Here is a 1,150,927-nt window from a genome sequence, read left to right as displayed (position 1 = left end):
AGACCTTTACCCTTTTCTTCCCCTTCTGGGACACCAATGAGTCTTATATTCGGACGCTTCATATTATCTATCATATCCCTGAGGTCCATTTCGAGTTTTTCAATTTTTTTCCCCATTCTTTCTTTTATGCTTTCATTTTCCATTCTGTCATCTTCCAGGTCACTGATTCGTTGTTCAACTTCCTCTAGTCTTGTACTATGAGTGTCCAGAATCTTTTTAATTTGGTCAACAGTTTCTTTAATTTCCATAAGATCATCCATTTTTTTATTTAGTCTTGCAATGTCTTCTTTATGCTCTTCTAGGGTCTTCTTGATTTCCTTCATATCCCGTACTAGGGTCTCATTGTTCATCTTTAGTTCTTTGAGTAGCTGCTCTAGGTGTGTCTCTTCTGGTCTTTTGATTTGGGTGCTTGGGCTTGGGTTATCCATATCGTCTGGTTTTTTCATATGCTTTATAATTTTCTGTTGTTTTTGGCCTCGTGGCATTTGCTGTCCTTGATAGGGTTCTTTTAGGGTTTGTAGACCAGTTGAAGTCCTTATCTCTAATTTATCAGATCTACAGCTTCGTGGAGTACACTTTCTCTAACTAACCAGCAGGTGGCGTCCACGAGCCACCTGTTCTCCACAAGCCAGATCTCCCCTGCTTAGCCTTTTTGGTGAGTGGGGGAGTGAGTCTTGTGGGGCCCAATTGGTGTCCCAAGCTTGCGTGTGTAGTTGGTGTTGCCTGCCCTGTATGTGGGGCGTGTTTCTGGGCAGTCGGGGAGGGGGGGTGGCCCTAACAATCAAATCTCCCTGATGATCCTAGAGTTTTAAAGCTACTGCAATAGTCTAATCCTTCAGTTCAGTCCTGCCACAGTTTGTCTCTGCCACTGACCCACAAGTCTTTGGTATTGGCGTATGGCTCCTGAGACTTGCAAGTGGGCCCCTCTTCCAGGCTGTGCACCCCGGGTCCTCTGTTGAGGGATGACTGTGCTATGTCACAGGTGAGTGCCGTCCCCCCAGGGCAGTTCTGGGCTGCTGGGCTGTGTTGGGAGGCTCCCAGTCTGCTCAAATGATGGCTGAATGGGGCTCTGTTAATTCACACTGCTCCCCCTTCCCAGCTCTGGGACATTCAGCTGAGGTTGCAGGGAAGGCTAATGTCCACGCCCAGTTTTGTGGTGTGTGCCTGTTATTTGAAGCACTTCCGTCACACTGGGTTGTCTGGGGCAGCTCTGGGCTATGGGGCTGGCGATGGGCAGGAGTGTTTCCTGTCCACCAGGATGGTGGCTGTGAGCGGACACCCCCCTTTTCTTGGGAAGTTGTGTTGTTTAGTGAATTTTCTCAGCCACTGGATTATTGCCTTTTGTCTCAGAGCTCTCTTATTTCTGCTCTTGACTTGACGTGCCCAAATTTCAATTCTTTGAAGCTTTCTGTATTGAGCTTCTTAGAGTAATTGTTTTAGAAAAAGCAAAAAGGATTTAAAAAAAAAAAAAAAAAAAAAAAAAAAACGGCCCTCCTCAGAGATGTAATGGGTTATTGAAATGCTAATAGACAAAGCAACCAGGGCCATTAAGGAAAGGTGCCCTGGGCAGAGAGATCAGCCTTGCTTCGGGATTTGCATATGCGCCTCAAGGCCTGATCTCCGCCCTTCCCCTTTCTGTGTTCACCAGAACTCCAAAAATCCTCTGCTTTTACTTTGGAGCTTCTCGTGTTGTTTTCCTTCTATGCCCGTCTCCTCTCTTCTGGGCTGGCTGCTCTCAGAGTCTCTGGTGTCTGGCCTCAGTCTATCTATGGTTGGAGTTTGAATCAGTAGAATGAGTTTCCGATGAGAGCAGCCACTGCAATTCTCCCTTCTCCTTCCTGGAGCTGACAGCCCCTCCTCCCCCGGGACTGAGCCTGGCAGGGAGGGGCGGGGGTCCCCTGGCCGCAAAAACTTACAGATTTCGCTGATCTCAGCAGTTCCACGTTTTCATGAGTGTTGTATGAAGTATGCCCAAAGACAGATTGCTCTGTGGTGTCCAGTCCACGCAGTTCCTGGCTTTTTACCTACTTTCCTGGAGGAGTAACTAAAACATACAGCTCACCAGTCTGCCATCTTGCCCCGCCTCCTCAGTTTTCCTTTTTTGTAGCATCTTTGCCTGGTTTTGGTATTAGATTGATGTTAGCTTCATAAAATGAGTTAGGTAGTGTTCCATTTTTTTCAATGTTTTGAAAGAGTTTGAGTAAGATTGGTGTCAGTTCTTTCTGGAAAGTTTGGTAGAATTCCCCTGTGAAGCCATCTGGCCCTGGGCATTTATTTGTGGGAAGATTTTTGATGACTGATTGGATCTCTTTGCTTGTGATGGGTTGGTTGAGGTCTTCTATTTCTTCTCTGGTCAGTCTAGGTTGTTCATATGTCTCCAGGAAATTGTCCATTTCTTCTACATTATCCAGTTTGTTGCCATACAGTTGTTCATAATATCCTCTTATAATTTTTTTAATTTCTTCAGGATCTGCAGTTATGTCACCTTTTTCATTCATTATTTTGTTTATATGTGTCTTCTCTCTTTTTGATTTTGTCAGTCTAGCTAGGGGCTTGTCAATCTTGTTGATCTTCTCAAAGAACCAACTTTTGGTGATATTTATCCTTTCTATTGTTTTTTTGTTCTCTATGTCATTTATTTCTGCTTTAATCCTTGTTATTTCTTTTCTTGTACTTGGTTTAGGATTGGTTTGCTGTTCATTTTCTAGCTTCTTCAGTTGATCCATTAGTTCTTTGATTTTGGCTCTTTCTTCCTTTTTAATATATGCGTTTAGTGCTATAAATTTCCCCCTTAGCACTGCTTTTGCTGCATCCCATAGGTTTTGGTATGTTGTGTTCTCATTTTCATTCGTCTCTATATATTTAGCAATTTCTCTTGCTATTTCTTCTTTAACCCACTGATTGTTTAGGAGTGTGTTGTTTAACCTCCAGGTATTTGTGAATTTTCTAAGTCTCTGATGGTTATTGACTTCTAATTGTATTCCATTGTGGTCAGAGAATGTGCTTTGAATAATTTCAATCTTTTTAAATTTATTGAGGCTTGTTTTATGTCCCAGCATATGATCTATTCTGGAGAAAGTTCTGTGAGCACTAGAAAAGTATGTGTATCCTGGTGATTTGGGATGTAATGTCCTGTAGATGTCTGTTAAATATAATTCATTTATCAGATTGTTTAGGTTTTCAATTTCCTTATTGGTCTTCTGTCTGGTTGATCTATCTATAGGAGAGAGTGATGTGTTGAAGTCTCCCACAATTATTGTGGAAACATCAATTGCTTCCTTTAGTTTTGCCAGTGTTTCTCTCATGTATTTTGTGGCACCTTGATTGGGTGCATAGACATTTACGATTGTTATTTCTTCTTGCTGAATTGCCCCTTTTATTAGTATGTAGTGGCCTTCTTTGTCTCTCAAAACATCCCTGCATTTGAAGTCTATTTTATCTGAGATTAATATTGCTACACCTGCTTTCTTTTGGCTGTAGCTTGCATGAAATATTTTTTTCCATCCTTTCACTTTCAGTTTCTTTGTGTCCCTGTGTCTAAGATGAGTCTCTTGTATGCAACATATTGATGGTTCATTTTTTTTGATCCATTCTGCGAATCTATATCTTTTAATTGGGGAGTTTAATCCATTTACATTCAACGTTAAAACCGTGAAGGCATTTCTTGAATCGGCCATCTTATCCTTTGGATTATGTTTGCCATATTTTTCCCTCTCTCTATTAGTATCCTTTATTGTACCCATACCGAATCTCTTTAGTACTGAACCTTTCTCCAAGTCTCTCTGTCCTGGCTTTGTTTCTCTGTCTGTAGGGCTCCCTTTAGTATCTCCAGTAGGGCAGGTCTCTTGTTAGCAAATTCTCTCAGCATTTCTTTGTCTGTGAAAAATGTAAGCTCTCCCTCAAATTTGAAGGAGAGCTTTGCTGGATAAAGTATTCTTGGCTGGAAATTCCTCTCACTCAGAATTTTAAATATATCGTGCCACTGCCTTCTTGCCTCCATGGTGGCTGCTGAGTAGTCACTACTTAGTCTTATGCTGTTTCCTTTGTATGTGGTGAATTGGTTTTCTCTTGCTGCTTTCAGAACTTGCTCCTTCTCTTCTATGTTTGACAGTGTGATCAGTATATGTCTCGGAGTGGGTTTTTTTGGATTTATTCTATTTGGAGTTCGCTGAGCATTTATGATTTGTGTATTTATGTTGTTTAGAAGATTTGGGAAGTTTTCCCCAACAATTTCTTTGAATACTCTTCCTAGACCTTTACCCTTTTCTTCCCCTTCTGGGACACCAATGAGTCTTATATTCGGACGTTTCATATTATCTATCATATCCCTGAGGTCCATTTCGAGTTTTTCAATTTTTTTCCCCATTCTTTCTTTTATGCTTTCATTTTCCATTCTGTCATCTTCCAGGTCACTGATTCATTGTTCAACTTCCTCAGTCTTGTACTATGAGTGTCCAGAATCTTTTTAATTTGGTCAACAGTTTCTTTAATTTCCATAAGATCATCCATTTTTTTATTTAGTCTTGCAATGTCTTCTTTATGCTCTTCTAGGGTCTTCTTGATTTCCTTCATATCCCGTACTATGGTCTCATTGTTCATCTTTAGTTCTTTGAGTAGCTGCTCTAGGTGCTGTGTCTCTTCTGGTCTTTTGATTTGGGTGCTTGGGCTTGGGTTATCCATATCGTCTGGTTTTTTCATATGCTTTATAATTTTCTGTTGTTTTTGGCCTCGTGGCATTTGCTGAACTTGATAGGGTTCTTTTAGGGTTTGTAGACCAGTTGAAGTCCTTATCTCTAATTTATCAGATCTACAGCTTCGTGGAGTACACTTTCTCTAACTAACCAGCAGGTGGCGTCCACGAGCCACCTGTTCTCCACAAGCCAGATCTCCCCTGCTTAGCCTTTTTGGTGAGTGGGGGAGTGAGTCTTGTGGGGCCCAATTGGTGTACCAAGCTTGCGTGTGTAGTTGGTGTTGCCTGCCCTGTATGTGGGGCGTGTTTCTGGGCAGTCGGGGAGGGGGGGTGGCCCTAACAATCAAATCTCCCTGATGATCCTAGAGTTTTAAAGCTGCTGCAATAGTCTAATCCTTCAGTTCAGTCCTGCCACAGTTTGTCTCTGCCACTGACCCACAAGTCTTTGGTATTGGCGTATGGCTCCTGAGACTTGCAAGTGGGCCCCTCTTCCAGGCCGTGCACCCCGGGTCCTCTGTTGAGGGATGACTGTGCTATGTCACAGGTGAGTGCCGTCCCCCCAGGGCAGTTCTGGGCTGCTGGGCTGTGTAGGGAGGCTCCCAGTCTGCTCAAATGATGGCTGAATGGGGCTTTGTTAATTCACACTGCTCCACCTTCCCAGCTCTGGGACATTCAGCTGAGGTTGCAGGGAAGGCTAATGTCCACGCCCAGTTTTGTGGTGTGTGCCTGTTATTTGAAGCACTTCCGTCACACTGGGTTGTCTGGGGCAGCTCTGGGCTATGGGGCTGGTGATGGGCAGGAGTGTTTCCTATCCACCAGGATGGTGGCTGTGAGCGGACACCCCCCTTTTCTTGGGAAGTTGTGTTGTTTAGTGAATTTTCTCAGCCACTGGATTATTGCCTTTTGTCTCAGAGCTCTCTTAGTTCTGCTCTTGACTTGACGTGCCCAAATTGCAATTCTTTGAAGCTTCTGTATTGAGCTTCTTAGAGTAATTGTTTTAGAAAAAGCAAAAAGGATTTAAAAAAAAAAAAAAAAAAAAAAGGCCCTCCTCAGAGATCTAATGGGTTATTGAAATGCTAATAGACAAAGCAACCAGGGCCATTAAGGAAAGGTGCACAGGGCAGAGAGATCAGCTTTGCTTCGGGATTTGCATATGCGCCTCAAGGCCTGAGCTCTGCCCTTCCCCTTTCTGTGTTCACCAGAACTCCAAAAATCCTCTGCTTTTATTTTGGAGTTTTTCGTGTTGTTTTTTTTCTATGCCTGTCTCCTCTCTGCTGGGCTGGCTGCTCTCAGAGTCTCTGGTGTCTGGTCTCAGTCTATCTATGGTTGGAGTTTGAATCAGTAGAATGAGTTTCCGATAAGAGCTGCCATTGCAGTTCTCCCTTCTCCTTCCCGGAGCTGACAGCCCCTCCTCCCCCGGGACTGAGCCTGGCAGGGAGGAGCGCGGGTCCCCTGGCCGCAAAAACTTACAGATTTCGCTGATCTCAGCAGTTCCACGTTTTCATGAGTGTTGTATGAAGTATGCCCAAAGACAGATTGCTCTGTGGTGTCCAGTGCACGCAGTTCCTGGCTTTTTACCTACTTTCCTGGAGGAGTAACTAAAACTTACAGCTCACCAGTCTGCCATCTTGCCCCGCCTCTCCCCTGTTGTTTTGATAAAGATCAATTAGGTCAAAATGGTTTGCAGTGTTGGGGAGCTCTTCTACGTCCTGAGACTTTTGCTCAGTTGTTCTATCCATTGCTGAGAGATGGGTGTTTAAAGCTCCAACAGTGAGTATGCAATCATCGATGTCTTTGTTCGATTCTGCCAATTTTTGCCTCCTGTATTTTAAAGCTCTGTTATGAGGCATATCCCAATCATGATTTGTGTCTTTTTGATGAGGTGACTGTTTTATCATTAGGCAGTGTGTCTTTCTACCTCTGGTAACAGTCCTGTGTTGAAGTTTATTTTATTGGATGTTAGTATAGCCACTCCAACCTTCTTATGAGTCCTGTTTGCAGAGTATATTTCTAAAGCACCTGTCCTGACAACAGTGCATGGCAGGGTCTCACTTTTCTATCCCTTTAATTGAATTGCTTAATGCATTAACATTTACTGTGATTATTTATTTGGTGGAAGTAAAGTCTATCATTTTAGTACTTGTTTTTTATGTTTTGTTCCCACTAAAATTTCTTTCTTTCCTGGCTTCCTTTGGATTATTTGACTATTTACATTTCATTTCAATTTATCTGTTGGATTTTTAGCTATATCTGTTTGCTTTTTTTCTTTCTTTCTTTTAGCAGTTGCTTTAGGGATTACAAGACACATCCTTAACTTTCAGGCTTCTAAGAGTTAATATTGTACCACTTCACTTAAAATTTAGAAATCTGGCAATCTCATAGGTCCACTTACTCCCCTCCCCCATTTAGGATATAATTGTCTTTATTATATCTGTTGCATTAAAACTCCAGGATAAGAGGTTATAATTTTTGCTTTAAACAGGCCTACATATTTTTAAGAAATTAAGAGGAAAATGGTCTTTATATTATCCAGGTATTTACCATTTCTGATCTTCTTCTTTCCTGATGATGGAGATTCTGCTGGTCTCATCTTCCTTTACTCTGAAGAGCTTCCTTAGCACTCCTTGTAATTCAGGTCTGCTGGGGATGAACTCTATTTTCTTTTATCAGAAAATATCTTCATCTGATCTTCATTCTTGAAAGATATTTTTATATGCTACTAACAGGTTGACAGACTTTTCTTTCAACACTTCAAAGATGCTGTTCCACTCTATTATTGCCTCCATAGTCTCAGATGAGAGGTCTGCAGTATTTCAACCCTTTGTTCTGTGTGCTGGTTTTTTCTGGGTACTTTTTTTTTAAGCTTTCTTTCATTCTTTTTTTTTTTTTTTAATTCAGTTTTATTGAGATATATTCACATACCATACAATCATCCATGGTGTACAATCAACTGTTGACAGCACCATCATACAGCTGCGCAGTCATCATCTGGGTACTTTTAAGAGTTTTATCGTTATACTTGTTTTTCAGCAATTGGACTATAATGTGCTAATAGTTGGTTTTCCTTGAGTTTATCCTGGTTGAGAATCATGGAATTTCTTATATATTCATGTCTTAGCAAATATTGATTATTCTAGTCATTATTTCTTCAAATGCTTTTTCCCCTCCATTGTCTCTCTCCTCTCCTTTTGTGATTTCAATGGCACACATGTAGATTTTTTGGTATTTGTCCCACAATTTCCTGAGGCTCTATTTAGTTTCTTCTATCCCCCCACCCACCCCAATGCTTTTCTTCTTTGGATGACATCAGTTATCTGGCGGTGGCTTCACAGTCAGACTTTTTCTAACTGCAGTTAGGCTAACTCAGGGAATTTTGTATTTAAGAGATTTTATTTTTCATTTCTAGAGTTTCCGTTTTTTTTTTTTTAATTTTTGTTCTCTGTTGAGATTTCCTATCTTTTCACTCATGAAAAACATATTTTTCTTTAAATACTGAGTATAGTTATAATAGCTACTTTAAAATTCTTGTTTGCTAATTCTATCATCTGGGTCACATAAAGGTCAATTGCCATTGCTTATTTTATTTTTTTTGAGATGAATAACATTTCCCTGCTTCCTTGTCTACTGAGTAACTTTGAATTGTATCCTGAACATTGTGACTATTATTTTGTGGAGATTTTGGATTTTCTTATATTCCCTCAGAGTCTTGATTTTATTTTTTCGTTTTAGCATGAAATTGATTTGGTTGGATTTGAACTGCAAATTCTCTCCCTAGGCTGGCAGCTCAAGTATCATTTCAACCCTCTTATTCTTAGCCAGGCTGCCTGGAGTCTGTCCCGTGCCGATCAAAAATTTAGGCAAAGTTTATACACAGAATTTGGGACTGTCTATCTGTGCTAGTTTGAAGCTGTCTATTAATCAATTCCTGTGGGTGTAGACCTATTGTGGGTGGGACCTTTTGATTAGGTTATTTCAGTTGAGCTGTGACCCACCTCATTCAAGGTGGGTCTTAATCTTCTTACTGGAGTCCTTTACGAGAGGATAAAAGACAGAAAAAAGCCCCAGAGAAATTTAGAGAAAATTCCCCACAAAAGTTAAGAGAAACAAAAGCTAAGAAAGAGAAATTCGCAGAAGCTGAGAGGAAGTCACTGAAGCCAGAAGCTGGAAGCAACAAAACCTGGGAGAGAAGGACCAGGAGACGTAATTTGGACATTTTCACGGCCTTAGCAGTGTAACCTTTTAAGTTAATAAATTCCCATTGCAAAATCCAACACTTTTCTGGTATATTGCATTTTGTCAGCTTTAGCAAACTGAAACACCATCTCTACTCTCTCTTTTCTGGGATGTCCCCTCATTTTCCAGTGTTTGTCATTACCCCAACTCTACCCCCTACTTCTTCAGGCCAGAAGGACTGCTGGTTTTTGTTGTGGTTGTTTTTTTTTAAATGGGATTTTATTGAGATATAGTCACATATCATCCAAGGTGTACAATCAGTTGATCACAGTATCATCATATAGTTGTGCATTCATCTCCACAATCAATTTTTGAACATTTTCATTACTTCAAAAAATAAAAATAAGAATAAAAATAAAGTAAAAAAGAACACTGCAAACATCTCATACCCCTCCAATTATTCAGTTACTTTTTGTCCCCATTCTTCTACTCATCTGTCCACAAAGGGAGTGTGAGCCACAAGGTTTTCACAACCACACAGTCACACCGTATAGGCTATACAGTTACACGCTTGCCTTCAAGAATCAAGGCCACTGGGTTGCAGTTCAACAGTTTCAGGACTTCCCTTCTAGCTATTCCAATCCACTAAACCTAAAAAGGGATATCTACGTAACACATGAGAACGCCCTCCAGAATGACCTCTCGACTCCCTTTGAAATGTCTCAGCCACTGAGACTGTTTTGTTTCATTCCTCTTCCTACTTTTGGTCCAGCAGGCTTTCTCAATCCCACGATGCCAGGTTGCTTAGCCCTGGGGTACTGCTGGTTTTTACTGGAGTTTCATCTGCCTTGCATGGTAGGGGTTGTGGCCAGCCCTCAGGTGAGAAACTAGAAATAGGCAGCTCAGCCAGTTTCTCCAAATACCGACTTCTCTCCAGAATCTGCCTGCTTGTGCTTACTCTGTGGCAGCTTCAGGTGGCTGCAGTTTTGTCTTCTGTGCAGAATTTATGTTGCTGTCTCTGGGAGGGTAAATGCAATAGGGGTTTCCCACACTGGAAATGGAAGCCCAGCTTGTTAATTTCTGTGAGAAAAACCAGCCAAGCAACCAACCCTGCTGGGATTTTAATACTCAATTTTGCATTAGATCTATGGATCAATTTAGGGAGAATAGATAATATAGAGTTTTCTGATTCATGAACTTGGTAGAGCCCTCCATGTATTTATGTTTGCTTTAATTTCTCTCCAAATTGTTTTATGGTTTTCAGTCTTGTATTTCTTTTTGCTAGTTTTATATCAAGAAATTTGATTTTTTGGCACCTTGTAAATGGACTCATTTTAAAAGTTTTATTTTTTGCTTTTTAATGGACATTTAACATTTAAACATCTTTGCTTTATATATCCTGTCCAAGAAATTAATACTAACTAAACAAGTGTCACTAATGACAGAACCTCTGCTTTGGTGCATCTTCCAAACTACCTGCAAGGAAGCCACAGATTTGCAGGGAGGTGGATTTTCTCAGACTGGTGCTTGGGCTTTATGAATTGAATGTGTGAGCAGAAGGAGGGCCTAGATATTTAGGAGTTAAGCACAGCAACCAGCAATTCTACGAAACCACCCAAAGGACACTGTGCTTAGAAATCCGAGCGTGGCATTCACCTTTCCAGGTAAGGGAGGGTCAGGATGGCATCAGGCTCCTCTCCAGGAGCGTCAGGCCATTCCTTGCTTGCCTTTGGGTTGGCGGAGACACCATGTGAGGGGCTCGTCGGAGCGCTGTCCAGGCAGGGCGGTTCCTCCCCAGAACCTCGAAACAAGGTCTTCTCCACGTCAAGCTGGTCAAGTCCTTCACGCTGGCTGCGGTGAGTGGGAGCCAAGAGAGGGCTGGGAATGAGTCACTGGTGAGTTCACAAACACCTCCAACCCCACCCCACCCTCTGCCCCAAAGCGACCTGAGAGAGGAAGCGAGCCTGACTCACGTTATGATACAGCGAGTGGATGAGTGGACAGCCAACCCGCAGCGTCCTACTGTCCTCCCGTGCTTGGAGCCAGGCTGTGTGGACAGAGGTGGCTGGTCAGCCCCAGCAGCCTGGAGAGAGCTTGAGAGTCTGAGTCCTGGGTTTCTTCAGTGCCAGCTGTGCCCACACCAGGAACCAGACTATGGGCCATTTACTGAACCTTTCCAAGGGCCACTGTCCTCGTCTGTGGGACACGCTGAGCCTGGCACACGGTGAGCAGCTAGTGCATTAGTTTTATTTTTGGGGGCCGCCCAAGCAGTGCCCCTGGGTGAGGGGGTCTTGGCCAAGCATATCTGAGCATCATCACTTTCTTGGCAAGGCAGAACCAGGGGAGAGGACTTATCCAGTGCGTGGGATCTACTCCAGACCCGTGAAGTCACAGGCTTCCCCAGCCTGTGTTCTGGGGTGAAGGGGGTGGTCAGGCTGATGGGTGCCTTCTGATTTCGTTGAAAGGTCTTCTCTCTGCTGGCCTTGAGATTGCTGCAAGGAACTCTGCGAGTGATGTCAGCCAAACCGTCTATGCTGGGAGGAGGTTGTGTCCAGGAGATGTTAGGAAGCCTGGTGGCAGAGGGGAGACAGAAAGCGGAGCTGGAGGTGAGCTTTCTGCAGCGCACCTGAGGATGAGCCCAGCCTGCTCAGGGCCCAGGGACGAACCTGGGCTGCAGGGCTCCAAGGGGACCTTTGGAAAACGCAAGAAGCCATGTGCGGCGGGGGACGGCTGACTTCTCTACTGAAGCTCTTGCTGATGTAAGTGTGGGAGCAAAAATGGGACCACCTGGTTACACCTGCTTTGGCCTGGGGGCCTCAGAATCCTGGTCGCACTGTCACGTGGCATGAGTGGTATGCCTTGTAGCCCAGCCGCTTGCACTCCTCTACCTGATGACAACCTGAGTGTTTTGCAGGTATAAACTACCTTATCCACGTTTATATTTTTTACAACAGATGCTGTTGATGGTTTTGCTTGCTATACTTTGAAATTTTCTAATTAGTTCTTAACGCACAAAAGATTTCACATAAAACTTCTAATTTCTTCTATCCTTTGAAAATTCAGACCATCCTTGCACACTGAGCTCCTCTGCTCAAGGCTGCCCCTTGGAGATGGCACAGGCTTCTTAGCACTGTCCTCTCAGCCACCTGCTTTGTTTACTTTCCTGCCTGGGCTTTCTAAGTTGGAGCTTAAGAATATTTAATGACTGAATCACTGGAGGGAAGCTTAAGATTCCAATTCTTTTTTTTTTTTTTTTTTTTTTTAAAGTTATGGGATACTTTCTCCTATAGCTTCACTTTCTGGAGGCCAAAATTCAAGTATAAAATTCAGGTTATAGATTTATAGAATCTCCCCAAAACACTTTTTCCCCCTAGGGGAGACACCTTCCTTGGTTCCACTCGCCACTGCTGATAATCCGCTATTTCAAGAGAAACACCTGGGGGGGGGGCCCTCATATTCCAGTTATGAATAAAGCAAGGCTGCAATGGGATAACACACACACAAACACACACAGGCACAGGCACAAAAGGCTGAGTGAGACTGTTTTTGAGAGCTGAGCAGTTTCTTTTGTTAAGGCAGTTTAAAAAATAATTTACTACATCAACAACTTCATTCACTGTGCTTATTGCGGTGCTTGTCTCTTCAGCAATAAAGCTGACCCCGTGATGATCTCAGGTTGTGAGGTCTGGGGGGGGGGGCATGGAGCCACTTCTCTGTGGAAACTGTTTCTGGGTTTCCCCCCATGAAGAAAAAAAAAAGAAGAAAAGAAAACTATTAGTAATGTCCAATTACTCTGTCTTTTCAGTTAAAACAAAATCAGAAAACATCCAGAAAGAGGAAACTTTAGGTGATATACTTTTATAAAGCAGGTGCTTGTCAACATCATTTTGGATAACAGGAAACTACTTCTGGATGTGACTGCTTCCTATTTGAATTATTTTATTTTGTCCTCATGGGCACTGTCCACTCAACTAATAATTTATAAGACGTTCCTGTCCAGGAGGGTTGTCTTGAGTCAGATTACATGACAAGCACCTTCGAGCCTCAGAGCTTTTTTGTGGGCCTGGAAAAACTTTTATTGACTTAAAAGTTGAGGAAAAGGCCCAATGCTAGCCGGTCGTAACTCGGGGGTAAATACGGGTGATTCATTCCGCGCACAGGCCTCCCCCGCCTCACGCCCACCCGCACCCGCAGCCACCTGCTGACCAAGGCGCCGGCTCCCCGCTCCCACCCACACCGCGGGGCGCGGGAGTCCTGGGGGAAGCCGCGCACCGGCCGCCTCGCTCTCCCGTTTATCGTGAGGAAAACACACGCGGGGATGCGCGATACGTCCCTCCGCAAGGGCAGCCCCGGCAGAGCGCGCGGACCGCGGCGGGGGGCCCGGGGACAACGGCCTCGTGGGGAGGCGACGGCCCCGCGCCCGCTCCCGGCTCCTCCTAGCCCGCAGCTTCCGGGCCGCTTTCGCCGCCGCCTCCCGCGCCCAGCGGCCCGGGTAGCCATGGCGGCCGGCGCCGGGGCTGCCGCTCCCCCGCCGCCCCCGGGCCTCGGCTCCCGCCCTTCTCGAGGGTGCAGGCGCCCCAGGGAGGACGGCGGCCTCCGCGCCCTGCGCTGCCTCTCCCGCCCCAGGCGGCCCGGCCGCAGCCATTTTGGAGCGCGCCGAGACAAAGAGCGAGCCGCCGCCGCCGCCCCCCGCTCGCCCTCGCCCCCAGCTGGCCGCCGGCCGCCTGGCCCGGGCCCCGCTCCGCCGCGGGACGCCCGCCTGTCCACCGCCGCCGCGGGGCCGCGCCGCCGCGTCCCCCGGCCACTCGCTCTCCCCCAGCCTCTCCCGCTCGCAGCCATTTGCGGCGCCTCTTAAGCGCGCGCGGCGGCCAATCGCGAGGCGCCGGGCGCCTCGACGCGCCTGCGCACTGGCGCGGGCCGCCTCCCCCCGCGCGCCGCCGCCCGCCCGCCCGCCGCGCCCCGCCCCCGCCGCGCGCCGCCCCGCCCCGCCCGCCGCCCGCCCCGCGCAGAACCTCCTCCTCGCCCAGCGCCCTCGGCCCGAGCGGCGGCGGCGGCGGCGGCGGCCGAGGAGAAAAGATGGCGGCGGGCTCGGATCTGCTGGACGAGGTCTTCTTCAACAGCGAGGTGGACGAGAAAGTGGTGAGCGACCTGGTGGGCTCGCTCGAGTCGCAGCTGGCGGCCAGCGCGGCCCACCACCACCACCTCCCGGCGCGGCCGCCCGAGGCCCGGGCCGCGGCCGCCGCCGGCGCGCTCGGGAACCATGTTGTGAGCGGCAGCCCCGCGGCCGCCGCCGCCGCCCCGCCCGAGGGCGCCCCGCCGGGACCGGGACCGGCGCCGGAGCGGCCCCCCGCAGGTAGAGCGGCGCGCGGGCCGGGCCCGCGGGCGGGCGCTGTCAGCGGCGGGCGGGCGGCGGGCGGGCGGGCGCCGGGCGCGTCCTCACCGCTGCGCTCTCGTTGTTCTTGCAGGGGCCGGAGCGGCGCCGGGGGCCGTGACGAACCACAGCGCGGCGCGGACGCCGCCCGAGGCCGCCGCCGCCGCCGCCAGCCGCGCCGCGTCCCCGGGCTGCGCGCCCGCCGCCGCCTGCACCCCCTCCCCGGGCGGCCCGGGCGCGGGGCCCGAGCCCGCCCGCCGCCGCGCCGGGCAAGTCCGTGGTCCTCAGCACCTCCATGGCAACGGCGCTGGCCGCCCGCAACGGCAAGCTGGGGCCCCCCGGCGCCGTGCAAACTTTGAACGGGAGCAGCGTGGTGGTGAACTCGCACCTGGCCGGGGGCGCCTTCGCCGGCGCGACCCCCGCCGCCGCACCTGCCGTCGCCCTGGTCAACAACGGGCCCGCGTCCGTGCTGCTGCCGCTGGCCAAGGCGGGCGCCGGCCCCGCGCCCCCGGCCGCCGCCCCCGGCACTGTCATCCAGACCGCCTCGTTCCTGGGCGCCGCGGCCGCCCCCTCCGCCGCCACCGCCTCCGCCGCTTCGTCCTCGTCCTCGGCGCCCACCGTCATCGCCGCCGCCCCCGCCGCCCCGCAGCCGCCCCCGCCCGCCCCCGCCGCCGCGGCCCTGGCCCGGCCGCCCGGGCCCCCGGCCGCAGCCTCGGCGCCCGCCCCGGGGCCCCCCGCCGCCGCCCAGAACGGGAGCAGTACTGTCATCAACTCGGCGCTCGGCGCGGGGGGCCTGCCCGCCGCCGCCGCCGCCGCGCCCGCCGCGGGCCCCGGGGCGCCGCTCGCGGCCTCCACGCCCCTGGTGAACAGTCAGCCGGGGCCCGGCGCGGCCCCCGCGGCCCCCGCGCCCTCCGCGGCCCCCGCCGGCAAGGCCGAGTCCCGAAGACCGTGGTGCAGCCGCTGCCCCCGCCGCCGAGCCTGGCGGCCGGCTGCCCGGGGGGCGCGGGGCCCAGCATGGCCCTGGGGCCGCCTGCGCCCGGCCTCCCGCCGCCGCCCCCCGGGACCCCCACGGGGCTGCCCAAGGGCCCTGCCGCCGCCGCCGCCGGCTCCCAGAGCCTGCCCAGGACGCCCGCGGCCACCCCCGGCGGGATCCGGGCCACCCTGACGCCCACCGTTTTAGCCCCGCGCCTGCCGCAGCCACCTCAGAACCCCACCAACATTCAGAACTTTCAGCTGCCCCCAGGTAAGCAGGGCGCGCTCGGCGGGAGGGCGGGCCGGCCTGGCTTCCTCCGGGGCCACTTCCAGGAAGCTGTCCCCGCCCGCGAGCCGGCGGGGCGGTGCTGCGACGCGGGCCGGGGGCTCGCTGAGGCGCCACCTGGCCCAGGTGTGGTGGCCCGAAGCCGCCGGGGTGTGTGTGCGCGCGTGCCTGCGTGTGTACGCGGTGTACGCCCACTGAAGCGGCGTGGGTCTTCCGCGTGTGACATCACGGCGTGTAGCCCGTGCGACAGCATTGCTTCACCTTCCCCTTGCTGGGGCCTGCGGGGTTCCTCCTTAGGGGCCCCCTCCTTCCTCTCCTGGGTGCCCAGAGCGTGGCCCTGCCCTGGGAGTCTCCGGAGCCATGGGCTTTTCCTTTCCTGGTTCCTGGACTTAGGTGTGTGGCCTGTGTCCTCACTGTCCCCGGCTGTGGTGGCTGCCTCCCCCACTCCACTGGGGGCTGGAGAGGCCACCCTTCTAAAGGTGAACTCAAGGCCCAGCAGCACTCTGTCTTTGAGAGGGGAGGGGGCATTCCCTCCTAATACCTGGCTGGTAGAGATCTGACAATCCCAGGGCTTTGAGGGGTAGAGAGAGCTCGGGCAGTGACCCCGTGGTCATCGTCCTTGCCTTAAATCTACGCTCAGGGTGTTACCATGGCATTGTCCAGCTCGCGAGGTGTGGCTTTCAGCACAGCACTATTACTCTCAAAGGACACGTGGGTGGTTTTGCCGTGACCCCCTGAAGAGCAGTGGCGGGTCCTCCCGTGGGGGAGACTGCGTGCGGTGAGACCAGACCTGAGCCTGTGTTGGTATCGGGGAGGCTCCCCCTTTGGATTTTCCCGCTGGCCTCTGTCTGTCACCTCTGCAAGGACTCACAGGGCAGCGCAGGCTGCTCTGGCTTAGGAGTTCTGGGCAGGGGAAAACTTTCCCTCGGGCTCTGTCCTCTTCGCACGTCCCCTCCACCTCGTCTCTCTAGGCCGCAAATGCCGGCTCCTGGCTGGGGTCACACGTGCGGTGCAGCTGCAGCAGCAGGAACCACCACCTCCCGCATCCCTTCAGGCTCTCAGAAACAGTGGTCACTTTGAAGGTGTTTCAGGAGTGTAAGAAGAGAAAGGTTCAGGAGTGGGGGGCACGCTCCCGACAGGCCTCTGCTTTCACGTGGCCAGGCAGGGGAAGGACATTTTGCAGCCAAAACAGCTGTTTGGGTGGTGCAGGGGCTACCGTGCTCTAAGGAGAAAAAGATAATGTTAAAAAAACAACCTGAGAGGTGCCGAGCTCCCCTGGAGGTCCTGCGGAGGTGTAGGGTGCTCTTTCTGAGCTCTGATCTGCTGCTCGGGTGTATTCCGACCTTCTAGTGGAAACTGTTCTGAGTCCGACCGTTAGTAATATTTGAAAGGTAATCTGAGGGCGCTGTGTGTTGTGCAAAATGCCAAGACACGTTTTCTGCATGTGCCTTTTTATCCTTTTACGAGAAGCCTTTTCAGTGGTCCTGCTTGTGCCAGGCCCTTTTTTACACCCCATCAGGGCATCTCCCCACGCCGTGTTTTCACTACTTAAATCTTGCTGCGTCCGATGACGTGAAGTTCATGAGGTTGGTGAGGCCAGTGCTGCGCTGGCTTCCCGGAGCTGTGGCCCTGTGCCGTCTCCACCCTGGTGGCTGTCTCCCCACCGGTGGCCATCATCAGCTGTCTGTAGCTGTTGTGGTGGGCAGGTCACCTGCATCTGCGCCTTCACCTGGGTGGTGCCCCATTGCTTCTGTGGGGGAGGGGAGCAAAGGGTGTCGTCATTGTTTTCACCTTCCATTTTAACGTCCGTTTTAGGGGTGTCTGTACTTGACAAGTAGGCAAATCCTTGAAAAAGTTCTGTGGAGATGTTGCTCCTCTGCGTGAGTTGTCCTGAGTCTTTTTGTGAGTTCCCAGCTGTGTGAGGGCAGAGGGCAGTTCGTGTTCACGTTTGGGTGACAGATGTTGAGGTCTGTGCTCTAAAGGGGCCAGATGCTTTTTAGGAAACAGCAACTTTCCATTCCTCTCTTTGTGTCTCCCTTCACTTGAGCCCCTGTCAGTGCCCCAGCCAAGGTGTACCTTGCTTTAAACAGAGTACAGTTTAATTTTGTAAGCCAAAGTGACAAATTATAAGTTCCCTGGCTTTATATCATACAGTTGGACGAGCAGGAAATATTAAATCCTCTTCCTGATGTTTCCCCTCTCTTGAAATCTTGCATGATAAAAATGCATAAACCTGAGGTGGAAGTAACTTGGAATAACTCTTGGTGGCTGAGAACTCATTCTTGTTTCAGCTCAGTGCAGTGGGCACTTCTGAGGGTACTGGGGGAGGGCAAGGTCTTCGGAGCTCCCAGAGGGGTCCCAGCCCGCTCACGCCGCCCCTGTAGCTTGTAGGTCCCAGGGTGGGGACGGGAGGGACGTTGGTTTTCCCATGGTGGTGCACTCGAGGTCCTGCCTGTGTTTCCTCCGCGTAGTTCACGGTGAGCTCTTAGTAAATGCACGTCCCATTCGGTTTTAGGGAACTTGGCCGCGGTACTCTGTGGGATGGTTCTGTAAAGCGATGTTCCCGTTGTCATACTTGCCTGTGCGTGTTGGAGGTGGCAGAGTCTGAGTTTTACCCACTGTGGGAATAAGTGGAGCCCACCGGGAGCCTCTGGAGGCGTTGCAGCGGATGCAGTTGTCCCAGGGACTCGGAAAAGCGCCTGTTAGCCACGTGCACTTCCGAGCAGTCCCAGCGCCAAGGTGACGTTCCGATTATGGTTGAAAGGAGGAAAAAGGGATTTGACACCTAAGTTAGCACACATGTAAATGACCTAAACAGATTTTTTCGTCTAGACAGTTGCATGACAGGTGCTTGTTGCTAGAGGTCACCTCTAGGTTTGGCAGTTGGCGTTTTCTTTAGCGGACCTCTGTTCTGCTTTCTTGTGGAATTTGCTCTGGGGTTGCTCTGTGAGGTTTGGCCAGGGTGGAGGTGCTTGCTCCAAGAGAGAAGACTGTGTCCCCCCACTGGCCTGGACGCCTCGGCCTGACACCTGTTGCTTCTTCTGAAATCACTGTGCCCCGTGAGCACACGTGTCTGGGGCATTGGTCCCCGCCTGCAGTGTATTGGTGGGGAAAGGAAGGCCTCAGCCCCCTGGTAGCTGACCACACTGGGGTGGGGGCTGATTCTGCAAGGCCGAGAGAGGGACAGCTGAGCGGTGAGGGCTTGTCGCTGACCAGCAAGTGGCAAGGGCCGGGGACTCTGGTGGCCAGCTTGGGTGGCAAGTCCTCTGGCACCAGGCACGGTCTTAGAAGTTCAGGTTCTGTTACCTGAAGGCCTCTTGCTGTTGGATCTGGGACAGTTCAGTTTCCCCAGCTGTAAAGAGGGGTTCGTCGCTGCGGGCACTGTGAAGCCCCATGTGATCCCCCGGGCCCACAGCGTTTCCCCTTCCCAGACGTCCTGCTGCTGTGGGAGAAGCCACCTCTCTTCAAGGCTTCTCTGCCCAAGTCAACCCACTTCCAGGCCAGTGCCTTCTCCTTGATCAGGGCTCTGGCGAGGGTGCTCAGAGGCTGGCTGGGGAGGGTTGCAGCCACTTGGTTGTGGACCTGTGGGAGAGGGGGTGCTGGAGGTTGGGGAGGGGGTCTTGTTAGGCTGGAGGCCTTAAAAGAGAAAAATAACTTTTTGGGAACCGAGACAAGGACAGCACTAGACAGCTCTACTTAGTGTAGGTCAAAGGTAGCTCCTCCCAGCATCTTCCTTCTACTCTGCCGGGGTCTGGGGAAGTCTGTGCAGGTGAGCAGGAAGCTCCTCCCCCGTCCCTTGTGCCGGGGTGTGTTAGCACCTTGATGATTGGAGGTGGGCTGGGAGCTCTGAGCACTGTGACCAGATGTCTTTTGGAGCTGAGGATGGTCACGTTTCAGCAAGTCAGGAAAGGGGACCCTTTCCACACCCCAGGAGTTCTGACCTGGCTGTCCACCAGGCCCGAGGTGGCCCTGTGAGGTGTGGGGCCATCTTTGTTAGGGAAGCAGTTTGGGGTCCCCAGGCTGTAGCCGGGCAGGCGCCGTCCCTGCTTCATAGCTGAACTGGGCAGGGCCACCGAGCAGGCAGGGCCTTGGGTGGGGGCCTCTGGGCTCCTGCGTGTGCCGAGTTTTCCGCTGAAATCCTGCCCTGGTGTCCAGAGGTGGGCAGCTGAGTTTGAGAGCAGCCCTGACCCAGTTCAGACCCTGCCCTAGACATGAAGCTGCTCAGTGAGACGGTGTGTGTGCATGTGTGTAAGCGCGTGTGCACGTGTGTTTGTTTCCTTGGTATCAAAATGAAGTAAAGGTGGTTTCTGCTGTGCTTTCCAAGCTATTTCAGTATATAAATTTAAGCTTTTCTTCATGTAAATGGTATACTTGAGGAAAGCTTTTATAAATAGCTAGTTACATGAGAGTTGATCAAAACATAATTAACAACTGTTTTTGCAAATCTTGAAGCATAGATTTAAAAGGACTCTGGAGGAACTTGCCTGAGATTTGGGGTAATTTGCGTAGCTCTGAGAAGCAGTTTTACTTTTCTTCATGTTAATGATAAGCAGAGCCGCCGATTTTCTCGATCTTCCTGGGAAACAGTTACTGTTCAGAGCTCTCACCTTTGGAACTTGTCTCCAGCTGGAGGTTGGTGGCCTTTTGTTTAATCAGGCCTCTGATAGTAATAAAACACTTATATTAAGTTAAAGAAGTGCAGAGCATTTTGTGGGAGGACCCTGTGTTCTGGGCGCTGTGCACCTGTGGCTTTTCTTTGCTGCTATGGCTTTGTGGCGCTGTAAGTTAGAAACCCGGACGCAGTCACTGTTTCAGAGTTTCTTACTGGGAAGAATTCCTCTATCATCCCCATGAAGCAGATCTGGATCCAAGTTAGGCTTGGAAACTGTGAGCTCTACATTTATACGGTAGGGCCATGTGAAGTGAGTTAATAAGTTTGATTTTTATGTGTCTTTAAATATCAGCACCAAGGAATTAAAACTTTCAAAAAACAGAGATATAGATATTGTCCACAATCTAGACAATCCCCACGGATATGAAACATGCCTTCTGTCCCCATTTTCTCTGTCTGTCCTGGCTGGTCTCTGGCCCTGGCCAACCCCGGGCCCTGGCATCAGCCAGCCACGGTGCCCGCAGTCGCCATGGTTCCGGGCGTGAATGAGTGGCCTTGGTGAGAGCCTTTCCCAGCCGCTCTGGGAGTGGGTGTCCCCTAGTCAAGGTGTCATTGGGGACAGCATTTGAGGAGGGGAGGTGGGCCCGAGGAGCTCCGGGCCCCTCTCGTTGCTCTTCACGTCTGTGGCCATTGGTCTGACTTAGGGTCTCCTGTCCCGAAGCTGGGTTTCCATTGGGACCCTCCTGTCCTGTCCCCTTGCACTACAGGGCTGCCCTGGCTGAAGGGTGTGTGTCGGGGAGGGGCTGTCAGGCGCTGCATGGCCGTCGTGGGCCCTCCCAGTGGCCACCTGCAGTGGTCTCCACCCCAGGTGAGGAAATGCCACCAGCAGTCCTCGATAGCTGTGGCACATGGGGGTCGGATCTTGGAGCCTGAGGGTGAGCAGTCAGACGTGCTGTGGCTCTGAGGGCACTTGTCTGGGGTTCCCTGGCCTGGCAGGCAGAGCAGGGGTCTGAGCACTGGGGGTCCCAGAATGCCTGAGTGTGGGTACACCCTCGCTGGGATGCACGCATCAAGGCGCTGGGGGTCCATGGCCTGCCCGGAGCCCGGGGAGGGAGGTGCTGCCGCCCAGGGCCAGCGGCCGGGAGGAGATGCCGCTTCTTCAGTTTTAGACTTGGTGCTGAAGTGTGTGGGGCAGTGACTATTGAAAAGTTTCTAAAGGAGGATTTTAATGAAATTCACAGAGCGGCGTTTTAGCATTATCTACATACAAACTCATTGTAGATAGAGCACGGGGTGTTAGTCAGCATAACAGATAATGAGCACAGGCCTTCCTGGAGTCGCACTTGCTCTGTAGACGTGCTACAGAACGTTGGTGTCTTAAGTATTACAGCAGCTGTTCGAAGAGTGGGAGGGAAAGCAGTTGACTTGGTTTTTAATGTAACTATAGGCATTATAAAAGTTAGTACTTGGAAGTGACTTATTTTCTACATGACTTTTCTGCTTGTAAAATTAATCAGCATTTGTGGTGGGAAGTTTGGAAAGTGAGCTCTGACAGAGGACATGCGGTCACCGGGTGCCCTGGAGTGTGGGGTCCGCGCTGCCTGCCTTGGTCCCTCACTCTCCCAGGGTCGAGCTGCTGCCTGGGTGCAGGGCCTGGGTCTCCCCATTTGCCGGCTCTGCGTTCCCCGGCCACCTGCAGTCCCCAATGCGAACACCTGTCTTTGCACGGGACCCCTCGGTGCCTTCGAGTTGGGCGGGGGTGCCCTCAGGGCTGTGAAACAAACCACCCTCAGGAGGGTTGGGCCATTTTACACTCCCAGAACCGTCAGAACCATCACAGAACACCACTTGTGTGGAAGTTGATGCCATTGGAGCAGAAGGACATTGACCCCCGTTTGCAGCCTCTCCTGGGGGGTGCAGGCCAGGTTGTGTCGGCCGGCAGATAGTGCCCAAACCGGTCATCAGTGCGTCTCCGTTCCATAAGTGTGGGGAAGTGGCAGACAGTTGCTGTGACCGGGGGGCCAAGAGCAGCTCCTCTGGATGCGATGGTGGGGAGCCTCCTGAGCAGGTGCTGGGTGGGGCCCCAAGGGAGAAGGGGGTCAGCTACAGGAGGGTGGAGGGAACGTGTTCCAGGTGGGGGACAGTGGAGAGGCCCTGAGGGTGGGAGAGTTTGGCAGTTGAGGCACAGAGAGAAGGCCCCCGCGGCCAGGGTGATGGGGTCCAGGTGGGTCCCAGGGTGCCACGTGTCATTTGTGGTGTTGGCTGTGCGCAGGTACTGGAATTTATTCAGGTGAACTGGGAAGCCGTTGGAGGGCTGTGAGCAGGGCAGGGACAGAATCAGAGCTGTGCTTTGAGGAACCTTTGTGCTGTGAGCCCTGGAACGTCGGGGTGGCAGTGGCAAGGGCAAGACAGGTGGCAGGGAGGTTGGTAGATGACGGGCTGGCTTCCAGGTGGGAGGTGGAGGTGGCCGGGCCTGGAAGGGTTGTGGTGGTAGGGAGGCACGGACGTCCTCCCAGGACTTGCCGGGAGATTGGAGGTCATCAAGGATGACTCCGGATCGGGGCTGGGGTGCCGTTCCCTGTGCACGGGGCGTGGGGGCAGCTGTGAGTGGACACGCCACGTTTGAGATGCCGTTTCTGAGAGGACTTGATCATATGGCAGGAGCTCCCAGGAGAGGTCATTTGTGATCATTCGATGAAATTTACAGTCGTGCAACCGGGTGAGACCCCCATGGGAGTGACGGGGGTAGAGGAGAAGTGGGGTGGGAAGGCTAGCCCCTCCCTGGCTGCTTGGCAGAGCACAGAGATCCAGGGGGAAGGGGCCTCAGGAGAGCATGGAAGAGCTTCCAGAAGTGGGGTCCTGCCTGCTGGGAGAAGGAGAGGAAAGGCGGAGAGGCCTCTCGGGCACAGGGGCCGGGCTGGAGGAGCCAGAGGGAGGGTGGCCTCGGGTGCTGCCCACTCTTGGGGAAGAGGGGGATGAAGGATAAAGGAAGGAAGGGGACCATTACTTTCCCCAGAGCTTTTTATGATGGGGTAGTTTGTCCTTTATGTGGCAAGTATCTCTTGGCTTCTTTGCCTTTATACTTTATGAAAATGGTTCAGAATGAACATTATTACTTGCTTACTTGTTTTTAATTATGGTAAAATAGATATAACATAAAAATTGTTTTAACTGGACAGTTATTTAACCTTAAGTACATTGACAGGCCTGTGTAACCTGCACCACTATTTCCAGACTGTCTTCGTTATCCAGACCAAAATTCATATTCATGTAACAGTAATTGCCCAGTCCCCCTCCCCACCGCCAGAAACCACTATTCTGCTTTCTATGAAATTCGCTTATTCTAAGTATTTGATATAAGAGAAATCATAAAGTGTATTTGTCCTTTTGTGTCTAGCTTATTTCATTCAACATGATGTCTTCAGGGTTCATCCACGTTGTAGCATGTACAGTGCTTCACTTCCTTCTTTTTTTAATCATATTTTTTTATTGTTGAATATAACATATACATATAGAAGTGATAACTTTCCAAGTGCAATTTAACAAGTAGTTAGAGAGCAAATTTAAAAAATCTATAGGTTGCAGTTCACAGTTTCAGTTATTATTATAAAATATAATATATGCAGAAAGGCAGTATCTTTCAAAGTATGATTTAACAAGTAGATATATAGGAAACTTCAAAAGTTATTATGAGTTATAGCACCATAGTTTCAGTTATTTCCATACTGTGAAATCTAACATATATAGAAAAAGACACAGCTTCTGAATTACAATTCAACAAGTAGCTATAGAACAAATTTCAAAGGATTCAATGGGTTACAGTTCCACCATTTTAATTCTTTCTTTCTAGCTATTCTAGTACCCTAGCAGCTAAGAATGAGAAAATTATGTAAAGATTCAGTGTTCGTGATCCTTTGTTAAATTCCATCTTGTCTGTTGCTACCCCTTCCTCTAGTTTAATCACTTTCCCGATCTTCAGGGATGTCTAGGCTGTGACCACTCTAACCTGTTCATGTTGGAAAAGGGGTGTCTACTTTATGAGCAAAGGGGACACTTCTGGTTAATGTTCTTGAAGAGGCTGTTACCTCTGGGTTTTGGGACTTAGTTGTCATAGAAGTACTCTAAAGGATTTAAATCTCTGAAGAATAAACTTAGTGAGTGAAACTTTTGTAGAGTTCCAGATAGGGATCCGGGTATTCTTTAAGGTTTTGGGGACTACTGTTGACTTGGGCCTATCATATTGTGGTCATCTGGCATATTTAGCTGAAGCTTGCATAGGGGAAACCTCCAGGACAGCCTCTTGACTCTATTTGAATTCTCTTAGCCACTGAAACCTTATTTTGTTGCCTTTCTTTTCCCCTTTTTGGTCAAAAAGGCATTCTCAATCCCCCGAAGCCAGGGTCAGGCTCATTCCTGGAATCCGTGTCCCACGGCACCAGGAAGGCTCATTCATCTTGGAGGTCTTGTCCCACATTGTGGAGAGGGTGATGGATTTATTTTCAGAGTTAGGCTTAGAGAGAGAACGTCCACATTTGAGCAGCAAAAGAGGTTCTCTGGAGGTGACTTCTAGGCATAATTATAGGTGGGCTTAGCCTCCCCTTTACAACCATAAGCTTCATCAGAGCAAGCCTCAAGATCGAGGGCTTGACTTACAAAGTAGGGGGTTTCTAAGTTCATATAGCATGTGTCATGTTCATGATAATCTATCCATATCTCACATTATTGTTACTTAGTTGTATAATCCTCATCATTCTCCAATTTAAAAAATTCTCATGACCCAAAACATCTCGTATCTCCTGTCAGCCCTCAATTATTTGTCCCTAGTATTTGTGCAATACCAGTATGGTATTCCTATTAATTATAGTTCCTAGTATGCAATATGTAGATTTTTCCCATATACCCTTCTGTTGTCACTCTCTGTGCTAGTGTCATACCTTAGAAGTATATCGTCCAAAGTGGTGCTTATCTGTGGGAAACATGCCTTTAAACAACCCCTTTCAATCCTATTCATCTTCAATACAGCTCTGATATTACTTCACTTCTTTTTATGCCTGAATAATATTTAAATGTCTGGATGGACCACATTTTGTCTATCTCTTTGTCTGTTGAATGACCCTTGGGATGCTTCCACCTTTTGGCTATTGCCAAAATAATGCTGCAGTAAACACTGGTGTACAACTATCTGTCCAAGTCCCAGCTTTCAGTTACTTTGAGTATGCATACCTAGGAGTGGAATTGAGGGGTCATTTGGTAATTCTGTGTTTAATTTTCTGAGGAACCACCAAACGGTTTTCCACTGTGACTGCACCATTTTAAATGGCCACCGACAATGTTTGACAGTTCCTGTTTTCTCTGCATCCTTGTCAGTGCTTGTTATTTCAGTTTTTCCTTAATAGTCATCTTAGTGGGGGTGAAGTGGTAGCTTGAATTTTTAATTTGTATTTCCCTATTGGCTAATGATGTTGAGCATCTTTTCATGTGCTTATTGGCCATTTGAATATCTTCTTTGGAGAAATGTCTTTTCAAATCCTTGGCATATTTTTTTAAATTGGGTTGTTTTTGTTTAGTTGCAGTTCTTTATATATTTTGGATTTTAAACCCTTAACAGATATGTGGTTTCCAAATATTTTCTCCCATTCTGTAGGTGGTCTTTTCACTTTCTTGATAGTATCCTTTGGTCTACAAAAGTTTTCTATTTTAATGAAGTCCATTTCATCTATTTTTTCTTTTGTTTCTCCTGCTTTTGGTTTAAAATCTAAAAATCGTTGCTGACTACAAGGTCCTGAAGCTATTTCCCTTTGTTTTCTTGTAAGTGTTTTATAGTATCAGCTCTCTTTTTTTAATCTTTACTTTTTTTTTTAAACAGTTTTGTTTACACATCATACAGTCCATCCAAAGTGTACAGTCAGTGGCTCTAAGTGTAATCACAGTTGGCCTCACCTTGCCGCAGTTGACTGAGAATATTCTCCTTGCCCCAAAAGGAAAAACCCCGTGGCCCTTATACCCCCTATTACTGACCCTTAGCCTTGGTCTGGTACCTTTGTTACAGCTGATGGAAGAATATTATATCACTGTTAACTATAGTCCGTAGTTTGCATTAGGTGCATTCCCCCCATGTACCACTCTGTTATTAATACCTTGTAATGATGTACATTTGTTCTGGTTCATGGAAGAACAATCTTGTATTTATACTGTTAACTGCCTTCATCATCCGCAACAGGGTTCATGATGTTACACAGCTTTCCTTCTAGTGACATACATGACCCCAAACTTCCCCTTTTAACCACAGTCACACACACCATTCAGCTGCCCCCATTACCTCTATCCAGTTCCAGACATTCCAATCAGCCTTATTAAAAATTTCTGCACAACTTAAGCATCAGTTCCCCATTCTCTGCCCTCATTCTGTCTTCTGGTAACATATTCTAGTTATTGACTTCATGAGTTTGCTTATTTTTTTTAGTTCATATTAGTGAGATCTACCATACTTACCCTTTTTTTGTCCGGTTTATTTCATCAACATAATGTCCTCAGGGTTCATCCATGTTTTTGCATGTATCAGGACTTTATTCCTTCTTACAGCTGAATAATATTCCATCGTATGCATATGCCACATTTGATTTATCCATGCATTGGTTGATGGACACTAGAGTTGCTTCCATCTTTCAGCAGTTATGAATGATGCCGCTATGAACATTGCTGTTACAGATGTCTGTTCGCATCCCTGCTTTCAGTTCTTCTGAGTATATACCTAGAAGTGGGATTGCCGGCTCAGATGGTAGTTCTATACATAGCTGCCTGAGGAACCACCCGACTGTCTTCCTCAGTGGCTGCACCATTCTACATTCCCACCAGCAATGAATGAGTGTTCCTATTTCTCCACGTCTTCTCCAACACTTGCAGCTTTCTGTTTGTTTAGTAGTGGCCATTCTAGTAAGGATTAGCTCTTATTTAGGTTGTTAATTTAGGTTGTTAATCCAGTTTGAATTAATCTTTATATATGGTGAAGAGGTAAGGGTGCACGTTCATTCTTTGCACTTGGATTTCCAGTTGTCCCAGCACCATTTATTGGCCCTTATGTAAAATCAAATGGCCATGGATGTGTGGATTTAACTTTGGATTCTCAGTACTTTTCCATTGGTCTATATGTTTTTCCTTGCCAGGACCACATGTTTTAATTACTGTAGCTTTGTAGTAAGTTTTGAAATCAGGAAGTGTGAGTCCTCCAAATCTGTTTTTCTTTTTCAAGATTGTTTTGTCGACTTAGGGCCACTTGTGATTCCATATTAATTTGAGGATTGGCTTTTCCATTTCTGCAAAAAGGCTGCTAGAATTTTGATAGGGATTGCATTGCATTTACAGATTGCTTTGGGTAGTTAACAATATTAAGTTCTTCAATCCTTGACACGGGATGTCTTGCCATTTATTTAGGTCTTCTCTAATTTCTTTCAGCAGTGTTTTGTAGTTTTTGGTGTACAAGTCTTTTCTTGATGAAATTTATTCCTAGATATTTTATTTTTTAGATGCTAGTTTAAATGGAATTTTCTTGATTTCCTTTTCAGATTGTTCATTATTGGTATATAGGAACCCAAGGGACTTGTACCTCTCTTGTGTCCTGCAGCTTTACTGAATTCATTTATTAATTCTAGTAGGTTTCTTGTGGATTCTGTGGGGGGTCATGTCAGCTGTGAACAGAGATGCTTTGACTTCTTCCTTTCCCATTTGAATGCCTTATATTTCTTTCTCTGGCCTGATTGCTCTGGCTGGCACTTTCCCTGCTAGGTTGACCAGCAGTGGTGATGGGGGGCCTCCTTGTCTTGTTCCTGGTCTTTGGGAGGAAGCTTTCAGTCTTTCACCATGGAGTATGATGTTTGTGTGGGTTTTTCACAAATGACCTCTGTCTGTTGAGAAAGTTCCCTTCTATCCCTAGTATTCCAGCTGTTTTTGTCATGAAAGGATGTTGGATTTTGTCAGATGCTTTTTCTGCATCAATTGAGATGATCATGTGTTTTTTTTTTCCTTCATTCTGTTAGTGTGGCGTATTAACGTTGATTGATTTTCTTATGTTGAACTGTTTGTGCATTCCTGGAATAAATCCCACTAGGTCATGGTGTATAGTCCTTTTAATATACTGTTGGATTTGCTTTGACGGTATTTTGTTGAGGATTTTTGCATCTACACTTACAGGGGAAATTGGCCCATAATTTTCTTTTCTTGTGCTGTCTTTATCTGGTTTTGTTATCAGGGTAATTCTGGCCTTGTAGAATGGGTTTGGAAGTGTTCTCTCCTCTTCTATTTTTTGGAAGTTTGAGAAGGATCAGTGTTAAATCTTCTTTAAATGTTTGGTAGTATTGAGCAGCGAAACTATCTGGTTCTGGACTTTCTTTGTTGGGAGGTTTTTGATTATTGACGCAATCTTTTTACTTGTTATAGGTCTGTTGATATTTTCTATTTCTTCTTGCATCAGAATAGGTAATTTGTATATTCCAAGGAATTTGTCAATTTCATCCAAAAGTTGGCATATAATTGTTCATCATACCCTCCTATAATCCTTTTTATTTTTATAAGGTCTGTAGTAGTATCCCCATTTCATTCCTGATTTTAGTTACACGTGTACTCTCCCTCATACTCTTTGCCAGTCTGGCTAAAAGTTTGTTGATTTTGTTACTCTTTTTGGAGAAACTGCTTTTGTTTATGTTGATTCTCTCTATTTTTTTAATGCAATTTTATTGAGATATATTCACACACCATACAAAGCATCCGAAGTATACAATCACTGGCTCATAGTATCGTCACATAGTTGTGCATTTATCCTCATGATCAATTTTAGAGCATTTTCATTACTCCAGAAAAGAAATAAAAAAAAAAAAAACAAACCCAAATTCCCCCATCCTCTTTTCTCCCCCTATTATTGACCCATGGTATTGGTGTGGTATTGATGAAAGAGTATTAAAATATTACTGATAACTATAGTCCATAGTTTGCAATTGGTACATTTTTTTCGCATATACCCCTCTATTAACTTCTTGTAATAGTGTACATTTGCTCTAGTTTATGAAATAACTTTTTTATATTTGTACAATTAATCATGGACATTGTCCACCACAAGATTCACTGTATTATACATTCCCCCATTTAGCCTCCAGCTTTCCTTTTGGTGACATACGTTTTTCTAAATTTCCCCCTTCCACCACATTTACACACCATTCAGCACTGTTCATTATCTCACAGTAACTTGCTACCGTCATCTCTGTGCATTTCCAAACATTTAAGTTTACCATAGTTAAACATTCTGCACATATTAAGCAACTGCTCTCCATTCTTTAGCCTGATTCTATATCCTGGTAAACTATATTCTATATTTTATGTCTGTGAGTTTACATATTATAATTAATTCATATCAGTGAGATCATATAATATTTGTCCTTTTGTGTCTGACTTACTTCACTTAACACAGTGTCTTCAAGGTCCATCCATGTTGTCTCATGCTTCAGGGCTTTATTCCTTCTTACTGAATAATATTTCATTGTCCGTGTATACCACATTTTGTTTATCCATGTATCTGTTGATGGACACTTAGGTTGTTTCCAATTTTTGGCAATTGTGAATAATGCTGCTGTGAACATTGGTGTGCAAATGTCTGTCTGTGTCCCTGCTTTCCATTCTTCTGATTGTATACCTAGAAGTGGGATTGCTGGGTCATATGGTAGTTCTTTACTTAGCTTCCTGAGGAACTGCCAGAGTGTCCTCTACAGTGGCTGTACCATTTTACATTCCCACCAGCAGTGAATAAGAGTTCCAGTTTCTCCACATCCTCTCCAACACTTGTAGTTTCCTGTTTGTTTAATAGTGGCCATTCTAATAGGTGTCAGATGATATCTCGTGTTTTTGATTTGCGTTTCCCTAATAGCTGGTGAAGCTGAGCATCTTTTCATGTGCTTTTTATTTTTTATCTTTGTTTCCTCTTTGGAAAAATGTCTGTCCATGTCTTTTGCCCATTTTTAAATTTTAAATTTTAAAATGGGTTGTTTGTCTTTTTATTGTTGAGTTGTAGGATTTCTTTATATAGTCTGGATATCAAACCCTTATCAGATACGTTGTTTCCAGTGAAAGGAACAGATCAAAAAGTCAGAGGAGACACAGAATCTGTAAGAACTATCAAAGCTGTGCAAACACATCTCCTGAATCAATTCAAAGAAATGAAGAAAAATGTGTTAAAGAGATTAAGAAGACACTAGATGAACAAAAAGAAGAATTTGAAAAAAAACATAGAAAAATAGCAGGCATTATGGAAATAAAAGACCCTGTAGATGAAATTCAAAATATACTGGCGACACACAACAGCAGATTTGAAGGGGCAGAAGAAAGAATCAGTGAGCTAGAAGTCAGATCAACTGAATTTGAACAGACAAAAGAGCAAATGGAGAAAAAAATGGAAAAATTTGAGCAAGGTCTCAGGGAAATGATTGACAAGACAAAGTACACCAACATATGCATCATTGGTGGCCCAGAAGGAGAAGAAAAAGGAAAAGGTCCAGGAAGAATATCTGAAGAAATAATGGCTGAAAATTTCCCAATCCTTATAAAAAGGCAGAAATATGCAAATCCAAGAAGCCCAGCATACCCCAAACAGAATAATTTTGAATAGACCTACTCCCAGACACATAGTGATCAGACTCAAATGCAGAAGAAAAGGAGAAAATTCTGAAAAGCAGCAAGAGAAAAGTGGTTCACCACATAGAAGGGAAGCCAAATAAGACTAAGTGCTGATTTCTCGTCAGATACCATGGGGGCAAGAAGGCAGGGGTACAGTATATTGAAGATACTGAAAGAGAAAAATTGCCAGCCAAGCATTCTCTCTATCCAGCAAAGCTTGTCTTCAAAAATGAGGGAAATTTTAGAATATTCTCTATTTTTGAAATTCTCTTTCATTTCTCTCTGATCTTTACTATTTCCTGCCTTCTACTAACTTTGAGTTTAGTTTGTTCTTGTCTAGTTTCTGTAGGTGTGCAGTTAGGTTATTTATTTATGATCTTTCTTCTTTTTTAATGTAGGCGTGTAGGGCTATAAATTTCCCTCTGAGCCCTTCTTTTGCTGCACTGCATTAGTTTTGATATTTTGGGTTTTCATTTTTGTTCATCAAGATATTTCCTAATTTCCGTTGTGGTTTCTCGTGACTCAGTAGTTGGTTAGTAGTGCATTCTTTGATTTCCACATATTTTTAAATTTTCCAGTTTTCCCTCTGTTATTGATTTCCATTGCTGAGAATATACTTGGTGCATTGCAATATTTTTAAATTTATTAAGGTTTGATTTGTGGCCTAACGTGGTCTATCCTGGAAAATGTTCCATTACACTTGAAGAATGTGTTTTATGCTGTTGGGTGGCGTGTTCTGTGTGTGTCCATTGGATCTAATTGGTTACTAGTGTTATTCAGGTCCTCTGTTTCCTTATTGGCCTTCTGCTGAGATGTTTCATCAGTTATTAAAAGTGGTGCATGTAACTCTCCATCTGTTATTGTAGAACTATCTCTTTTTCCCTTTAATTCTGTCAGTTTTTGCTTCATATGTTTTGGGGCTGTGTTGTGAGGTGCATGTAGGTTTATAATCACTCTGTTTTCTTGGTGGATTGAACCGTTTATAAATACATAGTATCCTTCTCTGTGTCTTGTGCTCTTTTTTAACTAAAGTCTGTTTTGTCTGACAGTAATACAGCTTTTGCTTACTGCTTGCGTGGACTATATTTTCCACTGTTTCACTTTCGACCTCTTTGTGTCTGTGTACCTGGAGTCTCTTGCAGCCAGCATGGAGACTGATCGTGCTTTTTTGTCCGTTCTGCCACTCTCTGCCTCTCCATAGGGGAGACTAATCCACTGACATTTAGGGTGCTATCTGGGAAGGAAAGATTGACTTCTGCCATTCAGCTCTTTGTTTTCTGTATGGCTTGTGTCAGGTACTCTATTACTGACTTTTTTGATGTCTAGTTGCTTTTTTATAGTGCACCATTTGCTTCCCTTTACTTTTCTCTAAATTTTTAGTTATTTTCTTCGTAATTACCATGAACACTGTAACCTGGTAACAGCCTAGTTTGAGCATATGCCAGCCCTCCACGCCTGCTTCTCTCCGCCCCAACCCGGGATGCTGCTGTTGTCTCAGTTGTATCGTCACACATTGGCTGCCTGTTCACGTAGATTCATAAGGGGACTTCACACATCTGCCTGTTGCTTTGTTTGGGGAAAGCCGTGACAACCTGATAGGAAGCCAGTAGAGGATTCTACATTTACGTGTGTAGTTTCCTCGACCCATGTTCTTTATTGCTTTTTACAGCTTCAGGGTGCTGTCCAGTGTCCTTTTGTTTCAGCGTGATGATAACCAGGCTGAATAAACCACATTCAGTCCTCTGCTTCCCCTGCCCGTGCTGGCCTGGACTCACGAGGTGGTGGGTTTCTGGCATTAGGGAGCCCCTGAAGACCACCCCCCGTGGCGAAGGCTCCTCTGACCCCTGGGATGTGCCACTGCTCCCAGCTGGTCTCCCGCGGGGACGTTTCTTCCCTGGTCGTGCCTTGGGAGAAAGGCATCCTCCGCGTCCCACACGCGGTGCATGGTGAGCAAACCAACAGGAGGCAGCCTGCCGAGTGTCGGCCCCGGGAGAAGGGGGGCGTTTCCAGGCTGCTCTGGCCAGACCTGGAGCAGCGTGGCCTGTGCGCATGGCCTGAGGTTTACAGTCACTTCCGGTTTAAGTGATCATAGTTGAAAATTAGGCAAATTGCTTATCAAATCCAAATATGAATAATCTTTGAAAATGTAAACGAGGCACATCGACTTGGAAGTGTGACAGTGTTTATCGAGTTTTGGGGGGACTGAGCTATCAGACATGCCCAAAGACAAGGTAGAAACCACAGACCTGTTCGGTTTTTTTTAATCAGTAGGACTTCTTTAAAAATAGCATTTTTGCTTTCTTGAAACAACAGGATACTGATATCACTCATGGTCCCATTTCCACCTTGTCAATCAAAAGGAGTCAAAGAGAGAAATGAGTGTTAATAAGTCATTGTAAAACAGAGGTACACAGCACTGAGCGGGTGCCCAGCTGTGGGGGGGTGGGGTGCATGCACGGCTGAGTGCCATGATGAACGTGTGAGACTGTGCTCAGCGCAGCTAGGGCAGGTGTGGGTGACGCGGCGGTGGCAGCTGTCCGAGGTTCTGGGGAAGAACATTTCAGATGAGGGGACAGCCAGGCTGGCCGAGGGATGTACGTCTGCTCATGGGACAGGGCAAGGCTGGGGAGCTGGGGGAGAGTGGCCAGAGGTGGGATCTGAGGTTGCGGGTGGCTCGGGTGTACTGCCTCAGAGCTGGGTGGGGAGCCTGGGCTTGATGCCGTCATGCTGGGTGCTGAGATGGGCAGGGGGTGGGCCCGAGTTAGGGCTAGAAGGTCACCCATGCTTTGCATGGTGGCTTGGGTCGCCCGGGCCAGAAAGCAGGCACGTGTGAGTTTGTGGGAAGAGGCCGGCGAGGGCAGCACGGGCAGATCCTGCCCGAGGTTGGAGGAGGGGTGGGAGGGGCGTGCCGAAGGGACCGTGCTCTGGCCGTGGGTCCTTTCTGAGTGCTCCTGTGCGAGTGCGTTGGGCCCCGACTGCCCGGCCCGAGGCTGTGTAGGCCGTGTGGCATGGGGAGTGCAGAGGGGTACGGCTGGGGGAGCGCTCAGTGCTGCTGGGTGCGGGGCCTTGGACTCTTAGAAAAAGTTCATGTAACTAACTGTGTCAAAATGAATGCATGGCATTTAGTGCATTCACAGTGCTGTGCTGCCACCACCCCCCTGTAGTTCCAGAGTATTCCGTCACCCTGAAAGGAGACCCAGCCCTGTTGAGTGATTGCTCCCCACTCTTCTTCCTGCACCTCAGGCGACTGCGGATCTTGTCTCTGAGCATTTCCTGGAAAAGGTGTCACACAGCATGTGATGTCTGGCGTCTGGCTGAGCAGGATGCTTTTGAGGCTCTTGCCTGCCGGGTCTGTGGAGCCCCCCACTCCTGCTGCTGGCCGGTGGCGTCTGCTGTGTGGCCGTGCTACTACTGGTGGCATTGGGCTGTTTCCATGGAGAGTGCAGCTGTGGGCCTCTGGGTAGTGTCGTCCTCCAAGTCCCTGTCTTCTGTACTCCTGGGTGGGGTCCTGGGGAGGGATGGCCACGGGGTGACTCAGCCTTCAGAGGAGCCGATGTGTCGTGCAGAATTTAAAACTGCTCTGTGGTGTCTCTGAGGGGGCTGTGGTCACAGACCCAGCAGGGCCCAACCATGGTCCACGGCGGTGGGGAGGAGGAAGGGAGCACCATGTACGCCATTCATCTTGCGGCCCTTGTCTGCCTGCTCCGTGTCCTGCATCCCACAGGGCCCACTCCATCCCCTGTTCCACTGGTGAGAACGTGGGCCTCTGGTTACACCCAGCCGCAGGGGCCAGCGTGTGGTTGAGCCTGGGCCAGGGGAGCAGGCATGACAGTCAGTCAACAAACATGGAGTGCCAGCTTCAGCTCAGCCTGTGCAGTGCATCTGTGCAGTGCATCTGTGCTGGGCACCTGTGCTGGGCACCTGTGCTGGGGCTCATGCCAGAACAAGGGACAGGGCAGCTCCTATCCTCAGGGAAGCACTTTCTGGTGGAGTTGTGTCTGGGAACAAAGAAGCGTCAGTTTGTCTGGGGTGTGGGTTAGGGCTGTTGCCCTGTAACTCCTTAACATGGAACATCAGTGGCTACTGCCTTCCCTAGTGTGATTTTTCAAACACACAGCGTCTGTTATATTCAGTTTTCCCTGTTGGTTTTGGCTGATCAGATAAAAAGTCATCTTGGTGCCATTCAGTTTGTCCCGAGCAGTTGGCGACAGCCTCCCAGGGAGGAGGTGGGGTGGGTAGAGCCAGGGCGGGGGGCTCATCAGGGGTCGCACCCTCTCTGGGGCATTGGGCAGCGCTGTTGGAACTGGCGTTGACCCTTGCTGGTGTCCTGCTGTCTGTCTTCACTCCAGCAAAGGGCTCTGTGGCCAGAAGCTGCGAACACCACTGGCCCGGGCTGCCTCGTCCCCTGAGAGCCCTGGAGGCTGCTTTCCTCCTCTGTCTTTGGGTGTTGCAGTCCAGACATGCACCTCCCTTGGGGCTGGGCTTGGGGATGGTGTGGCTCATCGCCCTGTGGGGTGCCCTTGGAGCCCCTGGGACGGGGACCCCCAGCCCTAAAGAAAACTCATGAGTGGCACAGCCGTAGGCTCAGTGAGGCAGGCAGAGGTTTCAGCGTGCAGGGCATGCGGTGGCAGGGGAGCGTGCCTTAGCGAGGCTGGGTTGCGGGAGTGCGGGGGGAGGCAGGCGGCCCCCGTGACCCTGTGCCATCACCTCTGGTGGCTGCGCTCGGAGCTGACAGCCCCACGCTGGCGAAGTGCAGAGCGGGCAGTCCTCAGAGGCCGGGGTGGGAGTGCACCTCGGGGTGGGACGGCCCTGCTGCCGGGCTGAAGTTTTATTTTCTTAAAGAACTGAAGCTGTTGTGACAGTTTCTGACTGTACTCATGCTGATGGGTGGGCACCTCGGGCGTTTGTCGTACTCTTGTCATTGCCTGTGTCTCTAAACTTTTTTTTTTTCTCCTTTTTTAAGGAAGCCTCGCAGTTGTGAGGGTCAGCGTGCACGGTAGTGTCTTGGTCATGTGTTGGGGGCCATGGCCCAGGGTGTGGTCTTGGTTGCTTAGGTCCCCTGGGCCCCAGCAGTGTGGCACCAACTCTTAGCAGGTCGTCTGCTCTGTGGCTGCCCCGGTCAAGGCCTCCGGGCCGCCTTGCTGCTGACTCGGTGGCCTGTGTGGAAGGGTTCGCTCAGTCGCACCTGCCCCAGCCCACAGGCGTGTCCTGTGTCCACGCTTTGAGGACCACACTTGAAAATGGCCCTTTGCTTTGCCGAGACCTTCTCCTTGTCTCCTGGGTGCTGGTTCTCCTCCCTCAGGACCCTGCTTCGAGATGCTTCTGGGAAGCCTTTCTGGCTGCGCCAGCTGCCCCCAGCCTCTTCGGGACTCCAGGATGGACTGAGCCTGAGGCCCACCTCTGCAGGGTGCTGAGGGGCAGGTGTCGAGGCAGCTCCTCCAGAGCCCCCTGAGTGACCCCAGGGACGGCCCCCCCACCCTCAGCCCCTGGGGGGTGGCATGGCTGGCCTGCTGGTCCCCACTGCGGTGCTGCCGACCCCATGGGAGCGGGCTGAGGGCGGAGATCGGGGCGCGTGCGGATGCGTCTGTGTCCTCAGTGCCAGGCCTGGCACTCGGCGTGTAGGAGGTGCCCGTGGCGGCACCTGGTGGGTCTCCTGGGGGCTTTCAGTGTCCTTCCGCTGGGAGGCCCCCTGGGATTTCGGAGGGCCATTAATTACGTGGGAAGACGGCGGAGGAGGACAGGTTGTGGATGCGTACCATTGAGGGGGTCACAGTCCTTGGTCCCTGCATGGCCTGCTTTTGTTTTTCACCCATTTTTAACAGTTTAATAAGCAGCTGCACAGCACGGCCCGTCCTGGAGCTGGGACCCTGCTGAAGCCCGCCTGGACTACCCACCCTGGCCCACCTCCTCAGCTGTGTCTGTCACTCCTTTCTGGCGTGCCACGTGTCTCTTTCTACGTATTCCTAAGAAGCATATATCTTTTGTTTTAGTCTTAACTTTATAAACAGAGCATCATGCTATGGATACTTTTTTGGGACGTTTCCCACTTAAATATTATATTATACTGCCAAGGTTCTGCCACAGTGTCTCAGGCTCCTGGAGTACGTTTTATGGCTGTGTGATATTTTGTTGTATGAAGACAAGTGTCTGTCCTGCTGGGTGTTGAGGTTGTCTGTGGCTTTGCTATCGAGAAAGGCGCCTGGAACCCTCTCCGGCTGCTCCCCTGCCATGTCCGGGGCTGCGTGGGAGGCACTGCTAGCCTCTTCCCCTGGGCACACAGATTCCATCCTCCCCAGCAACCGTAGGAGGCCCCTGGGCCATGTATTTATGTATTTAGATGTGAAGTTTTAGATGTGAGGTGCGAGCTCTCTGCCACGATCAGGGGGAGCACTGGAGACGTGAGTCTGAAATTCAGAGGGGAGACCTGGTTGGGGATCCCAAAAGGTAGGTGATATTTTAAACCATGGGCCCTGGTGCTTGCCTGGTTTGGGAGGATGGAGAGTGCAGCGAGGAGGTGAAGACAGCCCTGAGACCTGGAGGTGGAACAGAGGAGGAGAAGGCAGGGGAGGCAGGTGACAACAGGTAAGCGTTTGAGATGTGCAGGTGAGTGCTCAGGTGGGTGTGCAGGGGAGTGTGCAGGGAAGTGCACAGGTGAGCACTTAGAGGGGTGTGCAGGGGAGTACGCAGGTGAGCATGCAGGGGAGAGTGTGCAAGTGAGCATGCAGGTCATCGCACAGGTGAGCACTCGGGAGTGTGCAGGTGAGCATGTAGGCCATGACACAGGTGAGCGCACCAGTGAGTGCACAGGCGAGCCCACAGGGGAGTGTGCAGGGCATGCCACGCCTGGGAGGAGGGTGTTTCTGGGAGGAGGGTGGCTACAGCCGGATGGGTGGCGTTGAAGCAGGTGCCTGGCTGAGAGCTGCCCGTGTGCTGGGGCGTCCTGTTGTGAGTGGAAGACAAGGAGCCACCGAGGGTGCCTAGACAGCTTTTGGGGAATAGGAAAACGGGATTGTCCTCTAGGGTAAGTGGAGTCTAGGACAGTTTCCTTGTGGATGTTGGAGCAGTGCTCTGCTGCACAGATGCCCATGTGCAGGGCAAGACTGCCGTGGCCCCGCCAGCAAGTAAAAGGGAACAGGCTAATTGGAGTAATGTGTTTTGTTTCCCCCAGTCCACCCCAGAGGAGCTCAACACGTATTAATATGAAAATGAAGGGATGCCGTGCCAGTCAGCCAGCTCCCCAGGGGCTGCTTCTTTAGAGGTTTAGGGGTTTAGGGGTTTAGGAGTCCCCGAGTCCTAGCAAGAGCAGGTGTGCACTTGCAGGTGGGGGAGGGGAGAGCTGGGGAAGCCCTGCTGGGGGCACTGTGAATGGGGGGCTGCTGACGGCTGGGGGGTGTGCGCTGACTGGCATGGGGGTGCCTCTGGGGAGCGTGTTTGTGGGCCCCTTCCTGGGTTCTTACGTGTCTAGTGTAATCCTTATATAAGATTGTCAGAAAATACTTGGTTTCTAAGATATTGTCAGTAAATACTGGTTGCTTAAGTGAATGGAGGGTCGAGATTTACTCCCTGTCCTTCAGGAGCGTGTGGTTTAGCTGGGGCCGGCCGCGGCTCAGCTCAGCGCGTCACCACGTGGCCCTTCACCCTGGGCCTGTTGGGATTTGCGTGTTGCTTCTCGGTCCCTGTGGTGACGGTGGCCTTCTGCCTGGTCCACGGGTGAGGAAGTGGACTCGCCCGAGGGCACCCAGGACTGGAGGCCGGGCACAGGCTCCCCGCCCCGCCTGCCACCTCCCACGCCGCGGGAAGGGTGTGAGCTGCTGGCGGAGGACACTCGGAAGGCCGAGGCCCCTGGCCAAGAGCCGAAGTGCAGGGCGTGGGCAGGCCCGGAAGGGAAGGGGGCCGAGGCAGGCCTGGGGGTGGTGGTGGTGAGGGGGTGCAGGGAGGGGGTGTCCAGAGGCAGTAGCCGCCTAGTATGCGAGGGAGAGAGGGGCGGCCCCGAAAGCCCCGAAAGCTCTCTGCCCCAGGCTCACGGAGAGTGGCGTGGTCCGGCCCTGGGGAGGGGATGGAAGGGGACTAGGGCCCGTGGGCATCAGAACGACAGTGGTGCAGGAAGGGTGTCGGGCAGAGTGGGGGCTCTCCTGCACTCACCACACCCCTCGGGGTGGTTTTCTAATTTGATTTCAACATGATGTAATATATAACTTAAAAGCCCCCGTTTTAACCGTTTTTTAAGTGTATAATTCAGTGGCTGTTAATCATCCGCCGCACCACCGTCACCCGAACCCCTCAGTCACCCAGGTTAGTCCTTGACTGCCCGTCTCCCTGCCCCCAGCCCCAGTAACCTCTGACCTCCTTTCTGTCTCCGTGAATTTGCCTCTTCTGGGGATTTTCTGTAGGTGAGATCATGCAGTATCTGTCCTGTCGTGTCTGCTTATTCCACCCAATGTCATGTCCTCAAGGTGCACGTAGCAGGTGTCACAGCCTCAGTCCTTGAGGCTGAGTAATAGTCCATGGTACAGATGTGCCATGTTGTGTCTGTCCGTCTGTCTGTGGAGGGACACTGGGGTTGTGGATGATGCCACGATGGACACGGGGCTTAGTGTATCCCCCAAGGACCTGGGTGTGGCTCTTTGGACGGACTCTGGAGTGGGAGCCTGGGCTGGGTAGTCCTCTGACTTCCCGAGGAGCTGGCAGAGTGTCCCTCAAGGCTTAACCCCGGTCTGTTCACAGGTGACCGGGATTTGGGCAGGCTGGGGGCTTTTCCTCACAGCTGGAAGGAGGGGAGCTGGGTGGGGGAGCCAGGCAGGCCTGGCCCCGGGTTCCCTCCACAGCCTCCCTGGTGTCTGTACAGGTTGTGACGATGAGCAATGAGGGGTGCTGTGGGGGACGGTCACCCTGTAACAGGCACAGCTGGGAGCCGGTGGGAGGGGAGGGAGTTTTGCTCTGTTAAAATGTGACTGCAGAATGTTGAGCCCTGGAGCTGGGGCGACAAGGCCCCTGCCCCAGAGAAGGAGGGCAGGGGAAAAGGACTTCAGCCGCTCACGTACCAGGACCCCCCAGCCAACCAAACGGAACCCTGCTCAGAGACGGCCAGCCATTCTGCCTGCCCTGCCCGCCCTGCCCAGCCCCGGATGGCTCCCAGGAAGGTCTCCCTGGGCCTCCCATGAGATCTGGCAGCCTGGGCTCTGGACTGGGAGAGCTGGGCTCAGGCGAGGTCCCTGCTGCTGTGAGCTGGGCGGCTCTCACCAGCCGGGGAGCTACTGGCCACTCCCAGGGCACAGGGAGGGCTGAGCAGCCATGCACAAGGCGAGGTCCGCAGAACGCCGTGCGGCTCCCAGCCTGGCTCTAGTGCTTTTAGGAAAACTGTTTTGTTTGTACCATTTTGGTTCAACAGAATCCCAAAGGCAAGACAGCTCCTTCGTCTGGGGTTCAGCCAGACAAGCACCAGTTTGTCCCATTGTGGAGATGCTGGTTATGTCCCCGCTAAAGGGAGCTGGTTCAGTGCCAAACCGTCTAGGGCTTTGGGGGTTTTCAGGGATGGGTTGTGCTGGCGCTTGATTTCTATATGTGACTCGCATTGGAAAGCAGCCCCCCAGAGAGGGGCCCCCATGGGGGTGGGGCGGGGTGGTGTCAGGGTGATGGGGAGCCCAGAGAGGGGCCTTGGAAGAAAAGGGGGAGGAGGAAGGGGTCTGGGGCAGCCGTGGACCTGGGGCTCTGAGGGAGCAAGAGGCAGCAGCCATCTGCGAGTCCAGGGTGGTCGGTAAGTCCCATGCGCATTTGCTGGTCAGTCCCCGTCCTGGGGACAGACCCAGGAACCAGAGTTTATGGAAAGAAGTCTGCCTGCCTTGAGGGTGTGGCGTTTGGTAGGATTAAAACTTGATAGCATACATTTGTACTCTATAATGTTCTTCCCGTGGAAACCAGTGGTAGCTGTCCTCACGGCCAGGCCAGACATGTCCCAGAGCGTTGACCCGCCTTGGCATCGGCCTCCCCGACGGCTGGGTGCTGCCGCTGTGCTGATGGCAGAGGGCAGGGCTCGCTAGCTCAGCCTCCAGGTTGGTGACCCCCTAAAGGGTCTTTCACCCCCACTCTAAGATCAACTTTTTTAAAACGAGCCTGTGCCTCTAAAGCTCTTGCTGAGTATAGTTTTCAGACTAAGAATCCACCAAAGACATTGCCCCGCCGGCCTGCATGGTCTTACTTCACTGTCAGTGAACTGATGCCTTAGAGTTCCCGGCTGGTGCTGGGGGTTCCTGTCGGAGAAGGAGAAAGTAGAACGGACACAGTGGTCTTCCCCGTGTCCCGTGGAAAGTCTGGGTGGACTATGCTCTGGTGAGATATTGTACTCACAGCTTTAAAGGAGCCCATGTCTGGCCTGGCGTGACTCTAGTCAGCCTCTCTTGAAAGCCCAGAGAAAGGAAAATAAGAAAGAAGGAGCTTTTCCGGGACTGGAGGAGAGGCTGAGAGGTGGGCTCCTGGAGTGACCCGGGCACTTGGCTGTGGGATTGCAGCCGCTGGCCCCCGGCATCCCCATTAGGACAAGTGTGCCCCACCCATCGTGACGCTTAAGTCCCATCCTCAAAAGGAGTAATTGTGGGAAAATAAATGACTAAAAATAGCATGGACCGCAGAGGAAAAGATAAAGTGGACTTCATCGAAACTGAAATAAAATTGGTGCTACTTGAGAGAGATTGTTAGGAAACTGAAAAGACAAGACACACACTGGGAGAAAATACATCTGACAAAGAACTCGTACCCAGACACAGTAAGACAGACAGCCCGATTAGGAAACAGGCAGAAGGTGTGGTGCGGCGCAAAGCAGCTCAGTGCCGTGCAGCCAGCCCACCCGAGGTGTGCGGCCGCACCGGGCCTCAGGGTGGGGCTGACCTCCCACGAGCCGGCTGGGGGCCATGCTGGCTGGGGGAGGGGGATCTGGAACACGGGATAGCCACTCAGGAAGGCAGTGGATTTTAAAAAGTTGGACATGTACTTGCCTTATCTCACAGTCCCACTCCAAGAGATGGGATCGTATGTCTCCGTGAGGCTTCTGTGGTAATGCTCGTGGCAGCTGCACTTCTGACGGCCCAGCCAGCCCACCCATGGGGAGGGGTCCAACGGGGTGCCTGTCCACGTAGCGGGAGACTTCTCAGCTGTCAAAGGAGCACACGGTTCTATTTATATGCAATCCTAGAAAAGGCTAAACTGTAGTAACACTGGTGGCCTGGCCTGGGCGTGACTGCAGGGTAGCATCAGGACTTTCCGGGTTGATGGGGGTGTTCTCCATCTCAGCTGTGCATACACATCTGTGTGCATGCGCCAAAACTCATCAGATTGGACACATACAGTGGGTGAAACCATGTTTCAGTACAGTTGTACAAAATCAGAGCGCCTGCTTTTCTTCTTGCCTCAGTGTTGCCTAATATTTCAGGAGAAAGACAGCTTGATGTAGTTAGAGTAATGATTTGTGTTCTCATTTGTTGTGTAAAATGCCAGTGGTCCGCCCTTGCCTAAAGCCAGGATGCCGTGGAGAAGTCGGGCTGGCCTTTCGTGGGGCGTGTCGGAAGCAGCCCCTTTAGTTGTGCTCCTTCTCTCCTTACTTGTTTTAAAGACAGAGAGTCAGGGCGTTTGGAAGCCTTTGCATGAGGAGAAGTTGACTGTTTATGCTTGTGAGGAGTGGGTCACTGGCTGCCACGGGGTGTCCTCGTGAGCAGCGCCTTCTCAGGAGCCTGCGGGTGCCGCTTCGGTCAGGGGATGTGAGCAAGGGCCGGCCCGGCTCTCGGACGCAGTGGGTCTTCCAGGCTTAGTCACTTCACTAGTGACAGTTACGCAGGCATAGCTTATGTGGCCTTGAACTTGCAAATAATTAAAATAATACCTGGGTTTTTGGTAATTATTTTCTTTCTGAGTGTGCCAGTTTGAATGTATTATGTCCCCCCAAATGCTGTTATCTTTGATGTCATCTTGTGTGGGCAGATGTTATCAGTGTTGATTAGATTGTAATTCTTTTGAGTATTTCTCTGGAATGTGCCCCACCCAGCTGTGGGTGATGACTCTGATTGGATAATTTCCATGGAGGTGTTGCTCTACCCATTCAGGGTGGGTCTAGGTTGAGTCACTGGAGCCATATAAATGAGCTGACGGACAGAGGGAACTCAGTGCCGCTGTGAGTGATGTTTTGAAGAGGAGCTACAGCCAAGAGGGACACTTTGAAGAAAGCACAGGAGCTATAGATGAGAGACAGTTTGAAGACGGCCGTTGAAAGCAGACTCTTGCTCCAGAGAAGCTAAGAGTGGACAAATACCTCAAGTGCAACTAAAAGTGACATTTGTGAGGAACTGCAGCCTGGAGAGGAATGTCCTGGGAGAAAGCCATTTTGAAACCAGAACTTTGGAGCAGACGCCAGCCACGTGCCTTCCCAGCTAACAGAGGATTTCCAGACACCATTGGCCATCCTCCAGTGAAGGTACCCGATTGCTGATGTGTTACCTTGGACACTTTATGGCCTTAAGACTGTAACTGTGTAACCAAATAAACCCCCTTTTATAAAAAGCCCATCCATCTCTGGTGTTTTGCATTCTGGCAGCATTAGCAAACTAGAACACTGAGTAAATAATACATGCTCACTGTAGGAAATTTGTAAAGACGAAATGTCTAGAACAGAAAGTGAAAAATATTCTCATGTGTTATCCAGAGATGATTATAAAGCTGGGATTGTCTGGTAGACTGTTTTCTGATTTCTGAGTTTTCTCAGGCCCTTAACCATTCTTTGGTGCACATGATTGTAATGGACGTGTGGCCAAGTTCACATGCACTCATTAGTTCTAAAGTCTTTGCCAAGTGCCGGCTGTGTTCCAGGCTGAGGTCTGTGGTGAGGGGAAAAGTGCCGGTGTGTGTCACACACGATAAGCCCCCACAGAGAAGTGCAGCGGGTGTGGGGTGGAGGGGGGCTGGGGGCTGTGGGGGGTCAGGGTCTCCGAGGAGGGGGTGGGGCAGCGAGCCCGTGAGCATCTGGGGGAGCACCCAGAAAGCGGGCGTCACTGTGGGTGTTGGGGCGGCCCGGGGCCGGGCTGTGATGGGGCCCTGGGAGGTTGAGCCCCTGTGACCGAGATGGCCTCCGCCTGGCTCTGGGCCCTTCCTAGCTCTGGCCCAGACGCCTCAGCTCACCTATATTTCCCTGTCCAGGGAGCCTTGGCTCCTTTTAGGGGAGAGTGGTATTTAGAAACCCAGGACTGGGTGTTTCAGAGCTGCTCCTTGCTCCAAGAAGTCACTGTTGCTGAGCTCTGTTAGTATGAGGATGGTCTCATACTGATAATTTCCAATTTAAATTTTCAACAAAGCAGGTTTTTCCTATAAGTTTGTTGAAATTATATTGGTGTCTGATACTTTTCTCTTGCACAGAACATCTTTGATCCTGATAATATGAACATAGTTACTTAGTTTATCCTACCATATACTTAAGAATAGTTTCAAAAATATAGCATGGAGCCTGCCCTGATGGAGATGGTGGAGTGAGAGGCTCCCAGCTCTGTCCCCCACAGAAACCTTGAGTAACCAGCAAGAACTGGCAGAGACATCTTCTCAAAGCTTCAGAAGACAGTTAAAGGACTTCAGCGGCAGGGTGAAAGCTGTAGGGTCTCGGGTGCATGGGCTGGTCCACCCGATTCCTCACCCCTCAGTACGGACCAGGTGGAACCCTGTCCTGGTTCTGGAGGGGGCAGGGTGGCCGCCGAGCACGTCCTGGAACACGTACCTGTCAGGCGGTGCTGAGGACTTGCTGTCCCAGGGCCTGCCCTGCATGTGGAGGTGGCTCTCCGCGCTCCCCCAAGGACGCTGTGGGGGCGGTCAGGCTGTGCTACCTGGGACCAGGACAGTGCCCAGGACCTCAGGAAGCTGTTTCCTAGGGAGGAGAGGACTTCATAACCGTGTAAATGGGGCACTGCAGAAAGGATTTGGGGGGCCTCTGTGCTGTGGCCTCGAGCTGTTCTGTAAACCCACGGTACGGAGAAGCCCTGGGGGAGAGCACTGGCACTGGACGCCCCCCCCCCCCCACTTTTTGTTGCTGTTTTTGTTGTTGTTGTTGTCGGCTCCTGGCATGCAAGGAAAGCTGTCACAGTTCTAGCTGGATACGAGCTTAAGGAACCGATGCCTCAGAGTCTGAATTCCAGCAATAACACACTAGAGCATCAAAAGGTCCAGGTTTCATCAGGAGATTACAAAACATACCAAGACTCAGGAAGTGATGGCCCAGGCAGGGGAGAAGGTTAAAGCATCCCAGACCATCAAAGAGGGGAACCAGGCCTAGGACAAAGACTTTAAAAAAAATGGTCCTAAATATGCTCAAAGGACTAAAGGAAACCAGGAAAATGATAGATGGACACAAAGAGAGTATAGATAGAGAGGTGGAAACTATGAAAAGGGACCACAGTGACAGCAATTAAAAATTCCCCAGAGGGCTCCAACAGCAGGTGGGAGCTGGTGAAAGAAAGAATCCGTGAACCGGAGAGCAAGACGTCTGAGATGACCCATTCCGAGGAGCAGAGAAAAGAAAGAATGAAAAAAAGTGAACAGAAATATAGATCTGTGGTAAAGATAACGACATGGGTAAATATAAATACCAGTACTATTGTATTTTTGGTTTATAACTACAGTTTACTTCCTACAGAATGTAAAAGGCAAATGCATGAAATGTAATGATAAATCAGTGGCTTTGGACACATGATGTGTAAACATGTAATTTGTGACAAGATCTATGTAAAGGTGAGGGGACGGTAGGAAATAGGGACATAGTTTGTGTATACTGTTGAAGTTAAGTTGTTATCAAAGCAAATGAGATTGTTACAGATTTGGGATGTTAAGTTTAAGTCCATGGTAGCTACAAAGGAAATATTGTAGAATACGCAAGCTCCTAGAGACAGAAAGTAGAGCACAGGTTGGCGGGGGTGGGGAGTTAAAGCACGATGGGTGCAGGTTTCTGCCTGGGAGGTGGGGAAGTTGTAGTAATGGAAGGTGGTGAGGGCACCGCAACACTGGGTGTGGTTAATCCCACTGAATGCGAGGCTTGGGTGGGGTGGGGTGGGAAGACGGATGTTATATATGTGTTCCTACAATATATATTTTAAAATACAGAGCACCTAAAGTGGCAGCAGTGACGATTAAAGGCAATATGTGATCCTCAGCAGGATCTAACAAGGGAGGAGAAGAAGCTGAAAAGGACGTTATTGGGACATAGGAAAGAAAGCCCTTTACTATAGACTGTCAGCTTTCTATCAGTGTTCAACTTCCCGAACTGAAGAACTGCGCTTAAGGTGGTTACAGAAGCAAATGTGCTTGCTTGTAGGAAATGTACGTGGCAGTGTTAAGTGTTCAAGGAACGTGATGTATACCACCTTCACTCAAGTGTTCAGAAAATGGATTGATAGGTTACATAGATTGACAGACAAAGATGGGTGGGGGGAGGGAGGGGAAGGAAGGAAGGAGGGAAGGGAGGGGGGGGAGGAAGGAAGGGCTCATGTAGCAAAAGGTTAAAATTGGTAGATCTCAGTATGGGGGTGGGGGTATGTTGGAGTGCTCTGTATGGGGTTTCTGTTGTTTTTGTGACTGTTTTGTTAGTTTGAAAGTATTTCAAATTGAAAAGTCAAAAAAAAAACAAAAAACAAAAAACAAAAAACAAAAAACAAACCAAAACAGACTGGTGGAAGAAACAACTAAAATTTTAGAAGAAAATATAGTAAACTATGTTTATGACCTTGGGTTAAAAAGAACTTAACTGTGACTCAAAAAGGTATTTACTATAAAGGAAAAGACAGATAAATTCAACTACATAAGAATCAAGAACTTCTGTTCATCAGAAAATACCATAAAGAAAGTGAAAGATGAAGGACTCCTAACCAGAATACATATAGAATTCCTACAAATTGATAAGAAAAAGGCAACCCCCCAAAAAAACTGGACAAAAAGACAAAAACAGACATGTCACAGAATACCCACAAAAAGCAAAAAACCTATGAAATTATGTCTCCTTCCTCAATATTAAAGGAAATGAAAATTAAAACAACACTGTGGTAGCATTTTACACCCACTAGTTTAAAAGACTGAAAATTGGAAAGTCTGACAATACCAAGTTTTGTCAAGGATGTAATTAGGCATGTCAGCTGCTGCAGTCAGCATTATTCTGACAGCAAAGCCAGGCAGAGACACTGCAAGAAAAGAAAACAAACAGCTAATATCCCACACAAAGAATTAGCAAACTAAACGCAAGAACATATAGAAGGATACTACGTCATGAACAAGTGAGGTTTATCCCAGAAATGCAAGGTTGGCTTAACATTCAAAAATCAGTCAGCGCAATCCATCATAGTAACAAACTAAAAAAGAAAAACCAGGATCATCTCAGTGCACATGAAGAAAGGCATAGATAAAATGCGGCATCCATTCATGATAAAAATTCTCAACACCCTAGGGATAGAGGGAATTTTGCCTCCTAATAAAGGGTATCTATGAAAAACCTACAGCTAGTATCATACTGAATGGGAAAAAACCCTGAATGCATGCATCCTCCCGGGATCAGGAACAGGGCAACAAATGTACCTTCTCAGCACTTTTATTCAACATTGTACTGGAGAAGTTTTAGCCACAGCAATATGGCTAGAACAAGAAATAAAAGGTATCTGTATTGGAAAAGAAGTATAACTTTTTTAATGATGACAATGATTGTCTTCATAGAAATCCTAAGAAATCTACAAAAGAGCTATGAAAACTATTAAGTCAGGTCATAAGATACAAGATCAATGTTTAAAAAGCAGTTTTATTTCGAAACACTAGCAACAAATAATTGGATAATTGAAATTTTTAAGAGTAATGTTTACATAGCCTAACAAAATGTAAATACTGAAGAATAAATTTCACAAAATACATTAAAGACATATACACTGAAAACTAGAAAACATGCTGAGATTATTTTAAAAGACCTAATAAACGGACAGGTCATGGATCAGGAAACTCAGGACGAAGATGTCAGTTATCTGCAAATGGGTCTATGGAATCAATACAATACCAAGCAAAATACCAGAACTCTTTTTTTGTAGCAATTCACAAGCGGATTCTAACGGTTATATGGAAATACAAAGGACTAGAGTAGTCCCAAAATATTTTGAAAAAGAAGAGCAAAGTTAGAAAATTCACACAGGATTTCAGCACTTACCATATAGGAGTTTATAATAACAAGACAGTGTTTTATTGGCATAAGGATGGACATAAAAAAAATCAGTGGAACAGAAGGGAGTCCAGAAATAAAGTCCATACATACACGGTCAACTGATTGCCGGTCAAGGTAGCAGAATGATCAACAGAAAAAGGAAGTTTTTTGCAATAAATGAAGCTCTAATAAATGAATATTCTATGAAAAAAAAATTATTCTCAACCTCCTACATTATAATTATCTCCACATTAACTCAAATTGTTTCAAGAGTAGAAACCGTAAAACATCTAGAAGAAAACACAGGAGATAATCCTTGTGACCTTGGTTAGGCAAAGATTTCTTTGCTGAAACACAAATAACGTTAACCATGAGAGAAAGAAATTGGTAAACTTGACTTCATTGGAATTGAAAATTTTGCTCTTTGGAATATGCGTTTTTTGTTTGTTTTGTTTTTTTGTTTTTAAATTGTTCTATTGTGGTATATTCACATACCATACAGTCATCCATGGTGTACAATCAACTGTTCACGGTACCATCATATAGTTGTGCATTCATCACCCCAATAAATTTTTGAACATATTCCTTACACCAGAAAGAATAAAACTAAGAATAAAAAATAAAAGTAAAAACACCCAAATCACCCCCCCCCCCCCAACCCACACTATGTTTCATTTAGTTTTTGTCCCCATTTTTCTACTCATCCATCCATACTCTGGATAGAGGGAGTGTGATCCACAAGGTTTTCACGATCACACCTCACACCGTCACCCCATGTAAGCTGCATAGTTATTCAGTCGTCTTCTAGAATCAAGGCTACTGGGTTGCAGTTCGACAGTTTCAAGTATTTCCTTCTAGCTATTCCAGTACACTAAAAAGTGTTACCTGTACAGTGCATAAGAATGTCCACCAGAGCTACCTCTCAACTCTATTTGGACTCTCTCAGCCACTGAACTTTATTTTGTTTCATTTCGCATTCCCCTTTTGGCGAAGAAGGTGTTCTCCATTCCACGGTGCTGGGTCCAGATTTATCCACGGGAGTCGTATCCTGCGTTGCCAGGGAGATTGACCCCCCTGGGAGTCAGGTCCCATGTAGGGGGGAGGGCAGTGAGTTCACCTGCTGTAGAGGGAGGGGCCACATCTGAGCAACAAGGAGGCCCTCAGGGAGACTCTTAGGCACAATTATAAGCAGGTTTAGCCTCTCCTTTGCAGTAACGAGCTTCAAGATAGAGGGCTCAGCACATCAAACCGTCAGTCCTCAGTGTTTGTGAGAATGTCAGTAATAACTCAGCTGGGGATGTCCGGCACTTCCTCATGTTCCCCTGGCTCCTCAGGGGGGCTCTGCATATATATTTTAATTCTCTGCCCAAATTTCTTTGGGATGTATTGCTGTTTCACACTAACCTGTACAAACCTACTGGATCTCACTTCCTATTCAAAGTTCCATGTAGTTATGGTGTTTGAATAAACTGACTGTACAAGTTAAATTATTCAGTGTGCTGTAGAAGGTATATATCCTGCACCAAATAAACATCTCTTCCCTTGGTCTCACATGGAATTTGAAGTTTTAAAACATGGTCAATATTGTCCTTTACTCTTTGGCCTGATTTGCCTTAGTCCTAACCAGATCTGCTTCATTCATATCTCTAATTGAAGTCTGGACTCTTTTTTCAACTTTTTTAACAGCTGCTGTGTGCGCTAATAGTGACATTCATAGCTGCTGAGCTCTAGCTCTGAGTTTTAGGTGTCACACAGATACCCAAAGAGACGGACAAGGTTATACACAAAGGGATTGGCGTTTTGGAATATGAAGATAGCCATTACAATTCAGGAACAGATGTGACTGCTGTAAGAGCTTACAGTCTAGGGACGATTACAATAAGCGTTCCCTTGATAAGCTGTGCTCTAAGATTCAGTTCTCAGAGTTTACACATTGTACTTAGCCCACATTGGTGAGGCATTATAATGTTTGTTCATTTCTGGTGTACTTCACTCAAAATGCTATCTACAGGATCCATTCACCTCGCTGCGTGTCTCACAGCTTCACTCCTTCTGGTAGTTGCTCAGTTTTTCATTGTGGGCACACACCATAGTTCACCATTCTGTTCCTCAGTTGATGTACCCTTAGGCCACCTCCACTGATTGCAAATCATGAACACTGCCTCCATAAACACCAGTGTGCAAATGTCCATTCATGTCCCTGCTCTCAGATCCTCCAAGTATATACCCCATAATGAGGTCGCAGGACCTTATGGCCCCCACAGATTTAGCTTCTTGTGGAACCACCACGCTGTCCTCCAGATAGGCTGCACCATTCTACCTCCCCACCAACAGTGAAATACACTTAAGTAAATGAAAAGGCAAATGCAGACTAAGAAAAAATGTTTACAGAATAATTGTATCTGATAAAGGACTTGTGTCTGTTTTCCTAAGCTACCGTTATGCAAAGTACCAGAAATGGATTGACTTTTATAAAGGGGGTTCATTAGGTTGCAAATTTACAGTTCTAAGGCCATAAAAAATGTCCAAATTAAGCCATCAATGAGAGGACACCTTGAAGAAAGGCTGCAGGCACCCAGGGCTTCTCTGTCCCCTGGGAAGGCACGTGGTGATGTCTGCTGGTCCTTCCTTCTGGTTCTTGGTTTCAGTGGCTCTCTTGGTTCCTGTGGGTCCTTGCTTCTCTGGGTATTTCTCTCTCTGCTGCGTTTCTGCCTTTTATCCTCTCATAGAGGGCTCCAGAGAAAGCATTACAACTTTCCTTAAATTGAGTGGATCACATTACAAACTTCCTTGAATTGAGTGGGTCACGTCCCAGTTGAAACAACCTAACCAGAAGGTCCCACTCACAGTGGGTGTGCGCCCACAGAATGGATTAAAAGAACCTGGCCTTTTCTGGGGTACATGACAGCTCCAAACTACCACAATTTGAATCAAGGATATATTTTTAAAACTCTTGCCAAACCAATAACAAAACAAACAACCCAATTAAAGAAACATAGGCCGAAGATTTCAGTATACACATCACAGAAGAAGATATACAAATGACAGGTTTGTGGAGAGATCCTCAGCATCAGTAGTCATTAGGGACATGCCACATTGTGGCACCATTTCACACGCACTGAAAGGGCTGTACCAACTCTTGGCAAGGCTGTGGGACAAGCATTTTACGTTGCTGCTGGGAATGCAGTCACTTTGGACAAGAGCCCGGTGGTTTCTTAAAAAGTTAAATATTCACGTAGCATATAAAGCAATCCCAATCCTGTGGGATTTCTACCAGAGAGAAATGAAAAATCATGTCCATACAGAGACTTACAGGGAATCTTCATAGCAACATTATTCGTAACAGCCAAAAGCTGGAAACAACCCAAATTGTCCAGACAAAATGTGGCATATCCACTCAATGGAATGCTACACTCAGAATAAAAAGGAATGAACTGTTGACACTTGTAGCAACTTGGAGAAATCTCAGAAGTGTTCTGCTAAGTGAAAGAAGCCAAATGCAAAAAACTACTTATGGCATAATTTCATCTGCATACAATTTTAGAAAAGGCAAAGTTACGGCAATGGAAAGCAGGTCAGTGGTTGCCAGGGGCTGTGGGGAGGAGGGGCCCTGCCGAGGCGCATGGGGAGTTGTCGAGGCCATGGACCGCTCGGGAATGGTTCTGTGTCTTGATGGTGGCAGCAGCTACGAGACGGTGTGAGTTTATGAAAATTCAAGAGACTGCACGTTAGAAAGGGTAAGCTGTCCCGTATGTAAATTACACCTCAGTAAACAGTCGGGTGGCGCTGCACACCCTTCGGAATGCGTGGAGCTCAGAAGCCTGAGCTGCCCGGGCGTCGCTGGGGACTTGGAGCACTGGAGGGCGCGCGCTGCTGCCGGGAGGGTGAGTCGGCACAGCCGCTCGGAGAAGCAGCGTGGCCCTTGCCTTCCCCTGACTCGACAGTTCTCCTCCTGGGCATTCACCAAGATAAAGTAAAATACATCCACACAAAGACTGGTCTGTTAACATAAAAGCTTTTATTCCTGATGGCTGAAAGTTGGAAACCAAAATGTCCAGGTAAATGGAAAAGTTGTGTATGTCCATACTTGAATGTTAGCCGAAAAATGGGAGCAAGCTACTGATGTATGCCACAACAGAGGAATCCAAAACTACATAGCAAGCAAAGAAAGCCGACAGAGAGGGATAAAGAATGATTCCATTTATATGAGATTTTAGAAAGGCCAAGATAGTGGTCGAAAGCAGAAGGAACCATTTCTCTGGGTCCTGGGCTTGTGGACTCAGTGCCCCGGGGGCAGGTGGATCTTGGGGGTGGACGAAGTGTTCTGTATCTTGATCGTGATGATTACCCCGAAGCGTACATCTGTGAAATCTCAATCCGTAAGTTTAAAATGGATGCATTTTTTTATATATGAATGGTGCCCCCCCAAAGAGCATTTAGGAAAAGCGCTAACCTGCACCCCCAGCAGAGCCCCTTGAACTGGCAGCACCCTGCCTGGCGTGTCAGTTCCCGAGAGGCTGCGCATTCCCAAGCCCACCAGATTGTTCCTACGTCCCAGTAATGCCCCTTTGAGCATTTTCTCCTTCATTCTTGGATCTTATCCAGTATCATTTATTACATTTAATTGTCATTGTCTCTTTAGTTTTTTTTTTTTATTTTTTAAATGGTGGGTTGGAAGCGTTCCACTAGAAGGCGGGAAGGAGCGGGCCAGCCGCTCACCCGGCCTTCCTGGGGCTCGGCCCTCCCGCCGGCTTCAGACCAGTGTGCCAGGAATAAGCAAAATTATGCATATTCGTGCTTTTCATGATGGCAGAGGGAATTGTAGGGTGTTTTGAGCCATTTTCTTCCCAAATTATTTTTTAAATTTTGATTCTTAATTATGCAGAAAGCTGTCACTCTCAAAGTAATTTCTTCTCTGAGGGTACAAGATACCAAATTTGAATTTCAGTTAAGAAATAGTTCCATCAGAAGATGATCTCCAGGTGATACTGTGAAGAAAAAAAATCTCTGTACAAATCAGTGTATCTAATCCTGCCTTTGAGTGAGAAAACAGAGGTAGGGGGTAGATGTGTCTGTGTGTGCTTATTTTTACAAAATGAAACACTGAAAGGATGAACCAGAAACTAATAAAAAGGGGAAGGTAAGGAGATAGAGGGAATAGAGATGAAGTGCTTTTGAGAGTAACCTTTTATTAAAAAACTTTAACTTTTGAACCATGTAAATGTTTTACATATTCAAATTAAGAAATTAAACAAATAAAACTGAAAACAAACCAAAGCAAATTAAGCTAAACTCTGTATCTAGTTGGTAACATAGGCTCAGAGAAAAAAATGACTTCAGTGGAGTTTTAAAAACAATACTTTGATTTTATATCCTTATTGGATATATTCTAAAGACAAAGAACTGCAGGTAACCTAAAACATTATGCTATACTTTTTTAACTTTTTATTTTGAAATAATTTCAAATATACGGAACAGTTGCAAAAATAATACAAACCCCATAGAGAAATCCAATACCCACCACCCCAGATACCCAGATCCATGAATTTTAACATTTTGTTACATTTGCCATAATATTCCATCCACCCATCCACCCATCCATCCATCTGTCTTTCTATCTTCTGACTATCTGAGGGTAGGTTACATGTATCATAATCCTTGAAAACATAATGCTTCCAGGTACATTTCCTATGACCAAGTATATTGACTTATGTAATCACCTGATAGAAATTTAGCACTGATAAAAAGCTCACATTCTGTATTCCAATTTTTTCTTCTGTCCCAATAATGCCCTTTTGAGCATTTTGTCCTTCATTCTTGGGTCTTATCCAATACTATTTATTATGTTTAATTGTTGTTGCCTCTTTAGTTTCTTTTTTATTTTTTAAATTGTAGAAACATATATACAACATAAATATTCCCATTCCAGCTTCTCCAAGCATGCCATTCGGTGAGTACACTCACCGCCTCCCATTAGTAGAACTTATCCTAAACCCCAGACAGGAATTCTGTGCTCATTTTGCATTAATTCCCCTTTTTCTCTGACCCCACCCCTGGTAACATGTACCCTACTTTCTGTCTGCATGAGTTTGGGTACTCTCTGATATTTGTGGTTACAGTAGGGCTCAATTTTAACATCCTAAATCTGTAACAGTCTTGTTTTCTTTAATACCAACTTAATAACGTCAATAGCAAACATAAATTATGTTCCTGTACCCCTCACTTTTATGTGGTTCTTGTCACAAATTACATATTTAGATTATGAGTTCAAAACCACTGATTCATCATTTTATTTTATACAATTGCCTTTTAGATCCTGTAGGAAGTAAAGCTGGATTTACAAACCAAAAATACAATAGTGTTGGTGTTTGTATTTACCCATGTCGTTATCTTTATCGGAGATCCTTATTTCTTCATGCGACTTCTATCTGTTGTCTGTTGTCCTTTCAACCTGCAGAACTTTCCTTAGCACCTCTTGTGGGGCTGGGCTAGTGGTGACAAAGTCCCTCAGCTTTTGTTTATATGGGAATGTCTTATTCTCTCATTTTTGAAAAACCGTTTTGCCAAATACAGAATTCTTGGTTGGCAGTTTTTTGCTTTCATTGGTTGAAATATATCATCCCACTGGCCTCTTGCTTTCATGGTATCTGATGGGAAATTGGCACAGATTTATTTGAGGCTCCCTGTACGTGACACGTTGTTTCTCTCTTGTGGCCTTAAGAATTCTATCTTTGACATTTGACCATTTGATTATAATATGACATGGCGTGGATCTCTTTGGGTTTATCCTGTTTGGAGTTTGTTGAGCATCTTGGATGTGTATGTTCATGACTTTCATTAGATTTAGGAAGTTTTCAGCCATTATTTCTCTGAGTGTTTTCTCTGCCCCTTTCTCTTTCTTCTCCTTTGGGCCCCCCACGACGTGTTATGGGGACATTTGGTGGTGGCCCACAGGTCCCATAGGGTCTGTCCACTTTTCTGTGCACTACTGAAACCAGGGGCAGGCCAAAACTGGTTTGCTGTGACTTCCTCTTTTTGTAACCCTTTCTTCAGAGCTTGTTTTGCAGGCAGCCAAGCTTGGCTGCAGGCTGTGTAATGTGGTGTGCGTGAAATACAGACTCTTGTCCTTTAGACGACTTAGACTCCAGGAACAGAAATTAGCTCCCTCGGAACCAGGATGACAGGCACAAGGAGATGTTGGAAGCAGGTCACTGTGAAAGGCCCTTCAGTGAAGACGATCTGGCCTGAAGTCCACTCCACCACCTGGGGACAGCGCCATAACTGACCAGTTGGAGTGGGCCAAGTCACACCTCCCCGCTGCTGTCCCTACCCCGTTCCCGTAGAACTTCCCTCAGTCCTCAGAGTGGGGAGACGGATTTGAGCCTGGCGTCCCGTCTCCTTGCCGGTTGACCTCACAATAAAACTGTCTCTTTTCTCCAAACCCCGAAGTCGTGCTGGCCTTGGTGCCCCGAGCAGTGCACCCTCACGTGGGTCTTCCCTCCTCGTCCCCTCGGAATGGGTCATCTCAGACGTCTTGCTCTCCGGTTCACGGGTTCTTTCTTCCTCCAGCTCCCACCTGCTGTTGGAGCCCTCTGGGGAATTTTTAATTGCTGTCACTGTGGTCCCTTTTCATAGTTTCCACCTCTCTATCTATACTCTCTTTGTGTCCATCTATCATTTTCCTGGTTTCCTTTAGTCCTTTGAGCATATTTAGGACCATTTTTTTTAAAGTCTTTGTCCTAAGCCTGGTTCCCCTCTTTGATGGTCTGGGATGCTTTAACCTTCTCCCCTGCCTGGGCCATCACTTCCTGAGTCTTGGTATGTTTTGTAATCTCCTGATGAAACCTGGACCTTTTGATGCTCTAGTGTGTTATTGCTGGAATTCAGACTCTGAGGCATCGGTTCCTTAAGCTCGTATCCAGCTAGAACTGTGACAGCTTTCCTTGCATGCCAGGAGCTGACAACAACAACAACAAAAACAGCAACAAAAAGGAGGAGGGGGATGGGTACGGGGAGAAAACTTTCCTAGGACTTAAAACTGTCCAGTGCCAGTGCTCTCCCCCAGGGCTTCTCCGTACCGTGGGTTTATAGAACAGCTCGAGGCCACGGCGCAGGGGCCCCCAGATCCTTTCTGCAGTGCCCCATTTACACGGTTATGAAGTCCTCTCCTCCCTAGGAAACAGCTTCCTGAGGTCCCGCGCACTGTGCTGTGCGTCCTACAGCCAGCAGTCCCTTGCCCCAGGCAGCGCGGTGTGGTTGCTCTCCCACAGTGTCCCGTAGGAGAGCGTGGTGAGCTGCCTCCACACGTAGGGCAGGTCCCGGAATGGCGAGTCCCTCAGGTCACTGCCAGACAGGTTGGACTGAATGTGCACGAGGGCCACTCGGCTTCCTCCAGAGTCGGGCCCTCAGGCCAGCTCCGTGCAGAGCCAGTGAGGGAGTGGGAGAGAGGACAAGCCAGGGCGTCACGAGATCCGACGGCTACTGAGTGGCCTTTTCCTTGGCCTGGTGCGCGCCTGGTTTCTGCAAGCCTTCAACGCTTTTCTGGAGCTTTGGGAAAGATGTCTCTGCCAGTTGTTGCTGGCTGTTCAAGGCTTCTGTGGGGGTGGAGCCTGGAGCCTTTTGCTCCGCCATCTTGACCCATTTCTTCCACTTCTAGACCTTTAATCCTACTGGAATTGGACTTGTGTATGGTGTGAGTTAGCGTTCCGCTTTTGTTTTTTTCCTGTTAGAATAAACTGTTTTCCTTGCTTGTCTTTATTTGAATGGCCTTCCTGTCCTGCCATATCTGCATGTCTTCTCTATAGTATTTCAATTTTTATTTTATGTGCAAGTCTGATTTTGGGCTCTCGTTTTTCCTTCTTGGTTTGTTTGTCCTTTCATCAGTACCATCTTGTCCTTAAATAATAAGCCTTTGTAGTAACCCTTGATATCTACCAGGGCTAGCACCCTGTTTTGTTCTTGAGGATTTTATCTGCTGTTTTCTGGCATTTTGTTCTGGCTTATAGATTTTGGTGTCAACTGTTTGAGGCCCATGAAAGTCACCTTTAGGTGTCTTGACTGGAATTATATTGAATCTGTGGATTAATTTGGGGGAGAATTGATAGTTATAGTGGTTCTCTATCTATGAATATGGTATATCAATCTCTTTATTTAGATCTTCTTTAGAATCTTTCAGTAAACTTTATATGTTTTTTCTCCCCATGGGATTTGATCACATTTTGTTAGATTCATCCTGGAACGTTTGTTAAATTCATTTTGGGGTAGTATTGCTGCTTCCATAAACAGTGTGTTTTTAAAATTGCATTTTCTAAATATTTTTTGGTGATGTGTTGATTGCAGTTGAATTTTGGATGTTGATCTTAGAGCTAGCAAACTCAGCATACTCTTTAATTGTAAGAATGTATATGTGAATTTGGGGGGTTGTTATTTGTAGAGGATCCTATTATATGCAGTTAACGGCAGTTTTGTTTCCTCCAAATCCTCACGCTTCCACTCCCCCATCTGTCCTGGGGTCTAGTGGGCTTGTCAGGATTTGGGTGCAGGGCTGCGTGGAAGTGCTGATGGTCGGCGTCCTTGAATTGTTGCTGATTTTAAAGGAAACACGTCTGATGGTTTGTGTAGAGGGTTTAGGTTGCTGTCGGTGTTTACGGAGATCCCTTTCGCTGGGTATGGGACTGCTTCCTTCCCGTCTCATTGCTGACTTTCCGAGTTGTTTGTCTTTGGCCAGTGGTGTCTGTTTATGTGTCCTGAATGGAAGTTGGACTTTATCAGTGTCTTTGGCAGCTGTGGGGTTTGCGTTTGTGTTCGTTTACCCCCGACTGTGCCCCTGGCTTGCTCCTTTGTCCTGGTCACTGGCTCCTCCTGCCGTCACCTTGTTCTGGTCCTAAGGCTCTCTGTTTGCTCCATGGAGAACAGTGACAGCCCAGCTTCCCCGCACTCAGTGCTTGGGGGGTGCTCGGCTGCCTCCGGGCCTTGCCCTTCTCCCCGTGCCAGGTCTCCCCCAGCATGTCCTTCTATGGTGCTGCCGACTGCAGGTGTTGCTTCGTGCAGGCACTCCTCTGTGTGGGGCCATTTCAGGCTGATTCCATCCGGAAACCAGTGTGGACTCGGGGACGAGGGCGGGGAGGCCCCTGGCTGCACATTTTCCTGGCGCTGAGCGCTGGCCGCGGCTGGGAGTGGACACGGCGGGTTTGGGCCAGGCTCTGCCTTCCTCACTGTGTCGGGAGCCCCAGGAGGGCAGGCAGGCTGGGTTGGCTCTTCGTTGGGGACCCCAGTGCCTAAGCACATGGGAGGCTTGCAGAGAGGGTGTGTTGCCTCCGTGCGTGAATGAATGAACCTGCTTTGCCTGCTCGGAATCCTTTGTCCTGCCTTCTTCCACTCAGTCATGTTCTGCTAAGTGAGGCTGTCAGCAGAATTCTGGATTGCTGGAGGTTTGCTGAAAGTCATTTAAGATGCTTGTCATCTGCTACCTGACCTAAATTGCCTTGGAATTGTGTTTGGGGTGTTAGCCTTGTGGATACATTTTCAAAAGAAGCAGAAGACTTTGGGTTTGGTGCTAGAAAGGTCGATTCAGATGTCGCAAACCCAGACGGCAGGTGGAACTCCAGGCCAGCTCCTGGGGAGCCCTGCCCTTGATGCCGTGGGCAGGACCTGTGGCCGCGCATCTCCCTGCAGCCCCTCCTCTCGCCCGTGAGGCTCGCAGACTAGGCCTCTTCTGTCGCTGGTGAGCACTTTCCCTCCTGGGATAGACACCAGCTTGATAGTTCAGGGTGTGGATTTTAGGAGATTGGGGAAGACGGGATGGACCCAGCAGCAGGAGCGGAATTGCTGAGTAGGAAGAGGCCAGGAGCTCAAGGCCACGGGAGGCGCAGGGAACAGCAAATCCTGATTGCTTGCTGACCCTCTTGGAGGAGGCTCCACAGACTGAGAAAAGACAATTAGCTTTTTTTTTTTTTAACTTCATCAAAAAATTAAAAAGAACATTTCAAACAAAAAAAGGAATAAGAAAAACAAATGCCCTAAAATAACTACATTGCTTCCAGTTTGCTTCTGCCTTACCCCAAGAAAATTAACGAATCATTGAGCATTCCCATATAATTAAGATACCTTCAGTATCTTATCTGTTCTTATTAGATTATCGTTCCCCCTTCACTAGTTGCTGTCTATCTCTAGGTTCCCTATATTCTACAATATAAGACACTTGGTTTATGTTTTTTACCGATTTCACGTTAGTGGTGTCATAAAATATCTCTCCTTTTGTATCTGACTTATTTCACTCAATATTACGTCCTCAGGGTTCATCCATGTTGTCATATGCTTCACAACCTTGTTCTTTCTCTCTGCTGCTTAGTATTCCATTGTCTGTGTGTACCACAGCTTATTTATCCACTCATCTGATGTAGGACATTTAGGTTGCTTCCATCTCTTGGCAGTTGTGAACAATGCTGCTATGAACATCAGTTTGCAAATGTCTGTTCGTGTTACTGCTTTCAGGTCCTCTGGGTAAATATTGACAAGTGACATTGCTGGATCATAGGGTAACTCAATACCTAGTTTTCTGATAAACCACCAAACTGGCTTCCAGAGTGGCTGAACCATTATACAGTCCCACCAGCAATGAGTGAGTTCCAATTTCTCCACATCCCCTCCAGTATTTGTAGTTTCCTGTTTGATTAATGGCAGCCATTTCTATTGGTGTGAGGTGATACCTCATTGTGGTCTTGATTTGCATTTCCATAATAGTTAGTGAAGATGAACATTTTTTCATGTGTGTTTTAGCCATTTGTATTTTCCTCTTTGGAGAAATGTCTTTTCATATCTTTTGCCCATTTTATAATTTGTCTATTTGTACTAATGTTGAGTTGTAAGATTTCTTTATCTATCATCTATCTCTCTCTCTCTCTCTCTCTCTCTCTCTCTCTCTATATATATATATATATATATATATATCAGTCTCTTATCAGATACATGGTTTCCAACTATTTTCTCCCACTGAGTTGGCTGTCTCTTTACCTTTTTGACAACTTCTTTTGAGGTACAGAAGTTTTTAATTTTGAGGAATTCCTATTTATCTATTTTTTCATTCATTGGTTATGCTTTAGGTATAAGGTCTAAGAAGTGATCTCCTACTACTAGGTCTTGAAGATATTTCCCTACATTATCTTCTAGGAGTCTTATGGTAGAGCCTCTTATATTGAGATCTTTGATCCATGCTGAATTAATTTTTGTATAGAGTGTGAAGTAGGAGTCCTCTTTCATTCTTTTAGATGTAAGTAGCCAATTCTCCCAGCCCCATTTATTGAAGAGGCTGTTATGTCCCAATTCAGTGGATTTGGGAGCCTTCTAAAAAATCGGTCAACTGTAGATCTGGGGGTCTATTTCCAAGTTTGATTCCGTTGATCAATATATCTATCTTTGTGCCAATCCCATGCTGTTTTGACTACTATGGCTTCAAAGTCAGGCAGTGTAAGTCCTCCCACTTTGTTTTTCTTTTTTTAGAATATTTTTAGCAGTTAGAGGCATCTTTCCCTTCCAAGTAAATTTGATGACCAGCTTTTCCAGGTCTGCAAAGTAGATTGTTGGAATTCTGATGGGAATTGCATTAAATCTGTAGATCAGTTTGGGTAGAATTGACATCTTAACTACATTTAGCCTTCTTTTCCAGTTTGCTAATACTGCCATTTCACAAAACACCAGAAATGGATTGGCTTTTATAAAGGGGGTTTATTTGGTTACGGAGTTACAGTCTTAAGCCCATGAAGTGTCCAAGGTAACACATCGACAACAGGTACCCTCACTGAAGGATGGCCGATGGCTTCTGGAAAACCTCTGTTAGCTGGGAAGGCACATGGCTGGTGTCTGCTTGCTCCCAGGTCACATTTCAAAATGGTGTTTTCCAGAATGTCTGTCTCAGCTGCAGCAGCAAGTTCCTTCTGTCTGAGCTGTTATATAGGGCTCTAGTAAACTAATCAAGGCCCACGCTGAATGGGTGGGGCCACACCTCCATGGAAATTATCTAATCAGGTATCACTTACAGTTGGGTGGGTCATATATCCATGGAAACAACCTAATCCAAAGGTGTTTTGGGGGACAATACATCCAAACCAGCACACCTTCCTATTCACGAACACAGAATGTCTCTCCATCTCTTTAGGTTGCCTTCTATTTCTTTTAGTAGAGTTATGTAGTTTTCTGCATAGAGGTCTTTTACATCCTTGGCTAACTTTATTCCTAGATACTTAATTTTTTTGTTGTTGTTGGGAATGGAATCTTTTTCTTGAGTGTTTCTTCAGTTGTGTCATTCCTACTGTACAGAAATGTTACTGACTTATGTGTATTTATCTTATATCCTGCCACTTTGCTGAATTTGTTTATTAGCTCACATAGGTGTGTCATCGATTTCTCAGGGTTTTCCAAGTATGAAATCATATCATCTGTAAATGAAGACAGTTTTGCTTCTTCCTTTCCAATTTGGATGGCATTTATTTCTTTTCCTTGCCAAATTGCTCTGGCTAGAGCTTTTAGCACAGTGTTGAAGAGTAATGTTACAATGGGCATTGTTGTCTCATTCCTGATCTTAGAGGGAAAGCTTTCAGTCTCTCGCCATTAAGAATTATACTGGCTGTGGGTTTTTTCATAAATGTCCTTTATCATATTGAGGAAGTTTCTTTCAATTCCTAATTTTTGAAGTGTTCTTATCATAAAAGGATGCTAGATTTTGTCAAATGCTTTTTCAGCATCTATTGAGATATTTGATTTTTCCCTTCTGATTTGTTAATGTGTTTTATTACATTAATTGATTTTCTTATGTTGAACCACCCTTGCATGCTTGGGATGAACCTCAGTTTGTCAGGGTGTATATAATTTTTTTAATATGTCTTTGAATTTGATTTGCAGGTATTTTGTTTAAAGTTTTTGCACCTATATTCATTAGGGAAGTTGGCCTGTAGTTTTCCTTTCTTATAGCATCTTTATCTGGTTTTGCTATTAGTGCGATCTTAGCTTCATAAAATGAGTTAGGTAATGTTCCGTTTTCTTCAATTTCTGGAAAGAGTTTAAGTAGGAATGGTGTCAGTTGTTTTTGAAAAGTTTGGTAGAATTCCTCTGTGAAGCCATCTGGGCCTGGGGTTTTATTTGTGGGTAGATTTTTGATAACTCTTTGTATCTCTTTACTTGTAATTGGTTTGTTGAGTTCTTCTATTTCATCTTTATTTAATCTAGGTTGTTCTTATGTTTCCAGGAAATTATCCATTTCCTTTAAATTCTCTAGTTTATTGGCGTAGAGATGTTCATAGTATCCTCTTACAGTGTTTTTTTATTTCTTCACTGATCTGTAAAAATTTCCCCCCTCTTGTTTATTATTTTGTTTATTTGGGTCTTCTCTTTTTGACATCATGTAAGTCCTAGCTAAAGGTTTGTCAGTCTTGTTGATCTTCTCAAAGAACCAGACTTTTGGTTTTATTTATTCTCGCTATTGTTTTTTGTTTTCTGTATCATTTATTTCTGCCTTAATCCTTGTTATTTCTTTTCTTTTACTTGCTTTAGGATTAGTTTGCTGATCATTGTCTTGCTTCTTCAGTTGCATTAGCTCTTTGATTTTAGCTCTTTCTTCCTTTTTAACGTATGCATTTAGAGCTATAAATTTCCCCCTCAATACTGCCTTTGCTGTATCCCATAAACTGATATGTTTTGTTCTCATCTTCATTCATCTCTAGATATTTACCAATTTCTCTTGCAATCTCTTCTTTGACCCACTGATTGTTTAGGAGTGTGTTGTTTAACCTCCAGATAGTTGTGAGTGTTGTGGTTCCTGGATAGTTAATAACTTCTAGTTGTATTCCATTATGGCCAAATAATGTTTTTTGAATAGTTTTAATCTTTTTAAATTTATTGAGACTTGTTTTATGGCCCAGCATATAATCTATCCTGGAGAAATTTCCGTGAGCACTAGAGAAGAATGCATATCCTGGTAATTTGGGATGTAATGTTCTATATATATCTGTTAATTCTAATTCATTTATCACATTTTTAAAATTCTCAATTTCCATATTGTTCTTCTGTCTAGATGATTTATCTATAGGAGGGAGTGATGTATTGAAGTTTCCCACAATTATTGTGGAAACATCTATTGCTTCCTTCAGTTTTGCCAATATTTGTCTCATATACTTTGGAGTGCCTTGATGGGTGCATAAACATTTATAATTATTATTCCTTCTTGATGAATTGTTCCTTTTATTAGTATATAGTGTCCTTCTTTGTCCCTTTTAACATCCTTGTATTTAAAGTCAATATTATATGAAATTGGTATTGCTACCCCTGCTTTCTTTTGGCTGTAGCTTGCATAGAATATTGTTTTCTATCCTTTAACTTTCAGTTTCTTTGTGTCAGTAGGTCTAAGATGAGTCTTGTAAACAACAAATTAATGGTTTATATTTTTTAATCCATTCTGCCAATCTATATCTTTTAATTGGGGGGTTTAATCCATTCACATTCAGTGTTATTACTGTGAAGGCTGTTTTTGAATTAGCCATCTCATCCTTTGATTTTTGTTTGTCAGATCTATTTTTTCTCTCTCTTTATTTCCTTTAAGGTACCCTTATTTAGACTCTTCATTTCTGTGCCCTTCTCCAGACCTCTCTCTCCTTCCTTTTATTCTCAGCTGGTAGAGCTCCCCTTAATTGTTCTTGTAGGGCATGTCTTTTTGTTAACAGATTCTCTCAGCGTTTGTTTGTCTGTGAAAATTTTAAGCTCTCCTTCTATTTTGAAGGAGAGCTTCAGTGGGTAGAGAATTCTTGGTTGGCAATTTTTCTCTTTCAGAATTTTGAATATGTCATACCACTGTCTTCTCACCTTCATGGTGCCCGCTGAGTAATCAGTACTTAGTCTTATGTTGTTTCCCCTGTGTGTGTTCATCACTTCTCTCTTGCTGCTTTCAGAACTTTCTCCTCTTCAGCATTTGACAGACTGATCAGAATATGTCTTCAAGTGGGTTTATTTGGATTTAGTCTATTTGGAGTTCGTTGGGCATCTTTGATCTGCCATATTTGTGTCATTTAGAAGGGTTGGGAAATTTTCCCCAATAACATCTTTGAATACTCTTCCTAGCCCTTTACTCTTCCCTTCTGGGACACTGATAATTCTTATATTTGTGCGTTTCATATTGTCCATCATTTCCTTGCGATCCATTTGAAATGTTTCATATTTTTTTTTACCATTCGCTCTTTTGTGCTTTTGCTTTCTATCATCCTACCTTCAAGTTTGCTAATTTGGTCCTCTACCTCTTCAAATCTAGTGCTTTGTGTCTCAAGAATATTTTTAATTTGATCAACTGTCTTTTTTTCCATAAGATCTGATATTTTTTAATTTACTCTTGGAAATTCTTCCTTATGCTCTTCTAGGGTCTTCATTCCTTTATATCCTGAGCCATAACATTAATGCTTGTGAGTATTTCTTTGATGAATTGCTCCAGGTTTTGTGTCTCTTCTGGGTTTTTCATGTGGATGTTTAGATTATCTGTATCTTCTAGTTTTTTCATATGTTTTGTAATTTTCTGTTGTTTTTGGCCCCTTGGCATTTGCTTATTGTGATAGGGTTGTTTTAGGATATGCAGGATTATGTGAACATTTATCTATGATTTAACAGAGCTGCTGCTTGGTGGAGCGCACTTTCCTGACCTACCATCAGATGGCGCCCCTAAGCCACTTTTTACCCTTAAGTCAGTTCTCCTCAACTTCGTCTGTGCACTGAGTGGGGGTCCAAATCATATGGGGGTACAATCAGTGCACCAGTTTTCCATGTGCACTAGGGATTGTCAGTCCTTTGGGTGAGGGTGTGCCCTGTGCAGTTTGGCAGGGAGTCCGCTCCAGGACCCAGAGGTCCTGGCCTTTCCCGGGGCTGCGGGTGGTGTACTCTGGGGCTGCAGAAGTCATGTCTCACCGTCCAGCTCAAGTGGTGCACTGTCCCTGGGATTGGGGCAGAGCTCCTGGCACTTCTGTGCGGTACCCCTGCCTCTAGGCTGTGTGCATTGTGGGTCTCTTTGGGGGAAGAGTGGATGCCGACAGAAGCCCGCCGAATCCCGAATTCCCTCAAGGAAACTCCCAGCTGCTGGGCTATAAAAAGTTTGTCTTCCAGCCCTGGGCCCATGCAAGGCCGTCTCCCAAGCAACTGCGAGGACGGCTGCACCGGGTGTGGAAGTCCACCCCTTCCGTGGTCGTCTGCCCACTGGAACCACCAGTCCCTGGCCCAGGCTCTTTCAGTCGCGAGTGTGTGAAGGGCTGTCCCCTGAGCCTAGCACTCTGGAGGGTGTCCGGGACGTGGAAGGCCACTTTCCCCGCACCGTCAGCTGGTTCCGTGGTGTTCCAGGCCTGACGCTAACCCCGCTGAACGCAGCTTCTCGGTTTCTCCAAGGAGGCATTCGCTGTGGGTGTGGAAGTTCTTGGCTCAGGCGGTGGGACCCTGGAGCTGCTGTTCTGGAGCACGTTCCATCCTTCATTTAATGTTTTTAATGGAGGAGAGTCCTGCTCAGTCTCTCTTAATCCGTGTCTTGGAAGCTGTTTTTTTAATTTTTTTATTTTTTTTACCATTAGCTTTTACAGCAGATGTATAAGCACTTGTTCAAATAGTAACTTTACAAATGGTTTTCTGTTGTTTAAGTTGGCAAATAAAAATAATGAAATAAGTTGAGCTTTAAATAAAATGAAAACAAACCCTCACATATGCCCAAACTCTTAATAGCTTCAGGAAGAACTGTGAAACTTGTGGGAAAAGAATGCGGTTGTGGGTATCTGTGATACAGGAGAGTTCAGTCCTGGTTGTTTATTGATCTTGAAAAACATCTAGAACTTTTGTCCAGAATTTTCTTCTGTGTATTGTGTACCTCGGCTCTCAGGCCGAGCTGCGTTTCTGCTTCCCGGGGGCTTGGCTGGGCCTGGGCCAGGAGCTCAGCTCTGCCGATCGAGATGGGTTCTGCGGGTGCCCCCGCACCGGGCACTTCCCTGTGGTTCACACGGCGGCATTTGCTTGTCGGCAGCATCGTCATCATCGTCGTTTTCTTCTTCTTCTTCTTGTTCTTTTTTGTTAAGCTTTTTATTTTGAAATTATTTCTAACTTACAGGAGAGTTGCAAAAATAATACAAAACTCATACAGAGAACTCCAGTGTACCCAGATCCACCAGCCTTTAGCATTCTGCCACATTTGCTGTTTCCTTCTGTCCTTCTGTCCATCCAGCCATTTTCTGAACCCGAGTGAAGGTTGTATATACCTCAGGCCCCTTGAACACTCGGTACTTCCATGTACCTTTCCTGAGAAGGAGGCTGTTCGCTGTGTAACACCCTCCGGAGGTTATCCGGACCAGGAGCCCTAACCCTGGTCACCCAGCTCGCTGTCTCTGCCGGACGTTTTCAGAAGTTTCAGTGTAATGTCCTTATGGGTCTTTTCTTCTCTCTTTTTAGATCTTGTCCGTGATCACTTACTGCATTTAATTGTCACTCTCTCTTTAGTATCTCTCCTTTTCTTAAATTCGGGAAACATACATATAGCATGAACCTTCCATCGGAACCACTCCCAAGTGCATTCTTAGTTTATTTATGCACTCCTTTATTCTAGAAAACACAGGGTGAATGACTAAAGTACTCATAATACGAAAGGAGAAAACTAAAGAGAAAGGGGAAAGGGCAAATAAAAGGAAGATGAGCAGAAACGAGGGCAGGGTAGGCACACCCTCCTCCACTGGTGTGAACCCTAACCTCACCCTAACCACGCCCTCCGTCACAGGCATGACCTTTAACCCTCACCCTAACCACGCCCTCCTTCGCAGGCATGACCTTTAACCCTCACCCTAACCACGCCCTCCTTCGCAGGCATGACCTTTAACCCTCACCCTAACCACGCCCTCCTTCGCAGGCATGACCTTTAACCCTCACCCTAACCACGCCCTCCGTCACAGGCATGACCTTTAACCCTCACCCTAACCACGCCCTCCTTCACAGGCATGACCTTTAACCCTCACCCTAACCACGCCCTCCTTCGCAGGCATGACCTTTAACCCTCACCCTAACCACGCCCTCCTTCGCAGGCATGACCTTTAACCCTCACCCTAACCACGCCCTCCTTCTCAGGCATGACCTTTAACCCTCACCCTAACCACGCCCTCCTTCACAGGCATGACCTTTAACCCTCACCCTAACCACGCCCTCCTTCACAGGCATGACCTTTAACCCTCACCCTAACCACGCCCTCCCCTGGCGGGCAGGGTCTTCTGTCAGGCAAGGCAAAGGGAACACTCACGTATCATTTGCAGGAAAGCAAACTCCACAAAGTGAAGAGAGCGTATTAAAATGGTGCATAATTAAAGGTTCTCTGTCAGTGTGGAATGTTTAGAATATGGAACATGAGAGTGCACGTTACTATACTCAGGATGTATCTTCAGAGACTGGGAGTTTGTGGGAGATTTCATTAGGGCGAGCTGCTGCGTTCACTGCCCAGCAGGGCCTGAGCCTGTGGACTTCGGGCGGCCCCCCGACCCCAGTCCTAGTGCTGTGGGCCATGCCTGCTGGGGGGGATGGGGCTGTGATGGCCAGCCTGGGTGGTCTCGCCTTGGTGACCGTCTTCCACAGCTCCTGGAGGGAGGAATGGAGAGAGGCCATGGAGGCCTGTGGGTTTCCGAGACTTTGAAGATGTGAGGAAATTAGAAATTAGCATTGGCTGATGAAAGCTCAGGACAGGAGAGAGAGGCAGAAGTGAGATCAGGTGCCTGAGATGTTTTCAGCTGAAGTATTCCACCAGAAATGCGAAGATGACCTCCCGGGCAGCAAGAGAAAGCTGCTTCTGGTTTGCTGTGCTTTTGCTCACCTTCCGTGTAGAACCGAGTGGTGATGAGGAGGTCTGGGTGGGTGGAGTTGGGCGAGCAAATTGTGGAGGAAGGAATGGGGAAGACGGGCACCGGCACGCGACTGTGAGGAGTAGGTGCCCAGGGAGGCCTACTTCCGCAGCCACCTCTGGCACGGGTGCCCGGCATGGCCTCTGGGTGCTTCTGCTCTGCGGCTGCCTGGGGATGTGCTGTACAGTCAGCTTGGCAGAGGAGCACGGCGCAACGCAACGGCCGGGGCGGGCAGCCTGGAGGAGGCGTGGGGCGCCGAGGCCCGCCTGCCGGCCACCACCCCAGCTCCCACGCCCATGTTCCTTTCTGTCATTCTGTGTAATTTGCAAGGTGATTTTAATGCCAGTTTTAAGAGCTGTTGATAGTTTCCTTGAATGCCCCAACAGCTCCGTCCTCCTCAGTGTCCACTGCTGGGCTTCCAGGGGCCTGGCTTGGTTCAGCTCTGCAGGGCGGTGGCCAAGTCGTCCCGTGGCCGCGTCTCACCTACCCAGGTGGGTGGGGGCTGAGAACCAGCTGCCGCTGCCAGGCCAGGCCTGTTCTCCCTCAGAAAGGTCTCCCAGCACCCTCCTCCCGGAAACCTGCCTGGGCTCGGCACCACCCCCTCGTCAGTCCTGGTAATGTACCCTGAATTAAATTAAAGTGGATCCTGCTAGTCTTGTAGGTAAAAAAATATGTTGTTTTAATATGCTTTCCTTTGCTGATTGGTGGGGTTGGATGTCTGCTGTTTGGCCCCTTGTGCTCCTCTCATGGGTTGCCTGATACATATTTTTGGGCCAACTTTTAAAGTAGATAAGACAAGGATGGTTACTGGCTACTTAGTGACGTTTTTGAGTAGCAGTTTGCTTTCAAAAATTATTCTAAACTTGCTCATTGCAAAATTGCAACCTGTATGGAAGTGTGTAATGCAGCCGCTGTTCCCATTGTCATACCCACCCACCTGGGGGCCGTGCAAACGTGTGTGTGTGTGAGCCTCTTAGACACAGCTTCTAAAGAGTAGTAGGGGACAGACTGCTGAAAACCCTCACGTTTCCTCAAAAGTTTGGACCTTGCTATGTAAAATGAGGAGATTTAAAAATGCATGTTGGGTCCTCGTGGAACCTCAGGCCATTCTCCGCTGTGGATTCTTAGAACGGTGTTTGCTTTTCGTGGCCGTTGACCAGGTGTGGGGTGGAAAGCCCGACATACAGGCTCCCCGAAGACTGGGAGGGATCCGCCTGGCCCAGGATTGGCTTTTGGAATGCACTTCTGATATCTTTTCTCATTTTCAGCATTTTGAAGACTTGACAGCACAGGAAAATAATTGTTTATATTCATATCAGCTAGGTATAACATTAAGCATTTCTTTTCTTTTTCTTGGCTTCTTGCCGGCATCTAGTTGATCTTGTTTGCAGGCTGGCCTAAGGGATGTGGTTTGAAATTAATGTTTTCTTCTTTGAATAGCAGATAAAAAGACAGGTCATTCATTAGTATGTTTGTATGCCACTTAATAGGGTACTTTTCCATTGAGAGCGTGTTACAGAGTATTAGGGGTGGCCTCTGGTGCTTTCCCCCAGATGTTGGGCCACTCCAGATCCCCTTTCCCAGCGAGCCTTGGCCGCAGAGCTGGGCTTCAGGGCTGATTTGAAGTATGAGCAAGGGTTTAAACTGGCCTCAGCGATGGCGATTTTGAGAAAAAGCGGCAATATTTATTACCCTGTATTATTAAATGACTTGAAAATCATTTTAACATGTGAATGATTGCTAAATTTTGTGTCTGTTGAAGCAACTCTAAATTACTGTTAGATTTTTGTTATGTTTTTGAAGGGGTGCTTGGTAGGTTCCTCAGAAGCAGCTTTAGGTTACAGTTGGCAACAGGGCTCTGCCTCCTGACAGGCTGGCTTGGTGAGGACTCGTGTCCATACACACTCACACGCACACTCACGAGGTGTGTACACAGGAGAGGCCACTCAGCATGGGTCCTTCTTACCAAAGGATGTTAGTCGTTGAGGTTAACCTGTGCTGCAGAGGACCGGGGGCGGTAGCCTCTGGGGGACTGTGTTTGGGATCACAGGAGCCCTGGCGGGAAAGAAGGCTCCAGCCGGCCCAGCAAGTGGGGGCCCCTGCGGGCCTGTACATCAGCCCTTGAGCACCATCGGCACCGCGCCTGCAGGCAAGGGCAAAGCACCCCGTTTGCCCGGGCGAGTCCTCCTGCAGGGGCTCAGCGGACACCCCAGCGCTGGCCTCACAGGGGGGAGCCGGCCGAAGCGTGGCCTGGAGGGTGTGCGCGTCTCGGGAGGAGCTCAGCAGCCTGCTGTGCGGCGGGAACTGCTGTTTGGGCTGGCATGTGCCGTCTTGAGTAGGCTGGTCTGGACCGGGGAGGGGCTCAGGGAAGGAACCCGTGAACACAAAGAATGAGAAACGCGCCGGCCCAGGCCTCCTGGGCAGATGGACCCGGCGAGGAATGGGGGCTGCTCTGTCAGCAGAGGGGCTGGCGTGCCCGGCTTCTTTCTTCTGCTCACCCTTGATGCCCAGCGCCTGGCAGTCGGCGAATGTCTGCTGAGGACTTGAGTGAGGAAACGGTTTAGCCATTTGTAGAGATGAAGAAATGATTTGTTCTTACTCATTGGCCAGAGCTTTTCGTTCTCCTCGAGTGTCGAAGGCTGAGGCGGCCCAGCCCCAGCGAGGCGTGCTGGTCTGGAGGAGGTGCGGGCCAGCGAGTCGACACCGCACTGAGGGGGGATCCGCCCCAGGCACGTTCCGGCCCCTGCACCTTTCTCGAGTTTGCTCGTTTTTTCTGCTATTTCTGGGCCCTCTCTAGACAGTGGGTCCCTGCTCCAGGAGCCTGTGGCGGGGAAGGGAGACTGCACAGCGAGGACACCGTGGCTGTGACCCCTGCCTGGGGGCAGGTGTAAGGGGGTCCCAGGAGGCTTTCCTGAGCTTGTCCCGGAACTGGCAGCCACAGCAGGGGCCTCCCTTGGTCCCACCAAAGGCTTGCAGGTGGGGCGGAGGGTTTCAGAAGACCGCCTCAGTGTTAGGAAGGACTGGGGACGGTCGCCTCAGCTCAGGCGGGAGCTGGGAATGGCTCGGGCAGTGGCATAGCGTGGGGGCAGCAGGGGAGTTACGGGGTGTTCGGGTCTGAGATTGGAAGGTCTTGGTGATAGGGAAGGTGGTGGATGTGGATGAGGAAGATTCTCGAGGTTTTGACACCAGCTCAAAGGAGGGGGATCTCTGAGCCACCCAAGAGGGATAAGGATAAGGGATGGGTGGCTGGAGACAGACTCCCCAGGAGGGAGCAAGGAGGGAGCAGAGCCCAGGGCTGGCCCCGGGTCTGGGATGGACAGTTCACGGGAGACGGCCTGGTGGGGGACAGGATGCGCGTTTCCTTGGGTGCAGCAGGGGCGCGTCAGCAGGGCGGGCGAGTGAGCGTTTGCATCCAGCCCTGGCTGCACGTTGCTGGTGAGGGTCACGGTGGCCTCTGGGGACCAGGAAAGGGGAGCTTGTGGGTCTCCAGCCTGGGCTCCGGTGCTGCCGTTAGTCCTGAGTGAGGGAGGGGCTGGGTTGTCCTCAGACTCCACTTTATGCCACTTTTGTGTTTGGGTCACTGAAATCCATCTATTTGACCATCACTTGCTCCAAATTTAGAGAGGAAGGAGGGCCTTTGAAATTTACGATGACTTTTTTTTTTTTATCTTCATTTTATTGAGATATATTCACATACCACGCAGTCATACAAAACAAATCGTACTTTCGATTGTTTACAGTACCATTACGTAGTTGTACATTCATCACCTAAATCAATCCCTGACACCTTCATTAGCACACACACAAAAATAACAAGAATAATAATTAGAGTGGAAAAGAGCAATTGAAGTAAAAAAGAACACTGGGTACCTTTGTCTGTTTGTTTCCTTCCCCTATTTTTCTACTCATCCATCCATAACCTAGACAAAGTGGAGTGTGGTCCTTATGGCTTTCCCAATCCCATTGTCACCCCTCATAAGCTACATTTTTATACAACTGTCTTCGAGATTCATGGGTTCTGGGTTGTAGTTTGATAGTTTCAGGTATCCACCACCAGCTACCCCAATTCTTTGGAACCTAAAAAGGGTTGTCTAAATTGTGCGTAAGAGTGCCCACCAGAGTGACCTCTCGGCTCCTTTTGGAATCTCTCTGCCACTGAAGCTTATTTCATTTCCTTTCACATCCCCCTTTTGGTCAAGAAGATGTTCTCTGTCCCATGATGCCGGGTCTACATTCCTCCCCGGGAGTCATATTCCACATTGCCAGGGAGATTCACTCCCCTGGGTGTCTGATCGCCCGTAGTGGGGAGGGCAGTGATTTCACCATTCAAGTTGCCTTAGCCAGAGAGAGAGGGCCACATCCGAGCAACAAAGAGGCATTCGGGAGGAGGCTCTTAGGCACAACCATAGGGAGGCCTAGCCTCTCCTTTGCAGCAACCGTCTTCCCAAGGGTAAAACCTATGGTACAGGGCTCAACCCATCAAACCACCAGTCCCTTATGTCTGTGGTCCTGTTAGCAACCATCGAGGTGGGGTAGCCCAATACCCCTGCATTCTCCACAGGCTCCTCAAGGGGGCACTACATCTTTTTTTCCTTGTTTTTCTTTTTTTTTTTTTTTAACTTTCCCTTCTTTTTTAAATCAACTGTATGAAAAAAAAAAGTTAAAAAGAAAACAAACATACAATAAAAGAACATTTCAAAGAGACCATAACAAGGGAGTAAGAAAAAGACAACTAACCTAAGATAACTGCTTAACTTCCAACATGTTCCTACTTTACCCCAAGAAAGTTACATAATATAGCAACATTTCTGTGAACTTGTTCCTACTATATCCATCAGAAATTAACAGACCATAGTCATTCCTGGGCATCCCCAGAACGTTAAATAGCTTATCTGTTCTTCTTGGATTATTGTTCCCCCTTCCTTAATTGCTCTCTATTGCTATTTCCCCTACATTCTACATTATAAACCATTTGTTTTACATTTTTCAAAGTTCACATTAGTGGTAGCATATAATATTTCTCTTTTTGTGCCTGGCTTATTTCGCTCAGCATTATGTCTTCAAGGTTCATCCATGTTGTCATATGTTTCACGAGATCGTTCCTTCTTACTGCCGCGTAGTATTCCATCGTGTGTATATGCCACATTTTATTTATCCACTCATCTGTTGAAGGACATTTGGGTTGTTTCCATCTCTTGGCAATTGTGAATAATGCTGCTATGAACATTGGCGTGCAGATATCTGTTCGTGTCACTGCTTTCCGACCTTCTGGGTATATACCGAGAAGTGCAATCGCTGGATCGAATGGTAACTCTATATCTAGTTTTCTAAGGAACTGCCAGACTGACTTCCAGAGTGGCTGAACCATTATACAGTCCCACCAACAATGGATAAGAGTTCCAATTTCTCCACATCCCCTCCAGCATTTGTAGTTTTCCTGTTTGTTTAATGGCAGCCATTCTAACCGGTGTTAGATGGTATCTCATTGTGGTCTTAATTTGCATCTCTCTAATAGCTAGTGAAGCTGAACATTTTTTCATGTGTTTCTTGGCCATTTGTATTTCCTCTTCAGAGAACTGTCTTTTCATATCTTTTGCCCATTTTATAATTGGGCTGTCTGTACTATTGTCATTGAGTTGTAGGATTTCTTTATATATGCAAGATATCAGTCTTTTGTCAGATACATGGTTTCCAAAAATTTTTTTCCCATTGAGTTGGCTGCCTCTTTACCTTTTTGAGAAATTCCTTTGAGGTGCAGAAACTTCTAAGCTTGAGGAGTTCCCATTTATCTATTTTCTCTTTTGTTGCTTGTGCTTTGGGTGTAAAGTCTAGGAAGTGGCCGCCTAATACAAGGTCTTGAAGATGTTTTCCTACATTATCTTCTAGGAGTTTTATGGTACTTTCTTTTATATTGAGATCTTTGGTCCATTTTGAGTTAATTTTTGTGTAGGGGGTGAGGTAGGGGTCCTCTTTCATTCTTTTGGATATGAATATCCAACTCTCCCAGCCCCATTTGTTGAAAAGACCATTATGGCTCAGTTCGGTGACTTTGGGGGCCTTATCAAAGATCAGTCGGCCATAGATCTGGGGGTCTATCTCTGAATTCTCAATTCAATTCCATTGATCTCTATGTCTATCTTTGTGCCAGTACCATGCTGTTTTGGCAACTGTGGCTTTATAATAAGCTTCAAAGTCAGGGAGTGTAAGTCCTCCCACTTCGTTTTTCTTTTTTAGAGTGTCTTTAGCAATTCGAGGCATCTTCCCTTTCCAAATAAATTTGATAACTAGCTTTTCCAAGTCTGCAAAGTAGGTTGTTGGAATTTTGATTGGGATTGCATTGAATCTGTAGATGAGTTTGGGTAGAATTGACATCTTAATGACATTTAGCCTTCCTATCCATGAACATGGAATATTTTTCCGTCTTTTAAGGTCCCCTTCTATTTCTTTTAGTAGAGTTATGTAGTTTTCTTTGTATAGGTCTTTTACATCTTTGGTTAAGTTTATTCCTAGGTACTTGATTTTTTTAGTTGCTATTGAAAATGCTATCCTTTTCTTGAGTGTCTCTTCAGTTTGTTCATTTCTAGCATATAGAAACATTACTGACTTACGTGCATTAATCTTGTATCCCGCTACTTTGCTAAATTTGTTTATTAGCTCTAGTAGCTGTATCGTCGATTTCTCAGGGTTTTCTAGATATAAGATCATATCATCTGCAAACAATGACAGTTTTACCTCTTCTTTTCCAATTTGGATGCCTTTTATTTCTTTGTCTTGCCGGATTGCCCTGGCTAGCACTTCCAGCACAATGTTGAATAACAGTGGTGACAGCGGGCATCCTTGTCTTGTTCCTGATCTTAGAGGGAAGGCTTTCAGTCTCTCACCATTGAGTACTATGCTGGCTGTGGGTTTTTCATATATGCTCTTTATCATGTCGAGGAAGTTTCCTTCAATTCCTACCTTTTGAAGTGTTTTTATCAAAAAGGGATGTTGAATTTTGTCAAATGGTGTTTCAGCATCTATTGAGATGATCAATTGATGTTTCCCTTTTGACTTGTTAATGTGTTGTAATACATTGATTGATTTTCTTATGTGGAACCATCCTTGCATGCCTGGAATAAACCCCACTTGGTCATGGTGTATGATTTTTTTAATGTGTCTTTGGATTTGATTTGCAAGTATTTTGTTGAGGATTTTTGCATCTATATTCATTAGGGAGATTGGCCAGTAGTTTTCCTTTTTTGTAGCATCTTTGCCTGGTTTTGGTATTAGATTGATGTTAGCTTCATAAAATGAGTTAGGTAGTGTTCCATTTTCTTCAATGTTTTGAAAGAGTTTGAGTAAGATTGGTGTCAGTTCTTTCTGGAAAGTTTGGTAGAATTCCCCTGTGAAGCCATCTGGCCCTGGGCATTTATTTGTGGGAAGATTTTTGATGACTGATTGTATCTCTTTGCTTGTGATGGGTTGGTTGAGGTCTTCTATTTCTTCTCTGGTCAGTCTAGGTTGTTCATATGTTTCCAGGAAATTGTCCATTTCTTCTACATTATCCAGTTTGTTGCCATACAGTTGTTCATAATATCCTCTTATAATTTTTTTAATTTCTTCAGGATCTGCAGTTATGTCACCTTTTTCATTCATTATTTTGTTTATGTGGGTCTTCTCTCTTTTTGATTTTGTCAGTCTAGCTAGGGGCTTGTCAATCTTGTTGATCTTCTCAAAGAACCAACTTTTGGTGATATTTATCCTCTCTATTGTTTTTTTGTTCTCTATGTCATTTATTTCTGCTTTAATCCTTGTTATTTATTTTCTTCTACTTGGTTTAGAATTGGTTTGCTGTTCATTTTCTAGCTTCTTCAGTTGATCCATTAGTTCTTTGATTTTGGCTCTTTCTTCCTTTTTAATATATGCGTTTAGTGCTATAAATTTCCCCCTCAGCACTGCTTTTGCTGCATCCCATAGGTTTTGGTATGTTGTGTTCTCATTTTCATTCGTCTCTATATATTTAGCAATTTCTCTTGCTATTTCTTCTTTAACCCACTGATTGTTTAGGAGTGTGTTGTTTAACCTCCAGGTATTTGTGAATTTTCTAAGTCTCTGATGGTTATTGACTTCTAATTGTATTCCATTGTGGTCAGAGAATGTGCTTTGAATAATTTCAATCTTTTTAAATTTATTGAGGCTTGTTTTATGTCCCAGCATATGATCTATTCTGGAGAAAGTTCCGTGAGCACTAGAAAAGTATGTGTATCCTGGTGATTTAGGATGTAATGTCCTGTATATGTCTGTTAAATCTAATTCATTTATCAGATTGTCTAGGTTTTCAATTTCCTTATTGGTCTTCTGTCTGGTTGATCTATCTATAGGAGAGAGTGATGTGTTGAAGTCTCCCACAATTATTGTGGAAACATCAATTGCTTCCTTTAGTTTTGCCAGTGTTTCTCTCATGTATTTTGTGGCACCTTGATTGGGTGCATAGACATTTACGATTGTTATTTCTTCTTGTTGAATTGCCCCTTTTATTAGTATGTAGTGGCCTTCTTTGTCTCTCAAAACATCCCTGCATTTGAAGTCTATTTTATCTGAGATTAATATTGCTACACCTGCTTTCTTTTGGCTGTAGCGTGCATGAAATATTTTTTTCCATCCTTTCACTTTCAGTTTCTTTGTGACCCTGTGTCTAAGATGAGTCTCTTGTATGCAACATATTGATGGTTCATTGTTTTTGATCCATTCTGCGAATCTATATCTTTTAATTGGGGAGTTTAATCCATTTACATTCAACGTTATAACCGTGAAGGCATTTCTTGAATCAGCCATCTTATCCTTTGGTTTATGTTTGTCATATTTTTCCCCTCTGTCTATTAATATCCTTTATTGTTCCGATACCGAATCTCTTTAGTACTGAACCTTTCTCCAAGTCTCTCTGTCCTTTCTTTGTTTCTCTGTCTGTAGGGCTCTCTTTAGTATCTCCAATAGGGCAGGTCTCTTGTTAGCAAATTCTCTCAGCATTTGTTTGTCTGTGAAAAATTTAAGCTCTCCCTCAAATTTGAAGGAGAGCTTTGCTGGATAAAGTATTCTTGGCTGGAAATTTTTCTCACTCAGAATTTTAAATATATCATGCCACTGCCTTCTCGCCTCCATGGTGGCTACTGAGTAGTCACTACTTAGTCTTAGCTGTTTCCTTTGTATGTGGTGAATTGCTTTTCTCTTGCTGCTTTCAGAACTTGCTCCTTCTCTTCTATGTTTGACAGTGTGATCAGTATATGTCTCGGAGTGGGTTTATTTGGATTTATTCTATTTGGAGTTCGCTGAGCATTTATGATTTGTGTATTTATGTTGTTTAGAAGATTTGGGAAGTTTTCCGCAACAATTTCTTTGAATACTCTTCCTAGACCTTTACCCTTTTCTTCCCCTTCTGGGACACCAATGAGTCTTATATTCAGACGTTTCATATTATCTATCATATCCCTGAGGTCCATTTCGATTTTTTCAATTTTTTTCCCCATTCTTTCTTTTATGCTTTCATTTTCCATTCTGTCATCTTCCAGGTCACTGATCCGTTGTTCAACTTCCTCTAGTCTTGTACTATGAGTGTCCAGAATCTTTTTAATTTGGTCAACAGTTTCTTTAATTTCCATAAGATCATCCATTTTTTTATTTAGTCTTGCAATGTCTTCTTTATGCTCTTCTAGGGTCTTCTTGATTTCCTTCATATCCCGTACTATGGTCTCATTGTTCATCTTTAGTTCTTTGAGTAGCTGCTCTAGGTGCTGTGTCTCTTCTGGTCTTTTGATTTGGGTGCTTGGGCTTGGGTTATCCATATTGTCTGGTTTTTTCATATGCTTTATAATTTTCTGTTGTTTTTGGCCTCGTGGCATTTGCTGAACTTGATAGGGTTCTTTTAGGATTTGTAGACCAATTGAAGTCCTTATCTCTAATTTATCAGATCTACAGCTTCGTGGAGTACACTTTCTCTAACTAACCAGCAGGTGGTGTCCACGAGCCACCTGTTCTCTACAAGCCATTTCTCCCCTGCTTAGCCTTTGTGGTGAGTTGGGGAGTGAGTCTTGTGGGGTCCAATTGGTGTACCAAGCTTGCGTGTGTAGTTGGTGTTGCCTGCCCTGTGTATGGGGCGTGTTTCTGGGCAGTCGGGGAGGGGGGGTGGCCCTAACAATCAAATCTCCCTGGTGATCCTAGAGTTTTAAAGCTGCTGCAATAGTCTAATCCTTCAGTTCAGTCCTGCCACAGTTTGTCTCTGCCACTGACCCACAAGTCCTTGGTATTGGCGTATGGCTCCCGAGACTTGCAAGTGGGCCCCTCTTCCAGGCCGTGCACCCCGGGTCCTCTGTTGAGGGATGACTGTGGTATGTCACAGGTGAGTGCCATCCCCCCAGGGCAGTTCTGGGCTGCTGGGCTGTGTAGGGAGGCTCCCAGTCTGCTGAAATGATGGCTGAATGGGGCTTTGTTAATTCACACTGCTCTACCTTCCCAACTCTGGGACAATCAGCTGAGGTTGCAGGGAAGGCTAATGTCCACGCCCAGTTTTGTGGTGTGTGCCTGTTATTTGAAGCACTTCCGTCACACTGGGTTGTCTGGGGCAGCTCTGGGCTATGGGGCTGGCGATGGGCAGGAGTGTTTCCTGTCCACCAGGATGATGGCTGTGAGCGGACATCCCCCCTTTTTTGGGAAGTTGTGGTGTTTAGTGAATTTTCTCAGCCACTGGATTATTGCCTTTTGTGTCAGAGCTCTCTTAGTTCTGCTCTTGACTTGACCTGCCCAAATTGCAAGTCTTTGAAGCTTTCTGTATTGGGCTACTTACAGTAATTGTTTTAGAAAAAGAAAAAAGGATTAAAAAAAAAAAAGGGCCCTCCTCAGAGATCTAATGGGTTATTGAAATGTTAAGAGACAAAGCAACCAGGGCCATTAAGGAAAGGTCCACAGGACAGAGAGATCAGCTTTTCTTCGGGATTTGCATATGTGCCTCAGGGCCTGAGCTCTGCCCTTCCCCTTTCTATGTTCACCAGAACTCCAAAAATTCTCCCTTTTATTTTGGAGTTTTTCGTGTTGTTGTTTTTTCTATGTCTGTCTCCTGTCTGCTGGGCTGGCTGCTCTCAGATTCTCTGGTGTCTGGTCTCAGTCTATCTGTGGTTGGAGTTTGGATGAGTAGAATGAGTTTCCGATAAGGGCTGCCAGTGCAGTTCTCCCTTCTCCTTCCCGGAGCTGACAGCCCCTCCTCCCACGGGACTGAGCCTGGCAGGGAGGGGCGCGGGTCCCCTGGCCGCAAAAACTTACAGATTTCGCTGATCTCAGCAGTTCCACGTTTTCATGAGTGTTGTATGAAGTATGCCCAAAGTCAGATTGCTCTGTGGTGTCCAGTCCACGCAGTTCCTGGCTTTCTACCTACTTTCCTGGAGGAGTAACTAAAACATACAGCTCACCAGTCCGCCATCTTGCCCCGCCTCTACGATGATTTTTTAGACTCAGATTTTTAGGTTTTGTTTTGTTGATGTGTGCACTGTTCCTTTTGTACACCAGCTTCAGGATAACTGTTCCTGTTGAGGCTAAGATAAACTTCCCGTGGGTTGGTGTTTAGTGCGCTAGGAGGTGGGCTGTGGGGCCAGGTGGCAGGGCCCTTGAGGGCAGATCTCGCCACAGACCACCGAGTAGCATGAGTTGAGCGGGGTTCCGGGTGTAGGGCTGTGGCGATGTGGGGAGCATGTGGCCCAGGGAGAGGTGGCGTGGCCCGAAACGCAGCCCTGGGCCCCGGCCAGTGCAGCCGTCCTTGCAACGTTGGGGAGGTGAGCCCAGCCTGTTGGAGTAGCTTTTCTGATGAGGCCGGGAGGGAGAGTGACAGTGTGCTGAGGACACGGCCTCTTCACCTGCGGCCTCCGTCTCGTGCGCTGGGCCTGTGAGGTCTCCAGGGGGTCTTTTTCCATGAAAGGAGCTAGTTTAGCTTTATGTTTGGGAGTCTTCAACTTGAAGTTTTATTATGAGATCCTGGTGCTCATGGGGCTACCCCAGCTCTATACTTAAAAGAATTGTTTTATTTTCTGCTGCGTTATTTAATAAAACATGTTGTCAGAAAGGGAGCATGCAGCGAGAATCCCTTGGTCTTGCCGTCTGCAGCACACTTCCATCCATGCATCGTGCAGGAAGTCAATGGGGAGTACGGTGAGGTAGATGAGGACCGTCTCCACGTGTGATGGCCAGTGGAGCTTTTAGCACGACACCAGGTGGCCAGGAGAAGACCAGGGCTGCCCACAGAAGGGCACCCAGGATGGTGGAGGGAAGAGGATATGTTAAATATGCTGTGCTTCCCTTTGGTGTTGGAGTGGCTCTCTGTCGTGCTCTCTAAGGACTGGGGATGTGTTCACAGCTTTCTTGAGACATGGCTGACCTGCAGTGAACTCACATGCTCAGGGTGGGCACTTGGTAAGTGTGGCACGTCGTCTCCGTGGGACCCTCCCCACAGCCAGAGGAGTGGACTTCCCCATCACCCAGGGTCTCCTTGGACCTCTTCCTGATCCCTCCTTCCCGTCCTTCCCTGCCACCACCGATCTGCATCTGTCCCTGCAGACTAGCTGGTGTTTTCTAGAATTGGTGTCCGTGGAGGCATCGGTTTGCACTTGACTTTCCTTGGCTTCTTTCACCTGCATAATTATTTGAGATATGTCCGCATTGACGTGGGCTCAGCAGTTCATCCCTTTTTATTTCTGAGTTCCTTTCCACTCTGTGGTTCCACCACAATTTGTTTATTCTTTTACCTGTTGATGGGTTTTGGGGTTGTTGCCAATTTTTTGCTGTTACAAATAAAGTTGCTGTGAATAATTTGCGTGCATGTCTTGGTAGGGACATACCTCACAGTGGAATGGCGGGATTATATGGTAGGTGTATGTATAACTTTTTAAAAAGCTGCGGGACCATTTTCCAAAGAATTTGTACTGGTTTAACTTCCCACACACAGCACTTGAGATCCAGTTCCTCCACGTACTTGCCAACACCTGGTGTGGTCAGTCGCGTTAGTTCTAGCCATTTTTATAAGGGTATGTGGCATCTCATCCTGGGTTTAATTTCCATTTCCCTAATAACCAAGGAGGTTGAGCATCTTTCTGTGTGCCTGTTTGCCATCCATGTATCTTTCTTGGTGCAGTGTCTGTTCAAATCTTTTACCCATTTTTGGGTAAGAGTTTATTTTCTTGCTATTGAATTTTGAGAATTCTAATATGTTCTGGATACAAATCCTTTATTACAGTATATGCTTTTCAAAGGTTCTTTCCTGCTCTGAGGTTGGTCTTTTCCTTCTCTTAATAGTGTGTGTCTTTTGAAGAACAGAGTTTTTAATTTTGATGAAGTCCAATTTATCAATTTGTTCTTCTATGCATTGTACTTCTGGTTTTATATTTACAGTATCTTTGTCTAACCCAAGATCACAAAGATTTTCTTGTATGTTTTCTTTTAGAAGTTTCGGAATTTTGGGTTTTACATTTAGGTCTTGGGACCCATTTTGAGTTGATTTTGGTATGTGGTACAGGGTGTTGATTCAAGTTCTTTTTTTTTTTTTTTTGCATATGGATATCTCATTGTTCCCCAGTTGTTAAAAGACTATCTTTTCTCTACTGAATGCCGTTTGTGTCTTTACCAAAAATCCGTATATATATATGTATGTATATGTATGTGTATATATATGTGGGTGTATTTCTTGACTGTATTCTGTTTAACTGATCTCTTTGTTTAACTTTATGCCAACACTACACAGTCTTGATTCCTGATGCTTTGTAAGAAGTTTTGAAGTCAGGTAATGTTAACCCTCCAACCCTGTTTTTCCTTTCAAAGTTGTTTTGGTTGATCTGAGACCTCTGCATTTCTGTCTGAATTTCAGAATCAGTCTGTCAGTTTCTATGCGTTGCATAGACTTGGGACCGCTTTGCATGCATGGTTTACTTTGGGGAGCACTGACATCTTAACAATAATGAGTTTTCAGCCCAGGAACACAAGGTGTTTCTTCATTGTTTGGGTCTTTGGCTTTGCTCAGTGGCGTGTTGCTGTCTCCAGCATGTGCTGGGTGAGCAGTCATGACCTCGTAGCAGCACTGGGGTGGGCCGGCGCTGGCCGAGCCAGGCCGAGCTCCCTCTTCAGCTGCATGCTCTCAGGAGCCTCCCCTTTGGTGATCCCAGCCCTGCGGCTCCAGCATTTTCTCCTGGTCCTGCTGGTTTGAGTTCTCAGTTGCCCCCTGTGATGAAGGAAGAGAAATTACTTGGCTTTTACAGGTTTGTGAAAGAGACATGCTGTGTGCCTCCTGCTCAGACATGGTGTTTTGGTTTGCTAAAGCTGCCGGAAGGCAGTAAACCAGAAATGGTTGGCTTTTACAATGGGGATTCATTAACTTACAATTTACAGTTCTCAGGCCATGAAAATTTCCCAGTTAAGGCACCAACAGTATGAAACATGGACTCTGAAGACAGGCTGCTGGCGTCGGGGGCCCCTCTGTCACGTGGGCAGGTGCATGGCTAGCGCCTGCTGGTCCTTCGCTCCCAGGTTCCGTTGCTTTCAGCTTCTGATTCCAGTGCCCTCCTCTCTGAGCTTCTGTGCATCCTCTCTTAGCTTCTCCAGGACTTTTTCCCTCTCTGGGTTCTTTCTCTGGGTGTTCCTCTCTCTCTCAACTCTCTCGGCGTTTTCTGCCTTTTATCCTCTCATAAAGGACTCCAGTAGAAGAATAAAAACCCACCTTGAATTGGGTGGGTCACATCTCAGCTGAAACAACCTAATTAAAAAGTCCTACCCACAGTAGGTCTGCACCCACAGGAATGGACTAAAAGAACATGGCCTTTCCTGGGGTCCATGACAGCTTCAAACCAGCACATATGGCTTCCTCCTAAAGAAAGGCTCTGGAGCACACTTTCCCACACCCCAGGCTGCCCCCATGTGCCCCCTGCCTGCTGGGCGGTCCTCGTTCACGCACAGGGACGGGACTCGGATACTGGTGCACATGGGGAAACGAGGCACGTCGCACCAGGCTGCGGTCGCCCGTTTCTCACCTCAGGGAAGATCTTTGTTCCTCTCTGACCTTTCTTGTGGCTATCCACTGGGCACCGCACTCCCGGCTGCCATGGTGGCTGTGCAGGTGTTTCTGGACAGCCGGGTGTCTGAGGAGCCCCGAGGTGAGGCCACTGCAGGGCCGTCCGTGGTGCCACTGGGCAGAGCCTCCACCCAGCATCCCTTCTGGCAAGTGTGTAGTTTACACCGGGAAGGGAGAGGCTCTTCCACCTGTTCCCTCAGGAGCTGGGCGTCCTTGAAGAATCCCCAGCTCCGCGTCATTTCTGACTGGAAGTTGTGAGGTGACCGCAGTGCAAACCCCCGGAACCTGCCAGCAACACCTGGGAGGCGAGGGGTGGGGTTCAGGATGCAGGCAGGGGCTCCGGGTGCCTGCCTGGAGGCTCGGGACTCTGGAAGGCAGGGGTGGGTTCCTCAAGAGCCCAGAGCAGGCACGGCCAGGCCAGGGGACCTCATGCCCCTTTGTAGCTCCATGGAGGTGGGCAGTGGGATGGGGGCAGAGGGTGGAGAGGACCCTACAGCAGCTCTCGAACTCACTAGAAGACAGTGTTCCCCGTCAGCCCTGTCCTTGTCCTGTGGCTTCTGTGCCTTTCTGCCAGGGTCTCCCATCATGTGAGGCCGTCTCTCAACATGACCCCTCTTTTCCTTGGTCCTTCAGCTGAACACGCTTTCCCCTCCTTGGGTTTCTAGAGGCCCCTGAGAGCTTTAGCACCTTGTCCCTCGCAGTAGGCCTCCCTTGGTTCCAGGTGTGGGTCCCCCCCACCCCCCGGCTCCAGGTACTGAGCCCTCCCCTGGCTCCAGGTGTGGGACCCCATGGCTCCATGTGCAGGCCTTGCACACAGGTGCCAGGTGATCACAGCCACTTAGTAAGCGGAAGGTGCCCCCAGGCAGGCCCTTCGCCTGTGGGTGTGACTTACAGGTGGGTCAGTCCCAAGATGCTAGGGGCATGTGGCCTGTTCAGGAATGGGGGGGGCCCGGCCCCCCCCTTTGCTGCCCTCAGCCCTGGCCCAGGGTCAGAGGGTGGCTGTGCTCCTCCAGGCCCTGTGTTAACTGAGGACGTGGGCACCAGAGGGCCTCTCGGTCACGTTCTGGGGGCACCAGTTTCTCTGTTTTTGACATTTATAAGTTTTAAAATTTGATTTTAACTTTAATCATGAAGTTAAAAATGTAAGCTGAACCACGTTCTGTGCTGTAGTCACACCACGTTGTGGTAAAGGAAACTTGTCCGCAGTTAGAAGTTATTCCTGTTCTCACACGCTGGGTTTCCATCCCCTGTGCTTAGGCTGCCCGGGTTCTCCAGCGGACACCAGCGCCGTGCGGGAGCTCCCAGGGCCGGCCGTGCTCTCTCCAGCCTCCCCGTGACGCCTGGAGCCCGTCGTTCGCTTCCTCAACTTGTTCCTTTGCTGTAGAGGATTCTCTCTTCTCTTTTGAGGCGTCTCATGTCTGAAAACGCCTTTTTAAGCTCTGGCCCTGCGTTGATAGTTGGGCTTGGTGTTGAGTTCTGGGTGAGGGGTATTTTCCCACAGCATTTGGGGGCGATGCCGCGGCTCCGTGGGGTCGGTTCCTCGCTCCCGATGGCACCTGGGGTGACCCTTCCTTCCTTGGCAGTGTTGGACACTGGGCTGCGTCCCGAGAGGCCACCTCGTTTGCTCCTCCTTCTAGAACCATCCACGTTCCCTTACCTCCTCTCTCCCACTTCCCTTCTCGTTTCTCCTTCCCTCACGTTTCCTGGGAGAGTCTGCAGCTCTGTCCTCTAGCCAGGCCAACGAGTTTTGTTTTAGCTGTCATGTCGGCTATTCTTTATAATTTGAAGAGGGTTTCTTATTTATTTTGTTTACTTCAAAATAATTTATTGCTTCATTGTTTTGGTTTAAGCCTTTATTTGGAAGCTTTTTCCCGATGTTTGGTGAGCCTTAGATGTTTGCTCATGTTTGAGAGGAACTGTTACTTGAATTGTGGTTCTGGCAGTAGGTAGAACGAGACAGCCTGAAAACCTTCCCATTAAAACCACTAGAAGGTTGGATAAATGTGATAAACAGCCTTTTAAATGAAAAATTTAGCTGTTTAGAAAATAAAGAAAGCCTCCAGGGGCCAGTAATGAAGAGGGGACGATAGCTGAGGCCGTGAACTGAGCTGACCAGGGTAGTTCCCACCCCACTGGACTTTACACCCTCGGGAGGAGAGCCGGAGCCTAGAAAACCCTGACGGCCAGCCGCAAGCAGAAAAAGTCCCCTCTGGCATGGGGAGGGCACCTCGCACCTGTCCTGTAGGGGGAAAGCGCCCCCGGCCCCTGAGGATTCACAGGGGTCCTCCGTGGGCTGGGGCTGGATGACAGGAATACCCACCAGTCCTGGGTGGGCAGGAGCGAGTGGACACTGTCCGGGGCTCCTTTACCCCAGGCCACACAGGAAAGCCCAGCAAGAGCCCTGGATGGTAACCCCAGCCAGAGTTAGGGGGCACATGCAGGAAAAGCGACGAGAAGCATCAAGAGGGAATTCTGAAACCTGAGAGTAGATTATGATGAAACATGATTCTAAAGAACAGGCAGAGCTCAGTAAGAATCCAGTAAGACTTCCGGACGTGAAAGATGTGGTGGCTCAGGGAAGAGCAGGGAGCTGTGGAGCCGGGTCAGCTCCCACTGAAGAGAGAGCGTGTGTCCTCACGGAGGCGTGGGGCTGGAGTGGGCTTGTCCACCACTGTCCAGGGCTTGCAGTGCAGCGGGTGGACAGGCAGCCTCAGAAGAAAGGACGCTGAGAATTTTCCAGAAGTCATGAAAGAAATGAGACTGAGGAGTCACAGTGATTCCCAAGTAGGCTCAAAATAAATGGACCCGTGGATACTTCCTTGCAAAACTGCAAGACAGGGAGGCCCAGGCGGCCGTCTTGAAGGCAGCGCAGTGGGAGGCAGGCTCTGAAGTCAGGTGTGCGGCCGGCAGACGGGAGTGTGGCCGTTTAGTGGTGTAGGCAGACTGGAAGCTGTCAGAGGACAGTGCCAGAGAAGCTCGTTTCAGCAGTCGCACCTGCTCGTGGTGGGCATCCCGGCGTGAGTCCCGGCTTGCCGTGCAAAGGGTTAGGAAGGCCCTGGGGCCGGTAGACACGGACAGAACCCGAGTCCAGTAATGAGAAACGCTGACAAAAGCTACTGCCTGTGGGTGAAGGGATGGGGCTAGCATCCCTCAAGGGCGATTGAGCCTGAACTCACAGTTCTGTTGACCCCCAAGGATGAGCATGTCCTAGGCATGTTATGCAGACCCTGGTGGTTTCTCCTGTGAAGGGTCCTGACCTTGCCCGTGGGGCCGGGGTTGCGGCACCTGGAGCCTGGGGGCGTCCCGTCCAGCGCCCCTGTGGTCCCTTCCAGCCTCAGCGCCGTGAGGCGGGGACCTTGTGGGTTCTGCTGCATGCACTCACACTCACTTGACACAGGGGCCTGCACAAGCCCTTCCCTGTGTCGGGTGCAGCTGTGACCCGGAGCAAGCCCCTGCCTCGAGGACACCTGGATTGTCATTGGCGGGAAAGGCCTTTCAGGGCAGGTTTGCACAGGGCCTTGACCTTGGGCCAAAGCCATGCGGAGTTGTGGGGCAAGGGGGCGGCAGGCACGAGGGCTCCGGGCAGCTCCGTGCCAGGGCTCTGGGCCCGGCCTGCTGGGGGACACCTGGTGGCTCGCCTCTCATGGGCCCCCCTGGGTGCTGGCTTGCCTGTTCGTGGGTTGTTTCTGATTCTTCCTTCTCCCTGTCACCTCTTCTTTGTAATGTCCAGAGCGAGAGGAAAGGGAAACACAAAACGACCCTGTTGTTCCTTCAGTCTCATAGGGTCAGTTTGGTCAGAATTGTCCAGAGCAAGATCCCCAGTGTTGGTGGAGTGTCACGACCTGTCCTGGAGGGTCAGAGGGTGTCAGGTGTCACTGTATTTGGCTCCTCTTCCGAGTCGGCAGCGCGGCGGCGAGCTGATGTGGTGCCGCCCACACGTCGCCTCCTGCGTGTAGGTTTCACGAGGTGGCGTGTGGCAGCCAGCAGGACGGGCGAGTCCCTTTCCCCCAGTGCAGCCCTCCTCAGGCTTGTTCATGTTCACAGGTCTGCAGATTTTAAAAGCAGCCCCCTTTCCTCCCATAATTTAAAAGACAAAGTGATAGTTCACAAAGAGCCACAAGAGGTGGGAGCACTCGGGCCACGTTTAAACCAGTCGGAGCAGGGCCCAGTGATGGTGTGGCCAGAGCCTGTGGCATCATGTTGCTGTTGGAGTCTTTGGGGGGCCCTTCCCATGGGGGACCCCTCTCAGTCGACCCACCTGGCCGGGGATGTTCCCTCGGGCACTCTTTCCACCTGGCCACAGCTTCTGCCAGGCCGCATAGTGCCACGGTGGCCCTGGTGCCATGGGGGACAGCTGTCCAAGGAGCCCCCCCGTCACTGCCTGCTCTCAGGCGCAGCTCGGAGACACGGCCACGCAGTGAGCGGCTTTCGGAAGGGTCTCTCTACTTGCATCCACCTTCGGGCTGTCTCCGGCGCCCAGCCTGGGGGACTGGGTGGACACGGTTCATTTTCATATATTTAATCGTCAAGAGCTTTGCCTCTTGTACTGTAGTCTTGGTAGACTACGACCTGGTCTGGGTGGGGGCAGTCATGGTGCTGGGTGGTCTCCCCGGGAGAGGGCCCAGGCTTTGCGAAGATGGCCTGTCCTGCCCGCGGCTCCGCCTGCCACTCTTGCCCTCTGCAGCCCCCGCAGCCCCTATGCAGGGAGGTGTTGGAGGTCCTATCTTCCTTACTGGCTGGGGGGACATCAGGGTCTTGTCTCCCCTATGGGCAGGGAGTGCTGGGCACTGCCTCCAGTGGTGGGGTTTTTTTTTTTAGCTTTTCATTTTGGAATAACTCCAAACTTACAGGAAAGTTGCAAAATAATTCAAACACAATACATAGAACTCAATATATACCCTTTACCCAGATACTCAGATTTGCCAACTTTTTAACATTTTATGACATTATCATATCTATCCTGGTCTGTCTGTTTTTCTTTCTATCTATCCATCTATTCATCCATCTATTCTATCTAATCTATGATCTGTTATCCAAATCTTTGAGAGCAGGTTGCAAACATCATGTTTCTCTAACACTTAACACTTCCACATATATATATATAAGTGGTGTTAATTACATTAGCAGTGTTGTGCTACCATATTACAGAAACTTGTCTGTCATCCCAAACAGAAATTCTGTTCTGATTAACCTTTTTTAAAAGATAGGATATGTTTAAATGTTACAATGCTATACATGTGGTCTTTTGAACATTTTTTTAACGCTTTGTACTAGAGTCATACATCTGTAGTAGTTCATGCAAGAACTTACGTATATTTGTAGTGTTAATTGGTGACATATGTGACTTTAAACACGCTTTTTCAGTCAAATTCACCTACAGTACTTGTTTACATATTACTTATAATCCCAGTAACGAACTACTATTACCTCTATCCCCAAACATTTAAATTCAACCTCATTAACAAACCTGTACATATTAATAACTGCTCCTCCTTCTGTAGCTTCTGTCTACCTTTTGGTCCCCTATAGTCTACATTTAAGACATTTTAAGAATTTACATTTTCTATATAGTTCATATTAGTGAAAATCATACAAAATCTGTCCTTTTGTGTCTGGCTTATTTCACTCACATTATGTCCTCAAGGTTCATCCATGTTGTCATGTTTCAGGACCTTGTTCCTTCTTTACTGCTGTGTCGTATTCCACCGTATGCATATACCACATTTTGTTTATCCGCTTCTCTGTTGATGGACACTTGGATTTCCCTTTCCATCTTCTGGCAATTGTGAATAATGCTGCTGTGAACATCAGTGTACAAATGTCTGTTTGTGTCCTGCGTTTGGATCTTCTGGGTATATGCCGAGTATTGCAATTGCTGGGTCATGGGACAACTTACTGTGTAGTTTTCTGAGGAAGAGCCAGACTGTCTTCCACAGTGGCTGCACCATTTTATAATCCTACCAGCAATGAATAAGAGTTCCTAATTCTCCACATCCTCTCCAGCATTTGTAGCTTTCTGTTTGTTTATTAGCAGCCGTTCTTATTGGTGTGAGATGGTATCTCACTGTGGTATTGATTTGCATTTCCCTAATAGCTAATGAAGATGAACATGTGCTTTTTAGCTATTTGTATTTCCTCTTTGGAAAAATGTCTATTCATATTTGTTTTGGTTTGCCACAGCTGCCTGAATGCAATATACCAGAAATGGGTTAGCTTTCTCAATGGGGTTTTATTAGGTTACAGATTTATAGTTCTAAGGCCATGAAAATGTCCAAATTAAGGCATCAAGAGGAAGATACCTTCTCTGAGGAAAGGCTGCTGGCATCTGGGGCTCCTCTGTCACATGGGAAGGCACATTGGCCGCGTCTGCTGGTCCTTCTCTCCTGGCTCTGGTTTCAGTGGCTGTCTCCAAATGTCTCTGGGCATTTCTCTCTGCTCTCTCCCCAAATGTTTCTGCCGTTTATCCTTTCATAAAGGACTCTGATAAAGGGTTAAGACACACCTGGAATGGGCTGGGTCACATCTCACTTGAAATAGCCTAACCCAAAGGTCTCACCCACAAAAGGTCTGCCCCCATAAGAATGGATTAAAAGAACATAGTCCTTTCTGGGGTACAGAGCAGATTCAACCCAGCACAGTATCTTTTGTCCATTTTATAATTGTGTTGTTTGTCATTTTGTTGTTGAGTTTTAGGATTTCTTTATATATACCAGATATCAAACCATTATCAGATATATGGTTTCCAAATATTGTCTCCCCTTGAGCTGGCTGCCCATTCACCTTTTTGACAAAGTCCTTTGAAGCGCAGAAGTGTTCAGTCTTGAGGAGTTCCCATTTATCTTTTTCTTTGATTGCTTGTACTTTGGGTATAAGGTCTAAGAAGCCACCTTTTACCACGAGGTCTTGAAGATGTTTCTCTATGTTTTCTTCTAGGAGTTTTATGGTACTGGCTCTTACATTTAGGGATTTTGATCCACTTAATTTTTGTACAGGGTGTGAGGTAGGAGTCCCCTTTCATTCCTTTGGATATGGATATCCAGTTCTCCCAGCCTCATTTATTGAAGAGGCTATTCTGTCCCAGATCAGTGGATTTGGGGGCCTTGTCAAAAATCAATTGATGGAAGATTTGAGGGTCAGTTTCTGAACTCTTAATTTGATTCCATTGATCAATATGTCTATCTTTCTGCCAATATCATGCTGTTTTGACCACTGGCTTTATGATAAGTTTTAAAGTGAGAAAGTGTAAGTCCTTCCACTTGTTTTTCTTTTTTTAGGATGTTTTTGGCTATTCGAGGCCTCTTTCCCTTCCAAATAAATTTGATACCTAGTATTTCCATTTCTGCAAAGTAGTTTGTTGGAGTTTTATTTGGTATTGGGTTGAATCTGTAGATCAATTTGGGTAGAATTGACATCTTAGCAATATTTAGCCTTCCTATCCATGAACACAGAAAGTCTTTCCACCTATTTAGATCTTTGATTTCTTTCAGCAATGTTTCTGTGTATAGTTCCTTTACATGCTTGTTTAAGTTTATTCCTAGATACTTGATTCTTTTAGTTGTTATTGTGAATGGATTTTTTTTTTAATTGCCTCCTCAGTTAGCTCATTACTAGCGTATAGAAACAATACTGATTTTTGAACCTTAATCTTGTATCCTGCCACATTGCTGAATATGTTTATTAGCTCAAGTAGCACTGTGGTAGATTTCTCAGGATTTTCAAAATATAGGATCATGTCATCTGCAAATAAAAAGAGTTTTACTTCTTCCTTTCCAATTTGGATGCCTTTTATTTCTTTGTTTTGCCTAATTGCTCTGGCTAGAACTTCTAGCACAATGTTGAATGACAGTGGTGACAGCGGGCACTCTTATCTCGTTCCTGATCTCAGAGGGAAGGCTCTCAGTCTCTCACCCTTGAGTACTATGCTGGCTGTGGGTTTTTCATATATGCCCTTTATCATACTGAGGAAGTTTCCTTCAATTCCTACCTTTTGAAACTTTTTTATCAGGACAGGATACTGAATTTTGTCAAATGCCTTTTCAGTATCAATTGAGATATCGTGTAATTTTTCCATTTTGATTTGTTAATGTGTTGTATTACACTGATTGCTTTTCTTGTGTTGAACCATCTTTGCATGCATGAAATAAACCCCACTTTTGGTCATGGTGTATAATTCTTCTAACATGCTGTTAGATTCGATTTGTAAGTATTTTGTTGAAAATTCTTTGCGTCTGTATTCATTAGAGAGATTGGTCTGTAGTTTTCTTGTAGTATCTTTATCAGGTTTCGGTATTAGAGTGATGTTAGCTTCATAGAATGAGTTAGATAGTGATCCATTTTCTTCAATTTTTTGGAAGAGTTTGAGCAGGAATGGTGTTAATTCTTCTTGGAGTGTTTGGTAAAATTGCCCTCTGAAGCCATCTGGTCCTGGGCTTTTCTTTGTAGGAAGGTTTTTGAAGACTGATTGGCTCTCTTTATTTGTGATTGGTTTGTTGAGGTCTTCTGTTTTTTTCGAGTCAGTGTATGTTGTTCGTGTGTTTCCTGGAAAATGTCTGTTTCATCTAAGTTGTCTAGTTTGTATGTACAGTTGTTCATAGTATCCTCTTCTGATTTTTTATTTCATCAGGATCCATGGTAATGACCCCCTCTTGTTTCTGATTTTACTTATTTGCACCTTCTTTCTTTTTGACTTCGTCAGTCTAGCTAAGAGTTTGTCAAATCTTGTTGGTCTTCTTAAGAAAACCAACTTTTGGTTTTATTTATTCTGTTTTTTGATCTCCATATCATTTATTTCTGCTTTAATCCTTGTTATTTCTTTTCTAATACTTGCTTTAGGATTAGTTTGCTGATCATTTTCTAGCTTCTTCAGTTGTTTCATTAGTTCTTTGAGTTTAGCTCTTTCTTCCTTTTAAATGTATGCATTTAGAGTTTTAAATGTCTCCCTCAGCACTGCCTTTCCTGCATCCCGTTAAGTTTTGATATGTTGTGTTCTCGTTTTCATTCGTCTCTAGATATTTAGCAAGTTCTCTGGCAATTTCTTCTTTGACCCACTGATTTTTTAGGAGTGTGTTGTTTAACCTCCAGTTATTTGTGAATGTTCTAGATATTTGATGGTTATTGACTTCTGGTTGCATTCCATTGTGGTCAGAGAATGTGCTTTGAATAATTTGAATCTTTTTAAATTTATTGAGGCTTGTTTTATGCCCCAACTTATGATCTATCCTGGAGAAAGTTCCATGAGCACTAGAGAAGAAGGTATATTCTGGCAATTTGGGATGTAATGTTCTATATATGTGTGGTAAGTCTAATTCATTTATCCCATTGTTTAGGTTCTCAGTTTCCTTATTGGTCCTCTGTCTGCTTGTTCTGTCTATAGGAGAGAGTGATGTATTAATGTCTTCTACAATTATTGCGGAAACATCTGTTGCTTCCTTCAGTTTTGCCAATGGCCCAATTCTTTACCAGCAAGGAGATTATAAATGTATTTTAGATAGGATATGCATTTGCTTGAAATTGTGTTTGAACAGTGTTTTGGTGGCATGAAAATGCTTGTGATGTACAAAGTGTGAAGAAAGGAATACAGACCTGAAGATCACCTCAATACCCGCGCTTTTCCTTGAGGTTGAGCACCTGTTTGCCTGTTTCTGCTCCCGGGTCTGAGGCTGGGAAGATCGCTGTGGACACAGTGGCCAGGCAGGGGGTTTCAGAGGGCACGGCTTCCTCTGTGCATCTCCACGGCTCTCGGGTTTTCTACAGTGAACGCTCAATCACTTCTATCCCAGGATATTGAAATTATTTTAAAAGGAGACTTAGCTGTCTCTGCCTGCTTGGACCAGGTGCGTCATGGTGGTGGCCCACGCAGACAGGCTGGTTTGGGGTTCGTGGGGTCCGAGCTCCCACCGGGGCTGCCCCTTGTGACAGGGGTCTGCCGGGCGCTGCAGTTCCCGCCCAAGGAGGGGGATGGCATGAGGGGGCAGGGTGGGGCCCCGTTCCTGAGTGACCTGTTCCCGCAGTCCACCCCCACGTCGTCCCCGCTTGCCCTGGGCCTGACCGCACCGGCCAAAGGGCTTGGAAATGGCAGAGGGCTTGCCTGTCGCCTGAGCCTGCTCTCTGCCCACCTTTGGAGATCCCTCTTGGGGTTCACATTGTGGCCTCGGCCTCGTTAGGGGCGCCTGTGACAGGCCTCCCGCGAGCTCCTGCTTGAGCCCCCTCCCCTCGCCTGCGTCCCTGGAGAGCACCACGAGTGGGAGGTGACTTCACAGAGGCCGTGGAGCCACTTTCTCATGGCTTTTTACCTTAAATAAGTCGCAGCTCCATCTTGAGAGAACATTGCGTTCCTTTGCCTTTGTGCGCATGGTTAACCACACCGTGACTGACGTGTGAGCTCGTCGCTGCGACAGTGTCATGAAAGTGCACCGTTCGGGTGTCCTCTGCTCCTGCAGGTGCAGAGCAAGAGTGCAGTGCCTGTCCCACCCGCCTGTCACAGGGCGCAACGTCAGCGGCCTGTGCCACCTGTCTGTCCCGTCACATCTGTCTGTCTGAACACTGGGTCAGAGACACCTCCCGCCTGCGAGAGGCTGAGGTCCCCTCTTAGAGTGGCGTGGTGGCTCCCGGGCTGGACCTCTGCTCTGGCCTGGAGGCCCGTCTCCCACTGGAGCCGTTTCACCACAAGCGGGGTCTGCCTCCTCACCTGTGCTCTCCACTTACCACTTTTTACTTCATCCGATTTTAACCACGTGGCTCCTTTGTTACTGTTTGTTATTTAAGTATTCTGTTAAATTTCTATAGAGATAATTTTTTAAGCAAAAAAGCTGCTGATAAAGTGTACCCATTAACAGTGTCAGCCCAGCACGCTGCCACCAGGGGCTGGGGCTGCCTTGTCCATCTGCCTGGCCATTAAGGGCTGCTTGTTCTCACACTTGGGTGGTTTTGGCATCTTAGGGTTCCTCGGAGGAAGAAGGGGTCTCTGAATGAATGAAGGAGTGAATGTATGGATGTGGTGAATGAACAGGGGCGTTGAGACAGTGGTACCAAGCGGTACGACACGCCCTCTTTGGGCCCCCGCCCAGGTGTCCCCTTGGTTGGGTCCCTGTGCCCTGCTTTGATGGCCGACGCCTGGCCCTGAGGGCCGCACTGCCGGCTGAGCGTCCACCTGCCGGAAGCCTTTCTTGAGCACTGATGAGACGTGGCACCGGGGTCGGGGGAAGGGGAGGGGGTGGACTTCGGTGAGTGAGCCTCCTGGGTCTCTCGGCCCCTAACCAAGGCAGTGTCCGTGATGGTTTATTTCAGCGTGTTTGTCCTGAGAGGGGTGTTTTGGGGGGACGCTCTCTTCATGGGCATAAATGGTTCTCGTGGATCGGGAGCCTTAGCTGGAACCTGGAGAGGGGATATGTTATTTTTTGATATCTTGACGGGTTTTGAAAGAAGCTGGAACCCAAGGCTTCAGAGATCCTCCCAGAGCTCCTGGGGTTGCTCCGAGGAAGGGGAGCCTGATGCTCACTTGGACGACCTGGAGAGTTCGTCTCGCGTTCCCTGCCACGCCGCGGCTGCTCCCCTCTTTCTCGGCTGCGGCCTCACCCAAGACAGTCCTCTGCTTGCAGCTCCCTTAACCTCTGTCGCAGGAAATTGAAAGTTCAAGCAAGGCCCGTGTCCCTCTTTCTAATGGAACTTAGGATATAAATGGTTGTGTTTTTTGAAGCTAACGTTAATGCCAAACCTGACAGTAGAATTTGTTTTCTGATCATTTGGCTCAAGAAGCATGGAGGTGAGTGTCCCTGTTCCAATGTTTGTTTGCTTCCATCCTTGGCCCCCGTCCGTGGGTGCCCCGGTCCTGCCCAGCGGCCGCCTCCCTGGAGCTGTGGGGTGACGAGGGTGCAGCAGATGTGGTTGTCTTGGGGTGTGTGTGTTCGCGCGTTCCCCGTGGGTTTCACGGGTGCCACTTCTGGGAAGCGGGGGCTGTAGGGACCACTGGGGGGTGCGGGGTGGCCAGGTGACCTCCCGGTGTCCCCGGTGGCTGGGAGAGGCAGCCCGCAAGGCGGGTCAGCACCCAGGCCCTCCTCTGCCCCTCGGACGAGCCGTCGGCATAGTGGCCTCCTCCTCTGCCGGGTGAGGCGGTGGCCTGTGGCCTGAAGAGGGAGAGCCATGTCCGCTCTGCTGCCCACCTTATCTGTAAAAGAAAGGCTTACGTTCTGGCTGAAGTCTGTGCCCCTCCAAGCCACTTTCACCTGCTTTCCCAGCAGGTGTGTCTCGTGGGTAGCGGTCCCATTCTGTTTCACAGCGGGTCCTACCCCCTGACCAGCCCCTGTCCCTGCAGGTATGGTCCTCGTGCGCAGCGAGAATGGGCAGCTGCTGATGATCCCGCAGCAGGCCCTGGCGCAGATGCAGGCCCAGGCCCACGCCCAGGCCCCACCCCAGACCACCATGGCCCCCCGCCCTGCGACCCCCACCAGCGCCCCACCTGTGCAGATCTCCACCGTGCAGGTGAGTGCCGTGCCGGCCCCGGGGGTGTGCAGGGTGAGTGTGGGCTTCATGGTGGGCACGGGAGGGTGGCTGGGGCCCCGCTGCCAGGGGCCAGGAGGACCACAGAGCAGGACAGAGCCACACGCGGGTCGTGGGCTGCCGGGTACAGTCCAGTCACCCTGTGACCACCGGCCACTCATGTCTCCTCTGTGCTCACCTGCCAGCTGGAGGTGAGAGTGCCGTCGCCGGGAGTGAGTTAAGGCATTCCCAGTGCTAAGAACCGGGGGGCAGAGGAGCGCCACGGGGCCAGGGTAAACAGTCCCCGCCGGTCACCTTCCAGCCTTAGGGGTTCTGGGGTCGGCCCACTCAGGTGTGTGGAGGGAAGTTTGCAGTGTGCCTCGTCTCCGGGTGTTTCTTGTTTCCTGTCCGGCGTTGTGACTAATTGGGTGTGCACCAGTGTGTGTGCCGCCCCTCCGTCTCCTACGCTGCGCCCAGCTGCAGCCGGGGCTCCTGGTCTGAGCTTGGTGGCTTGTTAGTGCCAAAGAGGGGACAGCCAAGATCTCAAAAATGCTCGTCTCCTGTGATGCTGGCCACGTGGCTCCTGTGTACTCTGGGAGCTGGTGTATCCCCAGCCTCACGCCCCAGCCCCCAAGATCCTAAACGCTCAGCCTGGCCCCCCCAGGGTCTGTCAGTAGAAGCAAGTTCAGGGGTCCCTCGCCAGCCTCACTGCCATCCCTGCAGCGTGACCTTGCTTGGGGCTTGGGGCGCCTTCCCATCAGGGTGCAGGCGTCGCTCAGCCACCCGGGCAGCCCCGGTAACACATGCTCACGATCGCCTTTGTCACTCGTCTTTGTTTTTGTTTTTGTGCAAGAGCACAAGGGTTTCACACGAGGACTGGTATCCCAGATGCAGGCGTTCTTTGAGATGTGTGTGGCTTTAGACCTCCTTAAGAACGTGATGGTCTTTTTATCGCAGTGTGTGGGAAGATGTTGATCTTAACCTGTGTCCTGGGGGCTTCACCAAAGATGGCGCGTAAACTTGTGGACACCCCTGGCTGTGGTGTCCGGCGCCTCAGGGTCGGGCCTTGTGTTCAGTGGGTGGGTGGGGAACTACCTTCCTTAGAGTTCATGTTAGGTGATGCCTCCTTGTTTTTCAGGCCCCCGGCACACCCATTATTGCACGGCAGGTGACCCCAACCACCATCATCAAGCAGGTGTCCCAGGCACAGACAGCTGTGCAGCCCAGCGCGGCCCTGCAGCGTGCATCTGGAGTGCAGGTGAGGTGGTGCCTAGGCTGGCGGGGTTGGGGAGGGCTTTCTCTGCCTCCAGCCTTAGGCCTTGGGAGTTTCTGTGTTGGACTTTAGGTTGCATTTTGGGAGGAAAGTGCTTTTTCTCTGGCAGGCAACGCAGGATGAATCAGGTTCCTTTTTCCTTAAAACAGCCCACAATTCAGCTTCAGCAGATCCATGCTGAGGTGCAGCCCAGTGCTCCTGTCCCACTGCTGGCATCCGAGGCAGGATGCACATCTGGCCTGCGGGTGCACGTGGGGGCGGGAGCTTCCCAGGCTCCGTCCTCAGGGGCTCCGCGTGTTCCTTAGATCCCACAACTCTCCTTGTCGAGCCGATGGGGTGCTGGCAGGTCCCAACACCTCTGTCCCGACTCAGCCCCGGGGCCTTGTAGGGCCTGGGCCCTGACCACCAGCCCCCGCCCCTGTGGCGTGTCCTCAGGCCCTGCTGAAAGCGCCCTTCTAGAAGCCTCCTGCACCCACCCGTGTGCTTGTTTGGAGGGAGGGGCGTGTGCTGGACCACAGGCCGTCTCCTTTCGGAGCCTGCGGGGGGCGGGGCTGTCCCTGCGAGCAGGTGGAGGAGCACTGCAGCCCCACGCCAGCAGGAGCTGGGTGCTTGTCACGCGTGAGCACGGCAGGCGGGCAGTTCCCTGGAACTGTTTTTGAGCCCTCTTCCACCTTTCGGGTGCCTCTTAATTTTCTGTTACGGTGAAAGGTGATTTTTCAGAAGCCCTGAGAAGGCAGTGAAGTGTGTCACCGAGTTTTTGCATCAAGCTTCGTGGAAGATAAATTTCTCAAAACAGGCAGAGGGGCCTCACTGTCATTGCGGTGCAGTGTGTGTGGGGCCGGCAGGGTCCCCCGAAGTGCCCACAGGGCCTTCTCGTACTTTGGGAGTGTGGGCTTTTACATTTTCTGCAAAAAGTAACTTTTGGTTTGATGTTTTCTAATGATAGTACTATTACATGCTTGTGGTTATGCACAAAAGAATACAAAGGTCTACAAAGGAAAGGCCTCCCCTCCCTTGGCGCCCACCCCTTGCCCGGCCTCCCTGGGAGGACCTGCGTGCGGCCTGGGACGTCTCTGGAACCCAGTGGCGGCGTGGCCGCGCCTCCCAGGCTCACCCCCCGGGCAGCAGGCAGACTGGCCGCCGGGACCGCCCAGCTCTCTTCTCAGAAGCCCTGGAAGAAGTCATCAAAGACTAGGAGAGAGAAAGTGTTGAAGGCTAGATTTGAAATTGGAAAAGTACTGATTTAGGAAGCTAGTAAATATTTACGTCACAATCATTCATGAGGAGTTTGACTAAGGGCCCGTGGTTTGAATTGCCAGAGTGGTGGGCTCTCTTGGTCACTCACTTCGCGGCCTTTGTTTAGCAGAGCTCTGCCTTCCCCCATGGTTTTTCGCCTCCCGACTGCCCATCTGTTTCCCAGTCGGCTCCGAAAGGACTGCCCTGCCGGGATGCTTCCTGATGAGATTTTCTTTTGAAGAACGAGGGAAAGTTGGCTCACGTGGCTGGAGGGGAGGCTGGGGAGCTGGGCTCTGGCCGTTGGGGTGACCTGGGGGGGGGGGCTTAATCCCTGGCAGTGGACACCATCTCAGCCTCTCAAGGAAGGGACCGCGTCACTGTGAAGTTATTTGCCATTCTTGTAGCCAGCCTCTCTCTGTGTCAGATAAGAAGATGGAAGGAATTTTCAAGAGGAGGTGACAGTAGCCTTTTTTTTTTTTTAATTTCTGGAAAATAGAGATCTGATTTGGTTGTCACCATGTGAATTTTACTGTTGATCTCTGAAAATCAGATTCTTTCCAACAGTTAGCTTTGTTTCTGTCAGTTTTTGATGCAGGTGTAAGATACTCCTTCTACGGGAACACAGCCCAATCAGAGGCTAAGCTGTCTGTGTATAGCGTTAGTGAGCACCACTGAATGTGCCCCCAGGGCTGCGTGTGTGTGCAGGGGCCGTGTGTGCCCCCAGGGATGCATGTGTCTGCAGGGGCCGTGTTGTGCCCACAGGGATGCGTATATGTAGGAGCCGCGTGTGCCCCCAGGGATGTGTGTGTGCAGGGGCTACATGTGTCCCCAGGGATGTGTGTGTGCAGGGGCCGTGTGCGCCCCCAGGGACTGTGTGTGCAGGGGCTGCATGTGTCCCCAGGGATGCGTGTGTGTGCAGGGGCCGTGTTGTGCCCCCAGGGATGCATATATGCAGGAGCCGGGTGTGCCCCCAGGGATGTGTGTGCAGGGGCTGCATGTATCCCCAGGGATGCGTGTGTGTGCAGGGGCTGTGTTGTGCCCCCAGGGATGCGTTTATGCAGGAGCCGCGTGTGCCCCCAGGGATGCATGTGTGCAGGGGCTGCATGTGTCCCCAGGGATGCGTATGTGTGCAGGGGCTGTGTGTGCCCCCAGGGATGCGTGTGTGTGCAGGGTCTGTGTTGTGCCCCCAGGGATGCGTTTATGCAGGAGCCACGTGTGCCCCCAGGGATGCGTGTGTGCTGGGGCTGCATGTGTCCCCAGGGATGCGTGTGTGTGCAGGGGCTGTGTGTGCCCCCAGGGATGCGTGTGTGTGCAGGGTCTGTGTTGTGCCCCCAGGGATGCGTTTATGCAGGAGCCGCGTGTGCCCCCAGGGATGCGTGTGTGCAGGGGCAGAGGGTCCCAGTCCCAGCGCCTTCTGGTCGGCTGGAACGTGGGGGTGCTGCTGCCACCCAGCGGCAGCCTCGGGCACTGCAGCAGCCCCGGCATTCTGCTTGCGTTGCAGCCGCGGGGTCTCCGTTTGGCAGGTGGAGAAGGCCGGTCTGCACTTAGCTCATCAACAGCACAGGATGCATTTACCTTGTGTTTGGATTCTTCGTAGCCTCAGCTTGTTCTTGGTGGCACAGCACAGACGGCCTCACTGGGGACGGCAACGGCTGTGCAGACGGGCACCCCTCAGCGAACGGTCCCTGGAGCCACCACCACCTCCACAGCTGCCACGGTAAGGGCCACCTCCCACCGGTACCTCCAGGGGAGACGGGAGTTGGGTAGAAATCAGCCTCGGGATGGCTTGCGTTAGCTCCTGCACATACCTCTTGCGCCTCCTTTCCCCAAACCATTGCCTGGTGAGGGGTCCATGAGCTATGGGTCCTGGTGTCTTGGAGCTGCTGCCGGGCCAGAAGGAAACTTTGCAGCCCCAGAAATGTGAATACATTGGCGCCTCCCGTTCCCTGTGCCAGTGGGCTCCGGGTGCCTGGCCTCCGCGGCCACCAGGAGGCTCGAGGCTCACGGCTCTCGGACGGCTGACGTGGGGAGAGCCCAGAGCACTGCATTTTTGTAAAGGGACCATACATGGGATAAAATGTTCAGTATATAAAACTGCAGCCTCATTAATTTATATTTCCAGTAGTTTTTATACATCTGTAAACTTTTAAGCAAAGCGGTATCATGCTTTTATAACTTGCTTTTTCATGTTTCTTTGCCAGGTGTTTTTCATCATTTTTAATAGCTTTATTGTCGTTTAATTATTTTATTGTTCATTTATAGGCACTAGTTTTTTTTTTATGCCAGGCAGCATCTTATGAGGAACATCTTTGTAGGTCAACTTTGCCACATTTGTGGTTATTTCCTCAGTCTGCTCTTTTGACGCTGGGGCTGCGGCTGCCGCGTGTCTGCTGCCTTGCCCTCTCGGACTGTGTGGCCGAGTTGCCCGTCAGTCTCAGGCCCAGGCTGTACCCCCATCTGCTGGCCGTGAGAGGAATCGCAGCCTCTGGGAAGGAGTTTTGAGATCTGTACACGTCTTAGGTGAACCAAAACTGTAATGGAAATCTTCCTTGTAAGACTCCTTCACACGTGTGTTTTCACTTCAACCCAGGAAACCATGGAAAACGTGAAGAAATGTAAAAATTTTCTATCAACGTTAATAAAACTGGCTTCATCGGGTAAACAGTCTACGGAGACAGCAGCTAACGTGAAAGAACTAGTACAGAACTTACTGGTAAGAAGACGTTTTCACTGTGCACGCTCCGCCTTAGAGTGCTGTGCGTGTGGCTGCGCAGGGGCTGCTGTCCCCGGGGCCGAGCTCCCTTGGAGCTCCGGGTGGGGGGTCCCGCTGGAGGTTCACGTGGCCTTGCACCCCACCTGTAGCTCCTGGGTTAGGGTGTCCGGGACTTTGCCCGTTGTCTGCCACCAGTGCTGCGGGCAGCGCGGGCTCAGGCAGCCTCCCCCGCCTGCCGCGGTAGTGCGTGGACGCGTTCCTGTGTGTTTCTGCAGGGGCGTTTGCCCAGCATCTGAAGGCGTCTTATGGAATGTGCTTTTTACTGCCAGTTGGTTGCCACTTGAAATTTCCTGTTTGCATCCTGGGGGCAACAAATGCAGCTGCTGGGTTTTTTTTGTTTTTGTTTGTAACTTTTTAACTTTGGCTCTCTTCCTCTCCCTCATTCATTTTACCTCTTATTTGAAACACACATGAGAGTGGAAAGCACATCTGATGGCTCCTGTGTGCCCATCTCCAGGTCCCCACAACAACCAGTTCAACAGCAGTTTGGGACAGGTCTCTAAAGGTGAGGGTGCCGTGGCCAAACGCCCGGCCAGCAGGAGGAGGAGTCCCCTCAGCCAGCGCCCACATCCCTGGCTGTTCCGAGCAGGACCCGAGAGCCACACACTGCCACTGACTCACTTGTCTCTTTCAATCTAAAGTCCTCTCTTGCCCCCACTCCACCATCCCTTGCACTCTTTTTTTCTTTCCATTCACTTTTTTTGTTGAGGAAATCTGGGCACTTAACATCCTATGGGCTTCAGGAGCTGTATGCTTTCTGACTTGCTGCTGGTGGAGTGTGCTGGGCCCTGCCTGCCCAGCCCGGGAGACTCCAGCCCTTCTTGAGCCTCTGGCAGCCCCGGGGTGTGCCCTGTGGGTGTGCACGGTGGGAGGGCAGCGGGCGGACGTGCCCCCAGACCCCAGCACCACAGTGGCCAGCAGCTTCTTTGGCCTCTTTCCTCCTTGACCTCTTTGCCGCATTCGACGACACTGGCCGCTCCGTCTTTGAATGCCGCGTTGGTTAGGATTGGGTTCGGCTGCCGGTAACAGAGGACCCCAGGGGAACGGGCTTGAGGAGGACTGTCTGGGCAGAGGCACCCTGAGGCCCTCCCCACCCTGGCCTCAGGTGCTCACTGTCTGCTGCCCCATCCACGCCGGCCTTCTCTGCACATCCCTCCCCACAGCTGTGCCTGGGGCCCCAGGCTACACCCCAACACGGCCCCGCGTTCCTGCAGCCCTGCTGCCATCTTGCCATTCAGGCGCAGAAGCTCCGTGTGGTCTTAGACATGGATGCGCCGCCTCGCTGCCGTACTCAGCAGAGCCTCGAGAACATGGGCGCGGTCACCACCAGCCCAGACGCGCGGCAGGGCGGCCCACGCGCTCTTCTTCTGCTTCTCGTCTTCCCCAGCCGTGTTGTGCTGCACACAGATGACCCCCACCCCACTCCGGCCTGACATCCGGCTCAGACGTCACCCCCTCCTCCCCCGGGGCCAGGCGCGGCTTCACGTCACTCTGTGGTGCTTTGTGGGCTTGGCCCTGGCCGTGGTGGCGAGCTTCCGTTTCAGCTGGTCTGTCCCTGGCAGAGTGCTGACTCGTGGTGGGCTTTGGGGAGTGTGGAATCCATGACCTTTTCTGAACACTGGAGTTGAGTGAGAAACGCGTGACAAGCTGAGAAGTAGACGGATAAATGACCCTATGGAGATGTAGCCCCGGCTGACTCCGCAGGGCCGTCCCCACGGGCACCAGGGCCGAGGGGACCTTTGTCTGTTGAAATGCGTCTTTTGCCGACTGGCAGGAACACGAGACCAGAGCGATGCTGAATGGAGAGGTGCAAGTATTCAACTTCATTTCAGAATTTCACTGTGAATTTTATTTTTCAGGATGGAAAAATTGAAGCAGAAGATTTTACCAGTAGGTTATACCGAGAACTTAATTCTTCACCTCAACCTTACCTTGTGCCTTTCCTGAAGGTAATTTTAAAGGTTCTTGAGCTTTGGTCCTTGTTCCATGCCCTGGCCTCCAGGCAGCAGTAGCTGGGCTCGGGGGCAGGGCGGGGGAGGGCGGGGGTCTTCAGTTGTTGCTGATGTTTGCTTAAATAGTGGTATCTTCTCAATTTTTTTAAGCTTAAAGCTGCCCGTGACAAAATTTTAAGTCATCTCTTAAGAAAAGGCTTTCTGTACATTTTTAGATTGTCCCAAACTGGCTGTTCGGTTTTGCCTTCCCAGAGGGAAGGAGAGGAGCCCGTGTTCGCTCAACAAGGGGTCAAAGCTGTGACACTGCCTGGCAAGGGGCTTCTGGGTGTGAGGGTGGAGGGGGCCAGGCTTACCAGAATTGGGACCGAGGATTTAAACAGCATCAGATTGTCTCTCCGGGACCGGCCTCTGTTCTCCTGTAGGATATTTAAAGTCCTGGCTTGTGTGTGGCTTGTTTTTAACACCATTGACGCACTTACCCAGAACCACCCCTTCCTGCCTGGTGTGGCAGGAGGGAGGTGGTGACGGTTGACGCTGACATCCAGAGGTGCTGCCATGGTGTCTAAAATCTTTGTTTAGTTTGAGAATTCTTTTTCTGAGGGTTTGACATCTCTGGATGTTTGAGAAAGGAAGCGGAAGCTGGGCACCCCTGAGCCCTGTGTCTGTCTCTCCGCCCAGAGGAGCTTACCTGCCTTGAGACAGCTGACCCCGGACTCGGCCGCCTTCATCCAGCAGAGCCAGCAGCAGCCCCCGGCCGCCTCGCAGAGCACCACGGCCCTCACGGCGGTGGTGCTGGGTGGCTCCGTGCAGCGCACGGCTGGGAAGACGGCGGCGACCGTGACCAGCGCGCTCCAGCCACCCGTCATCAGCCTCACGCAGCCCGCGCCGGTCGGCGTCGGCAAGCAGGGGCAGCCCACACCGCTGGTACGGGAGCCGAGAGCCCCCTTTCGCCCGGCCCCGCAGAGACCCTTCTGTACACATGCAGGGATGGCACCTCTAGGAAGAAGTGGCGTGCTGTTCGAAGTAGCTGGAATGTACACTAGAGGTGGAAGCCCTGTGATGTATTTTATTTCTCAGTGAAATGAAACGTCTCTTTGCTTTCATCCACCGCTATATCTGTTACCTGGGCCATTTGGGGTATTGCAGTTGAAGTGAAGAGTAGTTTTTAGGATCTGTTGGTTGGTGAGGAGCGGAGGCTCAGGTGTCAAACCAGAAAGTGGCCACTTGGCTTGTGGCATTAGGGCAGGAGTGGACAGTCCTGAGGTGGTTCTCAGAAGTAAAGGCTGGCAGGGGCTTGTTGGTCTAAGGGGTGGACTGGTTTTCTGAGTTTGATTCTTGATGTTGCATTCCACAGCTGGAGAAAGGGTATGTATCTGCTGGGTTGAGCCGTGGTTCCCTCACATTTCTGTGGGCAGAGGGGGTCTACTGTGAGAGGGCAGTTCACTCTGTGTGTGTGTGTGTGTGTGTGTGTGTGTGTGTGTGTGTGTGTGTGTGTGTGTTTAATTTCAAAGAGGGTTCATTTGTCTACAGACAGCTTAAAAAAATAAAGCAATGCAGGCGCCCCAGTCAGTTAATCGTAAGTTGTGCAGTATATTTTATAAAAGTGCTCAAGTAATAACAGTGGGTGATTGGAACCCATTATGATCTCTCATCTGCTCAGTTTAAAATTTGGATTTGTTCTTCTTCACCTGGTGGTGTGAAAACCCAGGGGACCTGTGCACCATGGTCAGGCTCCACAGATGCCTAAGACTCCTGAGACTTGCAGATGAGACACCTTGGGGTTCTGGTGTGCTAAAGCTGCCAGAATGCAGTATACCAGAAATGGGTTGGCTTTTGCAGTAGGGATTTATTAACGTGCAAAATTATAGTCCTAAGGCCATGAAAACATCCCAGTTAAGGCATCCAGTGGATGATAGCTTCTCTGAAGAAAGGCTGCTGGTGCCCGGGGTTCCTCTGTCATGTGGCGAGGCATGTGGCGGCGTCTGTGGTGCTCTTCCGGGTTTCATTGCTGCCAGCTCCATGTGTCCTTGCTTGTTTCTCCGGGCTTTCCTCTCTCTGGGAGCTCTCGCGAAGGCCTCCCATAAAGGGTTAAGGCCACCTTGACTCGGGGGGTGGACTGAACCCAAAGGTCCCACCCACAGGAGGTCCACATCCACAATGGATTAAAAAAACAGGCTTTTCTGGGGTACAGAACAGCTCCAAACCAGCTCACTTGGCTTCTGTTCAGCCTGAGTACAGAGCAGTCCTATTAGTGATTTGGGATCTTACTTGTGCCAAAGGTGATTTTTATTGAAGGAGAGCATGGATGGGTAGCCATTTTTTTTAAAAAGAGATTTTAGCTTTTGGTGCTTACTTATAAAAGTGATTGCTGCATTGTTTGGTTTGTAAACAAGTGCAGCATGTTAACCAGCAGGCTCACTTTTGCACTCTGCTTTCCAGGAGTCTGTTTCACTTGGTGTGTGTTTATGTAACGCAGCAGCCAGACCTGAACCTGAATCTGTTACGTGCATTCTTGAAAACTTTATATAAAGATGTGAAAACTGGGGGTCTTTTCCCCTCTGTTTTTGACAGGGTCCCTAAGTGGCAGGGCCTGGCCTGTCTCAGGTGCTGTTTGATTGGAGGCTGAGTCATCCTCCCCTGCTGGGAGTGTGGCATGATGAATAGCATTCTCACTAGACTGCGCTGGTGAAATGCAAAAACCAAGTTTTGAAACACGTGGTGCCAAGATATTTGGGTAGGGCGTGTACTTCAGCTGTGTGGCTTCTGGTGGGGAGCTCAGTCTCCCTGGGCCTAGGAAGCTTTCCATGCTGCCCGGTTCCCAGGGGGCAGGAGAGCCGGGTCAGACGCAGCTGTTCTCCCCTGTAGACAGGTGGCCCCATGGGCAGAAAGGCTCGGCTCCAGGGCTCTCAGCCACCCTGGGTTCCTGGGGAGGGCTGGCAGGCTGCATTTGGGGGGGCATAGGTAAGACTGTTGTGTGCCAGGTTCAGGGCAGGACTTGGGAAATCTGCCCTCCCCTTCAGTGAAAGTCATGTAGCCTTTTGATAGAAAATTTGGAAGAAAAGAAAACTGCCCTGTAGCCAGCAGGCCCCAATACCCCTGTGGCTTTTTGGGGAGAAGCTGCCTCTCTGGGTCTGGCTTACGGCACCCAGCAGACACTCCAGCTCACCAGCACGTGTCCAGGCAGCTGACACCAGGCCTGGGGTGGACTTCCTAGTAGCAAGTCGACCCCAGGCACGTGCTTACTTAGGGCGTTGTCGACCCCAGGCATGCGTTCACTTAAGGCGTCCCCTGCAGAGTGCGCTTGCCCCCTTGCCCTGTGAGAAGGCCAGCTGGGGCACTCGCAGGGGCGGCCTCCCACTTGCACCGGACACGTGCAGCCCTTCAGGGTTCCCGGTCGGCAGGAGGGGTCCACAAGCTGGGGGAGCCTCCCTGGGCAGTGGGATGGCCTTACGCGGTTGCTAGGGACGCACGTTTACGGCGCCGGCTGGCTTCTCGCCTCAGGTCATCCAGCAGCCCCAGAAGCCAGGCACCCTCATCCGCCCTCCGCAGGTCACGCTCACGCAGACGCCCATGGTGGCGCTGCGGCAGCCGCACAGCCGCATCATGCTCACCGCGCCTCAGCCAATCCAGCTGAACCAGCTGCAGCCAGGTGAGTGCAGCCGGGGGAGGGCAGCCGGGGGAGAGGCCTCGGCCCACTGTCCAGCGGCACCTCACAGAGCATCATGAAATTGGGGAAGATCCACGTCCGAGAGATGCAAATTAACCTTGTAACTGTAGCTTAGAGTTACTCTTCCAAAGTTTTTAAAAACTTCCCCGTAGCTCGTGAGGAGGGTGATGGTTTTCCCTCAGGCTCGTGAAGTACCAGAGCAAACGGTTCATCTCACCAAAGCCTGAGTGTGTGTGTCTGTTTTCGCAGTCCCTGTGGTGAAACCTGCTGTCTTGCCCGGAACCAAAGCTCTTTCCACTGTCTCAGCACAAGCAGCTGCTGCACAGAAGAATAAACTGAAGGAGCCTGGGGGAGGTTCGTTTCGGTAAGGAAGGAACGTGTGAGCCTTGGGGAGAGGCCGGCATGGCAGAGGCCGGTGGACACGTGCTCTGGCCCAAGAGCCGGTTCCTCCCATACTTCGTTTGACCTCTGCATCTGTACGAGCGGGTGACTTTCCACGGTCAGAAGTTAGCCCAGGTCAAGAGTGTGTACACATAGCCGTGTCAGAAAAGTAAAGCAGCTGATGTTATATATGTACAGATACAAATTCATTTTTACAGTATTATATTGCAGCCTCCCTTCATGACGCAGAGGGGTCTGTCCGCTTGCCATTCTTTAGCTTCAGCACCTTGAAAATGCCACCGTTTGTTCTGGTCTGCTGACCAGCAGCCAGCACGAGTGTCGTTGCAAAGCAGGGTCTGCTTTATGGGGATGTACGCAGTAGGAAGTGCTGTTGGCAGTGACTTGGGTTAGAGTTGAGTGAGCGGGAAGTGTGCTCATTCAGAAGGTTTTCACGTGGCCTTCCTGTTCCCGGCGATTCACTCCCAAAGCCCTTTGGTGGGCAGGGCAAGGCTGGTATTGGCAGCAGTGGTACTGGGGGCCACGGTGGCCCCGAGTGGGGGTCAGAGCCCAAACAGGGTGAGAAGTGGGCACTCCTGGGGTGGCTGGCAGCTGTCCACATGGACAGATCACAAGGGAAGTCAAGGCAGGCTGTTGGAACAGACACGTCAGGCCCGCAGATGGACATGGAGGTGAGTGCATGGGGACCCCAGGCTCTGCCCTTGGGCAAGTGTGGGAGCAGGGGCACCCCAGCAGGATACCCCATAGACATGCAGAACCAGTGCTCGGATCTCAGATGTTTTTTGCGGAAATAACACGGGCTCCTAGAGAGAGGGCCGATTGCAGCACTGGAATTAAGAAAACACTTCTTTTTATGCTGAAAGCAGGGAAGTGCTGAGAGATTGTGGGGCATCTGTCAAAAGTTCATGAAAGCCAGCTTGGATGGACCCCTCTCGCTGGCCAAATCTTTGATGGTTTGAGTAGGAGACAACACAACAACTGTAACGGATTCTGAGTAAGATAGGGAGCCATGAATCCATGCAGATAGACGAATAAATGGAAAGTTTATGAGGAGTGGGATGTGCATGCAGTGTCGAAGCACCTCCGCCCAAAGCACCTGCCAACTACAGAGGACAAGAGGGTGACCTTCCGGGTGCCCCCAGTCCAGTCCCAGCACACACGCTGGTGCAGGACGAAGTGGAAACGTGCTCCCCTGCCGGGACACAGTTGACGTGGGAGACGCCTGCCTGCTACGCGCGGCCTGCAAAGCCAGGCCAGGCCTGGGAGCCAAGGACAGAGGGGACCCTGGAGCCACGATGGGCAGTGTGGCTGGGATTCTGAGCCAGGCGGACTCGAGGGGGTTCTGCGGGCTGGGGGGCAGCGGGGGCCGCCCACCCCCCCTGCTGTTGGGGTCGCCTCAGGGCAGGAGGCGCTCAGGAGGCGCCGGGAGCTCGGGCAGCGTGGCGACAGCTCGCTCGCAGGGGGCTCAGGAAGGAGAAGAGTCCTCCTGCTTCCACCTCTTCCATGACTTGTGATTGTTTTAAAAAGAAATTAATGCCGGCTGTGATTTTTTGTTAAGTTGTCACTTGGAACAAACTCCATGAAGCAGCAAATGAAGCTTTCCCCTTCTCTGAGCTCAGTGTCGCCTGTGATTGGGGTCCCCGCACACTCGTCCCTTCAGCGCCCCCAGTTCTCCCTCCGAACAGTTGGATTCGTCTTTAAGTAGATAGCCGGGCCTGTCTTCCACGTTCAGAGCCTGGAGTGGACGTCAGCTGGGCTTCCTACGGAGGGTTCCGCTGTCCTTGCCGCGTTCCTTGTCCGGTTGTGGTGATTGTCTCTTCTCTTCTCTTCTCTCAAGGGACGATGATGACATTAACGACGTTGCCTCGATGGCCGGGGTGAACCTGTCAGAAGAAAGTGCAAGAATACTGGCCACAAATTCCGAGCTGGTGGGCACGCTAACGAGGTCTTGTAAGGACGAGACCTTCCTCCTCCCGGCTCCTTTGCAGAGAAGGATATTAGAAATAGGTGAGTGGACATAGAGCCCTCTCTGGAGGTTTGTGTGGCCGTGTCATGGACTTGGGGTGCACTGTGACCCCAGTGAAGACTCGGTATAAAGTTGCCCTTCTCCCAACTCTGCCACTGTCCGCATGGCTGACCCTGATGGCTCTTCGGCAGTTGAAGTGTGTGTAGACCTCCCCACTTTCTGCCCTCCCCGGGGGCCTGCCTTGGCTGCCAGGAGGGTAGGTAAAGCAATGACTGCTGGGGAGAGAAAATCCAGTGAATTGGGGAGGAAAGAAGAGTGCTTTTTTTGATTGTAAACACTTGTTTTCATCACCTGACCTTTAACCCCAGGTAAAAAACACGGCATAACGGAATTACATCCAGATGTAGTAAGTTATGTATCACACGCCACGCAACAAAGGCTACAGAATCTCGTAGAGAAAATATCAGAGACGGCTCAGCAAAAGAACTTCTCTTACAAGGTAATGTTGCTGTTTTCCCAGCGGGGAGCCCTGTGTTGTTGCTTCTCTGCCTGGTATCGTCTGGGTCCCTTCTTCCCATGTCGGCTGAGGTGACCACCGTGCCCCTGGGGCCTTTTTGAATTTGTTTTGAATTTGTTTTCAGTTTTTCATAAAAATAGATGTCAGGAAGCTTTCATTTCTTTTATCCACGTGGTTTTCTCTGCTGCCCTGTAAGTGGGCTCGGGAAGGTGGAGTGGAGAGGGACGTGTGGGGATGCTCTGTGGGGATATTTCCTGGGTTGGGATGAGGCAGGAGGTGAGCCCGTGCAGCTCTGAAAGTGGAGTCTTCCTCCCTCTTTCAACCCTGGAGAAGAAGAGCTCCCTGGAGCGGGGCCGCCATCGAGCCTGCAGAGCCCGGGTGGCAGCGTCCTCTGTCGCGACTCTGGGACGCTGCCCTGCTCCGTGGAGCGTCCCCTCGAACCAGAGCCGGCAAGAGGCAGGTTTTCATGCAGAAAACACCTTCGTCTTCCAGTGATTGCACCTTCAAAGTAAAAACATTCAGGCCACTTGTTTTCAAATTACCTTATGGCATTGCAAAAATACTGAAAGTAATCAAACACCAATGTGCCTAAAATGGAAAATTCCCTGTGAGCTCCCCAAAATCACCCACATCAGACTCTTCTGTGCGTTTACTCCTGCAGTAGCCCTTGGGGTGTAGGGTCGGTCTGGTGAATGCCGTGTGGTTGGGGTGCACCAGCAGCCACTAAAATAAACCTGAGCAGAGGGGTCGTACGCAGACTGGTCGTCTGTGCCGCACATGTTTACTTGCTCACTTCCTGAGTTTATGGTGAAGTGCACCTTTACCTGTCCTGCAGGATGATGACAGGTACGAGCAGGCCAGCGACGTCCGGGCTCAGCTTAAGTTCTTCGAGCAGCTCGATCAGATTGAGAAGCAGAGGAAGGACGAACAGGAGCGAGAGATCCTAATGCGCGCAGCGAAGGCAAGTGCTCAGGTGTGGTGAGGGCCAGTGGCCCCCACCGAGAACCCACATGGGCTGTGGGTCTCAAGGGGGCCACCCGGGGTTTGCCGTCTGTCAGAGGGGAGCTGTGAAGGGGCCTCAGTCACGTGGCTTCAGCACACTCCCACGCCAACTCCTGGCGGTTCCTGACCTCCCATGTTCTCCAGGCATCGCTGCTGTTTATACACAGAGATTTACGCAGTGTGCTCCCTTCGTGACACCTCATCTGGGCTGTCGCGAGCTTTAGGCACTGCGTGACTCTTGTGTGCACTTTACTGCAACATTCAGAGCCAGGTGTGCACACCTTGTCACACTGCAGCTCCAGGGCGGAGGGAGGAGGGCGCGGGCCAGTGTGCGCGTCTCCTCCCTGGTTTGTGGGACCAGCGGCTGAGCCCAGCCTGTCTTCTTGACGTGGACAGGCTGCTGCCAAGGCCAGCTGATTTCCCATCATATCCCAGTGGTACTAATTTTCTTAAGAATGAGGCTTTTTTCGTGATTTGCAACCTGAAGTTTCATCTTTTGGCTGTAAGAATTTAAGAAATTGAATATACATTTTGTCTTCTGACCTAGATGTTAGTATATAATTTGCAAGCTGATGATTTGTTAGATGATAAAGATTTTGGTGATAACTTACTTTTTTTCTCTCCTTTTTTCAAAAATAGTCTCGGTCCAGACAAGAAGATCCAGAACAGTTAAGGTTGAAACAGAAGGCAAAAGAAGTAAGCTTTTTCAGTCATAGAGTCTTGAAAATAGCACATACTTGCAAATATGGTCCTTTCATTGGAAACACCCAAAAAAAAGAGAGAAAGTGGAAAGAAACTATGGTATTTCTGTACAATGGGCATTTATATAGCTATTTAAAATGTTTACAGAGTTTAAAGGGTATTGTATCAGTGATATTTTCATGTGCAAAGAGCTTGTGTCCTTTTAAATTTCACAGCAGTTTCTCTTTGGGTGACTTTTAACTTCTCCCTGTTTTCTGGGGCATTTATTGCTTTTAAAAAAATTTTTGATTTTTTCTGATCATTAATTTGATTACTGTTTAAAAAGTCAAAATCTTTAATTATAATTTAGAAAATTTCTTGGCGTGTATGTATTACTCATAGTAAACAAACGTGTGTGAAACATGTCACTTGCTTCCTTTTCAAAACCAAGATGCAGCAGCAGGAGCTGGCTCAGATGAGGCAGCGGGACGCCAACCTCACGGCGCTGGCAGCGATCGGGCCTCGGAAAAAGAGGAGAGTGGATTCTCCGGGGCCGGGATCAGGGACAGAGGTACAGCGGTGCCGTGGGGCCTGGGAGAGAGCTTGGGGAGCACCCAACAGCTAAATTCTTGGTGGAGACAAACCCATAACATTTGCTTTCTTAACGTTTACATATTGTCTCACTTCCCTTTAAATGTTGTTTTACATTTGATACTTTAAATCCAAAGCAGCTTATTTATGGATCTCAAGTGTGCTGAAAGTTCAATGTGATGGGGTTTAACCCTGACTGTGAAAGGAAATTGGGAAAATTACAACTATCAGAAGAAATACTTTAATGGCATTAGTAGTTCTTGTGGAGAAGTATACACGAGATAAGCTCTTGTAGAAGAATGGATAATAATAAGTAGTACAAAGAAGAGGAGTTTGTACCTGTACAGATTTTAGTTTTCTGTTCTGTTTTCCTGTCTTTTACTTCTGTAATGGCTTGAAAACCCAGTCTTAAAGTGCTGTCAGTTGCCTTTTAAGTAAAATTCCAGGAGGAAAGAAAGCAGTCTGTTAGATCTGCCCACTTATTTTACCCTTCCTGGTGCTCTCGGAACGTTCCTAGATCTGAGCCTCCATCTGGCCTCAAGGATGGCCGCTGGCGTCTGGAGCTGCTTCCTGGCGGTGGTCTCCCAGTTCTGCGTCTTTTATAGAGTCGGGTTTGCCAGCTCGCTCTTTTCCATCAGCCCTCTGCGGATGTGCTCCCTCGTCTTTTGGGGCCGGCCATCATTCTGTCCTCGTTGGCTGCACGTGATGTCTCCCTCTTCTTTGATTGTTGGTGCTCCTCGAATTTTATCCTACTAGGAGCTTGCAGAGCCCCTGGGATCCATGAGTCGGGGTGTTCATCATACTTGGGATATTTCTCACCGTTATTTCTTCAGATGTTTGTTTCTGTTCTGATCTCTCTCTCTTCTCCTGGGATCCCAATTGCATGTGCATTTGACCTTCTGATATTGCCGTGTAGGTCTCCAACACTGCTTTTCTTCAGTCTTTTTCTTCTCTGCTCTTTGGACTGGGTGCGTTCTCCTGTTCTCTCTTAAGGCCCCCCGGCCGCCTGCCGTCTCCAGTCCGTGGCTGAGCCCATCCGGCGCAGTTTCCATTTGTTAATAAACTTTGCAGTTCTAGGATTTTCATTTGGTTCTTTTCTGTGGTTTCTAATTCTTTGCTTAGATTCTCTGTCCACACATTCATTGAAATCATATTTTCCTTAATTATTTAAATGTATTTAGGAAACCTGCTTTGAAGTCTTCGTCAAGTCCAACATCTCAGCCACCTCCGGGTCAGTTTCTTTTGGCTGCTTCTTCCCTCGACTGTGGTCGCATTTTGGTTTTTCTTTGCTTGTAGTGATTGCCGGTTGAATGACAGACTGTGTGGACATTTGAGAGGCTCTGGGTTCTGCCATCTTCCTTTGAAAGTGTTGATTTTTGTTTTAGCAGCGAGACCCTTGTGCAGACTGGTTGTTAGGAAGGATCTGGGCAAAGCCCCTCTCACGTGGTGGGACCACCTCCAGCTCTGCTTTCCCTGTCATGTCTGGGCCTGGTCAGGGCGGGTCTTCGAAGGCAAGGCTGCTGCTCCTGGGAGATGCTGTCCTCACATCTCAGCTGGCTGCCAGGGAGGTCCCGAGGTCTTCCCCCTCCACGGGGCTGGCACGGCTCCCCCAGCAGCTGCTGTCTGCCTGCTTCTGGGGTCTTGCCCTGCATGAGGCCCGAGGACCCCTCTGCCTGCACAGCTCCCTCTTTTCTGATGCTCTGCCTCACAGATCCCAACCGTCCCGAGTCTCGTCTCTGCTGCTGAGCTCCGTGGAGCTTCCGCACTCTGCTCTGCTCTGCTCTGCCTCCAGCTCCTGGAGCCAGGCGATTGCGGGGCCCGAGAGCTTCCCTTCTTTCGGGGATCACAGTCTCCTGCTGCCTGTTCCCCTCTTGAGAACAGGCACCTCATATGCTTTGTCCAGTTTCACTGTTGTTCATGGCAGGGCTAAAAACACCCATGATTTGTGCCTAAAATGACCAGCATGTCATGTGGAACTCCGACAGTCTGGGATAAAACCCTGGTTCTGCCACATACTCACTGTCTGACCTTGAACAAGGTGCTTGACCTGTTGGAGCCCTAGTTTTCTTGTAAAATGAGGCTCCCAGCACCTTTCTGAAGGTCTTCTGTGAGGCCTGCAGATAACGGTTGGTTCACAGGGTGTTTGTTGGATGCCCTGACAGGAGGATGGAGGATGGAGGATGGAGTCGTGGGCAGGTGGCTGCAGCCCGGCTTCCAGGACCTACTGCTTGTGGAGGCCCAGCCGGAGTTCCAGGAAACAGCCAGGTGCTGAGGCTGATGTGAGGTGACAAACGTCCAGAAACCTGTTTCAAGTAGATAGAGAGGCCTTTTCTAGAAAGGTGATGTGTAAGCCGAGACCTGCAGGGTGAGCTGAGGCCCAGCCGTGTGGGAGCGGAACTCCCAGGGGCTGCTGGGGAGGAGCAGGGAGCCGCCAGCAAGGGGTGCTCGGGCCGAGAGCCCCAGCAGGGGCCTGTCCCAAGGCCCGAGGCTGGCGGCAGGTACGGAAAGTTCCTGAGGAAGGACTGAGAGTCGGCAGGTCGGGTGGAGAGAAGGAAGAATGGCTCCTGGAGAGTTCACGGGATAGGAAGGGCCCCAGGTAGAATTAGAACTCAGTGTCTAGCAGGCCCCCCGGCCAGTGTGGGAACCTCTGTGCCCACAGGTCAGCCAGGGGTGGGAAGGGGTTGGGGGGGATGGGGATAGGGCACTCCTGCGAGCCACTGGGGGTAGAGCATCTCAGCTTGGGTTTGCCTGTCGTTTCCTGATGAGAGTCAGGCTGTTGCCCTGGATAAGGTGCCCTCTCGGGGCAGTGTGTGGGAGCCGATGAACTACTGCCCCTTGTTGGTGGCGATGCTGCCCACCAGGTTCCTGCCCCACAGCGCTCCCATTTCCCCTTGGTAATCGTGTGCATCTTGTGGGGAGAGCTGAGCCTGGCTGACATCCTGCTTCTCACGCTCTCACCCACTGATCTGAGCCCACCGCCAAGGCCCCTGCCTGCACCCGGAGCTACTGTGGCATTTGCGCGAGGATTTTGTTTCCATCTTGTCACTTACTAATTGGAATTCTACTGTAAAGATAGCTCTTCCTTCTCCTTACTTCTATCAGTGTGGACGCATGCATATTTTATTCTATAGGGTACAGTCAAATACTACCATTTTTTATTTTGTTGCTTAAATGGCCCCAGTTTTGGTCACAGTGAGCTCGATCTGGTTGGCTGCGGCCCCTTTTGTATGCCCCCGTGGTTGACTTTCTCCCACAAAGTGCCGCGGTCCCCTTATACTTTCCCTGCCGAGCTGTGGCGTCAGCTGTCGCTCCAGCATGCCTTCTGTTGGAGAACGGTCTTTAGAAATCGAAGTCTGAGCACATGGGGTATCCTTGCCTTGGGACCCCTCCGAGGATGGAGTGAGGGAGTCCACACACTGCCATGCAGTGACACGCGGCTCTGTGTTAAAACTGATACTGTGGACCTTTCGCTCTGACCCCCGTACCACCAGGCTCATTCTGGCTTCCCCTGTTCTCATCATCCACAATGTATTTACTCATTTATTCACCGTCAGTGAAACAAAGGCGCTAATAGAATGCAACCTTACATACGGTTTGGTTGTCACTTTCAAGTCAAAATGCTGCGTTCCAGAGTTCCTTAGCAGAGTTCTCTTCTTGTCAGTGCCCGTTGGGGTGGCAAGGCGACTTCTGGGGTTGTCGGCTCCGGCTTATATCCCATTAAGGGTTCCCCAGCCTCTTGGGTTTTTTAACTGTTGATTTTTGGGGATGAAAGATGCCGCGGTTCCACGTGAGAGCTGCACAAGACGTGGGCGTGGAAGGGTCACTCGCCCTTCGCCCTCACGTGTATGTTTCCTCACCTCCCAGTGTGGACGCCTGTCTGCAGTTCATGCTTCTCACTCCTTGGTGGTCCTGGAACTTGCTCCAGGCTGGCTCACAGAGACTTCCCCACTCCTTTCTAGGTGGGGCCACAGCTCACCCGCCTGCCCTGTACTGTGGCCTTCAGGATAATCTGGGCATACGTGTCCAGGTGCGGCTGGAGGCAGCCTCCCAGGTAAGGATGTCGCCAGATATGACCAGTTTCCCCTCAGGAAGATCGCACCAGGTTGCCTTCCTGCCAGCACCGTGGGCGATCACATTTCCTCATAGCCGGCAGCAGTGGTGTCCTGCCACTCCGGTGAACATGCCGTGGTGGCGTGGCAGGCAGCCGCAGCTTGCCCCCACCAATCTCGAGCTTGGGGCTCCTACCTCCTTTCTCTGCTTCTGGCCACTTGACTTGTTTTGTCTTGGACTTGGTGTGTTCGTTGTTTCTGTCTTTATTTCCTTGTAGCTGCTGCAAGCTTTGTTTGTAAAGGTGGTCGCTGTGTTACTTGGTGTGTAAATATTCGCACGTGTTTCATCTTCCCCATGGCTTGTAGCCTTGAAAGGTGACCATCAGATGTCCTGTTCTGGCTTGAATTCTACTTTTCCAGTATCAAGATTGTTGCCCTTTCTCTCTGTTTCCATCAGCCTGGAATACCTTTGTCCGTCCCTTTATTTGAGGCCTTTCTCAATCACGTTGTTTTAGGTGTGTCTTACGTACAGCATATACCTTGGTCTTGTTTTGTGAACCAAATTGAAAATCCTTTTCTTTTAGTAAGTGAGTTATTCCGTTCACCATTATTGACATGTTTGGTCTTGACCCTATTAGAATGCTTTATAATTATGTCTAATCTGTTACATTTGTTTTGTTTCTATGAGATGTGTATTTTTTTAAATCCCTTTTTATTGCAGTGGTTTTATATCTGGTATATATTTTACATATATATGTTACACATATATTTAACAAAATTTGCCATTTTAACTATTAAAAACTCTTTTCTTGCAATGGATGAAACATTACTATTATTTTGTTATTAGTGATACTCCAGAGCTTACATGGAGTTCACTCTTTGTGTTGTACAATTCTATGGGAGTTTTTTTAATTTTGGTAACACAGATGCAAACTAAAATGAATCACCCTAACCACTGGGCACACACAGTTCAGTGCTGTTAGGTACATTCGCCTGCACACACCCTGCAGCCACCAGCAGCCCCTGTCCCCTTCGCCCAGCCCCTGGTGAGCGCTCCTCTACTTTGTGGCCCTAGGAATTTGCTTACGCTAGATATTTCATGTAAGTGGAATTCTGCGAGGTTTGTCATGTAGTGTCCAGCTTATTTCATTCAACATAATGTTTTCGAGGTTTATCCATGTTGCGCCCCGTCTCTGAGCCTCGTTCCTTCTTAAGTCTGAAAAACGGTTGTCCGGATGAACCTCCTCTTGGCTGCTGTGAACAGTGATGTGACAGATACTGTTTGGTGTGCAAGGGGCAGTTTGCGTCTCTGCTTTCCAGTCATTGGAGTGTATCCCTAGACGTGGACTCGCCAGGTCATATGGTTATTCTGTATTTAACTTCTGAGAACAGCCAGTTTTCCACTCCACTTTACGCACGCATCAGCAGTGCACAAGAGTTTGAATTTCTCCACATCTTCTCCAATACCTGATACTTGCTTTTCTTTTCTTTTTTTTTATTTTGAAATAAATTCAAAGTTATAGGAACAGTTGCAAAAACAGTACTAACCCCATACACAGAATTCCATCGTACCCTGACCCCCCTCCCCTGATATCTCAATCCACCAACTTTAACATGCTGTCACATCACTGTTTCTTTCCCTCCCTCCCTCCCTACCATCCATCATCTGTTGCTCTGTCTTCTGAACATATGAGAGCTAGCTGCACACATCCTTGAACATACACTGTAATTCATGTATACACTTCCCAAGAACAAGAACATTCTTTTATGCAATCCCATTAAGCGCAGCTAAGAAGTACAAGAGATTCAACAATGATACGAAGCTTGCATTCTATATTTCCTTTTCCTTATGTCTCAACTGTGTCCCTTTGAGCCCCCTGTCCTCTATCCTCCAATCCCATCCAAGTTCATCCTTGGCATTCGGTTGTCATCTATTTAGACTGTCTTTTTTTTTTCAATTGTGGAAACATATATACAGCCTTAATCTTCCCATTCCACCCCCTTCCTAGCCTTCCATTAGTGGGATTAATCACATTTAGAATGTTGTAATGCTCTTTCCCACCATCCATTACTAGAAATTTCCCTTCACCTCAAACAGCAACCCTACACTCATTTCTTAACTTCCCATTGCCCCTTCCCCCATTTCTCTTAACCCAAACTCTACTTTTCATCTCTATGGTTATATTCTCTGATATTTTCTTTGTGTTTACTGTGGGGCTTAAAATTAACCTCTTAAATCCATATCAATCTTGTTTTTCTTTGATACCACCTTCACTTCAATAGGACACATAAACTATGTTCCTATACTCCTCCATTCCCCCACCTTTATATAGTTGTCTAAAATTACATATTTTACCTTGAGTTCAAAACCACTGATTTGTCATTAGAGTTTGTGTATTTTTTATCATGTAGGAAGTAATTAGTGGAGTTACAGTTCAAAAATTATTGACTTCTATTTGTATTCCATTGTGGTTGGAGAATGTGCTTTGAGTATATTCAATTTTTTTTTTTTTTTTTTTTTTTTTTTTTTTTTTTTTTTTAATTTTTTGAGGCTTGTTTTATGTCCCAGCTTATGGTCCCTTCTGGAGAAAGATCTGTGATCACTGGAGAAAAATGAGTGTCCTGGTGATTTGGGATGTAAGGTATTATATATGTCACTTAAAATTCTCTTTATCTCTTTCTCCTTTCTTTGTTTCTCCCTTTAGTGTCTGAAGTAGGGCAGGTCTTTTATTGGCAAAGACTCTCAGCATTTGTTTGTGAAAAATTTATGCTCTTCCTCAGATTTGAAGGAGAGTTTTGCTGGATAAAGTATTCTTGGTTGGAAATTTTTCTCTCTCAGAATTTTAAATATATCGTGCCACTGCCTTCTCGCCTCCATGGTGGCCTCTGAGTGGTCACAACTTAGTCTTATGTTGTTTCCTTTGTATGTGGTGAATTGCTTTTCTCTTGCTGCTTTCAGAACTTGCTTCTTTTTTTCAGTATTTGAGAGTCTGATCAGAATATGTCTTCGAGTGGGTTTATTTGGATTTATTCTATTTGGAGTTCACTGGGCATTTATGCTTTGTGTATTTATATTGTGTAGAAGGTTGGGGAACTTTTCCCCAACAATTTCTTTGAATACTCTTTCTAGACCTTTACCCTTCTCTTCCCCTTCTGGGACACCAATGAGTCTTAAGTTTGGACGTTTTATCTGTCATATCCCTGAGATCCATTTCGATTTTTTCGATTTTTTTCTCCATTCTTTCTTTTGTTCTTTCACTTTCTGTTCTGTGGACTTCTAGGACACTGAGACGTTGTTCAGCTTCCTCTAGTCTTGTATTGTGAATATCCAGAGTCTTTGTAATTTGGCCAACAGTTTCTTTTATTTCCATAAGATCTTCTGTTTTTTTGTTTACTTCTGCAATGTCTTGTTTATGCTCTTCTAGGGTCTTCTTTATGTCGCTTATATCCTGGGCCATGGTCTTCTTGATGTCCTTTAAATCCTTTGCCATGTTTTCATTCCTCGATTGTAGTTCTTTGATTAATTCTGCCAAGTACTGAGTCTCTTCCAATATCTTGATTTGTGTGTTTGGAGTTGGATTCTCCGTATAGCCTGGTTTTATCATATGCATTAAGATTTTCTGTTGTTTTTGGCCTCTTGGCATTTGCTTTGCTTGATAGGGTTCTTTCAAGTTGTAAAAAAAAAAAAAAACCATCTAATTTTTCAGAAACACAGTTTGGTGGCGTACACTTTTTCTAACTAACCAGCAGATGGCGTCTGAGTCACCTGTACCCCTCAAGTCAGTTGTCCACCTTGTCCCCGCAGTGTGTGGGGAAATGATTCTTGTGGGGTTCAGTTGGAGAACTCAGTTTGGGTGTGTTGCTGGAGCCATCTGCCCTGAATGTGGGGTGTGTATACGGGTGGCCAGGGAGGAAGGACAGCTTTAATATTCAAATTCCCCAGGTTCCCGGAGATTAAAGGCCGCTGCTAGAGTCTAAGCCTTCATTTCAGTTCAGCCCCAGACCCTCTCTCTCGCTGTCCCACAAACCACTGGACTTGGCTTAGTGTCCCTGGGTTCTCTGAGCGTGTCCCCCCGCCCAGCCGCGATCCTCTAGGACCTCTGCCAAGGGAATGCCATGCTACGTCATCAGTGCGCGCCGTCCCTCAAGGGAAGCCCTGGGCTGCCGGGCTGTGCTAGGGCGCTTTCAGCCTGATGCAAAGATGGCCGAACGGGGCGTCTCCACACCCCCCTCCTCGCACAGTTCCTCCTTCCCAGCTCCGGGACAACTGGCGGGGCTCTGGGCTGTGGGCACGGCCCCGGGCAGGAGTTTATCCAGCCCTCCGGGGAGCCAGTTGCTAGCCGCGGGGTTTCTTTCTGCTTCTGGCTCTCCCCTCCGTTCCCCCGGCCCCGAGGGTATCTGCAGCGGGCTGTCTTCCAGGCCAGACACCGAGAGGCCGGCCCAGCCCCCTCTTGCTGTGTTTTACTGCGTGGTTCCCACGGTCACAGCTGCAGCCGCTCCTGGGTTTTTCCCTTTTTTTTTTTTTTTTAAAAGAGCCCGTCGGTCGCCAAACGCCAAACCCTGGCTCCCCCAGACCACCGCGTGGCTGCGGGTCTTCCAGCCAGCTTACTCACTCGTTTCAGAATGCAGGCTCCCAGTTTCACCAAGTATACGGCCCCTGTGGAACCAGGAGACCTCGTCCAGCTGGCGCATCACTGTAACCGGTATTCTGGGTCACTTTCTGGTTTTTATCTAGTGTTTTTCACGGAGGTGTTTTTTTGCCCTGTCTCACCTAGCTACCATCTTAGTTTCTCCCTCACTTGCTTTTCTTTAAAAATTTTTTTTTTTATTAATAGCCATCTTGCCTTGGAGGTACAGCATAGTAGATAAGGGTGTGAGCTCTGGAGTCAGAAAAATAATAGCTCTTCTTGTGGGTGTGAAGTGGCATCTTGTTTTGGTTTTGATTTGTGATGACCAGTGATGTTAAGCATGTTTTTGTGTGTTTATTGGCCATTTGTCTGTCTTCTTTGGAAAATGTCTATTCAGGTCCTTTGCCCAATTTTTAATTGGGTGGTTTGTCTTTTTGGTTGTTGAGTTGTAGGTGTTCTTCATAAAGTCTGCATATTAAACCCTTATTAGATAAATGACTTCCAAATATTTTTCCCATTCTATAAGTTGTCTTTTCATCTTCTTGATAAAGTCCTTTGATGCACAAAAGTTTTAAAGTTCTACGAAGTCCAGTTTATCTAAATTTTTCTTGCTTGTGCTTTTGGTGTCACATCTAAGGATTCATTGCCAAAAATAAGTCCTGAAGATTTTCACCTGTGTTTTCTTCTAAGTGTTTATGGTTTTTGTTCCTACTTAGGGTGTCACTTTGGGTGAATTTTCGTGAATGGTGTGAGGTAGGGGTCACCCTCGTCTGTCACATGTGGAGATCCAGTTTTCCCAGGACCCTGTGCTGAAGAGGTTTTCTCCTCAGTGCGTGCGCTCGGTGCCTTTGTCGGCCACAGAGGTGGGGGCTTTTTCTGGACTCTCAGTTCTGTTCCCTTGATCCATAAGTTTGTCTTGATGCCAGGGCGCCACGATTTTGATTACTGTGCCTTTGTAATAGTTTTTAAAATTGGGAAGTGTATGTGAGTCCTCCCAACTTTCTTTTTCGTTTTCAAGTTTGCTTTGGCCACTAGGGCCCCTTGAGAATCCTTATGAATTTCCATTTCTGCAAAAAAGGCTGCTGGAGTTTTGATAGGTATTGCATTGTATCTATCGATCGTTTTGGGTAGCATCAACAGCCAACAATGTTAAGGCTTCCAATCCATGAATACAGGATGTCTTGCCATTAATTTAGGTCTCCTTTGATTTCTCACGGGCGGCGTTAGTTTTCAGTGTACAGGTCTTTCATATCCTTAGTTCATTTTTTTCTAGATATTTTGTTCTTTTAGATGCTGTTGTAAATTGTCTTGTTTTTTTTTTTTTTTTTAAATTTCCTTTTTGGTTTGTTCATTGTTGGTATATAGAGACATCTGATTTTTATATATTGATCTTGTACCCTGTAATTGCCTAAATTCTTTTTGATTCTTTGGAATTTTCCTGTTGATTCTTTGGAATTTTCTCTATATAGGATTATGCAATTTGCAGCTAGACATAGTTTTACTTTTTCCTTTCCAAACTAGATACTTTTTATTTATTTTTCATGCCTGATTAGTCTGGCTAGAACTTCCAGTACAGTGGTGAGTAGAAGTGGTGAAAGTGGGCATCCTTGTCTTGTTCCTGAACTTGAGGAAGAGCTTTCAGTCCCTCATGGTTGAGTATGATGTTAGCTAAAGGTCTTTCATCTGTGCCTCTTGCCATGTTGAGGAAATTCCCATCTATTCCTAGTTTTCTGAGTGCTTTTTTCAAGAAAGGGTAAAGAAATGCTGCATCATTGATAATGATAATCATGTGTTGTTTTTTTTTTTTTTCCCATTCCTCCTATTAATGTGGTATATTACATTGATTTTCTTCTTTTGAAGCATAGCTTTTTTTTGCTTTGGTACATCACATGACATCTGGTTTATTAAAGACTCAATTCTTGGGCCCATTTGATATCCATGGTCAGGCATTTAGTTTCTTTCAGGGTCCAGTAGCAACTGGGCACACCACGTAATTGGGTGTATGGTCCTATTCTAATACCTCTGCGTCTCCCACACACGGGGCTGCGTACATGGCCTCAGTATCTTGCACCTTCCAGGTCTCCCATGGGGACTTAATCTCTGCAGTTCACCGAGTGTCACAGGATGGTTTTGATTTGCGTTTTTGGTAGGGAAGGGTGGTTCCAAGGGCTGCACTCAGTAGGGATCCCCCATTGGCTACCTGCCAATATGGGGGACCTCCCCCCTTTTGGACAAGTATTTGTTTATTCTTCTTATTTTTTTAGTTAGAGAAGTTATAGGTTTACAGAAAAATCATGTAAAAATATGAATATGCATATGAAAATTCATTTCTGGGATAAATCCCATTTGGTCTTGTATATAATCCTTTTAATGTGCTGTTGGATTCAGTTTGCTATTTTGTTAGGATTTTTGCATCTATATTCATAAGGGATATTGGTCTGTAATTTTCTTTTCTTGTGATTTTTTTTCTGACTCATCGGTGTAATGCTGGCTTTGTAGAGTGAGGTAGGAAGTGGTCCTTCCTCTTGCATGTTTTGGAAGAGTTTGAGAAGTATTGGTGTTCATTCTTCTTTCAGTTGGTAGAATTTACTGGGAAATCCACCTGGTCCTGGACTTGTCTTTGGGAGGTTTTTGGTGATTGATTCAAAACACCTTCCCTTCCCCCACCTTTTTTTCCGTTTTTAATTTAGCCTTTTTATTTCTTTAAATACATTTTTATTATGAAATTTAACATATATACTTAATAGTGATAATTTTCAAAGTACATTTTAACAGGTAGTTAGCAAATTTCAAAGAATGTTATGGGTTACAGTTCCATAGTTTCAGTTCTTTTCCTTATTGTGAAATACAAGATATATACAGAAAGGTGATAACTTTCAAAATACAATTTAACAAGTAGCTGTAGAGCAAATTTCAAAGAATGTTACTGGTTACAGCTCCACCATTTCCATTATTTCCTTCTAGCTATTCTAATATCCTAGCATCTAAAAAAATTATATAAAGATTCAGTATTCGTAATCCTTTGTTAAATCCCTTTCTCTCATTTAATCACTTTCTTGATCTTCAGGGGTGTCTGGGCACTGCCCACTAACTTGTTCATGTTGAAAAGGGGGGGTCGGCATTATGGGGAAGGGGCTGCATCTGATTGTTATTCTTAGAGTTGTGCGTTATTGGTCTATTATTGGTCAGAGTCACTTATTTGTTTCTAGGAATTTGCCCATTTTCTCTATTTTATGTAAGTTGTGTATTCTCATTATAATCCTTGTTATTTTCAGAAGTATAAAATGTCATCACTTTCATTCTTATTGTTGTCTTCTTTTTTTCCTGGTTGTCTAGCTAAGGATTTGTAAACTTTGTTGATCTTTTCAAAGAACCAACTGTGGTTTCCTTGATTTTCTCTATTTTTCTATTCTCTCTTACATTTAGCTCTGCTCTGATGTTTGTTATATCCTTCTTTCTGCCCCTTTTGGGTTCAGTTTGCTCTTTTTCTAGTTCCTCAAGGTGGGAAGTCAGGTTATTTACTTGAGATCCTTCTTTTTTAATGAGAATTTACAGCTATAAATTTCCCTCTGAGCACTGCCTTTGCTGCCTCCCATAAGTTTTGGTATATTGTGTTTTCGTTTTCATTCATTTCAGGGTATTTCCTAATTTCCCTTGTGATTTCTCCTTTGAGTTACTGGTTGTTTGCATGTGTTGTTTAATTTTCACGTATCTGTGAATTTTCCAGATTTCCTTATGCTACTGAGTTTTGGCTTCATTCCATTGGGGCTGGAGAAGGTACTTTGTATGATTTCAGTCTTGTTTTGTGACCTAATGTACGGCCTATCCTGGAGAATGATCCATGTGCCTAGAGAAGGGGGCTCTGCTGCTGGGTGGGGTGTTGTGTACGTGTCTGCAGGAAGTCCTCTTTCCTTCTTGATCTTCAAGTTAGATCTTCTGCCAGTGTTGAAAGTAGCTGTAGAACTGTCTCTCACCCTTCCAGGCTATGTTTGCTTCCTGTGTTTTCAGGTACACGTGTTTATAATCGTTATGTCTTCTTGACGTGTTGACCCTTTGGTCAGTACATAATGCCCTTCTTTGTCTCTTGTAACAGTTTTTGACTTTAAGTCTGGTATTTGTACAGCTACCCCAGCTCTCATTTGGAGGCTATTTCTGTGGAATACTTTTTTCCATCCTTTCACTTTCGACCTACTTTTGTCTTTCAATTTAAGGTGAGTCCCTTGTAAACAGCATATAGTTGGGCCATGCCTTTTTATCCATTTGTCACTCTCTACTTCTGTTTGCATTTAAAGTAACTATTGATAATGCAGGACTTCTGCTGTTTTGCTCTTTGTTTTTTGTGTGCCCTACTTTTTCCCCCTATTTCCTCCGTTACTTCCTACTTTTGTATTCAATTGATCTCGGTAGTGAATCCTTTTGAATTCCTTCTTCTTTCCTTTGGTGTGTATTTTTTAGATATTTTCTTTGTGTTTACCATAGAGCTTAAATTTAGTCTGTAACTTCAATAGACTACACAGCTATTGTCTCATACTTCTCTGTCCCCCTTATGTTCTTATCACACATTACATCTTTATGTAAGTTATGTGCTCCTAGATATAGATTTGTAATTACTTAATGCATTCATGTATTAAATCATGTCAAATAAAGAGTGCAGTTTCAAACCAAAAATTCAATGATACTCTTCATTTGTCTTTTCCAGTGGTAGCTACCTTTGCCCGACATCTTTTATCTCTTCACAGAGTTTCGAGCTACTGTCTGGTGTCCTTTCCTGTGGATTGGAAGGGCTCCCTGTAGCATTTCATGCAGGGCAAGTCGAGTGGTGAGAACTTCTTCATCTTTTCTTTTTCTTGGAGTGTCTTACCCCTCGTTTTTGAAGGACAGTTTTGTTTGGATATGGAACTGTTGTTTTGTTTTCTTTCGGCTATTCGGTCACCCACTGCCTTCTCACCTCCGTGGTTTCTGATGAGAAATTGGCACTTGGTCTCCTTGATGGTCTCTCATAAGTGACAAGTTGCTCCTTCCTGCTCTGGCTGCTTTCTTTGGCTCTCGGCAGTTCTGTTATGATGTGTCTCGGTGGGTTTCTGCCTGGAGTTGTTGAGATTCTCAGATGTGCATATTCGTGTTTTTGTCGGTTTGGGAAGTTTTCGGCCATTTCTTCAGCTGTTCTTTCTGCTCTGCTGTCTTTTCCTGTGTGACTCCCCTCGGTGGTGCCTCAGGCTCTGTTCATGTCTCTTCATTCTTTTCTTCAGTTGTCCTCTCTTCACATCAGCTGATTCTTTCCTCTCCCAGCTCAAATCTGCTGTTGAGCAAGTCTGTGGAATTTTAGATTTCAGTTGTTTTACTTTTCAGCCCCAGAATATATCTGTTTGGTTTCTTGTTATAATTCCTGTCTCTTTATTGAAATTCCCATTTTGGGCATATATTATGCTCCTCTTTCCCTTAGTTCTTTGTCCATGTTTTCCTTTAGCTCTTGGGGTATATTTAAATTGTTTCAAAGTTTGTCTCTTGTGTCTGCTGTCTGGGCTTCCTCATAGATGATTTCTTTTGCTTGATTTTATTCCTGCATATCGACTGTCTTGTCCTGTTTATTTGAATGCCTTGTAATTTTTGTTGTTGTTGTTGTAGCAATCAGGACATTTCAGTGTTTTAATGTTTTAACCCTGGAAATAAAATTCTTCCCCTGCCACAGGGTTTGCTGTTCTCCCCGCCTTGTTGAAGGCTGTGGGAGGGTATTGTGTAGTCTTTACGGAAAGACTGTATTCCTTCCCGTGTGTCGTCACTGAAGTCTCTCTCTGTGGCTTGTGTTTGGCTGGAATCAGGACAGAGTTTTCCCTGAAAGCCAAGACCCAAGAGCAGCAGCGACATCCACAAACCACCTCCCCTCCCAGTCCTTACAGGTTGGCTCAGTGCTGGGGTCCTACTTCCAGATGCCGCTAGCCTCGCACGGACCCTCGGGACAGTCCAGGGCGACGACCCAAGTCTCCTCGGCTCCTTTGGAACATGCATCTTGCCCTGGGTGTGCATGTGGCCTTCTAAATTTCCCTGTATACGAAGACATTCCGAGCCCCACTTCCGAGGATCCCCAGAAAGTTCCCCACGGCTTCTGCTCCAGGCTCCAGGAGCTCTATTGTGTGTCTTGACAGAAACCTTTTGGCCCAGGTGGCTGCAGCTTGATGGTCCCCTTGGGGTGTTCATGGCTGTCCCTGCCCCTTTCCTGCCCAGAGCGAGCTTGGGACAGGACAGGCAGAGAATACAGGGTGCAGTGCTCCCCCAGGACGTGGGGGCCGGGGCCTGCCCTGAGTGCGCGTGGGGCTCGGGCCCGTGGGTGCACCATGAGGCTCTCCTGCTGCTCATAAGCGGCCTTTTCCTCGACCAGTACTTTCACTTGGTTGCTGTCACATTTGACTCTTCTCCCGTGTTCTGAGAAAGTTGCCTCTGCCGGTTTCTGCTTGTATTTTTCAGCGTTTCTGATTTTGGATTTTCTTTCTCTGCCATCTTGCTGATGTTACTTGAGATGTATATTTTTACTCTTTACTTTAAAAAATAATTTAGAATGTAGGAAGGTTTGCATTTTTGTTGTAGGTATTACTTTTGTATGCACATCTTTCTAAATGCTCGCATCCCCTGCTTTAACTTTGCCTTTTTTTGTTGGTGTGTCCCTGTCTCTCCCCTGCTGGCCACACAACAGTCGCTGAGCTTGTTGTGCCTTCCTCCTCGCGCCCCTTCTCCCTTGTCACGCACCTGTCGTTCGTGTCCCCCCTTGCCCTCACGTGTTCCTGTGTGGGATGTCCACATACCTGTGTTTTAAGTGCTTGCCATCAGCCTGTTTGCTGGTTTCCGTCCTCTAGTAAATTCCTCGGAAGGGCCCATGGGTGCTGATGTCCCTGGAGCTTTGGGTGGTGAGAACTGGTTTTCTGTAGCCTTGATAATACTTGAAGAAGGACAGTTTGGACACAGAATCTTTGCTTCACACCTTCTTTTGTGGTGCTGTCCCCTTGTTGCCTTGGAAAGCCCAGTGCCTTATCTTTATCTTTGAAAACCAATCACTTGTCAAGGCTATGCCTGAGTTGGTTTTTCTGGATTAATTTTTCAGGGACCCATCAGCCATTTTAATGTGTGGATTTTCTCTTTTTATATTGCTGCAAAGTGTTCTGGATTATAATCTAAATATTCGTTCTGTTCCACTGTTTTTTCTTTAGAGACTCTGATAATATGTTTTCCTCCTTTGCTTGTCTTCCACTCCCACTGCCTTTTCTCTGACCCCTTTTTCCTTCTTTCTTACCTCATTTTCATTGTCTCAGCTGCTTTCCTTCACTCAGTGCCCATTTAAACATTTTCGTTTGATTCTGTTCTCCCTTGGACCTTGGACTTGAGTCTTGGGGTTCCTGTAAAAAAAGTCATCCCAGACTTGGAGCAAAACAGCAGAGATGTGTCCTGTCTCTCTGCCTGGGAGCTCTGGGTGGGCCATGGACGTCTGTGGGGCTTTAGCCCCACCTAGGTGCCTATGATTTCTTCAGCTCTGAGATGGTTTGTCTCCTTCCACCGTTTCTTTCATTTCTTTATCTTTTTTGTCTGTTTCTTCCTTAATTTTTGGGTTTTTTGATTGAAGGGGATTTTTCATATCCTGAATGTTTGCTTAAGTAGTTTTTATTTTCTCTGGAGTGTTGTCTTACAGTTTTCTTCTGTCTTTCCCAGGTGAGTTTATCTCGGCTGACGTGTGTGGAATTCCGTTTTCTGTTTTTTTCCTGGCTCTTTCTGGATTTGCTCACCTGCCTCTTGCTTATGTTGGGGTGTTACAAGAGTGTAGCTTAGTGGCGCTCTCTTCTGACAGTATGGCAAAGCCCAGGTAGCTTATCAGATTGATTTTGATTTTGGTGGTTTGGGGAGGGACTAGAGTCCAACTCTGAGCTGCTCCTTTGTCTTCAGGGCCCCAGAGTCCCCCATTTGCTTCTCGCCCTTCATCACCCATGCCCCCAGCTGGTTTCGGAAACTGCTTTGCTGCTTCTGTGCGCCAAACACCGCCCTGTCCCAGACCTGGGGTGCTGAGCCTTCTGCCGCTGCTGCTGCCTGGCTGTGGCCTCCCCTCGAGGCCTTCTCCGTGCACCTGTGCCCAGACCCTCTTGGGGAGCCTGGGTCAGTGGGCCTGGGGTCTGCTCTTCCTGGCCGTCATCTTGACGCTTGGGTGTATTCTGTCTCCAGGTCAGGCTGACAGTGTGATTCCCCTTCAACCACAGGCAAGCGATGCTCATTTTCTTAAGCTGAGTGCCAGCGCGTTCTGATTACTGTTACTCTCTACAGCATATCATGTGTCATCTGCATTGTGTGTGTGTTACACGTGAGGTAGGAGATGGACTCGCGGCCCCAAGCCCTGCCCTGCAGGTGTGGACGCATTTGCAAATGGAGCCTTCGAAGACATTTTTGGTCTAGGTGCTCAGCACGACTGAAGTCCTTATGAGCAGGGGAAAGTGGACACGGATGAGAGCCACAGTGAGGGCCCAGACACCAGAAGTCAGCAGAACCCAGAGGAGAAGAGGCCACCCCGTGCCTCGCCACGTGATGGAAAAGCCACTGGCCCAGGAGTGTGGCAGGCGGCCCCGGAGCGCTGTGGTTTTAGGCGAGAAAGCATCACCTCAATGATGAACTGCGAGCCAGTCAGTTCCCACTGTTGAAGCCAGCCCGGTGCAGGGTGTTCGTTCCAGCAGCTGGGACACTACGCAATTGGGTACACGCAAGTTTCAAGACTGGCGCTGTTGTGAAGGCAAGCAGAGCTGCCACGTTGGAACTTTTGCCATTGTAAGCAGCCCTGGCACCGTTGGTACCGAGCTGGCACTTTGACCCGACTGCTTGTCACTTGGCTGCACTGTGGGAAGAGGTGGAGTACATTAGGAATGCCTTCCCACTCACCTGAAAACCACTTTCCGGATACTCTGGGCTGCTCGAGTGGGGGCTTATCGCTGAAGGACAGACCTGGGGCCCACCGTCCCCACAAGTGGGAGCATTCCTCCGAAAGCTGGTCCGGCATCACCCCGAGGGAGGGTTGTGCCACCAGAGACCCAGGTGCAGTTGGCGGTGGCATCTTTTAAACCCCTTGTCCACAGTGGTCATTCCAGCGCCCCTCTACTTGGCACCTTCCCACGTCCAGCCTTCTCTCCAGCAGCCTGGCTTTGCTGGGTGCCTCCGAGCCTCCCCAAGTAGGGCTCCAGGTCCAAACCTGTACATGTCCCCTGAGAAAAGCAGCAGGTTTTGCTGCTCGGGGTGGCTGCTGCCAGAAGCTCTTTATGGAGAGCTGCCTTCCAGCCCCCTGCCCTGGAGAGCGACCCGCGGTGCTCTCTTCGAATCCTGCACTAATAAAGAAAATGCAACCGTGGGGTGGAGACACATGTCTGCCTTAATATGCACGAAGGAGTAAGGAGTCCGTGGCCCCAGAGCTTGAGCAGGAGGGCGCTGAGGCTGACCGCAGCCACGCCTCACTGGCCGTGAGTGGCGTGGCTGCCTCTCCCAGCCCTGCACCGCGCAGCCCCCTTGCAGCATTCACAGGGAGGATCATTCCCAACCTTTGAAGCTGCTGCGGAGGGTACACTGAAGACACCATTGCAGTTTTCACACTCGAACCATCAGGAGACAGAAACTGAGTTTCCGGTGTCAGGGATGCAGACACCACATTCCAAATGGGGAAGCAGAAGCCTTCCGGTTGGGACTTCTGTAGTTTGTGTCCTGCAGAGCATTGGGTGCTTGCTGCTGCTCAGTGTGATGTACCTTCCAGAGAAACCACCCCCAGCAGCTGCCCTTTCTCTCAGAGAATAGCTGGGCACTCTGGCGGGGTCCACAGAGGGGCCTCTTCTTGGCCACGGGGTAACTGTCGTAACCACGGGCAGCCTGGCCTTCCTAAGGTGCTGCCAGCTTGCCCCGTCTCATGCCGGAAGTTCCTGGGGCCGGGACGTGAGGCTGTGCCTCCGTCTGCAGAGGCGGCGGGACAAAGCAGGCCGCCAGGCCCCAGGTGTTGCGCTGTCACATGGGTCCGCTGCTGGAGACCCTGGGATTGGTGATGCTGGGCTCCCAGCCCTGGAGCTGTTCAGCCTTTCCCCTTGGGGCGGGAACTGGCCAGTTTCTTTCCTCGAGCCCTGCAGGCCAGAGCGTGACCTCTGGAGAATTGTGGAATTGCACTGGGGCCAGCGCGAGCCTAGGGCCTGGCGGTGGGGGTGGGAGGCTCTGGGCCCCGTCCCCGGGTTCCTGGGGCACCCCTAGGGCTGCCCAGGGCCCCCACCGGGCCCTTGCCCCTCCGCGCACACCACTCACCTGACTCTCTCCTCCTTCCTCCCTAGGGATCGGGCCCGGGTGCGGTGGTCCCCGGCAGCTCTGGCATTGGAGCCCCCAGACAGTTCACGCGACAAAGGATCACACGGGTCAACCTCAGGGACCTCATATTTTGTTTAGAAAACGAGCGCGAGACAAGCCATTCACTACTGCTCTACAAAGCATTCCTTAAGTAACATGGGAGAGAGCACGGTATTTTTGATGGTGACGCCTGGGGACGTTTTTATATATTTGCAGATTACGCCTTTTTGTAACAAGCAAATGGGATATTGTTTAAAAAACAGCCACCTCTTTACAATGGAACAGTTTTATATTCCTGTTTATAGATCAGCCCTTCAGTATGAAAGAAAACACATTTCTGTAACAGAGAACAGAGGCCTGTGGATACTCCTAGGGGACAGTGAAATCCTAACTCATCTTTGATTGAGTGGCCTTCTTGCCAAACAAGCCATATATAAAGACTGATGGAATCGTTTAGCAAATAATTCGCTGCCCTCTGTCAGCTCGTAGCAGTTTTTACATTATTTGTGCATTTTGGTTTCGTTCACCCTAACTTACTACATAGGTGTATGTCTACAGCAGATGACCTCATTTCGTTTATTTTATTTTTATACTAGCCAGTTGGCAAAGCAAACTGATGTTTTTAGACTATTTATCGCCCCCTTCCGCCCTCCCCTCCGTGCGGAATTCCTGAGGAACTCTCAGTTCCTTGCAGAACCACCGCCTCGATCCCAGCGTGCTTCACGGAGGCCGAGGCCCGGGGCTGGCGGGCTCCTTCTGAATGTGTTCTCAGCATCTGTACAAATGCATTTTATTTGCTCTAGTTTGTAAAGCTGTAAAGTTAAAAGAAATGAAAACCTTTTCAGCATAAATATATTTTACTTGCACTGTGTTTTTTAGCTAAAAGTGAAAGCTTAGATTAAATAAAATCAAAGTTGAGAAGAATCATCAAGAGACTGTTTCTCAGTGTGAATCAAGTGTTGAAAAATGGGTGGTGTATTTTGTCAGTGATTGTACATAGTTTTGGGCACGCACGAGAGACTGGCTGTGGACAGGACCTTATTTTGCTAAGAGACGTGTGCAGGCCGTGGCCGCCCTCCCAGATGCCCGAGCAGAGCCCTGCTTTGTACCTATTTTTTTATTACAAATATACTAATTGGTTCTTTATATTTTCAGAGGTTATTGTATTAAATTGTCTATGGATAGTACTTTTATGACTGTAAATACATTGGCTTTCTCCGTGTGAATTCTCACATTAGACTTTAATTCGCGCGTGTGAACTGAATGCTGATCAGTATTTTTTACCCACCTGAGAACTGTTACGCCTTTTATTTTGTCTTTTAGGAAATACCCGTCTTTCCATTTTTTCATGTAAATTTTGCACAGTTATTTGTTCATATGTAAATATTTTACTTTCAAAAATGAAGTTTTTAATTGCTATTGTTTTATATAGGATTGAAAGAAAATTAACTCCTTTATTAAAAACAAATTTATCTGTATTTGTTTGCCTATTTTTCCCAGCTCTCCAGTTTTAGATTCTGCTGCCAGAGACTCAGCCTGTGCTCCTGCTGAGGGGTTTGTTTACGAGCTGCTCGTTAGGGTCAGGAGCTAAAACCCCATGACTCTAGCAGGACTAGTTTTACCTCCGAGGACAGGACGTCCCAGGGCACGGAGCATGTGTCGTCTGTCAGGGCACCACTGTGGAGAGGCAGGGGGCCTGGGGCAGGCCCGTGGGGTAAGCCTGGCTTAGGCAGCCGGATGGCCTGCCCTGCCTCCCCGGGGGCACATGTGGGGGGCCCAGACACCGACCCTTACACCCCCCTCACGGCCTTCCGCGTGCCAGAGGCAGCTCGTGACAAAATTTAAGTTGGACTCCAGCTCTTTCCCATTTGCTTTAACTACTTAAACAGAGCTACAGAAAGAGGTGGGTTTATTTATGAGTTACGGTGGGAAGCAGCTTTCATCTGGATCCTGGGGTCTCGGATCGTGTTGGGGCATTGCCGGGAGGTGCGGCAGGGCTGGTTTCCAGTTTCTCTGCCTGAACACGCCCAAGGGACCCTACTAATTAGGTCATGCTGGGGCTTCCTTGCCAGCACTGATAGTTATTTTCACTACATTTTTGACCTGAAATAAGCTAGTGCTCAACTAACACAGTTGTACTTGACTTCTGAAAATGTGATGGAGTTTCAGCATTTCCTGCTCGGTTCGTCCCCTCTGTCCTCGGGCCAGGCATGGTCAAGGCATCTTGGGCTGATGTGAGGGTCCCCCCCGCCCCAGCAGAAGGAGGACCACAGGCTGGTTTGCTGGGGGGGCGGGCAGTGCGATATTATTTCTCTAGGTGGGGATAGGTCAGAAACTGGTCAACGACATCTGATCTCGCTACTTCCTTTCAGCAGTGCACCAGGTGTTTCAGTTGGGGAAGAAAAGCTGGAAGAAACAAGGCATAAAGTTTGGAAAGGAAGAAGGTAAAAAAATAAAATTTACAGGTGACACAATTGTGTACACAGAAAATGCAAAAGAATCTACAAATGTGTAACTGAAACTGATGTGTGAATTCAGCAAGGTCACGATGCAAAGTCAATTCAGCAAGGTCACGATGCAAAGTCAACTGTGATTCATATACTTTGCAACAAACAACTAGAAAATCAAAGAAAAAAGATGCCATTAACAGCAGCACCAAAACTATTGAATACCTAGGAATTAATTTAATGAGAGACGGATAAGGCCTCCACACTGAAATTAGAGAGAGAAATGAGAGAAGACTAAAAATGGAGATGCACACCTGTTATTCTGTCCAAATTGATACATGGACTCAGTGCTGTCCTGACTAAAATCCTAGCAGGGTTTTCATAGAAATTGACAATCAGATTCCAAAAATTTATATGGAAATGCAGAGGACTTGAAATGGTCAATCGAGAACAAAATGGGAGCACGTTTCACTCCCAGATTTCAAGACTTTCTGTAAAGCTACAGTGATGGAGACAGCATGGGGTTGGCTTAAGGACAGACACGTGAGCAACGGAGCAGAGAGAGGCTAGTAAAAGACCCAGGCCTCACAGTCCAGGTTTGAACGGAGGCCCCAGTGCAGTCCTGTGGGGGAGGCAGGTCTCTTCAGCAGAGGTTCCTAGCGCAACCAGACACCCTGTGGGGCAGGCGGAGGGGAATGAACCTCGGCTCACCATATGCAAAAACTAATCTGAGATGGATCCTATACCTAAAACTGGGAGCTGAAACTTGATATAGAGTTTCTAGAAGGAAATAGCAGAACATCCTCATGAGCTCTGGGCAAGGATTTCTAAGGATGCCAAAGGCACAATCCATCATGAAAAAATTGCTAAATTGGCTTCAAACTTAGAAACATCTGCTCATTAAAAGACATCCTTATTAAATAAAGTGAAGAGGCACACCGGAGACCGGGAGAAAATATTCGCCATGCAAGTACCTAACACAGGATTTGTGTCTGGAATATGAAGAATTTCATAACTCAAGAAGACAGCTTAATAAAAAATGTGTGAAAAGCCTGGACAGTTACTTTATAAGACATACACAAATGGCCAATAAGCAAATGAAAAGGTACTCATTACTAGTCAGAGAAATCCAAATTAAAGCCACAGTTAGATTCTAGTACGTTAAAGGAGTGACGACCAAATGTTGGCGGCGACAGGGCAGCGGGGACCCCACGCATTGCTGGTCCACGTGTAATGTAGAAAATCCTCTCACACTTCCTAATAAACGTGTGTCCACCCCGTGACCCAGCCCCTCCACTCCTGAGGATGCTCAAGAGCCAAAAGACCAGTACAAGAATGTTCATGATGGCTTTATTTACTGGTGGACTCAGATGGACATGACCCAAACGTCCACCAATGGCCTTGTTGTATATTCATTCGATGGAATATTTCTGAGGAGTAAAAAGGAACGAACTACTGAGAGGCTCAACATAGTAGATGACTCTCAGAAGATGCTGAGTCCGGGGAGCTAGATGTCAAGTCCACACATTCATGTTTCCGTTTGTGTGGAGGTTGAGGCCAGGTGAGGCTGCATATGGTGATGGGAGTGAGAATCCTGGTGGCCTCTGGTGTAGAGGAGTGAGGGATCCTTCTGGGGCAACAGAAATGTTCTTTCTTGACCGGGGGGGGGGGTGGTGGTCACACGGGTACATACAAATGTAAAAACTCAAGCTGACAGTCAAGATCTGTGCATTTTACCGTATGTACATTGTACCTCCATAACTGAGGAGACTAGCATAGGGCCATCCTGGGTGCAGCAGAGTCCCACCTGGGCAGGTGACATAGCCCCTGCACCTTGGAGATCTGGCATCAAGTGGATAAGGCAGGTAAATGGCCCAGGACAAGTTCTGGCACATGTGATAACTTGTGATTGCCACCATTGCTCTTTTGTCATCACTACCACAAATCTTGTGACTATCCACAGTCACCCGAATTATTGCTTAGTTTGCACTTCTCTCAGGCTGTGTCTTCAAAAGTAAATTTTATCTAAAAAGAAAGGTTTCTTTCAGCCTTCCCACAGGGCCCTGAGGTTCACCAAGCCCAGAGCCTGCCCACATTGGGCAACTCAGACTGCCAAATGTCTTTTCTTCCTTGTATCTGTTTAAGGCCTCCCCTATCCTCAGTGCATTGCGTACAGCAGGTGGTCAACCAGTGCATGCTCTGGGTGTTCATGATAGCAGCTATGCAATTACAAAGACCCTGTACCATATTCAGCCTTTCCAAACCTTCCCACCCCAGTGACAGGCTGCCCCTGCACTGCAGGGTGGGGACATCCACATCCCTGGCAGCCTCTCCTTTCCCTGAGCTGTGATTGGGCCGGATGTGGCCTCAGAGACAGAGCTTAGCAGCAGAACTCGGAAGGTTCCACAAGAGAACTGCATGGAAGATGAGGCACACTGCCACATGCACATGAACCTGGTTGATATTCAGGCTGCTTCATCAGACTGTGAGTCCTAACCACAAGAATTTCTATATTTTTGAGAAGAATGGGCATGCACCTACTATTTTTTTCCTAAAATGTATTTATTCAGCAAGTGCTATCTAGCATCTCTCATGTGCAGAGTGCCTTTCCAGGGGCTGGAGGGCATGAGCAAGCCTCATTCACAGACCTAGTCCTCAGGGAGCTTCTGGAGGAGGTGGAACTTGAGCTGGAAAAGGCCACTGAGAGGGTCCTGGGAGGCCTCTGGGTAAAGGTGGGCAGGATAGCCTGCCTATGGGAGCAGACTGGCGAGCTGAGGCAGTGGGGCAGTCGTAGGGCACAGCTAAAGAGGAACCTGTTGGGGGCAGTGGGGCTACCCAGGGGCTACTAATTCAGACCTGCACCCCTGCCCTGGCCAGCCCAGCCTAAGGTCTGCAGTTGGGCCAGCTGGTTCCTAGCCAGGTGCCCAAGTTTCTGAGTAAGCTCCTGAACTCACCATGCCTCGGCTTACTCCCCATTAATTGGGGACCATCAAGGGGGTAAACAGATAGCGTCTATGCAACAGCTGCCCCTGGGCCTGAGAGCTGGCTCCTGTTCATGGGGTCTTCTGTCCACTGCCCAGGGATGTGTCCCAGCTCACTCACCCATCGGTACGAGCAGCCTGAAGATGGTAATTTTGAAAGCCCACACTGGCCTGGTCTGGTGGCAGGTGCTCAAGCCAGACCAGCAGACATCACAAGGCCCAGCTGTCATGGAGAAAAAACACATTATCAATAGGGAAGCCTTCCCAGGGAGGTGGTGTATGAGCTGAGTCTGAGGGAGGGGAGGCAGCAGGAAGCTCCTAACATGGCTGGTGGGGGGAAGGGGAAGGAGGCCCCTTTGGAGAGCCATGTAGAGCCAAAGCCAAGGGTCCCAGAATGCAGCCCCTGTGGGGCAGGGGAAAGCTTTAAAGGGTTAAACAGGGAAGTGAAGAGATTTTTTTTGCTTTAGAGGTTCGTTCCAGCTTCCTACTTCTGGCCAGGTTGGAGAAATAGGGACCAGATTTACTGTCCATCCTCAAACAGCTGAAAGAAACCAGACAAAACATAGGGGACAACAGTTTTGAGAACTGAACACCAGGCAGCAGGACAGTGTCGCTGACCGAAGGGAAACATCTGACGTGAGCCCTCCAGATGCTGGGCTTACCACCCAGAGAGGGTTTCCAGAGCAGGGAGAGGGAACCCAAACAGGCTGATGGTGTCCATGAGCTGAGGAAACAGCCGAGAGTTCAAGAGCAGATTATCAGGGAGGAGAGAGCAGCACAGAGAGGTCCACAGATCTACGGAGGGGTCCCTTCAAGTTTTCAGCCAAGTACTGATCAGCACATGTGTGAAGAAACTGGGGCAAGGGAAAGACCACAAGAAAGGATCAGACAGAACAATTCCCAGAGCCTGGAATAGATTGTGTTCCCACTATCCAGAGTGGAAAGTCCTCCTCTCCATGGCACATCATGGAGCATCTCAAAAGTGGTGCCAAATTGGCTCTAGATGAAAGGAGATTCTTGATTCACCTATCCAAGCTTAAAAGCAAGCCTTGGAAGATCAGATTATCTCGAAGTAGCCCAACAGCCTCCCAGAACAAAACTCCTAAATATTTAAAGGAATATAGAAAAACTCCAGCATTCAACAGCATAAAATTCATGATGTCTGACATCTAATAAAAAGTTAACAGGCATGCAAAGGTGCAGGAAAATATGATCCACAATGAGGGAAAAACAATCAGTAGAAACAAATCAAGAAATGACACAAGTTATGTGTGTTCCAGTTTGCTAATGCTGCCTTTTTGCAAAATACCAGAAATGGATTGGTTTTTATAAAGGGGGGTTATTTGGTTACAAAGTTATAGTCTCAAGGCCATACAGGAAAGAGAAGCCACAGGGAGAAGTCAGATAGATATTGGAAGTCAATGGAACCTGGAGGAGAAAGAAGATGCCATCATGTGAGTTGCCGTGTAACAGGAAAGTCAAGGAATCCAAATATTGCCGGCCAGCCAGAAGATACCAATCCTGGGAGGAGGAGAGCCTTCCAACCTCTGAAACCATGAGCCAGTAAGTTTCCGTTGTTAAGTCCATTGTGTGACATTTCTTTTAGCAGCTGGGAAACTAAAACCGATGGGATTAACAGCAGACTAGACAGAAGAAAAGACCGGTAAACTTGAAGATCTTGAAGATAAATAGAAATGATCCATAATGAAAAATAAAAAACTGAAAAAAAAATTAAGATTATCAGTGAGCTGTGGGACCACATCAAACTGCTTAATAAACCTGTAACTGTAATCCTAAAGTGAGGGTGGGAGTGGGGGTACAGAAAAATATTTGAAGAAATAATGGCCAAAAAATTTCAAAATTTGTTGAAAACTATAAACCCACAAGTCCAAGAAGCTCAACAAACCCAAAGCAGTATTAAATGAAGAAAACTGTATCAAAATGATATATATTATGACTACATCATAATCAACATGCTTAAAATCAATGACCAATAAAATAATACTAAAAGGAGCTAGAGAGAAATGACACATTACATAAGACAAAAGATAAGAATTACAGCAGACTTCTCATTTGGAACAATATAAGCCAGTAGACGGTGGGGCATTGAAAGAAAAAAAAATTGTCAATCTAGATTTCTATACCCAGTGAAAATATTTTTTTTCAAAAATAAAGACAAAACTTTTCCAGGCATACGAAAGCTAAAGTAATCCATCACCAGCAGACCAGCATTACAAGTTTCATCAGGCAGAGGGAAAAATGATACCAAATGAAAATCTGGATTTACACAAAGAAATAGAAAATTGAAAATAGTATATATGTGGGTAAAATGAGATTTTACCCCATTATTTTTGAAATCTCTTTACAGGATAATTGACTATTTAAAAAAAAAGTAATCACAATGTATAGTGGGTTTTGTAATGTGTGGAAGTAAAATGTATGACAATGATAGTGCAATGGCCAGGAGGGGAAAAATGGGAGGATGTTGTTATAAAGGTCTTATACTACTCTTAAAGTGGTGTAATATTACTTGAAGATAGTGTAATAAGTGAAAGATGTATACTATAAATCTTAAAAGAGCCACTAGAACAAAACAAAAGAATTATGGCCAGTAAGCCAGCAAAGGAAAGAGGATGGAATTGTGAAAAACAGTTAAACCAAAAGAAGACAGAAAAAGTAAACAAAGGGCAAAGAACAGGTAGAACAGATAGAAAACAAATAGCAAGATGATAGACTTAAATTCAGCCATATCGATAATCACATTCAGTGTAAGTGGTCTAAAAACTCAAACCAAAGGCAAAGACTGTAAGTTCAGAAATAAAAGGCACCCAACTCTATACAACTTGCCTATGAAACACCCACTTTAAATATAAAGAAACAAATTATTTAAAAAAAGAAAAAAATAAATCAGTAACCTCATCATAGACATTAAAGAACTAGAAAATTAAGAGCGAACTAAACCTAAAAGTAGTAGAAGAAAGGAAATAATGAAAGCAAAAGATGGTTCTTTGAAAAGATCAACAAAATTGACAAACCCTTGGCTATTTTGGCTAAGGAAAAGAGAGAAGACTCAAATTACTAAAATCAGAAATGAAAGGGGACATAACTACCAAATTAGAAAGGTTTTTATGAGAAAGCTATGAATAATTGTACACCAACACTTTGAGTAACCTAGAAATTCCTAGAACATATAAACTATCAAAATGATTCAAGAAGAAATAGAAAATCTGAATAGACCTATAACAAGTAGACGGAATCTGTAACCACAAACCTCCCAAGAAAGAAAAGTCCAAAACTAGATGGCTTTTCTTGTAAAAAAATTTCATCAAATATTAAAAAAGGATTAACACCAAATCCATCTTAAAATCTCTCCCCAAAAAACACTGAGGAAGAGGGAATCCTTCCTAATTTATTCTGTGAAGCCAGTATTATCCTGATATCATAGCCAAAGACACCAAGAAAACTGCAGGTCCATATGATTTGTAAACACAGATGCAAAAATCTTCTACAAACACTAGTACACCAAATTCACAGCATGTTAAAAAGATTAGACACCATGACCAAGTGGGATTTTTCTAAAAAATGCAAGTGTGGTCCAACAAACAAAAATAAATGTACCACATTAATAGAATGAAGGAAAAAAACAACCACATGTTCATCTCAATTGATGCAAAAAAATTTTTTTTGACACAATCTAACACCCTTTCATGGTAAAAACAACTAGCAATAGAAAGAAACATCCTCATCATGATAAAGGGCATTCATGAAAAAACAACCTAATTCGGTGGTGAAAGACTGAAAGCTTTTCCCTTAAGATCAGTAACAAGACAAACATATCTACTTTCACCACTTTTATTCAGCATAGTACTGGAAGTTCTAGTCAGAGCAATTAGGCAAGAAAAAGAAATAAAATTATCTTTATTTGCAGACAACATGATCTTATATGCAGAAAATGCTAAAGAATCAATGTAGTAACTGTCAGAGCTAATAAAGATTCAACAAAATTGCAGGATAGAAAATCAACACACAAAAACCAGTTGTACTTCTAAACCCCTAAAATGAATAATCCAAAGAAAAAATTAAAACAATTCCATTTGCAATAGCATCTAAAAGAAAACAATACTTAAGAATAAATTTAACTAAGGAGGTGCAAGATGTGTATTACATATCACTGAAAGAAATTAAAAATGTAAATAAATGGAAAGTCATCTTGTGTTCAAGGATTAGAAGACTTAATATTGTTAAGATGACAATACTACCAAAAGTGATCCATGGATTAAATGCAGTTCCTTTCAAAATCCCAATACCATCTTTTTGTAGAAATAGATAAACCCATGCTAAAGTTCGTATGGAGAGGTGGGGCAAGATGGTGGAGTGGTGAAGTGTAGGTTTTAGTTACTCCTCCAGGGCAGTAGGTAGAAAGCCAGGAACTGTGTGAACTGGACACTGCAGAGCAATTTGACTTTGGGCATACTTTATACAACACTCACGAATGCATGGAACAGCTGAGATCAGCGAAATCTGTAAGTTCCTATGGCCAGGGGTACTGTGCCCCTCCCTGACAGGCTCAGTCCCATGGGAGGAGGGGCTGTCAGTGCTGGGAACAAGGAGGGAGAACTGCAGTTGCAGCTCTGATCGAAAACTCGGACTGCGGATTTAAAGTCCAAACAGATAGACTGAGACCAGACACTGGAAAATCTGGGGGCAGTCAGCCCGGTGGAGAGGAGATAAGACTAGCAAAAATAGCAAAAAAAAAAAAAAAAAGAAAGAAAGAAAGAAAGAAAAAAAACCAAAATAAAAAAAGAGACTTTTTGGAGATCTGGTGAACATAAAACAGAGAAGGGCAGAGCTCAAACAGGATCAGGCTCATGTGCAAATCCAGGTCAGGTCCTTTATCTGAAGAGCCATTTCTCTGCTTTCTTGATTGTTCCTTAATGGCCCTAATCTCCTTGTCTCTTAGCATTTCAATAGCCCATTAGATCTGCAAGGAGGGCCCTTCTTTTCCTTTTTTTTTCTTTTTTTTCTTTTTTATCTTTTTCTCTTTTTCTAAAACAATTACTCTGAGAAGCCCACTACAGAAAGCCTCAAAGACTTGCAATTTGGGCCCAGGCAAGAGCAGAGCTAAGATAACTCTGAGAGACAAAGCTGTAAGTCCAGAGCTGAGAAAATTCACTAAACACCACAACTTCCCAAGAAAAGGGGGGCGTCCCCTTACAACCGTCTTCCCAAAGGGCTGGGAACGCTCCTGCCCAGTGCCAGCACCACAGCCCAGAGATCCCCAAACAACCCAGTGTGATGGGAAGTGTTTCCAGCAACACGCACACACGCCACAATGTCAGGCATGGACAATAGCCCTTCACCCACCCGCAGCTAATTGTCCCAGAGCTGGGAAGGTGGAGCTGTGTGAAAAGGGGAAAATTAACACACCCCATTCAGCCATTCTTTCAGCAGACTGGAAATGCCCCTACACAGCCCTGTGGCCCAGAACATCCCTTGGGGGATGGCAGCATCTGTGACATAGCACAGTCTTGCACGGCTTGGAAGAGGGAACCACTCACAAGTCCCAGGGACCATATGCCAATACCAAGGACTTGTGGGTTAGTGGCAGAGACAAACTGTGGCGAGACTGAACTGAAGGATTAGACTATTGCAACAGCTTTAAATCTCCAGGAGATTTGATTATTAAAGCTGCCCACCCTCTCTAATTGCTCAGACACATGCCCTACATTCAGGGTGGACAGCACCAACTACGCACGCAAACTTGGTGCACCAGTTGTACCCCCACAAGAATCTGACCCCACACACCATAAAGACAAAGTTGGGGAGAACTGGCTTGAGGGGGAATAGGTTGTATGCAGATGTCACCTGCTGATTAGTTAGAGAAAGTGTACTACAAGAAGCTGTAGATCTGACAAATTAGAGATAAATGTTTGAATCAGCAAACATATCCTAAAAGAACCCTATCAAGTTAAGCAAATGCCAAGAGGCCAAAAACAACAGAAAAATTTAAGGCATATGAAAAAACAGACAATATGGATAACCCAAACCCAAACGCCCAAATCAGAAGATCAGAGGAGACGCAGTGCTTGGAGCAATTAATCAAAGAACTAAAGACAATGAGAGCATGACACAAGATATAAAGGACATGAAGAAGACCCTAGAAGAGCATAAAGAAGAAATTGCAAGAGTAAATAAAAAAATAGATGATCTTATGGAAATAAAAGAAACTGCCAACCAAATTAGAAAGATTCTGGATACTCATAGTACAAGAGTAGAGGAAGCTGAACAGCGAATCAGTGACCTCAAGGACGACAGAACAGAAAATGAAAGAACAAATGAAAGAATGGGGAAAAAATCGAAAAAATTGAAATGGACCTCAGGGATATGACAGATAATATAAAATGTCCAAATATAAGACTCATTGGTGTTCCAGAACGGGAAAAGAAGGGTAAAGGCCTAGGAAGAGTAGTCAAAGAAATTGTTGGGGAAAGTTTCCCAAATCTTCTAAACACCGTAAATACACAAATCATAAACACCCAGCAAACTCCAAATCGAATAAATCCAAATAAACCCACTCCCAGACATATTCTGGTCAGATTATCAAATACTGAAGAGAAAGAGCAAGTTCTGAAAGCAGCAAGAGAAAAGCAATTCACCACTTACCAAGGAAACAGCATAAGACTAAATAGTGACTACTCAGCAGCCACCATGGAGGCAAGAAGGCAGTGGCATGACATATTTAAAATTCTGAGAGAGAAAAATTTCCAACCAAGAATTCTTTATCCAGCAAAGCTTTCCTTCAAATTTGAGGGAGAGCTTAAATTTTTCACAAACAAATGCTGAGAGAATTTGCTAACAAGAGACCTGCCCTACTTGAGATACTAAAGGGAGCCCTACCGACAGAGAAACAAAACAAGGAGAGAGATATATAGAGAAAGGTTCAGTACTAAAGAGATTCAGTATGGGTACATTAAAGGACATTAAGAGAGAGAGGGAAAAAAATATATATCTGACAAACATAAACCAAAGGATAGGATGGCTGATTCAAGAAATGCCTTCACAATAATATTGAATGTAAATGGATTAAACTCCCCAGTTAAAAGACAAAGATTGGCAGAATGGATAAAAAAAAAAATGAACCATCAGTATGTTGCATACGAGAGACTCATCGTAGACACAAGGACACAAAGAAATTGAAAGTGAAAGGATGGAAAAAATATTTCATGCAAGCTACAGCCAAAAGAAAGCAGGAATAGCAATATTAATCTCAGATAAAAGACTTTAAATGCAAGGATGTTATGAGACACAAAGAAGGCCACTACATACTAATAAAAGGGAAATTCAACAAGAAGAAACAGCAATCATAAATGTTTATACACCCAATCAAGGTGCCACAAAACACATGAGACAAACACTGGCAAAACTAAAGGAAGCAATTGATGTTTCCACAATAACTGTGGGAGACTTCAACATATCACTGTCTCCTATAGATAGATCAAGCAGACAGAAGACTGATAAGGAAATTGAAAATCTAAACATTCTGATAAATGAATTGGATTTAACAGACATATATAGAACATTACATCCCAAATCACAGGATACACATTCTTCTCTAGTGCTCATGGAACTTTCTCCAGAATAGATCATATGCTGAGACATAAAACAAGCCTCAATAAATTTAAAAAAAATTGAAATTATTCAAAGCACATTGTCTGACCACAATGAAATACTATTAGAAGTCAATAACCATCAGAGACTTAGAAAATTCACAAATACCTGGAGGTTAAACAACACGCTCCTGAACAATCAGTGGGTTAAAGAAGAAATAGCAAGAGAAATTGCTTAATATATAGAGACGAGTGAAAATGAGGACACAACATATCAAAACCTATAGGATGCAGCAAAAGCAGTACTGAGGGGGAAATTTATAGCACTAAATGCATACACTAAAAAGAAGAAAGAGCTAAAATCAAAGAACTAATGGAGCAAGTGAAGAAGCTAGAAAATGAACAGAAAACCAATCCTAAACCAAGTAGAAGAAAGAAATAACAAGGATTAAAGCAGAAATAAATGACATAGTGAACAAAAAAAAACAATAGCGAGAATAACACCAAAAGTTGGTTCTTTGAGAAGATCAGCAAGATTGACAAACCCCTAGCTAGACTGATGTCCTAGTTTGCTAATGCTGTGGAATGCAAAACACCAGAGAAGGATTGGCTTTTATAAAAAGGGGGTTTATTTGGCTACACAGTTACAGTCTTAAGGCCATAAAGTGTCCAAGATAACACATCAGTAATCGGGTACCTTCACTGGAGGATGGCCGATGGCATCCGGAAAACCTCTGTTAGCTGGGAAGGCACGTGGCTGGCGTCCGCTCCAAAGTTCTGGTTTCAAAACGGCTTTCTCCTAGGACGTTCCTCTCTAGCAAGCTTGCTCCTTTTCAAAACATCACTCACAGCTGCACTCTGTTCAGTCTCTTTGAGTCAGCACGTTTATATGGCTCCCCTTATCAAGGCCCACCCTGAATGGGCAGGGCCACGCCTCCATGGGAGTATCCCACCAGAGTCACCACCCACAGCTGGGTGGGGCACATTCCAAGCAAATCTAATCAGCACCAAAAGTCTGTCCCACAAGACTACATCAAAGATAATGGCATTTTGGGGGACAAAATGCATTCAAACTGGCACAACTGACAAAATAAAAAAGAGAGTAGACCCATACAAACAAAATAATGAATGAGAAAGGTGACATTACTGCAGACCCCGAAGAAATTTAAAAAATTATAAGAGGATACTATGAACAATTGTATGCCAACAAACTGATAACATAGAGGAAATGGACAATTTCCTGGAAACATATGAACAACCTAGACTGACTAGAGACGAAATAGAAGACCTCAATCAACCATTCACAGCAAAGAGATCCAATCAGTCATCAAAAAGCTTCCCACAAGTAAATGCCAGGGCCGGATGGCTTCACAGGGGAATTCTACCAAACTTTCCAAAAAGTACTGACACCAAATTTACTTAAACTCTTTCAAAACATTGAAGAAAATGGAACACTACCTAACACATTTTATGAAGCTAACATCAATCTAATACCAAAACCAAGCAAAGATGCTACAAAAAAGGAAAACTACAGGCCAATCTCCCCAATGAATATAGATACAAAAATTCTCAACAAAATACTTGCAAATCGAATCCAAAGACACATTAAAAAAGTCATACACCATGACCAAGTGGGGTTCATTCCAGGCATGCAAGGATGGTTCAACATAGGAAAATCAATGTATTACAGCACATTAGCAAATCAAAAGAGAAAAATCAAATGATCATCTCAGTAGATGCTGAAAAAGCATTCAACAAAATCCAACATCTGTTTTTGATAAAAACACTTCAAAAGGTAGGAATTGAAGGAAACTTCCTCAATATGATAAAGAGCATATATGAAAAACCCACAGCCAGCATAGTACTCAATGGTGAGAGACTGAAAGCCTTCCCTCTAAGATCAGGAACGAGACAAGGATGCCCGCTGTCACCACTGTCATTCAACACTGTGCTGCAAGTGCTAGCCAGGGCAATCCAGCATGACAAAGAAATAAAAGTCATCCAAATTGGAAAGGAAGAAGTAAAACTGTCATTATTTGCAGATGATATTATCTTATATCTGGAAAACCCCAAGAAATTGAGGATACAGCTACTGGAATAAACAAATTTAGCAAAGTAGCAGGATACAAGATTAATGCACATCAGTCAGTAATGTTTCTATATGCTAGAAATGAACAAAGTGAAGAGACACTCAAGAAAAAGATACCATTTTCGATAGCAACTAAAAAAGTCAAGTATCCAGGAATAAACTTAACCAAAGATGTAAAAGACCTATACAAAGAAAACTACATAACTCTATTAAAAGAAATAGAAGGGGACCTTAAAAGATGGAAAAATATTCCATGTTCATGGATAGGAAGGCTGAATGTCATTAAGATGTCAATTCTACCCAAACTCATCTACAGATTCAATGCAATCCCAATCAAAATTCCAACAATCTACTTTGCAGACTTGGAAAAGCTAGTTATCAAATTTATTGGGAAAGGGAAGATGCCTCGAATTGCTAAAAACACTCTAAAAAAGAAAAACAAAGTGGGAGGACTTACACTCCCTGACTTTGAAGCTTATTATAAAGTTTATATGGAATTTTAAGGTGACCCAAATAGCAAAAAAAAAAAAAAAAGAAAAAGAAAAAGGAAAAAGAACGTAGTTGGAAATCTTACAGCTCCTCATTTCAAAATTTACTACTAAGCTACAGTAATCACAGTGCAGTACTGACATAAGGATAGATATATAGACTAATGGAATAGAATGGAGAACTTAGAAATAAACCCTCATATCTATGGTTAACTGATTTTCAACACAAGTGCCCAGCACATGCTGTGGGAAAGAACAGTCTATTCAAAAGCAGTGCTGGGAAAACTGCATATCTCCAGGCAAAAGAATGAAGGTGGATCCTTATTTTATACCATATTTTAACAAGTAACCCAAAATGGATTAAATACCTGAACTTTAGAGCTAAAACTTTAAAACTTTTACAAAAAAACCACATGAGTAAATCTATGTAATCTTGGATTTGGCAATGACTTCTTAAATAAGACACCAAAAGCAGAAACAACCAAAGAGTAAAAATAAACTGAACTCTATCAAAATTAGAAACTTATGTGATAGTACCAAAAAAGTGAAAAGACAACCCAGTGGGAGAAAATATTTGGAAATCATATATCTGATAAAGGTTTAATATCCAGAATTTTTAAAGACTCCTACAACTCATCAACCAAAACATACAACCCATTTAAAAATTGGCCAGAGACTTGAATAGACATTTTTCCAAAGAGGATACACAAATGGCCAACAAACATGTGAAAAGATGCACAACATCATTGGTCATTAGGGAAATGCAAATCAAAACCACAATGAGATACCACTTCACGTGTACTTTGATAGCTCTAAAAACAGACACACGCAAAAATAATGGAAAATATCAAGTGTTGCTGTTGAAGGATATGGAGAAATTGGAATGCTTGTACATTGTTGGTGGGATTGCAAAATGGCACAGCCACTGTGGGAAACACAGATTACTTTGGGACCCAGCAATTTCATTCCTAATCATATACCCATAGGAGTAAAAAACAGAGACTGAAACAGATACTTGTACAGCAGTGTTCATAGCAGCATTATCTTCAATAACAAAAAGGTGGAAAACCCCAAGTATCAGATGAATGGATAGACAAAATGTTGCATATCTATAAAATGGAATATTATTCAGCCATAAAAAGTAATGAAGTACTGATATATGGTACAACATGGATGACCCTTGAAAACATGCTAAGTGAAATAAGCCAGACACAAAAAGACAAATTTGTATGATTCCACTTATTTAAAATATCTAGAATAAGCAAATTCATAAAAATAGAAAGTAGATTAGAAGTTACCAGGGACTGAGGGAGAGGAATTAGAAAATTAGTGCTTAATCATTACAGAGTTTCTGTTTGGGATGATGAAAATGTTCTGTAAGTAGACAGTGGTGATGATTGTACAATATTGTGAATGTTCTTAATGCCACTGAGTTGTACACATAAATGGTTAAAAAGATAAGAATTTTTGTTATGTATATTTTACCATAATAAAAAAATTTATAAAATGAAGTAGATTGCTTGAGCCATCATGAGGAGGCATGAGCAGGTGCAGGGTTCAGCTCTGGTCTCCACATCAGGCTTCTGCTGGATCAGCACCAGAGGTGGGAGACTGGTGTTCTTTATATTATTTTTAACAAGTCTGCTGAAGATACTAAAGAAGGGGCACATCTTCTACCGACAGACATATGAGGAAATAACTTTCACCTATGTAGAATTAGAGGACCAGCTGATTTTTAGAGCCTTTGAAGCAAAAGTAGATGAGACAGAGGTACACAAGAAGGTCACACAATGAGCAGTCACGAGCTGGGGGTCAGAAATAAGCAGTGTGACTCCCAGCTCTACTCTAGACCCTTGCTTCTCAAAATGTCCCTGGAGGGGACGGAAGATGGTGGGATAGGGGAGGCAGAGCAAAATTCTCTTCCATGGTAAAACTAGAGAAAAGGCAGAAAATGCCTGAGACAGTGGTTCCAGGGTACAAGCAGCCAGAGAAGAACCTCTACAATACATAGGGGGGACATGAACAAAAAAGGGGAGAAATTACATCTAAAAGGATGGGGTGAGTTGATTCAACTGGGACTGCTGAGGGCTGACAGCTGCAAGCTGGCCGCCAAGCAGGGGAGGCAGCAGCTCTCCACTCGCATCCATGCATCACTGCAATTAGCTGGGGAGAGAACCCTTCTCAGTCCTGTGGCCGGGAGCTGCCATGAGGGAACTCAGGAACCAGTGGACCTGTGCTAACTACTCACAGAAAACTTGCTGCATTCCCTCTTCCTACACAGAAGCCCACAGAGTGCATGGTGAGAGGTAGGGATATGTGAGGGTGCCACACGGAAGCACCTGGAGCCCCACCCCCACTCCAGAGGCTCTGGATGAATGGCAGGCAAGGAGCGGGGCACATTTGAGATGGAGGGTGAGATGCATGGTCCCACAGCCCAAGAATGACCACTAGGATGCCCAGGAATCACCAGACTCACAGTGCCCTTAAGCGGACTCCCTGCTGAACTGCACAGGGCCCAACACCCACTCCCAGGGCTGGCAGTCCCCATTGCACACCGATAACAGGTGCACTGATTGGATCTCCACCCAGTTTGGACCCTGCCCAGAGTGCAGCTACAGTTAGTGAAAAGTGGATTTGAGGGGAAGAGGTGGTTCAGGAGCACCATCTGCTGGGAAGACAAGGAAAGTGCACTCCAGCAAGGTGTGGTTCTGCCAAATTCTATATAAATGTTCAAATAATCCTCCATCCCCAAATAACCTTATCAAGATAAGCAAATGCCCCAAAGTCAACAAAATCACAAAGCACATGACAAAGATCCAAGAAGATATGAATAAGCCAAATGACCAAATTAAAAAGCCAGAGGAGACACAAAACTTGGAGCAATTAATCAAAGAAGTACACACAAATCTCCAAAACAAATTCAATGACTTGGTGAAAGACGCAAAGAACATCAGGAAGACTCTAGAAGAGCATAAAGAAGACTTTGAATGAGTAAATAAAACAATAACAGGTCTTATGGAAATAAAAGATACTGTGCATCAAATTAAAAATACACTAGAGACACACAAAAGCATGTTTGAAGAGGCAGAAGAAAGAGTAAATGAACTAGAGGACAGAACAATTGAATGCAAACACACAAAAGAACAAATGGTAAAAAAATAAAGTTTGAAATGGATCTCAGGGAAGTGATGGACAAGATGCAGTGCACAAATAGGGTAATCATTGGTGTCCCAGAAGAAGAGTATAGGATTAGTAAGAGTTTTGAAACATTCCAACCCTTCTAAAAGACATAAATATGCAAATCAAAGAAGTCCAACAGACTCCAAATAGAATAAATCCAATAGATGTACTTCATCACAGATTGTCAAATGCAGCATCAGATTGTCAAATGCTGAAGAGAAGGAAAACTCCTGAAAGCAGCAAGAAAGAAGTGATTCACCACACACAAGGGAAACCACATAAGACTAAGTACTGACTATTCAGCGGGCACCATGGAGGCAAGAAGACAGTAGTGATATGGCATTTAACATTCTGAAAAAAAAACTTGCCAGTCCAGAATTCTTTTTCCAGCAAAGCTCCCCGTCAAAAGTGAGGGAGAGTTTAAAATTTTCATAGGCAAACAAATGCTGAATTTTTTCACAAGAGACCTGCACTGCAAGAAATACTAAACTGAGTTCTACTAGTTGAGAAAAAAAGAAAGGAGAGAGAGGTGTGGAGAAGAGCACAGAACTGAAGACTATTAGTAAAGGTAACTTAAAGGTGGGAAAAAGAGAGGGGAAAATATAAAGCTACCAACTAAAAACCAAGGAATAAGATGGGTGATTCAAGAACTGCCTACACAGTAATAACTTTGAATGTGAATGGATTAAACTCTCCAATTAAAAAATACAGACTGACAGAATGGATTAAAAAGTATGACCCACCAATATGCTGATTATCAGAGACTCATCTTAGACCCAGCAACCAAAGTGATTGAAGTTGAAAGAATGGAAAAAAAATATTCCATGCACACTGCAGCCAAAAGAAAGCAGCTGTAGCTATACTAATATCAGACAAATTTGATTTTAAATGCAAAGATTTCATAAGAGACAAAGAAGGACACTATATATTAATAAAGGGGCAATTCACCAAAAAGAAATAACAGTCATAAATGTTTATGCACTCAATGAAGTAGCTCCAAGTACCTGAAGGTAGCAATAGACATTTCTACAATAATAGTGGGAGACTAAAATTCACCACTCTCTTCTATTGATAGAACAATTAGACAGAGGATCATGAAGAAACTAGAGAACCTAAACAATATGATAAATGGATTAGACCTCACAAACATATATAGATTATTACATCCCAGATTACCAGAATAAACATTCTTCTCTAGTGCTCATGGAACGTTCTCCAAGATAGATCATCTTCTGGGACACAAAACAAGTCTCAAGAAATTTAAAATGATTGAAATTATTCAAAGCACATTCTCTGACCACACTGGAATGCAATCAGAAATCAATAACCACCAAATATTTAACCACCACATATTTGTGAAACAACACACTCCTAAACAATCAGTGGGTCAAAGAAGAAATTGCAAGAGGAATTGGCAAATATCTAGAGATGAATGAAAATGAGAACAGAACATATAAAAAGTCTATGGGATGCAGTGAAGGTGGTGCTGAGGGGGAAATTTATAGCTCTAAATGAATATATTAAAAAGGAAGAAAGAGCCAAAACCACGGACCTAACTGAACAACTGAAGGAGCTAGAAAGTAATCAGTAAACTAACCCCAAAGCAAGTAGAAGAAAAGAAATAACAAAGATTAAAGCATAAATAAATGATCTGAGAGCAAATAAACAATAGAGAGAATAAATAAAACCAAAAGTTGGTTCTTTGAGAAGCTCAACCAGATTGACAAACCCTTTGCTAGACTGATAATGTCAAAAAAAGAGAAGACCCAAATAAACAGAATCAGAAACAAGGGAGTCATTACTATGGATCCTGAAGAAATTTTAAAAATCATAAGAGGATACTAAGAGCAGCTGTATGCCAACATATTAGGCAACTTAGAGGAAATGGACAATTTTCTGGAAACACATGAACATCCTAGACTGACCCAAGAAGAAATAGAAGACCTCAACAAACCAATCACAAGTAAGGAAATCCAATAAGTCATCAAAAATATTCCTACAAATAAAAGTCCAGGGTTAGATGGCTTCGTAGGTGAATTTTTTTTGGGGGGGGAGAGGGGGGGGTCTCCATTTTTTTTGTTGTTTTTTGTTTTGTTTTGTTTTTAAATTCATTTTATTGAAATATATTCACATACCATGCAGTCATATAAAACAAATCATACATTCGATTGTTCACAGTATGATTGCATAGTTGTACAATCATCACCAAAATCAATCCCTGACAGCTTCATTACCACACACACAAAATAACAAGAATAATAATTAAAGTGAAAAAGAGCAATTAAAGTAAAAAAGAACCCTGGGTGCCTTTGTTTGTTTTTTTCCTTCCCCCATTTTTCTACTCATCCATCCATAAAGTAGACAAAGGGGAGTGTGGTCCTTATGGATTTCCCAATCATTGTCACCCCTCATAAGCTACATTTTTATACAATCATCAAGATTCATGGGTTCTGGGTTGTAGTTTGATAGTTTAATGTGTCTACCACCAGCTACCCCAATTCTTTAGAACCTAAAAATGGTTGTCTATATTGTGCATAAGAGTGCCCACCGGAGTGACCTCTCGGCTCCTTTTGGAATCTCTCTGCCACAGAAGCTTATTTCATTTCCTTTCATTTCCCCCTTTTGGTCAAGAAGATGTTCTCGATCCCACGATGCCGGGTCTACATTCCTCCCTGGGAGTCATATTCCACGTTGCCAGGGAGATTCACTCCCCTGGGTGTCTGATCCCACGTAGGGGGGAGGGCAGTGATTTCACCTTTCAGGTTGGGTTAGCTAGAGAGAGAGGCCACATCCGAGCAACAAAGAGGCATTCGGGAGGAGGCTCTTAGGCACAATTATAGGGAGGCCTAGCCTCTCCTTTGCAGCAACCGTCTTCCCAAGGGTAAAACTTATGGTAGAGGGCTCAACCCATCAAACCACCAGTCCCTATGTGTGTGAGCACATTAGCAAGCATTGAGGTGGGGAAGCCCAATACCCCTGCATTCTCCACCAGCTTCTCAAGGGGGCTCTGCATATTTTTTTCCTTTTTTTTTTTCCTGTTAATTAACTTTTTTTTAAAAATCAATTGTATAAAAAATAAATAAATAAAAAACAAAAAATAAAAAATAAATAAAAAAATCATACAATAAAAGAACATCTCAAACAGACTTAAATTACTTAAAAAAGTAATTTCGGTCCCTTACAATGTGTTGTCATACAAGTGTGTGCACTCTTTATGCATAACACAAACGACTTGAGATGGCAGAGAAACAAGGATAACCTACGGTTTTTGCCTTTTTTTTTTTTTCACAAAAGTCAAAGTAGATTACATCTATGGACTTTTCAGTCATTACACAATGTACAGACATGATCCGTTTAATGATTTATGCTTCCTAAATGGTTAAACAAGAATTTTCTATGGAAGAGTACACACACAAGCTTCTTAGAAGCGAGTTGTGTTTCCTGCAAATACCGGACTCAGGCATACATTTTGTGTTTACATATAGTCCTTGAGAATACTACAGTAGCAGCGCATAAGTTCATTCTGTAAAAAGACATGAACGACAGTTTTCAAGAGACTTCATAGTGCATTGTGGTCTCATAAAAACCCTAAGTCAATGAGTAGAAAAATGGGGATCAAAACTAAAGGACAAATGGCGTGGGATGAGGGGATGACTTGGGTGTTCTTTTTTCACTTTTATTTTTTATTCTTGTTCTGGTTCTTTCTGATGTAAGGAAAATGTTCAGAGATAGATTGTGGTGATGAATGCATAACTATGTTATCATACTGTGGACAGTGGATTGTATACCATGGATGATTGTATGGTGTGTGAGTGTGTTTCAATAAAACTGAATTTAATTAAAAAAAATCCTAAGTCAAAAGATAACCACAATTAAAACTGCATACTTGTATCAGAGATCAGAAGAGGCTATAAAGAAATGTAAATAGTTGCGCTTATGGGACACTTTGGTAAAATTGTGCCAATAAAAGCTTAAAAAGTCTCAGACTGACACAACATTGACACAGATATCAAGGATTTTCTAGACTTGGCTTAGAGTTTAAAGGAGAAAATAATCTCCATGTGAACAACATAGCATCTAATAATCTCAATTTTGGCAAGTCTTTACAGTCAGTCAGCCAAAGGGGCTGGGCAGAAAAGATAAAAATTTTCCCCTCTGTTAACAGAAAACCAGGGTGAACCTACTAGCTAAACAAATGCCTTCCTTCCTTTAGAACTCTTAGACCAAGTAGAGAGGTAGCCCTGCTTCTAGTGGGCGTTAATTATATATATATATATATCCCACATGCTTGGCATAAACATAATTTTTATTTTTAAGCTGGTCAGTTTGCTTTTTTAGGCCTTTCACTTTGAAGGACACATGACCTTAACAATCAAAGTGAACTGGAAAAAGATGACAAAATAGCAACGTTTTAATTAAAGTCTTTCATGCAATATGGGGATGCACGTGTCCAAATTCCGCAGAGCAGGCAGCAAACTGGCAACTCTGATGAAAGTGTTCACTGAACTCAGGAGACACTGAGCAGTGACGGTCCGCCCTCTTTCTCTTTTAAAAGTCTTCAACTGATTGGATTAAATCCAGCCATTTGAAATCTCTCATTGCTGAAGACATGCCCGTCATGGATGTAATCAGTCACAGCTGCAGCCAGTTGACTGATTTAATAAACCAGCCTTCTGGTGTATTAACCAGCCACAAATGTCCTTGCAGTAAAGGCTAGGCCAGTGCTTACTTGACCAGACTGCGGGACACCATCACCTGGCCAAGTTGACACATGAACCTAACTATCACAGTACCCTATTGTTGATGCCTTTGGACACTTTCATGGCCTTAGGACTGTAACTTTTTAACCACATAACCTCCCTTTATAAAAGCCAATCCATTTCTGTTATTTTGCATAAGGCAGCATTAGCAAACTGTAACAACATACAATGTACTATGTAGCAGTAAGAAGGAATGAGGTGTGAAGCATATGGCAACATGGATGAACTTTTAACATATATTGCTGAGTGAAGTAAGTCATACACAAAAGAGATATTGTATGTTATCACTAATATGAACTCCTTGTTGAATGTAAAACCAGTCTGTTATAATGTAGAATATAGGGGAACTAGAGGTAGTCAGAAGCTAGTGAAGGGGAAATGATTACCTAATATGTATAGACATGTTAATGAAGGTGAACTTAAAGGTATGGGTAAGGAAAGGGGTGATGATTGTTCACTAATTGGATTATAAGTAACTGTGCTGCACTGAAGGCAAACATGATCAAAAGTTGTTTTTAAGGCATGTATTTCACAGATTACCACTGGAGATATAAGTAAGTGCTTGCATGATCTACTTCTAAGGTATGACACTGGTACAAAGCATTAACAACTGAGTGGATATGGGAAATCTATCTGTCACACTATGGACTATATTTAATTGGAATAACTTACTAGTACCACACTAATAGTATGGATAAAAATTAGGTGCTGATAAGAGCTTTAGAGTGTGTGAGGTTATGATTAATTGTTTTAAATTGAGAGTGATGATGATTCTGCAACTAAGTGAAGATAATGTGAGACATTGACTGTTTATCTTGGTCAGAATATATGCTATTGAAATTAGGAACCTTGTACTTAATAAATCAAGTCCTCGATCTTGAGGCTTGCTCTTCTGAAGCTTATGGCTATAAAGGGGAGGCTCAGCCTTCCTATAATTTTGCCTAAGAGTCACCTCCAGAGAACCTCTTTTGTTGCTCAGATGTGGTCTTTAACGCTCTAATCCCAACTTGGCAAATTGATTATCCACCCCCCACCTGATGTGGGACCTGACTCCCAGGGGAATGAGTCTCTCTGGTGTTATGGGACCTGACTTCCAGGATTGAGCCTGGTCCTGGCATCACAGGATTGAGAGTGTCCTCTTGGCCAAAAGGGGTAAAGGAAGGTAACAAAATAAGGTTTGTGGCTAAGAGATTTCAAATAGAGTTGAGGTCACTCTTATGCAAACCACAGCTAGACAGTCCAAATGGTCCCAGTATGCCAATCCCAAATCAACAGTAGTCCAGAAAATAGTAAAGAATACCTAGGTCCCTATCTAAGACTCATAGAGTTACACTAAGTTTATTTTTCAGAAACTTAAAATCTCCTGAGTGTTCCTATGCCAGATAATTCCCTAAAACCAGAGGCAACAGCTTCTTCAAGAACATCGACAAGATGCACCCTCCTTCCCCATAACTTTGACACCTCTTTTCAATATGAACAAGTTAGGATGGTCACTGCCCAGATATCCCTGAAGATTGAGACAGTGATCAATCGAGGAGAGACAGCAACAGACAAGAGAGGATTTATCAAAGGAGTATGAATACTGAATCTTTATATAAATATATATATTTTTAGTTTCCAGGGTACTAGATTAGCTAGAAGGAAATAACTAAAATGGTGGAACTCTAACCCAAAACATTCTTTGAAATTTGCTCTCGAAGTTGTTGTTAAATTGTACTCTGAAAGTTACCGCTTTTCTGTATATGTGTTATATTTCACAATAAAAAAATATAAAGAACAAAAAATTGCCCAGGGCCAAATGGCCTCTCCAAGAAATTCTGCCATTTTTTTACAGAAGAATTAATATGAATTCCTCACATGAAAAAGAAGTAAATTATATGGTACATATACCACACACACACGTGCGCACACACAGACACGGTAAAAGGATGGAAAATGGTATACCATGCTTATACTAATCAAAACAATGCTTGAATGGCTATATTAATAACATACAAAATAGGTATTATAACATAGAGTATTACCAGGATAAAGAGGGTCATATCATAGTAATAAAGGGGTCTATTCATCAAGAGGATGCAACACTCTTGAATATTTATGCTGCTTGTAATGGATGTTACACATTCATGAAGCAAAATCTAATAGAACTAAAAGGAGAAATAGAAAAATTCACAATAATATTTAGATATTTCAATACTCTCTCTCAATAACTGATAGGAAAATGAAACAAAAATCAGGAAGGATATAGAAGACCTGAAAATACTCTCAGCCAATTTGATGTAACTGATATGTATAAAATACTTTGCCTAACCACAACAGAATGCTCCTTCTTTTACAAGTGCATGTGAAGTATTTACCAAGATATATGGTATATTATGGGCTGTAAATTCTGAATACATTTAAAAGGTTTTAAATCATAGGAATGTATATTTTCTGCCCTCAGTGAAATTGGATTGGAAATCAATAACAGAGCTATCTTGAGCATTCCCACTTATCAACACTTATGGGATACACATAAAACAGTGCTTAGAGGGAAATTAATATAATTAATTTTGTTACAAAAGAAGAAAGATCTTAAATCAATGGCCAAACCTTCATCTTACAAATTTAGGGGAGAACAGTGGAACTTAAATACAAAAATAGAACTAAGGAAATAAAGATTATGGCAGATGTCAGTGAAATAGGAAACAGAAAAATAGACAAAAAAAAAAAAAGCTAATGGCTTTTTTTCTGAGAAGATCAAGATAACTGATAAATTCCTAGCCAGACCAAAGAAAAAAAAAGGTAGTATACAAATTACCAATATCAGGCATGAGAGAGGGGACATCACTACAGATCTGACAGCCATTAAACAGCCAATAAGAGAATACTTTGTACAGTTTTATGCCAAAAAATTAACAACTTAGATGAAACAGACAACTTGAAAGACAAACTACCAGAATTCATGCAAGAAGAAATAGATAACCTGAAAAACCCTGTATCTTTTAAAGAAATTAAATTAGAGGTTAATAAGTTCTCCACAAAGAAAACTCCAGGACCTGATGCATTCACTGGGAACTCTACCAAACATTTAGGGAAGAAATAACAAGTGTACATATATTCTTCCAGGAAACTGAAAAGGAGGAAACACTTCCCAGTGCAATCTATGAGGTGAACATTACCCTGATAGCAAAACCAAAGACACTGCAAGAAAAGTATAGACCAATATTCCTCATGTACATATACATAGAAATTCTTAATAAAGTAACAGTAAATGAAAATCATAATATATGAAAAGGAAAGTATGTCACGACCAAGTGGGATTTATCCTAGAAATGTAGTATTGGTTTAACATTCCAAAGCCAATATAATCCACCATATTAATAGACTAAAAAAGAAAAACCACAAATCATCTAATACATTGGCTATCAAATGCCAAAACTGGCCTGTGATCTGTTTTTATACAGTCCCTGAGCTAAGAATGACTTTTATACTTTTAAAGGAAATAAGGAAGGGAGAGGAGGAAGAGGAGAAGAGGGGAAGAAGGTGGAAGGGGGATGGGAAGATATGGGGGAGGGGAGCATGAGGGGAGGGGAGCAAAGCAGGAGCAGAGAACATATATGGCCCACGAAGCTTAAAGTGTTCTCAATCCGGCCCTTTACAGGAAAGATTTGCTGACCTCTGAGCAAAGAGAACCAGAAAAGTGACAAAATCAAACATCTGTTCCTGATAAAATCTTTCAGGAAGTTAAGAATAGAATGGACTTCCTCAACCTCATAAAGTTCATCTGTGGAAAATCAACAGCTCTCACCATTCTTAAGGTCTCAGTGTTAGCTCTCTACAACTGGGCTTAAGACAGGACATCTGCTCTTACCACTGAGCCAACATTTCACTGATGGTCCTTGCTAGTGCAATAGGGCAAGAAACAGAAACAAGCAGTACACAGGTAGGAGAGGAACAAATCAAAACTGTCTTTATTCTCAGACAACATAATTGTCTATGTAGAAAACCATAAGGCACCTACAAAATAGCTATCAGAATAAGGGAGTTTAGCTAGGTTTCAGGATACAAAGTTAATTCACAAAAATCCATTGTATTCCTATATACTAACAATGAACATTAGAAACAGAAATTTGAAACCAGTACTATTTGTAATAATCAAATAATACGAATAATACGTATTATTTGAAATAATATGAAATGCCTCGTGTAAGTTTACAAAGATGTACCAGACCCAGACACTGACAATTATAACACATGGCTGGGAGAAGTTAACGAAGACCAAATACATGGGAGCTAGCCTGCCCTCGTGCCCGGAAACTCTACTGCTAGGAGTCATTCTTCCCACTTGATGTTTGTTTCTGGTAGCAGTTGCCAAGCCAATTGTAAAATTCATATGGAAAATTAAATGACTTAGAATTGCCAAAACAATTTTGTAAGACAAGAACAAAGTTGAAACACTTTTCATCATCTGATTTCAAGACATTGTAAAGTGACTGCAATCAAGGACATCTGGTATTGGCCTAAAGATAGGCAAATAGATCAGTGGAAGAGAATAGAAACCCCACAGATAGATGCACACATCTATGACCAAGGGATTTACACAAAGGTTACAAGCAATTCAGTAGGGAAAGGTGCAAGAATTAGGTACTTACACTACCAAAAAAAAAAAAAAAATTCACCCATTTCTTGCACAAAAAAGGAGCCTGTCTTTAGGGAAGATGGTATAATAAGAGAGGTAAAACAAATTTATCCATGAAAAAAAAACTAGAGACAGGGCAGCGGGCACCCAGGACAGGTTCCAGGGTGCAGTTTGGAGAAGGACCACTACAATACATAGTGGAGACTTGACTGAAAGACAAATTACATGTGACAGGATGTGGTGTGTTTATTCACCCGGTGTGCCGGTTTGAATGTATTGTGTCCCCCAAATGCCATTATCTTTGTGGTCTTGTGGGGCAGAGATTTGCTTGGAATGTGCCCCACCCAGCTGTGGGTAATGATAATTTTGATGAGATGTTCCCATGGAGGTGTGGCCCCGCCCATTCAGGGTGGGCCTTGATCAGTGGAGCTATATAAATGAGCTGACTCAAAGAGACTGAACGGAGTGCAGCTGTGAGTGACGTTTTGAAGAGGAGCAAGCTTGCTAGAGAAGAACGTCCTGGGAGAAAGCCGTTTTGAAACTAGAGCTTTGGAGCAGACACCAGCCACGTGCCTTCCCAGCTAACAGAGGTTTTCTGGACACCATTGGCCATCCTCCAGTGAAGGTACCCGATTGCTGATGTGTTACCTTGGACACTTTATGGCCTTAAGAATGTAACTGTGTAGCCAAATAAACCCCCTTTTTATAAAAGCCAATCCATCTCTGGTGTTTTGCATTCCGCAGCATTAGCAAACTAGAACACCCAGGACCACCACTGGAGGCTGGTGGCTGCAGTCTAGCCACCTCCTGGGTGAGGGAGCAGCTCTCCACTCCTGCACACTCATCTCAGCAATCAGCTGGGGAGATAACCCTTCTCAGCCCTGAGGCCGGGAGCTCCCATGAGGGAGCTCAGGAAACAGTGGGCCTGTGTTGGCTGCGCATAGAAAACTTGGTGCATTTACTCTTCCACCACGGAAGCCTGCAGTGTGCATGGGCAGGCGGCGGGGATCAGCAAGGATGCTGCATGGAAGCACCAGGAGCCATTCTCCCACCCCAGAGGCTCGAGGGTGCACGGCAGGAAGGAACCTTGAGGGCTGACTAAAAGTGGGGCACTTTTGAGCTGGCCGAGGACCAGGAGGGGTGAGACTCACAGACCCACAGCCTGAGGGTGCTCCATGCGGAGGCCTGGGTATCACCAGACCCACTGTGCCCTTAAGCGGACTCTGCTGAGCTGCACAGGGCCACCCCCCATCCCCAGTACTAGCACGCCCCACTGTGCATGGAGAATTGCTGTTCTGACTGGATTTCCACCTGGTTTGGACTCCACACAGTATGTAGGTGAAGTTGGGGAAAAGCTTGAGGGGAAGAGGTGGCTCAAGCACTCCATCTGCTGGGAAGAGAGGGAAAGTACACTCCAGCATGCTGTGGTTCTGCTAAATTTTATATAAATGCTTAAATAATCCTGCATTTCCAAAATAAACTTATTGAGATAAGCAAAAGCCCCGTAGACATCAGAAAATCACAAAGCATGTGAAGGTCCAGGAAGGTATGGACAAGCCAAACAACCAAACTGAAAAGCTGGAAGAGATGCAGAACTTGGAGCAATTAATCCAAGAAGTACATACAAATCTCAAAAACAACATCAAGGGGTTGGCTAAAGACAAAAACACAAGGAGACTCTAGAAGAGCATAAAGAAGAATTTGTAAGAGTAAATAGAAAAATAGCAGATCTTATGGAAACAAAAATACAGTAGATAAAATTTAAAATATTCTAGAGACAAACAACAGCAGGTTTGAAGAGGCAGAAGAAAGAATAAGTGAACTAGAGGACAGGGCAATTAAATGCAAATGCACAAAAGAACATTTGGAGAAAAAAGAGAAAAATTTGAAATTGATCTCAAGGAAATGATGGATAACATGAAGTGCACAAATATAAGAATCATAGTCTCAGAAGGAGAAGAGAAGAATAAGGGGCTAGGAAGACTATTCAAGGAAATACTTGGGAAAAACTTCCCAACCCTTATAAAAGACAAAAATATGCAAATCAGCAAAGCCCAACAAACTCTAAATAGAATAAATCCATATAGACCCACACTGAGACATATGCTAACCAGATTTTCAAATGCTGAAGTGAAGGAGAAAGTTCTGAAAGCAGCAAGAGAGAAGGTATTCACCACATACAAGGGAAACCACATAAGAATATGTGGTTAACAGGCACCATGGAGGAGAGAAGGCAGTGGTATGACATATTTAAGATTTTGAGAGAGAAGAATTGCCAGCCAAGAATTCTTTAACCAGCAAAGCTTTCCTTCAAAAGTGAGGGAGAGCCTATATGCAATGGGTTCAAACCCATAGGAACAGGATTAAGATTAAGAACATGATTTTTTTTCCTTTTTCTTTTTTTTCCTTTCAGAGGTACAAACTCAAACCACCACATCATTAAAAGACTTTTAGAGAACCAAGATGGTGGCTAGGTGAGACAGGGCAAAAAAACACCTCTGTGAAAAATACTAGATAAAAACCAGAAAGTGACCCAGAACACCACTTCCAGCATAGCACAAGCCAGACAAGGTCTGCTAAATCCACAGGAAATGTGCATTTGGTGAAACCAGGAGTCTGCATTCTGAAACAAGTGAGTAAGCTGGCTGAAAGGCCAGCGGCCACGCTGTGGTGTGGGGAAACAGTGGACTGGCGTTTTGAGATGGACTAGTTCTTTAAAAAAAAAAAAAAAAGCCTGGGAGTGGCTGCAGATACAATGGGGAGAGCTGTGCGTTGAAGCACGGTGGGAGCAGGCTGGGCTAATGCCTCGGTGTCTGGTATGGAGGATACCCCTTCCCACACCCGCTGCTGATTGTCCCGAGACCAGGGGAGCAGAGGGAGCCAAAAGGATTAAAAAACCACATTCCTTGCAGCCATCCCCCCAGTGGGCAAGGGACGCTTCTGCACGGGCCAGACCCACAGCCCAGAGCTGCGCCAAGAAACCCAGTGCAATGGGGAGTCTTTCCCGCAGCAGTGCACACACGCCACAATATCAGCCGTGTTCAGTGGCTTTTAGTGCACCCACAGCTGATTGTCCCGGAGCTGGGAGAGCAGAGCTGTGTGAAAAGGGGAAGTTAACTCATCCCATTCAACCATCTTTGAAGTGGGCTGGGAACGACCCTGCACGGCCTGGTGACCCAGGGTTTCCCTGGAGGCTGGTGCGCACTTGTGACGTGGCACAGCCCTCCCTCAGCAGAGGTCCTGGAAGAGCACAGCTGGGAAGAGGGACCCGCTCGGAAACCCCAGGGACCCTACGTGAATACCAAGGACTTGTGGGTCAGCAGCAGAGACAAACGGTGGAAAGACTGAAATGAAGGCTTAGGCTCCTGCAACAGCCTTAAATCTCTGGGGACACCTTGGAGGTTTGATTATTAAAGCTGCTCTGTCTCCCTAACCACCCAGCCACACGCCCCACATTCAGGGTGGACAGCACCAACTACACACCCAAACTTGGTGCACCAATTGGACCCCACAAGAATCAGACCCCCACACACCACAAAGACAAAGTTGGGGAGAACTGACTTGAGGGGAATAGGTGACTCATAGACTCCATCTGCTGGTTAGTTAGAGAAAGTGTACACCACCAAGCTGCAGTTCTGTCACATTAGGGATCAAGTAAAGCAAATGCCAAGAGGCCAAAAACAACAGAAAATCTTAAAGTGTATGATAAAACCAGATGACATGGAGAACCCAAACTGAAACACCTAAATCAAAAGAACAGAAGACACACAGTACTTGGCACAATTAAACAAAGAATTACAGACAGGGAACAAGAGCACGGCTCAGGATATAAAGGACATACATAAGAGCATGGCACAGGATATAAAGGACATAAAGAAGACCCTAGAAGAGCACAAAGAAGAAACTGCAAGAGTAAATAAAAAAATAGAAGATCTTATGGGAATAAAAGAAACTGTAGACCAACTTGAAAAGACTCTGGATACTCAGAATACCAGATTAGAGGAACTTGAACAACAACTCAGCCTCCTCGAGGACCACAGAACAGAAAATGAAAGAACAAAAGAAAGAATGGGGAAAAAACTTGAAAAAATCAAAACGGATCTCAGGGATATGATAGGTAAAATAAAATGTCCAAATTTAAGACTCATTGGTGTCCTAGAAGGGAAAGAGAAGGGTAAAGGTCTAGAAAGAGTATTCAAAGAAATTGTTGGGGAAAACTTCCCAAACCTTCTACACAATATAAATACACAAAGCATAAATGTGCGGTGTGCCAGTTTGAATATATTGTGCCCCTCAAATGCCATTATCTTTGATGTAATCTTGTGTGGGCAGATGTTATCAGTGTTGATTAGATTTCTTTGAGTGTTTCTTTGGAGATGCTCCCCACCCAACTGTAGGTGATAACTCTGATGGGATATTTCCATGGAGGCATGGCCTCACCCATTCAGGGTGGGCCTTGATCAGTGGGGCCATATAAATGAGCTGACAGGTGGAGGGAACTCAGTGCAGCTGTGAGTGACATTTTGAAGAGGAGCTATAGCCAAGAGGGACACTTTGAAGAATGCACAGGAACTGAGAGTGGAGCTGCAGATGATGGGACAGTTTGAAGACAGCCATCAAAAGCAGACTTTTGCTCCGGAGAAGCTGAGAGAGGAAAAACGCCCCAAGAGCAAATAAGAGTGACATTTTTGAGGAAATGCAGCCTAGAGAGGAACATCCTGGGAGAAGCCATTTTGAAACCAGAACTTTGGAGCAGATGCCAGCCACATGCCTTCCCAGTTAACAGGTTTTCCGGACATCATTGGCCATCCTCCAGTGAAGGTACCTGATTGCTGATGTGTTACCTTGGACACTTTATGGTCTTAAGACTGTAACTGTGGAACCAAATAAACCCCCTTTATAAAAGCCAGTCCATTTCTGGTGTTTTGCATTCCAGCAGCATTAGCAAACTAGAACACCCAGTGAACTCCAAATAGAATAAATCCAAATAAACCCACTCCAAGACATATTCTGATCAGACTGTCAAATACTGAAGAAAAGGAGCAAGTTCTGAAAGCAGCAAGAGAAAAGCAATGCACCACATACAAAGGAAACAACATAAGACTAGGTAGTGACTACTCAGTGGCCACCATGGAGGCAAGAAGGCAGTGGCATGACATATTTAAAATTCTGAGAGAGAAAAATTTCCAACCAAGAATACTTTGTCCAGCAAAACTCTCCTTCAAATTTGAGGGAGAGCTTAAATTTTTCACAGACAAACAAATGCTGAGAGATTTTGCCAATAAAAGACCTGCCCTACTTCAGATACTAAAGAGAGCCCTACTGACAGAGAAACAAAGAAAGGATAGAGAGATATAGAGAATTTTAACAGACATATATAGAACATTACATCCCAGGTCACTGGGACACACATTCTTCTCTAGTGATCACGGATCTTTCTCCAAAATGGACCATACGCTGGGACATAACAACAAGCCTCAATAAATTAAAAAAGAAAAAACGAATTTGTTCAAAGCACATTCTCCGACCACAATGGACTACAAATAGAAGTCAATAACCATCAGAGACTTGGAGAAATCACAAACACCTGGAGGGTAAAAATGGGGGTGGTGGTGAAAACATTCCTGGATAATCAAAAGCTGAGAGACTTCACCACCAGATCAGTCTTATAAGAAAAGCTAAAGGGAGTCGAGCAGGCTTAAAGGAAGGGACACTAAATAATTGACTGAAACTACATGAAGAAATAAAGATTACCAGTAAAGATCACATGGTAAATATAAATACCAATACTACTGTATTTTTGATTTGTAACTCCACTATTTACTTCCTACAGTATCTAAAATACATAAACTGTAATGATTAATCAGTGGTTTTGGACTCAATATAAAATATGTAATTTTTGACAAGAACTACATAAAGATGGGGGAATGAGGGAGTAAAGGAACATAGTTTATGTGTCATATTGAAGTTAAGTTGGCATCAAAGAAAAACAAGATTGTTATAGATTTAAGATGTTAAATTTAAGCCCCATGGTAAACACAAAGAAAGTATCAGAGAATATGATCATAGAGATGAAAAGTAGAGTAGGGATTCCGAGAAGTGGGGGAAGGGGCAATGGGGAGTTAAGAAATGAGTGTAGGGTTTCTGTTTGGGGTGAAGGGAAACTTCTAGAAATGGATGGTGGGAACGTGATAGCACCGCAACATTCTAAATGTGATTAATCTCACTAATGGAATGCTAGGGAGGGGGTGGAATGGGAAGATTTAGGCTGTTGTATAGTTTCCACAATTGAAAAAAAAAAAAAAGACTGTAAATAGATGACAATTAAATGCCAAGGATGATCCTGGATGGGATCTGAGGATGAGGAGAGGAGGCTGAAAGGGACACAGATGGAGCATAAGAGAAAAAAAAAAGGAAATACAGAATGTAACCTTAGTATCAATGTTGAATTTCTTGAACTTCTTAGCTGTGCTTAATGAGATTGCATAAAAGAATGTTCTTGTCCATGGGAAAGGTATATGTGAATTACATTGTTTGTACAAAGATGTGTGCAGCTTGCTCTCATATTTTCAGAGGACAGAGCAATAGATGGTGGATGACAGATAGGAAGGGAGGGAGGGAGGGAAAGAAAGAAACGGTGGTGTGACAGGATGTTAAAGGTGGTGGATCGGGGCATCGGGGTGGGGGTCGGGGTATGCTGGAGTTCTATGTATGGGGTTTGAACTGTTCCTGTAAGTTTGAATTTATTTCAAAATTACATTTCTTAAAAAACATAGTGAGGGAGAGTTTAAAATTTTTGCAGACAAACAAATGCTGAGAGAATTTGTTAACGAGAACTGCCCTACAAGAAATATTAAAGAGAGTTCTACTGGCTGGGAAAAAAAAGGAGAGAGGTCTGGAGAAGGGCACAGAACTTAAGAGAATCAGTAAGGGTAACTTAACGAAAAAGAGAGAGGGGGGAAGACAGATTTGACAAATTAAAAGCAAAGGATATGATAGCTGGTTCAAGAATTGTCTTTATAGTAATAACTTTGAATGTGAATGGATTAAACTTCGCAATTAAAAGATACATACAGACAGACTGGATTAGGAAGTATGACCCATGATATGCTGTTTATAAGGGACTCATCTTAGACTCAGTGACACAAAGAGACTGAAAGTGAAAGGATGGAAAAAATTCCACTCACGCTGCTGCCAGAAGAAAGCAGGGGTAGCTATACTGATATCATCATAAGAGACAAAGTAGGACATTATATATTACTAAGAGGGATAATCCATGAGGAGAAATAACACTCATAAATGTGCAGCCAATCAAAGAACTCCAAAGTACACGAGACAAGTATTGACAAAACTGAAAGGAGCAATAGACGTTTCTACAATAATAGAGACTTCAATACATCACTCTCTTCTATAGATGGAACAACCAGATAGAGGACGAATAAGGAAACTAAAACTGAACCATGATTAATGAATTAGATTTAGAAGACATATATAGATTATTGCAGTCCAAATTACCAGGATATATGTTCTTTTCTAGCGCCCATGAAACATTCTCCAGGATAGATCATACACTGGGGCACAAAACAAGTCTCAACAGATTTAAGAAGATTGAAATTATTCAAAGCATATTCTCTAATCACAATGGAATGCAACTAGAAATCAATAACCACCAAAGAACTAGAATTTTCACAAATATGTGGTGATTAAACATCACACTCCTAAATAATCAGTGGGTGAAAGAAGAAACTGCAGTAAAAATCAGTAACTATCTAGAGATGAATGAAAACAAGAACACACATACCCAAACCTATGGATGCAGTGGAGGCAGTGCTATGAAATGTATAGCTCTCAATACATACATTAAAAAGAAAGAAAGAGCTAAACCCAAAGATCTAACTGAGCAACTGAACAAACTGGAGAATGAACAGCAAACTAACTCTAAAGCAAGTAGAAAAAAGAAATAACAATGATTAAATCAGAAATTAATGATCTGAGAACAACAAAAATAAAAGAATAAATAAAACCAAAAGTTGGTTCTCTGAGAAGCTCAACCAGATTGACAAACCCTGGTTTGCAAGAAAGACAAAGTAAAAAAGAGAGAAGATCTAAATAAAAAAAAGCAGAAATGAGAGGGGTGTCATAACTATGGATCCTAAAGAAATTTTAAAAATCATAAGAGGATACTATGAGCAACTGTACACCAACAAACTAGACAAGTCAGAGGAAATGGACAATTACTGGAAACACATGAACAACCTAGAGTAACTCAAGAAGAAATAGTAGACCTCAACAAACCAATCACAAGTAAAGAAAGCCAATCAGTCATCAAAAATCTTCCTACAAATAAAAAGCCCAGGTCCAGATGGCTTCAAAGTGGAATTTTACCAAACAAAAGAACTGACATCATTCCTGCTCAGACTCTTTCAAAAAATTGAAGAAAAAGTAACACAATTCATTTTATGAAGCTAACATCACTCTAAGACCAAAAGCAGATAAAGATACTATGAGAAATGAAAACTATAGGCCAATCTCCCTAATGAATATAGATGCAAAAATTCTCAACAAAGTACATGAAAATAGAATCCAAAGGCACATTAAAAGAATTATACACCATGACCAAGTGGGGTTCATTCCAGGTATACAAGAGTGATTCAACATAAGAAAATCAATCAATGTATTACAACACATTAACAAATTGAAAGGGAAAAATCAAATTATTTTCTCAATAGATGCTGAAATAGTGTTGGACAAAATTCTGCATCCTTTTTGAAAAAACACTTCAAAAGGTAGGAATTGATTGAAAGTTCCTCAATATGATAAAGAGTATATATGGAAAACCCACAGCCAGCATAGTGCTCTATGGTGAGTGATGAAAGCCTTCTCACTAAGGTTGGGAACAAGACAAGGATGCCCACTGTCACCACTATTATTCAACATTGTGCTAGAAGTTCTAACCAGAGCAATTAGGCAAGAAAAAGAAATAAAAGGCATCCAAATTGGAAAGGAAGAAGTAAAGCTGTCAGTATTGCTGATGACATGATCCTATATTTGGAAAATCCTGAGAAATCGATGACACAGCTACTTAAGGTAAAAAACCAATTCAGCAAACTGGTGGGTACAAGATTAATGCACAAAAGTCAGTAATGTTCCTATACACTAGTAATGACCTAACTGAAGAGGCAATTAAGAAAGAAAATCAAATTCACAATAGCACCTAAATGGAACAAGTATCTAAGAATGAGCTTAACCAAGGATATAAAAGACCTCTACACAGAAAATTACAAAACTTTACTAAAATAAATCACAAAGGTGGAAAAATATTTTGTGTTCATGGATAGGAAGGCTAAGCATTGTTAATCTGTTAATTCTACCCAAATTGATCTACAGATTCAATGCAATTCCAGTCAAAATTCCAACAACCTACTTTGCAGACTTCGAAAAGCTAGTATCAAATTTATTTGGAAGGTAAAGGAGCCTCAAATTGCCAAAAACATTCTAAAAAAACATGAAGAGAACTTATAGTCCCTGACTTTAAACTACTATCAAGTTACAGTGGTCAGAAAAGCATGTTACTGGCACAAAGATAGACATATTCATCAATGGAATCTAATCGAGAGTTCAGAAATAGACCCCAGATCTATAGTTGACTGATTTTTGGCAAGGTCCTGAAATCAAAGGAACTGGGACAAAATAATCTCTTCTACAGATGGGGCTGGGGAACTGGATATCTATATCTAAAAGAATGAAAGAGGAACCCTACCTCACACCCTGCTAAAAAATTGACACAAAGTGGATCAACGATCTCAATATAAGAGACAGCACCATAAAACTCCTAGAAGATAATATAGGGACACGTCTTCAAGACCTAGTATAGGAGGTAGCTTCTTAGACCTCACACCCAAAACAAAAGCACCAGAAGAAAAAATAGATAAATAGGAACTCCTCAAAATCAAAAGCTTCTGTACCTCAAAGGAATTTGTCAAAAAGGTTAAGAGGCAGTCAGTGCAATGGGAGAAAGTATTTGGAAAACATATATCTGAGAAGAGACTGATATCCTGCATAGATGAAGAAATCCTGTAAGTCAACAACAATAATATAAACAGCCAAATTCTAAAATGGGCAAAAGATATGAAAAGACATTTTTCTGAAAAGGAAATACAAATGGCTACAAAACACTTGAAAAACCGTTAATCTTCACTAGCTATTTAAGAAATGCAAATTCAAGAGCACGATGAGATATCATCTCACACCAATAAGAGTGGCTGCCATTAAACAAACAGGAAACTACGAATGCTGAAAAGGATGTGGAGAAATCTGAGCTCATTCATTGCTGGTGGGACTGTATAATGGTTCAGCTGTTATTGAAGACAGTTGGCGTTTCCTCAGAAAACTAGACGTTGAGTTACCCTATAATCGGGCAATTCCACTACTTGGCATATACCCAGAAAATCTGAAAGTAGTGACTCCTATAGACCTTGCACACTGATTTCCATAGTGGCATTGCTCACAACTGCCAAAAGAGGGAATCAGTCTAAGTGTCCTTCAGCAGACGAGTGGATAAGCAAAATATGGTGTAATACACACGATGGAATACTACACAGCAGTGAGAAGGAATGAGGTCCTGAAACATATGACAACGTGGATGAACCTTGAAGACATAATGCTGAGTGAAATGAGCCAGACACAAAAGGAGAGATACTGCGTGTCATCACTAGTATGAACTCCCTGAACAATGTAAAATCAGTCTTAAAATGTAGAATGTGGGAGACTGAGAGACAGACAGAAGCTAGAGAAGGGGGAGTGATGACCTCATATGTACAGACGTGTTAATGAGGATGAACTTAAGGCCATGGCAGTGGACGGGGTTGATGAAAGGTTTGTTAATGGGATTATAAGTGTCAGTGCTGTATTTAAGGTGAACGTGATTGAAAGGGGTTGTTTAAAGGCATTTGCACTGCAAATATACACAAGTATTTGCATGATCAACTTCTAACATAAGACATTGGAACAAAGAGTTAACAACATAGTGGTACATGGGAAAAACTACCTATTGCATACTATGGACTATGTTTAGTAGGAATACCTAACCAGTACCACATTAATACCAGGGATAAATAATTAGGGTGTGATAGAAGCTTTGGTGTATTTGGGTTTATGATAATTTTTTAAAATTGAGAGTGATGATGATAGTACTACTAAGTGAAGATGAAGTGAGGCATTCATTATCTTGGGCAGAATGCATGCTGTGTGAAATTAGCAATCCACTGTTTAATAAGTCAGGCCCTCGGTCTTGAGGCTTGCTGTAGTAAAACTTACGGCTGTAAAGGGGAGGCTAAGCCCACCTATAATTATGCCTAAGAAGCACCACCAGAGAATCTCTTGTTGCTCAGATGTGGCCTTTCTGTCTCTAAACCCAACTCTGCAGATAAATTCATCACCCTTCCCAGACATGGGGCTCTCAGGAATGAGCCTGGCTGTGACAGCAAGGGACTGAGGATGCCTTCTTGACCAAAAGAGGGGAAAGAAAGGTAACAGAATAAGGTTTCGGCGGCAGAGAGATTTCAGATAGGGTTGAGAGGCTGTCCTGGAGGTTACTCTTATGCAAGCCCCAGCTAGATATGCCAGATGGCCACAGTGTGCCAAGCCTGAATCGAAAGTATTCCCGAGAACCCTAAAGAATATCGAGATCCCTGTCAGAGACTCTGTAAAAGTTTCAGTCACTAAGTTTATTTCTCAGAAACTTAAATCCTCCAGAGTGCTCCTGTGCCAGCTAAGTCCCCAAACCCAGAGGCAACAGCCTCTCCAAGAACATCAACCAGATGCGTCCCCCTTCCCCATAATGTCGACGCCCCTTTTCAACATGAACAAGTTAGTGTGGTCACTGCCTGGACATCCCCGAAGACTGAGAAAGTGATCAAATGAGAGAGAGGGGTAGCAACTTACAAGAGAGGATTTAACAAAGGATTATGACTGCTGAATCATATATATGTCTTTATACATATGTCTTTACATATATATATCTTTATATCTGTATCTATATCTATATCTAGTCTCTAGGGTATTAGAACAGCCAGAAGGAAATAACAGTAGTGGTAGAACTGGAACCCATAAATTTTTTGAAATTTGCTCTGTAAGTACTTGTTAAATTTATTTTTAAAGTTATCACTTTTTTGTATATATGTTATATTTCACAATAAAAAATGTTAAAAAAGGAATCTGAAATGAACTATAGATCTCAATGTGAGAGTGGAAACTATGTAAGTTATAGAAGCAAACTTAGGGAAAATTGTTAGCAACCTTGAGTTTGGCCAGTTTCTTAAATAGAGCCTTAAAAGCACCAAGTATTAAAGAAAAAAAAATGGATATATTTGACTTCATCAAAATAAACTTTTGCTCTTCAAAGACTCTGCTAATAAAATGAAAAGGTAAGCCACAGGCCAGGGAGAAAATGTTTGCAAAACATTTGCAAAGGAATTTGTATCTCCAGTGTTTAAAGAACTCTTACAGCTCAATAAAAAGACCAACAGCCCAATTTTTTACAAAGTGCAAAAGATGTGAAAGACACTTTAGCAAAGGAGATACATAGACGGCAAATAAGCACCACAAAGTTGCTCAATACTATTAGTCAACAGAAAAATGGAAATTAAATCCACAAGATAAGCTAACACGCTGGCTAGAAAGCTGGCATGTCCCGTAGGACAGCTGGGGCAGTACTGGCGGGAAGTGGCCTGAGACGGCCCCTTTTGAAATCAGCAAACAGGCACCTGTCCTGTCCACTCCTGGCCCAGCAGCCACGCCCAGGGATTCACCCGAGAGGTGACTGCTCTGCTCACACAAAGCCTTGTACGCGTGTGTTCTGAACGGCTCTGTTTGTAAAACCCACATGTCCCTCAACAGATGAATAGACGGTTGGATTGTGGTATTTTCATGCAGTGAAATATTACCCAGTAATAAAAAATGGGCTCCTGGCTCACGTGAAGAAATCTCAAAACTACCGTGAGGAGTGAAAGAAGCCTGAGCAGAGTGACGACAAAAGAGGAGCACACGGGGTGACCCCACAGCAGAAACTGAGGCAAGCACGGCCGGTACCACGTGGACGGCAGGAGGTTCTGGTGCTGGTGTCACAAGTGGGTCCAGAAGTCAAGCCCTTTCCAGCTGTGCGCTGTGAAAATGTTGGTGGGCTGGCGTCAGCCATTCCTGACACAACTGCAAACACAACTGACATGAAAAACAAAGCCACGTCCGTGGGCCAAGGCGGGCCTGTGTGGATGTGGGTGCCCACGGGCAGGTGGGGCAGTGCCAGCCCAGGTGAGGGGTCAGGGTCCCGGCTTGAGCTGCTGGGTGGGTGACAGGGGTCCCACTGGCCGCTGCTGTGGCCCCAGGCTGGGGGTCTGGGAGCCAGTTGCCGAGCGTGATGCCCACCCCACGCGGTGCACCAAGTCCCTGGGGAGTTACCCAAGAGCCGGTCGGACCCTGAGGATGGGCACAGGGTGGGGGGTGGGGGGCCAGGGCCAGGGGGCGCCCAGGGAGGTTCAGGGAGAGGCCCGAGGACGGGGAGCAGGTGCAGCCGGGGTGGCTTCCCGGCTTTGGTGGGATCCTGGCTGGGGCAGTGGGGTGTGAGGAGGGGATGCAGAGGAGCCAGGTGGGAGATGCTGCTGCACATTTATGTGCCCAGGGGTGGGTCCGGTGGCAGCAGCAGGGTGGGACAGGCCAGTGAGAGGGGGCTGGGGGCAAGGGCTCTCCCCGGAGGAGGGCAGCACGGGCCTGGGGGCACTGGGCGGAGGGACTTGGGGGTGCCCCTGCTTCCTGTGCTGCCCTGGGTGGGGAGGGGTCCGAGGGGAGGGGAGAAGGCTGGGGGAGGGGTGCGGCCAGGTCCATTTCCATCACAGGCTGGGTGATGGTGACGGGGGGTTTGGAGAGAGGTGCTCCGGCTTCCCCGGCAGCGGTGCCCCAGGTACCAGGCCTTGGCTGCACCTGGAGGGGCAGGGGTACCCCGCCTTCTGCAAAGACCACCCTACCCCCTACCGCCCTCTTGGACCCACCTCTGACTACGGGGCTGTCTATCCCGGGAGGTACCCAAATGCCCCCACCCCCAGGAAGCCCTCCGCCTCCCTCCCGGCCACCCAGCCCAGCCCCAGCGGCTCCTGGGCCTCCCTGGTTTCACTCCTGCCCCAGACCGGAGCTCTGGGCTGGGGCTGCCAGCCCCAGGGCCATCTCAGAAGCACAGTGGCAGCAAGAGAGCGTAAAGGAAAATCCAGGTGGCAGTTGTGGACATACCGGGCCTGCCCCAGCACCGCCTGCCCCAGCACCTGTGTGTAGGGGGGTCTGACTGACTCCTGGGAAGGGCGCAGCCTCCTGGAGGGTCCTGTGGCCAGACTGTCAGGGTCACAGTGGCAGGTGGAGGGACCCCAGCCAGGCCACTATCATCTGACCTGGACATCCTGCAGGGATTCCGTGGGAAGGGCTTTACATGTTTGGGGGCTGCTGGGCTGGCTGGACATCAGCTCAGCCACCTACGGCCACCTTGGCCACTTCCTGGGAAGCCTGGCTGAGACCGCTGCCCCACAGAGGCCCAAAGTGACAAGAAAGCGTCTTGGTGACGTTAGTGCACTTGGATCCAGCTATGCCTGAAGACCCAGCGCAGGACTGTTGGTTGCTGGAGCTAACGCACGCTGCTTTCTCAACCACCAGCTCAGTGAAGAGGAAGGGGCAGGGGGATAAGCCAAGTAGGGGACCCCGGAGTACCTGGGCAGGGGGCGGGGGGTGGGGAGGCTGCCCATGCCAGGGTGATGCAAGATGCTTTTGTCCTGTGACCTGCTGTGGGAAAGGTGAGGTCAAAACCAAGACTTCAGACGAGGCCCTGAAAGAGACCCCTCCTCTCCTCCCGTAGCAGCTGCGAGGACCCTCCAGACAGCCAGGAGACTGCGGCAGGGGCTGCCCGCAAACTGGGGTACCTGAAAGCAGGGACCAGGTCTCTGCTGCTCTCTTGGGGAGCTCCCCCCTCTCTCCCTGCAGCTTGGGAGGCATCTGCAGGTTCTGGTCTGGGTCAGGGTGAGTTGGAAACTGAGGCAGAGGGGGTGGGCTCGCCCAAGGCCCATGCCCCGAGAGGCGGCAGCACGGGAGGAGGGGCAGGAGGGGATGCCGGGCCCCTCTGCGTGCGCCTCGGGCCGTGGCCGCCAGGTGGCAGTGCGAGAGCGTGGAGGGGAGGCCAGAGGCTCGGGAAGCCGAGGGCACCCCCCCCCCGCATGCGGGAGGCTGGCGGGAGCATGGGGTTGGGGGCACAGGCACAGGAAGAGGGGCCCAGGGCGAACAGGGGAGGGAGGGAGGCAGGGTGGGGCAGACAGGCTGGCGGGAATTGGGGTAAATGGCTGAGGGCACTGAGCTTGGAGGGGCCGGGGTGCACGGCCCAGGGAAGGAGGGGTGGGGAAAGAGGGGACCCACAGGTGGCCCCTGCAGGCCAATCTGTCCTTTAGGACGGGACACCCACTGCCTCTCACCCGCTGACCCTCATCTGCTGACCGGTGCCTCCGCAGCTCTCAGGCCCGGCCTGAGCCAGTGGACCCGCTCACAGCCGCCTGGGACCTGGGCCCAGAGCAGTGGCAGGTGGCAGTGCCCGTGAGCAGAGGGCCGGGCCAGGGCGGGAGTGGGGGGCACCTGGGACACGCGAGAGTCACCACCAAAAATGCTTAGAACCTGCGAGCCGTCGGCGACGCTGGCTGATTCCTAAAGAGCATCAGCTGCCCTGACCCCATGATCGCCGGGCAGGGGGTGTAACGGGAAGGGTGCCCAGGAAAGGAGCAGAGTGGGCTGGAGAGCCAGGAATGTTCCTGAGCACTGATGAATGAGACTGGCAGGCTCCCAGCGTGGCGGTGGGCACTGCCTCCCTGCTGTCGACACTACCTGGACGGCGAGCAGAGAGGTGGGGGGCAGACGCTGGCAGAGCCCGGAGCAGCCCGGGAGCTTTACTCTCTGTCTGGCGTGGGACAAACAGGAGACCCCGAAGCAGCCCGGAGTCAAGTGGGTGGAGAGCAGAGGACCGGGGCACGGGACCCCCGCCGTGTCTGCCCCTCACCCCTGCAGGAAATCCGGCTGCCCGCGCACCCTCGATGGCCAGAGGCTTGGCTGGGATAGTCTCCGCTCCCTGGAAATGCCACAATCAGTTTGTCAATTAAAAAAAAAAAAAAACTGGCAACTTGACTGTGATTTGCATCGAGTCTACAGGTCAACTGGGGGAGATCTGACATTTTGACAGCCCGGGTCTTCCAATCCCAGAACACGGAATGGCCCTTTACTTGGGTGTTTAATTTAGCTCGTAGTGCTCTGTGGTTTGTTGTGGGGGTCTCTCCCATCTTTGACTAGATTTGTTTCTAAATATTTGGATGCTGTTGTAAGTGGTGTTACTTTAAATTTTATTCTCTGTTTGTTTGTGTCTGGTCTATAGAATCTGGTGGATTTTCTTGGCCTGTTGACCTTACTGGTGCCCAGTGACCTTGTTAATTCCTGGCCAAAACTACGATGTCTGCAGATTTGTCAGGATTTCCTCCACACACGATCGTGTCCTCTGGGAATAGTGACAGTTTTATTTACTTCCTTTGAATCCTTACATCTTTCACGCCTTCCCTTGTGTCCCTGTGTCAGCTGGGGTGAGGAACGGGTGCGAGCAGGTGCGCCAACTTCCTTCCTGCCTCCAGGTTTCACCGTTCAGGTGTGTCCTGGTTTGCTAAGGCTGCCGTTATGCAAGATACCAGAAATGTATTGGCTTTTATAAAGGGGGTTTATTAGATTATAAATTTATAGTTCTACAGCCATAAAAGTGTCCAAACTGAGGCATAAAATGAGCATCCCTTCACTAGAGAAAGGCCCGGGAAGGCACATGGCTGGTGTCTGCTGATCCTGGGTTGGATTCTGGCTCCTCCCTCAGCCCCTGTGCGTTCTTGGTTCTTTCTCCCAGGACGTTTCTCTCTAAGCACCTGGGGGTCCTGTCCTAGCACATCCCGGAGCAACCTCCGGGCTTCGTCTCTTAGCTTAGCGTCTCCAAATGTCTCCACGCATCAGCACTGGGCCTGGGCCAGCATTTAAAAGGGCTCCAGTGAACTAATCAAGCCCCACGCTGAAGGGGCAGGGCCAAGCGTCCATGGAAATAATCTAATCCGTGTTGGATGAGTCACATCTCCATGGAAACAAACTAATCCTAATATCCCACAAGATTGGATTAAAAGACCATGGCTTTTTCTTGTGCAACATAATATATCCAAACAGCACGGATGATGCTCGCTTCCTCTAGGTTCTCGAGTTTTCTTCCCACAGGTCCTGGGCCTTGTGCTGCCCCTTCCTGTGCAGGTTCCCGTGTCCTTTGTGGGCTCGGACTATATTCCGGGTGGAGACAGGACAGCAGAGCCCACCTCCAGCCCATGCCCCTCTCCCATTCAGAACAGGCGGTCAGCAGGCTCCGGCGGGGGCTGGGGTTTAGCCTGCAGGTGCCAGCCCCCTGGAGCGCGGAGGAGAGCCGTTCCGAGACCCCGCAGAGAGAACTGCTGAGCCACTTCCCAGAGTCCTCTCCCACGTGCTCACGTCGCCAAAGGGGGCTCTGCTCTCTGCCCACCGTGCTGGAGACACCTTCCTGCGTGTCCGGAAAACTGCTGTGGCACCAGGACCCTGCCGGTGGCTGCCTGTGCCCACGTGAAGGATCGAGCCGGACGCAGCCGTGTGGCCAGCTCCAGCTAAGGGGCGGCGTGGGGCTGCCACACACAGCGGACCCCCGAGTCAGAGCCGCGCCTCAGGCCGCACGACCCGCCCAGCCCCTCCCCTTTCCCAGTGCCCACTCATCCTTGGTTGTACCCCCTTTCCCGGTACCCCCACACTGGGCCGGGTGCCCCTCCCGGCCTTCCTCAGCCCTGGGGAAGAGTTGGCAGGAGGGGACGAGGGTCAGCCCAGGTCCAGAAGCCACGACATCAAGCCACGTGGCGCTGGCCCAGACATCGGGCAGCGGGACGGGCAGTGGCCCTGGGAGCTCCCTGCGCGCCCGAGAATTCAGCACACGCCCAAGGTGGTGTCGGCCCCGTGAGGAAGGGTGATGGATTTAGAAAGGTGCCTTCGGAAAGCCAGCAATCCCGGACTTCTCACCTCATGTGCAGGAACAGATCCCCAGCGAATCTACAGGGAAAACACCACCTGATGTCCTGGGAGAAAATCAAGGTGCCACAGGGCATCTGAAGAAACTCCTTAGCTGGACAGAGGCCCCAAGTCAGCAGCAGACGGAAGTCCGGGATTTTAGCTCGTTAGCAGGTCTACGGAGGGGAATGAGCAGACGCTGCTCCGACGCCGAGGGCCTCACGGGGATGGCCCGGCCCCCTGCTGAGAGGCGTGGAGGGCCGGGGGGAGCCCCCGAGGGGCCGGCCTGAGACCGTGGAGCCCCCGCTGGCCTCGCTTCCCCCTGGAGGGAGTTTCAGGGCGAGGCTCAGGTCCAGACCCAGGCGAAGCTGGGGGCCCGGAGTCGGGAGGCAGACCTGGGAGTCCCAGGGCGGTGGGGGGCCGGACACATGGGACGGAGCCCCGGAGAGCTCAGGTCTGCACAGAACAAGAGCCCCAGTGATCTGCGGGCCCCGACTCCCCCGCGGGGAGCCCCCATCACCTGCCACCTCCCCCCCTCGGGGAGCCCCCGTCACGTGCATGGGGGAGCACCGGGGTCTGGAAGGAGCCCCCCGGGGGGCTGGAAGGGCCGGGGTGTCGCGGGCCACAGGCCCGGGGAGAGGCCCCTGCGCGAGGAGAACGAACCCGACGAAACGCCGCCCTGTTCCCGCCTCCGGTGCCTTAACGCCAGATCCAGAGGGTGAAACCGTTTCAGGACAAAACTCAAGGACGGTTACAGGCGCGTGGAGCACCCGCCACCCAGCAGTGTGGGCGTCACAGTGCCGCGACGGCGCCCCCGGGCCAGGCCTGCGGGCAGCGGAGGACACGCCGCAGCGAGTGACCCCCGGAGGGCTCAGGATCGCGGGCGGGTCACAGCCACAGTCTCGGCGCAGGAGGCCGGGGGACGTTTAAACGCGACGAGCGGAGGCCGGCATTAGATTCGCGTCGGCGGCTAGAGATGACACCACTGTGGCAGTCACACGGGCTGGGTGGAAGGCAGGCGGGACCTCGCAGGAGAGGAGAGAACTCGAGGACACGGCCGGAAACCGTCCACAGGGAAACTCAGAGCAGAGAGCCAGAGACAAGAGCAGAGCGACTCCACATGGCCTCAGACCCATTCAACAGAAGTTCCTGAACGCGGCGGAGCAGGAAAAATAGTGGCAGAAATAATGGCTGAAGTTTTTCCAAATTTGCAAAGTCTAAGATGCTCCACAAATGCCAAGCATGAGAAAGAAAACCACACGGAGGCACGGAGGGAGCTAACAGCTTAACACTGGCAGCGAGGGGCGGTCGAGGCCACTTACCACCCGATTGGTGGGCTCCTCACCAAGGCGACCCCGATGAGGGCCCAGCCCTGAGGTGGGGCAGGGTGGGGGTCCCCCTGGTACCCGTCCACTGGGCTTCTCCTCTCCTCTCCCTGCCCCAAGTCTGGGGGTGAAGCTCAGACTTCAGGCTGGAGTGGGGGGGTCTCACCAGGAGGGGCACACACCAGCCTCCTATCTCTGCCACCCAAGCCAGACACTGCAGCTTCCCGGCCCTGGCTGGGTTGTGGCCCCCAGTGCCCCCAGTTGGGCAGGGTCCTTTTCCAGAGCCAGCTCCAGCCTGACATGGAGTGCATCCCAATGGCTCTCCACACCGGCTGCCAGGCGAGCGGCTCACGTGCGGAAAGTGGGCTGGCCGAGAGGGAGCCCCTCACCCTGTGCAGTGTAGCCCACCCGCCTCCCCCCACGGGGGCCAAGAGAAGCCCCATGAGGGTCCCCCTGTGATGGTGGAGAGATGGGGGGGGTGTTAAAATCTCAGTTTTTTCAGTGTTGACAGTCGTGGTGGGCTGAGTACGGCCCCAAAACACAGCGTGTCCTGATCCCTGGACCCTGTAAACGCGACCGCAGTAGGCAGAAGGGGCGCTGCAGACTCAGGGAAGGTTCGGGGCAGGGTCCCCGGGCGGTGCATCACCCGGGCTGCCCAGGGCCCCACATGCCACCCATGTGGGGGCTCGACAAGGGGGAGGACGTGGCCATGCAAGGATGGGGCGGAGGTGGTGACGTGGCCACGGACTGAGGGCTCCCGGGCCCCCAGGAGGACCCCCCGAGCCCCAAGAGGGTGCAGCCCTGCCCACACCTGGACCCCAGGCTCCAGCTTCCAGAACAGTGAGGGGATAAATGTCCTGCTCTGAGCTGCCTGTTTGTGGCCGTTTGTGACCGTTTGTGACAGTGGTCCCAAGAAACTCGGACGGCAATGAGCTCCGCATCTGAAGGGGAACCACAGGGGCCACGGCCGACGGCTCGGCTCCCCACGGGCACCCCGGGACCCCCTCCTGCCCGGCAGCTTCTTGGTGCACTGGCTGCGTCCTGCCCCACCCTCTTGGCAAACCTCGGCCGCACTGGGAAGCCAGGGGCTGGTCAGTCGCAGGGGCCGGGACAGTCGGGGGGTGTCCATCGGCCGTGCCTCCTCCCTGCCTCACCCTGGGCCTCTCCACACACCCCCCTCTCTCCCCTCCACTGCGTCTCTTAGTTTCCATGGCAACCATTCCAGAAACTCGGGCTCCACGCACAATAAATACACACTCATTTGTGACATTTTAAAAGCAGGAACAGGTAAGGTGGTTGACGCCAGGTCACTTCCCGGTGTACACGCCCCTGCCGGCTGGTCTCCAGGTGCAGAAACTCACCTGCTACCTGGCTGGTCACATCCTGGAAGGTTGCCCACTCAGGTAGGAGGGAGCTGCTTGCAGCAGAGGGTGAGCTTCTGGAAGTTTCTCTGCCCCTCCCCCATCGCCCGAGACTTCTTCCTCAGGGTTGGCATGGCCCCTCCACGGGGACTTAGGCGGCCGGCCATGTCCACCCCACGTGTCCCCCATTCCTCCCCTCCCAGGTGGGCACACCACCCTGGGGCCCCACGTGGTCTTGGGGATGGCTCAGGAGTGGGCGTGTGGCCAGCTGGGACCAGGCAGAGTCTGGTGGCCGCTGGGGGAGCCAGGGGATGTGCCACTGTGGGGACGGGGCTCGGGGTCCCGGGGGCCTGCTGGTGGTCGTGGGCAGAGCGAGTGGCAGCCTGGGCAGGAGTGGAGAGAGAGAGCCGGCGGCCTCGGCACTGAGCCTGGGGGTCTGACCCGGCTGCCTGGCTGCTCGCTGGGACCCCCGAGGTGAGGAATGCCTTCCGGTTCAAGCAGGATGACACTGTCCGCTGACACTGACCCCTCCTCCCCCATCCAAACTGCCGTCTCTGCCTCTGGAAGTGGGGGTGCCACTGCCTCCCAGGGAGGTGGCTGGAGGGTCTGCCCCAGAGAAGGGCCTCGGCAAGTGTGGACGACCCCTTGCAGGTGATCCCACCCTCCCCAGGAGCGACGGGGGGCACCGGCCTCCTGGGGTAAGGCATGGAGGGAGACACCACACTTGGGGAGCTGGCACGGCACTGGCCACCCTGCCCTGCTCGCGGGAACTTGGCCCTCGTTTCACCTCAGTCTGTCCTCCCAGCTGCCCGCGGGGACTGGCCCAAGGCCACGAGGCTCAGGGTGGGCCGAGGAGGACCCTCGCCAGCCTCCGGCCACGTGCTCACTGCTGCCGTGGCTCCATGCTGTCCCAAGGGGCCCGGGGGCTTGGTGCCCACCCCTGCCACAAAGACCAGAAAGGAAAGTTCACGTTAAAATTAAAGGAATCACATGAAGAAAACAAGGAGAGGCTGGGAGGACCCAGGAGGGGCGTGCTGAAGGGTCCGGGAGACCCCTCCGGGGCAGGGTCCTTGAAGCCGAGTCTCAGTGAGCCAGGGTTGGGGGCATCCAGTCAGGAGCCACAGCCCCGGGGGCCTGAGCTGGAGCCAGCTTGGCACCTGGACACGCGGTGCAGACAGGTGGTCCACGTGGCTGTGGGGCCCCAGAGGCACTGCAGGCCAGTGGCCCCTCCCTCCCTGGCCACCCGTGTCACCCCAGGTCTGTCTGCTTGGCCCCATCATGCAGGTAGGACGCCATGGCTCACACCTTCCAGACGGCTGCCCCTTGTCGGGGGGACAGCCCCAGCCCTGCCCGCCCACAGAGGATGGCACTGGTGCTCGTGGTTTTTCTCCTGAACCGCGAAGGTGAGGCTGACCCCTGTGATCTCTGGGCATCGGCCAGTCCCATGGCCACTTCTTGCCCCTCCAAGCCAAGGCCAGGCGCTCCCACGGTGGGGAAGACAATAAGCCAGGCCAGGGGGCATCACAGGGTGCAGCCCCCAGGCTGGCGTCCCGACCTTGGGCCCCGGCTGCTGTCCACCAGCCTCCAACCACAGCCCCTCCCCCGGCTGGCCCTCATTGCCTCCACTCGCCCTTCACCTAAAACGGGGGCTTTTCTCGAGTGGCCTCCTCTCTCGGGACCCCCCATGAGCCCCGTGCTCTGCCCTTTGGTGCCACAGGCCCATTGCATGAGCCCCGGCTTCAGGGTCCTGTCGTAGCTTGTGAGCAAGAGAGCTGCCGAACCCCTGCGGTTTATTTCCTCCTCCGTGATCCAGGACAACAGTGGGGGCTGCTCCTGGGCTCGGGGAGGCCGAGGTGCTGCTCCCTCGGGCCGCTGGCCTCCGGGCTCCACACCTGCTGCCCCGGAACTGGGACGCACTCTCCCATACTTGCCACATGCCCGAGGGCTGCTAGTTATTCAGCATTCGGCTCACAGGCCGCTTCCTCCAGGAAGCCTTCCCACATCCCTGCCCAGCCAGGCGCCCCTGCCCCGCCTCGTCCCGTCTCAGCTGGGTGAGCTCAGCTCTTCCGTCGCGAGTCCTCATGTCACGCATGGTCAGTCCTCACTGAACACTCGCTGACTTGCAGATGACCTCCCAGCTCCCGAACAAGACACACACACGGACAGGTAAGTAGCCTGGGCAGGGTGTGGTCAGCCGCAGGGGCCCCCAAAGATGGCGCTTCCTCAGGTCTTGGCAGATGTGAGTAAGTGGAGGGTCTTGATGTGGGAAGGTCATTGCAGATTAGCTGCTGGGCCCTAAATGCAACCCCGAGGTCCTAATGAGAGAAGCTGTGGGGGTCGGACACAGAGGAGAGAAAGTGTGTGAGGTCCAAGGCAGATGGAGCTGCAGCCAGAGGCCGAGCGCCCGGGCCCCAGGAGCTACGAGAGGCCAGAGGCTGAGTATGTCTATTCCAGTTATGCATTCCGGAATTGGGGAAATAACCCAGAATGGGTCCGGGGGCCCACTGGACCCACTGTGTGACAGACCTGAGCTAAAACACCATCAATCACCTGACTTCCATAAGCCCCAACTCTGGTGGACCAGAATGACATTTTGGGTCTCCTGAAATTAATGTCACTTCTGAGCCAGTGTCTAATAATTCCCAAAATACCTGATCATTTCCTTTTCCCCAATGCACAGTTACCCTGGTAAAAGACCGTAGGTCCCCCTGGGTAAGGCTGGGAGGAAGATTAACAGTATAAATTTTTGGCAGCGAAACAGTGTCCTTCTCCAAGGGTACCCGGCCTTCCCCTCATTCAAGGGGCTCTGGATCTGTAAACTGTATCAAGTCTGGGAATTGATTAAGGGGCCGTGACTCTCGGTTTTTGTAATTCAGGTTAGACTTTTGTTCAGTTGACCTAGAATTCTTCTATGGATACAGATCAAACAAGAGTTTAGTAGACTGTCCATCTAGTTTACTACTAGGTACTCCATGATCCACTAGCCAATGCCATAAGTCTCCGTGAGTCAGATTATTTTGACTGCTGCCTTGAGCCTGTTTTCCATTATGGTAGCCACGCACACCTTGTCTATGGCGATTAACTGCAGCCACTTGGCTTCTGCTGACTCGGGACCCGATTATCCCCACTGTGTTTAAGGATTCCAGCTCAGTGACAGCAGTTCCTACAGTACTATCTGCCCTACAGAGAAGGGCGACTACAGAGCTCTTCAGGGATGATGGAGCTAGTCTCACAAATTTATTCCTCACAGTCCTGGTAAAAGGTGTGTCCTCTGGACATTCCAGGGCTGTGTGAGCAGGTCTTCCATGATGAATCTCTCCAACATTCCAATCTCTCTAAGCCTTTGGATCCCCTCCTCCACATTGTACCAGGGCAGTTCTGGCACTTCAATCTCAGGTAATGCCGGCCACCTTTTGATCCATGTTTCAGCCGACCACCCAGACAAACTGTTAATGCCCTTTCTAACCCCTTGAGCTACAACACTGAATGCAGAATCTCTGCTTAGTGGGCCCATATCAGTAAACTCAGCCTGATAGAACTTTATATTCCTTCCACCATTATCCCACACTCTTAATATCCATTCCCACACATATTCCCCTGGTTTCTGTCTGTATAAGTTGGAAAACTCATACAGTTCCTTTGGAGTATAGCGTACTTCCTCATGGGTCACACTTTGTACCTCATCCTTTGGGGCCTGTTGGAGCTTAGTCTAGTTATAGGTCTTGAAGCAAAGACTGGTGGTGGGGGTGGGTCATGAAAAGAATTAGAATTATCCCTCAAGCCATTCACCTCAGGACAGTCTGTTGCAGTTTCATCACAGTGAAACGGGAGTAATCTTTCCAGACAGAGGAGTGAGGGCTGCTTCCTCAGGGGAGGTGATTACAAGTTTAGCAGGCACTGAAGGGTTAATCTCTTAAGGCAGAGGTTGGATGGCAGGCTCCTCAGGGCAGACTGGAGGTGGGGGACTGTTTTCTCAGGTCAGACCACTGCAGGTACATATAACAAAGACTCAGCAGAATCCAGGGTTCCAATGTCCTCACTGCCATTATATTATTATCAATCCATATGTCCCCATCCCAAGTTTCAGGACCCCATTCTTTTCTAATCAATGCCTTTACTTTAACAGTACACACCCTGCGAGGTTAAATCTGCTACATGCACAATGAGACTCTGGGTCTGCTTTTCAGAGAACTCAAGTCTGTGGCCACAGGAAATAAGATTTTCTTTCAGGGCACACATAGAAACCATTACATCTGTCATATGGTGCCTAAGTTTCAAATTTGAAGCCTTCAGATTGTCCCTTTCTCTTGTAACTTTATCCAGAGTATCTAAGAGCAACCAGCCAACATCATTATACCTCGTAACTCCACAAAACTCTGTTAAGGTGTCACAAACAGTGTCACCCAGAGCCTTACTTCATACAAGAGTATGATTAGGAGAATCAAATGGTGATATTTTGTGTATCTCCATTGCCAACTTATGCCATGGACTGTCAGTGCCACCTTGATTATTGGAAATGGAGTCATTAGTGCCTTTGAATCTAATCAGAGTAGAAAACCAATTGGAAAAGCCCATTTTAAGATTCTGTTTCTCAAGAACCTCTCCTGGTACCAAGTTGTATTAGGGTTCTCTAGGGAACAGAACCAACAAGGGGATATCTGTAAATATGAAATTTTATAAAAGTGTCTCATGTAACTGTGGGGATGCATGAGTCTAAATTCCACAGGGCAGGATGCACAAGTCCAAATTCTGTAAGGCAGGATGCATGACCAAATGCTGTGGGGCAGGCAGCTAGCTGGCAACTCCGATGAAGATGTTTGATGAACTCCCCAGGAGAGGCTGGCTGGCTGAAGAAGAAATGAAAGTTCTCTCGTCTCCCTTCAAAGTCTTCAAGTGATTGGATTAAATCCAGCTGACAGCATTCTCTCATTGTAGAAGACATGCCCTTTACTGCTGTAATCAGCCACAGATGCAATAAAGCGACTGAAGATTTAATAAACCAGCCTTCCGGTTTATTAACCAGCCACAAATGTCCTTGCAGTAACAGGCCAGTGCTTTCTTGACCAGACACCTGAGTACCATCACCTGGTCAAGTTGACACATGAACCTAACCATCACAATACCAGAATAAAAAAATAAAAAAAAAAAACCCCATAGGACAGTACTACACAAAGAGGGAATCCTAATGTGAACTATGGACTCTAGGTAATAGTGTAGTTTTAATAATATTTTTTCATCAATTGTAACAAAGATACCACACTAATGCAAAATGTTAGTAATAGGGAAAACTGCGTGTGTAGGGGAGCGTGGGCATTCTGCTTCCTCAGGAGTTTTCTGTAAACCTACAACTTCTCCAGTTTAATAAAAAAGTAAAGTAAAAGAAAAGAATACTATGTACGTCAACAAATTCAAGAATCTGGATGAACAGAAAATTCCCAGAGACGCAAAAATTAACACTGGACTGGAAGTTCTAGCCAGAGAAATGAGCACGAAAAACAAAGAAAAGGCACTGAGTTTGGAAAGGAAGAAATAAAGTTACCTCTGTTTGCAGGTGACATGACCTGTAAGTAGAAAATCCCAAGGAGCCAACAAGAAAGCTGTCAGAGCTAATAAACTAATTCAGCCAAGTTGCCGGATACAAGATTAACATGCAAAATCAACTGTGTTTCTGTACATTCACACCGAACAACCCAAAGGGGAAATTAAGGAAACAATTCCATTTACAATAGATCTAAAAGAACAAAATATCTAGAGCCAAGGAGGTGAAAGACGTGCACTGAAAACTCCAAAACAGTGACCAAAAGAAATTCAAGAAGACTTATGTAAATGGCAGGACAACCTGTATTCATGGATGGGAAGCCTTAATTTTACTAGATGTCAATACAACCCCAAACTATCCACACATGATTCAGCACATTCCAGTCAAAATTCCAATAGCCTTTTTTTTTTTTTTTTTTTGCAGAAGTGGAAAAGTCAACCCTCAATTTCATATGGAATTAAAGAAGGAACCCCAATAGATGAAATAATTTTGAAAAAGAACAAAGGGGGAGACTCACACTTCCCGATTTCAAAATTTACTGCAAAATTCAGTAACGAAAACAGCGTGGTTTACTGACATAAGAACAGACATACGGACAAAGGGAAGAGAACTGAGAGTGCAGAGAAAACCCACACATCTATGGCCAGTGGATTTTCGACAAGGGTACCCAGTACATGCCTTGGGGAAAGAACAGTCTCTTCAACTAAGGGTGCAGGAAAAAGCACATGCAAAAGAGGGGGGTGGACCCTTACTTTCCACCATATAAAAAAAGTAACTCAGAATGGATCAAGGACTTAAATATAAGAGCAAAGACCACAAAGTACTTAGAAGATAGCAGAGGGGCACATCTTCATGACCTTGGGTTTGGCAATAGAGTCTTAGTTACGACACCAAAAGCACAAGCAACAAAAGAAACAATAGGCAAATTTACTTCATCAAAATTAAAACTTTTGTGCATTATCAAGAAAGTAAAAAGGCAGTCTACAGAATAGGCGAAAATAGTTGCAAATCATTTACCTGGTAATGGCTTAATATTCAGAATATGTAAAGAACTCTTACAGCACAACAATTAAAATAACTCAGTTAAAAAAATGGATAAAGGGCTTGAACAGACATATTTCCAAAGAAGATACACAAATGGCCAATAAGCACATGAAAAGATCCTCAACTTCATTAAAGAAATGCAAATCAAAACCACAATGAGATGCCACCTCCCACCGGCAAGGAAGGCTCTTATGAAAAATTGGAAAACAACTAGTGTTGGAGAGGATGCGAAGAAATTGGAACCCAGCAGATCGTTGGTGGGAATGTGAAGTGGTGTAGCCACGGTGGAAAGCAATATGGCAGCTCCTCAAAAAGTCCAACATAGAATTACCATATCCCCCGCAATTCCACTCCTGGATCTACACCCAAAGAGAGTAAAGAAAATGCTCATGGAAGCATTATTCACGGTAGCCGAAAGGTAGAAACAACCCCAGTGTCCATCTACAAATGAACAGATAAACAAAATGTGGTCTATACACATGATAGAGTACCATTCAGTCTTAAAAAGAATGAAGCCCTGATCATGCCACAACCTTGATGAGCTTGGAAAACATCAGCCTGAATGAGAATAAGGACAATTACCGCATGCATCTACTTATAGGGACTAACTGAAGCAGCAAATTCAGAGACGGAAAATAGGTTAGAGGTTACAGAAGGATGCGGGGAGAGGGAGTTGTTGCTTGGTGGGTAGAGTGGTTGTAAATTTTAGAAATTTAAAAAAGTTTAAAATTTTAAAAAAGTAAAACACCTATAATTAGATCTCATCAAAATAAAATATTTCTGCTCAGCAAGAGACACCATTAAGAAAACAAAAAGGCAAAAGAGAAAACCAAGACACAGAGACGCGGTCTCATCGGCTGCCCGAGCGTGACGCGAGCTTATCTACAGGACTGCGCTGCCCGACAGAAACAGACATGAGCCACACGTGCAAACTGCAGGTGCAGTTAAAATCCAGAGCCACACAGAAAGGAAAAATAAACAAACCAAATTAATTTTACTTTTTAAATTCAATTTTATTGAGACATATTCACAAACCATACAGTCATCCACGGTGTACAGTTGTTCACAGTACAATTATATGGTTGTGCATTCATCACCACAATCAATTTTTGAACATTTTCTTACCATGAAAAAAAATAAGAACAAAAATTAAAGTGAAAAAGAACACCCAAACCTATAGACAGACAGCAACTAGCGAAGGAGGAACAATGATCTAATAAGAATAGATGAGCCGTTGAGGTAATCTTAAAGTTATGGGAATGCTCAGGAATGATTTTGGTTTGTAAATTTTTTGGGTATGGTAGGAACATGTTGGAAGCAATGTAGTTATTTTAGGTTGTTTTTCTTATTCCCTTGTTTTGTTAGGGTTTGTTAATTTTCTTGGGGTATGATAGGGACACGTTAGAAGCAATGCAGTTATTTTAGGTTATTTGTTTTTCTTATTCCTTTGTTTTGTTTTGTTTGAATTGTTTTCATTTTTTGATAAGGTAAAAAAAAAAAAAAAAAAAGAAAAAGAAAAGAACACCCAAAACATCCCATACCCCCCATCCCTCCCTATTATTCATTAACTTTTTGTTCTCATCTTTCTGCTCATCTGTCCATACACTGTATAAGGGGAGTGGGAGCCACAAGGTTTTCACAATCACGTGGTCACACTGTGTAAGCTACATAGTTATATGATCCTTTTCAAGAATCAAGGCTATTGGGTTGCAGTTCAATAGTTTATGGTATTTCCTTCTAGCTATTCCAGTACACTAAAAACTAAAAAGGAATATCTATACAATGCATAAGAATAACCTCCAGATTTATCTTGATTGTATTTGAAATCTCTCAGCCACTTAAACTTTATTTATTTTTTTTTTCAGATTGGATTTTTTTTCTTCATTTTATTGAGATATATTCACATACCACACAGTCACACAAAACAAATCATACATTCGATTGTTCACAGCACCATTACATAGTTGTACATTCATCACTTAAACGAATCCCTGACACCTTCATTAGCACACACACAAAAATAACAAGAATAATAATTAAAGTGAAAAAGAGCAATTAAAGTAAAAAAGAACACTGGGTGCCTTTGTCTGTCTGTTTGTTTGTTTGTTTCCTTCCCCTATTTTTCTACTCATCCATCCATAAACTAGACAAAGGGGAGTGTGCTCCTTACGGCTTTCCCAATCCCATTGTCACCCCTCATAAGCTACATTTTTATACAACTGTCTTCGAGATTCATGGGTTCTGGGTTGTAGTTTGATAGTTTCAGGTATCTGCCACCAGCTACCCCAATTCATTAGAACCTAAAAAGGGTTGTCTATATTGTGCGTAAGAGTGCCCACCAGAGTGACCTCTCGGCTCCTTTTGGATTCTCTCTGCCACTGAAGCTTATTTCATTTCCTTTCACATCCCCCTTTTGGTCAAGAAGATGTTCTCCATCCCACGATGCCGGGTCTACATTCCTCCCCGGGAGTCATATTCCACGTTGCCAGGGAGATTCACTCCCCTGGGTGTCTGATCCCACGTAGGGGGGAGGGCAGTGATTTCACCTGCCAAGTTGGCTTAGCCAGAGAGAGAGGGCCACATCTGAGCAACAAAGAGGCATTCGGGAAGAGGCTCTTAGGCACAACCATAGGGAGGCCTAGCCTCTCCTTTGCAGCAACCGTCTTCCCAAGGGCAAGACCCGTGATTGAGGGCACAGCCCATCAAACCACCAGTCCCCCATGTCTGTGGTCATGTTAGCAACCATGGAGGTGGGGTAGGCCAATACCCCTGCATTCTCCACAGGCTCCTCAAGGGGGCACTACATCTTTTTTTTTTTCCTTTTTTTTTTTTTTTTAACTTTCCCTTCTTTTTTAAATCAACTGTATGAAAAAAAAAGTTAAAAAGAAAACAAACATACAATAAAAGAACATTTCAAAGAGACCATAACAAGGGAGTAAGAAAAAGACAACTAACCTAAGATAACTGCTTAACTTCCAACATGTTCCTACTTTACCCCAAGAAAGTTACATAATATAGCAACATTTCTGTGAACTTGTTCCTACTATACCCATCAGAAATTAACAGACCATAGTCATTCCTGGGCATTCCCGGAACGTTAAATTTATCCACGATAGCTTATCTGTTCTCCTTGGATTATTGTTCCCCCTTCCTTAATTGCTCTCTATTGATAGTTCCCCTACATTCTACATTATAAACCATTTGTTTTACATTTTTCGAAGTTTACATTAGTGGTAGCAAATAATATTTCTCTTTTTGTGCCTGGCTTATTTCGCTCAGCATTATGTCTTCAGGGTTCATCCATGTTGTCATATGTTTCATGAGACCGTTCCTTCTTACTGCCGCGTAGTATTCCATCGTGTGTATATACCACATTTTATTTATCCACTCATCTGTTGAAGGACATTTGGGTTGTTTCCATCTGTTTTAGTTTGCTAATGCTGCGGAATGCAAAACACCAGAGATGGATTGGCTTTTATAAAAGGGGTTTATTTGGCTACACAGTTACAGTCTTAAGGCCATAAAGTGTCCAAGGTAACACATCAGCAATCAGGTACCTTCACTGGAGGATGGCAAATGGCGTCCAGAAAATCTCTGTTAACTGGGAAGGCACGTAGTTGGCGTCTGCTCCAAAGTTCTGGTTTCAAAATGGCTTTCTCCCAGGACGTTCCTCTCTAGCAAGCTTGCTCCTCTTCAAAACGTCACTCACAGCTGCACTCCGTTCAGTCTCTTTGAGTCAGCACGTTTATATGGCTCCACTGCAAGGCCCACCCTAAATGGGTGGGGCCATGACTCCATGGAAACATCCCATCAGTTATCATCCACAGTTGGGTGGGGCGCATCTCCATGCAAACAACCTAATCCAAATGTTCCAACTTAATACCCACTGTTATGTCTGCCTCACAGGATTGCATCAAATAATATGGCTTTTTCTGCGGGACATAATACATTCAAACTGGCACACCATCTCTTGGCAATTGTGAATAATGCTGCTATGAACATTCGCGTGTAGGTATCTGTTCATGTCACTGCTTTCCAATCTTCCGGGTATATACTGAGAAGTGCAATCACTGGGTTGAATGGTAACTCTACATCTAGTTTTCTAAGGAACTGCCAGACTGACTTCCAGAGTGGCTGAACCATTATACAGTCCCACAAACAATGAATAAGAGTTCCAATTCCTCCACATCCCCTCCAGCATTTGTAGTTTCCTGTTTGTTTGATGGCAGCCATTCTAATCAGTGTGAGATGGTATCTCATTGTATTCTTAGTTTGCATCTCTCTAACAGCTAGTGAAGCTGAACATTTTTTCATGTGTTTCTTGGCCATTTGTATTTCCTCTTCAGAGAACTGTCTTTTCATATCTTTTGCCCATTTTATAATTGGGCTGTCTGTACTATTGTCATTGAGTTGTAGGATTTCTTTATATATGCAAGATATCAGTCTTTTGTCAGATACATGGTGTCCAAAAATTTTTTCCCATTGAGTTGGCTTCCTCTTTACCTTTTTGACAAATTCCTTTGAGGTACAGAAACTTCCAGGCTTGAAGAGTTCCCATTGATCTATGTTTTCTTTTGTTGCTTGTGCTTTGTGTGTAAAGTCTAGGAAGTGGCCGCCTAATACAAGGTCTTGAAGATGTTTTCCTACATTATCTTCTAGGAGTTTTATGGTACTTTCTTTTATATTGAGATCTTTGGTCCATTTTGAGTTAATTTTTGTGTAGGGGGTGAGGTAGGGGTCCTCTTTCATTCTTTTGGATATGGATATCCAACTCTCCCAGCTCCATTTGTTGAAAAGACCATTATGACTCAGTTCAGTGACTTTGGGGGCCTTATCAAAGATCAGTCGGCCATAGATCTGGGGGTCTATCTCTGAATTCTCAATTCAATTCCATTGATCTATATGTCTATCTTTGTGCCAGTACCATGCTGTTTTGACAACTGTGGCTTTATAATAAGCTTCAAAGTCGGGGAGTGTAAGTCCTCCCACTTCGTTTTTCTTTTTTAGAGTGTCTTTAGCAATTCGAGGCATCTTCCCTTTCCAAATAAATTTGATAACTAGCTTTTCCAAGTCTGCAAAGTAGGTTGTTGGAGTTTTGATTGGGATTGCATTGAATCTGTAGATGAGTTTGGGTAGAATTGACATCTTAATGACATTTAGCCTTCCTATCCATGAACATGGAATATTTTTCCATCTTTTAAGGTCCCCTTCTATTTCTTTTAGTAGAGTTATGTAGTTTTCTTTGTATAGGTCTTTTACATCTTTGGTTAAGTTTATTCCTAGGTACTTGGTTTTTTTAGTTGCTATTGAAAATGGTATCTTTTTCTTGAGTGTCTCTTCAGTTTGTTCATTTCTAGCATATAGAAACATTACTGATTTATGTGCATTAATCTTGTATCCCGCTACTTTGCTAAATTTGTTTATTAGCTCTAGTAGCTGTATCGTCGATTTCTCAGGGTTTTCCAGATATAAGATCATATCATCTGCAAACAATGACAGTTTTACTTCTTCTTTTCCAATTTGGATGCCTTTTATTTCTTTGTCTTGCCGGATTGCCCTGGCTAGCACTTCCAGCACAATGTTGAATAACAGTGGTGACAGTGGGCATCCTTGTCTTGTTCCTGATCTTAGAGGGAAGGCTTTCAGTCTCTCACCATTGAGTACTATGCTGGCTGTGGGTTTTTCATATATGCTCTTTATCATGTTGAGGAAGTTTCCTTCAATTCCTACCTTTTGAAGTGTTTTTATCAAAAAGGGATGTTGGATTTTGTCAAATGCTTTTTCAGCATCTATTGAGATGATCATTTGATTTTTCCCTTTCAAATTGTTAATGTGTTGTAATACATTGATTGATTTTCTTATGTTGAATCATCCTTGCATGTCTGGAATGAACCCCACTTGGTCATGGTGTATGATTTTTTTAATGTGTCTTTGGATTCGATTTGCAAGTATTTTGTTGAGGATTTTTGCATCTATATTCATTAGGGAGATTGGCCGGTAGTTTTCCTTTCTTGTAGCATCTTTGCCTGGTTTTGGTATTAGAGTAATGTTAGCTTCATAAAATGAGTTAGGTAGTGTTCCATTTTCTTCAATGTTTTGAAAGAGTTTAAGTAAGATTGGTATCAGTTCTTTTTGGAAAGTTTGGTAGAATTCCCCTGTGAAGCCATCTGGCCCTGGGCATTTATTTGTGGGAAGATTTTTGATGACTGATTGGATCTCTTTGCTTGGGATTGGTTGATTGAGGTCTTCTATTTCTTCTCTGGTCAGTCTAGGTTGTTCATATGTTTCCAGGAAATTGTCCATTTACTCTACATTATCCAGACTGTTGCCATACAGTTGTTCATAGTATCCTCTTATAATTTTTTTAATTTCTTCGGGATCTGCAGTTATGTCACCTTCTTCATTCATTATTTTGTTTATATGGGTCTTCTCTCTTTTTGATTTTGTCAGTCTAGCTAGGGGCTTGTCAATCTTGTTGATCTTCTCAAAGAACCAACTTTTGGTGATATTTAGCCTCTCTATTGTTTTTTTGTTCTCTATGTCATTTATTTCTGCTTTAATCCTTGTTATTTCTTTCCTTCTACTTGGTTTAGGATTGGTTTGCTGTTCATTTTCTTGCTTCTTTACTTGCTCCATTAGGTCTTTGATTTTAGCTCTTTCTTCTTTTTAGTGTATGCATTTAGTGCTATAAATTTCCCCTCCAGTACTGCTCTTGCTGCATCCCATAGGTTTTGGTATGTTGTGTTCTCATTTTCATTTGTCTCTCTATATTTAGCAATTTCTCTTGCTATGTCTTCTTTAACCCACTGATTGTTTAGGAGTGTGTTGTTTAACCTCCAGGTATTTGTGAATTTTCTAAGTCTCTGAAGGTTATTGACTTCTAATTGCATTCCATTGTGGTCAGAGAATGTGCTTTGAATAATTTCAATCTTTTTAAATTTATTGAGCCTTGTTTTATGTCCCAGCATATGATCTATTCTGGAGAAAGTTCCGTGAGCACTAGAGAAGTATGCGTATCCTGGTGATTTGGGATGTAATGTTCTATATATGTCTGTTAAATCTAATTCATTTATCAGATTGTTTAGGTTTTCAATTTCCTTATTGGTATTCCGTCTGGTTGATCTATCTGTAGGAGAGAGTGATGTATTGAAGTCTCCCACAATTATTGTGGAAACATCAATTGCTTCCCTAGTTTTGCCAGAGTTTCTCTCATGTATTTTTTGGCACCTTGATTGGGTGCATAAACATTTATGATTGTTATTTCTTCTTGTTGAATTGCCTCTTTTATTAGTATGTAGTGGCTTTCTTTGTCTCTCAAAACATCCCTGCATTTAAAGTCTATTTTATCTGAGATTAATATTGCTACACCTGCTTTCTTTGGACTGTAGCTTGCATGAAATATTTTTTTCCATCCTTTCACTTTCAATTTCTTTGTGTCCCTGTGTCTAAGATGAGTCTCTTGTATGCAACATATTGATGGTTCATTTTTTTTAATCCATTCTGTGAATCTATATCTTTTGATTGGGGAGTTTAATTCATTTACATTCAACGTTATAACTGTGAAGGCATTTCTTGAATCAGCCATCTTATCCTTTGGTTTATGTTTGTCACATATATTTTTCCCCTGTCTCTATTAATATCCTTTAGTGTACCCATACCGAATCTCTTTGGTATTGAACCTTTCTCCAAGTCTCTCTGTCCTTTCTTTGTTTCTCTGTCTGTAGGGCTCCCTTTAGTATCTCCAGTAGGGCAGGTCTCTTGTTAGCAAATTCTCTCAGCATTTGTTTGTCTGTGAAAAATTTAAGCTCTCCCTCAAATTTGAAGGAGAGCTTTGCTGGATAAAGAATTCTTGGTTGGAAATTTTTCTCACTCAGAATTTTAAATATATTGTGCCACTGCCTTCTCGCCTCCATGATGGCTGCTAAGTAGTCACTACTTAGTCTTATGCTGTTTCCTTTGTATGTGGTGAATTGCTTTTCTCTTGCTGCTTTCAGAACTTGCTCCTTCTCTTCCATGTTTGACAGTGTGATCAGAATATGCCTTGGAGTGGGTTTATTTGGATTTTTTCTATTTGGAGTTCGCTGGGCATTTATGATTTGTGTATTTATGGTGTTTAGAAGATTTAGGAAGTTTTCCCCAACAATTTCTTTGAATACTTTTCCTAGACCTTTACCCTTTTCTTCCCCTTCTGGAACACCAATGAGTCTTATATTTGGACGTTTTATATTATTTATCATATCCCTGAGGTCCGTTTCGATTTTTTCGATTTTTCCCCCATTCTTTCTTTCGTGCTTTCATTTTCCATTCTGTCATCTTCCAGGTCACTGATTTGTTGTTCAACTAACTCTAGTCTTGTACTATGAGTATCCAGAATCTTTTTAATTTGGTCCACAGTTTCTTTAATTTCCATAAGATTATCTATTTTTTTATTTAGTCTTGCAATGTTTTCTTTCTGCTCTTCTAGGGTCTTCTTTTTTTTTTTTTTTTTTTTTATCATCATTTTATTGAGATATATTCATATACCACGCAGTCATACAAAACAAATTGTACTTTCGATTGTTTACAGTACCATTACATAGTTGTACATTCATCACCTAAATCAATCCCTGACACCTTCATTAGCACACACACAAAAATAACAAGAATAATAATTAGAGTGAAAAAGAGCAATTGAAGTAAAAAAGAACACTAGGTACCTTTGTCTGTTTGTTTGCTTCCCCTACTTTTCTACACATCCATCCATAAACTAGACAAAGTGGAGTATGGTCCTTATGGCATTCCCAATCCCACTGTCACCCCTCATAAGCTACATTTTTATACAACTGTCTTCGAGATTCATGGGTTCTGGGTTGTAGTTTAATAGTTTCAGGTATCCACCACCAGCTACCCCAATTCTTTAGAACCTAAAAAAGGTTGTCTAAAGTGTGCGTAAGAGTGCCCACCAGAGTGATCTCTCGGCTCGTTTTGGAATCTCTCTGCCACTGAAGCTTATTTCATTTCCTTTCACATCCCCCTTTTGGTCAAGAAGATGTTCTCCATCCCACGATGCCGGGTCTACATTCCTCCCCGGGAGTCATATTCCACGTTGCCAGGGAGATTCACTTCCCTGGGTGTCTGATCCCACGTAGGGGAGAGGGCAGTGATTTCACCTTTCAAGTTGGCTTAGCCAGAGAGAGAGGGCCACATCTGAGCAACAAAGAGGCATTCAGGAGGAGACTCTTAGGCACAAATACAGGGAGGCCTAGCCTCTCCTTTGCAGCAACCGTCTTCCCAAGGGTAAAACTTATGGTAGAGGGCTCAACCCATCAAACCACCAGTCCCCTATGTCTGTGGTCATGTTAGCAACCATGGAGGTGGGGTAGGCGAATACCCCTGCATTCTCCACAGGCTCCTCAAGGGGGCACTACATCTTTTTTTTTTTTTTTCCCTTGTTTGTCTTTTTTCTTTTTTTTTTTTTTTTTTTTTAACTTTCCCTTCTTTTTTCAAATCAACTGTATGAAAAAAAAAGTTAAAAAGAAAACAAACATACAATAAAAAAACATTTCAAAGAGACCATAGCAAGGGAGTAAGAAAAAGACAACTAACCTAAGATAACTGCTTAACTTCCAACATGTTCCTACTTTACCCCAAGAAAGTTACATAATATAGCAACATTTCAGTGAACTTGTTCCTACTACATCCATCAGAAATTAACAGACCATAGTCATTTCTGGGCATCCCCAGAACGTTAAATAGCTTATCTGTTCTTCTTGGATTATTGTTCCCCCTTCCTTAATTGCTCTCTACTGCTAGTTCCCCTACATTCTACATTATAAACCATTTGTTTTACATTTTTCAAAGTTCACATTAGTGGTAGCATATAATATTTCTCTTTTTGTGCCTGGCTTATTTCGCTCAGCATTATGTCTTCAAGGTTCATCCATGTTGTCATATGTTTCACCAGATCGTTCCTTCTTACTGCCGCGTAGTATTCCATCGTGTGTATATACCACATTTTATTTATCCACTCATCTGTTGAAGGACATTTGGGTTGTTTCCATCTCTTGGCAATTGTGAATAATGCTGCTATGAACATTGGCGTGCAGATATCTGTTCGTGTCACTGCTTTCCGATCTTCCGGGTATATACCGAGAAGTGCAATCGCTGGATCGAATGGTAGCTCTATATCTAGTTTTCTAAGGAACTGCCAGACTGACTTCCAGAGTGGCTGAACCATTATACAGTCCCACCAACAATGAATAAGAGTTCCAATTTCTCCACATCCCCTCCAGCATTTGTAGTTTCCTGTTTGTTTAATGGCAGCCATTCTAACCGGTGTTAGATGGTATCTCATTGTGGTCTTAATTTGCATCTCTCTAATAGCTAGTGAAGCTGAACATTTTTTCATGTGTTTCTTGGCCATTTGTATTTCCTCTTCAGAGAACTGTCTTTTCATATCTTTTGCCCATTTTATAATTGGGCTGTCTGTACTATTGTCATTGAGTTGTAGGATTTCTTTGTATATGCAAGATATCAGTCTTTTGTCAGATACATGGTTTCCAAAAATTTTTTCCCATTGAGTTGGCTGCCTCTTTACCTTTTTGAGAAATTCCTTTGAGGTGCAGAAACTTCTAAGCTTGAGGAGTTCCCATTTATCTATTTTCTCTTTTGTTGCTTGTGCTTTGGGTGTAAAGTCTAGGAAGTGGCCTCCTAATACAAGGTCTTGAAGATGTTTTCCTACATTATCTTCTAGGAGTTTTATGGTACTTTCTTTTATATTGAGATCTTTGGTCCATTTTGAGTTAATTTTTGTGTAGGGGGTGAGGTAGGGGTCCTCTTTCATTCTTTTGGATATGGATATCCAACTCTCCCAGCTCCATTTGTTGAAAAGACCATTATGGCTCAGTTCGGTGACTTTAGGGGCCTTATCAAAGATCAGTCGGCCATAGATCTGAGGGTCTATCTCTGAATTCTCAATTCGATTCCATTGATCTATATGTCTATCTTTGTGCCAGTACCATGCTGTTTTGGCAACTGTGGCTTTATAATAAGCTTCAAAGTCAGGGAGTGTAAGTCCTCCCACTTCGTTTTTCTTTTTTAGAGTGTCTTTAGCAATTCGAGGCATCTTCCCTTTCCAAATAAATTTGATAACTAGCTTTTCCAAGTCTGCAAAGTAGGTTGTTGGAATTTTGATTGGGATTGCATTGAATCTGTAGATGAGTTTGGGTAGAATTGACATCTTAATGACATTTAGCCTTCCTATCCATGAACATGGAATATTTTTCCATCTTTTAAGGTCCCCTTCTATTTCTTTTAGTAGAGTTATGTAGTTTTCTTTGTATAGGTCTTTTACATCTTTGGTTAAGTTGATTCCTAGGTACTTGATTTTTTTAGTTGCTATTGAAAATGGTATCTTTTTCTTGAGTGTCTCTTCAGTTTGTTCATTTCTAGCATATAGAAACATTACTGACTTATGTGCATTAATCTTGTATCCCGCTACTTTGCTAAATTTGTTTATTAGCTCTAGTAGGTGTATCGTTGATTTCTCAGGGTTTTCTAGATATAAGATCATATCATCTGCAAACAATGACAGTTTTACTTCTTCTTTTCCAATTTGGATGCCTTTTATTTCTTTGTCTTGCCGGATTGCCCTGGCTAGCACTTCCAGCACAATGTTGAATAACAGTGGTGACAGCGGGCATCCTTGTCTTGTTCCTGATCTTAGAGGGAAGGCTTTCAGTCCTCTCACCATTGAGTACTATGCTGGCTGTGGGTTTTTCATATATGCTCTTTATCATGTTGAGGAAGTTTCCTTCAATTCCTACCTTTTGAAGTGTTTTTATCAAAAAGGGATGTTGGATTTTGTCAAATGCTTTTTCAGCATCTATTGAGATGATCAATTGATTTTTCCCTTTTGACTTGTTAATGTGTTGTAATACATTGATTGATTTTCTTATGTTGAACCATCCTTGCATGCCTGGAATGAACCCCACTTGGTCATGGTGTATGATTTTTTTAATGTGTCTTTGGATTCGATTTGCAAGTATTTTGTTGAGGATTTTTGCATCTATATTCATTAGGGAGATTGGCCGGTAGTTTTCCTTTTTGTAGCATCTTTGCCTGGTTTTGGTATTAGATTGATGTTAGCTTCATAAAATGAGTTAGGTAATGTTCCATTTTCTTCAATGTTTTGAAAGAGTTTGAGTAAGATTGGTGTCAGTTCTTTCTGGAAAGTTTGGTAGAATTCCCCTGTGAAGCCATCTGGCCCTGGGCATTTATTTGTGGGAAGATTTTTGATGACTGATTGGATCTCTTTGCTTGTGATGGGTTGGTTGAGGTCTTCTATTTCTTCTCTGGTCAGTCTAGGTTGTTCATATGTTTCCAGGAAATTGTCCATTTCTTCTACATTATCCAGTTTGTTGCCATACAGTTGTTCATAATATCCTCTTATAATTTTTTTAATTTCTTCAGGATCTGCAGTTATGTCACCTTTTTCATTCATTATTTTGTTTATATGGGTCTTCTCTCTTTTTGATTTTGTCAGTCTAGCTAGGGGCTTGTCAATCTTGTTGATCTTCTCAAAGAACCAACTTTTGGTGATATTTATCCTTTCTATTGTTTTTTTGTTCTCTATGTCATTTATTTCTGCTTTAATCCTTGTTATTTCTTTTCTTGTACTTGGTTTAGGATTGGTTTGCTGTTCATTTTCTAGCTTCTTCAGTTGATCTATTAGTTCTTTGATTTTGGCTCTTTCTTCCTTTTTAATATATGCGTTTAGTGCTATAAATTTCCCCCTTAGCACTGCTTTGCTGCATCCCATAGGTTTTGGTATGTTGTGTTCTCATTTTCATTCGTCTCTATATATTTAGCAATTTCTCTTGCTATTTCTTCTTTAACCCACTGATTGTTTAGGAGTGTGTTGTTTAACCTCCAGGTATTGTGAATTTTCTAAGTCTCTGATGGTTATTGACTTCTAATTGTATTCCATTGTGGTCAGAGAATGTGCTTTGAATAATTTCAATCTTTTTAAATTTATTGAGGCTTGTTTTATGTCCCAGCATATGATCTATTCTGGAGAAAGTTCCGTGAGCACTAGAAAAGTATGTGTATCCTGGTGATTTGGGATGTAATGTCCTGTAGATGTCTGTTAAATCTAATTCATTTATCAGATTGTTTAGGTTTTCAATTTCCTTATTGGTCTTCTGTCTGGTTGATCTATCTATAGGAGAGAGTGATGTGTTGAAGTCTCCCACAATTATTGTGGAAACATCAATTGCTTCCTTTAGTTTTGCCAATGTTTCTCTCATGTATTTTGTGGCACCTTGATTGGGTGCATAGACATTTACGATTGTTATTTCTTCTTGCTGAATTGCCCCTTTTATTAGTATGTAGTGGCCTTCTTTGTCTCTCAAAACATCCCTGCATTTGAAGTCTATTTTATCTGAGATTAATATTGCTACACCTGCTTTCTTTTGGCTGTAGCTTGCATGAAATATTTTTTTCCATCCTTTCACTTTCAGTTTCTTTGTGTCCCTGTGTCTAAGATGAGTCTCTTGTATGCAACATATTGATGGTTCATTTTTTTTGATCCATTCTGCGAATCTATATCTTTTAATTGGGGAGTTTAATCCATTTACATTCAACGTTAAAACCGTGAAGGCATTTCTTGAATCGGCCATCTTATCCTTTGGATTATGTTTGCCATATTTTTCCCTCTCTCTATTAATATCCTTTATTGTACCCATACCGAATCTCTTTAGTACTGAACCTTTCTCCAAGTCTCTCTGTCCTGTCTTTGTTTCTCTGTCTGTAGGGCTCCCTTTAGTATCTCCAGTAGGGCAGGTCTCTTGTTAGGAAATTCTCTCAGCATTTCTTTGTCTGTGAAAAATTTAAGCTCTCCCTCAAATTTGAAGGAGAGCTTTGCTGGATAAAGTATTCTTGGCTGGAAATTCCTCTCACTCAGAATTTTAAATATATCGTGCCACTGCCTTCTTGCCTCCATGGTGGCTGCTGAGTAGTCACTACTTAGTCTTATGCTGTTTCCTTTGTATGTGGTGAATTGCTTTTCTCTTGCTGCTTTCAGAACTTGCTCCTTCTCTTCTATGTTTGACAGTGTGATCAGTATATGTCTCGGAGTGGGTTTTTTTGGATTTATTCTATTTGGAGTTCGCTGAGCATTTATGATTTGTGTATTTATGTTGTTTAGAAGATTTGGGAAGTTTTCCCCAACAATTTCTTTGAATACTCTTCCTAGACCTTTACCCTTTTCTTCCCCTTCTGGGACACCAATGAGTCTTATATTCGGACGTTTCATATTATCTATCATATCCCTGAGGTCCATTTCGAGTTTTTCAATTTTTTTCCCCATTCTTTCTTTTATGCTTTCATTTTCCATTCTGTCATCTTCCAGGTCACTGATTCGTTGTTCAACTTCCTCTAGTCTTGTACTATGAGTGTCCAGAATCTTTTTAATTTGGTCAACAGTTTCTTTAATTTCCATAAGATCATCCATTTTTTTATTTAGTCTTGCAATGTCTTCTTTATGCTCTTCTAGGGTCTTCTTGATTTCCTTCATATCCCGTACTATGGTCTCATTGTTCATCTTTAGTTCTTTGAGTAGCTGCTCTAGGTGTGTCTCTTCTGGTCTTTTGATTTGGGTGCTTGGGCTTGGGTTATCCATATCGTCTGGTTTTTTCATATGCTTTATAATTTTCTGTTGTTTTTGGCCTCGTGGCATTTGCTGAACTTGATAGGGTTCTTTTAGGGTTTGTAGACCAGTTGAAGTCCTTATCTCTAATTTATCAGATCTACAGCTTTGTGGAGTACACTTTCTCTAACTAACCAGCAGGTGGCGTCCACGAGCCACCTGTTCTCCACAAGCCAGATCTCCCCTGCTTAGCCTTTTTGGTGAGTGGGGGAGTGAGTCTTGTGGGGCCCAATTGGTGTACCAAGCTTGCGTGTGTAGTTGGTGTTGCCTGCCCTGTATGTGGGGCGTGTTTCTGGGCAGTCGGGGAGGGGGGGTGGCCCTAACAGTCAAATCTCCCTGATGATCCTAGAGTTTTAAAGCTACTGCAATAGTCTAATCCTTCAGTTCAGTCCTGCCACAGTTTGTCTCTGCCACTGACCCACAAGTCTTTGGTATTGGCGTATGGCTCCTGAGACTTGCAAGTGGGCCCCTCTTCCAGGCTGTGCACCCCGGGTCCTCTGTTGAGGGATGACTGTGCTATGTCACAGGTGAGTGCCGTCCCCCCAGGGCAGTTCTGGGCTGCTGGGCTGTGTTGGGAGGCTCCCAGTCTGCTCAAATGATGGCTGAATGGGGCTCTGTTAATTCACACTGCTCCCCCTTCACAGCTCTGGGACATTCAGCTGAGGTTGCAGGGAAGGCTAATGTCCACGCCCAGTTTTGCGGTGTGTCCCTGTTATTTGAAGCACTTCCGTCACACTGGGTTGTCTGGGGCAGCTCTGGGCTATGGGGCTGGCGATGGGCAGGAGTGTTTCCTGTCCACCAGGATGGTGGCTGTGAGCGGACACCCCCCTTTTCTTGGGAAGTTGTGTTGTTTAGTGAATTTTCTCAGCCACTGGATTATTGCCTTTTGTCTCAGAGCTCTCTTAGTTCTGCTCTTGACTTGACGTGCCCAAATTTCAATTCTTTGAAGCTTTCTGTATTGAGCTTCTTAGAGTAATTGTTTTAGAAAAAGCAAAAAGGATTTAAAAAAAAAAAAAAAAAAAAAAAAAAAAAAAAAAAAAAAAAAAACCCGGCCCTCCTCAGAGATCTAATGGGTTATTGAAATGCTAATAGACAAAGCAACCAGGGCCATTAAGGAAAGGTGGACAGGGCAGAGAGATCAGCCTTGCTTCGGGATTTGCATATGCGCCTCAAGGCCTGATCTCCGCCCTTCCCCTTTCTGTGTTCACCAGAACTCCAAAAATCCTCTGCTTTTATTTTGGAGTTTTTCGTGTTGTTTTTTTTCTATGCCTGTCTCCTCTCTGCTGGGCTGGCTGCTCTCAGAGTCTCTGGTGTCTGGTCTCAGTCTATCTATGGTTGGAGTTTGAATCAGTAGAATGAGTTTCCCATAAGAGCAGCCACTGCAATTCTCCCTTCTCCTTCCTGGAGCTGACAGCCCCTCCTCCCCCGGGACTGAGCCTGGCAGGGAGGGGCGCGGGTCCCCTGGCCGCAAAAACTTACAGATTTCGCTGATCTCAGCAGTTCCACATTTTCATGAGTGTTGTATGAAGTATGCCCAAAGACAGATTGCTCTGTGGTGTCCAGTCCACGCAGTTCCTGGCTTTTTACCTACTTTCCTGGAGGAGTAACTAAAACATACAGCTCACCAGTCTGCCATCTTGCCCCGCCTCCTCCTAGGGTCTTCTTAATATCCTTTGTATCCCATACTATGGTCTCATTGTTCATCTTTAGTTCTTTGATTAGTTGCTCTAGAGACTGTGTCTCTTCTGATCTTTTGATTTGGGTGTTTGGGCTTGGGTTATCCATATCGTCTGTTTTTTTTCATATGCTTTAGAATTTTCTGTTGTTTTTGGCCTCTTGGCATTTGCTTAACTTGTTAGGGTTCTTTTAGGATTTGTAGACCAATTGAAGTCCTTATCTCTTATTTATCAGATCTACAGCTTCGTGGCGTACACTTTCTCTAACTAACCAGCAGGTGGCGTCCACGAGCCACCTGCTCTCCACAAGCCAGTTCTCCCCTGCTTTGCCTTTGTGGTGAGTGGGGGAGTGAGTCTTGTGGGGTCGAATTGGTGTACCAAGTTTGTGTGTGTAGTTGGTGTTGCCCACTCTGTATATGGGGTGTGTGTCTGGGCAGTCAGGGAGGGGGGGTGGGTCTAACAATCAAATCTCCCTGGTGATCCTGGAGTTTTAAAACTGCTGCAATAGTCTAATCCTTCAGTTCAGTCCTGCCACAGTTTGTCTCTGCCGCTGACCCACAAGTCCTTGGTATTGGCGTGTGGCCCCGGAGACTTGCGAGTGGGTCCCTCTTCCATGCTGTGCACCCCCTGGTCCTCTGTTGAGGGATGACTGTGCTATGTCACAGGTGAGTGCCATCCCCCCAGGGTGGTTCTGAGCTGCTGGTCTCTGTAGGGAGGCTCCCAGTCTGCTGAAATGATGGCTGAATGGGGCTTTGTTAATTCACACTGCTCCACCTTCCCAACTCTGGGGCAACCAGCTGAGGGTGCAGGGAAGGCTAATGTCCATGCCCAGTTTTGTGGTGTGTGCGTGTTATTTGAAGCACTTCTGTCACACTGGATTGTCTGGGGCAGCTCTGGGCTATGGGGCTGGCGATGGGCAGGAGTGTTTCCTGTCCACCAGGATGATGGCTGTGAGCAGACACCCCCCTTTTCTTGGGAAGTTCTGGTGTTTAATTAATTTTCTCAGCCACTGGATTATTGCCTTTTGTCTCAGAGCTCTCTTAGTTCTGCTCTTGTCTTGACCTGCCCAAATTGCAAGTCTTTGAGGCTTTCTGTTTTGGGCTTCTTAGAGTAATTGTTTTAGAAACAGGAAAAAAAAAGATTAAAAAAAAAAGCCCTCCTTGCAGATCTAATGGGTTATTGAAATGCTAAGAGACAAAGCAACCAGGGCCATTAAGGAAAGGTCCACAGGGCAGAGAGATCAGCTTTTCTTCGGGATTTGCATATGCGCCTCAGGGCCTGAGCTCGGGCCTGAGCTCTGCCCTTCCCCCTTCTATGTTCACCAGAACTCCAAAAATCCTCCGCTTTTATTTTGGAGTTTTTCGTGTTGTTTTTTTTTCTATGTCTGTCTCCTCTCTGCTGGGCTGGCTGCTCTCAGATTCTCTGGTGTCTGGTCTCCGTCTATCTATGGTTGGAGTTTGGATCAGCAGAATGAGTTTCCGATAAGGGCTGCCACTGCAGTTCTCCCTTCTCCTTCCGGGAGCTGACAGCCCCTCCTCCCACGGGACTGAGCCTGGCAGGGAGGGGCGCGGGTCCCCTGCCCGCAAAAACTTACAGATTTCACTGATCTCAGCAGTTCTACGTTTCCATGAGTGTTGTATGAAGTATGCCCAAAGTCAGATTGCTCTGTGGTGTCCAGTCCACGCAGTTCCTGGCTTTCTACCTACTTTCCTGGAGGAGTAACTAAAACATACAGCTCACCAATCTGCCATCTTGCCCCGCCTCTAAACTTTATTTTGTTTGTTTGCTTCCCCCTTTTGGTCCAAGAAGGCTTTCTCAATCCCACAATATCAGGGCCAAGCTCATCCCCGGGAGTCATATCCGGTGTTACCAGGAAGATCTACACCCCTGGGAGTCATGTCCCATGTAGGGTGGAGGGCAGTGAGTTCACCTGCAGAGTCGGCTTAGAGAGAGAGAGAGAGAGGGCCACATCTGAGCAACAAAGAAACACTCAGCGGGAGACTCATAGGTGCAATTATATGCAAATTTAGCTTCTCCTTTGCAGTATCAAGCTTCATAAGGGCAAGCCCCAAAATCGAGGGCTTGGCCTTCTAAACTGGTAGCCCCCAATGCTTGTGAGAATATCGGTAATTCCCCAGGTGGAGAAGCTCAGTATTTCCACATTTCCCCCCAGTCTCTCAAGGGTGCCTCGCAAATCTTTATTCCCTGCCCAGATGACACTGGGATGTGTTGGGGCTCCACACTAACCTGTAGAAACCAACCAGATTTCACTTCCTATTCAACATTCCATGTAATTATGGTTTTTAAATAAATTGACCATACAAGTTAAATTATATAGTGTGATACACAAAAATATAGATTTTGAGCCTAATAAACATCTCTTCCTTTGGTCTCACACAGAAGTTGAAGTTTTAAAAACACCGTCAATATCCTCCGTTACCCTTTAGTCTGATTTACCTTAGTCCTAACCAAGTCTGTTTCGTCCATATCTCTAATTGAAGTCTGTGCTCTTTTTTCGGACCCTAACATTTGCTGTGTGGGGTGAAGCTAACATTCATTGCTGCCAGGTTCTGGCTCTGAGTCTCAGGTGTCACACAGGGTACCCGAAGTTCCGGGGACCAACCAGGTTATACACAAACAGCTCAGCATCTCAGAGTTTAGGAATAACCATTACAGCTCAGGAACAGATGTGACTGTTTTAAGAGCTTGCAGTCTAGGAACCTTTACAATAAGCCTTCCCCTGATAACCTGTGCTCTCAGATTCAATTCTCAGAGTTTGCACACTATAGTTAGTCCACATTAATGAGGCTTTATAATGTTTTTCTTTTCATTCCTGGTTTATTTCACTCAACATACTGTCCTCAATGTCTTTTCACCTAGTTGCATCCCTCACGACTACATTCGTCATGTAGCAGCTCAGTATTCCATTGTATGTAGACATCACAGTCGGCCATTCTGTTCATCAATTGATGTACCCTTAGGCCACCTCCATCCACTGTGAATTGTGAATACTGCCACTGTAAAGATCCCTTTTTTCAGTTCTTCCAAGTATCTACCCAATAACCAAATTGCAGGACCACGTGGCAACCCCATACTTAGCTTCCTGTGGAACCACCATGCTGCCCTCCAGATGGGCTGCACCATTCTACCTCCCCACCAACAGCAATGAGGTACATCCCTCTCTCCACATTTTCTCCAGCACTTGTATCCCTCTGTTTACTTTTTAGACAGCTTTATTCACACACCATACATTCCCTCCCAAGTAAAGAATCAATGATTTCCTGTATAATCACACAGTTATACATTTACCACCAGTATCTATATGAGAAAATTTCCATTTCTTCCACAAAGAAAGAGTAAGAGGCAAAAAAAGAAAAAAAAAGAAAAAGGAAAAAAATGACGACTAAAAAGGACAAAATTATTAAAATACAATAAAAAGTTCAGACAATGACACCAATGTCAAGAATCCCTTATATCCCTCTCTTTGTATATTGCCTTTGTTACAACTAACGGAAGCACATTACATGTTACTGTTAACTATAGACTCTAATTTGCATTGATTGTATTTTTCCCCATGTGCCGGTTTGAATGTGTTATGTCCCCCAGAAAAAGCCATATTCTTTGATGCAATCTTGTGGGGCAGACATAATAGTGGGGATTAAGTTGGAACGTTTGGATTAGGTTGTCTGCATGGAGATGCGCCCCACCCAACTGTAGATGATAACTGATGGGATATTCCCATGGAGTCATGGCCCCACCCATTCAGGGTAGGCCTTGATCAGTGGAGCCATATAAATGAGCTGACTCAAAGAGAAGGAACTCAGTGCAGCTGTGAGTGACATTTTGAAGAGGAGCAAGCTTGCTAGAGAGGAACGTCCTGGGAGAAAGCCATTTTGAAACCAGAACTTTGGGGCAGATGCCAGCCACATGCCTTCCCAGCTAACAGAGGTTTTCCGGATGCCATTGGCCATCCTCCAGTCAAGGTACCCGATTGCTGATGTGTTACCTTGGACACTTTATGGCCTTAAGACTGTAACTGTGTAGCCAAATAAACCCCCTTTTTATAAAAGCCAGTCAGTCTCTGGTGTTTTGCATTCCACAGCATTAGCAAACTAGAACACCCCATAATATCCATTTTCAACACCTTGCAAAGTAGGCATTCATTTGTTCTCCCTCATGTAAAGACATTCTTACATTTGTACATTTAATCAGAATCATTGACCACTCTAGGTGTCACTGAGTTATACAGCTCCAGTCTCTATCTTTCCTTCTGGTGTCCTCCATGCTCCCAACCTTCCTCTTTCATCAAATTAATTTTAATGATACTTCCAAAATAATATCATTTCAACATGTAGTCAACATAAATTTATCAGAGGTATTTCACATTCCTTTCTCATACAACACATTTGAAAATGCTGTGTTTTTACCCTGACAGCCCGCCCCTCGGGCTCACTGTTTCCCAAGTTTGCTGGTTGGTGGCTGCCGTATCGGACAATGCAGTGATTGAATGCAAACAACTCCGACAACTCAGTAATAAAAACATAAATCAAATTTAAAAACAGCCGAAAGACCAGCAGGTGTTTCACAAAAGGTCAAGGAATGGCCAATGAACACAGGAGAAAGGGCTCATCAGCCATTGGGGAACGCCACCACGGCCCCCAGGTCAGGCAACCTTAGGGTCTGCAGGGGCCATGTTTCGGGGAGACTGTGGAGCCAGGAATACCCACCCGCTGCTGTGGGGTGCAGCCACCTGGGGAAAGCGCCCGGGGTCTTAGGGAGCTAAGCTCGCCCTTGGCAGGTGACCCCGTCATCCTGGCCTTGACATCCACCAAGACCCGGAGGGAGGGCACGCGACCCATGCCAGCAGCTGGGGTGCCAGGGGGCAGAGGGAAGGAGGGAACCCGGGAACCCACGTTAGGCCACTCTCAGGTCGGAGTCGTTCAACAAGCCACACAACGCAGCGAGTCAAAGTTTTAAGTAAAAGTTTAAGATTTATTAGAGGAAGAAAGCAGGTGGGAGCCAGCGAAAAGAAAGAGAATGGCTCCGGCTCGCTTTCTGAGAGCTGCATTTTTAAGAAAAAACTGTGTTGGGAGGGAAGGGTGTCCGCTGAGTGGTGTCCCGTGAGGGCTCATCACCTTCTGAGCTGACGGTCGCGAGGGTTCTGACGCACTACTCTTCCTTGAGGCGCAGCTGCATTATCTGTTTGGAGGGAGAGGCCTTTACCGCATGCTTATGGTCGTTCGTCTTACAGACATACCTGATCTGGCTTCACCTGCCTTTTGGGGATTGAGGAGCCACCCTGACTGGAGTTTCTAAACGGCCTTCAACCCGTACTTTATGGCACATCTGGTTTCTGTGAGATAAGCTGCGGGGCCCCTGGGTCAGGAATTCCTCTTACATGTTAGACTCTTTTTCTGGGATCTGACAGTCACGGGTCACACAACCAAAAGCCTGAAGAGGGGGTCACAGCAGGGCCGGCTCGGGGTGGGCGGGGGCCTTCCTGACGGTGGACCCTCTGATTGTGTTGGGCTGGGATGGCACCGCTGTACCCGATTGTCAAATCCACTGCACAGAGAGGCCCGTGTATTTTATTTAATGTAAATTAGACCTTCCTAAAAACGAAATTACAATTACACAAGTTGTACATGAAGCCACTCTCCTGATATGAAGTGAAACATCACAGATAGCCCCAAAGCCCCTTCCAGCAGCCCCTTGTCCCGCACACCAGCCCCGGAGCTCCCGCCGATGGTGTCTCTCCTGCCCTGCCGGTGAGGTCCCCACCCCCCCACCCGTGGAGTCCTTCAGCAGCCGCCCCACACCCCAGACAGAAAGCAAAACCAACCCCAAATGGAAAGGCGACCCTATGCTTCCTTTGGGGTGACCCATTTGAGATCTTTTTGGAAAAGCAAATGTTGGGCTATTTTACAAAATCACTTTGGGGTCCTAAGACCACACTGGCCTGCCTGCTGGACTTGAAGCAGCTTCAGCAAAAGGAAACCAGCTCAGAGAGGGTGAGCAACCTGGCCAGGGTCATACAGCAAGGATTGTCAGAGCTGGACCCTGGCTCGACCCCCAGACCCAGACTTCCCTCCCCTCTGCTGACCCCACCCCAGCCCCACCTCACCAGGTAACACCCCGTACTTGTCAACCACAGGGATCAGGTGAGCAGTGCTTACCTGAAGATGAGTCCTCCCACCACAGGGCAGCTTCCCCAAGTGACAGTGGACACAGCCTCCAAGTTCCTCACCTGCCCACCCTCCAGCCACCTGACCTTGGTTACGGGGCCTCTCGGGCTGGCCCTGCAGGCGGGCAGAGGCAGTGCTGGGATTCGGATCACCTTGGGGTCAGATCAGTGACTACACATGGGGTGGGAGGCGGCCTTCCGCCTGCAGGTGGGGGGTGTCGTCCACGGACGCCCCAGGGCTCCGCCCGCAATCGGGTCAGACCTTCCCTCCCTCCCCCACCTCCTTCCTTCCCACAGCCCCTGCCCCTCCCTCCCTCCCTCCCTCCACCCAACAAAGCTGTCCTGACACTGGGCACATGCCAGGCTCTGTGCTGGGTCTGGCAGGTGGGGAGTGAATGACAGCTGCTGGCCCCTGACCCCCCAGGGTTTACTGCCGTGTGTGTGTGTGTGTGTGTGTGTGTGTGTGTGTGTGTGTGTGTCTGTGGGGGGGGTGCAAACGAGGAGGTAAACTCTCACTCCCCCCCCATCAAATTCCACTGAGGAAACTGCAGGAAGGAGGCCAGGGCTCAGGGGCTGGTGTGTATGCTGGGGAAGGGGTCTCCCAGCTGCACTGCCTGACCCCCACCCCCCAGGGGAAGCGAGTGCCCCCGAGGACAGGGCTCACCCACACCCGGCCTCTCGGGTGCCCGTTTTGGGGGAGGGAGCGAAGGTCAGGGCCTAGGGGTGACGGCCAGGAGCTCCGCGCAGCCGCTCCCCGCTGGGGTCTGGACTGCGCCCCGAGGCGGTGTGGCCGGGCGCCAGCCCCCAGGCGGCCATGAATCCCGGCTGTGGGGTCACCTCCGAGCCTGCTTCTCACCGTGACGCGGGGTGTCCCTTGACGCCCCTCCACGGCGGGCTCAGCGGGCTGGGGTGGGCTTGCTTCCCTTCTCGGGCACCCCCCATGGAAGGACCTGCCTTCTGGGGCATCAGGAGAGAGTCCGTGTACCCTTCTGCTTGGTTGCCAACTTCTAAAACTACATACTTAGACGTGACACGTGGGCCCTGGGGCCCCGGGTGTGGGGGGCGCCTGCTTGGGGCCATGTCTCTTACCCTGAGCCTCGGGCAGGGGCCGGGAGGGGCGGGGGTCCAGGTGAGGCGTGTCGAGTGAGTGAACCCCCCTGCGTCCGTCCGTGCACAGGAGAAAAACCAGGCGGCGGCGGCGACTCTGCAAGGGGACTTTATTGGCTGCTCTGGAGCTGCGCGCCCGCAGCCGACGCCCGGGACATGACGACTCCGTGAGCGCTAAGAACACATCGAAAACATCCACTCGGCCCTTTTTTTTCCCTTTTTTTTTTTTTTTGGTACAAAATGATACAAACGACAATACAAAATAGTTGTGCTGTTGACGATTACAAAAGAAGTTGGAACGTTGCTCTAACCGCGCAACGCTCGGGTCGCAGCGTGAACACGTCATACTCCAGTGTCTTTCCCCAAAACAACCACGGGCATGCGGGCTGCTGCACATTTTGTCCATTTTTGAAAACAAACATGCAAAAAAAAAAAAAAAAAAAGATCTGAATGAAAAAAGAAGAGAAAGGAAAAGCAAAATGTGCTCCAGTTATACACAGAGGTGGCTCCGCAGCGGGTTGGCGGCCGAGCAGAACCTGATCTATGTGCACCACGGTGCCGGGAGCCGTGTCACGCAGTGCCACCGTGCGCCAGCCTCAGTGTTTGTCTTTTTGGTGTTATTCCTTTTAACTGTGCCCCCCCACCCGCCCCCGCCTGGCTTTTTACCTTGGAGAAAACAGAGTTGTCTGCATGGGCTGTGTCAGGCTGGTGCTCACCTTAGGGAAACCGAGGCAGCACTGAGGGCCTGGCTGCCAGCCGTCACCCTGCCCTTGGGTGGCGGGAGGCCCAGCACTTTAGATGTGCCAGAGACACGAGAGAGCAGACCCACCAGGCCAGGGACTGTGGGTGGCCGGGGTCCAGCAGGCATGGTGGCTGTGGGCTGGGGGTCTGCCCGCCAGCAAGCCCTGGACACTCGTGCTGCTCCACCCTGCAGCACCGGCTCCTCCTGCAGGAGAAACTTCCCTAAAGATCACTGGGCAGGGCCCACGGGTCACGGAGCCGTTGCATCTACAAGCTACAACAGAAAGATGTCAGACGACAATTGCACGGTTGGCGGATGCTGAGTCACTGGCTGGGGTGCAGGTCCGGGATGGACGGGTGGGGGTGGGAGCCCCAGCTTCCTCTGGCCCCAGGTGGGGAGTGGAAGGGGGAACCAGTCGGCCTCCTTGACATCGGTGTCCCTCCGTACCGGCCGCTGCAGCTTCGGGGGTGAGGTGGGGGGGAGGGGCAGCGCAGGTGGACACGACCGCCCGGCCCCCATCTCCCACTCACCCTCCACCCAGAACGGTCCCGAGCAGAACCCAGGAAGGCCTTGGGATTTCGAGGCATGAGCCCATAACTTCTGGGGTGCCTGGGCCCTTAACACCTAGACAAGTCCACCCACCGCCCTTGGCTTCAGGACCTCCGTGGAAGGACAAACATTTCAAAAACAAACAAAAACAGAAAATTCCAGTTCACATCCCTCCGGCCCTCCTCCCCCCTCCCCAGCCCACAAAGACGTGCATCGAAGCTCAAATGGCCACAGCCCCAAGCATTCAGGGGGGTCCTCACGGGCCAGGCCCCCCCCCTCGGCAATTTGCATAGCGGGCTGAGGCCTCAGGGACCCTCTGGGGCGGAGCCACAGTGTGCGGGTGGGACCCGGCTGTCTGCACAGAGGGGGGCAAAGGCCCCGGAGGCCCGGCACTGACCACCCCTCCGCCTGCCTCCCTCACGGCCAAGTGCAGCTCTGGGGAGAAGGGCGACGCGTTTGGTTTGGGGTAGGACCCTGACGTCCAGTGGGACACACCCACGTGTCTCGCACACGCGCGTGCATCTTCCAGGCCAAAGCTTTTTGGAGAAATGGATGAAGATGCGGGGGAAAAGCCATGATCACAGGCCCTGCCCCCCACAGGAGAACATCCAGCCAACCCCCCCCACCCCCGGTTCCCCAGGTGGGAGCAAGGGCCTCCTGACCCCTAGGAGCCCTGACCCCTGACCTGCCTGGTTACCAGCAGGCAGGGGTCCTCATGCACGTGCCTGCCTCACTCCCCTCCCCTACAAGAGATGCCCCCGGAGAGCAGGAGCACGTGCAAGAGGCAGAGAGAGGGAGAGAGCGAGCGAGCGAGAGAGGGCCAGCAAGCAAACGCAGCCGTGGGCTGTCCCCAGCGGGTCCTCGAGGACACATCTCAGTTGCAATCCTGGGCACTGATGCCCGGGTCTGACTCGAGTCAAACAGCCTGTCAGGAGAGCAAGGATGGCTCCGAGAGTGACAACAGCAAAGCTGTCCCCAGGCAGCTGCTCCAGCTGGAAAAGATTTAGGTCCAAAGGAAAGGAGATGCACAGTGTCTACAGTGTGCCACCCAGACACACCTGGGGCAGCACCGGCCCAGCACTGACCGGGAGCCCGCTGTCCGTCAAAGGCAGTTCACAGGCATCGGACGGAATCGGGCGCAGAGGGGTCAGCAGAGGGGACAGTGGCAGTCGGAGTCTCCCGTGTCCGCTGTGGTCACTGAGGCCGCCCCGTGCAGGAGCCGCCACGTCCCGCCGTGCCTGCGCGTCAGCTCTCCCCCAGCCCTTAGGGCCTGGAGGGGTCTGGGCACCATCAGGGGTCCACGCTGTTGCGGGGTCACTGGACCTTTGGTGGGGTCCCCTGGGGGCCAAATCCGGGAGGGCAGAGGGCTCCGGCCAGGGGGTGGCAGGATGCTGGCTGGTTTGGGCCGGAAGGTGGGTGCGTCCGGGTGGCGTGTGGGGTGGCAGTCAGCTCTGAGGGAGGACTTCTGGTTGGCTGGGGGGACCCTGGGGACAGCAAGGGCAGACCAGCGGCTCCCCGGGGATGGGCCCTGAGCCCCCGCCTGCCCTGCCCCAGCTATTTACAGCACCCAGGAATCGGGGGGCTGCCGGAATCCTGGTGAAAGCCAGCTCAGCACAGTGGCTCCTGGGTTGCCAGGGCCCGGCGCACCCAGGGGAGCTTTCGGCTGTGGGAGTTTCCCCTCCTGCGGCCTCGGGACTCCCGGGGGGCCCGGGAGGGAGGACAGGTCTCGGGGTGCAGTGGGGGCTGAGGGGCACCCACACGACTCGAGAAGGGATCCCTCAAACTATCGCTTCTTCGTAAATTTTGGCCAAGGAGCCACCAGCTTTTTTGTAAGACAAAAACAAAAAGACAAAAAGAAAGAGAAACATTCTCCCCGTTCCTTAATTTATGCCTTCTGAGGTGGGACTGGCAGGGCCGGGGGCCGCTCAGGACTGGGGGTCTGGGGGGACTTTGCCTGTTTTTAGTCACTCCTGAGTTTGAGGGGATCTGATACATGTACCAAAAGGCACTTTTCATTTTTTTTTTATAAACAGTGCTTCTGCTCTAAGAAATTCAAGTTAAGACGGAGCCTCTCGCTCTCCCTTAGTGACAGGTCGGCGGTGGGGTGGGCGCGGCTGTGTGTTTTGGGGCTGGGGCGGGGGGGCCTCCTGACACCACGACAGCGCACGGTCGGTGGGGGTGGGCGGCCGCAGTCCTGCTCGGGGTCCCAGAGCGGCTCCTACTCGTCCTCGCCGCCTCCGTACATGTCCGCCAGCTTCTTGAACCTGGGCCCCCAGTCGTTGAGGAAATCGTAGTCTTGGTCCCCGGAGCTGGACGAGCTCAGGGAGCTGACGGAGCCCGCGGTGGAGCCACTGCCCTCGTAGTCGAAGACCAGCAGCGAGTCGTAGGGGGGCGCTGTGGGGTCATTGTCGGCCGCTCGCAGCCCCTGGGGGCAGAGACATGGGGGTTAGGGCCGAGGGCGAGCCACCCCCCCAGGCCCTGGGGCGCTGACCGAACGGAGAGGGAGAGCCCAGAGAGGAACTGTTACGGCAGGGGATGAAGGTATAGCACTTGCATACAGTAGGGGCTCAGTAAGAGCTCCCTGTGTTTAACTGAAGGGCATTTCAGAGAAGTGAGAAGGGAAGGGCGTTTGAGAGGACGGAATGGCAGATCAGTGTCCGAGGCCTGCAAGTAACACCGTGAGGCGAGTGGGCTGGGTGGGGCCTGCGGCTCGCAGTCAAGTCCCTTCAGGCCCCCTCAGGGGCAAGGGGCTCCGCACTGAGCCTCTTTCTCTCTCTCTGCCCCTCTGTCTCCCTCTCTGTATTCCTCTCTCTTTCTGGCTCTGTTTCCTTCTGTCTGTCTGTCTGTCTCTGTCTCCCTCTGTCTGTCCCTCTGTCCGCCCATCTCTCTGCCTCAGCGAGCTCCATGTTGGTCCTCTGAGGTCTGCGCAGGATTGAGCTGCAGGAGCTCGCGGTGGTCGTGGATGATGCCCCGCTTGTTGCCCACCTGCCCTTCCCGGTTCACTTCCCCACCCCAACATGGCTTCCTGGGGTGACCTTTCAAAGAAACGACCCACCCCTAATCCTCGCCTCTGGGCCTACCTTTGGGGGAGCCGAGACCAAGATCGAAAACCAGTTCAATAAAGCCAACCCCACAGGGTGGGAAAGGCGTCCGTGGCTCCCCTGGGCCGTCCTGTCTTTTGGGTTCTGGGAATCGAACTGTGCTTTGTAAACGACGGCAGCACAGCAGAGCACCCACAGGCCGACCCGGCTCTGCCTGCCCAGGGGACCCCCCGTCGAGGATGCTCCTGATGGTGGGACTCGGGCTGCGCGGGGAGCCGCCCGCTGGAACCAACCGCCAAGGACGGGTTCCCCCAAACAGGCCCCCGGACACAAGAAGCTCCCCCCACCCCGGCGTCTCCCAGCGGCCGCCCCGGAGGCGAAGGGCTTAGCTAACACCAGGCGCAGTGAAACAGAAACCCCTCTCCCTAAAAACGGCTTCTCACGGCCTTGGGGCTAAAGAGCGAGAGGACAGGATGGGGTCACGTCACGGTGCGCGGCCCGCGTCTTTTCAGAGGGCGAAGGGGGCGCGAGGCGGCGTGTCAGAGGACCTGTGCTGGGCCGGGGTCTCGGGCTGGAGGGCCCAGACCCAGGCCCGGGAGGCGCCTCAGAGCCTGCTTTGGCATCAGTTCCTTCTTTCCTGGGGACGCTTTGCTGGCTTTCCCTAGCTTCCTGAGTAGAAAGTTCGGTTCTTTCATGTTCACTCTTTCCGGTTCTCTGTCGACGGGTCCACTTGGGCCCAGCCGCCCCCGGGAGGGGAGGGCTAATCACCACCCGCTGCCTGCCACCCCCTGAGCTGCTTCGAAGTGGCTGCCACACACGGAGCCGGGCGGGCCTCCCCTCGGGGTCTGAACGGGGCTACCGCGCCGCAGGGAGCAGCGCCGTCTAAGCCGCTCCGCTCGGGCGCAGCTCTGGAGACGTCACCCGCGGCCCGGGCCGTGGTGTTTTGGGGCACGTTCTCCCTCCTTGTATCTCTGCCGAGTCACTCCCTGCGTTCGTTCCGTTGAAATGAATTCTTTTGAAGTTAGATTCCGACACAGGCTGAAATGCGGGTGTGGCCGACCCCGTTTAAAAATACCATCGGCACCGGGGACCGCGTGGAAAACCAGAGGGGGCCCTTTCCGTTAAAGGGCACCAAGAACGACCTCGTCCCGGGAGCCGACGGGCCACGCCCGCGGGGCCAGAGCTACCCCAGGAGGGCCGAGGGCAACGGGCTCCTTGAAGCAGCAAAGGAAGGTGGGAGCGCGGACGGGAGGGGCCCGGAGGTGAACGCGGCGTTTCCTGGCTACGTCGCGAGTGGGGCTTTCAAACTCGTCTGGAGGACGGTTGTTGGTTGGGACTCTGATGCTAAGTCACCCCAAAACCCCGATCGTCGGGGTCGGCACTAGGGGGCATGGCCTGGCTCCCACTCCCGAGGACGCCGCTTCTCTCGGGGCAGCGGGCCAGGGTCAGCTGCAGGGGCCTCTGGGGCTCAGGCTCTCGCTGGGCCTCGGGGTCGGAGGAGACAGCGGGGAAGGGCCTTCCCAACGGCAGTCACGAAAGCCCCAGATCAGCGCGGGAGGTCGCACGCTAGCTGCACGCTGCGGTGCTGTGTGACCACTGCCAGATCCGGTCCGAAAAGCCCCCCACGCCCCATCCCTCTCCCTCCCGCGGCCTCGGGCTGCTGGACTCTTGCCTGGGGCTGGGTCATCGTCCGGGAGAGGGCACCAGCCGGCCCAGCAGGTGGACACGGCTTGTGTGTTGCATGGTAATAGGATTTTATTTCAATAGGGGGCAAGTTCTGTTCTCCCCGACACCCCACGGGGCACCTGCCAGCTGCAGGGTCTCCAAGAGCCACGCACCCCTGTAGGCCAGGGGAGGAGGAGGAAGGAAAGCGCTGTGGACTGTGGGACGCACTGGACTTCATTCTTCCCACACCCCTCACTCACACCAGAGGGGCCCTCACGACCCCACCATGTCCGAGAGAGAACCTGGCCCCCCAGGCCGACACCCCACCTGGGACACAGCCGCCCAGCCCTGGGACTCGCCCCCTCTGGGCTCCGGAGTGGATATGTGTGGTCCGAGCTCAGGGCTGGGGGTCCCCGAGTGCTGGCCGTGGCCTGGCGTGGACCCCGGTTCTGCGGGATACACGTCCCCTGCTTGCCTGGCACCTGCCCCATGGGGGAGCCGCCTCAGGAGCACCCACCTCGTTGATGAAGTCGCCGATGTCCCCTGGGTGGGGCACCACAGGCCTGACCGGGTACTGGGGCTCAGCGCCCACCGGCCTCTCGTCCACCCGCCGCACACCTGGGCCTTTGCTGAGCACGTGGTCCATGGTTTCCGGCTGCTGCAGCTGGCTGAGGTCGTAGTCCTGGGGGGCAGGGACAGCGGGGGCAGGGGGACACCCAAGGAAACCCACTGAGCAGAGTCCCATTGTCGTGTCACTCACCTGGACCCTGAGTGCCCTGGGCTGTGTGCCCTCGCCTGGCCCCGGCACCCGCTGTCTAATTCTGTAGGCCCTGTATTCTCTGCCTGTGTCACCAGGACCCCTCTGTGGTCAGCCTCTTCCCCCGGGCAGCCCTCCTTGACGGGGACATCTGCAGAAGCACCTCCACCGACAGAGGAGCCCGCTGGTAAACCGAGTCAGGTGGGGTTTGCTGGGGAAGTCCGGGTCTGGGATCCCGACACGTGTGAGGGGTGAGAGCCCCCACGTCCCTCTGGCATGATGCTGACATCCCAGGGACCCCCTTGGCTGAGCTCCCAGGCCAGGGCGCGGTCAGCACCTCATACAGGGAAGCCCCCGTCCACCCTGGGCCTCTCTGTCCCCCCGGAGTGTGCACCCCGGAGGCCCGGGGCCTCTGAGCCCTCCATGAGGGAGCATCTGGCTGTCCAACAGCGCCCAAGGCCCGCGCCCCTCTGCACCCCACGCCAGCAGCCCGAGGAGAGGCCTGTGGGGCTCTGCAAACTCTGGTGCCCGCACCCCCGGCTGGCCCCCGGGCCACCCGCAATGCTAGCCCCACACCCGCCGCCTCTGCACCCTCCACCCCTCCACCAAGGCCTTGTCTGGCCGCACCTCCCGCCTCCCGTGCTGCCTCACCCGGCTCTGGGCTCCCCGACATGTGCTCTGCCCGCATGGCTCACACTCACGTGCCCCCCAAGACCGGGACCCCCAATTTCCAACGGCAGAGCCCTGCCCCCACCGCCGGGGCCCTCCTTCTCCCCGCTGCGGGCACTGCGTCCTGGGCACCATGGGCACGGCCGTGCGGGCAGCAGGAGGGGCTGCCTCGTGCTCCCCAGGGGCGGGCGCGGAGCTGGGGCTGCGGGGATGGGGAGGGGTGAGGGGAGGAGCGGGGCGAGCCCGCCTGCAGCCTGCATGCCCGACCTCACCTGGTCCTCCTCGCCGCCACCCTCCTCGTCGTACTTGAGGATGTTGTCGCGCACGTCATCCTCGGGGTCGATGAGCAGCTGCTTCGTGTGGCGCTCTTTCTCCCGCCGCTTCATCCACACGACGAAGAGCAGGACCATGGCTGCGGGCGGGGCGGGCGGGTGTGCGTGAGCATGTGTGCGTGTCTGTGCATGAGGGCGTACATTTGTGCACGCACGTGGTTTGTGAGCTCCCACGTATGCATAAGGTGCACATGCACGTCTGTGTGCTTGAGGGTGTGTGCTCATGCAGAGGGCCCAACACGGGGGCACATGCACACACACGCATGCACAGATCTGGGTGTGCACACGGGTACACCTGTCTGTGCATGTGCGCAGGTTCCAGGCCCCCTGCCTCCCACTCGCCACCTGGGTCTGGGTCACTGTTGGGAGCTATTTTCTAAGTGTTACCCCCCAAGACCCCCTGGAGCGGGGCCACGCAGCGCTCAGCCCCTTGGGGACAGGCCGGCAGCCCACGCGATGTCTGGCCATCGCCTTCCAGGGAGCAGGAGTGGGGGGTGGGTTCAGGCGCCCCTGAGGGAGGGAGGGGTCCTCCCATGCTGGAAAGAGGCTCTGCCTCGGGGAGAGCGGGAACCCACCGGAAATGGCAGGTGGGGACGGCAGGCAGCCTCGGGACAGGCCAGGGAGGAGGGGGAGTGAGCCAGCCCCCACCCCACCCAAGGAGCGCCCAGGACCCTCCGTGCGGCCATCCGGGTGGGGCCCGGCAGAGCGGGCTGCAGGGGCTAAGAAGGCCCCTCCCTGTGCCCTTTGCCCTCTGTGCCCAGGCCCTGCCCCCCCAGCCGCTCTGTTCGTCCCAGCCCCCTGAATGCTCCAGCCCCTGGGGGGGCCCAGGTCCTGTCGGCACATCCCCTCCCTGGCCACTTCTTGAGGGTGTCTGGCTCTCTGGGGACTTCACCCTCACCCATCAGCACCCATTTCACAGATGTGGGGACTGAGGCCAGACAGGACGGGTCACTACTTAGCACAACAGAGAGGATGAGCCGGAGGTGCCCGCCTGAGCGGGGTTCTGGGGCTACGAGGAGGTGGCCGCTGCAGCGCTGTGCTAAGAAGGATTCTGAAGTACAGGCTCGGAGGGAAGAGTCCTGCAGGTGCCGACATCTGCTGTGGGGGTGGACGGGCTGGGGGTGTGGCGAGGGGGTGCCTCCCTGTGAGGGAGCCTGAGGTCCAGGAGAAGGGGGGCCTGCCAACCGTGCAAGCAAGACCTCGAACTCTGGTCTCAGCGGGATGGACCCTCCACAAGAATGGCTGGACTGGCACTCGGGCACATTTGCCAAACAAAAGATGAACGGTGGCTGGAGGAGGGGCGTGTGGTCGGCAGGGCCCCCGCTCCTCCCCGGACGCACCGACCAGGGCAGCCATGCTCAGAATGGTGGGCAGTGCCGGCCCTGCGGGCACCTCCAGCGCTGACCCCTGGCCCCAGCCGGCATTGCTCGGGCCAGGCTGCTGCCTCGGGGAGCCGGGTCCCTGCCCGTGAGCCCAGGCGCCTCTTCCAAGGAGGGGGCACGCGAAGAGGTGGAGCCCCCCGCACGGAGCCGTTTCCCGTAAATGGCTGCCTCAGCTCCGGCCCGGAAAACGCCCGTCAGGCTGACAGTGCCTGGCAGAGCTTCTTAGAAGACGACACTTCAAGGGGGCCTCGGAGCTCGTAAAAAGAAACAAGGCAACGTAGCGTCGCTATAGCCAAGAGATTCCAGCGGGGTTGGAGGGTCACTCGGGAGGTTTCTCCCAGGCCAATCTCGGCCAGAGAGCACAGGCCCCGACGCGCCTCCAAACCCAAGGACATGGGGTGCCAGAAGCGAACCACGAGATAAAGGACTCAGCGGGGTACAACCCGAAGGACAGTGGAGACCCAAAGTACCCGCCAACCGGAAACACCTCATCAAATCTTCTCTTCCTTTAAAACCCCTCACCTGGGGACGCCAAGACGGGGCACGATTTGGGTTGCCACCTGACTGTGCTCCCCAAATTACAGTTCTAAGACCCCCCATAAATGCCATCGCTGCCTTCAGCTGTTATTTCTGAAAATGGGAAAAGCCTCACAAATCCAACGGCCTGTGGACGGGGCCGACTTAGCCTGGTGCGTGGAGCAGACCACGGCCTGGAGCGGCTGCTCGGCTCCTGGGGGAGGGGGCGCTCTCGGACCTGGTCTGAGATGGAGAGGCCCAGCCTCGGCCTGTCTCTGCCTGTCCCGCCGCCCACCTGTGGCCTTGGTTATCATCGGGCCGGGCGCCGCTGTCCAGGCGGGAGGATGGGGCTCGGGGACATCTGGGGTTGCTTCTCCTGTGTCCCTCCTCCCTCCCCAGGCCCCACTCCTGTTGGGGACCTGCGTGGTCTGGGAAAGGCAAGGAACTGGTGGAGCACGTGACCGGGGCTGAGCTGAAGAGCGCTGGCCACTCCCTGCGCAGTGACCAGTCCCAAGGGGTGCAGGTGACCTCAGCCAGTCCAGTCCGAGGGAGCCTCGCGTTTGGTCCCCAGCATCTGACCCCCAATGTCCGTCCCCCAGTGTGTGTCCATTGACCAGTATCCGTCCTCCAGTGCCCGTCCCCAGTGTCTGTCCCCCTACGTCTGTCCCCCACACCCGTCCCCCAGCGTCTACCCCCCCAGTGTCCATCTCCTAGTGCCTGTCCCCCAGTGTCTGTCCCCCTGCGTCCATTCCCCTATATCCATCCACCCCGTGGGCTGCCTGTAGGCTGTTAGGGCCCCACAGAGCCAGCCTCAGGGTACGGGGGAGCCTGGAAGCAGGGTGGGGTGCTGGTGGGGCCCTGGAGACATGCTGAGCTGCCAGATCGGGAGATCCCACTTCTCCACGACCCTATCGGTGGGTTCCTAAAAGACGCAGCTGAGGGGTTGAGCCCGGGCTCTGCCTCTTCCTGGCAGCCCTGGGACAGAGTCACTGTGCCCCTGCAGCCCGTGCCTGCCCGCACCCCCAACACCCCCTCCCCTGCACCCCCAACACCTCCACATTCTGTGCCTGCCTGCACCCTGGGCACGCCCCCCCACCCTGAGGGCCCCTGCACCTCGTCCACACCCCAACAGTCCCCACGCCCCACCCCAAACCCCCAAAGTCCTGCACCCTGAGGCCCCCACCGCACACTCACTCAGCAGGATGACGATGCACAGGAGGATGGCCACAATGGCGCCCGTGCCCAGGCCGGCCGCCGCCACGGCACCGATGGTGGTGCAGTCCCCATTCTCGTCGCACGGGCACACCTTGACCTTGATGATTGACATGTTGGACAGGGGAGGGTTCCCCGAGTCGGTGACGATGATGGGGACGTCGTACACCCCAGCCTCCAGGTACAGGATGCGCAAGCTGAGCTGGGCGTAGTCACCTGGTGCAGAGCAGGGGAGGCCCCTTCAGTGCGGGCCAGCCCCTCCCGGGTTCCAGAGGACCCACACGGCATGGAGCACTAACAGACGGGGGCGGACACACGGACACGCCCCACATAGCACAGAGTGCTAACAGACAGAGGGTGGACACACAACATGCCCTGCGCTGGAAATGGAGTTAAAAGGCAGGAGAACCGTGGTGCCGATGAAGGATGAAGAGTTAACTTCGTTAATATATAAAGAGTTTTAGCAAATCAATTAGAAAAAAAAAAACCAAAGAGAAACAGGCAAAGGTCTTGAACAATTTGCATATGAAATAAATAGACAGACAGTAAATACACGAAAAAATGTCCACCGGTAGTCAGGACATGCAAATGGAAACAAAGATTTGTGCCCATAAAATTGGTAAAATCTTTCTTAAGATGATAAAAATCAGGGTTGGTGAGTGTTTGGGGAAACAGGCCCCCCTCTCACCACACTCTTAGAGGAACTAGAAACGGGTATAACCTTTCCAGAGGGCATTTTCACAGTGCTCTTGCAATTCCAACATTTCGATAGGCTTTTATTCACCAGCCCCCATCTGGGAAGCACCCTAAGGGCGCGGTCGGGGACGCGGCGCAGGAAGTGGTGACGGACGTGAGCGGAGCTCCGGCACGGGGGCGCGAGGCTGTGCTGTGTAACAGGGAGCTGGGAAGAGCTTCCTGGCCTCCTCGGGGTGGGCTGTCGGCTTGGCCACGGTCCCGTCCTCAGGGGCGAGGCTCTCGAGGGGCAAGGGGGCCCCCTGGGCCGCCCCAACGTGGCGGCGTCCTCCCCCAGGGCCCCAACGCTCCCGGTCGCTGGCGGGCGCGCGCCGAGGGGCTCACCGTTGAGGCGGGCGACGGTCCAGTTCTTCCGCGCAGTGGACGGCACGAAGGGCAGCTCGAAGACGTAGGGGCCGACGTTGGGGTCGACGTCCGCGTCGGCCGCCGTGATGTTGATGGCGTTGGAGCTGGGCTTCTCGCACACCTGCGCCTCCTTGGGCAGCAGCTCGGGGGCGTTGTCGTTGATGTCGATGAGATAGATCTGCAGGGTACCGGTGCCGCTGGCCGGGGGGATCCCTGCGGGACAGGCATGCACCACATGGGGTCACTCATGGGCCCCCCAGGCACACAGCCATGGACGCGCCTCGGGCCAACCACACCCTGCACCATAGACACAGGGCCACAGCCATGGAGTCCCACCTGCCCGGACCCTCAGGGCCATGCCCAGCCCCTCAGTGAGCAACCCATATATACAGAAACCAGAGCCCCCCAGCACAGGCAGCGATGTCGCCACGCCACGCCCCCCGCACAAACAGCTGCAAACAGCTGCAAACAGCATCCAGGCAGAGCCACGGAGGACAGGCACACTCTCTGCTGATGCAGAGTGGAACAACATGGCATTCGCCAAGCTTCCCCCTGCCCCGGGGGCCCTCGCTATCCGCTGGGAGCCCAAGGTGGGCTCCCGGGGTGCTGAGCAGATGGGGCTCTGCACAGCTGGAGCCGGCCTGCCTTCCATCCTCCCTTAGCCTGGGGCTTCTCTGGGCAAAGCCTTCCCTTCCCTCCTGCGTTTGCCTGGCTCCTCCTCTCTGCACCACCCCCAAGCCCCTCAGGGATCCACCGGATCCCGCTGTGCCCCGAGCCCCCCATATGCCAGCCCCTCCTCAGCCTGGGCCAGCGGTGCTGGTGGGCGCGTGCCGGGCAGCCCGAGAGAACAGACGGGGAGGCCCCACCCCACGGCTCCGTAGTAGCACGTTCTGCCCGGGCTCTGCCTTCCGACGGCAACTCCCGACCCCACGCAAATAACCACACCCCTTGGTGGAGGCAGGCAGAGGGTGTGAGAAAAGATATCCTGCAGGACATCTCTTTAATCTTCCAGAAAAAGCATCAAGACACTTTTAAGGCAACACCCGCCTTTGAAAACTGCTTTGGTAAGGCAATGGCGACACGGCCTGTAACCAGGAGAGGTGCCCGGAGGCCATGATTCGGGGGCTCGCCTGCTTGTCCCGCACGCCAGGCTCCGTGTCTTCCTGGGTGTCCCACCGCTCCACTGAACAGCAAGCTTTCGTTTAAAATTGCTTTCTAATCCCATCCCAGGGCTCGGGCTGCTGGAGGGGTGTGTCCCCTGTCGGGGCTTGGCGGCCAGGGTGCTCGGGCGGAGGCCGGCAGGGTGAGCGACGGCCAGGGCCTGTGCACGCGCTGCTGCCTGGCCCCGGAACCTCCCCCTCCTGCCCATCTTCCTTCTCCGCTCTTCCCTCGGGTCAGCTCCTCCTGCCCCGAGAACAGCTCTCTTTCCCCAGCTGAGACGCCCCATGTCTCTCGCCCACAGCCCTGTTTTCTTTCCTTTCCCACCATTCTCGCTACCCGAAGTTATCACATTGGCTTCTTTCCCACCTGTCTCCCTGGGGCAGAGACTGCTGAGTGTCCCCCAATATGGGCTCTTCCTTGTCTTCCTGAGTATTAGAACTGGAGCCCCAATTTTAACTGGGATCACTGCCCAGCCAGACTACATTTCCCAGACTCCCCTGCAGCCCAGCTGGACTATATTCCCCAGACTCCCTTGCAGCGAGATGTGGCCACATGACTAAGTTCTGGTAATGGGAGCTTGAGTGGAACCCTCGTGTAAAGCTTCTTGGAAGTCCTTAGAAGGGCTTCCTGAGTGTGGCCGTGATGGCTGGAACACCGGCAGTCATTCTGGGCCATGTTGTGGCACACTAGGGAGGGTAGAGTGGCACCGAGGGAGCCTGGGTTCTTGTACCACCCCCAGGCTGCCTGTCTCTAGCCTTTTTTTATATGAGAGACAATAAACCTCAATTTTGTTGAAATTACTATTATTTTTCAACATGTGGCTGAACCTGGTTCTAGCTGAGGCACTCAGCCTTTGGAAGTCAGCCACTCAGGGGCAGGGAGATTTATCTGCTTTGCTCACTGATGTCAAGAGCCTGGCACATAGCGGGTGCTCAGTGGATAATGAGAACAGTGAGAGCGGTCAGGGCAGGAGTTGGTCGAGTGCTTCTGCCTTGCCAGGCCCTGTGCAGTGAGCCCTGGGAGATGCTGATGCATTCTGTGCTCACAGCCCCATGTGCCTGCGCTGGGGTAAGGAGAGGCAAAGTCCCCCAGTAAGTGGTGGGCAGGGACAAACTCTGGTTCTAGAATCCTCCCTCCCACCCACTCCTGCTCTGTGAGCGGGAAGGGCCAGGGGTCTCCCAGCGTCCAGATGCCTGGGTCCAGGGAAGGGCAGCCTCTGAGAGCCACGACTCCCAGCACCCTACTCCCCCAGAAAATCCCAAGTGCTCTGGAACCTTCTTTTGCCTGTAGCCACCCCTGCTGGCTGCCTCTGACTGGTCCATCCTCGCCCCTTCCAACCCTGGGGGGGTGGGGCGGGCTCCACCTGTGCCCAGGAGCCTCGCCCCTGCCCCCTTGTGCTTCCAGGGCGCCCCAGCCTTTGGGGCCCCATCACCAGCTCCCCCCCACGGCCCCCTGCTCTGACGGCTGTGAGGGTGTGTACCACGTGTGGTCAGAGCCCCGAGAGGTGGCACCCAGGGGACGCAGCTGTTCAGAGCCGGGGTGGGCCTGGACCTGCCTGCTGCCCTGACACCCCCGTGCCCGCTGGGTGGTGATGGAGGGTCATCGGACGGAGTGACTGGTGTTGGAAGGGGGAGGGAGGGTGGCTGCCTGGGCAACAGAGCCCCCACTTGGCAGCACCACGGACCATCCTGCACCCCCAGCCCCCCAGCTGGGGCGCACCATTGTCAGCAGCCAGGAAGGTGGCCTCATAGACGTTGTTCTTGGTGTAGACGGACTCGCGGTCAAGGACGGCTGCCGTGGTGACCTGCCCATTGGTGGTGTTGATGCGCAGCCAGTTCGCCGGGTCCGACAGCTTTGAGTACCTGCGGGAGAGGGGGCGAGGGCATGAGGCCCTGCCGGCCTGGGGGGCCTTGCCCTGGAGCCCCCCCCCTCCTTGCCACCTGGGGGTGGGCAGCTTTGCCAGCCTGCTGCCCAGCACCTAAGGGGTCACCAGCCAGCCCTGTCCCCACCCCCAGGCTCCTGCTCCCCGTCCCCAGGGAAGCCCATGCACCTGGCCGGGAGGACAGGCTCCCCTGCATTGGTGCCATCGCCCATCTTTGGGGGGGCTGTGCCTGGGGACGCCATCCCTCCACCTCCCCTTTGGGTTCATCTGTCGCAGGGGGCGTGACCTCAGGCCGCCAGCAGGAGGCAGGAGGCAGCTCGGGCCTCGGGGGTTCGGCGCTGGCTGTGTGAGGGGCCTGAAGTGGCACAGACCATCTGAATTCCGCAGAGCTGAATGGCCGTGGCCTCCATCGGCTCAGGGTCACCTTGGGGAAGGGCTGGGCCGGCTCCTGGAGGGGGGCCCCTGGCTGACAATAGTGGGGCGTGCGGTGGGCTTTATTGTCTGCAGACGCCAGCAGGGTCTGGGCCACCTGGGAAGGCGGCGTTTCGTCCCCCACACCCCAAGTGCTAAAGAGGAGGAAGGGGCTCCGGGGCCAGCCCAGGTCACCCTGCTGGTGAGTCGGGCGCCAGGTAAGCAGGCCGAGCCCACTGCCCTCCCCAGCCCTCCCTCCCAGGTGGGCGGTGGGGCAGGGTGGCCGAGAATCAGGGTGGGGGCCGCCCTGGGTTCCTTTGCCCCGGAAGGGCCTAGGGAGTGGGAGCCTGAGCTCCTGGGCGGGGTCAGTGGCAGGTCACGTCTGACCCGGCCCCGGGCCTCGATCCCGCACACCCGTGTGGCTCCAGACAGGCCTGGGCAGGGGTCCCGGTTGGCAGATGCACTTCGTGGGGAGTTAACCCAGCAGGAAGGGGTCTGAGGCTAGAAGCCAACATGGGGATGGACAGGCGCTCCCTGCTCACAGGAGCCGGGCACCGTCTCGACCTGGGGATGTGTGATGCTGTGGGTGACAGGCCGGCAGCTCAGCAACCAGCACGGGGACGCGGGTTTGAGTCCCCGCTCCTCCACGGAGCTGGGTGGCCTTGGTCCTGACCTCTCTGTGCATCAGTCCCCTCATCTACAGAACGGGGTGACGACGGCCCTCTTGGGCAGGGCAGCTACAAGGCAGTGAGATTAGGGGCGGAGGAAATAGGGTGAGGCCCCGGCCTCTGCATGTACACGAGTTATTATCGAACGGGTTCCCCGCTGCTTCTTTGGGCCCATGTCTCGAGCTGAGTTTGTAAGGACCCCGGGACTGGGGGATCGCACACCAGACAGCCTGTGTGAGAAACTCAGACCCGCCTGCCCGACATGTGGGAGGCCCTATTTGTTCTACAGGGCTGGGATCCCGGAAATGGGACTCAAGCCTGACAGGTGCACTTCACCCTGAATACTGCACCTGCCTCAGCCTCTCTGGCTCTGCCCAGGCTCTGTCCTGCTGCATGACGGGAGGTGGGGGCTGCAGGGTGGGTGGTGGGGAGCTACAGGGTGAGAGGTGGGGGCAGAGGGGTGGGAGTTGGGGTCTGCAGGGTGGGTGCTGGGGCTGTAGGGGTCTGGAGGAGCCGTGGGCGGGGGTGGCTGGCCTGAGCTCCCAGGGCACACGGAGCCCCCTGGGCAGTTTTCCCCAGCTCGGCCCCTGGCGCCGGCCTGGACAGATCTGCCTTGCCACATTCTGCCATCACAGTGGGTTCCGGGGAATTTGGTTGTGCCCTCAAATCCCAGGAGGGGTCTGTTCTGGAAAGAGCCCTTGGCCCTGGGAAACGGGAGGTTGGGGCTCCCCTGCGGGAATTTGTCTGTTATTTATTTTATCCAAAAGCCATTGTCTCTAATATTAGCTGTGCTGTCGCTGAGGCCACGTGGCCGGAAGGGTCCATGGGTCCCCGGGCTGCGCGAGGGGCTCCCTGTGATCAGGCTGCCTGGACGCTGGGGCCCGAGACCCTGGACGTCTGTCCCTGAGTGGTGACGTGGACGCTGCGCTCATGTCTGGGGTCCCTCCCACGGCGGTCACCGGCCCGCTCGCCCCTACGAGGGCCTCTGGGGCCCATGCATTTACAGACGGGGCAACAGCCGTGCTGCTGGTGAGGGTGGAGGTGGGAGCACAGCCGGCCTGACCCCGACACTGCCGAGCGTCTTCTGGTTTCCACCCCCTTGTTCCGGAAACAACAGTGACGGTCGTATGGTGTGCTCGCTGCCCTGCACCGACCCCCGTGTCGGCTGGGCCGGGGAGACCCTGCTGTGCCCAGGACTTGGGTGTCTGCTGCTCCCGGCCCCCAACCACCCGCCCGGAGAAGCTCCAGGTGGTGGGTTTCACTGGGCTTTTGGGGACTCTTCTATCAGGAAACCGGGGTGTGCAAGAGGTTCGAGGGCACTTTCCAGGGCCCCGGGCCTGGCCGGGGGAGCTGTGCTTGGCGCACCCACCTCACGGCCTGCTGCATGAAGCGGTCGGGGTCCACTGCCGAGAAGGTGGTCAGCACGGTGCCCGCGGGCACGCCCTCCTCCAGGCGGATCAGCTTGTGGTCCGAGGGGAAGTAGGGGGCCTCGTTCACGTCCATGACGGAGATGGTCACGCCTGCCGTGGACTGGAAGGACATCTGGGTGCCACTGGCCAGGGGCGCCTGGTTGGACACCAGCACGGTCAGCATGAAGGCTCGGTTCAGCTCGTAGTCCACCGCCTGCAATGGAGGGCCGAGCGATGAGCCGGGCAGCACGGGCACACAGCGGCTGCTTCCGGGCACCCCCTTCCCACTACTCCCCGCTGGGCACCCCAGGAGGCTGGTCTCTGGGGATCATCGCCTGGCTTCCTGCTGGGCTGGCCAGTGGGAGGAGAAAGAGATTGGGGTGAGTGACCCTCACCCGCCCCCTGCCATGGCATGGGGGGCTGTGTTCTTGGGGACCCCAGCTCCGGCTCTCACCAGGCTGTGGTGATGCTGTGCCCCCTACCCTGCTCTCTGGTGGGGGGGGGGGTGCCTCGCCAGCTGCAGTGGGTCAATGGAGGCCCCCAAAAGATACGCCCACCTGGGACCTGGGAAGGTGTCCTGGCTTGGAAACAGGGTCTTGCAACGGTCCTGAGCTGAGGTCATCCCGGATCAGGGCTGACCCCACCCCCAGTGGCAGGTGTCTCTATAATAGACAGGGAGAGAGGACCCCAGACCTGGGGGCAAGGCCACGCCGAGGCAGGGATTGGGGTGACGTGTCTGAGAGCCTAGGGGCCCCAAGGACGGCCAGCAAACCCCAGCAGCCTGGAGAGAGGCGAGGAGCAGAGCCTCCCTCAGCTCCGGAAGGAGGCAACCCTGTTGACACACAGAACTGGGCGTTGACGGTGACTTACAGCCAGCACCCCAGGGCTGTGTGTCCCCTTCCCCTGTGTGCTCGTCTGGGCTACATGGACCCCAGGAAAGCCGTGTTCTTTTAATCCATTCTTGGGGGGGGCAGACCTGTTGTTGGGTGGGACCTTGTGATTAGATTGTTTCCATGGAGATGTGACCCTGCCCATTCAGGGTGGGTCTTAATCGTCTTTACTGGTGTCCTCTACAAGAGGATAAAAGAGATGAAACTCAGAGACACAGGGAGACATTTTGGGGACAGCCACATCAGAGCCAGGAGAGAAGCTAAGAAATGAAATCCAGAGTTTGCCCGGGAGAAGCTGAGAGAGGACCCCCAGATGCTTAGAGAGAAACACCCGGGAGAAGCAAGAAGGACTCACGGGAGCTGAGAGTGAGAGCCACTGAAACCAGAGCCAGGAGAGAAGGACCAGCAGACGCGGCCAATGTGCCTTCCCATGTGACAGAGGAGCCCCAGATGCCAGCAGCCTTTCCCCAGAGAAGGTATCTTCCTCTTAATGCCTTTATTTGGACATTTTCATGGCCTTAGAACTGTAACTTGTAATCTAATAAATCCCCATTGAAAAGGCCAACCCATCTCTGGTTGTTGCATTCCGGCAGCTTTGGCAAACGGAACACCTGCCACCCCCTTCCAGGGAAACCCTCGGTGGGCAGGACCCGGCTGACAGATACCAGGATGTCCTCTGTCCTCTGTAATCATCTGGTTACTGTGGTGAGGCTCAGGAGAGCTCTTCGCAGGCTTTCCTCACGCATTCTGAGGAGGAAGGGAAGTTGCACAGGAGCAGCTTGGTGCCCAAGACAGGTAACTGTTCAATTGCAAAGCTTGCAACTCTCCCACCAAAAAGCACCAAACCAAACCATAAAAACCCACACGGCAACTGAACTTTTAATCACATGCAATGTAACCTAGGCACAAGGGTGTTCATTGCAGCATTACTTGTAGAGGCAAAAATACTGGGAACACCCCAATGTCCATCGGCAGCGGCTGGTTGGATGGACGCCGCCCACCAGGCAGTGGAGGACCTGGCAGCCGTGAGGAACGAGGAAGGTCTCAGGGACTGCAGTGGACGGATCGCCAGGCCCTAATGGCGAGTGGGAAAGGAAACATGCCTGGGAAAAGAGGAATCTGTATTTATATATATATTATATATTTGCTCACATCTGCACAAAGAAACACTGCAAGGATACACCAGAGACTCAAAAATGGCCACCGTCGGCAGAGGGAAGGACCGGCGGGGAGAAGAGCTTTGCTACATGTATCGCCACATATCTCTGACTCGGAGTCCTTCAACACCCAACATCCTCACGTTTTGGGTGTTACAAATAAAATTATGTATATAAAGGCAGCCCCATAAAAATTGCAAACAAATGAATTAAATGAACCTAAGTGCATACAAACTGACAACATAACTCTCAAAGAAAATCACTCTTTCCGGTGACTTGAGAACTCAGCGTTCAGGTGGCGAGTCCTTGAAAGGCCTCCTCAGGGCAACAGTATTTGCCAAGAAATCTTAAACTCACTGGGTCTCCGTGCTGTTGGTAGTGATTTTGGTTTTGTTCTTGTAAAACTTTATATATATATTGTAGGATAAAGTAAATAGAAAATCATGTCACTATTGTTAGGAGCCAGGATTTTCAGTGTAATGAGAAATGAGAAACAAGTCTAAGATCGATGACGTTACATAAAGACCCTCCAATGCTAGATCTGAAGTCATTTGAACCAACAAAGCAAATTTGAAATGATGAGTCCGAGCACGTGCTTTGAGACGTCCTTCCTTGCTCTGCGCCTGGAACTGCCCGCAAGTGAGGACGGTGCAGTGGCCGCAGCCCGTCGGCCCCAGACTCCGGTCTCTGAACAGCCTCTTCCCTAACGGAACGGCGGACGTGGCGGTGAGGCAAGAAATGAACAACGTGAACCTGGGGCGTCCTGTTGGACCAGAAAGCAAAGACGCCCTCGAAAGCGGTGGGCTCACGGCAGGACACAGGGACAGCCCGAGGGACAATTCGAGCACCAAAAACAATGACTGCAATGGCGAGTGCATGAAGATACGAATCCATGCATTCTTGACGACAATGAGAAAATGAAAAAGCCAAAAAGAAAAAAATTCCTTTGTCGCCGTGGTTGGCTGAATAATGGCCTCAGAGACACTGAGGTCCCTGTCCTGGAGCCTGTGAGTGTCCCCTCTCACGGCCAAAGGCACCTGGCAGCTGTGGGCACGTGGAGGAGCTGCGCCGGGGCTTGTCCCGGACGGCCCCGCTGCCATCACAAGGGTCCTTCCCCAGGGAGGCAGGGGGGACTCGACGCCGAGGGAGGTACCGTGGCGGCTGCAGCACTCCGGGAGGATATCATCAGCGGAGGGAAGTAGCACTTCCAGTAATCAAGCAGGCCTTGGGGACGAGGGAAAGCAAGCTCCTCTGTGCAGAGGAATTCCAACAAAGGGACTTACAAGGGACAAGAGGACTTTAAAAGCACCGTTGTGTACCCTTGTAAAGAAATTAATTTAGACCATGGTTATCAGTGGACGGTGAAACCAACAGAAGCAAGTGATGGAGAAGGACGTATCCAGAGTGCACGATGTGCCACCCACCCGTCACCGGGGAAGTCAGCCCTACGATGAAGGGCACAGGCTGTCACCTCTGACCTGGGGTCAGGCTTGGGTGACCATAAGTGGACAAGCAGACACGGGCCTCCCCAAGGCCCCCCAGCTCCTTCCACGAGGCTCGTCGCCAGAGGGAGACCTTCGGGGGTAAATCCCAGAAATGAGGCAGGAGGGTAAGACAGTGAGGAAGCCAGCAACAGATCCAGATCTCATGGAATGTTCTAGACCATGAGAGACTTAAGAGGTGCTACAGCCTCATGCGATGTGTGGGCCCCGCTTGGATTTGGATTTGAGCGATGTGATGGCCAAGAGATTTTTTTTGGAAAAATGAAAGGAAATTGAACATGCACTCATATTGGACGATCTTCAGGAACTAGGGTTGATGTTGTTGGGTGTGTATTGTGGTTAAGTAAGAAAATGTATTGACTGGAGACGGGAGATCACGAGGACTGGGAATTTTAAGAAAATACTTCAGCAAAGGTCTAGAGGAAGCAAACAAGGCAGCATGTCAACAACTGTGAGGTTTTCACGACCCAGCTATGGGGCCGCTCGGGTCTGCCTCACTTCTACGGGTGCGTGGAAGTGCTCACGATGAAAGGATAACACTCTTCTGCCGAGAGAGGACTTACCTGCTGTGGATGCAGGCTTCCCGGGTGCCCGTGGGTACCAGGGTGAGGGTCTGACCCGCGGGCTCCACCGAGGCTCTGAAGGCCACTGCCCCCTCTCTGGGCCGGCGTGAAGTGCCTCTGCCTGAGCCGATTCAGACCCATCATGAGCTTTTGTGGTTTCCATGTAGCTCAGCATTTATTTTTGTGAACATGGAAAAGTGTAGGCGTGGGGCAGCAAACCCACACGGCTCCAAGCCCCGAGGACCGAGCAGTGACACCGCCTCCAGCCCCTCCCAGGGTCCTCCGGATCTGGTGGGGGGTGGGGGGCGCCCCGAATGGCTACGTTGTTAGTAAAATCAGGGCGGGGCCGTCTATGGACAGCTGCCGGGGCAAGCATCTTTCTCTCATATTTATTGGCCCACGGCCCTGGGGGACATGGGATAATGCCGCATGTCATCCTTTAAAATTGTGGCACCGCTCTGAGCGAGGAGGCCTTCCAGAAAAACTATTATGGCCGATAAAAGTCCGTGGGGGGGAACGATAAAACATAGCTGTAATGGAGAAATCAATAGATAATTTGCTACAGCAGTTTCAATTAGGGTGGCTGGATATACCAGGCTTGGCTGCCTCCCTCCGTGGTGGCAATGGCCCCGTTCAAAGGCGAGGGGCAGGGTCCGCGCTCCAGGAGCTGCAGCCTCGGCTCAGGCCCGGGGGGTGTGGGGAGAGCTGGGCAGGACCCGAGGGCCGTGGTGCACCGGGGCGCGTTGCTGGGGCCCATGGGGCGGAGGCCTGGGGCAAGGACACAGTCCAGGGAGCCTCACTGGAAGCCCCCGGAGAGCAGGAGGCAGGCCCGAGGGTCCCGGGACCCCGTAACCGGCCCACTCTTGCCTGGCTTGTCCACCGCCCGTGGCCATCCTCAGGCATTGGTCACAGCCCCCGCGGGCCCCGCAAGCCTTGTTGCCGCTCAGCCCTTGGCTGCTGAGTTTCGGAAGCAGAGGCCCAGGTGTGACGCAGGATGACCCCGACAGGTGCGGCGAAGAGGGGTCGGGGCAATGGAGGGCCTGGGGTCTTGGCCCCCTGCCCATGCCACCATGTTCCCTGCTTACGGCACCCGGAAGGTTCCCTGCTGGTCAGATGGTGGTGGCCAGCAGTGTGGCGGATGCCGTGCCCCGGGGCAGGCTAACCCACCAGCGCATGGCCTCTGGCTTCGAACCTGGGCACACCGGTGGCTTTGGCACAGGCAGGCCGAGCAAGGAAGCCACGGCTTACTGGACAGCTTGGGTGGCAGCTTGCACACTTACTGGACATGTGGTCTCGTGCACGGGCCCTCAGTTCTGGTGCCTGTAAAAAGCCTGCAGAGGCACACCCTGGACGCCTGGCGCTGGCTGCGATGACTGTTAGGGGTGGTCGACCACGGGCCCAGCCTGGGCCCCCCCCTGGCAGTTGTGGGCCATGCAGGGGTCTCACGGAGCCTGGACACCCTTCTGGGCCTGATGCCCAGAAGGTGGAAGGTGGGAAAGAAAAGACCACGTGCCCCCCGATGCCCCTGAATGCCTGCAGATTTTCAGATCCGGCGCTCGGGCCTCCTGAGGGTGAGAGCTGTCCCGAGTATCAGGGGACGTGGAGTGCCTCTGATGAGGGACAGGAGCCCAAGGCTAGTGATTTAAGGGTTTGCCCCGGAGCCTCTTGGGTGCACTTGTCAACACCCCAGAATGCTTCAGGAAATTTACAGGGGGGCAGGGGACGGGGCGCCGACCGGCTGGGCGTGACCTGCCCCGACAAGCTGCAGGGTGGTGCGCGGCAACTGCCCGGCCCCTCTCAGGCCCCCTCCCCTGGTCACCAAGGCAAGAGCTTCTCATGGAAGGAAACCTCTGCCTCTGAGCCATGAGTTCCCGCTCTGCCTTCCCAGGGGCCTTCTGGGCTGGGAGGAGCATGAAGAGGGTGAGGCCCCGGGGGGACTGCCGGGACCCCCAGCGTGCTCCTCGGACTGCTTCTGCCCTCTGGCATGTGGGGTCCTCCCTGAAGGAACAGAGAGGCGGCTTCTCCCCAGGCTCCATGGCCTGCAGGGGGGTTGATCCAGCGACCAGCCTGACGCCCCAGCAGGAAGCGGCCTTTCCCCGAGCCCCTCGGAGCCCGTGTCTCCCCCACGCACTGGGTCAGAGCTGTTTCCTTCCATGGGCCTGAGGTCACCCCGTGCAGCGGGCAGGACTGCCACGGCCCCAGCCCCCCTCTTCTAGGCTGCGCCGCCCCCAAGGCCCCAGGTCTACCCTGGGGGTGGGCGCAGGGTACCCGGGAGGGGGACGCCTGGTGAACCCAACCTGCGGGGGTTGCAGAGGGGGTGACGCCCGCACGCTGCTGAGGCCGGTGCTCAGGGAGGGCCACCGCTTGGCCATCGGTCAGCACCACCCCTGCTCTGACCTCCGGCTCAGAGGGAGCTTCCAGTCAGGGTCGCTGGCCGTAAGTGGCGTTTTCTGGCAACACAGCTGACCTTCCACCTGGGGGGATTCTGGGGGACCGGGGTGGCCTGGTGGGATTCTGGGGGACTGGGGCTGGAAGGTTAAGCCAAGGCCAGCGGCCACCCAGAAGGAGCTTGTCTGCACCGAGGGGAGCCGGCCCGGGCAGGTGCAGCAGATCCCGGGTCACCACTGCGGGAGCCATCGGGCAGCGCCTGGCTGGAAGTTCACTCTGCGAGCTCAGCCGGTCACCTTGTCGTACCTGCGAGAGCTAGACTTCACGGTGAGCAAGCAGCCTTACTTAGAACGTGCTGGTTTACAGAAAAGCCCCAGCTTGCAAATGAAGAAAGAGGGGCAGAATTAGGAAATCACCATCTTGCAACCCCCAGCGAAAGGGCGGGTTCAGGGCACAGCCACCACTGGACGGGAGGCTGCAGGGGAAGTGGACATTTGTAGGGTGCAAAATACCACCGACTGCTCACGGGCAGGAAGGAACCCAGAGCCTGCCATGGAGGTTGTCGCCGTCCGGCCCCACTGCTCAGTGCTCGCCACCGCAGCCGTGGGACCTTCCGATATCCGCATGGAATCTTAGCATCAGCTAAGAAGTATCAAATTTTACATCCCTCCTTTCACTTACAGAAAATATAGGAGATGGGAGAGCAAATAGATGCATGAAAAGTAAGCAGATGACACTGTGTGGAACGTCCTCCAGGACGGCTGGCCCAGGTTGTGCATCAAGTGAGTGGCCAAAAAAAAAAAAAAAAAAAAGGCATGTGCATGTGTGGGCTGAAGTCCTGGATTAAAGGGACCCAAGAAACCTATCAACTAAAAGCAGAACTGGTCCTCAGGAACTTGTCTGGAGTATTAGAATATTGAGAAATGGAAAAAGATTTTCTTGGGGGGTTGGGAAAAGAAAGAAAAAGTTCTGGGGGGAAAAACCACTTTCATCCCATATGGCATCATGGTGACCCCCAGCCCCACCTCCCTTTTCCTTAGTAACACAAATTGGAAAAATGGGCCCAGCGGACAAACTACGTTATCTAGTCTCCCTTCCAACTAAAACGGGCCAATGAGAAGGGTACAGATGTATTACTTGGGACCCCTGGGAAGGTCCCTTAATAAAGAAATAGTTAACTATTCTTCCCTTTCCTTCTTTTCCTGCTGCCTGGAAAATTCTTGCGATGGCTGGAGCTATGGCAGCCATTGGGGACCAAGAGGTGAAAGCCTTGCACAGAAGAGCTGAAAGACAGAAGGAGCAGAGGTCTCTGTCGATTGTGGGGCTGCCATAATTGCCCTAAACTGCCCACCTTGGGACTGCTCTCACTTGAGAGAATAAAGCCCTCATGTATTTCGACTTCCCTGGTTAGGTGTCTAATACTAGGAGCTGAATGCCATTTTTAAATGATACAACCCAAAATTAAACTTGTTTTTCCTTACATCTTGTGTGGTAGTTTGGAGGCTGTATGCACCCCACCAAACATCCTGTTCTTTTAACCCATGTCTGTGGGTGAAGACCTATCGTGGGTGGGACTTTTTTGATTAGGTTATTTAAATTGAGATGTGACCCACCTTGTTCAGGATGGGTCTTCATCCTTTTCCTGGAGTCCTTTATGAGAGGACGAAACACATAGAGAAGTTTACAGAAAAAAAACCCAGAGAAGCGAAGAGACTCAGAGAGACGCTCACGGGAAAAGGCCCCAGGGAAGCTGAGAGGCTCAGTCAGAGAGGAGGGCACTGGAGCCGGAGGCCGGAGGCAACGACACCGGGGAGGGGAGGGGAGACCAGCTTACACCACCACGTGCCGCCACACGCCTGCCCACGCCTGCCCACGCCACGTGACAGAGGAGCCCCGGACACCAGCAGTCTTTCTTCAGAGAAGGTATCATCCTGCGGATGCCCTCATTTGGACATTTTCACGGCCTTAGAGCTGTAGACTTGTACGCTAATAAATCCCCTTTATTAAAAGCTGCTTCATTTCTGGTATATTGCAAACCAAACACCTTGACATGGTCTGTCTAGCTTTAAGCTCACCTGCCTGTTACTTTTCCTTTCCCTACAAACACCAAATGCTCTCTTGTTCTTTTCTTCTTACTTCTATTAAGCATGGCTTTGGGACAATAGCAACTGTTTCATACCAAGGTGTAAATGACTGATAAGTTTTACTATATCACTCCCAACACCCCCTTCAGGGTAATATGAATTGTTAGCATAGAAGAAGGGCTAGGTTAGAGGACAATCACTACCAATGTAATTATCTGCTTATATAAATAAATTTGGAAACTTAGATGAAGTGGACAATTTTCTAGAAAAACACTGACCAAAACTGTAAAAGAAATTGAGCCAATGATGGCTAATCTCTCCCACCTCAATATAAAAACAAAAGCAAAGCAAAACAAAGAACCTCCAAGCCTACAGCCCCAGGCCCAGAGGGTTTAAGAGCCCTAAGTTCCACAAGACATTACAGGACAGAAAATGACAACCTCACACAACCTGTCCCAGGGAGGGGAAGAAGGAAAGCTCCGTAGCCCACATCTAGAGATTAGTCTGTAACCCTGATAACCAAACCCAGACAAGGACAGAATGAGGAAGAAAAACATAGGCCCAAATTGCTCAGAAAAGTACATGGAAAATCTTCAGACAGTAGTGAAACAAATCCTACAATGTATTTTAAAAATGCTACTTCACAACGAGGCTGGGTTTGTCCCAGGAACGCACGGAGGTTTTAGCACTAGGAAGTCCGCGGTGGGATTCACGCTACTGGCAGATTCAGGAGGAAATCGAGACCCCGAGAGCGGCTGGGGGAGAACCTCCTGGGGCCGGGATCCCATCACAGGGTCCTTGTGGGGTGTTCCTGCCGCCGCCGGGCGTGGGTGGGCCTTTGCCCTTGGATGTTGGGGTGCACGCGTCTGCTGATCTCGTCCCAGGTGCGTGTGGGTGGTGGGAGGGAGGTGCACCTACCTTCACCACGGTCACCAGGCCCTCGTTGGTGACGGGGTCCGTGCGGATGCTGAAGTGCCTGGAGGGGTCCCCGCTGATGATGTGGTAGACGGCCTTCCAGTTGGGCGAGTGGGGCTGGTCCCTGTCTGTCACGGTCAGGTTCGCCACCACCGTCTCCACCCGGTTCTCAGGGACTTCCCCGGCAAACTGCAAAGCACAAGGAAGGCAGCGTGAGGGACCCTCCAGGACACCTGGGGAGGCGCCCCCTGACCCAGCTGCTTCTGGACCACGGTGTTCGGGGTTCAGGCCTTTCCCTGGCATTGAGGGGGGCTGGGCTTCCTCCAGCAGAGACCCCGCAAGACTGGAGCTTCCATCTTTAAGTCAAGCCCCCTCCCCTGCATAGCAGGCCTCCCTCCTAAATCCCCTTCAAGTCACAGAGCCGTGGGCTTGGGGTCAGCTGCAGTGGATGTACAGATGGCCAGACACGGACCCTCAACCCTTCCCTGCTTCCGGAACACAAGGAGAGCTTCAGCCCACTTCCCAGTAACCAGGGTTCGCCGTGGCAGCGATGGCGAGGAAGCAGGAGCCGACAGAGCACACGCGCGTGTGCGTTGGTGGTGGGTGGGTGGTGGGTGGGTGGTGGGAGGCTGAGTGATTCCAACAGGTTGGTGAACACTGTGCGTTCGTCCGGGGTCCGCGCACTTGGTTTATGCTGTGTTTGCACCATCTTGACATTCTTAATACTTTTGAGCAAGGGGCCCCACAGTGTGATTTCGGCTCTGCAAATTATGATCCGGACCACTCCCTGTGGGGTATGCTTTTGAGCCAAAAACCTTGGAAGCAAAGGTTGGACAACTCTCTCGGGATTTCTGTTCATGTTCACGGCAGCAGCGGCAGCCCTGGCCACGATCGCCGGCTGCCCTCCCTGTGCCAGCTGCTGTGCTGGGCACTCCCGTGCATTTCTCACCTGTTCCCGGAACAGTCCTCTTCCGCCCCCTCCCCCCATTTCACAGAGGAAGGAGCTGAAGCGGGTGAGGCCGAGAGACCTGAGGCACCACGAAGGCCCCCGGCTCCATCCCAGGGTCGAACCCCAGAGCTCGGCCGGGCCGGGCCAGGAGGGAGCTGGCTGGAGGCTGCCGGCTCCTTCCAGAAGGATGAGCCCCAGGCAAGATCACTGAGGGGGCGTGAGGCATCGCAGGGCGGGGGCTGGGTCACCATGGTGTCCTGCACCTGCCTGGCCGCAGCCAGTGGCACCAAGCCTCCTGCAGCTCAGCCCCAGGCCCTGCCTTGCGGTGCTCGCCTTTCACTGTCTCTCTCAGAGCGCCCAGGGTGCCCTTTCTCCTTGGGGTCTTTCCAAGGAGGTTTCTGTGCCCACCTGGGGCTGCAGCACAAATGTACCTCTTTACACCCCAGAACAAGCCTCCCCTCGCTCCAGCGGAGCCCCAGCCTCCGTCTGCCCCAGGCCGACCTGGCGCACCTGAGCGGCTTCAGAGGCCGGGCATCTGGTGGGCGTGGCTGGCAGCCAGCCCCTTGCCCCCATGGCTGCTGTGCTTCTGTGGCTCTGGGTTTGCTGCAGCCATCAGGAGCCTCTCCCACCTGCTTCAGAGCAACCCTCAGCTCAGGGTGAGGCCCCTCCGGCGGTGGTCAGCACCTCTGCATCGGCCGCGGGCCCCATGTGGGGGCGGCTGGGCCAGCCTGCTGCCCGTTCCAAGCCCCGGGGCCTCTCATCCTTGGTGAGGTGTTGGCTGTAGGTCCTGCCTGGGTGCCGGCTGATGACGCTCCATCCCTGCGGGGAGCCCGGTCCTCACTCGCCATCATGACCGAGGTGGCGGCTTGGAGGGCCTCGGAGAACCGAGCAGCCGATTCTGGCTCTGGGTCCCGGTCGTCAGGCTGACCTCTGATTTCCGCCCTGAGCACTTCGAAGTTTAAACTGATTTCCACGTGGCCCTGAGCGTGGCCATCAGAGGTTGTCCAGGCCTGTGTGACGGCGCTGCGTGTGCGGTCCTGCCATGAGGCCAGGGTGTGTGCCCTGTGGTGGCCGTGACAGAGGACCACAAAGGGGGAAGCTTCAAACAACAGACACTTCCTCCCTCACAGTTCTGGGGGCCAGACGTCCAAAATCGAGGCGTCGGCTGGAGCACGCTCCCTGCCAGGGCTCCGGGAAGGGTCCTTCCCGCCTCTCCCAGCTTCCAGAGGCTCTGGCAGCTTCTGCTGTTCCTTGTCTCGTTGCTGCCAAGAGGAAAAGAAGGAGGAGGAGGAGGAGGTGCAGGAGGGAGAGGAGGAGGAGGTGCAGGAGGGAGGGGAGGAGGAGGGAGGGGAGGAGGAGGAGGACGTGGAAGTGGAAGGGCTGGAGGGGGAGGAGGGAGAGGGGCTGTGCCAGTCACGCCTGTTGTTTCATCATGAGAACAGAACTTTCCCGAAGTGCACACTCATGTGCCGTTGCCTGGGATGGGGTCCCCCGGCCGCCCAGCTGTAAGAAGGGAGCACCGTGGAGGTGTGAAGGGAAGAGGGGGCTGGGAAAACGTGCGTCGGGCCGGCCGATGGACAGTGTCCGCCGTAGGCACAGAAAGTGCGGGTGCCGAGTCGGAGCGGGTGTGAGCAGGAGGCAGTGACGGTGCAGATCCACCCAACCAGTAAGCACCACGTTTGGTGAGCGTCTGCTCTCTGCGAGGCGTGGGGGGCGGTGGGGAGCCCCCAGGGCTGAGGGGCCTCAAGGCTGGCGACGTGGCGAGCTGGCAGACACCTGTGAGATGGGGCAGACTTGCGCCGACTGTGGAGGAGCGAGCATGCATGTGAGTGGTGGTCAAGGCCTTCGTACAAACGCACAGAAATAAAATGATGAAAAATAAATAAAATAAAGTGACGGGAAAAAATGACAGCCCCTCCCCCGCAGGAGCCCCCTCTGTGGTCCTAAAACAGACGGCAAAGGAGACGGAAAATTTGGAGCCCAAAGCAAGGTAGATGTGTGGTCAAGGGTAGAAAAGATTCCAATTTAATCCCCGAGGAAAGCGCAGCCTTTATCTGAATTTCAAAGGCTGGAAAGTTTTCATTAGCCTCCTTGATTTGGGACAGCAACGCTGAAAATCCTGTGGCCTGACCCAGCTCAGCGCCGGGTGCACAGGGCCGTCTGTCAGCTGGTGCCCGCAAGCATCCAAACCCCGATGGCATCACCTTGAGAGGCAGAAAAATTGTGAGTTTATCCCAAGCAGGATCTCGCCTGTGACGAAGCTGGCTGTGCGCAGGGGCCTTCCGACCATGGCTGCACCAGCAACGAGAGGTCCCGGCACAGGGTTTGGGCGCAGGGGTGCTCCTTGACCCCGAGAGCCGATGGCAGCTGCTGCCGCCGCTCCTCCTTTCCCACCGCGGGCCGGATCTCCTCAGGTGGCCGGAGTTGGGAACGAGCAGCCGGGCATGGGGTGCCTGAGGACGCCGGCCTGGGCCTGGGGAGGGGTTGCCCTCAGCACGCCGGGAGAGGCTTCGTGCCCAGCTCCTCTGCCCTCCACACGCGTCTGTCGAGCTGCTGGGGACCAGGCGCTGGACATGGCACTGGCAGCCTCCTGCCCTCGGCCAGCTGGGTTTCTCGTGAGACAGACTGGGGCCACCCCCTTACACAAAATCGTGGCTTGGGGAATGGCACCCCCTGGAGGTGTGCAGTGCCCGTGTGGCTCTGTGGGGCCCCCTCCTGCTGGACACACACAAGGAACTGTCCCTCTCCACCCATGTGGACTCGGGCATGGCCATGTGCCTTGCTTAGGCCAATGAGACGTGAGCAAAAGTGACATGGGTCACTTCCGGGCCAAAGCTCCAAGGGCCTGAGCATGGTCCACTGCACTTTGTCCCCTCCCTCAGTGACCACAGTGAAAGAGAGGGACCCCATCTCCCACGGTCCCCACAGGACCCTGTGGATGAGCTCGGCTGCCAGCGGATCTGCCCCGGAAGTGCCCCGAGAGCCCCTGCTAGCACCAGCCGCCCTGTGGGTAGGAGCAACGTACAGGCATGGCTCCAGCATGATGCATGTGGAGAGAGAGCACCACAGGGCTGGGGAGGGGTCAACGAGGAGGGGGCTTCAGAGAGAGGCCTCGGGGACACGAGGCCAGGAGGCCGGTGTGAGGAGCAGAGTGGGGGACACAGTCAGAGAGGCCTGCGGGCCCAGGGGAGCAGACGCCTCTGCAGAGTTTAAGGCAGATGGTTGAAAAGCTCGGCTGTGCTGCTGAGTGGAAGCTGACCGTAGGGTTGGGAGAAAGCAGGGACGGGGCGGCCGTGGGAAGAGGCTGCGTGGGGCTGGGTTAAGCAAGAGTGGAGGGTTTGCTGACGGGCAGAGGGCAGGGGCTCGTAGCTGAGCCCCAGATGGGCGTGCAAACTTTGGCTTCTTGTTTGTGCAGGCGGCAGACCCCGTCCACACAGGCATGAGGTCAGGCACGACCCTGCAGGAAGGCCCAGTCTGCAGAGATAGATCAGGACGTTTTTAGTGTCCTGATGGGATTGGAAACCAAGATTTTGGTGACATTGTCAAGAAGAGAACGGCAATGGACAGACAAGGTGCCAGGCTGGGTCCCGGACTTTCAAGGGCAAGGCGAGAAGGGGCAGCAGTGGCGGTGGTGGAGGGAGGCAGGGTGTCAGGGAGGGTGTTTCACAGACGGGCAGAGGGTCTGCTGCTCGGAGGGACCAGAAGAGATGGGGACGCTGAGGCTGCAGGGAGAGGGCAGGAGGCGGGAGCACCTCCGTGGGTGGGTCAGAGGCGGGGCCGGAGCCCAGGGCCCAGCTCACCCTTTGCACGGGGGAAGGGGAGGGGTGGGGGCAGGACATGCGCTTCCAATGGTCCTGATTTCACAGTGGATCGAGGGCTGAGGCCATCGGTGCAACGTGGCTGGGGGAGGAGGGATGGAAGAGAGGGTGAAGCTTTCCAGGGAAGCGGGAGGAGTGGGGTGGAAGGTGCCGGGCTGCCGGGCAGTGCTGGGTGCACACTTGGGACCCGTGTTCCTGAACCTGGAGTGAGACCCGTCGACTTGGTGGAGGCTCCGGTTGGCTCCAGGACACAGGGTGGCAAACAAAGCCCATGGGCCACATCTGGCTCACAGCCCATTGTTGTAAATTAAGTTTTACCGGAATGCAGCCATACCCATTAGCTTCCGTTTGCCATAGCAGCAGAGTTGAACAGTTGCAACAGGAAACTTATGCCCCCCCCAAATCAAAAATATTTACAAGAAAAGGCTGCTGGCCCCTGTTCTAGATGCTCATGTCCCCTCCCCAATAATTGGTTCAGGAATGGGCCCAGGATTTACATCAACCAATCAGGGCTCAGTTCAGGTACCCCACTCCCTGGCCTGGGGACTGTGAGGACATGAGCCTGAGGTGTTGGGGTGGGGTTGGGGCTGCCATACAGAGCCTGGGAATAAAGCGAGCCCCAAGGAAGCAGGGCTGAGGGGAGGGTTCTTACTGGCACAGTTGGAGTCTGGATCTAGCCATGCCTGAATATGACTCTTAGACTTTACAGCCTCTGGGAGATGGATGAGGAGCTCCCTTTTGGTTTAAGTTGCCTGGGTCAGTGGAGTGGACACTGGTTTGGCTTCCTGGGTCTCTGGCACCTTCTGAATTCCATTCCTTTTTCCCCCTTCCAAGGCAGAAGCCAGAAACGTGCTTTTCCAGTCTCCTTGCAGCTACAACCCAGCACCTGCCATCAGAGCCTGTGTGACCTGGATTCAGAAGCCAGTAACCTGGGAAAGGAGGCCCCAAGGAGCCTGATCCCGGCGAGCAGCGGAGAGGCCTTGAGCTCCAGTGGCCACCGGGGCAGAAGGAGGTGGCGCCCCGTGTCCAGTGGTGGTGAGGGCATGGTTCCAGGGGTGGGGACGGGAGGCGCACCCCCGATGGGGCAGCTCCAGGCCTGACTCACCTGCCCAGACTCCGTGGGCCACTCAGACCCTTTAGGAGCCCCCCTTCCTGCCGCCAGGACGGGAGCAGGTGCCGTTGGTATTGGAGCGGGTTCCCGGTGCACCGTCCTGGGGGGGCCCACGTGCCTGCACCCTGTGCTCCCATCCCCGGGGCAGGTTTCCGCCGGGCGCAGCTGGCCTGTAAGCGCGGGGTGCAGGGAGGCTGCCGTCCCTGCGCGGTTTCTTTCCAGGCTCCTGGGTGAGGCTCCTTCGGAAGGGCCTATTTCAACGCCCACAAGTTTAATAAAGATTCACAAAGAAGGGCCTTAAGTGGGTAAACCTGGCCTAGGATTTCTTATTAACCTTCCCCTAGCTGTAATGAGTTTTTAATTTAATTTCTTCAGATTTTCTGGTGTAGGGAAAGCTTCTCTTACACCCCATGGGATGCAAAGGAAGGTATTCGGGAAAGGGAAATTTTAAGAGCACTGGAGTGGGATTTCTTGCCTAGACCATAAGCCAGACTTCACCCCTCTCTCATCCCCGTGGGGTGATGTGGATCACACCTGTGACTGAGTCCTTCTAGCATATTCCCAGCTCCACCACAGAAATCTGCCCAGTGCCCAGGGGGCCGCCATGTGTGCAGGGGAGGATTCAGGTGGGTCGCGGCCTGGCTAGGCCTGCTTGGCGGCAGCTGGGGGCACGAGTGTGGATTGTACGGGGCCTGTCCACACGGCGGCTGGCAAGGACTTGGACCTGTCAGGCCCTGACCCCATGTGAGACCCTGTGGCCAGGGCTGTGGGGCACAAAGAAACGGATAAGAAGGCCAGTGTTCAGCCACATGTTGTCCCACCGTCTCCACTGCTGTCCTATTTCTCTAGTTTTGTTGACTGACAGGTAGTCACCAGTCCACACACACCCGTCAGGTGGGGGCTCATGTCTTCCCGTGTTACAGAAAAGGAAACTGAGGCACAGGGGGCTCTGGCATGTGTCTGATGCCAGCAACTAGCAAGTGGGTGGTGGAGCCAGGCTAGAAGCCGAGGGCTGGCTCTGGGCCCTGGAGCCCCAGGGCACAGTTGGTGCAGGGAGCCGGTGGCCGGGGTGTGGTGCTGAGGGCAGGAGTGTCCTCTGAGGGACTGGGCATTTCTGTGTAGCCACAGTGACCTGGGCCTGAGCCTGGGGGCAGAGCAGGGGCGCCGGGTATGGAGCCCACGGCTCTCGGAAAAGCTAGCTCGTCAATTATTTATGGCAGAGGTTTGCACTGAGTGTCTGGGCCTGGTTAAGGGCACCAAGCCCATTCCAATTTCAAGATGCCAACTTCTCAGGCCCTCAAGCTGAATTGCAACCTCCCCCCTCCGCTGGGCTTGTGGCTGTGATTGAAAAGCCGAGACAATCAGGGGTGGTCAGGGCTGGGTCAGCCACTGTTGGGGGCCACGAGACGGGGCCGCCTCAGGCCAGCCCAGCCCGCTCCAGGAAGGTGCCCAGGCTAGCCCATCCTCTGTCTAACCCGCAGAGCCAAGGCTGCCTCTTCTCGGGGTCAGGCAAGCCATTCGGGAATGGCACTGAAATGGCATCGTCCCCGGGCTTCCTGAGACAGAAGCTTCCAAAAAGGACCTCAAAAATGTGGGGACCACAGACCCTGAGCTGCCCCACGGCTCCTAAATTCAGCTGACCCCTGCCCCAGGCAAACCATTTTAACCCTGTTAAAGCAATGAGCTGTTTGCAAATGTTAAGAAGATAATGGCCAAGAGTGAGTTGAATGCTCACAGCCATCCTCCGTCAAAGACCCTGGGAAGAGGGACCACTGCCAGCACCCCCACTTTAGAGGAGAGGAGGCTTTGGGGACGAGGGCGACCCCGCTGCAGGCCCTCACTGACGCAGGCGGAGCTGGGACGGACTCGGACCGGAGCTGATCCGCTTGGCAGGCCACCCTGGCCCTGGGCTGTGGTTCAAGGCGCCTTGAGAAGTGTTAGATGGAGACAAACCCACCTGAACTCAGGGAGGCCCGGCTGCCAGCCCCGGTCACACAGCCGGGAGGCCCCCAGGGGCGGCTCCTCGCAGGCAGGTGCTGGGTGGGGAGGGTGCGGGGCTGGGGGAAGGCCGAAGCCGGGCCAGGTGGGCCACCTCGGGGCAGGGTCTGAAGGCTGGTCCTGGGGGGCCAGCAGAACCCCAGCTCACCCCTCATCCCCGCAGGGATGAGCCACAGCGGGACCCCCAGGACTCAGCCCTGTGGTGGGCAGCAGAGCCGCACGTGCAGAGCAGGCCAAGGGAAAAGAACTTTTAATTAACATTTAAGAAAAGGAATTGGATCATGTTAATCCCCCTGCATCTCTTCAGCTTCTGCTGATTGTTCTTGATTAAAAACTATAAAAATAGCCTCACTGTGCACCCAGTGGCCTGGCCAGTGGGGACCGTCCCCAGGATCCTTGCCCGTCCCGGCCCTGCCCGCTCCCACTGGGCTGATTTGATGCTGCCCGGAGCTTGTCACCCAGCTCAAGGGCCCCCCATATTGACGGCTGCCCCCACAGTGACCCTGTGATCCGGCCACGGAGACCGTCAACGCTCGAGCTGGAGCTGTGGCTCCCCACCCGGGATGCCAGGCACGTCCATGCCCTGCAGGCCTGGTGGTGGGAGGTGGCCTTCCAAGCCCCTCGTGTCCTGCATGGGATACCCAGGCCCCCTTCCTCGGCCGTGCTCCAGGGCTCGGCACCTCGGCTGGAGGAGAGCCAGCATGGCATGAGGCTGCTCGCCCCCAGCCCAGGCCTGGGGATGCAAAGGAAGGGGTGGTGCTGAGGGGTGTCTCTGCCCGTCCCCATCATTTGGGGGTGGGTGGGAAAGTTGGAAGGGGATGCCTGCTCCCGGCGGGGGTCTCTGCCTCGGGGCTGACTCTTGGTTTATTGGGACGTAGGACCACAGGCCCCATCTTAGGAAGTACACGGAGGAGTCAGTGTGAAGGGCCATGAGGTATTCAGTTATCCTCAAATGGTTCAGAAACAATTACGTGAGCTCTAGAAGAGCTCACAGCAGGATGAGGCCAGCGGGCAAACTGCACGGCTGTTCTCTACTAGTTACTACTTTCACCGTTCCCGTCCTTGCAACTTTTCTGTAGGTTTCAAGTCACTTCTAAATAAAAATTTTTAAAATCCTGAGGCTGTTGGGAATCTACGGACATGGAAAGATCTCCAAGACATATTAAGAGCGAAAAACAAAATTAGGTGTAGCAAGGTGTAGATGAGCATTTCAGCCACGAGTCTTTGGGAAAATCCACATGAAGTGTTCCCAGTGGCCTCTGCCTCCGAGGAGAGGACAGGAGCAGATTCAGGGGTGAAAGGGAAGGTCCTTTCTCAAGGTCCTTTTCTACCTTTCGAATGGGTGCACCACGTGCACGACTCACATATGTGAAAACTCAGATTACTTTTTACAGAGAGAAAATTATTAAATGAAGTTGGGGTGATGCAATGAAACAACATTCATGGAAGTTACCGACCCAGCTGACAACAGAAAAGCACACGTGTGCGTGGGGGAGCAGCTCATCTGACTGTGTCAACACACGAAGCACCCGGACGAATCTCAGAGACATCCGTGGAGGGAAAGAAGCCAGACACCAAGGAGTCACGTGTTGCGGGTGACTCCACTTAGGTGAGGTTCCCGGGGGGATGCACGCCAGGGTGCTGACGTCCTGGGGGCCGCGGGAGGCTGCTGGCTGACGGGAATGTTCTGTGTCTCCAGGTGGGGGATGGTTAGCGTGTGTAGACACTGGTAAAAACCCACTGGGCACTTTGCTTAGGATTTGTGCATTATGCTGTATGCAGTTCAAATTTTAAACAAAGTTTACCTTAAAGCCAGAGACCAACAGGAGACGCCTGGGAGCTGGCCCCTTGGAGTCGGGTCAGTAAATTGGACGCAGCCGACCCTCGGGACTTGAGAGACAGAATCAGCCCGTTTCAGGGTGTAGCAAGGTGCTGACCTGCCTTGGGCCCTCCAGGAGCCCCCGGCTCCTGTGGAATCACCTGCCCTCGGTCAGCCAAGCCTTCTCCCAGCACCTTGGTGCAAGCAGATGGCGCCCACTCCACTTAAAGATGGAGAAACTGGGAGGAGTTGGGGCTCTGGGCACCCCATCCCAGTCCTGAGGATGCCTGCACAGCCCAGTCCCCCTGCAACGCCCCTTTCCGCATCTTGCTTGCCTGCGTTTCACCAAACCTGATGACTTAACTGGAGGGCTGGGCTGAGATCTGTGGCCTCCCTGGTTGCCTCGGAGCCTCCCGCTGGGCAAACCCACCGCTGGACTTGGCCGGGCTGCCATTGGCCCTGGGTTGCCATGGTGACCATGGTGGTGGTGAGGCCTGTGGTCAGGGGGCTGACACTGCTGCCACAGCTCGCCCCGTCCTCAGGTGTTCCTGGGAAGCACGTCCCGGCATCGCGGGCACCTCCCTTTATGCCTGAGCCCCTGGCCCAGCAGCACAAGGGCGGCCGACCCGTGGCCCCAGGACCACTGGTGTGTGTGGCATTAGTGGGAGCCTGGATTTGGTACCTGCTCTGCTCCTCACAAGAGGTCACCTCAGGCAAGTTTCCTTCCTGGCAAAAGGGGGAATAAATCATGTCCATCTAAGAGCATGGTGAGGGGTGAGCTTGCACAGGTGAGGTACCTGAACAGGTGACACATCTGCATAGGTAAAGCACCTGCACAGGTGACGCAACTCACAGGTGACAGTTGATCACACAGATGACATGTCTGCACAGGAAACACCCAGCACAGGTGGTGCGCTGGCACAGGTGACACGCCAGCACAGATGACAGGTGACACGTCAGCACAGGTGGTGCACCTGCACAGAGCCTGGCACGTAAACAGTGACAGCTGTGGTGTGTGTTACCCTCCATCACAGAAGGTGGGGATGGGCTGGGCAAGTCCTCCAGGAGCCTCTCTTTATCAGAGTGCAGGAGGAAGGGTGCCCCATCTGCCACCCACTAAGGTCTGATCTCTCCCAGGCCCCAGGGAGGTCCAAACACCCCCCGACCCCATCCCTGAGCCTTCCTGACCATTGCCCACCAGCCACAGAACAAGAAGCTGCTGCCCAAGAGAGGGAAGGGGACGTGTGCCAAACCAATTAGACCAGAGCTTTCCCAGGCCAGCTCCCCACAGCCCCTGGCAGCTCATGGCCAGGAGCCCAGGGGGAGCACCCAGAGCCCCCTAACCCCAGCCTGGTCTCGGGGACCGGAGCCGGCTCCCCCTGCGCGATCTGCCGGCCCCCACTAGATGGCGCTGTCCCCATGCCGAGGCGGGGGAAGGGGCTCGTCCCAGCGGGGGGTCTCTGGCCTGCTTTGTGGGGAGGCGCCAGCTCCTCCCTGCCCCCTCCCTCATCACCCCTCGCTGCACAGTGAGACCCAGCTGCTCCCCTACTGGCGGGCTGGGGTGCCTCAGTGGACCCCTCGCAGGGGTGGTGTGGGATTAAAGAAGACGATGACCCTTGGCCCCAGCCGGAGCCTGATGGGGTGGGGGTCCACTATGGGGCAACGCCGGCTGCCCCTGCCCCTGACACCAGGTCCCTTCCACTTGGCCTCGGACTGGGCCTGGTCCCCGGGAGGGGGGAGCTCAGAGCAGAATGGCAGTGCGTAGGGTTGTGGGGCAGGACGCTCTGAGGCCCCCGGGGCAGGCTGAGCCCCTCAGCCCCTGGCACTGGGCATGCTGGGGGCCTCCCTGACCGCCGGCCAAGCACCCCCCTCCCGGATGTCCTGCCTGGCACCTGTGGCTGCCTCTCTGGACGTGGTGGGCCCTGGTGGACCTGGGGCCATGGCACTGGTGCCCCCCACATGGGGCTGAGGACCCTGGGGAGTCACTGCAGAGGGTGAGGCGCAGGGAGAGAGCCAAGGGGACCCCCGAGGACCATCTGTGGCCTGCAAATGGGGTCACCTGTGGTCTGTGGACCTGAAGGCGCCTCTGAAGCCAGAGGGGATGGAACCGCGTGACTCATGGGTCCTCGGCCCCAGGCCCTATCTCTCTGAGGGTGGGGGGGTCCGGGCCTCGGCCAGCCACACCTGTGGGGGACACACACGGGGTGTCCTCTCCACACACGCAGCTCCCCGTCCTGAGACAGTTAAGAGGACCTGTCGAGTTCCTCGCGCCTCACATCTGCACCTGCAGCCACCCGCACGGCTCCAGGGTGCTGGGACAGCAGCCTCTCGCCAGCGCCCAAAGCCCGCCACCAGCGCGTCCGAGCTCCCGAGAGTGTGCAGCACGCCCTGTCCTGGGCCCCCCGGGCACCAATGCTGGGTGGTGATCTCTGAGTCGCAGCTCTGGGCTCCCCCCGGCCCGGCAGGGCACCCCCACAGCCGAGCCTCCTGCCTCGCTCCTCCCGCGGGGACGGCCGGGCAGTGCCAGGCACTCACCGTGCTCGTGGTGAATTCCGGCGGGTTGTCATTCACATCTGTCACCGTGATGATGGCTGTGGCCGTGTTGGAGAGGCCGTAGTTCAGATTTCCTTCCATGTCTGTGGCCTGCACAATGACTGTGTACTGCTGAACCTTCTGGAAGGGAGAGATGGGTTGGGAGAGAACGGCAAGTCAGTTTGGGATCTAGTTTACAGCTTTCATCCACTTAGAATGGAGTTAGTCAAGGCTGGTTCCCCGCAAGCCTCCCGGGCAGACGTCACCTGTCTGAAGAACTTTCTCTCTCACTTGTTTTTGGAAATAGTGTGGCGTGAAGAGGGTGACTGCATTTTTTTTTCTTTTTTTTTCATCTCAGTGGCACTGGCTTTGTACTGGATGCATCATATTTGGTGCCAAGACAAGCCTGGAGGAGGACAGGGGACCTGAGAGCTCAGACGCTGCATTTGGTTTGGAAAACTGGGCAGGGAGAGTCTGCCAAGCAAGGGGCTGAGCCCCCAGGCCCGCATCTCAAGGGCCTGTGTTCCTCAGCATTTACAGCATCTAGCTTCCCGGCAGGTCGGAAATTCAAACAGGGAAAGGAACACAAACCCTGTCCCCTCTCTTGGCAGGTGCAGAGATACATGAGTGCATTCTGGTTGGAAACTGGGTCCTGAAGGAGCACTAGCGCTCAGGTGCAGGGTGAGCCCTACAAGGCAGGTAAAGCTGGATGCAGCGAGGGCTTTATCAGGCACCGAGGGAACCCCAGCCCTCCTCCCGCTAGCTGGGAGCAAGTCGGCACTGCAATCCCAGCAGGAGCCCGGGGGCCTCTTCTACACCCCTCATCTGACCCCTGGTCACAGGTGCTCTGATGCACCCAACGGTACAGGCCAGGTGGGCAGCTGTCTGCTGCGACCGCAGCCCCCTCTCGCCTGACTGTTAGGGGAGGCTGGATCCCGGGCACCATGGCACAAGGGGCCTCCCAGATGCCTTCCCGGTGACTGACAATCCCAGGTCTGAGTTCTGCTCCTCTAGAGGCTACGGCAAAGATCAGTTCCCAGCCGCTGGGACTCAGTGCAATGTGTCCAGGTGGCAAAACCTGGCCCCACAAGGAATTATAAACTGCAGATGGGTCACCAAACTCCTGTCTACCCATCCCTCCACTAACCCCAGCCCTCCCTCCATCCAAACGTCCCTCCTTCCATCATTCTCCGTCTGTCTTTCTCTCCCTTTCTCTTCCCCTCCTAGACCAGCAGCTCCCAGCCAACTGATGACAGACACGGGGGGAGCCCGGGGGAGCCCAGACTGCCAATCTGCAGCACAGTGAGCTAAATAAGTGACTATTGTTTTAATTCGCTAAGTTTGGGGATGTTTTGTTGTGCTGCAGAAGCTAACTGATACACACCCAAATCCTTAACACGGTCTGGTCCGTGAGGCTCTGCATGACCTCGGCTGCCCGCCTCTCCCGGCTCCATCTTGAATCAGCTCCTCCCTCCAGTTCCTGGGATATGCCCACTCCCTCCAAGCTTGGGGCCCTGCACACGCTGTCCCTGCTGTGGGGGGCTTTCCTGCCCTCCCGAGAATGCCCATTTTCCTCTTGGGTCTTCCCTCACATGCCCCTTTCTGACAGAGGTCTCCCCGGCCCCCAGACCAGCCGTGCTCTGACAACATGCTCTCAGCCGTGGCTCGTGTCAGGCTCTGACTCTACGTTTACCTGGGTCATCATGTGGTGATGCCTGGGCCCCTCACTACACGGTGAGCTCCGGGCAGCCATGGCTGTCTTACCGACCACGGCGTGCCCAGCTCTAACGCAGCCCCCGCCACCTAGAAGATGCCCAGTGGGTGTGAGTCGGACGTTGCCAATGGAGAGATTCTCAGGGATGGCAGGCTGGTCTGGAGATGGCCCTGGTTCCCGTAAGGCACTGGAGGTGACCTTGCGGGCGGGGAGTCATGGGATCCAAGGTGGGCAAACTACAGCCTGCAGGCCAGTTCCGCCTGTTTGTCAATAAAGTTTTATTGACACACAGCCACACACATTCAAGTACACATTGCCTGCGGTGCGTTTGCATTATAATGGCAGAGCTGGGTGATTGACTCCCTGTCAGCAGACAGGAGAGGTCTGCTGGTCTTAGGCAGCATAAGCCAAGCGCCCCCTGAAGAGGCCAAAGAGTAATGCCACAAATCGCATAACGAATGGCTAGGGAACCAAGGAAGGCTGCCTGGAGGCGATGTGGTAACCCAAGAGCAGAGGGGAAGGTGTGGCTGAAGGCCTGGAGGTAGGAACGTCCCAGGGGCTTGGCTGCTGGCCCGGGAAGGGGTGGGGGCTTTGGGGGCTCAGGTCTCACTCCCACCCAGATTTGCACCCCTGGGGCCCCATGGAGCACCTGGATCCAGCTGGGCCTGAAGCCACACTTTCTGCTTTCATTGCATGAGCCAATAAGTTTGCCCTTTTTACTTAAACCCTGTGGAGCTGGTTTCTGTCCTTTGCCACAGACCTCCCTGTTATGGCCATTGCTTTGGGTAAGTCGTGGTCTTAGCTCCCCCACCCCAAACACCCCCTCACAGGCCATCTTGGGAAAGTGACAGGATGACCAGGTGCTGAGGCAGGAGAAGGAAACACCATGCGCGTGTTCTCCCCACATCCCCGCAAGCATTGCTGGCACCCCTCCATTCTCTGATGGGGCCCTGAGGTCAGACTCAAGGCCCAGACTCTTGTGGCCACAGTCAGGGGGTCACAGTGGAGGACCCCCTCCCCATGGGGGTCACCCTCACGCTGCGGCCAGGCGCCCCATCTGCCATTACATCCAGGTTCATACATTACTCCTTCCACCGATGATATCTGCACTTCAGCAAATAAATAAAAAAGCAAGCTTCATGTCACCATGGTAGATGGAAAACCAGCATCACCTCTGAAAATAGAAATTAGTCCTAAGTGTAAATCTACATTTTTAAGGTCCATCTGGGAACATCCACACCCAGCCTACAAAGCACACTGGGAAAGGCCAGGCGACAGCTGAGAGGGTCCCACCGAGTTGCCTGTCACCTCTCACGGTACAGATAGAAACCGGGGCCCCTGGGGTGGGGGGACCTGCCCTGGTCCCTGCCCGTGGGTGCCAGGCCTGGACGCCCCCATCCAGGGCCAGGCCACGCCCACCCGCTGTCCTTGCGACATCAGCTGCTCATGCGGCCACACGGCTGGGTCCTGCCCGGGCTCCGGCTCCCCAGGAGCCCCTCGGCCCCTTCTCTGTCCCACGCCCCTTGCCCGCTCCCAGCCTGGCCCGAGCAGGGCCGCCCTTCCACCTGCCCCACACTGCGCTGCCCCAGGGGCCCTCACGCCGCCTGTCCTCTGCCTGCTGCTGTCCCGGGGGAGTTTGCTGCCCTGTGCTGTGCTCAGGCCTGGACGGAGCCTGCCTGGGTCCAATGGCCACAGCCCGATGCTGCCCCCAACCCGGCCAGTTCCTGGGCAACAGCTGTGGGCTGCAGACACGGTGTCCGTCCGTCCTGGCTACACCCAAGTTGCCCGGGCTGAGGACACGGCAGGGCCAGGGGTGTGGCTTGGACGTGCCTGTCCTGGAGGTGCCAGGCCACCAGGAGGAGGACATGGTGGGTGTCGCAGGGTGGCTGCAGAGGTGGGGAGTGGGCTGCTGGGGTGTCAGCGTTGCATCCCTTGTGGGGGTCAGTACACGGCCCCCGACCACATGGCTGTCGGCCCCGCAGGGGAAGGCCCCGGCCGAGGGAGGGGTTTGTTTCTGGAGGGAGGCCTGGGGCTCCCCTGATTTGGGCCGAGAGCTGAGCTGGGCACGGGGTGTCCATGGGGATAGCAGATGGCACGCTCGCTGCCCCGTGAGGCAGGTCCCCATGAAGGAGGCCACGCACGGAGGTGAAATCCCACAGCGTGGACAGGGGTCAGTCTGGGCGAGCCGGAGACTGCGCCGGGGCCTGAACCGGGGCAGAGGGGGCGGCTCCCAGAGGGGTCTCGCCTCCACCATCCTCGGATCAGATCGCTGCCCCCAGGGACCCCCGGGCCGTGGGGCACTCTTTCCCCGCGTAGAGAAACTGGCTCGTGGTGCGCGGACGGGCAGCGGTCGTCGCTAGAGGGCACGGCCGCCTCACCGTGGGCTGCAGGGCGGGTCGAGGCTGCAGCGGGGAGGTGGCCGGGCTCCCACGGCCCTCCGCTGCCCCAGGGCGAGGACGGGGAGGTGGCCGGGCTCCTGCACCCTCCGCTGCCCCAGGGCGAGGACGGGGAGGTGGCCGGGGGCGCGAGAGGAAGCGCCCCTCCCCAGAGCCGCCCTGCTGGATGTGGGCCGGGCAGAGGCTCCCGGAGCGGTTGCACCCCAGCTGTGGGTGGCGGTGAATTCATTAAGACGTGATTCTGCAATTTTCAAGTTCAGAGGAGGAAGGAAACCCAAGCTGGCCGTGCCTGGGGTTTCACTCACCTTCCCGGAGCTCGGCATTTACATTTTGTAGAACATCCATCAGTAATGCCGGCCCGCCCTAGACAAGCTTCCAAGTGCCCCAAGCTGCACCGTTTCTGCCCTCTGCCTGCCCAGCCCAGCAGCCTGGCCCTGAGGTCACAGAGCCCCAGCTGCACACGGTGACTCAGGCAGGGCCCTCACTCGGGGCTTTCCCCCAGCCATGCTCTGGGGCCTGTGTCACCCACCAGGCTGCACCCACCCTGCTCCAGGCTGTCCGCATTGAGCTGGCCTTTGACACCCAGCTGTGGGTTCTTTCATTTCTCCGTCAGCCAGCCTCGCCCGGGGAGCGCATCGAACACCATCGGAGTTGCCAGCTCGCTGCCTGCCCTACGGAACTTGGACTCGCGCATCCCCAGTTATGTGAGACACTTTTATAAGGCCTCATATTTACAGATGTCTTCTGTTGGTTCTGTTTCCCTAGAGAACCCTAATACACCGTGGGGGCCTTGCCTCTCAGCTGCAGTCTAGGGGCGTCGCTCCCCAGGCTCGTGCTGTCTCCGCCTGGGGAGGCTCATTCTCCGCGGGGCCGCCCCGGGCAGTGCCGGGTGTTTAGCAGCCTTTCTGGGCTCTATCTCTACTCGCTGGCAGCACCCCACACCCCAGTTCTGACAACCAAGACTGTCTCCAGGCACTGCCGAAGGTCCCCTGGGGGGCAGAACTGACCGTCCCTGAGAACTCTGGCTCCACTGGAGGAGACCGCCAATAAAGAGACAAAAAGTGTCACACCAGGTGGTGACAGAGGCTGGCAGGGGAATAAAGCAGGAGGAAGGGGCAGAGGACAACAGGGGGTGCTGGTTCAGGGGGATGGTTGGGCCCCCACCATGTCTGGGGCACAGGCGGTAGGCAGGGGGTAGCTGGCACAGGGGCCCCGGGCGGCGGCTTCTTCTCTGCCCTGGGAAGGGGGTGGTGAGGGGAGGCGCGGGCTCACGGGCAGTAGGGCCGGGGATGGGAGAGCAGCTGAGCAGGGCCATCACGGCCGAGCGGAACATGGCGTGCCTGGGTTTGAGGGGTGGCGAGGTGTAACCAGGATGGACACACCGGAAGGGCACGATGCAGGCCAGGTGTGAGACACCCACGCACCCGTCTGCACACCACACTCCTGGAGCATCTGCTCGTTCTGCAAAGAAAGACGCTGCCCCATCTCCTTCAAACCCAGCCGTCTGTCTTCCATTTCCCACTTTGACAGCATTTGTGCTGCAGAAACAGTGCTCAGACACAAGTACAGGGTCCTGGGTCTGGAGGCACTGGGGAGGGACAGTGCTGCGGGCACCGTGCGCTCAGGCCCAGCTCTTGCCGCGGTGGCTCAGCCCAGGCTCCCAGGCCTCCGAACTTGAAGAGAATCCAGCAATTGGGATTTGCAGATGAAGATCTCCTGCTTAAATGTGGACAGAGTTAAAAAAAAGTACTATTTGCAGGCTGCTTCCCTCTCAGGGCTGCCGGGTGGGGACCCTGATCTGCCCCTGAGATGTCCCCTAGCAGCCGGCGCAGGAAACCCACCCTGAGGAGCACGCCCTCGCCCCAGGCAGGCTCAGCTCAGCTTTCCAGAGGTCAGATGGGCAGTGTGGTGGGCTGTGCAGCGGGGAGCTCTCCGTCACCATCGCTGGGCTCTGCCCTGGCAGCCAGGAGGCAGCCAGAGGTAACATGAAGCAAATGGGGGCAGCCATGGGCCAGGAAAAATATTTACACAATGAGGGGTGGGGGCAGTTGGAGTCCCTGGCCCTGGCCTGAACACTGCTTTTGTCCTGTGCCCCCTCCTCAGGAGCCCTCCATGGCTCCCCTCAGCCCAGGAGAGGTGGGAGGCCTTGGCCAGGGCAGCCCCTCTGCCAGCCCTCGGCTCCCACCTGTCACCGGTGTCCACGGTGCCCCCACACCAGAGACCTCCTTTGCCTGCATGTTGGCCCCCAGCACGGCCCTCTCCTTCCTCCACACTGACCCTAGGATCCCGCTCTGCCCGCCCCAGGGCTCGCTCTGACCCGACCCCGAGGGCAGACCGCCCGGCAGTGACAGCTGGATCCCAGCTCTGCCTGGCCTTGGGCATCTCCCGTGACCTCTGCGGGCCCTGGTTTCCCACTGAGGACAAGCAGGCAGAGACGCGGGCTCGGGGGCCTGTGGGACCCCCGGTGCACCAGTTCCCGAGAGCAGGGGACCCAGCCTGGCAGGGGCACAGCCTCGATGCATGTGCTGGGGATGGTGGTGGCGGCTGCTGGTGCTGGGTCCCCAGAAGGCGCCCGGCCACTGCCCTGTCCTGCCCACTGACCCGGCTCCTGCCCGTGCGCCATGCTTGTTTCCCCAGGGCAGGGCCTGGCTCACGATTTGGGGTGCACCGTATCGTGAACCCCTTCTCTTACTGCCAGTCGGAGGAAACACCTTTCCCCAATCCCACCCCACCACGGCAGATGTCGTCTTAGCCCACGGGGGTCAGCACAACTGGAAACATCCAAATTCTGAGGTGGAGGGAGCACCTGGGGCTTCGGGCTGGCCCAGCAAGGGGTGTCACTGCCTGCAGTGTGGCCATGTCACGCCCAGAGGGTGACAGCTTTGGTGAGTCTCCCCACGACCCTGACGTCCAGTGCTCCTGCCCTCCACTGTGGGTGATGAAGCCCCTCTGAGCCTCGAGGGTCAAATCCTGAAGAAGCTGGACTTGAATTCAGGCCCTCTCGGCCTCAGAGGCCGATCTGCCCCCCAGGCAGGAAGGGGACCACAGGATGGGGTCCTGCTCAAGGAGCCATTTCTGTCTCTGGGAGCGGAGGAGGAAGGAGCCCTAGCAGGAGCCATGTCAACAGCTCACAGAGGCAGTGGCTTTTCTCGCGTCCAACCCTTGGCCAGCAGTGTTAACCGCTGGAAGAAGGTGCAGGTTTGACGCGGGGAGCAGGACGCTTTGGGGAGCTTGGGGGGACTGGTGGTCGGAGTCACGCAGCTCGCCTGGTGGGGGAGTGGGTGGCCGCCTGGCTGCCTTTGGGGCTCTGGCTTCATCTCACCCCCAAAGTTGGCTGCAGAGTCTGGAATTTTGCTCCAAGGCCCCATGTGCCATCTCCTGAGAGGCTGGACACCACAGCACCCCTCTTTCTGGCGGGCTCAGGGTGCGCTGGTCCAGACGCTCCCAGCCTTCCAGTGCCGCCTCCAGCGCACGTCTGCCCACCACTCGGTTCACCACCCAGCGGGGTCCGGCCTGGCCCCACCCGCCCCGCGGCTCCGCCAACCTGACCCAGCGGCCGCGCCTCCCTCCTCCTCCTCTCCTTCGGAAACAGCTGACCCCGGTCTTCTCTGGGGGGCTGTGGGGCGGGTGGGTCTCCGAGCAAGGGGGGAGTCTGCCCCTTTCACACAGCTCCTTTCCTTCTGAAGGCGGGAGGAGGCTGCCAGCCCCCACGCATGGCCATTCACCCCATTTCAGACCTTCGCTGGGCGCCCATGACGTGGGGACACAGCAGTGACCAATCCGGCCTGGGCCCTCCCCCTGGAGCTTCACCCCGAGCCCCCGACTCCCCCGAGCCCTCGAGGGCGACAGCCCTGTCTGCTCAGACCGCTGTGCTCGGGCACCCGCCTGCGTGGCTCAGGAAATGCCGCCAGTGCACACACACTCGTGTGCACACACACGCAAACACATACGAATGTGAGCGTGCACGCTGCAAATGCACGCCAACCAGCAGCATACTGTGCACACACACCATTAGCCTGTGACTCGGGGAGGGGAGCAGTTTGCAGATTCCTTTCAGAGGCTGAGGTGAGGTGGCAACTGGGGGAGGAGGGGGCGGCGGGAGAGGGGAGGGGTCAGCTCCCTGAGGGCCAGTGACAGCAGCGGCCGCCAGAGCCCTCCATGGGGACTGAGGCTCCGTGCGCGGCTTCCCCGGTGCTGACGCAGGGGGCATCTTGTGTCCTGCTGGCTGGTGACCCCCTGACGCCCCCTCCTGCTCCCCTCAGGGGGAAGGAGTCCCTGTCCTCCCGATCCTCCGGTTGGAGGTGGCAGGATGTCTCCGTAAGGAGCGTGTGATGCGGCACAGGACGGCGCTTTTAGGAAGGGCAGCAGCTGAGGGTAACATGGACACGGTGGCTGGAGTGGGGAGGGTCGGGCGCGGCGTCGGGGGGCATAGGGACATCTTCAGCCGTCCACTTCCATCTTCCTTGTGTGTCGCTGCGGAGTGTACATCTGACTAAGCCTAAAGGGCTCTCTCGTTAGGAACAAAATCAGATCCGAAGCCAGCAGTGAGCTGCGGTTTGACTGGCAGCTTCTAGAACAACGTTCCTTAGCAGAGTATAAAATAATGGCGTTCTTGCAGAACACGGTGCCCGAGCTGCGTGAGTGTGGCAATCGTACAGGACCAGCCTCATGCCTCTGTGTGTCCCGAATCCCCCCTCCCCCTCTAAGGACACCTGTCCCTGGATTAGGGGGACCCCTGTATCCTCGTTGTGGGGGCCTTTGCCTAATTCCATCTGCAGACCCTATCTCCACCCAGGGCTCTGTCCCAGGTTCTGGGGAGGGGCATGGTGTAGGCTTATGGGGGCACCACTCAGCTCCCTCTGGTGCTCAGATGACAGGGTGGGCACTGACCCTGTGCGCCCCAGGCCTGGCCCTGCCCCGCGTCCGGCCCTGGCCTCTGCAGACCAGCAAGTGGGCACAGCAGTCGCCCCAGCCCCCCGGGGCAGTGCAGAGGCCCAGGTCTGAGGGCAGGTGGTGAGCAGTCAGCTGATCAGCCCCTTGGGGCTTGGAGGGACGAACTAGCACTGCTGCTGGATGCTGGAACCTTCCGCCTCATCTCGCCACGGCAGGCCAGGGGAGGTCCAGGATGCAGCTTTCTTTCTTCCCAGCGACCACCCCATACTGACCCCCTCAATGCCACCCTGGACGTGCCACCCTGGGTGCACGGTCATTAGATGCTGAGAGTCGTCTGAAGCTTCCCTCTCAGGTGCCACTTCTCTCGTGTCCCCGCTCAGCCTGGTGGCCGGGGCCCTGTGACCTGCAGTGAGGATGTGCCCGGGGGTCCGAGGCTCCCCCCGCTGCCCTGTGCTCATTGACATGAGAGCAGGGCAGGGGCTGCAGGTCGCCATCCACACCTGGACGCCTGGGGTGGGGTGGGGTGGGATGGGGGGCGCTCCGGCGGGCCCTGCTTGGACTCGGCTCCCACTGACCTCCAGCCCTGGCGTGTGGTGGAAGCACCTCGCTGAGTAGGTCTGCGCCCCAGAACCCTCCTGTCGGGGTGCGGCCCGAGTCGGCTGGCCCACCTGGGCTCCGGCCTCCTCCCCCACCACCCGTGCTTCTCCCCACGAAACTGTGGCAACCGCACGGGGCCCTCGCACACCCCCTCCCGGGCCGTGGGGCCCCCACTCTCTGGTCCCGGCTTCCTCCTCTCGCCTTGCTGGCGGCTGGGCTACTCGTGCCAGCTTCCGGCCTTCAGAAATCTCTAGACGTCAGCAGGAAGCGGCTCCCGTGTGCCCTCACGCTTCAGAGCACGTCTCGTCCAGCGCGTTTGAGAACCTCAGCTGCGTCCTCCCCTCAGATGTGGCGCCAGTGGGTCTGGGGTCTAGAGCTTAGCGTGCCCCAGGTGGGGAGTGGGCTGCCAGGAGCCCCACACTCGCAACTTTCCCTTCGCACTGTAACCTCTCCCCTGAGGTCAGGGCTTCCCGGGAAGGGCCCCGGGCAGGAGCCGCCCACTGGGTCTAAGCCAGCCATGGCGGCCATTTCCCTGGCCAGTGACGGCCCGGCATTGCTGGTCACACGCCTCCGGCCAGGAAGATGCGAGAGAAAGTCTCCGGGGCACGGCTGCGAGAGCCTCCCTCCAGGCTCGACTGGAGCCCCCCTGGAGGGCCGGCCCTCCTCCACAGCTGCCATCGTGAGCCCGCGGGCAGGTCCACGCTGGGGAGGGGGCGTGGAGGCAAGGACCTGGGAACAGGGGTTCCAGGTGGATGGTGGGGGTCACCTCAGGGCAGGGTTGCCAGATGGAGCAAACAACCACACAGGCGCCCAGTTCAATGTGAATTTCAGGCACATAGCGAATGAAGTTTCAGCAGAAGTATGTCCCACACAACATTTAGGATATACTTATGCTAATGACTACTTGTCTATCCGAAGCTCACATTTAACGGGGTGCCCTGGATCTTACTTGCAGGGTGGGGTGCAGTTGCTCGCCCTGTGCTGGGTGCCTGTCCCGGAGCTGCCTCCCAGGCAGCCGCCGCGCTGCACGGGGCCCCCGGATGCTCTCCTTTCGGCGCACAGGAGCTCAGCCCGTAGTGACCCTGCAGCCCCCCAGGCTCTCTGCCCCGCTGAGGCCCGGCTGGGCAGCGCCCACTCCCCAGGCCCCCCTGCACCCCCGGGAAGGCTGTGCCCTCTGGCCTGCTGGCAGGGAAGCCGGCCCTGCACGCCCCAGGCTCTACCCTTCTAACCTGAAGTCCAGTCCCATCAAACACTGAACAGAAGCTCAGAAGCTCTCCCGAGAGGCGGCTCTGCTGGGGCCGGGTGGGAACCCACCCACGGGAAAGCAATGTACCCCCCGAGTGGGACCCCCGCTTCTCTACCCCACTGGGCTGGGGGGCAGTAGTTGCTGTGGTGAGCAGAGTGGACTTGGCAGACACTGGGGCGAGACCCAGCTTGTGGCAGCCTGGGCAGCCCCTCCTGTGGCCCATCTCCGTCCCGCCCGCCCCCTGCTGCCCACTGCGGGCTGAGGACAGGGGTGCAGGCCGGGGACACACCAGGTGAGGAGGGCCCTCCTGGCCTCGGGGGCTGCGACTGGGGATGGTCAGGGGCACGCCTCGGGCTTTGCCCTGGCCATTGGGAAACCTCTGGCAGGGCTGGGGCTGGGGTTCATGCCTGATGCTCTCCCGCCTCCACTCTGCTCTCCCGTGTGCACCCCGAGAGCCCGGCCGCCTCGCCCACCTATGGTGACCGTCCCCCACGCACCCTCTCTCGCCTGCCCTGGGTCTGAGTTGGCTCGGGAGCCCCTTGGTCCGACCGCTTGGTTGGTTTTGAATTTGGGGTCTGGGACCTCTAAAGCCCGGCCCCCTGGTCTCCCCCTCACCCCGGGAACGCGGGAGGCTTTGTCCCAGTGCACGGCCCCTCCTTGACTGCGGGAGCTCGGAATCAAATGAGGCTAAATCGTCCTTTTAAAGAGGCTTTTTTGAAGAGCAGAACAATTATCTTTATCTTTCAGAGGATCCATCCAATTAGTGGAGGGCAGGAGCTCACGGGCGGATTTACATTCCCATTGACGGGCACGGAGGGCCCCTCAGAGCCTCTGACGGTCGTGATCCGGTGTCACCGGGAGCCCGAGTTTGTCCTCGGATCTGTGGGACCCGGAGCTCACCGCTGCCTCGTTCACGTCCTCCCGGAATCCCGTCCTGCCGCCGGCCAGGGAGAGGCAGGCTGACGTCTGTTCGCCGCCCCGCTGTGGCCCTGCGGGTTGACCTGCCCGGGGGCGCTGGTATCTACCACTCAGGTTGTGAGGGTCCCGGGACGGCGATGATGAGCCACCCCGCAATCCCGGAACCACACTGCAGCCAGGCCACCTGCAGAGGACGCACCCCCTTCCCACTCAGAGACCCGGACTCCTCGCCACGGCGCCGACGCCACGCAGGACCGGCCCACCACCCTCCCGGGCCCACGTCCGACCACTGCCCCCCACGCCCTCTGCTCAGCCCCCTGCTGTTCCCTGCAGTCCCCGTAGGGCGGAGCCGTGCAGTCAGACTCCGCCTGGGCTGGACGGGCTCCGACCTGCACCGTCCAGTGCGGGAGCGTCAGCCACACGGGGCCAGCGAGTGCGTGGCGGGGGAGAGAGGAGCGGAGCGCGTCACTCTATTTAACGCTCGTTAATTTAGATCTAAATGACCACACTGGGGGTGGCTGCGCCTTGGACAGCTCGGCGCCAGCTCCCAGGTGGCCGCCTCCTCCTCGTCGTCGAGTTTCGACGGACACCCCTTGCTATTTGGGAACCCCAAGCAGGGCACTGCATGCCCGTGATGGGCCGACGGCACTGCCCCGAGCCACGTCCAGCCGGAAGCTCGGAATGTGACCTTATGCGGGACCAGGCCTTGCAGGGGGAATTAGTTAAGGATCGGGATTAGGGAGGGTCCAGATCAACGAGGAGCGTCCTCATAAGGAGAGGGGAGACACGGACTCCCAGGAGAGAAGATGCCATGAGCAGGCGAGGCAGGGATGGGAGGGCTGTGGCCTCGCGCCCAGGAACACCTGAGCCACGAGAGGCGGGAAGAGGCCGGGAAGGAGCCTGTGGGGGTCTCGGGAACCACGAGGGAGTAAACGTCGTTGCTTAAGCCGCGCAGTTTGCCGCGATTTGTTAGGCCGCCCCCGGAAGCTAATTCCACGCTCTTCCCAGGGATGGGGACAGGGAGGGGCAGGCCTCGGGGGCTTCCCAGACCTCCAGGCCTGGGCTTCCACGGCCCGTGGTCCCGTCTTACTTTCTTGGCAGCACAGGCCACTGGCTGAATTTATTTCCTCGCCAAGTTTCTCCTCGCCCCACGGTGTGGCCGGCCCTGTCCACTCCTGCCTCTGAGCACCTGCGGCAGCCTCTGGCACACAGAAGGTGGTCAATTAAAGTTTCTGGTCTCACGAAGGAACAAATGAGCTGGCTGAGCACTATCGGTGATTCCCAAGACAATTTAGGAGTGTGAGGTGCAGCTTTCAGGAAAAGTGGGAGCTGGTTGTTAATCCCAAAGCATAGAAAAATCGGATCGGCCCCTGAGGCGCAGATCAAGGACCACCTCCTCCAAGAAGCCTGCCCTGATTTCTCCACAGTTAGAGCACATTCCCATGATGACACCCTGGGCCTGTCTATAACCCACTGCAAAACGTCCGTTTCAGTGTGTGACCCCTGCCTTGACGGGTCAGCTGAAGGGCGGGAGACCATCTAACCCAGCTTCACGTCCCCAAGCCTTGCACCTCTGTCTGCGCCCATTCAAGGCAATGCTCCCGGGGTTCAGCCTCAGCTCTGGATGTCAGGCAGGAGTTCCTCAGGAGCAGCAGCCCCTGCGCTCTCCACGGTGAGAACCAGGAGCTCAGCTTTCCAGCCCAGGCTGCACATGTCCTTCTGCTCTGGCCATCGCGGCTCACTCTGCATTCTACATGCCCCACGAGCTCACCAGTGGCCTGAGAGCCAGGCATTTCACTGATGTGCCCCCCATTCCCTGTCACATCGCTGGAGAAGTTTCCACAGATCATATAGTCTGTGGCCTTCTCGCGTGTGCACCGGGAATAAGCAGCCGTGGGCAGGTACGGGCCGTGCTCTGTGGCCCCCAGGAGCCCCGGCCCCTGAAGGGAACCTTCCCGCAGCCTGACACGCTCAGCTCCATCCCCTTCTGCTCGGACATGGCCGGGAGGTGCCAGTGGCCAATGCCCAGCCTCTGGGGGCTATGCGTGTGCACACGTGTCCTTGCTATGGCTCCATGCTCTCCACACTCTCCGTGAGGCACAAGACCTCAGTGTGGTCGGGGAGAAATGCGTGTGGCTCGTGGTGCTCTGGGGAGCAGCATGGGAGATGGGGGTGGTGTCCGGTTTGCCTCTCCATGTCCCTCTGCGTGGGCCTCACTGGCAGCCTCCCCACCCAGCATCCATGGACCCTCCTGGAGCCAGAGCCAGGCCACCTCCTCGTCCCAGCCCTGACCGCACAGGCCACTGGAGACGTTTCCACAGATCACGCCGAGCGGGGACTCACGATGGCCCCGGAGTGAGTGCTGGGCCTCAGGGGAGGCTTTGTGCCGGGGCATGGCCGTGGCCCCTTCATCGTGGAGCTCCACCCTGCCTGCCCCGGGAACCCGCCCCCCCATCTCCCACCGGGGCCGCAGAGGCCCGCATTGCCGTCCCCACTTCCCAGGGAAAAGGCCTGGGGCTGGGGTCCAGGACTGTTCTGGAATGTGCCCCTGTCCCGTAGCTGCCCTGAGCCTTGGGCCGTGCTGGCCGCGGGGCCCTCGCCTGTCTGTCCAGCACCCATAGTGGTGCCTCCCTGCCCCCTCCTGGCACTCTCCAATTTAGGGATTGCACGAGGAGCACTTGGTACCCTCCCCAGGGACAGGGATGGGTGGAGTTTTCCACGCTCCCACATGGCGTTTACTGACTTGAAGGTGGAGGTGGTGACTCCCTGCCAAGGTGGCTCTGGGCAGAGGCTTTAGAGTCTGAGGTTCACCCTTGAGGCACCTGGGTCCCCTCGGCTCTCCACACTGCCAGGGTCGCTGGAGGAGGGGACGGGGACTGGAGAACCCACCCCTTAGTTACCAGCGTTGACCTCGCAGTGCGACCCTCGGCCCACCTGAGGCTACGACCTGGCTCAGCAGCCCCAGCTCACCACGGGCCCCACAGACCCGGAGGACGAGGTCCGAGGTGCTTTCAGGAGAGGAAACTCGGGGCCACCAAGATGGAACAAGCTGTCAGGACACAGCCGCTGTGGCTCTGCAAACCAGCCCCCGCGAGCAGTGGCCGCTGCTAGCTCTCAGCACTGCGGGGGGCTCTCTGCCTTCGGGGAATCAGGCCTGGAGGCTGCTGTCCCCTGCGGTGGCCGAGCAAAGAGGGACGGAGAAGCCAGGGTACCCTCCGCCTGGGGCCTTGGGGGTCAGAGACGCCGTCGGCTGGGGCTTCCGCCAGGAACTGGGGTAGAATCCTCTGGACCCCCAGGCAATGTCGGGGATCTGCCCTCCGTCCAAACGTGGGGCCTCCTCTGTCTTCCCGGAGGCGGCAGCAGAGAAGCCCACCCTACCCACCACCAAGGCGCCTCCCACTGGCCCTGGCTCAGTGAGGACGGGGTTCACGGCCACGCGCAGGGGTGGACAACGTGCAGATATCACAGGGGCCGGCCTCATGAGGCCACGGCGGGGTCCTCTCTACCTCCTCACAGAGGGCCACGGACAAGGCCTGTGAGCTCAAGCTCCCAGACGTACAATCCCAGGCTCGGAGCTCTGCAGGGCCACTCTCGGAGACGCCTGAGGCCTGTCCCTGCTTTCCAGAGCCCCTGCCCCTTGCCACCCACCCACACCAGCAGGGGCCTGTTCTGGAAGCTTCCCACGGACACCAGCTCAGTGATTCAGCCAGAGCAGCTGGTGGGGAATGCTCGCAGGCATTCCTTCCAGCCCATGGCAGCAGGCAGATGCCTCCAGGCCGGCTCGCCGGTGACCCCGTCACACTGAGCCTCTGCGAGGCCCTCCCCGGGGCCGGGGGCTCAGGGGAAACATGCTCAGGGGCTGGTGTGAGCTCTCCCTCATGCCACGTGGGGCCCAGCATGGGCAGCCCTGCCCCAGGTTGCCTGCCCGTCGTGGGGACCCCTCCCTCCCGCCTCACCTCTCGGTCCAGGCCGGCTGCCACGGTCACGATGTCCCCAGTCTCGCTGTTGATGGTGAACATGTTCTGGGAGGGGCTCTGCGGGGTCTGGGTCACGATGCGGTACCGCACCATCCCATTGGCCGTGGTGCTGTCGTCAGCGTCGTTGGCCGTGACCGTCATCACGTAGGTGCCTGGAACGCAGAAGGCCGGGGTGGAACTCTCTGCACCCGTGCCGCTGCCCCCACCCCCGTGCCCAGGGCAGACTTCACCAGTCGATTATGGATCTCAGTCAGGGAGCCAGGGGTCGCAGCAGCCTTCTGCCCCCGCTGCGCTCTGGCACACCCCACCGAGGGTGAGAGGTGGTGTTAGAAAGTAAACCTGCTGGCTACCGAAGGGTTTGTTCTAGACTCAAGGTGGCTCTGAGATCATCTGCTCTGACTTCTTCCTCTTGCACTGTGTGTGTGTGGGGGGGGTTGAGGGAGGTGAGGGTGGGTGGGGGAGACCGAGGCATGGAGAGGAGGAGGAAATTTCCCCAGGTGCACAGCATGAGGCAGCAGGTGTTCCAAACCAAACCTGCGCCCACTCCTCCGCCCAAGCTGTAGCGCTAAGCACTGTGGGCAGCCGGTGGCTAAGGTGCTGCTGATCCCACCAGGCCTGGCCCAGTGCGGGTTCTGGGGAGCTCAAAGGCACCCCGCCACAGGGTAGGCACGAGACCCGATAGCGAGGGCTCAGCAAAGGGATGGGTATTCAGAAAGTGTCTAAAAAATACTCAAGGAAACCTACTGGAAGACGCACCTTGGAAAGACCCCCAAAGGACAGGCTGGAGTGGGTGCTAGAGCCAGATGGGGCAGAGTGGGGTGCTCGTGGGATGCAGGGCTCAAGACCCATCTCTATTTCACAGCGAGGGAGGACCGTGGGTGGAGGGGCTGCCCAAGCTCTCCTCAGCTCAGTGCCTTGGTCTCCCCATTTGTGTGTTAGGGTAAGGTCTCTGAGTTCCCTTTCGGAGTCCACTCCTTCCCAGCCTCAGCACATCTTGCCCCTGTTCTGGTGATCAGTTCAGGGATGGACCTTATGCAGTCAGAGCCAGCAATAAAAGAGGAGGTGCTTGCTGCAGTTTCTGGGAAACCAACATGCTGTCCCTTCTACTGGGTTTGGCTGGGTGAGTATGTGAGGTGGGGGCTGTGGTAGCTTTGTGGCCATGAGGAGGGAGACAAGAGGACAGACTCATCTCAGAGGAAGTAAGGACTAGAGGAGCTCGGGTGACAACTTCTGAGCTCCTGGATCAAGCCACACCTGAAGCTGGTAATCTGCAAACTTTTTGTACACTTAGGCCAGTACATTCCCCTTCTTGGCTTCTGCCATTTAAAATTGGATTTTGTACCTGCCACCCAGAATTCTTACTCAGAAAATTTCCAAGTTTGCTTAGTACTGTGCCTGTTACTGTAGTCTTGGGCATGCTGGCTTTGTTCTGACCTGAACATTGTTAGCTCAGTTCCTTGTTCCCAGGTATGGCTGCAACCCTGACCTCTATCCTTTCCTGGGGCTGAAAATCATACACGCTGAGGCTGATGTGGGTTTGGGGTTCAGCGCTTTCCAGCTGGGCCTCCAGGACCAAATATTGCAAAAGCAATATTTGAAGAAATAATGGCTGAAGATTTTCTAGAACAAATGAAATATATCAAGCCACAGATTCAAAAGCACTGTAGACCCTAACAAAATCACAGCTGCTCACACCAGAGTAAAACTGCTAAAAGCCAATGCCAAAGATAAAATCTTATGAGCAAATAGATTTGTAAAAAGTCTTAAAAACTTTAATGGAGGCTTAAGACCGAACACTGACTTCTCAAAAGAAACAATGGAAGCTGGAAGACAATTGGATGATATTGTTCTAGAGCTGGAAGAAAATAATGAACAGTCTGAATGCATTATTCAGTGAAAACAAACAGAGAATTCATCACCAGGAGAGCAGGCTTCAAACAGAAGGAAAGTGACTCCAGTGGACAGCTCAGAAATGCAGAAAGGAACAAGGAGCAATGGGGAAATACAGATAAATATCTATCATTTACTTATTTATACATAACATATATAAAGAGATGATCATAAAAAGGATAAGTATATGGATACATCTCAAGAATACAAATTGAGTAAAATAAAATTCATTATTCCTTGTGGAGTTTTTCAGCTGCTTCTAAAAAAACAAAACAAAACCCTGCAGTCGCTCTCTTGGCGGGTGGCCGTGTGCCTGGCTGGGGCTTCGTGGCCGTCGCTGAGCCTTCGTAAAGGCAGGCAGAGCCGAGGAGGAAAACCAGTGCTTGATCTGATCCTACAAAGAGCAGAGCTAGGAAAGTCCCTGGAGAAGCCGCCCCAGCTTTCCAGAGCACACCCTGCTCGCTCGGCCCACACCCCCAGGCACCCATGGTGTTGCACAGGTGAGTGTCTCACCTGAAATAAGGGTGGATCGGGTGAGAAGACCCTATACCCGGCCTGCCCAAGCTGTTGCTTTGTGTGTGTGTTGGGGAGACGGTGGGGGGGGGTGATGGAGGGAGCATGGAGAAAGTGGGCGGAAAAGAAAACAAAACACCTTTAATGGAGGAAGGAAGTGCCGAGCACAGGCCTGTTGCCCTCACTCAGAAGCGTGTGGCTGTGGCCGGGTTTTACAAGGACCATCAGCCATGTGGGCAGGCAGGGGACTGTGTGCTCCTATAAATGCTTGACTTGCCCACTCGCCCTACTGAGTCTCTCCCATGCACCCACCCTGTGCTAAGTGCTCCTCACAGATTGACTCATCACATCGTGGAACTATCCCATGGCCCCCATTTTACACGAGAGGGACTTGGGCAGACACCACACCTACAGGTGGGAGAGTGAGGTCAGGTTCAGGGCTTGGAGCTCAGTGCTCCTCTCCGCGCCGCTCCACCAGCTGGAGGAGGTGGAGGGTAGGCCCCAACTGTGCCTTGCGTGAACCCTGGACTCCCACCACCCCATGCAATGCCCACACAACTACGAGGATGCTCAACCCACTCAGAACGAGATTCACGTGGTCAAGTCCAACACCCACCCTGGTCCATCACCTCAATGACAAATCTAATCAGCCAAATGGCAAGGACACCCCCATCTCAGCACAGAGTCTCCACATGTGGAGCTTAGATACCCCCCATCACATGTGCCCTTTACCCACCCACAGTCAGCACCACCTGTCACTGAAGACGGAATGGATGGCACTAAAACTGGTCATGTGTGGAGAGGAGAAGGAGGAGGAGGAAGAGGAGGAGGGGGAGGAGGAAGAGGGGGAGGAGGAGAAGGAGAAAGAGGAAGAGGAAGAGGAAGAGGAAGAGGAGGAGTAGAAGGAGGAGGAGAAAGAGGAGGAGGAGGAGGAGAAGGAGGATGGGAGGAGGGGGGAGGAGAGGGAGGAGGAGGAGGAAGAGGGAGAGAAAGAGGAGGAAGAGGAGAAAGAGGAGAAGAAGGAAGAGGAGAGGGAGAAAGAGGAGGAGGAAGAGGAGGAGGGAAAGGAGAAGGAGGAGGAGGAGAAGATCAATAAGGAATAGAAGACTTGAAAGATACTATAAACCAACTTGACCTAATATCTAGATGGAGCACTCCACCCAATGGCAGCAGAGTACACATTCTGCTCGCGTGCACATGGATCACTGTCTAGGATAGACCATACGTTAGGTCACAATACAAGTCTCAACAAATTAAAAAAAATATTGAAGTCATACAATGTATCTTCTCCAACCATGATGGAATGAAGCTGGAAATCAATAACAGAGGGAGAAATGGAAAAGTCACAAATACGTGGAAATTAAACAATGTACTCTTTTTTTTAATATTCATTTTATTGAGATATATTCACATACGACACAGTCATACAAAACAAATCGTAGATTCGATTGTTCACAGTACCATTACATAGTTGTACATTCATCACCAAAATCAATCCCTGACACCTTCATTACCACACACACAAAAATAACAAGAATAATAATTAAAGTGAAAAAGAGCAATTAAAGTAAAAAAGAACACTGGGTGCCTTTATCTGTTTGTTTGTTTGTTTCCTTCCCTTATTTTTCTACTCATCCATCCATAAACTAGACAAAGGGGAGTGTGCTCCTTATGGCTTTCCCAATCCCATTGTCACCCCTCATAAGCTACATTTTTATACAATTGTCTTCAAGATTCATGGGTTCTGGGTTGTAGTTTGATAGTTTCAGGTATCCACCACCAGCTACCCCAATTCATTAGAACCTAAAAAGGGTTGTCTATATTGTGTGTAACAGTGCCCACCAGAGTGACCTCTCGGCTCCTTTTGGAATCTCTCTGCCACTGAAGCTTATTTCATTTCCTTTCACATCCCCCTTTTGGTCAAGAAGATGTTCTCCATCCCATGATGCCGGGTCTACATTCCTCCCCGGGAGTCATATTCCACGTTGCCAGGGAGATTCACTCCCCTGGGTGTCTAATCCCACGTAGGGGGGAGGGCAGTGATTTCACCTTTCAAGTTGGCTTAGCTAGAGAGAGAGGGCCACATCTGAGCAACAAAGAGGCATTCGGGAGGAGGCTCTTAGGCACACAACAATGTACTCTTAAACAATCAATGTGTCAAAGAAAAAAAATCACAAGGGAAGTTAGGAAATATTATGAGGTGAATGAAAAAAACACAACATACCAAAACTTACAGGATGCAGCAAAGGGAGTGCAGAGAGGCAATTTATAGCTCTAAATGCCTACATTAAAAAATAAGAAAGAAATCAAATCAGAGACCTAACCTCAAAACTGGAGGATCTAGAAAAAGAAGAGCAACTAATCTCAAAGTGAACAAAAGGAAGGAAATAGAAAGATAAGAGCAGAGAGAAATGAAACAGAGAATTAAAAAACACAGAATCAACAAAACCAAAAGTTGGTTCTTTGAAAAGATCAATAAAATTGACACACCTTTAGTTAGACGGACAACGTAAAAAGGAGATAGGTCTCATATAACTAAAATCAGAAATGAAAAGGGGGACATTACTACCAACCCCACAGAAATAAAGACTATAAGAGGATACTATGAACAACTGTACACCAACAGATTAGGTAACCTGGATGAAATAGGCAAATTACTAGAAACAAACAAACTTCCTACACTGACTAAAGAAGAAACAGAAGATCTCAAGACAGTAATAGCTAGTAAAGCGAATGAATCAAAACCCTCTTAACAAAGACAAGCCCAGACCAGATGGCATCAGAGCGGAATTCTACCTAACTTTCCAAGGAGAATTAACACCAATCCTTCTCAAACTCTTCCAAAAAATTGAAGATGAGAGAACACTTCCTGATTCATTCTAGGAGTCAACATCGCCCTCATACAAAAGCCAGATAAAGATACCACAAGAAACATCTCTTATGAATTTAGATGCAAAAATCCTCAACAAAAAACTAGCAAACTGAATCCAACTGCACATTAAAATAATTATACACCGTGATCAAGTGGGATTTATTCCAGGTATGCAAGGCGGGTTCAACATAAGAAAATCAATAAATTTAATACACCACATCAACAGAAAGAAGGAAAGAAATCACATGACCATCTCAACTGATGCAGAAAAGACATTTGACAAAATCGAGCACCCCTTCTTTGTAAAAACACTCAGAAAACTAGGAATGGAAGGAAGCTTCCTCAGTGTGAAAAAGGGCATATATGAAAAAACCCACAGCTAACAATACACTTGGTGAAAGACTGAAAGCTTTCCTTCTAAGATGGGGAACAAGACAAGGGTGCCCACTGTCACTGCTGCTATTCAACATTGTACTGGAAGATCAATTATACAAGAAAAAGAAATGAATGAATGGCATCCAAATTGGAAAGAAGTAAAACTTTCCCAATTTGCAGATGGCATGATCCTATATCAGAAAATCTGGAAATACCCAGAACAAAACTACTAGAACTAATAAATGAATTCAGCAAAGTGGCAGAATACAAGAGCAACACCCCCAAATCAGTGTGTTTCTAACAAAATAGTGATGAACAATCAGAAGAAGAAATCAAGAAAAAATTCAATTTACAACAGCAACTAGAAGAATCAAATATCTAGGAGTAAATCTAACCAAGGAAGTAAAGGATGTGTACACAGAAAACTACAAAACATTGCTGAAAGAAACCAAAGAAGACTTAAAAAAATGGAAGGACATTCAGTGTTCATGGACTGGAAAACTAAATATTGTTAAGATGTCAATTCTACCCCATGCAATTTACAGATTCAATGTAATCCCAATCAAAATTCCAACAACCTTCTTTGCAGAAATGGGAAAGCCAATCATCATTATATGGCAGGGTAAGGGGCTCCAAATACCCAAAGATGTCTTGAAAAAGAAGAATAAAGTTGGAGAGCTCACACTTCCTGATCTTGAAACAAAGACACAGAAATCAAAGCAGCATGGTCCTGGCAAACGGACAGACGTATAGACTAATGGAATCAAACCTAGAACCTAGAAATCAATTCTCACATTTATGACCAGCTAATTTTGGACAAGGTGCCAAGTCCACTCAATTGGGAAAGAAGAGTCTCTTCAACACATGGTGCTGGGACAACTGGATCCCTATATGCAGAAGCATGTAGATGGACCCCTACCTCATACCACATACAAAAATCAACTCAAAATGGAACAAAGACCTAAAATTTAAGAACTAAACTATAAAAATCCTTGAAGAAAACATAGGGAAGCATCCTCAGGGTCTTGTGCTATGCAACGGTTTCTTAGATTTTACACCTCAAGCACAAGCAACAAAAGAAAAAAATAAGTAAATGGGATTCATCAAAATTATAAACTTTTGTGTGTCAAAGGGTTTTATCATGAAAGTAAAATGACAACATACCCCAAAGAAGAAAATACTTAGCAACCACATATCCGAGAAAGGTTTAATATCTAGATGACATAAAGAAACCCTACAGCTAGCTCAACAACCAAAGGACAACAAACCCAGTTGAAAAATGGAAAGACGACTTGAATAGGCATTTCTCCAAAGAATATATACAAATGGTGTGGTGGTTTGAAGCTGTGTGCACCCCAGAAAAACATGTTCTTAAGTCTAATCCATTCCTATGGGTGTGACCCCATTGTAAGCAGGACTTTTCAACGGAGATACTTCAGTTAGGATGTGGCCCACCTCAGTCAGGACGGGTCTTAATCCTATTACTGGAGTTCTTTAAAAGAGAATGAAATTCAGACAAAGAGGGAGAAGAGCTGCAGAAGCAAGAAGCTGAAAGCAACGAACGTGGAAGAGAAGGGGGTGGTCAGAAGACGCCGCCACGTGGCAGAGGAGCCGAGGGTCGCCGGCAGCTGGTCCTGGGGAAGCAAGCATCGCCTCTATGAGGAGCTGATGTGGACTATTTTCCTGGCCTCAGAACTACAAATGAATAAATTCTCATTGTTTAAGCCAAACTATTATGTGTTATTTGCCTAAACAGCCTAGGAAACTAAAACAAATGGCCAAAAAAGCACATGAAAAGATGCTCACCATCATTAGCTATTAGGTAAATGCAAATCAAAACCACAATGAGATACTTTTTTACACCCACTAGAATGGCCACTATTAAAAAAGCAGAGAGCTACTACTGTTGGAGAGGATGTGGAGAAGCAGGAACACTCATGCATTGCTGGTGAGAATGTAGAATGGTGCAGTCGCCGTGGAAGACGGTTTGGCAGTTTCCCAGGAACTAAGTATAGAGCTACCATGTGACCCAGTAATCCGACTTCTAGGTATATACCCCAAAGAACTGAAAGCAGGGATGCAAACAGATATTTGCATACAGATGTTGACAGCAGCATTATTCACAGTTGCCAAAAGATGGAAGCAACCCAAGTGTCCATCAACTGATGAATGGATAAACAAAATGTGTTACAATCACACCAGGGAATATTATTCAGCCATAAAGAGGAATACGACAACATGGATGAACCTTGAATACATCATGTTGAGTGAAATAAGCCAGAGGCAAAAGGACAAATATTTAGAATAAGCAAAATAATTAGAATAAGCAAATTATTGGGGTGATGGATAAGTTTTGGTAATGGATGTTAGTGATGATGGTAGCACAACATTGTGAATATAATTAACACTGAGTTAAAAATTTGAATATGGTTAATAGGAGAGATTTTAGATTGTACATGTAACTAGAAAAAAAATCCATAGGGTTGTACAACACAACATAAATAGTGAACCCTACTGTAAACTCATGGGCTATAGTTCATAGTACAATTACAAAATGAATTGTAACAAATGTACCACGCTAATGCAAGGGGCTAATAATAGAGTAGTATATAGAAACTATTTTATGATTTTTCTGTAAACTTATAACTCCTCTAATAAAAAGAGAGAAAGAGAGAAAAGAACCCACCACTGATCTGCGCCTTCCCCTCCCCCCCTTCCCCGAAGAGTCCCTGTCCAGAAAAGGGAGGGCGGGTTGGGGCACCCTCCTTGGCCTTAGGGTAGCTCTAGTCCAACCCACTGGCAATAACAGCTGCTCTTGGGGCTCCAGCTAATTACAAAAACACGATACATCTAAGCAGACACCTCTTTTTTTTGCTAACCTCAGGAGTCTGCTTTTTTAAAACCTGTGGTGTTTGGAAGCTGCATGTACCCCAGAAAAGCATGTTCTTAAATTTACTCTATTCCTGTGGGTGTGGACCCATTGTAGATAGGACTTTCTGATGATGCTACTTTATCAAAGGTGTGGGCCCACCCCAGTCAGGATGGGTCTGAATCTTCTTACTGGAGTCCTTTTTAATTGGAGTGAAATTCAGAGAGAGGGAGAGAGAGAGAGAGAGAACACCACAGGAAGAAAGAAGCTAAACATCGACGGAACCCAGAAGAGACGGGAGAGCCCCGGAGACGCCGCCATGTGCCTGGCGTGTGACGAGCTAAGGACGGAGGATGGCCGGCAGCCAGCCCCAGAACGCCACAGCCTTTGGGAAGAAAGCGTCACCTTGAGGACGCCTTGGTTTAGACTTTCTTTTAGCCTCAAAACTGTAAGCAAATAAATTCTCACTGTTTAAGCCAAACCAATGCACTGGTGGCCTGAGCAGCCAAGGAAAGGAAAACAAAACCAACTGAGACCCACTGTAAAAATAAAACACATTCACAGTAACTAACGCGTTTGTTCCAAGAGTACAAAGCAGAGAAAGCTCTGGAATCCCACAGCCTGACGTGGCTGCCAGCACAGACTTTGAGTCAAGGACCCTGGATTTTAAATCTTGATCAAAGAAGCCCTTTTCCCTCCTCCTCCCCCCTTTTAAGATGAACTTTATTATTGATCAAAGGACTGAAAAGAAGACGTTTTCCTCATGCCAAATGAGCAACAACTATTTTAAAATGCTGACGGCATGTAATGGTGGCAACAGTTTGGGGGCCGGGACCCCAGCCACACGGCCCCCAGCGGGGAGTGGGCTGCAAGGCTCTGGGGAAGCCTTAGGAACGTGCCCGCTCAGCATGTGCGCATCTAAGAGTGAGTCCCAAGGAAATACTGACAGACGGCCACAGAAAAGGGTCTTCGCAGGAGCAATTAAGGGAAGGATCTGGGGATCATCCTGGGATCCCCAGTGGGTCCCAAATCCAGTGACTCATGTCACAGAGAAGAGAAGACACAGGGGACTGGCCGTGCAGGGACAGGCAGGGATGGGCGAGGCGGCCACGAGCCCCCCGGAGCTGGAAGAGGCAGGACGCGGAGGCCCTGGCTTTGGCTGCCGGGAAGGCTGGAACGAGGGTTCCAGTTGTGTGACACTGCCAAGGCAGCGGCCACTTGGTTACGGCTGCCCCAGAAAGCCGAAGAACAGCGTGGTTCCCGCGGGCAGACACGGGGCCTTCCAGGAGTATTTACTGAACACCCAGTGGGCGCCAAGCAGGGGTCCCTGGAGAGACTGGCCACTGGGCAACCACTGCACCGACAGCCAGGAATGGAGCCCGCTGGACCTGGGCCCACGCCACGCTGGGGCACCCCAGCGCTGTTCCCCATGTCAGGGACTTCCCTCAGAGAAGGGATCATGCTTTGCTCATTTTAGTTCTACCCTCCCCCACCCACCCCAGCCCCAGGCCCAGCCAGACCTGCTCACTGGCACCACGGGGCACTCAGGGCAGGGCCTCCATTTCTCCATCTGCAGACGGATTGGTGACTCACAGCTGGGGGGTGAGACCTCCACCACTGCGGCCCCCTCCCGCCAGGGACCCGGGGAAGAGGTGGGACCCGGGGTGGGGGAAGGGGGTGCTCTGGGTGGTGGCGGGCCCCAGGACAGTGGAGGACTGAGGTGGGGGTGGCACTGCTACGGCTGTCCAGGGGCCCCCAGTGGGCAGCTCGGCCACAGGAGTCTGAGCCCCAGCGGAAGACCCGGATTCACAGTTGGTGAGGCAGGGGGGAGAGGGAGACCAGGAAGGGCCACACAGCCAGCTGCGCTCAGGACACTGAAGGCTGGAAAATCTCCATTTCAGGGGTCCCTGGGGCTCGGGCAGACGAGGTCCAAGCAGGTGGCCTTCCAGGTGGTGGAAGCCGATGGCGGGAGGTGGGACTGCATAGGCGTGGGCGCAGGCCAGACGGGGGCCCAAGGGGCACTGGACAAAGGAGAGCTCTTCATCCAGGAGGCTCTAGGGGTGCACCAATAGGAGTGCTGGGGCAACAGCTTTCAGCTCACATTGAGAAATCCCCATCTGTCCCCAAATTAGGGGCTGAGCCTCATTTTACAAATTGAGAAACGTGCCTAAACAAGGCTCCCGAGAGCTTTGAAAACAGAGTCTGACGTGTAAAAATACCGCCTTAGGAGCTCCAGAAGCAACGGCCCCAGCCTCATGGGTGCTTTCCAGTACGCCTCTCCCACGGGGCACCACGGGGTGCTTGTTCACCGGAGAAGGCCGGGCTTCGGGGAGTCGGGTAAAGGCAGGTAGAGAGAGAATCACTGCCCCTGTGAGCCCCAGGAAGCGGACGCATTGCTGTCGAGGGACTCCCCCCCCCCCCCCCGCCACACTGTGTGTCTTTACTAATAAGGCCACAGCGACAGGCTCTGGGATTTGGGCCTTAGAGCCACGCTCGGCTCTGCCCGTTGGTACCCCACGACCACCCAGCATCGCATTCTCGTGTCCTTCCCAGGCAACATGTCAAGCTCTGCACAACATCGTGGCTGCAGACGGTCCAACTTGCCAGCTTTCTTGCTCCCCAGGCAGAGAAGTGAATTTACAGCTCCCCGTGGACCCACGGGTCCTGACAGGGCCCCATCCCACCTCAGCACTCACCTGGGGAGCTGCCCCCCGACCCTCACTGCTGCTGGCAGCCCAGGGAGGCCACGGATGCGACGCCTCGTCCCTGACACCTGCTTCTTCTCTGCAGACCCACGATGCGCTTGACATTTTTTTGCATTTATCTGCCGAGACCAGGTGCTGAGTCAGATGCTCGGATCCTGCGTGGGCCGAGTGGGCTGGGGTGTCGAAGACACAGCCTGTGGCTGCAGCGGCGGGGAAGGAGCCTCCACGCCTGCCCACGGGCCTCAGGGATCCTCATGGTGCTCCAGATCCTGCCCCTTGGCCCATGGCTACGCTGGCACATGGTGCAGTTGCAGTTCTTCTCCCAGGGAAACCCTGAGTGAGCTGGGGCCGGCTGCCAGCGACGGCCTCGCCAGGAGGCTCTGAAGACCCAGAGTGGAGACGTGAGCCCCTGAGCTTTGCCTTATGAGGAGGTTTCCAATTCAGATGGGGCGGATGCGGTGGTGGAATGGGGTCCTCCCTTCAGCAGCTGCCAGATGTGAGGCCCAGGGATCTGAGGTCTGGGGGATCCCCGGGCTCCTGATTGGCAACATCGCCGCAGCTCGTCGGACAGGCCTGCCCCCGGCTGGGTTCTCAGGTGCGTGCGTGTCTCAGGTGCCGCCATGAATGCCGATTGCCGTGCCCTGTTCGAGGCCCCTCCCTGGGCCTTTGGATTCGTTGGGGCTGGGCAGACCTGGGGACAAGCATCCCAGTAACTGAGCCGTGGTCTCCGGACACACCTAGAGGAATGCTAAAAGGCACATGGAAATGGTGGGCAAGTGCCCAACAGGCTTGACCTTGGGGTGCTATAAGGACCGTTCCAGAGGATGGGAAACCCCTGGGAGCCCTGGAGCTTTTCCCCAAAGGGGATTAAGCTGAGGCTGAGGAGGGAGGTTAGAACAGGCATTGGCCGGCTACCTGCAAAGCACGAGGTGCAGATGGAACCTTCTTTCTAGCCAAACGGTTCCACCGGCCTTGGGATGAGCTGGGAGGTCAAGTTCCCTGTGTGGACCAGGAGTGCTCGTCCTGGATCCGAGTCTGTGCCCGCACTCAGGCTTTCAGAACTCGGGCTCCTCTTTTGGAAATGGGGCTTGAAGGGTCCCCGGGGGGAGTGGCAAGGTGCTGCCCACGGGCTGGTGCCCAGCAAGTGCTTGGCAGCCCGAGCGTCCGCTGTAGGGAGTGCCGCAGCCCACCATGTCACGGCACTGTGGACATGGGAGCACCAAGGTCTGCACCCCGTGTTTGGGGGACCCCATGTCTGCCCCCACTCTTGCCCTCCCTGGTTCTCTGGCTGGGTGTAATCTGAGTCCAGACACCCATGAGCTCCCTGATTACTCCAACTCTGCCCTGCTTTGTAAATTGGCAGACACGACCAGATTAGCGACTGGCAGCTCTTGTGTGCCCCCCACCCCACAGAGGAGACACTCGCCCCGACCCGTCTGCACTGAAGTGGAGATGAAGGGCACCTCCCGCCTCACGGGCTGATAGAACAGAAGGAAACCATCTTTCAGGGGCTTTCTCTGGGGGCCTCCTCAGGCCTCTCTCCTTCGGTACAAAGACTTGAAGTGTTTCTAGACAAACAAAGCAGAAAGTTGGGATTTGATTTTCTCTGACTCTGCTGCCAGAGATGCTGGGCGTCTCTTTACTGGTTGTGTCAACAGGTAAGGGGGAGAGCGCGCAGCGCTGCGGGGCCGGTTCTTTGCAGAGATTCATGTACAAAGGCTGCCCTGCGCCTTAAAGGATTAATTTCACAAGCCTTAAATTGCAGTTTAATTTGAAAACTAATTCAGCCCAATAATTGGCTTTCTGCTCAAATCACCAAGGCTAAAGATTTAAATTCTTAATATTCCGATGACTTTCAAGTATCCGGTACCATCTGTGCGTTCGTCCACGGCGACGGCCTCGGGGGGCTCCACTGGCGTAGAAATAAAATAAATAAATAAGTGGGCCCACTAACAGAATCATCTATTTAAGCAAAGACTGCGTTGCATAGATGAAGGTTTCTTTGACTTCATTTGCAGCATGTAGATTTCTCAGCTATTTAATATTTTAAAATGACATTAATTTCAAAAATTTTAATATAGGCCCTCACACACCTACAAGAGGCCAGGGAAAGCAGCAGATTCCAATTATGGCCTTTTTCACTTAAAAACTAATCAACACGGAGATGTCTTTTCTGGGGCGTTCTGTCCCAAATGCTGAGCCTGGCCTGGGCTGTCTCCGGCCAGGGGGCCATGGGGGCCGTTCTGATTTCCAGCCGGAACGTGCTCTCAGAAGGACACAAACTGCGGGGCTGGTTTTGAGGGGCAGCCGGGTATCAGAAAGCCGCCCTGGGGGGTGTTCCGAGCACCCAAGGACAAGGCTGAGGAGCAGATGCCGGGCACTGATGGAGGGGCTGGTGGGTCGTGTGCCCGGCCGGCTGTTGGCTGCCTGCAGAACCCTGCGGGAGGCTCGCACCCTCTTCAAACCAGGCGTGGCCGCTCCCCGTCCTTGTGTGCCCGTCCTGAGGATGTCCTCCCAGTCCTGCCTGCCTCTCAGAACTGACTGCTGAGCTCCCGGGCTCTGGGTACCAGGCTGGGCACATTTGAGGTGTTGTTCATGCCTCAGAGCCCCCTGAGCCTCTCCTTGCCTTGCTTAGATCCCCAGCAGTGAGTGAGACAGAGGGCCTATGCCCCACAGGGGCAGCCATCTCAGGTGGAGACGGATGACAGAGCAGCTGATTGGGTACTGAGGAGGGTAACTGTAAGTGGGACACATGATGTGGGTGAAAACAGACCCCAAAGAACCACTAATGGAGAAGTCAGGGTGCAGAGGGGCCTGCCCAGCCCCAGAAGGAGCAGGGGGACCTGCTGGGCGAGGAAACAGCACATGCAAAGGGCCTGAGGCAGGACAGACTTCCATTCCCTGTGGCCTGGGACACTGGCTTCCCTGCCTTTCCTGGCTGTGCACCACGTCGTGTTTGCTAGCATGAAGCACACCTACTTCCCGGCTCCTCAGTTGGACGGCGGGCTCCCTGAGGGTGGGGTTTGTGTTCCCCCACCCTGGTGCCCTGCACACACCTGGCACAGACGCCCACCTCATATACAGAGAGGCACACTCACACACATGTGGTTTTTCTGCGGAAATTATGCTGAACCTCTACTTCTCCCTTCTTCCTCCTTTCTGCCCAACAGTGGGTGTGATGCTTGGAGGTGCAGCAGCTGTTTTGTGACCAAGAGGGGAAAGCAAAAACTGCATAGATGGTGGCCCTGATGCCTTTGAGTTCTCACCCAAATCCCAATTTGTTCAAGCTGCTGTGGGGGGTTTTCTGTGATTGCAGCCAAGCGCACTCAGCCTTGTGGCCAGCAGTGTGGCTGAAGTGCCAGACCACCAAGGTCTACATCTCGCCTCCACTGGCCACGAGCTGTGTGCCCCGACTTAGCTGCCTCCTCGTCTCCAAAGCGGGACGGCGACAGTCCCTGCCTCCTGGGCTGTCGTAGGACGTGGTTTGTTGCTGTGTTCAGTGCTGAGAGCCACGCCCCGCACAGAGGGAGCCCCGTTAGTGTGGCCTTTCCTTGGTGGACAGACGAGCTGTGCCCGCGGGGCCTGCTGCAGCTCTTCACCAGACCCAGCCATCACGGGCAGGGGCAGGGGCAGGAGCACGGTCAGGGTCAGGGCTTTGCTCTTGTTGCTGAGTGGAGCCGCAGGCCTGCAAGGTCCACAGGCTTGGAAAGAAGGAAGCTGAGACTGCTGCCGGCCCGGGGGGCTTGAGGGAGCAGCAGCGGCTGTGGCCAGTCTATCGCTGTTCTCTGCACAGAGGCTGAGTTCAAAGGCACAGAGGGTGGCCTTTTTAAGACAGCCTTGCCCCCAGCGCGGCTGCTGGCCGAAGAGCCCAGGGGGCAGGCGGGCATTCGCTTCAGGTGAAAACAAGTCGCCCCGAAGCGGGGCACCCCTGTTTCTTCAGGCAGGGCCCCCCATGTCAGGAGAGGCCTGCCCAGGAAAGAGGCAGCTTGGGGATTACCCCTGAGGGGGCAGGGGGGCCCCACCATGTTGGGCCTGCCCAGGGGAGAGGCCAGTTCTGCTTTGAGGTGGTCAGGCTGAGGCTTGGATCCCCGTCACTGTTTCTGGGCATCTGTCCAGCTTTGGCTGCTGCAGCTGCCAAGGGCCAGCACCTCCTCCTCTGCAGAGCTGCCCTCGGGCTACAGAGCTGTGAGCAGGAGTTTACACGCCCTGGGGTGCCCATCGCCAGTGACCTGCTGGGGGGACACAGGTGCCATTCCCGCTGCAGCCTGCCCGCAGCTCGGGTGGTGGCTGGGCCCTCACCCACTGCCACCTGGCCAGCGCCTCCTCCCTGATGAAAATTAACTCAGTGGAATCAGGGAAGTCGACTAATATTTTGAGTTAAAATTTATAATAATATTAATAAGTTAATATCTATTAGTAATCGTAAAGCCACTAGTAGTAGGACTACCTGCAGGAGCCCATCTGGATGTCCTCACTAACGGTCACCTGCAGGAGCCCACCTGGATGTCCTCACTAATAGTCACACCTGCAGGAGCTCACCTGGATGCCCTCACTAATGGTCACACCTGCAGGAGCCCACCTGGACATGCTCACTAACGGTCACACCTGCAGGAGCTCACCTGGACATGCTTACTAATGGTCACACCTGCAGGAGCTCACCTGGATGTCCTCACTAATGGTGACACCTGCAGGAGCTCACCTGGACATGCTCACTAATGGTCACACCTGCAGGAGCTCACCTGGACATGCTCACTAATGGTCACACCTGCAGGACCCCACCTGGATGCCCTCACCAACGGTCATTTTTTTGCTCTGGCACCATTTATTGGAAACGCTCGCCTTCCCCCATTTAATTTCTTTTGCACCTTTGTCAAAATCTACTTGGGCAAATCTGCAGGTCTGTCTTTGGGTTCTCCATTCTGTCCCACGGATCTCCGAGTCCCCTAGCCAACATCTCGCTCTCGATTACCAGAGTTGCATTGTGGGCCTGGGCATCGCACAGACAATTTTTAAGCTTCCAAACCACGACTGCCGCCCGTGTGTGCCCCAGGTGCTGCCCTGCACATAGCAGTGGTGCATCACATCAGGTTCCCCACATGGGGCCGGGAGGCTGGCCTCGTCCCCAGCTCCCCACCGTGTGCGCAGCCTATGGCCTCGGGCAAGTTTCATAACTGTCTCTGACATCATCAGAATAATGAGGTGTGAACAGAGGACATCCAGGTGGGCTCCTGCAGGTGCGACCATTAGTGAGGGCATCCAGGTGGGCTCCTGTAGGTGCGACCATTAGGCGAGGGCATCCAGGTGGGCTCCCGCAGGTGTGATCATTAGGTGAGGGCATCCAGGTGGGCTCCCGCAGGTGTGACCATTAGGTGAGGGCATCCAGGTGGGCTCCCGCAGGTGTGACCATTAGGTGAGGGCATCCAGGTGGGCTCCTGCAGGTGCGACCATTAGGCGAGGGCATCCAGGTGGGCTCCCGCAGGTGTGACCATTAGGTGAGGGCATCCAGGTGGGCTCCTGCAGGTGTGACCATTAGGTGAGGGCATCCAGGTGGGCTCCCGCAGGTGTGACCATTAGGTGAGGGCATCCAGGTGAGCTCCTGCAGGTGTGACCATTAGTGGGGACATCCAGGTGGGCTCCTGCAGGTGTGACCATTAGTGAGGGCATCCAGGTGGGCTCCCGCATGTGTGATGCCAGTGACAACTTGGAAGGATCGCCAGGGAATTATACTGAGGGGAAAAGCCAATCCCAAAAGATCACATACTGTTTGGTTCCATTGCTAAAGCGTTCTTGAAATGGCACAGTGATTGCGATGGAGATGGTAAGTGGGTGCTGGGGATAGGGGAGGTGGAGGGTGGCGAGTGGTTGTGTCTAAGAAAGTGTAGTGCGGGGGGCTCCTTCTCATGGGATGAATCTGCATGTCCGATAAAACTGCCTGGACCCACATGTAAGCGCACACACACACACACACACACACACACACACACACACACACACACACACACACACACATGCAGAGAAGGCTCCTGGGCTCTGAATAAGGTCGGCGGGCTGTGTTAATGGCAACTTCCCGGTGGTGGCACCCACCACATATGGTTTTGTGCGATGTTGGCCACTGGGGAGAACTAGGAGAGGGTCTATGGGCTCTCAACATTATTTACTATGGAATCCACCCGTGAAATTACAGTATCTCAAAATAATAGTTTGTTTTTTAAAAGCCATGTGTTCCAATGAAACCCTCCCGGAAGCCTGATATATGAACCAGACAAAGGTGCTGGAGCCTGGGCAGCTGGGCCGGGGCCCACAGAGCCCGGCCCTTCCATTCCCCTGACCCAGGGGCCCTGAGACCCTGTCCGGAACCCAGGGCGCCACTGACCACTGGGCGAAGACCTCTTGGGCCTCACCTCATTTCATCTGTTTTCCCTGAATCTTGGTTCCACATTCTGGTGAGCTTGAAACCAAAGAAACTTCATTTTTAAGGAAGCCATCTGTCTTTGAGAGGTGTCAGTAATCCAGCGGCCTTTTCCCATTCACGAACTCGTGAGGCTTAGGGTCCATTTCCAAGCCAAGAAAGAAGACCTCAATGGGAACGGGCACTTATTTGAGACCCCTTCTGACAGGCAGTGATGTGCGCTGGGTCAGGCCCTGTCACGGATGGCGGGCACTCACCAAGGCAGAGAACAACATGGGCTTCCTGTGTGCAAAGCGCCGCTTCCCCGCCGGGGGGACGAGACTGAGGGGGGGTAATCGCTGGAGGAGGGTGGGCCCTGGGAGGGCAGGGGCAGGGCTGGGGGTCAAGGTTGGCCCTACAGAGAGGGTGGGGCGTGTGTGGTTAGCATAGGGGGTGGTGGGCACTGGAGTGAGCAGGATCCCCAAGGTGGGACCGGGCCGGCCACACCCACAGGGTGCGAGAGGACGTGTTTGCAATCCAGAACACTGGCGGAGTCTCCACCGGGTTCTGATGGTCCCTGGATCACCAGTCCCCATCCAGGATTTGGGACAATCACCCGGAGGGGACAGCTTGCCAGGGCCAGGAGTGACCTCTGCCGTGACCGTCGGCCTGGGGCTGGCCCCATCCACAAGGACGTCACATCATCCTCCAGAGCTGCGCTGTCCAACGCGGTCACTACCAGCCACCCTGGGGCATTTAAATTTTAAATTTAAATGAATTAAAATGAAATAAAATTAGAAATTCAGTTCCTCGGCCACACTAGGTGCATTTCAACTGCTCAGTGGCCACCAATGGTGGGGCCTGTCACTGGACAGCACAGCCCGGAGAGTTCTATTGGACCAAGCTGGCCTGGTGCCACAGACTCCCCAAGTGGCCCTGTCCGGCCCTCGTGTGCTGCACATCTGCTCCTTGGGTCCCCCTGGGACGGCAGTGGGGTCCTTCTTCGACTCCGCCCCTGCCCCACTCTCCGGCCACAAGACGTGGGGTGGGGTCTAGGGCTGGACTGTGCTGGAAAGTGCTCACTGCCCATGCACCGGCTGTGGGGATGGTGCAGGGTGGGCACGTGACCTGAGCCAGACTGGCAGGAAACTGCTCTGGGACTTTCACTGAAACTCGCGGGAAAGAGGGGCTCCCCTTCCCTGGGGCTGCTTAGCTCCCAGGGAGAAGCCTGCATCCACTGGAGCCATCGTGGCCCTGGAGGGGAGACCCTCCCTGAGGAGGGACCAATGTGGGGGAGAGCAGAGCTGAGCAACAGAGACATTTTGGAACATTCCATTTCAGCCCCATCTACCCCTGGACTGTCCAGTCCGTGAGCAACCTACCCCCTTCCTCGTGGGAGCACTCGAGGCGGGTTCTGTCACTGGCTTATGGAGGAAATCTATCAGTTGTGACCAGAGTGTGCGACACTGTTGACCCTGAGCTGCCATGAGAGCTGCTCTGCCCCTGGGGATGGGCTGCCCCGAGCCACGCATGCCTTCCAGGCCCCTCGGCCCCACCATGAACGACAGCAGACAGAACAGGTGAGCTGCACCAAAGGGGGTTTCGTGACACTGAGGGGAGACTGGAGAGGGAAAGGCAGGTGGGCAAACACGGGGTCTGCTGGAGATCCCGATCGCGCCTGCTGCCGACGTCACTAGACGAGCTGCCCAAACCTTGGAAGGTTCTGATCCAGCTGAGTCAATATTTAATACAGCTTTCCGCACGTTTTCTATTAGAACCTACATCTGAAACCCTTCATTAGCCCATCATTCTGGGGAGTAATGACTAATTTCGGGCGGTAGTTTTCCCTTATCCCACAAAGGCTCTGTGCAACACCCTTCTATGATTGTGATTCAGCGTTGTAAGGGAAGAAATTGTGGAAACCATTTCCAAGGCTTGGGGAGCCCCCGCCTCAGGAAAGGCATGCCGTCCGCTCTCTGGATGCTACGCCGCGTCCGTGATGGGGTGAGTGAAGGACGGCCCAGCTGGTTCAGTGGCGGCACTGGACGGCTCCATCACGGCTTGTGTACAAGGACGCCGCGTCCCTACCACCCTCGGAGGGCCAATTCCAGCGCCGCAAACGCCAGCCCTTGAGGGGCTCTGAAAGCCGGTCAGCATTTAGTGCAAAAGTAGCCCTTGAAAAGCGGCGGGGGTGAGTGGGAAGGGGGGGCCTGGGGAGCCGACACCTGCCTTCCGGCCCCTCCCAGGCCTGGGCCAGCTTTCCAGGCGCTCAGGGCTCCGTGGCTTAAAGGCTTACAGGATTTCAGAGGAGGACATGCAGCAATTCATGGCTTTTGTTATCCTAATGATTAAAGCCGGTTGCACATTTGGGAAGACTTTCTCTGTATCGATTTGTTAAAAATTAAGACATGGGAGTTTTGACTTGGGAGGGAAAGGCCAGGAAAGCCCAGGCGCCTTGAAATGGCATCCTAGGTCTTGGGGAGGGAGGCCCCAACTTCTCTGCTAACAGGAAAGCACCCCCCACACCCCCCAAGGCCGCTCCGTGCCCCTCCCAGAGGAGGTCCCTGGCCTCATCGGTTTCCCTGGCTGCTGGGAGCTAATGTGCCCGGTGCCACCCGCCCCTGCCTCTGCGGGGACTGCCAGGACAAGCAGCCCATGGTGCGGCAGAAATAATGTCACATTCTGTTCCCTCCTGCAACACTGGGCTTGCCCAGGTCTCACAATTCTGAAAAACAATCAATCGAAAATGCAAGACACCTTGTTGAGAGCAGCCCCTGGACAGGAGCCGTGACAACCACCAACGGTGGCAGCTGAGTGATGATAAGTGTTTGCCTTTGCTGACCAGAGCTCAGACGCCGGGCGGCCCCTCCGTGGGCACTGCTGGAGCTTGTGGCTTCTGTTTCTGTGCCCTGGTTTTTAGAGCAGAAACAGCCTCCAGGCGGAACAATTTTTTTAGTATAAGTCTATTCCAAAGGTCACTTGGAACATAGTTATGCTTAGAAGCATTTGCTGTTTATCTGAACCTCAAATGTAAATAGGCATCCTGTGTTTTAGTGGCTGCACATGGCAGCCCCAGCAGGGCCCTCCTCAGTGACTGCTTGGCTGAGCATCCCGGGCTGGGCAGAAGCCTGTCCCCTTCTCTGTCCCCAGCTGGGAGGCTTGTTAAAACCTGTTCCTGCAGGGTGTGACTCGGCTGCTGCAGACGAGCCGCGATGTGCACAGCTGACATGCTCCCCGGCAGTGTCTCAGCTGCTGGTCCTGGGGCCACCCTGGACTGGGGTGCCCCCGGCTGGGCTTCAGCTGACATCCGCACAGAGCGGCCTGGGCAGCTTGCCAACACCCTGGGCCTGAGCCTTCTCCTCACCAATGGGGAGAAGCAGAGCACCTACTTCTTGGTACTTGTGGGGAACCAGAGAGACGAGCCATGCCAGGAGCTTAGGGAGCTCCTGCACACACTATGGTGGTCGTCATCATCTGTCTTGGGCTGGACGCTTCAGGAGGCCAGGCCCTTGGGGCAGCTGTGCGGGGGAACTGAGGCCACAGCTGCCGGACTCGCCTCTTCGGCCTAAGGAGCCTGGCCCCTCTCTGGCTCCCACTGCTCTGGGAATGAAATCTGAAGTCTCACGACCTTGAATGACAGGCCTCTCGCCAATGCTGGCGCCCGCCCCAGGACCTTGGCACGTGCTTTTGTCTTCCAGGGTCCCTCCCAGAACCTGCACTGGCCCCAGCTCCTCAGCTGTTCCTCCTCAAGTCTCTTAATGTCACCTCCACAGAAGGGGTTTCCCTGATCTACAGCCACCCCCCCAGCTTCCCCCGAGTGCCCCATGGGTTCCCTAAAGGAAACCTCACTATCGTCAGTGCTTCCTCCACTGCTCTGACCCTGCCTTTTGTCCCCTTAGACCATGAGGTCTGCGGGAGCACGGGCCCAGTCTCCCCGGCAGAGGCCCTGGTGTGGGGAATGTGCCTGGTCACGGGAGGGGGTGCTGGGCAGCCGTCCCCAGCAGCTGGGGCTCCCGCTCACGAGCCCCCTGCCCCCCCACCACAGGGCTGTTTCCCGCCAGAGCTCGTGGTGGTCAGGAGGCCACTGTCCACCGCCCCTGGCACGCCCTGGGCTCACCTGGCTTGGAGCCCTCGTCCACAGAGCCGTTGTACACCTGGTTGAGGAACTCGGGGCGGTTGTCGTTCATGTCGATGACGTAGATGTAGAGGTCGATGGGGTTCTCTACCTTGTTTCCGTTCATGTCCACGGCGTGGGCTCTGAGCTGCAAAGCAATGGACGCCATCAGAGCCAGGCGGCCACCCCTTGCTGGGGACACAGCTCGGTGGGGGGTGTGACACGGCAGCCCCAGATCCCCAGGCCCAGGGCAGGCAGCCCGGGGCAGGGTCACTGGGCCTTGACGCCACGTGACTTCCCCGAGGGTCAGTTCTGTGCTCTGCAGAAACGGAGGAGGACCCAGAGAGGACAAAGTGGCTGCCTGCGAGGCCCCCCCGGACGCCCTGCTCCTGCACACCCACGCACCTCTGGCCGCACTTATCAAATGCGAGGGGAGGAGCTGCACCCCATTTCCCAGCCTCTGGCCTCAAATGAGGCCCATCTACAGTGGGTGCCGAATGCCTTCTGCTCCCCGTGGGGAGGGTCTCTAAACCCCTGCTCCTGAGGGGTCAGGAACACCTGGCTCCTAGGCGCCCCTCAGGTGGAGGCCTGGGGAGGGTCCTGGGGTCACAGGTCAGTTTGGGTGCCTGACGTATCCCAGGCACAGGGAGGGACCCCAATTAGTCTTCACCAGACGTGAGCTGCTGCCTGCAGCTCCTGATCAGGGAGGGCACCAAGAAAGTGGAGACTGAAGGTACAATTTGGTGATGGGGCCCCTGTGAGGGGTGACATTTCAGCTTGGACCTGGAGAAGGGGACAGGGAAGACCGTCCCGGTCAGCAGGCAGCGGAGTCTGCGGGGGGACCCCGGGGGGCTGGATAGGGGCAGGGCAGGGTAAGTTTGTACATTTGCCAGAAAGCAGCTGCCTGGGGCAGCTGGGATTTCAGGGGGAAGATCGGGACTTGGGAGCAAAACGGACTAGCCCAAGGTTCCCCCAAGAGTTACAAGTTGAATCTTGTCCCCCCAAAACGCACGCTGCCGGCCTAACCCTCATGACCTTATTTGGACATGGGGGTCACTGCAGGTGTGATTAAGACGATGTGACTCTGGAGAAAGGTGCACCCCAAGTCCAATGTGGGCAGGGTCCTGACAGGAAGGGAAGGGGCCCCAGAGACACCAGGAGAGGCTGCGTGAAGATGAGGCAGAGACGGGGGCCCGGGAGGGCCTGGGGCTGCCGAGTTGGAAGCTGCTGGAAGGAGCCTCCCTGGGCCTCGGGAGGGAGGGGCCCTGACGGCACCCCGACTGCGATTCTGGCATTTCCATGGTCTGAGCTGCCCACTCTGCAGCTGCAGGACGGGGCTGTGACTGTCGCCCGCCACGTCCCCAGCCCACACCCCTCTGCTGAGATCACACCTGGAAACTGAACACACCACAACCCAAGGTCGTTACAGCCAGGCAGCCCCGCGGCCAAGGGCGCCGAGGACTGGGGCGCTGTGCTGGAGGCCTGCGGGCGGGGAGGGGGCTCCACACACATCACCAGGCCCCCCACGAGCCCCCAGGGAGCCGGAGACGGAGGCGCCGCACCCCACGGTTGCCAGAGCAGGGCACCGGTGCTGCACCGCGGTCTGGGCTCTGACAGCCCCGCCCAGAACTTCAGCCTCAAATTTGAGTGTTTAAGGAAAATCTCAAGATGCGCTTTGCCTGAGGAAGGCTGCCTGGGCTGTTGATGACAGGAATTAGGGCCGATTCCTTGGGAATCTGCAAATGACAACGGAAGATGGGATTGTACATTTGCCAGACATCAGTGTTGAGTATCATGTTGAAAAATCTCGAAATGCTGCATTATTGCTTCAACCAGCTGCCCATCGCCATCCCTTTGAGCCCTCCACTCCCGGGACGTGCCCTGACCCCCATCCTGCCCCGGCTGTCCCTCTCCCAGACAGCGGCAGGGTGGCCAGGCTCTTCATCTCGCCTGCAACAGTCACAGCCAAAGGTCACTCATGGAGCCGCATCCTTCTCCACATTTCGATTGTGGGTGCTCCTAGGGGCACGCGGCTGGGAGCAGCCCTGTGGGCCTGGGAGGTTACCACGTGGGCTCTGAGGACTCCCTCCGTTAATGAAGCGGGCAGCCGATGCAGCCTGGCACCGGCCCCGCTGCCCGCTGGACACTCTCTGATGTTCCCAGTGGCCCCGGGAGGCCGGCGGTGCCTGCTCCACACCTTACGGACGAGGAAGACGGGTCACTTTCAAGCTGACGATATGCGGGAGTGTTCAGGAGCTTGTCCTACCTACGCGGTCCTTAAAAGAATCTTCCAGGGAGTCAGTTTGCAGAGCCAATGATGATGCTCGTTTATCTATTTTATACGTTTGAATGTGTCCATGTTGGTTTTCTGAAAGCAACCCGTGCCCGAAATCATTGGGAGGCTTGTAAGACGATGATGCTGTCTCCCCGCTCTCTTTGGCCACGGAGCTGGTGGACACTGGGCAGGACAGAAGGCCGCCTGCGGCAGGCAGACTCTAACACAGGTCCCCCCGGTGTCCTGCTCATCCCTGGACTGCGAATGGGATGCACTCACTGCTGGGACCTCCTCCCTGGGGTGTGGGCCCCGTCAGCAGGACTGTCCAAGCAGGTGCCTTTGGTTGCAGTGTGGCCCCTCCACCAGCACAGGTCTTACCCCCAGGCCGACACAGCCACAGTGGGAGAGGCGGGAGGCAGCAGGGCCCCCCCAGTCCCCTGCTGCCTGCGGCAGGTGCAGGGACACTGGGGAAAACGGGCCCGCGGCCTCCACCTTGATGTGCTCAGATGGCACAAGCCTCGTCCCACTTCTCACCAGGTGGGCGTGAGCCAGGGGCCCGGAGACCCAGGCCCAGGTGCTTTCACACTCACCAGCCTCGCCAAGGGCTGCCCAGGGGCCCGGGGCCCTGCTCTGATCGTTGTCCAGGAAGGGAAACCATGTACACGTGACCACAAGGCAGGGTGGCCAATGGCCTGGGCCATGCGCTCCAAGAGCACGTGCTCAACTTTGGCTTCTGTGACCGTGGTGTGACTGTGACAGCTCAAAAGAGGGTGTGACGATTGGAGGACGCACACGCAGGCTGGCATCATGGTGTGTGACCTGGGCACAACCCCAGGCCCACTCAGGACGGCCCACTCAGAGGGGCCCCGTGCTGGGGAGGCCCCATGCTCAGGAGGAGCCACTCAGGGTCACCTTCTCAGGGGACCCGCCCGGGGGAGCCCGCACTCTGTTTGATGCTCTGCTGAACTATCCTGAGATTCCTAACACACGTAGGATGAGGGGCCCCATATTTTCATTTTGCTCTGGGCCCCTGAGTTCTGTGGCCATCCCGGGCAGGTCATAGCTGGCTAATGCCCAGCTGGCAGCTGTGGGGGTCAGAGCAGCAGGCACAGCCGCAGGCTGGCGGCCCCGGGCAATAATGAGCCTGGGCCCGTGTTCAGCAGAAAGTCTAGAGATCCAGAGGAAACGGGGGGAGAAGGCCCCAGGCTGCAGCCTGAGATAAGGGGGTGTCGGCACCTGCCAGGCGGCAGAGAGGGGCCTTGCTAAAGGCGGCTGCTGCCTGGAAGTGTGCAAAGCCATTTTTCACCTGCGACGCCCAGAGACACACATCTGCAGGGGCAGCGTTTCGGTGGGAAAGCGGGACCGGGGCTCCTGGCCCGGAGTTGAGGTCCCCGGGAGGAGGAGGAGGGAAGGGGCCTGGCAGGGGGAGGGGCCTGTTTTCTTTTTAACAACCACAGTGATTGGAGTCATTCCACCCAATCTGGGAAAAGGTGAATGTAATCAGGCGAATGGCCTCCTTGTGTGGCCAGTTCCGAGGCAAAATGCTCTGATGACAAGGTCCTGCGGTGCTGGGCCATCGGGCAGCAGGATGTCCTGCAGGGGGAGGGAGCAGGCGGTTCCGGGCCCCTGGCAGGGGGGCCCTGGGGGGCTGCGGGGCGGGGGCTGCGCGGGGACCCAGAGTCGCGGTTGGTGAGGCGAGCAGCCTGCACCTACTTTTTCTCTCCCTCCTCCCTTCTCTGACTCACTGGTTCATAAATGTTCACGAGCCCTGATTATCTGCTTGGCCACAGACCCGGGGCCACCCAAGCCCAGGAAGTCTGTGAGGGGTGCAGGACACCGACGAAATACAGAAACCAACAGACAAGGCCAACTCAGCCAGTGACGAGAGGAACACACCAAGATCCCAAAGAACTACTCTCTGGGGCAGGGCCAGCCACCGGAGACAGATGCCAGCCACACCTGGGAGCCATGCTACTTTCTAGAACCTTCAAGAGCTGCCATATGTAAGTGGAGAGAAACAGGTGGGCGTGATCTTAGTTATGCATTTTGTTTCACCCAAAGAGTCAGAATGTTATCATTTTCACATCTAATACTTATGGAAAACCCATAACGAGGTTGCTTGCTTTCTTTATCTGCACGCTGAGTCTCGGAATCACATGGGACCTGCCCGTGCGCTGGGCTCGACACCGCATGGGCCTGGAGACGCAGGTCAGGCCAGGAGCTCAGCTCAGGGAGAGGCAGGGGGCGACAGGGGCTGCTTCGTGGGGCGTCGGGGGCCTGCCAGGGAGGTGGCATTTGAGCTGATGCTGACTCCAAGAGCTCCGAAGTGGCCGGAATTAAACCCAGCACCTGTCATGGAGAGGGAGGGGCTCCCCGAGCAGGGCCCTCGTTTCCACTCTTCTCCCTCTTCCTGGGGTCACACACGAATCACCACCCACTGCGTGGCTTAACTAAAACAACAGCAAGGTCTCCCTCTCCAGCTCTGGCGGCCAGGTTGGTCCCTTCTGGGGCTCTGGGAGGATTCCTCCTTGCCCCTCTTGGGCTTCTGGTGGTTTCCGGGGTCCCTGGCCCTCTTGGACCCCCGTCTCGGCCTCTGTCTTCACACGGCCTCCTCATGCCCTCTTCTTATAAACTCTCAGGGGATGTAGGGCCACCCTCAGCCAGTAGGAACCCGTCATGATCCTTAATTCCATCTGCAACGGCCTATTTCCAAGTCAGATTGGATTCTGACACTCCAGGTGGTCGGGAGTTTTGGGGGATGCATTTAACCCGTTACGCAGCCTAAGCGGGGGTTTGGAAATCTGGGATCTGGAGCCACATGCCCAAGTCCATGGGGAGTTGGGGAGAGCATCTCTCAAACTAGGCAGGAATTTGGGTGCAGGATGAGGGGTCCAAAGTCTGGCCCATGCTCACCCCCTCCCCTGTGGGCAAAGGCTCCTCCTACAGCCTGGCACTGGCCCTGGCAGGCTGGCAAGGAGAGGCTCGGCCCGCCCGGAGCCCATCAGGGGTATGAGTGTCTGAGGGCTGGACAGGGCTGACGGGCTGCGCAGACACAGCCTGGTGGGGACGCCATGCAGGCTCCTTCCCGTGGTGTCACTTTCTGAGCCTGGAGTTCCAGGACAGGGATTTAAAATGGGGCTGGGCTGCTGGGGGCCACAGGTCTGCGGCCCCCGCAAGATGTGAGCCCCCCCCACCCTCGTCCAGCCCATGCAAGATGTGAGACCCCCCAACCCCGTCCAGCCCCTGCAAGATGTGAGACCCTGCCCCCGTCCAGCCCCTGCAAGATGTGAGCCCCCCCGCCCCATATTCCTGGCGCATTTGGAAGCTTCCAGGGAATCAAGGGCTGGGAAAGGCAGCAGGGCAGTTGCAAAGCCCCTGGACAGCTCCAGCAGCTCCCTGACGAGCGCTGTCAAAGGGGCAGCTTCACGCCTCGCCCCAGCGAGGGGGTCAGAGGGACAAAGAAAGGCGGGGGTCACAAAGGCCCCTGGGAGGTGGGGACAGAAGAGCAGGGGTGGTGTGAGAAAACACTGATGAGTCACAACGATGAGGGGGGTATAATCTGCAAAGACACCCCCCCCAAATCATTACCCCAGACCTCCCCCTCATGCTTCAGGAGGACGTAACCCCGATTCTCCACAAGCCCTGAGGACGGAGACCTTGCTGTTTAACCCCAAACCCCATCTCCTCTCTGCTCCGGGCCTGTCCCTCCCCTCCCTGCTCTTCTCCGGGGGGCACTGCACCCCTCCCAGGGACCCAGCAGGCCCTCGGCCCATGGCCCGGCCCAGGCCTGCGAGGCTCCCAGGCCCTTTCCCAGGGGCTCCCCAGGCTTGGGGCAGTCACAGCACCACCGTCCCCGGGCCTCGGGGGCTCGGCCCCTGCCCCCGGCTGTGGGGCCTGGCTCAGGCTGCCCCTTCCTCCTGGGTCCTCTGCTTCTGCTCCGCCCTCGCCCTGGTCGCCTCCTCTCCAAGCCAGCCCTGCCACCCCACCCCTTGCCAGGCTCCGCTCCGATGGGAGCCAGCTGAGGGGGGCCCATCCGGGTCCCTGGGAACCAGCATCTGCAGCTGGAGCACTGCACCCCAGAGCCCTCCCGGCTCCCCTCACCTCCTTCAGCCCTAGCTCAGATGTCCCTTTCTCGATGAGGCCCACCCCAAGGCCCCGCTCTGTTTAAAATCATAACCCCTCTCGCCCACCCCCAGGTGCATTCACCTACTGTTCTCCCACTGCACTTATCTTTGAATGTGCTTGTAATTTACTTAAAATGCTTATCGTTTGTATCCCCACCACAGACTAGGAGCTCCACAAAGGCAGGGCTCCCCGTTTCATGTACCGATGCATCCCCAACACCTAGAAGAGTGTCTGGTCCTCGATCACTGTTTGCTGAAGGAGGGAGAGAGGAAAGCAGGAAGGAAAGAGGGAGGGAGGGGAGGAGAGAAGGAAGTGGGAGGGGGAAGGCGGGAAACAGAGCCTGAAGGAGGGAGGGGGAGAGAAAGGGGAGGGGAGAGGGGCAGGGGATGGAAGAGGGGGGGAGGGGGGAGGGGGGAGGGCGGCCGAGCCTCCCCGGAGGCAGACCAGCGCAGGCTGCCCGCAAACGTTTGGATGAGGACGGCCGAGCAGAGAGCCCACCCCTCATTTCACGGGCACCCCCCATCTGGACTTGGCTGAGTGGAGAGGGGCCCTGAGAGCCCTCCCAGGGAGGGGCGCCCCTGCAACTGCCTGTCTGGGAGCCAACAGCAAAGTCTGCCTGCACGTCAGCCGCCGCCTTTCCTGTGGACAGCCCCCCCCCCCCCCAGCTCTCAGAGGGTTTCCCCATCTGGTTCTGGTTCTGGTTCCGGTTCTGGAGACTTGGCCTAAAACAGTCTCGACAGCCCTGACTCCAGTGCACCTCAAACACCTCACTCCTGAATCATTTTCCTCCACATTCCTCAGCTCTGCGAACAAAATCATCTTTCCTGCTCAGAAAGGATATGATTTCCTTCAGATGCCCAGGCACTCAGGTGGGACAGCCTCTCCCATCCAGCTGACAAGATACTCTTTCCTTTCAACCTCCCTCTTCTCCCTTTCCCGGACCCCCCCAACCGGGGGGGCAGAGTCAGCAGGCACTCGGATGCCTGTCTCCGATGGTGACACCCGGGCGGGGGGCTGGGGCAGAGGCGTCACATCGGTGCCTGCGTCAACTCTTAAGGCAACAGAGCAGCTACCAGAAGGTAGCAGAAGGTCTGACTGCAGAAGAATTTGGGGTCACATCCTCTCTTAGGGGCTTCAGGCCAAGAACCATTAGAGGCCTCATTCTCCCACTGGAGGGTAAGCTCCCCAAGAGTGGGGTGCATCTACTCTATCCAGAGCCGTGTCCCCAGGGCCTCACACAGGGCCAGGTGCATAGCTGATGCTCAAGAAGTGCTATGTGGATGGGTGGATGGACGGATAATGGATGGAAGGATGGTAGGATGGGTGAATGGATGGAATGACAGGCGGGTGGATGGATGGTTGGATGGATGGATAAAATGAAGGATGAATGGTCTGATGGATAGAGAGAGGGATGGATGGTAAATGGATGGATGGATGGATAAATTGAAGGCTGGCTGGCTGGCTGGCTGGTTGGTTGGATGGCTGGTTGGAAGGATGGATGGATGGATGAGTCGGATGGATGGATGGATGGATGGATGGATGGGAGATGAGACAGGGTAGACAAGGAGGAAGACTCTGGAAGTACGAGCCAAGGCTTCTTTTGGAAGCTGTTTTGAGAAGGGAGGTCTAAGGCCCGCAAGCTGGGGAGCTGATTTCAGGTACTGTGAGCCCAACTTTGATTCCGCCCCTGTCTCTGCTCTGTTCTTGGACTGGGGGAGATGGAGGTAGACAAGCCAGAGGACCCCCTGCCCACATGCGGCCGTCCTTCTAATGGGAAGGACATAACTCATCAGTGAGCAACAGCAAATGTGGGAAGCAGCGGGCAGGCTACATCCGGTGCCGTGGGCTGAAGCCAAGTGAAATTCAAGATGATTAGCATGACCACATCGGGCAGAAGCTGGGGGTTCAACCCGCTCTAAACGAAGGCTTGCATTTCCAAACCACAGCCCAGGAGCTGGAAGTGCAGACACCCCCAAAACAGCACACATACACCCCCCTTACTGGGCACTGGCCTCTGCTGCACATTCTCTCGCCGGGTTCTCGGAACGCCCACTGCACAGGTGGGAGAGCTGAGCCGGGGGGGCTGCCGCTTCCCAAGGGCTCACACCCGGCGAGGGGCCAGTGGGGCCGGGGCTGGGGTTTGGGGCCCGGGTGGCCTGCGGGCCGTGCTGCTCCCCCAGGGGCAAACCTGGCTGCAGAGGAGGCTGAGCCCCAGGGAGGGGCTGACCGGCTCGGTGACTCCCTCCCCTTGAGCCACGGTCCCTGAGGCGAGGGCAGAGAGAAATCAACACGGGCCCTCTAAGTGGGGGTCCTGCAGCTTCATTTTCTCGTGTGATTTTCCCTTCTCCGTGCCCAGCCTGGGAGCTGGAGCGTAGAGCTGCTCTCATCGCAGAGCTGGTTTCCTGTGGCCAGAGACACAGCCAGGAGGAGACGAAAGGCTGTGGGTGCTACGCGGGAGCTGAGAGGGGGCTTCGAGGAAGGGGGTGAGCACAGGTGTGCGGGCCCAGGGTGCAGGCAGGTACACGGCCTTCGAAGGAGATTGTGAAGCACGTGGACCACCGGGTCCTCGGGGCGTATGGATGGAGACACACCCCCGATGACCCCTGGAGCGCAGACATGCGCATGCTCAGGCCCTGCCCTGGACAACTGAGTTAGAAGTCCCCCCAGGCACCTGGCCTTCCAGATGATTCTGACATGGGCCAACGCGTGGGGACCGCCCCTCTAGACCAAGACCCCTGTCCAGCGGGACCCCGTGGCTGTCCCCTGGACGGCAGCCGGGGCGTCGGCCCCCACCCGGCGGGCTGCAGGCACTCACGTGGTAGGACGCCCGCTGTTCCCGGTCCATGGGCCGAGTGACGTACATGCGGCCGGACATGGAGTCGATGCTGAAGACCTCCATGGGGGGCTGGTCGGCGCCCACGCCCGTGATGCTGTACCGGATGGGGATGTCGTTGTCCTTGTCCGAGCGGATCTGAGCGGAGGGACAGAGGGAGAGGAGCCGTCAGCAGGGCCACGTGTCCGCACACCTCCCAGCCCGTTTCCTGGCACCTGACCCTCGCTGAGCACACCTGAGACCACCTGGGGAACCTGGGGGGGGGCAGCCAGGTGGAGGGATTCGCTGAGCGCCACCAACTGCAAGGCCAGAGCCCCTAGAGGGCAGGACAGTATGAAAGGCCCTCCAGGGAGCTTGATAAAACCATGTAGATTAATCCATTTGGTTTCCCAGTGATGGCTAAGAGGGCACAAGGCCGCGAGGCAAACTCTCCTGACCGCTGTGTGAGACCTACAAAGACACCTACGCAGGAAGACAGGAGAGCGACAGCGCGGGGGGCCAAGGGAGAGAAGACGGGGCCACCCCGATACCTTCACACTCGATCGGGTTCTCCTCCGTGTGGGAAGGCAACATGGTTTTGGATGTGCAAAGACCAAGAAAACGTTCCATTTTCTTGCTCTTCTTGACAGAGGCAACTGAGATGATCCAGTGCCCCGAGAGGGGACTCGCAGGGGAGACCTCGAACGGGGGTGGGACATCAAAGGACTGGAGAGCAGGATTCAGAAATAGAAATTCAAGGGTTCAACTAGGAGTGGCTGGCAATATGATCCCAGAGCCAGATACGCATATAGGATCCTCTTACAGAGAGGCCATGTGATGTAGAAGTACCAGTTTATTAAAGGTTATCTGGGGGCTAAATCCAAAGCACATGAGCCAAGTCTGAGAATTGGGGAAGCAATGGAAAGGTGCAAATTCCCAAGTGACATGGGGTGTGGGAGGGTGATTCAGGATGCCATTTTATTTTTGCCCAGATGAGGAGATAAATATTGTGTCAGGGTCAAGTAAAGAATACTAGTGTAATTAAACCACGATCTAAGCCTTTCAATTCTCTTGTAACGATAAGGAGCTGGAAACTCCTGGAAACACAGTCTTTGGAAGCCTACACACTTCTCTTGGCTGTAAGGGATTCACTAGAGGAAATGTGAATTAGCCATTGAGTTTTGAAAGGTATAATTGATAAGGTAGAATTAATAGATTTATGTTCAACTTTGAGTTCACCTTTTGAATAGACAACTTTAAAAAAAAAATCAAAGTCCATGGAACCATTACAACATTTAAAAATAAAATAGAACACAGTGCAGACCTCAAAAAAAAATTACCCAGGACCTTTTATTGGAACAATGCTATTAAACTGTAATGATAAAACTTCAAAAGAGAGAGATATTTTAGAAATCAAAAAGTGTCCTTAAATATAATTATTTGTTCAAACAGGAACCAAAATTACATTTAGAGACTATTTAAAATAATAATGACAATGAGCCTATTTCATAGCAAACCCAGGGAATGTGATCAAACAGAATCTTATGTTTCATCATTGAAACATAATTACAGTAAATGAACTACGATTCAGCGCAAGAAACAAAGTAATGATAAAGCTGGACACTGTAACACCAAAATAATCAATAAGGATGAAAGTAGAAATTTCTGAATCTGAAAATGGAAAAAGATAAATAATTCAGGAACTGCACAGAAACACAAACCCTCAATAAAATAAATGCACCGTTGGCAAATTTAATTAAGAGAGAACATGAGACTTTTTTACATTTTACTCTTCATATTTTATGCTGTCCCATTTGAAAATCTTGATGAAATTGATTTTTTTTTTGAGAAAAGATACATTCCCGAACTTGAGTAGAAGGACCAAACCTGAGAGGACCACTCGTTCTCCAGAAAGTGCCCCCATAGAGCTCCAGCAACAGAGATGCTCACCCAGATGGGAAACTGGGAGAGGCAGTGGCCACCCTGTTTCACAGGGCTCGCGGTCGTGGGCACAGAGTAAGGTAGGAGCAGACCCCGGGGAAGGCGTGACAACACAAACCAAACAGCAGACGGAGCGGGCTGTGAACTGAGGGACCCTCACCACACGCCAGAGACTCACGCCAGGAACGGAAGACGGTTGTTTCCGTAACACGGCAACAATCACACCATCGTCTCAGTGGCGTCTCAAAAGGCATTTGATAACAAAAGTCCTTACTGGTTTAGTTTGTACCACAAAAGCAAGTCATCCTCGAGAGGAACACCAAAATTCTTAGAAAATTACGCTTGATAAGGAACGTATTTCCTAAACCGGTGTTTACCAGCAAATCGCTATCCTTCTTTGCACTCGGTGCACGCGTGGGGCTGGGATGCCAGCCAGCCGTGGCTGCTCGGCGCTGTCCCCGCAATGCAATAGGACACGAAGCAGAATTAAGTCATTGTCACAGCAAGAACGAGAGAGCGTTTTCATCTCTGCGGGCATCACAGGTCAGTAGGAACGCTGGGGCCGGGTGTGCGTGGGGCCCAAGGCAGTGGGAGGGAAAGCACGCCTGGCTGAGGTGCACGCACACACACTTGTGAGCAGGCCCAGCTCTGACTTGCCCTCCATAAGTCACAGGCATGGACTCCCCCAGTTGTGCACACACAGGTGCGCACACACACACAGTCCGTGAGGAGCATCTATGGGAGAAGGGAAGGGCCCTTGCCTTCCATGGTCAGGGAGGCCTCCTCCGGGCCCTGCCCTGGGCAGCCCACAGCAAACCAAGCTTCCAGAAAAACCACCAAGAGTGACCAGTGCCTGGGCATGGGGGCGGACACCTGTGTCCCCCAGGTACCCCCAGCGGTCCCATCGGGTCCCAGCAGAGTTCTGGCTTGCGTGTCCATCGCAGTCAGTGCCGCCCTACTGCTTCCTCAAGTTGATGATGACATTCCAGGTTCTCAGACTGTCCACCTTCCCGCCCAGTTACCATCCAACAGTGCCCACATCCCAGGAGAAGCTCAGATGGAGACTCAGTCCCCTCCCTGGGCTGCGTGGGGCCACGAGGAATGTCCAGCAGGAAAGAGCCGCCCTGACCAGCCACGTTCTGGCCAGCTGAGGCAGGATGGACCACAGGAGGTTTGGAGCAAACGCCTGAGGGACGCAGTTTCCTTCCTGGGGCCCGAGCTCCCTACATGGGCGGGTGGTCCACAGTGAGGTGGCCCTCGTGGGCAAGGCCCGTCTCCTCTCCACCCACGGAGGGTTTTCACCAAAGTTTAGTCACCAGGGCGTATGGGGCAGAGTCCCGCAAACCTGCAGGACGGAGCAAAGCCCTCCTCCCTGCCACCCGGCTGGAATTGCACCACCGAGCCAGGAGAGTGGGTTGAGATCCAACTTCCACTGAGGAGAGAAGAGAATTGAGTGAGTGACGTGAAAAAGCCAAGGCTGGATGCTGAGGAGGTAGCATGTCCGCCTTCTGGGAGTGCAGAAGGTTCTAGAAGGGCTGGAAGGTTTGGAAGCTCTAAGTACGCAGAAGGGCCTCTGACAGTGTTTGCCGAGTTGAACTGGTCTGAGGAGAATGTACCGAGCCAGGGAGGCTCTGGAGGCAGGAGTCAGGGCTGAGTGGCTCGAGTCTCCCACAGCTAGAATGACGGACATAGCAGACTTACTGCGTGTGTTACGGTTACGTTCTCTGGGCCAAAGGACCCGTCTTGTCTAAGGAAATTTAATTATAAAACTGAAGAAAAGAAAGCCCACTTCATATTTAAAGAGGTTTTGTGTTTTGTTTTCGTTCTTTGTTTTTGGCAAAGCGCTCTCACTACCTTTTGGCCACTTTTGCCTAAATCCCCAGCTGCCGTCCAGCAGGGCCTGTGACATACGGTGGGCGGCGGGTGGCAGTGCATGGGGGTGTCCTGGGGCTCTCTGCATCAGCACTCAGAACATTCCGGATTCTTCCCCAGTTTATGATGTTAAGAAGAAATACTGCACGGATGAGTTAGGCAGATCAGGGGAGAGCAGTTTCCCCTTGATTTGTGTCTGGAAAATGAGAACAACATCCAGAAGCGTTCACGAGGGCCATGAGGAAAGAATACAGACAGGCATTTCCATCATGCATTGCAGGCCCAGGATGCCACGGAGAACTGCGCTCTCTTACATTTGTTATTAAAGGACAGAACAGATGGAGAAAGGTCGATTTAAAGTGAGGTCTCATTAAAATACCGTATGGTGTCCGGCGACTGTGCCGTCTGGGGACTTCTGGAAGCATGGATGGCTGGTGCTTGCCCACCGGAGGGGCAGGAGGAGACGAGGCTGCTGGTGGAGTCTCCCCCAAGGAGAGGCACCTGAGACTCCAGAACAGTCACCAGGTGTGGATTTGAAAGGCAAACACCTTGGAGAGTGATCCCAAAACATTCAGAGGGAGGACACACGCCATGGGGAAAAGGGCGCTCCCAGATTCCAGAGGAGACCCTGCCCCATCAGGAGGAACCCTCTGCTTCCAGCTGTCCTCCCCTCCCAAGCCGAGCTCTCCATCAGTTCCTGCCCCACATCAATGCACCTGGAACCTGTGCCCTGGCTGGGAGAGACGGTCACCAGGGCAGCACGGCCCGGCGGTTACACGGCTCCCTGCGGTGGGAGAAACGTTCAAACACGTGGCTCGCCCTGACCCCACAAGCCTAGGTTGTGGTGCTCAGTGCCCGGGAGAGAGCAGGGTGGTGACAGTCCTTGGGAGGGACTCGGGGACAGCAAGGGGGGCCTGTAAAAAGCGGGGTTCAATTGGGCCTCCCCAGTGTTGCCCACCAGCTGGTGTGGCCCCAGGCATACGCTCACAGACGCACGGCTGTACCACCTTCCTTTGCAGCATGCCTCTTAAAGGGTTAAGGTGGTTCTGCATTTTCACAGGCTCTGCCAACCACCTACAAAGCCCCCTGCATTCCCACCCCAGCATTCTAGAATAATCTGTTAAAAATCCGCAGGCTCGAGATCTTCCGCTCAGATGTAATTCTTGAGAAAAGTGTTTCAGCTCTTTCTCCGTGTATGATATTAAACCGAGGGGTTTTCCCAAGAAAAAGGATAGCAAAACCTTGTTTTCCTATCTGCTGGGAGCTTTGAGTTGCCCATAGGAGCTCCCATCTCCCCACCGAGGCAAACACTCCGACTCTGCCAGAGGCCCCCTCGCCCCACCCCACTCACCCCCGACCCGCCCGCCGGCTGCCCTTGGCCTTGACGTTCTGGTGAGGAGAGGCAATTTTCTTCTAAAATCCATCTCTTCCTGCTCCTCCTTGCGTTGGCCTTGGGCCCCTCTGTGCAAATTAGGGCCTCCCTCCTCTGGTATCCTTCTCATGGCCTAAAATGGCTCTGCCAGTCCCTGTCACGCGGGCACAGAGCTGCTCTGAAGAGGAGAGATCCAGGAATCTCGACTCTCCAGTCCCCACCCCTAGAATTCCCGAAGCATCCATTAAAGACAGTCCCCAAACGTCAGCCCCCCCGACCATCACGTCCAGCCCATTCTGCCGACAGGGAGACTGAGGACCACGATGGGAATAACAAGGACTTGAGGATCGAGGCGGAGCTCCCGACTCCCACGGCGCATCCTGCCACCCGCCCAAGGCACCTGCTAAAGCACGTGGAGGCAGGTGCAGCCCGTGCCCACCAGGCAAACGCGCCAAGTTCGCGGGGGCTTAAAGCTTCTCCATGGCCCCTCGGCTCCCAGGCATAGACTCTCACCCTGCCGTGTCCCCCTCTCCAGCCAGCTCTGCAAATCTGGCTCTGGGGTGCGCGGGGAGCGGCTGGCGCTACGTGCTTTTAAAAGTCACCGTGTAACTAGAGGTACTGAGTAAGTGACATCTCGAGGCCTTTAAAAGACACATTTGTATTATTTCAGAGTTCTATCCAAATAAGAATTCACAAATAAACAGATCTTTAATTGATTGAGTGTAACTAAAAACCAGGCATTTGACAAAGAATGCCTAAAAAAACCAGTCGACAGCTTTGCAAGTAGATATTATATCACTACCCAGAGAAAGGTAAACTGAAGATTAATGAGGTTAAGCAATTTTTCCAAGATTACACAACTTGGAATTTGAATCTAAGATGCCCCTGACTACAAAGTCCACATGTTTTCTATTACACCAGGCTGCTTCATGAAATTGTACTGAGCTGTAAAACTCATATAATATATATAAATATATATATTTTACATTGTGGAATGGGCATTTAAATACTTTCCAAGACAGCTCTTCAGTAAAAGTTATAAAATTCGGTGTATTAAAGGATGTGGGTCCAAACACATATAATATTTATATAACAGACTCTGTCAGAAACTTGCAAAGCTGATGTCCACTTTAAATATAAAATAAAAATTTGTAAACTTTGGCCTCTTAAAAAAAAAAAAAAAAAAAAGTCACCGTGGCTCTGTGTAAGCTCCTGGACCAGCACTTCATGCCAATTACTTCAGAAAGAGATTATGAAACTGTAACCTAGTCCCACCGAATCGCTTTCAGCTTGCTGTAGAATTTAATTTAAAGCCCTTTGCCACAGCAGCGGATAAGCAGCAAGACTGAGTGCTGTTAAAATTCTCATAAAATTAATCACACAAACTTGGGATCCAGGGTGGCAAGTATTCTTACTTATTTCTAACTTTTCCTTGACTCTTGAACATTTCTTTAAGAGGCTTGAAGATGTTTGTATTTCTTGCATTTTATGAAATACTTTCCAAGCATGAGGAAATTCAGCTTTCGATTATTTTCAGTTAGGTTCTTGTAATGAGCAGAAAAACCCCAATGTGATATGGAAAGGCACTTGTTGTGTAGCACTGACACTATTGTACATCACGGTTCACAGTTACTTTGAGTTTTATAAGTCAGGAATAAACCCTTAAAGCCATATGCATTCTAATGAAAGCCATGAATATGCTCTTACAAAATTCGCCTGGTGGGAAACAGTGACTTCCACGCTTCTCACAAACGCCCTGTGGGTTGTACTAAATTAACAGAGAGCGGGGCCGGGCAACTTCTGTTCTGGGATTAGACTTGACTGCTGCCGACACCGACGGCCACGCGGCACCCGTCCCTGCTGTTCTGGCAAGAGAGGCCTGGTGTTTTGGGGGAATCTCCATTACCCCATGGTGGGTGGTCTTGGGAAGACCCTCGTCACGATGCCGCCCTCCCCCAGCCACGGGGTAGCCTGTGACCCCCGCAGGCATTGCCCTGTCTCCAACTCGGATCCGGAGGGAGGACGACCAGGGGCAGAAAGCCCGGCCGCGGCCCCTCGCCTCAGTGGCACTGCCCCGTGCAGCCCCGCAGCCCCAGGCCCCCTGGTTTCCAGCCTGTGAGCGCCCCGGGTCCTTCTGGCACCTTCCTTTCTGCTTGGGATAGCAGATGTTTTCCATTGCCATCAGCCGAAGACCCGAAGGGGCCCAGTGATAGTCTGAGGAGCCCACCCCGTGGCGGGGGGTGCCGGCCTGGGGTTCAGGTGCCTGGAGGCTCCGGACCCGGCTTACCCCACTCCCCATGGGGGCTGCCCTGACCATGACACCCCTTTTTGGGTTGGGGTCCCCTGAGCAGAGCCTGAGATGGGGATTCCTGTGCGGGGGATTGACTGGGGCAGAGGGAAGGAGGGGTGTGGCCCTGCCAGCGTCCGCTGCGGCCTCGTCCCCCAAGGAGCCCTGGAGCGGGAACCGCAGAGGGTGGCCAGCCAGGGTGGGCCAGCCCAGGGCCGTGCGAGGGCACTACTCACCAGCACCCGCCTTGCTCCTCAGCAGCCGCCCGACGGCCTCAGGAGGGGAAGGCAGAGGGACGGAGTGTCCTGGAAGAGCAAGGGACCCTCCACGACCAGCGGGGAAGCCCGTGGCTTCCAGGGACCAAGAGGCCTGCACTGGGCTGCGGCGGCTGCGGCTCAGCTGCGGTGGAGGCGGCGCCCCTCGCAGGGATGAGAGCGTGGAACCCGCTGTTCAGAGCCCAGAAGGATGAAGCCAAGGCCAGGGGCGAGGCTGACACCCTTGGGGCCGACTGCCCGGACCTGTCAGGGGTGGGATCCGGGGTCCTGACCTCTGCAGCGGTCACTGCGTGCGCACCCTCGTTGCTGCTGCTGGCGCCTTCCGTCCTGAGGGAGAGTTGAGAGTCTGGGGGGAGCCTGCCCCGTCGCCGTGGATGTGCGGGTGCCCACGTCTCTGGCCAGCCGTCCCAGCTGGCCTTTACTCCAGCGTAGAGCGCGCCTGCCGGGGTCCAGCGGGGTCCAGCGGGGTCCCAGCCGGGGCGAGCGGTCTTTACTCCAGTGTGGAGTGCACCTGCTGGGGTCCACCGGGGTCCTCCCAGGGTCCCAGCCGTCCCAGCTGGCCTTTACTCCAGCGTAGAGCGCGCCTGCCGGGGTCCAGCGGGGTCCAGCGGGGTCCCAGCCGGGGCGAGCGGTCTTTACTCCAGTGTGGAGTGCACCTGCTGGGGTCCACCGGGGTCCTCCCAGGGTCCCAGCCGTCCCAGCTGGCCTTTACTCCAGCGTAGAGCGCGCCTGCCGGGGTCCAGCGGAGTCCAGCAGGGTCCTGGCCAGGGCGAGCGGCGACTTCTGACGCCACCCAGCCTTGGGGGCCGCCAGGGTGGGGCAGGAGCCCCGGGCCGGAGGGGGCACAGTAGGACAGGTCCCTACAGGGAGGGAGGCAGCGGCCACGCTGGACCAGTCACCCTCTGCTTCCCTTGGACACCACCTCAGCTCTGCACCTCTGGGTGCTGCCTAGGGACGGCCCCATGTGACCAAGCTGGGCCAATGAGGGGACCCAAAGTTACCTGGCACTGTGATTGGCTCAGGCATGAACATGTGACCCAAGCTCGGCCAGTGAGAGCATGCTTGGGTCAGGCATGGTCATGTGACCCACGACGGGCCGGTGAGCGTGGGATTGGCTGAGGCATGGTCACGTGGCCCCGGTGGTGCGCTGGGACCGGTGCCTTTCAGGGTGACGGTCCTCCTCACTGGCCGGCGGCCGCCTCCCGAGAGGGTTCCGGAGTGACGCTCGCTCTTCACTTTGGGTCATTCTCCTCGGCTGTAAATGGGATTGTTCCAGCCACCGAGCAGGGGTGTTGTCAGGGTTAAATGAGAGACGGCACTGGAAGACCTGCAGCTTCAGACTGGGATTCAGTGCCGGGGCGGGGGGCTGATCTGGGGCGGGGGGCTGAGCCGGGGTGGGGGGCTGAGCCGGGATAGGGGGCTGAGCCGAGCCGGGGGGCTGATCTGGGGCGGGGGGCTGAGCCGGGCCGGGGGGCTGAGCTGGGACAAGGGGCTGAGCTGGGACAAGGGGCTGATCTGGGGCTGGGGGCTGAGCTGGGGTGGGGGGCTGAGCCAGGATAGGGGGCTGAGCCGAGCTGGAGGGCTGAGCTGGGACAAGGGGCTGAGCTGGGACAAGGGGCTGAGTCAGGGCGGGGGGCTGAGCCAGGATAGGGGGCTGAGCTGAGCCGGGGGGCTGAGCTGGGACACGGGGCTGAGCTGGGACAAGGGGCTGAGTCAGGGCAGGGGGCTGAGCCAGGATAGGGGGCTGAGCCGAGCCGGGGGGCTGATCTGGGGCGGGGGGCTGAACCGGGCTGGGGGGCTGAGCCGGGCTGGGGGGCTGAGCTGGGACAAGGGGCTGAGCCGGGGCAGGGGCTGAGTCAGGGCGGGGGCTGAGCTCCGCAGCCTGAGTGCTGTGCCCCAGTGTCTCCCCCGCAAAGCCGGGCACAGTGGCAGACACACAGAAGACGCTCTGCACATCATAGGTGCATGGCTGAACAAACCATGCAAGAGGACAGGGACACCGGGGAGAGGCTGGAGATTCCAGGCCACAGCAGAAAGGCAGGCAGTCGCTCGCTCACTGCACAAGGGCTCAAGCAGGAAGGCAAGGTACTGGCCATCTGCAGGCCCTGGCACGTCCAGGGTCTCGTCTTGCCAGCTCAGCATCCCAGGGGTAGCAGCAACGGACGGGCAACAGCAGAGGTAGTGCAGAGGGGGAGGCAGGAGGACTGTTGTAATGGCAGTGGCAGTTGGCGCTTCTGTAACTAGTACACGGGGCCAGTTGTGACCCTAAGCCTGTGAGCTCATCCCCACAGTACTGCAATTCATGCCTGTCCTCCCCGGTTACGGACGAGGAAACCGAGGCACAGGGAGGTTAAGTCCCTTGCCCAAGACCACGCGGCTCGTAAGCAGCTGCCTGGGATCCCCAGGGGGCCTGGCTCTGCTGCTGCCTCAGCAGGGAAGGCGCCTTGTTCTCAACAGCAAAATGGAACACCTTACAGCTGATGCTCGTTGCATCCCATCCCATCCTGAACCACAGCTGGGGGCTGCAGGAGGCAGACTCGCCAGGCCCTTGTCATGCTCACCCTTAGGGCTGGCAGCAGAGACCACCCCACTCAACCTGCAAGACCAAAAGTGGTGACAGGGTCCCCCCAATGAGAATTGAGGTGGAAAAGGGGAAAGGGGAGCCAGGCAGCTCCAGCAACATCTGCCCAGGCCAGCAAGCCACCTGTCCATCCGTGGGGAGCGTGCAGCACTGTCTCCATGGCCATCTGGAAGCTATCAGCCCACATTCCCTGTGGAGGTGACGACAAATGCTGGGGGACCTCGAGGGCGGGAATGGGTGCTATGGGTGCTAGCAGCACCTCTACCTCATCACCAGCAGGACTCCAGCTGCCTCTGAGGCACATGGATGGGCTCAGCATCCACAGGAACCTGCCAAGTGGTCACAGGGTGGGCCTGGGGTCCTGAGGAGGGTGGAGGAGGGGCTGCCACCAGGAGCCCTGCTGGACAGCCTGCTTTGTTAGTGCACCGAAGTTTCGTGAGAGCAGGTTCATGCTGTGCTATTCAAGTGATGGATGGCAAGAAAGAGGGAAACAGATGAAAAGCTGATCTGAATAAAAGGTCTGGGAGTGGAGTCGCTGCCCATCGTGCTGGCAGCTGGCGTGGAGGCCCCGCTGCTTCGGAACGCTCCAGAACCGTTAGGCCTGGTGGCTGGCGGAACGCTGGAAGGAGTCTGTCCTGGGAGGGGGATGCAAGTGCATCCAGGAAGGATGTGCAGCCTCTGGAAATCCAGGTATCTGAGCAGCTGCGTGGGAAACAGACTCCGGGGTCCTCACTGGAGTTGGTGACACCTGCTAAAACCGTCAGCTTTTTAAAAGAAGTGGCTGCTACTCGATTGGATTCAGCCCGAAGTCGAGGCCAGGTTCCCATCGGTCACCATGAGGAAGTCCGTCACCGTGATTTATCCTTTTAATTGAAATTTCATTTACTATTTATTCTCACTTGCAGGAGGGTTTCCAAATTCCCCAGTGCCTGGGGCTCCAGGACAATTTGATTAGAACACAAGAAATCAAACAGACGTGTGTATCCAGTGACGCTGTGGGGACAATGCTGTGGGAGGCCCTGGTGGGGTCTTATTTTAAGCAATCGCCATCCACAATGGGCTCCAGTAGGAGCTGAGAGCAGCCAGTCTTTCTAGAAAGTACAAGACCCTGGCCCTCCACCCTGCGTCTCTCCCCTCTCCCTGGTGCTGTGCGCTGCAGGCTCCTCAGAGCGCAGCTTAAATGACGCCTCCTCCTGGAGGCCTCCCTGACTGCCTCATCTCAGAGTTACCCTCTATTTTAGTCATCTTTAGGCACTTGTCAGAATCTTGAGGGTGCCTGTGTTTGCTTGTTATCATGGCCCCTTGACTCTTTCCTGCCTTCCTCTGGTGGCCCCCAGTGCCTCGCAGTCTCCCGGCCCACAGCATGAGCTCCAGGACCTCCCATGGAGTGCTCTACGAGGAGTGCTCCCAGGGGACCCCCTCAGCTACCTCCGTGACACAAACAGGTACTCCTCATTCAAAACGAGGGGCCGGAGCTCCTTGGAACACGCTGAGCCCTGCACTGGATACCAGGCACACCAGGCTGTCCCTGGATCCCCAAATTCCTGCCCCTCCTTTGAGCTGCTCTGAGGGGGAGGCAGCTCAGCCTCCTCAGTCCCCGCATCTGCTCTCATCTTTCCTTTTTCCAGAGACCGCCCCGGGTGACGGCTCTGCATTGAGCACAGCGCTGAGCACTGGGAGGGCATCATCTCACCCCATGGCCCAGCAGCCCCCAGAGGCAGACATCACTAATCCCCCCCTTAGATGAAGACACTGGGGTTGAGGGAGGGCTCCTAGGTGGTGGAGCCAGGATTTGAGGGGAGAACCAAAGCCCTCCCGCCGGCACGGCCGCCACCATCACGATGACCCCCATTACCTGGGGAGAGACGGCCTCAAGGGCTCTTGCAGAAACGGGGAGTACAGAAGAGGCTTCAGGATGAGGCCGAGCGGGGCACGGGCAGGAGTCGGGGTGGGGCCGGCTTTTCCTTGGCACCACACTGGGGTGGCTTGGAGCTCTGCACCCCGTAAAAGGTGTTCTTATGCTTAATCCATCTCTGGGGGTGACGTCTGGTAAATAGGACTGTGATGAGGTTTCCTCAGCTAAGGGGCGGCCCAGTGAGTCAGGCTGGTCTCGATCCCACGCCTGGAGGTCTCACAGGGACGGACACAGAGAGACAAGCCACGGAGCAGCCAGAGGCTGGAAGGCAACGGAACCGGAAAGGAAAGGAGAAGATGCCGCCATGGGCATCACCAGGTGACGGAAAAGCCAAGGACCCAGGTTCGCCGGCAGCCGGCCCCAGAGCGCCACGGTCTTCTGGGAGAAAGCATCACCTTGGTGACCCCTTGATTTGTGTCCTGGCCTCAAAACCCACTGTGAGCCTCAGATTCTCACTGCTTAAGCCAACTCATGGCCTGCTGTTTGCTTTCACAGCTGGGAAATGGGAGCAGCGGCCTCCGAGCAGGCGTCTGGCCCTCACTGAGGCTGCAGCATCAGAGCAGCAGCGAGGGGGACAGAGGCCCTTCCCTGGCCAGGCTGGTGGCCACAGTGAATGGCCAGGTCTCCCCGCAGCCTCTCCCTGGTACGCTGGTGGGAGGCCCCAGAGCGCTGGAGCCCTTGTCTGAGAGCAAAGCCCTGACTCCAGGAAGAGGGTCTCCTCCCCCAAGCCTCAGGGACGTCATCTGGTTCCCTGTGAGCTTTCTGTAACGAGCTGTGCTCCCTGTGGCCTCTGGCCCAGGCCGAGTCGGCACAGAGCCTACGTCTGTATTCCAAGCCAGGATCCCAATGCCATCGCCAGATCCAAGTGGGAAGCCTGGCACACCCTGTGACATGGCACCTGCAGCCCAGAGAGGAACCCTGGGCCCCCACCATCCAGTCACCTGCTCTTCTGCCAGGCTGCCGAAGTCTGCACAAGTCTGTCTGTCCACCTGCTGCTGCCCGTGCCTCACCACTGCCAAGCCACCTTGGCCAGGCTCTGGTTTCTGAGGGGATCCCTCTGCTGTCAGGGCTGGGCCTGCTTTGGCCAGAGGTGTGACTCACGCTCAGCCAGAATCCGAGGGCTGTGCACTTGGGCATGGGCGTGTGTGTGTGTGCACGTGTGTGAGAGGGTGGCAGGGAGGGACCACTGTGAGCAGGTAATCAAACACCGTGTGTCATCCAGCTGACGCACGGCAGAAAGGGGGCCCTTCTCTCTTCCTCCTGGCGAGCAGGGACCCCCCCCTCATTTCGGGGGGCTTGTCAGCTGCAAGTGCTCCGCCCACCAGCTTCTGAGCTGGGCTCCAGTGTCCTCACCTCTCCTGCACCTTTGCCAAGCCTCGGAGGACCCCTGGCCCCTCACCAGCCTTGCCGGAGACCTTATCGTCCTCACCTCCCCCTGCCCAGCTCAGCCTCCCCCACCTCCCTCCTGCTCTGTCTGAGACACGCTGTGATCTCGCTGTGATTCATTAAAGACGCATCCGGCCTTTGAGCACCGTTCAAAGCTAGCTGAACTCGACCGACTCGAAATTTATTCATAGAACGGACTCTTCTGAAATCTACCCACCCCCCAGTCACCGCAAATCTTTATTTTTAAAGTTCTGTCTGAACCACCAGTCCTCTGGCTGTCAGCTCTCCCCTGTTCCTCTGGCCAGAGGGCTTGGAGTAGCGAGGGTGTGGGGGCCCGGCCAGGCTCCCCGAGCCCAGGTGAGAGCTGCTCCCGGGAGCCAGGTGAGAATCAGGAGAGAACACAGAGGTCCGAGCGGCTGGGAGGAACCCTGGCTCTGGCCCTGCCTGGTCCACGGTCGGTGGGGTGGGGTGGCCTTCCCCTCGGCGACCCCAGCCCGGCCCCTCCAAGGCCATGGCGTGGGGGCTGATGCACCTGTGAGGCTGCCTGGGGCCGGGGGGGCTTCCTGGGTGACGAGGCCCCTCTGCAGGGGTAAAAGGTGCTCTTTGCACCCCAACATCCTTCTCTTTAAGCCTCGAGAGCCCCTGACCCTTGGTTGTGTCCAAGAGGCAGGGAGGATGGGAGGAGGACAAGACTGCACGGGTGGTCCCGAGGCCGGGACCCTGGGGATGGCACCAGCCGCGCCTGGAAGCCAGACCCTTCTTGGTCCTGCCTCCCCCAAGCCTCAGCTTTCTAATTTGGAAAATGGGGTTGGGACGTGCTGGGGCCCCAGAGTGCTGAGGAGCCGTGTCATGGCAGGAGCGTTCGCAGCCTTGAGCGCGTGGAGGCTCCGGTGGGGGACTTCCTGCTCTCCAGGGCTCGCCCGGGTTCCCGGGTGACCGTCACCGGGTCCCATCAGATTGCTCCTGCGTGGAGCGTGGGGGCCCTGGCCGAGGCCCGGGGAGGCCGGCTCTCTAAAACACTGTCCGAAGTAGGAGCGGTTTGGGCACCGACTACGGAAGACCTCCGCTTCCAGACGGACGTCAGAAGGAGGCGCCTCTGACAGCCCCAGGCTCTCGCTCCTTCTTGCAGAATGACCCGATATATTCACTGAGATTTTGGTTTCTAATAGTGGCAGGTTCTGCCACCGTTACCAAAATGAGACGTTCAGAACAGAACAGTTTAGGTAAGCAGATCGCAGGTGCTTAAAACGGTGAGACGTAATGAGGTGCAGCCAAGCGCAAAACTCGCCGGGGAAAGGGAAGGCTACGGAGAAACGGAAACGAAGACGATCTCAAAATGAAACCGACGCCCGGCGACTCCGCAAGTGCCACTGACCGACCGTCCCAGGTGTGATTCGGGCCTGGAGGGAAGAGCTCAGCCGGGAGGGGCCGTCTCCACCCCAAGACGGCCCCCAGCAGGTGTGCTGCCTGCACCGGCTGGAAACGGAGCCTGGGAGCAGCGGAGGGTGGGCGGCTCTGTGGGGGTCTGCTGTGGTCCTGCCAGCCCTGTGCAGCCCCTCCTGGCACCTGCGGTGGTGAGCGGCCAACGGGGACGGCCAGGCCCCCTGAGCAGCGGCCGAGGGTCCCCAGCATCACAGCAATGGCCGACAGCTGTGCCCTTCCTGACTGGCCGGGCAGCCCCTGCCCTCCGGACCTCACACTGCTCTCCCCTTTCCCTGCAGCCACCGTGGTGGGCACCGAGACCCCGAGGCCAGGTGGGAATGGACTACCTGTCCCACAGGCCGCAGAGGTGCCGGTGCCAGGCCACTATGACACTGTGGGGTGGGATGGGGCACACATAGGGCATGTGTTGGGCCCAGGGGCGGTTTCAGGAGGTGCTGGCATCTGAGTGGTCGCTGTGGGGCAGGTGGGGTGCTCGGGAGGTGAGAGTAGGGGCACCTGCTGTGCCGAGGGGTGGGCAGGGTGCGTGGCCGGCCTCTCAAGAGTGTCAGTGAACGCCGACACAGGGCACAGAGCCACTGCCATCACCAGGCCCGCAGAGCAGGACACGCCATGCACGAGATGCCACCTGCCCACAGGGGCTACCTGTCCAGGAAAGGGCAGGCGAGGACAGGAAACAGAGCCCCAACCTCCTGCCGTGAGGCTCAGAGGGAAGGAAAATGGGTCACGTGACGGAGCAGGCCGGGGGGCTGGGGACTTGAGCTGGGAGGCCAGGGGGCATCCGAGGGGGTGACCCACAGGCCAAGACCTGCTTGGGAAGAGCTGGCAGGAGAAAGTTCCAGGCAGAGGTTAAACAGCCTGGAGGAGCAGACCGCAGGGCTGCCGGGCAGGAGGTGACGAGGAGGGGTGGGTGGCAGGGAGAGCAGCAGGCGGGGAGAGCAGGGCCAGGCAGGGAGAGCAGGGGGCTCCTGGGGTGGAGGAGAAGGGGGGAGAGAGAGGTCGAGGCCAGAGCAAGGGGTCGGGGGGAGCCTTGGAGTGACCGAGTGGAGGTGTGTCCATCCGGCACGGCAGGCAGACCTGGGCGGCAGGGTCCGCGGGGTCTCGCCCGTCTCCTTGGAGGGTCCTCAATGTCTGGGAGGGAGGCAGTGGGCGCAAGAACTGGGGTGCCCACTGTACGAGCCTCAGCCTCCACCGAGGCTCCCGGGGTGGGGGTGGGTGGGAGGGGCAGAGGCTCCAGCCCTTCTCCGTGTCCTTGGGCCTTCTCGGCCCCCGTTGCCGTCTGCCATCAGTGTTGAGTTTCTAGAAGGTGGGCTCTCCCGAGCAGGGGCCATGTTTCCATGTGCGCTGCTGTGCCCGGCGCCCAGGACCTGGGATGTCCTACTGGATGCCATACATGGATCTGCTCAATCGACAAATGTCTGAATAAGGAGCAGGTGAGCGCGGCTGAGTGTCTGCCAGCAGGTTGCAGTTTGCAGCGCAGTGTGTAGATCAGTCTCTCAGGCGTCCTGCAATGGTCTGGTAAGGAAGTCAGGAACAGAGCGATCAGGCTGCTCTTAGGACTGTGCAGACAGAGCCGCAGGGAGCTCAGCGCCTTGCCAGGTCTCAGCCCACATGTGGCAGAGCTGCGAGCCGGAGTTAGGCTCTGCCAGGCGCCCCTCCGAGCATGGACCCTTCAGCGGTTGGGAGAACCTCCACCCTCTGCCCTCGTTCTCTGCTCTAAAATGAGGGCCCAGGTGGGGTGAAGCCCGTGGGACTGTGCCAATGGGAAGACCATCCTGTTACCCCCAGAACCGTTTTGCTGCCAGAGAAACTGCGGCTCAGTGGGGTCAGAGTTGAGGCATGACCTGAGCATGCCACGGACATGGGCAGTGCCTGGCGTGCGAACCGCTGCTGCCTTCCTGGGTGTGGGTCGGGCACTGCTAGTCGACCCCACTCCTGTCGCGCTGGGCCCGGCCTCCACACCCCACGGGCCCCGGGGCAGCAGGTGATCCGAGCAAGGAACCCGAAGCAAGGAACCGCTGCTGCCTGCCGGGCCCCTGCTAATGGTGGCTTCGTCCCTTTCCCAGCACCGTGTGCTCCTCCCCCCTGCAAGTGACGTGTCACTGGGACAGCTTCACCCCACCGTGCTGGGTGGGGGCGGCACCAAGGGCAGGATCCTGAGCCGTCCCCTGAAGTGCTTGGTGGCACAGGTGCCCCATGCCCAGCTCCACACCCACAACACAGCCGGGTGCTGAGAGATGGGCTTTGTCTGTCCCCTCGCCTAGCAGTGCTGGGGGTGGAGGGGCAGGGCCTTTGTCCCCAGTCCCCGGGGCAACAGGAGTGGGCAACCCTGAGCCACAGAGGGCAGACTCCATGGAGGGCCCAGGACCACCTGGCCAGCATCTTCCGGCTGATGAGGCCGTTGGCACAAGGGCTCCTGCGGGAAGGGGGGGAGCACCCACAGCCAGGCGTCACCGTGTGCCCCAGCCGTTCCTCTCTGACATATTGGCCAAAGAATCAAAAACAGAACTAAACAAAGAGGGGTACACAGATTATTCAGTCACCCAAAGGAGGGAACAACCCAGATGTCCATCCAGCCTGTCCGTACAGGGGACCATCACTCAGCCACAGAAAGGAAAAAGGAACGAGATTCTGGGGCATGCTGCAGGGGATGAAGCCCAGAGGCCAGACTCAAAAGGCCCGTCCATGAGACATCCAGGACAGCAAGTGCCCAGGTGACCGCAGGGGAGCGGCTGCCAGGGGCTGCGGCGGGCGGCTTTGGGGTGGCCGCTAGTGGGGGTGGGTTTCTCTGTGGGATGATGAAGATGTTCCGGAACTGAAGAGCGGTCAGTGACGCCGAACAACACCGAGAGGACTAAGTGCCACTGATGGTGAGTTGATACGTGTATTTTACCACAATTAAAGAAACACATGGAGACCCTCAGGGGCCACTGCTCAGGAGCACAGCCCCTGTGTCCCCCTCCAGTTGGTCCTATCCACCCCTCCCCGCCCCAGGGTGGCCCATGGCGCCCCACACTGGGCTGTGGCCCTTGCGGATGAGGCGGTGCGACCAGAAGAGAACCCGTCACCCCATCCCAGGCAAGTCAGTGTGGGCGTGGAGATGCGCAGGCTCCCATGAGGCCACGGTGGGCACTGGATGAGCCGCCCTTGGGGATGGGCATCACCCTCACCAATCGGAAGCCAGCAGGGCTCCTGTTGGTCTCTAGCACAATGCCTCAAATCGGGGTGCTCTGCCCCCAAAGGGGACTTGCACCTCCATGCTGAGGCCTGAGAAGCGCTGGAGGCACTGGCCACTCTGTCCCTGGGGTTGGGGACATTCTGATGTGACGGGGGCCCCTTTGTTCCCCCAGCTGCCTGCGCCCCTGCTGCCGCCAGAAGCCAGCGCCCCACAGCTCCCCTTCTTGGCCCAAGGTGACACTGCCCAGAGTCTCCTGCCCACGGCTCCAGGGCCCATCCTGCCATCCCCAGTGCCCATGCAGGCCTGGACCAGCCACTGCCCTCTGGCTCTCAGCAGCCGGCCCGTGGAGGGCTGTGCCTCAGGTAAACACATAGTGACGCGCTGTGAGTGAGGGCATGGGGTGGCAGGGCAACGGGCCAGTGACCAGGAGGGCCAGGGGAGGACGCGACAGGTCATCTGCCCAGGCTGCAGGGGAGGGGCGTGCGGCGGCTGGAGTGAGGGCCGTTTGGGGTCTGGCCCGGGGCCCTGCCTGTCGCTTTCTAAGGGGAGCATGCTTGAGCTCCCTACAAGCCTCGGAGGCCCAAGCACTCCGGATTAAAGACTTTCCCACCCGTCTACGTGCACGCTGATGCTCCAAGTCCCCGGGCCACAGCCGGAGACCCCCGTACCAGCCAGGCCCAGGGAGGGTGTGTGATTCTCTCCAGGAGCACAGCAGTGAGTGCGGCAGAAAGGCCCAGGCCTGTCTCCTCCCTGAACCCAGCACGGGCCCTCCTGCCTTGGACTCTCGCTGGGTCAGGCAGGGTCTGCCTGGGAAACCCCCGTCCCCACGATGCCTCTCCTGCACCTCCAGGGCCCCGCCGGGTGGTGGCCTCCGCCCCCTTTGGGGTCCAATGGCTTGTGGCCACACATCTGCCCCAGCCCACCTTGAGCCTGTGGAGGGCAGTGCTGAGGTGCAGGCCGGCCTGCCCAGCTGTGTCCTGGCCCTGCCACTTGCAGCTGCACAGAACCGGGGCAACTTCCCGGCCTTGGTTTCCTTGTCTGTAAAGTGGGATCAGCGACGGTCCTGAGGTCACCAGGACCAGCCCGTGAAGTGCTTTGTGTGGGGTCTGGCACCCAGCAGCCACAGTGCAGCTGGACCCTAGCTCGCCCCAGCTGGGGCTTTCAGCGGGACTGCGTGCTGCCCACCGAGGCACACAGTAGGCGCTTCCTGAGCATCTGCAGGACAGGCGGGGAGCCTGGGCTCCTCACCAGCTTCTCGGTCTAGTCCTGCCATCGCTGCCACCACCTGCTCTTACTCCCCAGGTCTTCAAATGTCAGACGCAAATGCTGGCACAAAGTCTCCTGATTTAATGCAAAAAGCAACAGCTGTATCTTCACCCTTCCAGGGGCTGCTTGATAAAACCACAGACGTTCCCGAGGAGCTTGCAAAATGCCCTGTTTCTCGGCACATCGGCAGTTTGAAGCGGATCATCCTCTGGAGGGGGGTGGGGTGGGGACCGGGGGGGGTCCCAGGCACTGTAGGATGTTGTGTAGCATCTCTGGCTTCCACCCCCAGCTGCCAGGAGCACCTTCCCAGTCATGACAACTTAAATGTGACAACCCAAAGTGTCTGCAGACACTGCCAACGTCCCTGGGGGGCAGAAGCACCCCGTTTCACTCAGTGTCATGAACGAGCAGGACGGCTTGATGCCTGAGAGAAGGGGCCCCGGCCGCGTAGACGCTGCAGAGGGGGACGGACAGGGCCCGGAACTCCCCTCCAGGAGCCGGGAGATGCTGCAGTGTCTTGTTTCCACCACGGATGAAGGAATGAAACAGAGCTCATCCACGGGTGGCCCACCCACCACCCCTTAGGATAAAGGGCCGAGCGGGTCCCCTCCCCATCAGCCGGTGAAGGGGGACCCGCACCCCCCACCCTGCTCCCCCATTTCAATGGTTGTCACTTCCCTTTGTGTCCGTGCTTTGATCAGCAGCACGTCCTCCTAGAAACACCCCATTCAGAACTAAGCTCTTCCTCTTACACTTCTTTATTTCAGGGGAGGTAATTTTGTGGTTCAGGGAGGATTTAATTTGCTCACATCAGGATGATGCCAACGGCAGCTGCTGCCGGGCTCTGGGCCTCCTGCGGGGCGATGGGGGGGCGGCCTGGCTCTCCATTTCAGCTCTTGGGGTGGGGGCTGCAGGGCTTGCTGTTCAGTGCTCCCTCACCCCCCAGCCACCTCTGCATGGAGCTTTCTGGGGGGTCCTTCCCGGGGGGCACTACTGCTGGACCTCCCCCGGGACCAAGCCCCAACTCCATCAGGGGGACTGAGAACAGCGGCCCATTACCCGTGGGTCTCGGGGAAGCCCTGGTAACGGCTCAGAATGACTCCAGGGAGCCGCCGTGGCCGCTGTGTCACCAGCCGCTTGGGGAGCTGGACATCTACCGAGGGGCCTGGAAACACTCCATGTGCCAAAACTGTGTGGATCGCGCAATGAGGCGCAGACTGCCCGGGCTGTCCACGCGTCCTTCCTGAGTTCCGAGAGCACGGTGGAGGGGCCTCTCCGGTCAGGCGGCCCTGTGGCCACGCGAGCGCCGTGCGTCCCCTCGGAGCCCGCGGACCTCACCTCCATGCGGAAGACAGTGGGGCCAGCCTCGAGGGGGCCTCATCCCCGTCACCAGTCGCCTCTCCAAGAAGTTTGGAGGAAATCCGACTTCCGTGAGCAGCCACCTCTCCCCTGTGCCCGGAGTCGCTCAGGCCCCTCCACTCAGTGGGTGTGAGGACATCGAGCTCCTTGCGGGTGGAGCAGGGCCGCCCACTGGACGCGTTTCCTTCACGGCACAACATAACCACGGCCTCAGCAGTGTACAAAATCACCCTCCGACTCGGTCAGAAGTCTGGCTCGGGGGCCTGGCTTCTCTGCTCAGATATTACAGAGTGACGTCAAGGCCTTGGCTGGACGGCTTCTTGTCCAGAGGCTCTGGGGGGACAGCACATCCGAGCTTGCCCTTGTCGTTGGCAGACTTCAGTTCCTCGTGGCTGCGGGGCTGGGGGCCACTGCCTGGCTGGTGCCGGGGCCCCTCCTGGACCCCAGGGGCTGCCTGTGTCCCTTGGCTCACGCCCACCTCCCTCGTGCTTCAAGGAACTCACTCGCTCCTCTGCTGTAGCCGGAGGATGCTGCTTTTAGGGCCCATCTGGTTGTGTCAGCCCCCAACAATCACCTCATCTTCACGTCCACTGTGCCACTCAGCACGACTCAGTCACACGCGGGAAAGCTGCTGCCGTCTTTGTCCTGGATTATGCAGGACGTGTGTGTCAGCGGCAGGAATCTTGGGGGCCCCCATTTGGGGGACCACACACAGGTCATGGCGTGAGGCATGTGCCGTGGGAAAGAGGGTCTGCTCCAGAGTAGACGCGGGGGTCTCATTGCTGTGGGGCCACAGGCTCGTGCGCAGGACAAACCGCTGCGGCGTGGCCCTCCTCCGGCTTCGCACTGAGGACGCGTGTGGGAGGACTTCCGAGCCCGTATCCCAGCTTGGAGTGCTCGGCCCCAGATGCCAGCCCCCGGGCTTCTGTTTGGGGGTGCAGTCCCTGCCCCGGGACAAAGCTGGGTCCACTGTGAGGGTGGGGGACGGAGCCTGTGGCTTTGAGTCTGAAGAGGATGGCCCAGGCCAGGGGTGGAGGGGCGTCACCCCGGGGAAGGACGGTGCCCCGCGCTGGGCCTGCTGGGAATGAGCCTGAGGAGGAGCCGCAAGTGAAGGTGGAAACTTCCCGGGGTCTGGGGTGGGGCGGGGGTCTCCCCCAGTGAAGGGGGTCCCTGGGGCAGCGTGATTCAGGGCCGAGACACGGGGCCTTCCGGGTGCCCCTGCTTCTATGGGGGGTGATGCGGCGAGAGCGGCCACGCCCTCAGCAGGGGTCTCTATTTTTTGTTGCTGTTTGGTTTTTTTAAACTGATTTCTTTCCTTTTTTATTGTAGTAAAATGTACATAATTGAAAACGCCCATTTAAGCTATTTTAAGTGTACAGTTTGGTGGCACTGATGCATTCACTATGTTGTGTGACCTGTGCCACTATCTCCAGAACTTCTTTGTCATCCAGACCCTAGTTTGTTTTTAATTTGAAGAATAGTAAAAAACACAAAAAGATGAAAACAAGCCATGATCCCACCATTTACAGACAAGAAGTAAAAGTTTCCCTTTTGTAATAAAAAATATGTCTCCCTTAAGGGGCAAAAATCTTCACTGGCGATTATTACCTCTCCTATTCATTTCAAACGTAAATGTCAAATGACCCATATTCCCGGGCAGCGTTTCAGCTGGACAGACGGATGGACGAAGGCGCGGGCTGCCCTGTCGGTCCCTCCTTGGCCCTCCCCCGGCGAGAACCACGCTGAGGGCTCCTCGGAGGCGGTTTTCTGAGCAGGTTGAAGCGAAGGGGAAGGGAGAGGTGGGGGTGGGGGGTTAGGGTGGAGGAGAGAACAGGACGGGTCTCGTTTGTACAGGCGTGAAGCCCTCATAACCGTTTTACGTAACTGAGATCATCACGTACGTGCTATTCTATAACTTTCTTTTCCACTGATTGAGGATCCTTCTGTGTAAATCCTTAGGTGTAGACCTTTTTCTTTTAAGAGGGACCCAGCATTTCCAGGCAGGATATATATTGTAATTTACACAGCCAGTCGCAGGGAACTTCTAAATACGTTCTCCTCTTTCCCGGCTTTTTGATTTTATCAGGTGCCGAGGAGTTCAGTGGGTAATTAACGGGCTGCTTCCTACAAGCCAAGGCTTGACGGTGACGAGACTGCAGCCACTCAGGGGTCGGGGTCAGAGCTGACACCAGAACCACCCAAGAGGAAGGGCACCCCGGCTGCCTTGGCGGGAACCTCTTGGGCGTTTACTCTGCCTAATGCTCAGGAAATATATATAGCAGGTGATTAAAGAGAGTTATTCTCACTAGCAGTAGTGACCTTGATCAGATTTGGGAGAAGGAAACTACATTCTAGAAAGTCACCACCGTTTCTGGATGGCCCCTTGGGTTGTGATGATGTGAACACGAGAGACGGACGCCTGCCCCACGACGAGGTGCTGGGCCATGTGATGGGTCACACGGAGAGAGGGACATGCGGCCACCTCCCGCCCCCGGGCTGGTTGCTGGCCGTGGCCTCTGCACCTGGTCCTCAGCCCCTGGGTCGTGGGGTCCTGGGCCCTGCATCTCATTCACCGTGAGAGTCTAGTGTTGGCCGGATGAAGTGAGAAGACCCAAGGTCACCCGCAAACGTTGTCTTACCCCGGCCGGACCCCAACCCGGGCCTCCCCTGGACTTGCTGGCCAGTCTGCACCCCTCAGCCCTGTTCCTGCCCTCCCCCGTGCCCCGCCAGGCCCTCCGGCCCCAGCCTTCGCGGTGCTCGCCCTCCCGGAGCCTCCCCGGCCACGCGGGCCTGCTCTTGGCTCCTCTGACTCTGCTTCCTCCTGCCCCAGGGCCTTGGCACAGGTGCCTCTTCCGCCCGACGTGCTCTAGCCTGCCTTGCTTTGCAGGGTAACTCCTGTCCCTCCTCTAGGTCTCCCCTTAGGTGCCGCCTCCACTCATCCTGCCATCCTGGGTTACAACACAGCTCCCTCTCGCTTCTTGGTAGCATTTGTCATCATTTCACTGTTATCTTTACTTATTTGAATAACACTGTGTTCCCCGACGATTGAGATTTCTGTGAGGGCAATCTGTGCCTGGCACAGGGCAAAGGCCAAAGGGCCATGAAGTTTGCAGGTGCCGTGTGAAGCCCAAACAACTTAAATGTCGTCTAGGGCAGTATTTCCCAAACTGGGTTCCACGAGTTCCGTGGTTGGGGAAGGGTCCCACGGTCAAATATGTTTGGCAAATGTTGCGCACCACATCCCACTCTTGGAGAACCACACTGGCTGGGAATAATGTTGAACGCCGTGAGAATTCCCGCAGAAAGGAGGCCTGCTTCACTTTGGTCAACTTGGCATTTGCCAATTTGGCCGGTGAACAAAACCCTGACTCGCTCCCCAAGCGCCGCTATCAGGCAGCGGGGGCTCCAGCGGGCATCCCCCAGGGAAGGCAGCCTCAGGCAATCAGCTTTCGTAAAGGAAGGCCTATTTAAAAAGCAACACAGTACGTCCTAAATGAAATGTAAATGTGTTTCTGCCTATTCACTTGTAATCCAGTTCCCTCAAATGACTGAGAACTGTTTGTACCGTTGTGTTGCATTAACTCCACAGTCTTTTTAAGTTGAGTTTTTGTGTTGGTAACTGGGCATAAAAAGGGGAGGTGGGCCAATTTCTTTTCTCCAAATGGTGAGGAGAAAAGCCGTAGAAGTGGTCCAAGTTCTGTAACAGTGTCACCCTCCTGTTCATTGATGATGGTCATGGCGGTGGTAGTGGCGGTGGTGACAATGGCAGTGATGGTGGTGGTGGTGACAATGGCGGCGGTGGTGATGGTGGTGGTGGGGATGGTGATGGTGGTGATGGTGGGGTGGGTGATAGCGGCGGTGGTGATGGTGGTGGTGGGGATGGTGATGGTGGTGATGGTGGGGTGGGTGATAGCGGTGGTGGTGATGGTGGTGGCAGCAGCTCACATTTAGCTGACATTTGAGCCCTCACTCCAGGCCCGGCCCACAGTAAGCACGTTCTTCCCATGATAGCCTTCTCATAACCACAGTTGTTGCAGGTAAAATAATTATCTCCGCTTATGGATGGGGAAGCAGAGGATCACAGAGGCCGAGTACCCAGGTGAAGTTCACGCAGCTGTTACCTGCAGGGGCTGGACTCGAACTCAGACCAGCAGAACTCCCAGGTGGGCCACCAGCCAAGGAAAAGAGGGCACCGCGAGGAGCAGTCTGTCTCCCCTGCCCATGTCCAGGAGCCCTGAGCAGGGAGGGATTTGCACAGTTCTGAGCTGAGAGGAGTCTGGAGGCCCCAGAGGCCCAGTCCTGTCTTTCCTTCTCGAGGCCTGGGAGGGAAGCCCCGAGTGGCAGTGCCCCAGGGAAACTTCATCAGGTGCTCACTCCCAGCCTAGGTGGCTGCTCTGATCCCCTTGGGACGGGGGCCCAGGGTGGAGTTGGGCAAGGGGCAGACTCCCGGCAGCCTGATGTGAGGAGAACCCTCACCTCGGGGTTTCCACGCCCACCCCGTTCGCCCCCCGGCAGTGGCTGGCGGCTGGGGAGCAACACCCGTTTCCTAGGCTCCCCCTGCTTCCCTGCATGTGCTCCTTCCTAGTTTGCCTCCAGATCTTTCTGTACACGTGGAGTCCGGTTGTGCAAGGCCTTCCATGTGCCCTCGAGCTGGATGATGATGTTCAATGCACCATGGAACCACCTCCTGGGGAGAGACTCTGAGTCCCGCGTCCCACCAAGTCCCCCCGACGGTGGAGGAGCCCTGGAAACCGGCGTCCTGTTTTATCACAAATCCACATGCTTTCTGCACTCAGCCTCACAGTTTAACGTGTTTGTGCCATGATGCTGTTCAAAGTCCAGTTCCCGGTTGCCCCCACTGCCAGCATCCCTGATCGTGAAGGAAAATGGACAATCCGCGATGGTGAATCCCACAGTGTGCCCCTTGGTGCCCTGCCCCGAGCTGGGGGGTGTGGCCCACCGGCCTGAGAAGGCTGGCTCCAAACCACCAGGGCACTGGAACTGCGACCCAGTTCCTTCCTCACACCTTTCAACCCCTCAAAAGCTCTCCCAGGCTCGGGGGTGCTCAGTTCATTGATGACGGCCTGTTCCCGGATGCGCGGCACACTCTGTGACATCCCTCGAATGAAAGCTGCAAACCGTGTCCCTGGGAAGCCATCCCCTCCAGCCCGGTCCCCAGGGGTCACCCCTCCTTCCCCGAGACCCCTGGCATCTGCTCGGCTGCCCCTCTCTGTGCAGTCTGGGAGCCCCGAGTCACGTGGGAGGGAAAAGCAGCCATCATGGAATCATGCCGTGGTGCAGATGTGACTGAGGGATGTGCAAGGAGTCCTGAGCCCGGACACAGGGCGTGTGCCCGCCCCGGGGGTCCGGGAAGAGCTGCTGAGGAAGGGACGGCGTCTGCGCTGAGGGCTGAGGCCTGAGAGCCGGAAGGAGTGGACCAGGGGCAGGGAGTGGCCTGAGCCAGAGAGGCCCACGGGCGGCAAGGGCAGCACGTGTGAAAGTCCTGAGGCGGACGCCGCGGAGGGCGCTGGGGGCGTGTGCAGAGGGAGGGGTCCGCCTGGCAGGACCCCAGACCAGGGTGGAGATACTGATGTTTTAAGAAATCATCTTATGGACAATTTCAAACACATGAAGGTGGAGAAAGAGGGTAAGGACACCCCCTGTCCCACCCCAGCTTCAACAACTGCCAACCTGTGGCCACCTTGCTCCATCTCTACCCTGCCCTGTGGACGGCCCCTGCCCGCCAGCCCCGTTGGATTTGAAGCCGATCCCAAAGATTGTATCATTTCGTCTTCCAGTATTTCAGCCTCTATCTCTAAAAGATGAGGAAAGAAATAAACCATAATTTTAAGGCCATTGTCATGTCCCAAAAAATCAACAGCCCCTTGGTGTGGTTGGCTTCCCCACCAGCCCGGCCTTTCCTGATCGCCGGAGTTTGTGCAGATCTGGCTGCACGGAAGGTCCGTTTGTCATGGCTGCCGCTCCCTTAGGTCTCTGTGAATCTAGGCCTGACCCCTCTCAGTTTTTATTGCAATGCACCGCGGTTCTCACGGAGTCTCTGAAGGGCTGAGCCCTGCTGGCTGCCTTGCTGGGCACTGCTAATGGGGCCCCTCCTCTGCGTCCCCGCGAAGGGGCACTTGGATGGAGGCGTCATCACACTCAGGCGCTCACACTTCACACTCACAGGCGGGGAAGGTGCCTCCTTGGGGAGCAGGTAAGTTTGGTTCTCCTGCTTCCTCTTATTTTTTATTAATTTTTTGTGATGTTTGTAGCCACTGGTGGTCACTGCCCAGACCCCTTATTCCACCAGGGAGTGGTGTTTCTCAGTCACTCCTGCTTCATTCACTGTTGGAAAAACTCGTGGGGAGAGGAGGGTCCCCTCCGGCCCCGAGGTGCCGCCTGCATGGGACATCAGGGGGGACGCTTCTTCTCCCCCTCCTCGTCCAGTTTCCGAGACAAGGAGCTGGACACCAGCTGCCTCAAAAGGGGCTGGGACGGGGCGGGTGTCTCATTACGGGTGAACAGCGTTAACCCCCCGGCTGCCTTTCCGTGTGGCCTCCGGGACGCAGAACTGGCTCCATTCTGACCAGTGGGGCCTGCGGGGGGACTCCGGGTCCTTCCGTGCCGACCCCCGAGTCCCTGAGACCTTGCCCGTCTTTTGGGCTCATCCCCTCACCTCCCACCCCACCCTGGTGCGACTCGTGTCTCTAGGGAGCCTGGTTCCCTTCGTGGGAAAGGCCTGGGGGGCCCACAGCTGGGCCCAGCGGCTCCAGCCAGGAGATGATCTTAAAAGGCGTTGTGTGGCCTGAGCTCGTCCCAAGGCCCCAGGTCAGTCCGAGACTGCGAAGTGTCCACTTGGCCTCCTGCTCCCGCACTGGCGTCTCCTTCCGCCCACGCCCACGCCCTTGTGACCTTGGGCAAGTGACTGAAACTTCCTCTTTGCCTCAGTGTCCCCACTGTAAAATGGGGATAAACGTAGCACCTCCAAAGTTCTGGTGCGTTTTAGATGAGATCTTGCATGCAAAGCACTTAAAACCATGCCTCACCTGTAGTGAGCGCTCATGGGCCTGGAGCTGAGGGGAGAGCTGGAGACCGGATCCGTAACGGTGTCACCACGTAGGTGGTGTTTAAAGCCATGGGGCAAAGGAAGAATTAAGGAAGGAAGGAAGGAATTCCACCCGCTCTAGGATCTGCAGATCAAGTGGGAAAGATCGACTCTTACGACAGAAACTCCGACATCGTAACTGTGGTTGCAGCACAAAGGAGATGGCCGTGGGGGCCCAGGAGAGGGGTGAGGTTTGGAGAGACGCAACGTTTAAGTGTCTTCCTTGAACACACCTTGTGGTTAAGTCTCCAACACTCAGAAAACTTAATCCCTTCTCATAATCTTAGGGGGGCTAAGCCTACCCGTACTGCATTGGCTCTAGCATATTATACACTTTAATGGTTTCTTTATAGAATAAGTGGAGAAGACTATGGATTTAAAAGAACTTCCAATTAAAGGATTCTCTTTTCCCCCCTTCTAAATATCCTCACAACTGGATTAAATTTGACCCGGATCTCTTGTTTGGCATTGACTTACTATTTCTTATCGAGACCTCTTTTCTCCTACGTTTTCATGCTGGTTAATTCCAAATAAATTGATGAGGTCAGCATCAGAAGCACGCAGACTCACACGGAGAAGCAGACAGCTTAGATCAGGGGAGAAAATGACGGGGACTTTGCCTCCTCGGGGAAGACTCGGGACCCTGTGATGACACTGCCCATGGCCCCTTCTGCTTTAATTCCTACCTGCATCTCCACCACCATCAATCCACTGGATTCACTCCTGGGGCGGAGGAAGGGGCCATCCTTTCTGTGCTCTTATCCGCCCTTATGAGACTCAGACTGTGACGCGTCTCACACCACACTGGTTGTCCGTGAGACCAACTACCCCCGGCAACCCTCGTGTGACAAGGCGGTGGCGATGTCACTGGAGAACAATCTAAAATGGGACAACTGGAGGTCAGAAGGAAAGCTGGCATGAAACAGAGGCACAGTCCTAAAGCTGTGAAGGACGATGGGGCCTTTTCCCAGAACCTGTTGCCTTCAAACATCTGGTGGAAAATCATAATGATAAAAGAAAACAACCTGACATTTTAACTATGGTAAACCAAGAAAACGAATTGTCCTCAGTGACTCTGCTTCCTCTAGCTATTCCTTACCTATCTCAAAGACATCGTCTCTTCAGATCTTCTCTATCAAACATCGCTTACATGCAAAGCAAGCTGCCCCACCAAATGGTTTTACCGAATAGTATTTATTGATCGAGCTGTTCTTTGGCATAAAATTTACTTAGCAGAAAGGAGTGTGTTTTATTGTTTAAAGAATTTATATGAACTGGCAATGTAAACATGCTGCACACATTCATTCTTACGCTGTCAAATGTGTAACTAGACATCAAGGGGTTTAGCAGTTTGATTGGGTACACAATACACACGTTCACGATGAAGATGCCATATCCACAATGATAAGCAAGGGTTCCAACCCCATGCTGCCACTCTGACCCGCCTCACTCTTTGTCTTCTTGTCTATAAAGTGGGGATAATGCTTCTTGCTGCATGAAGTTGCCAAGAGGATTGCTAGAGAAAGCAACGCTGTCTGTACTTCAGAAGACTCATTGGAAGAGCTCAAGATCTAGTGGTTGCAACTTCCTCCTCCTCTACCACCACCATCCCCATCACCTTCATCATTGCCACTGCCGTCATCACCACCACCAAGTTCCTCCTCCTCATCACCTTCATGCCCACCGTCATCACCATTAAGTTCATCACCAGTACCCCCACTGCTGCCATCATCATCACCATCATCACCATCATCATCACCTTGACCACCACCCCCAGCACATCTCCACCATCATCACCTTCATCAGCACCACCATCGTCACCATCATCAGTACCCCTACCACTCCTGTAGTCACAATTTTTGTCACCATCCTTATCACCTTCATCATCATCATCATCATCATCATCATCACTGATGGTTGGGTTCATGTGTCAACTTGGCTAGGTGACCCAGCTGTCTGGTCAAGCGGGCACTGGCCTGACGATTGCTGTGAGGATATTTGAGGCTGGTTAATAAACCAACGGGCTGGTTTGTCGGATCATCAGTCAATTGACTGCAGCTGACTGATGACTCATCAAGGGGCGTGCCTTCCACAGTGAGAGAATGCAATTGGCTGGATTTGGTCCGGGTGATCAGTTGGAGGCTTATAAGCCGGACGGTTAGAGAGCCTTCACGTCTTCGGCTGCTCAGTGAAGCATTTCCTGAGGAGCTCGTTGAAGTTGCCGGTTCGTTTCCTGAGGAGTTCGTCAAAGTTGTCCGTTCGTTTCCCGAGGAGTTCGTCGGACGTCTTCCTTGGAGTTGACAGCTTGTTGACAGCTCTGCAGAATTTGGACTCGTGCGCTCCCGCAGTTGCGTGAGTCACTTTTACAATTTGATAAATCAGAGACATCTCTCATTGATTCTGTTTCCAAGGAGAACCCTAACTAATACACCGTGGTATGAGGTTTCATCTTCCCAGAAGGAGGGAGACAAGAGTTTGCAGTTGGGGAGGACGAGGTGGGGCCCAGGCCGTTTTGACAAAACCAGTGGCCTTTGGTCGGCTAGGCTTGGTGGAGATTGACTCTTTCCCACCACAAACTGCAGGAACCTCCTGGGGAGCGGGCCTCTGGGGACACGTGCTCTGATTGCTCCCGAGATCCACTGACCCCGACAGCTCGGCTCTCAGGCGTCCACCCCGGGACACCTGCTGTGGCCTCCCCGAGACCCTGGGGGTGCCAGGTGGGCCAGGCTACTTTTCCGCATATCAGTTTTCATTTCAGCAACCGAATAAAAGTTTCTGACCACCTAAACATGGCAATAACTCTGCCCCATAAAAATGGCTGTCTCCTCACGTTACTGCCACCATCAGAGATTCTATAATAACACTCACTACACGATACAAGATGGTTATTGTATTAAAATGAATAAATGACAAAGGTTTTTATTACAAGAGTGATTTTTCTAGACATCAAGATGCTTTTTATGCTGTACTTGAGTAATGAACACATAACTCACAAGCACATTAGGGCACAGACCTTGGGCTCTGAAGGCACAGCGACTGCAAATGAGTAAATTATTAATGAGTTGAGGCCTAAAAATAAAATCTCAAAGCCCCACCTTCCTCCCTAAAGAAAGGGAAAAAAACCTAGTGACTATCAAAGCCAAAAATAATTTTCAAATCCGTCACTTGCTGGATGGAACTTTCTCTCGCCTTCTCGTGAAGGGCCCAGGGAAACCTGTCTGTGGTCCTCGACTCAGTGGGGGCACAGGAGGCACCTGCTCGAGGAGCTCGCCTGGTTTGCAGCTCGCCAGTCCGAGCCCCTCCTGCTGCCCTGCGTCTCACGTGGAGGCGGGAATAACACCAACCATTTGATGTCCCAGCCTCCCTCACAGCCCGGGGTGGTGACTGAGCAACTTATGAACCCTGAGGCTTGAGGGAACGTCTCAGGGGTGGGAGGGGTGTTCTGAGGACACTTGTGCTTTCCTGACAACAAGCATAAAAAGATAGTTATTATTGTTGCTCCTTTGAAGTGGACAAGAAGGTGGGTGCCCCAGCAGCCCTCTTGCAACCATGAAGACAAAAAAAGCCAACAGCCAAGGGTAGTGGAGTCAGGAGATAAAGGGTTTGAGTCCTTGAGAGCAATGCTGAGAAAATGAGCCAAGTATCAGCCATGTTTTTACGTCTTGTAACACCAAATAAATCCAGGTGTGTAGCACTGAAGGCGGATTTGCAGGGTCAGAGAGGGACAGAGTGTTCCCGCCACGGATGTCAGGGGAAGGCAGGGGTTTGGGGGCCACGCCCAGGGGTGCTCCAAGATGAGCCTGGAGGTCGCATGGGTCTCCTCCAGGTGAAGCAGAGGAAAGCAAGGGCAGGGGACAGTGACAGGCCTGTTCTTGCTGTGTGCAGGACACGAGGCCGATGCAGGGGAGTCCTCCAGCACCCAAAGGGTCCTGCACCCACACTTGGCCCACACCTGCGGCCTGCGGGCCAACCCCACGGGCGGGCAAAGGCCACTCTGCCCGGACACCCTCCGGCCATTCTCGTGGGGATGCGGGATGAGGGCTCCCAGCCTCCCTCCCACCTCCTGTGCTCCAGCTGCAGGGTCCCACCTGGCCCTGGGGTGGGGGGCACTCACTTTACATTTTGTCACTTTAGGGACCTTTTGAATTTTCTAAGGCTATTCACATGTTACTTCTATTTAAAATAAAAAGATCAATAACAGTGATCTAAGTGGGGGCAGAAACCATTTTCGTTTTCTAATTTTATTTCTCTGTATTAAAACCAAGACATGGAATACATATATTTAAACTCCTTTCCGATAACCTTGGGGGGACCCCAGTCCCATCCAGAGGGGCGTCCCCCAAGGCCTCGGGGAGACCCCCCCCCCCTCCAGGCAGGGCTCTGAGCCTCCAGCTCAGCTCTGACGTAAGCAGGGCTCAAAAAGGCTGGGAGTCGGGATGCCTGGATTCTGTTTCCAGGCCACCTACTGAGCCAGGCTCAGGTCCTGCCTGACGGGGCCATGGAAGCCACCCCCGTCCCTCACGGAGGGTGAAGGGTGTGCAGAGCGGGGATCGCAGCAACGCCCGGGCCCAGAATCCCCCCATGCAGGACTGCTGGAGCGCATGCGTGACGGGGGGGGGGGGGGGGGGGAGGGAGAGGGAGGAGGAAGGGATGAAGAGAAGGGGGAGGGGCGGGAGGGATGGGGAGAGGGACGATGGCTTTGATGTGGTTAACAGGGAAAAGTGGGGAAGAGCAAGCCACAGTGTCCTGGGAATGACGATTTCCCAAGGAGCTGTACGGAGCTGCCCGGGACAGGCTGTGCGCCCTGGCGGATGTCAGAGGAGCTACTTGGTAACGTCAAGGGCTTCTTGGAGGAGAAGCTGGGAGGGCAGCTGTGTCCTCTTATGTCTGGATGTCTGAGGAGCCCAGCGGGGCCGTGGACTCGTGGCCTGTGGTCGGGAGCTGCCTGTCACCGGCCTAGACAAGGTACCCACCTTGGACGTCCTCCATACAGGTGGACGCCTCCGGCCAGCTTCTGGGAAGAGGGGTGTTCCCACCAAGCCCTGGAGAGCAGCCGGTAGGGTCCTGGTTAGGACGGATTCCTATTGTGCCTTGATGTCCCCTGAGCTGGAAGGAGGATGCCCCAACCTAGAATCAAATTTACACCCAGGCCAGTGGGAGTCTCAGCCCCCAGACCCCAGCCCCAGCCCAGGCCCCGGCCCCAGCACCCAGCACCCACTCTAGCCCCAGCCCCAGCCCGGGCCCCAGCCCCAGCACCCAGCACCCACTCTAGCCCTGGCCCCAGCCCGGGCCCCAGCCCCAGCACCCAGCACCCACTCTAGCCCCAGCCCCAGCCCGAGCCCCAGCCCCAGCCCGGGCCCCAGCCCCAGCACCCAGCACCCACTCTAGCCCCGGCCCCAGCCCAGGCCCCAGCCCCAGCACCCAGCACCCACTCTAGCCCCGGCCCCAGCCCGGGCCCCAGCCCCAGCACCCAGCACCCACTCTAGCCCCGGCCCCAGCCCGGGCCCCAGCCCCAGCACCCACTCTAGCCCTGGCCCCAGCCCGGGCCCCAGCCCCAGCAAGCACTCACTGCCTCAGGCATCTTTCCATCGTGATCTCACATCACTCCCCTTGGCCCACTTCGAGCAAGGCAAGGAGGTGGATGGATTCCAGATTCAGAGGGTCTCCGCGGGTGGGGGTGTGGTTAACCCCAGGCCTAAAGCTCATGGTCTGTCACACGAGCAACACCCTGTCACCTCCGGGCGGGGGGGGGGGGGTGCCCCAATTCCCACGATCTCCTTCCGCCCAGTCCCCAAGAACTAGACGCCCGTCCAATAATAGCTGAATAACCGCCCCACCCCCACTAATGAATATGCATTTCATCAGTACAACTAAAATAGCTCCTTTAGAGACGCCTTTCCTCCCCATCGCAGGGGCTGGGAAGAAGGTTTGTAATTATGTGCAGATCACAAGTAGGCCCAGCCCTGCGGGGGGCTTGGCGCCTTCACAGAAATTACCCCGATCAGCACAGAGGGAAGAACCGCACAAGGACACACAAGTGATGCCTCCCACAGCGGACGCGCTCACGCACTAAATCCCGGCAAAACAGAGCCGGGCGGGAGGGGGCTGGAATGTCACAAAACACGTCCCGGCTCTAGCTCTGCTGCTTCCATAAACACGTATGATCATCTCGATGATGCATTTTGAGAAGACGTGATAAATCGGAGAGCTAGGGGGTCTGCAGAATACAAATACGTTGGCAATTTTCCCTGGAGACATGAATGACGCATTGCAAATGCTTCTGAAAAATGAAAAGCAGCTGCGGACAGCAACAAGCTCCTGTCCACTGTGTCTTGGCCTCTGTCTTTCCCGAAGGGACAGTTTTAAGGCCAAGGCCACTCCTGCCGCCAAGTGGCCGCCTCTGCCTTCCCCTGGGCCCTCAGGACCTGGCCCTGCGCTCCCCAAGGTGCTGGGGAGCCCCGAAGACCCCGACCCCAGGGCAGGGGCTGCCCACGGGCCAGCTCCTCTGTCTGGTGACGGCCCCTGGGGACATTTGGGAGCAGCAGTCCCTGCTGTGATGCCAACCTCAGAAAGTTCCAGAAGGCCCCCCAGAAGCTCTGACTTGCTCTTCTCAAGCAGCCCCGGCAGGCGGAGGGGCAGGGAAATTCAGGAGAGCCCCTGCCAGCTTATCAACTCGGGGGGTGGAGATGTCTGGGGCAGCTGCCCAGAGAGCCAACCCGCACCTCCGTTACGTGCACCCCAGAAGAACCTGGAGACACAGTAGGGCCTTGGACAGACCCAGGCCCCAGCAGGACCTGGAAAACGACTTCCCACTTCTTGGAATTCTGGCCTGGAGACCTGGAGGACGGTCCTTCCGAGACTGAAGCCTGAAGGGGACCTGGGGTGGTGGGGAAGGGCAGGTGATCTCACAGGAGGCCGCCCCTGGGAGAGCCACACGACCAGGAGGCGGGTGAGGGCAAGGCAAGTGCCGCAGGCTCGGAGCTTGAGCTACAGCCTGTAAGAAGCAAACCCCTGGGTTAGCGAAGATCACCAGGTCCCAGCTGAGAGCTCAGCCGTGCGTCCTGCTGCTGCTCAAGGAGCTTCCCTGGCTCCCTGTGGCCCAGCAGGAAACTGTCCTGCATCATCTGCCCCCAGCCACTTCCCAATCCCAGCCCTCGCTGGAGGCAGCCTGGCCCCCTCACTGCGGCTGTGAGGTGCCCGCCAGGCCACCAGCTCCCAGCACTTGCCGATGCCCCCACCCCCCGTGCCGGGGAGCCCACCCCTCCCTGAGGCTCCAGGGGGCTCCCCGTCCAGTGAGGGAGAAAGTAAAAGTGAGAGCGCAGCAACCCGGGCTCCCCTGAGAGCCGCTCCTCAGCCTGGAGGGGTCAGGGGTTCCGGCGGGGTCAGGGGTGGCTGCTTGGACCCTGGAGCATGAGCAGGGCCAATCTGGGTAGACAGAGCTGAGGGGGCACCCGGGGCAGAGGGGCCGGCCCGTGAGAAGGCGGGGGGCAGAGAAAGAGGGGCTGCAGGGGCTGCAGGGCCAGTGTGAGAGCGAGCACGGAGAGCCGAGGGCATGTCTCAGAGTTGGGGCGTCTGCCCCCCTCTCTGCTCTGAGCAGCTCCCCTGGAGATACAAAGGGCTCATCCTACCCTCCTCAGACTGCTCCCCCCATGTTTGCTTAAAAGCTTCGGACCATGGTGTCTTGGAAAACCCTGGGTGGCAGGGGTGGGATACACGCTTGGGGCCGCCTGCTTTGGGGTCTGATGGCGTTCCCTCAAGCATCACATTATGGAGGGGCTTGGGGTTCGTGCTCAGGCCGCCCTGTGGCCCAGGCCCGAGGCTCGGCTGGCCAGGGCAGCTGCGGGGACACAGGACAGCATAGACGGGAGGGGCCTCGGCTCGCCGCTCCTTCTGGGGCTGTCCTCACGTTTGTGTCTGCAGCTCCGCAGCCTCCTCCAGACCTCGCTCCGAGCCCCACTCCTCCAGGAAGCCCGCCTGCTTGACTGGCCCACACCCGCCCCTCTCTAACCACGCCGGCTCCTGCCCGCTTCTCTGTCCCAAACCTGCGGCGTCGTCCATCTGCCACGGAACCAGCAGTGCCCAGGGTGCAGGGAGGGCCCCTGATTCCAACGGCCTGACACAGGGAGGAGGACACGGCGGGAGCAGAAGCCCAGAGGCCGGCTGGCGAGACCAAAAGTCGGAAAAGTGGGGAATTGGCATGTGACCCCCAGCCTGGATGTTCCACTTTAGCCTGCACAGCTGGCTGCTGACGGGGGGAATTGGCATGTGACCCCCAGCCTGGACGTTTCACTTTAGTCCGCACAGCTGGCTGCTGACGGGGGGAATTGGCATGTGACCCCCAGCCTGGACGTTTCACTTTAGCCTGCACAGCTGGCTGCTGACGGGGCCAAGGCCCTTCCTTTGCACGCAGGGCGGTTGCTCGGTGTCCCCGGTGTCCCCGGAGCCGGCTCCTCTCCTGCCTGAGCTGCCGCGACCATCCTGAATTCATCGACGGAAACAACTGCAGGCGTCAGAGGCGGGTTTGGCACAACCAGGAGTGCCCTCTGCTAGGAAGCCCCGACTTGGCGAGGGGATGACTCAGGGGGGCTGTCGGCGGGCCAGGGGCCTCCGGGAGGGCAGGGGGCCCGGGGTCTGCAGGGAGAACCTCTGCCCGTGGGCAGACCGAGACGACTCGATTATCTCCTCACGAGTGTCCCCGCAGCTCTTCCCATCCGAATTCCCACCCACTTTGGGATGGCTTTCCGGGCTTTCACCAATGGCTTGCCCACCGCGAGGACCCCATTCTGTTCCAAGCAGTCCTTGGGTAAGTCGTGGCAAGCTGACAGCCCCGTTTTCATCCACGACACGTGGCTTCTTTCCTGACCCTCTTGTGCCTTTGATTGGCCAAAACAAGTCTTGGTTATGACAAGAATTAACATCTCATAGATGAAAGGAAATAAGCCTGGGTTTAAAGAAGTGAAAAATACTTTTCCATCCCTTTTCCACAAGAATCTCAGTTGAACTAGGCCGTCAGGATCACTACTTTTGTATTCAGAAATTCAACCGAGAGCTCTGTTCAGTCTGGCTGCTATATTTTATTCCCCGTGAACATTATGGAAAATATTATTACTAGCGAATCCCGATGGAAAGCAAGCAGAAACGTGAAGTGGATTTTTAGGGTGGGAAACGCAGACCCTCCCCCACTGCCCTGTGTGGGACGCTCGCTCCAGAGTAAAACCAGCCTCGGCTCTGGGACTCGCAGCGTCAAAGATTTCAAATCAGAAGCCACCGTTCCTCCGTTCGGCTCCACTCTGGCCTGGAACCCCCACAGGCGCCTCTGGGCCCCGAGGACCCCCCAGGCTGGAGGGTGGATCCAAAGGAAGTAGGTCCTCCCCCTGGGGGATCTGCAGGGCTCTGAGGACCTGGGAATTCAACTGCACCTGTTCATCCTCCCCAGACCCAACAGTGAGAGGGGGTTTTCCCGTTGTGCCCATTTGCCTTCCTGGGACAGATGTGGCCATGGGTTGAGCCTGGGCTGGGAGCTGCACTGTTGTGGGAAACAGCGACGGGCTGCCCTCCCACACGGGGCTGGCTGCAGCCATCACAGGGCCATCACCGAGCCTGACAAATATCTCCTGGCCACAAAACAATGTGTGCACACCTTAAAACGGGCAGCCCAGCAGCTCCGGGCAGGATGCAGGGGGCTGGCCGCGATGAGCCCGCCACCAGGGCCTCTTTCCCGCTGGATTTGTCAGACTCAGCATCATGGCCTGAGGCTGACGAGGGTCCTCAAGGGTCACCCATGCCAGCCCTCTCTCCCTGGAGCACCCCAGTGCGTTTAAGACATCAAAGGGCACCCAAGTGCACTCTGGGTGCAGAACGTTCCAGCATCTCGCTCAGAATCACAGATGCTCTGGGCAAAGCCAGGCAGGGGGGCCTCGATTTGAGGGCTGGGGGACAGTCATGCCAAGTAGCTGCCTTCCACCGTCTGCACCTGTGTGCACAAGGGGCCTGGCTGGCCTGGGCATCCCAGAGCAGAGGACTCCCGGGTTGTCAGGTGGAGTCAGTAGAAACCTTCCCATGGGGACCCAGCCCTGCAGGACAAAGGGGGCGCAGAGGACCAGCCTTCACCGGGGGCTTTGTGCAACCAACTAGAGAAGGCCGGTCTGGGGGTGAGCAGTGCCTCCTTTTCAAACGTGTGCCCAACAGCAGGCACCTAGCCATGAGAAAGCTCAGACGCCACCTTATTAAATGCGTGATCACCCCAAAGTAGCAGCCGTCCGCGTGCTGGGACGGGCGGGATATAGGATTTGTGAAAGCAGCAGTTACAAACACCCCAGCCCTCCCAGTGTGCATTGAGTGCCTGTGTTCCTTTACCTGGGCTCCGTTTCATACCACCGCAGAGCAGGGGTTAACTGCACATTGCAGATGTTCTCTCAGGTGTGTGTGCAGCCTTTTGTCTCTTGCACAAGTGAAGGCAGTTTCCTGCAGGCATGAGCAGGTGAGTGCCCACGAGCTCACCAGCCAGTGGAAGCAGAAACAACCCCGAACGGCCGGGGAGGACAACAAAAAGGGGCCTTTGGGATCGGCCAACTGCCTGCCTGGTTCAACTCCCACACCTGTGTCCTGGCTGCGTGATTCTGGGCGAGGGGCTGGTATTCTCTGAGCCTCGGTTTCCCCGGCCACACAGTGTGGGCACCAGAGGAGGGCTGCAAGGGTTAGAGGGGAGAATTCCTGGGCCTCCTCGGTGCCTCAGCCCTCCCACCGTCTGTGGGTGGTGCTTTCCTGTGGCTGTTCTGCAGACAAGCAGAGTGGACTCAGACGGGGAGTGCAGCCTGCCTGTGGTCACACAGCCGGGAGGCGGTGGGGCCTGGATTCGAACCCAGAGCTCAGGCTGCTGATGCTGAGCCCCTCCCCACTCCGCACCATGAGCCCCAGACCCAGGGTGGGCTCTTTCGGGCTGTGCAGCTGGGTGCTGGGGACGGGAGCCCCATTCACACAGGAGCTTTGGAGCCAGGCAGGCCTCCCATGAGGGCACATGACTCAGCCTGTGTGACCTCCATTTCCCCATCTGTGAAATGGGAATGATGACAGGGTCGTCCTCATGGAAATGCTCACTCCATCCGACATGGATGCCACCGGCAGAGCTGGGCACTGGGACACGGGGCCGGGAGAGAGGGTCTGCGTGGGCAGTTTCTGGAACCTAAGGCCCACAAAAGGGCACTGACTGACTAAAGAAACTCTGCCACTGCAGGAGGAACCACGTGGCTCTCAAGGTGCCTGCTCGGATGAAGGGATGGAAATTCCCGCTTACTAGTGGAGCAATTGGAGCGGAGCTGGGGGTCTCTGCAGAGCTGGAGGGGGCTCGCAAAACATTCTAAACCTTCTCCTGCAATCTCGTTTGCACTGCTAATTCTCTAAACTAAAGGGGTTTGCTAAGGACGTTAGAAATTCTGTTTGAAATCTGCAGTGACAATAATTTAAGGCATCACTCTCTGGGAGAGGCAGACAGCTTGGTGGGCTCGGGGCCGCCTTCCTGGCTAATAGGGTGGCGTCCAGCCCTTGGAGTCTGCTGGGCACAGGGGCTTGAGGTTTGGTCCTTTGGAGCTTTCCTGCTGGGCTGTAATCTGTTAGGTCCTGTTTGTTACCAGGTGGCTGTCATTTTTCCTGACCTGTTTCTGGGAGTGCAAGCTGACCTGCTAGAAGAGGCCTCTCTTTCTCTTGTCTCCCTCTGCCTCTTGTCTCTCTTGTTTCGTTTCAGGAGCGAAGCATCTTTTGGGGTATGGGAGCTGTGGAACGGGTGAGGTGGGCAAGGGGGGCTGCTGGAGTTCTGCCCAAATGCAAACCCTGAAAAGTGCGTGTCCACGTTCTAGATGCCACTCACTCTGCAAAGGGCCCTGGTCCGTGACAAGCCGCCTTCTACACAAGTGCAGTCGGTATCTGTCGGGTGGTGACTGAACTATACACTGATGCCTGGGGATAGTGTCACCAAATGTCAAGGCTGTTTGGGAGGGTCTCACTTAAAATATAGTCCACACAAAGGAGGAGAAATGGTCTTGGGGGAGAGGTGCGTTGGTGTCCTGCCCGGGCCCATGTCTCTGGGTGGTGGACCCTCCCCCAGCTGCTGGGGCTCCCCTCTATGGAGAACCACCCTCGGCCAGCGGGAGCCACCTTACCCAGGAAGCTCTGCCTGCCCACCCAGGCTGCCCCCAGCCGATGCCTGATGTGGGGGCACGGAGGGGAACCACTGGCTCCGGGTGGGAGCTGGTCTCCGCCAGGATGGCCTCCATGCTCAGCTTCTTCCCCACCCCTCCCTCCTCTTCTCCAGAACACATCTCCCCCCTCCCCAAATAACACGCACCGGGTCCCAGTCTCGGGCTCTGTCCTGGGAGAACCCACCGGAGCTCAGGCGGTCATGCCCGAGAGCAGACGAACCAAGTCACCGTGAGACGGTGTGTAACTCCCAGCGGGGGACAGCGCTGGAAACCCCAGGAGCAGATGCAGGGACCACTGGGGGCTTCAGACACAGGCCCCGGGCGGAGCGTCTTAAGGCCAGTCGGGCTGGGGCAGGCGGCCCAGGGGGTTTCACCAGCCAAGGTGCTTAGTCACGCTTACGACGGCGCTAGCCGCGTCCAGCCAGCAAGCCCGGAAACTTCTGGACTGTGTAAGTTATTTTTCAATTTGCTTTTCCATTTTCGACTAGTTGATTTCATTTGCTTTGCTCCTTGCTCTGTGGCGAGCTTCCTTCTCCCCGACGCAAAGGCACGAATGCTAAATATTTATTGGTTTTTCCTTGCTTCACATCTTCAAAAGTTTGACCTTCATGACGGGCGGATAATTACCCCTGCTCTCCCTTCTGGGCCGTGTCCGTGTGACCCAAGAACCGGCATTTAATTTACAACCCCAAGGAAGGCCCTGGAGTGGCGTCCAGCCCGTGTCCTGGCAGAGTTGGTGTCTTCCCCTGCGTCACCTGACGCTTCTCTCCAGCGAGTTTTCACCCCCTGACCACACCTGCAGCAGAGGTGGAGACTCTTTCCTCCCTGAGAGTTCAGGGTTGTTTGTGTTTGTAATAAGCGTGATTTCTGGCGCGTCCTTCCCAAGCAGGCAGCCAGGGAGGCTGCTGATTAACCAGGCGCCAGCACGGGGCTGTGAGTTCTGCAGGGACGAGGAGCTGTGAGCCCACGTGACCGACTGCAGTCCAGCTCCCGCTACCAATGCGCACGGTACAATGCACACGGTACAATGCCGAGTGGTCAGAGGCAGGTGTCCAGGCGCCGTGCAACCCCAGCCTCGAAACTGCCTGTAACTCTCTGTGGAGACACAGAAGTTTCCCTGGCTTGACAGGTTATACGGGGGGCTACTTCCTAAGCTTTGGGAGCCTGAAGGCGGGCACCAGGCTGGGAGAGGGCCAAAGCTTTGCATGCCTGAAGGTAGGCAGCAATTTCAATAAGGGTCAAGTCCCCGGGCTCCTTCCCTGCTCCTATCCTCCTGCTCCTGCTGTCTCCCGTCTAGCCCCAAAGACACTGTCCCTTGAGATCAAAGACATGCGATCACACCTTATGGCTTCAGAAAAAATGTACCCTCCCTGAAATACCTGAAAACAGTCACATAGGAGACTACTTTGTATGCTATAAAAACCTGTAGGAATGAGTAGAATAAAAGTTCCTTTTGCATGAACACAGAGAAGGGGTCGGCTCCTTTCTTTCACAACTCTCGTGGCTGTGGACTGAGAGGTCCATCCAGCAGAAGCTGGGGGGCTCCATGGGATCAAAGGCAACCACCGAGGCAGCGGGGGGCTCCAGGAAGCTGTTGGGGTCCCCACTCACTCTGCACTGGCAGCTAGGCCCTGAAGCCAGCTGGACTCCCTTCCTGGACAGTTGATAGCCTCTGGGAGCCCCATCCTCCCTGCCGCCCGGTAATGCACATGGCGGGCTCCCAGAGCACCCAGGGCCTCCCCAGGCCCCATGCCCACGCAGGCCCCTCTGCAGCGGCCCCTGCTTCCTGGGTTGGGTGTTCCCCGATGACCGGCCTTGCCTCCCTCATGCTCCTCTGCCACTGCGTGAGGACATCCGGGCAGGAGCTGGGCAGGAGCTGTGAGACTCGGGCGGTGGAGCCAGGCCCTCCTGCCAGGCCCATCTGGGTCGGCGAACCCCAAACCGCCAGCCTGGCCAATAACCCTGGACGCGGAGCAGTAACCACCCGTATGCTGCTGAGGACTGTGGGTGACTGTCAGCGTGAGGGCTGTGGCGACAGAGAACGCATAGAGCCATCTCTTAAAATAAAACTCAGATCAGGTCCCTCTCCTGGGGGAAACCCTCCACCGGCCTCCCGTCCCACTTAGATGGAAGTCCCACCCCCGAGCCCGGCCTGGAGTTCCAACGGCACCAGTCGTCTCCCACCGCCCTGCCCCAGCCTCGCTCTCAGGGTCCCGCCTGCTCCCTGTCCCCCGGGACGCCGGCCCCGCGGTGGGTATTCTTGGTGTAACATTTGCAAGCGTCGAGGGTGCTGCCTTTGTCTAAGCAACACCCAGCAACCAGAGCCCTTGCGGTTTGCAAATACCGGCCTTACCGGAAACTACCCCAGCCTTACACATCCATCCCGGGCCTCGGGGCCTCACCCCTCGTTTCCCACCCTCCCAGGAAAGGGGGTCAACGGCCAGATGCCGGGTGTACCTCTGCCCGCACTGGTGCTGCTTTCCCTCCTCCGGGCACACACGCTAACTGCCCGGTGTCACCACACGCGGCTGGAATCCCAGTTCCTCGCCCAGCACACTGGACTTCGCTCTTCAATGAGGTGTTGCTTGTTTTCAGGGTCCCCCCAGCTGGGGACTGGTTAACTGGTCAGTCTGCCGTCCCGGACGTCGTTCCCAATTTGCCACAACCCTTAAGAATTCCCCAAGAGCACCCACTGCCGCCGTGCCCCTCCCCCGACCTTCCAGCACGGCTGAGGCTGGCAGTTCCCCCTTCCTGGAAACGCTTCTTGGGGGGCACAGGAGAGGGAAAGCCCCTGGGCTGGCAGCCCCCACGCAGGCCCAGATGCCCGGAGAGGGTCTCCCCTCCACGCATGATGGCTGACGTGGGGCTCCCGAGGCGTGACAGGGGTCTCCCCGCCAGGACCCGGGATGAACTTTAGTGATTGCTGGACCTGCTCTTATTTCAAACAATATCATTATTTTTCTGCCCTTGAATTTATTTTGGGGGCTATATTGTGTTTATGGCTAGCGATGGGGCTTTCCCGTTAAACAGCGGTTATATCAAATGTGCTTTAAAAATGAATTGGTTTTGTTTAAAAAGTGAGCGGATTTAACTAACAGCATCAGTGAAACAAGTGGTGTGGTGGCCGAGCAAGGGCAGACGGGGGCAGGGGGGCTTGCGAAGGGCTCACCCTGAGCCAGTGGATGGGCGCCAGGCTGCAAACCGGGGGTGGCGTGGGCAGTGAGGCCGGCTTCCCTCTCAGTCCCAGATCACATTAAGAATGAATTTTGCAGATACTCCCTTAATGTTCCGAAACGTGGCATGATGGAGGACTGGAGCAAAACCTGACATCATTAAGATCTACTGTTTGTCCTTAATGTGCTCACAGAGCCTAATGGAGGCTTTTTCCTTCCCTGACTACAGGGTGCAGTGATTACAAATGTGTCTTTCCACGGAGGCTCAGCTCTGTGTTCTGCAGCTGGCACTGCTAAGTTGGAAACAAGGCCAAGAAAACAGATGGTATCTGTTAGGCTGGAAATCTGAGCCGGGATTCTGGAAGTGCTGATTGCAAGGTGACCGCCGGGCAGTGCCCTGGATCTTGACCGGGCCCCAGCCCAGCATCCCGGGGCTGCCACACGCCCGGTCGAACCCAGCCCCTGCCTGGAGACAGCGTGCCCGGGGTCCTCGGGGCAAAGCGCTCCAGAGAGCTCTGGGTGAGTGGTGAGGTCCCGGGAGCGCACACGGACCGTAGCGCCTCTGACGCTCCCCTCCCCTCCCCGCCTCCTCGCCCTGGGAGAGGGTCCTCCCTCACCGGTCCCCTCCGGTGGGGGCCTGGCGCCCTGCAGGGAGGGGAGGGGGCTGCACATTCCTCACCCCCCACCTCAGGGGCGGGAGACGGGGGCTGTGGAGCTCCTGGCCCCAGAGCAGGAGCGTGGGGGGCGGCAGGGACGTCGGGGTCTGACTTCAACCATCTGGAGCGTAACCATCCCGCGGGGCAACGGCCCCCCCAAGCTTGTGCGGCAACTGCCCACGGAAACTATCAGAATCAGAACCTTCTGGTCAAATGGGTCTGTGCTTTCCAGAAAATGTTGAGGACACAGAAATTCACAAGAAAAGTTTGAAAAACCCCACCCCTCGGAGACATCGCTATTGATGTTGTGTCATATATGCTTCTAGTCTTGTTTCTGTGCATACATTAGCTGCTTTTTAAAAATGGGATGGTATCATAAATACTATTTTATAATCTGGCTTTTTTTTTCATTTATCACTATGTTGTGAGTTTGCTTCTATTTGTTTTCCTTTGGGGGTTCTCTATGTGGGGGAGACACCCGTGGAGCTGCACGCATGGTTGTGTGTGCCCGCTGCTCTGCAGGGGGCCTCGGCTGGGTATGGGGTCACCTCCTGCCAGCACCACCCCCATGCCATTTTTAATGGCCTCGGAGCCCCTCCCAGGCCCTCCTGCATCCGCCTGGAAGCCCACCCTCCCCTGCCTTCCGGAACCCGTCGGGTGGAAGCTTGTCTCTCTGCACAGGGGCAAGACTCGGCCCCTCTTCTCCTCTCTCAGGCGGAATAAGGCTCTGCCCCACGGAGTTTTTGAGGGAACCCCGAGAGTGTCCATTACCAGGACCCAGTGTGCCACTGGCCACGAGTCCTCCCATCCCATCAACGTAAAGGCAATGCAGGCCTAGAGTGGGGTCCGACGGGGGCCCATGTGCACGGAGCTTCAGCCCCCGGGAAAGCTTCCCCTTCATTTATTGAATCGGGATGGAAAGCAGCAGCCCACTTGGCTGCTTCCTAAAGAAAATATCATGCAAGGTTTTCAGACTCTGTTTCCAGGACGATTAGCAAAATAAGGCAGCGCTTGGAGGGTCCAGGAGGCGTCGGCTGGGTTTCCTGTGGGTATGTCCTCTCGCCCCACATGGGGAGGGTCCCACACAGCTCAGGTGGGCCCAGCCCTTGGCTCATTGAAATCCCACCCCCCTGACCTTATACCACAGCCATGGGGGGCGGGGTCTTGCCCAGGCCTGTCCGTCATATAATGAGGATTACAAGGTAAGTGGCGGGGGTCTGGGACCACCTTTTCCCGCTCCCTGGGTCAGAGGCTCAGCAGCTGAGGCTGCACGTTAGCATCACCTGTGGCTTCCTAAACCCCAGCGCCCAGGCATCCCCAGGCCACTGAGACTGAGTCTCTGGGTGGGGCTCGGGCATCGAGGCCTGTCCCTGGGGGTCCCTCAGAAGAGTTAAATGGAGGGAAGCTAAGGCCCCACCTGCGGGGACCCCCGCCAGCCCCCGCTGCTTCCAGGATGAAGTCTGGGGTCCTCAGGCCAGCACTGGAGGGTCCCTCGCCATCTATTTCCCACCCACCAGCAGCCTCATCTCTTGTCCCCTGCCCCATCCCGCGACCACGCCCTGAGTGCCATCCATCCCCCAGCACCGTGTGCCCGGGGGCCCTCGCCCTGGCCTGGGGGACTTCCTTGAGACCCCTGGCCTCATCCATGTGGCCCTCATGGCTCAAAGGGGCTGTGCGTCCTCCCAGAGCTCACACCCCCCCCCACACACTCTCCGTTCTCTCCTTTTCTTGCTTCAAAACGGTTGCTTTTGTGTTGGGGTCAGAGAGTGGATTTTAAAACACAAGCAAACACCAAGGAGCATGCAGCGAACAAATTCCCATCACCCAGAAGCATCTCTGTTACCCTGGGCCACCCCCACCCCCCATCTCTCCCTATTTTAAGAAATGGAGCCGCCAGGTAAAGCTGTTGCTGCCCGGACACTGCCTCTGAGCACACCTGGCCCACGTGAACCGTTCGCCCCAGACTCCGGGTGACCTGGGCTGACCCTCGGCCAGGCGGGGCGCAGGCCCAAGGCCCCCTCTCGCTTCTAGCTCCTCTGTCCTACATGACAGCTTGTCACACAGACCCAGACGCACGTGTGCACTCCTCTCGCAGAACTCTGCCGTCCCCAGCCGTTCTCGGCGTGCCCCAACGTCACTGTCCTCCGGCAGAGGGGAGGGCGAGACCCGCCTGGGCCCCCCCCCACCCGCTCTCCTGAGGGGCCTGCTCCCGGCCCGTTTCCTCGCGGCTCTCTGCACCACCGGCACACGGCGCCGGAGAGCCCGCTGCAGGTGCTCAGGTGCCTCTGCTATCAGCAATCGCTGGGCAGTGAGGAGTGCACATTTCAGCTTTTCCCAAATGCCACCAAATCGCTGTCCACAGGGCTGGGCCGGTTCACCTGCCCTTGGGAGGGTTTACATTTCCATCTTGCCCTTGCCAGCGCGGGATGAAGGCAGGTGTGAGACGCCTCCTCCTGCAAGTTTGGTTCTCACAGATGACCAGCGAGCTGGAGCGTCCTTCCGTCCCTCGGCACATCCCTGGGATCCGACTCCCTCCTTCTCCGGTGACGTGTTCTTCCTGCGGAACCACTGGAAATGGACTTTTTTCTTTTCATGGATTTCCATTTGGACAGTTTACTCACCCAGCAATCTGCCAGGAGTGTGGGGAGCTCAGAACTGAAGGTTCATTCCAGATGGATCTTCCCATGTGGCAAAGCAGAGCTCCGAGCAGCTCCCTGTCGTGGCCACAGCTGGCGTAACTGAAATCCCGGGGCCTCTGGCCGCCCCTCCTGGATCTGTGGGCGCTCAGGGCAGCCCATGGAGAGCTGGGTTCCACCTGGGACACCCCGCACACGGCAGCAGAACCGGTTCCTGATGTGGGTGGATTCCATCAGCAGGATGCGCTCGGAGGGACTGGACTGGAGCTGTAATCCCCAAAGCCGCCCTAATGTGTAATCACGTCACTGTTCCACACTCCAAATAATGCTCAACAGTTGAACTAGAAAGATCTCATTTGGGAACTGAACTTAAATCTAAATCCCGCCTGCCTCAAGGAATTAGGGTTTTAGACTTTCAAATAGCCAGGCCCTGGGAAATTGGTTTGGACAGACTCGTTGGCCGTGTCCCTCTTGGTGGCACTGTTAACCGCAGGCTTGAACGGATCGCCCCGCGCACACCAAGCAGCCGGCAAGCTCCTTGTCGATCCCAGAGCATCAGAACCCGGTGGAAGTCTGTCTGGACCCCGCAGCAACTGACAGACACGCGGGTGACAGCAGACGCCATCAAATGCTCCACCAAGCCCCAGGGACAGCTAATTAACGACCCCTTATTGACGGATGGCTATGTGGGGTGGGCCAAGGGGGGTGGGATGATGGAAACCACAGAAGGGTCCCAGGCTGGCTGGAATCGGGGGGAAACCTTGACTCCAGCAGCAGCAGCACCAATGGCCTCCCCTGCCAACCCAGCTGCCGCTGCACGAGAAGCCAGACCCACCGGCAAACAAAGGGTTACAAGGGTGCCCTAGACGAGCGTGTGAGTATCACACAAAGTGGATATTGCAGGAGATGAGCGTGTGAATATTACACGAAGGACAGACGACGAGGGGAAGGGGGACAGGGAGGCACCCGGCAGGCTGCGGATCTCCAGGTCCTCCCCGACCCCCGCCCCAGCCCCGGCCCGAGGCAGCCCCCCTGCACAGCCCCTGGAGTGTGAGGCCTCTCCAGGGACCCGCTTTGCTTCTTCTTAGCCACTGCCTCGTTTGCAGCCATCCTGGAGCTGATGGCTGATCAACCTGAAGCAGCAAGTGAAACACAGATGCACAGAGCCCTGTTTTTTTATTCCCTTCCAATGGAGAAGTCGTCCCCCATCCCCAACCTCGAGTGAGTTGTCTTTCAAAGTGATATCCTGCAGAGGAAATTCTTTACTTTATAACCAACTCAGAGATTGGAAACAGGGCAATAGTGCTACCACCACGGGCAATAGTGCTACCACCACGAATTTGGGGGGCCTCTCTGTGTCCTCCATGTGCTTTCTGTGGCCTGGGCCGCTGGCGGTTCCTAAAGCTCAGAGGTTCTCGGGTCACCAGCCCGTGGCTGCAGTGTGGGCCCTCTGGCTGACTGAGCTGTGTGACCTTGGGCGAGAGCCTTGACCTCTCTGAGCTGCTGTCGGCAGGGCTGCCAGGGGAGGTGGCGGGAGGGCAGCTCCATCCAAGTGAGCTGTCAGTGTCCTCCTCTGTACATGGGGTCAGGAGCACCAGCGGGAAAAGGGGCAGGACCAGGAGTCACGTCCCCACTGGTCGCTACAGAGCTCCAAGCTGCGGCAAGGGGAGCAAGAACCACAAACCACGGGTCAAACGGCTCTGGGCTGGCAGGGAGGGGACATCAAAGGCTGTGGGAGGTGGGGACGCCGCAGCTGGCCGAGCTTCCCCAGCCACAGGCCCATCAGCGATGGCCAGCAAGGGGTGGCCATGGCCATGCACTGGGCCTCTGGAGCCCAGCTCAGTGCAAAGCAGCATGGGAGAATCCTTCCCAGCGGCGGGGACCACTTCCCTGAGCAGAGTGGGGTGTCCTTGGACTGGGCGAGTAGGTGGAGGCAGGGATGCTTGAGGGACCCAGGAGAGTGGAGTCCACTACGCTGAGCCCAGCACAGGATTTACAGACCCCAGGGAGGCCCAGGCTGAGGGTGGCACGCCCGGTGGGAAGGAGCAGCTCCGGATGCTTCCAGGGCAACATGCTGGCCCCTTTCCCCATCCCCCAACTGCAAACACTAACTAGAGGGTTGGGCGGGCACAGAGTAGCGGTTAACGCTCAGCACACAGCATGCACCCCAAAGAGAAAGACTCCTACGGGCCTTCAGAGAACTTCGACTTAGGAACATTTATAGCTTGCATGCATTCTCTAGATAACTTGTGGGGATATTTAAAATAATTCTCTTACATTATGAAACGTATTTAAACTCCCCCCACCCTGCGGAGTGTAGCAGCTGGGTGCAGCCACCTCAGCATGTACACGGTCAGCCCGATGGACCTACTCCTGGAAAATCCCTAATTCGTTGCTATTTAAACGTAATTTTCTGTAAAAGGCATAAGACTGTTATTTAGTTTATTTAAGTCATTCGAATATTATCTGATTATTTAGAAGCATTTATAGGGGCTAATCGTAAGTAATAGCTGATCAGAAATGTAACCGCTATGAAATTAATCCTCAATAACCACTGCTCTGACAAGTACCTGGTATTTATTTAACATACAGTAAGAGCTTCTCAGATTTGCATTAAGGGCCCAGAGCTTAGTGCCATCTCAGGGGACTGTCAGCTGCAAGACTGCACTGTCACCCCTTGGCTTCTGCTCCGGAGCGAGCTGGGGTCAGCAGGGGCTAATTTTAATTGGCTGTGGCATAGCCAGGAAGGCTCAACCCAGCCTTTGACCAAACCGAGTGCCTCGTGGGTCCCGAGACTCAGGCCTGAGCCCCCGTGCCCACCGCCCCATAGACCCCTGGCATCTCTGAGCTTTGAATGCCGGCGACAGCCCCTCGGAGGGCACAGCAGAGAACCATCGGCGGCTGGATTTCCTCCGAGAGGGTCCGGGGCCAGGCCTGGGGCTTCCGCGTGGGGGGCCGAGGACTTAGCCCCTTCCGGCTGCCAGGGACACTGCGGCCGAGGGTCCGTTCTGTGCGGTGGCGGCCTGTGGCATCGGCGCCCTCTGCACCTCTCTGCCGGGCCCCCTGCTCCCGGTTAGCAGCTGGCGATGAGTGAGCCACCCCGGTGCCACGTGTCCCTGCTGTCTGCGGCGTAAGTTTTAACTCCCTGATGAGAGCATCGGTTTCGGGGAGACAGAGGGGTGTGCTGGACTCGGCCAACTGGACTTGCTCCCAAAGGGGCGGGTGCCGCTGGGGCTCGCGGACGTCTGGGGGTCTGTGAAAGCCCCTAAAAGCGTGAAGGTATCTGAAGATGGCACTCTTCTCGGTCGAGCCCTCCTCACCACCGTGTCCCCCACTCTGGCCGGAGTGTCGCCCGTGGGTGCAAAGCCGGAGAGGGAGGGGCAGGGAGGTGGGTGACCTGGGGGTCAGGGGGTGCGGTGGCCCAGGCCTTCCCGTGCTCAGAGGGTTGCGCCCGAGGCTCCTGTGGAAGGTCCTGCTGCCCGGGAAGGAGGTGGGGGGCGGCCAGGAAGCTTCTCCAAGCCTCAGAGAGCTGGAGAGCGCAAAGCCGGCCCTGTCCCAGGATTGCTGGGCCCCCTCGGGAGCTCCCCATCAGCCCCAGGATAAAGCCCAAACTCCTTAACCCAGCTCCGGGGCCCTCCGTCATTCATTCACTCGTTCCTTCATTATTGCTTCTGCACTAACTAGGCAGTGTTCTCGGGCCAGGAGGACGGTGACAACAAAGCTCCGGCCTCCGTCTGCTCAGACCCACCGCGATGCCCCTGGCTCTGTAGCTTCTGGGCAAACAGAATAAGCGGCTCGTCCTCCTGAGCCTTGGACCTCGGCAGCGCTCGGGGCCCTGAACCCTCCCCTTATGGGGTAGACAGGGGCTCCTGCTCGCCACTGGCTGCTCAGAACTCCCCACCTCTGAGAAGCCTGCCTCAGTCTCCCCAAACCCACGGCAGAGTCCTCCCCTCGCATCGGTCCAGCTGGGAGGCAACTGCCTGTTCCTCAGCAAGGCGGCGACTGCATCTCAGGCAGGACTCAGTCCCCGATGCCAGCACGTGACGGAGAGACGGGGAAGGGCAGGAACCACGGAGCGAAGTCAGCGCGGGGCAAGAGCTGAAGGGAGGCGCACGTGGCGCCGGGTACTGACGATAAACGCTAGTTGTCGTCACTGTCATCATCATCGTCATCCCTCCCATCACCACCACCTCCACCTCCGCCTCCACTGTCACCACCACCATCCCAACGGGGGAACACCCTGTCCTGATATTTAAGAAACCCGTAAAAATCTGACAAACTCGGGGACGGAGGAAACACTTCAAGAGTGACCCAGGAACGCAGCCGGTTTGACATTCTTTCTCCGAGGCAGGAGGGGAAGGGCGGGCTCACAGAAGCGTTTAAGAACACGCTAAAGTCCCCTCAGTCCCCGGCAGCAGGAAGCCCTCGGCGAGGTCTGAAGGCCGGGCTGGCAGGGCCCACTCATGGGTCTGCTTTCGCGTCCTTCGCCGTCCTGCCTGCCCGGAGCGGAGCGCGCCTCTGGTGCTGGTTCTGGGGACTCTGCTCAGAAATGGCTTGGGGCAGAGCCATGGAGCTTGGGTTCAGTTCTGGAACCTTCTTTGCAGCAGAAGCTTTATCTCACCACTTGTGTGCGCCTTGCCCAGCTTCCAGCCAGCATCTGATGTCACTGCGGGGGCTTTCCCGTGCAGGTGGGGCCCCCTTTGCTGCCCACCGGGTAGGGTGGAAATGATGGGGAATTACTGTCCCCCAGAGCAGCCGACAGGGCCTGCTGGGAGCTGGCGTGTGAACAGCCAGCCCCTCGCCCCAGGAGGGCAGCTGCCCCGAGGGACCCGGCTCCTGCTTCACTTTCATAAACCACATTTTTGTTGTGGTTGTTGATTTACGAAATAATCCAGAAGTCCTAAAATTGCCCCTAGGGACAGGCTGCCCCACTGTATCAAATGTTTTTGGAGTGTTCACAGGTAAAGTGAAGGGGATGGCTTTTCCCCAAGCCCCTTAAGGGTTCAGTCAAAACTTATCACCTTTATCCTCAATTAGGAGTTTTCAAATTGAAGTGATCTTTAGGACTGCAACTAATGAAGCTGTGTTTTGGCTGTTCCATTTGTCCTTTACTTAAAAACCTTACACACTTTGAAAAAGGTGGAGCTAAGTCACCTGTGATTATGCCCAAGTTCCGATTTAGGGTCTGCCCACTGCCAAGAGCAGGGAGGGTCTGAGGGTGAGAGGATTAGAGTGGCCAAATGGAGAGACAGACAGACAGATGGGTGGATGGATGACGGGTGGATGAATAGACAGATAGACGGTGGACAGATAGACAGATGGATGGATGATGGATGGGTGCACAGATAGAAGGATGGATGGATGGTGTTTTGGTTAGCTAATGCTGCAGTTACACAAAATACCAGAAACGGATTGGCTTTTATAAAGAGGATTATTTAAGTTACAACTTTACAGTTCTGAGGTCATAAAAGTGTCCAAACTAAGGCATCAACAAGATGATACCTTCACTGAAGAAAGGCCGATGGCGTCCGGAAAACCTCTGTCGGCTGGGAAGGCACGTGGCTGGCATCTGCTGGTCCTTTGCTCCCAGATTGTGTTTCAAAATGTCTTTCTCCAAAATGTCTCTGAGTCTCTCTTAGCTTCTTTAGCTCCTGTGCATCTAAGTGTTAGGGTCCTCTCTTAGCTTCTCTGGAGCAGACTCTGTGTTAGCATCTCCAAATGTCTCTGAGCATCTCCAAGTGTCAGCATCGGTGTCAGCTCTTAGCTTCTCTCCAAAATGTCCCTCTCAGCTGCTCTGAGGTCCTTCTGTTTGTGAGCTCTTTAATAGGACTCCAGTGATTAAATCAAGACCCACTCTGAATGGGCAGAGTCCATATCTCCATGGAAATAATTTAATCAAACATTTTGCTCACCATTGATTGAGTCATATCTCCATGGAAACACTCAATCAAAAGATTCCAACCTAATCAACACTAATACGTCTGCCCCCACAAGATTGCATTAAAGAATATGGCTTTGGGGGGACATAATATAACCAAACCAGCAGAGACGGATAGATGGCTGGATGAGGGTGGATGGTGGATATACAAATAGTGGCCCTAATACATTACGGAGGTAATAGTCACCCCCTCCCATCCTCTAAAACCAGTTTCAGATGAGTGCTTATTAAGTTGTGTCAACCTTGCCTGAATCTACATGTTAAATCTGCAACCAAGATTACATTTTCTATTATTTTTAATAGCAAGGCTCAATCATGACCTGGTTCCTTCTTTCCAGAGACAAAGCGCCCGTAGCTGGGCTGTCCGGCCACACTTCTTCTCCCTGCTCTGTGGGTTCTGCCTCCCAATCTCATCCTCGTCAGCCATCAAGGGCGGTGAGCTGCATCCAGACGGGATGTGCAGCCGCGACCCCTCCCACCCCAGGAGAAGGGCCCCTCCCTGGCCCTGGGGGCCCCCAGACTCTTCTGAGGTTCTGCTTCTTTGTCTGCTTTGTTTTGTTTTTAGCTTTTAACAACCCAGTGCTCAGGCTCCGTTGGTTTTCTTGTTTTTAGTGCCCCACGTTTTGGGAAAATGAAACCGGTGTCTCAACTTAAATAAGTGTTCCAGCTCATGAAGCCCCAAAGCCCAAATCAAACACATAACTCAATCGCAAAGCAGCCTGACAGGGCCATAAAACTAAGTGCAGAATGCAAATGCGTCTTTGGGCCATTTCAGGATTTGATTAAAATGAGAGCGATTAGGAGAACTTCGAGGCCTTTCCCGACAATTGATGGTAGAGAGTCTCCAGAGCTTTGGCGCCAGCGAGGCCTGGGGGACCCACAGCCATATTAGACGGCGCTTTCAGCCAGGAGCGAAACGCGGCTGCAGGCCTGGGCTCATCGAGTGGAGTCTCTTTCCGGGGCATCGTTTTAAAACGTAACTTGGAAGACATAAGTCTGAGTGTTTCAGCATCACTGGGGATGTTCTAGCATCTTCTGTAGCTTGGAAGTAGTCTGGTTTCCAAAACATGATGCCCTCCTCCCCGGTCACTCTTCTGTTTTGCTCGGCTTTGCTTTGAGGCTTGCCCACCTCGGCTCTCTGTGCCCTCGTGTCCACATGTGGACACTGGGTCTTTAAGATGAGAGCTCTGTGGGGGGGCTGCTCCCCTGGTTCTCTGTAATCCTGGGAGAGGGTCTTTAACACGGGGGGGGGAGGGGCTGCTGTTTGGGGGGAATGGACAGGATCCACCAAACAGCAGAAGCACGACGGGCTCTCCTGCAGGAGTGCTGTTGGCGGCAGTGAACTGGCCGGCGGGATTTCCCAAAGCCGCTGGAGGGGTGGGCGCCATCTCCACCACCGGCCCCAGCCCCTCCTGAGCCCTGCCCGGACCCCGGTGGGGACTGTCCCTTGCTCTGGGAGGGGGAGTCCTGTCCGTGGCACTGCCCCTGCGCTGCCAGTTTCCTCCAGTATCAGGAAGGCTTTTGAAAGGAAACCTGGGCTGTGCGTTCCTCCCCTCAGACCCCAGAGGACCCCCATTAGGGGCTGAATCGGGTTCCCCCAGAACTCATGTCCAAGTCCTACCCCGGCCCGTGGATGGGCCCTGTTTGTAATCGGGTCACTGCAGAGGGAATTAGTTTCACTGAAATAAGGTTGCGGTGGAGCAGGGGGGTCCTGGCAGGGCTGGTGGCCCTGGCAGGAGGGGAGGGGCAGTGACGACGGAGGCAGGTGCGTCTGCAGGGACCACCCAGGACAGCCGGCAGAACGCCAGAAGCCAGAGGAGCAGGGAAGGGCTGCCTGCCGGTGTCGCAGGCGCACGGCCCCAGGACCGGAGAGAGCCGATCCCTGCTGTTTCGGGCCATCCGGCTGGCGGCCATTCCCACACAGCCTCAGGAGACCAAGACGGGCCCTGGCCCCGCCGCCCACCGCCCCGGAGCTGTGTGCCCTTCTGGCAGATGCTTCCAGCTGCTTTTCATGTCACCACGTTCTTACAAACCCAAAAGGAAGTCCCACAACGCTGCGGCATGGGGCGGACTCAGAGCAAGGAAAGAAGTGTGCGAAGCCGGTGTGCATCACCCTCTCCCTGGCGGCCGTTCCCTGTCCTGCCACCTTCCGGGGACTCCGAGCAGAGGCCCCCACCACCAGCCTCGGTCTGAACCCTGCAGGCCCTTCCCCACCCCAGGTCTGGCTGCCGCTTCTTTTAGGGGGCTCACGCAGGCTCAGGCCTGAGTTCCCATGCAGATGCTGCATGGAGCAGACCCCAAGGATTTATGCGGGGACCTTAAAACAACACCCCTTGAAGGTCATCGTTTCTTGCCCGCAGTCTGGGGCAGCCTCCTCGCCGCCCTCCTGCCACCCGTGCCCGCAGCAGGGGAGAGCCGGTGAATCCGAGCCAGGTCACCGCCCTCCTCTGCCCCAGCCCCCGAGGCCTTGGCCACCCTCTCACAGTGGACTGCTGCATCCTCACCGCGAGCCCCCGGAGGAGAGGCCGACCCTGCCCGAGCTTATGGCGCTGCCATTCCCTGGCCGTTCCCGTTCAGCCACTCTGACCTCCTGACTCTTCCTCCAATGCTCTGAGCCTTTGCACATGCTGTTCCTCCTGCCGGCCACTGTGCCCCAATATGGCTTCCTCTGCACTGCATTCAGGTCTCCTGTCGGGGATGACTTTTGGGAACAACCCCCACACCCCATACTCTTGCCCCCTAATGTGTAATTATTGGGTCATTTGCCTCCACCTCCAAATATAAACTCCACGAGGGCTGGGGCGACACTCTGCTCCCTGCTGTGTCCTGGGTGCCTGGATCAGCAATGGCCCCAGAGGAGCCATTGCTTTCCGGGAAAGGGCTGGTGGCTGCCTTGGCCCGACTCCTGGAAGCGTCCACACCACCCTCGGCCTAGTCCTCGGACAGCCCTACCCGCTAGAGCTGCCCCAGCTCCCCGCTCACAGCATGGGAATGGGGGAGATGCAGGTAACTTAGTTCCCCCGTAACGTCTAGGGCCTTTTGGGGGTGCCCTGGGAGAAATAAGAGCCGTGAGCCGGATCCACTGGCCAGGCAGCGAGGCCTCCCGCCCTCACGCCATCCCCTCCGCGATCGCCGGGCACGCGCCCCAGGCCAGCCCACTTGCCCGCCCCAGGCTGCTGGGGTCTGGGCGGACGCACAGCCTGGGCCCACCCTGGTGGGCAGTGCCCTTGGGGCCTGCAGGGACAGAGCCCACGTGGGTGGCACTCGCCTCGGCCCTGGTGCCCGGGTGAGACGTCCGCGCGTGCAGGTGCTCCCAGCTTCATCCTAACACCCACCCACGCAGGGCGCCACACAATTCCGTGACTACATTAAATCTCTGAATATTAAATTAATGATGGAAATCTAAAACATTAATGTATTCTAATTGAATATTCTCCGATAAATTATCTGAGCATTTGCAGCAATTTGATTTTACTTTCATTTCTTAAGGAACTTTCAGTGGCATAAATGTAGCCATTAAAGCAATTCAAGAAAGGGGACATTTTCTGCTCAGATGAGAAAACAGTGAACAGAAAGGGTCGGCACATTTCCCTCACGTGATTGATTAAAGTGTGGAACCCAAGGCAGCTGAATTGTTATGCTGCTTTCTTCTCGTCCCTCTGGCTTTAGCAAGGACAGTGTAAACTCCCCGTGGACCCCAATGCGGGGAAACGCACCACGTGTAATTACAGGACGCCTGGGGGGCTGCTGTAGGGGGGGGGTCCAACGGTGTGTTTGTGCTGGGGCTGCACTCCCAGAACCCACACTCAGGGCAGGCAGGAGGTTGTGGGCTGCATGTGCCTGTGTGTGTGTACCTGCCCATGCACGTGTGGGCCTGCCTGTGTGCGTACCTGTACGTGTGTGTGTACCTGTCCATGCACACGTGGGCCTGCCTGTGTGTGTACCTGCACGTGTGTACCTGCCCATGCACGCGTGGGCCTGCCTGTGTGTGTACCTGCACGTGTGTACCTGCCCATGCACACGTGGGCCTGCATGTGTGTGTACCTGCACATGCGTGTCTGTACCTGCCCATGAATACATGTGCCTGCCCATGTGTGTACCTGCCCATGAATGTGTGAACCTGTCTGTGTGTGTACCTGCCTGTGTGTGTACCTGCCCATGTGTATCTGCCCATGTGTGTGTACTTGCCCGTGTATGTACCTGCTCATGTGTGTACATGCCCGTGTGTGTACCTGCCCATGTGTGTACCCGCCTGTGTGCATGTACTTGGCCACCATGGTGTCTGGAAAGAGGCAGGTCCCCGGCCTGCAGGGTTAGGGGCAAACAGAAGTGATACCTCGTCTTACTGTGGGGGGAAATATGTTATTCCGTGACTGTTACCCCAGGTTAGTAGGAGCTGCCCCCAGGAGTGACGCTTCCTTCTGGGGATGAGCAGACGAGTTCTGGAAGCTCTCCGTCCGTCGTGCTCAGAGTGCTCCTTCCGCCCTGGTTGCTGTACAGGAACCCTGCCTGTAGGGTGATGGTGACGTCCCCACGAGCCACTTTATGCGGAGAAAAGCAAACAGAAGCAAACTCCCGAAGCACTTCCCGCTATTAATTTCTTCCCACAGGCTTTACATCTGAAGGAAACCCACTTCATTTTTCACTCACCCACCATCGTCTCTGGGTTTGAAGAAACAGAGCTTAAGGATTCACGAGAGAAGTAAGAAATGGAACATCGGTCACCACTGCTTCCCTAGAAAGTTGTCAAACCTGCCTGAAACCTGTTCCGAGGTGACTCCGTGAGCGGCCGTGCCCTGGGAGGGGAGCTGAGGCTCAGGGGCACCAGCACCTGGCGAGGGGTGTGGCCGGAGGAGCGGGCGCCTGGCACGCCGTGTGGTGTCCCTCAGGCGTTCAGCCCAGGGCCGGAGAACCACGGCCCCCAGGCCGAACGCGGCCCGTCACCACCCGTATCTGTGAAGGAGGCCGCAGCGGGACACGGCCACGGCCACACCGTCACGTGCTGTCCACACTCCAACAGCAGAGCTGTGAAGCTGCAGTAGAGCCGTGTGGCCGGCAAAGCTGAAAAAATCCACTCTCTGGCCCTCTACAGAAAGTGTGCAGACCCCTGCCTCTGCACACGTGCCACCTGCACACACGTGACAACGACAACCAGACTAAAACAGCCCTGCTCAAAACAGCACTTGAAATAGCTGATTCTCTAACGGCGGCCCCGTCCACACGCCCCCTCCCTGCGGCAGCGCCCAGCAGCCGGTCACTCGGCTCTTCGTGGAGGGCTGTGGTGCCCGGGGCACGGCTGGGGACGAAATCAGACGTGGTCCTGCCCTCGTGGAGCCTACGTGCAGTGGGAGGAATTGGTAACAAAGAAAACATAATACGCCAGGAGCGACACGTGCCGTGAGGAAATGCACTGCGGCACGAGAAGGTGGCAGGAGGCCAGCCGGGGGCAGGTAAGATGCTGCTGAGCGGGGCAGCAAGCGACGCCATTTGAGCAGAGAGGGGAGGGTGTGAAGCAGCAAACCACGGGGCCATGTGCTGGGCAGAGAGGACCAGGGTGACAGCCAGGGGACAAGACGTCGGGAAGGGAGCCGGGCCTGATGGCAACATGGCACTGAGCGAGCTTGGAGGGCTCCGGAAGGCCCTGAGCTGGGCAGCATTGTGGCACAGCTCAGGTAGAAAAGGCTCCTCTGGCCGTGTGAGAACTGACCACAGGAGAAAGAGTGGAGCAGAGGGGCCGGGGAGATCTCCAGGCTCAGGGCAGGCGGCTGACGGCCTCGCAGGTGATGAAAGCAGGACGTCCACACCACCCGTGGAGCCCGCAGGGTAGCCTCATGCTACCGCCTAACGCGGCCGATGGCTTGCAGATGGCAGAGGGTCTAGAAAAGTGCTCTACGGAGCTGTGCCTGCACTTCTCTCAGATACTAGATGGAAGGAGCAAATGCTTCTAATGCTGGAAGAAAGTGAGATCCTGATGACATTTTAGCCATATTTTAATGTTTTTACCTAGAAAATACAGACATATTAAGGAAAGGTTTTAGGCAAATTCATATCAACTATACCTTTGGAGAATTTAGAGTTTATTTTGTGAATAATAGAAATATGTATCAGTATGATCTGGTACAATGTTGGGTAATAAATTAAGATGGGGCCTTCAGAATCATTTACGTGTCTCATTTGTCTTCTTAGACAGGTACAATCAAAACTCATTTATTTGTGCTAATAAACTGAAAAGTCTGATGACTTAGCTAACTGTTCCAATTTATGCATTTATAAAGAAATTCATTTTTATTAGTTGCCGGGATGACAGTAGGCCTCTAACCACGTGTATCAAAGCTTGTCTAGAGTTAATCTTGAGTTACTTCACCTGGCATAACATACAAACCTTGAGAGGGCACTTCCACTTACCCTCTCCTATTCGTTGTCTCATTGTCATATTCACTTTTGTATTATTGTTGTCTTCTTTATTATATCTATGTAAATTATAAACCCCACACTACAGTGTTATACATTTGCTTTAGAAAGTCAGTTGTCTTATATAACCCACAGGTTTAACTTTTCCGGTACTTTCTATATGTTCCTGTAGATCAGAATCGCTACCTGGTATCTTTTCTCTGCAGCCCGAAGAATATCCTATATCATTTCTTGTAGCTCTTCTGGCAGTGAATTCCCTCTGTTTTGTTTACCACATATGTCTTTATTTCATCTTCATTTTTGAAGGGTATTTTTGATAGAATTCTCGGTTGATAGTTTCTTTGCAGCACTTTAAAAATGTCATTCCATTGCCCTGTGACCTCCATTAGTCCTCAGAGGAGCCAGCCCTCGTTCACACTGTCGTCCCCGTATGTACTGCATCTTTTTCTCTGCTTTGGAGATTTTCTCTCTGTTTTTGAACTTTAGTAGTTTCACTAAGACTGAGGTATGGCTTTCTTTGAATTTATCCTACCTGGGTGTTCTAGTTTGCTAATGCTGCTGGAATGCAAAACACCAGAGATGGATTGGCTTTTATAAAAGGGGGTTTATTTGGTTACACAGTTACAGTCTTAAGGCCATAAAGCGTCCAAGGTAAGTCATCAACAATCAGGTACCTTCGCTGGAAGATGGCCAATGGTGTCCGGAAATCCTCTGTTAGCTGGGAAGGCATGTGGCTGGTGTCTGCTCCAAAGTTCTGGTTTCAAAATGGCTTTCTCCCAGGACATTCCTCTCTAGGCTGCAGTTCCTCAAAAATGTCACTCTTAGTTGCACTTGAGGTATTTGTCCTCTCTTAGCTTCTCTGGAGCAAGAGTCTGCTTTCAACAGCCGTCTTTCAACTGTCTCTCATCTGCAGCTCCTGTGCTTTCTTCAAAGTGTCCCTCTTGGCTGTAGCTCCTCTTCAAATCATCAGTCACAGTGCACTGAGTTCCTTCTGCTTGTCAGCTCATTTATTTGGCTCCACTGATCAAGGCCCACCCCGAATGGAAACAGCCAATCAGAGTCATCACCCACAGATGGGTGGGGCGCATCTCCAAAGAAACATTCAAAGAAATCTAATCAAAACTGATAACGTCTGCCCACACAAGATTACATCAAAGATAATGGCATTTGGGGGACATAATACATTCAAACTGGCACACTGGGGTTCATTGGACTCCCTAGATGTGAAAGTTTATGTTTCTCCATCAAATTTGGGAAAATTTCAACCATTATTTCTTCAAGCATTTTTTTGTACCTTATTACGTCTCCTCTCCTTCTGGGACTCCCATTCCATCTATATTAGGCCACCTGTCACTGTCCTACTGAAACTCTGGGTTTCCTTCTCCCACCCCTCCTCTCTGTTCTTTAGATGGGACAAGTTTTGTTGATCTATCTTCGAATGTGCTGACCCTTTCTTCTGCCTTCTCAAATCTACTGTTAAGCCTATCCAGTGAATTTTTATTAGAGATATTTTACTTTTCAGTTTTACCATTTCCATTTGGTTATTTGTTTAGAGTTTCTATTTTTTTTTCTGCAGAGATTTTGCATCTATTCACTAATTATGAACATATTTGCTTTTAAGTCCTTGAACATATTTGTAAGAGCTGTCTTAGAGCCCTTGCTGCTAATTCCAATATCTGCATAACCAGAGGGTGAGGGTCTATGGACAATTTTTCCTTTTGATCATGGCTCATATTTCCTCTTTTGTTCTTTTGTGTTTTCTTAACACATATAGTAATTTTTGTTTGTATACTGGACACTGTAGATGATACATTATAGACACTCTGACTCTATCTTTCTCAGAAAGGTGTTCATTTTTTGTTCTAGTAGGGCATTAATTGGCTGGACCTCAAATCAAAATCTCTTTCCCCGTAGCAGGCAGCAGCTGAAAATGCCTGCTCAGTTCCTTCACCTTCCAGCTGCTGCTCTCACCGCCTCCTTGGAATCTCCCGTGTGTAGGCACAGTTCAAGGGACATCCCGAGATCTCAGCAGAGTTGATAAGCAGATTTGGGAATTCCCCATCTGTGGCTACATATTTTCTAGGATTTACCCCCTACTTTCCAGCTGCTTTATCAGTTTTACACTCCATTTTACCACATCTTTGACCAGCAAGACTATGGCTTCATGCCTGAGCTCCAGCCACCTTAGACGCAAAGACGGGAGATTCCTCTGGGGGAAAGCTAGATAACCACAGATTTTACCCGCCACCATCTCCCTCTTTTAAGGGTTAAATCCCCAATTTAGGCCCACTATTGATCACTCTCAAGTAACTTCAAATAATTGTTTTTAATATTTTGTCCAGAGTTTATAATTATTATTTATAGGACTGTTAGTCTCCACGGTTGCCAGAAGCAGGATTTCCAATTTAATTATTTTCAACATTGCATCCATTTTATAAACATCTTCACAATAATCATGAAGAGATGACTAGTAGAGATGAACAAGAGGGTTACATATTCATCATTCCTTCATTCATTCAAACGACATCTGCTCTGTCCCTGATATTGTGCTTGTCAGATGGCCGAGGGAACTTTAGGCTTAGTGGTGAGACAGACCAAGAATCACTGACAAAGCAGCGTCAAAGGCTTTGCCAGAGCTGCAAGGAACGGGGGTGCGATGGCACGCCACAGGGGGCCTCCTACGGGCTCTGGGAGGTGGGGACTCACGGGAGAGGCATTTCCAGAGAGGCAGGAAGGAGCCGGGTTGAGGAAGGTGTCAGATGCAGTGGAACAGCTTGCACACAGGGCTGCAGGCAACTGCCCTATAGAAGGTTCTAGTCAAGTCTGGAAGCCGCAGGCAGCCCAGCATGGCTAAGTTTGCTGTGCCAAGCGGCAGAGTCACGGGTGTCCATGTGACGCGCTAAGCAGTTAGAACCTCTCCTGAGGACAGTGGGGGAGCCACGGAAGGGACACACGGCAGTCCATGCATGGGGAAGGTCACCTTGCTTCTACGGGACCCTGAGTAATGACCACGGCAGCCATGTGGACATAACTGGATACCCTGAGAGGGCTAGAAAATAAGTATCTAGGTGAACGCAATGATAAACTGCTGATCAGCTAGCCCAGCAAACATTCTGTAGGGATAACACTGAATTAGAATTGAGCTGCCTCCACTGCATGTATTCACATATTCAATGAACATTTATGGGGTGTCTACCCTGGGCTTGGCCTGGGAACAATCACTGTGCCCGCTGCAAACATCTCGTAAGGTAGACCTCAGTTCAGGGCATGTCTCATTTGTTCAACGAGCTAATGAGGCCGCAGAAGGCAGGATGTACCTTTTACCTCCACGCTCCCCAAAGACCTAACACATCTCCCTCCTCAAAGAAGGCCAATAGATATTTGGTGATCGGCTATGAATCGATGTGCACAAAATGGGAACCAGATTTATTGAGGGAGTGAAGAAACCGTTCTGCTTCAATCAGCATAAAATCACTTGAGTTGCGGGTGTGAGTAGCTGAATCTAACAATCCTTTCCAAGCCACCTGGAACTGGATTTTTGTGACTGCCCTGCTTTAGAAAAGGCCACCTGCCTGTTTTCTCCATAGAGTCAACTTTGTACTCAGCAATTATGTCGCTACTGCCTTTCCAGAGTCTTCTATTGAGAGCTGAGCTATTTGTCCAGGGCTCTCTGGCAGGGCCTACAAGGACCAGTTTACGCTTCTTGTCTTCTAAAATATCATCATTTCCTGCTCCTTGTCTTGAGCCATTTCTAATAGTTCCTCTGCACAACTCTCAGTTAAGAAATTCTGAATTTTTATTACTCAGCCAAGAAGTGCATCCTCTTTTTAGAAGTTTGATTTTATCCTCACTCTATCAACCTGCCACAAGTCCAGCTTAATGCACATACTAGACATGGCTTCTCCAAACCCTCCCCCAGTCTGTGAGTGCAGAGCTCACAACCGTCTCAGCAGTCACAGGGACCAAATGTGGACTCCCCAACGGCAAGCCCAGCCTGGGGGTTCTTCAAGGCCGCACAGGAGAGCGCCCAACCTCGCTCTCTGAACCCCCACACCCAGCACGGGGCTTCGAACCCCACAAATGGCCACAACGGAAAATGACGTGGCACTCTGGACCAGAATGCAGGCCTGGTCGGCTCCTGCTAACCTTTTACAGGTGCCCCTTCTGCCGTTCCCACAGTTGCCTGTGGGGAATAATAAGGACCCCCACCCCACTTCCTGCGGGGTTCATGACGCTGCACTGTCCCTCGTCTTCCATGAGAAGCTCGGGCAGCCTGAGGCTTCTCGGTGGCATTTCCACGCCGCCATCGTGTTGCCTCGCTTGCCACTACGTTTAGACCGTGGTCCAGCCCAGGGCACACCACACGCTCGGCCCTGGGTCCCCCTGGCTCTGGCAGCTCAGCGAGCGCGTTGGCCCGGTTCCCCCACAGGCCTCCCCCCTGCACGGTGGAGCTGGAGCCTGTGGAGAGCCACGCTGCTGCTCCCCATGAAAAAGCCCGTAATCAGCATCAGTTTTTTGCCTCTCCCTCCCATTTTTTTCATTTAATACGTTTTATCAGAATGAAATGCCTTAATGAGTTCAGATCACAGATGATTCCAGCTGCACCCCAGAGTGCTGGCACGCGGCCTCCTGCACCCCATCAAGCTGCATTCATGCTCGCTGGGACTTGGGCTCCTTTCTGGAGCAACCTCCCCCGAAACTCTGGCAGGAAACTCATCAACTTCCTGTAGCTAGAAACAGGGGTAGGACGGCACCCCCAAAACCACTGTCTCTGCCAGAGAAGGCTTTAATTGGTGGTGGTGGTGGTGGGGGAAACGGGAGGGTGAAGATGCGGGTGTGCACTGTGCACGTGAAGTGGGGTGTGTGTGCTGAGCTCGCACATGACGACTGGGGGCTCACCTGTAAAAGACACCTTTACAGGAGCCACACTGGAGGGTCCACTTCCCCTTTGCTAAGGATACCCCTTCCCCTGGGCTCAGCCTGGGGCCCGTCCCGGGGCGGGAGCCGTGGAGGAAAGCCAGCAGGACGCCCCATTAGCCTGAGAAACTGAGAGCCAGGACGAGTGGCTCGGAGCCCTCTTGGTGAGTGAGCCGGTGGGCGCCCAGCACAGACTGTGCCCACTGCTCATTCGTTCATTCACTCATTCATTCATTCATTCAATAAGCAGAGTGCCTGCAGGGCTGTTTAGAACACTGGGGCCCCAGTGAGGTCTCTGCCTTTGGGAAGCCTGTTCTTGGATAGCCAAAAGGCAGACGAATAGCTACTAACACAAATCCAGGCGGCAACGTGCTGAGTCCGTCAGGCAGGGGGACGGGGTGCGGAGAGCCCAGGTGTGGGAAGGCCTGAGACGCTGGATCTGCCGGTGGCCACAGGCCATCAGGGAGGAAGGACACAGGCCGTTCTCCTCTCTAGAAACCAGCCGTTCACCAACGAGCTCCCCGTTCCGCCTGGGCACAGAGCTGGACTACATCTCCCAGTGGTCCCTGCAATCAGATATGGCCACATGACAGGATCGGCCAATGGGGTGTAGGCCAGGTAGGTGCCCGCCTCCTCCACGCCTGGCCAATCCTCACTCTCTCATCCCCCGTCAGCCAGAGGCAGAGGACCCGGGAGAGGACTCCTGGAGTCCACGATGTAGAAGGCTGGGTCCCTGAGTGACCGTGGAGCAAAGCTCCCCCCACCCCCTTCCAAATGGCCTTTTACATGATTGAGAACTAAACCTCTATCATGTTCAGCCTCAGCAAATGCGGGGTGCTCCTTACAGCAGCTTGCCAACCCTAACCCTCATCTGCTCGCAGCCTGTTATGGAGGAGACGCCCCCCTGGCCTGGAGAGAGCCCTCCCTGCAGGGGCTGCCGGACAAGTCACGATGTGTGACGAGCAGGTGACACGCTATCTTCAGACTGCAGCGGTGCAGCGGACTATGAAACAGAAGACGCGGCCTCCCAACATGGGAAAGTTGCCGGAGATGGTTTCCCGGCGCCGTGGTTTTGCGGCTTTTCTCATTCTGATACCTAAAGCCAAATTCACACACCTTCCCCCATTTCTAGTTTGGAAATGTCAATGGCAGAGAGTCTTCGGGAGCCTGGGCCTCCAGGAGCTCCCGGCTCCTGCTGCCTGCTGCTCTCCCAAGCCAGGTTTTCCAAAGTTTAACTGGGGAGCAGGTGGAATCCCCCGGGGGACACTGTCCACACTCCCCAGTCAGAGGCCTCAGACGCACAGAAAGGCCACTGTGTGCGGTGACGTCTCGAGAAGTGTGCCACATCCACATGGCGACCCGCCCGTCAGGAGGCCCGAGCCCCTGCTGCCCTGGGCCAAGCTGGCTTTTTGGACAGACACTTCCCCAGCCCCGAGGTTCTCAGCCCCTGACATTGCTGGAAGGCTGTCAGACAAATCCACAAAAGCAGCTTTTCCTCCACTGTGCAGCAAAAGACAGACATGGCAGGGCCACGAAACCCAAACAATCATACCAGCAAGGGGTCTCGCAGGGCCAGGCCCTACCTGCCCTTCTTCCTTCCCTGTGGGGACCCTCTGCGAGCCTGTCTGCAGATGGGAGGGGAGGGTAAGTTCCACGTGACCGAACTAGACCACTAACGCCAGGACACAGACCACCCCAGCAGTGCTGACACACTTGCCTAACGTCACACACATCCCGGGTGTGAACGGATGGCAGCCCCGAAATTCATTGCTCTCCTACTCACCAAATGATGTGCCTGTGAGGATGGTGTGGGGCAAACTTCCCGGAATCTAGGAAATGAGCTGGATCAGGAATTGGCAAACTGGCGCAGGGGCCAAGTCCGGCCCTCTGCCTGCTTTAGTAAAAATAGTTTTATTGGAACACACCCATTAGCTTTTATTTGGCCGCGACTGGCCTTCACACAACATCTGTGGAGGTGAGTAGTGGCGCTAGAGGCCCAAACTATTTACTATCAGGCTTTTTACAGAAAACATTTGCCAACCCCTGAGTTAGATGACAATTTTCTACAAGAGGTGATATTGGGGTATAAGGCGTTAAATAGAACTGAAATCACCCAATTGAAAACTCACACCCTCTCCAATTTGCTTTCAGTGCTGGTGAGATTCAAAGAGAGTCTCTGTTTGGTCACAGGGCATCTGTAAAGGGCTCTGATGCTTGTGTGTGGCCCCTGGGTATAGACAGATGACAGTTATCCGGGAGGAGCTTACTAGCACTGTTGTCTTTGCCTTCTGCTTGTTTTTACAGTGAACTTCCATTGTAACAAACAATCCCAGTTTTCTAATCGTGGTCTATTATAAAGTCTCCTATTGCAACAAACATTTATATTAAAAAAGAAATCAGAGAGAAATTTGAAGTCAACCACCACACAAACGATAGGTGGATACAGCAATCACCTGGAAGTTAGTGAGAGTGAGCACAGTTTGGGGACCCCGGAGCTGAGTCTTCCCCACTGTGGGTCCCGGCTCATGTGCCCACAGGGGCTGAGCCCCCTGCAAACCACACGCGGGTCGGTTTGCCATTCTTGTGCTTCACTCAAATCCTTGATACCGTCTGACAGTGAAAATTTCAAACCCAGCCAGCAACTCAAGGGGATGGGGGTGCTCAGAAAAGCCAAACCCTGTACCAGGTGACCCCAACAGAGGGCTCTGGAAGGAGCCAGTCGTGAGAGCTTCATGTTCGCCTCGGGGAAGCCAGGGTGCCAGGCAGCCTGCTGTCCCGTCAGAGCACCAAATCCCCTGTCATCCTCCCACCCTCCTGGCTGGTCAGCAGCCCCGTGTACCATGTTAGAGACGCAGAGAATTAGGAGGAGCCTCTGCAGGCTCGCTGCTTTCCTCGGTTCCCCCTCTGCATTTTAAACACACAATTCCATCTTTCCAAGTCCAAAGGCACGGGAAACAAAACAGGGGCTAATTGGCACAAAGAATGAACATGCCCCGTAACAGCACTCCGGGGACCCTCGATTCCAGACGAGTGGGGTGCGGCTTTCTCACAACGGATGGGAATCATTTAATGGGATTCTCACCATCATTCTATCAAATTATTGCTCAGATTGGGTTGCAATTTTCTTCAAAGGGAAGAAGAAAATGCTAGTTGATGGCCTTGGTTATTGAAATTCAAATTTGTGGAAAGAATCCCTCCTTCAGGAAAAGTAACCTTGGGGTCCCCGAGGGGCACCCAACAACTCCAGACGTGTTTCCCACACTAGTCCTGCGCGGTCGGCCACGTCACTGCTCACTTTTGCCTCCCCAGCCCCAGCCTCGAGGCTCCTGATTTCCCACCCTCATTGCGACACGCGGTCATTACACCGTCCGATATCTTAGCCATAAATGGAAAGGGATGAGAACGATCAGACCAGAGAGAGAACACCTAGAGGTCAGAGGCCACCAGCCAAGTTCCTGCCCCGACTCCTTCCACACCCAAGGGCACCTATTGCAAACAACCTCGAGGAGGCCCCTCTGCCCTGGGCACAGGCCCCGCTTCTGACTTTTTCTCTGCTCGGTGTCTTACTTATCCAATGGCTAAAGAGGTGAAACCTTGACTTCCTTAGACACCGAGGGGTGCCCTGTCCCGTGCTCCGGAACCATCCATTGGACCTGATTTGCAATATCCAAAGAGGAGAGGCCCAGGGCTGGGCTGCCTCCGTCGGGTTTTTCTCCCGTCCAGGGGCTGCGGTTACTCACCCGCACCAGCTGCTGCGGGAAGGGCCCGCGGGAGTTCTCCGGCACGTTGATCGGGGGGATGACCCAGTCCCGCTTCTGCCGCCGCAGCCCTCGGGCGCTCGGGTGCTGGGGCCACGGCATCGGCGCGTCGCTCGGCGGCTGCGAGGGGCCCAGGGCCGCGCTTTTCCCTCCTCTCTGCAGCACGATTGGGGAGGGGGCGGGGAGAGAAGTCAAAGAAGCCGGTTAAGTTTTGCACCAAGGAACAGGCGAGCGTTGGGAGCACCTGTGACACCCCGGAGGAGGCAGGGCGGTGGAATCACGCCGGGGAAGTGGCTACACGAGGGGGGAAAGAGCAGGACCCTCATTTCCACGCACAGGCGGACGACAGAGCTCAAGGGGGAAAGGATCCATGAAGGGGGATCAAGAAAACACAGGGGGGCGTTCAGCCCAGAGGGTGGACCAGGGCTTTTAAGGCCGAGAACACTGGAAGAGATCACAGAGGAAAGGACTGACATATTTTAGTTTAAAACTCCCATTTATGAAAACAGGCCCAAAAAGCAATCAACACATTTGGAGAACATGACTTGCAACAAATCTGACAAAGGGTTAATAGTCTCACTGTGTAAAAGGCTCTTACAAAGCAAGAAGGAAAAAAAAAAATGAAAGATTTTTTTAAATAGGAAAAGAACATGCATAGACAGTTCATAGCAAAATAAACATAAATGATCAATAAGCTTATGAAATATGTCCACCTCTCCCAGTAATCAAATAGTGCAGATTCAAGCTGTGATGTTATGGGGTCGCACGGGGGGTCGTTTTTGAGGCTCTCAGTATCCACCGGGGAAATGCTGGGAGAAGGGCTGTGCAAGCTCAAACCCCCCACAGACACGGCAGCGTCCAGCTCATTCCAGCCAAGGGCCATTGCGGCCGGCTCCAGGTGTCCACTCAGGGTCTCCCCTACTGAAGTGACAAAACTAAAAACACGAGTGCTCCCCTTGGGTTATCAGAGCAGCGCAGCGGCTGCAGGTGTGGACATCGGTGTCAAGCAGAGTGGGGGCCTGGCTGTGCACCCGATGTTCATGTGATGTGACACATAGCAAGTTGCTTAATTTCTCTAGGTCTCAATGTCTTCCTTTATCAAATAGGGACGATGATGATTGCACCAAATTCCAGGGGCTGCTCTGGGCTTTTGATGGGATGACCCTGAGTGGATGCTTGGAGCCGGCAGCAGGGGCCCTTGGCTGGGATGAACTGGACGCTGTCGTGTCTGTGGGGGGTTTGAGCTTGCACAGCCCTTCTCCCAGTATTTCCCCAGTGGATACTGAGAGCCTCAAAAATGAGCCTCCGTGTAACCCCATAACATCACAGCTAGAAATCTGTCCCAATGAAACCATGAGATATGTGGGCAAAAATCATCATATACAGGTGTTCCCTGCAGATGTTTCGATAATAGCAGAAATACCAGAAAAATATGGATGCCTGAGAGCAAATAATATTTAAATACAATATGCCATTTTCATACCTTTGTATAGTGCAGTCATTAAAAGTTTTGCTTTCAAGACTGTGATATGAGGAAAGGACCCTAAAATAATGGTGAGTGGAGAAATGGAACCAAAGTATATACAAGTCATGATCCCCAATTTTTTTTTAAGGATAAAGAAAGAATTGGGAAACACTGCATTAAAATGTGAACACTGGTTTTCTCTGGGTCACCAGTGAGTTTTATGTTATGTCATTTTATTCTCTTCACTTTGACATGTTTTCTAAATGTTATAATGTGCATGAATTTTCATAATGAAAAAGCCGGCAGTGCTGCACATACACACGTGGCGCACGCGTGTAGTTTGCATCCGTGTCTATTTTTTGGTGTCCCATATGGTGTGTCTTTGCACTGCTCCCTGCTGTTCACTTTACCCCGAGTCTCGGAGCTGGTGGAACCCCAAAGTTCACGCGGCAAAGACAGACCCAGGAGCTGGGCAGTCGCATGGCAGGGCCACGGCTGCTGGGAGGCGGCTGGCCCAGGGCCCGTGCTCCTGTCCCTTCTCTGGTCACAGCCGCCCCACAAGCTGGGCGGGGACACCCTCCATGGATGGAGCCCCCTCTCCGCTCCCTTTTGCAGAGGGCTGCAGAGTAATAAGTCAAATGTATGTCGACACATCCACCTCCTTGGGGCACAATAAAAAAAATCCTGTATCCACCTCCAAATGCTCAGACTTAAGATGCTATTAATGGAAAATGCCGCCTGGATGAGCTCCCGTGAGAGGCCAGCTCCAGGTCGCGCCCAGCAGGCTCCCAGGTGTCTCGTCATGTTGAGCTTGTGAGGGTTTCAGGCTTTTGCGAGTTTGCAGCTGTTTAAACCCAAAAGTTTCCCACAGGTCACTCCCCACCCTCTGTTTACAACGGAGCAACGTGAGGTGATCTTAACCTCTGGAAACACGACCTTCCCGTGGTCGTGCTGAGCGTCCCGCCAGGAGCTCGCCACCTTGGGACAAGCGAGGGGGGTTCTTCTCTAGACCCCGCTGACCGTCCTTGTCCCACGTCCTCTCCCGGCCGCCGAGGACTCGGCTGCTTCCCACAGCCTTGCACGTGTTTATCCTCGGACGAGCAAGGCGTGAGCCACCCCTGCTAGAAGAAATCCTACATGTCCTCCAAGACCCGGTCCCAGGTCAAACGGCGCCTCGGTGGGGAGCCTGGCTGGACTTTCGCCCCCGTCCACCTCCGACACTGGCAGGTGTGGGCCACTTCAGCAAAGCTTTGATGACAAAGGTCAGATTAATTTAATGCTAGAGGTACCTTGAAATGGCACCAAAATAGTAAAAAAAACAAAAAAACAAAAAACACCCAAAACTAATTAGCCCCCAAACAACAAAAACACAAGGTAGTAAGTGTGACCGCGCGCTGCACTCTCAGGTTCCAGGGCGGCTGACTGCTGTTCCCCGCGGCTCCCCTAGTCCCCCTGAGCCATCTCGGTAGAAAGCATCGTCGTGCCCATGTACCAGGGAGGAAAGGGGGGCAGAGAGGCCAGTGGCTCCCTGCGGCCCGGGGCGCGGCAGGTGGGGCAGGCTTTGGCCCCCAGGCGAGCGCTTGGCCGGGTGCCCCCACCCCCCGCCATGAGGTGACCGCCACCCTCCCAGTCCCCACAGGGGTCGGGAGTCAGGGTCCAAGTCAAGGTTGCCACCTAAAGGCGGGGCGCCAACAGCAAAGAGGGTCTGTGTGATGACTCCGTGCGCCCAGGAAATGCGCCACAAACCCTAGACTGGGGGTCAGTGGGAACCCCCCGCCGGGGAAGCCTCCAGTCTCCGCTGGGCCAGGCAGCTGGGGAAGCAGGAGGGGTGCGGCGGTCCGTGCGCTTGGTGAGCAGGCGGGGGTCGGGGGGGAAGGGCCCTGGGACCTCCAAGGCGGCACAGCAGGGGTCCTCCGGGTCGGGAGTGTCTGCACCCCCACCACTGGTTGGAAATACAACTTCTGGAGCCCCACCCCGGACCTACTGGCTCAGAGTCCCTGGGCGGGGGTCCCGCACACAGCACCCAGGTGAGGGGCTCTCCCCGTGATTCAGACGCACAGCCAGGGGCCCCCTCAACCCACAGGAGGGAATCAGGGTCTCCTGCCGTGCAGGCGGTTGCCTCCGGAGGTGTGGACGAAGGCAGCAAGCCAGGCTGGGGGCGAGGAAAGCTCTGGCCAAGGTGACGGGGTAGGGGGCTCGGCCAGGCCAAGGGTGGTCCAGGCCCTCCCTGGCTTGGCACCCGTCTCACAGACGTGCGGGCGCAGGGACGGCGGGTCAGTGTCACCTGGTGGTGTTCTGGTACCAGCACAAGCTCACCTGAAGCCTCTGAATTTCAGACTCAGAATTTTAAGGGCCCGCAGCAGCCATTGGGAAAAAAAACCCAACCTGCTTTATCTTCATTTGGTTAGGATGAGCTTGCATGGCATTAATTTCCCTAGTGTTGTTTAAATAAATTGCACATATTTGCTACTATTTTAAAGCTGTGAGACAAATGTAATAACAAAATCTGGTGAAAATCAATGCCAGACCTGCTCAGGCTTCCGCCTGGAACGTGCCCCCACTTCTCCGCCGGAGCAGGGGAAACGTCAGCAGCCGTCAGCAGCCGCCCCGCAGAACCAGCTCTTTTGAGCACCCAATCATCTCGGGCCCAGTCAGAGGACGGCCCGTAAACAGGGGGGCACGTTTATACTGATTAGAAATAATGTCTCGGTCACTCTTAAAAATATTTTCTAACAGATGACGCCTGCTGATTTTCCCCTGCATTCCTGTACTCGGTGTTTTTGAGCAAATGACGACTGAGTTTTTGTTAATGATTTGAGTGAGACCTTCATGCCACCCTTACTAAAAATTATACATGTATGGACACGTGCACACGGACACAGCCCTGTACACGTGTAAATGCTCATGCACACTTATGCATTCCCTGTGCCTATATGCAGGTGTGTATGTGATGTACGCGTGCACATTTGTGTATATCTGTGCATACATGTGTTTATGCGTGCATGGTTTGTATGTCTGTGGGTGTAAAACACATCAGGGGTTTCTCAAAACCACCAGCCAGGAGCAGGACAAAGGTTTGTGGTACTGGGTTGAAGAGCAGCTCTACCCCCCTTACCCCCCTTACATCCACCCAGAACCCATGAATATGACTTGTTTGGAGACAGGGACTCTGCAGATGTGATCGGCTAAGACAGGGTCGCACCGGAGCAGGGTGGCCTAAATCCAACAGGACTGAGGCTCTTATGAGAAGAGGGACGTTGGGACACAGATGCGGACGCACAGGGAGGAGGCCGTGTGGGGGCAGAGACAAGCCGGGAAGAGGCAGCCACGGGCCTGGGGAGCCCAGGATGGCCAGCCACTGTCAGAAGTTAGCGGAGAGGCCTGGAAGCTCCCCACTACGTCGGCACCAGGCCGTGGGCTGTGCTCAGAGCCCCTTGCCCAGCTGCTCCCTCTCACCCCAGACTCTGCTCCCATCCCCTCCTCCGGGGGCCTCCGGGGACCCAGGCCTGGTGCCTGTGCCCGGCCCCAATGAAGGCCCTATGGCAGCGAAGGGAATGCCGACCTGTGGGCGCCGGGGCTTGGGGATGGGGGTCCTGTGACTTCCCATCTCCTGTCACATTTGCAGCAAACTCAGCGAACAGACTAGAAACAACTCACCCCAGCTGCGAGTCAGGCTCTTGGGCAGCTCTGAAGGTGTGAACCAAAGCCCCCCAGGTTGCACCCTCGAGTGCTCATGTCGGGGGGGCAGGGGAGCCAGGCCAGGAGCCCCAGGCAGGGGGAGGTCACGGTGGGGGCCGCCACAGACCAGCCGTGGGCCAGCACCAGTAACTTCCTGGGTGTGCCCTCACTGATCCTCGGGACAGCCTGTGGAGGACACCGAGGTGCAGGGGGATGTCCGGCCAGCCCACAACCTGGACCACGCAGCCTGGCACTGGAGCACACCCTCCCATCCCGTCCCTTCCACGGCGATGGTGAGGACAGAGCCAGAAACTGATGCAGGGCTTGCCTGGGTGCTGGGCTGCAGGCTGGTCAGTCCACCGAGGAGAGGAGCCGGAGATGCTTCCAGAGATCATTGCAGCCGGCAGGGCACGTGCGGGTGAATAGGAGTGTGCCAGGGGGAACGAGGCGGGAAGGACAGGCTGGGAAGGGGCAGGGTGTGGGCATGGACGTGGGGGTGCCCCAACAGAGGCCGACGCCATGGCTGAAGGAGAGGGGTGGTGGCAGAATGAGGGCAATGCCTCCTCCCGGGGGTGGGCACATGGGGGAGACCCTCCAGGAAGCATGTGGTGATGGTGGGGGCTGCAGCCCTGTGGTCAGGAGAGGAAACTAGAGAAGTGACAGAGCTGGGGCCGGGGAGGGACAGAGGTGGGGGTGAGAGCCACAGAGCTGCAGAGAGGAGGAGGGAGGGGAGACCCCGCCTCGGCAGGAGCCCACCTGTTGGGAAGGGGGAGGGGCAGGCAGGTGTAGAGTTGTGGATCTTCCCCATGGTTCAGGTACGGAAACGGAGGCAGAGAGGAGAAAGGCTCTGTCTCGCCCGTGGGAGCAGGGGAGGGTGGGGAAGGGGTGGGACCGTCCTTGGGCTCCCCAAGGGGATGGCAGATTCCATGACCCGCCCGGGGGCTCCAGGGCTAAGTCCCCCGAGGCTGCACAAGGCGCCGCTGCCTTCCTGAGCAGGGAGATGGGGTGGGGGGGCAGCCGGCTTTCCAAAACCGGGAGGGCGTCCCGAGACAGGGTGGGTGGGCCCAGCACCCACATCCTTCCCCTCGGTTCCCTCCGGGCTGCGGCGCTGCTGTTGCCTGCTGGGCCCCGGAGCCTGTGCTCCACCGAGGCAGGAATTCCAGGCATAAGCCCCCCCCCAGAGCAGGGTCCAGCCGGCCCTCCTGCCACCACGTGTGCCTGGGGCGGGGAAGCCAGTGGTGGGTGAGTGTGTAAGCATGGGTGAATACAGCAGGGATGAGTGTGTCAATGTGTGTGAATGTGTGTAAGCACAGGTGAATGGAACTGGGAGTGAGTGTGTAAGTGTGGGTGAAGAGAACTGGAGTGTGTAAATGTGGGTGAAAGGAGTGGAAGATAAATAAGTGTGGGCAAAGGGAGCTGGGATGAGTGTGTGTGTGTGTGTGTGTGTGAAGAGAACTGGGAGTGTGTAAGTTTAGGTGAAGGGAACCAGAGCGAGTGTGTAAGTGTGGGTGAAGGGAGCTGGGGGTGAGTGATAAGTATGTAAGTGTGGGTGAAGGGGGCAGAGGATGAGTGTGTGTGTGAGGAGAGTCAGGGTGATAGTGTAAATGTGTGAAGAGAACTGGGATGAGTGTGTGTGTGTATGAAGAGAACCGGGGAGTGTGTAAGTGTAAGTGAAGGGAACCAGGGTGAGTGTATAGTGTGTGTGATGAGAGCTGGGGCAAGTGTGTAAGTGTGGGTGAAGGGAGCTGTGTGTAAATGTGGGTGAAGGGAGCCGGGGTGAGTGTGTAAGTGTGTGTGAAGAGAGGTGAGGTGAGTGTGTAAGTGCGGGTGGACAGAGCCAGGGTGAGTGTGTAAGTGTGGGTGAAGGGAGCTGGGGCAAGTATGCAATTATGGGTGAAGGGAGCCGGGGTGAGTGTGTAAGTGTGTGAAGAGAACTGGGATGACTGTGCACATGTGTTTGAAGAGAACTGGGATAAGTATGTAAGTGTGTGTGGAGAACAGGGGTGAGTGTATAAGTGTGTGTGAAGAGAGGTGGGGTGAGTGTGTAAGTGTCTGTGAAGAGAACTGGGGTGAGTGTGTAAGTGCGGGTGGAGGGAGCCGGGACGCGGGTGGAGGGAGCCGGAACGCGTGTGTACGTGCGGGTGGAGGGAGCCGGGGTGCGTGTGGAGGTGCGGGTGGAGGGAGCCGGGACGCGTGTGTAAGTGCGGGTGGAGGGAGCCGGGACGCGTGTGGAGGCGCGGGTGGAGGGAGCCGGGACGCGTGTGTAAGTGCGGGTGGAGGGAGCCGGGACGCGGGTGGAGGCGCGGGTGGAGGGAGCCGGGGCGCGGGTGGAGGGAGCCGGGACGCGGGTGGAGGGAGCCGGGGCGCGTGTGGAGGTGCGGGTGGAGGGAGCCGGGGTGCGTGTGGAGGTGCGGGTGGAGGGAGCCGGGGTGCGTGTGGAGGTGCGGGTGGAGGGAGCCGGGGTGCGTGTGGAGGCGCGGGTGGAGGGAGCCGGGACGCATGTGGAGGTGCGGGTGGAGGGAGCCGGGGCGCGGGTGGAGGAGCGGGTGGAGGGAGCCGGGACGCGGGTGGAAGTGTGACTGAACAGCTCTGAGAAGAGGAGACAGACTCTGGCTGAGGACAGCCCTGAGCCCGAGGGGGTGGTCCTTGACTCTCCGTGGGAGCCCCCCACCGAGCTTACTTTGCTCCGGCGACTCTGGGGTCTGCCTGCCCGGCAGCCCTTCGTGTCCTGACCGCACAGGAGGGTGGGAGGTGGGCTCCTGCGGGGCGCCTGGGGGTCCCAAGGACACGAGGCCCACCCCGGGGCAGCCCGCTGGCCTCCCGAGGCCTCGACTTGGGGTGCGATTCCCCACAGGAGGCAGGTGAAGGCGGTGGCAGCTGTGGTGGCGGCAGCCGTGGCCGCTGTGCCTGAGGAGGCCCCGCAGGGCTCTCAGCCCAGACCCCCTTTCCGAGGCTCTAAATCCGTCTGCTTCTCAGTCAGCCGTCCTCACGGAGCGTCTCACTTGGGATCACCTCTGCCCACACTTCCTAACCAGCTGTGCTTGGGATCGGACACGTTCCGCTGAGCTGGTCTAAGCGGGTGACTGAGGGGGGCTAGGGGCTGTGACGGCTAGTCACGGTGAGGGCCCAGCTGACCGAGGTGGCCAGTCCACATTAGAGACGGCCCCACAAAGAGAACCAGGAAGTCACGGACGCCAGACAGCGGAGGGCTGCACGCCTGACAGGAGCAGAGATACAAACAAGGACCCCCGAGGCCGGCCGGCCGCCGGCAGCGGAACAAACAGACCCCAGGAGAAAGCCAGCCTCGCTGAAATCTCGGTTTGGGACTTCTGCTGGCCTCACCTGCGGCATTTGCCACCTAAGGACACGTAAATCGTTTAAGTTATTTTGGGGGGATAGGTGGTGACAGGTAAATGAATTCAAGAGAACATGGAAGAAAGACACCAAAGTAATGTCAGCCTTCTGTTTTCATGGGATGCCGAGGCCCCAAATTTAAGGACTCAGATTCATGGCCGAGCTGCACGCTGCAGAGAGAACCTACCTCCTCCGCCTCCGAGCCCCGTCCTGACAATGACCTCCCCGCTTCCCGAGGTCAGTGCCAGCCTACTGGCCCCTAACCTGCACATGATTTTATTTCTGTAACACAAGTGCCAGGCAGCCCTGATCCCACCGAGCTCGGGGTCTCCTCGTGGCGGAGAATTGTTGTGTGTGTGGTGGTTTTGCATGTGCCCGAGTATGCCCAAGGGTGCCCTCTGGGCAAGGTCCCAGGGACCACCCAGTGTCAGGGAGAGGCTGGTCCCGTCCCCTCCATCACCCTCAGAAGCGAAAGACGAAAAATGCAAAGCTGACCTGCGACATCTCTTAAATTATGGCCTTCATTTTTTTAAAAAAGAAGAGGAAAAAGAAGAGGAAAGAAGAGTCAGGGGAAGAATGTAATCATATGCACCCTCTGCTCCTGTGATCCAGAAGGAAAGCATCGTGATTCTCTGCTGTCCAGTCCATTCGCCTGTTGGGAGCACGGAACCACGACGAGCCGGGCCGGGGTGTTTTCCTTCCGTGGACGGACGGACTAGGAGGCCCTCAGAGGTGAGGCCATGTGGGAAGTGAAGTCACATGAGCTGGCCTCGGTGCAGGGACCCCCCGCACCTTCTGCTGGTGCGTCTGCCCTGCCATCCTGGGCGTGAGTGGTGAGCAGGTGAACATTTGAAAAGTGGTTTTCAACCTCTGTGATTAGGAATCAACCGGGTGGTTGGTAAAAATGCAGATGAAGATGTGGCCAATTTCTCTCGGCAGACGGGTCCGGGGATCCACCTGGGGACCTGTCCCCTGGGAACTCAGAAGCAAGGGTGAGCTCCAAGGCACCCCACGGTGGCAATGCCTCCCAGAAGCACAGAGCGGCCGGAGAGGGCAGTCCAGGGCCATGAGCGGGGAGTCTGTGCACAAGGCCAACCCAAAGGGCCTTTTGGATGGGGAAGGGGGCCGCGGACTGGGTACCCTCGCACAGGGGATTAGACGCAAAGAGACGTCTCGGTGCTCCCACAAAGTGCAGCAGAAGGAGCACCCACCGTTCACCCAGGAGCAGGGAGCGGCAGAACCCATTTCCCTCGAGAGGCGGCAGGCACAGGACGTGGAAACTGCTTCTAAAAGCTGTAGACACACTCCAGATGCCCGGCCCCAGAGCCCAGAGCCCAGAGCCCCAGTGAGTCCTAAGGAAAGCGGGACAGCCCCGTCCTTGCAGATGCGGTTAAGGTGACAACGTTGACTTCCCGCAACATGTCTGTCCCATCCTGACGTCACCTTCGCACCTTAACTTCACTGCATTCTGAGAAACCAGCGGGACACACCTCCACCTGATTCAATGAAAGTAACTTGTGGAAACGTCTTCAAGGGCACCCTGTGGGACCGGCAAGTGGGCGCTGCACGGCTGCAGAGGGGAGGCTCTCAACGGCGGTGACCCGTGTCAGCAGTGCAGAGCCCCCCGCCCACGCCAAGACGGAACTGTCAGCTCCCATTACCCGAGGCAGCAGCTCTTCGGAAGGTGCCCTGTGCCATCTGTAATTTCTCTGATTGGCAGCGTAGCCCGTGAGCCCTAGATGTGAGAGCCAGTCCTCAGGCTCCCATTTGCATAAGGAGATAATTAGAGCCACTTGCTGAAGCTACTTGGACAAGAATGCAGGGCAGGGATATGATGATGATGTGTTGTTGTCAACCTCCCCGATTTCACCTGCTCCCCTGATCTTCCAGACTGGGCAGTTTGAATGGGGAGCAATTCCACCAGGGAAGAGAAGAAAAAAAATAATGTGGCACAGCTCCAAACCGGGGGTCCTGGCTTCTGTCTTTTCCTCCACTCACCCTTGAATGCTGTGCAGTGGAAAGCAGGGCTCTTCTTTTCAGTGAAGATAAAAACAGACGCAGCGAACACCTCCCCACAAGTAGCAATCTGGGTGAGCAGTGGGTACTCGAGATGGTCTGGTTGTGACAGAAAAGTCGATCAGGAGAGCCGATCAGAGCAGAACTTTCTTTATGTGCTCGGGTACTGCGCATTCTTGCTGTGTGCTCTCTGCAAGGGTAAGGTGCATCTAACCTGGAGATTTCGTTTTACTTCGAATACCCCTAATGATTAGCAGGATGGCATCAGATACAAAGCAAACCTGGAGACGCCATGGAGGGTGCTCATCAAACTTGCTGACTTAGAGGGTGAAGTGTGTCATCTAAGGGATGGTTGACCGGAGAGCAGTGCAGGGAAGATGGGGCCCCACTCTGGCCCATCTCTTTCTGAGCGGCTGGCCCGACTGGCCGGGCCACAGAGGCCCCGTGCCATGGCTTCCCTACGCTTGCGCCCCACGGTCTGCTGGGGATGTGCATCACCGATGTTCAATTGCACCCGTGCTTTGTGACGGAGGGAAACACGGGGAAGAAGCTGCGAGCTCTGAAGCCTGGTGTGTGTCCAGGAGCCCCCACAGGGCCTCGTGCCGTCTCATCACCACCCACAGATAAAACCGGCCCTCGCCTCCCCTTCACCTGGTGCTGCCCGGTGCACCCAGCGGCAGCCTTCACCATCTCTCCGGCTCCGGCCCCAGCACCTGCCCTTACCCCCAGCAGTGGGCACCACCAGCCCGTTGACACCATCTCCTCCCACACTTCCAGGTCCTGCTCTGCCACACATTTTGGTCTGACATTTGGGCAAATATTTGGCCAGTCCCTGCGAAGCACATGGTACCCTGTCTTAGGGGCCGGTCGTCCAAGATTATTGATTTTGGAGAGACCTGTTGTCAAAATGAAACACTTTCCACTTGGGGACGTGGTACACCATTTCCAGATTCTGAGCTAACACTACTTATGTCGGAACAAGAGCACACAAGATTTATTTCCCAAATATCAATGCTATTTATGACTCTCTTTTAGTTCTCGGATTCACTAGTCCTGCTCTTTCCATCGCTTCCTTATAGCTTTGGGTTAAACATGCTTCAGTAAGGAAATAACGTGTTTTCCTCTCCTCCCCAAATGTCACGCCTGGTACTCATTTTTACTGAGAATAATTAGATTTCTTAAAAAAACAAAAAGAGGCACTGAAATCTATACAGATAGTTCTTTCCCTCACCTCCTACTTCCCTTTCAATATACATTTGAAAAATGGTACATTTTGCGTGCCTGCCAGCATGAACATTTAACATATTGAACGAGGGGCAGGTTTGCAGCCTTCCAGCCCGTTTCCACGGTAGCTAAGGAAGGACGAAGTAAAATGGTATTTAACAAACACAAAATAAAACAACAGAAAGATACCTATGTTCTTTAACAAACAACATATGAGCCACTCTGAACAAACATTTGCATGAATCTAGTTCTGAAAATGCACTTCCTGGACCTTTTCTTACATCCGTGACACTCTGAGGAGACGAACGTACGTCTTCACCCCAAGGCACGGGGTTTTCCTTGCTTTCCCCTCACCCATGGCAGGAAGTCATTCTGAAAATTCCTACGGAAATAACTGGAAGATTTCCTGCGCGTCTTCATTCATCTGTTTGGGAGGAAAGTCTCGGGCCGAGACCCCCCTACATGCTGCCTTGGGGGTGCCAGGGAGGGACGCGCACCCCACAGCGCACTGAGCCCATGGCCGCTCGGAAAGGCCGGAGCTGCACGCCTTGTTCCTCGGGGGCCAGGTTGGGGTGCGGAGACACAGGGCCCTCGACTGGCCGTGGCCCTGGGGCCAGCAGTGGGGGTGCTGGGGTCTGAGCGCAGCCCGTCACCCTGCCTGCCCCCCTTGGAAGACACCGCAGGCCGGCCGAGGAGGACGGACACTCGCCATGCTGCGGAGGCTGGGGGCTTGGAATCGGCAGGTGGGAGCAGTGTGGGAGAGTGTAGAAGGGGAGCTTCTGGAAGCTGCCTTCCGCATGTACACAGGTTTCCAATTGCTCTAGTCAGCATAAAAATAACCAGGCATCCCTTAACAAATAGCTTGGCCTCCCCACAGCCCTTTAACCTCATCTCCTGCCAAAGCCAAGACCCAAAAGACACTGCTGCCCCCTGCACAGAACCGGGTGGAGACTGGGGGGCGGTGCTGGGACTGAGGGGTGGCTTGGCTCTGCAGACCCCTCCACACCCCAGGATGTAAATTCATCTGAGCACCCACAAGCAGGGAAAGGGGACGTCTGAACCTTCCCTCCAAGGCACTCTGGGCAAGCCTGTGTGTGGTGACCACCAGGTCAGAGCCCCCTGGCCTGGGGACAGCCTCACGTGCCTCTAGACACCTGCCCTGGTTGAGGATGACGGGCTCGGAAAATCAGGACAATTGTTTTTAGTTGGAAACATCTTAAACAGAATTATGTCCAGCTACAGAAATAACTCGATCGCAGCCTAGCTTGTTCTCTGGGGCGGCTGTGACAGTACCACGTGGTGAGCTACCCCACGCAGCAGGGATTTACTGACCCACAGCTCCGGAGGCCGGAAGTGCAGCCCCGAGGTGTCGGCAGGGGCTCCGTCCAGAGTCTGCCCCCCAGCAGCCCCCGTTGCGTGGCCTTCTCTCTCTCTCTCTCTCTCTCTTTCTCTCGCTCGCTCTCTCTGTGGGGCTGCTCTGGCTCCCGCTGGCTTCTGGCCTCTATTTTCATTTGACTCCAAGGGCTTCAGCCACACTGAATTAAGGCTGCCTCCTCTGGTTTGGGCACACGGTAATTAATAATGGCCTCTTCAAGGTCCTGGTTACACAAGGGCTCACGCTACAGAATGAGCATTGGGCTTAAACACATCTTTTTGGGGCACATAATTCAACCTTCAACACAGTAACAAAATTAAACTAGTTAGGTAAGCCAGAATGTATTACTTCTTTTCAGGTTTGTTAGCAACAGAATTGAATGGAATTGTTCACGTTGGTGTCCATTAGTAAGAAAAATGGTCAGCTTCATTCAGTGTTCATGATTCTAGAAGGCTTAGGACAGGATATGGGTAAAGGTTTGACAAAGACCTTAACTCAATTGGACTTTGAGTTAAATTCCTTTCTGGAGAGGTGGTGGGAGCTGTGGCTGCGTAAATCTGGGCTGTCGCTGTGTGCCATCGGAAGGCTTCTGCGGCATGGGTTGCAGAAACATGCCTTGCACCACGGCCCGTGGGTGCCTGGCTCACAGCCTCGCCTGTCCTCGGTGGGAATTCCTCTTGTCAGCTTTTGAGGAAGGAGCCCGTGACCACTTCCCCGTTTCACAAAACCTCTTTTCCAGAAACATGACGGATTTTACTTTTAATCAAGTGTCAAATGAGAGTTGACCTTGGATAGAAACACGAACTTGTGTTGACCAGTGACATTTGGTTTTGCTTTCTGCTTTGAACACCTGTAAGGCAGCTTGGAACTCCTCACACCTGTTCCCACAGGGGCTCACTGCACCCCTAATGCACACACACATGCCAACCCCAATCAGGAGCTAAAGGGATTAATGATTAGATATGATATTTAATTGCATTTAGTATAAGATGCTGGAGGGTGTGTAAGCAATGGTATCTGCTAACACATGTCTGCAGCCTGCATAGCTCCCAAGTGCATTCCCACCTGGCTCTCAAGGGGAAGAGGGCAGGACATCTCAGCTCACTTTGCCAATCAGGAAGCCAAGGCTCAGGGTGACTCACCCAGATGGTCACAGAGCTGGGAGAAACGTGGGGAGGCTCAGGGAGGACACTGTGCCATTATCCTCCTGTGCTGCAGTGCTTCATGTCCTCGTGATGAGCGCATGTCAGCCTCATTGCCCTGAGGGTGACCTCCTGGGCACACATCAGCATCAATATCCTCAGGACAATTTCATGGACACGCATCAGCTTCATCGTCCGGGTGATGACCTCATGGGCAAGCATGAATGTCCTCAGGATGACCTCATGGGCACACGTGAATGCCCTCGGGATGACCTCATGGGTCCTCGGGATGACCTCATGGGCACGCATCAATGTCCTCATGATGACCTCATGGGCATGCATGAACGCCATCAGGATGACCTCATGGGCATGCATGAATGCCCTCGGGATGACCTCATGGGCACCCATCAATGTCCTTGGGATGACCTCATGGGCATGCAGCAACATCTTCAATATGACCTCATGGGCATGCATCAATGTCTTCAGGACGACCTCATGGGCATCAGTGTCCTTGGGATGACCTCATGGGCATGCATCAATGTCCTCAGGATGACCTTATGAGCACACATCAATGTTCTCAGGATGATCTCATGGGCACATATCAACGTCCTCAAGATGACCTCATAGACACCATCAATGTCCTCAGGATGACCTCATGGGACTGCATCAATGTCCTCGGGATGATCTCATGGGCACATATCAACATCCTTAGGATGACCTCATGGGCACACATCAACGTCCTTGTGATGACCTCATGGGCAAGCATGCATCAATGTCCTTGGGATGATCTCATGGGCACGCATCAATGTCCTCGTGATGACCTCATGGGCACACAACAACATCCTCGTGATGACTTCATGGGCACATATCAACGTCCTTGGGATGACTTCATGGGCACATATCAACATCCTCAATACGACCTCATGGGCACCATCAACGTCCTCAGGATGACCTCATGGCACACACCAGCACCATCATCCTCACCACAACCTCATCCAATGGGCAAGAGAAGAGCATCTGATTCAAATCCAAGACCAACTCTCCCTTGGTGAAAGGCTGCTCCTCCGACCCTAAGTCATCCTGGCAATTTTGGGGAGCACCTTCAACCCTGCTTTTATCAGGACAGCAAGCAACTCAACCACACATAAACCCTACATCTGTCCCTGCATTACTTGCACTTGCAGGGGGGCCCAGGGACTAACCATTCATTACACCGATGGCATATGAAATACGACAGTAGTATTATTAAAGATGTAACTATATTATATAATTATTTATAATATAGTAAACATATTAAATGAAAATATAAAGGGATGCCTCTTCAATCATCAATTACTATAAACACAAAGCCAACCATAAATACCAACTGTGAATGTATGACGCCTTCTATTCGTGCGTTCATCAACTGTGTGCTGAGGGCCTACTGCATGCCAGGCCTCTCCCGGTCTGGGATCTGTTGGGCTTGTCCCTCCCACCAGGGTGCACATTCCCGGGGTCACTGCCTTCTGCAGGTCCCCTTTTCTCACCACCCCACTGTGGGTCCCCGACCGCTTCTCCACCCCACCATGGGCCCCCTACCTCCTCACCTCCTCCGTGTGTCCCCCACCCCTTCTCCATCCCCCTGTGGGCCCCCCACCTCCCCACCACCCCTCTGCCCTCCACACTGCCGGGAGAGCCCTGGCTGCACGCACGTTCTCTCTGCTCGTCCCCTTCAAGTCTCACTAGGTCGCTGCCCCCAGGTGCCTCTGTTCCAAGCCCCCTCCCCCCTGGGGAAATGACCAAGGGCATAGGGTACTCAGCTCCATGGGCAGCTGTCACCCCTGTAGCCCAAGGCAGGACCCTGGGCAAGCCACAGGGACCCCCGGGTGCTACCCCAGTCGCCCTTGCACCCACCAAATGAAAGGCTTGACCCAGACACAGTCCAAGGCCCTCTGCAGCCTGTAAAGGTCACCTCAGTTACTCTGCACTCCAGCCCTGTCCTGTGCAGCAGGTGCCCCAGCAGGGAAGGAGAGGGGAAGCGAGGGAGGAAGGAGGCAGTCTTTGGGGTTTGGGGGTTGTCAGCTGCAGAAACATGGAAGGAAGCAAAGTCGGACTTTCCAACCCAAACCCAAGGCCAATGAGAATAACCACGTGTGCCCGCCAACCCACGAGCAGTTAACGGCTGCAGTTAGTTTCTGGCGCTCCGGCCATCCGGGAGCGCTCCTAGGGCCGCCCGGCACCCCTGCACCTGGGGGCAGCCCCAGCCAGGGAGGGGGCCGTGTGCTTACAGCGACGTCCGGCTTTGACGGAGGAGAACCTTTTTCCCCGCGAGGCTGCCTGGCGATTTGTGCGGGTCTGTGAAGTGGGGAAATACACACAGCCGTGGGTAGACACGCGTCTCCCCTGGGCCCCAAGGTCCTCTCGCGTGTGCCTGGAGCGGATGCTGTCTGCACTCGCAGCGAGGGGAGATGATTCACACTCCTTGCAAAGCCGACGGTCTTCAAGGAGACAGTGCACCGCACACAGGTTGTCTGCCCGCTTGCCACGTCGCGGCTGCTACTTATTTTTGCCAGTTTTCAGTCGCACTGAGAGCTGATAAGGACACGTCGGCTGTTTTCTGCAGTTGCCCCCATGACCTCTCAGCTGCTTTTCCAATAAAGCGCATCTTGCAGGAATATCCCCTGGAGAGGCAGCCAGGCCCCTCCCTGACCACTGCGCTGGCACTCGTGCCCCGGGCTAGAACTTGGAGTACTTGGGTGTCGAGTTCAGGCTCCGGGGCGGAGGCCATTCTGGGTGTTTCTGTGCACACAGCCAACCTTCCTTGACCAGGCCTTGGCTCTAAGGTGAACGGCAGCAACTGGTTTTTACTAGCCCTCCTCTCACCATTCTCCTAACCAACCTGGGGTCCCAGTGATGGCGCCTCTGATGGGCTCCCACCTGCCCGCTTGGGCAGAGGGGCAGGCGACGGGCCAGGGCGTGTCACAGCGAGACCACAAAGACGGAACAGATGGCACATGGGATGCCAACAGAGGGCAGTGGCACCCCAGAAACCCAGCGGGACCTGGCCTTCTGCACCGGGCAGGCCCCTGGGGAGAGGCGGGCGAGCAGACGCCCGGCCCTGCCCCACGAGCACCCACACGGGAGCCCAGCTCTCTGGGCATGCCTCTCACCTGGGCCGCGTGGATAACGAGGTGGCCCTGATTCCCGTTGCTGGTGGACTCCCCTTCCGATACAGCAGCACCGGAGGGCACGCCCAGCCCCTCTCCTCGAGGAGCAGGGGGTCCATCTAACTGCTGCCTCACTGGGCTCCTGGGAGGCACCCCTCTCTCTGTTGCGCTCTGTCTGCCTAGGAACTGGGCCTCCAATGGTCCCTGCTTCTGCCTCTGAAAGCCCAGCAGTGAAAACAGCTGATTCTTACTCAGCTGTCCGTGCACCCGCTGCCTCCAAGGGCACCCATCCACCAGCACCCCTTCCCTTCTGAGGCCTGCCCCATGGGCTAGAAGTGCCCATGAGCCCATCACACAGGTGCAGAGGCTGCAGATGGAGCATCCTCCCGGGGGCACAGCCCCACCCTTCAGAGGTACTAGCTGGTCTGTGTGCACCCAAGGCTGGGTCCCACCTGGCTGGAAGGCACCCAAAGCAGCCCAAAGCTGGATCCCACCTGGCTCAAGGCACCTGGTGCAGCCCAAGGTTTGTTCTGTACCTGGCTGGAGGGCACCTGCCGCAGCCCAAGGCCGGGTCCTGCCTGGCTGGGAGCCCTGACACGAGCCGGCCAGGAGGCCGCGACACCGAGGAGACAACACAGGTCTCCTGGCCCCTCGGACCGCAGGATGTTGTGGGGCTGAGTTTACCTTTCATAAACGCTGGCGCACGCTGTAAGACCCAGTGTTAGATTCCTAAACAACAGTTCCTTTTTGGCCAACTAGACCCACAGGTCCCACTGCTACTTGCAAGTGCTGCACCGGCCTGTCAGATGAAGGGGGACCTGTGAGAGGCTGTATCTTGAGTATTTTCCGAGGCAGGAGCGAGCTGCGGCCCCAGGGAGATGCGGGGCTCACAGGGGATTATGTGACCTCATTTGCATTTTCTAATTGAATTGCTATCAGCTTTCCTGCAAGACTGCACGCAAAAAAAGTTCTTCCAGATCCCACACTGCTCCTATTACCCACAGAAAGACTGTCTTCAAACAGTTGCTGAGAGAGGGAAGGAAAAGGAGAGAAAGTTGCCAGTTTTTTATGGTTCATCTAACCGTGAAGCTGTCAGTGTTGCCCAACTCCTCAGAGAGTCACTACAATAATGGCCAGGGGAGGCTGCACTTTAGGAAACCTCAACGGAAGAGAAATGAAATTCACAGAACCAAGAAATTAGGGAGAGTCAGGGGGGCTGTCTCTGAGGGATTTGCTCCAAGGTTCCTTGTGATAAGCCCGTCCCTGGAGGCGTCTAACGTCCTGAAACCGGCTCCCCGGAGGCCTCTCCGGAAGGGTGGCCAGTGGAAGTCCCCACCTCAGCTCCTCGCCGGCTCCCAACCCAGCAATGCAATACAAAAAAAAAAAAACAAATACAATTGTCAACAATAACTTACAGGTAGAAACGTGCTCGGAACGCAGGGGAGCACCAGCCCCGCCCCAAGCCCCCTGGGCCCCCACCGCACAGGGCCTCATCCCACCTTCCAAAAAAGATCACTTCTTGTCCCGACTGTCGTGGCCCTTATTTGGGTTTAAATGAAGGAATCTCGCAGGATGTAGGTTTTCTCCCAATGAGAATGGCTTCTTTCCCTCAGTTATGTTTTTGTGGGATCCACCTGATTCGTCACTTCTCTCTGGAGGTGATTTTCACCGCTGTATACTATTCCACTGCACAAATCCAGCACCACGTATTTGTCCACTGTAATGGTGATGGGCATTCGGGTTTTTCCCAATTTAGGCTCATATGAGTGAGGCTGGGACAGGTCGCTTGGTATTTACACACCACATTTCTATCAGGAATACGCCTCAGCCCAGGTACATGTATTTAAATAAATACGCCAAATGGTCATCTCAGGTGTCGCACCACCGCACGCTCCCAGGAGCCAGGGATGAAAATTCCACCTGCCGCACTCTCCCCGATTCTCAGACAGCCGGGCTCGCCAGGGGCGGCCAGGCTGCAGCTGCGGGCTCTGCCAGGTGCCCTGGGGAAGCCGCGCGCCCCGGCCCCTGCTGTCTGTCTGTCTGTCTGTCTGCACCTGGTGATTCAAGATTCCTCACAGACTCCGATGTGAGTCCTCTGTCGGTCGTCAAGCACTGCAAATACTGTCCCCCCTCCCCGGCTTATCTTTTCACTCTTTAAACCGTATTTTGCTGAGCGCATGTTTTTATTTTTAACGACGCTCAGTGCAGCGATCTTTCCGCGTGCCCATGGTGCTTTGGGGGTCACGGATGAGAAAGCTTTCCCACCCCCAGGCTGTGAAGCCGCGCCCGTTTCCTTCCAGGAGACGGATGGTGTGTTCTCTCACATTTCCATTTACAGTCCACCTGGAATGGAGTTGGGGTGTGGTGTGGGGTGGGGGCACTTCCCTTTTTCCTCTTAAGGACATGCCACTGGCTCAGTGTCATTTATTGAGAAAACAGCCCTGCCTCCGCCATGCCACAGGGCCCCCTGACTTCTCCCTCGAGGGCCGGGTCCTAAGTGTTTCAGGTTTGTGAGCAAAGGGGCAAAACCCAGGACATCAGGTAGGCACTTACACAGCCTTTTCAAATGGAACCGTTTGGAGGGGAAAGCCCTTCTTAGCTGGCTGGGCATAAAGAAAAACAGGCGACAGGCTGGATTTGCCTGTAGGCTCTAGAGGGGACCCCTGCTCTATGGTGTCGCTCATAAAAAAAGCCCTGAGTCTGCACTGTGCAGAGCTGACAGGGCTCACATCATGTGGTGTACGTGAAGTGGGTGAGTTTCGTTTGTGAAAGGTATACCTCAATGACGCTGATTTTTAAAAAATTAAGTATTTTCTCTGGGTTCCCTGTTCTATTCCATCTGCTTGTCTGTCCATCTTGGCACCCAAACTACCCCGTTTTAATTACTGTTCACTTCAGTGGTTCTCAACCTGAGGTGATTCTGTCCCCCAGGGGATGTGGGACAATGAGTCTGGAGACATCTGTGGTTGCAGCAACTGGGAGGGGTGACCCTGCTCTCTAGTGGGTGGACGTCAGGGGTGCCCAGGACACCCCAACCCCGAAAGTCCAGAGGTGGAAGTCGGGGGTGCCCAGGACTCCCCAACCCAGAGCATCCTCTGGCTCAACAGGTCAGATGTCTTTGTCTCCTGAGAGCAGCCCCCCCATCTTCTTGTCATTTTAGGCCATTCTTGCCCTTTGTATCAACATGTGAAAATTTTAAATGAGCTCTTTATCTATTTAAAAACAAGCAACCAAAAATATGTTGGGATTTTATGGGCATTCTATTGAGTCTGTAGAAAAATTTGGATAGAATTGATGTCATTCCAACATTAAGCCCTCCAAGCTATGCACATGGCATATCCCTCCATGTTTATGGGTTTTCTTTCATTTTCCTCAGCAATATGTAATTATCGTCTACATTTTTGTTAGATTGCTATCTTGCTTAAATTGCATTTTCTAACTCTTTATTATTGGTCGATAACAATATAATTGCTTTCATATCCAGCAACCTTGCCAAACTCACTTATTAATTCTAATAACTTATGTACAAATTCTTTTAGATTTTCTATGTTGATAATCATTTGTTAGTTTTATTTATTCTGCTTTCTTTTTCTTGCCCTCTTGCATGGGCTGGGACCTCCAATGTGTGATGGGAAAGCATCCTTACCTCATTTCTGAGCTCAAGGGAAGGTTTTCAGTATTTCCACGGTGAACAGGACTTGCTGTTGGATTTTGTAGATACCTGTGCTGGTTTGAATCTTTTATATACCCCATAAAGGACTATGTTCTTTTAATCCAATTTTGTGGGGGCAAACCTATTGACGGTGGAACCTTTTGATTAGGTTGTTTCCATGGAGACGTGACCCACCCAAGTTTTGTGGGTGGGACCTTTTGATTAGATTATTTCCATGGAGATGTGACCCTGCCCATTCAAGGTAGGTCTTGATTAGTTTACTGGAGTCCTTAAGAGAGAGAGACGAGAGCCAACACGGACCCAGATGCTTGGAGATGCAGACAGAAGGATGTTTGGAGATGCTAAGCTAAGAGATAAAGCCTGGAGTTTGCCCCAGAGAAGCTAGGAGAGGACCCCCAGATGCTTAGAGAGAAACACCCTGGGAGAACAAGCAAGGATACACAGGAGCTGAAAGAGAGAGAAGCCCAGAAACATTTTGGAGAAAGCCATTTTGAAACATAATCCAGGAGCAAAGGACCAGCAGACGCCAGCCATGTGCCTTCCCAGCTGACAGAGGAGTTCCGGATGCCATCGGCCTTGCTTCAGTGAAGGTGTCCTCTTGTTGTTGCCTTAGTCTGGACACTTTTATGGTCTTAGAACTGTAAATTTGTAATCTAATAAATCCCCTTTATAAAAGCCAATCCATTTCTGGTATGTTGCATTTTAGCAGCTTTAGCAAACTGCAACAATACCTTTCCGTAGATTAAGTTCCTTTCTTTTCCTAGCTTGCTGAGTATTTCTATCTTGAATGGAGGTCACATTTCCACAAATCCTCTTCAGGTGGTCGTATGATCGTTTCCTTTTACTCTGTGTTGAACTGCATTGATTGATTTTCAAGTGTTAAACCAATCCTGCAATCTTGGAACAAATCCATTTTGGCCATGATGTACTACCTTCTGTAAACATGACAGGACTCAGGTTTGCTAATGTTTTGCTTAGGGTTTTTGCATCTATTTATGAATGAGATTGGCCCATACTTATCTGCTTTTTTGATATTTTTGGACACAATTCTTGCCTGTTTTGGACAAAGTTCTTTCCGGTTTTGGACAAGGTTCTTAGTTTCAGACACGGTTCATGTCAGCTTTGGGCCAAAGATAATCTGGGGGAGTGATTCCTCTTGTTTTATTTTCTGGGCAAGTTTGTGTAAGATTGATTTTAATTCCTTCTTACAGACTGGGTGGAATTTACCAGTCTAATCATCAAGGTGTGGATATTGCTTTGTGGTAAGGATTTTAATTTTGTCTGTAATAACAAAAGAGTTTTTCTCTTTCTCCTTGTGTTAGGTTTGGTAAGTTGTGTTTTTCTAGAAAACTATCCATTGAATGTCTATTTTCAATGGTATAAATTGTACATAATAGCCTCAAATGATCTGTCTAATGTCTGCAAGATGGTCATGATATCCTCTTTTCATCCCTAATATGGATTATTTGCAGCTTTTAGCTTTCCTTCCTTACTCAGTCTAACCAGTTTAATAGTGTATTTAAAGAACCAACTCTTGCCTTCTTGAATCTGTTATTTCCTATTCCATTATTTTCTCCTCTTGTTTGCACTGTTTCCTTCTTTGACTTTGTTTGGGCTTCATTTCCTGTTCATTTTATAATTTTTTGAGATGAATTCTTAGATCGTTGATTTTCTGCTTTCCTTATATTTTAGCATATGCATTCAAGGCTAAACATTTCCATTTGGACATGACTTTAGCTACATCTCACTAGTTTTATTATTCAGTTCAAAACATTCTCTCATTTCCATGTGATTTCTTTTCTACCCATGGGTTATTAAAAAGGCTTTTACTTAACTTCCAAATATATGGGGATTTTTCAGTTGTGTTTTTTTGTTATTGCTTTCTAGCTTAATTGCTCTGTGGTCAGAAAACAAACTAGGTTTTGATTTTAAATATTTGAAATACGCTGAGACTTTAAAATACACTTACAATTGTTGTGTGTGTACCAGGAAATAATGTGTGTTTGGCTGTGGTTGGGTTCTGTGCTTTACGTCTGTAAAGTAAATTTCAGTAACCTTATTGTTCTAATCTTCTATCTCTTTACTGATCTTTTATCTGCTTGTTCTATTATTTACTGAGATGTTTGTTAAAATTTACCATCGGTTGCATATTTATCCATTTCTTCTTTTAGTTCTATCAATTTTTGCTTAACTATTCTGAAGCCATATTATTAAGTGCATATAAATTTAGGATTCTGATGTATGTTGGTGAATTGAACTGTTTATCACTGTGCTTATTATGTTTATGCTTTTTGCTTTAGAATCTATTTCATCTGATATTAATAGAGCCACTATAGGCTTTCTTTTGATTATTATTCATTTCCACGGTATTTTTTCTTATCCTTTTACTTGCAACCTTTCTCTTTCCTTACACTTTTAGATGTATTTCCTGCAAACTGCATATAGCTGTCTTTTTGCATTATCCAGTTTGTCAATCTTTTCCCTTTAAGGGAACATTTAATCTCTTTCCACTTAATATAATTATTTATATATTTGTCAACTTACAACTTCCCAAAGAGAAATATATATCCCATATATTCTATGTTCCCTTCCTCTTCTCTTGCGTTTTTTGGATTGACAATTTTTATTATTCCATTTCTTCTATCTAGTACCTTAGAACTTATATAACAGTGTAAATTATATACGTGATTCTCTTGTTTTTTTTTCCCAGACATTATAACAAACAACTTTGTCTCATCAAATTATAATATTGATTTGGTATTTCCATCATCTTCCAGGACAATGTACGCATCTCAGATCCCCGTACCCACTCGTAACGCTGGCGACATTCTGGCGAGTTTGAATGATCCCTTTTAAATCCCACAAGACATTAGGCAGCTATGATTTATGTCCACTTTCCCATTTACTAAATCTTTCCATGGCTCTTCATCGTTTCCTGCATTTTGGAGCTTTCATTTCAAATTATTTTATTTTGCCTGAAAAACACAACTTGTGACAGAGCTTTTCAGTTTTTTGGTTGTTTGAAAATGTCTCTATTCAATGTTAATTTTGGAGGATATTTTTTCCTGGATAATAGAATTCTAGTGTGATAGCTATTTTCTCTTTGCACTTAAAAATAACATTAAATGTTCCTGTGTGCCAGGCTGTAACAACAGCTACCACACAATGGGTTGGCTTAAAAAAATGGGGATTTACCGACTCACAGTTTTGAGGATGAAAGAAGTCCAAAATCACAATATTGGCAAGGCCTGCTTCCTCGCCGGTCTGTGGTGTTCTGGGGCTGGCTGCCGGCAAACGGTCCTCAGGGCTCCTCGGCTTGTCTCTGCCCGTCGCAGGGGTGGTGCTCTCCCTTGGTCAGCTCTTCCGGTCTTCCTGACTCCCACTTCCTCCTGAGTGGCCTTCCCCAGCTTCTGGCTCCTGGTTTCTTCTCTGTACGAGGCTGTCTCTGATATGGGTTAAGACCACCCTCGTCCAGTTGGGCCCACACCTCACCTTAACTTCCCAGGAGGTCCTGCGGACAATTGCCAAGGCCCCAGGAACGCAGAGGCAAGGAGCGCGGCTAGGCTGGGCACAGATTCGACCCGCCACATCCCGTGACACCACTCCCTCGGCTTCCAGCCTCCACGTTTCCTGCTGAAACGTCACGGAGTCAAACTTCAACACCTTTGAAGGAAGTCTGTCTGTTCTCTCTGTTTGCTTTGAAGAGTTTCTCTTCGACCCTGGTTTTCTGTTATTTGACCAGGAAGTGCCTACCCACGCCCCCTTGGACTCACCCTTCTCGACTCTGCCTTCACCTCGGCTGAGCGTTCGGAATATTATCTGCTGTTATCTTCTGCTCCATTTAATCTCTCCTCTTCAGAAGGCAAACACATGATTGTTAGGTTGCCTTCCTGTGTCTCCAAAGCTCTTCTGTATTTCCCTCTTCATGCTGTCATCTGAGAACTTCTTCTGATATCCTTTTGCTTCCCTAATTCTCTTCATTTAGGTCTAATCTGCGGATCTCTGTCCAACAAGTTCTTGATTTTATTCATTACATTTTTCAGTTCTTGACTGTCCAATAGTTATTTTTTATATCTCCCAATTATGTGTCAAGAATTATATTTAATTTGCTTAAACATAGTAAGCATATTTAGTGTCATAAAATGTGCTTAACTCCATCTTCTGTTTCTCTTGATTTTCACTTAAATCCTCTTGTCTCCTTCTCACATGCCCAGTTTTTAGCAGAATGCTAGACATTGTATATAAAAGAATATTGAAATAACTTGAGGCCTGGGATGTTATCTTCCACCAGAGAAGCTTCACACTTGCTTCTGGCAGTTGGGGCCAGCAGGACCCTGTCATCACCTTAATCCATTTTTAGAGCTGATGCATCTGTCTCTGTTTCACTCTGATTTCTAGCAATTGCCCAGGCCGGGGCCGTGCAGCGGTTGGAGTGTGGGCTCCACTCCATCCTCGCTGAACGACCGTGGCTAAGGACCTTAGCATCCCTGAGCCTCAGTCCCTGCATCTGAAAAACAAGGACGGCCACAGTGCCCCCTTCTCAGGTCCAGCACAGGGTCCCCGGCCTGAGCAGCCAGTCTGTGCCTCCAGGAAGTGGAGGTGATGCACCCTAACCACGGATCCTCCGTGATGCTGGCAGACGGCGGCCGGGGGTGCTCTGGGGGCCTGCAATCAGGTTCGGAGGGCTGCAGCCACCTGTGTTTATCTGGGGGTCAGCTCGCCTTTAAACCAACCACCCCTGTCCCCTTCCAATGAGCAGAAGGTGTGGGAAATCAGTTATCAAGTGATATTAATGATGCATTCAGCTGCGACAGTAACATACATTAACACATTGATGTATGCATTAAAATTATATATTTTATTTTCTAACTAAGCTACTACATCACCTAATCTATAGGTCTATCCATACAATAACACTGCTTACATAACATGCTATAAATTGTGCGAATTGTTCAGCACATCACTGTAATAGATTCTAGACCTTCCATTGATCTTGGAAATTGGTGGAAGTATCTGTGGTCAGGTGTGGCTCCCCCTCGGGATGTGAATTGACCTAAGGGACCGGTCAGCTCTTTAGAGCCCCGTTACCTAGGCGGTGGACGGCCCTGGCCCTCTGGGGCACTGGGAGGGCAGCTGGGGGCCGACATGTGCCCTGGCCGGAGTGACTCAATGCCAGCACCCCCACTCGGTCTGGCCTGGTAGAGCCTTGACTGCTGCCAAGGACACCCCACCAGTGCCCCCCACCACCTGCTCTCCCAGCCTCGATGCTGGGCCATTCCTGAGCTGCTGGAGAGCCCACAGGCAGCCCTGACTTCCTGCACCACCCCATCACTCGGCGGTGCAGGGGCTCACCCACTCCAAGCCCATTGCCCCTGGGGTCCCACCGGGCCATGGCAGCAGGTTTGCATCCTCCCAATAAGGAGGGGCTTTTTCTTCCCCACCTGTTAGGGAAGCAGCCCTGCATTCTATATCTGGCACTGCCGTACTGGTGCATATTACCTGGATACCCCCCACCCCGCACTGTCCCTGAAGCTGGGCGGGCAGGCTGGGAGTAATGGGGCCTGTGCATTCAGATGCCCCTTTGGAAATTGGGCTCTGGCAAACAGAGGGGAAGGCCTTTCTCCAGGAGGTCCCGCTAAGCCTGTCCCTGGAAATGGAGATCCACAAGCAGGAAGCACACGAGCCTTTGGTGAGTGTGGGTGGGCCCAGGCCCTGCCTGGCACTGGGGAGCCTTCCTGGAACCTCCCAGGACCTGAGGGGAGGTGCTGTGGTGACCCCCACTTTATAGATGGGACGATGCTCTGGAAGGTCGGGGAACTGCCAGCTCGTCCCCCGGGAGAACCGAGGCGGCTCCTTCCTCACCCCTGCAGAAGGCACGCCCCAGGGTCCATGGGACCCCAGCCAGGAGCGCCACCCCCCTCGCTCGCCCCCCAGCCCACGGTGCGCTCCTTGGCAGTCGGCTGAAGGAGCAGGGCGGGGGCCTTGGGAAGTCAGGGGAAGAAGCTTTGGCTTTGACCAGAGGCAGCCACGTCACGCAGGCCCGGGGGCGCCCATGCTGCCCCACGCCCGGCCTCGCCAGGACCCTCGGAGGCCTGGATATGGGTTTGGTGCCTGCCCCACCCCAGCCAGCACGGACGAGAACTGCCTAATTGCAATCACCGCCAGCACCGCACCTTCCCCGAGGACCCGTGATTAATTGCATCAGAGATCGCTTCATTAGCACGCCTAATAAAAGGTGTCACTGGATTTTCAATTAATGTCTTTATCCAAGCCTTCCGGAGTTTCACTCTGCTCCCAGGCGCCAGGCGGCGCATCCCAAGCAGGGTGGGTGGGGGTCCGGGTTCTCCTGGGTACAGGTGTGAACCGCTCTGCAGTCTGAGAGCTGCTGCCCCCACCCAGGGGCCTGGACACAGGGGACCCACTCCCCATAGACAGTCCACGGCTGCTCGCTGAGTCCTGGGCTGCCCCCGGGACGCTGCCTTGCTCTTGGTCGCCTCTCCAGGGCTGGGCCACTCGTCTCTTTCATGTTTTTCGGCACCCAGTGGCGAAGCTCACAACTCAGGAGGCAACACGTTTCCTTGGAGGAGCCCCTGCTGTCGGAGATGTGCCTCGAGCTTGTCTCAGCCTACCCTGCACCTCAAGCAAGACTGACACGCGTAGGACAGCTTATCACAGGTGGTGAGAACTGTCCTCTGGAGCCACTGCTCCCTGTTGGTGCAGCCAAACCACCTACACTTTGATTTCTTTGATTTAAAAAAATCATAAACAAAAACATGGAATGGGGCCCTGGGTTCCCAAAGTGGGTTCCTTGGAGCACTTGTCTCATGAGATGCTCCCTGGAGAGGGGTTCTGTGGTCAAACAGGTTTGGGGAACTGTGCAAGCCATCTCTCACTCAGATTCACAGAGCACGTTGAACCCATAAAGGCATCTCTACATAAAAGAATCTGTTCAACTTTGTTTAAACCCTGATTCCCCATGGGCTCTTTTGTGCCAAAATACCCACAGGAGCTGCCAAACACTGCCTCACGCTGCTTTAATCGATGATCCCCCCCACAGTGCACCGTAAAAACGTAACTAGTCCCATGAAGGCCTTGTATTCATGCTAAGGAGCTTGGAGAATTTGGCAAACGTTCTCCCTCTCTGCTGGGTTGACCCTTTAGGGTGGTTTTGGGCAGCCGGGGACCCCCATGCTGGGTTTCCGTGATGTTCTCCCTCCTAGCCAGCTGCTGAGAACTTCTCAGCTGGGCAGCAGCCTCCAGGCCCCGGGGCCAAGGCAGCGGCCAGAACACGGGGCCTGGCGCCCATCGGACCCACGGAACCCGCTATGGGAACCCTGGGCCGGGCGGGGGTTGCCGAGGGGCTGGAATATGCAGGGGTGAACGAGCCCTTCCAGGCACCAGAGGGAGGTAGGAGCCATCCCCTCCCCACCCTCGTCACACAGCCGGGTCAGAGCTACAGGAAACCCGAGGGGGGCCGGGGAGGTATGTCGCTGGCAGAGGTCTCGCCCCGCAGTTAGACCCTCGCTGGCCACTCTGGGTGACCCACTCTGCCAGCGCCTGGTCTCCGTCCCACTTGCACCCCCCCAGGACTCGACAGCCATGTGGGCTGGTGGGTGCAGCCCCCGGCAGGGACAGACGACAGGACGTGTGGAGCCCGGTGTAAAATGAAAATGCCCGTCGTTCGAAATCGTGAGGAATTTCAGGGTGGTGACAAGGGCAGCTAACGGATCGGGGGCCCCGCTCTTCTGCACAGGAGGAAGGGCAGGTAGCAGGTGCTTCCATGGCTTCTCAGAGAGCACAGCCCCCTCCCCACATGCCCGTCCCCGGTCCCTTCGGGAACATCTGCTGCGGTTTCCGGGGCAGCAAACAGGACATTGAACCCTGGCGCCTACGCCACCCCCCTGTGCAGTGACGCCTTTACCTCATGTCCGGAGTGGGGGGGCATGGTCTGTGCCACCAGCAGCCGCACCACGGCGTCCCAGCGCTCGGCCGTCTGCCGGTCCCACGCGGTCACCGTGAAGGCCACCTGCTCGGAGGGGATCTGTAGCTCCCGGGCAGCGAAGACCGTCCCGTCCGCTCCCACTTTGAAGTCTGCACTGTTGGTCTCATACTGCGTCCCCCTGGTCCCCAAGCAGCTGCTGAACGTCACTGCAAGAGCAGAGGGGAAGGGTCAGTGCCGCCCGGCGGGCTAGAGGGCGGGGAGCAGGGACGCGTCAGGTGTCTATTTTCAGCAGCGGGTTCTCGGGCTCCAGCGAGCAGCCAGAAAATGGTGATTTCACCAGTTCCTCGACCTTCCGAGAAGGTGTTGTGTTTTATCTCTAACCCCTACAGAATCAGCTAGAAGCCTTAAAAAAGGGAAATTAAGAAAAAAAAAAGCCACCAATGCACTTCCATTCTACTAAAACACAGCTGTTCTCCATTTCTGCAAATGGTTCTCTCTCTTGTCACCATTATTTTGAATTCTACTGGAGTCTGTTAATGGCATGGTGGGAATTCTCTACCTAAGAAATTTCCCATTTCCCCTGCCACATGCCAACCTTCTGTCTGCCAGCACAGACTCCAGGGCACGTAGTGGCTCCATGTTTTTTCCCCCACGGAGGCCACGTGCGCGGAACTGACACCTGCCAGCTTGGCCTTTGTGGCAGCCAGGTCAGAAGCAACTGGGGCCGTCACCTTGGCATGGCAAAGGGCTTTCTTGGTTAACTGGAAACAGTGCGGCTAAGGCAACTGGGCTACTGAGGCTGCCGGGTAGTGCGTATCGCTTTGCTTACAAAACATTAATCAGGCAACAGATTTGCTCGCCCCCACCTCGCCTCCATGACACCAGCATCGCGGCTGCTTTTAACTCCGGTGCAGAAAAACGACCCTCCCAGGATGCATACTCATTTGGATGACGTTAGTGTGTGTTTCCTACATGTGCTTCTGCAACTGTCACCTAATGCTGTGGTAAATTATGAGGCTCCAAAAGCAAGTGTCACATTCAGCTGATGAAAACGATGGATAAAGTTCCCTAGTATTTATAAAAATGTGGGTATCTAGGCAATTATGGTGGGAGGATTGGTTTTTAAAGCAATTTCACTGTCACAGCTTACATGATTTAATTACTATTTATTCTAAAAACTAAAAAAAAGCCACTTGCTGTTATGTTTGATAAAGTGTTTTTCCTGTGAGTTCACCTTTTATTGTTGTTTGCCTTGAAATAATAAATAACGTCTGTGCCCTCACCTCAGACACTTCACTTTGGGCGTGCTCCCCAGTTACAGGGACCCTCCCACTTCTGGGTTTAATATAAAAATGTTTTCAAATAGGATGAAACCGTCTCTGGTCCGAGAGAGGTGAGTGTGCCTGCAGTTTCCAGATCTGCACGGACAGTGTCTCCGTGACAGATCGGGGCAAGCAGACAGCTGCCCTCCGATGCGGGATAACTATGCTTTTTCAAGCAACAGGAAAATTCCAAACAGCTTTGATAAGACTCTTTGCCCCAACAGTAAACAAATTAAAATCAGCAACAAACTCAGGGGATCAGTCATTTCTGACACCCACCTATCACCGACAGATGAAAACGACAGCTCGGTGATCGCCGGAGGTTAGCACGAAATACATAAATAAGCCCCTTTTTTCCATGAAAGCAAATTTCCAATAAGGCCAATGGAATTGACGGCAGTGGGAGGCTTTGCGCTTCCTCAGGATTAAACGAGGCTGTTATCATATTCTAAAAACGCTGCCACACAGCTTGGGCGACGGCACCGGTGAGGGTCGAGGCTGCTTTATGAGAAGACGCCCCGTCCGAGCTGCCCCGACAGGAGGCTTGGGGTCACCGTGCGCAGCGGCCACCATCCTGAGATGACGCGGGCCTCCGAGTCCCGGTGAAATCAGAGAGGGCGCCTCGGGAGGCCACGCTGCCCAGCAGCCTGCAGGGATTCTACCAGGGGCCGAAACGCGGGCCCTCTCCGCAGGCGACCACGAGAGCTTCCCGGAGATTTAGAAGTTAACGTCACTCCGGGTTACGCTTAATGCAGGCCCCTGCGACGATGAGAACCACGGGGGCTCCGTGACGTGATGACATCCCAGCATCCACGGGAAGGTGTCAGAGACGTGCAGGAATGTCCTGCTGCGTTCCCGACTGGCCCCGAAGGGGGATTCCAGGAACAAAGGTCAGGAGAGGGTCTCGTCATGTCCCCCAACCCCCTTGCTGGAGAGAGGCTAGGAGGATGGGGGTGTTCAGAGGGCCGTGGGGGCCGGGGGACCCGCTTCCCAGAAGGACGGAAATTCCTAACAGTGCACACTCGTGTTCAATGCTGGGCTGTGGCCTCCTTTCCAAAGGAAGAGATCAGTAAGGTATGTTTTTCTGAGACATCGGGGGGCATTAGTAAAACATTAGCACTGAATAAATGAACGCTCACTTTTGAAGCCCTGTGAAATGTGGGTTTAAATGGATCAAAACACAAACACTGCTCAGAATGTTATCAACACTTTGCCTTGCTATAAAAATGGCACAAGCGTGTGGAGGCAAAGGGAGAGACTTCTATGGTTTTGGTACAGGAACAACTTCTATCCCTGAGAAGCCAGTTTGTCTTTCCCTCTTCACTTTGGCTACTGGGAAGCTCCAGACAATGCTGTGGCTGCTTCTAACAATAGCAAGCCTTTTCCCAACCTCAGTACCAGTTGTTTCCATCCTGTTTGTCAACTTTATTCCTCTTCAACCTGATTCCTTTTGTATTTTTGTGGTCTGCTTGTAGCTCTGAGAGTTTAAGTGCTTTCCCGAAGAAGAGGAAGAGGTGCCCATGTATGCGCAGATGTCAGTCCAGGTGTGTGCAGGTGTCAGCACACACCATGTGTGCGTGTGCGTGTGCGTGGGGGAGATGCTCCTGACGGCGGTGCCCGGCACGGCCTCTGGCTGCACTGTGCCCTTCTCCGTTTTGCTGCTGCCTGAGTGTGGCCTGAAGTCTGAGCCAGAGACTCGGCTGGAGAGCCGTAAAGCTGATTATGGAATTTTCTTTAGCCCTTCTCAGCTTTGTGCTGCCACTCACCTCTGTTGCTGCCAGGAGCAGCCTGCCCCTCCTGCATCTCGGCCTCCACCAAGCAGAGTGTCCACCGCTCCAAGCCTGCTGCCCTCAGTCTCCTCCTGGGGGGCGCCCCGCCTGGCCCAGCCTGCCCTGAGCCTCGGGGTTCTGGCCTCTCCAGACTGGCCACAGAGACATTCATCTTCTCAGTGCTGGGCACCTCCCTTTGGCTTTGGAAGTGGGCTCAGCTCTGCCCGCCGCCCCCGTGGCCTGGGGAAGGGGCCAGGTGGACGATGAGCAGGAGGGACCGCACATGCCTGGAAGCTTCTAGGGAGGGAGGCAGCAATGCCAGTGAGCAGGGCAGAGCAGTTGCAGCAGGACTTGAGATCGCCCTCGTGTTCTCTGATTCTCTGCCAGGGCAGCAGGGTTGGCAGGGGCCACGACGCCCATCTCACAAGTGAGGAAACTGAGGCTCAAGGACGTTTCCTAACTTCCTGAAGCCAGACAGAGGCGGCCTCCAGCCCTGCGAGTGCCACCCTGAGCTGGCGTCTCCGGGTGAGGCTGGTAGCAGGAGGCGATCCTCGGGCGTCTCGCCCGTTGCATGTTTCAGCCCTCAGTGGGTGGACTTCTGTCACTATTTAGAGAGACCCCACAGGGCTGCTCCAGCTGCGCTCCAAGGCTCCAGCTGCCCACGGGCCTCTATGTAGCTCGTCTGGATCCTCGCCTTGCTCTCCCACGCTGGACCCTGCCATGCTCCTGTGGACTGGGACCCCGCTGTGAGAGAAGGTGCCTCGTGGGGAGAAACACTTGGGTGGAAATGCAATCCACGAAGATCAGCCTGACTTTTAAAACCAGGCAGGGCTCTCTCTCGAAGCCAAATGTGCAGGTGAACTCACTGCCCTCCCCATTACGTGGGACCTGACACCCAGGGGTGTAAATCTCCCTGGCAATGTGGGACATGACTCACAGGGATGAGCTCGGCCCTGGCATTGTGGGATTGAGAAAGCCTTCTTGGACCAAAAAAGGGGGAAGGGAAATGAAATAAAATAAAGTTTCAGTGGCTGAGAGATTTCAAATGGAGTCAAGAGGTCACTCTGGAGGTTGTTCTTATGCATCATATAGATATCCCTTTTTAGTTTTTAGTGTACTGGAATAGCCAGAAGGAAGTGCCTGGAACTTTTGCACGGCAACCCAGTAGCCTTGATTCTTGAAGATGATTGTATAACTATGCAGCTTACACTGTGTGACCGTGATTGTGGAAACTTTGTGGCTCCCACTCCCCTTATACAGTGTATGGACAGATGAATAGAAAAATGAGGACAAAAAAGTAAATGGATAATAGGGAGGGATGGGGGTATGGGATGTTTTGGGTGTTCTTTTTTACTTTTAACTTCTATTCTTACTCTTTTTTGTGGGTGGTAATGAAAATGATCAAAAATTGATTGGGGTGATGAATGCCCAAGTGTATAATGGCACTGAACAATTGATTGTACACCGTGGATGACTGCATGGTATGTGAATATATCTCAATAAAATTGAATTTAAAAAAACCCGGCAGGAATCTGCTCAGAGAGCCGGGGTGCCCTGTGTGTTCCCCCGCAGCGGTCCCCCCTCACCGTGGCTACCTGTGGCAGCGTCTCTCTGCGGTTTGCTAATCACTTCCATTAGTTTTAAACAACCTTGATAAGAGACAGGAGTCCTGAGAGAAATTAAGTCTAATTGTTTGAACACGCTCAGTCAAAGCCCCGGCCCCTCGGTGGCCAGGAGGCGGGGCCCGGGAGGGGGGCCCCGGGAGGGGGGCCTGGGAGGGCGGGGTCGCCCGGCTGTCCTCACCCCGCCGGACCAGCCAATCGGCGATGTGCTGGCCTCACGTGTGCGCTCCGAGGGGCGGGTGTGCACGCAGAAGGGACGGTGTGCAGGCCTCGGAGATGGGTGTGCATGCCTCGGAGATGGGTGCGCGTGCCTCGGAGATGGGTGTGCATGCCTTGGAGATGGGTGCGCGCGCCTCGGGGAGGGTTGCACGCCCTGTTTGTGAGGGGGTGTGCACGCTGAGGGGAGGGTGTGCCTGGTAGCGATGCCCACATAGGGCTTGGGGCTGGTGGGACCAGGGCTCCAGCGCTGGGTCCTTGACCTCCAGACGTGTGACCTTGGACAAGCAGCAGCTTCTCCGAGTGCCAGAGGGGTGTGGCCAGGAAGGTCAAGGATGCACCGGGCCCGTCCTTCCTGCAGTGCCTGGCAGGGAGCAGGTGGGCGAAATGCCAGCTCGTGCCAGGGTCTTCCCTGCACCTTGGCCAGAGCACACCGTTACCCGTTTGACTGAGGAAGAGGGTGACTTGCATGCAGAGGCCCCTGGCGAAGCCCATGCAGTGTCCTCCTGGTGCCAGGCACTGGGGATCTCCTCGGGAATGGCACAGGGACGCCACTGCACCCTGAGGGGACCCCAGGCTCGTGGAGGGATGGGGAGCAGGCAGGGACAGCATGGAGGGTTGGACCATCCAGGCCACCATGGGGTCACAAACAGGGGTCCCTACCCAGGCTGGGGGTCCCCTGAGGGCAGGAGCTGCAGAGCCCCGCAGGACAGGTGGGGTCAGCCAGCACTTCGGATTCTGACCGTGCTTGGATTCTGTCTTGTGCCCCTCTGCATCCCGGGGTGTTGGAATCCATAGCTTCTGGGGTCCTGCTGAGGCTGACCCCAGCCCACATACCATCAGCCCCCCACCTTGGCCAGGACGGGTTTCATTTGAAAGCCCCAGTTCTGTTCTGAGGCGTGGAATCCACTCCATTCATTCGTTTGCCAGTGGCTATGTCTGCCGCCTGTTACCAAACGGTGACTGACTGCTGGGCCCGGCTCAGTATTCGGAGCCAGAACTCAGCACGGCCTGAAGGGCTGAGCACGTGTGAGAAATAAACGCCAAGGAAAACTCTGTGACTGGACGGCGCAGAGCAGGGCCCAGCAGCAGAAAATTCAACACGATTGGCGACTGCATTTCAGCAGCAAACCCCCACCCCTGTCCACACCCCTTTTGCAGGGAAGTTGGTAAAAGCAATGAGGCTGATCAGACATTCCGGGCTTGTCCTCCTCAAGCTGGGATGCCCATGCCCAGATAAGGGGCAGCGGTACACGGGGCAGCCATCTGTCAGCGACACGCGTTTCCCCTCCCGCTGCATAAATGTCGGTCTCGATGTATCCCGGCGGCCGCGCCGAAGCCCGCTCCAAGCGCCGTGTGTGTTAGCCACGGAGATCTGCGGCCTCTGCCCCGGCCTGACCTCGTGCAGCTCCGTCTCTGGGTGTGACACCGATTCTGCTCCCCAAGAGAGGATGCGCTCACTGACCTTCGTCGAATGTGATCGGAAACTGGACACGCAGAGCGAGCGTGGGCATCCTTCATTCATTCACTCAGTGTGGTTTTATGGATACAATAGTCAAAAAAATCATGGGCAGCCACTGCTCCGGGGAGCTTTGTGGGTAGGGGGAGCTGAAACTGACAAGGTACTGACATCAGAAGGTGTGACACCAGACGGCAAGGACCGCATCTGGGAAGGAGCATGGTTCTGGGAGAGCGGCACCCAGGCACGCAGGGCAGGGCGGCTTCTCAGAGGATGGGCGGCTCCCGCCAGGCCTGAGGGACAAGAGCATCCCTGAGGGCAGGGGCACCCTGTGACAGAATGTGCAGAGCTTCTGGGGCAGAGGAAGTGCAGAGAGTTCCGGGCCTGAGAGCCAGTGCGGCTGGAGCAGAGGCTGCCGGGGAGGGACAGCACAGAGGAGCAGGCCAGCAGCCAGCTCCTCCGCCACGAGGCACTACAGATTCCGAGGTTGGCTAAGGGAGACGCGCCACGAGGATTTCCGGGGCTCCTGGGGCCTCTGGGCAATGGCACGGCCCCAGCCGTCCAGGCCGGGAAGGGGCACCCCAGAGTGGCTTATACACGCCCTTTGGAGCCGATGTTGAGGGGATCAGAGGCTTTTCTGTCCAGAAATCAACCCAGGGGGCGGGTTAGGAGTCCCCCCTGTGGCTTCAGAAGCACATTCCCCAAATTTAGCTACAACACTGATCCTGTTGATCGGAGCAGAGATTCCAGCACTCACTTCACGGGCTCTCGGAGCCATCTGCTGAGATGGAAAAATTCAAGAGACCGGAACTAACATGCAGTTATAGCAAGGCTCTTTAGGATACGAGGTTAATGCATAAAAGCCAACTGCTTTCCTCTATGCCAGCAGCAAACAATTGGGATTTAAAATAAAAACTACACCACCATTTACGTCAGCATCAAAAAAACCCCAAGATACTCGTGTATGAGTCCAACAAAACATATAAACTGTAGGATCTATATGTGGAAACTACAAAGCTCTGATGGAAGAGATCAGAGGAGAGCTAAATAAATGGAGAGAGATCCCACGTTCACAGACAGGGAGCCTCAGTATTGTTCAGATGTGAGTTCTTCCATTTTGATCAGCACAGTCCCAGCAAGAAATTTTGTGGATTTTGGCAAACCGATTCCAAAGTTTCTGTGGCAAAAGCCCAGAAGAGCCAGGCCAGTACCGAGGAGCAGTGCAGAGGCCCCACACACCCAGCTCCAGACACCAAGCCACGAGCACACGAGTGTTATCGGCGAAACAATAGACACGTACATCAGTGGAAAGGAATACAGAGCCCAGAGTTAGACCCACAAAAATGCAGTAACTGCTCTTTGACAAAGGAGCAAAGACAATCCAAGGGAGAAAAATTGAAGAAGTGGGAAAAGAAGGAGAGCAGGAGGAGAGAGCAAGAGTGAGGACGTTGGAGAGGGTTCGTCTGTACACGAATCACCCCTTCATTCAGCAGAGGCTTGTAAGGACTGGGCTGTGCAGGAGGCGCCCAGCCCGGCCGAGGAGCACACGGGGCAGCAGGTGCGGGGTCCGGGGGCAGTGGCCGTCGTTCCCACCAGCGGTCCCCACAGCCTCGGCCTGGAGGCAGAACCCCCATCGCGGTCCCTGCAGGCAGCCCCCTTCCCCTGCCCGCATGCCCTGTGGACCTGCCTCCTGACCCTGAGGGCACTTGGCGACCAGCACCACTGCCCACGCTCGTAGGGGACGCTAGCACTGCTGCCCAAAGCAGCTCCCACGGGCTCCCTGGGCCCCCAGTTCCGGGGTGCTGGGATGGCCGTGGCTTCTGAGCAGAGGCCGGGAGAAGGGCCTCCTCGGCTACAGCTGCACGCCGGCCCGGGCCGAGGCCCAAGGCCTGTGCCCAGAATCTCATGGTCTCCCGGATGCCCACAAGCAACTGCCCCCACTTCCTCTCCCACAGACCGCAGCCCCGCCCCCACCCCGGGACCCACGTCTTGCCTCGCCTGTCCCAGGCGCAAGCCCAAGTGCACATGGGTGTGAATGAGCCCGAGAGAGCCGGTCTCCAGGGCGAGGGTCTCCCCCACAACAGCCGGCTCCAGTGACACAGGATACAAAATGCAAAGTCCACGCCCTGGGTGAGGGGCAGAGAAAGTTCTACGGAGCTCAAGGGAGGGTGAGATGTGCCTCAGAAGGCTGCACGAGCTGGACCAAGGCACTGGGGTATTGGGAGGGAATTCATGTCTGCCTAAAAAGATACCTCCGTGTGTGTGTGTGTGTGTGTGTGTGTGTGTGTGTGTGTGTGTGTGTGTGTGCGCGTATGTGTGTGTGTGTGTGCGCGCGCACTGGATGGGCAGAGAAAGTGTATGTACAACCACAGAGAGGGTGCAATGGCTCAACTACATTTCTAGAATTTTCTAGGAATGTTGCAAACTTACAGAATGTCAGGACAGGAAGATGCTACAGAAATTATCTACTCCAGCCCCTCCTGACCTTGCAGAAATGACATGCCGTTTTAGAATGCATTCATTCACTCAAGGAATTCCACCATCCGAACTGATTGCCTGCGGTGTGCAGGGCTCAGGGGCCCCGAGTTGTTCCAAATGCCTTCACCCTCTGTCCGGAGCCCTGAGCCCTTTTAATAGCAGTTTAATTGATGCCAAAAATGCAAAGCATGCAGCAAGCCCGATGCCATTATGTTTCTCTCAGAATTTTGAGCATGCATACAATTTACAGCTGATGCAAATGCCCCACATGAAAACTCTGCCTCCCCAGCCCTCGGGCCTTGCTTGGATTTGGCCAGTTCTTAGATCTAAAGATTCCCTGGATTTGATATTCACCGTGGGCAGCAAACAGAATCAGGCCTTCAGCTAAACAGCAGAGACCTACTTCTTTCATTCTTCTAGGATGGTGCAAATAACTTTCTTAAAAAATTATTTTATCTCTATCCCCACACACAGATGCGTGCAGCGAGGCTGATCCGAAGCTTATGCCGAAACGGCATCAGACGCTCAACGAGAGGAACTGAGGCAGCTCCCCCTCATTAGGCGGCTTTTAAGTTTAACCCTTTACCCTCATCATTTTTAATTGCTTCTTCCATGAAAGGAGTAGGGACGCAGCATGCGTGGAGAAAGGGAGTGAGTGACAGGCGGATCTGCTGCTCCTCTTTAACAGCCTGCCTGACATTTACACAAGCATTAAGTTGCGTCTTCCCCAAGACTGGCATGCTGGAAAATTGCACTGTGGTTATGAAACATCCCTTTTTATTATTTTTCTTGTAGAGTAAGTTGAGAAAGATCAAATGAGCCAGAGGTGAGATGAGAGCTGGGACGGTGCCAGGGATGCTGTGCAAAGCAACAGATGAGCTTGAAACTCACTGGTTTGACCAACAGAGTGTGCATCCATCCATGCACCTTCCATCCATCTGTCCAACATCCATCCCAATCCATCTATCCATTATCCATCCACCCATCCATCTATCCATCCATCCATCCATTCACCCACCCCATCCAACACATACTCATGTGCTCTAGGAGCTGGGAGTCAGTGGAGGTCCATGGGTGGTGGGGAGATGGAACGTGCAAGCAAGCACACTCATGAGCAAAAATCATCACGACAAGGCCAGGGAGGGTGACAGGAGAGAAGGTCAGTGGGGTGAGAGGCAAGGCGTTTGTGCTGAGGCCTCATGACAAGGGGAGCTGGCCACAAGAGATCAGAAGGAAGAATGTTCTGGAAGTGGGAACAGCACATGCAAAGGCTCCGAGACACGGAGGAGCCCACGGCCCTGTGTGTGAGCTTCCTGTGATACTGTGATGATGCACCATGAGCCATAAAAACCACGGGAATTTACTCTCTCCGTTCTGGGGGCCAGACATCTGAAACGAAGGTGTGGGGGGGCCGCGCTCCCTCTGGGGGCTGTGGGGGGCTCTCTCCTGGCCTGTCCTAGTTTTCCGTGTTTGCCACCACCCTTGCCACGCCTCGGCTGGGTGCTGCTCTGCTCGTCTCTGCCTCCGTCTCCCCCGGGTCTGTCTCTGGGCCCCTGCTCCTCTCCTTCTGAGGACACCAGTCCTCCCAGGCAGGACCCCCGTCAGCTGACCTCACCCCCCCAGCCTGACTCCTACCAGCTGTAGAGGCCGTCCTTCCAGATCCGCTCACACCTCACAATGCACCTTCTGTGGGGGGCACGAGAGCGCGTGGAGCTTGGTGGGAGAGGCGGGGATTAGGCCCGGAGGGTGGCAGTGTTTGGGAGCACCCCGACAGGTCAGCGGGAATCTGGGGCTCAGGACCTTCTCTGCTTAGGAACAGAGAGAACCCAGTTGAAGCTGAGAGGCTTCTCGACGCTGGAGGCTCAGTGGCATCCAAGCAACGCCAGCCGGTCCTGCTCCCCCGCGCCTTCTGCTGCTCTCCCACTTACCCTGTGATTCTCACACACGGAACCGAGCCCTCTGTTGTCAGGTGTGGAAGGAACCTGGGCACTGGAAGGGGAGGTTGAGGATGTGTTGGCACTGGGGCCTGAACCAGCTCTAACTCCAAGGTCTCTCTAGATGGTTTTCTCCCACTGCAGACTGCTCCTGCCCAAGCAGAAATGCCATCAGGGAGAGGAGGGCTTCCTGTAGGAGGAGGCATTTAGCTTCCTTGGTGGGACTCGGTCAGAGCTGGGCTGGGCAGGAAGCCCACGGCTGGGAAGCCCCTTGAGTTGTCTGCCCCAGCGGTGATTCTGGCGTGTGAGACAGAAGCCTCCGGAGCCTCATGGGCCAGGCAGGGTTCAGGGGCAGGGGGAGAGGCTGGTGTGGGAGAGTCTGTCCGTCTGTCTGCCCTGGAGGGTTAGGGTAGGCACACCTGGGCAGGGACTGTGCCTTTCCCTTCTGCCACTGAGCCCTCGTTGCCCAGCACAGAGCCTGACTCAGAATAAAGGGTTGTGGGAGGAACCAGTGACCCCACGGGTGACCTGGGGCTCGGCAGCCTGGGTTCTGGGGTCCCCTGAGACAAACCCCAGCCGTCCTTTCCCGGTGTCCACTCTGCTATGCTTATCGGGATGTGATGCCAGCACAGAGCTGGGCTCGGGATCCGCAGGGGCTGGGGCTGTAGGGGGACGGGGCCGGAAGACCGTGGGGGGCCGGGCTGGCCGCTGGGGCCCGGCCGTGGGGAGGCCCCTGCAGAGGGTGGATGCAGCTCAGGCCAGGGAGCGCCCCCAGCCCTGCGAGGGCAGCACAGAGCTTGGCAGAAAGATGCAGGTGGCAGGGGAGGCCGTGCGCAGAGGGCCCCAAGTGGGCGTCTCTGCACCCAGCACACCCAGGGGTGTTCCTTTTGCTCCCACGGAGTCTCCAGGTGAGGTCTGGCCCCCGAGGAGGGCATGTGCTCCAGCCCAGGAGCGAGGAGGCCCAGCAAGGCAAGCCTGAGCACGCTCTGCTCCCGCCCGGTGCCACCAGAGGCTGCAGTGTTCCGGGGCACCATCTCTGTTCACTGCCCACACCCCGAGGCGGGCTGCTAGGACCATCCCCGCTCCCAGTGAGGGCAGGCGTCAGAAATGTTAAGAAAAGAAGGCTATGTTTTTACTGAGTATCTGAAACTAACCTTCCATGAACTAATTAACATGCACTAATGTGAACTACTGTTCATTCATTTGTTCATTCATTCAGTCCATCAGCACTGATTGGTGCCGCTCGGGTGTGCAGGCTGGCACACTGAGCACAGTGCTTCATGGAGCCCTCCAAACCCACTTCGTTGTTTCCACTTTCTAGAAGGGGGAAGTGACACTCAGAGAGGTTGATGGACCCTGCAGAGGTCCCACAGCCAGGATCGGGGCATCCGGCTCACCCCAGCTGTGCCTCGTGCCACCAGGAGCCCCCGTCCTTTCCTTCCAAACCCGACCCCAACCCTCGGCCCGTGAGCCCCTGCCCACACTGCAGAGAATGGTGCTAGGAGCACGGTGCGGCCTCTCTCGACGATTACAGCCTCTCCCAGGCCCCCCGATTCTTTTCAACAGCTCTTGCCATGAGGAGATATGTTCAAAAACAGATGGTCACGCTACATTCAAAGCCCTGCCTGGGAAACACGTCAGCATCCTTGCCAACGGTCTCAAAAAGTCACGTGGCTGGAGTTTCACTCAATCTGGGGAGGTTGGGGGGTGCCCGGTGCAGACCTCCCGGCCCCCCAAGGCTGACACTGAGGGAAAGGCCCAGGACAGTGCTCCCCTGATTTCCTGGAAGCTTCTGGAGACAATGGCAGGCTCCTGCTCTCCGTAAAGTTCCATCCCACGGAAAGCAGCGTCAAGGGATGCTGAACTGCTCACAGCCTGCAGTGGAGGGCCGCCGTGCTGCGGGGCGAGCGCTGTTTCTGAGCCAGCAGCTCGGTCAGGGCTGTCTCGATGGCCCTTGGGACCCGCGACACCAAGAAGACGGAGGACGGCAGCCCCTGTGCCCTGTGCTCTTACCAAGTGCAGGAGCCACGCCAAACTCAACGTGCAGATCATCTCCTTCAGCCCCCAGGGACACCCCGCTTTACAGGGCAGCAGGCGGAGACGTGAGCCCCAGGCACACCCCAACTCGCCAAGGGTGCCTCCGTCGAGTGGGGGGGAGAGACGGGGTGGATCCTGAGCAGAAACCAACATGACCCAACTCTCCAAGGAAACAGCCCCGGGGCGACTATTGGGTAGTGCACCCCAACAGTGTGAGCCCGAGCTCCCGGCCGCGCTGCCACCTTCTCTGCCTTCAGCCCCTGTGCCCAGGGACCCCGGGAAGGCCTGCTGGCTGTGAGGATAGGGTGGGCTCGCCAGGACCGAGTCCAAGTGAGGCCCCTCCCCTTCTGCTGGTCCCCAATTCCGGCCTCCTGTGCGTCTCTCATCACGCAGCTGGAACGCGTGACCGGGAGGCGACACAGAGGAAGATGGAGCTGCCGGCCGGCCCGGGGGAGCCGGGTGGGGTGCAGCCTTGAAAGCACAGAAGCAGGACAGGCTATTTCCAGACTCGCCAGCCTCTCTCTCGCTAGCGTCCCACCTGCCACCCGCGCGAATGAAATCCCCAGCAGTGGAGGCCCAGGAGGAGCGAAGTGTCTTAGTTTCTAAGACAAATGTGCTGCTAAAACACCACCCCCCCGGGGTCCGCCTAACCCCTGGCATTTACCGGCTCCCGATTTCGGAGGCGAGAAGGCCTGCTCCTCCTGGGGTGGGGTCTGTATCTTCCGGCCGGCCAGGAATTCTTGGGGTTCCTTGGCTCCTTCACATGGCGGTGTCTCCCCCTTTCTCTTCCGGGTCCACTGACTTCCGGTTTCCGGCGGCTCCTGGGGCTGCTCTGTCCACCCTCTAAAGGCCTCCAGTGGCCTCTAGTGCCCCGGCCCAAAGCCCGTCCTGACCTGGGGCCGCTCTCTAGCTGAGCTGCGCCTTGGAGACATCCCGTTCACGGCGGGTCCAAATGCAGAGCAAGACCGAGCACACGGCTGAGGGGGCGCACGGCTCCAGGCCCCACCGACGGCTCTCCTCCTCCTCTCCCTCCCCCTTCCCCTCCCCTTTTCCTCCCCTCTGCCGATGGGGAGCCCGTGTGAGGATGGGGTCACCCAGGGAAGGCGTCTACACCTGGTCTGCGATTTTACCCCGTTTTACCAAAGGTGCAGCTCAGGGCTGCTGGGCAGCGGGGCGCTCTCTGCTCTGCGTCCGCTCATGGCCCTCAAGGCCCGTCCCAGCATCCGCAAGGAAATGGGGCCGTGAGAGGGTTCCAGAGGGCAGGTCGGTGGACAGCAGGAGCCCAGCAAGGGCACTTCCGGAGGGCGCTGGAACCTGGAGTGAAGAGCCAGAGGGACCCGAGAAGCCGGAGCTGTGTTTCTCAGCCTCTCCATGAAGGGGCGCCCAGCTGTACCCCCAGGGGATGGGCTGAGACAGGAACAGGAGGGGCCTCACGGGGGCTTCGCCGGCACCCAGCAAACGGCTGATCCCTGAGGCCACGAGATGCACCCATGCACCCAGCCCAGCCCGGCGCATCGTCCACGCCCCTCCTCATTCCTCTACCCTCTCCACACCCTCCACGTCCCCCACCACATCCCCCATCTCCTCCACGTCCCTCCTTGTCACTCCATGTCCCTCCTTGGCCTCCACGTTCCCCCACATCTCTCCTCGCCACTGCCCATACCACGGACACGCACACCCATGGGAATGCCACAGGCTGTTACAAAGCTGGTCAGGCGCAGGGAGGGACAAGGCGCTGCTCAGGGGGCCTCCTGGGTGGTTTGACGCCGGGACCCCCTCCTGGCCATGTGTGAAGGAAGGAAGGAGCGATGCTCATGTACACACACACTCACACACTTGCTCAGGGAGCACGGCTGTGTTCCTGCGCACGCGGCGATTTCCCCCCGGCCCCGAGGCCTATGGGCCTGCGATGGGGTCTGCAGATGACGGCCACCCTGAGCGCCGTGGGAAGGGAAGGGTCCCGAAGAGCCGGGACGGATCACCATCAACCCACGGATGTGCCAAGGAAAGGTTTTCTTTTGTGCCTCAAAAATACTGGAACTGGCAACCTTTGTTCTCCTCTGCTCTGTTATTAAAAACAAACAGCAAAACTTTTCCCTTTGCCCTCGACCACAAACGGGCAGGTGGGAAGGAAAGGTGAGAGGCCGTGCCAGGGGTGGCTGCCTTCAGCCAAGTGGGCGGCACCGCTGACCTGGGCGGGAGCATGTCGGGGTTCGTACACAGCCATGCGGGTGCCCACGGTCTGGTTCTCTCTGCCATGTCTCAGGGCCGGCCGTGTCTCAGGGCCGGCCCTGCTGCGTTTTATGCCAGGAAGGGCCTGGGCTTTGGTGGAAAGCACCAGCGCAGGTGGTGACCCAGCCCGAGGCTGCGGTGCACAGTGGCCTCTGGATGTCGCGGAGCTGGGACACCTGAGGCTGCAAGGCCAAGGCTGCTGCCCTGGTCCCTGAGCCGTGGGGGATGGAGAGGCGCGGCCCGAGCCCAGCATCACCGGGAGGTGGCACACGCATGCCTCTGGGGTGGGGGCGCTTTGAACACGGTGGCACACTGGGCACGGGGCAAGGACAGGCAGCCTGAGGACAGGTGGAAGGGGGGGTCTCTGGACCCCAGCCCCGAAAGCATCCAGTGACCTGCCCCTGGCCCATGTGGGAGCTCCTGCAGCCCCAGCCCGCCTCCCGTTTGCTTTGGGGACCCACTGGCAGCAGGCACCCCACTTTCCTGGCACATCGTCAGCTTCAGTTTGCTGAGGCAGAAGCCAAACACAAACCTGAACTTTACTGCCCAGCTCCCTCTGTAAACACACTTGGGTTGGCTGCCAGCCATTTTTCTACAGTAAATAAAAAGCAACTCAGACAGTGCAAATATAGTTTTTCCCCTCCCTAAATCCCACAAACCTACCCGGGCAACCTCTCCCTGGGTCCTCCGCAGCCAGAGCCAGAGGCCCAGGGATGGGCAAGCCCCTTCTGTCTCCAGGTGCATCCAAGTTGCGTTTGGCTTAGAGGTGCTTGGGGATCAGCTTCTGATCCACAGACCCTCGGGGTGTCCAGGATTTGGGGATGAGACCTCTGCTCTGTCGGCTCTGCCTCACGTGCCCATTCATCGGACAGGGCGCCAGGCAGATCCACCGCTGCAGACCTGGCCTCTTCCAGCCTCGGAGGCTTGCCAGCCCACGGGGGAAACAGATGCGGGAAACTTCAAAATGCAGCGCACTTTGGGCCTCCCGGAACCAGGTGCTGGGAAGGGGTCAGACTGGTCTCGGAAGGCTTCCTGGTGGAAGAGGCGGCTGTCCAGGGAAGAGGAGGAGGGAATCTGACCACACCAAGAGGGCCTAGGGTGGGACGGCCCCCACAGAGAAGGAGGGCCCCCCCCTTAGCCGGGGTCTGACCTGGGCCTCCACAGCCGGCAGGGACCTCACAGAGGAAAGGGGCCACACCCCGGGTGATCTGCTCCCTACCAGGCTGGAACTCCAGCGTGTACCTTCAGGGGATTCGGGGACACAGTTACCAGACCCACGACCAGAAGAGCTCGACGATGAAGAACGGATCCACCCCAACACGGAGAGAAACATCATCGTTCCTTTTTTTTTTTTTTTTTTTTTTATGCTTCTAAAACATCATTCCTTTTTAACGGCCTTTAATAGGCTACCCAAAGGAATAGGCTGACCCAAAGGAAGCAAAACCCAAGATGTCCGTTTGGTCACTCCTAATCCACATCCGGTTTCCAAAGAGCATGAAGTAAGAAGGAGCAGAATATTTGTGGGTGAAAACCACGGTACAAAGAATGTTCCAGGATTGGTGTTCAGGGTGCAAAATCGTGGTTTCATGTTTGTGATGACCGTGCATTTTATCTCTTTCTCGGAAACTGTCAGTGCACATTACAGCATGAAAGGGTCCGAGAAGTCCTTCAATCGGGGGGACCTGCAGAACTTTAGTCACTGTTTCTCAACATTGTTGAACTCCTGTGTCATTTCTGGCCTCATAGGAAGAAATGCATATTGGGGTTCAGGGTGTATCAGTCAGCCTAAGGCTGCATTAAGCTGATGTAACAAGCAGCTCCCAATTCTCACGTTGGAGCAGGAGAGCTCATGCTACGTGGCCGTCAGGGTCAGCTGGGAGGCTCTGCTCTCTGGAACCTTCAGGGACAGAGGTCGAGAGAGGTTTCATCTGCTTCCCTGAAGCCAAGGCAAGGACAAGCAATACTTGTTCTTAAGGCCTCCCCCTAAGAGGGGTGCACCAGTCACATCCCCAGTTAGGCCCCCCAGTTGGGCCCCCCCAGCTGCAAAGGGAGTGAAGGACCACCCACCGTGTGCCTGGAAGGGGCTGGGGAGGGCTCTCAGTTGGTCATCCTCAGGCCACCACCTGCATCAGTGCCCATCAGTGTTTGCTGTTTATTCATAGACCCTACAGGAAACTCAGGGGCAAAACTATGCTTTCCTTCCCATGACAAACACAATGGAAAATAAAAAGATAACCTCACAGGCAAGTCCTGCCTCTGAAGAAACCATTGCACGAGCTCCCTCCAAAGTCATCTCGTTCTGCCCGAGCCCGAGTGCTCCTGCCCTGTGTTTCTCTGCAAACTTTCCCACATCCTTTTGCAATCCCAGTTGTTCTTTCTCCCCCGTGAGACAGATTCCTGGACGTGGAGGTTCTGCCATTTTGCTGTTTCTATCCGTGAGTGGAAAAGAAAATGACCAGGGGTTGAGCCCTCCTCCCATTATCTCTGACACACCATGTTCCACCGGGGGGACCGGTCGTTTCTGCTGACCCCTCCCCTGGCTTGCCTGGGCTGCCATCACAAATCCCACACGCTGGGGACTGGGAACACCAGAGATCTCCCGGCTTCTGGTCCTGGAGGCCACGAGTCCGGATCACGGGGTTGGCAGGCTGGGCCCCTGAGGCTGGCAAGGGTGGCCTGGCCTGTGGCTTCACTCAGTCTCCTCCTCAAGCACTCGGCCGTCTCGCCCTGGCTCTGTCTCTCACCCTCTCTCGGTGTCTCTGTCTGTCTCTTCCTCGCTCTCCCCAGGCACATGGCTCAGGACTCCCCCGAGGCAGCTTGGCTCCGTCTCAACTAACAGCGTCTCCGAAGACCCTACTTGCAGATGGGCTCCCGTTCACATGGCGGAGGGCTAGGATGGGGAAATGCCTTCTGGGGCCCACTTCAGTCTCTGACAACCGCCCAGGCTCCTGCCCCCTGTGGAAGCTCGCACTGGCCGAGCCTGGCAAGAATTTTTCTCCAGAGACCCCTACCCGTTTAGTCCACGTCTTGGTGACTTCATCCCTGGCAGAGGAAGGCCCACTAACGAGGTCCGTCTCGGGGTCATCGGTGCCGGCCCCGCACAGTCCGTGACCAGATCCCCAGAGCTCGCCAGCACTGGCCTTGAACCCCACACCACCGTCAAAGGCACTCCTGCACCTGCGCTGTCCGTCCGTCTAAATGGAGATGCTGTTGTGCGGCATTATGCAAATGAGATGTTTATCCCGAGGTAATTATCCCTGGCACAATTTTAACATGAAATCTCGATAAAGAATTTTTTTTTAAAAAGAGACCAGGGAAGAAGCTTAGCCAAACACATAAAAATTATATGACATTTTACTCCTGGGTGTAAATTAAAATTTACAGAAAGGTCAATGAACCAGGAATGCATTTTTTTCAGATGATTTAGACAAATGAGGACCAGGGAAAGCTGCAGGCAGAAGGAGCCTCTGGCATCTTCCGTGCCTTCCGCCTCCTCTGTCCAGGGAGACCAGCCTGGCCAGGTCCCCCCAGCCCACCTTCATTAGCAGACAGGAGCCTCGGAGCCTCCCTCAGCAAGCAAAGGCCCCTCTCAGGGAAGGGCAGTCTTTGGGCTACAAACTCCTGGGTGCAGAAAGGAGAAAGCCCAGTGGAGCTGCACTCGATTCAGCTCAGTTCCCCTCACCACTCATCTAAGGGGCCCTACTACGTGACTAGCACCTACTGTGTGCAGAAACGACATGAGGGATGCAGAGGAGGTCAGCAAGCTGTCTCGGGAGGAGCTGGGGCTGGGCGCCGGCCGGGCGCGCTGTGTGGTCTCGGGCTGTCAGATCTGACCTGGCCCGAGTGACACAGACCCGCGGACTGACAGTGTCCTGGTCACTGACCCGCGTAACCAGGGAGACCAGCGAGCTAAGTTTTACTCTCTCGTGTCGGAGGGAAATGCACAGGTCTCCTGCACCGTTGTGTGGTGCCCACTGAATGAGATGACGCATGAGTGCGATGCCTGGCACTCAGAGGCTCCTTGGGAGACACTCCCACGGACCCTAAAATCCCGCCGGAGAGGGAAAGAGATGATAACCAACACGCAGGGAGCAGAAGACCCAAGAAGACGGCGCTGTGAGGGTGGGCTCCCCGCGGCCATCTCTATCGGCTGCCCCCTGCTCGCGCCAAGCCGGGCCACCCCTTGGACCCCTCTCAGAGGAGAGCCCCAGCAACACCGGACAGCGGGGCTGGCCCTGGACAGGGTCTCTCCTTGCAGCAGCCGCCTCATGCTTACAAGACTGGGAGGAGAACTCGGCTCCTCAACACCAAACATGCACCCCAAACGCGAGTTGGCGTCTGGAAGACCATGGCCCGTACCCTGGAGGCTGAGGCCGCTGCGACCCGCTAGGGAGCCAGGGAAAGGCACCCTGCTCCCCATCCCTGCTCCCCATCCCTGCTCCCCATCCCTGCTGACTGCCCCTGATCCCCGTCCCTGCTCCCCGTCCCTGCTCCCCCTGCTCCCCGTCCCTGCTCCCCATCCCTGCTGACTTTCCCTGCTTCCCATCCCTGCTCCCCATCCCTGACTGTCCCTGCTCCCCGTCCCTGCTCCCGGGGCGGCCCCTCCAGCCCTCCCCTCCTGCTACAGACGAATGCAGAGAACTTCAGAGAATGAAGCTCCGAGTCTGACAAAAACAAGATGCAAAGTGGTAATTGCGATTTTTAAACCCCGCAAATAACTACAACACATTGCACTCTTCCCTTTTTTACTCCTCACAAAAGCCAGGTGCTTCCCCACCTCTATCTCAGCTTTATCCGACCCTCAGGGCTGCGGAGCGCATCTTGATTTAAAGAAACACTCACAGAGTGAAAGAAACTCCGAGGGATTATCCATTCTTCAGAAGGAAAGACCAAAAGGAGCCAACAGAAAGACACGGCCCCGCCTGTCATCCAGTATTAACACGATGTCCACAGACACTTTGGGGAGGAAAGTTCCTACCGCCCTATAATTTCCCACTGTTCTCCCTTCTGAGGGAAAATGGGAATGTCTGGTTTTTCAGGTGAGCAGCGTCTAAATACAGCTCGGTGCATTCTGCGTTCATGACTCTAAAATAGCAGTTATATAGAGGAACAAGACAAAGACGCAGGGAAATTCTCTCTCTTTGGGTTGGAAGGGGAAGAGAAGCAAACGAAGGTTAATGCTTTAGTGAAATATTTCCACAGTTATTTCACGCAAGCATTTTGCAATATCCCTAATGTTTTCGCACATTACCCACTCTTCCGGGGAGAAACAGCTTGTGTTTTTGAAAGCAAGGAATAAAAATCTAACAAGCCTCCATGGCTGACTTGTACCTTGGAAGGCTTCACGAAGAGGCTGCGTGGCAGGAGATGTTCTTTGACGTTCGCACCAAACAGTGGGTTGCATCTCTCTGTATTAGTGATGAACAGAAACTGCCAAGACTTTAAAAAAATATATCTCTGACTAGAATCCGTTGAAGCTCACAATTATATGCTGCTTTCAAATGCAAAGCCATTTGGCTGCAGAGAACATCAAGAAGCTCAGATACAGTTTTGAGGGGGGCCTTTGCCAGCCCTTCCCACTAGCATGGGGGTGGCCACTGGGGGGTTTCCTCCCTGTTGGGGTTCATCACACTTTAAACGGGGGGTCTTGGGCAGGGCATGGAGCTGGGGAAGCTCCACCTTCCTTAACTCACCACCAACACAAGCTCAAACCAAGCTCTGCCTGCAGCCAAAGCTGGCAAACGAAACCTGGTGTGCGTGAGCTGCCGCTAAAGCCTGGACGTGTGTGGGTGCACCCGCGTGTGCATGTCCAGAGGGGTTTGGGGGTTCATGGGCCTAAAGCCTACGGCACTGGGTGAGCGTCTCTTTTAACGTTTGCACAGTGCTGGGTCCCGCTGATCCTATTTTGATTAATGCCAGCCATCTGTTAATAGGCTATTTCTCATCTCGTGATGCCCGGCACAAGCAATCACAGCAGCCTTGCCTCCGTGAGGGTGGGCAGAGGCCACCAAGCCCCGGCAGCCGGCTCTTCCAGGAGGGATCAGGGGTGCAGCTGCCCAGGCACCAACCCAGCAGAGTGTGCAGTGAGCAGCCGGAGCGGCTCCTCGTTCTGGGTTTGGGTGGAGACACCCAGAGTAGCGCTCCGCTTGTGTCGCTGAGTTAGCTCCTGGGACACCTGGGCCCATGTTTTGGGGGGCCTGGGGTCTGGGAGCAGGCCACAGCAGGCTTGTGCTCCCCGAGGAGGAGGAGGCAGTGCAGAGCTGGCTGCACGGGCTCCTCCCTTAACCCTCCTCGCTGATATGGAGGGGACAGCGGGACCAGGACTTGGTCTTCTGGGTGCTTCCAGATGGTTCTTCACTGACCCTCTCCTCAGTTCAGGATGTGGTCTTGCTTTTTGGGGACCAGCCAGCCTCCCCCAGCAGAGCCTACTAGTGAGAGCCAGCATTTATGGAGCGCTCAGGCCATGCCAAGCTCTGCTCAAAGGCACGTGCCCGTGTTGAGCCCTGGAAGTCGGCCAGGGTGGCTCCGTCCATCAGCAGCCAAGCACAGAATCCGTGGGTGCAGCCTTGGTGAAGTTGCTGAGGGTTCTGACGGGCAGCTGGTGCCAAGAATCTCTAATCTCGACAGTGCACAGTGATGGGGGCAGAGACCCTGAGTGCCTGCCTGCTGGCCGTGGGCTCCACGGCAGCCATGTTGGCATCAGCCAGAGGCCGGGGGTCGGCAGACCCTCAGCTCTGGGCCTGCTGCCGGGACCCTGGGGACTCGTGTGCACGTGCATATGGTTCTTAGCTACGTCAGGTTGCAGCGCCCACAACGCGGTGACAGCAGCTGCAGTGGGGAGCTACACGGAAAGGTGCTTTACTTGCACCCCATTTAGCCTTCCCTGCTTACGGGGGTGTAGGCTCTGATTCTGCCCCCAGCGAATGTCACCCACAGACCTGCACGCCAGCTGCCGGAGGGAAGCTACAATGCGGAACTCCAGCCCCGGAGAAGCCAAGGGCCTTCTCAGTCCTTCTGCAGAGGAGACATGCCTAGACCTTCCTTTCTGAAACAAAGCATGTCAAATTCAGGCCCTTGGGGACTCCCTTTTGGATGCACATGGACGGGGAAACCGTCGGTGGGGTTTCTAGTTAGGACCAATGCTTCCTTCCGCGGGTCCTGCCCCTACCCCAGCTCAGGGCGGGAGGCGGCCAGCGGGTGAGGCCTGGCCACCCCTCTACAGCTCAGGCCCAACAAGAGAGGAGCAAGGAGGGCGATCCCCAGACAAGGGCCTTCTGCACAGGCTCTCTGGGCCCACACAGGGGCCCCCCCAAGACTGGGGATTTGGGCGAGCACCGAGTAATGGTGGGGATACCAGGTGGGGTCCCAGTGAGGTCCCCCAGCCACAGGGGCTCCTGGTGCCACTGCGGGGCCTGACACAGCCCGTGAGACGAGCTCTGGGAATATGGGTCCTGCTCCCCAGCCTCCGGTCTCGGGGCCTCCGCATCCAGGGGGGCAGAGCATGGCCACCCGCAGAGGCTCAGGCGGAGGCAATTGACAAACGCCCACCGGCGGCTCCCTTCTTCAGGGTGGACCTCGCTCTCCTCAGTCCTCTGGGTGAGCTCAGGCTCGACCCGCCTGGGGGCCCCGGACCCTCCCAGCAGCGGGGACCCGGGCGCTGTCACTCGCCAGCAGGTGAGACGCACACCCGGCTGTGGGCTCAAAGTTTAAATCTCGCGTTGGGGAGAACGTCCTGCCCGATCCGGTTAATGAAAAAATGTTCACATGGCTACAAAACAGGCGGCACCACCTGTTTTCCAGCATTTTGAACAAAGCCTTCGGAGGTGGAAGGTGCTCCGCAAATGAGGATAACTGGCTCATGCCATTTGTGAGAAAAAAAGGGAAAAACCCACCTCCCCGGCTTGGCTTCGTGGAGAGGGCGACTCTTGGAGGGCGTCCGCGAGGGGCCTTGCCAAAACCATCCCAATTTCCTGGTGCCCTCTGGCTCGGACTTACTCAGGAAACTGTGCGATGAGCTCTGCCTTGCTCCTTTATTTTCACCTCCTGATTAGCCAGCAATAAAAATGTCATTAAAAAGTAGTAAGCCTGACATTCCCTGACAACCTTCTTGATTAAATCTGCAGACTGTGGAACCCTCTGAAAGTGGCCTGGCCAGTTCCCGGTTTCGTGCGCTTGCTCACACCTGCCTGGTGAGAGCTGTAGGTGTGTTCTGGGGTCAGAATTTGGGAGGTGGGCTATGTCACCCAGGGGCAGGGGGACAGAGGCTCAGTGGCTCCCTGACAGTTCCCTCTCCTCTTCCCCAAGTGTTGGCCGAGCACTGGCCACATGCCCAGCCCAGGGCCAGGAGCCAAGGCCATGGGGTGAGGCAGGTGCCGTCCCTGCCTGGCCCTGAGCCACCGCCCCACTCCGGGCACCTCGGACCCCCCACGGTGTTTTTAATTCCCAGTCTCCGTCTTATTCTGAGGCTTTTGTAAAATACAGTAAGAAAGGGTGAGCAGGAAAGGCTCACGGCATGGATGTCGCCGCGGTGGCACAATCCTACAGAAGCTCGGAAGGCTCACTCTGCACTCCTGTCCTTGTCTCGTCCTGATGCAGGACGGTCCATGCACCCTTCCACCCGCTGCCTCGCAAGCAGCCGTGAGCGCCCGTGCAGCACTGCAGCGTGACAGTGCACGAGGTGGAGAGCCCTGTGAGGCGAGAGGGAGGGGCTCCAGCTGGGGGTCCAGGGGGGCTTCTTGGAGGAGGATGGGAAGGGGCGGCCATGCAAACACCAGAGGAGTTCCTGGGCAAGGCCCGAGGAGGCCGGGGGGCAGGGGCTGGCGAGACTAGGGTGGGAGCTGGGAGGGTGCAGCTGCTAAGGGGGGGCTGTGAGGAGAGTGGTGGGTGTCCGACAGGGAGCACGGGGACTGATTTGGGCTTGCCAGAGTCCCCGTCTTGGGGAGGAGGAGGGAGGCTGTGGTGGGCCAGGTGGGGGCTGGGGGTGTTGGCGGCACCTGCTCAGGTGGTGAGGACAGAGCCTGCTGGTGGAGGGGCGCTGGGTGCTGTAGATCTGGTTTGGGGTAAATGTCCGCCCTCCCTCCAGCCACGCCAAGCTCCGTCGGTGTGCCCAGGCGTGTGTCAATGGCGACGCATGTGGGTTGCAGCAGCACTGGCTAACTGGGCTCTTCCTGGATTTTACCCGGAAGACACACAGCCGTGGGCAGGCGAGTGAGGGGTGCAGTTGCGGGGCCAGAACCCCCAGAGTGCGCTGGATCGGAGAAAGCCAGTCCCACGGCCGGTGTCCGGAGTGCCCCTGGCAGGCTGCCCACTGCCCACTCCCCACGGCAGTGCCCTCCTCACGGCGAGAACGCAGGCTCCAGGCCTGTCCCTGAGCTGAGACCAGGATGTGGGAAGGGTCCCTGCTGCTGGGGCAGTGGGCCGGAGGGGCGCAGGGAGCCCTAGGAGGAGGAGACCCCGAGCCTGTGCCCAGGGCCTTGCTGGCAGACGCAATGGCAGTTCTCCCCTCTCAGGTTCTACCCATCCCCGTGGCACCCGGCCTCCAAAACGGGGCCCATGGTCCCCACCCACCCTCGGGGCTCTCGCTGCGACCTGAGGACGCTCTAGCAGCCCCACGGCCAGGCCCACACCAAACCCCTCCCTAATTCCTGAGCCATGGAGACTGTGAGATCATAAACCTTATCTGTTGCCTGAGGCCACTAAATCCGGGGTTGTTTGCTACTCGAGATCCGAGAACCAGCCTACGGTCACGTCCCACGGAGGGAAGTGTGCCGGGTGGGCATGCAGAGCCCGGCTCTGAGTGGGGGACGTGCCAGGGCAGCCCACTCCGCCCGCCCCTCCTCTGGGGAGCGTCTCTGTCCTCCCTGCGCCCGGGCAGCAGCCCCCCGGCCGCCCCCTCCACGATGGGCAGCTGGGCAGGCAGGGAGCAAGTCTCGCCGCCCCGGAGCTGTGCTGGGGCATTCGGGGAGCAGAGCCCCGAGGAGGCAGTAGGCCGAGCCCCTCGGGGGGGCTTGACGGACCGGGGCTCCTGTCCTAGGAAGGCAGCTGGCAGGGACACCCCTCCCGGGTGCTCATCGGTGGGGTCTGGGGGACCAGGAGTCCCCCAGGTCGTTCCCGACAGTCACGGAGCCTGCAGCAGCTCCTGCTTTCTGAGGACAAGTCTCGGCCGCCCGGAAGTGTAGCATTCTCTCAGCTTCTCTCTCCACAGTGCTTTTGTTTAAATAGTTTTCCATGCGGGTTTCGGGGAAAACAAACAAACAGTGGAAGTTTGCCAGAGCCGGGTGGGTTTGGGAGAGCAGCGTGCAGCTGCTGTGGGGACCCCTGTGAGGAGGCTGCAGTGGGGGGGCCCTGGGGGGATGGAGCCCCAGGGACACGTCCTCCACCCCTGACCATGGATGGGCAGGGAGCAGCCAGGGCAGAAGAGGCTCCCGAGGAGCACCCAGCCCCAGCACAGGCCTCCTGCCTTGCAAGGCTCCTCCCGGAGCCAGTCCTCTCCTGGGATCTCCCCAGCTGGCCCTTTCCAACTCTGACTGCTCTCCCTCTTCTGAGCGGAGAGGATCCCACTCACCCCAGCCCCTGCCAAAGCGAACTGTCTGCAATCCTGATACTGCGAGCAGATCTCATGACATAAGATGATGCCATTTCAGATGTTATTCCTTAAAAAAAAATCCGCTCCTGGGGAAATAACACATCCGAACCCATCAACCACTAACATTTTAGTGAGAATTAGTCTCACTGATCCATTGCAGAACAGGGTGGGACTTCCCATTACACACTTTTCACTTACCCTGCATTTGCCTTTCTCCAGTCTTTGGTGTTCTTAGAATCACGTTTGACTCCTGACCCTGCCAAAAAAGAACAGTCTCCCAAGGGAGAGGCTGTGTCTGCTCATTGTCCCTGCACACAGGGCCCGGCCCGAGGAACTCGGGGGATGTGGGCTGACAGGCACCCCGATGAAGGAAGGCGCTGGGTTCTGCTAAGTTACCATGCCTGTTTCCTCGGGGTCTGCTGGCTGACGTGTCGGCGAGGAGGCTGTTTTGGAGAAGAGCTGAGACGCTGGGGCAGAGGACGCTTGCAGGTGGGGAGCACGGGCGGGGTGGGGGCTGCCGGTGGGAGGTGGGAGCAGGGGGCAGGGGTGCTGCTGGACCCACGCCAGGGGCCTGGCCTTGCCTGACCGACACTAGCTGCAAACACTTCCCCACCTTTCCCCAAGGGGAAAGCCCACCGCTGCCCCCCAGCCCCATGCCTGTGACTCCTCAGACTCCACAGGGACGAGGGAGCCCAGAGGCAGGGCCCGAGCCCCCCGCTCCCCAAAGCCTGCAGCCAACCCGAGCTTTTGGTGCCATCGTCCCCATTAAGGCCCACCTGCTCAGCTCCCTGCAGCGTCCCGGGTGACGGGGCACCAGGCAGGGAAAGAGGCTGTGCCCGTCCACAGGGAGGGCAGGCCTGGTCTCGGCCACACGGGGCTGCGGGGAGGGAGCAGCGTGGCGGAGGTCGGAGGAGGCCGGCACAGGCGCCAGGGCGGCCTAGGACTGGAGGCCATGAGGGCCCCAAGACCAGTCTGGGATCCCTGGGGTCTGCATCCTGGCCCCCTGGAGCCGCCATCTCCCCAGGCCCATCTGCAAATGGAGGTCACTGTCCTCGAAAGCAGGGCTGGGCAATCTCTGGGCACCTCCCCCTGCACCCCACTATGCGCCCACCAGGAGCGTTCTTGGGGAAGGGAGAAGTCGCACAGAGAGCTCAGCAGAACGTGCTGGTGGGTGCCCATGTGCCCCCTGCACAGCTGCACGGAGGACCCAGGCTCGAGCCTCAGCTCTGCCACCGGCTCCTGCCCCGTCTTGGGCAGACGGTGGGTGTGCTGAGTGGGTCACGGTCTCCACCCACAGGAGGACAGCAGGGGCAGGGGCGTGAAGAGCGCCGGGGCCACAGCGAAGCATGGAGGCACACGGGTCACTGTTTCCGGAGTTTTCATCAGGGGACGGGTTCCCTGACAGCCTCCTCGGGGAGGGATGCACAAGGCTGTGGCTTTGACCCACTTCAGCAGGACGAGCCCTGATGCCCTGACCCATTCCAGGGACCGACAGAGACTAGCTCCAGAGCCTTCCAGAACAGCGCCAACGCTGAGGCCCTGCACAGCACCTCCTCGCCCACACAGCCGAGCCCGGGGCTCAGCCGCAGGCACGTGGCCTCCAGCAGCTCCCGGAGCCGCAGGGCACGGTGATGCGCTCGCCGGCCCCTGCTGCGACAGCATTTGTGCCTGGCCTGGAAATCAAGGGAGAGTTGTGTAGATAAAGCACAAATGCGACGTGACAGGCCATTGGAGCCCTCTCAGGCCTGACGCTCACCTCAGCCTCCCGCAGGGGAAATCCTGAATCGTCGTTCAAACCAAACCACAGGCCCGGAGCGTTGTGCAGGACTTAGCCGAGGTGCTTTCTAAGCGTCACGGGGTCGGTGCAAGTTATGTGGGGTTGGGGTTAAAGCGCGATTGGCAAGGCTTTGTTTACCTCTGCTCCCGCAGATCCACCTTCTCTGCTTTAGAAACCCAAACGTCTGTTTTGGCCAGTCATTTCTGTGTGTCCCTTGTCCCTGGAGTTCTCATTGTAGTTAAACTCTCTCTGCTCCTGAAAAGACTCTCCTTCACCTCCTGCCTCTTTGTTCCCGCCCTAGGATTTATAAGAACTGTTTTCCGTGGGCTGAGGTTGAGAGGCCTGGCTCTCCCACAAACGAGGCCAACTGTGGGTTTTGTGCCAATGGTCCGAGCTTCAGGGACGGTGCCCGGGGTTGACGGATGGGCCCCCTCCTGAGCCCACGTCAGTGAACGTGCAGTCTCCAGGCAGCGCACCAGCCACGCACACGTCACTGAAGACAAATGCTACTGACTCTGCGATGCCCCTGGAAGAGCCGGAGAAGCAGCTGACGGAGGCGGCTTTACAGAGCCCGGGCGTGGGGCGCACACCCAAGGGGCTGCGTCCCTCCGTCGTCAGCCAGCCGCAGGCTTGCTGTGTTTGGGGCAATGAAGGCAGTGGGATGGGACAGACGGACACACGGCTGCCCCTGAGGAGAAAGTGGGGCTTTCCAGGCTCAGAATTCCAACCTCCGTGGCCAACCCTGTCCAGCTCTGGGTGGAAATTTGCCAGTGCCTTCCAGGAAGGGAAGTAACTTGGAAGTTACAAGGGCCTCTGGGCTCTGCACATCACATCTGCTTCTGGGGAAACCTGACACAACTGGGGCATGCGATTCGGCTGCTAGTGATGTAATTTTTCATCGCTGACACAAATGTGTGTGGAAGAGCCCAGCAAACCCCTTGCAAATGGAGCCTCTCGGCCACTCTGCAGGCTCTGACCCAATTTAAAACTTGAGTGGGTTCAGACTCGAAGCGTCTGCCGTCAGGAGAGACCAGCTGCTGACTTCCGAGGATTTGTCGGTGCCGGGAAGGAAGGGCCAGCAAGGCTGTGATGAATCCACGTTTAATCCACGGTCCTCCGTCGGGTCCCGAGGGGCACAGCAAGGGTGGCCTCCTGGTGGGCGTCGGGGGTCCCTTGGGAGTGCTGGGAGGGTCACCGCAGCGGCTCCCGTGGGCAGCTGTCTGCCCCAAGTGCCCACCTCCTTCTGCCTGGCCACAGGGTCAGCCCGGAAGGAGGCAGCGGCTCTGCTCCATGCAAAATCCAAAGGGCGAGAACCTGAGCTTCAGGGTGAACGTCGTCACCGCAGGGTGGGTGAGGACGGGTCCCGGGGTGGCTGTGACACTCCGGCTCTGCTGCTGGCTGGGGCGCGTCCTCACCAGGCGGCAGGACCGATATCCGGTTCACTTCCCGGCACTCAGGCGGGTCGCAGGGGCCTCCTCGGAGACGTGAACAATCGCACATGAAGCAGTTTCCTAAAGTCCATCAGCGAGTGGGGGGAGTGAGGAGGGCGGGGGCCTCGGGGGGCCCCAGGGTAGAGCTGCAGAGGCAGCAATGGCTGCGTGGGGACGCCGCCGGGGTTAGGGACGGCCGAGGCCCACGGGCAGTTCTGGGCTCTGCGGATGCCTCGTGAGCCTCACACCTGGTCTGTGGGGTTGGTCTGTTTCAGAATTCATGGGAGGTGGGCCAGGGCCTCCTCCAGGGCTCCCCACCGGGGACGCGTCTGTCCCCAGAGGACACCTGGCAATCTCCGGAGACATGTTTCGTGTCACAGCTGGGGATGCCTCGGCCATTCTTGTACAGCATAGAGAGGATGGACATTTACGGGGGACGCAGCTGTCAGAGGCCCCGAAATCCTCTAACCCCCAGAGGGGCTGTGACCGGGGTGGTTTCCCAGTTGGTCTTGTCCCCTCATGGATTTAATGACTCTTTATAAGAACGGGGCCCCCACATCCAACACAAGCCACAGCACGCAGGACACAGATGTCGATGCGTCTAAGATACGGGTCCTTTCTCCCAAGATCACACTAGAGCAGTTCTCAGGTTGCCATCGGGGACACTTTTGGTCATCACCCCTGGGGGGTGGGCACTACAGTCACTGAGGGACGGAGGCCAGCGATGCAGCTCGGCAGTGCACGGGACGGCCCCCAAACAAAGGATTGTCCAATCCAGAGGTCACAGGTGCTGAGGCTGACGAAGCCAGGCTTAGCCTCTGGAGATGGACATCCAGAAATCTCACATTTACAAAGCAGCCAGACCTTCAGCTGGTCTGGAAAATGCAAATGGCTCAGTGACAGCTGGTGCCTTCGTGATGGCCATCAGCTGGGGGTGGGGGGGTGGGGGGCTGTGACCGCCCCTGTCCCCGGCCTGGACCCCGAGGGCGCCTGCACTGGCTGCACCAGGACTTCCGGGAGGCAGAGTGGACAGACCTTGAGGCTACCCGGGCTCTCAAAGGCCCCGTCTCTGTGCTGACCTTTGGCCTCTGCACCCCAAAGGACCCGAATCAGCTGCAGTGTTCTCCACCCACCCCGAAGCCCATCCCGGAGACCGCAGATGAGGGAGCCCACCCTGCTGACCTCCCTGCTTGGGAAGGAGTGGACGCTCCCTCTTTGCAAGCCTGGGTTCCTTGGCACCGAGCTGGCCGCCAGCAGGGAGAGGCCGAGGCCGCACTCCACCATCCTCTCCACTTGCAAATGCTGCAGCTACAAGTGGATGCCCGCGGCGGTTCTGACCCTGTGGAAACTCATGTGGGTGCTGACCGCTCACCCGACCCCAGGCTGGGTAGTTCCACAGCCTCTGGCAGGTGGAGCGAAGAGCTCACAGCCTGGCTGGGGAAAGGCGGGGAGAAGTGTCCCTGGACTGGAGCCTTCCCTTCCGAGGGGCTTCTCCCTGCTTTGGGCCCGGGTCCAGGGACCAGGCCTCCCGCACCCTGGGCCTGGCGCCCGCCTGAGCCTCACCGCGGGCAGGGGCCGCCTCGCCCGCAGTCCCACCGTGTTAGCACACCTGCCCACACTCGCTCAACCTTTCCTTTTTATTGGAAAAGTTTAATTGGGAGTTCTGAAAGGTCACAATTAATATTTCCAAATGAAAAACAAGGTGTAGCAGCTCTGGGTAAATACTGTTTAATTCCAAAGCCAATCCGATGTGCTTAAAATTAAAATGAAGAGGCTGAGGCTGTGGGGCGGCTCAGGGCACGGGCTCCGGGCAGAGCCCAGGGCCCCCCACACCCAGGGCCCACAGGCGTCGCTCGCGGCCAGATGGAACCCACCCTTCACCGCGGGGCACACGCGAGGGGCCTTCTCCCGGCAGACTTGTCCGAGCGCAGGCGGCGGGTCAAGGAAGGGACGCAAGTGGGAGCTCAGAGGCTTTGGCTCCACCAGTTCTTTGATTACGGACAAATGAAGTCCTCCTAACATTAGGCTGTAATCTCAGCAAATGCCCAGCACACCCCACTGCCCTTCCCAGCCACGCTGCCCTGCGGCCCTCCTTTAGCAGGGCCAGTGCTGCCGGCACCTCCCGTTATGGCAGAGCCATCGCCAGCCACGCACACCCAGGCCAGGCCCCACCCGTGGCATGAGCTCCACACACCAAAGGCTCGGGGTCCTGGAGTGGCCTCGCTGCCACCCCTACATGACGGAGCTCCACCCCACCTCTCGTCTGCTAATCAGTGCTCCCCCTCACATCACACTTGCCACCGCCTCCCATCTGGCCTGGGCTTGTGTGTTTGCTGCCCGCCTCTTTGCCTTCGGACAGAGGCCCCCAAGGTCAGGCCCCAGCACCCAGGGCGGCCCCTGTGTGGGGCAGGAACTCGGATGTTGAAGGAAGGAGCGGTGAGCACCGGTGGCTGGGGGGCAGAACTGGCCTGGGGGGACCCGTGTCTACCTCCTGCTCTCCGAGGCATCTGTAGCACCCCCAGCCCCTGGCAGTCCTGAGAGACCCCTGGTCCCCACCGGATTGGAAATTCAGCCCGGGTTGGCGATGGGATCGATTTTGTTTTCTGTTTTCCCCCAAGGGTTGCAGCGACCGTGGCCCAGAACGGTGAGAGGGATGGCTCATGACGGGGTCAGTGGACAGTGGACAGCCTCCCGCGCACATGCAGCCATGGGCCCCGGATCGCAGCAGCGCGTCCTCCGCCGTCCTGGAGGCCAGGGGCTGACACCAAGGCGTCGTGGGGCCTCACTCCCTCCAAACCTGCAGGGGGGACACCTGCCTGGCCTCTCCCGGCGCCCGGGGCTTCCGGCCATCCTGGGCGTCCCTCGGCTGGTGGCTGCAGTGCTCCCAGCCCTGCCTCCGTCATCATAAGCTGTCTTCTCTGCACGTCCGTCTGTAAACCCACATTTCCCCTTACACGGACACCAGTCTTGTGGGCGTCAGGCCCCCCACCTAGTTTGGCTTCCTTTTAACTAATCACCTCTTCAGAGACCTTATTTCCAAATAAAGTCATGTTCCCAGGACTGGGGGTGAGGGCTTGAGCTGATCTTTTTTGGGGACCCTGCTCCACCCCTAGCCTGGTGGCAGCACTGGCCCTGTGGGGCCCCCTCTGTAATAAGCTGCTGTTCGGCACAGCGGGCCTCATTTGCTTCACAGGCAGTGGCAGATGTAGATCAGGAACGCTGCATTTCAGTCAGAAGGAACTGCCGATTAATTGCCAAATCCTTCGAAGCACTTTGGAGAAAATAACGTGATAAACTAGACACAGCGGCCCCTGTGACTCTCCCCTGCGCGCCATCACCCATGCCCGGGTTTACAGAGCTCTCTGACTCTGATGCTCAGGGACAAAGTTCTTGTGATTTTAAGATGTGATGTGTGTACGGCTAAATAAAAAAGCACACGATTACAAGCAGCCGCTTTGCCTCCTTCAGTTTTGACGGCTCTGAGTCAAGGCCGTGCTCCCCTCTCCTGTTCTGTGGAATAATAAGAATCACTGAAACACCCGCAAGGACTCACAGCAGCACAAGATGCCAAAAGACTACCACCGGACGCGGCAACTCAGCTGCCGCAGGGAGGTGCCCCCCGCTTTCCTTTCCCAGAGCAAGGCTCCGAGAGGTTTTGTTTGGAACTTTCTGGAGGACAAAGGACCCTCTTGCTGTGCTCCAGCTCACACTGTTACGCTGTCCCCATCCTGGGCCGCCCTGTTCTACGGGAACCACAAGATGGGCGATCACAGCCATGCCTACCATCCCGGCCTCGCGCTGTTCCCGATAACCCGCTCGGCCAGTGATGGTCCCACAAGAGGCCGACGGGGCCTTGGGAGAGAGCGGCAAGTGCCACTGTATGTTTTACTGCTCCTTGGCATGGCTCAGCCTACAGGACTCTCGGGCAAAGCTGAAGGGACAGTGGAAGTTACAAGAAAGAAGGTGCTTTCCAATTCTGTCCAATTTCCGGCCAGGAGAGCTTGCCTTGCTCCAGTGAAGAGGGGGTGTATGTGGACCTCCTCCCCCAGCTGGGGTGGCCGCTCAGCTGCCCGCTCGAACGAGGACACGGCTCAACCGGGCTGGAACTTCTGGGCTGCTTGGCCAACACTCGGTGCTTTGTGATGAAATCAAACTTAGAGCACAGAAAGCAGGCTCCTCAGGTTGCAGCCAGCCCTGTGTCCGGCTCATCTGGATCTTCCAAGTCAGAGAAATGTCTCGCCACATCGTTGTCTGAATTGTCCGAATCGCGGCCAGCCTGAGAACGGGATTCTTGCCACCTGCCTGGCCCGCTCCACATGCTGGCGCTCTGCAGACCACCTGTGCCAGAGGGCAGGTCTGGGAGGTTTGCTTTGCTTCCATTTGGCTTTGCCGCCCATCCCCGACTGATGAGCTGTCTGCTCTGTGTGAGTGAAACGCAGCCCTTGGCTAACGTGACCCCTGGAGATCCACCAACCTGGGAACTGTCAACACCCAAGCTGACAGCAGCAGTGCTCAGATCATGCACTGGATGCCACGGCAAAGCCAAACTGCTCTCCAGCTTCCGCACCTGCGCTGGGGTGACTGGCACCTTCCGATGCCAAGTGGGGGAGAACTCAAGTAACGTCCCAGCCCCTTGGAAGGTATTCTGCCCAAAAGGGGGCTTCAAGATGGAGAACTGCAGCTTCAGAGAAAAAGACCTGGGCACCGCTTGTCTGTGAAGGCTGCACTGCTGCCTGATGCTGGGCAAGGCCTGGGTGATCCGTCCATGAGGTGGACGCTCATCAACAACCGCACACGCAGGCCAACGATGCGCCACAGTCTGTGACCCTTGAGATGCCCCTGACCCACCCATGTGTCCCGGCCCTCGGGGCTTAAAGTTTAGAGTAAAGGGATTTCAGGGAGAAGAGGTGGAATTAAAGAGCCAAGCCTGAGCTGCACTGCCACTGCTTCAAGGCAGGCCCGACCCAGAGTCTCTGATGGGCAGGGGAGGGCACAGCCGCCAGGGAAGGCTCCTGGGCACGTTTCCCACCCGGGCGGCTGGAATTCCTGCCAGCAAAGATGGCTGCCCTGGGGGTGCTGAACGCCCTCTTGATGCTCAGAGCTGGGCCACGTCCTGCCTGTCAGCAGAAACAGTGACAGTTATTGCTCTGAACCAGCACCGCGGCCGGAGGGGCTGAGCGTGCGGAGGCGGGGCTGGGCGCCCGTGGCTGGGCATTCATGGCTGGGCACCTGTGGCTGAGTGTCCATACCTGGGCATCCATGGTTGGGCGTCTGTGGCTGGACGTCCATGGCTAAGTAACTGTGGCTGGGCGCCCGTGGCTGGGCATCTATGGCTGGGCACCTGTGGCTGGGCATCCATGGCTAAGTATCTGTGGCTGGGCACCCATGGCTGAGTGTCATGGTAGGTGGGGCTGGGCACCTGTGGCTGGGTGCCTGTGGCTGGGCATCCATGGCGGGGTGTCTGTGGCTGGGCACCTGTGGCTGGGCGCCCATATGGCAGACGGGCTGAGCGTCCATGCTGTGAGTGCCACAGCAGTGACAGGTGGCCTCTGTCCTCCCCGAGAGCTCAGATTAGCTCAGCCCTTTGAAGAGCTGTGAGAAGAGCTCCCTTGTCCTTTTGCCAAGAGGACCCCCTCCTTGCCCCAGGGGTGACCTGTGTGGGAACTGGGGTCCACCCCTGTGCATTTCAGCCAAAAGCTGTGGTGATTCCAGAGTGAACGGCTCTTCCCTGAGGAAGGTAATCTTGCTCACCCCCAGAGATGCTTGTTTTCCCATGTGCGGAGGTTGTGGCCTCGTGAGAGAACCAGCTGAGGAACCTGTTTCCACCTGGAGAGAGGGAGCAGCCAGGACTAATCCCTGGGGAGAGCCCAGCAGGGCCACGGGATGGGGCGCAGACTCCCCGTGGGCTCCAGAGCAAGACACGCTGCTGGGGTTGCTCAGCAGAGTCCTTGTCCTCTCCGTGGCCTGGCTGCCACGGGAGTGAGCCTCTGACGCCGCAAAACGGGGGCTTCTTTCTCTTCCACAAGAGGTGTTCGGTACTGGCACCCGGCAAATGGGCCTCTGGCCTCCGGGGTGCTCCGTGGCCTGGTGGCCAAGAGGCTGTGCCCCTCCCGCTCCCACCTGCCTCACGTGGACTGGTGGCCGCAGCCAAGGTGGCCTCTGGACCGTCAAGCCTTGATCCCTTGGGCTTGTGGACGTGCAGGCCCCACCCCAAGAGCCGACGGGTAGCACTGCCAGGTGGCCTCCAGCCCTCCCCACTGGAGAGGATCAGGCCGGGGTCCCGCCGGCTTCGTCTGAGACGCTTTCCTCCAGTGGACGCGTGGCCGGCCCTCCTCGCTCATCGGGCTTGCAGAGAGGCCCCGACCCCTCCAGCCCGTGCGCCCCCAGCCCCCATTGCGTCTCTGCCATTTCCTGTGTGGCACTGACCGCTGCGGGGAGTCTCCCTTTGTCTGTCGGCTCACCGCCTCTGCCCACCTGCCCGTGGACGCCTTACTGCCTTGCTCAGTGCCACGGCCCAGTGTCCAGCCCAGCGCCCCCAAACTGGGGAGGTCTTGATAGTCGGATGAACAAGTGAATAAACAAACGAACCAATGGACGGCCAGCGGCCAGCACAAGGGAAGCGAGGGGAGATTCCACCCCTGAGAGCAAGGGCCTCGCCTCCTCGTGCCTCCCCTCAGGAGGGACTGAGGGACAGCGCCACGGACGCGACTTGTATCGGTTTCCCCCTGGGCGACACGCGGCCGCTCCCCGTCCCGCTGCCCGAGCTCAGCTCTCAGCCGCCCAATGCCCCTCGCTTCTAGAACTCTGGGGGCTTTGTTCAGAGACCACCATGGCAGGTGCCAGCCCCGTTCTCTCTCTCCTGAGGCTCCTGCCGTGCTCCCTCAGCACCCGCGGACCAGCCCCCTCGGTTTCTTGGGGACGGTGTGTGCTCCCGGCCAGGCTGACCCCAGAGGCCCCTACCCGGCTTTCCACCCCCTTCCCCCTCGGCCCACTTTCCCAAGGCCTCTTTCTCTCTAATTTATCGTCAGCTTCATCGTCTCGGTTAATCTCTCAGGACAGGGTGACTCCACAAAGCAGCTGCCCACGCCACATGGAGTGAAGGAGCCGGGGAGGTTACTCTGGGCCATGTTTCATGGGGTCTGGGAAAATAACTTGGAAAACAAGGCCGGCGGCATCTACAGCCCATTGGAAACAGTAATTTCTTGAACTGACAGTGAGTCTGAGCCCATGGACAGCTGCCGTTTTGTCCTAATTAGCCGCCCAGGGCTCTGATGGGCTGTCCCGGGCTGGCTCCCTTGTTGCCGCTGCCTCCTCCTCAAGCCCCCTGGGCGGGGGCCGCGCTGGGCCGGGCAGTGCGTCGGGGGCCCTGGCGGGACACTTCCCTCTCGCCTGGGCCTCGCCTCTCGCTGCAGCCTCGGAGGCGCTGGCCGTGCACTGGCAGCCCCTGTCCCCCCACCGCAGCACGTTCAAGCCCCGAGACTTCTGCAGGATGGGGGGCTGGCCAGTTAAAGGTGGGAGCGTGGGGAAGGTCAGGGTGCCCCGTGCCTCCACACGCTTCCTACTCGGGTGCTAATAAATCACGCTGGCGGCCGAGGCCGTGGCGCGAACGGAAAGGCCATTTTCCCCAGCCTCGGACCGTGGACACGCGAGCCCCACAGGACTGAGTCCCAAGTGGGGGAGCAATGTTCCTTCCTGTACTATATAGAGCGGGGGGATACTCAAGGGGTACATGCCTATAAAAGGCCCCCAAAATCCCCGAACCCCCAGAGCTGCTCTGATGATGTGGTTTACTGGTCAGTCTTCAGCCCGACACTGATTTACCAACTATTTGTGAACCCTCAGCACCGACACGCAACACGAACAATGTCGCGGAGGACACAGGGACCGACACATCTAGGATACGGGTCCATCCTCCCAAGAGCTGCCCCTGGGGCGGGAGTTCTCAACTCAGCATCGTCACCCCTGGGGTCGGGGGGAGCCCCTGGCCTTGAGGCAGTGGCGGTCAGGGACGCCGCTAACGCCCACAGGGCAGGGGCAGCCGCCACCACAGAGAATCATCCGTGCCGTATGCCACGGCGCCACGGCCAGACACGCAGGTGGAGAGGCCACGCCAGCCCTCCTTGGAGGGGCCTCCCTGGACCCTTTCTCCCCCGGGCTCTGCCGCCACGTCACACACGACCAGCTCCTCTCCTGGGTCGCTGACTGGCTACCTCTCCACCTGCTCCTACGGGATGTGAGTGCCGTGAGGCCCGGGGCCCTGTGTGTCTTATCTAAAGGCTGCCACTTTCAAAGGGCCAAAGTGCTCCAGCAGAAAGGGGAGTGGGTTTTGAAAGAATGCAACAAGAATAGATAATTGAGCTCCCAACTCTGCCCTCAGCAGCACCGGCAGCAGGGACATGGGGCAGGGGCAGAGGGGATGCCACCCGGCCTGGCGCTGGGCCTGGAGAGGAGAAGAGCAGCAGGGACAGTCCCGGGGATTGCTGCCACCCGACATGGTGGCCGCAACTCCACGTGGCCCTGAGCACTTGCCGTGCAGCTCCCGAGGAACTGAGGGCCTCGCTGCCTCTGGTTTGAGCCCGGGTGTGTTTCAATAGCCCCACGGGGCTCCTGGCTGCTGGACTGGGCAGTGTGGCTCCAGCCAACCCTGACCATCTGGCACAAGGAAAAGCCAAGACTCTGGCAGCTGAATGACGTGCCCAGGTAGTTCAGCTGATGCGTGGTGGGCTGTGGCGAGAACCCATGCGGTTTGGCCTGGCCCGGTGGCTTCCACTTATGACAGGGGTGCCCCTGGGGTAAGGAGCTTGTTCAGTGAAAATAAAAGGACGGGAGAGGCGGGTCCTGGGCACGTGCCGGGTGAGGGCCACCCAGGGGAAATAACACAGAGACCATCCAGCGATGGGCACCCTTCCAGAGCTGGCCTGAGTTTAGGTTTGAAATGGCGGTAATAGGGAGCCATGGTGTGTTCTGGAACGGAGAAAAGCTGTGACAAAAGCAGTGCTTCAGGAATAGTCCTGTTTACCTTGGTGCCTCCTGATGCTCCTTGTCTAGGGACCCAGCCACGGGAATCAGCATCCTGTCACTGTCATCTGCTCTTTCTCTCCGTCTAACACTCGCACTTCAGACTCCAAGAACCACCTGGAATCCGTTGCCTGCCCACCTTCCGTGCTTGGAACTGGACACCCACTGTGTCAGTCTCCTGGGTGGCCATGAGAGCACCACAGAGGCAGTGGACTCGTGCTCTCCTGGTCCTGGGGGCCCTGCACCCACTGGGGCTCGTGGGGGGCCCCACCCTGGTCCCTCCAGCCCCCGGTGGCCCCAGGCGTCCCTGGCTTGTGGCCATATCACCCTACTCCCTGCCTCCGCCTTCACATGGCCTTCCCGTGTCCATCCGTCCCTCCGTGTGTCTCTTGTATGGACACTATCATGGGATTTAGGAACCCCCGGGTCACCCAGGGTCATGTCGAGGGCCTTTCTTTAATCTTTAGTCCAAATACAGACACACTCACAGGTGCTGGGGGTGAACAGGTGCACAGATCGCAGATCTCCCCCCCTCCCCCAGTGCACCCCCTGCCCTGTCCGCTCCACCCCCATGGCGGGCGTCCAGGAGGAGCTGGTCCCTGTGAGTTTGGGGGCCGGTAGGGTGGGGTGAGTTAGGCTCTGGGCCAGGCTCTTCTCCTCTCCTCCCTAACTGCATTGTGGGGAGGCGCTGGGCCTGGTCCTTGCACCACGTCCTGCCTCAAGGAGGGATAACGTTGACCCCTCCTGGGCAGTGGCCTGGGGAGGGCCACCACGGGAAGGGGGTGGGCACAGCGTACACAGCAGGTGCCCCATTAGGGCTCGCTGTGGGTGTACTGCCACACCAGGGCCCGGCACTCCATCCTGAGGGGCCACCCTGTTCCTGGACCACAGACACGCAGGAGAGTGTGACCCTCCGAGGCTCAGCAGAGGCGTCAGCTGAGCGCGGCTGCAGATCTGATTCCGAGCTGGAAGCCGCAGGCCCTCCCCTCCCCACTGCGGCACAGAGCAGAGACGAGTGGGAGCAGCTGGGCTGGGGACTCTGGCAGGGCCCTTGAGCAGCCTTCCTGGCTGAGGCTCCTGGTGGGGAGGGGGCTTCCTCCCTTCAGCATCTGGCCCGCTTGGCGCACGAAAGCCCGTGGTGGGGCACAGAGAGAGCTGCAGTAGAACATTCTATCGGCCATGGCCGCCAGGTCTGACGTCCATCCCTGTGCTGAGCCCAGGAACTGGCATAAAGAGGGCCCAGAAAATCAGTGGTGAGCGGAGCCGTGAGGCTGGAGGCGTTGGCAGGGCTGCAGAGCTGGAATCTGGAGGAGCAGGCACCCGTGTGGGCTGGGGCTGGTCAGCACGGCCAAGGCCCCAGGTGGGTAGATAAAGGTGGGTGAGGGGACGCGGGGGCTGGGAAATGCAGCCCCTTTCTCTCCCCCAGCACAGAGGGTCTGCAGGCTGGCTGGGGGCAGAGCCCACCCCAGCACTGAAAAAGGCAGAGAGAAGGCAAAACAGGGCATCAAGAATGCAGAGAAAAACAGGCTTTTCCAGGCCTGGTGGGTTGCTGGGTTAGTTACTTTCAAAATTGACTCTTCTCTCAGGAGCTGCGGTTGCTCCTGCCTGCGCTTCTCCTCTCCCAGGGAGGTCATGTTCTAAGATCCTAAGAGTTTACATTTTCTTGAGTGGTCCCACCTAACAAAACCACCACCCAGCTGAGCCTTGCACGAGGGCCTGAGCTGACGTGGGATCTTGGGTGCTTCGTGGCCAAACCCAGAAAGCACGGCCGCCCACCGTCTCCACTGCAAGGGTTGAGCTGTTTCCAGGATAAAAACACCTGCGAGGGTTGAGCTGACTCGGGCCCGGCTGGACGCGGTCCATCTTTTCCAAACGACTAAGCGTTGGGGATAAAATCAACGACAACCCCGTAGCAGGCCCAGGGTTTACCTGTACAGCCACTTGACTCCATCGGCCTCCTCGGGCAGGATGGAAACTCGCAGGATAAAATCAGGCTCGCTTAGCAGGAGGGAGCCTCTCTGGGCAAGGGGCAGACCAGCCCCTGACGTCTCTCAGGAGCCCTCTCCTGCCTTGGCTACTCCGGTTCTTACTGAGTAAACTGCTGATTACTCTAACTAGGTATTAGTTCTGTATCAACATCACCAATCTGGAGACATGGTTTCAAAGCATTAAAATTCTGCTCTCAGAAAACATGGCTGTTTTGATCTTCCTATGCAGCCAAGCAGTAAAAACGCTGCACATATTTTCTGCACCTATCCAAAGAAATTTGTCTTTCACACCCTACTTCATGCCATATGTTGGGAGCTGAAAGAATGAAGGATTTAGCTGTCAGTCTCGGAAGGCACAACAGGCCTCACTCTAGCTCTTAGGCAGCGTATCGGATCTGAAAGTAGGACATTTCACTCCAGCTTCTGTCAGCAGTATCTGCTGGGTATCGCGGTGCACGATGGAGGAGACTGCTGGCGGGTGGCACCCAAGCAAAGGAGAAAACCGCTGGCTAATCTTTCTTTCCAGTGTCTGGAGGGGGAAGCTGCTCGTCCTCTCTCAGGGGTGCAGAAAACTGCAAAATATGAGGTCTTCTAAGGCTCCCTGGTTGCCAGTCTTCGAGCGGCCCCCACCCCTCCGAAAGGGGCCGTTTTGGGGTCTTTTATTATATGCCGGAGCCCCAGTTGAGCCTTCTGCAGTGCTCCCCCGGGCACAGCCTCCTGGAGAGCAGACTCACTTCTCAGCTGCAAGGCCCAGTTCACATTTCATCCTTGCAGGGCTGGTTTCAATATATCGTCCTCTTCACTTCCCTTGGGCGAACGGACTCAAATTTTCACCTCGACCTGAATGAGAAGTAAATTTCTCCTCTAACGTTGAAACCAGAAAGGTGAACAGACTGGTGATGCCGATTCAGAACTAACGCCTTTAGCTCCTCATGAAACGAGAGCACGAAAACGGTGCTGGGGTCCTTACAAGATGCTAACCGGGAGGGTGGCGAGTCCCCTGCCCGCCGCAGGTTTTCCGGATATGGCACAGGTGCAATTTTGAGTGTTTAAGTGTTCTCAGTTGGAGGATAACGTGAGGGCTAGTGGCAATAATACTGCTTTTTTTTTTGATAGCACCGAATCCTGCCTCACGTGCGATTATTGGGAGAGGGCCGTCCTCCGATCCCACAAATACGCACAGGGCCCGTGCCGCGGGGCAGTCTGTCCCAGGAGCTCAGGGCACCGAGGGGAGCGGGCAAAGCCCTGGCCCTCTGCTGCTCTAGTTGGAAAGCTGAAGCCCCCGGTAATGAATACGACTCCAGATGGGGGTGCAGGTGGGCGGGGCCAGGGCACACCTGGAGCAGGTGCTGCCAGGAGCCAGAGGACAGGTGAGCAGAGCCTCTGCTCGCCACCTGCAGCGGATGCCCCCTGCTCAGAGGCCGGCAAGCAGCTCCAGCAGAAACGGAGCCAACGAGCCTCCAGCGAGCACAGCTCGGGCCGTGGCTTCCGTCCCCGGCTCACCCGGAATTCCGGCAGGGCCCGGCGTGTGGCGGGCAGTCGGAGACACGTGGAACGGAAGAGTGTACGAGTGGACCACGGCAGGTCCTGAGAGAACCACCTAACTGCTGTCCGGCTTCCACCCCTTTCCACCGCGGGCGCCATTGCCAGAGTGGCCGCCGGCTCCCGGACACCCATGGGGGCTCGTCCTTTGCAACCCCTCACCCTGCCCGGATCCAGCAGAGCCCAACACCACGGCGGCTGCTTTGGGGAGGTACGAGGAGGGACACTGGCTCTGGGCAAGGAGGCCACTGGCAGGAAAACTTCCAGCATATTCTGCTGTGCCCAGTGAGTGACCAGACGGTCTGGATATCAGGTTAAGTGGTGACTACTAGGTTAAGTAGTGACAGGTGACCTGGTGATGTGTTAATCCCAAACGAGACATTCAAAACCCCAAATGGCATTTTTCCTGGTCTCCATCCGAGAGTGGGCTTTCCTCATGGATCCTATTAATTGGATAACTGAAAAAATATCTCCATCCATAAACCACCCGGCACTTAGCTTAAAGGCTTTCAGGGAAATGAGCTAACTTTTGACCAGAATCCACATGGGTATTTACAAGATCCTAGTCAGCATTTGAAAAAAAGAAAAGAAAAAAAAAAAATCACCTGCTTGCCAGTAGAAAATAGAGTGTTAAAACAGAATCTAAATCAATTTCTCTGATCAATTGCTGCAGAAATGTGGGTAAGTGGCTGCAAATCGAGTCCTGGGAGCACAGATGGGTTTTGCGATGGTGTAAAGTTGGGGTGACTCTGCCCCCTGCCCCATCACACTTCGGTGTGCGGGGATTTGCTGGTACAGATGCCTCACAAATTTCCTGGTTCAATCAATAAATGCTTATTAGAGGACGCGGCAGAAAACATACCCGCGGTAAGCAAATTCCTGAGGTTTTTAGATAGTTGCCAACTCTTTTTCTCGCCTTATTTTTCTCTTTTAAGCCTAAAGGGAGATTAGTGCTGGGTCAGTCTGGCTATTTAAAACAGATCCTCTTAGGAAAATGTTGAGCAGACCAAAAACAAAATGCCGTTTATGCCTCTGGAAATACATAAGCATTGCTCTGATAAATTCCTTGGTTAAACTTGGAGACACGGGGGGATAAAAACAAAAATAAAAGAAGAGCTATCTTTTTATTACCCCCCACCCCCCCAATGCACACACGCCTCTCTTTGTTATATGCATCTTTATACCCTCTGGACTTTGCTTTCCCTCACGCCTAGAAACTTCCCTTGCCCCAAGGCAAACAAACATGAGGGAAAGAAGTCTCCTTGGTGGGAACAAAGGGCTTTACTTCTTTGAAGATTCATGTTAACGCCTGGAAATGCTAGGAAGTTTGCAACGGCTGCTAGTTTATTTTAAGGATTTGATTATATACATATATTGAATTTACCACTGTCTCTCCTTTCTCCCCCGGGTCCTGGTGTCGGTGACACGTATGTATTTGTGAAGTTCAGGGGCGGCGAGCCGATGCCGGATGTGGCTGTTGACGACATCTAGCCATGGGAAATCAGTTCCCACCTCCAGGAGACAGCGGGATGTCGTCACCATCCCACTTGCAGGAGCCCTTAGGGTTGGACTCCCTCAGGAGGCAAAGGTCACTGGTGCTAAAAATCATTCACCAAGTTCATTTATTCCAGGGAAGGGCCGGACACTGAGAAAGTCGGAGAGGTATCGGGTCCCGCGAGCGGCTCTGCACGGCCGGCCTCACTTGAGTCAGCCAGAGCCCCCCTTCTACCAAGGCGTCTGGCTGCCCCAACCCCAACCCCAACACTAACCCTAACCCTAACCCTAACCCTAACCCTGCCCTAATCCTAACTCTGACCCTAACCCTAACCCTAACCCTAACCCTAACCCTGCCCTAATCCTAACTCTGACCCTAACCCTAACCCTAACCCTAACCCTAACCCTAACCCTAACCCTAACCCCCTTCTACCAAGGCGTCTGGCTGCCCCAACCCCAACCCCAACACTAACCCCAACCCCAACCTAACCCTGACCCTAACCCCAACCCCAACCCTAACCTAACCCTGACCCTAACCCTAACCCCCTCCTGCCCAGGTGTCTGCCTGCCCTAATCCTAACTCTGACCCTAACCCTAACCCCAACCCCAATGCCAACCCCAACCTAACCCTGACCCCAACCCCAACCCCAACCCTAACCCTAACCCTAACCCCAACCCCAATGCCAACCCCAACCTAACCCTGACCCTAACCCCAACCCCAACCTAACCCTGACCCCAACCCCAACCCCAACCCTAACCTAACCCTGACCCTAACCCCAACCCCAACCTAACCCTGACCCTAACCCCAACCCCAACCCTAACCTAACCCTGACCCTAACCCCAACCCCAACCCTAACCTAACCCCCCTGACCCTAACCCTAACCCTCTCCTGCCCAGGTGTCTGCCTGCCCTAATCCTAACTCTGACCCTAACCCTAACCCCAACCCCAACGCCAACCCCAACCTAACCCTGACCCCAACCCCAACCCCCAACCCTAACCTAACCCTGACCCTAACCCCAACCCCAACCTAACCCTGACCCTAACCCCAACCCCAACCCTAACCTAACCCTGACCCTAACTCCAACCCCAACCCTAACCTAACCCTGACCCTAACCCCAACCCCAACCCTAACCTAACCCCCCTGACCCTAACCCTCTCCTGCCCAGGTGTCTGCCTGCCCTAATCCTAACTCTGACCCTAACCCTAACCCCAACCCCAACGCCAACCCCAACCTAACCCTGACCCCAACCCCAACCCCAACCCTAACCTAACCCTGACCCCAACGCCAACCCCAACCTAACCCTGACCCCAACCCCAACCCCAACCCTAACCTAACCCTGACCCTAACCCCAACCCCAACCTAACCCTGACCCCAACCCCAACCCCAACCCTAACCTAACCCTGACCCTAACCCCAACCCCAACCCTAACCTAACCCTGACCCCAACGCCAACCCCAACCTAACCCTGACCCCAACCCCAACCCCAACCCTAACCTAACCCTGACCCTAACCCCAACCCCAACCCTAACCTAACCCTGACCCTAACCCCAACCCCAACCTAACCCTGACCCCAACCCCAACCCCAACCCTAACCTAACCCTGACCCCAACGCCAACCCCAACCTAACCCTGACCCCAACCCTAACCCCAACCCCAACCTAACCCTGACCCCAACCCCAACCCCAACCCTAACCTAACCCTGACCCTAACCCTAACCCTCTCCTGCCCAGGCATCTGGCTGCCCTAATCCTAACTCTGACCCTAACCCCAACCCTAACCCTTGCCAAGGCTAGTCTCCCAGGAGTGGCCGTGGGACCCCGCTAAGGCCTGGGGAGCGTGTCCCCTCCACCGTCTGCATGAACACCGTCACGCCAACACGGAGCCCGGGAAACTGCAGTGGTTTCCCTTGTCCTTCGTCTCTCTCAGGCCAGGTAAGTCACCTCCAAACAGCAGAGCCACGCACGGTGATCCCGCCACAGGAACCAGCCCCTGTGCCTTAGGATGGTGGCCGTGGCAGCCGGAGGGTCTTTGGTGGTTGCCACACCCCTTCTCTCCCTGCGCCAGGCACACCGGGAGACCCCACCACCACCTTGCTCGGCTTATCTGGGAACGAGTGGAAGCAGGTCAACGCTCAGGGCCTGAGAGCAACTCAGAACGGGCACAGGGATATCCCTCAATAAAGCTCGTTACGGAGAACGGGCTCCTGGCAGGACGACGTCCACGCTGAGCGGGCCCTGGGTCGGCCGCCGTGTCCTGGACCCTCTGCACTTCCCAGCCCTCGTGCTGCAGACCCCTGCCCCCACCCAGCCCCCGCAGCACACGTGCCCCCCGACTGCCCCTGCCCCTCATGGCCGAGGCAGCCTGCCGAGGGTGCTGTTTGGTGCATCACCCTCTACGCTTTCCTGCCTCTTGCCGGCGCCTCTGCCCCCCCGAAATCCAGGCACGCCCCGCTCCTCGTGGTCACGGCAGACCCTCCCACCCAGGCTGTGCCCGTCTTGCGAATGGCAGCACCGCACCGTCGTCCACACCCAAGGGGGCTAACGTGACTTGCCTGCAGCACCCAGAGGCCCAGGCTGTGAGGGGCTGCCGCGCGCCTGCACGTGGGGAGCCTGCCTCAACTGCATGAAACTCACGAACAGGCACCGACACGGGAATCTGCCCAAGAGACGCTGGGAGGAGGAAAAGAGCATTGCAAAGGGTTGTCGAATGGGATTTCACTCTTTGAAAGCAAAAATATATTATTTTTATGCATATTTTATTTTATGCAAAGGGTAAGGTCTCAGCGGGCTACCCGCTAACTAGCAGTGGTTGTCTGCACGCAGCTGAGATTACAGGGCAGCTCCCCACTGACGCCACGCTTGGCTGCGTCTGAAATTTCTGAGCACACCAAAGAAAAGGCAAGGGAAAGAGAATGCAAAGCCTCGTGATTTCTTGGAAGCACTTTGGTCCTAAGAAATGCCTCTAAGCTCCTGACACACGGCGGGAGCTGCTTAGGGGCATTTGGGGCACGAGCCGAGGGGCCGAGGCCCAGAAGCCTGTGTCCAGTGCTGGTGACACGGCGGCTCGGGGCTGGGCCTGTGCCACAGTTTCCTTGTGCCCGAGGGAAATAAGGTGCCTGTCCCCGGGGTGGTCTGAGCATCCTTGGGTCAGCTGCAGAGAGGCCCAGGGCCGTGGGGAGGCATCTGGGATGCAGAGCAAACCCTGGCAATGGCGCTGTCAGAGGATGGTGAGGACAGCGGGTCTGCCACAGGGGTTTACTGAGCCCTTGCTCAGAACTAAGTCCTTTCACGCACGGCAGGGTGGAGGGGGGAAATCAGCAAGGCCCCTGCAGATTGTGGCGGGGTGTCCAGTCTGCCCCCCACTCTCACCACCCCCCAGCTGGAGGCCCTGGCTCTGCTCTTGCTCGGTTAATGGACATGGGGCCCGATGGCGTGAGCGGGACGGCTGGGTGGGGGTTGAGAAAGGAGGACGGTTGAGCTGTGGGGGCCCCACATCTGTGCAGGGACTCCGGCTCATCTGACTGGCAATGGAGGGAGATGGCAGTTCTCAGGCCAGGAGGGCAAGGCTGAAAATGGCGTTTGAGGCGAACCAGCGGCTCCCAGGCCACCCCTCCTCTGACGCCCATCACCCTGGCAGGGGGGCTGCCTTGTCCCACTTCCTCGGGGTCCCACACAGGCTCCTGAAGAGGCCATCGGGGCCCATGGGACCAAGAAGTCCAAAGAGATGGGGCCTGGGAGGGGCCAAGGACGGGGAGCACGGGCATCTTGGAGGCTGGCTGGGACAGGGCCTGTGGCCGTGCATCTCGCTCACTGCACCCAAATCGGGCTTGCTACTGCAGACCTCTAACGATGGCGCGGGAGGCTGGGGGAGGTGAGCTCGAGAACGACTAGGGTAGGTACGTTCAGCTTGCTGTGACGATGCTTTGCACAAGAATGCCCACTCCCACGGCGGCGGAAAGACATACCAGTTCAACAAGGATGTTTCAGAGCCTAGAGCCGGCTGCTAAAGTCCATGCAACGTCCCAGGGTCACCCTCAAGGCTCCGAGGCTGGGGGCAGCGGGGAGGGGCTCTGGGACTCGGGGGCACTGGCCAGCAGGTCCTGCCCTCTGCCAGGGCTGTGGTCTGCTTAGCCGTGAGGCTGTGGAGCTAAAATGAGACCTGAATGAAATAAAAATATCTAAACAAAATTATAACACCGAAAGTAAAAGCCCTTATCTAAAGTGAGTTTAATCTCCTTTGACAAAGGACTCAAATACTAAAAAACAAAATTCAAAACAACAAAATCAAACCCGTCTGGTTACGAGGTAGGGTGCATCTCCTTACTGGAAAATGCTTGCTTCTCTTTCTTCAGACATAATTGTAACTATAGATGACACTTCTATTTAAAAAAATTTTTTTTTTGCCTCATCAAGTACTAACTGACGAGCAGGTGCTCCCTGTGATAAGTACGACCTGACAAGACTGCCTTCGGCTCGCGCTTTAAGGGAGAAAGAATTTTAATCATTTACTTGGGACTTTGGGAAATCCTAAGTGAGTCTGTCCACTGGAAAGGGAGCCTGCACCTATTTTACGTCGTCAAAACTATTTTTAAATAAAGATCTTCTTTGTGCTTAAAACTACCCCTAAAAACAGCTCCCGGGCGCGTTCTGTGGAAATAACAATATCCCTGATTAAAGCGCCGCCTGGTCAGGGGGTCCCCGGCTCTCGGGCCCTGCCTCGAGCACCCCCGACGTGCCGCAGGATGTGCACCACGTCTGAGCATCTGGCCGAGGCCTCCCCGTCGGCCGCGGCACCTGCTCCCTCCAAGTGTGGAAAATCTCTGACGAGGAAGATTCTGGAGTTTGCAAGAAACTATTTTTAAACAAATCACATTGACAGGGGAGAACAAGGGGAACAAAATTCGCCGTCCAGTGGGCTACGTCGGGGGTCAGAAGTACGGATGGGGAGGTGAGCCCGGAGGAGGGGGTGCGTCACCTCTGCAGGTTTCCGGAAGGGTGCGCCTCGCTGCAGTGAACGTGGGATGTGGCACTTCAGTCTGCCTGTTAGATTTGATGGGATTGGACGGGGGCATGGGGGGCATGGGGGGCGTGGGTGCCCCTGATCTGCCGCCGTCAGCCGGAGGGCACTGCTCGAGCTGAACTCTTGGGTTGATGAGACACAAGAGAACTGTCCGTGGAGGGATGGAGCTGCGGGGCTCAGAGGAGGCACCGTCAGATGCTGGGGGTGGGGAACTAGTTGACGGCCCTCCGACGGCGCACACAGACACGCACGGAGCGCCCCGAGTCTCCTGCAAACTTCCACAAGGCACACCCCAGCAGATGTGGGGAAAGGCAGGTGCTGAGCCGAAGAGCTGGCTCTGCAGAGAAACCAACTGTCGCCCGACTCACGAACAGTTTGCACAACTCCAGGAGAGCCACAGAAACTCTGATTCTTTTAGGAAAGGCTGGCAAGACCCCCATTCTCTTGGCAGAAAAATATATAAAGTTATCAGTACAGATGCTCCTGGTCTATTTTCACTGGAAGATTATAAAAAACAATCCCGCCACCTCTGATGGTGCTAGGACGGATCTTATTTTTGCCATCAGTATTTATCTGAATCTTCAAGAATTGCAAAATTTCCTCTGATGAAAGGAGAGAGGGATTTGAAGGCAAAGCTTTTCCTTCCAGAACGCTGCCATCTGGGATGTGAAACGGCATGTGGGGCCCCCCGTGTGGGCTGGCGAGGCTGGTACCGGAGCTTTGTGGCCAGGATGCTGTCGGGGCGCCTGGAGGGGGTGCAGAGGAAGCCGGGACACAGGTGCTCTCAGGTGCGTCCCAGGAGGCCTAGGACTGAACACAGGGGCTGCCAGGGTCCGGCGCCTCTCTCAGGACAGAGCACCTAGAGGCAGCCACCGCCGGGCGCTGGTGACGGCAGCAAGGCCACTGGGCTGCCACCGGGAGAGCACGGGGACAGAGCGTACAGGGTCGTGGAGGTGCAGGGAAGGCCTCCACCCGGCCACACCTCGGCCAAGGAGCACCTGAGCACCCGAAGGAGAGGTGATGGGGACAGGTTCAAGCAAAGCTGGCGTGCCCCGGGGTTCCCAACAGGCAGGTGCCATGAGAACCACCCGGCACCCAGACACCTCAGTCAATCCCCTGACAAGTCAGTCGGGGGGCTGCCACCTTCACTTTACACCGGAGAGAAAACACGCTTTGAGTGAGGAGGTTGCTTTGAAAGAGAGTCAGGGAGGCAGGATGCAAGGCCAGGAGCAAAGTACGGAAGGTAAGTCTCTGCAGAAACGACATGAGCTAAAAAAATAGATTCAAACAACCCGGACGGACCTCCAGAGCATTATCTACGCGGCAGCACCAGGCACCGAAGGCCCCTCCTGTGTGATCCCTTCCGTTCAGCACGTCCCCACAGGGGGGTCCATGGGACAGAAAGTGGACGAGCAGCTGCCAGGGCTGGGGGTGGCTGCCGGGGGCACAGGGCTGCTTTCTGGGGAGACGAAAATCTAAAATTAGATTATGGTGCTGGTTGCCCAACTCGGTAAATGTACTAAAAGCCACTGAGCTGTGTCCTTCAGATGCAGTGAGTGTTTGTGGATGGACGGTTTGTTTGAGGGTCCGAGACTGGCTGAGGCAGGGAAGTGGCTGCGGTGTGGCGCGTGGCTCGGGGGGCTGTCCCTCGAGCTGGGACTGGACAGAGGCCGCTGGGCCGGCACTGGTGGGGGGAGGCGGGGGGCCCTCAGTGGATGGCATTCCTTCCCTATGGCAAGTTGGGGCGACAAGCTGCACTCAAGTGCCGGCCTGGCTCTGGGAGCCATTTTCGCAAAAGCTCTAAGAGCATTTATATGACTTTGGGGGGAAATGAAAACATCCAAGAGGTCCTAAAATTTTACAGGGAGGTTAGAGCTGAACCTCGCTGGGCCTCTCGACTGCCGGGAGAAAGCCTGGGAGCCCAGAGCTTACAGCGAGGGGGCTGAGCTTGGAGCCGCCCCCAGGTTCTGGGCTCGTTTGTAACAAAGGGTCCGAGGTGCCCGCTCCCCACCAGCTACCCCGGCCCCTGTGGCTCCATTAATAACAGACCCACTCGACTGGCACGAGTAAGAACGGGAGGCCAAGGCCCAGCTCTGCCCTGGCCGGTCCTTTTGGAAACTCGCCGGCTCACCCCCCGACGGCCCTGTTCTCCGGTGGGATGGCTTTATCCGCTCCTCTGCCAGGGGTTTTGTTGTCAGCCCCTTTCTAGGCTCATCACGTTGTCATGACCGTCCCTCCATCCCTCCTGCAGAACAGGGGTCACTCGGTACGTGCTGGAGGAGTCCACAAATGTGGGAACAAACCCCCAGACCACGGCCGGCTCTTCCTGCCTTGTCCCACTCCCACGCCCACTCCCCAGGTCCCCCCGAGTTCATCAGAATATACAGGACACGGATGTCCCGGATACGGTGCCAGCCCTGCCCACCCCCCTCCGCCCCTCCCTCACCAAGCATGGCCCGGCCGGCCTCGGCCACCGCAGCAGGGAGGCCACGCTGCCACGGCGAGAGAAGCTGCCGACAGGGCAGGTTACTCGGCACGGCCTGGCTCAGGGCATGAGGCCCATTTTGGACGAGCAGCTTCTACCGCAAGAGTTGAGCTGTGCGCAAGCAAACTCATTCTAACACTTGGATTGAACTTTCAATCTGGTTACACAGAGTGTGTTTCACAAGTTAAGCAAGTGATGAGTTACAACTAAGATTCCGAACCTCCATCCCCGTCTACGGGAGTCTGAGATGGCAAATGGAGTGGGGTGTTTGGGAGTGCACCCCAACCCTGCCGGGGGTAGGTGTCAGTGTGACGGCCCCTCGCTCAGGGCACCTCACCACGGGCACCCCGGAATCCAGGACGTGGGTGCCAGGGTGCCCGGGGTCACGATGAGAAAGCCAACTCGTCGCAGGGGAGAGATGGAAGACTTAAAAAAATGCTTCCTCTGTCTCAGGAACAGCCTCTGAAAGTTTATTCTCGCCCTTGCTGTCCTAATGTCTAGTACTTATTTCTTTCAAAGATCAGAATTTTGTGAGACAAACATATGGACCGCAAGATTTATCATGCCCTGTACCACACAGATGTGGAAAATACAGCTGTGTGTATTTATTCATGCACTGCACATTTATCCCGAGCTTATAAATTCACATAAACACATTCCGGGGAGAAAATATCATACCCAACCATACGAGGTGCGTCCCTTTGCCAGCCCTGAATGACATGTGGCTTTGTATTTATTTTAATAGACTTTTGTCTGTCATTTCCTTCTTTCTAAAAGATGCTGAATTTTTCAAAAACTAGCCAAGAGAGAACCATTCACAATTTGTTTTCATACATCTTTCCACTTAATGTATTTTACAAGAGAGAGGGGGACGCCGAGCCCGTGAGCAGCTGAGATCTCCTCTAGGGGACTCGGTCATGGGTTTACTGCCCCACATTTAAAAATAAGTTCTTATAACAAACAGCACAAACCTACAAACCTGAAAGCAGTAGTGTTCCACATGTCAGAATCATCTAGAATTTTCCACTGTTCATCATTAATCCAGAAACAGGGCATTCCCTGGTGGGAGGGGGCCCAAATCCACAGGGTGAGGGGAGAGCTTCCCTCAGTCATTGTTTCATCCTTATGACTCTTTAATGCTGTCATCTCTTCGTCTCCCTCCCTCCCTTCTACCCATCCACCCATCTATCCATCCACCCACCCATCCATCCACCCACCTTCCATTCATCCATCTATCCACCTGTCTACCCACCCACCCACCTTCTATCCATCTCTCCACTCACCCACCCACCTTCCGTCCCTCCCCACACACCCACCCATCCATCCATCCATCCACCCACACATCCATCCATCCACCACCCACCTTCTATCCACCCATCTATCCATCCACCTACCCACCCACCTTCCATCCATCTATCCCATATTTATTGAGAGTGTACTAAGTTCCAGGCGCTGTGGAAACACTGGGAGACTACACAAATGTGTCCTTTTCTCAAGAAGCTCATGGTTTAATAGGAGAGAAAATAATCATGGCAAATTGTGACAAATATTCCCAAGGAGAGGCACGTGGTGCCAGGAGGGGAGAGAAGCTAGGCTGTTGAACCAGAGGAGGAGGATTATCTGGGTGAGGGGATGGAGGGCAGAAGAGAGAGCCGGGGTGGGGGGTAGGGGGGAAGAGGGCCTGAGGAGGCTGGGAGGCTCAGCGGTGAACACAGAATGTTCCAGGAAGTGCACGAGGCCAGTGGGGCTGAGGGTGGGGTGCAGAGGACCGGGGGGGCTGCAGCCAGTGTCAGGTGAGGGCCAGCCCAGCCCAGCCTCACGGGTGGTGAAGAGCAACGGGGAGCCACTGAGGGTTCTGGTAAGCCAGGTGATCTGTGCCTGAACCTCTCCCCACTGAAGGTGGGTGCCGTAAAAGCAGGGACTTGCTGGACGCCAGGACCCAGAACAGGGGCGAGCATGTGGGCTCAGCCATTAGGTGCTGACCCCTGGTCGCCGGGACCCCCTGGGCTGCTCCCCTCCCGCGGGCGCCTTTCACGCCCCAACATCCCATTGTTGCCCCTGGAAAAGGCCAGGAAGGAGCTTTCAGGTTCACAGACCCGGGCCTTGGCGAGGACACTGTCTTCCACTGGGCCTTCCTGCTCCCATGCACACCACACAGCCCTCAAGGACACTGGCCGGGGCCCTGTGCCTGCTCTCGCTGCGCCCAGGAAGCCGCCAGCGCATCAGCTGTGCTGACCAGAGCCCTGCAAGGCAGACACCCAGCTTCCTACCACAGGCGCCCCAAACACCCCAGGCCCCCGCCCTGCAGGGCTCCCTGACTTTCCTGATGCGTGGATGCTCTCCTGGGACTCGGTGAAGACAACCTGGGCTCTGGGCCTTGTCGGACAGTGATCTGGACTTTCTCCAGGAGGACTGCAGTTTTCTGCCCCACTCGTCGGTTCTGCCGGAATCCCAGGATAGGGCCCCATTTCGTCCGACCCCCTCGGAACAAGGGCTCGGGAAGAAACCGATTCCTTAAAATATATACACAGGGATAGAATCCCGTGAGTTGTCTAACACATTTCTGTCACCTTTCGGGTGATTTACATCTCATTTTTATGCATGGTGGAAAATCTTAGTTCACAAAGAGTACTTTGCATGATTTGGACAAAAGAGAAAATTCATATCGAGCCCTGCAAAAAGCTACTTAGTCATGAAGTATTGTATACAATTTGTAGGCAATTCACATCAAATTATCTCTCAAATTTGACTGTGTGGCTGAAAGAGGAAAAAAAATCCATTGGGCTGTGAGGGTGGGTGTTTTCCTCCCTGCTGACGTCGGAGCTTGGATTCACTCCCTTCACTGATAAAGTCAAACGATTCGCTAATAGACGCCCAGCAAAATTAGACACACATCAGAGAGCCCACTTCACTTAAAACATATTTTTCTTTCTGAAAAGTGACCTACCCACCATCCAAAGCAGCAGGGTTGGGAAGGGAGGGAAGGAAAAGAGAACTTTTGTTCACAAACGGAATCCTCTCGCGTCCTGCACGGCCCGTGGGAAACTGCGGCGCCTGCACGGCCCCACCTGGAGACAGAGGATGCACCTGGAGCCCACCTGAGCCCGCCCAGATCTACTTGCGCTGAGGCTCACGCCTGCAACTGGACATGTTATTAGCATCCGTTTGCCTGGGTTATGGGGCTCGTGCCATTTTCCTTTGGTAGATTCTGAACCAGTAACATCTTGAACACATGCACAACCCCTGTGAGTGTGTGTGAGTGTGTGCTTTGTCACTGCACGCGCCGGGCCAAGCCTCTGCCCTGGGACTGGCAGGGACAGTGGGTGCCAGGGAAGGAGGCCGTCGGAATCAGAGAAACTTCTCCAGGGCAGAGGGCAGTAGGATTTTTCTAAAGAGTTTTATTCCCTTCAAGTCTGCACACCAGCGCCGAGTGGCGCACTCACTGAGGGCCAGGAGGGAGCTGATCCCAGCCGTCCCGAGCCCTCCCTGGCTCGGCCCCCGGGTACCTGCACGGCACCTGGCACTGCCCCCTTAGTGGGGTGAGTGCCTTTTCCTCTCCCCCACGCTATGCCAGGGCCCTGTCAACCAGCCCCAGGTCCTCCCGCCACGGGCTCCGCTGCAGTCATGCCCCCCAGCTGCCAGAGCAGGCCCGTCACCCCCACCCACCCCACCCCGAGGCCTGCACCCGGCAGAGCCGTTTACAGTCCCTCCTGTAGCCTCCGGGCCACCCCCCCTCCTCCCCGTCCTCCTGCCCTGGGCCCTGGCCCTGCAGCTCCACTTGCTGCTCGCCCCTTCCAGGCTCCTCTCCAATGCCCCCGGCCCAGGCCCCCCGCTGGCTCCCCTATTTTAATCGCCCCCCGGCCCATCTGCTCCCAGGCCTCGCCCCTTTCCTCCAGCGAACATCACCCTCTGGGCATGGTATCGTTTACTTCTTTACTGCACTGAGGTTCGTCGTGGGGCCAGTCTTGCCCTCCTGGACAGCAGCTCCCAGGTGCGGGGGGACACGTGTTTGCTGGGGTTCACGTAGGGGATGGGGAGCCAGGCCAGGCACCCCCAGGGAACCCGCTGGAGGGTGCATGGTTTGTGGCAACATAAAGGCCCCACCCCGAGCTTCCAGGTAGACCCACGTCAGCAGACGAGGCGGTTTCCACGCCTCCCTCCCCAGGCGGCTCTTCCAGACGTCTCTGCCCCCTGCACCCCAGTCGGAGAAGGGGCAGCCCCAGGGGGAGGGAACCCCGGGGCTTCTGCCCTTGGCACCTTCCAGCCTTGGGGAAGGGGCTTCTTTCCTAGATGAAGCCCTGCAGCGGTGAGGAGCCACCCGGCCGTCACCCTCCTCTGGGGGCCGCGGCCTGGGCACCACTCTGGGCATCACAAAGATGGTGCCGGTGTACTGCAAGCGGCCGGAGCCCATCAGGCCATCGCTCCTGAGATCGAGTGCCAAGCTGGGCCTGGGCTCCTGGATTCAGTCTCAGGCTCCGGCTGCACCCTCAGTTGTCACCCAGGTCCCCACCCGGCCACAGTGACATTCGGCAGCATCCTGGGGTCCGAGCAGTGAACACCAAGAGCTGAGCTTCTCCACTTTATCTGCAGGGATGGGGGGGAGGGTTCAGCCTGATGTCCCCCAAAACCCCAGGAGTGCCGAGCCTGAGGCCCAAGAGGCAGCCCCTCACCCCAAAAGGGGGTCCTCGGAGCTGGTCCTCTGTGCAGGCACAGCCCCCCACCCAGCCCCCACCCAGCAGGAGCGTGTGCTCACAAAGCCGGCGGCTCAGCCCTCCCTGCGCCACCCTCCACGGCTCCTTCCCTTTGCTCTCAGCTTGAAGACCCCATCTGGCTAGAGGATGGGGGTCTGCAAGCTTGTCCCGTAAAGGGCCGGCTGGCAATGATTCCAGGCCTGTCACACGTGGAGGTCTCTTTCGCGTTGGGTCAGTTCTATCCCGGAAGCGGGAAAGCGGCCGCAGACGAGAAGTACACGAGTGGGTGAGCCTGGGTTCCCATGAAACTTTCTATATGGACACGGGCTGTGGGCTGCCCGGGCTGGGCCAAGGCTGTGCCGTCCCCCTGCCACCACGTACCACCCTCGGGACGCAGCCACACGGAACTGAGCTCCGCTCTCACGGGAGTTCGAAGAGTTAGGAGAAAAAGAATGTAAAATTCCTCATTAATGATTTTTATGATTACACAATGAAGTGATATTTTGATATATTGGGTCAAATAAAAATAAAATACATGATTAAAATAAACTTCACCTGTTTATTGTACTTTCTTAATGGGGCTCCTGAACCATTTAAAATTCCACAGGTGGTGTGCATCTGAGGCTTGCACTCTGTTTCTCCCGGACAGACAGACGGCACCGCTCCGGAAGGCCCAGAGGGGGCACCCTGCTGACCGTCCACCGCCACCCCCCCGGACAGGCCTGTGCCTCCCGCTCGCTGTCACACGCCGGCCTGCTGCCTGAAGTGCGCGGTCCCCTCTGACCCCCACTCACCAGTTCACGCCTGGCCTCCTCAGCCTGACCCCCACTTCTGCAGGACTTGTCCGTTCACCCCACAAGCCAGGGCAGACCCCGCTGCTCGCTTCTGGCACTGCACACCTCCTCCTGGGTCCCCCTCCGTTTCACCCCCGTCCTGAAGTCCTGGCATGTCTGTCCGCCCCCACCAAACTGGGCACCCAGGGAGGGGTCATACCTCCCGGGCAGCCTGGTCTGTCGAACAGATTCATGGGCTGACGACGAAAGCCGGAAAACACGGCCGCGTCTGCACACCTGCCAAAGGCAAGCCGCAAATGGAGAACAGGTTTGTATCTTTGTCACGCCCTTTCTTCAAGGACTTCAATTTGTTTCTATTAAGATACACGTTAAGTTTGAAAACTGTAACCTTTCAACACGGGCCTTTGTGTGAGGCAGCTGGGACTTTGATTTCCTGAGGATGTTTCCCCGGCTCTTGTCCCACTTTGTCATCATGTCTAGAAGAGATATGGGGTGTCTCTCCCCCGGTAGTGGGGTGATGTGCGTGTATCTGCTCTGTGAGCACCTCCACTACCCATTTCGAATTTATCTCATGATGTCTCCTGGAAGCACTGCAAACCCAAGCCTCGCTGACCAGGCCAATGACGTCCACCCTTCACCAGGACACAGCCCAGCCTGCAGGAGACGGCATCGCGGGGCGGGGGCTCCTCTGGGCCCGGCCACATGTCCTCAGGATAAAGAGACCCTAAAAGGACGCAGATGTTCACATGGAGCATCAGGTCTGACGTTTCCTTTGAGGTGAAAATTGCCAGACTTCCTAACGACCTCTTTTCTCGCCAGGTACAAGAGGTGAGGGACCGAAGTGCTAAATCTCACTGCTTCTGAGGCAGTGATTAGATCGCGATGTGTCACCTCTGTGGGGAGGTTTTGAAAGGGTGCAATGAACAGTCGGCTTGGGAGGAGCCGCTGGTGTCGTGCTCGTGCCCGGTTCTCCAAGGTCTGAGCTCAGGCCGGAGCTGCCGGCTGGGGACGGCGGGGCCCAGGTGTGTGGCTGCGGCGACAACAGGGCACAAGCTTAGGGGCTGAAGACAACACGGGCGTGCTAGCGTGTTACCTGGAGGTTCCAGGCATGAAAAGTTCTCAAATCCAGGCTGCATTTGGGCATCGGGCAGGCTGCGCTCCTCCTGGAGCTCCAAAGAGCGTGTTTCCTGGCTTTTCCAGCTTCCAGCCACCCCCGTCCCCCCATTCCTTGGCATCTTCCAAGCCGGCAGCGTCTCTTTCAGGCGGGTCCCTCCGAAACTGCCTCCTGCCTCCACCTCGGGCTGCTGAGCCCCCTCGTGTTTCACTGAGTCACCAGGCCCCTGTCCCCATCTCAACATCCTGGACTTACGCACACCTTTTGCCAGGTGAGCCACACACACACACACACACACACACAGGACACCTTTGGAGGGCCGGGACTCTGCCTTCACATCTGTCACCTCAGAGGGCTGGACGTGGGGTTGGGACGCCATCCTGGGCTATTTCCAGTTCCCAGCAGTTGTCCCAGCCAGGAAGCCCCTGCCCCACTAGAAGGCCGATGACTGTCACTTCGAGTCCCTGCACGTGGCCAGTCTCCCGCTCTGCTCCCTGACGTCAGCACCCGACTCTCCTGCAGCCGCCATCCGGCCCACGGCCCTGGTCTCTGCGTGTCCTCCAGGCCCTGCTCGCTGGGACCAGTGACCGGCACACGCTCACCTCCCTGAACTCCTCACCTCCCACTGCACCTGCCGTCCTTCTCTTCTTCTCTAGCTCCCTGTACAGGTGTCCGTGCACAGCTGGAGGAGACAGCCCAGCTCAGAGGGGTGACAGGGCCGTCTCTGACCCCCAGTGGGTTCTCAGGGATACCCCACAATCTTCCAACTTGTCCTTCATTGAACTCCTCTCCCACTCATCTCCACAAATATTCCAGTCTGTACCAGTGACTCCAAGGGCCAGCTCAGGGCCCCCTGAACCACTGGCAGACAGCCCTGCCCTCCCCCTCACACACCATCAGTCCCGACCTTCCACCTCCCCAGCCCCCCAAGGTCTAATGTGTTCTTGCCTTTGGCTATTTGTCCACTCACTCTCAGTTTTTATAGGCCCCCTGTGATGTGCAGGCGCAGCTCTGGAGCTGAAGTTGTGAATGCCCTGGACAGGCAAACATGGCCCCTGCCCTCACGCAACACATACGTGCATCATTGGGAGTCTATGAGACTTGTGAAAGACTCCTCAAGGGAACGTATTTTGTTTAGTTCATCTTGGAATCCCCAGTACAGGCACAGTGCCGGGCATACACTCCTACCACACACAGAACACTCTGGAGTCCTAGGAGGGATAGTCCATCTTCCACCCACCACCCATCCATCCATTCATCCATCCATCATCCGTCAACCATCCATCCAGCCATCATCCGTCAACCATCCATCCATCCATCATCCGTCAACCATCCATCCATCCATCATCCGTCAACCATCCATCCATCTTCCTTCCAACTGTCCAGCCATCCTTTACTCATCCATCATCCATCTATCCATGATTCAACCATCCATCCATCCATCCTTCCTTCCATCCATCCTTCCATCCATAAATCTCTACATCTTATGCACTTGAGCACTGACTGTGCACATATGATATGTGTATGTAATTCACTAAAGGCAGGGACCACAGCTTAAATGTAGATATTCGCAGGGTTTTTAGAGGCAGAGTCCATTTTCCTCACTTTCACTTCCCAGCAGCCCCTCACTTGGCAGAGGGAGTCTCAGGGCTGAGAGGCTGAGGTGTAAGGAAACCCGTTTGTAGCCCCCGACCCTGTTAACCTGGTTCCTGGCTCGCTTTCCTACTCCTCATCAGCAGTGGCAACAGAGCCCCTAGACTCCCACTAGGGTCTCCAGCCGGTTTCCCCCACCCCGACACCCAGTGCTCCCCACAGGGAGGCCCCAGAACCCCTAAGAGCCCCGTGAGCCACTCCAGCTCCGCCTTTCCTGACCTCCGTCACTGCCCTCCAGGTAAAGCACAAGAGCGCTCAGCTTTCCCTGGATTCTCGCCGTTTCTGCTGGTGGCTCAGCTGTGCTTCAGGGACCGCCACTGCCCCCCTCTCCTGGTGGCTGGGTGGGCCGACCTCTCTCAGCTCCATTAGGGGCAGGCACGTGACCCTGGTTGGCCCAACCCAGGGGCCGCATGGCTGGGGTCAGGGATGGACTGAGGCTGCGCCACAGACAATTTCTCAGGGAGTCTGGGGGAAGGAGAGAGTCTTTCTCTTAATGTCAGGGCTGCTGAGGACCACGTGGGAGGGAACCGGCCTCCTGAGGGCACGGCCGACTCAGAGGAAAGCCAGACGGGAGCTTCACGGTGGCGTCACCCCAGCACTTGGGTCCAGCCCTTCCTGAAACCAGCGTCCCAGGCAGTAACCTCACTGTGTGCTAAGCTGCTCCGAGCTGGGCTTTGACAACCTGCAGTAGCAAAGCCCTGGGTGACGCCTGCTCCAGCCGGCTCCACCTCTGAGGTCCGGGCACCCCCGTTCTCCTAAGACGGGCCCCTTCCACAGAGCGCCTCGGAGCTGCAGCACAGCGGATTCAAAGGCGCAGGGAGGGATGTCTCATTCCGGGCCTTCCTGGGCCAAGAGGTCCTGGACCCTCGAGAGCACCCAGAGAGGGGCTGGACCCTGGAGGGGACCTGGGGTAAGGGGGCTCAGCCCCTGCAGAGGGTCGGAGGGGGGTGTGGCCCGGCTCAGGCCTCCCCTCTTTACCCCCCACCAGGAACCCCGCTGCCCAGCAGAGCTGTGTTCTGCATACATTTATACATTTTATTTATACTGAAATGTCACATCCCACATCGGTCGCTCATAAACACAGCTGCCAGAAGTTATTTTCATTAAAGCCCTTTGTGGCTGAGGGAAGGTGGAGAGAGAAGGACGCTTCTTTGCCAGGCAGAAGGATGAGTGTTTAAAGGAAAAAGTATCCCTTCTGCTCAGTGACAGATTCGAATTTGAGGAAAGAGCTTCTCTTGGCGAACATGATCTAAGGGATGACTTTTTGATAGGGATTTGAGGCTTTCCTGGTTTTCTTGCCACTCTTCAGTTCCTCTGGGCTTGAAAACGGGAGCTGCAGCCTGGCCCTCCGTGTTCCAGCCCTATCCCTCCTCCTGCTAAAACTTTCCATGGCTCCCCATTGCTCTTAGAATCAACCCAACGTTTGCCACGGCCGCCAAGGTCCCTCGTGCTCTGGGTCCTTCTGTCTTCTCTGCGCTCATCTGTGAACCTGCCACTGAGCCCCTTCCACGCCGACAGCCACTGGACCTTCCATCTGGGCTCAGACATGCTGCAGACTAAGCCCTGTCCTGCCACTGGGTCTCTGCACCTGTGGCTCTGTGGACCCCAGCCTGGCGGTCCTCCGTGTGCCGGCTCCCTTTAATCCTTCAGGTCTCCGGTCCCGGTCTTCAGAGAGGCCTGCCCTCTCTAGCCCACATCCTTCCAGTGCCCTTCCCAGCTGATTCGGGCCACGGGACATCGCTGCCGTGCTGTGTCCCCTCCCGCCTGTCCCCCTGCGAGGACGGGCCGGCACATGGAAGGCAGACAGCACCTGCAGAGGGAACGGAAGGCCTGACCCGGCCGGGGCCCTGGGGGCTCGAGGAGCGACTCTGACCCTCTCTGGACAGGGGTCCTTTGGGGAGCCCCACCCCCCGCTCGGCAGGGTGGTCCAGGACCAGCTAGAGAGAGGGTGGCTGGCAGTGCTCGGAGGCCGTTAGGTGCAGGTGGAAAGTACTGGATGTGCTGACGGGGAGCTGCATGTGTGGCACACTCCAACGACATTTTTCCTTACATCGTTTACTTCTTCTCTGGAAGCAAACACCAGTCACACCAAGCAGGGAAGGAGGACAGAGCAGGATGAGCGAGTAGAACCTTCTCTGGAGCCCCAGGTTTTAATCCTGGCCGTGAACCCCCAGCTGCTTGGCCTTGGGCCTGTGCTTTCTCCTCTCTGACCCCCGTCTCCTCTTCTTTTTGATGGGAGGTGACAGTACCCACCCCGTGGGGTAGAAAGAACGCACATGGCCTGGCACCGTCCCTGGGCAACAGGGCCTTGCAGGGGTGGGGGCAATCAGCCCGGACAACCCGACACACTCACAAGCCACAGCACACACGTGTGTCCTGGCTGAGAACCTGGCTCTGTGACAACCTCCAGAGTGGGAGGCGTGCTTCACAGTATGCAGTTTCCAGAAGCCAAAGGTCCCCACGTGAGCTCATGGCCACTTCCAGAGGGCTCTGGGCTTCCCCTGTGAGAGGCGGGCGTCGTCTGCTGGGCCTGCCTGGCCAAGCCTCCTGCCCGCATGCACATGTATGTGCGTGTGTCTCAACAGCCGGGCAGACAGGCACAGCTGCACACGCACCCACTCAGTCTCCCTCTCTGAACACACTCACGTGCCCTGCACACCCACGGTGTAAAATCTCCGCCTTTGCCGGGTGACAGCCAGTGCCGACATCTTGAAGACAACAGGATTCTTCTCACAGGGCTGGAGAATTTAAGATGGAAAGATGGACATGTCGGCGTGCCCGCTCCCTTCAACGTAAAAGCTCGTGGCATCTCTCAGGCCGCGGCTGCCTCAGGACAGGGACTGAACACGGGCTTCTCCCTTCCCACCCCGATGCCCCCGGACAGCCCTGGGAGCTGGAGTGGACACGGCCCAGTCACGGGCACCCGGTGTGTCCTGTGCGAGTCTCCCAGCCGGATCCAAGCCCCTACCCTGCCCACCCCCCAGGGAAGGGTCTCCGCGCCCCGGACTCACAGCCCTACCCGCCCTGCCGTCTGGTCCTCCACGGGCTTGCTGGCTCACAAGCGCGCCGAGACCTGGCAGGGGGCGGGTGTCAGTGGCGCGTCCTGCCCCATCTCACCCAGCGCCCACTGTCCTGGACCCCCAGGAGCTCCCTGGGGGTGCACAGCCAGGATTAAAACCTGGGGCTCCAGAGAAGGTTCTTCTCACTCATCCTGCTCTGTCCTCCTTCCCTGCTTGGTGCGACTGATGTTTGCTCCCAGAGAAGAAGTAAACGACGTAAGGGAAAATGTCGTTGGAGTGTGCCACACATGCAGCTCCCCGTCAGCACATCCGGGACCTTCCACCTGCACCTAACGGCCTCTGAGTGCTCCCTGGCAGACTTGGGGGCTCACAGCCCAGTGCGAGGGAAAAACGTGCACCCCAAAAAGGAGGAGAACTAAACACAGCGAGCGCTGGGGCTAGGACGCCACGTGCAGGAGCCACTCTGGACAGAGACAGGGCCCAGGCCAGGGTCAGGGGCCTCCCGGGGAGGTGATGAGGACAGCAAGGCCCGAGGGGGCCGGGGGTGAGCGGGGTGGGGGAGGCTTTCCGGCAGGCTTATCCCGCCCTCGGAGGCCCTTGGAGGCCCCCATCTGAGCGGAGGCAGGAAGGAGCCTGTGGGGGTGGGGACCCCGAAAAAGAGGAGCCTGGGATGGGGACAGCAGGTGCACCCAGAAGGCCCCCGAGGAGGGGGGCTGAGCTGGTCCTGAGGTGCAAATGAAGAATTAGCAGGTAGAGTGTGAGACTGTGACCAAGTGTGAGCGCCCGTGTGTGAGCCTGCGTGTACATGTGTGCACCCACGTGTGAGCGTGTGTGGGCCTGTGTACATGTGTATGCTCATGTGTGGACCTGTGTGTACATGTGTGAGCTCACGTGTCTGCTTTTATGCACATGTGAGCCCATGGGTGCAAGTGAATGTGCGTGTGTGTTCATAAGTGTGTGAACCTGCAGGTATGTGTGCGTGCTCATGTGTGCAATTATGCACGAGTGAGCCCTTGTGTGCTCACATGCGTGTGCTTGTGTGTGCGCCTGTGCACCCGTGGGCCCACCTGCTGCGAGTGCCCCAGTCGGGTGGCATCCAGCCCTGGGCACGAGCCCCCTTTGGAGCTGGAAGGCTGCACCTGTGTCCTGGGTCCCCGTCGAGCTCTGTGACCTTGGAAATTTTACTCAACCTCTCTGGGCCTCCATTTCCCACTGCATACAGTGGGGCCTGTGGCAGCTGAGGGAGAGCCCCTGGGCCTGGGGCCCACTCCAAGCATGAGCCTGGTGAGCAGTGAGGGCTTGGCGGACAGGGAGATCACAGTCCTTCCTGGATGTACGCGCCTCATCACTGCAGCCCAGTCTCGCCCTGTCTGAGGGCAGGGAGGCCCAGGTGCTGTCCTCCCTCCTCCTGGCCACTCAGGACGTCCCGCCCCGTCTGCCATGCCCCGAATCCCGCACAGTTGTAAGCAAAGCTCACAGCAGCCTTTAAAATCTCCGTGTCATTTTCAGAGAGTGTGCTATGAGCAGATGGCCGTCCACCATCCACGCTGCTCCTGGAGCCAGGGCCCGTCGCCCGGCCAGGTGGAACGCACAGGTGCGGGGCAGCGGTGCTTGTTTCTTGGCTACGAGGAATCACACTTCGAGCGAGAGGGAAGCGGGCACAGGTCTCCCTCGCCTTCAGGTGTGTCTGCTTTTAACTCCTTTTCCCTGAGCTGCTTGCTGCCCGCAGAGGGTGGATTTAAACCCATCACAGAGGGGCATCTGGGTGTCAGTCTGGTCAGCGGGGGCTGCATGTGCAGGTGGGCGCTGTCGGGACATGGGGTCCTGAGACGCAGGGCACAAGCTTGGCGGGAGGCGCTGGACACCCCTGTGCCCCTGCTTGCCTGGCGGGCACGGCCTGGAGCCCACAGCTCCTTGGGAGGCCACGTCGGTGGGGGCAGGGTCAACGCTGACTTCCCTCCAGAAGACCCCAGCCCTTCTTCTTCCTGAGACCTCAGACGCCCTCCATCCTCCATCCTCTCCAGCGTGTTCTCCAGAGCTGACGGGCTGTTTTAGAGCAAGGAGCCGCGGGAGGGTTTGTGCACCACAAGGGTGACTGATTCCACCACCGAGGGCAGGAGAGGGTTTCTCCGGGGCTCTGGGCCTGCAGCAGCACCAGCCTGTGCCCGCTCAGCAGCCTCCCTGGGCCGAGCGTCAGTAGCAGCCTCCCCCACTCCCAGCACCTCGGCCCTCGTCGAACATGGCCACCTCTGGGGCACAGCAGCCCGCTGACCATGTGTGGCAACAACGACTCCACTTTCTGGCAGAGGAAATCAAGAACAGCTTAACCAGGGAGGCAGGAGGTAATTATCTCCTCTGGAATCTGGTCAGCAAGCCCGGCTTAAGTCTGGGGCCTGCTGTTTCCCGTTTGTACAGTTTTGGAAAACACGCAGGCCACGGGGCCCCAGCCTTCCACTTGGCCTTGGCCGACTAGAACACCTAGGCCACTGTGGGGTTCCCTGAGCCCCACCTTCCTCAGTCATCCTCACACCCTGGCTCTGCCCTGCCTCGCACGGACCTGCCCACCAGCCCGCGGCCTCCAACAGACCCCCAGTCCCCCTGCTGTGCTCTTCCTCCGCTCCCTGCCAGCCGATCCCTGTTCCGGAGGCAGCACTAACCGACCGCGTAAACCCTGCACTCGGCAACTGCAGAGCCGGCATGTTAGATGCCCAGAGGTCAGGGGTAAATCTGATGCTATGTGACCCCGGCTGCCCTCGGCGACACGCACACCTCATCGAAACTGAATAAACACGAGCCCGCGTGGGCGCTCGCCGACCGCACGGCAGCCTGAAGTATTGCAGCGACCCTCCCGGCCCCAGGCCCCTGGTCACACGCTTTATGGGAGGCATTTGTCACTGGGTAAGCGGATCCCGCTGGGGCGCGGCTCTCCGAGGAGGCAGGGACCCGACTAAAGCGGCGACCCCGCTGCCGCGGTTGCGGGGTCTGGAGTCAAGGCCACCTCCCCGCCGACCCCGGGACGGTTCTCACCTTCTCGGTCACGTGCGACGAGGCTCTGTGTCACCCAACAGAGCCAGCCCCGCGGGTGCTCCAGCGAGCTCCTCCCCGGAAAGCAGCCCGGACTCTCCGTCTGCACTCACCCCACCTCCTTCGGGCTCGTCAGCAGCCACCACACGGCCAAGTCCAGTCTCAGCAACCGGAGGATTTTATAGGTCTTGGGTGGCAAAGCTGCTTTCGGTTCTCCTGGATGTGGGTTTTGGGCCCATACTCTCAACCGGCAGCACGATGGTTTGAAAGCCGACCCCCGGGCACGCCTCCCAGCCCAGGCCGCCGGCTGCCACTTTCACAAGCCCGTCAGGGGACAAGGATGCACAGGCAGGTGGCACCCGGCCAGCACGGGAGTGGGGCCGTGTCCCGGGCCCCTGCCAATGGGGCCAGCTCACGCTAGGACCCCCGAGTGGTGGTGTGCACCTTCTTCCCTGCTCCCAGGGGCCTCTCCCCACTCACCTCCTTTTGACTCGCAGCAAATAGATCATTCCCCAAGGAATCAGGAGCCGGGCCGGGGGGTCACTTCGATGACAATCAGCAGGACGCCTACAGCCGAGGCCTTGTGGGCCCATCCGGTCAGTTCCAGAGGAAGGCGAATGGGCTCCTGCATCAGTATCTCCACAGGGGAAAGGCCCAAGATGGCCCCAGGATCCCGGATCCCGGAAACCGCCCATCCAGGGCCACCTCTCATCACGGGGTGGGCCCGGGTCTGGCCGTGCTGCCCACAGACAAAGCCTGTCGTCCCGGTCATCGTGACGTGCGTCTCCCGAGGGCAGCCGGCTGCACGAGCCCCACTAGGCCCTGGCCCCATCGCCTCACCTGGCCCTCACGGTGCCCTGAGGTGGGGGCTCCCCAGGCTCAGGTCCCAGGTGAGGGGCCGAAGGGGGGGGCTAGGACCACCACGTGTGGGGGCCTCAATGCGGCCGTGGGGGCAGTGGACACTGAATGGAGTCTCTCCTGGGCAGGGATGGCCTGGCAAGAGTGGGGAGGACGAGCGTGTCAGGGCCATGGGGGCCGTGGGGGGCACTGCAGGGGGCTGGGGCATTCGGGGTCACAGGCCGTCCTCCTTGTGCTACCCCCACTTCCCTGAGCCCGCACGTCCTCGGGGTCAGGGGCTGGCCAGACACAGGAGACAGCGGGGGCCCGGCAGCTCCTTGTCTGACCCCATCTGTCGGCGGGTCCTGCTAGACCTTCTGGTAAGTTCTGCCCTGTCTTCCCATCTCCAGGGATGCCAGGCTCGTCCAAGCCAGCGTTGGCTCTCGCCTGGAAGACGGCCACAGCTCCCGGCTGGTGTCTCCAGGTCCGTGCACCCCCAAGCAGCCGGGACAGTCACTTACAGACACAGAGCAGCCCCATCGCGCTGATGGCCTCCCACCTTGCTCAGGACACGGCTCAGCTCGCAGCGGACACCCCAAGGCCCAGCGCCCAGGGTCCTGCCCACCCCCTCCAGCCTCGCCCCCTCCCCGGCCCCAGACTGCACCCCTCGGCCTCAGCACCGGGCCCCCTGCCCAGAATCCTCTCCCCTTAAATCTTACGCAGATTTTCTTCCCTAAAATAGCTCATGTCCAGGTTTCAACGCAAATATCACTTCCTTGGAGAGCCTTCCCCGACCCCCAGACGAAGCCAGCCTTGTCCCAGGCCCTCGGGCAGGCCCGCTGGGGCGGCACGTGTATCTGCCGTGTGACACGTCACCCTATTGGGAAAGGCGTTTCTGTCCTGTATTGTCATCTGTACCACACATGCCATTAGAGGGTAAGCGCCTCGAGGACACGGGCCTTGACATTAAATGTTTACCTGTTCCATAAATGAACTGAATGGACAACAGCTGCCTGGGCCGTGGTCGGAAACCTCTCACTGCCTTGGGCTCCCCAGTGCCCACCGTGTGTCTGTGCTGCCTGTGGGGCCGGGCTGAGGGTGTGGGTCCCATCCAGGGGACAACTGGGCTGGCACAGGTGCAGGGCTGGGGGCGCTGGGGCTCCCAGGGAAGGGGGATTCGAGGGGCCATGAAGGACGAGTGGAATCTCTGTGATGGAGGTGAAGTTCCCAGGCCTCAGGAGGCAGCGAGGGGGGGGGGCTGCTGGCAGGACGGGGGGCCGCGACCCCGAGTGGCAGGACGGAGGGCGCAGTGCAGAACGCGGCCTCTGGAGAAAGCACAGCTCGGGCTCATGCCTCTCCCATCCCCCAAAGAAGACACAGTCAAGGCCCAGACCCCGGCCCCGTGGTGAGAACCCGTTTATAAACAGGATCCTTCAATACGTGATGCGCTGAGGCCCGACACTGAGCGTGGCCTCAACCCAAATGGCTGAAGTCCTCACGAGCAGGGGAATCTGGATTTGGAGATGGACATGGGACCAGAGGAGACAACCCGAGTGGCAGGATGGGAGGTGTGACCCCTAGTGACAGGATGGAGGACATGACCCCGAGTGGCAGGACAGAGAGCACGACGCTGAGTGGCAGGATGGGATGCGTCGGTGCAGAATGCAGCATCTGGAGAAAGCACAGCCCAGCGCCTTCCAGGTGTGGGACCCCCAGCCCCTGCCTCCTGCCCTCTACCAGCCAGCAGGTATCTGTCATCACAGCTCCAATAAACTGGGACTTACGTTTCCCCAAGTCCAATGCCCATGACACTGACCCCTGGCACTGCCGTTGACCCCAAGCCAAGAGGGGTGGGAGCCGCGTGCAGGCGGCCGGCAGGGTGGCAAGTCTGTGGCGCCTCCAGACCCCCTCAGGGACCCTGCCCAGCCCCCCACTCCTGCCCTCAAGCCTCACGTGGGGACAGGTGCGTGCTGGGGAGGTGGGGGCCCCGTTCACAGATGCCTCCCTCCTCCTCCGATGGATTCACCCCGAGGCTGAGCGGACATCGGGCGTGAGCCCTTCCTGTTGCCCAGTCCTGTGAGCAGCGGGGCGGCCAGATACCCATCAATCAACGGTTCTCCGAGGCCCTGGGCTGGCCCGGGCCAAGTGTGCCCACCCCCCGCACATCCCTGCCAGCTGGAATCCATCCCAGCCTCCCTCCTGGAGCCTCTGGGAGCCCCAGTCGCTGCTTTCATTCGGAACGGCAAAGCCGCATTCGGAGCTGGGAATATGGACGGCAGGTTGTTTCGTAACTAGTTGACCAGCAGAACCTGGTCTACTACCCGCTGACACTACCCGCTGACAGGGATGATTTTGTGCAGCTCCAGGAAGCCAATGGTGAGCTGCAGAAGCTCTCGGCGCACACCTGAACCACTGGGCATTGCAGCGTGATCTAAACGTGCAATTTAAATCAGGTCTGATTTGGAAAAACTGTTTTCTCCATTTCTCGAAAGAAGAATAACGGGGAAACTTCAGGGTGGGAGAGGCCCCGTTATTGTTGGTGAATACTCGCCTCGAGCTCCGGCGTGTGACTCAGCATGGCACCAGGCGCCTCTCTCGGATACGGGTCACCACGGCCAGGTGCCACTGGACGGCCGTTACCCCAGCCGGGAGCCAAGGTCACCCTGACGGCCCTCAGCAGCCTCGTTGTGGGGTGAGCCAAGGGACCGGGCCCCCGTTTCATGAGCATCCCTCCCCATGGCCACCTGCCCACGGCACCGGGGAGCCAGATGCAGCACCCAGGCCCCCAGGAAGGCCTCCCGGCCCCGGCACGCCCGTGCTTTTATCTGCTCCCTTTAGGGTCCCTCGCCAGCTGCACGCTAGGCCTCATTAAACTGACTCAGGTTCTCACTGCTTATATGCGGTCGCAGTTGAATTGTCTGGGGGGGGGGGCAGCCGGTTGCTGAACCCTCGGCTCTCGGCGTAGCTCTGAGGGTACCGGCGGCGGGGGCTCTTTCCCGGAGGCGAGGATGAGGCGGGGGACTGGGCCCTAGTCCCCGGCGGAGGCGTGCAAGGAGGGCGGCGAGAAGGAGCAGGCGGGACACGGTTCTTTGAGGGAGAATGAAACCAGGAGAGCTTTATTAGGGGAGAACACCAGCTTATATTGGGCGCTTAGGGGGCGGGGTAGCTGTAGAGGTCAAAGGCTTGGATTGGTTCAGAGAGGGCGCGGAGGTTGATAGACAAGGGGCGGGAGTAGTTCCAGTGACTGTGCATGCGCACTGGCGGTGGGGGAGTTGCTCTGGCAACGGGGAGTGTCCAGGCGAGATAAGGGGGTGGGGAAAAGGCGGTTCCCTCCGGCAAGCCTCCCCTAACGGTGGTATTTTGGGTGAGGAAATGGGGCCTGCCTCCGGCCTCACTTTCCCAGGCCCGGGGGGCTGTGAAGGGTGCTGTCACCCGTACCCACTACCCTCCCCAGGCCGATCCCCTGGCCCAGGCCCGCCAAGTCGAAGCACGTAATCAGTGTCCCGCACTTATACATGTTACGTACAGCACACATACACAGCTACACGCACACACACACGTATGTGTTTATACACACGCGCTTACATCCACACACATGAACACCCATGCACACAACTTTCCATCATTCCCTTAAATCTCCCATAGGTGGAAAAGCAGTGTCATGGCATGCCACTAAAAAAGGCCACTATAAGAATAAATGCAGTGCAAATTATACAGCATTACTCCATTCTGGCTCAGGAGCAGGGCAGCGAGATGGTTGAAAACGGACTTGGAGCCAGGCTGCCTGGTCGAAACCGACCTGGAGATTTTTTGCTGTGTGGCCTGGGGTGAGTGATTTAACCTCTCTGTGCCTCAATTCCATGAGCTGTGGAGTGGTGGTAATAAGGACCTATGACCTCGAGTTGTGAGAATTCACGAGTGTGTCGCTCTGGCACATGGTGAGCAGACAAAGTGCTATCACCATCATCGTTGTCGCCCTGTATTATTACTGCACCGTCTTTATTGATGTTGGTTCCGGGCTGAGGCTCTGGGCCTCAGGTCTGTTCACTTGCTGTTTAAAGCTGTGATTAGAGGCATTAGTGACCATGGCTGAAAACTGACATTTTCTCCTTGAGGTAATGGAACAAATGAAAGAGGGACACAGCACCTCCGCCGTGTGATTCTCCCCCGGGGCCGCCCCTCGCTCAGGCTGGCCTGTCCACCCCAGCACGGGTCCTGGCGGCAGGGAGGGTCAGCCTTGGAAGCACGGTTTTCCTTCCGTTCCTCCCTGCTAATCCCCATGGAAACCTCCCGGAACCCCGTGCCAGGGGTGGGTGGTGGCAAAGTCTGGACACCCACACGCGGGGCCAGGGTGGGCCGGGAAGAGCCCGCGGCTCTCGGATGCGGCCAGCGACGGGGACCAGGGAGGGAGAGTGGGCGCTGAGTGGGTTCAGGGGGCGTGGGCTTCGCAGCTCAGCCTGTGCTGGAAGGAACCGGTCCCTGGGCCCCTCAACCACAGCTCTGGGCTGACCTCCCCCACATCCCTGGTAACCCTCGGGTCCAGCATGCTTCCAGGATGGCCTCTGCCCACTGACCCGATAAAGAGGAGAAAGCCCATTCCTGGCTGGACCACGACTTCCTGGCTCGCACCCATTTTCTTGCTGGAACGGCGTCCGGGGCAGACGGAGGACTGAACCCTGAGGTCAGCAGCGCATCGCAGGAGCCCCGTGGGCTGGCCTGGAACCCACCCTCCCCTTCACTCTGTGCCTGCTGAGGCAGGGGCTCCAAGGGCTGCAGCGGCAGGTCACACAGCTGGACAGGGCACGTGGAGTCCCTCGGGGTGGGGCCCGGGACGCTGGGCTACAAAGGCCGATCCCCCAGCCAGCCGAGGTCCAGGACTCAGGGGCCCCTGGCCAAGGCCTTGAGGGAGGAGGAGGCTGACGGGGCCACCCCTGCAGGGAGGAACCCACCTGCCCGCGTGCTCCTGTCACCTCCAGGTGAGGACGTTTCCCAGCAGGTGAAGGCCACTGAGTGGGAAAGCCCAGACACCCCGGCTTCAGAGACGAAGGCCGCAGAGGGGAACAGGCCGGTTTTCCAAGATGCACACCGAGATGCTCAAGAGGCACTATTTCTTTTTAAGTTACATAACGGCTGCCTTCCCCGCCTTCTCGGGAGACTGAAGCAGCACACATGGAATGAAGCAAATTAAAACGCGCCCCTGCACGGAGCGGCCCTCTCCTGAATGAAACATCAAAGCCAGGCCTGCACGGCCAGGCGGGTGCTGTTTTATTTATGGGGTGAAGCCATATTTATAGAGCTTTAGGGCATAGATTATTCATGCCCAGGACCCGGGGGGCCTCGGGAGACTCTGCGCACTTGGTTTGCTGCACCCGGCACGAAGCCCTGGCCCCCCAAAGTGCATGCACTGCCCGAGAGGTGCCGGCGGCCCCTCCCCAGGCAGGAGGGCAGTCAGGGGTGGGCGGGTGGGCGCTGGGTGGTGGCAATGCCATGCACTTTGCCAAGGGCCCAGGAGGCCAGTGGCTGCCCACAGGGATGGTCCCGTGTCCACTCCCCTCCGGGCTGGTTTCTCAGCCCAGAGCTTGGCTCCCACTCTCCTGGGCGTCCCCGAGGAAAAGGCTCATCCTGGTGCCAGCCCCTCACCCAGGGAGGAGGCCTGTGCCCTGGAAGCTTCTCTCGTCAGGCCTGGAGTGTCTCAGACCCCAATAGACCCTGGCGCCAGCCTGGGACTGAGGGTGGGGAGGGAAGTGCCCACGACGCCCCGAGAGGGGCTGAGTGCAGGGGAGACGGATGCGTGATGAGGCATAGTACACGGTTCTGCAGAGGAGAAGACGGGTGCTCCGGGCCCCGGGGGCAGCCAGGCAGGATCTGTGCACGTCAGGGGTGCGGGGAGCTCCCGGAAGCCTCACCCTTGGAGTAAATCCCAGGAGGACCTGTTCTGGGAAGGTTACCGGCTGCCCAATACACCTGGCTTTAACAAATTAATCTTTTTTTTTTTAAAGTTTTATTTTGGAATAATGACAGGTTTGCGGGAAGCTACAAACAGAGCAGTGTCCTGTGCTTCCTCACAAGTTCCTAGAATTATGGCACACCAACAGCCTGGATCTTGCCATGAGAAAGAAGGTGAGGTGTGCCCGCCCTCAGTCGGAGAGTGAGACCAGCGGTCAGCGGTGAATGGCCATCTCGAGACGGCCCAGCCGACAGGCCAGCTCCGAGGCAGAAACCTGCTCGGTGGCCGCGACAGCTCACTACCAGGCTCGTCCAAGGCTTTTTCCAAGTACGAATTTGGGAAATGTGTGATGCATCCCCACGACCTTCACGGCGCCCACCGTGGGTCATTTTTTTTGGCTAAAAAGCAGATTATTTTATGGGCCCAACTCTGGCCTGCGTGCATCAGCCCACGCCCAGGTCGATGGAAGGTGTGTGTATATGAACGCTGCTGTCCTGGTGCGGGACTTGGACGTCTGTCTTGGCTTCCTCCCTCCGGTCCTGAGGCACAAGGGTGTGCCCGCTCCCGTCCACCAGGTCAAAACCACCAGGCGCACGAGGCGAGGTCCAGCCTGTCCTGACTCCCGGGAGCACCCGGCACACGCCCCGACCACGGTTCCAGGGTGGGTGGGACCTCAGGCCCCTGGGGGACAGGGTGGCTTTCCTCGGCTCCTCCAGCCCAGGAACGGAGGTGAGACGCGCAGGTACAAGCCCAGGTGTGGGAGGAGCCTTCAATGCAGCCATCCTGTCCCCTTCCATTGTACCACTCCCCCCACTCCACCCCCTCCACTCCCCCCACTCCACTCGCTTCACTCCATCCACTGCACTCCACTCCACTCCATCCATTCCACTCCACTCCATTCATTCCACTCCACTTCATTCATTCCACTCCACTGTACTCACTCCCTCCACTCCACTCCACTCCATTCCATTCCACACCTTCTTTTCAGCAACTATTTTATAAAACCCACAGGTTTTTTTGGCATCTGTTCTTAGAGGGAATTTAGAAGAAATAGAAGGATGGGCCAATCATCAGATGAAGGGTCTAGAGAGCAGGTTTCACTAACTCAAAGGCCACAGAGCCCAGCTGGGTCCTATAATGAGCAAAATGTGGAAACTGAACAAAAACGGCTACTGGATTCCAGCTAACGGCTGCTCTGTGGGAATCCATATATTTATGAGAGAATTGATTTTTAAATGTTGGCTGCTAATTAGAAAAAAAGAACAAAACTGTCAACCAAACAAAACATATCTGTGAGTCTCAAACACGTCTGAGACTTCTGGATTCAAGTTGCGGGGGTGGCGGGAGGATACGATGATCTCTCGAAGTCATTTGGCTCTGGGACGTCCAGAATCCACTGGGAGCAGCTGGTCAGTCAGTCTGTCTGTCTCTCTTCCAATGCAAATCTAAGTCCATGTTCAAACTTAACATGGCAACATTTCACAGAGTTACCAAGGGTGATATAAAAGTTAATATGTATAGAACTTACAGGGAAGATAAAAACAAAAACAAAGTGCAAGCAAATATTTGTATCACAGACCTCTAATTATTAAGAATCGAAGCAGTCCTAACATTTGCTGACTTAGACGTGGTTTGATTTATGAGAGTGACAAAGTGAATGAATTACAGTTATTAAATGCTGTTTGTTCAATAAGAAAATAGCAGATTCCTGGTGGGCGTTTCTATTCTAAATGGTGGGCAGCAAAGGCGGTAAGAGAGAAGGTGAGGATGGGACGTGAACACACACTTTTGGGGGTGACCACGGGTACTGTGGGATGGGGAACACAGGGTGGCCCCAAGTTACCTCCCGTGGGTCAGCGGGCAGCAGCCCTCTGAGAGCACAGCCCATGCCCAGCGCCATCCTTGGCTCCACGCGGGGCCAGAGGGCCTGTGGGGAGAGGCCCGAGGAGCAGGGTCAGGATGGTCTGGGGGTGGGGGTGGGGGAGCCCAGGGTGCAAACCCCGCTCAGCTACTTTTTAACTTGTGTGGCCTTGGGCAAGTCACTTGACCTTTGATCTTCAATTTCTTCTTTGGAAAAATAGAGATTCTTATAGAATTCTTGTCTTGGTTTAAGGAGTTAATTATGTAAGGTGCATAGCACATTCTGTCTAGAGTCAGCCCTTAGTTACCATGGTTTCCAAAGGATTCATATCAACTGTCAGGCCGATTACCCACCCCATACGCACACAGACACAGATAAGGGGATGGATGGAAGGGTGGGTGAGTGGGTGGGCGGATGGATGGGTGTATGTATGGATGCAAGGGTGGGTGAATTGATAGATGAATGAATTGGGGGACGGGTGGATAGGTGAGTGAGTGAATGGGTGGGAAGATGGACGGATGGTTGAATATATGGATGGGTGGGTGGGTAGGGGGAGGATGGATGGATGGGTGGGTGGGTGGATGGAAGGATGGAGGGAGGGCTGAGGACAGAGGGGCAAGAGGAAACCTACTATAGTAGAATACTGATTTAGGTCTAAGAAGTTTTATATTCCAGGCATGATTTGCTACTAGTTACTGTGATCTTAGCCTGGTCCCTTAACCTTTTACTGGATTTTCTATGATTTATTTTAGCTGACAACAAAACACGTACAGAGAAGAAATGCATAAATCTGAGGCTTCTTGGTAATAGTCATTTTGAAACACTGGTCTCACCAGGCTGGTGGCCTTCACACTCAGGCCTGGGCAGTGCTGAGGCAGGAGAGTCTTGGGAGCTGGGTTGGTTTGGGGCAGCATCTCTATGCGCTTGGGGTGCATCACCACGTGGGGCTGCTGTGTGCTTCTGTCCCTGCTCTGGACGCTTGGTTTTCTGTGAGTTTTGTGCAGGGCAGGCTGGGGGGCCCCTGCAGAGCCCGGCCTCCCCTCCCTGGCAGCTCTCCCAACACACAGCCCATCCCGGCAGGCCGGGGGCCACCAACAAAGGCTCATTCACCCCAGGGGTCTGCCCTGATGCGCTGAAAGGGGCTGCAACTCCCTGAATCACAGGGAGGTGCAAACAACTGGAGAATTTTTTACAGCGCACTTCTTGGCCCAGAGGGAAAGGTTGGATTGGTCCCCCGTGTCACTGCTCAAATGCTTGAGCCTCAGAGAAGAGCCCACCCTGGGGTCCGGGGTCTGCGTTTCCTCCCCCTCGGGGGGTTTCTGCCTTTAGCTGTCAAGTAGGTGAGGAAGAAAGTGGGGAGAGACGATTGTGCTTGCCCCCTAACTCGGGGCATCCCTGGAGAGGAGGGGGCACCTGCGAGCTCAAGCGGCTGCCCCTGGAGCCCAGACCCGGGCTGGAGCCTCTGTGAAAGAGAGCTGGGCAACGGGGCGAGGCTGCGGAGCAAAGCCAGGGGGTAGAAGCCCCTTGGTGCGAACGCGGACAGTGAGAGCAGCCTGGATCCTCCGTGTCCCCCGTGGGGCTGCAGGAGGCAGCCGCGCCCCGGGAGGGCATTGGCTAATCCACCCCGTGCTCCTCCAGCAAAGAGACCTGAACGCAAAATGATGCAAAACACCTGCCCACAGGGATCGGCGGGCTCCTGATGTCCCTTCCCACAGCCGAGCTCCCCTAGTTGCAACAAACGGGCACAGCAGTGGATTTTTCTAAAGGATTAGGTTCTTTTACCAACACAGATTTAACTCTATTGATTTTTGGTCTATCACAAATGCCGTGCCGTTCTGCATTTCACTATGATGTGAACGCTGTGTTTATGTTATTAAGTGCTCTGCAAATATCTTCATTTTGAAACTCTCCGATTGACGTCTCTTCAGCAAAACACAGAACATCAACGAACAAACCCGTGACAACATGTCTAATCTCTCTCTGCAGCTCTTTCCACAACAGCCGGTTTCCCCTCTTTTCTGTAGCCTTGAGCAAGTCACAGAAACTTCTGCCCTGCTGCCTCTCAATCTGGGAAACTGGAACACTGATACTCTGTCTTGTCCAAGACTCTTTAGAAACGATTTTTGATAAGGGAGGAAAAAAAGGCATAAAACCAACAGGTTAAGAAAGGCATTAAGAAGCTGCATTGAAAATAGTACTGTGGATTTATCTTTATAACCTTAAAACCCCAGAAACTACTCGAGAAACATCCGCAAACTGCAGAAGTTATGGTGTGAGACTGGTGAGGCGGCGTTTAGGGAGCGGAATGCCCTGCTTCATGATTCAGAGCATGCAGAAGCGCTGGCCTTGTTTCGTTAGCAATTAAGCTTGCACGTTCATGTGTCAAAAACACCTTTGCACAACCTGCATTAAAGAAAGCAAGTGGGACACCTGGAGAGCACACGGTGCGGGAGCTCTGGTTTACCTGGCCCTGGACACCCAAAGGGATGGCACGGGCAGGGCCCAGGCAGCCCCGCAGCGCCAATGTTTGCTGCTCAAATGTCTGTTGGCTGCTCTGGTTCAACGACGGTTCCAGACGCTGGAGTCGCGCTTACAGTGCAGCCCTCCGGGAAGCCGCCGTTTACGCCGCCTGGCACGTTGCGTGTGGGCGTCTGCGGGTTGCTTCTATAACAAGCGGTGACGTTGCCGAGGGGCTGTGGGCACACTGTGGTGTTCTCTGCCACGGGCCAGGAGCCTGTCCTGCCCTCCTTCCGCAGCCGAGGCTCAGGGTGGTGCGTGGGCCTGCCTGGGTCACACAGCTGGCCCGACGCCAGGCCCTGCTCTTTGCCAAGGGTTTTGAAAGAACAGACCCCACTCTGTGGCATTACCCGCGATCCACGGACTCAGAGGGCGCGCCCCTGCAAAGGGAGGTTTTCTAACAGTCGCCCGGACGTGTGCGGCTGCAGGACGGTGGGGTGACCCCGTCGGGTGCAGGGAAGGGTGTGTGCCGTCCACTCGGGTGAGCGGTGGCTGGAGTCCTGCTGCCCCTCATGACCAGGGCCAGAGGAATCACCGGCAGGCCGGGACCTCCAACCCCGCGGAAAGGGACGCTGCGCCCCAGCCCTGCAACTCGCCCTCTGCTGCCTCCTGTGCCTCCCTGAAGCCCCCTGCCGGGCAGTGCAGCCCCCCAGGCCCACCCCAGGAAGCCCCCGGAGGCCACGGCCCCTTCCAGCCAGTCTTCTGCCCACCTGCCCGACTCCGTCCACGTGGGTTCTTTTCTGCCCAGCCCTGATGGCCACGCTCCTCCAGCGTTGTGGGCGTCACTCAACCTGCTCGTTCCATCAATCTGGGACCATCCACCAAGTCTGGTCTTTCACCCCCAAGTCTCGCCCCACTTTCACAGCAGGGTAACCTTCAAAAGACAAACACACCCTCGGAACTTCGGGCTCCTCACCAGCCACCCACGTCCCCTCGGGCTGCCCTGGGCACTGGGGGCAGGGGCCGGGGCTGGCTGCTTGGGGCCCAGAGCAGATCGCCGTGCGGGAATGAGGGGAGCCTGCAGGGCGGGAGTGCGGACAGACCCTGCTTTCAGAGCCCACCTGCTAGAGGAACAGGCAGGTCAGCCGCCGACGAGGCCCAGCCAGGCGGGGCCCTCCTTCCCCCTTCCTGATGCTGGGGTCCTCCCAGGGAGAGGAGGACGAGCCGGGGGTCAAGGAAGCCAGACAGTGCCTCTAACAACGGTCACTTTACAAAGCAGATCTCATTTACCAGTTTGCTCTCAGAAGGCCAAAATGAAAGCAGATACATGTGTGTGACTTTAAAAAGTGAATATGCTTATACATATTTTCTCATTAAAGAAGCACTATATCCTCTTGATTAAAAAATTGGAGGGCACATGAAATTTTAAAGCAGAAAAATTACACCCATAATCCCAGTACCAAGAAGGAGCCGTGGCTGACATTTTCACAGGTCTGCTTCCAGCCACGATCCTCTGCTAAAACACACATCTGTACATACACCCACACATATACATACACATATGTTCTTTTAATAAAAGGACAATGCAATACGCTGGTTAAAAAAAACTAACAAACCTAAACATAAGGGATAAAAACACGAGCCCCTCCTGTGGCCCCCAGTCCTGTTCCCCCACACCGCGGCCCCCAGGAGGTCCCCTTCTGCAGACCCCACTGCCAGGCAGCCAGCACTGGACGGAGCCCCGGCCCAGGCAGCATGTCGCGGTCACCGGCGTGAGTGTCTGGCTCCCAGGGGTCCCCGCAGGCACACGGGGAGCTGCTGCCTGGACTCACGGTCGGCTGAGCTGGTTCACGGTGAGGTCACTCTCCGCATAAAACTCTATAGCCTGCTTTTATCATTGAACCTAATTTCATAACCATGCAATGTCGCTTGACTCTTCTTTGTAAACATTATTTAGGGGCTGCTCTTGGTGCAACTGAACCTCAGAAATGGACTGAGGCCCATCTTCTAAACAAAACTGCAATAAATTTAAAAAGCACAAGATACAAAGCTCAGATAATCTTACACAGGACTGTGCACTTCATACAACATTGCCTGTTGTGTAATATAAGTCCACATCTGGTAGACAAAGTTTCTTTAAAATTCTTGAACTTTCTTTGGTATTACAGGAAATGAAATTTTTTTTCCCAATGAAAAATCACTCCATGAATTAATGTCCCAAGCATTACCCTCAGGACAATAATCAGGTTAAATCAAATTTCAAGATCCCATGGGTTCAAATGGCTTTTGTCAAAGACTAATGGTGGGAATGGATGTAGTCAAAATTTTTCTGAAGGACAACATGGCAGTATTTATTAAAAGCCTGAGAAATGCCCATGCATCGTGACCGGGTACACATATTTTTAAGTATTTATCCTGAGGACATAATAGACAAATGCAAACAGAGTAAGGGGGTTCACCACCACATTATTTGTAATAATGAAAAATGAGAAATAACTCAAATGACAGCTATAAAGGGCCATCTAAACAGATTATGTTTTCTCCATACTAGTGAATTCAGTCACTTAAAATGATGATGTAAACTCATAACATGGATAAATGCTCAAGATTTAGTAGGTCACAAGGCACCTCACTATTTAATAGGCATCAAATCTACTGCAGTAAGTGAACCCAAAAACTTATGTACAAACATACGAAAGTATAGAAGGAATGATGCAAAAGTGCCACGTGACATTACATGGATAATGGGATTGTGGGTGATTTTCCTTCCCTTTTCATTTATCTGTATTTTTTCTTTTTCTCCCAGGAACATCTATTATGTGCTTTAAAAAGGTTGAAGAAATGACGATAGAAAACCCTGGCACGGATGCAAACCCTGCACTGTCCGGCTCGCCTTTGCTCTCTCTCCTGTGACCCCAGCTGCAGTCCTAACCCAGAACATCTTCCACGAGAGTACACGGAAGAGCAGCTGTTTCCTGACACTCAGCACCCTCCGCCCTGTTCTCTGCACTGCGAACTCCTTCTGGGAGCCTCCACTCCTTTCTGTGTATCATCCTGGCGGGCAGACGATGGGGCCTCTGATCCCCCCCAGAGCTGGGTCCCTTCTCGGGGTGCCCTCTACCACAGCCGTGTTCTACAGTGCGCTTGGGACTAAGAGAGAACAGCGAGCAAAATACCAAAATCATTACTTCATTGGAAAGTAAGCGAGTCTAGAACAAAATAATCATGGAATTTTTAGTTAGGAGAAGACGAGAGTTGACCAGATGGCCCTCAGGTGAGCTACGTGGGGGGCACCTGTTCAAGGTCCTGGGCCTTTGCGTAGTGGAGCCAGAGTTCTGGTCCAGCTGTGCGTCGACACCCACACACTGCTCAGTGGACCTCATGGCTTCTAGAAGAGGGGATGCCTGTGCCCAGGGCCACCGTTGGAAGATGTTGCAGGTCCTAAGGGGTGGGGTGAGTTAAACCAGCACAGAAAGAAGGGTGCTCCAATGGACACATCCATGCTTTAGGGATCTATCCGTACTCTCGGGAAACTTGTCTTTGGTGATCCAAGCAAGGCTCTATCTTGCGCAGGCTGGGAAACGCACACTGGAAGGTCAGCTATCCCTCCCAGGGTGCCAAGACCCCGCAGTCAGAAGTCACTGCCGTAGCAAACAGCAATTCCTAAATCCCCCACAGCAGATAGGCTCAAATGTCCGCAGTGCTGCATGTCACTGGTTTTAAACCTACTCTAGTAAAGGTTTGATATTGGCCCTGGGGAGAACTAAATATGAAGTCTATTTAAGAACATACTTATACAGGCAATATATTTATGCATGTGCTGATTAAAACCTTTGCTAATGTCTAAATGAATCAATCTCACACCAGCCAGAGACTGAGTTAATTGTTGCTCTTGGAAAAACTAACAAAATGCTACTTGTTTCTGAATTAACACTAAAGTCCCATAATTTCCTTTATGTATGGAAATAAACATTTCAAAATACAGTAAAAACACAGTATATGGGTGATCATGTATTTTGGTGTGAAAATATGGGCTTTCTGAAGGTGGGAAGTTGACTGCCTTATTCGCCGCTGTGCCCCCACTGATTCGCACGGTGCCTGACACTCAACAGGTGCACGATAAACATTTGTTGAAACATAAGGATGAGATATTTAATAACAGTCAGAGCTTTCTGGCTAACAGAAAGATAATCTTGCTAATGACAACGTCAGCCAGCATTTACTCACGCTTCTATATACACTCTATGTATAGAAACAAATTAAGATATATGTCACATCAAAGGCAACAAAAGCAGCGCTCATTCAACAAGTGTATGTTGATTGTCGACTATGTGCAAACATCATGCGAAACATCAGGAATTCAATGGTAAACAAAACACAGCCTCTGTCATGTACTTTACAGTCCAGTGGGGGAAATGCATCTTCAATAATAAATGTCTAATTACAGAATGGGAAAGAGCTCTGGAGGAAAAGAACAGGACTGTGAGCAAATATGGCTGGCAGAGAGGAGGGGAGGGAGCTGATTAAGATGGAGGCAATCAGGGCAAGTCTCCTGGTAGGCTTGACTTTCAAGTTGAGAACTGAAGGAGGAAGAACTTGCAGGGTGAGGGTAGGGAATGTGGCATTTCTGAAACAATGAGCCTTAGACCCTGAGGTTGAGAAGGGCTTGGCATAGCCACAGAAATTGGTGAAGGGCCTCCAAGGCCGAAGTACAGTGACTGAGCGGGACAGCAGCCGGCGCCAAGTGCAGTTGTAGGGGCCTGAAGAGACCAGATTGTGGGAGGCCTGGGGACCACAGTTAAGAGATTTGATTTTACTCAACACAAAGCCCTTGATGGGTTGAAGTAAAGCAGGGACATGATCTAATTTTTGTTTTAAAAATATTGACTGCTCAGGCAGCCGCATGGAGAAGGATAAATTGGAAGAGGCAAGAGTAGGCGGAGGTAGATTGGGACAGCAGAGATGATCGCCCATTTAGGAAATGTACAGGTGACCCAAGGGGCCCGCGCTGTTGGGTCACCCTGGGATCACTTAGCTGCTGCAGTGGCAGCTGAGCAAACCTGCCTCCTCTGTGGCGAGTTTTCACACTGTCAGTTCGCAGACAACAATGTATAGACACTTCAAGGACTGCATATGTCCTCTCCCCTAACCAAGGTCCTTAAGCAATCTTCTCCCAGGTTTTAGATCTGTGGAAATAACTAGTGGGTCCTGGACCAAGGGGATACTCTGCGAGTAGGAGATTACCAAGTCTACTTAGGACTCACTATACTTTTCTTGCAAACTAATCACAAATGCAGAATCTTCTTCAAGTTACTTTACAGCTTCCAGATATCCAATCTACCAACGTCAATACGCAGCCTCCCAGACAGCCTCACTAGCAGCTGCTGAAGCTGAAGTCGTTCTTGGCAGGTGCCAGAGACTGCGGGTCTCTCCTGTAGGAACAATGTCTTGTAATTAAAGCCGATTTCCTTGATTCCCTGTCTCCGGTGCAGGCAAAAATGTCAATTTTTCACCTCTGAAGCTGAGTTTTATGACAGCTTATGAATTGTGACCTGGATGTACAACTTCCAGAATTTCAAAAATGAGTTCAACTGAGTGGCATGTAAGAGGAAGAGTTTTGAAAAGAAGTTAGAAAGAAAGTGTAAAGAATTCAGCACAAAATCTAAGCTGCTAACCTGGCCTATAAAGCCCCAGGAGATCTGAACCCAGCCTACCTCTTTGACCTTACCCTGATCTTGGGCTCCAGCCCATGTGTTCAGTGGTCTTTGTGGGGCCTTTGATCCCAACAAGATCATGATCTTGTGGTGGCAACAGAACAGGATATATCCCATTGGCAGATGCTACACCAAGATAACAGCCATGCATCCTTTCCAACGAATACACACTGACTGCTGACCACAGGCAAAGGATCAAGCTGACATCAGGAAGTCAATGGCAAACAACACAAAGTCCCTGTCCTCATGAGGCCTAAAGTAGAGGAGGAAATGCACTTAAATGTTTACGTGACAGAGGGAGCAAGCAAGATTTTAATTGGGGTGGAATAAGCCAATGGTACAGCAATGACTATAATTACACTCAGTTCACCCCAAAAGGAGGACAGGATGTGTTGTCCAACTCGGATGCCTTCCCAGCTGCCTAAACAATAACAATAGCAATTAGCACAGGCACCGGGACTCACAGAGACAGGCATCTTCCTGGGCACTTTGCATCTTGACCCACTTGGCATCCATAATGACTCTGGGAAGGGATCACCATCCCCCTCCCCATTTAACCCACGTAGAAACTGCAACCTTGGGCTTGACTTCAATGCAAGAAGTGGCCTCTTTTTTCTAACAGTTTTGTCGGTAAAGGGACAATGTGATGCTCTCCAAACTGGAGACTAAGAAGCACATGGGGGGAAGCAATTTTACGTCATTCAATCTCGACAGCCACCATGCCGGGGGTGCTACTCCCGACCCCTGATGTCCTCCATCGGCGTAAATGATGCTCGAGCACAGCTGGCCCAGCCAGGAGCAGGAGACCCAGGATTCGAGCCCACAGCCCACACTGTTCCTTCCCTGTCATGCCGTTACCGTGAGAGGTCGAGCTGGAGTCGGGGTGTGAGAGCGTGCAGCCAGACGAGGGCCGACAGTCGAGGCCACGGGCAGCTCCACACCGAGCCCGTCCCTCTCTCTTCTCCCAGCGGCGAGCGCCGGGCTCCTTCCTGAGAGCACTTACCTCCTCCCTGTCGCCCACGTCCACATTTTGTCCGCAAGACCCAGATAACAAATTGGCATTTTGAGCAGCTTCTTCCTTTTTCATTACACAAGATCCTCAGTTAATTGCGGGTCTGTGGAAGTGGCCCAAAGGGCTCGCTTTTGGCGGAACCTGTGTTTCTTGCAGCTGCGCTCACCTGAAGATGGACGGGCCATGAGGGGAGCCTCGGAGGCGAGCCGGAGCCCGCGCTGGCCCTCCCTGAGGGGCACTCCTAATTGGGAGCTTTGCCTCTTCAGTCCTTGCACACTCAGCCACCAGGTTCCCGCCGACCAGCCCGTGTCCATCACCCCATCACGCTCGGCAGGTAGCTCAGGGAAAGCGGCCCCTCTGCAGGCAGCGCGCTAATGAAGCTAAATGACAAGCCAAGATAATGACATGACGTCCCCGAGCCCGCTCCACTGCCAGGATGCCGGCCACATCCCTGAGATGTCCAAAGCAAACACCTTCCCAGGAACGACAGGTGAGCCGGGGACTTGGGCTCCCCTCCCCCACGGAGCCGGGCATCGGGTGAACTCGGGGACCCTCCCCTACGGAGCTGGGCATCAGGTGAGCACAGGGGCCCTCCCCCACAGAGCTTGGCATAGGGCAAACACAGAGACCCTCCCCCATGGAGCCAGACATCAGGTGAACTTGGGGACTCTCCTCCCCACCTTTGGAAACTAGCCCAGCCTCTGAGTTTGCAGTTCACCTGGGCAGGAAGACTGTCCCCTGCCACGGAAGTGGGGCTCCTCGACATCCCCCAAGAACAAAGGTGCGTTGCACCTGTGCACATGCACGAGCACACCCTCGAGAGCGAGCCAGCACTTTCACCTCTATCCTGACAAAGGCCTGTCCTCTACTACTTGGGGCAGGGAAGACACAAAGCACATGCTTCCGACATTGGACAATTTTTGTTTTACCTTTGCAAATTATCCCTTTGGCTTGACTTTTAAAAATTGTGCATAAATTGGGTTTTTGGATCCTCGCTCTGTAGACTCCGCAAATTTGGGATAAATAACTCACATTAGAGAAAGGTAAGCTGTGTTCGGGTTGGGCATGAAGGATTTGTGTTTGGGTGCTCACCTGGGGATGCCACCGGAAGGAAGGGCATTGGACTGAGTGGCTCAGGATTTTGTCACCTGTGCTCCTCGACCTTTCACCCCAAGGCTGCACGTGTCAGCTGTGCATCTGTCCAGTAACCCCGGCGGTGGGGGCACAGCCTCTGGGGCAGGTACACAGGGCCGTGCAAGCACTGGAGGGGGCCCCTCTTTCCGGAGCATTCCAACGGACAAGGAAGGCACGTGGGGGCAGCTGGAAGCACGTGCCACCCACTCTCCCACCAAGTGCCCCGTGCCAGGCTTTGCAGAATCATTAAGAATGACAGGAAACTACTGAAGTGAAGCTATCAGGCAACCACTAAAAAAATTATATCACATTCGTGCTGCATTTCTTGTGTTCCCCATAATAGACTTCTTTTAAAAACTACACCTGCCGTTTTGAGCCAACATAAAAGTTAAGTATTTCATCACTTCTGAATCAGAAAGCGTTGTTCTAATAAAATGTTTAAGGCTGGATTTACCTCTCACTCCCTGTAAAAGCTTTCCTCAAGTAATTCAATTCATGGTCCTTGGCTGAAATGCTTTTGCAGAATTTTAAAGTGTTATTGGCCTAATTAATCGATGGTTGATGTGCCTGGGGTGGATGGAGGTGGCCTGGGGTGGGGTGCGGAGGGTAGGTTCGCTGGGCCGAAGCCTGGGCAGGTGTGCAGCCCTTGGCTACCTGCAAACAGTGAGAGCAGAGGCTTCTCAAGGGTTCCCTCGAGGGACCCTCGCCGTGTACCCCTCTTCACCCACATCACTCCAGGAGACCTTGCGGAGACCAGGAAGCTGAGGCTTGGAGGGAGGGGTCACACAGGCACAGGGGCAGAGCCTGGGCAGAGCCCAGTGTGCCCAGGACCCTGGCCCTGACACCCCAGCCCAGGCATCCGTGGGGGCCTCACCAGGGCAGGCAGACCCCTCACCAGGGTGTAAAGGGCCCGGAGACCCGAGCTACCCAGGGCTTACGTTCTGGTCACTGCCCTAATGGGACAGTTTCTGTAATCGGCCACCTTCTCGCTATGCACGTGGTGTGATGTGCTAGACTCTCGGGCAGCCGACGGCGAACAGGGGGCAAGCCTGACCCTCCGTGAGCCCACAGGCCTGCAGGAGTGACACGACGCGTCTGTGAATAGTCTAGACAGACAGTGATCCATCGCGATCGTGTGCTGCCCCCACACCAGGGCTATCCTGGCCCCGTTATGCACACAGCCCCATGTGGGTCTTGTGACAGCCTCTCCGGGAAGGCACTGCTGCTACCTCCATTTTACCAAAGGGGCGGGGCTCTGGCTCCAGGGTCAGCGGCTGGGGTTGGAGTCGCGGCTCCATCTCCTGCAGGCCGTGCGACACCGGACAAGTTACCAAGCCTCCTGGTGACTCAGTTTCCCCCTCTGTTTAAGCAGACGGTAGCAGCAGCACCTGTGTCTTAGGTTGGCTGCCTGACTGAGTGAGACGATGTGTGTACCTGCGTCAGCAACATTTCTGACACTGCGGAAGTGCCCAGGAGATGTTAGAAATTATTGTTAATTTACAGGCGCCAGGCCACAGAGTGAAGCCGTGTGGGGCAGAGCTGGGACTGCCAGCCAGGCTGTCTACTCCTAATTCTGCCTGTAAGTTACGCTGTGATCTAGTACCATGCACAAGTGCCAAAGGAAACTGTCGCAGGCAACAGGGAGAAAGGCGCCAGGAAACAGAGACAGTAATTGGGCTGAAGTGATAGAAATGTTGGGTATAAATTGAGTTCTTATACAAACAAGTCAACATTTACAAGAATGCTGTCACAAACAAACTTGTAAGAGGAGGGCTCCATTTGTAAATATAAAACCTTGCAATGTATCTATTTAATAAATTTATATATTTGTGCATTGAGTTTTCTTAAAGACGAGTGTGCCCAAATCATGCATTAATTATTTTTACTCACTTGTGTTTATTTCTATATTTAAAATAATAGCTTAATTGAAGCGGAGCACCGAGCAAAGCTGGCACGTGGCTCTGATGTATTATGGGGACCCAAACCTAAGGCTGGCAGCACACACTCAAGGGGACCCCTCAAGGTCCGAGGTGCAACCTGGAGCGGAACATTCTGGAGCTCCTGGAAGCGTTCCTGCCTCTGGAACAACCGGGTGGCCTGGGCTGCAGGTGAGTGGAGCAGCAGGGGCCTGGAGCACGGGGCTCTCTGGGGATGTGCCGGGCCTACGCACCTGCCCCGTTTATGCGGGACGTCCGCAGCACCGCTGCTGGCCCAACCACTGGGATTTTCTCCACGACAAGGAAACCGGTGAGCTCAGCGCCTGGCTCCACCTCCCACCGAGTCACGGAGGCCCGGGGGCGGCCCTGGCTGGCTTTCTGCTGACCCGGAAGGATGCGACAGCCACTCGCTGCTGCACGTGCTTCGGAGTCACTTCAAGAGTCTCGGCTGAAGCTGAAGGATCTCTGGGTGGGTTTCTAGGCCAGGGGAGCGCAGAGGAAAACCGGGATGCAGATCCCACCGCCCAGCTGGAGCTCGGTAGATGGAATTCCCTTCAGTGACTCCTCCCTGAATGCTTTTCTCCTTTGGATGCAGCGTAAAACACTAGTTTTCTTGGAACTTTAAGGTCTGGGGGAGGACGGTCTTCACCCTAGCTTGTCAACTCTGTTCCCGGCTTATGGTTTGCTGTCTCTTCATATGCACAAACCATTTCAGGAATCCACAAAGAAATGGGAGCAAAGGGAAGAGGCCACAGAAAAGAATTGCTGTGCAGCAAGTTTGATTTCGCCCGAGCCCCCAGCTTTGCCCGAGCACCTGGTGTGGAGGCCGGCAGGTGGGGCCTGGGGAGGGGCTGCTGCCCCTCGCCCACACCCCTGCGCGGGTGAAAGGCCTCTCACTTCCACTCTTGCCGGTGCTCCTTTCCCTGACTGGGCTCCCCCGGGTCAAACGCCAACTCGTGCAATTCCAAACCAAGGGCCTGGTGACTCATTTATACAAATACCCCAGACCTGTGCTTCGGGGGAAGCAAAGGAAAACTGAGGCACGGTGACAGGGCTGTAGAAGACGTGGGAGTGGGGAGAACCAGGGTGGACTTTGGACCCTTGCCGTCCCCTCCCCCTGCCCCAAGGGCTTTCCATATCTGTTTCCACATCTGCCAAGGGGACGACAGGGCGACTCTCCGGGACGCTCGATGCTTAACTACTTGCCTGGAACCCAAGATATTACCAAGACAGTGAATGACGGAGAAACAGACGATCTGAGAAAGGGCAGGTTCAAGGTCAAAGAGCATGACCCAGGACACCCTGAGGACTTGGCACAGCCGTGGGTGGCTGCCAGCCAGATGTTTGTAGAAACAAAACCAAACCATAAAACAGTAACAGCCAAACAGACCCTGGCTGGGGGTGTCCCGAGGCCTAAGGCTTCTGGGCTCCAAGGTGCCGGGGGGCTGCTCCATCAACAAGGAAGTCCAGTTCCTCCACGCGCGTGTGACAGAGGAGACGGTTCCCCCGACACACTCGGCTCAGACCCCCCCTCTGTCCGGAGGTCTAGCGGTCAGAACAACGGCCCCCCGCGGTGCCCGTGTCCTGCTCCCAGCACCCGCGCTCGGGCCGCTTTGCAGATGTGCCTGAGGACCTGGAGGGGGCAGGGGGCCCGGGCCAGCCGGGGGGCCCAAGGTCATCACCAGGGTCCCTGAGAGAGGGAGGTGGGAGGGCCAGAAAGGGGCGGTGAGGATGGAGCAGGGGATGGGGCGATGCAATTGCCGGCCATGAAAATGTCAGAAGGGGCACACGCCCTGGAATCAGGAGGTTTCTAGAAGCTGGAAAAGACATCTCCTCTTCAACCCCTAGAAGGAACCAGCCCCGCTGACACCCTGAGGTCCATTTCAGACTTCGGGCCTCCTTACCGTAAGAGAATAAAATTGGCTTTAAGCCACAAAGTTTGGGATAATTTGTTCCATCGGCCAAAGGAAAATAATACAGAAGAGATCTGCTTCTGGCTCTGTCGCGGGTTCTTAGGACCCCTCTGTTCATGACTTCCTCTGCCCAGCGACTCAGTTAAACTCAAGGTCCCCTGCAGCCCCCGGGCCCGCGCCATCCAGCCAAGGTGGCCTCCCTGTCCCCTCCCCCCGGTGCCCTTCCCCCGGCTCACAAGGCTCGACTTAACCCCACCCCCAGCACCCCTCTTTCCCACCCCCCAAGGCCCATGCACCCCTTACTGTCAAGACGACCCCACTGCCCACACCTGCTGTTCCTCACCCCGGACCCCAGGCCACGCCAGGAGCTGTGCAGCCCGAGCAGGACCTGCCTCCATAAAATCGGGTTAAAAGCTGTATTTCACGACTGCATGAAGATGACGATAATCCAAGGTAGATTACGTTCCTTCTTTTTCTTCTGTTTTGAGAAGAAAGTAAAGTATTTCGGGGGTCTCCTAAAGGTGCGTGGGCCCTCGGCACCGTGCCCACTATGCCTGGTGGGTCGGTGGCCCTGCCTGAGCCCCGCTGGCCTGTCAGCTCGGGGTGGGGGCTGGGCTCCTCCAGCAGGTCACCCCCATCTGCAGTCCCTGCGCCTGATGGGAGCCCCCAAACTACTCACGGCACCGAGGTGAGCACACAGCCCGGGCTCTGAAGGAGGGCGGGGAAAGCTCTGACTCTTCCTTCCTCAAGGGCTTCAGAGAGACAGGAGGACTCAGGGGACCAGCCCCAAGTGAGGAGGGTCTGAGGGGAGGGACACGGGGGGCTTGAGGAGCTGAGGGATGGCCGTCCCTTCTGGGCTTGCCTAGACCCTCTGAGCAGACAGAGATTCCCAAACTTCCCGAAGGCTCCAAACATAAACCAATAATGAAATGGGGAAGAACCTCAAAAATTCCCCCAAAGCCAGAGGGCCCCTCCCCCTCTCCCCACCCCCTGTCCAGCGGCCTCCTTCTCAGGCAGCAGCTTGAACCGACACGAACCCCCGAGGGTCTCCAGCAGGGAGAAGAACTGACCCAGCCCTGGCCGCTGCAAGTCGACGGTGAGGCGGGAGGGCAGGACTAGCGCCTGGACCCGCCGCGCAGGGCAGGGGACAAATGGGGTGGCCCATCCCGCCGGACAACCTGGGCCCCCGTGTCCACCCACACAGCCACATGCAGCAGGCATAAGGCCGCCCGCCGCTCCCTCCGGGAACACACCTGGTGCTCCCTAAGCCGCGGCCGATGCCTGGTGCCTCGTGGAAGATGACACTCAGGTCTCCGAGCTCAGAGCCAAACTTCCAAGATGAAGGAGTTATTAGCAGAAACGGAACCAAATCACCCCCAACCAGCCCGCCAGCTGGGCCCAGCCTCCCGCCACCTGTCAAACACTAATCAAAGTCTTGTGTTTAATTGATCTTCACTGAGCTGCTCGGTGATGGAAGGAGCTTTCTACCAGTAGGAAAAACATATATTCAGACTCCTCTGGAATTCTCTGCTGGCAAATTCCTGCCAACCCGTGAAGGTCCGTCTGAAATCCACCCCGTCCCTGAAGTACCCCTTGACTCTTCCCAGATGGGTGTCATCTGAACTCATGCCTGGACGTCTCTTTTCACCTGTCTGAGGGTGGCAGCAGTGCCCCCTTCGTGCACACTGGCTCACAGGCTTGTCTAGACTCCCCTGCAGTCCCCCTGGACAGTGGCCGTCCAGCCGCAGATGCCGGCCCTCAGAACCACCCTCCTGGCTGCACTCTTGCCTTCTGAGCTGGCTCTGCATTTGTCTGGTGCTTGCTCACAGGCGTGGCCGGGCTTGGAGCCCCCGTGCAGCCTGCACTGGCCTGGGGACACGCGGGTCAGGCATGAGCCTGGTCACCGGCTCACCAGAGCTGAAATCTGGACTTTGTCCCCTCTGCAGAGCTGACTTGTGTTCATGTGGGAAGGCTGGTCAGGGCTGCACGGTTCAGAGTGTCACAAAGACCAAGCCAAGGCAAACAATTTGAACATATCCCTTCCTCTAGCAAAAGAGAACGCCTGCTATTTTCCCTGGGATTTTATATCAAAACCCTCCACTACACATCAAAAGCTGCAAAGTTTCCTGGGGAAGCCAGATCGACGGCTTTCTTTTTCCCATCAGCTCTCCCAAGTGAATGCTCCACTAAGATAAAACAACAAATGCTCCTATAAGAAAGTAATTACTTCAAAACTGAACAGAAGGCAATTATGACCAAACAGAAGTGGGTTTGGGTTCAGCATCTGACAAAATAGCTCCAAGATGACAGACTGAACATTTTCACTGCCAACCAACCAGATAATTTTCTGTTCACAGTGGTATTCCCAACATAAAAAAGGACATAAAATAATTGGCCAGCAGACCTAATGTCCACCAGGAAACAAAGATGCTCGTCGCAGCTCGAAGCATTCCCAAGAAGCTCATGCCTTCAGCTCGGCTTTAAGAACATAAATATCCACAGGAGGCCTGGGCTAGAAACAGGACCCCTTTCTCTTTGAAATGTTGCAGGAAAAGGCCTCCTCTGTGGGCGAGCATAAGCACGATTTATCCTGTCCTCCCGGCCACCATGTTGAACCACAGCTTTAATCAAGATGACCCATTGCTCACGCCTCTATCACGTCTTGGAAGAGGTCAGGTGTTCAAATTAATTTCATACATGGTTGTATTTCACTTGGGCACTGTAAGCGCTGAGCTGCTGGCAAGCATGCACAGGAAACAATAAGGCAACAATTGGATATAATTGAAGCAAGAAATCAATTAATTCAATGGTACTTGCTGGGCTGAACTGCCATGCTGGGGGGTGGGGTGGGCAGCACTGCCATCAGCCGCTGGTCCCATGCTTGCCCCCCTCCAAAAGGGGACGATTGCAGAAGAATGCTCCGGAAAGCCCAGTGTAAACTGTGGGAACTTCACAGCACAAACCATAATTGCACTGATTACCACAACTGAAGAAGGGGTCAGGTCCCTACATTATAAATTCATGTTGTGCTCGCATTTTCAATTCATCGCCTTGTATGAGCTCTGGAACGGTTGCCAAATACCATACGAGGTCGTGTATCCTGCACAGAAACATGGCCCGGTTGATGCCATTGTTTTCCTCCTCATCTTCATTTTATTCATGCATGCATTCATTCTTTCTGCCAGCAATAGTAATATTGGCTAATATTTTATTAGTAGAAGTAGTAGCATGAATGTTACATAATTAGGGGCCACATACCCGTACTCTGCAGGAAGCATTTCATTGCATGACACCATGAGATGCTCCTTATTTGTAATGACTGTCTTCTGGGGCCTGAATTGTCTCATCCACCACCCCGTCCCATTACATGGAGCATGGCAGTCCAAAGTCTCCCTAAGACCTTTGTGACTTTTCAGGGGGGTTCAGCGTTCAGGGTCACCTCTCCCGTATTGCATCTGCCCGAATGTCAAACCCAAACTCCAAGCCAACCCACCGCCGAAGCCTTTAACTCAAGGTGTAAGCACAGAAGGAGGCAAAGGGAAGGTGTGCGAAGGGAAGGTGTGCAAAGGTGTGCAAAGGGAAGGTGTGCAAAGAAAGATGTGCAAAGGGAAGGTGTACAAAGAAAGGTGTGCAGGCACTAATCATTTCAAATTGAACATCAGGCTTCTCTGCACTTCACCAGGGTGTCAGCACCACCACCAGCCGCAAACACCTGCAGCCTTCGCCCCTCTGGTCCCCAGACACCCCGCATCGCCCCGCCACCTCATCTACTATCCTCCGTCTCATTTTTCCCGTCACTTCTTCCCTTCCAAGTACCCTGCGGGACACTGATTACGTGCCTTAACTTGGCGGGCCTGGGCTGGGGGACCGGATCCACCCCTGGGGAGGGTAGTGGGTACGGGTGAGTGCGCCCTCTACAGCCCCCCGGGCCTGAGAAAGTGAGGCCGGAGGCAGGCCCCATTTCCTCACCCAAAATATACCAAATGTTAGGAGAGGCTTGCCGGAGGGAACCGCCTTTTCCCCACCCCCTTATCTTGCCCGGACACTCCCCGTTGCCAGCGCAACTCCCATCACCACCGGTGCGCATACATTGTTGCCGGACACCGTTACGGGAGCAACTCTCGCCCCTTTTCAATCAACCTCCGCGCCCTCTCAGAACCAATCCAAGCCTTTAACCCTTGCAGCTACCCCGCCCTCTAATTGCCCGATATAAACTTGTACTCTCCCCTAATAAACTCTCTCTTGGTTTTCATCATCCTAAAAGAAACGTGTCCTGCCTGTTCCTTTCTCGCCGCCCTCCATACTTGCACGCCTCCCGCCGGGGACCTGGCCAAGTCCCCCGCCTCGCCCTCGCCTCCGGGAAAGAGCCCCCGCCGCCGGTACCCTCGGAGCAATCCTGGGAGCCTAGGATTTAGCAACCGGCCGCCACCCTCCCCCAGACGAATCAACTGCGACCGCAGTACCCCTCTGCAGTTCAAAGAGCTTCCGTCTCTGTTTCATGGATCCCAGCATCTCCCCTCCTCTCCTGACACCAGGTCCACCTGCTGTGTTCAAATCCATCAGGATGGTCTGCAGCTTCCTGTTTACCAGGACAAATTTCTTAGTAAGCACATTCACAAATCTCCTTTTCCATTTATGGTTCATTCATTCAACAATTATTTCTAGAGAGTGGTGTGTGGTAAGGAGAGAGCAGGAGGGCTCTGGTTGGGGTTGGAGGTGACTAGGTGTTCTGGTTTGCTAATGCTGCCGTTACGCAAAATATCAGAAATGGATTGGCTTTTATAAAGGGGGTTATTTGGTTATAAATTTAGAGTCTGAAGGCCATGAAAATGTCCAAATGAAGTCACTAACAATAGGGCACCTTCACTGAAGGAAGGCCAGTGGCATCCGAAAACCTCTGTTAGCTGGGAAGGCACGTGGCTGGCGTCTGCTGATCCCAGGTTGTGTTCCAGCTCCTGTGCTTTCTTCAAAATGTTGCTCTTGGGGCATTTGTCCTCTCTTAGCTTCTCTGGAGCAAAGTGTCAGCAAAAGTCTGCTTTCAACAGCCATCTCCAAAATGTCTCTCCAAGCTGCAGCAGGACCAAGCTCCTTCTGTCTGAGCTTTCATAGGGCTCCAGTAAATCAATCAAGGCCCATGCTGAACGGGAGGAGCCACATCTCCATGGAAACAGCCTAATCCAAAGATTCTAACCTAATCAACACCAATACGTCTGCCCCCACAAGACTGCATGAAAGAACATGGTGTTTTGGGGGACATAATCCATCCTAATTGGCACAGTAGGACAACACCTTCCAGATGGGCTCTGTGCTTTGTGCCACTTGCCCCTTCCATGCCCCTCTGGTGACACTAATCCTTTCCTGGAGCTTGGCTGTCTTGCAACTGCCCCACTGGCCTCAAGCCTCTGGCCCCACCTCACCTTTGTCTGTCCACCTGTCCATCCATGATTCAGACACACACACCTCCGGCCTCAGCTCCTCCTTGGAGCTCTGAGCATGCTGGAGTCCATCTCTGGAAGGCCAGGTCCGTTAAGCAGACCCACACACCCCGCTCTTGCCTGTCACCCGACTTCTTATCCACCTTTGAAGAAGCCAGATGGCCACCCCACAGCTGGACACAGCTGCCCTCTGCTCTCCTCCGAAAGCCTCTGGAGTTCTGTAGCTGCAGCACTATGCTGGTCTCCACCTGCCCATTTCCCACAGCGACACCTCCAGGGCTGGTGTGCCGTCCTTGGCCCTGCGTCTGGAAGATGGTTTCAGATGGTTAAACCAGGAAGAACAATGAGGAGGTTAGAAACAAACACGGCTGCCTCTGGGAGGAAGGGGGAGCCCTCCAGCCGAGGGGGAGCCAGCTCCCGAGGGAGGGAAGCAGGAGCTGCTCATGGAAACATTCCAGATCTCTCTCCATCAACTCAGCGGGCAACAAGCCGAATGATCGGATCCTGCTGCTTACTTCCGTGGCATGTTCACAGAAGCAGTCACGTTTGTGGCAACAAGGATTTCCATGTCCCCGGGGGCGGGATGAGCTCTGTGGCTGCAGGGCTGGGGGGCGCGGCTGCCCCTCCACAGAGAGAGGAGGAGAAACGACCACCGGAGAAGCCTCGGAAACACAGAACGGACCTGGGGGGTGTGGGCCGAACCTCAGGGGGCCCCACAACTGCCGCCAGCATCTGCTGCCTGAGGACGGCCTCGGAAAGGATCCGCTTTATGGGCGACCGAAGTCTTTACATGCCCCCCAGCACTGCGACCTCAAAAAGGACTCATTAGAGAATGAATCTTACAGAGCAGCCAACATTTTTGCAAAATAATTTGCTCTAAAACGCATTTCAAGGGTCAGCAGAAGCCATTTGAAAAATCAATTAAGGGGCTGGACTTTACAAACAGGGGAAGCTGAGAGCGATGGAAAGCCTCTTCCCTGCCAGTTTCTGCCAGGAGACTTCAAGAGTTCACAGATGAGAAAAAGAATCTTCCAACTGGACTCAGAGAAGCCAACTCGAAAGGAAAATAAAGTTTTTCAGAATCCATATATAGAAAAATAAAAACCAACTAAAATCAGCATCTATTGATGCTTAGCTCAAAACCATTATTTTATGCCTCACCCTCTATGCACATCGGTGGTTCAGAGGTATCAGAAGAAATGATGGAAAATTCAGAGAGTCAGAGAATCAAATAAGTGAGCTATGCACATCAGCGATTTTTGTGGCTTAATATCCTCTGGGCTTCACAATCCAAAATTTGAAATCGATTGCTCCTCCAAGGTATACGCAGTATTTCCCAGCACAGAGCAACCTAGTTTTGCCACAATGCAAACTCATTAAACAGGCAGTTTATTTCTATGTCATTTTTCTTATAATGTCAGAGACACTTTACATGGAAAGGGAACAAAGCTAATATTTTAGAAGTCTTTGGTTCTTGTTGAGGGAGAAGGTGAATATTAGCAGAGGTTAAAAAAAAAAAAAAGGAAAGGAAGAAGAAAGAAGGTGAAACCACAGGGCAGGAGGGGGGTTACCACCGAGAACTAAACCACCAGGTTAGAGCACACAACGCAGGGAGCCCCTTCCAGCAGCCTCCTAAGTTCAAACAGCGAGGCTCGCCACGCAGGCAACGCCGGAGGAGACCCGGGATCGGGACTGAGCACCAAGGGCCTCCCCTTGGATTGCCCACGCCAGCCTCCGGAGCTGGGGAGCAGCTGTGGCTTCCGTGGCGATGGGGCCTCCATGGCGATGGGGCCTCCATGGCGGTGGGATCTCTGTGGCGATGGAGCCTCTGGGTGATGGAGACTCCCTGGCGGTGGGATCTCCGTGGCAGTGGAGCCCCCGTGGCAGTGGAATCTCCGTGGTGGTAGAGCCTCCGTGCGGTGGGGTGGTTCTGTTTTTTGACTGTGGTGGTGGCTGCGGGAATCTACACATGTGCTAAAACTGTGCCGATGTCGATTTCCCGGCTGGGATATTACACTGCAGTTACGTAAGATGTGACCACTGGGGACGCTGGGTGAAGGGTACATGTGACCTCTGCACACTCTGAAACTTTCTGTGAGTCCACAATTACTTCAAAATAAAAGATAAAAAGTATTAGAACAAAACCAAAACCAAAACCAAACAAAACAGATAAAAAAATTCCTAAGGCCACAACCCCACCTCAGATCCCCTGAACGTGGCTTTCCAGGGACGGTCCAGGAACCTGCACACTCACGTTCGCCTGGATGATCTCTGCACCCTGAAGCTCAGAGGGCACCGGCAGGGGCAGGGTCCTAGGCCAGCCCTTCAGGAGGTGCAGGGGAGGAAGTTCAGAGATGGTCGGTGACGGGCAGAGGCGTGGCGGGGATGGGGTCTCTGGACTCACGGTCTAGGGCCCCAGACAAGCCAAGCAGGGGACCCTTCCCCAGTGCCTGACAGTCCACTGTTCCCACTTTCCACGAAGCTCCTCCAGGCTTCTCTCTGAGGATTGAGGGGCTGGGGGTGAGGAGGGGAGAGTGAGGAGCCGGGTGGGGGCCCACCTTCTCCTGCCTTCCATGTAGGCTACAGCCAGGGCTGGGAGCCGGGCGGAGAAGTGGCCAGAAGGGGACTCCAAAAGGATGGACAAAAAGAGGCAGCTGGGTCTCCACTGAGCAAAATCCAGCAGACCCCAAAGAATTGTCTAATCATTTAATAGAGCCTTGTATTCCATTTTCGTTGGTTGATGATAAAACTAATTATTCAAGCAAAGGTCCTGGATTAAAAAGCTCATTTGGTTTATTAATGTAACAAGAGCCCTTGCAGGCCTGTCTCTCAAAAAGAAACTCGTTCTCTCTCTCATGGGTTGAGCCAAAGTCTCCTGGACTAAATGGAAAACCACTTTTTTTGCCTTTTCACTAAGTTCTTGATTTCCCCATGCTCCATTTTAGAGTCCCCAGAATTCTTTCTTGGCTAGAAGCATCATCATTTGAAGCATAAAGAGAACTGTGCAGGCCACGTGATCCTGCCCAAAGAATTTTGCTATGGCCGTGAGTGTGGGGCCCAAACGAAGGCAGGGAGCTCTTTCTTTTGGAAATGAGGAAAGGATGGCACCAAGGTCTGCTCCCGCCGGAGAAAAGCCAGTCTGGGGGAATAGTGGATCTGAGGCCTCCCTCCTCGCCCTGTTCCCAGGCGTGGTTTGGGGGGTCAGGAAGGGCCCTCCGCCCATCCCCAGCAGGGCCCCCCAAGTCCCCGCTGCTTCCAAAGCAGAGGCACAGAGCCCCTGGTGGCAGCTCCCGGCTCTCCTTGGCCACCAGCCCTGACAGCCAGTGAGGAGAGGCTTGGCTGCTTTGGCTTTCAGGGTACAGTGGGGAGACCCAGAAGTGCCTCCAGTGCTGGGCGGAAAGGGGTGCTGGTGTGCACGAAGTGGGGGGGGGGGCCTCTGGAGAATGACCCCCGCCTCTGCTCCCCTCCAACCTCGAGAAGGAGCTCCATCCCTTGAGAACGCCCCTTGCTGAAAACGGTGGTCTCGGCATCTCCCTGCTGGGCCCCCAGACCCTCTGTCCGCCCCCTTTTTGAAGCCCCACTGTTCCCTGACATCTGATCCTTCTCAGGGACAACGGTGATGCCAGAGGATGGCCTGTGGGGAGATGGCACAGCCCACCAAGGCCTGAAGGCAGGAGGTCCTTCCCAGCAGGTGGGGTGCTGTCACCACCCCCAGTGCCTCGGGGTGTCGGGACGGGGCGAGCGTGCACACAGGACCCGGGTGTCTGAGCTCAGCCGGGCATGGCCACCAGGGATGGATTCTGTTTCCACCAAGTGCCCCGTGTTGGCCGGGGCTGCACATGCTTCCATAAAGACGGAAGAGTCACTGCAAGACGGCCACGTCAACCTCCTGTGGGTGCGGGGGACACTCAGTGTTTCATTCACTCGGCCTGAAGTGGGGTCCCTCGGTGTGGTGGGGGCTCATGGCCCTGGACCTGCCCCAGCTCCATGTGGGCTCGGAAGGCACTGCCTGCGTGGTGGCCGCATGATGACCAGCTCTGCCCACATGGGGAAGGGCAGGGGAGATGGGTGAGGCGCTCACCCAGGCCCCATGGCTGTGGATGGCCCAGGCCCCGGCGGTTTTATGGGTTTTCTCGGGTGCTCTGCACCTCTGTGGCATTTGCCACTCATCTAGTCTGAAAATGAGCCATGAATGTGGTCAGCTAGGTAAGATCATCCCCACGTCAGAGACGCTAAAACTGATGTTTCAGTTCCCTAGCTCCTAAAACAACACTGGCTTCCCCCCTGGAATCTTCTGGCTCACGGCTTCAGAGGCTAGAAGGCTCGTCTCCTCCAGGGCCGGAATCTTCTGGGTGCCAGTGAACTTGGGGTCCCTGGCTTTTCCACCACAAGGTGAGGCCCATGGCAGTGCCTTCTCCTCTCTCTTCTGGGTTCCGCTGGCTCCCAGCTTCCAGCTGCTCCCCGCAGCTTCTCCTGCGGCCCTGTCCACAAGGACCCAGTAACAGGATGAACATCTGCCCAGAACTGGTGGGCCACTCCCTAAACAACATTCTCCTCATCGAATCATCCCCACAAGATTCAGAGCATGTTTTTCTGGGGCCTGCAATTCAAGCTGCTTCACCAGCCCTCAGCAAACTCCAGAAAAGTGACCCTCCTCAGGTTCCGCTCGCAGAGAAGCAGGCCCAGGCTCGCAGGCCCAGGTCAGGGTGTCCACTGTTGTCGTAACACCTGGACCAGGGGTTTTCCTGCGGGCAAAGAGCAGAAGCCCCCACGCCCCCGAGAACCAGCAGTGTCTCCAGGTTTAAAGGAAGAGATCTCAGTGGCTGCAGGGAGGTGGCAGCCAGTGCCATTCACTGCAGGTGATCCGCACCTGAGTGACACTGCAGGCCGAGGCTGTGCCGACACTTCAGGTGGATCACCTCCCCACTCCCCATCGCCCCATGAGGCAGCACTACTGGCACCCCGACATCCCAGGGGAAGAAAGGCCATGCAACTTGCCCTTGGTCTTGGAGTTAGTTTCTCCAGAAGCCACACTCTTCCCCACTGTGACAGACTCTGGGAAGACTGGGGGCTGCCTTAAATGGTGATGGACGGATGGATGGATGGAGGGATGGAGGGATGGAGGGATGGTGACAAAGAGATGGATGGTGAATGGGAAAATGGTAGAAGAGTAAACGGGATGTTGAGAGGAGGAGAGACAGGAGGTGGGGGGTGCATGGGGGAGTGGTGGACAGGAGAATAGACAGGGTAGGTGGATGGGTGGGTGGGGGTGGGCAGACAGGTGGATGATGAGTGGTGGGGCTGGACTGATGGGTGAACGGGCGGGTGGGCGGAGAGGAAAGGGGAGGAAGGGAGGGAGTGGATGCACGAGTGTACGCACGTATGGGTGGGTGGGTAGATGGATAGCAGGGAGGGGGTGGGGGGTGGAGGGGTGTAAGAGCGCAGGGGAGAATGTGCATGTGGACAAGTAGATGCGTGATGGACGGAGGGATGGGTGGATGGACAGACTGATCAGGAGCTTAAACCTCTAGGCCTCGGAGTGAGCCTGTACCGGGAGATTGGTGGGGAAATGCCAGTGGCGCGGTTTCTGGGGATCAGGAAAGGCCATGGAGAAAACCCCCACGTATATTTCCCCCTATCCTGGGCAGTTTCACACGAGGGTCAGACCAGGTAAAATCAGTCCAAAGGGTCTTCCCGGCCCCCGTCACGGGAAAAGCACCCTGACCGTGTGACCACCTGACCCCGTGGTGGGGCCTGGCCTGAGGCCATCACCGGCCTGGTGACCCAATATGGGGCACACGGAGGAGACCCAAGCACCCCCCACGCCTGGAAAGGGGTGACGAGAAGCCAGTAGAGGAGGCAGAAGGAGAGTCGAGTCGTGCTGCCTGTCCCGGTGCCCGGCACACGTTCCTGAACCGCCGAGTCCTGCCGCTATCCAGGAAGAGCCTGCCCGGGAGGGGGACCCCGGCCTGGGGCCATTGGGGTGGGAGCTCCCAGGTGTGGGGGGCACTCGTTTCCCAGAGGTCCCATCTTCAATGCTTCCCCGTGGTTTCATGGAGTGAGGGTCCCACACAGCCCAGCGCCTCTGGGTGGAGAACTGGGGGACCAGGGGGCGTTTTCTGGCCGGGGAAGCACGGCGCGTCAGCTGCTCTGGGCGGCCGCGCACCTGCGATTCCGTAAGCGGCTGCCCGAGGGCCCCACTCCGGAAGGCACGGGGAGGCCACACGTGTAATTTGTATTTCAGCACAAACAAGGCCGACGTGAACGCTTTTCTCCAGGGCCTGTTTCCCTCACTCGCTCCGCTTCACGTGCTCTCTCTGCCCCAGGACGTTCTTTCCCAAGGTTGTCTAAACGGAGACTCTAAACGGGACACAAACCCACGACCTTCCCCTCGGGGTGCTGCCAACACCGCCAGAGTCCACGCACGTGTGCGCCCGGAGCACCCAGATCGGAGGTGACACAAAGCTCGTCGTCACCCCTGACCGTCACCCGACCGTCACCCCGCGCTTTCAAATCGCCAACGGGAAGGTGCGCGACTGTGGGAGGGAGCAGCCCGCCGTGCCCAGGGCCTGACGAAACTGGCCGGCCAGGGTCTCGCCATCCGGCCATGGGCGGGTGCCGGGGGCGTCCCTCCGCGGGGCTCACGCCCCAGGCCCTGTCCCAACAGAGGGCGAGAAAAACGGCAGGTGATGGGGTCGGGGCGAAGCGAGCGCTGGTGGCTGGCATGCAGAGGGCTCAGGGAGTGTTTGCTGAACGCATAACTGGACTTTTACTGCCCGTTTCTACCGGAAATTCACTTCTATTTCAAATGGGCTTTAAGGAGCAACTGAACCCTAAAGAGAATTATGGAAAGTGTCTTCGGATTGGAAGAACTTTAAAACCTAATATAAACTGATTTCAAACCAAACTGAATCTCTTCACAAGAGCATAAGGCACGAATGCCCCAGGGGAGGGGTTTGGACCCCAGGATGGGCCCCAGGAGGCAGGTGGCCCAGGCCCTGCCGGCCGGCACGTGGCACCGTGGGCAGCTGGACTGGCTGGCTGGCTCCCAGGAGCTGTGCAGGCAGAACCACGGTCCCGAGCACCACGGGCAGCTCCTGTCCAAGTTCCAGGACCACCTGGCACGTTCCCCTTCGATGTGGGGTTTTTCCAAGTATTCCAGGTCACAGGTGGGCGATGGGCAAACCCCCAAGTTCAAGTCCCACGACCCCACGTTTCAGCACGACCGTGGTGTCAAAGCACAGAAGAGCTAACCCGGCAGGGCCAGGTGTGTCCAGGCAGGTGCGGGCAGGGTGGGCGGCGGCAGGAACGGAGAGAAAGTTCTAGGCTGCGGACGGGGACTGAGGTTCTCGAGGGACCAGTGTGAGGGGCCTTGTCGGGGCGCAGCTCTGCACCACGTGCTGTCGGGGCTACGTGGAGAGGCCTCCGGGGCCACAGGGCAGACGCAGGGCGGGGCCGGGGGCTGCCCCCTGGATGCCAGGACCTGGGCATGGGGCCCCCAACCCCAGAGCCAGGGAGAGGCAGAGCCACCTGCCCCTGCTCAGTACACTGCATGTGGCCCCGCGACCGTCACCCTCTGCCCAGACCGGAGGGAAGCAGAGCACTATTTGTGCAGACTTCGAGACCGGCCACCTGAGGTGCCTTCAGGGGCTCAGCCCACTTTGCCGCAATAAGGAAGGAGACCGGGGCCCCTCACACCCACCAAGCACTTTCCCAGGGGCAGGTGCAGCCGACGGCCACGATGCCTGTTCCCAGTTTTCAGCAGGGCCTCATCTGTCCGTCCCTCCCCTGTCCATCCCTCCTCTGTCCGTCCCCACTGCTCCCGGCTGCCTCTCTTGATGGCCGCCTCACGTGATCATTATTAACAGTCTCCCCGTAATTGCAAGATAAACCTCCCACGTTCTCGGCTGTCTCAAACTCATCTTTCACTTAAAAAGAAATATCAATAATTAAGGCCAACGCATGCGCCATTGTGCCGTGTGTGGACGGCAGATAACGTCCACTGTCCTTTGATTGTGGCTCGCTCCTGCCACGGGGAGTTTTAACCCCTGGAGCCTCAGAGCCCAGGCTCCTCACTGTTACTTTTCATTTCCCTTGGGCTACAGTGAAGGCCCAGGGGTCCCCTCTGCCTGTCCCAGTGGCTGCTCCGGGGCCTCTGGCTGGAGGCCGGAGCCCTGACCACAGACTGGGGTGGTGAGGCGGGTGGCAGACGGCCACTGAGAGCCCTCTGTGGGCACCTTCTGTCCTCTGGTGGCCTTTTCTAGCCTGAGAGGTGACTGCCCCCCAGACCCCTGCTTCCGTTTCCCAAGGAGCTGCAAATCAGCGGCTCCAGCAGCTCAGCAGCTCAGCGGGGCCTGCACACGCCGTGTGCCTCCGGCCTGCCTCCCTGCTGCCACGTGAAGGCAGCACCCGCAGAGAGAGCCGTGCATGCTTGCAAAACGCCTCGGCTAAGAGGCACTTGCAGCGCACAGTCATTAAGCTTTTATCAAGCCCCCACTGTATGCAGTGCACCGTGAGAGATGACGTTGGAGAGAGGAAATTCTGCCAAAGAGCTGTCCCTGGCCCCCGGGGATTTCTAGACTGGGAAGGGGAAAGGGGCCTGGCGTCTGGTCCTGATGCTCAAATAGTCACCCAGCGCCTGTCACGTGGCGGCTGGTGAGACAGGTGCTGGGGACGGGCAGAGGGGCTTGCGGCAGTGCTCACCCGGGGCCGTGGTCCTCAGGCCCGCTGTCCGTCCTGCCCGGTGGGGACCGCCGCCCCCAGTGCGATGTGGAGAGACGCCGCCCGTGGACTGCACCCCATCGGAGGCGAGAGGCCCGCTGACCAGGGACACCGCCTGCTCTGCCCAGGAAGTGAGCGGCTCCTTCCGGCAGGAGTGCTCCACGGGCCTCCGTCTTTAACAAGTATGGATAAAATATGAACTCGTAAAGACACTCTTATGTGGGCAAATGGATGAACAAATCAATGCATTGTCAAAATCCAGGGGGAAGCAAAACGGAGACACTCGCTCAGAGGGGACCTGGGGGAGGTGCCGCTTCCGCCAGCGCGGCGGGCTGGGCGGGGGGCGAACGATGCGGCGGGAGGTGCTGTCTTCATCCTCACAGGGAGCAGAGAGCCTGGGCGTGTTTTCGGGTGGACATGGCGGGTGGGCTGCCTCAAGAGGAGGGAACAGCACACGCAAAGCAAAAGAGGCACTAAGAGCAGAGAGGGTGGGGACGAGAGGGGCCTGGGTCCCTGCGGGAGCTGTGGACGTGCCAGGAGAAAACCAGCTCCCTTCCAGGGTGAAGCATCTGTGAGCCCCTAAAACAGAGAAGAGATGGGGGCCTGAAAGGGTGATCACACTTCCGGGGAAGGCAGGCTGTTGTGTCAGGGCAGCCGCGAGGAGGTGGAGGAGGTGGAGGTGGAGGGGGAGGGGGAGGGGAAGAGGGGAGGAGGAAGGGGAGGAGGGGGAGGAGGAGGGGGAGGAGGAAGGGGAGGAGGGGGAGGAGGGGTCGAAGGCACGACCAGCACAGCCTGCTCACAAGCAGGCCGAGAACTGACCATCCGGGGTTTCTGGATCCTAAAGAAACACGAGGGGCACAGCCGTGTTTCCCACCAGACAGCGGCTCCCCCGGGCAGTGCCTGCTCTGTGTGCCCTGGTCACTGCCCCACGCCCAGCGGGTTGGCGCCAGCCAATGGCTGCTTTGAGAAGGGAGGGAGGGAGGAAAGGAGGGACAGACAGAATAAGGAGCTTATACGTTAATAAACGCTGGGAGCCCGAGAAGGAAGCAAGACCCTAGAGCCCGGGCACGTGTCACCCTGGAGCTGACCAGGAGGCCCAATGAGTCCTCCGCCCCAGGACCACACACAGGTTCTGAAGCCGAGTCCCAGGGGAGCAGGACAAGGCAAGAGGCCCGAGGCAGCGACCGTGGCGGGGGGGCCCTGCTTCGAATGTTAAAATCCTACCTGTCAATTACACACCGAATTTTATTACCTTAGCGTTCAACTTGATATGATTCATCTGATTGTTTCTTTTTTTCTTTTATTCCCTCCAGCAAATGGTTCAGTTTGCTACACGGGAACCGGCATGACGGGACAAGGTAATGGGTGGTAAGTCCTCCAGGCCGTCCCTTTGTCCCAACACCCCCAAGGCTGTCACCTTGGGCAGTCGAGAGGTCTGGCAGGCACGGGACAGGACCCTGCACAGAGTCAGGCTTTCATCAGTGCCCAAATGAGGCCGTGAACCCCGTAACGCTGGAGGGTCTGCTCACCAGGAGGCACGCCCTTCCGAATGGGTGCTGCGATTTGTCTGGGTGGAACTGGGTCACTTAGATGCCCTTTTCCAGATCTCCCTTCAAGCCACTGAGTCGTGAGGTCTTTCTCAGACCCACCATCCCTCTTCTGAAACCCACCGGGCGCCTGCCTGCTCTGGCAGCTCCCTCTAATGCCTGCCCATGCCTGCACCAGCGCGAGGATCTGCTTGTCACCACACAAGCCGGCGTCAGGGGTCAGGGGCTCCCTTCCCACAGAGTCCTGAAAAGGATTCAGAAACCCTGATTTTCAGTGACCATCAAAAGACTGGGGAGCGAGACAGGAAATTTGCGCATGTTTTCTACAGTCCTTCATCCTCTGGCCTGAATTTAATTTTTCTGACTCTTAAAGCACAAGTTTTTAAAATCTCAGGTACTCGGAGTTGAAAACCTCGCACCTCTTGTGACTCCATGCACGGGACAGGGAGCAGGTTACACCTCCCTTCCCCGTCCCTGGGGAAGAGCAACCACGCTGTCCGGGGTCGGCAGAGCCACCCGGTGGTGGGCGAGGGAAGGACTCGGCTGGAGGACTCTCCCACAGAGGGACCGTCCGACCGGCCAGCAGCTGACCCACCAGGGCCGGCCCGGGAGGAGACCGCACCCAGCAGCTGAGCGCCAGCCCCAGCTCCCCCCGGGGTCAGAGGTCGCCTCGCAGTTAGACGACAGGCCCCCCCCTCCATCCTCAATTACTGACTCCAGGATCTCGCTCCTTCCCACTCGTGCAACACACACTTGGCTCACGACCCCAGTGAGATGTCAGCGACACACCCGTGCCGAGGTGACAGAACACGGAGATCTCGGAGGGACAGGAGCAACTTCGAGCCTTAGGGTCCTGCGAGGGGTCACGGTTCCCCTCTGCCTGGCCACTCCCTTTAACACTGACCCCCCCACCTTGCTCTTTCCCGATCGCTGATCGCCTGACACACTCTGCAGCCTTCTCCTTTACGTCTGGTTCTCCCTCACCGCCTCCAGAAGGCCCCCTCTCCAGGGCGGGCGTTTTGTCTTCTGAACCCTGCCACAACCCCTGTTCCTGGAACTCTCTCTGCCACCTGTGCTGAAGGAAGGACTGTCCCTGAAGGTCCCGAGCTGAAAGGCCACCGTGCCCTCACAAAGCTCATCGCTGTGCAGCGAGCGGCTGAGCCACGTTGGCCCTGGCTGCAGCAGTGGCTAACGCTCGTCCGGGGCTTTCTGACTGACTGAGAGCTTTGATGCACATGGTCTCATTTGATCCTCGCAGCAACCCCCTGAGGTGGGATGAGAAGTCAAGACCCTGAGACATCTGCCCAGAAAACTTGGGGCCAGGCCAGGCTCAGCCACAGGACCTCTGTACATCGGTCTCCACGAGCCTTGGTCTCACTTTCTGAGGAAGGGGCTGATGACACTGCCACTGCCCCTTCCTGAGGGTGTGCATGCTGCTTAGGAGAGGAGCACACGGCTTAGGCGAGCAGCACACAGCTTAGGCGAGCAGCATGTGGCTTAGGAGAAGAGCACACGGCTTAGGCAAGGAGCACATGCTTTGTAGTGAGCACACACTTAGGAGAGGAGCATGTGGTTTAGGAGAGGAACACTGGCTTAGGAGATGAGCACTCAGTTTAGGAGAGGAGCACACAGCTTAGGAGAGGAGCACACGCTTAGGAGCATGTGGCTTAAGAGAGGACCATGCAGTTTAGGAGAGGAGCCCACGCTTAGGAGAGGAGCACGTGCTTAGGAGATGAGCACACAGCTTAGGAGAGGAGCGCACGCCGAGGCGCCCTCCAATCTGTTACATTGACCTTCGTGACGTGTGAGGCCGTGAGCATCTGGACGGTGTCTGCTAATATGGCCAAGTTGGAAAAAAACCCGAAACACAAAGAACTGCTTTTCCCCTTTAGAGTGTGGCTGTCCCCATGGCTCTCAGCTTTGCTTTCGTTGCTGGTATTTGGTTCTCCTGATGAGGAGACGCTCATTAATTCTGACCCTAACACAGACCTGTGTTTCTCGTGCTTCCTGCTCCCACGCAAGCTTTTTGGAACAAACGATCACCCAGACTGCTCAAAACAGGGGCCGCCTCACTTCCAAATCTTCAATAAAGATGCCAACTTTAGCAAATGTCACAGTGATTTCTGATGTCACGGAGGAGGAGGAGGTTCTATTTGAATGTTGAACGAATAGACTAATTAAATACACAGAGAAACACAAACTTGTTCAAAACGGCTCTCCCCTCTCCACCATCAAGTACATGAATTATTTTCCTGTCTCTGTGAACTGCGACTCCATCAAAGGGTCCTGATGGAGGCACCAACCACCTCCCAGAAGAGACGTCTCCACCTGCTGCCCTGGCGAGCGCTGCCACACGGGACTCGGACGCAGCCGGAGAGATGCCCTGGCCTCAAAGGGACCCAGGAAGACAGCCGGAGCCATGGCCTGGGCCCACGGGAGCTCGGAGCCTCAGCCCCAACCGCCCGGCTGCCCGTGTGCTCTGGCCAAGAGGCCCCCCGCTCGGCCCCACTCCTGCCTGTCCACGGAGGACACCCGCTGTTGATCCCGCAGATGCCATGGCCAGCGCGGGGCAGTGCTGGGAGGTGCTTGGGGACGCCCGTGCTCCTCAGCTCGCTGCTGTCATCTGCCCACCCACAGACGCCCCTGGGCCCAGCTGGCAGCCTGCTCCCCCAGGCTGGGCTTCACACACGCTTTGTCCTTCCGCTAACGTGTCCCGGGGCACTAAGCAAACCACCTTCCCGGCCACTTCTTTCCCTGGACTGTCTGCTCTGGACTCCATTCGCCTCTCCCAGATGGCGCTGGATTTCCCTCTCTCCTCGCCCTTGTCGTCACGCTGAGGACCTGGACTCATCTCTCGCAGGTGTGGCGTTTCCAGGCGGACCGCGAAGTCCATCCACCCGCCTGGGACCCCTTTCACGGGCAAAGACCTGTTCAGAACCCGTCACTCACATCTGGAACTTTCTTGGGGAGCTGGGAGGACGGGAGCTGAGCTGTGAAGCCAAAACTGCCCATCTCCCCGGGGGTGTCCACGATTCACAGAGGGGTCCGTAGACCAGCAGTCTCGAGGCAGCACCCGCCCGGGCTGGGATCTGGCCAGTGGGAGGGACACTTTGGGTCCAAGGTGGCAGACACGGCTCTCGGGGCAAGTTTTGGGAATGAAGGATAAATGATGTGACTTGTGTGGACCTCGTGTGCTGACGGGACTCAGTGTGTCACGTGGCACCCGTGAATGTCCGTGTCCCGAGGGGGTGTCACCACCGTGCGGGTGGCTGTCACTCCACCCGCTAGACGCATGGGACACCCCGTCTCATCCCCCAACTGCCTCCAAGGCAGGTGCTAGGCTCACCCTCGCTTTGCAGAGGGGAACACGCAGCCTCAGGAGGAGGAGCTACTTCCCCAAAGACACAGCAAAGACCCGCCAGAGCCCGGTGGGAAGACGGGCCTGAGACCCCAGATCTGCCCTCTTGTTCTGAGCACGGAGCTGGGGACGGGGTGGCATCTTAACAGAGCGTTCCCCAGGTTTCTCTCTCCTTGTTTCCTGTTTAGATTCCAGGTAAATTTTTATTTTCTTCTTGCAAAAATACCTTACGCTCAACGGCCCGCTGGACCAGCTTTTCTGCTGGTGCCTGGTCCTCGGGGCTGGGTGCTACCTAAAGATCAACCGTGATGAAATTCGGACGCATGATGCCATTGTACAGAGAAGACAACCCAGCCACTGGCGGTAGCTCTCCACTAGAGCACTGGGCTCTGTTTGTGTGGATTAATTAGCTGTGCAGTTATGCTTTTGCTGGTGTTCAACTTGTTCTTGAAGTTGTTTCCACTGTAATGGTGCTTCTAAAAGCCTTGGCGAAGGTGCAATCCAGAGAAAGAAGACGCTGGTGAAGTTAGCGCCTTGGGTGTCTGTTCTGACGGGAGTCGGGAAGGGGTTCCGGAGTGGGGAGGGGGCACGGGGCATCGAATCCACGGGCTCTGACCACAGGAAACAGCAGCTCTCCACTGGCGACATGAGGCCCCTGACACTGAAGGACAAGGCGGTGCAGGCTCCCCGGGGGCGCCACGAGTCAGCCTTTCTACCACGTTTCTCCGCCCAGGCAGCTCGCTTTGGAGTCTTTGCTTTCACACGGACCACACTTTAGTGGTTCAGTGTGGACCCCAGGCAGCTTGGCTTGAACCCCACTTTGTTCAGCAAGGAGACACCCCATGGCGAGTGAGACCAACAAGCCCCAGGGCTTCTCCCACCTGGGGGTGCACACACTCTCACCTGCAGAGCCCATCGCACCTGATCCCTGTGTCGATTCAGCAAGCAGACACTCTCAGCCCATTTCCAGAGGGGGAACAGGGGCTCAGGGACGGTCAACACCTGCCAGCCTGGCTCGGGCAGTCGGGATTTGAACTCAGGCCTGTCGACCCCCAGGTTCAAGCCCTTACCCTGAAAGTCCAACTTCTCCATTCCCGTCTTAACACAGGATAAACGTGTGCAAAGGCAGGCCTCTGTGCCTGTTTAACGCACTAGCCCATTGTTTGCGGTCTGAGGCGACGACAGTTTCACCACACTGCCCCGAGCAGGCTCAGAGCCACAGCTTGGTGGCCCTGGATGAAGAGGTCCTGGGCCTTCAGTGGCCACCCGGGGCTGCCCAGCCCTCCGTTCTGCAGCCCACACCCCCCTCGGGTTCCTTCTACTACAACGTCGTGGCCCCTGCCAGGGGTGAGCCTGCCCTGCCGGGGTCACCTGGTGATGTTCTGGAGGTTATAACCGGGGGGGGGGGGGGGGGCCACACACTACTGGCATCTCCTGGAGAGACCAGGGGCGCTGCTAGATATCCTACGAGGCAAGGATGGTCCCCAACAAAGAATGGCCTGGTCCCGTGTGCCAGCAGGACCGGGGCGGAGAACCCCGCCTTCGGGGAACGCTGCCCCAGCTGTACCACTGCGATGAGTTTTCCACACAGAGTTCTAGGCCTGTCTTCCGTAGCAAGGGCCCGAGAGCTGCTCCCCACGCCATCTGGGAGGGGGCTCCTGCATCGGGGGTGGCTTTGGGTGCTCTGTGTCCCCTCATCACAGGTCACCTGTCGACAGCTGCTTTGGACGGGCATGGCTGACTCACATTCCGATGCCAGCCGTTCACATTCCAGCTCTCCAAGAGATTTCTCACCCCACGCACCTGGATGCGCCTGATGGGTTGGGGCCTCTTTTATTCTCAGCAAACTAAGTGCCCAGTGGGTTTCTGGCCCTCTCTTCTTTTGAGGGAAGGGGGCGGCCCTGGGACACGAAGCCTGAGGTCATCTGTGCAAGCGTCTTTCTTCCACACACATGTGTGCTGACAGGAGTGTGTGAAACGCAGCACAAACGCCACCAGGAAGTTTCTTCCAGCCAATTCTGTGTTTTGCAATTATGGCAACGGACATCACAGTCAAGTTTTTCCTTTCCTTGCTTCCACTGCTGTCGTAGCCCTGGCTTTCAACCCGGGCCAGGCCCTGGAGGACTGATCCAGACACGAGGCTCGTGAGACCACACAGTGATTGTCACAAATTCACAACCGACCCCTGAAAACCCGTAGAGCACGTTTTGTTATGCGGCCGGGAAAGCAGAGCTTTGATAGGGAGTCTGTTTCAATAATTCTAGTTTATATATTTAATCTATTTTTATTTTTAAATTAAACATCTATGCGTCCTAGGGATCTTCAGATAGAACCACACACTCTTCATTTCAAAGAGGGTTTTCTTTGGTGGCAAATTAAGTGAAATATAAAATTAACAAATGTAAATAATATCAACAAGCCAAATTAAATATTAAAGCCGTCTTCTATCACAATGTCTGCATTTAACTCCCATAAAGGACACGATAAAGGCGATAAACCGCCTTCCCGGCACCACCCCTGGCTGTTTGGTGCTCGGTGCGGGCGCAGCATTTTGCTCTGCAGCCGCCGCGGCTGTTTGCCGTCTCGCTGCCAACTTGTGCGAGCCGAGGCGCTCGTCTCGCGGGGAGGGCAGCGACGGGAGCCTGCGCTGGCACATGTGGCCATCAGCAACTTTGTTATTCTGATTGACTGCAGGGTATTTTAGGCAAATTAACCTGCCCCCCCAGATTCTTTATTACTGCGCTCGTGCACAGACGGAAATATGAACTTGACAATTCTGGGGACTGGCTTTGCAGTTCACTGAAATGTTCCAATAGACTAGTGAACTTGCATCCTGGGCATGTTCCCTGTCAGCCAGGTGGACAGGCTGGCGTTTGAGGAAGGGTTACAGAATGTCGCAGCGATCTTGACAGGGATGTCACTAGGACAAGAGGCAGGTTAGGGCAGCACAGAGAGAAGCAATGTAACATCTCGGCAGACCAGGGACGCCGTGGGACCCCAGTGAGCAGTTGTGGCTCATTAGGGATTTTTTTCTTAAATTCAAACTCTACCTGATGGTGGGTTTTCTATAAAAGCACCAGCTCATGAAGCTGAACTCTGACTAAAAAAACACTGTGCCGTTTTAAGAAGTCACTAGAACAAATATTAATAGTGTGATTAGAAAACAGAACAGATGATAAGGATTTCCTTGAGCATTTGGAGACAATAACCCGCAGAAATCCCCCCAAAGCCTCTACAAGTGAGGGAGAGCAGCCAGACTGACTTGGAAACCAAACCAGAGACACAGTGGGCGCTGAACCTTCCCGCACGGAGAAGGGCCCCCTCCTTCCCAGGGAGGTCACTCGGAGAGTGTTGGGAAAGAGGCTTGAATTCCTGCCTGATGGACCAGGATGATGCTCCTAGGGAGACGCTTTGATTTGTATCTGATTCTAATACAACATATTAAGACCAGTCTCTGCCACCCAAATAAACAAACATCACTCTCCAGGGACCCTAAAGGAACCAAAAGAAGTCGGCTTCTAGTGCAAGCTTCTCTGTTAATGAATTAGGGGAAGCATGGTAATACCAACCCTAACCTTTATTCTCCTCACTAGTTTTGTATGAAGTGAAGGACTATACGTCTATCAACCATCTAATTATCTATCCATTCACCCATCCATCATCCATCCATCCACCCAAACAAATCCCTCCACTCAACCCATCCATTATCCATAAGGGCAATCCATCCAATATGCATCTATCCATCCATTCTCCAACCCACCATTCCATCCATCATCCATCCACCCATCCATCCAATATCCATCCAACCCACCCTCCAATCTACCATCCACCATTCCTCCTCCACCCACCGTTCATCTACCCATCCATCATCCATCCATGCCACCCCCCCTCATCACCATCCACTCATCCGTCTTCCACCCACCATTCCCATCCATCATCCATCCACCCAGTCCATCCAAATCCATCCATCTACCCACCCTCCATCCACCATCCACCCATCCATCCTCCACCCACCGTTCCATCTACCCATCCATCATCCATCCATCCATCCAGTCACCCTCCGTCACCATCTACCCATCCATCCTCCACCCACCACTGCATCCATCATCCATCCACCCATCCATCCAACATCCATCCATCCATCCACCCATCCATCTACCCACCCTCCATCCACCATCTACCCATCCATCCTCCACCCACCATTCCATCCATCCACCCATCCATCATCCATCCATCCATCCATCTTTAATGGTATCGTGGCTTAAGGCTTTACACTCCACATCCACAGGGATGCCTTCTTGACTGTTTGTTTCTGAGATTACTCCCTCAGCCAAAAAGAATCTGAGAGAGGATGAGCATCGAACAAAGTTGTGATCCTCTGCCTGGATCAAGTTCTCTGCTGGTGTGAGTCACCAGCTGCAGTTCCTCCTTCCACCCCAGGGGTCCAGGCAAAGGCAGACCCAGTGCCTCGGAGCCCAGGAGAAGTGCTGGGCTCAGGGGCTCCTTGGTGGTCACATCCCAGGGCCGTGCCACACCTGCCATCATAAGCACCGCAGAGCAGTGTCCTCCCTGCCACATGCCCTGCTGCGTGTTGGCCCTTGTCCCCTCGGTGGTGAGGGCAGGAGTGGCCGGCTTTGAAACCTGTGAGCTCCTCCTCATGCCGTGTGCATCCACAACCTCAGGTGGAAAACCACCCCCGTCCAACAAAGCTCACATTTCTCACACAGAGGGCAGATGGCTCGGCACGTGCACAATCAAATACCAAAATCTAACGCTGGACTCTGTGCCCTCTGAGACGTGAGATTAGAATAGCCTGAATAGGCTGAATCGGATTCAAGTAGTTACCACTATGTTCTGGAAACCAAAGCAAAGCATTAACTCCGATTTGCTGTGACATACAGTCCAAAACCAACAGTGAACTGTCAGTATTTTGTGACGCTTGACCTCTGTGGTGAATCTGGAGTTACAATCATCATTTTGCTTTTAGGTATAGTTTTGGGAATGAAAAATAGCCATTCAGATTGGAAAAAAAAAAAAAAAGTTTCTATGGCCTGGACACAACTTCAAGAAATCATTTAATTGATCGACGTTCTCCTTCCAGTTCTGCAGAGACCAAATAATAAAGCAAGAAGGAAAGGGGAGTGGCGAGGAGAGCGACATGGCGGAAGTGAAGTGGTGGGTCAAGAAAAGGCGGCAAGGGGAGATAACGGGTGGGACCCCACTCCTGCCGCTGAAAGCGTGTGGTCAAGAGTCCCCGGAAGATGGCTGTCCGTCTGTCCACTCCACCGACGGACTTCCCATGTGACACACAGAGAAGGCAGCCAACACCCAGGCCGGGCTGGGGAGGGGGCTCTGGCCTCTTCCAAACTGACCCCAGGAAAGGCTGCAGGCGGCCGGCCACCGTGGGGGGGCCCCTGAATGGCCTCGGCCCCCATCAGAGATGGCCGTGCTGAGCCACACACGTCCACGGGCGCCGCGGCTGCTTCCTCCCAGCTTCTCCTGGTTGCCGACTGGCTTCATGCCCTTTGGGTCTCGGGACCCCACCGGGACGACGGGGCTGCCGTGAGCTCCCACCCAGAAGGAGCGGCTGGGATGGAGCCTGTGGACGTGCAGCCGTGGGGGACTCAGGGAGCGGCGACCGCTCCGACCCTCTGCCCTGACGCGGCGTCCCCTCCCCGAGACCAGCTCCCAGGCCTCTGCACACGCCCCAACAGCTCACAGAGAGGTCAGGTCGCTTCTCGGAGGCCAGTGCCACCTAACCGAGGACAAGAAAAGGTTCTGCAGCTTGATAAAGCACCCCAGGCCTCCTTCCCCCTCACAGTCACCCCGAAACTAGAAATGGGAGACTCAGGCCTCCTCATTTCCATAGAGACTGATGTTCTAGAAATCATCAATTTTGCTCCCCCTCCAATTCCTCCATCAATAATTACAGCGCCTGCTGGGAAACGTGGAGCTGGCTGGGCCCTGATACATACTTTTTCCTTAAGACACATCAGAGAGAGAGACTCGCTGATGCGTGAATCACAGACAGCCAACAGGCCGTATATTTAGCCTAGAAGTTTCCAGCTACTTGCCATCCATTGATCTACTTTTCCTTTAAGAAATATTAATGCCAGTGACTTAGAAGTCCATAAATAAGCTGCACTCCAGCACTTCGAGGCTTAACTGATTATAAATGTTTTTCATCATGGAAAACCATGCACTTAAGAAAAAAACAGGCAAAATGTGTGAATCAATTCCAAATGTATAGAAATCCTGAAGAGCTGAGAAGAGGACTCTTCTGCAGAGGGCTCCTGGTGAAAGGCGGAGCACACTGATCCCTTCTCAGAGCAGGGAGAGCTCACGTTCCCTCCTGAATTTGACAGCTGGGGTGCAGCAGTCCCCACAGAGAGGGCAGTGGAGCTGGGGCCCCAGCAGGCAGCCCCTGCACCCCGTCCCCAGGGAGACTGTGAGGGTAAGTCCCTCCCTCACTGAACTTTGAAAACCGGGTTCATTCTGTTCACCTTTACAGAGAAGAGCCCCCACCTGCACCCCATTGCCCTCTGCTCACGCCCCAGTTCAGCGGCTGTGCTCACTGCTTGGCACAGCCCCCTCCACACGCTGGGCAGCTGCTCTGGGGACCTGGTCACTTCAGCAGCCACAGGGAACGTCAGTCATGCGAACATTTCAGCTGCAGCAAGTCTGCAGTGGGGGAAACCAACAGGCTCCTCCCTGCAGCCCCCCAATTTGAACTCCAAGGACATCAGGAATGAGCCTCCCAGGAGGACAAAGGCTGGGCAGCCCACGGCTCCCCGAGGGTGCAGGGACCCCACGCACCAGCCTGAGGGTGAAGTTCAGAGGCCGAGGGCTGAGGGTCGACCTGATCGACGAGCTCCCCATGAGCCCCCTCCTCTCCTTTCCTTTCCTAGTTATTCCCCTGGTGGTTTAGGCAACTAGTCCACTGGATTCTTTCTTCCTTGTGGAATCTTTTTTTTTTTTTTGCTTTCCAGATTTTCTCCTTTTGTACCACACCCTGGATTCTGCTCAGAGATGGACAGTTTATAAATGACTATTACTAACACTAATGCCGAGGTGATGAAAAGAAATAGATGCTCACCGGGAGGCAGGGATGTTTCCAGGGAAATACTGCGAGGTGAGGGTCCGGGGTGAGGGTCCGGCTGTGCTGCCCAGGGGCTCTCCCACCGATGGCACAGGCAGGCGGGTGCCGGGTCAGTGGGTCATGAGGGAGAGGCTCGGCGTCGTTTCTAGATGAGCCTCTCCAGGTGTTTGGAGCCCGGCTCACGCTGCCTGGAGGCACCGGTCTCCCTGAGCTGCTCCATTTTAAACACTCCAGAGGTGTGTTTGCCTTTGAAGCCTTGGGTGAAGGTCGGAGGCTGTGGCAGGGAGGCCAGGAGTGTGAAATGGAGACAAAGAGGGGGGTGGGGGCAGAAAGAAGAAATAACCCCGTTTTACAAGGAACCCGTTGGAAGTGAGAGGAGATGAGGAAAGAGCCGACACTAAGCGAAGGCACGAGACACGACGCTCGGAGGCCTCGGCTCCCAGAAAAGGTGGGAACCTCCACCAGGCCCCTGCGTGTGCCCTCCTGGGTCTGACTGGACACTCAAGGTCATTTTCTGCTTTGCAAACAACTGGCAGGCAGCGGCAGACGCTTCTCAAGAGCTCAGTTCTTGGTGGCAGAAGAGATGGCCGAGGAACAAACAGACCAACGGGGAGAACAGAGAGTCCCCCCAGGATCCCTACCTCACACCAAACACAAAGCCAAACTCCTCGAAAAGTGCGGACCTGAATGCAATATGCAAAACCATAACAGCAATAGAAAAACAGCGAGGCCGTGTCCAGGAGCCGGGGTAGACAGGACTCTGCAAAGACACTAGAGGCTAACCCCGAGGCTGGAGGCTTTCCCAACGTCAAGAGCAGGATTTCCATCCCGTAGCGCCCATGTTTCACAAAGGCGGTCCACGAGTATCGAGGCTGGAGACTTTCCATCTTGCAAAATCAACAATGTACATCATAGTCAAGAAACATTTACAAAACCACAAGGAAAAGACAGAGAAAACAATTTTTTTCCACAATGGCAGAGGATATGAATGGAGGCTGCACAGATGGGGTAGCTCAAATGGCAACCAAATATGTAGAAAGATGCATGTTCCAAGAAGAGCTCCTCAAAGCAGAAAGAGGCCCCCTTCACCCCCCAGACGGGAGGAAAAAGGAGTGAACCCAGCACGGCTATTTCTTTGCTGTTTTGCACCAGGTTTAAGGGGGGGTGACGTTAGTGTCCTACCTTAAGGGGGTTCTGGGGTCCCCTGGAATCTCTGCAGGGGTAATTGCTGTGTATCCTGGCGCTCACTCTCCGTCCTCTTCCCCTTCTGCCCCCTCTTCACCTCTCCAGCTGGATTTTAAACAGATTATTTTCAGGGCAGGGTCACCATAAGGCTCTTTTTGGGCACCTGCTTCAGCTTGGGAAAGTGCTGGCCCGAAGTGTTCTACATTGAAAAAAACCTGAAGGCTGCAGGGCACTAGGCCAGGACTCACATTGTCCGTTCCCCGCACCCCCCAGCTCATGTGGTCCCACCTGGAGGAGCAGTGGGCTGGGGTGGGCTGCGGAAAGGCCCTTCACAGTGGTGATCACTGACCAGCCTTTCTTTAAACAACAGCTGCAACTTGCAATTGGACAGGAGACGTTTGGTAAATTTATTGTTAGTACTTTCTAGACAAAATCAAGATACTCCCTCCCAACCTGTATAGCTTAAAGATAAATTTACCTTTACACAAATTATGCATGCTGGTTGGGTCAGGTAATCAAGAATTATAATAAGCTGCACACATCTACCCAAGATTCCCACAGCGGGCACAGCTTCAGCTTGTCTTCTAGCCCAGCACGTGCCCAGAAGCACAAGAGACATTCTGAGGGAGGGGAGTGGGGATGAGGGAGGGGGTAAGGGGGAGAGAGAAGGAGTGGGGGGAGATGGAGGAAGAAGGAGATGGAGGGAGGAAGGAGGGGAGAGAGATGGAGGGGGAGAGAGAGAGAGAAGGAGAAGGAGAAGGAGAAGGAGAAAGAAGGAGGAGAAAAGGAAAGGGAGAGATGGAGGGAGAGGGAAGGAGAGAGATGGAGGGGGAGAGAAAGGGGAGAGAGATGGAGGGGAGAGGGATGGAGGGGGAGAGAGATGGAGGGGGAGAGGGATGAAGAAGGGAAGGAGAGGGAAAGAGATGAAGAGGGAGAGATGGAGGGGGAGAGGGATGGAGGGGGAGAGGGATGGAGGGGGAGAAGGATGGAGGGGGAGAGATGGAGGGGGAAGGGGGAGAGAGATGAAAGAGGAAAGGGATTGAGGGGGAGAGGGTTGGAGGGGGAAGGAAAAGGGAGAGAGATGGAGGGGAGAGAGATGGAGGGGAGAGAGATGGAGGGGAGAGGGATGGAGGGGGAGAGGGATGGAGGGGGGGAGGAGGGGGAAGAGATGGAGAGGGAGAGATGGAGGGAGAGAGAGATGGAGGGGGAGAGGGGTGGAGGAGGAGGGAAAGGGGAGAGAGATGGAGGGAGAGAGAGATGGAGGGGGAGAGGGATTAAGAAGGGAAGGAGGGGGAAAGAGATGAAGAGGGAGAGATAGAGGGGAAGAGGGATGGAGGGGGAGAGGGTTGGAGGGGGAAGGAAAGGGGAGAGAGATGGAGGGGGAGAGAGGTGGAGGGGGAGAGAGATGGAGGGAGAGAGATGGAGGGGGAGAGGAGGATAGAAGGGAAGAGAGGGAAAGACATGAAGAGGGAGAGGAGAGATGGAGGGGCGAGAGGGGATGGAGGGGGAGAGGAGGAGAGGGGGAGAGAGGGAGGGGGAAGGGGGAGAGAGATGGAAGAGGAAAGGGATTGAGGGGGAGGGTTGGAGGGGGAAGGAAAAGGGAGAGAGATGGAGGGGGAGAGAGGTGGAGGGGGAGAGAGATGGAGGGGGAGAGGGATGGAGGGGGAGAGATGGAGGGGGGAAGGGGGAGAGAGATGGAAGAGGAAAGGGATTGAGGGGGAGGGTTGGAGGGGGAAGGAAAAGGGAGAGAGATGGAGGGGGAGAGAGATGGAGGGGAGAGGGATGGAGGGGGAGAGGGATGGAGGGGGAGAGGGATGGAGGGGAGAGGGGTGGAGGAGGAGGGAAAGGGGAGAGAGATGGAGGAGGAGAGAGATGGAGGGAGAGAGAGATGGAGGGGGAGAGGGATTAAGAAGGGAAGGAGGGGGAAAGAGATGAAGAGGGAGAGATAGAGGGGAAGAGGGATGGAGGGGGAGAGGGATGTAGGGGAGAGATGGAGGGGGGAAAGAGGGGAGAGAGATGGAAGAGGAAAGGGATTGAGGGGGAGAGGGTTGGAGGGGGAAGGAAAGGGGAGAGAGATGGAGGGGGAGAGAGGTGGAGGGGGAGAGAGATGGAGGGAGAGAGAGATGAACGGGGAGAGGGATGAAGAAGGGAAGGAGGGGAAAGACATGAAGAGGGAGAGATGGAGGGGGTGAAGGATGGAGGGGGAGAGGGATGGAGGGGGAGAGGGATGGAGGGGGAGGGAAGGAAGGGGAAGAGATGGAAGGGGAAAGAGGGGGAGAGAGATGGAAGAGGAGAGGGATGGAGGGGGAGAGGGGTGGAGGGGGAGAGGGGTGGAGGAGGAGAGAAAGAAGCTGCAGACAGGCTGGTGTTCAAATCGGTGTGGCTAGAACTCAAGCGAGGGAGAGACCCAGGAATGTGGAGGAGGAGGAGGAGGAAAGGAGGAAGGGATGAAGGGGTGTGGATCTGGATATTGGGGCTGGGGAAGGGAGTGTGGGGGATGAGGGGATCCCACCACGTTCCACCTCCCCCCGCCAAAGGGAGCCTTTCCTCTTCCAAACAAACCCCAGATCCAAACGGTGCCTGGTGCAGAGGAAACCCAGCCAGGGGCTGAACCGTCAGGGCCGGTGACTCTCCAGCCGGGCTCAAGGATGGCAGCTCCTTCCCTGCTGAGCACGAGCCCACATGGTGGAAAACTCTTTTACTTTAAAAAAAAGCCATACACTTTTTAATACAATCTTACTACATCATCACCAATTCCAAGACTGCCCACCATTCTAGCGTCTTCTCTTCCCTTTTACACCAGTAACGTTTTAGGTTTCATGCCCATTTTCAAAAAAGTCTGTAAGGAAAATAATTTATGAGAAAATAATAAATAATGGCTGTGGGACAGCAAATATGTTTTCAAACTAGTTCTTTTCCTTTGTAAGAGGAATAAGGTTTTTGGATTAAAAAAAAAATTTTTTTTTTTGTATCCCAGGAGGTCATGATCTTACTTGGTACTTTTATGAAAGAGAAAAAGCAAACACATAGGAAAAAAGAAAATATCTCAAGCAGTGTATCCTGGGGCCAGGAGAAAATTCTACCTTTCAATTTGTATATTTTAAAAATCCACTTGGCCCAAAGTTGAGAGGCTGGTTTGTTTTTACGTCTACTTTGTATACTCAGTTCAGCTTCTGGTTTCAGGGCCCACGTGGTGAAAGCAGATTAACCCCTGATGGTTTGAAAACACGATTGTAAAAGTCGATGGACCAAGACGGGGACAAATTGCTGCCCCCGCCACAGCCAGGCCCCTGCCTCAGCCGCTCACCAGGAACCTCGACCAGTTTCCCGTGGGCCAGGCCAATAAATAATTTCTGGACCCACGGTCTCCCCGAAGGCCCCGCGGCAGGACTCCTGAAGCCAATCTGGAGGTGACAGCATCCGAGTGCCGTCCCTCCCCAACGCCAGTCTCTTCAAACTGGGTCACTGCAAGCCACTCAAATCGAGGCAAATTAGAAACTGTTTTCTTTCCACTCACAACACACACGGTGCAAAAACCACACTGGGCACGAGCACATTCTGTGCAATAGGAGCCGGAAGGGGCCGGGGGCGGGTTTGAGAGACTCTCTCCCTCAGGACGCTGCCAAGGCAAGGCCGGGAAACAGAGGGAATTCACCGACTTCCCGACAGGCTCTGGTGTCTACGTCAGTAGCAACGACTAAGACACACAGAACCACCCCGTCTCCACCCATGACGGGGCCACGCGTGGCGTCTATTTTAGCCACGGGGCAGCACCCTACCCCTACAAACAGGCCAGCTGTGCGGTCATCTGGGCCTGGGTTCAAATCCTCCCCACTTCACGAGACTCTGGGGAAGTCCTGGAGCCTCTCTGTGCCCCGGGCCCTCATTGTCAGATGGGGACGTGAACGCACGATCGGCTCTAAGGCACGTTGCACCCCCAGCAACATGGTCATCCACATCTGCCGGCCCGTGGTTTCCTGGGCCCGCTTCCTCACCTGTCGGCTGGGTGGGCAAGGCCTTCCCTGGCAGCTCATGTGGAGACTCAGGAAGGAAAACAGCCCGGTGGCCGGGCCCTGGAACCGCCCTCACCGCTGCCCCTCGGGCGTCTGACTCAACCTCACTCCGGCTCTCTCAGGCCTCGGGAGGCCATGGCCGCTCTCGTCATGCAACTGGGCACTTCTGGCCCCGAGGAGCTCCAGGGCCTGGGCACAGGCACGCCAAGGCCCAGAGACCCGCAGCGACGGCCGCGGCCCCGGCTGAGGAGCAGAAGGGCCCTGCTCCCACTGAAGCCTGTGCTTGCAACCTCCCTCGCATCCGGGGTGCACGAAGCTGTGCCCAGAAGCAAAGTCAATCCGCGCGGCTCTGCCAAATGCAGCTGCCCGCAGCTCGGAAGGCGGACGGCCCCAACCGAGAGCCGGACCCACTGCCCTGCTTTCCCCAATTAAATGACCTAACCCTTTCAGTTTCTTGCGACGGCTGCACCCACAGCCACACGGGCCACATCTCTCAGCGTGCCTGGGCTGATTCCTCACATCTCGCCCAATTTTCTTCCGAACGGCATTTGGGGAGCAGCCAGACTTGAGAAACATCTCTGGCTATTCAGGCAGTCTGTTCGAATAAAAAGCCCACTGAAACTATGACAAATCCTTCACACTTCTGGTCATTAAACGGTGTTCCTGTCACTTCAATTAGGGCAAGCAGCACCCCTTGGAGAAGGCTGCCCCGCCCGGGGCTAGATTCCTTTCTCTCTCTTTTTTTTAAGAACAGGCACACACTGGGCAGGCAGGTGGAGGCAGGTTCGCAGCCTCAACCAGGTGAGGAAAAGCAGAATCATTAAAAAAGGAAGAAGACGGCGAGGGAGGGTGCGGGGAGAAGGGAGCCACTGCCTGACTGTGGAGGCATGGTAGATAAAACGCCTCAGGTGCAGAGAAGATTCTAGATGCTTCGCCACCGCTGTAGCTTTCATGAGGACAGGATTTGTATTCACAGGAGCCTGTTGTCTCAGAAGGAAAGTGTGGTCGGCTGCCCATTCCACGGTGTGCCCCCCATGAACCGGGGCGGCCTGTGCTGGTTTTTGACAGTTGCCCCACCGCACCCCGGGCTGCACACCTGGCTACTAAAGGCTCAGGTTATGTTTCCTGTTTAACCTGCCGCTGCCCTCCATGCCCCCTCTCCACGGGATTAGGAGGGGTTTCTAAGATACACTTATCATGCACCTGCTGCGTGCACAGCGCAGGGCGCGGGTGAAGTCAAGCCACTGGAGAGAAAGGATGGGGAGCCAGGCCCCGGGACGGCTGTGCAGACACCCATGCCCCGTGGATTCACCTGCTTGGTACCCTCTCTGCTGCCTGCAGAGCCACCCGAGGAGAGCGGCGCCCACAGAGCCACCCTCACCCAGCACCTCTGGCAGCCGCTCGAGAGGCTCTGCTTCAGCGGGAGCTGACTCTAACCAGAGCCCAAGGAAGTGTCATCACCGTGTCCCCTGTCAGATCTAGGGCAGAGTCCAAATGCTGAGCCACCTGTATCCAGAGCCACGCGTTCCCTGCGGGTGCCCCTCAAGGCCAGCCGGGCCCTCTGCTGATGGACAGTGCCCGGGTCACGGCTGCATTCCGGAAGCCGGGCCGGAGGATGATCATGGGAGGCTGAGGAGCCAGTCCTCGCCAGGTGACCTCTGCTGCGAGGCCAGGAGTGAGCATTCCCCCACCTGGGAGTGGCAGTGACAGAACTAAACGACAAGAAGAAAAACCTTTTGAGTCATATGGGGTCAGGGAAGGCAACAGAATCAGGTCCATTAACTAATCTCTAAGCTTTCTCCCTCCAGCCAGACTCTGCTCAGTGGATTCCGAGATGCTTCAGGGATAACCCTAAGGGTGACTACTGACACCTGGTGGCGGCTCCCAGAATTACAGGCACAGTCTACAGGGAGGTGCGGGCACCAGGAGGCGGAAGCAGCAGGTGGGCTGGACACGACCCCCCATGACGATGCGGGCCAGACTTGACCCCCCAGGAGGATGTGGGCTAGACTCGAACCCCCATGACGATGTGGGCTGGACTCACCCCCCCAGGAGGATGTGGACCAAGCAGGGCCTGCGGAGGCAAGCAGCACAGGGGCCAGTGGACACGGGAGACACTGAGGTGGCCCTTGGCCACATCCCTCAGATCCAACCCGAGTATGAAGGATCTTTAGGGCCAAGTGAGGAGGAGCTGAAGAGAATGCCGAGCTCCCTGTCCTCTCCTACACCTTCCCTCCAGCAAGGGCAGCAGCTCCACTCTGGCTGAGTAACAGTGCATGGCCTCTGTCTCCCAGGAAAGCAGGTCTCAGCCTTCCCAGAACACTGGCTTCAGATGCAGACAGTGAAAAACACTGGCTCAGAGGCAGCCAATTTTATTGGAACTGGTTGTCAAGATACTTCAAGAAACCAATCTGTGGTGTAGGAATGTGTGCTCTGATTAACACATTGAGCAAGCAGATCTGACAGAAGGTTGTGATTCCTAAGTGGTGAGAACTGACCTGATTCAGACTCTGCAGCGAGGATGTGGAGAGAGAACTTGCAGGCAGCTGCCCTGGGCTTGTACCTGCTCTCAGGATGGAAAGAGGTGCTGGTGAAGCAGGGGATGGATGGACGTCCAGGTGCATTTGTTTATCATTCAAGCTCGCAGCCCCTCAAGTTCTGTCCATGGATCCCACGTTCGGATCCGAGGGCCTAGAAGACTCTTCTCAGCTGTCAGCTCCCTCACACATGCACATTCTTTGCAACCTCCAGATGACCGCCCTTTCCTTGGCATCTTCTTGAGCCCTGAAAGTTGTGGCCCTAAAAGGATCTTAACGCATTCCCCGTTCCCAGCACCCAGCCACCTTCCACTGAGATTTGTCCACTCACTTGATGGGCCTGGCTGACCCCTGGCTCCGACACTCAGCCCTTCCCTGCTGGCAAGATCCCCACCAGACCCGGCTGTCAGTTCCCTCTGCGTGTGCCGGGAGAGCCTCTGTCGGAGGCTCTGGAGGTGTTGAGGCCAACAGAGGGCCGATTACTTCCTGTGTGGGAGTTGGATTGCACTTCCCATAAGGAAAACCGTGTGTCTCCGAGCCCCTGGCGGTGACTGTTGAGTCCAGAGCCGGACAGGCGTGCGGGTTCCGAGTGGGGAGAGAGGGCCCCCGCAGCCAGCCGGGCACCTCATGGAGCGTCCGCACAAACGAGCCAGGCCCCTCTGAGTTCACAGACGCCGGGCACCAGGGGACACGGGCAGAGTCAAAGCAGAGTCCACCCCTGATTCCAGCTGGGCTTCAAGCGTGAGCCTCCAGGGGTCTGGATGGAAGCTGAGATTTCTGCTTTAAAGACATATTATTTTTGCAATTCAGAGAAAAGTTTTTTTTTTTCAAAAAGTCCCTTCGATGCCTCCCTAAATGTTACCATGTTAAATCAGAAATATTTTCCTTCTTTCATTCAGCAGAAACTTACTGAGCTTTTATCAGACGATGGGGTTCTCTGCCAGGCACTGGCGATTGAGGAATGAAAAAGACGCAGCCCCTCCTCTTGGGGGTCTCCGTGATGGGTCCGTTGGCTGACTGCCCCTCGTGCCCTCCGTGTGGTGGGGCGAGAGTGGTCCCCTCCGAGTTCTGAGCTCCGAGGAGGCCTCCGTGCAGGTGTGGCCTGATGGCTTGGAGTCACTGTGGGTGGGAGGACTCTCTGCCTGAGTTGCCGGAACATTCTGGTCCTCTTTCTCCTCTCAGGACCATCCAGACACCGGCTGCTGGGCTCTCTCCAGGCCTCCCCTCCCCCTGCCTTCAAAGCCATACTCTTTAATGCAATCTTGTGGGGGCAGATTTATTAATCTTTCTGATTAGGGTGGAATATTTAGATTGAGTGTTTCCATGGAGATGTGACCCACCAAACTGTGGGTAATACCTTTGATTAGGTTATTTTCAGGGAGGTGTGGCCCTGTCCATTCAGGGTGGGTCTTCATTTGTTTATCGGAGTCCTTTAAAAAGAGCCACACAGGCCCAGATGTTGCTAACATTTAGAAATGCTTGGAGATGTGGATGGAAGGACATTTGGAGACATTTAGCTAAGAGATGAAGCCCAGAGTTTGCCCCGGGATGTGCTAGGACAGGACGCCCAGGTGCTTACAGAGAAGTGCCTGGGAGAAGGAACCAAGAACACACAGGAGCTGAGAGAGGAGCTGGAACCCAACCCGGATCAGCAGACACCAACCACGTGCCTTCCCAGCTAACAGAGGTTTTCCAGATGCCATCGGCCTTCCTTCAGTGAAGGGATACTTGTGTTGATGCCTTAAATTTGGACATTTTCATGGCCTTCAGACTGTAAATTTGTAACCAAATAAACCCCTTTTATAGAAGCTAATCCATTTCTGGTATTTTGCATAATGGCAGCTTTAGCAAACTGGAATATCCCTGTTTGCTAAGTGGTGAAGGGGACGGGCTGCATGGTCATATGGAACCGGGGGCAAGTCCCTGTTCTGCCGCTCATGGGGATCCCCCCTCCCCAGACCATGATCTGCTCTCTCCAGGCCCAGCTTCCTCGGCGCAACGGGCTCTGAGAGCACCTGTGCTGTGGGGCGGAGCCATGCTCGGGAACAAAGCAGGTGCTGAATAAATTCCAAATGAATGAATGAATGAATGAAAGCATGAACAAATGACCATAGTGAGGATTTAGTGTGATAATGACAGTAAAGTCCTCAAATATTCACTATGACATATATCAGCATACTATCTGTCTTGAAAACGCTGACAACGTCCTTGTAGCTTTGTGTGGTTGGATGTGTGACTGGAAGCTTGGCTGACACAGACAGTGTTTAAAACAGACCTCAGTGTCTGGGTTCTTTCTTAAATAAACATTTTTCTTCTTGCTGGGTGTATGGCCAAAAGCAGAGTCACAGAGCTGTGCTGGGTTGACAGCACTTGGGGGACAGCCCGGGGGATGCTCAGGCCTGGACCGAGGTTACAGAACCCACTGAGCTGCTCTGAGCTTATTTGGACAGCGGCTAATTCTGAGAGCCTGGGGGGTGCCAGGTCCCGCCGGAGCTGGGAGGCGATGGTGACCGAGCCGCCCCTCCCTCCTGGGGCGTACAGTTTGGAAAGCTCCAGATTGGAAGGTGACAAGATTTACATGTGGTGCCTGCCTTTTCCCTGCTTGGGTAGTGCCAGACTGGTTGGAGCTTGGCCTTCCAAGGTGGGTTCAAGGTCATCACAACAGAGAACCCTCATGCTCAGTCCTCTTTTCTCCTCCCACCAGGGGCTCCAAGCACTAGCACGTAGGGTGGGGACCACACATGCACCCCGGCAACTCCAGTCTCCCTCTTCTGACCTCTGAACCTGCATTCCTGAGGGCCTGCTGGACATTCCATGAATTTGCTCAACAAATAGTGACTCTCTAATGGGTGCTGGGAGACAACAGCAAACAGGACAGCTCTTGCCCATCAGTGCACTTATGTGCAAACAGGTAGACCTGCAGTAAAGGACACAGCCATTTAATCTGATATCATAGAAGTTCTCAGGGCATGACCCACAGCCCTTGGGGAGGTCCCCAAGACCTTTTCAGGGACTCATCTATATCAAACTATTTTTATAATAATATTAAGATATGTTCAGAGACTTCTGGAATGGAGGTATGTGCAGCTCTACAGACCCTCTCTCCAGTGAAACAACCATAACTGGTGAAAATGATTAAAACAAACAAAAACAGCCAACCATTTAAAGCCTGGAAATTGTCCTCAGGCAAAGAGCAACTGGGAAACCTTCAGTGAGAACAGCAGCCTGTGGCTTTTGGGCTGCCATGCCCCTCCCCCCAGCTCAGTATGAGAAAGCCCATGGGGTGGTGGGGGGGTGCAGCAAGATGGGGCTCAGTCAAGGGCTTCAGTTTCTCCCCAAGAGGTGCAGCCTTTCGTGTTTCTCACCAACCCTGACTCCCCAGCTCTGTGTTCCAGAAGCTCTATTCCAGGCAAGCATGGCTGAGAGCTCTGGCTTCCCTTCCTCCACCAGCTTCCACACCATGCTCTTTGCCAGCGGGACATCACCATGGGCAAAAAATAAAATACGTCACTAAAGAATGTCCTTATGAAACAGAAGCAGAAAAAAATTAATTTTACAAAATTAATTTTACAAAATCTTGGCTATTCATTACTCTTTTGCCTATTCAGTGTGATGAAATGGGAAGCACAGATAAAGCAAGCACTGACGTAAAATGCTTGTTGCAAGGAAAAGCACTGGGCTGTCTGCTTGAGTTACAAGCTCAACTAGCCACTCTTCTCATGGGAAACAATGTATATATTTAAAAGAACAGCTGATAGACAAGCTACATTGCAACAGATTTGAGTGTTTGGTGGACATTTTCTCAAACATGATCAAGGAAAACAACTGACAATATTGTTTGTCAATGATAAAATTAGAACTTTCAAGGGAAAAATAGAATTTTGGAAAACTTGTATGTGCCATTGTAAGCTTAACAGCTTCCCAATACTTAAAATACTTTTATGATGACATTAGAGGCGGTTAATAAGTGAGATTTTTAAACACTGTATAATGAAATATCTGCACAACTCAGAAAACCAATGATTTCCAAATGACTAATCCAGGATGTTACAAAATTATGCCTGGTAGAAGATCCATTCAAATGACAAGTTAGACCAGGGGATTTTAATGTAAGAGATGATAAAATCTTCAATGATGTGGTTTTGGTTTCCACATTGCGTCCACCCTTTAGGGAAGCACTGCTTGTTGAATTTTGATATGGTGTCAAAGAAGACCCACAATTATCTGAAAAGTTTGTTAAAACACCTCATCCCTTTCTGTCTACTCACCTGATTAGGGTTGATATTTTCACATATTTCAACAAAACAGCACATCACAACAGACTGTATCCAGCAGCCTTTTATCAAGTCAGATAGAAAAAAGATTTGCAAAAACATAAAACAGAGCCACTCCTCTTACTAAATTGATTTTGTTTGGGAACATATAGTTAGTTTTCACAAAATGGATGATTTCTGTTACCATGCAATGGCTTATTATTGCTATTTTATAATGAATTAATCAATGGCTATTTTTTCCAGATGTTCTCAGTTTTAATTTCTAACGTGGTGAGTATCAATAGCTTTACCCCACATACACAGCAGCCCTTTCAATCTTCAGAGAGTTTTAGTGTGAAGGGCCCGGAGCACACGCGTTGGAGGAGTGTGGGAACCCCGTCGGACGCTGACAGGGACAGGGCCTCCAGAGAGCGAGTGCCCCAGGGAGGCTGGGCAGCAGCGAAAGCTGCACGAGGGAGGCCCAGGCACAGGTGCCAGGAGACAGGGCTTCCTGCTGGGGCATCGCAGCTGCGGAGAGCCGAGGCCATGGGCTGCCAGCACGGGGGTCTCCATGCCGTTTCAGAGCCACCACTTTTGAAGAGCATGAATGCCTCCTTTTCAGACTGGTCACGGTGCCATCCGTGCCTATCGGAAGGCGCTACTGTGGCACCAGCATCCTCACAGTGCCCAGAGCGGACGGAGGAAGCCCGGTTCAAGGTGCTTTTCTTGGGGATGGTGGTTTTGCAGCTGCCAGAAGTGTCCTTCCAGAACATTCCCTTACCCCCTCACTGTCTACACCACCGTGCAGTGACAGGATGTGCCCTCACCCGCTCCCTGCCATGCCGCGCCTGCTCCAGACACGGGGACCCCTCCTGCCCGCCCGCCGCTCCCCCAGGGTCCCGGAAGCTGTGCAGTCCCAGCACCTTCCTCCCTGCCTGCTGGGCCTTCACGGGACTTATCTCCGTTTCTGTTTATGTTGTGGGTCACCTGTTCTCCTCCTGCAGACCCCAGAGGTCCAGGGGCTCCCCAGGGCCGAGACCCCCTTCTCACCCCCAAATCCCCAGCACTCAGCACATGGCTTGGCACAGAGTAGATGTTTGAAAAACCACTTTTGAAAGAAAGAATGAAGGACTTCTTGGCCTTTTCCTGTGGGCTCACCCCGTCTCTATATGCTATTTGCTGAATTATGTTAATGACAGACGTATATTCACCAAGAGGAATCTTCCGACAAAAAAACCATCTGAACGTTTACACATTAGAAACAAAGTTAAATTAATAGGCTAAAACAAAGCCAGCTCAATGAGTCCCTTCTGCAAACATTTTAAAACCCAGACAAAGAAGAAATCACTCCTGATTAATTTGAATCTGTCTTAAATCCAAGCTGAACCTCTGTTTTAGCATTGCTTAACACTCAGGCGGAAAGAAGATGTGTGTTTGTTGAGACAAAGGCTTTGAGTCTTGTTTATAAGTCTCTATGCATGCAGAGGTAACTCTAGAAAGACTGTTTGGTAAAAGTTAATCAGAAATTGGAGATTACATTTTTTCTTTATATTATGTACACATTTTAAAGTTGTGGAGAAAAATCCTAAGGAAATAAATCACGTTTTACAGATTACTAATACCCAAGCAACAGATTAAGACATGAAATGAAATCATGCCTAACTCAGATGTACAGGCAGACACGCATCTCTGATCTACTGTCACACGGCTCCAAATAAAACTATCGTAGATGTTTCCATATATTTACCTTCTCCTGCGTTTGTACATGCCGAATGCTGTGTGTGCACTCAGAGCTGCACCAAAGATGAAACAGGACGAGGCCCCAGCCCTCGGGGATTGCAATCAAAGTAAGACAGATAAGAAAACTCAGACATAAAATACATTGGTCGAAAAGGCTGTTAAAATGTATGAGGTGCAAGATGTGGTTGGCTTCTCTAGGAAAAGGGAGCGAGGAAGGGGGGCCAGACTGCTGAAAACCTCGGTGGACAGCGGTTTGGGGAGAAAGCTGAATGAAAAGCACAAGCAGCTGGGGGGGGCAGCTCCAGCCCCTCCTGCACCGGGCAGCCCCGGCCAGGGGCCTCCCGCCCGCTGGGCCCTGCAAAGAGCACTGCTCCCGGCCCTCTGCGGCCCTCCGGCCCCCCCTCCCACGTCCAGGCCCCGGGAAGACAGACAGATGCCACAGACAGGCCATACACTCGGGGTCTGCAAAGACCCAAGGTCGGGGGAAGGGGAAGCCCCAAAGGGAGGTTCTGGGTGCATTTGTGGGGGACCCTCCTGGGGAAGAGTGTGCAGGAGCATCTGAGGGACCAGGTGTGGCTGGACAGAGCCGCCCGGGGCCACGGGCCCGGGAAAGGTGCCCGGGAGCGGAGCACAGACAGGCGGTGGGACCACCAGGGGGGGCGGGGGGCACAGCGGCAGCTCAGGTGGCTCCGCCAGCTCCAGCCCTGGGCGGGAGGAGTGAGGGGGGACGCGTGTCCAGGGGTGTCAGCAGCGTGGTGGAACCAATAACGGGGGGCACAGAACTTTTTGAAACCTCATTCCTTTGAGAGGGAAGGCCGGTGTCGCTGATCGACCTAAATGCAAACCCCCTGCCACAGGGAGGCGTCTTAGCACCCACCGAGGAAGGTCCGAGCTCCAGGGGGCTCACCAGGGTCCCAGCTCTGCTGACCGCCCTGTCGGTGCTGCTCTCTGACACCTCCAGTGGAGAACCAGGCAGGGAGGAGATGCAGAGAAGCAAGGACCAATGAAGGGGAGTCACAAGGCAGTGAACAAACTGGTTTGGGCAGTGACAGTGTCACGAGCAAAGGGAAGGAGGGTCACGGATACAGCGGCGGGCCAGCGGGTGTGGGGGGCACGGGCTCTTCCCCTGAGGCTGGGCTGGTGAAGGGTCAGCCGTGCCCAAGGCTGGGGGCAGGCCACCAGGGTCACGTCCCACGATGAGGACAAGCAAACCCCAGGATGGCAGATCAGGGTGAGGTCAGGGCTTGCAGCCGGGGCCCACCATGCTGGGGAGAGGTTGACCTGCTGGCCAAGAACCCCACTGGGCCGGGCGAAGGATGGGGCTGACCTCACCCTGAGAACTAGTCCCAAGGAAGGATCCCAGCCATCGCTGAGCTGCTGGACACTGGTCCCCGGATGGAGATGGCCTCCAGAAGCTGGACGAAGCGAGCAGGTAGACAGTCGCCTGGAGCCCCCAGAAGGGGCCGGCCCAGCCGTCGTTGGCTGTGGCCTAGTGCGACTGGTGTGGGACTTCTGCCCCCCAGACTGGAGGATAAACTGGGGGTGTTTCAAGCCATGAAGGGTTTGGCCATCGGCTCCTGCAGCCGTCCAGTGGCTGCCCCCACCCGACAGGCCCCGCATACCCCATCACCTGTGTCTACCGAGCCTTCTGCCTCCTGCCGTCCCGGCCAGGAGAACAGCAGGACGGCTCCAGGGCGGAAGGCTCTGCCTGTCACCCCCGCACACACACACGCACATGCACACACACAGACACACACACGCACACACACACGCACACTAACTCTAGCCCAGAAAAGTTGGAACTGTGGCTCCAACTTACTGTTCTCTGTGTGCACTTGCTCATGAGTGTGATGACAAGCCCTAAGGTGGAAGACACCCCGACTCACCCCAGGCCCCCGAGCCCCACACAGGGCTGCCTCCTGTCCTTCATCAAGGTCCAGGGCCCCGCAGGTCCCAGGGTCACCCCAACTCCAAAGGGTGTCAAGACCCTCGTGCCTCGTCATTCACGTGGGCGAGGGGGTGTGGGGGGGCAATGGCCCCCACTGCTGACACGGGGTCTTGCTTCTGCTCTCCCCCGCCTCTCACAGACGGGCTCTGGGGCAAAGGCACCAGGCCCCCGAGACCCCCAGGGCCAGGCATCTCTGCTTCGGCCGGTGGAAGACAGAAAAGGGTGCCTTCTCCCCTCGAGTGTCAGCCTCAAAACCAAGCCAACTGCTTTCAGTGTCCACGTGGAGCAGACGACACGGGCCCTGCACACGTCACGTCAAGGTGTGAGAGACACGGTGCACACATCAACCCAGAACTTACCGAGTGGTGATAAAAACATATGCAGGTTTGCTTTTTTTAAATAGAGTTTACACTGATTTTTTACAGATTTTTTTCTTTTTATACCAAAATACGAGTCTATAAATCAAGGCCTTTACCCTGGGTTGCATTCTAAACGGAGAGGGTATGCAACAGCAAATTAGCTGCTTTCCGGCTGTTTTCACGGAAGGCGCTGGATGAACCTCAAGTGCACAGCTGTTTATTTTACAGTTTTTTTTTTAAATTCAAAAAGTGTATGCAATTTAATTAGCCATTTTATTTTACAAAAAAAAAAAATACATTTTGGCTCCAAGAGCTTCTGAATAACTCTAACATACAGGGGCCTTTGCATTCATAATTAGCAGCCAGCCTCGTACTTCAACCTGACTGAAGTTGCAATATGAAGGCAAATGCCACCCCGCTTTGCATGCAGATTTGCAGGGCAATTCAGCTCGGTACATATTTATCAGGCGCTGGGGAGGAGGACATGAAAGACAAGCAGGAACAGACTTGGGTTGCAGGAACATGACCCCGGGCCTCGCGTCCATCGGATGGGTGGACATCAGGGCCTGCAAAGGAAGAGTCAGAGGCACCTCTGAGCCTCGCGGCTGGCTGTGGGTGCTCCCACAGTGGAGTGGACGGGGTGGGGATCCTCTGGGAGCGTGAGTTTGAGGCATCCTGGAGGGAGGGGTGTAATGCACATTTGCCAATGTGTGATCCTGAATTTCCGCTGGGAAACCTCCCACCCCACCTCTTGGGTATGGGGTTTGCGTGGGACTGACTCCACTGAGCCCCACAGATGCCCCCCTTGGGTTTGTGCTCATCTGTGTGGTCCATCTCAGCTGGAGCTGCCGGTTCAGGGACGGGCGTGGGGCTTGCTCACAGCCCACGGTGTGTGAGAAGCCTGTCAGGGCTCTGGGAGAGAGACACATGCTCTCCACGGACCCCCTGGGTGAGATGCCCTCGCTCCCCCCAGTTGGGTGTGTGGTGAGCTGAATCACGTCCCCCCACAGACAGGCCTGAGTCCTGAGCCCTGCTCCTGTGAAGGGACCTTATTTGGAAGAACAGTCTTTGCAGATGGAATCAGGTTGAGGATGGTAAGAGGAGGTCATCCTGGATTCGGGTGCTCCCTGAACACAACCACGGCATCCTTTAAGGAAAAGGAGAGGGGGAGCTGAGACCCCGAGACCTCGGGGGGAGGGCACGTGAAGAAGGGGCAGAGATTAGTGTGACGCGTCTCCAAGCCCAGGAGCCCCAAGCACTGTCAGCAGACACCAGAGCCCAGGGAAGCTTCCGGAAGGACGAACCCACCCAGGCCACGATCTCAGACGCCTGGACCCAGAACCGGGAGAGAATACATTTCTGCTCTGCTGAGCCACCCGGCTTGTGGCCGCGAGGAGGCCGTGAGGGCAGGCCATCATCCTGATACCCGAGGGGAGAATCGAGACCTGACCAGAGCCAAATATTTGAACCCGAGACAGGCTAAAAACACAAGGCAAGTCAGAAATGAGGGGGAGAGAGAAACCACATTCTTGTGACCTTAAATTCGGGTTTGCTGGTAATGCGCAACCCGGACTTGCACCCGAGCAGCGTGTCTGAGGACAGTGTGCAAAGAAACGGAGGCAGCCAGAGCCCCCGATCCACCACCAGAATCCCTGGTGGACGCCGCCTTGAGCCGCCCGCTGGAACGGCTCCGGGAACCGGGGCACACTGCCTCTCGAGGTCACCGGGTCCCTATGGAAATATTGTTTTCTTCTTGATGAGCTATACATTTTCTGTTAAGTTCCACTCGCTGACTGGCTCAACCAGAGGGAAGTGAGACCACTCTTGGTTGTTCTGTATTAATTTGAAGAGCAAGGTGACAGCTCAGTGCAGTGTAACCGAAGGAGGCTACAGTAGAGCAAACTTCCGACCACAGTTAAATAGTTTTGGAATAACCAGAGCTCAGACCTCCACGGGGCAGTGTATGGCCCATCCTCTCGTCCCCCAATTCACCCCCCGGGGTGATGCCCAGTGTACCCTCGTAGGGGGGAAGTCTGGTCGAGGAACGATCTCTCATGAGGGCAGACCCCCGGGGAGGGTGGCTCCCAACGCGACGTGCCAGCTGGGAGTAACCGGGCACGTCCTTCCCAGGTGACGGCCAGTGGAGAGGGGACAGGGGACAGCTAAGGTTTAATTTCAGTATAGTTGGTGTCGGAAGGCAGAGAGATGGACAGACGGACGTAGGCGCTGCCTGAGGCTGGCCGGCCTGGGTGTCCGACCAGTGTGGAGTGCCGGAGCCTCGGGAAGGGCTGAGGCTCAGAGGAGGAAAACGATACCCAGGGGATGCTGCGGGTGAGAAATGAAGACAAGCTTTTCCTTTTTCACAGCTTTGCCTGAGGCTAGCTTGTTCCTAAGACGATACAGAGGAGGGAAGACAGTGATCAGAGATGTTAATTATGTCAAGGCCCACACTTGAGGCTGAGCTTCACGTCCTCCTGGGACAGCCCAGGGCCGCCAGCAGAGACGCGGATCAACCCAGGCAACGCGGCCACCTCCTGTGCTGCCTCCTCCACCTCCTCCTCCTCCACCTCCTCCTCCTCCACCTCCTCCTCTTCCTCTGCCGCCTCCTCCTCCCCACCGGTGCAGGCTTTCGGAACACATTAGCGCACCAGGCTGCTTCTCAAACCTACAGCCCCATTCGGCCAGCCCACCGACTCAGTCCCCTGCCCCTGGAGCCCCAACCAGTGTGTGCAGGGACGTCAGAAGTGCAGCCAGGCTCCTGCAGATCATGGTCGAGTCTTGCCACCGTGTAGCTCCATCAACATGCAAAACCTTCGTGTGCAGGAAGCAGGTAAACGTTTTCCTGTGGCTCCTTCCAGCCATCAGCTCAGGCTGCCACGTTGCTTTTTAATTTCCAACAGCACTTTATGGCTCTTGCAATGACATTCTTGCTTGGCATTAAAAATAAAGAAATCCCCTAAGACCCTGGAGTCCCAAGGCGTAATGGGACTAATTGTGGATTCACATTTTCAATCTTCCAAACAAACCGCTTAGGGGCACACTTACTGCTACAGAGAAAATAACACACTCCACACAGGCCCTCTTTCCTTCATTTATCCAGCTTTTTTGAGCACCCGAGTGGCGGCAGGCTTTCTCCCGGGTACTGGGTGATTGGCAGTGGCGGCGAGCTCTGCACTTGGAGCATCACAAGGCAGCATCTGGCCCAGCGGAGAGAACAGAGGGCTCCATCGGTGACGTCTGTCTCAGATGAGGGAAGGGCAAACAGCCGCACAGACGCCATCTTTTTGCCACCCCAGGGCCACGCCGGGCGCTGTCCGAGGTGCTGACAAGGCAGCTAACCAGCTGGGCCGGACAAACAGAAACAAGTAAAACGAAGAACCTGGCTAGGGGAGATGGCTGCTCCCTGTCGGGCTGGGTTCCTTCAGCACCGAGGGAATGTTCATTCCCTCCTTGCCCTGACCTGCCAGCTACAAATCCCACCAAACGGAAGAAGGGCTGGGGCAGGGAGGGTCAACGATCGCAGTGCGAACAGCCTCCCAAGTGAGGGGAAATCCAAAGCTTCGCCTTGCTGCAGGAGGAACCTTTGTTTTATGTATATGCACACACACATGCACAAAATAAAAGGAAAAATGAAACCCGCTCTGAGAAGCCACGTTCCTAGGAGCTGTGCTCCAGTTCTTTCTGGAGCTTTACTTCAGAGCCCACCTGCCAACCCCACCCCGCTTCTGAGCAGGAAGCTCAAACAGTCTGGATTCCGTCTTTCATCCTTGCCTCCACTTGCCCGCTCCTTCCTCCTCTGTCCTCCCACTCGTAGAAAGTCAAGCCTAAGAGTAACAACATGTCTGAGAGCCAAAACCCTTTCCAGGAACAGCAAGGCCCCCCAAAGGTGGCAGCCCCCGCCCATCTGTGCATCTCACAGCACCTCCCGCCACCTCTTCGCTGGGTTAAATCCCATCTAGTTTTGAAATATTGGCTCACACGTCCCTGGGAAGCACGCTCTGATCTCTCTGTAGGGGCCAGTTTGCTTCATCCTACGCTCTTCGCCACAAGCCAGCTAATGTGTTCTGTAAAGGACCAGATGGTAAATATTTTTGCTATTCAAGCCATGCAGTGTCAACTGCAGTCACTCAACTTTGCTGCCATAATGCAGAAGCAAAGTCAATACAGAAATGAATAGGTGTGGCTGTGCCTGAATAAAATTATTTACAAAAGCAGGCAGGGGGCCAGATTTGGTCTGTGAGCCATGGTTTGCTGACCCCTGCTCTAAAGAATCATGCTCCTTTCTTTTCATTGCCTTTTCTTCATTTCATGATTTCATTAGTGTCTGTCTTGCACAAACAGATTTAAACCCCGTGAGTACAGGATTGTGTCTTTCTGCCACCACTGTAGTCCCTCTGGTGAACGCTTGTGAAACGTGTCACTGAACCCACTGTGGAGCTGTGTGTGCAATCTGGAGGCGAGCTCCCCAGGATGTGTATGTTCATGCCATCAGGAAAGCCCTTCTCTTTCCTTTCCCCTCTACTTGAGCTTGGGTTTGCTCTTGACATCGTGCCTCTGTGAGGGGAGAGCCTGCCTGAAGGGAGTCGACCCAGAGGCAGGGAAAAGAGAGAGAAATTGGATCCTGGGGATGACAGCCTCAGCCCCTGGATCAAGCCACACCTGAAGCCATCCCCTGGACTGTTCAGTCACTTAACTTCTTTGGATCAGCCAGTGTGAATTCAATGTTGTCACTCGCAACTGAAGGAGACTGAAGTGATGGAACTTGATTATTACAACACGAAGCTTTGCCCTACTTCTGTCACTTAGCCAGTACAGCGGTTTTTAGTGTTAGCAGAACTCTGAATTCATTTTAGGTGTCTGAGCTCTCTGTGGTTATCCCTGCCCTTCCTGAAGGGATCTTTTGCCAGTTGTTCTAGTGTGCTTACTACACTGGGCACTTACTATCCACTGCTTCCATGAGAGTCCTGGCTTCGGACCCAAGGCTTTACGGAGTGTGGCCAGTGCCCAGTTCCTAGGATGGAGCCTTTCTGTGCCAGAGCCAGGGAGCTTTAATCTCGTCCTGTGACAAATGACTCGTAGGCTCAGCAGGTTCTCGTCTGAGCAGAATTTACTGCTTCTCATATTTGGGTCATATGCTGGAGCTTGGAAATCTTTTTCCTTTTTTTTAAATTTTACTTTAACAGAAGTATTATGTTTCTCTATAATTAAATAAGATCCACAAAATTCCGATGGCTCAAAATGGGGAAAGGCAGGAGGCAGGAAAGGGAGGGGGCAGCTGGCTCAGTTGGGCCAAGTGTGTGAAATTTATCTTCCGGCAGCAATTTAAAGGCCATGGCTGATGTTCCTGATGTGCTCCATGGTTCTCCCCATCACATTAAAATCCCTGAATCCATTTTCAATTCACTTTGCCACTCAGGGCTCGCCTGCTTTCCCCCAGCACAGCCTCGCATGGCGAAGCACGTGGCTGTTTGCCGTCTCGGCTGGTGAGAGCAAGGGATCCCCAAGGAAAATATTAACCTTGGCGTGGATGCTAGCGAGGAGGTGCTCCCCGGGGAAGAGGAGGAGGGAAGCACCTTGGCGGCCACCGCCAGGCTCCCTGGACCCCACGAGTTTGGGGGAAGGGGGTCTGCCAGGCCGGGGTGCCAGCTGGGGCCAGTGATCAGAAAGAGGCTGCTGGAATGCTGCCCGGGGTGGTGGGCGCTGATTGGCTGGAGGGTCTGTAGGCTCATGGGACCCCAGAGCTGCACCAATTAACCCCTTGTGCCCGCTCACCTGGAGGAGGTGGTGGCTAGGGGGCATGGGGGAGGAGCAGCTTGGGGGGGTGTCCCTGGCAGAGCCCAGGATGTCACAGAACACAGCTCTCCCTTCCGTCTGTCCTGTACTTGAGTTTATGTGCAGCTGACGTACACACCGCGTTTCCCTCTGTAGCTGTGATGGACACGGTGGAGGAGCCGACCAGAACGGATTGGCGGCCTCTGCTTCCCCTCCTGCTGTGGGTGGTGGTGACTGGCGGGCTGTGCCCCGCTCCAGCTCGCGTGGCTCCAGGGACCATCAGAGGCCAGCTGGCTTCAAATGGGGGTGTCTCGGCTAGCTCTGCGTGGCAGGGGGGCGCATAGGCTTCGCGATGGTCCCGGTGTGTCACTCTGGTGTGGGACATTGGGGCCGCTTGCCCCTATGTCCCCACCTGTGATTCGGGGTTCTCAGACACCCTGAAAGTGCACCACAGGGCCACGGTCACATTCCAAGTTCCCCTCCAAGATCCCCAGGAGCTCTCCAGACCCAAGCCCCAATCAGCTTCAGCGACGCGCTTTCTCCTCCCGGAAATGCCAGGCCAGGTGACATTTCCATGGAAACCTCCCAATTCCCAACTTTTTTTCTGAAGGGAGTGCATCTCAAGGCAAATGCCAAAAAGCTGTGGGCTCCGACAGGATCAGGGATTGTCCAGTGACATGGACTTTTAACTTCCCTCCCTAGTTTCCTCCCCGAGAGGGGTTCCCCTTCCCTGGGCTTCAGATCTCAGCTGAAGATTATGGAATCCTTGCCCATAAAGATGTGATCTGTAAGTCCAGGGCCGCCGCACCCACACCCCCAGCCCCTCACAAGAACCCACAAGGTATTAAGAACGGGGGTCATCGTCACAAGATGCCTTCTGGCAGAGCTGCCCCCGAGGTCACTGTGCAAAGGGTGCTCCTGCCCTCGGGTGTGAGGCAAACCAGACTGAGATGAGGGAGCCAGGGAGCCTCTGAATCAAAGAGACAGGCCCTCCCTATGCCTTCTACCTAAGAGGTGAGGAGCCCATCTTGGGGGCTCCCTGGGGCCTGCAGGGCCTGCCTGGCAGCCCACCCCACCCCCACGCAGAGCCGGGGCTGCTTTCTAGCAGGATGCACCCCGACTCTGCCTCTCCCACCAGCCTCCTCTTCTCCTCCCCAGGGAAGAGTGGGGGACAGGTTCCCACCCGCACCTCAGGTTTCCCCAGGCTACTTGCACCTCCAGCCAGCTCTCCCTCACCCCTCAGCAAACACTCCTCACCCCCCTCACCTGTGCGCCTCTCCTCCCTCTAGGCCCAGATCCCCAGAGAAACTTTGCCCTGCATTCTCGCTGTGTGCATGATATGTGTGTGCATACGCATGTGTGTGCGTGTGTGCGGGCGGACACAACCAGTCCAGGGGATGCGGCAGTGAGTCAAAGCGAGTTCAGACTGAACCCGGGCGAAGGGGAAGGGCTCCGAGCCCAGGGCGCTCTGTCCCCACTGACTGCCAAGCTGCCTCAGGCTCAGCCTGGTTTTCCGGAAGCAGCCGCAGGACACAGCGCACCTCTCTGTCTGGCTCACCGGGCCTGGGCTCCAGAGCTGGGGAAACCTGGGATTGGGTCCTGGCTCTGTCATTTCGGCTGTGACGCCCTGGGGAAATGATGTGACCCGCGTACTTCCTTTTCCTCCTCAGTGCGATGGCAGCGACAGTCCCGCTCTCCACAGCCGCCGTGGCAAGCAGACAGCGGGCGATTAGGTGGTGCTGGACACGGGGGGCCCCAGGAGTGTCTGTGAGGAGGGAGAAGGCTGGGGTGCCCACTGCTCACTGAAGGAAGGGCTCGGCACCCAGCGCTCCGCAGCAGTGGGGCTGGCTGCACTCCCAGCTCCTAAAGAGCTCAGCTGCCACGGGGGCTCCCCGGGCGTCTGTGAACGGGCCCCGAGTGAGAGCGTCGGCTGAGACCCCGCTCCTGCAGAGACGCCCGCTCACAGGTGGGCTTCGGGACCAGCACCCCTGCACAGGTGTAAAGGGGCCACCTGGACACATTTCATGGCTCTTGTCACAGCTTTGGGAATGTGCCCTGGAGTGAGAAGGGCCCTTGAAGCCGAGAGCCCAGCTCCGCCCAGTCTAGCATGACCTGCTGCCCGAGGCAGCCCCTGGAGACCTCCAGCTCGGCTTTCCAGGGGCAACGGGGATGCACCAGCAGGAGGTGAACCCCCAGGCTGTGGGACCCTCACGGTCTGAGACAGCGGCACACGCCTGCGTGAGAGCCTGGCTGTGCACAGGCCGTGGTCACAGTACGTGGGGGTTAAAAGCTCGGGAGGACTGGGGCTCTAGTTCCTGCTCAGGCTGGCTGTGATCCGAGTGCAAATGGATGCAGCCAGCAGACACATCTTCAGGCACCTGCGCCCGGAGCGGGAGACTGGACAGAAGAAGAAGCGCGGCAGGAGCGGCTGCTCACACAACCCCAGAGGAAAGTGTAAAGCAGAGACCTGTGCACTCCCGTCAGCCAGGCTGCAGCAGCCCAGGCGCGGGGGCCTCAGCTTCCCCCTCGCACACACGTGCACTAAGTCTTCCGGCTACCAGAACCCTGCACCGACACACACACACACACACACACACACACACACACACACACACACACACACACTCGTAAGCACCTAGATGGACACTTGCTTAGGAGAAGCTGTTAAGCTTCCTAACAGCCACTACACATCCAACGACAACAGACTGAAGGAGGGAGAAAACAGCGGCCGCCCCACAGCGAGGCAGAGGGGATAATTAGCATTTATTATGGCAGCATAATAATAAACCACAGTTCAAGAAATCCAACTCCTGCATGCTTTCCCCTTCAGTCAAGCATTCCTGTTTTATTTCGGCATGGCCTTCTCTGGGGACTCAAGTTCCAGATAGGAAACTAACAGCCCAGAGCCACATACTGATGCAGAATCGCCCATCTCATTCCCAGACACACCGGTATCCATTACTGGGAAAACCTCAGGGCTAGGAAGCAGACGTGATGCCTGGACCCGAACCGGACGGTCCTCTCATCTACTTTTTCATTTCCCCCTTTAGGAGAGGGCAGATCGAGCCCTAAGATCCCAGCTTCTGGAAATAAGCAACACAGACCAAGCCCAAAGCAGCACGAGGAGGTGGCCCCCAAGGGCCCCTCTCCAGGGAGGCCTGCAGGCGTAATTGAAGCAATCTCTCATGGTTGGCCTGGGAAGTGGATTTTCTGGGCACCCTTCACCCTGCTCACAAGAACTTCTGGTGCCAGAAGATTCTCCTCCCGAATTTTAAATAAGACGCCTATACACCTGTGTATACACCCGTCTCCTGCTGTACCACAGCCTACGTGGAACCCAGCTCATTAAAGTAGAATTATGGGCTCACAGTGGCCTCTCTGGAAGCTTCCACGATGCCTCCCGGGTGACTGGCGCCGGCTGGTTCTCAGCCCTTTGCTGTGGTTGTTTCGGGTTAGCGACCTGCTCCCCGATACCACCCTGTGCTTATCGGCGCCATGGTAACCATTCTCCTCAACGTGAGGAAGCAACAAGACGCACAATACAAGGGCCGATACACTCTGTGCAGCACACAGACGATCCTGTGTCATCTGAGCAGGGGCCGGGTTCTTCTGCGATGGGCTCTTCAAGCCCGTGACGATGAGGCTGATGAAAGCTGAAGCAGCTTCATCAGGAAACAAGCCTGAAGCCTCCAGGCTGAGCAAGGGCTGAGGAACGTTTTGGATTAAGGGAGATTTAAGAGACCTAGAAACTAAATGCAATGAGCCATCCTGGGGCAGCCGGCAAGACTGGCCCATGGACCGGAGAGTGGATCCGAGCAGTGTGGATCTGAGCAGGGCACTGCTGCACTTCCTGAACTTGGTAAATGGACTATGGTAAGAGCATGTCCTCCTCGGTAGGAAAGACACACTGAGGTATCTAGGGGTAAAAGGGAGGGATTGGTGTCTATAACTAATTCTCTAATGGTTCAGGAAAAAACTGGGTGTGTCTAGATAGACAGATAGATGGAAGGATAGATAGATGGATGGATGGGTGAATGGATGGACAGAAGGATGGATGGATAGACAGAAGGATGGACAGGTGGATGGATGGATGGATGACTGGATGAGTAGATGGATGGGTGGATGGTTGGGTGGGTGGATGGATGGGCAGGTGGATGGATGGGTGGATGGATGGATGGAGGGAGGGAAGGATGGAGGGAGGGGAGGATGGATGGAGGGGAGGATGGATGGATGGATGGAGGCAGGGAGAGACGGACGGGTGGGTGGATGGAAGGGTAGATGGATGGATAAATGGATGGATGGGTGGATGTATGCGTGGGTGGATGGATAAATGGATCAGTGGATGGATGGATGGATGGGTGGGTGCGTGGATAGATGGATGATGGATGAGTAGAAGGATGGATAAATGGATGGATGGATGGGTGGGTGGATGGATGGACAGAAGGATGGATGGATTGATAAAACATGCACACAGAAGTAGGAAAATATTAACAGGTGGTAAATCTGAATGAAGAAAATTGGGGAGTTCTTTGTACTATAGTTAAGAATCATCAGAGCACTTACTACTGCCAGGTACTGTTCTAAAACTCCACAGTTCTTATCTTAGTGGGAGATAATCACATCCTCTTGCAGACGAGAAGCAGGCTACAGGCAAGTCAGCCACTCACTCAGAGCAGGGCACTAGTAAGGGTGGAGGGAGGATTTGAACTCACGACCTGGAGGCTTCAGCTGCCCTCGGGCCCCCTGAGGCTGGCGGACCCTCACCTGCGTCACCATGTTTCAGGCTCATGCTTTCGTTCATTCAGCCCATAATGCGGGCTGCTGTGTGCCGGGCCTGTCCAAGTCACTGGAGATGCACCGTCCACCAAATGGTTCATGGAGAAGGCAATGAAAAAAATAAACACGTGAAATACAGTGTGTCAGTGCATTACTGTGGAGAAAAATTGGGTAGATGAGGAAGAATCCGGAGTCCTGGGGGGAGTGGGGTTCAAGTTCAAGTAAGTAAGGGTCAGAGACAGTGCCCCTAAGAGGCTGACATCCGAGTTCAAAGCCGACAGAGGCGCAGGGCGAGCTGGTGGGTCTCTCGGGGACGAGCTGCCTGGCACCAGAAGCCAAGTGCAAAGGCCCGAGGTTCGAGCCCAGCAGGCCTGTCCCTAGAGCAGCAAGAACAAACGGGTGTACCACGATGTCCTCCAGGAAAGGCTTAAAGGAAGATGAACCACGTGTCTAGTCACACCCTTAACCCTACACTCTGCCAGGAAAGGGTCATTCCAGTTTCACCTGGCCCCTCTGCAGGCCACTTCCACGTCTGTTTTCTAGCCTTAAATTTCCATCAGAAAGTATTCATTTAAAAATAAACCTTAACTCTGCTATTTGAATTCTCCTATGACTACACACACAAATAAAGGAGAGGTGAGATTTCTGTATATTTTCCTGTGCCTTGTGCCCACTTTGCCCTTGGCCCTGCTCCTGCCAGGGAAGGACATGCCCGGCTTCCTAAAGGCTGAACCCCAGTGGTGACCTCCATCTCGAGAAGCACTTAGGGGGGCTGCCTGACGTGCCCCTGTGGACGGGCGCCCAGGTGTGTGGTTGGCTTTGGCACTTTCTCGTGTATTTGAAACTTGCCACTTTAAAAAGATGCATTGGGCAGCGATTTGGGGATGACAGTTTGGTTAGATTTAGGGCAACTGGTTTATTCCACCCTACAGGACTGCGGCCTTCCGAACGGAGCTCCTCTTTGTTCTGCAGAGCACCCAAGTGTTCACATAATCCCATCCCGGTTCTAGAAGCTCCCCCAAAGCAGGCAAACCAGCCACTCCCATTAGCAGTAATGTGGGCAGAGGCAGGGCCCAGAAAGACCCAGTCTACCGGCCGCTACACTGATGGGCCTGATGGTATCACGGCATGAATACGCCAAACCCAGGACTTGCGCACATTTGGGCAGGCCCAGGGTCATCCAGGAGAGCTGTGCCGGAGGACAGAAGCAGCCCAAGTGTCCACCAGCCGATGAACAGATAAATACAATGTGCTCTATACACACTATGGACTATTACTCAGCTGTGAAAAGGTGCAGCCTCTGATAGCATGGAGGAGCCTCATGTTGAGTGAAATAAGCCAGACACAAAGGGGCCAATATTTTATGACCTCATTGATTTGAAACAATTAGAATAAGCAAATTCACAGAGTCAGAATCTAGAATACAGATTACCAGGGGATGGGTGGGGATGGGGAATGGGAAGATAAGGCTTGAAATTCACAGGGTTCCTATCTGGATTGTGGAAATTTCTTGGTAAGGGAAGGTGGTGCTGGTAGCACAACACTGTGACTGCAATTGACAACACTGACACATAGATCTGAAGGTGACTGAAAGGGGAAATGTTAGATTGTATACGTGGTAACAGAATAAAAATTAAAACAATCCATGGAACCACACTATACAAACAGTGAGCCCTAAGTTAACCCATGGACTTTAATTAGTGAACAGCACAATTATAAAAATGTGCTACCATCAATTGTATCAAATGCTGCACACCAGTGCAAGATGTTGGTGACGGGTGGTATGTGGGAATCCTGTATTTTATGCATGATTTTTCTGTAAACCCACTATTTCTCTAATAAAGAAAACCAAAATAGAATAAAAACATCAAAAAAAGGGAGCTGCTTCCTGAGCCCAATGACCCTTTCTGGGAACGGGCGTTGGCCTCAGGAGCTGCCCTTGGCTTTCAATCTCGTGAGCTGCCCGAGAGTGGCTGTTAAATTAGAAAGTGATTTAACGGGGTTTGGGGAAATACGTACTGATGCGAAATTTTATGGGCGCCTCCTGGATACTGACAGATCTGGGGGACCCCTTTTCCTCTCCTGCAGATCGGGAGGCCCTGCAAACTCACCCTAAAGGAACGTCAAGCTTCCTCTCTCACCCCATCCACACAGGCGCCATCACACTCAGTGGAGAGTCACACAAAGGAAACGTGGCTAAAAAACAATGAAGTGCTAGAAATCGGCAGTTGCCAGAATCCTCTTGCCTTTGGTAAACGGGTGGATGTTTACTCTGTGTTTTATAGGCAATTTTAAATTCAATTCTTCATCACTGGTACTGACGCTAAAACACGATCCCTGGGAAAATAAGACTGTTTTTCAACCTCTTTCAAAATCTTGCGAACAACCAAAAATAACTAAAAGGCTGAAACGCTACAATCCAGGTACTTCCCCTTAGGAGGCGGTTCATGGTCACATATGGTGGGAACAAGGGGGCCAGCAGAGGCGCACCCCCCTTCTGCAGGGGCACAGAAGCCCCGGGACCAAGAACAAAGAGAAAGAGGCACACACAGAAGATGGGGGTCGGGGAGGAAGCTCAGGGATGAGGGTTCCCTGAGCTACTAAGCGCCAGGAGGGGTGCTGGGGTACGCCCCGCCCCACGTGCTCCCTGACAACACTGTGGCACCCAAGGGCCAGCTCTCCTGTGGTTGCAGAGCCACCGGAAATGGACCCAGAGCTGCAGGGAAGAGACGACGGCACGTGACACGCCTGGGAAGCTGAGATCCAAATGGCTCGGCTCTTTTTGCACTGAACACCCAGGCAGACAGGCAGGAGGTGGGGGCCCCCAGAACAGGGGGGAGAACTCTGAGAATGCAGGGGGAGAACCCAGAGCCCCTCGCCCCACTCAGGCTGAGCATCCCGGGTGGCTCCTTCGGGGGATACGCCGGCAGGGCTGGAGGCCCCTGTGCTGGAAAGTGTGGCCGGCCCGTGCTGCGCAGCCCTCTGGGGGCCAAAACCACCCCCTCACCCCAGGGAGGAAGGCTTTCCCTTAGCTGCATCTGCTGCAGCCTCTCCGCCCAGCTCTAGCCTCAGCAGCGTCTTCTGCCCCAGGGATGAGCTGCCCCTTGGTGAGGGGTTGGCGGTGCCCTGCCACTGGGTCCAGGAGGCTGGCTGCTCGTGACCCGTGTGGCGGGTAAGTTACCTGAGTGAGTACCATTACTCAGGTAACTTACCTGTGGCCACCGGAGCTCAGTCCCTGCAGGGGGTGGGTCCCCGTGGGCGCCTGTGCATGTGGCAGGACGGCTGGTGCTGGGTGACCACAGGGGCCAGCAGCTGGGAGCCACCCAGAGCGGGTGGCTGGGCACGACCCCACAGCTCTGCAAAGCCTGGCGCTCCCTGGGTCTGGAGCAGCAGGCCCAGCAGCGATGCGCCGAGAGCCAACTGTGTGCAGCAGCCTGCTCCCCATCTCGAGCCTCACAACAACAAACAGCAGCGGTCTACACTGAGGAGGCTCGGTGTCTGGCCCAAAGGGGTTTGAACTCCCATCCACCCCTCCCCGTGGATTCCAGTTCCCGGAGAGGCCGCTTGGATGAATTCCCAGACGACGGCATCTACCCTGGGAGCCACTTCTGCTCCTCCTGGAGCCCGGCTCCGAGGCTCCGCGGCCCACGCCAAGGGCACACGCCTTGGGGTTTGTGGGTGCAGTGGGGGGACGGGAGCCCCATGTTCTCATCCACTGGAACCTCAGCAGCGACCTGGCTTGGAACGAGGGTCTCTGCAGGTGTGGCTGATGTGAGGCTCTGAGATGGGACCTGGGCTGGGTGGGCCGGGGTCTGATGCCTGGGGCTCGGGGAGGAGAAAGGGAGTCACGGAAACACAGACGCAGTGATGGCGAAGCAGAGGGGAGCAAAGCGTCCACAGGGATGCCGGGGACTGCGGCGGCCGGGAGCTCAGAGTGAGGAGAAGCCGGCTCTTCCCTCAGAGCCCGCAGGAGGAAGCCACCCTGCGGCACCTCGATCTCGGACCCAGGAGAGAACAGCTGGCTGTGGTTTGCACCCCCTGGTGTGTGGTACTTTGTCACGACAGCACCATGGGTGATTGATGGAACTTCCAGGGCCAATTTTACCATATTCCATTTTTATCTTTTTAAAGGCTGGTTTTAAAACTGTAACCGCTGCTGAAAACGCCATCTGCACACCCATTCCTCGGGGGTCCCTGGGGCCGAGCACTGAGGCAGGTCTGGCTGCAGAGGACGCACGCTGACCTCCAGGCGGTGTGGGAGCAGCTGGTAGCGCACGAGGTAAAAGGAGAAAGTCCCAAATCTCCGTGGCCCCACTGAGATAAAGACGGGTGTTCCCGTCGGGCAGCAGGTCTCCCGGGGGAGCCAGGCCTCTGCCGTCCCCTGGGACTCGGGTCCCTCTGTGTCCAGCGGACGGAAGGGGAGAGAGGACGGGTGGGCCCGGGTGGAAGGCTGTGTGGTCACACTGGCCACTGCTGCTTGTGCTCCCCGGGCCGTGTGACTGCAAGACAGGCTTGGGAAGAGGGGGCGGGTCAAGGAGGACTCGCCCCACAGTGCTCTGGGGTCCGAGACAGGGGCTGGAGCACACGGGGGCCGATCGGGAGCCGGCGTCCTGTGTGGAGGGGCCGTGGCGTCCCTCCCTTCCCTTCTCGGCTCCCGGGCAGGCTGAAGGATCCACAGACCCAGTCCGGGCCAGCGGGCTCTACCCACCCCCGCCCAGAACGTCCACCTCGGTGGCGGGGGGCTAAGGCAGGGGGCTCAGTGAGCAAAACGGCAGCCTGAGTATTTTGGAGATGGGAAAAGTGGGGTGAAAGGAAAGGGAAGCTTCAGGAATCTGTGATGAGAATCCACCCAAGTGAGGTGTGTGCATGGCTTACACTAAGCTGTGTAAAAAATGCACACAGAAGCCCGGTCCCAGAGGAGGGGTGCAGCAGAACCCTGAGCCGTTGGGGGCTGTCGGGCCTGCAGAAATGCCCAGCGCTCCCTCGGGGTGCCCGTGGGCCACATTCCAGCAGGGGCAGTGGTGCCCGTCCCGTGGGAAACACGAGCAGCGGGGGGCAGAGGGCAGCTGTGGAGGAAAGGGGGGGTGCGTGGAGCTCTGAGCAGCTGTGGGGTACAGTGAGCCACCCAGGTTTACCGTCCTGCCGGGGGCGAGAAGAGGTGGAGAGCAGAGGGACAGGAGGAAGGGGGATCAGGCAGAGGGGCTGGGGGAAGAGCTGGAGTTGGCCCCCGACAAGTCAGGTCCTGCCACCTCCCCGTCACCCTGAGCAGGTGCAAGCCGGCCTGAGCTTTGGCTCCGCACCTGCCCAGTGGCGAGAACACAGTGTGCCTTGCAGATCGTCATGGGGCAGAATGAGACATGCAGCAGCCCCTCTGGGCAGCATGCAGCAGGCACCCTGGGATGTGCAAGGCCTCCTCCGAACCTGGGGTGTTTCTGCAGTGGAAACGCCGCATTGGCTCAGGCAGGGCAGCCTTGGGGGTGAGTCTCCAAATCCCGGGGCTTCGACCCGAAGCAGTGGCCTGGCACAAGCTGCTCCCCGTGGCTCGGGAGTCAAGGGGGACCAGAGCCCGGCTGAATTGCTGTGACCCCACGAAGCCTCCAGAGCAGCATCCTCCACCCAGCACACAAACCCCGGAAAGCATTAATATGTTGATCCCAAAGAAGGAACAGTTAGGAGCAAATGCTTCCTAAAAGAAACAGCAGACATCTCAAACAGGTCAGGGACAAGCAAGGGACCAGAAACAGCCTTCACAGCCAGTGTCTGCCTTCCGAAAACAACTGTTTTCCCATTGCTCTCTGGCAGTTAAAACAGAGCTGCCCCCATGAAATGCCAGGCGTCGGCTCCTCGCAGGCTCACAGGGAACTTCACCCTGGCCTTCCACGGACCCGGCCTCACCTTCCCAGCACCGAGGACCCCTTGGGGTGCCCCGACAGGCCGGGCAGGTGTGGACCCCATGACTGGGGCTCTCGGCTCCGCTGCCTCGCGTTGGATGAGAGCTGGGTCTGTCCATGGAAATCCACGCGGCCATGACTTACACATAATGACAGCTTATTTAACTTTTTAATTTAAAGCTTAAAAAGCCCAAATTAACATAATACATCAGAGAACTGTTCCTGTGGCCTGGTGGGAGTAACCGGGATGGATTCTTCATTACGCTTAGCACCAGCCCTGGCTCAGGTCCAGTGTCCGGGTGTGGCTGAGGCGCGGCTTTGACATTTGACCCCCCATATTTACTGTAAGGCCACAAAGAAATAAATCCGCATTTGTAAGTCTGCACATGCCCACGGTCTCGGGGGGTGGGGGAGGCAAAGGGCAGCAAGTGCAGGAGCAAAGCCAATGTCGGTCCTCAGGTGGGGCCTGGACTAGGGGCTATTGCCAGAGGCCCTGCCCACGGTGTGGCTAAACCACACCCCTCCCCGGCCGGTGCCCTTCTGGGGACAAGGAAGCCCTCACAGGTGCCCCTTCCCACCTGGGGCAGGTGTGATCCCAGGCGCTGGCTGCCTCTGTGTCCTGCATAGCCGCAGGGCAGATGTCCAGGGGTCTGAGCCGCCACAGCCTGGAGCCCCTCAGAGGCTCCGGAGGACACCGCCGGGCCTGCCCTCCAGCCCGGAGACCCAAGCTCCCCTGTGGCCACCATCGCAAGTGTGCCAGCTTGGATGCATTATGTCCCCCCAAACACCATGTTCTCTGATGCAATCTTGTGGGGGCGGACGCATTAGTGTTGATGAGGCTGGAATCCTTTGATTGTTTCCATGGAGATGTGACTCAATCAACTGTGAGTGAAACGTCTGACTGGATAATTTCCATGGAGATCCGGACCCTGCCCATTCAGGGTGGGCCTTGATTTAGTTACTGGAGCACTTGAGAAAGAGCCACACAGGCCTGGACGCTGCTGCAGCCAAGAGACATTTCGGATACGGCCAATGGAAGTGGACTTTTGCTCCTCTACAGTTTGCCTGGGACAAACTAAGAGAACACCCCTAGACGCCTAGAGAGAAACGTCCTGAGAGAAAGCCGTTTTGAAACAACCTGGGAGCAAAGGAAGAAGACACCAGCCATGTGTCTTCCCAGACAACAGAGAGTTCCAGACCTCATCAGCCTTCCTTCAGGGAAGTTATACTGATGTTGATGCCTTAATTTGAACACTTCTATGGCCTTAAGACTGTAACTTTGTAACTAAATGCCCTTTATAAAAGCCAAATCATTTCTGGTATTTTGTGTAACAGCAGCATCTTGCAAACTGGAACAGCGAGGGACCCTGGTGACGGCTCATGGTTGGGGGCACGGAGACGTCCAGCACCGTTCCTCGGCTGTTCACCCACCACCCTGATGGCCGCCCTCTGGGGTGGGTGTGGGGCCAGCCTCACCCTCCTGGTGAGGAGGTTTCAGCCCCGCGGTCAGCTCCCTCGGGGTCCCTCAGCTGCCTGGACGGACCGACGTGAGACACATCTACAGAAAAAGCCGTCCAGAACTTAGAAACTGTTCTAGTGCCTGAACCAATTCAGTGTTGCTCCAAAACACCGTATTTTAACAAAGACAGATGCTCTTTTAAAACCACTACCCTAGAGTTGCCAAAGGCTACAGGCTCCCTGGGGAAGGAGGTGCTGCCGAGGGGACGATGCCGTGCTGGCTCCGTGGTGGGCAGCCCCGCGAGGCCTTCCTCTGCCCCTGGTGAGCGGGTGGAGGGAGGTGGGCAGGGGCCCAGGACATGCGGCGAGTCACTCCTGAGGCTCTGGAAGCATTTTCTCGGCGTCCTTGCGGCCCGCTACAGCGGACGCCCCCTCCCTCCATTCGTCGCATGTTTCCTGAGCCTCCACCAGCCCGTGGGGGCGGCTGCGGGGCGGCAACAGATGCAGGCGCGGTCCTGCCAGGTACATGGAAACACACACATGCCGAGCAGCAAAATTCTCTTCTCCTTTCCCTTTAGCATTACAACTAGAGGGGACGATGCACGAGGAAATCTAGTTATCTCCACTCTCCGCCCCTGAGATTGACCCCTCCGTGGGGACAGAATGCATCGAATATGGGCAACGAGATGGGAAATGGGGCTGCAGGAGCAAGTCACAGCCAGCGAGCGGGTCTCAGAAGGCTGGTCCCACCTGAAGCACCAACCCCTCCTGGGGAGAGGGCCCCTGGGGTGAGCTATCGAGCAGCTTCTCCAGGAGGGCAAGGAGGGCAATGTGTCGTCTTAGACCGAAAACCCCACGAGCTAAGCAGGGTGTGACAGATACCATTTCATTATTAACCAAGAATCGGAGTCTGCCCATGTCAGCTAGCATCACACAGGCAAAACTGGCTCAGAATTTAACGGCAATAAATAAAATGAGTCCACCAAACTTCCAACTTGCAAACAACCACTCTCATTCCAACCGGCAGTTTCTGTACCAACCCCAGCCTCCTCTAAGAACAATTTTATTGTCACAGCTTGAAATTTGTTTTGAATTACCTTGAAAATAATACAGTCATTCATTTAGCCATGGCGCACCACCCAACTAATGGATCTCTGAGGCCTAATTTCTAAAATCCAAGGCTCCACACTCATCGTATAACCAGAATTAGTGATGCTCCATCAGAAGGGAATGGCCCGAGTTCGTCTTTGTGTGATTAAAACACAGGTAGTTGGTCGTCAGTGTTGCTAACGAGTCTTTCTGGGTTCCAGCAGAGCTCTCCCTCCCAGGCGGTCGCACACGATAAAGATGGAGTCAATGGCTCCCTCTGCACTGGAAATCCAAGTGTATCCAAGAAGTGCGGTGATTCCGTTAAAACAAAGATGTGATTTGGAATAAGACTGTAAAAGAGCAGCAATTTTGCTCGTGAATTTTATCTCTTCTCATTCCTCTAAGCTATCAGAGTAACAGCTATCACATTAAGAAACTCAATTAACATATAACAGAAATGTACAGCAAACCGATCAAGGTCCCAGAGTATCTCAAATTGACTTCCCATGTGAAGGAACCTTGTAATTAAATTTGTTTTTGCACAATCAGTGTTGCCTGAGTCAACGTCATACAGAACTAACCGTCTCTTAGACCACGGTTGACAAACCACATGCAGCCCATCAGTCAAACTCACCACCTCCTGTTTTTGTGACTACAGTGCCTTCGTGTCGTTCACGGTCATTCTGGTCTAGAAAATCACCGCGAGCACTGAATTAGCGAAGGCTGAACCTTGGCTCCTGGAGAAATGCAGGGTGAGCCCCTGCGAGCCACTGGGCACAGCATTTTCTTCTCCCAGTCAATAAATGACCTAGTTTTGTGTGTGCTTCTGTTTAAAGGCACCTTATTTAATATATACTATTGATTTATTAGCTCTGAACTCACGGCCAATGGTACTATAACTCCTGCATGTACAAAGCTGATCTAACACACACATTTTCTCTGTGTGGCAAGTTGCACTTGGAAACACTAGACAGCACTTCGGCACTATGCTTGGGGGATATTTTAAACAGCCAAGTCACCAACAAAAAGCGCGGAAATGTGAAAAACGTGGCACTGGATGAACCACGAGAAGGACGCTTGTTTGCAGTAAGAGAGCTGAAACAGAAGACGGCGCCGCCTCGGTCACCCTGGCTGGGAACGTGCCCCTCCGGTGAGTCAAGATTTCCACTGCTCTGTGCACATCCACGAATGACCGTGAAAATGCTGTGGGTGTGGACTAGTCTTAGTGTGTAGGTGAAATCACATATACGAACCTGCAGATACCGAGGCCCGACTGCAGCTCTACCGGGAGATGCCCGCGTGTTGACGGCCTGTGGCTGCTTATGAGCCACGACGGTGGGATGGAGCCACTGCGGCACTGAAAAGCCTAAAACACGTGCCGTTTGGTCCCTTTCAGGAAACACCTGCCGGCCCCTGTCTAAGAACATGGACCTCCCCTAACCCAGAGTCAGCCGCCTTGGAAAGAAGGGATGAGGACATGAGGATTAATTGGTCACTTCAGGCTCCAGACCTGCTGCTGTCACCGGGGCCAATTCTGACATTTCTAGTTACTACCTACGGAACTCTAGGGGCCTGCTTACCTGTGAGCACAATACCCAGAACCGTGAGGCTCAGGGGCTCAGAGAAATGTTCCTTTACTCACCAAGGGGTGGCCTTACATCTGGAAAGATCCAAACAGAAAATCATCGCCAGATGACATCTGCATTCCCCAGGCAGGGCCGGAGCTGTCATGAGGATGAGGCGCCCCTGGGTCCCAGGCACCTCCCCTGCCCCTCGAGCATGATCCCCGCTGAGCTGGTGGCCAAGGACAGCCACCCCTGGCCTTCCCAGGGGCTGAACCCCAAGACTGTGAAGGCAGAGGCACTCGAGGGGGAAAACGGAGCAGCACGTGGCTGGATGGGCAGCCTCTGGGTGCAGTGCTTCGACGAGCAAGCCTCAGACTGCACATTTTTACTTGGAATACTCCCTAAAGTGGGCATTTGAGTTCACCGCGGTGTTGTGTGAAGGATAACAGAATCCCCCTTTACATTTACTCTCCATGGTGGGTCAGCTGAGGAAACATTCTAGCTGATGCTTGGACTCTGCCTGTTTTGCTGTAAGAACCCCTCTATTTGGTGAAGCCCCGAGAGGAGGACGCCCCCACCGATGGCGGTAATTACAGCAGTGTCGCTGCACAGGGGGCTGGGGTCCCCTCACCCTCAGGGCCGCTCTTTTGGTTTCTTTCTTCGTGATCGAACATGGTTTGAGAGGTTTTCACCAGCTGGGGGGACGGGTTGCACGGACATTGGGAACCTACGAGAGAAGGAAGCCGGCGCCTGCCCAGATGCCCTTCCCAGGCGGATGCGATTTCCAGGAGAGAGTGGCTTTGAGAATGCAGCGATGCCTAAATGCGTGTTCTTGTTGCAGAAGCTCACACCACCCCTGGCAAAGTGCGGTGGGCTCGTGTGAGCCGCCAAAGGAGGGGCAGAGGAGTGTGCGGTGCCAACGGGCAGGGGTGCCCAGAACACCCCGCCATGCGGCTGCGTCTGAGAGTGGCACCTGCTCACAGCTTCGGGGAGGAAAGCACACAACGCTGGATCTCTCTTTAATACCATTTTTAATATGTAATCAATCTTTATGGGCTGTCCCCACGGGGAAGGCAAAATGCAATCAAGTTGTCAGGCAATTGCAAGCCATGTGGATCCTGTTAAAAACAGGACGGAATCACATTTCCTGGAGTGATTCGGATGATTCCTTAAGGTGCGTGCAGAGCGTTTCTAAAAATGAATGTTCCATGTGATTTAAATAAACTTAATATGATAAGGCGCTTCACTCCGCTGCATGAGTGAGCCCATAACTCGTTGTATGGGCCCAATTCATCCCAAATGGAGTTGCTATTTAGGTGAAGTTTTTGAATAAAGGGTGCAATTTTGTGATTCATCAAATCAAATCCATTTTATTCTCTGCATAAATGGCTCCAGAGGTGAATATAATCAGAAAGACAGAAAGTGACGGCTTCCCCTACAGGTGTGACAAAAAGGATAAAGATGGTGGCAGAAAGAGGGGGTGAACAGCAAGGGGGTGTGGGAAGGACACGCCTGTTTTCCCAGAGCGTTCCCCTCCCGGGCAGCAGAGAGACGTCCCAGCTCATCCTGCAAGAGGCACGTCAGCCAGGTCCACTCGGAGCTGCGTCAGACTTGAGCCGGAGGAGAGAAAACAAGGCTCATCTGCAGTGTGCCCACAGCTCTGATTTCCACTGAAATGGAGGGAACCCAGCGGTCCTTAGTTCCTCCAAAATCCAGGGCGTCCATTGTCTCATTCCGGCTCCACAATTACAAGATAAATAAAGCTTCATGCACACTCATATGAGTTGCTCACCCTGGAAACCGCTGGGATCTTGGGACTGAGGTTCAGGAGGAAACGAGGAAGCTGCTTGCAGCTCGCTCCAGGAGGGTGCCCCCGGAGGTGTGTGCCAAGTGCACACGTGCACACACACATGCACACACACACACAGCTTGTTCTGGAAGGGTGTCCACCCTCATGTGCCACATGCACACACCAACATGCACGCTTACACCAGAAGCACATGCATGTGCCACACACACGTGCACACGGCCCATACGGAAAGGATGACACAGTGTGCCATGTGCACACCATGTGCATATGCACAGACGGACTACCAACACGTGTGTGCACATGTGCAAAGAGCTCACATTAGGAGCCCTCCACTGTGCAGTGGGCACACACATGAACGTGCACACACACACTCACTTGGTAGATCCCCAGGACTCTCTGCCCTGCAGGTTGCCACCTGGTGCAGTCTGCAGTCCCTGTCATGGCACCCCAAGCCTGCAGTGTTGCAGAGAGCCCCTGGAGGAGACCGTGCGAGCACGTGCTTGCACAAACAGACCCCTTTCTGTGGCTGAGACCCTTTCCAGAGAGCTCAGCCCCACACAGGAAGGCTCCTCCCAGGCTTCTCGGTGCCTAACGCATGCTGATGTACATCTGACTGTTGTTTTAATTAACTTTAAGACAAAATGAGGACTGGGGTCCTGGAGCTCCGCTGATTGACCGACAGGCGTCGACAGTGTAGCTGTGTGGGCTTGCACCCTCACCCCCCAGGGGATGGCGTCTCCATCACTCACATCCTCCCCATGCCCGATGCCCATAAACAGTTGGTCGTCCTGGGCCACTGGGGTGGGAGCCCCACAAAGAAGAGAGTCAGAAGAACATGGGAACCAGGGCTTTGACACTAGCAAAACCACTCCGGGACGACAGAAATGAGTGGAGCTGGAGGTTTGCAAACAACTCAGCTTTTTCTCCAGACACGATGGCACACAGAAGCCCTTGCCACCGCTCTGGCTGACAGGCTGGAGGTTGAATCTGCGCCCTGGTCTGGGGACCCTGCCTGAAACTGAGGGCTCCTGAGAGCAGCAGGCCAAGCCACTGACTTTGGAGGCCACCCTGGACATGAAACCGGGGGCCATCAGCCAGGGGAGCAGGCCTGGCTTCCACTGATGAAAGGGCTCAGCATGTTGCCGTGGTTTGGAGCCATGCCGGCCTCTCATCTCGAGGCTCACGGCTCTGGGGCCGTGGCATATGTCACCAGGCATGGCCACATCTCTCTGGATCCCACTGTCCACACTGGATGCACAGATCTGCAGGTAACCTCAGAACAGCACCTGGGTGACCGTGAGCTGGAAGCATTTTCAGTGCCCACCAGGACAGTTAAGATGGAAAAGGCAGATCACACCAAGTGTCGGCGAGGTTGGGGAGCAACCAGCGTGCCCGCACAGAGCTGGGACAGTGACTCAGCGGCACCTGTGGAAGATGGCTCCGCCACGCCTCCAGATGCCAGGACACACATGTTCCCCGGGGACCAGCCACCACATTTGCAACACAGACGTCCGTGCAGGGACAGCGAGGTGGCCCCGTGTGCAGAGAACCGACGGGAAGCAATGCAGCCTCTTCCCAGGAGGACGGGCAACCTGCGGCAGGCCAGCATTGGGGGTACAGCAGACACAGGGTGCAGCCGACACACGGTGCAGGAATGCACAGACGGGGTGCAGCCGACACGGTGCAGGAATGCAATAGACGGGGTACAGCCGACCCATGGCGCAGGAACGCACAGACGGGTTGCAGCTGACACACGGCGCAGGAATGCACAGACGGGGTGCAGCTGACACATGGCGGAGGAACGCACAGACGGGGTGCAGCCAACACGGTGCAGGAATGCAACAGACGGGGTACAGCTGACCCACGGCGCAGGAATGCACAGACGGGGTGCAGCCGACACACGGTGCAGGAACGCACAGATGGTTTGCAGCTGACACAGTGCAGGAACACACAGACAGGATGCAGTCGACCCACAGTGCAGGAACGCACAGACGGGGTGCAGCTGACATGGTGCAGGAACACACAGACAGGGTGCAGCCAACCCACAGTGCAGGAACACACAGACAGGGTGCAGTCGACCCACAGTGCAGGAACGCACAGACGGGTTGCAGCTGACACAGTGCAGGAACACACAGACAGGGTGCAGTCGACCCACAGTGCAGGAACGCACAGACGGGGTACAGCTGACCCACGGCGCAGGAATGCACAGACGGGGTGCAGCCGACACACGGTGCAGGAACGCACAGATGGGGTGCAGCTGACATGGTGCAGGAACACACAGACGGGGTGCAGCCAACCCACAGTGCAGGAACGCATAGTTGGGGGCGGGTGGAGCAGACGTGAGGGTGGGCACCAGGTCCACCAACATAAAGCTCCCCAGCCAGTGGGGACAGCAGCTGCCCTTGGGGGTGGCAGTGAGTGGCTGAGGCCGAGGGGCTCCTGGGCTCGACCCGCCCCATGGTCTGGCTGCTGATCACCCATGTGAACTTGTTTTGTGATCATTCATCAAGCTGTGCACCAGTGATCTGTGAACTTCTGTACTATTTTAAACTCCAACGGAAGTTACCAAAGCAAAGGAAAAGACAGAGTTGGTGGGACCAAGGCACAGAGCATACAGCAAGGAGAAATCACTGCTTCCTCAGCCGGCATGCATTTGTGAAGCTCGTCGCATACACCGTGCTCCAAAACACAGGAAATTATGATCACATATTCATCAGCTAACAACTGTTGAGTACCCGTGACGTGCCAAGCACCATTCTGCGTGTTTCAGGGATATTTGTTCATTACATCTTCATTTGTTCATTTGCTCATTAAATCTTTACCAGTCCCTAGGAGGAAGGCGCGGCTGTTTACTGCATTTTGTGAGTAAGAACACCGACTTCAGCAATTAGGCAACTGCCCCGAATATCCCTTGGCCGGTGGGTGTGGAGGCAGATTTCAACCTGTGTTTGCCTCCAGAACCCACCCCCTGCCACCCTCCCCTAGTGTCTCTACCCAAGCCGCCTGCAGGGGCGCTGAGCCAGGCCACGGCTCTCCCAGGCAGCCACGACCGCGCCCGCTCGGCACTCGCCACGCTGCGGGTGCTGTGGGCACCGCGGCCTTGTGAGTGGGCCCCTTCCGTGGGGTGGCCACGGTGAGGGCGACGAGGCACGGATGGCACTCGGCACAATCCGAAAGGCAACGCAGGAGGCAGGGCCCCCGGGGACTCCGTGACCTGAGAGCCACTGCGGGAGGAGCTCAGGGAGGGACGGCCGGAGGCCAGCGGTCAGGGAGGGAGCAGGACGAGGGCACTGCGTGTGCGTGTGCGTGTGGCGGGGGGTGTGGACACGGAGAACCCAAGGGCACAGCCTCCGGGGAGGGGCTTTCGTTAAAGGTGAGGGAGCAGAGGCTCGCAGAGGCCATGCAGAATCCGGAGTCACAGGGTGGCCAAGTGGCAAAGGTGGGATCGAACCCAGCTCTGTCTGTCGGCAAAGTCTCTGCCCTGCGCCACGGCCACCGTCCACCTCCTCCTGAAAGCCAGTGCCAGGCCCTGGGTACATGCCTCTCCGTGTGTCGCTCTGCCCGTGCTCTCCTAACCAAGGCGGCCGATGCTGACTGTGGTGAAAGGGCGGGCGCGGGAACGAGCACTTCCGGTCCATGCATCATCCTGAGAACGTGAGTGGAAAGCGCGGAGGTGAAATGTCTGTCCATGGAAAACACCAAATCATGGCCAGGACCCCCTGCTGCGCTCTCCCGTCCACCGGGCGCGGTGGTCCTTTCCGACAGGAAGCAGAGACTGAGCCCTGCGGAGCAGGACTTGGTTTTGGGCACACACCGGGAGGCCGCGCTGCTTTCTCCAGCGTCTGCCTCACACGGGGCTCGCACTCCTCGTCACTTGTCAGGTCTCGGTGAAGAAATGGGGGGAAGGGGGTGGTGGCCCCCCTTTGTCACCCACTAGCCCTCCTGGGAAACTCACCTGTTCTAAGCAGCTACGGTGATGTCATGTTTTATGTCAACCACTGTGGGTTCAGCCGTGGGGTCAGGGCACTTTTTCAAGGTGGGAGAAAAATGACTTCTCGTGGTGACATTAAAACACAGGGAAGGACACAGCGCTCATCTCTTGGCCTGAGAAGAGTTTGCAAAGCTGAGGTTTGATGCGAGAGGACGATGCTGTGTGCCCTAATCGAGCCGTGACCCCCATCTGCCCCCACCACCCACCCGCCTCTCCCCAAAAAGCTGAAACCATTGGCGAGGTCACAGAGCAAGATCCACAGCCACCGTGTGCCGAAGGCCTCAGCCCCACAATCCTCTAACCCTTCTCCCGAAGAGCCATTTTTATCGATGCGTTTAATGATAATTTTCCAATCACCTGCCAATCCTTGTAATATCCCAATTGCTCCTCTCCCCATATCCTAATCTGGGAATTTCTTTTCAGAAGACTTAGCTTCCCGGTGTACCTGTTAACCATTCTTCAAAATCCCCCAAGGTCGGGCTGTGCAATCAGGAGCTACTAATTTGACTTTTCTCTGTGAATTGCTTAAATGCTGGTGCATTTACAGGCAATTTATTTGCTACATCTTGAGAATTTAAATTTCTGTAAATATGTTTTAATTTTTAATAAACATTTTAAGCCACTAGAATGCAACCTGAATCAAATGCTGCCCCAAGAATTTTGCTTGATAATTTAAAATTAACTTTAAAAATATTCCACAGCTGTACAGGAGGGACTAATCTTAACATTTTAAACAAACACATCAACTCCTCCCCTTCCCTTATTTTTCCTCTTTCACCTCCTGCTCTCGAGGTTGGCCCTGGGTCCCTGCTTTCCTCTGGCCCCTCCCTCTGTCGACCCCCCACCCACTTGCTCTGAGCCTCAGCCTGACCCCCGCCCCCATCCTCCACTTGGCCATTCCAGCCCCCAGTTCTCCTAAAACTCTTCGAGTGAAGCCATCATTTGACTGTTGACTATGCAGGTTCTCAAATATTTCCCTTTTACTTATCTGTTACATTGAACACTCTCTCTTCTATTGCTCGTTGCTTTTTAACTTCTACAGTTCCTTGGGGACTGGGCATCAGGTGCTCCTGATGGAAGATGCACCACTTCAGAAAGTTTGATTCTTCCCAAAACACAAATTTGGACCCAAATCCCCATGCACAGGAAACACCGAGGACAGGGGAGCATGCCAAACCACAGGAGGGACAGCCCGCAGCCGTGGGAAACTCTTCAGGTCAGAAAACCTGGCTTCCTCCCAAACAAGCAAACCGGAGAGACAAAAAGAGGGAGAGGAAACCTCGAGACAAAAAGAGACTACAGTTGCAATGCTCAATCACAAAGTGTGGACTTATTTGGATTCTAATTCAAACTATTTTTTAAAGTTATGACATTTGAGGCCACTGGGCCACCGGCTGGCGGCTTTAAGAATTAAGGCGCCGTCAGGAATCCTGAGGTGTGATGATGGTGCAGGGGTTGGTTTCCAGGGCAGCAGACTGGCCATCGCGGGGTGGCCTAAGGGTACCCGCGGGTTCATTCTACTGTTCTACTTTCACATATGCTGACACATTTTCATACTAAAATGTTTTTTGTAAACAGCACTGAGAGGGCTGGGGGTCGGGCACCAGGGTCCCGTGTAAACCCACGACTGCCCAGGTGCCGCCAGGCCATCCCCTACAGTCACAGGTGCAGGAGCTCCCGGGATGAGTGGAGAACAGGGGCTCCTGGCTCTGAAGAGCTGATCCAAGTCCCTGGAGTGGACTTGGCCAGATGGACAGACACTCCTGTCGAGCCTCGGTCATGTGGTGCCACTGAGCAGGCCTTGCCAGGAGGACCGTGTGCCCCTGGCTTCCCTGCCCCACGCTGCCCGCCCAGCTCTCCCACTGCCCCCGGGGCTTTCCCCCTCTGACTCCTCTCTCCACTGGGCCCCCCAGCCACCTCCTGTCCACCCCTGCACCCTGCGAGGTGGTGCAAGCTCCCCGTCAAGTTGCAACATGGTGTAAAGGAGAGCAGCAGTGCGACGGACATGTGGGGAGAAGGATTTGAGAACCTGCACTTTCAACAGTTGAGTGGAGGTTTCACTCCAGGAGTTTTAGGAATTCAGAGCTGGGAGCTGGAGAGGCCTGGGAAGGGTCCGGGTGCAGGGCTCCCCCCATGCCCGCCCCCTCCCCAATCCATGGCACATCCGCTCTCCAACTCTGCATGGCTGCCTCCTGCTCCCCTTTTCATGAATTGCTGGCCCCACGGCCCCCATCTCTGGTCATCCCCTCTTGCTCAATGTCAGGTTGGAGGGGTGAGGGGCACCCCAGGAGTGAGGGCCCACCTGACCTCCCGATGCTGGGCTCCCGGCCATGAGGTCTGCCCGCCGGGGCCTCCAGGGGTGGCAATGGTGGCACAGGGGAACCAGAGCTGACCGTGGTGCTGACCAGGACAGAAGTTACGCGCGAGGAGCCCCGGGCTGCAGGCACAGCCGGGGTGAGCGAGTCTGGGGGCCCCTGGCAGCACAGCCAGGCTCCCGGGGCAACTCTCAGTTATCCCCCAATTAGTGTGCCGGCACCACAATGCACAGAAACCGCTCGTGGTATTATTTCAAATACCCTGGCCACGTCTGTCCTCCGCGAGAACAGTTTAGGAATTAGCTGATCAGAACTCCACACCGAGTGACTCTCGCTCGTGTCTCCGGTCATCGGAGAATATGGGAAAAGCTGCAGGTTGTGCAGCCGGGAAGGGCCCCTGCGCTTATCTCGAGGAAGGGCAATCCGATCAATAATAAAATGTGCATTCCCGTTCCCTCCTTGGTCCTCTGTGATGTGGAGTCAAAGAAAACCCCAGGCCAGCCTAGGGACGGCACCTAAACACAGTGCCCGAGGCGGTCCCTTTTAGAACAGGTTCCAGGACCAGCGGAACGAGCTTGAGGGTGCAGGGCTGGGGACAGCCTCCGCCCGGCCGTCCTGCCCACGCTCAGTCCCCACTGACCGCCACGCTGGGGGAAGTGCCAGCCGAGTCCACAGGGAACCGGGTCTCCAGGACCGGGCAGTGCTGGGAAAGAACGTGAGTGTAGACCACACAGGGCCCAGCTCTCCTCCCACAGCGTATGATTCCACCTCCTGGGGCTACCTCGGTGCCCCTGGTCCCTCGGGCAGCCAGGATGCACCTGCCCAGGGAGAGCAACGAGAGCCAGGAGGTCTTGGTGTGAGACAGCCAATGGCAGGTGGGTACTAAAGGACTCCTGGCTCAGCTCCCCCTTCTCGGCTTCGCTCCAGCTTCTTCCTCCACGGCCCTTTCCAGCGGCCTTCCCTGTGCATCGAATGGGCAAGACGCCGGGCAGGGAGCTGGGCCCCAAACCCTTTCCTCCGCCTGTGTGCGGGGGAGCGGAGGGGGCGGCCTTCCAGTCTTTCCCTCTCACGCTGGCTCACCAGCTCCGTGCAGCACTTAGGGGCCCTGGCCCTGATTCCCCAGGTTCTCCGGGAAGTAACGGATGTCTGTCCAAATGCCGCCGTGCAGCCCGGAAGTGCTGATGGCCCAAACACAGGCCGTGGACCTGACGTTTAACGTCCCTCCCCTCTGCCAACTGCTCTTCCCTTTTGCCCTTCTTCAGGTCAGGAAGGGGAGAAAAGTGGTGGCCCCACGTCCCGCTGGCTGAACCCTCCGGCTCTTGAAGCCACTGCCCCCCCCACCAACCCCTATGAATCGCCCACAGGGTGCACCAACCTTGGGCTATCATAAGGGACCCTGCGTGATCACTGCCAGGGGGTCAGGGACTCCCGGGTGCAGCGCGTCTCCCTGCTGGAACCCCCAGCCCACCTTGCCGGCCTCATGCTAGACCCCCAGAGCCTCTCTGGGTGCCCCCCCCTGACCATGCAGGGAACTGGGGTGGCCCAGGTCCTGTGACAGCCCCACGGAGCATGGGTTCCGCTCAGGGCCAGCCCGTCTCCGCCACAGGTCCTCGGCGCTGAGAAAGCCGCCCCGGAAAGCAGGGCTGCATCTGCAGAGCCCGGCACTGAGCTGGGGCACCAAATGCCCACGTGCCCACCCCCGACCGAGGGAGTGGCAATCGGGCTGAGCTCTTCGAGTCTTCCATTTATACTCGTGATTTTACCAACAATGTGATTGCAGCCTCTCTGGAAGCTCTGAATCCTGCTTTTCTCACGGAACGGCATATAGACACCCATCCTTTCGCAGGCTCCTGGGACAGGGCGGTGCCCGTAAAGCCTCATCACACCCTGTTCATACAACTGCAACCCAAACGGGGAACAAGTTCCACTGCCCCCATGAAAATCTGAGGCCACTGGGGAAAAATCTATGACAGATGCCCAGAATAGAAGACACCTGGCCCCTCCTCCCGCCTCAGGAGCAGGTGCTCTGGAACATTCTGTACTTCAAACGGTTCTTTAGGCAGTCCTGGCCCCGGGCGTTTCAAAGCATGGGGGGTGCACAGGCAGAGAGCCCCCCCCCCCCCCCGACTCCACGGTCGACCGCGAAGACACGCAGCTGCACCAACTGCCTCCATGCGGGAAGCTCCCGGCAGGCTATGGGGCTTTGGGGCTAGATTCATAAACGAGGAATTGAATTGAGTAGAAGCCACTTGCATCCAGGGGGTCTGAGAGCCCTGGGGTCGGCCATGGCTGCTCAGAATGGCTACGGCTCCAGGAGGGCAGCCCGTCTGTCTGCCCCGCTGTGTCACACTCCCAGACACCTAATGACACCAGCAAGTGTCTGCCGAAGGCATCAGCCAGTGAGGGTGCGGACCATCGTGGTCAGTGACGGCAGCACGAGGCCAGGGCTCGCTTCCCTGGTGTGCTGAGTGACCACTGTCCAGCAGCTCCCAACAGGCCGGCCGCTGCCAGGCACCCCCTCCAAGCCCTGCACCCCGTCTCCGAACGTGTGCACCGAGATGGCAGAGGCGGCGGCCTGGTGCCACGATGGGTGGCCCTGCAGAGGTTGTGGGGGCAGTCAGCTGCTCACTGTGAGGATTCCCAGGGGGAGATTCCAGCCGGCATTTCCCATCAGACCTCCATCATCCTGGAAGCAAGGCTCTCCTGGGTCCTGCGGGGGAATTTCTTTCTGTCCTTCAAGCTGGTAGACGGACCAACTTACCAAATTCAAGACTAGATCTCTGGGCAGCACGTAAATCACCTCCCAGCTCTGTTTTCATACATTTAATATCTTTTTCTCTACTGTAGCATGGCCACACACACACATATTTGCACGCATCACCTACATTTTTGGGTAGAAAACTGCCTGGGAGTTATGCAGGGCTTTGGAGCATCTGGTGAGACTTTTTCTGTGTGTGCCCCAGAGAGCTGGAGTTCACCCTGGAGAACGGCACTGGGAGCCCCTCGTGTGCTAACAAATGTGTATTGGAGCTTTACACCAACTACCTCTCTCCCTGTGACACCCACCCACCCACCTACTCACACGCACACACACACACGGATTTGTGTGTGACAAAACCCACGTCTCTTGTCTGCCAGTGCCAACTGGAGTGGCACAAGTCTCCGAAGACCAGTTACAGCCTCGATGCCTCTGCCGAGGGCTCCGACAGCTGGACAACAAAGGATGGCAAGAGAAAGGAATCTGCACAGTGATGGTGAGAAGGCAACCAGCTTTGCCAGGTGACCTCTGCAGAAAGGGGGATGGGGTGGGGGCTCCTGCCTGCGGAAGACGTGGCTACCCCAGGGCACCTCGTCACGGATGCCAGCGCTTGGCGACGGAGCACGGCCCGGGGAGACCCGGAGAAAGCGGGGCCTTGCCCCATGGATGGAAGGAAAGGAAGGAGCAGCGACAACGAACCCAGGCCCTTCAAAGTTCTGACGAGATCCTGGCAATGTTTTGAAATGTTAATGGGTATTTCATGGAACTTATACCATTTCCCAAAAGTACACTTGTTGGCCATGGCCATAATTTTAGCATCTGAAGTGCAATTTTTAATGTGGCAAACTGCTCAGTCTTTTAAAAAGGCTGCGGTAGCTCGTGGGAGCAGTAAATGACTGCGCGGCCCGTTGCCTGGCAAAGTGCGATGCTCAGAGGCGCCCGCTGTTTTGCTGAGCATGGCGGGTGGCCGCCAGCCTGGGGCCCCTTCGGAACCCAGCGTGCTCCCGCCCCCTCTTCTGAAGCAGCCCGAGCTTCGCACCCCGGCCAGGAGGGGAGGGGGCTGCTGTGCACCCAGAGCTACAAACGGGCTGCGGAACAAGCATCGGGCCTTCCTTATTCATGTGCGTGCTTAATTACTCATCATATAAATTTCCCCTCACCTGGAGCCTGTATTTTCTGAGTTCCAAGACCCCGCTATAGCTCCTGTTCCTTGAGGCAAAACTCAAGTTTCACAATTTACAAACGACTCCCCTTCGTCAGAGGCCGAGAGGCTTAACTGAGTCTTACAAGTCACATACCGGCAGGTAAAGGTTCCAGCCCGACTCCAGTCTTCGCAGGCTTTTTCCTCCAAAGTCACCATGTGGGGGACAGCCAGGCCCTGCGCTCCCAGCCCCGTGCCCGAGAGACACACGGGCCACCCTCCTTCTGGGATGGCCATTACTTCTGCCCTTTTATAAAGGAAAACACATTCTCCCTAAGGTTTCTGGGGCACTGTCTGCTTTCCACCACGCTCCCATCACAAAAAGTTCACGGAAGCGATGGCAGAGGGTAACAGCACATCCAGACGGCTTTCTCCCCGGGGCACTGCTGATGTCTGGGGCTGGATCATTCCCTGTTGGGGCCCCCCGTGCACTGGGGATGCTTGGCAGCAGCCCTGGGCTGTCCCCACTGGAGGCCATTAGCAATCCCCCCAACACACATATATCTGGTTGAGACAAGGAAACTGTCTCCAAGCCCTGCCAGATGTCCCCTGGGAGCCACGATCACACCCTGATTGAGAACCACGGACGCCAAGAAGGAAGCCACCGCCCGGGACCACCATGTGGGGCTGGAGGGGAGGTAACCGCCCCCAGCTCCGAGGCACCCTCGCCATGAGCAGGAGGACGTCGCACTATTTGGTTCTGCTCCAAGAGCGATCTGCTGGTGACAGAGAACCCAGGTTAGGACACGGCTGCCTCCCCAGTCCTGGGGGACGGGAGGTTCCTGGGGGGCAGGTCCTGGCAGCTCCCCACTGGGATAAAAGGCTCCTTGTTTGCCTTCCCCACAGCAGCTTTAGGGGGAGGAAGGAGCATCCCTGTGAAATAAACATTACAAAAGGCCAATTTACACTTGCAAGATCACTTGTAATCACATAGTGTTTAGGAAGGCAATGTTTTAAAGCTGTTATTGTGAGTTTTTACAGCAGCTTTGTCATATGGGTAATTTGGCCATTCCACTTACCCTTACTTAAAATCGCTCCACTGTTTTGTCTCAGCACCAACAAATCACAGATGTGCTGTCAGCTTTGTTGTCGTTGTTGTTGTTTTAAATTTTTATAACCGAAGTTAGAAAGAAAATATTGCTTGGTTTGGCAATGTCATAAGTGACAAATGAAACCTATTAAGGTTGTGAAATTAGCAGAACTTAGTGACATTAGCGAATTTAGCAAGATTTTCGTCACTTAACCAAATACTGCTGCCATCCAAACTTTAACTAACAAAAGAAACTGTCACTTTTCCAAATCACAGGGAACTTCAAACATCATTTATAGTCTTGCCAAATGCTTCCAAAGGGCCAATGTTACCTTCCAATTTTCATCTGGGAATAACAACACACATGCTTATTGATCCCCCTTAACATGCAAGTCATTTACTAAAAAGAAGAGAAAAACCACTTTTAAAATTTTCTAGTTATAATTCCCAGGCATTTCCAAAAGTTTACTCAGTTGTTAAGGGTTTGGTATTTCTTTTGTTTTGTTTCTGTTTTAGTTCTTTTTCCCAATTTAAAGAAATACCCCCTTTTTTTCTGAAAAAAAAAATCTAATAGTTTGGAGCCTCTAAACATACACTGCATCTGTAAAGAGTGCATCTACTGCAAATTAGATCAATGAAATAATCAACTTCCCACTACTCAGCCTGGCCAATGAGCAAAGTCTAAAACACGAAGCTCCGGGCTCATCCCTGTAATTGTGGGAGTGTAAACTGGTGTGGCGTTTTTGGAGAGCAAGTTAGCAACACCAGGAAGGTTGAAAATGCAATTGCCCTTTGACCCAACAACTGTACATCCAGGTAACAGCATTAGAGAGACTTAAGTCACACGGACGAGGGCCACACAAGGCTGAGCGCGGCCCACTTGGAAATAACATGAATTTGGAACCAACCTTGATTAGTCAGACTGGGTGGGTTTTGCTGCGCTAACATCCACCCCCCAAATCTCAGTAGTGTAACGTGGTAAGAGACTATTTCCAACTCAGGCAAAGTCAGGGGTGGGTCTGGGCAACGCTCCAGCCCGTTGAGTGTTGGCACTGCACTCCAAGCTGCCCTGATTTTATGGGTCTCCATATGGAACGAGGGCCCGGACAGTCTCCCATGGGCCGATAAACACTCCAGCCTAGAAGCGACACGCGCCATTTCCACTCCCATCTCATCGGGCAAAGCAAGCCGCCAGTTACACTTAACTGCATGAGGCAGGAAAGCACAATCCTTCCAGGGGCTCCGAAGGAGAAGAGGGGTTGAAGCATTGGTGGGAAGTAGCCGTGTCCACACAGGACACAAAATCCTTGGGAGTGAGAAGATGGCATTGCTCTTTCATCTGACGGGCATCTGCTAAAGTGAAGTGATCAACAGGCATCAATGGGGAGAGATCTCAAACCAACAGTACACACTAAAAGCCAAGCTGCAGAATGACACGGTCGGATACCATTTACACGGATTTTAAATAGGTCTACATACGATGTTAGCACACTTTATGCATACGTATATGCATTAAAAAGTGCAAAAACATGGCCTGGAGAGAGACCACATTCAAAAATGTTGCTTCTGGGGAAGAAAGGCCATTTCTTTAAAAAATCTGAAGCTAATATGAGAAGATATTAACATCTATTAATTCTGGGTAGTGGGCATCTCAGTGTTTGCTATGTCATTTGTACTTTTCGGTGTCCTCCTGAATTTTTTCTTTTGGAAAAGAAACAAAACCTACCAGTATGCGTAGTAAACAGAGAAACACACACCACACAGCAAGCACAGAAATAAAGACGCGGCAGAACGAAGACGGCTGCCTGGGCTAAAACCCAGCCCAGACTATCTCATCAAGAATTCCCTCTCTGTTTCAAGGTGTGACTTTTCCACATCTTTTCCACTGGTGTCTTCAATTTCACAAACACTCTCTATACATTAACGCACACAAACACTTCTTCAGTAGAATGATAGAAGACGACCAAGAATGCTACGATTTGTTTATTAACAATGTGAGCAAATGAGGACTGGGGGTTCAAAGGGGTGGAAAACACACGAACTGTTTCCCTTCTGCAACCTCATGGGCCCGTGGTAAAATGGCAGCTAATAAGCTATTCTAGTTGGCAACGGGAAATCGCCACAGGTTTCCTCTCACCCCTTCCTCGGTTGTTGACAAGTGTGTGAGGGACACACTAACAAGCTCAAGGAGGTGAAGGGCTCCCGGAGCTGGGAGGGGAGCGGGGAGGAGTTTTTAGCCAGGTGTCCTTTTGGTTTGGTTTCTGCCTCTACAGAGCAACTCAGTCAGCTTCATCATGGAATAAGCCACTTAATTCCGGCAGATCAGGAGCTGCCAAGAGTTAAAATTCCTGACGCTGTCTGGAAGATACATCAAACACGCCAGTACCTAGTTATACCACTTGGATTCAATCAGAGATCTAGAAGACTTTATCCTAAAGTCAGATATTAGAAAGCGCTATTGAAAATGAAGGTTCTTTTGAATGGTTGTCTTTCATCAATGGTGGCTTCATTAAATCTACCTTGCGGCACAGAAAGCCCACCCCCCGTTATCCATGTTGGCAGCCACGGCACCCAAAACTCTGCCTGGTGCACAGAACATTTCTGGTGAGAATTTACTGAACTGAACTGAAACTCCAAGACCAGAAGTTGAAGTTATGTGTGGCATCTCACTGATCACAGATGAATAAACTTTCCATGAATTAGACATAAATGTTTGGGGAATTTATTCTCCTATACTCTGAAATCTCCCACTTCAAACACAGCTCTAAATGGTGTCATGAATATTTTTCAACACTGTTCCAATTTCCAATACACAAGTACCATATTAACTGATACATTTTTTACAGGATTTTATATCTTTTCTTGTAATCTTCCTTTTGATAAAGGTGATCCTTTTTATGCTACCATGTGCAAGATCTTTATAAATCAATTTCTAACATTTCCTAAGATTGGATAAACGATACACGGGCATTCACCCATTGGTTCACCCCTGCATCTTTCTTTCTCAAGTGCCCACTAGGTGCCACACCCTGTTCTAGGTACCAGGGACACAGGGAGGCAGATGGTGACTTCAGAGAGGACACTTCTAAAACCCAGTAAGCACTCTGAAGATTGGGAAGAAGGCCTGCATTTGGGGGGTACGCAGAATCTGAAGCACTCCCTGTCTTTCCTCTAACTTGTCTTGTCCACACCTGACCACAAGCTGCGATCCCCTTGGCAGAGGAGGAGGAGAGGAGGGGGAGGCTGATAAAGGGGCGGTGGGAGGTGACGGCATTAGGGAGGCTCAGCAATGTGCTGTTCTCATTGGCCTTCATGGAGAAGGGAAATTCTTGGCCCTCAAGTGAGGCGTGAGCACGTGACTAGCTCTGCCCAATGAGAGTTAGCAGAGGTGCCGCACCTGGGGGCTGGCACTCGTCGTCGCGGTTCTCTTCCTCAGTGGCGTGCTCCTCTCCAGCCTCTAGTCCTGCCACGGCGATTGTGGACACATGTGGCAATCACAAGGGGCCGTGAGGCAGGAAGCCCTGGGAACCCTGAGCTGACTCATGGCCAACAGTTGCCCAAGAGAGGCACCTGCAGTGCAGCCACCTCGGCCCAGGTGAACGATGAGTTTCAGTCTCAGAGATCGGGAAAGGAAGCCGAGAAGGCTGGAAGGGCTAGGAGGCAGCAAGTGCCACGGCTGTGCTCGTATGTGCCAGGCGGGGGTCCTGGGGTGCCACGGCTGGCCAGGCCCCAATGGACGGACGTGGACTGTACTGGCTTCTGCTCTTCCTGCCGTGAACCTCCAAGAACAAGAACCCCACTCCAGTCCTCTTCAGCGGCCTCCAGCAGCACGGCGATGGCCGAGTATTTCCTGATGTACTTCTGAGAGCCAACGTCCCCACATCCTGCCCAGGACACAGGATTCACTGCAAAACCAGTGCCTGGGCATGAACCACAGTGCCACGGGCGTCCCTCCATGCTCACTGGACAAACACCGGGAACCAATGCGTGCCAGACCCAGTGCTGTTTCGGCCTCACTCAGCGTCTGGCCCACAGCAGGAGCTCAGCTGTGAATAAATGAGAAGCTGCTCGTCTAGAGAGCCCCCCCACCCCAATCAAGTTCTGGACTGGGCCTGGGAACGGTCAGTCCCACACATTGGAAGTGCTGGGCCATGCGTCTTTAGAAGGATTTTCTTATGAAGTGCAGAAAGCCTGTGGTTTCCTGCACACAAATGACAGAGTGTCTCATTCACCCTCTTGTGGATATGGGCACCAGGTGAGGGGTCAGGGCTGGGAGCCGCACACGGTGACATGGGGCAGGGGAGCCAGGTGCACCGAGGCCCAGGTCACCCAGGAGCTGAGAAGGCCGGGCCGGGCAGCCCGCCACGCTGGATGGTAAACCCCGACGGGGAAGAGCAGGACTGGACATGGAAGCTAAAACTCCAGCCCCAGGAAGGCCGTGGAGCTGCAATAGGACAAGGCGGGCACGAGGGAGGAAGGATGAGGTCAGGACAGGGGTCTGGCTGGCTTTGGGGCCCTCCCACCAGTCCCCCAGCTACCAGTAGTTCCAGTCCTTGTGTTTCAGAGCAGATCAAATCTCTGTCTGTCTGTGAAGAAACCTGCTTAACTTCACGCCACTGCTGCCCGGGCTCCTCGACTCCTCGCTCATCTGCCCCCACGGTGAGGGGTTTTTGTGGCTCTCGTTCTCGCACTAACAGGTACAGCTGAAGTGGGAAGGGTTGATTTCCCCATGACAGGGCTGCTAAGCAGGAGGAGAGCCAAAGGAAAGCTTAAAGGACAGTGGGGTGCCCGTGGAGCCACCAGCTTTCCTGGCAACCCTGAGTGTCTGATTTTATCAGACTCTGTGCCCTCGAGAGAACTCTGGGGTCAGCACCCCGTCCTCCACCTCCTCCCTCCCCAAATGGGCACCTGGTGTCATTTCTCTGTTCGTTACTGAGAACGATGGGGACGGGGGAAGTGCACTGTGGTTTAAATAAGTGGACATAAGCTTGTCTTCCCCGGGGGGCAGTGAAGCTGGTTTGACCCAATGGAGACCCCGCAGTAGTTCCCAGGGGTGCAAACACGGCCCCAGGAGAAGTGCAAAGAACAGACAGACTTTGTCCGACACGCACGGCCCTTCCACGGAGCTGCGATGCTTCTGTCGCTCGACGGGGACCATCCTTTCAAACCCCAACCCCAGAGCCCTCCGGCTCCAGCTCCACGAGGCTCTTTTTCAACCTGTCCTTTGAAGGGCCCAGCGCCAACTCCCCACATGGCAGCTGCACAGAAAGGGAGGAGGGGGCTAGGAGATGCTCCGGAACATGCTCAGGGCGGGAGGGGGTGCGGGGGGCTGGACTCTCCCCACTTCTGCTTCTCTGAACCACTGCTGGCTCATTTAGTTAAATACAGGGATACGGCAATTTGCTTCCATGTTTGTATTTTATGTTTATTTTTAGAGTCGTGAAATGTGCATGCAAAGAGCTCTTGCCTGGGAGCCTTGGGCTGTGAGGTTGCTCTCTCGGCTGCGCCTTCCGCAGCGTCCACGGTGCACCCGGACCCGGAGGGCGCCAGGGGCACAACTCGGGGGCAGCACGTCTCCCGGGCCAAGGATGCGGTTGCCGGGTGAGCACCATGGAGGCGTCCGTGCCAGCGGTTTTGTGGGCAGATAAACGGCAAGAAGTGAGAAGGAGGATGCTGCGGGGTTTCACGTGCTAGGCCTCCGACAGGCGCAGGAGAAGTCTGTTAACCAGCCCTTGCGGCGCGCCCCCGGTCGGCACAGACGCTTTCCTCACGAGACGGGGGCTGGCGGGGAGGCCTTTCGGAGGAGAGAGTACCAGCTCAGCAGCAAGGAACACCCAGACTCGGGGCGCATGGCGACCTTCCGGCGTGGCCCTTTGAGACCCTTCCTCAAAAGCCAAAGCGGATTTGCAGCCCCCGTTTCAGAGGATGCGTCACCCCGACCCCGTGGAAGGGAGGCGGAGTCTCGGAGGTGCAGCTGCTTCTGGGGCGCCGGTGCAACCCTCGCCTCTGTTCATGCATTTATCCGAGGTCAGCAATGTGGGCACCGACGGTGACCGGACTTGGGAGACATGCGTGGATGTGCAGCTGCAGGCCGGCGGGGACTCGGCTTCTCGCCATGCACAGCCCACTGCTGCCCGGGGGACTCTCGGCTGCGGGAAGTGAGGGGCGTCCTGGGCATGCGGACGTCAGCAGCCTCCTCGGCCGCGACTCTGTCACTGTCCCCTGCGGGCAACGCTGCCACTGCTTGACAGCCACTGGCCTGGGTGATCAGAAACAGTGTGTGTGTGTGCGCGTGCACATATATATCATATTTAAAATTTCTGCGGTCATTTACTCTATTGACAATTACTCATTTAAGATAATATTTACTTACTTAAATTTATTTTGGATAGCTTCAAGATGGAACTCAGCAGAGCGAGGTTCCTGTTTCTTCTACTTCCCTTGGGCCGGTGGGCTCGGCGAGGGGGAGGGTGTGTTACTAGGAGGCCAGGGCCCTGTCTTCATTTTTGTGCATTTTCAACGCATAAATGTCTTTTCCCTTCCCCTCCCCTCCTCCTCCCTCTTTTTTCTCCCTCCCCACTCCCTCTCCTTTGCCCTCCCTGGTCCGTCCCTCCCCCATCCCTCCCTCTCTCGCCTCCCCCCGTCCCTTCCCCCTTTCTCCTTTACCCTCCCTCCTTCTCTCCCCACCCCCAGCACCAGGTGGAGGAAGCTATTCTCAGCTCAGTTGTGCCCTGACTGCAGCCTCATCAGCTGCAGATTCCCCGGCAGCAGCAGCTCCAGGATGGATGGTGGGTGGGTGGGACAAAGGGGCCGCGGGCCTGGGTCACACCTGCAGGCCTGCACCTGTGGGATCTGGGGTGCCGGAGGCCTGTCTTGGGGGCAGAGGGTGGCTGGGCTTCCTCTTGGAGAATCAGGAGAAAGTGAAGCACAGTGTGGAGCCCCCGGAGAGAAACGCACGGCGGCTCTTCTCCTGGGCCTGGCTGTCCACCTTTACGCTCAGAGGGTCCCTAACTGTGGACAGGAGGCAGCGGGGACAAGGGGTGGGCTGCCGGGCAAGTGGGACGTTCTTTCTAAAGTGCCCCACGCACCTGCGCCAGGGCCACCTTCACAGCACATGGCCCACATGGTGACAGAGCTCATGGGGTCCCATGCTTAGGGTTGGGGGCCACACTCAGGGTTGGGGGCCACACTCAGGGTTGGGGAGCCCCATGCTTGGGGGGGTCCACACTTAGGGTCAGGGATCCCTGTGCTCAGGGAGCCCCACACTTGGTAAATGCTCTGCTGACACTCTTGAAATTCTTAACTTTTAAAGAAGATGCCTCATGTTTTCCCACAAACTACGCAGCTGTTTCTGATTTTCACGTATATAATTTATTTCCACAAGCATCTTACGTTAACGGTCTTCTAGGCGACTACAATTATTTTTCCCCAAGCCTGATACTATTACCTCAGTTTAAGTTCAGTTCTGCCCTCTGTGTACTAGCAGCTGTTTCCTAAACCTGTGCCCACGGTTTCTAAGAGCCAAACCTCCCCGTCTCACGGCCCGTGGCGGAGGCTGTGCCCACAACGTCGGGTCCGGCCGCTCCCGAGGGCCCTCGCCCCTGCCGCCCGCCCGGGGGCACACCCGTGGGCTCTGGGAAGCAGTTTCGTGTCTGCTGCTGGCGTCAGAAACCGTTAGCTCCTGTGACACGGGGAGAGGCGTCACCCCAGCCCTGGCCGCAGGTTTCTGGGGATCGACCACGGTGCCGCTGCACGCCCCGGGAGCTGTCGGGGTTCCTTGCAGGGCATGCTCAGTTTCAAGGCAGAAGCTCCATAAGTGAGGCTGTGATTATTTACATGAAACAGGAGGACAGAATGCCTCTAATTGACGGTCTCTTTAAACTAGCGGGGAGCTTCGCAATGCACCAGAACTGGAAGCGCGTCTCGTGCGGCTGCCGCGCCGGAGGCGGCCACGCGGGGGCGCCCTGACCTCCCCGTGCCTCCAGGGAGCGCAGCCCTGTGGGCCCAGCCCTGGTGCAAGCTGCAGGCAACGCGGCAGAAGCAGCAGCATCAGACGCCTGCAGAGGCCGAGGAGCTGCGGCTACAACTCTGGAGCCGACGTTTGCTCCCGCCTCAAAACAAAACAGCCGCCCTCCGCTCCCGCCTCGCTGTCTCATTTAAAGCTGGGACCCGCGAACAGCCAGCCGGGGGGCCTTGGCGAGACTCCTGGCCTTCGGATGAGGCGGTATGCCTGCCACTTCACCAGCTGCTAAAACATGCATCAAATCCAGAATGCACACACCAAGGCACAGCCACGGAAACCCAGCAGAGCGAGCACAGCGTTCCTCGCTCGGTGCCTTCCGCCGAAGCATCCACCAACTCCATGATTTCCGCTCCAGCCACGGGAGTCTCCCGTTCCACATGGAAGTCAGAGCCACGACGGCCAACGGCACAAACGGGAAAGAAGGAGAAAATGGAACAAGCTACCCAATGTCGTAAGGCATGAGGTAATACTTCCCCAGTACGGTGCAAATAGGGTTTTACAAAATGCACAGAATAAATGCTTCCAAACATCAATATTTCCAGCTGGATGTACAAATTAAATACTGATGCTACAGTGCAAGATTAAAACAATGATTTAAGATAAAAATTGAGTTATATTATCGCATGCCTGCCTACTGCTGCATGTTAATAGAACAAACTGGCTAGCATTCAGTCAATTTATCTTCCTAAACAGGAGAAGGTGGGAATCCTGTCTTACAAGCCAAAGGCGCATCCCCCCCAGGCCTTTTTGCATGGAAAGATTGCACAGCCGGATGCATGTCTGGGCATTGGCGAAGCCCGGGTACCCCTTATCCCTGCCGTTCTCTCAAGGAGGCCTGGGTGACTTTTGCATGGGCATCCTCAGTCCCCTACCTGTAGGTGTAAACGCTGCCGCCAGGCCCCGCCGCCCCTGCACGTGGAGGGGTAATTAGGCCCTGTGCACGCCAGCGCTGCAGAGTGGGGAGCTCCCAGTCAGCGCCCATGGTCACGTCCTCACCCTATTTATTCCTGTTGAAGAGTGGGAGGCCTGCGCCCGCCCCACGAGATGCCGCTCAATAACGTGTGAGGCGGCGGCTGCGCCAACGGCCCCGGCGAGGGTTGCTGCTCTAACTGCAGAGGACGGCAGCCACCAGAGGTCTCTAACAGAGACCAGGAGCGAGGGAGCCAAGCCTGGTCTCCACCATGTCCTCCTCCGCCGGACACTGCTCTTGCCCGGGGAGGACGAGAGGACAGTCCGGGGCAGCGGCCGGGTGCGGGACACTGTTATCGAGTTCCAACTTGGCGGGCCTGGGCCAGGGGAACTGATCAGCCCCTAGGAAAGGTAGTGGGGCACGGGTGGTAGCGCCCTCCACGGCCCCCCGGGCCTGAGAAAGTGGAGCCGAATGCAGGCCCCATCTCCTCACCCCAAAGTACAACCGTCAGGGGAAGCTTGCCGGAAAAAACCGCCCCCTTTACCTCGCCCGCCCACTCCCCGTTACCGGAGCAACTCCCGCCCCTTTTCAAACAACCTCCGCGCCCTCTCAGAACCAATCCAAGCCTTTAACCTCTACAGCTACCCCGCCCTCTAAACCGCCTGATATAAGCTTGTACTCTCCCCTAATAAACTCTCTTGGCTTCTTCACCCTAAAAGAAACGTGTCCCGCCTGTTCCTTTTTCGCCGCCCTCCATACTTTGCACGCCCCCGCCGGGGACCTGGCCAAGTCCCCCGCCTCGCCCTCGCCTCCGGGAAAGAGCCCCCGCCGCCGGTACCCTCCGAGCAATCCTGAGAGCCTAGGATTTAGCAACCGGCCGCCACCCCCCCCCCCAGACGAGTCAACTGTGACCGCAGCCGGGGGGAGTGTAACTCTCAGGCCAGGCCTCTGAGGGGTGGCCGGGCTGCTCTGGTGGAGGCCAGGGGCCCACCCAGCCCCCTGCCGGCAGCACCCCTGGGTGTGGCCCCCTCCCTGTGCCGCAGCCTCCCCTCCTTACGGAGACCCACACCCGACCCACGTCAGCCCTGCCCACGGCTGCCCTGCTGCATTCACTGCCAAGCAGCCTCTTTGCCCCCTACAACTTGCTCCTCCAGGGTTGTCCCCGCTCGCCTCTCTTGAGCTCCCCCTCTCCGGCCCCGGCAGCTCCCTCCCCAGTCCCTCTCAGCGTCTGAACCGGAAGCTCCACAGCCCACCAGCCACTGAGAGCTGGGGGGATCCTCATGGAAACCGCATGCCCGTGGGCTCCTTCGATAGAAAACGTCCCTGTCCCTACCTGCGACTGCGCCAATGTCCTTCCCCACTCACCTCACTTCTCATACAGCCATGGCCACATCCCCACAGCGCCGGCTCTTGTCGTCTCCCTCCTGGGTTCCAAACCTTCCATTCTGTCCTCCCGTGGTAGTGGCCCCGTTACCAGCCTGGCATTCATAGTCCCTGGGGTCACCCGTCACTGCACCTCTGATTCCAGATGCCCATCCTCCAGAGCACCTGTGGCCCTCACCTGCATGGCACTGCCCCTGCCACTGCCTGATCCTGTACCACCTCTGCCATCCACGGCACTTATCTGAGCCCCTCTGGCCCCCTGAGGAGGGCTGAATTGCATCCCCCGAAAACACATGTCCAAGCACTAATCTTTGGGTCCTCTGCAAGTGACGCTATTGGGAACCAGGTCTTCACAGGGGTGATCGAGGCATGATGAGGTCACGCTGGATTAGGGTGAGCCCTAAACCCAGTGGTTACTATCTTTAATGAGAGAGAGAGACAGAGATGGGGACATGGAGAGGCACAGAGGGAAGCCATGTGAGGATGGAGCAGATGCTGGAAAGATGCAGCAACGAGCCAAGGGCTGCCGGCAGCTGCTGGAAGCTGGGAGAGCATGGGACATTTTCTCTCAGAGCTTCCAGAAGGCAACCACCTGTCGATGCCTTGGTTTCTGACTTCTGGCCTCCTAAAGGTGAGAGAGCCCAGTTCTGATGTGGTCAGCCATCGGCTCATGGTACCTCACTGGGGCAGCCCTGGAAACTGGCTGTGCTGGGCTCCGGGCCACTGCTCCCGCATCCTCCAGACTCCTCCCCAGACCAGCTTCCCCTCTGAGGGCCGAAATGATCTAATGCAAAGTCAGCCACCTGGCCCTGCACAGAGCCAGACTCCTGTATCCCGTGGAAAGCTTTCCATCACATTGAGAAGAAAATCCAGGCTCCTGTGAGCTGCGTGTGCCTCCTCCCCAGCCCTGGCCCAGGCCAGTCTTCAGAGCCCCTGCCCCTCCCTCCCTCCCTCCGGGGTCAGCACTGAGCCCTGCCTGGCCTCCCGGCTGCTCTCTCTCCAACGCCCTCCCCAGCTGGCCCCTTCACTCTTCGGCTGGCTCAGCCCAGCCTCCCAACCCACCCCGGTCACCTTAGGACCCCGGACATCATGGGAAGTTCCAGGTGTCCTGCCTTGTCCATCCTTATCCCTAAAATGGGGGTGCCTGGGAGTGGGAGTGGGAACTTCTTCAGGCCAGTCAGGTCCCTCAGGATTCCACGGAACAAGCCTTTTTGTACCATGGACAAACCTCAAAAGTTGTAAATTCTAGCCCTTCCCCACCAACACCTAATGAACATCCTCGTTCACCTTTTCTCGTGGATAGGTGTGAACAAGGTTTCCGGGTGGATGTGTCCAGAGCGGAGTCACTGGGTCACTGGGTAGGGTGGTGTTCCGGTTTGCTAAGGCTGCCATTATGCAAAATACCAGAAATGGATTGGCTTTTATAAAGGGGATTTATTAGGTTACAAATTTACAGTTCTACAGCCATACAAGTGCCCAAACCAAGGCATAAACATGAGTATACCTTCACTGGAGAAAGGCCATTGACATCCGGAATACCCCAGTTAGCTCATAAGGCACGTGGCTGGCATCTGCTTGCTCCCAGGTTGTTTCAAAATAGCGTTCTCCAAAATGTCTCTAGGCTTAGCTTTGTGGGGCAAACTCTGGGTTAGTACCTTCAAAGCATCACCAAAATCTGCTTTCAACGGCTGTCTCCAAAATGTCTCTCTAAGCTGCAGCACTGAGCTCCTTCTGTCTGAGCTCTTGTAGGGCACCAGTAAACTCATCAAGACCCACACTGCATGGGCCACACCTCCATGGAAATCTACTCAAAGTTATCACCACAGTTGGGTGTGTCACATCTCCATGGAAACAACCCAACCCAAATTAACCCTAATCAACATTAATACATCTGCCCCACAAGATTGCATTAAAGAACAGGGTGTTTGGGGGGACATAATACATCCAAACCAGCACAGGTAGGCAGAATTCTCAAGCTGTCCCCCGACCCTCAAAGTTCCATCCTCTGGTTAGCCAACAAAGTGTCAAACCAGGCCCTGCTGGAGAGGGACCCTGCAGAAGGAATCAAGGCTACTAGTCAGCTGAGATTATTCAGGATAATTCTGGTGGGCCCGATGTCATCACCGGAGCCCACAAAGCAGGAGAGGGGGCAGAGAGGGAGTTAGGAGGAGTCCACCTGCTGCTTCTGGCTCGAATGTGGAGGGAGCCATGGGGCCGGCGTGACACACAAATGAATTCTGCCACCAGTTGGCACGATGAGGATCAAGCCCCAGCTGCTTCCTCGGTTTTAGCCTGGTGAGACCCTCAGGAGAGAACCCAGGCACGCTGGGCCGGACTGCTGACTACACAGCTGAGAGATAACAAAGAAGTGCCATTTGTGGTAATTTGTTACGCGGCACAGACCACTGACTTAAAGGCTAAAAGACGTCGCCCGGCTGTACAGCCACATTCCTACCAGCCCTTGCGAGAGGACCCCCATCTCCCCACAGCCTTCTTGTCAACAGATGCAAATTTTTTAATTTTTGCTGATTAGATTCTCAAGCATGGGTTACTTTGGTTTGTTTGCTTTTAACTGATTTCTAGGGAGGGAGAGCATTTTTATATGTTTTGTTGCCACTTGCATTTTTTTGTGTTTTCTCATTTATTCCTTTTGCCCATGTTTCCTTTTGCTCCAGGTGAGTGGTCTTTTCTTGTCCATCTGTAGAACAGAGTGGTTTTTTTCCTAAAGATGAGCTGCATTTCACATGAGAAGTGGGGAGTCTGAGCTCTGAAACAAAAGAATCCATTTGAAGACCTGGCCCAGGCTAGTTGTCCTCATTTTAATGCCTGTTCCCTCGAGTTGATCAGGGCACCAGGAACGTCCTTTGCACATTAAGACCAGGTGAGAACAGGGTAGCCCAGCCTGGGACCTTGGTCGGGCACAGTCCTGCCTGGGGGGAGAGATGGAGGAGGAAAGCCCACTGAGTGGGAGCTTCTCATGGAATCCAGTCACCTCCCTGTGGAACCTTCCGTGGGGCCTGTTCCTGTGAGAGACGCAGGATGCTACGAAGGAGACGGCCACAGTCCAGTCCAGTGATCTGTGCTGGCTCCGTCCTCACACGGGTTTGTACCAGCGTCCACTTCCAGGCTGGCGAGAGCCTCTGGGCCCATGACACGCGCCACTTCTGTGCAGCCACCCAAAGCATTTCACGGCTGGGGATCTCCCGCCAAGGCCGGCTCCTACCCTTGAGCAGCGCAGAAGATAAGAGCAAACTTAAAATCCCGGATAATCCTCACTCTGCTAATAAGAAGTTTTATCTAAATCCCCCTTTTAAAATTGTGCTTCCCCACCTGAAGTTGGTGGAAGTGAGTTTCCACATCAACATGCAGTCTGCATTCAGGAAGCGTTAGTCCCGAAGCTCTGTGGCCAGGCTGGCAACTCGTCTCAGAACCGGGCCCTGTCTCCATGGGCTTGGACACAGCCAGCTGTGGTCTCCATCGTCCACAACAGCACACGGCGGGCAGCACGGCTGCTTTGGCTTCTTGCCGAAGGAACTGGCGCCCTGTCCCCTGTGACCCTTGTCCCCAGGGATAGTGAAAAATATCTTTACATGAATTATTTGCACAACTATTTCTATAACACATTATGTACCAGGCATTGATCAGAACTTTAATATGAATTTATTCAATCTTTATAACAACTGGAGGTAGATCCCGCTGTTATGTCCATTTTACAGATGGGAAACTGAGGCAAGAGGCAGTCACCCAGCTGGTGAGTGGTGGGCCTGGGGACTCAGACACGGGCAGCCTGGGTACAGGGTCTCCCTCCTCAGAAAGCAGCTGTGGGTTATGAATTTCAAGAATGTCAAGATCATTCAAGCCTATTTTTCCCTGGGCCCAGAGGAGTCATATGTGTGGCTATTAATCTGCCTGAAAGCTATGGTGTTGGAGCAGCTACTTCTTTAAACACGGATTCAGTACCTCTAGGATGGACAGCACTGAGCCAGTAGCTGTGGATACAAAACTGAGGAAAAATGTTGCAAGATGTTTATAATATTTGTTTCTCTCTGTTGGATCAAGCTGAAAGCAGGGCTCCGTTTATCTGTTCTTAAACTATGCTCGTATACTCTTAGGCCATGCCCCTGGATCTAGCATCCAAGATTTGGTGGAACAGAGCCATCTCTCTCATCATATTAAAATACTTTCCATGCATCCTCTTCTGAGGCAAAGCATTCTAATGGCTGGTCTGTTTTTGGAGAGCCTGCCATGGCTTTCCCTTCATCACCTCCCGAGTCGCTCTGGAGCTTCTCCAGGTCTGATGGGTCTTTCTGGAGGTGCCGGTGTAAGGACACCTTTGCTAGTACCAAGCTGTGAGGGACCCACTTGGTAAAGAGTTCCTCAACCACACTGTCTGCTCTGTGCACCTTTGGTCACTGCCAATGAACCCAAATTATATCAGAAAAAGACTCTACGGAAAGGCCACCTGAGAGCAACAGTCCAAACAACAAAAGATGAAAACTAATGCTTATGAGATATTTGGCCCAGCAAACACTTCTTCAAGAAGTTCTGAAACTAGGCTACGAATTCTCAAAGAATAATGATATAGATTTCCTGTAGATGGGTTCTATGTCAAGTTACAACACATTTGTATGAATTTACAAAAACCAATATCCACCCGGGATGGTGCAATAAACAGAATTTATTAAAGTGCTTGGGAAGAGCCTCCAGTGAGAAATTCATCTTTGATCCAGATTTTAATAAGTATTATATAATCATAACAAGACTGTAATAAAACAGCATCACCTGAATAATCCATTTTATTACCAATTTTATTATGAGTTCCCATTTATTACAATTCACTGGATATTTAAAACATATGTAAAGGGTGCAATATAAGATATATTTAGGATCAAGAATTACGGTATATATCTATGTAAATTTATCTTCCTGTTTTCTAGGATGCCTAGATTTCTGAAGTTTGCACAATCAAAAATCTATCAATAGAAGGTTTAAAATGACTCTGAGATCAGGAGCAGAATGTGAAAATGGCCAGGTCCTCCCTTCGGATATGAAATCCAAAGTCTATGGGATTGAATCTTTATTAGGAATAGTATATTCTAGGTAACTGAAAACTGAAAACATCACCTGAAAACTATTTTGCTTTAGCTTCTGTTGGAAACCATTCTAAAATGTCTAATTCTCTGCCTTAGTAAGTACAATATCTGGACCATAATATCATATTTAATAATAAAGGATCATGATCATGCATTTTGATAAAAAATGGGGTGAATGTCAATTTACTTGCTAAAAATGCTGTAGAACTACAAGACAAAGAAGAGTAGACTAAATCTGTGTTGCCCCCATTATACATCCTGACAATGCTCCTGGCTTTGTTTTTAGGTCATCTCTAGCTGCCCGCTGTACCCAGGACCGTCTTCTCTATCTCTCAAGTCTCACAGCTTTGGTCTCCCTTTCCCTCCCACGCTGGGTACTTAGCATTTCCTGCTCTGCATTTTCATTTATTTTAAAGAAGTGCCCTGATCCCCAACTAATCAGGAAGTTCTTAAGAGAAGGAATTGGGTCAGCCTGTTAGTTCTAAAACCCAGATTGATGCCCCGTAGCTTTCCCCGAAATACTTGAGGGCACAAATGATAAGACCTCACTCTCGCCAAAGAGCAAAGTGCCACAGAACAAGGCAGGATGAGGAAGGGAAGGGGTGGGTGGGCCAGGTTCAGTTAACGATGCTCTCCTGTCCACCTCTTGATGTGGCAACAAGCTGCCGGGGGTAAGCAAGAAGTGCGTCTGTGAAGGCAGAAACTGGGGAGCCACAGAGACATCTCAGCATGACTCTCCTTGGAGACACGGGGTGGGGCAGCACACATATGAATTCCAACCCCGAGGGGCTTTTAATGGAAATTTGCAGAAGTTACAAGTTCTCTTTCTTCATTGCATATAACCACCTGTGCAGATATCTTGCTTTAAGAAAAACTCAACATTTTCAGTCAACCAAGATGACAGCATAAGATGCTTCAGGGCACAGTATCCCCAACTTCGAATCTTTGAACAATTAGCAAAAACTGAGTCATCATCTTCCTCAAAACTCCAGTGACAGATAAAGGGTTGCAGTAACTAGGTGAGCTCCAAATCAAGAAAACAGAGCTTTAAAAGCGCTAGGAGAGCACACTCGCTGGCCCCTCCTACACCCCCTCCCCAGCGCGGTATGGAGCTGGCCGGTGTGCCCCCTGTGGGTCCCAGGAACAATTCTAGGGGGGAGCAGAGTAACCCCTACGTGCAGTCCATCAGGTGGCAGCCTGAAAGACTGAACCAGGAACCAGGAAACTCATCTCTGGCTCACTTTAAGCTTGCTTAAAGCAAAATACCAAAAATATGTTGGCTTAACAATGTGAATTTATTACTTACAGTTTTGACACTGAGAAAAGCGTCCAAATCAAGGCATCATCAAGGCGATGCTTTCTTCCCAAAGACTGGTTGCCGGTGATCCTGGACTTCCCTGCCATACGGCAACGCATACGGCGGCGTCCGGTGGTCTCTCCCTTTGTTGTGTGTTTTCCTGACTTTCTCACTCTCTCTCTCTCCGTATTCATCCCATTTATAAAGGACTCCAGTAGGAGAATTAAGACCCACCCTGGGCCATGCCTTAACTGAAGTAACCTCAACAAGGGTCCAACCTACAACAGGTCTACACCCACGGGAATGGATTTGCTTTAAGACCATGAATTTCTGGGGTATACATAGGTCCAAACCACCACACTCACCCTCCCAGAACTTGCCCTGAAGGGAGAAGCACCCAAGATTGAAGCAGTGGAGGAAACAGTTGAGTCAAAGCAGCCCAGGGCGAAGGAGGACTGGCCTGAAGACATACAACAGAGCACTTTGGGGATGGGAAGTCTACTTCATTGGCAGCGGAGGGGACATTCTGATTCCTGCAAACAGGGAAGAATTCCTGAGTTTATGAGCAAGCTCCAGCCCAGAACAACAGGCAGGCTCAGAAAAGATGGGGAGGACCCTGTACTTCACTTTTCCCCTGGGCTGATCTTCTTTATAGGAGTCTAAACTCTGAAGGAGACCATCAGCCAATGCAGAGCCGATCTGCAAAGATTGTGAAAGGTATTTTTATTCGTGTTGGCCTGTTTATTTTTGTTAGCTCCAGGCACTCCAGGAAATCTCTGTCATATCACTAGCTGGATACAACTTAAGGAACAGAAAGCTCAGGGACTAAATCCCAGAATTAACATAATAAATATAAAAACAGAGTGTGCAACAAAAGATTACAGGACAAACAAAGAAATGAGACATGATGGCCCATCTAAAGGACAAGGTAAAAATTCAGAAACCATTAATGAAAAATATCAGACTTTGGACATACTGGACAGACTTTAAGAAAATTATTCTCAACATGCTCAAGGAGAGAAAGGAAAACACAAAGAAAGGACATCAGGAAAACAATGAATGAACAATATGAGAAACTCAATAAGGGGGCTAAATTTTTAACAGGAACTAAACAGAAACCACATAGCTGATACAGATTTAATACCCAAATATATAAAGAACTTCTGCAACTCAACAAAAAAAGACAAACAACCCTATTTAAAAATGGGCAAAAGCCTTGCATAGACATTCATTTCATCAACAAGTGGGCAATAAGCACATGAAAAGATGCTCAACATCATTAGCTGTTAGGGAAATGCAATTCAAAACTCCAACATGATATTTTATACTCACTAGAATGGCTACGTTTAAAAAAATGGAAAAGAACAAGTGTTTGAGGGGGTGTGGAGAAATAAGAATATTAATTCATTGTTGATGGGAATGTAAAATGCTGCAGCCACTGGGGAAAATAGTTTGGCCATTCCTCAGAAAATTAAGTATAGAATCAGTATGTTACCTGGGAATTTCCCTGCTGGGCATATACTGAAAAGAATTGAAAACAGTAACTCAAACAGATATTAGCACACTGATGTTCATAGTGGTGTTATTCATAATTGTCAGAAGATGGAAGCAACCCAAGTGCCCATCAACCACTGAATGGACAAACGGAATGTGGCACACACATACAACAGAATATTATTAAGCCATAAAAAGTTCTGATACAAATGACAACATGAATGAACCTGGAAGACATCATGTTGCATGAAGTAAGTCAGACACAAAAGGGCTAATAAGATCTTACTGATATGAAATAATCAGAATAAGCAAATTCATATAGTCAGAATAGACTACAGGTTACTGGAGGAATGGGGAACTGATGTTTAATTGGTGCCGGGTTTCTGTTTGGGGTGATGAAAAGGTGCGGTGATGGGTAGTGGCGATGGGAGCTCAACCTTGTGAATGTAATAGACACCACTGAATCATACGTGTGAATGTGGTTAAAAGGGTCAATTAGGTTATATATATATGCTACTAGAATAAAAATTGGAACAAGAAAACCATAGGACTGTACAACACAATAGTGAACCTGGATGTAAAACATGGACGATAGTTCATAGTATAGTTATAAGAATGCTGTTTTATGAATTATAACAGAGCTACCACACTAATGCAGTGTTAATAAGAGGGAAAACTGTGGGTGTGTCCGGGGCTGGGGTAATAAGGAAACTGTATTTTCTGCATGTTTTTTCTATAGGCCAATGGCTTCTCTACTACAAAGTTTAAAAATAAATAAATAAATGCGTTTGGCAAAAAATGCTCTTATTTTAAAAAATTCAGAGGTTGTGTTTGTGGGGAGGCTTTGAAGGTCTGGGGTGCTGGTTGCATGGATGTGAGTCTCTGGTGAGGATCCAGAGGGTTGCACTTAGTCCCCTTCTCTGCAATCTGCAGTTCATGGGAAGTTTTAAAATGGTAACAAGTCATCCCAGTTTCTGAGATCCCACAAAGGCCAAAGAAGCCCCTGGTACGCGTTTCGTTTCCCGTCACCTATCGTCACTGCCTTGGTGGTAGAGCACTTGACAAATCAAACTCGAGTCAATTTTCACAGAGCTTTCAGAAAAGAACATAATTAGATTAGAACGTTACATTTGTTAATCTTTCAGTTGCTCATTAAAAGTGACATGTCATTTGATTTCGATAGAAACCTTTTTTTCTTGACGTAAGGTTGTAGGATTTTTTTTTTAAAAAAGCTATATTTAGAAAGTTCTGAAATATGACAACTGCAATAATGAAACTGAAACCACTCTCTCCATCGTTCACATCGTATCTAACAATCACGGAATAAATCATCTTTCACCCTGACGTTAGAAAAGCAAAGCAACTGGGTAAGTAATCTTAATTTAAACTTTAGTAAGTTGACCCCATCATCAGGAGGCAAAGCCCTGATGATGGGGAGGTTTGGGGTGCACAGGGGAAGGTTTTAGGGGAGTGTGCGGAGGTCCTGACCACGTGGATGTGTCTGGGAAAGGGCTTCACTTCTTTCGGTACAAAGAAAACCTCTCCAGGGTCTCATCTAACAGAGAAGCCACGTGGGTGATGCTCAGACCCATAAGAGAAGGACAGGAGTCTTCCCGCTTCGGATTGTCCCTTGGCCAGTGGGGCCTTCTGGAAGGCTGGAGGAAAGCCACCCGGACAGGGATCAGGCCAGAGAGGGGCAGAGGGGGGATGCCCGGAGATGCTGGGAACGGAGAACCACGTGCTCTCGTGCTCCTGGAAAGGTGGCCAACTTCTTTGACCTTCTACGTCCTCACCTGTGAACTGGGGGTAATAAAAGTCCTACCTTTGTGGCCAGGCCAGTTAGCTGCTCCCCTTGACAGGGTCAGCCAGTTGCTGGGGAGCAGATGCACCCCCTGCCCTGGGCACAGGCTTTTCTTCTGCGTGGTGCCCTGGGATGACTGCCCCGGCCAAAGTAATGAGCGTGGAAGTAATGAGGGTCCCGGCCAGCCACAAGGATTAAGAAACCAATGTCTTCCCCTTAGGCTCATTCAAACCCAGCAGCTGGGTGGAGAGGTCGTTGCCCCTGACTGAGCATGGGGAGGGGACCCCCGCAGCACTCTGTGACAGGTGCAACAATGGAGCTTTCCTGCACGAGGCCCCTGCGGATTCAGGGGTTCAGGTTCTAGCGGCCAATCAACAGAACCATGGTGGCTACAGGGCGGCTGCTGAGCAGACAGACCCAGGGCTTCCTGGCAGCTGGCACGCGGTGTCAGGTGCACAGTAGGTGCTTCATGAATCTTTGCTTCCCTTCCCACCCGCTTTGCTCCTACAGGCCACGTGTGTTCTGCCGGAGACGATCATGGAGGCAAACAGAATCGCAGCCCCTTCCCGCCAGCCTGCAGGCACCATCTGTTGCTTCATCGGCATCTCTGCAGAGGCCCCTGTAAGAGGTGATCCAGGTCACCCATCCCTGCGTGTCTGTGGGTCCTTGAGCTACCAACCCGTCTTGGGATGCCTCATACAAGCCCTCCCTAACCTGCTCTCTTCCAGTAATCCTCCCATGAAAACTCCTCCAAAAACCGCAGCTGCAGCAGCTCAGCTCCCCGCTCAGACCTCTGATAATTCCCAGTTTGGGTCTTCAGTCACCAGAAACTTCCAGCTGAGTTAAATTGCATGGGGGATGGCTGAGCAAACGGGCATTATGATGAAACCCTGGAATTCTCCCCCTGGGAGGGCTGGCGAGGGTACCATTTGAGCTCAATAACCACAAAGCCATGGTTCAGAAAAGTCCTGCCCTAAATCACGCCTGCCCTGCAAAGGAGGACCTGGCGTCAAAACAGCCTTGCAATTTCAAGCCATATTTCAACACCCGTATTGGAAAGAAGGACTTTTTTTTTTTTAAAAATGAAAGCTGTTGGGGATGGGGAGGAGGAGGGAGGACAAGAAAAGCTGTTTTTTTTTTTGTGAGATATTGGGGTTTGTCTTTGCTGAAGAGTGGACTATAGAATTAATTTTTCAAGCCAAGGAATCTGTCTGCAATGTTATCTACTAAATGATAGATAGAGCTGACTGCTAAGAATGCTTTTTTAAATTTTTCAAATAGTTTAAGACTGATAAGAAATTGCAAAATTAGTGCAGAATTCCCAACCATGCATACCCCAGAAATAACTCCTCATGTAACTTACAAAACTGGGAAACAGACTTAATACAAAGCTATGTTCTCAGGTACAGGCTTTATTCAGGTTTCCCCAGTTTTTACATGCCCTCTTTTTAACAAATGAATGTATTTATTTGACTCTCTATTTCTGAATGTATTCCTCCAACAGGGAGCCCTACCAAGTAGAAATGTGACTTTTTCATAACAATGTTCTTATAACTCCCTTAGCATAAATAAAAACCAGCACAATGGAGTACAAGAAGCTATTGCTTTTTAGTTTACTTTCTCCGTGGCTTTAATAAATAGCACTCCTAAGAGTAACCCAAGTAAATGTTCAGCTTCACCATCGATGCATGCTGCTATGCCTTTGGGAAGCCCCGTGGTCCGTAACTGGAAAACACATAACCCCCCTTCTCCGTCACTTTAGGGGAGCAAAGCAGATCCAGGTTCTCCTCTGCTTGGGCCAAGTTCCCGCAGCACGGCCGGACCCCGTGGCCGGGAGAGTGTCCTGGGGAGCAGGCACAGCTGCTGCGCAAGGAAAGCAGCCTCAGTTTCTCCCATGGATCCGAGCCCTCTCCACATCCCTACCCTATTTCTGCAGAGCTTTGCCTTTTTAAGGCAAAGGGCTGATTGGTGGTTACATTTCTCTATGCCGTGGGAGGAGCTCTGCAAAACATCTGAAGTTGCATCACACCCATTTTCAGCAAGGAACTCATAAAGCAGCGGCTCCTGCCCTGAGCTCCTCTACCTTTAGCCTCTGAGCACTTTTCACCACCTGAAATTCCAAGAAAACCCGCTCTGCTCTGCAGGATTTGCCAATGAGCCAACGTGGAAAGAGGACTCTGCGTGTGCATGTGCGTGGCACACTACAGCTCCTGGCTGACTGCCCCATGGGTGCAAGTTCAGGCTCGGGGGGCACTGATCACACCTGCTCACGGTCCATTATCCTAAAAACCCAGTTCTCAGCAGCTCTGTCTGCAACTCCTCCAGGCGCAGAACCAAAGGTTCCCACCGGACCGTCCCTGGGGCTCTGACAAGGACAAACAGTGATGCATGTCACCGCAAGGCGTGCCGGGTAAAGCGCCTTCTCTCCCTGGGCTCAGCACCCCGACAGCTCTTGGGGCACCCCTGGCCCCCAGGGAGAGGGGAGCCCTCGGCCTCAGGGTCACTGGAGAGAGGGTCCTGACCTCTCAGAAGCCATCTCGCTCCCACTTCCCTCTCCCTTCCTCTCCTCACAGCCCAGGCACACACCCCAGGAATAGGGAGGCCCCCCCAGGCCCCCCCTTTCAGAGCCCCCCCGACCTCCTTCCCTGTGACCCTCACAAGCATCTCCCTTGAGGAGGAGTCGGGGGCAGGGGGCTTGGTGGGCAGACCCCCGAGCGTACCTGGGATGAGCAGCCATTTCTAGACTTTTTCTTAGTTGTTGCTTTTCTGATTTTCTGGTTTTCTTTCTTGGAAGCTGTGAACTTCTGAGAAAGGAAGGTCTGCTGAACGGGGGTCTCGCAGGGGCCCCGGGCCTGGCTCTTTCAGGTGCGGGCAGCAGGGGAAGGCGGACGGGGCAGTGATCTGCTCCAAGGATGAGCCAACCTGTGCCTCCGAATCTCATCAGCAAAGGTCTCTGGGTACTGACACTGTCTGTGCTTCCAAAAACTTCCTACTTTAAAACATCTAGAGATCTGTTTCTCAGGGTGGTAGTGGGAAGGCCACAGAACAGGGGAGGAAACTGAGCAAGGCGTTTCACCGTCACTATTCCAGAAGATTTCAATGCGAATACAACTCCCATCCCGTTTTTCCATTTAAATTATCTGGGGCCGGGAGGGGTGGAGATTTTGGTTTTCCTTTTTGTTTTCCCCCATAATAGTCACATTTGTAGTAGGCACCCCACAGCTGTGACGCTCACCCCTCCTGCCCTCATCAAAGGACTGGATTAATGAATGAATGAATGTTCTTCTTTGTTCCAGTTCAAGTTCAATTAGTCGGATTGAATGAAATAATGGACATGAAAAAGCTTTGGAAAGAGCTTGAAGCACCACACAAATATAAAGTGTCATCAACGAAACCACGGAGCACAACTGGTCCCAATTATAATTGCGTGGTATTTGTGGGGACAAGTAATAACAGACCAGCGACCGGATAGCGCCTCCGTGTTTACAAATCACTCGCATTGCACCATCGCACTGAAACCAAGTGACGTGTTGCGCAAGATGCAACTGCCAGACCCACAGAGCCAGCCCGTCCGGAAATTCAGGCCGGAAGTGGCATCCTTGTCCTTCAAGAGGTAGCATAGCTGGATTAATCAGACATCCCGCTTCTTTTAAATGAGATAACCCAAGTCAAGCGGCCGGTTTTGCCTCCAACAATGGCCCTTAGCGATTGTCATTGGTAAAGGTTTTCAATATCAGCCATTCTCAATTCTATTTTTATAATATAGAATAACCAGACCCCGTAATTTGATACGGGGAAGGGGCACAGATCTTCCTATAAGGAAAACCAAGGTGCACCTGCTGACAGTCTCGGCAGATGGGCTGTGTCTGCCCCAATGGACAGTGGGAACGTGTGCGCCCGCCTCACCGTTGTGCCCAAGGAAAACGGCCTGAAGGTGCCCTGGGCGCCATCTTCTGTGGCACCTCCGACCAAGACGCCTGCAGCTGGCCCAGGTGTTTCCAAGAACTCAGGGGAAACTACAGCGCCCACCTATAGGCACCTGGAAGGGGGAGACTCCGCAGGGAGCTCTGGGTAGAGGCACGGAGGAGAAACGGCTTCTCCACAGACACTCAGAGACAGCAGAGAGGGCCCGGCTGTGTGGACGCCCTGTGCCCGAGGCAGCGAGACTACACACGGACACTCATCAAGGTGCAGCTCACTGACCCTGGGCATGAGGTGGGCTCTGGACTAATTTTCCGTCTCGCCGAACGCTCTCCAACCAAACAAAAGATCCGTGTAAGGAAACAACCGTCCGTGACTGCAGAAAGGGCCTTGTGAGGCTGACCAGAGTGAATGCACGTGAACGCAGGAGCTGAGGCGTGGTCCTGACACAGAGGGGGCTCCTCGCATTTGGGATCAGCTCGATGGAAGGAGGATGGTGAGGGATGGACACTGCCAGCCAGCTCTGGTTTTACCCACCTGTCAACTCGTGAGACCAAGGAAATATCAGAAGAGAAAGCAAAGCCAGAAATCAAACTGGGCCATTTGTTATGCAGCCTCTCGGATGAGACACCTGCGGCTGACTGAGACGCCAAGCTGCCAACCTGAATGCAGACCACACACCTGGAGGCCGGCATGGCTTAAAGCAGGATGCTGAAAACGGCCCAGCCCATCTCCATATTAAATATCTAACAAATCAATTAGCCGGGATAACCTAAAAATAAAAAAATTAAAAAAAATTGAAGGGAGCGAGGAGGCACTGGGGCAGATAGTAAGGCCACCCAGGCACCTGGGTGGTCAGTTAAAGCTTCCACGGAAGACACCGGCCGGCGCCAAGGTGAGGGGGCAGCTCTCCTTGGTTCAGGCACGAAGCTGTTCTGTGAATGTGCCACCCGAGCTCAGGCAGCTTTCCTGACGGAAGGTGGAAAATGAATCAATTAATAAAAACAAATTACCTTTTACCAAGTTAAATAAAAGCTAATATAAATGAAGCCACTGTGCGTATGGCAGATTTATGCTAACTATAGCCATTCCATTCCAAGATGGAAATGTTTTAATGTGATATTAAAAAAGATCAAATTAAACTTCAATGAATGCGACACTCAGTGTCAGAAACGGCACCGCACCTCTTGTGTTTCCAGAGCTTGCCCACCACAAACCCACCTGTGCCAACTACGCAGCCACAGCTCTGCACTGCCCCCCCCCATGCCCTCTGCCTCTGGGGCCGGGGTCCCAGCCTGGAGGTACCTCTTTCCAGCTTCGCACCCTTTCCACATTGTTCTCTGATGGGTGGGTTTGGGAATGCACCCTGTGAGGACACGGGGGGTGGGGGCAGATGGCCGCGCAGCAGAGCTGGGTCTGGGTTCTCAGAGGACCACCGAGGCCCAAGGGAGGGTGAGCTGGCCACAGGTGAACTGAAGGGGAATTCCATAGAAGGGGCTGGAATCCCTCAGCACCTACTACTGCAGGGACTTGGGGTCCACTTCCCCGAGAGGCCCAAGGGAGCCTAACGCTCACCACAAATGGATGATGTAACACTCTCTGGGGAAAAGGGGAAAAATAATAAACCGATTTCAAACTAGCCGCACTGAGAACTGTGCTCGCTGTTTGCAGGGAGCTAAATGCTTCATGCTGTATGAAGGGAGCCTGGAAGGCTTCCAGAGCTCCTGGAAGAAATGCATCTGAAACTGGTGCCCGTCTGCTGCTCCCTGTGGCTTCTTAGGAACTGCATGAGGCCTCTCCCTTGAACCCCGAGAAATGGTGACACACATGCTGGAGAGCCGTGCTCTGGAACTAGACACCCCAGGGTTCACACCAGCGGGAGGGCCTGGCTGACGCTGCTTTCCGTGCCTCAGCCATCCCTGTCGATTCCAGAGAGAGGGAACCATGTGGCTCAGCCGCCCGTGCTCATGTCACCAGTAAAAGGGGAACCACATGGCTGCAGAGATGCTGGTGGGGCCCTGGGGGAGCCCCCTCCTCAGGGAGCAGGGAGCAGTCTGGGAACCAGGTGGGGAGGACATCTTTGTGGTGCAGCAATGCTTCACAAGCAAGAGCAGGGACAATAAACACAGGTCCTGGGTCAAAAAACCTTTTGCAAAGAACTGTGAGCTCTGTGTGCCACTGTGACCCCCACATCTTCCCACACAGGTGGCAAACCACCTCCAGAACGCCATCCAGAGGGATGAAACCTGAACCCCAGATGCTAGAAATAGTAGTGGTGAGTGCTGGGAAATCACTGCTTTATATCTAGAATGGTGTGCCATTTGGATGTATTATGTTCCCCAAAACGCCATGTTCTTTGATGCAATCTTGTAGGAGCAGACGTATTAGTGTTGATTGGGTTAGAATCCTTTGATTGAGTGTTTCCATGGAGATGTGACTCAATCAACTGCAAATGAAAGGTCTGATTGGATTATTTCCATGGAGATACGGGGCCCGCCCATTTAGGGTGGGTCTTGATTTAATCACTGGAGTCCTATAAAAAAGCTCACAAATAGAAGGGCCTCAGAGCAGCTGCAGCTTAGAGAGACATTTTGGACTTTTGCTGACACTTTGGGGATGCTGGCCGAGTTTGCGCTGGAGAAGCTAAGAGAGGACAAAATGCCCCAAGAGCAACATTTTGAACTGTGTGCACAGGAGCTGAGAGACCAGCTGCAGCTAAGAGAGACATTTTGGAGAAAGTCATTTGAAATACAACCTAGGAGCAAAGGAAGAAGATGCCAGCCACGTGCCTTCCCAGACGACAGAGGTAGGTGTTCCAGACTCCACTGGCCATTCTTCTGTGAAGGTACCCTATTATTGATGCTTTAGCTTTGACACTTTTATAGCCATAAGACTGTTACTTTGTAACCAAATAAACCCCCTTTATAAAAGCCAATTCATTTCTGGTATTTTGCATAATGGCAGCATCAGCAAACTGGAACAAATGGAGAATCAAATTTTTTTTAAAAAATCATTAAACACAATAAGCCTTAATTGAAATCACTTTCAAAAGAAAGAGGCACATGCTGTCCCATGAAGATCATAAATGTTATCAAACTTTTAAGCCTTTTCCACTGCAGACCATGAAAAGATCCCCAGAACCCCCAGAAATTTGTGGTGGAAAGCACCCTTCCTATAGCTTTGATTATTTGAAAGGTGATGGTTACACTCAACCACTTAGAAAAAGTCTAGCATGACGTCTGGCATAAGGTCTTAATGAATAAGTGTCCCATGGATGGATGGATGTATGCATGGATGGATGGGTGGGTGGATAAGTGGACAGATGGACAGAGAGAAAGATGGATGGGTGGATGGAGGGATGGATGGGTGGTTGGGTGAATGGATGGATGGGTGGATGGGGGATAGAAGGATGGATAGATAGATGGATGGGTAGATGGATGGGTGGCTGGATGAGTAGATAGGTAGATGGGTGGGTGGATGGATGGACTGATGTATGGATGTATGTATGGATGAATGGATGTAGGGAGGTATGGATGGATGAATGGATGAATGGACAGATGGATGACCGCAGTGTAACAGAGACTGGCCAAATTCCAGTCTGTCTTCCAAGTACTGCTCCCATTGGGAGGCACAGACTTAGCATGTGTGTGTGTGTGGGGGGGGGTTGTGTGTGTGTGGTCTACACCTTCTCTGCACCGCAGATTCCTCCACTTTAAAACAGGATTGATGGCAGTCTTCTTGCAGGTTGGCTGCAGGGACCATGCAGGCTCCCAGGGTCTGGGATCTAGGGGTGACCAGCAAAGGGCCAATGGCCGTGGGAACACCCACCCCATGGCCCACACTGTCAGTGAAAAAGGAGCACGAGACCCCAGCAGTAACAATCAAATTTCTTGGAAGTTCTCTAGAACCCTGAAGGCTGTATCTGGATGGGGAAAATCATGAGCAACTGAGAAGTGATGAGGTAACTCGGGCCAAGCGCATCACCATTGGAGGGGAGAGGCATCTCGGGCTGCGGGGCCTCCCCCAGGAGGGCTGCCTGCAGGAATTCCAGCCCTGGAAACTGCTCCCAGCCATTTCTGTGTGTTTAGGGGGAAAGGGACCCTGGGGAGCATTGGGAATAAATTCTTACAGAATCGAACAAAGACGACGACAGGCACAGCGCTGGCTAAAAGAACGAACCCTATACACACACATTCTTCAGGATGAAAACAATAAAATGAGAGGAACAAAAGCTAATAGTAAATTGACAACGATGACAACGGCTAACACGGTCACTATCGGGCGTCATCTCAATTTTCTCTTAACCATCCAGTGAGTGCAGGGCTTTTATCTCCCTCACTTTGCAGCCCAGGGGGGTAAGGCCTGGGCAGATGCCAAGTCAGGAGTGACCAGGGCAGGGATGCGACCCAGACGTCTTAGCTCAGCGATGGTGCCCCTGGCCACAACCTCCCCCGGAGCGGCGGACGGCAAAGTGCTACGTAAACTCTTTCGGTGGCACTCCCCAAGCCCATTAGAACAACCAGACGGTGCCGAGTTCCGGGACGAAGGGAAGTAGCTGGAAGTCTTACCCCTGCTGGTGGGGTGTGAGAAGGCGCAGCCTCTAAACAAACTGCTTGGCAGTCTCTCCTAAAGCTGGTCACCTTCCCACGGCCTGGGCAGCTCGCTCCCGGACACACGGCCACGGATGACACATACACTCACCCGAAGACGCACACTGGACTCCCCCGCGGGAGCCCGGCCACTGGAAACCACCCCGTGCCCTGCAATGGGCAGACACACAAACACACTGAGTGTCTTCTCCTAGGGGAACCCTGGACCGAAGGCGGGGACGGAGGGGCTGGGACTAACCCAGTGGTGGGTCATGTGGTGTGAAAGAAGCAAAAGCTTCCATCTTCATAGAGCTCCAGGTCAGGCCAAACTGATCAGGACACTAGGATTCAGGAATCCGGTTACCCTTCGGCCCAGGGAGTGAGCGGAAGGGGCGCAAGGGGTCTCCGGAGCATGGGTGGGGGTCTATTCTGGGTCATGAGCGGGTACTGGCCTCATGGGTAGGATCCTGAGTGAGAATTCATCAAGCCGAGCACTTGATGTGGTGTCGCCGTGCGTGCCGAACTCCAGTACACGGTGAGCCCTGGGTGACAAAAACAGGACACACTGCGGGAGCTGGAAGGGGGCAGCAGGGTCTGGGTGCTCTGCTGAGGTTGGGAGGGGCGGGGTGGGGGGGAGTCCGATTTCCTAAAGAGGAGCCGAGTGAGAGGCTGAACTCCCTCCCTTCTGTAACCTGGGCGTGCACCCGGTTACTTTCAGTGACCCTCTTGGGCAGGGCTGCGGCCTGACATTCATCCCACACCAGCCCTTGTGGCCCTGCGTTACCACCATCAACCGGCTCTCCGAGGTTCTGACTTTTGCTCTAAAATAGCTGAGCCACTGAGCTGCTTGCCAAATTGTAAACTGCTTCCCAAGAAGCCGTGACTCAAAGGCCGCAGGGTAGGGGCAGACCTGCCAATTCCAGGGCAGCCAGAGCGCAGATCCTGCCATCAGCCTCCCCTCTCGGCCTCTGTGCCTCAGTTTCCCACTCTATAGTAGCATCTACCTCCCGGGATGTAGACGGGAGTCTGAGAGGGCGTGCAGGGATGCTCGGCAGCAGCTGCCGCGGGCTCCACGCTCGACCGTGGTCACCATTACGGTCATCACAGGCACGTCCAGAACAACAGCGTCAGTGGGGGGAGAGGGCGAGGAACAGGGGTGTGTGGGCTGCTGGCCTGTCCCGGCTTTCCTGAGTCCTCAGGGCGAGAAACCCATGGCAGCTGCTAGGGTGAAAGAGGCGCCGGCGCCCGCTTCCCAGCCCACGGCCCCGCAATCTGGCCGGGGGAGTGAAGACACGCGGCCTCTCCGGACGCTCCTGTCACGCGGTGCGAGAAGTAAGCCCCTGGGAGTGGGGAAGCTCGTTACAGAGCCAGGCTGTGGAGGGTTCTGGAGTTTGCAGGGTGAGCAGGGAAGGGAGACTGCAAAACAGTGCAGAAGGGAGAGCGACAGGACAGCGTCTATACATGCGGACAAGGAAAGCTGGAAATAGTTTGAGAGGTGGGGGGGAGGGAGGGAGGGAGGGATGGAAGGAGGGGAGGAGGGAGAGGGGGAGGAGGGGGGAAGAGAGAGGGAGCGAGAGGGAGGGAGGGAACCTTTAGAGCAGCTTTCCAAAAAGAACAAAAAGTCAGAAGCAATTATTTTGCTTTATTTGTAATTGTGCATAATCACCTTCTTTCCTGGTTATCATTAAAAGCAAGGCACTGACCCGCAGCAGGTGTGACAGCAAGCCAGCTCGGAATCAGATGAACTGCTGTACATTTGTTCCAGGAATTGCAGTGCAAAGTGGCACCTGGGCCTTGGCGGAACCGGCAGCTCAATTACGTGGGCACGAGGGACCCCGGGAATGGAGAGGGGGGCCCCACCTCCCGCCAGACAGCAGCTGCACCCAGATGGGAAGGAAGAGCCCCTCCAGTGCCACCACTCTGCGGCGCTCCCTTTCGTGGCTGGAAAACCACAATCCGAGCTTATCAGCTAATGGAGATTCCAGGTTGGCTCTGGGGTTCAGCCAGCTGTGCCCCCGTGTGATGAGGGACTGCAGTGTCCTCTGCGCTGTTCCAGGACCAGTGGCTCCTCAGCTCGAGGCTCGCCACGTGTGCCCGGGACACGCGGCCAGGGGTGGCTTCCAGGCAGTGCCCCCTGCCCAGGAGCTCGATCGGAGGTGGTCAGCAGGCAGGGAGGGCACGGAGCTGTTCTGCATTGAGAATTTCAAATTTTTCAATCATTTGTCAAAAAGTAAAACTGAGGAAGTTTCACATTAAAAAAATCCAGCTTTCCTTTCTCTCAATTGAACATGTGATCACAAAACTTTTGCTCTCTGCCTGACACTTGTATGCAGGTGGCCGTGTCCAAGAGATGCCAACGCAGCTCTGTCGTGCCATCCCCGGGGGAGCCCTGGGCCCTTCCCACCACCCATGGCTGCTGCCTCTTGTCGCCACTTATGGAAGACTTCCCAATTATGTCCCGTCTACCTCCTCCTGACTACAGCTCCAGGGCTGCTCTTGAAAAGATGCACAGTTTGGAGAAAATTCCATCTTTACTTCCCAAGGCAGTGCCGAGGGTCACATTGATACTCTGCCGGCCGACTTCAGGCTCAGTAAATATTTGGCTTCATCGAAGGCTCTGCTGGTCGAATAATCCTTGGCGCCCTTGCAAGGGCTGGAGATGGAGGAGCAGGGATGCAGGTGGCAGGGATGATGGTGACAATGAGGACGGGGTCTGCAGGCTCAGGACCCGAGGAGCCTGGTGGGCGAGGGGGCGGGGGCCAGGTGGGGACAGCCATCCTGTAAAAGGGGGGCAGCTTCTACGCACCTGCAGCACATTACGGGCACGCCAGGGCATGGGCCCAAAGTTGTTGGGTTCTGCTTTTATACTTTTTAATGTTTTTGAGACAAAAGGAAACTGGTTGTGTTTCAGAGGTGAGACTCGGCTCCAGGGACAGGTGGCTTCATGAGCTGCTTTCCGCCTGGCTGTGCGCCATGACTTGCTCTGCCCCCGGAGCTGCGTCACTGTGGTTACGCCGTCCTCTCTGTGCTGTGGCCTCCTCACTGGGCAACGGGCATCTCAGTGAAGTGGCCGCAGGGCTGCCATGAGGCTGAAGGGGGAGCAGCACCCATGGCTCTCGGAGCCGGCCGGCGCCTCGCAGCTCCCGTGTGCACGGAGGCGACACAGAGTGGGAACTTTAAAAGTGAATGCCACGGTCCATCTGTAAACGGAACATTGCTTCACAGTAAAGAGAAAGGAACCACTGAGTCATTAAAAGACACGGAGGCCCTTAGAGGCACATTGCTGGGCGAAGGGAGCTGGTGTGAAAAGGCCTCATGCCCTGTGAGTCCAGCGACAGGACATTCTGGAAAAGGCCAAGCCAGAGAGCGTAAAGAGGGCAGTGGTGGTGGGGGGATGACTCGGGGGCAAGGGGCACTTTTAGGGGAGTGAAGCTATTCTGTGTGATGATATAATGGAGGATACGTGTCATGACACATTTGTCACAATCCACGGGAACTGCACAATGCAGAGTGAGGCCTTAGGGACACCAGGGACTTTAGTCAGCAACAATGTAGCAGTATGGGTCCACCCGCTGCAACGAGCGTGCCCCATGGATGTGGGACCCTGGGTGGGAGGTGTCCATGGAAACTCTCCCCACTTTCTGCTCAGGTGTCCTCTACTCCTAGAACTTCTCCAAAGTTCAAGTCTATTAAGAATCAGCAAGAACCCAAAGTCCACGCCCTGTGGAGCCCGCGCTGCACTTTCCCTCCCCCAACACGGGGGACAGAATCCTCGGTGATTTAACGGTGAGTTGACGGTGGGGCATGTATGTATCAAAATGGAAAAGAGAAACAAACTCAACTGGCCTCCTGATTCTACTATTTAAAAAAAATCAGATTTTGATGGACCGATTTTATAATTTGCACAAACCAACCAACCAAACAACAAAACCTGTCAGTGTCCCTGTGAAGGCTGAGAAGCCCTTGTCAGGAGTTTGCAGGCAACGTGCCCAGCCGACGAGTCTACCTGGAGAGGGCGGGACAGGTGGGTCTCACTGCCCGGCCGCCTGCCTTGCAGGTGGGCTTCAGGCCGCCAGTCGCCCTCGCCAACCGAGCTGAGGCGTCCTGCACACACCGCTCTCCCCGGCCAGGTCACTAGCCAGCAGCCGACGCGGGGACATTTCTCAGTGACCGCTAGTGAAATGGTTCCTCCTCACCGGCTGCAGATCCCTCCGACAACCTACTTTCCTAAGCCAGCCCTGCAGAAGTGGGTCGCGATGTGCACCAGCTCCAGCGATGTATGCTTTAATCGGCTCAGCCCCCGCGCCGCCCGCTCTTCCGGGCCTGGGGCAAGACGAAGCTCGTCAGTCAGGCTGGAAGTGGGCAGCTCAGAGTGTGCGGGCAGCGGACGAGCAGGTCTCGAGTTTCCCCAGGCTTGGGAACGCCTCTCCCAGGCCTGGCTGCAAGAACCGAGGCGACCCTTTCGAGTGTGCACACACACACACACACACACACACACACACAAACTCAGACATACCCACATATGCTTGTGCACATCTGTACACACACGGACACACACTGGCACTCATGTCCACGCACACACGCATTTACACAATGCTCACACTCACTCACATATGCTCGTGCACAATGCTCACACTTACACACATGTAGACACAATGACAATGCTCACACATTCACACATGTTCAACTCGTGTTCACACATACCCTGACACACTGACATGCTCACACACATGCTCACACTTATACACATACACTGACACATGCTCACACACATTCACATGCTCACACATGTGCACGCACACATGGGCACACATGATCACACACATTTATGCAATGCTCACGGTCACACGTTTGCACGTACACATATACATGGCCACACATGCATGCACACTCCTGCACTCACGTATGCTTGCACACACACAATACACTGATGCACTGTCACACATGCTCAATTTTACATGCACATACACTCACATACACTTGCACACATATACTGACACACTGCTGCATATACTCACATATTTGCACACCTATTGACACAGCTACTCACGCATACTCGTACTTGCACATGCTCACACACATTCACACATGTTCACACAATTATACATGCTCACACAGACATGCTTACACTCACACATATACATGGACACACTGACACATGTTCACAATCACGCATGCTCACACACACACACCGACATATGCTCACACGTTTACAATGTTCACACTCAGACATGCTCACACTTACATACATACACTGACAGATATGCTCACACACAATGCTCACTTACTGACACACTGACATGCTCACACACACATGTGCTCACACACTGACACACTCACAGACACACTGACATGCTCACACACTCACTGCTCAGACACACTGACATGCTCACACACACACATGCTCACACACACTGACATGCTCACACACTCACACATGCTCAGACACTGACATGCTCACACACTCACACGTGCTCACAGACACTGACACGCTCACACTCACACACGTGCTCACAGACACTGACACGCTCACACACGTGCTCACACAAGACACACTGACATGCTCACACACACACATACTCACACAGACACTGACATGCTCACACACACGTGCTCATACAGACACACTGACACGCTCACATACTCACACATGTGCTCACACACAGACACACTGACTCGCTCACACACAGGTGCACCCTGAGCCTCACTGTAGTGGCTCCTGAGACGCTCTGCTGGTCAGTGCGGGCAGGTGTGGGCCTCTGGTAGAGAGTGTGCTCCACATCTGCAGGCCGCACCACTGGACGTCGACATGGCCTGGCTGCAGGACAGGAGCTGGCTCTGATTTGTGGCTCTGGCTGCGAGTAACGGCCAACAGCCTCACCGTGCCCCAGTTGGGACACTGGGCTTGGTTACAGACCCCACGGCACATGGATGCGCACGAAGGGGGCTCTGGGTGCATGGTGATGTCAGCGTCCCGGCCAGCAAGTTTCAGTTCCCAGCAGATGACAGAATTCTTCCTCCATAGGCATCTTATCAGGAATGTGGGAATTTTCCAGATATTTATTCTACAGGATACACATGAAAAAAATGTGTTTCACAACAGAGCGTGTCATTGCTTGCAAGGCAGGGAATCGATGCTGAGGACTGAGAAAATGACGGCGCCTCCAGGAGCACTTCCTCCAGGCCGCGCGATCAGCTCTGCTTCTGAGCAAGAAGCTGGGGGTTCTCCTTAGGGTTTGCCACGTACCTGCTAAGCACCCAAATCTCTTCCTGCCTTTCCTTCTCCATCTATAAAACGGCCAGAGTTGCTAAATGCATCACATACTTTATGCTTCATGGGCATATTTATAAAAATCTATAAATTGGTTTAAATAAATGCTTGAAAGTATCAAGTGTTAGCCAAAGTGAGGCCAAATTTATTTTAGACTCTTCTCTCTGGGAGCTGTGGAGAAGCACATCCTAGAGCCTACGGCGTGGTCTGAGCTAATTTGCTTAAGTGGGAGGATTTTTAAAAAATAAATTCTCCATTTTTGTGAAATGCACAAGAGAACCATAGTAAAAGCCACAGGTTTGGGGGATAAAGAAGGTGTTAGGTGTCGTCTGGGTCAGTGGTTCCCCAGGGTGGACACCAGGCTCTGTCTCTGGTGCTGTGGATGCTCCCAGGTGACCCCAGAACACAGGCCATCACCAGCACCCGCGGAGGGAGGCGCTGATCCCAGACGAGGGACACCTCCCTCCATCCGTGCTCGGTGCACCCTATGGGCGTATCCTGCTGTAGGCACGTAGGACTCGCCTCCCCGGACATAAGTCCATACACGCGTCTCCACGGCTTTAATTCCACAAACGGCCCCCTATGGACGTTCAACTGCGAAGCGATAAGGGGAGCAGGCAGGAGACCCGGTCTTAGGGTCAGCCGAGGCCCTCCTGGCCCCCTCGGGCCCCGGCTGGGTGGGAGGACGGGCTGGCACCTCAGAGCGGACAGTTCTCTCCTCTCTTGCACGCAGGGCGTCGTTGGCCCACCCGGCAAGCCGCAGCCTCAGGACGACAAATGGACCCGTCCGCCTCGCTCGTGGCAAAGGCAGGCAGAGGACGGGCCAGCTTTGTTTCCAGCCCCTGCCTCTGCAGCCCGCTCAGCTACCTGCAGGACCGGCCTCAGGCGTGCAAACGTGGTCCTCCAGGACAAATCCGACTCCGCAGAACGCAGGGTCACAACTCACCCAAACACACGCCCAACTCCAAACACGGATCCTACGGGCGTCCCTCCCACGAGCCTCCCTCGGAAGGAGCCCCAGCGAGTGGAGTCGAGCCTGCTTCAAATCACTAAATTTGTGGGTTGGAGATCTTTCTGATCAGATTTTCAAACAACTGTAAATGAATAACACTCCACTGAAACACACACGCAAAGCTATACATGCTTTCGTAAGAAAATTTCAAACGCTGAATATAGACGCAGCTGATATTTACAATGATTTCCAAATGATGTTAACCCAGCTATTAGCAAAGTTTACAATTGATTTTAATGAGAACCTTCACCATATGGAAAGATCTCCCCCGCCCCCTTTTTTCTCTCTCCCTCCTTTTTCACCCCGAAAATATGAAACTTCTCTCCACAGCATCCTGAGCCGGCAGCTGTGAGTGGAAAGCCTGCCGCCCGTCAGCAGCTGCGAGTGGTGATCTGTCGGCTTTTCCTTGACTTAACTGGTCCTTGTCACCTCTTAAATGTGGAAGTGGACGTTGCTGGAAGCCGGCGGCTGTGTGGTGCCATCTCAGGGGCGAATCGGAATCGGGTCCCTTCTCCCCACTCCCTGACCGCCACCCGGGCACCTACTCTCGCCCCCTCCTGCCCCCTCGTTCTTCTGGCTGCTGGCTGAGGCCGAGCTCCCCCTCGGTGCAACCCCCGCCCCATCTGCATCACACACCCTCTCCCCCATCTTCCTGCCACCCCGCTCCACCCCTCACCTTTCATGCACATCCCCACTTCTTTCAAGGCCCACCTCAAATGTCACCTCCTCCAGGAAGCCCCTGCCGACCCCACGCCTCCCCAGTGCTCAGAGCATGGCCTCCAGGCCTCCTTCCCGCCACGGCCCCCTCCCCACCTCGTGTCCCACTCTCTAACTTCTCCTCCACGGGTCCTCCCGGGGCAGGTCTTGGCTCCCTCTTTTGGGGGGAGCACAGGGGAGGACGGGTGTTGATGGGTGGGCTTCAGAGAACACGGCAGGGCCGGCCCCTGATGGAGACTGAGTTGGTCCCAGAATTCCAACAGGCCTGGCTTTGAGCTTGACAAGGGAGGCCCTCTGGGGTGGGCCCTTGTCTTCCTGGTGGTCCAGCAAAGACCACCTGCTTGGCTTCCCTTCCTCAGGAGTGGCCCGGCACACGCGCCACCCACCCCAGCCCTCTGCAGTGGGCTGTCAGGTCCACACCTGACAGGGGGTCCCACCGCCTCTTCCACGGGCCGGCTCTAGAGCCCCCACTGGTGCCTGCAGGCTGCCCCTGGCACCGGGCACCGGTCTGCAAAGGAGCACATGCCCTGGACAGCACCGGCCAGCCGGAGGGGGTGCTGGGGAGAGGGGCCCCTTCGCCCCGGGGAGGCCGATGCTGGCCCAAGGTCATGAGCCCGGGATGGGCGGCCGCAGGGGAAATCAGGCTCCGAGACATCGCTGAGCCTCCCACCTTCCCAGCCAGGTGCCCGCTCTCCCCGCTGGGCGCCAGTGGGGGTTCCGTGATGGGTAAAGGCTCCTTAACAGGTACACCTGCTCCAAACTCGAGGTTACCAGCTCCAAACCCCTCATTTTGGACATCTCCACAGTCCCTGTTCCCTAGAAGATCCCCCCCCACCGCCATCTGACGCCATCTGGGGCACTGTATCCTCCTGACATACCCCCTCCTCAGGCCTCTCTCTCACAGACCTCGTCACGGTCGGCCTTGGCTCACGGCTGCTGCATCCCCGCTGCCCCTCTCCACCAGCAGGGCTGCCCCGGGCCCAGGACGGTGGCCTCCAGCTCTCGTCTGCTCTGAGGGCCTGCAAGGCCCAGCGAGGCATGTGCTGGACCTCCCCACGCCAATGGCTCGCCGTGGCCACCGGCGTCTTCTTGGAGCTCCAGGCCCTCTGCAGGCCAGGGTGGGGGGGCACATCCCTCCCGTGGTCCTCAGTGTGGGCACCCATGGGGTGCTGCGCCCCCGACCCTGAGGGCGGCTACACCCAGGAGGCCCCAACCTGGGAGCTTGGGCGCTTTGCTGTGTGGAATCCATCTCCCGACCTGCTTCCAGTCTCTCCACTGCGTTTCTTCATTCATTGGAGATCCTGACACAGTTTCATGGGCACAGAGAGGATGCTTGTGCCAACGTAACGTGAAGGGGCGAAACATACAGTCTGAGCTGACGCTGTACCACAGTGTGCAGACACAGCAGAGCACACCGACGTTTTGGCAGTCTGCCTCGGTGCTGAAATAATGGGTGTTTTTATCTACTTTCTTTATACCTTCTAAGAGGAACTTTGTATTCTGGAGTAGTTTGGGATTTACAGAAGAGTTGTGAAGACAGCTCAGAGAGCCCCCAGCTACCCACCCCGCTTCCCCGAGGCTGACGCGGCATTACCGTGGTCGTCTCAGCTGAGGGACCAACACTGCGACGTGGTTCGATGATGGACGCTGCATTCAGGGGCCCTCTGTCCCTCGCCTGTCCCGGAGCCCATCCAGGTCCCACAGCCCCGGCCCCTCAGGCTTTCCCAGCCTCAGATGCTCCTTGTCGGGGAGGATCTGGACAGTTAAGGGATCGCCAGTGGTTTGGGGCTGTTTCATAGGACACACTGCACCACCCACATGTGTTTCCTGGAGCGAACGCTTGTCTCGGAGACACCCAGAAACCCGCCTGCACTGCTCGCATTACATAAGACACCCCCCCCAGAGTATCGCCAATCCCCTAGTGCCACGGACCCTCCTCCCAGAGCTCTGCCGACCCCTCCCCACCCCCCAGCTCCACCGACCCCTCGAGCACCGCCGTGCCCAGCCCGCGGGCCGGCCTGCACTGGGCCCCCATGCGCTGCCAACGCTCCATCCGCAAGCGGCTTCCTGGCTCCAAACAAGAACTAAAAATAAACCACATCTCCTTACAAAATAGATGTTGAACGAGCTAATTTAACACGGCATTATCTGCAAGACAGTTATTATAATCAAGATGGCTCTGTGTTGTTCCACAGCCTCCTAATTAGATGTGGTACCAAAAGCTATTCTGGCTTTTACAAAAATTACCTTTGGAGAAAAATGTATATTTTTGTAAATGTCTGAGGATGTGTGTTTATATATATATTTATTTGTAATTGTTGCATCTGACTCAAAAGAATGTATTTTCTGGAAAACTTGCCCAACCTGTTGCCAACACACTTAGGAAAATAAAACACTCAAAACTCTCAAAATGGGGTATATTTCACCGAAGCTGCATCACGGGAAAACCAAGGTAGTGAAATGCCTTTTGAGTCAAATCACCTTAACTCTTCCAGGGGCCTACCCTTGTCCGAGTGGTCGGCTCTCCCCACTTCTTCACTGGAAGCTTCCCGAGCATTCTGCAGCCCCCGGCCCGCTCCTTCCACACCACCTCTCCTTCCTCCCGCCCCAGCCCCCACCCAGGCACCCCCAAAGCCTTTCTCGAATTATCGCAACATGCAGGCCTGGCCAAAGCTTTCCCTCTCCCCAACTCTTCCAGGCTGGGTCATGTTTACAGCACTCAGAGCAAAATTATTGGCATCTAGGAGTTACCATTTAAACACTTATTGAAGTAATTCGTTGATGCAACTCAGCCTAATGCAGAGAGCTTGACTTGCTGTACTGCAAAATGGAGGCATTCTCCTTAACGAGGGAAGAAACCTAAATAATGTAGATAAGACTTAATGTATTCAGCAGCCGGTTCTTTCAAATTTCCTTCACCAAATAAACCCCAGAAAGTCAGCTCCAATTGAGAACCAGATCACCCACAGTCAGAAATGTGAACGGAAGAAATATCATATGCAACTCTGCTGTTTAAACATTTATATTGCATTCATAATGCTCCACGTTTTCATTTGAGCTATTACTGTAATTGGATTTTAATAAGGACAGAGAATTGTCTGGAGTTTTAGTTCTTGCTTGCACCACATATGAAAATAAGATGCATGAGCCGTTCCATTCTCCCCCAAATGCACAAGTTGCCTAACGTAATTTTGGAAAAGATTCACATCATAATGTATCACCCTCTGTTTACTCCCCTCTACAATCTCTGCAAATATTTAACTCTTATAATAAAGTCACTTTATTTTTTGCTGTTATTCACATTCCAAATTCTTACGGGGAACAAATGGCTATCAAAGCCCATGTGGTGTGAGATTATATTATGATACTTTAATTGCATTTGTCTAATTCAAGCTCCATGTTTTGATGCCATCTCCAGACTCCTGTGTATCTGAGTTTCCTTCTCAGTGTATGAAATGTATTTTCCCACTTTTTATCAACATGGAGGTTTGAATAAAGACTGGAAACTCCACGTGGACCTGGGGACGCTGTGGGACAACTGATCAGCGCTCTCATCTTACTGCGAGCAGACGTGAAGAATAGATTTTCTAAACTCCCATCGGACTCTAGCTTCTGGAGAGTGGAGACTCTCACTTGCTCACTTTTTCCCACTTTCTTTTCTCAACCAACGTCTCTGGAGCACCTACCCGTGCCAGGCACGGTGCCAAACACCGGCGTTGCCGTATAAAAACAGCCCCCTTGCACCCGGCACAGAGGCAGAGGGCACCGAGGCTCACACCTTCGGGAGCTGAGATGCACCCCGAAGTTTCCGTTCACAGCGTGGACGTCCCCACTTAGGACCACAAGAAGCAAAGACAGAAAGGAGAAGCACACTCGCGGTCTTTTTCTCGCTTGGCCTCATTTCACGCTCCTGTTGACTGGATTTCCAACTGCTACCCTGGAGCTACAGGCGCTGCGGGAGGAGCTGCGAATGAGGCCTTCCGAAGCCCCCTTTAGACAGCCCAGTAACGAAATGTCATGGCTGATGAGGGCGCTACTTCCCCCCCCCCCGTTCTTTTCTTCATCCAGCTCTTTTTGGACGCCACTTTGCTATAAACTCTGGGACTCCCCACACTGACTCAAATCTGCCCCGTACGCCTCATGTCACAAACCTTCCTTCCAAGACGTGAATAAAAGCAGATGCGAATTTAAAAATAATTTCCACGAGAAGAGCAGCCCAAGCCTTACATCTTAAGCAAAACGTTAAGAAGTGAAACAATGAATGAACAGCTGGGTAATGAGGAAGCACCTTCCCGTACATTCAGAACACTTTGAATGACCCGCCTTGGTTGTTTCATCGTTTTTATTCTCCCCATTAAATCAGACACTTCTTCTAAATCAAGCCCTCGCGGGGGAACCGGCAAGTGACAAGAATGCTCCCAGCGGTTATCTAGATGGCGCGTGTTTTGGGACTAATGCTGCCCCGAGATCAAGGGGAAAGTCACCATTGATCGCCAGCAGGAAAGACCCCAAGTGATTGTGTTTCTGGTTCCAATTTAGTTGACTAGGCAGAGAAACACGCTGCAAGGCACCACGGCCATGGCAGCATTCACATGTGGCTGGGCCAGTTGCTAAACAGAAGGGCTGGGTGCCGGGCTCCGTGTTCCCCTGAAACCAGCCCTTGGGTTTGCACTTGGGAAGAGCCACTCCTGCTCTTTGTGCCATGTGGCCTTCCCCCAGCCCTCCTCCCGGTGGGGTGAGAAAACACAGCAAAGGGACACAGCACTGGCCACGCGGTCAGGCCAGAACAGCTTCATCACTACCAGCTTTGTGGTCCTGGGCAGTTACTTACCCTCCCTGGGCCTCTGTTTCCCCATCAGCAAAGGGAGAGCAATAGTCACGCATTTCACGGAGCTGAGGATGCAATGGGCACGTGGACTGAGGGCAGAGCAGAGGGCTCTGCAAGCCATCAGCCTCGGCCGTCAGTGCCAGCAGTCCTTAAACTAATGTCTATGTGCTGCAGTAGCAGTGACTTTAAAAGTTTCAGTCGTCAGTGACAGCAGGGCTTCTCAACCTCAGCCCCATCGACACTTGGGGCCAGAATGGTCTCTGTCATGGGACCATCCTGTGTGCTGTCCAGCAGCGTCCCTGGCCTCAGCCCACCAGATGCCAGGTGCAACCCCTTCCCGCACGGTGACATCCAAAAACGTCCCCAGACACTGTCACATGTCCCCTGGGGGCACACCCAGCCCCGGCTGAGAACCACCGAGCTAAAGTAAGCAAAGGCTCTGGATGGCGCCACCAACGACCCAGGTGTGGAACCTCTTAGGACAACGTTTAAGGGACCAGTTCCAAGCATGATGTTGGTAGCAAACACGTCTCTGCAGACCCTGGGGAAGAAATACAGGATCTAAAACCTGCATGTGGTACAGGGAACCTTTGAGCAAGGAACTTACTGAATTTCAGGCTGGAGCCAACCTCGGGCATCCAGGGAGAATCTGCAGGCCCCAGCCCCAGACGGGGTGCACTTAGCCCCGGGGAGCAGGGCTGGTTTTTCCACGCCAAGTGCAGGGCACTGCCTGGGGCATGGGGCTCCGGGATACTGGGGCTCGAATGCCTTCCTAGACATCTGTAAACAGGAGACCCCTGTCCCGAGAGCAGCAGGACTGTGCGCCAACGCCGGGCAGGTGGAAGGCCGCCACAGCCCAGGAGGGTGTGCAGGACGGGGGAGGCCCCCGAAGCTCCAGCAGCAGCAATTTCCAGAGCAGACTAACAGCCTCTCCCTCTGGGGTCAGGGAGGCACACAGAGTCCAAACGGCCAAATGCCTTTTGCTGTGACAATCAACGGCAATGCCCAAGTGAACCGACAGGCAAGCCTGGGGTCCACTCTAACCCCAGACTACGTGCCACGCAGAACAACACTGAGTCAAGGACAAATCAGAATAAACGCAGTTCACAGAGAAGGCACCTCATTACCTCTTGGATTCAATTACCCTACGGCCAATACCACGAGCCCAATTCACAGTAAAAGGGTAGCTCACGCCCTTCACACAAGGTGGGAGATTCAGGGCAAGGGATCAACTCCACCCCAACTACTGGAACATCTAGAACATTCTCCTTCTTCAGCATCTGTGGTCCCCACCAGTGCACCCATCCAAGAAAAACACCTGGATTGCGTGTTCAAAAGAAATTTCATGTTCGTTTCAGTAAAACATTGGTTGAACACTTCTTTACATTCCCCATCTCTTTTATATTTCTCGTTCTTATTTTAAAGAAAGTCCTTTCTTTATTGCAGTCAGCTCTGAGCACTGGAGTGCGTGAGCTCAGAACCTGCTCAGGCTCTGCCCAGCCCACATCGCTCCACCTCGGGCTCCGAATGGACACCCTTCTCCTTCGGTCTCAAGTAAGCGCCTTACTTTCCCCGACGGGCCTCAACCCGAGCACGTGTGCCAGTATCTTATAGCAAGTTGTTCCACCCACAAGCAATGCCCCAGAATATCTACAGTCAGCCTCACGCAAGAAAAAGTAAGGTGCTTCCCAACCAACTCTTATTGAGGTTTACTGGTGGAGAGAACTGGGCACAGTATTTATGCCCAATCCATCTTTCCAGGTATTTTGGGTCCTCCCTTGGATCAAACCAAACCATTAAAAAAAGATTTATTTAGGCTAACTGCTTTCAATGAGTTGTATTTCAATGTTATTCCCATTGCTTTAGTGAAGAAAATGGCCCAATACAACATATGGAACTCTCCAAGGCATTCTATTCACATTTGTCTACTTGTCTATTATGTGCCTTGGTAGAGGAGACCCAAGATGGAATAATTCTTTTATAAGTTGGTTCTGATAAGAATATTTTCTGCCAGGAAAAAGGAAGGAACAATGAAAGAAGGAACATTTCTTTTATGATGCCTGCAAGTACTTCAACTGGTCATATTTCCCTTTACTCTTTGGATGCCAGGAGGCTCATGACCAAGTATGGAGCTCAGCTACAGTGCTTAGAAACCCCATGGCCTGGGGGGGGGGGGCAGAGTGTCCCACCTCCGTGCATTTCCACACTACCCTGTGGTTTCCCCAGACTTGGATTCTTTTGTCCTTTGTTTTACTCTTTTTTTTTTACTGTGCCCTTCTCTGCTACATCCTTTCGGGCATGAGGTGGGCATGGATGACTGTGCATTGTCACGTGTGTGCACACCAAACGGCCCGGCTTCTTTTAAAAAGGAGCCAGCACAAGTGCATTACACGGGAACTCAGCAGAACACTGTGGCGCCAGGCTTTAGGGAACTCTCTCCCGCTCACCTCAGGTGCAGGGGACACTCCCACCTTGGAAAGGGGATGCTGCACCTCAAGGACCCCTTTCAGTGAACAGACAAAAAGCTTTAGCTATTTGTTTTTAACGTTTTCTTTAACCTGAAACACCTCTGAACCAATGATGCAAACGCAAACAACCCCAGCCCGGTCAGAAGCAAGCCCGAGGCCAACCCTGGCAGCACGGAAAACTGACACTGACAAACACCAAAGATCTGTAACTGGGGGCTTCCGAGTTACACTCGAGAAAAAAGTCAAAGTAGACCTCGGGTGGCTAAGATGTGAAGAGCCCCTCACAGCGAGTGCAGGTTTTGAAGTTTAAGTTGAAATTCTGTGCTCACTCTCATCTGGGCCTGGCGGATCCTGTGTTGGAGCCGAGTTTAATCATTTTCTATGCTGGTTTCTCAAGTTAGACAGTCCACATTGATTGCTTCTTTTCTGGGTTCACTGCTTATCTGTCTCTTCCCCTACTGCCCCCCCCCCCCACACTTCATTTGCTCATGTGTGACCCAGAGAGAACAAGGCACACCGTCGGAGGTGCGGACCGTGGCCCATCACCCACATCGGCTAACGAGCCCCATCCAGGACGCACGGCACAGGGCCACCTTACTTTACAGCGGACCTTGGCGCAGCAGCCTTGGAGGAGCTGGGGAGAGGAGGACATGTCTCACGGGCGAGGTGGGGATGGACAGGGACTCACTGCCTGGTGTCAGCAGGAACCACTTACCTAGGGAGGAGAGAACAGAAGCCCGTTAGGTGAGTCTTGCCGCGGGCCCCGCTGGCTCCCTGATGGAGGGCTGGGCAGCAGCCCTGCATGGTGGCGGGGGCGACGGCCAGCTTTCTGCACGCACGTCCCCCGCTCCAAACTCGCTCCTCAGCCTGGTCTCCGTGCCTCGCGGCAGCTGCAGGCTCCAGGGCCCGGCATCCGTGGGACACGGAGAAACAGACACTCAAAGGGTTTGAGATTCGCCAAGGCTGACAGTGCGCAGATGGCAGAAGCCCTCTCCTGACCCCTCGGCCAGGCCCCTTCCAGGATGTTGCCCATCTAGAAAAATCACCCCATCTGGACTCTCAGTGGCCAAACAGATAGCTGGTAAATACCAGTGAGCTGTGGCATCCTGAAGTAGGACGAGCTCTGCTTGTCCCTCTCCCCAGGCAATCTCCCGTCAGACCTGCTCCTCTGTTCAGAGGCCAGATGCTCTAACGCGCTGTATCGCCCAGCTCTGTGGGCTTCCGGAGACCAGTGACGTGGGCACTAAGACGCTGTGAGCCCCAGAGAAGGGGAGGCGGCCTGAACCATGGCAGTGGACCCCGGCCCATCTCCCCTCCCTGGTTCTCCGCAGCTCGGGGCATAAGCAGTGGCCAGGCTGGGCTCCAGAGGTCACGGTTCTTGTTCTCATGGGAAAAGGCCTTGGCAGGGACTCAGCCTCTGTGGGAGGAGAAAGCTCTTTCCTTGTTGTTGGAGTGTCCTCCCTGAGGCCCGATGGTGTGGCCGGAGGACTAATCCGCTCTCCTGGAGGGACAGGGCTCCCCAGGGGCCTACGGCACCACTGCAGGGCACAGATGGATGCTTGGACTTGAACCCATGAGCCTCCCTTTCCCGTCCCCGTGACAAGGGCCCCGTAGAGACACCTTGGAGTGCCGAGTCCCAGCAGGAGGCTCAGCTGGAATTCCGGGCCCCGGGGCCATGGGACAAACACTCAGCAGACCGACGAATTCAAGAGAACACGCTTTATAAAGACTAAAGATGAACACTTATAGAAAATCCTCCTGCCTAATGCTACAGACACCACCAAAGAGCCGCACTTTTCATCATAGGGCCTTTTTACAAGGGGCAGACACCAGAACAATGCAAGGTCTTTTTCTCCCAGAGTCTTGAGGGGAAAGAACACAACTTGCAGAATGCAGCCAATTCTCGTCGTCTGTGTGTTTCCACCTCAGCAAATGTATTTATATACATCATTATTTAAGTCCCTTTGAGGCGAGCTCTGCCGCAACCTGGGATCAAACCCAGAGCCTGGTTCTGCAAAGACGAGGCCCTGCCCGCGTGCCTCTCCCCACTTGGGTGGCGCCGAGTTTTGAGGAGCAGGTGCGGCGGGCTCCGCTCCCAAACGCACTTTAATTCACTCTGCAACTCCACAAGCGAGCGTGAGTAATGGCTTTATAATTTGTAATTACCGTGAAATGGCCCTCCTTTGTGCCCATCCCATCCTTTCTTCTTCTGTTTACCCTATTAAAATTTAAATTTCCATTTCTAAGCGCGGCCAGCAATATTCTCATTATTTGACGAACACTTAAGTAATGTCAACAAATTCCCGATATGGGCCCCTGTGGAAGCCTGGAGGGGCCCCCTCGGTTGGGGTCTCCCTGCGCTGGGGTCGTTCCCACCAGAAATGACCGAGTTCACACCACTGGCAGCTGCCATCGTAAGGAGAAAAGTGATAAACTCAGTAATGACGTGTCATGGCCCAGGTGACAAGTGCCCCTTGCCCCTCCTGAGTGCTCTGCTCTGATGGGTCCCTGCCTTCCCTCCTCTCACTCTTGGGGTGCCTAGATTGTCCCTCACAATCTGTGGGTGAGGAAACGAGGGTCAGAGAGGACTGGAGGGCGTCAGGCTCCAGGGCCCGGCGACTTCTCGGCAGCCCCTGCCCCGGGGTCCCCAGGTGCCACTGAGGTCTTGCTCAAAACTTCAACTCCCAGTGGGGAAGACAAGGAGAGGAGGCTCAGGAACGTCACCGTGTCCCGTGCGTGATGACAGGCGAGGTGGCCGGGTTTCCTGGGATGGGGTCCGGCACAACGTCTGCAGGGGGAGCCTCAACACTGGCCCCGCGCCCCCTGCAAGGGGCCTGGGGAACATTGCCCGGCACAGTTGGCCGGAGCCCACGGGCGGTCGGTGCCTCTGCCTGGCACGTCCCCTCTTTAGAGCGAGGCCGAGAGGAGATTCTTTCCAAGGAAGTCCGGCTGCTGCCCTGGGGCTGTGCCAGGCCGGGACACCTCCACAGCTCACGTAATGCTCCACGCATCCCTTCTTCTCAATGGGGAAACTGAGGCTCAGAGGGTTCAGGGGCAGCCAAAATGTGGAGCGAGAAAGTGCAGAGCAAGCTTGGCCCGGCCCGAGCTCCTGACCGGGGCAGCTCCTGACGTTCCCAAGGGCAGCATGAGTGGGCGACACTCCTTTCTGGAAGCTTCTGTGAATAACAGTGCGGCTCCGTGAACAATGGCCAAGGACAGCAGGCAGTGCGGCCTCCAGGGCTGCAGATAAGGGAAGTTCATGGGGAGCCGGCGTGACCCAGGCTAGTGAGCTGAGAAAAGCCCGTGCTCCCCAAAGGGCTCCACCCAGCTCTCGCGCCCTCGTGCCCCTCTGTGCTATTCCGGGCCCCGGGCTCCAGGGCACACAGGTTTCTCACCACACCTCAGAGCAGGCTCCCGAAAACCCGGGACTTAGCTCCAGCCACTCCCCTTGGCAGGAAGGAGCGGAACTAACAAGGACACTCAGGGTTTCCGCAGACCCAGGTTAGAGTCCGGTTGGTTTGAGGGTTCACCCGTGGCCGTCCGTCACTGACCTGCAGGATGGGACAGGGCAGGGGGCCACTGCTCGCATTCCTGGGAATGTAACGTAACATTCACTGTTTTTATATGAAGAATGGATTTTTTTGATATTCAGCAGTTTTTAGATTCTCTTTGAATTCCTTAAAAAGGTATAACTAAAAGCTGGAACAACAGTGCTCCCTGGATCTGTTTACCATTACTTATTAAAATATTGACAAATTTACTTCATATGGAAAGTTTTGAGTTTCTCTCTGGGGCCATCCAAGCCAGAACATCCCAAACGCCCCCTTTCCGGTAACTGAAAAATCAACCAGCTGACATGCCCTGACTCTCGGCTGGGGCATCCTTATCCCGTGTCCCCATCTGGGGAGCTTCCCGAGGCTGCTGGTGAAGCTGATTGTTTATAATGGAGTCATTAAGTAGCCCGTGATGACTTAAAGATGTACATAGTAACCCCTAGAGCAACCCCTAAAACGTAATGCAAAGAGCTAGAGCTAAAACTCCAGTGGATGAAATAAAATTCTAAAAATTCAGTTAACATTAAAAAGGGAGAAAAGGGGGAAAAGAGGAATCACAAACAGAGGGAAAAAAACTTACAAAATCAAGTGGCAGCTCCAACTCTGAGACAAAGGGGCTACAGCCTTCCAACAAGTCAGGGGTTTTTAGGAGAGAGTTTTTAAAAAATCAAGATCCAAAGCATGCAGTCCGCAAGACATGAACCTTAAAGACGGGAAGACAGAGGTGGAAAGAAAAAGATGGGAAAACACAGACCATGAAAATGGTAAGCATAAGGGGCTGATTTACGTCAGCTCTTGGCATCAGGTGAGAAGGCTGAAGGTAAAGCACGTTGCCAAGACAAACAACAGGAGCACCTGCACACAACAGTCACATGAGCGTTCGCAGCGGGTTCACCTGCAACTGCCACAAACTGCCAACAGCCTTTCTACAGGTGAAAGGCAGAGACAAAACCAAACCAAATCTGTGGCACATCCAGAAAACAGGAACTGCCGGTAAGCACACCAACATGTATAAATCCTAAAACTTGCGGATGGAAAGAAGCCTTACACAGAAATTCTAAGACAGGCCAAACCAGCTACGGTGAGAAACACCAGGACCGTGTTGGCCTCTGGAGCTGGAGGTGGGAGAGTGGAGGCAGGGATTGATTCAGAAGGGCACGAGGGAACTTTCTGGAATGATGAGAAAGGTCTTTATCTCAACTAGAGTTTCAGTTACACACACAGGTTATACATGCGTTTGACAATACTCAGGAGAACGTCCACTTAAAATCTGTGCATTTCTCTCTTCATAAAATTTTGCCTCAAAATTGTAAACAAATATGAACATGATTTCATGAGATGCCTGCTGACATGTTTAGTATACTGATATCTGCACTTTATTTTGAAATACACTAAAAAGTATGAATAGAGGGATGACCAGGTGGAGAGATACGTGATAAAGCTGGCAAAGAAAAATGCTAATTGTGGAATTCACCTGGTAGATACATGGGAGTTTCCTTTTTCAAGTCAAGCAGCTTTTCTGGAAGTTTGAAAATGCTCACTATAAAAAGCTGGGGGAGAAATCCATTGGTGGCTTTTCCTCGTGGCGTCTTTGCCCCCCACGCCCTGGAGGTTCTCCCTGGCTCACTGCCCTCAAACCCTCGGACATTCCTGGGTCCCTGACGTGGCCATTCCCACCGCAGGCCGTGGCCTGGGCTGGACCTTGACCCAGGCTGCACAGCCCCCCACCTCCACTGGCCCTGGTCAGCCCCTAACCCTTCATGGGGGGTGTTTGGCCACCTCCCAGGACGAGGCTGGGGGCTCCCTCCTGCTTTGCTGGGGAACGTGGGTTCCCTAAGGAATGGTCCGTCCCCCGTTCCCCTTTAGTGTGTGAGCTCCCAGGGGCCAGGGGCCCCGTTTCTGCTGCTCACGCTCCATGAGGGACACATGGAAGGCACTTGGCCATTATTTTTGAATGAAGGAGTGAATTTCCCCTGCTCTGGAGGTTGAGGAAGTCCCCTCGGGCTGTGCCTCAGCCCTCATGGCATCTGGTCCTAAGGAGCCAGTGTCCACCGACGGGCAGCGGCTGTCACCCCGCAGTGGAAGTCCCGGTCCCCCTTCTCGGAGGGCTGCGGGGGTCGGGCCCCTTCGCACCCGTGTCCCCAGAACACATCCTGCCAAAAGTGCGGGTTCCCCAAAAAGTACCGGTCCCCCAACATTCACTTCTTTGTGGCTAATTATGTTAGGCATGCACAGAATGCTCCCCGCTCCGGCAGTCTACAGCCCAAAACGCTTCCCCTTCCAGATGAAAATGATAGCTGAGGAGCAGATAAAGAATTCACGAAAGAGGGAACAATGCCAATTTTCAATAAGTTCCTTTCTCTCCAGTGCTTTGTTACCCCAAATTGATGCCTTTGACTGGATGTCTCTTGGAAAAATTCTTAACTAATATGTAATAAAATCTATTAGAGAATAATTCAAGTTCTCCCACATATAGATTTTTGTAGATACAGAATGTTTTAGAAGAATTATTCTCTCACATGTATTTTATTAAAAGGCTTGGTGCTAAACATCGTTCTTAAAACAAAATTACTACCTGCAAGGAAATAGCTGTTTTTGAAAGAAAGAGGGGGGAAAAACAGCCTTTCCAATTGAGCCCTTCTGTATTTCATTATGAGTTGTTTGTTAAGTATTGAAAGGATAATGGATAACAATGCATTTGTTAAATGACAAAACTTCAAATATAAAGATTCATTTATGGGTTTCTTTCATTGCAGCATATGATTTTCTAAATCTATTCAAGGTTTATAGATTTTAGTGATTTGCACAGCATGTGAAAGCAGAGATGGAGATTTCTTTATCAAGTTTTGAAAAAACAAAGACGACAAAGGCAACGTTTCCCACAAAACTTCTCTAAACTTTCAGGGTGAACAGAAGCAATAATTTCTACAATAATCAGAAGCAGAGATGTAACCTCCTGGACGTCTCTGGAATTTTCCGCAGGTGTAAATTGGGAACTGTGATCGCCACGGCATAGCTCCCGACGCACACTTCTCCCCCTCACCGGCTCCTGGAATTTAGCTATGTGTAATGAACTGCAATCAAATGGCCATTTCCCTCCCACCCCTCTGTTTCCCTGGCAATTTAGCCGGTGAACTATGGCAGTGACACAAGCTGCAGAGTCTCGCTTCACTGAACTTTTAGGTCTTGCTGCAGGGGAAGCTTGAGGGTCACAGAACTGCAGGGAGCAGATCCGAGGGTCCGCCTGTCCTCCCAGGCCTGGGGTCGGCAGCCACACCTCGAGGAAGGCAAACTGGCTCTGTTCTCTGTTAGGAGGGCGGGAGGGTGTCACGAGTCTGCCAGATGTCATCACCCGAGAGGGCTGGTGAGGAAGACAGGCTTCCGGAGGGGACAGTGGAGCAGCGCAGACCACCGGCCTCCCTCTCGTCCAGCGCCTCGGAGGCTGCCCCATCTCCCTCGCTCCCTTCACACCACTGTGACCTGGGGGACCCATCATGTGTGGGAAGGCACACGTGGACCACTTGCTTTTTCGTCGGCTTTCGCTGCCACCACGAGGGAGAGGAGAGGGAACTCTAGGCCATGGGGGCATTTTCTAGGCAACTCATCAGCCCTCAGTTTCCAGATTTTTATGGGCACCAGAGGCAATGGTCCTACAAGGAAACAACTGCTCTCTAAGAACCAAAACATTTGGAGAACCAAAGGTTGCTCCCGGTATTATCCAGCGGAGAAACACAGACCTACAGGCCAGCAGGGCACGTGGTGCACGTGGATCACGGCTTCTCAAGGTTCCGTATAGCACATGCACGGATCAACCTCAAAATCACTGCACTGAGTGAAATAAGCTAGATGCAAAAGACGACACACTGTGTGAGTTCAAGTATACGAAACCTCCACAGATGGGAAGCAGATCAGTGGCTGCCTGGGGCTGGCGGTGGGGCTGTGCAACCATATATTTAAGTTTGTGGGGTCCTCTTTTTCTTGCCTTCTGCTTCTTGCCAGCCCTCAGTGGTGAATTTCTCCAGCACAAGTCACACACGGTCTGCTCAGAACTCCTGTTCTTCAGGTTTGGGGGCAGGAGCTCTGGAAGGTCCACCTTGACCTTCAGACGCTCAAAGTCAGGGCCCCGTTCACAGCTCACTGAACCCCACAGGGCTGACGTGCTGGGTCCAAGCCTCTATGCCCACCTTGTCACACGGAAAACTCTCAGTAGACCTCCTGTGATGTCTCTGGGCTTATGCATAAGAAGCACACATCCATGGTTTGAAAACCCAGGGTAAAAATGTTTTGATCTGACATGGAGTCAATTATACCATGTGTCATATGTTGTACTGCAATGGAATCAGCGATAAAATTGTTATTCTTCTAGAAGGGATTTCCTTCCCAAGGATTTGTAGCAACAGAAGTTTAGTAAACTGTTATTCAGGACAGGCAAGAGAATCTGATTTGTCAAACATAACCAACTATAAACATACAAATCATACATGGATTGTCTATTGTCAGAGAATTAAAGTACCATCCACCATCCTTGTTAGCACTTTGATTATGCTGAACTTTCTGTTTCTTTAATTATTCAGGAGGTATTTTAAGATCCTTGCATCAGAAACATCTCAGGGCTGATTATGTAGCTGTGGGCTACAGATGCATCAAAGGGCCTGGGAATGTTGTCTCAACACTAAACATATGGTAATGACACCAAGAACGTGGCTCGAACATAAATGTCCTGGAACTTCGGTTGTACTTGTCTCTGTGGATGATGATGCGCTGGGGTCTCTCTGGAAGCCTCGGCTCTTTCTCTGATCAGCAGACGGCTTCCTCCAAGGCTTGTCTCTCCAACACGATGTCCTCTGGTGTCGCCTCGCACGGCACCCCTGAACTGTCATCAGTGAGTGAACCTGCATCAGATACACCCAGGAGACTCAGAGGCCACAGAAAAGCGGCGAGTAGCCGCAAGTCTGGTGCGCCTAATAGGAAGTGGGCACCACAGACTCATGGGCCAGGTTGGATAGGCATCGCGCCCACCCCGGCGCTGGCTGCAGGTGAACGGTGCGAGCCGGAGAGCCACATCCTGCTCCAGGTGCATGAGGGAAGTGAAACATCTACAGGATAAGCTCATGGCAATCTGCCTTGGAATTTCCACTTTACAGTTCAAATTAAAAAATAGTTAACACTTGTTATTTGTTAAATCTGCCTCTGTTAAAATATGGCAGCGGCTCTTGGCCACACCGCGGCACCTGGAGACTCGCCAGACCCGAAACGCACCCACAGGGAGCGCGTCTGTGTCAATGCAGGTGAGCCCCACGCTGGCCGCTGGGCCCTGCCTGCCAGCTCCCCTTTTCCTGTTAATGGCCTCTTTCGGGGCCCAGAAAGGCACCTCCAGGAGCCCAAGTGACAGTCGGGCTCTGCGGACATTCCTGCCGCTCCAGGTAGGATGCTGGCGTTCTCCGCCCCAAGGAGGACTAGCCGCCACTCCCGGGGCCGATTCCTGGGGCCAGCCCAGAGCGCTGACCCGACCCAACACAAACCTCTCTCCAGGGCCTGCATGTGGACCAGGGCAAGCCGGCTGCCCACCCCACCGTCCTGCCCGAACACATGTCCAGGCTCCACGGGGAAGGTAGGCGGCTACGCTCTCCAGCCCCCCTCAGCCTCAGCAGTGACCCGGCAGTCACCCCGCGCCCAGGTGGCTCCTTGGATCTCAGCAATTGTCTGGAAGCTGCAGAGAAGTGTCCTTGGTTAACAAGCTTCCCCAAATCTCCAACAGAGAGCTGATCATGAATTCCCGACCTGCACCTCGGGGCAGCTCCGCGGCAGGGGACAGCCCTCCACCCTAACACAAGGTACTGTGGGAAACTCAGACATCAGCTCAATCGCAACCACTGTCCTTCAACATCAAGATGTGGCAGAGGTGTCCCTGTCTTGGCAGAGCCAGGGTTTCCGCTGTGGCTCCAGGCTCGGCCGAAGGTGCTGCCTGGTTCAGCTTGTGAAACGTCGTGGCTCAGAGCAAACTGCCCCCTGGCCCCTGGGGAAGGGACCGGCCAGACACCCCTCACCAACTCGACAGTGAGCCCTTCTGCTTGGAGCGGAGCAGCGCACTGTGACGCAGAATAGAGCAGCGAGAGCGGGCACAGCCGGCTGTCAGGAAGGCATGTGGCCATCGTGGGAAAGTCAGAGGCCAAGACACCACATTGCACCAAAGGAGGGCAGCGGTGGAGAACCATCTGCTCAAGTCCCTGCAGGGTCCTGAAGGGGCTTTATTCATTGCTCAAACATTTGATTACAAACAATTTTCAAACACACACTTTGAAAGAACTGTATGGTAAACAACCTCTATTAGCCTTACCACTTGTCCACTCATCCAGCCATCCCTCTCTCCATCCGTCAATCCACCTCGTTTTTGGATACAAACCAAAGTAAACTGCAGATGCCAGAACACGTCACCCCCAAACATTTCAGCGTGCACATCGTTGCCAAGGGCTCAGGGATCATTCATAGTTCATTTCCTTTGGGTGTGAAATGCACACATCTAGAGTGGGCCTTCCAAGGAATTGGGACACCCCTGGGTAAGGCAGCCCCCATCTAGACATCAGGTATCACCCCACCCCAGACAATTCCCCCATGCCCCAGACAATCTGGCTCCTGTCACTCCCAAGGAAACCACCGTAGAATGGGTTGGCTTGTTCTAGAACACCATAGAAATGGGTCATGCAGGGAGTACTCCATCCCACAAGGCCTCTCCACCCCCAGGTTTCCATGGCTTGTCGGGGCTGGCCCGGGTGTCAGCAGCCTGCCCCTGCACTGCTCGGGGCTCCACCCTTGAAGTTACCTGAGCTTGTCGAGGGCCACCTGGGCTGCCTCTGGTTTGGGGCAATTAGGAATCAAGCTGCTTTTAACACTCTCGGACGACCCTTTTGTTTCTCTTCTGTAACACCCAGGAGAGGAACTGCTGGGCCAGAGAGCAGGTGCAGGTTTGATTTGATTTTCCTTTTTGAAGACACAGATAATGGTACTCAACCTGCAAGCTGGGAGCTGAAAACAGGTGTCCAAACTTGGTCCTTCATCAGAATTGTCTGAAGAGGTTTTAAAAATACAGATTCCTCATCCCTCAGCCTAGGCACCCTGAGTCACTTGAGTGGGTCCAGGGAGCTGTACTTTTCTGCAGCTTCTGCAAACAACACTGCACACAGCCCTGTCCGGAGACCACGGTGGTGTCGGAATGGTTAGGGCGGGAGAGCCAGAGGCCACCAGGCTGGGGGTAAATATCCAACTACTGGCATTCTCGGGGCCTTTGCCTCTCACTGGGGATGCTGGCAGCAAGTGTCACCAGGCTGGGACAGACAGCTTACCAGGTGGGCAGGGTCAGGCTCCATGGAAGCTCAGGGACATGGTGGCTCTTCTCCGGACACAGCCCACTGATCAACTGACTCAGCCTCCGGGCCGGGGCCAGCTCCACCTTGGGTGGCCTCGACAGTCAGGGCTCAGCCCCCAGGGAAGGGCCGGAGCACATCAAGTGCAGCTCCAGGGCTGAGGCTACTTTGCCAGTTTTCTGGGCTGCGCCTGGGTCTCCACAGCATCAGTCTGAACACCCAGCAGACGCTCACGCATAGCCATGACCCAGGAGCAGCTGCAGGTGGCAGAGGGGTGCCCTCCTCAGTTCCACTCAAGAGCGGGATCCCCACTGCTGAGGCTGGAGGAGGGGGCTGGCAGGAAACAGACGTGAAGAAGTCTTCAAATGAGGCCCCGGAAACCTTGTCCCCACGCCTTAGAGGGAAGGGTAAGCGAACCATGAAGAAACACACTGAGAGACGGAAGAAGACGGTGGCACAGAGAGGAGTGGAAGCTAGTTTGTCCCCCTGGAACAACTAATAAACGACCAGGAACAACTAGTAAATAATCTGGAATAACTGCACGGGGACAAACGTGACCATCCACTCATCATACACCAACATGAACTGGGAGGAATGCCCGAGATTGCAGCATAAAATCTGTAAGTAAAAACTGCGGATCCAAGCTGGGAGCCCCCTCCTCCTACAGCCTGAATGGCAAAGCCTCGTGGTGCTAGAGAGACGCTTTCTCCCAGCAAGGAAATATAGCTCAGCTGAGCTCCAACTGGGTTTTAATTAACAAATGTGGACTGCTCAATATAAGATACAAATCCCCAACAAGCAGACAGAGGCTTTTGGTGACAATTGACCTTGGAGAGCCAGAGGGTGGCCGCAGGCTGGCCCTGAAGGGGGTTTTCTGTCTCTTTTTTCGGCTCAGTGGAGAAAGACTCAGCTGTTTTCAGTTCCCAGCGCTCTGACCCAGACAAGGATGGAGATAGCACAGGCAGAGAGTCTATTCAAATGCTAATGACCTCTCCCTAGGGGGTCTGTCTTCCTAAGAGGAAAGAGGTGGGGCCCAGCTCTACTACCCACCTTCCATTCAGAACCAGACCCCAGAGCCTGGGGGAAAACAGCCACGGGCCACACCTCCTTACACCAGTCTGGAGTTACAGGCTGACAGGCACCACCTGCTGGGTGGAAAAGCACAGTGACCTGAGGCATCACAGGGTGTACCAATTTTCCAGGACACACCCTCAGGGAAACTGGATACTGAATATTTCCTCCTCCTGGGACCTGAGCCCATTCTGGTCTGGGAAAACTTGACTGGGGCAACCAAGGAAAACATGCCTAGACAACAGAAAACTACAACCTACACTAAGAAAAACGAAGTTATGGCCCAGTCAAAGGAACAACCTTACACTTCAACTGCAATATAGGAATTGAAACAACTAATGCTAACTTAATTCAAAAAGTTTAGGAAGATATGGCAAAAGAGATGAAGGCTGTAAAGAAAACATTGGGCGTACATAAGGTAGAAATTGAAAGTTCGAAAAAACAACAGGCAGAATCTATGAAAATGAAAGGCACAACACAAGAGATGAAAGACACACTGGAAACATACAACAGCAGATCTCAAGAGGCAGAAGAAAACACTCAGGAACTGGAGAACAAGACACCTGAAAGCCTACACACAAAAGAATAGAAAGGAAAAGGAATGCAAAGATATGAGCAACATCTCAGGGAATTAAACGACAACATGAAATGCATGAATGTACATGTCACAGGTGTCCCAGAAGGAGAAGAGAAGGAAAGGGGGCAGAAGCAATAATAGACGAAATAATCAATGAAAATTTTCCGTCTCATAAAAGACATAAAATTATGGATCCAAGAAGTGCAGTGTACCCCAAACAGAATAGATCTGAATAGGCCTACACCAAGATACTTAATAATCAGATTATCAAACGTCAAAGACAAAGAGAGAATCCTGAAAGCAGCAAGAGAAAAGCGATCCATCACATACAAAGGAAGCTTAGTAAGACTATGTGTGGATTTCTCAATAGAAACCATGGAGGCAAGAAGGAAGTAGGGTGATATATTTAAGATACTGAAAGAGAAAAACCACCAACCAAGAATCCTATATCCAGCAAAAATTTCCTTCAAATATGAGGAGAGCTTAAAATATTCTCAAACAGACAATGACAGAGTTTGTGAACAAGATACCTGCTCTACAGGAAACACTAAAGGAAGCACTGCAGACAGAAAGGAAAAGACAGGAGTGAGAGGTTTGGAAAACAATTTTGGGAGATAGTAGCACAGCAATGTAAGTACACTGAACAAAGATGACTGGGAGTATGGTGGAAAGGGGAAGGTTAGGAGCATGTGGGACACTAGAATGAAAGAGGAAAGATAAAGACGAGGACTGTATAATTCAGTGAAACCTAGGGTGTGCAACAATTGTAATAAAAGGTTCAAATATGTTTTTACATGAGGTAGAACAAATGAATGTCAACATTGCAAGGTGTTAAAAATAGGGTGGGATTGGGGAGAAAATACAATCAATGCAAACTAGAGACTATAATTAATAAAAACATTGTATTATGCTTCCTTTAATATAACAAAGGCAATAAAGCAAAGCTAAATGCATATGGGGTGGGGGGAGACATAGGAGAAGGGTATGGGACTCCTGGCATTGGTGATGTTGTCTGACTCTTTATTCTACCTTAGTTTAATACTATCTTTCCTTTTGTTGCTTTCTACCTGTCATGTTTTTTTTTTCCTCTCTCTCTTTTTTTTTCTTTTTTTTTGTCCCTCTACCTTCTTTAACTCTTCCTCCTTCTTTGTGGAAGAAATGGAGATGTCCTTATATAGATAGTGGCAATGGTGCTGAAGACATAAATACGTGACTATACAGAGAACCAATGTTTGTTTACTTAGGATGGAATGTATGTTGTGTGAACAAAACTTTCTTAAAAAAAATGGGTTGATGAAAAAACCTTGAGGGCACTATGTTGCGTGAAATAAGACAGACACATAGGGACAAATATTGCATGGTCTCACTGATATGAACTAATTATAATATGTAAACTCATAGACATGAAATACAAGTTACCAGGATATAGAACGAGGCTAAAGAATGGGGAGTGGTTGCTTATCATGAGCAGAATGTTCAACTATGGTGAACTTAAACGTTTGGAAATGGACAGAAGTGATGGTAGCACATTCTGAGAATAACTAACAGTGCTGAATGGTGCATGAATGTGGTGGAAAGGGTAAGCTCAGAGTCACACATGTCACCAGAAGGAAAGTTGGAGGTTAAAAGATGGGAATGCATAAAACAGTGAATCTTGTGATGGACAATGTCCGTGATTAACTGTACAAATATTAGAAATCTCTTTCGGGAACTAGAGCAAATGTATGACACTATAACTAGAAGTTAATAATAAAGTAGCATATAGGAAAAAATATATACTATTGCAAACTATATACTACAGTTAGTATTATTTTAACATTCTTTCATCAACACTAATAAATGTACTATACCAAAACTATGAACCAATAAAGGAGGGGGGGTGGTTAGAGGTATGGGAAGATTTGAGTTTCCTTTTTTTTTTTTGTCTTTATTTCTTTTCTGGAGTAATAAAAATGTTCTAAAAATTGAAAAAAAATTAATTGTGATGATGCACAGCTGTATGATGACACCACGGGCAACTGATTGTACACTTTGGATCTTCGGATAATTGTATGGTTTGTGAACAATCTTATTATTAATAAAAAAATAGAAACACACTGACATCTGAAGGGAAGGAATGCATTATCTGGCTTGTTTCTGGGGATGGTAAAGCTGGACCCGGCACGCCCACACACTGCCTTGTCAAATTGGGGATCGTTCTTTACACCAGTGGCAGCGACCCCACCCTCACCTGCCGGGATCTGGTCTTCTACGTGGTGGGTGCGGCAGAGCACGGAGGCCGTCAGGCCCCTGAAGCTGCCGCCCGCTCCCCCACCCTGACCCCCAACCCCGACACAGGACACTGGGGATCCCCAACCTGACGTTTGGTCATGGGGCTGTGGTGAAACGTGTCTGTATATATCACTGGTCACGTTTCCAGGGCTTATTAAGGTCAGAGCATGATGGGTTGAGGGTGGGTGGAGTTAAATATGCAGCAGAATTTGCCATTTTGCCTTTGTTTCTTTTGTGTGTTTTGCGGATTTTTCTTGCTCACAATTAACTCGGAACTGAATTTTAAAAAAAGCCCTGCTCACCTCCGTAGCAAATACTATCCACTTCTCTCCTCCTTTGTTAGGTGGCACCCTGGCATTCCGGCACTCTAAATCAGTAAACAACATATCACAGACAAGTGAGCTGGTGCACGCACTTGATTGTCACTTTTGACGCAAAGGAGATGCGTGTCTATAGGGAAGTCCGAGAGGAACTCAGGGCCCGGGGTGAGAGGGGAGCCCCGGGCAGCCGCCAGATGTCACCTGCACTTGGCGAGGGCAGGAGGAACAGGGCTCCAGGGTGGAGACGGGGCAGCTGTTGGGCCCCCCAGGCCGTCCGTGGTGCGTGGCCAGTGCTAGTCCACTGCACGTACCGGAGCTTTGCAGGCGCTGGGAAGCTCCCCGCCCATTGCCACGGAGAACTGACATCACCGGAGGCTGAGCCTTCCCCCGGCACCTTGCACAACCCCAACTCACACCTGGGCTCACACCGGGGTGGCCTCCCTGCCGCCATGGCCGCCCCTCGATGCCCGTGGTCGCCCCCCACCCCTGCACATCTCCAGCCCCTGACCTGTCCCGGCAGAGTGGACACACTCGGTGTGGATTTGTTGGTGATGAATAAATATACAAGAATATCCACAACCTCCTAAGCCAAGATGATTTTGAAACGCAGGATATTCTGCGAGAGAGCATGGAGTGGCCATCCACAATAGCCAACGGAAATTCAGCCAAAAGGAGAGGAAGAGTTGGATTCTGCAGTAAAATAAAGTTGGCCAGGTTTCCCTGTCACCCTATAATTATATTAAAAAAGAAAATTGAATACAATTCTCTATCAGAGGATCTTTAGAAGCTCGTAGCTGCCAACCACATCCCACAATGAAGTAGGGGTGCTGACTTCAATTCTGAAGAACCGAACTTATTTGCCAAAATCATCAAAATGAAGTGCAGTGTGCCAATTCGTTTCATGAAATGAAACTGCCCGCTGGCAAAGGATGCAATTCTATTCCTTAGCAGGGAACTGGTCTACCATATTAATTTTTTCATACTAAACACATAGGCGCATCCCAATGGTCTTTTATTCTTATCCCCCTGGAGAAAGCATTGAAAAGTTTACGCTCTGATATCAAATCTTCTTTGAAAACAGATGAGATAAATCCATGCTTAGCAAATGAGGCCGCATGGGGAGTGGGTGGGAGTGGGCTTGGCACTGCGGCAGCCTGGTGGAGACCCCGGTTGGGTGAGGGTCCTCACAGTCGCCCCACGTGGGCCAGTCTTAAGGATCCGACGAGCATGTACACGAGGCCTTCACAGGGTCCCACCAGAGGCCACACCCAGGGAGTGCGAGCCATCCTGAGCAAAGCAGCTCAAGTCATCACGGGCAGATGATGTGCAATGCCAGCTCTGCCTCTCAGGCCACTTACACCTGGTTGTGGCAGCAAAGGGACAAAAGCCATGCCAAGGATGGCCAAGTGTCCATGGTAGTACATGGGCACAAGATAAATGTCGCTGATAAAGAGGTGAGCAGGTTGGACAGACAATTCCAGAACTCCTGCCCAACACAGACACTGAATGTTCTGCAGGAGCAAAAACACTTGCAAGAAAGTTGCCAGCAAAGTCTTGGGGAGAAGCCAGGGCTTGGAGTGGGTCTTCAAGAGTTAGTAGAAGAATCTCAGGAAAGACCATAGCACAAAATACTAGGGCAAAAACATAAATGGTGGGAAAGCCCATGGCATGGTGGTGATTTTTCTTTAAGAGGGGGATGCAAGTGGGGGCACACTATGGGATGAGTCTGGAGAAGCAGCTGTTGACCAGACTTTGGATCACGCATGGTGTGGGCATTCTGGCCAACAGGGTAGATAATGAGGGTTATGTTTAGGTAGATGAATCTACGGCAGTGAACAAAAAGAAGAGCAAGAGTAGGGTCAGAGTGAGAAAGAGGCCAGGAGAGGGGAGGATTTGAAAGTGACGAGCCATTAGGTGATGAGGGCATCAGAAAGACAGAACAAAAACCAGCAAAGAAAAAAAAATGTTCTGCAGGTCTCGCCTGGGGTTGCTCCTGAAGCCGCCAGTCACCTGGTGACTCGGCTCGGGGGTGTGCCCAAGACGGCCTCGCTCCCTTCTCCACGAGCTGACAGGCTCTTGGCTGGAGCACGTCTCTTCTTCTTCGTGTGTCTCCCCAGTGGCTTTGGCTCCTCACACCAAACTCAGCCGAAGAGGGCACGCCCAGTGCACAAGCATGCCTCACTCACAGCAGGCTTGCTGACGTCCCATTGACCAAAGAAAGTCACATGGCCACACGCATCCCTTGGTGGGCAGAGTGCCAATGTTTAATTGTGCAGCAAGAAGTATGCAAAGGAGTGAGGAAACTGTTTCAGCGGGCAATCAACAACATGGGAGCTGAGGTAAAGAGGTATCGCTGTCTCCCAGGGTTTTGAGCATGGCGTATCAGATTAGAATGGGACAGTTTGGATGGAAATGTCACATACATATTTCAAACTGGGTTCACCTAAAAATACTGGGGAGGGGCAGATTTATGTCTAGCTGTACCTCCACTTTCAAGTACAGCTGGGTCCATGGACTTGATTTCATTAAAAAAACCCAGCCTTTCTTTCTTTATGTCTCAGCTCTGTCTTCCTTTGTGTTAGTTTTGCTCCCAGGCCATCTCACTACATGGCTAATTCCCAGCAGCTCTGGGGTGGTAGATGGGTGTACAGATATTTGGATGGATGGATGGATGGATGGATGGATGGATGGGTGGATGGATGGATGGATGGATGGATGGACAGGCGGATGGATGGATGGGTGGATGGGGGGTGGATGAATGGGTGGGTAGGTGGGAGGATGGGTGGATGGGTGGGTGGTTAGATGGATGGGTATGTGAGTAAATGGATGGGTGAATGAATGGGTGGGTATGTAGGTGGATAGGTGGAAGGGAGAAACTTTCTCTCTCCCCAAAATTTCACACAATGGCAGGATACTTTCCCCTTGGGAGAACCGTGATTTAATAAATTGTGAGCTAAAATGGTGGAGTGCAGGGTGACCCCAAGCTGAGGGGCTCCTGTCACCCAGATCACACAAGACTGGTGTGGCTTCTCAAGTTGAGTCTGCACAGGAATCTCTGCCCTTGCCCCTTGGGCAGCACAGTCCTGAGCCCTAATTCCTTCCTCTCAGTATCCCGTTTCTGCCCCCTCCGTGAGACACAGGGGCCCACCTGGGGCAGCTCCATGTGGTGGTTAAGCATGTGATCTGGAGACATAAGGACTGGTTGCAAATCCTGGCTCCATCATCCACCAGCTGTTTAAACTGGGCTGCGCCTGGGCCTCAGCTGCTCACCTGTACAGTGGGGACAATGCACAGCCGACTGGCCGCTCGTGGTCACATGTCCCCCCAGCACCCACCCACCCGGGGTGCTGAGTCGGAAGAGGGGGCAGGAGGGGCCGACGACTAAACTCACCCTGAACGGGGCTGGGAGCAGTTGGCGCCCCACCGCGCCGTCCCATCCCCAGGACGCGTGGAAGGCGTCGATGGCTGGGAGCATTTGCCAAACGGAGCCGTGCGGCTCCAGTGCATCCGCGGCTCTCGCGAGAGTTTCCTTATGAATAAAAGAAATGCAAACTGGGGAGAGACATACACAAATATTTTGAAAGTGTTGGGATGCATGTCTTTCAGCTTCATTCTGTTGCCAGATCTCTGACAACACCTGGTATTTTGGGGGCCGGCAGAATCATGCCTCTGTCAATCTGCATTTTGCAGAAAATGTGGCAGCCACTGAGAATTTGGACAACCTGAATAAGCGAATAGATGGGGCCAAAGGGAAAACAGAATTCCATTTTTCCTGAAAGAAATGAAGCCATAGGCTTTTGCACAAGGTCAGTGAGCTGATGTTGAGAGGGGGGAAGGAAAAGAGAAAAAAAAAAAAGTCATCACAGAAAAGGAACAGAAAGTCATGGATATGTACGGAACTGAAAAATATATCATATGGGAACATTTTAGAAGTAAAAGTTTAGGAGCATTTTACCGTATCTGAAAACCATTTGCTGGAGTGGTTTGTTTCCTGGCAAAAAAAAAATCATATATTTTGATGCTCTCTTTTATATTTAGCAATGCACAAACTGCTAGAATGAGACACAAACTATGCCTTCTTTTAAATTGTTATTGCATTTTTAACACCAAATTAGCTCTCGACACTGGGTTTGTGCTTGTAGCCAGCACATTTTAGCTTAGAGTTCTGCTTCAGGAAGGAGCATGCACTCAGCGGAATGAGAGCATTTTTGCTTACTCAAGCCTTACACATCCTCTAAAGAAATTTTTATTGCATGTATCTGGAACAAATGGCTGAAAAAAACATGAACGTAAATTCACCAATATAAGAGCACAGGTGACATAAGGGATTTAAAGAGATGCACTCTCCTTCAGACATGATGATGCCTGGAAGTTAACAAAAAATATCATGTTATTGTACTCAGATTTTATTTGCATGACCTTTCTTGGTTTTCAAAGAACTCTCCCCAGAAACTGTAGAGCTGTTTCTTAGTCTCAGCACTGTTGATGTTTGGGATCAGGTAATTCTCTGTGATGGGCATCCTTGGCACTGTAGGATGTCTGGTGGCATCCCCTGGCCTCCAGAGGCCAGTTGCCTTCCACTCCCCAAGTTGTGATAACCAGAAACGTCCCCCTGGGTGGCAAAATGGTCCCCACTTGAAGCTGGCTGGTGAGCTGGAAAGGGGACTGGATCCCTGGGAGCCCCAAGTTCCTCCAGCTGTGTGCACTTCAGTTCGTTCATCTTTAGAAACGGCACGAAGCTGCCTGCCCCCTGCCTCTCACAGAAGTTGTCTGAAAATCAAGAGGAATAACTGATGTGAATCTGCCTAAAACAGCCTCTTGAGCTGCATGATCCTTGTTAGAAGAATCGACATGTGAACAAAGCATGTAGCATTAGTCCGGTGGGCAGAGGGAAAAACTAAGGCCCAGAGAAAGGGCGTGGCATCCTCAGATTCAGACAAAGGGCACGTGCACCCTGGGCCACAAGTCTCATCCTTCAGCCTCTGTTGGCCAGGTGGGCGTGCGAAGGCAGGTGGTCAGATGCTGAAGTTCGTAGCCTTTCCCGTGCAGAGGTTCCCTGGGGAGCATATCACGGGGCAGCTCTTTACCAGCCCTTCTCGCCCCTCCCCGTGCCCCCCGCCACCTCCTTCACTGTTGTCAGCCAGGTGTCTGGTTCGATCACCAGGACTTGATAATCGCATTTCCTTGTTCCCAGGAAGACTAGAACTTGGCTCCTCCAAGGGTCTTCAGCAGATCTTTATTGACTCCAAGTTTGTCTATCATGGCTCTACCATTTTCCAGGCACTGTGAGAAGTCCTGGATTAAGAGTGGGACGGGAGGTTTCCCATGAAGATGGGATAACAGAGACTGGGTTCACCTACCACCTATCCCAGAACAACTCAATATCCCAGCAAAGCAGATGGAAAAGGGTTCTCAGACCACGAACGTCAGGCAGCACAGACAGGGACCCTCGAGGCAGCAGAAGCAAAGGAGGGGAGCTCCACGACTGCCCCTGCTTACTGCCTGGAGAGAGTGTCCAGGCCCAGTGAGGGAGAAACCAGGCAGAGCCCAGAGGTCCCCTGAGTTGAGGGGATGGGGTTGGGATTCTGGGAAGGGGCCAGGGAAAGGCGTTTAGAGAGAGTAATGCGGGGCACCTGAGAGGGGAGTGCTTTAGAGTGAGTGACAGCTCTGGAGAGCTGTAGAAAGCCTCCCTGAGTCTTCAGCTGAACAGTACCGGGCACACATATGTAGGAAACTACCGTAAGCTGCACAGAACCACCTGAAAGAATCAGAGGAAAAAATACCCGAAGCTCACGTGGGGCTGGGAGAGGTTTGTGTTCCTCCAGTCAGAGTGGACAACCTCACAGTTTATGGGACATTGAGTAGATTACTCAGAAAATTAAAAAAAAAAATCCTTAGTAATGGGAAAATTGTTTCCTTAAACATTGCTCTAATTCTGCCTAACAAAGCTTAAAAGCAAGAGCCAAAAGGATGACACTGTTTCCAAGTAACTCAACTGAGTCCTCAAACAAAGCTCAAGAATATTTATGGGAATGCAAAAAAACCCAGTGCCCATCAAAGTAAAATCCACAATATCTGGCATCCAACAATGATAATAATAAAATACCACACTTACAAAGATGCAGGGAAATGTGACTCATGCTTAGGAGAAAATGTAATAAAAAAGACACAGAAATGCAAGAATTGGTAGACAAGACCACTACAAAGTTATTATTACTATATTCCATCTGTTCAATAATTCAGAGGAAAGGTACAAAAATGTTCCTAATCAAATGTCTATAGATGAAAGCTACAATGTCTGAGACAGAAAATCCACTGGACGGGATTACTAGCAGATCAGACACTGCTGAAGAAAAAAACAGTGAACTTGAATATATAGCAATAGACACTCTCCAAAATGAAATACACAGAGAAAAAAAGAAATAAGGGACTTCAAGGGTGACTTCAAGTCGTCTGATACACACATAATTGGAATCCCCAAAAGAGAAGTGGGCTGGGGACAAAACAATATTGGAAGAAATTATGACCAGAATTTTCCAAATTTGATGAAAATGTAAAAGAATTATGTAGAAAACTATACCCAACACTTTATGATCAAATGATTTAAAACTAGTGTTAAAGATAAATCTTAAAAGCAGCCAGAGGGGGGAGGGGCAAGTTAGATTCAGAGGAACAAAAACAACAAAGACAGCAGATGACCTGTTGGAGATGATGCCAGTCAGGAAACAGTGGAGCCTCATCTTTAAAGTAGCGAAAGAAAACACTCACAAGTACACACACACATACACACACACACACACACACACACATTCACATAAACCTAGCATTCCATACAGGCCAAACTACCTTTCAAAATGGCATAAAAAGACTTTTTCTGACTTGCAGAAACAGAAAGAATCAATCAGCAGCAGAGCAACGCAACAAGTCATGCTATGGGTATCCTCCAAGCAGAAGGAAAACAGCATCCTGTGGAAACCTGGGTCCACACAAGGGATGCCAAGCAGTTGGAATGATAAAGATGAAAAGCTTGTTTTTATTTTTATCTCTATAAGAAGAATGGTAAATGAAGCATAGCTCATCTCTATTATGTATTTATCACCAGATTTTCTGCTACCTCCTAGGGTTGTGACCCTTCAATAGGGGACTTTAAAGCAAACCCATTTTTACATCCCCAGCACAAACTGTGGGGCTCAGTTCACACCAGACACTGGATAAATGCACAGGGAATGAACAGGAGTGCTGTGGCTACACTCTTGTCCTGGGGGACAAAAATAACATACAGGCATGTGTCACATGTGGTCACTTGCTGGACAGCAACCAGACTCAGCCCTGGCTCTGAATCAATCACCTGAAACTAGATCTTCCGTTGTGGATCCAAACTTAGGTCACACTTAAAATAGCAAAACCACTCCTGCTCCCCTGAGTCCACCATGTCCCAAGCCATGGGCCACTGGTACCAGTTTTGAGGGTCACACCCACCCTGGCTAAAGACGGGGCTGGGCTGGTCACTGGCCTTTCTCTGTCCTGGGAGCACAGCACGGAGCACCTCTTCCTCCATCTGTGCCCCCCGACACACCCATGCTCCGTCCCCAGCGTGGGTGGCGCGTGGCGCCCGAGCACACGGGCTGGGGCCGAGTCCCCTCTTCGTTGTCTGGGGTACCAGTTCCGCAGCTCCCGATTTAGAAGCATATTTTTGTCCTCTGAACAGCTCCAATCCCTGCCAATCGACTGAAGGAAATGTCACTCTCATACAATTACAGACAGCTCCAGAATCTCCTGTTAGAGAAGTTATATTTACATCTCATAAACTATACTGGCATCCTATTTTAAACAACTGAAGTTCGATGTCTGTGTGTGAGACGGAGGGAATGGAATCGTTTTCCAACGCACAGAACTGGAAGGTTCTGCTCGGGAATCCTGCCTTTTGGAGCACTCGCCCAGCACTGGGGTCATAAGCTGCTCCACGAGGGGCCAGTCTCCCTCTGGGGACAGACGCACAGTCATCTTTCCCAGCAAGCACTGGAAGGAGGAAAAACTGTCCCTGGGAAGGGGCTACTGGGGCAGAACCACGTTTCCCTCCGGATGCGCTGGTAAGGAGCTCAGCAGGTGGAAACGCAGGAGGACGGCACGGACCCAGAGCGAGGCGGCTGAGAGCCGAGGGAGGTGCCGTTTGGGGACACCGCTCCCCTGAACTGACCCCTAAAAGGCCAGGTGAGCGTCAGTTGGAAACGTGCAGCACTTCAAGTCCTGGTTTGGCATCAGGAACGCTGTCCCGGCTGACGGGCGCCGGCCAGGGCTGTCGCCCGCGTGCAGCCCCCTCCCTGCCAGCTGTTTCCGGGGCCCACGGGGCAGGGGAAGGGTCGAGTCCGAGAGAACCTTCTGCAGCGATGGAAACGCTGACATCTGCCCTCCCCATCAGGGCAGCCACGATCCACACTTGAAATGCGGCTAATGCTTAAATTTTATTAAACTTAATTAATTTTATTGCATTTTAATTGAAATGGCCACGCGGGGTAGGTGGCTGACCGCGTGGTGCACATGGGTCCAGGAACCAGGGGGAGCTGGACGGGGACAACTCCAGGCTCTCACCAGATGCCCCGTGTTTCACTTTCCACCGGCCTCGGGAAAGAAAAGACACTTCTTCCTCTGAAGCCTGTTCCTCATCTCTTCCGACTTCAAGAAGCCCGGCCTTGACCAAGCTCACCTCCAGCCGCCCCGTGGTCTCTCCACTCCCCCCACTCCCACCCTGTCCCCATTTGCTCTCAGAACCCAGCAGTGCAAGGAGCCGAGCCCCCCACAGACTCGGGGTGGGCAGGAAGCAGGAAGCCACCGTTCCCACGCTGGCTCTACCGCGGGCGGCCCCTTCAGCACAAGGGCTGGTCCTGCCTGACTGGGCACCGGCCGCAGCTCACGCCTTCCAGCTGGGAGCGGGGCATCCTCCTGCCTCCACTCGTCTCGGGCTCCCCTCCCGTCTCCTGCACGGTCCTGCACAGTTCCTCCACGAGCCACCGGGTGCAGACTCTGTTTCACTGCCTGGACCCGGCCCAGTGCCACCATCTGATGGTGTCACCATGACCTCCCCAGCTGAGTGGTGCTCCGATACAGTCAGCGCCGCGTTCCTGAGCGTGCCATGTGCAGATGCGTGCAGGGCTCCCGAGTCCAACTGTCCAGCTGCATTCTTTCCACTGCAGGCTCCCATTTCACTTGAGAAGAGCTTCCAATAATAAAAACAGTTGGAAAATCACCAGTCTGCCTCACCCAGCCTAATATTTAATTGTAGAGCTCACTCCCTGGCACATTTTAGAGGGCAGTGGTGTTTGGGGCAGATCTGATGCCCAGTGAGCACGATGAGACACCACCCACCACCTGCACCTCCGTGGCCCAGTCCTCAGTCTCCCTGAGCCTCAGTGACCTCAGCTGTGGAACGGGAGAGCAGTAGCACCTGTGCCAGAGCAGTGGGTGAGGATAGAAACAGGTGCGCGGGGGTCTATACATTTATAGATAGCTAGAGAGACATGATAAAATGTGTAAATGTTTAGAACCACCACGTGTGTTCGGAACATGCCCAGGCACTCACACACACGTCTGGAAGAGTCTGACATCTGCAAACACTCCACACATGCTGGTGATCAGCTCCCCCTCCGATGATGGGATCCGGGCTCACCCCCTCCCCAGTGCCCTGGGCCCGTCGCAGGCTTAACCCAGGACTGAATGTAAGGAAATACTCAGGGAATGAGAACTCAAAGAGCACCTAAAAACTCTACAGCTCACCAAAATCACGTCTCATGTGAAAACCAAGTGACTATAGTCATTAACTCTGGCTAATATTCCATCAGAGAAGAACCCTGAGTTTCCTCATTAACCAGAATTAAGCACAACTAGAAGTGCTTTTATGTTACTGCTGCTGCCCTCACGGGGCCAGGGCCGCTGATCCAGGGTGGTACTCCACAGACTTCCGTGGGAGTCTCGGATGTGAGGGCAGTGGCGCTCCATGGACTCTGCTGGAATCCTGGATCTGGTGGTAGTGGTGCTCCATGGACTCCTGTCAGAATCTCAGATCTGATGGTGTTAGTGCTCTATGGACTCCACTGGAATCTCAGATCCGATGGTGGTGGCACTCCATGGACTCCCTTCGGAATCCTGGATCCAGTGGCAGTGCTCCATGGACTCCCTTCGGAATCCTGGATCCGATGGTAGTGCTCCATGGATTCCCTTTGGAATTCGGAGCCGAGGTGGCAGTGCACTGCAGATTCCTGGTGGTATACCAGAGGCTCACATGTAAAGGAGGTTCACGAGCTGGTCAGGAAGTAGCTGGGGATCTGTCTTTGGCCACAACACACCAGGTGATTCAAGACCCTGCCAAGGGAAGATGCGCTGAAAAACCAGCGCACCAAGACACGGCAAACCCACCTCACAGAGGCGTCTGCTGCGGTGCGCGATGAAACAGCAACCGTGCAGACATTTACAGGCCACCTCGGAAAGGACGCAGGGTGGGCTTTCTCACGAGGCTGGAAGCCAGGCCCCCCCATCTGCAGGGCCCACCATCGAGGGGTGGGAGAGAGGGAAGGAGGGGGCTGGTGGGGGGCCTTTGAGGGCTGCAAATAAGAACATGGGCATTTCCAGGCAGAGAGGGTTTCAGTGGAAGAGTCTTTCTCATCTGGGCATTTTGGGGAGGCTGGAAGGGGGTGGGGGGCAGACAGGGATATTTCTATATATTTCTAGATCTCCTCCCTGGGGGAAGGCTAAGTGGATACATTTTCTGTCCAGATATGAAGTCAGGAGACACAGCGTTTTTATCAGTGCTTTTTAATACTGTGCTCAAGGTAATGAGAAAAAAAGAGGCTGTGCCATGTTTGACTGCACACCCCACATATCCCCTTTTGTGCAATGGATTTCATAGCCAGTTGATATAATTCAGTTTTCTCAAATAAAGCACATCATTAATTATGTGGGGATTGCTATAACCAGAAGCCACACAAATCAAAAGGGAATATGAAGATATTGCTCATATTTTATTTGTTTTGGGTGTTTTAATATTTTCAGAGTTACAGGAAATAAATTACATTAGGAAGCAGGTTTCTAAAACAGCAACGAAAACCCAAAGTTTACAAGCAAACCCTGCAGCCTCCAGTCCTGATGTAACATTCTGAAATACTCAATAATGCTATAAAATCTCATCCGAGGAAGAAACAACAGCCCGCTCAAGAGTATTCGCTGGTAGCATCTGCCACAGCAGGAGTTTTCTTAATAGAACATATAAAAATGCCTGAGGCAGTATCAAAAAAGGAAAAAGAAAAAAAAAAAAGAGAAAGTATACTTCAAGGAAAGCAATCATAATTATGTTTTAAAGAGAAGGTTTGATTGCTTAACCCACGGCACTGAGGGCACACTGATTATAAAACTCATCTCTCTTCCCATGCGAGAGTACGCGGAGCTTCTTAATAATCTAAAAAATATTGCAGCCCGCTCCTGGACGGTGGAAATCAATGGTATTTATGGCCCTGAAGGTACTGGGCTCCTTCTGCATCTAGGAACACCATGAACGACGTCCCATTCCATTACAGAAGGACAGCTCACCAAGCGCCTGTTTCCTAAAGATCCAAGAAGTAGGGAAAGTTTACAATGTGTCCTCCGTAATCCTCAACAAACGGCCTGGATCTCCGCGGCGGGCACTTTCCTGGGTGCACTTTCTACAGCAGAGTCTCAGGAGAAGCACCATAAAAACGTGAACTATTGTGCAGCGAAATGGGCAAGAAAAAAAGAAATCCGTGTGAGGTTATGCTAAAATTGCTGCTCTCTCTGTCCTGAAACGAACACACAAAAAGAAGAGTGTGCATGGGTGTGTGCTGTGTGTGTACGTGAGCATGCAAGTATGTGTGTGCATGTGTTGGTGTGTGCACGTGTGTGCACATGGCGCTATGTGTACGGGGTGTAAGTGCATGTGGCTCTGTGTGTGGGGCGTGTGCATATATGTGTTGCCATGTGCACGTGTGTGTGGGTGGGTGAGTGTGTGCACATGCAGGTTTGTGTCAACCATTTTGTACTTACTGCCTTATTAAAGTAATTTTTAACAAAATCACACAGACATGATGGGCTGGATTTTTTTTACCCATGATGTATTTTATTATGAGAGCACAGAACCAAGAAGTAGAAGCAATCTGCTAAATGAACCAGAAATTCAACTTTCTGCTTATGAGTTAAGTTGCCGTGCCTGCTGGTTAAACCGTGAGCTCCTATGATAGGTTATCTCTGGAGTTAAAGACCTGATGGTGGGGGAAATCCCACGCTCGCTGAAATGCAACCGGACAGCACAAGGCCCTTCACCGGGAGCTCCGAGCCCTCGGCCGTGGCCTGCACAGCAGAGCCGCTCGGACAGACTCAGCAGAGCAGTTAAATTTCCAGGAGGTGCGTGAGCCTGTTATTAAACATGCCCCTGTTAAAAATTAAATTCAATAAACTTACAATTAAATAGATTAAGAGAAAAACAAAGGCCATGAAAACTGAAAACCTTGCACTTCCTAACTATTTTACTACATTTCACGATTATCCGAGCTCCCGAGTTTGTTTCCACAATTCCGGGGTGATAGTCCGCTATCCCTCCCGCCCTCCCGGGTCCCTGCTCAATGACGTCATGCCGGGAGCCTGAGGCTGGCCACGGAGCTGTGCTGATGTTTGCAGAAATCGGCAAACATTAGGGATCAGGCCCCCAACCCTGCCCCCCGGTGTTAATCGTTCACCAGCCCACCCCTGGGGTAGTCCATCGACTCTCAATCATACTTTTTAATTGAAAAAGCATTAAGTAAAAGCAAAGTTTCATAACATAACATTAAACACCATGCTGATCAAGGGGGGATGGATGATTCATATTTATTTGGCCATAAAGTAAACACGTACAAAATCCTGCTTCTAGCAAAAAACCTTGGCCAACAGCGCCATTGCTGCAAAAACTGAGACTACAGATGTGTTCAAACTTAATTCCGCCAGCCAAGCCACGATTATCGCCGAGAGGGGACAACACCATTGATGGCAAATCACAGCTCTGGATGCCCCCTGCGGCTTCCTGCTCTCTGCAGGCCGGGTCACCGTGAGGGACCTGCAGCTGGAGGCTGAGCTTCTGCCTATGCATGTGTGGCAATGGGTGTGGACATGAAGCAAGTGTATTTCTTTTCAACCTCGAGACAAATAAATGTTTGAGAGAACTGGCCACACAGTCCCAGCTGAGGTGCAAGAGCTCGTACTACCTGATTTCGGAAAGAACCAAGCAAACAGAAGCCCAGTACTCAGTAGGTGTTTAACAAACATGAGCTCAGTAAGTCAAAATACGGAAGACATTCTTTATCAGGCCAAAGTGACACGGTTTAATCTGGGCTTGACGTGGGTGCACTGGTGGTTGAGAACCTGAAGGTCTAGCTGTGTGGCCTTGGGCAAGGAACCTCCCCTCTCTGAGACCAGTTCCTTCACTTGGGAAATAGAGCAGCAGCCCCCTCCTTCATATGTGGTTTAGGGGCAATGACGCTTGCAGTGTCTTGTGAAAGAGTCTGGCACACAGTGAGGACTCAAGGAATGGTAAACATTATTCACATCCGCGATAGCATTTGTGCTTCGGTGGAAAAAAGAGGTAGGGATAGGAATTTCCAATGCAAATCACCAGCTATGACCAGTCAGCCAAAAGCATCACAGCTAGCAAGAGGTTAGTTCTCAACTCATCGCCATCATGACGAGGAGGCTGCAATCTTTTATTTGTGAAACAAATTCTTCGGTCATGGCTGGTAACTCTGGAATTGGATGGACTCATCTGTTATGTATTTCTTCTTTCAGTGGTGTGATAAACTTGCTATTTGTTCTCTTACTATAAAAGTGCTCTGGTCCTTTTCCCTTCCTAGCCATATCAAAAATAAAAAGTATGGGAAGGAAACTTTATCCATTATGACTGAAGCAAAATCAACTGTCTTGGTGAAGATAATGCAGCTGGGTTCCCATATTGTCAAACATCTGGAGAGGAGCTAAAAAAAACATTTGAATCAAACAGTCTAATGTTTGGGTCTATGTGAATATAGACTCAGCTTGGTTCTTTGCAAATATACGAGTAAAACTATACATCTTCAGCCAGCTTTGTGCTACAAGGGCAGTCACAGAAAAAATAGCATGGAAATTGACATCTTCTTTAGTGTAGATGAGCACAGTGCATGTGATGCAAATGCTGAGGTACATTTTGATGTCCGAAGGGAAGATCTGATCCTATCTCCTTGCCATCCCAAACAAGTAGCTTTCCTGAAATGTAAACTCACAGCAGGCAAAGTAATTTGGAAACTAGTCTATGGAGAACATCATAAAGTCAAAATCCACCCCCCCATCCTATTTTATACCCTACAAATTATTAATAAACCGGATTGGAGAATTTGTTATTTTGATACGGTTTTTAAAACAATTCCTTTCCCCTAGGGAAAACTGAAAGTTATCTCTATGTGTGCATGAGGCATGCATACATATGAAGATCAAGTTCAAAATTTGCAAGGACTGACCCCTGAAAAGTACAACAAACAAACAAAAAATAACCCCAACCCCCAAACCCTGCAAAAAATACTCCAGATTCAAGTACAGCTAATTAACTTCTCTACTGACAACTGTTCAAACAAATATCCACCAAGATGCATTTGCCTCCAGGATCCTCTCACTGTCTCCTTGTAAAATCAATGTGTATATACAGTTCCTAGGGCCACGCAGTGCAGAACCTTCCCACAGAGCCTCGCTGAGACAACGCTCATAATTTTGAGATAATAAAAGGGTAACTCCATTAACATGGGGAAGTACATTTTGCTGGGAAACACTCACCATGTTGGAAGAGAGAGGGTACAGCGAGGTTTAAAACAAAATCCCTGGTTTGAAACCCCCTACTCCCTTGTCCATTGTCACACCTCCCCGGAAAGTTCTTTTAAATGCATAAGTACAACAGAAATCCCATTCTTCTCCGATGCTATGCTTAAAATTGGAAAACAGCACGTTAGCTGTTCTCATATAATCAAAATATGGACTCTACAGCAAATTCTCTGTCAGACCCTTTCCTCACTCCCGGAGGAACAGAAAAATACACAATACGCTGCCCCTTCCAGCTTTGTCTTGCTCCATCAAAGTCCTCATTCAAACACATCCTTTAAATGGAAAAGTGAACGGGACCCGTGCCCGCTTCTGAAGGCCCGTGCACACATGTGGGACCTGCCTGATAAAGGAGCCCGATTCGACATTTTCAGACTTTTAGCTTATTAAGCAGGGAAAATGTAAAATGCGTGACCTGGATAAAAGAGCTGTTTCTTCTCACTGGGCTCCCAGGTTTGAAGTCGGCTTCTTTGTTCTCAGCGAAAATTAATTTGGTACCAGCTCCAAATGCCCAGTGGACGGCAAGCCCAGCCCTGCACCCCCCGCGGGTGCTGGCCCGAGCGTCCAGTCGTGCCCAGGGAGGCCGAGCCCAGCGAGTGAGGGGCCTGAATCGTTTCTCACCCGGTGTTAGGGACACATCCACGCTGGTTATTGGACTGCTAATCAAGCCGGATTCGGGAGCCCTCACGGTCCAGCTGGCAGCTCCCACCTTAGCCCCGAGATCTTGGGAGGGCATTTGCATCCAAAATTGCCGAAATCAATTAGCCTCCACTGGTGTTATTCACTTCTCAGGGACAAAATGCTGCATATGAAAGCAAAATGACTTCCTGGCTCGTCGTCAGGCAGAGCCTCGGAGACGACAATAAAGCAGGATGTTCTGGTCAACAGCCCAATATTGCGTCGTCATTTCTCAACTAAATTATCGGGGCAGCATTAACGTCTCATCTACTATAACCCAAAAATAGCCTCAAACATTCGCCAAACGCTCACCCTTTATGTTCGATCTGGATTCAAAGTGGAAGCTTAGGACAATCACATCCGTAATAATTATATCTGGAAACTAACCTATTGGGATTTTCTTTTTAATTTAACATTCTGGATTCATTTAATTCTTTCCTTCCTTATTTGCAGCAGTGCTTTCCCAATCCTTCCAGAGCTTTCTTTCCAGCGCCAGTCAAGACCCCCAAATACCAAGTTCTCCTAGAAAGTGATGTCTCATAAAACCAACAGGAAGAGAAAGCCCTAATCACAAAAATTCTAAGTCACCTTAGCCATAAGCTCATGGATGGTGATGACGTTAGCATGGAAAATTAGTTGCTCACAGTAGAAGGTTAAAGTTCAAATCCCTGCTTCCTTGATCCAACGGTCTGATTTTGGCCAAGATCTTCCAGCCTCGGTTTCTTCTTCTGCAAAATGGGAACATTAACCCCCAGCCTAGGGCTACCTGGAGAATGGCTCAGGAAATAACCTGAGCCCCCACCTTTCAGTATAGCTAATGTCTAGTAAGCAACTGGGGTATACAGGCATTAACGTATACAGACGTCATCTCCATTTCGCAAATGGGGACACCTCAAGCATCCCAGTGGCAGTTGCTGGAGAGAAAGCAGATGCTTGTGCCCAGGAGCTCTGACCCCAAACCCTCAATCACTTGGATGTGCTGCCTCTTTCCTGAAAGGGTCAGTGCACCATCGCATCCTCTTAGCAGTGGCCCTTGGGGGTGAGAGAAGGCTAAGGACTCCTGCTACACAGAGAAAGACTCGCTGGGGGATGGCCAGGAACATGGGCAAGTGCGGGTGTAGACGAGCTGTGGGGTACGGTGGGGTCTCTGAGGGCCAAGCCCCAGGCTTGTCCACCCCGGCCACACCCAATTAAGCCAGGGGCCTGGAGTGGGGTCCTCAATGCCCCTCTGTGTGGCAGGCCCACCTTGGGGCCAAGATTTAGGGAAATACAACCACGGGATCTGGCAGACAGGTGAATCTCCAGTCCAATCCTGTCTCCTACAACCACACTAGCCACTTCCCAACCAAAGCACCCAGGCCCGACCTTCACCCCACGGTGGCTGCCCGATGCCCAGTCTGGGCAGTCAGAAGGCAGGGGTCCCCACAAATCAGCCTCCTCCCCCAACCTGCCCCCAGAGAACCCAGAGGCACACAATCCCATCCTGTTCCTCAAGTACTAGGTGCACCTGGGGCCGAAACATGGGGATGGACAAGCACCAACACTCGAGGCCGTGGGGGCTGCAGCAGGGCAGTGGGAGAGAACCCCAACCCCGCACGGCACAGGGCCGGCCGAACAAGGCACTCCGTGTGTGTCTGGTGCATGAATGAGTGATGGTCCCAGAGCTGCCATCACAAAGTGCCACCAGTTGTGAACCTTAACACAACAGTTTATCTTCTCCCAGCGCTGGGGCTGGAGCTGGAAATCAAGGTGCCAGAAGGCCTGGTTCCTCCCGGAGGCTGGGGCGGACCAGGCCTTGGTCCGGCTTCCGGTGGCTCCCGGTGATCCCTGGCGCCCTGGGCTTATGGGCGCCCCCTCCAATCTCACCCGCATCCTCACGTGCCGTCTCCTGGGCCTGGGCCTCGGCATCCACACTGCTATCTTCTCAACAGGACAACCGTCCTCTTGGACTGGGGCCGCTCGGCTCTGGCATGACCCACCTTAACTTAATTAGTTGCATCTGCAAAGACCCTATTTCCAAAGAAGGCCATGTTCCGACGTTCCAGGTGGACATGGATTTTGGGGTGACACTATTTGATGTGGTACAGACAGCTCCCCACAGGAGGGGAGACCCCAGTTGGGACTGGAAGGTGAGGCAGAGCAAGCCAGGAGGGCTGGGTGGGGAGGGGGCATCCTGGGAGAGGAGGTGACCTGGGACGGGTGTGCGGGGACAGCCAGTCTCTGGAGGTCTGGGGACCTGCGAGGCAGCTGCACCATGGGGAGGAAGCACAAGAGATGGCGGCAGGTGAGAGACCCCCTGCTCACCATCATAAACGTATGAGAGGAGCAGAGAAGAGACCTGCTCTGAGCTGGGCAAGGAGGGAGGCTGGGGTGGAAGCAGGGATCCTGGCAGGTGCGGGGCTCACTGCAGGAGGTGTGGTGGGCAGGCCCTGGAGTCCCCTGGGCTGAGGCACCTGCAGTGGCCCAAGTGTGTGGCCAGGTGATGGGGGGAGGACGAAGCCTGTTGCCTGGGACCTGGGGCTCAAGAGAGAGAAGGGCAGAGGGGCCAGATTCTCAGGACCTAGATCTGAACAAAAACTCGACGCGACAATTTATTTTAAAGGTAATTCTACAACTTGCAGCATGCTAAGGAGAAAAGCACTAAGGACTCACTGCACACCTGGGCTCCCTGGGCACCCTGACCTAAGGAAGAGGAAAGAAGGCTTATTGCAGCACCCCGAAGACCCTTCCCTGCTGAGGGCACACAACTGTGACGCCCACGGAGGACGCACAGGTAAATTCAGGGTGGGGCCAGTTACACCTGCAGCTACACAGAACTCTTTTCGGGTGAGTAGCAGCCCTCCGAGCTTCTGCTCCCTCAATTTCTGAGTTCTTAGGGCGTCTCTGACATCAAGAGGGCCTGGGTGAAACGAAGGCCGAGAATTTAGGAAGGACGTTCTAATCTGCAGCAAGGTTTCCGAGAAGCTGAAAGGTGAGCTGCCCAAACCCCCCTCCCGCTGCATTTCATCAGCCAGGTTGGCGAAGCCATGGGACTCCCACCCCCTCGGCTCATTTCTGCTCTAGGCGTCAAATCAGCTAACCCCGTCCCTGGCAGGCCTCTCGTCAAAAAGCCTTTCTGTAGCGTCGTCATCCTAAGAGCCTGCGAGCAAGCGCTGGGTCCTGAACCAGGAGTATCGAACGTGGGGGCCCTTTGGTCAACTCGACGTCTAACAGGCGTCTTCATTTTTCATGGATGTGGCCACCCTACGCCACGTCGACTCCTCAGCCTTGGAAACTTCCAGCATTTCTGGTGCCAAGGGCTGAGGGACACCGCTCCGGGTCCCTCGCTGGTCAGGGGGACAGAGAGCCGGGCTCGTCTCTTACGCGTCCCCGGCACCCAGCGGGAGGCCTGGTGCCCCCCGTCTCCGTGGCAGGCCGCCCTCCAGGCCCCTGCCCCGCGTCCCTGGGGGCTCAGGAACCCCCTGCAGAAGAGGCCGCCTCAGCCTGATGCTTCCAGGGGAAGGAAAGTCGCTTTTAATTTTCTACAAAGACACGCTACGGAGGCTGCCGGCTGCTGACGTGTCAAGCTCTGACAGTCAATATGTTATTTTTTAGAGAACTAATGTAGTTCATTAACCCTGCGTGGCTGACAATTAGGAGACATGTCTGAAAAGCTCTGTCTCTCTCTTTGCTTTTCTTAATACCCTTGTTAATTGCAGGCAAAACGGAAGGGGCTGAGCGCCAGGCTGCCTCCCTCACTGATTTGCCGGAAATTCCTGACTCGAAGACGTTGCCTCATTTTACATTTGATTTGCTTCCTAGATTGGCAATATTCTCATTTAACACGACTGATGTGAAACTGGGGGGCGGGGAGATGTCGCCTTCACTTTTTAAAGTGCAGACTTCGATAAACGTGTCTATAAATACACACGCGTTCTGCACGGGGAACCTGGTCCTCACAGATTCTCACCCGTTCCGTCCCCGGACACAGCAGGGCTGAGGCAGCCGTGGGACGGCTTGTCGGGGCAGCCCAGGCCGAGGGCCCTGCTCTGGTGGGGCGGGCTGAGGACTGGCATGACCACGAGACTGTTCGAAGTCGATAAATCAGCGGCTGCCTTCGGCTGACCAGCTGCCCACTCATGCAGCCCCACCCCACGGAGGCTGCATTTAGCACCCGCCACCCCAGCCCACTCTGCTGCCCCTCAAGAGTCCTCAGGGGATCCAGTCCACGTGACACCCTCTCTGGGAATCCCCGGGTGGCCCGTTCCACCTGGTGATGCCTCCGTCTACACTGGGCAGTGGCAGCCTGGCCTCTGCAGCCTCCAGAAACTTCCTCCTGGCCCCACAGCCCTCGGTCCCATCTGCAGGCCCCTGAAAATTCAGGTGTTCCCACCCACAGGTGAACCCACCACTCTGGGGTCAACTTCTGCACCCCTTCAGGCAGGCAAACCTGGGTCCTGGATCTCCACCAGCCACTCCTCGGATGCCTCCAGGGAACCCCCTGCTCCCAGATCCTAGTGAGAAGCAGGCCTCAGTTTCCGATCACACCTGCACTCCTGGAAGCAGCAGAACACCCTTTCTCTGCCACACGGCAGGAAGAGGCAGCCCGAATTCATCTTACATTTCCCTTCCTTAGTGCCAGGAAGCAGTGAGAGGCTGATGGCAGGGCCCGCAGTGGCCCAGCAATCGCCACCTGCCAGCCAGTGGGGCTCCTCCCACACCTCGGCTCCTTGAGTGTTACACCTGGCACATTCGTGTGGAAAAGCCTTGGTGACTTTCTACTGAAGAAGTGTATCTACCAGTTGGACCCTGGTGTTGGCCACCTGCTTGACATAGGAGCATTTCCTTGAACTTGACTCCCTGGTGAATCGGAATGGGGGGGCAGGGAATCCATACTTTAAACCAACCCCCTCCCCAGGTGATTCCACTGGAGCAGGAGACCCCAAGGGTGGAGCTTCCTTTGGGCCCTGGGTCAGTCGTGCGGTGTGACCTGCAGGTCAATGAGCACTTTTCCAAACCAAGAGTCACATGAGGGTTCAATGACATGACTTCTGTGTACTGCTAACACATTCTCTTTTATGCACACCCAGGTGTAAAACTCAAGGGAAAGACATTCCAGTCTCAAAGACAGGTTAAGTCTCTTAACGGTAATAGAAGTAATAATGATGACGGTGATGTTGATGCTGTTGATGATAGGGACGAAAATGATGATGGTGGTGGTGGCGATGACGATGGTGGTATGATGATGATGATGGTGATGATGATGAGAGTGGTGGTGATGATGATAGGGATAATGACGGTTATAGGGATGATGATGGTGATGATGGTGATGATAGGGATGATGGTGACAATGGTGATGATGGTGACAACACTTATGGTGATGACAATGATAGTGATGGGGTAGGGACGATGATGGTAGTAGTGGTGACAATGATGACAACAATGATGGTGATGATGCTGGTGATGATGATGATACGGATGATGGTGGTGGTGATGACAATGATAATGGTGATGATGGTGGCGATAATGGTGATGACTACAATGATGATGGTGATGATGGTGACAATGGTGATGATGATGACAACAATGATGATGGTGATGCTGCTGCTGCTGGTGGTGGTGGTGATGAAGATGGTGATGGTGATGACAATGATGATGATGACAACGATGGGATTATAGCCACTCAACCACTGACCATTGACTCAACCCCAAAAGTGCATGGGAGGCATCTGGGTCAGGGGTTCTAGCTGGCAACCTGGGGCACACTGATGCCCAAGGCAGTCACCTGCTCTCCTGTAAATGACCTCCTAGAGAAGGCCACAGGCAGGCTGGCCCAGGGAGCCAGGCGATGCAAGCTTCTGGTGATGATGGAGTGATGATGGGGTGTGACCTTAGGTGCTGGTCATGCTGGGGCCCACAGAGGTGGCCTCTTCAGGAGCGATCTGATTTGCAAAGTGAATGACCAAGAAGAGAACATGCAAAAGCCCAGAGACTGGTCAGAGCTTGCCAGGCTCCAGGATGGAAGGAGGGTGGGCATGGCTGGGACAAAGATGTAGGAGGAGCAGGGGATGGGTGGTAAATGAGGGCCAAGAGCTGAGTGGGGTAAGCGCTCAGATCACTCAGGATTGAGCAGGACTGAGCCCAGCTCTCCCATCTCTGCAAGCGCTTTGCCCACTGGAACCACAATCATTGCCAACGTCACCATCACTGTCACCACCACCATCACCATCGTTGTCACTCTCACCATCACTGCCACCACCAGATCCCAGCTGCTTTGCCCATAAATTTCTCAGAGTGGCTCTATATTCTGCTAATGGCTCTGACTCTCTCTCCCCTGGTGTTAACGTTTAACATAGTTACTTGCAGGGGGAAGAAAAAAAGCCACCTCTTTACTCCAGAAAATGATAAGCTCTGGTGAGGAGAGAAACTAATTGGAGGTGCTGTTGACCTCCAAGGTACAAGGTGACACCAGCCTTCGGCAGCCGGAGAGACAGAGGTTGGCGACAACTAATTGTTTCCAGAGAGGCTCCTGTGACCACAGGTCTACCAGCTCCGTGCAGGGCCTCACTGTGTGCAAATCACTCTGTTTCGGGTAGAGACTGTAAACATGAGTTCGCTCTCTTTTAAGGAAAATGCACACACAGAAGAAGAGCCCGGGTACAAAGCACCTCTTGCCAGTCCGTGTAATTTTCTGACAAATTAAAACACCGATTTTTCTTTGTGCAGTGCGTTTCCATTTATTTCCCCATTGTGCCTCCAGGCTTTTCATCCTCCGTGTGTTAACCTGAGCACCCCCAGAAGTTCTCCTATTATTCTCAGAAGCTTTGCTGCATTTATAGAACAACTGTGTCCTCAAGTAAGTACATACAATCACGCTAATGACACAGCCACCACGCAGGGCACACTTTCTGTGCTGAGACACCTCGAGAAACTTCCTCGCAGAGCTCACCTCTGGAGCTGCCTCCCCAGGTCTCTTGTCTACTGTGGGTGCCAGGGTTCTTTGTGTCTCCATTTCCTTTAGGGCAAGCCTTAGTTTTCCAAAGATCAATTCATTTGTCTTGCAGTAGCTTTTAAACACTAATCCAGCTTATCAGCTACAGCAGGGGTCTCTCGGCCTCAGCACAATGGACGCTTGGGGCTGGAGCAGCCTCTGCCCTGCCCACTGGGGGAGGTGCAGCGGCACCCCTGGATCCACCCACACTGGCAGCACCTCCTCCACGGGCGAAAGCCAAAAATGCCTCCAGACATGCTGAGGGCCTCCTGGGGGGCAAAACTCCCCCCGCTGAGAACCACTGGCACACGGTGAAGCCTCAGATTCTCAAACAAATTTGTGTTTTTACACCATTCAAGCTATGATTTCACCCACCAAGTTACTGTCTATTCCATTTAGAAGTGGGAGGTCCATCCATGTCCACAGGCAGAGATGGTGAACTCAGCACAAATGTGGGGCAACAGCCTCCAGAGGGTTTTGCAGGCACAATTTTTTTAGGAGTCATCTGTCCATTCATCCACCCATCCCTCTATCCATTCTTCCTTTCCTCCCTCTCCATCCGTCTATCCGTCCCCCTCTCCCATCTTCTCTTCATCCCTTCCTTTCTCTAGCCCTCCCCCATTCTCTCTATCCATATATCCATCCGTCCTTCCATCCCTCTCTCCTAACCTTTTTTAATCCATCCATCCACCCACCATCCATCCACCCACTATGCATCTGTCTACCTATCTGCCCATCCACCCATCCATCCATCTACCATCCATCCATCTACCATCCATCCATTCATCTACCATCCATCCACCATCCATCCATCCATCCACCATCCATCCACCCACTATGCATCTGTCTACCTATCTGCCCATCCACCCATCCATCCATCTACCATCCATCCATCCACCATCCATCCACCCACTATGCATCTGTCTACCTATCTGCCCATCCACCCATCCATCCATCTACCATCCATCCATCTACCATCCATCCATTCATCTACCATCCATCCATCCACCATCCATCCATCCATCCACCATCCATCCACCCACCATCCATCCACCCACTATGCATCTGTCTACCTATCTGCCCATCCACCCATCCATCCATCTACCATCTATCCACCATCCATCCACCATCCATCCATCCACCACCCATCCATCCATCCACCATCCATCCATCATTCATCCACCCATCCACCATCCATCTACCATCCACCCATCCATCCACCATCCATCCATTCATCCATCTACCATCCATCCATCCACCTACCATCCATCCACCATCCATCTATCCATCCATCCATCTACCATCCACTATCCATCCACCATCCACCTACCATCCATCCATCCATCTACCATACTCCATCCATCCATCTATCTATCTACCATCATCCATCCATCCATCCATCCATCCATCCATCCACTGATGTTTAGGTACTTCTCATATGCCAGAGCCTGTGCTGAAGATGGAGATGTAAGGAGTAGAACTCAGCACCGTGACTCTCAATGGGTATGGCACCACCCCAAGGGGCAGTTTTGGAAATGTGGGCAGCACATTTTGTTTATCACCATGCCTGGGTCGCCATTAGCATCTTATGGGCAGAGCTACGGGTGCCAAGCCGTCTCGCGAAGCATGGGTTGATCTTTGGGGCCGTGCATGGCCCATCACGTTGTCCTCCAAGGGACATACTCATAGAGAATTACTTTGACTGAATCTTAATTTCGTCTTACGTATAAACGTCATGTCTTTTTGCAGGATTTTAATCGACACTGGATTTTTCAAGTATAACTGCCACAGAAATAGAAGGAAGTTGCCCTTGTTATTGCTCAGAACTTTCCAAGAGTTCTTCACCATTTCAGAGAAGCTCTTCACCAATGGCCATGCTGACGAGGCCCTGGATCAGCAATTCCACCTGTGTCCGTCGACAGTGGTGGCTGTCACAGTGTTTCCCTGGAGAAGCCACCTCTCTGCTGCATCTCTAGCCTAGCCCTGCCTGAGCTCTCACACCCTGACAGCTGTTATGTCATTACAACAAGCCTCCTTTCTCATCTTCCTTTAAGTTGAGTTACATCCCATATTAATTTTTAGAAAGTGTACACCTGTGGTGATGGAATACATCATCTTGGTATCTTGACTGTGGTGGGGGTTACACAAATCTACAACTTTTCGGGGACAAAAATGTTCTAAAATTAGATAGTGGTGATGGTTGCATAATTCTGTGAATAGATGGAAGTCCACTGAATTGTATTAAGAGTGTGAATTTTTGGTACAAGAATTAGAAAGCTGTCAAGTTTCTTCTTAGAAAAAGCAAACAATAAACACTTGAAGAGTTTGCAACTGATCTTCCAGTAAAGTCCAAAATTCCTACCTAGCTCTCCAGGCTCCTCGCTGGCCTGGCCCCTCCCACCCCTCCACCTGCTCCAGAGCCTCGGCTCCAACCACTCAGGGGGACCATACCCAGGGCTATTGAAGCCAAGGGCAGAGGAGCCTGGTGGTTACAACTATGGTAAGTAAATGATCAGTTATACAACACGCAAGCACAGAACTGTACTCACCTCCCCACAGAGCCCTGGTTGTGGGACTGTACCATGTGCAAGATGCCCTCCCGGGGGGGAGCAGCTGGATGAAGGGTACATGGAGCTTCTCTGTACATTTCCTCTGAATCCAGAATCATTCCAAAATAAAAACTATTTAAAAAGTATATGCCTTTATGTCCAGGTAGGTTATATCACCCATGATCCCATCTCAGGATGGCAAAGGGGTGACATGGAGATTTACTCTGAAGAGGGGCGTTTGTCCTACAGGGTCGAGGAGCCCTGGGGTGGCAGAGGACAGTCTCCAGAGGTCACAGTCCACTCCTCTAGCATTTGACAAGAGGTTCTCGAGAGGATGCTGCAGACGCACCTTTCTCTCCTGGCACTCAGGGTCTAGGGGTGTCGAAAGCGCCACGTGAGGAAATCTCAGCCTCGTGACCGTGGACTGTGATGAGGGCTGTGGAGCAGGGGGTGCCCCAGGGCAGGTGCAGGGAGCTCGCGCACGGACCCCAGGGCACTAGGCAAGGAGACGGGTGCTCCCAGCAGGGCTGGCCTGTCCACCACATCCCCACGGCCCGGCGCCTCTTCTTTGAAGCATTTGACACGCTGGGGTAGAACACCGTTTCCACCCTACTCATCCTAGGAACATGACCCTCTGAGGACGGGCATTCTGCCGTCTTAACCCCCATGTGTCCGGCATGCAGTTTTAATTCACTGGACTCTCCTTCATGATGAGCGAGTGCTCGACCGCAGTTACAATCAACGTGATGTGGAGTACCAGTGAGGGTCTCCAGACACTGGGCTTGCAAGTCTGCATGGGGGTGACGTGCCCAACAGACGTGACGAGGGACGGCCACCCTGGCGAGCTCCCCGGCCTGGGCAGGGCCTGGCGGGAGGAAGGCTGGAGGGCTGCTGGCAGAAAGTTGGAGGGGTGGGGTGGGCTCAGCTTCTGCTGGGAAAGACGTTCATGCTGGGAAACAGAGAATTTCTGTGGGGGAAATCCAGTTTATATTCTGAGCCCAGCATGGATCTGCCTTTTCCAGCTGTGCAAAATAAACAACCCTCCCTCTGACAAAGGCCAACTGAGCAGCAACTGCTGGCCGTGATGTGGGCGCCCCCCGCCCCTGCTCCATCTCCTCTGCCTCCGGGCGGGCGGCCAGCCGCAGACACGGCCACTCTCTGCCCGGGCACCCTTTCTGGGCAGTGATGGTGAGGTGCTGTGGCCGGGCTTGGCGAGTGTGCCCTTCCTCTCTCATGCACAGCCACGTGCTTTTCGAAGTCAGAAGTCACTCATGTCTTGTTGGAGATGGAGCTCCAATGTGCGCCCCTGGAGAGGAGTTGCTGGCTCATGAGCATTTGATAGGCAAGGACAGAAGCAGGGTGCCTGGGAGGAGCAGGTGAAGAAGCGAGGTGCGGCCCGCGTCCAGCCCAGATGGGGCCAGGCCCAGGAGGGCACGTCTTCTTCGGTCCATCCAACTGGCCCGTGCAGGTCTGGGAACCATGCTGGCCTGCACTGTGAACACGGGCATCTCCTCAGACTAAGGGCAGGCTGCTGAGGGGGGCTTTCTGGTGTTGAGGACTGCAGCTCAGATTTCCCCTTCTAGATCCTTCAGGGACACTGAGTTCAATGACACATTTGAGGTTTTAAATACATAAGAGCAAGTCTGCAGCCCGCAGGTCATTGGCAGCACCGTTTTCCTTCTGTGGCTCCAGCCGCTCGGACTGGGCCCCACGCGAACCCCACTTTCCCCTGAGCACCCTCCCCCTGCCGATGTGAGGAAGGGGAGTGAGGCCCAGAGGCTCGGTCACTTGCCCGGGATCCCACGGTGAGCCGGGGCTGGACGGGCGAGAGCCCAGAGGTTGCAGCCCTGACCCCTGTGCCCAGCTCACCGGCCGGCAAGGAGAGCCCGTGCCCTCCAAGCAAGATCCGAGGCTCAGACGTGTAACCCCACATCAGGGCCACCAGTCACACAAGCGAAAGATGAACGATTCAACTTGACAGTTGCGAGAACTATAAATTGTTCACGTTCCTAGATATCAAATGGTGACATTAAAATTACTTAATTTAATATCCTCAATATACTCTTTTTTCTTCCTTTCAGATTTCATATGGCTTATTATAAACTGATATAATTACTTCCCAGGAAGTTTGATTCTTCATTTCTTCGTTTGCTTCTTAATAAAACCTTTTGTTATACTGCTAACTTGGGAGGTGGCATGTCATAGTTGAACTTTTAAGAAGTTCCAAGACTAAATATCAACCACACTTTTCCTTGGGTGTCTCGCTATAGAAGGCAGATCAGTTGGAATGTGGGGCCCCGGTGTGGATAGGTGGATGGGAGGGAAAGCAAGAAAGTGAATAAGTGTCATTCATTCTTTTTTCTCTGTCAAACCTTCTACTCAACATCTACCTCATCTGCCAGTACTTCCTCAAGGTTTTACCAGCTGGAGTACTAAATCATTACTGTGCCTTTGCAAGTATAAAAAAGAAAATATCCTAAGGACTAATTGCAAACACAAAAATCAAATAACATATCTCTTGCTTTCCCTGTCTTACTTCTGTACAAAATGCTGGAAAACTCAACAATTGCAGAAGTTAAGAACTGAACAAATAACAAAACTCAAACAGCAAACCACCAGATAAGATGCTTCAACAGCTATCTCTATCTTTGAAATTCATTAACTAAAGCAATTTACTGAGCCAGCCCCGGAATGCATCATTCACACATGAAGAGCTCGACTTAATAAATATGGAAACCTTGACTCTTCCGCCGGGTCTGAAGGCTTTCACGTAAATCCCCACTAGGATTAGCCGTCTTTTCAGAAACCAAACTCCGCACATAAAGGTACTTAAGGGTGGCGTTGCTTCCCCATCAAGCAGGATAAGGAAGTCCTTCGATGAGGGACCACAACTCATTTCAGACCAGCAGAATCAAGCATCATCTCGTGTAATTTTTTGACACATGAGATTAATTCCAAAGCCGTCCAGAACGCGACGTGTAAATCCACCCTCCTGTTTACAGCCCGACCTGGAGGGTGAAATGCTCTTACTTTCTTCCAAACGGAGCACAGCGTCCGACAGCCCCGGACGTCCACACGTGCTGGCCGACCCTCCGTGAACAGGTGAAAGGAAGGGCACGCGGGCGTCCCGTTCTCAAGCAGAGGCAAATGTGATTTTCCAAAGGGCACAAATGAGGGTATGTCAGACTGACAATCAAGTTTACATTTTATAAAGTGAAGTTAAGTGTTTGGCAATTATCTGGATAATTAATTTTCAAATGGCTTCTGCCTAAATCATCTAAGTGCCCGTAAATGAGGTAAAAGTTGGGGGAGAACTGGAGGAGTCAAAGTTCCCTCCCAGTCTGAGTGATGCACATGAGGTCTTTGGAAGCGAGCTGCTGTTTGCCATCTATTTCCTATGGGTGAGTTTAATCAGAAAACAGGCACTGTCTGAAAACCTTTTGCACCCAGAAACAGCAGCGCTGATGCCCGGTGGGCTCTGGGGTCGGCGGACCCTCACGGTCAGGCCACGCATTGATGGGTGGGGTCTCATGGGGGTGTGCAGGGGACTCTAAGCCAGAACCCCGCTGGGGCATCGTCCAAGCCACGGGGTCCTGGGCAGGTGGACTGCCTGCTTGCTGCCCCTCCATTTGCACATCTGTAAACTGGGGATGAGAGTGGCCCTGCCTGACGTGGTTGCCATGGAGACCAAGTACGCGGAGCAGGGGTTAGAACACAGAAGCAGGCGTTCAGGTTAAACACAGACTTTTGTGGATGGCACCGAGCAGCCGTGTTCCGGGAGACGGGCCCCTGGGGCCAAGGGCGGAGGGTCGCCCCTTCCCGAGCGCTCCAACCCCTCCCCCACACTCACAGGGTTCTCTGGCCAGAGTGAAGCCTCTTGGGGTCCCAACACCCCCTTCCACTGTTGGGACGATTAAGGTAGCATGTATAAAATCCACCCTCAGCGATGCCGGAGATATGCAACATGGCCGCTGGGGCTGATGCAATAGCGGCTTAAGTTGCCCTCAGCCTTCTACGGAAGTGATAGCCGTTGGCGCCTAAGATTCGCGCCTAGAGTGCTAGCTTTACTACCTGCCTTCTACCCCAGCAACAGTAGCCACCAATCCTGTGCTAGCCTTACATCGCCATCCGCCCTAGCAACAGCAGCAGCCAATCCTAGACCGCCACCTGCCCTTGCAGCCACCAATCCTAGGCCGCCACCCGTTCGTACTAGCCACTCCCTCTACCTTAGGGTATATATACCCTGCCTCTTCAATAAAGTTTTGCAGCTTGATCAGAAATCTGTCTTGCTGTCGTTCCTCGTGTCTCTTGTCCCATACCATTCCTCCCTCACAGGATTTGGAGCTTCCGTTGAACGTCCCGCCGGCCGGGACATTCCACTCCACGCGCTCACCCACGTTTGTATCTGACAGCAGGGGCTACACAGATGACAGAGAGAAGCGAGGGGCTGTGGGGAACGGGGGTGCTCTGAACCCCAAGGTGGTGAGCATGATGAGCCTGACGAGGAAGCAGGGCCTCGGTGCCAGGGCAGTGGGGAGCAGGGAGGCCTGGGAATGCTGCTGCCTGTGGGGCCAGGGCCTGGAGCCCCCAAACCTTCAGAAGGTGAAGGAAAGTCCAGATTTTTACATGAAAGCTCATACTTGTTAAAGGCAGGGGACCTATTTAGTCTTCAAAGAAACACGGCAGGAGCTGAGAAAGACTTCCAGCCACCTCGGGCAGCCTGGGCTCATGCTTCTGTCTCCTGCACCGAGAAAGCTCCTGGGGACTCCCCTGCTCCCCAGCCCCTGCCCTGTGCCTTCCCTGCCCACTTCCTCCTGCCCTGAAAGTCCAGGTTCAGGGCCACCCCCGCCCCATCCCCCTTCCAGAAAGCTCCCTCCATGGCCTTCTGCAGTTAGACAAAGCCTCATTCCCAACCGTGGCCTTGACCACGCGATTCAACCCCATGAGTCTGTCTGAAGACTGCCTTTAAGTGAGAGAAGTGCGTGCTGGCTTCGGGGCAGTATGAGAACAGAGACGGCGAGCAGTGGCGAGAGCATCCACAGCCAACGCCAAGTGTCCCGGGCCCAGAGGCACGTGATCAAAACGCAGCAGGGCCTGTGTGTCCCCTGCCCGGGCTGCATCAGTGGGGGACTCAAGGCCACGAGGGGACACCATCTCTCCGGAATGAGCAGCTCAGGGTGGGCAGCGGAGGAAGAGCCCCTCTGAGCCCACAGTCCGTCCCCTGGGACCCCCTGGAGATCTCCAGGCCCCGAGCCATGCTCTGGACTGCATGCTCCCTTGCCCTTCTCTCTCTCCTCTCTTTAGAGCCTCCTCCTTCCCACCTTCTGGATTTTCCATGGTCTCCGGGAAGCCCCTGGCCCTCCACCACCTCCTGGAGCTCAGGGTGATCTTCTACTACCCACTACGCATCTCAAAACAACAGCGCCCATCCGCGTCTATCTGGGCCCATCTGGGTCCAACCAGGCTAACCCGCGTCCATCCATTTGGGTCCCTCTGGGTCCATCCGGGTCCATCTGTGTCCACCCAGGCCCCCAGATGCCCCCGAGCAGGCAGGGGAGAGATGCGCCGATGCTTCAGCTTGTTGCAGACACTGCACTCATTTGCTCATCAGCTCGCCTGCATCTGGAAACCATTGCACCCACTTGGCAGATAGGGACACGGAGGCCTGGCAGAGACGGGGTGATCGGCCCGTAAGTGGCCAGGATTCACTCGCAGCTGCTTGGACGCGGGTCAGACACACCCCTCCACAGTTCTCCAAACCGTGCATGCTCCTGCCTGGCGAGCCCCTGGATGCCAGGGGCCCAGCATTCTCATGGCACCGAGCACAGCTCCCTGCACCCAGAGAAACTCGGGAAAGGCCTGAAGAAACACAGAAGGCGGGAGAGAGGGAGAGAGGGAGGGAGGGAGGGAGGGAGGGAGGGAGGGAGAGAGGGAGGGAGAGAGGGAGGAGCTTCAGGGCGACCTGCCGAGTCTATGCGAAAGATTTCCCTCTTTCTCTCCGGACCTCTCCAGGTTGCCTTCTGCAGGTTTTGGGATGCAAATGTGGGGTTTCTCATCAATGGCTGGGCTGGGTTAACGCAGAGAGATGGTGGCACCTCACGGTGCAGGGACCTCGCAGGAGCTCACTCTGTGCTCCGGGAGCCCCTCAGCCACCAGCAGGGAAGCTGCTGCGGCCAGGCTGGGCGGGTGCTGGAGAGCTGCCCCGCAGGGCCTCCCCTGGCAGCAGAGGGGACACTTAGAGTCACTTGGAGTGGAGGGAGGAGCCCCCCCAGCCCAGCCGTGGCTGAGGATGACACTCACAGTCCTCCACTGGAGGCACAGCCAGCTCAGACACCTGCCCGGCTCGGAGTACTGAGGGAACTGAGATGCTATCCACGGGAAGAGAGCAAGGCACAGCCTAGAACACAGCTGCAACATCTAAAGCACATTTCACTGTGAAAGCACGACGCTTCCTCGACAAATCCCATGTCAAGCAGAGAAGCAGCCCAAGGGTGACTGACATATGTCAGGCCTTCCAGAGGTGAGGGCTGGTGTGAATCACACTGTGTCTGCAGCCCCTCCCTGTGCAATCGGATTTAAGTGAGTGCCGAGGGCAGCCTGGAAGGAAGATGCAATGCCAGCCCTCTGCCTCACATCTTCGGGTCCTGTTTCACCCCTAACCAGTCCAGAAGCTTGTTGCCGAGGGTCCCACCAGGGCCAGTCCTGCGGGTGGCCCCAGGGGCACAGAGATCACCCAGAGAGAGCCTCCATGGGCTGACCTGGAGCAAAGGTTCATAAAGATGACCCTGGAAGATCACTCCGGAAGATGTCAAAACTTCACTAAGAAAGTTTCCATTGTAAGGCGTCATCGTCAACACTGTAGAAATGAACCTACCCTGTCTGTCCGTCCTGCATGAGGGCCGGGTTAACCAAAGCCCACTGCCAAAGCCCTGCTACCCCCAGAAGAGATGCTGCCTGTGGCTGCCAGCGTCACAAAGTGACAAAGGTGAAATGCTCTCTTCCCTTTAAGGACAGGAAAACTGAAATGCAGCACCTCTTACGAATTGATTATGGAAGTTACAGTACCTACTAAAGGCAGAAGTGTGCTGTGCCGGTTTGTATATATTATGTGCCCCAGAAAAAGCCATGTTCTTTGGTGCAGTCTTGTGGGGGCAGATGTATTAGTGTTGATTAAGTTGGAGCCTTTGGATTAGGTTGTGTCCGTGGAAATGCGCCCCACCCAACTGTGGGTGACGACTCTGATTGGATGGTGTCATGGAGATGTGGCCCCGCCCATTCAGCGTGGGCCTTGACTGGTTCACTGGAGCACTATGTAAGCTCAGACAGAAGGAGCTCCCTGCTGTAGCTGAGACAGACATTTTGAAGATGGCTGTTGGAAGCTGATGCGGACATTTTGGAGAATGCCATTTTGAAATGCAACCTGGGAGCACGCAGACGCCAGCCACGTGCCTTTCCAGCTAACAGAGGTTTTCTGGACGCCATTGGCCACCCTCCAGTGAAGGTACCCGACTGCTGATGTGTTACCTTGGACACTTTATGGCCTTAAGACTGTAACTGTGTAACCAAATAAATCCCTTTCAAAAAAGCCAATCCATTTCTGGTATTTTGCATCCCAGCAGCATTAGCAAACCAGAACACATGGGATGTCATGTAGTTCCTAAAAATGGTGTAGGAAATTATGTGACAGAAAAAAATTATAAAATGTGGGGGAAAAACAAAACTATTCGGCACAATTTCATTATTGTATGATTAATGAAAAAGTTCTGAAAAGATAAAAGTACACCAAAATATTAACAGTGGTGGTGGCTGCATATTCTCCATTCTTATCCATTTTTATGAAATTTTCTGCCAACATACACTATAATTAAAACAATTTTGGGAAAGCAATAAAAGTTGTTGAAATCCCTTCTTTTCCTCCCCTCTCTCCCCAACACTCTATTGGAGCAGGCCCAGAATTATGTGCTAACAAGCTGGGCTGTACGTCCAATTTAAAGCCACCCCTCCACGCTGCAGGGACAGAGTGAGTGACAAGAAACAGGGCAAGGGTCCTCCCGAGCAGAGGGACCCAGGGAGCAGCGAGCGCCCGCGAGAGGGCGGCGAGCCCAGCACTGGCAGGAGCAGGGGGAGAGTTGGAGAGAATGTGAATGAATGAGTTTAATTTCCCAGTTCCTTGGCTCTGAGCAGCTGGTCTCTGCAATACACAATGACCTTTGTTCCAAGCCCCTGGCGCCCCGTGGTGACGAACGCACCCGGATGCCAGGTCTCCAGGGGCAGCCTTGGCTTGGGCTGAATATGCTACCACGGGTGGCACTGGACCCTCGGAGGGGCAGAGACAGGCCTGGAAGCCCCCCAGTGCAGCCTGCATGGTGGACAGATGCCACCCCAGCCCCTCTTGCCCCCTGAGGGGGCTGCAGGAAGTGGGAGGAGCGAATGAGAACCCAGGTTTCCAAAAACGGTAGAGAGAAACCCTGCACGTGCAAGGCCTAGCCGCCCCTTCACACGCCCTCCTGCAAAATCAAGTCATTGCAGCTGCTTTCCTGATGGAAATCTACATATTTTAGGGCATCTGGATTTTGATTTATTTTTTTCTGCCATTTCTCCATTGCTAACCTCAAGGAGTGTGCTAAAAAAGGAGAAAGAATGGCCTCTGCAGAGGCTCGCGAGGTGCTGCCGACGTGCCGGGCGTCTGTGTGTGCGTTCAGTCCACGGCAGTGCACACACATGCCAGAGAAAGTTCATCACAAACGGGGTTAGCACAATTCCGGTTCCGCGGCTGGCGATAATGCAGAATATAAACTCCTCCCGCTCCCGTCCAGCACGGGGCCGGCTACATCAGGATCTTCTTTGTCCTTTCAGAGGTGTCCATTATCTTCCCAGAGAACACAATGTGTGTTTATTTTCCAAAACCCCCAACACAAATGGAAATAAAAAACACATTACGGAGGAGATTAGAGAAACCTACAATGTGATGTATGATGAACTGTAGTCCACTGGATGCATGCAGCAAACAACCTAAGTTTCTACTATTTTTTTCTCCATTAATTTCTACCTTTGGCTCATAAAACGTCCAAGTAATACCTTTCTGGACTGGAAGAGTGCAGGTTTGTTTAATAAAAATCTCTTATGGAAACTATAAAAGGAGCTTTTTTTTTTAGTCAGCAGAATGTAAAGCAAGTTGCTCAGACACCCTTGATTCGTGGGACATGGAAGGAATTAGGTGCAAACTTCTGTCCGTGCTGGCTGTTGGCCAGCGGGGAGTTTAACAACCCAGGAGCTGGGGCTCCGCGAGCGCCAGCCCACACGGAAGGTCCTGGAAGTTCATTTCTAAGTTCACTACAGGCGAGAATCGGCTCCTAAGACCCCAGTGAAGGACAAGGGGACAAACGTGGGGCTGATGGCAAGGACACGGGGAAAACCTATGGCTTCAAAAAAGGGGGCTCACTCTTCCAGGTGCCAGGAAAATGAGAGAAGAAAAACAAAGGGAGAGGAGACAGGGAAAAGAAGAGTGACAGTAAGCGGGAAGAAGAGAGGAAAAGAAAATGGACGAGAGAGCAAAGGAAGGGGATAGAAGGCACTGAATGGTAAAGGGCGAGTAAAAGCAGCATAGAAGGGGCGAAGACTGATAAACATGACTAAACATACATCGAAGGCCTTTACGTCAAAAGATACAGAACAAATCAAAAGGCAAACCAAAAGCTAGGGGAAATCCCTGCAGTGAATACAGCAGACAAGAAACAACACTGTGCTGGTTTGTATATTTATGTCCCCCAGAAAAAGCCATATTCCTTAATGTAGTCTTGTGGGGGCAGATGTATTTGTGTTGATTAGGTTGGAACCTATCGGTTCAGTGTTTCCATGGAGATGAGACTCAGTCAACTGTGGGCGAGTCCTTTCATTGGATTATTTCTATGGAGGTGTTACCTCACTCATTCAGGGTGGGCCTTTTTTGGATCACTCGAGTACTTTAAAAAGAGCCACCCAGGCCCAGATGCAGAGCAGCTGTGAGTGACATTTTGGAGAGGAGCTGCAGCTAAGAGAGGACAAGACACCCCAAGAGCAACATTTTGGAGAACGCCATTTTGAAACACAACCTGGGAGCTAGCAGACGCCAGCCACGTGCCTTTCCAGCTAACAGAGGTTTTCCGGATGCCATTGGCCATCCTTCAGTGAAGGTACCCAATTGTTGATGCCTTACCTAGGACACTTTATGACCTTAAGACTGTGACTTTTTAACCAAATAAACCCCCTTTATAAAAGCCAATCCATTTCTGGTATTTTGCTTAACAGCAGCATTAGCAAACCGGAACAAACATACAAAGAATTCTTACAAATCTGAAGGAAAAGATAACTACTCCAGTAGAAAAAATGAGTACCCCCAAAAAAATTTCTTAAAAATAAAAACACAAACAACAAAACAAAAAGATAAGTATTCAACATGTAGGAATAAAAGTTTCACCCCACTAACAGTAACACATACAGATTTGAACAGCGAGCTATGTATTTTCCCCAACAAACTATCAGAAATCCATCTAGCTATCATCTATCTGTCTGTCTATTATCTATCTACCTACCAAACTATCTTCCATCATCTATCATTTATTCATCTTTCTGTGTACCATCCATCCTTCCATCCATCCATCCATCCATCACCTATCTATTTCTGTCATCTAGCTATAGCTATCGATCACCTATCTACATATCATTCATCATGCATTCATTTCTCTATCACATCATCCATCCTCTATCAATCAACCTATCTTTGCTGTATCTATATCTATGTATCCACCCATCAACTATCATCTATCCATCCATCCATCCATCTATCTGTCCATCATCTCCTTCCCCCCTCTCCCCACATCTATCTTATCTATCTTTACCTCCCAGTGTTGGCCAGGACATGGTGAGACAGACTCGCAAGTTCATGAAAGTACAAATGGGCCAGCCCTGGTGGAAGGCAGCCTAGCCACATGTGTAGAGAGCATGACAAGCTTTGGAAGTCCTCTTGCCCTATGATTCGACCTCAAGGAAACGACGAGAGGTGCAGGGAAAACCTATGCACACGGATGCTCATTCAGAGTCATTTTTCCTAATGAAAAATGGAAACGATCTAACTTTTTAACATGAGGAAGAGCAGTTAAACAACGAGAATCCCTAGGTTGGAGCATTTATGTAGCAATGAGTGTGTGATGACATTGAACCTTTAACTAAAATGAGGAGAATACAGATGCTTGCTTAAAAGTATGACTTCCAGTTTTCTTTAAAATTGCTTTAATTTAAAATATGGGTATGGTTAAAGTGTAAAGTTTTTTAATTTGAAAGGTAATTTTCATAGGCAAAATAATTGATCAGATATTTACTTGCATAACATAAAAGCCTGCATAGTCTGGCTTCTTTTAAAAACATAAGTGAAAACAAGGTAAATTTTCTGAAATAAATTTTATTGGAAAATAGCAGTTTGCATTTGTCCTCCTAAATGTACTTGGAAGCCCTGTCTTTGGCCAACAATGCCTGGCGTATGCCAATGTTTTGTCCTCCTTCCCTTGTCAGTTAGACCACGGGAATGTGGGTTCAAGGCAATCTCAGTAAAACCCAGCCTTCCAGCCATCACACAAAGGTGCTTGCTTCTACAGAACCATGGTCTTGAGCATGCACAGGAGTGCAAGCTTTTATGTTAGGTAAGTAAATATTCGATTAATTATTTTGCATATGAAGATTTCTTTTCCAATAAAAAAAACAAAAACCAAAAATAACTTTATACTGCAATCATATTTAAGTGGGGAACATGAACCGTGTCATTTTAGTCTTAGAACTCTGTCATCTTTCATTTTTAATGGTCATTCTTAAAGTGGACCAAGCACTCGTAGAAGTCACTTCTAACTGAGACGCCCACGGTTTGCAGTGATTTCAGCCTCACCGCCCCGTCTGCCACGCGGTGCCCAGTCACCAGGAGCCAGGGAAGGAGCTGCAGGGGAGGCTCCTCCAGAAGAGAAAATGTGGAGCATTTGGCTGCAGACGCCCTCCGCCAGGGTGGGGCTGGATCAGCACCCGGTTGACCCCATCACAGAGGACAGTGCCGAGGACCAGGCCTCACCCAGCCTCTCACTCTGTGTGAACACTGGACCCGGGTCCGCACTGAGAATCCAGGGGAAACAGCCCATATTTTGTAGTCATTTAATGCTGCGACGTGCTTTTCTCTTTCTCTCTTTTTTTAATTGAGAGCATAGCTAAATATAACACAAACCAGGTGGATTTTTAAGTTGGTGAGAAAACTGCATTCTCTAGAGTGAAAAGTAACATAGCCACTGCCCCTTAGCCTCCTGTTGAGTTGTTGGGGGGGCAGGGGAAGGAGGTGAAGGAGGGGAGAGAGAGAGGGAGACAGTGGGGCAGCCGGGAGAAAGATGCAGCATTCCAAGATTTCCTCCCATTAGCTCTCTGGTCTGCTGTTTAGACCCCGTCATTATGTTCAGTCTTGATATGGGGTATGACTGTCACCAGCTTTGACGGGGCTGGACCTGGACCAACTAGGAAAAGAGGTCATGACCTTGGCGTGGCCAGCTGTATCCTTTCTCCAGAGGCTGAGTTTGAACACTCATGCTGTCCCCCGGAGTGCAGACACTCACACCATTCCCTGGAGCACTCATCCTGTTCCCTGGAGCACTCACACAGTTCCCCGGAGCATGCTGTTCCCCCAAGCATTCACACTGTTCCCTGGAGCACTCCCCCCATTCCTGGGAGCACTCACACCGTTCTCTGGAGCATGCTATTTCCCCAAGCATTTACACTATTCCCTGGAGCACTCATGCTATTCCCTGGAGCACTCACCCCATTCCTGGGAGCACTCATGCCATTTCCCTGAGCACTCATGCTGTTCCCTGGAGCACTCGCGCTGTTCACTGGAGCAATCATGCTGTTCCCTTGAGCACCCATGCTGTTCCCCATATTTCCTGGTTGGAGCTCACTACCTGAAGCTCCACATGGACCAGGCTGATACCCCTGGCGCCCTCCACAGCCCCCGTGGCTCCTGCCTATTGTCCAACCAGGTCCTCTGGCTCCGTCGATTCTGGGCTCCCCGAGAGCCTCTGGATACAGCCCCTATATTAAAAGGACCATAGTGAGACTGTGATTCTTGCAAAAAAAAAAAAAAAAAAGAGGGGAAAGGAGTGGAGGGAGGGAGAAGAATAGGAGGGAGGAAAGAAAAGCACTTCTCCAACATACAGGCGCACACACACGCATGCCTGCAGAGCCACCCCGGGCCCAGTCCTGCAAGCCGTTCCCACAATACAAATCAAATGAGTTGTAGCCTTCAGATATGTTCATTTTAATAGCTTAGCCAGCAGTCTTCTTGCAAAATTAATATCTGCTCCAGTGGTTCCCAGCTTTCCTTGTAAAAATAATGGCAGTTAATAGGGAAGGGCTGTCATGAGCCCCAACTCCAGGTAATGCCGTGGTGACAGCTGTGTGATCGGGAGAAGAAAGGTAGGCTAAGACAAAGGAGATCATTAAAATGAGCCACCAGAACCAGCCCTGGATTTAAATGTTTAAATGTTTTAATTTAAAAGAACAATGGCTCCTTGAAGTGTCTTCACAACCGGTACTGACAACCTGCCATTTATTAATCAGTGTTAAATAACCGCGGCTCAGGGTTTGACACCAAACAGCAGATGATATGTGATGATCCCTAAAATAGCAGCCGCGTCTCAGAGCTGATTTCTAAATGACTCTGGCATAACAAGGAAGTCTCTGGAATATTTACTGTACCAATTAAAGGGCATTAACAACCCTTGCAGCAAACAAGCAGGCTGGGGAGTGATATTTAAATGCACAGAGACTCAGGTAAGGAAGGTGCTCTGTTCCCAGTGGGGGATCCAAACTGGGACATGTGGTGAAAAGTATATTAAAAACATGCATCTCAGTGAGGCACTGGGTCCCACCTGGGTGGTTCCGGCCTCCGGGAAGCATTTGGCAAAGTCTGGCGACATGTTTGATCATCACCACTGGGTGGGTGCTCCTGGCATCCAGGGGGCAGAGGCCAGAGATGCTGCGAAACATCCCGCAGAGCCTGGGACAGATGCCGCAGCAGAGAACCCAGCCTAGACGTCAGGAGGCCAAGGCTGAGAGAACCTGGACTAGCAAGGGCTGCAATTCTGACGGGCAGTGCACATGTGCAAGAAATGCGTTCCCACAAATGCATGTTTTTATCAGCATAAGGAGGGTTTCCGTTCCTCTTTGTGACTTATTTTATTAAGAAAAGCTGTGGCCCCTCCCGGGGGCTCCCAGACCCCCTCGCTCCTGGCGGGAAGTCCTCGACACTGGGTAAGGCACTGACGAGCACAGCCTAATGGGTGGCGTTTGTATTTTTTTCTGCTGGACGCTCAGTCTTGCTCATGACCACAGGCAGCTTAAGTTCAGTGCATGCACAACCCCGAAGCAAAGGCCTGAAACCTCCAAGCAGGCCAGGTAGAAAAGCCAGTTCTTTTTAAAATAGTGGTTGGTTTTGTCAATCCTTTTATTGGAGTTCTCAAAATCTGTTATTTTACCATAAACATTCTCACAGCTGAATGACGAACCAAAGGGGTACAGAGATACTTCATTTACTGGACAGTGATGATGTGTGTTTAAAACTGTGTTCTAAGGTGAAGAATTTGATGTTCCCTGTCGGGGAGGCGCGGTTCAGCCTAAATCACGTGCAGGGAAGCTGTTTAGCTGGACTTATGGGTCGGTTTTCAACACCAGTGTGCAATCCAGCTTTTCCTGCGTTTGGCTTTTATGAAAAGCATACGAACACTCCTTTAAATACATCTTGAATAAATCCTCGTTTACTTGCTCAATTTAGCAAAGACTGATAAAATCCATCATGCTAACTAGGAGCATTTAAAATAGTAATAACTGTCTCCGGAAGCCTGCGCTGCTGTTTGCATCTAGACGGTGTCCGAGAGGGGCGAGGCCGCTGCTGCCATTCGGAAGAATACGTCAAATGCAGATGTGATGATGTAAAATTCTGCAGTAATTTCTACCTCGCCAGGCTCTGGGTTTTTCCAAGGCCACATTTTATTAGTCAAGAGGGATGCAAGAGGGCCTGACTCAGCACACCCTGCGAAATGAACGGTTCAACCTGACTTCTCCTTACGGTCCAAACTGTGGTGAGACGGCGCGGGGAAGACGGCGGCTCTTCTCCAGCTCTAGTGCGGGATCACTGGAGATGTGGACCCGCTTCCAGGGCCTGAGGCTCCTGCTCTCCAGAATCCCAAAGCAGCCCCACGTGCTCCCTCCGGCTTTCTCGAAATTCCTAACTCTAAAACACGGTCTTATCTCTCCCCAGGTTTTCAGGAGAACGGCCACTTCGGCTCCTGTGACGGGCGGGACGGCAGCGGGCTGAGCTCTGACAGGGCATCTCGGGCCCGACGTCCAGTGAGGGCCCAGGGGGGCTGTCACCAGGCAGCACCAAGAAGCCCAAAGAAATCACCCTGCTCCGAGTCTTCTTCATGCCGAGACTGAAGCTTGAGGAAGAGAACATCTTTGAAGTTGTATCCGAACTCGACAGAAACTTCCATCTCAGACCCCAAATCTCTGTTCTGATTTTTCCGACACTCTTCACGTGGGCAATCTACCTGCACAGGTGCTGGCCATGGCTTTTCCCAATGAAAACTTCGTTTGGGAGCTTCCCCCTCTGCAGATGGAGGAACTTGGGCTCCTGACACTGATGCCAGCCCCTCCGACTGCCCCTTAACCGGATTCAGGGACAAGTCCTGGCAACCGTGGGCCCTGGACAGCATCCGAGGAGCCCTGCAGCAGCACGGCCCCTGTGGAGCCAACCAAGGGTTTTTCTCGTCCCCGGTGAGTGGAAAGCTAAAATTCCAACCCCAGTCGCCAGCCCAAAGCTCAGGAGAGCGCGTCACGGAGGACAATATAAACTCTTGGGAAGACGCTCAGTAAATCCACTGAAAACCAGGGCATAAATTATATAGCAAATAATGGAGTCAAATACCTGATTAGCAATTTATATGGAAAAATGAAACTAACATTTTTGAAAACAGGTTGATTTTATATTTAAGAAAATTTGGGTGATAACCGCACCTAAATGCTAATTTTTAGAATGAAAAAATGATTCAAGAAGTGATTGTTTCCTTTGGTATAGCTTTCCAATAAAAGTGATGGCAGCCCAATAGGATATCACTTCTTCATGTGACTTTCACAGTCTTATCGGAAAGAGAGTGATTGTTGTAAAAATAGACCAGCATTCCATTAATTTCAAGAAGGTGCTCTTAATCCTTTAAAGTTTCAGTAACCTCTTTTGGTGAACATATATTATCATAGACTGAATTGATTTTTGCCTCTTCAGTTGTTTTCTGGGTGAACCCTACCTCACCTTGGTTTGTCAATAATTGCAGCTATGATGCCTACAGTTTTCCAACACCAGTCTTGCCGTCTTCAAGAAATCCTGTACTTTTACATTATTTGCACATTCACCTTGTGATCAATTTACATCGCATTTGGGATTTATTATAGGACATTTGCTATAACAGACAAGCAGCTATGACGCCTCAAAATAATTATGGGTAAGCAGAGAGGTGTGTTTAAATGGGATATATTTTATGACTGGTCTGTACGAAAAGGCCTCTCCCCCACACAACCACATAACCAGGGAGACAAAGAGCTGGGGTGAGAGGAGCCGTCCCTCGTGCTGCGCCTGAGGGTCTCCAAACTGGGCATCGTTAACCCTTCCTTCTCTGCACACGTCACCCCCTCCCCTTGGACAGGGCTGGTTGGTGGCCAGGGGAACACGGAATAGAAGAGGTATTCATGTTCCAGAACTTTCGAGGCTGGGTCACGGGGCCCCTTGGAGTGCTCCCTTTGGGGACGCCCCTCTCAGAACCCACTGTCGTGCCGGGAAGGGCCCGAACCATGTCCAGCCCACAGGCCCGAGCAGCCAGCACCCTCCGTCAGCCACTGTGGGAGCTGCCCTGGACGCCCAGCCTCGTGGAGCCCCAGGGCGACTCCGGTCCTGCCACCGTCTGATGGCTGCGCCGGGAAAGCCCAGCACGAGCCGCCCCGCAGAGCCCAGTCAAGCCACAGGGAAGTGTGTGCAGCCTCTGCATCTGGGGATGTTTGTTATGCAGCAATACACGACTGAAACGCACACTTCAACAGTCCACTCAGGCACTCGCCTCTTCAAAAAACACCACTTCAGGCCCTGAGATTGTTTTGACCATTTTGACAAAAAGTCAAACTATTTTTCAGTTAAGAGACAAGTCTTTTAAAAGTTAAAAATATATTCAGTCAGAATAGTCAACACAAGAAGACTCAGGCGAGGCTGAGAGGAAAAACAAAGGAAGGGTTGAAACACCTCACCAAATGTGTTTCAAATGTGTAAATAACAGCATTTTGTTTTCTTGATCTTAAGTGAGTCAAATTGTTTTATTAATTTTTATTATTTGTTTGGGGGCACGGAAAATAAATTAGGCTTCTTCTATCAGTTTCCTGGGTATATTATTGATCTGATAAGATGGCAGGTTTTGTTTTTTGCCAAAGTTATATTTCTGGACACTGTTGGAATGTTTTCCATGGGTAGTTTACTTCAGCATTCTACCAGTAAAAGGTTGCAAAGTTTTGTCAAAAGTGTTTTTGAAGCAAAGAACATTCTTTTTCACATATGATGTTTTCAAGGGCAGTATTTTCCCCTGATCCACTCAAATAAAGTCCTGACGCTCACATAAATTTTGCATAAGCAGAGATATATAGCATCCATGCTACGGACAATGGCCAATTAAACCCATGTGTCATTCTGCACTTTTATAAACCCCTGATAAAAGAAAAAAAGTCTTGAAGAAAGTACTTCACACATCAAATATTTCTTTTATAGAAAAACCTGTCCAATTGATTTATGAGGTACTTTCAAGGAGAACAAAACACACGATATAAAACTAAAACTTGGCAGAAAGGTTTACTGGCTTCTTTAGAAGAAACACTCAAATTGCACGGGTATGGATTTTCATATTTTCTAATGTGACTTTTTCATAGAGGCTGCACTTGCCTACCGGTGGATTTGTTTATTTTTACGATGGCCTGAATTTTCTAAAAGAAAAGAACGGTTTAACTTCTCAGGGTGCCGGGCCTTTAATTCAAGACATAATTGGCAAAATTTGATCCATAAACTTGGGAAGTGCGAGGCATATTTTGCATTGTTTTGGATTCTTGAGTCAGAATCAGAGAAGGGGACTTGCTCAGGGGTTGGCAAACTACAGCCCATGGGCCAAATCGGCCCTGCACTGCCTGCGTTTAAGAAGTTTCACTGGAACGCGGTCGTACCCATCCCGACGCGCTGTGGCTGCTTTCGCGCCACCAAGCAGAGCTAACAACCAGGGGCAGGACCACGTGGCCCACAGAGCTGAAAAAGCCACGAGCTGGCCCTTTACGGAAACATTTGCTGTCCCCGGACCAACTGAAAACGGCCACCTTGGGAGTCACCACGAGATCTGTTTTCCAAGGAGACATCCACAGGCCCAACGGAAGCTTCCCTCCAGTCTCCCGACAACAAAACGGGGCTGTCGACAGTTCAGCAGGTATCACAGGATCTCCAGAAACTTCATTCCTGACAGAACAGACCCAAAGCAGCCAACAGAAGCCAGCAGGCACGGAGACACTGGGAGGGAAGGAGGTTCTGCTTTCTCTTCTTACCGATCACCCTGCAGACCCCAATGTGAACTCCATCTTAGAAACGGGCCTCAGCTGGCACCCTCTCGCCCAGCAAGGGGGACGCCCGGGCTGAAACACGGATTACAGCTGCTCTTGGGGAGAAACAAGAGGAGCCCAGAAGCCGCATTTAGCAGTCAGTGCTGGCCAGTGACACACTGACCGGTGAGGACACAAAGTCCACTCCTCGACGTCTCCTTGTGGGGCAGGGGACAAAGAGGGGCGGCTGTTTCCCCGGCTCACTGCTGTCATTGAAAGCACCAGGCCCGAGGAAACAGGGATCTTGCCAGAGGAAAATAACACACACCAAAAAGAAAAGAAAAAGTGTGTCAAGATAAACAAACAGGGTTGGTCCACGCGGAAGAACCTGCTGGAAGAGCCACTGGCCAGCTGGAAGGCAGTGAAGGAGAGCGGGTGGCCGGCAGGGGACGGGGCTGGCACGGAAGGGCTCGGACTCTCCGTGCTGGCCGTCAGAGCCGTGGGCACGCTCGGTGAGCGGGTTCTCTCTGGTGTCCTCCCACGTCTGTCACTCGCCTTGTCCCATCACTCACGCTCACCCCCTCCTTGAAAGATGAGTATTTTGGGATCTTCCTGTGTGTTCTCAGCCCTGCGCAGGGCAAGAGGGTCCAGGAGAGGGAACCAACAGGCCAGGGTCCTGCCCCTCCTGAGCGTACCGTGTGGGGACAGACAAGGACAAGGCCACCACCCAGACACCCGTGAGACCCCAGGGGTGAGCACTGGGTGCTAAGGAGGCCTGAGGGGGCCCAAGCTGACCGAGGGGGGCCTGGCCGAACCAGAGGGGTCGGGGGCTCCCGTGAGGATGTGGCATTGAGCTGAGATCTGGGGGAGGAGGGCCAGCCAGGCCGAGACGGGCACTCCAGGCGACAGCAGCTCCTGCGAAGTCCCTGTAGCGGGAGTGAGAGATGGTGAATGTGGCCACAGGGAGAGGGCTGGGGAGGCAGGGCAGTGGCCTCCAAGGTCACAGAGGTGGCCCCACTGCCCTGGGAGCCCCTCACGGACCCCTGTGCCCCGAGGGACCCTCCTCTCCCCACCACCCAGACGGGTGCACCTGGTGGTGTCACCTCTGCTGTTAAAACACGTGACTTCTTCAGCCAGTCCTTGTGACCATGCAGAAACCCCAGGACCCCAGTGACCCCTCCTGTGGTCTCACAAACCCCCAACTCTCCAGCTGCCCTGCCTGGGGTTCCCAAGTGCAGGGCTGCTGATGGTGGTGACTCTGTCCCTGGTGGAAGCCACTGGAAGGAGGGTGGTGAAGCATTTACAAATCAGCTCCGCAGCCAGCCCCTGCCCAGGAGGAGGAGGTCGTGAGGATGAAGAAGGGCTGGCCCGGGCAGCGAGGTCAGAGGTCCTGGGTGGCCCCGAGTCCTGCACCTCAGCCAACAACAGGGGGTGATGGCAGCACAGCCACGCACAGGGCAGAGGCTCGCAAGTGGCCGCGTGGACCGTGTGTGGCCCACGTGTCAGCTACACGCTATTGCTGACATCCCTCCCTGTTCCCTCTCGTCCTTTCCCTGCCCACTCCCAGTCCTGGAAACCCCACTCTCCACCCTCCACCTCCTCGCCCTGGGTGCTCCCAGGTGGGGACTGCAGGTGCTGCCGGCCTGGGTGATGTCAGGGTACAGGGGGAGGGGTGGGGGTGCGGTGCAGTTCCCTGGGAACGACGCTCCGGAGAGCACGGCCCGGCCCCCCAGGCAGATCAGCCCAGGCAGGAGACAGGCCTCACGGGCCCACGGACGCAGGTACAAATCCCCCTTCCTCCACCTCCAACTGCCCGGCCTGGGGCAGTTACATGCCCCTTGGAGCCTGTTTTCTGTAAAACATGTACAATCGAGAGTCCACATCCCCATGTCTTTGAGGATTTACAGAGGTGACGTGGATGCAGTATGTCACAGTTATCACTGTATGTCACAGTTATCATGAAACGGATTTTACGGATTCTGCTGCTTTGTGGTTTCGGAAGAAATACCAGGTTTGCAAACAGGAACTGGCTTGAGGAGAGGACAAACTAATTTAGCTCTGTGTGCACGTGTGTGTGTGTGTGCGTGCGTGTTGGGGAGCGTGGGGTGGTGGAGCAAAGGCCTCATGATATCCATGAACCAAGAAAAAGGGAAATGAAAATGAACCAGCTGTTTAGTTATTTGCCAACATCATGGGGACCAGATGGGTGTAAAAAAGGAAATCGAGGCACAGGCATATTAGGAGGACATGTGAGAAGGAAAGAGGCAGGCGAGGAAGGGCCAGGGGGGCCCAGCAGCCTGACGAGGGAACCTAGAAACCAACCCTCGGCTGCCTGTAAGTCGGCATCAGGGTCCCCAGCTGCAGCCTGGCAGGGGCTGCTGCCCCCCGTCACCCCAGGCAGCCTGGCCCTGGCCCGCCCTTTATGGGAAGTGGGGGCTGGCCTGGAAAGGAACATCGTGGAGAGCTCGGGGGCTCATGAAGTTGGTGTGTGCCGGGGGTCAGCCCCAGGAAAGCCATCTCCCCTGGAGCTTTGCACACGTAACCCTCTTTTAAGCTCGCTTTGCGCTCCCCAAGGGAGAGCCAGATTACAGAGGGAAGCGTCTGCCGCCCCTAATGCCACCGTGTCTGGGCATCACCGTGAGCGGGGAATGTGCAGTCCATCTCATAAATGCATCGCAATGTCCCACCAATTACCCCATCGGTCCCTTGGGATGCCTTTAACTCGGGCTTAGTGCTGCAAATGAATTCTATGGGTCTGTTTTTCTATCAAATAGCAGAGAGAGGGGATTGGTTTGTACGGTACTTCCACAGCGCTGGGCTGAACCAGATCACGGGAAATCTATCGCGGATCCGCTCAGTGTAAGCAGGGCAGGGACGAGCTGCAAGCCCACCTTCAACTGGGCAGTCATCCAGGGGTTCCAAGGTCACTGGGGGGTAACTTCCATGAGCCGCTGGCTGAGTGGACCTCCAACCCTTGGCAGAAGTATCCAGAGAACAGTTGGGTGTCCAGACAAGGATTTAGAGATCAGTCCACAGCCATTTGCAGCTCGCCGGCTGTGGGTCATATTCTATTGAGTCCTCGCCACAACAGACAAATCGTTCCACGTGGATGAAGGTTAAAGAATCCCAACAATTAAAGCCCTTGCAGGGATGCTACGGGATCTCCCACCCACCCTGGGCGCCCCCCTAAGGGGACAGGACACCTGCGTGTCAGTGGCAGAACTGTGTCCTCCTCGGCCCCACTGGCCAGTCCCACAGTGCTGACCCCTTGGTGCACACGAGGGTTAATATACAGAGTCGCACACCCAGCCCTGGCCTGCTGCACTGCAGAGTCAACCTACGTGATTTTCAAGAGCGATGTGACAATGCCAGTCAAAATTCCAGAAGAACTTTCTCTATTTTAAATCAAGAAATAGACAAGCTAATTCTAAAATGTAAAAAGCCAAAGAAGTTTTGAGAAGAATGAAGTTGGCTGAGTTGCACCATCTGATTTCAAGGTTCATCATAACCCTACAGTAATTGGACAGTGTGGTGTTGGCAGAAGGATAAACTGAGGAGAGCTACACATACGGGGTCAGCTGATGCTTGAGAAAGATGCCAAGGAAAGGAAAGCCTTTTCAGCAAATGTTGCTGGAGCAACTGGATATACATATGAAAAAGCAAACAAAGGAACACTGACCCTGAATCACACACACACAAAGATGAACTCAAATATATCACACATGTAAATGTAGACACTAAAAGTATAAAGCTTCTAGAAGAAAACATAAGAGCAAAAATGACTTTGGGTAGGAAAATATTTCTTAGAAGGTAAAAGCAGGAATCATAAAAGGACAAACTGAAAACTGGATTTCATCAAAATTAGAACTTTTGTAGTTTTAAAGGCACTCCCAAGAAGAAACCAGGCAAACCACAGAACACACACACACACACACACTCTCTCACATGACAAAAAAACGACATCCAGGATGTACAAAGAACTCTTATAACTCAGTAAGAAGACTCAATTTATGAAGAGTAAAAGATGTGAATACGAAAAGATGTTCAACACCATCAGTCATCAGGGAAATGAAAATCAAACCGCAATGAGATCCCACCCCACACTCACAAGGGTGTGGAGAAACTGAACACTGATGCACAGCTGCTGCGAATAGAAAATGGATCCAACACTTTGGAAAACTGGCAATTTCTTAAAAAGATAAATAAACACCTGCCATAAAACCTAGCCACGCCACTCCTGGATTCTAGATAGATGTCCCAGATAAATGAAGACACAAAGGACTTGCGTATGAAGACATACAGCAGCTTTTCTCACAAGAGTCATAACCAGGAAACACTCCAAATGTCCATCAGCAGGTAAAGGGATAAGCAAATGTGGCATATCCAGTCAATGGAATAACACGCAGCAATGAAGACAAACAACACACACAGTAACGTGGACAAATCTCAACACTGTTAAACCGGGTGAAAGCCAGACACAACGGTGCAAAACGTGTTGACACGCGTGTGGCAAATGGGTGCAGTTTACTAAATTATACCTTGATAAATCAGACCTTGACAAATGTGATTTTTTAAAAAGTGATTATGACCAAGCAGGCTGTTCTCCTACACGTGAATTTCCAAAGCAAAGGCTTGTCCAAGTACATCCCTTCATGGCATTTAAGACTTGAAATAGTGGAGAAGGAGTATTTTTTTTAGGACTATTTTAATCTCATCGTGTACTGACATCTTTCGCTTGGGGTGACTCTCCCTTGTGTGTGTCCAAGATTGTCGGGGTGAGCGGAGCAAGGAGGTCACAGACAAGGAGGAAAAGAGCGACCATGGAACCCGCCTCTGCCTAACGCCCCCTGGGAAGGCGGCCTCGCGGCGTTCTGGATAGTGGGGAGCCCCGACAAGGAATAGCCAAAGCCCAGCTCCATGGGGAACCTCCAGCTTGGGGGTCGTAAGCACCCCGGAATACTTGGCTTCTTTCTCTCTTCCTCTGCCGGCAGGAAATAAAGAATACACTTTCAGCTAAATGAGAACTGAAGTGCATTGGAGGAGTGCTATAAATTACTTGCAGGCCACCAAATAAAATTCAATTTTCAGGTAATGTGGAGGTGCACCGTGTGTGGAGAAGCTGCTTTGCATATCGCACGAGGCAGCAGGCGGTGGGCGGGGGGCGGCTGGCGGCCCACCCCCTCCTTTCCCGTCCCTCATCGCCCCGCTGCAGCGCTGGCTGCAACACCACGACCCGTGACAAACGCCGCGCTGCTGTCGAGGGGGCGGATCGGCTGGCAGTTCCAGCAGGCGGTGGCTGCACATAAAGGGTGATAGGGTGCTCCCTCCTATCCATGCCCTGCAGGGCTCCCCTCTCCCCGGCAATTACACGTCACACTGCTCTAGCTTCACCAGCGTCCGCACTACACACGGCTTCGAGGCCGGAGGCCGCCTGCACGCCCAGGAGAGCAGCTGGGCTTCAAAGCTGAGCATACACTCGGGTTTGGGGGAGGCTGCTGAAAGGATCTATCACCTTCCTCCACCCATGTGCACGCCCTCTCCACGGAGCCCATAAGACACGCCCTAGAAATCATCTGCTCGTTAGCTCTGCTTGCTCCAATTAACAGGCACTTTTAGGGAAAGTGCAAGAGAGACAGCGCCAGAAGCACTGGGTAAGGCTTTGCATCCTTGCCACTCAGTGTGCTCCACAGAGCCCAGGAGCGTCCCCCGGGAGCCCACCACAAATCCATAACCCTGCGCCCCACCGACACATGCTGACTTGGAATCTCAGGGGGTGGGCCAGAATCTGGGTTAATCGGCATCTCCAGGTGAGAATCACAGGTCCAGGCCATACCTGGCTCTGAAGGATGCTTGTACCCGCTCATGCTTTTTACAGGGAGTCACTTACCTGGAGACCCAGATATAACAGGTTCGGTGCAAAGTTACAGACAAATCACTTTTTGAAGCCCTTGTCCACCTACCCACCCACCCACTTATCCATCCATCCACCTACACTTGCACTATCATTCATTCATCCATCCATACACACATCCCTAGATCATCCATCCACCCATCCACTTATACACATATACATACATACACCCATCCACCTACCCACCCACCCATCCATCCATCCTTCCCTCCATCCCTCCCTCCCTCCATCCATCCACCCACCCATGAATCCATGCATCCATCCATCCATCCATCCATCCATCCATCCATTTACACTTGTGCCATCATTCGTCCATCCATACATACACACATCCATACATCATCCATCCACCCATCCACTTATGCACATATACATACACCCATCCACCTACCCACCCACCCATCCATCCTCCATCCATCCATCCATCCCTCCATCCATGCATCCATCTACCCATCCACTTATACATATACACGTACATACACCAATACATACATATACCCATTCATCCATCTATTCACCCATCCACCTGTCCATCCATCCACCCGTCCACCCACCCATCCATCCATCCACCCACCCACCTATCCATCCATCCATCTACACTTGCACCATCATTCATCTATCCATACATACATACATTCATATATCATCCATCCACCCATTCACCCACTTATCCATCTATCCCTCTACACGTGCACCATCAGTCGTCCATCCATCCTCCCATCCACTTATACATATATACACACATGCACACATCTACCCACCCACCCATCCATCCTCCATCCATCCATCCCTCCATCCATGCATCCATCTACCCATCCACTTATACATATATACATACATACACCAATACATACATATACCCATTCATCCATCTATTCACCCATCCACCTGTCCATCCATCCACCCGTCCACCCACCCATCCATCCATTCACCCACCCACCCATCCATCCATCTACACTTGCACCATCATTCATCCATCCATCCATCCATACATTCATATATCATCCATCCACCCATCCACTTATATATATATACATACATATACCCATCTACCCACCCAACCACCCACCCATCCATCCATCCATTCACCACTTATTCATCTAGCCCTCTACACGTGCACCATCAGTCGTCCATCCATCCTCCCATCCACTTATACATATATACACACATGCACACATCTACCCACCCATCCGTCCACCCATCCATCCAGCAAACAGACTCTGGGGACTGGCTTACTGCCTGGCACTAGAGACACAAGGATGAGAAGCCCCACTGGATGCTGTACTCCGTGTACCATTTGGCAGGTGAATGGTCACAAATGAAATGATGCTCTTATCACAAGGAGAGTGGGACAGCCGGATGACCAGGGCACGTGTGGGCTACGGAAACTGGCCCCTGGGCTTGGAATACTGCTTCTGCCATTTACAAGCTGTGTGACTTTGGGCCAGTCGAACAAGCTCTCTGTGTCTCAAATTTATCATATGTTTAAGATGGAAATAATAATAGTCCTGACTTCAAGGGTTGTTTGTAAACATTCAATGAGTTAATTCCTTGAGAGCACTTAGAATAGCATATGGCAGGAATGCATGGCCGAATATAAGCTGCCATTATTGTTGCCATCTTATCATCATCCTGGTGAACAAGGAACCCATAGTCTAGAAACTGCAGCAATTGCCATCTAATGAATAATTTCTCTAAAGGGGGGACAGGAATGCAAAGGACACTGGGAAGATGTGAGAAGAGGGCACGGTTCTCCCTGGAACACGGTAAGCACTCACTATTTATTTAGCTAAAATTTATATTAAAGTAAACCTAGGATATGATGGTTAATTTTATGTGTCAACTTGGCTAGGCTATGGTGTCCAGTTTGGGGTCAAACACTGCCCTAGATTTTTCTGTGCAGGTATTTTGTAGATGGGACAAGCATCTACAATCAGTTGATCAAGAAAAGGAGAGCATCTTCAACCACGTGGGCGGGCTTCATCCAATCAGTTGAAGACCTTAAGAGAGAAACCGAGGCTCCCCAGAGAAGACGGAATTCGGCCACAAGACGGCCTCACCAGCTCCCCTCCGAGCTTCCAGGCTTCTGCTTCCCCTCAGCAATTCAGGCTTACATCTACAACTCTTTCCATTATTTCCAGTCTGCCAGCCTGCCCTACAGATTTTAAACTTGCCAGCCCCACGGTCACATGAGCCAATTCTTTACAACACACAGAGCCGTTGGTTCTGTTTCTCTGGAGAACTCTGACAGAGACATGTGGTGAAGTGAACAAACCCTAAGGGTAGGACTCAAGGGATTTTCAGAGGGAACAGCCCTGTGTTGGCAGCACCTGGATCAAGAGGAGGTTACAGGACACAGAAACCTTTCACAGCCCATCCCGGTCAACACCCCCAAGCTGCCCCTACTCTGACTTCTACTAACATTACGTCTGTGAGATTCGCCCTTATTGATCTCTGCAAGCTGCAGAGGATTCCACTCCGTGAGTCTCCCACAAGGTATTTATCCACCACTGATGGACATTTCGATGATTGCTAGCTTTGGGGTAGAATAAATGATGTTTCTGCGAACATTCTTGAATTTGTCTTTCAGTGCACATACATATATATATCTGAAAGGGACACACCCAGGGGAGAAATTCCTGGGGCATGCAATATGCAGGTGTTGATCTTCAGAAGCAACCACCAACGTGTTTCTCAAGGCTGTTCCAGTTCACCATTCCATCAGCAGCGTGTCAGAATCCCAGATGCCACACATTTCTGCCAACACTTGGTACTGTCAGGCTCCCCCTTTAGCCGTTGCATGAGGGAGCAGTTTAGTTCAGGGTAGAGGTCAGTTTGCTTCCACTTGATGACTAATGACGATGAGCAGCTTTTTTTTTTTCATTTGTGGGTTGACCATTTGGATATTCTCGTCTCTGAGGTGGTTGTTCACATCTTTGCGCATTTCTTAAAAATTGGGTTATCCATCTTTTTGTTATTGATTTGTAGTTCTTTATATATTACAGAGTAGAGTCAACTGACGGCCGCAAGAATTATAAATATCTTTTCCCACTCTTTACCCCTTTCCCCTTCCTGATGATGTCTTTTAACAAATAGAATTCTTTCATTTTAGCCAAGTCCAACGTATCATTTTTTCCTTACTGTGAGTTCTTCTTATGCTGAAGAAATCCTTGTCCACCCCAAGACCATGAGGACATTACCGAGGCTATACTCTTGCAGTTTTGCTACTTTACCTTTCACAGTCTGGGATTGAGTATGGGGTATGGTGTAAGGGAGACGTCGAGGCTGATTTTCTCCCCTAGGATTTCATCATCATTTCATAAAGAAAAGCAAAGCAAAGTAAAACAAAACTATCCTTTACATTTGGAATTGCAGTGGCATCACCATCAGAAATTAGGTGGCTACATATGCAAAGTTCTGTTTCTCAACTCTCTGTTGTGCTCCTTGTCCTTTTTGTCTGTCCTCAGGCCGGTATCACAATGATGTATTTATTGAAGAAATACATAGAAACATGCTCTCCTTAACCTCTCACAAACAGGATTCCTGGCATATAAGAGGCCTCAGTGTTCATTTAGTGATGAGTGAACGGCCTGCAGAGGATTTTGTGTTTATTTAGATAGAAATGAAATTAAGATGGTCACTTCTGATTTTCCTTTCTTTGCAAATAGTTCGTTTTGAGATCACCATTAATTCAACTGTTAGGTTCCAAGTGATAGAGCCAATATTTAACTCCAGGTTTTTGGACTCTGAACTTAACTTTCCATTAACTTTGTTCTGTGGCCATTAAATAAACTCTTCCAAAAGTCAACATTTGTTGATAGTGTTTTTTAAATACAATTTTTGTAGGTCATGTTCAGTAGACATTTTTGCTCAAAACTCTTTCTTGTAGTAAGTTTTAAATGGTATTGTGGAGTATTTTATAATTTTGGTACTGGTTTTGGTTTTAAGGAGAAATTAGGAGTAATTAATCAGAATAGTGGGTCTCAAAACTTCACAAAACTCCAAAATTCACTATTTTAACCAAAGAGTACAATCCAGTGAGAGTACATTCTCAATGTTCTGCAACCATCTCCACTAATTCCCAAACAATTTAATCACTCTAGAAAGAAACCCTTTACCCACCCCCCCATCCTCTCCCACCACCTCCTCACCATCAGCACTTTACAACCACTAATCTGCTTTCTGTCCCTGAATTTCCTGTTCTAGCCATTTCATATAAATGGAGTCATACACTACGTGGTGTTCTGTGTCCAGCTTCTGTCACAGAGGATAATGTTTAAAAGGTTTATCACGTTGTAGCATGTATCAGCTAAATAACACTCCATCGTATAGCTGAACCATATTTTGTTTATCCCTAAGTTGATGGGCATTTGGGTTGTTCCCACTTTTTGGCTATTGTGAACAGTGCTGCTATGAACATTTGTGCACAAGTTTTTGGTTGAATACCCGTTTTCAGTTCTCTTGGTTATATATTTAAGGCTGGAATTACTGAGTCATAAAAAAAGAAAGACATAGATACATATACTATATATTATTGTCTATTTTAGGGGACAATTCTCAATCTTCTCATCTGTTTTCTTGAAAAAAAAATCACAATTTTTTAATGTGTATGTCTGTTCACTTGTGGCTCTTTCTAGTGCATTCTTTTCTTTTGGTTTCAAGGCTTTGGCCCTCTGTCCTAGAAAGCTGGAACTTCTTGAACTGAATATTGCACTGGATATGGAATGCTGTAGAAGCTCTGGACAATTTCATCATCCTCCGGAGAGGACTCGTTTCTCCTGGCCAGCCTGGCCACCAGCTCACGGCCGATCACCGAACCAAAGCAGAGGCCGGGCTTCGCGTCTTGCCCTTGCTCCGGGACCTGAACTGCAAGCCTGGGGTGTCAGCCTCCCCTTCCCGGCTGGCCTTGAACCCCAGTGTCTGTCTCTCCAAGGACCATGAGATGACCAAATGCCGTGCTCAACTTTTTTTTTTGGGGGGGGGGTATTTTATTGATTAACTTTATTTTTCAGTAGGGAGAAAGACATTAAAAGAAACGAAAGTGTGTTTAGTCATCTATATTGTCAAGCTCCAAATATTTTTTTTAAACACTCCCATATAGACAAATACTATTGGCTTCATTTGGGGGAGAAAGTTAAAATTAAATTCTTCAGTCAGATCTGGGATGAATCCGTCTCCCAGTGTCAAGAATCCCTGAACGGGAAGGAAGTGCTCCCACTGGCCCGACTCCTCAGCCACAGCGGCGGCCTCGGACGGAGAAGAACCCCCACTTCGCCGCCGTTCTCTTTTCTTGGGCATTTTGGCCCCTCAAGTCCTGGCTACTTTGGCTGTTTTCTTACACTTGCAAAACCACCTCTCTCCCTCCTCCTCCTCCCTCCATCCTCCCTCCCTTCCTTCTTTCCTTCCCTACTTCTTTCCATCCTTCCTTCTCTTACTCATCTCTCTCTCTCTCCCTCCCTCCCTCCCAGTACAGGTATGTTGTTGTGTTAATCTGACACCAGCACTCGGGCACACTATACCTAGAAACGCCAGTAGCTGCGTACGGACCGATGGCCTGGGTGGGGATGGTGGGACGAGGGCAGCTAGGCTACGACGGTAACTGGAGGCTCAGGGTGATGTCCCAGGCCAAAGCCGGAACAGGGACTGCACACTCCAGAGCCGCCAAGCACATGCGCCTGCCCGGGAACCTGGAAGTGGCAGCCTGGCACCGCGGAGCTAAAGCAGAAGGGGGGGCGGGCAGCGGAGGGCGAGGGTGCAGCTGGGCAGGCCGCAAGGCCCAGGTGTTCAAAACATTCTCGGTTGGGAAACCATTCTGATTAATGCAGGATGACATGTAAATCTAGCATCAGGGAAGATGAAGTTCTGATTTCATGCAACAGTCCCTAAAACCCCTGCAGAAAAAGAGCTGAGGCCTTTGGCCTCTGGGTGTGATTGTGCAGGGAAAAAGACACAATCCCGTCCCGGCCCACTGAGAAACGGGACAATGAACTGCAATCGGCGAGGCTGTGCAAAGCAGGCAGAGCTGGGCAGACGGGGCTCGGCCTCCTCTGTGGAGACCCGGCGGCTCCCTTCCGCAGCCTGCCCCACAATGCAGGAAACCCAGAGCCAAGATGAGAGGTGAAACACACACTGAGGTTTCCATCCCAGCATCTCGACATGCAGCAGGAAGCTATGGAACCAGCTTCAAGGTTGTTCGTAATTGCTTCTTCCAAAGACGCCAGCTTGTGAAGTACTCGCTTTTCTGATTTTTCTCTCCTCCCTAATTAGCCTTGGAGTTGCTATCATTCACATGGTGCACACTTCAGTCCTAAGTGTATGGATATCATTAAAGCAAAACACACCTACATGGAGCCGGCAACTAGCCTGGGACTATATAGCCAATTTTACATAAGAGGTTACAAGCAAGACTTTTATTTAGAAAAATGCCTTTATTTTGGAAATTCTAAACAGCTAAACATATCTCTGAATATATACCGTTCTCCTTAGACAAGCCACAATAAAGACTCAGGACACACTGTCTGTGCCTCAATTCCTCCCAGGAAACAGCTTGTTAAGTCCTCCTCGGCCTTCCCAGGGGCCAACAGCCCGATGACAGCGCCTCTGAGAGGAGGGAGCCCTGCAACATCCCAAAGCTTGGAACGGCCAAGCCGGCGCTGCCCGAGCTCAGCGTCACTGGGAATTTCCGTGGCAATCATCGGGGGGTCTGTCTGGGCCCCTCATGCACAAAACCAAATGCAAGTGGTAGGGAAGGAATTAGCAAACAGCAACCCAGTCCTCTGCACCCTGGGGAGCTCAGAGCCGAGAAACAGGGCAGGATTCTCCAGCTGCTCCACCCTGGGCCTCAGAAGCCGCTGCTGCCCCCTCCCCCCCCTTCTATCCATGCAGGAGTAAGTGAAGCCCCCGCCCTCCAGTGAAGGGAATGTGGTGTGTATGCAAGTGCATCCGAGTCCACGTGTGCGGGAGTTAGACAGCAGGTTACACAGGCCACGAAACTGCTCGATGTCTCCCGCATTTGCCTCTATTTCTCAACTTTAATACATTCAGCCAGAATGCTTGAGAGTATTTCTATGACAAGCAACTGGACTAACACCAGCTCTGTCCAAAAACGAGACTATTCTTTCACCTGTCAGGTTACAAAAAAAGGCAACATACTACACATTTCTCTGTCCTCTATTTATTTTATTGCTTTTTATCATGAATTAATGCCATTTCATAAACTTTTTTTTTAACTGCAAAGGATCAGCAGGGGATACCATCCCCCAGGATCTCACCAGCAAAGAAGTGCCGCCACCATGAGCCATTCGTGATTTCCCCACCCCACTAAACAAAGGAGAGGGGTCTGCCTCTAGTTTTACGGTGGCTCTGGAACACGGACACGACCTGAGCTTGCTGAACTGGAAGGCGGAGGCGCAGGGACAGCCTGCCCCAGATGCGAGGCCGGGAATCCGCTGCCCCTCCTGCCTCCGGCTCCTCTGGCACTGCCTCTGCCGCAGGACTGAGTGTGGCCTCGTTTCACAGCCGCGTGTGTCCTCTCCAACCCCTCTTCCACCTGTACCGGAGCTGACAGCCCACCCCGCTCAGGTGTGTGGTTAGGGACCCAGGTGGCCACGTCTGGCTCCCACATATTTAAGGAGGAGCCCAGGGGACCCACTTCCAGCCCCGGACTCACCTCGCGCCCTCTCCGCCCCCCAGACGCCTCTGCCCATGAGCGCGACCTCGGGGGTGTGGGTTGGGTGCCCCACGGAGCCTAGTGTAAAAAGGGGTGCTGTGGGGGCTGGGCCATTGCAGGAGCCGAGGCAATGAAGCCACCCTGGGGGACAGCCCCAGGGACCCCCTGCAGTAGCTGGACCCCAAAACTTGGCTCCGTCTCCACTGCCTGCCGACCTTTTGCTGGTTAAACCCACCTGATCTCTCAGACTCAGCTGAGAGGCCCGTCTTCTAGGTTCCTCAGGCGTCCAGGCCACACCCTGCACCCCCTCCTCCCCGCACGGGCGCAGCCCCCTCTGCAGGCCTCTTTGTGGATCTCCCTCCTGCAGAGGGAGGCCCATGCCTGGCCTGGAGCGGGGTCCCCAACAACCTCTCCTGGATGCGGGGCCAGAGCACAGGGGCGAGGCCGCAGTGCCCCCCTCCCCGCAGGAGGCCCGGAGCTTCCTGGAGGCAGGTGCCCCCTGCTGATGCCATGCCCCGGCCTCCACAGGTGCACATCGGCATCCTGCCAGCCACGGAGCGGGCACAGCCTGCACCTTCCAGGGGCTGAACCAGCTGTTCAACTGTAACGGAACAAGGTATCCCCAAGGTATCCTGGGTCCTAGAGAACGGGGGTCAGGGAAAGGGCTTGAAATCACAAAAGAAAGCACTGCCCTCCACACAAGCGTTGCATGAACAAGAAAACTGCAGGACTGATGTTTCTCCCACACATAGCCCAGCTCTCTGCCAACCACATTCAGAGGCTAAAAACAAAAGCAAGCAAAAGTGATGGCCTGTTCTCATCTGAGAAGTCGGCCCAAGACCAGAGTGTTCGTCAGGGCACAGTGGAGCCGCCGAGCAGAGGTGAGGGCCGTCCACCCCAGGGCCGTACCCAGGCATGGACGTCGGACATCGCAGCCTTCGTTTCCCAGCCAGCATTTGCTGTTTAACAGCAGCACGGCTGCAGTAGATGGGGTCTCTCTCCAGACCTGCCTGTGGGAGCCCACTGCACAGGCAGCTCTCCCCCTGAAGATGCCTCTCAAAGGTGAAATGCACCCTGAGAAGGCAGAATGAGTCTTCTGCAGAAAACTGAATGGATGGACATTTCCTTTCTTTTCCAAACTGGGCCATTTGAGAATAAACATGGCCTGGGGTTGCTGGCACGGCCTGTTGGGCCAAGACTGCCCCCCGCTCAGTACACTGGACGAAATCCACACTCCTGGCAGCGTCTTCTGAAATGGAGCTTTCAGGAAATCCAAACCCTGCCTGGCCTCAGGGACCATGGCAGTTCAACCCACAGGTACCCACCCCTCACCCCTTCCTTGCAGCATGTGTCTCTAGCCCCCTCCAGAGACAGGAAAACAGACATGACAAGTTTGGAAACATGGGCATTCTGGGAGGTAAGCAGCTAGAACCTTCCTCCCAAATCCACGGTGCTAACTGACAGCACCATGAGCCACCGATACAGAAATGCTGGAAACGGGGAGAGGGAGGGGAAAGGGCTGAGGGTGGGTCACCTTGCTCCGGAGGCCTCGCTCACATGAGGCGGAATTTTAGGGGAAACAGTGGGTCCTTAGGCCATGCCCCACACAGAGCTGGCCCAAGGCAGAAGAGGGGCCACAGCAGGTTTACCTGTACAGAGAGTCGAGAGAGATACCGAGGAGGAGGAGGGGGGAGGAAGAGAGGGCAAGAAAGAAAGGGAGGGAGGGAGCAAGGAAGAGAGGGAGAGAGAGGGGGGAGGGGAGCGGCCTCCTGGGGACCTGTGACAACCCCCCACAGGGGCCTTCTCTTAGGAAGGAGCAAGCAGGCCCCCGAGTCTGGGCTCCTCTGGACGGTCTCATCCGACCCTAATGCCCGACTGGGCCGGGCTGGCCGGGTTCTGAACTGGTTTCCAAACACCCCCACCCCCAACAGCTTGGCCTCTCCCCAGCTCCAAACTCACTCCCAACCACCCCTGGGCGACCCCAGACCCAAGGCCCGTGCTTGACATCCAGTCTTCCCCAGGGGCTGCAATCAAAGGAAAAGCACGTCCAAAGATTTGACCCTCTCAAGAAACCCGCTTTTTATTAAAACAGATAAACCTACAGGCCCTAAAAATGCACACGGTGAACTCCCCAGCCTCGCAGCCTCTTTCCCCAAACGGTGCTGGACAACGGTCCCCCATCCCTGGGGTCCTTCAGTCCCTGCCCCTTCCAGGGGCCACCTGCAGATGCCAGAACCTTCCGGAACGCAGCTGGTCCACATCAAGATGGCCGTAAGCATAAAATACACACCAATTCCAAAGGCTTAGTACAAACTTTAAAAAGACCAAAAATATCTAATTAATAATGTTGTATATTGATCACATCCTGAAATGATAATATTTGGCATATACTGAGTTAAATAAAAATATTTTAAAAATTAATTTCAACTGTGTCTTTTTCGTTTCTTTAATGAAGTGACTAGAAAACTTTAACGACGTGTGGGCACTGTTTCTATCGGACTGGGTTGAGGACTGCATTAAACACAAGATGCTGAGCTCCCTTCCCAGTGTCGGCCTTGACGGGTTGGGGTAGGGCTGGAATGTGAATTTCAGAGATGTTCCGGGGGCTGCTGCTGGGCTCCCACTTTGAGAACCACTGCTGTAGGGTGAGAACCACTCACCACGGAGCTGGGAGGTTAGAAAAATCAACCCAGTGGTGCTGGAGCTTGGCCTCTTTCTCTGGCTGGTCCAGCTGCAGAACCATGAGGACAGACGCATGACCGTCTGTCACCCACTCGACCCTCGACTGACGGAGGGACGCATGCACCCCAGCACCCCATGCTGCGGCCACTTTCTCCACACGCGAGCACCTGCTGTCGGGTGAGAGGTCCAGACCTGATGCACGGAAGGAGACAGGCTGCCTTCAGCAAGAGAAGGCCGCTCCCAGCTCTGCTGCGGACTTCAGTGTCCTCTCCCGTCCGGGAAACATCCTGTGGCTGGCTCTACTTGGAAGACCGACTCTAAGAAGAGAAACCAATGTCTGCCCTAAGGACAGGGCGAGCCGCTCTGCCGGGCAGGCCTCCCTCCAACAGTGCCCGCCCGCTTGGTCCTACCACACCGCGAGTGTAAATAACATCCCTGCACAGAGAACAGCTTGTGTGACAATGGAAGTTACCTGTCCGTAAGCCATCGTGGTAACGAGCTGGGTGGAGGTGGGCTGGGTGGCTCTCTGCTGTGGGGCTGCGGGCACGCAGGGATCCCCCAGACCCTCTCCCTTCCCTAGCCAGGGTCAGACCCGGCGGAGCAGAAAGGGGCACTGGCGTGGGAACCCAGTGCTGGGGACGGGCACTCACCGCATCCCCCACCAATGTTTACCCACTGCCCACATGGTCCAGGGCCGAGCCAGGCACAGGGCCACGGCGGTGCCCGCTCCAAGGGGCACAGCCCAGCCATGCAGGTGTCTTCTGTGACCTGTGCACATCCAGGAGGCTGATGGCAGGCAAACGTCCTGCTGAGCGCTGCCCCTGGGGCACAGGAACTGGAGGGGGATGCTAACTGTGTGACCCCCCAAGGAATGGCTTTTCACAAATCACCCACATCAGTGAGAACCCGGACTGCTCGATGACTACCCAATAACCCAGTAAGTGCAAAGTGCTTTCAACAAGGCCATGACCAGCTGCAAATGAGATGACAGCCCCAGCAGCAGTGAGGCTGGGTGCTATTTGCAGACGCACCGTAGGAGCTGGGCATGCAGCCTCCCACCCGGGCTTGCAGCAGCCCTGGTGTCTCCAGTGCACAGATGAGGAAACTGAGGCTCAGGGAGCTTGGGGTACGGGCTCAGGCCCCCCAGCTAGGAAGCGGCTGCTGTGGGGTTGAGGAAGTGGGCTTCCAAGCACATGGGGCCCAGCGCAGGGTCCCCTTCCTTCCAACACCGTCCTACCTGTGGAGGCACAGAGCTCTGCCAGGGCCACAGGAGGTACAGCCTACAGGGTCAGCAGCTCTCGAGGAACTTACAGTCCCGTAGATGGAAGCCAAGGAGGTGCCTAGTGTGGGAGGGACAAATACAAGCACCAGTGGAGATGGGGAGGCCGCAGGGTCTAACCCTAAAGGGCAGGGTGAGGGGAGGTGGAGCTAGTGAGCGTGCAGGGGATGACTCTACACCACGTGCGGGCAGAGCAGGACATACCGCATGGAGGTAACGTCACCTCAAACAGACACACAGAAACAGAAAGGGATGGACTGGTTCAATGTAGGAGTCTTCAGAGGAAAAGAGGGGAGAGCAGCAGAAAGCATTATTTTTGCCTGCCCAGCATCAGGCCCCCTCCTCTGGAAACAGCCCCTCAGGGTTCTTCTGGAGAAACACCCTTCCTGGGGGACTGGTCCAGCTCGAGGGGTGATTGCATGACCAAGGCCTGACAAACCAGAACATTCTAGAACATTCCATCTAGAGTGACTGGTTCAGGGAGAGGACAAGATGTAAATGAGACCAATGAGTGCAATTTTGCTGAGCTCGTGAGAAAGAAAAGCTCTTGTTTTCCTGGATTTGCCAATTCTATGAATAATGCCAATCTGAAGCTGATGGAGGCACCCCACGGAGGACGCAGGTTGGGGGGTGGGAAGAGACCATCCTTGAGGACACAGTCGGGGCCCCTGGATCCAGCTATGCCTGAACCCACAATGGAAAGTTCAGTTAAATTAGCTGTGCTGGTTTGAATGTATTGTGTCCCCCAAATGCCATTATCTTTGTGGTCTTGTGGGATAGACGTTTTGGTGCTGGTTAGATTTGCTTGGACTGTGCCCCACCCAGCTGTGGGAGATAATTTTGATGAGACGTTCCCATGGAGGTGTGACCCCACCCATTCAGGGTGGGCCTTGATCAGTGGAGCCATATAAATGAGCTGACTCAAAGAGACTGAGGGAGTGCAGCTGTGAGTGACGTTTTGAAGAGGAGCAAGCTTGCTAGAGAGGAGCGTCCTGGGTGAAAGCCATTTTGAAACCAGAACTTTGGAGCAGACGCCAGCCACATGCCTTCCCAGCTAACAGAGGTTTTCCGGATGCCATTGGCCATCCTCCAGTGAAGGTACCTGATTGCTGATGTGCTACCTTGGACACTTTATGGCCTTAAGACTGTAACTGTGTAGCCAAATAAACCCCCTTTTTATAAAAGCCAATCCATTTCTGGTGTTTTGCATTCCACAGCATTAGCAAACTAGAACATTAGCCAATAATCCGTCCTCTTCTCTCTTTCTCTCTCTTAAGACATTTTGAGTTGAGTGAGAAAAGCAGGGGTCCACAAATGCCACTTCAGGAGTCCGAGGGAGCGAGGTGCTGCTGAATGCTAACGGCTGGCTCTCCGGGGTGGGGGTGGGGATTTGTAGCGTTGGCCAGTGTCCATGCTGTAAATGCCCCTGACCTGGCCAACGGCAGGCTACCAACGCGGCATCCCTGACCACGGTTGCTCTCAGTAGCTGTTATGAGCCAGCTCCAGCCACCAGGGTCCTGGACCAGGGACATAGACTTTCTTTTTAGAACATTTGCTGAAATGCTGGTCCGTTTTAGCACAGACTAGCCTGAAACAGAGAAGCTTGTCACCCACCAGGGTTTGGAGATGAACGGGCAGGGCAGCCCCAGCAGAGGAAGTGGCTAAGGTCGGTGGGGGGCACTGGTTACGTCAGCAACCCAAGGCCCCCTTCAGCCTCTGAGATGGGGTGGGGGCAGGGAAGGAGACACCACCAAGGGCCTGCCACGAGCTGGGCTCTGTGCAGGGGGCCCTCGCTTTAAGGACAGTGGGATCTTGCCACCTCCCTCTCTGCCCGGCATCGGGCTCAGAGAGGGTGAGTGGCATGGTTTGCGGTCATGGCGCTGATGTTAGACCCCATCTCCCTGGTTTCGTCCACAGACTCCCGGCTGGGCCAGGCTCCCTGCGGGCACCCACGAGGGACCGGCCCATGGCTTCTGTCCACGCTGCCCGTGCCGGCTGCCCGCTGTGGTCTGTCTGTGGTGTTGACATACCCTGATCCCACAAAGACCCCCAACACCTGCCCACTCCCTCCCATCCAGGCCCAGAATCCACTGCTGATTTTATTTTTACATTTTTGAGCTCAAAACTTGCTCTGCATCAAAGACAGCGTGATGAAATGAACCACGCACCTTGATGTTGACGTAGAGCGTACTGCGGGCCATGTCTGAGATGCCGCTTCTGGTGGCGCCTTGGGGTAGGGACACCTGGCCCTCCACACTGAAGCTGGGCCCTTGCAACCCTGTGGGAACGATGCCCATTCAAAAACCAAAATAAGATGAGAGAGCGCCTCACTTGAGGGTCTGCCAAGGCAGTTATCGAGAGGCTTCTTTATGCTGACGTGTGTTCACCCATAAACGCAGCTCTCTCTTGGATGAGGGAGTCACCAACGCGGTTTTGAAATCAGACTCATATCACGTGAGCCCAGATACGGGCCTCTGGGAGTACCGAGGGCCTTGTTGGAAAGGAATACAGTTGCCCATCAAGGCAGCATTGTGGGATCATGAGCAATGAGCCAAGAGAACATTAGATCCATGAAAGCAGGGACCTCTTCAGTCTCACTGTCCATGGAACCCCGATATCCAGGGTGGACAGATGGATGGATGGATAAGTGGGTGGATGGGTAGGGGAATGGATAGGTGTCTGGGTGGGTGGATGCATGCATGGATGGGTGGGTGGACGGGTGGGTGGGTACATGGATGGGTGGGTGGATGGGGAATGTATGGATGACTGGTGGTAATGCATGCATGGATGGGTGGATAGATGGATGGGTGGGTGGATGGTTGGGGGAATGGATGGATGACTGGGTGGGTGGATGCATGCACGGATGGGCTGATAGATGGGTGGGTAGAGGGATGGGGGAATGGATGGATGACTGGGAGGACGGGTGGTTGGGTGGGTGGATTGGTGGGTGAATGGATGGATGGGTGGGTGGGTGGATGAATGGATGGATAAGTGGATGGATGGGTAGGGGAATGGATTGACGGGTGGGTGGATGCAAGCATGGATGGGTTGATAGATGGGTGGGTGGAGGGATGGGTGGATTGGTGGGTGGATGGGTGGGGGAATGGATGGATGACTGGGTGGGAAATGTATACATGGACGGGTGGATAGATGGATGGGTGGATAGACGGGTGGATGGGTGGATAGATGGATGTGACATATTCTTTTCCTTAATAACTTACATGCAAGCCATTAGAGCGTCACCAGCATCTCCACATCCCTGGCCTGTCCTGACCCTCAGTGGAGGCACAAATGTTCATCAGGTCAACCAGCTTGTTCTCAGGACTCAGGGTGATGGACTCAGATCCCCGCTCCGCCCCGAGTGTGAGCCCTTGAGCAGGTCCCTTTGCTCCTCCCGGTTTCCTATTTCTCATCTGGGAAAGGGGTGTGATCACTGCACTGAACCGTCAGGCCAGGGCAAGGCTGGGATGAGACGACATGTGCCAGTCACTCAGCACCAGATCTGGGGGCTCCAGCCACCGGACGCAATGACAGTGATTAGTTTTCTGAAATGTTGAGCCCTCCTAACTACCTAACGCTACACCTCCTCAGTAGCTTTGCTTAGACTACTTTAAAATGTTCCAACTTGGGAACAGTAAAAAGTCGATGACATTCCAGGTTGGCCCTGAGGCTGCAGGGTTAAAGAAGAGCACCAAGATGTTCTTGGGATGATTTCTGGACTCATCTCATACACAGTGCCTTCTGTCTACTTGGGAAATGCACAGCAGTGCTTAGTCTATTTCCTCTTAAAAATAATTCCATAAGACACTCACGGGAACAACAGCAGAAAAGGGGACTCCATCTCAGGATGGATGGACTGCAGCCTTCCCACCCGGCACCGGGACTGACGAGAATTTGCAAACCTTCCCGGCCGCTCTAGGGGATCCTAGTGTTTCCATGTTTAATTTTCAATTTGCATCTTTACAAAGGTAACATTTGATCCAGGTGAGTTGTTCTGGTCTTGGAATAGTTATCTGTGAAGAACATATTTTAGCTCCTCATGGAGAAGGAGGGACTCTTTTTCAATTTTAAGGTCTTTAGTCACCTGAGGAGCATCACACAGGCGTGGCTTGTCTCTCTGAGTCCTGGCTGTTTTGACACTGACGTGATGGCTCAGATGCCAGCATGGATGGCGAGAGGCTGAAGGCTGAGGACATTGCCCCCCGCGGCTGCTGAGCCGGGCCCTGGCAGGGTGGCACATGGGGCGGGGCGGCCACGGCGCTGGGCTCGCAGCTCCCACACCTGCGCCAGCCCAACTTGGCCTCTGAAGGCAAAATCATCCTGACAACATCCACGGTTTTTCCCGCCCGACCAAACCACCTGGCAGTTTCCTAAGAACACCTCCCAGAACCTGAAATGCTGCATGACAGAGAAGAAGCTGCACGGCCGAGTGTCCCTGATAGAACCCAGTAACCGCGAGGAGCCCGGTCCCTGCGGGTCCATTTACCGCGGCGGCCATCTGGCTGGGCCCTTGTGGACAGGCGCGGGGCGGGGGCTGGAAACACAGGGCTTCCACCCCACAAACGCTCGGGAGAGGCCGCGCTGCAGATGCCCAGAGCCCACCAGAAGCCTGAGCTGCTCCGTGCTCCCTCTGCCTGTTACCTCCACGGGCACAGTCTGCAGCATGATTGGCACCACCGAGGAGCTCTGGAAAGAGGAGGTCACCCTGTCACCCCCCTCCTGTCCTCAAACTCCACCCGGGGCCTATGTTGTCACCAGGCTGCTAGCACCAGACCTGGGGAGGGGTTTTAGCTGCACGTAGAGAGGGGGCATCTGCAGAAAGGCTGAGTTTAACTTTCATTTTTTTTCAAAAATTGTATTGAGGCAAAGTGTAAGATACAGCAAAGTGCACTGGTTTTCAGGCTGCAATCTGACAAATTTTCACACATTTATATGCCGGTGCCATCAGCACCCAGATGGAGATGTTGAGTATTTCTGGCAGCCAAGAAGCTTCCCTTACACCCACCCTCAGTGTGATGCTTGGTTCATGTGTCAACTTGGCCAGGTGATGGTGTCCAGGTGTCTGGTCAAGCAAGCACTGGCCTAACCGATACTGCAAGGACAGAAGGCTGGTTTATTAGATCATCAGTCAGTTGGCTGTAACCATGACTGATTACATCCACGAAGGGCGTGTCTTCCGCAATGAGAGGATGCAATCAGCTGGATTTAATCCCGTCAGTTGAAGACTTTTACGCGAGACAGATGGAGGACGTTCACTTCTTCCTCCGCTGACCAGCGAAGCGTTTCCTGAGGAGCTCATCAAACACCTTCATCGGAGTTGCCAGTTCACTGCCTGCCCTATGGAATTTGGACTTGTGCATCCCCACAGTTGTGTGAGACACTTTTTATAAACTCTTATATTTATAGATATCTCTTGTTGATTCTGTTTCCCTAGAGAACCCTAACTAAGAGAACCCACCCCAAGAGAACCCACTGCGGGGAGAGAATAACCAGGCCTGAATCCTCAGAACCTGGGGAGGGCGGAGGGGCCTCTGCAGATGTGGCTAAGCGAAGGGCCGTGAGGTGGGGTCCTCCCAGACCACCGGCCACAGCTTTCGGAGGCAGGAGGGCCAGCGTCAGAGGGGAAGACGGGTCGGCGGAAGCAGGTGTCAGAGAGCCATGGGACCCAGGAATGTGGGCTGCCCCCAGAAGGTGGAAAAGGCCAGGAAACGGGCTCTCCCTGGAGCCTCCAGAGGGATCACAGCCTGCCGGCCAACTCGTCTCAGGCTTCTGTCCCCAGAACTGTCACATCGTAGCCCTGGGGTGTGCTAAGCCACGGGGCTTGTGGTCATTTGTCACGGCAGCAGCAGGAAACAAATGCAGCTAGTTTTCCTGTTCTGGAGCCTCCTATGGGGGATTATGTAGCACACCCCCTGCCACGCCAGGCCCCTGGGCTCAGCATCGTGTCTGCGATTGTGCGAGCCCGTTCCTTCCACGGCTGCGCTGTGCTCCGTCATGCAGATACGTCACACCCGGCTTATCCAGCCTCCTACATGTGCACTTGGATAATTCCCAGTTTGGGGCTACCGTGAACATTTCTGAATGTTTTTTTAACGTGACACAGGTACTTGTTTCTGCTGGGAAACCCCCAGGAGTAGCGTTTCTGGGTTCCGGAGAAGCGTGTGCTTCACGTCAGGAGGCACCTGCGTGGCCTCCCCGGGCGGGGGCTCATCCTTCACATCCTGGGCCATGACAGAGCCTGGAGCACAACCTTTAATCCCCATTTTATCACCAATTCACCCCAAATCCTTTTACCTGGCCCTCCACCGGTTTCAGGTGCTGGGATCCGGTGGTGGACGGGGCAGACGGGCAGCGCCTGCTCCACGGGATACGTGATCACCGAGCTGGTGACGCAGGTGATGCCGGCGCTGGGATGTCAATGAGGAAAACAGCCTGTCACAAGGCGAGCGCTGGGGGAGGCGGCACATCTACCCTGGGTGGGGATGGCGCTCGGGAGCTGGCATCTCTGTGGGGTCCCGAGTGATGAGAACTGACCAGCCGCGGGCGGATCCGAGACGCGGCCCTCCAGGAAGGAGAGGAAGCCGGGGGGTGGGGAGATGAGCTTGTAAATGAGCCTTTGCTCTTGGAGGTGTCTGAAGGAGGACCCACCAGTGTCCTGGCAGGAGAGCGAGCCCCCCTCGTGGGAACAGCAGACTAGCGGGGGCGATGGTGGTCTGGGGCTAAAATCCCAGTCAGCGTTCTGGATTCCCAGGCTTTCCACATCCTTTCTGCTTCCAGAACATGTCCCCTCAGCTGGAACGTGTCTGGACCCTCTGGTTCCCGGCCAGCTTCTAGTGTCGTTAAACCTTCTCCTCATCGGGGAGGCCGGTTGTGACTCCCCAACAGGGAGCAGCGGCCGCCCTCCCCCAGCCCCCCTGGTGGCTCTCTTCCAGCACCTTCTAACACGGGACACTCATCTCCTGACCTCCAGCGAGGACTGCGGCTCCCCGAGGACAGGGCCCTCTTCAGTGATCAGCCACAGCGGGGCTTAACCAGTATCTGCCCAATGAATGAGCGAATCAATCAATCATCACGATCAGTCAGTGAACCGACCCAGCTCCTGTGTACCCTCCACCGCCAAGGACAGCTGAACCCCAACACTGGGGTGGGGAGGGATAAAACCAAGCACCTGGCAGAGAACCCGGAGCCCTTAAGGCAAACTACAGGGTCTTTCCTCCACAGGAGGATCTGGAACGTACTGATCCAAACCAAGGGGTGATATTTAGGTGACAGATGACAGTTACGCTCTATAGAGATACTCACGGGACTAAACTGCTCAATGCCGGTAACTTCATAGTTTGCCAGACCCAGTCTAAGTATTTATAAACCCAGGAGGGGAGCTGAGACCCTGGGTTATGGCATCTGTATGTACGTGTCACACACACACACATTTGTGCTTCTGCCTTGGGTTTCTTCTCCCCTTTGTCGCAGATGTGGGAATATTGACTAGTTTAAAAATAGGAACACAGGGGATGAGGGTCGTGGCTGAAGCATATGTGGTCCCACCACTGATTTTACACACGGTTTTCTTGTTTTTATCTTCCCTTTGCATGGAGGGAGACGGCCACGAGCCACTCGAGTCACGACTGGCACCCAGGTGCACCCCTCGGGTGCTGGCCCTCGCCTCGCAGAGAAGCCTCAGATCCGTGGTGGTTCCCCTGCAGCCCTCGAGGAAGGGCAGGGGTCTCCAAGCGCCACCCGGATGGGGTACATCCACTATTCCACGGACTAGATGGGAAGTGGAAACCACCCGGCCCAGGTGACGAGAAGGGGCGGCACTGGGGTGCAGGGGAGCCACCTGAGACACTGGGGGGCCTCCACCTTCAGTCCTAGGCCCACTAACAAACTCAGCCCAGAGAAGGCCATTAGATTCATCTATTAACGACACAGCAAAAAGAACGTGGCATTTCCTTAGTAACTTCCCCCTAGAAAGAGCCAAGGGCCCCATACATAAATCTCCAATGCCCCCAGCGGTTTGGCATTTCCCCTAAAAAATGGACTCCGATTAATCAAAATTTGGCCTTAAGAACCAAAGTGTGACTTTCACCCAGGTCCCCTGCCCAGGATGCCACGCGCCCGGGTCCAAGCAGCCGTCAGGCACAATCACAGCCCCTCCTGTGAGCCCCCGAGTCACAGTCCCGCGCTGAGGCCCAGCTCTGCACCACGGGCTCCGGGTACCGCCAGTGCCGCTGGGTATCTCAGAAAGGCAGGAAGCGTGAAATTCATCCGATGATTCCACGCAGGGCCACTCTAGCAAGAGTGAAGGGTGTGAAAATTAAACAAATTAACCCAACCTCCCAGAGAAGTGTCGTTGTTTGAGACTTCAACAGCTGTCCCCATTGTTTTGGAAATTAAAAAAGAAAGAAAGATGAGCAGAAGAGTGGGGAAAGCGCAGGAGCATCTTTTCCTCAGGAGGAAGTGGCAGTGTCCGCTGGCACCGGGGGTGGGGAGGGCCCAGGCCAGGGCCCCCTGCCCGCTCACGTCCTCCAGCCCCTGCCCCCTCACCCCGGCCTCCACAGTGCATGAAAAGTGTACACAGTCCTCTCACAGGCACAGAACCAAGGCTGTCAGTCACCTAGCCGCTTCAATAAAATACAATTAATTAAGAATAATGTGGAGATATTTACATGAACGGGAGATCACACACTACAATTTTTAGGTTTTTTTTTTTTCCCCCTGATAAACTGTGTCCTGCCAGACACTGTTGTGTTTAGATAAGGGGGACAAGCCATTCCACAGTTAAAGACGTTCCTCTTTCCTCTGTCCTTCGCGTTTAGGGAATAAAGACAATTTAAAAATCTATTATTTACTTGTACACAAAAAGCACAATCAGGAGCCTGTGTTGAAGCTGCTGGTGGAACGTGCAGGCACATGAACCTGGGAGCGGAATACAGAAGCACGGGAGAACGCTACGGAGAGCGAAACGCCCCGATGTCCGGCAGACCCCGGTGATGTGGGAAAAGACCCTTCTCACTGTGAATCGGGATGCACACTGCACATACAATTATTTGGGGTCGATGCAACCAGGTGGGGGGTGACAAGGTGGTCACTTTCCAGAGAGGCTGATCACAGACCTCAGACTGCGATGCTGAAGCAACAACTGGGCCAGGTGCCACCCCCCATACTCATTCTGTCCAGAAATAAAAAGTTATAGAGTATTAGGAGCTGCATTAGGCTAAGTCCAACTGCACAAAAACTCCTCTAAACCAGCAGCTTATCTCTGTAAAGGGACATTTGCTCGTTTAAACAAAGCCCAGAGGGAGGCATCTGGGAGGGTCATGGTGGCTAGGGGGTGGCACACACCACCTCCTCCAGGGTTTCTGCTCCATGTATGTGCTTCCATCTTCAAGCACAACTCATAGTACAAAGCGGCTGCTGAAACTCCAGCCATCACCTCTATGTTCCACACAGGAAAAAAGAAGGGGAAAAGGAGTAGATGGAGGCAGAAGAGAAAAGTTGCAAAAGCAGCCGTGGCGTGGAGGGAAGGGTTTCCTCTGTGTGAGCTAGGCTCAAAGGACAGGGACAGGCTCCTGCTCTGGGTGGTCCTAGAAGGAAGGGGGGTGGCATTTTAGCCCAGTGTCGAATCCTGAGACAGTGGTCTTGGGGCATCCCGAAGCGCTGGTTCCTGGGGGGGCAGGGGCTGGGACTGAGTCTAGGGGTTCCCGGCCGGCCCTGCAGCCAACAGCCGCCGAGGCCACTGCCACTGCGAGTGGGTGAGAAATGCTCTCGGGTTCCCCACGCCCCGGACCCAGAAAGCTGCCTGCAGCGACGGGGCACTCGCACCCAGGAGCCAGGGCCCAGCTCCTGGGGGTGGTTTTTAAGCAAAATGATGTGCAATACGTTTATGACAAGAAAACTGGTATTTCCCAAACTCCTCCCAAAGCAGAGAAATCATCTGGTAAGAACTCAGTGTTTCTCCGGAGCCTGCACCTGAAACGTCAGGACAGACTTTATGATGCCCAAGACATAGGTTTAGGTGTCCTGGGCCTGGGCGGCACCGCAGGGGCACCTGCGACGTGCCTTGGCGGCCCGGAGGCGAAAGATGCATCAGACCCAGAGGCTGCAAGGGTCGGGAAAGGAGGCCTTCCGCTGCCCTTCTAACGCTCTCACGGTGAGCAGCTGGATGACAAAGTGTGGCAAGTGCAGCCCCCCGCCTTCTTCAGTCTCAGTGGCTCTTGCAGCAAAACTACAGGAGAAGCAGGTGACTCCGGGGGGCCGCGGACAGGACAGCAGTCCGCCCCGCCCCTCCCGCACAGGAGGCAAAGCCTCAAACAGCGTCAGATGACCTGTTCTCATAAATAACTAAATAACACTCTCAGGAGCATCATCTTGTTTGCACAGAAGTTGCAAAAATCCAGAATGTGAGTCTATCATAATGCAAAATCAGACCTCTGTAAATATTTAAAGCCGAAAATCTTTCGAGGTGCGTTATCAATTCTAAGATAAATAACCGAGACCGATCTTCTTGGACGCTTATTCAATTCTAACGTGAGAACACGTGTCTCAGCCAATGTAAACAGCGAGCAGGTCCTGCGGAAAACAAATCCCCCCTCTCAGCTCACGCTCCTCACCGTCTCGCCTCAGCGCCCGTGGTAAATGGCACACATGTGTGCTACCACGTGGGCTCCTCGGACACGCTGACACCTGGCCACTGTCTTCCTGCTTCACTACACAGGTGAGGCAGGAAAAGAAACGTGCATCCTGTGGGCTGGGGGGATGGAGGGGGTGGGGGGTGGTTCAGGAAATGAGCAGGGAAAATACAGCCTAGCGCCAGCGCGCTGGCTGACGTTTCAGCAGCAGGTTCTTAAACTTCAACTCAGGTAGAGTCTCAGTCTTCATTGGGTCCCTCACCCCAGGAGCTCTGCTGGGCCCACAACACCAGCAGAGACAAGGCACAGAGCTGTGGCTTGGTGAAAACTTTATTTTTCCAACAAGAACGGTAGTGTAATTTAATGTTTACATTTGATAAGTTAACGACTTAAACAGAAAAATAAAAACACAGTGCAACGTGACGGTGCCATTCCAAGGAAACAGACAGCAGTTATTGCAGATGCATCGAGGGGCGAAGCCCAGGAACCCACAGGAACTGGCCCCAGGGGCTGCCCGGCCTCCAGGCGAGTCTCGTCGCGCTAAGCTGACTGTAGGTGCACACGCATTTGGGTTACCCTCTGCTCCGGTTTGCTAACGCTGCCATTATGCAAAATAGCAGCAATGGATTGGCTTTTATAAAGGGGGCTTGTTTGCTTACACAGCTACAGTCTGAAGGCCACAAAAGTGTCCAAGGTAAGGGATCCACGTGAGTGTACCTTCACTGAAGGAAGGCTGATGGCGTCTGGAAAACCTCTGTGAGCTGGGAAGGCACGTGGCTGGCATCTGCTTGCTCCCAGGTTGCGTTTCAAAATGGCGTTCTCCAAAATGTCTGCATCAGCTTCCAACGGCCGTCTTCAAAATGTTGGTCTCAGCTCCAGCTTGCTATGCGCTCCTTCTGTCTGAGCTTATATAGTGCTCCAGTGAACTAAACAAGGCCCATGCTGAATGGGCGGGGCCACACCTCCATGGAAATTATCCAATCAGAGTTATCACCTACAGTTGGGTGGGTCACATCTCCATGGACACTGAACTAATAGGTTCCAACCCAATCCACACTAATATGTCTGCACCCACAAGAATGCATTAAAGAATACGGCTTTTTCTGGGGCACATAGATATACAAACCAGCACACCCTCTCAGAGGGAGTTTGGAAACTTCTGGTTTAGCGATGGTTTGCCCAGCACCTTCTTTTCACAAAGCCTCGTGATTTCAGGACTAGAGAGTGGTGAGGGCACGAGCAGCTGAGGGTGCCCCCCCACCCCCAGGGTCCTTCTGCTCTCCCAGGTGGGGGGCCGAGCTTCCATCCATCTTCTGACCCAGAGGTCAGAAGAGGACAGCTTGATGGATTTTCACAAAGCTACCTGCCCATGTACCGCCACCAGATCGGGGACTAAAAGAAGCAAAGACCGTATTTCAAACGTTATGTCATCCTCAACTGCCTCTTCCTGCCCTCTTCCCACACCCCAGGAGCCACATCTGGAAGACACCTCATTTTTACTTTCTAGTGTTTGTTTCCTTTAGATCAAATTCTACTTTTATCCAAATCCTGCCGCATAGCTTAAGGACTGAGCGTCAGTAGCCCCCGACCCCGCCGTCCCCACACCCCACCCCACTCCCCAGGGGCATCACGCCCGGGTGCCAGCCGGCTCGCCCACCGAGGGCCCCTCCCAGGGTCACGGTGGGTTGGCTGCTAAGGGAGGGCTGAGGCTGGGGAGCCTGGAGAGGCTGCAGAGGTGGCGGAGGAAGTTGCCATGAGAGGTAGGGTGGGAACGTGGGCTGAAAAGAGGGACTCTGGTTCCAAGGTGGAGTCCTGAGGGGCACCGGCTCAAGCACCACCTCCACCTGCCACCCCCATCCTGCCCTGCACAGCTGGACACGCAGCGCCAGGACTGGCCAAGCCCGGGCGGACCGACGTCTCGGCAGGCCTGGGGGCTGGAGCAGAGGGCAGGGGGCAGGGGTCTGCACTTCTCACCAGCACCCAGTGATGTGGGCCAGTCCTCCCGTTGCAGACCAAGGACTCGGCAAACGGCCCATCCACCCCTGCCTGCCCGCCTGTGTGCGCTGCCCTTGCTGACGTCTCCGGAGCAGGGTCCCCCTCAGCTGCTGCTGCCCACCACGCTGACCCAAATTCTTACTAAAATACAGGCTCCGGGGCTCCCAGCCCGGGGGCTCACCTAAGGGGGGGTCAGGGATCCAGAGGTTCAACAAGGACCTGGGTCCTGCCATGTGTTTGCGAATCATTACTCTAGAGCAGGGGCAGCAAAATTTTTCCATCAAGGGCCAGACTGTAGATACTTAGGCTCTGTAGGCTCCACCCGACTCGGGCTCAACTACTCGATTCTGTCATTTTAGCCAAAAGCAGCCACGGAAAATACATCAGGAAGGGGTGGCTGTGCCAATAAAAGTTTACTTATAAAACAGGCAGCAGGCCAAATTTGGCAGCCCTCCTTCCGTTCTAACCAAGCTGTAGCAAGATTATAAGGTTCACGACAATAAAGAGCTGAAATTAGTAAGATGACTGCTGGAAGTGTGGTTATCCCCATTGTCGTTACACTGACCCTCATCTCAGCTGTGCACAGCGCTTCGCGATAATACAATGACAGCACAGGTAGCAAGAACCTTAAAAATCTAAGTGTTGGGAACATTACTAACATATTAATAATGATAAATATATATATACAGATGCATGAGAGCAAAGGTGTTTTTGTACTGTTCATAAATGAAGTAAAATTTATTTTTCTCATCTTTTAACTTGTCAATTTCTATCATTTTTTAAAAAACTAAATGGCATTAATAAAGTCATTCTTGTATGTAAGTTATAAAATCATCAACAAATATGGGGTTTAGTGGCCAAATCAGTTTTCTCAGAGGCAGTCTGGAAACTTCTGATTTAGTGATGGTTTGCCCAGCATGTTCTTTTCACAAAGCCTTGTGATTTCAGGACTAGAGAGTGGTGAGGGCAAGAGAAGCAGAGGGTGGCCCCCCCAGGCCCCTCTTGCCCCGCCCAGGGTGGGGGTCGAGCTTCAGATCCATCAGAGGGTCCCAGGTCTCAGGCTTAAGGTCCCTGAGTGCAGGGAGTCGTTTCTCATGGATCACATCTGTACACACAGAGAGCCCGAGGTGAAGGAGTGTGTGGGGTGCCCACATCTCGGGGGATCTTGACCACTTCCAAGCCACAGGTGGGTTGGATTTGGTCCTTACAGTTGTTTTTTGTTTATTTGATCTGAATTAGTTTCTGAAATTTAAAATTTAAAAATTTGCATAAAATCTGGCTTTGGCTCCTTCTGAAACGTTGGTAGCTACGCGGCTCAGGGTGAACCACCGGCTGAGGAGGGGCACGCGGTGCTCACGCCCTCGCTTTGCCAGAGCCTGGTCCCTTTCCTGGAGATGGACACGGGCTACCTGCCACCTGCTGCTTCCTCCTGTTATGCTCCAAAGAAAAGGGCACTTTCACTCTTGTATCTCCATGTTTCCCTCAAAACGGTAAAGTTACTACGTTTAAGAAAGTCAAGTCTTCGAGGAAGATGGAGCAAGCATCTTGCTGGAAATGAAGACGTCGGAGAACTGGGCTGCTCCCGTCTTCCCTGCTTGCCCGGGCACCGGAGGAGGGGGTGGGAAAGCCTCTGACGGGAGCAGACACTTGGGAAGGGAGAGGTGTCAGGGAGAAAGGACACACCTTGACAGAGGGATGCAGTCACAGGCAGGGAAGGGTTAAAGAAGGATGTTCTCCAAGAGCTGCTGCCTTGACTGAGACTCAAACCAAGACCACCTACAAATTCCTCAATTTGAAGAGGCCCAACTCCCTTTACTCACACATGACAAGCCACGCAGCGCAGTTCTAGGTAAATAATTATGCAACAGTACGTGCATCTTAATATAACGTGCACATGATATATACATACTATTTAATGTACAACTCTAAATGTGACAATTCATATGGCAATGATGATCGGGAGAGACTGGCTGGCACTCCTAGAGGGTGGACGCGGTACTGACCCATTTTACAGAGGAAGAAGCAAGCTCCACGAGGGCAGGGCCCATGTGTCTCGGAGGTACGGGTGGAAGCAGGTGAGGCTCTTGGTGCAGCTTTGTAGCTAATGGCTACCTGCAGGGCCTCCAGCTGGAATTCAGGCTCTGCACTTTCTGAGCTGTGTGACCCTGGGCAAGTCACTCAACCTCTCTGCACCCTGTAGTCCCTTGTCATGGAGAACTACAGACACAAGTATATACATGAGGTTGATGTGATGACTGTAGGAGCGGACATCAGGCAAATGAGGACTTAAAAACCGCTGTCATTTGCTGCTGGCGGTGGTGTGGATTTTCATTATCACTGAGCACTTATCCTTGGCACAATGTGCAGTTCTCTGCATGCGTTACCTCATCTCATCTTTGCAAGCACCCTGCAAGCTGCACCCCCTTATTATCCTGAAACACCAGGAGTTAAGAGGTACGGTCAGGGGACACAGCTGGGAAGCCCAGTGCTCAAGTCCGTCATTGAACAGGGCTCAGCTCGCAGTGCTCCCTCAACCAATGTCTGCGATCTCATGAAGATGCTCAATAGAGACGTCGGGCTGGGCTTTGATTCTGAATTATCTTGCTGAGAAAGGGGATGGTCTTTTCCTGCCTCGAATCAAAGCCACAGGGCTCACTTTTGGCAATATCGGGTGGCCCCCAGCATCAGACGGGCTAGTGGTCGTTTATTGCTGCATCAGATACAGGGAGGGAACTTCCCGCACCACCCCCATGGCCACCGGGACACCAGTCGTCTTCCTTCTCTCTCCAGGAACACGGAGCCCCCATCAGATGTCCTCACGCCACGTGGAAGACCCGCTCGGCTGCCCCGGGCAAGCCCACGGAGCACCCACCGCACCAAGACTGTTCTGTAGGCGGCAAACGCAGGCCCCCAGGCCAAATAAGAGGATGAAAAGGGCATTCCTACAGCGATTCCGCGGAAACCGGCTCACTGAGAAATTAAAGCAACGTAAACGGCAATGATCACAGGCTGGCCCAGCAGGGCTCAAACGTGGTGCCGCTTCCCGTGCGTTCTGCCCCCTCAACCTGCCCCGCGAGGGGCTCGGCCTGCCCGGGCGCACCTGGCCCGCATCGCGGCCCGTCTGGCTCCTCCTTCCCATCGGGAGCCTCCCTGATGGTCAACTGGTTATTTCTAAGCAAAGCAACACAGGAAAACGGTGGTGGGGAGTGCAGGATGAAAGCATCTGACATTTCTACGTTTCTAGAGAAGCACGGGGTGGGGACAAAGGTTTTTCCCCACCTCTGTGAAATGAACGTGCGATCTCGGGCTCCTGGTGGACGCCGCGAGAAAATCTGAGGTTCTCAGAAAATGTCAAATTTAACAGCACAGGAAAATGTCTTTGGAATCAGAAGAAGAGAGCTCAGGGGAGTTAAATTAACAACAGAGCACAACATTTTACCAAGTAATAGGACAGCGTTTCCCCTTTATGGGACACTGCTCAGGGCAATGTTTAATCTCTGGAGTTAATGAACTTTTAAAACTGCTCAATAATTACTTGAGGTCATGACAAGCCCTGTCATAAGATAAATCCAACCCTACTTCAATGGACTATAACATTTTTGTTCTTAAAAAGAATAGGTTAATTTTAATATTTCAGTAGCTCAGCTCTCTGGAACATAATGCCGGGGTCTCACGCATCCCGCCCAGCTCCGAGCAACGGTGCGTGCTGAGCAAGGTGGGTTCTGAGAGCAGAGCAGCTGAGTGCCCGTGGCTACGTGAGGCAGGGTCCTGACAACCAAACGTCCACCTGATTAAGGAATCGGCTCAGGGCCCCTCCCTGCCAGCCCGTGGAGGCTCATCCGCATTTGTTGTTTTGAGGTCAAACTCCATGTCAAACACATTGAAGGAGTGACTAGAAGGTGTATTTGTTTCCTGGGGCCATGTAACAAAGCACCATAAACTGGGCACCTTAAAACAACAGAAACAACTTATTCTCTTGCAGCTCTGGAGGCCACAAGGCCGAAATCAGGGTGTCAGCAGGCTGGTTCCTTCTGGGGGCTCTAGGGGGGCCCCGTGCCTCACCTCGGCTTCTGGGGTGACCAGCCCTCCTTGGTGCTCCCTGGCCTGTAGCTGCACCCCTCCTTCTCTGCCCCCCTTCCCCTGCACCCCTCTCCTCCGCGTGCCTGTCCTCGTCTTATAAGGGTGCCTGGGGTCAGAATGAGGACCCAGACTAATCTAGTATGATCTTAACTCGATCACCTCTGCAAAGGCGGGGTTTCCTCAGAAGGTGACATTCACGGGCTCCGGGGGGACATGCATTTTGGAGGACAACTGTTCCCAACAGAAACACAGAGTCATTTTTACTTCACATCCCTGGATCCAAAAGGTGCAGCATGAACCGGTTGGCCACCCAAAGTAGATTTGTTCTGCAAAGTTCCCTGGGCATGTTTCAAAAGCACACCACGATGTTTAAAGCTACGCTCACCTTAAGCTCAATGCGGACTCCAGAACATATGAAAAATGAGAAGAGCAGTTTCACTGGCAGGCCGGAGAGTGGCAGAGAAGTGGCCGGCACTGCTCAGCTCCGCCCCGGCTGCAGTTGACTTGGTGCACTGAGCCACCAGGGGATGTACCCCCCACTTGCTCGTCATTACCTCTCTGCAGGGAGAGGGAAGGGCACCTGGCAGGAATAAATTGTCCAAACCCTGCAGGCCACGGTGGCCTCTTTGCAGCCTGATGCTCGATGCACCCAAGGGCACGCCTTAGGAAAGCTGCTCACCATGGTCAAATTGGATACCGGGCCGGCAATTAGGGACAATGTCCTCCCACCGCTACTGCTCATCCAACAGGCTCAGAAGACAGCCACCAACGCGAAACACTGCTCCCCATTTTCTTTTTTTACCTAAGGATGATTCAGTTTACATCCCTAAGGGAGGGTGGAGGAAAGCTGGATCAACTAATTTTATTAACCGAGCACAACTATGCGAAGGCCAGGAAGCATTCCCACAGGAAATAAAGGGAACAGGTGTTAAACGCGTTTCTTTGCTCTCTAGAAAAGGGTTGCTGCTTAGCTGGCCACCATGCCCCTCTGCCAAACATTAGGTTTCCCGCACAGCCAGCTGAACAGCGTCGAGAGGGTGGGGATGTATGTCCCAGCTCCCGAGAGAAGAGGCTTATCACCTATGGAAACTGGTCTAACTCCCACCAGGCACCCGTCCTGGGCCCGGGGGGCTGCTGGACCGGCCCCAGACCTTTTCTCCTTCTGCAGGTGCCTGGACTGCTTCCACCTCCACTGTGCAGGGCTCAGCTTCTCTCTCCCCCTAAATGACGCGGAATCCATCTACGGATAAATCATGCTTTACTGGGCTCGCCCACTCGGCAGATCACAGCTTGGGGATGTTCTCTAGAACATTCTTTGCACCTCCAAGTGCTCTGAGGCCTGAGGGCAGGTGCAACTCTCAAGCTGGCCCCTCAAAAATTCCCCTGTGCAAGACAAGAATTAGACAGGAGCAGCGTGCTGCAGTTCGGGTGCTCCAGAGAGCCGCTGCTTTTTCCCAGCTCATAATAATTAATCGTATCTCTTTAATAAGTGATTTTTAATTAAAAAGCTTATTTCAGAGAATGTGGTAAGCTGAAACAATGAAAAAGAAGAAAGTTACTTGTAATCTCATTGTCTAGAGCAGAGTTTCCCACCCTTGGCACTTCTGACATTTAGGGCTGGTGAGCCTCGGATGTGGGGCGTCCTGGGCACTGGGGGATGTTGAGCAGCACCCCTGGCCTCCACCCACTCGACACCAGGAGCACCCCCACCCCAGCTGTGACAACCAAAAATGCCCCTGGACATTGCCAAATGTCCCCGGGTCTGGCTGAGAAGCACTGACCTAGATAACCACTGCTAACATCTCGGGGCCATTCTCCTCGTCTGTCTCTAGGCATTCACCAAATCAAGTCACCTATCCATTCCCCAGCTCTCCGTGAAGCGCCTCCTGTGTGCCAGGAGTTGGGATTAGGTGCAAGGAATACCGTGGCCACCAAGAAGGGCATGGCCACCTTCTCCTGGGGCAGAGACCGTAGCTAAGGAAACAAAACAATATTTACAAGCTGTGCAAAGAGCCAAGCATGCTCAGCAGGACAGAGACAGGGTCAAGTGATAAAGAGTAACCGGGACAGGCCACCTGCGTGACCCAAATGGAGAAGCCAACCCAAGGGAGAGAGCCCTGAAAGGGCAAAGCCCTGCCTCCCGCCCTCCCTCCACCTGCTCGTGGCAAATGCCACACACCGTTCCCAGTCACGGGCTGTGCTTGGGAATCAGGCCTTGGGGGACTTCTGCCCACTCTGAGACTAACCTGTAGCTATTTTCTTTCCCAATAAACAAAAACAAAGGAACGACAACACTAAAAAATCCATGATCAGTTTAGCCATATGGATTAGAAGCTTTTAAGAGGAGTATGCAATTTGACTCAAGAATTCTACTACTTAAAATATCTCCTAAAGGGAGAAAAATTCAAAAGAGAAAAGATTTAACTTCAAGGCTGTTTATCCCAGAGCTGTTTGTAATTGTGAAAAACTGGAACGATGTTCCTGTCCAAATGTAAGGGATTAGTTAAATACAGTACATTATGCTCACATGACAGATAATTAAAGTTCCATTTTAGACACATTTCGTTTTCATGAAACAGCCCCAGGATATGAAAAAAGCCAGACTATAGAAGTGTGAAATAAGTACCGGTGTGCACGTCTGTGTTATAAGAAGAAATCAAGGGGCAGCAACTTATATACAGCACAATCTGTCAGTATTAGATGACAAAACAGGAAAATGGGCAAAAGGCACGAGAATTTCACAGGTGATATATACAGTCAATAGTTAGATGAAGAAAAGGTAAACCTCATCTGCTATCAGGAAAACGCAAATCAAAGTCATGATATCATCCGGCACCCCTCAAGGTCACAGGTTTCCAAGTCTGACCGTGCCACGTGGAGGGAACGTGGCTGCAGCAGCTCTCAGCCCCCGGTGGGAGGAGTAAACACCGCGACAGCCACCGCGGGGAAGAAGGTGGCAAAATTGTGCGCTGGTGAACACCCCATCGTCCAGGGTGCAGAAATCCCAGCCCAGGCTTCTGCCCGAGAGAAACTGCCACCTAATCGCCGAGGGAATCTTGGACAATAACGTTCTCTAACCACAACGGTGCAGGAAAAATCCCGACGCCCACACTGCGGGAAGGAGAAATCGTGGAATTCGTACGATGGAGCATTGCATGGGGGTCAAAACGTAGGCTCTACACCAAGATAATTTTGAGTGAAAAACAGTAAGTGCTCAAAGATTGAATTCATCGTGTTACCCATTTATTAAAGTTCAAGCAACTAAAACCAAAGGAAATATAATTTTTAGTTGAACATGTAGATGTGGTGGACCCTACAGAAAGGAAAGCAGGGGAACAAAGCATGATCCGGGATAGGGGTTCCTTGGGGTGGGGCCCGAGGGAGGTGGGGCAGGGAGTGCCCACGGGTGAACGCGTCACTGTGCTCTCGTCCACGCCGGACGGCCTTGCAGGGGGTTATTATTAAAAATAAACGTATAAAAGAGAGGCTGTCATGGACCCACGACAAGAATGTGCTATGAGCCAAGTACTGTGATTAATTTTTAATCCTGTGCCTGACCCCAAATAAAAGGGGTGGTGCATGTCTTATATTGGGGGTGACACTAGTAGTTCTCAGAGATGAGATGAATTTGTATGTTTAACCTCCTGCCATTCTCAACTGGAAGATGTTTTTCTTCTCACTGTGGATACGTTTTACTGTTATACTTTTTTTTTTAACAAAATAACAAATTTGAAAAAGAATCCAATCCTGTGTCATAAACTCAAGCTGGGGAGGGCCCGCCTGTGCCAGCTGACAGGACCGTGTGGTCACACGTAGGATCTCAGGCCCGTCCTTGGCCCCTGACCTCCTGAAGCCCAGGCCCAGCTCGAGACAGGCATCAAAATCCCACACACATGATGCTCTGATGTCACATGCGGTGAAGGACAAGTAGAGAGACCCAGGGGGCCAGCGGAGTTCTGGGCAGTCAGGGGGTCTCTAAGGAAACAGTACTTAGACCAAGCTTTAAAGTGGGGTGGGTGGGAGTGAGGCAGGTGAGGAGGGGGAAGAAGATGGTTTCAGGGGTGGAAACAGCATCTGTGAAGTCTTGAGGCCAAGAGCCAGGCACACGGAGAGGCCATGGCCAATGTGGCCACAGAGTGGACAGCAGCACAGGAGTGGCCAGACGGGGTGGCCGGGGAGAACAGAGAAGCCCAGGAGTGCACCGCGGAATAAGGCAGGGCAGGTACGCAGACCCACCCCACCCCCGATCGCTAAGCTTGCCCCAGTAAAGATGAAGGTGAGCTGGTGAGGCAAGGAGGAGCCACAAGGTAATCGGACACCAGGCCCAGCTGGTTCTGCCTTGTGGGAGTTTGCCATCCTGGTGGGCTGAGCACTGGTTTTCATGGCCTTGCTTGGAAGGGAAGGGGCTGGTTGTGGGGAAAGAAGAAAATGCCCAAGGCCCATTAAGATGGGGACTCTCATAGGAAATGCTCATCCCAGAAAGCTGGGACTTCAAGGACACACCTATGGGTGAGGCTGGACCAAAGATAAACCCCTCCTCCTGCCACCTCCAGGCAGCTGCAGGGAAAGGGAGCTCCATGGGTGGATGCAGGTGCAGGATGCAAATTCACTACACCTGTGTGCTTCCAAGAACTATCCAATTATGAGTTTCATTTCAAGTGCTTCTGACCTGGTGATGCCTCTGATGCCTGGTAAAAACTGAAGTAAATTCTCTCTGGAGCCACACACCTTCATTTTAGGCTTCAAAAGAGTTTCAACAGCAATATCCCATGGAAAATGACTAGCTCAGAGCTCAGTATAACTAAATATAACTCAGAGCCCAATATAACTAAATATGAGTAGCTCAGAAGCACAGAAGGAAACAAGGCATTATGCACTAGAACAAACAGAAACCAGAGAAAATAGAAACAGACATGCACACATCACAATTTAGAATCATCAGATTTGGGTTCCAAAATAACTATGCTTGTTATGTTTAAAGAGATTTTGTTTTAAAGCTTTAAATCATCTGCAGTTGAACAGGAAACTATTAAAAAATAACAGAAAAGATTTGAAAATGAACCAAATACATCATCAAGAAATGAAAAATACAGAAACTGCAATTAAAAACTCAGTGGGAGGGGTGAAGGGCAATGGCGACAATGCTGAAGAGAGAATAGGTGAACTGGAAGACAGGTCAGAAGAAATTACTTAGAATGCAATTCAGGCAGACAAAGAGACTGGAATGAAAACGTTATGAGAGACAGAGGACGGAATGAGAAGTACTAGATAGCATGACGCAAGTTCAGAGAAAGTTGGAGATTGCAGGGCCCACACATTCTCAGGTCACCCCGGCTCCCCAGCTCCCAGATCTATGACAGCATAATGAATGCCAGAACCCCGCAGGGGAAGGCCTGGGACTCCCCTTCCTCATCAGCCTGGATAAGTGTCACATCTTTAGCAACCCTAGCCCAGCCTGACAGCCCCTCCATGACACTGCTGCCCCTTCCTTCGACCCCCGCTCCCCTTTCCTCTAGGTGGGGCAAGGATGGCACAAGCCACCAACTCCCTGATCCCCAGTGGCTGGCCTTCCTTCAACACCAGGAACGTCTATTCACTGGCTTGGTTTTCCAGTCGGCATGCGAGCCTCTCATCTCATCATCCTGATGAAACTCGACCTCTGCCTCTCCATTCCCTGTCTTCACATGCTAAGATAGATATGATGAGTTCAAAAATTCCATGAGGCATCCTCGTTATCATTAAAGGAACTTCCCGCCCAATGACTGTTTAACTTAGTTATGAAGAAAACGCTTTAAATATGTTTCAAAAAATCCATTAGGCATCTAGGTAGTTAATCATCAAGTAAATTTGCTTTCCTTCTTTTCATTGTTTCTGTTACATTTACATAACCAATTAAATGAATGATTTTGCCATAGGTATCAGGTATCCTTTCTATTCGAAGTTTCTGCTTATAACAGTGATCTTTAAAAATAATTTTCTGAAAGACATTTCCTGATTAAGGTTTTTCCCTGCTACTCATTTCTGTAAAGGCCAAAAAACTGTAAATAACATACATTCCTCTGGGCGGGTGGACGGCTGGCTCACATTTTTGAAGTGGGGTTTTTCCGATGTGGACACCCTCCTGATTCTGCATCAATAATCCTTAGTAACTTGCGCCATTTCTTTCTCATGCTTTGAGCTGTCCTGTGTAAGGTCAAAGCGAAGGGAAGGTCAGCCCACTCTTTCCTCATTTTATCTCTTCTCTTCTAAAACTAAAAATCTTCTCCCTAAGTGGATGTTTGTGTTTATCTTAAACTGCTGGGTTGTATGGGATGGACTAATTATTTCCGCACAGTCTAAAACAAGCCCAAAGTAATTGTCTACAATTTTCTACATTTGATTTCTCCCAAAGAGTGTATTTCTCTCTTAAATTTCAAAACCCACATCCTGATTGGATGCTGGTGATATCATCCATAAAAATAAGCAGGAACTCACACCCAGCATCAGTGCAGGACACACTACTGCTTCTCTGAAAGACAAATCAGGGAGGGTTCAGGAATCCCAAACTCCATCCATGATCCCTGCTCTGCAAAGGCATGTGCCTGCTTCCCCCCGTCCTCTCCAAGGCTCACAGGCTCCTTCCTAGAGTCTCACTCCCCCCTGCAAAGCAACACTCTGCTTTTCCACCGGCCACATTCAGGTGGTGACTTTGTCACCCTGAACAGAATGTAGTTTTCAAATATTTGCTAGATGGTCAAGGACGATGCACCAGTGTTTTCAATACATATAAATTTGCCCACTTCCCTCCCTGCTCAGGTGAGTATTTCCGATGACTCCTTAAGCAGATGCGGGGGAAAGAATGCTGCCACCACCCAGCACAGATGCCGCATGTCGCCGCATGACCGAAAGCCCTTCACGTGCAAGGCTGTGACGGGCCACACCTCCTTTCTGTGCTGTTAAAAATCCCCAAGTTGTCACCACCACGCTGGCTGCCCAGACAGGGCCCTTTAACAGTTCATATGGTCTTTAAAATGCATATTGTGGGGGAGCGGATGCGGGTTTGTGACTGACAGCTTTTTATTAGAACTGCCTTCCGGCCTCCAAAAGACGTTATTTTCCTGTCGCTGCCTCTTGCCAACAACATCTTGAAGGACGTGGGGAGGGGGACAAGTGGGTGGGAGGAGAAAACGGGGGTTCGCAGAATGGTGGTTGTTCCTGGGAGGTGCCAAGGAGCGGTCCGCGGATTAGGGCCCTCCAAATTGTGTGACAGACGAATCGGAGAATGCATCTGCCAGGGACGCCTAAGAGGGGAGAGTCTCAACCCCATCAAGAAAGGGCTCAGAACAGTGAGGCGACACTGAGACAAGTGTGACTGATCTTCTAACGTGTCCATTCAGCCACTGAGGCAGTAATAAGGGTATTTATTTAGCTGCAAACATTAAAATGTGTGCAGTAAGATGGATTTTTTAAACAGTTCAGTGTGGCGTGACCTTAATGCAGTACATTAAAATCACTCATTACAATGAATAAATAGCTTAATGAGATTTGAAGCATCACACAATCTCCCTGTAAACGTGTGATGAAGTGAAGCAGGCAACGCTGTCACTGAGCATAAATTATGCAAAAATAATATTCTTCCTATCCTCTCTCCTTGTGCCTCGTTGCTGTTGTTGAATATTCAAAGGGCCGGCTTTCCAGGACAATATCAAATTAGTCTGCGTAATAAAAAAAGTCTGCAACAAAATTATCCACACAATCCTTATCTGCATAACTATCCTCTTTAAACAAAGGCCAATTACAGTCTGATTTTCTTTGAATGATTTGTCCTGCTCCAGGCAACGCTACCTACTATAAGTGATTTTTCTTTTTGTTTGATACTTCTAAAGTTGACACTTCACTTGTAAAACTTGCAATGGGAATTTAAACAAAGAATGTTCAAGCGCAGGGACGTTGAGTCGAGTTAGTTAAGCAGTGGGAACAGAAAAGAATATCCTGGCAATTTACCTATTACTCTTTAAAAGAATTCTTAATCAAAGCAGTGCATTTAAATGAGGCATTCCATATCTTTCTTTTTTAAAGCAGGAACATCCCTCCCCTCCCTCATCTTAGATTGCACAAAGTAAGCGAGTTAAACTGTGAAGTGGTTGGGCCGGGGGCAGGTTATTTAAAAATCAACTGAAAGCACTGCCCCGCTCCCTGCTGCCTCCTGGCTCGGGACGGTCAATCTCTGAATTTACTTAATGACCTTCAGGGCTTCCAACACAGATTCAAAAGCTGGATTAATGTAATAACTATAAAAATCGTGACCATTCCGTGCCACGTGGTATTTAAGGGGAAAAGCTCGGGATTACCTTCATGGCTGATTGTCAATTAAACCCAGTCCCTCCTGGGGCTGCCCCCATTAGCACCGAGAGGACAGAGTTTTCCGGGGACCCCACAGTCCGGGGACCCCATCACCAACGTGCTCCAAAGTGGCCTGTGAATTCTGTAGCTCATCTCCAGGCCCCATCCGAGGAGCAGAGTTTGACACTCATCATGTTTCCAGCCCCGGCTTTTCTCCGTTAAAGGAAAAAGAGCCCTCGGGTAGGCCCAGGGCCCAGCGCTGCAGCTGCACAGTCTCGTTTTATTTCCACTCCCCCCTGTCAGGTATTTTCACCGTCCCCTTTTCAGGGGTGGGAAAACAAAAACTCGAGTCTCAGAATGGCTAAAACTTGCTTAACATCAGAGATTTAAGCCCCACTTCTGATTTGAAATCGAGCCGTCCAAAAGATCATGCCTAAGGGCCGTGGACTACACCAGCAAGGCCGGGAGAGTGGACTAACGTTACACGAGGAGGGACCATCAGGGAAAACTGGGTGACGGGACCCCTCTCTACTATTTTTGCAACTTCCCTGGGAATCTAGAAATACTTCAAAGTAAAGAGTTCTAAGAATCCGTGAAACCTGCTTTCTGTCCTTCTATCCCAAGCTGTACGTTGTGGGGCGACTGATGTCCCTAAAGATGGCTCCACATCCAGTCCCCAGAACCTGTGACCAGGACTATGCTGGGAGAAAGCAAGTCCAGCGTGGTGAGACGGAGACGCCCTCCCAGGTCACCCACTGGGCCCCCCCAAACCCAGTGGTAGGTGGTCTCAAGAGAGACACACAGCGGACAGACAGACAGAGGTGAGGACAGGCCACGAGGCTACGCCCCCAGAGCCCAGAGGGCCACAGCCCAGAGACAGGACGCACCAGCCGCACCAGGAGCTGGAAGAGGCGAGAGGCCCAGTCTGTGGCCCTTTGTTACAGAAAACTAATGCCATGAACTGTTAAACTTTTAAAGAAAACTGTGACCCAGTGAAATCTTCAGAACCGTTTTCCTTATGTTCATTCAGACCAAGTGGAATCAACACAACATTGAGAAAGGCTAAAGGACCCAGTGGTCAAATCACTCCTTCTAAGCTAGGGGAGGAGAAGGAAGGGGCATTTGAGCTGGTTCTCCATGGGTTCCCGGAGCTGCATGGATGTACTGCTCGGCCACGCTCCCACGGGCTGACCTGGCAAGCACAGGTGTCCGCGAGCCACCCTGGGAAGTCGGGAGAGGAGACGGAGAGGGCAGCTAACGCACACTACAGGCTGGCGTCAGACCGGCCAGGCTGACACTCCAGCAGCCCGCGGACTCTTCTGGGCCCTGAGCTTCAACACGTGTTCCTTCTGGCCACCAGTTCACACTCTTCAGGCCAAATTAAAGACACAAAGGTTGCTTCAAAACTCATGTCACCAGGTGACTGCCAAAAGCTATCGTGCCAGAGGTTTCCCTTCTCATCCAAGTCAGGAGGCAGAAGGGCAACTCCCCTTCATTCCAGGCAGAAGCATTCAAACCACCTCTAGAAGGTGCGAAGGTCAGCTTTGACTCAGACTCTTAAGGGGCATCACACCCTAGTCACCACCACCATAACCAAGACATCACCATCACCACAACAATCACCACCTTCACCATCACCACCATAACCAAGACATCACCATCACAATCACCATCACCGCCACCACAACCAAGACATCACCATCACAATCCCCACCTTCACCAGCACCATAACCAAGACATCACCATCACAACAATCACGACCATCACCACAACCAAGACACCACCATCACCAAGACATCAACATCACGACAATCATCACCATCACCACCACCATAATCAAGACATCAACATCACCTCAGCAATCACCACTGTCACCACCACCACCATAACCAAGACATCATCATCACAACAATCACCACAACCAAGACATCGCCATCACCACAATCACCACCTTCACCACCACCATAACCAAGACATCACCATCACAATCACCATCACCACCACCACCACAACCAAGACATCACCACAACAATCCCCACCTTCACCAGCACCATAACCAAGACATCACCATCACAACAATCACGACCATCACCACAACCAAGACACCACCATCACCAAGACATCACCATCACAACAATCACGACCATCACCACAACCAAGACACCACCATCACCAAGACATCACCATCACAACAATCATGACCATCACCACAACCAAGACACCACCATCACCAAGACATCACCATCACGACAATCATCACCATCACCACCACCATAATCAAGACATCAACATCACCTCAGCAATCACCACTGTCACCACCACCACCATAACCAAGACATCACCATCACAACAATCACCACCACCATAACCAAGACATCGCCATCACCACAACAATCACCACCTTCACCACCACCATAATGAAGACATCACCATCACCACAACAATCACAACCACCACCACCATGACCACCAGATGTGGACAGACTTAGGAGTCTGCATTCACACACTGGAGAAGCTAAACAGTGCAGTTTCCACTCAAGTAAAACCAATGCTTCTGCCCAGTGAGGTTGGTAGTGCTGGGGGTGTCAGGGGAGGGCCCCACTGGCCTTAAGCGTGACACAAACGATGCCAGGCAGAGTGTCCACCCGACCACCTTGGGCGCCCCTGATTACGATGGGGCTCAAGCCACATGGCAAAGTCTTGGTGCTGGAGGGCTTCAGACTCGGCAAGGCACCAAGAGAAGTGCGAGAGAGGAGGATAAAGGCTCCACATAGGGAGGAGAGTCCCTCAGCCCCACAGTGCATCATCCGTTGACTGGCACTCGGACGGGGAAGAAGGACCTGCTCGATCTGTTGGGATCCAGGAACCAACTGTGGCATTTTCCAAAGGAAGCAGCCAGTTACCAACACAGCTCAGGAAGGAAGGCCACATTCCCCAGGGCTTTCTCAAGTTCAAAATCTGCTCGGTTTTAGATTGAGTCACAAAGTCTTCAATAATTGCAGAGCACAGTTGCAAAATATGTCACTCGGTGGTCCCTTCCAAATCCCGTTACTGGGGCAACGCAGGTCTGAACGACAGTAGCCTGCCATCATCACACACCCGTGGCTGGTGCACACTCGTCCTTTGATCGTGCCGTGGCTCCGAGCTTGTCTAACTAGAGCTCACTGGCTGGAACGAAAGATGTGGCCCCAACAACACAGAAAGAGGCTTTCGACTCAAGAAATATGGCCATCGGGTCTGAACTACACAGCAAGGCTGTCGGATCATGTTTTGTGACAGGAGCTGCCGGTGATGGGAGGCGTCTGGCGTGGCACCCCAGATCATGTGCGGTCCTGCCCCAGCACCCTCCCTGGCGGGCCCCAGGTGAGTCTCGTCACTTCCCAGAGCCTGTTTCCTTCATCTGTAAGATGGAAATACGGCATCTCGGGGCACACTGGGGTCTGTGCTGAGACAGACAGCAGAGAGACTGATCGTGGAGGAGGGGTCCGTGGCAGGCAGGCACCCCCACTGCACACCACGTAGAAGTGCAAACAAGAAGCACCACACCTTACCCTGCAGCAAATCTGAATGCCACCTGGGGTAGGCGGCAGCCCATCCCAAACCAATCGCTCTGCCTCCGCCGTCACAGGCTTTGGTCTCGGCGTGTCCTGGCTCCACATCTGTTTCTCCAATCTGGGAAAGCTCTCTTCCCTTTGGAGGCCTGGGAGAAGCCTGGCTTTCTCCAGGAAGATGCCCTCAGCTCCCCTCCTCCTGCCTGCACTCTCCTGGTATCCTATCCAACAGCATTCACGTTCCACACCACAGAAATCCAGCCTGGTTTATCCGTGCAGCCACTTTTTCATGGATTCTACATACATGAAAGAGGCAGGAGCAACGGAACAGAATAACCACCACCCCCTGTGATGCCATCATTGCCACGACTGCAGCCATCATCACCACCATCACCATCACTACCATCAATACTACCACCACCACCAAAACCACACCACCATCACTATCACTACCACCACTGCTGTCACCACTACTGCCGCCTCACCATCACCATCACCACCACCGTCACTGCCACTACCACCACCACCATCACCATCACCACAACCACCATCACCACTACCAACATAACCAACAGCCATCACAACACTCACAACCATCACCACCGCCAACACCCATCACTACCACCACCAATACCACCATCACAACCACACCACCATCACTACTGCCACCACTACCATACCACCATCACCACTGCTACCTCCACTACCACCACCACTGCTACCATAACCACTACCACCACTACAACTGCTGCCACCCTCATCACCACCAATACCACTGCCACCATCACCATCACCACCACCATCTCCACCTCCACCACAACCATCATCACAACCACCACCATCACTATCACCACCACCATAACCACCACTCCTACTACCATCACTACCACCAACACAACCACCACCACTCCTATCACTACTGCTACCAACACTACCACCATCATCACAACCACTTTCACCAACATAACCAACACTATCACCATCACAACAATCACAGCTATCAGCACCACTATCATCACCACTTCCACCATCACCACCACAATCCAACAATCACGATCATCGCCACCATTGCTGCCACTACCACCACCATTATCACCACTGTAATCACCACCATCACCACCACCAAACCATTACCACCACCAAACCATTACCACCACCATATCCACCACTGCCATCATCACCACTGCTGCTGCCATCGTAACCACCACACAACCATGACCACCACCACCACTACCACTATCACCACCAGCTCCATCACAGCCACCACCACTGCCATCATCACCACGATTATCACCACCACCACCATCACTAAAATTTCCTCCACCACTGCCATCGCTAACATCCCCATCACCATGTCCACCACCACTACCATCATCACCACCATCAGCAGCAGCACCATCTCCACCATCCCCACCACCATCTCCACCTTCACCACCACCACCACCATCACCACCTCTGCTGCCACCATCTAATATTACTGAGCACTTAGTAGATGCCAAGCAATCCTCTAAGCACCAACCTCATAACTGCCCTGTGAGGCAGGTGCTGTTATTATCTTATTTACAGCTGAGAAAACGGAGGCAACACAGAAGTAACCCAAGGTCACAAGGGTAGTCAGTGGAGGAGCCAGGACTTGAGCCCAGATGTCTGACTCCAGAACTGACACATAACCACAGCTCCATTTTGCCTCCCCCAAGCCCGTTTCAGCACTCACTGGTCACTCCCCATAGACGTACACGATATGTAATCTGCCTTGACGGGACACCTGGTCAGCCTCAACCCTTGTCCTCTTGTCCTTCTCATCACCTCCTCTGTGAAGCCTTCCCTGGGTCCTTGGGCCAAAGGAGTTGCCCTGCGCTGCCTCATACATCTCCTGCCACAGCACGCTGCACTGGACCCCCTTTGCCCACATCTCTGTCCCCTACTATACAGTTGGCACCTCAGGGAGGGACCATATTTTACTACTGTCATAGAACTAGCACCAAGCGCACCGCCTGATCCACGACAGGGGCTTGACAAATGTTTAGAAACTCAGAGTGAGCCATCTGTCAAAGCTTGTTGACTCACTGTCATCAAGATGCTCCATGATCTTTGTAGCCCCACAGTCTCTGAATCTGCTCGCACGTGCCCCTGCACACCCACATCCAGGGAACCTACCTCGTCCTGGGTGGCAGCTTCTGTGCCCAGTTTCCTTATTTTCCAAAGAGAATGGGGCATCCCACATGCGGTGGTGTCCAGAGTTTATACTGATACACACGTATTTCTATTCCTTCCAGTCAGCACCCATTTGAATAAATCACACTTAGCATTATTGTTGCTCGAGTGTTTTCAAATCACTTGATGATGTATTCAACAACCAACCCAAGTATCATCCAGAAGGTAAAAAACTATTATTGTGATTTTGCAGTTGACACAATAGGTCGAGATATCCCAGACAACTGGCCCAGGTCACACAACACTTCATTCAGTCATCAGTCTGATGTGGGCACTTATATTCCCCAGTTTCCAACCCTGTTTCTCTGGGAGGTCAGAAATGGCAAGGAATTTCTGTAGTTTCATCTGCTACTTTTTCTCCATTAAGTCCAAATGGTTGGGAGTGAGCCAGGATGACATTCATTTCAAGAAACATAGCACGTGAACCTCGGCTACATTAACTTCAAAGAACAAAGAATATCATTGCCATTTTTAGAACAGTAAAAGAAGCCTTTGAATAAGTCTCCAACAATCCCAAATGGGTGGTTGAAGGGCATAGCCCATCTCACTCACCCAGTACAAAATGGTGCAACCAGCATCCACACTCTTGCAGATACCCAGGGCCTTCTGCTCAGAGCCAGGAATTCGGCTGAGCCTGAGCACTTCACAGCCTGGAGAGCCGGTTAAGGGGACGGCTCCAGCGCTGGGCAGGAAATGCAAATGGGTGTCCTGGACTGAGTGGGACGATGGCCATACAGAGAACACGGCCTGACTTAGGGGTGGCCGCTGCCCGGGGCCGGCTGTCAGCTTCAGACAGAAAGATGGGCCCAGGGCACTCAAATCCTCTGACTTCTTAAAATAAAGATGAGTCAGAAGTTGGGGTTTTATGCAAAAATATGATTAAATGTTGACGATGAAATGACAAAAACTGTTAAAGCATTAACTGAGGTAAAGAACGAGTGCTCGGGTTGGAGCTGACGAAGGCCGCTGTGAGTCCGCCCCTTTAGGCTGAAGCTCCACCCACTTCTCTCACTTCCAAGAACCGCAGTGTGCGTTCTGGCCTTAGCTGCACGTGCGCAATGAGTTGTTCTAATTTGGTCGCGTGCTCTGTCACAGTTAGTTGGCCACCCCTTGTACCTGGGGATAAACCTTGCAGACGAGCTTCACTCCTCCTCACCTGGGTGGGGGCTGGGTGCAGGGCCTGGGGGCGCCTGGGAAGGGCTGCTGGGGGGACCCTGAGCTCCGCAGCCTCCCGCTGCCGCCACAGCTTTGGAGAGGCCCATGGGCGCCCACGGAGGTCCAGCAAGGCTGGGGAATGTTCCCAGATGCTACTGCTTTATGGAGAGTGCGAACGGCTATTATTAGTCCCGGTAAGGCCGCTGCAACACATTTGCAAATAGACTTGTGGAAACCCATACGCAGCAGCACCCATGGGACACAGCTGCTCAGCAAGGAGGATGGGTTGGGAGAGTGAGGCAAGGGGTGTGCATTTAAGCAAATGCTTGTGGTGCTTTCTAGTGACACAGACGCTGGACACTGTGATGCCCGCACACCCGAGGGCCACACCGCCAGGGTGTGACTTCCCCATAGGTGCCCACGTCAGAAGCCAGGGCCAGACCGTGGACAGACGTGGCGCCTGGCCCTCCAGGGACCATTGGGCCACCAAGCTGGCCACGTGCTTTCCTCCGGGCCAGATATCAGCCCTGCAGAACATGCACAACCCTGAGGAGGGAGACACCGGGGCCACAGATCTGCAACAAACGGAACGGACTCCAGCCTTCCAGCCCCGTCCCAAATTACCCAGCCTCACTTGTGGAAAGTCATGCTTTTCAGCCCGAGATGGGCACCACGTTTGCAAACACAAGCCACACGCCAGTCATTCAAGTCGCATCTGAGTCACTTTTATGACACCAGGCATGGGACTCGTTAGCCGCGATGACAACAGCAAAATATGTTTGGCCGGGGGCGAGGGGTGCAGGGCGGGAGGGAGGGGGAGAGGTTTCAGATTCCCAGCCTGTCTCCAAGATGTGCATCCAGCGCCGGGGGTGAAACCTCGTTTCCTGCGTTCGTTCCTCTTGGTCCCAACGCAGCCTGGCAATCCGCTCTGGGTGGGGGTCTGGGGTCCCCAACAGGAACACGGCATCCCCTCTCTCCAGAGGCTGAATCCAGTGAGAAAGTGGGGTACACACACATCCCACTGGAAGGTGGTGACGGGTGCACAAAGAGACCTGCTCCCCCACCCCAGAGCTCCCGAGGGCCTGGCGGGGGGCAGGGGTTCCCCGTGCAGAGCAGGGCCAGGCGGAGAAGCCACAGAAAGAGAAACGGGGGCATCCGGAGACTGAGCAGAGCCCGCGATGCGCCCGCCAGCTCGGCGGCCTGTTCCAACCCGACTGAGCTGTGGGGAGGAAGCCACTGCCGGGGGTCCCAGGTCACAGCTGGTGAGGGACGGCACATTCATTGAACGCCTTCTGGATGCCAGGGGAAGAGTCTCCCCCCACCCAGGACCACGGCGCCCAAGGGTGGCTCCTCCAGGAGACGCCACAGGATGACGAGCAGCCTGAGGGCCTCAGAACCCCACGTGGAGGCCATGCTGTGCCCAGGGCCCCCGCGTACCCTCTGCTTTCCCACCCTCTCCTGGCCTGTCACAGGCTGCCAGGCATTGCGCCGCCCAGCCACACCAAACACGGCAGGCTCTGGAGCCTTCTGCAGGGCTCGGAGCACCCGGCTGCAATCAGATTACATGCTTCAGCGCCCAACCCTGGGCGCTCCAAACAGAAATGAATCCGTTCATTAACACTGAGGCCAATTAAAAAATGGGCACACAACCAAGTGAAAACCCTCCTGAGCGCCGTTCCCACCCTCCCCCAGGCAGCCCCGCTCCACGGCGACGGCCTGGCATGGCTTGGCATCCAAGGTGGGGACGAAGAAAGAGCCTGCACTCCTGCACTTCCCCGGCGGGGACAAAAGGGTCCTTCAGCAGCCCACTGGGACCCTCACAGCTCTCCCCCAGCATTCGCCCCCAGTGGCTTTCCCCCGACCAAGTTTTGTGCAGTCCTTGGGTGCACTTCCAGCAGAGAGCTTAATATCCAAGCGACGGGGGAAAAACGGCCTTCTCATTAGTCCCTGCAAAAACAATATTGTAAAAATTCACTGTTGAGTGATTCACAAAGCAGAAGATGTCATCAGCATTTAAACGCCCCCTGGAATGGCTTGTCTTTCCCTAACTTAGTCATTCCTCAAGCCCTGCTTGGCAGCGGCCGTGTGAATCCATTTCCTTCAAAGAGGAACCCCCTGGCCTGGGTGGAAACAAAACCCCATGTCAGGTCGGCAGGTGTCAGTCAGCCGGAAAGAACACGGTGATGGGCAGACTCAGCGGCCTGGGTGCCCAGCCTCAGAGAGCATCCCCGGGGCTCACCCTGCACCCCTAGGTGCCCAGCCTCAGAGAGCATCCCCGGGGCTCACCCTGCATCCCCAGGTGCCCAGCCTCAGAGAGAGTCTCTAGGGCTCACCCTGCACCCCTGGGTGCCTGGCCTCAGAGAACGTCCCTGGGGCTCCCCTGCACCCCTGGGTGCCCTTGCTTTGGGGAATGTCCCCAGGGCTCCCCCTGCACCCCTGGGTGCCCGGCTTCAGAGAATGTCCCTGGGGCTCCCCCTGCACCCCTGGGTGCCCGGCCTCAGAGAATGTCCCTGGGGCTCCCCCTGCACCCCTGGGTGCCCGGCCTCAGAGAATGTCCCCGGGGCTCCCCCTGCACCCCCAGGTGCCCAGCCTCAGAGAGAGTCTCTAGGGCTCACCCTGCACCCCTGGGTGCCCGGCCTCAGAGAACGTCCCTGGGGCTCCCCCTGCACCCCCAGGTGCCCAGCCTTGGAGAATATCCCCGGGGCTCACCCTGCACCCCTGGGTGCCCAGCCTCAGAGAGTCTCTAGGGCTCCCCCTGCACCCCTGGGTGCCCTGGCCTTGGGGAATATCCCCAGGGTTCACCCTGTACCCCTGGGTGCCCTGGCCTTGGGGAATATCCCCGGGGTTCACCACCAGCTTTGCCGTGCACCTCCCACGCGACACCACCTTATTTATGGCAACTGTGTGGGGGCATGGACAGGTGTCCAGCTGAGCTCCACCCTCACAGGAAGCGGCACCCACTGTCAGCCACTGAAACAGTCGTCCTTGAGGATCCTCCACGCCGTCAAGTCCCACCAGCTCCACTGCTGAAATACGCCCGGAACCTGCGCTTCCCTCCACCCCCGCGGCTGCATGGCCTCCCCAGCTGAAGAGGACCCTCCCTCCAGCCCTCCGCCCCCGGCTGCTCCCCTCCCGGCAGCGCGCCAGCCACACAGCGACGTGTGGGCCGTGGACTCTGTGGTTCCCCAACAACTGGGAAAAACCCAAATCCCATCCCATGGCCTGCAGGACCAAGACCCACCTCCTGAACCGTTTCCCCCTCTCCCGGGCCACAGCTCCACGACAGTGACCTCGGCACACCTGCCCCCACTGCAGACTCTGCCCGCGGGTCTGTGCCGGTTGGCACCTTCTCCTCATCCTTGCCCTCAGCCAGCGGTGCCCGTGCAGGGGTCCTCTCTGACCACCTGGTCTCAGGCACCTCCTGGGCCCCTCTCAATATTACAATGCTCCCTCGGGGTTTCACTTTTTAAAAATACATCTTTGATGTGTATTTTCCAAAAACAAGGCTGTTCTCTTCCACAGTGGCAGTCCAGTTATTAAAATCAGGATGACAAGGCAGACACGACACTGTAATGTCACCTACGGACTGTGAGCAGATTTTGCACGTGTTCCAGGCACATCTTTATGGCTAAAGAACATCCTGGAGCAAGCACTTGCGGTCTGGGCTCCGGTTTTCTTTGATCCGGAACTTTAATCGGTCTGCGTTTCACGGCATGGCGTTTCTGACGTGGGCAGGTGGGCACTGCCGGACGTTTCTCCGTGGAGTGGGCTGATGTCCCTCAGGATTAGATCCAGGAAATTCAAGGATGTCACAAAAGCAGCGCGTCCCTCAGCATGTCTACCGGGAAGCAGGTGACACCCCCTCGTCCCATCGCTGGTGATGTTAACTCGTGCCCCTTGGCTGTGATTTTTCTAGTAAAACTACTGTTTATTTTTCCCTCTGTAACTATTAAAACTCTTGAGGGTGATATGGCAAGTCTATATATACTGCTCCTCCTCAAACTTCCACCCATGGCTTTAGCATCTATTGATGTTTCTTGCATCAATAATCGTTCAGTTGCTGGTCAAATGGTGACTTTAGTTCCACCATTGCTGCATCATTTATTAGTTGGTCCTCAGCTAAAGCAGGCTCTGCCCTCCTCCCTGTCTGTTCACTGATAGCAGTGTGCACTGCAGGGATCTTACTTAATTCTATAGGTTACGTTCGAGCCCTCGCTCATTTATTTCTGATATTCAAATGTCCCCAGGTTTGGCAGTGCTGCCCCCCAGTCTTTCTGACACACCCCATCACCACTTACATTCCTCCTTCCTTCCAACATTGTCCTTTTTTTATTTGTGTCACTTATAATTAGCTCAAATTGCAGTGTTTAATCACTCATCCTGTTAGTTGCTGACCGTATCTGCGGTTTGCCCCGCTCACTGCTATGTCCTCGGACCCCGGCAGGGGCTGGCACCGGGCAAGCGTTTATACACGGACACGAGCAGGAGCACGTTGGCAGCAGCCCGGCCCGCGGGCAGCAGGGAAAGAGCCGCAGCAGGTGCTCCTGGTGCAGGGCCCCCGTCTCGGCTGCCTGGGGTACCGTGCACCCTCGGGGGGCAGCTCCCCACCATGCTGTCCCAGGGCCCTTCACGGACCACAGGCATCGCTGGGTACCTGGGCGACTGGGTCCACCCAGGAGGGACACCCCCGGGCACAACTTCTAGCCAAGGTGGCAGTTGAGGGTAACGGCCCGTTGCCTGGTTCCCTGGTGGGACAACTCTGCTGCTGCGGGTGCTCAGGGCGTGGCAGTGACCCCTCGGTGAGAGGCCGTCTCCCAGCTCCCCTCCTTTCCCGGTCCTGCCCCCGGCTCCCTCACCACGCTCCCGGGACAGTCTCTCACATCAGCTGCTTGCACCCCACCCTGGCCAAGGGTCTCGCTGTAAGGGACTCGAAACCAAGTCAGGGACAAGGTCGGGAGACAAGCCCTGGAACTGCAGAGACGTGCTGGAAACGAACTCAGGCGCCAAGAGCCCACTGTCGTCTCCATCTCAGGGGATGCAAAGACGCCGGCACTGCTCTAGAAAACCGCAATCCAATTATGGCAACCCCTGCCCACGAAGGAGCTGATGCCTGCCTCCCCCTCCTCCCCTCCCCCTGCCCCCCACTCCTGTCCTCCTCCTCCTCCTGCCCTCTTCCTCCTCATCTCCTCCCATCCCCCTCCCCTCCTCCTCCCATCCTCCTTCTCCTCCTCCTCCTCCTCCCCCCTGCCCCCCTCTTGACCCCAGCTTGCCTATGGATGGCTGCGGCAGCCGGGGCCTGTGTGCAACATTCCCATCACCATCTCTGAAACCCAGGCTCCGGGTCTGCTTGCCCACAGTAATTCTGCATTCGGGGAACCCAGAGTGCATGAGCTGCATTCTGGCTCACCCATGCACTCTCATTCCACCCTTCTGGCCTCGGTGGAATTCTCGTCTCGTGGACTTGTTTGCATCCCAGGGCAGTGGTGGGGGCACTGCCTGCAAACCCCAATAGCTGCTTCGCAGTGGGCCCGACGTGCTCTTCCAAAGGGCACACAGACTCCTCCTCAAGGAGCACAGCCGCCGGGCCTGAGAGGAGAGTTCACAGGGAGTTTGCTAGGCCTAAGCCTTTCTCTGTCGTGTCAAATCTGCAGTCACGACATGGTTCATCCTTCACACATCCCGGCTGCAGCCCACAGGGTCCGGCCTGCTTCCCAGCGGCTGCCCCCGACGCTGCCCTGCTCACCCAGCCCTGCCCTCCAGCCTGGAAGCCTTTGAGGAGCCCCCAGGCAAGCCGGTGCCACCCCCCGCCAGCCCCTCGGCATCCCTGCTCGTCACCATGTGCAGCTCCTCCCCATCAGCCTCGGGTTCCCTGGCGGTGACTTTAGAGCAGCGACCAGCCAGGGCCTGGCTGAACCCACCCTGCCTGATGCTTCAACAGGTCATGGTGCAGAGAAGCCGGCACCCAGGGACCACGAGGGGGTGAGAAGAGCCGAGGTCCCCTGGCCTGTCAGTATCCAAAGCCGAGGCCGTCAGGGCAGTGAAGCGAACAGCAAGCCCAGCTTAGACACGCACTTGTCTCAATCCCATGGGAAACAGCACAGCTGAAAAGGTGATTTAGTGATGGGGTGGCCAGGTGAAGCGGGCTGGGCCTTAATCCGGAAGACGGGAGACCTGATCCAGAGAAGACACTGGAAACCAGGGTTGGAGAAGGCCACAGGGCAGAGCTGGAAGTCAACCGGACACCGGGAGAGAAAGGAGGGGGGGTCGCCACAGGATGGGAAGCAGGAATTCAAACAAAGCACCCCAAGATCCCTGGCGGTAGCACCAGAACGCTACTGATTTTGGGGAGAAAGCAGGCCTTGCTGATTGCTTAATTTTGGACTTCTAGTTTCAGAAGTCATGAGCCAACAAATTCCTGTTGATAGACCAAACCTGTTATGCGGTTTTGTCCTAGCAGCTCAGGCAAACTAAGATAGCCAACCTCCCAGCGGAGGAAAAGGAGATGTAAAAAATGGCCGCAAACACATTCTTCCACAAATGTTGACTGTCTGAGGTTCCAAAGTTGGCAATCTAAGCTTCATCCATTCACTTGTTTATTCGTTGTTTGGATTCCTCTTTGCTCCAGGCCCTGGGTTGGGAGCTGGTCAAACAGTGCTGAATGAGGTCCAGCTGCTGCTGACAGAGCTTTTGCTCAAATGGGGGGGCCCCGGCAGACAAGGGGGCACTCCCCACATTCACGGAATTAATGAATAAGCCAGTGTTTGCCGAGCGCTCCTCTGTCTACCCTGGGAAATGTGCTGGGCTTGCTGAGTTCTCTGGAGAATAATCCCCTTTCCAGAGCTCCTTTTTCAATGCAATGGCATACGGTTGCCCAGTTCCTCAGCATGCAGTCAGCAACAGGGTGGACAGCCTCTTTCTGAGAGCGACCAGAGAGCAAATACTCTGGGCTTTACAGGCCATCCTGACCCCACGATGACTCGACTCCACTGCGGTGCCCAGGCAGCAGCCGCAGACAAGCTGTGCGTGAAGGTGAGCGGCCGAGTGCCAATGAAACAGTTGGGGTGGGGGACAGAACAGGGCCCACCCTGGCTGCACACCAATTGGTTTTAAAAATTCAGGTGCCTAGGCCTGCCAGACCTGACCCCGCACCTCGACAGTGGGGGTTGGGGTACCTGCACTTTACAGGCACCCCTTGGGCCTTGGATTCACCAGGGTCTGGAGACGCCAAGCACAGGCTTCTCTGCCACGGGAAGGATCTGCTGTGCCCAGAGGAAGGCCTGGCAGGTGCGGCACTCAGGAAAGAGCCTTGTCGATGGCACGCAGGTAAGGGAAACGCCAGGCACCCAAAGCTCTGAACACCCACCTGAGGGCACGTGCCGGCTCCAGGCCACGGTCAGACAGACCCAGCAGGCTGGAATCAGACTGCGGGTGCCGCCGAGGTCCAAAGTGGCCACGCCAGGTAGACCCACAGCTCAGACACGGCTACTCGAGGCACATCCATGCCCGTCCCCGCCTCAGCACAACACGATGCATCAGTACACTGCCCACCGGTGCCAGGGTGCCCTGCAAAAGTGTGCCCTTTTGGAGGGAACAGCTCCTTTCCAAGAGATAAGCATGATTCACTGTTTCCCTCTTAAGTGCGGAATTGAATGATGGTTTGTGGTTTATCCTTTGTGGGAACCTGCTCTTGCCAGTTCGGTTTCGGCTGCTCTCTCCACTCACTGCACAAACGCTTGACTCAGTGTGGCCGGGGCGGGCGCCAGGCTATGCCCAGGCCACTCTTCAAGTCACCTGGGGCCCTCAGCATCAGACGCCTGTGGGGCTTGTTAAGATGCAGGTAACAGCCTTCCACTCAGCATCCCCGGGGCCCAGGGGCCGGGGAAGTGCACACGCTTCTGCGTTTCTCCAGCCGGTGGCAGTGACCCAGCCAGACCATGGCCCGGTCTAGAGCCTGGCTCTGCCACTCCTTGGCTGTGTGACTTGGGGCAAATCTTAGCCTCTCTGAGCCTCAGTTTCCTCATCTTTAAATGGCCTCAGACCAGCCCCTATCTCTTAGGGATTGGGGGAAGATTATTTGAGAGAATCCATATAAAGTGTGTGAATCCTGCTCAAAAGACATGGAGGTGAAGGAAACAAGGAAGCTCAGCTCCTATGCTGGGGGATGTGGAAGGGGAGGCCGACTGGGCGGGAGAGCACAGACCTTGAACCCCGCCCTGAGCAAGGACCCCAACACCCAGAGACCCCTGGGGGCTGACAGCGAGCAGGTCCTCACCAGCCATGTCTTCAGATTCTGCCCCTTGACCCTGAGGAGCCCCCTGAGATCGGGAACTGGCTGAGCAGCTCGGCCAAGATCTCAGGGCCGTGTGTGGCAGCGACAGGATTCGAGCCAGGGCTTTGGGGCCTGGGGTCCGCTCTTCCCCACAGCACACTCGTCTTCCAGGCACCACGAGAAACACCCAGGAGGCTCCAGGCAGCGTGATGAGCCACATCCTGAAGGAGCCGAGGGGCTCGCCAGGTGGAGGGCGGGGAGGGAGGGCAAGAGGGCTGCATTCAGCAGAGGGGAAAGCTGGGGGCAGTCCTGGGGGCCCCACCGAGCCAGGGCAGCATGCACCCAGGGTCGCCGGACACTGCAGGGGTCAGTGCTCGGAGTCACTCATTCACTCATTCAGAAACTGCCAAGCACCCGTTGCAGTCAGGGATGGATGTCAGGAATCAACAGTGGGCAAGACCAGCGAGTCCACATTATCATGAAGCTACACCCTGGGGGGAAGACAGAAAAAAAAGGAACAACATAAGCATAAGTGGTGACAAATGCTAAGAGAGAGACAAGCAAAAGGCAGAAGTAGGGACTCCGGGGAAGGGTCAGGGGACCCACCACGAGCAGCTGGGTCTGAAGAAGAGACAGTGACATGAAGACTGAGGGAAGGGAGGGGCAAGCAAGCAAAAGGCACGGGAGAATGCTCTGGACCGCCAAAGGGCACGTGCAAAGGTCTGGAGGAAGGAAAGCTGTCAATGGAAGTAAAAGCTTTAAAGACCGTGAGCCTGTGGTTTAGGGGGCAAGGTGGGGGGAGGGCAGGGGTGTTACAACCAGGTCTGACTCCAGCTGGGTTGCAGGCAGACGTGACTTGGTTTGTTGTTTTCAAACATCACTCTGGCTGCAGCGTGAGGAGCTGTGCAAGGGCAGGGAGAACCCGGGGAGCTGCTAAGAGGTCGCTGCAGCCAGCAAGAAGTGATTGGGATTTGGGGCTCAGGGTAGCAGATTTCACTAAGTTTTTGGAAAAAGAGTCAGGTCATAGAAGATTTTAGACACAGAACCGGTGAAGTAAATCAGAGTATCTTCCCGGACTGTTACGTTATTTAATATGACGAGTCTCGGAACTGGCAGCAGAAAGATAAAGCCCAGAGCAGAAGGGAGGGCTGCAGGCAGAGCCGGGCAGAGGACTTCCTGCCCCCCAGGAAGACTCAGGCCACGCAGGCTGCCCCCGGCACGTCCCCCGGCACCCGCTCCCTCACTCGTCACACCTGCCCCCAACAAGGTGAATGCCTCAGAGAACAAGGACCGTTACTTAAGTAATTCATCTCCAGACACCCAGGAGGGAACTGACCCCAGGCGTCACAGAGGAAGGGCACCATCGGATGGCGTCACAAATGCATCCAAGAAAAGGCTGCAGGGTGAGGTTTCAAAACACACCCAGACACTTGCAAAAAGTGAAGAGCTGGGTTCGAAAAACACAGAAGTTATCAAAATTGACTTGAGCTGGTCCTCTAAGAATGAAAGGCAACGAATCAGTCGACACAAATATTCACACACACACACACCAGGAAATCTACAGATAAATTCTACCAAATACTTTCAAAGAGAAAAATCGAGTCATACCTAATCTTTACCCGGAGAACAGAAAAAGAGGGAACTCTCTCCATTTGGTTTCAGGAAGCTGGCATAAGCTTAATAGCAAAACTAAGCAAGGAAAATGATAGGCCATCTTATTCCTGAACATGGCTATAAAAATTAGTCAACTAAATCCTCTAAGACAAAATAAAGCTGTCTCTCCTGACCGAGCCGGGTTTGTCTCAGCAGCGCAAGGGGCCCCAGGACTCAACACCTATGATGTGCTTTGCTGCGTTGACAGAAGCTTAGGTGTTTACCTCAAGACACCGTAAAGGAAGTTGAAGGACAAACCACTAATTGGGAGAAACTCTTTGCCACACAAAATCTAGTATTTGTGTTGAGGATAGATAACTTCTAGAGGTCAGTAAGAAAAAGACAATGCAACAGAGAAGTGAAGAAAAGACCCAAACTGAAATTCAGCGACAGCCACAGAAGGATGGTCAGCAAACACCGGAAAAGATGCTCAACCTCATTAAGAACTTTGTAAATGGGAACGGAATCATCACCTGACAGCAGGGCAAAAGTTTTAAAATAATGCGACAAAAAACTTTGAAAGTATTCAGAGTAACAGGAATCTTACACACTCCTGGTGGGAGTGTAAATTTGCTTAACCACTTTGGAAAACCACTTGACATTTTCCATTCAAGTTGAAAATGAGCAGACTCGACCCTGCAAGCCAGCAACTACATCCCTAGGTATGTAAACTGGAGAAAATCTTACACCTCTACACCAGGAACAAGGATTTAGAAGTTCATAGAAGTGCCACTCATGAAAGAAGAAACTGCAAACAAACTGAACGCCCATCACCAGGAGCCTGGATAAATTACAGTCTAGCCACACGACAGCAGCGGAAGTGAGCCAACTGCAGCCAGAAGCAGCAACATGCCAGAAGTGCATAAACAGACTGGTTTTTTTTATTTAAAAAGAAAACCCCAGGTACCATAGGGCACCTCTATGTGCCAACCACTCTTATGCTCATTGGAAACACCACACGGAGTGTCCCAGAGGTGCGAGAGCTGAGGGCCTTGCTCCAGGTCACGGGGCAGAGCTGGGATTTGAACCCAGGGAGCTTGGCTCTGGAGACAGCACTGCAATCCTTTGGCCATGCTACTTTCTCAGTACTGAGTGAAAAAAGTAAGTTCAGAAAACATTCAGTCTGATTCTACTTTTATAAAGCTCAAAAAACAAAGCAAAACAAAACTCTGTGTGTGCCAAGGAATGATAAGCACAAAATGGAGTGGGCTGATGACCTTAGGGGGCAGGTGGGCAGTGGGGGCTCAGGGGTCTCCCAGGTGAGTGTCCATTTGTGTGTTGGGAGCTTATTTTTCCGCTGTTCTTTAACACAAATTCACATGTGCTCTTTTTTTTATTCTTAAACATATACTCTTGTTTGCACAAAATATTTCATGTGTTTTTTCAAAATCATCTTGGAAAAAACAAAAGAGAGACTAGAGTGAAAAACAGCAAAAACATAAATCAAAGAAGAAAAGATTTCCAGCCTCACTTACGCTCCCCTGGGCTGTGGCCCTGGAATCCGTGTGAACAAGCATTCCAGGGATCAGGGCGATCCCAGGCTTGAGGCCCAGGGGCTGGTACCCTGCCACTGGATAAAATAATCTCCAAAGCACCAAGGCGGCAAGACGACAATTGGAACCAGGGATCTTCCAAACCTAGAGGCCAGGTCTTCTCAAGTAGCGCAGGACTAACCGGAACATTTGTCATGACTTTGTGCATGCGTTTGTGAGCCAGGGGGAGGGAGCCGGAGAGAGAAGGGTGATCTGACGCTTCTGAAAAGACTAAAACCCCATAAAGGAGCTTACCTGCTTCATTTCCACTGACTCCCGAACACCTAGTTCAGCATTTGGCAAATAAGAGATGTTCGGCAGTGTTTGTTGAATGAATGAGTGAGTTAGATGAATGAGTGAGAGGATGGGTAGATGAGAAAACTGACGGCTTGCAGGTGCAGGCCCACGGTCCACCCTCACCCTCGGCACCTGCAAACAGCTGTCCCAGAACCTGGCAAAGCTCCGCGGGCACGACATGACGGGTGGCCGGTCGAGTGACAGAACGCCATCACCAGAAGAAACTTAACTGCCCATGTCCATCATGTTTGTCTTACAGGGTACAGGAAAACTGGAGTACACATCTATTCTTCAACTCATCTGAGGCCCCAGATCCAATATGAGACCTGTGAGAAGACGTGAGGCAGAGGCTGGGCATGTATAAGGCACACCTGCTCACGCTTCTCAAAATTAGAAATGGAATCTCTGAGGTCTGATCCTTCCGGGCTCTTGGTGCCTGCTGTCTGAGACTTTCTGATCTCAGCTCCACTGGCCTCGCCTGCTCCCTCCTGTACACCCCCCCTCATCGCAGGAGGGCCCCAACCCTCCAGCTGTGGACTCCGGCCGGCCAAGCTGCAAGCGGCCCAGGACTGATGGGTTTCACAGCCCCGACGGCCAGTCCTTCTGCTCGCCCTCTTTCCTCCACCATCCGAGCCCTCACCGGACACATGTGCGCCTCTCACCCAGCGACCCCCTCCCAGCCACACTGCCACCTGCCCCCCTCCCTTCCCTGCTGGCAGCTCTCCCTGGCTCCCGCTGCACTCGAGCCCCAGCCCCTTCCCACGGTCCACATGGCCGAGGGCACTGAGCGCACACCCGCTGTGTGCTCTGCCTGGACCTCTCGTCCCCGAAACCCGTGCCCGGCTGACTCTCTTGCCACTCAGGACTCAGCCGAAGTGCCTCCTCCTCGGGCAGGTCTTCTGTGAGCCTGCAGCTCCAGGGCTCCCGCCAGCCTTGCCACTCCACACAGTCCCAGCTTCTCCCGCCATGTGAACAGTCCCACTGGGCTAGGCGCTCACCTGCTGCCATCTCTCCGTCTGTCCTGGAGAGTGAGAGCCATGAGGGCAGGTGCCCGCCGGCTGGCTGTGCACGAGACCCTGGTGCCTGGCACCTGCTCAGGTGTGAGAGGCGGGGGGGCTGTGGACCCCACGGCTCCATCCCCAGCACCCTCAGCAAGCCCTCCACACCGGGGGCTCGGGGCCTGGGCAGATGGAAGCCCAGATGGATGGAGAGCCCCCCTTCCTGGACGCGGACCCCGGCTCCCCCTTGCCTTACACCCCTGCGAGCCTTGGCTCCCTCGCCCACTCCTCTGTTGATGACTCTGCAAGGAAGGAAGCAGGGCCAGCATCTGGCACGGCCCCAGCTCAGAAACGAACGCCAACACGGAGCGTTTTCCTTCTCGGAATGGAAGCCAGGACAGACACCGAGCAGGTTAGGACACCAAGATCCAAATGACAAGTTCGACGTGTCTGCTCTGCTCATTCCAGCCACATCCGCCTGCCCCAGGACATCGCACGGAGGGGAGGTTCCCAGATACTCAGCCATGTGCCAGGCGAGTCTCGACTGTGCCTATTTCCCCAAGTCCTCTTTCTTCTCTTCCGACACATGTAGTTATGAGCGCTAAGACTATCCCACCCCACTCGGCCCCACATGCACGCCCACGTCTCTTCACTAGAAGGCTCTAGAAGAGTCTCTGGAGCTCAGCGGCAAGCCCGTGCCCCACATTCACGAGATGGGAGTCCTCGTGGCTTCTTCCCTCTAAACCTCGGTGGGAGAAGCACCCCTCGAGCACCCAGCAGAGCTCTGGGCTCGGCGTCGCCACTTTCCAAGCGCCCAAAGTTGGTGGGTCTCTGCCCTGTCCCCTCTTGTCCCATCCCCGGAGCCCGGGCTTCCTGAGGCTGACCCTCGCTGGTGGCAGCATCCCAAGTCCCTTCCCGTGGGTTGGTCCCGCGGAGACGGGAAGGCCGGGCCACCCCCTTAACCCCGTGAGCTGCACCCGCGCAGCCTCCAGTTGCCCACTCTTCCTAGGGCTGCGTTTAGGCGCCTTTGACGGTTCCGGCTGCTTTCTGAGGGATTCTATAAGTTGCAGTTTCTTGTTTTTTTTTTTTTCCTATTTTGTGTTCAATGCAGAAACCTCCCTTACATATCAGCTCTGCTGTCTGGCCAGGAGCTGAGCCTCGGGTAGACCGTTGACCTTCCGACACCCCCTGCCCTCCCGGGACCCTCCCGCCCTCTGTCCCCGTCCCCAGGCTAGGCTGGTGGCCGTTCTGAACCCGTTCAGTGCTGCATTCACTGAGCTGTGCCGAGAGCTCGGCTCCCGTGTCCCCACAGCCCTGGGCAGGGCCCTCCGCCTGCCACCGCAGCTATCAGGAAGCGGCGACCAGGCGGGAACGGCCACCTGACAGGACTCGTGGCGGAGAGCCCGGCCCCGCATCCTGCCCCGCTCTGTGCTGGCACACGCCAGCCTCGGGTGGCGTCTCCTCTGCTCCGTCCACCGCGGGGTCTCTCCCACATCCTCCCCTTGGATCTTCCGTCACCTTGAATGTCCCTCCAAGTCACACGTCCATTCACTGCAGTCTGGGACTGTGCCCCATAGAGACCTCCGCTCACCTGGGTGCCAGTTAGTCCTTGGCACGCTCTAGCACACGGGCAGCTCACGGTCTCGCCGTACTTCATTTCACCGGATGCTGAGTATAATACAGCGTCTGCCTCACAGGCAGCTCCACCCAGATTGCCACGACTCTGGGTACAATTTGGGTTCACCCAGGAGAGTAAAGTATGGACATCAGTTGACTCCTACTTAGACCCAGGCTCTTGTCAAGAGCTCCAGTTTCAGCTTTCGGATATTATTTGTTGTTCCTTCCAGAAAGTCATCTCTTTTCACTTTCCTTCCAAAAGGCTTTCTTTGATGTGCTGTCTTATCTGAGCTTATTGTGGCTAATTGCACAATAAAGAATTTTTTCCCCAGGCCTTTCCCTTTAAAGTGCCATCTTGCTGGGTAAAACCTCTGTCTCCCTCTTTGACTTCACTCCTCTCAGCCCAGCTTTCATCAGGACGCGCCGCAGACTGATGGGAGCAGTTAGCGCAAAGCGCAGCCTTTAGGTTTCTCCCTTGCAGAAGTGGAAAGCTGCAGCCTGGGGTAGGGATGGCCCTAAATCTCTGGCCCCCCAAACAGTGGTGAGGACCTGCCATGGCTGGCACCAGCTGCTCCATTTGCTGCTTTGTGGCGACACCACCAAGCGCCCGGCTCCAACCCCACCGGTGCCCTCACACCTGCCTGCTGGGCAGGGATGGAGTTTGAAAGGCAAATGTGTCTCAGGGTACTAGGTGCTTCTTTCCACGGTTTCCCCAGGAAAAGGAAGGTGGGGGGCATGCACACGCACACATACTGAGAACTCAGAGTGGAGTTGGGGGTGTGAGGCACGGGGTGGAACTCCATCGGCCCCCACCCCCATCGCCTACGAAGTGAGAAGGCCCAGAGTAAATCACCACCAAGCGAGAGGGGCTTTCCACAGTGGGGATGTGGGCATTCCGTGTTTCTCTGTGCAACGACGGCCTGGAAGAGACGCCGCTGACTTTGATGCTTCCCTTGGAGTTAACAAACCCGGCCTGCCAGGGAGCGGGAGCAGGCAAGCATCTTCCCTGGTGGGTTTCCGCGTGACCCTGTCTCACCCTCTTGACAGCTCGGCCTCCCCAGCAGACCCTCGGGAAGGTTTCAGGCTGTAAGGGGTGTTTTGGATGGCAGCAAATACCCCATGGGTCTCATCTGGGGAACCCAGAAGCTGGAAGCACCCGTCCCTCCCCCCACGTCCTTGGGCTCCACTTGACGGGGAGCGTTGGCAGGATGGTCCCCGGCGGAGAGAACGGCCTCATGGGGCTGCAGGGCAGCGTCCTCCCCCAGCCCCTCGCCTTGGCCCCGGCCAGCCTCACCATGGCCTCGCACCTCCAGCACCAGCTCAAACGACAGGAGCAAAAGTGTTCTCAAGACAAACTGTGCAGGAAGCACCCAAAGGAAAACAAGGGAAGGGCCGTGCATCTGATTCTGTCCCAGCGAAGTCCAGGGGCGGCTGTCTACAAGGGGCGAGATTTCAGGGTTTATTAATTAAGAGTATGAGGCTGACAGTCCAAAATTCCCTCATTCAGATAAACAAGAAATGGGTGGGAGGTGACGGGAAGTGCCCACCCAGCCTTCACTCAACAGATGTGTCTGGAATGTTCACTCTGCCCACCCTTTATGGGGCACTGGAGACATGGCAGCGGCACGGCTGGGCACGGTCCACCCTCACGGAGCTCACAGTCCACGGGGGACAGGGCCGAGCTGCGGGAACCAGGGCTGGCTGATATCCCCGTGTGCTGGAGGCTGGGCCGGGGGCTTCGTGGGAAACAATGCGAGCAGGACACAGGCCCCTGAGTGGACAGACCGGGGGCTGTGGGATAGGGAGGCAGGCAGCATCCCTAACTGTCCCGAACCAGCAATTCCAAGGAGAGATTCCCAGGAAGAGCCGGAGGCCTCTGTCCACGAAACAGCCCCCTGACTTTAGCTCCCACGGCTCCCAGAGTACGCACTTCCCAGGAATAAAGAGGAGAACAATTCGTGTTTATTAACACTAACATCGCTAACATTTCTTGCCAGACTAGCAGTTGGGGCACACTCATTTGTCAAACCAAGCAAGAGTTAAATGTTCTTAGCGTTGAAAAGAATAAAAGTATGCACTTATTTTTATATATAAAAAAATATTTATTAAACAACTCTGAAGAGCTCACCCCTGCAGGTGCTGCTGGAAGTACAGGAGGAAAAATGAAAACACAGACGCCTGGTTCCTGCCCTCAGGTCCCGGGAGCAAAACCAGAGGGAGGCACTGACCTGCAGCCCCTCAGACCCAGGACTGCTTGCACCACCTGGACGGTTCTAAAGACACAAATTGAGCTGCTGGTATTTGAAAAGGGGAGATTTCACCCTTAATTCCAGACTTCTGGCTGTGTCTGAGGAGACGTGAGGATCTGTGTCTGTTCCTGTCCTGCAGGCTGCCCAAGCCCCAGGGCGTCAGGTTCCCTGAGGGACTGTCTGCACCCAGCAGGAAGACGGACCACAGTGGGTCAGTGAGAAGTTTGCTGCCACCAGGGTGCGTGACCACTCATCACTCACGGGGCAGAGACGGGCAGCGTCCGTGGACCAGGGCAGGGTCCGTGGACCCGGGAAGGGTCCGTGGATCAGGGGAGTGTCCACAGATCAGGGAAGGTTCTGTGGATCAGGGCAGGGTCCGTGGACCAGGGGAGTGTCTGTGGACCAGGGCAGTGTCTGTGGACCAGGGGAGTGTTCACAGATCAGGGAAGGTTCCGTGGACCAGGGTAGTGTTCATGGATCAGGGAAGGTTCCGTGGACCAGGGCAGTGTCCGTGGATCAGGGAAGGGTCCGTGGATCAGGGCAGGGTCTGTGGACCAGAGGAGTGTCCGTGGACCAGGGCAGTGTCCGTGGATCAGAAGAGTGTCCGTGGATCAGGGCAGGGTCCGTGGACCAGGGCAGTGTTCACAGATCAGGGAAGGTTCCGTGGACCAGGGCAGTGTCCGTGGATCAGGGAAGGGTCCGTGGATCAGGGCAGGGTCTGTGGACCAGGGCAGTGTCTGTGGATCAGGAGAGTGTCCGTGGATCAGGGAAGGGTCCGTGGACCAGGGCAGTGTCTGTGGACCAGGGCAGGGCCCGTGGACCAGGGAAGCCCAACCATCCAGCACAGTCACCAGCCACATCCTTCCCTTCCTCTAACTCACCTCTCAGGGAAAGTCAGGAAAGCCCAGCAATGGCTAAAGAGCAACGCAAAGCAAGAAGCAGGTAACTGATAAGTACGAGAGCGGGAGCACGAGTGACTGTGTGGGAGGATGAGACAGGGAGGCAGAGGCCAACCCTAAACAGGAGAGGACCTTCTACAGGGTGCTCCCAGGATGGCAGTGTTGGCCAGCCCTCCTGCTACTGCAGATGCACAATCTGGGGTGGGGGCTGCAGGCCAGATGACCGTCGCGCTGATGCCGACTGGACACTCCCCGAGGAATGAGGCCTGGGCGAAGCATTTCTTCCCTTTTGACAACCTGTGGTCCTTGTCACAACCAGCTCATCTTTCCCAACAGCCGCCACAGTGCAGTAGCTGAGCAGGAATAACCTCTTTCAAGTTTATTTCAAAATTTTCAAAACTGTCCAGTTGCTCCCACCCTGTATCCAAACCACTGACTTTAAAGTGTCCCAAACTGACAGATTTTCATTGCTTCAGCTTAATTTTTTTAAGGAATATTTTCTAATAGATGAAAAAACTTCCTTTTCATGATTCACTAATGCAAAAACAGCTGAACCAATTTAGCTCAAACTTTCTCAATAGCTTGTTACAATCCTAATTAAAATATTCACATACGGCGCAGGCTTTGGGGAACATAATATCGCACTGTCAGTCAAATTCTGGCTGAATATTTACAGTCAGCTCAACAGAAAAGCAACTGCATGGCTTTTAGTCTGTCGCCTCTTGAAGAAAATGAAGCTGGACCATTAACGGTGAGGGGATAAAAGCCAGCAGGGAGTGTGGTGCGTCTCTGCTTGGCTGGGCTCACAAACGGGGCGCACGTCCCCCCGGGGACCTCAGCCGGCGCGGAGTTGGGGCAGCGCGGCCCTTGGCAGACGGAGGCCTCCTCCACCCGGGGACGGCCGGAGCACGAGGTGGACGAGCGCAGGTGCGTGGCGAGCAGGGCAGGTCAGCGTCCCCGGGCGCCTCCCCCCAGCTGTGGCCTGGGCACCCGCGGACCCTCGCCCAGTGAGTGGGGAGAGTGATACTCCCCAGGGAGGCGGCTGCTTATCATCCCACCTCCACGCCGTGACCGGATACACGAAGACAGCTTCTTGAAGTGAACAAGAGTAAGAGGAAAATGCAGATTTTTTAAATCTGAGAATATTAAAAAGGAAAGAAAACCTTCCTGGAAGAAGCTTTGGCAAAGTGATGACCCACCTCCAGGCCTCTGACCCTGCAGGACACTCTCGCCACGCGTGACCCGAGTCACAAAACACTCACGTCCTCATGGGCAGTGGGGGAGGCGGGGAACTGGGAGCTGTCCACGTGTACACAGGGGCCCTGCCGCCTCCGGAGGCTTTCAGCTCCTGGGACACCATGTGTGTGCGTGAGCGTGTCTCTGTGTGGACCGACTGTGCTATGCTCACACACATGTGCGTAACTTTCCCTCCAGCCCAGCCGTCAGCTGTCACATCTCTGCCTGCTCAGTGCACATGTCTTTTTAGCAGCCCCGTACCCCAAGTTTCTTCTGAAAACAAGTAAGGCTGCCCTCGAGTGCAGGAGACAAGGCTGAGGTTCCCAGGCCGAACCGAACGCTCGGACGGACACAGAGGCATCCACTTCCGATATGCAGGGTCTTCTCCCTTTCCGGCGTTCAGCTTCGATCCAAGCGTCTGAAGCTGCCAGAAGAAGGGTGCCTGTCTTCCCCGCCCACCATCCCCGCCAGCCCTGCCGAGGTCACTCCGGGGCTCCAGGTCCATCTAAATCCCCATGACTGACTGCGGGCTCCAGTTTCCTCCCAGCGCACTCACTTTACATCAGCAAAGACAGAACCAGTGCCAAGTGCTCTGCCCCAGTCTTTCCAGACTCCTGCTTCACCGTCCATCCCTCAACTCGGAGCTCATTCCGGGGTCCACACTCCCCCGGGGCAGGCTCGTTCCGAGTTTACTGCGCAGAGATGAGAGGAGCTGGGGTCTCTGTTGCAGGAGCTAAAACAGAGCTTTCCTCCGCGCTCGATCAACACGGCCACATTTGAGGAATTTTATTCCCAGAGAAGCAATGTCTGATGTGCTGAGTGTGAAGCCAAAACCCCAAAGCCAGCAAGAATCAAGTTGGCTTTGCTTTTCTCTACACAAAAATGGCCTATAAAACGTTAACGTGTGACTCCAAATGGGGCTGCAGACGCCTAATGGAAGGGGCGCTCTCAGGTGCGGGGGACGCCTGGCCGGCAGCCGGGGGGGGGGGGGCTCTGGCCTGCCGTTTCCCTCAAAGGTCTCCCATTGGCTGCAGGTGCACCCCGTGCTGGCTCCGCAGACCCCAAGTCCGACCAGGAGTGTGGTCGCTTCCACCACAACAGGCCGGGTAAGGCTGGCAGCGCCGAGGGCTGGCACTCCCAGCAAAGCAGCCATGGTGGGCAGGCCCCAGGTCAGCCAAGCCATTGTCCCCACGTGGCCAGACAAGAAAGGATACACGGGGCAGGCCAGAGGCGAAGGATTTCCCGGCAGGGCCTGCTGAGGTTGGAAAGCCCCCTCCCCACGTCCCCATTGGCCATGGCTTTGACTGGCCTCAACCACAACAGCCAAAGCAGCAGCAGCTGCCACAGGGCACCACCGCCATGGTGAGCTTGTGGTGCTCCGAGATTGACAAGGCGAACTGATCTACCCAACAACCCACCAACGAGGGTATGCTCATCTCCTGGAAACACATCCAGAAACTGGTTCCGAGAGGTGAGTGCACTCGCCAAGCTCAAACAGCTGATATGAGGCAAGGCTCGCACTTCAAAGAAGGCTCTGACCCCAGAGTCCAGCTGAGATGCAGGAGAGCCTTCCGGCAAAACCTGCGCTTGCCTGCACTCCAGTCCACGGGGCAGGGATGTCCAGCCTCGGCACTGTTGGCACCGGACCACATAATCCCTCGTTGTCGGGTGTCTTGGGCACTGCAGGCTGTTGAGTGGCACCCCCGGGCCCTCCCCACCAGATGCCAGCGCACCCCCCACCCCAGCTGTGACAGCCAAAAGAGTCTCTGGACATAAGTGCCCCCCTGGGGAGTCGGGGGGACAACATCACCCTGCCATAGTCTCCTGGGTTATCACCATCACTGTGAATTATTCACTTCCCACATCTAAAACAACGAACACAGTCTCCAGGACCCTCACGTAGAGGCCAGCCCTCTAAACACAAGGCAGGCGTGCCGGGTGACACATCGTCACTCTCCACACGTGCAAAGGTCAATTTCATTAAGGCAGCCAAGCTAAAAAGCAAGTTTAATTTTCGGACGTTTCTGACGTGACACGTTCCAGGCCCGGCTGTGGAGCGCTGTCCCCGGCTAATGGAAGGTGAACTGGGACGAATCAAAGACTGCGCTCTCATCCACTTCTACAGACCAATCAAAAAAAAGCAAAGCAGAATTGAACTGAATTAAAAGGCAGGCTGCAGGAGGAGTGATTACTCTGGACGGCGTCCACTCGCAATGCTGGGGAATAAAACCTGGCTTTATGTGGAGACTGTATTCCACGGAGCCACAGTACACTAAGGCGGTTTACAAGGTCATGAGTTAGCTAACGGTGCTGAAGTGAATTTACAGCCCAGAGTCGCGGGCATTATGCAGCCTGTGATGGCTGGGCACGTCGCTGGAGATTCCAAAGTTAATTTCAATGGAAGAGGAAACGTTAGTGGGGAGACGTGTGCTTCGGGGCCCCACCTCTGACAGAGCCCTGCCTCCAGGACAGGAGGAAGCAAATCTGTCCTTCACATGCCGTGGAAACTGAGGGCACATCAGAGCAAACCCAGGAAGCGGAGAATGGGAAGAAAAGGACACAGAATTAGGCATGCGGGAACCCACGGTAGTCATCTGGAACTGGGGGAGCCAAGGGAACCTCCCTCTTCTGAGTGGCAGCATGTTTTCCTGGGGTGGTGGGAAGCACGGACAGCGAGCCCTGGTGTCCCCAGGAGCCTGGCTCTAGTTCGGAGCACACGGAAGCTTCCAGCACCACACAGGCTGGGAGCAGTGGACTCCCCGGCGCCTCAGGCTTTTAGTGTCTAGGTGTCCACAGTCTTCTGACCTCCTGTGCCAGGTGCAAATGGAGCACCCATCCTGTTTTGGCCTTGGCATTTCACACCTTCACAGGGTGTCAGGTTACTTGATGCCACTGGTCAGATGAAAAGAAAAAAGGCGGGCAATAAGCTGCCAGAAAGAAATGCAGCCTACATGACAAATAAGAAACCGATGTCCAGAATATATAAAGAGTTTCTACAAATCAATAAGAAAAAGTCAAACCACCCCAAAGGCATATGGAGAAAGAGAATGAAATGACAGTTCATCTAAGTAGAAATCATAATGGTCAATAAAAAATTGAAATTTCAACCTCAGTAGTTATCTGGGGAAAAAGAGATTAAAACAAAATGCAAAGTTTTACTTGCCAGATGTCACAAATTAGAAGGGCTGGAAATACCAGTGCGGGAAAGGCTGACCCAAATGAGCGTGTGAACCAGTGAATCGTAAGAGGCAATTTAACAGTGTTTGTCACATCTTCAGACGTGCTTACCATGATGCAGAAGAAAGTGCCATCGATAATGGCTAAATAAATTAATGGAATACCTAATCTATGGGATGTGCTGCCATTTCTTTAAATGAGGTAGAACTAAAATGTTCTGACATGGCATGGACGCCAACGCATATTACATCTCAAAGAGCCAGCTGCAGAAATATGTGCATAAAATAAATGTCATTTATGTTGAAATAATATGTATATATGTACATCAACGTATCTAAATGCACTGGAGAGGTCCGACAGTCCTCACTGCCAAGGCAAGCGTGCGCCAGAGAAAACTGCCAGGTGCTGCTTGCTACCTGCCCTGGCTAAATCTCTGACGGTAAGAATGTGCTCAGGTGTTACTTGTGGGGGAGGAAAGGAGAGAGATTGAGCACAGTTACGACAGAGCAAAGCTGTTCATGCAATAATTTTATATGTGACAGTTTTCAAAAGACAAGATCAGGGATAGGAAGAGAATCTGGAACACTAGAGTTTTCACTCCATTTTTTCTAACCCTTCCTCACAGCCCCATTTGAATGCCGCCCAGCTCGTCATTTTCACCCATTCTTTAGACCTCACGTGAAAGTGGGGAGCGGGTGTCTGCCTGCAGTATGTGTGGGGTCACCTTCTCCAAGACGGGATCCTCATGAACGGAGGCCAAGCACCCTCCTCGACAGGAAGTTTATCACCTCACGCCGCAGCCGAGGGTGAGCCGCAGAACACAAGCCTGAAACGGCTGCTCTCACATCTTAAATCAGGGGTTGTTTTCTTTATAGACATTTTAGCAGGCTTTCGATGAAACGAAGGTGTCACTCCAGAGACCCTCCAGAAATAACTGACAACACTGATGTGCATTTGTCCGACACGCTAAACCTCAGAAGCTGTTCTGCATCGTCCTTCATTCGTTGCAAGTGTGGCTGTGGAGCGTGCATCCCGCTGGGAGAGGGAGAAGCCCGAGGCTCCGAGACGAGGCTCTTCCCTGTTTCTGCAGGTGGAAAGGGGCAAGGCTGCCCCTGAGCTCAAATCCCCCCTCTGGCTCGTGACCTGGGACACAGCCTCTCTCGGGATGGGAGCAGAGCGTGCAGCAGGGGCTGTGCCGAGGACGAAGGGCGAGTCGGAGCAACAGGTCGACTCCAGGGTCCGGTCACAGGACCCTCCCCCCCGCCATCGACAGCAGCAGCCACGACTGTCATCACTGCTGGGGGCTCAGCACGACACCTCGGACCCAGGTCCCGGGCTCTGTCCCCATCACACACACAGGTTGGTGTGCGTTTAGAGCACGAGCTCATACCTGGCCCACACTTCAGACCTGTTTGGCCTAAGATGTTATATGCTGTCTTTCATGATTTATTCACCAGTTTGTACAATTATTTCTAGAAAATGAAGAAAAGCAATACGCAGCATGCTCGTGAAATAAACATCCCAAGTGGACCTTGAGTTCCAAGGCCACTTCTTCCCTATGAGACCTGAAGGTTTCTTTGCTTAAAACAGAACCCTTCTCTGAAGGCCACTGAAGTGCAGGCCCCTGCGAGAAGGGCAGAGATTAATCAGCACGTGGCGAGGGTCTCCTGCACTCGGCGAGGGTCTCTCCTGACCGCAGCTGTGACAGGTCAGAGAGTGTCACTGCAGCCCTGGCTTCTGGCTGCACTGGAGGGCAGGGGCCACCTTGATCCCCGGGGCTTTTCTTACCTGACTGTCCCGCAACGGGGCGGATTCGTGGTTGGGGCGGAGGGGGGCTTCCTCTGGCTCACAGCACTGGGGTGTGTCTGACCCGCAGTCTGAGGAGAAGGGAGGACGGGGCTCTGCTGCCAGGGCCGCCCCCTCCAGCCTCAGCACGAGCTGCTCCTGGCACAGCGGGCGGGCCGGCTGCCAAGCAAGGCAAGCTTGGCTTTGAACCCTCTCAGTGCGAGTGCCATGAGGGTGCAGCCCCCTTCCCGCAGCACACGCTTTGTTTGGGAGGCTTCTTATTGTGCAGATAAGGCAGCACTACTTCTCGCAGCAAGCTGTTTATAAGCATAATTGTGTGTTATGCTTCCAAATAACAAGGGCTTCTACATGGGACCACAAGACGGGCTCACGAAACCGCAAGGTGCCACGGAGAGCCGTCACGTCTCACTCCACAGACCTCCCAGGGCAGCTCGGTCTGCACACCCGGACCCCCGTGCGCCCACAGCCCACCGCCCAGCGACAGCCAGGTGTCGCTCAGAGCCCCAGCTGCTGGCACTGGCAACTGAGGAGGCTGAAGACTGCGGAAAACCACTCTGCTAACACCCCTAGACGCCGGAAGGCATTTCTCCTGCACGGACCTTGCAAATTAACTGGCTCACACCTCAAGTGTGTGTTTCTCCCCCCCTCCACCATGACTCAATTCACAGCACACATTAGTCAGTGCTCGTCGATAACTTTCATAATAGATGATTAAATTCTACCCATCAAAGGGGAGCTCATCAAAGTCCCACTTTAAAGATGGGTGAAATGGGTGCTGAGGTCCCTTCCTCTTTTCTCCCCAACCCGCCAACTCAATCGAATGTCCAGCAGCCTCCCACCAGCGGGTGCGGTGGGACCCCTGTGGAAGCCATGGGCCCCACCCACGCCGGCCGCTCATGATTATGACAACTGGGCCCCTCGGACCGGGGCCGACACCAGACCCGCCACGTCTCCGCATACAAAGGCTCTCCGTCCCGTGATGACTCCATCACCATGTGCAAAGATCCAGGACGTCAGGACCACAGAGCGTAAGATGAAACATGGAGCAAAATACATAAGGGGATAATTGTGACCCAAATGGGCCATTCCCCTTTCCTTCCCCACAACCTCACCAGCTGTTCACAGAAGCCCTGGGAGGGAGGGGCTGCCTTCCCCAAGGACGGGAAGGCAAGAGGGGCAGCTTGATGCCTTGTCTCCCAAAATGCAGTTTGAACCCCTAGCAAAAAAAAAATTTTAATAAAGAGTATTTAGAGACCCTATATCAATTCTATTTAAAAATACAAACTGTTTTCTCTTCTAAACAGGAAATGAAGAGCAGTTATTAGCTGTCATCTGATTGCTTATTTCAAAGCCAGGAAGAAAGAGGGACTCTTTTAGAATGGCAAGTTATTTTGTATTTCCTGAAATCTTATTTTACTTTCCCACACTTGTCCATACTGCCTGAGGGGGCCGGAATCTCTGCTGAGCCATTTAGAGAGATTCAGCCAAACATCAAAAGAAGACAGTGTGGAGTATAAACTGGTCTTGGATTATTTAAGCAAAGGAAATTAAAAGGAATGGAAATTATATTCTTATTGGAAGTTCAGTTTTCAGGTTAGAGAAAGCTTGGGCAGAATTCAGTCTTTCTGCCTCTTGCTGAAGAGAACGGCTGGCTGACAATTCCTTTGTCGAGAGTACAATCAGTTTTCTAAATGCTCCTCTGAGGCACCTACGTCAGATGTAAAACAGTGACCATCATGGTGGGAAAATAGCCCAATGGGAAGCCCTTGTGTTCCAGACTCATTTGTGCCCAGAAGAGAGTTTTTCCTTATAAATAAATACGTGGACTTCCAGACCTCTCCTTAATCACGTAAAGGAGTATCCCTAATTTCAGGAATCAGTCCTGGCTCTGATGGATAAGGAAGACTTGACCCCATCAGATGGTCTGATGGTTCCGTGTATTATTCATCCACGTGCTTACACCCCAAGCCACCTGAGGTTACAAGCCCCACCCAGCCCAGTGAGCTGAAGTCCACTGGAGCCGAGTCCAAGCTCCAAACCAGGGAAGCAAACATATCAACCATTACAAGACCCGAAGGTGAGCTGCCTCTTCACAAACAAACAGCTCGTTTCACCCTGGAAGGCTTTGTGATTCCTGATGTAGCTGAACTTCCAGGTATAGGATGAACTGCAAAAGCTTGAAACGGCTTCTCGGTACTCATCATTAGAGGAGAAAGAGAAGATGTTAATTCATTTTAAATAACACTGACAGCTGCCATTAATGATTCCTTCCGTGATTTGTCACAGATATTTATATTTAGTCACCACAGGGAGAATCATGGGAGTCAATATCCTGTTACATTTTTTTTCTCGTTGGTAAAGTATGAAGAGGGAAAAATGTCCTGATTGTTTTTTTTCTCCTCTAAATGAACTCCATAATAATTAAGACTATTATAAAACTGAAAGCTCTTGTAATCTGATTATGTGCATATTACTAAAAACATCTCGGCTGTCACAGACGCACGTGGCTGCCACAGGGTTTTTCCAGATAAAGGAATGGATGGTGAAATGGTTCTTCCAAATTGAAGGCAGGGGCCCCATGCGACACCTGGCTCAGTGTGCAAAGTCTGTCTCAAGGACGTCGGGTTCTGATAACTCCGGGGATTCTCTCACTGATCAGCGCCGTGAGGTCCTGAGGTGACGTCAGGACCTACCCGGGCAGTGGGGATTAAAACATCAGCAAAGCATGACCTCTTGAAGAACCCACAGGCTAGAGACGGAGAGAGGCTTGGGACCACCTTGCCAGGCAAAGGGACACATGGCTACTGGAGGTGCTTTGCCAATCTCCGGGGGTACAGAGAAACCCCGGCGAATCACCCTTTATGGGGACATGGAACGGAGACGAGGCACAGACAGGACAACTGCCTGGGGGCAGAATCAGAAGGACCCACTCTCCTTTCCTGAGGACCCACCAGTACCTCTCGCCCGGACAGTGCAAGGCGGTGATGCTGTCCCCCTGTGCCCCCCTTGCCCTGTCATCCATCCTCCACACGGCAGGGAGGGGTCATTTTAAACCACTCGCTCGACGGCACGCTTCACGCACCAGAATGGAGCCCAAACCCCTTCCTGCGCCTCCACTCCCTGCTTGGTCCCTGCAAGTCAAGCTGCAAGGCTCGGCTCACAGTGCTCCACCCCTCGGGCCTTTTGGCTCCACGAGGACTCCCCACTTGTTCCTGCCCCAGCCCCTGTGCTGTGCCGTCCCTCTGCCGAAATGCTCAACCCAAGGCCAGAGTCTACAGCCTGCCGTGCCCCAGAGAGGACGCCCGGGACCTGCTGATGGAAGCAGCCCCCGCCCCACCACGCCGCCCTGCTTTGTTTCCCTCAAGCACGGTCTCTACAGGGAATCTTCTCACTTATACGCCTACTTGTGCGTTTGCCTCTCCCCTGGAAGGTGAACTGCACGAGGGGAGGGCCTGGGCAGCTCAAATGCCGAGAACAGAACTGGGTCAGGCACAGGGGCTCAGAAAACATGTGTGGAATGAAAGAACAAAGGGACTTTAAAGAGCAAACCTGAGAACCCAGGACCTTGGGGAGCACCCCTCGTATTCCCACAGGGCCTTCACGGCGGCAGCGGAGACCCCCGGTCCAGTGTACGCCCCCGGGAGCTCTGAAACACTAGACGTCCCCCGGGAGAGTCAGAACCAACCCAGGGCTCCTGACAGCCACCTTCCTCGTTCTCCATCAAAGCCCCAGCACATGGCAACTGTTCAAACCCTACAAGATGAAAGTAAATCTGAAGAGAATAAATCGACATTCTCAGTCTGAGTAAGATGAATAAATTAGTAGCAGTGCCCTGGCTGTGGCTCCTCACCGTATTATTAGAGATCCGACACCCCAGGCTTTCCATCAAGCACTGCCTGTTCATTGACACAGGCTCCTTTCACTCCACACCACGCTAAGCTGAGCAAAAATAAAACGCTGCATGTGCAATGGAACACTGTCTTCCCAATGAAACACGGCCAATTAATTACAAGAACTAACACTGCTTTTAAAAACTGAAGACTTTGGATTTCACTCTGCTAATAATGGCAAGGTTTCCGTTTTAAAGCTACTCTAGGTAAAAAATGAGAGAGAAAAACGACATGTTGTCCATCTTAATTTCGCTTGGGCAGAAATACCATGTTTGGAGGTGACTTTATCTACAAATATGCCAACAGTGAGGGGAACAAATTAGGACTGGCACAAATGCACACGTAAAATCTGTTTCTGTTTCTCATTAGGAGCAGAATGTTGACTCTTGGTAGAAGTTGGTAGTTTACCAAAATAAACAGCTAGGAATCAAAATGGTTCAGGAAATATTTCTGTCCCAAATGTTATAGGAGCGTAAGTATTTGAATGCTGGATTCTCACTAAAATCTCACTTGCTGCCCAGCAGTTAAACTGGGTCCTGCCAAATTCTACAGGAAAGTGGACAGAGAAGAAAATTGCCATGTATCAAAGGAGATTTACCCCATACCTTGGAATCCAATGATTGTTACACAATTCTACCAATTTTTTTCCATTTACAGGATGACTTCATATTAATCAGTTTTAAACAACGGATTACCTTATTTTGATTGTACAGATGGGTTTGTGTTGATATAAACATCACCAAAAAATTAAAATACTAATGTTGACTATAGGACACTGAAAAATAAAGGTTCAGTGAAAATTACCCCAAAATTAACATAGGAACTGAAAAAACACATGGAACTTTATGGAATGATGAGTGACAAGGAAAAACAACTTCTTACAGGATGTAGTGAAGTTTGGCTTCTGGCCATCTTGTCACTGAAAAAAATGGCAAACAAAAACACTTCATGATGGTCATAAGAGCAGATGTAAAATTGCAGAGAATTAAATATCTAGGAATAAATCTAACCAAAGATGTAAAGGACTTATGCACAGAAAACTATAGAACATTGAAAAAAGAAATCAAAGAAGAGTTAAATAGTTGGAAAGACATTTCGTGTTCATGAATTGGAAGTCTAAATACTGGTAAGATGTCAATCCTACCCCAAAGCAATTGATGAGTCAACAGAAGCCCAATCAAAATTCCAACAATCTTCTTTGCAGAAATGCAAAAACCAATTGTCTAATTTATATAGAAGGGTAAGGGGCCCCAAGTAGCTAAAGCCACGTTGAAAAAGAAGAATGAAGTTGGAGTACTTATCTTTCCCAACTTAAGTGTATTACAAAGCCACAGTAATCAAAACAGCATGGTACTGGCAGAAGGACATACAGACAGACCAACGGAATTGAATTGAGAGCTCAGAAATCAACCTTCACATTTATGGCCAAAGGATTTTTGACAAGGGGCCAAAGACCACTCAATGGGGAAAGAATAGTCTCTACAATAAATGGTGCTGGGAAAACTGGATCTCCATTTACAAAAAATGGAGGACCCCTACCTCACACCTTATATAAAAATCAACTCTAAATGGATCAAAGCTCTAAATATAAGAATCATAACTGTCAAACTCCTAAAAGAAAATATAGGGAAGCATGTTCAGGACCCTATGTTATACAGTAGTTTCTTAGACTTTACACCAAAAGCACAAGCAATAAAAGAAAAAAATAGATAAATGGGACCTCTTCAAAATTAAAACTTTTCTGCTTCAAAGGACATTATAATGAAAGTAAATGACAACCTACACAATGGGAGAAAATATTTGGAAACCAAAAATCCAATAAAAGTTTAATATCCAGACTGTATAAAGAAATCCTTCAACTTAACAGCAAAAAGACAAACAACCCAATTTCAAAATGGGCAATGAATAGACGTCTCTCTAAAGAAGATATATAAGTTGACAGAAACACAAGAAAAGATGCTCAACATTATTAGCCATTAGGGAAATGCAAATTAAAATCACAATGAGATACCATTTCACACCCATTAGAATGGCTGCTACTAAAAAAAACAGAAAATAACAAGTGTTGGAGAGGATGTGGAGAAACAGGAACACTCATTCATTGCTGGTGGCAAGGTAAAATGGTGCAGCTGCTGTGGAAGACAGTTTTGCAGCTCCTCAGAAAGCTAAGTATAGAACTACCATACGACCCGGCAATCCAACTTTTGGGTATATACCCCAAAGAATTGACAGAATGGACTCAAACAGATATTTGCACACTAATGTTCATAGTGGTATTATTCACAACTGCCAAAAGTTGGAAGCAACCCAAGTGACCATCAACTGATGAATGTATAAACAAAACGTGGTATACAGATACAACCGAATATTATTCAGCCATAAAAACGCAACGAAGTCCTGTTACATGCTGATACACGTGATAACACAGATGAACCTTGAAGACATCACACTGAGTGAAATAAGCCAGACACAAAGGGACAAATATTTTATGATCTCACTGATTTGAAGTAATTAGAATAAGCAAATTCATAGAGTCAGAATCTAGAATATAGTTTACCAGGGGACAGGGTGGGGATAGAGAATGGGAAGTTAAGGCTTAAAATGTATACAGGATTCCTATTTGGAATGATGAAAATATTTCAGTAATTGATGATGGTGATGGTAGCACAACATTATGAACATAATTAACAGCACTGAAATATATATCTGTATTTGATTGAAAGGGGAATTGTTGGATTGTATGACTAAAAAATTAAAAAAAACAACAACATGGAACTACACTATAAGCAGTGAGCCCCAAGTTAAACCATGGGCCAAAGATAATAGTACATTTACAAAAAGGTGCTATCATCAATTGTAACAAATATTCCACACCAATGTCAGTTGCTAACAATAGAGTGGTATATGGGAATCCTGAATTTTACACGATTGTTCTGTAAACCCACAATTTCTCTAATAACGAAAACAAATGTCAATAAGCTACCTCTCTCTCACTTTCTCTTTTGTCAATCTTAATGTATATTTGTAGTTTTTTCTTTGAAAATTACCTCAAATCAGTTTTAAATGTGGGGAGAAGCTTAACTGCTAATAAACAAATTCGTAAAACATGACACACACCACCAGTGAAGTAATTCCCAAACCGCACAGTCAACGCACTTCCCTCCTTCTTACCAGAACACAGCAAGATGACGTCTTATAGCGAAGCCCTCAACGGAGGACCTGGGATTACACATGAAGAGCAAGGCAATGGTATCAACATCCAGGGCTGGGCGTGACCCTCCTCTGCTCTCCCTTCACCAGTTGCCTCTCTCTGCCTCACACTCCACACTCACTCCTGGAAGCCCCTGGAACACTCTAAAATCTGTCATGCCTCAATGGCTTTATTCATAGTTGTTCATCCTCCTGGAGTATACCCCCTGCATTCTTCACCTAGATGTAATCCTTTAAATCTAAGTCAGTCTTTCAGGGAAGCTTCCAGTGTGTGCTGAATGGGTGGACAGATGGATGGATGGATGGATGGATGGTTTGATGGCTGGGTGAGTGGATGGATGGATGGATGGATGGGTGAGTGGGTAGATGGACAGATGAAAGGGTGGATGGATGAATGGATGGATGAAAAGATGGATGGATGGGTGGATAGGTGGACGGAGGGATGGATGGAAGGAGGGATGGATGGATGGATGGGTGGGTGGATTGTCTCAATCTCTATATAGTGTGTGGCCTGAGCAGGCCTCATTCTTTCGATTTCTGTGACTGATCATCGTTGCTGTGACAGGCACTTGCCCAGATAACAGAGACATGACGATTCTTACCTTCTCAGAGTTTAGGACTTAACGAGCATGGCAATTCATTTGTACTATGAACTCTGAAAAGAGTTTTAAAGAACAGGTCTAAGAGACTAGAAGAGTGCCTGGCATCTTGAGCCAGGATCCCAGAATATCCACCAAGATTCGGGGGTCATTTGTTACTGCAACTGTAACTTACCTATGCTGATTGATACTAAACCATCGGAGGCTTTTATGTTGGAATGGGGACAGTTACTCCAGTACGTTAGCTGGGTTTTACAAAACACAAGTAAAATTGGGTTCTTCAATACACCCTAACTGTTGGTTGATACCTGCCTGGGCTTTAATACAATACACACACATACACATTTTCTCACATAGCTATTCAAAAATTCTAGTTAGGTAGCTTTTTAAATGTTCTTGGCTTCTATCCAATATCTTGATATAATCTGAATGAAAATTAGTTTTTGGCAAGGACAACCAACCTGCAGTTTCTTTTACCTTAATTCACAATCATTTCACGTCTTATTTTCCGGCATGTAACAAACATTCATCTACTTATCCACATTACATTTGTTAAGCAAAAATACTCTTCAGGAATATAGCACATTCTAAAACGGGTCTAAACAAATGCACACCTCACCAGCTAGAGCACAGGTGAGCATCCCTCTGCAACGGCCGAGTTTTGAAATGATACCCTGAGCTGCTGAAAGCTGTGTGCGCTGAGAAACACGGGTGCCTGGAGAAGTCAGGGGGAGCAGCACTTTCAACTTCCATTTTCTTAAAAATCAGTGAGGCCATTTGAGGCATACAAAGGAAAAGTGAGTTTGACAGCCTCAGGCCAGGCTTGGACAATTTCAAACACTTAGCAGTCTCCACTCCTTTGTGTTCCTTTGGTTAAAAAAAAAAAAAAGCGGCTAATTACACAACTGGGTAAATTTCATTTATGATGCCACCTTTATTTCTGGCCAGAATCACCACCCAGAATATGAAAACAGAGATTTTTCGATCACGAACTCATCCGCTCTCCCTTTGGGGCTCCGACAGCCTCGTCACCAGGAGGAAGTGACTTCACGTCCAGATGATGACCCAGAGCGGTGGGTGTGTCTGGTCCTCCCCAGCCAAGGGAGCCCACCCTCCCCAAGACAGCAGAACAAGTAGCTCATCTCTGCAGCCAGGGCCCTCCCAGGAAGTCAAGCTAGCCATCCTGCAGCCCTGAAAGGCACCGTGGGCAGGCATCCTCAGTCCTCTCACCATGTCACCACTGCCAACCAGCCTCCATGGACTGCGGCCAGTACATTTTTAGAGTCTCATGAGCTCTAGGTCCTTGGCTGAAACAGCCAGGCCTCAGCGTGCACCTGCCATCCACGAACACCACGGAGGAGAGAGAGAAATGCTAACCTTTAGGAAACTCCCCTTATCCTGACATTCTCTCTAGGGAGGGTTGGCAGTTAAAGCCGAGAACACTTGGTCTCCGGTCCGTAACCTTTCAAGCATCTTCGTCTCGCCCTGGAGATGTTGTGCACTGAAAATGGTCATAAAAATGCAGTGAACAGATGGGTCTACAAGACCTTCTGCCAGTTCCTTCCAATTACTTGGTTTCCTATTAATAGCACACAGCAATTAATCAACAAAGGTGTTTCATCTTAGAAGAAAGAGCTTCTGCTTTGGAATAATGCTATTCACCAATCCTCTGATTTACCAGTTTTCAAGGCTGCTAAGAATCAAGAGCTCAAGCTCCTTCCACAATTCCAGTTTATCTTAAAAAAATAATGTATGAACACACATCACCTTTTCCCGACAGCTCAGCCAAACAAACGTAATACTATCGCTTGGCAACTTCGCAACTCCCAGATTTGGTCAATATTAGGCCACATTTTTTTTTCTTTGTCACCCGAGTCATTCATTTCTCCCCTGAGTTTACATAGCTGAAGTGAAAAGTTCAATAAAAGTAATAACAATGACTAACATTTATTGAGAGCAAAGTATGTCCTGCATTTTGTGCTGAGCACTTATTTCGTCTCTGAATCACAACCAACAACGCCTTCCACCAAAGTGATTTCTTCCTTGAAAATACTAAAAAAAAAAACAGAAAAGAACAAAACAAAAACCTCCAGAACAACCTTGCAACAACAGTCCCTCACTGAGGTACATTTACTAGCGCTATGTTTATCAGGAACGGGGCTACTAGATCAAACTAACTGCTGAGCCTGGAATTCTCAAGGTCTTCCACACGGCAGACACTCAGAGAAATAAGGGTTTTATCCCAAACCTCATCACCCTGGAGAGCAGGAGGCAGCTTTCCCCTGACGCTGCTACCCAGGGGAAACATCACTTTCCGTTCCATGGAAGATGCAATGAGCATCTTTTTTATAATTCACACGGTAACATGCAGCCTTCAGATGTAATTTATTTGTACACAATATTCAGAGCTTCTTAAGGAAAGAGAATCAAAGAAACCAAAAGGTTCAGAAATGATCACTGGTTTTCGGGTGTACCTAAATTCATAGGCCAGCAATCATTCTAGGATGACTAAGCTTAAAACAAGTCATCACAGAAACATATTTGGAAAGTGCAAGATGCCACCCCAGGAGGAAACCCCTTCGCAGCCTCCCGGGCAGACGGCCACCTCACCTTTGTTGATTCATCCAGGATGGGGACTCGAGCCTGGGGAGGGCAGACGCGTGCTGGCAGCTGTCCTACTGTGCGTGAGGCGCGTATATGCTTTCCTAAACCTGGGCCCCGAGACCTGCTCATGCACGTGCTGTGACGTCAGCACGGTCGGCCATCCGACTGCTCGAGAGCCTCTCCTAGCTACACCCCCATTTGGGGATTATGGGATGTAGTTTTCTGGTCCTACCATTCAATTCAGGTTTTTCGATGGTGGGATTACACCTGCCTGGGTTTTGAAATTATGTCAAAGAGGCGTCCTAGAATTGTAATTTCTTAATTAATTCATCTTCTTAAGCTCAGTAATTCCCTCTACATTAATAAAATGAGCTTGAAAGTAATGAGATGGCATTTAAAATTGGCAAGCAAAAAGCTTCTCAAAGTTGCTACTGATTCAGGCGGCTTTTCCCTTCGAGCATCCTAAATTGGCTGCTCCCCGGGATGCTGACTTGCAGGACCGTTCTCAGATTCCCCGTCAGACAACGGCACGGGATTCCCAGGCACGCCAGGGCAGGGCCTGTGGACTCGACGCCAGAACGTCCACATCCAGGTCAGGAGACGGCACGGTGCGCGCGCCATGGTTTTTCCATCACCCTCCCCAGCCTCCATCAGCCCTCCTGCAGCTCTCATGCTGACCCCAACTTTGACCTGGACTCAAGAATTCCACCTCATAGGAGAGACTCTGATGTGTAAAAACAATTATGTAAAGTATATTAATAAGTCCACAGCAAGACCAACACTGATTCAAACAACCAGAAAAGCACAAAAAAGGAACATCTCTCAGACACGGACGCACACTCTCACGCACAACCATCTAAAAATCACCAAACGAGAACATTCACCACCTTTGCTTCAGGGCTTCGGGGACGTCTTCACCACACAGCTGAAGCCCCTCTGTCCCTCCCCCATCCCCACACTGTCCCTTCCCTCCACTCTGGAAGCTTCTATTTGGAAACTGGTCCATGTGTCCTCTCTGATCACATCCATATTCCAATTCATACACAGGCAAAACCAAGATTTAGTATTTATTTTTAAATATTGTATAAATGGGACCATCTTGTAAATATCATTCTGCAACTTTTTTGGACACCATGAAATTGGAGGTTTATCCATGCTGACAAATCACAGAATCCCCGTTTGAATGTAATGCAATTCACACATTTATTCTCCTACCACTGGGCATTTTTGCTTTCTTTCGCTGGTTTGGCTTATCGTCTGTTTTGGCCATTACGGCTAATGCTGCAGTGCATCTCCCCCGTGTTCCCCTCAGGGCCGTGTTCCAGAGCATCTCTAGAGGACACACCTAGAAGCAGCCAATTCACTTCAGGACTTTCAGGCGCATAAGAGGAATGACAGGATTTTTCCTAAGATTCTCAGACTTCCCATGTTAATTTGGCCCTAAGAATAATTTGTCAATTAAAAAATGAACATCTTTTGGAGAACCATTAGCATAATTAACAAGCCCTTTAGTTCCAATTTGAATCTTTAGGTTGGACAAGTGCTTGATGGGACGATTTTGAAAACAGCAATGGCCCGTCAGGGAGCAACTTTGCCTGAGGGTCAGGGAAGACGTCCTAAGAGAACGGCAGTTAAACCCCGGTCAGAAGGCAAAGGGGCACGGGGCCAGGGGGCAGCTATTTGGGGTAGAAAAAAAGGGCGATGGCCACATCCCTGAGTCCAGCGGGGTCTGGGAGACCATGGACCCCATTCGTCCCAGAGGACACTTCTTAGCAGTGACAGAACCAACCTCACTCCCTTCTCCGCTCCCGTTCTTGCTTGCGCCTCATTTTCAACTCAACTATTGGCAAGAAAGAATGTTCTCTTTTGAGGTTCTCACATACAGGAATAGCCTTTTGGCTGGTTCTAAACTCTTGATTTTCTTCTCCTCAATCTTTTCTGAAACGCTTTCCTTACAGTCTCTTGAGAACTTGAGCTTTTATGGCTGAATAACCGGGCTGCACATTCTAGTATTTTTCTCCTTGGTCAAACCAAAAAGGCCATGCGAGCCCGTGACCTTCTCTGGGACAGCGTGAGGTGATTCAAGACACAAACTTCTCCTGGTCCTTGATGTCTCCTCTACAAGCCCCTTCACCCTTCACCCACCCTCTGAGTAAAACCTTGCAAGAGGCCCCAGTGAAGATTGGGAGGCCTTGGATATCTGCCCAGTTAATAAGAAAACTGTAAATGCTAGTGTGGAAAAACCAAACTAATTAACCCCCTGCAGATCGGGAAAACGAAAAACAAAAAACTCCAGGGCAGAAGCTCACACGTCTTGAAATTACCAGAGGAAGGGAGAAAAGTGCCATTTCCTGCTCCACGGCAGCTCGCTGGGCAGGGGCAGGTTTAGAATGCAGGAAAAAGTACCCACCACGGTCAAGGAATATCCATGAAGCAAAGAAAATAGCACAGATTGAGGAGGTCACTGAAGGGGATGCCAAATTCCCAAACAGGGAGGACAAGGCAAGGCTGTGGGAAAATATGCCATGGCCACCCCAGGCGGGTGGGGGGGGCTTTGAAAATGAAAGGAACCCCAGGATTTGACCTGGGGGAGACATGATTGTTATTCTATCATCGAGGCTGTTGTTTTTACTGCCTGGCAAGGACCCTGCATGCCACACTCAGGGAAACACCCCATTTACCCCTCAGTGCCCCCGAGGTCAGGAACGTCTCCGTTGGCCCCAGGTGCACTGGCCGCTCACGCAGGCACAGTCACTGCCCTGGGCCACCCCAGCCAGGGAGCAGCTACTCGGGCTCCCAGCCAGGCCTGGCTGTCTCTGGAGCTCTCACTGCGGACCCCATGAGGCGAGGGGGCCGAGGGGCAGGGAGGGAGCGTGGCTCCTCATTCCCTCCCCCTGCTCTCTGCCCTACCCTGGGAGGACAGAGGAAGATGGAGAAGGACGGGGATGGACAGCCAGGCCCCAGGACATCAGGGACCCTCGACCCCAACCAACTGTCAAATGGCTGTGACCCCTGCTCCTGAAATGAGGAGTGGAGACCCACACTGACAGCCTCCCCAACCTCTGGTTCAACAGCAGCTCACCTGCACCCGGGGGCTGCTGCGGGGGCCACTGAGCCAGCGCTTAAAGAGCACATGGACGAGGCACTGTTGGGGGAGAACAAAAGAGCCCACAAAGAAGGCTTCCCGGCAGGTGACAAAAAGGAAGTCCAGAGAGATGGTGGGCTGTGCTGAGGACAGGTGCCAGGTTAACACCAGGCTCCGAGAGACAGGGGAGCGGGAAGGATTAGTTATACACTGAAACTTCATAGCAAGGCTGAGGGTGGGGGAGAAAGAAGAGCAAGTTGGCTGACGTTTACTGCTAGGTGCTTACCAGTGCTAGAAACAGAGCCTCATGCTACACACGTCAGCCCATTTAATCTTCCAGATAACCTGGAGAGGTCCTTACCACGATGGCCTCTGTGCTGGTTTGAAACTATTATGCTCCCCAAAAAAGCCATGTTCTTTTAACCCAATCTTGTGGGGGCAGACCTATTGTGGGTGGCACCTTTTGATTAGATTATTTCCATGGAGATATGACCCCGCCCATTCAAGGTGGGACTTAATTAGTTTACTGGAGTCCTTAAGAGAGTTCAGGGAGAGAGAGCGAGCTCAGAGCTGACACAGACCCAGACGCTTGGAGAGGCAGACAGAAAGGCGTTTGGAGATGCTAAGCTAAGTGATGAAGGCTGCCCTGGAGAAGCTAGGAGAGGACCCCCGGAGGCTTAGAGAGAAAGCCACTGGAATCAGAAGCTGAAAGCAACACAGCCCAGGAGCAAAGGACCAGCAGATGCCAGCCACGTGCCTTCCCAGCCGACAGGCCGAAAGAGGTGTTCTGGACGCCATCGGCCTTCCCTCAGCGAAGGTATCTACTTCTTGATGCCTTAGTTGGGACACTTTTATGGCCTTAGAACTGTAAATTTGTAACTGAATAAATACCCTTTATAAAAACCAATCCATTTTGGTATTTTGCATTCAGCAGCTTTACAAACCAGAACAGTCACCATTCTGCAGGTAAGACAAGCAAGACTTCGTGAGCTAACGTGAGTTGCCCAGGGTCATGTGGCCAGGAAGGGACGTCGTTTGGGTCTTGCAGGATTCAGCCGAGCAGGGATGGGAGGAAAAGCTCTAGTCGAGGTGCCCAGAGCGGGGAGTTTAAGAGAAAAACCTTTTGTTGATCAAAAAAACAGACTGGAATATGAGAGAAATGCCTGAGATTTCATGGGTGAGCCAGTGGTTTAAGGGGTTCCCGCAGGGGGTGGGGGCTGGAGGTGGCATTTGCGCTTTCATCAGGAAACAAAGTAAGTAACCAGGGGCCTTTGGTCAGCAGACTCGCCCATCAGCCTTCAGCAACTATCCACAGGTTCAGAGAAGGGGCAACGGTCACGGGCGGGCACAGCGGCTCTCGCCGAGTCACCCTTTAAAAAGCCCAGAGGACACCTGAGACCCAGGGCAGGGCGCTGACCCCCCGGAGTCGCTGCCACCGAGTGGACCGGGAACCTCTGGCACCTGACCCGAGCGAGATGCGCAGCTGAGACCCTTTTGCCCATTTTCTGGGAAGATCAACTGGATGCTGTCCATGCAAGGAGCCCCCCAGAGTCTACTCAGCGTATTGACCTCATCTCGGTTTCAATTTTCTGCAGATTTCTTGGTGGGAAGTCAGAATATTAAAAGGTGGGCCGTGCATGTTCACATTGATCTGTTAATTCTTTCATTAGCAACAACTGGGGGCGCACTGGAAGTCCTGCTGGGGACACCGCTCAGCGGACTGACCACCACGCCCTCTGGAAGGTTCCAGAACTCAGTCGAGTACCTGGCCAGCAGACACCCAAACAGGTGTGACTTATCCATGGTGCCAGAAAGCACACTTTGTGCACCACAAAAAGGAAATATTTTTAAAATACCAAAACCATTTGTCTGGAATCTTCAAATGCTTTACGTGTGGCTTATTCCTAAGTTTTTGAACAATGAATATAATTGCCTTCGATTTCCCTCAGACCAAATATACTGCACCTCTGAGTCTTCCATGGAGCACAGGTGAAACTGCTGACTCGTGCCCTGCTTATTCATTCCAAATTGGCGGGGCCATTAGGGGAGCAATCAATATAAACCCATGGACATCTATCAACAGCCACGCTCCCTCTTCTTCAGACTTCTTCGAGAGCCCCTGCTCAACCCCAGAGAGCCAGCGCCTCCGAGAGAGGGGTCCAGTATGCTTCATCCCATCAGCTTCCTGGAGCAGTGTTATCGCTTCATCACGCTTATTAATAAGACACGGAATACCTCTCACATCTATCGAGAGGTCTTTGAGATTTTAATGGTAACTGAAGGCTCAGCCAGTTCACCACACAGTTGGCTTCGGCGAGGGGGGCAGCCTGGGGTTCCCCAGGCACGTGGCGAGGAGTCCTCGGTTTCCCCTTCTCTGGGCGCTTCCTTAGCTACTGTGCGGCTCCTCATCGTCCATCAGGAGGTCACGTGTTATTCCTTCCACGTAAGCTCCCTGAGGGCAGCGTCCATCCCTGATAATCATTTTCAGCCTCAGAGAACCCCAGGCAAGACGAGATCGGGGGAGACGGGGCGAGGAAACCCGTCAAGGGTTTGAGCAGCCTCAGGGCCCAGAGCAGCGGCCGGAGACAAGTGCCTGCCCGCAGCACCCCTCTCCAGTGGCGGAACCGACAGCCAAGCAGCAGGGCCACTTCAGGGGAACTGGGAAGACGGCTCGAGGGAGAAGGCAGGAGAGAAGGGGGGGCCGGGGGTGATGCAGCTCCCAGAACCGACACCTGAAGAGGTGACGTGATCCGAGGCCCCAGGAGAGCTTGGGGACATCAGGCAAGAGCAGGCCAGGGACAGGCAACGGCGAGAGAAGCCAACAAGCTCAGGAAAACGGGGGCATGCGGGGTGCGGGGTGGGGCCAGAGCAAGGTGAGGTCGGAGAGGAGAAGACGGGAAGGGCCTCGCGGGTTCCATACCAGAACGGCAAGCCGAGGGTGCTCCGGGGGGTGACGCTGTGTGTGTGCTTCACGGGTTATTTGAAATACAATTTATAGGCCACAAAATGTACCCATTTGAAGTCTACAGTGAAACATTTTTTACTACACTTAAAGTTGTGCCATCACCACTATCTAGCTCCACGACATCTTCATCACCCCCCAAAAAACCCCAGGCCTGTTAGCAGTCACCCCCGCCCACCCGTAATCTAACTTCTGGATGCATTTACTATTCTGCACACTTACAGTCATGAACTCGCACGATACGTGGCCCTCGGCGGGTGGCTTCCTCCACCTGGCATGGTTTGAGGTTCGCCACGTTGTAGCGTGTACCAGTACGTCACTCCGTGTTGTGGTCAAATAACCACGTGGCTTATCCTTGCACCCATCGACGGACAGGTGGGCGAGTCCACATTCCGGCAATTATGAATAATGCCTCTTGCAACATTCCTGTACACGCTTTTGCATGTTCAGATACATTCATTTCCAGGCCGGGTGGCAATTCCAGGTGTGATCTTCAGGAGCTTTGCGCACGATCTCGGCTGCTGGGTGGAGACCAGCTCTGCTCCCTGGGAGGGGGCAGGAGAGGACAGGAAGGGTCATGACCCCGATTGGGAGGCCGCAGTGTCCCTCGAGCCAGAGATGACAGCGGCTCAGACCAGAGTGGTGAGGTGGCAGTGGAGCCAAGGCTGGGGCTCACCTGCCTTCTGGAGGCCCGAGGAGAGGATCTGGTGACGGGATCTGCTGGGGTGTGGGGACAGCCATCGTCTCAAGGCCAGCGGAGTACCTGGGTCCCCTCCATGGGCCAGGCAGGGCCCAGGAGCCATCTCGACCGCTGGGGCTCAATCCAGATCAGCAGCCCAGGCGTGCTTAGGGGTGTGTGCATGTGTGTGTATGTACGTATATGTATACACATACACATGCACACTATACACACACACACACGTACCATATTCCCAGACTTCACCTCTGACGCACTTGGGGTCTGGGGTCCCCTGGAATCCAGGCTGCTCAGATTTTTGACCTGCGATGCGTGGCCAGGCATGGGAGCTACCAATGTCCTCAGATCCCATCACTTTTCAAGCGAGGAGACTGAGGTTCTGGAGCCAGGGGACATCTCCAAATTGCAGAGAGCCGCTTCTGCCTGTGCCGTGTGCTGGGTGAACGAGTTATCGATTCGTGAGTCAGCAAGCCTTTTTCTTAATAACGTGAGACATTTAGACTGGGATGCGGTGGCCGAGGCATGCGGGGGGATCCCACGGCTGAGGTCGCGTGGGGAGGGGCTCGCAGGGGTCCCGATGAGGGCGTGGGGCCGAGAGGCTGCCAGGAGCCCGCCCTGGTCCAAGGCCCACCTGCGTCAGGCTCTCCGTGGGAGGGTTTCACCAAAGCCACTGAAGGAAGAAGCACCCGCCCAAGCCAGGGCAGTGCACTTGGTCCTGACACAGGACTGACTGGGGCAAACGTGCCCAGAGCCTGGGACGCGTCCAGCGGCAGTGGCAGGCAGGATGTCGGCACCAGGGCTGAGGTTAGGTTAGAGCGAGACAATCAGGCTGCGTGCGCCACTGTAAATTCCTGAGCTGCCATGTTATTAAAAGTAAAAAGGAGGTGAAACTGATTTTAAGGATGTTTTTTTCTACTAACCCCAATGCAACCAAATGGCCTCACGCACACGTGTGCTCTATATGAGACACATGGATGGGAGGTTTTGCCTGCGGTTCTCTTACTGTCTTCAGAGTCTGGTGTGCATTTCATGCTTGCAGCACAGCCCTGCTCACACCAGCGCCTGTGAACACTTACTTGGCACTTGGGGACTTTCCCGAGGAGAAGCCGGAGATCAGGGCTCTTCAGGCTGAAGCAGAGAAGGGGCTTTGGGAAACTCCAAAGCCAGCGTCTCTCACAAATCCAACAGGGCCAGTTACAGGGCCTCGTGGGGAGCGTGAGGAAGGAAGCTGGAGGTCATGGAAAAGTAACACTGACACCGCTTTACATAACGAGCCCAAGAAAACATGCTCATGCTTTGCCTACATCAGGTGAGGGACCCAGACTTAGGCCCCATTCCCCAGGCTGTGTGACCCTGGGTGCCGGTTTAACCTCTCTGGGCCTCATCCTCACCTGTAAAGCAGAGGTCACTATTTCTACCTGTCTCACGGGGAAGCGAGACTTACAGGGGGTCAGAGGTCACTGTTTCTACCCGTCTCATGGGGAAGCGAGACTTACACAGGGTCACACCCCACAGAAGCGGCCTCACCCGGTGCAGGCACAGGACACACTCCATGAGGATTACTCTGAAGAAAGACCGTTTTTTATAATGAACGGGAAACTGATTCAAGGAGTGGCAGGAACTGGAAGTAGATCTGGACTGAAGAGTGGCTCAGAAGAGCCCACAGAGGGCATGGCCTGGGAGAGCTTGCAGGGTCAGGCTCCAGCTCCGTTTCCAGTCCCCCCTTTCGGGGTGTCCCCAGAGTCTCCCCAGAACCCTGGACCTCGTATGTCCCCCGCCTCAGCCTGCTGCCCCCCATCCCCCTGGGGCAGCCCCCACCCTGCATGCAGCCTGCTCCGACCTTTGGCAGAGCCGGGCAGCCTCCTCTCCTCCTCCAAACGGGCCTCACCCCACGGCTGGGGGTGCTGGATGGAGCAGCCCCCAGACTGGCTGCCTGGACCCCACACTCCCTCCCTCCATCCCTCCTGAGCCCCCGGCTCTGGGCTCCCCTGCAGGGCCACGGGCCTGGCCCCTGGAGCTCACCCTCTAAGGGGAGGGGCCCAGAGAAGAGACGACAGCCACGAGGATGGTCCTGGAGGGGCAGGGCAGGGGCTCGCCGTGGGGGTCCCGGCCTGGGGGCACCCAGCAATAGGACATTTAAGCTGAGGTCTAGGGGACGAGGTGGAGCCCGTGGAGGCCAGATGGCTGTGGGGGGTGCAGGGAGCACAAACGAGGGGCCGAGAAAGGAAACGACGCAGCCCCCTGACGACAGCAGAAGCAGAAGCGGGGCCTGGCCGAGGGTGGGGCCTGCGCCTCGTCATCCTCACCCCAGACCCAAACCTCCAGCTCAGTGCCTCCAGCCCCATGAGCTGAGCCCGAGCCCCTGGCCGGTGGTGACCCTGCCCTCCTGGCCGACGAGGGGCACATGTGGCTGCTGTCTCGGGCCTCGGAGGGGCACAGGGGTCCAGCCTGCCCACCTGTCGTCCTTTCCACCTTCAGACCATTGGATGCCCGGCCCATCGTCACCGCAGGGCCCCCTGTGCCCACCTGACCCGCACCCTGGAGCCTGCAGTTTTGCTGTGTGGTTAACAGCGGCATTGGAGCCGGGCGGAACGTGTCTTCACTGCTGGGCTCCCAGGCAGCCCAGAGTAATTTTTAGCCACTCTGGTACGGGGACAGTAAACCGCACATTATGACGTCCCTGGAGGCATGCACGGCCCTCTGCAACCACAGCCGGAGCTGCCCGCCGGGCACCAAGGCAAAGGGCAGCTGCCGGCCTTCCCGGGGCCCAGGCTCGCAGTCCACTCTGCACAGCTCCCTGGTACCCCCGTGGCATCATGGCCACCACGAGGGTCTCTTCAAGCCCAAGACCCACAAGCCCTTGTAGGCAGCCTGCACCCCTGGGGCATCTAAACCGGGGTTTCTGCAGCTTGGATTTTGCCCAACGTCTGAGAACCCTACTGGATCCCTGCCCCGGGTGTGTGTGTGCCCTGTCCTCATGTCTCCTTCTGTTTCTTTCCTTTTATTCGTTAGGGCTTTGATAGAGCGGCTAAATTAAGTCCGTGCTCTACAAGGATACGTAAAGCGGGTCTGCCCAGGCTGGGATGGATGGCGGCGGCCTCCGTCCCCCAGTAAAGAGGCCACCGGGTTGGTGGGAGGGGAGAGGGGGCTTCATCCTCGGACCTGGGGAAGCCCAGGGAGGCACCAGGACAGCAGGGAGACCCCAGCCCACAGGCGCTCCTTCCTCACGCTCCCCATGAGGCCCCATAACTGGCCGTGGGGGCTGCAGACACCCCTGAAGGTGGGCAGGAAGACAGAGGCTAACCCTCCCCGGCAGCCGAGGATGGCCCTGTGGGGCCTCAAGGTACAGAGGGTTCAGTGGCACCCTGCTGCCTCTGGCGTGTCCCCGCACCACAGGGGTCATGTGCAGTGGGACGGGGGAGCCGAGGGGCACCCCCTGGCTAGTTAGAAACGGGAAGAGGCCTGGGGAGGAGCCACACTCTCTCCCGGACGGCGCGGCCACCCAGGGCACTCTGGCCTTGACTGCTCTGGGGTCCTCTGGGCTCCCGGGGCCCCACAGATTGTTGCACTTGTCCAAGGCTCAGGCGAGAGCATCCCCGTGCCTGGGAAGTGGCTTCCCTAAGTGCCTTTAAGGAAATGGCCTGACCTTGTTTTCTGTTTCCCAAGAAGACCCAGCTGGCTCTGAATCCATAACCGTGGATGTCAGGAATGGAAACCTTCCACTGCTCAGGAAACAGGAGACATTTCCTGATCACCTTTCCTTACCCCTGATGACAGAGTTACGCTTTCCAGCCTCTTTCAGACTAAGCCCTAAGAGAAGCCCACGTTCCCACGGGCTCAGTGGCAGAGCCCAGAGCAAGGACGACAACAGGGCAGGCGCTGGGCAAGGCTGGAGCCCGGTGTTTAGAAAGGAGGGTGTCATCTTTACCACGTGTCCATTGCACATCCAGGAAACGGGCCTCTGTCCCGCTGGCCTGGCCCTGAGCTCGGCACTGAAGGTTCAGGGTGGAAAGCAGGGGAAAGCTCTCTCGCCCGAGGGGGCAGGGTCCTCTCCCGTGAGAGAAAGATTTACTCCCGTATTCAGCAGACGCTCACTGAGTGCCAGCAAGGGGGAAGAGGCCGAACCTGGGTGGATAAATAACGAAGGAAGAGGCATCAGGCAGGGATTATTGCTGTGATGAAACCAAAGCAGTTAACCAGTAACGGAAACTGGGGTCTCAGGGAGGTCAGGGCAGGCCCCTCTGAGGAGGTGGCTTTTCAGCTGAGACACAAATGCTCAAAAAGAACATTCCAGGCAGAGCAACAGCTGAGAGCCAGCCCTGAGGCAGGGACAAGCTGGACAAGTGTGAGGAACAGAAGAGGTGGGTGGCTGACGCATAGAGGTTGGAGGAGGCTGCAGAGGCCCAGGTCTCAGGACTCAGGAGGGGTGAGATGACAGAGGGCTCTGGATCATGGAGAGTCTGGAAGCCTGCTAAAACAGCGAGGGCAGGGGAGGGACACAGTGTGATTCATGATTATAAATTCCCCCTCTGACCACTAGGGAGAACGGGCTCAGGGTGCAAGAGTAGAGCAGGGGTGTGCCGAGGGAGGAGGCTGTCCCTGAGGGAGAGGAGGGTGATCCTGGGAAAGGTGCAGGGGTGGCCCCAGCAGCACTCACTGCAGACTGTGCACCATGGGGGGGGGGGGGCGGGGTGTCAGCGTCCCACCCACACCCTGGACAACACAGCAACCAGACCACGTGTGGTTTACACCCCACCCACCACCCGGGTGAGGGTCACTCTCCCCAGAGCCTCCCAACCCTGAATACTAACTTTTTAATCATTGCCAATGTGATTGGTGAAAATAGTACGCCAGAATTCTGGTTTGCATTTAATTTAAGTGACGTTCAGGATCTTTCAAACTATTTCTCAGCCATCTAAAATCCTAGTCCATGATTCTGAGGCACGAAGTTTTCAGACCATATCCAAGGCCCTGGGGCAGCCACGTGCTTCCACAGACCACGCCGGGCCACGGCACAGAACCCTGGGGTCGCGCCTCCTTCCCCTTCACTGCGGCTGCCCGGGGGAGAGGGCAAAGAAGGCACCGAGTCTTGCCTGCTGGAGGGAAACCTTAAACCCTGCAGCCAGCAAGAGTACCTGACAGACCGTGATCTGGGAACGACACCGGACGGCGACGCGGGAGATGGCCGTTTCCTCTGTCACTGCACTTCGTGCCGGCTCTATTCAGATTGCGCAGATGCCCGAGAATTACCGAGATGAAAACTCGTAAGGAGCAACGTGCCTGCATCTACCTGCCTTCTCACCAGCAAAAACCAAATAAACTTCTCCAAGGGAGCAAAAAGCAACTCAATTTTGCTACTGACTGATGTGACCTCATCCGGCAAAGGCGCCGTCCTGTAGTTTTGCCGTGGCCTCTGGGCAGCACGTCCATCCAGTGGTCTCCCAGGATGGCTGTGGGCCGTCCAGATCAAAAAAGAGGATTCCGCTCCAGGTGGTGCAATTTTAACACTCGCTCCATTCTGTGATATTGAATCCTTGGAAAACCAATCATCCATTCAATGTGGTTTCTCGCTGCTCTCATCCCTCCCCCATATTTGATTAGCCCAAATTCCATCCTCTCCCCTCAGCCAGCCAACTACCGGGCGATGGATTTCCAGAAGATTCAGAAGCCTCTCAACATGTCTGATAGAAAATCGTGTATTTCGTAAGGAAAACGCTTTTTCTTCTAAGCAAAGATCCTGCCAGGCCTGGTATTGTGTATCCATGAGCCAAAACAGTTCACAACATGCCACTCACTCACTCATTCATCCAATACACAGTCACAGAAACCTACTGTGAGCGACGCTTTGGACAAGGCCCTTCCTAAAACAAATCACTTAAGTGGAAAAGTCAGTGGAAAGTAAAGTATTAATTATCTGCCTAAATATAGATTCCCTGAGAGAAACTCAGGAGTTACCTCATGCTTTATATTCACTGCCTGAAGTAAGTGTCTGAAAACAAAAGGGAAAAATATAGCTACAGCTGGTTCCAGCCAACTAATTTCTCTTGACTATCGACCACCCTGTATATTATGGAGGAAAACCTCTCTCCTTCTGGTGGGTTTGAAATGGCCTTTTAGTTCCCGGCGTGGCCATCGTCAGCAAGAGCATGGAACGTGGGGACGCAGCATCCACCGATGAGGCCCGACGGCAGGGGTGACGGGAAGGAGGCAAAACCGCTCAGCCAAGCACCTGGGAGATGAGCCACAAACTGTGTCCGGGTTTTCATGTAAATTCCCAACAAAGCCTGCTGACTTTATTGGAGACAGCCCTTACGGTCATGGAGCTCTTTACAGAAAGAAATGCCTTTAAAACTGTAATAAACCTGTAACTCATCCGTCCACAAAGGCAACGCGATTGTACCTTCCCACAGAGGCCGCCCCTGCTCCCAGGGGCCTCCCCACCCGCCCCGTGCTCCTGTCATCCGTCTAATCCTCTGTCTGCTCCCTTCGTTCCCGCACCCCAGTGGATGGAAAAGGCCGTTTCCCGCGTGGAATGCCCTCTCTCCTCCAAATGTTCACCTCCTCATCCTGACATCCTTCTAGAAAGACGCATGGCTTTACTTCGATGTTTTTACCTTACGCCTTATGGCTACATTAAGCAAAAGTTGGCGATGTTGGGTTTCTCTGAACATTCAAGATATTTCCCACACAACATCTAAAACCCGAAGCTGTGGGTTTTTTGCCCAGTGGCTACTCATGACCCACACACGAGAGTGAAGAATAACGTCACAGGAGCCAATCCACGCAGTACCAAACGTGGCTGGTGCCTGGCTGTACCACAGGCCTGTGCAAAACACCTCACTGTCATCCACAAGGGCCTGTGAGAATGGGGCTCTTAGGGCTGCGGAAACCAAGGCTCTGGAAGGTTCTATGATTTGCTCAATCATCGGGGTCAAAGGTGGTGGAAACAAGGACACATGCCAGGCGGAATTTGAAGTACATCCTCAAAGCTGAAGAGGAAGGCTTGACAGTGGCCTACACACCCACTCTCCCATCGTCCCATTTCATGGCCTGCAGAAAGTTCCACATTCCCAAAGTCCTTCCCAATATTCCCAAAGTTCTCGTGCCTGGCACCTAGAATAAACGGGAAGGCGAGCAGGAGTGTGAGAGCCGAGCAACCACGGCAGATGATTGAAAACGACTTCATGCAGCTCTGCACGGGCGCCGGAAGCTTCCCCACACCCTGACTGGGGAAGGGGCCCGCGGCTTCTGTCTGCACATCTTGGTGCCTTCTCACCAGGAAGGAGTGGCTGACGAGGACAGACGGATGGATTCTCCTACAAAGGTGAAGGAGACAATTGCTGTGTCAAGTTCTGGCTTATCGGAAACCATCTGTTGACCTTGTCCCAGGTGTACTGGCATTGGAGCCAGTATTTTCCCGTTTCAGGAACAGAGGCTTTGTTTCAAGGCTGAACATCATCTCTTCTTATCCACTCTTATGATCGCAACATTGTGAGTTCATTATTTCTCCACCCAAGACACATTAATTGCAATAGGCCTCTAAAGTGCTCTGAAATCTGTAACAAACCCCTTTTCCTCTGTGAGAGATCATGGCACCGGGCCATGCACGGGATCATCAGACTTCTCCTCTCCACAAAGGCCCTTCGGAGACTTCGACCCAACAGAGCACAGCCCAGGGGAAACTCTTACAATGAACAGCCCAAGGTTTCCATTCACGAATCCAGAAGGCGCTCAGCCTGCCTTGTGAAATTCAGTGACTCAGCCACCTGCGTCATCGGCCACCTCGGGGGTTACCACCATCAGGGACCCGGCCGTGTGTGCCAGTCACAAGTACGTGACAAGCCAGCGGGAGAAGCCAACGGTCACTGGCTCCTATTTCAGGTAGTTTCAAATCTGAATGTGCAGCCTCATCTTCAGTGTCCGATGTGTTCGTCTCTCCGGGAACACGGATTCAGCAAACTGAACGGAATTTACCAAACTCCATGGGCACATCAGAGGTCTGGGGAGGGAAGGGGTCAGCCCACGAAGAGCTTCCCAGAGCATCCGTCATAGGAATGAACGTGTGACAGGTTCTAACAGCAAGAAGTTTCCTGAAGCCACAGGAAGCAGGGAATCTGGGGTATCTCAGACAATGGTGCGGACGAGGCACTCTCCACCCATGTGCGGTGTCCTCCATCCTCAGTGTTCACCTTCAAACTGGGGGGGAGGCCAGGGGCATGTCAGGCAGCAGGGGGTGAGTAGACGAGCTCGGGCCTCCGACACCAGTGCTGCCCCTCACCGCCGTGGGCATGGGAGGGTCCCCAAATGCTAAAGCTCAGCACCCCCTCCTGACAGCTGGAGGTGGTAAGACGTCCCGACGGCCTCGCTGGGGTCATCAGGGGAGACGGAGGATGTGAAGCCCGTGGCCCGATGCCTGTATGCGGGGTGTGCCCTGGAGACCTTCCCAGCCCACTCTGTACTCACAGGGGAGCTCAGCTGGGACCCCCACCCTGTGGCCACCCTCTCCCTCTGACGGCCAGTGCTCTGTTCTCGGCCATCGGTCTCCAGGTCCCACCCGGGGGCTGCATCTCAGCGGCAGGTGAAACGAGCAGCCTCTCCTGGGAGGGCCCCACAAGGAAGCCGTTCCTTCCAGAGCTGCACGCTGTCTCTGTCCCAGCGGGCCTGAGCTACCAACAAACGGGGAGATGAGAAAGGTGGCCACGAGCCCCCCACGGCTCACCCTGAGGACTAGGAGGGAAGAGAGAACCCCCACTGCTCTCTCCCTCCACGCAGATCCAGGCAGGAGAGAGGAGGGGTGGGTTCTCTGCAGGGCTCGGGCTTGGCTCAGCTCACTCGCCGGGGCCAAGGACACGGACACCTGCACCCCAGAGCGAGAGCGAGGACCCCACCGCGCAGGCTGGATGGAGCCTTGGGTGTGAGAGGCGCCGTGGCCCTCCTCTCCGCTATGGAATTTCCTCACTCTGTAGACGGGAAACGGAAGGTCCAAACCCAAACCCGCAGCACGGGGCACACAGACACGGGCTCCACATGTGCTGAATGTCCGAACGGCCACTCCCAGGCAAGCTTGGGGACCAGAACTCCTGGGTTCGTACCTCAGTTCATTCTCTCACCTGCCATGTGACTTGGAGCAAGTTACTTGGAGCTTCTATGCCTCAGTTTCCCCATCCATAAAGTGGGGATAAGGCTGCTGACGACGATGAGTGTGCAGCCCTCTTGGGACCGAGAGGACCTTGTCAGGGGTCATAGAAGAGTCAGTTCATCCTCTGATTACTGTAACCACACCATCTGGTTCACACACCGCACAGGATTTAATTCAAACATCGCTTCCCACAGTCTGTCCTGAGAAACACGAATCGTGCAGGAGGGAGGGTCTGCGGCCAAACAGGAGCCAGGGCTGCGGTCAGGACAGTCAGGAACCGTGTGCTCACGCGGGCCTTCTCAGAGCCTTTACTCAACGTGCCAGTATGCATAACACATACCCCAAGAGATAAGGTTATGCACACCCACCCCAGAAACCCCTGTATTCACACGCACGTGCACACACACACACAGAACTCATTCCTGTGTTTTTTTAAGGAAAATCTAAACAGCAGTAGCATTCTAAGGTACTCGTTTTAAGAACCATCAGCAAATGAAACAAGAAAAAAACAAAAGCAGAAAAGCAACGATGATGGAGATTGTCTTTGTCAAGAGGGGACCTCGCCTTCAGAATTCACAAAGCCCAGCTTCGCCTCCCCTGTGCTCCTAAGGTGAACCCCACAGTTCCCAAGATCAATGCCGAGAGGATATTCATTTCCCAGGAAATTAACTGCCCTGATGTGCAGAGTTAAATAAATGATGGTACCCCCTGACCTCTATCAACTGCTACCGAGACCCTGGGAGCCCCCTCCTCCCGGCCCTCTTCCCCCCCTCCCCTCCCTCCTCCTCCCTCCTCTTCCTCCCACTCTCCCTCTCCCTACCCCCCTCTATCTTCCCCCCTTCCCGCTCCTTCCCTCTATCTCGCTCCCTCTCTCTTCTCCTCGTGCTCATGGACTGCAAATCTGCCCTGCAGCCGCTTTTCTTTTGTGAACTCAGGTCAAGCCCCTGCTGACCAAAAGGCAAGATGAGGGGGGTCAACGTGGCCCCCAGGGCCCCCGGGGCTGGGCGGTCTCAGAGGAGGCTCTCGGGAGGTCAGAGAGCTGCAGCCCGCGGGCCGCTTCCCGGGATGGGGGCACCCAGGTGACTTCCCGGCTCCTGTCAAGGCCTTCGAGAACCCCGGAACCCAGCCCCCTCCTCCGCAGCTTTTTCAAACCACTGCCCACCCACCCCTCCAGCTGCTTCTCCAGGTCTTTGTCCTCCCGGCGTTCCTTCCCACCACAGGATCTCTGCACCCGCTGCCCCCTGGCCCGGGACACGCTGTCCTCCCTCCTCCTCAGGTGGCTCCTTTCCCTCTCCCCAGGGTGGCTCCTCCCTCCTCCCCTCGGTGGCTCCTCTCCCTCCTCCTCAGGTGGCTCCTCTCCCTCTCCCCAGAGTGGCTCCTCCCTCCTCCCCTGGGTGGCTCCTTTCCCTCTCCCCAGGGTGGCTCCTCCCTCCTCCCCTCGGTGGCTCCTCTCCCTTCTCCTCAGGTGGCTCCTCTCCCTCTCCCCAGGGTGGCTCCTCCCTCCTCCCCTGGGTAGCTCCTCTCCCTCCTCCTCAGGTGGCTCCTTTCCCTCTCCCCAGGGTGGCTCCTCCCTCCTCCCCTCGGTGGCTCCTCTCCCTCCTCCTCAGGTGGCTCCTCTCCCTCTCCCCAGGGTGGCTCCTCCCTCCTCCTCTGGGTCACTCCTCCCTCCTCCCCTGGGTGGCTCCTCTCCCTCTCCCCTGGGTGGCTCCTCCCTCCTCCCCTGGGTCGCTCCTCCCTCCCCCCTTGGTGGCTCCTCCCTCCTCCCCTGGGTGGCTCCTCCCTCCTCCCCTGGGTCGCTCCTCCCTCCCCCCTTGGTGGCTCCTCCCTCCTCCCCTGGGTGGCTCCTCCCTCCTCCCCTGGGTCGCTCCTCCCTCCTCCCCTGGGTGGCTCCTTTCCCTCCTCCCCTGGGTCGCTCCTCCCTCCTCCCCTGGGTGGCTCCTCTCCCTCTTCCCCTGGGTCACTCCTCCCTCCTCCTCTGGGTGGCTCCTCCCCATCCCTCAGATCTCACCTTAAGCCTCAACTTCAGCACTCATGACATTTGGGGCTGGATAATTCTTTCGTGGTGGAGGCTGCCCTGTGCATTGTCACATGCTGAACAGCCCCCCTGGACTCAGCAGCGCCCCACCACCACCCTAGCTGTGACACAAAGATGTCTCCAGACGCTGCCAGCTCTTCCCTGGGGGCAGCGCCGCCCGCTGAGAACTGCTCTCACAAGCAGCACATTCTCTGGAGGCAGCTGTCCAGGCCCCCGTTCCTCCCGAGGCCACCCTGGCTCCAGCCCCCTCCACTGAGCACCTGCTGAGCTGACTTCTCCCTTCACCTGCGTACTCACCTGCTCAGAGCCTTCCTGCCCTCCCGGCCGTCAGCCCCCTGAGGGCAGCATCCACGTCTGATCTGCTCTCCACGCTACTCCCTGTGCCCGGCACAGAGTGGCACGTGATCGACGCCCAAAAGTCCACCTTGAATACTTAAATGAGTGACAGTGACAGAAACGGGAGAAAACCCAGGAAACAAGAGGACGAGGACACACATCCCAGCAAGCCGAGGACACTCAAGGAGGAGACGGCCCTGGGCCCGTTTGGGGTCCTCAGACCCCGCAGCAGGATCCCACATGCCTCAGGCTGGTGGGCAGCCCCGCCCAGGAGGCCCTGCGGAAGTGACAGCGATTTTAATGCTGTTTGTGTGATGCAGTATTTAAAATGCGATCCAGCTCTACTTCCTGGTGGGGTGCAGAAAGAAATCTTGGACAGCTGAATTCTCCAAGCTGGAAAGTTAAAAGTCCCCATCTGTCCTCTGGATCACACAAGCGCGTCCCCAATAGGCAGGGCCGGCTGTGGCTGAAGCGAGCACAGCATCCTGGTGGCAAGAAGGGTGCCTGGCTCAACACAGCCCCCGGGCGGTGGGAGACCGAGAGGGTAGACCAGAGGTTGGCTGAATGAATGAAGGGACGAATGAACTATAAGAGCTATGTGGGGGAAAGGCGCAAGTGAGGTTGTCGATTCAATCAACAGGAACTCACTGACTGCTCTGGGATGTGCCAAACAAGTGCCAGCACGTGCGGCGGTGGCCCCCTGCCCCACCTCGGGCGCCTCGTCATAGCTAAGCAGCCCCTGCAGGCCGGGGGCACATCCCAACTCTCTCTTCACAGATTCCAAATTCCTCTTGGGCACAAATGTGTCCTCAGCCTCATTTGCTCATCTGTGGAGCTCAGCCCATTACAGCCACCTACCAGCCCTAACCGACTCGTGATTTAATACCAAAGCTATGCAGGGCATCAGGTTTCCTTAAAGCACCAAAATTAATTCTGAGAGAGAAGCAACAGGGCAAATGGGAAGGGGGGAAAATGAGTAGCAGTTCAAATAAATTTCACATGCCGAGGCTTTTTCTTACATCATTCAAAACAACAATCCTAGACCAAATCCAACAAAACGCCAGGCCCTGTGCCGTCGGGATAACTGCGTGTCAGCCGAGAAGCGAAATTCCTGGGCTGGCGTCTTCGGCCAGCCAGAGGGCTCGGAGAGTTCACTGCAGATGGACAGGAGCATGTGCGAAAGGGTCAGCGTGCAAAGAACTGCTGTCTAAACAAGAGCCGGGCGTTCCCATTTTTATCAGGGCAGTGAGTTCTCGTTCTGTACGCATATTTCCCAGGGTAACAGGGAAGGCGGGCGCTTCTCCACCCCACTTGCAAGGTTCAGATACGAGGTCCCTGCATGGGGACGGGCACCCCAGCCGGAACAGAGGGCAGGGCCCCCTTCAGTGGAGCCCGATCGTCTGCTGATCTCTTCCTCTTCACACTCGTAGTCTTGCTGGTGACAAACGCATCAGCATTTTCACCCACTAAAGTGCTCACCAGCTAAGCCCAGGCAGGCTCGTTCCGTCACCAGGCGTGACACCTTCATCCCATCTCCTGACACCCCTCTCCAGAGACCCAAGCGAATTTAGCCTCGCCCGACAGGACAGACGGCCAGGAGCAGGCACGGAAGGCCCCACCCTGGCCGGCCGTTTATCCAGAGCCATGGTCACTGGTGGGTGATTTTGTCCCCAGGAGACCACTGGCCATGTCTGAAGGCATTTCTGGTTGACACACTGGGGAAAGGTGCTCCCGGCATCTGGTGGGCAAGGGCAGGGGATGGTGCCAACCCCCCCAGGAACCCAGGAGGGCTCCGCAGCAGAGCACCATCTGCCCAAAGGTCCACAGTGCCGAGGCCGGAGGCCCCACTGTCCAGCAAAGAGGGTAGCCTTAGCCATCCACGCGCCTCCGGGGAACGCGGCTGCCAGCCTCCCTTTTCCAATCAGCCGCGTGCTCAGGGCTTGCTAATAAACCCTTAACTCAAGCATTATTTCACAGAATTTATAGTACAGGAGCCTGGAGACCGAGCTGTGCAGGCACCTTTGCCCAGTTCTAGAAATAATGGGTCAGGCGGGAGACTTACTCTGCCCCAAGGTCCGTTCTTAAAGGCTGCGGGGAATTTACAGGGGAAGGGGCCAACAGCTGGAACCCCAGAACCCACAACCCTAGATCCCACAGCCAGGTGCCTCCCGTCTGGCCTGGCAACTTGACATGGACTGTACCCCTGGAACAAACAGTTGAGACACACACACACACACACACACGCAATTTCCGGCACTGCAGGGAGAGAACTCCCCCTGGAAAAATAAAGCAAAGCTGCCCTAAGAACAGTTGAGTGCAACTTCTCTTTCATCCTTTTTCACATGGTCACCATTTCCTCACTCCCAATTAACCAATCTGTGAGCAAACACCGTCCCGTCAGTCAGCAACTTCGTGGCCTACTAAATTAACTGTGCTGAAAAACAACCGGTTTCCCTTTAACACGCAGAGACATTTCTGCTCACAAGATGCAGCATATGTCAGGCAGGAAAAGTGTGAGGGGCAGAAGCCTGGAGAATGGGAGCGGATGACTTTATCCTTCCTTCCAGCTAAGGTTTATTCGGTCTCCTTTGGAACGAGACATTTGTTTTGCAGCCGGAACCTGATTTAGGGGGCCGAGCGGACTGCTTCAAACCTGTCAGAGCCTTCAAATTATAAACTTGGTTAAGTGCGGTCTCCATCTGCGTCCGGCACCACCATTTCCAGAGCCGATGTTCCAGAAAATGAGATTTTCCTGTCCCTAACTTCTCCCCGTGGGATTTGAAAAATGCAGATCCATCAAAAAGCCTGTCTGAAAATATCCTTCCATTTGGAACGTGAACTCCCACTTGTTTCACAGGCCTCCCTGGGACCCGCCCGTCACCCAAGAACCTGCCAGTCCCGGGGAGGGGAAAGGGAAGGCTGCCATGAGAGGAGGAGGAAGAAAACGAAAAAATAAGTTTTATCTTCAAAGGGAAAGCTGCCATATCTTTCCTCCAGTCTGGGGTCCCCTTCACCTCCCACTTCAAAACCCCATCTTCCAAGGCCCTCGTGGAATCCCCTCTTTTCCTGAAGCTTCCCTGCCGACCCATGGCCAGAGAACGACACTGTCAAGAACACTCTGAGTGCATTATCCCTTCCATGCCCGGCTTTGGGCATGTGGGGTAGTGTTCATTTCTAATGCCCTTTTACCTGTGTGTTCTCTTTCCACAGCAAGAGACAGAAAACTTGGCTCAAGCTAACTTAGACTAAAATGTGGTTGATTGGCTGAGGCCAGAGGCAGGGCTGGCTGCAGGTCTGTTGTGCTCAGAGTTTAAACCTGGGCCAACTTTCTTTCTACTTTCTCTCTCAGCTGTGAGCTCCAAACTCCTCCAAAGGACCATTTCCAGCCTGTTTCTCTCTGGACACCAGGCTGCTACAGCAGTGTCACTCCTGACTTCCTCCAGCCTCCTATCCATACAAGGAACAAAGTTTCTTTTGGAAGAATACAGGGGGTGGGAACATCTCGCCAGCTCTGCCTGTATCGCGAACCCACCCCATGCAACCACTGTGGCCCCAGAAATGAGACATGCCACCAGGTAAGGCCAGTCCCTGGGGCCCGTCCGTCGCTCCAGGCCTGGGGGCAGCCCCATGTGGGGTACACGGGCTCTGAGTGAGACAAACTGAGGTTCCATTACCCAAAGGAAAGCAAGTGGGCAAGGGATGGGCACACCAAGGTCCACTGCCCGTCCCATGGAGCCCACAGCTCCTGCAGGAGCAGGAGGGGAGTCCGGCCCTTCCCGGCAGCTCCCAGGGCCCGGCCTGGGCCATCCCTGAGTCCCGGCTCACATGCACCGGGGTCTTTGGCATCCGCTAGAAATCACGCCCCAGGGGAGGAAACCAGCGCATCATACTTCCAAGAGGCTGCTTTGGTTTCCCCCAAAATGAAAGGCTCTTCTCCTACGTAAGATGCTCAGATGCCACCGACAGCCAGGCTTACCTCGCGGGAGATCCGAAGGAAAGATGCTCTACTTCAGAGAAACAAAGTTCTGCTGCAAGGCTCGCGGGGCCGGTGCCAATGGACCTTCCCCGCCCCTCAGGCCGGGCGCGAGGCAGCCTCAGCGTGTGCGGGAAATGAGCAGCTCTCTCCGTGTGCGTCTAAAAACATTCTTTTGGAGAGGTTTGTGCACTGTGAGAAGCGACCGGTGGCTTCCCAACAGGCTTGTCTACGGTGAAAACAGAGTGTGCCGAGGGCAATCCAGCGGCCAAACGTCAGGCAGGGCGGCCCCCGGGGGGCAGGGAAGGCCCGGCTTCCCCACGGGGCTCGCCCAGCGGCCTGCGGACTCGCTGGAGCCCACCTCCACGCCGTGAGCCCACCTCCATGCCCACAGTGAGCCCACCTCCAGGACCCCCGCCGATCACACAGGCCCAGGGTTCCGGCCGGGTTGTCCCTGGAAGATGCTCCTGTGTCCTGAGGAGTTGGGGACCCACGTGAAGCCCGTGAATGATCACTTGGCAGATCCATTATCTGACAGGCGGGCTAAGCCCAGCTCCCCGGAGGCCATGGGATTAACAAGCGCAGGAACTGCTGAGATTTCACACACCACCAGGCCTCAGTAAGTCAAAACGCAGAATCCCATGAGCAGAGCCGGCCTGTAGGTGAGTTTCTTTCCTGCTGGACCGGCTGTGCAGGGAACAGCCCTCTCCTCTAGGGAAGGGCCCAGGACGGCGGCTAGGATGGTGAGTGGTGGAAAGTCCTGCTGATCCAGCTCCGTGTGCACGAGGCCGGCACTGGGCCTCAGAGGCACTGGGAGGAGGCGGGAGGCAGAGGCTGGGTGGGACGGGGCTTCGGCCTTGGGGCTCAAGAGCGGGTCAGTGAGCAGGATGGGTTGGAAGGAGGGGAGGGCCAGGGCCGCTAGTGCTGCTGACCACGCAGCAAGCAGGGACTGGAGTTCTGTTCTGGAATGCACCATCACACACTGCACAAAGTTAGCCCCCTCCTGCCCCCAGCCTGTCCTTCAACTTGGTAATCCCTGATCACAGGCCCGTGCAAACCCTGGCCACTATGAGCCACGGGGACACAGAACAGATGGCAACCGGACCCTGCTTTCAGTGGGTACCCAGCTCAGTGCAGCGGGAAAGAGACACACACGCAAAAGCAGCAGCCACCGCCACGGACTTAGAAAAGCCACGGCCAAGCACATGCTGGCAGGCTGACTGTGCTGAGGGAAAGAACAGCTGCAGGCCGGGCTGGGACAAAGAAGGGTGTGCAAGGCAGGGCATGCAGGGAAAGCATTCAGGAAGTGAACCCTGGCAGAGAAACTTCCAGGGAACATCAGGAAGTTCTGTGTGGGCGATGGAAGGTGGCAGGGGGACCAGGACGCTGCGTTCAGATCAACTATTGAGTTCCCCAGGCCACGCAGAGATGCAACGGTGACTGAGCACCATCTCCACTCTGCCTGCCACAGGCTCTGAGCTCTTCATTCGCTCTCTCTCTTACACACACACACACACACACACACACACACACACACATGCACACACCCCTCGAGCTTACTTCTCTCTGGCCTGCAGAGTCCCAATTCTGAGAGCTGGGCCAGGAAGTCCCGTTTCCTTAGGTCCTGGGAGCCCAGCATGTTGGAAAAGGAGCACAGAAGCCCTGAGGCAAACAGGTCCAACTGCCCACCAGGCTCCGGACAGGTGCAGACCCAGCCTGGTCCTGGGGGCAGGCAGCTCTTCTTTGGGCAGCTCACAGCATCAGGGCGGAGGAGGGAGGCGGGGAACGCAGAGGCTCGGCGTGTGGGGGACTGGGTTGGCGCTGAAGGTCTCCACGGCCCTGTCCTGACAGGGGTGGCTGAACACAGGTTGGGGACGAGACTTGCTCTGGACCATGAAGCGGGAGGTGGAGTGACAGCTGCAGTGTGGGATAATGTGTGAGAGCCCGCCTGGGACACCTCGTGCTCTCCGGCTCCCGCCTCTGCCATCGGGGAAGCCGTGTGGCAATGGAACCCTGTGAGCCTGGGTCCTGGAGCGACGTCGAGTCCAACGCGGCGGTCAGGCAGCACAGGAGAGTCAGACCTTCCGCCTTCCCACGCCCCTGCACGGTCGGGATGTTTGTTACTGCAGCCTGATACTCACTGACGCAGGATGAACCGGGACAGTCGCCGAACTGCACCCGCACAGCCCCAGGCAGCTTCTGCTCCTGCCCCGTCGGGTTACGGAGGGCTGACGGGACCGTGTCCTTGGGTCCTCATTACACTGCGCAGCTACAGGGCGCCAGCAGGAGCCGGACGACCTGCGGCTCGTATTCCCACCTTCTCCCCCGGGGCAGATCTGCAGTCGCCCTCTCCCCCCGTGTCTGCACCTACGTCCACCGAGAGACCCCCAGCCCTGGGCCCAGGGGCGGCGGGCACGGCTCAGCGCGGTCACAGGGGCCGACGCCCGTCCCACGCGGTGCTTCCGTCAGGCCAGGCCGGGCCTCACACGGCACCTCGTTTCCTGTCCTCGCGGCCCCCGGCGTCCTGGCCACCCCCGGCCACCCCTTCCCGGGCCGGAGCCGAGGACCCAACCCAGGCTGATGCTCCAATACGCATCCCCCTATGCAAAGGGCCCCGAAAAGGGCTCACGAGACCGGAAAGGAGGGACCCAGGCCCACGGACAGAGGTCTGTGAAAATCCTCGAGCCCTGAGTCCCGACGAGGCCCGTCCAGGGTACAAGTGCCCCGAGACCAGAACGTGGGGGTCTGCCTCCTCGGCGTGACGTGGATCCCCGAGGGTCCCCGCGCTCTCTCCGCTCCGTGGCACTGACCCCGGGGAGGCCGCAGGCCCAGCACGAGGCACAACCAGGCCAGGACTCGGCCGCACACCCTGCCCCACCCGCAGCAACAAGTTCTTATTTTTTAGGATCAATCACTCGATTGAGAATCGTGAACCAAAGTGCGTAACCATTTCTGTGGCTCGTGACACATCTTGTCCTTTTTCTCTCTATGCAATTTAACATTTCTGCTGTACTGTAAAAATGCCCAACTCAACACATCTCAGCCAGCTTCAAATAATCTCACTCAAAAGGAGAAAAAAATATTTTGCTTAATTGGTCGAACAAAAGTGGCCAAACATTGTTTTCAGGTCATTTCCTTGGATACTAGTGAGACTGTACATTTCTCCGTAGATTCACGAAACATCAATATTTGTGGATTCTGCAATTTTTCTATTTTATGCTTTGCCCAGTTTTCTAATTTGCATTGTTCTCACCAATCTATATTACCTCTTTATATTAAAGGTGAGAAATTCTTTGTCATTTTTTTAACATTATTTTCTCAAACCGTTTGCCTTTTAAAGTGAACACTTTTTTTTGCTATAAAAGGTTGAAAAACAATCTTTCTGTGAGCTCCAGCCCTCTTTTCCTTTCTGATTTCTTCTGCTGTTTTCCTGTTTGGTAAGCCTTCCTCCATCCCAGGTAAACATCCATCTCGGGGTGTGTGTGTGTGTGTTGGAACTCTGGCCCACTAGGAGCTCTACCAACTACTAACACCAGCCTCGCTCACTGCATCTGAGCACTGACCTTGAGCCACCCAAGGTCGTGTCATGGTCTGGGGTCCGGTGGGTACAGGATGGCCACACTCCGCGCTGGGGCTGTGAACCGGAAAGTCGGTTTCCATCTCCGGGGAGTGGAGCCTTGGGAAACCCCCTACCCCCGCCCCAAGGCGCTACTGCGGGATGAACCCCATCCCCTCGGCAGAAGGGCCCCCACTGGCCGGACAGTCTCGGCCACCATCACCCGGCTGCCCGCTGGTATCGGGACAGGTGGGGCTACCCCACACGCTGCCCTCCCGCGGGCACACTCCCAGCTCGGAGGCGGGCAGACAAGCCGAGCCGTAACCGGCAGGAGACTCGGGGGTCTGGCAGTGCCACTCACAGGGCCGTTGGCGATGCATGGCGGGGGAGGGTGCAGAGGGGGCCGTCCTGCAGGGGTGAGTGGAGTGGACAGCGTGCCCGAGCAGAGGGGCGGTGACACAATGTCACCCCTCGAGCTCCAACCCCACGGGGCGCGTTACACCAAATGCTGACACACTCAGTCTTCAACGGATTTCTAAAACTAGCTGGGGGATGGCCACGCTCACCCCAAAGGGTCCCACGTCACCCACTCACCATGAGCAGATTGCCTTAAATCCTTTTTAGAATTTGGTTCACAGCTACATCCAGGGTTCAGGACAATATCCAGAATATCCCGACAGTCTTCCTAATGTTTGGAATAGGGACTCGCATGTTCATGTGGCACTGGCCCAGCAATTCTGTCACCAATCCTGTTCCTGCCATGGGCTATCGGGAAGCACAAGGCTCCTCTTCAGATGGAGGCAGGAACTGATTCCCTGCAAACTGCTCGCACCCAAGACCCATTTCCCAGCACCCAGTCCACTTGACCAGGTTCTAAGCAACTTCAGGAGCACAGAAAGTGGGTATTTGAGGGACTGTGGCAAGTTTATGCCAGGCAAGTTCACCTCTCAGGAATCGTGTTGCCTAACCTTTCTCCTCCACCTGCCATCGCCAAATTCACTTTCAATGCAAGACCTTGGGATACTGCCTGAAAAGTTCCCATTAGCGAATGAGATGCACACACTGGATAAGTGAGCACACTCAACAATTTGTGTGGAATGTGCCAAACGGTAAGCCCCGGCTCCCCCCAGCTCCTACCAGACTCTGGCACCAGCAGTTATTTCTATGGTTGGAAGCAGCAGCATTTTCAGCAGAAAGATTTCAGCCACTGCTGGCACGTCCGACTTTTGCCAGAATTCAGAGGCAGACGAAGATGAATTGTCTGTGTAGCTCCCCTGCACAGTGCAATGAGAAAGAGGCATTCACTGCACTTCATTCACTCCCCACCTCAGTTCCCACTAATTTGATTCGCACAAAACCAGGTCCACCCACCCACCCCTGTAGCTCAAGGCACTTCTGTGACAGCTTTGGTTAAGTACGTGTGCACACGTAGTCTTTAATATTGAACACCTCATCTGCAGAGCCCCTGGAAATTACCCTTGGTGTGGTACAAGTGTGTGTCAAAATACGCTAGGTACACTCAAATCTGAGAGGCTCACATTGAACTAAAGAAAGATGCTAAGATTTATTTTCCTGAGCAATGAAGTTCAGCCTTGACATGCTCCCCAATTTCAGGCTGTGATTTTACTTCTAAAATTCCAATTAACCTGATGTCCAAGAGGAGAGGGGCTGTTTAGCAGAGAGTCGTCATGCACGATGTTATCCCCCTGGCATGACTTCACCAACTGCAACCACAGGGGTGCCCACCCAGAGCAGGGCAGATAAATAAATCCCAGTGTATTCCCACCAAGGAAGTCTCCACGGCAAGGAGAAGGAAGAAACAACCGACGCACCACAATAGGGGTGAATCTTATAAACAGAACCGAAATTAAGTGCTGTGTGGTTCCACATACATCAAGATCAAATCCAGACAAAAGTGATCTAGAGTGAACACGTCCACACGGAGAAGCGGCCGCCAACGGCGCGGAGGGCTGGCCGTGTTCTGCTGGTGACTGGGTGCTTCTGTTTGAGGAAATAACCCCCTGTGCACTCGTGATTCATACACTTTTTTGCAACTCTATTAATCACCTCTTGAAAGTTTCGTATGTGTTGATGTCATCAACATAATGAAACAAATCAGCCACTTTGTTTAGAGTAAACTGCGTTTTTAAAGGAACCAGGATGTCCTGCCTGAATATTCTAATCCATTGAGTCAAGACTGAAAAGAGCAAACCTTCCCACCAAACTTATGCGAGAGTCTGAAAGTCAATGAATGAAAATGGAACCCTAAGCAATGAAGAAGAGAAGTACTAAAGCCTTCAAACTTTTCAAGAATGTGACAACCAGGAGATTAAAAAAAAAAAAAAAAGGAAAAGCCTCCTGGCGTCTTGCTCTTTGAATTGTATCTAAGTGCTCAGCTGCATCATAAAAAGTTAAAAGGCCTGGAGGAAAACCAACAGAAGGGGTGCTATTAGAAGGCAGCTTATAAGGTTCAAGCGTAATTACAGACAATATATATTTATTACCCCTAATGGATCAATCCGCAGCCTGGATTTCCATATTTGAAGCCAAATGTACAGATACATACCATATCTGCAGTTATCTTCAGCTCTGAACTCCCACACATCTCCCTGGTGAGACATTCACCGAATCCATTTGTGATACGGAAGCATCCTTCACTTACTTATTTCAGAGTTCTTCTTTACAAGTGGGAATGACAAGCACAAAATCATGGTGGCTCATTTTAATCTTGATGTGTCACCCACCACCCAGGTGGACTCGAGAAACTGCCAGGCAGCCTCCTCGGCAGGTGCACACTCATTGGACAACACTGTGCAAAGGCGATGAAACTAACGGGAAGACAAAATTGGTCAACAGAGGGCAGGGGAGCTTAAAGGAATCGAGGGGTGTCTATGTACACCCTCCCAGGACTCGGCAGCATCCAGCTCAAGGACCCGCAATGCCGGGAGGGCCCCATGTGCGTTGACAGGCACACATTCACCGGGGTCCCCGGCCAGCAGCTCGGAACCGGGTGGGCGGCTCTTAGAAATGCAACGCTCAGACCCCACCCCACGGCCACTGAATCAGATCAGTGTTTCAACAAGAATCTGATGGGATTCCTGACTGTGAGCACATTGAAGCTGGACAAACCTGAAGAAAATAAGACTGTGGCACAAGAAACGGCAGATCGAGACTTCAGTCTCCCTACAAGCTGCGCTGGATACAAATGTTTCTTTTCCTCCCTTAAACCCTGGGACAATGAAAAGAAATCACAAAATGAAAAGACAAGTTTGTGGACCTGTGTGATACATGCTCATGGATTGTTAGGCTCAGTATCAGACGCTGCTGGAACGCGCACACACACACACACACACAGACACACACACACACACACACACACACGGACAACTCCAGTCCTCAAGGAGCTCGTCGTTTACAGAGCACAACCATGCACACAAGCAGGAAACAATAAGATGTACATATGAGATAATAAAATGAAGACACAGAAGACCACAGTTTCAGAATGATTTAAAATAATGAATATTGAATAGTCTAATTATTACCTAGGGAAATTATTCATACGAACATCCTCACAAAAGAACCAGTTAGTGTTAGCTATATTCCATCCACAATACTGAATACTAAGAAACATCTTCGCAGGATTACTTGAGACAAGGGGAGAAACTAAGTGCCAAAATACGCCTTCAGGAAGCGCTGGGCTGTGAGATGATTTCTGGCCCTGCAGCTGAGGAAAGCACTGGGTAGCTTCTCTCTCGTACGCCACGGACCGTGAGCTCCTGGCGTCTCCTACAGTGATGGCTGAGGCAACACCCAGCTAAGAAAATGAAGAAGGGGCGTTGTGCCACTGGGGAAGTTATGTTCTCCTAAAATTCAGGAGCGCAACCCCAAGTCAACTCGACTCCAAAGCGGACTCTATTATTTTAGAACAGACTAATCGGTTGCCCACGTTAACCAAACAGAAGCCGCTGCAGGTGCATCAGAAGCTTCCTGGACTGCGGCTGTCTTCCAGGGCCTCCTCTCTAGCTGGCTCCTTGGAATCCCTGCAGGGATCTGCATCAGCCTCGGGGTCACGGGGCGTCTGTAGATCTACCGCCAGGGACGCTCGGCTCCTCCACCTGCTGCTGCAGGGAAATTAGGCAGTGGCGCTGGAAGTGGGAAGGGCCGGCAGGAGAGTGAGGGCAACGGCAAAGTCCACCAAGGAATAAGGAAGGGCTTTGTGCAAACTGGGAAAACCTCACAGCTGGCCAGAGAGGGATGGAGGGGCCTTACCCTAAATCATAGGACAACTGGTTCAGGGGTCTCACCCCGGCCCCAAGGCCCAACGATCTCCAAAGCTCCTTTCCTGCTCCTGCTTCAGTCAGGCACCCTGGGAACCCAGGGGGAAGGAGGAGGGTGAGCGCCCAGCCAGAAGGAGGAGGGCATGGGTGTGGGGTGGGAAAGGGTCAGATGGGGACAGGTGACCCTTGGTGTTGCCCAGGTTTCTTACACTCCCTGGACCAGTTCCCCACAGGCTCACCCTGGCCCGCTTGAGGGCTCTTGTGACAGAGCCAGGGCCAGTGCCAGGACCAGAACTAAAACCAGCACCAGGGCTGGAACCAGCCCTAGGGGCAGTGGCAGGACAGGCACCAGCGCCAGCAAGAATGAAACGGCCACAAGGCACAGTGGACAGTGGAGGGCCTGCTCTGTGCCGGGCCCCGCTGGGCATCCATCATCTCTTCCCATCTTCACAGTGGCCCCTGAGGTACCTGTGTCCCCATCTCCATTTCACAGATGAGGAAACTGAGGCTCAGAAGGGCGCAGAAACTTGCTCAAGGTCACCCCCGGCACTGTCCCACAGCTGCTCTAACAACTGCTGAGCTCGGTGGCTTCCACAGCACCCCACTGTCACCACCCTGGGGGTGAGCAACCAGGCGTGGGGCTCCCAGGGCTAAACCAAGGTGCTGGCCAGGCCGTGTGCCCCCCTCCTCTGGCTCTAGGGCAGGGCCCGGTTCCTGCCTTTTGTAGACTCTCGAGGCTGCCCACAGCCCTTGGCTCATGGCACCTTCCTGGCATCACTCTGACCTCCGCTTCTGGGGCCCCGTCTCCCTCTCCCAACCCCGAGCCTCCTGCCTCACTCTTGGAAGGACCCCTGTGATGACAAGGAGCACAACTGGGTCACGCAGGACCATCTCCCATCTCCAGGTCCTTACCTCAGCCACACCTGCAGAGTCCCCCTGCCGGTCAGGGCACGTGCCCCAGGTTCTGGGATCAGGGCGTGGCCGCCATTCAGCCCACCACACCAGGGCGTCCGGCTGAGACTCGGACACAGGTGTGTCTCCCCAGAGCCCAGCCCTCGGCACCTCCCGAGGGTGTACGGGGCGTGATGCCAGGGCTCCCTGCCCGAGAATGGCCTGGCAACCCTGAAAATGATGCCGATTCCCCAGCCCCGCCTGGGGCTCAATCAGAACCTGTGGCAGAGGGTGGGAGGGATCTCCCATTCTCGGAAGAAGAGTAACGGGCACACTCCGGCCATTCGTCAAGGCCCCCAGGCCAGGAAGGACGTGCTCACGAAACATCCCTCTTGCTGTTAGCTCATAATCTGGAGTTATGCCTTCAGCTTGTGTGTCACTTTGGCCGGTTTAACTTTAGAAAGACCTGCCTGCAAAGCCTTGAAAACGCAGAACGGTCTGACAGATAGCAAACACATCTGCACTCAGGCCGAGACAGAGCGTGATGCGTTGGCACAGGGACTCAAAAAGGTACAGGGCTCTTAGGAAGCTATCAAGAGCAGCTCGTTGGTCCTTAACCAAGAGGGCCCCGTGGCCGAGGGGCAAGCGCACCGAGCCTGGTAGCAGACCACAGCTGCACCTCGGGGGCACCCCTCTCACCCCACACAAAAGGGGCGCTGTTTCGGGTGGGGTTCCCTTCTTTTGTCAATTGGATCTGATGGGGAAATTAAAATAATCCCTTTTACCTTTGCGTGATCCTTTAAGCGCTTAGGTTTTAATTATATCTGTCTACCTGAAGACGTTTTGGGAAACTTCCAGTATTGTGCATCCGTGGAATACAGTGTAAAAGCGCATGTAATTTCCAAACCCCCGGTTGTTAATGAAATCCCAAACATTCAGATTTTAATTGAACTAGATAAAGATTAAGAAGCTTAGCAGCAGCTGGCATTACGAATTAGTCCTCAGCAGAGTTTTATGTTGTACTCTAAACCATTGCTTTTGTAATCGTCCTAAATTGTCCTTTATCTTGCTAATGCAGATATGATTCTCGGGGAGCACCAGGCTCTCTCTCTCTCCCCCTGCCTGAAATATTTTGATGTGTAAAATCTTAATAGTAGTTTTAATGATATTATGATATATACCTATTATGTATATTCAATAAATTTGCACACTAATTAGAAGAAAACTTGAGGCCTTCGGGTGACCTATTTTTAGAGAGGAGGTTTATTGCCTGAGCATAATTGCTGGAAATAACAACAAAATATACTAAAACCCTCTGTGCATCGTGTGTCCTAGGCAAGGGGCATCGGGAAGCAGCCAGCACTCGCCAGGACAGCGTCTGCCCGACAGGCCAGCGGACACACTCGTCGAGGCAGGGAGAACCGTGCGGTGGCCCTATTTAAATTAAACTGAAATGCCCTTCCAGAACCTTGTTGTTGTTTTCCCAAGTACGTCAACGGCAGTGCCTAGAAATCGTGTGACGGTGCAGGCCCCGCTTCCCCTCTTTGGTTCCTGTGTGACAAGGACCCCGGAGCATTTGCATGATCAATTTCGAGGACAGAAGGGGCTGGGGTCCTTGTGCTTCCTCGTTCTGGGGACCAGAGCAGGTGGTCTCATCCAGCCAATCCGGGTCCCTTCACCCGCAAAGTGGGTGGACAGCAGGGGGGCGTGACCCTCTGATGAGACGCTGCGGGTGACGCCCTGCAGCAGCCGGGCCCCAGCCGGGCCCACCGGTCATTAGCGGTGCCTGGGCAGAGGACACGGGGGCCAGGGGGCGAGCGCAGGGAGCGGCAGGTGCGTGGGCAGCGGCAGGCGCAGGCAGTGAGGATGGTGGAACAGAGGGGGTGTGGAAGGCACAGGCCGCCTGGAAGGGACGGGTGCGAACAAGGCAAACGGAAGAGAAGACACAGCAGCAAAGAAGCGGAGCCAAGGAAAGGGCAGGGGGAGGAGAGGAATGTTCGAGGTTTTGCAGCCAAGGCCAGGGGCATCCTGGGTGCTGGGAAGAGCTGGGCCCCCCTCTCCGCGCCCCACAGAGGGCGACTCTGCAGAGAGAACCATCGCGGGCGGGAGCCCACCTGCACCCATTCAACCAAGACCCCAGGCTCCTAGGAGGACGCTGGGGGCTCCCTGCTGTGGAATGAGGGGGAGCTGAGTCCTTGGGGGCGGGGGGCCTCTAGCCTCAGGCCTCCATTGCCTTCAGGCGTCTGCTGTCCAGAGCTGTGACAGCCCCTCGTCCTGTGGTTGCCTCGGCCTGAGCCCCACAGGCCTCCTTTCTGAGCCTGGACACATGCGGCTGGGACTTACCCCACAGCCTCTGCATGCACTAGCCGCATTAGCCCCACTACCCCGAGTATGGCCCCTAGATCCTCACAGGGCTGGCCTGTGCCTCCTCATTATCCAACTGTCCCCTTCCTGTCTCTCCGCCCAACAGGCTCCAGCCTCCTGCAGTGAGTCCGCCCCAGCTCCTCCCTTCTGTCCCGGCTTCAGAGCCCCAGCGTCTCTGGGGTCCCGGGATCCTGCCCACCTGCCAAACCACCCACCTGCTCCCCCTTCTGAGATGGCAGCTCCCCGCAGGCAGGGCCTTCTCTGCTCACGCACCGTTGACTCGTCCATCCCCAAAACAGCCCGTGAGTGTCTGTCAGACAAAGAAATGCAGACACACTCCTCTGAAGAAACCATTTTAAAAACGTCCCATTTTAAGAACCCACCCCAAACCTGATCCCTCTTCTCCAAACTTTATTTCAAATAGTCACATGCCAAAGCCCCTGGCCCCAGGGGAAGATGCTCACAGACTTTTACAGCTGGCTTAAAAGGGCCCCTAAAGCTTTCATATTTGCTTTTCTCAACTTCAGGCCTCATCACAGGCTGCACAGAGAATGTGGTTTACAAACCGTCAACCAGCCAGTTAGAAAGGAAGGAAAACAAGGCGGGAAAGCTTGGAAAGCTCCGCGTCTTTGGAGGTGGCTTGTCAGGAAAAACTGCACTGTTGGGAGGTCATTAAAACAGCACCAGACACCGACGTTCACCTGGCCCCGCTCGGCCAACGAGGCAAGTCTGTGACAGAAACCTTCATCCACACACAGAGGAGGACCCTTCCTAAAAATTCACCTCTGAGCGTTATTCAGAAGTTAAGTTACCAACACACACTTGAACCAACATTTTCATCGCACACCATTTTCCCTCTGGGCCTTCCAAAACGGCTGCTCTCTTCAGTATTTTCTTACTCAAAATACTGCCACCGGGGCTCTAACTTTGCTATTTTCAGAATCCGACTCAGTTCTTTTTGAGCATTTTTAGTTTCTGAATTTAGGCAAACCATTATGTTTATCACACACACGGACATAAGACTGTACTTGCTTTTGTTGTTACCACTGGGAACAAAAAGAGGACTCATTTCTAACTCTTAATTTCAGACTCTTTTGCAGCTTGAATTGGACATTATTTTCTTCAGTGTGTGTTCTTGTAAATTTATTTTTAATTTTTTTGGCAAGAGAGAAAGGTGATGATTATAGTAGAATTAGACGGCGAGGTGGTTGCCAGAGGCTTCAGTGTCTGTCAGAAATAATGTGCTATTTTTCAGAGGAAAAGTGCAGCCCACATGGAAGCAGCAGGCCCCAGTCCCCAGGCGGACGGCAGTGACCACACACAGGGTGAGGCATTGGCCGACAGTTGTGAGACTGAACAGGACGGGGCCCGTGAGAACATTCTGGAAATAAGTAGAGAAGTTTGCGAGGAAGGGGTGAGGAAGAAGAGCTGGCCAGAACTTTCGCCGAGTTGCAGATGCTCAGTTCTCCGTGGGGTCGGCTGCTTGTCCTGGACAGTGGTCAATAAAGCCCACGTACTCGCATCTGATCCTTGCCATTCGTACGCCCGTGGCTTAACCGGTCTCCGTGCCAGGGAGGAGTGGGTGTCCGGGTGCCTGTGTCTCCCAGGCCTGGGCCACGGGTGCCACGGTCAGGCTGCCACCAAGCGCAGGGCGAAACCCCGCTCCTGGGCCTTCTCCCTCGTGCTGACCACATGCCGCCCGTGACCCCAGGCACGAGCAGAGATGCGTCACGGGTGCCGGCGTGACTGAAATCGCCTGCCCCAGAGCCACCTTCCCGACAGCCAGGGCTTCTCAGGACCCCGACACGGGCACCACGGAAGAGGGACGACCAGCCCCCCGTGAGCCGTCCTGAGACCCAAAAGCCATGACGGAGGGTGGGCCACTCGGCCACGGAGGGAAGGCCTGCAGCCACCGACGAGCTCCTCCTGATTGTCATTCAAGCCACAGGGCCGTAATGTATTCTCCCTGGTTTCCCCGCAGACTCATGAAGAGTTCAGCCAGGGGCGCAGACTTACGAGATTAAAGGAACACACTAGAACAATGGGAAGCCCCTGTCAGAGGGTCCGACGCGTGCTGATGTCTCTATCACACACGCGAGCGGGAACAGAAAACCCGCCAGAAGGCTTCCAGAGCCAGCTCTGGCGTGCGCAGGGCAGGTGTGTTTCCTCGTGCAACTGGCACGTATTTCATGAGCATCTGCACGTCACCCACCGTTCTGGGCACTGGGAAGGGCAGCGAACACGGCTGCCAGAACGCAGGCCTGCACCGAGCGGACGTCTCTGTGCCAGCAGGAACCCGTGCTCCCCGACACATCCGGACCTCAGGGAAACCTCACAGGGGCGCTTCAGGGAGGGCACGACGTCATCTACAGTATTATTCTGATAACAAATAAATACATAACATTTTCACATTATGAAGTTAGTGATTTTCCACTTTTTTAAAATAGAAGAAACCTCATCAGGAACCCCACAGTGCACTGTAGGTAAAAAGAGAGCTTCCCCAACTGAGGCTCGGTGGGACCCCAAGGTCCTGCCCACCTGAATTAGCCCTTAAGTCCTGCCATTTGCACCCAGCAGCTCAAGAAAGTCTGTTGAGTAAGAACCATTACAAAGAAACACAAATGAATGTATCCCTCCATCCTTCCCTCCATCCCTCCCTCTGTCCATCGTTCATGTACATATCTACCCATCCCTCCACCCACTGTCCACCTGTCTACCCATAATCCACCCCTCCACCCATCATCCACTACCGTCCACCTACATTCCGCCCATTGTCCACCCATCATCCATCCCTCCACTCATCCCTCCACCCACTGTCCACCCATCTTTCCACCCACCAACTACCCATCATCCATCCCTCAACCCATCATCCACCCACTGTCCACCTATCCTTCCACCCACCAACTACCCATCATCCATCCCTCAACCCATCATCCACCCACTGTCTATTGTCCACCCATTGTCCATCCCTCCACCTTCTGTCCACCCATCCAATAAACCCCAGTGCAATGCCAGGCACCTGAGATCCAACAATGAACACAACAGATGAAAATACCTCCCTTTATAAAGCTTACTGACTCAAAATAAAAAGGAAGGAAAGAATAATCAAAAAATAATGGTAAAATAAAGCCCCTCCGTACACTTTTCCATGCCCCTGTACACTGAATCCAAGTCCGAGGAGAGCAGCCGCGCGCGAGTTCTCCCCTCTACTGTGAGGAACCCGGGACAGGGACTCGGTGCCACCGATGGGGACCGGCTGGGAGGACCCCGACAGCGGAGGCAGCCCCAGGTCCCTGCGCTCGAAGCCCCACCCGCCTCGCACCGACTCGGCCGCAGTGTCCCGCTCAAGGACTTTCAGCCAGACCCGGTCTCACTGGTCATTGCCCGGGTGCCCAGCTGAACCCAGCCCCCCGAAAAGGCTTTTCAAATGGTGGCCCCCACTTCTGTTGGGAGTGATAAGCACTTTCTAATGCAACGGAAGAGAACAGAATGGAAAACGTGCATTGTAGTTAGATAACAGGCACTGGGAAGGTGTTATTCTGTAAAACTTTTATTTCTGTTTGTGTTTGGGGGGCGGGCTACTGGTTCACAATTTAAAATTCATTTTTTTCTGTAAGTCACGGTGAAAAAGCACTGAAACCCGGAGTCAGCAGGACATGCAACGCCTGGACTGAAAGTTCCACGCAAGCAGGACCCTCACTGCCTCGTTACCTGTGACATCTCCAGCACTGAGAACAATTCCTGGCAGGTGACATGCACAGCGCGTGCACACACACACACACACACACACACACACACACATGTACACGCACGTACACACCGTTACTCCAGAATGCACCTGAAGGATGGCCAACCCTTAAAACGGTGTGGACACTCCACCGTCATCTGGTCTACCTGCTCTCTGGGCTCCTCTCTCTCACTCTCGGGTATCCTCTTCTTGTCCCTCAGTCTCAGCTTATTCACTGCCGCCCCCACCCCGTCCCCGATCCCCTACCCACCACCCACTATAGACCCTCGCCCACATGTCCCAGTGCACCCGCACTTTGGACCCTGCAGCAGCTCCACACTCTGCAGCAGTCGTTTGCTTGTCGGCTCCCTCCAAGGCCCTGGGTGGGGTGGGAGAGGGGCCTGTTTATTGTCTGGTTTCCTGGGCCCAGCGCGGGCTGGCACAGAGGAGGGGGCCCGGCTGCGTGCCGGAAGCAAGAACAGGGGCTGGAGGGAGACCCCAGAAGGGGGTCAGGCAAGGTCCCGTGGAAGGACTGCAACCTCGGGTTGGGGAAGGACAGACTCCACCGCCTGTCCCACCCCTGGGTGCTGCAGGACGCACCCCGCTGGCAGCCCTGGGGACTGGGGGGCTGCTCTCGGTCGGCGCAGCGGCGGCTGGGAGAGGAACCAGCTTCCCAGGCGCTGGCCCCTTCCGTCCTCCTTCCTGGCCAACTGTCACTTCCCGGCTTCCAGGCCTGCTTGGGGCCCTTGGCCACACTCTGTGACCTCTCGGCTTCCTAACATCCACCCAAGGTCACGTCCAGGCCCCACGACCTCCTGGAACACGTGGACATGGATGTAACACGGGCTCAAGCATCAAAAGTGCAGATTCCAAAAGCCCAAAGGGACGTTCCGTCCCTACCAGCCCCACTAGGTAATGCTTACGGGAGATCTTCGTGTTGGCAGAGCGCGTGGCCTCCCCACACATCTGAGCACCACCACGGCCTCCTGGGGCAACGGGGACAAATGCTGACCCCGTGCAGGGGCTGCCCTGACACGGCCCCTGTGGTCAATGCCCGGGTGGCGGTGGCGGCTCCGAGCCCCCTGAGGCCTCCTGCAGGTTTCAGAACTCAGGATCTCCATGAAAAACCAGGCTTATGACACCAGTAAGCTTGCCCCAAGCTCGGAAACATTAAAACGCTTTCTGCAAAGCTGGGAAGGCACTTTAATTGCATTCTAAAAAAATCAACCCCCCCATCCCATAGAATAGCCAGATTCATCAAATAATCAACCATCCCATAAAAACCCGTGCCTGTGATGAAATCAGTTAAAGAAGCTGTCGTGAATTACGACCTTAAATGTGCAAAGGGAGGCAGTGTGCTCTCTCCATTCCAGGCGGACATGCTCTCTTGCTCGCTCTTCGTTCCTGAAAAGCTATGTAGCCCCATCAGCGATTTGCGGGCCTGGGCCAGGCAAACCCTGTGTAGGGCTGTGAGCAGGTGACCGCGGCCGAGGCCCCAGCCAGGCTTCGGAGTGGCTGCCGGAGAGCGCACACAAGGAGGGGTGGTCAGCCCTGGACATGTCTCCTGCCCTAGGCCCCAGGCCCCAGCTTCCTGCACCCTCTGAACTCCCAGCAGAGGCAGGGCAAGGGAGAAACAAGATCAGTTAGTGAAAGTTCATCGACATTGGTTCATCCGTCATAACCAATGGACCATGCGAGGGCAAGGTGCAGGGGAAACTGTGAGCCGGGGGAAAAGGGGCAGAAGGAAACTCTGCACCTGCTGTACTATTTTCCTGCAAACCCGTAACTGCTCTAAAACACAAAGCCTAAAACCCATCACGCTTTCCAGGGAAGCGTGGGCCTTGTGATTAACATCAGCACTTCTTCTTGGTTAAGAGACACGGGTCTGAGCACCTGGATCCAGCCAGGCCTGAAGCTGTTACACCCCCCCCCCCCCCCCGCCCCACGCACACACTGTTGACTTTTCAGATAAAGAGCGCGTTCTGCTGGTTCAGGGAATTAATGCCCACTGCCGTGACAGTTGCTAAATCTCCGAGGCTAGGCAGAGACAGCCCTTTCTCCCGAACGCACCCTGGCTCCCCTTTCCAGGCTGTCAGTCTCCCCCACCGGTGACGCAGCCATCCGAGCCACCTCGATACTGTGACCCTGCACCTTTAGGTCAGAAGAGTGGAAGACACCCCACCCCACACCCCTTTTGCGCCCTATCCACCGGCGAGGCCTGGAACACGTGGTGACCACTCGGCACTGTCCCCGCTGTACTGACTTTCCTTGGCGCTAAACCCAGAGGGTCCTGCTGGACACCGAAAGGGTCAGAGCCATTCCCTGTCACCCAGGACATCAGCACAAAAGCCTCAAGGCCTGTGTAACCCCATACCAGAATGCTCTGCCGAGGCCCTCGCCCCCAGGCCCCCCACCCACCATGCCCAGGGCGCGTCAGCACGGCCACACAGCTCCCCTCCTAGCAGCCCCCAGCTGGGAGACTCCATGTCCCTTAGGACTGGAGGGTGGGGAGACAAAGCAGGCAAAGACTTCAGAAACAGGCTCCGCTGAAAAACAAGGGGAACCGCAGGGGCTGCGGGCTGCGGGGCTCAGCCAGCAGGGGCACGGAGCTGGGTGGGATCTCAGGCTGGTCACTCCGCCCCCCCACGTCCAGCCCTGCAGAAGGGGGGACCCACCCCAGGAGCTTCCAGGCTTTGCAGATGAAGCCAGGAGGCACCCACCAAGCCTGGTGCTCAATAGACGCTCAGGACCAAGGCTGCTATTATGATGGGACAAGGAACCCCGAACGGGGGACAGCCCTGCTCTGTCCTCCCCATTGTCTGAGAGGCCCACTTGGGAGCACCTACAATTTTCACATTTGTCCTTAGACAAAACAACTGCCCCCTCCCCCATCCAAACACATCTTCTAAGAAGGAACGTGTTTCATAAACCGCTTTCCCATGATAATCGCTTGAGAAAAAAAGAATGAATTCCTATCTTTTAAAATGTTTTTTGTCCTTTCCTAATAGGATCTCTATAAGCCATTTTCCTTTTAAGCTCCAGTTTACTTGCAAGGAGCGAAAGTCTATAACTGCTGCCTCGGAACACGACGATTTTATTATCGCCTGAAGACGAAGGCCCGTGAACCTCCCAACACAGAAACGAGCCGGCACCGCTTAGTTTCATTGTTCGGCGGCAGTGCTGCTGGGAGGAGCGGCCCTGAGATGGCGGAGGCCGGCGGGCATGCTCAGCCTGCAAGCGTGCTCATCTGCCACGAGTCCAGAGCCAGCTATGTGTCCTCGCACACTTCGTCTTCCAACACAGGCATTACCTCTCTCCAGGGCACACGGCCTGAGCCCCTGGCTCTGTCCAGCCTCTGGGGCCACCGTGGGCCGCAGGGGCCTGGGCAGTCAGGCTCACGACATGGGTTGCTGCCCGGAGCCCACTCTCCATGCTCAGGGTGTCCAACAATACTGAATGAATGTGCAATTAACAAGCAAACTCTGCGCCTGCCTTGCCCAGACCCAGGCCTCACGGAGTCCCCCACCCTGCGACCAACAGGCATCGGGTCGCCAGCCAAGAGAGACAGACACGATGCTTTCAGTTCAACTTTAGATATCAGGACAGAAGAAAGGAAAATCTCATTTCTATGGGTCAGCAGGAGTTACGGCCAGTTTACCCAAAGGGATTTTTCTTGGAAAATGTAACCAGATTCCCTGCCCAAAGAACTCTCCTAGCAGTGCATTCTATCTGGGAAAAATACAATCATGAGATTAAAAATGTGCCAGAGCCTCCTTTCACCAAACAAATTTGAAAACATACACATTTTTAAAGGTTGAGGTTTGTCCTTCCAAATCCTGTTTGGCTGTATTTTCCTTTCATTCTGTGAAACTCACAATTCATTAAAAAAAAATGATCCCCAGCCCTGAACAGCAAAAACCACCTTAAAGAAGAATGAAGTTGGAGGACTCATACTTCCTGATTTTTAAAACTTACTACAAAGCTACAGTAATCAAAACAGCATGGTTCTGGCACAAGGGCAGACATACAGACCAATGGAATCAAACTGAGAGCTCAGAAATCAACCCTCACATCGATGACCAACTGATTTTTTACAAAGGTGCCAAGACCACTCAGTGGGGAAAGAACTGTCTCCTCAACTTGTGGTGCTGGGAAAATTGGATCGCCAAATGCACTACCTCACTCTATATAAAAACCAACTCAAAGTGATCAAAGACCTAAGTATAAGAACCAAAACTATAAAACTCTAGAAGAAAACATAGGGAAGCATCTCCAGGGGGAAGCATCTCCAGAACCTTGTGTTAGGCAATAGTTTCTTAGATTTTACAACCAAAACATAGGCAACAAAAGGAAAAATAGATAAATGGGACCTCATCAAAATAAAAAATCTTAGTGCATCCAAGGACTTCATCATGAAAGTAAAAAGATAATTTACAGGTGGGAGAAAATAATTTGGAAGCCACCTATCTTACAAGGGTTTCATATCCAGAATATGTAAAGAAATGCTACATCTCAACAACAAAAAGACAAACAACCCGATTACAGAATGGGCAAAAGACTTAAAAAGACATTTCCCCAAAGAAGATACACAAATGGCCAAAAAGCACAAGGGAAAAGATGTTCAACATCATTTGTCATTAGGGAAATGTAGATCAAAACCACAATAAGATACCATTTCACACCCACTAGAACGGCCGCTATTAAACAAACAAACAAAAACAGACGTGCTGGAGAGGACGTGGAGAAACGGGAACACTCATTCACTGCCGGTGGAGATGGAAAACGGAGCAGCTCCCGTGGAACGCAGTTTGGTGGTTCCTCAGAAAGCTAAGCAGAGAACTACCACATGACCTGGCAATGCCATGACGAGATATAAACCCCAAAGAAGCGAAAGCAGGGACTCAAAAGCCATCTTCCCACCGATGTGCACGGCACCATTATCCACACCTGCCAAAAGATGGACGCAACCCGTGTCCATCAGCCGATGAATAGATGAACAAAATGTGGCCTATACATATGATAGAATATTATTCAGCATAAAAAAGAAACGAAGTCCTGGTACATGTGACAACATGGATGAACCCTGAAGATACCGTGTGGAGTGAAATAAGCCAGACACAAAAGGACAAGTAGGGTATGATCTCAGATATGAAATAATTAGAATAAGCCAATTCATACAGTCAGAAACTAGAACACAGGTTCCCAAGGGCAGGGGTGGAGTCGGGCATAGGACGGTAATGCTTAATTGGTGCAGTTTCTATCTGGGGGGGGGGAGGATAAGTTTTGGTAAGGGACGGTGGTGATGGGCACACAACACAGTGAATGAAATTAACAGCACTGAACCATACATTCGAATGGGTTAAAAGGGGGAAATTAGGGTTGTATATTTGTTACTAGAATAAAATTAAAAAATAAAACAACACATAGCACTCCACAACAAGAGTGAACCCCAATGTAAACTACAGGCTGCAGTTAATAGTGTGATTATCAATTGTGACAGAGGCACCAGCGCACGGTGTTAGTAACAGGGAAAACTGCCCATGTGGGGAGGACGGTGTGTGGGAACTCTGGACCTTCTGTGTGATTTTTCTGTAAACTACAACGTCTTCAAAATTTTTTTCTTGAAGCAGTATGGCCCCAAAGTGATTTTCGCCACACTTGAAGGCGCAACAGAGCAGAGCATTCTTTCCCAACAGAGGCAGACAGGCACCAAGTTTACCTGCCCAGACACCTGAGCCTGGGTCCCAGGGCTGGACCGTAACAGGGCACCAGGGTCTGTGTCCCCGGAGGGTCAGCCCTGTGTGTGGGATTTACCCAACACGCCTCACCTGCCGAGGGTGCCCGCTGGCCCACCGTGGGCACGGGCTCAGGGGTCCAAAGCCACTCCCAGGCACCGGCCTCTCACCCTTCCAGAAAACTGCCCTGAAGGGTGGCAGGGGGGTCCAAGGAGGTGCAGATGAGGCAGGAATCGAGCTGCCTGGGAATCGGGCCTGTGACGAGCGTGGCCCCCAACCCAGGCACCCCGTGAGCTGGAATCTCCTCAGGAATGCCGCCCCAGGGTGAGAGGCCACGAGGCTCACCAGCTCCACAGCGCCCCGTGCCCGCACCACATCGGGCTCGTTTCAAAGAAAGCAACCGTGGACTGGGTGGGCCTGGCAGATTCCGTTAAGGGCACGGCTCACCCTTGCCCGTCCCCCTCTCGACACTATGGGCAGGTGAGGAAACCAAGGCACAGGGGGGATGTGGCTTCCCAGCCAAGGGCGGGGAGTGGCCCAGCCAGGGACGGAGTCCATGGCACACTAAGTTCAGTACATCTGGGGGCTCTCCTGCCCCCTTTAAAAGGACTGTTCAACAAATCTAATGTTTAGAGATGCACCATTGAGAAGTTTAATATCAGATATGTTTAAAATGCTAGCGGTCAGCTTTCTTGACACTAACCTATCCAGTCTTCCAGTTGGGTTTTCACTTGACATGAAACCTTGGGCAAATGTCAGTCGCATGGGCCCCCAAATGCCAGAGGATGCTCAACCACACAAAGCAGTGTGACAGAAGCAGCTCGAGATCTGCCCCCACATCAGTAAGCCTAAAGCCATCAGCTATGAGGGCCCCATCCCTGCAAGCTGGCGTGCACATCCTTTCTCACTGTTTTATTTTCGGTCTTCAATGTCTTGTGAACCAGACCAATATGCAGGGCTGTTAAAAGGCGTTTAGGCTGTCATATGTTTGTTTTCACAGTTGCTGAGCATAAGTGTTTGCTCATAATTTCTCTCCTTGAGTAAAAGCACTCGCTACCACTCTTGGCTTCTGAACTGTAACCAGCACCCCCCACCCACCCCGGGTTCTGTGGAAAGACCAGGCTCTCTTCCTGCCCTCCGCAGCAGTTTCCATCACTTGATCTGGAAGGTTCTGTGGAACAACACATGTGGAATGGCTGAAAGGATTGTCTTCATAAATTAAGTGATCAGACCAAGCGGCACGTGGGGGTGAACTCTTCGCCATGTCCCCCGATCCCCCCCACACACAGGTCCCTGGAGTTGGGCTGGCTTGGGCAGGGAGCACACGCACCACGCTGTTTAGCAGCTCTCTACTCGAGAAAGCATGGCAGCATGGCCAAATCTGAGCACCCGAACGGCTTCCAACCTCGGCTTCCAATATGAGGGCACTTGGAAAGACTCGAAAGGAGGGGACCAGATCTCGCTGCAGTCAACCAGCCTTCCTTTAGAACACTTAACTTCCCCAACTGCTTGCTAGGAGGGGCTGGGACCCTCTGATGCCAGAGGACACACCTACGGGTGCTAAGTGGCTGCCTACACCTGGCTCTGTGGCAAGGGTGACCCAGGCCTGACTCAGGGACCAAGATGATGCACAAGACAGAAATGAACTGCAAGCTCACAGGAAGGAGTTAGGAAAAGAGCACAGCCCCAGGGGGTGCCTGCTGGAGCCGGGAGCAGCCCCCAGCTGCAGGACCCCTGAGTCCCACATGTCGGTCCCGGGCCACCTGGGCCCGGGAGCAGGTGAGCTCAGTGACATCATCAGAACTGGGCGGGGCTTCTGGGGGGCCTGTGCCAGTGTCTCCAATGAGGCAGAACATTGACATTTGGATTCCAGTCTGCGGAGAAGCCCTTTCATTTCCTTATCTGGGATGCACAGAACAAAAGGGAAGTGAGAAATTGCTTCATTTTTTAGCCATAGATTTGTAGCTGCAGATCATTAAAATGAAAACTGAATAGACTATCCATCAATGGCTAATAATGTTTCGTTTCCTTTATCTTTCGTTATTGCAGCTGTCCTGCCGGATGCCATCGCTATCTGCCCAGCAGAAGACGCGCGGTGGCAAGGCTTGGAGGTGCCGGGCAAGGCCAGGCTTCCTCGCACTCTTCGGCTTCTTGTCTGCTCCCCGTCCCTTTGGAGGCCACTCGAGACTGTGCCTGTGGCCTCTGAACCTTGCTCCTGACACTGCACTTGTCTCGCCAGCATGGCTGTCAGGCGCCACAGGTTCAAAGCCCCACTCTGCAACTTAATAGCTACCAGACCCTGGATATGTCCTCCATGCAGGCTGGCCTCAGTTTCCTCATCTGTAAAGTGGGACAGATAACACCTGACTTGATGAGGTTGTGGTGAGGACTAAAGAAGAACGTGTTCAGAGATCTGGTTTGCAACTGGCAGTGACCATACCCCATGGCGGATGTTGGCCAGCAATGGAAGACAATTCTGATTTTCAGGACTGGGGGTACGGGTGCCCCTGACTTTACGTGGGTGAAGACCAGTGATGCTGCTCAACAGCCCACAGGGCTCAGGACAGCCCCCCAAAAGAGAATGATCTGGCCACATGTCAACAGTGCAAGACCAAGAAGCCCCAATTTAACTGACCAGATTGGTTTTAGGCAGACAGTACATACATATTAAACAGAAGCTCTCGTTAAGAGTTTTTAAGAATTATCCTCTTCATAAGCCGAATCATCCCCCCTCCAAGAACATGGCCCTGGCAGCAGGCCATTCTCTAACACCACGGGGATGGGCAGCCCCCAATGCCCCCGAGCGGGGCCCACGCAGACTCGGGGTTGCCAGCACTGTTCCATCCACCGTCAGCGAGGCCTGCTTGGGTGTCTTTCTGTTGCCTTTTTCCATTTTCCAGGGAAGGTCCAGATCTAATCAGATCCTGACAACTTGCCTGGGGATTACGGGACCCTACAGCTCAGGTTAAAATCCCCAACGTGTCAAAGGGTGAGTAGAAGACTGAACTACTAAGGTGTCCTCCAACTCCTGCCTTCCAGCCTGTTTTTTGTTTTAATATTAAGAACAAATAGTACTGTATCTCAAATTCCCCATTATGTAAGAAATAAAAAAATAGGAAATATAAATTTTAAGAAGACAAAATTATCATTTGTAGGTGAAATGATTATCTACTTGGAAAAGTCAAGAGAATCTTCTGGAAAACAGGTGGAAGCAACCACCTCAGCCTCTGAGTCAGAAATCCTGAATTTTGTTTCTCATGATTCATCACAAAGAAATTCTGAAGTATGTGCTGAAGGGTGTATTTGCATAGCTTTCTATCACGGCATCTTTCCCGCTCACCAAGAGCTGGAAATCCTCTTCTGTCTGCCACCACACAGGCGTTCACAGCACACGCACGTACACACATGGATATACACCAACCACATGCACACACACATGTACACACACTGACCATATGCACACACACACGTACACACATGGATATACTCTGAACACATGCACATACACATGTGGGTACACACCACATGCACACGCACATGTACACACATGGATATACACCAACCACATGCACACACACACGTACACACATGGATATACTCTGACCACATGCACACACACACGGTACACACCACATGCACACACACATGTACACACATGGATATACACCAACCAAATGCACATACACACGTACACACACTGACCACATGCACACACACACATACACACATGGATATACTCTGACCACATGCACACACACACGCACACACACTGACCACATGCACACACACACGTACACACATGGATATACTCTGACCACATGCACATACACACGTGGGTACACACCACATGCACACACACACATACACACATGGATATACACCAACCACATGCACATACACACACTGACCACATGCACACACACACGTACACACATGGATATACTCTGACCACATGCACATACACACATGGGTACACACCACATGCACATGTACACACATGGATATACACCAACCACATGCACACGCACATGTACACACACGGGCACACACCGACCACATGCACACACATAAACACACAGGTACACACTCACCATATACACACATACGCGTACACATACTGCACATACTGACCACATGCACACACACAAACACATGGGTACACGCTCACCACATGCACTCGCACATGTACACACGTACACACCACCACATGCACAAGTACGTGTGTACACAACACGTGTCCCTACAGGAAATGAGCTCCTGGACAACTGGCTGAGGTCTGGCCATGTGACATACTCGGACCAACAAGCTGGGAAGGGGGTGGGGGATTGCTTCTGAGTTCCTCTGAAGGGCCCTTTGCCCAGTCCCTGTCACCCTGCTCCTGTCTGAGACCTGAGGCATTGGCAGCCACCTGCTAACGCGAGGCCTGGCCCTGAATGGGGCTCACCCACTGGGGTCGGGGCCACCTGCTGAGCCCGCAGAGCTGCCTGCATCTGGACTCCCTGGGCGACACCAACTCCCCTCTTGGTGTCCGCCTTTGGGCCAGGCCAGGGTCACCTGAGCCAAAGGTCTCCTTCCTGACACAAGTGTGCGCTGCGAACCATCAGCTGTCGCCTGAACACACACACAGTGCAGGGAAGGAAACGACTGTGTGTCAGGCTGCCCCATTTCTTCCCAGCCTCCCCTGTTGGTGGGAGCAGGTCACGTGACCATGCTCCACAGTCACATGACAGCTGGGCCAACCACGGTCTCCACCCAGGAAAGCGCCCCTTTCGGATCTCCGACTGCGAAGGGCATAGGGAGCAGGGGATGGTCGTTTTCCTCCATGCAGCAGAAGAGGAAATGCTGGGCCGGAGAGAGAGCGAAAAAGGATGATAAAGTAGAGAGGCAGAGCAGGGACGGACGAAAGACGGGCTGGGGCCAAACTCATCCTGCCTCCCACTTTTGTAAATAAAGTTTTATTGGCACGCAGCCCTGCTCACTCACTTCCGAATTGCCTCCGCTGTTTTCTCGTCACACTGGTGGGTGTCAGGAGACAGGACGGGGACCGTGCAAAATCACCAAAACAGAGTCCCTTTTTGGCCTCTACAAAACACCTGTGCTGACATCTGCTCTGGAAGGGGCTGCTAGGTCCTCTGGCCAGCGCGAGCCTCGGTGCCGGCCATCAGGAAGCCCCGGTTCCTTTCCAGTAATGCACATCAGGGGCTTGAGCCTATTTGAAAGGTTTTCCTATTTATCAATATAAACAAAGGGCCCCGGATCAAACAGCCCCCTTAACCACACACATCAGCGGCACCACCATCCAGCCCATCAGCCACTGAGGGGCAAAGTCTGAGATTTCACCAGAACTACAGGAAAAACAAAACACAAGTCCTTCCTGAGGAATTTAGATGGCAACCTGGCTAAACAAAAACAACCTATATTAGCAAGTAGAAGCCAGGTGTTGGAGTTCCCCCAAATGAATCCTACATATGTACGAGGTCATCCCACTCGACCCCCCAGGGAAAAACTGGCAAACATGAACGTTCAATTTGCAAAGAGGAAAGGGGCAGGAGACGCATTTTATTTAAAATGCCCAACCTCTCTACAAATTAAATAAAAGCAAGATTAAAAGATAACACTTTACACCTGCCCACATGGAAAATCATTTGAAGGAATGGCCATCTGACAGGACTCCCAAGTTGGGGAGGCAGCAGGGAAGAGGGCATGTCACACAGCCTCACTGGGACTATAAATCGGCACCATCTTTCGGAAACAGCCTTTGGATGCTAGAATCCAGGGCCACATCATGAACAAAGCCTCTGATCCAGAAATTCCAAATTCTGCCTCTAATGATTCATCATAAAGAAATAATCAGAGCTGTGCTATAAGACATGTTTGCGAAGATCTTCATCACGACATCCTTTCCAGTAGCACAGAACTGGAAATATCCTTTCATCAGCCACACCCCACGCACAAGCAAATATACCACATACGTGCATGCAAGTGCGTGCCACGTGTGCACACACAAAAATGCACAGCACACCTCTGCACACACACACATGTGCACCTACACAAACATACCACACACGAAACTCACACATTTACAAGCTTGCACACACATGTGCAAACACATAACATTAAACACACACGTGTCCACACAAAAGTAATATGCCAAGTGGTGAAAGGTGGTTTGCTCGGGGGAAGAAGAAATTTCACTTGGTTTTTTTCTTTGCAATTTTCCGTTACTGAAATTTACAACTATAATGTTATTTGGCTTTTTTAAAATATAAAATATCATTTTAAAATAAGTGGTTAGAGAGCAAAGTAGATTTTTTTTAAAAGAACCTTATTATTTGCCACATGTTTCTGTGTGCTTACTTTATCTTCATCACTAAGTATGTCCGTGATTGATCGCTTCTCCAATTGTCTTTCTCCCGCTTTGAGTGGTTCTCTCCAGATCAGCTGGTATTTTCAAAGAAACATTCAACTCAATTCAGAAGCGTGGACAGAGCTTACTAATTATGCAAATCCAGTATGTTCCCTTCTGTTTTTAACACATTGGCTGTCAGGTTGGAGGGTTGCAAAGAAACCACAGGGTCCTCTCCGGAAGCCCAGTTCCAGGGTCCACGCCGGGAAAGAAGGTTATGGGGCGCGCGGCCCCTGCCCAGCCCTGCCCCCACCCTGTGTTGCTCGCCCCGTGGTCCGGGGGCCGGGGACAGGCAAGCCCCCAGCTCCTCCATCGGGCACGCACCTCGGCCCGGAGGCAGGTCAGAGGCCAGGCCAGGAGGGAGCAGGAGCTGGGCAGTAATGGACACTGTGAGAATGGGTTGGCGCCCCCTGAGCTGACACCCCAAGTTGGGTGTCGAGAGGGAGAGCGCGATAGCAGTGGCACCAGGCTGCCAGACCCCAGCACCAGCCCCAGCCCAGCTGCCCCCGCTCAGGACCTGGACGCATCTGCCGCCTGCCTGGGCCACTGTGTCCTCACCTTCTTTAACAACCCACTGTTTCCACGGGAAACTGTCCACCACTGCGGATGGCAGAAAGCCGGCTCCATTCGCCGTGAGGAGAAGCCACCGTAAAGATGATGCCAACACCAGATGTGACGAAGTCGTACCAGGCCGTGGGGCCTGCCCACCCTCACCCGGGGAGAAGGGAGAGGAGCACCCCAGGCCGAGACTCCAGACGCCGGAGCCCCAAAGCCCACGCCAGGGAGGCCAGCACCGCCCCCACTTCACGCTAGGACCTGCAGCACTACCTTCATCCGGAGGGGGTCCACTGAGGCCCTCCCTGCCCCCTCCCAATCTCAGGACCCCTGCTCCGGCCCGAAAATGCAAACTGACTCCACGTTTCACAAAAGTAAATGCAAGTATATGGGAAACTCACATCCCTGCCCTAACTCTGTGCTTACAAATCAACACAGTAAAAGCCAACTAATGCCACTGCACCCCGGCTTTATCCTTGGGTCTCGCCCCCCTCTTTGTGAAAAGAGAAATGAGCAAGAGGAAGGCATCCCGGCCCCCACCCAAGGCCCCCTCCCCACGCTGAAAGAGAACTGGAAAGGGAGGCCCCTCTTCACTCACGGTGCACCCCGGAAACACCCCTGAAGACATTCCTGTCACAAGGCCTGCACTTCAGGGAGCCTAAGGAAGGGGTGCAGCCCGTGCGGTCAGCATCCTCCTCTCCCACCCTCTCGGCCATTCCGGGTCAGACCGCACACCCTTCCCACACTGATCCCCTGCCCCGCTGCCCCTGCCCAGGGCCTGCTTCAGGTGTCCCACCCTCACCCCTTCTCAGGGACCCTGCCCACCCACCCATGGCCCCCAGGGACGCAGCCCCCCCGAGCCCACCCACCCCCAGCAGACTCGGTCAAGTGCGGGTGAGCTCAGAGCCAGCCGGGGGAGGGAGAATCCACGGTCCGGCCCCACAGCCCCCGCAGGCCTGCCCACTCGCGTCCCACCCGCACTCGGCACGGTCAGCCGTGGAGATGTCCCCTAGTAACGCCCACACCCGGGCCCAGTTTGAACTCCGCAGCGTAAGGTGCAGCCTTCCTCCCTGCAACCGAAGGTGGCCCCAGGAAGACGGCCGTCCTTTCCAACATCGCACCTGCAGGCAGGGCGCCAGTGTCCCCCAGTTAGACGGCCATGCACCTGCCTGCTGCTCCAAACAGATCCTGAGTCACAAGCTGGCAGCCTGCAGGCCAGATTCAGCCCAGAGATGTGTTGTGTTGGGCTCAGAAAATGTTAAACAAAAATAGGGAATTTTTACATCCAAGTCCAGATTGCCTGCTTTTCTTGGAATGTGGAAGCGGCAGCGAAGCCCACGTCCCGGTGGCTGGGGTTCCGTCGCTACCACGGAGGTGGCCGTGGACCCTGCAGCTGCCGGCCGTCACCACTCCCCAGCTGTCCCTCCCGCCCACTCCCGCACCGCCCGGCCCTGCAGGTATTGGGGGCACTGCCGCTCTGGATTCTGGGTGCGGGAACCTCCGACCGCACAGGAAACCGACAGCCTGAGGGGGCCGCACCCCACTGGGTGCTCCGGGGAGATGGACGCCGCCCCCACCTCTGGGAGCCGGGCCTCAGGGTAGAGGCAGACGAACGCGCACCTGAGTCAGCGTCCAAATAAAGGAGCCAGGGACAGGTGAGGGGCCTGACCCCACCCGTGGAGGACACTGAGACGAGGCTCCCAGGACCCCAGGAGCAGCCCAGGTAGGGAGAGCAGAGAAAAGAGAAGAAGGACAGAGGGATTCCACGAAGGGCAAACACGGGAGCCCGGAAAGCTCCACTGAGAAGAGGCCGGCAGTGCTTGGCCTTCACGGAGAATCGAAGAGGACTCTGGGGATGAAGAGGCGGGGGGCTCACAGATACCCCACACCCACCGTCTTCTCTGGAGACCCCAACACACCAGGGGTGTGCAGAGCAGAGGAGGGACAGGATCTGCTCTCCAGGAAGTCCTGACGGAGCGTCCCCTCTGAGCCCAGCCTGTCCCCGCAGAGCTCACACAGTCCCGGAGGAGGGTCGACGAGAGGGGGAAGGATGTGCAGGGGCTCTGGGTAGGAGCAGTGCCATCAGCAGGCGCTGGTGCAGAGAGCAGATGCGGAGGGCAGGGAGGTGATCGCGGGGGCAGAGGGACCACTGGGGCAGTCCCGGTGATGAGGACGGTCAGGGGCCGAGGCAGGGGGTTCCAAGACAGAAAGCAGCAGGGGCCAGAGATCAGTGTGAAGAACAGGAGACCCAGAAGCAAAGGGTCGTGGCTAAGCTGGGGGCTTGGCGAGGGGGCAGGACGAGGCGCCACTGGGTGCGCGGTGACTGCAGGGCTGGGGACAGGAAGGGCCGAGCCTGGGGAGCCTGCCCGGGCATGGCAGGGAAGCATGGATTTGAAAACGATTCTGCAGGGCCACGCAGAGGCCAGGCAGGCGGGGAGGCCAGCGTGCTGTGAGTTTAATAAAACCCCTCGACTGCCACGGAGACTGCGGTGGCAGGGTTCTTGGGGACATCAGTCGTGGCCACATAAAAGAATGGGGCAGCCCCAAGGAAAGGACAGGCAGGGAGCCACAGAACAAATGCCCGCCTCGGGCCCACGCTCACCACATCTCCGTCAGGCACGCACACCCTCTGCACCGGCTGACACTGAAACCTGCCATGGGAAAGACTCCACAATTAAAACTGTACCTGTCGGAAGGGTCCCTGTAGTTGGAATCTACAGCCAGGTCCCGCTTCAGACGTGAGGGTCATCAAATTGCAGAACCTTCATGATAACCACATTAGTCGCCCATGCAGGGGAGACCCACACGGGACACTGCTCTTCCCCAGGCCACCGGCCCCAGGGCTTGTCACTCCGAGAACACCCAGCGAAGTCCCCACGCCTTCCCCGAGACGGGGAGGATCGTGGGTTTGCAAGCCACTTCCATGCCCCCAGCTGCTCCATTTCTCCCGCATTCTGCACACAGACATCTCAGAATAACTCTGTAAACACTCCCATGAGACCACAGAGAGAAGCCGGGCACTTCGCAGGGATGAGCGTCAGCGGGTAAAGGGTCCTCAGAGAGGGACCCCCGCCCGGGCACCCAGCTGTGAAGGGCGCCTGTGAGCTGCAGCCTGAAGCCATCACGGACCACGAGAGCCGGCTGTGTCCCCAGGCCACAGACACATCGTTTCAAGATCCAGAACGTGAACTTCCGTGTGGCAGCCACAACACAAAACCATCTCCTGCTCGTCTGTGGAGGCCTCTGGCTCCGCAAAGCAGTGGAAGGAGATGAATCGATAAAATGTTATCAGCCAAGCAGTTTGATTCCTGCACATTTAAGCACACAGACACTTCTGGGTCTCAATTCCCTCAGGTCAATATAATTTTACCGAGGTACCCAGTTCTCAGCAGTGAAATGATGGTGGCCGACAGGAAGGGCTGGGCCGTGGCCAGGGAGGGGGAGTGAGTCACACAATTAAAAAAAAAACCTACAGAACAAAGCAGACGTAAACACGGGGCCTCCTTGGCTCCCTGAGCCCCGGACAACAGCTGCCCGGCTTTCGGACACCTGGCCCAGCCCACTGAGTGAGACGGGCCAAAGGGCAGCGGATTTGCTGTTTGCCCGGAGTCATCAGAGGACGGTGCCAGGCCTGAAACGCAAGGACCTGATGGGCCTGAGGAGCAGCCTCTCTGCAGCTCCAGGTGGGAACCGGAGCTGGGAAAGTCAGCCCTCGCCCCACCTCGCCGGAACGCTCTGCAGAAAGCACAGAGCGAGCGGCCATCCGGCACTAAAACTCCCGCTGCAACAACTGTCACTGTTACCCACTTATGCTCTGGACACCTGAAGCCAGCACGGCCCACAGAGGGGCAATTTCATTAGCCTAAGTCTCACTTGTCTCACTTTACTTTGATAATGGCTTAATAAATAAACGGAGGAGGCCCTAATACCCAGGTGCAAAATGAAAAATACCTTGGCTTTTCCATTTTATGCCCATCTTTCTCCAATTACCATGCTTCCATATTTTCTTGCTTGTCAGTTCCAGGCTCTCCCCTCTTCAAGAGGTGGGAGAAAGCTCCTCTCTTTTCCCTTGCGAGGAACCCTTCCCGGGAAGGAGGTTTTATGTGGGTGCACTGGAACACTGGGCTCTCTCTTCCACTCCACACACACACACACAAACACACATACACCTGGCTTTTAGCCAGAACACACACACACACACACTCATAGTAAGACCACAAGTTGGGTGGCTTGGCAGAAGAGTACAACAAACCTCACAGGCCTTATTAAAAACAGGAGCGACAGAGATAGAAGAAATTAATTTGATGTAGCCCAGGCAGAAGGGAGGGAAGGAGTCAGCAAAGAGGGCATGGTGGAGAAGGGCCATTGGAGGGCGAAGGCCCTAGATGCCTAAAAGATTCCCACAGGTGGAGGAACAAGACAGGTGGGTGGATGGGGGCAGCCAAAACAAAGGAACAGCAGCAGAGAGGGGCTCAGCAATTTCTAGCCACCTTGCCAGGGGGTTCGGGGAGGTACATGGAAGTGTGGGTACAGAGGGGAAGGGGGGGTCTGTGGACGGTCCAAGGAGGCCTGCAGTGGCACCCCTGGCTCTCACCTGCACCCAGTGGCTGTCTTCCAAGCTTCTGCAAGGTCTAAGGTTCTCAGGTTGCCCCTGGGCCAAGACGACTGCAGCTACTTTCAGTTCTGGGAACCCCGGGACCCTCAAGCTTCTGGGAAGTAAAATGCCAGCCGTGAAGCCAAACAAACAATAGGATTTGTTGGCACAGAGTGTGCGTCCCGCCGGCCCTGCTGCTCCATCTCTCCAACAGCCCCTTGCCCTGGGGGTGTCTCGGAGCCTGTGTGAGAACAGGCCAGGCTATTACCCTGGGCCTACACAGACGTCCATCCCATCGGGGCAGCCAATTCAGCCACAGGGAACCAGCAATGTGAGTCTGAGGGTCATCAGATGCCAGGCCTTGGGGCGGGGGGCCGGGGATTGCAGGCACAGCCCCCACCTGGTGGGGCAGGAAGACGGCACCACACGACCCCACGCCATGCACGAGGCAGCACAGGGCATCTCAGTGTCCGCTGCGCACTGCAGCCTCCTGGTCCTCTCTCCCCAGTAAATGCCCACGAGGATCAAGCTACTTGCCTTGCATCTCACCAAACAACTCTAATCTCAAAGCTCAAAGATCATCTAGAAGCAGAAGCAGAGCACAGAATTGGTGCAAACTCTCCGGAAGCTAGAAGCTGCAGAACTGCACTTCTAGCCCTACATTGCCCCTGACGAGTTCAAACAAAAAAGACTTTAACAGATGCTCGGGAAAATAAAAATAGATTAATACGAGCCAAGCCGCTACAAAGGGGTTTTCTGTGTGGAATGATGGGCACTGCAAGTTTTCCTAAACAGGTTAGCACATTCATACTGTAAAGCACTAGACTTATTTTTTAAATAGCAAAACTACAATTATCTCTGCACACCCCGTATCGCCACTCTGCAGTGCCTCTGCGTAACGAAGCAGCCGCGAACGATAGAGCGGATGAGAGCGTCTGCAGCACGCTACACAGCCCGGCTTATCAAAATCCAACTACATTAATCCTTTTTCTTACATCAAAAATCAAATAAGTTTCTGGACAGAAGCTACCGTCTCATGAAGAGCAATTCCACTGGGAGATGGGAGTTTAGATTAACAGCACAATATGTTGGAAATAAACAGATAAGCGTTTGCCTCTGCAGCTCCTGGCTGGCACTCAGAACCGGGGCTCTCTCGGCCAAAACAGCGAGGGTCTGGGATCGCACACAGTCTCCCCACTGGCGTTCGCCAGCCACGAGAATAACCGGGAATTTCTGCAACGCATGCACTCCTTGATGATGCCATTTTCCAACAACACAAGTTTCGCCTCACGTGGCATTTCAGCAAGAGGGAAATAATATTATTTCACAACTGATAAGGGAGAATGCAATAAGACAATTCCTAGATCACCAAGCGGAGGGAAAGCCTTCCTGATAAAACAGCCACCTTTCAAAGTGAGGAAACTGTGATTTTCTGCCTAGTGGAGAGGAACCGATAGACAGAGGGCAGCCGGCAGCCTCCTTATCGCCTAGCGGCCCCTCTGCTCCCCTAGGGCTGCCGGAAGTGATTAATTAGAGCCTCTTTGAAGCCACAGCCTTAGAAATCCACTGGGGGACTTTTTATCTGCACGCCCTAGAATGATAAGCTTCCAGAACCCTCCTTTGAGAACCCAACAACGGGGCATGCCTCCAACAGCCGACAGCCCAGGCACCGCCCAGCAGACTGGGTCTGGCTTGAAAAGGAACCATCTACTCGACGCTTCCTTTGTAATGGGAGAAAAACCATTCATGACACAATTTTAAGCACAAGAAAGAAGCGGCCCAGTGCATGGACAGCATCCCGCCCCCCAGCCCCCCTCCATCCCGCCTGGCCCCCTGCCCCTCGCCCCCCTGGTCCGCCCTCTCCATTGAGCCACCTGCTTTCACCGCAGCAGGTGCCACGGCCACCGGGAGCCCAGAGTGCCAGCAGCTCCTCAACGCCAACCTTTGGCCTGCCAGGGGAGGCCAAATGCAGCCTTAATCTTCATCTCTCTGCTGTGAAAAGGTAAAACCAGGTGTCCCGTGGTGAAGGAAGCACCTTGCTCCTGGCTCGTTCCCTCACGGTGCAGGGGAGAGGACAGCCTCCAGGCCGGGGGTGCCGAGGAATCCAGTCCCTCCCTTATGGCCACGTGGAAGGTGACAGGTGAGCTCACCGACGGGCTGCAGGTGAGCCGGGGAGACTTCCAGCGTGTCGACACCGGCATGCAGGCCTCCAGGGTGGGGCCTCAGAGCCCCAGCAGCAGAGCCAGAGGCCCTGGCCGGGCACAGCCCACGGAGGAGTTCAGTCCTGCTCAGAAGGAAGCAAGGACAACGGACCCCTGGCCCCAGGCTGCATGGATCCGGCCAGCTAGGCACAGGCGGCAGTGCCCCCATCACTCAGGAAGAAGGAGCGTGTCATTCGTGGGCTCGATTTAATGTACAGCATTACATCGATGCTGGACCCAGAAAGCTGGGAAATTAACACACTGCCAGCGATTATTGGGGTGTTTCCACTAATTGCTCAGGCTGCCCTCTGCCTACTCACTCCTGCCTCCCACTCAGAGCAAAAAGACAGGCAAGTGGGGTGGGGGGCGGAGACAAGGGGGTCCTTATTCCCCAATCCTCTTCAACCTGTGAGACTCTGGAAAGTTCCAGAATCTCTGTGCTGGAATTCCAACCTAAACACTGGAGAGAACCCCATTCTGGTTTCATGGGGCTACAAAGTCTGTCATTGCCATCCTATTTAAACATCTGAGATTTTCAGAGAATAATTTGCTTTACAGTGTTTAAAGCAACAGGGCCACATCCTAGGCCCACAGTACAGTTTAGGTTTATCGAGGTCAGTAGATCCACTAGAATAAAGATGGGCCCGCAGTTTCTCGACTTCCTGTCCAGAATATTTGGTTTAAAACAAAAATACCCCAAACGCTCCATCACTTTCCCAGAAGGTGCTGTGTCACCCAGAAGACATTTGAGGCTCACACTCCCCACATACACCTGTTCCAAAGGATTTGCAACTTCAAAATGCATTTCAAAGGCCTCTAATTTTACCTCTTATAGGCTATTCTATTAGCCAGGATTGTAGAAATTTGACATTTACCACCATGAACCTTTCAAGCATGTATCCCTGCTTTTTCCCCATGTGGAAATATCTTATATTTCTGTATGGATCAGCCCTCCTGTACGCCCAGCTCCTTTAAGGAAAAAAAAAAAGGCAAGTCACAGCCATCCTTCATCGTGAAGCCTCTGGTCTCCAGAAAACCTGAGTTCTGTAATTTTACGGACTTTTGATCACAATTTTATAGCCTTCAGCCCTTCACTGGCATTCTGTTTTTATCTTAAAATTTAAGAACTAGATAGGACAAGTTTTATAAGCCCGTCTTTGTATCTGGAGGGAGGTGGGAAAGAATAAGCTAACTTAAGGGGAAAAAAATATACAGCTCTCATCAGCCAGGAGCCCACAGAGAAGGCTCTTTGGACTAACTCACTTTCTGACTTCCTTAGTTGCCCCGAGTTCACACATTAAATATGGCCAACATAATCCAACTGCACTAACACCCTATTAATAAGTAACTTACCATCACGTGCTGCCCCCATATATACATCCATGCATCTAAAGAGCTTTAAATAAGCCGCTGCATCATTTATTTATTCAGTTTTTAAAACATGCCTTTTACCAAAAGCTCTCTGGCCACACATTCAGAAAAGAAAGGCCAATGGGAACAAAGCTCCCCAAGCCGAACCATTAAACTTTTCCGATCGCGCCTCCATCCGATGGAGAAAGCACTGCCTCCACCAGCGGGCTCCGCAGCTCGGGGACCGGACATCAGGGCAGGCTCGCCTGGGGAATCTGGGGCCATCCATCGACATCCATCGCTGAGAAGTGCAAAGCGCCCCGTGGCTGGGGGTCCCGCCTTGGAGGGGAGCAGGCCCACCTTCCAGTGAGCACATTTCTGAGCCCAGATGGCCATCAGCAACTCGTGTGGAGTCCCTGAGGGAAGGAGAGGGCGCTGGGACTGACGGCGTCACACGAGTCAGACAGAAGGACATGAGCAGCAGTCTCTGGCCTGGCTCCGGCTCCGACCAGCCGGGGTCTTCTCTCTTCCACGCAGCCGACGGCCCCCCACGGACTGACATTAGTGGGTATCAAGAGTGACATCAGCGTAGGCCCCTATTTGGGTTTTCCATGGGCTGGGCAGTGCACGATAGGCTTTCTCTGCTGAATCCTCACCCCCATATGAGACGGGAACTGCCACCCCCCCCCCCCTGCATAGGAGAGCCCAGGTTCCAAAGCGTGCCTGAGGCAGCAGGTTAGGGGGTCGAGGCTGGAGCCCCAGCACCTCCTCAGACTCCACAGCCCACACTCCAGGCTGCAGGACATGCCGGTCTCCATCCAGGAGGAGGCTGGTTCCGGATCACGGGGTGCAGGCCCTGGAGGGAGGCTGCCCTGTTCAAACCCCAGCTCCCCTGGTATCTGCTGCATGAGCCTGCACAGGTGACCCCACATCGCCAAGCTCCAGATCTCCTACTTGGAGGGCGGTTGGGAGGGTGACTCCTGGTGGGGCAGGTGGGCACCTACACAGTGCCAGCCACCAAGGGGGCTCTGTCAGGGACAACTGCTCTATGACACCTTGAGTGGGGCAGGCATTACAACATGCCAAAGGCTGATGGAGGCTGCAGCTTGTCGTATTTGCAGAATTCATTAATCTATGCTGCTGGGGCCCCTCCAAATGAGACAGCTGTGAATATCCCATTAAAAAAGGGGGTGGGGGGGTCACATACCTCTCCCTTTAAAATGCTCAGCACACAGGCCAGGCTGACCATCAGGTAAAAACAGGGAGAAGCATCTACCTGCAAAGCCCTGGCTCTCCTCCCAGAAGAGGGCCCTCCTTGCCTGGCTCTGGCCAGGGTGCTTTGTCCCTGGCTTCTGGGTGAGCTGCCCCGGAATGCAGCGGCCACCACTCGCCAACAAGAGGGGCCATTTCCTCTCTCGGGAGTGGGGAGCCCGTTTGTAGACTCCACTGGAGAGGCAGATCCAGGCCTGAGACTTTCTGGGACCAGCCCTTGGGTTGCCTGTCCCCACCCAGAGAGCCGGGGCGGCTGGACTCTCCACCTACCCCTGGAGCCCCCCACTGCCTCACAGGTTCCCTCAGGGCCCCTCCCATCATTCACAGACCCAGGAAACATGGCAACTTACACCTCATCTTTGCAACAACTCCCTGTCTGTGTGACAGGCCCCCACCTATGCAACACCCCCATCTGTGTGATGCCCCCCATCTAGGTGATAGCCCCCCATCTATGCAACAGCCCCTGTGCCAGTTTGGATGTATTATGCCCCCCAAAATGCCATGTTCTTTGATGCAATCTTGTGGGGGCAGACATATTAGTGTTGATTAGGTTAGAATCCTTTGACTGTTTCCATGGAGATGTAACTGAATCAACTGTGGGCAAGACCTTTGATTGGATAATTTCCATGGAGATGTTACTCTGCCTATTCAGGGTAGGTGTTAATTGAATCACTGGAGTCCCATAAAAGAGTTTACCAACAGAAGGAGGAGCTACAGTCAAGTGAGACACTTTCAAGAGACACAGGAGCTGAGAGAGGGGCTGGAACACAACCCAGGATCAGCAGATGCCAGCCACGTGCCTTCCCAGCTGACAGAAGTTTTCTGGATGCCCTTGGCCTTCCTTTGGTGAAGGTACATCGCACTGATGCCTTCATTTGGGCATTATCATGGCCTTCAGACTGTAACTTTGTAACTAAATAAACCCCCTTTATAAAAGCCAATCCATTTCTGGTATTTTGCATAACCGCAGCATTAGCAAACCGGAACACCCCTCGACTGTGCGATAGCATCCATCTGTGCAATGCCCCTGCTGCAGCTCAGGCCCAAGAGATGTGACAAAAGCCCAGGCCCAATGCAGAGACTCAGAAGGCCGCTCGGCAGCTGCTGGAGAACTGTGCTCCCTCCAGCCTTCAGCGGGGCCAGGCAGCAGAAAGGCAGCCGCCCGGAACCTGGGAAGGAGATGCTCGGAGCCACAGGGGAGGCCCTTTTGGGTTCCACAGAACAGCAGCTTTGAGGAGAGAGACATGCTTCACACGGGCCTCCTGCCAGACCCCCCGCTCAGTCCCCGCAGGCGCCCCTATCTCATCTGCGGAGGAGACTTTCCCTTCCAGTGGCCGCACTGCCTCCATCCAACAACCCACCCCCAAACCCAGGCCTTTAGATTAGCAAAGTATTTACAAGGTATCTCAGCAATCTTATCTGCGCAGTAATCCTTGCTGAGAGTCCCCTTGATGGGAAAACAGTGGGGGGAAAACCAACACGCCACACACGTTTTAATTCAACAGAATCTCGTTCTGTGTCATGCGTTATGATATCAAATACTCGATGTCTGCACTGACGCGCCTCACTTGCCGTCCGGGAAGACGGAAAGGCGCAGCAGTGCTCCCACCGGCTGCATGCGCCTGCAGGGCAGGGTTCTCACGAGGAGCAACTGCCCTTGCAACTGTGACGCCAACAACCCTCTCATCTCCATGGCCTCGAGCTTCACAACCATCAGCTTCCCCCGGAGATGGGTAATCGCACAGATTCCCAGGCCCCCTCCCCAGAGCTTCTATTCAGCCTGGGTCTTGGTTTCCTGGGGCTGCCCCAGCAAATGACCACAAACCAGGGGAGGGAACACAACGGAAGTTGATTGTCTCGCGGGTCCAGGGGCCAGAATTTCAAAATCAAGGTGTGGGCGGGGCTGGGTCCCCCTGGAGGCTCTAGGGGAGGGTCCCTTCCGCCTCCTCCAGCTTCTGGTGGTTCCAGGCGGCCTTGGTTTGTGGCTGCAACGCACCCTCCCTGCCTCTGTCTTCCCACTGCCTCTCCCTATGTGTCTTCTGAGGACATCTATCACTGGATTTAAGGCTCACCTGAGGAATCCAAGATGCTCTCATCCCAAGTGCTCAACTTGATCCCAAACAACATCACATTTGCAGCCTGGGTGTTGGACATGGCACCATCCCACCCCCATGGCGGGGCTGGTGGGGACCCAGGAGCCTGCTGGCTCTAGCAAGCATCCCCAAGGCAGGCAGCTCCTGGTACCCACTCCAAAATCCTACCCCTTTCCTTTGCAAACAAGGAAACTGAGGCCTGGAGCAGGGAGGGCACCACCGCTCGGCCGCTCTCCAGCCAGGTGCCCTCTGCACCCTGCCATGCACTCCCCTCCTTGGCCCTGTGGAAGCAGGTGCCAGGGGCTTCCTGCTTGGCAAACTCACGCATCAAGCTTCCTCGGTTTTTCAACCCGATCAATGCAGAGAGCATCCAACTCACATCTGTGCAGCCAAACAAATGCAAAACCAAAAACCCACCATTTCTACAGGTCACACACGCAGCCACAGGTGCATGCCGGGAGACACTGGAAGCCAAGGGCTCCTGCTCTGGGTGGTCGCCCCCAGACAGGCACGGTGTCTGCACAGCCACACCCCGGAGCCGGAAATTACAGAAACTGCATTCTGAACGGAAAACGCATCCACTCAAAGAACAAGAGCACCTCTCTGAGCACCCATGGCTTCTGCCAGTGCCTCTCGCCAGGAGTGAGCACCCACCTCCACGCTAGCCCATCTTCCCATGAGCGAGGCATGGGTGGCCCACGCTGGCCTGTGGATGTGTATCTGTCACCGGAGGCTTACCTTAATCCTCCCTAAATCCCCACGCACTGTCAGCAAGAAAACAGAGTGAATCCAAACATGGCCAAGTGGGAAACAGCCAGATCAGAAACCGATGCGGGCTCTCCAGCCACAGTTCAGTTCATGCTTCAGGGTCTCAAAAGAGCAAACTCGCTCAGGACCCCCTGCGGAGCTGCCCGCCAGAGTCGAATCCCGGACTGAGGAGGGGCCGCTCCTGACGGAAGGAGCTCCTGAAACAGGGCAGGACTGTCCTGGCTGAGACAGCCCGGGGGAGCAGCCGTCTGCCAGGAACCGTGAATTTAGACTTCCTGGCCCCTGCCGGGTCACATTACTCAACTGCTCCGTGCCTCAGTTTCCTCGACGGTAAAATGGGGATGCCGTCACCAGTCGCCAAGGTTTCCACAGGAACCCACCACTTGTGTGTCGTGGCGCAAGTTCTCAGTAAATGGGAGGCAAGAAGACACAACTGTGCGCACCCACCCGGCACCTTCCATCATCGGAGATGCATGTGGCAGCGGAGTGACGGCCCCGAAGTCGCCCACCTCTGAGCCCCAGGACCTGTGACCAGGCCACTTTGCCACCTGACGCAGCAGAAGGGACTGTGCAGGTGTGGTTATGTCAAGGACCTTGAGATGGGGAGATGGCCCCCGAGGGCCCAGTGTAATCACAGGGGAGGAGCTGGGACAACAGAGGAAAGGCACCGAGACACAACACAACTGGCTCTGAAGATGGGGAAGGGGCCACGAGCCGAGGGAAGCAGGCAGCCTCTAGAGCTGGAAAGGACGAGGAGAGGCTTCTCCCTGGAGCCTCAAGAAGGGAGCACAGTCTGGCCGTGGCCTTGGTTCCAGGCCAAGAGGACCCGTGTGAGACTTCTGACCTCCAGAACCATAAGGTGACAGATTTCGGTTGTGTCCATCGCTAGGCTGTGGTAATTTGTCACAGCAGCAGCAGGAGACGTAATGCACACAGCAGGCAAGTTCCTCCCTGGAAAAGTCATAAAGAACAAGCCCTCTGCAGGCAGCCCTGTGGTCTGGGCATGACTCCACGAGCCCCAGGTACCTCGAGAGGCGGGAAGACACGTTAACATGGGGCGCGTCCTCCAGGGCCCCAGCTCCCGCCGCCTCCCGCGCCAGTGCTGGGGAGTTAGAAGGACACTGGTCTTCGCAGCACAAGCAGGTCAAAGACAACGAAGCTGGGCTTCTGTCCCCTCATGTTCTGGTTCCTTCAGGAGCTAGAGGGAAGATGCCCAGAGGAGAGAACTGTCAACGGCCCGAGGCAGGGCTGGAGGTCACAGGAGATGGCAGTCCCGGGCCACGGGCCCCCAGACTTCTCAGCCTTTCGACAAAAGGTGAACGATTTCCGCAGCCAGCTTACAGCGCACCACATCCGCCCTCTGGGGGGTAAGAGAACGCCAAAGTGCCACGAGATTTGGCGAAAACAAGACCACATGCAGGAGAACTTTATCGCCCCTGACGAAAGAAACTTCACCAATGCATACGATATTCTGTGAAGGACTTCACTTGGAGGAAAGGCTGTCCCTTCAAAAAGTCACGATAATAGGCAGATTCCTTGAAAAGATGAACATTTGCTTGCTTTGTCTCAGTGCGTGATTAGTTCTGGTATCTTCCTCACCATGCTTCAAAAGCAGGAGAGGAAAAGAGAAGGAAGGAAAGAGGGAGGAAGGGAGAGAGGGACGGAGTCCCTTCACTTAATTTTAAGTCACCTCTATAAGCTGGTTTCTAACAGGATTCACAAAGCTTCCACATTTTGAAATTAATATCATGAGGCAAACAATAGTTAACAACACACCAGATACATTTTGTTTCAATTTGTGTATTAATTTCATTGTGATAAAATAACTCTGTAGGACAGAATTAGAAAATTGCTATTTCTGAAACAAAGAAGTCACACGCCTTGGCGGCTTATACTACAATCCAAAGCGCTGTGCAGTCACGGGCGCGAGGGTGGCGTCCGTGCTCCAGAAAGCCCCCCGCGGCGGTGCTGGCAGAAAGGGGCTTGGCTGCGAGCGTGCAGCAGAGAACTTAGGAAGTCGGGGGGCGGGGGACAGAGGCAGTCACACGTACCCGGGGGGCGCTGCAGGCTTTATCCTGTACCCAGTACCCTGCTATCCCTAAACATACAACAGGGATCCCCTGCAAACACCCAGGCAGAGGCATGTCTCTCCATGCATGTCCCTCAGGGGCCCTGGGGCGGGTGGCCTCCGTGGGACCAATGCCAGCTGGCTTTTCTCTCAATCCAGCTCCCCAGGTCACACAGCAAGTGGTTTATGATGGCCTCAGGCTCACGCTGAATTCATATGGAATGTTCTGCAAGCTTCCAGAACAGCTGGACTCCTCCTGGGGATTATTCTCAGAGCCTGAGAGCCGAGGGAGAGCCCTGCTCTGGGACCCCAGCTGCCTGTTGAGAATGAGAGCCCACTGCAGGCATCGCGGGCCCCTCATGCCAGGCCCAGGACCAGCCGTGCAAACCCGCGATGTCCACAGCGTCTGGGCCCACTTCCGCGGGCCCTCAGGTGCCGGCCTCTACTGCCTCGCGCCCACCTTCCCACACGGGGCCTCGGGTGACTCCCGACGTCCACGGTGAGCAGAGATTAGCGTGTCTTTCCGCTTGGAAACTGCTCACCTCACAACTCCGCTCCCAAACATCTGCGATGTCCTTCTGTGTCCGCATAACATCAGCACTCTCAAAATCATCTTAGAAAGCACACGGGAGATAGAAACCACTAGAAATGCGGGGCTGGACAAAGAGGGGAAACTGAGCAAACGGCAGTCTGGCTGGTCCCACACCCCTCTGACTGCCAGTTTCTGATCCACAAAATGGGAACTTTCCTTCCTTGGAAGGGCTTCTGTCAAGGCTGACAGCCCCTAACCTGGCCCAGAACTTAAATGTTATTATAATCACATTATTATGACCCACAGCCTCGTACTCCCTCATCTTAAGGCTCAATTAAGCTGCCTATTTTGAGAACATGGAAACTTGAATCCTTGGCCACAAATGTCGATGTGTCTGTGGAGCCACTTTTCTGAATCGGGGGTGGGCGTGTCTTGGGCAGTGAAGGGTGTTTCAGCGGCAGGTGATCGCAGAGGCTGTGCAGGATGGAGGAGTCCACGCTGGGGGCCTGGTCCTCTGACCTGGGGCCTGAACCTGGCCAGCCGCTGCCTCATCCCTGAGCCTCAGTTTCCTCGTGTGCAACATGGCCAGAGGGCCAGTGCCCCTCGCCAGGCAGCAGCATGGGCTGGCGAAGCTGCAGCGCACAGGGGGCTCGGGACCCAGAGGCTGCAGCAGCTGCTGAGGACCTGCTCGGTTCTGTTTTCAACCAGGGCTACCAGGACCTCCTAGCTGCAGGGGCTTGGGGACAACATGCAAAGCCAGGCGATTTACGCTTCATCTCTCTACCCCTCTTACCTTCTTTCCAACTGAAGCCACTTCAAAGCACACAAACTTCCCTTTCTAAACACTTTCATTCTAGGGACCAGGCAAAATCAAGACACAGAAAGTCTGCTGAAGAAACCCAGACAAAACCAGCCACCCGAAAAGGCAGGTACAGGCCCCAGAAGACACCCAAGAGGCATACTGCTCTCCACCCTGGGCTTCGGGTGCTCATTCTCCGACCACACCTGGAGGCCCCTGACATTCCCCTGGCTCCAAGCATGTAAGTCCTGGATGAGAGCCAGGCCAAGCCGCAGCTGGGTCTGCATCCTGCGGAACTCTGATCTCTGCTGCTTCCTCAGGACCAACTTCCCCCGGGCCAGTCGATACTGCAGATGAGACAGCGTCCACAGCCTCAACTCTGGGCTTCCTGGAGAGTTGCTAAGAGATCCCACAGGGGGTTCACGTTGTCTGATGGACACTTCAGCTAGATACCCCTGGCTTAATATATTTAATGATCCATTCATGTCCTGCCCACAAGAGAGCATCTGAAGTGGTGACTGTTCATTTCATTTGTTCAACAAACATTGATGTTGTGCCCGTGACATGCTCTCTGCTATCCAGTGCACTGGGCAGTCGCTAACTCACAGAGGAGCAGAAGGCCATCAAAGCAAGAGCACGAGGCCAAGGCCCAGGAACAGGGATGTGTCGCAGGAGCCTGGAAACTAAGGCTTGGGGCAGGGGACTGGTGTGGCAGCCGTGTGCTCTCCCTTTCCATAGGCTGGGGGCTGCATCTGTCTGCATCCAGCAACCAAGCAGCCATGATGCTTTCACCTTGTTTTTCTCAACTCTTGGGAAGTGATAAGTCCAGGGCTCTGCAGCTATTCAAGGACACCAAATGGGACCTGGTTCCTGTCCTACCTTTCTACTTTCCCCATAGTCACAAGATGGCAGCGCCACCTCCAGACATCACGTCTGTGTTCCAGGCAGGAAGAAGAGGTGGGCAAAGAGCAGAAGACATGGCCTCCTGAGACTGTTCCTCTTCATCAGGTTAAAAAAAAAAAAAAAAAAAAAAAAAAGGCTTCCCCAGAAGCCACACCTAATAGACTTCCCTTCAATCCCACTGGCCCGAATCAGGCCACATGGCCACTCCAGTGCAAGGAAATCTGGGGGCGTGAGTATCTGAAACTGGGCATACTGTCACTCCAAAAGGATTCACACAGAAATTACCAGGAAGGAGGAGAGAATGGGTATCAGATTGGCAACTTGCAGTGTCCAATCATTCTAAGCAAATGTGCCTGGACTTCCGCAGCAGCTCCCGCTCTGCTGCCAGGTGACCACAGGGACCCCGAAACGCTGACAGTGTCAGCACCTCCTCACGCACTCATGGCTTCACCCAGCTCCTATGACTGCACACCCACCACACGGGTCAGGCCTGCTTGTCTTCCCGTGCAGTTAGACTCCCTCCTCTCCCATCTGCAGAGAAGGGTCAAGGCAAAGGTCAAGGGCAAAGAGGTGCTTCTCCATTCCCTCTTAAAAACAGGATGAGGGCACTTCTGGCCACACCCATTACATCATGAGAAATTCTTAAGACTCCAATTCCTCGACCCTGCATTTGATCTCTCCTTAACACTCTCTCGTCCTTTATGCCTTGCTATAGAAATGCACCATCCATTCATTCAACCAACAATTCCTAGCCTGTCTCATCTTCTCCTTTACTTCAGGTACCGTGCTGGACATGGGGAAACACATCAGACGCTCAGAATTGTCTACTCGGCAAAATCACTCCTCTCTTCTTTCCTAAAACAGAACCCTGTTTCTGTTCCAAGTGGCAGTTTGCTCATCCAGGAGGTGATGGATCATGATGGTTCTAAGCCAAGTAGGGCAATGCAACTCTCTGCTTTCCCAGCGCCCCACTCTGCCTTGTAGCTAGAATTGGCACGTGATCAAGTTCTAGCCAATGAGAATTTCTGCAGGAGTTCTGAGAAGGCAATTGCATTCCTGATATGGGGAAGAAACAGATGATGCCACTCTCCCTCCCCACTCTTTTCTATGCTGAACTCAGATGCAATGCCTGGGGCCACAGCAGCTATTTTATAAACATGAGGCAACAATCTGCCAGATTAAAGATTGCAGAATGATAAGAATAAAGATTAGGTACTTGAGGGTGTAACTGTTGCTCCAGCTTTTGACCATCTATTTTTGAACTCACTGTTGTGCAAGAAAAATTGACTCTGAAATAAAGGTTCTGCTATTTGGGTTTTACCCCTGTTGGCCCAGAGCATTCCTAACTGGTATAAATGGTAAACAAGAGTCCAAGGGCTGCTGCCTCATGAATCTTGCAGTTTAAGTAAGAGAGATGATTGAATAGATACTATAAACTCCTTGACGAGGACGCAGAGGGTGGTAGGAGGGTACATAAGATGGTTCTCAGCTAACTGGGGGACAGGGGAGAGGGAAAGCTGTTCTGGGGAAGTCTTGGTAAATCAAGCCATTATAAACAAACCGTCCCTCGATGTATCATTGGCACTCGTTGCATTCCCTCCTTCCTCAGAATAATGCCCGGGACTCACCCCCACCCCTCCCCACACCGGGCAACGTCTCTACTTACCTGTCACCCTTGTCTCCAAGATGGAGGGGAGATATGACCCATGCACCATTAGTTCCTACGAGGCAGACTGTAACTCCCCCACCCTTACAGGTTTTTCAGCACTAAGTTCCTGGGTTTTCCCCACTCTGTCCACGACGCAGGAGAGCTATGCAGGTCACGGAGCCGGGCTGCAGGCTCCAGTCAGGCTGATCATTAATTATTAACAAGGCAGAGAAACAGACACCAGCCGAGCAGTTGTTCCAGACTCATCTATGGCACTGAGACCGCTCCACTTTAGCCTAAGGAAGACAGCTCAACCATTGAGTTTAGATATCACCACGCCTGAGTGATCATGGCTGCGCATGAATTATCCTAAAAACAAAACTACAGCCTCACAGTGTACGCAGTGACATTCCCAGTGCTCGCCAGCAAAAGCAGGGGCTGGAAGCAAGTTGCAGAGGCGATCTAGGAACGCTACAAATCAGCAGAGCAAACACCCTACATTTCCATACTTAACAGCTACACTTTTCAAAAGGTTCACAATACATACTATTTGCTTCCCTATTGGGGGAAACTATTATAAGCCTAATTAGCATGGAATTTTCAGAATGCAAATGCTTTTCATTTAGACATAAAACAAAATGCCATGACATTTCTTCCATCCATTTATCATAAACAAGTTAATTACTGCGTAACAGACAGTTCCTGCCAGAATCTGTATATTTGGGGGCCGCTGGTGAGCTGACTCAGGCAAAGAGAAGGTGCCAAAAAGTGGTCGTTTAATAGCTTATGGCATACTTAGAATAAAACGGGGACTCTGTGACGCTTTACTTGTCAAATTAAGTTTAAGCTCTCTCTGTTGGAATAACTCAATTATAAGTAGTCATTATCTCTTTAGAGCTTGATTCCTACCAGAATAATAGAAACACCCTACTTCTTCATTTTTGACACATGCATCCTTACTGTGGTCTAGTGGTTGCAGGGTTTTCTGCATAAATAGAGGAATTTTGATCTGCCTGGGATTGATTATATGTCAGCCCTGGCATTCGCCTCCATATGTGTGAAATTGTTTCTAAAATGGAAAAACGTCTCTTTGTTCCTGAAACTCCACGCCTTAAGAAGAGCCAGGAGGAGACAAGAGTGTGAAGGTTCACACCAAGTACTGGAGAAATCCAAAGGACCCAAGCCCAGCCTGGAGGGGGGAGGACCCAGGACCCCTGGTGCTGGGGAGACGGGCTGCAATTCTTCCCTGACTCGTGGCCGGCCCTCCCCCCAGGTAGAAGGCTTAGAACTTGAGCCGCACAACCACCGAGCCCGAGAGCTGGTCCAGGTTCAGCTTCCACGACTCAGCTCTTGCCCCTCACCAGATGAAAGCCTCCTGGCGCAGGGGCCAGGCCACCATCACCAGCGAGCAAGGCTTTCCCTGGCACCCACAGGGCTGAGAGCCGCCCCTCACGAGAGAGAGGAGAGCTGGGTTGAAACCTCACATTTTGTCGTAAAAAGTATGAGGAGTTTCTGTTCTGTTCTGTTCTACAGCCGACAATATTGACCATTACGAAAAGGAGGGTTTTTTTTTTTTTTTTTTTTTTTAAGTCCCTGAGTCAAACGGATGTTCCGAGATACATCACGATTATCAAGACTCCACCACACAGTCAGGGAGGGGGCGGCTTCAGGGGGGTAACGGAGGGGCCCAGAACAAGCTGACAGGGGGGCTGCAGTCAGCACCTCCCGCACGATACGTGACAGGACACTGTCCCGAGCATGACGGACACCGCGGACACACCGGAACTGTCAGGAAGAAAAGGACTGAGAAAGACCGCTGGCCCTTTCTAACTCTACGCTGCATCAAAAGTGTCTTATCTCCTGAACACTCTCCATTCCCTATGCCTACTTCTACAGCACGTTAGTTCTGCTTCTCGGCCAACTGCCTAGAAGGTTTCTGTTTTGCTGTTGTTTTGTTTTGCTGGTCATCAAAGACAAGATCAATCTCATTACACAGCTATCTCAGCAGGTGACAATAACAGATAACAGTAAATAAATATCAGAAGGCAGACTCTGTGTAAAATAAAAATTCTGATTCACAAAGCCGGAAACAAACAAGTTAGGTCAACAAGCTCTGTCACAAGGCAAGAAGATGTGAAAAGTCAACTCGTTCTATGTGTGTGCACATGCAACGCACACACACACCCTGCTGTTAGCTCTTGAAGGAAAACTATTTCTCCCCTCAGTCACATAGTGCTAGGAGAGCTGGAAAATAAAACTGGGGAAAAACCAGCAGGCTGGGGATTATTTTGTTGTGAATGTTGAAATGTTGCTTTGATACTTTATTTAAAGTTCGCTCCCCCCGCCATCACTTTAAAATCAGCTAAAAGACTCCCACTTCTGGGAAACGGCTGCAGAGAGGGAAGGCACACAGGCCGAGTGCAGCTGTATGAGTCTAAAACCTCAGAGAAGGAAAAACTGATTTATTCTCCCTCCCATGCAAATATAAAGTTTAATTAGTTTGTCTTGAAAGGGAAACAGATCAATACGCAGGATGATCTATTGTCATTTGAGTTCTGAAGCTGTCTCCGAGATTCCCATCACAAATGTGGATATAATCCTGCAATTACAATAGAGCTAATTGGTAATTCCCTCCTGCATGTGTGTTTCCGTGTTGTCAGTGGGGCAGTAATGAAAATGAATGCCACATTTGTGAACAGCACGGCTGTGGGCTTATTTACCGCATTTCCAACAACATCGTCTGCTTTATCACGCGTTTCAGAGCTGGGATAATTTAAGGATTCAGAATCTCATATGTAAAAATACTTGGTAAGAAAGTCTCTCTGCACATTATTTGGGTGACGTTACATCCACATTCTAATTTGCTGCCCAGGAAATGATTCACCTCACTCAAAAATGACAGGGACTCTTAATCATTCACCTGTGATTCAAATGCCTTTCAAGCACCCCGGTGAACTCACAACCTCCGTTTTGTTGACAGCACAGCTCTAAGACCAGCCAAGCCTTGACGTTTCAGTCTAAAAGTTTTCCCCAATCGAGAGCATGGCTTTAAATTCACTTCTACCCGCAGCGCCCCTGTCCCTACCTTTGAGTAGCTTTTCTCCTTCCAGAATATTTTGGGAGATTAGTGCCGTGTAATCTGCTTCTGAGAACCCAGCCTTACAGGTCTGTCTGGACGTAAGATCCTCAGTATGGGCCTAGGGACAGAAAGCAGGGAGGTTAAAGCAAAAACAATCCACAGAAATCTAATGTGATCTTTTATGGAGGGTCTGCGGTGGGCAAGGTCTCGGCTGCCACAGGAACGCCGATGACGGGGCTCCTCCCGGCCAAGCAGCCGCTGCCTCTCTGGCCTCTGGGGACTTAAAGGAGCACTGGCTGGAGCGGACGCCTTTCTCCCAAGCCACTGGGAGGACGCGCCACAGGGAGCGCAGGGCAGGCTGGCAGCAAGGCTGGGGGCCTGCGGGGTGCACAGGGCAGACCAGGAGTCCAGTGTCAGCCAAGGAAGCCCCTGAAGGGGAGGGGGGCTCCAGGCGGGGCCAGCAGCTGGGGGCCAGCAGGGTCCAGGCCCGCCCTTTGAGGAGCCATTTTCCCCCGTGGGCCCCACACTGTGTGCTTTAAGGGGGAGGACCAATGCCTCCTGAAGTCTCCTCTGCGAGGTTCACCCCAGGAGGGAGGAGATGGGAGAGAGCAATAAAGAGGAGTCCTGGGAGTCAACTGAGAGCTGGGCAAAGCAACCGGCTCTGAGGGAGGCTGCAAGAAGACCGGGGTACACCGAGGGGGTGGGGGAGGGGCCCAGATCCCGTCCTCTCTCCTCTTCCTTTGACACTCCTTGGCCCTGGGCGCCCCCACCTCCAGCCCCTCCACGAGAGAAAGGGTAGGCATCCTCCTGTCCTAGGACGCTCGCTCGGCTTTCCTGCCCGATGAGGACATCTAGATGGCACCGAGAGGACAGAGGAGGATGGGGATGGCAAAAGGGCCCCTCCCTGGCTGCGGGGAACCGGCGCCACAGCAAGCGCCGGGCGTGGGGGCTGCAGGGACAGACAGCGGCGTGTGCAGCGGGGAAGCCAGCCCGCGACAGGGGAAGGAGCGGAGGGAGCTGGGAGCGCAGCCTGCACCCCGCAGCCCACAGTCGCGCCTTTACCACCGGGCTGCCAGAGCGGAACGCGCCTCCCGCCCGCCGCCTCCTCCAACCCCGCGCGCCTGGGCTTCCGAGCCCAGAGCTCCCGGGCACCCCGACGCTGGCCCCAGACGCAGGCACACCTCCACCCAAACGCCCCAAGGCTAAGCAGAGTGGGGCGCGGCGTCATTGCTGGGGAAAAGCTCCGAATCGCAGATCCAGTCCTCGGGAATACAGATTCCAAATAGCACTCGCACCCAGAAGGAGGCTAAACTCGTCCACGAAAGTTTCCGCCCGGCTCACCCCGGGCGCCCCCTGCGGCCTCGGAGCCGGCCTCGGCGGCCCGCACTTGTTTATTTCCGAGGTTATAACAGCGCGGCCCGGGAGGAGGCAGCGAGGCCGATCGGCCACGAGAGGGGGTGCCTGCAACTCCCGCGGCCCCTCCGCCTCCGCCCAGGGCTCGCCAGGGCTCCCCGCCCCCCACCCCCAGCAGCTCGGCACGCGCCCCCCAGGCGCCCCGCGGAACGCAGAGCGCAAGCTGAGGAGAGGGCCGGCGCAGCTCCCAAGAAGAAAGCGGGCGTCCGGCTCGCGATCCCTGGGCGCAGTCCCTGCCCGCGCCAACCCCGTGCCCGGCTCCCCCGGCCCCGATCCAAGCAGCGAGGGCCCCGCCAGAACTCCGGCTGCAGACCGCGCCGCGGCGGGGCTCCGCGGCGAGAGTGCCCAGCAGTCCACAACCGCCACCCAGCCGCAACGACGGTCCTGGCCGACACCACCAAGAAGAGCGCGGCGGCGCTGAGCCGCGGACCCCCAGCCCTCAGGCAGAGGCGGCCGGACCGGACGGCCCCGCACCCCGGCCCGCCCCCGCCAGGCTCCCCTAGCCCGCAGCCCCGGCCCGGGCCGGGCGAGCCAACTCCGGAGGCGCGCGGCTCCCGGGCGGTGGAGGGCGCGCCGGCTCCGCCAGCGGGCAGCCTGTCCCGGCGCGACCGAGCCGAGCTTCGGGTAGCGGCCGCAGGCACCGGGCGGCGAGGGACGCTCGGCGGGTCCCGCTACGGGCAGGGCTCGCGCCGTCCGCCGCCCACACTGTCGCCCCGCTCGGCTCCGCGGCTCCACGCCGCCCCGGCGCCTCCCTACTCCTGCCGACCGCCGGCGGCTTCGAGGAGCGCGGGCGCCCGGCTGGGTGCCGCGGAGCGCGCGGTGGGGACACCATCACGGGCCGGGGAAGCCCGGGAGAGCCCCCCCAGGGCGTGTGCGCGCCCCGCCGGCTCCGGGGCCGGTCCCGCGCTGCCCGGGGCTCCCGAGAGGCCGGCGCAGGGGGCGGCAACTTACCCGGAGCGAGCCGGAGAGCGAGAGCAGCACGAGGAGCACGCCGGAGCCCGCGGTCATCTTCCCCGCCGCGCCGCGCCCCGGCGCCCGCCCGGTGCCCGGCGTCCGGAGCCCGCTCCCCGCCGCTGCCGCCAGCGCCGCCGCCGCCGCCGCTCCCCCGCGCCGACCCCGAGCCTCCAGCCCGGCCGCGTCCTCCGCGCTCGCCGCCGGGGCTCCCCGGAGCCAGGCCAAGTGTGGCCGGCGGCGCGCTCCCTCGGGCCGGTGCGTCCGCCGGCCTCGCAGCCGCCCGCGCCTCTGTTCCGCGCGCTCCGAGCTGCAGGTGAAGCCGCGCGGCCGCCCCGCCGAGGCCCCGCCCCGCGCCCGGCCCCTGCGCTCGCTCGGCCTGACGCGGGCCTTAAAGGGGCCGCGCGCGCCCCGCGCCCCCGCCTCGCGCGCCCCTCCGCCGCCCCTCCAGGCCCCGACCAGCGCGGGGCGTGGCGAGCCCGCCCGGGACCGAAGAGGCCGAGGGCGCTCCGCCTCCCGGGGCCAAGCGGGGAACCGGGGGGAGCTGGGACAGGAGCGCCCCGCCCCCCAACCCGTGCACGCCTTTGGATGGGGGGCCCCTGCTGGCTTAGCCCGACTTCCTGGCCTGGCCAGCGCGGGGAGCGGGCACTTCCATTCTGCCCTTCCTTTAGTTTAGCAAGTGTGTTTTCTTACCGCATCCCCGGCCCCGGGCCTGCCTCAGAGCCTCAAGCCCACGTTCAGCTCACTCTCCGGAAAGCAGAGCAAATTAAAGAAAGGAGATGCACCCAAGGCTGTCCTGCTCCGGATGTGCCCCTAAGGTTTGGGGGCGGTACTAAAGCCCGTCTGTGCGTCCACACGGGCTCTTAAGGCAGAGAAGAAGAAGAAATTCCCGGAGGGAAGGGCTGAGGGCCAGCTCCCTTTGCTTGGCCTAGGTGATTTCCGAGCTGGAGGACATTTCTTTAAGGGATCATCCAGTGAAAAACATGTACAACTTGGAAAGTGACTCGGGGTGTGTGCTTGTTTCCTTTTGGCTTGGAGGTTTAAAGAAAAGTGGTTTTATTTGCTCAGATATTTCTAATTTTCTTTGTCTTGGTTTGGAGGAGATTTGTGTCCAGAATACATTAGTTCTGGTTTGAGAAATATGCTAGAAAGGAGGGAAAGAAGACTGAGCGAAACTGTGGAGCTCCAAGGTCAGACTCAACTCTGGTGAGAGAGCAGGGAAAGCTGCACAATAGCTCCTTTCTTCTCCCGTCTCTCAACTCTCACACTTCAAGGCAGTGTGGTCTGCTGGTTAGCTCTCTGAACTGGTCTTCAGGAAATCAGATTTTAGATAACTCAAGAGAAGTGGGGTACATTTTATATGCAAGAATAAACACAGCGAGGTTTAGTTCCTCAACCCGTAAAATGGCATGACTAAATGAGACACCAAGTTTGTACCAGGCTGCCGCCCCTCACCCCATGTCCTGCTCATCCTGGTGAGAAGTCCAGGGCACTGATTTCCAGGGCTGAACTGCTGGGCTGACCATAACATCCAGACTCACTCAGAGGATCTGCGTAGCAAGTGAGATTTCATGAACACTTCCATCAAAAAGCAATGCCAGAGTGAAATGCCATTCCTCAGCCATGTACTAGCAGGAGGTGAGGGACACCCTTCCCGCTTTGCGCCTAATGCAAGGGGCTTTGTCACCACCGTGGAGTGATTGCAGAGGCTGACAAAGGCTCCTCTCCGCACAGCGAGGCAGCTCTCCCATTCTAACCATTGTCCTGAAATGTCCTGGACTCAGGCGGCAGCTCTGTCTTCAGAAGGCCAAAGCATACGCAGATGTGTTTTGGGGAGAGGTAACCCATAGCCCAGCCTCGGCTCGAATGTGCCCCGTGCAACTGGGCAAGCACTAAGCATCAGGCCAGTTGGGGGAAAACAGTGCCGGACAGTCCTGAGGTGCAAACACTGGCACACACACATCTCCCCACTGTCAAATAAATATCTCGGAGCCTTCAAGTTGGGGCACTTCCACTCAGCAGGCAGCCCTTATGAGCTGCTGTGTGGCAGGCACCCGTCTAGGAGCTTTATGTAAGTTAGCTCATATAATCCTCCTAATGCGTGTCCTGTTGTCACCCCCATTTTACAGTTGGGAGAAGGGCGGCCCAGAAGATGAGGTGACTTGCCCAGGTTGCCCAGGTGGAGGGGCAGCGCCAGCATTCTAACTCAGCCCCGCGGTCCTGGGCTGCGTGGCACCCCTAAACATGCCCCATGGAGGAAGCCTCTCTACCCAACACAGGCCGTCCCGTGGCCGTGGTCTCTGAAGCGCTGCAGCGACTGCTGGGGTCCGTGGATAGCAGCAGTTTGCTAGACGGACTGTGAACGCAGCAAGCAGTGAGGCCACATGTAGAGAGGAGGGGAGATAGGATCTAAAACATACAGCAGAGGGTGTCAGAGGATGCTCCGCTGGCTCACAGCTACTCCAAGACCGGCAGCCTCAGCAGCCCCTGGGAGTTTTTCTAAAATGCAGATGCTCAGGCCCCACCCAGACCCACGGGAGCTACATCTGCCTGCTATCCTCACCCCAACCCCTCCCCACGGGTCTTCCCGGAAATGCAGGCACCTGTGCCCCTGCCTCAGCCCATCCACAGGGAGCTTTGGAGGATGGGGGGCCTGGGAACTCGCCTTTCAGCAGCCTCTCCCGCTGATGTTCATGCTGGCTGGAGTCTGAGAACTGCTGGCCTTCCCCAGAGACCTTACTTGCCAGATGCCCCACCCCGCCTTGGAGCTAGGGAGTCTGGACCTCCGGGCGCAGTCGACGACTCAGCATGAGGAATCCGGGGAAGCAGCGCGGCGGCCGCCACCTGGGGGAGCGCTGAGCCTTGCCACGCTGCGCCGGGCGCGGGGAGGGCTGCAGCTGCCTGGAGGAGGAGCTGTGAGCTCCGCACCCCGATGGAGAGCCCTAGAGAAGAGTGCGCTTTTGTTTTATAGAGAGATTCAGAAACTGCACCCGGGAGGGTGGTGTGAGGGTGGCTCTCCTCTCAACACCTGTAAACTGTTGACTGTAATTGGACCCCAGATGTTTGCTGAGCGCGATAGGCTTCTCCCCTCTGTCTGCCACTTGTTGACGCCAGTGGGAAGGGGCCATCTTTAGAAGCAAATCAAACGCCGGCACCAGCGCCTCACCGCACCTCCCTGCCTTTCATCTCACGTGAATTTGGGTTGTTTTTTTTCCCTTCCCTATTTATCATTATTTTTTAGACACTTCAATGTTAGACAAAAAGCTGTTTTGTAAAGAAAGCAGGAAGATGTTAGCAAAAGTCTGTTGGTAGAATAAAACAAAATCTTTGCAGACCATTGAAGATTGCCAAGGCACTGTGGAAATGAATGAAGTCAGCCTGCTGCCTGGTTCAAGAGAACCTCCCCGCATGGAACAGAGAAGAACAATCTTAAAGGAAACAGGAGGAAAGAAAAGGGCAAGACCAGAACAAGTAGCTCACTGCCTTCACTTCCAATAATTCTCGCCCGCCAAAGCCAAGTCATGCTGGGGATGAAGGAGAGAATAGGCCTTATAATTAGTGTTTTTCTCTCTACCAACACCCTCTCCCTCCTCTAAGATTTGCCGGTACTTGTGGGTGCCGGGCCCCGCGCTGAAGGTTTCCCATCGTAGTCTCCGTTCATCCTCACATCCCCTGTTCCACACACAGAAATCAGCCCAGTGACAGTGCAGAGGCTGCCCGGCCACCAGGCTGGGCTGCCTCATGAGCAGTGTGACTTAGAAATGGGGGTGCCCAGCAGGCTCTCTCTTGGTCAGGACCCTAGTGGGGAGACTCAAAGTCCCCTCCCCATCTTCCTTTCCAGCTTTATCCTCAGTCACCCACTTTCCCCCAACTCCAATGCTTGGCCCTACACCCCAAAGGAGCCCACACTGCCCTCTGTGTTCCATTCCTCTGGCCCCGCCATCCCTCCTCAGGAATCCATCAGCCTGCACAAGCCAACAGAGGGGGTGAGCTCTTCTCCCTGGCGTGCCTTGCCCACTCCCCAGGGACGGTGGACCTGGGGGCTGCCCTAGGGCTGCACACCCACCTCTCTGTTGTGGGGTTACTTTCCGTCTGTCTGTCTCCTGGACCCAGCAAGAGCCTTAAGGTGGAGACCACGGGGGCAGCACCCTCTCTGTGTAGCCCAGGTTTGAGCCTCGGAGGCCCCGGTGACTGAAGAAACAAGCACGATAATGCTCGCATCTGCCACGTTCTTCCTCCGTGCAAGCCCTTCATTTGCATTTTCTACCTTTGTTCTTGTAACCATAGGGGGTACATCCTGTCCCCCTACCCCCATTTTACAGAAGAAGAATCTGGGGCATGAAACAAGTGGAGGTGCTGGAGCCAGAACCCAGGGCTGCTGTGTCCCGAGCCACGCCCTTGGCGGGACACTGTCCCCAGGAAGTGGGGAAGTTCAGCACATGTGCTGGGGTTTCACCAAAAGCAGGGTTCTGAGAAATCCAGCTCTCAGGGTGCCACTGCACCCCTAGGAAGAGGGGGAAGGGGAAGCTGGAAAATGAGTCTTAGGAAATGTCTGTGGAGCAGGAGATAGGGTTCAGAAGGGAAAACAAAATGGAACCACACCGTGAAACCATGTGTCACTCTCAAAGGTCCCAGATACGCTAGAGAAAATCCTGGCAGCAGAGCGGGGAGGTTTCCAGATCCCTAAGACTTTGTTCTGCTCCACTTGTGGCTTTCCTGGTTTTTTCCCTGTCTGCTGTGAGGAAAGCGGGAGGCACAGGGGTAGGAGCAGGGACACGAGTCTGGGGATGCCAGTAACAGAACCCTCACTCTTGGCCTTGCCTCGTGTCTGATTTGCTCTTTGCTGGTTTTTAGAAGCAGCTTGACAGAAGGCAAAAAAGAGGGCACGGTCAGCCAGTTGATGTGGAAGCCATGGACACAGGTCCACTGACAGGTGCCAGCTGGGACCAGGCACCCCTCCTCAAGCTCCCCAGGTCTCCCAGAAGGGGTGCCCTGACCCCCAGGACCAGGGCACTACCCCCATGCGCCACGCCCTGGGACCTCCTGCTGTGCAGCTGTGCCCACTGTGTGTGGATCCAGCCCATTCCGCAGCTGGGTCCTGGTGCCATCGGGGTGCCAGCAGAGGACTGATTTCTCCCTCCTCCTCCCCCTCCCACCTCCCTCCTCTTCTTTCTTCCTCTCTTTTTCCCTTGGTTCGTCCCCAAAGCCTATTCCAAATCTCTCCACCTGGGAGAGCACCGTCCTCTCCTACCTGGGTCCCCGCAATGGCTTCCTCCCTGCTGCTCTCTCCACAATCCAGGCCCCAGAGGGATCCACTGAAAACGTGAATTAGAGTATCACAGCCCACCCCCGGCCCGAATGTCTCCATGGACCCCAAGGCCCTCCACCCGCCCTCCCCCAGTCCCAGTCCCCTCCCCCACCTCCACTCCAACCCTCCCCTCCCCCACCCCTCTCTCCCCCACTTTCAACCCCACCCCCCTTCAGAGCTGCTTCCTGAATCCGGGTCTTGCCCTGATCTTGCCTCTGGACCGTTATCCCGGATCTTTATCATCCCAGGGCTGACCGGCCCTCAACAGGCTTCTGCTGGAAGAGGCCCTGCGGGTCCCGCCCGCTCCAGGCAGCCGGCCGGGGGCGCTGAAGTCTCGCCAGCACCAAGGACAGGGCTGGCGCAGGTGCTCGGGAGAGGCGGGACCAGCGAGTGTGGGCGGGGCCTCCCGGGGCTAACCTGGAGTGGGCGGGGCTTTCCGCTGCTAGTCTAGAAGGAGTGGGCGGGGCCTCCCGGGCTAACCTGGAAGGAGTGGGTGGGGCTTCGTGGGGCTAACCTGGAAGGTATGAGAGGAGGCTCCCGGGGCTAACCTGGGAGGAGTGGGCGGGGGCTCCTCTCCTCTCTCCCTCCCAGAACTTATAACCGGGGCCAGCGGAGGGTGGCTCAGGGGAACGGCGCTCCCACAACCTCCCACAATGTGGGATTCCAAAGGCAAGGGGAGGAGAGCAAGGAAGATGATCAAGACAAACGTGCCAGCAGAGGGAATCCAAGTAAACAGCAATCCAATTAGATACCGAGTTTAAAAGGAGGAAGAGAACAGGGGAGAAGCTGGGAGTATGAGTAGACTGAGAGTGGCAATAAAACTAGGGGGACCAAGAAAATGAAAGGAAGTGGAAAATGTTCCTTATGAATTAAAATATCCACCTGGAATTCTGAGACTGAACTTTGATGATGTGACGCTGGCTTCAGCCGCTCCGGACATCCCTGGGGGAAACAGCTTTCACTTACGCAGTCGCTGGTTGGGTCCTTTTGAGTTATATTTAACCGGGTTTTATTACTGAATTTTTGGTTTGTTCCTGACAACCTCCTCTGGAACAAAGGCCTCAGAATTGTTGACACGGCCAAGTCCCCTGGGTGGGTGACCGGAATTCCCAGCCCTCTTCCATTCTGCTCAGATCCAGACAGTAAATGCGGAAACATGGGGCACTCCACTAAGCACAGGGGCCAAAGAGACACATGTCCCTGACTTAAGAAGCAAACCCCCCATCAGCCATCCAGAGGGGAAGCCTCCCCTCCCCCTTGCTTTCTGGGTCTGAGGTTGAGGCTTTAGTGGAGAAGAAACTACAGTATGGAGGCACAAGAAAGAAGCTACCTGCTTAAAAACATAATCCACAGTTGGCGGTTAACTTCCTTGGGATAAGGAAGCGATTCTCAAACTTCAGTTGGCATTTCAGGACCATCTGATGAGCTTCTTTAAACATGTGGATGCCTGGACCTCCCCCAGCCCTGAAGGTTCAAGTTCTGCAAATTTCAGGTAGGGTCTGAGCAACTCTATTCTTGATGTACCCCTGCTGCCCCAGAAAGTGCACCAGTGTTTACGACCTTCTGGCTAAGGTGCTATATCACTTCCAAATGTTTCCATCTTGAACACCTGCTGTGACTTAGTTTCTGGTACCTTCCTAGTGAGGGCGCTACAGTACGCCGGGAAGAGGAGTGCCTGAATTTACAGGGAGTGAGATGGCGGGGGGGGGGGGGGTGGCAGAAGATGCTGGGGTATCAACTTGCTAGCTGGGGCAGAAGGATATGTTTCTTGGACAGCCAGGGGGGACCTCGAGGCTACTGGATGCTGGTGAGAAACAGCAGAGAGGCTTAAAGACAGAGGATCCAGCTCTCAAGCCAAAATCTGTAGACTCAGTCCCTCAGAGCAAGTTTCCTCCCATGGAAAATGGACTGGAAACAGATCAGGGGCTGCCCGTGGAAGAGACAAATGCCAGGTGAATTTGTGGTGAAGGGATGGGGGCATGGGAGGGTGGGAGGCGGTGCAGATAAACCAGTAGATGTGGGGTCCCTACTCTGCCTGGCAGGTGCCAAAAGGAGGGGCCCCTGGGATCCCCGTGGAGGGCCCCCACAGAAAGCTGAAGTCTGGACAGAAGCCTCCCAGCTGCTCTGCTCAGGCACGTCAGGGAGGGGGATGAAAACCGTCCCTGACATTTGGGCAACAACACACTGCCTCCAGTGCTTTGCCAGGCAACACCCCTGCTATTTGCTCCAACCCTGTTTCCAGATGAGGAAACTTGGCTCAGAGAGAGGGCCAAACTTCCCGGGGTCCCATAGCCCACCTGAAGCAGACGGGAAAGGAGCGCAGGCCCACTGGCCACCCAGGGCTCCCCAACCCGGGGAGGCGTCATAGCTCTCCAGCGTGCCCAGGGCTGAGGGAGACGGTGAGCGAAGTGGGAGGCGTCTCCTCCCAGGTGTTCTCCGAGAAGACCCACGTGTTCCCCCAGGACCACGGACAGCCACCCAGCAGACCACCACCGAGTGTCCTGGTCCAGCACCCTGCGTGCCCAGATGGCCGAGGAGAGCCCAGATGTGGCCTCCCAGGAACCAGGCCCAGTTCTGGTCCAGTTGCAAAGGATGCAGAGCTGCCTCTCCTCCCTGCTGGGTGCTCCGCTGTCCTCAGTTCATTTAGGTTCCAACATTCCAGGGGTGCAGCTGCGGATGGGAAACGCACGGCCTTGTCTGTGCAGACCTCCCAGGCCGGGGACAGGTAGACCCGGAGCAGAGTCGGGGAAGAGGCGGGTGAGCTCAGCAGGGCGTGTGCAGTGGCCGGCCGCGCCTGGCACTTTCACGCTGGATACTCCAGCTCGTCCTTGCACCCTCCCCACCACTGAAGGGGGACTTGCAACATCAGCCTCAATTTACAGGTGAGAAAACACGAACACGCACAGTCTGGGACTGGAGAGCAGATGCTGCGCTCTGTTCCAGAACCCCCACGCTCAGGCCTTTGGGATTACCTGTCTGTCCTTCCAGACTGAGGCCAGCCACGGTGGGCTGGCTCCTTAGCTCTCCTCCACCTTCCACACAGTTTCGGGTCCCTGTTTCCCATGAATGGGAAGGAGTAGTGATGAGCTGGGTTGTAAATAGTGAAGGCTGAAGCCACTCCCTGGCCCACCTCCCCCCAGGTGAACCTTCACGTAACCTGGTGACTTCTTTCCTGACATAGAGGGTCCTTCCCGCCTGCGGAGCCTCTGCCTCCCACCCACTGGTTGGATTGGGTCGCCGTCCCCTGGCCCTTGACAGTGTGAGCTTGGGGTGGCCCTGTACTGATGGTGACATCTGCCGCCCATCACTGCCACCACCAAGACAATGATGGCCGTGTCCTGCGTTAGGCAGGCCACCCCGGAGCCTGCGGTGGCTCCCTTGCTTGGTGAGTACCTTTCGCAGCGCGGTTTTTCAGATACCATTGAACAAAGTTGCACTCACTCCTCCCCCTCAGTTACTTAAGCTTGGGGAATTGGCAAGGATAATGCTCTCGGCATTTATAAATAGTCTCTTCTTGGGGATTTCAGACTATCATGAATTTCCTCTCTTTCATTTATAAATTACTGCCAGGCAAGGCACATTTTCAACAAATACTCGTTGCCTTTAGAAGATAATGACCTGTAGTGAGCACCATGATCCCCCCAGCCCAGAGGCCTCCCAACCCAGAGACCTTCAAAGGAGAGTCACGAGGGCGCAGGAGAGGCAGCGTGGCTGGAGGACAGCGGCGTCCCTGGTTGGCAGCCCTGTGCTTGGTTCTGGGGTCCCCGAGAAGTGGGTGTCCAGGAGATTCCCATGCAGCCTGAACCAAGGCAAAGAGGAGCCAGCCCTATGGATCCTGTGCAAGGCTGAGTAGGTTAAATGGATTACCCCATTTTCTTCTCACTCCCAGTCTGAGGCAGGGTCCGAGATCACCCCTGTTTCCACAGGAGGAAACTGAGACATTAGAAGGTGCTCTGGCTGGCCGGTTAAAGGTGGCCGCGGACCCCTTGCTGCTCCTCCATCGAGAGGTGGAGTTGGCATCCCCCGCTCACATCCAGTGGCCTCAGTGGCTCACTTGGCCAATGGAGTGTGAAAGACATGACTTCTGGCTCTTCCAAGGCTGGGTCTTAAGGAAGAAGACTAGAAACTTCCACCAGGAACTCTTGGACAGGCTCTCGGGGACCCTGAGTTGCCATGTAAGAAATCTGAGCACTTAGAGGACACCCTGCTGGGGGGCCTTGTGGGTGAGCCCAACTCACAAGCTGCCAGACTGTGGAGTGAGGCTGTCCTGGACCCTCCAGGCTAGCGCATCCATCAGCGGAGTTCACCAAGCTACCTCCACTGACACTATACAGAACTGAAGAATCATCCAGCAGAACCGTGTCTGAATTCTTGACGCACAAAATCATGAGATAGAATGACATGGTGAAGGTTCCGAGCCACTAAGTTTTGGGGCTATTTGTTACACAGCAATGGAAAACTATTACACTGCCCAGCGTAAGGGGCAGAGTTGACTCAGACACACACTGTTGTTTCCAAAGCTTGTGCACTTAGGCATGGTGGTAAGGACACAGGAAGGAAGCACTTCCTGCTTCCATGGCACCTTTGATGCAGGTGAGCTGCTGGCTGTGCCAGGAAGCTGATGGACATTGCAGGGCTGGGGGGAGGGCATCTGCTCTGCCCTTTGCCCACAGGAAACAGCCGAGTGGTGGATGTGATGACGCTCAACCCCTAGCTGCTTCAGCCTCAAACACAGAGCTTACACCCTTGAGATCAGAACCACATCCCTGATAAGGTTTTCTTCACTTGTACAGCTGGAAGGAAGTAGCTCATTCCCAAGAGGGCCTGGCCTAGCAGGGCCTGGCCCACATTCCCATTAAGAAAGTGTTAGTTTGCTCACACTCTTGTTTGCAGAACAGAAGCCAGGCAGAAGCATGTATCTCAACTCAGTTTTTCTCCAACCAAAACAATGCCAGGGAGGGGAGGGAAAAGGGAAAAGGCAAAAAAGAGGAGTGAAGCAATGCATTTGCGTAGACAGAAATGTGGATGTACAGGTCCTTCCCTGGAAATCTGTTTTGTTGTTTTCTTAAAGACCTGAGCCCTCTTGACTGAGGCAGGCAGGTTCTCAGGACATGTGGCTGAGCTAAGTCTGGAGTGAACAAGTGAAGGGAAGTAGAGAACATTTGTTGTGTGTGGTTGTTCCCCGCCCAGATGTGGAGTCCTGAGGCTAAGACAGCAGATGTGGAACCCAGCCAGCAACGAGCTCTGTCACTCAAGAACTCTTGTCTGCTTCCCTGACAGTCAGAGGTGAGACACACAGACACTGGCCCTGGAGCCTCTGCTGCATGACAACTGCAGTGGAGGGTGGGCTCTGAGGAGCTTGCTTTCCAGCTCTCCAGTTGCAGATGGAGAACCCACAGAGTAAGGGGGGAGGTAAGCAGGAACACGTGGCCATGGAGGGAGCAGACATCCCAAACTCGCTCAGTGGAGGAGGCCCTGCCCAGGTGTGGCCTGGTCTACGAAGCTCAACTTGCAAATGATGTTTGGGATGGATGGTTTGCTAAGTGCAGTCCCCAGACCCCAAAACAGCTGAGACCCCATTAAAGTCCAGGCCAGTTAATTGGATGGCCCCAAACCTAGGCTATCTCTTGGCATTCCTGACATGCAGGGGATAAGAAGAAGGGGCATGGTGGTCCTGGGGAGGCGCTGGGGGCTGGTTCAGAATGGACGGCCAGGGAGGGTTTGTCTGCATTGGAGCCGACACTTAGCAGTGAAGCCTGCTTGTGACTTCTGCTGCAGCCGTGGTGGGCTGTTCCCAGGCATGCTGGCAGCTCCCCCTCAAGCCCCAGCAGTGCCCCCTCACTCGGGGGGCTCCTCGGCCCGCACAGAGCAGACTAACACATTCTTAATGGGCATGTATAAAGGGCCATTCTGAGCAGATTCTACAGGGTTCTGACGGGGGCCCAGTGAGGGCTGAGACCCCCTTGCCCAATTGGTAAGCAGCTCAATAGCGCAGCCTCCTGGGGAGGCCTTTTCTGCCTTCTCAGTCTGCATCTCCCTACCCTGGGTTGCCTTTAGAAGAAACTGTCTGCGCCCAAATACCTGCATCAGGCTCTGCTTTCAGGGAATCCAGCGGATCCAGTCCTCTGGGGTTTCCCGATGGCCCCTTGCAGGGCACAGCTCTGCCTCGGGGGTGAGGAGCTGGCTCTGTGTCTTGCCATCACAGCCAGGGCCTCTGCTGAACCACGAGCATCAACCGCCTTGGGAGTCACTAAAACCACAGCATTTGGCAGAAAGTTTTAACCACAATTTTGTAAAATCAAAAGCATGGTCCTGATTTTCAAACATACAAGGCTTTTCACCTTCCAGCGTCATCTGAAACAAGGAATGTTTCCATTCAAGGAGAGAGACGGAACCTCTAACCCGGCCAGGGTGTTTCAGTGTAATCGGAAAACCAAGTCTTTTCCGAGCTAGAGCTGTTTTCCTGGGGTCTGGAACAAAGCCAGGATGGGGCCACCTGGGTTAGAAAGCCCGACGGTAGCGCAATGCAGCCAGGGCCCCAGTTTTCATAGTCTTTTACACAATTTTACATAATCGCATGTATTCATTTACATAGATTTTCCTCTCGTGTTCAAATGCCATTGACTGTGGGCATGTAAAATAAAGTAAAATTAATAGTTCAAGTTAAGTCAAGTGTCTTCACACACATTATTCAAGGCCACTGGGAGAGGGCGGCTGGAGGAGCCATCTGGGCAGAGGGCTCAGTTGACCGCCCCGTTCTCTGAATCCAAGGCAGGGGATGGGAGAGCTGGGAATAAGCCCGGTCTACAGCCAGAGGACTCACTGGCTATCTCCAAAGCAGGAGAGAGCTGATAGCCAGGGACACGGGACAGGCTGAGAAGAATGGGTGACACACAGATGCCAAAAGGAGATCACGGAGAAAGATGACTTTCCCTTTTCGTTTTAAAATGGTACGTTTCCTCCAAACAGTCAGATCACTTTGTGCTCCTGACAGGTTGAGAGATTGGTTTTACAAAGGACGGCACTTGAGGGAATCTAAAAGGTACTACTGATTTAGAATCAGACTCTCTTGGTTGCAAGAGATGCTTAACAGTTTTAAGATAGTTTGGGAAGACTCTGATTCTGGTATTGGGGTTCTAAGTTGTATTATCAGTATATATTTTTAAGTCGTACAAGAGTGAATCATGATTCATACTGCCTTAAGTTTCTTTAAAAAGGAATATATTGGCTCAAGGAGTCCCAAAGCCATGATGTATTGACCTTCAGGCACAGCTGTATCCAGGTGCCCAATATGTTTCCCTTGCTCTCTGGCTTTGCCTTCCTCTGTGTTCTCACCTGTTAGCTTCACTCTGAATGAGGCTTTCTCCTTCCGGTAGCAGGATGTGGCCAGTGACTCCACTGTCATCTCCTCCCTCCTCAGCACCTCCAGCAGGGGAGTGGACTGTTTTCAGTCATTTCAGCACAAGTCCTGGAAACAGGACAGTTGGACCAACTTGAGTCATTGTAGCCCTTTCTGAACTCATCACTGTGCCAGGATGATTCAAGAGTTGATTGGCTTGATCTGGGTCACTCGGCCAAGCCCGATGGAATCAGTCCACTAGAGCCTCCGTGTTGGGGAGTGGCCCCCGCCAATGCAGACTGAGGACGTGCTACCAGAAGGAGGGGTGCTTGCTGGGAGGGCAGAGACCAGAGACCTCCACGAGATGAGGGTCGCTGAGCCTTTGCTCTCGTCCAGCATCTGGGGTTCTTCCCAATAGCTTAGGGAGCTCCTTCCCGTGAATCTATGACATTTGTGAGCGTTTCCGTGAGTTTATTTACAGGATAAGTTTAGAAAGTGGCATTGTTGTCAAAAGGTACCTATGCTTGCAAAAGTCATAGATGCACATTTTAATTTCCTTCAGCTGCAGCCTTCTAAAAGTAAAAGTGGGGTGGGTGGGCTTTGCTCCAAGCATGCAGGCTGAGTCTCCGGCCGGAACCCGTCAGTTACCACGACCCTTCCGGATGGGATGGCTCCAGGCCACTGTGGGAAGTGGTGTGGGGTGGGGGCTGCTGCAGGCCCCTCTTGCACAGCAGCCCTGCCTCTGTTTACTCACTGTGTGCAGAACGAAGTACTTTCTGCTCAGCCGACGTACATCCGGGCGAGTCTTCTAAATCAATACAAAGATGATGCTGGTGACACGTCACCTTGACAGGGCGCAGCTCGAAACGAGCGCCTGTCAAGCAGTAAAATTGAAACTAAATGGAATTTCAGAGGTGATGGTGGGGCCAGCCAGGGTAGCAAGGGTGCCTCTGTAGCATAAATTCACATGCATTACAGAAAATATTGCCCAAATCTAAAGAACTTGGCGGGATTCCAGGAGACGGGCAGCCGCTGTTGTCATGTTTACCCAGCATGCTTCAGTAAACTTCCAATCTCTTTACAGGTATGCATGACAAACCGCCTTGAATGTATGAGTTATTGGTTCTGCTATAAATGAAATTAGTAATATGAGGTGGAGGAGGTGTTGTCATAACACAACCCTGAAGTCAGCTAAGCTTGGAGACCAGAGATCAGTTTTTAAGTGAGGGAGGTTTCTAACACACACAGATGCATAGCCAATTGACCCAGACACCCTCACGGGTTATCTAAATGAGAATAAAAGGCAACTGTCTGCACAGGTGGTTAGTGAGTAAATAAATCTGAGAGGAAAGGGGGAAGTTGTATAACAAACTCATCCCTCTATTGCAAGTATTTTGAAGGTCTTACATGCCTTGTCTTCTCTTCGAGGTCATCTACGACAAGACAAGCAAGTTCTCTCTTGGTTACGGCTGGGGAAACCCAGACATGGTACCATCAGGCAAAGCCTCCAATTTATTAGATGTGGTAATGGAGCAGGTTGGTCATCCTCAGCTCTCATCTGGAAATAACCACGAGCGTGTGTGCCCCACTCTTGTGCTCCCATCAGGCAGTTGCAGAGGGCGTTCTGATTGTGGTCAGCAGCAGATGATAAGGGAGACCGGGGCCCTTCAGTCTTGCCCATTTCTGAAAAACTCATTCCCAGGCAGAGCAGTAGTAGGTATTTGTTTGATGACTCTATGAAGGGCGCATGGTTAGCACAATACTTGACAGCACCCAGATTTTGTTCCTGTGCACTTTGCAAATAACCTTTCCACAGCTCAGGCAGTGAGTAATACTGGGACTGCTATTGAAGTTCACAGGTGAGGAAAATGAGGCTCAGGATGACAGGGCAAGTCTCATAGTGAGCGCTCTTTACTCACCGGACAAAAGATTTGTAGAAAATTATACACAGGAAGTAGGAGTGGTGATTGCTGAAGGTGATGTTTGTTTTCCCGAAACACCACACTCACACACACACACACACACACACACACACAATTCTGGGATCTCTGAAGGCATTTTTTTTCCCATTCATCAAAATAGAAACCTGAATAATTCACCCCATACTCATATCCAATAATGTAAAACCTCACTGTGATTGACAGAGGTGGAAAGGGAATAACAAATCTGCACACCTCTGGATTTCCCATCGCTCTGGACAAACACAAATTAGGAAGAACAGAAACCACGCAGGGGGCAGGGAGCCCAGCTCTGTTCATGTTACCTGCCCGGCTCTGCCGGCACATGGGAAGGCTTCACTTTTATTTGTCAGAGGCCAAGAAGCTTTATAATTATTTAAATAAAGAAGTGGTTTGAAAGTGATGTCAAGTAGCTGGCAGCATAATGATTCAGCAATAAGACGTGCTGTCAAACAGTTGGACTGTTTGGTGCCATACCTGGCAGGGTCTTTGTTTTGGCAGCTACTAGATGCTGATTTCCATCAAGACCTTTTAATGTGCAGTGTTTAATTGGGAATGATGTGCTCTTTACAGAGCATTCAAAGGCCCTCTGACAGAATGGAACCAGCTGGGCCTGAGCCAGTCTGCACCTTGGTACACAGGGACCCTTTTGCTTGATGACAGAGTTGCCAAAGCTCAGCCAGAGCGGGGCAAGTGGGTTGACCTGGGCTGGCCTGGGTTTGGCCAGGGTTTGGCTTGAGTTGGCCTGGGTTGACCTTGGTTTGGTCGGTTGACCTGATTGGTTGACCTGGATTTGATCTGGGATGGCCTGGGTTTGACTGGGGTGGGCTGGGTTGGGCTAGGCTGACGTGGATTTGGCCTAGGTTGGCCTGAGGTGGCCTGAGGCAGCCTAGTTTGGCCTGGGTTGGCCTGGATTTGGCTGGGTTGGCCTGGGTTGACTTGGCTTGACCTGGGTTGGCCTGTGTTGACCTGGGCTGACCTAGGTTGGCCTGGATTTGGCTGGGTTGGCTTGGGTTGGCCTACTTTGATTTGGGTTGGCCTGGATTTGGCTGGGTTGGCCTGGGTTGACTTGGGTTGACCTGGATTGGCCTGGGTTGACCTGGGCTGACCTGAGTTGGCCTGGACTTGGCTGGGTTGGCCTATGTTGACTTGGGTTGACCTGGGCTGACCTGGGTTGACCTGGGCTGACCTGGGTTGGCCTGGATTTGGCTGTATTGGCCTACTTTGACTCGGATTGGCCTGGATTTGGCTGGGTTGACTTGGGTTGACCTGGGTTGGCCTAGGTTGGCCTGGCCTGACCTGGTTGGCCTGGATTTGACTGGGTTGGCCTGGGTTGACCTGAGCTGACCTGAGTGGGCCTGGATTTGGCTGGGTTGGCCTGGGTTGACTTTAGTTGACCTGGGTTGGCCTGGGTTGACCTGGTCTGAGCTGGGTTGGCCTGGATTTGGCTGGGTTGGACTGGTTTGGCCTACTTTGACTTGAGTTGGTCTGGGTTGACTTGGGTTGACCTGTGTTGACCTGGGCTGACCTGGTTGGCCTGGATTTGGCTGGGTAGGCCTGGGTTGACTTGGGTTGACTTGGGTTAGCCTGGGTTGACCTGGGCTGACCTGGTTTGGCCTGGCTGGCCTGGGTTTGTCTGGATTGGCCTGAGTTTGGCTGCCCTCCCCAGGCCCAGCCCTCACTTAAATAGGCCTCCTGGAGGCTCAGCCTTTCTCTTCCATGGGCTGAGGAGGCTGGTGAGCAACTCTGCATGGGGCCACACAGCCTTGTCTGTACACACTTGGAAAAGCTTTCTGGGCTGGCATGGGAAATGTCAGAACTCCAAAGGGAAATCTGGGTGAATATGAATCTAACTGTCTCAATGAAGCTCATGATGAGTGCAAGACTAAGAACTAAGACAGGGAAGTGACTATAGAAATTTGCTATCTTTTTTGCCTTTTGGGCGTACACAGGCATCGTCACCAATGCAGAAAAGGCCCTCAAAAATGACATTTTTAATTCAAAAATTAAAAATGTCATTTCCATTCAATAAATGTCACTCTTTTACACTGTAGTTCTTTGAATTGTTGAATATGTCAGTAGTTTTTGTTTTGTTTTGTTTTTATTGCTGAGGGACATTTGAATTCTTTCTGGTTTTGGGCAATTACAGAGCTGTCATAAACATTTATGTGCAGGGACTTGTGTGGACATATGTTTTTGTTTCTCTCAGATTAATACCTAGGAGGGGGATTGCTGGGTTATGTGGCAACTGTATGTTTGACTGTATGAGCAGCCGCTGAATAGTTTTCCATGCTCACGGCACCACTGCGCATTCCCGCTAGCAATGGATGAGCGTTTCAGTCACTCCACGTCCTCAACAGCATTTAGTGTTGTCAGTTTTTCATTTTGTTTTGTTTGCTTGTTTATTGTTTTCTTAATCCATTCTGATAGGTGTGCAGTGATATCTAGTGGCTTCAATTTGCATTTTCTCCATGTTAACAATGTGGAACATCTTTTCACACACCTCGTTACTATGTGTGTATCCTATTTGGTGAAGTTTCTGTTCAGATTTCTTGCTTCTCCCGTGGCATTGGACACTGAGAAGCACTCTATTTGCTGTAGATGACCTCTATTAATTCAACAAACATTGCCTGTGCCTACTCTGTGCCTGGAGCTTTTCTAAGCATCAGGAAAATAGCAGATGAGGCAAGGACCAGCTTACATGGAGCTTGCATTCCACTGGACAGTGCACAACACCAGCCTGGGACAAATACCTAAGACAATTTCAAAGCGTGATTTGTGTGTGAAGAAAGAGGACAGAATTCCTGGTGGTGCCTGAGAGGAGAGGAATAGCCACAGGCCATGTGGGCAATCAGGGAAGACCTCTTCGAGGAGGTGATGACCAACAGAGACACTGGAACATTCCAGGGAGAGAGAATGGCAAAGTCCAAGCCATGAGCCCAGCCTGCGTGAGGAACTGAAAGGTCAGTGTGGCCAGAGCAGGAGGAGATAAGGGGCCAACCCCTTCCTGGCCTCAGCTAATGTAATCCTGCATGGACATGTGCCCTGGTGGGAGGCTGACCACCAAGTAGGAGCAGCCAGTTGCTTTCTCTCCTTGGTGAATTTAGCACTAAGGCTCAGCCACCATCAGAGGGTGAATGGCTCGGAACCATTGGGACACGTGGGTGTGGCACATCTGGAAAAGGTGGATATGAAAGAAGCAGAGGTGCGGCGCCGAGAAGGGGCAGGAGCCTGCCATTTGGTAAGAACAGCCAACACCTAGCCTTGAAGGAAACAGCAAGTGTGGTCTTCAACTCCAATGCCCAGGAGAAGGAAATAGTCCAACAGTTTGTTGAGAGGATGATGGTGCTCTCAGTGGGATACACAGAGCCAACCGCTTCCAGGCCCATCTGAGCCCTCATCCGAGACTTCGTCTCCGGAGCTTCAAGGGGGGGACATTCCCTCTCCCTCTGTGATGGTTGGTTCATGTGTCAACTTGGCCAGGTGATGGTACCCAGGTGTCTGGTCAAGCAAGCACTGGCCTAACTATTACTGCAAGGACATTTGTGGCTGGTTAATTCACCAGAAGGCTGGTTTATTAGATCATCAGCCAATCGACTGCATCTGTGGCTGATTACGTCAACAAAGGGCATGTCTTCTAATGAGGGGATTCAATCAGCTGGATTTAATCCAATCGGTTGAAGACGTTTAAGGGAGAAGAGAGAGAACTTCCCTTCTTCTTTAGCCAGCCAGCCTTTCCTGGGGAGATCACTGAAGACCTTCATTGGAGTTGCCAGCTAGCTGCCTGCTCTATGGAATTTGGACTCATGCATCCTTCCCTACAGAATTTGGAATCGTGCATCCCCACAGTTGCGTGAGACACTTTTATAAAATCTTATATTTACAGATATCCCTGTTGGTTCTGTTTCCCTAGAGAACCCTGAGTAATACACCCTCCCAAACAGACAGTGTCCACCCATGGCCCTTTCCAACACTGACCCCCATGCCATGCCCAACCAACAGCTTCCTGAAAGGAAAAGAGGGTTAACCAGGCAGCATGTGCAAGTGCTCAGCGTTTCACCTCTGAGCTTAGGGGACAGAGTGCTCAACTCTAATCAGCCAGGATCTCCTGCACGTGTGCTTGCCTGTGCATGTGTGGATACACACACTCACTTTTAATTTCATGGTTTCCCTGTACAAAGATGGCAATTTCATATGGTTCCACTGAACACATAATACACACATGTATACAGTCTTTAATTCTCCCTGATTCTTTGATTTGTGTTTGTGACTGCTGGAAAATTTTGATCCACAGAAAGTTCTAGGAACAAAATGAAAACAAAAATGACTTAAAAAAATAGCATTTTTTCTCAGTCACCAAAACCTGTCTAGAAAGGTCTGTGTGGCTGGGCAAGCCTGGGGCTTTCATCTACCAGGCAGTGCTGTCTTCAGCTCAGCATCCTCAGCGCGTTCAGTTTTGAGGGGTAGCTAGGCCTGGCAGGGTGATTAGAGGACGGGGAGCATCATAATCAAACCAGAAGCGAGGGCTTGGCCCTTCTTCAGGCCAGGCTCACAAGGGCAGAGGGCGAGGAGAGGATTCCCAAAGGGAGTGAAGGCACTGCAAGAATCACAGGCTACCAGGTGCGGGAAAATGGCAAAGAGGAAGGAATCTCCCTGCAAAAACTGGCCAAGGGCAAACAAGGTATAGAGATTGTGCAGCATAAATAAGAGGGCTTCAGTTTTATCTCTGGGAACTAAGAAGAAAATAGAACAGTTCCCATTTCAAACAGCTCAGACGTGTGTCAACTGAAAATCTTTCCCCTCCTTGTTGTAGGAAATACCACAACTTTCAGCACTCAGGAGCTTCTGCGAAGGGCTCACATCATATCTTATGTCCCGAGATCACTCTCTCTTTTGGATCCTTTTTTATTTAGTGTACATTTAATCAACTTGTTCCCTGGCCAGGGAACAGCAAGGAGCTCACAGGGCGGGGCATGTCTCTCCGGTGTCCAGCACAGGAGGCTCAAAAATTGTTACTGAATGAATGTATTGAATGAATGAGTGAATAAAAATACCATTAGCTCCAACTTACAGTTGAATATAACCCTGACATATACATCTTTGCTGAAAAACTGTAATAAGCTTTCCATTGATAAAGCCATGGTCTATAGCATGGCTGCCCTCATGAATTCTAAATTTTGTTTTTTGTGGTGCCCAGCTCCTGTCTTTACTCTGGCTATGACTTCCACACTTTGAGTGCTCCTACCTCTCCATGCATTATCTTACTTCACCCTTAAATTAATCCTGTAGCATAGACACACCAATTACTTCCTTTTTGCAGGAGCAGCAAGACGGTGCAGCAGGAAAAGGGGGGCAGGTGGGACTTAGGCAGTTTGATCCGTATCCCTGAGCTGTGTTAGTCACCTATGGCTGCGTAGCAAATTATCCCAAACTCAGTAACTTAAACAACACAAACTTACTCTCTTACAGTTCTGCAGGTCAGAAGTCCAAGATGGGCCTCCCTGGGCTAAAATCAAGGCATCAGCCAGGCTGCGTTCCTTTCTGGAAGTTTGTGGGGAGAAACATTTCCCTTGTATTTTCAGTTTCTAGAAGCTGCGCCAGTTTCTTGACTCGGGGTCGTTTCTCCATCTTCAGTGACAGCAAGTGTGGGGCATGTCTTTCCCACACACCAGCTCCCTGGCTCCGCACGTCTCTCTGACCACAGCTGGGAGAGGTTCTCTGCTTTTAAGGACTTGCGTCAGCACACTGGGCCCAGCTGGATGATACAGGGTACGCTCCATACTTGGAGGTCCATGACTGTACTCTCAACTGCACAGTCCCTTTTGCTGTGTGAAGTGACAAAATCAAAGGTTTTGGGCTCCAGGCCTGGACGCCTTTGGGGGCTGTTGTTCTCTTCCCACCACAAAAGCCCTTTCTTGAGACCACTGAGCCTCATAAATTCCATTTCCAATGATTATTTCAATTCCATTTTGCTTCCCCATAATTTGCCTTTCCTTTGCCATTGGCTTTTGAGTGTTTTCCAATTCCAGCTATTAAAAATAGTTGCCCCCACTTTAAATGCTCTGAAAGCGGTGTATACATGTTGCATTCTGCACGGACAGTGCCCTAACCCCATCTGCCCGCTCCAAGTCGGCTGCTGCTCTTCTACCGTGTTTGGTGGCAGCTCACCCCGTTGTCAACTGAAAGCCAGAGCTCGAAGGAGATTAGGGTTTCCCAGGGCCAGTTCTTAAAAAGACCCCCAAGGGGCCGCTACTTGTCCACTTACCTGACCCAGATAACAGGGTGAGTGCAGCAGCGCTGGTTAGCACGGTGGCTTTAAGCAGGACTTTAGTTCGAATATTAACTCCCTTTAAAGCAATTTCTGCTTGATCTGATTTAATTTGCTCTGAGAATGTGTGGGATAGATGTCTAAACTGAAATTGATGTGTGGATCCAAGCATGTTCTGAGCGGTAAACAGCCAAGTGTGTGAGTGATGGGCAGAGGGGCCGGGGGTGGAAGTGAAGATACACCCAACTCACCTGAAACCCGATGTTTGCCTTGGACGGGTGGGCCTGAAAAGAGAAAGTGTTTGCAACGTTGGCGGGTCTGGGGAGGGGGGTCAGGGACAGGTGGGCGAGAAGTTTGAGTAAGGTGCTGACTGTAGACAATCCGGTAAAAATCCATGAGTAGGTCAGTGTTGCCAACCTGGGAAGCATTTGTTGAAAATGCAGATGCCCAGGCCTCGCCTCTGGAATTTTGGGGTCTGGGCTGAGCTGAAGCCAAGTGACTCTTGTGAGTGTGCAAACTGGATGGCCTTCACCCTCCAGGTCATGAACAGGACGGTGCTCCTTTTAGCCAAATCTACCTTCGCTCACACTCCTCCAGCCTGCAGCGATGCTGGACTCCCCATGCAGGTGCCAGGACCCCATGCGTCACCAGGAACACACGAGGCTCTGGGAGTCAGAAAGGGAAAAGAGTCACCAGGAAAGCCGGGTCTGCAGAGATGTGCCACGGAGGAAGCCGAGAACAACTCACGCGGTTCCCCTCCTCTCTCCCTCGTGCACGCTCATGTGTGTGCACACACGTGCACACAATGGCACATCCATACTCTCCTGGATGTGCACACACACATGCACACACAGTGGCACATCTGTACCCATCTGGACATGTGCACACACACGACAGTGCATCTGTATCCACCTGAACGTGTGTGTATGTGCACACACACACACGATGGCGGATCTGTACCCACCTGGATGTGTACACAGGTACGTCTGTAGCCACCTGGACATGTGCATGAGTGCACATACATGCACAATGGTGGATCCCTACCCGCCTGGATGTGCACACATGTATGCATTCATACGACAGTTTATCTGTATTCACTTGCCGGTGTGCGCACACACACATATGTGTGATGGTGGATCCCTACCCACCTGGACGTGTGCATGCATGCACACACATGTGATGGTGGATCCATATCCTCCTGCCTTATGCATACACATTCAAGCAATGATGGATCTGTACCTACCTGGACATGTGCACATGTGCACGTGATGGTGGATCTGCATGCATATGTGATTCCCTCACTAATGAATCACCTATCTTTAATAGCTTAACATGTTGCAGGAAATAGAAGGAAAAAGGAATTCCTTGGAGTGATGGAGGAGATTTGGGACTCTAAATGCTCTCACTTATGCATTTAGCCCTTGGTCAGTTGCCAGACCATGCGCTAGCACTAAGGACACGTTGCCATCAAAATGGATGCATGCCCTTTGCACATGGACCTGTGTGGGCTCATTCATTAACCCACCTTCACCAGCCTGCTGGGAAGCGGGAATTGTCTCCATCTGATCGCCGGGACACCTGACCGTGGAGAGCCTGGGACGTGTCTGCAGCCAAACACCTGGTGTCCAGCTGAGAAGGCCTGGATCCATCCAGACTCATCTCTGATTTGTTCGTTTGTTGTTGATTGTAATCACTGGGCAGAGTGCACACTTTGAATCCCCTCACATCCTACTCTGATATTGGACATATCCCCAAAATGTGCCCTAACATCTCAAGTTAGGGTCATCCAACAAATTCCAGAGCTCATGGAGAAAGCCCAGGCTATGGCCCACGGATAGCAGTGGCCATGGATGGACCTGGGGCTGCAGCGCTGGAAAATAGATGGAATGTTCTGCCAAGCATCAGCCCAGTAGAGCTGCACACAGGGCTGGGCACGCTGCACGCACCAGTAACTAATGCAGGAACAGATGAGTCTCACGTTTTAGACGGAGTCAAGACGGGGAGGAAAGCTTCCTGGGCGGGACATTCTGGAGCTTTCCTCCCCTCTCTCACTGCTGACTCTCCTGCATGTGGGGATGATGATAGCAGTGCTGGAAATCCCAGGAACTTGACCCGATGCCAATCTCAGTTCCCAGCCCCACACGTGCATTGGCCGTTTAATCGCACCAAATTGCAGTCACCCCGTTAAAAGGCGAGGAAAACGAGGCTCGGAGCGAGGCGGCCCTTGTCCCAGGGCCCACGGCTCGGCGGTGGTGGAGACAGGCTCAGTCCTGCGGCCAGGAGCCAGAGCCTGCCTGTCTGCTGCCCCAGCTGGCTGACCTGCTGTCCAGTGTCCACATCGCAGACTGGCGCTGTCCCCGCGACATAGAATGAGAGCTCCGTCCGTGATTTAGAAATTTCTAGTAGACACATTAAAAAAAAAAGGAAAAACACAACAGGTGACATTGATTTTAATACTATAGCTTAGCTAACCCAATATACCCCAAATACCATTTCGAGGTATAATCAATATAAACATTATTAATGAGGCATTTTGCTGGCTTTGGTCATGCTAGGCCCTTGAAGCCCTGTGTGATTTGCACTGGGAGCGCAGCTCAGTTTGGACAGCCACATTTTAAGAACTTTTGTGACTATGGCTTGCGGCCAGCGCGTTGGGCAGCGCAGGTTTAGACCCCGAGGCCAGGAGGTGTTTTCCTGAAGGAGCCCCAGCCCCGTGCTTGAGGTGCACTGTTTGTATCAAGGAAGTTCCTGTGCCCACCGTGGCCCCTCTGGGGACAGAATCTGCCTCCCTGTTCTGGACCTAAGGTGGTGGCTCCTGCTGTGGGCTCATCCCCTGGTTTTTGGGGGCTTCCCCTTTCTAAGCCTGATTCTCCAGCCTCTTCACTGACCTAGAACTTTCCAGATCCTCCCAGCCTATGGTGCACAACCCTGCTGCTTATTACAATCAGCTGGGGAGCGCTTTAAAAATACTGATTCCCAAAGCCCCATCTCCAGGCATTACTATTTAGCTGGTTTGCAGCGTGGCTGGGCATTGGCTTTTTTATAAAGCTTCCCAGGGATGTTAGCTCCAAAGTAATTCTCTCTCTCTCTTTTTTCCTTAATGTGTTGGAGTCAGAATGTCCTGACTTGTAACAAAGAACTCTGATTAGACAAGTGTTCCTGAGAATCGCTATCCTATCTAAAAGTGTGCTTCCTGGAAAAGTGCTGGTGGGGTTTGTTTCTTTGTGTTTCTTCAGGAGCAGTAGATATTGACTTATTTCTCCAATATTTCTGATAGAGCTGGCTCCCTTCTCTGAGAATTGTCCCCAGATTATCTACTGAAATCTTCGTAGGTGGGTGTAATGAGCCTACGTTACAGGCTCACCTTGTGCCCTTCAGGTGGCTTAAAGCATCACCACAGCCTTGGCTGAAAAAATATTTAAGAGCTGCGTACAATACTTGTTCAGGGTCTTGCTTTTGGGCACCACATTTCAACAGGACCTCTGATCCCTGGTGATCAATAAAATAACTTCACAGCTAGTGTGTGGCACAGAATACACAGGCTTTCGAGGAGAAAAGACGGGGTTCTCCTGTAGAGCTTGGAGGGAGCGAGGGGGGCTGGTTTCTGCGATCCCTGGACCTGGGGTGGACAGTCAGGAGCTGTCACTTCCCCAGGAAGCCCGATCAGGCAGGGCCCTAAATAACTCATGTCAGACGCGTAATTCTTAGGATGAGAATCAAAGTGTTGAAACTGGCAAGTAAATCTATAAATCTCGTTTTCCTCATTTAAAAATGTCATTCGGTCTGGATTATGGCTTGGATGTCCTGACGCATTGGAAGATATTTGCGACAGCTAATGTGAAGTTGAAAAATGTGAGCCTCGGATGGTCTTTATCGTGCCCAGGTGACAGCGGCTTGCAGGCTCTTTCTTGGCTGGATTCCGAGCAGGAGACACGGAAAGTGCTGCGCCGGTGAGTGTGATCGGGCAGGAGCCTACGAAGGACTCTGTTCTTTGAACAGGACGCCTCTGCGTGATTTTGTTCAGAATTTCCAAAAAGTTCAAGGGTACTTTTTATTAGAAGCTCCATTTTTAATTGATGCCTGTAATCGACATGGATTAATTCTGCATGAACAATAAAATAGCACCAAGAGTGCACTCCCCCAGGGCACGTATTTAAGTGGCAGTGCAATGGGGAATGCAAATTGACAGGTACAGTCGCCAAAGAAATAGATACGAGACGTCCAGACTAAAGGTCTTTTTCAAAAATGACAGGATGACGGATGAGCGAGCACAGTTTTTCATGGCACGATTATATTTCTAGGTCCTGGAGGTTGGGATGACACTGCCTACAACACCGACCATTCCAAACCCAGCGGCCACTGCTGTGTTATGGACATATTTTGAGTTCCCAAAGGTTTCTCCAATTCGGTAGTCACCAGCCATGGGTGAGGCTTTACATTTAAATTAAATTAATTAAAAGGCACTAGAATGAAAACCTTCAGTTTCTCAGTCACACTAGTGGCATTTCTAGTGCTTGCCATGTCAAGCGGGGCAGACAGAGGACATTTGGACATTCCCTTCAGTGCACAAAGTTCCATGGGCAGCTGGAGCTCATCCTTCAACTCATGCCCTTTTATCTTCCACTTGGAATAAAATATGGGCAATTGCCAAAGCGGGGGGGGGGTACTCCTCCTGTGTAAACACTGTTGTCTTCTTTCTCCAGTGCACACACACGTGCACACGCGTGACCTCTGCCGAGCTGGCCTTCACAGGGTGCTGAGTAATCTGGTTGTGTTTCCTCGATGAAGAGGACATTCACTGGGAGCCGAGCTCGGCGTTTCACCATTATTAACCCTTCACATCCATGCTCTTTGAGCCTGGAAAAATGATAAACTGGTCTCATGCTTATGCTTCTGTTCCAGAGACTGATTTTTGTCATGAATTCAAGACCCCCTAGCAGGGACAAGGGAGGAAACCAACTCTAAGTTGAAAATAGACATTTCCCCCACAGACGCACAGTCTCTCGATTCTGCCTCCCTCACGGGCGCTACTGACAATCAGTGGAACTCCGGGCATCGCAGGGTCGTGGAGAGACTGAGTCAGGAGCCACACTCAGCAGACTTCAGGCCTCGTTCTCCAGGGCTCTTACCAGACAGGGCTCCAAACTTGTGCTGATCCATCTAAGTGTCTATTTTCTCAGCTCTAAAATCAAGCCAATAATGCCTCAGTGGGAGGCTGGGTGAGGAAGGGGGAAACAAGAGGGATTTGGGAAGGGGAGGTTGGCTCTGCCCCTCTTCTCTGTAATCTGATGGATGTTCGCCTTTCGTGGGAGCCTGTTTTCCTTGCCTGATCTCCTCTCTCTGCGGATACTGAACTATGTCGAAGCAGCTGAGTTCCACCGCGCCGTCAGAGGAGCTGGCTCGTGGATGGGGGATGTGTGGTGGTGTACCCCTGAACTTCCCAAAGACATTCCTGATAACTGACATTTTAGTCTCCTGTTGTTGCTGCAACAGATAACCAAAACATGGTGGCTTAAACAACATCCTCCTTGTCTTGCACTTCTGGAGGGCAGACGTCTGATGTGGGTCTCCCTGGGCCAAAATCAAGGTGTCCGAAGGGCTGTATTCCATTTTAGAGGCTCCAAGGGAGAACCGTTTTCCTCACCTTTTCCAGCTTCCCAAGTCTGCCTGTGTCCCTCACCCATCACCTCTTCCTCCATCTTCAAGGCCAGTGGTGGGGACCGAGTCCTTACTGGGCCTCCCTCAGCCCTGCCGAGATCACATCCCCTCCTCTGACTCCTCTCCTGCCTCTCGCTTCCACCTTCCGCGGTCCCTGGTGATTGCATCGGGCCCCCCTGGGTAACCAAGGTAACCGCCCTGTCCCAGTGCCAGCTGATTGGCAACCTTCGTTCACCTGCAACCTTAATCTCCCCTTGCCACGCAGCCTCACACACTACAGGCTCAGGTCAGGACGTGGGTAACTTCAGGGGCCGCAACTGAGAACGGGGTAATAAGATGCAAGGAAAAACCTCATTGTTTCCTTCTAGGGTATTGTAGCTTTAATTATAACCTGGGCCTGCCCTGGCATGCCAAATTGGAATTGTCAAGATGTTCTATTTTGTTTTCTCACAGTTCCCTAGTATTAGGGAGGAGTTCTGCAAGGAAATCTGTTGAATCATGTTTGTTTACTGCCACTTTCTTTCCCCACCAACACATCATGATAATGCCCGACCCCAGAGCTCAAGTCTTCTAGCCAGGTACAAAGGAGCAGGTGGGGTGACACTCCCCATCCCCATTTGCTTTATCCTGTGTGTTTCTGAGTGTAATGACTGGGCAGGCAACATACTTCTCGCTCCCAAGGTACTTTTCACTCCTGCTCCCTTCTCTTTTGCACCCCTCTGGTGGCACTAGGTATGTGGTGCCTTGTTTATTAATTAATTCCTTAGTGCAGAACCTTCTGGAACAATGACATCATGGCTGATGACAAATAGCATTTGTCTGATGACACTAGTTTTCCAGTACGATAGTTAAGGAGATTATTTAATGAGGCTGAAGTCAATGTTACTTAACATTGCATTACTTAACATAACATTACAGCATTATTTAATAAAAACAAATTTTAAGATGGTGCTGGGGAATTAGGTGCATAACTCTCATTATTGTTCATGGTTGTTGCAGACCTAATTCTCTGCTCGGTGCGCTGCAATCTTGGCTCCAGCTCCTCCTCCTGTGGAAATGAGCTCACCAGCATCTGCACGGAACATCCCAACCCCAGGTATAAAAAACCGCAGTGATGTTTCTTCGCGTCTGCAGAAATTAGCCCTGACCCTGATGCAAGGAGAGCCTGCATATAGATTCGGTTTGACAGTCAGTGGCATGTAAGGGTCATTACCAAGGAAATGAGGTAAACATCTGATTAGTTTTTATTGACTTTCACATTCAGAATGTAAATCTCGGGAACGGGTAGTACTCTGTGTGCTGGGGTCTCGGTGCTGGTATTTGTATTTTAAGTGAGCTGCTTTATTCGTTCTCCAGGCAGCTGGGGCACGGGCAGCTCCGCTGGTGTTGCTGGAAGACAACAGGAGGGGTCTCTAACGAAACACGTGGGGTGTGCTCTGTGCTCAGGTGGGAGAAGGCTTGGCCACCTGAAGAGCTGGCTCTTGGGTGTGTACATCTGGATGGGGCCTGAGTGCAGCAGCACACAGCCTTTGGACCTCTCAAACTGAGTCACCCAGCACGGCCGTGGCATGTGGAGTGTTGGCCTAACCATCAAACCAGCTCTGGGGTGGCACAAGGGACACTGATCTGGCTCCCTGCTGTGTCCTCTGTGCTTGCCACAGTGCCTGGAACATTGTATTTGCCAAGTTTCTGGCCAGGACAGATTTCTAAACATTGATTTCTAAATAGGAAAGTAAGCATTCAGGACCCTTTTGGTGGCAAGTGGTAGAGATCCAACTAAACCTGGATTGAGTTAAAAAGAAAATGCTTTGGCTCTTATGCAGCTGAGAAGTCCAGAGCCATTGGATTTCAGGCATGGCTGGATCCAGGTTCTCAAATTATTTTTCCAGGACTCTCTTCCTCCTTCTTGCTGCTTTGCTTTCCTTTATGGTGGCTTAACTCAAGGATACACTTTCCCTTCTTTGTGGCAAGATGGCCGCCAGTAACCCAGGCTTACCTAGATGGGAACCCAAAGGAAGAAGATACCTCCTTCTCAGTAATTTCCAACAAAATCCAGTGACAGTGTCTCATTAACCTGTCTTAGCTCATGCACCAAGGAGCTACTAACTGTGGCCAGGGGTATGGACCGTGCAGGCCCTCCCAGCCTGGGTCTGGGATCTGCCCCACCTGGATGCACGGACTCAGGATGGAGCAAGGTGCCTTCCTGAAGAAGACATTGTGTCCCAGTGATGGTGCTGGGGCAGACACAGCGGGCCTTCTGTGGGACGGGCCACTGGTTCCACTAGCAGAGCCGTGGAGGTGGGTGAATCGAAGCCGGAAGACCTGACTTTGGTCAAAGTTTTGGCACCTAATAGTCATGTGACTTTTGTTAACTATCTTAATTTCAGTGGAACTTACGACACCTGCTTACCCAACTCACTGTGCTTCTGTAGGATGATAATGCCCAAAACATTTTGGTGCTGAGTGTGGCTTAGACATGTGTGGCCGAGGACACTGATCAAATTAGGATTTCAGATAAACAATGAGTAAGTTTTATGTATGCCTCCGAATTGTTGTCTATTGCATGGGAACTACTTATACTATAAATTGTGTATTGTTTGAAATTCATGTTTTACTGGGTATATGTATTTTTTCTTCTAAGTCTGGCAACCCCACTATGCTCGTATCTACGGACAGCACATCCTGCTCTTATGCACGTTGTGCCTCTGTCCACATTCTCCTGTGAGTGCCACGGAGAGGGTGGGCTCTACTCCTGGGAGTCTGCTCGGCATGGCTCAGGGAACCCACCAGCCTGCTCTGGGACCCCCAGGGGGCCCACCCTGCGATGAAGCAAAGAGAGCAGCTGCGCCCAAAAGACAGGCCCAAAGGATGGCGTTTTCCGAATGGGTCATGGGGATGCAACTTAAATATGTTGAGTCACGGAGGGGACGAAGGAGGGAGATGCGTCTTTTCTCCAAACCCCAATTCCCGAATTCTGGAGGCATTTTGTGTAATATAAATGAAATCACCTGAGACTAAATAAAGGCAGTGTGACCTCATGCAATTGGGATTACACACATGGAAGTCATTAAAGACCCAAGCTACACGCATGTGTGTGAAGAATTTCAATTCACGAGCATGTTTGTGAGCATTACTGAGTACTTCCTGTGTACACAGTGTGGCCAGGCCTGGGGACGCAGGAGTGTACTGGCCAGCTCGGGAGACCTGTGAGTTACAGGTAAGGAAGCAAGGCGTCAAACATCAGCGTTATGAGCAACGTGCCAGTGCTGCCTGAGAAGGTTGGCACGGCTTCCTAAGCTGACCACGTCTGTTTCTCTGAGTGTCTGTACCTATATTTGTATCTACATCTGTATCCATCTATGTCTGTCATCTGTGTCTTTATCTATATCTACATCTATACACATACCTATATCTAAGCTTATAAATCTTAAAGGTACAGCTTTCCCAAATGAGTACGAACTCGTTACCATATCCAGATCCAGATATAGATATGACCAGAACCCAACAGTGACCTTTGACTCGAGTGTTGAAGCATGGAAAGAAATGAGCAAGTGAAAAGGAGTGGAAAAGGGCAGGCTTGTGGAGTGAAATAAGGGAGTTGCATTGCTGGATGCAGCTCGTGCAGCTAATTCTAAGGGCAGGTGCTGGCGGGCTCCCGGGTGACTGCTCATCTCCACAATGAGCCGTGTGGGCTGGGATCAGGTGGGATTAGGGCTCGAGTGAGAGAAGATCCCTCCCACCCTGAAAACAGCGGCTTAAACAGGATGGAAATTGGTCTCTCCCTGGGGGAGCCTTGAGGGGCCCCCAGGACGCGGCCCAAGTGGCAGCTTCCACGCGTGAGACTGAAGTTGGTCTCTCCATGTTGGAGAGAACGTGGCCGGGTGGCAGTGCACACCGACGCTCGCTTGGGCTCTTGAGGAGGAAGGGGAGGTGGCTGGCGAGGGACACCACACACACCGTTTCCTCCATGAGGAGGCGACCCAGGCATGAGGGTCCGGCAAGCGGGGAGAGCTGTGGGAAGCTACAGGGAATCAGAGACAATCATCTGAATGAGGGTTGATATTTGCATAGCAATGGCGAGTTTGGAAAGGGCAAGCTAGTGTACAGCTGTTTCTGGGGTGGATTTGGCTGGATTTGGTAACCAGATAGAGATGTTGGGTGATGGAGAAAGAAGGTGACATGTTCTCGTCTGGGAGAGTGGGTGAGCAGCGATGCCTTTAATTGAAGTGAAGTGAGTCCGAATGTCTGAGGCCATCGAGGAGGTGCAAGCAGAGAGCGGAGCTCGGGAGACGGCTGGGGTGGGAGACGCTGCCCTGTGGACTAGCAACACCTTAGTCATCTGAAGAGAACAAGGATGGAAGGGGATGGTTGGCTGCACTGAGGGAAAACCCAGCATCTAAGAGCTGAGTGGAGGAGAGGCCAGCCAAGCAAGCCGACAGGTGGGAGGACAGCCAGGGCAAGCCCAGTGGTCAAGGTCAAGGTCAAGCCGAGAGGCACCATCCTGGCCTCTGACTGTGACTCTGCACCAGAAGGAAGAGCCCAGGATTCCAGGGCTGGGCAAGGAAAGAACAAGTTGAGACTGGAACATCCCTTTGTGCCAAGAAAAGAGAAAGTGCTCACAGATTGTCGGACATCTCAAAAGGACACCAGCGGCAGCTCGATGGGGCTCCCACCAACTAATTCCAGGGCCGTTTCAGCATCAAAACAGAAACGACAGGGATAAGCTGTAAAATATCAAGCAAGAAAATAAAAAAGAACCCATGCGTCCATACTGAAATAAACAAACAAAATTACCTTTTTAAAGTCTGGGGACATGGGAATACAATCTTCTTTCCAAAATATGCCAACTATAAAATGTTGAAGAAAGAAAGAAATCCCCACATCACCTCAAAGCGTCGCCCTGTGGGTTAGTTATTAATTAGGGCAAAGGGTAACTTCATAACGGAGAAGCCTGATGCCTGAGCAAATGATCCAAGCCAACACCCTGCGCGTCGGAGCAGAGCAGCCTTCTGACCTGCCACGCGACGTGCTGTGACGAGGGTAGTGTTCCCGCCCAAAGTGATTACCCCAAATCTAATCACAAGGAAATGATCAGACAAATGCATTTGAGGGCTATTTTCCCCCCAAAAGATCAATGCCATGAAAGACATAAAGTCAACATTAACGCGAGGGACTGTTCCAGATTAAAGAGGAGTAAGGGAATCTCACAAGTAAAGGCAATTCGCAATCCTTTGTAGTTCCTGGATTTTTTCCTGGATTAAAAAATAAAACAGCTGGAAAAGGCACTTTGAGGACAATTGGAGACATTTATATGGGGAGGGTATTGCAGGTAATTCCTTTGTATCTAGCTGGGTTTCCTTCATACGGTAACTGTATCGTGGTTCTGTACGAAAATATCCTTGCTCTTAGGAGTCCACGCTGCCGTGTTTCGTAGGAGGCTTCCTGATGGCCGCATGACTCCAACGGTTCAGTGAAACAGTGTATACAGGAAGTATAGCGATAAATGCCCCTGTGTGTGTGTGTGTGTGTGTGTGTGTTCATTGCGCCAGGCTTGTACCTATGGTGTAGGGTTCAAATTTTTCAAAATGAAAAATTGAGAAGAAAGAAGGGTGAGGCGTGCACATTGTCAAACATTTGCAGGTAGGTTTACGAATCTGTCTATCTGTTGTCTCTACCCACACACACACATCTGCACAGTCATCCTGATATTTAGACTCTATCCTACGGAAATGAGAACACATATTTATAAAGATGAATGCTTAAAATCTCTTTCTGCATAAAAAGCAAACAAAACCATTCAGAAACAAATTGATTATCCATCTAATGATTAAAATATGGGGGCATTTATAATGTGGAACTGTATACAACTATTAAAAAGAATGGTGGGCTAGAGGCGACAAACCCTCCCACCAAAAATGCTGAATTGAATAAAAAAATTAGGTGCATGAGGTGCTGGCTGGAAGGTAAGTTCCACTTGGAGACCAGCAACGGATTATTATTGGGAAGCCAGAGGGGTAACAAAAGCACAGACGCAGTTCTGCCTTCAGGGAATTTGCTGATCCAAGTAAATTTGAGTTTTGGTTTTAGAGCCTCCAGGGCTGTGGGGTTGAGATTTGGAAGCTCGGGATCTGTCCAGGGTAGTAAGTCTAACAGGAGTTCCTTGCACAGAAAACTCAGCCCCCAAAGGGCTATACCCTCCATGTAAGGTGCAGTGGAAATAAATCCACGCCTCGGGGGACTGCAAGGAAACACTGCCTGTCTCAGGCTTTGAGGGAGATTGAAGGGAGGGAAATCTGCCCTGAGAATTTGTAACCTCAGAATCCAGCTTTGCAGGCTGAGTTACATTACCACCTATTCAGGAAAACCTCAAACTGAGAATTTAGTTTAATGTAGTCCTGGCTCACAATTTTCTGGGAAATTTGTAGAAGCAAGAGGAAATAATCCTACCTTTAATATAGAGCCCAAAGAATTCCTCTAGATGATGTTTCCAGTAAATATAAGCTCATTCAAAAATTAAAAACTCAGTGAAACTAGCAAAAAACAACAGACAATATAATAACTTGGTGAAAGTTTAGATATTAAAATGATTAGGAACAGAGTATATGTAAAATAAGTATGCTTATTTGTCTAAAGAAATAAAAGGGTTGAAAATATGAGGAACATGCAGGAGGATACAAAATAACCAGATTTTTAAAAGAACCAACTAGAAATGTAGAAAAAAAAAGGTAAGGATTACAATTATCCTTGGGTTTGACTAATGGCAGATTATATACAGCTGAAAAGAGAATTAGTTTGTGAAATACATACATGAAAGCTTTATCCATCATGTATCCCAAAGAGACAAAGAAATGAAAAATATGCAAGAGAAGAAAACAGACAGGAGTGATGGACTGAAAATAAAATGCAGAGTTCCAGAACAGCAGGAGGGAGATAATAAGCCAGGGACAATATTTAAAGATATAATGGCTAGAATTTTCCAGAACTAATGAAAGAGACCATTTTACAAGTTCAGGAAGTATAATTAATCTTAATCAGGATAAATAGCTTTTTAGAAACACACACCTAGAAGCATTTTGGTGATAATGCAGAAAATGAAAGACAAGAGACAATCTTAAAGGAAGCGGAGAGGAGAGGCAGATTGTTTAGGAGTTTATGACAATTAAGACAGTCAAGCTACTGGCTTTTCAATAGCAATGATTGTATGTATTCTCCTCTATAGTCTCCTATAATCTTTAGAGAATTGCCTTTCACATTTATTTCTTTAACTCACATTGAATTGACTGTTGCATGTGATGCGTTAGAACTATAATTTAGTTTCTTTTCCCTGTATGAAGATACAGTTGTTCAGCATTGTTTTACTGAGGACTCCATCAACACCCTGCCCCCCATTTCTGATCTGAAAACTCGATCACTCCCCCTCTGCTCTGTCTTGGCAACATGGTCACAAATCAAACCGTGTAGGTCTGGTTGTAGGCTATCTTTCCTTTTCCGATGATCTATTGGTCTATTCTTGATGCCCTTCATTACTCTAGTTTAGCTATTGGAGGAGGAAAGTCCTCTCATCTTGGTTTTTCTTCAATAGTGTATTGGCTCTTCTTGTCCCTTTGTGTATCTTTTTAATGTCTGATATTGCTGGGATTCCAGTGAATCTGTACATCAATTTGTAGAGAATTGACATTTTAAAAAGTACTGTCATCAGATCCATTAAAATGATGGATCTTTCCATTTATTTGGATTTTCTCAATGAATCAATGTGATTTTATAATTTTATCCACGGGGTGTTGCAGAGCTTGTATTAGATCTATTGCGTATGCTTTTTTTAAACATTTTGTTGCCCTTGTAATTAATATGTTTTAAAAATCTATTTCTGTTTGTTGCTGGCACAGTGAAATGAAGTTTATTTTGTAGAGCTATATTTTTTTCTAGATACCTTAGCAGTCTCCTTAATTCTAATTTATCCATGGATGCTACTCAAAAATATTGACAGTTTTGTTTGTTTTCTTATCTATTTTTAATTTCTTTTCCTGTTAATACTTTCTATTGTATGCTAAGTTATTGTTTTGCTTACTTATTTTCTGATTTTATATGAATTATTTCCTCCTCCCATCTACAGAACTTCGGTTGAATCTTATTCTTGACATTGTGGAGATGTGGCTCATTTATTTTTTTACCTTCCTTCTCTTCTCATATAAGCATGTAAAGCTATAAATTTCCCTCTTAATACTGTTTTAGCTGCATCTACAAGTTTTGGCATGAAGTATTTTTGTCACCATTTGGTTCTAAATACTTTCTAATTTTCATTATGGTTTCTTCTTTGATGCATGAGTGATATATAGTTTCAAAATATTCAAACATGAGGTTTTTTTTGAAGTTATCTTTTTAAAAATTATTGATTTCTATTTTAATGGCATTGTATTCAGATAACTTGTTCTTTCCAACACCAGTCTTTTGGACCATGCTGAAACTAGCTTATGGCTCAGCATGTAGTTAATTTTCATAATGTTCTGTGGGTCTTTGAAATGAATTTGTGTTTTATGATTGTTGTGTACATGTGCCTCAGGAAGCCACTTAAATATGGGTGATACTTTTTCTGTGGACTATGGTGTGGGAAATATTGGAAGCACTATCATAAAGAAACAAACAGCTCCACTCACCGCCCCCCCCCCCCAAAAAAAAAACACACCAGCTTTAAACTGGGAGAAGGTATTTGCAACACACATAACTGACAAGGAAGGGTTAAGTATCCAACATATATGAATAACTCCTAAGAGAACTCAATAAGAAGAATAAAGTTAAATAATCCAATCAAAAGTGGGCATCAAAACTCAGAACGACATTTTATAGAGGAATCTTGAGTGGCCATTAAAGCTGTGACAAGTACTGTGAAATGCAAATTAAAACAAACAAGAGTCCCCTTTTAACCCAGCCAATCTAACAACAGCAGCAACCTCTGCTGATCTACCTGGAGAGGCCATGTACACCAATACTTGGAAAAACTATTTGCTGTTATTTAGTAAATTTGAAGTTGCCCATTCCCAGTGGCCCAGCAAGTCACCCCTAGGGATCTGTGTTGGGACACTCTCTCTGCCTGCCACAAGAGGCTCACACAGGCATGTTATCAGCAGCATTGCAGATGAATCAATCAATGAATGAATGAACAAATAAACAAATAAATAAACAAACGTGAAAACAACCCAAATCCATAAAGAGCTCATGATATGGTTATACAACAGAATATTGTATAACACTAGAAATGAGAGAGTTACAGCCTCAGGCAGTCAAACAGATAAAGCCCAGGAACAGAATGCTAAATGAAAGAAGAAGCTATAAGAATACATATGGTATTATTCAATTTCTGTAATGTTGCAAATGTGAGAAACGTAAATAAAACACGGGAAAGTCGAGGATCTAGTCATTGGGATACAAATGTGCGTGTTGAAACTATAAAGAAATGCAAGGAGACGTCGAGCACGAATCAGTGGCTACTCCCGAGTGGGCGAGAGATGGGGGGAGACGGAGAGGAGGAAGGATGTCCCCAGGGTCTTCAAAGTAAATAACAACGTGTTTTCTAATGAACTCTTTGTTGGGTTCTGGGCACTCATGATTCTTTATAACTTACACCCACAGTATAAATATTTTTGTGTGACTGCCTGTAGCCTCTCTTTCCCAAATCTGTTCTTCAATGGCATCCAGAAGATTCTTGCCAAAAGAAAGATTTGATCAGGACATTCCCTTAAATAACACCTTCTTTTGGCACCTCTTTTCTTATGGGTGAACAGCACAGTCCCCACAAGGGCCCTCTTCACTGTCCGCTTCTCTGGGCTCCCCTCTGCCACCCCTGCTAGGACCTACCCCTCTGCCTTCCAGCCACCCCCAACCGGTGGCCCTTCCTCAACATCTTTTGTAATTTTCCTTTCTTATCTTTCTGCTTAAAATGTCTACTGCATGCCACCTGCCCCCCACCACTTTCATAAATTTTCAGCTCAAACATTTCTCCTTTTTGCAACCTTCCCTCACTTTGCCAGGCTATACAATGTATGTCCCACAAACCCTTGTAGTAATCTGATTATATCACTTTTTTTACTTCTGTATTGACATGTGTGTGATTGTGTCTGTGGAGCTGCCTCTCCCAGCCACCAGGAGCCTGAGTGTCCTGGAAAAACGTTTGAAACTGATGCCGTTGTCTGCCCAGCCTCTGAGCCAGGAACCCACATGTTAAAGAAGCAAACGAACAAGCCTTAGACTTTCAACACCAAACTATGTCTTTCTCCTTGAGGAGTCAGCAGATAATAATGTTCATTGTTATTTAAAGCGCACACCTATAGCAACGAAATCAACACTGTACCACCTGAGCAAATCTGGCTGCTTGCTGAAATCACTTGGGGTGTTTTTAAAAAAATTCCCATGCACAGAGCCCATTCCCAGGCATTCCGATTTAATTGGTCTGGGGTGGCACCCAGGCATGGGGAGTTTTTCCAAAGCTCCTCACTGAGTAGAGAGCCTCTAAACACCCTTCAATGCCTACTTTTGCATATGTATGTGATAGAAATCGCAACTAGCAGGTTTAGTTTACGAGAGAATTCTCCATGTATTATCCAATTTAAATCCATTCAGCCAGTGTTTCTTAAAGAGACTCTAGACATGTGGCACTGTGTCCCATCACAGACTCAGGAGAATGAGAGAATGAGCTCTCCAGGAAGAAGCAACAAGAGCCTGAACTTGTGGATGTTTTAAAACTTGAAAAATTATATCAGTGGAAATTGCATTATATAATCACCAAGTGTACAAGCCTTACAGAAACACATCACAGTCATCAAACATGTTTCTCCAGGGCCTAGGATTTTAAAAAAATTTTAAAACAATTTTTTGCTGTAGTAGGGAAATGTCATTTTACTAAGAATTCTTCTATGGTGTCTAACATATATTCTAGGGAGAATATGGGCTAAGAATCTTCCTTTCTCCTTTAGAGAAGTCTTGACCCATGAATTAACTCCTGGTAAGTGTTCTGTGGCTGCCTGAAGGTAAATAAGAAGTCCTTCATAGCTAAGGTCTTATGAGTGTGTCAGTTTTTGTTTTGTTTTGTTCTGTGTTGGTATTTTGTTCAGGAACTCTCAACTCAACTCACAGGAATAGCTTTTAAAAATACTCATGCATGGGCTCCATTCCTAGTGATTCTGATAATTGTCCAGGGCGATATTTTAAAAGCACCCTAGGTCTATTTTACAGCTTTCACGTCTCAAACCAACTTTTTGAACATATAGAATGCAGTTATACCCAGAACCCATGAATCTCGAAGACAGTTGTATAAAAATGTAGCTTATGAGGGGTGACAATGGGATTGGGAAAGCCATAAGGACCACACTCCACTTTGTCTAGTTTATGGATGGATGAGTAGAAAAATAGGGGAAGGAAACAAACAGACAAAGGTACCCAGTGTTCTTTTTTACTTCAATTGCTCTTTTTCACTCTAATTATTATTCTTGTTATTTTTGTGTGTGTGCTAATGAAGGTGTCAGGGATTGATTTGGGTGATGAATGTACCACTATGTAATGGTACTGTAAACAATCGAAAGTACGATTTGTTTTGTATGATTGCGTGGTATGTGAATATATCTCAATAAAATGAAGATTAAAAAACAAACAAACAAACAATAAAAAACTAAAGGACAAATGGGATGGGATGAGGGGATGATTTGGGTGTTCTTTTTTCACTTTTATTTTTTATTCTTGTTCTGGTTCTTTCTGATGTAAGGAAAATGTTCAGAGATAGATTGTGGTGATGAACGCATAACTATGTTATCATACTGTGGACAGTGGATTGTATATCATGGATGATTGTATGGTGTGTGAATGTATTTCAATAAAACTGAATTTAATTAAAAAAATGGATTGGGAGTGCTAAAAAAAAAAAAAGAATGCAGTTATGATAACTGCTATAACGTCTTTGCTGATTGTATCTTCAACTCTGCGTTGGTTTCAGTGGATGATTATCATCATGGGTCATGTTTTCCTGTCTCTTTGCATGTCTGGTAATCTTTGATTGGAGGCCAGACATTGTGATTTTACCTTTTGGAATGCTGGATATTTTTTGTAATCCTATTCATGTTCTTGAGTGTTTTTCTTTTTCTGGTATGCAATTAAGTTAGTTGGAAAAAGCTTATTTCTTCTAGATCTTGGTTTTATGATTTGTTAGGCAGCTCCGGAACAGTGCTCAGTTTGGGCTAATATCTCCCCACTTGTTCCGGTTTACTAATGCTGTCATTTTGCAAAGCACCAGAAATGGATTGGCTTTTATAAAGAGGGTTTATTTGGTTACACGGTTACAGTCTTAAGACCATAAAGTGTCCAAGGTAAGGCATCAGCAATTGGGTACCTTCACTGGAGAAAGGCCATCGGCATCCGGAAAACCTCTGTTGTCTGGCGTCTGCTTGCTCCCAGGTTGTGTTTTAAAATGGCATTCTCCAAAATGTCTCTGCATTAGCTTCCTGGGGCAAACTCTGGGCTAGTACCTCCAAAGCATCAGCAAAACTTTGCTTTCAACAGCCATCTTCAAGCTGTCTCTGTAAGCTTCCGCGGCTCTGAGTTCCTTCTGATTGTCAGCTCATTTATATGGCCCCAGTGGTTTAAATCAGACCCACCCTCAATGGGTGGGGTAACACCTCCATGGAAATTATCCAATCAAAGTCATCACCCAAGATGGGTGGGTCATATCTCCACGGAAACATCCAATCAAAAGGTCACACCCTAATCAAAAAGATTTATCAATCTGCCCCTGCAAGATTGCATCAAAGAACATGGCTTTTTTCTGGGGGACATAATATATACAAACCGGCACACCACTTTTGACGTAAAACTTTGAGTCCTTTACGCAATCTCCACAGCCTGGCTGGTGGGCACGGGCGCTGTCCTTGGCCCTGTGTGAGCCTGGGTCACTGGTCACTCCAGTCCTCTGAGATGGTTCTTTCCCCAGCCACAGGCACCTCCCTTGCATGCATCTGCTGACTGGGACTCAGCAATGTTCTCCAGGTGCCCCAGTGCAGCTCTCCAGAATGCCGAGTCTCTGCTTCTCTCTCCTCACAGGCCGTTCTCAAGGGCCGAGAGGTTGAGAACACAGCTTTGGTTTTGTGTGTCAGAAAGTGCCATACGAAGGGGATTTGTCCTTTCCCTTCCACAGTGCAACTGCATTTTCTAAATTTATTTTACTTTCCAGGAACTGAGTATCTCTCCAGAGTTTTGTTGTCTGTTGAATGACTTGAGGTGGGCAAGTGAAACAAACCAACAAACCAAATACAGATTACGCTCAACTGTTCATTAAACTAACACGGTGGCACAAAGCACTCAATACAAGTCTTCATGTGAGATTGGGAATTAATTGTAGTGAAATTTGGACAAATTAAACAAACTAATGACTCCTTTCATTGGTTTTTGTTGTTGTGGATAATTATGAACTGAGCCATAATTCTGTAAAAAATAAGTTTTTGCCTCTCCAGTCCTCACAAAGTATCTATTATAATGCCTTGAAATCAGTAGGCACTAATTAAGTATTTGTGCATCTTGCATTATGCTGGGAACATTGAGGGAAAGAGGGAATGTAAGAATGTTCCATGCCAGCAATGCTGAGTTAGGGAGATGACAAATGCTGGTGTGAGATATTTAAATGGCAGAAAAGGCTGTACACCCTTGAAAATAACTAAATTTATTTAATAAGGAATGTTTATAAATCTCCATGACCTCAAGCCACACAGTATCAATAAATGCACCTATGGCTATTATTGAGCTTCTCTCATGTTTCAGATGCCATCATTTTATTTATCTCCTCTGAGCCTCACAGCCAATCTCCATCCTAAAGAGGAGGAAAGCGGGACTCAGGAGGGTTGAGCAAACCCCCGGTGTGCACACACCTGGGGACGGACAAGCCAGGATGTACACCCAAGCCTGTGAGACACAAGATGGATGCTCTCAGGTAGGTGAGCATGTTTTCAACATTAATTTATCCCCCATACCCAGTATTTATTTTATTTGAATAGACGTTATTGCTATAATTTATCTATAATACAATTTATCCATTTAAAAATGTACTGTTCAATGGTTTTTAGTTTATTCAGTGTTGGGTATCTGTCACCAAGATGATTTTAGAATGTCTTTGTTATCCCAGGAAGATACCTGCTCCCTTTAGGCATCAGCCCCCATACCCTGGTCCTGGCTCTTGCCCTAGCAGCCGCTCATTTGTTTTCTGTCTCTACGAGTTTGCCTATTCTGCACATTTCATATAAATGAAATCATAAAACATGTAGTCATCTGCGATTGGCTTCTTGCCCTTAGCATACTGTTTTCAAGTTTCATCCATATTGTAGCATTTATTTTCTTCATTTCTTTTTATGGTCAAATAATAATCCATTGTAGGGATATACCGTTTTTCATTTTTCCATCCATCAGCTGATAGATATTTGGGTTATTTTCACTTTTGACTATTATGAATAATGCTGCTATGAACATCCATGTGTAAGTTTTTGTGTGTTCGTATGTTTTTATTTCTTTTTCTCCTAGGAGTAGAATTGATGGGACATATGGTAACTTTATATTTAATCAACTGAGGAGCTTCCAGACCCAAAGCGGCTATACCATTTACATTCCCAACTGCAGTATATGGGGTTCCTGATTTTTCCATATCATCCCTAACACTTGGGGATGTTATTTTCTGTCTTTTTGATTATAGCTATCCAATGGGGTGTGAAGTGGTATCTCATTGTGATTTTGAATTGCATTTCCATTCGTTTATCTTCTTCGGATAACTATCTATTCATACCCTTTGCCCATTTTTAAGTGGGTTTTTGGCTTTATGTTATCAAATTCTAATAGTTCATTATATATCCTGGATGCAAGTCCCTTATCAGAGACACGATTAGCAAATTTTCTCACCCATTCTGTGGTTTACCTTTTCATTTTCTTGATGGTCCTGGGAAGTCCTTTTTTCGTTAATATTGGTGATGGCCAGTTGCTCTATTTTCTTTTCTTGCTTTTGGTTTGGGTGTCATTTCTAAGTCACATCTAAGAAACCCTTGTCTAATCCAAGATCGTGAAGATTGTCACCCATGTTTCCTTCTAAGAGTTTTATAGTTTTAGCTCTTATATTAGGTCTTTGATCCATTTTGACATTTTGAATTAAGTTTTTTTTGTGTGTATGGTGTGAAGTAGAAGTCCACCTTCACTCTTCTGCATGCAGCTATTCAGTTTTCCCCGCACCATTTGTTGAAAAGATTCATCTTTCACATAAATGTGAGGGTTTATCTCTGGCCTCTTCATTCTCTTCTACTGATCTGCATGTCTGCCCTGATGCCAGTACCACACTGTCCTGATTACTGCAGACTTTTAGCAAATTTTGAAGTCAGGAAGCGTAAGTCTTCCAATTGTTTATTTCGATATTGTTTTGGCTGTTCTGGGTCTTTGAATTTTCATATGAATTTTAGGATGAGTTCGTCAATTCCTACAAAAAGTAAGCTAGGATTTTGATAGGAATTGCATTGAATTTATGGATCAATTTCGGAGATATCACTCTTTTAGCAATATTAAGTCTTCTGATCCATGAACATTGGCTATCTTTCCATTTATTTAGGCTTTCTTCAATTACTTTCAATAGGATTTCAAAGGATACGTTTTGCACTTTTGTTAAATTTATTCATAATTATATTATTCTTTTTGATGTTATTGTAAATGCAATTGTTTTCTTAATTTCATTTTCAGTGTGCTCAAGGGTACTATTTGGGAGCACAAATGACTATTATATATCGATGTTGTATTTTGCAAACTTTCTGTGGTTATTTATTAATCCTAATAGTTTTAAGTGTGTTTTTTAGATTTTCTTTATGCAATAAAATGCCATCAGCAAATAGAAATTGTACTGTTTCTTCCTTTCAGACCTGGGTGCCTTTTATTTTCTTTTCCTGCCTGATTGCATTGACTAGAACTTCTAATACAATGTGTCTGATAGAAGTGGTGAGATCAGACATCTTGCTCTTCATCTTAGGAGGAAACCGTTCTATCAGATTCAGGGGGTTTCCTTGTATTCCTAGTTTCGAGTGTTTTTATCAGGAAGGAATGTTGAATTTTGTTAAATGCTTCTTCTGTGTCTATTGAGATGACCATGTGGTTTCTGTCCTTTATTCTGTTAATTTAGTATGTTGCAGTAATTTATTCTTGGATAGTAAATCAACCTTGCATTCCTTGGATAAATACCACTTGGTCAAGGTGTACAATCCTTTTTATATATTTTTGTAGTCTATTTAGTAGTATTTTGTGGAGGATTGTTGCATCTCTCTTCATGAGAGATATTGCTCTACTGTTTTCTTTACTTGTGATGTCTCTGTCAGGTTTTGGTGTCAGAGCAGTTCTGGTCTCATAGAATAAGTTGGGAAGTGTTCCCAGTATTTCTGTTTGATGATCCTCAGCTCCATGAATACCTCTAGGTTGCCCTGTGGCTCTTGACCCAAAGAAGGACAGTGACATCAGAACATTCAGGAACATTGCATCTCTTCCTGGCATTTGAATTGCCTAAGCCTAGGTCCCTCAGCAAAGAAATGACCAATGGGCCAGTCAGTGGATCGGGGATGAAAACAAAGAACAGACATTCCTGCTCTCAGATAAGATGCCATCCCTGGCAGGATGGGTAGGTATGATACTCTGGGGAGAATATTCACTGGTGGACAGAGTAGAAATGGGCCCTGTTTGTGCTTCCTGGGCTGAGGATCGGGAGAGCAGCCAAAGCCCAGAGTGGGTAGTGGTGTCCCAAGCCAGAGGCAATCAGTGCCTTTCTTCTGGGGTAGTTTAGAGAAGACACAGCCGCTCTGATGAGGCACAGAGGGTGAGAGGGAGCCCAGCCGAGCTTCTCAGGTCCCAGCACATGGTTGGAGCAACAGAATGTTCCCAGGTAATAGATGCAGGGGAGAAGAACACTAGACCAGAAGGGCCCTCGAGAAGACATCAGCCTGCTGGCCGTGACTGATGGATGTCTCAGAAGTTGGCTTCCTGGATGGATGATATCAAGATCCCTATGGGCCCCTGTCCTCTCTCAGTTTTGCCAGTTTGGAAACTTCTAGAAATTAGCTACAACTATGGGGTAAAGGGAATGTGCAGACTTTGAAAACAAACAAACAAACAAAAATAAAGGTTAAAGTTTCTCCCAACCCAGGGGAATGGAATCTAGGGACTAGGTTAAGTTTTGGGAAAATGAGGAAAATTTCATTAATTAAATGTTTGTGTCTATTGACTGAGGTTCATGCCACCCTCTTTAAACTACATTACTGCCTCCTAAAATGATGGGCATGAAAAAGATGGCATGGGAAGTTGTGTCAGTCAGCTATTGCTGCATAACAAACAATTACAAAAATCTACGTTGCGTATAGAAAGAATTTTTTCCTCACATGTCTTTGCATCGTGTGGGGTGGCTTTGTGGCCTTGGCTAGGCTCTGCTTGTCAGGTCTATCCTACTAGCCTCCCCCACATTCCCCTATCCCCTCTCTCCCTCTAAACCTCCTACCTGCCTACATTCCATTGGCCAAAGAAAGTATTGTGGCCAAATCCAAAGTCTAGGTGCAGGGAAGAAGACCCCAGAAGAAGACTTAGTGGAAGAACCCAGAAAAGTTATGTGACAAGGGCAGGGGTATAGGGAGGCATGAATAAACATGGCCAATTAATCCATCTGCCAAGGAGGTGCACGGAAAGAGGTTGGCACAGGCATGAGTCTGGGAAGAATGTCGCGGACAAGAGAAGACGGGCACTGGTTGTTGAGGAAGGATACAGTGTGGCCAGGTAGGAACAAGGAGGTCAGGCATGCAGGCTCTGTTCTGAACCAAACATTAGCACCCGAAGGAGAACGTCACGTTTGAGAGACAATGAGTGACGTGGCAGCTGTTATTTTAGCAAAACGTGGACTGAACCTGGGCTTTGTAGACCCAAGTGCAATTGACACTTTTCTGTAAGGACAAATGAAAATGACTGCTTGATCTTTAAGTGAATATAATTTTCAAGAGCCCATAAGGCATTATTGGTTAAACAGAATAAAGGCGTTGTAAATTTCCCAGCAGGAAACAGTGCAGTTATTCTTTTCTATGGAAAGTAAATACTAAGTTCTAAGTGGTATTTTTGGATGCATCCATTGAGTAGCTAAATCAGCTGGTCCTCCTCTCCTCTGAGCTTGTATGGGTGATAGACAACTGCTGAATTACTGTACACAACGGGTAATTTTACTATCCACAGCCTCACTCTGCTCATTTAGCTTTAGAAAATCTCAATACTTTTGTAAATGACTTGAAAATATTTGATTGACATGTATGTTTCAGTCCCTAGAGTACTGTGGAGGTTGTGGAAAGAAATCTTTGTTTAAATCTCAGCTTTTTATGCATACAGGCAGACCTTGGAGATATCGTGGGTTCGGTTCTGTACCATAACAATAAAGCGAGTATTGCAATAAAGAGACTCGCATGATTTTTTTTTGTTCCCCAGTGCATATAAAAGATATGTTTACACTATACTGTAGTCTATTAAGTGTGCAATAGCATTATGTCTAAAAAAATCAATGCACAGATCTTTAACTAAAACGTGACATAGAGACATGACGTGAGCACTCGCTGTTGGAAAAATGGCGTCAATAGACTTGCCCCACGCAGTACCACAAACCTTCAATTTGTAAAAATGCAATACTCTGACGCACAATAAAACAAGGCATATTGCCTGTCCTGAATAGGGAGTGCCAATGCAAGAAAAAAAAAAGTGTGCAAAGTCACCAGTGCGGAACAATTTCAGTGCCAGCTTGCCTGTCCTGTCACCACACACCTGGACACGTTTGGAGGTTAATTATATAACGGGAAGACTGCCACCTCCAACTGCCTCTTAGCAGGTGAACCTCTTCATTGTTGCAATGCCTTGATTCCTACTAATGATCCAACTGAAGTCCAGTGGGCTTCAGCAAGAGGTGGTCAGGATAATTACAGATACCCCGAACCGGTTCCGTTCCAAATGAAGCCTAGCTTTCTGCCAGCAGTTTCCAGAGTGAGAAGTGAAGCTGCATCCTGATGCCGGGGTTGATGTGGGACAGAGGGGATGCGTTTAGAATTTAGAGACTGAATCTGGACGTCTCCCTGAAGAACTGCACAGAATGGGCGTCTTCCTGTGGCATCAGGCAGAGTAAAAAGACCCTGTGATGGACAGGGCAAACCCATCGCACGGCCACAGGGCTGCCCCCCAGCCTTGGTGCTCCCGACTGCAGACAAGAAGGTGGGACTGAAGCAAAGGAATATTTTAAAAGGCATGAGTACTCTAACTTGACAGAGACTTTTTTTTAAAATGCAATTTTATTGAGATGTATTCACATAACATACAATCCTTCAAAGTGTATGGTTATTCATGGTATCATCACATAGTTGTGCATTCATCACCACAATCAGTCTTTGAACATTTTCATTGCTCCAAAAGATAAAATAAAAATTAAAATAAAAAAGAACATCTAAATCATTCCATTCTCCTCCCCCCCATTGTTGATTTACCTTTTTTTAAAAATAAATTCAGTTTTATTGAGATATATTCACACACCACACAATCATCCATGGTGCACAATTAACTGTTCACAGTAGCATCATATAGTTATGCCTTCATCACCCCAATCTATTTTTGACCACTTTCCTTACAACAGAAAGAATCAGAATCAGAATAGGAAATAAAAGTAAAAAAGAACACCCAAATCATCCCTCCCATCTCACCCTATCTTTCATTCAGTCTTTGTCCCCATTCCCCCATCCATCCACTCATACACTGGATAAAGGGAGTGTGATCCACAAGGTCTTCACAATCACACTGTCACCCCTTGTAAGCTACATTGGTGTACAGTCGTCTTCAAGAGTCAAGGCCACTGGGTTGGAGCTTAATAATCCCAGGCATCCACCTCCAGCCATTCTAATACATCAAAACCCAAAAAATGTCATCTATATAATACATAAGAATGTCCACCAGGGTGACTTCTTGACTCCGTTCGAAATCTCCATGCTACTGAAGCTTTACATTGTCTCATTTCACTTCCCCTTCTTGGTCAAGAAGACACTCTCAATCCCACGATGCTGGGTCCAGATTCCTCCCCGGGAGTCATATCCCACATTGCCAAGGAGATTTACACCCCTGGGAGTCAGGTCCCATGTAGGGGGGAGGGCAGTGAGATCACCTGCAGAGTGGGCTTAGAGAGAGAGGCCACATCTGAGCAACAAAGGGGCACTCAGGGGGAGACTCCCAGGCACAAACACAAGCAGGTTTAGCTTCTCCTTTGCAGCAACAAGCCCCACAAGATCAAGCCCCAAGACAGAGGGCTCAGCACACCAAGCTGTCAGTCCCCAATGTTGTGAGATCACCAGCAACAAGCCAGGTGAGGAAGTCCAAAACCTCCTCATCCTCCCCCAGCTCTTCAGGGGGTCCCCAAATATGTATTTTTATTCTCCACCCAAATTAATTTAGGACGTGTTGCTATTTCATTCTAATCTATACAGAACTACCATAGCTCACTTCCTATTCAAAGTTCCATGTAGTTGTGGTGTTTGAACAAACTGACGGTAGAAGTTATATTGTTTAGAAAACATAGATCCTACACCAAATAGACATGACAGAGAGACTTTTAATCAGAATAACAGGGACCTCAGAATCCTCAGAATTGCCCTCCCTGTACAGGAAGATGGAGGGTGGGCTTCCCCAAGGAGTCCCAAATTGTGTACCAGAATCTGGTTACTTGGTACTTCTTACCTGAACTGGTTTCCACTAAACTCAAACGATCTTAAATGCTAAAAGGAATATGTGGGCCTATATAAATGACAAGTCTGAATGAAGGACTGACAAGGGTAGACTTTCGGGGGTGGGGGGAGCTCTCTAGGGGCACTGAAAATGGAAAATATTTTGTTTCCATCTTGCTACTCTGCTGTCCAGGGTTGGCTCCACCCCCAGCGTGGCTCTGCCCAGGGCCCCAGGACGGCTGCAACTCCCTCCATGACGTGTGTCTCTGTCCCAGGCTTCCCAGAAGCAACCACAGATTAATTTGGTGGGTACTGGCCCGTGTTTGACCCAAGCCTGTGGCCAGGGGCAGGAGCTCCCTGGTGGGCTTGGCCAGGGTCATGCGCCCGTCCCCAGGCCCAGGGTGGAGTCGGCTGCTGAAAGGATCTTTCAGGGGCTCAGAGCTTTGGGAGCAGGTGAGGGGGTGCACGGTGGCCGGTGGCAAAGTGTATGTCTACCACAGTCAATTCTAGACTTTGGGATTTCACCGTAAATGAATATCTCAAATGCCGTGTGGAGGACTGAAGTAATGTTACCAGCTATTTATTTTGACAGCTAACTACAAACATCAGCACTGTAACAGTAATAGTGCAAAATGCAAGGGCAACTGATAGGAACCTGCTGTTTCCTTTTCCCATGTTGCATGAATCAAAGTTTATTGTGATCCCCCAAGTTAGGAAAGACATAAACTCAGAGAAAAATTATATATTAAGAAATAAACTAGAAATATTTATGCGTATATATATATATGTAAATGGGTTTTGCATTTAAAATAATAATTCTGACATTGTTTTTATTTTTCTCATTTTGTCTCATTTGAAAGTTCGTCCAAGGTCAGTGTTGGCCCGCTGGGTGTCTGGGACCTGTGCCCGTTAAGCCTTTCTCAGAGACGGGCTATAGGATACATGTAGATTGTTACACTTAATGTGTTCGGGGACAGGTAGGGTGGGGTTCCAGTCCCCATCCTACCACTCATCAGCTATTTGACCTCGGACAAAAGTATTTAAGCCCTTTGTGTTTCACCTTCTTCAATTTCATGATGGTGATAATTGAACCTACTCCAAGAAGTTGTTAGGAAAATGGAATCAGGCAGTGCCCAGGTGCTTAGGAAAGAACACAGCACGCTCTGCTCAATCACCGTGAGTTGTCGTTGGGCATTAGGTTTTATTGCCACTTTTGAAGAACGGTCCCATTTTACCAGCAGCCGTGGATGGCTTCTCCCAGAGGCACGGAGAGAAGCCCAGTTAGGCAAACGCTCAGCTCTTGAGAGTCGGGAAACCCTCTCTGATTTGCCCTCCACCTTTCCGGTCAGGCTGGTGAGGCGCAGGAGGGTCTTGGGAGATGGACTCGGCGGCTCCAGTTCCCAGCCTTCCCCACACCAGGCGCTTTGGGAGGTGACTCTGGACGGTCTCCCACAAAGGGTAGACCCCAGACTGTGGAGGAAGTGGCCACAGGCCATGTCCAAGCCTACTGGATGCCAAAGGACCATGTGAAGACCCTTGCCAGGCAGGCCCATCCCAAACCAGCCTGGCCCCAGCAGACTAATGCCTGGACCTTCCCAGCCACCCGAGACCTGTGAGCAATAATACATCATTGTCGTCGTGAGCCACTGACGTGTGGCGTGGTTGTTACACAGCGATAGGTGACTGATACAGGAGCTGACTTTAGCATTCACTACAATTAACAGCAATTTTCCAAGGGAAGACATGCAATTTGCACCACTTTTCACCGTACCTTTTCCTGCAAAGGCCTCTGTTCACTGGATTTGTATGAGTCAAATCACCATCCTCTGAGCTGCTCCACTGGCAGATCACCATCATCTTCCTCGGCTACCGTCTCTGGACAGGACTTCCATCCTCTGCTCTGATTCAAGGCGTCTTACTATCCGAGAGGTGTTCGCATAGAAGAACACTCATCAGAAGGTGTGGGAGTGTTCTGTCTTTGGAATAGTTATGTACACCTGACTTTCTTCTCAACACTACATTTAATCTCTGTAATGCCCTCATGGGTGAGTGTTATTGATAACATGCCCACTTTGGAGATGAAGACATGATGGAACAACCCTTTTAGCTGATGAAAGTGGGATTTGAACCCAGGCAGTTTGGCTCATTCGAACTCTTAACACTGCTCGGAACTGCAGTCAGCTATCACTGTGCTTTCCCTAACTCAGTTTATTAATCTTCCAAAGCTGATACAAAACAGTTTTCTAAACATTTTGACTCTAATTATATAATGAATAAATCAAAATATTAATTTTTATAAATCAAAGTACCTTATTCATTCAAAATTGATTATTGTCTTAGTCTTATCCTCTTAAACAGCTCAAAAGTGTATGTTTACTATGGGAAATTCCTTGAAGTGCTACAAAAACTTCAAGACACAAACATGTGATTGCAATACTATACAAAGACCCAATCCAAACCTACACTTCAGGCCATTTCAAAACGTCAGCACCACAGATCCGACTCACTTCAGAACCGTCTCCCAGCATGTTTCTGGCCTTCTTGGTGTCAGCATTGTCTCACCAAACATGAAGAAAGAGAATTGTGATTCAGAGAGCCTGAGGACGCAGGCTCTAGGTTACTGGTCAAGAGATCTGTTTTGGGGGTGTGCCAGTTTGATCGTATTATGTCCCCCCAAATGCCATTATCTTTGATGCAATCTTGTGTGGGAAGACCTATCAGCGTTAATTAGATTGTAATTCTTTGAGTGTTTCCATGGAGAAGCGCCCCACCCAACTGTGGGTGATGACTCTGATTGGAGGTGTTGGCCCGCCCATTCAGGGTGGGTCTGAATTAAATTACTGGAGCACTACATAAGATCAGACAGAAGGAGCAAGCTGCCACAGCCAAGAGGGACACTTTGAAGAATGCACAGGAGCTGCAGATGAGAGACAGTATGAGATGGCTGTTGAAAGCAGACTCTTGCTCCAGAGAGGCTAAGAGAAGACAAATGCCCCAAGAGCAACCGAGAGTGACATTTTGAAGAGGAGCTGCAGCCTAGAGAGGAACGTCCTGGGAGAACACCATTTTGAAACTAGAACGGGGGGGACTCAGGAATTGGCTGTGACTTCCAAGGTGACCGTGACCGCAGCCAGGAGTCACGGGTGTGTGCACCTGCGTAGCCTAAATTCCAATAAATGAGAATTACACGTATTCCAGTGGAGCCACCTGTCCCTTTGGCACTGCAACCACATTTAGCTATCTGTATCTGTAGATGTATGTGTGTAAATATATGTGTGTTTGATTTTTAATTACGAAAAATTTCAAACATAAAAGAAAGGATGGAACAATGGACATCTACGTACATATCACTGCAATTTAAAAACTGTTGTTTCATCATAATTGCTTCACCTATTTCTCATTTTTGAAGTATTTTAAAGTAAATTACAGTCATCATGACATTATACTGAAATTCTGCTGTATGTATCTGTAAAATAAGGTTATTTTTTCCTATATAAGCACAATGTCATCATCACCCATACAAAACTCATAATCATTCCTTATCATTTACCTCTAGTCCCAGTTCAAATGTGCCCAATTGTACCCCAGCTCGTTGATGAAGCCAAGATCTATCACGAGCCAGGCTTTCTATTGGGTTGTTGTGTCCGCTCTCTCCTCTCACAGTGCCATGGTATTGATCAGCTGAGGGCACCCATCCGGCTGTGTGGTAGTGGGTCCCATGTCCCACGTTAGGCTGAAAGTGCCTGCATTTCAGCGTGTGTCTCCCTTCCCTGGCATTTCCTATAAACCAGAGGTCAGACATGAAGGCCTGATTAGGTTCAGCGCAAACCCTCTGGGGCAGTATAATTTCATGGTGACGCTATGAGCTCCACTTTCCTCGCATGGCGAGATGGTGGACGTCTGCCGGCATCGCCAATTGGACCTTAAGTTGTACCATTGGGTTGAGGTGCTAGACGTCAGACGCTTTCATTGGGTAAGTAGATTACCCCCATTAACAAGCAAGTAATCTGTGGAACCACAATCTGGCACCGACAAATCCCCAATTCCCCATCAACCTTTCACAGAGGCTTTGCAAAGTTGATATTTTTATCCTATTTCAAGTATTGTTATGGACCTGTGGCTTTCCACTCAATTGACTAGTTACCCAGAATTATCACTCCCTTGACATGGGTACATTGTCACAACATGTCCACTGTGAGCCCTGTGGGCTCCCCTGTTTAGCTGTTTGAGATCGTCCCCAAATATTCCAGAAAGGATTCTCGCTCTCTGGCATCTTCTTGACTTTCTGCTTTCCTGGGACATCTGATCAGTTGCTCTCCAAGGATCTCCGGCCCCCGTCACTGTAGACTAGTGTTCAAGGCCAAAACCTGGCCGCGACGGGCACATACCAAAGTGCTCTACGTGAAGCCTGATGAGCCTTCATGGATGGAGGTGAACACACAAGACTGTTTAAAACACAAGTCGCAGTTTAACCATCATGTTACTAAACCTGCTGAACAAATGTTAATCTAAAGTTTAAAAAATGTGGCTATTCTTCCCTCTAAGATGTTTACCTAAAATTTTACCTGTCATTGCAATCACGATCGGCCCCCAGCCTGGGAGCCTCGTCTGTGGACTCAGGTCGACTGCAGGGACCTGGAGAGAGACTAACTGCATTCCGAGGGCCTTCAGATGGCATCTCCCTGTGGGCGCTGAGCCTCGAGGCTCACCTGCCGATGTGCCCTGCTCCTTTCTTAGCCCGGAGCTCACCCTTCCCGTGGGCAGCCACGCAGGGCGGGCATGGCCCTGCCCCTCCTCACTCTCCACCCGGCTCTCCTGGCTCCCTGGGCCGGCCCTCTCTGGAGGGTGTGCTGTGGGGCAGGCCAGGCGCACGCCCGGGATGTCACAGGACTCTTTCCCCAGACAGTCTCGAGGGGGCACGGGTACCGCCGAGACATTTTTGGTGAAGGATTAAACATGCACATGGTGTGAAATCCATTCCCCGTGGGAGACTGACGGAGTGTTTCAGAGTTCCCTGAAGGTGATCTTTGGGCTTATGAGATGAATGAGTTTCTCCTTCAAGCATAGATCCTGTCAGTTAAAGGACTCATGTCAACGTTTTGGGTATTTTTATTGAGATATTAAATTTTAAAAATTATTTAATTTTGAAACAAAAATGTCTTATACTACATATTAGGAATACAATAAAGCAAAAAAAAAAATAATAATAAAGTAACTCCCTCTAAAACCTAAAGAATAGCACCCCCCAAATGAAGAGAATCAGATAATACAATAAAAGGAGGGAAAATGTCACACAATAAATATGCAGTCAATGGGTGGTGTTACAGCGACTGAACAACCACAGCTGCACAGATGAAAAAATGATATTTGTCAGGAACAATTACCCGTCAAGAGACTTGATTCTGGAGGATTTGCTCAAAAAAAGAGTCAATAGAAAGTAAAACAGCTGCTTTGCTGCCTCTTGGGGAAACTTCTATTTCTGGGGAGAGGGCCGAAGGCAGAGCAGGGCCACCCAGGGCGAGGGGCTCGCGGTGGCTGCGGGCACGGAGGGCCACGGCCATGCCGGGAAGCCAGTGCCCGCCTGCTCCACGGTGCACCTTCGGAACTGCCGGGCTGGCACGCCTTCCTGATCCTGCCGGGGAAAATGGGTAACCACCGACTCAGGAAGGTTCATTTTCCTAGTGGTTAATACACCTGAGTTGCTGGGTCATTTCTTTTCACTTTGGTGATGGAAAGTTAAACCCCACTGCGTTCATCCTCGGTTGAGTGAATGTGAAGAACTCACTATTTCTGCTTCCCTCTGGAAGAGCCCGGGCGCCTGATGGTGACGGGAATCCAAGCTCCACGTGTCACCGCAGAGAACCGAGCTAATTGTACTGAGTTCTCTGATGTCCTGGGCACGTCCGTAGACTCGTGTAACCTTCCACCCAGCCCGAGGGATGGGGAGATGGGGGCCCAGGGGGGGACGGGACTTGCTAAAGTTCCGCAGCAGCTAGGCGGCCAAGTCTGCGGAGGGACTAATTCCAAGGCCACCTTCCCAACCCACCCCCCACATCGGCCCCCGAACACCCCCCTTCACGTGGACGCAGCCCGCGGTGCTCTCTCTCCCCGGGTCGTGTCCCTGCAGGTCCGTTAATTTTCCCAGAGCAGGAGGACTCCGCCCGGCTCTCCCTCCAGATCCAAACGGGCTGCACCAGATCTTCCAGAGAACCCACATTCTCATTTCGTCCGTGAGTGTGTCTGCAACAGCTTGCACCGCTCCACGCTCCAAGCAGGTCTGTTTCTTCCAGAGCCCATATTCCCAGCTGAATCTTTAGAACTCTTTTCAGTGTCACACCAGAACTGAGGATAGAAAGGGAGGAAAACAGAAATACGGTTTTTATAAGTCCCATGTTTTATAATCCCCCCCTGCCTGTGCATTTTCTCGGCGATGGGATTTCGTTGCCTGTTCAGGAAACCATTTACAGTGCTACATAATGGATCCTCCTAACACTTCCTTACTGGATAAATTATATGTTGCTTCTGATGGTGCACCTACCAAATTTCACTATTAATTGTGTGCAGGCCCATTTCCAGGCCACAGGGTAATTACCTGGAATTTACCTCTCTTGTCGCAACAAGGTGCTGACATCTCTCTTGTTCAGTATTTTGCCTCAAGCATAAACAAGCCAAACAATGATTTTCAAAATGCTGGCAAGAAACACTCGTCTAAGAACATATGATACCTTAAGAAACACGTCTGTCTGCAGCCCTGCACCGGCCACTCACTCTCCGTTCCACAGCGAGCCGAGCAGGCTTGTTTGCCCTTCCCAAAGCCACGCCAGTGGGGCGGTTGCTGGGGCCTGCCTGTCCCCGTGTCCCCATCCCTCTCCCTGCTGTTCTCTCCAGGTCCCTGCAGTCGACCTGAGTCCACAGACGAGGCTCCCAGGAGACTAACTGCATTCCGAGGGCCTTCGGATGGCATCTCCCTGTGGGCGCTGAGCCTCGAGGTTAAAAGGGAACACACCGTCCCGTTACAACTGGGACATGCAAGTGACTTTTCCGGAGTGCGGCACCAGGCAGGGAGGACTGCTGGTGCAGGAAGCTGGAGACGCTGGCCTTTCTTGGCTACCTGCCAAGGAATTAATTGCCAGAGGGTCACCATGGAAACCATCCTTAACTTGGGAGCAGAGCGTGTGATGGCTAGTTATCCGAGACCGTAACTTTGTGTGGAGAAGCAGATGTATATTCTGTGCTTATTAAATCTAAGACGTGTAATGCTTCATCTGAAGGCTGCGGGGGCTGCTGCAGACCAATCACGAAAGATGAGGAAGTCACAAAACCAAGGTCGAGAGCCACTGTGCAGCCCCAGCTGCAAGCCCCGGACCTTGGGTTGCTCTGTAAAGACCAGCCCAGTTTCCTTCCTCACTCCCCCTCTTCCCTTCTGACTTTGTTCTTTTCCTTTTCCATCTTTTATCCTATGATTTCTTCCTCTCTTATTCAAAAATAAATGTCCACTGAGTTGTTTCTTTACGCCAAGGACTGTGGAAGGTGCTGGGGGAGACGTGATGAATAAGGGTGCATCAGAGATTATGGAGAAGGACAGCAGTAGGGGACAGGCCAGCCCAAAACACAAGGACCATGCTAAATACTACTCAGTGCTATTCCAGTTTACTAATGCTGCCATTCTGCAAAATACCAAAAGTGGATTGGCTTTTATAAAGAGTGTGTATTTGGTTACACAGTTACAGTCCTAAGGCCATAAGTATCCAAGCTAAGGCATCCACAAGAAGTTACCTTCACTGAGGAAAGGCCGATGGCATCCGGAAAACCTCTGTCAGCTGGGAAGGCACGTGGCTGGTGTCTGCTGGTCCTGTGCTCCCAGGTTGTGTTTCAAAATGTCTTTCTCCAAAATGTCTCTGGGTCTCTCTCAGCTTCTCCAGAGCAAACTCTGGGCTACCATCCCCAAACGTCTCCAAGCGTCTCTAAGCGTCAGCTCCCAAGCGTCCCTCCAGAAGTCTCTCTCAGCTGCTCTGTGTGTGAGCTCCTTCTGTCTGTGAGCTCTTATTGGGCTCCAGTGATTTAATCAAGACCCACACTGAATGGGCACGGTAACACCTCATGGAAATAATCTAATCAAAGTTATCACCCACAGTTGGGTGAGTCATGTCTCCACGGAAGCACGCAATCAAAAGTTTCCACCCAACACAGTTGGATTAAAAGATCATGACTCTTCTTGGGGGACATAATATATCCAAATGGGCACAAGTGCCCTGACTAAAACAAAACTGAGCCTGAGTGTGTGAGAGTGAGTGTGCATGTGGGTCTGTGAGTGTGAGCAAATGAGCATGACTGTGTGTGGGCTGGTGACTGTAGGAGTGAGTGTGTTTAAGGGGATGCTTTACTGTGGGCCAGCGTGTTAGTGCGTGTCATTGTGTATGTGTCAATGTGTGCACGAGTCTGTGTGTGATGGAACGTGTGTGAATGAGTGTGTGTGAGTGTGTGAAAGAGCATATGTGGGTATGAATGAATGAGTGTGAGTGTGGGCCAGCATGTTTGTCTGTGTGTCTGTGCTCATTGTGTATGTGTCAATGTATGTGTCTGTGTGAGTGAATATGTGTGTAAGAATGATTGTGGGTGTGCGTGTGAACATGGGCAAGTGAATGCATGTGAGTGAGCATGTATGCGGGAGTGTGACTGTGTGTGTGAGTGTGTGAGTGTGTGAGTACGGGTCTGTGAGCGTGTGAACGTGTGTGTGAGTGCATGCGAGTGTGTGGGTGAATTGAATATGTATGAGAGTGTGTGGGTGAATGAGGGTGTGTGAGGGTGGGTGTGAGTTTGTGTGGGAGTGTGTGGGAGTGTGTGCGTGTGTAGCATTAGAAGGGATGGCCGGGGATGCCTCTCTGCTTGCTCACGTTTGTGCTAACGCCGGCCTGTTGAGAAAGGATCAGCCCTGAGGAAAGCTTGGGGAACAGCATGCCAGCCTCAGGGAACAGAAAAGTCAAAGTGTCCAACCAGAAACAAGGAAAGGAGGCAGTGAGGCCGGTGGGCAGGGCGTGGGGGCGCAGGTGGTGCTTCGCCAACACTGTGGTCACTCCGTGGACTGAAAGTCCACCCCAAGGGCTGCAGAGCTCTTGTAGGCGCGAATCGGGACACCCGTTGTGAGCCCTGTGTTCCCTAAGTCTGCCGGTGGATGAGTATTAACAGTCGTGGCGTTTCATGGCTTTTTTTTTGCTTGTGAAAGAAACACACTTCCTGTGGGTTAGGTTGTCCTGAGCTGAATCAAAGCACAACAGATAGGATGCTGATGTCTAACCGACAACATTCTGCTCGTCCCCTAGGCCCGGGGGCAGCTGCCCCCAGTCCCCGGGTTTGCAGAACACATAGCAGAGAGCGGGCACTTGGCCAATGTTAGTTGCATGGAGAATGGATGGGACACACTTCTGATTCTGAAATCGCAAATCCTCATTTCCGGAACCTTTGAGCTCTCTTCTACACCATGGCCTTTCAAAGACACTTGAATTCTGAAGATGGGATGTTTTGGTGGCATGGTGATGGGTTAAGGCCGTGCTTCTTGCACTTTAAAGTGCTGGGGATCTTGTTAAAACGCAGACCCTGATTTAGTAGCGCCATGGCGGGGCCTGAGGCCCTGAACTTCTAACGCACTTCCAGGGAACGCTGCACTTGCTGGTCTGTGGCCCCCACTTGGAGAAGCAAGGGACGGCATCTGAAAGCAACGCCCTGACCCGGCCACAATTTTTCCAGCCTCCCACATTTTTCCATGGTTGAGCAGGTGCTTTCCAACCTGGCTGTCTGGACGCTGGGTGCAGGGCTGTGACGGGGGAATCTCTGGGTGAGAGTCTCCAGGTTGTAAAAACGCTAACTTTTACGAGACTAGGCAACTTCAGCCTCAGCTCTTCCCGTGGGTTCACCAACCTGCAGGACACCTGGGGTGGCAGGTGGGAGGTGAGGTGGACACTCACTTCAGTGTTCTGAGTCCAGTTTTTAAAATGCAGGTTCACTGAGATATAGTCACACACCACGAAACCATCCGAGGTATACAACCACTGGCTCCCAGCATCACCGCATGGCTGTGCATACATCCCCAGGATCAATTTTACAAGATTTTCATTACTCTGAGTCCATTTTTTGTCTGTCTTTAAACTTCTTCTTTTGAAATAATTTTAAATTTACAGAAGAGTTGTGAAGATATCACAGCAAGTGCCTGTGTGCCCTTCACCCAGCTTCCCCTAATCTAAGTGTGGTGAACTTGTCAAAACTGGGAAATTAGCACTGGTCCCAGTCTAGCAGCTAAACCAAGGACTTGACTCGGATTTCCCAGTTTCCCACTGGTGTCCTTTTTCTATTCCAGCATGCGGTCCAGTGCGGGTGTCTGAGCTTGTACCTCAACTTACCAGGCCTGGGCCAGGGGACCTGATATCACCCCCTGGGGAGGGTAGTAGGTACGGGCGTGAGTGCCCTCTGCAGCCCCCCCGAGCCTGGGGAGCGAGGTCAGGGCAGCTCCCTTTTCCTCACCCAAAATGCCACTGGCAGGGGAGGCTTGCCGGAGGAAACCGCCTTTCTCCCAACTGCCCTTTCCCCACTTCCTTATCTTACCCACTCACTCTCTGGTGCCAAGGCCACTCCTGCCACCGCCAGCGCGCATGCACCGTGGCCAGAACAACCCCCGCCCCGCTGCAACGGCTCCGGCGTTCTCTCAGAACCAATCCTAGCCCCTATCCCTTCAATATTGCCATTTAAGGCTGCTTCACCTCCTTTCCAGCCCTGCCCTTCTTACCAGCCTATATAACCTGTAATCACCCCTGAATAAATCTCTTTGGCGCATACTCCTACTGGATGAAGAGTGTCTTGTCCCTATCGCCTCCCTCCTTGCACGCCTCTCGCCGAGGACCCCGGCCACGTCCTCCGCCTCGCCCTCGCCTCCGGGAAAGAGCCCCCGCCGCCGGTACCCCTTGAGCAGCCCCGAGAGCTGAGGGCTCGGCTACCGGCCGCCTCTCCCCCTAGAAGTAGTAACCGCGACCGCAACTGGTGCCCCGTGTGAGGAGACGTCTCCACACAACAGTCCAGCAGGTCGATCGCTCGCCCGGACGCCCCTCCAGCTCCCCGTTTCCTCGCCTGCAAGGTAGGGCCGCCTCTCCTTCGCCGCTTCTGGAGCCGTGGGAGGTTCCCTGCTCCGAAGCCGCTCATCCCTTCCCCCACGCTCTCTGCGTCCAGTAGGAACTCCTCCCTTCCCCCACGCTCTCTTCGTCCTTTTGTATGCGCACTTCTATGACCCCCGTTCCTCCTAACACTCTCCCTCTTCCCCTCCATTACTTTGCTGTAGTTCTTTGTATCTTTATTTCCTCATTTGGTGCCGTGTGCCTCTTTGCAACCGCCCCCCCTGACTGCTCCCGTTGCCAAAGGGCACTGCTTTCTGCTCTCGCCGTCTCCTTCGGCCTTGCGGCCACAGCTTATCTCATTCTCTCTGCTCGGTAAACAACTCCTCCTCCTCCTCCCTGCCAGCCGGCCGGCCCGGCTCGGGAGCAATCCCCCCTCCTCCCCCCTCAGCTATGGGTAATCGTATATCTACATGTCAGGCACCTCAAGTTCGTGCTCTAGCCGGTCTCCTAGATACGCATCGCTGTAAAGTGTCTGTCCGGCAGCTGCAGGTGTACTGGGACCTCCTGCTGCCCTTTAACCCATGGCTCACCACTTGCCATCTTTGGGACCCTGTTACTTATGATCGCCTTATTGATCGAGTCACTAATGCCATGGAACATGAGAGCAAGCGCTTCCCTCCCGGCTTGCTCCCCACCTTGATAACCATCCGCTCCTGCCTTCAAGGCTCCCTCCCCCCTGATCGAGGCCCCATTAAATCCAAGGAGGCCCTATCAACCCAGTCAACAGATTCAGATAGCGATACTAATTCAAATCATGACTCAGACACGGAGTCCTTAGTCGAGCAGATTAACAACGCGCTCGAGGTGACTCCCAAAAAGCAAAATAACACTGCGCCACGCCAAGATGGCGAACTTCCTCCTTCTTCTTCCATCGAGGGGAGGAAATGCTCCGGCGATGACATCAGCCCTAAGCTGGGCCGGAAACCACATATGCTTTACCCCGCCCTTTCACAGGGCGGAGCTAGTCCACCATCTTATGCCTTGGGCCCCACCCTTTCACAGGGCGGGGCTGATCCACCATCTTGTGTCTTAGCCACGCCCACCGCGCCGCCATCTTGCGACGCTTGGGGCCTCCCACTCCCACCTCCCCCTTCGGCGAGCTCCCCCTCGGAGCCGCTACCGGCAGCTGCCACCGCTCCTTCCACCCCACCGGCTAACAACCCCTGGCTGCCTTCTACACCTCAAGGCAACCCTTGGGGCAACGCTCCCCCTACCCCCACTTCCGCGCCAAGCCCTCTGCAAACGCGTCCTCCTTTCTCTCGTGCTTTTCGCTGCTTTCCTCTTAACCTTGCCCCCACCCCACAGAAACCGTATGACTGGTATCCCATTGACTCAGATACTATTAAGCAACTTCGCAGGGCCGTCAGAGAGGACGGGTTAGGTAGCCCATACGCTTCCCAAATACTGCAGGATCTCGGCATGGACTATTGCATCCCCCAAGACTGGGCCTCGCTTGCCCGTTCCATTCTTAACCCCGGTCAGTTTGTTGACTGGCGTGCTCACTTCCAGGCAGAAGCAGCTCAGCAAAGTGAGCAAGACGCAGCCCTTGGAGTCTATCATCCCCCTGAAGCCTATTTGGGCACTGGAGCATTTCTAAATGCGTCTGCTTATATTAATGCACCTGCCACCTTGTGGCCTATCCTTTGGGGAATCGCCTTACGCGCGTTTGCCAACTGCTCTGCCTGTCGGCCTAATAAATTCACCAAGCTCTTCCGGAAGCCGAATGAGCCTTTCGCCACCTTTGTCTCCAGAGTCGAAGAAACCTGCGCTCAAAAGGTAAGTAATCCCCAGGCCCAATATTACATGTGCCCATCCTCAAATCCTGGAAAATCGTACTGTAATTCCCCCAACGAGTACTACTGTGCATACTGGGGGTGTGAAACATTAGCCACTAATTGGAAGCCTCCTGTTCCTAATCATTACCTTACCCTAAAGTGGGCCCCTACAGGGTGCAAACTCCCTACTGTTAACTGGCTCGGCCAAGAAAGTAAGGGATCCTGCACACATCTTAATCTTACAGTGCAGCTCCCCACTAATCCCTCCTGGTTACTCGGTCAAACTTGGGGCTTCAAAATCTATAAGAAAGGAGCCGACCGAGAATCACTTATTCTTATAAAAAAGGAGGCTGTAAACCAACCAGACCAAAATACTGCATTAAAAACACCCTCTAGCATAGGTCCCAACCAAGTCATTAACCCTCTTTTTCCACAGCTCTCCAGCCGCACCTCAGCTCCAACCAGCCGCACCTCAGCTGCAAACAACGCATCGCCAACCCCACCACCCCAGCTTCCTCTGCCCCCTTCTCGTTATTCCTCTCCCCTCCTCAGCCTCATCCAAGCCGCCTTTGCCTCAGTAAACTCCTCCAACCCCAATTTTACCTCATCCTGCTGGCTCTGCCTCTCCACCTCTTCCTCACTATACGAGCCCGTTGCCTCCAACCTCTCCTTTTCAGAAAGCACAGAAAACAGCCCCTTGGAATGCAATTGGAATACCTCTGCCGTCCCCCTAACCTTTCATTCAGTCTCCTATACGGGAAAGTGCGTCCGCCCTCACTCCAGTAACTCTCCCGACCTCACTGACTGTGCCAGCTACTCATCTCCCAGCAGCTCTGCAAAATTTCTCATTCCTCATAACTCCTCCCAATGGCTCTGCTCCTCTACAAGACTTACCCCCTGCCTTAATGTACAAACCCTCAAGACAACTAAAAAAACTTGCCTCCTAATTGTCCTTATCCCTAGGGTCTTATACCACAGCGAAGAAAACTTCTTCCTCCGTCTAGAAAAAACTGCAGCTCCTGCCCTTCTGCAAAAGCGAGAGCCCATCACCGTCCTTACAATTGCCTCCCTCCTAGGTCTTGCCGGCGCTGGCACCGGAATCGCTGCACTAGCCAGTCAAGGCTCTGCCCTATCTCACCTCAGGGCGGCTGTTGACGAAGACATTCATCACTTACAAAACGCTATTCACCATCTAAAAAATTCTGTCAATTCCCTCTCTGAGGTAGTGCTCCAAAACCGCCGAGGTCTTGACCTTCTCCTCCTCAAAGAGGGAGGCCTCTGCGCCGCCCTAGGAGAAGAGTGCTGTGTTTATGCCAATTCCACAGGTCTCGTCGAGGATAGCCTGAAAAGGGTCCGAGAGGGACTGGAGAAACGTAAAAGAGATCGTGAAGCCACCAGTTATTGGTCCAGTTTTTTCACTCCCATTCTCCCATACATCCTTCCTTTTCTTGGCCCCTTATTAATGATTATTCTAGCTCTCATCTTAGGACCCTGCCTCATCCGCAAAATTGTCCAGCTTGTAAGAAAACAAACGGATGCCATTTTTTCCTCGTTCGTGCAAATCCAGTATCAGCGACTCGCCACCTCTGACGCCCCCCACTCCAAGATGACAACCAACCCTCCGCGACCTCAACGCCACCGGTCGACTCGCCAACCGCGAGGCCCTTCTCAATCACCTGAACATCGTTCTCGCCTCGAGTTCCAGCTTCTCTGAACCCCTGAACTTTAAACCCCTCACCTTCACCCAGCCCGCTGCAGCGAAGCCATTGTCAAGCGCCCGGGCACCACACCAACACTGAGCTCCAGCCTCGCTGAGCCACCGTCAACCCCTTTTTCCCTTCCCTGACCTCCCCCTTCCCTCACCCTTAGCGAGCCTCTCCGGTAAAGCCTCTTCCTCTAATTAGAAAAGAAAGGGGAATTGCGGGTGTCTGAGCTTGTACCTCAACTTACCAGGCCTGGGCCAGGGGACCTGATATCACCCCCTGGGGAGGGTAGTAGGTACGGGCGTGAGTGCCCTCTGCAGCCCCCCCGAGCCTGGGGAGCGAGGTCAGGGCAGCTCCCTTTTCCTCACCCAAAATGCCACTGGCAGGGGAGGCTTGCCGGAGGAAACCGCCTTTCTCCCAACTGCCCTTTCCCCACTTCCTTATCTTACCCACTCACTCTCTGGTGCCAAGGCCACTCCTGCCACCGCCAGCGCGCATGCCCGTGGCCAGAACAACCCCCGCCCCGCTGCAACGGTTCCGGCGTTCTCTCAGAACCAATCCTAGCCCCTATCCCTTCAATATTGCCATTTAAGGCTGCTTCACCTCCTTTCCAGCCCTGCCCTTCTTACCAGCCTATATAACCTGTAATCACCCCTGAATAAATCTCTTTGGCGCATACTCCTACTGGATGAAGAGTGTCTTGTCCCTATCGCCGCCCTCCTTGCACGCCTCTCGCCGAGGACCCCGGCCACGTCCTCCGCCTCGCCCTCGCCTCCGGGAAAGAGCCCCCGCCGCCGGTACCCCTTGAGCAGCCCCGAGAGCTGAGGGCTCGGCTACCGGCCGCCTCTCCCCCTAGAAGTAGTAACCGCGACCGCAGTCCAGGACAGCAGGTGCCTTTGGTCGTCCTGTCTCGCTAGACTCCTCTGTCACGTGGTGGTTCCTTGCTCTTTCCCCGTCTCTCATGACCCTGAATCCTCCGAGGAGCAGTGGCCGGTGGTTTGTAGATGCCCCTGGACTTAGGTTTGCTGGTGTTTACGTGTGTTGGTCTGAGGCTCCGGATTTGGAGGAAGACCACCATGGGGGTGGTACACTCCTCCCGCAGTGTCACATCCGGGGTCCGCTGTCCACCCGCCGACCCTCGGGTGGGGAGGAGGCCCCCAGGTCTCCCGCTGCCCAGTTACCCTTCCCATCCCACACTCCATTCGGCAGAAGCGAGTCGCTGAGACCAGCTCACGCTGAAGGGGGAGAGTCACCCTGCATTCCCTGGAGGCAGGAGTGTCACTGGATGTGCGGATGTGTGTTAAAAAAAGTCCCACAGTAATTAAATATTTTAGAGAGAGAGAGAGATTTCAAGACAATGCAAAAACCCTGTTGCTCCTCAAAGTTTCACTCACTAATTTTAACATCCATAAGTGACTTTTGCCCACCGCAGTCATTACTATTGTGTTCCAATGGTGGTTTTTTTTCTATTTCCTTCACTGCTTAGACATTTGCTCATTGGAATTCTTTGGTAAAGATTTGTCTCTCCTATTTAATTATTTATTAAATTACTTATATCAATATGAATCCAGGATATTTGTTTTATTATTTGGGGTATAATCCAATTCATACTATATTTATTTTATTGTTTGAATTGTTTTGGCTTTGGCCATTGGGAGCTTTTTCCTGTTGACTTCTGTATCGTTCTGACATGCACCATGCTTTCTTATTTATTTTTTTTTTTAGGATTTTCTTATTTTCTGGCTTTAAAAGGTGCTCCAAGCATACCCTGTGTTTTCTCTTCCAATGCTAGAAACAGCAATTTTTCCAAAAAGTCCCAGTGCCATTTATTGGAGAATGGGATTTAGAAATCATGACCGAGTCTCTAGGTGTGCTCGTTGCTACTGGTAGGTTATAGATTTTAAATCTTTCTTTTATTTTTATAAGCATTTGATGCTATACATTTTCCCCTAAGCACTGTTTTAACTGCATCCCACATATTTTAATATGCATTATTTTTATTCTCATTCAGTTCAAAATCTTTTTATTTCCTTACAGAATGCTTTTTTAAAAAAATCCATGGGCTAATTAGAAGTGTGTTATTTAATTTGCAATATTTAGATATTTTCCAAATATGTTAGTTACAGATTTTTTTTTAAATTTTAATTCCACCTTTGTGGAGAACATCTCTGTATGACTTCTATTTTCTACATTTATTAAGGTTTGTTTTATGGCCCAGAAAATGGTCTCTCTTGGTGAATATTCTTTGTGCACTTGAGAAGAAAGTATGTATTTTGCTGTTGTTGGGTGAGTTGTTCTATAAATGTCAGTTAGGTCAAACTGGATGACAGTGTTGCTATGTCCTCCACATTCTTGAAGATACCATTTTCCATCTTTTTAATTTTAATGTGTTTATTTATTTTTATTTAAAATGGTTTTCTTGTAGATGGCATACAGCGGATCTTCTTTTTTTTACCTAATTTGACAATCTCTGACTTCTTCCTGCTGTGTTTAGACCATTCACATTTAAAATAATTATTAATATAGTTCATTAAAATCTACCATTTTGCTAGTCGTTCTCTATTTGCTTCATTTGTTCTTTGTGTATTTTTCCATCTTTTTCTTCCTCTTGTAGACTTGATTGACCACTTTCATGATGCCATTTTGTCTCTTCTATTGGTTAATCGTTTATACCTCCTAAATATTTTAGTGGTTGTCCTGGGATTTAAAATGTACACATTTGAACAATCTGCATTTACTTTCAAATAATATTGTACTTTTTCCCATGTATTATAAGTATTTTTCTAATTCCTTTCTCCCATCTTTTGTAAAATTGTTGTATATTTCACTTTCACGTGTGTTATAAATATACAATACATGGCGTGTTTGCAAGAAGGTGGGACCCCTCACCAGTTCTGCAGCCCCCAGGGCCTTCAACTCTAGCCCACACCTTGCCATTAAGAATGTGTTAAAAAAATTCAGCTGTAGTTTCTTCCCAGCATATATAGTATCAGGCAGCATCTATCCCAAACACTTGGGTCTTTCTCTTTGCAAGCACCTGTCTCTCCTCAGATTTTGGGTTTGTTGTTTGCTCTGCAATCTCATTTCTCTAGTGGGTTCAAGAACAGTCAGTGGTTTGCAATTTGCCCAGTTCTTTTCTTGTTGTAAAGGTGGGAGTGACATTCTTTCCGGCTCTTTCCATTTCTAGTGTAAAATCTGAAGTCTTCAGCTCCACTTTGCTGGAATTGTTTTTTACTCTCTCTCCGAGTTGAAAAGCTCCGTTATAGAAACTTGTTCTTATCCGGCTGGTGCATCTTCTAGAAAACTGTCAGTGTGCCTGCCAAGGGTAAGGAACACTTACCCACGGTATCTCATGCTAGAAATCTGCAAAATGTTGTCTCACTTTTTCATTACTTTAGAGACTTCTTTTTTATAAATCTCTATGGAAAAATTCTCTAGAACTCTTTGAGATGCCCTTCGAATGGCAATAATAACTGGAATCAGACAGACCTGGGCTCAAATTCTGGTTGATTCATGATGCTGACTTTCTTGATCTCTCTAAGTCTCTCTGGGTGCAACCAAGGGGTATAATTATGAATTATCCCTTTCACAGCCACGCCCACCTACGCAGCCACTCTTTTGTCTTATCTTGTGTGGGCTTCTCCTGTTAAGCCCATCAATATTTAAGTAACTTGGTAAAAGCCTCAGGGCCACTTGTTTCTTTAAGGAAAGTTCTTTGGTGGACATCCATGGGGTAGCAAACCTTTCTCATTCCAGAATACTGCACTGTCATCACCTGCAAGCTCTAGCCCCTCTCCATGGATCACAATTGCTCCTTGTCCTGTGTTTGCCATCCCAGTGACGCCTACCCCATCAGCCCAGATGCTGGAGCTAAAACCTGCTGAGGCTAAAAGATAGTAGAAATAAAACATTCCTGGTGCTACTTTCTCCTTCTTGCCCATACCAGCCTGTCTCTGAATCTTAGCTTCCTCAGTATTCCCCACTCATGCTCACTGCCCTCCCTCCCAAAGCCACTGGCATCTTCTCATCAGAATCCTGGGACCACCTCTGAATCGGTTTTCCCTCTCAGTGGTTCTCCCCTCTGCTGCCAGAGCACGTTCACTGGAAGGCAAGTCCCGACCCTCCACTGCGTCAAGCCTTCGCCAGCTCTCCATGCCCTTGAGCCTCCCACCATTTTCTGTGCTCTCACGGCATCCGCTCTTCTGCTTTGTGCCTCTGTCCTCTCCGACTGTAGGCTCAGTGAGGACAATGAAGGCTTTATCTTCTTCACTGCAGCATCCCCAGCAACCAGCCAAGAGCTGCCAGTGCCGGATGGTGGGCACTCAATAGACACCGGCCACATGAATGAATGAGTGAGCAAGCAAATGATGGGAGTCTTACATTGTGGCTTTTCTCCCCATTTGGATCAAACTTTCTAGAGGATTAATAAAAATAGTAACAGTCAGCACTTTCATAGCCCTTACCATGTGCTCAGCATGTCTATGTGTTAGACTATTTAATATATACAAAGCCTATGTGGAAGGTGCTATTATCTTCATTTCAAAGATGAGAAAACTGAGGTCCAGACATCATCACTGATGTACAAATGTCATAGAGTAAATTATGTATCCACTTAGAGCAATCTGGAAAAATGTGGTTTAAAATGATACATAAATTTTATATTATAAATGGGGACAACCATTTTTTTGAAATTAACGGTTAACTTTCAGTCAATTCTACCCTGATGTATATTTAACCAAATGAGTGATAGATTTTCAGGATCGTCTTGGTAAGCTTCTATGCCTTTAGTCTTGGGCCCGGACCCACGACCCTAAATGACATCTTCCAAAATAGAAGTGGTTTGGGCCCTTGCCTCACAGTGTTCTGCTCCTTGGAAGGACGTTTCTTTTCTGAGAGCTAAGGCGAACCCAACCCAGCATCCTGGGCTCCCCAAGTGTTCCAGCTGGAAGGAGCCTGGGCTCTCTGGGTGTCCTTTCAGCTCTCACTGGGATCTATGCCACTGCTTTCCAGCATCTCCCTTGCCTCTGAGCCTCCTACCCAGGAAGCCCATGGGGTCTGGGGAGTTGGAGAGTGGGCCCCGGCAGAGGTACCCCTTCCTAATCTTTACCTGTGGAGAGCCACACTAGCTAAGCTTTCCCCAGGGTTTCTACTGCACTTGCCCAAACTTTGGTCTTTCAAAAATGCAAAGTTTCCTAAAAATTCAAAAGGATAGGATGCTCTTTGTTTAAGACACAGCTGACAAACTAATGCCTGCAAAATAGCTTTCCTTTTTTAAACAATAATTTTTTAAACTCCTATTGCAAAATCAACAGGTGCCCAAACAAAACATTAATGAAACAATCTCATGGAAATGCCATGTGCGTAAGATGACACAACTATTCACTCAAGAAAGGATATGGCAAATCATTTTTTATAACTGTGGAGTGGATTGAATTTTGTACCCCAATCTGAACATGTTCTTGGTCTTTGTCTGCGTTCTGGTGGGTGTGGGCCCATTGGAAATAGGTCCTTTTTTATGAGGTTACTTTGGGTGTGGTGTGGCCCGACCGAATCATGTTGGGGTTTAGTCTGGATTCCCTGAGTCCTTTATAGGCAGCGTGAAAGTCAGGTGGAGAGAGAAGCCAGGAGAGGCCACATGTGCATGGCCACGTGATAGAAAAGCCGAGGCGCCAGGGTCGCCGGCAGCCGGCCCTAGAACGCCACAAAGCGTCACCTTGCTGACACCTTGACTTAGGACTTCCGTTAGCCTCAAAACTGTGAGCCAATAAATTCCCGTTGGCTAAGCCAACCCATTGCATGGTATTTGTTTTAGCAGCTAGGGAACAAAAAGGAAAGTGGAATAGACTTCTAAGATAATGTAGTCATATTCCCTCATTTTACAGAATGGGTGACAGAGTGTGAAGGGGTGACATGGCACCTTCTCCTGGGGCTGTGTAGCCCCCAGACCCCAGGATGCCTCAATGCTCAGGAAATCTCCAAGCCTGACTGCGCAGCAAACCCTGCTCCAGAAATCCTGCAGTGGTTTCATGGACAGCAAATTGCCTGGGGATGGGGAGACAATGGCCCAGATGAGTTGAAACGGAGACACTGTTGGATCAGGTCTCCAATGAGTAGTGGCCCCTGCCTTTACTGAACTGAAGCCAAGAGAGATGGAGTCAAATCCTAAATCTTCAACATGCTCTATTATCCATAAAATAATGTTTTGATCATATTACAGTAACAACACATGCTTAAAAATTATTCCAAAACCCCAGTAATAATTCAAAGTTCTAACGGTACCTTCTAGAGAGAAGCACTGTCGAGTTTGATAGGGATTCTTCCATGATGTGAACATACATGTAAGTGCATGGACACACATGCACACACCTAGCCACCCATGTGTACATGTATGTACACACACACACACCTCTACATAGACACACACATGCACAGACACATGTCTACAGGCACACATGTACATGCACCACAAATTTTATATCTGAAATTTAAAGAGCATCTTATGTGTATATATGTGCAAATTTGTGTCTGTAGATACATCTACACAGACAACATGTATACACACACATATATTTGGATATTTTCTTTTATTCTTTGTTCCTCTTACAAGCCTGCCCTTGATGCTTACACACTTCTGGTGGGAATGTAAAATGGTGCAACCACTTAGGAAAGCAGTTTGGCAGTTTTTTACAAAGTTAAAATTACCAATAGCATGTGATCCAGTCAGTGCACACCCAGGGATTTCTCTAAAAAGCACATGTCTGTACAGAAACGTGAAAATGAACGTTCATGGTGGTTATATTTGCATCAGCCCCAAGCTGGAAACTACCCAAATGCCCAAGGTACATCCATGTGATGGGTGCTGCACAGCAAGCAAAAGGAGAGCCGGTGACACCCTTAACGACATGGAGGGAACGAAAATCATGAAGCCAAATGAAGGCAGCTGGAGAATAAAAGAATGCATTCTATAATCCCAATTATATAGAACTCTAGAAAATGCACCATCTCTGGTGAAAGAAGCAGGTCAGTGGTTGCGGGCGAGAGGGAGGTGCGGAGGGGCGGCCGGAGGGGTGGTGACAGCAAATGGGGCACGAGCAGCTTTGGGGTGACGGCAGGTTCACTGTTCTGATCGGGGTGGGGGTTCACAGATCCGAACTTACCAAATTATACCCTTAGCTATGGGCAGTTTATTGTCTGTAACTGCACCTTGATAAAGCTGCTAAAAAGCATCCTGGGCATCGTTCCATTCCTGTTTTTAGATCTGCGTTAGTCATTGTATTAGCTGCAAGAATATGCCACCGTGTGGGTGTCTCCAAATTAAACAGATCACTCTCGAGGGACGTTTAGGCTGCTTCTGGGTTTCCACGATTACTCACAACTGTCCATATACAAGCGTCTTTGTTCATTTGTTATTTCTGTAGAGGAAATTTCCTAGAAATTGAATCTTTGGGTCAATGCGTATACATATTTGAATTTCTAAGTGATACTGCCCAACTGCTCTGAAAATTAAAAAAAAAATCAAATGGACAAGACACACACACCCCTGGCAAATTACCATCAGTTCAGTAGACGCTTTCATCAACAGCGACGGAGGGGTCTCGTTCCCCGTGCTCCCAGGAACGCCGCCACAAGAAGGGGGCGGACAGCACTGCTCCGGATGGGGGCTGGTTGACCTTTCACCCTAAGGGCAGGGGGTGGTTGGCCCGGCTGCCCTGGGAGCAAATCCCTTTTTCCTGGGATCCAGGAATAGGAGGGGAAGGGCACGCATTGAAAAGTAGCTCGGTTTGCAAAGGGACAATGGGAGGGGAGGTCCCCAAGGAGGCCGAGGGTGAGCCTGCAGAGGGTTCTACCTGGCCCATCCCCGCGGGCACTACCCTGGGAAACACGATGGGGAGACTCACCTGAAGCTCCAGGATAGGGACAAAGATCAGGGAGAGGAGTTAAATGGCCCCGTGGCAAGTCCTGGCCAGTGAACTCATTTGAAATCATGAGGAATGGAATAAAAGGGGATTAGAGAAGAAAAAAATATGGGAGTAAATGAACATAAAGTAATTTTGAATATGGGAGTAATCAAGAAGGGGCTTGACTAAATGGTTTATTTATTTCTAGGATCAACAAAATTTGCAAAGAGGGGCACTGATTGGTTGAGCAATTCATTGACTCATTCATTTATTCCATGAAGAATTTACTGAGAGCATATTGTATGCCAGGTAAAATGTGCTGGGGCTACAGAATTGCACAAAGTAGACAGGGTCCTTACTGTGCTGCCCAGCAGAAGGGACAAACATTGACCAAATAACAATGTAAATGAGTATATGATGGGAAGCCATGGTGTGTGCATGTTCGTGCATGTGTGTGCGCATGCATGCATATGTGTGCGTGTGCATGTGTGTGTGCATGCACGCACACGTGTGGTGCATGCGTGTGTGTGCATGCATGTGTGTGTGCATGTGTGTGCCCTTGCGTGTGCATGTGCATGCATCTGTGTGCATGTGTATGCACATATATGTGTGTGAATGTGTGCACACGTGTGTGCATGCACCTGAGGTTTACAGACCAAGTACAGCATGTGCAAAGGCCCTGAGGTGTGAGCAACAGTGAGCCTGGGGGCTGGAAAGCAGAGAGGGCTGAGGATGTGGTGGTGACGAGGCCAACTCTGCTGTTGTCAAGAGCACTCCCCTGAAAGCTGCTGGGGGAGCGGTATGTGACAGAGAGCGAGAGGTCCTATGGCGAAGGCACGGACGGCGTGACGTGGCGATGAGCTTTTCCTCCCCTCTCACCTCCTGCATCTGCAACTGCAGTTTGGCTGGCTTAGGGAGTAGATAACCGGCACCTGCTTCCCCATGCTCACTTTCTGATTTTCAGAAATGCAAATTAAAATAGTTATCTGCTCTTTAAAGACTTGGCATGTTTAAATAACCACTATTCCGTCCATGTATTCCTGGGATGTCGGAATCATTATTCTCACGGATAGAATAGGCATTAAGTCCACAGGGGAGTCTTTAAAAGATGGCTATTTCTTGCCGTTTGACCGAAGCAGTGGTTGTAATGTATTTATTCAGGATTTAGAAAATGGAATTCAATTAGAACTGGGACGGTGTTAAATTAAGTAATTCCTCTTGTACTTGCCTGCCAGACAGGGCGGGCTGACCTGGGGGAGCTGCCCCTCCCACCGTCCCGGCTTCCGTGCTGTCGGAGGAGGGGGCTGCCTCAGGGGTAGAGCCCGCCTCACCCCTCAATCGCCCACTCAATTCTGTCAGTGGCATCCAAGGACCATGCTGGTTTATTGATACAATTTGATACATTAATAGGAATAATCTTCTTTACTCGAGTTGTCTGGAAGGGGCTTAACTTCTGTAGTATTACTGTCAGGTGGAAGTCAGGTGGCTCGATCTCACTCCCTTTAAATAACAAGGTATTAGGAAAAGATAAAACAGATGGAAACGGATACACCAGTTCCCTTTGTCTTTTACTTTTTTTTTTTTTTTTTTACAGTGACAGAGTTTGAGATTGTCAATGACAAGGAGACTCCGGGCTGTTTGCAAGGAAGCTGTTCTGACTTCTGTCATGTTGCAGCAAAATTCTCAGCCATTGTCTGCCACAGGGAATAGATTCAAGCCGATTTTTATGAACCTAAAGATCGAACGTTCTAGATAGTTGAAAAGCAAAATGAAAAATATTGATGATGACTAGAACAAAACACATATACACCAAAAAATGTACGGATTATTGGTTTGGTGATTGACACTGAAGAGATACTTTAGACAACCATGTAGTTTTTCTCCTCTTTGCTGCCTGGTCTGATGAGATGCGAATATTCAGACTATATTGGAAACAAAATGAACATCCACAGGAGTGGTTAGGACATCACACTACTATTATAAAAATTACATCTTCAAATACATATTCTGAAGAGGGGAACAGCATCCCTTTAGTAGCAGACTATAGCATGCCACGTTTCATTCATTTGAGATGATTGCTAGAGTGCTGCAATAAACTTCCACTGGCAAAAATGATGTTCCGTCCCTGTAAGTTACACAATTTATTTGTATAGATTGATAGAAGCAAATGCAGTGACATCTTTTCTATTTTTAGAAACTAAATGATGGGTAGTTTCGGTTTGAGAGGAGAGGGAGGCTTAAAGCAACAAAGTCGGTGGATTTGTGAGACGGGTGTTGAAATTCAAGCATCAATTAAGACAAATGATCTTTTTGTTTGCAGTCCCCCGACAAAGAGTAACCTCAAGGAAATTTTTCCTACACGCAGAATGAGAAGGTGGACTTGGCAGCTCTCAAACTTCTTCTGCACTCACAGAAGTGCTAACATATGACAAACGTCCCGCAAGGTGCAGGCGTCCCTTCTGGAGCCTCTGGAAGCAGATGGCGTGTCTTGGCGAAAATAAGGAGAAGGTGTGAGGGGATTAGGGGAGTGTGCCTTGGAGCAGCCAACCTAAGAGAACACTATTTGCCCAGAAGCCTGATGCCAACTCTTTGCTGATCAGGAGAAAATTCTGGAGTTCAAATGAGAGGTAATTTCCCCCAAATACATTGAAGAAGCAATAACCCATTACATGACTTTTTGTTGCTGGCACATGTAACATATAGGTTCTCACTTTCCACCGGAAGCAACTTCTACAAAAAGCTTGAAGCAGTAAATGCTTTAAGAATGACATCATCAGCTGGAGAAACAGATCAAAACTCCATTATACCCAGCAACAAGTGAGATCCTCAGACACTGGTTGACACTACAGAGAACTACAGGGGATCAGCTGCACCCCCTGTGCATGCCAAGCTTCGGTGGGGGTTCTGCTCTCCTGGGCACGTGAGGTCTGCATCCCCTGGGTGTGCTCCACTGTCAAATGAAAACTCTCTTGTTAGTTCATTTGACGTACTTAGCTTATACAAGTGGGAAGTTCAACGAAATGCATGAGCCATTTAATAAGAGATATGATAGTTTGGAGCTGCATGTACTTCAGAAAAAACATGTTCTTACCCTTAATCCATTCCTGTGGGTGTGCACCCTTGTAAACAGGACATTTTGAGGTGGTGACTTCCGTTCAGGTGTGGGCCAACTGACTCAGGGTGGGTCTCAATTCTATCGCAGAAGGCCTGGTAGGGAAGGCCACAGGGAGAGAAGCCGGCGGAGCAGCCCGAAGCCAAAGTCATCAGGACCCAGAAGAGACGCAGGAGACGCTGCTGCGTGCATCTCCGCGTGACGGAAAAGCCCAGGACCAGCGGTCTCCGGCAGCCCCAGAATGCCACGGTCTTCTGGGAGAAAGCATCGCCTCGATGATGCCTCAGTCTTGGACATCTCCCAGCCTCAACCCCATGAGCCGATAAATTCCCTTGTTAAAGCCAACCCAGGAAACGAAAACAGAGCCATATCTCGCTCTCTTCTGGATGGCGTATGCCCTGAAACCAAAGCTGAGCACATGGTGCATCCTCCTGCCCAGGGTTGCCTGGGAGCCCTGGCACAGCAGAGCACGTTGAACATGGCAAAGGGCTCGGTGCAGACCCAGCTCCCTAGCGCCCAGCAAGCTGCCTGCTCCCCTTACATTCTAGTTACCCGGTGCCCTTAGTATTCTAATGGCCCATAGTTTGTCCCCAAGAAAATCCCAACAAACTCCACGGCTCCCTTGTGATCACTGGCCTGCCTGAAATTGTTTATAAGTTTATGTTAATGGTCACGAAAAAGTGGCAACTGTGGGTCTGGAGGTAAATACCAAGAAAACAAATGCCTCAATAGTATCCCTGGAGCAGTCCTGGATCCCAGGGACGTTATTGCCAAACGGCTTTATTAACAGAGGTAAATCCACATTATTTCCCCTGAGAGCAGGAATTATAATAATAGCCAAGTCTATGTAAAGAAAATAAAAGTTTACAACATTGCATGAATCATGAAATGCTTCACCCGCTGGGAGCAAACGGCACATCCTCCAGGAATTTTCCAGCAGCCCCGGGGCCTCCCAAGCGGGTGGCGGGTGTGAGCGCCCAGTCCTGGGGCTGGCACCTCCATGCGGACGTTTCGAACCCGTTAATGGAAGAGGCAGACACAGTCACGATTTCACACTCTTCTCATTCCCTCATATCGTCATTTGGGAAATTGTGTTCTAAAGCATTGGTGCACGTGTCCACCTCACTTGGCCACGTCTAATTCGTGGAAAGATGGGTCCCGGGGAAAATGTAGGTCTGTGTGATAAAAATAGGCAACACACCCACCTGCCATGGGCCAGAAATATGTGTTATTTCAGGGACGTCTTATGAAGTGGCAGTTATTATTCTAGCTTTATAGATGAGCCTTAGCGATCAAATAAACTTTCTCAGCCAACGCAGGGGGCCCTGGGGTTTGAACTCTTCACCCTGACTGTCCGTACACAGCAGCTTCTCTGCGGCGTGGCCGGTCGGACCCGTCGTGTGCTGAGCACCAGGGACTGCTGTGCTCAGCCCTCCGTGAGCGTTGCCACCACACCCCTGCGTGCTCAGGACGACGGTGGCCCGTCCTCCGGCCGTGGAGCCCCACAGAGAGCACTGCCAGGTGGATGGCCACGGGGCCAGCTTCTCCCAGCTGTGGAAACCTCCAGGTGGGCTTCTCACTGCAGCAGACAAGGGAGCCCAGGCGGCCTGGGATGCGCCCCTGATCTTCAGACGGGAGGAGCTGGAAACACCCTTCCGAGAGCTCCTTCTTTCTTCCCCGTGACGGCTTCGGTGTGGCGCTGCCCTGCGGGCCTGGGTCTGGGGGACCGACAGCTTATCCCTTGGCAGATCAAAGGTGACCCGCTCCGCTCGATTGCTTCACCAGCCCAGGCTGCGGAACAGGCACCAGCATCGTGCTGAACTTTCCATGGAAAATCGATGGCAAAAAAAAAAAAAAAAAAAAAAAAAAAAAAAAAAAAAATGAAAATCACAGCTTTGCAACCACATGGCTTCAATCTTTCACTGGCAATTTAAATTGTAAAACGTTTCTATCATAAATGTCAGCCATGGGTTCTCCAGGGATTGCTTGAGAGTCACCCCGTAACAATTCCATCCCCTGCAAAATCAGTCAAACTTAAGATAATTACGAGAGAGTTGAAAATAGAAGGGTAAAGATTTTTTTCTAACATTTTTATTTTTCATTCAAGCTTGATGACAATTTTTTGTTTACTTGGTTCAGGTAAAATTCCAGTTGCATTGTGAGCTTTTTAGAAGAATGAAAAATTGATTTTCTCCTTGTACAGCACGGAGCACACAAACTCTTTTAATCTTTATGTAATCTTTGAGGTGATCTACAAAGAAGGGCACGACTGAGAATAAAATTATCAGGACGTTGGAAGCCAATGTTTCCAACCCCTTGACCAATTGTCCTGAGCCGTCTTACCAGCCTGGTAGACAAGAAGAATTAACTTACGCTCACACGTTCCCTTATACGAGGGGTCAGGAAGGGTGTGGGTGTGCAGCGGGGGGAGGGAAACCCCCTCTTCCACCCTCCCAGCCGATTCCAGATATAAGGGAAGGCGGCCCAGTGCTGTCAGATCTTAATTTTCCAAGAAAAGCCAGAAATCCAGATTTTGATGTGAAATCTTCCAGTTGGAAATACTGGCAGGTAATTTAAACAGACAAGTGAAAAGCTCCATGAGAACCAAGCAAAAGAGGCCAGCAGGCTGTACACTGCCGTCAAACCGCAGCTCGTGGCCTTGGCTTCCTCCCTGCGATCCTGCTTGATCCAAACGTTTTCCCAAACCTCATCCCTGACGGGTTGGTTGCTCTGCTCCGGACATGCGGCTTTTATACGCCTATATTTTACCTTGTTTTTATTCACACGTCTGGTTACACAGTGGATGGCTCTGGCTCCTGATCTGGTGCTATCCAAATTATCATCGGCAGCCTGCTGGGAGAGTTTACTTCGGTCCTGCACCGACTATTATTCTACTTACTTTTTCCTCCATCTTGCTATATTTTACACATACCCAAAGACATATGGGAAGCTTTAAATGCATTGCACACCAGGCAATTTATTTACTGGAGTGATGGCTTGGTGCACTTTGAAACAATTGCGTTTAAAATGAATTGTTCTTTTAGTTACTTGTCTGGTCTGCAGTTTTCACTTGATGTTCATATTACTTGACTTACTGTTCAATCAATAATTCCAGTTCATGGAATAATTGGTTTCCCTGAACTCTCCCACAGACGTCCTTAATTTCCCTGCTTTAATTCCCAGAGCTATTCGGACTAACTCCTCACTCCAGGGAGGTTGCAGCCTTACGGATTTTGGCAGCTGGCTGAGGTTATCCCATCAAATGCTCAAGATAATTCAAGCTTGTGTTTGGCAGTAGGTATCTAGCTTTACTCCTTTTGCCTTTTGCTTTTAATCCTCCCATGAAATCTATTTGATTGATGCCCTCCAACTTAACCTGATTTTAAATTCACATGGTTGTCATTTTTTTTCTCAAATTTCATCAAGCCACATATGTATCTAAATATATGATAAACATCAGTGCTGCTTGGAATATGGAGAAATGTAGAAAAACATGCCCTATCCGTTTTCCACCAAGATACATGCTGGAACGAGAAACACAGAATGCCAGTGGCAATTGCCTCTCCTAGCAATTTGTTTTTTCAAGTAAAAGATGTACTCTAAAATTGGATATTAACAGTGGTACATTGGAAATTGACAAGAGCAATGCTTGCACATAGTGTTGTTAGGTTTTCCTGATCCCAGTGAAAAGTTGGCTCAGCGAAAATTGATGATTTTATTGATACATACAGGACTCCCAACCTCTTCCTGCTTCGAGCCTTTTTAATGAGGTCAATGCTGAAAACACAGGGCTTTGAAAAAAGTTGAATAGATGACAGGTCACTTTCGTTAAATCCTGGCTGGTTATATAGTTTTCTCCTTTTTTCCCCCTTAAATGCAGCAATCTAAATAACCAGAGCACTCGGACGCCATGCGGTCTCGTTAAAATGGGATCTCTGCCCTTGAATTAAGTCATAAAAATTAGGCTGAAACCATGTTATCTCCTGATAACACACAAATGCCCAGACACTGATGTGTCTACGAAGTTCCTGATCCTCATCATGCATAAGATTATGATGCTTACTAGTGTCACCATTTCAGAGCCACTGAGGAATTTAATTGGATAGAATGAGTGATTTTTAAATACTTCAGGTTGTGGATGACACGCACGTCACAAATAAATTCAGCCTCCCATGCAAATACCCTGGCCTCAGTGGGTCAGAAGACAAAACGCAATCTCACCGTTAAAATTAAGAGAAGGTTAAAGCACACCTTGCTGTTGTCAAGGGTGAGCAAGAGAATGTTTGGACTTCCCATATGATTCTTTGGCTACTTAGTTTCCAGGTCTTAATTGGAATATTTCATTCAGCTAAGAGAGGAGGGAAAAACTAGCTTGTGGGAAATGCAACTTGAATATTCCTTCTTTTAGATTTCTAATAGGGTCTTTCAAAGGAAAGAGCTGTTATATCCTGTTCACAAATTCAGCGAGGTGAAGAAATAACATGTCATGATGTAGCGTCTTCCTTAAAGCTGCAGCCATCCATCCCTGGAAAGAGGCCAGAAGGACACGCAGGCGGGACGAGGTCTGGCTCCGCTCCAGCCCTGCGGCTCTGGTCCAGCTGCAGGGACGACGAGGCTCCAGGTCGTGGGTAGAACCGTGTCGTCCACAGGCTGTGCAAGGCCCTGACCCCAGAACCTCCATGGCCGACCCGATTGGGAACGGGGCCCTTTGCGGATGGACTCAGTCTATGACGAGGCCAAGAGGGGTAGGGAGGACCCTAGTACCTCATAAGAGGGCAATTTGGACACACAGACAGACACACGGACGAGAAGGTCGTGACAACGGAGGCAGAGGTTGCAGAGAAGACACAGCTGCCGCCGAGGTCAGCCAAGGACTGTGGTGGACGCCAGGCCCTGGAGGAGGCAAGGAACGACCTGCCCCACAGGTGGCTGGAGGAGAACGACCTGCCCACACCCTGATTCCGGATGCTGAACCCCAGAACTGTGGGAGAACACATTTCTGTTGTCTGAAGCGCTGCATTTGTGGTTCTTTGTTGCGGCCGCTGCAGAAATCCGAGCCCCTGGTTTCCAGATCCATTTAAGGGAGCAGGGTGCCAGGCTCACCCACCCTCTGGGTGGCTGCGAGCAGCCGAGACTGAGCGTGGAACTCTAGCCCAGGCCATTTCCTCAAGGCAGCAATTATCACCCGGGTAACCAGCCCCAGACAAGGCTGATCACAGCTTTTCTGCTGTTACGGGGCTTCGAGAAGGATGTAGGGCTTCAAAGCAAAGGGCCCCAGATTCACGGGCTCGTCCTGCAGAGAATTTCCACCTTCCCCACCCTCCAAGGACAAATGGTGGAAGCCGCAGGCATTGCAGCCAGAGCTGCAGCTGTGACTGAGCAGTGAGGTCCGACGAGCTTCCGGCAAAGGGAAAGGAGAGATGCGGGCACCGCACGTGTGGGGAGAGGCCCGGTGAGGCGCCAGTCCGTGCCACCTGGGTCACATGGCTGTGGAAGGGCTCACCCGATCCCGGCTCCAGGCCGGGAAATGAAAGCTGACCATTTAGCCAGTCCTCGCCTGGGCAGCCCAGGGCACGATCCGATACCTGGGCGAGTCCACAGGCACCTTCGTTTTATTCCACCTCCCTGCCTCCCTGGGCACACAGTTCTCAGGGTGCCGGGGAGAATTTGGGGTCCCATGGCCTCCTCAGAGTCACGGGTGTTTCTGAAGCAGAAGAAAACCAAAACTATAATGCAAATTGAGGATGCAGAAAATAGTTCACCCCCACCTTTTTTCTTAATTATTTGCAAAAATAGTTTTTAATTTCACATGGAACTCTATGTCACTTTCCACATAAGTAACAGCTATTCAAAAACGAAAGGTGATGCAGAGTCCCCTTGACCTTCACCCAAGCCCCCTTCTGGTGACCCGTGTCAGTGGTTTCGTGCATGTCTCTCTGGACTTCTTGTCCACTTTCACCTGCAGATATGCACATATAGAAATATATGGTTTAGTTTTTTCATAAACATGATCATACAATGCCATACTATGCTGCAAGTTTTTTTTTTTTTTTTTGCAATGTATTTTGGAAATCGTTCCATATGAGTACATATACGAGTACTTATTCTGTAAAATTTACGTGATATTTTGTAGACTAGACCATGGGGCTTGGCAAAGGACAGCCTGCAGGCCAAATCTGGCTTGGGGGCCTATTCTTGCACAGCTCCCAAGCCAAGGGTGGGTTTTACATTTTTAAAGGGTTGGAAAAAGAAACAAAAACAAAAACAAAGAAGAATACATAAGGGAGACAGAATGGCTCAAAAAGCCTAAAATATTTACTACCTGGTCCTTCCCAGAGAAAGTTTGCTGACTCCTGCTACACATGGACCAGAATTTACCTAACAAATCCCTGCCTAGTGGTAAACATTTGGGCTGTTTCTGTATTTTTTACTCTAAGTTTTAAGTTTTTGCTAATTCCGTAAATGTTTCAGTGAAGCCCCCCACCCCGGAATGCAAGCATGCATCTCCCTAAAGCAGGCACGGAGAAGCAGAGGGCTTCGTGGAAGGCGAGGCACATCTTCACTTTTCAACGGGCCCCCAAGAGCCAAGGCCGCCTCCATCCTTCATGTGGCAGACCCGGTCGGCCCTCGCGATGGAGGAGTCCTGGAGAAGGCTCGGGTCCGCCCGGCTCTGGGAGAGGGTGACGGTGGGGAGCCTCCTGTATGTTCCACACGCAGCCGCGGCTGACGCGCTCTGCGCAGCTCTCCCCCGTCCTGAAGATGACGGCCTCTAGTTATCCTCCTTGGCAACGTCCAGGAAACAAACGTTGGAGTAGAGCCTGAACCGGCTTTCCCCGGGCTCCGAGGCCCAGGCGGAAGGAGGGAATGTGGGCGAGTGTGGACACTGTGATGGCCCCAAGGAGACAAAGCCTCGGGGCCGCCCAGCCGGACGCCAGCTATGTGGTGGCCGGAACCTCCTGGGGGGGGGGCAGGGCTGTGGGAAACGGGGGGAGGGGCCGGCAGCACAGCCCTGTGACCCGTGGGACGGTGTCGCACACATCAGTGCAGCCTGTGGGGAGCAGTGACCGCGACAGCATCCGTAGCCTTGGAAGCAATGATGGCCGCTCCCAAACCATTACCTAAGGTGACCCGCAGGGAGGGGCAGGGCTCCCAGGGGGACGACAGGGCCCCTCTGTGAAGACACTGTCATTGAGCTCCCACGGGGCCCCGGTGGGCTAGTGCCCCCATTTCCAGGGCACCCCCATGCTAACTGGGCTGTCTACATAACCACTTTTGAGTCTGAAGATGTTTTGGCTAATGGGGAAATCAGTTTCTATTATTAATAGAAGTAATAATAATCATAATAACAACCACAGCAATAGCCAGCCCTCACCTGCTTTTTCTTCCAGCCAAGCTGCAGGGAAGCAGGGGGAGGGGAGCTCAGCAGAACGCACGTACCTTGGGTTGGGGGGTGGGAGGGCTCCCAAGCCTCTCCCTGTCTGTCTGTTTCTCTTTACTTTGCAAATTCAACACATTTTTGAACAGTGCAGTCTTGTCCTCCTGGGCCTGCAGCTGCAAGAGCTGCTCTTAGGCTCCTGGGACCCGCCTGGAGGGTGGATCCGGCCCCCAGCAGCCTTCCCCAGCCAGCAGGGCCTCCGGGGAGCAGGGCGTGCACCTGCCTGCCGGACCCAGGAGAACACACCTGCCCGGGCCCCCTTGCCTCGGGAGGGCCCACTCTCTCCTCCCTGGGAAGATCCAGCGGTCTCGGCTCCGGCCGCAGCACAGCGTGCGCTGCTTGTGCAGGTTTTCAGGTCAGCACCCTGCCCGCCGGGGTGAGGGGTGCTGGGTGCCCCAAGGACCTGCCTTTCCCAGACAAGCTGATCCATCCAGAAAACAGCGTCTGGCTCAGGAGCGTCAGTGACAAAATCCACGCGGCTGGACTTAGATGCAGGGTCGGCCAGGCTCAGGTTTGTGTGCTTGAATCGGAAACATGGAGAGGATGTGCCAGTTCTTGGGGCCACGGCCAGGCTGGGCTGAGGGCGGCCTCTGGAGGGGCAGAGGGACGAGAGGCCTGTGGGACCCGGCCGGGGCCGGAATCACCTCTGGCGGGTCCCTGGGGGGCCGGCCACAGCTGCGCTGCCTCAGTGACCCCAGGCTCCTCGTGTGACGCCTGCACAGTCTTTCTATCAAAACCCAGCACCTCAGCTTCAGCAGGGCGTCTGTCACCTGCAGCCCAAAAGCTAACCTAAAACATGCCAGATTTTAGCGGCTGATGTTTTTAACTTTACTGAGTTCTTACGGGGCGTCGAGTGCGGAGCTACATGAATGAGCTCATTTATTGTTCACAATCCTGTGCTTATTTCCTTCACTCTGCGCTCTTCCAAGTACCTGAGGGGACCACGGCGAGCAAAGGCTCAGTCTACTGTGCAGACATGGTGGCGGTGGCTGGGCATAAACACACAATAAACACGGTGCTCCTGGATGGCAGTGAGTGAGCATGGTAAAACAGACAAAGGGATGGGGTGCTGAGAAAGGTTGGGGGGCTGAGGAAGGATGGGGGGTCTGAGGAAAGATGAGGAGGCTAGAAAGTGTCATTCAGTTGAGGCATTTGCCAGCTGGAGATCTGGTGACATCGGGGACTAGTTAGTGGTGACAGTTGCGCCATTTCGGGGGTGAAATTAAGGCCACTGAATTATCCACATTGACATGGTCAAAATGGGACGTTTAATGTCATATGGGGCAGAGGTGGGGTCACCCCCACGTGGAAGGAGGAGCCATTTGAAGGTTTCAGGCAGGAGAGCCAGGCCTGCTTCACATTTGATAGAGCTCCGAGATTGGAACCATTTCCCCAGTGTGCCCAAGAGGAAGCTCTGATTCCAGAAGCCACCCACACAGGTAGTGGAGGCTGGGAGCTGCACACCCAGAAGCGGGGGGCCACTCCGAGATGCCCGGACACGGGCTTCTGGGTTTCCCACACAGACATGCCTGTGCAGCAGTGCCGCTGGGCTCCGAATTTCTCACACTGGACACTCTCGTGTGCTCCTGGTTCTTCTCCCCACTCCCCGCTTTCTCTCCCATTCAGAAAAGAAAATCGGCACTCAAGAGGGTGCATGTCCTTGTGCCGTCGGCAGCCCCCAGCACTGTCCGTAGCCACGGCCGCACACCCGGCACTATCCGGACGTTACAGGCACACTGTGGGAAGGGCATGGAGAGAGGTGGTCTTCGGCAGGCCACCCCAGGTCCCGTCTCCCTGGGCTCTGCTTGTGCCCACCAGGCCCCTGATGAGTGCAAGCGACAGAAAACTGACCCCAAAGGCGTCTGCAAAGTAGCGACTCTGCCGGTGAACGCACGGCTGGCCCTGGGCTCGCCTTCTCTCACGTGTTCCACTCATTGACTTGGTGCCCTCTGAGCCAGCAGCCCCAGGCCCAGGGGTCTTCTCCTTCCCGATCTTTCCAGCAAAACTCTGCCAGTTAGAACCCCGTTGTGGCTGCCGGGAGATCCCTAATAGGTCATGTCTGGAGCTGAGCATGAAAGGAGGAAGTGCGTGTGAGCATGTGTGAGGGTGTGGACATGTGTGTGAGTGTGTGTGAACTGGTCAGCATGTGTGGACGTGTCTGAGTGTGCACGAGTGTGAGCATATGTGGATACGGATGAGTGTGAGCATGTGTGGGTATGTGCACGTGTGAGGGTGTGTGAGCACACATGTTTGAGTGTGCTAACGTGTGCATGCACATGTGAACAGGTGGGTATGCGTGTGAATGTGTGTGCATGCACACGTGCAGGGCAGGGTGTGCGGTGAACCCACCTGAGCCCTTTAGCCTAAAAGAGGGGAAGGGGGCTCCCCAGGGAGCCCCGTGTAGTGTTGGCACAAGCAGGTGCAGTGAGAAGGGACCCCGAGCGTAGAGCAGGAAGGGGCCCACTACGAGGCACGCACAGCCACGGGGCCTGCGGGGTCTGTTCACCCCCAGGCTGAACCCCCCTTTCTCCCATCGTTACGGTGAAGAAGGAGGCGACACCACAGGAAACCACGATGGCGACCCCACAGGCCCCGAGCAGGGCTGAGCCTGCTGCGTGGCTTCCTCTGCCCTACCTGCTGCACCACGGCTTGAGAACATCTCACATTAAAATTCAGAATATTTGAAGACACTGAGGACATTGGTCTGGCCAAAGTGCAGGCCTTAATTAGGATCCCTGTCCGTTAATCACGGCAATCACCGTCCGCGTGGTGATTTATGGGCCATCCGAGGCCTCATCCTCGCGCGTGATCAGACCCGCTCTGGCGGCGCGGAAGGCCTCGGTGGGCGGCGAGGCCCCTTCTTCATTTTAATTACAGGGGAAATGATATTTATGAAGGAGACAGCTTTGTCTCCCTCCCTCTCAATAGACGCGGCGGGTCTCGTGTTTGGATGAGAGGCTCCAGGCAGAAGCCAGGTCTCCACTCAGAACCTGGTTTTTGCTGAGAGACGGGTGAAGCGTGTGCTAAAGCACTTCTGTGTTAGTGCATCAGAGGAAGGAGCCGGGAAAACGCACAGCGTGACTCGCTGCAGCCTCCTCGCGGCTCCCGCATCGCAACCCTGTGTGGCCCCTGGGCCCCGGGACCTGCTGGAGGGAAATGTGGGGCCAGATCCCCCTCACTGGCCTCCTGCTCCCAAATGCAGCCCCTGACAGTTTTGCAATTAAGCTGAGTTGGTCGTTAGCAGAAACCCACCATTAATGTGGACATTTTCTTTCATCACAGGACACGCTGGAGCTTCCCAAAGCCTTGGTACGTGTGGGATGTGAGTTGCTCAGGCCAGGTCTGGTTCTCCGCGGGCTTCAGGACTTCTGGGTAGAGGACGTGGTGATAAAACGACACGCGGATGCCACGGCCCGAGGGCCTCCACCTGGGGAAACAACCATCACCCGTGGGTGAAGCTGGGGGATGAGACCCCAGAGCAGCTCCTTGGGGTGGGGGTTGGTCCCTCCACGAGCGCGCAGGACTCCAGGGACATCACGATGATGAAGGGAGGTTCCAGCAGGGCACATTTAGGTAGATGGTTAGCTTTGCTTTTATCGGAAGTCCCGAGAGAAGGCTCGCGTGTTTTCCAACAGCCGTTTCTTTCAAGTTGACCTCAACTCGAATTCAGCCCACAGGGAAATGTCATTGGGAGCCATTGGCTAAAACAGGCTGGTTGCCATCAACCAGAGCAACGCAAGAAAAGTTCACATCTTATTTTAGATACTTTCATGCTGGTTTTTCTAATTACAAAAAGCCATATTATTTCATAATAAAAAGTAAACACAGGTTAATATAATTAGCATATAATAAGAATTTATAGGGAAATGATTCTCCCCAAAATGCATAGAAACAGCATGTGCTCTTAAGCACAGTATGTTTCCCTAGTGATTATATTTGTACGAGGTTTGGCTAATAAATCGAATTTTCTTCATAAAGATGATAAAGATATTTTTCAAGCCAAATCCTGCCCATATGAGCACAGATCCTGAGGTAGCTGAGTCCAAATTAATGACAATTTCCTACAATTAAAGTTATCGTCAGTCAACCAAGCAGTCATGTTTGAGGCTGTGTCCTGGGCTCCCGGCATTTGCAGAAAGAACAAAGAGGGGGGGGTGGGTGGGTGAGCTTTTTGCTGAATACACAGCGTGGTGGAGGTAAAATGCTTCAAGAGCACAAACATTTGTTTTCCGTTAGGCTTATAATATCCTGTCCTACGTCTATGCCAAACACACACACACATTTTTGTCTTTTGATTCATAATTCATGTGCTTTGTGCATCAGACCTGCTTATGATCACAATTGTTAACGTTTTCTCTTTGTAAGACAGAATTCGAGGGAAGTCAATATTTTTATTTTGACAGCAAATGCTTGCTCTACATAATTTGTATATCACTTTCTTTAGAAACTAAAAAGAAAGCAAGACCCTGAAATAAAGTTTTAGGATATGAAGATACCGACCAAACTCCACATCCAGAACCTATTGATCTCAGGATTTTAAAGAAATATTAGACATATTTGTAGCAGCAAGATATCACCAGAGAAGTCCTCCAGATAAATTAGAAACAATGGAATCTTGCTTTTGACTGATTACGTAGAAAATGTAAATGCGTTCCAATGAATCTTACTGAACGATTGAAAAATGCCAAGGCCAGTTTACTGTGCTTACTCTAGCACAATAAACCCTGCCCAGCACTCTTGAAGAATGCTGGAAATTTTATCCTTTCTCTCTGGCAGAGAGGTGGAGCAAGGGCTGGTACTTTTCTATCTGATTGCAAAAGGAGTGTGAAGATTTCTCAGCTGAACGGCCTTGCTGGGTGGGAGATTTCTGGGCTGGTGCTGATTATAACACATTGGACACCCCACTGGAGTTCAGTAGTAATCAGTAATCATCTGCTGCTTACTCAGGGCCAGGAATCTAGTTATTATAATAATATCTCTAGGGGCATCTAGGTTTTCCCCGTCACTAAACTGGTGTTCGTGTGAAGCGCAGACCTGTCTTGCTTATGGAGCAGAATTCCGGGGCCTTCCCCCGGCAGCAGTGTCTGTTCGATCAGAGAATTATCATGGAATCTGCTGGAGCAAGGCAACTAGAACTGATGAATATTGCACAAGAGTAAAGATTTTGAAAAACAATCTGGGGATGGTGTGCTTCGTTTCACCAGGTGAGGGCATGCAGGCCGTCTCGCCGGAAAGGGCCTTCGGGCCACGGCCACTGCGGACTTCAGGGATGGAGCCACACGAGCGAGAGGGAGACAGGAGCCCGGTCCCTGGGCTTTCCCTGGAAGTGGCTGGCAGGAAAAGCAAGAAAAAGCTGCTTAAAAGACTTCCAACCCAGGATATGAAATAGCCCCACAAAGGAGACTCATTTGTTTCTTTCATTAAGCAAACGTGAGTGCCCAGACGTGCCAGGCATGGTTATATACGTATATTTTAAAAATTGTTATGTCCTTGATCCTATGTCTTAGCTTCACACATGGACTCTACGAACCTGGGAGGGAAGGGACTTGCCTGTGGTGATGTAAATATTTGCGGCAGAGACACAGTTTGGCCCTCGTCTGTGGGGACTCTGCTCCGTCAGCTCCATCGTGACCGCTGCCTCCTCATTAGAACTCCAAAGTCAACGCGGAGGCTGCCCAAGCCAGTGGGAAGGTGGCAATTTGGGAGAAGTCACGTGAAGGGAAGTATCTTTAAAGCCCGTAGGTGGTGACCGTGACAGTCCAATGGCTCTGCTTCTGCAGCGTCTGGGCTGCTGGCATCTCTCCATCATCAAGGCCATCCCTGGGGGGTCTCGTTACCTGGTCCTCACTGTGCAAAGGGCACAGAGGATGAAATATTGTTCTGAGCACTGGAGGGGGCCCTTGGGGAGCTAATCGCCTGATGAAGGGGACACGACTACGGCTTGGGAGACGAGAGCAGCTCAGGGCCCCTCTGTGGGGTGGTCTCTAGAGCAGGTTCTCAACCTGGGGCAGTTGACTCCTGACATTCGGGGCCAGGTGGTGCTCTGGGGTGGGGTGTCCCATGCACTGGGGGACTCTCAGCAGCATCCCTGGGCTCCACCACTAGATGCCAGGAGTACCCTCCAGTGTGACAACCCAAACCGTCTCCAGATGCTGCCAGCTGTGCCCCCCTGGTTGAGAACCTCAGCTCTATCTGTAGACTAGGGTAGAAAAACCTTCGATACTCAAGCTTCTCCCTTCTTTCCTTTGTTCCTTTGGTTTCTGGGAGAAGCCAGGCTCTCTCTTGCTCAGGGCTGGCGTATGTGGCCTCCTTCTCATGCCACCCCCTGATGGCACCTTCCATCTTTCTGAGAGGACCCCACCCCACCAGGCCTCACAAGCCAGGGTTTTATGCCCCGTGCCAAGCACTGTGCTTGGCAGACAGGAGGTGTTCAGCAAATATTTGGCAGGTGAAAGGGTAGGGGGAGGTTTTGCGGAAGTGATGGGCTTGCATCAGAGATGGACTTTTGGGAAAGGCCAAAGGAAGGGAGGAAAGGAGGTAACTGGCGGCCCCCTGACCATGAAACTATGCACAGTTTGCTGTTATCAACCAGCCCCATCCAGTGACGCCCGGGACGGAGACTGAGACGCTCACATTACAGCCCTGGGCGCTTTGGCAGAGCTGCCGGGTGGCATACTTGGGTTCTTCCAGAACCATCACGTCGTCATTTTTCTAAACTCATGCACATCCTGGAGAGCAGGGAACGCCCTCAAAATGCAGCTTGCATGCTGCCGACACCACTGCCCGGGGGTCCCCTGGGCTCCCTGAAGAGCTCTGAGAAACTGCCCAGGTGGGCACTGGCACCCAGGAGAAGGCGTGTCCCTGCCTGGCTCTTCCGATGAGACATCCCAACCCAGCCTTTTGCGGGGCGACTCAGACCCCACAAACTGATTCACAGGGTGGGAGATCAATGCCCCACCAGGCAGCACAATTTAACAAAAAGCGTGTGGATGTTACAGGTCTCGCTACCAGCGAGGGAGGGGAGCTGATATGGGGGTGAGTCTTGGAGGACACCGTTAAGGAGAGGGAGGCCGAGTCCCTTGTACAACCACCCCCCTCCTTTGTTTCAAGTCCTATTTCATCAGGTTCTCCATTTTGTCAATTATTCTTTGACAGAACCTCATTCTGAAGGTATGTTTTGTTTCCACGTGCAGAGGAAATTGGACTTAGTAGAGCTTTTAAGTTCAAAATGACCGCGGAGCACAGCTTGGGCCACTCAGCCGGGGCTGTATAACTCCAGACACTAAATGTTCCTTTAGAAGCACGGTATTTAGAATGCCTCTCAATTTCCTACTAATTACTAAAATCAGCTTGGCCTGTGTGCCTTTGGCATGCGGGCGGGTGCTGGGGCCCCTGGCTTTTCTCTCTCAGCTGCTCAGGAAGCCCTGATAGAACACGGACGGGCAGGGAGGGCGAGCCCCCAGGGCCCGTGAGACGGCGTCTAGTCAAACAGGGTCGAAACAACAGCCTTTCCAAATAAATCATGGAACATAAATAAGGATGCAAACCTCCTAAAGCAACAAAAAAGCAAAACCTTGACATTTTAAAGCCAATATGGTATCAGAAATAGATTTTTTATCTCGATTTTTTCATTTGTCCTTCTGTCTAGATCACAATTCAGTAAAGCAAATTAAAGGATGGTTGTGACTGGTTATATATCTTACACATGATAGAGATGGGTGAAGCCTTCTCTTATATGCTGGTAAATAAAAGAGTACTATTACAAGAGGTAATCACAGAAATGAGAAATATAATCACCCCTGCGAAAGCAGACTGCTACTCTGGACGTTCTTGCTGAAAAGGAGCAGACACCAGACAGAACAAATCCAGATTTTCTGTCCCTAGTTTGTTATGTCTCTTGCTGACATAAATAGAAAGCCAGTCCCTTGGTGCCCACAGGACCGAGCGCTGCACAAATCACAGAGCATGCGGCGGGGGGGGGGGGGGCTCATCTGCATTGCATAATAAACTGTGGGATTCTGGGACAGGCCGAGGGACCCCAAAATCCCTCCCCTGCTTGTCCGGCATCCGGGGGCCCCTGAGGCCTGACTTGTAGGAGAAGAAACAGCAGGAGGAAGACTGGGGCTGGAGAGTGAATGCAAAGTGTGTGTGTGTGTGTGTGTGTGTGTGTGAGTGTGTGTGTCTGTATGTGTGTGTGTGTGTGTGTGTGAGTGTGTTGTGTGTGAGTGTGTGTGTGTGTGTGTGTGTGTTGTGTGTGTGTGTGTGTGTGTTGTGTGTGTGTGTGTGTGTGTGTGTGTGTGTGTGTGTGTGTGTGAGTGTGTGTGTGTGACAGATGAGGGGTATGAGTGGGGACTGACCTGCTTAGTGAAATGGGCCCCAGCCAGTGAGCATTAACTGGACGCATGTACTGGGGTGCTCTGGGATGGCTGCTGCCTTATCGAATTCTAGAGCTCTCCTCAGCTCTCACCCCCATTGTGCACCCACCCAGGTGGACCCGCGCGGCAGTGAGCTGCCCTTGGGTTAATTTCCCGGAGCCCACAGTGCCACTCAACCCCGCCCCTGTCTTAAGGTGCAACCGCCTGGTGCAGGTGGGAAGGGGCTGCCGTCCTCCGTCTATCCATGTGGCTGTGAACCCTTTGGGGGCGTTTGTGGGGTACAGGCAGGTGGTGTTGACCCACCCTACCTCAGGTGGAAGAGGCGTGGGAAGATCCTGATGGCGCTGCTCCTACAACCAGAGGCCAAGGTACTAGACCCCCAGGCTTCCCCTCCTCACATTGTCCAAAAAACAGACTGTTTCCCTCTGGATATTGGAATCCAGCCTTCGGGCAAAATGGGATTCAGAACGGCAGAACCCAGGCACCATCATTTAGGGTGACCAAGGGGCAGCTCACCCTACATACAGAAGTTGGCTTGCTTCTCGCCAAGTGGAGTTGCCTGGATTCAAATGAAGCATTTGGAAGGTCCCCCTCTCCTTCCCGCCCCGCTCTGCACCCACGGGGGTCTGGGTGCTGGGCCGTCCCACTGGGGGGAGGGCTTGGTGATTTCGCTGCAGCATTTCTAAATCTCAGTCTGTTTTGCAGGAGTAAAGGATGGCATAATTTATCACAGTTGAACATGCGCTTTGTTCAATGACAGGATAATTAGACATTCTTTCAGCAGACACATTAAATATATACTGATGCATAAAAACTCCCTTCTCAGATCAGCACTGCTGATTTATTCCTTATGCTTGGCTCTTTGCCTGTTGATAGCCACATAAAACTAAACTTCATGCCAAAAAGTAAAAGTGACAAGAGGAAAAGAATGGCTTCCATATGCTAACTAAGTCAAGGTGGGGGGGGGTTAAGAGGAGAGGGAAACCCACACCCACGTATCTCTACACCCCAATGCATGTGCACTTAGCACTAGGAACGAAAAGGCCTGGGTGCGCCGCTCTTCTCCTCACCCCACTAAACATTAATTATACAGGGATCAAAATAATTTCGCATGCATAATGCTGACCTCCTTCACTAGAGGGCAACAAAACCTCAGTTTAAGGAGCCTCCACCTTCTGCTTCCAGTGACAGGGAGCCTTTAATAAGATGCCACATGGATTTTGTAATGAACCCCTATTAATTTTACATAAGTGCAAACTTACTTTTGCAAATCCAGTTACGCTTCTGAATATCCATGATATGGCCTCCCCGGCAGGTGCCAAGGAACCACTTCCCGGTTCCCGCCTCCACCGCAGGAGGGCACGGGGTGCCTGCCTTGCAGGTGCGTTCCTGGAAGAGTGACGGCTTCCCACGGCATGACATTTAAAACCACCCTGTCCCGCCCACTCCAGGATAGAATACCACTTTTTCACATCAAAACTATCTGCATAAAGGACATTATCAAGAAAGTGGAAAGGCAACCTACAGAATGGGATAAAATATTTGGAAAGCAAAGCAATAGATCAATATATCCAATAAGGCTTCGATATCCAGAATATATAAAGAACTCCTACAATTCAACAACAAAAAGACAAGCCCACTAAAAAATGGGCCAAGGATTTGACTAGACATTTATTCAAAGAAGACATTCAAATGGGCAGGAAGTCTATAAAAAGATGCTCAACATCATTAGCCATTAGAGAAATTAAAATTAAAATTACAATGAGATACCGTTTCACAACAACAAGGATGGCTATTGTTTAAAAGATTGAAAATAACAAGTGTTGGTATGGAAGTAGAGAAATAGGAACCCTCTTACATAGTTGGTGGGAATGTGAAATGGTGCAGCCATGGTGGAAAACAATTTGGTAGTTATTCAGAAAGTTAAACATAGAATTACCATATGAGCAGGCAATTTACTCCTAGGTACATACTCCAAAGAACTGAAAGCAGGACTCGGACAGATATTTGCACACTGATGTTCACTGCAGCATTATTCACAATCGCCAAACCGTAGAAGCCACCTAAGTGTCCATCAGCAGATGAACGGACAGACAGAATGTGGCCCAACCGTACAATGCAATACTATTCAGCCATAAAGAGAAGTGCAGTGCTAGCCCACGCAACAACGTGGATGAACCTCGAAGACATCGTGTTGAATGAAATAAGCCAGACACAAAAGGACAAATACTGCATGATTTCTCTTACATAAAATACTGAGAATAAGGAAATTCATGGGGACAGAAAACAGAAGAGCGGTTATGGGGTGGGAGGAGGGGGTAATGGGGGGTTATCGCTAAGTTAGGATGAGTTCTGCTTTGGGATGATGAAATAGATAGTGGTGAAATAGACACAGTCTTGTCAAGGTATTTAATGTCAAAGAATTGTCTACTTATAATGGTTAAAATGATCTTTATGTTATGCATACTTTTCCACAACTGAAAAGAAATAGGTTACTTAAGTTAAATCTATATACATATGGACTTACCTGCAGGTCACAGAAGTTCCCTGGTTCCTGGTGACTGAGTGAGCTCTCAGGCTCTGGACGAGGCTTTCTTCCTGAGCATGCACCTGGCTTCCTACCACATTCTTACCTCCCATCCCCCTTGGCAGGGAATTTTGGGGCAGCAGCTCAGGTTTGGGGAGCAGCTGTCCTTTAGGGGTGTCACTCTCCAGGACCCTTTCAGAAGCCTTGGAACTTCAGTGCGAGGGGTAAGGAGAGTTGATTCTTATCTTTACCCAAAGGGAAAAGCATGTCATTTCTTCAAGACTAGAACTTGCACCGGCTGCATTAATTTAATTTTTCAAAGTTCACTTGATGGAACAAAGGAGCTACTGCGCCTTCTTTCCAACTTGTAACGAAGGAGCAGTTGCGGCTGCCAGGCTCTGCTGAGGAGGGAGGGTCCTTAAAAAACCCGGGGAATTGATTACACAGATAAAGTCAATTGAGAACTAATTACATAGATCTGTCTTTTGTTCTGAGATACGTTCAAAATAGCAGGAGTTATTTGGAGAAATGGAACAAAGCTTGAGGTACGAGGTCTTCATAGCCATCAGTACTTGGGCAAAGAACATTTGCAGGAACTCTGCAAGCTGCATGTCAGGCCAGGATGAATAATGAGGGACTGATTTTCCTTTGGAGAAGATGCATGACATTCCACAAACATCCTTACTCAGCATTTATGATTTTGCTCCTAGAAAGAACTCTGGCCTTTTCTTTGAAGCGAGTTCTTTGTGATAGTTGCCCAGTTCCGAAAAGTGGCTTTATTTCGTCTGAGAGGTGCATCTATGTGTGTGCTTAGGGAGGGTAAAGATGTAGAAATAGATCTTTTTCCATTAAACAGCTGATAGCCCTTTGGGAGAAGGGGCTGTAGCACGTGCCTGCAGCTCTAAGATATGGGCAGCGTGCCCAGGGGTGTTTGCAATGAGAACATGGTGCCAGCTGAACTCATCAAGCTGTGCCAGTGGACAGAACCTTCCGGGTCCCCTCGTCCTTTTCCGTTCTCCTCTCTCCGCAGCCCGGAAGGAGCATGGCTGCACGTCTAACTGCGCTGGTGACTCCACCCAACCCGGGCAACAACGCGCCTCCCCCAGCTGAAAGCCTCAGCACCCTCCTCCGAAATGGAACTCATCAGACGAAAGCAGAACTAAATTAAAAATAGCCCAGAGAGGGAGGAGATTGCCAGCTATAGGCTGGAGGTGCAGTCTGCTCCTTCATACGCATTAAATATGTAACATAATCGCACCACAGGTGACAGGAAGATGTCTGCATTGTTTAATTGTTAAACATAAGGAGAAATATAATACTAATTCAGGTGGAGTTTTAATCGATTACAAAACCTCACCTTCGTATTAACTAGAAAACTAAACTGGGTAAGAGGTGAAAAGCAAGGCCAAAAGAACGCAGGTGCTATCTAAAAACACCTGAGCTAAATCAAGGGGCTAAGGGAAAACCGTGGTTTTCTTGCAGGAACAGCATTTTGCCAACACCTGACCACTCCCACCTGTGAAGGTGGGTGTCTGACTTCCATAGGCCTCTCGTCTTCCTGGGGAGTGAAATCTCACAGCTGGCATGGGTGGGCCAGAAACTCAAATCTCTTCCCTCTTCTATATGGGAAAGGAAAGGAGAGCATTCAGACAGAACTGTTCCCCATTGCAAGGATCACAAAAAAGGTGATAAATCATGCTTTGATCACATGCTCTCAACCGTAATTAACTCTACAAGCTATTAAAGTGCAGACTCATTGGTACACATGAGAAAGGCTTGAACATTGAATATTTGCCATTGTGATAATAACCTTTCTTGATACCAATGGCTGGAACCTGTGAAATTACTTAAATGCCCTGCATGTTCTCTCTCTAAATGAAGAACCCAGACCTTACACCCTAGGTAGCTGCAAGAAACACCAAGTTTAATAAGTCTGTTTCTTCCCTGCTTGTGCTGCTGTTGGAAATGCACACGCTCCTGTGACTGGGTCTTGGCTGCAAGAACACTGGCTCCAGGTCAGCAGCGCAGGGTTTACAGCATGTCACAAAAGCCCTTGTTTTTGAAAAGCCAGAGGTGAAGCAAGTCTACTTTGGGAAATTTATCCTAAAGAAATTTCCATTGCCATGAACTAACTAGACACATGTTCACTGCAGTGTTGTTTAAAAAGGAAAAAAAAAGCAAACCTTTAGAAACTACATAAATGTTTGCTCTATACAAAGAAGACTTTTTGAAAATTACATTGAAGAAAAAGTTACTGACACGGTGAGCACTTCCTGTGCATTGATACATGTCACCGAGCAAGTGTAGTTGCCATTTTGGCTTCCAAGCTTTTGGGTGACTTGACTGGCTTTGGAATCCCCAATAGATGGACAGCAGGGGTCTCAGCTCTACAGAGTGGGTGAGGCTGGAGGGGAGGAAGACGGCTCTTCTCCCTACCTGGGGGAAACAGCTTGACCCCTGACTGGGGGGCTTCTGCCCAGAAGGTAGACCCTTAAAGGAGTGGAACAAAGGCACAAGGTCAGAGGTTACTTGGAGCAGCTGCAGTGAGGGCGGGATTCCCATGGCAAAGGCTGGAGAGGGGGAATCCAGCCCCTTGGTGGGGAGCATCCCACGGTGGCCGTGGGTGAGGGCAGGATCTAGTGTCTGGAGAGCACTTGGGCAACTGGTAGATTATCCTCAGAGCAAGACTTTGGCTGCACCTTGTCTTCCTTGTTTGTGCAAGCCTGGTTCTCCAGCCTTCCAGATGATTCTGTGAGCTATGATATGCTCTTCCAATAAGACATCTGTATGAGTTTTTATTGCTTTTATAACAAAGCACTGCAGACCTGGTGTTTTAAAATTTAAACTAATTTTTTAAATTGAATTTGGTTTTGTTGAAATATGGTCACATACCGTACAATCATCCACGGTGTACAGTTGACTGCTCACAGTACCATCATATAGTTATGCATTCATCACCCCAATCTATTTTTGAACATTTTCCTTATATCAAAAAGAATCAAAATAAGAATAAAAACTAAAAGTAAAAAAAAAAAAAAAACACCCAAAGCATCCCCCTCATCCCACCCTATTTTTCATTTAGTTTTTGTCCCCAATTTTCTACTCATCCATCCACACACTAGATAAAGGGAGTGTGATCCACAAGGTTTTCACAGTCACACTGTCGCACCTTGTAAGCTACATTGTTACACAATCGTCTTCAAGAGTCAACGCTACTGGGTTGGAGTTTGATAGTTTCAGGTATTTACTTCTAGCTATTCTAATACATTAAAACTTAAGAGGTGTTATCTATATAGTGCATCAGAATGTCCACCAGAGTGACCTCTTGACTCCATTTGAAATCTCTCAGCCACTGAAACTTTATTTCGTTTCATTTTGCATCCCTCTTTTGGTCAAGACGATGTTCTCAATCCCATGATGCTGGGTCCAGATTCATCCCTGGGAGTCATATCCTGCATTGCCAGGGAGATCTACACCCCTGGGAGTCGGGTCCCATGTAGGGGGAAGGGCAGTGAGATCACCTGCCGGGGTGGATTAGAGAGAGAGAGGGCCACATCTGAGCAACAAAGAGGTACTCAAGGGGAGACTCTTAGGTACAATTATATGCAAGTTTAGCCTCTGCTTTGCAGTAGTGAGCTCCATAAGGGCAAGTCCCATGATAGAGGGCTCAGCACATCAAACCACCAGTCCCAGTGTTTGTGAGAACATCAGCATCAGTCCAGGTGGGGAAGCCCAACACCTCTGCACTTTCCCCCAGTTCCTCAGGGGGGCCCTGGAAATATATTTTTATTCTCTGCCCAAATTACTCTGGGATGTGTCACTATTTCACTCTAACCTATACTAACCTACTGTATCTCACTTCCTATTAAAAGTTCCATGTAATTGTGGTGTTTGAACAAACTGACTGTAGAGTTATACTGTTTAGAAAATACAGATCCTGCACCAAATAGACATCTCTTCCCTTGGTCTCACATGGAAGTTGAAGTAAAATTTAAACTAAATTTTAATCTTACAATTCTGGAAGTCAGAAGTCTGAGATGGATCTTTGGGGCTAAAGTCAAAGCCGTGGTCCTCCTGGAGGCTCTGGGAGAATCTGTTCCCTGCTTTTTCTAGCATCTAGAGTTTCCAGGATTCCTTAGCTCATGGACCCACATCCCGCCAACCTCTGCTTCCATCGTCACATTGCCTCTGTCTGCCTCAGACCCTCCCGCCTCCCTCCAATAAGGACCCTTGTGCTGATGCTGGGCCCGTTTGGATAATCCAAGATCTTCTCCCCATCTCTGACCCTTATTTTAATCCCATCTACAAAGTCCCCTTTGCCAAGTGCAGTAGCACACAGGTTCCAGGGATTTGGATGTGGACATCTGCTAGGGATCAAATCGAGTTCCCCCAACAAAGACGCGCACAATTCCTCATCCACATTCACTTGTAAATGGAATCTCTGGATATGTTGGATGAGTCAGGGCGTGGACTCATTTGTGGACGCAATCATTGGAGTCTACTTTCGGCCAGGTTGAATTGGGATGGGCCTGCGTCCACTGGACTAGAGGCCTCGCAAGCAAAGGGACTTGGACATGGAGGAGGAAGCCAGGAGTCAGAGGAAACCAGAGGAGCAGACCCAGGGAGAGGCAGCTCGCGCTGGGACGGAGGCACAGACACGAGCCGGGGAGCCCCAGCACCAGGGCCAGCCAGCACCGGGGCACCACAGGCTTCGGGGGGAAGGAAAGTGCGGCTTGTCGAGACCTTGACTTTGGACTTTCAGCCTCCAAAACTCTGAGACAATAAATTCCCGTTGCTTAAGCCAACCAGCGTGTGGCGTTTGTCATAGCAGGCCTGGTAAGCTAAGGCAGCACCTCTGGGGGATTTTGATTCTCTGACCTTTTACAGTTAAGTTATCCAGAAGCTTTGCTTGTTCTTCATAACCAAGAACAAGGACCAAACAGCAGGTTACGTGCGCAGAGCAGTTACCTTTGCTGGGGGTGGGGTGGGGGAGTCTAAATATTCTATCTGCATGCTTGTGTTTAGACACATACATGAACAAAGAGATAAAAAAAGCCTGGAAGTGTATATGCTGACATGTTAATATGGTTGTTTATGAGTGGCAAAATAAGTGCGTTAATTTTCTTCTATTTGTTCACCTTTACTTTCCACATTTCCATTTCATATTACCTTTTATAATAATTAAAATCGTATCAATAAATGCAGAAAAAGCATCTGACAAGATCTAACACCCTCTCATGATAAAAACACTCAACAAACTATGGAGAGAAGGGACTTCCTCATTCCAATATTATGCATCTATGAAAAATCCACAGCCAACATCATACTTAACAGTGAAAGATTGAAAGCTTTCCTCCAAAGATCAAGAAAAAGGCAAGGAAACCTGCTCTTACCACTTGTATTCAATACTGTGCCGGAACTTCCAGCCAAGACAATTAAGACAGAAGAAGAAATAAAAGGCACCCAGATAGGAAATTGGGAAGTAAAATGATCTCTGTTTGCAAATGACATAATATAATATAATATATACAAAATTCTAAAGAATCCATAAAAAACCTGCAAGAGCTAATAATCGAGCTCCGTATGTGCAGGATACAATATCAATATATGCTGATCAGTTGTATTTCTACACTCTAGCAATGAACAATCCAAAAATGAAATTAAGTAAACAATTACATTTACAAGAGCATCAAAAAGAAGAAAATGCTTAGGCATAAATTTAACCAAGAAAGTGCAAGGCTTGTACACAGAAAACATACAACAACAGAAAACATTGTTGAAAAATTAAAGACCTAAATAAATGGAAAGACATGCTGTCTCCACAGATTGGAAGACTTAATGTTGTTAAGATGGTGATACTCCCAAGAGATTCAATGCAATATGCAATCCCGATCAAAATTCCAACTACTTTTTTTTTTGCATTTAAAAATGTACAAGCTTATCTAAAAATCCATACGGAAATGCAAGGAACCCCAAGTAGCCAAAACAATGTCAAAAAAGAACAAAGTTGGAGGACTCACAATTCCTGATTTCAAAACTTATTTCAAAGCTATTGCAAGCAGTAAGGTACTAGCATGCAAAGAGATGGAGTTGTGAGTCCAGAAGTAAATCCATCCATCAATGGTCAGTTGGTTTTAGACAAGGGTTTCAAAACAACTCAATGGGGAAAGAACAGTCTTTTTTTTTTTTTTTTTTTTTTAATCATCATTTTATTGAGATATATTCACATACCACGCAGTCATACAAAACAAATTGTACTTTCGATTGTTTACAGTACCATCACATAGCTGTACATTCATCACCTAAATCAATCCCTGACACCTTCATTAGCACACACACAAAAATAACAAGAATAATAATTAGAGTGAAAAAGAGCAATTGAAGTAAAAAAGAACACTGGGTACCTTTGTCTGTTTGTTTCCTTCCCCTACTTTTCTACACATCCATCCATAAACTAGACAAATTGGAGTTTGGTCCTTATGGCATTCCCAATCCCACTGTCACCCCTCATAAGCTATATTTTTATACAACTGTCTTCGAGATTCATGGGTTCTGGGTTGTAGTTTAATAGTTTCAGGTATCCACCACCTGCTACCCCAATTCTTTAGAACCTAAAAAAGGTTGTCTAAAGTGTGTGTAAGAGTGCCCACCAGAGTGATCTCTCGGCTCGTTTTGGAATCTCTCTGCCACTGAAGCTTATTTCATTTCCTTTCACATCCCCCTTTTGGTCAAGAAGATGTTCTCCATCCCATGATGCCGGGTCTACATTCCTCCCCGGGAGTCATATTCCACGTTGCCAGGGAGATTCACTTCCCTGGGTGTCTGATCCCACGTAGGGGGGAGGGCAGTGATTTCACCTCTCAAGTTGGCTTAGCCAGAGAGAGAGGGCCACATCTGAGCAACAAAGAGGCATTCAGGAGGAGACTCTTAGGCACAAATATAGGGAGGCCTAGCCTCTCCTTTGCAGCAACCGTCTTCCCAAGGGTAAAACCTACGGTAGAGGGCTCAACCCATCAAACCACCAGTCCCCTATGTCTGTGGTCATGCCAGCAACCATGGAGGTGGGGTAGGCGAATACCCCTGCATTCTCCACAGGCTCCTCAAGGGGGCACTACATCTTTTTTTTTTTTTTTCCCTTGTTTGTCTTTTTTCTTTCTTTTTTCCTTTCCCAACTTTCCCTTCCCCTTTAAATCAACTGTATGAAAAAAAAAAGTTAAAAAGAAAACAAACATACAATAAAAGAACATTTCAAAGAGACCATAACAAGGGAGTAAGAAAAAGACAACCAACCTAAGATAACTGCTTAACTTCCAACATGTTCCTACTTTACCCCAAGAAAGTTACATAATATAGCAACATTTCTGTGAACTTGTTCCTACTACATCCATCAGAAATTAACAGACCATAGTCATTTCTGGGCATCCCCAGAACGTTAAATAGCTTATCTGTTCTTCTTGGATTATTGTTCCCCCTTCCTTAATTGCTCTCTACTGCTAGTTCCCCTACATTCTACATTATAAACCATTTGTTTTACATTTTTCAAAGTTCACATTAGTGGTAGCATATAATATTTCTCTTTTTGTGCCTGGCTTATTTCGCTCAGCATTATGTCTTCAAGGTTCATCCATGTTGTCATATGTTTCACCAGATCGTTCCTTCTTACTGCCGCGTAGTATTCCATCGTGTGTATATACCACATTTTATTTATCCACTCATCTGTTGAAGGACATTTGGGTTGTTTCCATCTCTTGGCAATTGTGAATAATGCTGCTATGAACATTGGCGTGCAGATATCTGTTCGTGTCACTGCTTTCCGATCTTCCGGGTATATACCGAGAAGTGCAATCGCTGGATCGAAAGGTAGCTCTATATCTAGTTTTCTAAGAAACTGCCAGACTGACTTCCAGAGTGGCTGAACCATTATACAGTCCCACCAACAATGAATAAGAGTTCCAATTTCTCCACATCCCCTCCAGCATTTGTAGTTTCCTGTTTGTTTAATGGCAGCCATTCTAATCGGTGTTAGATGGTATCTCATTGTGGTCTTAATTTGCATCTCTCTAATAGCTAGTGAAGCTGAACATTTTTTCATGTGTTTCTTGGCCATTTGTATTTCCTCTTCAGAGAACTATCTTTTCATATCTTTTGCCCATTTTATAATTGGGCTGTCTGTACTATTGTCATTGAGTTGTAGGATTTCTTTGTATATGCAAGATATCAGTCTTTTGTCAGATACATGGTTTCCAAAAATTTTTTCCCATTGAGTTGGCTGCCTCTTTACCTTTTTGAGAAATTCCTTTGAGGTGCAGAAACTTCTAAGCTTGAGGAGTTCCCATTTATCTATTTTCTCTTTTGTTGCTTGTGCTTTGGGTGTAAAGTCTAGGAAGTGGCCTCCTAATACAAGGTCTTGAAGATGTTTTCCTACATTATCTTCTAGGAGTTTAATGGTACTTTCTTTTATATTGAGATCTTTGGTCCATTTTGAGTTAATTTTTGTGTAGGGGGTGAGGTAGGGGTCCTCTTTCATTCTTTTGGATATGGATATCCAACTCTCCCAGCCCCATTTGTTGAAAAGACCATTATGGCTCAGTTCGGTGACTTTGGGGGCCTTAACAAAGATCAGTCGGCCATAGATCTGAGGGTCTATCTCTGAATTCTCAATTCGATTCCATTGATCTATATGTCTATCTTTGTGCCAGTACCATGCTGTTTTGGCAACTGTGGCTTTATAATAAGCTTCAAAGTCAGGGAGTGTAAGTCCTCCCACTTCGTTTTTCTTTTTTAGAGTGTCTTTAGCAATTCGAGGCATCTTCCCTTTCCAAATAAATTTGATAACTAGCTTTTCCAAGTCTGCAAAGTAGGTTGTTGGAATTTTGATTGGGATTGCATTGAATCTGTAGATGAGTTTGGGTAGAATTGACATCTTAATGACATTTAGCCTTCCTATCCATGAACATGGAATATTTTTCCATCTTTTAAGGTCCCCTTCTATTTCTTTTAGTAGAGTTATGTAGTTTTCTTTGTATAGGTCTTTTCCATCTTTGGTTAAGTTTATTCCTAGGTACTTGATTTTTTTAGTTGCTATTGAAAATGGTATCTTTTTCTTGAGTGTCTCTTCAGTTTGTTCATTTCTAGCATATAGAAACATTACGGACTTATGTGCATTAACCTTGTATCCCGCTACTTTGCTAAATTTGTTTATTAGCTCTAGTAGCTGTATCGTCGATTTCTCAGGGTTTTCTAGATATAAGATCATATCATCTGCAAACAATGACAGTTTTACTTCTTCTTTTCCAATTTGGATGCCTTTTATTTCTTTGTCTTGCCGGATTGCCCTGGCTAGCACTTCCAGCACAATGTTGAATAACAGTGGTGACAGCGGGCATCCTTGTCTTGTTCCTGATCTTAGAGGGAAGGCTTTCAGTCTCTCACCATTGGGTACTATGCTGGCTGTGGGTTTTTCATATATGCTCTTTATCATGTTGAGGAAGTTTCCTTCAATTCCTACCTTTTGAAGTGTTTTTATCAAAAAGGGATGTTGGATTTTGTCAAATGCTTTTTCAGCATCTATTGAGATGATCAATTGATTTTTCCCTTTCGAGTTTTTAATGTGTTGTAATACATTGATTGTTTTTCTTATGTTGAACCATCCTTGCATGCCTGGAATGAACCCCACTTGGTCATGGTGTATGATTTTTTTAATGTGTCTTTGGATTCGATTTGCAAGTATTTTGTTGAGGATTTTTGCATCTATATTCATTAGGGAGATTGGCCGGTAGTTTTCCTTTTTTGTAGCATCTTTGCCTGGTTTTGGTATTAGATTGATGTTAGCTTCATAAAATGAGTTAGGTAGTGTTCTGTTTTTTTTCAATGTTTTGAAAGAGTTTGAGTAAGATTGGTGTCAGTTCTTTCTGGAAAGTTTGGTAGAATTCCCCTGTGAAGCCATCTGGCCCTGGGCATTTATTTGTGGGAAGATTTTTGATGACTGATTGGATCTCTTTGCTTGTGATGGGTTGGCTGAGGTCTTCTATTTCTTCTCTGGTCAGTCTAGGTTGTTCATATGTTTCCAGGAAATTGTCCATTTCTTCTACATTATCCAGTTTGTTGCCATACAGTTGTTCATAATATCCTCTTATAATTTTTTTAATTTCTTCAGGATCTGCAGTTATGTCACCTTTTTCATTCATTATTTTGTTTATATGGGTCTTCTCTCTTTTTGATTTTGTCAGTCTAGCTAGGGGCTTGTCAATCTTGTTGATCTTCTCAAAGAACCAACTTTTGGTGATATTTATCCTCTGTATTGTTTTTTTGTTCTCTATGTCATTTATTTCTGCTTTAATCCTTGTTATTTCTTTTCTTGTACTTGGTTTAGGATTGGTTTGCTGTTCATTTTCTAGCTTCTTCAGTTGATCCATTAGTTCTTTGATTTTGGCTCTTTCTTCCTTTTTAATATATGCATTTAGTGCTATAAATTTCCCCCTTAGCACTGCTTTTGCTGCATCCCATAGGTTTTGGTATGTTGTGTTCTCATTTTCATTCGTCTCTATATATTTAGCAATTTCTCTTGCTATTTCTTCTTTAACCCACTGATTGTTTAGGAGTGTGTTGTTTAACCTCCAGGTATTTATGAATTTTCTAAGTCTCTGATGGTTATTGACTTCTAATTGTATTCCATTGTGGTCAGAGAATGTGCTTTGAATAATTTCAATCTTTTTAAATTTATTGAGGCTTGTTATATGTCCCAGCATATGATCTATTCTGGAGAAAGTTCCGTGAGCACTAGAAAAGTATGTGTATCCTGGTGATTTGGGATGTAATGTCCTGTAGATGTCTGTTAAATCTAATTCATTTATCAGATTGTTTAGGTTTTCAATTTCCTTATTGGTCTTCTGTCTGGTTGATCTATCTATAGGAGAGAGTGATGTGTTGAAGTCTCCCACAATTATTGTGGAAACATCAATTGCTTCCTTTAGTTTTGCCAGTGTTTCTCTCATGTATTTTGTGGCACCTTGATTGGGTGCATAGACATTTACGATTGTTATTTCTTCTTGCTGAATTGCCCCTTTTATTAGTATGTAGTGGCCTTCTTTGTCTCTCAAAACATCCCTGCATTTGAAGTCTATTTTATCTGAGATTAATATTGCTACACCTGCTTTCTTTTGGCTGTAGTTTGCATGAAATATTTTTTTCCATCCTTTCACTTTCAGTTTCTTTGTGTCCCTGTGTCTAAGATGAGTCTCTTGTATGCAACATATTGATGGTTCATTTTTTTTGATCCATTCTGCGAATCTATATCTTTTAATTGGGGAGTTTAATCCATTTACATTCAACGTTAAAACCGTGAAGGCATTTCTTGAATCGGCCATCTTATCCTTTGGATTATGTTTGCCATATTTTTCCCTCTCTCTATTAATATCCTTTATTGTACCCATACCGAATCTCTTTAGTACTGAACCTTTCTCCAAGTCTCTCTGTCCTGTCTTTGTTTCTCTGTCTGTAGGGCTCCCTTTAGTATCTCCAGTAGGGCAGGTCTCTTGTTAGCAAATTCTCTCAGCATTTCTTTGTCTGTGAAAAATTTAAGCTCTCCCTCAAATTTGAAGGAGAGCTTTGCTGGATAAAGTATTCTTGGCTGGAAATTCCTCTCACTCAGAATTTTAAATATATCGTGCCACTGCCTTCTTGCCTCCATGGTGGCTGCTGAGTAGTCACTACTTAGTCTTATGCTGTTTCCTTTGTATGTGGTGAATTGCTTTTCTCTTGCTGCTTTCAGAACTTGCTCCTTCTCTTCTATGTTTGACAGTGTGATCAGTATATGTCTCGGAGTGGGTTTTTTTGGATTTATTCTATTTGGAGTTCGCTGAGCATTTATGATTTGTGTATTTATGTTGTTTAGAAGATTTGGGAAGTTTTCCCCAACAATTTCTTTGAATACTCTTCCTAGACCTTTACCCTTTTCTTCCCCTTCTGGGACACCAATGAATCTTATATTCGGACGTTTCATATTATCTATCATATCCCTGAGGTCCATTTTGAGTTTTTCAATTTTTTTCCCCATTCTTTCTTTTATGCTTTCATTTTCCATTCTGTCATCTTCCAGGTCACTGATTCGTTGTTCAACTTCCTCTAGTCTTGTACTATGAGTGTCCAGAATCTTTTTAATTTGGTCAACAGTTTCTTTAATTTCCATAAGATCATCCATTTTTTTATTTAGTCTTGCAGTGTCTTCTTTATGCTCTTCTAGGGTCTTCTTGATTTCCTTCATATCCCATACTATGGTCTCATTGTTCATCTTTAGTTCTTTGAGTAGCTGCTCTAGGTGCTGTGTCTCTTCTGGTCTTTTGATTTGGGTGCTTGGGCTTGGGTTATCCATATCGTCTGGTTTTTTCATATGCTTTATAATTTTCTGTTGTTTTTGGCCTCGTGGCATTTGCTGAACTTGATAGGGTTCTTTTAGGGTTTGTAGACCTATTGAAGTCCTTATCTCTAATTTATCAGATCTACAGCTTCCTGGAGTACACTTTCTCTAACTAACCAGCAGGTGGCGTCCACGAGCCACCTGTTCTCCACAAGCCAGATCTCCCCTGCTTAGCCTTTTTGGTGAGTGGGGGGGGTGAGTCTTGTGGGGCCCAATTGGTGTACCAAGCTTGCGTGTGTAGTTGGTGTTGCCTGCCCTGTATGTGGGGCGTGTTTCTGGGCAGTCGGGGAGGGGGGGTGGCCCTAACAATCAAATCTCCCTGATGATCCTAGAGTTTTAAAGCTGCTGCAATAGTCTAATCCTTCAGTTCAGTCCTGCCCCAGTTTGTCTCTGCCACTGACCCACAAGTCTTTGGTATTGGCGTATGGCTCCTGAGACTTGCAAGTGGGCCCCTCTTCCAGGCTGTGCACCCCGAGTCCTCTGTTGAGGGATGACTGTGCTATGTCACAGGTGAGTGCCGTCCCCCCAGGGCAGTTCTGGGCTGCTGGGCTGTGTAGGGAGGCTCCCAGTCTGCTCAAATGCTGGCTGAATGGGGCTTTGTTAATTCACACTGCTCCACCTTCCCAGCTCTGGGACATTCAGCTGAGGTTGCAGGGAAGGCTAATGTCCACGCCCAGTTTTGTGGTGTGTGCCTGTTATTTGAAGCACTTCCGTCACACTGGGTTGTCTGGGGCAGCTCTGGGCTATGGGGCTGGCGATGGGCAGGAGTGTTTCCTGTCCACCAGGGTGGTGGCTGTGAGCGGACACCCCCCTTTTCTTGGGAAGTTGTATTGTTTAGTGAATTTTCTCAGCCACTGGATTATTGCCTTTTGTCTCAGAGCTCTCTTAGTTCTGCTCTTGACTTGACGTGCCCAAATTGCAATTCTTTGAAGCTTTCTGTATTGAGCTTCTTAGAGTAATTGTTTTAGAAAAAGCAAAAAGGATTTAAAAAAAAAAAAAAACGGCCCTCCTCAGAGATCTAATGGGTTATTGAAATGCTAATAGACAAAGCAACCAGGGCCATTAAGGAAAGGTGCACAGGGCAGAGAGATCAGCTTTGCTTTGGGATTTGCATATGCGCCTCAAGGCCTGAGCTCCGCCCTTCCCCTTTCTGTGTTCACCAGAACTCCAAAAATCCTCTGCTTTTATTTTGGAGTTTTTCGTGTTGTTTTTTTTTTCTATGCCTGTCTCCTCTCTGCTGGGCTGGCTGCTCTCAGAGTCTCTGGTGTCTGGTCTCAGTCTATCTATGGTTGGAGTTTGAATCAGTAGAATGAGTTTTCGATAAGAGCAGCCACTGCAATTCTCCCTTCTCCTTCCCGGAGCTGACAGCCCGTCCTCCCCCGGGACTGAGCCTGGCAGGGAGGGGCGCGGGTCCCCTGGCCGCAAAAACTTACAGATTTCGCTGATCTCAGCAGTTCCACGTTTTCATGAGTGTTGTATGAAGTATGCCCAAAGACAGATTGCTCTGTGGTGTCCAGTCCACGCAGTTCCTGGCTTTTTACCTACTTTCCTCAGAACAGTCTTTTTAACAAACGTTGCTGGGACAGCTGCATCACCACATGCAAAAAGGTGGATTTTTGTCACTATCTCATGCCATTTATAAAAAAATTATCTCAAAATGGATCAAGGACCGAATATAAGAGCTAAAACTATAAAACTCTTAGAAGGAAACATAGGTGAATATCTTTATGACCTTGTGTTAGTCAATGGATTCTGAAATATGACACCAGAACACAAGAACAACAAATTCATCAAAATTAAAAAGTTTTGTGCAACAAAGGACACTATCACGAAATAAAAAGAACCTACAGAATGGGAGAAACTATTTGTAAATCATGTATCTGATAAGGTTCTAGCATCCAGAATATACAGCAAGCTCTTGGAACTCAATAATAAAAAGACAAACAACCCAATTTTAAAAATGGAGAGGAATAGAATAGACATTTGTCCAAAGAAGATACACAAAAAGCCTATGAGCATATGAAAAGATGTACAATGTCATTAGACCATTAGGGAAATGCAAATCAACACTATAATGAGATACCGTTTCACACCCTCTCGGGGGGCTTTAATAGTAATAAAAACAAAACAAGATGGGAAATAGCAAGTTTTGGTGAGGAGGTGGAGAAATTGGAACTCTAAAATGGTGCAGTTGCTGTAGAACACAGGTTGGCAGTTCCTTAAAAGTTAAACAGAGCAATTCCACTCCTAGAGACACACCCAAGAGAATTGGAAACATGTTCACATATAAACTTGTATACAAACGCTCATAGCAACATTATTTATAATAGCCAAAATGTGGAAACAAAATGGCCATCCACCGTTGGGTAGAAAGAATGTGGAGTATTTATACAATGGAATATTATTTAGCCGTAACATGGAAGGAAGTACCGACACATGCTACAATGTGGATAAACCTTGGTGACATTATGCTAAGTGAAAGAAGGTGCTTACAAAAGAGCCAATATTGTCAGGCTCCTTTGATATGAAATGTCCAGAATTGGCAAATCCTAGACCAAATACTAGATCAGTGGTTTCTGAGGGCTGGAGGAGGGGGCAATTGGGAGTGACTGCTAACATGTTCGGGGTTTCTTTGGAGAGTAATGAAAATATTCTGGCACTAGATAGTGGCGACGATTGCATAACACTGTGCATATGCTGAAAACCACTGAAGCGTGCATGTTAAAAATTTTAAATTGTTAATTTTATGTTATGTGAATTTTTATCTCAACAAAAAATTGCATAGAAAGCAACTATGAAGATAAAGCATTTCTTCTGAACTAAAAAAAAAATCATCAAGCACTATGAAAAGTAAATGTAGGACTAATCCTTCACTTTTCCACAGGAAACCAACTGATGTAGAAATAAATGTAGCATTTATATTTGGGAAATGGTCTAGAACTTCAGTCTTAATAAATTACCAAAAGTCGAAACATTTCCCCACCCACACTATCACTGAAATATTTTTTTTCCACTCTGGCAATTTAAATTTGCAAAAACTGCAGAAATTTGGATTTTACATAAAAGCTGAGAGGGTTCTTTTTTGAAAAATCAAACATTCTCTAACAAGGACCCCCAACCCTGCGGTCTTTCAGACTCCCTTGGCTGAGCATGAAAGAAAATGCAGGGTCCCTGGCCCCTCCTGTCACACTGACCCACTCACCCAGGGTCTCTGGGAAAGGGATTTGGATACCAGATTTTTAAAACTTTCTAGTGCAGACATCCTGGTGTTTGTCTTGGTTCTAATTTTATAAACAGGTGCTCTAGCTTGTGGATATGATGGTTCACTTAAGCATTTCAAGCACATTAAATAAATAAAATGCAAATTAACACAAAGTTTTCAAACTTGCAGGGCATTGACCCCTAAGCCCAACTTGGGCTTCGTGTTCCTCTCGGGCTCCTCCCTGGGTTGTGGTCCCACTTGCCTGCTGGGAGGGGCAGGGGGGACCATCGCATGGCAGCCGGGGGTTGGGGTTCGCATCGCAGCCTCGTGATCCTTGGGTGCGGTCGTAGTTGATTTGTCTGGGGGGGGGTGGCGGCCGGTTGCTAAATCCTAGGCTCTCAGGATTGCTTGGAGGGTACCGGCGGCGTGGGCTCTTTCCCGGAGGCGAGGGCGAGGCGGGGGACTTGGCCAGGTCCCCGGCGGAGGCGTGCAAAGTATGGAGGGCGGCGAGAAAGGAACAGGCGGGACACGTTTCTTTTAGGGGTGAAGAAAACCAAGAGAGTTTATTAGGGGAGAGTACAAGCTTATAACGGGCGATTTAGAGGGCGGGGTAGCTGTAGAGGTTAAAGGCTTGGATTGGTTCTGAGAGGGCGCGGAGGTTGTCTTTGGTTGTTGGGTGTTGCACAATGATTGGTGCATGCGCACTGGCAGTAGGGGACGTTGCATTGTAACGGAGGGGTTGAGTGGTTAGACGAGGGAGGCAGTCTTACCCGGCAAGCTTCCTCCAACGGTTGGTTTTGGGTGAGGAATTGGGGCCTGCCTCCGGCCTCACTTTCCCAGGCCCGGGGGGCTGTAGAGGGCGCTGTCGCCTGTGCCCACTACCCTCCCCAGGGGTGGATCCGGTCCCCCAGCCCAGGCCCGCCAAGTTGAAGCACGTAATCAGTGTCCCGCATTTCCCCCTTCTTTTCTAATTAAAGGAAGAAGCTTACCGGAGAGGTCCGCTAAGGGATGAGGGAAGGGGGAGGTCGGGGAGGGGAAAAGGGGTTGACGGTGGCTCAGCGAGGCTGGAGCTCGGCGTTGGTGTGGCGCCCGGGCGCTCGACAGGGGCCTTGCTGCTTGCGGGATGGACGAGGGTGGGGGGTTTAAAGTTGGAGGTTCAGAGAAGCTGGAGCTCGAGGTTGGTGCGATGTTCAGGCGATCGAGAAGGGCCTCGCGGTCGGCGGGTTGACCGGTGGCGGTGAGGTCGCGGAGGGTTGGTTGTCATCTCGGAGTAGGGAGCGTCAGAGGTGGCGAGTCGCTGGTACTGGACTTGCACGAACGAGGAAAAATAGCATCCATTTGTTTCCTTACAAGCTGGACAATTCTGCGGATAATGCAGGGTCCTAAGGTGAGAGCTAGAATAATCATTAGTAGGGGGCCGAGGAGAGGGAGGAGGTAAGGGAGGAGGGGGGCAAAGATATGGGACCAATAGTTGGCGGCTTCACGGTTTCTTTTGCGTTGTTCTAGTCCTTCCTGGACCTTTTTTAGGCTGTCTTCGGCGAGACCCGTGGAATTGGCATATACACAGCACTCTTCTCCTAGGGTGGCGCAGAGGCCTCCTTCTTTGAGGAGGAGAAGGTCAAGACCTCGGCGGTTTTGGAGCACTACCTCAGAGAGGGAATTGACAGAATTTTTAAGATGGGAAATAGCGTCTTGTAGGTGACGAATGTCCTCGTCAACAGCCGCCCGGAGGTGAGTTAGGGCGGAGCCTTGACTGGCTAATGCAGCGATTCCGGTGCCAGCGCCTGCAAGACCTAGGAGGGAGGCAATCGTGAGGACGGTGATGGGCTCTCGCTTTTGCAGTGGGGCAGAAGCTGCAGTTGTTTCCAGGCGGAGGAAGAAGTCTTCCTCGCTGTGGTATAGGACCCTAGGGATGAGGACAATTAGGAGGCAAGTTTCATTACTTGTATTGAGGGTTTGCACGTTAAGGCAGGGGGTAAGCCCTGTAGAGGAGCAGAGCCATTGGGAGGAGTTATGAGGGATGAGAAATTTTGCAGAGCTGCTGGGAGATGAGTAGTCGGCACAAGCTGTGAGGTTGGGAGAGTTACTTGAGCGAGGGCGGATGCACTTTCCTGTAAAGGAGACTGAATGAAAGGTTAGGGGGATGGCAGAGGTATTCCAATTGCATTCCGAGGGGCTGTCCTCTGTGTTTTCTGAAAAGGAGAGGTTGGAGGCAACTGGCTCATACAGGGGGGAGGAAGTGGAGAGGCAAAGCCAACAAGAGGAGGTAAGATTGGGGTTGGAGGAATTCACTGAGGTGAAGGCCGCTTGGATAAGGTCGAGGATGGGAGAGGAGTAACGAGAGGGTGGCAGAAAAGGTTGGGGTGGTGGGGTTGGCGATGCACTGTTTGCAGCTGAGATACGGCTTCCAGATGCGCTGCTTGTAGTTGAGGTGCGGCTGGAGGGCTGTGGATAAAGGGGGTTAAGGACTTGGTTGGGACCTATGCCAGAGGGTGTTTTTAATGCAGTATTTTGGCATGGTTGGCTTACAGCCTCCTTTTTTATGAGAATAAGTGATCCTCGGTCGGCTTCTTTTTCATAGATTCTGAAGCCCCAAGTTTGACCGAGTAACCAGGAGGGATTAGTGGGGAGCTGCACTGTAAGATAAAGATGTGTGCAGGATTCCTCGCTTTCTTGGCCGAGCCAGTTAACTGTAGGGAGTTTGCACCCTGTAGGGGTCCATTTTAAGGTAAGGTAATGATTAGGAACAGGAGGCTTCCAATTAGTGGCTAATGTTTCATACCCCCAGTATGCACAGTAGTACTCATTGGGGGAATCACAGTACGATTTTCCAGGATTTGAGGATGGGCACATGTAATATTGGGCCTGGGGATCACTTACCTTTCGAGCGCAGGTTTCTTCGACTCTGGAGACAAAGGTGGCTAAAGGCTCACTCGGCTCCTGGACGAGGTTGGTGAATTTATTAGGCCGACAGGCGGAACAGTTGGCAAATGCTCGCAAGGCGATTCCCCGAAGGATAGGCCAAAAGGTGGCAGGTGCATTAATATAGGCGGATGCATTTATAAACGCTCCCGTGCCCAAGTAAGCTTCGGGGTGATGATAGACTCCAGTGGCTGCGTCTTGCTCACTTTGCCTAGCTGCTTCTGCCTGGAAGTGGGCAAGCCAATCAACGAACTGGCCGGGGTTAAGGATGGTACGGGCAAGCGAGGCCCAGTCTTGGGGGAGGCAAAAGTCCATGGCGAGATCCTGCAGTATTTGGGAAGCGTATGGGCTACCTAACCCGTCCTCCTTGACGGCCCTGCGAAGCTGCTTGATAGTATCTGAGTCAATGGGATACCAGTCGTACGGTTTCTGTGGTGTGGGGGTAAGGTTAAGAGGAAAGCAGCGAAAAGCACAAGAGAAAGGAGGACGCGCTTGCAGAGGGCCTGGCGCGGGAGTGGGGGTAGGGGGAGCGTTGCCCCAAGGGTTGCCTTGAGGTGTAGAAGGCAGCCAGGGGTTGTTAGTCGGCAGGGTGGGAGGAGTGGCGGCAGCTGCCGGTAGCGGCTCCGAGGGGGAGCTCGCTGAAGGGGGAGGCGGAAGTGGGAGGCCCCAAGCGTCGCGAGGCGGCAGCGCGGTGGGAGTGGCTAAGGCATAAGATGGTGGACTAGCCCTGTCCTGTGAAAGGGCGGGGCCCAAGGCATAAGATGGCGGACTAACTCCGCCCTGTGAAAGGGCGGGGCCTAAGGCATAAGATGGCGGACTAACTCCGCCCTGTGAAAGGGCGGGGCCTAAGGTGTAAGATGGCGGACTAGCTCCGCCCTGTGAAAGGGCGGGGTAAAGCGCATGCGGTTTCCGGCCCGGCTTAGGGCTGACGTCATCACTAGAGCACTTCCTCCCCTTAGTGGAAGAAGAAGGAGGAAGTTCGCCATTTTGGAGAGGCTTAGTATTGCTTTGTTTACGGTGGGCGACTTCGAGCGCGTTGTTAATTTGCTCGACTAAGGATTCTGTGTCCGAATCGTGGTCTACATTAGTATCGCTGTCTGAATCTGTTGACTGGGTTGATAGGGCCTCCTTGGATTTAATGGGGCCTCGATCAGGGGGGAGGGAGCCTTGAAGGCAGGAGCGGACGGTTATTAAGGTGGGGAGCAAGCCGGGAGGGAAGCGCTTGTTCTCATGTTCCATGGCGTTGGTGACCCGATCAACAAGGCGATCATAAGTGACGGGGTCCCAAAGGTGGCAAGTGGTGAGCCATGGGTTAAAGGGCAGCAGGAGGTCCCAGTATACTTGCAGCTGCCGGACAGACACCTTACAGCGATGTGTGTCTAGGAGACCAGCCAGAGCGCGAACTTGGGGTGCTTGGTTTGATTGGCGTGCAGATAGACGATTACCCATAGCGGAGTGAGAAAAGAAAAAGGGGGGTTGATTATTGAGTAAAGAAAATGAGGTAAACCGGGGCCGCGAGGCCGAAGGAGACGGTGAGAATAAAAGGCAGGACCCTCTAGTGGCGAGAGCAGTTTGGGGGGGGCGGTCGCAAAGAGGCACACCGCGCCAAACAAAGAAACAAAGACACAGAGGACCACAGCAAAGTAATGGAGGGGAAGAGGGAGAGCCACTGGAGGAAGAGTGTTAGGAGGAATGGGGGGACATAGGAAGAGAAGACGAAAGGTAGTCGGGGGGCAAAAGCTAGGTTAATGCGGGAAAGGAAGAGCGGCCCGGGCGCGGAGCGGCGTGGGAGAGGCGGCTTCCGGACGTGGAGCGGCGAGGGAGAGGCGGCTCCGCGGGGCGGCGAGGGAGAGGCGGCCCTTACTTTGCAGGCGAGGAGAAGGGGAGCTGGAGAGGCGTCCGGGCGAGCGGGTGGTTTTACTGGACCGCTGCGTGGAGAGGACTTGCCCCACGTTGGGCGCCAGTTGCGGTCGTAGTTGATTCGTCTGGGGGGGGGGTGGCGGCCGGTTGCTAAATCCTAGGCTCTCAGGATTGCTCGGAGGGTACCGGCGGCGGGGGCTCTTTCCCGGAGGCGAGGGCGAGGCGGGGGACTTGGCCAGGTCCCCGGCGGAGGCGTGCAAAGTATGGAGGGCGGCGAGAAAGGAACAGGCGGGACACATTTCTTTTAGGGGTGAAGAAAACCAAGAGAGTTTATTAGGGGAGAGTACAAGCTTATAACGGGCGGTTTAGAGGGCGGGGTAGCTGTAGAGGTTAAAGGCTTGGATTGGTTCTGAGAGGGCGCGGAGGTTGGTTGTTGGGTGTTGCACAATGATTGGTGCATGCGCACTGGCAGTAGGGGACGTTGCATTGTAACGGAGGGGTTGAGTGGTTAGACGAGGGAGGCGGTCTTACCCGGCAAGCTTCCTCCAACGGTTGGTTTTGGGTGAGGAATTGGGGCCTGCCTCCGGCCTCACCTTCTCAGGCCCAGGGGGCTGTGGAGGGCGCTGTCACCCGTACCCACTACCCTCCCCAGGGGTGGATCCGGTCCCCCGGCCCAGGCCCGCCAGGTTGAAGCACGTAATCAGTATCCCGCACTTGGGTGCAGTTCTGCTGCCCTTCCAAGGTGACCGCTGCTGGGCTGGGCTCCTGTGCTGCTTGCCACTTTGGTGGGAGTCTTCGGTGGAAATTCCCATGAGCTTCAGCAATCCTATAAGTTTTCCTTTCTTGCTATGCTACGATTTCTTCTAAGAATCTCTGTGCCTTCCTGCTTTGTTTGACAAATTTATACAACTTTACTTTTTAACTGTTACATCCATCTGCCTCATATTCCATCTGATATTCCCGAGTCTCTCCTCAATTTTCTGGGGTTCCACCCACGGCGCTTGCCCACTGTGGTGCAAGCTGCAGAAACGCCAATTCCCTTCCTCGTATTCCGAGTCGGAAGCAGGGACGTGTACCTGTGGTGCCGGCTACCGTTCACTGAGCCCCTTCCACGAAAGGGCGGGGGTGTGGCATGGGCGGATGGCACTCCTAAAGCGCCGATGCCCCCGACAAGTGGGTGTCCGCACATTTTGGGCATCCCCTTTTCAAAGATGAAGAAACAAAGTCTGTTCAGCCCGTAAGAGGTGAATTCAAGATCCAAGCCCCTGTCTGACCGACCGAAGTCTGCTCTCGGGGAAAGCTCCCTCGACTCTCCCTTACCCTCACGCGTTCCCAGGTGCAGCCCACCTGCCCGCTCTTCCCACAGGCGTCTCACGCATGAGCTCTCCTTCCATCCCATCTAGCAGCACATACTGGGGTCCTATTTCTAGTAGGGAGGTCCCATGCCCATCATGCCTCACAATGTCAGATTATCAAGTTCCTCAAATCATTCTCCTTTCTAAAATCCTTCCATTGCCGCTCCCTGGTTATAGGATGGAGTCGTAATGCCTAACATGGTTATGCAGACACTTCATAGTCCAACCTGCCCGACGGGGCCCGCAGCATCCCCCACAGGCACCAAATGAACCCTGAGCTTCTCGGAGAAGTCTCCACTCCATGCCCAGAAGGAACCACGCTCACACTCACCTCCAGTCCTCAATGTACGATGTTCTCCCACCTGGACCCTTAGCTTTCCCTTCTCCCTCATCCCTCCAGGGCACCCCCCTGCCTGCTCCTGTCCTCACCGGTGCTCCTTCTCTGAGCTCCTGCCCAAGTGAACTTTGGTCTGAATGATTTACTTACATGTGCTCTTCTCCTCTGATTTCTTACCTATTCCAGGTGAGTATCTGGTCTTTCCATTGGGTTGCAAGCTCCTGTAGGGCAGAGACTAATTTGCATGGTTGTGCTCTCTCCCCACCCTCAGGTTCTAGCACTGTGTCTTGAAATGCAGCAACTGATAAGGATGTGTTGGGTGAACAAGTCTGCAGCTGGGTGACAGGTATGATACCGACACCCAATCGTAGCTCATGGGACTAGGTCTGGAGGGCAACAAAGTCAGTCAGAACAAACCAGGTGGCAAGGCTTGGACAGATTTATAAAAGAAAAACATGCACAAAAATAACATCCTGTGCTCCATCTCTCATTTTGTTTCCCCTTTGTGTTCACTGAATAATGGCCTCCTACTGAGGCCCACATCCCAATTGCTAGAACCTGTGACTGTGTCACCAAGCAAAGGGACTTGCAGGTGGGCTCGGGTTCAGGAGCTCGAGATGGGAGATGACCCTGGATTACCCGGGTGGACCCAGTGATGTCATCACGGGGGGTAGGAAGGTCAGAGGAGATGCAGATGGTGGAAGCAGAGGTCACACGGATGCAGGAAGAGGCCACAAGCCAAGGGATGTCGGGGGCCCCTTGAAGCTGGAAAGGTAAGGACACTGTTCTCCCCGCAGAGCTTCCAGAAGGACCCAGCCCTGCTGCACCATTGGCGTCAGCCCAGTGACCAGTGAAACTCAGTTTGGACTTCTGACCTTCAGAACTGCGAGGGAGGAAGTCTGTGTTGTTTTAAGCCACTTTGTGGTAATTTGTTAGAGCAGCCACGGAAAACGAATACGTTTTAACTCATAGAAATTTCTTTTCCTGGAAATCTGTACCTGGAGGCTATTGTGTTTGCCACCACTCGCCTTCTCATTCTGTATGTGAAGGGTGTGGGCGAGGAAGGATGAGCAAATAACACAGAGAAAAGTGGCAGGGAGGGTTCTGGAGCCTTGAGCTCAGTTCTGCATCCACCATCTGCGTGCTGGGGAACGTTCCACCTGATGCCTTCCTTTCCTTGGCCATAGTGAATTAGGGGTGGTATGATCTTCTCCTACTGCCTCGCAGAAATCCCTGAAGCTAAACCTCAAGAAAAACTGACACCGTTATAAAAAAGATTTCTCCAAGATGTTGAAAAATGTTGAAGTAATGCTCTTATAGGCAAATTCCTTATAGTTTGACTCAAAGACCCTCATTTTTCTTTTTCCTATTTCTGAAATTGGTCTGTATCGTAAAAATAAACTAGTGCAACAAACATAGTACTTTTCCCCCACTGGGGGTTGTTATTATTTAAATGGTGTGTTTTGCAATTAATGATGTCAATGAAGTCAGGAATTATGAATCCATTTTGTGTCCTCAAAGATTTAGCAAAGTGGTCGAAAACACTTTCTCATAGTAAGTTTCAGCTGGGCCCATGGGCCCCACATGTGCTGCTGTTCCCAATTGCCCAAATGGGCCTAAAGTGAAACGGGCTGAAATGACCCTGGGAATTTCATTGTTCCCTTGTGTGCCCAGGACTTCCCATTATCTCAGTCCATAAACAGGCTGCAGAGCAACCGATTCAAAGGGTCGGGGCTCAGACAACTTGCCTGCAAGGATCTTGCAAACAGCCCAAGACTTTCGGAACTCCATTAGCTATTTCATTCTGTCTTGAATTTTAGCCTCAGTCACAATTTTCTGTGCGGTTTGTTCAAGGGCTTGAATTCATCTCCCAAATAAATTGCTTTGGCTGTTCTGGAAATACGGATGTTATCGGCGATTGTATAAAATAGATTAATCACAAGTACAGGGAGCGTCTCGAAAGGGAAACTCTGGGAAGCCTTACTTGCAATCTTCGCCGGTCCCCTTCCTCGTATCCGTGCTCTGGGATGACACGTAGGAGGTGGGGACCACAGCCTCAGGCCTCACTGTGAAGGACCGAAAGCCCCAGAATGCACCGAAGGATTCCAGCAGGCCGCGTGGCCCGTGAAGAGCTGCCCATCCTCGGAACGCTGTCTTCCCAGCCACAGGCCCATGGATTCCCTGCTCCTCCCACGGCCGAGTGGCACACTCTCCGCCTCGTTCTGCTCTCCCAGAAAGGGGGTGACGCAGTGACCTCGTCTCGCTGGGCGTTCTCTGACTCAGAATATTCCTCTTTTTCCACATTAAAATACCCTTGTCTTCTTCCAAATCGCTGTCACTCTTGCTCATATGAAAGTTCTCATTTGAGGAAACTTATCTGACCTGGAGGTTTGCAGGTGATAACGCCAAGATCAATCGAGCCACCTTCCGATTTCTAGAAACAACTGGGCTTCTCTGAGCCTCAGTTCTTCAGCTGTAAAATATACACCAACCCTGCTCATGCCTCAAAGGTATTGTTGGCATATATCGTAGACATGGGGGGTTAAGAAGGTGGGGTTCTCGTTAAACGGTGGTGGTTTCAAAACCGAGCTCTGCCCTGATAACTGGATGATCTGAGGCACAGTTTCCAACTCTCTGATGCTTAATATTCTCATCGGTGAACGACAGGCAATCACATCTATCTTGTAGGCTGTTTTGAAGATTAAATTTAAGGAGATTTTGTACGTGAAGCCTTTGGCATGGTGCCTAAGCATACGAGGGATGATGGATATTATGATTGTTATTTTATGGACTCCCCCAAACCCAAAATGAGTTATTTTTAAACATCACTTTAAAGATGAAGGAACTGATTTGACACATTCACTTTTACAGAAGCCTCCCCCACTACCGCCAGGGCCCAGAGGGTGAAATTTCTAAGTGTTGGATCCAATCCCGTCAACTATCCTTTTAAATATCTGATAATGGGTTCCCATCACCTTCAGCTTGGATCCAGGGGCCTTTATGGTAACACCCTGCTATTTCTGGTATTTCCCCGGCCACAAAGGATGTGTAGACAGGGATGTCCCTCCCAGGTTCTCTTCTCAGGCCATTGCGGACTGTCTGCAGTTGACCAGCTTGTGCATGGTTCCCCTGTCCCCTGGGCAGTCCTTCCCTTCCCTCTGGGAATGACCTTCCCATAGTCATCTCTCATCTGGACAACTGCAGCTGCCCCTCCAGGTGTGCTCAGGCCCCTGTCCCGTCTTTCCCACCTGCTCCCAGAGTCATCTGCTCAAGATGCATCTGACCACATCACCCCTCAAACAGCCTTCCCCTGTTTTGCGGGTTCTTGGGGTCTGGCCAGCCTGCCCAGCATCCAGAGGGCTCCGGGATTGACTGGCTCTTGTGTGCCCCCATCGCTGCCCCAGGCCAACCCCTGGCCCGTGGTAGGAGCCAGGTGATGTCTTCAGAATTGTCTCGGCTCTGCGATGCTCCAGTGGGGCAGGGAGGCCGAGGACAAAGAACCTGCCCTGGTCTTGGGATTTGTGCACTACCGTCTTGGGGGGTTGTGGGGCTGTTGTTCCCGGCTACAAAGATGCTGAGGAGTACAACCCTGGAGGACCCCAGACCCACACCTTGGACTCAGAAGGACACTGCAAATGGAGCTGGGGCAGGTGACGGTGCTGATAGCATCCATGGGTTCCGGTCAGCCTGGGTCACACCTCGCCCAGGAGCTGCCCTGCAGCCCCGGCTTTCTAGGAACCATCCGGCAAAAGGTGTCCTGTGAAGGTTGACCTTGTTCGCTGTAATAACACTTTAGTTTATTCTGGCAGAAGAAAATTCTTTAAAATGTAGGCTAAAAATCATGCACGCATGCATGTACACCACCGCTTCGCAAGAAGACTCCAGAATTCAAATCTTTTTTTCAGATGAGACGTCCAAGAAATGGAGAAAGATCTTCAAAAAAATGTTCTATAATACAGTCCCTAGAATCATGATGCTATGCTGATTTGGCCTCGCAGACCAAAGAGCCAGCGGAACGTGAACTTGTGTTGCCAAAGGAACGCTCAGCCCAGCACGCGTTTAACTTGCTGTTTCCTTTGCAGAAGGCTGGCTTGTCCAGGAGACAAACAGGTCCCGTGTTTCCAAGAGGGTGTAGGGGATACACAGAGCCGAGTCCAGGGAATGAGGATGAGCCCATTCCCAGCTCCCGGACTCTTGGGCTCACTTGGTCTCTGGCTCTCCCTGGGGCCTTGCACTGCTGTCCACATGGCCCCAGTGGGGGCCTGGCAGGACCCCAGCCTCTGCTGGGGAGTGGGCTGCATTCTGACGCCACGCAAAGAGGAGGGTTTGACAAGGGCATAACGTGGGGGAAGTGACCTGCCTGGAAACTCCCGGTTTCTGGGAGAGCATTTTGCTCGGCAACTTTTCACAACAAATCAGGTGGTTTATAAAATCAAATTGAGCTTGTCAAATAGACCATGTTGTAAAATATACTTAACTTTCTGTCATAGCTGTGCTCTGCAGGGAAAAGAAGAGAGAACACGTCTTGTAGGTCAAATCACGAAAGAAGCGTCCTTGATGTGTTACGACTTCCCGGGTTCCATTTAACCATGAATGCAGTCAACAAGTCGAGTCCCCGCCATGCGCTGGGCCCGGGGGTGGAGGGTGGGTTTCAGCTGTGGTGGGAGCCTTTGGTTGGACAGTTGCAAACATCGTGTCTTCATCTGATCGCCCACTAACGTGTTTTCAATTAAAGAAATGCTTTGCTCAGAAGAGAACCTACCTGCTTTATAAAATGTTTAGATAGGGACGGGGGGATTAAGGCATGGGCTTGTCACTTCCTGGCCGAATGTGTTCCCCGGGGGAACGTGTAAATATCAGCCACTCTCATCTTGGCCTGGGCTGGAAACGTCCTGCAGCGGCTGGAGACGGCCTGGCTCGGGCTCCTAGCGGGAGTGGAAATGTGAGCTGCTGGACCTCAGAGACGGGTCTCGCCGCAGGAGCCCCCGGAGGAGACCCCAGAGCCCTTGCACCTGCCAGTGTGCAGCAAGGTCACACACAGACACCCACAGCCCGGGGGGGCTGCACCCAGCGTCCTGGCTGCTGGGGTCCCACCCTCCTCACTCCTGGCCACCTGCAGAGGTCCTCATGCCCCCTCGACCCTGTCCCCCGTGACTGCCCGTGGCCTGGGCCCTGCCTGCCCAGTGGTGGTGTGGACGGCGGGGCCCCTTTGCTGGCGCCCCTCTGACATCCAGGTCCCCAGACGCCTTGGGTGGTGCCCAGGACCTCTCCAAGATCCCATGTCGTGGGTTAATCCAGTTTCTGGGCCCTGCATTTTTCTGGAAACGGAGGGCCAAGAACAAACACATGCTTGGTGTTCTCCTTACCCAACAGGGCTTGTTAATTGGGAGGGATCATACAAATAGGACCAAGCAGGCCACACTTGTGGTGCTATGCATTAGATACTGGTATATGATACTCATTGACATAATGTGAGTCTCCCAGGGCTGCCATAAAACGTTACTGCAATCTGGGACTCTTCAAGCAGCAGACACTTACTCTCTCGGAGTTCTGGGGCCAGGTGCCGGAGGGTCGCGCTGCAGCGGGGGCTCAGGAGTGGCTCCCTCGGGCCCCTCCGGCCCCTGCTGGCCACACCGCTGTGTGCTCTGCCCGCATCTCCACACGGCCTCCGCCTCGGTGCTGGGAGCCTCTCCTCTGAGCGTCTCTAACTGGTCACTGGACGTGGGGTCCGTCGGAGGGGTCCAGGAGGGCCTCACCTCGGGAGACTTCACTTAGCCACAGACAAAGTCCAAATAAGTTCCCTTTGCAGGTTCCAGGTGGGCATATCTTTTGGGGAGCTGCCCTTCAATCCTCTGCCCATAATGTATAAAAAACACATACATCACGCATGGTATGTAGGCGTCATTAACACTAAATCTCCGAATAATCAAATAGCATCTAAAGCACAGATCTGTGCCTCGATAGGGAGGGCGACTGCACACACATATCCTGTCTTCTGCTGTCAAAACAGAACTCAGCTTCTCTCCCGAATCTGACCCTGCCTGGTCCTTGCTGTCACCTGCTGCTCAACTCCTTACTGACCTCCCTGACCCCTGTCCGGTGCGGGTCCTCTGGGCTCTGCTGCTCCTCCTTCCCTTCCCGAATCCGGCCTCTGCCTCCTGATCGTCCAACCCCGGGAAGAGCCCCCACCTCACCTCCTGCCTTTATTCCACCCCCACAGCAGCCAGGATGCCAATGAGAGCCTGGGCCTCCCTTACTGAGAGCCCTCCCGTGGCTGTCTGTTGTTCTAGAATAAAATAAAAACCCTGGCCCATCCGTTCCTCCTGGACCCCGGCACGAACCGTTTTCTCTCCTGCCATCGACACCGAGGCCACGCCACCTTCAGTTCAGTTCCTGGAACAAAGGTCTTTTTGGTCTCAGGAGCTTACATGGGCTGTTCCCTCTGCCCAGAAATCCCTTCTCCCAGCTCCTCTCCCCGCCGTCTGTGCGTCTGTGCGCTCTCCTCTCCATCCCTTACCTTACATCCCCTTGCCTTACATTGGGGTACCCCCTGCTTGGCTGGCATGTCTGCATTTACCTGCTTGGCAAACTCCTATTCATTCTTTAAAACCCAAAACAATTGCTCCCCCACTCCCCACCTCGACTTACAGCAGCTTTTTCTAAGCCCTCACTCCTGCCCTCTTGCTGGCTTTGATGTTGCTTTTCACAGTTCCAGTTACAGGCATATGGGTTTGTCTCTCTCACCTGACTGTGAGCTCACCAGGGGCAGGGAAGGGCTTTAAATTCCACCAACGTTCGTCCAGTACCTACTATGTATGCGATTTCATGCCGGGCACTGGCGCTACAAAAACAAACCAGAATAAAGCTTTGAGGACCCGAGTTGTTTGAGTGGCCTGGTCGGTTTCTGCTGGCTTCTGCATGACCATTCTGTGAAAACCTCAGGAACAGTTTCTGCTCGTGGCAAACATCTGAGTCTGACTGAAACCTGCGGAGCAAGGAGGTCTCATCCGTTCCTTCATTTAATAAACGGACGTGTGGGGCGCAGTGCTAACAGACTTGAGATGTAGCTCCCACTCCTATGGAGCTTCTATCCCAGGACAGAGACCGACAAACGCGGTGATGAGCCATGAAAAGGACGGAAACGTGGGGCTGAGGAAAGCTGATACGGTGTTGAGAGGGAAGCGTGGCCTGGGAAGGCCTCTCCGAGAATGTGTCCTTGGGATGACAAGTGGGGGAAAGAGATTTACAGGCTTCGGGCACGGCCAGGGCTTGTCTCTAAGACCACAGTCTGGTCCCCGGGCTCAGGACAGGGCTGAGGGTGGGAGGACGGTGTCTGGGCCGCTGCCTGTTCTGTGAGCAGGTGGGAGGGCACACGGCGGGTGGCGGCGCCGAGCCCAGGGGCCTGGGCAGGTCCCGGCTGTGCCACCTGGGCTCCGCCAAGCTCGGCCTGAACCCCGCGATCGTGCACTAACCAACCCCCGTTAGCCTGAGGTTTATCCTGGGGTTCTGCTCCCTCCAGGGAAGGGCCCCACCCGGTAAGTCAGGGATCTCACGGGAAAGGTGGGATATGCTAATATAACAGATACGTGGGGGAATTTTTCGAGTCATAATTTTTCCCTTTTTAAAAACACCATTATTATTATATGATATCTGAAGCACTTCATGGCCTGTTTTTCATTCATCAAAGTTCCATCATATCATTAAATGCTCTAATAAAATAAGTTTTTAATAGCTAGATATCATTCCTTCATATTGATGTGCCATATTTATGTAATTGATCATTAATATTTATCACTTCCTTGTAGCGTTTCACCATTATAAATAATGTCGTGATCAGCATCCTTAGGAATGGGAACAAATGGCTCTGACCATTTCCTGTGAATAAATTTCAAAAGAACTTCAGAAGCTTTAAACATTTTTAAGCATTCTTATCCAAACTGACAATTTTTTTCCAGAAATCTTTACCAATTTATACACCCAAGATTAGTCAGGAAAATACTCATTTCTCTCCATTCTTCATACAGAGATGTCATCAATTATTGATTATTTGCCAATGGGATAGGCAAAGAAGAGAATAATAGAATCATACTTTAATTTAAGTGTAATTGGTTCTCAGTAACATCAAATGTTGGAAAACTTCACTTTGCGTATCCGTTGGAGCACATCTGTCTTCTGTTTAAAACATTTTCATGGCTTTCCCTTGTGCTTACACTGCACCCTGCGAGCCTTGCCCAGGGTGACGGGTCCTGCCTCCCGCTCCAGCCTTCCCTCGGTGGCCCCACCTGCCCGTCCCGCCTCGGCCTCCTGTCCCCGGAGGTGCCCCTCACAGCCGGTCATCACCATCTCAAGTCTCATTTATTCAACTTGTTCCAGATGAAAGTTCCATGACAGCAGCGCTCACTGGGAACCCTCCAGAGCCTGGCTCACAGCAGATGCACCGTGCGACTGTTGAATGGACACGTGCAGGTGAGAGGACAATGTTTGAGGTTTTAGGAAACACCTGAATTGTCCTAGTAAAGGCCACACCTACGTGAGATGACAGCATTTTAGAACTGGAAGGGACCAGCTCTGCTCCTAGGGTGGGAGAGAGCTGTCCCATTTCTGTGCCATCTTTCCTTTAATGACAAGGCTACCTTTCCTTTAGGAAAGGGGTGAGAAGTGGGTTCCGGCTGGATGCGATGGTGGTCCAAGGTGATGAGAACTTGTCTCCTGGGAACCCACTGCAAGTTCAGTTGCTGTTCATCGCTTCCAACATGAGCTTCTTCTGTTCTTTCAACATTACTTTTATCTTGAAGAGTTTTAAATTACATTTTTGAAAAATTTATAAAGAAAGCAAAATCCTAGGGAAACTTAATGTGACTTTCAGATCATTTTCCCTTGTTAAAACTTATGGGTTGCAGTGAAGGCAGAGCCGAGAGGAAAAGTTACAGCCCTAAACGCCTATGTTATAAAGGAAGAAAGAGCCCAAACAAAAACCAATGACCTAACTGAGCAACTGGAGAAATTGGAGAAAGAACAGAAAACTAATCACAAAGCAAGCAGAAGGAAAGAAATAACAAAGATTAGAGCAGAAATAAGTGAAATGGAGAAAAAAGAAACAATAGAGAAAATCAATAAAACCAAAAGTTGGTTCTTTGTGAAGATAAATAAATTTGACAAACCCTTAGCTAGACTGACAAAGATAAAAATAGAGAAACTGCAAAGAAGGAGTAATTAACATGGACCCCAAAGAAATAAATTTGATCATAAGAGGATACTATGAACCAGTATGCCAACAAACCAGGCAACTTAGATGAAATGGACAACTTCCTAGAAACATCTGAACAACCTACACTGACTCAAGAAGAAATAGAAGACCACAAACCAATCACAAGTAAAGAGATTGAGTAAGTCATCAAAAACCCACCAGCAAAAGAAAAGCCTAGGACTGGATGGCTTCACAGGTGAATTTCACCCAGCATTCCCAGAAGAGTTAATACCATTCCTGCACAAATTCTTCCAAAAAATTGAAGAACAGGGAACACTATCTGACTTCTTCTATGAGGCCAACATCACCCTAATACCAAAGCCTGAAAAGAAAACTACAGACCAATCTCTCTAATGAATATAGATGTAAAAAATCCACAACAAAATACTTGCAGATCAAATCCAACAGCACATTAAAAGACATATACACCATGACCAAGTGGGTTTTTTCCCAGGTATGCAAGAGTGGTTCAACACAAGAAAATCAATTAATGTATTATTCCACATTAACAAATCAAAAGGGAAAAACCACATGATCATCTTGACACAGAAAAGGCATATGACAAAATTCAGTATCCTTTCATGATAGAAAGAATTCAAAAGGTAGGAATTGAAGAAAACTTCCTCAACACGATAAAGGATATTTATGAAAAACCCACAGCTAACATCATACTCAGCGGTGAGAGACTGAAAGCCTTCCCTCTAAGATCAGGAACAAGACAAGGAAGCCCACTATCACCACTGTTGCTCACCACTGTCCAAGAAGTTCTAGCTAGAGCAATTAGGCAAGGAAAAGAAATAAAAAGCATCCAAATTGGAAAGGAAGAAGTAAAACTTTCACTATGTGCAGATGACATGATCCTATATTTAGAAAATTCTGAAAAAAAAAACAGAACACAACAAAGCTACTTGAGCTAATACGCAAGTTCAGCAAAGTGGTGGGAAACCAGATTACCAGGAAAAAACCAGCAGCATTTCTGTACTGTAGTAAGAGCTATCCAAGGAGGTGACCAAGAAAAAAAATTCCATTTGCAATAGCAACTAAAAGAATCAAATATCTAGGATTTGATCTGAAACTGCAAGTGTTGGAAAGGATCTGGAAAACTTGGAACACTTATTCCACTGCTGGTGGGAATGTAAAATGGTGCAGCCACTGTGGAGGACGGTTTGGTGTTTCCTCAGGAAGCTAAGTATAGAAATGCCATATGATTTGGCAATTTTGCTATTTGGGATAGACCCAGAAGATCTGAAAGCAGGGATGCGAACAGACATGTGCACACCAGTGTTCATCGTGGCATTAATCACAACCCAAGTGTCCATCAACCAATGAATGGATAAACAATATGTGATACACACATACGGTGGAATATCATTCAGCTGTAAGAAGAATGAACTCCTGAAGCACGTGAGAACATGGATGGACCTTGAGGACATTGGGTTCAGGGAAATAAGTCATACACGAAAGGACACATATTGTATGATGTCACTGTTATGAACTAATTATAGCATGTAAACTCATAGACATAAAATATAGACTCTAGGTTGCCAGGCTATAGAGTGAGGCTGAAAAATGGGGAGCAGTTGCTTAATATGTGCAAATGTTTAACTAAGTTGAACTTAAATGTTTGGAAATGGATAGAGATGATGGTAGCAAGTTTTTGTGAAAATAATTAACAGTGCTGAATGGTGTGTGAATGTGGTGGAAAGGGGAAATTTAGGGTCATGTGTGTCACCAGAAGGAAAGTTAGAGGTTAAAACATGGGAATGTATAATACAGTGAATCTTATGTTGAATGATGACTGTGATTCACTATACAAATATAAAAAAGTTCTTTCATGAACTACAACAAATATATGACACTATTACAAGGAGTTAATAATAGAGGGGTATATGGGAAAAATGTACCTCTTGAAAATTATGTACTAGAGTTTATAGTGGTATCTTAATATTCTTTCATCAACAGTAACACATGTAGCATACCAATACTATGAGTCAATAATGGGGGGTGGGTGATAAGGGGTATGGGAGGATTTTGGTTTTCTTTTCCCTTTTTATTTCTTTTCTGGTGAAATGAAAATGTTTTAAATTGAACATGGTAATATGACAAGTATGTAATGACACTGTGAGCTGTTGATTGTATACTTCAGATGATTTGTCTGGTGTGTGACTATATCTCGGTAAAATTGCTTTAAAGAAAAAAATACATTAAAAAATGAAGAGTTCAGTAGCATTTAGAACTTTCACAGTGTGGTACAACCAATACCTCTAATTCCAAAGCCCCGTAACCATTAGCAGTCCCTCCCCATCCTCCCACCCCAGCCACTGGCCACCACCAACCCACTTCTCTATGCATTCATCTCTTCATAGAAAGGGAATCCCACAGTACATAGTCTTTGGTGACCGACTTCTTTCATCTGACATAATGTATTCAATGTTCATTGATGTTGAAGCACGTATCAGGGCTTCATTTCTTTTTATGGCAGAATAACATTCCATGGAAAGGCAGACCATGATCTGTATATCCATTCATCCCTGGATGGACATTTGGACATGTGTCCACCTCCGGGCTGCTGAGAAGAGGGCTGTTCTGGGTGTTTATCTACAAAGGTCTAAGACCCTGTTTTCAATTCTTTGGGGACATATATCTAGGAGTGGAATTGCTGGGTCTTTTGGTAATTCTATGTTTAACTTTTTTTTTTTTTTTAATTAAATTCAGTTTTATTGAAATACATTCACACACACCATACAATCATCCATGGTATACAATCCACTGTCCACAGTATGATAACATAGTTATGCGTTCATCACCACAATCTATCTCTGAACATTTTCCTTACGTCAGAAAGAACCAGAACAAGAATAAAAAATAAAAGTGAAAAAAGGACACCCAAATCATCCCCCCATCCTACCCCATTTGTCCTTTAGTTTTTATCCCCATTTTTCTACTCATCCATACACTAGATAAAGGGGGTGTGATCCACAAGGTCTTCACGATCACACTGTCACCCCTTGTAATCTACATTATTATATAATTGTCTTCAAGAGTCAAGACTGTTGGGTTGGAGTTTGGTAGTTTCAGGTATTTACTTCTAGCTATTCCAATACATTAAAGCCTAAGAGGTGTTATCTATATAGTGCATAAGAATGTCCACCAGAGTGACCTCTCGACTCCATTTGGAATCTCTCAGCCACTGAAACCATTTCATCTCATTTTGCATCCCCCTTTTGGTCAAGAAGATACTCTCAGTCCCACGATGCCAGGTCCACATTCATCCCCGGAAGTCATATTCTGCATTGCCAGGGAGATTTACACCCCTGGGAGTCGGGTCCCACGTAGGGGGGAGGGCAGCGAGTTCACCTGTCGAGATGGCTCAGTTAGAGAGAGAGAGGGCCACATCTGAGCAACAAAGAGGTACTCAGGGGGAGACTCTTAGGTACAATTACATGCAAGTTTAGACTCTCCTTTGCGGTAACGAGCTTCATAAGGGCAAGTCCCATGATTGAAGGCTCAGCACATCAAACCGCCAGTCCCAATGTTTGTGACAACATCAACACCAGTCCAGGTGAGGATGTCCAACACATCCGCACCTTCCCCCAGATCCTCGGGGCTGGGGAGGGGGAGGCTGTAAATATATTTTTTATTATCTGCCCAAATTACTCCAGGATGTGTCACTATTTCACTCCAGCCTATACTAACCTACCGTATCTCACTTCCTATTCAAAGTTCCATGCAATTGTGGTGTTTGAACAAATCAACTGTAGAGTTGTACTGTTTAGAAAATTTAGATCCTGTACCAAATAGATATCTCTTCCCTTGGTCTCATATGGAAGTTGAAGTTTTAAAACACAATCAGTTTCAACCTTTACCCTTTGGCCTGGCTTGCCCTGGTCTTAATCAGACCTGCTTCATTCATATCATTAATTGAAGTCTGGGCTCTTTTTCAGCCTTTTTTTTTTTTTTTTTGACAGTGGCTGTATGCACTAATACTGACATTCATATCTGCCGAGCTCTAGCTCTGAGTTTCAGGTGTCTCAGAGATATGCATTGTTCCAGGGACCAATCAGGTTATACGCTAGGGGATCAGCATCTCACAGTTTAGAGATGGGCATTACAATTCAGGGACAGAGTTAACTGCTGTAAGAGCTTACAATCTAGGGACTAATACAATTATTATGTCCATGTTAGGCTATGTTCTAAGATTCAGTTCTGAGTTTACACATCATAGTTAGTCCATGTTTGTGAGGCATCATCCCTCTCACCATGTTTTCTCCATATGTTTAACTTTTTGAGCAACCACCAAACTGTTTTCCACAGAGAATGCACCATTTTCCATCTCCCCAGCAATGTGTGAGGGCTCCAATTCCTCCACATCCTCACCAGCACTTGTTATTTTCTGATTTTTGATAATAGCCAACATAGTGGGTGTGAAGCAGTATCTCATTGTGGTTTTGATTTGCATTTCCCTAATGAGTAATGATGCTGAGCGTCTTTTCATGTGCTTTCTGGACATTTTTTTTTTTTTAATCTTCATTTTATTGAGATATATTCACATACCACGCAGTCATACAAAACAAATCGTACTTTCGATTGTTTACAGTACCATTACATAGTGATACATTCATCACCCAAATCAATCCCTGACACCTTCATTAGCACACACACACAAATAACAAGAATAATAATTAGAGTGAAAAAGAGCAATTGAAGTAAAAAAGAACACTGGGTACCTTTGTCTGTTTGTTTCCTTCCCCTATTTTTCTACTCATCCATCCATAAACTAGACAAAGTGGAGTGTGGTTTCTGGACATTTTTATATCTTCTTTGGAGAAATGTCCATCCAAGTCCTTTACCCACTGCTTATTAGTTTTTTGTGTATGTGTCTTTGTTACTGGCTTTAAGAGCTCTTTACATATTTTGCATACTAGACCTTTATCAGATATTTGAATTGCAGCTATTTTCCACATTCTGTAGGTTATTGTTTCACTTTCTTGTTAATGTTTTTTGACGCACAAAAGTTTTAACTTTTGATGCAGTCCAATTTACCTAATTTTTCTTTTATCGTTGTATGTAAGAATCCATTGAGAAATCAAAGATCATAAAGATTTACCCTGATGCTTTCTTCTAAGAATTTTGTGGTTGTATGTTTTAGGTTTAGATCATCCAGCCATTGTGAGATAGTTTTTGCATATGCTGTGAGGATGGGAACAACTTCAGTATTTTCATGGGGATTTCTCATTGTTCCAGTGCCATTTGTTGAAGACGGCTAGATACTTTTGCAACAATGCTTATTTGTTATTGCAGTTAGGCAGCTGCCTTATAAGCAGAAGACAGAGTAAAAGGATCAGACCTATTTTCCAATTTACCCGAGGCCTCGGTGTCACCAGCACACTGCCCCAGAGGGGTCTTGGTCCTGTAGAAGTGTCTTGGTGATCACGACAATCCTTTCATGCCTTGTGACATTATGGAAGCTAATCCCTGGCCCAGGCTTCTGATTTGTATACAAACTTTATAGTCAAATTTCCTACAAGGGTCACACCTATGGGCAATGGAGAGCAGGAAGACAATTTCAGATGGTGAAGCTTTCAATTCTCTAAAGAGAGTCTGGTCAGCAGAGCACATGCTCAGTTCTGAACAGCTGAGTGCTCTGGTGCCACAGACTGAAAAAGTGGGGTTTAATCCTCTGTCAATCCACACGAGCTTCATTTCCTACGTGCAGAATAACCATGTGCACTGGTCAATGAGGTTTCCGAAGTTAGGCAAATTCTTTCTTTCCCTCCTACATTTACATCCCCTCCATCAGGAAAACTGGCATGGCTGTTGGTGGAGGGTAAGAACTCTAGGTCCACACCCATGGCTAAGAGCAGTTCCACAACGTCCAGCTTACATGGTTTGGACTTTCTGATCGGTCTGAGGTTAAACGCCCTCCATAGCCTTAACCCCTTCCTTGCTGTGAGGCATATGTGAGGAGGGACATCAGTTTATGGGAAGCCCTTCCCACGCTGCCTGGCCCCTGGGGGAGCTTGACAAACGTGCACAGGCTCAACGACAACAGCAAAACCACAACAACGAGGATGGCCTGCTGTTCTGCTGCATTTAAAATGGGATTGTGTTGGGGAGGAAGAGAGTGGGTTTTGGAAGAAACATTCATACTCAGTCTAAAGGCTTCAGTCCATTTGACAGGCTGTGCCACTGTGAATCAGGCTTCACATTTAAAGAGAATTGAGGGTACAATTTGGTGAACATTCTTCCAAGTGTCACCAAATCCCATGGATCAAATTTCTCAGAGTCACGTCATTAGAGGCCTTGTATTTCCTAACTTTGAAGTAAAAGACAAAAGAATCCCAAAGGGAAAAAAAATAGGTCAATTACTCATAAATTAAACTTTTCCATGCAATAAAAAATTAATAACTGAACTAGAATCTAAAGAAACACACTGAAAATTATTTGCAAGGAATGTGAAAGACAGTAAGGTAATAGCAACCATGTTGAATGCGTTTGAACAATCTGCTGAGACCGACTTCCAGGCTGCAATTCTTTTCTGAGTGCCCAGAACAGTATCTGAGACCTTTAATAAATATTCTTCTCAATTGGTGTTACCAAATAAAAGACACGTAATTTTTTAGTATAAGCACATCCTAAATATTGCACAGGACATACTTACACTTAAAAAATGTTGTTTATCTGAAATTCAAATTTAACTGGGTGGCTGGTATTTCTGTCTGCTAAATGGAGCAATCTTATTTTAATTCAATGAATTAAAGGAAGTGGATAAGAATTATGAAGAGACAACGCACCATCCAGCACAATGTTGATGACAATGGACAACGTTCAACCTCTCTAATGCACGGAAGATCAAGGATGAGGGATGGATTATCACCTATTAAATTCAGCCTTTAAAGCACAGTTGGCGCTGTGGGGGATGAGGGTGCCACGCTCATCAACTGCTGATGGCAGCGTAAATTGGCAAAGTCTTTTGCAAGACTGATTTGATTAGACATAAAAATAAACACAAAAATATAAGCAACCTTAGACACAATAAATTTAACTCCCAGGAATCTCATCCCAAAGAAGAAACTGCATCACTAACAAAAATAGAACCCCCCCCCCCCCCAGGCTACTTGACGCCCAGCAGCCACAGGAGCCCTTCCATAGCCCACCTGGCTGCTCCTGCCCACTCCCCATTTCGCCTGGAATGGAAGCTTGCTGACTGGGTCCCCTCCTGCTCCCTGCACTCCAGCCCCACGTGCCTCCCTGCCGTTCCTCCAAGGTGCCCGGGGCTGCCCCAGCCTTGGCCCTGCCACCCCCCTGCCTGGAGTCCACTCCCCCCAGGTGGCTCCCTCGCCCACCTGCTCAGGTCTCTGCCCACCTGCTCAGGTCTCCACCCACCTGCTCAGGTTTCCGCCCACCTGCTCAAGTCTCCGCCCTCAAGGCTTCTCCAAGAATCCCACCAACTACAAACTTAGAACCTGGAAACCGCCCCTCCTCACCCTCCATGCACCTGCCCCCTTCCCCTGCCTCCGTATCCCTCTTCACCTTCGAATGTATAACAAAGTTCACTCATGGTTCCTCTGTCATCCCTCGCCCTCGCGAGGGCCTTTATCTTGCAGGGATCTTATTTGCTGTCATTTGCAGCAGGTGCTCATTAATATTTCTTGAATGAATGAATGAAACTAAGGATCTAGCAACAGTTTAATAGTTGAGAGAATTGCACAATATCACTTTGATGCCACAATTTTTACAGTTATGGAGATATTAAGGCAAAATAGGGAAATGAAAAAAGTCAAGTGAAAGATCAGAGCACAAAACCAAATCTCAGCCGGGGTTATGAGTGTGGAAGATTATTTATCCTTATAGATTAGGACCAAAGAGAACCCAAAAAATGATAGTAGTGGTGAGACCGTCAGTGACAAACAAAACAAAACAAGATTTGACGTTGTCATGATGTTGTTTGAATGATAATAAAAGAATTAAGTGAAGAGCAGAAAGGAAATGAAGTATGCAGGACAGATTCAGATGCTGCACCCTCAGGCAGCAGCGGGCAGCAGGGTTGCTGTCAGCAAAAGTGGGCTCTGGAGGGGCTTAGCTCGGGCTTTTAAACCACGGGCACAGTTTCCACTCGTCTCCATGACCACCTCATGCCGGGACCTCAATTGCCTGGAGACCAGTCTGAAGTTGGGCTCAAGCTCGTGGTGGGTTCTGGGTTTTACTTTCCATCTCCAGCCTCACTGCCGCGCCGGCACCATCTCCCTTGCAAAGTGCAAGCACTTTATTCTTTATAAGGATCTCGCTGTCGGGATTCTCTGAGCATGAGAGGTGCCACATAAAGCCAAATTGCCTTCTTCCCGTTCTATAAAACCTTCTCTGATTCCTCATCACTCCGCTTTGAAGGAAACACAATGAACATATTCAAGCACTCTCCACGTGGACCCGCGTGTAAATACATTGTAAATGCCTTGCTTTGTTCAAAGGATTTGACAGCTATCTTATGGTGGAAGTCCCTCCGAGGGATTCATATTGATTGAATATACCCCAAGTCAGGTTTCAAGGAACAGATCCTTTCAAAGGAGAGCCACTTCCAACCCTTTTGTGAACGCCACCGGTCTAACTGCTGCTGTACTTATCATGGGCATTTAACTACTGCATTGAAGAATTAAGCGCTGCTTAGTTTTCCCTTGAATTCTGCCTTCCCGATTCCTTTGACTGGGGAGAAAGAAGAGCGGAGAAGGCGAGCGGCGCGCCGTCTCTGGCTATACGCAGGCTTTCTGCTGCAAACACTCATCAGCGCCATACAACGCCCTCCGAGGCAACAATAAAAGGCTGGAATTGCAAAGAGACCGGAGTGAGGCAACTAACGACAACCAATCCGCCTGGTAACGGGAGTTTCCAGCGGAGTCTTTAGTCGTCTGAGGACAGTTCATTACTTTGCCACCCCCAGAACGAGCTCGGAACCGAGGTTCGAATTTTATAAGCGGTTTCAAAGAAGCGGGCGAGAGCAGCCTGCCTTTGGAATTCCTTTCCATCCAGGGCAGCCCTGAATTGCACCTCTGACGACACTGCAGGGCTGTGTGGACAACGGAATCCGGTGCCTGCTCTGTGGGCAGGTATGGACGGCCGGCTCCCCACAGAAGAGGCCCCGCGGCTTTTTCCAAGGAGGGTGATAAATCCTCAGGGTGCTGCTCCGGACTCCAGCAGGGCAAAGATCCGGCGAGGAAAGACCCATGTCGGGCCCCTCGAGGATAACAGACCTCCTGGTTGGCAAATCCGAAGGTGTCTTAGCAGCCCGTGGAAATTTTCCCAGCCTGCAAGAAACGCTTTGCTACATAATGGCAGTTAAACAACGCCTGATCTTAGATTTCATCCCGGGGAGCAGTGTGGAAGAGGAGAGAATTTAAACAGTTACAAATCACTTTCAGTGTGATTAGCGTGAACAAGCAGGCTTCAAGCTGGTGTCACCAATTAGGTCAGTGACTGTCGGGTCACAATTAGTTGGTTGCCTGTGATGCAATTACCCAGCCAGACATAGTCACCCGCAGTCAACCACACACTCAGAGAAGTCCCCGGGAGGCTAGTCACCAAGTTCACAACTCCCAGACCCAGTTTAAATGAGAGAGAGAGAGAGAGAGAGAGAGAGAGAGGGAGAGAGGGAGAGAGAGGGAGAGAGAGAGAGGGAGAGGGAGGGAGGGGGGGGGAGGGAGAAAGACGGGCCCAAAGAATTGACATGAAACCTGCAGGCAGGACGAGGTGGCCCTCGTGGCTGGGGGTGACCGCTGCCTGTCAGGCGTGTCTCCCTGGCCTGGCCCTTCCATTGTCGCCCACGAGGCCAGGGCTGTCACCCTCCACGGACAACATGAGAGCCTTGTTATTCACAAATTCAGAAGATTCTGGATATTTTTGCTCAGAAATGTATTCTCAGAACTCCCAAGTTATTCCAGCATTTCTTGGGAAACAGAAGCCATGGACCAGGCGAGAACCACTGGATCTCCTTAGCACAGTGGTTTGCAGCCCATGGACATGCAGGAAACACTTGTGGGATGATTTAAATATTTAAGGGCTACCAGAGCCCGTTGGGAAGCCCCGAGGACAAAGAGAAGACCTGAGAGGGGCTCCTGGAAAATTCAGCAGTTGGATGGGATGGAGCTGCGGCCTGGTTCGGCCTCTGGTTGGGTTCCTGGGTGATGTTCTCTGGGCTGCGGCCTTCACCCCAGGCCACTAGCTGCACCCCAGGCACGCTCTGTCCCCAGGGAGGGAGGGTGAAGATCCTGCGGGATAAAGATCCCCGCGTCCCTAGGCTGAGACAGCTCAGGTCTTGGGCGGGTCCCCTGTGCCGATCGTCCTGGATTCATGCGTGATAGAGTCCCTTTCACGCCCAGTGTCTCCCGGTCAAGAGCCCCTTCCCTGCACCGTCTATGCAGTGAGGCTGATGGGTTTCGGTCCGCTGTGGCCTTCCCTTCAAACTCGGAGGCCTCACAAGGCAGGGAAGTTCTGGGGCACATCAGGGAGGGGAAGAGAAAGAGACCAGTGATTTGCCGTGTTAGCTCCCGGGGAAGCTTTACAGAGAACCCCTCTTGGACCTTTGCCCGAAGCCCCCACAGTGAGGGTGGAAGACTGCCACTTCCTCCCCTTGGAAAACTGGGTCAGTCAGACCATCCGTCTCCGGGTGACCCGAGTGGTTCTAGAAGCTGCTCCAGGTTCCGTGTGGCCGTCCTTTTCATGGGTTCATGTGTTCTTAAATTGCTCTTTAGTACTTAACCCTTAGAAACACAAAGAGATGGGAGTGTGGTGCTTGTTTGGATTTAAAAGAAAGCCTATGGAACATTTCTAATACATTCAAAGGTAGAGAACAGTAAACTGCCCCTTTCCCCACGTGTCCCCCAGATTCAGCTGTGATGACTCTTTTCTCATCTTCACCCTTCCTCACCAGCCCTCCCCTCCTGAGACCATCTTAAAGCAAATCTCAGGCTTTTGATTGTGTTTTAATCTTTATGAGCAAGAACATTTTAGCCCCCAAGAAGCAGTAGGCATTGGTTTCCCTTTGGTTTCTCCGCTTCAGAATTCAACCGGCTGAGCATCATAGTTGGAAACTTTTATCTAAGCTAATTGACAGGCACTGGATCATTTTCTTCTTAGGTAATCTGAATAATTTCTAAGTAGGAACAGAATTCTGATGTATGGTAAGAAAATAGTGTCTAAAATATTAGTGTATTTAGACTGAGCCACCTCTGGATTTGTCAGCCACCTCCTTCCGGAAAACGGCACCCTGTTCTCCCTTCGGAGCCGTGCGCTTGTCCTCCCCTTGCACCTCCTGCAGTTTCGGGCAGCCCGGGCCTGCCGAGCTGGGTCACATTGCCAGAGGATCGAGCAGAGGCCCGTGGAGCCCCGAGATCTGAGCCATTCTTGCCACTTGAGAGGGTCACCAGGCAGCAGTGGGCACGGCCGCCTCTCCTCCAGTGTGGGGTTAACCAAAGCAACTGGGACCAGAGCCTCCCGGGCTCAGCGGTAAAGCAGCGTGAGCTCGTTGCAGTCCCCGTGTAGAGGTCAGGCAGCCACGGAGCCCAGGCCACCACCAGGGCCCGCCGTGTCCCGTTTTCTGCTCTCCTTGCCACTAAGCCATGGGAAGTGCTTGCCACGGAACTACTTGCATATTTACCACGGCTAAGCTCCTTAGCTATACGGAGTCCAGGGCTAATCTCTGCCCTGGGCTGCAGCCAAGGGAGCCCGTCCTGGGGGCCCCCGTGTGAAGTCCTGGCCCAGCTCTGCTCACCCTCAGCATGCAAGGCCCGTCGGGACCCCCACCTGCTGTTTCTTTGGTACAGCTCCCCTTAGACCCAGGAGGGAGTCATTCCAGGGATTGTGCTTCATTCTGGGTGAGTTGTTTTCTTTTTATTTACAGTCTCTGGGGAACTGCGGGAGTCCCGAAGACCAAAAAATAAAATTTAAAGGGAAAGCAGTGTAGAGAGAGAATTTGGGCTTGGGCCCTTGCTCTTTATGGACTGGCCATCGTGCACCCCTTGGTGTCCTTTAGGAACACAGAGGGAGCAGGCAGAAGGCGAATCCTTTGATGTTTTCATTGCACTGAATAATTTCCAACCTTCTATTCATCACCATGGAAGTATAACAAAGAAGGCCGGGAGTCTCATCCCAGATAACCAGTCATAGAGATGCAGATTTGACTTTTATGAGAACTCTCTTTTTCCTACAGGTGGAGCTGCTCCCAGGTTGAATTTTGGAAGGTGGGAGCCAATGATGACCAGCGACTCTCTCTCACATTTGGGGGGTGGGGGGGGGCTCTTTACCCATTCAAAGGGGACACGCCCATGGTCTCACCTGAGTTTTGCTAAAACCCCAAGGAGGGACGGCTTCCTCTCTCCTCTTGTTCTGTGTGAAGACACTGAGCCTAGAGGATTAGCTGCTCCATCAAGATCACACAGTAAATCAGCACAGCAGCTTTGGGGTGAGAACCCCGGGCCCTTTCCCTGCTCTCTGCTCCCTTTTGGGCCAAACTCACAAAAAGTCAGTAGGGGCTGTGCCTGCAGAAGTCTGATTAAGAGTCACTTTCAAGTTTGTTTTCTTCTTGCTTTCAAAATAGGCAGCTTTATAACACTCTGGTCTCCTCTCAAAAAGATCTGGTCGTGATCCATGTTCATTCCAAAGCATTTTTAAAAGCAGCTGCTTATCGGAGTGCCGACGGCAGTATGAATTTCTGATGCTCTGCGGTGCATCTGTCTGCGGCCTGATGACACCCTGAGCTCAAGCTGATCTCAGCAGTAGCGGGCTCTGCCAGAACTCTCTCTGCCTGGGTTTGTTCCATCAAGTCACATTTATTTTATTCAGGGGAGATCTGTCCAGAAATCCAATGTTCAAGCAACATTCATGCCATTTGCCATCTTCACAGACAACTGGCAATTAATAATAATAATAAAAAGGCAAAGGAACCTGTGGGTTAACAGTGTTTGCATTACAGTCTCTAAAGAGGACTTCTGTTAGCTGAAATTCCAAAAGCGGTGATTGATTCACAATACCCTAAATCACATCTGTGGGGTGGTGGGGGTGGGGTGGACGGGCTGTGAACCCTGGTGAAAAAGCATCTGTCACCAGCCACACACACAATCCGAGTTTACATGGTGCGGTGTTCAAGCCAAATCCCCCTGTGATCTGCGTGGCGGGGGTGGGCAGATGCAGTGCATTTCACATCTCACTGTGGGTCACCAAGGAAGGAGGAGAAACTAAACCTCCTTGGGTGCATCTTTCTAGACCCTGGGCTGTGGCAGGCCTTGCTTGGTAGAGGAGCTCACCTGGCCGGCCCGTGACCTGCATAAACTCAAGTCAGTGGAATGAAACGAGGCTCAGAAGGCAGGACACACACAGGTTGTGGACCATGGAAGACGAGCCCCCTGGAGAAGGAGGTGCCGAGGGTCCGTGGCAGAGTGGACAGACGGGCTTTGGGCTCAAACAGATGGACTTGAAGAACCAACTTGCAGTCAGTTGAGTCACCAAATGAATACTTTGCTGAGACCAAATCCCTGAACTCTATCATAATTCAATTTGCTGAAAATCATTTGGCAAATTTATCAATTGGAAGAATTACTCCCATGCAAAAATGTGTTTCTATTAACTGCTCCTAAAATGTGTAGTGAATCCAGTTGCACAGACAGTTCCCAGAGCCTTTGAGGATATTTCCAAATGTCTGGGGAGAATAAAAACGTCTTAGGTATTTTGAGTTGCAGTCATGGTGAATATCACAAATTTAAACATTGGAAATGGTTGGGCAGATCCCTTCCCAGGGTGCTTTTTTCTCTGGTTTTTCCTACTTCCTTAATTCATGGATTTGATGTTTAGAATGGGAGAGAAAGAGTTGATTTGGAGCTTGGGTGATTGAGCTTGGGAAAATGTTATACAATTGGAAGGCACATGCATATTTCATTGGATTATCCTAAGAAACAAATGGGATAGGGTGAGAAAAGGCCCAGCACATAATGAGAAGCACATAATAAGAAGTGTTCCTTCCTTCACTGGACTCTCGGCAGCACTGTCGGAGGGCTCCTGGCCTTGTCACCAAAGTTGCTCTGGATTTTCTGTGTCATGCATTTGCCTGTTGCAGGGCACTCCAGCCTGCCACCCTCAACCAGAGGGACACTGCCGCCCTCCCGTCTTTAAAATAAGGATGAAGGATGATGTACGTACCCTGCAGGGACAGGGTGTCGCTCTTGGAGGGCCCGAGCTGCAGCCTCCTGCACCAGCACGCACAGGCCGGGAGCTCGGGTGCCCACAGCCTGGCTCCTGGAGCAGTGGACTGGACCGGGGGTGAGGCTGGGTCACAAGAGGGGAACCCGCGCCCCCAGGAAGGCCTCTCAGCTGCTCGCTGCCGCCTCCAGGAGCCCCGGGTCCCACCCCAGTCCACCAGGGGATGCTGCGAGGAGGTCTTCTGGCTACTCAGCCTGCGCCGCCTCGTGAGCCTCTCCTTGGCTGTCGAAGGTAAGAGCCGCTCTCCGTCTCGCTTCTCCTGGACCTTCCTACCCACACCGCAACCCCCCTGCTTCTCTCTTGCCTTTCAAGTTTACTTGGGGTCTTTGCCTGGACCAGCTAAACCTTCTGCATTCTATCTACACCCACGCTGCTGGGGATTTCTGGAGAAGTCCATGACCTTGCAGACGGGGATCACTATTAACTCAAGACTTCTTGGCTCACGGCACCCTCGACAGTGCCCACCGATGTTCCCAGGTTTCCCACTTGAAACAGTCCCCTCCATTTGCACCAAGGACGTTCATGTCCTCTTGATTTTCTGCATGTTTTGACTCTTAAATGCAACTGAGAGAAACAGAAGCCAGCAGCTGCCAGCTCCCTCGAGCGCTGAAGCAAGGAAGAAATCGGACACAATAGTCTCCTGCCCTTACGGAGCACATTCCAGCAGAAGGAGACAGAGAGTAAATACGCAGAAAGGGCCATGTGATTGGGGTCAAGGACAGTAGGGGAAAAGAAAGCCAGAGAAAGGCATCGGGAATGCTGAGTCAGCTTTGAATTTAAGGAAGGTGCTGCTGGAAAAGTTTGCTGGCATTGGAGTAAACACCTGGTGGAGGACGTGGAGCAGGACATGCACGTGCCCCACTGCGCCCGAGATAAAGACCAAAGCAGGACATGCACGTGCCCCACTGCGCCCGAGATCAAGACCAAAGCAGGACGTGCACGTGCCCCACTGCGCCCGAGATCAAGACCAAAGCAGGACGTGCACGTGCCCCACTGCGCCCGAGATCAAGACCAAAGCTCTACCACCGTCTGGAGAGCTGGAGGTGGAGTGGCCGCTGCTGCCCCTCCACCCCTTGCCAGACCCTCTGGCCCCTGCCACTCTGCAAACCAGCCACCCCCCTCTGCTGTGACACACTCTTCCCTCTTTCCAGAACCTTCTTTCCCACCCCCCGCTGAGCTTAGCCACCCGGACATGCCAAGTCCATGCACCTTTCCAAGGACCTAGCAGGGTAGAGGTTGTGGGGAGGGGCGTCTACAAAAATGATAAATATGCCCACCAACAAAGAGATGCTTTCAGGTAAGTGCTGAGAGAAAACAAAGCAAGGTCAGGGGTCAGCGGTGATTCCATCGAGGGAGGCTGTGCTCGGGGCTCAGTGAGGGCGTCTGGGGGAGCTGGACTTGGTGCACATCCCCAGGGCTGAGACGAGCCAGGCTGTGCAAAGACGTGGGGAGCAGGGAGCTGCATGGGCTGGAGACAGTGAGGGTGCAGAGAGCAAGGAGGTGATGTATGAACCAGGCCGTAAAGCCAGACAAGGCCAGAACCTGCAGGACCTCCGTGGGTCCATCTTACCCTGAAGCACGACTGCTGGGTGGGCTGCGAGCAGGGAGCACCCCAGGCCCACCCCTCTGCAGTGTGAATCTGCACATCCGCCAGCCTGGTGCAGGCAGGGGCCTGTGTGGAGCCAAGAGCAGGTGGCAGTGAAGGAGGGGAGGATTCTAGAATGGTGGGGGGGGCGGTAGCCCCGGGTGGAGCAGGAGCTGGTGCTGGAAGGGGAAGGAGGACGTGGACATTGGAGCCGTGTCCTCCCGAGGCCAGCTCCAGGGGCTCCTGGTCTCCCGAGGGCAGCTGTGCTGGGACCTGACGAGCTGTGACAACTGGGTTCCTAGAGAGCTCCCTGCCGCGTTCCGCCGGGAGAAGCTTTCCCTAACAGTGTTATTCCTGCATGATGCCATGCGGCGTCCATATACACGCACAGAGACAGTAAATAGAACATTTGCTGAAGACACGCCTTTGTTTAAAGGCAAGTCTCTAGCACCTGGCTGCCTTCACAGTTACACATATTTTAATTAGACATTTTTTTGAAGATGGAATAAGCACATGCAGCAGACTTTATGTAAGAACCCCACAAATTTGCTCGGGAAACTTAACTAAAGAGGCATTAACCAGGTAACTGGAGGTAGTTGGTGTACACAGCTCTACCATGGTGGGAACTTTCCAGATCCCGTCTGGGGTGGCGACTGGGCGGTGGATGGTAAGGCCCCGATGTGGATGCTTACAGCCTTCACCTGGCCCCAGGGGGTCTCGGGGAGCGCTCGGTGGTCGGCAGCGCCCGGGCTGTTCCTTCCCTCTCGCTGCAGGAAGGGGAGAGGTGTCCTTCAGAGATGTCCTTGGGTGGTTTTAAATTTCACACTGTTTTTGTGGGTGTTTTCTGGGTGGCGGAAGACGACACCCGACACCAGCAGAGCCGAGCCTGCTGACACTCTCCCTTCAGGCCCTGCCATCTTCCCAATTTGCAAATTGGGTGTCAACATGCACTTCAAAAATAGACCGGCTGGGTTTGGGATCTGCATGTGCTGCCCAACACGTGGCGGTGTCTATCCCGGCAGGGTCCAGCTGCCTGGAGGCGGTGGCCTTGGGGTCGTGAGGCCTGAGGCGGGCGGGGGTGGAGGGAGCCCTCCACAGACGCTGTGTTCCCTTTGCAAATTCCGGAGCCTTCTGCTTCTGCTAACCTTGAAGGACATGACAAGAGTCGTTCCACACAACCTGCTTGGTTGGGGTTTGGTGGAGCTAAAACTCACCCTCCATTTCATGTATATACTTATTTATAAAGCTATATGGCTTATCGGACAGCCAAGTTTTCATTCCTCAATTCACATGACATCAGTGCCTGGAGAAATGCCAGGATCCCGGGTGGATTCCTGCCTGTGGGGTGAAGCCCCCTGATGCCCGGCAAAGGGGCTGAGCTTTGAGAGCCCAGGGCAGGCCTGGCTCTGGCTCTGCCCACCCCACCCCCCCCCCGGCCGCCTCCGTCAGCTCCCGGGGCCCCCGCTGGGAGCAGCCGTGGGCAGCGTCCTCGGCAGCAGGGGTGCGCCTGTAGCCGGGAGCTGGCACGGCGAAGGGAGGTGCCAAGGCCCTGGAACCACAGGGCAGACACATGACTTAGACTTAGAAGCTGATTAGGAACTGGAGCCCCCATCAGTGCCCTGGGGCTGCCCAACAGGGTCCCGCAGACCTGGGGCTGAAGACGACAGACACTGGTTCTCCTGCCGAGAGGCCAGAAGTCGGGGACCCGGTGGCTGCAGTGTCACCCTCCCCCTGGGCCCCTCCTCGCCTCTCCCAGCGTCTGGTGGCCCCGGGTGTCCCATGGCTTGTGGCCGTGTCCCTCCCATCTACCTCGTCCTTGCAGTTGTCCTGTGTCTCCCTTCTGTGCCTCACATCCCCTCTTGCTCCCCTTGGAGGCACCATCCCTGGGTTTAGGACCTGCCCAGAGCCTTCACTCAATTACACCTGTGAGCCCCTTTCTCCAAATAAGGTCCCAGTCAGGGATCTGGGGTTAGGACTCGGGCATATCTTTATGGGGGAAAATTCAACCCCAATAGGTCCCTAATCTGTGAAGGGGGCTGGGGGTGACATGCAAACTGGGGTGGGGGTGGGGGGTGGGCAGCATCACATGCAGCAGGACTGCAGCGGAGAAGATGACTCTGGGAAATAAAAGGGGTCCAGCCGCACGGGGGCTCCGAGCAGGTGCTGGGTCAGGGCACGAGTCCCGCTCCACCAGGTCTGGCTCTCCAGCCTTCTGTTTTCAGGAGACGTAGACATCGGGGGGCAGAGTGGACGGGTTTCACTGAGCTTCCTGGTTACCTCTACTGTTCACAGATGACCAATTTTCAAGGAATTAAAACAAAATGCACTTAACACTAATGCTATTTTAAACCTAATTTCAGTTAAGTTCCTTATGAATATCAATTATCACTGTACAGCATGATCACTGGTTAATAAGGAGTTTGGTTGACAGAATGCCTAATTAGCCGGCTTTGCTGTACTCAGGGCCGGGCCACGCTGAAAGGCATGTGGCTCCGTGGGTTTTTACCAGAAACAGCTCTGGGCAACAAATCAGGCCCAGCAGCTCTGCTTCTGTGAGTTGGGGCAAACATTTGCTTTCCCAGGCCTCAGTTTCCTCACCTGTAAATAGAGGTGATAGCGGCAGCCTCCTTGGACAAAGGCTGCGGTGAGAACCAAAGAAGACTGGGCAGCTAAGGCCCGCTCAGCGCTCTCCGGGAGCCCTCGGAGGCCAACGGCACCACATGACAGAAGAGAAAACCAAGGTTCAGAGAGGCCCAGGGGCTTGTCCGAAGCTGCCGAGCAGGTGGGACCTGGGCTGGTACCGCGCCTCAGGGGAACTTGGTGAGGCCCCTGCCCCATCTCTCCCTGAAGTCTCTCAGGCTGGAAGCCAGGCTCCTTCCTCGGCAACCCCATCCTCCGGGGCGCGGGCTCGTTAAATCAACACTGAGCACCTGGAGTGTGGCCAGCGCCCAGCAGCATTTAGGGCATCTGAGCCGACGTCCAGCAGCGTCTTGACGCAGGACCTGGCCTGGGCGAGGTGACCCCTCAGCCCTGATGCCCCTTGGACACGGCTGGGGTCAACCACAGACAAAGATGGGGGGCATCAAAGAGCCCCCAGGAGTTCCTGTGGGAGGGGTCCTCACGGCCCAGGTCCTGAGATGTACTTGGGTCCTTGGTGTCAGCCTGTCCTGAGTTTTGCTCTGAATGCTTGTACCTTTTTTATTTCTTCCTTTCTTTCTTTCTTGATCATACCTGCCATGTTACTGATTTTAGTTGTCTTTGTAAATCAATCTTATGATTTTATTGGCCAACTCTAAGTTTTGCTTTTCTATTTTATGCTTTTTTTAAAAATCATTGTTAGTTCCTCCCACTTCCCTGGGGTTTTGTTGGGCGTCCTGGTGGGAGCGCAGCAGGGAGAACAGTGGCTGCGGAAAGGGGCCTGGGTCTGAGTTCCTGTCCCCCCTCCAGGCCATGAGGACTTGGGCAAGGTGCTGGGCCAGGCCAGGCCCCCATTCTCCGTCTGTGAAATGGGGGCAATGAGGTTCGCCACCTTTGTCATCCTGAGGATTAAAGGAGATGATAAAAGGCCTGGCAAATGGGAAGGACACAGAGACATTAGGCATGAGTGGGCCTCATTTTTGAGTTAAACGCTGATTTCTTTTCTTTGTAATCTTTTCTTTTCCCCCAAAATGTATGTGCACCCATACTTTTGGCTCCGAGCATCACTTTGGCCAAACCCCATGCTGTTCCAGTGGGGTCGTTTTCTGTCACCTGGTTCCTGCTCCGTGCGGACAAGCAGCACCTTGAGGCGCGGACCCTCTCCGAGGGCTCCCATCACATGCTGCAGCCAAACATTCAGACCGTGGGAGGGGGCAGACTGAGCCCCAGGGAAGTCACGGGGCTTCTGAGGCCACTGTTTCCACAGACTTCTCCAGGGACACAGAACCAGTGGCTGACAGACAGATGGGCGGCTGGTACGCACGCACCGTAAGCACACACATGTATGTGCATTAGTTAATTAATTTTAGGGAATTGCTCACTGGCAAGCCCGAAAACCAATGGCCAGCAGGCTGGGAAGGTTGAGAGGAGTCGAAGTGGGGCCTGGAGGCAGCCTTTCTTCTTCTCTGGAAGCCTCAGGGTTTTGCAATTAAGGCCTCCGACTGATTGGATGGGGCCACATTTTAAGGATAATCTTCTTTACTAAAAATCAGCTGATGGGGGATGCTAATCACATCTGTAACATACCTTCACAGCAACATCCAGGACAGTGATGGACCAAAAAGCCAGACGCCCTGCCTCACCCGGTTGGCACTGAAAATGAACCCCCACACCCTCAGGGCCCCACAGGGACAGAACTTGCCTTCAAACAGGCCCTGTAGGAATCTGCCCTCAGACCCAATCGCCTCGGGCCAGGCTGACCCTTTCTCGCAATGGCCAGGTGGAGGGGCATGAGGGGTCCCCCGTGGCCAGCTCAGAGGAGCCAGTGACAGAGACTTACAACCCCACATTGCACAAGGCTGGGGTGAGACACACAAGGATATTTTTAAAATGGCATTTCATCATTTAATCCATGAAGGGTTGTATACGCAAGTTTCCAGAGTAACAATTTAGATGTCTTGTTTGGAATTAATATCTTGCAGCTCTTAAAGCCCTGGAAAAAACTGAATATTAGTCAGGTATTTAGTTGCTAAGAAACCAGTACAGAAGCAGGCAGCCCTGTTTAGAGAAGATGGTGTGAAAGTGCAGAACACTGCAGAGCTGGAAATGCTTGATTTGTGGAGAACAAAGCCGCTTCTCCCCAACCCCCACTTTAGTTTTTAAACAAAGAGGGTATCTTGAATTTCCTATCATGGTCCCCTCATTTCTAAACCCAGTCTCCTTAAAAAATGAAATCCAAGCCCAGACATGCCTGCCAGCCCACGGAGGGGGCTTTAGGGGTCTTGGCTCGGCCGACCTGGGCCCTTACCCCTTCCCTTGCCTGGGGTTGGGCCTGGCCGCCATGTTTGCTCTTTGCTTCTCACAGGCCTGGAGCAGTTGGTCGGGCCATGGTGGACATGGCCGGAGTAGGGGTGGTTAGATGGCGTGACTGGGGAATTCAGCCCCGGGTCCGAGACACTGTGTGAGTGGTGAACGTGTCTCCAACACAAAAGACTTAACCTGGGGGCCTGGGGTGACTCATCCATCGCCATTGGAGGGCATGGCGGAGAGAGCCACAGTGGGGCAAGATGCAGCCAGCGCTGCTGAGAGAAGCAGGGGGTCGTTGTCTGGCCCAGGCCGGCCTGTACCTCTTACCTGGGCCCGGTGAGAACCCACCCTCCCCTGGCTTACATTAGCCCATGTTGTTTTCTGCAACCCCCAAATCCTAATTAATCCCCTTCCATGACTGCAGCCCATTCAGAAACAATTTACATCTTCTGTGTTCTCCCTGGGATCCTGATGACCAGAGTCTCCATTGCCAACAGCCTTTGCGTCTTTAAATCCTGGACTTGCAGTCTCTGGGCAGCTCCTTCCCGGGCCTCAGAAATCCAGACTAAGCTGCCTCTAGTTCCCTGGCTGACCTTTTGTGGTTGGTGCCCCCACCAGAGCCCTTCCTTGGAGGACCAGGCAATGCCTCAACCGGCCATTTTTCAGGAAAGCAGGTTGATCAGAGCTCTGGGGTTTGGATGCTAAAGGAGCCTTAGTAAACATTTAGGAATTTGTGGGCCCAGGAGCTGGCCGGGATTGGAATCCTGGCTCCACCATCTCCGAGGGACTTGGCTTTGGCGTCCCTCAGCGGCTGGCACACAGCTCAGGTGCCCTGCAGTTCTCTGCCCCCACGTCCTCCGCTCTCCCTCCGGCCCCTGCAGGCGGCTTCGGATCTGGGTCTCTGGCTGATTCCAGCCCCGACCCTGGTTTCCTGGTGGAGAATCACCCCTCCTTCCGGGGGACGGCTCCTGGAGGCCCAGCAGAGGCTCAGCGGCCCCTGCGTTACCCCGTGCATTTCCAGAGCCCTCCCTGCCCTGGTGCCCACGGGACCCCCGCCTGGGGCTGCAGCCCCTTCACCAGCGAGCATGTCACACAGCAGCAGAGAACGCCAAGGTCTCAGTCTCGTTTTCCAGTCCGTGACATATTCGAGGGAACGTTTAAGGGCAAAGATGAGGCAAGATGCAGAGGGGACTCAGCAGATGGAGACAAGGGCCACAGGCTCCCAGCAGGAACACGCCAAGGCACGCTCTGGCACTCGTGTGGAGGACGTGGGCGTGAGGGCCTGGAGAAGGGACACTGTCCACAAGGTCCTCAGCGGCCCCTGCCCGCCCCACTGTCACCAAATCAAATCTATTAAACCTAACCGACCGAGGACATTCTGGGCTAGAGGCCGAACGCACAAGAGCAGAGGCGTCCTGTGGGGCAGCGGAGGGGAGAAGAGGACGAGGGAGAGCAGAGGGGGCAACACCCTGACCGCTCGGTGACCAAAGGGAAACGCACAAACGACAGAGCTGGGCTGCTGGTGCTCCGACTCCGTGCAAGTCTAAGATTTCCTTCTGGTTAGGCGCTCAATGCCCCAGCCCCTCCCAGCTTAGCGCATCAACGGGGGGCTCTTCTGCCTGCGAGAAGCTCCTCCATGGCACTCAAGGACTTTGAGCCTCTGAAGGGAGAGGCCGGGGAAGAGGGGCCTGACGTGACGGGTGGGCAGCTTGGCGGGCAGCCGCTCCCTCGCCCAATGCCACGAGATGGAGGTCAGCAGCGGGCCCTCGCCCAGCCCTCGGCTGGTGGCTGCGGCGGCCCCTGGGTCCTCTGCAGCTTGGCCTGAGGCTGTCCCAGCTGACAAGCCAGAGGAACAAGCCCAGAGATGGGCACCGGCCCCCTGCGAACTGCCGGGGGCCACTTCTCCTGCTCCCCAGCCTTGCCGAGAGCACTGTTTCCTCCATGATGGGGATCTTTGGGGCACTCTGATCTGGTGTCATCACAGGCCTGGTGCCCATTGGCTCAGCTCGGCTCGGTGTCCTGTCAGTGCCGGCCTCCCTGACCAGGGTCCAGGCCTGCACCACACCGTGCTGCCCCCTCCCTCCAGGATGGGCAGGGTCCATCCCTGGGGCCTCGATGCTGTATCTGTCTGGGCTGTCATTTGGGACTCCTGGGTTGGACTGACATAACGAAGGACTAATTGGTACATCAGAGGCCTTTCCATCTTATCGCCATCCCCTCTCCACCCAGCACAGAGTGATTCCGTTTCTATCAGAGGAAATTGCCTCCTTTCACCTATCCACTGTTTTTGCCACTCATTATCCCTGCACCCCACAACCTGAGCCTCTCGCCCCTCCTGCAAGGCACCCCGCTGCGTGCAGGCTGATGATGCTTTGTGAAAATGGTCCTGGCATTCCGGGGAGTCAGTTCTGCCATGGTGCAGCCTGTTACCATGAGACGGTGTACACAGGGAAGCTATGACGGGCAGCCTGCTCTCTGGAGTTAAGGGCCCTGCGATGGGTATGGAGTGACACCCCCAGAAAACCCCTCCCCAGCCCATCCAGGTGGCCCTCGGGTCGGGTGTTCTTACCAACAGGAATTTCCATTTGAGAAACCTTCCTGGAAAGACTCCAGAAAGTTCTAAACCTAAAGGCTCCTCCAATATCCCTAACAATAAAATAAGAACAATCGTTTCAAGATACATCTTTCCATTCTCCTGTTATTAAAACAAATCCTAAATCACTGCCGTCTTATGTTTTATGTTTTGGGCCAGGAAAGCAATGAATGTTTTGGTCAATGTGTTTCTCTCTGCATGGGGCTAGCAGAGGTGTGCAAAGATCCCAGCATTTCCAGATGCTGAACCTTAGCTAACCAGAGAAAACGTTCCCCTTGGTCAGAGGGTGGGGTGAATAGTGGCCCCCAAAACACCCATGGCCTGCTCCCCAGAACTCAGGAATCTGTTGCCTTCCATGGCAAAAGGGACCCTGCAGGTGTGACTGGGTTCAGGACCTCAAGACAGGGGAGGACCTGGCTCTCCAGGTGGGCGCAGGTAAGCCAGGAGCCCTTGCTGGAGGGAGGCAGGTGGGCAGGAGACAGGGTTCCACTGCTGGCTTTGAAGATGGAGGAGGGGGCAGTGCCCAGGACCGTGGACCACCTGGGAAAGGCAGGGACGGGTCCTCCCCAAAGCCTCCAAAGGGAGCAGAGCCCGCCGCACCTGGAGAGACCCACCCCAGACCCCGGCATGAAGAGCTCCGGGGGAATAGGTCTGTGTTGCTTAAGCCACGGCTTTGTGGAGACCTGTAGCGGGGGCAGGAGGAAGCCTGTGCAGCTGGCACATGGCGAACGCCCCACCTCTCTTTCCCGCCCTCCTCTTTGCTCCCTCCTCCAAAAAAGATGGGCAGGTGGGGCTAAGGGCACCGGGCAGGTGGCAGGAGGCAAAGCCACAGCAAGGTGGGTTTTTTGTGTCTCACGACATCATTCTTTGTCTGTTCCCCATTGCGCATTTCGCCAAGGGCTATGTGCATATTGGCTGGGGGCTGGGTGGGCCCTTTCCCAGTAGAAAGGGAGCTCTGCACAGCCACCCAGCAGGTGCTCAGGAAATGCTGGCTGCGTGAGAGACAGCACCCTGCTAACCAGATCGAGGTCTCCAAGGACAAACAGCCTCTTGGCCATGTTGGTTCAGAGGTTTTGTGTGCATCCAGATCAAAAATTAATAAAGTAAATGAGGTAAGATGCCTCCACTCTGGGGGCCCCTGTGGCCCCTGGGCTGGCTGGGGAAGCTGGTCGCCTGCCTGCCCCCCTTTAGCCCTGGGGTCTACCTCCTCCAGCACAGGGCAGGGGTGGTGCCATCCTGGGGGACAGTGCTTTCCACAAGCCCCTCTGGCTAAATCTGAATATCTGAAACATTCAAGGGCATTCCCTAATGCTTGTTTTGTCGCCCCACGTGGCAGGAGCTGGGCTGCGGGGCAGCGAGTCGCTGGGGTGGCCCCTGAGCTGGCAGGTCTGCTGCGGACTCTGCTTACAGTTCCAGTCCACTCCGGGGAGGTGGGCAGTGCAGGGCTGCTCTGGGGACCGTCCGGGGCCATCAACTGGGTGAGTCAGTGGGCCTCGGCCGTGATGTGGGGCGGCTGTGACTGCTCCACAGAAGCAGCTCAAACACCCCATCATCTCAACAGGTGCTGCTCTAAATTCCCACAGGGCAGTGGTGTGGATCCAGCTGCCCGATGGTCAGGAAGGTGGTGAGAAGATGCGTCACTGTTCGTATTTCAGGGGCATTGAGTGCCTGTGTTGGCCACGCCTTCCTCCAGCAGATCCTGATTCTCCTTGGGTTGGGGTCACGGGCCCCACTCTGGTGCAAGACCTGGCCCTGGCTGGTGGATGCTAATAAACACCTTATTCCCATGGTTCCTGGAGCAATTGGGGCCAGTGGGAAAACAGGAAAACCAGGATCACATGGAGAAACTCTTTCCCAGAGCGAGGGCACGAGTCTGCATGGGCTGTGGTGGTTTTGCTACCACTCGTCACTCCAGCGTGAGGATACAGTGGCACAGAGATGGGCACAGACCTGGGAGAAGGTCAGGAAAATAGAGGCAGAGAACCCCAGCATCATTTGTATTCTGGATCACACTAGACTTGAAACTGGAACCAACCCTCATACTGCACAGGTACAGGAGCTGAGGCCTCCCACCTGATCTAAAGCATCTAAAATGTGCAGGCACTGACATCATCATTTTCTCCATTTTACAAAAAGATGGAAATTAGCAAATAAGAAGTGGCCAGACACAGCTCTGACCTGCGCTGGCTAGTGCCAGACTCAGAGTTCCAGCTGCCAACTATGCCCCCTTCTCCCACGTGCTACCACACATTTATAGACAAATCCTCACCCAAAGAAGAGCTTGCCAATATGGAACAATATGTTGGGTAGTGAGCTCCACGTCCTTGGATGCATTTAAGAAAGGGTGAGAGGAATGTCATTATCAGGAAACAGGTTGGCCTAGAAGGCTTGGTAAAATGCTCTTCACCTTGGAGACTGTGTTAGTTAGGGTTCTATAGGGAAACAGAATCAATGAGAGATATCTATGAATATAAGATTTATGAAAGTGACTCATGCAACTGTGGATATGCCTGAGTCCAAATCCCACAGGGCAGACAGCAAACTGGCAATTCCAATGAAGATGTTCGATGAACTCCTCAGGAAACAAACTGGCCACTTTGATGATCTCAAGAGATGCTTTGCTGGTCAGCTGAGGAGGAAGTGAAGGTCCTCTATCTGTCCACTTAAAAGTCTTTGACTGATTGATTGGATTAAATCCAGCCAATTGCATTCTCTCATTGTGGAAGACACGCCCTTCATTGAGTCATCAGTCAGAGCTGCAGCCAAGTGACTGATGATTTAATAAACCAGCCTTCAGGTTTACTAACCAGCCACAAAAGTCCTTGCAGCAACGGTTAGGCCAGTGCTTGCTTGACCGGACAGCTGGGCACCATCACCTGGCCAAGCTGACACATGAACCTGACCATCATAGAGACCATACCTGATCTGGGGAATCTCGGCCAATGACGTGATCTTGACTAGCAAAGGGCTGTTTTGGAGAAAAATGATGGTGTAGGCTGAGCTTGCTTCTAGGACCCTCCGCCTACTTTTCTGTGTCCCTCCCAACTCCTTCTATGTGTGCAGAGCCTTAGACATTATTAAACACTTCAGCACAGGCCGTCTCACTGAATTCTTGCGGCCAAGCAGATGAGAATTCTGTTCTGTTTTCAGGGAGGAGCCCGAGGCTCTGCAGTCAGCGGAGGTGCGACAACTGGAATTGAACTCATGCTGGGATGAAATCGTGCTCTCAGGAGATGGCCGCTGGCACGGCCAAGGGCCCTAGGTGGCCCTGCTCACGTGGAAGTCCCCTGTGACGCTGGCTCCCAGCGCACCCACCTCCCTGAGCCCTGAGGACCTGGAGGGCTGGGCTGGGGTTTCTCTGCCCTAGGTCTGCTGTGGAAGGAGCTCATTCCCTCACCACCAACTAAAGGGGCACAGGAAGGGGCCCCACAGTGGCCCCTGGCCAGCCCTGGCCTCTGTCCCTCCAGATGCCAAAGTCGGCATGGCCTAGAAATGGGGGCTGGGGCGGCGTCTGGCAGGCCTTCCTCTCGGATGGGCCCCGGGAAGGTGGCCCCGGCAGCCCCTGTGTCCTCTAAGTAGGGGCCTTGCGGGGAGTTTTCCCATCCTTCCGAGCAGGACCGAGCCCCAGGCTGCATTTGGGGGTGGGTGGGGGTGGGGCAGCTGATTGGTCCCCTGGAGGGAGAGGAGCTGCTTCTTTGTCCAGGGCCGCCCTGCCCGGTGGAACCCCACGGGGGTCTATACCTGGCTTTCCTCCCTTTTTTTTCCTAATTGAAAAAGGGATCCTGCTCATCGAGAAGCATGCCGAGAAGACAACTTAGAAGCAGGCGGCGACAGCTCCACCTTCTCCCTCCCGAGATGGCCACGGCGGGAGTTACTGTGAACATCTGGCTGAACGCGCGTGTGCACTACACAGAGGTGTAAGTGTGCACAAGACGGGGGCAGAGTCCTCCCCCTCCCCTCCCCTCCCAGCCCCAGCTCACAAAAACACAGGCCCAGAGAAGCCCAGTCCCCGTGTAAGCCCTTTGCAGCTTGGGTTTTCCTACACTGAACCTTGGAGAAGGCCGGGCTGGGAAGGACAGGGGGGCAGACGGGGGCGCAGGGGTCTCGAGCAGGCTGGAGGAGCCCCGGGTCGGAACTGGGGCCAGCACAAGCCCCAGGATGGCTCAGGGAGGAGGGAGCTCGGCCGTGGGCTTCACCCAGCGTGGCCCAGCTCTGGCCCAGTGCCTGCGCGCAAACCCACACCCGGCAACAGCGGGCAGCCTGCCCCGTTTTTCCACGTGTGCCCGCACACGAAAACCACACTCTGTTTCGCAGCCGCTTTCTGCTTACGTTGTAAACATCTCATCTTTCATAACTGTAAAGCTCCACCTGCATTTTTAAGGACTGCTGCCTGTTGGCCCAGTTAACCGAGTTCCCACCTTGCGCCAGCGAGGTCTGTAACCAATGCAGCTGGTTTCTCCAGCTCGGAGTCCCCGTGAGCTGCTCCGAGGCCTCACCCACTAAATTGTCCAAGAACCCCTGAGACCGCGACACGGGAAGCCAGGTTGGACCTGCTGACCCTGACCCGGGGCGTCCCCCCAGCAGTCTGGATTGCGCAGAGGCGGCCGTCGGGCCTGGGGCCTCCCCTGCCCACACTTGGCATCCTTGCGTCTGAAGAGGCCCGACTTGAGCCACACGTGGACTCGAGTTGTCATCTGCCCACAAGGCCCAGCTGGGCAGCTAAGCCCGAGCCGCCCCCTCTCCCAGCAGGTTTCCTCTTGGGAACTCCACCCACACCCTCCACCCCACCCCTGCCTGCCACCCGCCCCTGAGCCTTTTTCTGCTTGGTTTGGTCCACTCTGTTTCTTCTAATGAGGTTCAGCCTCAAAGGCCATGATGTCCTGTGCTGGAGCCTTTTCTGCCAGGGGCTCTTGGCCCCCACGAAGATGTGCCTAGCCTGCCCCTGGGTTTTTAGGAAGCTACGAAATGTCTAAGGGGCAATGGGTGGCCTGTGCATGTGACAGGAGCCCTCCCAGGGGCCCCTCCCCACGCAAGGAGCCCCCCCCCCCCGTGTCTTGGAGGCAGAGGACCAGCTGGCAGCTTCTCTCACTAAAGGCATTTTCCAAGTTCTGCTTCACCAGGCGCCTCTCACAAAATGCTCCTGCTTTCATTCGTTCATCCTCTCTTTTTTGCTATTATCAGCAAGGGTACACTGAACATCCTTGACACACATCTCTGTGTGTTTGCTTAAAAATCTCCTTCAGAAAAATTCCTAAACATTAAATTGCTGGGTTAAAGGAAATGTGTATTTAAATTTTTGATGTATACGTATCACCAGAAGGCCCTGCAAACTACTGTGCCAGCACGGGCCTCCCACCCCCCTTCATCAACATCAGGCGCAATCCTACTTTCAAAGCTTGGCTAATCTGAGGTGAAAAAAATAACCCAATTCTTTTAACTCTTATCTCCTTCATTGCTGATCTTTTTCATGTGTATTTTGCTAATTTTTACTCCTGTTGTCTACGCTTTTCCATTGAGATAGTCATCTCGTGATTTTTATGAGATACTTGTTTGTTTATTTGACTCTGGAACTTTCTACATATTCAGGAGTTGAACGTTTTCTTTGTCATGGACATTAAAATCCCTTTAACACCACCCCCCATGCCAGTCTGTTGCTTAATTCTACTAGTTGTCTTGCCCTCATTAAAAAGGGAGAGAAACAGCTTTGAAGAGGAGAGGGGAGCAGCTGTGTTCATAAGGCCTGGCCCTGCCTGGTTTTATTCTCAGCAACTCCGGCCTTCTCGTTTCCTGTTATGCCACTCACTACCCACTTCCTTCAGGGTTTCCTCCAAGTTCATGCCCACTATGAAAGAAGACAACAGACTCATTTCACTAGGTAAAAGCAACAGATGGTTTAATATGTTCTCTCCTCCTGGAGCAAGGACTTAGTGAGCTGAGACAATATATTTAGCCAAAGGAATGAATCTCTAATTGCAGAATTCTAGGTTTCACCAAGCTGTTGGGAAAAAATGCAGTTTCTAAAACCATACTGCTATTCACTGGTAATTAGAGTGGGTGCTCAGGGAACAGAAGTGGAGACCAATTTGGTCTTCCTGGGGTGAGAAGATGATGAATGGGACCAGAGCAGGAGTTGTGGGGGGGGAGGTATGGGAAGGAGCACTTGAGGTGTTCTGAGCTGGGGGCTGAATGCTCTCTTCATTCTCCTGGAGAAACTGAGGCAGCCGGACTCCATCCCAGTTACTGTCATCACTGGGACCAGCTGACTTCTGAAAATACTGTCCTTATTATTTTTTCTTCACAGTCTGTGGCCACAGTAATATCCGTGCTTTACAACAAGAGAGGTGAAGTCACCCCAGATAGCACTGGAAGTGGGGGTGGAATTCAGACCTGCTGCGCTCCACCCACAGAGTCACTGTCTCAGAAGATGCCCCGCTCTGGCCCCGCACCTCCGTCCTCGAATACTTCCCGCAGAGGGTGACCACGCAGGGGGTAGGCCCGTGTGAACGTCGAGCCCAGACAGCCCCCAATCCTGTTCTCCAATAAAAGGAACCAGGGCTCCTCAGGGAAATAGCTGGTCCTGGGACTGGGGCAGGGAAAGTACACAATGAGCCTGGGAAACAAAAAGGAGGGGCAGGTGGAAGGGACGGGGGGCCAGCCTGAAAGAGCTCTCCAGAGCCAAAGCTGGAACAGTTTGAGCAACAAATAAATATGGTGGTATTGGATTATAGCCCAAGGCATAAAAATAGATACGCATATGTCCACGGGGACATGAACTATTGAATAAACCAATAAATGGAAAAGACAAATCTTCCTTACAGAAGAATTCCAAATGACACATGTAGGTATTCTCCCCTCCAGGAGGTACAGCTTTAGCTGCCACCCACTTGAGTGTGGGTGGGACGTGGTGATTCACTCCTGAAGACAGAGGAGGGGAAAGGGGGAAGGGGTAGCGACGAACCCCACCTTCACCGAGTGACAAGGGCGTTACCACGGATAAACCACGACATCAGGCGCCACCTTCCCTGCCATGGTGTCCTTCCCCAACCGCAGACCCCAGGCTCATCACGAGGAAAACACCAGACAAACCCCGACCGAGGGCACTCCTCACCCCGCCCAGCTCATCCCAAACAAGGGAAGTCCGAGAAACTCCCACAACCCAGGGCAGCCTGAGGAGATGGGACCACGTGACGTGGGGTCCTGACGGGGGGTCCTGACAGGGGGTCCTGACGGGTCACAGCATATGCGAGACACTTTCACGTAAAGCTGGTGGACACCCAGGTGGGGTGCCGAGCCCCAGGCTGTCCCCGTCGTCCTGCAGAGCCACGTCCCCTCCCTGGGGCCAGGCTGGATCTCGGGCGGTTCTCACCCTCACTGGGTGATTGTGAGGCTCTGATGAGGGAAGATTCTAGAACCATGCATAGAGGTTGGAGGTCGTTACCCAGACTTCCCTCAAAATTGTGTGCGTATTATGAACAATCCCATAGGTTCTTTTATGTTTAAGGTTTCTTTGGCCTGTGTGTTCTAGTTGATCCAAATATAATGTTTGAAGCTAGGAAATAGACCCTAGAGAATCAAGGAAATGGTGGTCAAAATGACCGTGACCTCCACAAAACCCTGATTCTGTTAAAAGAGTCGAAGGCAGCGAGGCCCAAGGAAAGCCCTGGGGAAGGCTGACGGAGCTCTGCTCCTCACGCTTGGTGGGCTCTGGAGAGAAAGGAGCTCTGCCCAGGAGAGGGGCAGAGTGTGCGTCAGGCCAATGAGTGTCCGTTCCCCACACTCAGCCCAGATGTGCCACGGGACGTGGCAGAGGCCGAGTGGCCCCAAGGCAGGGGCAGGGGCAGGGGCAGGGGCAGGGGCAGGGGCAGGGGCAGGGGCACGCGAGGACTCCCTCCCACTGGGCCGACTCCGGGCTCAGGCCCAGAACGGCCGCCTTGCTGTGTGACTGAGGCGGGGGTCAGGGTGGAGGGTGGAAGGGCCGGAGAGGGCGGCGGGGGGCGGTGGGGAGGCCTGGGATGGAGCTGGGGCTGGGCTGGGAGCTGATTCCACCTGCAAGTCCACGTGGGCTGGAAGCTGAGGCCGGATTCTCGCCAGGGTCTGGAGGGCGGAGAGAAGGATGGTGCTGGGATCCACTGGGCACTGGAGTGCCCAAATCGTTCGTTTCCAGGAACCGTGTGAGCCAATGGTTAAATATGGCCATTATGAAAGTCCAGTTATATATATTTAAAATCAAATTATGTGGGAACAAAGGTCATGCATACTCAAAAAGCACCACTGCCCAGTTATTTTACTACAGCCTACTCTCTCTGCTCCTGGGACCATTTATGTCCCTTTTATCTGTGTGCTGAAATACCACATGACACCTCCTCCCAGCCCTGTGGTCAGTAACATCCCAGTCAGAGTGTGAAACTGACCATCGGGGGAGTATTTATACCACGGAAATTGGCAAATGCTAAGGATCAGAACTTTTTGTTTTGGGGAGAGGCAGTTATTAGACGTTTATCAGCAACCCCGGCTGGTGCCACTGGGACAGCTCAAGGCAGTGGTCTCCATGGAGAGCAGCGAGGACTTGGCACGTTGCTGGAGGGTGGCCTAAACGGGGGTGTGGGATGAGCCAGACCCCAGAGCAGCCTGCTGAGCTGCGTGGAGGAGCTGGGTTGAGCCTTCAAGGCCTGTGCATTGTCATTCCCATATACTGGGGATACCCGTGGCCTGAGGTTTTCGGGTGGGGCTGGTGGAGGCAGACGCCACTGGGTGGACAGCATGCTGGGAGAGAGGTGCAGGCCTGGTGAGCGTGCACAGGGCCTGCAGTGACCATCTTAAATCTCTTTAACCTTTGAACACTGGGCCAGACATGATGCCAGGGTGGTTGCGGGCTCTATCGGACTCCACCTCCGGCCATCCCTGTGGGCCAGAACGGTCATTCCCACTGTGCCAGTGGATGTCAGAGGCTTGGAGGCCAAGGAGCGGTCAGTCGTTTCCCCACAAGCACCCAGGGCTGGGGCTGGGCCTTGGCCTCAGGGCAGGCTGGGAGGAAGCCAGGCTCTCACCTCGGGGAGGCTGCACCTCTGCCCTGTGGGTTTCCAAGGACAGGTGTTGTCAGGAGGCCAGACGCAAGGTGCCGGCCAGCGAGCAGGTAGGCCCCAGCCCAGGGGGACCCCAGGAGGAGCAGGCTCTTGGGCCACCCTGAGAAGCACTGATGTCCGGTCTGAACTTCCGGCCCGATTCCTCATCTCCCCAAGTGTCAGCTCGTCAGCCAGAGCTTGTGTTCACGCGACGGCCAGAGTTTGTGTAGGGGGCCCCCGCCAGCCTCCTGGGGCTGCAATCATGCACAGAAAACTGCCCGCGGGGCTGCCAGCATGCCGAGGTCACGCTGGGGAGCACAGCACTCGAAAACCCAGAGACCCCGTCTATGGGAATCCAGGAGAAGCCATTTCTTGAGCAGATTTGGGGAGAAAAATGCAATTTTCTTGCCTCACTGCACCTGAGTCTCCTTCCCACCTCATAAGGTGGCTGTTAGGGCCCAGGGTGAAAGTCAGTGGGCGCGCTTGGAAGAGCCCTGGCATATAATACAAACATTAATAGTAACTTTCAATTGCTACTGTTATTATTAAAACGAGCTTTGAAACAAGGTCTCTGGAATTGGAGCTGCAGGAGAAACGGAAGCCTGTGGATCAAAACTACTTCCAAAGTGCTGCTGCCTTTGATCGCCAGCGCGGAGCTAGCGGGGGGCACGAGGAATGAGTGTGATGGGCTCATCCCGTTAAATGTTCCTCGGTATCTGCGGAGCCGTCTGGCAGCATTTGGAGACTTTCTGGAGGCCTGGGCAGCATTTGGAGCCCTGCGCCTGCAGAGAACGCTCCGGGCTCAGGAGGTCCAGGAAAATCTGAAAAGGACAGGAAACCCGAGGGCAGCACACGCCAGCCGTGAAACCGTCAACAGCAGCAGCTCGGCAGCTGGGTTAAAATACAGCCAGAAAGGCCCTTCTTTGGCGAGGCCTTCGCTGAGCCTGGAATGACCGATGCTACGTAGCGCAATGTGGTGATGGGCGGGCACACAGGCCGCCACTCAGCAAGTACCCACGGAGCATCCTCTGTGCAGCAGGCAACTGTCATACGAGGGGACCGTCCCCCCCAGACTCAGGGACAACAAACAGAGTAAACAATGAAATATGGTTTATGTCAGATGGAGCATTTTTAAAATGCTGCAGTGAAATGTAAAATAAAAAACAAACGTAGGTGGGTGCCCTTCTGCTGGCTGGGCAGTTTGCTCCATCTCTCTAGGCTTCCATGTCCTTATTTATAAAAACGGGGTACTGCATTTCCAGCCCCACTGAGGTGCCGGGAGGGTAACGGAGCCAAAACCTACTCGGTGCCGTGGCTGCTCCTAGCGAGCACTTGGCACGGGACAGCGGGCGCGGTCGGCTCTAAACACCCAGTGGTAGGAACAGCCGCCTCCCTCGTTGGCAGCCTCTGCCGCCCCGACAACGTGCGACAGCTTTACCCCATCACCCTGACGCTTTCTTGGCAGAGGGGACAGGTGCACCTCCAGATCGCTTCTTTTTTCTTGCAGCTGTGGGTAGCGCTTGATGAACATTCTCAAGATGTCCCACACGTCAGCATGGACTGTAAGGACCCCCTTCTGTCATTCCAGGCTTCCAGGAGGGCTGTGCGTCCCAGGATCCCTGATGGTGAGCTGAGGTTTGCAAACTTCTGCGGTGGCAGCTGACCTGCGGCCATCGTGCTTATGATGAGCCGAGGGCCAGGCAGGGGTGGGTGCAAACAGTTACTTTTGCAAATGGGGAATCAGATGGGGTTGTTTTATATTATCCAGTTAGTGTTTCCTCATCCCCAGCAAAGTGCATGTATAACTCTAAAATTGAGGAAGGAATGCCAAACGAGGAAATACAGTATTTAGCTCCCTTAAGCACCCACCACCATATGTACATGTTTGCAAAGTCTTCCGCTTCGCTGAGCAATTCCAGCAACACAGCACTTCTCGGATGCCATGGGCTCCCCGGGGGGATCCTGGTGGGTCGCTGCTTAAATGAGGAGAAAATTGGTTATAAATCAGTTTAATTTTCAAAGATATTAATCCAAGGAGAACCTGATTTTGTTGAGACAGTGGCTCCATTAAGAAACACCAGAACTCATAAGGAAAAAATAATAAATAAATGTGTCTCTTAAATGAGACTCACAGAAACATTTTAAATTGTGGCAATAGCACATTTAAAAAAAAATGTTTTCCCCAAACCCGCGCCCTTCTTGGTTTTCATTGATTTCGTCAGTTTGGTGTAACTAGGAAATATCACACACAGAAGGAAAATGGTTGAAACAGCGTTTACATGGTACTAAAAGCTTAAGAAGTCTCTTCTTCTATCCGCCCCATAAAGAGTAGAGTTTATGAAAGTTGGGTGGGAATTCAAGAAAGGCCGTTCCACTCAGCAGGTTCAGAATTAAGTGACAGATCAAGGCACCCTGAAATTAGACTTGTGAGGTCAGAGGATTTAAAAAGGGTTTCACGTCTTGGAATTGACAGTTCTCTCTCCAGGAAGGAATGAACAGCCGCAGCGACTGCTCTCCGTGGGCCCTGTGGTCTCTGCGGGGAAGCCCCCCAGGGGGTTGGCACACCCATCTGCTTGAGGGCTGTGCTTGTCCCTGAGGGATTTTTGTCTGTCTGTCTGTCTGCAAGCTCACTGGGTCCTCCTCAGCATGCTTCTCTCCGATGGCCCCTGTGAGGGTGCCCAGATTTTGGCAGAGTGTCCCCCAATCGTGTGATTTCTGACATCCCTGAGCCCCTCTTGGGTGCTTCTAATTAGAAGATGTCCCCAGACCTCGGGTGGAACCCTGGTTTCCTGCTCCTGAAGGCTGCGTGGGGCTGTGGCGGGGGGTCCGTGGCCCCTGCTGTAGCCCCTCACTCCCAGGAGGCCCGTTGGGGGACAGCGAGTGACAGCTCCATGGTGGGGCCTTGAAGCCCCACACTGTCCCCGCTGGCTGCCTGGGGGCTAATCCTGAACATGGGTTATCAAGATGGGATGTGGAACCCTGGGATGAGTAAATTTTCTGTTCCAATCTCTTGACAGCACAGCCTGTGGGACTGAATTGCCAGTCAGATATTTTTACTTAAAAAATATAACTTTTCTTTGATTATGAAAATAATTCATGCTTTTATAGAAATTTTTGAAAATATAGGTAATTATTGAGAAGAAACTAAAATCTCCTGCAATGCCAGCATCTCTCTGTGCCCCCTTTCAGGACCTCTTGCCAGCTGTCAGGCTGGTCCTCCGTGTGTGCCCGTACAAAACTGATGCCATCTTTTCCCAACAGCCCTACACCCGGCTTTGCTCCTGTGCTCATAGGCCGTGAGCCTTTCCAAGAGCCCCAATAATTCTGAGAACAGACTTCCTAACAGCTCCCTATTCATCAGGTGGCTGTTCTGTACTTCTTGACAACCGCTCTCTTCTTGTAGGATGTTTCGGCCGCTTTGTAATTTTCACTGCACTGAACCGTGTTGTAACAACTGTCGTTGTCCTAAGGGTAGCTCTTCCAGGTGGATCCGGTGACGTTTCGGAGGGCTGCCCAGCTGCTGCTCCGGCCTGGAGCCAGGAGGTGAGCGGCCGCCGGAGCCCCACGTCTGGGCAGATGCTGCTGGCTGTGAGAGGGCCCGTCCCCTGCTGATGGGCTGGGACATGCCTCGGCCCCTGAGTGAGGCTGGCAGAGAGAAAGGACGAGCAAGGTGCTGGTTTCCACATCGATAGCAGCTTTCTCAGGGATGTGAGAATGGGTTAAGGTTGGCACTGTTTATTTTTAAGTAAAAGGGGAAAAAGTGACCCAGAATAAAACCTACATAATTCAAATGATGAGGAATTTTTCTTCCAGCTTTGCAGTGTGTCCTGCTGATGAGACTGAGAGAAATTTTGGAAGAGAGGACCCTGAATGACCCAGCAAAGTCACTTCCTTCCCATGGTGAAAAGGCACGTTCATGGCACTGCCAAGCCGTAGGGCCAGTGCTGGGCTGCATCGCTCTGTGTGTGTGTGACGCGGGTGCCCAGGCCTGCCAGTCCGGTCAGAGGAAAACCAGCCATTTCAGGTCAAATGAGACCCACCACTGAGGCAGACGCCGGACCCAGCATGCCCGTGCTCGGGACCAAACACTGCTGGTGGTAACTGAATGTGTGTCGGCCAGAGGCACAGGAAAAGGCGAATCTGTGACAAAGACCAAGGAGAGACATTTCTGCAAGAACGGGCAGCCAGCAGCGTCTCAGGAGGGGATGCTGCCAGGAAGTGGGGCCCAGGAGGAACCCAGGGGCCTCTCCCTTCCCTCTCTCTTGTGCCTTCCTTCATTTTCTGTGCTTTTGGGGTCACTTAGAGTTGCCTCGAATCTCTCACTGCACCTGCTGGCAGGAAGCTGCTAGCAGGGGTCACCTCCCGCTCCCGGGCTTGGCTGCATGTGCTTTTGAGAGAACTGCCAATGGGCTCAGCATGGACAGGGTGTCCATTGGACTTCGGCCACCCCAGTCAGGGCCCCACACACGCCAACCTCTGGCTTGGGCCCTGGGTACCCAGGGAAGGGTGGGCCAGGGCCTGCCTGGGCTGCTTTACAGTAGAAATGCTTCGACTGCACAGGGGGCATTTAGGATGCTTGGATTCAGTCCACCACAGGTGCTCCCTGTCACCTCCTAAAAAATTACATCAAAGAATAAAAAATACAGACTATGGGTGACACTAGCTTTTCAGAAACCACAGAATTCACCTGATTTGCCGGCAACTGCAGTGACCACTGAAGTTATGGCTCTCGCCGAATGAAGAGGTGCCACTGCTTCTCTTCAAGCTGGACCTAGAGATAATGTCCCGCTGTGCCTCCTCTGCCTCGCCACCTCCGGGCCCTCCACTCCTAACGGCCTCTGCAACACGCTGGTGTGTATGATGCTGGGTACACGAAAGGTATCATTTAAGTGTGATTGAAAATCAAACTGCTATTTCATTAATGGATCCATTATCAGGAAATACAGCGGCATTCGGACACCTGCATGCGGTTACTATAGATACATCTTTCGCGGTGGCACTTCAAAACAAATAGTCAGCATAGCTTCCCGGCTTTCTACAGCGGTGAGAGTTCTTTGATAGAAATAATTATACCAGGCAAGCTAGAGATCTTTATTTGAATGCTTTGAATTGATGGAAAAAAAAAAAAGCTATAAATGCAAATTGTAGAGAAAAATAAACGCACATGTAATTCACATCCTATCAGGTGTTACTTTTCCTTAAAATCTCTTATAATCAACTGGTACATTATCAGTTCCTGATTCCCAGAGTGATTGTGTAATTCTCATTTGGAATGAGCTACATGGTGAGTATCACCCTCAGGTTCTCTGTAAATACCCGAAAGTCACAAGAATCCGAAATGGGCAACTAGTGCCAGGAGAGACTGTGGAGTGGGCACCTGATGAGGCAGATTGTAAAATGGGATCAAAAAGACCTAAAATAAGAAGCCACAACTCCACAGAGCTAGACTAATGTAAAATATTCATGGAATTACTTTTTAATTTTCTCTTTTCAAGTCCGCAGAAAATAAGTCACTTCAGACCCAGAAAAGTAGAGGATAAGGTCTCCCTGGTGAGCAGAACGGCGGGCATTGCCAGCCAAGCCCGTCCCCGGCGTTCTGCCCCTGACTCCACTGCCAGCTTCCCGGGGCCTCTGCTCTCTCGCCCTGCATGGCGGGCACTGCCGACAAGAGCGGGGAAAGGCAGGGAAAGAGTCTTTCTCTCTTCAGGGGTTTTAAAGTCCAAGCCACATGGCCCATGAAGGACCTGGTTCTTTGGCCCAGATGTGCCCCCCAGGCAGCAGGCTGCCCTAACGTGGGAACGGGAGGGCCCTAACTGGGTGTCGGCAGGTGAAGCAGGGTGTCTCACCACCCCACTCCGCCCGGCGGCGGCCCACGGGGGAGACTGCCCACCAGAGCACGCAGGCAGGGGCAGCAGGTGTGCTCGTCCGTCACGTCGCTGCCGGCATGAACGAGCCATGGTGGGGGTGTTTACACCCCGGAAATGGGCAAAGGCAATGAGTCAGGCTTTCTTTATTTTTGTCTTTTCCAGAAAGCTGGGTGTCCAGCATTTACCAGCACATGGCCACTTTAGGACTCTGATAGGTCTGAAGCTAATATTTTTGGGCACCTGTCTCCGGGTGGACAGCGCTCGGGCTCCACACCAGCTTTAGATTTGACCCCAATGGCAGACTGAGTCTGAGAGACAGATGATAAGGTCCCCACTCCGCGGGTGAAGAAACCATAGCCTGGGGACTGCTCTGAAGTGCTGTGGTGAAGCTCTCAGGCCTGAGGGTAAACCCAGGTGAGGATTCCCGGGGGTGGACGTGTCCTCATGAGCGTCAGGCCTGTGCCTCGTGGGCCCTGGAATCCCACCAGGGGCCTCGGGCCCAGCGGGTCCTCAGGAGCAGGGCCTCCCCGTTCACACAGCCCCTCACAACCCGGGACAGATATTCTGTGGTTTAGAAGCTAAAGTGCAGCAGCCTTGTCCTCCTGACGTTCTGCCGGACAAGGACCCGCAAACTTCCTCTGCAAGGGGCCTGGGGCCTGCTGGTGAAGACCCTCAATTCCGAGGGCCACGCACCTCCTGCACCTCCCCGACTCTGACTCAGTAGTGGGAAAGCAGACAGAGCCGCAGGTGGACAGGCATGGCCAGGTTTACAAAACCAGGGCTGTCAGGTCACTGGGCCCTGATGCAGACGACGATGCAGGTCATCAGAGTTTTAAAGGACACATTTCCTCCCTGGAATTCAATAAGTTGGTAACTTTTCACTTTGAACCACAACAAGGGACAGTTCCGCACCCCTGCAGTTTCCTCCCCCTCCTGTCAGATACCAAAGTAACTGCAAAAATGGCCTCCTCTCCATCCCTTACTCAACACACATCTAACAAGTGTCCACACTCTGGGAGGCACCGTATCAGGCGCTGAGGATGTGACGGCACCAGGAGGATGTGGCCCCAGCTTTGGCAGTGGGTGTGTGTGCATCTTTAGGAGGCATCAGGGAAGGCCCCCCGGGCGGGTGACACCCAGGCACGGGCTGACATAAGGTGAAGACGTGGGATCTGTGAGTGTCTGGGGGCGGCAGGGCCAGGGAGGTGAACTCTCTCCACGTGTGAACACTGTGTCTCCCCATCAAACGGGAGGCAGAAACAGGGGCACCCACCGGGCCCAGCGACGAAGGTCCCTGGCTGTGCACACCCGTTCTTTCTGGAACCTGGCTGTTCCCTTTCTCCTTTGAGTCACCACGTCACCTGCCAATGAATCCCTTCCCTCCTTTATTTCTGGATTGTAGCAGGCAGCATTCGTCACTGTGATTTGCTTCACTACCCCAGCACCCCATCTGGTGCCAAGGACAAACATCCTATGTATTTTTCACACATGCTGCACCAAGTGCATAGCAATAGCTCACTCTTTCACCACGACTGATGAATATTAAATATGCATGACCAGGAGCAGCAGAAAATAATAAAATGAAGACTCCAAAACCCAGAGCTCCCTGGAGATCACAACACCGTTTTGCTTCCTTTTTATTAGATCTCCCAGGAGGAAGTCCGCACTCTGGTTTGAGTTCCGGGGTAACTGTGTGGGGGCATCAGTCGTGGGACTGCTGTCTGTGGGGGAACACCTTTTATTTTCCACCGACAAGCTCAGAGGAACTGTTCTACGAAACTTGTGAACTAACTGCCATTTTCTAGGCAGACCATTTGGAGGGGCAAACTGGGATAATTCCCTAATAGACACACCGGAAAGGAACAGTAAAAAGTCCCCAGACTGGTTTACAAACCCAGGGGTGGCTTGAACTTCGCAGTGAAGAACGTAGCTGAGAGGAGAGATGCCACCTGGTGCTCAGGACAAGGTTGCCAGGCCTGACGCTGTCCCAACTGTGTTTTAAAGGTAAGATCGGTGCCGGGGAGGTGGGCTTAGTGTGGACTGAGCTGGCGGCTGCCTTGGAAACTCTGAGAACCCACAGGAAGCTGGAAGCTGGATGACAGCTCAGCCTCCACATCAGACGGCGGTTTCTAAGGAAGTGGGGAGACGGAAGCTCCAGTCACATCTCGTGGGACCCCAAAAGTCCTCTTCTTACAGCTTGGGACAGAGTGGGGGCCCTGGGGAGAAGGTGGGCGCATTTGATTCTGTGGACGTTCCCAAGCCTAGGCCAAACCCACCCCCTGGGCTGGCTGCTGGCCTTTACCCCCTCTGCCCACCATGTGCTGGGATTCTGCCGTGGGGAGTCCAGGCTAGTGTGCACCCGACTCTGTAGACGGCCCTGCTGCGGGATCTGCCCAGCTTTCCCTCCAAGCGTCCCTGTCTCTCCAGTCCCACTGCATTGCTCGGCTCAGGGGCTCTGCTGCTCTCCTAAGCTCCTGAAACCAACTGCTCGTCTGCTCCACCCAATACGCAGAATCATCTTTCAAAGCCTGTTGACTGCATTGTGGCGCACCCTTGCTTAAAACTCCAAATGGAGCACCCCGTTGTTTACATGAAGCACCCCCCGTCTCCCCTTGCTTTCCCCCCAGCACCTTCTCCCCCTCTTCCTCTCTCCTCATCCACGCCCGTGGACCGAGCCCCTGCAGCTCCCTGAAATCAGCTTCCCCAGTGCTCCCCGTGGGCTCAGGCAAGCGCAGCCCCCTGGCTGGTGTGCTCCCCTTCTCTCCCTCATCTTTCCTGGCTGCGCAGGGGAGTTCTGAGGTTGAGGGAGGTGACCCCACCTTGTGTTCCCCTCGTGCCCCCAAACCTGGGTCCACCATGGTGACGGTGACAGATGCTCTCACTGTGCAGCCGGACTCCTCCTCTCCCAGGGCATCGTGGCACGGACACCCCGGCCGGCCTCTGCCGCATCGGCACCTCTTGCCCCGAGGGCCTTCTCTGTCCTGCAGCCTGCACTACTCCTGTGAACAACAGGCCAGAAGGGCCGGGGAGTGCCTGCCACCCAGGAAATGCCCAGGGGCCGCCCACCACCAATGGACCTTGGGATCGGAGCCTCAACACCCCAGCTCCCTCTCCCGGGTGGGACGTCACTGAGGTACAGGCTGCCCCTGGCCCCAGGACTTCCCTGCGGGACTGAGCTCCAGGTGCTCGCCGCGGTGGCCGCTCAGTAATGTGGCCGATAACTTCCTCATACCTCCACAGGTGGGCCCTGGAGCCCACCCTTGAACGCTTGTACCTGAAGCCCTGTCTGTGGATCTGCTTCTGGGGGATCCAGGACTGAGGCAGTGACCCTCTTCACGCCACTGTAGTTTCCACTGTAAGCCCTATGGACAGCGGGCTCCATGAGGCATGGGGTCTCCAACACCCAAACCACAGCAGGTGGCCGGGCACGTGGGGAGGCTTCGCATAAACACGGAATGACAGAAGAAGGAAGACGTGCTTCCTCGTTTCACTGTCCAGCCAACGGAAGATGGAAGGGTGCTTGTTGGCCCCACAGTTGCTACTTTTGGGGCCCAAATATGCCTGATCACTTGAATCCTGGAGAAACAGTGAGCAATCTTTGCTGAAGAAGCTGCATGTGCTTTTTTCTCTTCCTTTCCATTTTGCAAGTTGCGCCAAACCTTCACAGGATTTACAAACTGCAGGTGGCAGGCTGGGGGCAGAGGTGGATACTTGTCTTTAAATCCCATGGGTGTCTCAACCCTTCTCCTGTTGTACAGATTCACAAGCTCCTTGGCATTTGCTGCTAGGAATACAGCCCCATGGCCATGACTTTAATTGAGAATTAGTTATCTCACCCCAAGGTAAGCCAAAAATAATAAAACAAAGAAGACAAAATGTCCTTTTCTTGCCTCTTGCTGCTTTAGATCTCTACTGAGAGCATTTTTAAAACCAAGGTTATGTATTGACTGAAATCCTAGCACAACTTTCTCCATTTATTAATAATTACTCTTATTACTATAGAAATGGTACCCAAACTAACAGAAATTAGCCACAATTTTACATTGTCAAAGTTCACTCATAAGATTGGGCTGCCAAAGTGAATCCCCAGGAATACTTGAAAAATTATATAATTATCTACAAAATGTGCTGACGCCACCGAGGCAAATGGCTTTTCATTGCACTTGTCCGCTGTGAGCTCTGAGCACAGATGATTCTGGAGCGGGAGAAGGGAAACACTTTCTCCCCGATGGGTGGGGATGACTGCTGTGAGGCTGGACGGTGTTTCTGCCGATTCCAGATAATTAATTCTCTGAAGCAGTAAAAGCAAACCCACAGGGAGAGATGGGTGGACAGAAAAGATGCACCAGAAAGAGGATATTTGAAAGTCTGGGATGGGCTTGGGGCAAGTGGCGGCAGGGTCAGCAGGAAGCACAGCCAGCGCCAGCTGTTGGCTCCTCCCTTCTGTCCCCTCAGAATTGGCCGCGCGGATTGAAGACGGTCCTTCTGCCAGGAGGCTGGCGTGGGGGTCTTGGAAGGCCCCTGTGTCTGGAAGACGGTGAGATCTGACGGAGCCCGGAGAACATCAGCAACCAAGAGGACACTTGGTAACGTGCGTAAGCTTAGGGAGATTAGCAGATGTACCCAGAGAGGGGAGTTCATACATGGTTTAAAAAAAGAAGGCAGAACTCAGTAAACTTTTATTTAAGAACACCTTTCCACTCACGGCCACATCTGCTGAGTTCAGTCATCTCCATGGTCAGCTGGGTGATTACAATGTTCCAGAAACCGAAAGTTAATGGGTGCCATTCCCAGTCATTAATAATAATGATGAGGAAGATAATAACCGCTATGGCTGTACAGCTCACAGAGCACTTTTTTGCTAAATCTATCACTTGGGTCACAATAATCAGTGACGACGAATTAGTTTAGAAATGAGGAAATGGAATGATTTGTTAAAGCTCAATTCAGCCTTTAATCAAATTGATCAAAGTTTGGTTTTCTGCTATTAATAACTAGAAAGTTTCCTTTCACTTCACATATATTTTTTTAAGTTTTTATTTTGAAATAATTTCAAGCTTACGGGAAGTTGCAAAAGTAATACAAAACCAAAACCAATACAGAGAACTCTGATCTACTGCCTGCCCAGATACACAGATTTACCACCTTTTAAAATTTTGCCACATTTGTTACAGCACCTGGTCAATATCTATCTGCCATCTATCTATGTATCTATCTAATTTCAACACATGAGAAGAGGTTGCCTCCAGCAGGCTCCTTGAACACTCAGGACATCCAGGCACATTTCCTAAGAATATGTATACTCACTTCTGGAACCTCATTAGTTGCAGTTACCAAGTTCAAGCACTTTAACGTTAAAAGCATACAGCCCGTAGTCCATTTTCCTCCATTTCTCCCAGTAGTGTCCTCTTGGGCTTTTCCTTCTCCACAATTAGATCCAATCCAGGATCACGTCCTGCATTTAACTGTCATTGTCTTTTTGGTCTCTTTTTTTTCATGCAAACATACATATCACCTAAACTTGCCCCTCTCAACCTCACCCAAGCCCCTCAAGGGCACAGAAAGGTGATGCCACCTGCCCAGGGCTCACTTAGGGAACATGGGGGAGGGGGACAGACCCTGGCAGGGAGCGGACCCCGAGTTCAGGCTCAGGCTTACTGCGTGGGAGGCAGGTCACCCCGTGTGGACTTCCGACAGGCCACACGACATTTTTATTAATGTCACATATGCTTTTGGGGTTATTTGTCAAATTTCAGAAATCTCTTATCAAGCCGATTTCACATGAGTGAAAAGATTAGGAAGAGTTTTCCACAGGCTGGCTTTGGCTCTTCGCACTTCTCCTCCACTGTCCACTTCCTCCCGACGTCTGGCATCGTGGTGGTTGTTGGTTTACATCACCCGTCCCCTCCGGCTTTGCCATGTTGTGTCCACGATGTGTGGGCTTGCACGGTCGGCCGTGGTGAGGGGCAGGCGTGGGAGACACTCCCAGAGCCATCCCCGTGCTGGCGTGCTCAGCAGCGATCTCACAGGCGGGGAAGGTGGAGTGGAAAGACAGAACGGTCTTAACCACTGCCAGCCAAAAGATCTTACTTTTGAGAATTTTAAAAAACCGTTTGTCCAGAGAACACATGGCTAGTAATCCTCGTGGGGCTTGGACAGGTCATGCAAGTCAGCGTTCTCGAGCTCCACGTCTATCAGATTCACAGGGAATCCCCCAGCTTGTGCAGGAAACAGTGCCGGAGAGAGCGGCACAGGGAAGGGGGAGTGGTTCTTGCCCTCGACCCAAACAAGGCACGTGGTTTTCTTCTTGAATGGCAGTAGGATCAAAAGAAAAGGAAAGCGGATGCATTATTGCTCCCTGTTTTAAAAATGGCAGCAACTCTTGGCGGGCCATGTAAAAAGACAGGTGCACCTGGGGTCGTCCCAAATAGTGAATGGGGTCATCCCCAAATAGGTGCCTGTGAGCTCTGCAGTGTTGGCTTTACCTGCAAGAACTTGGGGAGACATCTGGGGCTGGGGCTGGGAGAGCCTGCGGCAGGGCAGGAGGGCTCTTTCTGAGGGTGATGGAAATGTTCCAAAGGTAGATTATGCTGATGGCTGCACAATTCAGTAAATTTATTTAAAGTTGCTGAGTCATACCCTTAAAAGGGTGAATTTTATAACATGAAAGTTATACCTCAATAAAGCTGTTAATAAATACTTGAGGAGATGGTTTTTCCAACTCCATTCAGTGTTTCTCCTAGTGTGGCTCAGGAAGCCCCAAGTTCACTCATGAAAATAAGTTCCCAGGGCCCACCCTGCCTTGGTGAGCCAGACTCCCTGGCAGACCTGGTCCCCAAGTGCCCCCTGAGACCCACATAAACGCCGACACATGCGCCAGCATTTGAGAAACGGCTCTGCCCTGGTGAGTCGGCCACGGTGGCTGCCAACCAACGAGCCTCAGGTTGAGTTCTGCACCAGGGCCATTCCATCATCTTGGTCTCCTACCAGATTCCCAGAATTTTATGGATCAGAGCTAGGGTGAGGGGAAAGAGGCACTGGCCCCCACGAGGGAGGAGGTGCTCCTTTTGCAGGTGAGTGGGCGGCTCCTTAGGTTTTGCACGCGCAGTGCCGCTCTCCCCTGGCCCTGGTGCTGGGCTGTGGCTGCACAGCCACATTTCCACCGTGCGTGCGTGTCTCTTTCACGGCAATTCCAGTGGGCACTGGTCAGTAACCAAATGCTTCCTTAGCAATCTGGGTATCCCACAGGAGGCAAACACAAGGAATCATCGTATTTTAATTAGTAGGACCAATTTACCATCATTTCCCTTTCAGAATTGGAAAGGAGGATGAGAAGACCACCCCGTTGGGAGGCTTTCAGGGCATCCAGCACCTTCTCCAGGATTCCGGAGGCTGCTGCCCTGCGCCAAGTTGCCAAAATCAGCTCCGATTGACTGAAGAGTTTACAATAAATAGTTTGGACAAGCCGGAGGGGAAGTTAATTTATCCTCTTGCTGGAACATTTCATTAGGTCAGGGGTCTGCTTTCTTTTCACCCTCCCAGGAACCGGGAGAGAGCTGGCCGTGACAGGAAGAGACGTGCGATGGTCTGACACATCGGCTCTTTTGTACCCGGGCGACAGGAGTCGGACGGCCGGACACGTTCCTGATCCGCCCCCCACCTCCGCCGCCCCGCAGCTTCCCGCCACCACCAGGCAGGCTTGCCTCCATCTTCCATTTCTTGGCCGACTGGAAATTTCTGGGTACTTAGTGGATGACATGCAGTTTTGTGGGGCATTGGATAAAACAGGGAAATGGAATGGGGGTGAGGGAGCAGCTGTGTTTGTTTTCCCCTGGGAGCCACTGGAGCTGCTCCTCTGCATTCGGATGAGGCTGCCAGCCTCTGGGAGGCTTTGGCATGTGCAGAGGCTGGGGTCAAACCTCCCGCCAGCGACACAGATGGACCTCGAGGACACTGTGTTGAGCGAAGTAAGTCAGACACAGAGGGACAAATATTGTATGACCTCACTGTTATGAACTAATTATTATAGTAAACTCATAGACATAAAATACAGAATAAGGTTATCAGCTATAGAGTGGGGCTAAAGAATGGGGAGTGATTGCTTAACCTGTGCAGAATTTTAACTAAGTTGAACTTAAATGTTTGGAAATGGATAGAGGTGACAGTAGCACATTATTTTGAGAATAATTAACAGTGCTGAGTGGTGTGTGGATGTGGTGGAAAGGGGAAGTTTAGAGTCATGTGTGTCACCAGAAGGAAAGCTGGAGGTTAAAAGGGAGAATGTGTAACAGTAGATCTTCTGGTGGATGATGATGGTGATTAATATACTAATATAAAAAAGTTCTTTCTTGAACTCGAGCAAATGTACGACACTATTACAAGGAGTTAATAACAGAGGGGTATATGTGAAAAAATGTACCTATTGCAAACTATGGACTATAGTTATCAGTAATATTTTAATACTCTTTCATCAATAGTAACAAGTGTACTAAGCAATACTACGGGTCAACAATAGGGTGGATAAGGGGTATGAGAGGATTTGAGATTTCTTTCTTATTTTTATTTCATTTCTGGAGTAATGAAAATGTTCTAAAATTGATCATGGGGGTGTGTGCACACTATGTGATAATCCATGGGCCAGTGATTATATACTTCAGGTGGTTTCTACGGTGTGTGACTATATCTCAATAAAATTGCATTTAAAAACATGTTGCTCGCAGGTGACTTTAGGCTGGCTCTCTTGCCGAGCAGTGCAAAACCCACGGAGCCTTGCTGAGGTGTGCCACCGTGATGCACGCACAGGGTCATATCCCTGAGCAGAGGGCCTGGGGCCCGGGACTTCACCCTGCTCCTTCAGGTTCAGTGTGATTCGGGTGGCAGTTTAGCCTCTCGGGTTCCCAGCATAAGGCAGGGACAGCGATACCCACCCAGCTGGCTGAGGAGTAGCGAGTTGAGCACTGGCCCCGACCACCCAGGCCACCGAGCCCAGTGCCCATCGGCACTCAGGGGTCTCCTTCCAATCTCTGCCCAGGGAGGTCCACAAGGGCTTGGCTCTGAAGTCAGAAAACTGGGCTGGAATTTCTTCTCTGGTTGTCACTGGCAGTGCCACCTTTTGCCAGTTATTTAACCTCTCTGAGCCTTGCCCTCCTTGTCGGGTATGTGGGGAGGAAGCCTGCTGCACGGGGCACCGTGAGCACAGAATCAGAACATGCTCGTGGCTGCCTGGGCAGCAGGGTGCAATAAATGGCATGAGTCATAAGTTTTATTCGTGTTCCTATTACAACTGCACACACATCCCAGTTCTGAGTGGTGGTGAGTCCTCAAAATGTAACAGACACGCTGTCATCAGCAATGGCTAGTCATCTGTGTCACAAACTCGCAGAAAAGGTTAAAGACGTGAGGACAAGAAGGAGGCAGAAGGAGCAACATCACCAGGATATTCCTTAGAAATGCAAATTCTCAAACCTCACCCAGACCTGAACCAAAACTCTGGGCGGCATCTGTGGTGGCTGGAGACCCACCAGGGCCTGCCTCGCCGCCTGTGGCACGCGGGAGACCACGCGCCAGAGGATCACGGGAGGGCAACGTGCCTGCTGGAGTCTGCTCGGCCCCCAGGGAGGGAGGACCGACCGTCACGTCAGGGGAGGCCCCTTCAGCTACATAAAGACCAGTCAGGAGCCTGTGGGAGATAGAGGGCGTGGAAGGAGGAGGAGGAGAAGGAGGAGAAGGAGGAGGGGGAGAGGGAAGGCAGAGAAAGGGAGAGGGAAGAGGGAGGAGCAGAAGAAGAAGGACGAGGAGGGGAGGAAGCGGGAGGAGGAAGTAGAGGAGGAGGAGGAGGATACGAGTAGAACACATGGAGGGAGAGAAGGAAGAGGAGGGGGAGGAGGAGGTGAGAAAGAAGAGGAGGAGGTGGGAGAGGTGAAGGAAGGGGAGGAGGAGGAGGATGGGAGGAGGGAGAAGAGGGGAGGAAGAGGCAGAGGTGAGGGGGAGAAGGAGGAGGAGGAGGAGGAGGAGGAGGAGGAGGAAGAGGGGAAGGAAGAGGAGGAGGAGACGAGAGAGGTAAAGGAAGGGGAGGAGGAGGAGGATGGGAGGAGGGGTAAGAGGGGAGGAGGAGGCAGAAGTGAGGGGGAGAAGGAGGAGGAAGAGGGGAAAGAAGAGGAGGAGGAGACGAGAGAGGTAAAGGAAGGGGAGGAGGAGGAGGATGGGAGGAGGGAGAAGAGGGGAGGAGGAGGGGAAAGCTTCCCTGGCTCACCCCTGTGTTCAGTGGAATGGGAGCACACAGCGGTCCCCTGCCTGGCTGTGGTGGCGGCATTCCGGGAGGTGGGCTGAGGTGCCCGCTGAGTACTGGACACCCACAGTGGGGTCTCCATGTAGGAGCAACAGATGCATGTGTTGCCTTTTTTGCCCGTTTCTTTCATTCATTTTTATTTCTGATTTTTTTTAAACTTTGCTTTCTTGCTATTTTTTCTTCTTGCTGGATAAAAGAACAGGGAACTCAATCATAAGTGAAACAGGTGGCATTAATAGATTTGCTCAATTTCCTGACTCATACCTCTGTACGTTACCCCAGCATCAAGCACAAAGACTAATATGTGCAATGCACATCACTGAAGAGTACTATGCAGTTAGGGGAGAAAAGGCGAGGCAGTCATGACACGTTTGCCCCAGGTGTCACCCGCACCTTTTCCTTGGGGGAGTGGGAAAGAGCAGCCAGACGTCAGGGGTGCACTGATGGGCATTTGGAGGCCAGGGAACAAATGGAAAGATGCCGCCCTACACTGGAATTCTAGAATTTGGGAAAGTAAAAAGTTAAACAGCAATGAAATGCCATGTCACACCAATCAGACTGGCAAAAAGCCAAAAAAAAAGTCTGCCAACACCAAGTGATGGCAAGGAGGTGGGTGGCAGGTGGTGTCAGCCAGCTGGAGAGCGATTTGGCTGCATCTAGGAAAGCTGCAGAGGCACAGCCCTGTACCCAGCTATGCCACCTCTAGTACCGTAGAGAAATCTTACACCTGCCCACCAGGTGAGTGCCTAAGATTGTTAGTAACAGGGAAATAATGGGAAAAGACAAAGTGTTCATCATTAGGGGAATGAATAAACTCTGGACAGCAATTAAAATGAACAGACTAGAGCTATATATAGAAACACAGATGGATCTCAAAAATGTAATAGTTTACTGAACAAATCAAGGTACAGCTGGCTTCGGGCAGTGTAATACAATTTGTATAAATTACAGCACACATGCATGCAATAATACCATATAAAATCATGGGTTGATACACATCAAAGTTATTATATCAGTTTCCATGGCAGAGGGAGGGCAGAAAAAGAAAACAAGATCTAGCAATACAAAGAAGTAAACCTCAATAAACCTGTAATGTTTATTTTATTAAAACTCTTTGACACTCATCCTGCTCTGATCAAGATAGCAGCATGAGGTGCTTCACGGCTCCATCGCCCCCCAACAGAAGCTTTCAACATCCAGCAAAACTGACAAAAACATCTTTCTTGAAGCTCCAGAAAGCAGCTAAAGGACTGCAGTAACAGGGTGAACACCAAACCAAGAAAAAGGCTGCTTAAAAGCGGTAGGATCTCATGGCACTCTGGCAGGTCCCCCACTCATCCCCAGTTCAGTGCAGAGCTGGCCCACTCTCCCAGGGCAGATCCCTGGTCACAGATCAGAGAGATCAGAGTAACCCTGAGCATACACTGGGAACCAGCATGTCTTGCCAGATCTTCTGGTGGTGGCCCGAGGGAATCACCATCCTGGAATTTGCACTGCATGTAGAAGGCAGCTCCCCAAGCTCTCCTACGGAATGCCATGGGGGAGCAGTCAAGTCGTACTGCCTGGGGCCTGGGATTTCTAGCTATGGTACAATGTCCAGGATCATGAGCAAACTGTTTCCTAAGGAAAAGCAAACATTCCTATCCCAGTAAGTAGGAGAATTTCCAGGGCGACATGCTCAGTCCCAAGACAAGATACATGTGCAGAAAGGATCAGGGAAGCCCCTACACTTTGGCCTGGAGCTATTCTATATACTCATTGTATGGCTAAGCCCTGAAGGAGAGCACTCACACAGATCAGTCTGCAAGGACTGGGACAGGTGTTTTCTTTTTTTTCCTTTTTTTATTTTGTTAGTTTTCTGGCATTCAAGGAAGGCTCTGTCATAGCACCAGCTAGATACAAGCATAAGGAACAGATGCCTAAGAGTCTAAATTCCAACAATAACACATCAAAATACCCAAATGTCCAGGTTTCAACAAAAGATTACAAGACATGAAAAGAAACAGGAAATGATGGCCCAGGCAAAAGAGAAGATTAAAACATTAGAAACCTTCAATGAGGATGATATGACCTAGAACATATTGGACAATGACTTTAAAAACAATGGTCCTAAATATGCTCACAGAGCTAAAGGAAAATGTGGACAAAGAACTGAAGGAAATGAGGAAAATGACAGATGAACACAAAGAGAATGTCAATAGAGAAATGGGAATTAAGAAAAGGAACCAAACAGAGCTGAAGACAACCATAACAGAAATGAAATATTCCATAGAGAGGTTCAAGAGCAGATCAGAGCTTGTAGAAGAAAGAATCAGTGAGCTTGAAGATAAGAAAATTGAAATCATTCAGTCTGAAGAGTAATAGGGAGAAAGAATAAAGAAATGCGAACAGAGCCTGAGGAAACTGTGGGCCACAATCAGGCAAGCCCATATACACACCGTGGGATTCCCAGAAGGGGAAGAAGGAGAGAAAGGGGCAGAGAGAATATTCAAAGAAATTATGACTGAAAATGTCCCAAATTTAATGAAACACATGAATAGACACATCCAAGAAGTTTAACAAACTCCAAACAGGATAAATCCAAATAAAGCCACACTGGAGCATATTATAATCAAACTGTCAAAAGGCAAAGGAGAGAATTCTGAAAGCTGCAAGGGGGAAGCAACATGTCATATACAACGGAGCCTAAATAAGTGCCAATTACTCATCAGAAACCACAGAGGTGAGAAGCTACTGAGAGGATATACTTAGAGTGCCAAAAGCTAAAACTGCCAACCAAGAATGCCCTATCCCACAGAAACTGTCTGTCAAAATTAAGGGAGAGATTAAGATATTGCCAGACAAATAAAAGCTTGGGGGTTCGCCATTACTAGACGAGCCCTGAAAAAGATGCTAAAGAAAGTTCTGCAGGTTGAAAAGAAAGGACAATATACAGTAGATTGAAGCTGTATGAAGAAATAAAGTTTTCCGGTAAAGGTAACAACAGGGGTAAATATAGATGATAGTACTATTGTATTTTTTGTTTGTAATTCCACTTTTTACTTCCTACAGGATCTAAAAGGCAAATGCGTAAAATGTAATGACAAATCACTAGTTTATGGATGGATGAGTAGAAAAATAGGGGAAGGAAACAGACAAAGGCACCTAGTGTTCTTTTTTACTTTAATTGCTCTTTTTCACTTTAATTGTTATTCTTGTTATCTTTAAGTGTGTGCTAATGAAGGTGTCAGGGATTGGTTTAGGTAATGAATGTACAACTATGTAATGGTACTGTGAACAATCGAATGTACGATTTGTTTTGTATGACTGTGTGGTATGTGAATATATCTCAATAAAATGAAGATTTAAAAAAATGTAATGACAAATCAATGGTTTTGGATTCAATGTATAAGCATATATCTTCTAACAAGAACTACAAAAGGTAACAGGACACAGTTTCATGTAAGATGATAAATACCATACAGGTCATTATCCAAATATGGAATAGTATATAGATTTTCCTTAATGATAAAACAAAAATGCAAGGATAAAACAACAAAACAGGGAAATTGTCAGAATTATATATTCTTTCCTTATGACTGGTATTTGCATAGAATATTATTTTTCCACCGTCTCAGTTTTAACCTGTCTGTTTCTTTAAGTTTAAACTGCACCTCTTATAAACATCAGGTTTATGTTCTGGCTTTTGGATCCAGTCTGACAATCTCTTGCTTTTAATTTGGAATGTTTTGTCTGTTTATATTTAATGTAATTATTAATACGGTTGGGCTTGAGTCTACTATCTCACTTTTTGTTTCCTATTTCCATCATCTGATCTGTTCCTATTTTCTCTTTTCCTGCTTTCTTTCACCATAAGATACTTTTTGGTATTCTATTTTAAGTTATCCATTGGCTTGTTAGCTGTAATTCATCACCTTATCTTATCCCAACTCATCATTTTATCATCTTATTTTAGTGTAATTTAGTTTGCTATGGATTACACTGTCTACCTTTAATTAGTCTACCTTTAATTAGTATTATCTTAATATAATCTATTATAATACAATTATAACATATGTTAGTATTATATTGCTTCATGTAAAACGTGAGAAATGTACAAGTCTATATTTCCATTGACTCCCCTCCTGTCCTTTATGATATTGTCATACATTATACTTCTACATGTTACAAATTCCACAATACATTGTTATAACTTTTATTTAAGCAGTTGCTCTGGTTTGCTAAAGCTGCCGTTAAGCAAAATACCAGAAATGGATTGGCTTTTATAAAGGGGATTTATTAGATTACAAATTCACAGTTCTAAGGCCATAAAAGTGTCCACACTAAGGCATCCACAAGAGGGTACCTTCACTGAAAAAACGCTGATGGCATCCGGAACACCTCTGCCAGCCAGGAAGGCACGTGGCTGGTGTCTGCTGGTCCTGCATTGTGTTTCAAAATGACTTTCTCCAGAATGTCTCTGGGCTTCAGTCTCTCTTAGCTTCTCTCAGCTCTCTGCTTGGTTCTCCCAGAGCATTTCTCTCTAAGTGTCTGGGGGTCCCCTCAGCTTCTCGGGGGTAAACTCTGGGCTTCACTCTTAGCTTAGCATCTCCAAACTTCCTTCTGTCTGCATCTATCAGCATCTCCAAGCGTCTGGGCCTGTGTGGGCTCTCAAGAGCTCTCTTAAGGACCCCAGTGATCTAATTCAGACCCACCCTGAACAGGTGAGGCCACACCTCCATGATCTAATGGAAAGGTCTCACCCACAGTTAGGTGGGTCACATCTCCATGGAAACAACCTCATCAAATGGTCCCACCCACAATAAGTCTGCCCCCACAATATTGCATTAAAGAACATAGTCTTTCCAACAGTGCTAAACTGGTGCAGCAGTCAACTGTCTGTTTTAAAAGTCAGGAAATGAAAAAAAATCTTTTATATCTACTCACAGTTACCAATTCTGTTGTTCTCCATTCCTTTGTTTAGATTGACTTTCCATCTGCTATCGTTTCCCTCCATCCTAAAAGAGTTCCCTTGAACATTTATTATGGAGTAGCTCTGCTGGAGAACACTCTTTATTAAGTTATATCAACATATGTTTAGTTTGCCTTCATTTTTGAAAAATAGTTTGGCTGGATGTAGAATTCAGGGATGATTCTCTTTTTTTTTTCAGTACTTTAAAAATGTCATACACTGGACAAAGGGGAGTGTGGTCCACATGGCTTTCCCAATCACATTGTCACCCCTCATAAGCTACAGGAGATGAGTTTCTGTAGAGTTCTTATAAGGCAGATGCTGGAAGGAGAGCCATGGGAACAAAGATCTATCAGAGACATACCTACTCCCTCCGTGACTGGATCGTGTCTCAGCCACCTCAATCACGCTGTCATTCTGATGAGAAGTCACTGGCAAGTGGTATAGCTGTTCCCCTATATCTAATGTGTCTTTTTTTCCCCTGGATGCTTCTAAAATTTCCTCTTTATCTTTGGTTTTTGACAATTTGCCTATTCACAATACTAGGTGGTTGTTATGTGGTGTGTGTTTGTGTGTGTGTGTGTGTGTGTGTGTTTATCATGCTTGGGGTTCACTGAAGTTCTTGGATCTATAAGTTGTTATTTTTCCTTAAATTTAGAAAAATTGTGACTATCATTTCTTCAATTTTTTTCTCTGATCAAATTTGTCTCCTTTTGGAATTACAATTAGATACGTTAGATCATTTGATACAGTGCCACAAGCATCGTCTCTGTTTACATAGTCTAGTCTTTTTCCCTCTATGTTTCATTTCATATAGTATTGATTGCTGTTGCTTTGCCTTTGAAAATTGTTTATTTTTTAATCTTCTGCAGTGTCCATTCTGTTAAGTATATCCAGTGAATATTATTTTCAGATACTGTATTTTTAAATTATAAAATTACCGTTTCCCCATTTTGTAATTTCCATTTTTCCACTGTGAATTTCAATTTGTATGCTTGTTATGTCCACCTTTTACTTTAAATACTTGAACATATGTATATTATCTATTTTTAAATCTTCATTTGATAATGCTAGCATCTGTGTCACCTTTGAGAAAGTTTCCATTGACTGAATTTTATTCTGTGTACAGGTCACATTTTCCTGTTTCTTTACATGTAGAGCATTTTTTTCTTGTAGATTTTCTCTGGTTGATACACTGTAAGGAGTCTAGCTTACGTGTTGTTCCTTCAAAGAGCGGTGGATTTTGGTCTGGTAGGCAGTTTATTTATTAGAAGATCAATTTTATCTGGTAGAGCTTTGTTTTTAGACTTTGTTGAGAAGGATCTAGAGTAGCATTAACTCTGGGGATTGATCAGCTTTACTCTGAAGGCACTGCCACTCTGGGTCTCCACTTACCGTTCGTTGTTGGTGTATAGTGATGTGTCTCCACCCTGGCTGGCAGGAGCTCCAGAGTCCAGCAGGCTCAGAAGGTTTATGAGCTCTGCTCAGCTCACTTCTGTCCCCGTGCACTTGCAGCTTGGCCTTCATCTAAACATTCGGCAGGATCTATGCAGACATCTGCAGCTTCTACCCTGCCCAGCTTCCTCCTTCTTTTCTGATACCTGGTTTGAGAAATCGCAGTCACGTCAGCATTCCCAAACCATGGTCTCTGTTTGCTCCACCTGTGGGACCATGGTTCTTTGTTTGTACGCCACATCCCCGTGCGGTATTTTGGAAAGTGCTCTCAGAAAGAACGTCTGGGTGAATTTGACTCTCACCTCATTTGTTTCCTTTTTCTCAGGATTATGTCTGTTATTCAATGCCTGGAAGCAGGTGAAGAAGGCTGTAGGATTAGTCCAATATCTGCCACTCCGTTGTGGGCAGACCTGAAAGTTCAGCCTATTCCTGAGACTATTTCCTGAAGCTGCTGGGACCTCATGTCTGCTCTCTGCTCACAAGTCCCTCTCTACCATTAGAATCATAAAATCCTGACACCTGCTGTGCATCATGAGGCCATGGCCAAGTTCCTTACAGTCAGTAACTGGGTACATAATACATCACGTCTTAGAGCAAACAACATTGCATTGAGACCATATTTATCATTTAACAAATATTTACCAAACTTCTCTTCTGTGCCAGGAACTGTTTTGGCACTGTGGATATAATGGTAATCGAGAATTATAAGATGATAGAAGGATGATAAGTACAAGCAAAATAAACTAGACTAGTTCAGACGGTGATGAAGGCTATAAAGGAAACAGAGTAGCCTGGTGAGGAGATGGTTGTTTTTGAATGTGTGGTCTTTACTCTGAAGGCATTGCCAACCTGGGTCTCAGCTTACTGCCTCTGTGAGTGGGGTTTGAGCTAGATAAGTGGTTCTCAACCAAAGGCTTTTCTCCCACTCCCCAAGTGACATTCGGCAATATTTGGAGACAGTTTTGAAGTATTGCAACCGGGTGCTACTGGCAGCTCATAGGTGAAGCCTGGGGACGCTGCTCAACAGCTTACAATGCACAGGGCAGCTCCCACAGCAATGAATTATACTAACATGTCAGTAGTGCCAAGGCTGAGAAACCAGGGAAAGAGCCTTCCAAATAATGCCAGTAATTCTAATCATTTTATCATGCATGAAGTGTTCTCCAATGCAATACTGCATGGGCAAAATTCTGTGGAACTCTGAGTTAAAAACAAAACAAAACAATAAAACATAACTGGGCCTGCCCAGGTCTTTCTGAAAGCGTGGCTACGTTGTCACAACATCCCATTCTACACTCACGGGTTGAATTTAACCAAAGTTACGACCTGTATACAAGAATTATCTGGTCATCAAATAAGTGAAGTATTAACTGAGAATGTCTGTGGCCCAGGATTTTACCGGGTTCTAAATAATCCACATATCATTGCTGTCCTCAAAGAACTCACAACTGAGCCCGGTACATTCACGCGTGAATCAGTTAATCAGCAGCTGAGCTTCTGCTTGTTTTTTAACTACAGTGAGTAAGGAGAGATGGCTCTGGGGGTTGCTTCTTGGAGGAAGCAGGGCATAAAAACCCTCTTTCTCCTGGGCTGTGATCTGGTTACAGAATCACTGCCTTCCCTGTTCACTACAAACTCTGAAGCCAAAAGGAAGTCAAAAGCCAGTCAGAAAGAACCTTTTCTCTTTAGTACCTGCCATTCCTTCTTGAAGAGGCTCAGAGGCAAGGGCTGTGGAATTAGTGTTGACACAAAGCCTGGCTTCAAGAAGAGTGGGGACCGATTTAAATAATAATAAAATACTAACTGAATGGGAAGATACATTTGTGCACTGGTTTCTGAAATGAAAGAAGCGGCCTGCCTTCCCTGTAATTGCTGTCAGGTTTTAAGCAATCCTCTTTTCAGACTTCTCCTTTTAATGCAGCCGTGAAAGTTGTTACCAGGCAACAAGCAGGTCTTGAGTGCTAAGAATTCAAGAGTGACTGATGTGGAGACATTTCATCCAGAGGATTCTGCAGTTCGCTCCGGCACCGTGAATGCCAGGATGCCAGCCAGTGGGGCTGCCGGGCAGCAGGCGGTGGCGGTCAGGACGGGTGAGACAGACAGCGGTGTCCTCACCCAGCAAGGAGCAGCACTTCATGGCTCTGACATTACTGCAGCAAATGATGGAGGGAACGGTGGATGTTGCTCATTTTCTCTGGAAAGTTGGGTTCCTTTCAGTCCTCCTTCCCCGGGACTCCACCGTGGCCATCAGAATATGGGGGGCTAAAACCCCGATTTGAACCCAATAATGTATTGACCATAGAGTGCCTTGAACCCAACTAAATCCCCTTGGTGGTACCTGGACAGCACACTGGTAAGATTCTCATCAGTACTTCTTTGCCCCCATCTCAACTTCCTGGCTCTACCCTGACCTCACCTCCATCCTCAAGGTCGCTGTCCCACACTTGCTTTAGTGCTCGGGCATTTATGGGCTGCTTTCGATTAGTCCTCACAGTCATAAGGCCTTTCAGCTGGAAAGACTGCTCTGATTTAGGGACTTTATGGGCTCGATCTTGACCACCGGGAGCCGCCTTCTGGAACGCTTTTTGCTCAGACTTGAGTTTCTCTTCTACTGACTTCAGCAGTTTCACCAGGTTCACACACCACGGTTAATGCCACTTGGAACAAATTAATACACTTTTCAAAATCTCAAAAATACATGATAAGGAAGGTGAACTACACGGGAATAACAAAGAATGAATTTCCGGGCATCGCAATAACATCGTTACACCTAACAGGTGATGTTGAGCCAAAGAAACCAGATATGGACAAGTGGATCTGCATGTCTCCTTGGGTGTGCGGGCTGAGAACAGGTGATGTCCACTGGAGGTGACAGGAGTCAAAGCACTGGGTCCTTCCAGGGGTACTGCCAGTGAAGGCGCAGCGAGGAGCCCTCTGGGGTACTGGAAACACTGTGCACCTTTATGTTGGGAGTTACGTGGGTGCATGATTGGGATTCATTCATTGACTTGGACCCTTAAGATTTGGGCACATTATTCTCTGTAAGTTTTATCTCAATTTAAAAATGGAGAACTAATATAATTTGCCTGCAGATAGGCTAGTAACTGATTTAGGCTCTTGCCAAAATCTGAGGGTGTATTAAGTCCTGCAATTAAGATGCAACGTTGAAGTGCTGCCTTGCCATCTATGAGCCTGAAGGGGCTCCAAAGGCCCAACTGTGAGTGCTCCTGCTCTTTCCAGATATGCCCCCCACCCAGCGGAAAAGGCTCCCCCCCGGCTATTGTTCCTACAGTTCGGCCAGGTGTCCCCCACCCAGTCCTCAAGCTAACCTGTTTCAACTACCTGACAGTCCACTTTATTATCCAAACAAGCCACTCACTTCCTCCTGCAGGAGCCAGGAGGTATACCACCCTTGTGTCACTGCAAAGCCCACCTCCCATGGCCCCTGTGGGTCCTCTCTGCTCCCAAGTGCAACCCTGGGTGGCCCCGTATGTGTGCAGGGTCCTCCTCCCCCAGCACTGAGTCTATGTGACTACTAAACTGCTGCCCACCTCATCTGCCCAGCATCTGGGTCATGTGCTCGATCATCATGTACTATTTAGGGTGGGGGACCTCCCCTTCACTGATCAGGTGAATGTGAGATCATACACACAGTGGCCTCCCCTTCTCTAGGCTAGGGCTTATTTTGCTTCTTTTAGGGGAGTCACACAGCAGAACTCAGGTGATCTAGAGACTGGAGCCAGCAAAGGACAATTCTATTGTCCCCTTGCCCTAGGCCCCACATGGCACAGAATGGTGTCCAGCTGCTCCCCACACAGAATTTTACTCTTTGATTGATGGCACTCTTCTTATGTCAAATGTCCAAGTGGCTTGGATATATTTTTTGTTTGCAGGTGGGGCATGCACAGAGCTTCTGAGGCCATCCGATGGCTGCTGCAAAAGGAGAAAAGAACATTGACCCATGTTATTGCTTTCCCCAGGGCAAACATGAGTCACAAAAATTACCAATCATAACTCAACACCCTCGAGGTAGACTAGCTCAGTGAGACACAGCAGACCACCATTGCTTCATCCGGGACCAAAAAGGATCTCTTTAGGAACTTCAGTTCCGTGTCACACTCGGCATCCGTTCTTCTGGGAAGGGTGCAGGCAGAGACTATTCAGTTTGTTAATTCAATAAACATCTGCCCACTGAGACCTAAAATTGCCACTTGTAGGGCCAGGCCCCAGGGTCTCAAAAGGGAACTTGACCCTTGTCAAACAACGCCCTGTCCAAGAGTTGTATATTTTATTCCTCTACACATTAAAATTAATCCATACCTCAAAATGCGTGTATCATTATTCACTGACAGTCACCTTGTGCACCGCTCGTGATGGGCAGTCGTTCATTTAAAAATTGAGTCAACAAGCCCTTGTTCAGAGTCCACTGACACATGACGCGTGGCTCTGGGTGCTTGGGAGACCCACTGCATGTCTCTATCTAAGGCCCACTGGGACACAGACCCTAAACAAAGTGTGGGAAGTGCTCAGAGGAGGCATGAGGTGGGTTCGATGGGGAGATCTCAGACGCGGAGCTCAGGGGCGTATTGGAGCAGGTGGCGTCTCAGACAGACCCGACTGCAGGGAGGGATCTGGGTGGGAGAACACTCCAATCTGAGGGAACTGCAAGTGCAAAGGTCCTGGGGTGAGAGAAGGGCTGGTGTGCTTGCGGAGCAGCCAGGAGGCAGGTGGGGCCAGACTGGAGCAGGCCGCGGAGCAGAGACAGGGAGCGGTGCCAGAGCTGTCCCCGAGGGTCAGGCCAGGGCCTCTCCAGCCACACAGAGACCTTGACATCACTTGTGACCCCGGTGGAAGCCACTGGAGGGCTCCCAGCAGAGGAATGAATGGCATGTTTGTGCAAAGGACTGGTGTTTCCGAAGGACCACATGGGCTTCAGCTGGAGAACACACGCTTGTACGTGGTGGCATAACCCGGTGGCCACGGGCACGGCCCTGCAGACTGGGTTGGCTTCCCCCAGGCACGTTGGGCACAGTGCCCAGGGCCCGTAGGACTTTTAGGGGCCTGTGAGGTTATTTAAATTGATATTGAAATAGAAATAAACATAGGAATATAACCTATCCTGGATTATCCAATGCACTCATTAAAATATGATCTATATACCTTTATGTAGAGGTGCGCGTCTATGTGCACTTTTGTATATACATAATGGAGGGAGAGTCCACAAAGAGCAAAGTAATTCGGGCCCAGGAATGTCCTAATGCAGTTGGCTGGGTTAGAGACCCAGGTGGTGGTTGTGAAAACAGAGAAGTGCTCACATCTTGATATATTTTGCAGTTAGTGCAGACCAGATTTACTGCTAAGATGGACCCGGGATGTGAGGGATGAAAAACCACTAGCTGTGACTTTGGGGGCTTTGTTCTGCCACACACACACATTTCTTCTTGTCAAGCACCACTGCCAGCCCACCCCAGGCTCCGAACCTGCGGAACACAGCCCCTTCACAGATGGAGTGAGGTTTCCAGGAGACCTGGAACCGGGCAAGCAGAGCCAGCGATGGGTGCTGGGGAAGCTGCTCGACGTCCCTCAAGGAGCTGTTTCAAGGCAAGATTTCCCTGGGGGCGCAGGCTGTGACTCCCGGGTGCTGCCAATGTGCTCAGTGGTCCTCCTTGGACGACAGTTGTCTGTGGCCTCCGCGGGGAGGGCTGAGGGGCTCACCCGGCAAAGGTGGTGGTAGTTTGCCTTGGCCTTGGCTTCTGGGGCATGTTGACACCCAAGTGCCCTTGTAGTTCTCCTTGATGGAGATCAAAGTGCGTGTGCCGCCTCCTGCCACGCAGAGCCCGTTCCCCTTCCACCACTTTCACTGAGATTTCCCAGGCGTCCCCGGCACCGTCAGAAGAAGCAACTTCCTCTCTCTGACTGGCTCGGTGTGGAACGGCTCACAGAGAAGCCACTTTGAAAGCTTTCTCTCCTGCGCATGGCCTCTGCGCGTGTCGCCTCCTTTCCTGGCTCCTGGTCCTGCCCACAGCTTCCCGACGGCCCCCTCTCCCTGCCCTTCCCGGGGGTCTCTGCCCACAGCGACAATGGGAGCAGTTAGCTGCAGGGCCCCATTAGGCTACTTGGCTGACACTGGGCACAGGCTCTGGGAGATGATGGGGGATTTTTATTTTAAGACCATTTTGTGTCCCTCTCCAAGTCCAGATCAGACGGTAAGGTATGACACTGCACCGGCTTGAAAAACATTCACGACATATTTTGACACAGTTTATTAGCATGGACTTTCAAAGTGAATCTCGTTTCCATCTTTGTGGTTCACCATTTCGCCTGATGATAAGGCACAGAGGGCTCCAGTCTCAGTGCTCCGGTCAGATGTGACCCAGCCCAAGGCCCTGGCCTTTTGGGTCTGGCAGTCGTGCATCGCAACCCTCCACGAGGCAGAGGTGAGGGCACTCACCTCCCAACGGTCACCATTCCACCCACTGGCCACTTGAACTATGCTGGAGATGGGTGATGGGGCACCCCTAGGAGGGGTCAGGGGACCCCACAACATCTGCTGAGGCACTGCTTTCTACAAGGCTCACCACCGTTCCCCACAGGGTGGGCATGTGGCTGTCCGGCTCTGCCTGGTCACCTCTGGAGATGGGGGCTTATGACTCTCCAAGGAGAAACTCTTCAGAGAGCTCGAGGCCTCAGGCACCCCCCATCACTCCCTCCAGCCGTTTCCACTTACTGGTCCCCAGGACACAGGCCAAGACTAAACTCTCTGCAGAATGAGCATGTTAACTGCACAATCCCGGGAAGATTTCTGGCTGCCATTCACACATCCCCGGCATTGCCAAAATATCCTGCTCACAGCTGTGCCCCCATCGGGGATGGCACTGCCCTTGGCCGACAGTGCCTTCGTGCACATTAGAGAAAAGCACCTGTGCAGGTGGGAAATGAGGAAGGGCACTCCTCCCAGTGAGCACAGCCCCCGGACATGGGGAGGAGGAGAGGATGGCATCTCTGAACAAAGGGAGAAGGGGTGTCCTGGGTGGGGGTGTCCAGAGCCGGGCACAAGGCTGGGTGAGGGGAGCAAGGGGCCTCCCAAGCCCTGCTGGCTCCTCTGATCGAGGGTCTTCAGACCCTGCCCTGATCTTGCCAGCAGTGGGCACCAACGTCTTTGGAAAATTCACAAATGGATGAATAGTTCTTACATGCAACAGCTTATTCATAGGCCAAACACGCATCGTGGGAACGAACACGAGAGAAGAATGTCTACAAAGTAAAACCTGATGGTCATTCTCACCTTGTGGTTCCTGTTTGTAGAAACTGGAGGATTTAAGGGTGGCTTGATTTATAAAGTCACAAGAGCAATAAATTGCAGGCTATGCCATCACACGCAGGGAAGAAAATTCTAAAGCTGGTGTAGAAATTGTATTGAGTTTTGGCTCCATCACTTACGGACTCACCAGTGCATCTCTTGCCTAGGAAACGGGGTGAGTGCACCCAGTTCAGGGAGTTCTTGTGAGGTGTGAGAGAAGTGATTTCTGGAGAAGAGCTTGGTAAACTACGAAGTCCCATATGCACTTGAGGTAGGATTATGAAGTGTAATACTTGCTTGGCCAAGATTCAAAGTATCTTGAATTTGCACGGAGGAAAAGCACTTAGGTCACAGTGAGAAAACTGAAGGGCTTCCTCTACTTTCCAGGAAACGATCCTGATACCAGGTGCATCAGTTGGGTTTGGTGCCAGAAGCAGAAACTACTCGAGGCATTTTCAGCAGAAAGTGACCTAAGGTAGGGAAGGAGGTGCTCACGGAACGGCTGGATGGGTGGGGAAACTGAGCCCTGGAGATCTGCAGACCTGCCAGCTTACTGAGGTCATTCTGCAGAAATAACATGCCAGGCAGCTGTCACCTTTTCTGACATCAAGAAGGTGGGGAATGAGCGGCAGCCACCAAACTACTGATCCCAGCGACACATGGAAATTGTGATCCCTTGGTTAGAAAACTGGGCTCAGGGCTCTGCTGTCGCTGTCATAACTATGAAGATGCACGGACAGCTTCCTGGTTCCGCTGTCGCTGGCATGGCCTCCCTGCACCTGGGAGGCTGGTGCCCTGGCAAGACACTGGCAGAGAATAGCCAGTGGAAGCCAGAGGATGACCTCCCTCTGCCTTCTACGTCTCAGGTGAGAGCATCTGGTTGGCAGAACTAAATCTCATCTGGAACTCAAGACACATAACTATCCATTGCTGGCTACAATGGGCCACAAACTTCACGCACGTTTGTTATCTGGTGGTTTCTGTGGTCAGGGGTCCAGATGGGCCCAGGCTGGGTTCTGTACTTCAGAGTTTCTCTCGAGACTGCAACCAAGAAGTTGGCCAGGGCTGGGGTCTCATCTGGCAGCTCAATGGGGGAAGGACCTGCTTCCTCAAGGGCTGCTTAGCTGAGGCCTCGCTCCTAGCCCTCAGTCCTCTGCCACGTGGGTCTCTCCAGCGTGGCTGCCTACTTCATTATGGCATGCAACTGGGATGGCAGTGGAATCTGCCAGCAAGCTGGAGGATGCAATCTCTTGTAACCTTAGAGGACGCGCTATCTCATCACTTCTGCCATATCCTGTCGGTTGGAAGCATGTTGCTGGGATGACCCCCACTCAAGGAGGTGGGGGTCTCCCCAGGGCATGAACACCAGGAGGCGGGGGCCTCCTAGCAGCAGTCTGCCTCACCAAGGATTCTGGGAAATGTAGTTTTTAGCTTTTCAACCTCAGCAGCTCAGGTGGACACCCAGGAAGGAGGTGGGAATGAATGCTAAGTGCCAACTGAGCATACCCAGTGGATGAGATGCAATTAAACTCAGAGCAAAACAAGGAAAACTCGGCATATTATAGCAAGTGAGAATCCCTGCATGAGAGTCAGGTGACAGAGAGAGAGGAGCTTTGTTAGATGCTACTTTCTACAAATGCCACTGAAGCTGAGTGGCCTACAGTGAACAGGCTATGACAAGACAGACTGTCAACAGTAGGGTCATCGTAATCCTAGAGTTGGGAGGCATTTTCCACTCACGGAATGGAGGCAAGTCGTGGAGTCACTTGCAGTGCAGAAGTGAGCGTCTGGCCGCCTCGTTTTTGCTCTGGGTTCTCCATGTAGACCTTACAGATGTCCTCTTTCTGAGTCTGACGTGCTGATCCAGTTAATGGGCTAACAATAATCTCCACCTTCTAGTATTGTGAAGGACTGTGGAAAGTCTGTTAAATAATTCAGCATTTAGCACATTTCCCAGGACACTATAAACATTCAAAAATGTGGGCTATTTTCATCCGCCGCCAGATGTCCCCTTGTCATGGAGGTGGAAGGCACGGACCAGAGGGACAGTGTGATTCCAAGCTCGTTGGTGGCAAAATGTCCTATGGCCAGTGTGTGGTAGACCTGCACCTACAAGCCAGGACTCTTGACACCCAAACATCTTTCCATTGCACCAAAACTATTTCCAGAAAGAAAGGCAATCCATGCCCAGTGCTTGGGTTAGAACATATGAAACTGCTGTTTCTTTGCAGTTTAGAGTGGTCACACGTTGACAATTTCCCATGGCCCGGAGGAGAAGCCCGCGCTGTCAGCCTGGTTGCCCGGGTGCAGTATGTGTGGCTCTGGGCTCTGATCGTGCTCACCGGACACTGTGGTGGAGCCTCTGGCCTCTTGGTCAAGGGGGCTCCCATTGGTCAAGGACGCCGTTGCCTCTGCCTCAGTGGCCTTGGAGTGGATTAAAACATGGTGCTGAAGCTCAGTCGAGGGCATTTCTGAGTCAGGCTGACTTCACATTGTGAATCTGCGCTAGAGAAACCACCAATCCTTCTCTTTCCTAATTTACATGAAGTTCATTATACTCCAAACCAGGGCTTGGCTGGGTCTCTTGGCCATGCTCGCTGGTGTTTATCTGACAGATAAAGCTGCCAGGGATTGGAGGCTTCATTAACTGGGCTGCAAGGGACAATATTCATAATCAACGTCCTGTCAAAGTCGGATAAGTCCTCCCAGCTGTGGGTTTAGTCGATTACGAGACCCACAGGCTGACTGAGGGATGGCAGGGACAGGCCCGGGCCCCGTCTGCTGCTGGGTTTCCACCTTGCGTTGTGTGGTGGGAATTCCAGAAGGATCTCCGTCAGCACGTGGCCCCATGGTGAACGCCCCCAGCTGAGAGATGGTTGGTCCATGACTACAGGAAGGGCACGAATTTGTGCAGCCCTCTGCAGCAGAGGTACACGACAGGTGGCATTTTACTTTGCAGGACATTTTCCTGGATCCCCCTCTGAGAACATCATACAAGTCCTCCCTGGGACATGCCTTCAGATTATGAGTATTAGGAATTGGCTAACACTGCATTTAAATCGAAGTTGGCAGGGAGGGATGTCAACCCTGGCCACATGTGAGATTCTCTTAGAGAGCATTCAAAGAAAATCTCTCCCCAGGCCCTGCCCAGAGTGTCTGTTTAATTGGTCCAGGTGGGGCCTGACAATCTGCATTTTTTTAGAATTCCCCAGATGATTCTAATATGCAGCCAGGGTTGTGAAGCATTGATATAAACCCACAAGCTTGTGCTAGGGCCATTATGCTTTGCTTGAAAAATTCCCTGTTTACCTGTGTTTTCATTCATTCAGCAACAAATCTGTCTGTATCCATTTATTTCCATGCTTGGTGCTAAGCATTTGATGGCAAAGATGACAGATGAGCTACTGGCCTTCGTATTGGCTTAGAGGCCAGTGGCACAGCAGGGAACACGGTGGATTTATCCATCTTTGCACCCAGATAAAAATGGCTGCCTCCACCCAGGAGGATATTTAGAAGGGGAGGAGCTAGATGAGTCTGATCCATCACAGGTACATTCCATTTATGCCAGAAGGTGACGGCTCTCACCCGGGACACCTGCTGTGGGGAGTGACGGCCGCTCTCCCCACCACCGGGGACCCTGAGATCCTGAAGGATGCACCTCCCATCACACACTATAATGGCAGGAAGAGCAGGACAATGAAACACCATGGTGCAGCTGCAAATAGGAGCTCCGAGCCCGTACGGCTATTTTTGACATTAAAGTTGCATTCCATTCATAGAGCATTTCCAGGGGAAAGCGACATGACAGGCCACTCAGAGGCAGGCCCTGGGGCTGTCGCGCCCGTCGCATGTCAACATAAGGCTGTTGGTGTTCAAATGGATGGCGACTGATGACCTATTTATGTTTAGAGGGAATGCCAAACCCGGGATTCGGGGCAACCTGTCAACGTTGGGGCAGGTGGCTCGGGGAAATAGGAGGGACTTTGGTGACAGACTACTCTGAGTTCAAACTCACCCTCTCGTGCTTACTGAACTCGACTTGGGTGAGGCGAATAAACTTATCGGTAAAAATGGGAGTAATGACAATTACATCTTGGTGCCATGCCTGGCACATCACAGATGCTTACTAATACAGACGTTTACTGTATCTGCTTCCTCGATGACGCTGTGTAACAAACCAACCCACCACCCAATGGCTTAAAGGGGCTACCTTTTTCATATGCTCTCATGGGTTTCTGAGTGGATTTGGCAGGTCTGCTGCTCTGAGCGTGGCTCGGCTGCCCTGGCTGGGTTGGCTCATCCATCTGAGGTCAGCTGGCTCTGCCGACCTGCCTCCACTTCCCTCCAAGTGTCACTTGTATTTTTGTGATAGGCTACCCTGAGCGTGTTCTCACCGTGGCAGCAGCAGTCAAAGAGTGAGCGGAAATGTCCGAGCACTTTTTCCAGACTTTGCTTACATTTCACTGACCAAAGGAGTCACCTGCTGGGCCCAGAGCCCGAGTGGGAGGGATGCAAAGTCAGAGGACACAGGGGGACGATGGGGGCACAAGGAGGCCACTGCTGGGGATATAACACAACCGCCTTACCGAGTGTTCGCAGGAGAAAGACCTATCAATTGGGAGAGATGCTAAACACTTCTTCCTTTCCTTTGTCCCCCTCTCAGGGGCTCCCGGTCTCTTGAGAGTGGTCTAAGAGCCCACGAGCTGACCACAACGTGGCTGCCAAGCCCTGTGGCTGGTGCTCAGGCATGAGCCTGGCTGTCTTTCTCCAGAGTTTGGAGAGAGACAAACAACAGTCTAATATCGAGGACAATGGGTTGCAATGACTCAAAAACAAACAAACAAGACATGCTTTAGAAACTGTAGAAAAACTTCATTTTTACAAGCTCTTTCCAAGATGTCCATTGAATGTACATTTTCTTTTGCAGTTTTCTCAACAGCAAACATCAAAATAATTGAACGTTTGCTGTTCAGAGATGCCTCTTTGTGTGAATTAATAAGTGCCTTGCAGTCTTGAATTTGGGACAAACTGAAATGAAAATGGTCATGCACAATTGATTCTGCCCACTGCCAAGGCGTTAATTGCTTCGCCTTCCTTCATTTCAGAGCCTGAACAACCGGTCTTAATGGGCAGCCATCCCTCCCCACAAATGGCTACTAAGACGCGGAGGTGAAGGACTGAGGTGATGAAGGCTCTCGTGTTAATACGGAACCCTGAAGAGGGGCGGAAGGGCTCCTTCTCAGAGGCCACTGGGCCCTGGGCCTCCTGGGACTCTCCCTTCCCATCGCCCTCCCGCTGCTCCAATCCCAGGGGCCGTGGACCTGCGGGTCATTTTCAGGGACAAAATGCCCGCTTTTGCCCATAGATCATCCCCACTGATCACTTTAGGGAGTCGTGACACTTCTCTGTGACATGCTGCTGCCTTTGACCGAGCAACTGCCAGACCCGGCCAATGTGGGGCCTGCTTCCGTCATTTTATTTCCTCCGGGGAGGCCCTCCTCGTTAGTATTGACTTTCATTTAAAAGGGTGAATGCCTTCTGATAAAATCAACAGTTTCCTCCACGTGACAAGCTTTTTTTATGATACCAAACATTTAAATAAAAAATTATTAACATACCACGAAATGCTGGTGTGGTGATTAATTTATTTGTATTTTGTGTGCTGTAGTGCTGTGGGGATGACTATTTTGGAGCAGCTCCAGTTACAGTCCTGGGTGCTGCACGGAGCCAAGAGGGTCCCTGACAGTCGTCGTGAGTGGGTGGCAACCGCGAAACCTCCCACCGCCGGCTGCCCACGGTATGTGTCGCTGCGGCCCCAAGGAGAAGAAACACACTGCTGGCAGGAGGGCAGCTGAGCTGCAGTAAGTGGGGTGGGGGGTAAAGGGAACTGTGTCCCCTTCCCTTGCCAACGACCCTTCCCGGATGGCTCAGGGCTGTCCCAGCCTTCGGGTTTGGCCTGACTCTGTGGCCAGCGCACGATGCTCGGGTGGGGGGCCCGGGGGTGCGTGCAGCCCCTGCTATGTCAGCCGTGCGACCTGGAGCTTCGTGGAAACTCCTGCAGCCTGGCCTGGCCGCGGTGCCCGGGCAGGCGATTGTCTCCACACCCGCCGGCAGCATTTGAGAAGCACTTCTGCTCCTGCTGGGCCCACCCCATCTCCCTGCCCTTGCGAGTCCACGGCATAGCTCGGCCCTGATCCTGAGGACGATACTTCACAGTCTTTACCTGGCAGACACCGAGGTTCCAATTGCCCAAGTAACTTGTCGAAGATCACAAGCAGAAGCTGAAACCCAGACCCAGACCGTCTAGCGCCAGGGCTTGGACGTGTGTCTCCCAAGCCGTCATGTGCTGAGGTCTGAAAGGGGAAGCACTTTTTTCTTTTTTCATCTTTGGTGCCCCTGAATCGGATCAGCTTTTGGATCCCTGGCCTTGGCTCGCCCCCCTAGCTCCCGATTAGGGGAGGTGCTGAGGGCTCAGGGCATCTATGCTGCTGCCCACCAGGACACGAGGACACACCTGCTCGTGGTCTAACACCACGTCTCATCAGTGGAGGGCCCGGGAAGGGGAGGGGCAGGAGGACAACCAAACAAAGTGGCCCCAAAATGAGAGGCTGTGCTTCCTGCTCTGTGTGTGAGCGTTTGATGCCAATGGATCAAAGTCCAGTTCGGATTTCACAAGTATCTCCCCACCTCCCGGCTCTCGGCTTGGGCTCCAACCCCATAGCCCTGATGTGCCTCTCGCACACATTGATACCAAGTGGAGTCAACAGAGACGCCCAAGGCTTAAGTAGTGGGTGAGAGATGCAAATCGGGGCTCTCGAAGTCCTAATCCTGTTTGTGACATTGCCTCTGGTTGCTATGGCAATGATTATGTTATCAGGGAGAGGAGAGCACCCCAGAAGCAAAAGGCCCTGTTCGTAAACAATCACTCCAAATAATTAAAAGAAAACCAAGGAAGTAACCCATTAGCCATGTGGGACATGGCAGTTGCTCTTATTCCAAATAAAGTGCTTTTCAGGATTTTAAGTTCAAAGCTTGTTTTAGGGCAAAAAATAGTCCAGCTTAACAAAGGAACCAAAAGCAGGATTTAATAAGAAACATGACTGAAGAGAAAATCCAAATGTTGAAATACAGCAGATAGTGCAGAAAATATTAAATGACTTTTAATGAAAGGCTTAACCTGCACAAAATACAGCTGGGAGACCAGAAATATTTTTATTATTTTATTACAAGGAGAAAGCAGATCAGCTGTCACCCATAAACAAAATTAATCCACACAGTAGAGCTAATTTTAGGAAGAAAGTTTTTATGGACTCTGACTTGACTGTAAGGCCTGTGTTTGTAAATGGATCTCCATGTGAGTGGATCTTCTCCCACGGTGACATATCGGATGGATGCGATGAGAACAATCACACATCAGTTCAGGGTTAGTCATAAGTGAAAACCTTACCAAAAAGTTAGGAAAAGTTGAGAAGTAAATGCATTTTTGGAGATTGTGGTTATTTCATTTAAAACACCTCACACGAAAGCCTTTGTTTCACCAATTCCATAAAAATTCATATTCCCCTTTAAATCTTATGGAGCTAGCTTGAGCGTTGACTTCCAGTTGGCATGAAGCAATCTATTTTGGATTGGATGTGGGGCTATCTTTCTGGATCAGTGAATATTCCACCAAGATTACCCTTTAGATTTATTCCATATTTGTTAGCCATCCATGCCTACACCCACCTGTATCAGTCAGCCTCTGCTATGGTAATGCTGCGTAACAAATCCCTCCATAACCCAGTGGCTTAAAACCACAAGCATTTACTTCCTGCTCCTAAGCCAGCAGTCATTTGCTCTGCACCATGGCTGGGCTAGGCTGTACTCTAGTCTCCCAGCCCAGGCCCCAGGGTGCAGAGGCTGAACTGAGTTCTTCACGTGTCCCTCAGCACCGCTGAACCAGTGGCTGCCAGGGTGTGGTTTCTGTGGCAACAGCAGAAGCACTAAAGGCTGAAGGAAAGCATCAGATGCTTCTCAGGCTTGGGCTTCATTGGTCATCAGAAGTTACATGTCCAAAGCCAACCTCCACGGGGCATGGCAATCTACAAGCCACAGAGGAGGAGAAGGGATTGGTTCCTGAACAATAACCCGGTGTCTTTAACCATTGGATCCTCGATGAGGGAGCATCCTGCAGCAGCAAAAGCCCCAGATAGGAAGTGGGGGATTTTAGCACTGTGTTGGCCACTGCTTAGCCATGGGACTTTGCGGGACACTGATTACGTGCTTCAACTTGGCGGGCCTGGGCTGGGGGACCGGATCCACCCCTGGGGAGGGTAGTGGGTACGGGTGACAGCGCCCTCCACAGCCCCCCGGGCCTGGGAAAGTGAGGCCGGAGGCAGGCCCCATTTCCTCACCCAAAATACCAATGTTAGGGGAGGCTTGCCGGAGGGAACCGCCTTTTCCCCACCCCCTTATCTTGCCCGGACACTCCCCGTTGCCAGTACAACTCCCATCACCACCGGTGCGCATACATTGTTGCCAGACACCGTTACGGGAGCAACTCTCGCCCCTTTTCAATCAACCTCCGCGCCCTCTCAGAACCAATCCAAGCCTTTAACCTCTACAGCTACCCCGCCCTCTAAACCGCCCGATATAAGCTTGTACTCTCCCCTAATAAAGCTCTCTCTCTCTTGGTTTCTTCACCCTAAAAAAAACCGTGTCCCGCCTGTTCCTTTCTCGCCGCCCTCCATACTTTGCACGCCTCCCGCCGGGGACCTGGCCAAGTCCCCCGCCTCGCCCTCGCCTCCGGGAAAGAGCCCCCGCCGCCGGTACCCTCGGAGCAATCCTGAGAGCCTAGGATTTAGCAACCGGCCGCCACCCTCCCCCAGACAAGTCAACTGCGACCGCAGGACTTGGGCAAGCTGCTGAGCCTCAGTACCTCCTTCTGCAAAGGCCGTGGTTGCAGGGCATTTCAGGCAGCCCCAAAGGACCCCGAGCTGCAGGGGTTCCCTCCTTCCCATCTCCAGGACCCCGTTATCACAAAGGGTGTCAGCTTGGGATAGCATCTGCATCCCCTGGGGGGGCTTTGAAACTGCTGGGTTCAGGCTTTACTGGTGTGTCTGCGTAGGATGGTGCGGTCTGCTGGGGGCCCAAGAATGTGCATTTCTAACAATTCCCGTGGAGGCTGCTGCTGGTTACTCGCACCCACCCCCTGAGAAGGAATCACCCGAGCCTCTCCTGGTTCTGCAATTGCTAGTTTGCATTGCAATCATTCATATGGGGCTTGTCCTGCCCACAAATTAAGTTCAGCAGCCAATATACCATGCAGCTCCTAAGGGCAAGGCCCTGTACTGGGCTCTCCATCATATCCCACAGACCAGGAGGGGATGGGCTGTCCCCATCTCCATTTCACAGCTGGGGAAACTGAGGTTTGGAGACATCAAGTGACTTGCTCAGATTCAGGGACAGTGAGCCGGACTTCAGTGCCTGCTCACATATCCACTGCTCCAGGCCACCGCTCAGCCAGGCAGACAGGGCTCTGGGGCCCTCCTGGGGCCCACAGCACCCCCACCCCCTGCAGCTCTGTGCAGACGGGAGGTGCACAGTGAAAGTTTACTGAAGAAAAGAGTGAATCCTGCATGATGTTTCTGTGGAGTGTCTGTATCGTTTCAGGGGAGTATTCCTGGAGTACAGGATGGAGCTATATCCGAGAGGAACCGGGGAAACAGTCCAAGTAGAAATGATTTGGAGGAGTATCTTGAAATTAGTCTCTTGTCCACCATCCTCTGCTCACCTAACAGCGGAGAGTTTCACTGCCTGTCCTTGCTCCAGGGCCCAGAAAACTCCATCACACACACCGAGAGAAATGCGTAAGGTCAGGGAACCTACTCCGTGACACTTCTTTCTCTGCTAACGCCAAGTGGGACCATCCGCCTCATCTTCCCTTGTCCTGCCTCCCTCCCAAGGACACAAAGGACATTGGTGTTCAGAAACCAGCTTCCTGTGTGAGTGCCCAGCAGGAAGGGCTCTTTTCCTCTGCAGCCTGAATTCCCACAGGAGGCTGGGCGGGGCTGTGCCAGGCCCCTCATCCTTTGCTCTCAGGTCTCTGCCTGCAGAAACTAAATCTTCCAGAACTAACCTGCCAATGACTTTCACACCGAAGGTAGGTCTCTTCAGGTACATGGTGAAAGTCATTTTGTCCATCATCTAACTGACTATAATTAACTGAGGAGGGCGGGGGCAGGGGAACAGGCCCAGAAGAAGAAACATAAGGGAAAGGAAGATAGATTATTAAACTGAGCGCTGCGAGGAGGCAATGGAAGTATCATATTTTCTTATCTAATAACCTAAGTTAACATGCAATGATCAATCATCTCATCTTGGGCATTTTTAGCTTCCAGCTTATCAATACTAGGTGGTTTAATGTCGATGGTTTTGACCTGTTCCCAATACAGAACAGAAAGGCAAAGGGGGAATATTTATTGCTAAGTGACTGGGACCTTGACGGCAGATCAATGAGAGTCGAAATATCCTTATCCTTCTTGAAACCACACTCTGATGACAGTAATTAAGCTGTGAGAGTTGGGCTGGCTGAAGCCAGGGCTATTCTGCTGCAAACAAATGCTTCATTGATCAAACATTTTATTTTTAATATTCATGGATTAGCTACACTCTGAACACACTGTGTACATGTGAAATGAGCTCTTCCCCAAGATGCAAAGGATTTTCTTCTTGGATCGACCACTAGGATCAGCAAGGAGTGTTCTGGGGCCGCCGGCTAGGCCAGAGGGGAGGCCCACGCCGCCCGTGTCACGCCCGGGCCCGGGAGCCGGGGGCACTTTCCCTCCCACCCGCAAACTCCTCCGCGGAAGCAGGCCGGGCCGTGGCCGCCACGCTGCCCCCTTGTAAGAAGCGGTCACCCGGCGCCGGACTGGGCTGCCCGATGGGAGGTGGAGCTTTCCCCGAGAGGCGTCCACGCCGCCAACGCCCCTGCAGTCCGGCCGCGGCCGCCGACCTGGAACTCAGCCTTTCTCCCGCCGCGGCCCAGGCGCCCACGTGGGTCTCAGGCAGTGGAGGCCACGCCCACCCCGTGGTCATGTGACTCGGCCCTGGGTGCAGCCTCCACTCCCGGCTGCTGACTGGCTGGGGCTGACCATGTGACCTTGCCTGAGCCAATGAGACACAATTAGAGGTTCTCAGCGATCGCAGGGGGCAGTCACGTGGTGGTGGGCGGGGCTGGGCTTTCCCCGGGGAGTGGGAGCCCCGAGCTGTCCGGACCCGGTGGGCCAAGAGTGAAGCCCCCCGAGCAGGGCCCGAAGGGGGAGGCCACCCCGCCTGAGGCGTCGGCTGAGACCCGAGAGCTCCTCACGACTTGAGCCAACAGTCCCCTCCTTTTTTTTTCACTTAAGCGAGTCGGTGCCCCTTTTCCTTTCGCTGCAGCCGAGTGAGCCCCCGTAGGGCCAGGTCTGCCAAGCTCTGAGCCGAGCAGGGGCGGTTCCCGAGGCTGCCCCTGCCTCCCGGGGGATTTTCATGTGGATGAACAAGGGAGCCCCCCCCCCCTTCCAGGAAAGGCCCGGTGGGAGCTGGTGTGCAGGGGACGCCGGGGTGGGCTGGGTGCACCCAGGGGGTTGTCTCCAGCGACCCAAGGGAGGTGGCCGTCCCCGAAGGGCCCAGGCAGGCTGCCTCGTAGTGGGCTCCCAGTCTGGAGGTCTGGCTGGATACTGGGACGCTCCTCATGTCTTCCTGGGCTGTAGGATTCCTGGCCTGGGACAAAGCTTGTGACAGGCTATCACCTCCTTTCAGGACCACTGCTGTCCCTTTGTGTTCAGTATGTTTCTCCGTTGTCCAGGATATTTGGATGGCAGGCTCTGGTCTGGTGGAGTGTGGGATGTGGAGGCAAAGAGACATGGCTTCTACCTCTGGCCCTGCTGAGTGGCTGGTCAAGCTACTTAACCTTCTGATTGTCCATTTCCTGTCGGGAGAGCTGGAAGCATCACAGTCCCCACCTCCGAGCATTTTAGGGAGTCTCGAGCTGGGCTCTGAGCACAGTCCAACTGTGTCCATCTCGTTGCAGTTGCCCCCATCATTACTCATCGTCCCCATGGGCTCCCCTCGCCCTTGATCCTTGGGAGCAGCTTGCTGACACTGGGAAGCACTTCCCGGGCCAGATGTGGGGACTCTCCGATCATAAGGTTCTGAAGGGGTGGGGGTGGGGGCTCCCTCTGGCAGGGACAGGGCAGGGCAGGGCAGGGCTTCAAGGCAGGTGAAGGGAACCAGACTGCACAGCAGGGCTCCCAGCTCTGCAGACTCCCGGGCCAGGCAGCAAGGAGCAATGCAGAGGTGAGCAGGAGGTGGGGCGACTGCCCTGTGCACATGAGAGCAAGGGGAGGGTGGTGGGATTGACGGAGTCCCACCCTGCAGGCTTGGGCAGTGGGCAGCTTGGGGGTGATTCCAGGGATCGCCCCACTCTTTGACTTTGTGAGATCTCTGGGATGTTGGCATGGCTCTGGGTGAGGGTGCAGGGAGCTGACCTTCCACTTTCCTTTCTTGACACTTCCAGATGGAAAGAGCCGCTGGCTCCAAGGTGCCCATCTTACTGAAAAGCCCCTTGGCTTGCGCCCTTTCCTCATGATAGATGACCTTGGCTGCTCCAATCAAGTCATTTTTTCCAAACATGATGCAGAATATTTGTCCCCTGCTATTGTCCCCCTGGGCTTAGGAGAGAGCCCCAGGCTTTGCAGCCCAGCCCCGTCCACGTGGGACAGTGGGACAGTGCATCTACGGCTGCTGCTGGTGCAGGTGTGCAGATGTGGTGTCCTTGTTTCTGAGTGCCCACCTGCCCAAGCCGCTGCCCCAGATCCCTGCCCTCCTCCTCTCACCCTCTCCCAGCCCCCAGCACCCTTCATCTCATGATTGAATCCCTTCCAATACATCCATTTTCTGAAAACTGGAATGCACTGGGGCCTGGGGCCTGCCCTCTTGGGAAGTTTCAAATTGCATTTCTGTCTCCAGACATTAGGAATGTGTACTCTTTCTACATCTTATTTGTTCAGACCTGCCTGGTCGCCTAAATGAGATTTATTTCCATAATCTCAGTTGGAAAAATTAGGGAGATTATTTCTTGGGGAAATATTACACATTGCAATGTGAGACCATTTTATATCAAAGCAACACTTCTTTCTCCCTTGACCTGACTTTAAAATACACCCCATGACAAACCCGGAATCATTTCTGACAATTCTCTCATCAATTAAGTTTCCTCTAGCGATGCACACAGATATTGTGCTAGCACATGCCATAAATCATGCTGTGGGTCTCCGAGATGGAGGATGGCTGCAGAGAAAGACAATCTCCTTTATATTCAGTTGGAAGTGCAGCATTTGGGCATGGCCCTGTAAGGACCGTGTGTGTGTGTGTGTGTGTGTGTGTGTGTGTGTGTGTGTGTGTGTGTGTGTGTGTGTGTGTGTGTGTGTGGGGGCATGGGCAGTGTGGGCAGTACATGCAAAAGACACTGCAAAATGAGTTTGGGGGTCCATGACAACTTTATGAGCTCTCTGGGTCCTTCAACTTCATGAGCTCTCTGGGTCCTTCCTCTGAACCCCAAGCTCTTTCTGCTCCCACCAGCTGCCATCAGTCTGGAGTGATGTAAAGAACTGGGGTTTGGGGCTGAGCTGCTTAATCTGTACCCTGGCCCGGCTCCTTCCTGGGTCTGTGAGGTGGGGTCAGGGGCTCGATCCCCTGCTGGTGAGTGTTCACGAGGAGCAAGGAGCCCAGGGGACTACCCAGCATCCTGCGAGGATTTCAGGAAAGGCTGCATTTAAGATTTTAAGTTATTGGTGCTGCTGAAAAGGGGGTTTGGCCTGGAGTCACCCTGGTTTGTGCATTATTATTAATAGTGATCTCTCTCACTCCCTAGAGGGTCCTGGCTTGGGCAGTAAATTGTATAATCACATTGCTCAGAAGCTGCCATCTGCTAGAGGGACCTGGGAGGTGGAGGGGAGGACAAACACCAGCCTACTTACCAGAATCTCATAAGACTCCGAGATGGGATGGTGGCCCATTGCCATCATGAAACGCCCTGGGCTGCCTGCTTTCTGCAGCCACCTCTTCCTTTCTCCCAGATGTGTGCAAAGCCAGCAGCTGCGGAAGCCTGGCATGTCTGAGCGTTCCCGATCGAGGCTGGCCTGTGGTCACGACACGTCTCGGTCTCTTCTCTGCTCGTTTCCTGCTCACCTTAGCTCCTGCACCTGCTGCCCCGCAGTCCTCCTTCTTTCCCCCATGTTGGAACGCAGGCCCTTCTAGTCCATTCTTGAAACCCGAGCCATGTCATAGAGATCTAGAGGAGGGTAACTAACACAGGGAGATTGCAGCCCGGGACACGGGGCACGTCTTCACCGCGCTCCGGCCGTCCACCCGCCTCTCCCTCGAGGCCCTTCCTGCTGCCGCGGAGTGGGGCTGGGCTCTGCCTCTCTCTCCAGACCTTTCCCGCACCTTCTCCTTTTCCTTCTTCCGGACTCCCTACCCATTTCTTTCAGGCTGTCAGTGGTCTCTGAAAATGTGCATTACTTTAAAGCAGAGCAATTTAACTTGCATGTGTCTCGACTTCTCCCACTGAGACATCCCCGGCCCTTTTCCTTTCATAGCCAAAAGGTCCATTTACAGTTTTTCCTAAATTAAAAAAAAAAAAATCTACTGCTGAGATGAATTTGACCACTTTCCTAAAATGAATAAGCAGATGTAATCATTTTTTTTTATTTTTAAATAATGTTTTTTCTTCTCGTCCTGCAGGCAGTCAGCTCTCTTAAGGTCAATTCAATTTGGCAAGAGTTGATGCAGGTTAAAACAAAACAAAAAAGGAACATTGCAACCTTTTCCTAATGGTCTCCGGGGGCAGTGCATCTCATCACCATGACAACCAAGTACCCCGTGCTGCGTGGGATGTGTCTTCAGGAGGGGCTGCCCCTGGCACCTTCTGTCCCAATTTGGAGTGTGTGTCTCTGGTGGGCTCATCTGTGCTCTTGTGTTCTTCTCTCTTGATGTCTTCCGACTTACAGCACCTGCCTTGACGCTGTAGAAATTTCCAGATGCATTCAAGGGATCCTTTCCACCGAGTCAGTTTTTTTTATTGGGGTCTAGAGGTGTTATCTCCAGGGTGTAAGCATAGACCAGATGAGTAGAAAATTTCAGGAAGCCTCCAAATGGGTGTGGTGAAGGGTGAAGGCTAAACTCAGAGTTTAAAAGAGAATTCCCGTCATCATCGTGGAGTTTGGTTCTGGAAGGTAGAGGGTGAAGCGGTCAGAGCTGGAGGACGTTTGAACAGATGCTTCACCACAGAGGAAAAAAAGCACGTGGTGCAACTCCCACAGGGACATGCAAGGTGAGGCCGCAATGAGGTGCCGTTCACTTCTTTGGAATGGAAACCCCAAAAATTCCTGACAGTGCCAAGCACTGGCAAGGGTGGGGAGCAGCAGGGACGCTCATTTATCACGGTGGGAATGCGAGATGGTTCAGCCACTCTGGCAAGTAGTTGGCAGTTTTATAAAACCTTTTAACATATGACTTTACTCTATAACCCAGGAATCCGACTCCCAGGTATTACCTTGGGGAAATGAAGATTTAAGTTACCATGAAATCTGTACATTAATGTTTACAGCAGTATTATTCATATTCACCCAACTGGAAATGACCCAAGTTCCTCTGGGGAGTCACTGGATGACAATCCGTGGTTACACACAGTGGACTCCTACTCGGCAGTAAGAAGAGCGATTGCTGGTACACAACCACATGCAGGCATTGCAGACGTGGGCCAGTCAACGGAAGGAAGCCAGACGCGAAGGGCCACCTACCGGAAATCCCCAACACGTGACACTTCTGAAAAGGCAGAGGTCTAGGCACGGAGAAGAGGCTGAGAATGCCAGGGAGCACTGACTACAAATGGGAGCACGGGAGTTGAATTGTTCTGCCTCCCAGGCTGTGAGAATCCAGGCCTGTGTACACTCACCGAAAGGTACACCCACAAAGTGAGTTTTACCATATGTACATTTTTTAAAAACTTGAAACTGGAGGACAGAGGAGAAAGAAATACTGCCTGTGGTTGGTTGGATGTCCAACCTCTGCCTTTCCCCGAAGTCTCCAGGACAGGCTGCCGGCCTTTGGTCAGAGCTACTGGCATCATGGCCTCCCCTAACCGTCTGGCCGGGTATTGTGGGTCTGCAGAGTTTCCAGCAGTTTACAGCCACAGGTAGTTGCCACCTTCTGATGAATGCAGAGGTCTAGGCAGACAGATGGGTCTGTGGGATCCAGGTGTGGAGCTTTAGAAGGACTCTTTAACTGTGGAGCTTCTAGGAATAGGAAAAAGCAGTCAAGATAGAGTCGGGGTGGGAGAGCCCCTGCATGTTAGAAGTCATGGCTGCCAATGCCCCAGGGAAAAAAACCCTAAAATATAAATTAAAATTATGATTAGCCAGTACCAGAGCCTTAGGATGTTTCATTCACCAGATTGTGTTTTCTCTTTGCTTTCTGTGCTGCCCTCTACTCGGAAGCTACAAAGTGGAAAATGTTATATGTATCAGCTAATATTTCAGTTCCAAGTTACAGAAAGCCTAACCTCACAACTTAAATGAAAATGGGAAATTCTGGAGATTCCAGGATGCCTCATCTAGTGAGCAGTGCTACACTTGGGGATGAGGCTTTTCCACCTTTTTGTTCCCCTGGCTTTAGGTCCCAAACCTGCCCCTCATATTCACAGGGGCTGCTGCAGCTCCGAGCATCACATCTTTAGACATGGTGCCCCAAGATGTGAAGAAAGGGACAGAGCTTTCCAGGAGCCAGTCAGCAAAGTGCCCATCACACCTCAACCCCACTGTGAGGCAGTGTGCCCATTGTTTCGGGAAATCCTAAATGGGTAACTGCCAAGGGGTTCAGTTTAGTCAAGATTCATTACCCCCCATAGAGGGGCTGTTCTCCAGCCCCTGTAAGTCACCTGGTGCGTGAACAACGTAAGTGCTTGTTCTCCAAGTAGGAGGAAGGGGGTGGGGCCAAGGTGGTGTCGTCAGTGTCTGCCAACTACTTTTGTGGATTTTAAAAAGTAAATTTTGCAGAATGTCTTGCTCTTTGATTTGGCACAGGCTCCTCCATGTTGTAACAGTTTTAGATGATCATGGGAGAGTGCGCTGTTGGCTTGAAGTTGCAGGTGAGGGGTAACTGCTTCACGCTCCTTTATGAGAAGACGTTTAGGGGAGGTGGGCGCCGGTGTCACCGAGGGTGGGGACATGGTGACCCCATGACAGTACTCGGCCACCAAGGACTGGTTAAGCTGGCTTGTACCACTGCTCCCAGGACAGACGGGCACTTCTATCTTTAGAAATTCTTCCAACAATGAGGATTTTCATAGCAACCAGAAAAATGTTTCCTGATAACTGCTGCGATAACTTCATTCATTCGCTGGGCTAACGGGAACATCTTCCCTGAGCTTGACAGTTCATTGAGACTTTCTTCTGTGGCTCTTGCAAAGCAAGGGAAGGAAGAGTGAAGAGGCGAGGGGCAGAGGGAAGGGCACGCGGTCGACAAGGAGGTGAGGCTGCCGAGATCTGAGTACGAGGCAGCGTTGGGGGTGGGAGGAAGTTGAAGTCCCCGAGAAGCTCTCTCGGCAAATGTTCTGAGCTGCTGCCCTGGGTCAGGCCCGGTGCTCGGCGCTTCTGGGGGCTGGAGAGGTGACGAAGCAGACCCTGCACTTAACGAGCTAATCCGGGAGGGAGATGATACAAGTTCACGCTTGTTATAATACACGGTTCTGGTGACAAGGACCTAATGGAAAAGTGGGAAGAGATGTCGGCAGATTGGAGCAACTGGGCGAGTGTCCCCGCCTGGGGTCCGAGGAAGGCCTGGGGGGCTGGGGACGCCTCTGACTCCACACTGCCCTCCTGGCCAAGGCCGAGGGACGGAATGTGCTGGGCTCAGGATGCTTCCTTGCACACAGGGCAGTGATGGACCAGATTGTCTACAAGAAGGCCGAGGGGGCGATTTGCCATCTTCAGAGCTTGGATTGGGTTCTGGGACTGAATAAGTCATTCACAAATTTTGTTGAGAGCCGAGTACCAGCCAGTCCTCATTAGCACCACTGCCCTAAGCCTCTGCGTGCGCACTCGTGCACACACACACACACACACACACACACACACACACACACACACACACACACACTTTGAGCTTACCTGAGCTCATGTCTCACGGGAAATACAGGTGATTGAGGAAATGATTGTATTGATATCTGTGGACTCTGATGCCACTGAGAAGGTAAGACTCGTAGCGTGGGCCCTGAGGATGGAGAGGGACCCGCTGTCCCTCTTGCATCATCCTTCAGCCATGGACTGAGGCACTTCCTTGGCCCTCCGCAGGGAAAGAGCTGGCCCCATCAACCCCGGGGTCACCTGGGCAGGAGGCCCCATCAACCCCGGGGTCACCTGGGCAGGAGCAGGTTCCATTCACTCACCTTGTCCCATCTGGCATGCCCTGGACCCTGAGTCGCCGGCCACGTGAAACTCAAATCCTGGATTCTTCACTTTGGGTTTAATTAAAAACGCCAGGTCATTCACTGCCTGTTTCAGCTAGTTCTGAGGCCTGTTCGGTTTTTATGGGATCCCATTAAAGTTCACTGCTGATATGCTAAAAACTTTAAATGCTCTATGGAAAGTTTTAAACTACTTTATGTGACTTTTGCCCAGACCAAGGGCACCCAAGCGAGGCCTTCTGCATCCCCCTGTGTGGGAGCTGAGCTGGGACGGGACTGTGGACACCGGTCATGTGGCCTTCCCGCCGCTCCAGCCCTGGCCCCAGCTCTGTCCCGGGCCCTTCACGCGGATCCTCAGTTAGGCAGGGGCCAGGGCCCTCTCTCACCTGGCCGTGTCCAATACGGGGCCACAAGCCCTTGAGATGCGGCGAGTCGGAACAGAGGTGTGCTGTAAACGTGGTACACGCCAGACTTTGAAGACTTAGTCCAAAAAACAATACTTATCTAATTTTTTCATATTGATGATTTGCTGAATTAATAGTATTTTGGGTATACCGAATTGATAAAATGTTATGAAAATTAATTTCACCTGTTTTGTTTTATCTGTCTCACCGTGGCTCTAGGAAATGTAAGGCACACATGTGGCAGGCATTTCAGTTCTGTGGGAAAGAGCTGGTGGGAACTTGCCCCTTCCCCTCTGCCTCTCCCCCATCCTGTAGCCAGGAACCTTCCCTGATTGGTGCAACCCCCCTACCCCAGACATTCGTCCTGGACCCCTCTGTCCCTGTATGGATAGGATTTTGGGAAAACAAAGAAACAAAAGCAGGTAGAAAACACCTCGGCCCCATCTGTTTGCTCCCTCTCCCCAGGCCACGCTCAGCAGCCCCCCGCTCAGGGGCTTGAGCCGTGGAGGCAGCGGAGCTACTGTGACGGGAAGGCTCGTTTGGCTTCCTGCCCCTCGGTTCATCAGTGCTCACCTTCACTCCCATTCCACAGATGGAGACGAGGAGGCCTCGGGGTGAAACAGCTCATGTTAACCTTCTCAGAGTCAGTAGGAGGTTGAGCTTCGAGGCCTGTCGGACCCCAGAGCCTAGTCGTTTCCGATTTTTAAAAACGCGATATTTAAGTTTGCCTCTTTGATCAACCCAGTTAATTTGCATTTTTGTTGCATTTTCAACAAAGCTACCTGGGGTAGGACCGTGCTCCATCCCGTCATACCATCGGTACTTCCACCGGGCCGGCAGGTGATTGAGGGGAGCTTGTTGGTGTTCCTGCTTGCCCCTCCCTCCCTCCCTCCCTCCCTCCCTCCCTGTCTTTTGCTTCTGTCTGTCTGTCTGTCTTTTCTTTTGAAGTGGCAAGAGAGGGCTGTGCCCTCAGTGTCCAGCTCCCTCCTGTCCAGTAGCCGTGGGGCAGGCAGGGCTGGGTCCGGCTCTAAGTTTCTTCCTCCCTCCTGGTGCTGCCAGCTCCCCTTCTCCTCTTTTAAATGCGGAGTCCCTGGAGGAGACCCCTGCTGCCTCCCCAGCCTTTCCTGGACTGCAAGGGCGAGGCTGCTCCTCCCCTGGGCTGGGCGGCAGGTGGTGAATGAGGTCAAACCCAGCAGGATGGGGGCCTGGGGAGGGTCAGCACTTCTGGGGGTTCCAATACCCCCACCCAGTGCAGTGTCTAAGCCTCTGGCCCCCACCCCAAGGGCTGCTTGGGAGTTTGCTGAACTCGGGGTCATGTCTGGCCGCTCCTGGGGACTTGGGGTCCATACTCCCCACCTGGGCTTCAGCTCCCTGCTCTGCAGACCTGACCAGGTGGCGTCCCGTTCCCAGGTTCTCCTGCTGTGGAAGCTGATGGTTGTGCCACAAGTGCTCCATCCCCACGTGAGCCCTTGTGGAATAACCCTTTTCCCCGGAGCCCCCTCCCTTCCTTTCCAGCCAGGGGCTTCAGGGGCACTCCCAGGGGACAGTCCAGGGTGGGTTACTGCAGATGCCTGCACCCCATCCCGAGTGCTGGGTGGGGGGACGCCCCTGGAGGAGCCCACCCCTTCTCCTCTGCCTGTTCCCGCCCATCAGGAGCGCGGGCCAGAGCTCCTGGGGGTGCTTCCCACACTGCAGCCGGGACTCCAGAGACCCCCAGGGGCCTGGGCCTGCGGGGAGGGGTAGGGGAGGGCTCCTGCCTGATGGTTTTGCTTTGTGGTGGTTTCTTACCTGAAAAATGCTGGAGAAATCATTTTCTCTGGGCTCGAGTGTGGCTCGGGGGGCGGATGTAGGCTGCACGTAGGGAAAGCAGCACCGAGGTCGGCGATGAGCAGGCCCTGGGGCACAGAGGATCAGATCCTGCACCCCTGGAGGCCCCGGGCCCCCAGGCAAAGGTGTGACCCGCTCAGCTTCCCTTTCCCCAGCTGGGGGCCAAGGGTCCGAGGTTGACCCGGGGCTGCCCGGGGGATTCAGGGAGCTCACACCCGGGTGCTCCGCACAGAGGCCCTGACCTGCGCCCGAGACACCCGCAGCGGCCGTGGTCCTGATAGTGGCTGCAGGTGGAAGGCGCCCGCCCCGCAGTCCTAAGGGAAGCGCTCGCAGGAACAGGTGATTGCAGCTCTGACGACCTCCCGGGGCGGGGGCAGGCCGGGTCCTAGCATGGCGGTGCTTGCTCGGCTCGGAGAGCTGAGAGGTGAGACTGCTGGGAGCGCCGGCCGCCCACCTGCCCGGCAGCTGGTGGGACAGGGCAGACCAGGTGGGCTCCTCCTCCTAACCCATCGGGGGCCTCGTGCTGGACCCTCCAGCTTTCCCGACCTTTCCACTGCTGACGTGTTGTGGCTGGGGCCGGGCAGGGGGTGCTGCCCCATGCGCTGTGGGATGTTGGGCAGCATCCCTGGTCTCCACCCACCAGATGCCAGGAGCACCCCACGGTTGTGACAAAAATGTCTCCACGTCACCACGTGACTTCTGTGGGGCAGGATGGCCATGGAGGACACTCAACGTCCACACTTGTGACACCAGTGCACGAGGTTCCCTGCTCTCTCTGCTGTATAGAACTGGGTCCCAGCACGGTTCGTACAACCGCCCAGGGTCAGGGACTCCAGGATCAGGAGGGCCTTACTCTCCCCTCACTGCCCACCCCCTTCCCGCAGTGCTCCCTCCTTCATCCTCAGCATTTTTTCTTCCTACGTTGAAGCCTTAGGTCCCTACTGCAGGAGACGTCTGATCGTTCCCCAGTTAGTGACCCGTGCTGACTGTTGTTAGCACCAATACCTACACCGAGAGGCAAAAGATCCGGAGCAGGGGCCTCCCGACGTGCGCCTTGGGTGTGGGGTCAGGGCTCTCGGGGCACAGAGCAGAGGAGAAGTTGCAGCAATACGTGCTGGCCGACTTGTCACAGCTTTTCAATCCCGATCCCATCTGGATCTGCTTTTAATTCCATTTCAGTCTGGGGGCCAAAGTAAAACATTTTGCTTCCCTAAAAATAACTAAGGCTTGGTAATATGAAAAGAGCCATTTGCATGTTTCCTCTTGGAACCTCATGGAAATTAAAGTTCTATCAATTATAACACAGAAACTCTCCTTGAATGTAAACACCCACATGCAATTTACTGTGTTTGGATGTGTGTACACAGAACTGATACCAAACAGTATTAAACGATCATTAGTAACAAACCACTGAGGCTTTCTGGTTAGTGCCTCTCTCGGCTGAGGATGCCGCGGAACTGTCAAAATATCTGGCACCGTTTCTTGCGCTTACTCTCCCTGCGGTTTCTGGCTCTCCACTGTGCTGTGCTGTTCATACCATCACTGGCCCTGGATTGGAGCGATGAGCTGGAAGAGGGTTCTCTACCCAGTCTCACATACAGTTTATCCTGGTTAACTCTGCCGAGGAGACCCCGCCCCTTCTCTCCAAAGAGCAGAGTGGACAAAGTGCACAAATGTGAGCTGCTTGCCTCGGGAAACTTCAGGCCTTTGTCCTCCAGCATTTCCTTCTGCTTTTGCAACCCCGCGGCCAATATCCTGCACCTCACCCCCAGGTGAGTTCTGTCCCCATCCCCATGAACTCTGACGACGCCTTGGAATTTACCTTTTGTTCCATACACCTGATTTACTGGTTTTGATATTTTACTTCCAGCTGTATCTACAGCATGTGATCTGATGTAGAGTAGGTATTCGTTTGTTCATTCATGCAATCATTCATTCACTCATCCGTTCACTCATCCATCCATTCATTCAACCAGGGCTAGGGAACACCTGTTATTGACCTGCCATGTCCCTTGATTCATGAAAGTGGAAATCTAGTGAAGATGACAGTCAGGAAACAAGTGGAAGGTGACTGTGTCTGTGATGCGCACCCTGAGCTAGGGGAAAGGGGTGCAGTGGCCCTGGCTAAGTCTAAGGGGTGGGGCCAGTGGCTCACTCTGGTGGGTGGTAGCAGCCTCTGAGCAGTGGACTTCAGCCCAGGCTGCAGGATATGTGAACGTTCTAGGGCCTGCTGACACCGCGGCAGCGTCAGTGGCTTATTTAGCCCTCGGGGCCTGCATGGCCCAGAGTTCTTTGCATATTTCGTCCCATTTAATGGCTCTTGCTGACATTAGGGGTGTCTCCATTCTCTGATTAGGAAAGAGAGCTCGAGGAAGTTACAGAAACCCAGTGAGCATGCAGGAGCTGAGGTCCCACACCGAGATAGCCTCATTCTGAAGCCGGTGCTTGCGGGGGGACCTCAGGGCTTGACCCAGATTTCAGCTGCAAAACTGCTGCATCCCATGATGTCCCTGGAGGAAGAAACGGACGGCCTGAGTTGTGCCCACGTCCCCTCTGCTGCCCCCGGCCCCCCACTGTGTCCACTGGGAAGGGGGCCGATTGTGGTCTTGGTCTTTTTATTTGTCATATGGGGTCATGATGTCATCTCGGGGAATTTGTATGCAGAGTCAATGAATAATGACAATTGTGAGAATTCCTGGAATCACACACTGAGGATCGGGTCCGGGGTAGCTGCTTAAGAAAGGGTGCTGATTTGTTTTCGTTTTACCAGCCTTGGAGGGTGCCAGCACCTGTTGTGCAGAATGCCCACAGGCTGAAACAAATCTCAGCTCCCGACAGGTAACGGGACTCGCCTGGGGGGCTGAGGGAAGGGATGGAGCACTTATTTTTTTAATTGTAGGTTTGGGTGAGCCACACCCGCTCTCCTTCCCTTCTCAGCACACAAGATGCCCGCACGCCACGTGCTTTCCCGAGGCCACCTTTCTTTCTTTGAGCATTATTTTGATAACACAAAAACAATAAAAAGGCTCTTCCCGACAGGCAATTCCCTTGTTTATTGATTTGCCCTGCCAGGTTCTTTTATGCAGACATACGTTTTATGATAAAACTCTGGTCTTGCCTTTTACGACACTAAATAATGCATTGTGCTTTTGAAGTGTGCCAGCGTCCGTGGGAGGCCCGGCAGCCTGGTTCCCAGGTTCCCTGAGGACAGCTCCTCCGAGCCACACACTTCCAGAACCACGATCGATGTCCTCGCTCTGAAAGATGATTCCGAGGTGGCCAGTTGGAAACCACCATCTCTAATTGGCAATTAAGTTCCACCCCGAGCTTTTGTATATTATATTTCCTCTTGGCCTAAGGGTCCCTGTTAGCCGGTGGATGAATGGCCGGTGCCTGGACCAGAAATTCTCAACCTCAAAACTCCCCCTTTCCTCTGTGCCTCCCATCAAAGAGAAGTCGCAAGCGCTGCTGCTTCCTGTAAGTTAAACTACGACGGAAAAGATGAGAGAATTGTGTGCTGCTTGCCCACGTTTTCCCCCACGATGGCGGATGGTGTGGGGTGTTTGGGGCCAATGGTTCTGCCCCCTGAGACTGACCAGCCCTGCCGTAGCCCCAAGTCCTGCTTCTCTCCACCTTCTGAGACTCTGGGTTTCTCGGTTTGCCAAGGCACAGAGGGCCTGACTCTGAATCTACTGGCAAGGAAGAAGCAGGGTTTTATAACATCTGAGGAGATGGCCCGGAAGAGCTGGAGCCACTTGGGATCCGCACGGAAGGAGGAGAAGGATTTTCCTGAGATGCAGCTGACGTGTGGGGAGCAAGGCCGCGTTGGAAGGGGGACGGGGCGGAGGATGGGGCGGTATTCAAAACTGGATCAGACAGCTTTGCTTTTCTGAGCCAATCGCCCTTCCACGCAAATGCTTTCACGTGTACCACAGGGATTATAAAGCCCAAATCCATCTCCATTATGGCCAAACGCCAGGGCCAGTGAGGCGGTTAAAGCTAATTAACGACTTGCTGGGGAGGAGCTGTTCCCACTGCACACCGAGCTCCCCCAGGATCGCGGCCACAAGCCACCCAAAGGCGAGGGGAGACCCGCCCGGGCCCGGCCCCGGCCCCGAGGCAGGGGGTGCAGGAATTGGTGACGCGGTCACTACGGAGCTGAGCCAAGTCCCCAAGGATACAGCTGTTTCGTCCTTAAGTGGAAAACACGAGTTCTTTGGCAATAATTGCAAGTTTTAGTGACTCCCTGGATGAACCAATTGCTTCCTGTGGTAGTAAAATGAACAATTCATTGCAGATTATTTAAAGGCAAATCACTTTAAGTGTAAGAAATAAAAAGACAAATTGGCAATTGAGTTTGTGTGAGAATGTAAGTGGGTGATTTGCATTGGCGGGTATGAGCAGAAGACTTAAATGCAGTAGGGGGATGAAAACCCAAAATGGGGTCATTCTTAGACATTGTCATTTCAGAACTTCCAAATGAAGCCCTGGAAGGCAAGCTGGTCAGGTGCACGGCCGCCTGGCAAAGCTCCCCGCACCTCTGTGTGCCGTGGAGAGAGTGACTGGGTTTCCTAAGGAGAAATTCCCCCACCAGGGCCCAGACGGCACAGCCTGCAACGTAACTGATTTTTATACCATGCTTTTTAATGGGACAAATATTGATGTTGTCCGGAATAAGTCTTTCCTGGACTGCATCCAGCTCCCCAGAGCCCCCGTGATAGAGTCTGTGGCTCTATTAGTTCCAGTTTTGCAGGGTGAGCCCGAGAAGCAATTGCCTCTTCAAATTGCCCGGGTTCTCCTGGGACTCAGCACAACATACCCCAGTGCTGCCGAGAAACATTCACACACAGCCAGGCCTTTCCCTGGTAAAGCCTCTTTTCTAGAATATTCTCCTGTATGGAAAAGGGGCTTTGGCAGTTTCTCTGATGGAATTCCCACTGATATCACTCACAATGGGGGAGCTGTAAAGAATCATCCCTGTAACTGATAATTCTGCAACCTTTCAAGCATCTAGCCAGGCTCTAATCCCCTCCAGCCCTTTCGTCTTCCTGTTCTGTCTTAAACACATATTTTTAAAACATCATCTACAGTCCACATTCCCTGATCCCACCTGCTGTGATCACTCGGAGGGAGCAGGGCTGCCGGCTTCCTTTGTGATGCCCACGGGACCCAGGCTGAGCAGTGTCCTGGACACTCGGAGATGCCCAGACCGGGGGAGGGTCTTTTTAACGCCACACCACGTGCCTTGCATTGGCAGACGAAGCAGCACAGCCAGTGCAGCAGGGCCGGCCCGGGGGCTGCTCTGTGTCCCTCTGCTTCCTCCCACCACAGCATCTGAGATCTCTGAGGGCCCCGGGTCCTCGCTGTCCTCCCTGTCCCTTCCCACCTCACCGGCCTTGCAGAAGGGAGCTCTTTGACCCCATCAGTGGGTGAGTGTCACACAGAAGGGAGGGGGACCCGTGCTGGCCCCGGGACCCTCCATATCCACGTTGAAGTCAGCGGCCCCGGCAAGGAGCTTGCTTTGGGTGCCATCTCTGTGGTCGGCCTCAGGGTGACACAGCAGGAAGAGAAATGGGGTGTCTTGGCAGGGGCTTCTTTTTCACCATGGGGTGATTTAATGTGCAGTCTCCCAAGAAACATTTATTTGTTTTCAAATGCAAAACAAAAAGCCACTTTTATTGGGAGGAGTTGGATTGCAGAGCCAGCATGACAAGGCAAGTCCCTTTTAAGCCACTTCACAGTCAAGTTCTGCCCATTGGTGTCCTGCCCCTGCCCTCCGTCCCTGGAATCTCGGGGGACACATCAGTCTCTCCTTAAAGTTTCTGCTGATCTCAGCTTCTGCTGAAATGACACCTTCCCTGTCCTAGAGTGGCGGTCGGTGGCTGTACAAAGCACGTGGCACCAGGGCAGTCAGTGTCTGCTGTACCTACCGCTGCACTGAAGCAACTAGCTACAGGCCAGCACACGAGAGGAACTCAGTTGATGTGTATGCAGTAAATGAATGCAACTGATGTATGCAGTGAATTAATGCAATGGATGCATAGATGATGGGGGCCCCCAACACCTTATCCCACCAGGCCTGGGCCAGACAAGCAAAGCCCCTGGGCCATGATTACTTTGTAAGTTGGAACCCATCCCTGCCCCTAATACCAGCACCAAATATTCAGGGTGTGATTTTTAGGCCAAGCACACTCCCATCCACTTGTAAAAAGACGTGAGCAGAGAGCCCCTGGCCCAGTGCAAGAGCAGACATGAACAGAAGCCGAGAGAGGGAGGCAGAAGGCAGAACCGCGTGTGGCCACCTGACCTGAACAGATGGCCACTGAGAGAGCAAACGTGCCCCGAGCTTTCTGGCACGGTCACATAGTTTTGTTTCCAGACACGAGGAAGCATTTGTGGAGACTAAGTATTCCAGAGACCTAAACTCCGACCAGACGGGCTGCTTCTGTTTGCACAGGAGTGGTGCAGTATTGCAAAGCTGGCGTCTCTGGCAGGTGGAGTTTGGCTGCAGGAGGGCACCAGAAACAACTGCTCAGCCCCACACATCTGGACAGAGCCTGCCAGAAGTGGTTTGTCCATGTCAAAAGCAGTTTTTTCAGGTTTATACCCAGTGGTAGGTGTTCCCTGTGCCTAAAACAAGGCTTGGCACTTGCTAGGCATTCGGTAAATAATTCTTGAATGAGTAAAAAGCAATGAATCTCTCATAGCAGAGGATGAGTCCCGTGGCTTTCAGAGCACAGTAAATGCACGTCGAATGGATGGGCCATTTGTCCAGCCATTGGACCACTTCCTCCCTCCTTCCCCTCTGCCTCATTGCATCCTGAAGGTGCCAGACAAGCAGAGGCCCTCAGGGAGGTGGCCCACCCAGTTGGGGCAGACGGTGCTGCTTGGCAGGGTGGCTGCACCTCATGGATGCTGGCTGACAGCACCACTGCCCTGTGGGTGCTGAGGATCTCGGCAGCTCCCACACACCTGCCACCAGCATGGGAGGCTGCAGCCAGCTGGGTGCCAGTGAGGACAGACAGGATTCCTTTTAGAGCACGCCAAGGCTATGTCCCCACCTGGCACCTGGGATGGGCGCTGCATGGACGTCTGAGTGCAGGGGTGTTGAGAGCGGCTTGCTGTGCCTGGGTGGGATCACGCTCGGGTTGAGCAAAGCAGAGGCAGCCACTGTCATCTCCCCTCCATCTCTATGCATGTATAGACATTTTATAATTTCAGACTGCCGGTTTGCTTTATGGACCTGGAGCCTGCCAAGCAGTGAGGAATATGTGCATACAGATGTGCTGGCTCAGGGCGGTGTCATATTGTTAGAGAATAAATCAGCTCTGTTCTGGCCCTGTTCTCGGCCAGGTTTAAACAGTCTTGTGGGCCAGTCCCCACGTCTCCAATGGACAACTCAAAGCCGAAGCTCTGTGGGGGCTGCTCGCCTGTCTTAAGGTGCCCAGGTAGCCATGATCCCTTTGGACGGTGGAAGGCATGAGCACAGACTTTTTCTTGTCACGTTTGGGGAAAGGGCTGTGGGCTCAGGAGCTTGCAATGGGGGTGGAAGGGTGGAGGCACCTCCCTTGGAGGGTGAGGGGTCTGTGTGCCGAGAGAACAGGTTGGGCTGTGGGGAAACACCTGGGTAAGGGTGCGGGGCTTACACGCTGAGTCCCTGAAGGTCAATGGCAGAGTTTGGCCACATTGCCCTGGACATTTCAGAGTAGCCACTGGCCAGCTGGGGAGGCACCTCATGGGGTCCTGGGTTGGTGAGAGGTCAGGTGCTGGCAGCAACGTGGGCCTGTGTTTTCCCGACCCCTCAGGCTTGAAATGCTCCATTCCAAGGTTCTTAAAGAAAACCAAAGGATGCACATCAAGTGAAACATGCCTTTCGGGCCAAGCAAGCAGTCCAGTCGTTTTTCAGATTGGAGAGGGGATTATGAGCTGTTGAAATGTTGTGGTGATCGTCACCATGTGTGTCTGGCTTCGTGATTTCTGTCAGCTGGCTGGAATCACAGGCTGCCAAGTGCACCAGGATGCACTGGGGACCCTGGGTTCCAGGAAAGCTGGCGGCTTGTCCTCCATGCTCTGAGGGTGGACTGAGCAGCTAGCGTCTTCCAACGGCAGCAAGGCCTGGGTCGGGGCCAGCTCTGTCGGGGAAGTAGGCAGAAGAGTCAATGGCACCAGACTTACCCCGGACACTGGGTTTGGACTCCGGTTGTGGCCTTTACAGGCTCTGTGCCTGGGGCAGCCTCCTGCCTTCCCTGTGCTCCAGACTCTTCCTATCTGAGAGGGTGTCACAGCACCCACATCAGCGGGCTCCAGGAGGAGTCAACGTGTGCACATGAGCCCTCAGAACGATGCCTGGCAGTGTAAGCTCGTCTGTCATTACCCCACGCTGAATATGCCATTGCTGCTAAACAGTCATGTGGACTTTTTAAAGTTGTTTGCTTTCCCAAGAAAGAAGAAAACAAAACTGGTTGATGCATTCAGACGAAATAGCCTTGCTGGTGTCAGTGGTCAGCAACGTGAGGGTTAATAACCACATTTAGAGTGATGCTTCAGACATGCATGAGCGCACATGCACTTACCATAAGTGTAAGTGTGTGTCTGTGTGTGCATGCATGTGGGTGTGTCTCTGTGCGTGCATGTTTGTTGTGTCTGTGCATCTCTGTGAGCATGCATGCGTGTATGTGTTGTCTCTGTGCATGTGTGTTTGAGTGTGTGTAAGTGTGTGCATGCATGTGTGTCTATGGATGTGTATCCCTGTGAATGTGTCTCTGTGGGTAAATGAGTGTAAGTGCATGCATTTTTGTGTGTGTGTGTGTGTGCATGAGTGTGACCTGAGTACACGTGTGCATGTGTGTCTGTATGTGCATCCTTGTATGTGTCTGTGTGTGCATGCATGTGTGTGTATGTGTGAGCGTATGTGTGCATGCATGTGTGAATGTGTCTCTATGTGTGCATGAATGTGTGTGAGTGTGTGGGTAAGTGCATGCATGCATGTGAATGCATATGGATGTGTGTCTGTGTGTATGCATGAGTATGTACGTGAGCGCACGTGTACATGCTTGTGTATCTGTGTGTGCAAGCATGTGTGAATGTGCATGAGTGCATGCACGTGTGTGTGTGGGTGTGCGTCTGTGTGTTCATGTGTGTGAGCGTGCGTGCATGTATGTGTGAGTGCATATGTACATCTGTGTGTGCATGTGTGAGTGAATGCATGTGTATGTTTGCCTGGGTGTGTGACTCTGTGTGTGCTTGCATGTGTGTCTCTGTGAGTACATGTGTGCATGAATGTGTGTGCATGTGTGTGTGTCTTTGTGTACATGCATACGTGTGTTTATGCGTGAGTCCATGTGTGCATGCACGCGTGTGTCAGTGATTGTGTCTCTGCATGTGTGGGGGCTCCTTCCCCCTCTCATGTCAAACAGAACAGGCAGCCTTATATAAGCTGCCCGCTGTGAGGCACTGGGAGCTGCTTGCCATCTGTTATACTCATGTCCATTTCACACCCCGGAGCCTCATGTTTCTTGAGTGTGAATTGAAGAGGTTTGACTAGGCCAGTGGTCCCCAAATACAGCTGGTGCCAGGATTCCCTGTGGAGGTTTTTGGTACTCAGACTCCTGGGACCCACCTCCGGGAAATCTGGGAGAGTTGGCTGGGGCTGGGTTTAGGAACCATGGCATGAACAAACTTGCGGTCGCAGTTGATTCGTCTGGGGGGGGGGGTGGCGGCCGGTTGCTAAATCCTAGGCTCTCAGGATTGCTCGGAGGGTACCGGCGGCGGGGGCTCTTTCCCGGAGGTGAGGGCGAGGCGGGGGACTTGGCCAGGTCCCCGGCGGAGGCGTGCAAAGTATGGAGGGCGGCGAGAAAGGAACAGGCGGGACACGTTTCTTTTTAGGGTGAAGAAACCAAGAGAGTTTATTAGGGGAGAGTACAAGCTTATAACGGGCTGTCTAGAGGGCGGGGTAGCTGTAGAGGTTAAAGGCTTGGATTGGTTCTGAGAGGGCGCGGAGGTTGGTTGTTGGGTGTTGCACAATGATTGGTGCATGCGCACTGGCAGTAGGGGACGTTGCATTGTAACAGAGGGGTTGAGTGGTTAGACGAGGGAGGCGGTCTTACCCGGCAAGCTTCCTCCAACGGTTGGTTTTGGGTGAGGAATTGGGGCCTGCCTCCGGCCTCACCTTCTCAGGCCTGGGGGGCTGTGGAGGGCGCTGTCACCCGTACCCACTACCCTCCCCAGGGGTGGATCCGGTCCCCCGGCCCAGGCCCGCCAAGTTGAAGCACGTAATCAGTATCCCGCAAAACTTCTAGGAACCCTCCAGCAACAACATTTTGAGACAGTGATCCTGGGACCTTAACTTGAAATGGTAACAGCTAATGCTTTCTGAGTGCTCGCCCTGAGCCTGCCCGGAGCCCAAAGCTCCTCCAGAGGTGGCTAATTTAATCCTCACCAGGCGCAGGTCCTTCTGGTGTCCCTGTTTTACATGCGGGTGAGGAGACTGGGGCTTGCAGAGATTAGTTCGGCCCCTGTATTTGGCCAAGGGGGTGGGGTCAGGCCCGCTCTGCCCCCAGGCACCATGGCTCTGGGATCTCCTGGGGAGACGTGTCCCGGGTGGCACAAAACGGCCCAGGGAGTCTGACCTCACCGTTAGGCCAGTGGCTCTCAGTCTGGGCTCACACTTCAGCCGGTTGGGGAGCTTTAGAAAAACACACCTGCCCTAGACCAAGTAAGCCAGAGTTCATGGCTGCTGATCCAGGGGTGGGCTTTGTGGAGGGCCCCACGCTAGGGAATGCTGGAAAATTATAGCCACACACGCAAAAATGTGATGACTTGGGTGGCTGTATCAAAGTTAAAATCTCTCTGTAGGCAAGAAAATGCACTTCTATGTATCTGCAAATGACTCTTGTGGTTAAAGCACATGAGTATTTTGGTTATCAAAGGATTAAAACAACGTCTATTTTCAGGAAGTCACTAAAACCTCTTCATATCTTGACTTACAACTTTTAATATTTTCTATAAGTAAAACTCTGAAATGCAACTCAGTTCATTGAAAACTTATTGAATGCCTTTATGGACAAACAGTTTGCTAGTTTGTGAAGGGGAGATATAACTATATGCTCTCATCTTCAAATGTAATTAAATAAATCACGGTTCATTTGTGCGATGAAAATAAAACTACACTCAAACCCTGACATAGCAGCCTGAATAGGAGACTCCCAGGGAAAGGAATTCTCGAGAGAAAGCTGAGGAAGGAATCAATGAGCTTGAAGGTAATTTGGCAAACATTTATCAAATTGAAATGCAAAGAGAAAAATTAATGATAGAAAAAAAATAAAATCATGGAACAGAACATCCAAAAAACTGTGGGGCAATTTCAAAAAGTGTAATATATATATATAATTGGATACCATAATGGGAAGAGAGAATGGAACAGAAGAAATATTTGAAGTAAAAATGGGTGATAACTTTCCAAAGTTAATGACATACACCCAACCTCAGATCTGAGAAGCACCGAGAATACCAAACCCAAATTAGAAACCTACACCTGGAGCATATTATATTTAAGTGGCACAAACTCAAAAACAAAGTCTTGAAAGAAGCCAGAGAGAAAATCCACTTTATCTATAGAGGAACAAGGATAAGAATTGCATTGAACTTCCAGTCAGAAAGGATGCTATGAACAAGGTAGGCTCTGAAATTTGATAGCTTGGACAAAATGGACCAATTCCTTGAAAGACACAAAGTACCAAAACCACATATGGATAAAACAGGTCATTTGAGTAGGTTTATATTTATTAAAGAACTTGGATCGATAATCAATCACCTTCGAAAAAAATAAACACCAGGCCAAGATAATTTTATTGGTGAGTTCTACCAACCATTTAAGTAAGAAATGAAACCAATTCACAATCTCTTACAGAAACAGGGGTGTGCAGGTTTGGATGTATTATATCCCCCAAAACACCATTATCTTTGATGCAGTCTTGTGTGGGCAGGAAACGTATTGGTATTGATTGGGTTGGAGACTTTTGATTGGATGTTTCCTTGGAGATGTGATCACTCAACAGTGGGCAAGATCTTTCACTGGATAATTTCCATGGAGGTGTGGCCCTGCCCATTCAGCATGGGCCTTGATTAGTTTACTAAGCACTGTATAAGCTCAGACAGAAGAAGCGAGCTTACTACAGCCAAGAGGGACACTTTGAAGAACACACAGGCGCTGAGAGAGGAGCTGCTGCTTACAGAGACATTCTGAAGACGGCCATTGGAAGCTGATGCAGATGCTTTGGAGAACATCATTTTGAAACGCAACCTGGGAGCAAGCAGACGCCAGCCACGTGCCTTCCCGGCTAACAGAGGTTTTCCGGACTCCATTGGCCATCCTCCAGTGAAGGTACCCAATTGTTGATGCATTACCTTGGACACTTTATGGCCTTAAGACTGTAACTGTGTAACCAAATAAACCCCCTTTATAAAAGCCAATCCGTTTCTGGTATTTTGCATTCTGGCAGCATTAGGAAACCAGAACAAGAAGAAACACTTCTTAACTCATCCTGTGAAATGACCTTATCCTAATTCCAAAACCAAACACATCGCAAGAAAGGAAAACTATAGACCTGTATCTCTCACAGACTCAAATGCAACAGTTGGTGACCAAATATTAGCAAATCAAATCTAACAATGTATATAAAAAACAATACACTACAATCAAGTGGGATTTATTCCAATGCTGGTTCAACATTCAAAAATCGATCAATGTTTTCCAACCCATCAACAGGCTAAAGAAGAAACACCTCTGATCGTATAAATTGATATAAAAAAGCATTTGACAAAATCCAAAAAGAAAGACAAGAAAAGGATTGAAAGTATACAGATTGGAAAGGAAAAAAAAACTGTCTTTAATCATAGATGACATAGTCATCTATGTAGAAAATCCCAAAGAATCTACAAAAACCTCCTGAAACTAATAAGTGAGTCTAGCAAGATTGCAGGATACAAAACTTAATATACAAAAGTCAATGGATTTCCTATACACCAGCAACAAACAATTGAAATTTGAAAGTTAAAAAATCACCATTTAAAGTAGCACCAAAAATATTGAAATACTTAGGCGTGTTAAATATGTACAGTTTTTCTGTGAAAAAACAAACAAACAAACAAACTACAAAACTGTGATGAAAGAAACCAAAGAAGACCTAAATAAAATGGAGAGATATTCTGTCTTCATGGATTGGAAAACTCAGTATTGTCAAGATGTCAATTCTTCCCAACTTGAGCTATAAATTCAAAGCACTCGCAATCAAAACTCCAACAAGCTATTCTGCATAAATTAGCAAACTGATTTTAAAGCTTTAGTGAAAGGTGAAAGAGCCAGCACAGCACTGAAGGAAAAGTTGGAGGACTAACTCCACCTGCCTTCGAGGCCACTATGAAGAGGCAGCGATCGAGAAGGCGTGGTCTTCATAGAAGAGCAGACACGGAGGCCAGTGGAGATCCCGTGAGGGACTCAAACAGGTGGACGTACCTTTGACAAAGGGCAAAGGCACCTGCGTGGAGTAAAGGCTGGTCCGTAAGTGAGGTGGTGGAGGCAGCCCAGGGTGCTTCCACGTGCCCCACACGGGCTCATTGGCTCTGATTCACTGGGCCGCCCATCCGGCCTCGCTGTCCCCCAGAGCCTGCCTCTCCTTTTGTGAAATGAAAGGGACAGGAGTAGAGCGGAGGAGGGGAGGTGATGTCCCCCTGTCCAGGCCTGGGGTCGTGTATTCAGAGCCAAGGGCCCTGGCAGCTCCGTCACCCAGTTCCCTCGGTGCTGGTGCAAGAGGATGGGCCCAGTTCCCTCTCCAGGGACCTACGGGCTGGAAAAGACACAAGACACAGACCACAAGGGGCTGAGAGGTCCCCCAGCCTGGGGATGGGAGGACTTCATGGAGGAGGTGAGGGAGGCCACAGAACAGCAAGCATGAGCTGGTGAAGACGAGGGGAGTTCCTCAGGCAGCAGAGCAGAGAATTAGAGGCCGGAGGATGCTGCGGAGGCCTGTGGTATGGGCAGGGTTAGCCGGTGAGGCCCTGTCTGGTGTTTGTTTTATGGCTGGAGGACACAAAGGCCCTGGAGTGGAGACAGAGGTTGGAGCAGTGCAGCCAGCCCGTTGCAGACGTGAGAAACCTGCTGTCGGAGAACAGAAGTCCAAGGTCTGGGTCTCCCTGTGGACACATGGCTGAGCTGGCGGGCTCCTTAGGCCCCCCCACCATGTTTGCAGTTTCACATTTTAGCACAGGAATTACTCTTTTCCCCTCTGATTTTAGAAAATTCCACTGCATATAACAAGTGTGGGGACACTACTCGTGGCTTGCCTTCAACAGGCAAGCAGCTCCTGGGAAATCGCGGAGGGTCTGAGATAGAAAAACAGCAGCCCCGAAGGTTCCGGAAGTGACGGCCTCACGGCCAGACCCCCATACCAGGACACAGCCACTGGTTCTCCTGGGATCATACGCGATCCTACAGGCTGCTCCCTTCAGTCAAGGGCCCACAGCCTCCCTACATCTCTCTCTTGCTGAGTGATGCCCACCACTCTCTCCCAATTCCAGCTCCAGTCTCGCTCCATCTGCCTTCCTGATCGATCCGTTTGCTGAGATCCCCAATCACAGAATTGCCCTGCCTCCCCGCAGCCCCCGATCCAGGGAGAACCCCCCTTCCTCAGACCCTCCCCCAAATCACTCAACCAAAGCCCAAGTCAAGCTCTAACCCCCTCGAACCGAGAGGCCTTCTCCCTGGCTGCTAAGTTGTTCAACCATGGGGGTGTCCCCGGGGGCCCCGGCTGAATTGGGGGCATTGCCGGGCCCAGGAGGCAGACCACCCACAGCTTCCTTCTCCAGGGTCAACTGCACGGCCGAGAGCAGGAGCAGTCTAAGGACCACTGGCTTCTGAATCTGGGTGATGGTCTGAGCAGCTTGACCAGATTCTGTCGGCGGCCCATGGGGGAGGGGAGAGGAGATGATGGGGGGGAGCGAGGTGGTGGGGTGGGAGGAACTGGGGAGAGGAGACGGGGAGAGGCTGACAGAGGCAGGGAGGGTGGGAGGCGAAGGGATAGAGGCAAAGAAGAAAGAGGGGGAGTGAGGATGGACAGATGGGGAAGGAGAGGGAGGGCAGAGAAAGGAAGGGAGAGAGGGAGTAGCAATTGAGGAAGAGACGGTGGGTGGGAGAGAGCCTGAGTATATTTTCATAACCCAGGAGAAGGGAAAGCAGCCAAGAGCAGCAGGGGCTCTGGACCTCTGGGGGTTGTGGGGAGCCCCTGGCTTTGGGGTGCCCCTGGGCCCAGCTCCCAGGCAGGCTTGGCCAGAGAGCAGAGACTGAAGACAGAGGGGCCCCCTCTTCTGCTTGCTCCACGTAGGAGCCAGGGGACTGGAGAGAAGCCTCAAAACGGCTGTGATCGAAGCTGGTTAAGTCTCTGGCATGTCCAGGGCTGTGAGGCCTGAGCTGTGCCGCCTGAGGTGGCCCTCGTGGGGCAGCTTTCAGGCCCTTGGCGCTGCCGTGCCAGCAGCCGCCATCTTTAGGAACAAGCCCTGGCTCTGTTCTGCAGAGTGAGAAAAACACAGCCCTTTCCCAACTTGTTGCATCTGTTTTGACTCAGTCATTAAACCTCACAATTAATCCATCTTTGGAGCAAACATTTTGAACCAGCTGAAATGTTTGTGTGTTGCTAGGAGCAGGAATTATGTGTCTGTAGAGCTGTTAGTTGTGCGACTTTTAATACAAAAAACAATCAATAAGTGTTCAATAAACCTTTCTTGTCAAGGAAAGACTTCCCTTTTTAAAAGAGGCACACAGCTGGCACTCATGCCCCCAAAACCTTTGAAAACTGCAAATTCATGAGGCCCAAAACAGAATGTGAACATGAACTGCCTTACCCAAGGTGTGAAACACTTAGCACTAAACAAATCCTCTTTCTCATAGCTGTTACCACAAACAATGTGATTAAATATAACAAGGAATATATAAAGAACTGGAGAACAGCCAAGCAAGGAAAGAGCAGATTTGGTTAATACAAAACACTTCTATTTTCCACTCAGTCCTTTCCACTCATGTTTTGAGTGTGAGCTTTTTCCTCTTTGCTTGAACTGAGGTTACAACAAATGTATTTCCATGAGTGGACTTACATGGTAACATCTAAGCACACACCATGAGAATTAGATCAAGTTTAGCTTTCATGCAGGATGGGGGCAGCTCAGGAGAATGGCAGAGGGTCAAGAAGCCAAGCTATAATCGGTGGCCAGTCCTCCTGTTTATCCACCCACTGTCTTTGCAAGGTGGAGACTGGGGCAGGGTAGATGTTCCATAAACAGCTTCATAAGTTGTTACCAAACCAGCTCAGACTGGCTCTGCAGTTAAAGAACAAAGGAAAGAGGGGTGGAGACTTGTTTCAAATGTTTCAAGTTTGTGCAGGAGACTTTTTTTCAAATGTTTCCATTTGGGTGGGCTGCATGTTTCAAATTTGCATGGGCTAGTTAGGCTTGTCCAATAGAATGTAACCTCTGAAGTATCCAGCCAATGGAGAAACAAGGGAGGGACTTGCAAGTTAGGCATAGGGAATAAATACTGCTGGGTGTATTGTTCTGTGCGCCAACCCCCACATCTTGGGTGGGCCCCCGTTCTTGCAAGATTGTGAGTAAATTCTTTTCTTCTCCACAATTGGGTGAGTGTTTATTCCTTTTTAGGAATAGTGCTTGTTTCTTACAACACCATTCTTGGTGGGGACACAAGCAGGCACAGGAGATGGGGTGGATCACACTGATCTGTGGGTGGCACCTCCCCAGTATCTGCAAAGGAGCCAAAAGATTTGTGTCAAGATGTTTTGTAATATGGGGGAAAAAGATCTTCAAAACCCCTCCGCCTACCCAGTTCAATGTATAATTAAATCATGTGCCTGAAGAGAGCCAGTGAGTTTATCTGGGAGGGAGAGTAGAGAGAGGGAGGGAGAGGACAGGAGGAGGGGGTAGGGGGGGCAGGGGAGAGGAGCCAGCTAGGACCCAAAGGCCTAACTTAGATCAGAATTTCCTTATTTCCCCATAAATAATTTATATGCAAGTTGTGTTTCTTTATAACAAAGGCATAAATTTACACTTTGGCTTTTTAGCACGTTGGTTGTCTCTGAAAATTCATCTCCATAAAAGAATAAGGATGTGTATAATATTAAAACATGCGATAAAGAGATATTTAGAATTGCTGTTTTAATTCCAGAGGCTTGCCAGAACATTCTGTCTGCACTTATCTTCACCGATAGCCTAAAAAACACACTTTAGCTTGTCTCCACAGATCCTGATGGCTCTGCTGCCAAGCCCATTGAGAATTTTATCACATGCCAAGTTCGAAAGCATAATTTGCTAACATTCGGTTCTTTTGTGTTGCATCCAAGTTTCATATTAAACAGTTTGCAATTCGGAAAGCATTATTGGGTTTACATTTCTGGAAGTATTTTTCATTATTCATATTTAAATTATGTTCCTTTGCGGAGGAGATAAAGGCTGGGAAATTTTATCAAGAGAAATCACATAGGTAGTGAAAAATCTCAGCCTTTTATTATTGACGGTATACAGCACCGAGCAGCAGTAACCAAAATCCTCATGTAACCTCAGGTTTAGGTACAATATACTTAATGGTGGAAGTAATTGGGTGTTAAACATAATTAACTGATTACTCGAAAACTTCCCTGTTGCATCAGGCTGCACAGGCGATTGGCTCTGAAAATGTGGGTCCGCTTTGCTCCAGGCCCTTGGAGAGGTGTCTCAGGTGTGAGTGACGGGGCATGTCACCTGTCCAACAGGGATCCCAACCCAGGGCATGGAAGGGAATGTAGGAATTTCTTCCAAAATAATCCCCCCTGGGGAAAGAGAACAAAACTCCAAACAATAGCACCATTGCTGAAAAGATACTTTCAAGATAGAAGGTATTTTGTAAGAAATAAAAGCATAACTTTCCATTCTTAGAAAAGTGACCACTCAGAATGTACTCATTTTTTTTTAAAGAGAATATTTAAAAGCAGTTGAAACGGTTACCATAAAAATAAATGAAAATCACAGCACGAACAAGAATCCTTTCTTGCAAGCTTTACCTGGGGACCATGGGTACATAGATCTTAGGGTTTGCTATTTGGAAGCTCGGGAGACAATTCTAGAATCCTGTATCGAACTGTCATAAGGACAACAGCCACTAACTTGTTTGAGCGCTTACTGGCTTTGGGGTGCCCTGTGCTGAGGTTGAATGTGGGGGGGCACCTGGAGACGCAGCTCCAGCTCCACCCAGCTCCCTCCTCAGGTGCCTCCAGGGATGCAGGAGCCACGTTCTCCGGGCTTGACGAAGGGCTCTCCTGGACAGCTTCCTCGACTCCCTGAGGAGGAGACTGGTATTGCTCCCATTTTCAAAATGTGGAAACGGAGGCCTGGGGGGTCCCAAAGTCAGCCAGTGGTTGGGCCTGCTTTAACCCTGCCACCCAGCTCCGGGGGCTGCGCTCCATCCTTCCCGGACCTGGCCATGCCTCTTGGAGCAAGTGTCCTCACTCGGTGGCCACGGTGGGCAGGCCCTCAGCCCACCCCTGCCCTGTGCAGAGCACAGTGCAGCCTTCACCCTCCTCCCCGGCTCCCCAAACCCGCTCGTTGGGTTGAACCCGTGGCTGGCTGGGGAGGAAGGAATGGGGTTGTTTATCTCTGCACTTGTAGAGACTTCCTTGCTTCCTGTGATTTCCATGATTCTGCCGTCTCCATTCTAAAAGGCTGTGATCCTCAGATTTGAATCATTCAGGAGATCAGACGGTTTGAAACAGAGAGATGAAATACAGACAAGCATGACAGTGGACGTTTCACTAACTTGACGCGTTGTCTTGGCTCCCAGCTCCTGGGAAAATGCTCTGAGATGCTGCAGAGTGGGTGCAGAAGCGACTCCTGGCTATGGAGGGGGTCCCGCATCGCCCCATCCCCGGCCGAGGAGGTCAGCGCTGTTCTCAGAAGCTTCAGACGTCAGGGACTTGCAGCCTGGAGCTTCAAAGCTGCCCCCACCCCTGGATTTCAGAGGGGAGCTGGGCATCTTCCCCTCCACCCAGTGTGGGGGTCCTCTCTTGGGTGAATGCCACTGCCCCATCTTCCAACCCTGTGTGTGCTGCAAGGGTGTGATCTCAACACACAAGCCAACAGTCCCGCGGGCAAGGGCCTCAGAAGCCCTGACTCACATCATCCACGTCACAGGGGCTGTTGACTGGGTTCCATCATGATCCCCATTTCAGAGAAACTGAGGCCTGGAGAGGCACAGCCGTGCCCCAGGGAGCGAGTGCAGGGTCAGGATGCAAACCTCTGCCAGAGCCCACCCTGCAGCCTGTGCCCCGACTCCAAGGTTTCTGCTCAAGTGGGGCCTGACTCCTGGGTGAGAGCAGCTCCCGCCGTCTCCGTCTCCATTTATAACCTTTCTGAGCTCTGGGGGTTGATAAGCAGTAAATATTTACCAAGGACAATTCAGCAAGTTTCAAGTGAAAAAAAAAAAAAACAATCGCCTTTGACTAGAGCTACCCACAGCCCTCCACTGAGTCCAGGGAGCAGGTCGACAAAGCCCACTCTCGGGCCCCACCCAGTCTTGCTGAAGCAGTTGCCCTAATCTGCATTTAACCAGCTCCCAGCCACAGTAAGCCGCTGCCCCCCTGGGTCTTCCCTGAAGGTGGGGGTTTGTGGGGCAGTCACCCCTGGGAATGGAATTGCACCCTATGCATTTGCAAAGCCAAAGCCTGGAGACAGCTCCCAGATTCCCAGAAGAGTAACCATCCTGGGATAAAATGTGAAAAGCCAACATTTTTATGAAGTAGCAGTTAGCTGCAGACTGAAAGATAAAGAAAATTGGTCCTGGGGGTGGGCATGGGGGCTTCTCCCTAGAGGGACCAGTGGCCCCGAGCTGGCTCCTTGGACGGTTTCCCCTGGGAGGCTGCAGTGGCCGATGAATATCTCCTCCAAGGTAGCAGATCAAAAGCGCCCCAGTGCAGATGCAAGGATGACGTGGGGATGCAATTCTTTGTTACAGGATTTTGTGGGGAGGCATGAGGATTAAGAGGGCAAGGTTAAATTCACCAAAAAAAAAAAAAAAAAAAAAAAAAAGGAAAAAAAAGAAAGGAAGAAAGAGAAGAGGTAAAGAAAAAACAAAGATATGGGTGCTATAAAGCCCGCCAGTAAATAAAACCGCAGCCTCTGAGAGTAAGTGGAGTCATATTGTGAGGTGTCCTAGTTTGCTAATGCTGCAGAATGCAAAACACCAGAGATGGATAGGCTTTTATAAAATGGGGGTTTATTTCACTACACAGTTACAGTCTTAAGGCCACAAAGCGTCCAAGGTAACACCTCAGCAATCGGGTACCCTCACCGGAGGATGGCCAATAGCGCCCGGAAAACCTCTGCTAGCTAGGAAGGCAGCTGGCGTCTGCTCCAAAGCTCCGGCCTCAAAACGGCTTTCTCCCAGGATGTTCCTCTCTAGCAAGCTTGCTCCTCTTCAAAACATCACTCCCAGCTGCACTCTCTTTTCTCTCTTTGAGTCAGCTCATTTATATAGCTCCACCAATCAAGGCCCACCCCTAATGGGTGGGGCCACACCTCCATGGGAACATCTCATCAAAATCATCTCCCACAGCTGGGTGGGGCACACTCCAAGCAAATCCAACCAGCACCAAAACGCCTGCCCCACACAAGACTACAAAGATAATGGCATTTGGGGGACACAATACACTCAAACCGGCACATGAGGCATTTTCCTGGTATTTAGAACAAAGCCAGGAACAACAGATCTTAAACCTGGAGTGACTGTGCTTCGTACTGAGGATGTGAAATTCCACAGACTCTTCCTGGGAAATTTCCCATTTCAGAGCACAAGCCTTCAGAGTTACAGAAACCAGGCGATTTCTATGGAATCACCGTGGTGAGGCAGATGGCAAGTAGAAATTTAACTTGGCTCCTTTTTAGATGATCAATCTCATCTTGATGCCACTTAGACACTGTCTCCCATAATTGCTGCCCTGAGGTGGACCATCAAGAGAGCTGGGACAGAGTGGTGCAGAACTTGGGGCTTTAACATAGTCACCCACGGGGCCTTGATGGCTGGTTTGGTGGGCGTACCCCAGGACCCTGCTTCTGGAGTATCCCCTCCATGCTGGAGAATTTGTGCTGATCTCGGCCACCGGCTCCCGCCCCTTGGGTCTGACGTGAGGGCCCAGAAGATGCTCCTCAAACCAGGCTTCTGTTAAAGGCCGAGTCCTCCCTTCTGCCAGGAGAGACCCAGACTTAGTGCCTCAAATCCGCCCCCCAACCTTTACTTCCCCATTGGCTGTGTTGGCTACAGCTGACCCACAGCCCCATGCACGAGTCTGATGAGCCAAACCCCAAAGGTGGAAAGCCCACTGACCATTCTCCTCCAGGCCAGCTGTCTGGCTATTCCAGAATCTTCTTGTCAGAGCTGTTTTTCCACCTGTCTGCAAGGGGTACTGATGGTTGAACCTTCGAGCATTGTTTTGAGAATGAAATGAGCTCCATCACGCACAGCTAAGGAACAGCACTCGGGCACAGCCAGTTTGGTGGAGGAGAGTTGGCGTGTGTGTATTTCAAATAACATAGACCCAGATTCTGTGTTGGGCCTTCAGTTACTTGCAAAATATCCTATTTTAGTTTTAATTTCACTTAAAAATTTGGCTCTCACCGATAAAGTCCAAAATAAAGATTCTAGGAATGAACAAAGGAAGTTTTAAATGATTAAAGACTGTACGCTTTCTCTGGAAAACCATTGTACGGCAACTGTGAAGTCAGCCGGGAGAGGTCTTCCTTTATCCTTCTCACCTTCTATCTCTTCCTTCTAAGCTTCCCCAGCACACGGGGAAGGATGTAGCGGGAATCACACCCTCTAGCGGGTTGGTCTCTGCTCCTGCTAAGCATGCGTTTAGTTTTGTAAGAAACCGCGGGCCGTTTTCCAGAGCGGCTGTACGGCTCTAGATTCCCACTTGCAGTGCGTGAGTGGGCCTGTTTCTCACAATCTCCCCAGCATTTGGTGCTGTCGCTATTTCCTTTCTTTTAGCTGTTCCGACAGGTATGCAGTGGGCTCTGTGTGGTTGGGATTCACCTTTCCCTGATGGCTAATGATGACAAGCATCGCTTCACGTGATTTTCTGTCCTCTTTGGCGAAATGTCCCTTCATGCCTTTTGCCTATTTTCTAATTGAACCATTTGTTTTTGTTTTCACTCTTGAGTTTTGAGAGTTTTTTTTGTATAGTCCAGATGCAAGTCCTTGTCAGACATGTGGTGTGGGAATATTTTCTCCCAGTCTGCAGCTTGTCTTTCCATTCCCTTAACAGGTCTTTCTCAGAGCAAAAATTCTTAATTCTGATAAGGGCCATTTTAGCAATTCATCCTTTTCTGGCTTGTTTTTTTGGTCAAGCTGAGAACTCCTCGCTGAATCCTAGGTCCTAAAATTTTTCTCCTATGTTTTTTCCCTTGAAGTTTTACAGTTTGGCCTTGATCCATTTTGAGCTAATTTCTGCACAAGATGTGAGGTTAAGGTTGAGGTTTGTTTTTCTGTCTCTGGAGTCCAGTTGTTTCTGCATCATTTATCGAAAAGTCTCTCTTTCCTCTGTTGATTGCTTTTGTACCTTTGCCAAAAATAAGCCAGGCATAAGCCTGGCGCATCGATCCGTGTGCCTTCCCCTCCACTGAAACCCCAGCCTTGACTCCTTTAGTTTATCGTAAGTCTCCATCGGCTAGAGTGATGCCTGCTACTTTCTCCTTCTTTTTCAAGATTGGTTTCACTATTCTAGGTTCTGCATTTCATGTTTTTTAAATGATGAAAAGCTTTTGCTAGCATAAAAAAGAGTTATGAAAAATTAAAGAAAGAGTTCTATATCCAAAAAAAAAAAAAACTTCAGCATTTAGTGGTACTGATGGGGGTAACAGGAGCTCCCTGGATGTGAGGGACTGTCTGGATACAGGAAGCCCAGGTGGGGGTATGTTCCAGTTTGATAATGCTGCCGGAATGCAAAACACCAGAGACGGATTGGCTTTTATAAAAGCGGTTTATTTGGTTACACAGTTACAGTCTTAAGACAATAAAGTGTCCAAGGTAACATATCAGCAACCAGGTACCTTCACTGGAGGATGGCCAACGGTGTCCAGAAAACCTCTGTTAGAGGGGAGGGCACGTGGCTGATGTCTGCTCCAAAGTTCTGGTTTCAAAATGGCTTTCTCCCAGGATGTTCCTCTCTAGGCCACAGATCCTCTTCAAAATGTCACTCTTAGTTGATCTTGGGGCATTTGTCCTCTCTTAGCTTCTCCAGAGCAAGAATCTGCTTTCAATGGCTGTCTTCAAACTGTCTCTCATCTGCAGCTCCTCTCTCAGCTCCTGTGTGTTCTTCAAAGTGTCCCTCTTGGCTGTAGCAAGCTCCCTCCTTCTGTCTGAGCTTATATAGCGCCCCTGTGAACTAATTTGGACCCACCCTGAATGGGTGGGGCCACACCGCCAAGGAAACTATCCAATCAGAGTATCACCCACAGTTGGGTGGGACACATCTCCATGGAAACACTCAAAGAATTACAATCTAATCAACACTAATATATCTGCTGACACAAGATTATATCAAAGATAATGGCATTTTGGGGGACATAATACATTCAAACCGTCACAGGTGGATGCTGAAGCTGGCGCTTGCCCTGGCGCTTTGGCTGCTGCCTGACATGAGGGGCCTCGATGGAGAGAACATGGGGCCATCGCTGGGTCCACGGAGACTGGGGTGTTAGAGGGGAGACCCCTGCCTAAAGCTGGGACCCTGAGAGGCAACATCCTCTTGGAGAGGAAATGAGGTGGAGACTTGGGTCACCGTGGGGACCTGAAGAGGGCTGTCCGTCCCGGCCTTGGTGGTGGGTGGAGGGAAATCCGAGGACCAAGGAATGCCTGGGAATCCGGGACCAAGCTCGATGTCAGGTGACACACGGCTCAGGCATGCTAGCACAAGGGCTTTTGAACTATTTTCTTTTTATTAACTTTTTAATTTATATTGCAGCTCTAGTCATCTCCCCCTTTTAATTTTTAATATTAATAATGATTTTACTCTTTTTTCAGTATTGATCTTGCTTGGACAAAGTTTTCTTCTCCCTTTTTAGGAATACTAGGCAAATGGAAAAATGCCTAGAAAAATGTGTTTTATGAAAACTAAGTCAAAGAAATGTAAAGTAAGACCATGGTGATGTATAATTTCACGTTGTCTTTCCTGTCTGACAAAAATCAGTGACAGATAATTTTAGACTGACTGGGCAACAACAGTTTCGTCTGCAGTATTGGTGGGACTGTAGCATTTTGAAGATAATTCAGGATTAGTGAAGAAGCAGCACCTACCTTCTGACCCAGCAGTTCCATTCCTGGTGAATTCTTAGAGAAACACGTGTTTTTCTGTAGCAGGGTCTCTTACTGTATTGCTTGTAATGGCAAAAAACTGGGGGTGACCCACGTGTTTGTCAGCAGCTGAATGAGGAAACTGCAGTGTCTGCAGTGAGTCAAGTGGAATGCAGGGCCCTGGCCTTCGGATGATCACCAGGAAGGGACGGGGGGAAATCAGTCACAGACGAAACCGGCAATACCGTTTTTGAAGTAGGAAGTTCAATAAAGTGCAAGGCTAAAATAAACAATGAGGGATCTATCAGGACGTAGTCAAATTAACGGGAAATTTTAGCTGGTCTCTATGTTACCAGAATAAAATTAAAAACAAACATAGAGCTGTACAACACAAAGAGTCAACCCTAATGTAAACAGTGGACCACGGTTAACAGTGTAACTTTCATAATATTGTTTCGTCAGTGATGTAAACTGTTAATAGGGAAAATTGGGTGTGTCGAGGGCTATATGGGAACTCTACTTTCTGCATGATCTTTCTATATAACTACTACTTCTATACCAAGAAATGTAAAAGAGAAAGGAAATGCGAAGTTTAGGCCACCTTCTGGGAGGGAGGTGACAGGGTCACAGAAGGTGCGTAGGGGACCTTGAGTAATGCTGTCGTAGGCTGGGCGGTGTGCACACGAGTGGGTGGTTTGTTATGAGAACTCAGCCCATATGTCACACATTAGCTTGAACATTAAGAAGAAATAAAGCCGCCAGTCTCTTATGGGGAGGAGCTGGGGGAGTGGTGATTCAAGTGTGTGTCCACCGATGTTCTCAGTTGGCTTCAGGATTCCTGAGCGTTTGCTCCACACAGGGTGACGATCGGGACTTACTGACTCTGAGAAAGTGTTTGTTGCCTACCTGAAGTTCACACTTCACAGGTGTCCTGTATTTTAATTTTCTCATTCCAGCAACCCCAACTCCATGGTGGTTGAGTTGGGTGCTGACGGACAGATGTCAGGTTGCGTACGTGACCTCGCTGCTTCCTCAAAAGGTGACCCCGTGCCCGGCGTTGCCCTCCGATCCAGGGGACTGTCCTCTAGATGGCAAATCTGGGTATAAATATATCAAAGATCAAATAAACTCAGGCTGACTTGTGACCACTTGGGCTGTCCTTCCAGCTGCCCAGGGCTGATAAACAAGCCCCTTTGAGACCCCCTCACACAAATCTTTTAGGGGCCATGTCCACCAGCAAGCTATGGGAACAGACTGGCCGAAAGGTATGTCAGGATTGTAAAATATTTAAAAGGCAAATGTGATTAAAAGTTGCGTCTGCGGTAAGGAACACAGCTCATGGAACACACGAATCACTCAATCTCCGTCAAAAGGACACCCCCGCTGGGGCATCCCTGCTCCTCGCTTGGCTGACCTGGGGGAGACATTGGGGTGACTGGCATTTTGAAGGCAGCATCGAGTCTCAGACTGCAGAGATCTGGGAGCTGAGAGCATGGCTGCAGGACAGCCACACAGCCTGGTGACGGCATGGGGAGAAATACAACTTGGGGTGCCGGGTTTCGATGGAGCAAAATGCAGCAGCCTCCAGAGAAAGCCTTCTTGGGAAGGCGGCACCGGCCCCAGAGGCCTTTGAGGATCCGCTTTAAAGGTTACGTCCGTTGGTGGGCAAATGTTTGCATGTGGGAGGCATTAGTAAGAAGCCCACGGAAAGCGAGTGTACCCCTCTTTGTTGCCTGAGCTGCACCGCCACCTGAGTTTGCAGGGAAGGCGATTCACCCCGAGCTGCCAGGGCACCGTGAGACTTCATTTGCACTTTCCCGAAGGCTGGTGAGGAGGCGTCTAAGACCAAATGTTCTTCCCAAGAAGGAAGCTGGTGCCTGAGCATTTTGGGCACAAGGAAACAGATTCACTGTGTGATTTCCAAGCTGGGCTGTCATATTTTCAGTGCGTGCATGTAATTAGTCAGTTATCACCTCAAAAGACAAAAGACAAGACTGAGAAAAATGGCAAAGCAAAGATGAGGAATATCTGTCAAAAAGAAAACTGTGTTTGTGCTCAGCAGGGACCAATATTACCCTGCGGTTCTCTCCCAGGGGCTGCACCCACTAGGGGACATGCGGAAACATCTCACGGAGCTGGGTGTGCAACTGTTTGGTGGTGGCAGGGAAGACAGGCCTCCTGCCACGTGCACCAGGGAGAACTGTCCCACCCCACGAGCTCCTAGGACCCCAAAAGAAAGCCCCGAGAGCTGGGGGGGAGCATGAGCACATGCTCTGTTGCTTTGCTGTGCTTCTTTTCCAGGCTCAGCAAACTGACCATGGACAGCCAGTAAATGAATTACGCTTGCGTTTCTGATGTGCACCTTGGATGCATTGATCCTATGTCTTGTAATAGGGAGAGAGACCCGCTGGAGAAGGCAAAAAACTTCATTTAAATAGTAGCAAGAAAGAAACACAGGTGTTACTGGGGAGGAAATTTGCTAATTATACTTTCCTACTGGGCTAATAGGAAGAAGGAGAAAGCTAAAGCGCTGGGTTTTGCTTACAATTCTTGGTTCATTAGCCCAACGATTATTCTCCCCTAGTGAATCAGTTAGCCACCTGTCCTGTCAGTCATGGATGCTGCTAAAGGCAGATGAGATAACGTAGATGGAATCACCTTGAACCTTGAGGAGGTGCATAAACACGAGTGGTAATAGCACGGATCGCCAACGCCTCCTTGTCGAGAAGGGAAGATTTCAGAAAGGGAAGGGACAAATTTAATCCTAGTGTGTGGACTTAAATATCTACTTAGCATTAATTAATTAATAACAACGATAATAGCAAAAACTATCATTTATTGAGTATCGTCCATGTGATACAGTTTTAATTTCCGGGCTGCTAAAGCAAGTACCATACAATGGGTTGGCTTCAACAAGGAGAATTTATGGACTCACAGTTTTGAGGATAGGAGAAGTCCAAAACTGAGGCATCAGCAAAGAATTTGCTTTCTCCCCAAAGTCTGTAGTGTTCTGGGTCTGGTTGCCAGTGATCCTTGGGTCCCTGGCTTTTCCATCCCATGCCAATGGCCATGGTGAAGGCTTCTTTCTCGTGCTCTGTTGACATCAGATTCTTCCCTGGCTTCTCTGTGTGGCCTTCTCTGTAAGGCCTCCAGTAATAGGATTAAGACCCATCCTTAGTGAGTTGGCCACACTTTAAAAATAACCTCATCATAAGGTCCTATTTATAGTAGGTTCGCACCCACAGGACTGGATTGAGGACATGTTTTTCTGGGGTACATAATCCAATCTGCCACAGGCAGTTCTTTCTCCCTCCCTCCCTCCCTCCCTTCCTTCCTTCCTTCCTTTTTTTCCCAAGTAGCTTTATTTAATCCTTATAATAATCCACTGAAGTAGGTATCAATATCCTCATTCTAAGATAAGGAAACTGAGATGAAGGAGGTTAATTAACTTGTACAAGGTCATGCGGTTATTAAGTACTGAAGCAGGGATTCCAGCTCAGAACTTTAGGAATTCATCGCTTGTGCTTCTAACCGCCACCTCACTGCCCCTCCCAACACACTGCCCTTCATAAAGAGTACCGAGACCTTACACCCCAAGCTGCCAGGAGAAGAGAGTCTTGTGCCATTTTCTGTGAATCTCAAAGACTACAGTCTGGCTTCCAGTTTTCACATTTTCTAACTTCAGTGCAATCAAAAGGAAAGGGTCAGAAAGAGTAGAACACTCCATCATCTCCACACCTCGCTGGGATTGTCTACTGGGCTCGAGTTCCAGAGGGAGGGGTCTCATTTCCTGTTGCACCTACCCATCAAGAGGAGCATCTGTCTCCAATATGGTGCCAGGTATTTAAAAACATTTAAATGACCCTTTTATTTTCACTCTATATGCTTTTGTATTTTTTTGTCAGTTCAGTTTTATTGAGATGTATTCACATACCCTACAGTCATCCACAGTGTACAATCATTTACCTTCACAGTAAGGACATTTACATTCACAGTAGCAGATACTACTCTGTGGTTGATATTTTGACACAGTAGAAGTGGGATGTAGCATTTGTGCTTAGTGGTAGGTCAAAGGATGGAAAAAAATCTTGGTTGTTTTTTTTCAAGCACTAAAACAAAACATTTGCAATATGTGGATATATCACTTCTCATTGTTATATTTTAGAAAAAGAGGCTATCAATGTGCCTGGTATAAAGAGAAAACAACCTGACACTCAGAGTTAAGAAAGTAGTGTAGTGCTCAAGATTAGATTAAATGTACATCAAGTTAGTTTATTTAACACATACGTTTTAGGGGCCCTAATATGTGCTAGGCACTGGCATAAGCTCTAGGGATATGAAGATGAGCCAAATTTGGCATGGTTCTTTCAGTTATGAGGCCTTCAGTCTAGTGGGCCAGTTACTAATCAAATTGTCATACAAATGGTGACACACTGAACCCTTTCCTCCGAGAATGGGGACAAGGCTATGGTGTCTCCCTCTCTGATGTCACATTGCACCACAAGTCGTAGCTGATAGAGCAAGAAAAATAAATACAAGGCATATGACAGCTGTATGATGCTACTGTGGACAATTGATTGTACACTGTGGATGATTGTAGGATATGTGAATAAATCTCAATAAAACTGAATTGACAGAAAAAATACAAAGGTATATAGAGTGAAAATAAAAAGGTCAGACTCAATATTAGCAGTTGACATAATTGTGGACATCAAAGACAGCACGGAGTCTACAAAAATAACTACTAGAACTAATAAATGAACTTGGCAAGGCCCAAGTTTGCAGGGTGAATGTGTAGCCAATGTCAGGGTGGCTACTAGCAGTCTCTTTCCTCACCACGTGTGTGGCATTCCCACTAGGGTGGTGAAGGCTACTGTCCCCCATTCAGTGGATCCGGGCTGGCCCTAGTTATTTACTTGACCAAAAAAATGATGGAAAAATGACATTCTAGTATATGAGGCCAGGTCATTAGAAGAATTCTCTCTCTGGTGGATTCTAGCCACTATGTAAGAAGTCAATGACTTTGAACCCACCATGCAATTAGAAGCCCACACCACATGGAAAATGCTAGAAGGATGGGTGGGGCCGGATGCCAAGGAGCCCCAAAACATCAGACATGAGAGTGAAGATGCCTGAGCTGATATCACGTGGATCAGAGATGAAACGGTTTAGTCCTTTCTGCATTTCTGATCTACAAAAATGTGAGTGACATACAAGGATTACTTTCAGCTGCTGGGTGGGGCGACAGTGCCCCCGGGTTAGATGTGACTAGTGATTATTATACAGGATAGCACAGTTCTAAAAGACAAAATGGGAGTAGACAAAGATTCTTTTAAACAGGACACAAAAAGCACTAACCATAACATAAAATTTGATGTTTTTTATTTCATTGAAGTGAAAACTTTTCTTATCAAAGAACACCTTTAGGAGAATAAATGAGTGAGTCACGTGCAGGGGAAGTGACATTCATGATACATACTTACATCTGACAAAGAACAATATCCAGACTACTTAATGACCTCTTCCCAATCACCAGTGAAAACAAACAGAAAACAAAAACAATAAAAATGGTAAAAGGCTGGAACAGACACCTCTTGGGAGAAGCTATATAAAGGGCCAATAAGTGATAGCTGGAAAACCTGCTTCCCCTAGCTGAGCTTAGCAGTCTGCTCTTTGTACTTAGTTCCCAGAGGATGTTAACCAGAACTTCTCAGTTCTGCTCACAGGAATCAAATAAAAGACGAGCACCCAGAGCACCCTGTGGCCCAGGGTATCAGTGTCTTCCTCCACAAAAGATGGAAGTTGATGTTCTGAGAAAAGAGTCACACAGACCCTGCATGTAGGAGCTTGCACATCCGTATCTAAATCTCATCACTGAAGCTGGAACATGATGTGCTTGAGACAACACAAGACTGAGACATTTTCCCGTGCTCTCCTGACAAAGATCCAACGTCATCGCTGACCTGACAAGAATGAATCACGCAGCCATCGCTTTGTTTCTGAACCTGACTCCCTCTCCTCTGCCTATAAAAACCCTAACTCACACCCCCACTTTGAACTGATTTCGGGAAGATTCCCCCAGCTCCTTGCCATGCTCTTGCAATAGAATCACCTTCCCGCTGAGAGATGTTTCTCCTTTGTAGCATCAGATTGGGCAGCTCCTTCTAGTGGAAAGAGCTGTGCTTGAGGTATCGTAAGTACAGGCCAAGTGCTCAACATCATCAGTCGTCAGAAAAATGCAAATTTAAGCCGTCCTGAGACACTACTTCACATTCGACAGAATGATTAGAGTCAACTCGCCTGACCATACCCAACGATGGAGACATTCTGGAGCAAATGGAGCCCTTGCACCCTGCTTGTGAGGGAAGTGTGTAGAAAGATACAACCCTTCTGGAGAATTGTTTAGCAGCTTCCTGTGAAGTTAGATATGCATCTATCCTACGATACAACAATTCCATTCTTAGATATTTACCCAAGAGGAATGAAAACATAGGTCCACAGATCGCCTTTAAAGTAATGTCCATAGCAGTTTTATTAATAGTAGCCAGCAACCAGAAACAACCCCAATGCTCATCGACGGAGAAAGGATGAATAAATGGTGCTGCGTTCATGTAGAGGAGCACCACTCACAGCCGAAGAGACTACTGGTCCGTGCAAAAATGTTGATAAAGCCAGATAGAATGAATGTGTGAGGTTTGATTTCACTGACATGAAATTTTTAAATGACTGAAGCCAGGCTGTGGTGATGGTAGTGAAAGTCATGCCTCCAGGGTGGAGCCGGGCTGGAGAGAGGAAAGGGGAGACCCACTGGGTGGTGGAAATACTGTCTGTCTCGTTGGGGTGATGGCTTCAATGGGTGTGTACAATTGTCAAAATGTGCCAATTTGAACACCTATGTTCTGTGCATTTTAATATATGTCAATTATACCTTGATTAAAAAATAGTTACACAAATGAATGCACATTCACAGTGTGAAAGTCTATAGCAACGGAGCCTGGCCCCACATCCCCTAAGCCAGGGATGTTCATGCTGAGATTGCAGGAAAGGCAGGTGCCCCGAGAGGAGCGGGCTGGGCCCTGGCAGGGGGTACCATGTGTGTTTGCAGGACTGAGTGAGCAGGGGCCAGTTTCAGCCCGTGCAGGGTGTGGATGAAGATTCTGTTCTTAAGAGCATGGGAAGGCGTCAAAGGCTCTGGCAGGGAGGTGACGTGTTAAAGGGTCCCCCTGGCTGCTGGAGGAGACCCCTCTTGGGGAGGGGCGGGAGGGGAGCGGGGGTCAGTGAGCCGGTGGTTCCTGCAGCCGTCCAGGGGAGGACGCTTGGGCTCCTGCTGCAGAGGGACAGGTGGCTGCGGGGGAGAGGAAAAACAATCTGAGGCGGCTTGTTAAAGATTTGCAAGTGTGCAAGAGAGAGGACAGGATGAGCTGTGGGTTTCTGGCTTGCAGAAAGAATGATGTCGCTGTCCACAGAGAGAGGAAACATGCACAGAGGACCAGGTTTGGAAGAAAACTGCATCCAGACAGTCAAAAGAAAGCGGAAGGGTAGAGGACAATTTGTAGAGTGTGGGGCCATCTAATTTAATTGACAAAGGGATGATGGCATTTCCCCCCCATTTTTAGCATTATTATTAGATCTAAGAGTTGGTAGTGTGCCAGAAATGTACACTCCATTATATTCTTTTAAAAAATTGTGCACAGTTTTACGAAAAAGGCAAAGGGCTTGTGTACCTGTCCCCTACTTTGCCATGATGCAGCCTCTTGCGTAAGAACTGCACGGTCACCACCAGGATCTGGTGACTGAGGCGGCCCCCCATCTTCCTCAGACTCCCCAGCTTTGCTTGTACTCATTGGTGTGTGTCTGTGTGTATTAGTTCTAAGAAATGTTATTCTTTAAATTTTTAAATGTTCCATCTCCATCTGAATTTTACTTTTTTCTAATAATTTGACAAATTAAAGGAAAGGGAATTGAGAAAGAATTACACACCTGTATAAACTTTTTCATTAAATTAGATCTGATGACCACCTATTAATCTATTGTAATACTCAAAATTTCCTAATTGAAAAGGGGACCAAAAGAAAAAATACATAAAAATCCTCCATCAAGGTTAATGATAAAAATAGACTTCGAGTGTCCATATTGCCTAGAACTGTAATTAAATGAAATGCGGAACTATGTACGTCTCATCCTGGATATGGAGCCACCGTGGAAGTGGACTCCCTTCCCAGTAAGGATTCGCGCCCAAATGTGTTGTCTTCACGAAGCCCCTGGCACCAGCCTGTTCCACGGCGCTAGGAGGGAGCAGAGTCATTCCTCCTGGCTGTGTCAAGGATGTGCTTTTTCTCTGTGGCCCTAATCTTGAAGATACCATGTGCTTTCCCATGAGCCGAATTTAAATGATGACGATGGTGGTGTTGGCGGTGATGGTGATGAGGATGGTCTATCTGTACCCTTTATTGAGCACTCACTATATGCTAAGTGCTTTAAATAAGGTACCTCATATAACATAAAAACAACCTTATAAGGTAGGATTGCCTGTGCCTGTGTGACAGTGGAGGACATCGAGGCACGATGAGGTTAAGTAATTTTCCAAAGTCCTAGGTTAGTAAGTGACAATACAACATTTGAACCCAAGTCCACCGAGTTCTTAATTTCCACATTTGCCGCTTCTCTGCTGACGTCATCACTACATGAACTAATCCAAGTTTACATGAACATTGACCATAAGGTCAACTGGTGTTTAAAATACTATCCTGAGTTTGAAGTTGGATAAGCTCATCTACCTGCATGCAGTGTCTATGGAAAAACTGAAATCTAGGGAGTTCTTCCTGTCACAGTGATATTGAATCCATGAACATATGTCAGCATTGCACTGGCTGTGTTCCTGCCTCCACTGCCTCGGAGACACTACCCTCTCCGTCGGGATCCCTGCTCGAGCCTCCTGACTGCTCCCCCGGTGTCCGCTCCTGCCCCTTGTGGTCTGCTCTCCGCACAGCTGCAGGGGGGCTCGTAGGCTGTAGGTTAAGTGGGGCCCACCCTGTCCTGCCACCCCAGGAGCTCCTCGGCTCCCTCTCGTGGGCTCTGGAGTCCTCACGACAGCTGCAAGTCCCCAGGGTCTGGGCCAGCTCCCCTGCAGCTCCCCGCAGCTTCCCCACAGCTCCCCTGCAGCCCACCTCCCTCATACCCACGGCCCTTGCTCTTTCCCACCCCTCCTTAGAGCCCCCCTCCCCGGGGTCGCCCCCTGGCTGCCTCTGCACTTGCTTCAGGCTTCTACTCGCTGTCACCTCCGCGACCCCCCAGCGAAACGGGCACTGCCCTCGCCCCTGCTGCCTTGCCCCCTCCCCTGCGGAGCACCAGCCTGCACAGCATGCATGCCTATCTTTGTGCCTCTGGGAGGCAGCGGCCTGAGGGAGCCCTGTCCTGTGCTGAAGCCCCAGCGTCTGTAACAGCACCGGTGACAAAACAGGCTCTCGATAAGCAGGTTCTGGGGGCTGGGGATTCAGCAGTGAGCAAAGCAGCCGCAACACAGCAAAATAAATAAGTGAACTGAAAGGGAACGTTGTCCACCAACAACCCAGGCACTGGGCTGAAGCGTCACCCCCTTCACGGAGCATCACTTCCTCCAGAGTCACAGGTCTGTCCAGATGCAAAGGGGGAGACGGGGACCCCACTTCTCCATGAGGGGAGTCTTAGAGTCACTCTGCAGAAAGAGCACGTGCACAGACTACTGCAGCCGTTTTGGAAAGTACGTCTGCCCCACTCCTCTGGGAAGCCAGCCCCCACACAGCCAGGAAGGTGTGTTCCCTGCACACTCACCACTGACCAAGGCAATCATCTCCGTGGGTGGGTTTCTCCCCCCACCCTGCCCCACCCCCAGACTCCCTAGGCTGCTTCGTTGCAGGGTTTACAAATAAGTAATTAATCTTTAAATCTCCACTCACTAGAACCGTACCGGATATACCAGGTTTAAAAAAACGACAACAACAATACTTTTGATTGGTGAGTGAATTAATGAATTCTTGAATAAATGAGTGAAACCTAGTCTTTTATTTTTTTGTAATGGCATGGCCTTGAGCGAGTGGCTCAAAGGCTCTGAGAGGCAATTCCCTTGTCTGTGGAGCAGGGAGGATAATGCCTAAATGTCAGGACTCAGAGGAAACCACCTAGGGCAGAGCGTGTGCTGCACGGGCGCGGTTTGAACTTGAGAATCCAGGGAGGCTGGGAGGGTGTGATCGATGAGGGAGCGCAGAGTGCTGGGTGAGGAGCAAAGGAGATCCACGGGACCCCGGCGGGGGAGGGCGGACTGCGCCCGAACCGGAAGGGCAGAAGCTCCTCAATCAATCAACACTTGGGCAGAGCAGAAACTACTTTATTTAAGATCTGAATATGCTTCTGTAATTAGTTCCCCGCTTAAGCTCAATAAACTCGCCTGTAAGCATGTAATTCATTATAAATAAATATTACCATGGAGATGCAATGATGATAATAATTTTTGGAGTGTTTACTCTATATGAATGCTTATTAACCGTATGCATTTACCATTGTGTAGTAAAATTCCTGAGCCTTTTAATGATCAAGAATTTTAATGTTTATATTCTGCTTGTTATCTTTATAATCAAAATCAGAGTCGGGAAGTGGCTTGGCATCCTGGGCATATCCGAGGCAGTGGTCTGGCTGACCCTTTTGTTTTAGTCTAGTTGTAGATTCTCAGTGGTGTGGGTGGCAAAACCATTTCCATCATCCTGAAAAAGATCATCTGCTTTCTGGCTCTCAGTCTCTTTATGTGTATCATGGTGCAGTGTTCCAGAGGTGACAGAAGTGGGAGGGCTTCGCTGCCCTGAAGGCTAAGGGTGTGTGAGCTTGCATTTTCTTGAGTTTTACATTTTTCTCAGCTTCATTTTCTAATATTGTACATATTGATAGACATCACCCACATGAGGAAAAGCTCTTTGGGGTTCACGTGAATTTTAAGAGTTAAAGCAGGTTCTGTACTGGAGGGTCTGACGCTGACTAAGCAGACGGGGCTGGGATTATGAGGCCTGGAGAGAGAGAGAAAGAGGGAGGGAGGGTGGGAGGGAGCAAGGCAGGGAGGTAGATCTTGGAATCTGCACTATTGAGCTGTTCCCGGTGTAATAAACCACTCTAAAACGTAATGGCCTAAAACAGCGGGCTCAGAAGCTTCACACTGTTTGTTAGACGCTGAATTCTGGGGGCTTCACCTTGGGCTCTGCTGGCTGCTTCTCTGTTCCTCCAGCCCAGCTGGGCTCTGGCTGCCCTCTGAGGGCCGCTGTGCTCTCTCCGGGGCAGCTCTGCCCCGGGGGCTGCTGGCTGGGGGCTGGCATGCCTGATCTCCCCTCCCCACCAAGCTCTCATCTTCCAGTGGCCAGGCAGGGCTTGCTCTGATGGCAAAGGCATGTTTCCAAGAGAATGACTGATGCACACGGGGCCTCCTTGAGCTACTATGTTTTGCTTTGTTTCACTGACCACGGCAAGTCCACAAACCAATCCAGATCCAAGGAATGACAATCCTCCTCATCGCACGAGCAACTGCGGGGCACGTTGCAGAGGCACTTGTGGGAGAGGAGAGCCACTTTGGCAAACCGTCGGCCACAGGGCCTTCCTCTCTGACACTGTCACCCTGGCCCCTGCACGGCTCACGCAGGATCACAGGCCTGTGCTCCTCCCAAGGGCCCAAACGGACGAGCTGCCCACTGACAGCTGCTTTCTGTGCAGAGAAATTAGAGGCAAAAGAAATCAGACTTCGTCTCAGAACGTGAACTCTGTACTTCTAATTTAGGTGGAGTTATTTGTAAGGAACAGATGTTTGGAATTATAACCTATTTTTCTCCAAATCAAGAACAATTCAGGCTCCCTGGATTGCTCTCTGGAGTGTGCACTGTGTTGACAGAATTTGGACACTTACCAGGAATGTGCACCTGTATGTTCCGATTCATATCAGGAATCGGACAGGAAACTCCCCACGGTTGGTCAGCATTAATTCTGACTGGCGTCAGTCATTTTCTATTATTTTTTATAAATTAATGCAGCTGTAAAGTGGTTAGGGAGATGTAAAACCTTTGAGTGCAAGATGATTCTTTTCTCAGGGACAAAGTAGGATTTAAAGGTAATGTCAACATAGCAGCCTGAGTTTGAACTAGATGACAAAGCTCAGTGCCAAAAAATGCAGAGTTTTAAGGAAGGAACAAGACAGATTTAACTGTCTTTATTTGTCTGCCTGTTTTTTTTTTTTTTGGAAATTGCAGGCAGGGATTGGGCTTCAAATCAATTTTAGCATTTGTAAAGGTACCATGGTGTCATCTCTGATCAAAGTCCATTTTCCAATTCTGGAATTCCTGAGTCTGACCCCCAGACCCAGGCTCTGCAGCCATTCAGCTCCAACAGGCACCCAGTGCATCAAAGACGACAACCTGGACGTGATCACTGGAGTATCATCAGGTGGTTCTGTCAAAATACCCTGTAAATGAACTGCTTCGCAAATCCATAATGCAAAGAGAATCCCCTGGAGGTTTTTAGTGCAAAGAAATCACAAGCCTGTTCCAAAACAGCTCTATACCTGTGCCTTCCAGAAGGATCCCCCCGGACCTGGGAGTTGTGCCGAGGTTGAGACTGATGAGCTGCATCAAGCTGTAGGTGGAATGAAGCATGCTCTTGCATCTCGCAGAGCTATCTGTTTGAGCCACCGCTTGTCCGAGCCATGCCTGGGGTGAATTTATCACATCAGCATGAAAACCAGCAACAGTTTGTTTCCCACTGGCTGCCTCGTAATCAACAACCCACTCCTGGAGATTTTTGGCTACCTTACCTGGTTATGCCAATAAATCTGAGTGCATAGCTGCTCAGTTTGTTATTGATTTCCCCATGGGTGTATCTGAGACTGCGTTTTCCATGACGGGCATTCAGGGTGAAAACGCAGGGCAGGGGAGGAGCCTTGCCGATGTCAGCAGACTGGAGGGCTCACTCCCTCTCTGCGCTACAAAACTCACCGTCAGAACCGCCTGGACACGTTGGTACAATTGACTGGTAGGAAGGAGCACAGGAAGGAGAATGTGAAGAACAGTCTGCTGCTGTTCAAGAGCTAGGCCATGCTTTGCTTTGTTGTCGGCCGTGATTTTAGAAGTTCTTTGGACATTGGTGAGAGAAAGATGGCACCCACAAAGCATGTACCATATCATCCCAGTTTGTGTTGACTTTGCCTAAACGTAGCCCATTGCAACCCACGTTGCTTTCGTGACAATGTCTGACATGTAACCACCTCATACCATGTGGATTGAATGTTCAGAAAAACCGGAATAGCCCCTGGGGTATCTGAAGGGTTGATTCAGCTTTTTGATGTCTCTGGCCTTGAATAATATCTGGGTTGGAATTCTTAGACCATGGTCAGGGCCATTACTTTGGATTCAATTTGAAAATGGGTCACGTTACCAAATTGGAGAAGGAAACATACCTGCCAACCACAACTGAGACTTAGAAGTTGAAAGCAGTGTCTTCTTAGGACTTACAGATGCCTCGTTACAACACCATCAGTCAAAATGAATCGCCGCCTTCTTACAAGGTAAAATCAACGTGGCAACCCCTGCTTGTTTTACCCATCAAATCCTTCCACTCGAAACTTGTTTATCAGACTTCTAACGGACTGCAATAAAATTTTCTCTTTCTCCTATATTTTTATTAAACAGATCCTCGTGCCTTTTCTCATTTCTATTTATAAAAGAAAACCTTGTCCATTGGAAGAATTTTGAAAATTTGAACTAAGGATTAAAGAATTAAGAACATGCATGTATGTATTGAACAATGAGGTTTTGGAATTTGACTCCAGCTTTCTCCATTAGCTTGTGCCTTCACGTTTATGGAATCCACATTGTGTGGCTTCAGTTTTCCATGGTTCCTCTGCATTACGACATCCTTTAGCCTCCTTTTTTTACAGGCCTATAGAACCCTTTAACAGTGATCTGGCTGAGGGTATTGTGAGATGCCTTCAGATCTAAAAGGAAATATTCTGATATTTGGAATTTTTCATATCTCCTATTAAATACCCACAGTATATTATGGGAACATATATTTTAAAAATTCATTCATCAGGTGTCAGGGTTTCAGACGTGAATTCCTAAGTTGCAGCAACACGGAAGAAATGGAATTTCGAAACTCAATTGCACTTGCAGTGTGTGCAGACTAAAAGAGCGTGTAACCCAATTCGCAGAGCTATTGAACTTTTATCATCTAGCGTTTGCTTTCAGAGAAACTGCTCTACAAATCTCTCTGCAAAGCAACCCTGCCCAAAAGAACCCGAAGGAAACCTTAATTCAGTGGTTAGTGATTTCTGGGATCTTTTCCCCTATTATTAAGTTCTCCAGTGCTTACCCTTTTGAGTTTCCAGAACTTTATTGTGGCCAGATAACTGGTACTGGGTGGCCGGGAACTTGGCTCCTTCATAGGAATAATGCAACTATCTTCCCAACAAATGCATCTGTTAAGGTCACCTGGTCTCGCCCATCACTGCAGCCTGGGGAAGCCTGGAGAGCACTGGACTGGGAGTCCAAGAGGCTGAGCTGCCTCCGCTCCAGGCCGTGGAGCACACTGTCCTCTCGCTTCTGTGTCTCTCTGTCCAGTTGTCCCTTCATTCACCCGGTTTTATGGAAAGATGACGATGTACCACGACTCAACACTCTTCCTGGAGCCCATGGATCTCACAGCCTAGTGACAACTGAAACAGGACATTTAGCAAGCAGATAGATCCATATAACTCACATGTGATGATGGATTGCGAAAGGTGCAATGAAGAGGTGGTGTGATGGGACTTGGGGCCCCACTGCCAGTGGGGTGATCAGGAGGAGTCTGCTGAGGGGGTGACCTCGAGGGGAGAAGGAGCCTCAGGAAGGGGCCTTCTGGGAAGTGGGCAGATGGCATCCCTGGCAGAGGGCCCAGGATGTGCCAAGCCCAGGCTGTTGATGGCTGAGCTGTAGGAACTAGGAAGAGGGTGGATGGGAAGGAGCAGAGCGAGGACAGGCGAGGACTGGGTTTGTTTTAAGGCAGTGGGAGGCTTTTGGGAGGTTGTAACAAACCAAGTGTATGTGTGTTGGGGGGAGGCATCTAACCTTCTAAAAGTCACCCTCACTTCTGAAATTCTCTGCTATTTCCATGATCACACCTCCATTTCATTTGGTGACGAGATGCTCTGAGAAGGTCCCAGGCTTGTGCAGAGGGGATTCTATTACCCAGAGATGTGTATAGTGTGGAGGGACGTCTGAAGTTGTGTCTATATTCATGGATTTGTGTGTAGATGTGCATAGATATACAAAGTTAATTATTATATTTGTTGAATGTTTATTACACACCAAGTTAAATGCTTTACACGAATTTTCTCAATCAACCTTCTCAACAGCACTCCTAAAATTATCGCACCCATTTCACAAGTGGGGAAACCAAGGTATGAAGCCACGAAGGGGTTTCTTCAAGGTGGCCTAGAGGGCAGGTGGTGGAGCCTGTGCTTTGCTCACTCTCAATTGAATCCTGCCCACTTTATGTTTATGCCTCTTGTGTGTGCCTTAAATAGCGAGCTGTTAAAATATTTAGATTAATTGGACACAGAGTTAGTTTTGTTGTCCTTCCTTTCCTGGAGGACTCTCAGAGAGGCTTGTCACCAGGTGTCTGGTTGGCAGAAGCCTCGGGGGGACCCACAGGGCACTTCCTTCCCTGCCTCGGACTCTCCGGCGATCGAGGTCTCTGCTCCGGGGCCTGTGATGGGGAGATGTCATGCCGGGGACCGTGTGCGTGGGAAGTGGAGTCTGCACTCCATGGATGCTGCAGTCTCCTCTCTCGTGCTAGCCAGAGAAAGCTGGTTTCCTTCTTTCATATTCTCCCCACGGTGACGGCAGCCACAGCTTCTACAAAGGGAAGAAAAGAGACACCTCAGAATTCTCAGCTGCAGACTTGCATCGGGGTGTGCAATTTCGGGCCGCATCAGTCATGGTCCATCACGAGGCCCAGAGCGTCAGCTGGGAAAAGAAAGAACGAAACAGAAAGCGAAAAACAAATCATTCCGCAACTGCTCAAGTTTAGGAAAGTAAGATTTCTTAGTGGCCGCATTTTCTTCATGTTAAAAAGATTTAATGCTTAATAATTTAAACACCCTAGATTTTTCTGGCTGGTGGTGAAGGCTGGGAAGAGCCAGAGCTGTTTCTAACGATCTTAGATGTAATTAACTGAGAAGTATAACCATGTATGGCAGTGCTTTTCCTCACGGGCATGGGCATCGCCAGGCGACTGGCTCCGGGGACCCCAGGGATCCAATGCTCGGTGAGCGTCAGAGCCGCGGGGTGCCGGCAGGAGCACCCCTCCCTCTCGGCTCCCTGGGGCAGAGCCCATGGCACACGTCCTCACCTGGGCGGGCGTCCAGCCCTGCATGGCCCTGCGGCCTCCGACAAGAGGCTCTGAGTCTCAGGCCACAACACATAGCGTTGAGATGGGGGCAACTGTGTGCCTGATGCCTCCCCAGTCCTTCCTGTAATGAAGTCCTACATTTCATCAACATTTTCTAGGTGCACCAAGATCAGGTGCTGCCCCCTGAAAACACGGCTCTTGGCCTGTGTGTCCTCCAGGACTCAGTTTCCAGCTCGGTGTCCTCAGAGGAAGCTGGGCGGATCCACCCTGACCTGCTGGGCAGAGTCTTCACGATGGGTTTTGAGGGACACAAGGAGACCGCACAGGAAGTTTGGGGCGGGTGTCGCCTTCCACCCCTTCCACGCCCACTGCAGCCCCTCTGCGGGATGGAGGCGTAAGGAAGGAGGCAGTAAACAGACAGCCACACGGCAGAGGCCACAGACAGTGACGGCCCTCAGGCCCTGCGTCGTTCTGCTGTCCCTAGCCGACTACGCCTATTACTCAAGAATGGGGCTTTATAAGACAACACCCTAGGTCACGGCGCCTTAGCACATACCAAAACGCTGGGCTGAGAGCTAACTCCACATGCTTTACGCCATTTAAACCTCCCAGCGCCCTTGCAGGTAGGGCTGTAAATCTCCAATTTACAGATGAGGAAACTGAGGCTCAGAGAAGCTCAATAAACTGATCAGGATTGCCCAGCGAGGAAGGGTGTAGCTGGGAGAAGACCCTTTATCGGGCAGACCCTGTGCCCACACCGAGAGCCATTAGCACAGAACATCCGCCAGTGGCGCGGAGGTTGGTTTTTGCCTAAGACGTATTTCTCTCTAAAAAGCGTACATCACGTGCATGCTCAGCCACTGACGAGAAAGTGTGGCGTTAGCTTCTGCAGCACAAGGTAAAATTTAAAATCAGATTAGAAAGTATGGTTGCCATGGTGCCAGGGAAGTACGCTTTCATGCAAAGCAATTTAGTAGATGTGAAAATGTGCACCTTCTAACGGGAACACTACATTTCAGAGATAAAATCCTCCAGCAGGCAGCATGCTTATTGACAGGCACCTCACCATCCGCCTGGCTGGTGCCATCTTCCCTCTCCTCGGGGCAGGTGGATGAAAACGCCTGCCCCCTAGGCAGGCTCTGGCTGCTGCCAGGGAGAAGCGAGGGGAAGCCAAAGCCCACTTGGAGTATCTGCTTTTTGTCCTTCCATTGGGTCTCCACTGGCTCCCTGAGACCCAGGGACCTGCCTTTCCACCACAAATGCTTGACACACTCCCCTGGCCCTCTTCCACCCTGCCACACTGTGGCACCATCCTGGGGGCTCCGTGAGGATGGTGCACTGTCCCTCTGTCCCCCGCTGTGCCCTGGGTGCCAAGGAATGCTCTCACACATTGCACAGGACGCTGGCTGGGTGGCTGGGCTGCTGTCGTTTGCACCCGGCTCTGCTGTGTCCTGACCCGGAAGCTGGGACAGGTAGTCGCCCTGTCTACATCTCTGGGTCATCATCTGCAAAATGGGTCCAATAACTGACCTTTTCTTTTAAAAAAATAGTGTCCTGCTTCTTATTTATTGTTTAGCAGCACAATGCCCAACATAGAACATAATTGCAAGATCAAGCTGTGCAAAAGGAGATAGTGCTTAAGTACAAATGGGAGAATATATATTTTTTTTAAATAAATACTTAAACACAGCTGGGGGTCCTATGAACATTTGGGCTCAGAGTTTCCAGGTCTGTGAAGCTGAGCTGCCTCCCCTGTACCCAGGTGATGGTCACGGTTCCCCTCCCCCCCATAATCAATACATGGACTCACGGTGCCAATGGTCGAAGGTGATCACAATGGGCACCTTTTCTAGAACCTTCCCTAGCCCTCTGCAGACATGATCTGCTTGGGAAAACACCATAGTAATTTCTTGAAGGGCAATGGTCTGTAAAGGTTAAGTAAGGGTTCCACGTGACTCTCTTGGTGCCCGTTTCTAGTAAGAGAGACACAGAGGACTTTCTTCCCTTCGGATAGGTCCAGCACAAAGGCTCCACCCCCACCTCTGAGAACACGGAAACATGAACCCTCAAAGACGCCTTTGCAGCCTTCATCTTTGAAAATCCTCCTCCAGCAAGCGGCAGTCCCAGTGTACATGATGTCACTCCTTTGCCCAGACAGAGGGGTCCCAGTGTCAGAGGCTGGTGGGAGTCCAGCCAGCCTCAGCTGTCCCGCTTGGCGCCATCATCCAGCTGACCGCCGCGTGTGCATGCTGGGGGTCAGGGCTCACCTCCGGCAGTGTCATCCCCGCCAAGACAGGCTGCCCTATAGATGCCAAAGCCTGGCCAAGCCTCGGACGCCATCAGACATGGCTATCTCCAGCCCATCTCCCAGGCCTTTGAATTCTCTTTCTGAGCCAGATTTCTCAACGCTGGCTGCCAAATGGGTTTTAGCAAAATCCAGGGGGCAGATGAAGCAGAGAGCAGTGGCTCTAGCTGCCCACTGGAGACCAGGTTGCCAGCAAAATACCTCCAGAACTACGTGTGCTTGTCTGCACCACCCCGAAACACGTTCTTATCCTTATCCTTTAAGGCCAAGTTGAGGGTGTGGTGGGGAGTAGTGGATGATGTTGGCCGAGCTCCCCCTTCAGAAGGAGAGGATATCTGGCTCCGTGGGAATGCAGACTCTGCAGTCCACGATGACTTTGCACTGCCTGTCGGCGGGGATCTGTTTACTGTCGTGTTGTACCTGCAGCAGCTTGGCCCGCTCGAGGGTCCACAGCCATCTTGGAGGTGGCGGCAGCGATGCCCCCCTCCAGGAAGTTCTGGGAGCAGGAGATGGCCTGTTCCATCAGGGTGGAAGTGAGGTGGGGAGTGGGCGTGGGGCTCAGCACCGCCGGCGCTGGCACCGAAAGCACTAACCAACTTCTAAGATGGTTTAAACCTGGCAAAGCTCTGGCTGTGGTCCCTCGTACTCAACAAGGACTCAGCAAAGGGTCCCATCTCGGGCTGGGTACCTGTCTCGTTTGCAGAATAAACACAGGGCTCCACTTCCTGTGCTGAGCCCTTCCTCCTCGCCTGGCCCCAATCACACCGGCTGCCTCATTCCTCCACAAGCACACGGGGCACGGGCCCACCTGCTCAGCCTTACCTAGCGTTTCCTCCGCCCGGAGCATTTTTCCTACAGATCCCGAGGCCCAGCTCGCCCTCCTCCTTGACATCTTTGCTTGGCTGCCATTTTATGAGACCTCCTCATCTGCCCTTTAAAAACCCACCCCATCCCCTGCCCCTTGAGGCTCCTTTTCAATCTCTGTCCTTTGTCCCTTGCATTCACCCCCCGACACTCCACCATGGCATCTGCTCCCCACCATCATCCCTCCCCACCCGGATGGAAGTGCTGAGACACAGACAGGCACTTGGCTCAGCGCTGCGGCTTTGGTGCCCAGTGCAAAGCAAACGCTGAATGGATATTAGAGCGAAGGAAACACTTGCATTTTTCCCACATTGGCCTCCTCCAGTAGACTGAACATGGCTCTGGTTCTAATTTGTCTTACTTTGGGAAGAAAACACCTTCAGTGCACTTTCACCTTCAAGAGTGGCCTTTGTTGTCCTCCCCACCTAATATGACACCCTCCCTGCCCCAGCACCCCAAGATGCTTCCTTGCAGGAGCTTCCCACACAGCGTGCATTGCTGTCCCAAGTACTGTGTGTTTTACTTATTCATGTGGTTTCTTGCCGTCACCTCCTGTGGGACTGTGAGCTCCACAGGATGGGATTTCTTGTCAGTTTGTCAACATTTTTATTGTCAGAACCTAAGCCTACTGGTAGGAGAACAACACATATTTGCCGAAGGAATGAAGAAGTGAATGAAGGACCCAACCCGGGCCTCTGTCCCTAAGCTGTCCTGACTTCAGGAGGCAGAGTGCAGTGGCAAGGGGCATGGGTCAGCCCACCAGGGTTAGATCCCAGTGCCTCCATTTGATGCCAGTTGTCCTGAGAGGAGCAACTTCACTTCTCTGACCCTCAGTCTCTTCCTCTCTCCAGTGGAGATGATGAGAGCTGCTGATCACCGGGTTGGGTTATCAGTTAGATGAACCACCATGTGTAAGGTGAATAGCATAGTGCTGGACACATTCTAACCAATCAACCAACACTAATTACTGCTACTATTTTGGTATCTCTTAAAGAAACCAGAGGGAGCTAGGAATGCTAAGCCAAAGCTGGCTCCTATAATTTCAGGTATATATATATTTTTATCATCTTAGAGCAAATGCTCTAGAAGCAATGGGAAGTCTCAAGTTCATCACCAAGGAGCTCGCTGCAACTTCAGCTCTTATATGTGCCACAGAAACTCCTCTCACTCTTCAGGAGGTGGGGAGACAACTAGTGTTTATCTTTTCTGGACTCATGTATTCTTGTTGCCATCTGTGCCAAACAGCCCCTGACAGTGGGTTCCAACCATTTTGGGCTCCCTGGAGCCAGGATCTGCATCTCGCCTTTGAAGACTTCAGATTGTCTGAAGACTGCACACCGACAGAACCGAGGAACCCAACTGTAAACGGACAGACATACACACATAGCCATGCATGGACAGACATACATACGCAATCATGAATGGACAGATGTACATGTGTAGCCATATATGACAGACAGACATACATAATTATGTGTGACAGACATACACATGTGAGTTCCAAGCCATCTGTTGCCCACATACATGTGTATTGGGCACACACAAGACCAGCTGGAACGACCTGGGGGGACTGGAGAGATGCCCCGACGTGATTGGCTGGGCCAGTGGAGCATAAGGAAGGTGTGGGAGCTGCTGTCTGGACTCAGACTCTTCCTCCAGAAAGGAATGCACCTTCCAGGACCCCCTTCCCAGCCCTCCTGCCCTCCTGCCGTGGGCCTTCGCACAAGCCATTCCCTTCCTAGGAATGCCCTTCCCGCCTCCCTTCACCCCGTTAATGCCTACTGGTCCTTCAGAGCTCAACCTACATGGCGCTTCCTCCAGGCAGCCCTCCTGGGCCACACTGAGTAGGCTGAGTCCCCATTGCCTGCCTTTGGGCCCCAGGCTGCACGCCCTGGTGGTGCCTGTCACTGTTGCTGGGGTTGGTGGTTGGTGGGATCCTCACGTCTCTCCTCGCTCTCCACCCTCTGATCTGCAGGAGCAGGACTTGGTCTATTTTGAGTCAGCATGGGATCCTCCGCCACTTGCAGAGTTGAGCACCTGGCAGGCACGGGCCCCGCTGGTGGGATGAGTGACTGACGGAAGGAGAGAAGGAGCGCTGGTGGTGAGAGCTGGGGCAGCTGCCATGCACTCCTGCTTGGCTGCGATGTTTACGAGCATGAACGATATTAAATCTCCTTGATATGCATTTGAACGCCAGCGAACAGCACGAAGGAATGGGTTAACTGCAGGTAAAATATGCCTGCGATGGGGTGGCGGGCTTTGCGCTGGAGTTCTCGGTGGCATTTCTTTCCTGCCCCTTCTCTGCCTTCCGTAAGCCGTGCAGGCCAGACCCCTCTCTGACCACAAACCCCGGCACCCGGCTGGCTCAGGAGCTGGGGGAAGGCAAGGGAGGCTCCCTCCTGTGCCGTGCTGATGGTGGGCCACCCCCTGCCCCCAGTGTTCTGGGCAGCTTGGCATCCAAGGAGGCTGACGCGTTGGAGCGGATTCAGAAGGCACAACTACAGCGTGCTTTGCAGGGAGCTCTGCAAGTCACTAGGAGATGCATCACAGCCCCTGCTGAAGACAAGGAGCCATAATTAAAATTGTGTCCCACTCCCTCCATGACTAAAAGTGTTTAATTTTATTTCAGTAAATGAGGGACTGTGTTGAGAGGAGAGCAGAATAAAACGGGCCACACGGTGCCAGCCAGCACACACAGCCCCCATGGTGGCTCACCTCCCACCTGCAGCCCTGCCTGCCTGTGTCTTCCAGGCCTCAGAAACCTGCCTCTGTCTACACCGGCGTCTGCTGTGAGCCACAGCCCCTCAGTGACCCTCAGAGAGCAAATGCACATTGAAGGGCTCCACCCACATGTTTGACTTTAGGGGCAAATTATAGTTGGCAAGAAGAACCAGGCAAGGCCATTCTGTCATCCTGGGAGGAGCTCCAGCTTCAGAAATGGATGTGCATTTCCAGGGTGGTCGGTCCAGGCCTGGACTCTAGGTCTGCTGATCCCAAGTGTGTGCCCACTCCACGGCCCTTACGTTATCAGACAAAGGGCTGAGACTTTGAAATGGCAGAATCCTTTAGCAAGGGTGACTGCATGATTTCATCATCCAGAAAGGGACCACTTGGAGAATGAGAGGGTCATGGAGTAACTACACCAGACCTGGGCTAGACACATGGAACCCAGGGTCACCTGTGCCGGACGCACTGAACTAGGGTCACCTATGTCAGCTACACTGAGCCAGGGTCACTTGTGATGAACACACTGAGCCAGGGTCACCTGTGCTAAACACACTGAGCTAAGGTCACCTGTGACAGACACTGAGTCAGGGTCACTTGTGACGAACACACTGAGCCAGGGTCACCTGTGACAGACACATTGTTCCCAGGGTTCCCTGTGCTAAATACACTGAGCCTGTGGCCACCCTGTGATGAACACACAGAGCCCAGGGTCACCTGTGCCGGATGCACTGAGCCAGGGTCACCTGGGCTGGATGCACTGAGCCCAGAGTCACCCAGCCTCTGGCAAATAAGGACAGGTCAGGGTCCAGTGACCTGCAGTGACAGCAAGGGGTGGCTGTAGGAAGGCTTGTCATCAAGGGCAAAACCACAGAGCAGCAGAAGGGCCAGGCCTGGGGAGGAGGGAGCCCACTTTCCCAGGGCCCGGCCATGAGGAGGGGCACGAGGGGCCCTTCTGCCTGGGTCGGGCCTCCTGGCCTGGGGACCCTCGTTCTCAGCACTTGCCGCTGTGGGAATTGTTGGTGGCTTTGTGTCCGCTTGGGCCGGCCATCGGCCCCCAGCACTTGGCAGAGCACATGGTGAATCGTCTGTGCGTTTAGAAGGCACCGGGAAAGCCCATCTGGGCAGGACCTGGAAAGCCCTGTGCAGGAGGCGGACTCTGGGAGACAACCAGGAGTCTTTCCAAGACTGGACTGGAGCACAGGTGGGATTTGGAAGACCAGCTCGGAATCCACAGGGGCAGGAAAGCTGCAGCATAATGGGATAAATGGAATGGGTAAGGCTTTTTCTTTTCCCCCCACACCTAACTTCCCTCACCCCATCAGTCCCAACTCCTGCCGAGTCTGCTTCCCAGCTGTCTCTTGAGTTGCCCCTTCCCTCCTCTCCCTTGGGTGCCCGAGTGGTCACAGTTGTCCCCCAGCTGGCCTGTCCCTCTAGGGCCTCAGGACACCCCTCCCCTCCTCCAAGGCAGCCTGTGTGACTGTGCTGAGATGTGGCTCCCTTGCTTAAGCTCCCCAGCTTCCCCGCTGCCCTCGGTGCTGCCCTCTCCCCTCTCAGGTCCCCTTGAATTCTTTCAGTTCCGCCACACACTGAGCGCCGCCTTGCTGCTCCAGCTTCGTGCATGCTGTTCCCCTTGCTGGGACACTGTGCCTGTCCTTCCGCCCGGGCTCTACTCTCAGCTCTAGGCCTCCCTTGACCCCTAACATCAACTCCCAGAGCCCCCCACTCGCCCCTCCTCTGGCTCTTATCACGTGATACTGTGATCTGACTTAAAGGATGCGTTTTCTCTGCTTGAATTTAGTCGCGTGGCTTCTACCGTGTTGGCCCTCCCGCTGCTTCTCCCCGCACTAGGGATGACCCCCCCGTGCTGAGTGCGCGGTTGTTGGGGAAGGGGGTGTCGCTGCTGTTTCCGCAGAGCCATCAGGCTGCTGAATGAGGCCACCAGGAGCCGGGGCCCTGATCCAAACTTCCCGGTTCGAATCCCGGCTTCGCCACTCACTAACTCTGTGACTTCAGGAAAGCTCCCCATCTCTTCACTGAGTTTCATTTCCTCTTTATAAAAGGGGGTGCTGGTGAGAGCACCAACCTCAGAGGGCCGATGTGAGGAATACATGAGCAAATACGAGAGCATAAGCCAGTGCCCGGCACACAGACAGCCCGGTAAACGTGGCTGAGTTTTCACCTCCAGGAAGGGAAGGCTGGGGCGAGGGACGGAAAGTGGTGTGCAAGTCAGACCACGAGCTGGGGTTGCCAGCTATGCTGTAAGCGTTTGAAATTAATTTGTGTATGAAATCAGATTTTCTGAGTGAAGACACATGTATTGTGTAGTGATAAATTTTTTAAATATGTGCTTCTAACCAAGATTAGAAAAGAATCTAAGTGGAAAACTGCGGTAAAGTGAATGGCTGTCTGGTAAAAGCTAACGGCTCCCATTTGGGAGCCCTGTGGGACTACTGGCCTGTGGAGTCTCGAAGTGTTTTCAGGATTCCTGAGGTGGAAAGAGCTGTGGGGTTCCGGGTGGGCATCGAGCGTCCGGGCACGGGAGCCAGATTGGGGGGTGGGGTGGGCTCTGCAGTTCTGGGCTGGGTGGCTGGGTTTGGACCCTGGCTTCACCGTTGTGCAGCTCTGTGATTTGGGGCAAATTCCTCAGCCCCTCTGGGCCTCCTCCTTGGAGGATGAGAAGTGAAAATGAATGTCAAGTGCTTGGAACAGCGTGTGTGCATGCCGCCAGCTCGGAAACAGCCGCGATTCCCTACTGTCTTTGTTGCTTGCTGTTTTGATGCCCTATGATTTACTTGAGCCTAAAAACCATTTTTTGTGTCTAAGGATTCAGAATTCCAGGGTCAAAGAAACCTTCTCAAATCAGCGTTCCCATTTTTTAGCTCTTTGTTTCTGCTGTCTGGAGGTCAATCCCATCAGGGGTATTTGCAATGTCAACTGTATTTCCCTAAGTGTATTTACCATTTTAAAAAGCTTTTGAAGAATTGTTTTTGGCATTAGATAGAGGTTGAACTTTTGTTCCTTTAAAACAAAATAGAGACCACCAGGCATACCCTGGAAAAAGGCAGAAAAAGAGTAGGACATGCAGCTGCAAATGGAACCAAGATTTCTTTTTAATGCCTCATATAGAACACAAGATAGCAAAGGAAAGAAATTAATGGAAAGTGACAACAATGTGACAACTGACAAAACAGCTCCTACAGGAGGCAACCAAGGAAGAATCTGAAGCCACAGCAGCCAGGATCAAGTGAGGGTTGGGGGGTGGGGGGCAGAGTGAGGGGGCATCAGAAGGCAGCCCGGTGGGTGGGCACGTGTGATTGGTTTTTCTATTTCTGCAAAGTAAGTTGTTGGGATTTTAATTGTTATTACAATGAGTATATAAATCGTTTTAGGTAGAGTTCACATCTTAATTACATTTAGTCTTCAAATCCATGCACACAGTATGTTCTTTCATTTCTTTAGGCCCTGTTCAATTTTTTTTAGCAGTATGCCAAACGAGCCTTGAGGTGACGAGCACATGGGGGAGCTTCCAAAGACATGCATATAAATGACGAGGCAGCAGTTTTCATATGACAATGAGACAGAAATGTGAGGCCAAGCCAATTGAAAGCAGCAAAGAAAACCAACTTGCCTTTTTAAGATTCCTCCTTATAGGAGTAAAGTAAAGCCATGGCCCAAAAATTCACCTTTTCTGAGTCAGTGGTCATGGTGAGTCTGCATCTGTGTCTCTGGGTTTCATTGCATTCTGTGGAAGGTTCCTGGGCCAGTTTGAATGTGTTATGTCCCACAGAACGCCATTATCTTTGATGTAATCTAGTGTGGGCAGATGTATTAGTGTTGATCAGATTGTAATTCTTTGATTGAGTGTTTCCATGGAGATGTGCCTCACCCAACTGTAGGTGATAACTCTGATTGGATAATTTCCATGGAGGCGTGGCCCCGCCCATTCAGCATGGGCCTTGATTAGTTTACTGGCGCACTATATAAGGTCAGACAGGAGCGAGCTTGCTACAGCCAAGAGGGACGCTTTGAAGAACGCACAAGAGCTGAGAGAGGAGCTGTAGCTGAGAGACACATTTTGAAGAGGGCCATTGGAGGCTGACACTGACATTTTGGAGACTGCCATTTTGAAACGCAACCTGGGAGCAAGCAGATGCCAGCCACGTGCCTTCCCAGCTAAAAGAGGTTTATGGACACCATCGACCATCCTTCAGTGAAGGTACCCCATTGCATTGGACACTTTATGGCCTTAAGACTGTAACTTTGTAACCAAATAAACTCCCTTTGTATAGCCAATCCATTTCTGGTGTTTTGCATTCTGGCAGCATTAGCAAACCAGAACAGTTCCTTAGGGTGAAAAAGGAGCTGGCTGGCATCTCGGGGCTCCCTCTTCTTCACCTCCCACCCTTCTTTCCTCTCTAGGCTCCTCCAGTCGCCACCCAACCTGCTTGATCACCCCAACAGCACCATCCACTGGGGGCTTACCGTGGGGTCAGGTACGAGGGGCTCAGCACGTGGGCATGCCTTATTGCCTTTACTCTTTACACAGAGCCTGAGTCAAAGCTCTGCTATTGCCCCCATTTACAGATAAGGACACTGGGGTTTGGGGGTTTACCTGACCTGCTCAGCCACATGCTTCTGCAATTGGGACAAGCAAAGATTCCAACCTGGAGCTTGTGCTCTGAAGCATGTGTTATAAGAATGGGAAGAACTTTGACACAAATCTTTTTCTGTCTGCACAGTAGCTTCCTGTAGGACTCAGCCATTTCACCCCATCTGGGTCTACTCCAGGGAAATGAAAGCAAATGTCCACACAAAGACTTGCTTGCAAGTTCATAATGGCCCCAAACTGAAAACAACTATATGTCCATCAACCGGTGAAAGGACAGACGAAATGTGGTAGATCCACACCATGGATTAGTATTTGGCAATAAAAGGGAATGAGTGCTGCGTGAGATGTGTGACTGGTGGAGGCATCATGCGATGGAAAGAAGCCAGACGTAAAAGGCACATGTAGTGTATGATTCCATTTATATGGAAAGACCAGAAAAAGAAAAATTTATAGAGACAGGAAGTAGTCTAGTGGTTGCCCAGGGCTTGAGGTGGGAATGGGGGTTAACTGTAAATGGGCTGGAGGGATCTTCTGGGAGATGAAAATGTCTAAAACTGATTTATGCTTTCAGTTGGACCACTTGATAGAGTTACTAAAATCGTTGACTTGTACATCTGGAACGGGTAACTGTTATGGTATGTAAAATATAGCTCAAAGTTGTTTAGGAAAAAAAAAGAACGAACCCTGTTTTGTCTTCTTGGATGATTCTCTCTCCTCATTCAAAAATGTGGTGTGGTGGCTATTGGCAGTTCACCAGTAATTCAGAGGATGTTCCCAGAAAATGAATAAAACACAGTGTTCCTTTCATATGACATTTTCCGGGGAAGCAGAGTGCTGGCAGGGCCCGACGACAAGGCGGCAAAGCAGAAGGAAGAGGGGAGCTGGTGTGGATGGAGGCCAGTGGGGATGCTCATTTCTTAAATTTCCGGGCTCATCTCTGGCAAGAGCAGCTCCCTCAGCCCTCCAAAGGGCTTAGCATCTCCCTAGCACCATCTGACTTTGTGTTTTCTAGATTGAGCCTTAGATGGTTTGTAAAATGATGGCGGCCCCTGCTTTCCGGCAGAATCTGCCGATACAATGTTTAATTGTTGCTGGGTTCCCAGATGGTCATCCAAAATAGCTGGAGCAGGGCAAATAAGCAAGCAATCAAATTCCGTTTGGTTGGAGTGAGTGCAGCAGCTGTCTTTTTCCTCCTCTCATATCCTTGTCCAACCTTCCACAATTCCGGCGGTCCTCGGAGCACATGGCAGATAGTGTCTCAATGAGCTGGAAATGTCCACCTGGAAGGCAGCCGCGTGCTGTGGGTCTTCCTGGCCCGGGCACTGTCCCAGAGGACGGCGACCCTGTTGACTTAATCTGGGTTTCCTGTAGGAAGTGCCCAGAGCCTGAAATTCATGTCCCTGTCCTCCTTATCAGAGTGGTGACTGGGAGGGAATCTACAGGAATTAACAGGCTCACATAAAGAAAAGTCCAAACTGAGAAGCTCTGTCGTGTGCACTTGGGCTCAGAAGTGTTGTGCCAACTCTCAGCTCTGTCCCCCGTCAGTTGGCTTCGTCCTAACTCAAGCTGTCTCTGTGGGATGATGAAGATGGCCCCCCAAGCAGCAGACTAATGTCCTCCATAGCACCAGGCAGCCTGAGAGGACAGAGACCCCTCCCTGAGATTTATGTCCAGTAAACGTCCTGAGGAGGGCCCACCCCCGAACCCAGGGGGCTCCTTCAGAATCGCAGGGGCCAAGCAGGGTAGAGCACGGCTTCCCGCTGCGAACACTGGGGCCCTGACCAAAAGAAGGAGGGAGGACATGGGGCAGCCAATGTCACCAAGTCCACGTGGGGCCAGCCTCCGTGAATTGGCGTGAAGACCCATCAGGGACCAGCCACCCAGCACCCCGGCCACTGCTGCCTCTGCCCGTGACCTTGGGAGGAAGGCGGCATTTTCTCTCCCGGCATCCATGTGTGATACCAGGGCTGCACCCAGGTCAGCCTTCCCAGGGGACATGCTGGACCCGGGTCAGCCCTCCCAGGGGACACGCTGGACCCGGGTCAGCCCTCCCAGGGAACGTGCTGTGGCCGGGAGTTCAGGGACCAAGTTTGCTGGGTAGAGGAACTTACAAGTTAGAGAAGGCAGAGACCCTGCTCCTCCAGGGAGACAACATCTAGGGGATCCTTGGGAGCTTCCAGAAACATCTAACATGTGGGACTCATGCCAGCCATCTATTCTCCTGGACCAGAAAGCTGACTGGCCTGGACCCTTGGCCAGGCCCTGACCCTGTGTTGTCACACTCACCCTCCCACAACTTCTTGGCCAATTCGGTCCTAACTCCTGGACTCTCAAGACTCTCTTACAGGCTGGCCGGGGCCTCCGCCCTGGACCCAGGCTTGCCCACCACACAGCCCTGCTGCCCTGGTCCCTCCCAGGCCCCACAGCCACCCCCGAGAGCCAGCCATAAAGCCACAGGAGACACCAGGCTCCAGCACTCTTCTGGTGGGATTTGCCCCGAGTCCTTGCAGTTGTTAACACGTGTGGTTACCTGGTTCCCGGTGCACCTGGGAGCCATCTCCGCTGTCCGAGAACCCAACAAAAGCTCAGAGCGGGTCTCTCCACTGTCCCCGCTGTCCATATAAGAGACGCTCCCCCTGGAGAAGACCAACCATGACTGTGCCTTTCCACCGCGGAGAGAAGGAAATCAAAGCCTTCCATCCACACTGGTGAAGAGAAGGACGGGCGATGCCAAGAGCCCCTTACATCCTGTCATGATCCCAGCTTCCCGCCTGATGTGGAAGTTGGGGAGACTCACGTTTCCAGGACATTTGTTTCCACAGAGAACAAATGGCAAAGAGAAGTGCCTTTTGGCAGCTCTCTTCTTATTGTTTCTTATTTTAAAAGACCTGGCAATGCCGTGACTGGATTCAGATTGTGTGAGAGGAGACAGCAAACATTTGGAAACGTGTCTCTCTGTTTTTGTCTGTACTTCCAACACAAACAGCTGTTAGACACTTCAGTCACCTTTTGAAAAGCTACAAATCAAAGATTCAAATAAGATGGGGTGACTCTCTTTGCTCAGGGAAGCCGCCATGGGGCCGTGGGGCCTTGCGTGCATTCAGCATCTGTGCCCGGGTTACACATCACCCCGTGTTAGAAGTCACCTGGGACCTAACCCCATTGTTAGGGAGAAAACCAGATTTAAACCTTCTTGTGCCCAGCACAGCTTTAGCTACCTCCAGCTTTGCTTTGGATAAACCCCACTGTAGAGCGACGCTGCTACGTGTACCATCGGTGTTCCCAGAGGCTGTGCCCGGGTGTCCATCTGGGGGACAAAAAGGAGTCAAAAGCGCGTGTCACTTGCCCACTTGCCTGCAGGACTGAGAAGGATGTCATAGCTCATTGAGAGGCAACAAAAGCTCACTGAGCACTGGCTAAACACTGGGAAGTGGGTGATGCCAAGTTACAAAATAGTCAGAAGCAGCCCCTCACCAAGGGGCTCCCACCCTTGGGTGGACACGAGGCTGTACCAGCTAGAACTGGGTCCACAGCACGTGCCAGGGAACCAAAGCTGAGAGTGGCTTAAATAGGTGAGGTTCTTTCTTTCCGTTCAGGGGCCCAGGCCCACAGATGCTTCAGGGACCAGATTATCGGAGCAGTGAGGAGGTGGGTCCGTCCCCCGACGGACTCCACACAGTCACACGGCCAGGCCTTGCTCTGAGGGGCTTGGTTGGTAGATCAAGTTTTCCTGGATGCAGTCCCGTTTGTTCATATACATATTGTCTGTAGCTGCTTCTGTGCGGCTGTGGCCGCGTGGAGTTGTGGCAGAAACTGTGCGGCCCATGAAGCTCAAAATATTTCTGTCCTGGCTCTTTGCAGACAAAGTCTGCCAACACCTCTTTAAATTGTCTGGCCCTGCCTCACTTCTCTGACCTCATGTCACATCGTTTGTCTTTTCACTCTGAGCCTGTCTGAGAGTTTAGTTACTGTGCCAGTTTGAATGTATTATGTCCCCCAAACGCAATTATCTTTGATGTAATCTTGTGTGGGCAGACCTATCAGTGTTAATTAGATTGTAATTCTTTGCACCCCACCCAACTGTGGGTGATGACTCTGATTGGATAATTTCCATGGAGGTGTTGGCCCGCCCATTCAGGGTGGGTCTGAATGAAATTACTGGAGCACTATATAAGATCAGACAGAAGGAGCAAGCTGCCACAGCCAAGAGGGACACTTTGAAGAAAGCACAGAAGCTGCAGATGAGAGACAGTTTGAAGACGGCCGTTGAAAGCAGACTCTTGCTCCAGAGGAGCTAAGAGAGGACAAACAACCCAAGAGCAACTAAGAGTAACAGTTTTGAGGAACTGCAGCCTAGAGAGGAACGTCCTGGGAGAAAGCCATTTTGAAACCAGAACTTTGGAGCAGACGCCAGCCACGTGCCTTCTCAGCTAAAAGAGGTTTTCTGGACGCCATTGGCCATCCTCCAGTGAAGGTACCCGATTGCTGATGCGTTACCTTGGACACTTTATGGCCTTAAGACTGTAACTGTGTAACCAAATAAACCCCATTTAATAAAAGCCAGTACATCTCTGGTGTTTTGCATTCCGGCAGCATTAGCAAACTAGAACAGTTACCTACACAGAGTAATTTCCAGGGGCCTGGATTCCTCTGGACAAGGATGTTTAAGCTGGGAGGAAACTGTGCCTCTTAGGATGTGTGGGGTCACGCTGGTGTTCGGCTTACGAGGAAGTCAAGCCTGTTGTTTAAACAAGACAAACGAATTATTTATATATATCATGGGGGGGCGCTTTCAAATTATGGTCTTTACGTCAATTTAGTTTTAGTTTACTTAATCACCATAGGTTACGATTACTAATTGTAAATAAACTCAAGTCCCAAGTTGAGACACCAATAGCTTTTTACTTCCCAGTTGATGTCTCTGGCAGCCCCAGGCAGTGTCCTGACGGCGAGGACACCGTGTCCTGAAGGGGAAATCATGCGAACTGCTTTTCCTCCTCTCTCCTATCTCTGTAACCGTCTCCCACGGAAACCCAGTCCACATCCCCATCTGGACGTCTTCCTGACCATGGCCTTGGCTCCCCGTCGGGTGACCTCTCTTTCCCGACAGCAGAAACTGCTCATCTCCTAGTAGCATTTCGGAGACGCGGATTGCTTTGGGCAGGGAAGGAGTGCACACGCCATTCCGCCTTCTCTCTCGTGTGCGTGTACAACTGGTGGCACACCGGTGATTTCAGGCAGCTCACGGACAGACATTGAATATTTTTGCCTAATAATAAAGCAACTCTTTAAGTGTATATTAGAAAAATATATTTAATTAACAAATACTTAATTTCATTGATATTTACTTAAAAGTAAAATATTAAGCTAATAATAGAATATGTGCTGCATGGAGAAGGGGGTGCAAGTAGGGCTGTAACTTGGAAACACTGATCCAGTCTAAGGCCTCATTTAACAGACGAGGAAAACAAGGGCCCTGGCATGTAGCGTCCCCGAGCCCACTTGGCAGGCTGCCAGCGGACTCAAGACTGAAATCCAGTCTCTGATCCCAAGTTCTCTGCTACTGCCTTTGAATCCCACTGACGTTTGGCTGGGTGATGGCCTAAAGAAGAGCCAGTGTTGCATGGGAGCTGGGCGTGTGCTCAGCACTGTTGAAATAGCAATAATACATTATTAACTCACTGAATCCTTAAAGCAAGTCTGTGGAGCAGGTATCTTCATCGCACCCATTTCACAAGTGAGAAAGCTGAAGCAGAGAGCAGTTAGGTGACTCAGCACCGTCGTCTAGGTGGTAGGGGTAAAGCCTGGGTAAGAACCAGGATCCAGAGTTTATGGTTTATGTCCTTAGCTGCTGGGAAATACTGCGTCTTATTTTTGATAAACGTTTGCCATGAATTGACTCTGTGTGTGTGTGTGTGTGTGTGTGTGTGTGTGTGTGTGTGTGTGTAGATAGATAGAGCTCGGTGAAGGAGGGAGACCGAGCTGCAGACGTAGGCAGGGCGATTCACATGGGAGCCTTTAGATTGTGGAAAAGAGTTTGGATTTTCTTTTATTTCATGTTCTGATCAGCCTTTTCTGAGGTATAATTTACATTGAATAAAAGGCACAGGTGTTAAGTGTACCACTCTATGAGCTTTTTGACAAGCATCTGTACCCTAACCAAGACCCAGAACATTTCCCTCCACCCAGAACTTTCTTCACGCTCCTTCTCAAGCAACCCCCCAGGCTGCAGGAGCAGCAGCTCTGACTTCCGTGGCCAAAAGCTGGTTTCCCTGCTCTGGCAGTTGAGCCCACAGACTCACACAGCACGTCCTCTGTCTGTCTGGCTTCTTTCTCCCGGCATGTTACTGAGTTGCATCCGTTTGCTGCAAGTGCTGGGTGTTTGGTCCCCTCTGGGGCTGAGGAGTGTTCTCCATCTGTCCCACGTTCACCTCTTGATGACATCTGCGTTGTTTCCAGGTTTTAGCTATGAATCAGACAAGTCCTTCCATAGGCGTATACTTTCATTTCTCTTGAGTAAAATCTAGGCGTTAAATCATGGAGTCTTCTTAACTCTCTAAGAAATGGCCAAAGCATTCTCCAAAGTGGCTTCACCATCGCATGTTTCTGTCCGCGATGTGACAAAATTCCACTTCCTCTGTCTCCTTGCACACACGTGGGCTGTCAGTCGTTTTAACCGAGCCATTCTAACGGGCGTGAGCTGGTGTCTCCCGAGGATTCACTGTGCTTTCCAAGTGCTCCTCACGTCTCCATGTAGTTCTTGTCCATTTGTGCATATTCTTTATTAAAGGCTCTATTCAAATTGTTTATCCATTTTTTTTAAAGAATTGAGCTGTTTGTCTTTTATTATTGCTTTCTAGGAGATTTTTATACATTTTGTATAAGTTCTTTGTCACATGTATACTGAAAACATTTCTCAATCAGTTTGTGGCTTGACTTTTCATCTTAATGATGCCTTTTAAAGACTAGACATTTTTAATGCTTGAAGAAGTCCAATTTATTATTTTAGTGCTTTCTATTTACTTTTCAGTGAATCTCTAATTCTCCCAAAGTCACAAAGTTATTCTCTTCAGTCCCTTCTAGAGGCTTTAGAGCTTTAGCTTCTATGATTAGATCTGTGCTCCATGTCACATTCATTTTTGAATATGGTGTGAAGTGGGTGTTGAGAATTTTATTTTTATTTTTCAACCAGTTTAAAAATCCAGTTATTCTTGCATGGGAAGTGGAAAAGACAATTTTTTCCTCAGTGAATTATCTTGATAACTTTGTCAAAAAAAAACCAGTTGTCCATCCATACATATATGGGTGTCTCTGTTTCTGGTCTCTGCCTCTCCTTATGCAAACACCACACTTCTTGACAGCAGTAAGATAGCAAATCTTGAAGTTGGTAGGCTAAGATCTCTGATTTTTTTTTCTTCTTAAGAGTGCTTTGGATAGAACATGTTCTTTGTATTTCCATACAGATTTTAGAATTAGCTTATTGATTTCTACAAAAAGGCATGCTAGGGTTTTTAGGGGGTTGCATTGAATATATAAATCAATTTAGGGGAATGATATTGAGTCCTATCCATAAACATGGCATATTTCTCTTTATTAGTTAGGGTTCTCCAGGGAAACAGAATCAATGAGAGATATCTATGAATATAAGATTTAAGAAAGTGACTCATGCAACTGTGGGTATGTACGATTCCAAATTCCATAGGGCAGGCAGCAAACTGGCAACTCCAATGAAGATGTTCGATGAACTCAGGAAACAAACTGGCAACTTCGGTGAACGTGTTCGATGAACTCCTCAGGAAACGAACTGGCGACTTCGATGAACTCCTCAGGAAACGCTTCACTGGGCAGCTGAAGAGGAAGTGAAGGTCCTCTATCTGTCTCACTTAAAAGTATTCAACTGATTGATTGGATTAAATCCAACCAACCACGTTCTCTCATTGTGGAAGACACACCCTTTGCTGATGTCATCAATCACAGCTGCAGCCAAGTGACTGATGATTTAATAAGTCAGCCTGTTGGTTTATTAACCAGCCACAAACGTCCTTGCAGCAACAGTTAGGCCAGTGCTTGCTTGACCAGACAGCTGGGTCCCATCACCTGGCCAAGTTGACACATGAACCCAACCATCACATTCTCTGTAATTATTCTCTGCTATGTTTTCTAGAGAGGAGATCTTACAGATTATATTAAACCAATGTCTAGGTATTGGTTACATTGTCTGATGCTATTAGAAATGGTATTTTTAAACACTTCATAATCCATGGTTTGTTTCTAAGGTATAGAAATACAACAATTTCTTTATATTGACACTGGTGGATGCTGAGGTCCACCCCTTAGCTCCTGCTCTATCAGAACCAAAGCACTAATTCCCTGGGTTGCTGACGGTGCTTGTGGCTGATGGTTTTCAGCTCTGTTCCTTTCTGAGCCTTGCCCTTGGTTGAAGAGATCTGCCTCCTCCAAGACCATATCCAAAGCCTGGCCCTTTTGTGAATGGCCACATCCAATGCCTGGCCCATGCGGGGTATTTGCGCTAACATGGGGTGGCTCTGTGGGGTTGACTGAGCCCCTGGTTGTGACTGCCTCTCAGCTCAACTTCTCCCCCTGTCTAATCCTGATTTCTTAACTATATCATAGTTGCTGATTCTAAGAGAACTCCCCAATACATGTCCTTCCTGGGCAGGTCCATCAGTGTCCGATCTAGAGAAACTTAACTGTGACTGCTGTCACCAGGAATGATCCAAACAAGCAGACTCTAAAGTCGGATTCTGAAGCTGAGTCTGACTGGATGGTAGGCTGGGAGGACCACATCGTTGTTGATGGAAAGACCCTCATCTGTTTCAGATTTTCACCATTGCATATTGCTGGAGGGGATACACTGATAGCAGGGGACAATATCCCAGACGGGAGTTTTCTTTCTGAGAATCTTCTTGATAGCAGATTCATTTTCTTTAATAGATCTTGGACATTTAGATTATATATTTCTTCTTCCTAAGTGAGTTTTATTAATATTTTAATGCAGAGACTTTTATGTTTCTTCTTGTGTAGAAGTTTTAGTAAGTTATGATTTTTAGAATTTGTCCATTTCTGCTATGTTTCAAATTGATTAGCACTAATTTGTCCATAATATTCTCTTATTATTTCATGACTGTAGAGTCTGTAGTAGTGTCCCTTCTTTCATTCCTAATATTGGTAATATTTTATTTTTCTCTTTTTCTTTGATCAGTCTAACTGGGAGTTTATCGGTTTTATTAACCTTTTCAAAAATAGTTTGGCTTAAAAATTTTGTTATTGCTTGCTTTTTATTTCATTGGTTTCCACTCTTAACTTTATTACTTCCCTTCTTCTAATTACTGTGGGTTTAAATTTTTGTTCTTTTTCTAGCTTCTTCAGGTGGAAGCTTAGATCATGGGTTTTATGCTGTATTGGCTAAGCCCCTGGAGAGTTTTGAGCAGGCACATGATGTGGTCTGATTTCCATTTTGAGTCAGAGATATGACATAGTGCTAAGGAGCTCAGAAGGTGGAGATCATGCTTGGTGGGGGCTTATGAAGTCTTCACGGTCGTGACATTTGAGGTTTGCTCTCAGGACAGCTGTTCTTTCAGGTACAAATCTCTGGAGGTAAAGTGGGTTTCCTCCTGACTCGGGGACCTTCCCGATAGGAAGAGTGGAACATTGAGGAGGAGTGAGAGATGGATACAGAGATGTGCGGGGACCAGCCTGGCAGATGATAACTATCTGCTCTCCTTCGTCTGAGCCACAGCTCTCCTGGTCACCAGCTCTGCGGCCTCAGAAGATGCATTTATCCACCCCACATCTCCTCAACTGTAAAATTGGGCTAAGAACAGTGAACATTCAATAAACATTGTTATTAGCAATTAGAGCCATACCTTCCAGGAAGTTTCTTGACTTGATGCAGTTCAGCACAGGGAGAGACAATCAGGAGCCCTTGGTGTTCTGGGCCAGCAAAGAGAACACATGGTTTAAAATGATGAAATTCCAGCCACCCTGGAAAATGATGTTTTGTTTTGCTTTTCCCATTGAAAAAAGCATCATCTGAGCATGTCTTCAAGGAAGTATCCATTTCTCTGAGATACTCGTTCAACCTACGGCGGAATCTTCTTGTCCAAGAAGCACAAATGGAAAGATATTATTCTGCCTTGCAACAAACTCTGCTTTAAAATCTCTGCTAATTCTTTTGGTTATGAAGGTCCTTTTAAAGCTATTTTTGAATCTATTTTTATATTACTCCATTAAAAAGATCTGATTCAATCATGAGTCTTAAATTTCTCACATTGGATACGTGAGCATCCATCAAATCCCACTCCTTGAAACGTCTTTAGGTGGGTGTAAAACAGTGCGTGTGTTTATGCCCCAAAGAGCTGAAGTTGAAAACTAGCTTTCTCCTGAACTCTGTTTTCGTGACATCAGGCTGGCGTGAGGTGCGATATATCCCCATTCACTTGTACACACCCCGCCAACACGTGCCTCCCTAAGAAGGATAATCTGACATTACCCTGACGTGTTCAGGAAGATGAACAGGATGACTATTTTAGCCTGGGTCTCTCACAGAGATGCGTAAATCCTTCCCAGTGTGGAACTCAGGTAGCGTCTCGGCAGAGCGTCCGTGCGTCACACCTTGTGGCCCACTGTCCCCATTAAATAATGTCACAGTAAAATTAGGAGCCACGACTCCGTGGTGGTGCTTTCTCCCCATAGCCGTGGGGGGAGGGGCGATTTGCCCCACAGGGGGCATTTGGCAACGTCTACTAGACATCGCTGGTTGGCAAAACTGGGGCTGGAGGGGCTGCTGGCATCTCGTGGGCAGAGGTCAGAGATGCTGCTGAGCATGCACAGCCTGGACCCATGACCAAGAGTTATACCCGAGATGGGGGACCTTGACTTAATTCCTGCTTTTTTACTCAATGGGAGTGATTCTGAAAACATCCATCCTAACAGGCAAAACCAGGGTATCGGAGTCAGTTTAAGATACTTGTAAGACTAAATCCCAGGAAAATTTTGAGTAAAGCCTCATTTTAAAACCATCACATTAGATGATACAATAGTAGCCATTTTTAAATTCTGTACCTGTATTGTATTGATTTCAAAATCCACATTTATTTCTGAGGGTGCTTCTGTTTTTTTTTTAATGTGCGTTCCTTCTGATCACGTGCAGTGCATGTGGTTTTGTTTGTTGTTTTTGTCAGCCAGGATGCATGGGGAAATCCAACCACTCTCTCTATTCACTGTTTTTTTCTGGGGGAGGGAGGGGTCTGTGGGTCACTCTTCACTCACCCCCAGCCCCCTCCGCAGCATCGTGTGGCGATTGGCCACAGTTATATATGTTATTCCTGAAATGAAATGGTATAACCTACCTATGCGGTCGCGGTTACTACTTCTAGGGGGAGAGGCGGCCGGTAGCCGAGCCCTCAGCTCTCGGGGCTGCTCAAGGGGTACCGGCGGCGGGGGCTCTTTCCCGGAGGCGAGGGCGAGGCGGAGGACGTGGCCGGGGTCCTCGGCGGGAGGCGTGCAAGGTATGGAGGGCGGCGATAGGGACAAGACACTCTTCATCCAGTAGGAGTATGCGCCAAAGAGATTTATTCAGGGGTGATTACAAGTTATATAGGCTGGTAAGAAGGGCAGGGCTGGAAAGGAGGTGAAGCAGCCTTAAATGGCAATATTGAAGGGATAGGGGCTAGGATTGGTTCTGAGAGAACGCCGGAACCGTTGCAGCGGGGCGGGGGTTGTTCTGGCCACGGGCATGCGCGCTGGCGGTGGCAGAAGTGGCCTTGGCACCAGGGAGTGAGTGTGTAAGATAAGGAAGTGGGGAAAGGGCAGTTGGGAGAAAGGCGGTTTCCTCCGGCAAGCCTCTCCTGCCAGTGGCATTTTGGGTGAGGAAAAGGGAGCTGCCTTGACCTCGCTCCCCAGGCTCGGGGGGGCTGCAGAGGGCACTCACGCCCGTACCTACTACCCTCCCCAGGGGGTGATATCAGGTCCCCTGGCCCAGGCCTGGTAAGCCGAGGTACAAGCTCAGACACCCGCAATTCCCCTTTCTTTTCTAATTAGAGGAAGAGGCTTTACCGGAGAGGTCCGCTAAGGGTGAGGGAAGGGGGAGGTCAGGGAAGGGAAAAAAGGGATTGATGGTGGCTCAGCGAGGTTGGAGCTTAGTGTTGGTGTGGTGCCCGGGCGCTTGACAATGGCTTCGCTGCAGCGGGCTGGGTGAAGGTGAGGGGTTTAAAGTTCAGGGGTTCAGAGAAGCTGGAACTCGAGGCGAGAACGATGTTCAGGTGATTGAGAAGGGCCTCGCAGTTGGCGAGTCGACCGGTGGCGTTGAGGTCGCGGAGGGTTGGCTGTCATCTTGGAGCGGGGGGCGTCAGAGGTGGCGAGTCGCTGATACTGGATTTGCACGAACGAGGAAAAAATGGCATCCGTTTGTTTTCTTACAAGCTGGACAATTTTGCGGATGAGGCAGGGTCCTAAGATGAGAGCTAGAATAATTATTAATAGGGGGCCAAGAAAAGGAAGGATGTATGGGAGAATGGGAGTGAAAAAACTGGACCAATAACTGGTGGCTTCACGATCTCTTTTACGCTTTTCCAGTCCCTCTCGGACTCTTTTCAGGCTGTCCTCGACGAGACCTGTGGAATTGGCATAAACACAGCACTCTTCTCCTAGGGCGGCGCAGAGGCCTCCTTCTTTGAGGAGGAGAAGGTCAAGACCTCGGCGGTTTTGGAGCACTACCTCAGAGAGGGAATCGACAGAATTTTTTAGATGGTGAATAGCGTTTTGTAAGTGATGAATGTCTTCGTTAACAGCCGCCCTGAGGTGAGTTAGGGCGGAGTCTTGACTGGCTAGTGCAGCGATTCCGGTGCCAGCGCTGGCAAGACCTAGGAGGGAGGCAATTGTAAGGACGGTGATGGGCTCTCGCTTTTGCAGTGGGGCAGGAGCTGCAGTTTTTTCCAGACGGAGGAAGAAGTCTTCTTCGCTGTGGTATAAGACCCTAGGGATAAGGACAATTAGGAGGCAAGTTTCTTTATATTCACTGATGACATTCGTGCTGAGACAGGGGGTAAGTCCTGTAGAGGAGCAGAGCCATTGGGAGGAGTTATGAGGAATGAGAAATTTTGCTGAGCTGCTGGGAGATGAGTAGCTGGCACAGGCAGTGAGGTCGGGAGAGTTACTGGAGCGAGGGCGGACGCACTTTCCCGTATAGGAGACTGAATGAAAAGTCAGGGGGACGGCAGAGGTATTCCAATTGCATTCCAAGGGGCTGTTTTCTGTGCTTTCTGAAAAGGAGAGGTTGGAGGCAACGGGCTCGTATAGCGAGGAAGAGGTGGAGAGGCAGAGCCAGCAGGAGGAGGTAAAATTGGGGTTGGAGGAGTTTACTGAAGTAAAGGCGGCTTGGATTAGGCTGAGGAGGGGAGAGGAATAACGAGAAGGGGGCAAAGGAAGCTGGGGTGGTGGGGTTTGAGATGTAGTTGAAGTGCGTTTAGCCGGAGCTAAGGTGCGGCTGGAGGGCTGTGGAAAAAGAGGATTAATGACTTTATTGGGACCTATGCCAGAGGGGTTTTTTAGTACAGCCTCCTTTTTTATCAAAATAAGGGAACTTGGGTTGGCTCCTTCCAAATAGATTCTGAAGCCTTAAGTTTGACCGAGTAACCAGGAGGGATTAGTGGGGAGCTGCACTGTAAGATTAAGATGTGTGCAGGATCCCTTCCTTTCTTGGCCGAGCCAGTTAACAGTAGGGAGTTTGCACCCTGTAGGGGCTCACTTTAGCGTAAGGTAATGATTAGGAACAGGAGGCTTCCAATTAGTGGTTAGTGTTTCACACCCCCAGTATGCACAGTAGTACTCGTTGGGGGAATTACAGTACGATTTTTCAGGATTTGAGGATGGGCACATGTAATATTGGGCCTGGGGATCACTTACCTTTTGAGCACAGGTTTCTTCGACTCTGGAGACAAAGGTGGCGAAAGGCTTACTCGGCTCCTGGAAGAGCTTGGTGAATTTATTAGGCCGACAGGCAGAGCAGTTGGCAAATGCTTGTAAGGCGATTCCCCAAAGGATAGGCCAAAAGGCGGCAGGGACATTAATATAAGCAGACGCATTTAGAAATGCTCCAGTGCCCAAATAGGCTTCAGGGGGATGATAGACTCCAAGGGCTGCGTCTTGCTCACTTTGCTGAGCTGCTTCTGCCTGGAAGTGAGCACGCCAGTCAACAAACTGACCGGGGTTAAGAATGGAACGGGCAAGCGAGGCCCAGTCTTGGGGGATGCAATAGTCCATGCTGAGATCCTGCAGTATTTGGGAAGCGTATGGGCTACCTAACCCGTCCTCCTTGACGGCCCTGTGAAGCTGCTTGATAGTATCTGAGTCAATGGGATAGCAGTCATACGGTTTCTGTGGGGTGGGGGCAAGGTTAAGAGGAAAGCAACGAAAAGCACGAGAGAAAGGAGGACGCGCTTGCAGAGGGCTTGGCGCGGGAGTGGGGGTAGGGGGAGCATTGCCCCAAGGGTTGCCTTGAGGTGTAGAAGGCAGCCAGGGGTTGTTAGTCGGCAGGGTGGGAGGAGCGGCGGCAGCTGCCGGTAGCGGCCCCGAGGGGGAGCTTGCCGAAGGGGGAGGCGGGAGTGGGAGGCCCCAAGCGTCGCAAGATGGCGGCGCGGTGGGCGTGGCTAAGACACAAGATGGTGGATCAGCCCCGCCCTGTGAAAGGGTGGGGCCCAAGGCATAAGATGGTGGACTAACTCCGCCCTGTGGAAGGGCGGGGTAAAGCATATGCGGTTTCCGGCCCAGCTTAGGGCTGATGTCATCGCCGGAGCATTTCCTCCCCTCGATGGAAGAAGAAGGAGGAAGTTTGCCATCTTGGCGTGGCTCAGTGTTATTTTGCTTTTTGGGAGTCACCTCGAGCGCGTTGTTAATCTGCTCGACTAAGGACTCCGTGTCTGAGTCATGATTTGAATTAGTATCGCTATCTGAATCTGTTGGCTGGGTTGATAGGGCCTCCTTGGATTTAACGAGGCCTCGATCAGGGGGGAGGGAGCCTTGAAGGCAGGAGCGGATGGTTATTAAGGTGGGGAGCAAGCCGGGAGGGAAGCGCTTGCTCTCATGTTCCATGGCGTTGGTGACCCGATCAATAAGGCGATCATAAGTAACAGGGTCCCAAAGATGGCAAGTGGTGAGCCATGGGTTAAAGGGGAGCAGGAGGTCCCAGTACACCTGCAGCTGCCGGACAGACACTTTACAGTGATGCGTGTCTAGGAGACCCGCTAGAGCACGAACTTGAGGTGCCTGGCACGTAGATATACGATTACCCATAGCTGAGGGGGGAGGAGGGGGGTTTGCTCCCGAGCCGGGCCGGCCGGCTGGCAGGGAGGAGGAGGAGGAGTTGTTTACCGAGCAGAGAGAATGAGATAAGCTGTGGCCTTGAGGCCGAAGGAGACGGCGAGAGCAGAAAGCAGTGCCCTTTGGCAACGGGAGCAGTTGGGGGGGGCGGTTGCAAAGAGGCACACGGCGCCAAATGAAGAAATAAAAATACAAAGAACTACAGCAAAGTAATGGAGGGGAAGAGGGAGAGCGTTAGGAGGAACGGGGGTCATAGGAGTGCGCATACAAAAGGACGAAGAGAGCGTAGGGGAAGGGAGGAGTTCCTACTGGATGAAGAGAGCGTGGGGGAAGGGATGAGCGGCTTCGGAGCAGTGAACATCCCACGGCTCCAGAAGCGGTGAAGGAGAGGCGGCCCTACCTTGCAGGCGAGGAAACGGGAAGCTGGAGAGGCGTCCGGGCGAGCGATCGACCTGCTGAACTGTTGTGTGGAGACGTTTCCTCACACGGGGCACCAGTTGCTGTCGCGGTTACTACTTCTAGGGGGAGAGGCGGCCGGTAGCCGAGCCCTCAGCTCTCGGGGCTGCTCAAGGGGTACCGGCGGCGGGGGCTCTTTCCCGGAGGCGAGGGCGAGGCGGAGGACGTGGCCGGGGTCCTCGGCGGGAGGCGTGCAAGGTATGGAGGGCGGCGATAGGGACAAGACACTCTTCATCCAGTAGGAGTATGCGCCAAAGAGATTTATTCAGGGGTGATTACAAGTTATATAGGCTGGTAAGAAGGGCAGGGCTGGAAAGGAGGTGAAGCAGCCTTAAATGGCAATATTGAAGGGATAGGGGCTAGGATTGGTTCTGAGAGAATGCCGGAACCATTGCAGCGGGGCGGGGGTTGTTCTGGCCACGGGCATGCGCGCTGGCGGTGGCAGAAGTGGCCTTGGCACCAGGGAGTGAGTGTGTAAGATAAGGAAGTGGGGAAAGGGCAGTTGGGAGGAAGGCGGTTTCCTCCGGCAAGCCTCTCCTGCCAGTGGCATTTTGGGTGAGGAAAAGGGAGCTGCCTTGACCTCGCTCCCCAGGCTCGGGGGGGCTGCAGAGGGCACTCACGCCCGTACCTACTACCCTCCCCAGGGGGTGATATCAGGTCCCCTGGCCCAGGCCTGGTAAGCCGAGGTACAAGCTCAGACACCCGCATACCTACACATGTAATTTAATAAGAAACCAATTTTGTGCCCTAACTGTAATACAAAGGTCAACTGGAAGGAAAGCAACTGATCATAAAAATGTGTATTTTGAAGCGTGAATGCTCAGAAACACCCCACTGGGAGACTCCGTGACTGTCAGCCGATTCTTCCCGTGGTGACTGCAGCACCCAAAAGGCGGCACTGATGGAAGCACGTGATGCAGCCACAAACCTTCACGCACAGATACAGTCAGGACAGGGCCCTCTGCATGGAGAATGACCCCTTGTTAAGTTGCCAACAAAACCAAAGGTGAAGTTCCCAGTTTCATGTAGACGTCACGCTCCCAGAAAATGCAGCGAGCATTTAAAAGGTTTTGCATGAACTGCAACCCCCCATGTGCCTGCCTGGCTGGAGACAGCTCTCCCAGGCACTGGTTGGCCCTGGGTGCTGCTGGATGCCTTACTGAGGACCACCGAGTGGGCACCCTCCCTGAGGTGTAAAGCAGTTGCTGCACTTTCTTCAGAGGCTGTGAAGGGGGGAAGCTGTGGGGTTTGGATGCTCTTGTCCACTTTGTCCCTCACACGTAGAGCCTGGGAGTCTGCAGGTAGGAGGGTATCAAATTGGTGCAGAAGGAGCAGAGAGGCCTGGCGAGGAGCCCTGCCATCAACCCCTCTGTGCCTGAGCTGTATTAAAATAGGTTTCTGTCTCTGCAACTACATGCCAAATAGCCAAGGTTGCCATAAACCTTCTACCAAAAATAAAGATTAGGTTATTTTAGAGCACTGAAAAAAAGCTTTCTCAACCCAACCTCCACATGACAGGAAAGCTCTCCCCAAGCATGCACAAGCATGCACACGCATGCACACACATGCACATGCATGTACACACACATGCACACGCATGCATATACACATGCTCAGACACACAGACACACATTCAGGCACACGTGTGTGCACACGCAGATGCACACACACAGTTTGAATACAACTTGCTGGCAACACTGGAAACTAATGCTTCGATTCTGTTTAATGATTTGTAGCTGGGCTTTCCTTGGCTGTCTTTTCATCCCCAATACCAATTAGGCTTAATACTTATTTTCACAAAACCTTAGCAAATCAATCAAGTGGTGGGAATGACCCAGGATCAGTCAATCATTTCTGAAGTCCTAAGATATGCCCACGTTGTTCCAGAATCTATGCTTCATCAACTATTCCTTCAGAGAAAGTGTATTAATATTTTAATGCAGAGAGAAATGACAAGAAGACAAAGGCCTGTTGCAGCTGCCTGGGAGTGAAAACATCATCGCCACATTCAAACGGGCTCGGGAACCGGCGACAGCTGCTCGCAGGATGAGAAGGTGTGGGAGGCGATGGCGCCGCAGGGGGTGGCCCTGGTTTCTCAGAGAGGATTCCAAATCCCCACACTCAGCTGCGTCTCTGAGCCGGTAAAGGGCAAATTCATCTTCAAAGGAAATGAGCATTATCGGTTTAACCTCCGAGCCCACGAGCTGAGTGCAGAAGCCACATCGGCGCCTCATGAAAGAATCCTGTGTTCTTTCGGATGAGGCAGTAATGAGAGGTCGGGCCAAACGGTGCCCGGAAGCCTCGGGAAGGAGGACCACGTGTTCTCATCCTTCCACGAGAACCAGGGAAGAGAGCGTGAGGCTTTCCTCCAGGACGCCGCTGCTGATAATGAACCACTGTGTAGAAAACTGGAGCCGAGCGAGCCTTGAGATGAAGCGCAACTTTCAGAAGTACACGTGAGAAACTGGAGATGTTGGAGTTTCCACATTGTATTGTAGAAAAAGTCAGGATCGGGCACCGAGAACATGACAAACCGTTCTGCTCTGCCACCCGTGTGTGCGCTCTGAAACCGGATTGAGAGGAGTTGCCTTTTCTTATGAAATTTTTCAACATTTAAAAATCACGACAGCAAACCTCCCTCTTTCCCAAGGCAGACCATGGCCTGCCTGGAAACACCGAGCCTGTTGCCGTGATGTAAACAGTTCTCAGGAATCTGTGGGCTCAGCAAGGAAAATACGGGGTTGGGGGACATTTTAATTCTGTAATAAATGTAACTTTCACCCTCTTCTGAGAACTAGAATCAAAACACATCACCAGAATTAGGTAGGATATTTTCACATTCTCAAAAAATTTTTGCTAAAATGGGGCCTGGCTTTTCCAGAGAAGTTTAAACACAATAATGTGAGTCTAGTGCTTTGAAACTTTTATAGCGGAAATTTTGCTTATGCATCTTACAAATTAGTTTGACTCAGATTTCTCCAGATGTGTTAATACCCATCTGACATGGTGCAGCCCCTCTTGCCTTCCTATTTTGAGGGTAGATTTCACTAAATATCAGAACATATTTGACGGTCCCTATTGTGTCTTGAACACATTTCTCTCTTTTTTTAATTGAGTCACTGGGTGCATTTCTGGGATGGGAAAACCTTGGAAAACTTTTTTCTTGTTACTGGCTTACTGAAAATGATTGTATCTGTGGAGAATCTGAGACCAAGAGTGGAAAAATTCTTCTCTAGACTTAAATTAGATCCTTTATCTTAACGAGTTACCCTGAATCTGCTGACGTGTCATTTTGGGTCTGGCATGAAAATCTCTGAGCTGCTCTGGCGCTAATTGGCTTCGTTCTGGGCAAAGTCTTCAGTTACTTTAGCAAAATCCCAGTTCTGCCCTTTAGGACAGAAAGCCCTCATCAGGCTCGGCTCCCAGGGACCTCGCTGATGTGAAAATCACTCCCGTGATGGGTGGCACTGGCGTGAGGTGGGGACAGCATCTCCCAGGGGGCTGGGGTCTCTCCATCCTGCTAGTGGATGGCACCTGCACGGCCAGAGGGAGCACCTGCTGGGCTGGCCTCGTGTGCTTAGGCTCTGCTGGTGCCAGCCGTGAGGAAGTGGGCGCCCTGCACAGCTATGAATGGCCAGTGAGGAAAGTGCCTTCTGCTGCCTCCTGAGCCACATGCAGCCCTGCAGGTTGATGTTTGGCCTGAAGTCTCCTTCGTAGTGAACCTTGGGAGAGCAGCCACTCCCTTCTTGATCAACAATTTCTTCATTTAACTAAAGAGGGGGTGGGGCCAGGTGTACCAGAGCCCCTCCTCCTCCTGACACACTTGATGATTCTGGGGGAGCATTTCTGTAGGTAAACACGTGAGATCTAGAGCAAACCAGGGCTACAGTGAGCCCCTGCTCTGCCACATACCAGAAAGTTCTCTAACTCCTTGAATCTTCAGTTCACTTCTCTGAGAGGTGGGGATAAGAAATGCTGTCAGCTGTACAGGAGGTGTTGTTTGGTTGTGTTTGTTTCCTGTTGATATCCACTCCTCTTTCTGGCAATAGCACCCGGATTTTCCTCCAATGTGCTTTGCCTCTGGCCACTCTCTCCAGTTGAACCTGGTAGACGCCTAACCATGGTCCGGTCAAACCAGACTCAGTGAGTGGCTCTGAGTACCTGGATCCAGCTGTGCCTGAAGCACAGGGTCCTTCTGTGCTTTGCTATTGGTTGAACTGATAAACTCCTTTATTTTTGGCTTAAGTGAATTTTAGTTCCATTCCCATCACCCATAGCTTTAAAGAACTGACTGAGCTAGTGGTTCTCAAACTTGAGCACACCTCGGAGTTACCTGGTAGGCTTGTTTAAATACAGAGTTTCTGAATCATTACGTCTGGGTGGAGGCCTGGCAAATTTTGTTTCTAACACACTTTCCTGTGGTACAGATGCTGCTGGTCCGCGGACCACACTTTAAGAATCTCTGGACCAATCTGACATATCTCCTGGGGCTGGGTGAGAATTAAACCAGAGAGCATATTGGTTTCTGCTGCTGGGTAACATATTATTACAAACTTAACTGTGTAGAGCAACACGCATTGGTTATCTCAACTTTCTGTGTGCCAGGAGTCTGGTTCCACCTTTAGCCAGGTCCTCCACTCAGGTTCTCACAGGCTGTGCTCTTTCTGGAAGTCTGTCACCTTCCAAGTCCATGTAGTTGTCAACAGATTTTGGTTTCTTGCAGGTGTAGAACTGAGGTGTCCATTTTCTTGCTGGCTGCTGCCTGGGGGCCTCCTTGGGTCCTGGAGACCCCCACAGGTCCTGCCTCCCCACCTAGGCCTTCCCCCAACCAGGCAGCTTGCTCCCTCGAAGCCAGCAGGAGACGCTCTCATTCCGGAGCCTTCTGTAACACAACATAGCGACAGGCGTGGGATCCCATCAGCTTTGTTACATTCTGTTGGCCAAGGCAAGTCACAGGTCCGCTGGCAGTCCAGGAGCGGGCATGACGCACTGGGGTCATCTCAGAGCCCTTGCCCACCTCATCTCTGCACACTCGCCAGCCTGTGCCAGCACCAATCCACGGAAGATGCTGTTAGCATTTGTTGGGATCTGGATACGAGGGTTTGGTCACGAGGGTTTGAGTCCAGGAAGGAGGAGTGGAAGGCTGTGGGGACCCTCGCCTTCTTGTAGGGGCACTTTGGGGGTGCAGCAGTGGAGGCCTTCCCCTGCGGACAGAGGCGCCTTCTTCCCTGCACACCCAGAGACTGAGGCCCCCAGGGCAGAGGGGCAGAGTCGGAAGTGTGAGCGGGACCCAGAGTCGATCAGACCCCTGACAAAAACCGAATCACCTGCTCCGAACGAGCAGAGAGGCCTGGCTGCCCAGAGGCACAAGTGCAGTGCTATAAAGAAAATAAAACAAAAAACAAATTTATCAAATAATTCTTCACCGGAGGCAAAGTGTGAATGCTGGATAAGAAAAATGCATGCAGTGGGAGAAGAAGGATTAATATGAAGCAATCTGCTTCTCTTTCTATCCTCCCATTTCTACACAAGCCAGACTCAGAAATTATTTATCTTATAAGAAGCCAGAAAAGTTTCCAGTCTCTAGAGTGATTTCTGAAGCAACAAGGAACTAAAGTAGCAGACTACTTTTTTCCTCCTGCCTTCTTAGGCAGTGATTTAGTAGAAAGCGAGACCGTCTCTGTTTCTGCCCCCAGAGGTGGTAATGAACTAAAGGCTGTTCTCCAGCTCCAGGCTCCTCCGTGGTGCACTCAGCTTGCAAATCGAGGCACGCACTTGATGGATCTCAACGTCCCGACACGCCTTGTTCAGAGGCTGCTGTTTCCCCAGTGAGGCCAGCTTCCCTGCTCGCGTTCACGGGTTAGAGCCTCACTCGTGTTCCATCCCACCGCTCGCTGAATTTCAAACTTGGGGGTTGGGAACAATTAAAAGGGACCAAGAGCCCTGCAGATGAGCTGACCCAAGAAACCCCCGCCCAGTGCCGTGGCATCGGAGCCTTAGACAAGTTTTGATACTCTCCAGATTTTGATCGAATGTTACTCTTACTACTCAATTTTGTGGGTGAGTGAATATATAATGTTATTAATATTATATATTAATATATATATTATATATACATTATATATAATCTCTCTCTCTCTCTCCCCCCACCTCTCCCTCTTCTATCTCTCTCTCTGTCTACTCTTTCCCCCATCATCTACCCATCCATCCATCCGTTCATCCATTCATCCATCTCTATCACTATCTATCTATATGAACTTTCACATATAAAATATTTTGTTACTATATAAAGCTCTTTTTGGTGAGCATTTTCTCCCCTGTAGGGCAGTTTTATCCCTTACCTCATCTTGTTTGATGATTGCCACTTTGAACCAGCAGGCGATCCTCTGCCTTTATTCCTAATAATGTTGTGAGTTGCTTAAACTATTCAATCATATAAGTAAAGGAGCTTGGCTTCTTTGCTATACATTTTATTTATCTTCAAAATTCTGAGCACCATCTGTGTAGCCCAATAATGACAGTGAATAAATGCATTCTACTTTTATAACACAGGGGTTGATTAAAGTAATAGGATTTCAGGGATGGAATGGATCCATTTAGGGGACCTTAGGACAATGTTTGCTTGGTCGAGTCTTGAATTTCTCCATCACTGTCTCAGTGAGCAGGAAGGGTGATGGGCATGGCTTTGGACCTTGGCCTTGATCTTGGGGAGCTCACTTTGCCTCTCTCGGAGTCTTTACGGTGTTAAATGGAGTTGACAGTGGACCTTCACTCCCAGAGGACGCGGAAGCCACAATCCAGAATAGTCAGCTCTTGCCTGGGACCCTGGGGCCGCTCTAGAAACCACACCCGTGATTACCTTCCTACAGCCATTGTTGTGCCGCCGGCTCATGTCAGAAAACCTCACGTGTGCTCAGGTGGGGACATGCTCGGGAAAGGTGGGCCCTTCTTCACGCTGAGCAAAGGTGACCCCGTTCCTGTCTCCTGCATGTTAGGCCAGTGCTGGGCATATAACCATTGCTGGCCAATGGCCCATGATGGGAGACTGCTGGGAGGCTCGGAAGGACTTTGCTCCTTGATTAGAAGAGAGACTGAGAAGCTTCCTGTCTTTAGTGAGGTTGGGGGCGGATGGGACACCTAAAGCTGTGCCAACAAGGGGCAGCACGCCCCCCTGGACCAACTCCCACACTCTGATGGTGGCAGAGCAGGAGGAGAGGAAGAGCCTGGGTCCTCAGTGGGCCCCTGTCCCACCTCTGAGATCCCTCCCTCTGAACTCCTTGCTGAGGGAGGTAATGGCATGTCTCTTTGGTTGACGCACTCTTTTCCTGGGTATTCTGCTTCTTGCAGCTGAAAATATCCTAACAGAATCACATGGCCAAGCCTTTCCTCTCTGTCCAGAGAGCCTTTTCTCCTCCCCTCTGTCTTTTAGAAATACTTTCAAGTTCAGAGCCAAAGGAATATGGCTGAGATTCCTTCAGATCTAACCTCTCTTTGTCCACAATAACCAAGATCCGTGACAGTGAAAAGAGAGAGTCAAGGGTGAGAAGACGAGTTAAGAAAACCCAGGTATTTCTGTTTCCCAGGCAATCCTTCCTCTCTGCTGAGCTCTGCATTCTTCTGACTTCTGCCTCCATCCTTAGCGAAGTCCTTCTTGGGCAAAGTGCCTAGAAACTTCAATTTGAAATCTGACCCTAGAAAGTTTCTTGATTAGAAATAATGTGATTCATATCTAGGCTTATACATGCTAATAATTGAACTCTGGCTTAAAATAAAGTTTTTGGGACTCAGGGGAAAGAGTTAATTCCTCACTTGCTTGGAGAGGCCGGGTGCATCTTCCCAGCTCTAAAGGAGAGGACGCTGGCAGTTAGCAGCCCAGGGCCCAGCACATCAGGGTGCTTAATAAATATTTGATGGGTTAATAAATACAGATTTTCAAACTCTGGAAAGTGACTGTAAGGAAAAGAAACCAGAAGGCGGGCACTGAGCATTCTGCCTTGAGAACTGGGACAGCAGGTCTTTCAGAGTGAGTCTTCCGGAGTCTCTCACGGTTTGTGCAGGACGGCGCACGATGCGGGAGCCACAGGGCCAGGTCAAGGTGGACAGGTCAGTGTCACCCACGAGAAGGGACCGGTTGGCTGCAGCAGGTTGATACTGCTGCTCCCTGAGAGTCAAGAAGGTGAAGGTTAGGTTGGAAAGGAGGGAGCTAAGCTTTCACCTTACAACAGCAGTCCCCAGTGTGTGCCCCACGGACTTCTCGTGGTTCCCAGGTTCCTACCAGGGGGTCCACAAAGTCAAAACCACTCTCACAGTCACACGGAGACATCATGTGCCTTTCTCACCAGTTGGCGTCGGCCCTTCAGGTGGCAGCTGTGCGGGGTGGAAGGCTGGAGACTCAGCAGGGGCCGAGGCAGGGACACCAGAGCTGGTGTCTCTGCTTTCTTCTTTCCATGCACTCCAGTAAAATAAAACGACATCGGTTCCTAGTTGAAGCAGTAAAACATTAATTTTAGTAAATCTTGACCCTTGAATGCCCTCTGAACAAAAATTTTGCTAGCCAAAATGGGAAATGCACAAAGTGCTCCTCTGTGTAGCAATGGGGCTGCCTCGAGGAAAAGTGCTGCTGCGAGCATTTGGGTCGTGAGCTGGACCAGAGTCCTTTCTGGGAAACAGCATTTATACTCGAAAGAGGAACAGACAGATACACTACGGTCATGCACAGTCAGGTATTTGGCAGATATCTTCTAAAAAATGAGTGGAGTAAAATAACCTGTGTGGAAGGATTCCATATAATTTGTGTAGATACTCTAGCCTCAAGGAGGGGGAGATGAAGTGTGGTCTGTGAATTGTGTGTTCCTTACAAAGAGTACAACACAGAAATGGGGAAAAGAGCAACTTTATGGAGTAGAAGCCTGACAAATATGAACTTAAGCCAGGTGATCAAGGCCAACATCCACAGCGGTAAGTCGTGTCGCAGGTACCCTTGATATATGACGAGAATGGCACTTTACCTCTGGGGTCTAATCATCATAAAACATCAGACAAGTCTCAACTGAAGGGCATTCCAGTCTACGCAATACCTAACCAGATGCCTCAAAAATGCCAAGGTCATCAAAAATAGGGGAAGTCTGAGAAACTGTCACAGCAGAGAGCTGTGTGACATGACACAACCAGGAGACATGACAAATAAACGTGGTATCATGATTGGGATCCTGGAAGAGTAAAAGGATATTAGGTTTAAAACTAAGGATATCTGAATAAAATATGAGCTTTAGTTCATAGTAAAGTATCAACATGGATTCATTGTGATAAAAGTACCCTACTGATGTAAGATGTTGATAGTCAGGGAAACTGGGGGCAGGAGGTTATTAACACTCTGCACTATTTGTGTAATTTTTCTGTAAGTCTAAAACTGGTCTAAAATAAAATTTAAAATGAGTTAAGTGAGCCTTTCCCATTAGGGAAAAAAACTGATGGTGTTTTTTCAACGATAAAATTTGAACTTCCAAGTTGAAATTGGAATTTTGGAAAACTGGGACATTTTTCAACCAAGTTGCCTATTGCTTAGTTGTTTAGAAGATATATCATCTGTCCTCATGAGTTTGGCAGCCTTCTAAAACCTAAAGGCATTTCTGATGAGACCAGGTGATATCAGCAAATGTGATTTTTTTTGATACTGTATACTGGAAAAACTGCCTAGTATAGTGAGCCAAGATATTCCAAATAACCAACATGATGTAACCAAATCATGCATAGATAAAAGTTTCATTTAAAGCTCAAGGTAGACCAATGAATTTTTATTTAACAGAGTATGAAAATTTCATTGATGTAACTGCAGATATGCATTGCAACTAACCTTTATGAAGCTAGAAGTTATTGAGTTTTGGTGTAGCATCAAAAGAGAAGGTCTACAATGATCTGAAAGTACTATTAAAATACTTCTCCCCTTTTTAACTACATATCTGTGTGAGGCTGGAAGTTTTCATATATTTCATCCAGAACAATATATTACAACAAGCTGAATGCAGAAGCTGATACAAAAGCCGGGCATGCCTGGATGGCTGGGCCTTTCTTAGGAAGCCATGTCCTCTCTCCCTTAGCCTGAGAGTTGGGTAAACCTGGACCGTAGCTTGTCTCCTTCCAGTACGATCTTTGGAAACTATGAGTAGTAGTCAAGTTACTCCAACATGGGACATTTTCTATCAAGTTGCCTGTTTCTCAGTTGTTTAGAAGAGACATCATCAGATTCCCAAAGTATAGGTTAAAACAAATAATAGTTTACCAGCTGTCCATTTCACATCTGGGGATGGCAAAAGTCACGCTGTTTCAACTCTATGATGAGTTAGATAAGCCCACATTTGAGGTTATTTTAGTTTCCTGGCTGCTAAAAGGAACACCATATGGTAGGTTGGCTAAACAACGGGACTTCCCTGGTGCCTGGTTTCAGCGGTCAGAAGGCTTGCTGTCCCCCGTGGTCGGTGTCCTCTGGTTTGCCGACAGTCTCTGGGGTTTCTTGGCTTTTGTGTCACCTGGCAATGCACATGGCGGGGTTTATTTTCTCTTCCAGTCTCCGTTGACTTCCAGCTTCTGGCTGCTCCCATGTTTCTCCCTTTGACTTTCACTCTGCTTATAAAGGACACCAGTAATCTGGATTAGCGCCCAACTGACTCAGTGGGTAACAACTAGAAGAGTTCTTATTTCCAGTATGTCCACACCCACCACAGTGTCGACTAAGACGAAGAACGTGTGCACACTGAAAGCAAGTCAATCCACCACGACGGCCATTCAACTCCTTTTTTTACTCTAATTTCTGAGTAAGTTTTTAATGAAGGACTTTGGGATCTGGGCACACCTCCTTCACAGCTTCAATTCTACTTGAATTGCCAATTTATGTGTCTGTTTTCAGGACAGGGAGGTGATTAAGATTTCTGGCTCTGCAATAAGACAGCTGGAGTTTGAGATTGAGCTCTTCAGTTACGAGATGTGTGTTGCTGTTTGTTACTTAACTTTCTAAGCCTCAGTTTCCTCATGTGTAAAAAGGTGGTGATAATAGGACTCACCACAAAGATCTGTACCAAGGTTTGCATAGGACAAAGCCTATACATTTACTAGAGAGAAAAGACAACAGAAGGCAGCTCTATGCTGGAGCTGGTGATTTTGTGCATGACTAAGCACATCCACCGCTGTTGCCTGCCTCCTGGTTAACTTGCATTTTGATCTGTCAGTTTAACTATAGGGCGGCGTGTAAAGCAGAACTCACACCACTCATCAGAGTTACCGGGAAGTGTAACACATGTGCATGTGTGTAAACACGTGACTCTGTGTGAACAGGGAGGCATGTCTGCATCAGCGGGGGAGCACAGATCTGATTTGTGTGATTGCCTTTTGTGAGGTGATGTTCCTCAAAGTACACTAAAGAAGGACTCAGATTTGGTCAAAGTCTGCTGCTTACTACTGGGTCAACTTAAGAAAGTCATTCATCCCACTGGACTAAGTTTCATCACTTAAGCAAAGAGGTTGACTGATGACCCTCCGATAACCTCTGATAGCCTTGACAGCTCCGAGAAGTCAAGATGCTGAGTCCTCTCTCTTTGTTTCTTCAAAGCTAAAATCTATTCTGAATTCCATTCTGTAGGTGGTTTGCAGCATAAGAAGGATACCTCATGGCTTTGCCTTTTGTTCCGGGGGCCAAATGGGGATTTATGATTTAGGGTTATATTCAGCCGTCAGTAATGGATAATTCTACAATGATGTCTTAGCAAAGTGAAGGGTTTGTTTCTCTCAAGTGACCAGAAGTGCAAAGGTGGACAGTCTTGGGTCTCTGATGTCATCAAAGAACAGGGGTTCTTCTGTCTTCCTGCTTCCCCCTCCCAGGATGGGGCTTTCATTTTCATGGTTGAGAGACGTGCTGCCCCTGTGGACAGCACTTCTGCATTCCAGGCAGGAAGATGGAATTGTCCTTTTACCAGAGAAGAGACGTCTTTCTTAGGGACTTCAGAGGATACGTCATTGTGAGAATTACCCCACACAGCCACTCCTGACCGCCTGGAATTCCAGAAAGCTACACATTTTTCTTTCCACTATTTACAAAGTAGGCAGAAGGAAAGGGCTTGGGAGAATCGCCCCAGAGGAGACCCTATTCAGAATGAAATGAGCTTCCCACTCCGCTGAGAGAGGGTAAGTCCGGTTCTGGAGTCTGACCCATCTTCTTCCCTCCATCCAGGGACAAAATGGGCTAGCTTTCTCTTGTTTAACATGCTGCTATGTCACAACTCGAACTTCTTTTCAAAAGAGGGGTTTATTAGTGATTCTAAAGGATACCTTAAGACAGGACCACACTCCATGTAAACTGACAACAGGGCAGCTCTTCTGACTGCTCGTTGGCCATCCTGATCCTACAGATTCTTTTTATCAGCTCCTGTCACCCAGCCACCCATGCTGCTGTTCTCCATCCTCCATCCTCCTGATATGTAGCCAGAGAAGGGAATGTTCCTCAACCACGCACTCTCAAGGAGTCTTTGTATTACTCATTTTTGTAGTCTCTGTGAGATATGGGAAATTAAATACCATTATTGACTTCAATTATGATTGTATTAGATAAATAAGAAATCCCATTTTTGGCTGCAGTGGTGATTGTGCCAGCCATACAAGCAGAGAAAAATAGTAGTAGCAGATGGGAAGTGGACGGGGGGCAGGAGTTGTTATGAAAAACATCAGAAAGGTGTGGACAGCTCAAGTGCGGCTGAAGGATCAGAGAGGTCGGGAGCTCAGGCTGGCTGGCCGGGCAGGGCAGCTGGAGGCCTGCTGCGATGGGGAGCAGGCAGCATTGTTTTCCGGGGTGATAGGCACACTCAAAGGCAATGCCCTCACCTCATTCTGAGGAGCAAAATGAGATCTTTGCATCCAGAACAAGGCAAAATCATGGCCGGATCTCTGTGCTGGATGCAAACGTTAAGCCAAAGCTGCGTAAGGCAGAGCAGGCCAATGTGGGTACAGGAAAGCACACCCCAGGCTCCTGGGTGCCACAACCAGGGTGCAAGGTGGCTCTGAGGCCCCAGGGAGTTGTGGCTTCTGATGTACTCCTTGACCTGGATACAATTAACTCAGAAACTAGCAGGCAGTAGAGTGGAATGGAGTAGAGGGCAAGGAACTTGGCCTTCAGGGACAGATATTTGGGTTTCAAATCCCAGATTTGCTGAGTCGTAGCCTGGGGACCTTGTGCTCTGAATTGCTCTGAGTCTTGGGGTCCTCCTCTTGGAGGTGGGATGTGGTGCTGCTCCCCGGGAATGTCCGTGAGGTTTCCCTGGGAGAATCCTGGTAAAGCTCTGCTCTGTCACATTCTTGGAGATCTATACACTGTGGGTGAGATCAGGGTACAGCTGAGATGAAGAGAAGACAGCCACTCCTTTGGAGGATTTTTAGGGGTTTGGTGAAGCCCCTCCACCTCAACTATCTCTTGCCCATTGATGGTGCTTGGTATTCCCAAGGCAAGCAGGCTGGTGCACGTGGGGGTGCCCTGCTAAGGTTCATGATGCTTCTGAGGAGACCCAGCTCAAGCTTCCAAGGGGATTGCAACACACAAAAGAATGGACTTCCCGATAGAGGTGCCGTGGAAGGAGGACTCCCTAAAAAGAGGAGGGATTCAGCAGAGGCAGATTATACCTGTGAGTTTAATTGCTAACAAAAATGATTGGGTTTAACAAAGAAAACTTGTTGACCCACAAGGAGATGTTTTGCCTCTGACAGTTGCATGGAGAAGGTGGTAGAAGGAAACCCCAGTGAGTAGAACGGGAGCTCCAACTTGGAATGAAATGTCTTCTCCTGCTCTCCTCCTGAGAATGGTTTGGCCCAAAACCAAGATCATCTACTGGACAAGAACTTCTTAAAATATGCTCTAATAACAACAAAAAGTGAATTCTTTCCCCGGGGCTTAGCATAAAAGTGAGTCCCTTAGTTGGGAAATTCTCTGAATAGTAAAGCCTTGTCTTAAAAGTTTAGGTAAATTTAGTCCACAACTAGTCTGCCTTAATATAAAAATAACATTTTAAGTAACTTACAAATTAAAATGGCTGTTTTTCTCTTCTTAATACTCAACAAAATTGACAGTAGGCCTTGCTCACTAGTGACTTTGATACCCCTTTGGAGAAGCACCTTCTTAGACCTTCCCAAGTTAAGCCAGATAATTGTCTTTGTATAAACTCATCCTTAATTAGATTTTGTAGGGTTGAAAAACACAGAACTTGAGATGTCTGAATTTAGAAACACAGATTTTGAGTTTAGAGCAAATGCTTGTTTAGAGAAAATAGGTTAATAGTTGTGGCTAAAACTGCCCTAAAGAGAGATATTGATTATTATTTGATACATCAAATGATAACAAAATTGCCAGAAATCTCAGGATTTTCAAAAACAAAACCGATGATTGAAATCAACACCACTGGGCTTCTGTGTCCCTGCAGGCTGGAAACTGACGGAAATCGGGAAGTGCGAGTGGAAAGCTCTGTCGGTTGGCTTGTGTGCAGGGACCTGTTCTCTTTCATTTGAAGGCGACCCAACTGGCCCTTGGGTTTCTCAGATGTGGGAGAGAGTTGCCCTCAGCCGGTCAGTGTCTTGTCCCCTTGCACACCTAACGAGAAATTGCTGAGCCCCTTCTACATATCAGACACTCTCCTTGGAGCTGGGCATCTGGCAAATGTGACAGGTACAGTCCCTGCCCTCGTCCATCTTAAGAGAGATAATAAAGAAATAGGCGAATGCACAAGTCAATTTCTGAGAGTGGTGAGTGCTAAGAATTAAGTGAGGAGGGGGGTCAAGATCAGCTGGGATGGTCAAGGAAGACCTCTCCAAGGGGATGATATTTCAACCCAGTTAGTTTTATTAAGGGAAAGGGCATTCATTTCAGAATGAGGCTTCAGGAAGTGCAAATGTCCTGAGGTGCTGAAGAAGGTGGAGCCGAGTGAACAAAGAGGAGTGGGATAGATGACGAGGTCTATGAGACAGGCAGGGGCCAGATTACACAGGCCTGTGCAGCCGTCTGTTCCTGTCCATGACTTTCATCAATTAGCCAGAGTTCTACACTCTGAAATCATGTAGAACTGTTATCTCCCATGAATATTCTTCAAGTAAATGAGCTCATGTGCCTCTCACCTGAGTCTTTAGTCTCTGGGCTAATGACCCTCAGTTCTTCAATATTCCCGGCTAGGGCTTTGAACTTCCTCACTAGCCTGGCGATGCCCTTCCTGATGGGGACCCCGAACTGCAAGCTCGACCATGCTCAGTCACGTGAGCCCAAGGAGCCGTCTGGAAGTGTGCCAGCCTTGTCCGTGTCCTCTTGGCCATCACCAAATCGTGCGTCATTTGCATATATTGAGCTGATCCCCTGTAAAGACTCATTTCTTAGGATCAAGCTTTCACTTTCAGGTGCCTCGAGCTTTGTTCATGCTGCAACATGCAACTTTTGGCAGTTATTTTTGTCCTGTGCAATTCTACTCATTTCAAAAAGAACAAAACTCATAAATATCATTGTGACAGAAAAAGGAACGAAGGAAAACAACATTTCTGCACCAAGCCATAGAGAGCTCTGCTTTAGTGAGGTTTCTGCCTGGGGAGTTTCAGGGAAGATCCCATTTTATCCAAAGTAGGTCAGTCTTTGCTTTTCTGTCTTGCTTAACCAGCCACTTGCTCGCTTGTGGATTCTCCTGGCATCTGCAACGAGAAATGTGTCCCAGTGTAATCACAAAGATAAAAGCTCAGTGAGCACAGGCAGGGAGACCGGGAATTAGAAATATTAGAAATAACCACGTTGCTCAGGGCCAAGTGCCTGTTTGAACTGAAGGCGGGAAGGAGGTCTGGGCAACCCTCTCGAGTGTCCTGGTGAGTGAAGCCAAGGGTGGCCTTTGACTCATGACGCTGAAGGTTTTACCTGATATAAAGTGGATTTGCCTTCGTTGTGATGAATGGACTCAGCACCACAGCTGCGATGCATTTTACCTGGAGGGTGACAGCTCTTGGTGGGAGCCCTGCACTCCTCCCGGGACTGAGGAGCCCATACACCAATCCAACCATCAGCATATCGATCCACCCATCCACCACTGATGCATGAATCAGTGTACCCTCCCGGCCAGCCATCCTTCCATGCATCTGCGTGTCCACTCATCCATGCAACCATCCTCCCTTCCTCCCTTCCTTCCTTCCAACATCTATTATTTTTACTCTGTCTCAGCATGTTCTAGGCATGGAGGATTCCATGATGGACCCACCTGGAGAGTCCCCCTTTCATGAGGCTTTCATTCTAGTTGGAGAGGACAGACTCGTACACAAGTAAACGAGTAAAGGACGTGACTTCACGAAGTCACGCATGTGATCAAGTAACACAGCTTGGTGTGAGAGCTGTGGGGACATGGCCCTAAGCAAGGGTCATGGCAACCAAGGCAGGAGCCACGGCCTGGAGTGAGCCCTGGGCAGAGCCGGAGAAGTGACTGTCCAGAAGGGGAACCATCAAGAGCAGAGGAACTGGGTCAGGAAAGAGTGTGCCCACTCCAAGGAGCAGAAAGACCAGTGAGCAAGAGGGAGGGCGACACACACTCGGTGATCAGGTCTGCAGGAGGGGCAGCTGGATCTGCCGCCCCCTAGGTGGGCATGGATGTGCCCCTGGGGGTGGCCGGTGCACAGCTGTGTGACCCTGCTCCGGGCCCTGCCTATCAGCCATGGCCATTGGATTTTGTATCTTCAAACTGTCTGGATCTGGTGTCAACCACCCAGGTAACATAGGAGAGCTCATTCATTCATTCATTCAGTGTATGTGTCCTGAGTGGTTCTAAGGGACTGGGTGGACTCCTTTACCCTCTGGACCTCTGTCCCTCTCTCAAGGTGGGCTGCTCAGCTAGCGCTGACCCTTCTGGCCCCACATGGGTCCCCTCCAGCCTTTCCCTTTCCAGAAAGGGTTTTGCAACCCCAAGTTTTCTCCTAGGAGTTGGAGAGGCTGTGTCAAGGACACACTCATGCCGTGCCTGCCAGATTTCCCTATTTGTTCACTTGCCACCTTTCCTAAGACACCGTTTCAGGGGCCACTGTCCCGGCTACCTGGGACTATGTGGGATGCTCTGTGTGCCAGTGAAGACAAGAGCGGGGTGCAGCCCAGCATGGCCAATAGGGCCAGTGATTTGGCCTGGATCCAGTGGGCGTCGGTGTGAAGTATCCAAACTCTCAATGACTCAGTTCTCACTGCAGGCCTGTCAGGGCACCTGCTGCTGCACAGAGACCTGGTGGAATCAGGTTGGGGCAGGTAAGGGGCAGTGGCTTTGACACATTACACAGAGGAGAGCTCAAGGGGGTTCGTGCTTGCCCAGCATCCATAGCTACAAACGAGGGAACCAGAAGTCAAATCTGGGCGGTGCTGCTCCGAAGCCCACCATTACACCCCCTCCCCTGGACCCCTCCCGGGCACTAGTGAGCCCCAGCTGAAGGTGCTCCAGGGTGCTGAGAGCCAGTGACAAGCCTCCTGATGAGCAAGGCTCACCAGAGCTCTTCCTCGGGCCGTCGATGTGTGAGATGCTGAAGAGTCTGCATCAGGTTGCCATGGATACTGCTCTCCCTCGCCCCCATAGGAATATTTTCCCTGTGCTGGTTGGAAAACAGTGATTCAGCTGTATCAGCCAACTACTTCATTAAAAATAAACGAATATCTTTAAAATAGCATATCTTTAGGTATCATGCTAATTAGGCTTTTGGTGTTATGCTTATGATCCATTTTTATTTTAAGGCAACTCAATTGTGGAGTCAAATATCAGAGTACTGATCCCCGGGGAAAGTTCGGGAGTAGGCTGATGTAGGTGAAATTCCCTCCCCAACCCCAATGGGGAGCCACGTCCTCCCGGCCTCACTGAGGAGAGGCAGGAGGACAAGCCCATGTCCATCCTCCTGTTCGCTGCTTCCAGTCCCTTCTTCCCCAAATTCCAGACTGAGGACTACCTCCAGCTTATTTTAGAAAAATGGCAATGGAGTGGCAGGTACTGCCCAAAACAAAGACCCAAGGTGAGGGTTACTTTCAACTCTACTCCCCATGGTGCATCTAGAGAAAGCCATCAGTATCTCACCAAGGCATCTGTGCGCACGATGGTAGCACTTTAATCATATCTACTGACTTCATATTTTTTAAGTTACCAGATGATGACTAGCCTATGTTAGTTATTTTAATAAACACTTGTTAGTTAGTTACCTAATAAACACCCTGCCCACTGGGTCCTATATTTGGTTTGGAAAACCAAGATCTATGTATTGAGAGAGATGATTAAAACTATGTCATAAAGGATGACACTAACTATTGAAAATGGACACCAACAAGAAGTCCTACAGCAGGCATGGTTTTATGGAGGTTACCAGGATCTACTTGGGAGAGGTGGGACCTGACTTGGGTGTGGAGCGGCGAATAGAAATGAGAACAGCAGAGAAGATAGTGAGGGAATCCTGGCTGAGAAGGGAAGCCATGAGAAATGGCATGTTGAGGCTATAGGGTTGGGGAGAGCAGGCTCGTGGGAGCAGAAGACTCACACAGCAGGGGGTGTGCCGTAGTGGAGAAGTGGGGCTGATGTTAGAAAGGCAAATGAGGGGAAAGACAAAGGATGGAGGGCCCTGTCTTCTGGAGCAGGAAACTGATCTTGGTTTCTGGAGTCTGTGCTCCCCAAGCGCTGTACCTGTTTCCAAGGATCGGTGCTAGACAGGCTGAGGTGCTGCCGAATGTTGGCTGGGTCAGCCTGCAAATGCACCTGCCAAATGGAGCGTTTATCTGTTGGGTTTCTGATAATAGGCAGATGTCACTCCAGCAAATTTCTATCATTTCATCAGATAAACTAGCTCAACCCAGAAATTTTGAGGCTTTAGGCAAACAAAGAAGAAAAATCTCCAAGCTTATTCACAAAGGGAATCAACATGGAACTCTCATTAATCGACATAATTATTGTACAATTTTTCTAAAATTACATGCCTCAAGAACTATATACCAATGTGTTTGCAGTTAAATCATTTTCCTTTGGAATTTTGGCCACTTCTCAAGTTCCTTAAATATCGCCTACTCAGTTTCTTTTACTGAGCAAGCAATCCATATGTGCATTGATCAGAGTGCTACAGAAACAGAGCTCCTTTCAGCTGGTTGTGGAGACTAAATCTATTTGCCAAGAATAAATCCATAGTCTGTCCAACAACCAAGTCTCCCAGGAATACACTGTGGGATGGCATGTGACAAGTCTACGGCTGGATTTTCATCCCTCACAGCAGACTCATCGCCTATAGTTTCACAGGCTGCAGAAAGGAGAAACATGTAGTTATGAGGCCATTAACAAAGCAAAGCATCAGTCTCTTGCTCTCAGCCTAGCTAGTTAAAGGGCTGGAACCTGCTCCCCTGTGTGGTTCCCACGGTCCTCTGAGGTCCCACCGTGCAGCCACATCAGTATTTGCCTTCTGCCTCGATCGCTCCTGTGTGTTTGCTTTCCTGGATGCAGACACCCGGCTGCTGTACTTTTGTTACCACGAGCACTTTGCTTTAGTGAGGTCCATAGAAGTGGTGAGGAAGAGGACACATGAGCTTGCAAGGGTAGTCTCGTCATCATCTAATCACTCTGACCCAGAAATTCCCAAACTGAGGGGTACAGCAGGCTCATGGCGACAGGAGAGAGCAGTTGTGGGGCATGACTGGGGCTCTTGAAACTCAGGGAACACCAAAAAGTTATGCTTCCAAAGAGGGGAAATATCTTTAAGCTGCCGTGTCATACTCAGTTGTGGCTTCCCAACTGTTTAGAGGCCACATCAGAGCTGGCTGACCATCTCCATGTCCAGTCCTCACAGGGTGGGCTTTGGCTCAAACCCTCATCCTTGGTGGAAGTGACTCCCGTAACAAGACCCACTGATCCACTTTAGTTGGCTTTGGGGTGCCATGTTTGTTCAATTAATGAGGTCAAGTATTTCTAAAATACTCTCAGACCAGGCCCTTTAGACCAGGCATCTGTAATGATGGCCCATGGGCCAAACCCAGCCAACACCTGCTTTTGTAAATAAAGTTTTATTGGCACGCGACCACACCCAGTTGTTTACATGCCATCTGTGGCTACAACAGTAGTGTTGAGTGGTTGTGACAGACACCTGGCCAGCAAAGCCTGAAGTCTTTTCTCTCTGGCCCTTTGCAGAAAAGTCTGCTGACCCTGATGTGGGCAGCAGCGGGCCAGCTCGCGGTGGGAGATGTTCACCTGCTCTTTCCTCAGCAGCGTTGTTGGTGCTCAGTTCGTGCTGATGGAGGGAGGCTGGGACGACTGTGCTGCGGGGCCCCTGAGAATCAGACAGGACTCTGCACCCCCGTCTCCAAGAAGCCTCCCCGCTGGGATCCCTAGGGCTCTAAATTCCCCTCCACGATTTCACCTGTTGTTATGTCATCTTGGTAAAGGGGGTGGCTGGGTACCTTGGGCAGGTTTCCTGCGGCTCAAAGGAGCTTAGGGAGAACCGGAGACCACTCGGCCCTTGGGTGTCCTCCCCCATAGTTCACCCTCCTACATGCCTTTATTTGCATCCATGTGAGATTCATATTTGCGTGAAATTGCTTGAAATGTGCAGTGCATTTGATTAGCTCTGCCCCTGGTTATCGATAGGTACAGTGTGTGTGTGTCTCGCTCCATAAACACACACACACACATATACACACAAACACCCACTCTCAGCAATTTTAATTTAATGATTTTTGCAGCTGGGGCAGCTGGAGCTGGAGGGAATGTACAGTCACCAAGGTGAAGGCAGTGATTTCCTGGCAGGGGCCTTCTGCTCCGTCTCACTCGAGTGCCTGGTGGTCTGGCAGCCCCCACATGGTGATGCTCAGTTGGGAAGGAAAGGAGAAGTTCTGAGCCACTCATCTCTATTCCAAAGGCAGACCCCATTTTCTTTCTTTCTGTCCTATTAAGGTGAGTGAAGGGCACCCCAACAGAGAGGACTCTGGACCCCCCTGCTCTCGGTCAGTGTCTCGGTCCCGAATCCAGCCTCCAAATGGTTTTCGGCAATGAAGAGCCTCACCAGTGCACCCCAAACTTGCCCAATCGCGAGAACCACTGGGATATGCTGGTTCAGATTAGACAGCCCTGGGACCCTCTCATAGGGATTCGGTAGGTCTCGGGTGGGGCTTGGCCGGTGCTTTCATCTGGCACCCGGGGGAGTCTCATGAGTAGGCAGGTCTGTGAGACACTGAATTTGCCCACAGGCTGGTGAGTATTAGCTGACGTGACTCCTGGGCCTACCTCGTGTATCTGCCTGTGAGAGCCCCTTCCAGAGAGGGGGGCCTGGCCAAGGTGAGAGGAAGTGTGGAGGCAGGTGCACTCTAAGGAGTGTTCACTCACCCACCCATTCAAGCTACGATATCTATCTGAATCCCACCTCTATCTCCACCCGCATCCCTATATTTGTATCCATATCCATACCCTACCCATACCTGTATCTGTATCTCTATCTCTGTCAATGTCGACACCCATATCCCCACCTGTATCTGTATCCATATCCAGGTCTATCTATCATTAAGGCCCCATGTGCCAGGCACTGGGGGTTGATTCCAGTTTGCAAGTTGGGCAAGGGCAGGTCCTGCTGTCCCGGAGTTTACAGGCTATGGGGAGTCGGACATGAAACAGACTGCTCCAGACCACGTGCAGCCCCAGTCCTCATCGCTGCCACACAGGAGGAGCACATGGAGACTACCCTCGCCTGGGGTGGGGGCTGTCAGGAAAGAGGTCCCAGGATGAGGCCTGTGTGCTGTGATGGGGTGGGGTAGACCCTGGGCTGCAATGCAGGGGCAAGGAGCCCGAGGAAGGTCACTCTGGGTGGACAAAGGGCATGGCCAAGGCCTGGAGGATGAGAGGAGGTTTGTGCCAGTGCAGAGTTCAAAAGCTTCTGTGGTTGGAAATAGGGTGAGCTGAGACTGGAGCCCCCAGGAGGAGTGGGAGTGCCTGGGAAGGGCGGGACCACCTGGGGGGGGTGGGAGCACCTGGGGGGGTGGGAGTATCTGGGAAGTGTGGGAGCACACAGGAAGGGTGGGATCACCCGGGAGGGGGCGGGCTTTATGTGGAGCAGGGCCTAAAGCAGAGGAGTGATGAGGATGGTTCTGCAGAGTGTTCCTTATCTTCACAGTGGGAAGGCATCTGAGAGCATAGTTATTTCTAGAAGCATTTAAATTTCTCACACCTGCAAACCCAGCTCTGGTTCCTTAGGGTATTGGTATTAGTGAATTTAAACCTAAACTCCCTCGTCTTGTCATGCTGCGCCTTGCAGAATTTCAGGACCCTGGCCAGGGTTACCTGGGTGGGCAACTATCCGAGGGAAGGAGACCTGTCTCGTTATGGTGTAGAGCAGGGTGGCACCGAGGCCTGCCCCTGGCCCAGCAGGAGCAAATGAAACTGGACTGGACATCACTCCGGGAGGTCGAGTTTTGATGATGAAAAGTCTCTTAATCAACTTTTCCAGCCTGTGAAGCTTATTTAATTTGGGGGCTCTGTTTTAATCTGTAAGTTAAATGATAACAAGCCTTTTTTGGTAACACATCCATTGCACAGGAAACTTCCCGTTGCAAATCACACAGCTTTCTGCAGGACTTACACAAAGTGACTATAATTACACTCGCTATTACAAAATGTCTTTGGAGGACTCAACTGCAGGGAAACTCCTCGGAAGGCACATTCTGAATGTGATAAATGGGGAATTAGTGAACCTTCTTTTCCGGAATAATATGCCTTTCTTTGTTCATTTCTGAATTCTTCTTTTCCTTTAAAGACATTTTTTTTCTCATTGCATTTTTGCAGAGGCCTCCATTTGGCAGTTGACACTGAAATTGTTTGAAAAAAATATTTTTACCATCAACATGAATGTGAAAGTGGGTTTATACTGAACTTCTGGATGTGGTTAAAGGGTTTCCTTGTAAAATGTGAAAGCAGTGAAGCAACTTGACATTAGAATTCCAGCAACTGGCCCTCAGTGTCTGTGGCGATGCGGTGGGCTGGAGTTGGGGTCAGGGAACGTGGGGGACACCGAGGAGCTCCAGCCCACCTACCCAACTGCTTTACCACGTTCCCCTGTACGTTTCCCACCGCAGGGAGGGGCCCTCCTGCGTCCCTGTGCCCCTCCCCCTTTGCACCAACATAGTCTCCCTGGGCGGGAGAAGGGGTCGGGACCCCCCGAGCACCAGGAGGCCTGCCCAGCTCCACCCCCGGCTGCCTCCGTGGGAAACCTGTCCCCGTCTCCCCGGCAGCCAGGCCCGTGAGCGGCTCAGGTAGCGATGAGCCTCTGTGTCCGGGGAGGTGGCTCCTGCAGTCCCCAGGCCAGTGCCACAGGCTGCTTCGGGCTGGCCTGTTCCTGAAACAGACTCTGAGATAAGACTTGGGGGCAGGTGGCTTACATGGGAGGTGATCCCGGCGGTCCCCGGGCAGTGTAGGGACGTGAGGCAGGGAAAGGGAGCAAGTCAGAAGGGGGCGATTAGCAAGACACCGCTGTGAGCCCCTGGGAGCAATCCCAGAAACTAAAGAGGGTGTCCCAGGGGTGTCCCTCCCACCGATGGCCCAGCAGTGGCTGGGGACTGCCCCCGAGGGCACTGACTTTGGGGTGTTCAGGAACCGTGACTGCAAGGACAATGTGGGCTGCAGCCGTCTCTGCCCGAGCACCAGGCCGCGTGCCTCAGCCTGATCCAGCTGCACCCCCTTCTTTGCCCACTGACTCTCCAGCTGGCACAGCCCTCCGGGTGGTCTTACAAGCCCACACTCCGTGCCCACCCACTTCCACCTGCAGGTTAGGATCCCGGCTCCCTGTTGGCCCGAGTCTCCCTGGCTCCTGGGTGTTTGCATACACACTTAAGGTCAAATCCAGGCAACACCCAGACATCCACTTCCCTTTCTCTTTTCCAGGGAATACTAAGCCAACAACCCATTTCTGATACCTTTTTCTCTTCTTTCTAGTGTAAAATTTCCCGCTTAAGATAGTTGAAACTTATTTCTAAAATGCTATGGACTGGAGTGTACTCACCTCTTGCCTACCTTATTTCCCTTCTCCTAATATGTGACTAGACGTGCTTGAGGGTTGTTTATGTCACATTTATAACAAGCCAGGAGAATAAAGATGAAGCACAATCTCCTTTGACAGAAGGGAAATTGGAAGCCCACAGGGTCTAAGGGGGCCTGGAGGGGCAGCGCTGGGTCTGAGCACGGACCCCTTGCACTGAAGCCCATGTACTTGTCCTGCAAAACCACGTGTGAGACCACGGCCGCTCCAAGTGTGACACTAGAGCCACGTTCCTTGGGCTCCCAGGTCAGAACTAAAAGTGAAGGCAGCGAAAAGGCCAGAAAACCTAGAAACAGGAAAAGCTGTGGAGCTGAGTGTCCGAGAAACATCCAGCTCTGTGCTTGAAATTCCTTCTTTTGCTGCTAAGTTCATTCATTTAAGGGATATGTGTGGGTCACAGCCCAGGAGCAGGGGCTGAGCCAGGTGCTGGCTGGAAAATGAGGACAGAAGCACAGGGGGTCTGTCCTCATGGGGCAGAGATACAGTGGAGGAAATGCATGAGCAGACACTTGAAGATTCATAAATTTTTTAAGTGTTTTGAGGGAAGAGAATGAAGGGGTGATGAGGAGACTCGCTGTGGTGGTCAGAAAAGGCCTTTCTGGGTCACGAGGGTATCTCCAAATGTTGGAAGGAGCCAGAGAGGCAGAGAGCATCCAGGTGGAAGGGACAGCATGTGCAAGGGTCCTGGGAGGGACAGTAGAAGGGACAGCACATGCGAGAGTCCTGAGGACAGACAGAAGAAGGGACAGCAGGTTCAAAGATCTTGGGGAGGGACAGAGGCTGGTGCATGTCAGAGACAGACAGAAGGAAGAGTATCTGGGGTGATGGGGTTGAGCCCACCGAATCCTTCAGTGCCTGGCTGATTTAAACCACCAATAAAAGAGAGTTAGCAGTGTTTAAAAAACCAAAACGAAGAAAATAACTTTGACGAATTTGTTGTTTGTGAAAGAGGAAAATACACCCAAAAAGTGACCCGTCATCTTATTGCCTTGGTTATCATAATTTCAAAATTAAAAAGGCAATGTTACATATGAAATTATATATAACATATATAATAATAAAGAAAACGTAAATGCACAAAAAGAGCAAAATGCAAAAGCAAATGCTCTCATCTTGCCTAAAGCCCCTCTCCTTTCACTGAGTGTGTGTGTTATTTATTTTTTTTTTCATGATTCCCTCTACAGATGTATGGTAGGCTGCATCTTATATATTTTAAGATTTATTCCAAAGGTTCATACTAGACCTATGATTCCAAACCTTGCCTGAAGAGCTTTCCATATGAGCACCACATTCTATTTTTAAGGACTGCATAGAGTTCGTGGCCCACCTCAGCCCTTACCTGGCCAATACCAGCTCTGCAGGATTGTTCAGTTTTTTGCTACTAAAATTGATACAGCCAGGAACTTCCCTGGTGGACTTTTGTCAGGATACAATCCTTGCAAAGGACTGCCAGATCCAATGATTTGTGGGAATTAGCATTGCAAACTGTGCCCTGGGACAAGGCTTGTGCTAGGCCTCTCAGTCCTTGAGGCTTAGAATTAGATATTTACAGGAATGAGGAGCACTCAGAGATCATGGAAAAGTCTTTGCAGAAGAAAGGTTGGGGACAGACTATATTGTGATCTGCCCATTGGTGTCACCAACCGTTCTCCAGCATGGGCTGTGTGGCAAGTCATTTCTCCAGGCCACATTGTCCCATTACGATACATGGATGCCAGTACACTCGGGAAGTCTGGGCACCAAGTTTGAGTTTGGGTTTGTCTGCTAACTGGCCATGTCACCAGCTACGTCACATTTCTGCAAAGCAGCTCATCTATACCAAGGATACAGTTAGATCCCAATAAAGGGTGACTGCAAGGACCAGATCTGGCCCTTAGTAGAAGGTAATGATGGGGCATAATGGTGATGACAGAAGAAGAAGAGGGAGGAGAAGGAAGAGGAGGGCAGGGGGAGGGAGAGGAGGAAGAGAAAGAGAAAGTGGAGGAGAAGAAGGAGGAGGAGGAGGAGGCAGAGGAGGAGAAAAGGAGGAGAAGGAGGAAGAGGAGGAAGAGGAGGAGGAGGAGGAAGGTGATGATGGAGCTGATGAACTTGCTGCAGAGTTTGCTCGCTCCGCAGCTAACCACCAGCTGAGGCTCCAGTGTCTGGATCGGGCCTCATTAGAGCTGTGTCTTAATGAACAGAGTTACAACCAGACCCACCTCATACACCGAGAAATACCATAATATTTAAGTGCCAAGAGAAGAGTTTTTATGGACTCCTTCTTGGCCTCTTTTAGAAGTTGGAGGTGGTTGTGCCAGGGGATCCCCTTTGGCTTCTTGGATAATTACCCAAATTTGAGTTTCTTTGCTCTAAGGTATTTTTTCAGGGCACTCAGGAGAGAAGCAAGTGCCAAAGATGTTCCTATCACTGCAGAGCGGGTTGATCATATATTTTTCACCAGCTTCCTCTGTGAGACACCCGTAGCCCTCCTTCCTGCACGAGAGTGAGGATCCCCCAGTGGGGGAAAGAAGGCACCTTGGCTGGGAGGGAGCAGAAATGGACCCCTGTGGCTTCTGGAAAGCACTGTCACCGTGTTTTGCGGTGCTGTTTCTTCTTGTTACTGTATGTCCAAAGTTATTGTATGTCCTGATGGATCCTGGCTGTCCACGACCCTCACAGCCACCCCGGAAGTAGGACAGGGAGGGTGAGAAAGGGGATGAAGCTGGGCCTGGACTTGCCCTTGGAGGGCCGAGTTAGACCCTGACCCAGTGACTCGCTGGCTTGGACCCCGCACCTGTTGTCCCATGGCCGCCCTGAATTCCCAGGTGGCAATGCCAACTTTACTTACCAACAGGGTTATGGTGATGACCAAGAGAGCCAGGATATATGCAAATTGTTTGGAGACTACAAACCTTCATGCAAATAAGAAATAAGAATATGATCCTCATTGGACAGATCTGTCCAAGGTCACAGACATTCAGAAACAGGACCAGAATTCAGGGCACGTAGCGTGGGTCGTGTCCTCCAGAAGCAGAGCCTGAGATGGGCTTTGGGGAGAGAAGCCAGCTGGAGCACGCGAAAGAGCTGGGCATGGATGGGGTCCCAGCTGGAACCTGGCTTTAGCCTGAGCCCTGGAGAGCTCTGGGGTGTGAGCTGCACTGCAGGGTTGGCTCTGCCGTGAGGTTTCGTGTTTCAGGCTATTCTTTACCACTGTGGAGAGCCAGGGAGGACCTCAATAAGCCACCCCCGTATTGCCAAGGCCCATTCTCCAGAGAAAGGGCTGCTCAGAGCCTCTGTCATCACCAGGTCTGACAGTGGGGGGTGTGTGCCCCAGTCCATCGCAGGGGAGCCGGAGGGGAACCCACTGCACCCACTACACCCCTGGATTGTTTGTCAGTGTAACATACAACATAAACATATATTGTAGACTGCGTAGCAAACCACCCAGTATACAATAACCCATACGCTAAATGGTAGCGCATAGTGAGAATAAAATCAAAGCCACTTTCCCCCCTTGCTTGCTGCCTCCTCGATTGAAATTCACAAACAACTTGCTTGTGGAGAAGAGAGTATGTGGGACCAAATCTGCTCCTTCCACACCCTTGCCTCTCACCCACGATCCTAAAAGAAGGTCTGTCTGCAGTTCACTGCCCCTGGGCTGCATTTCCTGGGGAAGGAAGCCCCTGTAGGCTTGAACCAGAGAGCCCCTGACCCCCTTTCTCCATCTCGCCCAGTGTCACTGTAACAACAACCAGCAGCCACCGCACAGCTCCAGCGGGGAGGCCCCACCAAACGCACTGTGTACAAATGCACCCACACAAACTCGGCGGCGCTGCATCTGATGGGACCGTGATGTCCCCATTTCACAGACAAGCAAAGTGAGGCAGAGGGGGCTGCAAAGCCTCCCCGGCTCACCTAGCTTGTGAGGCGTGAGGAGAGAGGTGGGATTCGATCTGACCCTCTCCCAGGTGGAATCCACAGGGCTTCCTCCCCATAGCCTGATTGCCTTAGTGTTCCCCATTTCTCGCCTGCTGCATCACAATGACCCCTGCCTTTCGTCTCCCTTCAAGAAACCCATTCCCCTGAAACCACCAGACTGAGAATTCTCCAGTGCAGATCCCATCGTGTGGCTTCTCTGCAGGAAGTCCTTCAAGGGCTCCCCTTCATGGGGGAGTTTTGGCTGCTGATAGAAACATCTTCCCCGTCTGCTTCCTGCTGGCTTCTCCAGCCTCCTTTCGGCCCCCTTCCCTTCCCAACACACCCATTTGTGTAGTTAAGTTCCCAAATGTGCCCTGGGCTCCCTTTGACCTTGGCCGGAGCAAGTCTTTCAGCCCATGGACTCCCCCCTCCCCCCCACTGGCTGCCCCTTGCCTGGCTCACTCCACCCTAAGGGTCAAGACCCTTATATGGTGTCACCTACTTCTGGCCCCAGGATGGGGCCCACCCTCTTTCTTTGTAGACCCACCTCTTGATTATCTGCAGGCAGGCTCTTCCCCCATGACGTGAGCAATGCGAAGGCAGGGACCCTAAGCCTACCACCCCGTGCAAGGAAAAGGGCACCTGGAGATCAGCAATGCCGATGCACACAGACACTGCCTCTCTGCTGGTCACTCCAAGCCCCGTGCCCCGTGCTAGGACAGCTGGTGTTCACAGCTGCCCCCAAGGCAGGTGGCAGCATCGTCTCCGAGGTGACCAACCTGAGACCTGGGGAAGGAAGTGACTTTCCCGCGACCACCCATCCGGTAGGTGCAGAGCAGGGGGCTTGATCCAGATGACCTGGGCCAGCCCTCACCTTCCCGACAAATGGGTGTCATCACCACCAAACACCGAGAGAGTCACGTGAGCGCTAGGGGGCTTCCGGCCAGGGTCCACGGTGGGGCCACCGCACCAGCAGGGGTCCTGGGAAGGTGGGATTTCAAAAATGTCTGCGTGAAGCCAGAGCAAGTGGGAAGCCGTGGGAAAGTGGAATCATGTCTGCTTTGTTCCCCTCCCTGGCCGGTGTGTGGCGCTGCTCCCAGGCCAGAGGACGCTACTGGGGCCTTGCCATTAAATGGGGAAGGGTCTAAAAGCTTCCCAGGGCTATGGAACAGCCTTTAGCAACGGACACCAATAGCATCCTGGAGGTCTCCTTGCTCTCTAAAGTCCTTGACCACATAATGCCAGCAAAGTCCAGTTCCCTGAGCTCCTCCCTTGGGGTGAGAGTCAAACGTCAGGAGCATCTGGGGAAATTTAAGAATTCCACCTCCACCTCTGGAGGCAAAGTCTCCGGGGACAGGGTGGGGATTTAGGGACGGGGAATCTATTTTTCCACAGCTCCTCATCTGATCCCGATGCTGCCAGCATGGAAACAGGACCCCCCACAGGAAGCACTGGGGCAGATCTAGATTTTGCAAGGTCTGATTCATAGTCAAATTTGGGGATACAATTTAAGAAAAATAATACGAAATTATGAGTACAAAATTAGGGAAAGACCTACCTCATGAGGGGGCACTGAAGCACCATATATTAAATCTGCTTGTGACACTAAAGAAGAGCCTTAAGAGCCTTAAATCATCATATGTGGAAAGCACTTCTGGATTGTGTGGTAAGGTCTTAGATCCTTCTGGCATCTGTGCCAGTTTGAATGTATTGTGTCCCCCAAACGCCATTATCTTTGATGTAGTCTTGTGGGGCAGATGTTTTGGTGCTGGTTAGATTTGCTTGGAATGTGCCCCACCCAGCTGTGGGTGATGACTCTGATGAGATAGTCCCATGGAGGCGTGGCCCCACCCATTCAGGGTGGGCCTTGATCAGTGGAGCCATATAAATGAGCTGACTCAAAGAGAAGGAACTCAGTGCAGCTGTGAGTCATGTTTTGAAGAGGAGCAAGCTTACTAGAGAGGAACGTCCTGGGAGAAAGCCATTTTGAAACCAGAACTTTGGAGCAGATGCCAGCCACATGCCTTCCCAGCCAACAGAGGTTTTCCGGACGCCATTGGCCATCCTCCAGTGAAGGTACCCGATTACTGATGTGTTACCTTGGACACTTTATGGCCTTAAGACTGTAACTGTGTAGCCAAATAAACCCCTTTTTATAAAAGCCAATCCATCTCTGGTGTTTTGCATTCCGCAGCATTAGCAAACTAGAACAGCATCCAATGAGGGTTGCTCACAAAAGTTTAATGAAATTTGAATTGCACCCTGGATTGGGAGGAAGAAAAGCAGAAATGAGCACCAAGTAACCGGAAATGCTTACCAACCGCTAAGCATGCCCTCTTAGGAGCTACTCCACCTTCCTTTTGACTTCTCTGACTTGGGAGTTAGAAATTATCACTTCTGTTTTCCTGCCTCTATCAGCTCTGAAGAGCCGCTCTGTTCCACCAGAAAGCTCATGATTCATAATCCTTTTGGGAATATGGGTGAGAAACACAATCTGACAAACCAAAGCAACATCTTGTTGAGGCAGTTGGTTCGCAGGTGGTCCCAGATACATGCAGATACGTGGATCAGGCCACCCCCGGTGCTGCTCTCCGCTTCCCTGCTTATCACATATCACCACAGAAAGATTCATGATTTCTAAGGGAAGAAAAGGGGTATGTGTGGAGAAGCAAATCTGGGGAGGAGAAAGTAAGCATGGCCTGCTTACAATTTGCATTTTCAATGACACTTGCACACTCGCTTGATTCCACCAAAGCATCCTCCATCAGAACTGGCACTTGGGACCAACGGCGTCCCCACTTCACTCCGGATGTCCTCCAGCGTCGTCTGATCTAACAGGAGTGCCTTCTTTGGGGAGGATCTCGTCTTCTCAGCCCTGCTTTATCTTACACAGACACACAGCTCAATGTGGCTGCATGGATTATAGCTGGAAAGGTTTTCTCTTGGCACCATATTTGTAGTGCCTTAATTCAAATGTGCAGACCATTGCTCCTATGAAAATAACAATTGCAAGCACTTGTATACCACTTATTATGTGCAGACACTGTTTGCAGTTTTATGTAAGCTAACTCAGCCTTCATAATAACCTTATGAAGCAGGAATTGCCCTGACCTCAGTATATGGATGGGGAACCTCTCTTCCAAGCTCATGCAGCAAGCAAGTGGCAAAACTGGAGTTAGAACAGAGACAGCTAGCTCCAGAGGCTGTGCGTGCAAACACTATATTACACTACAGCCAGCAAAAGGAAGAGAAGGGTTCAAAGACAACCTTACTTTCCCAAGAAGAACAAAAACCAGAATAAAAACAAATCAAAACACAAGCGAGTGCAACGTAAAGGCTCCCAGAAAGAAATCAGCTCCTCATCTGTGTCAGGCCCTGTCATCGGATGCTCAGCATTCTGGGTCGGGCAAGTCCTTCCTGCTAAGGAGGAAATGGTGACAGCATCTGGGACAGAACAGGCTAGAACAGTGTGGACAGACTGACAGACCAGAAACCACAGAGCAGCAGTGGGGTGGCAATGGGGGTTAGGGTGGATGCTTGATAATTAGGTCTTGGGACAGCTGAAGGGGACGCAGAGGCAGACCAAGGGAGGGGCTGGACTCCGGCTTAGGTGGAGCTTCCTTGCTGACTCCGGCTGGAGGGGAGGCCCGGGCTCCTCTCCTGGCTTCCTGCACTTGGCTCCTTCCCTCACCCCTCCCCTTCCATTCTCTGCACCAGGGGGTCCCCGCCTGGCCCCTCCTCTTGGCCGTCAGGATTGGCCATTTCCTCGGCTCGGTGTTCATGGTCCCGGGGCCCCTCTGCAGCCCACCGCGGCAGCTGCTCTGGGGCCGCGGCTCCCCACCCACTGGGCCTGGACTGGGTCTCACTGGCTCCTTTCATTCTTCCAGAGCAGGGTGCTCTCTCCCTCGAGGCTATTACTTGGGACTTCTTGAACTACCTGGAATCTTCCTGCCGCCACCACCCTCTTCCCACTGGCATCTGTTCCAAGCCTGCAGGGAGGACAGCCCCCCCTCCTAATTAACTCTGGACACACTTGTCAAGTGTACCATGGCTCATCCAGCATCGGTTTCCCCAAGATGGGCAGCCCCGAGGGCACAGGGACAGACGTGCCTGCAGAGACTCCTAGCGCCGTGCATGAGTGAATAAGGGAACGAAGGAATGAGGGACCAATGCCAGTCACAACAGCCCAGGGGGCTTTGACATGGGGGAAGGGGTGATGCCTTCTCTTAGCAGGTCTCCAAGACCCTGGCCCGAGATCTGTGGGGGGATGTGTGCCCTTCTGGCGTTTGCAGACAGCAGAGCATCGCAGGCTCCCGCAGTGTGACACCCAGGGCAGGAGCTCACCCTTCTGTGTGGCCCCAGCCTGGTTCTTCTCTGGCATGAAGCCCACCCTCTGGTTGCCTTGGCATTGAGAAGAGCCCAGCTCTACCTTTTCCATCTTTGGTTTTCTCACCCTTCCCAAGGATTCTGATTTAATTGCTCTGGGAGAGCCCAAGGCATGATTGCTTTAAGCTCCCAGGTAATTCTAATGAGGCAAGGTTGGGAACACTGGTTGTTTGCTGGGAGCAGAGGTGGGAGCTCCCGGGGGCCCTCTCCACCTTTGATTTCACCAACCTCCTCCCCTTCCTCCCGGTACACGGACGTCTACTGAGATCTGTGGAACTGATCCTGTTTCTCCCTTGGTCTTCTCTTCATCCCTCCAACAAAAAATATCGCCAGGATCTAACATTCGCCGGGTGCTCCCAAGGCACTGGCGATGCTACAATGGAGGTAGAGCCCCATCCTTCTGGCACTCGTGCCCTGGCAGCTCCTCCCTGGTTGGCTGGAAATGTTCCCTGTCCCCCAGCAGTTTACAAAAGACGTGATCGTCCAGGTATTGCCAGGGAGCCACATCACTGCAATCACCCAACCCCGGGCAGCAGCTCCTCGGCCCATCCCTCCCACAGCTGCATTCGAATCACCCAAGCTGCTGAGCAGTTTCCTTGGCTGGAAAACCACAGCCGGGGCGACTGCAGGGCCTCCAGTGTTTCACAACCTTCCTAATAAGAAGAAAACTTCACGTGAACATTGTCAGTAAATTCTCCAACAGAGAGCTCCCCAATTGTGTCACAGCCTCTCTCCCGCCCATCTGGGAACAGGATAGATGGACCTGGTACCTACAAATTTGAAATGAAACTCAATTTAGTAGCAATATGGTTCATTCATGGAGGCCAAGCTTCTTGAGGAGACGTGAGGGGAAGAGGCTACATTCTCATTTCTCTGACACCTTTAATTTGGGTGTCCTTAGGGAGAGACCCTCACTGAGCACTTATCCTTTGCCACCAAGAGAATGTCCAAGGTTCAGTCAGACATTGATGCTGACTCTCAAAACTGCCTCCAGCTTCCAAATTTGAACCCATAAGGTCATAAAAGAATTACAAGGTAGACAAGTCTGAGGGAAGAAAGAATAGAAAAGGAACAAATTCTAGAGAAATGTCAATGTTAGCAAGTTCAGTTTTAATACCGTGCTATGGGAAAACAATTGAAGGATGTGAGCACTGTTTTATTATTTATCCATCATACTAAAAGTTATCCATGGAGGAAATTGTGTGATAGACAGTAAGTTAAGCAAAGCTGCCCTATAAATTTGGATTAAATCTTACATTGGGTTTAATATTTGATACATCATCATGAATCACATTTTCACAAATCAAAATGGAAGTTCAAGAAAGATTTTAAGAATGTGTTGAATTTTTTTTTCAAAATCTTCCTCTCATTAGAGCCTGGAATCTGTCACGTTTTACTCTACTCTATAAAAAAAAAAACAAACACACAAATAAAATGTCATTGACCACTGATGTTGCTGGATTTAATCCAATGCACAAAGTATAATTTCAATTCATGTATTACCAGAAAAAGTCAAATTAGATCTCCAAAGAACCTAGTGCACATCCTCATTTTCCCTTGTTTTGTTTTATGACTTTAAAGAAAATTGTCTGGAAGACTGATAGTACAATGTGACATGACACAAGGGGAAGGTCTATATAGTCAAGTATTCAAAGACTGGAATGGAACATGGTATAAAATCTTTCAACTTTGGTTGCATACACAACTAACTGTGAGCTGCCGGTGGACATGGACACAGTTTCAGCTGAGCAAGTGGATGTGTGGTGGTGTTGGTTCTCGTATACCCAAAACATGAATGAATTTGAACCTCATAATTTGCTTTAAGTTTAGGTTATTGAATCTGAGCTTAGATTGATGAGTTTAACAGACACAGAGGGTACGCACCTCCAGACGACCTCCTCAAGGAGCTCACGGTTTAGTGAGGGAGTCAAGACTAAATGGTATGCAAAACAATTTGAGGAGGGATGGCAAATTCCTGCCACATCGGCTACTGCTCACAAAAAGGCAGCTATTTCTCGCTGATACCAGTGGACCTAAAGGCATGCTTGGAGTCTTCCTCAATTATTACCTCTGCTGGATTAGAGTGAGCATGTGAGACAAATATTTCTCATTCATGACCTAGAGGGTCATTGGGTATGAAGGTTTTGGGGACCTGAGCAAGTTCAGTAGAAGCCTGGAGGATATGACTCACTGTGGATAAGAGCAGAGGTCAGGCAAGGCTGGAGATGAGCCTGGAGAAATGACTCATTTTCTGCACGGAGGACTATTGTGAGTCAAGTCACCAAAGACAGGAAGCAGAAAGGGTCACGCAGGATGGGAGAGAGAGCAGGCTGTATGGGTCACAAATTGTGCCATGCCCAGAGACTACCTGTAAAGTTGGCCTTGGTAAGGGAAAATTTGGCAAGATCAGCAGAGGAATCAAGACACAACAGGGAAATCCAGAGCCACTTGGGGTTATCAAGCATGGCACTGGTGTGATGCCAGCGTCCAAGGGAAGAAAGGACGTCACTGAAGGACGCTGCTGTGAACTTGCTATGTGACCAAGGGGGAGCCAAGAAGACAGCTGCCAAGTTACAGGGTGTAAGACACGGTGACATGCTGCCTTCCCTGACCTCTGCCACAGAGAAGACCCAACAGTGATGGCAGGAATAGGGTCTAAACTGAGTCTCAGATTTAGACAGGGAGAACGGGAGGGAGCCTAGAAATTACCCCAGGCCTGGAGATATGCCATCGCAGAATGGGTTCCCCTGGAAGCAGACCCTGAGGTGAGGACTGATGTGCAAGTGAGCTACTTGGGAGGTGACGGAGGTGGTTCGTGGAAGAACTGATAGGAGAATGGGGAAGGGAGAAAGGGAGGGGAGGCAGCCTAGAAAGTGGAGGGTACAGGGGTATGGGCTAACTGTTCTGAAACCACTATACATGTCTAGCCAAATAAATGAATGAATGGCAGATGGTGGCAGCTAGTTTCTCACTGCTGGAGTGAGAGGTTACAGACACGCAAGGGGAGAAGACTAGAAAGATCTCTGTGGGACTGGATTATAGTTGGAGACATCAGTATGAACTCATGCTTAACTTAATAAGAAGCAGATGGCTATATATAGAAATATTTACAGGCATGTGGATATACACAGGTTACCATACACATATATATTTCCTTGCCCTGTCAGCTGAGTGGGCCTAGAAGCAATGACAAGTACATCTAGCATCCAGATCTTAATTTCTAACCCTATTCTCCAATAAAAGCAACCAGCGATCCTTAGAAAAATGGCCAAGTCTAGGATTGAGGCAGGGAAACACAAGATGAGCCTGAAGCATCTTGTAGTGACAGAAAGTAAGGCAGTGCTCAAAAAACAAAACAAAACAAAACAATACCCCAGATACATTGTTGGAGATGTGTCAAAAAGACACAGGGGCCAACTAAATTCTCCAAGAGGCCAAAGCTGGAACAATTTGAACCACAAAATAAGGTAGATTTAGATGATAATCCAAAGTATAAAAGTAAATAAATATCCATGTCATACTGATATAAATGAATGATTGAACAAATAAATAAACAGGGGAGAGGAAAAACTCCCGTGCAGAAGAGTAAAAAATATGTATGCAGATCCTTGACCCTTGGGGGTAGAGCATGGCTCCCCACTCCTTAAATTTGGGCCGAGCACAACCTTCCAAGGAGTATGGAAAATGGCAAAACAGAGCAACTTCACACAGAGAAACCAACAAACACTAGCTCAGCCAGGTGACAAAGACCGACATCGACAGTGACATAATGTTGCTGCACGTACCTTGATGGGATGAGAAGGGCACTTTACATCTGTGATCTTTTCCCCTCAAACCCACAACCCCAGACTACTGCTGAGGAAAACAGCAGACGAACCCAAACCAAAGGGCATTCTATACCCGCAGGACTCCAAACGAGCCCTCCTCAAACAGTCAAGGCCGTCAAAGACTAGGAAAGTCTAAGAAAACATCTCAGTTCGGAGGAGCCTAAGGGGCTATGATGACTAAATATTCATATATTTGGTGGCATTCTGGCTGGGATCTGGGGCAGAAAGCCGGACATTAGGCAAAAACTAAGGAAACATGGATAAAGAATGGCTTTAGTTAATAATGATGCATTGATAGTCACTCATTATTTATGATGATGTATGTACCCTAGCAATGTAAGATGTTAGGATAGGAGTAAGTAGGTGTGGGGTATATTGGAACTTTCTATATCTTCCCAACTTTTCTGAACATCTAAAACTATTCTAATATGAAGAGTTTATTTAAAAATGAAGGTGTGTGGGCAGCTAGGACTCAATTCCACTGGGGACCCCGGGAGGTGGTAGAGAACCTACGTGTGAATAACATTCCCTGAGGATGAGGAAGCTGGGGTATTTACCCTCCAGTTCCCAGTGGTCACTGGCTGAGAGCCGCCCCCAGGACGTTAGCCCCAGTGCTTCTGGCTGCCCCCACCATGGCTGGGAGCAAACACTGCGCACGTACCAGAGCAGTGAGTGACAAAGGGCCACGGGCAGTGCGCCCGTCTCTTGGCACACACTCGCCAGGAGAGCGTGCTGGATTCTGTCTCTTCTCCACTGTTTTCCAGTGAAGGGGCCACCCTGCCATTTGTGTCATTGCTACAAGGAAGGACTTTGTGAAGGTAACTGTGCCTTTTCACCAGCAAACCCACTGAGAAAATCTGACCCAAACTGCATCTAGGTTTATACCTCGTGGAAACCTTACTGCCATATTAACGTTGACCCTGCATTGTTCCATCTTCCTCCCAGGAGTTTGAAATGACCCTGTGCCCCCTTATTCAGAGATCCTGTCCCCCCTCCCAGCTCAGAGTCCTGGAAGGAGAGACTTCAGGCATCCCTGTCCCTGGGGCCACGTGGTGAGCTTTCCTGCCTAAGCAGGGAGGCTCCAGGCTTCCCAGGCTCCGGCCTGATCCCGGAGCGGGCGCGTCCCAGCAGGTAGGGCAGGTGACCTGTGCGTGGGCAGCACTGCTGGCTTGTTCCAGGAGAACTGCGGAAACTGCACGGTTAGAAGGGCCCCTTCGTCCTCATCAGGGGACATGTTCCTGCAGGAGGAGCAGCCTCGTTTTCAGGAAAATGCCGAGTGACTACTGTGAAAGGAAAATGGAAGCAAACTTCAATGATGAGGAAAATGAGAAATTCAGGATGGAAGTGTCACGTTTCTCAGAGCAGTCAGCCTTTCCCTCTGAACCTCCTTGGGGATCGGTGTAGAAAGCTAAATGATACCCAAGCCTGCTTTTCTAGTCACCCAAAGCCAGTTCCTCTCAGGCACTCTACCCCATTTCTGACCCCTGTTTATCTTTTTAATTGTAACTCTATTTACAGCTGTGCTCATAATTTATGTTCCCAGGACCCCATGTTTCTGCTTGTCTAGCCCCTCCCTCAGCCCACCCCTTTTTTCTGGCTGAGGCTCAGTGTGCATCTCCCCTTCTCCTCAAACAGCACCTCACCATCCTGGGCTGGGACCGGGGCCCTCTCTGCAAGCCCAGAATACATCTCAGCGTCACCTCCCTCGTAACGGACCCTGCTGCCTTCAGGAACCAGGTACTTTAATCTGGGTTTACAGGTACAGAGAGAAACGGAGACCCATTCCAGGTAGCTACAGGAGGGACAGCGTGTACGGACGCAGGGCACCCTAGGGGTGCAGGGCCAGCTCTGCTGCAAAGAACGGAAATCGGAGAGCGGAGGCTCTGGGATCCTGGCACCAAGGGGACTGGCTCTTCCCATGGCAATAATCTCTCTCTCTCTTTCTCTCCCCCCTCCCTCCTTCTCTCTCTCTTTCTCTCTCTCTCTCTCCCGCCTCCCGTTTCTCTCTTCCCATTGCTTCCGTTTCCCTTGCTTATCCAGTTTCTGCTCCCTCTTTGTTGGTTTCCCTTGTGAAATGACATGCTGCTTTGTTTCTTGAGAAAGTTGAAGACTTTACTGGCTTTCAAAATATTGAGAGCTGGTGACAGTCCCAGAGTTTGCTGACTGAATGTCCCCCTGAGGTCTCCGTTTACTCTGAGCCTCATCTCCCTCACACATGTGCTGAGCTTCTGCCACTCTGTCTGCACCTGGCTTTTCCATCTCTGCAGTTTATCCTCCTTCCCCAGCCACAAACTAGTAGAATCCTACCCACCTCTCGGAGTATAAGAGTTGTGCTCTCTCCTCTAATAAGCTGGCCCAGAAACCCTAATTGGATTCTTTCATTCCAAAAACATCGAGTGCTCTTCTAGGTTCTGTGGGGAATACAATGGTGAACATGACAGACATGGCCCTGCTTTTGTGGAGCTCATAGAGACATATGACAGCTTGTTATGTCTAATAAGTGAGCATACTGAGGTCTCAGGATGCAAGATTAAAATACACACTTAATTACTTTCCTATATACCAGCAATAAATAATTGCAATTTGAAATTAAGCTTAAAATAACACTAAAAAATGAAATACTTAGGCATAAATCTAACAAAATATTTTTAGGATTTACAAAAACTCTGATGAAAGAAACCAACGATCTAAAAAAAATAGATATTCCATGTTCATGGATTGGAAGATACAATATTGTCCAGACACCAATTTTTCTCTACTTGATCTATAGAGTCAATGCAATCACGACTAAATCTCAGCAAGCTATTGTGTAGAAATCAATGAGCTAATTTTAAAAGTTTATTTGGAAAGGAAAAGACCAAGAATAGCCAACACAATACTGAAGAAAAAGAAGAAAAGACCCACTTTAAAGCTACAGCCATCAAGACAGAATAGTGTGGACTACAGAATAGACACAGAGAGCAATGGGACCAAGCAGAGAAACCAGAAATAGAACCACACAAATAGAGTCAACTGATCCAAAGATCAGTTTTGCCTTTGACAAAGGAGCAAAGGCAATTCAACGGAGGAAAGATAGTCTTTTCAACAAATTGTGCTGGAACAAATGGATGTACATGTGCAAAGAAAAAGGTAAGTATATATATATACCTTATACCTTTCACAAAAATAAACTCAGAATGGTTCATAGATCTAAAAATAAAACACAATACTCTAACACTTCTGGAAGAAAATATAGGAGGAAAAACTAGGTGACCTTGCATTTGATGATGAGTTTTTTTGATACAATGAATGCATGATCCATGAAAAAATAATTGATAAATTAGACATTATTTAATTAGAAAAGGAAAAACCTTACTCTTTGTGAAAGTTACTGTTAAGAGAACCAAGAGACAAGTCACAAACTGGGAGAAAATACTTGCCAACAACACTTCTGATAAAGAACTGGTATCCAAAATAAACAAAGACCTTTTAAAACTCCATAATAAGAAAACAAACAGCCCAATTTAAAAATGGCCAAAAGATCAGAATAGACACCTCACCAATGAAGATATATAGGTGGAAAATAAGCATATGAAAAGTTGTTAAACTTCATCTGACATCAGGGAATTGCAAACTCAGACAACCATGAAGATACCATTACATATCTACTAGAATGGCTAAAACCTAAATAACTGAAAAAACCAAAGAATTCTGGCAGGACGCAGAGCAACAAAACACTCAGAAATTGCTGGTGGGAACGTCAAATGACACAGCCATTTTAGATGACAGTTTGGCAGTTTCTTAAGGAGCTAAACATCAACTTACCATAGGATCCAGCAGTCACACTCTGAGGTATTTTCTCAAGTGATTTAAAAACTTATATCCACACAAAAACCTAAATATGATGACCTATAGGAGCTTGGTGCATAGTCACCAAAAACTAGAAGCAAATCAAGATGTCCTTCAGTAAGGAGACGGATCAGCAACCTATAGCACACACATACAATGGAATATTTTCCAGCAATTAAAAGAAATGAGCTATCAAGCCATGAAAAGACCTGGGGAAACCATAATACATATTTCTAAGTGAAAGAAGTCAGTCTCCAAAGGCTGCGTACTGTATGATTCCAGCTGTATGACATTCTGGAACAGGCAGAACTATAGTGACAGTAAAAAGATTAATTGTTGCCAGGAGTTTGGGAGGAGGTGGGGTGAACGGGTTAAGTACAGGAGACTTTTAAGGCAGAAAAACTGTTCTTTAGGATACTGTAATGCTGGATAAATGGCATTATGCATCAAATTTTAAGGAACAAACATGGAACCTTAATGTGCGATTTGAAAAGAAAAATCATTTAGGGGTCAGGGGATCACAGGAAAGAATGCAGACTGTGGCAAGGGAAACTAATGGTATTACAAATGTGTGAAAGAACCTCACTGACAGGGGTAGGGGAAGAGGTGCTGACTTAAATAATGAAAAAATGAGCAGAGTCTCTAAGGCTAAAGGGAGAAGGAATGGCAGAAACACTGTAATCTCGTTGATAAGTTGTTTCTTGTAGGTTTATGGGTTAACATTCTGTACTGCTATAAGTGTAACTGGAATTGACCAATTAAGTAAATGGATGGTGGGACCCAGGTTGCTCATGGTTACAGTGGGAAGTTACAGGAAATCCAGGGGAGGTGGCTGGTATGATCTGATGACGATTAGAGTTGGAAACACCAACACAAACTTACTTTTAGCTTATTAAAGACACAGATGACCACATGTAGAAATATTTATGGATATGTACATATATACAGGTTACTATAGATGCATATATTTCTATCCTGTTTCAACTGAGAAGACAAAAAAGAATCGATACCCTAGTTGAAATGAGTGCACCTAGTGTATAGAACTTTATTTCTAATACTATTCTCCAATCAGAGGAACCAGGGGACCCAGGAGAAATGGTTAATTCTGGGACTGAGGAAAATACAAAATGAGCCTGGAGCACCATGGCATGTCAGAAAGTAAGGAAATACTCCCCTGTCCGGCGCTTCTCCGCCCCGCCTCGAGTCCTCGGTCGGCCGGCGATGGGGACCAGAGAGATAAGGGGAGAGAGGGTGCGGACAACGTCTTACCCGGAGCACTTGTGATCACTCAGGACTCGCGGTGGTAAAGCAGATAAACTTTTAATGGGACTAGGCAATCATCATCTTTACAGGTTCCACCCGGGGCGAGACACCTCGGGGGAGAACAACCTCGATGCGGCCGTCAGGTACGGCTCCTTGTGGGCTGTCTCTCCGAGCTTTGCCCGGGAACTTTCTTATAAACCTTGCGTGTATCCAATGGGCTAACGCCACGCACACAAGCATGATTGGTGAATACAGCGGGTGGTTACATACATCAGAAGCCGGAAGCAGGATGTGGGCGCCATCTTGGCACCACTCGATGGGCGGGGGGAACTCAAGGGCAGGCTGCAGCTTGTCTACTAGGCCAAATCCGGAAGGTGGCTGCTCACACTCCCCCCCCACCGCCAAATTCCACTTTGATGGTGGTAAGTCAAAAGAGCACAGGGGCCAACTGAGAGAACTCCCAAAGGTCAAATTTGATCAATTAAATAAGCTAATATAGTATTATAACCCAGAATACAAAATAAATATCATTAAGTCCATACTGCTATAAAATAATTATTGGGTAAATGGATGGATGGATAAATAAATAAGTAAATAAGTAAATAAATAAATAAATAAATAAACAATAAATAAAAGTGGAGAATAGACAAATCTGTGCAGAATTCCAAATAATTTATATGGATAATTCAGCCCACGATAGGGAGTATACCTCCCCACTGCTTAGGAGTTGGCTACACATAGTGACTTCCATACAAGCAGCACAATATAAAAATGGGTCAGAAATAGCAGGTTTACAGAGAGAAACCTGGCAAACGCCACCTCCGCCGATGATCAAGGTCCACGTCATCATTTCAGCCGTGTTGCTGGCATGCACCCCTGCTGTGATGTGATGAGATTGGCACTTGCTTTCTGTGATCTTTGTTCCCTTACACACCCACAGTCATCATCTGAAAAACATCACATGAATTCCAAAAGTAGAGCATCCTATAAAATACCCAAGCAGTCCTCTCCCAACTGTCAAGGTCATCAAAAGTAAGGAAAGTCTGAGAAACTGTCACAAAAAGAGGAGCCTAAGGGGACACATTGATTAATGTATTGTGGTATTCTGAATGGGATCCTGGAACAATAAAAGGAAATTAGGTAAAAACTAAAGGATGTCTGAGTAAGCCGTGGACTTCAGTTAATGTTGTATCAATATCAGCTAATTAATTGTAACAAATATACTAATGTAAGATGTTCATAATCAGGGAAAAACTGCATAGAGATGTGTAAGGACTCTGTATTACTATTTTCTCAGTTTTTATGTAATCCTCTTTTTTTCTGTAAAACTTTTCTAAAAAATCAAGTATTTCATATAAAAAAGTCCTCTGTTTGAAATAGTCAAGCTAGACATTGCTCAGAAGCACCGGGTAAGTTTTTCCGATAAATGTAAAATTTGATTATTATTCATGTAACTAAAATGCATTAAATGACTATATCCATGCCACACACATTTTCAGGCTCTGGGGATGGAGCAGTGAACAATGAGACAAGGTCCTTGGCTCTCATGATGCTCATAATCTTTCCTTTGCACCACGACACGACTCCATATGTTTCTAGTGACACGTACCTTCATCAGTTTGTGGTTTACTTCTGCACGTGTCTGTCTTCACCTCTCCTACTAAATATTATCCATTTTCATGGCAGCAACTGTGTCATGTTCAGCTCTAAAGTCCCAACACCTACATGCAGCACCTGACAAAGAGCATGTGGTTAATAAACTTAATAAATGCCTTCCTTTGTGTATCAAATGCTTCTTGAACATTATTCTGTGCCAGGTCAGTGCTAGGTCAAAACTCATGGCTGGAAGACCTTGAACACAGGCCCAGCTTTCTCCCTTTGGGGTAACATGCATTCCGGGCAAACATCCTTAGAAACCTCCCCCGCCCCGGGCAAATATGATGACCACTGAGAATTATAAAGAACAAGAACCTTGCAGCAAGTGCTCATGGCAGTGACATGTTTGCAGGTAGTTTCATTAGGAGGAGACTTATGCATTCAGCCCATCCATGCCCCCAAGGGTACTGAACTCTTTGGATACTGTGTTCTAGTTTGCTAATGCTGCGGAATGCAAAACACCAGAGATGGATTGGCTTTTATAAAAAGGGGGTTTATTTGGCTACACAGTTACAGTCTTAAGGCCATAAAGTGTCCAAGGTAACACATCAGTAATCGGGTACCTTCACTGGAGGATGGCCAATGGCATCTGGAAAACCTCTGTTAGCTGGGAAAGCATGTGGCTGGCGTCTGCTCCAAAGTTCTGGTTTCAAAATGGCTTTCTCCCAGGACGTTCCTCTCTAGCAAGCTTGCTCCTCTTCAAAACGTCACTCACAGCTGCACTGAGTTCCCTCTGCCTGTCAGCTCATTTATATGGCTCCACTGATCAAGGCCCACCCTGAATGGGCGGAGCCATGTCTCCATGGGAATATCTCATCAGAGTCATCACCCACAGCTGGGTGGGACACATTCCAAGCAAATCTAATCAGCACCAAAACCTCTGCCCTGTCCGGCGCCCTCTCGCTCGGTCCCACGCGTCCCGTCCTCGGCCGGCAAGGAGAACAGAGGGAAAGAGGGAGAGACACAGACAAACTGACACTTGAGGCACACAGCGGCAGTGAACGCAAGCCTTTTACTGGAGCCAGGAAGAAAACTTTCTCTGTTACATATTCCACACGAGGCTTTACACCCCGTGGGAGAACAACCTCTATGCGGCCGTCAGGCACGGCTCCCTGTGGGCTGTCTCTCCGAGGCTAGCGCGGGCACTTTCTTATATACGATAGTTACAACCAATGTGCAGGCACTACGTAAGCGTGTACAATAGGCTAGCAGGCAGCCGCCGCCCTAAGCGTCATATGCGGAAACGGGATGCAGGCGCCATCTTGGCTCACTCGATGGGCGGGGGTAACTCGAGAGCAGGTCTCGGCGTGTCCAACAGGCCCTAACTCTAGAGCAGGTCGCGGCTCGTTCACTAGGCCCCAACCCGGGAAGCGGCTCTCCACACTGCCCCACAAGACTACAAAGATAATGGCATTTGGGGGACACAATACATTCAAACTGGCACAACCTGATATAGAAATCTGGCACTAATAACAAGAAAGATCATGCTTATTTACCGACAGTGCTCACAGAGATGTGGAAGGAGAGGAGAAATCCCCACAAATTAATCTTTCTCTGATCCTCCTAGTCCGTAAAGGGCTGCAGCTGAACATGAAGAACTGCGGGACTTAGGGAAGTTCAATTCCAGTGTGATTTGCTCTCCCTGATTTTCCCACCACTCAGCCCACACGTCTAACCCCACTGTGGCCTTTTCTCTATCTTGAACGTGCCAAGCTGGCTCCCCTCCCACCCCAGCCCCAGCACCTCCACCGTTATCCTTCACTCTTCCAAGAGCCACCATCGCCACCTTTGGGCCCGTCTCACTCTTTTAGTTTGGGTTTAAACAGCACCACCTTGGTGAACTGTGTCCCATCCAGGCGTGGACTCCCTTTGCTCTGGAGGCCGTGGCCATGCTGCTGCCCACCCTGGCCATGGAGCTGGGCAGCACCAAGGCAGGAGGGCCCTGGGCATGTTGGAACTGCTTTGTGAACCAACAATTGGCACCATCACCTCTGCAGTTCGCAGTTTCTTTGGCAAAAGAGCCTGTGCATGGCACTGAGTTGGGATCAGAAATGTAGGGAATGTGGGGCATAGCTGAGGCGAGGGGCAGAGGCACGTATCTAGACCCAGATCATCGTTTATACAATTAGCCAGGAAGGGGCGAGCAGAGGTTGGGAGCAGGTGGCTGGCTCAAGGCAAGCAGAAGATTCTGCGAGAGGACCGGTCCTCACGTTACGCAGCGTTCCTAACAGGAGCATTCGGTTCAGCACCTTGGGCAGCTCCCAGTGAGCCCAGGGCCTGTGTGGCTCCTGAGAGACCTGCTCCCTACTTCTCCAGGAGACGCAGCCACTCTTGGGATAAAAATGCAGACTCAAGTGCTTACAATCTATGACCCAACATGAGCTCTCAGTGTCTGACACAGATAAAATAATTTATCCATCTAGTCACTCCGCAATCTTTGAGAGCCTGTTAATGGGCCAAGGGCCCTTCTGCATGGAGCAGGGTTCCGCGGCTGCCTGGGGCTGCAGCAGGCTGAGAGGCGCCCTGCAGAGCTGACGCAGGGGGTCACCCTCCCCGCAGGGCTGCTTCGCTGCAGAAGGAGCCTCTGGAGTCAGGGGGACCTGGGCTTGTCGCCAGCTCTGCCACTCACAAGCTGTGTGACTTTGAGATAAAAAGTTATAAAAATATGAAGAAAAAAAAATGAACTCTTCTGAATTTCTGGTTCTTCATCTATGTAGCTCATTGGGTTGTTGAAAGAACAGGCAATAACGTCCGTGAAGGATCCAGCACGGTGCTTGTCACCTGCACTCATCCAGAAAATGATGGTAATCAGATTTTAAAAAATTTTTCTTGAGGACAGATCTCATCCAGAACCAGGATTGGATTTGATGTGAGTTCCAGGTTCTGGATGCTGAGCAAGGGGATGTGAAAGCGATGGCTGTTCCTGTGCCTCTCTATTCACTGACTCACGCTCTGCAGCAAAGTGCCTGGCACCTGGGACTCGGTTACGGTCTGGCTAGGTCTGCAGCGATGCCCGAGTTCACCCACAGATGCTACAGCTTCAGGAAAATGTTTCTCAAGGCAACAAAAAATCCCCTCACAGGTTTAGTTTAGAGGAAAGCAAGTTAGGAAGGAGTGTGTGTTTTGCTTCTTTGGGGTGGGGAGAGGATCCGATACTGTATCCTGGGTGTAAGAACCGGGGAGTGGTTATCAGCTCCCAAACCCTCGTGCCTGTCTTGCCGAAATCGCAAATATATGTCACATTTTCTAGGCTCTGGATGAAGGAGAAATACTGGTTTGATTTTGTTTCATTGGTAGTGCCCATAGAATAATCTCCCTCCAAAACACAAAAACAAAACCCCCATTATTTCCTAACCTGCTACATTGAACTCAGTGCCGCCTCCCCCTGGGAAAGAGCAGGTCAAGCCGGCCTGCCTTATCAATGCCACATAATTTATGTACAAAGCCGATCACAAAACATTGCCTTCCTAGGGTTCTGTCCATCTTTGTCAAAGCAGAAGGCTGGCTGAGCCCCTGTGGTGAGACCCGGGAGGTGTCCCTGTGGTGGTTATTCCACATTCGCTCTCTGTCAGCAGCGAGTAAAAGGCTGCCTTCTATAAAGCCACTATTCTGTTTCCTTTCATTTTCCTGTCACTGTTGAGTTTGCATGGGGCTATTGTGTAGGACTCTAATTGTTTCCAGGAATAGGTGATTCTGCCTTAGAAAGCTAAAAACCCCACCATGTCCCCATTGAGATCAGTTGTGGCTCATTTCCCTTAAAATATGTAAATATGTCATAGGCTCTCTGTGGAATGCACAGCCTCGAGCTCTCTGGGATGATTGCTCGATTTGAGGATGTTCTGACAGTTCTAGCTCTGGAAGTGATGAGGGGATGAGAAAGAAGAAGGGAGGTAGAAGAGAGGAGAGAGAAGAGATGGGGGAAGAAAGGGAGAGGGGGTAGAGAGAGGGGAAGAAGGAGGAGAGGGGGAGAGAGAGAGAGAGAGCGAGAGGAGAGACGGGGAGAGAGGGACAGAGAAGGAGAAGAGGGAGGAGAGGCAGGGAGAGAAGCAGAACACAGTTTCCCATTTCTCTTCCTTAAGAGAGACACCAAAGTTGACAGAACAATCCTTTTCTCTCTGTATTAGGATCTCCAGAGCATTCTTATTTAGGCAGCAATCTTTTAGAAAAGATACCGTTTTCAGCAAAACATACAATCACCTAATTCACTGGGGTGATATTTGCCATGGTGATTTTGTAGATGAAGAGCTATTTTGTAGTGTTTTGTGAACAAGGCATTTTTAATGGTTGTAGGCTGATCCTCTCCTGGTGGAAAAGTCCCCACGGCTCCTGGCAGAGTTCCTGGGCTTCCGAATCTTCTCCCCATAGGGCACTGGCACCAGAATTCATCCCCTTTAAATCCAAACGGGAGCGTCCTGGGTGGTGGCAGTGCAGTCCTTTTGGGCACCTGCCTTTGCTCCGGGGGCAGAGGAGCAGACGGTCAGTTTGGTACGCGCTAGGTGAGGTGCACCTCTCGTGAACTCAGCCCCGTGTTCTCTTCTTTCTTACCATCACAATCACTTTTGGCTCCCACGTTTGGAAATGGAATCGAGACTTCTTCATACTACATCCTCCATGACTGAACACAAGGCATTATCTTCCTCACGAATTTTTAATTTAACATGCCTCAAAGTCTTAATCTAAAGCAATGCCTTTTTTTCATAAATGGTTTACCTCTTAAATAAAATGATAGCTCAAATCTAATAAAAAATGACCACAAGACCACCCTGTACATCACATCACATGTCCACACAAATTCTCTTCTGGGTCCTTTGGTACTACTCTAGAACATAAGCTTCACAAAGTACAAGACTCTCTATTTTACTCCCTGCTATACCCTTTATCTAGAATGGGCTGGCACACAGTAGGTTTTCAAACCAAATTCCCTTACTGAATGGATAAATGAAGAAATGAATGTGATGATTCAGTTATTCTATATTTTTGTGGTACAGCAATAGGTAACTTAATATTGCACATTTCGTTTAACACAATATCATGTTTCTTTTCCCTGTTTCCTGGAGTTTTTCTTAAAGCTGCTCTACTGCTTCTAATCTCCTCCCCCACCCCAAGAAATACCCTGTGTTATAAACATCCTCACATGACTTTCTCCATGAATACACTTTCATATACTAAGGCACATTCATGTAATTGTTTTTATGTTATTTGTTTTACATGAATATTGTCATACCTACATATATTCATACAAGCTGCATTTCACACTAAAATGTATCAAGGGCAGCACTCTACCTTAAGATCTATAGAGATAGCTCATTATTTTAAATATCTGTGTAATATCTCATTTTTATTTTTACTTAGTTGTTTCCAGTTATTTGATCCTGATAAACAATGCTGTAATAATCATTTTCATATATTTATTATATTTTATAATTTTTGTATCTATAAGGAAGATAGCAGCAGGAATCCTCAGTCAAAGGGGATGCCAGTTAAAAACAACACAAAACAAAAACTTAAATGGATATTGAATTATTTCTTTCCATAAAGTGTAAGACAATTAACCTCCTTACCCTAAAGCTCAGATCATCTGAAGCAGAATAGAATAGGCCCAAATATAACCTGTGGTACAAGGAAAATGTTTTTGTGGCCAGTATGCCTTTTGGGGAGCCCTGCTGCTACAAAAAGAGGCTGAGAGGTAGGACATTTGGAATAGTGGAGTAAAAGCAGTGAAAATATTGGCAAAAACTGTGAAAATCAACTTTTGCAGATCTCTGGATATTAACCAAAAGACTCAGCCTATCTGAGGAGCATTTATTCAAGAAATATTGTTGACCTTCAGTAAAAACAGCAGGGTTTTAATTTGACCTGCTCCCATTCCCTTCTACTTAGCCCCATGGTAGCCTTAAAAACCAGCATCCTCCCAACTGCAATAGCTGTGAAAAGTAGCAGCCTACAGCCATGGGAGGGAGAAGACTGGATTTGGAGATCCTGAAAATCCCCAACCCCAGAGCACTGGCACTGTTTGATCTGTCCTACTGCTCTCTGGAAAAGCCCCTTTCCCAGGGCTGTGTCAGTATTCGACCTGACTCGGGGCTCACTCCATGGGTAAAGCCGTCCCCTATGCTGCTTACAGGAAACAACCAGAGGGAACTGTTTAACACTGCAGCTACCTGAGGCTGCAAACCCAACTGAGGCAATAGGAGTTTGGGACCTTGAACAGGTCTGGCATATTCTTGGGGAGCTAGAAGGCCATGAGAATGTATGTCTCTCACCTATGGCTGACCTTGAAGTCCTGCAGAAGCAAAAAGTGGAAAGATAAGGCAAATCTGTAAACTATGGGAGTCTTGGAGGCATGACTCAATCCACACACAGAGTCCCATGGAAAAGGGGGGAGGGGACTTATTGGTTCTAGGTATTTAAAGAAATATCTGACCAATCACTAGCTGAGCACTAAGCTAACTGAGCACAGATTTCAGTGGCTGTACATTAGAAGGAACACAGACTTTACAGAATTAGTATAGGAAAGACACTAAACAAACAAACAGCAACAAAACTATAGCATCAGCAAACCTTAGAAATAGGGGTAAATCTGATTTCCAAAAGTACCACATTATATTATCTCAATTGTTCAGTTTTCAACAAAATATCATGCAAAGAAAATATATGAAGAGAAACAAGAAAGTATGGCTCACATTTACGCAGGAAAAAAGAGTCAATAGAAACTGTCTCTGAATGGATGCAGATATTGTATCTACTAAAAAAATACTTTAAATCAGCTATTATAACTGGTTTCAAAAAACTAAAGGAAACTGTGTCTAAAGAATTAAAGAAAAGTATGAGGATGATTTCTCATTAAATGGATAACAACTATATAGAGATAAAATTATCCAAATTTTTTTTTTAAATAGGCATTTTGGATCTGGACATGACAATAAGTGAAATGAAAACTTCATGAGTTTGTCTCTACAGATTTGAGCTGGCAAATAAAAAATTCTGTGAACTTGAAGGTAGAGCCATCAAAATGATCAAGCCTGAGGAACAGAAAGAAAAAAAAGAATGAAGCTAATGGAATAGAACCTCAGAGTCCTGTGGGGCACCATCAAGCATAGCAGTTTACACCTAATGGGAGTCCCAGAGAGGGATGAGAGAAAGAAAGGGGCAGAAAGAATATTTGAAGACATAACTCCCCAGATTTGAGGAAAAACATCAATTTACATATCCAAGAGGCTCAACAAACTCCAACTAGGATAAACTCACAGAGTCACACCTAGACACACAGTGACACTATTGAAAGACAAAGACAAAGAGAGAATCTTGAAAGCAACAAAAGAAAAGTGACTTATCATGTACAAGGAATTCCCAATTAAGATTAATGGTTGACATCAGAAACCATGGAGACCAGAAAGCAGTGGGTGATGTGTTTAAAGTGCTGAAAGTAAAAGATTGGCAACCAAGAATCCTACATCCAAGAAAACCATCCTTTAAAAATGAACGGGAGATGAGGATATTTCCAGATTTCTTTAAAAAGAATTTATCACTAGCAAACCTGCACTATAAGAAACAATAAAGGGAGGATTTCAGGCTGAAAGATAAGGACACTAGATGATAACTTAAATCCATGTGAAGAAATAAAGAACACTTGTCAAGGTAACTACACAGGGAAATATAACAGACACTATCAATGTATTTTATAATTCTTTTCTTCTCCTACATCATTTAAAAGGCAGCTGAGAAAGCAATAATTACATATCTGTGCAAAGGACTTATAATTGTAAAGATGTAATTTGTATGATGATGATAACACAAAGGATGGCAAGGGGAAAAGCTAAATTGAAGAAAGTTTTGGCAAGCTGAACTTAAGTTGTTATTAATTCAAATGAGATTGTTTTAAGTTAGGAAGATAATTATAATCCCCAGAGCTACCACTAAGAAAATAACTAAAAAGTATAGTTAAGAAACAATAAGGAAGTTAAATTTCTACACTAGAAAACAATTTATTTAATACAAGATAAGGTATCAGTAAAGGAGCCGTGGAATAAAAACAACCTGACATATAGAAACAAATAGCAAAATGGCAGATGTAAATCCTACCTAATCAGTAATTTCATTAAATGCAAATGGATTAAACACTCCAATCCCAATCAAAAGACAGAGATTGAATGGATTTAAAAAACTATGAGCCAGTATATGCGATCTAACAAGAGCCACTTTACACTCACAGACACATAAATGTTGAAAGTAAAATGGTGGAAAAAGATATAACATACAAACAGTAACCAAAAGAGAGCTTGAATGCTTATGCTAATATCAGGCAAAATTGACTTTAAGACCAAAACTGATACTAGAGACAGAGTATTTTATAATGTTAAAAGGGTAAATCCGCCAGAAACACATAGCAATAATAAACATATATGCACCTAACAACAGGGCCCCAAAATGCATGAAAGTTAGACAGATTGAAAGGGAAAAGATAATTCAATAATAGTTGGAGCTGGTGAAAGGTCCTGGGATTGTCACAATGCAGGAAGTGTGTTTTAATGGAAATTGCATTCCAGTGGACTCAGAGTTCTGAAAGCTACCCATCAAAATGTAAAAGTATGTTCTGAAAAGGGTCCTGGATTAAGCTAGTGTTTTTTATTACAAAGCTCTTGGAGAATTGGATAGGGGAATTCTTCCTTAGAATGGATGTTGGAGAACAGCAGAGTTGGGAGAGGAGGCTCAGGGACCAGTAGGCTCTGCCAGGATTGAAAGATGCTAAAGAGACACTTAACTGTTTCTTCTAATTTATTCAAAAATAGCTCATTCACTTTCTTCTCTTCCGTGGATGCTGACTTCTCTCCTAACTGTGTCTGGTCATCTCAGAAAAGCACCCCAAGTGACAGTCATGGCATATGACTACGTTGGCAAGATGTCCCCTTACACAGGAAAAGAGGAACTGAGTTACAGAAGAGGATCATTTTCTAAGATCTTCTGTCTGGTTTTCAAATTTTCTACTTAAAAAATTAATTACAGAAATAAAAGGGGAATAAATTTTCCTGTCAAAAAAGTAGAACATTCCAAATAAAACTAAAGTTGCTGAATATATTCTTCTAAGCTATTAAAAATACCTTTATATACATCTATATATTTCTATAGAAAAATAAACACTCTAAGTATCAATCTGAAAATTGCCCCCTCTCCTTTACTCTACATTATGTTTTGAAGCCCTCTATGTTGATAGGAAAATACTGTTCTCTCCTTTCAACTTACATGTGGTTTTCCAATGAAAAAAAAATACTAGTTTTTAATTAAGGCATTTCTCTGTTGATAGACTTTCTTCCAATTATTTTACATCTCCATACAGTGATGTTTATGTTCGAAGCAACATTTAGTCATCAATATAATTAAATAGATATAACACATATTAAGCTCACCTTCCTATAGCCCCTAGGTGGGATTTTTTTGGAGGGGTGGTAGGACTTTTTTTTGTATAGTTTACTCAATTTTCTTGTCCATAAAACAGATGTATTTATTTTTTAATTTAAAAGTGTATTTTTGTTGGAACAAAGAGGAGCTGAACTCCAAAATAGTCCATCTCATGTCATTTAATGCCTGGATTCCTGGGAAGATAATTTCAGCAGGGTCATGTCTGACAGAGAAGCCTGGAATGTCCCATCTGGCTTGGAGGGATGTCTTGCTGTGAGGTGACTGCAGTGACAAAGGAGAACAAATAACCCTCCATAAATAAACTCCTAGAAATGAATGCAAAGAACCAAACCAATAAATCAAGCTCAACAGCTAGGAAGAGAAATCTCAGGCTTACTCCTTCTTTGTTGGAGCCTCTTGCAGGCAGCCTTCTTCTGTGCTGAGCAGGGACTCCACCAAAGGCCTGGCTGAAAGGAAAGCCGGCCGACATCAGCTCCAGTGAACCCAGCAGGCCTGCAGGGGCCTGCGAGAGCGTATCCTCAAACATTACAAGCTCCAGGCATACACCCCAAACACTAGCTTTTTGAGAAATTATAGTCTTGAAGATGTTATTCTCTCTGCCTTGCATGATTGCTTTTTCCAATTTCTTTACCAGGAATGCTCCACACATCTTTCCAAGACAAGTCTACATACCACCTCTTCTTGGAAGCAAGTGATGGAATCACTCATTCCTCTTGGTCACACACCAGTTCTGACTCCTTACATGGAGCATTGGCATGTTAGCATCACCATCGTCACTGTCATCTTCCTGATCAAGAATCATCCCGTCATCTAGCATTTATTGTGTTCTCACTGTGAATCTGACACTCTGGTCAGCGCTCACATGTGTTATGTCACTTAAACCTCACAGTGATGGTAAAAGATACACACTATTATTATCTCCATTTTATAGATGAGGAAACTGAGGCATAGAAAGGTAAAGTAACTTGTCCAATTTTATTTTCTTTATCTAAAACTAATTGGATAGGGAATGAATTTGTTTAGCTCATGACGTAACTTGAATATCCTCTTCTCACTTGGACTAAGTTTTGGTAAAAAGACCAGCTATAAATATGCAATCCGGAGCCTTGCTACTCAAAGTGTGGTCCATGAACCAGCATCATCCGGGAAGTTGCTGGAGATTCTGAATTTCAGCTCCCCATCCACCTCCTAGACCTACATAACCCAAATCAGCATTTTAACAATATCTCCAGATGACTTGCAGAAAAATTGAAGTTTGACAGGCACTATACCAATATACATCATTTTGCTCATGTACAGACAGATCTCAAGCAGGCCCATAGCTTGGTCTTACAGAGGCTGAAATACCTGCAAAACTGACCTTCTGTGGTCCCAGTCTCATATGCAATGTTCAGAAATGAATTGGGGGTTATTACCAATTATTTGCACTTGGGAAGCAAACAGGCCCATAGCCAGAGTCTCAAGAACAGCACAGAGAATTGGGAGGGTCAAAAGGCTCCCTGAGAACCGGAGTTGGGAGTGAGCCAGACCCTAACGATGTTCTCACCCCAGCAGACAAGGTCACCTTCAGCTGGCTGCCCCCATGGGTGCAAGCTCCCTGGCCTGACTCCTACACTATGCGATTTTTTTCTGAGCAGGTAAACTGTATCTTTTACCTACATTAAAGTAAAATACCCACTGTGTTTGTTGGGTTCTTTCAACCCTTTTGAGTCCATGGATACTGGACTTGATGGATGGACTATTTTTGCTACTTCCTGTGAGCACACAGTCATTTCAAAACAAAGTTTTTAAAAGGTCAATCAGATCACCCCAAGCACAGGCAATCATATAGGAATTTTTGCTTGTATGCAATATACCTGCATCTGGCTGAGATCTTTGGAAGGATGTGAAGGAAACTGTAGGTCCAAAGGAAAACTCCAGACAGGCAGGGAAGGGACGGCAGCCTTCTGCTCCAGCGGGCCTGGATGCTGGGGAGCAGTGCTGTCCAGGCGGCCCTGCTGGAAAGACGTGCTCCAGCCATTCCTGTCATTCAATTGTTTGCTCGTGCCTCCGAGTCCAGGCTGGGAGCAGGCTACCGGCCCAGGGAGGGCGAGACACTCTGCTCTAGTTTAGGGCACTGAATTCAGGAGGTTCTTCAACAGGATTTCAGCATCTCGTTAGCAAAAGTTGAGCAGTCCAATAGGCATGCAGGCCTCCGTGTTCCAGGGGAGCTCACCACGGAGCAGAGGCGCCTCCGGGTGGGGCCTTGTCCTCCCGGGCAGATGGATGCTGCAGAGCAGGACAGACGGCTTTCCTGCCCTGGAGGCTCTGTGGGCTTCAGTCTACATCTATCTATGTATATAGACACAATTCTTTTTTAAAATAGCAAAAGTCTTTAAGATAAATGGAATAAAGGAAACGCCTCCCCCCAGCCCCCAATTAATGATCTGTGAAGATGCTTCAGTGCAATCTTCAGCTCACAGGCAAAATGAAAGGTCGCTGTTTACAGCCTCCTCTGCTTTCTATCGTGGGAAACCCTTGGGACACAGCTGAAAGAACTTGCCTTCCTGTGTTGGTTCAAATCCATACTTTTCCAGGTTCTCAGAATCAAAACTCTCTTCTTTCAAGTCTTTTTCAATAGCAGGTGCAACCGCTTCCTGAAAGAGCTGTTTCGCCCCCAGGGGCATTTGTATGTTCCCATGGTGCATTCTCTGAAAAGTAACTTTTGTTTGGTTTAGTCTTCTTATTTCAGGGGTACTGAAAATCCATTGTTGAATATTAGTATGCACAGATTGTTTTTTAAAGAGGAGGTAAGCAATAACCACCTCTAATCCCCCTCTGCTAATCGCTAGTTGCGTCTCTCTCTTTCTAGCTCCCTTTTAGTGCATAAACTTAGGTTTTCTCAAAAGATTTAAAGAAGAACATAGAGTTTAGAACATGGAAGTGTCCTCTCTGTCAGTCACTTAATTAAGATTTTTAAGAATTCCTGATGGATGCGTCTCTGCCCTCATCTTCCAGGCCAGCCCCTGATGCCTCGGTCAGCTTGCACTCCGCGCAGTGACAGCTTTCACAAAACTCAGCTCCTTCTCTCATAAACAAAATCTAGTAATTGTGTGACACATGGTCTTCTGCTGTCGGGAGTAACTGCAGACATCTCGTTTTTGAAGAATCTCAGGAAAATAATGTTTTAGTAGAATGCATGGAGGTCTCAGCCCCTGCCCCTCCCCTGCAGATGCCCGGTACCCGTGACAGCTGGGGTTGTTTGGAGACGGGCAGTGCCAGTGGAGGGGTGGTGTGGCATTATTGGGCAGTCCAGATGAGCTCAACTGCCTGTGGGAGAGGCTGCTGGAGCCCCCCTTGCTGTGGTTTCCTTCGGCTCATTTCCATCGCCTCGGGGCTGAGCTCTGGGAACAGACAGCACATTGCTCAGGTCTTCTCAAATCACCCGTGCTCCCATTTCCAAAGAGAGCATCCCCTTCCCAGGTGGCATTCCTGCAAGACCCCTCCAGGGCCAGGGCCGGGGTGCGTGTCGGAGGGCTGCAGCTGCTGCCCCTGAGAGGCCCCCACTAGGCAGGTGGTCTCTGCACTGGGAGGGCCTGGTGGCCGGATGGCATGGGTCCAAGCCCCACTTGTGCCTGGGGTAGGTCCTGCACCAGACACCCACCTGCAGAATGCGGGACACAAGAACAACTTGTGGGTGTTCAGCACACGGGTGTCAGCACACGGGGCCGAGGCCAGCGCTGTCTCCGTGCCACCGCGTCTGGCTGCACTGAGCAGTGAGTGACGCACTGAGGAGGACGGACGCCCTGCGCAGGTGACCAGGAAGGCTCGCTGAGCACCAGATCCGCCACCCTAGCCTGGTCATGCACGCGACCACAGCCGCGTCGCTGCCTCGGTGCAGCATCAGGACCGGGGAACCCCCTGCTCACCACCCGCCCCCCCCCCCCCGCCTCTCTCTCTACCTGCCCCGCTCACCCTCTCGAGTCTTCTGAACTTCAGAACCGTCACGTTTGCTCTCCCCTCTTCCGGGAACATTTTTCCGAGACATCTTTGAACGCCTCATTCTCACCAGCTGGGCTCAGAAGTTGTGTCTCCCCTCGCCCTGCCTCCCTCCCCTCACCCCACCCCCGGTGATCCTCTGCTGCATTTGGGTGTTGGATTATATTTCCAGCACTCCTGCTCATCTGAAATGATTTAACCCTTTGTTTCCTGGTCTGTAGCTTTTCTCCTCCTGGGGGTGGGGCATCTGTCCCTTCTCTGTCCTTCTGCATCTCCGGGGCCTGCACTGAACCTGGCACCTAGCAGGCAGCCAGGAAATACTTGTTAAGTGAACGAGTGAGCCTCTCCGAGCCTCAGTTTTCTCCTGTGTAAAATGGGGTTAACAGTCGTACTTGGACTCTGCGTTGTCGAGAGAACTAAATCTGGGGAGGCTTGTGAAACCGGTACCGCGACGGCTGCCCCACGTGGAGGGCTCATCAGTGTTGGCTACTGAGGGTGCAGCTACTGATGTGGGCCCAAGAAGCACGCAGCTCCTGGTCCGTGGGGAAAGAGGACAGAGACAAAGGCGGCTGAAGTATGCCTGGGCTCTAGGTGGGAGGAGAGCAGGAGCGAGCAGCTGGGAAGGGGTGAGGACACTCGGGGGGAGGCTGCTGTGAACTGGAGCTTGGGAAGACAAGAAGGAGAGGGCGCAGATGTGGGTGGGGACACAGGGAGTGTGCCTGTATTTTAATTCGGTAGCAAGGCCACACCGAAGGAGACCTACAATGGGGGGGGGGGCATCGAGAGTCAGAGGGGAGGCTCCCAGAGAGAAGATGGATAAACCAGAGCAGATTCCTTCTCTCTTCAGAGGTAGATGTTCAAAACCACCCTCCAAAGCAAATGCTCCTCCACTTGCCTATTTTGTGCACTGGAGAGGGGCTCCCGCCACAGAAATGATGGAGAAAACACCTTCCAAATTCTCAGTGCAGAAAGGTTTCCCCCGATGAAGAAGGCACACAAAGGGTAGGAAAAAAGACCCCACCAAGCTTCTCCTGTGGGTTCCCCTTCTGGCCTCCCTGCTCCACCAGGAGCCACTGTTTATCTGTACAGCATGATCTAAAGTCACCTTTGGAAGGTTTGCACCTGTGGGCTTTGCACACAGCAGGCTGCAGGTGCACAGAATTGCATGTCGGATGCGGGTGCCTGGTTGACATTCCTTCTTTCCTTCGGAGGAAAATGCCTCATAGAACCCACACATGGCCCAGGGCTGCTCCCCTCCTCCCCCACACACCTCTCCCCCACCTTCCAAATGCTACAGGTGCACATTGGAAGACTACCTTTTCAATAACTGGGGCTCACTAGTGTATTGCCGGCACAAAATCTGGGCAAGGGGCCTTTGTGAGATGAGCAAGAAACATGGAGCGTCTTGGGCAACTCAGGAGAGACGGAGGACAGAGGTGAAGCTGTGGATAAGGCAAGAGGAGGGCCGTGCCTGCGAGCCATGGCTGCCTCCCGTGGCCACCAACGAGAGGCTGCTTGCCTGCGGTGCGGATATCAACACAGATCATGGCTCAGGATGTGGCTGCCATGGCCTCGGCCCCGCTCGACCTGCTGCCAGCCCCAGTCCCCATGCAGGCCCCCCTTTCAGGGAGAACGGGGACCAGGGAGGCAACAGCTTGTGGGGTCCTGGCCAGGTGGTGCCTCTGCACCCAGGCTGCTCAAACCAGCTCAGCAGTGACTCTCCTGGGGGTCCCAGCAAGGTCCCCACACACACGCTGCATGTCAGGAGCCTCACGACCCAGACAGGAGGACAGTCTGCACGGGGAGGAGGAGGTGCTGGCTGCGGCTGCTGGGCAACCAGGAGAGGATGCATGTCCCCCAGAAGAGGACACATGCCCCCCAGTGTTGGCCTCCTCACCCCTCACCCTCCTCACTCTCGCCCTGGCTCTGGGACACCAAAGGGGGGGTGTATTTTCCCTCCGCCTCTCCCAGAGACACGTCCTACTGGGAAGTTAATTCTCAGGTCCCTGTCCCGATGGCCGAGTGGGCTTTACCCCCCAGACCCACATCCTCCAGCAGGAAGAAGCAAGTAGAACACACAATGGGAAATTTTTTTTTTTTATTAAATTCAGTTTTATTGAAATACATTCACACACCATACAATCATCCATGATATACAATCCACTGTCCACAGTATGATAACATAGTTATGCATTCATCACCACAATCTATCTCTGAACATTTTCCTTACATCAGAAAGAACCAGAACAAGAATAAAAAATAAAAGTGAAAAAAGAACACCCAAATCATCCCCCCATCCCACCCCATTTGTCCTTTAGTTTTTATCCCCATTCCTCCACTCATCCAGACACCGGATAAAGGGGGTGTGATCCACCAGGTCTTCACAATCCACAATGGGAAATTTGAAGTAATTTGTAATGGAATGGCAAAAAGAGATTAAGATCCATATATTTTAAGATCCTATGGGAGACTTAATGTGGTTTCCTCTCTTCCTTTTTTTCCCTAAATAGAATTGTTCTTAAATCCATACGGGCACTTAAGTTCTCATAGCTAAGTTTATTTGGATTGCTTTTCTGGTTAACATTTTACTGTTAAAAATACAAAGAAGTCGCAGGAATAGTAATAATGACACCCCCCAACACACACATACACACCGTGCCCATCACCCAGCTTCAACCGATGCATTTGGAGCACTTTTCAAGCTCTGAATTTTAAAGTCCTCATTTCATTTTCTAAAATGAGATCAGAGAGCACTGCCCAATTATTCTGCTTAGAGCCCCGTATGTTTTCCCCAAACGCCTAAATGACTGAGTCTCGTTCGTCATGCTGAGAACCAAAGGGAAAGCCGCTGACCCAGGTGTGCGGCCCCGGCCTCCAGGAGAGGACGCTCCGCTCGCTCCCTGTGGCTGTTCCCCGAGCACCCAGGTGCCCCGTCTCCCACCTCAGCTGCTGCGTGTGGCTGGAGCTGCCTTCTCTCCTTCACGGAGGGGCTGGACGCACACCTGGCAGGCCTCTGGGGCTGGGGAAGGAGCTGGCACACCCAGGTTTCACTTTACCTGTTAAAGGTGTGACCTTAAGGAGGTTGTGTAACCGTTCACCTGCAGGAAGGGGTTGGGGTGCATTACTCTCACAGCGTGGCGGGGAGTGGTCTCTGTCATCAGTTTTGAGACATTTCTTCTGAAAGCACAGACTGGAAGGAGCAGCGTTAGGTGGAGGCAAACACGGGGTTTAGGAATTAAACTGAGGAAGGGCTGGAGAACCCCACTGTGTGCCTGGCATTGGAGGGCTGTGGGCTGAAGGTGGGGACAAGCAGGAAGGGACACGGACAGCCCCTCCTGCAGAAACAGCAAGCAGGCCCTGCAGGCAAAGCAGGTGAGGGCTGGGAGGGCAGCTCTGGAGGCAGCTCTTAATCTGCCCCAGGTCATAAAAAGAAAAGGATGCAGCAGTTCCAGACTGCTGCGTGTCAGGCTGAAGATCAGGGCTTTGCTTACTAGAAATAACAAAGAAACAAACTCTTAGGAATCATTAAACATCTTAGATGTCCCAAATAGGCAGTTAATTATATAAATTATAATCGATCCTTGCAATGGAACACAAGGCCACCATTCAGAAATGATAATGAAAGACTGTACTTGTTGATTTGAAAATGTTTCCAGGAGATATTGTTCAGATTAAAGGTTAGTTGTTAAGAAACATAACATCTAATTTGTGATCCATGTAGATCCCTACCTTGATATTTATTTGTACTTGGAAAACAGCCAAAAAGGGTACAAAAGTGAAATGCTAACATGAATATATGTGTGAGTGTCGGGGTTTGGATATATCTTCGCTTTCTTAATTATAACTTTCTATATTCTATGGACACTGTGCATGTGTACAAACACACACAGATCACAGTAAACATGCATCCTTTTATACACAGAAAGAACACATTTTTTTTTGAATTGAAAAAAAGCTCCAAATAGTAGAAGAAGGAGGAATGACAATAAGACACTTCAGATGGCTATGTTATCAGGAAATGGGGCAAATGAACACGCAGGAAATTCTCTTTCTTGTAGGCCACCTGGTATCTCCCTCCAGCTCAAATCGAAATCTGTCTTCCATAAAGGTCTTTATCAAATTGAATACGTTTTCCCTAAACGTGTTGCCATTTCTCAGCACCTGTCAACTTGAATGTAAGTATCGAAACCGACTTTCTCTGATCCCGCCCATGTCCCATGATCTTTGCCTTTACAGCTGACTAATCCAAGAACGCTCTCGTGCCTTTGCCTATGGATTTCGTGGTGATGGAAGATGGAAAAAAGGGGCATGGTTGCAGCCGTCATAGCAGGATTTCCCCCTCCTGCTTTCCCTCTTACTCGAAGCCCATCTGAAGTCACAGCAGGGGGCAGTTGCTAGGGCCAAGCGTCCGTCCCCGTTTGTGAAGGGTCAGCTCAACCTGCAGGAACTTTATTTGGGAATCTCTAGTGTCTCATTCAGAGAAGTCCTCTGTCTTCTGTGGAGCTAGAATAAGCAGCTCAAATCAGAGGGGAGCGGATTCTGAAGCAAAGGAATCTATTACCTAAATTAAGCCCTTTTAGACCATTTTTAATGGTGAGAAATTGGAAAAGTTGCTAAGTGAGACTGAGCCCATAACTCACGCTTAATGGTATGAAGAAGAGTTTAATTCTGCTGTATCTTTTTAGAAAAATCCCAGAAAAAAAATCACAAACTGAAAATAGTAGCGCTATGAGAGAATGAGGTTCAGAATTGGAGAATTAACTGCCTTGAGACAATAGTGAGCACTTAAGCTCCCTGTGAAATTGCAGCAATAAATCATTTAAAGGCAAAGTAAACTTTTCTCCAGTGGGTCTACTTAATGATAGACAAATTTAAAAGACTATCCTGGGCTGTGCAAGGAGCTTGAAGATGTTTATTTGTTTAAGAGGATTGAACTGGCTTGATTCTGCTCAAACTTATATAATGTTGAATCTTTAAACTTTTCATCAGTTTTATTTTTCCAGCGAAGCTACATCAAATACAACCCTCTCTTAACCGACTAGAGGATTAGAGGCTCTTGGTGCTGTCTTCAAACCACGTGGCCAGTTTTGAAAGACCAGGCTATGAACCCCTGTGAGGTGTTTGCCAAAGAATTGTCCGTGGACCACTGGAATCAGAAGCCAAACCGACTCAACCAGAATCTCTATGAGGGAGCCCAGGAATCTAATTTTAAAAGCCCCCTGAGTGTTCTTGTGTGCTTGGAAGCTTGAGGAAAACTGGGCTTGCGAATGCACTGAGTCTAATATTCCTTCCTCTGCAGCAGAGTCACAAACTTTTTCTGTAAAGAGCCAGATAATAAATATTTTAGGCCTTGCAGGCCACACAGTCTCCATTGCCAGGACTCATCTCTGCAGCTGTACCACAAAAGCAGCGGTAGACAACGTGTGAAAAAACCCACTGTTTTCCTACCTTTTTTTTTTTTTTCCGCCAACCCCTGCTCTACAGGCAGGCTCCCCTGGACTTTAGCTTCATATCATCATCATCTTCACCACCACCACAATTATCATCACCATGTTTGCAGAGTCACAGCAGCAGATGTGGTTAGCTGGCTCTTAGAGCTCTTTGCTATTCTTCTCTGCCTCTTTGGAATGTCACCACCTTCTTTTGAATGGTCTCTAAATCGTTTAGCCTTCATTACGAATCCTAGTCACCCTCTCTGGGTAGATGAGAAGATTCTCTCCAAGGCCCAGAGGTCTAATGGAGAAAACAGAGTCTTGGACACGGGAATGTTGAGGAAACCGTATCCGGGCCCGTCTGCAGTGCAGGCTGCAGCCTGAATATCAGAGTCCCTCAACTGGGCTGCAGGGAGGGGCAGAAGGAGATTTATTCTTCTATAAATTCCATTCCCAACCTCCTTCCAGATCAGGAGTTACTAAGTCTCCATTTTTGAAGAACAAATTAAAGTTTAACTCAACAGTCTGCTGTTCTTTGAAGTAGCACATTTAGCACTTTCAGGTGGATCAGCCACCTCTCTCCCATCTGAAATACCACGTCTGAATATTTTTATGTCTCTTGCCAGCAGGTGGCCCGAGTAAAATATTCCTCAACCCAGACCACACATAATCTAGGGCAGAGATTCTCGAACATTTCCTCTCAGGAGCAATTTTTTGAGGACTAGAATCTTTTAGTATCTTCAGTTGAAGAAATTGAAAAACTCAAAGCACCACTTGACAAGTCGACAGCACTGGATGGACTCGGCTCTGGCGTGGCAACACCAGACATCGTCTACAGCAGCCCTGTGCGTTTGACTGGCCTTCGGCGCCATCAATATTTTCATAAATTCCTGCCTTGCCTGGCCTGCTCTTTTATGCCCTCACAAGGCAGAGTTTTCCACATTGTAGTAAATATCCCTGATCTTTCACGGTGTATGCTTAATTGTTCTCTTACCACTTACCCTTTGCTCACGGTAATTTGAGAATCACTGTACAGGGTGCTCCCTGACCCCCCAGCTCCATGGTGCTCCCACAAGGTGCATGTGGTGATAGCAAAGCAGATATTGCATGTTCACTGAAATTTGTGGGTGTTGCATATTCACTGAAATTTGTGTGGCAACAGGATGTGAATCAACGACCAGGGATTATTAGATCTTGGTTCCCATGAGATTTCCCCATTGCCCGCAAACAACCTGGGGACAATTTTTCATGGATCCTGGTCCCTTAAAATTCAATAAA

General features: G+C 51.8%; 3 protein-coding genes across 9 annotated transcripts; 1 reads left to right on the top strand and 2 right to left on the bottom strand.

The window, feature by feature from the left end:
• Window positions 1–9,537: 9,537 nt before the first annotated feature.
• Window positions 9,538–13,640, bottom strand: LOC119515156 (homeobox protein cut-like 1). Its single transcript, XM_037810942.1, has 3 exons — window positions 13,136–13,640; window positions 10,837–11,433; window positions 9,538–10,714 (listed from the first exon to the last, which is right to left on the bottom strand). The coding sequence occupies exons 1-2, from the start codon at window positions 13,506–13,508 to the stop codon at window positions 11,393–11,395; spliced, it is 414 nt and encodes a 137-aa protein (XP_037666870.1). The 5' UTR covers window positions 13,509–13,640; the 3' UTR covers window positions 9,538–10,714; window positions 10,837–11,392.
• Window positions 13,641–13,893: 253 nt separating this feature from the next.
• Window positions 13,894–131,919, top strand: TAF4 (TATA-box binding protein associated factor 4). Of its 3 annotated transcripts, XM_037810940.1 has the most exons (17): window positions 13,894–14,216; window positions 14,329–15,477; window positions 95,209–95,375; window positions 96,511–96,630; window positions 99,479–99,598; window positions 100,472–100,594; window positions 102,514–102,603; window positions 103,285–103,530; window positions 106,108–106,255; window positions 106,523–106,637; window positions 108,510–108,679; window positions 109,007–109,137; window positions 109,991–110,116; window positions 110,797–110,853; window positions 111,290–111,409; window positions 115,389–115,480; window positions 128,306–130,422. In XM_037810940.1, exons 1-17 carry the CDS (start codon window positions 13,940–13,942, stop codon window positions 128,313–128,315), a joined length of 3,261 nt encoding a protein of 1,086 aa, XP_037666868.1. In that variant the 5' UTR covers window positions 13,894–13,939; the 3' UTR covers window positions 128,316–130,422. The 3 variants fall into 3 exon arrangements, with proteins under 3 accessions (XP_037666868.1, XP_037666867.1, XP_037666869.1); XM_037810939.1 differs by lacking the exons at window positions 115,389–115,480; window positions 128,306–130,422 and adding an exon at window positions 130,429–131,919; XM_037810941.1 differs by lacking the exons at window positions 115,389–115,480; window positions 128,306–130,422 and adding an exon at window positions 116,648–116,891.
• A 75,524-nt stretch (window positions 131,920–207,443) lies between these two features.
• On the bottom strand, window positions 207,444–815,317 carry CDH4 (cadherin 4). 5 transcript variants are annotated; one of them, XM_037812041.1, is made up of 16 exons: window positions 815,219–815,317; window positions 812,861–812,972; window positions 392,201–392,427; window positions 363,189–363,362; window positions 295,550–295,705; window positions 286,338–286,482; window positions 264,588–264,760; window positions 248,871–249,008; window positions 236,644–236,829; window positions 227,102–227,355; window positions 224,491–224,633; window positions 221,590–221,823; window positions 220,495–220,728; window positions 217,343–217,482; window positions 216,162–216,326; window positions 207,444–207,555 (listed from the first exon to the last, which is right to left on the bottom strand). In XM_037812041.1, exons 1-16 carry the CDS (start codon window positions 815,273–815,275, stop codon window positions 207,526–207,528), a joined length of 2,568 nt encoding a protein of 855 aa, XP_037667969.1. In that variant the 5' UTR covers window positions 815,276–815,317; the 3' UTR covers window positions 207,444–207,525. The 5 variants fall into 5 exon arrangements, with proteins under 5 accessions (XP_037667969.1, XP_037667967.1, XP_037667968.1 ...); XM_037812039.1 differs by lacking the exon at window positions 207,444–207,555 and adding an exon at window positions 211,588–213,363; XM_037812040.1 differs by lacking the exons at window positions 207,444–207,555; window positions 363,189–363,362 and adding an exon at window positions 211,588–213,363.
• Window positions 815,318–1,150,927: the final 335,610 nt, after the last annotated feature.

The sequence above is a fragment of the Choloepus didactylus genome, chromosome 19, assembly GCF_015220235.1.
Source record: "Choloepus didactylus isolate mChoDid1 chromosome 19, mChoDid1.pri, whole genome shotgun sequence".
In the NCBI taxonomy this organism is placed as follows: domain Eukaryota; kingdom Metazoa; phylum Chordata; class Mammalia; order Pilosa; family Megalonychidae; genus Choloepus; species Choloepus didactylus.
This window is presented reverse-complemented; position numbering and strand designations above follow the sequence as displayed.

Excerpts from the sequence above, each read along its gene's own strand:
- LOC119515156 (XM_037810942.1), bottom strand. The coding sequence starts at position 13,508 with ATGGCTGCGGCCGGGCCGCCTGGGGCGGGAGAGGCAGCGCAGGGCGCG. Across the intron at positions 11,434-13,135 it reads ACGGGAGAGCGAGGCGGCCG|GCTTCCTAACATCTCCTGGA; the intron begins GTGCGCGGCTTC and ends CTCTGCCACCAG.
- TAF4 (XM_037810939.1), top strand. The coding sequence starts at position 13,940 with ATGGCGGCGGGCTCGGATCTGCTGGACGAGGTCTTCTTCAACAGCGAG. Across the intron at positions 108,680-109,006 it reads GAGAAGGATATTAGAAATAG|GTAAAAAACACGGCATAACG; the intron begins GTGAGTGGACAT and ends CTTTAACCCCAG. Across the intron at positions 109,138-109,990 it reads AAAAGAACTTCTCTTACAAG|GATGATGACAGGTACGAGCA; the intron begins GTAATGTTGCTG and ends CCTGTCCTGCAG.
- CDH4 (XM_037812039.1), bottom strand. The coding sequence starts at position 815,275 with ATGACCGCGGGCTCCGGCGTGCTCCTCGTGCTGCTCTCGCTCTCCGGC. Across the intron at positions 264,761-286,337 it reads GGACGAGGGCTCCAAGCCAG|GCACCTACGTGATGACGGTC; the intron begins GTGAGCCCAGGG and ends TCTGCGTTCCAG. Across the intron at positions 221,824-224,490 it reads CTTCCTGGCTGCTGACAATG|GGATCCCCCCGGCCAGCGGC; the intron begins GTGCGCCCCAGC and ends CCTGTCCCGCAG.